Source organism: Canis lupus, chromosome 34, assembly GCF_048164855.1.
Source record: "Canis lupus baileyi chromosome 34, mCanLup2.hap1, whole genome shotgun sequence".
In the NCBI taxonomy this organism is placed as follows: Eukaryota; Metazoa; Chordata; class Mammalia; order Carnivora; family Canidae; genus Canis; species Canis lupus.
In genome coordinates, this window is record NC_132871.1 from 25,040,731 (window position 1) to 26,194,163 (window position 1,153,433).

Genomic DNA, 1,153,433 nt, shown 5'->3' on the forward strand with positions numbered 1-1,153,433 from the left:
GGCTCCCTGCAGGGAGCCTGCTTCTCCCTCTGCCTATGTCTCTGCCTCTCTTTATGTGTCTCTCATGAATAAATAAAAAATCCTTAAAAAATAAAGAAAAAGAACAAAATTGGAGGGTTAATACTACCTGATACCAATATCTATAACACTACCATAATTGCAATGTGGAGGTACTAGTACAAATAAAAACAATTAATAAATGGAACAAAAAAGTCTAGAAATTGACATATATAGACAACTCATTTTTGATCAAGGTGAAAAGGCAATTTAGTGGAGAAAGGATAGTCTGTTCAATAAATGTGCTGGAAAGATTGAATATTCATGCATAGAAAAATAAACCTTACAGTATAAACAAATATTTACACAAAATGAACCACAGACCTTAAAGTAAAATCTTAAAATCTACCTTAGAAGAAAACATAGAATATCATTGTGACCCTGAGTTAGACAAAGATTTCTAGATTTCAAAAGCATGATCCAGGGGATCCCTGGGTGGCTCAGCAGTTTAGTGTCTGCTTTCAGCCGAAGGCGTGATCCTGGAGTCCCGGGAGGAGTCCCGGGTCGGGTTCCCTACATAGAGCCTGCTTCTCCCTCTGCCTATGTCTCTGCCTCTGTGTGTGTGTGTGTGTCTCTCATGAATAAATAAATAAATAAATCTTTTTTTTAAAAGCATGATCCACAAAAAGAACAAATTGATAAAGTAGACTTCATCAAAACCCAAGCATCTGCTCTTCAAAAGACAATATTAAGAAAAGGGGGAAAAAATGAGCTACACACTGGGAGAGTAAATTTGCAAATAATATATCTGATAAGAAATTTGTGTCCAGAATATATAAAGAACTCTCAAAACTGAGTTATAATAACACATCGATTTTTTTAAATGGACAAAAGATTTAAACAGATACTTCACCAAAGAAGATATATGGATACTGGATACACACATGAGAAAATTTTCAACATCATCAGTTATTACAGGAAAGTAAATTTACTTATTTTTTTGTTGAAGTATAATTGAGAAAATTATATCTATTTAAAGAGCACAACATGGTGTTTTTTGTTGTTGTTTTTAAAGATTCTATTTATTTATTTATTTATGACAGACACAGAGGCCTCAGAGACACAGGCAGAGGGAGAAGCAGGCTCCATGCAGGGAGCCCGACGCGGGACTCGATCCCGGGTCTCCAGATCAGGCCTTGGGCTGAAGGTGGCGCTAAACGGCTGGGCCACCCGGGCTGCCCATGATGTTTTGATATACGTGTATATTGTGAAAGGACTAGCATAACCAAATTAATTAACATAATCATCACCTCACAGTTACATTTTTTCTTTTCACTTTTTCCTTTGACAAGAACGTTTAAGATCTACTCTTAGCAAATTTCAAGCATATGATACATATATTTATCAACTATAGCCACCATGCTGTATAAGAAAGAAATGCAAATTTAAATAACAATGAAATACTACTATACTCTGTTAGAATGGCTAAAGTTGAAAAGACTGACCATCCCAAGTGTTGGCCAGGATATTAGCTTCCTAGGGTTTCCAGAACAAAGTACCACAAATTAGGAGGCTTAAACAATAGTAATTTAATAGTAATAGTATTATTAATAGTATAGTAATAGCTAAATAGCAATTTAGCTGTGAAAGCTAAAATCAATGTTGGAAGAGTTGGTTAGCTCCTTCTGAGGCTATAAGGGACCATCTATCCCATGCCTCTCTCCTGGTTGTGGTGGTTTGCTGGCAATCTTTGGTACTTTTTGGCTTGTAGATGCATCACCTCAGTCTCTACCTTCTTCTTCATATGCTATTTTCCCTGTGTGTGTGTCTGTCTCTGTGTCCCAATGTCCACTTTTCATAAGGACACCAGTCATAATAGCTTCACCTTAACTTGATTCTCTGCAAAGATCTTATTTCCAAATAAGGTCACGTTCACAAGTTCTGAGGGTTAGAACTTCAAGATCTTTGGGGAAGAATACAATTCAACCCATAACAAGATATGGAAAAACTGAAACTCTCACCTACTACTGGTGGGAATGTAAAATGTTACAACCACTTGAAAACAATTTCGTAGTTTCTTCAAAAGTTAAACATATAATGACAATATCATCCAGTTGTTTTAATTATGGACATTTAACCAAGAAAAATTAAAAGATACGTCTACAGGAGGATCTCTACACAAATGTTCATAGCAACTTTATTTATAATAGCATGAAATTGGAAACAACCCAAATATCCATCAACAGGTAAATGGATAAACAGATTGCGTATAGCCATGCAATGGGATATTACTCAGCAATTTTTTAAATGAACTATTAATGCATGCAACAATACAGCTGTATTTTGAAATAATTCTTCTAAGTGAAAGAAGCCAGACAAAAAAGCAGTAAATGCTGTATGATTTAATTTATATAAAATTCTGGAAATTGCAAACTAATCTAGAAAGCAGAAAGCAGATCAATAGCAGACTGGGGCCTGAGATGAAGAGGAATAGCAAAAAGGGCTCACCAAGGATCACGGTGAAATTTGTAGGGATGATATGTTCACTACCTTGATTATAATAATGGTTTCATTGGTATATAGATATGTCAAAAATTCTCAAATTGTACATTTTAAATTTGTGCAGTTTTTTGTTTTTCTATTTTATCTCAATAAAAGTACACCAAAAGCCTTTTATAATTTTGTAAGTGCATTCACAAGGAAATGTATTTAAAATATTATTTAGGGCAGCCCGGGTAGCTCAGCAGTTTAGCACCGCCTTCGGCCCAGGGAGTGATCCTGGAGTCCTGGGATCGAGTCCCATATCAGGCTCCCTTCATGGAGCCTGCTTCTCCCTCTGCCTGCATCTCTGACTCTCCCTCTCTCTCCTCTCTGTGTATTATCATGAATACATAAATAAAATCTTTAAAATAAATAAATAAAATATCATTTAACCCCTCAGTCCTAGTTAGGTTTCTGGCCTTGGACTAATAAATTGCTTTTTTCCAGTAACAAAATGCCAATAAAGTCATTATGTTGGAACAAAACTATAGATTGATTTATAAACGTAATGCACAAAAAATAACTTATGTTCATGGATTCCTGGTCATTTAGCCATCCATACCTTCCACCTTTATAGAAATTCATATATTTAAGAACACTATGATTCCTGTTTCAACCTAGATAAACAGTAAAAGCCAAGTAGCACGCCTTGAAAGACTCCCAGGAGAACTAGCAATATCAAACAGGTTTACCAATATCCTAGCGCTCTCTATTCATTGAGCTTTGCAGACTTTCTTTTTAGAAAGCTGCCCTGAAGTCTAATATTTAACCAGTTAAACCTAAGAAGGGTAGGTGAAGATCTCTGTCTACAGGTTTCTTTTCATAGCTCCATGATATCTCCTGTCTAATCTCAACTATATTATCTTTTCTACCCTAAGGTTTAGCATTTTAAATTGGCTTAGAAATAAAACCTGATGGTTGGGCACCTGGGTGGCTCAGCTGGTTAAGCATCCAACTCTTGATTTTGATTCAGGTCATGATCTCAGGGTCATGAGATCGAGTCCGACATCAGACTCCATGCTGAGTGTGGAGCCTACTTTAGAGTCTCTCTCCCTCTGTCTCCCTATCATAGTCTCTCTCTCTCTCTCTCTCTTAAAAAATAAAATAAAATAAAAAATAAAACCTGACAATCTCCAACCCTATGAGTGTACATGATAAGTATGAACACACCAGAAACTTCTTTGCCCCTGATCCATTAGGATCATTTTCCCTACCTCACAATGCCTGTGGTTGTATTTCTGGAGGCCCAGTTGTGCCTGGCATTTGGCTTACATTATTTCTCATCTTGCAATAATCCTGTAAGGTAGGTGTTTATTGTCCCACACACAGACACAAAACTTAGCAAATTTATGCAACTTGACCAAAGTAACACAGCTAAGAAATAATGGAAGAAAGACTTTCAACCCATCGGTCCTACCTTGCTCTCTCTCTCTCTCTCTCTGCCTCCTTCTCCCCTATCTACTCCTTCAAGATGAGAACACACTCACGGATTCTGGCTGAATTTTTCTGGGGAGTCTTTAGATGAAATTAAAAGGCGCAGCAACCCCTCTATTTTGTTATTGTTCTTGTTTAAAAGGAGCGTTGGTGATTACAAAAGGTATCTCATATACAGAAATTATAAACATATGATTGCAGAAAATTAAATGGAATAGAATATCTAAATTACCAGAAAATGATTAATAGATGTCAAACAAATATTGATCACTCCTCAGCCTTTCCATTTAAGTTCTAAGAAAGAGCTCACAGGGTGGCCACCAGAGATACAGGCCTTGAGAAAGCTCTTCAGTGAACATTCTCTCCGGAGGGTTCTCCTCCTTTGTCAACGGATGTGTGCCCTTTTGCCTGCTTCCTCTGCACATCCTCTCCAAGATTATACTCGGAGGGTAGAGGAAAGCATGAGCATGGCACAAACTAGGCTCTGTACTGACAGGGCAGGTTTCAGACACCCTGTGCAGACCAACCGAGACCGAGATTCAGCTGAAACTTCCACGTGACTGGAACTTTCTTTCTGGCTAAATACCACACACTGGAAAGCCGTTAATTGAATTAAATTGATATAAATTGCTGCCTGGATGAAGGCAAAAAACTAATTCATTGACTCACCCTGAAACTGGCCCTTAGCCCAGTGAATTTTCACTTGTTTTCTCCCCTTAGTACTCCAACCACTTTGTGTATTATTAGTTAAATACCATGGTGTTGCTGAATCACAACATAAAGTGATATTTTGAACACACTCAGAAGACTTTAATAAATGGCTGGGGGAGTCTCCTAAAAAATAGATATCAAATAGGTTAGAAAACTTCTGTCTTATATAAACCAACATACCCTTTTATCTACAGTACAGTTACCTCTTATGAGATAGCTTATCACCTGAAGTTAATGTGTAGCTCAGGGTAGGGCTGTAACAATAAGTCACTTAAACTCTTTCAGTGTCCTCATCCTTATATAGTGACTGCAATAATATCTACCTCATTATGTAACTGTCGTGGGTATTATCTAACAATTGTAGTTACATTTCATGAGGATTCACTATTTGCCAGGTTATGAGTTCTTCCCATGTATTATGTTATGGAGTGGACACTCTTATTACTCCATTTTACGGAAAGGAAACGGAGGCTGGGTAAGGTGCAATGACTTGGCATAGTCACAGAGAAGATTCTCACCCAGGCAGTATGACATTTTAACTACTACACCTGGAGCAAAGTCTGGCACACAGCAAACACCCCATAAAGGACAGCTACTAAAAAGAAAGAAGGACAAGAATATGACTTTTCTCTCTACCCAGCAAGAAACCAAATTCATACTCATTCTTTGTTTGCCCCAAAATATCTTTTATTTGCTTTAAGTAATAATAATAATAAAACCCACTTTGCTGAGCATTTACTATGTCTCAGTCATTTTTCTAAGCACTTTGTGGGTATTAACTCACGTAATTTCAAGAAGCCAGTGAGATGGTACTGTTTTTATGCTAATTGTGCAGATGAGGCAACTAAGGCACATAGAGGTCATGCAAGTGACCCATCACACTACTAGTGAGTGACAAAGTCAGAATCTGAAACTAAGAATCTGACCCCAGATTCCCCCCTGCATGTTTCCACTTGCCCATCAGTGATCATGACACCAAGTCCTGTGTGTGATGCACCACCATCATCAACCTTTCTCCTGTCAATATCTTCAATATCTTCAACTCCGTTGTATGTAACTTCTTGATTGGGTGACATCACCCAGTGGCCGCCTTCTCCCTGTATGTGCCTAGGCTGCTGGGCATCCTTAAGAAAATACGTGATCCGCTATAAATTCATGGTTCTTCACCATATCTGGGACCCTGGCAATGGGCAGATTTCCAGCTACATTTCCACAGCAGCTCTCTCGTGGACATAGGAACTAGGCTCATCTCCTTTCTCTGACTCCAGCTCTGTTCTCATTCCTAACACATGAATTTCCCTGCTACTTCACAGAGAAACTAGAACCTAGCAAATGACAGAACTTTCTACTCTCCGGGTGCAGACTTCACCTGTGTCTGCAACCATTATTTCCTTCATTCCTGCTGTAAAGGGAGGCACTGCCTTCCTTTCCAAAGTGAATCCTTTTACTTTTTGCTCTAGAAACTTCTGTCTTCTCAGGGACCTCACCCTGACTTTTTCTGTAACAAGTATCTTTAACTTCCACATCTCTATTGGATCCTTCCCATCAGCATCCAGACATGCTCAAGTCTCTCACCTAAAAACTAACTTAGTGACAACAATAACAACCGCACCTGCTCTCATTCCCAAGTGTGTTCTCACAGTCTATGCAGCTATTTTTCCTTCTCCCAACAACCATGAACTGCTTGAAAGAACTGTCTACACTTGATGGCTCTGATCCTAGTCATCCCCAACCATTAATGCATCTTGTGGCTTCAATCACTAGGAGCACTCTCCCTAAGGTCATAACTTACGTCCTTGTCCCTAAATCCAGTGCAAATTTCTGCCCTTGAATCCTATGATCTCTCCAGAGCATATGAAACTGTTGATAGTTCTCTCCTTGAAAGACTCCTCCTCAGCTTCTAGACACCCATGTCCTTCTCAGTCTGCTTCCGTAGCTGTCCCTTAAATGTTTTTGTTCCCTCTGATTCTTTTCAGGGGTCTTCTCTTCTCTCTCCATCTACAACAGTCACATCCACTCCCATGGCTTTATATCAACCACAGATAACCGCCAATTTTATGCTCAACACATATATGCAACTGCACCTTGGACATCTCCACCTAGATGTCCCATAAGCCTCTCAACATATTGTAAACTGAAATCCTACTCCTTCCCCAACTTGTTTCTCAGTGCATGGAGCCCGCAGATTGGCCATACCAACAAAGGGATATCATTCTTGACAATTCCTCTTTCTTTCTAATACACCTGGTATTGATGATTGCTGTGACTCAACATCTTGCAACATGTGTTCACTTCTCCCAATCTGCCACTGTCTCCTTTCTAATCCGATCGTGAGCTATCTCTTTGTCCAGACTCTTGCAATGCAACAGCCTCCTCATCCTTATTAAGCACTCATGTCCAAGCCATTCTCCATTCTACATCAGAAATGTTCTTTCTAAAATGTAACACATAGGGGTACCTGGGTGGCTTGGTTAAGCATCTCTCTTTGGCTCAGGTCATGATCTCAGGGTGCTGGGATGGAGGCCCACATTAGGCTCCCTGCTTAGCAGGGAGCCTGCTTCTCCCTCTCCCTCTGCTGCTCCTCCTGCTTGTGCTCGCTCTCTCTCTCTTTCTCCCTCTCTTTCTCTGTCACATAAATAAATAAAATCTTTTAAAAACAATAAAATATAACACATAAAGCTGGTCACAGCAAAACCCCTTAATGGCTTCCTATTGGCTTCAGCATAAAGGTTATTAGCATGATTTTGGACCTAGCCCCAGTTTTCCCATTTAGCCTCAGTGTTTCCAGAACCTCCCACTTCAATATCCAATATTTCTGCTACAAAATTTTCTCAAGTACTTTATGTCCACTCTTGCCTCTATTCTTTCTGACTAAAACATTTGCCCAGTCTCTTAGCTCAGCAAAGTCTCTCACACTAACCCCCCATTTCCATTACCATTTCCAGGCAACTGCTATTCTGCTTTTTGTCACCACAGATTGGTTTACATTTTCCAAAATTTTATAAATCCAGTGACAGATGTCCTTACAAGAAGTCTATATCAAGACACAGAGAGATAGACAGGGAAGAAGGCAATAGGATGATGGAGTGATGCAGCTACAAGCCAAGTATGATGAGGACCACCAACAACTACCAGAAAGAAACATGAGAGAGATTCTCCCTCAGAGCCTCAAGAAACAACCTTGTCAACACATTGATTTTGGACTTCTAGTCTAAAAAAACTGAAAGAGTAGTGCCTGGGCAGCTCAGTCGGTTGAGTGCCTGACTCTTGATTTTGGCTCAGGTAGTGATCTCAGGATCATGGGATCCAGGCCCACGTCAGGCTCCTCACTCAAGTGAGGGGTCTGCTGGAGGTTCTCTCTCTCCCTCTCCCTCCCCCTCTCAACACCCCTCTCTCTCACTCTCAAATAAATCAATCTTAAAAACATAAAAATAAAAAACTCTGAGGGAATAATTTGTGTTGATCTAAGCCACTCAGTTGTGGTCCTTGTTATAGTAGCTCTAGGAAATGAAGTAGTTATATGTTTTTTTAACTTTTCAAGACTGCTGAACTGTTTCCCAAAGTGATCACACCATTTTACATTGCTATGAGCAGTGTGTAAGAGTTCCAGTTTCTCCTCAGAGTTCCAGTTTCTCCTCATCCTTACTGACACTTAGTATGGTCAGCCTTTCTAATTTTAACCACTCTAATAGGCGTAGAGCAGTATATCATTGTGGTTTAAATTTGCATTTCCCTAATGCCTAATGACCTTGAAAATCATTTCATATATTTCTTTTTCTATCTGAATATCTTCTTGGGTGAAGTGTATGTTCAAATCTTTCGCCTATTTGTTATTTGGATTGTGTGTTCTCTTATTATTGAATTTGAGGGTTCTTTATATGTGGTAGATACAAGTTCTCTATCAGATATACAATTTGCAAATATTTGCAAACCCAGTAGTGGTTTTCATTTTTATATTCTTCACTGTATCTTTCAAGGTCAGCTAGGTATTTAAAGTGCCAGTTTAGATGCCACTTTTTCTTAGAACCCTTTTCAGAGCTTCAAGCCTCGATGAGTGGACCTTCTAAGTACTTGTCGAATTTCAAATACATCCTTGTATCACGATAAGCATTGTATCCTGTTAGGATTGTTTGGTTACCTGTTTGTTTCTTTTCCTAGAATCTAAAGTTTGTGTTCATGGGCAAGGACTCATTATGCCCTATTATTTGTTGTATCCTCTTCACCAGGACAAAGATTGACAGAGTCTTGCTCTGGGTAGTTTCTGCTTGGCTCTCCAGAATCACTGTCCAGAGTTCTCCACCTTGCTCTGTACTCTGGGAAGCTGACTTTGGTGGGCCCCTTGTCCACTGACTTCTGGCTGGGTTTGTCTGGTGAGAAAGATCAGAGGGGGGAGAAGATAGAGCAGACTATTTACTCTCAGCTCCCTCTCTGACAGGTTCAGTTCGGTAGTAGTTGCTGTCCTGTGCTGCTGGATGTTCCCTGTCTACAGGTATAGCTCTCACAAGGATCCTGTGAGTACTCCCTTCCCGCACTTGCTGGAAACTCGGTCTTCACCACCCTGTTTTGGTTCCGTTCACACTGTCCATACCTTTATAGCTCTTTCATTAAATCTTCACTATAATTCAGGGCCTCACCTCTTTTTCTTGCTAAGACCCTGATTCCCTGCACACAAAAAAAAATATTTGTTAATTTTGACCCTCACCATAACCCATACCTTAAGTGAGTTTTAAATCCCTGAATTTTCTCAACTGTTTTCATTCAACATAATTCAAGTTCTAATATTTTTCTTGAGTTTCAAATGACTCCAAACACTATATTCCTTTAACCTCATTCATACCTCCCCTCACTCACTCACTCATTCAGCAGAAACTTCTTGACAATTTACTAAGTACCAGGAACTGTGCCGCCCTGCAGAGTCCCAGAGAAGGAAAATACAGTCAGTCCCCCAAGGAACTCACATTCAAGTGAGAGATATGATCAAATAACTAATTCTCATTCAAAAGGATACATTGAGCAATGGAGATATGTACAAAGGCCTGAAGGCACAGAGCTCTAGCCACCTCATTCCTGACTGAAGTCAGGAGACATCAGTACAACAGGACTGGCCTTCCCATAAATGACCACCCTTGGTACGCCAGACTCCGTGCTAGGCATTGTATGTACTTACCCCATTTAGTACAGCAACCCTATAAAGCAAATATTGCCACCTATGTTTTACACAAAAGGAAACTGAGGCTAAGGGAAGCTAAGTAGCCTGCTGGTAAGTAGCAGAGCACTCCTTTTAACCATGATACTGTCCTGTGTCATAAATCTAAAACACACACAAGATCGAGGTATGGGAAAGAATAATTTTCTCCAAGGCTAAAAAGCTCTTTGCCACAGATTTTCACCTCAAAACCACAATACTTCAGGAAGAGACGAAAAACTAGCTCTTTTCTGAGTCTTCTAATTGTTGAATAAGAAATATGGTGTCGGTAGGCCAGGAAGCTGTCATCACCACTCTTCATTACACTAATTGCTCTTAGATTAAATATGGTTTGTTTCCCCTTTTTATCCTCCTCACATTCATAGCTTTGCTACTTTTGAATGTTCTCTGTTTTGGGGCAAGGAAGGCTTTCTCCTTTTCTCATTACACGGAGGGTACAACTGAAGTCCAGGGCAGGTGACTGTCTCACCTGGATCCCACAGCCAGTGGGAGATGGCTCAATGTCCCAGTGACTGACCTTATTTGCCCCAATAGCTGCCCTTTGCCCCAACAGCTGCCCTCTGCCCCAATAGCTGCCCTTTGCCCCAGCCAGGTCCATCTACTCGCTGTTGCTTATACAAGCGTTTCACACTCAAACCTTTGCATTTTTCCCCACAACTTCTTCCCATCCCACAAGCCTCTTCCCGTGCCTCTCTGAATACATCTACCCCTGCACAATCACTCTAGCTCCTCTCAATCTCTCAACCTTTTACTCTCCCTGCCCTGCGCTTCATCAAAGCTTGACATCAGCGTTGCACTTTGCTTCCAGATTATGCATGTGGATTGCACTTGACTGTGGTAGTAGATACCTGCCCACTCGTGCCTGAATCACCTACTTTGGAGATATTCCCGTAGTACACAATGTAATTCCGTGGCCACAGGAGAAATGCTTCATGATTAAAATCTCCATAGTCAGTATGCTAAAGGCATCCCTTTTCTGCCTGTTTTCAGGCAGAGATGCTAACGTCTACATCTAATGATATACTGCTGACTCAGTGCACACACTGGAAACTCTCACTTCTCTCAGCCTCACCTCGTACTCCAGCTGCCTCTGCAGTAGCCAGCCCTGCACAGGCTTCCCCCAGCTTCCTTCTGGGGCAATCTGACAGCACCTCACCTCTAGCCGTGCCATGCACCTGTTGCTACCTGCCCCTGGGCCTCTTAGATGCCAAGGCCTGGGACCATGCTTAAAGCTCACCACTGCCAAGGAAATGTGCAGAGGAGTTAATAATCCTAGGATCACCTTAGCCAGCAGGAATGAGGAGCCTGTAGATAAACGCTTTCTTCTTTTCCTCAGGAAAGACTGCTCAAAGGTCTTCTGAGGCCCTACAGGACTGAACACATGTTGCTACTGCAATGGCCAAGGCAATGGCTTTCCCTTCTACCCTATTTCACTCTGGTCTTCAATCTCATTTCCTGGCAGCCTTCTCATCCCAGGTTCTGCTTTCTGGGGAACCAGGCTAAAACAGTGTATTAGTCTGGCTGAGTTGCCATAAGAGCATATCATAGATTGGGTGGTTTAAACAAGAGAACTTTATTTTTCACAGCTGTGGAGGCTAGAAATCGAAGGTCAAGATCCAAAGTTTCAATCTTTGATGAGAACTCTCTTCTTGGCTTGCATATGGTCACCTTGCTGTGCTCTTATGTGGCCTTTCCTTGACGACTGCAAATGGAGAGATCTCTCCCTCTTCTTCCAAGGCCACTGATCCCGTCTAGGACCTCATCCTTAAGACTTCATTAAATGTGATTAACTCCTGAAAGCTCTCTCTCCAAATACAATCACACTAGGTTTGGGGCTTCAATGTATGAACTGGGGAAGGCAGATGCAATGTAGACTATAGCAGACGCTGTTACTCATAAATGTTAATTTGATCTTGACCAATAAGGCTGAGAAAGGTCCCCCAAGATTCCACGACCTTCCTTTTATTATTATTATTATTATTTTTTTTTCTTTAAGCTCCTTTTTCCCTCTAGTGTTTTAGTGATTAAGGCCAAGGTCCTATTTAGGAAAGGTCTTATGTTAGCTTGTTCTCATGAATATTAAATGTTCCTAGTGTTCTGCTGGTTATTTGAAAGACAACAGCTAGAAAAACTACATTCTAAGTTTTTCCTACTAACTAGTTTAGGGAGCAACTTTTGCTACGTTAAGGAGTGGCCTGGAGCAAACAATTTTGCCTTTCGAGATGGCTTTTCTTGGCTGTAAAGTGGAACAACTGCTATGAAGTGGGATAACCCAGCTATTTTGCTGGGTGAAGGGGATCCAAGGAGATGGAAAGTGGGGGATGGCATTTTAGAAAAGGAGATCAACAATGGAAGAACCTCGGGGTACTTGGAGGAAGGACCCGGGTGCACCCCACGGGTCTCCATGGTCCGCACTCCGGAGGAGGGGAGGTCCAGAGAACTCACAGAGCGTCTGGGTTCACGGAGCAGCTCAGTTTACTCCCAAATTGCTTGCTGCCAAACCCGCAGTGTTTTCCAGAATCCGGGTGGTTTGCAAACCCAGATGTCAGACTTCCTGTCCCGGAGATTCTCAACTTGCTCCCCCCCCAGCCGCTATTCGGCCTCCCCCGGGAAGAAGAGAAGGGCCTGGAAGCAGGAGGAGCCTGCACGAGACGGCCTCACCCCTCCTCCGTCCCCACCCCAAAGGCAGGAATTTCTGGGACGCGCCGGCGGTCCACGGCCTCCTCCTCCCCCTCCCCGTCCGAGCCCCAGGGAGCAGGGCGGGGAAAACCTCCGCGACGTCCCCGCCCGCTGCTCGGAGCCCCGAGTGTCCGCCCGCGGCGCGGGGACCACAGAGCGGGGCGCGGGAGGCCGGAGCCGCGGCGGCCGAGGCGTGGGGCGCGAGGCGCCGGGGGTGCGGGGTCCCTGCGACCCCCCCTGGCCGGCGAGCCCAGTGGTTAGCGATGCTGTGGCTGCGGCTGCTGCTGCTGCTGGGGGCGCCGCGGAGCCTCGCCCGGGGCGCGGTGGCCGCGCTCAGCCCCGAGCCGGTGCCCGGGTGGCAGGGTGAGTGTCCCCCGGGGCCCGAGGGGCCGGATCCGCCAGCGGGGGCGGGGGGGCCCCGGGGAGGGAGGCTAAGGCGACCGTGCTTTCGGGGCGGCCGCTGTCGGGGGCGCCGAGGAGGCCGTGCGCACCCGCCGCTCCTGCGCCCGCCGGGCCTTGTGCCCCGCACCCCGCACCCGCACCCGGCACCCCCGGCACCCCGCACCCCACACCCCGCACCCCGCACCCGCACCCAGCACCCCGCATCCCGCACCCGCACCCCGCGCCCCCGGCACCACGCACCCCACACCCCGCACCCGCACCCGGCACCCCGCACCCCAGCACCCCACACCCCGCACCCCGCATCCGCACCCCGCACCCGCATCCGCACCCCGCACCCGCATCCCGCACCCGCACCCGGCACCCCGCACCCCGCACCCCGGCACCCGCACCCTGCACCCGCACTCGCACCCCGCACCCGCACCCGCACCCTGCACCCGCACTCGCACCCCGCACCCGCACTCGCACCCCGCACCCGCACCCGCACCCCTCACCCTGCACCCCGGCACCCGCACCCTGCACCCGCACTCGCACCCCGCACCCGCACCCGCACCCTGCACCCGCACTCGCACCCCGCACCCGCACTCGCACCCCGCACTCCGCACCCGCACCCGCACCCCGCACCCCGCACCCCGGCACCCGCACCCTGCACCCGCACTCGCACCCCGCACCCGCATCCGCACCCTGCACCCGCACCCGCACCCCGCACCCGCACTCGCACCCCGCACTCGCACTCCGCACCCCGCACCCCGGCACCCGCACCCTGCACCCGCACTCGCACCCCGCACTCGCACTCCGCACCCCGCACCCCGGCACCCGCACCCTGCACCCGCACTCGCACTCGCACCCCGCACCCGCACCCCGCACCCCGCACCCCGGCACCCGCACCCTGCACCCGCATTCGCACCCCGCACCCGCACCCGCACCCGCGGGGCACCCTGCGAGAGGCTGCCGGGCACAGACTGGGTGACGCTCAAAATGTGGGCTCTGGAGACCTGTTGATGGGGAAGATCGCCCCGGGAGGGTGACGGGTCCTCCGGGGAGCTGCAGCAGGTGCCGCCCTAGCTCCCCTGGGGCTGACCCCGAGAGCTGGGAATGCGGCCAGGCTGAAACGAGGTGGTCTGCGGGGCATTTGGAGCCTGGGAGCCAGGTTCCCACCCCGCCCCGCAGCACAGGTGCCCACAGAGATCACCCCCCCAGCGTCCAACCAGCACCCAGTAGGCATGGGACTCCCAGAAGATGTGTCAGGAGTCGCGAGGAGAGGCTGTCCTGCGGGGGCCCACGGGGACAACCCGGCATGGGTGCCCCTGAGGCACAGGGGCGGGGGCCCAGAGGGAAGGACCCTCTGTGGAAGGAGGGGGGCGGCGGGTAAATGAACCAGAAGGAGCCCCCAGGCAGCTCCTGTCCTGTCTGCCTTGGAGGATGAGTTTGGAAAGAAGAAGTGAGACAAGGTGTGACCAACGCCTTCATTTTTGTTCTACTTCTCAACATACTGTGCGCTCATTTTTGAGGCAATCTTTTCTGGTCTAGATTCTCTAGCCCCCTCCCCCCCCCCCCAGGCCTTATCAGGGACAGGTTGAGTAATTCTTACTCTAAAACGGCCAAAGATGAGAGACTTCTCAACCTTCATGGTAAATTCAATGGAAATGGTCCTGTGTGATCCATCTCCACCAGGGGTTTACCACACAGTGCTTGTTCCTTTACATTTTCAAATGCACCTGAGTGCTGGGGATCTAGAACGGGCCGCAACGCTGGGACGGAAGCTGGACTCAGGCCACACAGAGAAAAATGTGCTGGTGACCCTCTGAGCCAGGGTTAGCACTAATGAGCTAATCCCTACTATATGTAGCAGACCCAAATCCTGGCCGGAGATAATTTCTAATCAGTGCCTTCTTCTCAGTGGTCAAGGACGCTCTGAAGTTAAAACCGTCTGCTACTTCCTGTACATTCCAAGTGACAGTTTGCAAATCTGAAAACCCGACAGAGTTAGCAGAGAGATAGGAAATGCTGTTGCTAGTGTTCACTGAATGTGCACGCTGTGTGCATCGGAAACTGTGTGACGTTGACTGTGCCAATCCTTGCACAGATTCCCCTCCCTGACTTCCACCATCCCCATCGGTAAAATTTTGTTGTTGTTTTTTTTTTGTTTTGTTTTTTGTTATTCCCCCATCGGTAAAATTTTAAGTATGATCTAGATGGCTTTGAAATCAAGTGTTTCCTGTCTATACAACGATGGAAAAAGCAGATCTTAGCATTGGAAGGGACTTGAGACATTGTCTGCTCCAGACATCCGTCTTTGAAACATGGGAGCTGAGGTACAGCTTTTACACAGGTTTCTGACCATGTGTTGGGGGTGCCTCGGTTTACTGCTGTGTTCCACATGTGCACCAAACCACGCTGACTTATTTTTAGCCATGGTTGGTCTCCACCGAGCAGCTAGATGACATATGCACGCATCTCAGCTTGATATTCACTAATAAGGGATATGTAATAATTCAAGGCAGATTGTACATATAGCACTTTTTCATCTGAGTTGTTTCATATGTATTGTTGAGTTGATATATATTATAAACATCCAGGTCTTGGGAGGCAGATGATGGATGCTATCGTGGGGACTTTTCATTCATCAATAATTTTGTGTTCAAAAATCAGTAGATACAGTGTCGTATAATAGTTAAGTTCATGGTCTCTGAGCCAGACTGTGTGTCTCTACTGGCTATGTCACCTTGGACAGGTTACTTCGCCTCTCTGTGCCTCAGTTTCCTCATATATAAGAATGGAGGGAATAATAGTACTTACTCAAGTGTTGTCCTTTTGTTTCAGTATCACCACAACACCATCTTCCTCTGGCCAATCCAGACCATTGTGACAGGTTGATAGACCTTTAACAGTCATATACTGCCCTGTGCACCGCACAGTACTGCATGTCTGCAGTGTGCCTCCTACCTCTAGTTGGCTATCATACATGACTCATCGTGATTCTGGAATCTGAGCTCTTCTAGCAAGTGCTGCAACTTTGTAACTTCACTCACTCAAGTACCCCCAACACTGGGAGGGCAGGTGGGAGGATGAAGATGGGAGTGGGCTCTGGGGAAAGGTGGACATAGTTTCTGTAGAGGTTGCTAAAGGAAATGAATAGGAATAAAATTCTTTAAAAAGAATTTTAAAGCTATATTGAGAGCTGAAAATGATATGAAATGGCCCCAACCTACCCCAAAATAGGAGACTTTCCTCAGCAGCACTTATCTTCCCAGGGGCAGGACTGGAGGGAGCCCATGGCTGTGTTAGTCCTTATGGACTTATGGGTAGGCTTTTCTGAATGATCAAAGGGAAGTGAGGGTGCTGATGCGCCTGAGGTCACAGTGCATGACCATGGGGGCCTGTCTAGAAGAAGACAGTGAACTGGGGTAGAGGGGTAGGGTCATCTCTTGAAATCTTGTGTCAACAGGAAGAGGGTGAGGGGCTGAAGACCTCTGCTGTGTATTCACTATCTGTTGAGCACTATGTGCCTTGTCTCTCTTCGTGGTTTGGATTCAGGATTCACCCACAAGCAATCTCTGAGACATGTACTTATTTCAATGCAAGTAGTTTATTTGGGAGGTGATTCTAGAAGACACGATGAAGGAATAAGGAAATGAGACCAGGAAGGGGCTCAATTTCACAGGTGCCCTTCTCAGTGACTGTGGAAAATGCCGTGGATCCACTGAGAGGCAGGAAACAGAGGAATTCATCCACCAACCCCCATTCCTCACCGATGGAGGGTTCCTCCTGGGGCACTAGTCTCCCGGTCTCTGGCCTGCATGAGCGCTGTCAGGCAAGGAGACACAGAGTCAGTCACAAAATATGAGCACTGTCTGGGGCAAATGACCTCCAGGGTAGGCAGTGCGGGTAGGAACTAATAGAATCTGCTACTCACTCTCAGATTTGGGGGGGGGGGGGTAAAAATATGAGTAGGATATGTCCTCAAGAGGCTGAGAGTCCAGAGACAGATATAGAAATACAAAAATTACAAAACGGTGCAGTAGATGTTAAGATAACAAGGTATGAGCAAAGTTCTAAAGGCATACTGAGAAGGGACTGGCCTGAGGGGCTGCACACTCAAAAACGCATTTATTTTCCCAAAAGATAAGTAGGTAGTCGCCACGTGGGAAAAAGGAGAGAGAGGATCCTGGGGGAAAGCATAGAATGTGTGCCAAGGCACAGAATCATGTGTTTCGGCAATAGGCTGAAAGTTCTAGTCTGAGCTCTTTTGGATGGAAGAAAGAGGACCCACTGAAGGTCACATGGGCAAACATGAGGCTGGATATAAGGACACTAGGATCTCAAGGGGGACCCAAGGGCAGGCTCTCCTGTGCAACTAGGCCTCCTGTGAACTGACAACTGGCTGAAATGAAACAGAAATAAAACTACTTTCTCTGTTTCCTGCTCTCAGGGGCTGCCTGCTGGTCCCTGTTTGGTACACTTTTTGTGGACTGGTTTCTTCTGCTTCAACCTACAAGACCTTTCATGTGTACCTCCCAGAGCTTCTGTGGGTAGAGTTGCTCAATCTTCTAGGAGAGGAATCTGGCCACACTTGTCATAGCATGCTGGCCAGTCCCTGCACTCTAGCCTGAATCAGAAGCCTTCCCATAGCTAGTAGGCTGTGAGAGTGGTGTGAGGTGCACGCAGGGATCTGCTCCCTCAGAGACTGTGATGGAGGAGATCCCCAGGACGAGGTTGTGGCAGGAGAAGTAGTTGTGACAGGACAAGCAGTTGTGACAGATCTATATTTGGATGCAGGCAAGAGATGAGGGAATGAAGAATTTGGTCAGAGGCACTGTGCTTATGGAAATAAATTCTGGTTGCGTGAATTGGGTACTGCCGAGAGGAGTCTCATGGGTTTGGACAAAAGGGAACCAGATCACACTTTTAAACTTAAGAATGCCAGGGTCAGTTTGGGACTTGAAGAGGGTAATTCTGGAAGGCAGCAAAGAGACCATGTGAGAGGTTAAAGTGACTGCCCATGAAGAAAGACATTGATGACCTGAGCTAAGTCAGTCACAGCAGGAATACTGAGAAGCAGAAAGTGTAGATTCCAGAAATATGGGTTAAAAAAGAAGAGAATTAAAAATAATAAACTTAGTGAAGGACACGGGAGAAATGACAGAACAGGAGGAGCAGTGGTTATTCAATGGAAATAACAAGGTGGAACTATTCTTAGTAGTGACCAGGTCCAAGGTGTGGTTGCAGGCATGGTCACTGAAGTGGGGAATGGGTGAAAGAAGTCCTTGGAGCAGAGGAAGTTGAGGAACCCAGCATTCATAGCAGTACCGACATATGTATGTGAAACGAAAGTTTCATTTAAAAAATACCATTACCTAACACGACGTGCTGCTACTCATTGACTCGGTTCCATGCTACCTCATTTCGTAACACGGCTTATGACACACTACATTCGTATCATGACCCATTGATGAGCCATGACCTGTGGTGGAGAAAACACTGGGCCAGAATATTAGGGCATCTGTGCAGAAGTTAAAGGCATTGAGGTGGAGAAGACAACAGGGAGCTTGTGGGCATCAAAGTCATAGTGAATGTAAGGAAGAGGTTCAGGATGGTGCACCCCAGTGTTGAGAAAGGGAAGACTGAGTGCCATATGGGAGAGGTTTGTGAAGGAGGGTGCTGAGAGCCACCACCTGGAGGCAGCAGTGGGCAGACGCGGTGACCCCGAGATTTCCCCATAGCTTCCATTTCTGATACAAAGGTAACAATGACTCCCTTGACTGCTCCTAATAGTGCCTAACATTTGGAGAATGATCACTGTGCTATTTTACATACATTAACACACTGAGCCTTCACCACAGTGAGGCAGGTACTATTAATACATACCCTTCTTTACTGATGAAGAAGGTTAGAGAGCTTGCCCCAATAGGAACTTGAAAAATGGTAATTCGAACCAGACACTCAAGTACGGATACAACAGACACTCCCCATAGCCTGTGACCTCATAAAATAGTTCATTGATGGGAGCATATGACTTGATTCTGTGACAGGAGGAAAAGGAAGCCAGCCTCTTGTTCTCTGCAATTACCAGTACATCCACATGTAAGAGTGAATTTTTTCCTAAAGCAGAAAAGCTATTGATTTTTTAAGAAATTGTTCTAGGCAATTCCTACACCCCTGGGCAATGAGCCATCCTCTAATCTAGAGATGTGGAATTTAAGTAAAAGCCTGATCAGACACTGGTTTAGCTGTCCTACCCGGCCATCAGTCACTCCCACCACCTGACTCTGTTTCTCCCATCTTCATCATTGTCTCAGAATCTCTTCCACTTCATACTTTTCTCATCCCAGTTTCTCTGACTGCCTGTTTTCCTCAGGAGCCTTTGAGAGTCAGCATAGACTTCTAGTTTTCCTAGTGCTTTTCTTTTTCTCATTAAGCTTCTAAATTCTTCCTATTATTGTTTGTTACAGTAACTGATACCACACAATGCAGGTTCCAAGCCAATGACCAGAACAATAGAGTCACACAGAATTCAGTTGTCCCTTCATTTCCCCTTCCTTGACCTAACAATTTGCTTATTTATTCCAGTTTTCTGAAGAAATGATTTCTTTGTTTTGCCTCTTAAACTCATCCCTGTGTGATAAATCCTCCTATGATCTATCAAAGTAATATAGTTGAGACATTACAGACCCTTGCCTCCATTTTCTTTTCGAAATTATCCTTGAAAGCCCTTTAGGAGATGTTCCAGTACAAAGCTAGGAACGTAAATTATATTTCTTTAATTATTCAGATTGAAAGGAGATATAGTTCATAAAAAAAATGAACAAAAGAAGGCCTTGTAAACATGGTATTAGGTCATTCAGAGAAAAATATAAAGCCACTCAAGAAAAATGGAGGAATATTATTAAAATTTCTGTAAATTGGGTTCTGTGATACAGAGCTAAACAAAACAAATAAGAGATTTCTGCTTTGATGTGTGGTCACACGATTTTTAAATTTATGAGATCTTCCAGACTACTACAGTTTCAAAGAAATATGGTACTATGCTAAGTGAAATAAGTCAGTCAGAGAAAGACAAATACTGTATGATTTCACTCATATGTGGAATTTAAGAAGCAAAACAAATGAATAAAGGAAAAAAAAAAGAGGGAGACAAAGAAACAGACTCTTAGCTATAGAGAACAAACTGATGGTTCCCAGAGGAGAGGTGGGTGGGGGATGGGTGCAATAGGTGGCGGGGATTAAGGACTGTACTGGTTGTGATGAGCACTGGGTGTTGTATGGAAGTGTTGAATCACTATATTGTACACTTGAAACTAATATCGCACTGTATATTAACTAACTGGAATTTAAATGAAAACATTTTTTTAAAAAAGATAAATGGAAAAAATAAAAATAAAAAAGATAAATGGCTAATCTAAAAACATACTCAGCCTCCCAAGTAATAAAATAAATACAAAAAAAGCTTGTTAACGTAAAAAAGAAATATGCTAGTAAAAACTTTTACTATGTCTGGCTTTTGGCATTGAGAACTCTCCTTTTCAATTATGAAAATATAAGAGGAAATTCAAAGTGGTTATCTAACTGAAAACATTGTTGCCTTATTTGGCACTATCCATGTTCAGCGTTATGATTTGCTTTTCTTTTATTAACATTTATAAGGTGATCAAAGTGACTGAAGTTATCCTTATGACCTATGAACCCAGTGCTATTATTACACCCATTGTACAGATGGAGAAACCAAGGCAGTTACTGTTCAGCTTCAAACAGTTCTGTCCTAAAAGCTGTGCTCGGTAGTTTGCCAAAGCCTTTCTTCCAAAGTGTAGATTTGTTCAAGTAAGAACAGGGTGGGTTCATGGGCATGTGGCCAATGAAGACACTTAGAGTCCCCTGCTCAGCAGGGCATTACACTTGGAGTTTGATGTCCTGTGGTTTTGAGTCTTGGAATTCTCAATAATTTTAATCTCTAAATTTGTGCTCTGGGCATGAAGTCTCATGGAACAATAAAACATGAACCAGAAGCTAGAAGCTTCAGCTCAAGTTCAGTCCCACTTTTGTCACCCACCCATCCCTAACCAGATCCCCTGGATGGGTTCTAAGTTGCTGCCTCCCCATTCCTACTCTCCATCCACTGTGCCAACCAGGTTGTGTTCTGGTTAGGGGACAGGAGGCCCAGGGTCTGCCAGCGGATGCCCAGTGGCATCTCAGGGAAGAACAGGGCAGCGGCTACCCACCCTGGGCTGACGGTACCAGGCGTGTTTGGTGAGGACTGAGTGGGGATCCTGTACCTATCCCCAGTCCAGGTACTGAGTGTGAGTCCAGTACTTTCTGACACAGAGGTTGCAATCCCTTGTGGGCTCACGGGAAGTGGAAATTGCCTTCACTTCCCTGCCCCAGGTAGAGCCCCACATTTTTATTTTACTCTGGGCCCTGCAGAGTAGGTGGCCAGACTGAACCAGAAGCATGGGGACTAATATGGTTTGAATTGTAACCCCCTCAAAATTGGTATGTTGAATTCCTAACCCCCATAGGGACTGGGGGACTGAGACCTTATATGGAGATAGGACCTATATGGAGGTAGTCAAATCAAAATGAGGTGATTAGGGTGGACCCTAATATCAGATGACTGGTGTCCTTATAAGTAGGGGAAATTGGGACACAGAGATATGCATAGAGAGTAGATAACATGAAGACGCCCAGGGGGAAGCCATTCGTCGCCAAGCCAAGGAGGGAGCCTGGAACAGATTCTTTTCTCACAGGCTCAGAAGGGGCCAATCCTGCTGACACCTTGATTTTTTACTTCTAGCCTTCAGATTCGTGGGACGGTAAATTTCTGTTAAGTCACTCAGTCTGTGGGACTTTGTTATTGCAGCCCTAGCAAACTAGTCCAGGGACTAACACTATATCTGCCATTAAAAGTTGATTTGTTTTTGTGTTATTCCCTATCTCCCAGTTAAGTAAATGTGTATTTTTCTTAAATGAGTATATTCTTAAAGCACCTAAGATGGATGAGCTCAGCGTCAACACATTTGTGTTCAATAATGTCACATCATTTCCAAGATTGTTGTGGTTGTCGGTGGAGTTGTTTTCTGTTTCTGTTTGTTTTGGTGACCCAGTCTTTGAATTATATCCTCAGGGCTTCAACATGCAGGCATTTGTGAGGGAAGTTTATGTTCTGTCTCATTGTGTCCTGCTGTAACTTGCTCTCTGTAGCGAGGCTTCCTGGTGACTGAGATGGTACATTTTCAACCCAGTCTATAGGGTAACAGAACTTCTGTGAATAATGAGTTTTATACCAGCAACGTCTGTTAGGTACTTTCAAGCTAAAGACAAAATGATGGAGGGATAGGCGAAAAGCTAAAAGGAAGACAAAGGTTTTCAACTCAGTTTTAAAATTCATTGGTAAGATACAGAGATCCAGGAAAGAACTGCAGAAGAGATGAGATTTTCTGCAAGGGTCAGCTACTGCTAGATGAGAATGGCAGAGAGGAAGGGATGGGAGGGAATCCGAGTAAGCAGGGAGTGGGGGTGGCAAGGACAGTCTAAATGGTTAACCCACTTCACACAGGGGTTGGGAACAGGTAATTTGAATCCCCACAAAACGGGAGCCAGTACAGCTGATTAGCTGGGTTTCATGTTTCCCGGCATGTGAGAAAGAGTATTGTGTGCCCCATGGAACTGGGAGTGGCGATTTGGGAAGATTAGAGAGAAAGTGGGAGAGGACACGTAAAAAGATTTATTGAGAAGGATCCCATGGGCCTGTGGAGGTGGTGATTATCCAGGTTCAGAAGCTGCAGGAGAATAAACAATGTGCAAAATCAAGGACAGTGCTAGGGCAGATAAAGAGATGGAAGTTCTGGATGGGATAAGGAGATATTTTAAAATGTACTTTACCTTTTAGTTGATTAATAGAAGACAATTGAGAGGTAGCCACAGGCCTTGGTAGGTGCTGTCAGATTAAGAGACGAACACCAAGTCTCAGATGAGAGGTAGCCACAGGCCTTGGTAGGTGCTGTCAGATTAAGAGACGAACACCAAGTCTCAGATGAGAGGTAGCCACAGGCCTTGGTAGGTGCTGTCAGTTTAAGAGACGAACACCAAGTCTCAGATGATTTTGGATAAAATGCAAACATGCGTGCAGAGAGCCAGGAGGGGCAGGCACACTTTTCCACTGTTCTGTGGGACTGTTCTTTCAAGTACAATGCACATGCCGCAAGCATCAGAAATTCCTTGCTTATTGGTTTGGAAAGTCGTATTAAGAATCCAGATTTTCTGCACCATTCAGCCATGAACAGAACTCGATTCAGTGGCTTACAACATCCTTTCCTGCTAGAGTAATCTAAGTAAGGAACACAATCAGATCTGAACCCATTGTTCACTGGACAGGACAAATCCAAATTTGTGTAGCTGGAAAAGGCCAATACATCCCTAGAGGGATGCTGCTCACCTTTCAGATTGGTTACAGGGGAGAAATGCCCTCCCCACTACCTTCTGGACCCTTTCCATGTCCAAACTGAAATAGAGTAGTCCCCTCTTTTCGCAGGGGATACATTCTCAGACCCCGAGTGGATGTCTGAAGTCGCAGATGGTACCAAACCCTATGTAGACTATGGCTTTTCCTATACATACATACTTATGATAAAGTTGAATTTATCATTTAGATACAGTAAGACATTAACCAGAGTAACAAATAATAAAACAATTATAATATATTGTAATAAAAACTATGTGAATGTGGTGTCTCTCTAAATAACTCATTGTACTGTACTCACCCTTCTTGTGATGATGTGAGATAATAAAATATCTATGTCATGAGATGAGGGCCATAGATATTCTAACATGGTATTAGGCCACATGTGACCTGATGACACATCAGAAGGAGGTTCATCTGCTGCCTTCACGGTGGTTGACCTCAGGTAAACTGAAACAGCCGAAAGCAAGATGGCAGATAAGGGTGGGGGAGGGACTACTGCACCTGTCAGAACAGAAAGGATCTGAACAGACTCAAGAGATACTACAGGCAGAGAGTGCCTGAGCACCAGCTGTGTGGGTGGATAGAACAGAAGAGCTTTAACCCCAGGGAAATGGGGTGGGAGATTGAAACTGGGTTGCATCTGGCAAGCTGTAGTTTCCTAATAGCTTGTCTTAAGCAGTGCACTTGATGTGAACCGTGTATGTGAACTTTTCCTTCTACTTCCCTTTAACGAGGAGGAGCACAGAGCCTGGATTAGAGCCCCCTCATGATGGAATTTATTGAATAGCAGAAAGCCCTTTGCTTGCCTAAAGTCCCACCATCAAAAGAGCATTTCTTTAGGAACTGTTGTTTTATTGTTTGTTTCAAGTGTTTTTGTGTGAAAAGTACAGAAACCCCAACGAAGTCTTAAAGCTTCAAACCTTATTCACTTACCACTTCAAACCTTCAGCCATTTCTAAGAGAAGAGCTGTCTAAAGCAGAAGGAGGCACCACAAGACAGGAAGACAGGTGGAGCACTGACTGTGGGCCCCACATTGTTTTAGGTGCTCACAATATAGGTGGAGGTGATCAGAAGGGGTGTCAAAAGCGAAGTGGTGGGGGCCTCAAGAGAAATGTCCTACAGGTACTTCCCACCAGCCAGCACTGTTCAGACAGACAGATCAGATGGTAATAGTAGCCCCCAGGCTTTAGATGCCAACCTCGTGGTATCACAGGAATTGGCAGGCATTTACCAGCCAACTGCACAGCTGAAACCAGAAAACAGATCATTGCCGCTGCCTTTTCCAGAATCCTCACATTCCATCAATCACCAAATCTTGTCATTTCTTCCTCCTTTGAATTCTCTCCTAGTGACTGGAGTCTCACCCTTCTTCCCTCCTCCTTTCCTTTCCCACCACAACCAGCTGAACTGACAGCTTCTGTCCCCTTGCTGGATCACAGCAATAGTCCCCACACTGTGCTCCAGTTCCACTGGTGGACCATCTCATCCCACCGAAAGAAGAACTGCAGGCCTCGAACTTGGATGTTTGTCTCACGCCTATATTCTGAGCACCTAAAACAATGCGGGGCACACAGTCAGTGCTCAATAAATGCTTTTGTTCAGCATGCTGATTCATCTTCTACACCACAGCCTCAGTCATGCCTTCTCTCATTCCTAAAGCTCTCTCTCATCCGAAGACTAATAGACATATCTGTGAATAAAATTCAACTTCTTCATAAAATGACCCCAAACCACCTCTAACTTTGTATTCATTCTACAGCCACCAAAGTCTTTTTTATAGGTAGGCTCTCATCACCCTGAAGCTGATTGTTTTTGTCACTTCTGAGCTTTGGTGATTTTGCTCCAGAATCCGGCCTTGCCCAACTCCCTGGCTGTGCATCTATAGACCTCCTCCACTACTCTGAACTCTCTCTCTCTCTCTCTCTCTCTCTGCAGTGAAAACAGGCATCTTGCTTGGCTAGTTTCACCAAAGTACCTCCACGTGTGACAAATGTTAGGTCCCTAATAAAGGACTGTTGAACGAAAATGTGTGTGTGTGTGAGAGAGAGAGAGAGAGAGAGAGATTGAAAGAAAGCAAGAGATATCTCTGATAGGCCAAATCACTCCTTCTAGATCCGGCTTCTTCCTCATTGTGTTTGTTTATACCTCTGACGCCAAAATATACTTCAGCATTAAGGTATAATTCTTTTTGTACATTTCATGATGTGCTCTCAGGGATAGCATCAATTCCTTAAGGGCAAACACTATGACATACATATCCTCCTTTCTGCAGGGTTCCTAACACATACCATACTAGGGACTGAAAAATCATTTGAAATTTTAACTCTCCTACTTCAAACTGTTTGGCAAGAATTTGCAGCAGTTTGTTTTCTCCTTTATAGGTTATAAATTAACATGTGTAAATAAAGCTAGACTAAGACCTTTATGGTCCTCACTGAACATGTGGCTATTAAACTTCAAAGACAAAATGGATTTGGGAAAAAATGTAAAAGAATGACTCAATTAAATAACCTTTAAAGTCCCACCAGTTCTAAAGTTTATGGTTCAGGTTTATGGTTAGAGTTAGTCTCCTCCAAATGACCTCATTCCTTACAGCGTTGTTCTCTGTCCCCTCCCTGGAAAGTGGACAAGTGCATGCATACACCAACACTCTCCCCACTCAGAATGATCCGATGACACTAAGGACCTATGTCTATCTCATATAGGACACTAGTTGAGGATCCAGTCAAGTGTTTCAACTTCTGGGCTATTTTCTTTTGTTTTTCATCACTTGCCTTTAAGGGATACTCTAATGTAGCTGTAATGTTTTCTTTGGAACTGATGGAACTTCCTTCTTTTTTATTAACCAGATTCTCATGATTTCAGAAGAAATAGATATACTTTTAAGGGACAGATATTTAGGAAAATAATTTCTCTCTCTCTCTCGAGAGAGAGAGAGAGAGAGAGAGAGAGGTTTTATTTATTTATCCATGAGAGACACAGAGACAGAGGCAGAGATATAAGCAGAGGGAGAAGGAGGCTCCCCATAGTGAGCCTGATGTGGGACTCAATCCCAGGACCCCGGGATCATGACCTGAGTCAAAGGCAGACGCTAAGCCACTGAGCCACCCAGCTGCCCCAAATAATGCCTCTTTCTATCTCTGGTATCCTACACAGTGCCTACCACGTGGCTAGCACCCAACAAATACTTGTGAAATAAAGTAATATTCTACATGCAGTCATGAAAGGATTACCTTTGACTGAAGTCCTACATTTAATCAAGGAAGAATTCTCCTCCCATTTCTTAGAAAAGTGCATGTTATCCTGTGGGGCCAAAGAGTGGATCTAAAATGATCTCCTCCTCAAAAGAACCCAGAAGTAGAAAGTAGAACCACGATCTTCTATTTTATTCCCTCTCCAAAAAACGGATAAAAATTAGTTTATAAGTTACTTCTAGTAAATCAATCCTTTTCTCCTCTTAAACTTATAATTATGAAGGGAAGTATAATAACATTTTACTGCAAAGAGATTTAGTAATTCTGGCAGTACTTCATTAATCACTTAATCAGTGTTCAAGCAGAACTGATGTCCTTGACATATATAATCAATCTTGCTTCCTCCCACATTTGATTTTCATCCTTTCTAAAACCTGACTATAGACACTAAGGATTGGTGGCTTTTCTTCACATTATGTTTTTGTTACAGACAACCCATATATGCATATAATAATAATCAGAATATTGATACCTATATTGGGTCTCCTCATAGTCTATTTGAAAGCAATTGTTTTCTCTTCAGTGAATTTATAGAGATTAATGGTGCCAGGACCAGATTCTATTATAGTTTAATGGGAAAATGGGATTGGGCCATTTTTTAGCTTCGTATGGCATAGTATTCTTTTGGAGATGGCATATTTATTGTTATTGTTAAGCCACAGCTACTTGTTTATGATACATTCCGAGGAACTTTTCCAAAGCTACATTCTAAAGGCAGCTGGGCATGAAAACATAATAACACTCCAAAAGTGAGCAGCATGGGATTAAGTTTGTCTAATATCTTCTGCTTCAGGAAGGTATTTTTATGATCACTGGTGTAACTAGAAGTTCTGATTCTGACACTCCTTTTCTCATAACACTTAATAATTTGAACACTTAAAAACATTACTTATCTACCTAAAATTTTAGTGATATATAATTTCCATGTTGATTTATAGACCATCCATTCACTCATCCATGCACCTTTTGTCAACACCATGTATTTTTCTTTTTCTCATAAGAGAGCTGCAGAATAGACTTTACAGATAGATGAGCATGAAAGAGGAACAGATGAAGACTCTTAATTCATGATTGCATATATATTTGAACAAACAAGACAAGAAATTTGTTTTTTGGCTTTCGAAGAGTATTTTTACTCCATAAAAAGTGATCTCAGGATTATCTAAAACTAAAAAGCCTATACACACTGTGTGCTACAAAAGCTAAAGTAAGGATGAATTTTTCTGAAAATGACTGGAGTCTTTGGGGACGCTCAAGTTAGCACTCTCCAGGTGCTCCATCGGATCTACAGTTGCCTCTGCAGACCGAGAATTGGGAAGCCAAAAGGATAATAGTAACAATAATAACAACATCAATTTGCCGAAGTCTTCCTATGCCAAAGTGGTGGGTGATGTGCTTTGCATGGGTTATTTAACGCAATACTCTTGCTATCCCTGTGAGGTCAGTATCACACATGCTCCCATTTCAAAAGGGAAAGGCAAGGCTCATTGAGATTAAAAAAATTTCTCAAAGTTCCAGACTAGTCTGCCTGTTTGAGAGATGTCAACTACTAGTCTGTCCACCCATCTTAGTGTATAAACTGAGGCCCAGAGGGCTGAGATCCAGCCAGTAAATAGGTGGAGATATTTGAACATGTATATGAGACAGAAGCTAAATTACAGAACATTTATAGTAAAATAATTATCCTTTAGTGAAAAATTAATGAAACTCTGGGTTAGCTAGAAAGTAATTAGTAGGTTACAACAGAAATTAAGGTTAACGTTCTACCCAAGCATGAAAAGGTGAAAAGGAGAGTTGGAGAGAAGGTTAATTATCAGAGTCCACACAGCACTGGCAAGGGGTAGATTTGATCTTGAATGAGTATTACTAATAACCATATAGACATGGTCTTCATTAGGAAAACAAATTTCCTGATCTAAATGAAATCTCCCTAAAACCATTCATTCTCTTCCCCCGCCCAAACACACACTCGCTTCTCTTTTGCTCTGATATATGATGATCAAAGCAATTTTCTGACAACTAATTCAACTCCTCAAATGTATGGTTATAAATAAGGTTATCAATTATTAAACGAGGTATAGCTTTTATTAATACATTGACAATCTTTTTTTTTAACAATGTCTTAAGTGATTTTGGTTACTGTAAATCAGTTCTTGGCCTGATTAACTTTGAAAAAAACAAAGAACTTTTACCAAAATGAAGCATTGTCCCCATGCACTGACGCACAAGGTGGCTAGTTCTGCACTGTTCCAAATCTCTAGAAGGCCTCTGCCTGTTACTTCTATGCCCTGGCCACACAACACAACTTGCCCCAAACCACAGGCATTTTAAGGAAAGCTGATAATGTCCCTTCAGCTTTCAAAAGAATGGACAGGAGGTAAAATATAAGAGAGCCTACTTAATGAAAAAACAAAAGAGCTCTTGGACCTGACCGACATTCTGAGCTGAGTAACCCAGGAACCCTAGGCCTCCGAGCCTATACAGGCAGGCCTGTGTAGCTGTCAGCACATTTAATCAACATTAAGTATTTATTGAACTTCTATAATGTCCTCAGTACATTCTGTGCTTAGACTGAAAAAATTAGATGATTTCTACCTTTGAAAAACCTGTGAGAGGACAAGTTCATAACCACATAGCAGATGTTTTCCAGACCAGTGACTCTAGGTATAGTCAGATAGTGGGCACGTAGCTAACACCATTCCTTGGCTGAGCCCCACCAGCTTTTCCACAGGGAATTCACTCAGATCTCTTCTTCTGGCTCCAGGGGGTTAGAGGCTCAGAGGTATGTCACAAAAGCTACTTTCTCAATATCTTCCTGTGGCCTGTGTGGTTTTTGCCACTGCCATAGCACTCTACCACTTTTCATGTATCTACAAATGGTGCCAGGCCTGAACCAGCGTCTTGGGCATTCATCTACTGCTAGTCCAACCCAACGAGGCTGCTCTTGTGAAGAGGCCATCCCCACAGCAAATGTCCTCATGTTTTTATTCCACATGGACCCAGCAAAGAGAATGAATATGGAGAAGTTTTTTTCCCCCACCAGCATTGCATCTTGTATCAAGACACAAAACAGCACTTTACTTATATCCCCTTTTGTTTTTCTATAGGAATTTGATGGTAGAACTTTTTATTTAAGTGACTTTTCGATTCAGCTGGTATGTTTCTAATATTCAGGCACTTGCTTGAAGAAAATCAAAGTGTCACCAAACTTCTGGGCACACAATGTCCCTCTCCTTTAGCCCTTGGTGTTATTACCAATCCCTGTTCTCTCTCCAGTTGTGGTGAGCTCCTTCACCATAATACCACTCCCCTGTGGAGTCACAGGCAGCCTTTGCTACAATATGACCATGGATGTCTTAGGTCACTTTCCCATTAGTTCCAACAAGTCCATTTATGTTTCCCAAGAAATCTCTCGTTTGTGCAAATAAAGTCCTTCTGGTGGATACATCTATCAACTATCAACAGATCCGTTCAAAATGACCATAAATTATAGCACATGGCAGCATGGGCATGCACACTGGGATCCTCATGACACTAGTTAATGATATATGAAAGTTCCATGCCACGTTTTCTATTTTGTTGTTTCAGATAAAGGAATGTTCCTTATCCAGAGTGAGAGCCTCAAGAAATGCATTCAAGCAGGCAAATCTGTACTGACCCTGGAGAACTGCAAGCCACCAAACAAGCACATGCTTTGGAAATGGGTTTCAAACCACCACCTCTTTAACATAGGAGGCAGTGGTTGCCTGGGCCTGAATTTATCTAATCCAGAGCAGCCATTAAGCATATATGAGTGTGATTCCACTCACGTTTCCTTGAGATGGCACTGTAACAAGAACATGATCATAGGCCCTCTCCAGTACACAGTCCAGGTGAATGACAACAATATGCTTGTGGCCTCATGGAAATATCTTCATAAGTGGATTTCCTATTTGTCAGATGGTGGAAGCATTTGTGAATATCTGCACAAAGGTAAAAAATAATTTAAGTAAAAGTATTTATGAAATGATATATTTAGAATGTTTACCCCTAAAGTAAAGATTTGTAAATTATATTATATGACAGCACCTAGAGCCTCAAGGGACTTCTGCTAAATACATTTTAGTTGCTTACATGACTCTTATTAAAGGATTATTGGAGTCTTAGAATGAACTTTCTAAATTCTGCTAAAGAAGCAAAACTCAGAATTTAAAGGTATTAGGGGTGAAAACACTTAAATAACTGGGAATCAATGGAAAAGAGAAGAAAGACTAGAAGGATAGGAGAGAAAAAGAAAATAAAGGTGGGAAGAAAAGGTCTTTGAAGTAAAGACTGGTCAGGGTGAACAGAAGAACCTCTCCTGCCACCATTTCCCTTATTGTAGAAACTCAGCCCCATGTATGAGCATGACTACAGAGCACCTCAGAGCCTCCTCACTCGCATCCATGTCATTCATGGCAAGGTATTTATTTATTTATTTATTTATTTATTTATTTATTTATTTATTTATTTATAAAAGAGAGACAGAGAAGAGAGAGAGAGAGGTTCAAAGATGCAGGCAGAGGGAGAAGCAGGCTCCATGCAGGGAGCCCCATGCGGGACTCGATCCCAGGTCTCCAGGATCACACCCTGGGCTGAAGGTGGTGCTAAACCGCTGAGCCACCAGGGCTGCCCAAGGCATTTAACGATAAACCACAGACTACTGTCAGGAGCAATTGACATGTATCAAGGGATGGGAAACCATGATTTCAGGAGTAAGGGCTTTATTTCTCCATAATTCCTTAATATTTGGCATTTTGAGCAGGAAATAAAAGGACAAAGAAAATGGCATAAATTCTGAAACCTCAAACCTGTTTCTTAGATTTTTGCTCTGTAGCTCTCTTCATTCATTCATCTATGCAACCTTCACATATTTATTGAGCACTGATTGTTTCTTGGGTACAGTGCTAGACACTTAATTTACACAAGCCAATGAGACAGATGTGGCCCCTGACCTCATGGTGCTCTGTAGAATTATGCCTTAACAAGAGCATACCCTTCTAAGGACTTTATACCAGTCCTAGGAAACAGAGCAAGACACTCTTAAGATTCAAAGCAAGACTTTCTTCTGTACCTACAGTAAATGAATTTTACTGGCGTAAAATTCTTGACAGAGCCAAGAGCAAGCCATTTGCAAGGACTCACAATAAGCAAGTGCTGCAAGCCAGCACTCTGAATAGTCTATGGTTCTAAGGAAGAACTTAATATTTTGCTTTATATTCATTTTTTAGCCATATACTCACATTCTTACGCACTGAGTAGAAGTCAGGGTATTGAAATAAGATGATGTGCCCTGAAATATCTGTATTTCCTAAACAGCCCAAACCTCCAGGCCTGGCAATGTGGCGTGTGCTCAGTCTAGCCCCTGCCAACTGTGGTGAAGGAGTGGGAACCTCCACAGCCAGCCCGTCTGCTCCAGGACCTGTTGACTTAATGGAGGATGGCCCTGAGCCCCCTCACCATGGAAAGCCCCCGTTGAGTCATGATTAAGGCCAAGGATGCCCAATTATTGCAATACTCTGAGAAAGCAGCTGACAGGACACCCCCTCACACTCCTCTCCCCTAGACTCTTGTAGAGGCCTCCTAGCTAGTCATCCCATTTTCCCTTCTCCTGTGTAGGTTCGGTTTGCCACACTGCACCCTGAGTTAGTCTTTAAAAATGGAAATCTGATCATGTCATTTTCTCATTCAAAACTCACTAGTGACTTCTCACCACCCTCATGGGCAAGGCCCAAATCCACAATGTGGCAGAGCTGGCCCTCTGTGAGCTGATGCGCCAGCATTTCCCCAATGCCACTTCCTTTTGCACCTCCTTGCTCTTCCCCATTCACCCCATGCAGGCTCTTGTCACAGGCCCTTTACATTTGCTGTTCCTCCTACCAGAACAACTCTTTTGCAAAGACTTGCTCCTTCACTTCACCCAGTTCTCATTCAGAGATGCCTTCGTTGCAACCCTCTCCAAAATGGTGCCCCTCCATCCTTCAAACACACACAGAGCTGTTCTATCTTCCCGTCCTGCTTTGTTTTTCTTCGTGGCACTTAAGTTTTTCTTCGTGGCACTTATCACTACCCAGAATTATACATTTACTTATATATTTGCTTTCTCTTTGTCTCTCCCCACTGGAACAGAAGCTCCATATGAAAGGGAACGTTTGCAGGTTTGCTCTCCAGTACATCCCCAATGCTGGGCGCATTCAGTGCTCAATAAATATCTGTTGAATGAATGAATTCATAAATTCCGATTAAAAAATAAATTCTGATAAAACTCTTGAGGTTCAGATGCTGATCCCTGATATATTTGGGGGCCAGAAAGTATTTTAAAGTCGATCTTCATTTAATTTTCCTTCCCATCCACTGACAAACCCATGTGCTACTGTGGCAGGGCACCACTGTAAAAAAAAGGTAAGAAAATATCTAAACAAGCCACTTACCAGCCCGTGCTCTGAAGCCAGCACTTTCCCTTGTACTGCTACACACTCTAGACAGTGAGGTCCTGAGGGTTCTCTGTGGTATAGCAAGGGCCTTCGCCATCGTAGATTTTCAGTCAATAAGAAATGCATTCTCTATATGATAGCTTTCAAAGATAAAGCTGACATAATTCTTATTTAACTTTGATTTTTTTCTTCTAGATATGTACACAATCAAAGGGAATGCCCATGGGATGCCGTGCATGTTTCCTTTCCAGTATAACCGACAGTGGCATCATGAATGCACCCAGGAAGGGCGGGAAGACGACTTACTGTGGTGTGCCACGACAAGCCGCTATGAAAGAGATGAGAAGTGGGGATTTTGCCCAGATCCCAGTAAGAATAAGCTCTAGCTTTCCCCATATGTCATGAATGAATCAAGCATGATTAGAAAGTTATCTGTATCTAAAGAAAAGCACCAGGATTGACATATTGAAGTCTGAATAAGTCCCCTGATTCTGTTTATCCAGATTTTGATTTTGTGTTTGTTTTGCCTTGAAAAGACAATTCTGATGTATATTCTTTTTTCCCTCTTATGTTCAAAAGATGTTAATTAGCCATTCTTCATTAAGCTCAGTGCATAAGTATGCTTTAACCAGAATGAAATTATAACACTCTGTGTGCTCATTAATCCCAGCTTCCGGGCAAAATACGTCAAAACAAACCTGAATGCATATAAAACTCATTCTTTATTCCAACTTTCGATCCACCCCCTCCTATAAGCTGCCTTAATTTCTCTATGTCCAGACTGCTTGTCTTGCCCATTGTCAAGTCTAGGCATCACCTGGTCCGCTGATGACCTTTCTCAAATTACAGTTGCCCTCATTATTTCTCAACAGTGAGTTCTCATCTTGATTCCCTTTTCTTATTGCTCAATTTCTAGCTATAACCTCAAAATCTGACAGCTGCAATCTTCTAACTTTTTTCAGTTAGACTTTATTTTTATTTAGCTAAAAACTTTCCAATAGCTGTTAAATATTGAAAAATATTGATTATATATATATATATATATATATATATATATATATATATATATCTTCTACTTTTTTTAGAGAGAGAGGAGGGAGAGGGATAGAGGGAAAGAGAGAATCTTAAGCAAGTTCCATGCTCAAAGTGGAGCCCAGCACAAGGCTCAATCTCACAACTCTGAGATCATGATCTGAGCTGAAATCAAGAATCAAATGCTTAACTGGCCACCCAAGCACCACTATATCTTCTACTTTCTGTATTCAATGTCCTTAACCTTGGCCCCGGAAAGTCCGAGAATATAGCTTCTACTATCTCCTCTTTCTTGCCTACTTCCACTCCACATATATGACAAAATGATACAAATAAGTTTGAAACAAAAGCAAATTGAAGAGATGAATTTCAAAGAATGTGGTTTATAGGTTATCTTTAGAATTGTTCTCTAATCTAAGAACTAGGATGACTTAAGCAAATCAGAGAGAATACAGGCTTTGAAGTCAGACAGACCAAGATTAGAGTCTGTTTCCCTTCAACAATGAGATCTTGAGTCTCAGTTTCTTTGCCATAAAATGGAGATAATAATAGTACCTTTTTGGATTACTGAGATCCCATTTGATGATGCCTCTAAGGCACATGTACTTTTAGTACATCGTAAGCACTCACCAAGATTAGCCATTGCCATCACCATCAATGTGTATCATTATCAAAGCTCGTAGATCATTATACTGAGCTAGTATAGTGGTGAATACCAAGAGTGTTAGGATTAGGACCCTCCCTTCAAAGAACTTGGCCTCTAGATGTAATACAGACAGATTTGCTCGATGCTAGAAAATACAGATTATATTTGATATGATATTCTAGAATCACCTGGAAAATAGTTACAAATACATATCCTGGCTCTTCTCTCAGAGATGCAGTGGGTCCATTGTGTGGGACCCAAGCATCTGCATTTTTGACAAGTAACCCAAATGATCCTGTTGCAGATAATTCTTCATCAGACAATTCACAGTATGCAGATAATTCTGTGCAACATACATCTATATACAGCAGTGATATTAAGACACTTAACAACTAGTATGATAGGGACTATTGACCAGTCCAAGTGGAGACTTTAACATAGAGATTAAGAATCCTGAAGGCAGAAAAAAAAAAAAAAAAAAAAAAAGAATCCTGAAGGCTCAGTGCTAGTTTTAACCCCTCAGCTTTGGGAGTGTGAGGAGATGTGATGAAGGAAGAAATGTAGGAGAGACTGGGGCCGGAGCAGCTGGATGGCTCAGTTGGTTAAGCATCTACCTTCAGGTCAGGTCATGATCGCAGGAGCCTCAGTTAGGCTCTCTGCTCAGCAATGGGTCTGCTTCTCCCTCTCCCTCTGTCTCTCCCTCCCATTTGTGCGTGCTCTCTCTCTCCCTCTCTCTCTCTCTCAAATAAATAAAATCTTTTTAAAAAGAGAGAGAGACTGAGACAGCAAGGGGCACTCAAGAAGCTCAGGATGGCAGCTATTCATCAGCCAGCGTGAAAGTCTTTCATTGTTTAATAACTGTTTAGTCATTAGCCTTCTCTGTCTGAATCCGAATTCCTGTATGTAGGTGTCTGTGTTTGTAATCCCTATGCTCCTTAGATTCTTGAATCAGATGCCATATTATTTACATTGTCTTCCCTTTCCATTTCCAGCTGTCACACATGTTATTATTTAAAATAAGTAGGGGCACTGAGGTTCAGTCGGTTGAGCATGGGACTCTTGATTTAGGCTCAGGTCATGGTCTTGGGGTCATGGGAGTATGCCCATGTTGGGCTCCATGCTCAGCACAGAGGCTTCTTGGGATTCTCTCTCTCTCCCTCTCACTCTGCCCCTCCCTCCCTCCCTCACTTCTGCTCTGTCTCTGTCCCTCCCCTACTCTTGCACTTGTGCTCTCCTTCTCTCTCTCTCTCTCTCTCTCTCTCTCAAATAAATAAATAGGGGCGTCTGGGTGGCTCATTTAGTTAAGCATCTACTCAGGTCATGATCTCAGGGTCCTAGGATTGAGCCCCAGTCCGCTCCCTGCTCAGCAGGGAGTCTGTTTATCCCCTCCCCACTACTCATGTGTGCATGTGTGCACTCTCTCTTTCTCTCAAGTAAATAAAACCTCTAAAAATAAAAAAATAAAAATAAACCAATATCAATAACATTAACATGTATTTCACATGGCCCTAATCCTAGGGACATTTTTTTAAATTTAAATTCAATTTGCCAACATATAGTATAACACCCAGTGCTCATCCCATCAAGCGCGCCCCACTCAGTGCCCGTCACCCAGTCACCCCAGCCCCCTGCCCACCTCCCCTTCTGCTACCCTTTGTTCGTTTCCCAAAGTTAGGAGTCTCTCATGGTTTGTCTTCCTCTCCAATTTTTCCCTACTCACTTTATCTCCTTTCATTTATAGTCCCTTTCACTATTTTTTATATTCCACATATGAGTGAAACCATATGATAATTGTGTTTCTCCGATTGATTTATTTCACTCAGCATAATACCCTCCAGTTCCATCCACATCAAAGAAAATGGTGGGTATTTGTAGGGACTTCTTTTTTAAACCACAGTATTCTCTCTGAGGTTCTGTGAAGAACCCTGTTACCATCCTCTGTCTCTTGTATTCAATTATGGTTTCCCAGGTGGAAGCCTGGGTATAGTGGTGTTTGGGGCTTTTCACCCCCCCTCCCCAGTCTTCCTGTAGTTCAGAAGCTTCTTCTGCTTGTCAGCCTGCTAGATTCCAATTCTCCTGACCTTTACCACAACCAGCACTATTTGTACAGTGCTGACTTATGGTTCCAGTTTTCTTGCTTTCTTGTTTGGTTTTGGTTCCTAGTGAGCAACACAACTCAAAATGATGTGTCAGAGCCTGAAATCTGAGCAAGCTGATAGCTTTTCCATGGTAGCAACAAGTGGATAGGACAGAAAGGAGTGAGTGGAATAAGGTAAGGATTTGTACCTCTGTATCTCATCTTTCTTAATGGAGATTTTTAGTATCTCACTATAAAATGATGCTTCCTTTTAAAAAAAGTTGATTATAAGTGAGCAAAACTTAAGTTTAGTACTACTACAAATATAACACACTGGCAGTGAGGGGTAAAATAAAGCACCTGTCACTTTAGAGCTTCAGGAACAAGGAGATATATAGGAATTTCTCTGGATTTGTTTAGAGGCAACTCTAGTTGCCTAGCTAGTCCCTCTAAACTGTGTGTCTTACTTACACAGCTGGACAGTCATGTTTAGTTAGAGATTTTAAGATATAAACCGCTGGAATTGTCTGATTGTCCTTGAACCTTATTCAGCTGATACGATTTCTTTTATCAGTAACTTCAATGGTGTAACGGAGCAGATTGGTATCAACATAGATGTATGACTGTGAACCTCACCGACGTCTCCAACACTGGTTGCAATGCTGTTATTTCTCTTGTCATGATGCTCTCTTGCTCGTTATAAGGACCATACCAACCTCCTTAACTTCCTCTTCTTCTTACCCTACCCCTCATTCTCCTTCCTGATTCTCATTAGTTCTCATCAGTTCTTACTTATAATGAAAACAGGATCCATCAGAGGAGAAGTTTTGACAATTTCTGTTCCCTAACCTTTAAGCCTACATAGGTCTGCGTTCATCTTTTTCTTGCATCCTACACGATAGTGTTCCTCCTTCTCCCTAGGACAGATATTCCTGCTTGGACTCCAGAGCTTCCCATTCAACTTTCTCCAACCTGTTTCTCAGTGTTTCTCAAAGTGTGATCCCCATTCCAGCAGCATCAGCATTCTCTGAAAGCTTGTTAGAAATGCAAATTATCAGCAACACCCCCAAATGACTATATCAGAAATTCTAGAAGTGCAGTCCTGCAATCTGTTTTAACAAGTCTTCTAGATGATTTCAATGCCCACCGCTCTACTGGATCCTTCTCCGTTAGCAGTTAAACCTGCTTAGTCTTTTTGTTTAGTTGTATGTTTTTATTTAAATTCTAGTTAGTTATCATATGGTAAAATTGGTTTCAGGTGTACAATTTAGTGATTCACCACTTCTGTATAACACACACTGCTCATCACAAGTGCCTTCCTTAAAACTTATCACCCATTTAGCCTATCCCCCATGCACCTCCCTCCACCAATTCTCAATTTGTTCTCTGTAGTTAAGAGTCTCTTATGGTTTGATTCCCTCTCTCTTTTTTCCCTTCCCCTATGTTCATCTGTTTTGTTTCTTAAATTCCAAACGAGTGAAATCATGTGGTATTTGTCTTTGGCTACCTTATTTTGCTTAGCATAATACATTCTAGCTCCATCTATATCTTTGCAAAAGGCAAGATTTTATTCTTTTTGATGGATTAGTAATATTCCATTATATATATATACATATATATATTGTGTATATATATGTATATATATATATATATCACATCTTTACTCATTGAACAATCGATGGACATCCATAATTTGTTTATTGTTGATAGTGTTGCTATAAATATTGTGGTGCATGAGCATCTTTGAATCAGTATTTTTGTATCCCTTGGATAAATACCTAGTAGTGCGATTGCTGAATCATAGGGTAGTTCTATTTTTAACTTTTTGAGGAACCTCCATACTGTTGTCCAGAGTGGCTGAACCTGTTTGCATTCCCACCAACAGTGTAAGAGAAACCTGCTCAAGTCTTAAAATAAACCTTAAAAATAATATAACACCTTCATCCCCACTTCTCCTGCTTCTTGAAAACACCCATACCTTTTACCCCACCATAGACAGACTTTTCAAAAGAAATATCTATACTTCTTCATCTGACTTTCATTACTCAGTCCACTATCTCTCCTTGACTTCTTTGACAATGCATGCTTGATCTCCATTTCATTCACTCATTCCCATACATCTGTATCGAACACCTACTATGTGCCAAACTTGCTGGGAATATAATCATGAAAGTGAAAGATAAAAGTCATAGTGCCTGTCATAATGAAATTCACATTCAAGTATAATACCTAAGTTAATATATAACTTTTGGTAAGTGCTATTTATAAACAAAACCAAAACCAGTGTTATCAGCAAGAAATTTAACTTAAATTTGTAAGTCAAGGAAGGCTTTTTTCTAAGTTGTGTTTAAATCTCTAGTCCAAGAAATGAATAATAGTTATTAAGATGGAAAGTGAGAGGATGAAGTATCTACCTAGAAGTGCATGGTAAAGCAGAGTACAACGAGGCAAGTGGAAGGGAAGACTATGGGAATGGTCAGCACTACTAGATGTACAGGTGGTAAAGGGAATATATTGTTTGAATAGAATTAAAAAATAATAATAAAACCAACTACAGGTCAATCTACTTTTGACTCACCATGCACATGCACTGAGAGATCTAAACAATGTCCATGATTAAATACTCTCACCTACCCAAGGTAACTGCTTCCCCACCTTCACCCCCAGCATGCCACTCTCCAAATGTCTGAGGCTTTGAGGAGGGAAAGAGGTTACTGCTATCTAGGAAAGACGATGAGGGAGGGAGAGAAGAGCAAGCTACTCTTGGAAAGGTTGGCAGAGGCCAACTCATTCAGAAGCATGATAATTCAAGGTGTCCTACAGGTAAAGATTTACCTAATTCTAACTATAAATGGAAGCTATAGAGGGATCTTAAGCAGTGATATGATAATGATTTTAAAAATTTTTTAAGGATCACTCTAACTCCTTTATGGCAAATGGCTTGAAGGGGAGCAAAAAGGAAATCCTAAAGACCATTTATAAGGCCCCAGCATAGTTGAATCAAGGATAGTGATGACTTGGGTCAGGTAGCAGAAAGTGGGTTGGAGAATGGGTGTATTGAAGATCCAAACTGGAATTAGACTAAATAAGATGTGGTTCTAAGCAACACAGTTGAGCTGGAGAGAAGCTGAGCTGTCAGGTGTCTGAGTAGCTGATTAAAGCAACAAGACTAAAATGAAAAAGCTAAGCTTTCAATCACTTACTGTGAGATATAAGCAAGAGCCTAAAATGGGGGGAAGCACCAACTCCACTTGTTCAATTTTTCCTTATGGAATGGCACACTGTTCAAAGGTCACAAAGATCAGCACGGGACTATCAAGGGAGGCCTAAATAAAAGCCTCCTCAGTTTTGTGGACTTTGGGGCCAAGGATAAGGGGAGGGGGAAAAGTTAGGAGTAGAAAAGGACTGGGCACTGAGAGTGGATAAAAATGTCTTCAAGGTTCCCCCTCCTCCATCCCCCAACCTCAGTGCAGGTACCTGAAGAGGATGTCATCCCAAGGCCTCAGAAAAAGAGGCTTAGAAATGAAGGAGCCAGAGCTAAGAATGTGAAGAATATGATGTGCCTGAGTCTTTGACTGAAACTCCCTTATGAGACTTCAGTGCACTGGCTGTAAACCAAGTCTGATAATGAGGTCTACCAGGTAAAGCCTTGTGATAGCCTATGGTCAGGCCTGAAAAATCACATGTAGATTTTTAACCAGGAGGTGGACTACTCGGTGGTAAGGACAAACATAAAGGATAAGGGAGAAAATGAGGTGTTAATTAAGACCCCAGGTTTCTGATATGCATAGCTAAGTTAATGGAGATACAGATTTGGAAAAGAAAATCAAGCATTCAGACTGGAACATGTTATATATCAGTCAATCATGTGAGATGTGGACCAGGCAGTTAGACATAAAGATCTCTATATATTTGAGAGTTGTAGTTAAGGGATTTATAGGAATGGGATAGATATGTGTATGTGTAGAATAGAAAGAAAGGGGACTCGGGGCCAAGTCTTAAGATCTCAACATTTAATTTGAACAGAGAAGAATGAACCAGCAAAGGAGACTGAGAACAGGCAGCCAAAGAGGTAGAAGATAGCCGGGCATGTAAAGGCAAGAAAAGAGAGTACATCAGCCAAGACAGGAAGCTCAACTTGCCAAATGCTGCTGATGGGCTAGATGTGACAAGATCTGAAACTTAAGTGTTCGCTAGACTTGGCAACATGGAGGTCATTGATGGCCTTACCAAGATATACTCTAGTTGCTAGATTGAGTGGGTTAAAGGGCAAATGGAAAAAATAGAAGAGAAAGAAACACTTCCCAATTCATTCTGTGAGGACAATATTACCTTGATACTGAAACTAAACAAAGACATTACAAGTAAAGAAAACTACACACTACTATCTCTCATGAATATAGATGCAAAAATCCTCAACAAAATCCTGGGAAACAGAATACAACAACATATAAAAAGAATTGTACACCATAATCCACTGGAACGTTTCTCAAGAATGCAAAAGTGTTTTGAAATCTGAAAGCCAATTAATATAATACCCATCTCAATAAGATAAAGGACCCCATATGATTATCTCAATAAATGCAGAAAAAATATTTGACAGAATTTAACCTCCCTTCATGTGATTAAAAACAACAACAACAACAACACTCAAAAACCAGGAAGAGAAGGGAATTTCCTCAACCTGATGGGAGCATCTATGAAAAAGATGTTCACAACCAACATAAATAATGGTGAAAGACTAGATGCTTCCCCTCTATGATCAGGAATAAGATGAGAATATCCACTCTTACCACCTCTATTCAACATTGTACTGGAGATTCTAATCAGGGAAAGTAGGCAAGAAAATGAAATAAAAGGCATCCAGATTGGAAAGAGGAAGTACAACTCTCTCTGTTTGCACATGACATGATCTCGTACTCATAAAATTCTAAAGAATCCACTAAAAAAACTATTACAACTAAGAAACACATTCACAGCATGCAAGATCAATATACAAAAATAAGTTGTATTTCAGTATAGTTGCAATGAACAATCTAGAAATTAAATTATGAAAACAATTCCATTTATAGTAGCATCTAAAAGAATAAAATACTTCAGAAAATATTTAACAAAAGAAGTGAAAAACTTACATCCTTAAAACTACAAAATATAATTGCAGGAAGTTAAAGAAGACCTAATAAATGTAAAGACATTCCATGTTCGTGGGACCAAAAAGACTTAATATGGCTAAGATGGCACTATTACTGCAATCTCTATCAAAATTCTAGCTGGCTCCTTTACAAAAAGTGACAGGCTTGTACTAAAATTCATATGGAAATTCAAAGGGCACAAGACAGCCAAAATCATCATGAAAAAGGATAAAGTTGGAGGATTTACACTTCCCAACTTCAAAACTTATGCAAAGTTACAGTAATCAAGACAATGTGGTCCTGTCAAAATTGAATAGGGGCACCTGTGTGGCTCAGTGAGAAGAGCACGCAACTCTTGATCTCAGGGTTGTGAGTTTGAACCCCACGTTGGGTGAAGATATTACCAAAAAATAAACTTAAAGAAATTGGATAAAATTGTGAATCTTTATTTATGGTTAATTGACTTTGGACAAGGAAGCCAAGACAATTTAATGGGGAAAGAATAGCCTTTGAACAAAGGGTAAGGGAAACCGGATGTCCACATTAAAAAGAATGAAATTGAACTCCTATCTCTCACTTCATAAAAAAATAATTAGCTTAAAATAGATCAAAGACTTAAATGGAAAAGAAGACTATAAAACTTTTAGGGAATGTATATGGCCTTGACTACGGCAATGCAGTCTTAGATGTGACACCAAAATGCAAGCAACAAAAGAAAAAATAGATAAATTGGACTTCATCAAAGTTAAAAACTTTTGTGCTTCACTGGACACTATCATGAAAGTGAAAAGAAAACCCATGGAATGGAAGAAAATATTTGGAACTCATATATCTAATAAGAGACCTTATTTCTAGAATATGTAAAGAATTCTTAGAATTCAATAATAAAAAGACAACTCAATTAAAAATGGATAAAGTGTCTGAACAGACATTTCTCCAAAGAGGATTTACAAGTGGCCAATAAGCACATGAGAAGATGCTCAGTATCATTAGCCATCAGGGAAATTCAAACAAAAAACACAATGAGATGCCACTTTACAACCAGCAGGATGGCTACAACCAAAAAGATAATAACAAAGCCAAAAAATAGAAACAACCTAAATGTCTATGAACTGATAAAAGCATAAATAACATGCAGTATAGCCATGCAGTGGGGTATTATTGGGCATTAAAAAGAAAGGAAGTGCTCGTACATGCTACAACATAGACAACTCTTAGAAATATTATGCTAAGTGAAAGAAGCAAGTCACAAAAGACCACATATTGTAGAATTCCATTCATATGAAATGCTCAGAATAAGCAAACCCATAAAGATGGAAACTAGATTAGTGGTTGCCTTCGACTGAGGGTGGAGATGGGGACTGACGGGGCAATGGAGAATTACTGCTAATGGGTACTGGGTAATGAAAATATTCTAAACCTGATTGTGGTGACAATTGCACAATTCTTTGGATATACTAGAAATCATTGAATTATATACTTTAAATGGGTGAGTTACATGTCATGTTATGTATATCTCAATAATACTGTTATTTTTGAAACAGTAAATGGGAGATGAGGAATTGAAGACAGTATGTGTGTAAAAGTATTTGACTAACGAGGGTAGAGAAAAGGCAATGGCTTGAACAGGGATTCCAAGGGAGGAAGTATTTTTGTTTCTTATTTTTTAAGAATAAGAGAGATGCTAGGTCATCTTTGAATGCATGTAGAAATAATCTAACAGAGAGAGGCTGAAGACGCAGGAAAGTAAAAGCAATTGGTTATACTGCTTTTCAGAAGACAAAAGGAAGTAGGATCCAGATCATAAATGGACAGACTGGACTTTCATAGATGTAAGGACAATTTCTTTATAGAAGAGAAGAGGGAGAGGATGGTGCAGGCCCAAAAAGTTTGACTCATTAGATGACGGGGAGGAGAAACTGGTCCAGAGGCTGTGGACTTTCTCTCTGAGGAGAGGGAAGAAGGAGTAAGAAGTTTGGACAATGGGAATGGTATGAAATGAGCATTGTGGCTGTTGGAGAGCAAGCTTACTAGAGAAAACTAGTAATGTTTCCAGAAAGTATTCAGGATGGTTGATAATCAACTGATCAGAATGACTTTTCTGTGCTCATCTGTTGGGAGCAGGCACAGAGAAGGCAGATGATTGGGTTCCTTTGTTTAAACAGCACTCCATGCTCATTTATGGACTCAGCACTTAACTTACTTAAAGACTTAGCAACATGCAACAAAATGGAAACCATCACTTTTCTTGGGCTTCTAGGACCCATATCTACTAGTTTTTCTCTTTCTTTTGTGGCCACCACTTCTCAGTTTCCTTTGATAGTATATTCTTCTCTACCCAATTATCTATAAATGCTGATAGGTAAGCTTGGGGAATAGCATGAAAGAGATGGAACATGGTACCTGCTTTCCTGATATTTATATTTTATCAGGAAAAACAGAGAATGAACAAGAAAAATTAATACATCATTTAATTTCAGTTGTTATCAGGGCTACCCAAGAAGTGTGTAAGGCATTAAGAATATAAAGCAAGAAGTCCTGACTTGGCTTGATATTCTTTTTACATGAGATTTACCAACACAGCAGTTTGCAGGGAGCAGAGATCCAATAACTGTGATGAGTATATAAGAGGCCAGAGAGAGAGAAAAATAATAACCTTGTAGCTTGGACTTGCTTTAACCATATGAGAATTCATTTTTTTTAAGAATTCAAAATTTTTTTAAAGTTGATGTGGGACAATGGCAAATCTGTATCCCTAGAGAAGAAAAACCAGCCATGTTAAAAGAGGAGGAGGCATGGCTGCATCCCAGCAAAATCCATAATAAAATCAGTGTTGACATGAATAAATCTCAGTGCATTAAAAGAGATATATTTAGGGAGGGGGAAAAATCACCTATTTAAAACATCATGCAAAAGATTTGGGTAATCTTTCATCAAACAGTTGGCAATACAAAGATATATAGGACACAGTTGCTTCCCTTAAGGAGCTCACAATTTATTTGTTGCTACAGGAGCAACAATATAAAGACAACCACAGATGCAAAGAAATAGAACAATATGATTCTAGTCCTTAGAGTAGAATTTTTCAGGAATAATTAAATGCACCTGAGACGCCAGCCTTCAATCTCACATTTTCAGTGGCTTGGGAAGAGAGACTATGTATGAAGAAGCAAGAGAACTAAGAATATTAAATGCATATGCCCCAGGCCAAGATGGGAGCCTGTGCCAAGCAGGCTCCTGGGAAGCAGTCTCTGTGGCAGAGATGAACACATAGCTCTCTTGGGGGTGTGCTCTCAGGATCAAAACACGTGGAGAGGAAGGGGATAAAGTGGCATTGTGCAGGATGGTGATGCAGGCCTGGAGATCCCTAGACTGACTGTATGAGAAGTTCTCATACTGGAATTACCCCTAGTTGAGGTGCAAGGAGGGATCGATAGCCCTGCACTGATTAATCATGATTTGCAGGCTGCCTTTGGGAAGGGAGAGTGATATTGGGCAAAGAGACTTTTCAGTGAAGGCAATCCTTGAAGAACGTTTAACAATGAGATGTGTCTGCTGGCAGCTAGAGAAGGCCTTATTTAAGGCCTTTGATCCTGAAGGGAGATCAGGACAGCACACGACCATGCCCAGGCCCAGAGTGGCACTTTCATCCCATTTGTTACCATAAAACCTTCAAATAAGATCCATAGAGTGGCATGCAGCCCATCTAGAGAAGAGAGACTTCTATCTTACTGCAGAAGTAGAAGTACAAATTCTTCCATTTTAGTTAAAACCAAAAATGACAAATGAACTTAATTGTTAGAAGAATATAGGCACCTGCAGCAAACGTTTGACTGAAAGTTTCCTTTCGATTAACATTAAGAATTGACATTAAGAACTGACACAGGGCAGCCCTGGTGGCTAGCGGTTTAGCACCGCCTGCAGCCCGGGGTGTGATCCTGGAGACCTGGGATCGAGTCCCATGTCGGACTCCCTGCATGGAGCCTCCTTCTCCCTCTGCCTGTGTCTCTGCCTCTCTCTCTCTGTCGCTCATGAATAAATAAATAAAATCTTAGAAAAAAAAAAAAAAGAATTGACACAGCAGCGCCTGGGTGGCTCAGTCAGTTAATCGGCTGCCTTCAGCTCAGGTCATGATCTCGGGATCCTGGGATGTAGCCCTGAATCTGACCCCCTGTTCAGCGGAGAGTCTGCTTCTCCTCCACCCCCATTCAATGCGTGGCTCTCTCCCTCAGATAAATAAATAAAATCTTTTTAAAAACAGAGGAATTGGCGGAGATAATCCAAAACAAAATCTAACAAAAATGGGCTGTGTGATTTGCAACAGAGACAGGATCACCGGCAAGCCTCTCCTCTCAACTGTTTAAAGCACAGAATTCAGGCAGGTTACTGCAAAAAGCTGTATTTACACAGCTCAATCTATGTCCTATTGAAAGAGCAGGACCAACTTTTGGCAAAAATGGGAATGAGAGCAATTGAAGCGTCCTCCAGACCTTTTCTTATCATGATATGGCTGTGGGCTGAAGGATTTATTATCGGATCTTTCCTTATAGCAGGAGATGAGAGGCAGTTACTCTATTCCCAGATCTCTCTTCCTGTCATCCTCCCCCAATTTCCCCTCTTGAGATTTTCTACCTACATCTCTCCCGCTGACATCCTACTACCTTCTAATAGTAAAGGGCTACTCAGACCTGCACTCCTTGGGAAGTGCTTTAATTTTTTCTTCCAAGCCAGTGTTTTCCATGGGTTCGTTTTGTGAACCACCTGTATTAGAATCAGGAATATGTTTATTTATTTTATTTTAAAGATTTTATTTATTTATTCATGAGAGACACACACACACAGAGGCAGAGACACAGGCAGAGGGAGAAGCAGGCTCTATGCAGGGAGCCTGATGTGGGACTCGATCCCAGGTCTCCAGGATCACGCCCTGGGCCGAAGGCAGCGCTAAACCTCTGAGCCACCCGGGCTGCCCCAGGAATATATTTAAAATGCAGGTTCCTGAATCCTACCCTAGACCTACGAATGCAGAATCTCTAGGACTAAGACCAAGGAATCTGCATTTTCTTTACAAGCTGGCTAAATGCTTTTTATGCACACTGGAATTGCAAACACCTCCTGCCCCTTGTCTCATGGCCTCAACTGTCACGCCACATGAACAGAGCTGAGCGGATGTCTGTTCACACTTACTGTTCTGTCCATCTCAAGGATGGCCTAGCATTTTAACTGAAGACAATCTCTAAAGATTCATTCTCCATGGGGAAATTTCAGATACCAGGGCAAGATGATCACTGAAATATTCCTCCTTTCTTTATTTTCCTTTCCTTCAGTTTTACTTGGTGATAGCTTTGTCTTCTGCCCTCCTCCAATCTTGGATCCTTCTATGTATACATAGATCAGTCAGAAAGCTATATAGACAACTTTAGATTTATATTTGGTTTAATAATTTCTAGTTAACTAACTTGGTTCTGGGGAAAGCACATTGTGATCAGACATGAAAACAAACTTTCTACCTTCCCAAGGGAACCATCTAAGTATTATGGGGAAGGAAACATTTTGTTGTCAAATAAGTCTGAAGTATAACCAAATTAAAATTGTGCTGCTTCTTTACTACAGACCTTCTCAGAGCCTTTACTATGCTATTGTACATTTTGCATTTACCAGAGGAGGTTATTTATGCATTATGTCCCAGCTCCTCTTGGAGAGCTCGTGGAAATACACTACTCTGTGGATCCCACTTTGGGAAATACCGTTCTAGATTTTAGCAAGTTGCCTGTCCATCAGCTACACTCATGATGCAGCATGTTTCATGTTTTCTCCATTCCGAAATTCTTTGGCTGAATATGATCTCGGGTAATTACTGTGCTGCTTAGTTCACCTTGGAGTTTGATTTAAAATTTAGCAAAATTACCCAAACTAAGTCTTTCGTTTCTGTTATTTCAATAAACTTCAAATTTCAGTTACACTTTTCATACTTCATAAAATTTACTTTTAAGCATACTATGTAATGTTTTATAAGTACATAGTACTTGTGTAAGTATTTGTACAAAATGTACAAAAAGTACATTTTGATTCTCTTCCTTTGGGTTGAAAGAACCTTATCTTAAACTGAGTATCAGTGTTCCTGTTCTCAGTGTTTATTTAAAAACCTGTGTTCATTATAGACTCATATTTCAATTGTATCCCTTTTATTCCACCTAGCATTTTGGTATTTGTGGGGAAAAGACTTTTTGAAACAACATTTGCATGTGTCTCAAATAAATATTTAAATTCACACAGCTTTCAGTATATAGTTCTAAATGACTACTTTTTAGGGAACTCAGATGTTGTTTTCCCAAATATTTCCTTTCTATTTCATTCTTTTAAGACTGCTTTCTCTTAGTTTCCCAGAAAGGATCACATCTTCTTTATTAATAATTTCTTGAATTTCCTTTATATCTTGAAAGAGTTGAACTAAAAAGTGCCAGTGGGATAACAATGCATATTTCATGATAAAGACCTAATCAAGAATCAATAAGGCATTGAAGTTTTAGAGGTTGAAGTTGGAATCATTCCACTCAAATTCATTTTAGAAATGCAGTGTTGTATAGATAAAATAAGATTATAATTAATGTTTTAATGGACTTTATTTTCAGCGTCCACAGAGGTGGGTTGTGATGCTGTCTGGGAGAAGGATCTCAATTCACACATTTGCTACCAATTCAACCTGCTTTCCTCTCTTTCCTGGAGTGAGGCACATTCTTCATGCCAGATGCAAGGAGGAGCTTTACTCAGTATTGCGGATGAGAACGAAGAAAATTTCATAAGGAGTAAGTAGGTGGATGACGCACATTGATCTTAATGCAATTAAAATGACTTAACAATTATGTTCAGGTATGCAAAAATATATTCTGAAAAAAAAAAAAAAGCCCCGGGGCACCTGGGTGGCTCATCCCACGTCGGGCTCCCTGCATGCAGCCTGCTTCTCCCTCTGCCTGTGTCTCTGCCTCTCTTTCTGTCTCTAATGAATAAATAAATAAAATCTTAAGAAAAAAAGTCCCTTAGAAAATGTTTTCTTTTATTAGTATGCCAATTCATGCCCAAAATTGTGACCTGTCTCCTAGGCCATTCCATCTGGCATGCGGGCATCTTCCTTATTTTCTCTCCCTTGGAGAAAGGAAGTTGAGGCCCCAGCAAGGGACCCAGAACAATTTGCAGCTCTAGCAGGTGGATCTGGGAGACTTACAAACTTAAATAAAAATTCCTAAAAAAAATAAAAAATAAAAATAAAACAAAATAAAATAAAAAAACAAATTCCTGCTCTGCTGGAGATCGTAGCTATTCAGCTTCCATTAATGAATAAATAAGTTACTTGTTAATTAAACAAAATCTCACCTATCAGTCAATATGCACAAATACAAAGGACTTCTCTTGGATGACAAAGAACTTAAAATTTGGTTGGAAAAGCAAAAGCACACACTTGCTAACTAACAGGACAAGACAATAATATGTCAAAATAGTTGTGCTAATGGGCTAAGTCTTGTGTTTACCCATCACCTAAACTCTCCTCTCACTTCTCCCTGTGGATTAAATGTGTTTGTAGTTGGGTACACACAGCTTTTAAAAAAAATTTTAGAAACATTTGAAAGTATCACAAAGTCACTCTTTTTCTTTTTCTTTTTTTTATTTATCCATTCATGAGAGACAGAGAGAGAGAGTGAGGCAGAGACACAGGCAGAGGGAGAAGCAGGCTCCATGCAGGGAGCCCGACGGGGGACTCGATCCCAGTACTCCAGGATCAGGCCCTGGGCAGAAGGCGGCGCTAAACCGCTGAGCCACCCCAGCTGCCCAAGTTAGTCACTAATTAAAAGTTTCTGATGCTTTTTTTCTAATAATATTGCACATGTAGTACATGTTTATTCTAGAATAATTTTTTAAATTTCAAGTATACAGAAAGAAAAATATCCCATAATTCCATAATCCGGAGATAACCATGTTTTTCTGGGGGGAAAACATGTAACGGCTTGCATATAGTTTGTATGGAAAATAGTTTTTGAAGAAATGCATGAATGGCCAGGAGCAGGGGCCACAGAACCACCAGCTTGAGTTTAACTCCTGCCTCTACTTTGCAGCAGAGCTACCTATATGGGTGACCTAACCTGTCTGGGCCTCAAATTCTCTCCTATCAAATGGAAATAATAACAGTGCTACTTGTTGGCCGTGTGGATTACATGTCATGATGCAGATGAAGCCTTACAAAAGTGCCTGGCACACATAACAAACACTCATTGTGTGTTAACCATTTAACAACTATGCACATGGTTTGATAATATGCTTACTTCTTCATGTACCAGCATATGATGAACACGTATCCATGTCTGCATCATAATTTTTAATGATGACATAGTATTATAGGTTAGGAATAATATATGTATTTAACCTCCCACAATTAGATAGTGATAGATAGATAAAATTATTTATTTTGTTTCTATTTATTTGCTGCTATTATTAATTATTCCTGCACTTACCTTTGGGCATAGACCCCCAATTATTTCTCTATAAGTCTGTGGAACTAAGTTCACTAAGTGGAAGAGAAAGCACATTTTAAAGCTTTTTAAAATCATTAATACCTCCAGAATGAATATAACAAATGCTTGAACAGTGCAGGTTTGCCCCTTTCCCCAGAGACATGCAAAAGTAGGAAATTATGATCAAACCTGATTTGAGTGAGTCCTACTGCAGGAAAACACCAATTTCCAGTACCATTATTAGCCTGTAATGGTTTTTACAGAAAATTTTGCATACCATGTATGAATTATAATTGTTATCTATCTTGACTGTCAGGATTTCTAATAAGGTTTGGACTTCCTCAACAAACTTGAATAACGATGAAAGAAATAAGATCTGTCAAAGACTTTGATTTAAATACCAAAATTCTACAGTTAGACTTCGGGATTGTTTAGGGAAACAGAAGTCTATTCATAAAGGCAGAACCCTGTTCTGACCAAGGTATTTTTTAATGATGAGAATAGTCTAGTTTCTTGCTAATCGCTGGTGAACATTAATTATGATATAAGGAATTATCTAAGCTGTCACAAATGTCAAGAAATATCCAAAAGAATTGAGGTTTGAGTTTATTATTACAGAATTGTGAGCCAATTTAGCTGTAAACCTAAATAGGTGTTTTTGTGACCTTAAACACAAATTATAAATTACCCAGTGATTTTTATGTGTGTTGTTCAAAATAATTCTAAGAATAATTACTATTTAAGTATTTTAATTAGGTTATTTGAAAATATCGCTAGGCACTTGCTCTAATATGAAATGTGAAAATTTCTCTATCTTGTCAATCCATCTTCCCTGCCACCTCCTGTCATCACAATAACTGTAATATGATTTAATCAGATAGTATTAGTGAAGAGAGTAATCAAATTGACATCAGGAAGAGATTTGGTATAAATGCCACAGGAGCTTGCAAGGGTGGGACCTGTGAACGGTTTGCTGTTTTTGTTTAGGGATTTCTGTGGTCTCGAAATTATAAAGCCCCTTTTTTCTTTCCTAAGTGGGGTAGGTTCTTCCAGTTTTCCACTATTGTACTGACATGCTCAATCGCAGGGGATGCCCCAGGCTTGTTATGGGAATACATGATCTTTATAATCTGGGGATCATACAACCAATCATTCAAACTGAGACTCTTTTGAGAGTAAAAGAGGGTGCAATTAGTAAGTATTCTGAGACTACCAGCATAAACTGTCAGTTTTCTTGGCAAACTGGGATAGTCACCCCATCTATAAGCCTTGACTGTCAGGGCTTGGGTATTGGGCAGGGCCCCTGCATCTAGCTCAAAATATATTGGGTTCTGAAGCAGATGAACCATAAGAGGAAAAGGAAAATGCTCCCTTTTGTAGATTAAAAGACTAAATAACAATATTCGAAAGTGTCCCCAAATTAGTCACTTTCACTATGTTTCTGACACAGTTTTTAAATTTTTATTCATAATAATTTGGGGGGATTTTAAAGGCAGTGCTTTTATTTTTTTTAATCAAAATAATTGAAATATAACAGTAGACCATAATATACACTGTGCAGATTCTTTTGAAATTATCGTGGCTTTCTTTTCGGCATTGTATATGATCAGTTTTGGTGAACTCATTCTCTCTTTGGGGAGCCATAATCTCCAAATCCAGAGACATTCTTAACATTTTAGTTTAGAAGGTTGCATTTTGCCCTCAATATTAATAAAAATCCCTATTTTAAATACTTAAAAAGCATCCTTTAAACAACAGTGTAAGACTTTTTATCCAATCGGAAAAATATCCATCCCTTAATTTCCATGACATACTTCTCTCTGGTTGGCCTTCTACATTTTGAGTTGACTTTTATTTTTCATTTTTATTTCTTGTATTTCCTTTATGCTAGAATAATTTTTAAAAATTCATGTAACAAAAGAAAAATCAAAGAAAAATTTCCCCTAACTCTACGATTTTTCAATATAAGCGTGACAATACAAATGTTTATACATAGCATCTATTTTTAAAACCGGGCTAAATTAAAATGTGAGGAGCTGTGACCTAGGGGTTTGGAGCAGGGGCTGTGGAGGCAGCCTGCTAGAAAGCTTTCTCCCAACCCAGGTCGAAAGAAGCAACATAGCCTGGCTCCAGCCTGCTATCGATCCCTCTGGGTACTCTGGTCCTTTGGATTATGCTTCTCCTCTTGATCAGACAACTCTTACTGGCTCTCATACCGGACAGCCCCCTCCTTGCTTGCTTTATTTAGCATACCTTCTTAAATTTGAGGACTTGCCTCCATTCACCAATAATACTTCCCTGCTTTTCTCTTCCTTGCCAGATCCCTAAAGAAAAGCTTCTTCCCATTGTTCAATTATTTAACTGTGAAATACTTCAAAAATATTTGAGTGCAGAAAATTTTATGTGCACACACATATACACATTATACGGATTTAACATCACTTCTTCTTGTTCTACATTTGCTTGGAGCCTATGGTGGCCTCAGCAACCTGGAGTTTAGTTTTCAAGCTAAGGCTACCATGGCACCAGGCACACATAGCAAGAGAAGGAAGACAGAGGGGCACTTTCTGGAGTGGACTTCTGGACACTTCCTCCTCCCCCATCTAAATGTGTGAGCATGAGCTCACACAGATCAGATGGTCTCAAATTTACAAATATGCAGTCTTGAAAGGATTGATGATCACTGAGGGGTAGCACTTCTGGATGCTGAGATGAAGACTTCACAGCTAAAGAATTGCTGTTAGTGAGCCTTTAGGAGACTGCTGTGTTTCTCAAGTCGGCAGAAGCTGACTTTGTTACTCTGAAGCATCAGAGTGGGGTTTAGCAGCACTTAAAACCTTTTGTCATTGACTGGAGTTCATTTATGACTGCATCCTTCAGGAATAACAAAACTAGAAAGAAGTGTAACACTGTGGGGAGGGGGTTGTTTGCTTCCACGGGTTGACAACCCTGTATTTCTCTTCATTTCAGAGCACTTGGGCAGTGAAGCAGTGGAAATGTGGATGGGTCTGAATCAGCTGGATGAAAATGCTGGCTGGCAGTGGTCGGATAGGACACCACTCAACTATCTGAACTGGAACCCAGGTACCTACAGCGTTTTATGTGCCTTCAACGGGTGACAATATCCTGCACCCTTACACAGCAGCTATTTCCCACGTGTATATAAGTCCTGTTATTTCAAAAGTGGTTTGTAAACATTTTTAAAGCTTGCCTGAATTCCCATCAGGCAAGCTTTTCCAGACAAGAAGGAGGTCAAGAAGGTAAGCTATTTAGCCAAGGTTGCAGGAGGATTGGGTTAGAGTCAAGACTCCTGTCAGCTGTTTTAAAATAGCGACATTATGCTGAGTGAAGTAAGTCAATCGGAGAAGGACAAACATTATATGTTCTCATTCATTTGGGGAATATAAATAATAGTGAAAGGGAATATAAGGGAAGGGAGAAGAAATGTGTGGGAAATATCAGAAAGGGAGACAGAACATAAAGGCTCCTAACTCTGGGAAACGAACTAGGGGTGGTGGAAGGGGAGGAGGGCGGGGGTGGGGGTGAATGGGTGACGGGCACTGAGGGGGGCACTTGACCGGATGAGCACTGGGTGTTATTCTGTATGTTGGCAAATTGAACACATCTTAAAATTTTATTTAAAATTTTAAATAAATTTTTTAAATTTATTATAAAAAATAAAATAAAATAGTGACAAATTGCAAAATATTTATTTAAAACAATAAAAATTGGCTATTGCTATCTTTGTGAAATCATTTGTCATGTCTGGACTAAAACCTATATTAAATCATAGATATAATATAACATAGGATATGCCTTACATGCCAAAGAGAAGGGCTATCTCCCTGATGCTAAAATCTATATTTACATACATATCAAATATATCATATTTGAATAAATAAAGCGACATCAATATATATTAAAATAACTGGTTTTGCCTCTAACATTAAACACACACACTGTATTTTCAGAAATAAATTTTGAGCCATTTGTTGAATATCACTGTGGAACATTTAATTCATTTTTGCCAAGTGCCTGGAGGAGTAGAGATTGTGAATCCACCTTGCCTTATATATGTAAAAAATACCTAAACAACACTGATCAAGAAGTGATTGGTAAGTGTTTTTACTCTAAGTTGTTTTCTTTTTTTTTTAAGATTTTTATTATTTATTTATTTATTCATGAGAGGCAGAGAGAGAGGCAGAGACACAGGCAGAGGGAGAAGCAGGCTCCATGTAGGGAGCCTGACATGGGACTCGATCCCGGGTCTCCAGGATCACACCCTGGACTAAAGGCAGCACTAAACCGCTGAGCCACCAGGGCTGCCCTCTAAGTTGTTTTCATGAGTTCCTTACTTGTCCTTTCAATGCACTCAAATTCCTTTATATTTTTGCTAATAACTCATAATTTAAGGCTAGTTTTTATATGAATAAATATATGTAATATATGTAAATAGATTCCAAAGGCACCATGAATTTAACAAATGCACTTAGGTTTTTACTAAAGACCAAAATAACATAAGCATTGAAAATATTGTCTGCTTATTTTTTTAAAAAGTTTGCATTCTCAGTTGATCTGCATTAGATAAACAAGATATGCTTCCTTTCTCTTCTAGTTTTGAGTTTTATTTATGGTTACCCTAGAAATTGAATATAAATTAGAACAGAGTTTTATAAAATTCTTTACTTCATTGATCTCCTATCACACTCTGTATCTTTTATTATCCTTGTCCTCGAAATAACATACAAACTTTTATGTGCGACTAAGACTTAAATACTACCTAATTACAGCCTAATACCTGAAGCCCAATTATTTGTTTTTAAGGTCTATTGGTCTTTTCAGTTTCTGTGGGAATTAATGTCTTAACTCAGAAAGTAGAAATAAAAACATAACCATACCTAAAAGGATCATTACCAGCATAATTAGAAACAACTCCAGATTTTAAGTAATAAACTGAATTATTATTTTTAAAAATTATTCCTTACAATCAGACTTTAACTTTCATTTTTCTTAAAGTGGCTAAGCCTAAGGGTATGGTAAAGTAAGGGAGCTAAGGGAAAAGAAGCAGAATTGTGCCATTTTTTTAATGTGGGGATTTTTTTTCATTATGTCTGTTTTTCAAATTGTTAAAGTAATCCTATGTTGATGAAAATTTACATTAAGGTTAATAAGTAACATTTTACAAATTGTGGAAAATGACATTGTTTTTTGTTGGTTTAAAAAGAAAAAGATGCTTGGAAATATTACACTACCCACTGTGAACCTGGCTGGAATCCCCATAGTCATAACTGCTATAAACTTCAGAAAGAAAAAAGGACCTGGAATGAAGCTTTGCATTCTTGCCAGTCTGATAACAGCACATTGATAAACATTGCTTCATTAGCAGATGTGGAGTTTTTTGTAACCCTCCTTGGAGATGGTGAGTGCCAAATGTCTCTGATTTAAGAGGCATGAACTATAATGGAGTTACTATTTTTATTAATGGAGTTGAAAAGAAGTTAAGCTATTTAAAAGTGATTATTTATAGCACATATATCTCCAGTTTCTAAATAATATTCAGGAGTGCAAATTCATTAGATTTCTATAAAATATATGCTCAGAAATTTTGTAACACCTCACATATGCCAGATATATTAGAGGGTTTTTTTTTAAGGGACAAAGGTCATTTCTGGAACTTATAAGAACTTAAACCTGCAATTTAGCTTTATGGCCACTACATAGCAGTAGTGTGCTGTGGTCATGTAATCCAAACAATAATGGAATTTCTGAGATAAGTAACTGGATTTTAATAACTTCAGCCAGTGAAAATTTATTTGGTTTGGTAGTTTCAAGCTGTGTGCACATTCAGGAGTTCTGAGCTCCTAGGCCTCCACCCACCTTCTGTCCATCAGAGCAGGTCTCCCCCTATGTTATATATTTGACATAGAATTCTGCTGGGAAAACTTGAAATCATGGAGTTAAAGTAAATTTTTTTTTTTAATGAAAAAAAATCTCCAGAGTCTACTCTGGTGACCTTTTGAAAGTTAGGTTTTTAGTTTAGAATGAAAACAAAAATCCTTCTCTGTCACTTTTTCTTACCTCCTGCATTTGAGATTAAAAGAATCCCGTGGCTGCCTCTGTCTGAATAGGAGCACTTGAACATTTCTCTCAGCCTCCTAGGGTCTTTTCACCTTACCTGGGCTGTCAAACTTTATTTACTTTTCTAGCAACCCCATTGCTCCCATTTTAACGCTTCTAAGAGTTTCTGCTCCTTTTTTCCCCATGGCAGAAAAAAAAAAAAGGGGGGGGGGGCAAGAAAAAATATATTGTAAAGGTGGGGTTTTTTTTTTAAGTGCCCTTTTCCTAATCCAGTCAACCTTCCTATTTTTCCTTTCTCTAGGCAGAAGCAAAACCATAGTGTTCAAATCTACTTTTCATATAGTAGCAGGAACTAATTAGAGTCCCAGCAATCTGACTTGCTTTTAAGCTTTGTCCTTGCATTGGTTTTAGCTCACACACTGTCCCACTTCCAAGGTCTTGTCAAGCAGATGGGGTGGTATAGGAGGAAAAGATCTAAGTACATATTTTATATCCAAGCTTAAGCAGGTTTTATTGCAAGAAGGAATAAAGAAGAAATCATTTGTAACAGGCCCGGTACATTATCTCCTTTGCATATAATAGGATTCCTATAATTTACATTTATCTCTTACAGAAAATGCATCAGAAACATGGATTGGTTTGAGCAGCAATAAAATTCCAGTTTCCTTTGAATGGTCTAATGGCTCCTCAGTCACCTTTACTAATTGGCACACACTTGAGCCCCAAATTTTTCCAAATGGAAGCCAGCAATGTGTCTCAGCAGAGCAATCTGTAAGTTGATTTGTTTGTTTAATGCTCACTTTGCTGGACTTGTATTGAGGATCATGTGCATCAGGGACTTGGCTTGTGGCAGGGACTAAGATAGACACAGTCCCTGTTCCTCCAGGGGCTTCCATGCTAGGCAGTAAACATGTACACACAAGAGAAACATGGTAATTATAGTTGTGATGGTAGCTTTGAAGAAATACATGACGCAAAGTTGAAAAACTTGGGTTGGGTCTGCTACTTCAGACAGGGCAGTCAGGAAAGGCTCTCTGAAGAGGTGACATTTAAGATGGGACTTAAAACAACAACAACAAAGACAACTCTTGAGGAGCAAGGAAAGAACATTCCACAGACGGGGACAGCAGCTAGTGTAAAACCCAAAGGATGGCTAAGGCTTGCCATGTTTAATAATCAAAAAGGGGGCCGGTGTGGCTTGAAGGTAGAACGGAAGAGAGACTCAATCAAGAAGGAGCAGAAGGAATGCAAAAATGTGGGGCTTGTAGCCCTGGCATAGGCTTCAGAGAGACAAAGGGCTTGGTTGGATTTACATTTTAAAAAGGAACTGTAGTTGCTATGTGGAAAGTAGATCAGAGAGAGGAAAAATGGAAGCAGAGAAATCAGTTTGGAGGTTACTCCAGGGTTGAATTTGGGTAGCGAATGTAGAGACAAGCAGAGAAATTCAAAGATCCTTTGGAGGATAGAAATTGTTGCTAGATGATCAGATGTGGGGTGAGAGCAGCGTAGGTGTTTGGCTTGAGCAACCACCATATTTGTGGATGATGGTGCCATTGACCACCAGGTGAAGTTGGGAGGGGAAGATCTAAGATGTCAGGAAATTACTCTAGAAACTGATGGTTTTAAAGTTTCACTGTCCTGTTAACACAAAAGGATTTCTACAATGTGTGTAACCCCATTGAAAAGTGTGACTTAATGGAAAATTTTGTTCTTTTCCTCATGTGAAGGTAATGGTCCCAGTGGTCTTAACAACACATTTATCTCTATGCTCTAGTCTTTCATTTATCTAAAACATCTGATTAGACTATACAAAATTAGTTTAATCCCAAACCATTTGAACATTTATTATATGTTGAGAATAGACTCAATCTCTTTGATCAGATAGCTACTAAGCTAACTGGTTGAGTTTTAAGTCATTAGGATTTGGTAGACATTCTCGCTCTTTCTTACCACCAAGATACCATAACAAGTACAGCTTAAACCTGCAATTAAATGTTACTTAAGTAGCTTGACAAAGTAACTATGCCAAGGAAACTTGGAAATTATCTAAGCACTTACTTGCAGGGCACATTTCATTGTTTTATCTTTCAGGCTGTCGTAGGTATGCTCAGTTACAATTTAAATGCTGAGGCAGTTCCCAAGTCACATTTGAAGGACAAACAATGACCTCTCTAAATGTTTGTCTTTGGGTCTAACTCCACTGAAAGCCATCATTGTTTATTCTACAATATTTGATGCTTTATTGGTTCACTGGCTTTGAGATAATTAAGATAACCTTCATTTCCTACCATCACTCTCCTTTTTCATTTGACAGACATTGGTATTTCACACAACAGGAGCCAACATTTGGACAGAAAATTATATTTAAGAGAGTAAGGACAGGTATTAATATTATAGGATGTATCAGGACAATGCTGTTGTAAGTGTGGTTCTTGTGTACCCCTTTCTGGAAACTCAGCAGCTCCTTATACAGTGGAGGCGTAAAAAAGAATATTTATTCCCATGAAGTAGATCTCAATATGAATCTAATTATTATAATTAACAAGTTACCTAAGCCTGGGTGATGCCTAATTTGAATGTGAGATCCTAGGAACTGTTTCATTCATGCATTCATTCATCCATCCATCCTATTGTTCTTAAGCAGCTACAGTATGACTGACCTTATCCTTTAGCTGGATGGTTTGCTGGAAGATTCCATGGTGGGAGGGTTGCAGAGCTGCTCTTACAGATGAAGGTGTCAGCCTCCTATACAGTATTCATGTTCCCTTAAAACCCTGCTTGCCTGAGATACCATTTAAAATTTGAATTGTGTGGTTTTAGCCTAAAGGTCTGATTTGTGTTAAAATAACAAATCCTTTGGGAGGATGAAATTTTAATCTGTTAGCAGTTATTGTATATCATTACTAATGTAGGATGTTAGAGCAGCCGTCTGCAGAACTAGACGACATGAAAGTATCTGCCTGTCATATAAAGAAGAAATGGAGTGAGGCTTTGGAAAATTAGTAATAAAGAAGGAGCTTGAACACAAAGATCAGCTATTATAATGTTATCTAGGGTGATTCATGGTAGCTTCCAGGCATTTCCCTAGCATCAGGTTTGTACATGTAAGTAGCAAAGCATTCAATTTTATACTTAGAAGTGGTTAAAGAGAGGAAGCAGCATTCTTCCTTGGTCACAGGGATGATTTCATCCAAGTGGCTCTCAAAATGTGGCTCCCAGATCAGAAGCATCAACATCAATTGGAAGCTTGTTAGAAATGCAAATTCTCAGGTCCTACCTGACCTATTAAATGAGACACACTGATCATGAGGCCTGGTCATCTGTGCTTTAGTAACCCTTCCAGATAATTCCGGTACACAGTAAAGTTTGATGAATCACCGCTCTAACCCATCCTTTTAAAAGAAAAATTGAGAGCAGCTTAATATAAATCCAGGCGAAGCCTGTATTAAATCCTGGTTCCAAAGTTTACTGACTATAGGATCTTGTACAAAGTATTAAACCTAACCTTTAAAATGGGAATAATAAAAAAATAAATAAATAAAAATAAAAAATAAAATGGGAACCATAATGCCTACTTCACAGCAACATTGAGATTATATATGACAATTACCCAACATGAAGCCTGGCACATTATCAAGAAACATGAGTGGCCCCTCCCTCCTGCCCACCAACATGGGATTGTGTCTTAGAATTGTTTGCACACTGGAAAGAGCAAGGCCTCCCACTCCCATGTAGAAAGAGCATCAACCTTTCTAAGGACAACACAAAGTCCTGACTCATTACCCCATCCTGAAACACTTATTATTAATTATATTTTTATTCAAAATAACTGATGTTGCCTATCAGCATCAATAATGAAGTTTATTCATTCATCTTGTAACATTTTTCCACTTAGGAGGGACGCTGGAAAGTTAAAAACTGTGAAGAAACACTTTTTTACATTTGTAAGAAAGCAGGCCATGTCCTCTCTGACACTGAATCAGGCTGTCAAAAGGTAAGTGCTATTAACATTGTGTTTAGGTATAGTGACTTCATAACTAGAATAATTTACGCAACAGCAATTTAAAGTGAACCTCTCTTCCTCTCACACCTGCCTTTGCTCCCTCCTCCCTCTCCTACCCCTCCCTCTTTATCTCTCTTCCTTCTTTTCCTTCCTTCCTTCCTTTTTTTTTTTCTGACCCTGGGCTGCTTTTAGCAAACCAAGCAATTATTAACTAGGGGCATATTAAGGATTTACAGCACTGTGAAGGGTTGTTGACTACTTTTCTTTTGAAATTAAAAACATAACTGATCCATCTGTATAAACAATGACTGCCATGCGATGCCCCCCTCTCATAGTCTTCCAGTGAAGACTGCTAGAGTGAAAAGAAATGCATTCCTTTGATGGAGAGTGAACTTTTGCACTCAGAGTCTTGCCTTCCTTTTCACTCTTCTTAAACTTAAATATTTGAATAGAATACAATAATGGCAAGAAGCGCATGTTTGCAATATATTTATTATTTGGGAAAGAGATAATAAAAATACTTCCATATTTTAAGTAAAAAAGTATTTTTGGTACTTGACATACTTATTTATTTTTAGTACTTAAAGTAATAAAAAATGTGTAGTATCTCAGGTTTAAAATTAAAAGATAGACAGTTATGTCCTAAATTTCTTAAAATACATCCAATGTCCTGCAGTAAAGTTCTCAACACATGCACTCTCTCTCTCTCTCTTTCTCACATGCACATACACTAAAGAATTTGGGTTTAAATATTGGAGATTCGTATGCATCTTCAAATTTTCCCAAACCTGGCTTTTTATGAAATTCTTTAATTATTTTCTCTTCTACCCATCTCTCCAAGAAACTGCATTTTATTCATTAGTCAATGTGTAAATATATGAATTACTCTTCATACTCTAGGTTAATAACACCTGTGCTGTAGCTGACACGCTACCAAACATTATATCTAATGAGCACAATTCCCAAATTACTTAGAGTTGATTGCTGATCTAATCCCTATCTGATCAGAAATATTGAAAAAAATATTGGTCTTACTGTGGTTTTCAAGGCAACTAAACATGTTGTATTTGCGTTGAAAAGGAAATTAACTCCTTACACAGTAGAAACAGAACTGATGTTCTATTCAAACTTTTGTACACTGCTTCCCTTTTCTGGCTAGCATTACCAATATTTAAAGTTCAGAGTAAATTTGGAGGTCAGAGCCAGTTCTCTAATTTTATGATGAAATTCCCATTTATACTTTTATGTATCAATCCGTGAAAATGGTTTCAAAAGCTTCCTTCCTTTTAGCTAACTGCTTCAGTGCACTTCTCTAAACAGTTTGTACACTCAAAATCAACTTATAAAATATTTCTCACACCACACACAAAAATAAACTCAAACTAGATTAAAGACCTAAATGTGAGACCCCAAACCATAAACATCCTGGAAGAGAAGAAAGGCAGTAATTTCACTCACATTGGCGGTAGAAACATTTTCCTAGATATGTCTCCTAAGGCAAGGGAAACAAAATGTGAAATATACTATTTAGACTACATCAAAATAAAAAACCTTTTGCACAGTGAAAGAAAGCACCAATAAGATGGAAAGGCAACCTACTGAATGGGAGGAGATATTTGCAAATGGTATATCCAATAAGGAGTTAACATCCAAGATATATAAAGAACTTGTACAACTCAACACCTAAAAAATCCCCAAATAATCCAATTAAAAATGGGCAGAGGACTTCAATAGACATTTTTCCAAAGAAGACATACAGGTGCCCAACAAACACATGGAAAGATCCTAACATTGCTCATCATCAGGGAAATGCAAATCAAATCCACAATGAGATATCACCTTATACCTGTCAGAATCTCTAAAGTCAACAACACAAGAAATAACAAGTGTTGGTAAAGATGTGGAAAAAAAGGAATCCTTGGGCATTCGTGCACTGTTGGTGGGGATGTAAATTGGTACAGCCAACTGTGGAAGATAGTATGGAGGTTCCACAAAAATTAAAAATAGAAATACCATATGATCCAATAATTCTACTACTGGATATTTACCCAAAGAAAGCAAAAATACTAATGTGAAAGGATATACGCAACTCTATCTTTATTGCAGCATTATTAACAATAGCCACGATATGGAAGCAACCTAAGTGTCTATCAATAGAGGAATGGATAAGGAAGATGTGGTGTACACACACATCCTCAACACACACAGAGAGGAACATTACACAACCATAATAAAGGAGGAGATTGTGCCATTTGCAATAACATGAATGGACCTACAGAGTATAATGCTAAGTGAAATAAGTCTGAGAAATACAAATACATATGATTTGACTTATATGTGGAATCTCAAAAAACAGATGAATAAACAAACAAAAAGCAGAATCAGACCTATGAATATATAGAACAAACTGATAGTTGCCTGTGGTGGTGGGGGCAGTGTTGGGCAAAACGAGTGAACATTAATGGGAGATACACTCTTCCAGCTACGGAATGAATAAGTCACAGGAATGAAAGGCACTACATAAGAGGGGAAATTTGCTTGATAATTTCAAAGCAAAAAAAAAAAAAAAGACTTTTTTCCCTCTGAGTTATTTTTTGGGGTTTGTATAATGTGAGCAATTGTAAAGGCACTACATAAGAGGGGAAATTTGCTTGATAATTTCAAAGCAAAAAAAAAAGACTTTTTTCCCTCTGAGTTATTTTTTGGGGTTTGTATAATGTGAGCAATTGTTTCAATACTGTCATCATCACCATTTAAAGTGAAATGGCACCTCATGTACAAAAGATACTCACAAATACAATCAATTATTCTTCCCACTTTCACTGGGTGGACAAAGGCTTGTAGTAAAGAGCCTTTGTTTTTCCGGTTATTACTAAGCCACATCCCTCCCCCAGCCACTTTTCTTGAGCCTGTTCAGTTCTCAGATTTTTTTTTTATTATACTAAGCAGCCTGTGATCTGAAAACTACTAATGAAGAAGGAATACTTTGTTAGGAAGGTCAAATTGTCAGCCTTCCTCTGCCTGTCCTTCCAAATACAAAAGCAGTCTAACCTCCCACCCCATCTGGAGTGATCCAGGGGGTTCTGGCTGGAGCTGTCAATTACTCACATAGGTAAGGTTATGGGGAGAGGTTAAGGGAGTGAGTTCAGAGCACACTCCGGCTGGCTGGATTTGGAACTCCTGTGATCCACACCTCATTTAATAATATGTTTTGAACTAAAATAGCTGAGTTCTAAAATAAGGTTTTCTTTAATTTACTGCAAGACTGCGACCTTTTATAAGAAACATAGCAGAAATCATTTTATATCTGATCAAACTCTGGCAAGTATTGGCATGACACAGAATAAAGTGTATTTTAAAAGTTGCGAATACAAAAAAAAAAAACCCTGGTGAATACATAAAAATAGATAGATGTAAGTGGTGTGAATTTGTAGTACTAGAAGAAAAGGAACTAAAATAACTCAGTTAAAGTATAGAAGACTAATGAATGCGTGTCTCCTATAATATATGATTTTAAAGAACAGAGCCACCCTTTGTTGCTCCCAGGGCGGAGCCATGGAGCTGCACATTGATTTGTCATTTTTAAGTGCCAAAGCTTGCTTTCTCTCTCTCTCTCAAAGGATAGCCAGTTGACTTAGGAATAATTTTTTACAAAAAAAAAAATATATTTTATAAATATATATAGCTTATAAATAAAATTATATTAGCCCAGAATTGAGTCCCAGGTCAGCTTGTTCACTAGCTTCTGACTTTATCCAGGTCTCTAACCTCAGTGAATCTTAGTGGGATAACATGAAATAAGTAATACAAAAGAAAGTTGAAAAAAATACGCACTATCATTTAGATACATATGTATCTATAAATGTTTAAGGTCACTGCCTACACTGTCTCCCTTTGATTCTCCAAACTCCATAGATATTATTATTATGTTCATTTTACAGAGGAGAAAATTAAGACATTTAGAGGCTAAATAAAGTTGCCCAGGAGTAGAGCCAGTACTCAAACCTGTGCATTCTTCCTTCAAAGCCAGCACTCTTAAATTCCACCATCCTGTAAGAACCGTTTGTATGAAGCAGAGAGAGAGAAAAAGAGAGATCTTGAGTGAGTGCCCCTTTGTTTTCATCTGTTTGAGCTTTAAGATTTCAGGTGCATTGAAACTTTTAGGTTTTAATGATTAATAAAATGAATATAGAAGTGGCTGTAGCTAATGGCATTACCAGGTAAAACACAAAGATTTCAAGACAAAAATTCAAGTTTTGAGTTTTGAGTGGGTCAGAGAAAAAGAGTTATGCAAGTAGTAAATGAGAATACACAAAAACGATATTGTGCTGTTTGAATCAGATTATGTTCTTGATTTTTTATTTCCTTTTTTTTAAGGGATGGGAGAGACATGGTGGATTCTGTTACAAAATCGACACTGTCCTTAGAACTTTTGACCACGCCTCCAGTGGTTATCACTGTCCTCCTGCACTTGTGACCATTACAAACAGGTAAGGTAGAAATTTTCTATCAGAAACATGACTGTACTTTTTTGACAGGAGGGCTCCTGGGATGATAAAATCTAGTGGTAATCAGTAACTTGTCAAAATCTAAAGTGTACTGTACATTAGAGTATTAAATTATTTAAATTATTGATTGAGATGAATTTAAATCATACAACGTTATTCCAAAATCAATTTTTGAGTAACAAAGAGAAAATTTAAGATGACTTTTATTTTCCATAAAGATTTATTAATTATTTAGCTTTGCTAATATATTCAGTTGTATTTAGATTTTATCTAAAGGCTTGTAATGGAAACGAAGTATGTTATTTAAAAATCAAGTATGTTTTTAATGTAATGTGTGTGAGTGATGTAGGTTTTCTTTTCTAAAAAACAAAGTATAGCTAAACTGTGGAGGATTTTCAAATGCTTCCCCATTGCTTCTTAGCTCTAAGTTGGCTTCAACGTAGACTTCTCTCTGCACAGGCGTCTTCTCCACACTAACAGAGAAACTGTGTCCCTTTGACACTCCACAGAATTTGCCACATGCTATAGAATTGTAATAGGGAATAAAAGTACCAATAGTGGAAATGACTTCAGTGTCATTATCAATACCAGAACAATGAGGGCTGGGAAACCGAGTCAGCCAAGCTGAAGACGAAAACAAGGAAGAACCTTCAGTGGTTGCATGGGAACCTATACCTGCAAAGCTAGTCACTTGCTTTCTTACTGAGGCTGTTGCCTTTAAAAATATCCACCGAAGACCGAGAAACAAGACAACTGACACTATGGTTTTATCTAGAGACGCTCCACACATAGGTCTAACCTATAGGAGGAATTGTGATTTCTCTGCTCTCCCCACAGAGGAAGTCAACATTCAGTGCCGTCAGGATTTCTTTCTTGCTCTTACCTCTTACCTTCTTTCCCAGTCTTTCCTCCAAGTCATGCACAGAATGTGCACACGCACATGCACACGTGACTGGATTGATAGCACTTGGCAAAATAAATTGCCTAGTGAGACATTTTGTGCTCAGGAGACCCTTCCTTCAGGAATAGCACCACCCTTGATGTGTCACAGTGTTGTTTTGGGCTCTATCATCCTTCTTCCCAGAAGAGCTGACAAGCAAAAGGAAGCCTATACCTTCAACTCGCTCACCCACCCAAAAGGTTTCAAGAACACCTTGGGTTAGAAGTCCTCCAGTAAGTGAGCCCACATTGGGCTTTATTCAGGAGCCTGATCAATGGAGCTATGCTCTTTTGTTAATTATAACGTAATTATGTTTTTCACTAAAGAAAATAAGTCTAATTCGTTTCACCTGTCTCTTATGTCTTATTCTTTCTTTTCTTTTTTTGTGTGTAATATTCCTTGAGTACCTGTCACATACCTGGCACTGTGTTAATTACTTTTCATATGCTATCTGACAAGGCAAAAAACCAATGGTCAAGAATTTATTAGAAAATTATTTATTAAATATCTATATTGTGAGAGGCACTGTGTTCAACACTGGCGTGCTGTACAAAAGAAATAAAAGGCATGGTGTAATTGTCCAGGTGCCACTTGCAGGCCAACAGCTTAGGAGATAGAACATAGAAATATGAAACAAGTGAAGAAGGTGGAAGAACATAATAAATGGATAAATTCAAAGTGACATTACAGATAACCTATAATGTCAGTGTGACCAAAGTAGGGGAGAAATCTGTTAGCGTTCAAATGCTTCTTTTTCTCAGAATCCTGGAGACCTCCTACAAATAACAGGAAGTGTCTGTTATCTACCTGGTTTCATTTCCTCCAAAACTGGATACAAGAATATGTTACAAATGATTTATTTTTTATAAACTGTATTCAGTAGCCACTACTAATGTATGGTCTAGCTCTAAAGCAGAACTATAGCATAGCTAAATTTGTTTGCATTCCATCCACAACCCCGTAGGCCCACCCAGGTGACCTTGTGCTAGTATGCTACTCAATGAACAGTCAAGCCCCTGCAGTTCTAACCATTAGCCCCAGAGAGGCATCTCTCCCAGACAGTTACCACGTGTGTACACTGCCCTGCAAACATGTCTACATCCAAAGCAGTGACTCCAACAGAGACATGCAAGTTGAGGAAAGGAACGGCCCCACATTCTTAATTTTTATTCATTCAGACTCCATCAGGTAAGAAACAAAGACCCACACTACACCTCATTCTTTGAGTGACATCACACAACAAAATTTTTCAACAGTGTCTTTTGTCGAGAAGGTGGGACAGTAGAGGGAAAGTCTCCTCAGGTCCAGGAGTGTCCACTAGCAGTCTTGGTAATCATTTTCTTCCATTACCAATTTCCTGTTTGACTTAAGACACTCTTGTCACTCATCAGTGCCCAAGCTTGCAGTTGCTAATTGATTTTCCAGTCTTCTGCACAATTGAGGACAGATATGATGGGCACAATTAGAACCACCTGCTACAAATTTCTAATTTCTTTCGTTATCAACCTACTGCTCCTGGTCTAGGACATTTAACACTTTGTGGAATAGAGAGGAAGAAAACAGACCCTTATTGCGAATATCAGAAGGTTATTTTCTTGCTAACTCTTAACAAATTTTTTTCATACCTGGGCACTTGACTTCCATATAGGGCATGACTACAAAACTTGAGTTCCAGAGTTACCATGGATAATTGTATAAATGCATGTATATCATGAATCAGTCAATATGGAATATTTGGCATAAAATAATCCAAATAACATTTAATTTTTTGCATTTTGCCAAAAGTAAAAAAATCCTAGAATATTATATTTTCTCCTAGGTTTAAATGTGCATTATTTTCAAGCATTTTTACAGCTCTGCTATTTTCCTGCAACCAACGTACCCCCTAAACAATTTTTCCCCCTGAACACTTTTGAAGTTAATTATTTATTGTGATATACACAATACATACAAAATGTGTAGAATATACGATGTATCATTATAACCATTATTAAATGTACAGTTCAGTGGCATTAAGTACAGTTGTATTATTGCACAATCTTCACCACCACCCATTTCCATAACTTTTGCATCTTCCCAAACTAAAATTCTGTACCCATTAAATAATAATTCCCCATTTCCCTCTGCCCCAGCTTTGGGCAACCATCATTCTACTTTCTATCTCTATGAGGTTTAACTGCTCTAAGTTAACACAGAGGAATCATGCAGTAGTTGTCCTATTGTATCTGGTTTATTTCACCTAGTTTAATGTCCTTTAGGTTAATCTATGTTGTAACATGTGTCAGAATTTCCTTCTTTTTTTTTAAGATTGTATTTATTTATTCATGAGAGATACAGAGAGAGAGAGAGGCAGAGACACAGGCAGAGGGAGAAGCAGGCTCCATGCAGGGAGCCTGATGTAGGACTCGATCCTGGGTGTCCAGGATTACGCCCTGGGCTGAAGGCGGTGCTAAACCTCTGAGCCACCGGGCTGCCCAGAATTTCCTTCCTTTTTAAGGCTGAATAATATTCCTTAATATGTATATACCACATTTTGTTTATCCATTCATACAATTGACATGAGATGCTTCCACCTTTTAGCTATTGTGAAAAATGTTCCTGTGAAAATGAACTTACAAGTATCTTTCAAGTCCCTGGTTTCAATTCTTTTGGGTAGTATGCCCAGAAGTGGAATTTCTGGATGATAATTCTATTTTTGATTTTTTGAGAAACAGCCATCAGCAGCACCATTTTACATTCCCACCAGCAGTGCACAGGAGTTCCAATTTCTCCAATTTCTCTTAGCCAACACTTGTTATATTGTTTTTATAAAATAGCCATCCTATAGGTATGAAATAGTATTTTTTTGTTGTTATAACTTGCACTACCCTAATGATTAGTGACATTGAGTGTCTTTTCTTGTGCTAATTGGCATCTGTATATCTTCTTTGTAGAAATGTCTATTCAAATCCTTTACCCATTTTTTATTTTTTTAAAAAAGATTTTATTTATTTATTCATGAAAGACAGAAAGAGAGGTAGAGACATAGGCAGAGGGAGAAACAGGCTCCTCACAGGGAGTCCGATGTGGGACTCAATTCTGGAATCCCGGGATCACACCCTGAGCCAAAGATAGCCGCTCAACCGCTGAGCCACCCAGGCGTCCCGTTTACCCATTTTTTAATTGGACTGTTTATTCTTTGTTGAGTTGTAGTAGTGCTTTATATATTCTGGATATTAATCCCTTATCAGAGACATAATTTGCAAATACATTGTTCTATTCTGTGAGTTGCTTTTTCACTCTGTTGATGTCCTTTGATGCACAGACTTAAATTTTGATTAAGTCTGTTTTATCCATTCTTATTTCGTTGCCTGTGCTTTTGGTGTCATATCTAAGAAATCATTGCCACATTAAATGTCATGAAAATTTCCCCTTTTTTTAAATGAGTGTTATAATTTTAGCTCTTGTGTTTAGGTTTTTGATCCATTTTCAGTTAATTTTTGTAAATGGCATAAAGTGAGAAGAGTCCAGCTGTATTCATCTACAGGTAGATATCCAGTTTTCCCAACATCATTGTTGAAAAGACTGTCCTTTTCCTGTTGAATGGTCTTGGCACCCTTGTGGAAAATCATTTGACTCTATTTGCAAATGTTTATTTCTAGGTTCTCTGTTCTATTCTATTAATCTATGTCTGTCTTTATGCTGGTTCCACACGGTTTTTTATTATTGTACTTTCAGTAAGTTTTGAATTCAGGAAGTGTGAGACCAACTTTGTTCTTTTTCTTTTAGTTTTGTTTTGGTTTGGGTTTGTTTTTTTTTTTTCTATTCAGGATCCTTTGAAATTCCATATGAATTTTAAGATGGATTTTTCTATTTCTGCAAAAGACATCATTGGGATTTTAACATGGACTGCATTCAATCTGTAGATCACTTTGGGTAGTATGGATATTTAAACAATTGGTTTTTCAATCTATGAACATAGGATTTCTCTCCATTTATTTGGGTTTTCTTTCATTTCTTTCATCAGCGTGTTGTAGTTTTCAATGCACAAGTCTTTTGCCTCCTCAGTTAAGCTTATTCCCAAGTATTTTTAAAATTTTTGATGCTATTATATACAAAATTGTTTTTGTAGTTTCCTTTTCAGATTCTTCATTGTTAGTATATAGAAATGCAACTGATTTTTGTGTGCTGACTTGGCGTCTTGAACTTTGCTGTATTTATTAGTTCTATAGAATAATAGAATGCAGTTAACTTTATTTTTATTTATTTTATATATTTTTTAAAAGAATTATTGATCTGAGAGAGACAGTTAGAGAGAGCATCCACAAGTTGAGGGAAGGACAAAGGTAAAGAATCTTCAAGCAGACTCCCCATCGGGTGAGGAGCCTGACAATATGAGGCTCAATCCCGCAACCCATGAGATCATGACCTGAGCCGAAACCAGGAGTCAGACATTGAACCAACTGAGCCACTCAGGCACTCCTAAGATTCTTTTAAAAAACATATTTTAGTTATCCTCTTTAAAATTATGCAATAAAAACATTCTGATTGGTATAAATTTAAACAAGCCAGAAGAATATAAACTAAAAAATGAAAGTGCCCTCTCACTGCCATTCCTCCTCCCTCCCAACCAATCCCACTTCTCTCCCATTAACAGTTAACAAAGGTAACTGACATTAACAGTTTGGAATTTGTTCTTGTGTGTATGTTAAGTATCTTTTTAAAGTCTCTATTTCTCCTCTAGTCTTTTGCAATAAACAACAGCCAAAAACTTAATATTTCAGGTCCTTGAAGAATGCCACCAAAAACTTCTTGTAGTAATAATCATGTGCATGTCTCCCATTTTAAAGCTACTAATATTCTATTTCTATTCTTTATTTAAAAGAAAGAGAAAGAAATTTATGATTTTTCAGTTAATTTTTGTAAACGGTATTAAAATAAGAAGAATCCAACTATTCATTCAGCAATAGAGTCAGTTATTTGAATATGGTATTAAAAATGTTAACAATTATGTTATTAAAAAATCCCATTGTAATTATTCATTTCAAAGTTGAATACCTCCTAAGTGGATCACTATATGTAAAACTATTACTATATATATATATATATTTTTTTTTTTTTAAGTGAAATAAGCTCTCTAGTGAAGCTGCATCCAGTTCATTACTTTTTTTCTTATTTCTCATTTTAGGTAATACAAACACTGCTGAGTGTTGTGTTACTCACAGACAAGAAACATATTTTTTTTTCAGCTACATTTTGTCACTGGCTAAATGGATAAAGAAATATGTTCAGTTAGAGATTCAAATACACAATATCTCCTTTTGAAGTGTGAATTTTTTAAATGTAAAATTTATTTTGAAATGACAAAATTTGTCAATGTATCCCAAAAATATGTATTGCTGCCTTCAAATTGCACTTTTAAAATTAAAATGTAATGTTTAGCACCATAAATAACAATTTCTCATCAAACTGATGGAAATTCAGGATATATTTTTCGTATTTACATTGAAAATGCACATTTGACTTCTTAACTTTTTTAAGGAGTTGATTGGAAAACATTATTTTTCTGATTTTAAGAATGATTTCCCTAAAAATTTGATTTTTTTTATAAGTAGTTACACATATGCAATTTGTTTTTCTAAAAAATAACAATTTTTACTTTACTGAATTCCTTAGATATAATATGTTATTCTGGTTCAAATAATAATATAAAAATATGTATATATGGTTACTTTTTGTCTTATGTCACAGCAACATTTGAATTATATAATCCACTGAAACCAGACAAAAAGTCCAAATTTAAAAAAAAAGAAAAAGACTTTAAAAGATCATCTGCTCTATTACTGTAAGCAAGAGCTTTCACAACACTTTTAAGTGTTTGGGACCAAATAGTGAATGGTAACAAACATAAAATGTCCTCTTATTTCTTTATCTGTTGGAAACAGACACTCCAAAGGCTGCATGCTATGATCTAAAGTTAAGTTTTTAGAATATATGATTTAAAAGAAAGACATATTTCCTGAATTTCTTTATTAACAATGATACCTTCTAAACTGTACCAAGAAAACTAGAGTCCTGATTTGAAGGTTTTAGGATCTAATGTATGAGTGTTATAAGCAACTACTTAAAAGATACTTGCCCATTTAAGAAGCACAAGGTTTCTATTGTTTTTTTGTTGGGGTTTTTTTTTGGGGGGGGGGTCTATTGTTTTAAGCAATCATTAATAGTGATAAAATAGCAAATCAGAGTAGACTAAATAAATCTAAAACCAACAGGGAACAAAACCAAAATGTTGTTATGAATAGTGACACCAGTAGCCAAGTTCACAGACAACGTTTTTTCTCCATTATCCAATAAATGCCATAGTACAAGGTAATGGAAGAACCAGTAATATCTCCTGGGTTTGAACCAGCACAGTAACGGTGGTCTGGCCATAGCCTCCATGATGAAGTGCCTTGCTGGCCTCCTAAGACAGCAATCAAAGGCACTGGCTGGGCATGATAACAATGCAACTCTGTCTCAGAGAAGAGAAGGAAAAGCAGATCCTAAGTTATGAGAGCATGAACCATTGAAAGCATAAGGAAAATTACAATAGCATCTAGATAATGTTTAGTTTTATGTACTTTCCTTTTGAAACACATTTACATAAAACTCTGCCACTGCAATCTGGTTAAAAAAGAACTTTTCTAGTTTCAAATGTGTGCTCTTTCGATTATTAATAGAGTACAGAAAATATTTACTAAAGCATAATAAAAATCCATATGCTCCGCAAAGAGGAATATCATGGGTGCCTAAGATCGCTAAATATTGGTAGTGATGTTCATAAGGCAGTTAAAAATTTTAGTTCTTTTCTCTCTTCTTTCCATTTCCTTTGGAACTCTTCTATTCTTGAACGACCCCATTGCTTTTGTTTCCCTTAGCAACTGAAGTATGCATGCTAATGAAAAAATTCCAGAATTGGATGAAAACATCTAATTTGCTTTCCTGGGTTTCCTGGGTAATCTCATCAGGTCTACCCTTTCTTACTGACTCAGCAGTTCTGGCCAAAAGTCACCACTGTTTGAAATGTGTTTCCTCAAAACTTCAGATGTGGGATGCCTGGGTGGTTCAGTGGTTGAACGTCTGCCTTCAGCTTAGGGGTGTGATCCCAGAGTCCCGGGATCGAGTCCCACATCGGATTCCCTGCAGGGGGCCTGCTTCTCCCTCTGCCTGTGTCTCTGCCTCCCTCTGTGTCTCTCATGAATGAATAAATAAAATCTAAAAAAAAAAAAGAAAAAAAAACTTCAGATGTGTTGAAAATAAATTTTTCAAGGTAGTTTACATCTTAGTTTAAAATTTCAGCGCCAGTTAAATTTTAATCCTCACATTTTTCTATTAGATATTCATGTGGAAGCATATATACAAATTTTCCAGATTCCACTTTTGATGCATTCATGTTGGGAAAGGAGAACTGCCACCAATCAATGAACACTAATTCACTCAGCCGTGTGGGAAAAATATTAGTGGGTGTACATCCTTGGTTTAGTTCCTAGGGTTTTAAAATTATCTTCAGTGAATGCACACATATGAACACATTTGAATAAGCCAATGACTCCATGTGCTTGTGAACAAACTGATTTGGGAGCCATAAAATTGCTACTCCAATCTCTGTTCCATTCTCACTAGGCAAGTATGGTGGGTGGGTGCATGTGAACTCCATGTTGGCAATGTTCATTCCTCTTCCCCACCGCACAAACATTATGGCAAGGTATGTGCTTGTAGCCTAATTACAAAACAGGGACATGTTGTGCCAAGGAATATTTTGCTAGCTTTATGGACTTTACCAACTATACTCTGAAACTGGAGCTGGACTCTATTCCTTGAAAGAATTAAGCCTTGTCTTTGAGACTCAAATTTTCCTCACTCATCTATTTCTGGGAATTGCACAGACATTTGGCATGTATTAGTAATGTTCAGGGTCTTTGAGTATTTTTCTGCTCCATGTTCTGAAGAATTCATCAGAAATGTTTACCCTGGTGCCATTTTGTGCACTTCATTATGCTTTAATGACTTTTTTTTATGGCCCAGAAACTTACTATAATCATTCCTTTTTTTCCATTTTTAAGGTTTGAACAGGCTTTTATTACCAGTTTGATCAGTAGTGTGGTAAAAACGAAGAACAGTTATTTTTGGATAGCTCTTCAAGATCAAAATGATACAGGAGAATACACTTGGAAGACGGCATGGGGGCAGAAGTCTGAGCCGGTGCAGTACACACACTGGAATGCACGTCAGCCTCGTGAGTAGAGGGGACTACAATACCACTTCTCCCTCCTGTTTTCTTTGACCAAAATTCCTTCCACCCCATGATACACCTCCTTTGGTGCTTCTTTTATGTTTTCTTATTGCCTAAATCAATTAAAACAATTACCACAGGTTCTCAGGGGGTGACCTATGGCTGGCTATTTTTAAAAGTATAATTCGTGTGACATTTGACAGGTTCAAGGTATAAATTCATTGCTCAAGATCACATATGCCTTTATTAGCAGGAAGTCCAGTTTCTTCCTTCTAAAGTCTTTTCCCCATCCCCATCCCCAACCCCCTCATCGTCCAAGAATCGCAGGGGTTTACTCAGGCCAGAATAGTCTGTTATACTTCAAAGCACACTGAATGGGCACATATGGACATATCTGTCAGTCCACAGTCAGTGCCACTCTGCTGTGGAATGCAGGCCCATTACTTAGGTAAGACTTTCATTAATCCGTCTCCTCCATGGACCTCTGTGGTAACTTAGCCAAGATTTCAGAGTTAGAGCTCTATTAGTTCACTCTCATAAGCTCAGCTCTAGATCCCAAAACATGAAACTGTACCAGGTTAGTCAGTTTCAGAGAAGCAAATGGCTCCAGCCACAACCTACACTAGAACTAGGCCCTATGGAACAGGACACCAACCGGGACTTGACACCCTTTTGCCTCAACATGAGTTCCTATTTGGATGCCTTGGTCCCTATTTTACTTGTGGGTCTCAATCAGGCTACCCCAAGAAATGATAGGCAATATGTTACCTCTACATTTGTTTCTGGAGGAAACGGGGCCTCAGGCTCTTCCCTGAGGAAAGATAAATATTATTGTAATATTATCAAAATAATTTTCATAAATCAAACATGTAATAATAATTAGTCAAATGACTAAATATATCAATTAAAAGAGATTGTCAGAACAGATCAAAACATAAGACCCAACCATATGTTGACTACAAGAAACCCACTTTAAATACAAAGACACATGTAGATTAAAAGGATGGAGAAAGATACACTATACAAATACTAATCAAACAAAGGCAGTAATAGCTATATTAATTTCACACAGCAGACTTCAGAATAAGGAAATTTTTCGGGGATTAAAAAAATGAACATTACGTAATGGTAAAGGAGTCAGTACTCTAAGAAGATATAACAGCCCTGAATGTGTATGTGCTTAATGGCAGAGTGTCAAAATACATGAGAAAAAAGCTGATAGAACTGCAAGGAGAAATAGATGAAGCTACTATTACAATTGGAGACTTTAACACTCCCCCTATCAGATATCTATGGACTACCTAATCCACCAAGATCAAATTACACATTCTTCTCAAGCTCACATGAAATATTTGCTAAGATAGACCACATTCTGGCCATAAAACACATTTTAACAAATTTAAAAGAATAGAAATCATCCCCGAATAGCTAGGAGAATATTGAAAAAGAAAACCAAAGCCGGGGCATCACAATGCCGGATTTCAGGTTGTACTACAAAGCTGTGGTCATCAAGACAGTGTGGTCCTGGCACAAAAACAGACACATAGATCAATGGAACAGAATAGAGAACCCAGAAATGGGCCCTCAACTCTATGATCAACTAATACTCGACAAAGGAGGAAAGACTATCCACTGGAAAGAGGACAGTCTCTTCAATAAATGGTGCTGGGAAAATTGGACAGCCATGTGCAGAATTCTCTTACACCATGCACAAAGATAAACTCAAAATGGATGAAAGATCTAAATATGAGACAAGAATCCATCAAAGTCCTAGAGGAGAACACAGGCAACACCCTTTTTGAACTTGGCCACAGCAACTTCTTGCAAGACACATCTATGAAGGCGAGGGAAACAAAAGCAAAAATGAACTATTGGGACTTAATCAAGATAAAAGGTTTCTGCACAGCAAAGGAAACAGCAAAACAAAAAGACAACCTACAGAATGGGAGAAGATATTTGCAAATGACATATCAGATAAAGGGCTAGTATCCAAGATCTATAAAGAACTTATTAAACTCAACAGCAAAGAAACAAACAATCCAATCATGAAGTGGGCAGAAGACATGAACAGAAATCCCACAGAGGAAGACATAGACATGGCCAACAAGCACATGAGAAAATGTTCCACATCACTGGCCATCAGGGAAATACAAATCAAAACCACAATGAGATCCCACCTCACACCAGTGAGAGTGGGGACAATTAACAAGACAGGAAACAACAAATGTTGGCGAGGATGTAGAGAAAGGGGAACCCTCTTGCACTGTTGGTGGGAATGGGACCTGGAGCAGTGACTCTGGAAAACTGTGTGGAGGTTCCTCAAAGAGTTTAAAAATAGAAGTGCCCTGCAACCCAGCAATTGCACTGTTGGGGATTTACCCCAAAGAGACAGATGCAGTGAAATGGCAGGACACCTGCACCCCAATGTTCATAGCACCAACGTCCACAATAGCCAAACTGTGGAAGGAGCCTCAGTGTTCATCGAAAGATGAATGGATAAAGATGTGGTCTATGTATACAATGGGATATTACTCAGCCATTAGAAATGACAAATACCCACCATTTGCTTCAGTGTGGATGGAACTGGAGGGTATATTACGCTGAGTGAAGTAAGTCAATTGGAAAAGGAGAAACATTATATGGTCTCATTCATTTGGGCAATATAAAAAATAGTGAAAGGGAATAAAGGGGAGAGGAGAGAAAATGAGTGGGAAATATCAGTGAGGGTACAGAACCTGAGAGACACCAGATTCCTGGGAACAACTCTGGGAAACAAACAGGGGGTGGTGGAAGGGGAGGTGGGCAGGAGGTTGGGGTGACTGGGTGATGGGCACAGAGGGAGGCACTTGATGGGATGAGCACTGGGTGTTATGCTATATGTTGGCAAATCTAACTCCAATAAAAAATATATACAAAAAAAAAAGAATAGAAATCATACAATGTCTTCTCTCAGGCTACAGTAAATTAAACTAGAAACCAATAACAGTTGAAAGATCCTGAAATACTTAGAGATTAGACCATACATTTCCAAATAACACATGGATCAAAGAAGAAATCTCAAGAGGAATTTTAAAACCTTTTAAACTAAATGAAAATGAAAATACAACTTATCAAAATTTGTAAGATGCAGAGAAAGTAATGCTTAGGGGAAAATTTAAGGCACTAAATGCATATATGAGAAAAAAAGAAATATCTAAAATCCATAATCTAAACTTCTACTTTAGGAAACTAGAAAAAGAAGAGAAAATTAAATCCAAAGTAAGTCAAAGAAAATAATGATAATTAGAGCAGAAATCAATAAAATTGAAAATAGGAATTCAATAAAGAAAATCAACAAAACCAGAATTAGGTTCTTTCAAAAGATCAATGAAATTGATAACCCTGTAGCCAGACTAAAAAAAGAGAGAAGACACAAATTACTGATATCACAAATAAAAGAAGGAGCATCACTATAGCTCCCAGAGGCATTAAAAGGATAATAAAGAAATATTATGAACAACTCTATATCCACAAATTTGGTAACCTAGATGAAACTGACCAGTTCCTTAAGGTACAATCAGCCAAAATTCACACAAGAAGAAATAGACTATTGAAGTAGGCCTATAGCTATTAAAGAAATTGAAACAAAAATTCATAACTTCCAAAACAGAAAGCACTAGGTCCACAAGGGTTCACTGATGAATTCCATTAAACATTTAAGGAAGAAATTACACCAATTCTCTACAATCTTTTCCAGAAGTTAGAAGCAGAGAGAATACTTGCTGTCCCATTCAGAGTCCAGCATTACCCTAATACCAAAATCGGACAAAGATATTGCAAAAAAAGAAAATTACAGACCAATGTCTCTCATGAAGAGAGTAGCAAAAATCTTCAATGAAATATTAATAAATTAAATCCAACAGTATAAAAAACAGTTATACACCACAACCAAGTGAGATTTATCTCAGTTATACAAGGATGATTCAACATTCAAATATTAATTAGTGTAATCCATCACATCAATAGGCTGTTTTAAAAAGTCACATAATCATATCAATAGGTGCAGAAAAACATGTGACAAAATCCAACACCTATTTGTTTTAAAAACTGTTAGCAAACTCGGAGTACTGGAGAACTTCCTCAACTTTATAAAGAACATCTACAAAACCCACAGATATCATACTTAATGGTGAAAAAAATAAAAGCTTTCCCACTAACATCAGGAAAAAGGCAAGAATGTTCCCTACCAACACACCAACACTTCTTTTAAACATTGTAACTAGAAGTCCTCACTAATGCAATAAGACCAAAAAAAAAAAAAAAAAGGCAAATAAAAGGTATACAGATTGGAAAGAAAGAAATAAAACTTTGTTCACAGATGATAAGATTGTCTATGTAGAAAATAAGAATCAATTAAAAAAACCCTTGAACTAATTAATACGTGATTATAGCAAGATTGCAGCATAAAAGATTAGTGAACAAAGGTCAATTGCTTTCTTATGTAATAGCAATGAACAAGTGGAGTTTAAAATTAAAAACATTATCATTTACATTAGCACCCTCCATATTATAACACTTATATATAAACCTAACAGAAAATGTATGCAACAATCTATGTGAGTAAAACTATAAACTTTAATGAAATAAATCAAAGAAGAACTAAATAAATGGAGAGATATTCCATGTTCATGTATAGAAAAACTCAATATTGGGAAAATGTCAGTTTTTCACAAACTGACCTGTAGATTCAGTACTATCCCAGTCAAAATCCCAGCAAGCTACTTTGTGGACATTGACAAAGTGATTTTTAAGTTTATATGGAGAGGCAAAATAGCCAACTCCATATTGAGAAGAACAAAGTCAGAGAACTAACACTATCTTACTTCAAGACTTACTATAAAACTAAAGTAATCAAAACAGTGTGGTATTAGGGGGGAAAAAAAAGACAAATCAACAGAACAGAGAGCCCAGAAATTGACTGACATGCACCACAGACCTAAATGTGAATCACAAAGCTATGATACTCCTAGAAGATAACATAGTAGAAAACCCAGATGACCTTGGGTCAGGCAATGACTTTTTAGATACAACACCAAAGGAACAATTCATGAAAAAACAATCTTCATTAAAACTTAAAACTTCTGCTCTGAGAAAGACAATGCCAAGAGAATGAGAATTCAAGCCACAGACTTAGAGAAAATATTTGCAAATACTACATCTGATAACGGACTGTTACCCAAAATATGCAAAGAATTCCTTAAACGCAACAATAAGGAAACGAAGGACAGGATTTAAAAATGGACAAAAGACCTGGGGTACCTGGGTGGCTCAGTCAGCTGAGTATCCAACTCTTGGTTTTGGCTCAGGTCATGATCTCAGAGTCGTGAGTCTGAGCCCCAAGTTAGGCCTCCCACTCAGCAGGGTGACTGCATCAGTCTCTCCTTCTACCCCTCCCTCTGTTCACACTCTTTCTCTAAAATAAATTAAATATTTTTTTAAATGGACAAAGCTTAAACAAGGAAGATATATAGATGGCAAATGAGCACATGAAACTATGTTCAACATCATGTATCACTAGGAAATTGTAAATTGTGATGAGATACCACTATTAGAATGACCAAAGTCCAAAACACTGACAGTATCAAATGCCAATGAGACTATGGAACAGGGACACTCATACATTGCTAGTAGGAATGCAAAATAGTACAGCATAGCACTTTCAAAGATAGTTTGACAGTTTCTTACAAAACTAAACATACTCTTACCATCACATAACCCAGCAATCATACTCCTTGGTATTTACCCGAATAAACTGAAAACTAATGTCCACATAAAAATCTACACATGGATTTTCATAGAAATTTTATTCATACTTGCCAAAACTTATAATCAGTCAAAATGGCCTTGAGCAGGTGAATGGATAAAGTATAGTATAGCAGACAAGGTAATATTATTCAGTGCTAAAAAGAAATGAGCTACCAGGCCATTAAAAAAAAAAAATGGAAAAGGGGATCCCTGGGTGGCTCAGGGGTTTAGTGCCTGCCTTCAGCCCAGGGCATGATCCTGGAGTCCAGGGATCGAGTCCCACGTCGGGCTCCCTGCAGAGAGCCTGCTTCTCCCTCTGCCTGTGTCTCTGCCTCTCTCTGTGTGTCTCTCAAGAATAAATAAATAAAATATTTTTAAAAAATAAAAATAAAAGAAATGGAAGAAACTTAAATGCATATTACTAGTGAAAAAGGCCAGTTGAAAAATCTACATACTACATGATACCAACCATTGACAAACGCAAAACTACGGGACAGTTAAGAGAATACTTGTAAAAAGTTGTTTGGAGGGGAGGTAGGGATAAATAGGCAGAGCACAGAGGATTTGGGGGGCAAAGAAACTATTCTATATGGTAATACAGTGATATATATATATATAAACATTTGTTCAAACCATAGCATGTATAACATCAACAATGAAATCTAATGTAATGTAAATCATGGATTTGGGGTTAATAATGATGTGTCACTCTAAATTTTAACAGATGTACCATTGTGGTATGGGATATCAATAGTGGGGAAGGTTTTACATATATGGGGCAGGAGGTATAAGGGAAGACTGTATTTTCCATTCAATTTTGCTATGAATCTGAAATGCTCTAAAATACATAGTTTATTATTATTTTAAACTATACTTTTTAAAGATGCCAGCAAGGTGAGTGAAGTTAACACAAATTACATTTTTGTGTATAAACACTGGTATATATATATATATATATATATATATATATATATATATATATATATATATATATATAGTAGAAACCAGTGACTTTGCATGGCTCTATAAAAGAAACATTATAATTTAGTCAATAAACAACCTACTCATTCTACAAATTTATGAATAATATTAAAATGCAGAGAATAGTAAAGTTCCATGTCGTACTATTACTGAAAAAAAAAAAAAAAGCTCAGGTTTCATTTCTAATATACTTTGGAATTTTGTTAGGAATGTCTATACCTGTCAAAATAAATTAATACATTTTGAGTAGACAAAGTCTTGATTTTTACCTTCCTTGGGGCATATTTGGATGTCTAAAATCTGAAACTGAGGCAGAGCTCCTTGTCATTCATAAGTTTCTGCTATAATTTATTTGAGTGGCACTACTCTTTTCCTGTTCTCCCTGAAGCAAAAATAATATCATGATGCTCAGTTTGGCTGCCCGTGTTGACTGACATTGAGTAAATTGTCTCTGAATAAGATGAAAATGTAAATCTTTTTCTGAAGAAAATAGCAATATAAAAACCTCTGTGTTTCTTTTTTTCTTTTAAATTGCAGTTTGCAGAAACACCATCCTAAATCACATTTTTTCCCCTGCCTGTCATGAAAGTATCCATTAACTTGGTCCTCATGTCAGAATCTTAATCCAGTCCAAACTGACTATATAAATTGACCACCAAACAGGAAGCCTGCTGTTTTTTAAAAACTTAGCCAAGACTCTGTCCTTATGTCATATCATCAAGATATTCCATCTATGGTGGAATCGCAGTTCTGCCACTTTTTTCAACTTTGTATTACATTCCTCGAATGGTGTAATGACCCCGCATATATCCATAACCAGTGTCATCCATTATGAACTCATGGTCTATCTTGTTTCATCTATACCCTCACCCACTTCCCCCTCTCCCATATTTTGTCATAGCAAAGCCCAGACATCATAATGTTTCATCCACAAATATTTCAGCATTATCCCTAAAAGATAAAGACTTCTTTTTAAAATACATGACTATAAGACAATTGTCACAGTAAAAGTAATTAATTATAATTTCCATGACATAAATCTTCAGTTAATTCTGAAATTTCTAAATTATTCATAGATACTGTATAATGGATTTTACACTATTTTGCATCCATCTATTAGTCAGGCTCTGTGACAAAAGTTTTGTTTCTAAATCTAGATGCTACTGCAGAAAAGGTGTGCTTCGGGCAGCCTGAGTGGCTCAGCGGTTTAGCGCCGCCTTCAGCCCAGGGCCTGATCCTGGAGACCTGGGATCGAGTCCCACGTCGGGCTCCCTGCATGGGGCCGGCTTCTCCCTCTGCCTGTGTCTCTGCCTCTCTCTCTCTCTCATTAATAAATAAAATCTTAAAAAGAAAAGAAAAGGTGTGCTTCACTCATATGGGATAACTCCAGAGCATTTACCCCAATCTTACCAAGTCAGTAGAAATCTTCTGCCAATGGCAGGGAAATTGGGATCCCAGGAGAGCACATCAGATCCGTTTTTCTTAAAAGTGACTCCGCATAGCAAGGAAAAGCCTTCCAGCCAGCAGATAGATAGGCAGAGCCAGTTTAAGGCTTCCCAGAGTTCTGAAACGAATCACCACATAAATGAGGGCAAACTTATTCTCATTTCTGGGCACTCTTTGGAAATGTCCGTATCTCTTTATAGTCATGTAAATAATGTCACATGTATGTTACATGTCATACAAAGTAAAAATGGGATTGTAGATGTTGAGGGAAGTGCTATGGGCACACACAGAAAAGAAATGTAACAGGGGGAATGAGAGGGAGCTCCATGGAAATGGAGGAACATAATTTGAGGGGAAGATTCAATCATTCAACAGCTCTTTACTGTATGCCTGCCCTCTCTGGACCTTGACATTGTCTCATGGTAGATGCAGTCAAATCTGTTTTCAAATTCTGCATCAAACCCTCACCATGCGGCAGAAAAAAAGGACAGAGAAGGAAGGGGTAGGAAGAGGACCTAAGAAGTAAGGATTATTGCAGGATGGGAAAATAATTATACTCAAGTAAAATAATTGTCCAGAGGCTCTGAAGGCCCAGCTACAGTTCCCTCCTACCCTGAGGCCACAGATTGATTTCGTTCATCTACTTTCAGGTATTTGGCCAGAGAGGATAGATAGAAGCTTTCCAAATCAGCTCAATTTCTATGGTTAGTGGCTTTGCCAAATGGGAAGGACTAGAATAGTGAATTGGAATTTCTTAATTGACCTAAAGTTATCCATATTTGATGTTTGATGGAGAGAGTGAAGGGGGATAGAGGGAGGGTAGGGCACGTAAAGAAAATCAGTTTAAATGTGAGATTCACCACTGAGGAATAGGATGATAGTTTTTCTTCTCCAATGGGAAATGAGTTATTGAATTTGAGAACAATTTCTGTAGGAGAAAAGCCCCCTCCACTGTCTCCCATACCCTACCTTATTATTTGGCTTTTGCAAGCACACCCACAATATAGGATTATAAATTCGGTTTATATCTCCCTTAGCCCAGTCTCCCTTTATTACCCTGCTTTACTGCTTCTTTGGGGCTGAGACTTTAAAATTTGGGTCAAATGTTCCATTAAGTTAACCACTTTAGAATACCAATAACACTCCTGCAGCACTTTTCATCTTCATAGCAGATCACAAACATCTCCTTCTCCACTAATGAAGATGAGTTGAGTATCTATAGTATCTAAAACCAAAGCTATTTAATCATTGTCTGATGTGAAAAAGTAAGACAAAATGCAAGACCAACAAAAAAAAATAGTATATTACATTTTAAACTTGCTGATTCGAGCTTTTTAAAAATTCTTTGAACATGCAGGAAGAACTTCTGCCACAAAATCCCAGCTTTTGTAATGAAAAGTCAAAATAAGAATAGAAGCAACATCTTAGGGGTGGTTTTAGTCCTTCCTATCTTTAAGGATGCTTTTAAATACATTATTCCATTTGATCTTCATGAAAACCAGTGAGAAGAAAAGGGACTGTTATCCTCACATTTCAGACAAAGTTTCTTGTGATTAATTACCTGTTTGGCTTTTGAGTCACTAAATATTTGTGCTGAGACTAGAACTCCAAACTTCAGGCGCCAAGTCAAAGGCTGCTGGGGAAGGAAGGACGGAGGTGTTGAGGGGGAGTGTATGTTTGCCTTGCTCTTTCAACTAGAGCAACTCCATTGGCCTGTTACATTTGGGGCTTCCATGCAGATTTCCACATTTTGATTTCATTAGAATCATTAGAATCTCATGACAGAGTATGCAGCATCTCCTCTATTGTTCATGACCCTGCTGGATCATGAGCTGCATTCTAAAATTACATTGAACAGGATTGCAAAGCTCCTCTTTCCTTGAACAGGATTACAAACATCTCCTCCTGAGAGGCTGCAGTTACATGCTATAGTGCTTCCCCTTTGCGTGGCTCCCATCATTCATTCATCTTTTTTTAAGATATTAATTAATTAATTAACTTATTTATGAGAAACACAGAGAGAGAGGCAGAACACAGGCAGAGGGAGAAGCAGGCTCCATGCAGGGAGCCCAACTCGATCCCAGGACTCCAGTATCATGCCCTGGGCCGAAGGCAGGCACTAAACCGCTGAGCCACCCAGGGATCCCTCATTCATTCATCTTTAACACTGTTAATTAGCTGTTCTGGCCAATGGAGCTGACTGATGGTCTGTGTATGCACCAACTCTCTCTCTCTTGACTTTGTTTTTCTTCTATACAAGTCATACTAGTCATGTTTTCTTGTTTTCTACTGGTTACTTTCACCTTTCTGGGTCTCTTTGACGCATCAGCACACACACACACACACACACACACACAGAGGACTGTGAGCTTCCTGTGGAAGGCCGTGATGCCTAGTGTCTAAGGTAGGACATGAACTCAGGATTGTTGAAGACACAAACGCTGGTTCTCTTTCTCCCTTATTCCTTCTCTTTTTCCACAAACTCTTCCATTCCTTTAGGAGAGGCTCTTTGTATATCATCCTCTGTCTTCTATCTCACTATCTCTTAGTCTTTCTGTGAGCATAAAATAATCACCCATTGCTGACAAGGATAAAGCCAGTTGCTCTGTATCTAAAAAGAAATTGAAGCCATTCCTTGTGAAGGAAATTAAGCAAGACAAATATCTAGTACCAAGTGACTACGTTTTTAAAAGTGCCTTTAGGTCCAGAGTCATCAGAGTCTTCAGATGTTCATCTATAATTGCTTCCTTTTTTTATAAGCACCCCTTGAAAACTCTTTTCTCCTTTTTATCTTTCAAATTTCAGCTCAACTGTCATTTCCTGCAAATCCTTTACTGACATCCTGAAGCGGACTCCATCACCCCTTCTGGAATCTCCCAAAGAAATCTGGACTCTCCTTTACAGTAGTACTTCATACATTATGTTCAATGCAATTAATTCTTTGTGTCTATGCCTCACACTAAAATAAAGAATTTTTGTTTTGTTTTGTTTTGTCCTTTTATCCCTAGCAGCTACTATACCGACTAGCCTGGTATGCAGATATAGGTGCACAATTTTGTTGTTGTTGTTGTTGAAGTTGATTTAGATAAATGAACACTTTGGCTTCAAGAAAAAAAGGTTCATTCTTACTTAATTTTTATTCTATTTTTGGAATCGGATTGCTTTCTACTATTCACTGATATTTGAGGTGTATTTTTTAGCTGTCCTGTGAGTTATATAGATTTGATGACAAACGAGCATCTTAACATAGAAATTGTTTCTATGGAAAAATATGGTTCATTTTCCAATATGTTCAAGCATACACAAAAGAACAGAACTTCATCCAGAACTAGATGGTCTTTCCCTTTTCCTTAATGTCTGCCTAATTCCACCCCCAGAGTTTCACCCCATATGGAATTTCTCTCCACTCTCCCGTGGTTTGCAGTTTGGCTTTCTGTTATGTACCTTGCCTTGAATCCATCATTTATGTATTTTCTCTGTCAAATCTGTTTCTCAGAGGATAAGCACAATGCATTTTTCATTGTTGATTTTTCACAATGGGGTTTCAAAGCACAGTATACAGAGTAAGTGCTCAGTAAATGATGGTCTGAATTTTTCTCTGAGCAGTTAAAAAAAAAGCTCAATAATTGAAAGTAGAGGAATATTGGCATTTGACTGAAATATTCGAGGCTTGATTGAATACTGGGGATATTTGAGTCCCAGGTTGAATAGTGCCTAGCTCCCTATCATTTGCCATCTGAGCTTCAAATGTCCAAATTCCAATCTTCATGGGCTCTTTTCCCTTACTTTTTCATCTTCTATTGTTTGCTTCAAAGATGAAAGGAAGAGAAATGAGATAGTTCTGCTAAGAAAGCATTCTTTTTCATCTTTCTTGTTCTTATGTGGCGCTTCTTTATGAGATGTCAGTTGTGCAATGCTCTAAAGACCTGTCTTCCAAGAACAAAATGTTCTAGTAATTCTGGTATTAAAAAATGTTGTTTTCTGCTTTTAGGGTACAGTGGTGGCTGTGTTGTCATGCGAGGAAGGAGTCCACCTGGTCGCTGGGAAGTGAAGGACTGCACACATTTTAAGGCAATGTCCCTGTGTAAGCAACCAGTGGGAAAACAGGAGAAAACGGAGCAGGAAGAGAGATGGCCCTTTCACCCCTGCTATTTGGACTGGGAATCAGAGCCTGGCTTGGCCAGCTGCTTCAAGGTGATGCCAAGGGTACCTAGGCATTCTCAGTGGAACCAACATTATTTCAGTTTTGTTCATGTATCCCAAATTCCTTTACTCCAGACCAGTGCCTAGCACACAGCAGGTACTTAATATTTATTGGCTGTATCTATCTTTTCAGTTATATTCCAAAATAAGTTTAAGTCAAAAGACTGACATATCTCTGATAATACTGAAGTCCTCTTCTTGAAGATTGGTATCAAGGCCCTAGTCAATACTGTTCTGACTGCATAGTCCCAAATGAACAAGGCAGATGCTCACTGGGTATTGAAATGGTACAATTCCATATCATTTGTATGAAAATGAATAAGTCTCTATTATGGAATAACACCATTATGCTGCTAAAAATAGCTTTTGCAGCTTAACAGATACCTGAAGATCAAACAAATTAATAGATACAGTTGATATATATGTGTGTGTGTATATATATATGTCTGTGTGTGTGAAAATTGTGTGAAGGAATGTCTTTTTGCAAATCAGCTTTAGATCCTAGATGTAAATCAGTATCTACAATCTTCTTGTCATGAAACATCTAAGAATGCATTCAGTTTAATGTACACATGTACAATCCTACATCAAATTCATCAGATAACAGTGACCTCACAAAGGAATAAGTTGAACCTTAGAAATTAGCAAACTGAGGCAGCCAGATGAAGTGATTTGCCCAAGATCACAATTATTTATTGACAGAGTTGGAACAAATGCCTGATCTCAGGGCTCCCAGTCCAGTGCTTTTTCCATTACAAATTACTCGGACATGTCAACAAACGTGTGGTGTGTTTGATGGGCATGGTGCTAGGATTGATGAATTTTAAGTATTCAAGAAAAAGTTCCCAGAGGAGGTGAGTTTTGGCATATAATTTTAAGATGGAAAGGCTGCGCTGTGTCCCACAGGACCAGGAAACCTATTCATTCTGGTCTCAGCAAATCAGAGTCTGGTGAAGCCTGGCCGCAGGATGCCTGCCTGGCATTACAGACTCTGGCACAATGTCAGGCAGATAAAATTGAGGAGTGCACAGAGGCCTCAGGTCTGGAGTTCTGTATTTGTGGACCTTCACCCTTGATCCTAAATAAAATCAGAAGTACATCTCCATTTGACTGATGTCTTTCTGCTACTGTGAGGACAGCTGAGAAACAACAGAGAATTTAGGCACAGCTAAGACCCAAAGACCTTAGTAATATACCTGCCCTGGTCCCGGGTCTCATTTCTCATTTCCAGCTATAGGTTAGCCAGATTCATGATCATTCAGCCAATTCTAACTTGTCAGAAGGTAATCTGGTGGGATAGAAATTCATGGGCTCTTGAAGCAAGGACTTCTGGATCTAATCCTAGCTTTGCCTATTTGTAGTTGTTTGACCAGAAATTTGTAACCTCTGTTAGCCTGACTCCCCGCATCTCTTAATAAACATTTATTAAGGGACAAGTATATGTCAGTTACAGGATATTTAGAAGAAGAAAAAAGAGTCCTCAAGGAGTTTATTTATAAAACTGAGCTCATTATATCCTCCTCGTGAATTTGTTGTGAGAATAAAATGAGAAAATAGTTTTACGATGATTAGACACATCCTAGTTCAATAAGTGTTATTTTTCCCTACTGGGTCAAGCTTTTAATATAGAATAATGACAATTGTACTACTGTTATTTTCTTGTCCAGAATTAAATCGCCTCACCTTATCCATGATAGTGTCAACTTTCTTTTTTCTCCTACTAAACCAGGTATTTCATAGTGAAAAAGTCCTAATGAAAAGAACGTGGAGAGAAGCAGAAGCATTTTGTGAAGAATTTGGAGCTCACCTTGCAAGCTTTGCTCATATTGAGGAAGAGAATTTTGTGAATGAACTTTTACATTCAAAATTTAATAGGTAAATACTTGTTAATTTTGAAAAAATGCAATCAAATATTCTGTTTCCCAGTAATAACTTATTAGGGATGAGTATCCCAAATATTTGTTTAAAATCTCAAGAATTTGTTTTAAGCCGACACAATTAGCCATTAATTGTGAAAGAAAAATTTATTCATATAGTTTTATATTTATTTATTTTTTTTTAAATTTTTATTTATTTATGATAGTCTCACAGAGAGAGAGAGAGAGGCAGAGACACAGGCAGAGGGAGAAGCAGGCTCCATGCAGGGAGCCCGATGTGGGATTCGATCCCGGGTCTCCAGGATCGCGCCCTGGGCCAAAGGCAGGCGCCAAACCGCTGCGCCACCCAGGGATCCCTAGTTTTATATTTATATTACACCAAGTTCTTATTCTATAAAACAAAGAACAAAGTGATGGTTGTTTTGATATTTGAAATCTTTTCTGTGTATCTCAAGTCAGAATTTTAGAGCCTTTCCAGAAAACTCTAATTACCTAACCCCATGATATTCAAAGTGTTGTCTGACGATCCCGAGAGTCCTAGAACCCCAAGATTAGGAGATCAAGTGGGCTGAGGTCCTAGTTCCATCACTGACTCACCAGAGCAGCTCCCACCGGCTCTACTTCTAGTTATTTGTATATAATAGGAGTCCATGTAAGATTTTGTTTGAAAAAAAAAAATCCCACTGATTGAAAAAAACATTCCAAACCAACATCCGAACTTTACATTTGAGGAAATAGGCATTCACTTGTCGGTATCCATCTTATAAGTTTACAGAATCTTGAATTACATGGAATTAGAAGATCAATTTAAATTTGAAGAAATGAGAAAAGCTTGTGCTACCTTTTACCCAATGTAAAAATTCTTTCCAGTATATTACTGTGGTCATCTACTATCTGCACAATTCCTTTCAGAGTGATCCTTATTTGGGAGAAAGTCCATTCCATTGTTGGAGGCTGGTTTCAAAGATCAAATTTCTAGTAAGCCAGAGCAATACAGATCAAGTAGATTATATTTTTGAACATTTGAAGACAGCCATTATGTTCTCTTTTAGTGAGTCTTCTCATCCATTGGCCTCTTTTTGTAATATGTTCTTGTCAGCTAGCATACATTTTTGGAATATCTTCTATGGGAGGGGTACTTCTAAATGATTAGCTGGTTGGAGAATGCAATAGACAAGACAGACAAAATCCTGCCCCCGAGAAAGCAGTATGAATCCAATGGCTCCATACATTTATTAAATAAAAACAAATGTAACATCAGGTACTATGCTCCAAGCTCTGGAAATCTGGAGTCTCAATGAAACACTTGCTTAAATTACAGAAAAAATCCAAAACTATTTTTTTGGGAAAATCCTAGGCTTCCCCATAGGTCACCTTTAGGACACTCCAAACAGTGATTAATATGTAACATCTATCAAATTATTCATCTCCTGCATCTATAGTAATGTTCTTAATGGTTGGAGCCATTGAAATCATCTCCCAATGTACTCTCATAGAGTACTGTTGGGGGAAAAGAGTCAAATATTATTTGCAAAACAACGCAGAAACTTGGAAATTTACCATATGCATTAGCATTGTAAAGGCTTCTAGAAGGAAGCATTTTCTTCTACCACAAACCTCTTTTTTTGAGAACACTTATCAACATCCCATGAAAATTCTAGCCCCTGTGAGAAATCCTGACCTAAAACCACGTTTCCCAAATCTGGCTGATTCTCACACTCACTTGGACACATTTTGACACAGAGCCCTCTGGTCTCACACCAGAACTGCTGAGTCAGATTCTCTGAACCTGTGCTCGCTTTGGCAGCACATATACTAAAATCAGATTCTCTCTTTTTTTTTAATTTATTATTTTTTATTCTTTTATATAAATTTTATTTTTTATTGGTGTTCCATTTGCCAACATATAGAATAACACCCAGTGCTCATCCCATCAAGTGCCCCCTCAGTGCCCGTCACCCAGTCACCCCCACCCGCCAACCACCTCCCCTTCCACCACCCCTAGTTCGTTTCCCAGAGTTAGGAGTCTCTCATGTTCTGTCTCCCTTTCTGATAAAATCAGATTCTCTGAGACTGAAGAAAAGTTCAAGAAGCTTCCTGACTAAGTGGACCACAGTCTGGTGTGGGGCCACAGATTCAAGGGATGCAGGATAGTCTCCATTGTTCTAAGTTGTAACTTTGCTTCGTGACTTAAGCTCTTTGCAAAACATCGAGTATAGGGAGGTTTGCTATATGAAATAACCACGTGCAAACTGCATCCAAATTTGTTGTAAGATCAAATATCATTATGTCTATTTATATAAGTTCTCACACTTGAAATTTCTTGTAGAACTTAATGACAAGCATCTACCAAATTATTAATCTTTAGCACTTAATCACAAAAGCTGTATAATATTACTTTGCACCAAGACTGCCAGGGAGTTTAACACAATCTCATGCTTGATTATAGCAAATAAACCAGTTCTCATAGTAGCATACATGCTTCTCCTTGTTATGGCACTGCTTTTTTATTTCTATCTTATTATTTGTTATATTATTTAAAATGATATAATTATAGGAAATTGATGAGGAAAAATTAATGCCAGTTCATCATCTAGGAGCCAGTACGTATCAGGAAAAATGTAGAACTCTGAATTCAGTGAGTAAAGGAATAAAAAGTTCTTAAGGCAGGAGAGTAATATTGATATGAAGGTACCTGGCTTAACCTTAAGGCAGCATCCTCCCCCTCCACAACCTTGTAAATTGTAAATTGTAATCATGGCAGTCATCAGCCAGGCCCCAGTGATCTCATGGATTTCTAAGTCACATTTTACTTTCATTTGTATTGTTCAAGCAAAATAGCTCACATATCTGAGAAAAGGACGCTTCAGAATAAGCTTGCTTCACTGCACTAACGAAAATAAAGCATCTGTCATGACTTCTGAATCTTTTAAATCTTTAATTCTCCAAATTATTCTCAGAATATTATCTTAGTGAGATGGTTCGTTGTACAATTAGACTTTATTGGTTGATTTATTGAGTACTCTGTGGTTTGATGTATTTGTCCTCCGCCTAATAGGAGGAAAGATGATTCTCTGTGGGGCTTCTCGCCAAGTCTAACCCAGTGGTGAATGCTGAAGTTAATTTACTGTGCCTCAGACTGATTTGCTATGAAATTATGTTGGGATCTGAAAAAACAAAAAAACAAACTCTGCTGTGTACCTTTTATTAAAGGGTGTGGTGGGTAATTAACCTTCAAAGAATACATGAACATTTGACCAAAAAGCAACAAATCAAAGCATAGGAAAGTAGTAAATGTATAGTAAAGTAGTAAAAAGTCCTCTAGGGAAAAGATGTTCCAAATTTCTTACCAACTTGCCTTCGTGTGTTCTTATATGATTGAAAAGTGCTGCCATCCCTTATAAACATGAGAAAATAGTGTTCTGAATATGAGTTCACTTCTCCCCCAACTGCATGTCATCAAAGAGCACACCATACAAGCCCAGAGTAATAGGAAGCCATAGCTCAGATTTTGCATACAGAAAACATTCAGTAAATGTTCATTGACTTGATCGATCCTGCCAGGAGTATCAGCTGTTTCCTGTGCACATAAATACTTTAAAATATTACTTGAACCTTTTACATTTTGTTGTGAATTGAGTAGGAAGAGCCAAGTTTTTGTTTTTTCACAGGACAGAAGAAAGGCAGTTCTGGATTGGATTTAATAAAAGAAACCCACTGAATGCTGGCTCTTGGGAGTGGTCTGATGGGACTCCTGTAAGTTTTTCCAAACTGAAGAAAAGGAAATGAATTCAAAACAGGTGACCCTGGAACACTTTGGTAAACCAACCAAGGGAACCTGGAAATAATGACCATATTTCCTGTGACTCAGACCCAGATAAAAACTGCACCAGATCCTGGTACCATAGGAGTTATTTCTGCAAAGTCCTGGGAAACCTTTGCTAGCTACATAGTTTTGAGGCCAGCTATAGGATCTCATCCTGGAAATAAATAAAAATCTCCAACCCCCCTCCCAAACTATCCCTCCATGTAAAGAGTCTTGAGAAAGAAGCAACTGTTGTTTAAAATAATATTAGGCTTTCTTTACTTCACCTTCTCTCTCTAGCTTGGCACCTAATTATATGAATGTGGGACCCTTGTCCAGATCACAATGAAAAGAACCATTTCAGTTTATCTCTAAAAGAAATGCCAGCCTTAGAAACACCATCTCCTTCTCAACCAGAGCAAGTTATCTAGAAGGAAAAAAAAATTACTTTTCTTTCAGCCTCATACTTGTAAAAAGCTCTGTGAAGGAAAAAAGGAATTCACTATTACTTCTTTTTTCAGGTGCAATGAGGAATCCTCATATTTTCCTTAAGATGATAGGGAAAAAATGAGAGCTGTATCCCAGATTGAAATGAGATCCATCTGAGGGCACATGCAAAATCAAATTATTCAGTTATACCTGTGAAATAGGAGGCTAACATAAGCCTGCAGTGAGCACTTAATGCAGCTCTTATTTACTGAGCCCGAATTATATTCTTACCACTGGTTGAATGCACTGCTGCATGATCTCATTTCACCCTTATAATGATTCAGTGCAGTGGTTATTAGAATGCTTAAATAGTTTTCCTAAAATAATGCATAACAGAACCAGAATTTGTACACAGGTTGTCTGCCTCCAAAGTCATGATGTTATAATGTCTTCTTGTTGGCAAAATATCATCAGCCTAACTTTGAAATAGTAAAGATCAATAGAAAAGAACAATCTCTAGCCCCACTAGAAAAAAATTTGCAGTAAGGAAAGGATCTGTGGAAATCTGTATGTGGAAAACAAAAATAATAAGGACATGCTAGTTAAACATGTAACATACACACACACACACACAAACACACACACACAAATAGTGCTGCGTCTCTGAGAAGGGTATCAGGACCAGAGAGTAAAAAGAGACCTTAGAGATCACCTGCCCCATCCATTTTGCTATCAGATAAACTGAGGCCCAGCGAGTGGAAGGATCTTAGCAGACTCCACCTGCTACATAAATGACAGTCAATATGGCACCTGGAAAACGAAGTGTGGTATGTAGAGGCTGAGAATGTTTCCTTTTGTTTTAGTAAAACAATCTCATTAGTAATAGGAGTAGACTATTTGGTTCAGCATAAATGAGATAAACCCATGAAGCAGTGCATGGAGTTCCTCATCACCACTCCCTACTTGGACAAAACAAATGTTCAAACTCACACTATGGTCTGAATACATATGAGCTTATGTATTTTTACGTTAGGTGAGTTGTATGATTGTGTACATGTTTGAGGAGGCGTATAAATGTTTCAAACATCCTCTTTTTTCCAAATTTTTACTCCAGTTTCACCTGTGGTCCATCCACTTTTCTGTCAAGTAGCCATTAAATCATTGATAAGATTGAATTTTTATTAATATCCCTCTTAAATGACCATTCATGGAAAGCTTTGGATGGTTTCCCAGTAAAAGCTAGTGAAAACTTAAAATTTAGTGACTAAAGACTAAAATCTCAGGGTATATGCAAAAGAATCTACATCACAGATGAGACCCAAATCTAACAGATCAGAGCCTTCCAGAGGTTTGCCCAAGGTCCCAGGGCTAGCCTATTGTGGCCAGTGAGAAAACAGTACAAGTTCAGAAGGAACCCTGCTTCTGATTTATTCCTTCTGGAGAAAGGAGTAGCTTGCCTCCTTTTAAGAAAAAAAAGCATCTTTAAGGAAAAATGTTAGTTTCGTTAGCTTGTTCTTCACAAATATGAAGCAACCTTTAATTGCAATCTTATCCAGACATTTCTTAAGCTTCCTCCAAGTCTACTGTGGTTTATTTACAGAGATGCCTGTTTTGATCTTTTGAAACTTTTTGTGGGGGATCATCGTTAAGAAATAATGAACTTCATCTGCTGCAGGTTGTCTCTTCATTTTTAGACAATACTTATTTTGGAGAAGATGCAAGAAATTGTGCTGTTTATAAGGCAAATAAAACATTGCTACCTTTACACTGCAGTTCCAAACGTGAATGGATATGCAAAATTCCAAGAGGTAAAAACATAAGATTTTTACTATATGTTTACTTTCTAATAATCTACAGAATTTTTCCAAGTGAAGAGTTACAGAAATCTAAAATTTAAACACCTGGACTGCAGTACCAACAACCATCATGACGATCCAAACTGTACTACTTCAGCAAAGAATGCCCCACGGGGGAATGAGAAAAAAGTGACACCAGGGCAGTACACTAAGTTAGTTAATAGGAAATGAGGATAACCAACTATATTGTGGAATACGGTATTTTTCAAGTACTATTTGGAAGAAATGTCACTGTGACATTACAAGCAACCAAAATTATTTGTCAAATGAATAGGTGAAAGCACCTAACGTAGTGTGTGAAGCACAGTAGGCCCTTGACAAGTGTTCACATCCTTTCTTCTTTGATCAGAGGCCTCTCTTGCGCCTCCTCTTCAAGTGTGAGAGCCAACCATACTTCAAACAGGACAAAGTACCTAGTTTTTAAGTGGTATTTTAAAAGGCAAAGTACAAAATACTGTGTTTAGAGCTGAAGTAATTCAGAGATGGTACACTTGTGAATAAAGGTCACTCAAGGTTGTCTGCTTTCACTTTGCAGATGTGAGACCCAAGATTCCACCCTGGTACCAATATGGTAAGAACTCTCCTGGCAGTTCTTGAATATCTAATTACATGCCATTATATACCATTCCTGTATTATTACTGTCTTCCAATTGAGCTTCTCTTTTCTTATGTCAATCTAGAACTAATTAAAAATCAAATTAATAAAAAGTATTTAAATGATTAAAGGTTAATATTCTAACAACACTATTTTCATGACATGTGAATTTAAAATATGTATTTATCCCAGACCTTGCAATACAAATGAAGTTTTCTTAGATGAGATAAACCAAGGAAAATAAGCAAATTATATACTTAGTTGTATGTATGTAAACATACTTATTTATGTATATGGCACACACACACATACTTTTTTTTAATGCTAAGTGACTAAATTACAATTGTGGGGTAAATTATAGTATATCCTATTTAAATTGCATTATATCAGTCAATGGCTTTTGCATCATTTGCATTGGTTTTCAGTGTTGTTGTTGTTGTTGTTGTTGTTGTTGTTTTTCAGATGCACCTTGGCTCTTTTATCAAGATGCTGAGTATCTTTTTCACACCTATGCTGCAGAATGGCCCTCCTTTGAGTTTGTTTGTGTCTGGCTACGTGGTGATATTCTCACAATTCATTCTGCACATGAACAAGAATTTATCCACAGCAAAATAAGAGCGGTATTTGAATACAATTAACCATGAGAAATTCAGAGCTTAGCTCCTTCTTCTGTCTTTGGGGGGATTTTTTTAAAATTTGACTTCAGACATTTATTTAAGTTTCATTTAAAGCCATGTATTTTTGAGAATTGATCGTCTTCCTGTTATAGGGATTAAGAGAAAATAATGGAAACACAAGTTTACCATGTTGGTCAATCATTTCACTATTGTCATTCTTTACTAGCAACAGTTATGAGTAAGTAGAGTTTTATTGTTTTAGTGAGGCTCATTCAATCATTCAATATCTATTTATTCAGTCTACTCTTCTAAGGGCTGGGGCTTTATCAGTGATTAAAATAGACCAAAATTCCTGCCCTCATGGGTCTTATACTCTAGTCTGGGAAGAAAGACCGTAATCAATATAAGTACATAGCATTACATAATATTTTAGGAAAAGATAAATAGATAAATGCCATGGAGGAAAATAAAGCACAAATGAAGGACAAAGTGTACCTGAACAGTGTGTGTATGTGTGTGTACATGGCTGTTTTAAAATTTTGAATTTTACTTACAAGAATATAATACTTTTAAGTCTATAAAGACTCAATATTCAGAAAATAAGGAGTGGTTTTCCATTTCAACTTAAGTTAAAGACTTGGGCAATCTTTGAGGAGCTAGGCTAATTGGAGAGAAAGCATGCAAAACCTGTTAAATAATGAAGCAGACTGCCAAAGAATAGTGTACATTTTCAGTGTATTTCTCCAACAAGCATTTATTGAGCATTAGGTATGTGTCAGGCATTGTGATATTTGTCAAAGTCATAAAAATGTCAAGAACACAAAAATGAGATATAGTCTCTGTTTTTAAAAAGCTAGAAATAATAGTAAGTGAAAAGGGAGCAATATGTACAAATTATCAAGGGAACACTAAGAGAGAGAAACTTATTCTGAATTTTTACTAGGAAACCTTTGAAAGTAAGAAAAAAACCTTTTACCATTATTTCATGATCGCCAGGAATCCTTTCTTGAGCTATCATCTTTTCATATATTTGTAAGTTGATTGTTAAAATGAAGCTCTATATTTAAAACATCTTGGCATGTAAGAGAAATGTCTTCTCTTACAGCTCATGGAGCTTTTCCATTTCTATAATCCTATTTGATGCACAGACAGCCTGCAAGGTACAGGTAGGTCAGGGCTATTACTGAGTTGTAATGGAAAAAGCTGAAAAACAGAGGGATTAGGTGACAACCCCACGGTCCCACAGAGACTCAGTGAAGACTAACCACAAGAATGAGATATTCCCCACTACTGGTTTGTGTGCTATTTTACCACCCTTTCTCTCCTACAAATAGAACACTCAAGCCAAATCCATGTTAAGCATCCACATGTCAGAAAAATACATTTATTTCTTTAACAAGACAACAGACTCCTGGTGGCAATAACAAGACATCAGATCAATTGTCTGAAAACCAATCCATCCATCGACATGACAAAGTGCATGTCTCAATTGGAACTGATATTTAGCCAATACTTATTGTAACCGTAGCAGGTACTGTGCTAAGTACTACTATTTAATGCCATTTAATCTTTCCAAGGACTTTCTGTGGGAAGTCTATTATTAGGACATTTTACAGTTGAGGAAGCTAAAACTCCAAAGAGGTGAAGCAACTTGGTTACTTACACAGCAGCTAAGTGATGGAATCTGGAAGTGAACCCAGGTCATCTGACTTACAGAGTCATTTAAAACCCTTCTGCTAGCAGTAGAACAGCAGCTCTGTCTCACGCATGAGCAATAAAAGACTTCTTTGATCTTTCCAACAGGGCTTAGGTCTCCTAGGAATATCTGCAGGTCTCTTCTCTTCACCTTTCCCTGAATTCACTCTCCCAATTATTAGTGGTTGGGAAGCCAGTGGGGATGGCAGAGTTAATACCTCCCGAAGAAGGAAATAGTAAAACCCATGTGTTTAGCTGTTTAAGAAGCCATACCTAGTGCCATCCATGATACTAGTTGAGGACTAGATCTAGTTGTGATGTCAAACCAGGTGAACCTTGTGGTGTCTTACATGGCAAAATTGTTACCCAGCCTGTGACCATGTTGATACAGAATGCCTTGTCAGTATGATGGGCGGGCAGCTGACTGATCTAACATCCCGCTGTGCTACAAAAGAAAATTACTGGACCGTTTAAAATGTGTAGATGAAAAAGGGACAAGGGAACTAAAGGAAAGGGTATCAATTTAGAAAGAAGAAAGCTCTAAGTTTCCAAAGCAATTCTTATTATCGCATAATCTATGGCTGTGTTATGCACTCTTTGGTGGTGGTAGTAGTGATATTTATAGTGACCATTTTCACTTCACCAGTAAGAAATTCCATATCTATGTAATGTCCTACTAGAATGAGTCAGTCCAGAAGTTATTTTATTCCAGGATGAGTAACTAAATATGTAGAGATCATAAAATTCACTTTTGTGGCACTCTCGTCCTATAAATGCAGGAAGAATCAGAATAGTAATTAAATATAATTTTTAGAGATTTTATTCATTTATTCATGAGAAACAAAGAGTGAGAGTGGCAGAGACATAAGAAGAGAGAGAAGCAGGCTCTGTGCTGGGAGTTTGATCCAGGACTCAATCGCAGGACCCTGGGATCTCAACCTAAGCCAAAGGCAGATGCTCAACCACTGAGCCACCCAGGTGGCCCAGTAATTAAATATTTTTGGTATTACATATCTGTTGTATAGTTTCCCTATAAAGAGTAGTAACTCAGAAATGTGAAAAACAAAAATAACATTTAGTTGGGAAGTAAAAGAACTATTGAAAAAGAAAGCTGGATGAAATTTTAAAAATCTGAAGCAGATTTTTTTTAAACAAAGTGTTTCTATCTTGGAAAAGTGGTTAGTCAGTATTTTCTCCTTGAATAACAGAATACCACAGGCATGATGAGAGTGAATTTTTGAGTACTTCTTTTTTAAGCCATCTTGTTGGCTAGATTAATGCCCAAAAAATAAAAAGCCATAAGCACTTTAGGAGTTCTTTAACATGAACTACTACCCAATTAATCCACTTGGCTAACATTCCTATACTGTGTTGTGCAATATTTGCATTTCAAAATTGCAATTTACTTTTATTTTTATAATTTCATGTCTAAATACTCTTAACAAAAATATATTAAAGCTATGAGTCATCCTCCAAAATATGGTGTTTTAACCCTTAAAATAACATGGTTTTGATATGACAGGTTACTCTTCCTTGTATTAATTCATAGATCAATGACTTCATAAATTATATTGGATATTGCTATATCTTATTTTTTATAAGTATTTTTCCCATATGATTCTATCTATAATGACTATAACAAAGTATGGTTGATGTTATGAAATCTGTAGTCATATTACATTTCTTTATTTGAGAGAATATTAATAAGTCTTCTATTTTTGTGGTTTGATACCTAAGCTAAAAGTTACAACATCTATTTTTCACCATGGATTTTTCACTTGAGATATCATCTAGCTCATCCTTCTAGCTTGTGGTTCTATTCTGCATCACAACAGGTTGTAATGTGCCATGTGGAGGATCACCATGATATAATTGAGGTGGCAATAAATATGTCACTTAAGATGTAGTTATAATTTCTCTTTAGAGGTCCTTAATTGGGGCAGTGAATGATCAGGCCATGATTTCCACTATTGTTGCACATGAGACCTCTTTAGATTGAATGAAATTGTTGTGGTTCTCCCACTGAGTTCACAGCCAGTCTCAATGGATCCATTCCAAAGCCTGACAATAGGAATCTAAATTCAGCATGTAAGAACATGTCCATGAAATAACACCTCAGGGACCCCAAATTATAGTTGTTCCATCTTGCATTATTCTCAAATTGCTGATATGGCAGACAGCCACACTATTCAAGGAATAAAAATACCTGTTTATAAATTAAAATGTTAGAGAACTCTTAGGTTCTGTTGTATGATGACCCAAAATTCATATGGAAAAAAATATATATCTTAACGTGTATTTCCAATTTTTACAGAAGAAATGAAGTGCAAATTTAAATACACAGTGCTTTCAAATTAACAAATTTTTAGCTTAAAAATTAAGTTACATTTCACACACACAGCATACATATAAAGTATATTGATTTAGAGGTCTTAGGGAAATCCTTACTGCTTCTTCCTCTTTTATAGTTAAAGAGGGAATTTCAATTTCCTGGGTCATAAGTCCAGCATTACATCTGCTGTAATGTATGTGTGTGTGCATGCACACATGCATGAACATGCTGTTTCATTTCATACTTTATTGTACTGATATCTGTATGATAAATAATGGTACAAAATTAGTAAAATGCAAAAATGATTTTCTGGTTGTTAAACACTGGTAGTTTTGTAGTATTCCTTTGTCCTACATTGAGTCTATTTAAATGGGGAGGGTGCTAATACTGTTTAAAAGCTTAACAATCAGACTAATGCCAAAAATTCAAAATCTTTTTTCTATTGATGTCTTTGTGCTTTGAATTGTTTTTCAAACAGAGTGACTTATGCAGTGAACTATAAATCACTGAGATGATAAACCACTAAATTTTTAATCAAAAAAAGGAGTCTGCATCTTATTTTACTTTACAATATTATTTTGTAAAGCTCTATTATGAGAGTTAGAAAATTTACTTTTAAATACATAGGGAAAGTTGTAAGAAAGATTTTCAATAGTTGATTCTAATTTCCCTTCATAATGAGGAGGGAATATTTTTAAATAATAGTTTCAGGTTCTCTCAAGATGCTAGGCCTTAGTGTACTCTTCTTTAGATAATTGGGTAAAATAGTGAAGAATAGAAAGCTATTAACAGCAACCCCATTAATCTTAATACTGAAAAGGGAAAACAAGTAGAATAAATGCTGACATATTCTTTTTTTTTTTTTAATAGCTATCAAAGTATGGTGTAAATTGGTGGATTGGACTTCGAGAAGAAAGAGCCAATGATGAATTTCGGTGTGGACCTAGATCAATTTGCATTTTATTTTGTTTGACAGGTTTTATTTGCAGAATGATTGGACTAGATCTTAGTGATCAATTTGTTAAATAGGCTTCAAACATTGTCTTTAATTTATAAATTTCCATTTTTCTAACTAAAGACCCGAGTATCTTTTTAATTTAATAAAAATTACCCCAGAACTCCAAGAATGGTGTTGGAGATTGAACATATGGAATAAAAGAAGACCCTAAAATTCTTAATTTACCTACAGCTGGAATGATGGAGCACCCGTAATATACCAGAATTGGGACAAGAGAAGAGAAGGATCTATGAGTAATCAGAGCCAACGATGTGGCTTCATTTCATCTATAACAGGTTATTATATTTATCCATTTTGGGGTTTATAATACAAACTGATAATTTTCAGAAGGCTAATGTCTCCTTTACATTGCATTAGTTCAGTGAGAAAGTTTTGTTTGGCTGGCTTGCTTTTTTTAGTTGAATATGTTGAGTTTCATTAGTCTTAAGGATGGCCATTCCTATAGTTAGTTAATTCCATGCATTCATGTTCTTGAAAATGAATTACAACCATAGAAGTCATCCCTCAAGAACCAAAACAGCACCAGAAATAGACCCAATGAAACTGGTCAAAAATATGCCTGACAAATACTACTCTCTAAAAAATTTCAATATGGGCCCATTTTTAAACTCTCTTCTTAATATTCAGTTTATAATTGGCCAGAACTTTTAAACCCTGTGAAATTTACTTCCACTTTCCCATTTTTTAAAGATTTTTAAAAATTTTTATGTATTCATGAGAGACACAGAGAAAGAGGTGGAGACATAGGCAGAGGGAGAAGCAGGCTTCCCGCAGGGAGCCCGATGCGGGACTTGATCCCAGGATTATGGGATCACACCCGAGCCCAAGGCAGATCTCAACTGCTGAGCCACCCAGGCATCCCTTCACTTTTCCATGTAAGAAAAATTTTCATTGAATTCAGTATTTTTTAAATACCTGGCATTAACTGCTTCTCGCCATAAAACATCAACGATCTCCAAACTGTTTGAGAAATACAGTTTACCCTTTAAGATGGGTTTTTAAATTTTAATTCAATTCGTCAAATACATACAGTGTTATTTGGGTTGACTGTCCACTCATATCCATCCCACTCTTTATATCCTATAAAAGGTAATTATGTTCCTAATACTTAACATAAGGAACCTATGCCCCAAATCAGAAAAAGGGTAAACATAGAAAGCAATCCTTGGTGTAAGGGTATTTTCAGAGAAAGGAAAGGAAAAACCACGTTGTTAATCAGCTCTCTCTTGCCAGCAGGTGTCACAACAGCCTACAGAAAGGCTGTTTTGTAATTCTGGAAGACTAGCAGCTTTTCTGCTTTGAAAATAGCATTCTTAAAAAAAAAAAAAAAAAAGCATTCTAGCCCCTCCTTCAAAATGCCAACATTTTTTGGCTTATATCCCTCACACTAGAAAACTGAGACTGCCTTTGCAATTTACACGCATCCTTGCACTATTCTGGGATTTATAACTTGAATGCTAATGAAATGCATTCTATAACCTTTACTCTGAAAAATATAGCTCTTCTAAATTAAAATACATTTTCCAGGGGGCTAAGGACTTTGGGATATATCTTCCCGAGGGCATGTCTATGTGTGCCTGTTTTTTTAAGGGTCAGTGTTGAAAGTGCTTCTTTCTTAGAAGTTACTGAGTTAATTTTTCAAGATTACATATTTTCTAAAAAATTATAAATTAGAAATGATCTATTGTTTTAGAATCTTTTTTCTCTTTATACCGAAGCTGAATATTCTAAAACAAAAATATGAGTCTACATTTTTTTGTTAACCAAACCAAATATTATAAGAACTTTAATCAGTTTTGTGATTTCAATTGTAGTATTTTAATTAGTTGGGGTTTGGGTTTTTTTTTTTTTCTGGTTTTGTTTTTGTTTTTCTGCATTTGCAAAATTTCTACATTCTTGAATTAGAATTACTGATTTGGTACCCCTGCTCAGTTTGCTCTGGTCACCAGAGAACTCTACAATTACCAGTTTAGTTCAATTTCTAGATTTTAAAAAAAACTATGATAAATCATTAGCAGTCATAAAAATGTGATAAAGAATGCCTACAAAGAGTTTCCATTGTTTCAGGTCATGTCTAACCCATTTACTCCTCCAGGACTCTGGGCTAGTGAAGAGTGTTCAGTTTCTTTGCCTGGCATCTGTAAGCGAAAGAAGATTTGGGTCATAGAAAAAGAGAAAGATACCCCAAAACAACATGGAACATGTCCCAAAGGATGGTTATATTTTAACTATAAGGTAAACTCATTTTCAAAAAGCTGCCTTTGTTGCTGTTTTGTAGATGTTTATTTTAGAACAAAATCAAACGGTAGGTGTGGCTTTGAAAAACCAGAAGTTGTCCATTGGGACCTGGAATTTTATTGTCACTACTTTCAAGAGATTTCAGTTTTCAATGTATGGGCAAACCTCTTGGAATAAACAGCCTTGGCATCACCCTTCATTTGTATACTCAGTTTTTGCTATTGACACAGTCATTCATTGTGCCGTGTGACTGTTTCATTAGGCGTGATGCATGCGAGCGTGTGTAACTAGGCCCTGCCCTCAAATGAGCTGTCAACTGCAGAGGGTACAGACTCCATCTTCTCCTTCTTTTGTGTCTTCCCTGCCTGGAGCAGACATAGAGCTCCGCCCGCCTTGTGAATTGACCCACTAATAACATAACTCAGTCAATGTCATCTTGAGCCTCATAAAGCTGGTGCTTCTATGCAGAATTGAAATTTTTTTTTAAATTGCCATTGGGGATATTGTAAACCAGATTTATTATTTCTGATACTGCCTCCAATTAAGACCCTCCACTCTTTATGTTTCATAATGAAATAACTTTATAGGCCTTAGGTGGAAGTAATTAAAATGCATCCCAAATTATAAATGTTTCATTCTTTGATAATGGAAAAACCCAAACTGTGTCATAATTTAATATGTTCATATGAAATTGCTCTTTAATTGTGGACAGCCAGTTATCAATCTGTATGTTCAGTTATATTTGGCAGAGCCTTCTCTTTTTTTTTTTTTTATTTATTTACTTTTTTTTATTGGTGTTCAATTTACTAACATACAGAATAACACCCAGTGCCCGTCACCCATTCACTCCCACCCCCCGCCCTCCTCCCCTTCTACCACCCCTAGTTCGTTTCCCAGAGTTAGCAGTCTTAACGTTCTGTCTCCCTTTCTGATATTTCCCACACATTTCTTCTCCCTTCCCTTATTTTCCCTTTCACTATTATTTATATTCCCCAAATGAATGAGAACATATAATGTTTGTCCTTCTCCGACTGACTTACTTCACTCAGCATAATACCCTCCAGTTCCATCCACGTTGAAGCAAATGGTGGGTATTTGTCATTTCTAATAGCTGAGTAATATTCCATTGTATACATAAACCACATCTTCTTTATCCATTCATCTTTCGTTGGACACCGAGGCTTTTTTGTGATCATCTCATTGTTAATTTGTGATATGAGGCCATTTGGATTTTTTACCTGTATTTGTTGAGCACCTACTACATATATGGCACTGATTTTTTTAATTGTGGTAAAAATTCACCTAATATGGAATTTACCATCTTAACCATTTTTAAGTGCATAGTGCAATAGTGTTAAGTATATTCACATTGTTAAGAAATGAATCTGCAGATCTTTTTTATCTTATAAAACTGAAACCCTAAATCCAAAAAAGAACAACCCCTTGTTTCCTCTCCCCCAACCCCTGGTAACCACCATTCTACTTTCTGTTTCTATTAATTTGACTACTTCAGATACTGTGGATAAGTGGAATCATACGTTATTTGTCCTTTTGTGACTGGTTTATTTCACTAAGCAGATTGTCCCCCAAGTTTATCCATGTTAAAGCATGTGTCAGAATTTCCTTCCTTTTTGAGACTGAATAATATTCCATTATATGTATATACCGTATTTTGTTTTTCCACTCGCCCAGTGATGAACATTTGAGTTTCTTGCACCTTGTGGCCAAGAGTTTTTGCTGGGTAATTATATATATATCGTTTTATTGAATTTTTTAAATGCACAAAACTGTTATCCCATCTTATATCTGAGAAGAGCAAGACTAGTCACATTGTGTGCTTTTCCTGAAACTTAATAGCAAATAAATGTCAGGTTGAGAATCAACCTCAGTTTTTCTGACCTTGAGTCTGGTAGTGTTTGTCTCTTTCCTGTAGTTGCCACTTCATATAAGAATTTAAGGATTACCAGATCAATTTAGCCCCATGACACAATCTAGTGGCACTGTGAGATATCTTCTAAAATATAGTCGTTTTCTAAGACTTTATATGGTATGGAGGTACATTTTTAATAGTTAATATTTTCTCTCTGATTCCTATTTCCCCATACTTTAAAATCTACCAGTTATACATTTCAATATAAAAAAACATAGCAAGTATTTAGTAGAACACTGAGTATTACTAAGTCTTGAATTAAAACCTTTGACAATTAGTTCTTTTTTAAGCTATTCTACTGTGGTAAAATATATTTAAAATAAAACATGCCATTTTAACCATTTTTAAGTATACAATTCAGTGGAATTAATTACATTCACAATGTTGTTCAGCCATCCCCTTTATTTCCAAAGCTTATCATCCCAAACAGAAACTCTGTAACTATTAAACAACTACCCACTATTCCCCATCCCTCCAGCCCATGGTGAATTATTTCCTGTCTCTGTGAATTTGCCTGTCTAGATAGTTCATATAAGTGGATTAACACAATATTTGTCCTTTTGTTTCTGGCTTATTTCACTCTGCATAATGTTTTCAAAGTTTATCCATATTACAGCATGTATCAGAACTTCATCCTTCTTATGACTGAATAATATTCCACACCACATTTTGTTTTTTCCATTCATCTGTTGATAGACTTGGGTTGTTTCCACTTTTTTGGTTATTGTAAATAAATCTGCAGTGAACATTGGCATACAGGTATCTTCTGGAGTTCCTGTTTTCCCTTCATTTGGGTATATGCCTAAGAATGGAATTACTACATCATATACCAATTCTATGTTTAACTTTTTGAGGAACCAGTAAACTGTTTTTCACATGGCTGAACCATTTTACAAGCCTACCAGCAGTATATGCTAGCAATTTCTCCACATTTTTTATATTTTATTTATTTATTTGAGAGAGAGAGAGAGAGTACAAACAGGGGGAGAGGCAGAGGAAGAAGCAGACTTCTCACTGAGCTGGGAGCCCAACACAGGGCTCGATCCTAGGACCCCAGGGTCACAACCTGAGCCAAAGGCAGATGCTTAACTGACTGAGCCACTCAGGCCCCCTTCTCCACATCTTTAACAACATAGGTTATTATCTATATTTTTAATTATTTCCATCCTAGTGCCTGTCTAGTGTTATCTAATTCTGGTTTGATTTACATTTCCCTAATGGCTAATTTTCTCATGTGCTTATTGGCCATCTATAGACTATCTTTGGAATAATATTTATTCAAGTCCTTTGCCCAGTTTTATTTGGGTTATTTGCCTTTTTATTGTTGAGTTGCCAGAGTTCTTTATATATTCTAAATGTTAAGCTCCTATCAGATACATGTTTTCTCCCATTCCATAGGTTGCCTTTTCTAATGTCCTTTGATGTATAAAAGTTTTAATTTTAATGAAATCCAATTTATCTCATTTTTCTTTTGTTATTCATGCTTTTGGTGCCATATCTAAGAACAGGTAGCCAAACCAAGGACATAAAAATTTACTTCTTATGTTTCTTCTAAAAGGTTTAGAGTTTTAGCTCTTATATTAAAGTTTTGGTCTATTTCTTAGTTAATTTTTGTACTTTGCAACTATTAAAACAGGTGCATCCTGGAGTGCTTCTGTATAGAACGGCCACAGAGGAATGCCTATGTTGTCTCAAAATCACACTTTTAATGCAGACAGTGAGCGACCCCAAGTATGAATACAACTGTTCTAGTTACTAATCATAATTACTCTCATGTATAAAAGAGGATATTTTAAGGAAGTTAGCAGCATATCAAATCCTTGGTATTAGAGAAATAATTCTTAAAAATTTTCAATGGTTGCTTTTGATTTAGGCCTTAGCTATTACCCTCTCCCCAAACTTCTTTATCTGCACAACTTAACTCCAGTCCATGTTCAATCCTGTGTAAACATACTGACTGTGTGTGTATAGAGGCCTGGGAGCAGTGATGGTGGAGCGGATTGAGGGCAAGAGAGCAAATGAATGCCTCCTCTGAAACGAATAGAAAGGGGTATGAGTAAAGCACAAACACATACCCGAGGGAAGAAAGGTGTTCTGAAGCAGTATTGGAGCAGGATTAAAACATCCTGCGTAGTTCAAAAATTTAAAAAATCTTTATTGATAACTAGCAGCTAGATTAGTGGTTCACAGCCCTGATCAAATATTTAGAATCACCATGTGAGCTTTTTAAAAATGTCAAGATGCAGGAGACATCCTAAAGATTCTGATTTAATTGATCTGCATTAGATCTACATTCCAGTTGTTTTTTAAAAGGTCCCTCAGTTATTCTAATATGCAGCCAATATTTGCCCAGCAATGCAGCAGTTGCACAATTTAGTCTTTGAATCGTTCAGAGGATTTGACTAATATATACTGTCACAGCAGGCCACCTGAAAAAAATGATCTTTCACAGAGTGAGATTACAGGGGTCTCCAAGTGTCCCCACCTATCACACCTTCCCTTGCATAGAAATGGTTAAAATCCCACCCTTGGAGTCTCACTCCTTTGCCTTGACTCTATTTTTTTAAGGGAAATATTTCTGAGATTTGCCTCATCTGTCATCTATACCTTGGAATAAGTGGGCTTATCAGATCATTAGAAAAACTGGTAATAGAAGTATTGATAATGAAGAGGAGGAGAGCCCCGTGGGGATGGCTCCCCTGATTAACAAAGTTACAGAGGAAAACTGGGAGGTGGCCATGACAGACATTATTCATGTCACAGTTCTAAATGAGCATCAGTATGTTATGTCCCACTAAATTTTGCTTCTTGTTTGTCAATTTCCTAGGGCTAATTTTTTTTTCTAAGAAGAAACCTATTTGGTTGACTAATTATCCACCTTTAAGAGTTTTAAAACTGAGATACCAGAAGTTAAACATCTTTTCTAAATGTTTCATAAATTATTTCTTTTGCGTTTGATGATATATGAGTCCTGACCTGGGACAACCCCTAGAAGAGTGAGTCATCTAAGATACCTGTCACAGCAGGGCTGGAGGCAGAAAAAATTCTAAGTGTGCATATGGTTATGGGTTATTAGGTTAACTCTTATGCTTTACTCACACATTTTTATACAAGGATCTCGATTGAGTGCTAATGGCTGCTTTGTACATCTAGTTTGGGATTAGCCAAAATTTGATTTCATGCACAACATAGTTTTTCCTTTAAAAAACACTCTCTTCTTTTCTAGAAAACAACAAAAAAAAGTATCCATATTATTAACACTTTATTCATTCATTCATTTAATGTTGGACATTGGTAATTTGATGGTGAGGAAAAACAAACATAATCCCTTCTGTTTGGTAGCTTTCAGACTAGAGAGGGAACAAACATTAGTCATCAATCAGGAGTATAACTACTTTATAACTGTGACACGTGTGATGAAAGGGAGATACACGGTTCTCTAAAAGCATATAATAGGAGAACCTGGATGAAGTGTTCAGAAAGACAGGAAGCATTAAAAGCAGGGGTTACAGGATGTGCTAAGGTCCTGTGGTGAGAGGGAATATGATCTATCAAAGAAACTAAAGGAAGCATAGAGTGTGAAAGTGAGATGTGTGAAAAGTGTGAAAAGAGTGTGAAAAGTGAGATGAAAAAGAGTTTCTGGTTTTTATCCTAAGAACAATAGGAAACTCCTCAAGAGTTTTAACTAAAGAAGGATATGATCAGGACTGAGTTTTTAACAGAATCATTCATGCTACAATGGCAAAGACAGACTGGAGGAAGGCAAGGATGAGGAAGGTTTGAAGACTGGTTGGGAAGCTGTTATAAAAGTCCAGGCAAGAGAGAAGTAGTAGTGAAGGCAGAGCCTGTGAGGTGGCAGGAATGGAAAGAATGGGGATCTCCACTCTGAGAAATGGGATGTCATTGAAAAGGGGATGGAGTGGGAAGGTGAGGAGACTCCCAGGTTTCAGGCTTATATAAATACATGGCTGACTTTCAACATCAGTAAGAACACTGGAAAAGAACCAAGTTTGGGGGAAAGGTCATAAATTCCATTTTCAAATTTTGAGCCGGAAATGACTTTGAGACAAAAAAAGAATTTTTATGCAAAACTCATTTGTAATACAGTAGGATATCCTTAATTCACAGCAATAATAAGAGAGGCATTAAACTTGATCACATTTTGCAAATTAGTAAGTAAATAAACAATTTAAAATTAAGAGTGCTATACTTCATCGTACTGCTTTGCTTTAATTACTAATGACACCATTTTGAACTATACCAGTAAATATGTTTTTGGGTTTGTTTGGTTTTTTTTAGAAACAATGAAGTTGTGGTAATGGGAAATAGTTAAGCTAGTAAACCTTGGCTGAGACAAATGTGGGGGAAGGGGGAGTAGGAGGGTGTGATGGGGGGCATATGTGTGTGTTTTCTGGAAAGATTTATTGAGCTAACTAAACCAGTGAGGTTCATTGGTATTTACAAATGGTTCATTAGTGACTATCTGAACACAAGGTGAATTCACATTAAATGATAAGACTGCCTAATAATTAGTGTGTGCCACTCTTTGGAATTTGTAATTAGAGAAAAGAGACAAAATGAAAGGAAATAGATAAAAGAATAGTTGTTATAAAATTAAAATCCTTTAAAGCCAATTCTGTTTCTTTGTGAAGCAAACAAGTCAAAGAGGACCAGAAGAATTGAAAATGTACTTCCTCTCTTAATTGGTAAATCAACTTCAGGCTACATTAGGATTTCTGGTTTTGTTCTAAAAACAGTGGACAATCCCTACTTGTTATTTATTTAACTTACTTACTTACTTATACTTACTTATTGAAAATCCCTAGTAGTTTTTTTTTTTTTTTCCCTAGTAGTTTTAAACTAAAGAGTGACATGACCAGGATTAAGTTCTAAAAAGAATTACCTGGGCACTAATTGACATTTCGCGCTGGATAATTCTTTGTTATGGGGGGATTGACCTATGCGTTATAGAATGTTTGGCAGAATCCTTGTACCCTACCCACCAACAGCAAAGCTCCCACCTTGAGCTGTGACAACCAAAAATGTCTCCAGACATTACTGAATACTCCCCTTTGAGGACCATTGGACTAAATCTAGAATGCCCGAGAATGTCATTTGACAACTATTTAGGAGTCTATTGGCTTTTACTATGTTCCATAAATATTTACTGGGGACCTTCTTTGTTGTGGTGTTCAAAGAAGAGCAACACTTAGCCTCTCTGCTTTTTAAGATGACCGTGGGGAAGGGTTGGGGGTTGACAAATATAGAAATTAAAGGATGAGGAAAGATGTCATTCCAAAGGAGGATAGGGAAGGATGCTCTCTCAAGTGTAGGCTTCCACACTAGCTTAGAATTATCTTGTAACTGAGTTTTCTCAGAGGCAAAATCTTGAGATCTAACCTATCAATGACTAGGTTTCCCTGTGGTCATTGAGAAAAATATTCCACATGGAACATCCTTTGCATACAGTCTCTCCTGACTTCTCCTAATCCACTATAGCCTTTCTTTTCTATCTCTCCCTCTCCTCTGACTCCACCTGGCCTTATTGATATGTTTAAATTTAACTGAGCTTTGGTGGGGAGGGGGGGTCACGTCTAAACCCCACCTGACCTGTCCAGTCGTTACTGTTCCATTTCTCACCGCATAATGACTAACCCTGCTATGCCACAGACATTATTTTCTCATGAGTAACAATCAGCTTTCACTGCCAAATTCCACAGCCTTCTTTTTGTGTTCCATTACTGGCCTCCCTCCCTTCTGTTTCTCCTTCTTAGGTTTCCTTGGCTCTCCCTTGTTTCTCTTCCAGTTGGGCTCATTTTTTTCTTTTCTGGCTTTTCCTCATTGACTTACAAACCACATCGCTAACTAAAGTAATCAGTGAATTTAAATACCTGATGTGGTTGGATTCCCCAGTATTCCTCTCTCACTTAAAGTGAGGAAGTGTATTTGTAAATAAAATCGAACTAAACTATTAATTTCTACCTACAGAATTTTTAACAGTTGAATCTACCACTATACACTTTGCAATCAGGTGGGCTCCTTTTTAAAGAGAATATTATTTTTCACTGAGCAGAAGACATTGTTCTGATATCCTGCATAACAAAACACATCCTTGCTTCAGTTCCTGCCTGATACAAATGCATGCAAGATAATGACTTGCCCTAAAAGCTGGTCCTCTGTTTTACTTTCATACTTTTGGAGCAGCTCAAAGAAAAAATTAGTCATTTATGCTTCAGAAAATTATAAAGAATTCTAAAGGTTGATCCTCAGTGTCTTTGGGAGGTTTTTAATTCATTTTGAAAAATATGGAAATGAATGGGTTTTTTTTGGACATTTTTTAAAAGTGCCTTTTGATGAAAATCCCCAAAGACCCTAGTGATTGGAAGAACTGGACATCCGCTCAAGATTTCTGTGTTGAAGAAGGCGGGACTCTAGTTGCCATTGAAAATGAGGTGGAGCAAGGTAGAGTACTCAACATTTCAATCAGCCAAAAATAACCATTCTTATTCAAATATTTATTACAATGTTCCCCCCAAATACTAACATTTCTAAACCCACATTTTAAGTATTATGTTTCTGATGACACATAAAATTTCAGTTTGACCTACAAGGTTTATATCATGACATCTGTAAAAGTTAGTGCATTGCATTGCTTATAAACTGCTGATTTTTGTAGTCTTGTCTCCCTAGTAGTAGTGGAAAAAATAACATATTTATGATCTTTATTTCAACATGACTAAAACAATCGTGGAGGTAAATTCTTTTATAATTGCATGGTTATCAGTTTTAGATCCCTTTAGATTTACCTGTACACTTGTATCTGATATTTAGGCAGTTGTATACTTCAGTTTAAGTATAGGAGATAAATCCTCTTTTGTTTAGAAAGGCATTGAATGAACACTGGAAATTGCTTTGTTAATGATATGACGAAATCCCAGGTTTAGCCAGCTAATGTCTGTCAATTTATACTGAAACAAAAGTGAAAGAGACTGCATTACCTTAATAAGAACAAAGTAACAAATTCCTACAATTGATAGATAATTAAGTTTTGCTGTCATTTAAATAAAATCATAGCTATAAATAGAATTTGATGATTACCCAAATGGTTTATATGGTATTAAATTTAATAATATATTCCTATTTTTCAGCTTTCATTACTATGAATCTTTTTGGCCAGACCACTAATGTGTGGATAGGGTTACAAAATGATAATTATGAAAAATGGCTAAATGGAAAGCCTTTGGCATACTCTAACTGGTCTCCATTTGATGTAATAAATGTAAGTTTTCAGATTTATTTTTTAGAAATCATTTTAGCAAGAGATCCTATTTAATACTTACTTATTAAACTGTTTTTTGCTCCGTATACTTTATAAGCATAAATTTTTATTAGTCTGTTATTAATATACTAATTTTCAATAATGTAACTACATATCATTTTCATGTGTTCCATTAATGTAATTACTATCACAACAAGTATTTATTTTGTAGGTTATGAAGTGATCTGTGAACAGGTTTATTAAATGCAAATACAGGAATAATAGTGTTTGAATTTTTTAAATTGTCCTTAATAAAAATGTCAGTGTTATAATAATGCTATATGTTACCCTTTTTTAAAAAAACATGTATCTTTTTAAAGATTCCAAGTCATAACACCACTGAAGTTCAAAAACATATTCCTCTCTGTGCTTTGCTATCAAGTAATCCTAATTTTCATTTCACTGGAAAATGGTATTTTGAAGACTGTGGAAAAGAAGGTCATGGGTTTGTTTGTGAAAAAATGCAGGGTAAGAAATATTTGCTTTTTTATTCCTTTCATCTCTATGCCCCACTCTTCTCTTCCATATTTGTTTTACACACTTTGTGACTGTCATTTTCATAGCTAGGAGTGCCAGGTACTTGCTTTTTTGAGTTTTACATATATTTACTCACTTAATCTCCACGACCCGAGATTTACGCCTTTTAGTGGGGTTCTAAAGACTACAGAGACTAGTGGGGTTCTAAAGATTACAGAGACCGCTTGAGAAATAACCACATTTATGCATCCATTTTGGGCATGTCAAATGGCTTTACTGCTTTGTTCTGGGTTTATGAGTGTATTCAGGTAATGAAAAAGACTTTAAGAAAATGGTATAAAGAGTCAAATAAATAAACTAATATTTCCTACTTTCTTGGAAACATAAAAATGTGGCTGTGGCTAAATATGGCATGTAGCATGTTTCTAGAGCTGATGATCAGAACCCCGAGTGACTTTTGGTATGAAATACAAAAGCCATACTCTTATACATGGTCAGGGGTTGATAATCAGGTTAAATGTATTGCAAATGACCTTGAGTAATAAAACTAAAAACAGCTCATATCTCATGCTTTCACCAAGTGCAAGGCTTCCCTGTACCATGCTACCTTAGAACACCACAGTTTGTTTCTGGAGCTGGGTAAGACTCTGCGTAGCCTATTGTATATATACTTAGTGGAATATGAATTTTACCTCTTAGCATTGCATGCATGTGAACTCTCTAATGCACTAATCACCATCCCCAGAAACGGAGTTCCACAGAAGCCCTATTTCCTAATTCACAGTTACAACTTAAACATAATACTAGGAACTGAAAGAAGATACCTAGTTATAGCAATAGTATTATGAGAAGAGCAGAGTCTTGTAGGGAAAGAAATATCAATATACCATGAACTTACACACTTATGATATACCTGGCACTGTGCCTTGGCTTCATAAGCAATAAGGCATAAAAGCTTCCCAACAATGCTAGGAAGTAGGTAAAAGTCTTCCCATTTTACGGATAAGAACCTTGAGGCTTAGGAAAAGTAAATAATATATTCAAAGTCTCTCAGTTAAAGACAATGATCTATTTTATGACCTTGATGTTGATCTCTTCTTTAAATATACTACTCTCTGACCATTTTCTCTTCGATAATTTTGGGACTAACAATGTATATGTTCTTTTGGACATAGTATAAAGTAGCTGTGGTTGAGAGCATAGGCACTGGAGTTCACGCCCCACCTGGGTTCCTTCCCCACCTCTGTAAATAACTATCAGTGAAGTTTCTTATCTTCTACAAACTTGATTTCCACGTCTGTCAAGTGGGATAATTACTATCTCACAGACTCTATGTATATACGATGCTTAGCAAGTTGCCAGCATATTAACAAAAGATAGTTTCTACTATTATTTCCAAAAAATATTATTCAACTACATAAATTCTTTTTTTAAAAAAATATTTTATTTATTTATTTATTCATGAGAGACACACAGAGAGAGAGAGAGAGAGAGAGAGAGAGAGGCAGAGACACAGGCAGAGGGAGGAACAGGCTCAATGCAGGGAGCCTGATGTGGGACTTGATCCCCAGGACTCCAGGATCACGCCCTGGGTTGAAGGCAGGCACTAAACCACTGAGCCACCCAGGGATCCCCATAACTACATAAATTCTTGTAGCCTATAGTTAAGTGCTCCAATTCTGATCCACTTCTTTATTTGCCATATAAATATGTGCTTACATTGGACTTAGAGCCTAAAGTCTAACGCCTGAAAGCTAAGATTTCTAAGTAGCAGGGATACAAGGACAAAGTCAAGACCCCCAATTTGGGACTTGTTTTCAAACATATCTTTCTTTTTCAGGTCAGTGGGTGGCAAAATCATGTTGCTCAAAGTCACTTATGCTTAAGTTTGATGGAATCAATTACACGTGGAGAATTTTATATGTTGAAAATACAGATATATAATGTAATGGGGAAAATAGTTAAATTGGTATTTAGGCCACATATATGAAAATATCAGTTAATTTAATTTACTAATTATTATTTTTAAAAATCTACTATGGTATTGTACTGGGTTTTGAAAAAAAATAACCTTAGGCTTGGTACACAGGCTGGCAAACAGACCTCTAATAAAGAATAAACAGGTATAAAAGTGTACTCCACCACAATTTAGTTGGTAAATAGGTTAATTTCACTTTGGTTTTACAATATGCACTACTATTATTTTGAGGTCACATTTTCAGGTAAAAGTCAAATTCCCATTTTGCCATTTTTACTTGGCATAAAGAACTTACATTTACTGAGCACCTGCTATGTTCCAAGGCACTATGTTCCAAGTACTGAGTTTCAGTAAGTACCCTATGTGGTTATCTCTGAATTCTACACACACCTTACTAAGGAAGGCCTTACTCATCTCTTACAGAACATAAATTTGAGGTTTGGAGGGATTATTTATATTTCCAAGGTGATTTAGCCTTATATAGTCAGGACTGGGATTGATTCCCAAGTCTTCTGACCTACCCACACCTCATCATGCTCAAGTGTAATACATTCCAAATGTAATAAAACCAACAAACAAGGAAATACCTCAGACACTTTGGATCAAACAGTTCAGAAATACTTACCTTGTTTTTCTGTTTTAGGTTTCCTAAATTTAGCCTATCCTAATACATACTATAGTTAGAACAAAAAGGCAAGTGCACATATTAAAGAGGAAATGTCTTGGATGTAAAAACACGGGCTTGGCTGTCATATAATCTGTCACTCATGAGAAAGAAAGCACCAGTGATCATGTCTGGGAAAATCTTGCCTTTTAATTTGTAAATCTTGACTCAGACAGGTGACATATTAATAGTAAGTCATTAAGGAACTGTGTGTATTTTAATTGTTTATTAATGTAATCTTTAAACTTTTTAGAATTTATACATGTAAACATTAAACATGATAGCAACTATCATGCAATCTCAGATGTAATAAAGGGTGGCATCTGAGAATATGCGCTTGTAAAATTATGTTTGCAACACAGTATATAACCACATAATATATGTCAATATTCCTTAGTATTAAGATCAACCAGAGCTGAGTGTGTTAGGCTGGGTGTAGCTAGTGGAATAAAATCCGCCTAAGGAGATCAGTTCCATCAAAAAGCGGTCAGTTTAAAAAGGTGCAGTCAAAAATAGAAAATCTGGAAATGGTTAGCTATATGTGTATACTTTTAAAAACACTCATGCATTAAAAATTTCCTAAGTGTTCTCATTCTTTAGCATCACCTATGCTTTCAGGTATTATCCTCATTTCAAAATAGTTCTGGGAAGGAAAACTCTGATGCTAACCACAGTAGGGATCATTATGACAGGGATCCAGGCTAAGCTTTGCCTCCTCCTTTCTCAATCAGATGCTAAAAATAATTTTTTTAAATTAATTTTTGTTGTTGTTCTTGTTCTAGATACCTCAGGACACACTGTAAATACATCTGATATGTATCCAGTCCCTGATACCTTGGAATATGGAAACAGAACTTATAAAATAATTAATGCAAATATGACTTGGTATACAGCAATAAAAACCTGCCTAATGCATGGAGCAGAACTGGCCAGCATTACAGATCAGTATCACCAGTCCTTCCTCACGGTTATCCTCAACCGGCTAGGACATGCCCACTGGATTGGACTGTTCACTGCAGATGTAGGTATCTTAAATCCCTTGGAACTTCCCTGAATAAGTAAATTTCAAATCTGCCTCCTTAGTGGTATGGCCAGTGAATTAACACAAAAAAATTCCCAGAAATAATAGTAAATGTAACATTTAAGTAATTGGTTTATAGAATAACTACTGACCGACCTCATGAAGAGCCTATGACTACAAATTAAAGGCATACACCTTTTAAGAGAATACATCCCCTTGCCTAATTTCTGAGAATTAATGCCCTTCAAAGGTTCTCTGAAAATTTCTGAGTATCTGCCTCATGTGGGCAATGGAACACATCTTAAACTCAAGCACCTGCATTTGAGTAATTCGTTGCATTTAAGAAATCCCCAAGAGAAGTGGATCGTACTTCCTGCCTAGAAATGTGGTTATTATTTTTTTTACTTTTATTTATTTATTCATGAGAGACAGAGAGAGACAGAGACACAGGCAGAGAGAGAAGCAGGCTCCCTGCGAGGAGCCCGATGTGGGACTCGATCCAGGGACTCCAGGATCACTCCCTGGGCTGAAGGCAGACGCTCAACCACTGAGCCACCCAGGTGTACCGAAATGCGGTTTTTAATTCAGTACCTCCTTGGAATTTAACACATGGGTTTTCTGTCTTGGGATGTATTTTGGAGAGAAAGATTTTTTTTTAATTTTCTCTTTTTTTTAAATAACAGTATTATACGCTCAAAGTAGTGAAAAGTAAAATCTATTCTACCCCAACCTCTGGTTCTACTCCCCAAAGATAATCACTGTAAACAGTTTCTGGTGCATCATTTAGAAATTTTCTAGATATGCACATATATACACATAATGCATATGTTTATTTTTTTAAGTACAAATGAAGTCACATTACATGTGCTGTCCTTAAATTTGCTTTTTGTTTAACATACCTTATACAGCTTTCCATGTCAGCACATAAAAATCTAACACATTCTTTGGGACAGCACCACATGGGATATACCATTACCATTCTCCCCTGAATAGAAATTTGGGCTCTTCCCAGTTTTTCACAACTACAAGTAATACAAACAAACAACTTTGTGCAAGTTGAATAAATTCCTAGAAATGAAATTGCTAAGCACGCTTTAAATTTTTAAGAAATAGTGCCATGATGCCTGCCAAAAGTTTGTACTGATTTACGTGCCAACAACTATGATAACATGTTGTTTTTTTTTTCACATCCTTATCAATACTAGGTTTTATCAAAATTTAATCTTGCCATTGGGATATGGGAGAGAATGGTATTTTATAGTTGTTTATTGTATTTTTGCATATCAGAATGTTTTAACTTGCTGTAGTCAATTTTGCATTATGGCCTCTGGATTTTGTATCGTACTTGAAAAGATTTTCTCCACACCGAGAGGATAAGATATTTAGCCAAGTTTTCTTTAGCACTTTTATGTTTTCAATTTTATGTGTGAATCTTTGATCAATCTGAAATTTGTTTTGGTGTAAAGAACAAGATATTGATCAACTTTTCTCTGATCTCTTACTGGGAATTATAGTGGCAAGCAACCAAGGATTCCCAAAAACTAAAAAAAGATACCGTTGTGATAGATATTTCTTTTTGTCAGGCCATATTCACAAGCTGTCCTAGACCCTCCCCCTGAAAAATAAGTCTAGATGTGGAAATATAAATGTATGTGTCAAGTAAGGGCTGCTCAAACAGCATTGGGTAATGCCACCAGCAGTCCTAGCAAGGAAATAATGGCCCAATTTCCCTCCACAGAATGGTCTTAATTTTGACTGGTCAGATGGAACCAAATCTTCCTTCACTTTTTGGAAAGATGATGAGTCCTCCATCTTGGGTGACTGTGTTTTTGCTGACACCAGTGGACGCTGGAGCAGCACAGCCTGCGAGTCATTTCTGCAAGGAGCAATTTGTCATGTACCTTCTGGTAGGTTCCATTCTATTCAACCCAACAAATATGTACTGGAAGCCTACTGTGTGCAAAGCACTGTGCTAAGCAGGAGCTATGAGTAAGAGTAATAAGAAGTATCTGCCCCCAAGAAGCCTCTGGTTTGGTATGTGATGTTCAGACAAATGAGCTATTATACCAGGCAGGGCTACCAACTGATGGAAAAGTAGCAAGTGTCATGGGGGTTAGCAAGAAAGAGAACACATCATTTCCACTTGAGCATAAGTAGAAAGACTTCTTGAAGGACATGACTGTGGAGACTTGCCTTGAAGAATAGATGGGATATAGTCAACTGTGATGGGACATGGGGAGGCATTCTGAGCAGAAAAGTTTGTACAAAGACATGAAAGGAAAAAAGGATTGGACATGTATAAAGCAAAGCTCATGTTGAGATTTGCCTGCATGGCAGGGTACCAGTAAAGAGGTGGGAAATTAGGCTAGAAACCTACATTAAGAGCATGTATGAAGGAAAAACTAATTCTTCTAAAACACCATAAAAGTTACCCTTCCCTTTTCAATAGCATTGCATTTACTGAGTGCTTAAGAAGTGTCAGATACTCGTTCATTTAAATTTATTGTGTAGGGGCACAGTCAATAGAGCATACAACTCTTAATCTCAAAGTCAGGAGTTTAAATCCCATGTTGGAAGCAGAGATTACTTAGAAGAAAAAAATTTAGGGGCACCTAAGTGGCTCAGTTGGTTATGCATCTGCCTTTTGTTCAGGTCATGATCTCACAGTCCCAGGATCTAGCCTCACATCAGGCTCCCTGCTCAGTGGGGAATCTGCTTCTCCCTCTCCCTCTGCCCCTCTCCACTGCTCATGCTCTATCTTGCTCTCTCATTCTCTCTCAGATAATTAAATCTTTAAAAAAATTTTAATAAACTTCTCATGTAAGAAAGATGTTGTTAGCTGTCTTTTTATAGATAAAGAAACCGAAGTGTGAGGAAGATAGGTAACATGTCTACAGCCATACATACATAGGATCTCAGCATGGATTTGACTCTCATGCTTGACCTTTAAAGCAAAGTCCACCTAAAATTTCCCTTAGTTATATATTATATTATGTTATGCTATGTTACTTTACTGAATGCATGTTTTTCTCTCATAGGTTGATTGGCAAGTAAGGATTTACTAAAACTATAATATACAGCACTGCACAGAACACATTTTGTACATTTGGAAGTGCCTCTTGCCTACTTCATTCAGCTTCCAGTATTTCCACAAATCACATCCCCAAATTTTTCCACCCTTTAGGATACCAATTACAAACATAAAAGACAACTACCCTCACCCAAGCAGCACCCAAACTAAACCTAAGAAGCAGTGCATTAATATCTCCTGGTATGTTAGGTAAAGATTATTTCTGCCAGAAAGTCTACAAAACAATCTTGGTTTTATGATCATTTATAGTAAACCCACTCTTTCAGAGTATTATCATGAAAATCTCATTACACATATTTATCTTAGTCTGTCATAGAACTTAATGCAATGTATATCTTAATAAATGAACCCAGTCACCATCCTAAAATCATAACTGATTTTTGTTCATAGAAACAAAACAATTTGGACATCCAGAGTTGTGCTCAGAAACATCAATTCCCTGGATAAAATTCAAAAGTAATTGCTACAGTTTTTCTACAGTCCTAGACAGTATGAGTTTTGAGGCTGCTCATGAATTTTGCAAAAAAGAAGGTAATTCTTTTTGTGATGGTAAAATGCTTTCAATGCGTTCCTTCTTGACATTTCAGTAAACAATGTGGTTTTCTTCATTTGTCTGATTATTTAGTGGCTTTAGGAGTAACAAAAAAATTGAAAAAATATTCAATATAATATTGCTTGTTTGGGGTTGGTTTATCTATGAAATTCGATGTCCAGGATAGAATATGAAAACCTAAGATGATGTCTCAGAATACTACACTTTCCCAAGAAAATGTTCCTTTTGAATGCATTTGAATATAAATTTTTAAAGTTCCCTAAAATGAATATTCTATATGCTTGGACTTCTTAAGTACAACCTTGTATCTTTTAATAAATGTGGTATAACTTTTAAATTTTTAATAAAAAATCATTTAATTTACAGTAGAAATTTTCACTCTGCAAAGACTGAGCTTTACAAATTTTGGTATAGGAGACATTTTTTAAATTGTATTTCACATAAACACAAATACTTGTTTATTTACTGCTTATCTCTTTTATAGGATCTAATCTTTTAACAATCAAGGATGAGGATGAAAATTCATTTCTCCTAGAAGAGCTTTTTGCTTTTGGTTCTTCTGTCCAGATGATTTGGTTGAATGCTCAGTTTGATGGTGACAGTAAGTAAGATTTGGGTAGAGAAGAGGAAAGGGCATAAATAAATACATGGTGGTCAAGGTTGATGAAAAAGGCATCTGCAAACCAGAAGGCTCTTCTTGGATACATTTGCTGTGAAAAAACAGCATGAATCCTAAAGCCATTTCTTCCAAAGACAATATTGCTAACACTTTTCTATACCCTTGTGTCCTTTGAAATAATCTCAGAATACCAAAAATGAAAACAAGCAAACAACAAGCTTATCTTACTCTCACATCATGAAGATTCTTGGATGGAAATTTGTGTTCACAGACTTAGTCATAGACAACAAAACCCTGTTTATTTAAAATACTCAGATTATTCCTCAATGTTATAAAAGCACAAGAGAATTATAGAAATGTTTCGATGATATATTGTGCTGTCAGAATTATTTGCTTTTCATAAAAACCAGAGTTTGTGATCAAATGACAGCATGTTATTCTTCCATGTAATTGATGGTTATTGAAAGTATTTATAAGGAAAATTCTCTTAATTGGTACGGAGAACTTATTATAGGGATATACCAAGGTGGAGGGTGGGTCCACTCTAATAAGGAGTGTTTCAATCACAGACATTGTTTAAAATTTCTAGCCCATTGTGATATAAAAGGTGACTGACTTTTAGTCACTTTTATTGTTGGTTTTAAATACTTGCTGACAATGTCCCCCTATTATTGCTTGCACATGGATGGGCTCTATAATTGCCTCCGCCTCTCAGTACACCAGTGGCTTGCTTTTTAAAGAAATTAGCTGTAAAGTTATTTTAGAAAGTGAGCCATTTTGCAATAATACAGATGTTAGGACTTAAAATGATTCCTTTAAATTGATTATAATGATAGGGAATATTTCAAAATTCAAACTGTTACATTAAGGAAGATGGTATTCTAAATGAACTAAATCAGAAAAATATATCTATAATAAACAGAGAGCCATTCACAGGGCAAGTTTACTAATACCCACCTTTTGATGTTGTATTCATGACTGTACCCCCTGAATTGCATGCATCAGATAAGAAGACAGCCTCATTGAATTCAGGAGCTGCCTTTTATGGTTCATTCCAGTCTTAGTATATTTGATAATTACACATATAATTCATAGTAAGTCAGCATTTTTCCACAGGTAAAACCATAAAGTGGTTTGATGGAACTCCCACAGACCAGTCAAACTGGGGCATTCGGAAGCCAGAGATGGACCATGTCAAACCCCATCTGTGTATTGCCCTGAGGATCTCAGAAGGAGTGTGGCAGTTATCCCCATGTCAAGAAAAAAAAGGATTTATATGCAAAATGGAAGCAGGTGGGTAAAGCCAGAGGGTAATTCTTCATTTTGATTCTACCCTGACTAATGTTGACCCACCTTTAACATTTATAGCTTTGAAAATTCAAGTATTCAGGGAGTATTCTGATAAATTCTAACATTATCATCTTGTTCAACATCAAACAAGTCAGAGGACATTTCAGCTCTGTCTTTCTCTGATATGAAGAAAAAATCATTATAAAGCCTATGACTTTCCTGTGTCATCCTAGCTGTTAATGGGCAAAAAAGCAGTTTAACCTAAAAAAAAAAAAAAAAAAAATGGAAGTAGCGATGTTACCCAGCAACCCTTATACTGGCAACTGCTACTCAGAAATTTTAAGGTTCATCTTTGGTCCCAGGAAATATAATCTAGGCCTAGGTATTCTTGCTTGGTAACTGGATGAGATTCTCTGTTGCTAGCCATTATATTATAAAAGTCATACTTTAACTTCATCTTGAACTGCATGCTTTGTGGTGATAAAAAGAAATAATAATTTTAGAAATTTAAGCCAGAAAAATTTTAGTCAGCTGCAAACAATACAGAAATTTCTAAGATAGGATGTTAGCAATGATCATTAACTGGAAATGTGTTTTTAATAATAATCACAACATTTCTAGATGCCAGTATTGCAGAGAAGGAGGAAGTGGTGTGGCCTCCACTGCTGGTGAAGGCTTCTGAGAGGAGATAAGGTTTTGGAATCCCAAAAGATAAGGAGAATAGAGAAGGGAAGGCATATGAGACAAAAATCCAGTATGACTACAGGCAGCAACTGAGAATAGCTTAGATGAGAGTGAAGGATTCACATTAGGTGGTGATGGGAATAAAATTGGACTGTAATGTAGGATCCATTCGCAGAGAGTACCAGTCTAAAGAGCTGAACTTCATGGTGAAGAAGACAAAGAACCCCTATGTGCTCTATAAACACCTGCAGGGGAATCACACTAATCCAAGGGAGGCAGTTGTAATTTGAGTGATGGAGCTAGGAACTAGGAACATGAGGAAGAGTAGAAATAGGAAAAGAGAATCAGCAGGCTTTGGTGATCCAATTACACACTGGGTAGGAATGAAGGAGAAAAACCTGATAGGTGTCATCACCAACATTCAAGCTCCCAATAGTGTGGATAGCAGTCCTGTGTGGAAAACATGACTAAGCCTAATAAGTAGTGTACCCAAGTGATCAATAGCATTTCATTTCAAAAACAAGTCAGAAATACCTCATATGTGTACGGGACTTTAAAGCTTCCTATAATATAGAGGGCACCTCTTTCATCACTCACAGCAACTTCCAAAAGCAATGCAGCAGTATTCCCATTTTACAGATGAGAAAAGCATTTGTCCAAACTGAGGCCACATCAAGAACCATGCCCCAAATTGTCTGGCTCTATATGCTTCTTGTGTATCTGCCCACTGCATGCATCCAGACAATAAATATTCTTTTAATAGTTTCTCTTTAAAAAGTATCTTCACACACACATAATATATAGTCCCATGTTTAAGTGTGCAAGAGTGAAAGGGCATAAGTACTACACTGAGGCACTTCCTCCACTCCCAAACTCTTTACTGATCTTCCTCTGAGTCATTCTCTACATATTTTTCTGGATCTTTACTGATCTAGGTCAAAAATAGCAGATTTCAAATTTTGAGTTAGAATCTACTTGAAAGAGATACATTTCTATAGTAGAAAGTCCTCAAACAGGAACCCTCCAATTTTTTGAATGGAGGAGCTATTATTCATTTCCCAAGATTCTTGAGATTGCAAAGTTGAGAAGGTGCTGATTTTAAAATCCCCGCATGGAGTAAAGAGATTATCATTGCTGGACAAACTCCATCTCAGAGCTTAACAAAACTTAGTTCCGTGCAGGCAGGGACTATATTTTATTCATATTTTTATTGCAGCACAGTGCTGAGACCGGATGGAAATTTTTCAGCTTAAAAAAAAAGCAGTGTATGTGTTTGTGAGCAACAATAACGATTACAATAAATCAGGGGTCAGCAAAATTTTCTTGTAAAGGACCAGACAGTAAATATTTTAGGCTTTGGGAACCATATAGTCTCTGTCACGCTGCCATTGTGGCATGAAAGCAGCCACAGACAATACATAAACAGATGAGTGTGGCTGAATTCCAGTAAAACAGTGGTTATAAAAACAGGCACCAGATCTGATCCATGAGCCATAGTTTGCTGAGCCCTGCTCTAAATAATAACATAATTTTGCTGAATTAAAAGAAAATTTTCATCGCAGTTTTTTTTTTTTTTTTTAATTTGGTTTTAGGTCTTCATGCAGTAAAGGAGCACTCAGGAAAAGGTAGGTTTGAACAGTAGAAAACATTTTGATTTCTCTTAGAAATAATAAAATAGAAAGTAGCTATGTAACAATATCTATCTTAACTTGTTGTCATTGAGCTTTTCCTTTTTTTCACCTTCTTTTAGGACCAAGTCATAGTATGGTGCCTCTTGCAGTAGCACTGACATTGATAGTAATCCTGGCACTTTCCACCCTTTCCTTCTGCATATACAAGCACAATAGAGGTATCTTCAGTAGACTTGCACCGTTCGGGAATCCTTACTACCCCACAAACAACTTCAGTACAGTACATTTGGAAGAAAATATTCTCATTTCTGACCTTGAGAAGAATGATCCATAACAATGAACTCAGAGAATGCCACTGCCATAAAGATAAGTAAAGACTTAAGTGGAGTCTCCCCTGCATTTTCCTTTACAGACTAGATGCCACTATAATGTGAATTGTATTATTTTAATTATTCTTAAACTGATTACTGGTTTTGAACAGTAACCAAATCATAGAGGTGTTGATTTATTCATTTCCCCAAACTGTGATCTATTCTTAAAATGGGGAAATTATACAATGGTTACTAGTCAGAAAACAAGAACTAGTAAAGGTAACTCCCTATTGAAGACTCTTGAACTAATGTGAATAATAGGTTTTGTATTAATATATTTCTACTGAAATTTTAAAAGATTTTTCAAACTAATCTGAAACTATTCAGACATTTGCCCACACTTAATCCATTAAAAAAGGGAGAAAGCAAAACAAACTTTTAAACTCTATACTTGTATGCAAGATGAAAAGTTAAAGACTTCTGAGAGGTTTCTTGTTTGTTTTTTAATTCAATCATTTTAAAAACAGAGTTTAGGAAACTAATTTCTAAGCTGAAAACTCACACATTCCAGGCTCTAAACTAATATTTAAGCTGATATTTATTTTTATTAGTTCTGACTTCTGAAATTAAAAAAGAAAAATTACCTGTCTTTATGTAGGAAAGATCTTGGTTAGTACACTTGCATAAGCAACCACGTAATATGGCCTAAAACCTTCAATGACTAAATAATGACTATGTTTGATATTTTAAAATATAGATAAGCTTAAAAGAATTCATTAAAGTCATACTATTGTTAAAATTCATGGCCTTTCTTAAAACTAAAGGTATAAAGTAATATATAACTCTCCTGACAACTAAAAGATATAAAATTTAATTTGAATTTAAAAGGGAAAAAATGAAGATCTGAACTACAGTACCATTAGGACCACACTAGAGGATATATGGAGAAGTAGTAAATAAATGACTCTCCAGTCATAACCTAGATACCTTTGCTATATAAATGAGTTTATATGGGGTATTCTATTTAATAAACTGTCGTTCTTAAGAACTATCTCTGTGTCAGACTAGTTAATGCAGTTGGTAAATATGAATAATAGCATGACACTGTCCATAAATTAAATACTGCATATTTGACTTTCTTTCACGAATTTCTTATATGGAAAAGTGACTTTATAATCAACATTTTAAAGTTTACTCATTACATAAATATTCATTGTGCTTGCTTTGGCAGCACGTTTACATAAATGTTCATTGTATTCCTATTAAGAACCAAGTGCTGTTCTAGAAACTGGGTGTATTGAGGTGAGGAAATTAATGAGAACTCTTGTTTTTATGTCACTTATTTTCTAATGAGAGAAAAGTGAGAGCAATCCAGTAAAGATATTCATAAGTAGAAAACACCAGGTGGTTATGAAAATTAAGCAAGGTCTTGTGATAGAGAGGAACCAGGGGAATCTCCAGGCCTCCCTAGTGTGTGCATTATTACATCCATCTGCCTTGAAATTAGTGGCCACTAGTCACAAGGTGGAGCTCTGGGAGAAAGTATGAGTGAATTTCTAAGTGGAAAGCCATCATCATTAGAAATAGAATTTGATGAGCATGGAGTCCTTGTAGCTTGAAACAGTTAATACAGCTTCTAAAAGAGGCTCCTTGCTACTGCTGTGTAGCTTCCACACTAGGATGATCTACTTCCACAATTTTTTTTTTAGTTTTGATATTTCATTTTTTAAAAGATATTATATTATGCAGCAGTTGTATATTTATAACTCACAAGAATAATTGGCTTGAACTAACCGGGTATAAAAGCCCAATTTAACAATCTGTCAAGTGAAATTAAAGTTCTGTTCTTTTTAGTGTACCTGGTAAAAACTGCTAATCAATTATCCTTCTAGTCAAAGTATATTGAAGTGGAATAGTCACACATAACAATTTGACCAAGTCTGTCATTAATAAAGTGGTTTTGCAGAAAGAAACTGCACTGTTTGTCAATGCTCTGTACTTTGCTATTTAGTATTGAACTATATCTCTGGGGAATCTGTCCCCATGGACAAGATCATGCACTCCTTCTCATTATTTAAATTTAAGAAATAGAAAGTACTGAAATATTATGTTTTATTTATATATGCGCACTTCAAAAAGCTTTTTCCACATCTATTTTTAATCTGAACTAGATTCCATAGCTATAGCATGAAAAGCAAAAAGGCATCAGAGTCACAAACTCATTCACACATAATTAATGTGCCCCTTTCCAAAAAATCAATTATTATCCCTGACTCTGAGTAATGGAAAATCTTGGATTTTATTTATTTTATTTTTTTTAAATCTTGGATTTTACAATTAAAAGTATCTTGAGCTCTTCCAATTCCAACAGTCTTCTTTCAGTTTAAATGCTTCTCCAATAGAAAGTTCCTCTTCCTATCAAGGGTGGATTAGATGGTCTCTTTAGGTAAACAGTCTTTTGGAGTTTTCTTTTCCTCCTCAAAATGGTGTTGGATATATGAGAACTTGTGTCTTTGTAATACTGGGGGGAGAAAGTGATAAGTGACTGTAAATGTGTGTTATCTGTGTCCACTGAGGGTAGTTGTCTGGCCCTATTCCTGGGAACTCTGCTGGCCCTTAGGCTATAGGCTTGAAGCCTATAGTTGGTGAGAGTCTATTGTCTTTGATTTGCTCCATTCTGGCTCTCCCTGGTACTGCCTTATCCCCAATATATTGGCTATGACTCCCATTCAATTCTCTACCTGAACACTGCAGTTATACACAAGGCCACTTCACTTCTGCAATAGTGAGACCTATCTAGTACCATCTACTCTACTAGGGAGTACTAAATCCTGTAGCAAACAGTCCCCAAATCTCAGTGGCTTAACACAGCAAAGGTTTATTTCTCATAGACAATGGGTTTGCAAAAGGACTTTGCATTCAAGGGTCCAGGCATCTTCTATATAGTAAGACCTCTAACTTATAGGGCCTTGGAGTCTTCCAATGGGTCTCCTACCTCTGCCTCACAGAAGTTAACTTGAAATCTATCTTTGATTAAGACTATTGATTATTGAAATACATTCTTTAAGTTAAGAGTCATCATACTAAGAACACATACTCTGAAGATACATAAAGATTTTCAAGGGACACAGAGACATGGATATTTTTAAGGAACTCAGTTTCCAGAAACTTTAACCTTCATATATATTCTTTCTTAGAAGTAACCTTCATGAGAACACATGTAAGATCAGAGTGTCATGATGATTCTTCTTTTCCACCTCTCTTGTACAAATGCCCATCACTACTGTAAACAAAAACAAACCATGGCTTTCACTCCAAATCTTGCTATGATGCTTTATCTTGGGAAAATTCTCCACCAAACAAAGGGAAAAAATTCAAAGTCATGATGTCAATGAAGATTCTTTTAATAAAGGAATTCTAAAACCAGTGTAGAGCCTGATGTCTTTCCCTATGTTCATAGATTTTTCTGTGAAGGATGAAGTGATGAGTGAGAAATTCCATGTTGGGCTATTCTAAGTTAATATGCATTAAACAGTGGAACAAAAAGAATGATAACTACTCTTATTTTAAGACTTTCTAGCTCATGCAGCCCCTAATTTTTTGTCAGAGAAGCTTTTTCTGTAGAGAAATTTCTGATGAAAGCAAAAGAAGTGTAGATATTGTTAAGAACCTGACATCTTACCTTATCCTGATGAAAAGCTTATGACAAAGCTCTGTGCTTAATCTGTCTTAGATTTCTAAGTGACGCTGAGTATTAACATGCTCATTAAACTGAAAAATGGGCAGCTCCAGTGGCACAGCAGTTTGGCGCCGCCTTCAGCCCGGGGCGTGATCCTGGAGACCTGGGATCAAGTCCCACATCAGGCTCCCTGCATGGAGCCTGCTTCTCTCCCTCTCCCTCTGCTTGTGTCTCTGCCTCTCTCTCTCTCTCTGTCATGAATAAATAAATAAAAGCTTTTTAAAATTAATAAAAAATAAAATAAACTGAAAAATGGAATCAGATTTTTTTCTGAACATTTATTTGTCTTATTTGGCTCAGGGATTTGACAATGAAGATTGGCCTTACCTATTAAGTTTTATGATGAATATTTTTCATTAACTGAGTAAACTAAATTGGTAACTCTAGTGTTATGATTAAAGCACTTTTTAATATAAAGATATTTTAATAGAAAAATAGTATTGACAAAACTATAATGATATTATCAATCTATCATTTTTCCCAACCTAAATTTGTATATCAGATAGAACAAGAGGTGCCTATGAGTGAAAGAGTAACAGGTATAATTAATAGTCATTGGAAAAGTCTTCCTGAAGTCTGTTAATTTTACTTCTAGAAAATTGACAATGTGAATCACTCTAATGACTGGGTAACAAATCCTTTTGCAACTTGACTGTTTCCAGTTCTTAGCTTTAAGCAAAACTCAAAAGGACATAATCAAATTGTCCACTGACAAATGACAAAAGTGTTTTTAAATGTAGAATCACTGTGATTTGGGGCACAAATGAGAAAACAATTCAAATAATGAAATTATATCCCTATAACAAATCCCCTTTCATTCCTATCTATTTATTTACATGAAGAAAGTGTTTATATTAGCCAGGATAGGTTAGAGCATGCTGTGAAAACAAATAAATCTTCTAATGTTAATGGTTCAAAACAAAACTCAAAAATTAAATTTTTTGGTCATGCAAAGCCTACTATGGTTCCATAGTTTATGGTTCTCCAGGGAAGTTCACATCCAAGCAATAACTCATAGATCCAGTCTGCATGTTCCTACCTCAGGAATATGGGGCTTTCAGTGATACTATAACAGGAAAAAGTAGAGAAATCTTAAGTTTCTGGGTCCTTAAGTGACACTTTCACTCACATATCATTGGCCAGACTAGTCACATGGTCCAACTTACCTGCAAGAAAGTCTGAGAGGTCTCCCAGTGTGCTCAGGAAGGAGAGGATAACCAACTACAAAGAGCCCGGCAATCTCCATCAGAGTTTCTCAGCATGTATAGCTGATATAATAATAAAAATAGAATTCATGCTAAATTCTGACTCATTCTAGCAATTTTAAATTATTATTAGCTAATTTTATCTGTAATCCATCCATTTCATTAAGAGATACACTGCCTATAACATTTTAGTTTGATATATTCTAATCATTTATTAACTGTTGTAATATATTTATGTTGTTCTGACCAATTGTGTACTAATAAAAATTAAACTGACAGTTCAATATACAAGAAAATGTATATACTTAGAACCTATGTTGGCAGGGAATTTTATAAATAATTTTAATTTGTATATGTATTTTTTTACTGTAGGCTAACATGACAAGGTAATGAATAAAATATTTTCAAGATTAAAAATATATTACATTAAGATAAAACTCTGTGGGCAGATTGGAATGGAAATACAAGACTAAGGAGAAAAACAAAGAAAAATCTCTGACTGCCAAGAGTTTGTGTGTATTTCTATTTTTAAATAGATTATGATGGAATTCAAATTGTTAAGGTATCTCCAATCAAAGGAACTAGGGTTCCATGAAATGGCTGATTCCAGGTCCGGGCCAGGAAAAATGTGAGATGAAAGTAGATTATCTTGTGGTCCCAGAAATTTAAAAAATGCTCATGAAAATATGAGGTCATGCCCAAGGAACTAACCTGAAGGAGCTCTCAGTGGCCAACATTGGAACATTGGAACAATTTGAGCAAAAAAATATATACATATATATTAAATATATATACATATATATTGCTAGTATTGTATTATAACCCATAGAATAAATATCTATAAGTCCATATTGTTAAAAAATAAACAACTGAATGAATGAATAAATAAACTGAGGAGAAAGAAGCAACAGTTCTTTTCTACAGGAGAATTATAATTAATAAATGTAAAAGAAATGAGAGAAACAAAAATTACCATTAGGCAAACACAACAGTAATAATTTATATAGGCAAGATCCAGCAGTGGGTGCTAAAATTAGTGGGTGACCGTTTGAAGAGAAACAGGAAATTTGCATAGCCTTAAAGTATCACCCCCAAGACAGTCACTAATTATAATGGGAAAGTACTAACTTTACAGTAAAAAAAAAAAACCACTCTAACCAAGTGATCAAGGCGAGTATAAGCATGATAATCAGCCGTATCAGCATCTTGTGTTCCCTGGTATGATGTCCTCCTAAGGGCACGTGACTTCTTTGGCATCTTTTTCAATAAGGAATAATCTTAATTTAATAATAAAAAAAACACCAGACAAATCCAAATTGAGGAACATTCTACAAAATAACTAGCCACTTCCAAAGTACCCAGGTCATAAAAGGAAAGATTAAAGAACTGTCATAGATTAGAGGAAAATAAGAAGACATGACAACTAAATGCATGGTAGCATCCTGAATTGGATCCCAGGACAGAAAAAGGACATAATGGAAAAACTTGAATTAAAATGAAATTTATAGTTTAATTAATATAGTATCATACTTGTATTCATTTCTTACTTTTGATGATTATACTATGGTTATATGAAATGTACCAGTTCAGCAGGCTGACTGACTGAATGGTACACAGCAATTCTCTATAATATTGGCAACTTTTCTGTAAATCTAAAATCATTCAAAATAAAAAGTGAAAAAATCTGCTATGATATGAAATTCCATTGGATGTATTAACAGAGTGATGTGACAATTTTTTCCAATGCTATTATTTATCATATGCTGAAAATTGCATCCTACTTTAAAAAAATGTTTAGATGTCAACTTGGAAATGTGTGAAGGGATATATATCTTTTCTTTCAAAATTCTTTTAGGAAATATGCAAACACAATCATTTGAGGACCACTACTATTTGACATTCTTTCTCTCCTGACCCAAATGAAAAACAAGCAAAATTCATCTTTTCTTCAATCTGACTAACAGCCCTCCTACCAGAGGTTTGGATTGACACACATCTTACTGTCAGTCGACCCCATTTATTTGTTTTTGCTCTCTTTTCTCCACACTCTTTCCTGATCCTGTCTTGTTAGGACTCTCATTCTCTTACTCCTGCTTATCCACAACAACCTCATGGCTTAGTCTTAATGGCAGATATTTCAAAAATGTTATGTCCATCATAATTCTCCTTGCCAACATTTATAAGACACTGGACTGTAGTGATTATTACAATACATGGTTGGACTCTCCATTCTCTCTTCCTCCACTTCTTAACACAGTGACAAATAGGAGCAAGACCAAATCCAATCTGGTGCCTGTTTTTGTAAATAAGTTAACAGAACACAGCCATCCTCCTTCATTTTCACACCATGTATGACCACTTCCTGTCTGCAACAGCAGAGCTCAGTGGTTGTGACACAAACCGAATGGCCCACAAAGTCTACACCACATCCACACCACTTACCATCTGGCCCTTTAGAGGAGAAATTTGATGGCCCTGATCTAAAAAATTAAAAATCTAAAATGGGCAATCCAACATACTTTGACATGTCTTAGTAAGCACTATTATATATATAGGAAGTACTTCAACATATTGATAAGCAGTTCTAATCTGTAAACATTTCTTGAGAGCTTACTATGGCACAGAGACAGTCCTAGGTTCTGGTACTGGAAATATGAATAAAATTGTCTCTGTTCTCATGGGGCTTCAGGGGCAGAGGAATATGTAAATAATAAGTTCAATATAATGTGGTACAAATAAAAACAGAAGGAACAGAATCAGAAAAAAAATAAAAGGACACCAATTAATTCTGTCAGAGAAGGAGGCTCAACATGAAAAATGATGCCTATTAAATAGAAACTTTTAAATAAAACATCTTTCTTTAATATCTTTTTAAGCTGAGAAAAAAGTTTTCAGTTTGAGGCTAACAATGAAGAAAAAGTGGATCCAGTTGTCATGATGTAGCTAATTTTTCTGAATCCTCAGAAAAAAGAGTTGCAAGAATAGTACACGTTACTGCCTTTATACTGTGGCTAAATCCATTTAAAGCCAAGTTGTTTATAGTGATTCCAAGCTATTACAGCAGTGGATTGGAGGAGGCAAGTAAGTATGCATTGCCAATCATACCAATCATTCAAATATTAAGTTCTATTCAGTAAAAAAAAAATTACAAATAATTCAGTTTAAAAATCTATAGATCATGTGTTATATGAACAAAATAATTAATATACTATGGCTCTTTTATAATTTATAGACATAAAAGTCATGGCTTACACTAAAAAACTAAAACTTTTATAATTGAACATTAGAAATAAATATTTAAAAGTAATATCTATTTTAGAAATATTGGTCTATGATTTAGCAGTTTATGATTCCTAAAAGCCTGACAAAACTTAGGGCCTCTTGGATTATTTGCAAGAATTTACAGCATTGATAGTTTTATATCTGATGCTTACAATTCAATATAAAATGACTGAAAACACAGACTTTTTCATTCTTTATGTTGCAAAACTTGGAGGTACAATGGTTACAAGGCATGTGGTTTTAAAAAAAATAAGCTATATAACCCCTACGTTTATTCCAACGTTATTTACAATAACCAAACTATGGAAACAACCTAAGTGTCCATCACTAGATGAATGAATAAAGAAGATGTGGTATACATACACAATGGAATATTACTCAGCCATAAAAAAGAATAAAAATCTTGCCATTTGCAACTACATGGATGGATCTAGAGAACATAATGCTAAGTGAAGTAAATCAGTCAGAGAAAGATAAACACCATGTGATTTCACTCATGTGGAATTAAAGAAGCAAAACAAATAAACAATGAAAAAAGAAACAAACCAAGAAAACAGTTGCTTAACTATAGGGAACTAATGGTTACCAGAAGGGAGGTGGGTGGGGGATGGATGAATGTGATCAAGAGTACACTTATCCTGATGAGAACTGAGTAATGAATAGAATTGCTGAATCACTATATTGTATGCCTGAAACTAATGTAACACTGTATATTAATTATGCTGGAATTAAAACTTTTTAAAATACCAAAAAAAAAAAAAACCTCAGCTGTAATATTCAGGCTTACATAAATGGCCAATATTTTAGGTATATTTATAAATATGTCAAGCCATATGTTCCATTTAAGTCAATTCCATTATTGTTGCTGCATTTTAAATTTTGAAGAGAGAAATAAACAAATGTGCCTAAATTTGAAATGCTAGATAAAAAATTGAAAATCTACATGCTACATAATGCATAATGAAGAATTGTAATTGCAGAAGAAAATCCATAACTAAAAACCACAAAATGAGTCCCATGTATACCAGTGACCTTCTTTACTCAGAGTTAATTAACACAAGCACTTGCTTCTTGCAGAGCACTTTACTATAATTTAGAACAAATTAAGGAAAAAATCACTCAAGTGCTGTTTTCTTCACACCATGAAGTGAGCATAGTGGGCCAAAGTTAACTCATTTAAAATATTGTCATCCATTTCTTGTAATTATGAGTAGCAATACCCTTCTTTTTTTGCAAAAAAAAATAAAAAGACATCCTGATCTATACTATCTTCAGTTTGTTTCTATGCTTCTATTTAATAATGGAAATTGATTTTAAAAACTAATATAAAATGCCCTTTTCAGTCTCTCCAATTAAGTGTCTCATTTACATTAAATTCAAGCATTGTATATTTTCCCGGGCATTCTTCAAATAAATATACTCTGAGTTTAATATGGCAAATTATTAAAGGACTACATTAATATTATCTCGTGCCCCTCCCCTAATCCTATAATTGTGAGTTTATTAATGTTTCCACATGGCATTTTGTAAATTAACTTGAGCTTCTTTAGCCCTAACTTATGAGGTCATGTCCCCAGGTAGGTATTTAAACTTTGGTTTTTACCTTCCCAGAGATCAGAGTTGGTAGGAGATGGAAATCCAATTCAAAGATGTAGGAATCAGTGGCACTCTTGCCCCTGCAGACTTTGAGGAGAGAGTAAGACCCAGAGCCAAAAGGTAGAACCAGGGAAAACTTACTAAAAAGGATTGGGAGGAGTGAGAACTGAAAAGGAAGCATTATCTCGCTGTCACCAAGGACTTTGGAGTTCCTGATTCAAAATGCAGTTCTGTGGAGGACAATGAGCATATTGAAGAGATATATGTACTGCTATGTTTATTGCAGTACTGTTTACAGTAGCCAGATTATGGAAATAGTCCAAGTATCCAATAGATGAATACATAAAGAAGATGCGGTACACACACACACACACACACACACACACACACACACACTGGAATATTACTTAGTCATAGAAAAGAACATAAAGAAGTCATAAAAAAGAATGGAAATCTTGCCATTTCCAACAATATAGACAGGTCTAAAGAGTATAATGTTAATTGAAATAAGTCCGTCAGATAATGACAAATACCATATGATTTCACTCATATGTTGAATTTAAGAAACAAAACAAAGCAACAAAGAAAAAAAGACACAGACAAAAAAAAAACAGACTCTTAAATAGAGCACAAACTGATGGATACCAGCAGGGAGGTCGGTACAAGAACGGGTGAAAGAGGTGAAGGGGATTAAGAAGAGTACACTTAATCATGATAAGTACTGAATAATGGATAGAATTGTTGAATCACTATATTGTGCACCTGACACTAATACAATGCTGTATGTTAATTATACTGGAATTAAAATTTTTTAAAAAGAATGAGCATCTCTGAATATAGTGTATACCCAGGCAATAGGTTCACATAGTCCTTAAGCAAAAGCTCATCTGATTAGGCAAGAAATTGTTTTACTCAAGATGATACCTAAAAGTGCGAAGGAAACCAGTGTCTCACATACTGCCCAACAAAGGTTGCATCTTAATGAAGCAGTACCTCCTGGCCACAGGGAAAGATCAGAGAACAGTGACTTTGATACTCACAGTAGAAACTCCCTGGAGTTGATACTACAACTTAGACTTCCCAAGGGAAGTTTAGAAAGAAAAGAGAAATATTGAGCAAGAAGGCCTACTTGTTTATGCATTGCTTTAGAAGACAATTTGTAATTGAATTGCATATTAAGGGGTGCCTGGGTGGCTCAGTCAGTTAAGCATCCTCACAGAAAGACTGCTTCTCTCTCTGCCTATGTCTCTGTCTCTCTTTCTGTGTCTTTCATTAATAAATAAATAAAATCTTTTTAAAAAGTAAAAGAAAATTCTTTTATGAAAACTCAGCTAAAAGCTTTGAGAAGACTCAATACAGGTGAATAGTTAATTCTGTTGTTGACTAAGACAATGACAAATATTGGAGAAGGTTATAAAAATGTAGGGCTTTGCACCCAGATTGGCCTACAGCTATCTTTGAATTTGCACCACACTAAAGACACTGGAAACTGGAGATTGTGGACAAAACCCTATGGGTGTGCTTTATGCATGAGACCAACAGGAAGCCATATTAAAATGAATGATACTGTCCCTGTATCAAAAGACCTGGAGAAGATGTGTGTTTATGTATTCTAATAGACAAGAAAATGTTTGTACCAAGTATGCATCTATTGATTTCTAGGATTCCTTGCTCTAACTGATATTTTTGATTCCCTGAGTCCCAACTGAGTTAGATGAGAGTGATGCAGTATGCAGTATGAGTGATAACAACAATAGGATAATAATGATGGCTGCCATCCATGGAAGTACACTTCTTAACAAATGTACTTTAATATTAAAGTGTAACATTAAATTTACTTATTAATATTCAATTTTTTAAAAAAGATTTTATTTATTTATTTGCAAGAGTGACAGAGGGCAAGCACAAGCTGGAGCAGAGGCAGAGGCAGAGACAGAGGGAGAAGCAGGCTCCCCACCGAGCTGGGAGCCTGATGTGGGGCTCAATCTGAGGATCCTGGGATCACGACCTGAGCTAAAGGCAGACGCTCAACCACTGAGTCACTCAGGTGCCCAAAGAATTTTCTTTTTAAACTCATGTTTTATGTTTTTAAATTTAATTAAACTATAAAATTACAATACCTGGTTTGGGATAAATAGATTTGGAAACAAACACAACCAATTCATGTTAAGCCTATGAGGGAACCAGTGGGAGCAACCGCCTTGCCTCCCACTTGAACAGCGCATTTCACAGAGGGCTTGGCTAGCCCAGCATGGCAGCAAAGTCATAAGCTGCTTATTCAGTGATTAGTGTTTGAGATTTACAGCAAACACAGAAAGTAAGAATTTCCCTCAGAACTTAATTCTGAAATCCACACAGAATGGATCTGACCATAAATAAGCAAGTCCGTGCAAGAGAGAATATAGCTTCCCAGGTTACCTGTCTAGATTGTAACTTGATTAAACATGTCTGAGGAAAGAAAGCAAGAAGGTGCTGAGGAAAGGGGTAGGGAGAGGAATCAGTCCCGTGTGGAAGCAGACTCACACACAGATATCCTGGGCAGTTTTGGGGGGAAAGGGATTTGGGTATTGGACAATGTGTATTTCTACTTCCAATGGTAAGGCTCCTGGGGCATGGCCAAAGAATTTTAGGGGTATAAAGTCTTCCCTGGGTAAGATGGACGTATATTACAAGATCATTTTACCCCTTGCTATAAGCATAACCTCTTTTATTCCATTTCCATGCCCAAAATCTCTAGTTAGGATTTGGGTCCTCAGTGTAGGTTTGCCTAGTATGGAGAAAATGTCTGATCTCCCAGATTTTAAATACATTATGTCCTAGGAAACGGGCTGTCTATGATATAAGAAATGGCTTGTGATTATAATTAAATTCCCATGCACCTGAAAGAAGGTGCTCATTCTGCAAGTACTCATCCTATATGTCTAATTGTAAATTAATTCATTGGCATTGTGATAGCAACTTCAGTCTCCTGTGTGATTGTGTAGGGGCAGTGATGGTTCCAGATTGTCACTGTGGAGGTGCTCAAGTGAGGGTGATCTCATTGGGAAGGGGGTCTTGGCCCAAGGGACTTGTCCTGGTTCAGTGATGGAAGAACACATGCACAGTGCTTACTTGGATGACATAACAATCCTAAATTGGCATTATAGTCTTTAACTTGGTTTTTGTGGGTGTTTAGTTAGAGGGAGCTAAGGCATGACATTCCCTGGTCTCAAACAAGAGTGACTTTCTGTGACTTAAAATTAAGAACCAGGTCCTGGGATGCAATTGTGATATTTAAGGTCCAATCCATCTCCACTTAGCATCCATTTTCTGTGATGGCAACTAGGCCTCTTCCCACCATTTCTCATTCTATTTATTTCACCATAGTGTTTGAGGGATCACAGATTAATGTCATGCATCTTGTTTTCTAGATGGCAAAAATGGGCTTAGAAACATTCTTCAATATGAAAAATAAAAATAAAAATAAAAGAAACATTCTTCAATATGACCACTGAATGATACATGGCTAATTTGTGGCAAAGTTGGATTCAGAATCTGATCTCATGATTCCAGTTTCCAGTTCTTGTCAGTAGTTTGTGCTGCCTGTGGTTTGATTAACCCCAGAGCACAAGTAAAGTGCAGATTAGAGGAGTTGAGGGCATGGTAACAGGGACAACTGAAGAGGCCATGCTACTAGGCCATAAAATCAGACATGGGCAAGTAGGTTTCTCAGCTAACTGAGATGCCTTGGAAGGTGAGACATAGTTGCAATTCTGCTTTGGAATCCAAACAAGTCTTTGGAACAGGGAAGGAACCCCAAGGAGAGCTCTAAAAATGGAGAGATAAGGGGAGCCCAGGTGGCTCAGTGGTTTAGCCCAGGGCCTGATCCTGGAGACTGGGGATCGAGTCCCAGGTCGGGATCCCTGCATGGAGCCTGCTTCTCCCTCTGCCTGTCTCTCTCTCTCTCATGAATAAATAAATAAAATCTTAAAAATAAAATAAAATAAAATAAAATAAAAATGGAGAGCTAAAGGAAAGGAGTGTAGGAGGGAGAGGAGGGGGAGTTAGGAACCCCAGAGGAGCTCTACAGGTTGCCTGACAAATGATTAAAAGCAAAGTTACCCATTTGTTTTTTGGTTTTTTGTTTTGTTTTGTTTTGTTTTTTTGGATGAATCTTATGAATGGCAAGACTTCCTCCTGCAGTCCTGGGATAGTAGCAGGATTGGGTTGTTTCTGTTTTGTTCCATGTTTCCAAAGACTGATATATTCTTATTAAAAGCTAGTAAGCTGCATTCGAAACTGATTAAAGATATCAAACAAACAGCTCTGAAAGTCACATAACCCCAGGGAAAAAAAAGAAAACTTTGAAAAAGCCGTTTTTATTAGTAATTACTGGAAAGCAAAAGAATGAGAACTGGAAGACCACTGAGTGTAGATTCTAATAGGTTACAGCCATATCAGATATAAATGCAAAGTCTCTTAGCATCAGTTTTGTTCATCTTCTACTTGTTCTAGATATTCCTCCAAATCCACAACCCACCTGTCTTCACCCTGTTATGTACCTCGGCCTGTATCACTTGGACTTCCTTGCCCTCTAGCTTCTGTTGGGTCCAGTTCAATGGGATACTCCAAAAGGAAGTTCAAAGATTAAAAAAACAAAAACAAAAACAAAAACAAAACAACAGTTCTGGATCTTTATCCCTTTGGCTCTCCCTTAGCTTAATGTAACATAACAGTGGCCACATTCCCCCACTGAGGCCACATTGCCTCATCTCCTCTCCCACAGCAATAGTGTTTTCCAGACCCAGGAACAGCAAAACAGCTTGTTTCTTCAGGCCTCGGGTAGTAACGGCTCCCCATTGCATGGAGTTCCTGGGTGCTTTACTGTTCCTTGTTGCTTCCTTTAACCTTCCCATACCTTTATAAATAGCTCCTTCATTAAACTCTCTTCAATTCCACATCTCATGTGTCACCCATTTTCCAGAAGGCCCTGATATAGCAAGCTTGCAAACATGGGCCATGCTTTTGATACTGGAGTGGCCCACACTCTAGCAGTCTTTATTCTCCAGCTTTCAATTTCATTTTTGTGTGAAGCTTTTCCAAGACAACAACATAAAATTCCAATTAAGCACATGTTCAGCCTACCAAATTCTAAAAGCAAGCATAGTAAATCATTCCCAAGTAAGCCATTCTTGGGCTAAAATAAGAGTGGACACTGTCAAGGGAAAAAGGGTTATTATAAGCCCAAACTGTTAAATTATACTTTCATGACTGAACACAACTGTAATCCATATTATTATTTTAAATTACACTATAAAAAGCAGCCATTTATCGCCTTTCCAAAACATAGTGATAATATATTACCAAATTATCAAGGGTCCTTTATTAAAGCTCTTGAATTTGATTTATAATGCATGATGTAGCTTATCCTTGAGAAAGATCTACTAAAAGGTATACTTAGTCTTAAAGCTAGTGAAATAAAATCTCCCTCTAATCAGCCACCAGAAAGCTTCCGCTTCAATGCTTTGTTGATACTGGTGTCAGCAGGACATTAAAAGCTTGAAGCTTTTTATGTTTGATCAAATACCAACATTATGCTGAAGCAGAAGTATTAATTCACAGAGTGAAGCTTCCAAAACCTCTTCAATTCTCCTTCATCCTTCCACGCCCCCACCAAAAAAGGTCATATCATATCAGGGGGCTTGGGGACAAATAAGAGATGGACGTTTTGTGAATGTTTGTTATATACAAAACCACTCTAGAACCCGAGGGAAAAACAATCACTAAAATACACTTTTCTGAAAATGCCAATCATACTCTAAGAAAGAGGAAAGTAACTGTTGCCGGGAAACAAGATGGTGACACAGTTATTATTTTCATCTCAGAATGAGAAACGGAGTACCAGAAAGGGTCAAGAATTTGCCCCAAACTTCCCACTAGTGTTTGGGGCATCTGGGATCACTGTCAATCAGATCCTAACACTATATTCCCTCCCCGAATAAAATCTCTGTTAACAAAGAAATAGGAAACCTCACAGGTTAAAGAAATTACTTTTCCCCCACAGCTTTAATTTCTTTCATCACTTTGATTCTGGGCCTTCCAAAAGAAAGTTTTCATTATACTTCCAGATTCACAAAATACACTCAGGGGAACAAATTGAATTTTAAGTGTGTCTTAGAAACCTGCAGCAAACTGTCAACAATAAAAGCAATGTTCTCAGAAGATTATTTACACAGAAGAGCCCAAGATGTATTTACATTGACATCTATGAAGCTGCTATAAACACTAATCTTAACAACTTCTAATGGTTCTCTCCTCTTCTTATATACAAATACACCCCAAAATGTGGAATTATTGTTCCTGACACAGTAATTTGGATACTGTGCAATGTATAAGATGCCTGGCATCATCATAACACTATTAAGGCATGGCACATCCTAATAATTTATTGGATTTTTTTTTGACGGAATGATAAGGAAAATAAGAGTTGGCACCATTATTTCTAACAGGCATACAGGTAAGCTGGAGAGATTAAATGCTGACATGGAGGTACATACATGCACTGGGGAAAAGGAGGGAGGAACAAGAAGGACCTTTTAGGTTGTTTGCAAACAAAATTTCAGGGAGTTGAAGAAACAGAAGTTGTCTACTTTTTATTGCCTGGGTCCTTATTGCCATAAATCTACTGGAAAATGCTCGGCATCGCACAAGTGATATACATCAGAATCAATAAAAAATGGAATTTACCATGATATTATAACCAAATATCATTCTTTTTTTTTCAAATATCATTCTTAATAAAATATTGGATCTAATAGAATTGTCCATTTTGGGGTTCCAGGGCAGATTTTTCCTATGATCAAAAGAAGAACACAGCGCCAAAACCATACCTGGTATTTTGTTTTGCCATCCCCCTCCCCCAATCAAAGAAAATGGTTTTCTAAATTGATTATTTTCCTTGTCAACAGATGCAAGGCTTGAAATTTGGTGCCCAGAACATTCAGCAATGAGTAGCTTCTCTTAGCTTAAAGATTAGCTCATTTTTATGAAGCCTTAGAGACTAGTTTAGTTGATAGTTGACATATATTTTGGCCATCTTTGAACACCTTTTCTGACAGACTCACTCCCTAGCCTCTCTTGCAGCTCAGGAGCAGGCATGTGACCTAGACACCACCAACGAGATGCACATGAGTGACACTTCAAGTCAGAAGCAAACACCATTGTGGTAGGCTGAATTATGACCCCCAAAGATATCAGGTCCTGGTTCCTGAAACGTGTAAATGCTGCTGTACATGGTAAAGACCTTGCAGATGTAATTAAATTAAAGGTACTGAGATGGGGAGATTAACCTGCATTATCCAAAAGGGCCACACATGAGTCATATGTATGCTTGTAAGAGGATGACAGAGGAATTTGACATACACAAAGAGGAGAAGACAATGTGACGACAGAGCAGAGAGGGATTTGAAGATGCTAGTCTTGAAGACTGGAATTTTGCAGCCACAAGCCAAGGAAAGCCAGCAGTCATCACAACTTGCAAGAGACAGGGAATGAATTCTCCCTTAGAGCCTCTGGCAGAGCACCACCCTGCCAGCACCTTCCCTGGTTTCTCCCAGTGGTGTTAATTCAGACTTCTGGCTCCAGAATTGTGAGAGAATAAATTTCTTCTGTTGTAAGCTCCTCAGTTTGTGGTAATTTGTTACACATCAGGAACTAATACAAATATGAAGAAACAGGTTCTGCATGGTGCCCACTGTGGAGAGACTGGCTGAAGCACAGCTTTCAGAAGAAGTGGTTTCTGAGGTTCCAGGACTACCTTCAAGAATGTAGGAAACTACCAAATGTGATGCCCAAAAGGTGTGGCTGAGGAATCCTTTGGTACGATTTATGCACTGTCTTGGCTGTGTAGTCTGACTCTCTCAACAATTCTGCGAGCTATTTATGCTTTCATACATTACTTTTCTGCTTGAGCTAGAGTAGATTCAGTTGTCCGCATTTAAGATATGGATCTACACCAACAATTAAATTGGCATTATCTTAAACATGCTGGATTATCCTTACCTATGGCAGGTCACATATAGGGCATTCACTTCTTCCCATATACCTATGTAAAGTCCAATTAAACTAAGAAGTGAGGATAACTATGAAGTAGAAAAGAAAAGGAGATGATACAAGGAGCACATTTAATTCAGTTAGAATAAATTGATTGAGTCACTGTATTTAATCAAAATAATGATGGGTCAAGCCTTGTCTTTGAGGAGGCAAAATGCGTACTTTAAAGATAACGATATTGTAAGTGAATAATATATAGTTCTTGCCCTGGTATCATGTCCTACGGTTTAGTGAAAGAACACGCTTCTCTCCAGGGCCTTGTTACTCCAAGAGTGGCCTAGGAGCTTCTCGCATCAAAGAGGAACTTGTTAGAAACATCAAATCCCAGACCTCAACCTTAACCAGGCTTAATGAATCAGAATCTGCATTCTAACAAGATGCCCAGGAGATTCACATGCATATTAAAGGTTGAGAAGCACCTCATATGGGTACCAGGAGGAGGACTTCCTGGAGGAGATGGCATTTGATTTGGCACGTAAGTTGGTGCTTGGGTTGAGCTATAGAGAAAGACATTTCATGTAAAGAAAACACAAGGCTTCAAGGTGGGAAAATATGGAACATGATGACAGGTCATTAAATGTTTTTTTAAAAATCCCACATAGAGCATAAATAAAGGGGAAATAGGGGGACGCCTAGGTGGCTCAGTGGTTGAGTGTCTGCCTTTGGCTCAGGTCATGACCCCGGGATCCTGGGATCAAGTCCCACATCAGGCTTCCCACAGGGAGTCTGCTTCTCCCTCTCCTATGTCTCTGCCCGCCGCCCCCCCACCCCCGTCTCTTATGAATAAATAAATAGAGTCTTTAAAGGGGGTGGGACGATGTAGGTTAGGATCAGATTGTGAGTAGGTTAAGAGTCAGGTTCTGGAGTTTTCACTTTAGCTTGGAAGCAACAAAGGTGCATGAAGGGGCAGGAGAGAGGGCAATATAACCAGAACTGTGTTTTAGGTAATTTAATCTGACAACACGTGTCAAGTTGATTCAGGAGAACAACTAGAGGATCTTAGTAGGGAACATATGTCAATTATTCAGGAAACACCAAAGTAAAGAGTATCAAGGAAAAGAAGAATATAAAGTACTGGTCCTGAAAAAATAAAAAGAGCTTGGTACTGTTTGTTTGGGGATGTGAGGGATAGCATAGATAGAAAAATCCAAAGTTCGGGTGTTCAGCAAAAAAAGAGAGAAATTTGGAGGATAATGGATTTAGTAACAATGTAAAAGTTGATGAGCCTGTTCATTTTAATGCATCTTCAGGACATGCATTACATTTGGAAGCATGAGTTTAGAACAAAGCTCAGGAGAGAAGTGGAATCTGGAAAGAGATTTAGTAGAAATTGGCATAAAGGTGATAACTGACACCCAGGCAGTATATGAGCTTGCCAGCTTGACATAAAGTGTGGATGATAAAAAAAAAAAAAAAAAAAAAAAAGACAGACATGGAAAGAGCCAGGAGGAAAAACTTCACTTATGGGGTGGGAGGAGGAAGAAAGGAAAATGTACTAGCCAGGGATCTTGAGAGCAAACCATAGAAACCAACTAACTTTCACACAAGCAGGAAAGGAGTTTACTAATGCATATGGGTTTGCTCTCAGACAGCAAGAAAGGGGAACCATGCCCAGAAAATAAGAAGGAACCAAATGAGGCCAGCAGTTGTTAGCCAGGACAAGCTCACACAGGCCAGGAGAGTAATTGGTGAGAATATCAAGGCAGTGCTGCCTGCAGGACATGTTCAGCAGTGCTGAGGCTGCACCACTTCTCTGGGTAGGAGACATTTAGTGCTACTTCCACCTGCATAAATGATTTCTGACTGTTCCAGGCAGGAGTCTCTGATTGGCAGGGCACAGGCCATGAGCCAGCATGCTAGCAGCTGGAGCGAGGGAGGGAGGAAGGGGAAAGGAGAGAGTTAGAGCTTCCACAGACTGGCTGCTTCTGCCTGCCTCTACACCCCTGCCCCAGCGATTACCCCAAACACACAGAGGTCAGGATGCCAAGCAGCCAAAAACTGGCAAATATTAACTAGAGCAACCAGGAAGGAAAGTCAGCAGAGGAATCAGGAGTATAATGTCATAGGACAAGAAAGAGCAGTGGTCATGTGGTCACCAGTGGCAAACAATCAGGGATGCCAAAGAGGATGCGGGCAAACAGTTCCCGGATCAGGCTACTGAAGTCATCTTTAAGAGAAAACAAGCCAGACTTTAAGAAAAAGGAGAGAGCGACAAGAGTGAAGTGACTACATGAAGGCTACATATAAACTATTCTTTTTTTGTTGTTTAAACGTGGAGATGGAAGGAAAGATAACCAAGAAAGGTTGTTGTAGAATGGGGGATATATGAGCATATTTCAGGCCACTGGGCAAAAACCTGTAAAGAGGGTGACTGAAAATTCTAGAGAAATTAAAGAAGTGAAAGAAGATCCTAGAGGATGTGGGAGGGGTTGGGGTCAAAGATAAGCAGGTGGTGGCAGCAGGAGACAGAAGAGAGAATAGAAATGGGGACAAGCAAATCTTGGTGTGGTTCCTTTACTTTAAGTCACATTTATGATGTGCCTACCCTAAGCAAGTATTGTGCTGGGTGGACACACAATATTGATAAGGTAAGCAATGATCCTCAAGGAGCTGATGAGTTAGTCACATTAAATGACGTCTAATGTTCATTCAACCTTAAATATGCTATAACTTTAATATTTTTTAAGATTTTATTTATTTATTCACGAGGGACACACAGAGAGAGCCAGAGACAGGCAGAGGGAGAAGCAGGCTTCCTGCGGGGAGCCTGATACAGGACTCGATCCCAGGACCCCGGGACCACGACCTGAGCCAAAGGCAGACACTCACCCACTGAGCCACCCACGTGTCCCTAACTTTAATATTAATTGCAAATATCAATAAAAACAAGTTAGAATTTAAAAAGGTCAAACAGGATACAAATTGCTATAGGAATTCTGGGCAAGAAACAGATATTTCCAACTGGGAAGGTTTCAAGGAGGAAACTGGCCCATAAAGGATAAATACACAGAGCAGGGACAATGAGTATTTTGAGGGTCTTCCAGACAAAACAAAAGAGTCTCAACTATAGCACACACAAAAATTTGGACATTAGAGAAGACATTTATCAATTTTGGGGCTTCCCAGCTTCTGAATCTTATTTGAGGTCCCTTCATCTTGTGAGGCGGAGCTGTCACTCTATTAGTTGGAAGTCCAGATCCTCATTTTCCCTGCCACCTTTATATCTGGAGCAGAGGGGCATGGGTTAATCAGGTAGGCAAACCTGCCTCTGAGTCCTGCAATGCCTGTCACTTCACTTGACTCTGTAGCATAATTTTATGATTCCCGTCCACTGTCTAGATTAATTCCCAGAGCCTGGTTCTCCCAACCTCCTAGCAATTTGAAATCTTTTCAATAAATTTGTTTTGTTTTAATTTAGCTATATAGTCTTTTTTTATGTTGCCTGCAGCTGAGAATCCCTACAAACAGGTATGATAATCCTGACCAATATTGATATGATCATAGAAAATCTCATAATCCAGTTTGAATGAAGAATTGTGGGGGACGCTACATACCAGCCAAGGTTGTGTCAGGAAAACAGAATGCTCTCTAGGCACAAGTAAAAGGGGATTTAAAAAAAAAAAAAAAGGATTATAAAAAACTCTGAAGGTCCAGGGAAGCAAAGGAGAGAGAAGACGTTGCTAAAATTCATGAAATTTATAAATGGGTACACCGTAGAAACCACCACTGAGGATCTCAGCCCTCTGCAGCACCCAAGGAGGTGGTTCTCAGGAGGATGCTTGGAAATCCTGGCATGGCTGCCCGGATGTCTGCCATCTGCAGATGCTCGTGTACTTGTCTGGAGCTGCAGCTGGAGAAAAATGGCTTCTCTTCTTCTACTTTGCAAGTCTCAACCCACGGCCTCTCATAGAAGGGTTCTGAACTGAAACTCCACAAGGAGTCTGAGAAATGTACTTTTCAAATTTCCAGTCCTGCCATAAAGGAGAACATTCAGAAGGATGGTCATTGGAAGGATGGGAGAGAAGTGACCCTGCTGTGAAGGTTCAAATGCCAGGGTCCAGCTCTCTTCTAAAGCATCCTGCTACACCCCTCTATCTGCAGAGCGAATAACCTCGAGACTTCCAAGACTCTGATACCTTGATTTTCTCCAGTCTATCAGCAACCTCCACCTTTCTTGCAGTCTTTGTAAAATTGAAAAGTTCCAAAAACTATATGTAAAACTCCAAAACTATACCAACTCCCACTTCCAACAGCTAATGCTTAAGGCTTAATAATAGTCCTTTGAGGTCTACCTGTTTTCTTTCCACCCTCCACACACTCTAAGCAATGGCCTTGTCTCCTACTCCACCGAGCGAGAAAATAAATAATGTAAACTTGGAATTTCCCATGCTTCTTCTTCCTCCTTTCTATGCAAAACCTCCATACTTTTCTGTACCTGATTCCAGTTCTTACCACTTTTCGTAGAGGAGGAATTTCCTGCTGCTCAAGCCTGGACTCCCCTCCTATGCTCTAGATCCTTAGGGATTTTGTTATCCTTATTATCTCTCTTGTCCAATTGCCTCAAATTCTCTTTCCTGCCTCATTTCCTGCACTGTATAAAAATGCTCAATTCTTGCCCTACACTTGGCTATTTATTTCCCTTTCTTTCTGCTCTTATCCAGAGGCAAGATATTTGGCTACCTGGAAGAGTAGCTGTCTGCATTCAGTCTCCACTAACTAACCTCATGCCAGAAGACATTATAGCATATTAGTTAGGAGCTTAGCTTTTAAAATGCTCAACATGGGTTCATATTTTGCTAGGACCACTTGTTTAACTGTGTGACCTAGTACAAGTCACTTAGATTCTGCAAGTCTGATTATTTTCTTAAATTGGAGATAATCACAACTTCTCAGGGCTGTGTGAGGAGTACTTAATTAGTTCAATGCCTGGCATATAGTGAGTGTGCATTAAATGTAACTTAATGCTTACATTAAGCATTGTTGCTTACTCTTTTAACCTCTGTGGTCAGGCTGCCCCTCTTCCACTGTTGATACTACCCCCACCAAAGTCTCCAGTGACTTGTTAAAAGTGATGAAAATTTTTCCATTTTTTAAGATAATATTTGATCTGTTTAAAATGTTCCACATGGGATCCCTGGGTGGCGCAGGGGTTTGGCGCCTGCCTTTGGCCCAGGGCGCGATCCTGGAGACCCGGGATCGAATCCCACGTCGGGCTCCCAGTGCATGGAGCCTGCTTCTCCCTCTGCCTGTGTCTCTGCCTCTCTCTCTTTCTCTCTCTGTGACTATCATAAATAAATAAATATTAAAAAAAATAAATAAATAAAATAAAATAAAATAAAATGTTCCACATAATTGACCCCTCTCTCTTAATTTAAACCCAATCTCCAAACTAGGGTACATAGGATGATTCGCTAAAGTGATAGAAGAAAACATTGCAACTTCTATTGTTTATAAAATACATCATATTTCTTTCTATGCACTATATGCATGGAAAGAAAACTGCCAGTTAAATATGACACAGCTTTCTTGTCATTGACACGTTCAGTTAATATCTATTACATGAACACTTTTACATTTACTTAAATATTTATTTAAACTTACAAATAATGGCAACATGATTGGTTATGACTAAGTTCATGTATTTGTGGACAGTGATGTCATTTCAACTCTGATCAACAGACATTAAAATGGGGGAAAATATGTATTTTATGTGATATACATATACATATATATATTTACACATATATAATGGAGTATTATTCAGCCATAAAAACGAATGAAATCTTGCCATTTACAACAACATGGATGGAGCTAGAGAATATAATCTAAGCTAAATAAGTCAGTCAGAGAAAGATAAATACCATATGATTTCACTCACATGTGGAATTTAAGAAACTAAACAAATGAGCAAAGGGGGAAAAGAGAGAGAGAGAAATCATAAAAGAGACTCTTAATTATCAAAAACAAACTGATGGTTACCAGAGGGGGGTGGGTGGGGAGGATGGATTAAATAGGTGATGGGGATTAAGGAGTGTGTTTGTCATGATGAACACCAGATAATGTATGGAATTGTTGAATCACTGTATTGCACACCTAAAACTAATATAACACTGTATGTTAACTAATTAGAATTAAATAAAAACTTAAAAAGTCAAAAATAAAATAAAATGTCAATATTATGTTAATAATTGTAGAAATTAGATGATTTATATGTGAAGGTTCATTATCCTATTCTTTTGAGTATGTTCAAAATTTTCCATAATAAAAAGATTTTTAAGAATCAAAACTGGCTGGCTCAGTCAGTAGATCATGCAAACATTACATGGTCTCATTCATCTGGAGAATATAAAAAATAGTGAAAGGGAATAAAGGGGAAAGGAGAGAAAATTAGTGGGAAATATCAGAGAGGGAGACAGAACATGAGAGACTCCTAACTCTGGGAAACGAACAAGGGGTGGTGGAAAGGGAGGTGGGGGAGGGTGACTGGGTGACGGGCACCGAGGGGGGCACTTGATGGGATGAGCCCTGGGTGTTGTGCTATATGTTGGCAAATTGAACTCCAATAAAAAATAAATAAAAAATAAATAAATAAATAAATAAATAAATAAATAAATAAATAAATAAAAAAGATCATGCAACTCTTGATTCAGGGGTTGTGAGTTTGAGCCCCACATTGAGTATAGAGATAACTTAAAAATTAATAGCTCTTTTCTTAGGCCAGTGGCACAGGCAGGATGGGCAAGTGTTGTAGTCTGTGTACTGCCAGGAAGCTCCACAGCCATGGATCAGATTAGAAGTAGCATGACGAATAGTACAAGAAAGCCCATTTGGGCACAGCTGTGAAGGTCAACCCTTTTGGAGGTGCTTCCCACTCAAAGGGAATTGTGCTGGAAAAAGTAGTAGTTGAAGCCAAACAGCCAAATTCTGCCATTAGGAAGGTGTCAGGGTCCAGCTGATCAAGAATGGCAAAAAGAATCACAGGCTTTCTACCCAATAATGGTTGTTTGAATTCTATTGAGGAAAATTATGAGATTCTGGTTGCTGTATTTGGTCACAAAGATCATGCTGTTGGTGACATTCCTGGAGTTCACTTTAAGATTGTCAAAGTAGCCAGTGTCTCTCTTTTGGCCTTGTACAAAGGCAGAAAGGAAAGATCAAGATCATAAGTTTTGATGGTGAAAACATGACAATAATAAATTTTCATATGCCCCAAAACCAATAATAATAATAATAATAAAACAAAAGGCGTCTTTTAAAAAGTCAAAAGAAAATATGTGTCTTTGAAATGCCTGGATAGCTCAGTTGGTTAAGGGTCCGACTCTTTGTTTCAGCTTTAGGTCATGATCTCAGGGTCTATTAATATATATTACATAGACTAAAATATTATATGTATACAATCCATAAGTAAATATACATGGGGATTGTTCAAAAAATTACTGACTGAATACATAATTTAAAAGGTTTGGAAACCACTGATTTAAACCATGTCTCGATAAGTAATATTCTTTCATTGTTTCCCTCTTCCACCTCTTCTTCTTGACAATCTTCATGCCTCCATCTCTCCTCTTCCCGTCCTTTACCTTCCATGTTAGTATCCGTAGAATTCTTCATTGTTCACCATTCCTATAACTTTACTCCCTGTACACTGATAACTCTCAAAAAACCTCTGTCACCTAAACAGTTTCCTCCTGAGCTCCAGACTAAAGGGATTAGTAAATTTCTCCACATCCATGCTATGGATATCTCAAATCCATCAAATCTAAAACAGAGTTTGTCTTCCCCTTAAACTTCCCCCTCCTCCTCTCTTCCTTATCACAGCAAATGGCACCATCATTTGCCAGTCACCCACTTCAGAACCCTGATTTATTCTTTCAACTCCTGCTTTCTACTTCCAAATAGCTCTAAAATATGTCACCTGCTCTCTTTCTCCAATTTAGGTGATGGCTGCAACAGAAAATATGTTACATTAAAAGCCAATAGTTCCATCTAACAATGTAAAATTAAAATGAAAAAAATAATTTGCATCATTAGTTTATCATGCTAGAGTTACTGAGATCATCAGAATGGCCCAAAACAAAGACATCTGCTGTTAGAGGGTATTTGCCAGGACTCAACACAATATTGTTTTAAGCCAACAATTATCTGGGATGTGAAACCTGATTTTTTTTATCCCATAATTTGGTATCTAGTGACTTAAGTATCTGGCTGTTAGAGAAAATCCCATTACCATTTGGCAAACAATCTCTGACTGGATTGATTAGCCATGAAATGAATGCAAGTGATTTGCACAGCTTAAATATGCACCTAATAGTTTAAATATGAGATGACATTGACAGCTTTCCAAATAGTACTAATATTCTATTAGAGCAATTCACTAATGTATATCAATATAATCCTTACATATTACCATTATTATTCCATTTTTTTTCTTTATACTTCCAGAATTTCCCATTTTTACCTTGACTATATCCCTAACTTCTTCATTCTGAGACTTTTCGGGGTTGAGGAGCTGCAGCAAACACAAGTTAAGCCATAATAATCATTGCCACTTTATTGCTGACCTTATTCTCCTCTTCTACTATTTACAATTTAAATGGAGACGAGTTTGGATGGAAACTACAAAACCCTATGCTGCGGTACATAATTTGAAGAGAAATGCAAAGAATCTGAATTGTACATGGATTGACAGGCATTAAAATGAGAAGTTTCTTCAGAATAATTGGGAGGGCCTAACGGTGCCATAAATAACAGTGATATATCTAACCCTTTCAATAGCAGCTTATTATATTCTGTCTCCCTGTATGAGCTGCTTTAGCTCTTATCTTCGCTCTGTTCCCATCATTACTGTCCTCGTTAACACCCTCCTGTTTCTTGCTTGGACTTTCCTAACAGCTCGTCCAGTCTTACCAACTTGGCATTTGTCCACAGCTGCCAGATTCATCTTGTCATCTTTCCAAAATGTAAATCTGATTATATCTTTTTGATGTTTTTGTTTTGGATCAAACCCTTTCAGTCGTCTGCATTGTGGAGAGGATAAAATCCAAGTTCCTCAATGTTACGCCCAGAACCTTTTTTGCCATAGCTCTACCTTACCATCTAGTATCACCTTTGGCTGCTTCCTTTGGGGCAGACAGACCTTACCCCATTCCTGGGTATGCACTCCAGGTCCCAAACGTAATGTACTGTGTCTCTCCACTAGAAGGGCCTCCTACCCCACTCTCATTTGACAGCCTCTATCAGTGCCCAGTAGCAAATGTTACCCCATGGCCTCCTAACTCTGGAAAATCTTCATTACCTACTCATGCAAAATTAACTGCTCACTCTTTTAAGCTAGTATCCTGGCATTAACATGTCTCTGTCTTGCACTAAATCCTACCAAATCATAAATGCTTCTTTACATGTCTCATCTTTCCATTAGGCTTGGAGTTCCTTAAAGAGAAGGACCATATCTTATCCATGTTTTATATCTCCAATAGTGAATTTAGTACCTAACAATTTTAATTTTTTTTTTATTTTTATTTATGATAAGCACACAGTGAGAGAGAGAGAGGCAGAGACACAGGCAGAGGGAGAAGCAGGCTCCATGCACTGGGAGCCCGACATGGGTTTCGATCCCGGGTCTCCAGGATCACGCCCTGGGCCAAAGGCAGGCGCCAAACCGCTGCGCCACCCAGGGATCCCAGTACCTAACAATTTTAATAATAAATTTCAGTTATTGCACACTAGAACTATTCCAGGTGCTAATCTAAATGCTTCCCTCGTTTAATTCTCACTGTACCTTCATGAAGTAGGTACTATTACTGGCCCCATAAGAAAAGTAAGGCAAAGTAGGTGCTTAATAAATGTTAATTAATGAATATTATTGCTTTTTAAAAAAAATTAATGTAGTCATGTCATCATTACTCCTAATACTTTCCAGACATTGTTACAACTGCAAGATGATGCCTTGGTACAGGTAAAGTATATGCAATGGCATGAGTACAGCTATTTGGTTTGGGAAGACATAGATTACCTACCATTCTGATTTCCACTCGATGTATACAGACCTTCAAGATTAACTGCTTTGTTTTAGTTATTATTTTTGTTTTTACATGTTATACTGGCTTTTTAAATAATTTTCCCCTTCCTGATCTCATTTATACCTAATCATTATCTACAGAAAGAGTTAGTACTATTATTACTTACACGTTTCCTTAAACTGTCAGATACAGAAATTAAGTTGCCAAGCCGGAGGGGAAAATGCCCACCTCAATACCACTAAGTGGGTAGTTCTTGTGCTAATTTAATATTTATCTGGTTTAAGTTTTTTCTTCAGCAAGTCACATTAGTAAGACAGACTTAAGATTTATCCTAGATCGTGAGAGATAGTTGTTCTGTGGAACTACAGTTTTGCAATTCTTTAGCATATGAATGTAGATAGATTATTAAATGATATGGGTTTTTTCCAGAAAACATTTTTATTTTAACAACTTCAATATGCTGAGCTCAAATGTATAAGAAATGGGGGAATTTGGGACTCGGTGTAAGGTGAGAGGCAAAGGTATTTCTAGTCCAAGGACTGATGCCAAATCACAGTTTATAAAAACTACCTGTTGCCCACCATGATGCCAATGAGGTAGAGAAGTATTATAACCACATCTTCAATTTCTAGACTAATTCATCAGAGATATCCATAACTCATATTGAAAATCACAGAAGGATGAGTTCAATAATAATCTAGTTAATCGTCTCAAGTGGAATCCACACCTCACCCAACAAGGACAAGTGAGGAAAAGAGATAAAAGAGGAAGCAGAATAATAAGGTAGCTGAAACCAAGAATCTGTCCATCTGCTTCTTCAGAGGGAGTCATGTCTACCCTTATTTTATATTTAAGGTATTCCACCATTAAAAAAAAAGCAATGATAGAATAAGGAAACACCTACTTCCCCAGGGGAATGAGAGTACAGCTGAAGTAAACCAGAGGACAGGCCCACCCACAAAAAGTGTGATTTCTGTAAACTTTTGTTTCTATTCTTTTCAACTCTCCTGCTTCTTGCTCCTGGATCCTGCTGCCTGTTGAATTTTTGCTAACTCTGTATATCTCATATCCAGATCTTTCAGAGAGAGGCTCTAATTAGCTCCACAAATCATAATAGTCCCTGTTGAGCAACCTCTCACACTAGGCCTGTAGGCCCATTGGCAGTGCTCTGTACAGATCCCGTCTGATGGCTGTGCTATGTTAGTGTACTTCAGTCCTGGAGTGCTTTCAATCTCAACAACCAACGCTTCCCTCTCACTGTCAAAGGGCTGCCCTCAGGTTTCAGGAAAACAGTTTTTTCCACATGCATAGAGAGCAGACAGTGCCTGGAAATTCATAATCATAGGCTCAGTCCTTAATCAATGATTGATGAGTAAGGAAATATAAATACCCCACCTCCCTCACCCCATAGACAAATACCCCAATCCCATAGACAATGGGATTGTCTATGATGTGACCACTTCTCTCCAATCTTCTCTGCAGAATTGTAACAGTTATCTTCTGTGGGATTTTGCTGGACATTCCATCCTTGTCTGTCTTTCTTCATACAAATCATCCCAGAACATGCTTCTGGAGAACTCAACTCAGAAAAGGCCATTTCATATCCTGCTAAGTCACTTAGAGATTGATTGTCTTTGAGGCAGGAGCTTATCTTTGATCTAATCGGCTATGATCAGAGTTACAGGATCATAACCTGTGCATACCCTTTAACAGGGGCTTTGGCCATGGGCCATGGCAGCCTCTCTGAGTGTGAGAAGTAGAAGCGCAGGCCAGAATACACTCACATTCATCTGGGTAATGTCTCCTGGGCATAAATATGGTAAGGCAATAACAAGTGAAGGCAACAATTACAAACTGTGTATGTCGAATTGAAGAACTTAAAGTGTTTTATATACCTAATGTGGAAATGATGATATGCCATTTGCAATCATAAAGCAGCATGTTAAAATACAAAAAGCAAAGATAAAAGAAACAAACCTGGGAATACAGTATGAATAGGGAAAATACACCTGCAGATATACATGCATGCACACAAACACACACACACACAGGCTCCAGAAATCAACTCTTTCCACTAAGAGCAATGTGGAGTTGAACCACATTTAAAAACCTTAACAGTACTTCCTTAGTTTTCTATTAACTCACAGGGAAGTCTGACCACCCATGGGGCAGAGACCGATTACAGTTATTTACAAGGTAGGAAGGATACACCTTTATTTATGGTTGTATCCTGTTTTTTAATTTTTGAATTGTTAGGTGTCTATCTTTCATTCTGTAAATTGCATACAGCAACCTGGTAGGTAATTTACACACTAAATTACTTTACTGTAAGAATAATAAAACACTAAAAATCCCTTTAACTCAATAACCACTTACACACAGGCATCACGATATAACAGTAGCACTATAAAACACCAATACAATGAATGAAGTCACAAAACATACAAAGCACCTTTGAAGACACTGGAAATAGAAATAGTCATAATTATCCTACCCAAACCTTTTTGTGGTGACGTAGCAAAACACAGTGGTCCACGCTCTACCCACAAAAGGGAGGAGGAAAACACCCAGTGTTCTTTACTAAACAAATGAAGGTTTTAGTTTTTATTTTTTAGTTTTTTGAATTATCATCTATTGTTGCCTGACAAGATTATTTTCTTTGCATTGAAATTAATTGTACCAGAGAGTAGGGAATAAAAACCATTAAGACTTGGTGCCAACTCTAGTGGGGATGATGAGTATGCACATAGTTATAATACAAAGGAAAACCTATCAAGCATTAAGCATTCTCATTCTAGCTAATGGAATCAGGGTTGGCTTCAAGGAAAAGCCTATTTGAACTATATTTCAGAGAACAATAGGATTTCCAAAAGAAGAGGCAAGGAACAGGAAGCTCCAAAACCTTATTCCTATGATTACTGTTTTTTACTGTCACAGGTTAAAGTAACTCCTGCAAATCTCAGCTTCTTTCTCTTTCAGAGCCTCCCATTGATCTGCCTTTAGGAAGAGAAGCAGAAAACCCAACTGGGTCTTTTTCTTACCAAACAACTTTAGAAAATAGTACAGCATTATCTGTTAAAACCTGGTATATGCATACCCTGTGACCAAGCAATTCTACTCCTTAGAATATACTCAAAACAAATGCATGCATTTGTACATCAGAATCTTTGTACAATGATCAAAGTGCCTTATTTGTATTTGTCAAAAATTGGAATTATCAAATGCATAAACAAATTGCAGTATGTTCATACTATGAGATATATACAGCAAAGAAAATGAAAAAACACAGCTACACACAACAATATGAATAGAACTTACAAGTATAGTGTTGAGCAAAGAAATCAGATACAAAAGAATACACAGAGCATGAATCCACTTATATGTAGTTCAAAAACAGGCAACCCTAAGAGGTCTATTTGTAAAAGATCCAACCATAACATAAAGCAAAGACATAACCATAAAAGTGCAAATAGTGGCTGCCTCTAGAGAGGATGAAGGGATGTGTGACAAAAAAGGAACACAGACAATGCCTGTGGAAATGTTATATATTTTTTGCCTAGGTGGTAGTTTCATAGAAATTCACTTTATAATTTATTATACTACACATTTATGCTTTACACATTTTTCGTATATATTTCAAAATAAAAAAATAAAAGGGCATCTCTACCATCAACAATAAGTATTCCTAGAGGAAAGACATACATATGTGGGAATATTATTGAAACAATATAAAACATATGACCAAATCCCAAAGATAAGAACTACTACTATAGGAGGTCAAAAAGGATAGGCTTTGAAGAGTTAAAATTTGCACAGAAGAGAAAGATCTGTCCAGGTTGGCGGAAAAACCTGAACAAAACTTCCTTGTTTTGTTTTAACAAAACTTAATTTCTAGTGGTTGGTATGTAAAACTAATGGATGACAAGGTTGAACAGGTAACATTGGATCAGATTGAGACCCCTCTATGTGATAACATGCACACCCATGTTAATGAAAACATTAAATATTAATAACTACTGTCTATTGGTTGCTTATTTTGTGCTAGGGAATTTATGGCTTACAATAATCTTAAGACTCAGTGTTTTATCTCTTCTTTTTTCCTTTTTTTTTAAAGATCTTATTTATTTATTCATGAGAGAGAGAGAGAGAGGCAGAGACACAGGCAGAGGGAGAAGCAGACTCCCTGTGGGGACTCCGATGCAGGATTCAATCCTGGTACCCCAGAATCACGTTCTGAGCCAAAAGCCGATGAGCCCAACCGTTGAGCCATCCAGGCATCCCACTTATTCTTTTTTTCAATGAGTAAACTGAGGCTCAAATTAAGTGTCATGCCTACGAACCCAGCTAGCAAGTGGTGGGATGAAGACTCACGTCCACATGCCTGATTTCAAAACCCATGGTGGAAATGAGGACCAATCTATTAAGAAAGAGTAATTCTAGTATCAAGTTGTTGTAGTATCAAGTTTCCTACTAAAAGGAAGCAAACATCTTTGAGAAGTGGCTGACACCAGATCTGGGGCAGGAAAAGTACAGGCTGAAACTGAAACATCTTCTCATTCCAGATCAGGAGGAAACTATGAAAGACTCTATGGCCATGTGGAGCATCAATAAATATAATAAATGAAAGGGATTGAAAAATATCAAATACGAATGAATGATAATTAAAAATTAAAATCTCATTGGTTGGTTGCCTTTAGAGGATGTTATGGACCTCCTCCTTATACTTTCAAAACTGATAAATAAAGGGAAGAATTAAGTTTCCTGTATGATCTGTAGGTCTGGGTAACCAATTAGTTGATAAGGGAAAATTTCTCTTTAAAGAACCATCCAACTAATAAATGAAGACAAAAATGATAGAATATCCCTATTTCTAATTCTTAATGATCACAGTAATGATCATCAATGGCTGACAACATCACCAAACAATGAGAAAAAAATCACATTACGGGCTTCCTGACAGGAAAGCATGGCACATATGAAATAGCACTGTCAAAAATAAATTGAATCTGAGTCTCATAAAGCTTTATACTGATGTATAAGAGTTATGAGGGATAATGGAACATGTTAACACAATAGTGATGCAGTAATCCAAATCCAGACTCTGAGAAATTCTACAAATGAGTCAGCTTTTTCTCACACAATACAAGAGAATAAGGAATGGAAAGACAGGGTTCCTAGAGATTTAAAGATACTTAAGAGATCTCTCAACCAGTGTCAATGTAAATACCTTATTTAGACTCCGGTTCAAAAAACAAATTGTAAAAAGAAAACAAAAATCATTTACAAGATAATAGGGGAAATGAGAACACTAATTAGATACTTAACCGTATTAAGGAAATCTTGTCATTGTTTTTTAGGTGAGATAATGTACTGTGGTTATGTCTTTACAAGATCTTATCTTTCAGAAATGCATACTGACATGTTTACAAATGAAATATGCTTCAAAATAATCTGAAAGGAGTAGAGAGTGGGTCAGAGTAGAGATGAAACAGGACTGATCATGTATTGATAAATGTTGAAGAAGGTGATGGGAACAGTAAATTCATTACACTATGTTCTCTACTCTGGGTGTAGTTTTTATATTCTATAGAAAAAATAAAAATAAAAAGTTTAAAACATGCTCAGAGTCTCTCTTCCTCTGATTCATGGAGAGGGAGAGACTAAAAAATACTAGAGAAGGGAAGAATATGGTTGGGAACACAGAAGTTAAAAAAAGGGATCCGGGTTTTCCTCCAAAGCTGGGATAAAGATGAGTTACAGACAGGAAAAATAGAGACCTGGTGAACTCACATTAGGTGGCCTCTAGCCTATGAGCAAAGTAAGAGGCATATTTTGCTCCATGGAGGAAGCCTACAAAGAGTTGGAACTGAGTCCTAGAATGGAAAAATTTGGATCATTTGCTTCGTGGAGATATTAATGGGTTGACAAAAGGTGAATAATGGTAAAATTGGTAAACACAGTAATGCCCCTCAGCACTAAATAGTGTCATACCTCTCAGTACTAAAATTTCTTAGGATTCTCAATTCTTAAGTGTTTCTAAAAGTCGGTTAGGCAGCATTAATACCTTAACTAAGGTAATCTTAACAAAGGTATCTTAACCTTACCCTTAACTAACAAGTTAGGTGGTCATGAGTTATGAATCAGCTTTGATTGGAGAGTCACATTACACTCTGATTTCTTCACTATCTTCTGCTAAAGTCAGAAGAATAATTGTTATCACGTATAAACCTGACCAGTTTCCCTGAGGAGCAAGGGCTCCTGGGCTTTGGTTATTTATCATTTGAACTGTTGTTTTCTTAGAACAGATTTTAGCAATGGGTTTGGTTATTCCGAGGAAAGAACTCCTAATTACATAAATAAAAAGCAAACCTATCACTCTAATTCTCTCCTCTTTGCCAAAACATAGTGAATGTATGTCAGTAGCAAAACTTAATCCTTCATCACATTTCCCACTTCCAGAAAAATCATCTGTACCATTAAAATTATTTTCTTATTTTCCAAAGAATGCACCTTTAACAAAAATGTTTCCTAGGGAATTCCCATCATGCTTGAGGTGTTGCAGTCCTACCAAAAAACATTACTGATCTTTACAACATACTCCCACCAACTATACAAGTCTTACCAATGCCGGTTTCCTCTTAACCTATGACCCACCCTTGCATCATTGCTTCGCACCTAAATTTCACCCCCGCCTTCTATTGGAGGCAGGTAACCAGCCCTAAGGTGTTCTCATTGGCATTTTGAGAATTTCCTATGAGTCTCAGGGTCCACATCTAACCTCTCTTGTGCTTCTTATAACCATAAAGGTCAGTGAACCCTCTGAGCTCTAGTTTCCTCGTCCATATAATGGGAAGGCACATGATGGACTCCAAAGTTCACTGTGAAGTCTGTAATTCCATAGTTCCTTGGTGTCTGTGCATGAGGTTAGGCTGAGTAGATGAATGAGTCAGCCACACTGGCTCCTTTCCAATTCCTCCTGTCAATATTCTGTAGACATACTGATGGAACATTTCCTCATCTGAGAATTCTACAGTTTAAAGTCTATGAGGTAAGTTCAGTTTATTTTGATAAGAAAAGTTGTTTAATTTTGTTTCTTGTTTTTTAAATGGATGAATTACAACCTTATATTTGCCCTTTGGGGTCTATGTTCATGATTGTAGTCCTCATGAGTTTAGTTATAACAGGAATAAATGCAGATCTTTATTATCATGGTGCTGTGGGAATTGTTTAAAATTTATTCTTAGACCAAGCTCTTGCTTGGGCCTCCTGGGTCCTCCTTACTACACCTGGGACCATCTGTGGGCATCATCAGAACTGCAGTTTAAATGTATCCCACACCAGCTTTCTTTACGCCACAACTCCTCATGCAGTTGAATATGCTCCATTTGTAGTTTCTCTTGTTCACATCTCACTCAGTTTTGGATGCTGTCCTCAGGTACAGTTCTTTCACATGTTGAATCGATATCATCCAGGTCCAGTAAGGAGAACAAAATCCATGCTAGGTAAATAGAAGAAATTTAAAATAGGGAAATAACTTGTTACAGAGATGTAGATGTTGAAAGACCTAAAAATAAGTGCCAGTGAGGTTATCTAAAAAGTACCAGTTACAAAAAGTTACTAGTACCCCCAATACCTGAGGAACAGAGAAGAACTAGTATTACCCAGGTAAGAGCCCAGGCTACCCTGTGGGAGCTAGAACCTTGGAGAAGGAACCACCCAAACTTGCTGGAAGCACTGCACCATTGCCTGGTAGGAATTGGACCACAAAAAGTGGGGCTTCCAGGCAGGAGCTGGAACCATAGAAGAGACACAGTCATAGCTCAGCATGCTCCCAAAGCATAGAGGAAAGAAACACCTTCGATTCTCCCCCTCCCAAACCTCCATTTCCTGCCAGTAACTCTCATTGGCTGAACCTAACCAGAAGGCAGTGCGACGAAAGGGAACCTGAGAATTCAGAGCAAGCCCTTAAGATTGAAAGCAGAGGAGGGCAGAAAGTGGATCTGAGAGAAAATGGGCAAACAACCTGAATACAAATTGGAAAAGGAAATACAAATAACTAATAAACATAGGAAAGTATATTCAACTACTTCAGAAACCAGAAAAATGCAACCTAAAACCATAATGAGATACCATATTGCTCCCCACAAAAATGTTAAGATGCCAAGTATTTTTTTTAAAGATTTTATTTATTTATTCATAAGAGACACAGAGAAAGCGAGGCAGAGACATAGGAAGAGGGAGAAGCAGACTCCATGCAGGAAGCTCGATGTGGAACTCGATCCTAGGACTCCAGGATCACGCCCCTAGCCAAAGGCAGATGCTCAACCGCTGAGCCACCCAGATGTCCCTGATGCCAAGTATGGAAGATGTTCAGCAGTGGGAAGGTTTGTACATACTGCTGGGAGTGCGAACTAGAAAGCACATTGGCATTGTCTAATAATGATGATGATGTTGAACATACCCTATGCTCTAGGAATTCCATTTCTAAGAACACACTCTCAGGAAAATCTAGCCACATACAGGAGACATGTACAATAACGTTCACAGAAGCATTGCTAAGTATAGCAAATTACCCAGCTGGAACCTACTCAAATGTCCACCAGCAAGAGAATGCATAAAGTGTGCTTTATTCTTATACTGGAACATTGCATAAAAATGAGCAAACTATAGCTACATACACAGATGAATACACAGATGAATGTCATAGGCATGATTTTGAGCAAAAAAGTACCCAAAAAAACTTGAAATGATTCCACTTACATAAAATTCAAAAACCTGCAACATTATATAGACTATTTAAGGAATGAATCATCTATGGGGAAACTATAAATGAAGGAATGATAAACAACTCTGAGGAGGGGTTACCTCTGTGTGCAAGTAAGGTGGACATGGTCAGGAGGAGGCCCAAAGCCTAGCTACTATTTTTTAGATATGATACATTTTATAATTAAAAACTTCACTTCGAAGATCTAAAAGCTCATGTTTCCTCTTCCTAATTGTGACTGGGAAGAAAATAATACACTCTCACACATTCATTCACATTCTATAGTTAGATTTCCATTTTGGTATCCTCATTTATGGCTATTAACCTTGGCCTAGTTATATCAATCTTGTCTATGTTGCCTCGGTTTCCACATCTGTAAAATAAGGATGATAATAGTTTCTTCATAGGATGATTATCAGATACAAAAGCACACCGGAGGGATCCCTGGGTGGCGCAGTGGTTTAGCGCGCCTGCCTTTGGCCCAGGGCGCGATCCTGGAGACCCGGGATCGAATCCCACGTCAGGCTCCCGGTGCATGGAGCCTGCTTCTCCCTCTGCCTATGTCTCTGCCTCTCTCTCTCTCTCTCTCTCTCTCTCTCTGTGTGACTATCATAAATAAATAAAAATTAAAAAATAAAAAAATGAAAAAAATGAAAAAAAAAAAAAAACAAAAGCACACCGGAAATGCTCAACCCCATGGCCTGGCGCCCGGCCAGTGGCAGATGTCTGTTATTTTGCTCACATCATTGCTTCAGTCCATGTAGTGTCCTCCCCACCACCCCTATCTACTGACCATTACTCATCCAAGGACATTCAACACAGTGCCTGAAGACCCTCCCACCCATCCACCCCAGCTGACTTCTCCCTTTTTTAAATGCCTAAACTTCCTGTTGCCCGCACCGGACACTTACCATGTATTTATTTATTCATTCATCCTTTATGAGGCACTTACTGTGTATTTATTCACTCATTCATACAGCAAATCATGGGTCAGGTCCTGGGAACATAGAAGTGCCTAAACAGACACTGCCTTCATGGGTCCTGCAGCCTGGAAAGGGAGCCAGACATTCCACCAGTGAGGGAGTGCATAACTCTTTAATCCAGCTATGCTAGGTGCTATCAAGACAAAGTGTGAGATGCATTGAGAACCTATCACAGAGGAGGTTGACCTAGACTGTAGAGTCAAGAAAGATTTCTTTAAGGAAGTGACATTCAAGGTAAGACTTGAAGGATACACTGCTTTCTATTGTCATCATAGGCAATAAATATTTATTTTTTTAAAGATTTATCTATTTATTCATGATAGACTTGAGAGAGAGAGAGAGAGAGGCAGAGACACAGGAGGAGGGAGAAGCAGGCTCCATGCCAGAAGCCTGACGCGGGACTCAATCCCAGGACTCCAGGACCGCGCCCTGGGCCAAAGGCAGGCGCTAAACTGCTAAGCCACACAGGGATCCCCAGTAAATATTTATTTAAAACATATAACCTACATGGAGTATCAGTGCACATGTAACTACAGAAAAAATAGAGTAGTCCCTCCTTACCCATGGGAAATACGTTCCAAGCCTCCAAGTGGATGCCTGAAACCATAGATGGGACCAACCCCTATATATACTATGTTTTTCCTATACATACATACATAACCATGATAAAGCTTGATTTATAAATTAGTTATGGTAAGAGATTATGACAATATACTGCAATAAAAGTCATGTGACTCTTTTCTTTCTCTCTCTTTCAAAATATTATACTATACTCATCCTCCTAGTGATGACGGGAAATTATAAGATGCCTACCTGATGAGCTGAATGATGTAGGGACAGAGTTTTAACTATTGACCTTCTGACCACATATCAGAAAAAGAATCATCTGCACTGTAGTTGACTGAGGGTAACTGAAACCACAGAGAGCAAAACTGCAAATAAGGGGTGATCACTCAAGCAGCAAGTGACTAGAATGTACAACATTATCCAGATGTTTAGAATCCCCAAGGGTCAGGGTTTTTCTTAGAGAAATTTTATATAAAATGTGAGATTTGAGCAAAGCCTTAACTGGAAGGGTAGAACTAAGACAAGAGAGGGGGGAAAAGAGACATTTTAGATATATTATATATATATATATATATATATATATATATATCCATTTATTCATATGGATATATGGGCAGAGATAGGAAAAGGCAAGACAGGTTCAGACAGGTGGCTTGAACCAAGGAGTGACATAGGAAGGTGACTAAAAGTAAAAGTTCAGATCATAGAAGGGCTTGGTTTATCCTAGATAGGTTTTCTTTCTGTATTATGGGTTTCTTTGAGACTCTCATAAAAACCTTGGACTTCTTCTCTTTCTCAAAAAAAAAAAGTTTTAAGTGTATTCATAATCTATATATAATTTCAGGGGTTCACAATCCCTCTGAATTCCCAGTTAGCACTGAAAGGATGTGAGCAGAAGAAAGGTGACATGTTCCAAACAGTGTTTAAGAGTGTTTCCTTTGCCTAAAAGGGAAATTACTGGTAGGAAGGTCAATTGAGAAACTATTTCAACATAATGCAAGCAGGAGCTCTTGTAGGTCCTATGCTAAGGGGGTGGCTCTAGGAGTTCATTAAGTAGGTAAACTAATGTTTATTGAAAGCTTACTCTGGTACTCAGTGTAAGAAGGTAAAAATGAGAAGATAAGAGCACTGCCCTGAACTAGCTCTAAGCTGGGCAGGATCACCAAGGCAAGCAGCCGTAAATGTGTAAATGCAGAGGGAGTCAGAGCAGTAGCAGATTGTCTTACTCAGAACTTTCCACTGGCAAGTTCTAGAGAATCAAATCAACGTCGCTGATATTATATTCAAGGCACATCACAAAACAGCCACAACTCACCTCTCTGTTGTCATTTCCACTTAAGCCTCTACCACGACTACTTCCAACACAGGCACACACAGGACTCAGCGGGCCGGGCATTACTGGACTGACCTATCCTGACACTACTTTTCCTGCAGGTCCGTCACTATTTTTCTCCAAGTAGCTTTGCACGGTCAAATTCTTATGCACCCCCCGAGGCCCAGTTTAGGTGTTGTTTTCCTTGAAGCTTTGTCCAGTCTCCCCGTTCATTCTGCTCCGAGTTAACTGTGTGCGGCCTCAGTAACACTGAGCAAGCAGGGATGTTGTCTTTCCATCTCACCCTGGGAGGTGCCCATCCCTGTGGTGGCAGGTGCTTAGTATCCACTGAGCTGAAAGGCCCCGGCAGGGAGAGGATGGAGCCAAGGCGCATTTGGGAGTCACCGTGAAGCCTTGGCGGCTGCAATCAGAAACGCAGCCTAGGGGATCCCTGGGTGGCGCAGCGGTTTGGCACCTGCCTTTGGCCCACGGCGCGATCCTGGAGACTCGGGATCGAATCCCACGTCGGGCTCCCGGTGCATGGAGCCTGCTTCTCCCTCTGCCTGTGTCTCTGCCTCTCTCTCTCTCTCTGTGTGTGACTATCATAAATAAATAAAAATTAAAAAAAAAAGAAAGAAAGGCAGCCTAGATGTCCTCCCCTCGTGGTAGAAGCTGCTCAGGGGACAGCAATGCAGGCGACTCTGGGCACACATCATGTGCCTTTATGGGGTTTGAAAACATAGGACATCTACGACCAGGCAACTAGGGTCAGACTAGCTACAGAGGTTGCAGACCCCACGGGGACAGGATAAGTGTCACTGTCACACCGCTGGTTTGTGATGCAGACCGCCACATTTCTACAGGATTGTTATTAAGAAAAGAGCTTACTTGCAAAAGTCAGGTGCTTATGTGGCTTAAATCTTTTGGAACTATTGATTGTAGGGTCCCTCGAGTGGCTCTTGCTTTTAATTCTTTAACAACTGCAGGTGAAACTGCAGCGTGCCATTACCTCGCCTTTGCGCTATCCAGATACACAGCCTCAATCGGGACACCTGGATCCCCTGGCTTGACCGCAGCAACAACGCTACGGGCGCAGGTTTCCGCCTTTGGGGCACGAGAGGATGTGGGTGCCCTTGCAGCGCAGTCATGCAGTGAAGACGTCCTCCCACGCGGAGGTGCGCTACGGAGGACCCAGCCCTGACTGCACCCACCCCGCCCACCAGGGCGTTGCCAGGTCCTGCGCGACACTCGGCCCTCTCGCTCCGCGCGCGCTTCCCGCCTCCAGGAGCGGAGCCTGACTCCCGGCTCGCGGGCGCCCCGCCCCGAGGCCCCGCCCCGAGGCCCCGCCCCGCCCCGCCTGATTGGCCGAAGGCGGAGGGGGCGGGGCCGGACCCGGGAGGCGGGCGGCAAAAGCGCCGGCGGAGCGCCGCGAGAGGGTGGGTGCCGCGTGCGCCTGGGGACCCGCTCGGGATGGGGACGCGCTGGGCGACCCTCCGTCGCGCGGCGGAGCTCCTGGTGCTCCTCCTCAGGTGCTTGCGGCCGGCCGAGCCCTCAGGCCGCACAGGTAACCGCGGGCGCGCCAGCCTGCCGGCCGCTAGGGCCCTCGACGTCGTCGGGTCCGCCGACTTTCCGCGGTTCGGGTTAGGGCTGCGCTTCGGGTCTCTTCCCCTCTGCTTTCCTCGGGAGGGGGCTGGAGCCCAGCGAGTGAGCCGAAGGGGAGGGCCGGGGAGAAGGCGCTCCGGGGCTCTCCGGTGCAGGGGGGAGGCGTGGAGGACGGGGGGGGGCGCGTGGAGGGCAGGGGAGCGGGGAGGGGATGGAGGAGCGTGGAGGGCGGGGGCGGGGAGGGCAGGGGGAGGACGTGGAGGGCAGGGGGCGTGGAGGGGGTACGTGGAGAGCAGGGGGGAGGCGGAGGGGGCGTGGAGGGGGGACATGGAGGGCGGGGGGCGTGGAGGGCAGGGGGAGCGTGGAGGGGGGCGGGGAAGCAGGAGGGGGCGTGGAGGACGGGGGGGGCGTGGAGGGCAGGGCCTTTTTCGTGCTGAGGGAGAAGAGGCCACCGTAGAGAAGGCGCACAGCCCTTTCTGTGCCCTTCCCCCCCCTTCCTTGTCCTCTCGCCTCTAAAAGCTGGCTTCCCTGGAGTAAAGGGCTCCCCAGGACCCCCCAAACCCCATCCAGCCCGTCTCGCCCCTCCCTCGCCTCTTGGTCACCTGGGCCACTGCGTGTCTAGAGGAACTGTCTACCCACAGCGCCAAGGATGATTAATGATTCCCCGACTTTGCTCCGCGTTCGCCAAAGGTGCACGTCAGAAGGAAGTCAGGTTAAGCCATGTCTTCCAAAGTGACCATGATCGTAATTCCGTTATGATGCCCTCCCCGAAAGCCTTGAGCAGCGATCCTTTCTTCTAATTGGCTTATCAGCTCCCAGACCCCCCACCCCACCCCCAGGAGGCCCAGGGCTGCAAGTTCGAGCGCAGGTCACTTGTCCGCAGACCTCCTTCCTGCCTCTGACTGCGGAAGCAGGACCAGGAATAGACTGCGCTGATGCTCTGGGTAGTGCCAGCCTCACCATCCCCCCCGCCCCCCGCAGCAACCGGGGTTTGCTTTTACTTTCTTTTTGCCTTGGCAGAAGGTGCCCCAGAGGACTCTTAGTCGCGCTGCATAGTGGGCAGTCAGTGAGCCATCACCACCTACCTCTTCTGTTAACTTTGCTGTATTGAGGAAGTAAAAGATGCACAAGGAAGTCTTTGAAAACGGTAGGCTCCTTGTGGCTCTTATTTTCTCCTGGCAGCTAAAGTGGCTTCCTGCCAGATTGACACTTTTCTCAGAGAGTGATAGGAAGAAGCTTCCCAGGTATGAGTGACATCACCCCATCTACATCGAGGGCGTTTTAGTGAATACTGTCCTGATTCACGCTGCTTGAGGGGTGCGAATCCCCAAAGCCCTTCACTGGCTGTGAGAATTCTCTTCCACCTGCCCCACAGTCCACGGAGAAAAACCTCACTGCCACGACTAACTACAGTCAAAGCACACTAACCTTTCAGTCACCAAAGTCTTGGTTTCCCTCTGCCTACTTCCGGTTTAGTCTTAGCTGTTTTGTCTCCCCTACAGAATTCAAGATTAAGGATTAATTTTTGCAATCTCTCCAATCCCTGGCCTTTCTCATCAACCCAAACCAAAGAGCACCAGCTTAACTCCATTATCCCTGAACAAGGTCCAGGCAGGTATTTGTTTTCCTGCATCCTTCCTTACCCTCAGCAGCTGCTCTGGTCAGCTTACATGTACTCTCAGACTAGACCTTGTGGTCCCATTAAGGGAAGCGCTGGAGTTTTGAAACCCGAGCCATTTGAGTAACTTGTTTGGCAGTGTGTCAGCTTCATCATACTGGTAATGGCATGTACTCGGTTACACGTATGCAGCTAGGTTTGTGCGGATAGTCTGGGTTGCTCAGTTGCTGAAGGAGCTCTTCTGTGTCTTTGGGGAAATGCCAATTGCTTAGTTTACTTTTTTGCTTCCTTGGGGAGCTAATAGCTTGAAGTAAACCAATCCTTCTGGGACTCCTGAGGTTCTTACCAGCCCATACCACCCAATCTGAACCCCAAAACTTTCTGACTCCTAGTAGACTATCATGGATCCAAGGTCACTTCCAGACCTGTTTTTGAACTGGCAAACCCAGACTTCTGACTCTTCTACTCCACTTGTACAGTCGGCGCACATGGTGGCAACTCCACAAAATACTTAACATTGGGAGCTGTAGAAGTTCCCCCCTAAAACTAAAAATGCTGCAATCTTCATCCTTTTGCCTTCATCTCCCTTTCCATTTGTCTGTGATTATAAAATGTTGATGTTCAACTTCTCTTTGGAATGTGCAAGGCTCTTTGGTTTAGGTAAGAAAAAGTTACCTAATGATTAGGCAATAAGAGATAGTTTTCCTCTGATGGGTATGGCATACTAAAAATTCATTTTCAGTATATGATAATGCTACTTAACTATTTCGTCTCAGACACAACTAGAATGTTTATGTAAAATGTAGCGTATAAAACTTGCTACTAGGGATGCTTCTTTTTATCAACCTCTGCCTTTAAGATTTGCCCAAATATTGTATGTGGGAGTAAATATTAAAATTCCCATTTTAGGGGCCCAGCGGTTTAGCACCACCTTCAGCCCAGGGCATGATCCTGGAGTCCTGGGATCGAGTCCCACGTTGGGCTCCCTGCATGGAGCCTGCTTCTTCCTCTGCCTGTCTCTCTGCCTTTCTCTCTGTGTGTGTCTCTCATGAATAAATAAATAAAATCTTTTAAAATAAAATAAAATTCCCATTTAGGACCAATATAAGGTAACATGAACAAGATGCAATCATGCTCTGTAATTACCTTTTCAAAATGTAATACATTCCTGAAATATTTTATATACCCTTATTTAACACATTTTCTTTAAAAAGGAATTGTTTTCAATCCTTCCCACTCTTCAATCCACCATCCCAATAGGGTCGCAAGACTCAGGCAGACTGAACAGCTTCTGCCAAGGGTAAGGAAAGATATGGGGAAACACCATGAGAAGACTTATGTATTATTTATGAATGCTTACACATACACTATGTATGAAGGCTAATAGCAAGTTTCCTTAAATCATATCAATAATTAATATTTGTGCTAAGTGACCACTATAGATGTCAAACATTGTACAGACTTGGTTAAAAGACAGATTTAGAATAAGGCAAGTATTTATGACCATAGATGTTTCAATTAGGTAAGAAGTTTGGCAACTCCTTTTTAACATAGCTTATGCATGCTATTCCACACCTTTCCTGTACACTTCCAGAGTTTCTACAAGCTTGTTAAGTCTATGGGTGTCCCAGAAGTAAAACACATAGTAAATGGGAAAGAGTTAATTTTCTTTCCCTTCCAAAGAGTATGAAGTGTCACTGTTCCTTAAGTCCACATGCCTGATACTAAAAGGATTAGAATGACCTAAAATGCTACTAGCATTAGCATGACATAATAAAGTTGTGGACATCTGTTCAAGAACAATATACAATGAACTTAGCAAAGACCAGTAAAACCTGCAAGGCTAGGAAAACTTGTCTTGTGGAAGGCTACAATGTTACTACTATATACTATCTAATATATATATATTTTTTTCTTGCTTTTATCTTAGATTTGAAGATACAAAAACCCTGGGGATAGTAAGTGACTTCCCCAAGGTCTCCCAGCTAACTGGTAGCTGAGATAGGTCTTCAGTCTAGGACCCCTAAATCCTTATTCCACTGCTTCTACTATACTAAGAACTGTAGCTAATATATTGAATTCTGCAAAGGCTATTTGAAAAGTCTAAGAACTTCAAACCACAAAGGTAGCAAAGCTGCTGCTAGCCTAGTTCACCTATCTGGGTCCAAGGGGCATAGAGCAGAGTTTCCAGAAAAGAGAACAATGAGACCATAGGGCAAGGGAAGGGAAGGTTCCAGCAAGGGTGGTGGATGCCTGCTTTCCTGTGGAAGCTGACTTCTTTTTTTCTGCGTAATTCCTGATACTTTGGAACGCGAGATTTATTTTGGAGAAGTGAGAGAGAATAGTTTAGGAGAGAGAGAATACTTTGAGAGACCCTCATGGGTCTAAGTGGATGTTAAATGTGTGGGAGAAGGACATTGGAGAAACTGTGAGTGATAATCTTCTAAGATAATATGTTTTCCTTTTTTGTTATCTGTCCTCCCAAATTGTGTCCACAAAGTAGAGAGTGGCAGAGAAATGTCAAAGAAAGAAGAGTGAAGGATGGAAGCTGATATGACAAAGACACCTAGCTGCAGCCCTATGTGATATTTTAAAATACAGATTTGAAAGCAGAAGTAATTTAATGTTTTACGGGATTTTGTGGTTGTTCCTATTGTTTCTCTTGTTGCCGCTGCTGTTTAAAACAAAAAAAAAAATTCTCTTTAATTTCAAGTTCAAGCTGAAACTTGACTTAATTTTATAGTTACTATTTATATGGTGAAATTTCCCCTCAAGTCCTTGGTATGAGAATTTTTAACTCTGAAAGCCTGTGAATTATTATTAGAAAAGATATTTAGCGTTAGTAAAATCAGTGCTTGTGAAGCTGGCATCAAAATGAAAGTGCCGTTTGGGAACTAAAGTTTTATAGGTCCTTCTGCTGAACCCTTTGGTTCATTGACAATGATTGTTTACATTTGTCGAAAATATTTCAGTTTTACTCTCACCAGCATGAACTTTTGTGCTATAACTTCAAAAAACTTTTCTTTCTAAAAGCACTGGCCAAATTGTTCAATTGTAATTTGTTGTAACACATGTGAATCTTGTTCCATAAGCTCAGGTGTGCAAGAAACAATGCATTGCTTTATTTTCATAAAACCAAATTAGATTTTATTCTGAAGTCCTATTCTACCAAGTTAACAGAACTTCAGTTTCTATCGTCACTGAAGTCTTCCCTAATTCATGGGAAGGTCTCTCCTTTAGCCTCTAGCTTATACTCGATGCTTCTGAGTTTTCCACTGTGCAAACCTTCTGGGTGTTGGATTCTGTATCTCAGGTGATTTCTGGAGCCTAGGCTCAGCCTCCCTTTATGATCCACACAGTCAGCAGCCCCCTGGGCCCCTCCTCACAGACTTCCCATCAAGTTCCTGAAAGTATGATGGTGGAGCTGACCATGAGTCCCTCCTACCCTCAGAATCCAGACCTTCATTTCCTCTCATCCCTTTACCCCACTATTCTACTTCTGCCCCCTCAGAAGTTTCCCCATCTCCTCTGAGACATGTTAATGCCATGTAATAAATTTACCCTGTCATAGTAGCTAAAGTATAAGCAAAGCTGAACTGCAGCCCTGAATAGGTTCTCGATATTTTTCATTGACCTTAGACCACCTGTCTAAGGCAGATGAAAACTAAAAAGCTTCTTTATATCATTAAATAAAGTATGTGTGGGAAGATATTTCATGGAATAACAATAACAAATATACATATTATTCTAAGTGCTTTACGTAAATGAGCTCATTTGGACCTCACATCTACCATATGAAGTACTATTTTACAAAAGAGAAAACTGAGGCATAGTGGTTAAATAACTTGCCCTGATTGACATGACTAATAAGTAGCAGAGGCAGACTATGAACCCTGGCAGACTGGCTCATGCTCTTAACCCATGCTATACTGTCTCCCTGGCTACCACTGTCCTCTGACCTTGTATAGTACACTACAGTTGATAGAGTGTGGAGGGTGGGAATAGTCCAATGGTGCTCAGACTCTCATCAGCAAGCAGGGGACAAGGCACACTGACCACACAGTTCAGAATCCTGAAATGTCTTCTTTGACTATCTTGACTCAGGCAATGATCCATTCACCATCGTCAGTGAAAACACGGGCAAGTGCATCAAGCCACTGAATGACTGGATAGTAGCGATGGACTGTGATGGAAGTGGGGACATGTTGTGGAAGTGGGTGTCCCAGCATCGGCTCTTTCATTTGCAATCCCAGAAGTGCCTTGGGCTAGGTATTACCAAACCCACAATTTCCTTGAGAATGTTCAGCTGTAACTCCAATGCCTCACTGTGGTGGAAATGTGAGCACTACTCTCTGTATGGAGCTGCCCAGTACCGACTGGCTCTGAAGAATGGACATGCTATAGCAAGTACAAATTCATCTGATGTCTGGAAGAAAGGAGGCACAGAGGAAAACCTCTGTGACCAGCCTTATCGTGGTGAGTATTGGAGAGGGACTTTAAGTCATTTGCTGTTGTGTTTGGTAAATGTGACATTAAACATGAACAATTGATTACAAATAAAGTCATGCATTGGTAAGGGAGCTAGCGTTCAATTCCGGGCACTGAGCATTAACATTGAGCTACCTGTGTGAGATCGGTGCTAGTTTTCCCCTTTTACAGGTAAGGCTAGAAGGGGTTAGGTGCCTTGTCAGAGATCACACAGTCACTCTGTAGTAAACCTGGGGTTTGAAATCTCTATGATACATGAGAATATGTATTTCCTATGATTACATTCTGAACTGCAAAAGAAAGGAAACATTAGAGTAACAGGAAATCCTTCATACAAGATGAAATTCAAATGACCTAAAGAAATCAAACCTATTCTAAGGTTAAAAAGAAAAAAAAGGGCAGCCCAGGTGGCTCAGCAGTTTGGTGCCACCTTTAGCCCAGGGCCTGATCCTGGGGACCTGGGATCGAGTCCCACATGTGGCTCCCCAAAGGGAGCCTGCTTCTCCCTCTGCCTCTGTCTCTGTCTCTGCCTCTCTCTCTCTCTCTCTCGGTCTCTCATGAATAAATAAATAAAATTTAAAAAAAAAAAAAGGAAAAAAATAAAGGAAATGTATCTCTCCTTGCCTACAGATGTTTATGTAATGGAAAAACTTGAAGACCTCATGTGAGTTTATTTTTATTTTTGGCATGGCTGTCACACTTTGATGTTTGTGTTTATGATTTTAAGAGTGGACTTTGCTTTCAAAAATAAATACAGTTGCTTTCAATTGCTTTCAAAAAATAAATACAATTGGCCCTTGAACAATATGGAGGTTAGGGGTACTCACCCAAAAGTTAACTACTAATAGCCTACTGTTAACTACAAGGCTTACTGACAACGTAAACAGTTGGTTAACACGTATTTTGTATGCTGTATATATAACATACTGCATTCTTACAATAAGGTTAGCTAGAGAGAAGAGAATGATATTAAAATCATAAAGGAGAAGCTCCTGAGTGGTTCAGTCAGTTAAGCATTGTATTTTTGGTTTCGGCTCAGGTCATGATCTCTTGGTGGTGACATCAAAGCCTAAGTCTGGCTCTGCACTGAACATGGAACTTGCTTAAGATCCTCTTTCCCTCTCCTCTGCCCACCTTGTCCCCACTTGCACATGACATGTGTGTCTACATGTGTGTGCTCTCTCAAAAAAAAATACTATAAGAAATAGGAAATACATTTACAGTGCTGTAGTGTATTTATATATAAAGAAAACACATATAAGTGGGCCCTTGCAGTTCAAACCCATGTTATTTGAGGGTCAACTGTATATGAACATTGCATATGAGAAAGCTGATCATAAACTTTGTTCTGGGTCTAGAAACTGGGTTATAACAAATTTCCAAGTTTAAAAAGAATGAATTGATTGGGGTGTCTGGGTGGCTCAGTTGGTTAAGTGTCCGACTCTTGATCTCAGCTTAGGTCTTGATCTCAGGGTCATGAGTTTAAGCCCTATCTTGGGCTCCCGGAGTTGGGCTCCATGCTGGGCATTGGAGCCTACTTTAAAAAAAAAAACAAATAATGAGTAGGTTTATTTTTTAAACCTCTAAATTTAATCAGGTATCACCCAAATAAATCTTTTTCATCATGTTGCTCTAAATTACATTAAATGTTGATATGTAAATATATATTTCATCATCTTATTTAAGTCAACTATTATCTCACTTTTGCTCTTTGTAAATTTACCTAGCTTTACAGAGATTTTTCCTTTCTCTCAAAGGTCATTTAAGCTAAATTTAGCACCTTAGTCTTCCAGTTACCTGCACAAATTTCTCTCCTATAGTAACTATTTCTATTTCCTACTGAAAATGCATCTGATTTCTGAGATGTCAGGCTCTATTCTTAGGGGAAAATGTTAAGTTAGAGAATCAGAGACAGGGTTTTCCTTTTCTTTAATCCTCAATCCTTGAGTAGTTGAACAAGTCTGTTTTTGCTAGCCAGCTTCCTCCTATATATGCAGTGGAATATTACCCAGCCATCAGAAATGGAATCTTGCCACTTGCAATGACATGGATGGAGGTAGAATGTAATATGTTATGTATTATGTTAAGTGAAATAAGTCAGTTAGAGAAAGATTACCATATGATTTCACTCATATGTGGAATTTAAGAAACAAAACAGATGAACATAGGAGAAGGGAAGGAAAAAGAAGATCAAATACAGTGGGAGGCAAACCATAAGAGAGTAAGAACTGAGGATTGATGGGGGAGGTCGGTGGAGGGATGGGGTAAATGGGTGATGGGCATTAAAGAGGGCATTTGCTATCATGAGCACTGGGTGTTATATGTAAGTGATGAAACTAAATTCTACCTCTGAAACTAATGATACACTATATGTTAACTAATTTGAGTTTAAATAAAACCTAAAAAAAAAAAAGAAGCAATTGCTTTCTGGATGCCACTTAATGGCAAGTTTAAATTTTGCACTTTGAAAGCCTTTCTTTCTTTTTTTTTTTTTTTTGAAAGCCTTTCTCTAACTTGGTAGCTAAGAGAGAGCATGGAATGAAAGGGAAAATGCCTTTTGAACTGGATTTATTTCATTGTATTTGTTCCGTTCAAACACTAGAAAGGATAATTTTCTTGGTGGGGTCTGTCTCCTGCCCCAAATTCTTCTGAGGGATACAGTTGTAATTATAAATTCCTTTAGTCTCCAGAATTTCAATCTAAAATCTATTTTATGCATTTGTAATATTCTCCTGAGAAGGAGACTTGTGCATTTCACTCAGCTGCCAAAATGATCAGTAGCACAAAAAAAAGTTTAAGAACCCACCTAGGCTACCACCCCACAGAGAGCTAAACAGTGCTACCAGCAAGAGCCCACAGACAGAAGGTGTTTCTTGACTTTACCAAATCCAATATATGGAATACTGGATTTTCAAATAAGAAATTTAGAGATTTCTGAGAAAAGACCCACGTTCCAACTTATCGCCACCTATCTCAAGTTTTAATTTACACAGAAGCCATGGTCAAACCTGCCTCCTCTTCTCCATCCCTTTCCAGGTGATTGGTACCGTCCCAGTTGTGCATGTCAGAAATCTACGAGTCACCCTAGAATGTCCTGCTTTCCTCTCTCACCATTCCAATGTAATCACATATTAAGGCCTGGCAGTTTTACTCCTTTATATTTATGCATTCCTTTCCTGTTTTTAGATTAGAGACTACTGTCTTAAGTTAAGGACTTTATCTGGGACAGTTCATTCAGACTCCTTGTATTGGTTCCTGCCCTGCCTTTTTCCTAGCTGTATAGAGATAAGAAAGATAAGATACTTGAGTGCCAGTAGACTGAAGTCCAAGGTTATCCAGCTTGTTATAGCAAAGCTACCATTCAACCATGACTGAATTCCCCAAATATAGCTTTTTTATATCTACCTTGGTTTTTGCTATATAAGATTTTTTTTTTACTTCTAATATAAGAAAGATTATTTGTCATTGTGTCCTGGGTTGCCTTTCTCTCCAATCCCCGTCCTGTGAGTCGTGTTTATCTTAGAGAAAACTTTGGTTGTATAAATGTTACAAATGAACTGTGTTTGCCTAGCATCCAGGTAAGCATTTATATCATTAAGATATCTTGAGCTCACTCTGACTCTTCAAATTTTGACTTTTTGGCAAATTGAGAGGAAATTGAACTGTCTACATTTTGAACAACTCTTAGGAGCCTGCCAACCCCTTTAACCATAGAAGCTATTTTGCCTCATGAAGAAATTAATGTAGTTTTCCATGTAAGTGATTGAAATCACAAATTTGTACCTATTGTAGAATATGCTGTTGTTTTAAGAGTGCTATTACCATAAATTCACACATTCAGACAAGATTCTTCTCAGAAAAAGCATGTCTCTCTAGGGAAACACATGGGATTTAAGAGGTGTAGTAGCAGTGAAGAATGTGTGAGAATGAAACTCTTCATTGAATAGTTAGCATAATTTAGCTGCTACTAATGTGGTTGTTGTTGTTATATGCCTATCATTCTTCAAAGGATATTGTGAATAGGAGAGCTTTTTAATTGAAGCCTAGCTTTGAGCTATGATACAAAACTTGAAACCTGAGAAGGCAGCCAGTAAAGTCACAAGTTGTCCTTAATGTGTCAAGGACTCTATATTGAGAGAGCCAGTTCTCATCCCTGTCACTTACAGTTTACTGAATGTCTTACTCTACACTGCAAAAATGGGGATTTCACAAAAAAAGTGTAATACTTGCCCTAATACTCTCACAGGTTTATGGTAAAGAAGGAGTGAAATAAATGTATGTGAAAATACCTCATATAACTGAAACACAAGATTTTTTAGGAAGAAACTGTTGGTTCTACAAGTAATAGTTACTGTGCTCAGAGAATCCTTTTAAGTGCTGTTATATAAGAAGAGAAGTGGTCATGAGCTTTGGTATCCTTAAAAATGTAACATAAGTAATAAGCAGTTTCCCTATGAAATAAAAGGTCAAATCATTTTTTAACAAATATCCTGTCCAAAAGCATTTACATGTCAGAGGAAAACAAAATCAATATTCCTTAAAAGATTATTTGCAAATAAAAGCATCTAGATTATTCTCACTTTTTGCTGTACTGCTGCTTAATATATTCTAAACTGTTAAATTAAGTCTCATACTTCAGTTAAATGAATGTTTGAGAATGATAAAGAATGTGGAATCAAATACTCTCTTAAAGCACACTTTTAAGCAAATCTGTGAGACTTTTTAATGGATTCTAATAGCCTGATAAAGGGTAATAAGATCTGACTATTATGCTTTACCTAAAGCCATTATTTGATCTGATAATGACCTTGGTTTTAAACAAATTAAAGATATGGGAAAAAGTGACCAAAATAATTACACAGCTGTTGTATAAAAATGCCTTTCCAAGAGAACTGTTACCCACATAAGTATTGAGCACTTCCGCTAGTATTTGTAGGCATACTTGAGGTTGGAATAATTTTTCAGTTCCTCTCCATGTATCAGAGGAAATTATTAAAATGAAAAACTAGTTCTGCTACCTTGATGGCCACCAGCTATTCCAATCACTGCCTAGCTAAAGCTGGTTCTTTTATGTTCTGAATTGCCATGCTCTGCTCCTCTCCAAGAACCTTCTCAGAGATCCAGCTGTTCTTTCTCCCACTTCCTCGAAACCCACAACCCCAATTCCTTGTAGAACCACCAGTCTGTGAACAAGGGGGCTGTGTGTCCATCTGTCTAACTACAGTTGTTCCAAAGTCCACACACACACACACCTCTGCCAGTGATTCCAAGGTATTTTCTTGGCCATGCTCTTCCTAAGAAAAGAAAATAGAATATAAATTTAGTCTCATGGATCCCTGGGTGGCGCAGCGGTTTAGCGCCTGCCTTTGGCCCAGGGCGCGATCCTGGAGACCCGGGATCGAATCCCACGTTGGGCTCCCGGTGCATGGAGCCTGCTTCTCCCTCTGCCTATGTCTCCGCCTCTCTCTCTGTGACTATCATAAATAAATAAAAATTAAAAATAAATAAATAAATAAATAAATTTAGTCTCAGGCAGGGCATCCCTTCTGATGAAGTACTCCGCCACCCATGGTATTCAGTTGATCAAGCTGGGATCATTAAGCTCTTCATCACACCATAACAAATGAAGCTTTATATAGATTATCTCATTGAATCTTCTTGAGCAAACCTGTGAGTTAGATACTAATATTCCTTATTTGCAAATATAGGAACTGAGGCTAGTAGAAGTTGGAAAGCTTGCCTATAGCTGCACAGCTGGTCAGTGGGGGAACCAGCATTCAAGTCCAGACCTAAGCAGTCTGCTCCATGCTCTAAATGTTCACACTACAGCCTACTTAGATACCATATTCTCTTAAGTGAAAACAGCAATCTTTCCCTTACAGAAAATTTAGGAATTCATTAACTGAAAGTGACTGTTTTTAACAGCCACCAGTTTTTAACTTTCCTCTACTTCCTCCCCACACCACAGAGGTATATACCAGAGATGGGAACTCCTACGGAAGACCTTGTGAATTTCCATTCTTAGTTAATGGGACCTGGCATCATGAGTGCATTCTTGACGAAACTTACGGTGGGCCATGGTGTGCAACCACCTTAAATTATGAATATGATAAAATGTGGGGCATCTGCTTAAAACCAGGTATGTATGGACTAGCAGACTTTATATATGGAAAGAAAATGGATACCATTTATGTGATGCAAAAGGGAGAAGGAAGGGTCTAAGAGAACTCAAAAATGACTGCAACAAATATTATCCCAGAGAAAGAGTATATATTTAAGGAGAGAGAAGGAGAGAGAAATAATGTGTAGCTATGAATTTGCTTTCAGAAGCAGGCCAAAGCAAGAACCAAGACAGGATGGTGCCATTGAAGACAAAGGAGTAGGAAGAGGAAGTAGAAAAGGCATGAGCCGTTAGGAAATTACGAGTAACCTTTACTAGAGCAGTTTCAAAAGACCAGTGATCGTGGAAGCCAGGTTATAGTGGACTAGAGTATGAACAGAAGGAGAGAAAACCTCTTAGGTTTTATGGATTGGAAATGGAGCAAAGGTGGTGTTTTGGGGGTAGATAGGTTGAAGAAAAACTGTTATGATGGTAGAGACTTAAGTATATTTGTGGCCTGAAGCAAAGAGTAAGGGACAACAGAGACCTATATCCCTGGGACAGCATTAGTGACACTGTTCGTCCTGCCATTTCGGTATATTAGGCAGAGCATTTTTTCTAATAGCTTCTTACTAGAAGGAAACTACGCAGGGCGTTCTAAAGAATTCACTGCTCTTTAGAAAGAGAGAGAGACCAAAGTAACATTTGCATCATGATCTGGTATATAACTGAGACATATCTTCTTACCAGCCATATGAGAGTTATATGAGGTCATAGTACCTGACATGTGGTAAGTGCTCCAGAAATATTTTTAAATAAGCAATTGGTTGGAAGAATGTATAATAAAGAGTAAGGGAAAAGCTCCAGACCTACATAATAGTAAATACTTATAGGGCCCTGCCAAGTGGCAGGTACTAGCCTAAGCACTCAAACTGTATTAATCCATTCAGTCTTCACACAACCCTGTAAGGTAGGTACCACTATTTATGCTCATTTTACAGATGAGCAAAGTGAGGCATGGGGGAAGTTACAACACTTGCCTAAGGTCACTTAGCTATACATTTTATATCTAGGATTCAAATCTAGGAAATCCAGTTTTGAAGTCCTTGCCTTAAACAACTATACTATCATACCTTTTCCAGTAGCCAAGCTGGTGATATTACTAATACTGATCCCTCTTTAAAGGAAGCTGAGTTCAAAATGAAGAGTTCTAAGCAACTAGAAGAGGTTATTTTGAGTTAGTGGTTCTACAGCAGAATCACTTGAAAAATTTATTAGAAGAAAAGAATTTTGGGGCCCACCTCCAGAAATTATAATTTGGTAGATTTGGAGTTTAGTGAGTTCCCAGATGATGCTGATGATGCTGGTCTGGGGACCACACTTTAAGAATCACTGTTCTGGGTAGACGCACAGGCTTAGATCCTAGAACCTACTGAAAGATAAAAGTATTTGCTTCGGCTACAATTGATACTAGGCAGTGTTTGGTCAACTAAGTGCTGATTTCATATAAACCTCGCTATAGTCTGGATCAGAAATTTTCAATGTGAAAGGGAGTTTAGAGGTTATCTAGTGTAAACCCTCATTTTTCAGGTGAGGGGCACCAGATGCAGATTGATAACATGGCCTATCAGGGTCAGACTGCATTTGTATGGAGCCTGGAGATTCCAGGATCCCTGACCTTCATTCCTCACTGTACTTATCCCACTTTACCATGCTTCCTTGACTATCATGAGTTTCAATGTCTTTAGCTTCCTTTGGGTGGTGAGGGTGAGAATGGTAGCATTCATATACCTCTCAGACTTATTTTTAGGAAAGAAGCAGGACTATGAATTTCTCAAAGCTGAGGATTGTTAAACCATGCAGATTGTATTTTATAGCAAACATACTGCCATCCCACTGGAAGCTCCTGGATTTACAGACATAAGGCCCCAGTGGTAATAAGGAAATTTTAGGCAATATACTTACAAATCCACCCATTTTGTTTTCACCAAATATCACATTCAACTCAGTTGCTATTTAGGACATTCAAATGTGTCTGAAGAAGCAGTGTGTGCTGTTCAGAAGATCAACAAGACCAGATTTAGACTAGTGTTCTGATTATAGCTCTGTCACAAACACTGCTAGATCTTTGTTTCCATCTGTGAAATGAGAGCATTAGACAAGATGATCTCAGAGGACCCTTCCAGCTTGAAAGACCATAAGTCTAGCATGTGATAGAAGACTGGTTATGGGAAGCCCTTTGGAAAACTCCCTGAGTGGAGCCTTGGGCACCCTTGACATTGTCTATATTGCATTTCTTTTTCTAGAGAGTATTTTTAAACCACTTGTGTCAAGACCTGTATAACTCATCTAAGAAATAATTTGAAAAGTCTGTCTGAAACTATACATGCTTTTTAGATATTTGTTAAAGAAAATAAGCACATTATACAATGAACATGTATGTCTGTATACATATGCACACATATCTACATATACATCTACAATATTATATAATATTAATTTGGGTCATATATTAAATAATCTGTTAAAACATTAAGAAGATGTTTAGACTGAGTTTTTAAAGTAAGGGAGTCACTTAGATTCTAAATCTTGGGGATTTAAGCAGCATGTCTGCACACACACATGTATGTACACACAGTGTTTCACTGCAGGCTGTAGGCAAACCCCTCTGCAGTCTGCCACCATTTTCAAGTGATTTTGTTTTCCATCAGCCCAGGAATTTGACAATGTGAGCACATTCAAAGACTCCTACATTTAGGTAGAAGACCAGCATGGGCTAAAATATGGCATTGTAATTGACAGGGAATAAAAGGAGAGTAGAGGATAGGAAAATGGAAGCTTTAATCAGCCAAAGTCATTTGTTTCCCATGACTTCAATTTCTTTGTGTAACCAAAGAGTCAAAATATGGTCTAGCCAAACAATAAGCTTCAATTTTAGTGTATCCTTAGAGTATGGAAATTGAATTGCAGTATTGGTAAGCATTCTTAGTAATATAAAACACTATTCCCTTACTTTATGATCCCTAACATATCTTTTTATCAACAGAAAATGGCTGTGAAGATAATTGGGAAAAGAATGAGCAGATTGGAAGTTGCTACCAATTTAATACTCAAGCCACTCTTTCTTGGAAGGAAGCTTACATTTCATGTCAGAATCAAGGAGCTGACTTACTGAGCATCAGCAATGCTGCTGAATTAACTTATCTTAAAGGTAGGTTTGCATGTGGTAGAGCAAATTGCTGGGATTGTAAAGATGGCGTCTGTCTACCTCTATTTTCATATCCAGGTGTGTTGTTTTCTGTATATATTTTTCTGTCTTCTCTTAATTGTCAACACTGAAGCCCATAGGCAGAAATGTATACATATAATCCTATTCTATCCTTTGAAAATGCATTTCATGTTGGAGACTGAAAAGAGGTTAATGTTCAGAAAATGGCGGCAGGTAGCAAATTAAACTGCTACTCTAAGCCTAAGTGACAAGATTTTTTTTAAGGTGAACATTAGACTTTGAAAAGTAGAGAGGAAGGTGAAGAAGATGGCCAAGTCACACTAGATGGCATCAGTGACAGGTCCTTGTGTTGAGTAGAGGAGTGTCATCCTCAAAGGCAAGGCAATGTCTAAGAAATCTTAAAGTGGATTTAATGAATGGACACATAGAGTGAATAGGATTTTGTTTTGTTTGTGGGAATTCTTAAATGTTTAATTATGAAAACATATATATATATACACAAAAAATAGAAAGTAACCTGAAAGAGACTTGTGTAACCACTACCCTGACTTACACACTCTATACACTAGACATTTCATTTTCATTATATTGCTTTACATGGATCGATTCCCTCCCTCCTTCCCTTTTTCCCTTATGTTAAAGAAATAAAATGTTAACAGAGTAAAAGCCCCATGTCCATCTCTCAAAATAACCATTCTTTGAGTACTTTTACTATATATATATATATATATATATAGTATATAGTATATATATAATATATACTATATATACTTTATATATATTTATATAATAATATATACTATATATACTATATATATACTTTATATATATACTATATACTATATACTATATATATACTTTATATATATACTATATACTATATACTATATATATACTTTATATATATATATTTATATATATAATATATACTATATAAATTTTTATATATATATTTACTATATATATACCATTATGTTTTCATTATACTATTCTGTTTTTAAATGATATATTAAATATATATATATTAAATGATATAAATACTTATTTGCCCATTTATAGGTTTATCCATTGTCAACTGCTGCTGTAAAGTATTACATTGTATGAATAAACCACAATTTATCCATGCTCTATTGAGAAACAGGTTGTTTTCAGTTTTTCCTATTACAAACACCTCTGCAGGGAACATCCTCATTTGTGCCTCATGGGGCAGACATGTATGAGAATTTCTCTAGAGTTAGGAATTGCTGAGTTATGGGGACTCTTGATTTTATCTCAGGTCATAATCTCAGGGTCATGGGATAGAGAGCCCTGCATGGAACTCCACTCTGTGGGGAGTCTGCTTCTCTCCTTCTCTCTCTGCTCCTTCCCCGCCCTTGCTTTCTCTCTCTCTAAAAAAAAAAAATAATAATAATAATTAAATCTTGGGGTGTTGGGTGGCTCAGTTGGATAAGCATCTGCATTCAGCTCAGGTCATGATCCTAGGGTCCTGGGATGGAGCCCCACATTGGGCTCCCTGTTCAGTGCAGAATCTGCTTCTTTCTCTCCCTCTCCCCCTGGCCTGTGCTCTCTTTCTCTCCCTCTCTCTCTCTCAAATAAATAAATAAAATCTTTGAAATAAAATAATCTTTTAAGAAATCAAGAAACCCAAGTTACTGAGTCTCTGATAATTTGAATGAAAAAATAAATTATATGACAGTAATGATGTTTCAGACTGAAACTGAGTACTAAATGCTTTTCATACATTATCTTATTTAATATCATATAACAATGCTATGAGGTATAGGTATTTCTATTATTATACTCACTTTGCAGATGAGGAATGTGAGGATCAGAGAGGAAGTGTAATTTGCTCAAGGTCACCTACAAGTAATTAGCAGAGCCAAAATTTGAACACAATCAATCTGACTTGAAATAAAGTGGTAGGGGATCCCTGGGTGGCTCAGCGGTTTGACGCCTGCCTTTGGCCCAGGGCTTGATCCTGGAGTTCCGGGATCAAGTCCTGAGTCGGGCTCCTGGCATGGAGCCTGCTTCTCCCTCCTCCTGTGTCTCTGGCTCTCTCTCTCTCTTTCTCTCTCTCTCTCTATCCTAAATAGATAAATCTTTTTAAAAAAAAAAAGAAATAAAGTTGTATCCATCATTCATCTATCTGCATTTACCTTTTACAAGACTAGTAAGTTTTTTGCAGGAAGAGTTGGGTCTCATGAGTTTTTCCCTTTTGCACAAAACTCTAAGCATTATTGCTACATATGAAACAAACACCTATTCCTAGATATAATTCAGAGAAATTCTATCACACTGTTTTATAATAAGTATAAATATTTGCTAAATTCAAACTATGAGTAAAACCCTAATATCTCCAGATAAATTACATAATTTAATCATTATCCAACCAGGGACGCCTGGGTGGCTCAGCGTTTGAACATGTCTGCCTTTGGCTCAAGGCGTGATCCTGGTCCAGGGATCAAGTCCCACATCAGGCTCCCTGTGAGGAATCTGCTTCTCCCTCTATCTGTGTCTCTGCTTCTCTATGTGTCTCTCAGGAATAAATAAATAAAATCTTTAAAAAAATCATCATCCAACCTCATAAGACAAGTATTTTTATTCCCATTTACAGATAAGGAAATTGGCATTTAGAAATAACATACCCAAGATCACATGGCTGAGAAGTACCAGAATTGGGATTCAAATATCAACATATATGACTCTATAGCTCTTACTTTTTTTTACTATACTATTTGCTTTTCTTACGTATTTTTTTCTTTTCATCATTAATAGTCTAGTAGACTTTTGTCATGCTTTTTAGCTAATGCTTTGTTCAGCCCTCCTTTCTTACTTACAGCTTTACCCTTTTCCTATGTTGTTTGGTCCTTGAATAATCAGACCCTGATGGGCTAGTGGTTCAATGGAATTCTTTTCCAGACCTCACTGAACTTTACAAAGAATATTGTTGAAAGTAAAAAGTGCCAATAAATTTAAGACTCCTGGAATATTGACATTTGAAAACTAATGTTCTCAGTGAAGGACAAAGGTGTGACTATCAAAATCATAACAACTAATGATGCATTGGGAAGAATGAATGTTGCATGATTCCTTTATGCATCATTTCTCTTTAATAACTCATAAAAGTGAGATAATACACTAAGTGGTCCTCCTGTGCTCCAGGCCAGATACTCCCATTTTATGTATATCAATAATTTTAGAGATACACCCTTTCTAATCTTCCAACCTCCTCTTTCACTATGAATGCTGTTTAAGTGTATTGTAATTATTTTAACCTAATTATAATTGCTAGTTTCCCAAGACCCAAGCTGTATTTTTTTTAAAAAGATTTATTTATTTATTATAGACAGACAGAGAGAGAGAGAGCCAGAGACACAGGAGGAGGGAGAAGCAGGCTCCATGCCGGGAGCCTGACGTGGGACTCGATCCTGGGACTCCAGGATCACGCCCTGGGCCAAAGGCAGGTGCCAAACTGCTGAGCCACCCAGAGATCCCCCCCCCAAGCTGTATTTTTAACATCTGAATCTCAGAGTATCCAATATTGAAAATTTATTGAAGTTTCTCTTTTTACTGAAAATTGCCATGGGTAAACATTGGGCTAGGGGAGTGAGGCCAACAAAAGTGAATCAGACAGTGATTTTGTGATCTAGATGCTTCATCTACCTGGGGAAATAAGAGCTGTACATATTCAGAGCATAATGGAGAATGTATTCTCAAATGACTTCTGATCTGATAGCTAGTGGTTGGATGGGACTAGAGAATCTACTGCCAGAAAAAAGGCAGAAACAGTCCCTTGAAAATAAGTCCCATGTAATCTAAAAGAAGTTTGTTTGTTTGTTTGTTTGTTTGTTTGTTTGTTTGTTTTCTGCCTGCCCTATACTTAGTTTTGTTTTACTAATACAGGGGCTTCTGGAGTGGATGATTTGGTTTCCTTACACTCACTAGATTTTGTTTGGAAGTTAGATTTCCCATGGCTCTGGCCTTCCTAGAGAACCTCTAACCACATACTCATCCCAGAGCTACAAAACAGGACCCAGTAGTACCCAGAGCAGGAATAGCACATTTGCATTTTCCTCATTTTCCTCCACCCTGAAGTGTTATTCACTTTGAGTGGCCTCTGACAGGTTCTCCAAGGCTAGGACACTTCTAAGTCAGGGTCCTTGCTGGTGTTGCCTTTCAAATGCATTAGAAGTTCTTCTCTGGCTCATTCCAGGTGCATTACCATGATCAGGCCTGTAGTGTCCCTTGTGGAGAGAGGAATAGAAATAGAGGGTCAAGTCTGAACAGGTTTTAGGGACAGTGACAATTCTACTTCAGTGAACTCACCTATTTGATTTGATTAGGTATGAGGATTTATGCTAGCAGTCATCTGTTTCTTGATGGCAAAGATGGAGGTAAGCTAAGTCTCAAATTCGTCATCTTCTTGCTTGGATTGTATGTAGGAAAAAAGTCTAGCTTCAGATTGTCCAAGCCATAAATGAAATGTCTGCCTTTCATATTTGACAACCTGAATTTTTAGAATCCATTTCACACTCACATTCACCTGGCATAAAACACATAAAGAACATTCCTGTTTTCCAACACGGTCACAATTTTGAAATCCTATGATTCTACTGAAGAATAAGTCATCAGTATGGCTCACGAATAGGACAGTGTAATGAAGCAAATTAGGAACCTAACAGATTCCAAAGTTCATTTTGTTTCTTTATAAATGTGTCCTTACCATGTGCAGGTAAGTGATGGGATTATTCAGATGTCCTGCCGGGGATATCTGAAAAGTCTTCATGGAAGGGAAAGTATTGAGTTTGGATGGGCTAGAAGGATTGGTCTTCCATAGTACCCCAGTTAAAAATTAATAAAGGGAATTCTGAGTGTCCTGTATGATTGAGTCTGAAGTACCATATTTATGTCATAGTTTCCAGAACTTCTTTAGGAAGGCTGGGGAATCAACTGCTTTTATGAATGAGAAATTTACATTAGATTAAATCTTCAATTTGTATGCCAGTGCTTATGCTAACCAAGTGATAGAAAAAGATGAATCGGGATCCCTGGGTGGTGCAGCGGTTTGGTGCCTGCCTTTGGCCCAGGGCATGATCCTGGAGACCCGGGATCGAATCCCACATCGGGCTCCCGGTGCATGGAGCCTGATTCTCCCTCTGCCTGTGTCTCTGCCTCTCTCTCTCTCTCTGTATCTGTCATAAATAAATAAAATATTAAAAAAAAAAGAAAAAAATGAATCCACAGTTCCCTTCAGCATTCTCCCAAGCCATCTACCCAAATACCCACCTTTTACTTCCTTATAGAGTATCCTTACCATCTATTTCCTTGAGAAAAGTGAAGCAAACCCTTAGATTTCCTTCCTCATACTTAGAAATTTATCTGTATCTGTCATCCCTCCAGTTTGCTCAAGGTTAACTCCCTCTCCAAAGCTCTTTGCATCCACACGAGCTGTTTCTTCCCTCTCTTAAATTTTCATTGACTCTCCTCACTCTGCTGACTCTTTCCCAACAGGCCATAAAGTTATTTAAACTTCTACCATTAAAATATAGATAGATAGATGTAGATATAGATGTGGATATATAGATACAGATGTAGATATAGATTCAGATGCAGATACAGTGTATCTTTGCAATTCACTACCCTAACTTCATATCTGTTCCTCAGTGGAGTGGTAATTAGGCCTCTGCTCCTACCACCCTCTTTCACAAACCCCTGCCCATCCCTTTAATATTGATGTCTGGGTTATTGCTCTTGGCCCCTTTCATCTTTGCTGTTGCTATTTCTGCTCTATACAGGGGAGCTTTTCCACTCCCTTGGTGTCAGTTCTGTTTTAGGCATTTATGTTCTAAAGTCTGCAGTAAGGCAAAAATTGAATATAGTCAAAACTACCCTCAAAAAGCCCTTAGAAGTCTGGATATAGTTTTCTATATGCAAATTATACATATATCAGATATTTTTGTGTGATTTACATGTAGAAAATATCCAAATTTCAAGAACCATTTTTATGTATATAAGGTACACACAAATTATATAAAAGATAATTATATCAATATAAATTTAATTATTTTAAAATTTTATAAATTATATTTTATAGTTTATATAAAAGTTATCTTAAACATGAATATTTTATAAATATTATCATTATAAATATGATTATATTTTATATAGAGAGAGATTATGTATATAATTTAATAATGTATCTACATAATTCCCAGAGGAACTAAGAAGCTGTTACTAAGTGTTTAAATGCTGAGAATTTCAACAAATATATTCCAACCTGTCAGCTCTTCCTATTGTTAGCATCATCCTTATCTTCCGTAGATCATTTCATCAGGTGTTCTATCTCTTTTATATGGCCTTCAACATCTTCAGGTTCTTTTTTCATGATGTTGATAAAGTCTTACCAGGTTTTTGAATAATTTTGTTGACTATCTTGGTACTGGTGTGAAAATCCTTACAATCTTTTCAGTTTACCAATATACGTGGACACATATAAGCATGATTGCATCCATTGCTTGTGCACATATGTATATTGACTGGCATATCTGCAACTAGCCTCACTATTTATTTTTATTTTTTTTAAAGATTTTATTTATTCATAGAGACACAGAGAGAGAGAAGCAGAGACACAGGCAGAGGGAGAAGCAGGCTCCACGCAGAGAGCCTGACGTGGGACTCGATCCAGGGTTTCCAGGATCACGCCCTGGGCTGCAGACAGCGCTAAACCGCTGCGCCACCAGGGCTGCCCTAGCCTCACTATTTAAATTATCTCTGCTTCTCTATCTTTGTCTCTTTCTCGCTGATGGCTTCTGATAGTCAAGTAATGAATTTGAGTGATACATCTCCACTGTAGTCTCTGCGTGTATCTCTTGTTCTGTGGCTCCAACCTAAATATCTCCTTTGGACTCTAGGGTTGTATATTCCATTGCCTACCGAACAGTTCCAATACATATTTCTGAAGCAGTATGAGTAACACTTTACCTTTTGAGGGGTCTACATCTGGTTCTGTCCATAAATTGAAGTCCTCATGGGGACAGGGACTTTGTCTTTTGTTTTTTATATCCTTAGTACCAGTTAAATGATATGTGCTTAATGAACTTAAACTGTCAGTCTGGAATACAGTCAGTTCTTCAAAATCTAGATATACAATAGAAACTGTTTTCTTCTGTATCAGTACAAGAGGGTTAAAAATAGTGAAACAGCTATTTTGAGAAGTGAAACAGCTATTTTGAGAAGATTCTGTTCTTACCTTAGAAGAAAGGGACAGGCTAATGGAAAAGCAGAAATGAATTAACTTACTAGCCTTTAGCTGGCTTTGGTGGACAGATAGCCTCCTACGGAATTCTTGCCTTATAATCAAGACCTTGAGATTTTCGCTATCAGTAGAAACTTAAATCTGACTTAGATAATAATTTAGGCAATTTTGTCACTTGTTAAAATTATGTGATCCTTACAGAAAAAGAAGGCATTCCAAGGATTTTCTGGATTGGCCTAAATCAGCTGTACTCTACTAGAGGCTGGGAATGGTCAGACCAGAAGCCATTAAACTTTCTCAACTGGGACCCAGGTAACTTCCCTGTCTTCCATCTACTATGCACAGAGCAAAAGCTTCAAAAAAGTAAATGAACAAAAGCAACCTATTCACTGACAGCTTATAAAATTTTCAAATCTTGACAAATGTTATTATGATTACCTCTCAGAAGAATTTTTCCCCCTAATTCCTTCTTTATTGTGATACCATTACAGCCACGTTGAACCATACCATGGATAACTGAGCATTTGTGTCTAACCTTTATGGCAACCGTACATTTTTAGGTAACAGCAGAATAAGCCCCATAACATGACATGTCTGTGACTAACTGTGTTGTCTCATCTGCAACTCAACTTCATACAGAAATATACTCTTACAATACTGCTCAAGTCCTGACAACATAATGGTTCTATTTTATGACATAAATAAATATCTTAAAGAAAACTTTATAGTTAATAAAACCAACAAAACCTTACTTAGCCAAAAGATTTTTCTCCCCAAAAGAAGTTTAGGTACCTTTTTAAAAAATAAAATCTTAGGCTTCTGACAAATATAGACTCTAAATGTTAACACTAGATTCAGTATTTTTTTAAAAAGTGTTCTGTATACATATAAGAAAAATGGGTTAAGTACAATAAAATACCAATAGGTAATGTAATGAAATTTCATTGAATTAATGAATTAATTCTCTATTCAGTTAATAAAATCTTCAAAGATAATTTAACTTTTAATTCAAGGTCTTAAAGAGCATTACAGAATCATAAATTAGTATTTATTGTATAGAGTAGCAGATTAAGAGCTACTATCTGCAGGATATGATATGGAAGTTGATTGGGGGCAGAGATTTGTTTTGGTTTTTGGTTTTGTTTTTTAAATTACCTATAGTGTATCAGAGTGTTTCACCCTGTATCCTGTATTTTAGAAGGAAGACATATTTAAGAACATGAATGTTTATTGAGGCATCTACATCTCAATTTAGTAGAAGGTTTTAACTATTTTGAGTTCCAATATAATCAGAAAATTAGAAATACAAATTATTTTTTCTAACCACCACTTGGCCCTAACCTTCTCTTTTTAATTTTTTTAATTTTCTACCGTTTAAGATATGCCGAGTGCACCAATGATCATAGGTGGATCAAGCTGTGCAAGAATGGATGCCATGTCTGGTTTATGGCAGAGTTTTTCCTGTGAAGTTCAATTGCCCTATGTCTGCAAGAAACCCTTAAATAACACGGTGGAGTTAACAGGTATCTTTCTCATTTCATTGTGCAAATAGGTCTTAAAATTATAGTTTTGTGAAGTCCAATAAAATCCATTTCAGACATCTATTTCCACCTTTCCTTCACCTGATACTACCAATGCCAAAAATTACTTTGTTTAGACCCTGTGGTTGGGTATTATCAACTATATATGCATAAAGCTTTGGTTTGGTATATCCCCATAAGAAGGCAGAGGTATTCTAGGTAAGAAATATGTTTCTATTCACAGAGGTGACTCTTTTTTCATTAGAGCAGTGGTTCTCAGCTTGTGGTTTCTAGACCAATAGTATCAGTGTCATCTGTACCTGTTTGAAATGCAAATCCTTAGGACCCACCTCAGATTTACCGAATCAAAAACTCTGTGGGCCCCAACAATCTGTGTTTTAAGAAGCTTTCCTGGAGATGCTGATGCACATTCACATCTTATGTATAACTTGCCTCTATGAGAAATCAAAAACGGTAGACGGTGGAACTCTCCTGGGATTTCCAGCTCCTGCCCCATGATGCCCATCCCTGTTCTGTCCTTCTTTGCCAGGCTGATTTTTTAGGTTGTTGTGTTGATAAATCAGGTAGAAAAGCAGAGGTGCAGAAGGACAAAATGTGTACAAGGAGGAGGGGTTTCAAGGGATTTCAGGGGTAAGAGAAACACAGAACAGTTGAAGTTTCTGAAGTACAGAGAAACTTCAGAAGCCTTTGAAAGAATAAGAGGAGTGCCCTTACTGTCTTGCACAAGGCCCAGCACATACCTGGTATTTGATTAAATCCTTCTGAACAGGGATCCCTGGGTGGCGCAGCGGTTTGGCGCCTGCCTTTGGCCCAGGGCACAATCCTGGGGACCCGGGATTGAATCCCACGTCGGGCTCCCGGTACATGGAGCCTGCTTCTCCCTCTGCCTGTGTCTCTGCCCCTCTCTCTTTCTCTCTCTCTGTGTGACTATCATAGATAAATAAAAATTTTTTAAAAAATCCTTCTGAACAAGAGAAGCTAATACTCAAACCTGGGAGGAAAAAAGGTTTTAAAATGTCTTGTTTAAAGAATGTTGGGGGAAGGAGATAAAATTTCTTGTCCATATAGGAGCATAAAGCTATTTTTTATGACTAAAAAATAAAGATTGTCAGATGTTTTATTAAAATACTAGGGGAAAATTAACATTCATCTTCCAAGTTGATTCAAACCAAATTAGTTCACACACAAAAAGCATAATAGAAAAGACAGCACAGATGAAAATAAACCAGGTGACTGATGATAGATCAAATAAATATCCTATAGTAGCAATTATTAAATAAATCATGATGTTTCCACAGGATTGAATAATATGCATTTATTAAAATAACTGTGCCAGCAGGAAAATACAAGAGCAGAACAAAATGATATGCCTACTTATCATTTTAATCTTGTAAAAATATGTTTTCATAGAGACAAAGACTAGAATAGTAAAATGTTTGTTCTAAGTTCAATTATGGGTATTTTTTCCTCTGTTCCTTTATCATAATCATAAAATATAATAATAATTATAATAATAGCATGTTCTATTTCAGAAACTTAAAATTAATTGAGTTATCTTGCAAATGTGAGAAGCTAACTGGACCTGAATTTTATCTTTAAGTAAAGGGCAAACTGTTTATATTTTTAAGTTGCTGTATTTTCATTAAATGGACATTCCAAACAGCTATGAATCCATGAGGTCTGAGTAATTGACTTAATTTCTAATTCTATTAAGAAGGTTAAAAGTATTTTATATGGTTGTATACCTCAGTCTTTTTCTCCAATATTTCTTGACCATCATTTGAGTGAGTTTTAACATGATCTAAACAAAGAATCACTAATTACATGAGGATGTGAATCTAGTAAAGGAAAGGAAAGAAGAGATCCAGAGAGGTCTTGTACCCTTTCCCTTTATCATTGTCCTCCCTTTCATGTGGAGTTTATAAATGTTTTACTCTATTCCTTAAATCTTTATCCTTTGTCCAACAGTAGGCATGAATGCACATCCCCTTACCAATCTTTTTTTTTAAGATTTTTTAAATTTATTCATGAGAGACAGAGAGAGAGAGAGGCAGAGACATAGGCAGAAGAAGAAGCAGGCTCCCTGCGAGGAACCTGACGCGGGACCCCGGAATCATGACCTGAGCCAATAGCAGATAGTCAACCACTGAGCCACCCAGGTGCCCCTCCTCTTGCTAATCTGACATACATGACCATACATGAATCTGGACTTCATAACCTCTCAAAGTCAGAGACTAGAGGGAAACCTAACAAATCCCATACCAAGGAAGAGATATGTCAGTGACTGACTTACCCCACACCATTCTTCTATCTATTGGGACTAAGGGAATTCCCTCCTCAAATAGTTGGAGCCCAATCATGTAGCACATTTGTATCACATTGCAGTTATATCATTATCTGTATCCCATCACTCTTGTGATGCCATGTAGAATGTGAGGCACCACATTAAGTCATGTCCTTATGCCCTTTGACATCACATTCCCTAGTTTTCCAGAATCCTGATGATTTAAGAAGGAAGAATTTGGAATGTTTTTGATTCAAAATAGATGTATCTTTACTGGAATATAAATAGCTGCTTTTCTTGCAGATGTTTGGACATATTCAGATACACACTGTGATGCAGGCTGGCTGTCAAATAATGGGTTTTGCTATCTGCTGGTAAATGAAAGTGATTCCTGGGATAAGGCACAAACAAAATGCAAAGCCTTGAGCAGCGATCTCATCAGCATTCATTCTTTAGCAGATGTGGAGGTGGTTGTCACAAAACTCCATAATGGGGGTAAGTTTTTAAATTTTCCTATTTGAGAGGTTTAAAACATTCTAAGGTACCCCTATTTTTAGACTCTTAGTGGGAATGAAAGCCTACAATTTGATCCTTACAGATCAGTACTATCCAATAGAATTTTCTGTGATGATGGAGCTGTTCTATAATCTGTGCTGTCCAGTATAGCTGCCACCAGCCATTTGTGGCTTGTGAGCTTGTGGAACTGATTTTTACTTTTATTTAATTTTTGTTGTTTTACAAATAGGCATATGTAGCTAGAGCTACCAATTTGACAGTATAGCCAGTGATTGAATAATTTCCCTCCTCTCATAAGCTAAATGCTATTTAATTTGCTCCAGATGCTTAAGTGATGATAATTTCATGATTATTTCACTTTTGTAATTATTTAAAAACTAAAGACTGAAAAACAAAAATAAGCTAGACAGGCAGTATTATATCCTCCTCCTAGGATTCACTAATAGTAATAACTAATAATAAACACCTCTTCTATGTCAGCATGGTGTTAATTGTTTCCCCTGGGAAGGCAGCAGCATCATCCAAGGGTAGGGATGGACGTCAATCCCATTCTGACTCGATTTGTAGAATTTCATTATAGGTTTCCCCTGCTATCCAAAAGTAGATTGTTCTTATGAAATCTTTCATAAACCAAAATGGCATAAAACTAAGAAGTAAACACCATTTAATAAAAGCTAAATCCTCTTCAGATTTCTTTCACTTAGTGAAAACAGGTACATATGTCTTTCGTAAAAGTGAAGTGGCAGAAAGAGCAGAGGAAACCTGTCTACCCCATAAAGCAAGGTTTATCTAAACTAGATAGGGAACACTTAACCTATAGATCATAGCATGGTTGTTCCACTATGTACTCTGCCTATATACGTACTCTGAAAAGCACTCAACCTCTGGACTGCCTAAATGAGCAATGTTTTCATAGATTAATTACAAATACCACTGAGACTCCTAAAACCCCATTATCAGAATGTAAAAATCAGTAACAATGTACATAATGAGGTATGTAATTGAGTAAAAGCAAATAAAATATTTTTCTTTTAGATGCCAAAGAAGAAATATGGATAGGTCTTAAGAACAAAAATGTACCAACTTTATTTCAGTGGTCTGATGGTACAGAAGTTACTCTAACATATTGGAATAAGAATGAGCCAAATGTTCCCTACAATAAGACTCCCAACTGCGTTTCCTATTTAGGAAAGGTAGGAAACCTCCTGTGGCTTATTTATATTCTTATTGTATACCAAATAATAATAGTAAGATGACTTTGGTTGAGATATTTGTGTTTGGGCTGGAAAAGAAAATAAAAGGTAAGAGCCCTATAGATTGTCTTTCCAGAAGCTACTGGAAAAAAAATAGGTAAATAACACAATGACTAAATGAGCAATCCACTTCCTGTCTGAGAGTATCTGGTCTGGTCTGAAACACATAAAAGGAAATCCTGTTAGAACTCAATTTTTATGCCAGATTGATTCTAATAAGCTGCTTTCTCTCTGGACCGTCAATATGATATTTAACATACAGCCACAACTTAAGGGAAAAATCCCATCTTCTTAATTCATGTTTAAATTTTTATATTACTTTGAGAAGTGAAAAACTATTTTTATTTAAAAATAAGGTCTCAAAAAAAAAAAAAAAAGGTCTAAGGGCAGCTGGCTGGCTCAGTCAGGGGAGCATGTGACTCGTGATCTCCAGTTTGTGAGTTCAAGCCCCACATTGAGGATAGAGACTACTTAGTAAATAAATTAATTAAAAATTAGGTCTAATGTTTTTTCAGAAAACATCTTTCTTCTGTAGAATACTTATTTATTAAACATGCTTTACTTAAGAGTCCAAAATAGGCTCTATTTGAGAGAAAAGACATGTGCATCTCTATATTTTGTTTGTACTGCTTTCCTGGGGACTCCTGGAGGCTTGTGTCACCCAAACTTCTAGAGAGAGGTAAATGGAAGTAATAAATGATATGTGTATTTAGGAGTGTTTCAAGATTAAAGAGGTATTTAGAAAGGTGTCAAAGATAAATTTAGAAGGGTGTCACATTTCGTGCTCTATTTAAAAAGATATTTAAGATGTCTTTGGTAGAGTGTCAAAGATAGAGATCCCATAGGCAAGAATAAACTGATAGCATACCTAGATAGCATTCCAGTGTTCAAAACTGACCCTTATCACAATTTACCTTTTGAAATTTAATTTGAAGAAAGCAGGGTGACTTAAGCAAAATTAATGCTAGTAGCATATTTGAAAGGGATTATTTTGAAGTCTAGGCTGAAGTAGAGTGGAAGGAACTTTTGATTTTGGAATTGATTTTGGGAGAGTAGCTGTTCTAACTACCATGATTTTTATATATATATAAATATATATATTTATATTTTTAAATTTATATTTTATATTATATATATTTATTTATATTTATTTAATTTATATTTTATATTTATATAAAATATATATATTTTATATATATAAGTTAGTAGGTGTTTATATATATATATATATATATATATATATATATATATATATATATAAAGAGATATATATAAAGAGATATATATAAAGAGACTAAGACAGCATGGTTGGTTGACATATCCAAAAGTTTTTAGCCAAAGGGCAAACTTAGGCCATGTCATATGAAAGAAGACTAGAACACTGGTGACTGTGTGTAGGCTGAGTTCTTCTTTCTTCAACTTCTGTACTAAAAGTCCTTGATGGTTTTACTGTTACTCTAACAAGAAAATAGAATCATTTCCACTATGATCTGGAGGTGGTGTTGAAATAACAAACTGTGAGCCACAACCTTGCAGGCCTACTGGGTGGCATTTTCTAGGAGTATGTCCCCAGATGTAGTCTTTCATTTATAGTCATTTTCTTTTTCCTTCTTCTTCCTCCTTGCCCTGCCCCTTGCTCACAGTTTTGTGAGAAGAAACCATCTTGATTTAAAATAAGTTAGAGTTCAACTCTAAATATATGGCAAATAATTTCTCTGTGGGAAATTTTTTTTTCTATTTTTAAAAAGCTAGGTCAGTGGAAAGTCCAGTCATGTGAAGAGAAACTTAAATATGTATGCAAGAAAAAGGGAGAAAAAATGAACGATACAACATCTGATAAGATGTGTCCTCCAGATGAGGTATGTAAAATCCCTGTATAAGTTTTCCTAAGCAGCGTTACACCTTCTTGATTGAAGGTGGTAGTTGAGACTGAAACAATTCAGACCTGGAAAGTAGAAGAAATGACTATACCTTCTGTTCACTTATGTTAGAGCAAATCAGAGGGCAGTGAATCATAACATATTGGCATTCTTACAATAAGAAAAAATTTTATAGGAAAAAGTTACCTATTCATGATTTTTATTAAAAAAGTATGTGATTGTAATCCTTAATGCTGATACCTTTACTTCCTCCAATTATTTTTTTCCTGTTCAAAAATAGTTCAACCAACAATATTATAGTCTTATGAGGAGCTAGGCCTTGGAGGTAAAGAGAAATAAGACACACCTTCCATCTGACACAGGCTCACAGTCCTGTAGGAGTTATCTATGAAGTTGTATCCCACCTTCATCATCTGTATGGATTTACTGGCTATGTCCTTAATTTCTCTAAGTGTGAAATGTTACCAGTGTAACAGAATCTTTCTTGTTAGAGGAGAGACATTAATTGATGTATCTCCTCTGATTTAGGGCTGGAAAAGACATGGAGAAACCTGTTACAAGATTTACAAAGATGAGGTCCCTTTTGGAACCAACTGCAACCTGACTATAACTAGCAGGTATGACCATTAGTAAACATGTGCTGGTGAACTTTTAAATCTGGGTTAGTTTTGCTAAATAAGCTTTCTAAGAAAAAAGGTACATCTTCAATTTATATAGTATTCCATCATTGTTAAAACACCTACTAACTTAACCCTTGTTTTGCAGATTTGAGCAAGAATACCTGAATGATATGATTAAAAAGTATACTAAATCTCCAGGAAAATACTTCTGGACTGGCCTGAGAGATATGGATTCACATGGAGAGTATAGTTGGACAGGTGTTGGTGGAGTAAAGCAAGCTGTAACTTTTTCCAACTGGAATTTTCTTGAGCCAGGTGAGTGCCTTAGTCTTGAAAGTAGTGGAATATGATGATTTGTGAAATGCAGTATACCTTCCAGATGTTGTCTTCACTTAGCTTTGAAATGTGAGGAAAATTATAATCTTCAGGATGAGAGTCTATCAATGGAACCATAGATAGAAGCAGTGACTATGTCTTCCTTATTAAATCCTTAGGAATAACCCCAAAAAGGGAGCTAAAAAACTCAGTTCTCAGAAACCACCTATAATGGCACAAAGCTAGAACCATCAGTGCAAGTTTTTTTTTTAAATCTTTTCTATGTAAGTCTCAAACAGAATCTAGAAGCTTCATTTTGAAGTGCTTTACATTTTCATCTCTTTGCTTCTTCTTTCTCCAAATTTCTCCAAAATCGAATGTGTTTATTTCTATTATTCCGAATGGATGAGAATTAAGGAGGCAATATTGTAGGTATTATTCATTCTGAAAGTTAGTTCATCCTTCTTTAACCAGCTCAAAGTATTGACCATATTTAGCCATAGAATCAGAACCATTTTGAACCAGAAAGGACCTCAGATATCCCTTCTGATTTCAGAGTTGAGAAGATAGAGTCTCAGAAGGTGATTTACTTAACAAATGTTACCTGGTTATTGGATTGCTAAAATTCAGATCCCTGATTCCTAATCCAGTGCTTTATAGAGGATTTTGGTTTTCTATAAGACTGGAGCTATAAAGCATTCAATTTTTGTTTCTTTGGATTATTTATATTTTCTTGTTTTTGTACGAAGTGATCACAAAGACCACTTTTTAAAACCCAGTTACTGGAACATATGAGTGTATAATGAAACACAATACTTGAAATAGAGAATGCCCACAAAATTTGAAATAGATGGTCACCACCATAAATGTAAATGGTATTGATAACAAGGTCATCTTTTTACTTATAGAAGATGGAGGATACAGGTGCTTATCTTGGTGAAATCTCACTTTAGATTATAATGTTCTAATATATAAAACATGGGATTTCTTTTATAGACATTCAGATTTCTTACAGTCAATGTCATATTCTTCATAGATAACCTTCAGTGGTTGGAGAAGAGCTCAGGAAATAGCCACAATGGCTATTCTCTCAGTCCTATAGCCAGAAAGACTACTATTAATCTCTCTTTACTATAATTACTCCCAACTTCAGCCAGCTTGGTCCATCATGGACAAGACTTGGGTAGGGGGCAGAACAGGGGAAAAATAGGACACCCATCGAGGACAACACAGCATTTTTTCTCCCAGTCCCTTGTTCTAATTGCTGTCCAGGTATGAGACATGAGACAATGTTTGTTTGGTGAAATAGAAGTCGTCATTATTTTCCAACTTATGTTCTTCTTGTCTTCTACCCACTTCAAGCAGCGTGGTATAATATAAAAAGGAGCATGGCACTTTGTCAGACAAATCTGGGTTCAAGTGTTGACTCCACTACTCATTAGCTATTGCTGTCGCAAGTCACTTACTCTTCATCTGAGAAATGGATCTGATAATACAAACAATCTCTTAATGTTGTGAATAAATAAATTCTGGCTGCCATAAAATAGACGGAAAACAAATGTATGTTACCATATATCTCCTTCAATATTGTACCCCCTATTCCTTTGGATCTGAATCTGAAAGAGTCTTGTTTCGAGGGTTACTAAATTGCTGAAAAACTTTTCAAATTCATTAAGCTAGTATGAATCCCTTAGGGTATGCTGAGCAGCTTAGTGATTTAGGGTGCACCTCCATATGCAGACCACCTAGATTCTAGTTCTGGATCAACCACTTACTAACATGTGACCTTGAACAAGTCACTAATCCTCACTGTACCTTGATATGGCAATAGAATCCACTCCAGAGGTTTGTTGTAAGGACTGATTCATTTAATCCTGTTAGAATAGTACCAGGGGAGTAATAAACACTGATCTTTATTACCATCATTGTCATTATCATCATCATTATTATAACACATTCCTTTCTACCATTATCTTTTATATCCTTTCTCCAGACCTTGGCCCAAATAAAGGATAAGGACACTAGAAAAATGTTTGGACTTTAATGTTCAAATGTAATGTTTAATTAAACTTTCTGATTCAACCCCAGCTTCCCGAGGTGGATGTGTGGCTATGGCTACTGGAAATTCTCTTGGAAAGTGGGAGGTGAAAGACTGCAGGAAGTTCAGAGCACTTTCAATTTGCAAGAAAATAAGTGGGCCCGTTGAGCCTGAAGAAGTAGTCCCCAAGCCTGAAGACCCTTGTCCTGAAGGCTGGTATAGTTTCCCCTCAGGTCTTTCTTGTTATAAGGTAAAGTAACATTCTCATTCAATTCCTTAATGAGGTTATCTTTCTACTATCCTAGTCCACATACTTGTAGTAGAAATTATGCTCCTCCTCAGGCACATATGTAACCTACCAAGGTGTTTGGGAGCATCACTCATGCCTTTGTCATGAGAGAGCTTATCCCCATCTGAATTCATGTCCTACCCAAAAAAGCAGGCCTACAGCCAGAACTGGCTCTTTCCTAGTGTTCTTTTGCCCTGAGACATTAAGTAAGCTACATGCCATGCTGACACTTTGCTTATGATTCTCATATCCTTCTAATCCTTGTCCAATGGAGAATTCTATCACTTCTTATAATTTAAAAAAATCATTTTAGGGCCTGTATCAGTCAGCTGTTCCCAAAAAGAAACCATTACGTAGTATCGTAAAATTCAGTGACTATAACAACAAACATTTAGTCTCATGTCCACAGATCTCTGGGTCAAATAGGGATTGTTTTAGTTCAGGCTTGAATGGTGAGCTCTGCTTTCAACAGTGGGTCAGCTGTGCTGGGCTCCAGGCTATGAGTTGGGATGTGCTACCTTGATCTGGGTCTCAGGCTGAAGGGGCAATAGTTTTTAGGGGCTTGTTCTTACAGTCAATTGTTAAAGCCTAAGAGGCAAGCCTAACCATTTAAGCACATTTCAGGTCTCTATTCACTTTACCTCCACAACATGCCATTGATTGCAGCAAGTCACATGGCCTGAGCCCAAATATAGGTATAGGGAAGTACACTTTACCCACCAGGAGGTCATGGCAAAAACGTAAAATTGTATCACAGGGAACTGAAGATTAATTCAATCTCCTTCTGTTCCTTTTTTGAAAAAAAATTAGTCATCACAAACCAAAGATGACAAGTTTTGCTTTGTACCTTCTATTCATGTTAGCAGGGCAATCTGCCATTTCATTCATCCTCATCAGAAAACAGGCCTGTACTTGTATAGGTTTCATTGTGCTATGTTCATAATTATGTTTTTAGCATATTTCTCTGCAGAAGTCTACTCCCAAAGTATTCATATGTATCCTTTATAGCCTTACCTACTGGTCCTAGGAATGCAGGAGAATGTGGTGTCTTGTTGGAGCAGTTTCCCATCCTGACTAAGGAAGGTCATCCATCTGACAGCAGTAGCTGGCCTTTAGTTGACACTTCCAGCAGGTCTTGGTTGTATCCCAGTATATGTTTTTTTTAAATTTATATATATATATTTTAATTGAAGTTTGATTTGCCATATGCATATAGTATGACACCCCGTGCTCATCCTGTCAAGTGCCCCCGCTCAGTGCCCATCACCCAGTCACCCCATCCCCCCACCTGCCTCCCCTTCCAGTATCCGTTGTTCATTTCCCAGAGTGAGGAGTCTCTTGGTTTGTCACCCTCTAATTTTTCCCACTATTTTCTCTCCTTTCCCCTATAATCCCTTTCACTATTTCTTATATTCCCTGTATGTGTGAAACCATATAATGATTGTCCTTCTCTGACTGACAGGTAAAAATAAGAACATTTTCCTGTTATTTTCACACCTATAAGAATCCATTTCAGAAGCCTACACATTTGAATCAAAGAAACAAAATAAATGAACAAGGGGAAAAAAAAGAGACAACCCAAAACCAGACTTTTAACTATAGAGAACAAACTGATGGTTACCAGAGGGGAGGTGGTAGGGGCACAGTGGGTGAAATAGGTGATGGAGATTAAGGAGTGCATTTGCGATAAGCACTGAGTGATGTACTGAACTGCTTACTCACTGTATTGTTCACCTGAAACTAGTAGAACACTGTGTGTTAATTCTATTTGAATTAAAATTCAAAAACTTAATTAAAAACCTACACTTTTTATACGTAATAGACTTGGAAATTATGACTATTTTATGATCATGCCAGAAAAGAGATTAACATTGTGTTTTGTTAAGCTGTTTAATATAGAAAGAATCGTAAGAAAAAGGAACTGGGAGGAAGCTGAGAGGTTCTGCCGAGCTCTTGGAGGACACCTTCCCAGCTTCACTCAGATGGAGGAAATAAAGGGATTTCTTCACTTCCTCATGGACCAGTTCAGGTAATACTTTGAGGATGAGATCTTCTGTGCTGAATCTGATGCTCTCCAGGTACTCAGAATTGACATGTTTATTTTCTAAAGGGTCATTCAGTGCTTGGCAGTCTGTCAATATCAAATATTTTTATGCGCAAGACACTATGAATAATTTGAAGATGAGGGAGATAGAATCACCCTCCTTTATGTAGCATAATAAACTCCAACAATGGGGATAAGAAAAAGTATGGTAAAAATCTAGAACAAAGGTAAGGAGGGACCATGGGAATTCTAAAGACAGATGAATACTTTGGAAGGTATAACTGGGAAAAATGTTATGAAGAAGGATGGTTCTTAGAAGGTAAGGTAGTATTTTGAAAGGTAAGACTAGGAGAAGGAGCCAGAGAAAACAGAAAATTAGCAAAGGTACTGAGACCAGAGTGTACAGATACAGTCAAGGAGAAATGAATCATTCCACTTACCTAGAAAATGAGATTTAGATATGAAATTGGAGCATCCTTATTTGCCAGGGAAGGAGTTTGATCTTAAGTCAATAAGCAAAATTAAAAAACAAAACAAACAAAAAAATACCCAACAACAAGTGTGTGTGTGTGTGTATATATATATGGGGGGAGAGAGATGGTAGGTAGATGCAGGGCAAGTAATTAGAAAGTTATTACAGCCCTCTTGTGGAAAACTACTTTGAGAATGGGCAGGAAGAATGTGAAAATAGGAAAGTAATCAGAGACGCTACAAAGAATCAATTAGCCATTGTGATTTTGATGTTACGGTGGAAGGATTCTTGGATGATTTTCCTGATGTCCAATGTGGAGAAATGTGGACCAGGTGATGCTATCATAGGAGAAAAATTTCTCTGAAGCTTTGAGAGCAATCATGAGGGCCTTCAAGTCCACAAATTTCTTTTTTTCTTCCCCAATTTTTATGAATTGAAAAGAAGACCACCAAAATATGCAAATCAAGGATTCAGGGTATACCAGGCAAAATCATGGAAAAGAAATTACCATTTAGACATATCCTGGTGAATACTTTCCTTATCATTTTGACTCAAAAGCCTCAAAGAAAAACAGCAAAACAAACAAAAAAACAGGTACCAAAACACAAAACTCAACTGCTCTTCTTCTCTAGGACATTAAATATAAAAAGATGTTTAAAAACTGACATCTAAAGAGTTTTGAGGTGGAAAATGTTAACAATATATTAATTTTTTAAAACATTTTATTTATTTATTCATGAGCGACACAGAGAGAGAGACAGAGAGGCAGAGACACAGGCAGAGGGAGAAGCAGGCTCCATGCAGGGAGCCTGACGTGGGACTTGATCCTGGGTCTCCAGGATCAGCCCAGAGCTGAAGTGGCGCCAAACCTCTGAGCCTCCCGGGGCTGCCCACAATATATTAATTTTAGTTCTCAATTACATTGCTTTTCATTTGTGAAAATTATAATTGATGTAATCTTAGAACTCACTTGAAAAAAATTCAAAGACACGTTCCAGTTGAGAGATGAATTAAAAATCAAGAACACCTGAATAGGTAGTTTATTTTAAAAGAATTGGAAATAAGAATATATAATATAAAAACATCCCCAGTCTAAATAATGCAATATGTATATGTAACGATAAAAATAGAAAGAAGTTATCCTAAATCCTGAAAAAAGAAACATGAGAATATTTTAATAAGACCAGGTGTTAAACTCTGTTTATAAATTAAAACTGGGATATAAAGAGATGAAATGGTTTTCAGAAATGAAAGTAAAATAAATTCCTCATTTGCCTAGAAGTCATATTTAGAAACACAGATTATGTACATTTTAAAACAGTATGTTCATCTACTGAATATGTAATGGGGGAAGGAAAGGTTTATATAGTAAATTATGAAGAAATAAAATAAAAAACATGGAATCCAGTGTAAAGCAAGATGGCAGAAGACCAAATTTATCTATTTCCAGTTATGTTTAATTCGAAGTCTGCAAATTTCTTCAATAATGAAATTCAGCTATATGCTATTGAAAGACAAATCTTGCCAATTAGTGCCTGTCCAGCTCAAAGAGTATGACGTTCTTTTCCTAGAAGAAAGAAGCTATAAAGTGTTTCACAAGTTGAGAAATTTTGATAAGAACCCATATTTTTAATGCTTCTTTAAAAATTGAAACAAGAGGGCAGCCCGGGTGGCTCAGCGGTTTAGCACCGCCTTCAGCCCAGGGTGTGATCCTGGAGACCCCGGATCGAGTCCCACATCCGGCTCCTTGCATGGAGCCTGCTTCTCCCTCTGCCTGTGTCTCTGCCTCTCTCTCTGTGTCTCTCAGGAATAAAAAAAAAAAAAAAAAAAGAATTGAAACAACAGGACACATTTTTCATATTGTAGCAGTCCTGAGGAGACAGTGGCCCACCAAGATAGGGCATCATTCTCTAATTTGTGGTGGTCTCTAATTTATTACTCCTTTATCCACTTTACCTTTGTTTTTGTCCCATACTAACCTAAATAGTAATTGAGTTAATAATCACAAGCAATACAGTAACTAAAATGAGAATATTAAAAGAATGAGCTAAATTATATTGTGTAAATGTGAACAAAAAGCTAGAATCACAATATTGATATTAGATAAAATACAATTGAAGTAAAAATTCACCAAATGGGGAAATGAGATCTGTTTCATATTGAGTAAAGGTACAATCTACAATGAATTTATAATAGTCAAGAGCCATTACATATTTTAAAATAATAGCATCAAAATATATGAAGCAAAAATATTAATTATATTAGTGAAATATTTCAATAAGTAACAATAGTGGGAACCTTTAACACTTGTCTTATCAGCAAGTAAAACAGACAAAAGAAAATAATGTAGAATATACGAATAGTATAATTAAGATGGTTTAACAATATTCTCCTTGTTCATACATTACAAAGTCTATATTTATTTTCTCTTCAAGCTCTTTGCCTGTGTCACTTACAGTAATTGATCTATTAGGCTAAAAATAAAATCTAAAATTCCAAAGTGGTGTTATTATACAGGTATATAAAAAGTGAAGTTAAACTTATAAATTCAATGTTTTTGAGTAACTGTTTTGGCAAATAAAACTGTAGAGATGGTAATAACAATACTCACTCTGAAATTCATGGGATCTAGCCAAAGCTATAGTTGGAGGTACATTAATAGCTTTAATAGCTTTAATTATTAAACAAAAATAATGACACAAATACAAGGAAACCATAAGAAAGAACCTAATAAAGATTTTTATATAAAGATACTTAAAATGAAGCCTTAGTGGGGCACCTGGGTGGCTCATTCGGTTAAGCATCTGCCTTTGGCTCAAGACATGATTCTAGAGTCCTGGAATCAAGTCCCACATCAGACTCCCTGCTCATCAGGGACTCTGCTTCTCCATCTTCCTCTGCCTCTCCCCGCAGCATGTGTTCTCTCTTGCTCACTCTCTCTATCAAACAAATAAATAAAATCTTTAAAAAATGAAGCCTTAGGAATTATAAAACCTATTTCATGAAGAAATTTTTTAATTGGTAAGAATACTATGCATAATTTCATGCTGTTACAAATGAAGTTGTTAAAATTAATACTTTTTAGGGAAATGTAAATTGGTATACAATTGATTTGATAAGTGGAAACCCAGTAATTTAATAGCCATGAAAGAAATGGAAAAAATTGACAAGGAATTTCTTCCAAAAAAGAGATAGGAAATATAACATGGTTATATATGTGACTTTCTTCACATTTTAAAGAAGAAATCATTACCTTGTATTTCAGTGATACAAGCAAGAGCTTGCATTCCATTACATAGAAACTGATATAGACATCTGGTTTATTTCACAAACTAGTCTAATCCTGATATCAAAGCCTATCAACAAAAGCACAAAGAATTACAGACCAACCTCTTGACTAGACCTGAAAAAGAAAATACTAATAAGTGATAGAATAACAAACACTGATACAGTCCTTATTATGTGCCAGATAATGTACTGAATGTTTTCTATTAGCTCATTTAATCCTTACAACAACCTATGAAGTAGTACTATTACAATCCCCAAATGCCAACTAGGTGCTCCAAATATCATTCTTTTTAAAATTCGTCCTTAGAACAGATCCAAATTCATCTCTTATGACTACCCAGATCCCAACACTCAATGATGAAAAAATGTTGGATCAGTATATGCTAACTTAGACACCAATGAGATATTAAGTAAAACAAAACAAACATGACAGATGTAATATTAGAAGTGACTTCAGGGGTCACTTGGGTGGCTCAGTGCATTAAGTGTTTCCCTTAGGTTCAGGTCATGGGATTGAACCCCATATTGGGCCCCCTGCTCGGTGGGGAGTCTTTTTCTGCTTCTGCCTCTCACCTGGTTCGTACTCTCGCCTCTCCCTCTCTCAAATAAATAAACTTTAAAAAAAAAGATTGACAATATGATAATAGGGATATTTACCTTTTTCTGACTTTTACAAAAATGCTTTTAATGTTTAATCCTTAAATGTGATATGGCTATTGGTTGAACTACACTTTTATTTTTCCTTTAACAAGAATTTGTATTTTAATTAACTGAGCTGCCCAGGTGCCCCCATTATTGTTGATCTTTGTTTGGAATTTATAGCCTGTACATTAAGATTTTCTTTTTAAAAAAGAATATTATTCCATGCAAACAATTACAGTATATTTAGTGGGAGAAAAAGCAAATCATGAAAAAATAAAAAATATACTATTTACATTTAAAAGTAGATTACAAAAATACATCAAAGAAAGATAATCATTGTTACCTCTGAAAGTTAAGATTTTGAGTAATTTTTGAAATGTTTAAACATTTTTCCACACTTTCCAGATTTCCATTAATATACCTACTATTGTGTTTTTCTCATTAAGGAAAGGGAAATTTCACTACAATGTGCTGGAAACCTGAGGCAAAATACAGTACATGTGTTCCATAAATATTCATTTATTAAGCATCTATTGTAGAAGTTCAGACATTCTGAACTTTATTTTCTAGCACTAGAAATTATTATACAAGATTTTTATTGCACACTAACCTGAGTTAATTTGGATATACAAACTCTTAATTTCCTTTTGAGGTTAGTGTTTCTTAGATACTCCCCACAACCTTGGGAGGAGATTATAATGAATGCAAAACTCAGACCAAATCTTTCCACATGTACAAACATTTATTAAACAAACATTCATTGAAACAAGCACAAAACTTATTTCAGACAATCTGTTTCATAGGTTTCCAACATCCCAGCAGTCTGTCCTAGGTGTTCGAGCCACCATCTTGCAAGGAAGGGTCATTTGAGGTAGATTTGACAGTATTCCTGAGGCGGGATTCTGTTCCTATTATAGTTGGCATCAGGTAGTTCCAATCATCTGACCCAATGACTAGACATGGGTTGATTTAGAGATCAAGCCCCAGATCCATTTCTAATAGTACTGGGTACCAGTCTCACCAGAAAGTAATAACCTTTCATGAAAGGTGAGAGTGTCTCTAAATATTTTAGCTATTCCTCATATCTTAAGTAATTTCAATTTCAGCATTGAGAGCCCATTTCTAATATCATGCTGATTAACACGCTTCTAATTTTGCTGATAAACACCTATTTCTGATATTCACTCTGCTAATAACCAAAACCTCAGGTATGGCTTTGGATAACAGACATCTTTGTGGTGGCTGCCTTTGGAACATACTCTAATACTCTGCTGATCCTCCTTGAAGTGAGAATTTTGAGCAGGGCAACTTACTGGTGCTTAGCTCTCAAGTTTGACACACACAATATCATACTGTCTAGACCAAAGTATTTTTAAGTAAAATACTGACATAAACAAAGTGGATTTTCTAACCAATAAGAGGTTAGAAACCTTTATTTTGAACAAGGAGGCATTGATAAGTACTAAGCAATGAGGTTGTAGATATTTGTAGGAATCAAATGATGGAAAATGAAATATCATAAGTGATATAAATGATCATTAAGAGCTTCCATATACAGAATAGATTACACTAAAAAATAAAACTGAAGTGTGAGAGGTAATTAAGGAATTTTTCTTGATTTGTTTCCTTGTTTCTGATCACACTTGCTGAGTTTCCTTTCAATTAAGAAATTAACACAAGTTCATTATGTAAGATTTGGGGAATATAAAGAGTGTTAATGGAAAAAATAAAAGTCGGGATGCCTGGGTGGCTCAGTGGTTGAGCATCTGCCTTTGGCTCAGGGCGTGATCCCAGAGTCCCAGGATCAAGTCCCGCATCGGGCTTCCTGCATGGAGCCTGCTTCTCCCTCTGCCTGTGTCTCTGCCTCTCTATGTCTCGCCTGAATAAATAAATAAAATCTTTAAAAAAATAAAAAATTAAAATTAAAAAAAATAATAATAAAATAAAATAAAATTAAAATCACTTCCAATCCTGTATCTGTTATAAACATAGTTAGTGCTTAATGTAAATCTTTCCCATTTTCTTCCATTCCGTGTATATAGTTTATTTTCCAGAGAATGTACAACAATGTTTTTTTCCTGATCACAAAAGTAATATATATTTAATTTAAAAAGTAGAAAGCACAAAGGAAAAAACAAATCACCCTAATCCTTTCATTCATAGGAGCCATATTTCATTTGTACTCTTAACCCAGCAGGTGATACAGACTATGTTGTCTCCTTTAATCAAGAGATCGTTTGCCCACACCATACTTAGACAATGTATGCCTAAAACCAATATCATAACCATGGCTTGAAAGGGAGGAAGGAGGCAAAATCCATTTACATCAGAAAATGATTGTAAAGCTTACCCCTTGAAGGCTTTACTTACCTTTTTATTGCAGGAATTGACCTTTCTCAGATGTCCATTGCCCAAATTGTGTATTGCATGCCAAGTAGTTAAATCAGATTACTGCTGTACTTCTCACAATCTAAGTTCCCCATCTCTATTTGTATTTCAATGAAAGGATTCATGGTGCACAAAGTCATTACGGCTCTAAGATCTTTGCAACTCTTAATGGCAGCCCACCAGGGAAAGCCATTGTAGAACAAAAATAGTTTTAGGATTAAAGGAGAAAGCCTTGTTTGCAATGCTGTTGCTGCTGTGTGTACTACCTCCTGTGATGTAGCATGAATGGATTTCGATATAAATCTAAGGCTTTGCAGACTAAGCACCCTCATCAAATAGTATTTATTGGGGTTTGTAGCTGAGATACTGTTTTCCTTAGAAACCAGATGCAGCAGGAAATTTGATTGAGAGGAGGAATTTTAACACAGATACACATATTAACCTTTCGTGCAATGTCTTCTTAACCTAATACCCTAAAACCATACACTTAGTGCTTGTAGTAGAAAAATTTATATAGAGAGAAATTTTTCATTTGATTTAATTCTCCAGTTATGATCCATTTTTTCCCTCAAATTTTCTAAATCCACATTAGAGGTGTGCAATGATTAAAGTGATTTTCAATTTCTTCTTTATCTGCCTGTGGATAAACCAGGTCAAACCAGGAATAAGTTACAACTGAGGAAATATTTTCCGCCTCCTACCACACACAGAAAAAACACAAGTAGCTACTATTTTCTATATAACACACTAATGAATTTTGAATTGGAAGCGAAAAGCTATAAATGTCTGGGTTGAAATGAGGTTCAATCTCAGAAAGTAGTGAAGACTAAAAATTTTGGACAATGGGGCAAATTGTGTTTTCTAGGAAACTATTTTTTAGACATGCCACCAAGGAGGCAGAAGAAATGAGCTTGACAGCAGAGGTTTCTAATGAGCAGAGGTGGAGCTAAACGAGGACTGTGTGGAAAGGTTAGAGACAGATCTCTAAAGAGGCTTTCAGTGGGAGCTACTATAGAGCAAATGGAGGTGACAGATGACCTTTGACCATATTCCTGGTTGTACTGTTGATTGTAAAAAGAAGATAGACTATCTAAGCCTTACTTTAGGGAAACACAAAAATGTGCACAAATTCCTTAGGCTCAATTAAATTTGTGAAGATATTTGAAAGAAATCAAGTCACATCCAAGTAAGTAACAAGGAAGCAAATTTAACCTCCTCTGGATTTTACCCATCTGACTTTAATTATACTGTATATGGCAATTACCTAGACTTGTGGTTTAGAAATTCAACAGTTGGGAAGTGTAATAAATTTTGGAAGCCTGTTAGAAAGCTCTGAATAGTTGAAGACACACTGCAAATTCCTCTTCTAGCTGCTAAATTCAAACTGGATTTAATTGCCTCCACTGGATTATCTGAAATTTACAAATTGGTAATCTTTCTCTAAAAAAAGAAAATAATATAACAATAAAGACTGAAACGGGATTATCCTCATATTCCATTGCAATTAGTTGAAAAGCTTAAAACTGAAAAGATGAAAAGTATTTATATTAAAGTATGGGGGAATGTTCAGTAGAGGAAAGAGGTGAACAAAAGCAATTATTTTATTAAAACATAAGAAATTACTTTAAAATTAAGTTTACTCTAGCTTTGAGTCACCGGCAAATTTTTTGAAATGCAGATTTATATTTTTCAGCTATACATTACAGATATTCCATACATTCTCTTGAGTTTGAGAGTAAGAATTAATTTTAAATTTGGGTCCTATCCCTTTTCTACTATGTGCTATGTTTATAGGCATATAAAAATATATATCTATATATCTAGTTATGCCTATGTAATATACACTCATATGTACTGATCATACATACTACATGCAATCAAAAGGTTAAATTATAATTAATCAGTATTATAAAAAAAAAGGTTACATGGATAATAGTCTACTTAAAAAGTATCTACTTAAAAAGCCTAAAAAGGGGGCACCTGGGTGGCTCAGTGGTTGAGCATCTGCCTTTGGCTCAGGGTGTGATCCCAGGGTCCTGGGATCGAGTCCCACATTGGGCTCCCTGCAGGGAGCCTGCTTCTCCCTCCGCCTATGTCTCTGACTCTCTCTCTTTGTGTCTCTCATGAATAAATCAATAAAATCTTTAAAATAAAAGAAACCTAAAGAGTGTAACACACTTTAGAGAAAATTTTCAAGTGGAGTTAGAGATGAAGAAAATGTTTTTATGGTTATAGCACTTCTATTTATATTAGCAATATCTCCTAGCTAAAGAATAAATTTAATTGAGGAAAAGGGATATTTATAATATATGTCCCTGCTTCTATATGTTATTGTATATATCCTTTCTTGGAATGTCTATCCTTCTCTTCTCGATCAATCTGAATATTGACACATGTTAAACACTCAGATTATGACTCAAAAGAAGTATTAGCCATCTTTGAAAGACTCTTTTGTCCTACTAACCTCACAAAACATTTCCTGACTTCCTACATCCACAATAAACTTCTTTCCTTGAATTTTTGTAATGCTCAAAATTTTTTTTTAATTTTTATTTATTTATGATAGTCACACAGAGAGAAAGAGAGAGAGGCAGAGACACAGGCAGAGGGAGAAGCAGGCTCCACGCACCAGGAGCCCGATGTGGGATTCGATCCCGGGTCTCCAGGATCGCGCCCTGGGCCAAAGGCAGGCGCCAAACCGCTGCGCCACCCAGGGATCCCTCAAAATTTATACAAATTTTATATTACTTGATATCTTTCCAAAATGGTTATTTTCTTTGTTCATGTATATCTTGTTGCCCTGACTAGTTTTTATGCCATTTGAGGATAGGTAATACGTCTTGTACTTCTCTGTATTACCATGGCATCTAGCTCAATGCCTTGTGCATAGAAGTACAATAGTTATGAATGTTAAATATAATTACTTAAACGACTGTCTAATTATGTTGTTCTCATATAACCCATGGAGTTTGGCTTTTAGAAGATACTTATACTTAATCTTTAGGAAAAAGAGGGTGGGGCGCCTGGCTAGCTTAGATGGCAAAGTATGTAACTTTTGATCTCAGGGTTGTGAATTTGAGCCCCACATTGGGTGTAGAGATTACTTAAAAATAAAATCTTAAAAAAAATACTTGTTTACTTTTTACTTGTTACTTTTACTTTTTTTTTAGAGCATATTCTTTTTTCTCTTTCTCTTTTTTAGATTTTTTAAATTTAATTTCAATTTGTCAACATATAGTATAACACCCAGTGTTCATCCCATCAAGTGCCCTCCTCATTGCCCTCATCCTCCCCCCCCCCCCAATCCTTTGTTTCCCAGAGTTAGGAGACTCTCATGGTTTATCTCTCTCTCTTTAATTTTTCACTCAGTTCCCCTCCTTTCCCTTATAATCTTTTTCACTATTTATTATATTCCATGTATGTGTGAAACCACATGGTGATTGTTCATCTTTGATTGACTTATTTTACTCAATATAATACCCTCTAGTTCCTTAATGGTCAGTGAGAATTAAATAATTTTTAAAAATTTTGATCCTGTTTAATAAAAATTTAGCCAGATGATTTGTCCTGCATTTTTGAAAAAAGATATTTGTGTTATAAACACTTTAGAAAATGTCATTGCTATCTTTGTATCAAAAACATTGTCTAATAGTGAAGCTCTCCAGTAAAAGTTTTGGAATAATCATGTCCTTTATTTCCCCTCAAGTGCAAAGTAGAATGTTTTACCTTTCATATGAAGAACATAACTGAAGACTTAGTTTTAAGAAATATGGTATTTTTTCCATAGCTTCCTCATATTTAGAGTTTGGTTTTGTTTTAGAAGGCATCTTTATAGAGCTTAAAATTGTACTTTTCAGTTAGTGACAAGACAAACTTATATCTTAAGCATTCTAGACATGTGAATGCTAAATATTTTTGCCAAATCTGTGCTCAAATTTTTTTTAAATAATTTCTTTTTACATAGTGACGAGCGTTGGCTGTGGATAGGTTTGAATAAAAGGAGCCCAGATTTACAGGGATCCTGGGAGTGGAGTGATCATACACCAGTAAGTTTAAACTTTCTTGTTTGGGATAATATAAAGGGATTATTTGTTTCCATATCAGGTAAATTGATTGTTAAATAATACATCCACATACCATGTAATCATTAAAATTATGAAGAAGTATCTTTATTGAAATGGAAATACATTCACATACATGAAGTGAGGGGAAAAGATACTAACCTTGTTTTTATTTTTAAAAAATAACCATACCTAAATAAATAAATAAATTTTTTAAAAATTGAAAAATAGCCATACATTCTCTCTATAGTCCTAAAAATATAAAAATATGGTTATATAGATACAGTGGTCATCTTTTTCATTTTCTTTGTGCTGTTTTTCATTTCCTTTTTCCACAATGAGAAAGCTTTTACTTTCATTCTAAAAACATAAGAGTTATGTAAAAAAGAATGTATCTTTATTAAAGGAAATAATTTGTTTGGGGAGACCTTAAAAAGACCTTAAATACTATTTCAAATGTTTACATTATCCTAAAGAGAGGTTTTAGGTAATACTTATAGGAGCAAATTATTATAAAATTTATTAAATATTTTCTCCGCAGTACCATTGTGTCAATTCATCATATATACTTTCCAAATGTAAAATTTCATTTGGACTTTCATTTTCAAATAGGAGCATATCTGAAATTAGTTAATTGAATAACTGGCATTTCAACACATGCCAAAAAAAGGTCTTTTGCAAGTTCCTTATTCTCTATAATTCCAGCTGCAAATTTAATGCACTATTAACCTCTACTTCTGAAACTGTAGCTTCCATTGTTTGGAAGTATGATATTTTCTAAGTCATCTCATGATTTAACATCTTGATATTAAAAAAGAGAGAGAAATGAAAAGGTTTTCCTACTGTGACATGTGAATGTGTTTGAGTTATTAAAGCTGCCTAAATTACATCTAAATTGCAAATATTTATACATCAGTCGTAAGTTCTCAAGCCTCTCTTGTTTTCTAAGGTGTCTACTATTCTCATGGAAAATGAGTTTCAGCAGGATTATGATATCAGAGACTGTGCTGCTGTCAAGGTCAGTACAATGGTGGAAAACCTGCATATTTAAAAATAAATTTGGCATTGTGTACAGTCAGGCAACAGATCCACAGAGTGCCTCTTTTAGGTATGGAGCATGATATTAGATGCGATCGGAGGGAAGAACACCCATGGCCCTGCTCTCTCAAGCTACCTAACTTAAACTTAATTTGAGAAAATAAAATCATATTCAAAAAAGGTTGCTCTTATAATTGTAAAGTTATAGTCTCCAATTTAGTTTCTAATGAAACTCAGAAGAGGAAGTGGTTCCTGTGGCCTGTTTCCAAAAGGGATAGGACTTGAACTGTGCTTTTGTACAGATGGGATAAGGTAAGCCTTTCTAATGGGGGAATGGCATGAGGAGGTGGCATAAAATAAAGGAAGAGTGGAAGGGAGAAACTAAGGCAGTGAGGAGAAAGGGATACAGATCAAGAAGTTTGCATCGGTGCCATGGTTGAAAACAAGGTTGGGAAATTAGATTGATGGTAGGCAACAGCATTATAAAAGTTTTTTTGACATGAACCAAGGAGAGTATGAAGAAGACTCATCTCAAGTCAGATTTCAAGATGTAGCAAGTAGGATAAGATGACATAAAAGTGCAATTAGTCATCTTCCTTTGCAAAATTCATTCATTTATTGATTCCATAAATAGTAGTCCAAGCAGTCTATAATGCTCTGGAGGATAAAACAATGACAAGATATAAAACAGTTGTTGTCACAGAACTTAAGTTTAGTAGGAGAGAAGTAAACAAGTAGTTATAGGAGCTATGACAGATGAGGTATACGTTTTATGCAAGAATGAGTATTATAAGGAGATGGTGATGGTGATGGACACTGGTAATCGTGATGATGGTGGCATCAGCTAATACTTGTTAACTTGTGAGCTAGGTACTTATTTCACTTAATACTTAGGTGATCTTGTGAGGTAGATGCTATTACATATTTATCTTTTAAGGAAGAAAGTTGAGTTCTGAGTAAGTGTACAGGGTTATAGAACTGAAATTTAAACCCACGTGCCTGGGTCCACCCTGCTATATGACTAGATGTTTATAGAAATAGAAAAAGGATGCCTGGGTAGCTCAGTGGTTGAGCATCTGCCTTTGGCTCAGGGTGTGGTCCTGGGGTCCCGGGATAGATTCCCACATTTGGTTCCCTATCGGGGTCTGCTTCTCCCTCTGCCTGTGTCTCTGCCTCTTTCTCTGTGTCTCTCATGAATAAATAAATATTTTTTTTTAAAAAGAGAGAAATAAATAGAAAGGATACTGGTTTATGGAGAAAATACTACATTTTAGTCTAGATATTTTGAATTCAAGCTAGTAGTAAGAAATATCCTTTTTCTTTTTTTTTTTTTTTTTTTTAGTAAGAAATATCCTATAGTTGAAATCAGAAGACCAGAGTTGAAGGAAGAAATGTGTATTTTTAAAAAAGTGTAAAGGGTCAAAAGTGGGTTTAGGAGAGCTGTCAATGCATAAAATATAAGATGGGGAAGTAGGAGACATATAGATTATACCTTTGCTATGTAAGCCAAGTAAGTGATTACCCAGAAGTGCTGCAGGTTGCCTGAGACAAAGAACTGAGAAGGCCCCTGGAAAGCCCTATTTTCAAAGCAATTGTTCTGGTAATAAACTGTGTGGTATCATGCCATTTTTATAGAATTATGTTTAACACATGAGAAGGTGAAAACTTCAGAGAAGCTTGTAATGTTTCCAGAACACTGATGCAATATACTATGTTCTATGTAAGTAGAGTTCTTATGTGTGAAGAGATTAGAAAATCTACCAAAAAAACTAACTAAAAGAAACACTGATGTGGCCTGTGTCAGGAACAAGGCCAGCCAGGCCAGTGTTCTAGGAGAATCTCCCCTCACTTGGCACAGTACCCACCAGAATCTTGGCCTTAAGAGAAAACTCCAAAAAGTGATGGAGATTCCTCCCAGGTCATCCCCTCCCCTTTCCTTTCTTGCCTGCTTACTGGCTGGAGTACAATTTGTAGAGACCTACTTGGATCATGCAGAGGAGGCTAACATCCTAGTGTAGAGCAACATCAAAGCAGGAGCCTGGGTCCTTGGGGTCAGACTCTTATGTCACATTTTCACAGATCTGCTTTAATCATAGTCTGGTGTTTGGAAGCCACTGAAGTAAATTTTTTTTTCTAGCTTGATCTTTCTCAAATTTAAAGGTACAATCTATAATTTCATATCAGCAAAAACAGGAAAAAAACCAATAATTTACATTTTGGACATAAACATGACTTTATGACATATTTCCTCTATCAACCCTTGTGAAGGTTCTTGATTAGGCTGTTAACTATTTAAACACTGTGTTCATTCATTAAATAAATATCTTAGGTGCTAGGGCTAAAAGAGATTTAAGATTATACTTTAGTGTTTTATGAAGTTTCATCCATTTCAAAATATTCTGCAATCCTCTTTCTCCTTTAGGTCATTCAGAGGCCAGGGCGAAGAAGCTGGTATTTCTATGATGACAGAGAATTTATTTATTTAAGACCTTTTGCTTGTGATACAAAACTTGAATGGGTATGCCAGATTCCAAAAGGTAAGTGGTAGTTATTCCTTTTCACAGTCTTCTCATGTGAACATTGTAAATGCTGAGTCCAAAGTACCTAAGAGAGTGTTTTAGACTATAATTATAGTTTTAAAAAGCCCATGAAGATATAGTTAATATATTAAGCTCCATCCTGCCTGATTCTAACCACAAGTACAAGACTGGCTTATTGAGATTAGATGGTACCTTCCTCTTTGATCATGAAAGAATTTTTATAAAAGATAAAATTTAAGATAAATTTAGAGATTAGATTTTGGAATGAGAGATTATTTCAATGAAAAGAAGACACGTAATGTAGGGACACCTGAGTGGCTCAGTGGTTGAGCATCTGCCTTTGGCTCAGGTGTGATCCCGGGGTCCTGGGATCAAGTCCCTCATCAGGCTCCCTGCATAGAGCCTGCTTCTCCCTCTGCTTGTGTCTGTGCCTCTCTCTCTCTCTCTGTGTCTCTCATGAATAAATAAATAAAATCTTTTTTAAAAAAGGCCACCACCATATTACCTTTAGAAGACATGATATCCTTGGGGCGCCTGGGTAGCTCAGTTGGTTAAGCATCTGCCTTCTGCTGAGGTCAGGATCCCAGGAGCCCCAGGTTGGGCTCCCTGCTTAGCAGGGAGCCTGTTTCTCCATCTCCTTCTGTCCCTCCTCTCTGCTTGGGTTCTCTCTTTCTCTCAAATCAATAAATAAAATCTGTTTTAAAAAATAAATAAAAGATAAGATATCCAGTATAGTAACTGTCAAGTTTCTTTCACCAAGGCAACTGGTAGGCCATTAATAAAAGAGGGAACTCTGTGTGTGTGTGTGTGTGTGTGTGTGTGTGTGTACTACATCTTCTTTATCCATTCATCTGTTGATGCGCATCTAGGCTCTTTTCATATTTACTGTGGACGTTACTACTATAAACATTGGGGTGCATGTGCTCCAATGTATCACTATTTTTATATACTTTGAATAAATACCTAATAGTGCAATTGCTGGGTCATAGGGTAGTTCTATTTTTAACTTTTTGAGAAGTTCCTATACTATTTTTCAGACTGGCTGCACTAGCTTGCATTCCCAACAGTGTATGAGGGTTCCTCTTCCTCCACATCCTCACCAACAGCTTTTGTTTCCTGAGTTGCTAATTTTAGCCATTCTGACCCATGTAGGATGGTATCTCATTGTGGTTTTGATTTGTTTTTCCCTGATGCCAAGTGATGTTGAGCTTTTTTTCATGTGTCTGAACAGAAGTTTTTTACAAGATTACAATAAACAACTATGCATATTTTTAACTAATTTGACCCATTGTTGATAGAAATTAACCAATATATAGAGAACTGACTTAGAGAGAGAAACCAAAGATGTTGAATATATAGGCAGTGCTCTGAGAAAAGTCTTCTCTACATTAGGCCCAGATACAACAGCAAAATGAAGAACAGCTATTTTACTCTGTAGTTTCTAATAGTCATCAAATTACATCTTTGCCTTGAAACAAGTGTGACCTACAACCAGAATGAAAAGGGAGAGGAAAGCAACTAGCAACCTGCAAGGAGCTGTTCTGCCCTGGAACTGTCTAGATGCTTCTGTAGGGGCAATCTTAAAGTGATTTTCACAGTCTTTGTGAGTTAAGTAGGAGTCTTGTTTCTGGTTTTGTTTGTTTGTTTGTTTGTTTGTTTGTTTTTTATAGAGTAGAGAGTTGAGTCTAAGCAGCAGATCCAAAGTCCCATAGCAGTGAAGGGTCTGAGGGCATTTGGACCCTGACTCACTCAATTTCAAGGCCCATAATGCATTAAAGTATCACATTTCCTCTGTTTCCAACTGGAAATTCTGGGTGATTTTTATTATTTTTCTCCCAGTTTTGTCTCTCATCTTCTCAAAAGGTTCAGTACTGGATTATTGTACATTGTTTACAATAATACATTGGGGGTGGGATGCCTGGGTGGCTCAGCGGTTGAGTGTCTGCCTTTGGCTCATGGCGTGATCCCGAGTCCCGGGTAGAGTCCGACATTGGGCTTCCTGCGGGGAGCCTGCTTCTCTCTCTGCCAGTGTCTCTGCCTGTGTGTGTGTGTGTGTGTGTGTGTGTGTGTGTATGTGTGTATCATGAATAAATAAATAAAATTAAATTAAAAAAAAAGAATACCTTGGGAGAACAATGAATTCTACCAACCAAGGTTTATAGAACAATTACTCAAATTACATTAGATGGAGAAGTAGTTCCTGAATAACCTCATCCTGCAGTAATGATTATCTTTGTGCCTATTCCTTAGTGTTTCTGTGTAATATATACAATATACTCATTTACTTATGTATACTTTCTAATTATTAGCCATATTTTATCCATCTAGTCTTCCTTTGTGACTTCCGTGATGTAAGGTAGAGAACTACCAGGAATACTTTAATAGTTAACAGATCTACCTTTTTGATTGCCACTAAAACAGTGTTAGCATAGGCCCCACAAAATTCAAACCAAAGCAATCATAATATGAAAAGAAATAATCTGGCCAGAAATGGTCCAACTCAGAAAGTCCTCTTGAGTTAGATTAAAGGCACTTACTTATAATAGGACACCATCTGTAATTGGATACTAATCCTCAGCCTTTTGTTTTCTTTCTTGTACCAGGCCATACTCTAAAAACACCAGACTGGTATAATCCAGGTAAGTTAAGAAAACTGAAACTTAACCAAAGCTGGTTTTATCTTTTCTGTAATGTATTTAGTTAATTATCTAAGCCCATGCCCAAGTGCCAGCTTCTCTATCACATTTTCAAGGGAGATGAAATATCTCCAGGCAGGAAAGGTGATTGGCTGGTGTGCAATGAGGTTTTGAGGCTGGGTTTGTTCTCCTCTGTGAGTACAGGAGGGTGGCAAAGTCTCTCACTGGCTCAGCAATCCTTGGTGCTTTGCAGGTAGCACTGCCCTGGCCAGAGAGAGCAGATTACTATTCATAAATAGTTTTAAACATTAATTCATGCTTAGATGGTGTAGTTTGATCTGTGCATAACTCTGATATTCTTCTTCTTCAGAGCGTCCTGGAATTCATGGACCTCCAGTTGTAATTGAAGGGAGTGAATACTGGTTTGTTGCTGATCCTCACTTAAACTATGAAGAAGCGGTCCTGTATTGTGCTAGCAATCACAGCTCTCTGGCTACCTTGACATCTCTTGCAGGACTAAAAGCCATCAAAAACAAAATAGCAAATGTAATTTGAGAGAATATATTTTAAAATATTTTTCTTATTTTTCTATTTATTCCGTCAAAAATTATTTCAGAAGTCTTGCCAAAATCTACAGAAGTTAAATATTCCTTTCAAGTAAAATCTGCCTTTTTTAAAAACATCCAAATTCATCATTTCATGTTAGAAAAGGGGGATAAAACTCCATGTTTTAAAAATATTCAAGATTAGTTATAAATGTCAACTTATAAAATCAACAGAGATAATATAAAATATTCTTTTTTAAAGTTATTTATTAATTAATTAATTAATTTATTTATTTATTTAGTTGACAGAGGGAGAGCACAAGTAGGGGGAGTGGCAGGCAGAGGGAGAGGGAGAAACAGGCTTCCCGCTGAGCAGGGAGCCCATCTCAGGGCTCAATCCCAGGATCCTGAGATCATGACCTGAGCTGAAGGCAGACACTTAACCCACTGAGCCACCCAAGTGCCCGTAATATAAGATATTCTAATTCTTTATTATATTTTGTACTAAAAGTTAACTTCATAGTTAACTTGAGTTTCCATTTCTTCAAATAACTAACCTTGTAAGATAGGAAAATAATTTTATATTTTTAAATTTATAATTATTTACAATTGAACACTATATAATCGAATTAATGTATACCTATAATTACAATGACCATGTTTTATAATAGCACATAGTGTTAAGTGAAAAGTTTCCAGCTACTTCTTTGATGGAAGCACCTGGTTTACATAATTTAGAGACTGAAGTAATGGAATGTCTGGAAATGTTAGTGGTTGTGGTTATGGTGGGACAGGGTATTTTAAATAAAAGCTCTTTAGGAAACTCAGCACAAATAAGGATAGGTGATTTTGTCTGTTGGTTGGTTTGTTTTTCAGATATCTGGTGATGAACAGAAGTGGTGGGTGAGAACTACCGACCAGCCAGTAGATCGTCGTTTTATGTAGTATGTGACACCATTGATATTGCCTTTGTAAAGTCATTGGAAAGAAGCAGTCCCAAATTCTCCTTTAGAAAATGGATCGTTATTTATAATTTGTTTTGAACATTCATCAATAAACCGTGTGGACTACAGAAACCAAGTCCTGTTACATATTAGCATCAAGAAAAAAGTGGCATAAAATAATGGCATAACATTAAATTTAGAATTAAAATAACAGTTTAAAAAAAACAGAATAGAACATGTAATACATTATGAGCTGTGAACTCTCTCATTTTTTTTCAGCTCACGATATCCATGGCATCACTTTCCTATAACATTTCGGGAGGAATGCTTGTACATGTCTGCAAAGACTTGGTTTAATGGTAAATTCCAAATCTTTTAATGTTGATTATGTAATATGTGAACTTCAGGTTCGGTTACTAACTTAACCTTATTTTCCTGTTAATTATACGTTGGTTGCTTCATTTTATTTTGGCTTATTGCTAATGACCGTAGTTTAAATTCCAAATGCAAACAAAGTTGCTTTTCATTGTATTTTGACTTCCTTTACCCTATGGTGACTGCTTAGAAATAAACTTACCACTTTCATAACTGAAAAGCATATAAATAAATTTGCAAAGATAAACAGGTAGCAATTCTAAATATAGTTTAGTTCTCTTCCCCCTCATTAGCCTTCACTTTCAGCCTATTTGCCTACCATCAGGTCCTGTGGTGGTAACTGTGGTTCTTATACTAAATGTATGCATTTTTATAGGCAAAGCTGGTATGCTCTACCCTACTGATATAATAATAACAGAAGATAGAAATGGCTAGAGAAGAGGAATATATTTTAACTGTTTGGGAAAGAGCAATCGAAAGAGATTTTCTTTACTACTGGATTGTTTTTAAAATGTGCTGAATGGAAAATTCTCACCCCTGTAATTCTGCTTTTCATTTCTCAGACTTAAATAAGCCAGCAGACTGTAGTACCAAGTTGCCCTTCATCTGTGAAAAATATAATGTCTCTTCATTAGAAAAATATAGTCCAGATTCTGCAGCTAAAATACAGTGCTCTGGGGATTGGATTGCTTTTCAGAATAAGGTAAAAAGGGAATTGCTACATTGTACAAATGATGATTGCTTTCATGATGGTTGTATGGCCTGTAGCGGAATCGCAGCCCATCAAACAACTTCACTAAAGATAGCCTCTGCCTATTTCAGTAACTCACCTGATCCTCTACATTGCCAGAAACCAAGTTAACTCTCAAGCTAGTGATGCCTACAGGTCTTCAAAGTACTGTGTTCTTATCCAGTTGCTACTAAAATTAAATTGCTGATGTTGATTGCTCAATGAATTACAATACTTTAAATAATAAAACTGTCTCTATAGCATGAAGGAAACTGACAATTTCTGGCTGATGTATTTTCCACTTGAAAGAAAGCATCCAAGCAGCATCGACCAATTAAATTAGACCAGCATTTCCAAACTATGTTTTGGCTACATATATGCTAACAAAATGTTAATCATTGATCTTGCCTTCCAAGGGGTTTAATAATTACATAAGTTTGGGAAATGCTAGATTCTATATCTGCCTCTTTGAAATGATAATCTAGATTGGTATATGTATCTCTTTGGAAATACATTTGGTTGCTAAGTAGAGAGATTGCTATACTATGTTAGAACATCTATTCTCTCACACAAAAGAAGTTTGAGGGTAAGTGGGCTGAAGTTGGTATGGAAGCTCCACAACATCTTCAAATCTAGGCTCCTGTTATCTTTTTGCTCTGCCATCCTTAACATACTGAAGCTTCCAAGCTCAAGTTCAGGGTGTTCTGTCTAGGGCCTTTTCTAGAAGCCACCCAGTGACATAGAGCTCACTGGCCACTCCAGTCTCCAGGGAGTCTGAAAAAAATTCTGTTGGATGCTTCAAGGAACAGTATTTAAGTTGTACCACTTCACACTAACATGATCATAGTATCAAAAATAAAAAGGAAGATAGGAGTCTTACAACTGAAAACATCTGTACTGAAGCTAAAATAATAAGGATACATTTTGACTTTTTAAAATTAGAACAGTCTTCACACACACACACACCAAGGTATTGGGACTAAATTAATTTACATAATTGAGGTAAGTTTGAATTAAGATTTCCTGCCAAAAGAAAGGGGGATGACTTCTTTTAAAATGCATGTTTTTATATAAGGAGGTGATGATTATCAGTTCAGCCTTTGAAATCAGTTGGAATAAATCTAAACGCTGATCATACCACTATCTGTCTACTTCACTTACAAGTAAAGTTACTTAACTGCCCCGTGCCTCAGTTTCCCTATTTGTTGTAGGAATTAAGTGAGATGGTATTATGCAAACTGTTTAGCACATGGGAAGCACTCAATAAGAGGGAGATTTTTTAAAAAAATAATTTGACTGATAGACCACTCTTTAGTTGTTTATATTGACAGTGTAGGTCTGCATTCATATAGTACTACTTTGTAAATTTCCATATCTCACAGACCAAAAATTAGCAGCCCTCTAAAAGATGAGATATTTACTTCCTATGTGAGCTCTTCGGTGCTTGGAATCTTATGCTTCATTTATGTTTTTTGTTTGCAGTGTTTTCTAAAAATCAAACCGAAGTCTCTCACATTTTCCCAAGCAAGTGATACTTGTCACACTTATGGTGGCACCCTTCCTTCAGTGCTGAGCCAGATAGAACAAGGTAACAGAATTGTTTTGGAAACATGTTTTATTCTGATATGGGGGCCAAGTTAGTTCTGAGAGGCTTTGGGGAATTAGCATATTTAAAAATTCTTATTAAATTACTTTATTACAGAATAGGTAAAAGAGTATCGTTGTAGATAAGGAGGAAGTATTCGATGAGATTTTTTTGGTGTATCTATAATTTGAATAAGTAAATACTTTTAAAAAATCTCTTTCTGACAGATTTCATTACATCCTTATTTCCGGATATGGAGGCTACTTTATGGATTGGTTTGCGCTGGACTGCCTATGAAAAGATAAACAAATGGACAGATAACAGAGAACTGACATACAGTAACTTTCACCCGTTAGTAGTTGGTGGGAGGTTGAAAATACCAACAAATGTAAGTTTTTAAAATCAGAAATCTAAATTGCTCAGGGTACCTGAGTGGCTCAGTCGGTTGACCATCAGACTTTATTTCAGCTCAGGTCATGATATCAGGGTATGAGATCAAGCCCCCACTCGGGCTCTGGCTGGGCATGGAGCCTGCTTAAGATTCTCTCTCCCTTTCCCTCTGCCCCCACCACCCACTTCTGCTGTGTGCATATATGTGCGCACACACACACACTCTCTCTCTCTCTCTCTCTCACACACACACACACACACACACACAAACCTGTATAGCTCTGTGAAATACCCAAGTCTTATATAGATTATTGGATTAAGAATGAGGTTTCTATTGTATGAGTCCACTTATATGAGATATTCAGAGTAGGCACATCTTCAAAGATAAAATGTAGATTAGTGGTTGCCAGAGGCTAAGAAGGAAGAAGGATTGGGAGTGATGCCTAAAAGGTAATGGCATTTCTTTTTGGGGGTGATAAAAATATTCTAAAAATTGATTGAGGGTGATGGTAGACACATTGATATTTTCTTTTTATTCTACTTTATCTAGTTTATTCTCTTCGTCCTATCTTATCTTAGTCCATTATCACATATGTGAGCCAACTAAATGAGTCTCAAACCATATTTGATCCCTAATCTAGGAAATTGCAGTAAGTATTTCAGCATTTTTTCTTCTAGGGCTTTTTCATATATTATTGTTCTGACATAGATAATATCATAATGTATATAAAATGGTATATATACCATTGTCTACTTTTCTCATTTAGTATTGTAAATAGTTTCTTATACCATTAAAAGATGTACTTGATAAGCATTTTAATAGCTGTGCAATATTTCTTAATGGTATGCCATTATTTTCCAACCAGTGCTGAGTATTTAGGTTGTTTCTATTTTTACATAATTATAAATAGCATTACAATGAACAGTTTTGTGCATAATCTTTGGTTATATTCAGATTACCTCCTTAAGATAGATTTTGGAAGTCAAAGCCAGATCAAAAGATAAAGTAGTTATAAAACTCTATTCACCAAATGCTTTCCAGAAAGGTTTATGAGTTTTTATATTTGTCAGTAATATATTATAATTGCCATTCTATCCATTCCAACATATTAATAATTTCTAACATTTGTTGATCACTAATATGTGTCAGGCACTTTGCTAATGCATCATTTGCATTATTTCATTTAATCTGCACAACAGATGTGAAAAGGTCTGTTATTCTGCCTCTAAGAAATGTAGAAACTGGAGTCATGTAACTTGTCCCCAGTCATGCAGTCACGCATGCAGTCGTGACTAGGTCCATGAGACTGCAGAACCCGTGTTTTTAGCTTCTCTACTATGTTACCTCTAAGGGTCATTGTCTTTTAAAAATTCTTGCTAATTTGGTAATTTAAATATATCAATCATATTTTTCTTTATATTTCTCTGATATCTAATGAAAACAAACTTCTGTAAGTTCAATAGTACCTTGAATTTCATCAAGTATGAATATTCTTATTCTTTTTCAATATTTTTCAAAGCCTTCATGTATTTTCTTTTGTCTTCATGTACTTCTTATTGATTTTACAATTATGTAAATATTAAACATGCTGACTCTTTGTTTCTTGTGTTTATGAAAAATATTCCTGTAGGTTTTTTTCTTAAGCGCAGAATACCAAAAATATTATAGAAGTAAGCTTTGATTTTTTGCATGTGTGTACATTCAAATATATTTATTTCTCTTTTCTCCTCCATTTTTTTTAGGTTAGAAATTTCATCGTGTAGATGTTAGTTAAATATATGCCTATATTTTCTTTGCCTTTTTTTCCTGACTGCATGATACAGCCATGGTATATAGTGTATGTTGTCAATTGAATACTTCATGCTTTTCCCTAATCCTGTCAAACACCATTTATTGCATATACTTCAACTTGTTAAAAGCAATATAGGATGCCTCCTTTATCTTACATAAAGTGTGAGTGTATGAAATATACTCTTATGTAGCTATGACACTGATCTAAATACTATAATTTTGCATATTAAAAAATATGATAGGAATAATTATCCTGTATATATACCTTTAAAAAATGGTTTTAGCTATTCCTGTCCATTCTTCCAAACTATAATTGTTTGGCCAATCTCCAACCCAAACAATTAAACAAACTTCTGATGAGAATTTGACAACATTTTAGGGACAGTTAACATCTTTTTATTAATCTTTTAACTCAAGAATATGGTATATCCATTTATTCAAGTCTTCCTTTAGAGCCCACGTGAAATTTTTGTAGTTCTGTCTCATTGCCTTTGAGAATGACAGATTTTTTCTTGATTTTCTCACTGATATGTAAGAAGCTGTTGTTTGGGTATTTTTATGTATTATTTCACAGGCACCCATCTTACTAAAACCTCTTATTACTTCTAGAGTTTTTCACTAGATTTTTGGGGTTTCTTACTTAGATAATCATAATCTTCAAATACTAGTTTATGCTTCACTACATGTGGTAGGACTTCTAGAACTGTGATAGTACCAGAAGAAATAACTACCATCCTAGACTTGATCTAGATTTTGTAGGATTGTCTGCAGTCTCTCATTGTTATTTATGATGCTCACTCTTTGGGCGTTTTTCAGGGTCTTTTTGGTTTTTTTTTTTTTTTTTTTTTTTTTTTTAAGTAGGCTCCATGCCTAGCATGGAGCTTGACATGGCTCTTGACCTAAGCTGAGCAGAAGAGTCCATGATTAACCAACTGAGCCACCCAGGCACTCCAATGCTGACTCTTTAAGTTATATCATTCTATAACTAGCTTATTTAGAACTTTTGTTCAGGAATAAGTACTGAATTTTCCAAAGCTTTTTTTCTAGCGTCTACTAAAATTGTCATATATTTATAATAAACGATCTTTATCTTATCATAGATTCTAGTTGCTCCAAATGGATTATTATTTTGCTATTATACTGAATTGGACTTCTTAGAATTATATTTGGGAATGTTTTCATCTCTGCTCATAGAATTAATTTTTTATGCTATATTGTCTGATTTTTTTTCCCGATTATGTCAGCTTCATAAGATGAACTGGCTAGCTTTCTGCCTTTGTGTTTTGAAATTATAATCCAGCCTGGAGAATTATTCAGCCTGAAAGTTTGAGGGAATTACCTACAAAATCATGTGATGTTATTTTCAGACATCATTCTCTAATAATAAAGGGATTTGGTGCAGTGGTCAAATGCCTAAATTCCAGAGTCACATTGTCTGGTTTTGAATTTCATTCAATCATTAGTATGGAAGTTCACTTAACTTTTCTTTCTTTCTTTTTTAAAGAGTTTATTTATTTATTCATGAGAGATACAGAGAGAGGCAGAGACACAGGCAGAGGGAGAAGCAGGCTCCCTGCAGGGAGCCCAACCGGGATTCCAGGATCACACCCTGGGCTGCAGGCGGCGCCAAACCGCTGAGCCACCCGGGGCCGCCGCCCCACCCCCCCCCACCCCCCACCCCCCGCCCCACCACCCCCCACCCCCCACCCCCGCCCCCGTTACCTTTTCTTAATCCTCAATTTCTTGTCTGTAAATTCTGATTCTGTTATACGTACAACACAACGTGAAAATTACATAAGATAATTCATTTAAAGCTTTTAGCTATCTCACATATAGTTTTGAAAATGAACTACTAGTATTAAATTTCAATTTCCAATGAAGTTACTGGTACATTTTGGTGTTTCTACTTCTCCTTATAACAATTATGCTAATTTGTTCTTTTCAAGATAAGTTGCCTATTTCATTTAGATTTTTTAAAAGTATATTTAAGTAAACTACACCCCATGTGGGGCTCAAACTCATGACCTCAAGATCAAGAGTTCCCTACTGTTCCGATTGAGCCAGCCGGGTGCCCCTCATTTAGATTTTCAAAGGTATTAGAATAAAATTGTGTATGCTATTATCTTTTCAAATCCTCACGCCTTATTTTGATTGTGTTTTTACTTTTTTTTTATTCAGATTTTTACAAAACTGGTATGTATTGGTTTTCTCCTCCCTCTTCTCCATCTTCTACTTCTATTGCTTGAGATACATTTACAAATATTACTACATTTTTCCATCCTAGTTTTTTGGAGATCTATTTTTGTTCGTTTTCTAATCCACTGTATTCAATTCTTAGTTCATCTTTCCTTTAAAAAACACAATACATTTAATAATACATATTTGCATTATTCCACTATTGGAATATTTGCCCCAAGAAAACAAAAACACTAACGTCAAGAATGATAGCAGAGTGTTAAATATTACTATAATAGTGTTTTCATCTTACTTTTACCAGTTTTTCTTTTATCTGTTTGGAATTTATATTTAATGATATTGCCACTGTTTTTGTTTTATAATTTCTAAAGTTAATTGCCCCTTTTCCATGCTTCAGAAGTTTTTGAGGATTTTCTTGTGATTTCAGGGTCAACTCCTTAATGGAATTTTTTACAGGAGGAAAAATCCAATTTGGGATATAAAGTTCTCTTGCTAGGATCTTCAGACAGTTAGTTTCATGATTATTTGTACATGTTTGCCTTTTTGTTTAGATTTTTGAGGAAGAGTCCCGATACCAATGTGCTCTAATGCTCAACCTCCAAACATCACCTTATACTGGGACATGGAATTTTACTGCCTGCAATGAATACCACACTCTATCTCTCTGTCAGAAATATTCAGGTATAAATTATTATCTAGATATCTATGGTACTTTATGCTGTTGGATAAATACAGTATTTTTTCACAAAAATCTTATAAATGAATTAATATTAATTTATAAACAGCTTTCCTAAAATTTTAAGATAGCTAAATCCATATTGGTTCAGTTAGTCACATTATCTCAAATGGAATATGATTTTTTCAAGTGTCATTGCTTTACTTAATTAAATATCAAAATTAAGTATCAGATGGAATTTATTAATAGGAGTTGCCTAATTATAGTAAGTTATGGTTGAATTTTGTTCTTTTTTCCACTCTGGCATTTATTTTTCAGTTTTTACGTTCTATCTTGGAGAAAGAAGGAGAAAAAATATATTTAATTGACTCTGGTAAAGTTTATCACACACACACAAAAGGTGTGAAGTGTTATAAATGGGTCACTGTATATACCTTACTGTAGCCCAAATAAAAATAAAATGTGGGCTTAAAAATAAGAATCATCCATATTTTCAAAAAGATATTTTTAGAGGTATTACATTGTCTTCATTGATTACAATGTTTTTAACAAATAATTTTTTTAAAAAAAGCTTTGTCATGTAATGAGAACCTCAAGTAGATAATCCATGTACTTCTAAAGAACTTTTTATTAAACCAACCTATGCCTTATTTGTCTCATATTGTTTAGTAATTGCTTTACTCAGAGAAGTACTGTAAAGCAGTAGTTCAATACAACCTCTTGTGTGTTGTTTTGTACATTTTTCTCATCAGAGCTCTCCTTGATGAGATCTTTTGTAAGAGAACACATAACATTTTCTCCTGTTGAAGGAGTTCAAATAAAGGAGGTATTTGACACCAACCTGAAATGGTAATCTAATTGCCAGCTCCTTTTATTTATAGCTTTTTTCCTTCCTAAATCAGATCAACAAAAACAATTTTGTTCTAATTTTAGAAAACAAATGCTGTGGCTCACACATATTACATATTAAGATACACAGCAAGACATACATACCTAGTTCTCCTAACCAAAATCTAAAATAAATGGATAAGTAACATCTAAAGCACTCGTTGTGGAGAAATTTGAAGAAATGTCCTATGACTTGCAGAGTGGGTGTTTTTTTTTTCTTTTACACACAGAAATTGAAAACAGACAAACCTTGCAGAATACTTCAGATACTGTAAAGTATCTAAATAATCTGTACAAAATCATCATGAAGACTCTGACTTGGTTTGATGCTCTAAGAGAGTGTCAGAAAGAGAACATGCACCTGGTGAGCATCACAGACCCTTACCAGCAGGCGTTTCTAACTGTGCAGGCGGTTCTTCATAACTCTTCTTTATGGATTGGACTCTCCAGTCAAGATGTAAGTTTTCAGTCCCAACTGCCAGGACTGGGTGATGAAATGTGAAATTTTTGTTGCACACAGCATTTCTCATATCAGACAAAAAGAACCTGGAGATTGTAAAATCTTACTCCAGTGAGTAAATTTCATGAAGTGTGTAATTTTTAGTGACTGTCATCTTTCTACTGTTCAAAGATCTAGTGCTGTATTGTTTATATTAAGAAAAAGTTGTACTGAACATATGTAGCTGAGCACTTCTTTTTACTCTAGTAAAAGACTGAGTAGGAATCAGGAACTGCCACATCTCCCCAGCCAAAGAAAAGAGACAAAGAGAAGAATTAAAAAATCAGATAGGGTTGAGTGTTGGGATGGGGGGAGGTCCAGAGGGAGAGGAAGAGAGAGGATCCCAGCAGGCTCCACACCCAGTTGCAGAACCTGATATATAGGGCTCCATCTCACAACCCTGAGATCATGACCTAAGTGGAAATCAAGAGTCAGACACCTAACTGACTGAGTGACCCAGGTTCTCCTATAGTGAACTTTTTTTTAAAGAAAATTAAAATCACCTGTAATCCCAGCACTTTGTAATAAATAAGATTGAATAATTTGGTTTATATCCCTCAAGTTTTTCTCTATATACATATGTATATATTTTTTAAGATGTTTGGGATCATACCATTTTCTTTTTCTTCTCCACTTAAGGATTTTGGTCTTGTTTCCTACCCTATTTTAATCTTCACCTATGTTTCTCTTTTTCCTTTCACTCTTTAACATGTTTATTACATTTCTGCATAAACTGCCTTAAATCTTTGGAACATGACCAGATACAAATAAATAAAACTTTACATTGAAAGCAATGGAAGGGTATTGAAAGATTTTAAACATGGTAGTAACAACAGATTTTTACTTAGAAAGAATTGTACTGGCAGAGAGTGGATAAGGAAGTGAGTAATCTAGAGATTTCTTGTAGAAATTCATGCAGGAGCTCATGTTGGTCTGAACTAAGGCCCGTGGCAGTTCTGGGTTTAAAGTCCAGAGAGTGGCTGTGGCAGTGGGTCACTTAAGTATATAGAAGTGGAAGTACATAAACATAGAAGAAGTGAAGAAGGCTTGGGAATTGGGGAGTCATTCACATGAACATTAATGTCCGTAGGTCAATGTTAGGACCAGGAGGACAGAGCAAGACATGGGGCTTCTCCTTAGTGAATGTCAGGAGGAACAAGGAGGCCAAGTCCTAAGTGGATGTCAGAAAGAGGCAAGGAATCTGGTAGTTTGCATAAACCTCAAAGGGAATGACTGAAGGAGATCAGATTCAGCAAAGAGATAGGGGGTGCAGGGATTTATCTACAAGGAATAGAAGTTCCAAAGGCCCAGGTACCTGGGGTAGTTGTGAGTGCAAAGATGAAGGAACCCAGAGTAATACCAAGTACAAGCAACATCACATGGTCAAAGGGCCACATTTGAGGCCACAGGGCTTTGGGATTAACTGGCCACAAAGTTACCCCTGGAACTCTCTGATGGAGAACAGTTTCAGAATGAAACAGTTGGTGGTGTTGAAACTTAAGCATGTTTGCTATTTATGGTTCACTAAGGATACTGTGTATGGCCTTTGCCCAATATTCCAAAGAAACCAGTGTTGCAAAATTACCTTGGCCTCAGAACAGCTTAGTTTGTTGGGTCAGTGCATAAGGCCTGGTGCTCTCATAGCACCAGGGGGGAGCGCAAACAGGTTTGTACCCTGCAGTCCATCCTCTAGACTGTACCTATTCTGTAAAGCCTCTTTCAAGATAGGTGGGTGGTCAGGCCCTTGTCAGGATGTAAGGATGGATGTTCACAGACTCTGAGTGCACAATAGAATATAATGAATGAGGAAGTTTCTCCATAAAGACAAGTGTAAAAACAGCAGTGTGAGATGAGATCCGCAAGGCCTGAGTCAGGGTTAGGAGGAAGGGAGCTAACATTTATGTAGCATTTCTTGTGTGCCAGCTGGCTATGATGTGTCTTACACATTACCCCACTAATTCTAGCCCTGAGGGGTTTAAGTGTCACATTCACGTAATAGATGACAAGTTGGAAACTCCACAAGGTAAACTCAAATCAAAAACTAATGAATGACTAAGCCAGAATTCCAAACTAAATATGCTTAGCTCCAGAGCCCATGTTCTTTCCACTACTACACGTTGTTTTACTACATGTGGTTTCTTCCAAAAACCAACAGTTCCAGATATGTTGTGTGGCAGCCCAGTATAATGGCTCAGACCGTGGACTCTAGCGTCTGAAGGCCTGGATTAGAGTCCCAGAACTGGGGTATATATTCTGTGGGACTTGGTCACATTAGATGCCTTCGGTTTTCTTATAGGTAAAATGGAAACAGTAGTTCCCATCTCATATCGTTTTCATGACATTGAGTAAGTTAATATTTGCAAAGCACTTAGGACAGTGCCCGGCACATGATAAGTGCTATGTAACTGTGTGTTAAATATAAGGTAAAATTAAGGGTCATTAGACGGACTATGAGGAACAAAATAATACAAAAGGGATAACATGAAGTATTGCCACTTGAAATGTATTTCTCCTGCTTACAGGATGGACTCAACTTTGGTTGGTTAGATGGGAAACATCTTCAGTTTAGTCGCTGGGCTAAAAATAATGAACCACTTGAAGACTGTGTAATATTAGACATTGATGGATTCTGGAAAACATCTGATTGTGATCATATGCAACCGGGTGCTATTTGCTACTATCCAGGAAGTATGCTATGTTTTAGTTCTTAAATTATTATCAGTCTCATGAATAGTGAAATTTGTGGGGAGTAGTTCTGTAAAATCTTGTTTTGAAATTATAATCATGTCCTTTCTTACAACAAAATTTGTGAAAATTCATATCAGGTAGAATTATTATATATTAAGTACTTGGTCACTGATTTGTTATTTTAGACATTGTTATATATTTATTTTTGTCAGTTGATAATGATAATTGACCTTTGAGTTTTAAATCCCTATTAGCCTCATTTTGGATATATTTTGTTTATATTCTATAAGAACTTCTATCTGTGGGAATTTTTTTGGTAATTCTTATCAACAACTAATATTTCTTTTTAAGAGTCACTGTTAAGATTAATCTGTTTGCAAGTCACAGTAACCAGCTCAAGCTAGCTTCAGCCAAAAGGGAAATTTAGATCGTCAAAAATGAGAATATAGCTGAGCTTCATGAGAATGGGAATCAGAAACTGAATGGAATCAGGAACCCAGAGATACTATCTCCCACCTATCTCTTCTGTTTCTCTCTGTGGATCTGACTCTTTTTTTATATACTTTCTGCTTCTTTCTGCACATGGTAAAACAAGGCAGCTCTGTAGCCTTCAAATATAGCTGTAACTGGCAATGAATTGACTATCCTTGAATTCCACTTTCAAAATTCTTAGAAAGAATCTGATATACCCAACTGAGTAAGGTATGCAATCTCTAGCCTTAGTCAGAGGAAGGTGGTTTTACAACCACCAGGGGCCCACATTTGTGCATTTTCAGGAGAGAGAAGATACTACTTTCCAGACAAAGAAAGTTGTAAGCTGGGAGAGATTCTGAATGGTCTCTACTGCATATTAAATCGGTTTGACTGTCTTTGAGTAGAGCATAGCTATATTTGCATCTTCTTAAACGTATTGCTTTTTCTTAAAATTTTTTAAAGAACCAGATTTTCTAGATGTCAGATTTTCAACTATTTTCTGTTAGTTTTCATTAAAGCAACAACTTAGAAAATCATGTATTTCATTAAAATGTACCCTTAAAAATAAATAAAAAATAAAATATGACTCTAAAATTAGAGAAGATATCAGTAGCCAGAAACTTAAAGATGAGTTTCCAAAGTTATAGTTCAATGCCCATTATGAATATCTTTGTATAGTATCTGAGGTTGCCTCTTGTATTTGAGATTTGGTGGTACAGGAAGACAGAAACTACATTTAACCTAATAGCACCTCATGTTTTATATTCTCCCACTCACTCCACAGCAGGGGAAAGAAATTATGTTAAATAAATTTCTTCCTACAGAAACCCAGTTAAGAGGTCATATTATATTTGAATATAAACAGAGCAAGCATCATTTGGCTATTATTTATTGGCTTCCTGAATATTCCCTACAAATCAAGCCTAATTACCATGAACAGGATTCAACATTTATGTCTACAGTTAGAATTCTTACCACTGTTTTTTTCTTAGATGAGACTGACAGAGAGATCAAACCAGTTGGCAGTGTTCAGTGTCCATCTCCTGTTCTATCTACTCCGTGGATACCATTTCAGAACTCATGCTACAATTTTGTGATAGCAAAGACTAAATATACAGCAACAACACCAGATGAAGTTCATTCTGAATGCCAGAAACTGAGTAAGTCCCTTATGTGGCCATTAGATGTATGTTCATTAAAAAATAAGTCTCACCTGAGTGTGTTATAAATTTTTCTAATTAGCACTAGATCTCAAAAATATTTATCTCCTACTTTCTGCATTATCAATAAGAAAAGGTATTAACATTTGTGGCTAGTTAAAACGGAGAATATAAGAATTACTTCTTTACCCATCCATTAGAGAACTAGTCTGTCTTTACATGAATAAACAAATGAGTTCTACTTAAAAAGCAAAAGAAATGACACTAGCAAGCTGAGAACTGGATGTTAAACCAAGCTAGACTGTGGGCAAAGTAAAAATAGGTGAATTTCGGTGGTCGAAAGCTCATATAAGTAGTCAAAAGCAAAGAAGCAGCTCTGCTTAAAAGAAATGCATATTTCATACTTTCACACTTTCAACTCTTAGGACTCTTCAGATATTCCCTGTGAGATCCACTGAGGATCTGTGACTTCTGAACAGTGGACCTGTGAACTCTGGGAATTTCCTATGGCAAATATCAAAGTATTATTCCCAAAATGTGCTGTGTAGAAACTAGTCTTAAAAGATATTCTACAAAAGGATCCTTAGAAAAAGAACAAGATTGAGAAATATTATACACCATTGCTTCCTGTTAGATATTATCAAATGTACATTAACATATACTTTAATATATGTTATAAATGAATTCGTTAACTTTGTTTAACCAATAATGTGACACTTTTATCCATTTAGTCTTTTTCTGAGAAATTCCTGCTAATTTGCTGAGGAACACCTTTGGGAAATGTTAAACTTTTTTAACCCTAATATAAAGAGTGATCTCTAAAGAAAAGGAAGATCTATCATACAGTCCATCCAAAAGGTTTTATTTATTATGGTTTTGGGCAGTATATTATTAATATGGATAAATTTGTACCAATTCAAAATAAGCTTTAAATGGGAAAAAGTTAAGTGAATCAATGTTTTAAATTCTCTACTCAGCTGCTAATTTTTCACTATTCTATAAGATTAAATTTTTTTTCAAAGATTTTATTTATTTATTCATGAGAGACACAGATTAAGAGAGAGAGAAAGAAAGAGGCAGAGACACAGGCAGAGGGAGGAGCAGGCCCCATGCAGGGAGCCCGACATGGGACTCGATCCCGGGTCTCCAGGATCAGGCCCTGGGCTGAAGGTGGTGCTAAACTGCTGAGCCACCTGGGCTGCCCATATTCTATAAGATTAAATGTAATATGAAAATATTTGGAGTACCTGGATGGCTCAGTTGGTTAAACATCTCACTTTTGATTTCGGCTCAGGTCATGGTCTTAGGGTCATGAGATCAATCCCTGTGAAGAGCTGGGCATGGAGCCTGCTTAAGATTCTCTCTCTTCAGGAAGACAAACCAGGAGAGACTTCTAATTCAGGGAAACAAACAAAGAGTTGCAGAAGGGGAGGAAGGTGGGGGGATGGGGTGACTGGGTGACAGGCAGTAAGGAGAGTACTTGATGGGATGAGTACTGGGTGTTATACAGTATGTTGGCAAATTGAATTTAAATAAAATAATTTTCTTTTTCTTCACTAAAAAAAGCAAAAACAAAATATTTGAAAACTTAATCTATTTATTTTGGTACAGATTATTTTCTTAAAAGGATTTATTTATTCATTTGAGAGAGAGAACAGGAGTGGGGAGAGCGGCAGTGGAAGAGGACCAGGGAGAGAATCTCAAGCAGACTCCCCACTGAATTCAGCATCCTATGTAGGGCTGGATCTCATGACCCTAATATCATGACCTGAGCTGAAACCAGAGTCGGATGCTCAACTGATTGAACCACCCATGTGCCCCAGTACAATGAAATAGTTATATTTATATGTCTGTCTTATTTTTCATTATTGTTTTAGAGTTTATTAAACTGGGAAATAAATGTTTTAAACCTACCAAAATAAAGTGTTCTAGATAAGTAATTATTAAAATGATTGACTATTTTTTATGTAACAGATCCAAAATCACATGTTCTGAGTATTCGAGATGAAAAAGAGAATGACTTTGTTCTTGAGCAACTTCTGCACTTGAATAATATGGCTTCATGGATCACATTAGGTATAACTTATGAAAGTAAGTTGTAAATCTGCTGATTTTCTCGATTTAAATTCATATACCTCATTATGAACTACTTGTTTATTAAGCTACAAAAGTATAGTTCTTCAAAGTATATATTTGTTTGTTTTAAAGATTTTATTCATTTATTCATGAGAGACACAGAGAAAGAGGCAGAGACATAGGCAGAGGGAGAAGCAGGCTCCCCCTGGGGAGCCTAATGCAGGACTCGATCCCAGGACACCGGGATCAAGACCTGAGCCAAAGGCAGACGCTCAGCTACTAAGTGACCCAAGAGCCCCAAAGTATATGTTTATCAATATACAAAATGATAATTATACACTTAGCAGAACTTATATAAATACTAGACAGTTTTTGTATCTCAAATCTGCCATTAAAATGCCTTTACCACTAAGATTAGAGTTAAATGGTGGAAAATAATTTCTTTTCTCCACTATTTCTCCTAGCAATTCAAGACTAACTAAAAATGACCATGCTGCCAAAGAAATCTTCAATAATTACTTTATATCTCTACTATGTATATGGGATGAGTGGGAATGGAATTATACTTCTATTATCATTGCACCTTTGGGTTTACAACTTTGGCTTGGACTGTATGTTAGAAAAATGAGGAGCAGTCTGGCAGTGAGATAGAATATTTGAAATTGGGACTAAATACCACAAGTCCAAGGTATAATTGCTATAAATTTTTTTAAAGATTCATTCATTTATTTTAGAGAGAAGAGAGAGAGGGTGCGGGCATGCTCATGAGGTGACAGGGGAGGGGCAGAAGGAGAGGGAGAGAAGCTCCAGCAGGCTCCTTGCTGAGCATGGGGTAGTGCCCATGACCCTGAGATCATGACCTGAGCCAAAATCAAGAGTCGGCCCATTCAACCAGCTGAGCTCCCCAGGTGCCACACTATGAAATTTTTTAAGACACAGACCCTAGTAATAGCAGAAATAAGACCTATTTAGAAAAATACTCAATTGGAGGTGTCCTGAAAATCATAAAAGTCGAAATTAAGAAAAAAGTCACTCTGAAACATCACACATCAAAAGCATACATTTAGCCTCAAGGGAGGTAGGCCTTACTAAGGGGCATAGGACAATGACAGCCAAAGGCAGAAGCTAACTTACTCAAATATGAGCATGCCATATTAAATAGCTAAATTAATCAAATATGAGCATGCCATGTTTAAAAATAGCCTTCTCCTTGCAATTTAACCTTTCTTAGAGTTGGTAAGGTTTTTCTTAAATACTTATGATGTGCAGATGAGTTAATAAAAATTAAGCTATCAAGCAACAGGTAGGACTTAAGTTGCCAGTTGAAGATGAGTTCATCATAGTAGGACTTAAGTATCCAAATCCTATCTCCAATGACACTTGAATACCCTTAAAATTAGGAAGGGGAAAAAATGGAGAGAAACTAGGTGGCTAGGCTTTACTTGGAAATGATCAAGGAAACAGTGTTCCATAGGGATTGGGGGAGACCACACCCAGGACATAGAGATTTTAATTTTACCTTCTGATATACTTTTTTAGTTATATTATCAGAAACAACTAAAAATGTATTCTGTATTCTAAAAAGCATTTTCATATCCGTAGACTTCCTTTTAATCTAATCTTAACTTATTTTTATAAATTGTATGAGTAACAAAATTTCTACTAAAATACATAGACCTATGAGTGACATATAGAAAGATATTTCAAGCAAACAGCAAATTTGGTTTATTTTTTTATTTTTTTTTAAGATTTTATTTATTTATTCATGAGAGACACACACAGAGAGAGAGGCACAGACACAGGCAGAGGAAGAAGCAGGCTCCATGCAGGAAGCCTGACAGGGGACTCGATCCTGGGTCTCCAGGATCACACCCTGGGCTGAAGGCAGTGCTAAACCGCTGAGCCACCTGGGTTACCCAGCAAATTTGGTTTAAATCTAATTCTTAGTGGTTAAATTCATGTCCATAGATTAATTTAATTACTTCAGTATACTTAAATAATATTTAATTACAATACCACTGATAAAAAGGATTTTGTTTTTAAAGTTCTGACTTTTCAGAAGTAGGGCCATGAATAGAAATTACTGAGGGAAGCCACTTGTCAAGCCAAGTGAAAAAGTGACCCTTTTGTATAGCAACTTTAGGAATATACCATTGCCCATCATATTGGCCATAAAATTGTCAGTTTAACACTTGGGGGGAGAGGTTTCCAAAGAGGGCCTGAGACATGAGGTGATAGAGAGCAGCGAGCAAGAACCAGATCACATGTATAGTGTTTCTAGCTGCAGGCAGATGTTTAAGTATACTGCCTCAGAAGACAGTCATCAGTGAAAGGTACAAATAACCAGGACAACAATGGGTATGTGTACTTTATAATGACACCACTCTTTAGGCCGATTTGTAATTTTAATAGGCCTAGCAACTTATTTCTCCAGGAACTTTAATAAAATATATTCCCATACCATACAATTCAGCCATTTAAGGTATATAATTTAATGGCTTTTAATATAGTCACAGGGTTGTGCAGCTACACTACCCCAAAAAGAAATACTCCCTCCTCATTCCTTATCCCCTCTCCCAGCTCCCAGCAAACTACTTACCTGCTTTCTGTCTCTACAGATTACCTGTTCTAGACATTTCATATAAATGAGATCATACAGTATGTGATTTTTCTGTGTGACTAGCTTGTTCTACTTAGCTTAATGGCTTATGCATGTAGCACTGTAGCAGGTATCAACAATATTCTATTGTATGGATATGCTGTATTTTATTTATCAATTCATCACTTGATGGCCTTTTAGATTCTTTTTACTTTTTTGGTTATGAATAAAGCCTCTATGAATATTCACGTACAAGTTTCTATGTGGATGTATATTTTCATTTATCTGGGGTATATATCTAGGAGAGGAATTGCTGGGTCTTTTTTTAACCCTTTGAAGAACTAGCAGACTGTTTTCCTAAGCCACTATACCATTTTCTATACCTTCCAATTTTCCTGTATCTATGCCAACATTTTTTATCTCTTTTTGATTGTAGCCATCCCAATAGGTATGAAGTGGTATCTAATTGATAAAAATTATGTCATTTTTATTTCATTTCCCTGATGATTAATGATATTAAACATAATTTCATGTACTTAGTGGCTATCTGTATATCATCTTTGGAAAAAAGTTTATTCAGATTCTTTACCCATTTTTTAATTATTTATCTTTTTTATTATTGAGTTATATAAACATTTCTTCTATATTCTGGATATAAGTTCCTTGTTAAATAAACAATTTATAAATATTTTCTCCCATCATTTTCTTTATTTTTTTAAGTAAGCTCCATATCCAACATAGAGCTCAAACTCATGGCCTCAAGATCAAGAATATCAAGCTCTACTGACTGGGCCAGCCAGGCATTCCCCCACCACCACTTTCTTGATAGTAGAATTTATAGCAGAAATTTAAAAAAAAAAGATTTTATTTATTTATTTGTGACAGCAAAAGCGGGAAGGGTTGGGAGAGAGGCAGATGGAGGGGGACAAGCGACTCCACCAAGCAGGGAGCCTGACTCAGGGCTCCATCTTAGGACCCTGGGATCATGACCTGAGCTGAGGGCAGACACTTAACTGACTGAGCCTCCCAAGTGCCCTGCACAAAAGTTTTTAATTTTAATGAAGTACAACTTACCTATTTTTTATCACTTATGCATATCTAGAAGGCATCGTCATGAAGAAATACTCGTATGATTCATTCTAAGAGTTTTATAGTTTCAGCTCTTATGTTTAGGACTATGATTTATTTTGAGTTAATTTTGTATATGGTAAAAGGAAAGGGTCTATATATATGTTTATATTTATTTATTAATATAAAATATATGTATATTTTTTTGCATGTAGATATCCTGTTGTCCCAGGAACTATTCTTTTGCATTGAATTGTCTTGGCACCCTTGTCAAAAATCAGTTGACATAGATGTGCACAATTGTGTATGGTTTAGGTCCAGAGAAGAGATTTCTATCAATAGTTTTGTAATATGTTAATTTTTAAATAAAAGAATTATATTCATTTTCATTGCAATTTAACATATATACAGGAGAAATGAAAATTTGATTAAAAATGATAAAACATAAAGCTATGGCAGGATGGTGAAATCACTTTATAAAGTATAAAATTTATAAGCTATAAATTTTAACTTTTATGTTTATAATTTATGCTTTCCAAGTTAAAAATAAGCATGATTTACTACTATAGTCAGAAAATATTTTAAAGGACTATACTTAATCATACAACTTTTTAGAAAGTAAGTAAAGGAGAAAAAATCAGTTGAGTTTGTAATATTAACTATTATTCAAGCCTTCATTCAATCTCTAAGCATAGAAAAAAATGTTTCTTCCCTAGATAATTCTCTTCTGTGGTCTGATAAGACCATGCTGTCATACACAAATTGGAGAAGAGGAAGACCAGATATAAAAAATGACAAGTTTTTTGCTGGCTTGAGTACTGATGGTTTCTGGGATATTCAAGCCTTCAATGTTATTGAAGAAATATTTCACTATAACCAGAACAGCATTCTTGCTTGTAAAATTGAAATGGGTAAGTATGCTAATGTTGAATTTCCGCTCCAGAGAAAGAGAACATAAGGCCATTAGCTCCATGAATGGGAATCGTGCAACTGTGTTTTTTGAAAGTCTCGTCTATCTTCAGTTCTATGAGAGATACAGGAGTTACAGAGGAAGGAAAAGACACAGTCTGTGGTGTCAGGTTCTTGAACTCAGGGAGTTAAATGTATCTGGGAAGACAGCATTAAACTCCTTAGCATTATTTTATGTAAGTTAGTTTTAGGTTATTTGGTACTGGCTTAAGTTTGTTGGAAAGTCAAACAAATAAATAAATCTCAAAAGAGATCAATGAAAACAGGAGTAATGAAAACCATACTTTGAGGACAAGGTAAGACTTGGTTGGGTCTTGAAGACTGGATAAGATTTTTATAAATAATAAAGTGTGTTTGGGTAAAGTTTTGACATTCTCACCTAAAAATAAATGTTTCTTAAATTTGCCTAATTACTCAAGTAAATCTATTTATAAGTGCGTATCAGTTTTAAACTTTCCACAGCTTAGAAACTGTTTTTTTTTTTTTAGATTTAATTTACTCATGAGAGAGAGAGAGGCAGAGACATAGGCAGATGGAGAAGCAGGCTCCTGTGAGGAGCCTGATGCAGAACTTGATCCCAGGACCCTGGGCCTGAGCCAAAGGCAGACGCTCAACCACTGAGCCACCCAGGCGTCCCTAGAAACTATTATTATGGCCTCTCTGCTTTAAGCCCTCTGCTAACATCCAGACTGATCTTCTCCCTTCATAGTATGGCAGATTAACTTTCTGGAGCATCATTTTGATCAACAATCTCCAGGGTTTCCCTATTACCAATTACCTTGAATTCATGTAAGCTTCTAAGGCATTTTAGAAACAGTCTATTCGAAAATTAAAGGCTTTCTTCCAGCCCCATTTCTTCCCCATTCTTGGCTCAGTAAGCCTCTTACTGTGTCAGGCTGATCTCTTAATTGTCCCATGTACAGTGTGTGCTTATCCTCATTCGCACCTTTATTTATGTTTTTTATGGACTAGAAGTCTTTTTTTTCAAGATTTTATTTATTTATTCATGAGAGAGACACACACACACACACACACACACACACGGGGGTGGGGGGGCAGAGTCACAGGCAGAGGGAGAAGCAGGCTCCATGCAGGGAGCCTGACGTGGGACTCGATCCCGGGACTCCAGGATCATGCCCTGAGCCACCCAGGCTGCCCGACAAGAAGTCTTCCACCTTTTTTTTTTTAACTTCTTTAACAAACTTTTTATTTTAGAATGATTTTATATATATAAATCTATATATAAATATAGAAATCTATATATATAAATATAAATATATATATATAAAAGATTTTATTTACTTATTCATGAAAGACACAGAGAGAGAGGCAGAGACATAGGCAGAAGGAGGAGCAGGCTCCCCGTGGGGACCCTGGGACACCAGGATCACGACCTGAGCCAAAGGCAGACACTCAACCACTGAGCCACCCAGGTGCCCCGGAATGATTTTACATTTATAGAAAAGTTACAGAGACAATACAGAAAGTTCCCATATACACCATAACCGATTTCCACTATTGTTGACATCTTACGTAATTATGGTACATTTGTCACAACCAGTATGATAGATTACTATTCATCAAAAGTCCATACATTATTCAGATTTTTAAAATTTTTTATTTACTATGCCCTTTCTCTTCAGGATCCTATCCAGGATATAAGTTACGTATATTCATCATGTCTCCTTAGGTTTGTTTCTCTTGGCTATGAAAGTTTCTTAGACTTTTTTTGCTATCAATGACCCTGACAGTTTTGAAGAGGACTGACCATGTATTTTATGGAATGTGCCTCACTTCGGGTTGACTGATGTTTTTTTTTATTTTAACCTTGATCACTTGCCTCTAGATGATATTAGCTTTCTCCACTGCAGAGGTACTCTTTTCCCCATTTCCAATACCATACTCTTTGTAAGGAAGTCACTAATGATCAGCCCACACATACAGACTGAAGGGTTATTCCCCTTTCTGGGAAGGGCATATCTATGTAAATTATTTGGAATTCTACTGTACAAGAGATTTGTCTATTCCCTACCGTTTTTTAACTTATTCAGTCAGTTGTTTATATCAGTATGGACTCATGGTTATATATTTTATACTTTGGGTTATAATCCAGTATGCTACATTATCTAATATTTTATTCAAATTGTTCTAATTCTGGCCATTGGGAGCTCTTAGTTCCTGTGCCTCTCTTTGAAGTACCCTCATCATTGTGGTTTTGTTACTGTTATATTATTCTCCATTTGTTTTTAGCTTACTTTCTGGTTATCTTATTTCTTTCTAGTCCAAATTTAACCTAACATAAATTTTGCAAACATAATTTGTTAAGCAGGCTTTCTTTTCTTTCTTCTTCTTCTTCTTTTTTTTTTTAAGCAGGCTTTCTGACTCTCTTAATTCAGATGAATCAATCTTTCCTTCTCTACTCCATCACATATATTATAGCAGTTAATTGTTTGATCTGCATTTTAGGTATCCTTTTCTATCTCCAATTCCTATGTGAGCTCTTTAAATGAAAGACAATGTTTATACCTTCTTTTAATCAACCAGAAAATTATAATATTTAAGAACCTATCACATGTGTTGTGGCAATAAGAAAAATGATGTATGTATTTTACCTCCTTTGTTAATAAGAAATCCAGGTTTATTTAACTTTAGAAATGATCACATGTCCAGTCTTACCCAAAATATGTATTTTAAGTAATTTAAACATAATCACTAATGCTTTTAATTTAAATATTATAGTTGACTACAAGGAAGAATATAATGCTACTCTGCCACAGTTTATTCCATATGAAGATGGTATTTATAACGTTATTCAAAAAAAGGTAACATGGTATGAAGCATTAAACATATGTTCTCAAAGTGGAGGTTATTTGGCAAGTGTTCATGACCAAAATGGCCAGCTCTTTCTGGAAGACATCGTAAAACGTGATGGATTTCCACTATGGGTTGGGCTCTCAAGTCACGATGTAAGTCTTGTCTTATTTCCCAGAAATTTTGCAAATGTGTTAGAAGGTTGGAAATTTGAGCATAAGATTTTTTTTAAAAGATTTTATTTATTTATTCATGAGAGACACAGAGAGAGAGAGAGAGAGGCAGAGACATAGGCAGAGAGACAAGCAGGCTCCATTCAGGGGGCCCAATATGGGACTCAATCCCAAGACTCCAGGATCATGCCCTGGGCAGAAGGCAAGTCGCTCAACCACTGAGCCACCCAGGCGTCCCTGAGCATAAGATATTAGTTCAAAGTGTAACATCAGCTGAAGTCTTGGGACTCAATTTGCATAGCATAGCACTTTTTTATCTCTTTACAACACAAAGCAAATAGAAAACTATATTTGTAGAATGCTGTAGGGCAAATAGCCAGAACCATAACTGCCCTAGACACTGCCATCCCAAGGGTCCAGCAGATAAATATCTCAACAATACCTCTCAGTTGGAGCAGACCAACTGAAAGTGGTAAAAAAGGAATAGCACAGAATCAGAAAAACCTGAGTTCCAGTATTAGTGGTAGGTCTTCCATTTACATGTTCAGTGATCATGAGCAGGTTATTTGACCATTGTAAGCTTGTTTCTTCATCTGTAAAACTGGGATGATAATATTTTCCTTAACATGGGATTATAGTGAAGATTAACACAAAAATGTATATAAGATACCAAATAAAATTCTTAATGTTAGGACTAATAAATGTATTTTCTTCTCACTTTCTCCTTACAAATTGCACTATTTGGGAATAATGTTTTGGTAGTAAACACGTCTTTTGTGCCACTATTTGAATCCTGTTAATATAGTCAGTTACCTATAATAATATCCAATATGCCAAAAATAGGCATCTATTGAGAGTAGAATTGAAGGCATAATTTAAATAATCTTTAGAACAAAGTGAAAAGGATTTTTAAAAGGGTGACAAATCAGGATTATAGAATCAAGGAAAAATCAAAAGTAGCCTTCCCATATGAATTTCTTGAGAAATATTTTCTTCTTCTAGCTCCCTGCTGTTTGATGGCCTTTATAATATGAAAAAATGTAGCCAGAGACACAAACCACAGAACTATAAAACATAAAAAACAATATTCAGAATAATATGAAGGTTGGGATGATAAATCTGTAATTGTGCATGTCATTTAATTTCAAGTGTTATAAAAACTCATCCTTAAAAACAATAAATCTAGAGACAGGGTATAGTAACTCTGTAAATTTAAAGTCCTACTTAAACTGCACAAGAGTAAATGTCTCAAATCAAAGTGTCAAAAGTAAATCCCTGATTTTGCAAATAGGTCCAGACCTATAACAATTGTAAGCACATAATTAACAATCCGTTCCAATACTTCATAAAGTATATGTATTCTTCTTAATATTCTTTTTGAACATTCTTTCTTTCTGGATTCAGGTTATCTCTATCATTCTTTAAAAAATTCTTATGCTAAAAAATGTTCTAAACCTTTTTATATCTATTATTCTTAAAACAGGGAAGTGAATCAAGTTTTGAATGGTCTGATGGCAGTACATTTGACTACATCCCATGGAAAGATAAACAATCTGCTGGAAATTGTGTTGTCTTGGATCCAAAAGGAATTTGGAGACATGAAAAATGCAAGTCTGTTAGGGATGGTGCTATTTGTTATAAACCTATAAAATGTAAGTCTTGATTTTGAAGAACTATATTGATTGAAATATGACATTTTGTGTTATGTACATGATCAAATAAAGGGATTTTTGTAGATTTTTAAGTAAGGTTTATTCACAAATCCTATAAAAATAATGTTGATACTTTGTGAAGAGAAACAAATATGATATATCCTTTCAAGATATGTTCCCAAAGACTTTTAGTTCCTCTATTACTAAGTATCTATTACTCTAGAATTTGTGAATTTTAATTTAACTTAGCAATGTTTTACAAAGGCTGAAATGTTTCTTTTATTTTTTTTATTCTTTTTTTAATATTTATTTATTTTTTTTATTTATTATTATTATTTTTTATGATAGACAGAGAGAGAGAGAGAGAGAGAGGCAGAGACACAGGAGGAGGGAGAAGCAGGCTCCACGCCGGGAGCCCGATGCGGGACTCGATCCCGGGACTCCAGGATTGCGCCCTGGGCCAAAGGCAGGCACTAAACCGCTGAGCCAACCCAGGGATCCCTGAAATGTTTCTTTTAAAAAAGAGTTCAGCAGCATATTAATTTGGGAAATACCTCAGGTTTGATTTACCATATTGATGGCTCTGGGAGTTTCTATAGTAAATAAATCTGCTTAACTTTGTGTAACTAAGCACTTTCCAAACTTACATGATTCTTAAAATCTAAGGAAAAAGCCCCTTCCATCAGGGACTGGACTTGGGGTCATCGTGACAGGCAGAGCCTTGAAGAAGAGCACAAGAACCAAGATCACCCAGGAGCTGCAGGAGCCTGCTGGACAAGCCAAGAGATGGTGGGGGTGGCATCTCTGAGGCCTCTGGTTCTCAGCACTTGTCATGCTTTCTGCTCCAAAGAATCCCTCAAAGAAGATTCAACATTTGTAATTAAACAGATTCAAGCAGAAGGAAATGTGAAAACCTTATCTAGAGAAACAAGTGAATACAAGAAAAGGAGAATGAGATCAAGAATGAGGAATGAATGGATAATCAAGAACTGACATCTCAGTTGTTAGGTACAGAAAGTTAATGTTTTAGAAAAACAATTGGAATACATGAGAAATGTGGTAAAGTATACAAAAGTGGAAAACACATCTGTGTTGGCTAAACAGAATTTATAGGATCAAGTAGAATGACAACATGAACAAACACAGATTCAGTGCTATACTGGCTTGAATAGTATCCCCCCAAACTCACCTCCACCCAGAACCTTAGAATGCAATCTTATTTAGAAATAGCCTTTGCAGATGTAATTAGTTAGATGAGGTAATGCTTGATTAGAATGGGCCCTAAATCCCATGACTGGTGTCCTTATAAAAGGAGAGAAACAGACACAGAGGGAGAAGGCCCTTTGATGACAGAAGCAGAAGTTGCAGTGATGCAGCTTCAAGCCATGAATTGCCATCAACCACTGGAAGTGAGGAGGCCTGAAAGAGATTCTCCCTCAGAGCCTCCAGAAAGAAGCAGTCCTGCTGACACCTCATTTTTAGATTTGCCTCTGGAACTGTGAGAGAATTAATTTCTGTTGTTTTAAACCACCAGTTTTGTGATAATTTATTATGGCAGCTCTGGGAAACTTATACAAGAGCAAACTTTGAAAATTAAATCTTCAAGGGGCACCTGGATGGCTCAGTCAGTGTAGTGTCCAACTCGACTTCGGCTTAGGTCATGATCTCAGGACTGTGAGATCAAACCCCATGTTGGGCTCCACATAGGGCATGGAGCCTGCTTAAGAATCTCTCTCCCTCTCTTCCTGTCCCTTCCCTCAACCCATCTCTCTCTCTCTCTCTCAAACAAACAAAAACTTAAAAAAAAAAAAAGAAGAAGAAAATAAATGTTGGTAAGGATGTGGAGAAATCGGAGCCCTTGTACATTGCTTGTGGGAATAAAAAGTGGTGTGTAATCACTGTGGAAAATGGTATGGTGGTTTCTCAAAACTTTTAACATAAAATTACCATAGGATCTAGTGCTTCCACTTCTGGGTATATATTCAAAAGGGATGGAAGCAGGAACTGGAACAGATATTTGTACAGCCGTATTCACAGCATCTTAATTCACAATGGCCAAAAGGTGAAAGCACCCCAAGCCGTCCACTAACAGATAAATGCATAAGCAAAAAGTGGCATATACATACTATGGAATATTATTCAACATTAAAAAAGAAGGAAATTCTGACACATAATACAGAATACAACCTGCATGGTTGAATCTTGAGAACATTATTCTAGGTGAAATAACCCAGACACAAAAGGACAAATACCATATGATTTCAATTATGTGAGGTACCTAGAGCTGTTAAATTCATAGAAACAGAAAGTAGAATGGTGGTTTCTGGGGGCTGGCAGGAATGGGGAATTATTATTTAATGGGTACGGAAGCCCTAGCTCCTCTCTTTGTAGGAGACAGATTTTGCTATGCAAATATACTGCACTTTGTAAACAAATTACCAAATTTTCACTTGTGGATATGATTTTAAAAGTAATTTTTTATATGGCAAGGTAAAACTAAGTTTGTATCATCAAGATAAAAGGAATCCAAAGAAGGAAAGAATTTTAATTATTTCAAAGTACAGCCTGTCTTTGCTTCTTTTTTATTTTGTCTCTCCAATTGTTTTTAAATTAGGCTAATTCCATCTTAGAGGGCTAAATACTTTCTTCTGTTTTCTAAGTTTTAAAAATGTTATTCCAAAAAGCCAATTAGAATGTACACTTTTAGAGTATGAGCTGTAGCTTTCTCTGTTGTGTGTATTGAGTCTAATGCTTCTTATCCACAGGAACCATAGTTTCAGATAGGGCTTAGTGAGATTTTAAAAGTCAGTTGTTTTCTCTGCATTTTCACAATCATGTCTAACTTTTTTTTTTTTCATGTCTAACATTTTTATAGCTAAAGAAGTGTCCTCTCGTACATACTCACCAAGATGTCCAGCAGTAAAAGGGAATGAGTCCCAGTGGATCCAGTACAGGGAGCACTGTTACGCATTTGACCAGGCATTGCACAGTTTCTCAGAAGCTGAACAGTTCTGTTCAAAACTTGGTGAGTTAAAATTTATTGATTTTCTTGGACTCAATAATTTAATCATTGGATTTTTTTCCCAAGGAAATTATTTGAAATAATGATTGTATTTTTGAAAATATTTTGGGAACATCTGGGTGACTCAGTCAATTAAGTGTCTGACTCTTGATTTCAGCTCAGGTTATGATCTCAGGGTTGTGGGATTGATCCCCACATTGGGCTCTGCTCAGCGGCAGTCTGCTTGAGAATCTCTCTCTTCCTCTTCCTCTGCCCCACCCACCAATGCATGCATTCTCTCTCTCTCAAATAAATAAATCTTCTTTAAAAACTTCTAAAACAGGGACGCCTGGGTGGCTCAGCAGTTGAGCACCTGCCTTTGGCCCAGGGTGTGATCCTGGAGTCCCAGGATTGAGTCCCACATCAGGCTCCCTGCATGAAGCCTGCTTCTCCCTCTGCCTGTGTCTCTGCCTCTCTCTCTCTCTCTCTCTCTCTCTCTCTCTCTCTCTGTGTCTCTCATGAATAAATAAATAAAATCTTTTTTAAAAAAATTTCTAAAACACTCCATATTTATAATAGCATTTTATAACCTATTTTCCCAGTGGTAGGGAAATGGTATTTTATGATATATGAGTTAAGTGGAATTTTGGAATAGCCATCATAAATGACCAATGTAAGAATAAGTATATGGAAAATAAAAGTAACTGGGAAGACGTAGAATAAAAAATTGCTAAGTGAACCATTATGTGAAAATGATAAATAAAATGGTCTAAATATAGCAAGATATGTTTAGATGAAGGGATTAGGACAAATTTTTTTTGTAAAAGTTAAACATTAAATACAAAATTATAGGTTTTTCCACTACGTAGTTATGAATAAGTAAGCTTACTTATGATGAAGCGTGGGTTATTCATCCATTCTGCAACTGAAATTGCCCACATCCTCTGAACAGTATAAGGAACAGGACTTTTTTATCTTCAGATTTAACTATTTTAGAAAGGGCAACAATGATTGGATCTCTCCCATGAGAAATTTACCTTGTAGTCAAACTGTGAGATGACTTCTAGGGAGACTACTGAGAATATTTCAAAGACCTGCATGCTTGAGTAACCACTTAGCAAGACTAAATGGCATTTATCTCATTTACCCTGCTAAACTGTTATGGGAGACATTTGGCTGATTTAGCAATCTCCTTGTTACTGCTTAACTATAGGATGGAAACTTTGGTGTGGGAGCTCTCATGTGTTATACATGTATACACACACACAAACACACACACACACAATGGGAACTATTGTGAGCTATACATGTTCTGAAAGTCAGAAGCATCTTGCTCCTACAGGAGAAAATAGAAAGTTTTACTGTCATTGTAGTGTAGGGGTTAAGCAGATAAGCCTGGGAGGCAGACAGGTCTAAGTTTTAAATCCCAACTCTTGCACTTACTATCTGAGTGCTATAGAAGTTACATTTTGCTTCTCTTTTCTCATCTAAACAGTGAGAATGAAAATAGTACTAATTTCAAAGGTTGGATTGTTATAGGAATGAATAAAATGAGATAATGTATGCAAATGTAGCACAGTGCCCTGCAAATAGTGAGCATTCAAATTATTCTTATTATTAGAAAAGATTGAGATTGGCTTTCTAATTTTATAACTGGCTAGCTGTGTAAACCTGACCAATTTATTTAATCTCCTTGAGCCTCTGTTTCCTCATTTGTAAAATAGCGATAATATCTTCCCCTACAGGATTATGTAATATTTAACAAGCACGTGCACACTGTAGTCTTCTATGAAGGAATAAAGGCTTGCCTTTGCCCTTCCAATGCTACAACCACAAAAGAAATGCTTTATATCAAGTGTGGATAGGCTTGTCACTGTTGAAAACTATTTGATTCCACTTAGGATTGATTTTCAAGTCTAGTTATTATTTTATTTCTATCCCTTGCCTGATGATGGCGATAATACTATTTTCTATGTGAGTTTAGGGCGATTTATCAAACTTCAAGAGTATTCAATTCCATACTATGTTTAGGAACTTATAATGGGCATAACCAAGTATGCCTATGTATAAAATAATATTAAAGGAGAGGCTAAGGCTCCCCAATATCCCAAAGCTTTTGTTTTCATTTTCTTTTTAATAAAAGCAAATTAAAAGCTGAGTTATTATACAGAAATGGTTGTTGAGAGCATGCTGAAATACATCTTTTTCTAATATTTTATTTATTTGTTTATGAGAGACACACACACACACACACACAGAGAGAGAGAGGCAGAGACACAGGCAGAGGGAGAAGCAGGCTCCATGCAGGGAGCCCGACGTGGGACTTGATCCCAGGTCTCCAGGATCATGCCCTGGGATGAAGGCAGCACTAAGCTGCTGAGCCACCTGGGCTGCCCTGAAATACATCTTTCTATAATCACATACCCCACTTCTTATGGCTAGCTGTTCATACACAGTTGTCTCACTGGCAGGCAGTTCCAAGATCAAAATGTTTATCTGGTAAACATTTTGAAGAAACATAAAATTTTTCTAGGTAAAGTTTTAATCTAGAAATATTTCTAAAATTTTGGAATCTATTAATGCTATGCTTAAAAAAATCTGGCACAGATATCATATTTTCAAAATATTCTCTATGTAAAGCTTGAATTTCTCCATGATCTTGATCATGATAGATTTTTTTCAAATGGCTAGTTGAGAATAAGCCACTCCCCAAGTTTGCATAAACTAATTAGTTTAGGGTTTGTTTTCCTACAACAGATCATTCTGCAACCATTGTTACCATAGAGGATGAAGATGAGAATAAATTTGTGAGCAGACTGATGAGGGAAGATAATAATATTACCATGAGAGTTTGGCTTGGATTATCTCAACATTCTGCCGGTAAGTGGCACACACAGTGTACAAAGAGAGTTCCAGCTTGTCCTAAATACCAACTCAGCCTTTCTAAAGACTGTCAAGTGGTGGTTCTTATTGATAAATAAGTTATGTCTGCTGGCTGTTTTAGAGACTTATAAATTTCTAATGAATATGTGAGGGACTTATTAGTAATGATGGAAAACACTAATGAACTCAGGTTAACACTAATGAAATCAAGTTAAATCAACTAGGATGTTCTAGAAGCTTAAGATGCTTGGATCAACGACATATTTTTTTCTCCTAACCATGACTTACTTTCCTTAGAGTTGTAATGTCTATCACCAGTGTTTTTGTAGCTTATAACTGTTTTTCAAAAGGTTCTCTTCTTTGGTTCTCTTCCCTCTTGTAACATTTTTACCATAGAGAAAAATTAATTCTTAATGGTTATTTTGTTTTTCAAACAAGCTTAGTAAAATTGCAGAGAATTGGTTAAAAAAGATGTGTGGAAGAAATTTTCAAGGAACAATAATGGATTTATTTATTATTTAAATCCATTATTTTCAAGCAATAATGGATAAAAGATTTGAGTGAACTTGAAATTGATAAAGATTGAATTAAGAGTACACATTCAATAGAAGATAGGAAGTGTGTTTTACATTGTATAGCAAGTTGAATTCTAAATAATCGAGATAAATGTGAATTCCAAAATATTAAGTACTTGTCAAAAAGTGAATAGATTTAAAGTTGGTTGTCTAAATGAATTCTAAGTTGTGTTTACACTATTACCACAAGGCGGTGCTACCTCAGCTGGAAAATAAAAATGGAGTCATGGCGGGGAGACCCTCCTGGACCCTCTCCACCCTTCCTCCCCCAGCACGTCTCTAACCATAGGAGTTTTTAAATTCCGGGTAGGGGTGCTGATGGGGATTCAGGTCTTTAGAAATCTATCCCTCACACAATATGCACACACCCATGTGCAAGCATTCTGCACTTTAATCAAAACACCACATTTTATATCAGTGGTGTCTAATGGAACTTTCTGCAAAGATGGAAATGTTCTATTTCTGTGCCGTGTAACAGAGTAGTCACTAGCCATATATGGCTGTTGAGCACTTGAAATGTGACAAGTGTGGGGCAGCCCAGGTGGCTCAGCGGTTTAGCGCCACCTTCAGCCCAGGCCCTGATGCCACGTCAGGCTCCCTGCATGGAACCTGCTTCTCTCTCTGCCTCTGTCTCTGCCTCTTGGCTCTCTCTCTCTCTGTGTCTTTCATGAATAAATAAATAAAATCTTTAAAAAGAAAAGAAATGTGACAAGTGCAACTGAAGGACTGATTTTTTTTTTATTTTTTCACTTTTAATAAGCTTCATTTTATTTTTTAAAATTTTTAATATTTTATTTAAATTCAAGTTGCCAACATATAAGACCCAGTGCTCATCCCATCAAGTGAATAGGCTTCATTTTAAATAATGACATAGCACAGTTCTAGGTTCTAAGTGGTATGAGCCACATGCCATTTTACCTTAGAAATTTATAGGCAATAAACTTAATTTCTTTCTTTAGATCAGTCTTGGAATTGGCTGGATGGATCAAAAGTGACATTTGTCAAATGGGCAAATAAAAGTAAGAGTGATGGTGGAAAATGTAGCATTTTGCTAGCTTCAAATGAAACTTGGATAAAAGTTGAATGTTCCCATGGCTATGGAAGAGTTGTCTGCAGAGTTCCTCTGGGTAAGTATGGAACTTTTCCTTAAGAAATATTTTTGCAGAACCGGTCAGGAAATAAATGTGCAACTCAATTATGTGCAAAGTTTTGTACTTTGTCCTAAAGTCCTTATTTATTCCTTTAAGTGTGTCCAAAAAACTTGATGAAGCCATACAGAATCTTTCTCAGAAAAATAGATTGCAAGAGATAGAAATGCCAAGATGTCTAAGACTCCCAGATAAAACTACTAGACAGCTTAAAGTTTGTATAATTCTTTCCTAAGAAAGATAGAAGCTGCCAGAGTACTGGGGAGCCCATTTCTTTGAATATATTCTTAAGATGTATTTGATTCTATCAGTCAAATATGTAAAAGCTCAAAGGTCTAATTCTGTAGTTAGTGTGCTTCCTTTCTCCTCATTCCCATAAAACTCATGATTAACTTAGCACCAATGCAAAACTCAATTTAATTACTTAAAATTTCGTGGAAGGAACATCTAAAGGAAGTTGTAAATTAAACTTAGATTTCATCATGAATTGATACATAAAATAATCATAAAAATCTTACCTTAATTTCATTTCTGGAGAAAGGAGCTCTGAATGTTTCACAGAAATATTTCTGTAGATTTAGCATAAAAATATCCCTTTGGTGTATAAATATTAAAGATAAAACCCCAATGCTAGATGACTGGTTTCTGTACCAATATATCTATTCAGAATATATTCAGGGACATGGCTACTTTAAATTAGGTTATCAGGGAAGACATCTAAGAACAGGAGACTCTGAAGCTGAGATCTGAAACGCCAGCTAAGCAAAGATCAGGGGAGGCACTATGGGGAGAGCTACTGGTTATAACAAAGAGCCTACAGCAGCATGAGCTTGATGAGTGCTCAAGGAAGAGCTGGAAGGTAGGCAGGCACCAGACACCTAAGACTTTGGAAGCAAGGGTCAAGAGGTCAGATTCTATGCTGAGTGAAATGGAAAACAACTGGAATATTATGGGGGAAGCTGGGAAACAGGGTTAGGATGGCATAAACCAAGAGTTCCGTTTTAGCATTTTGAGCTGTCTATATGAAGAAGAGATACTCATATGGAATGTCAAGCATGCAGCTGGACATATGAGAGAGAAGAGAGGTCAGCGTAGAGTTAGTATTTAAAGCAAGAGGACAAATGAATCCATCTGGGCAGCATGCAAAGAAGGGGTCTGAGACAGCATTTGAAATTGAATAGCTAGGTGCTAAATGAAGTCATCCTAAAGTCTTAAATTTTCTTTAAAGCAAATAACACTTTACTTGGGCCTAGGTAAGTCAAACACAAAAATTTACAACTTGTAGCAATTTGCTATCAAAATAAGGTAATATATTGGAAATAATGTTCTCGAAGGAAGGGAAAGTAAGAATAAAGATAATACTCTAAATTCTTTAGAGAAAATTGCTAAAGCAATGAATAGGATTTGAATGAAAAGGAAAAGAGTTAAATTTGAAAACACTTGAATGTTTGATGATGATTTTGAATTCTGTGTTAATGCGCTATAAAACAATCAGCTATTTATTGTGTCTAATTTGTACAGAGTTTACACATGTGACATGCAGCCTAATGTATAAATCAGTAATGATGGCTTTTATATTCTCTCCTCCAATGTCAAACCTTTCCTTATTCCAGGCCCTGATTACAGAGGAATAGCTATCACATTTGCTGTGCTCAGTGTCTTAGCTTTCATCTGTGCACTGATTTGGTTCCTCTTCCAAAGGAACCGGTTGCACTGGGCAGGCTTCTCCTCAGTTCGATATGAACAAGGAATGAATGAAGATGAGATTATGCTTCCCACTTTCCATGACTAAATTCTTCTAAACGTTTGCTAATTTGCACTAATGTGTTGGGAAAATGAGCCATTTCAGATTTTCCCAGCGTCAGTATTTACTCTATCCTAAAGTAGACATCGTAAGTACTTTTACAGTTGTTTAATTGCTGTGCTGGTATCTACTGTGAATTATCCACAGAATGCCATGTTTAAAACTTTACTTAATAGAATGGAGAAGAACCGAAGCCAGAACTAAGGTCCAAATTATTTGCAAGGTAATAAATTTAACATGCATTTTCTCTGTAAGAATGTAGTTAGTAACTAGGATATGTATATGTGAATGGCATTTTAACACAACTGCTTAGAGACTTAAAATTGGCATGGTACTAGGTCATAAATCTACCATTTAGCTTAGGGGTGCCTGGGTGGCTCAGTCAGTCAAGTGTCTAACTCTTCATCTCAGCTCAGGTCTTGATCTCAGGACTGTGAGTTCAAGCCCTGCATTGGGCGCAATGCTAGGTATGGAGCCTACTTTGAATGAATGAATGAATGAATGAATGAATGAATGAATGAATAAATAAATAATAAATATCCAGCCTAATGCAAAATTTGTACCTCAAGGTGAAAATATAACTGTATATATTATCAAAATTATTATTTTAAAAAAAACAGAAAATGAAAAAAAAAAGTTTCCTCTCCTCAAATTGTCATGCGGAAAAAAAACAAAAAAAACCCAAAATAGTCATTTGTAGCATTCAGAAGAAATTATTAAACAATGAGATTTTACTTTTTTACACAACAAAATAGTGCTTTTGGCAAGATGCTTCTTATACTGTTCCAAAGATATTTCATACCAAAATTCTTTAAATGCAAATATTTTGTTTTGTCATAGTTATTTATAAAACAATGGCTTTAAAGGAGATTTAGTACTTAACGTTTTCCTAAAGTGTAGGAACATTGTTTTTAGATTGATTTAGATGTACTTGCAGCAGTGTGATTTTTGTCTTGTGTACAGTTTATAACCCTTTCTTCTTAAAGGGAATCAGCTAAGGATATGAGTTCTTGAAAATTTCACAATTTTTATGCTTTATATAACATGTCAAATTTTGACTATGAAATTTCTGTTACTTTGTTGCCTTTTTCTGTGAGCTAAAGAGAAAAGGAGTCTATGAAGGAAATTGTACATCTTGCATTTGTAAAAATGAAAATTTTATAGTGAAACTCTAAACACTGTGATTACTACTAAAATATTTTAGATGATGAATGATTAAGGAAATGCTGTTTTGTGATTATGACTTTAAATTTTACCATCTAAAAAATATTTTTAATAATAGTTTCCATTGAACATGCTATATTCAGTGTTTATATTTATACTTTAAAATATTTTTGTATAATATTCATAGATTTATTTTAAGGTTTAGAGTATTTATACTATGATAAATGCTTAAAAATAATTTTCTGAGACAGTTTTAGTATAGTCTAAAACTATAGTACAGTTGTCCTGAAATATTTTTATTGAATTTGTTAGACTGTTCCTCTTGCCCTCTGATCTGTACAATTTTAATTGTTAAAGATTTTCTTCAAAGAACTAAACCAACTTATTGTGAAAAGTACAACTATACAGGGTACCTACCTGGCTGGCTCAGTCGGAAGAGTATCCAACTCTTGATCTCAGGATTGTGAGTTCAAGCCCCACACTGAGTACAGAGATTACTTAAGAAAATAATAAAGTAGTAAAATCTTTTTTTTTTAAAAAAAAGGACAGTTGTATATAATAGTGATGCTGTAATAAAGTTTTATTTTTTAAGTAAAAGTGTTGATCTTTGTTGAAAAAGTATCTCTATGTTGGGTTTTATTATGTTAGCATATAGTATAACAAAAAATAAAGTGTGCTGCTGTTGTAATTCAAGGTATCCTTTATTTAAAGAATAAATACAATTAGGGGTGCCTAAGTGGCTCAAGTGTCAAGTGTCGGTCAAGTGTCAGACTCTTGGTTTGGGCTCAGGTCATGATCTCAGGGTCATGAGATGGAGCTCTGTGTCAAGTTCCACTCTTAGCATGGAGTCTACTTGGGTTTCTCTCTGTCTCCTTCTCTGAAAATAAATAAATAAGTAAAATCATTTTTTAAAAAAGAAATAATCATCCTATACTCTGAATGTTTGATTTAAGTCTCTTTTTCAGGTGCCTTTGACTCAGCAATTCTTAGCAAGTCTTTTAACTATTGGATCAGCAGAAATCCCATCTATGGCCCATTTACTTCTCATTCTTGGTGCTTCTTCAGGAGATCCTCTCCCCATGTCCCAACCCAAAGCATTCATCAGCCACTAGGTCACTTATTTAGTTCCAGGCTCATATCTCTAACTCCCACTGGAAAATCTACATCAAAGTCCTTCTCAGTATGATCAGAACTGCCTGTATTGTGCTCCTTTTTCCCATTTCGCCTGTTGCTGTTGTGTCAGAACAACCAAAAACAGCCTTTTCCGGTCTTCTCTATCTAATCCAACCCCCACATGTGGTCTGACAAAATTGATCTCTCAAAACCAGGTCCTAAAAAAGCAAGAAGATATATCTAATGATCAGGTCCAGAGGACAAATGTAGAATTGATACCAATGATCACCCTCTTTTTCCTCCCTTTGCCCCACACACAGCATGTTCTCCTCCCAAGGATCCTAGGGCAAGATGTCACCATTATCTGGGAGTTCCCCTCTGCAAATGATTGCAGTAGTTTGGTAACCCCCAATCCTCATACCACTGCTGAGTTTATGTTAGAGAAAGACATTCAGATTCCTTTATCTTTGGTTCATTTAATCCTAAAACCCTTTTGAAGAAATGAAGACTTAATTGTTATTAGTTCAATAATTTTGTCGTTTAAGAAGACGAATTTTGACCAGATCTTAAAGACCTTTTTTTAATAGACCTCATGATCTATATACAAAGTTACATCTAATTCCTTGCATATTCTAACTTAAAACATTATTACAATATCTACATTTCACAAATTTAATATACGTGTATTTCTATTTTTTCTAAGCTAATCACAAGCAGAATTTTAGAAACTTTTTTTCCATTTCCTCCAACCAGTTCTACTTCTTATATTCTCTTTCAATCAATATGAAGACACCATACCCCTCTTCTCCCAAACTAGAAACTCAGAATTCATCCTCAGATCCTCTCTTTCTCATCTCTCTAATCCAACAATTCTGGCAGTTTTATCTCAGGCTTCTCAAAGAGTGGCTGTCTCCAATATCAACTGTCTTAATTCAGGCCTTTATCACTTTTTTTTTTTCTCCCTGGATTATTTGTACCAGTCACTTCACTTGTCTTCCTCGTCAGCCTTTCCTCTTCATCCCATTTTTCCCAGTCCTGGGTCTACAGGAGCTGAAATAAAACAGAAGAGGGCTCACTTTGTGTTTTGATCTAAAGTTACCTAGCCCTCCTCCTTATTTCAGGCCGAAAGGAATCTCAGCAACGATCAGCCCAGGGACCTTTCCCAGGAACTTTATGTAGGCTGACGATCAGTCCTGGGAAGCCCAAGGGTTTAGGCTCCCTGGCCAAATAACCTTTTAATGCAATGTGTAAGACCAAGTCAACATTGCTCCAATTGCTAAACAACAGAGAAGCAAAGTCAGATAAAACTGGAGTCTAGAAATTAGGAAAACACTGGTGATCTAAGCCAGTGGAAATGTAGCTAGTGAAGCCAGAATCCAGGCTGAGCTTCAAAGTGAAAGAGAAACTAGGAAATGGGGAATATGATATTCTGGAAAGTGTGGTGGAGAAGGAAAGGACAGGGATTGGGTCACAGTTAGAGGGAGAAGAAGGGTTGAAGAAGTTGTTTTTGTTTTTGTTTTTTTTTTCTTTTTCCAAAGAAGGGGGAGGGGGAGAGATTCACAGGTTTAGAAGCTGAAAGGAAAGAAAACAAAACAAATCAAAACACCCCAAAGGTGGACAGAGAAAAGTTAATGATGCAGGGGAGAGAGAGAGAGAGTCATGGAAGATCTTGGGGAAGATGGAGGAGAGGGAAGAGTCTAAGTCCACAGAAAGAGGAACAGGGTTTGGATGGGTTGGGGAAGCCTGCCTTCTTCTCTAAGGCCACACAAGGAAGACCTGCATGGAAGAGAAGGGGAGAGCAGGTAAGTATTTGAAGATTTTTGTCTATACCTGACGGCCCCCCGTCTCTGTTGAGTAGAAGGCAAGGTCTTCTGCTGAGAAACATGAGTAGTAAATTGGGTCTCATCTTGAAGTGAGTAATAAAAAATGTGAAATACTTGATCAGAGGAATAGGGGAAGACAATGACCAAGACAAATAAAAAGATCACAGAAAAGGCATCCAGGGCCCAGATGAAATTAAAGCCATATATTTATACTGACAACCACCAGGAAAATGGATTGGTTTCTTCTACCTGTCCTTAGTTACATCAGTAAAGTTGAACAACAGGAGTCTGTAAAGAAGAAGAGACCTCATCCTCAAAAAAATTAAACATGGAAGGCAGCCCCGGTGGCCCAGCGGTTTAGCGCCGCCTTTGGCCCAGGGCCTGATCTTGGAAACCTGGGATCGAGTCCCATGTCAGGCTCCCTGCATGGAGCCTGCTTCTCCCTCTGCCTGTGTCTCTGCCTCTCTCTCTCTGTCTCTCATGAATAAATAAATTTTTTAAAATCCTAAAAAAAAATTAAACGTGGAATTTACCAGCCAAGATACCAAAGCTGGTATCTTTTACCAGCTGGCTCAGTTGGTGCAGCATGCAACTCTTGATCTGGTGGTCATGGGTTCAAGCCCAATGTTAGGGCTCAAGAAACCATATGATCCAGCAATCCTGCCTCTGGGTGTATATTCAAAGGAAATGAGAACAAGATCTTGAAGGGATATCTGCACTCCCCTGTTCACTGCAGTGTTATTTACAATAGTCAAGACGTAGAAGCTTAAATATCTGTCGATGGATGAATGAGTAAACAAAACTTTATGTATATACATATATCTCACATACATACACAATGGAATATTATTTAGCCATGAGCAAGAAGGAACCTGCCATGTGTGACAATGTGGATGAACCTTGAGAGCATTATAGTAAGTGAAATAATATCACAAGAAAAAAACTATTTTTAAGTAAAAAATTTATGATTATAATGGCAATGGATGTTAACTAAACTTACGGTGATCATTTCATAATAAATACAAATATCGAATCTATATATTATACACCTGAAATTAATATAATGTTATTTGTCAATTTATATCTCAATACAAAAAAAAAGTAAGAGAAAGGCAAATGCTGTGTGATATCACTCATATATGAAGTAAAAAAACAGCTAGACTAAGGCACCTGGGTGGTTCAGTGGTTGAGCATTTGCCTTTGGCTCGGGTCATGATCCCAGGGTCCTGGGATCGAGTTCCACATTAGGCTCCCCGCAGGGAGCCTGCTTCTGTCTGTGTCTATGTCTCTACCTCTCTCTGTGTCTCTCATGAATAAATAAAATCTTAAAAAAAAAACGCAGCTGAACTCATAGAAAAAGAGAGTAAAGTTGTGTTTACTAAGGGCTTGGGGGTGAAGGAAATGGGGAGGTGTTGGACCAAGGGTACAAAGTTCCAGTTATAGGATGAATAAGTTCAAAGGATCTAACATGCAGCATAGTGATTATAGCTAATAATACTGTATTATGTTTTTAAGGTTCTTCCATGTTTTTAACAACCTGACAGTTCATTTTTTTTTAATGCCGAATTTCATTGTATGGATGTACCACAGTTTGTCCATCACCTTGTAGAGGACATCTTGGTTGCTTGCAGGTGTTAGCAACTGTGAATAAAGCTACTATAAACAAACGTATGCAATTTTTTGATATAAGTTATCAATTTGTTAAGGTAAATACCAAGAAGCACAATTGTTGAATTATATGGTAGGAAAATATTTAGTTTCGTAAGAAGCTGCCAAACTGTCTTCGGAAGTGCTTGTACCATTTTTGCATTTCCATCAGCACTGAATGAGAGAGTTCCTTTTGCTCCTCCTCTTCTTCAACATTTGGTGTTGTCAGTATTTTGGATTTTAGTCATTCTAATAGGTGTATAGTGATATCTTATTTTAGTTTTCAATTCTTTAGTAACATATAATGTGTGTTTCCATATGCTTTTTGCCATCTGTAGATCTTTAGCGAGGTATCTATTTAGATCATTTGTATGTTTTTTTTTAAATTGAGTTCCTGAGTTTTTGTTGAATTTAGACTCCATTTTAAAGTGCTCTTTCGGGATCCCTGGGTGGCGCAGCGGTTTGGCGCCTGCCTTTGGCCCAGGGTGCGATCCTGGAAACCCGGGATCGAATCCCACGTCGGGCTCCCGGTGCATGGAGCCTGCTTCTCCCTCTGCCTGTGTCTCTGCCTCTCTCTCTCTCTCACTGTGACTATCATAAATAAATAAAAATTAAAAAAATAAATAAAGTGCTCTTTCACTAACGATATGAGGTCTTACTTGACCCTGTTTTGTGTATTGTGTTGTCTGGTTCCAGATGCCCTCCTCAGTCAATTTACAGTCCTTTATACATATATATTATAACAAGCATAGTTATAGCAGAGCATAGTTTTGGGTTTTTTTCCCCCCTTAAACAACAGAGCCTTATTGTGTTACATTTCTGGAGGCCAGAAGTTCCAGATCATGGTATGGGCAGAATTGGTTCCTTCCAAGAACTGTGCAAGCATAGTTTAAAGACCCTTAATCCAGAAAGCTGGTAACAAAAGTTGTCTGAGGGGGGAACCTGGGTGGCTCAGCAGGTTAAGTGTCTGACTTCAGCTCAGGTCATGATTTCTGGGTCCTGGGATGGAGTCCCCAGGGGGTTCCATGCTCAGGGAGGAGTCTGCTTGCCCGCAGCCCACTCGGGTTCTCTCCTTCTCTCGAATATAAATAAAATGAAATCTTAAAAAAAGGTGGAGGGGGGGGAATCTACTCCACTGGGAGGATTCTTTGACACGGAGATTTCTGACCATTAGATGCAAAGAAGGACCGACAGACACTGTAGCGAAGTGATCAAATGAGCGTCACCAATATGAGGCCAAGGGACATGGTGTCTGTCCTGGGCAGGGGGCGTCACTTCCGCGGTACTCTCGCCAAACAAACGTAGTGTGAATCCTGTTTTTTTGTTTGTTTGTTTTGTTTTTTTTTGTTTTATGACTGAGAGAGAGAGAGAGGCAGAGACACAGGCAGAGGGAGAAGCAGGCTCCATGCACCGGGAGCCCGACGTGGGATTCGATCCCGGGTCTCCAGCATCGCGCCCTGGGCCAAAGGCAGGCGCCAAACCGCTGCGCCACCCAGGGATCCCGTGAATCCTGTTCTTACACACACACACACACACACACACGCACACGCACACCCGGAGGAAATCTAAGACAAAGTAAAACTGAAGGACGGCGGTCTAGAAGTGATGGTCCGGCTCTCTGAAACGAGGTGGGACGAAGCCCCACACTCAGAGGCGCCGCCCGGGTCGGGCCCACCGGGAGGCTGGGAGGCTGGACGGCCACTGCAGCACTCGACGACGGCCCGGCTCCTGGAGCAGGGAAGCGCCCCTGCAGGGACGGTTGTCCAGGTGGCCCACTGCGCCGGTGCTCCGGTCGGGCTCCGACCGCTCACTGGGGTGATTTATACGCGGTGCCAGCCCCCAGGGAGCGGCTGCAGCGCTGCGGAAGCTCCTCGGACTCTCCGTCCCATCCTCCGGCGTCCGACAGCGGGGCCGCTCCCAGGCCGGGTCCCAAGGGCCGCGCGGCCGGGCTCGCGTCGGGTCAGGCCCCGCTGGCCCCCCCTCCCCTCCCCTCCCCCCCTCCCCTCCCCTCCCCTCCCCTCCCCTCCCGTCCGCCCCCCTCTTCCCCCTCCCCTCCCCGCCCCCTGGGGCCGGCCGCGTGGGCGGGGTGGTGCGCGCCCGCACTTCCGAGGAGCGGGGAGCGGGGAGCCGGGAGCGGGGAGCGGGGAGCGGGGAGCGGGAGCCAGAGCGCCGCCCGGGGCGCCCGCACCCGCCGTCATGGCCCGGGCCGCGCTGCCCGCCGTCCTGCTGCCGCTGCTGGGCCTGGCCGCCGCCGCCGCCGCGGGTGAGCTGCCCCTGCCCCCCCGACCCCGACCCCGACCCCGACCCCCGCGGCCGCCCTCACCCCCGCGCAGCGGTGACCGTCCGGCCGCCGACGGCCTCGCCCCCCCCCCCGTCCGCGCCCCCGGGGAAGGGCTCCCCGAGCGCCCCAGCGCGCCGCCGGCCCGTAGAGCTGCGAGAGCCCGGGCCCCGGTGCGGTCGGCGGCGTCGGGGCTGCGGGGGGCGGGGGCCGCGGGGGGCGGGGGCCGCGGGGGGCGGGGGCCGCGGGGGGCGGGGGCCGCGGGGGGCCGTGCGCGCTGTGGAAGCAGGAGAGCGGTGCAGCCCCCCTCCCGCCCGGAGCCGGGGGGCAGGCGAGGCCGAGGCCGAGGCCGGCCCCCCCCTCCCTCCCGCCCGCGTCCTGTGACCCGTGGGGGCGGCTGGGCGGTTGCGCAAGTGGCGTCGGAAAGATGGCACGTGATGGGCCTTGCCCGAAACAGATTCGGGGGGGCCTGCGCCGGCACCTCGCGGGCTGCGCCGGCTGCGCGTTTAACGGGTTTTCTGCAGGCGCGTCCGGGCGGCGGGGGAGCCCCGGCCCAACAGCGTGGCTGGAGCACGAACCGGGCCGCGTGCACGCTCGTGTGGGCTGCAGGGAGGTGCTTACTCGAGTGTTTTGGGTTTTTGAATTTCACTTTCAGTTTTTTAAGAGTTTATTTATTTATTCACGAGACACACGAGGGAGGCAGAGCCTGAGGCCGAGGAGAGGCAGGCGCCCAGCGGGCCGACGGGGGCCTCGATCAGGGACCGGGCACGCCCGGGGCGCAGACTGGGGGGGGGGGGGGAGGCAGCAGCGGGAGGCCGCGCCCGGAGCTCCTGCCTGAGCGCTCCCGTGGTCCTCCTGTGGCTCGGAGGGGCGGAGGCCACACGGAGCGGAGGCCACACGGGGCGGAGGCCACAGGGGGCAGAGGGCACGTGGAGTGGAGGCCACACGGAGCGGAGGCCACACGGGGCAGAAGCTACCTGGAACGGAGGCCACCTGGAGCGGAGGCCACACGGGGCGGAGGCCACCTGGAGCGGAGGCCACGCGGGGCAGAGGCCACCTGGAGTGGAGGCCACCTGGAGCGGAGGCCACCTGGAGCGGAGGCCACGCGGGGCGGCCTTCACGGTTCACGCCGAGCACCGAGTTTTGTCTGGGACCGGCCTGGACGGTTCTGAGAGCCGCCGCCGCGCCCTCGGAGCGTGCCGTGACCTCGGGCTGCCGAGCCTTCGCCCAAGATGGACTTTGCTTGTCAGACTCCTTTTAAGGATCCGTTTCTGGGTGTTGGTATCCCTTTCAGGGACGCTGTTTCGAGCAGTAAACCAGGACGAGCTGTCTTTGGAAAATTTTGTTCTTTCCCTTGTATCAGTCCAGCGCGCTTAGGCGTTTCAGGGGCTCAGGAGGCGCACGTTGACCAAGGTGATGCTACTACTAAGGGGCTCCGAGGACTGATTTAGAAAGAGCACGAGCTCCCCGGCGAGGCACGACCGCAGGCCTCCATCAAGCTCCCTAACTCCTTGAGTGGGGGCGATCCCCCGTGGGGCCATCAGGAGCCTGAAGTAGGGCGGCGGCGGCCACCTGCTGGGCCTCCAGGTCCTGGGGCCCTTCCCTGTGTTCCTGTCGTACGAGATGCAGGGTCCGTGTTGGGACGAGAGAGGCTCGGGAGTGCCCTCCAGGCGGGCTGCTGAGCATCTGGGCCGTGGGATCTAGGGCTGACAACCCTGTGTTTGTCATCATAGTACCTCACAGCAGCTCATGCAGACAAGATCACCAACCATATTAGACCTACGACTACGTCAAGAAAGAACGTCTCCAGCTTATCACAAAATTAGCTTAATTAGCTGAGTGGCAAGATCTCAACGGAAAGGCTCCTGTGGTTCTTGCATGAAGTAGAAGTTTAAGGTTGAAATGGAAACCGTTGTTACCATTCTCTGTTGTTTCGGAGTTTATTACCATAAGTGATCTTATGTTCTTAACTATTATCTTGAAAATCACAATGAACAAAATATTTTTTAAATTCCCGAGTAAGTTTCCATGGGATCCCTTTTAAAAAGTTCTCCTGTAATGGTGCTTTTTCCCATCGTGGGTGATCGGTGTGCTTATTGGGTAGGTGATTTCCCCTGGGCCTGAGATGAGTGAATTTTTAAGCATATTCAGAGAAGTCCTGCTGTGGTCATCCTGTGGATCAGAATCTAGGTCACTCATTTTGAATCGCCGCAGCCTACAGGCCCTGGAGGAGGGTGCCCCTGCCTTCCTGGCTCTCACCACTTTACCACTCTCCCTGCTGTTCACTGTTGATCCACACTGGGCCCCTGGGGACTCAGCCACCTGCTGGCCTGTCTGCCCAGACCATCCTCCCCTTCCCCTATCCTTGGCATGGCTGCCCCCACCCACGTCATTCAAAAATCTCTGTTCATGTGTCACTTTGTCGGGCCTTCCCTCAATGGCCCAGTTCTCTGTGGCATGCCCCTATTCTATCTTCCGAGCACTTGACACTGAGTGCATCTTGTTTCTTCATCATCTGCTTGCTTGTCTTCCTCCTTGCCAGAAGAGAGATGTGTAATAGCGGAGACTGTACTATCTTACGAATTTTTGTTTTGAGTCTTTGCATTTTATTCTAATTTATAATAAAAGGACTAAGAATTTTAGATGCTTGATTTTATTTATTTATTTCATTTATTTATTTTTAGATGCTTGATTTTAAAAAGTAAGGGTGGATAATGGGATTTCAGTTTCTTTCAAATTATTTTATTTCTGTCATGAACCGATCTCACAATTGAATTCAAAGCATTAAATCGTCTTAATTCATTGCTGTGGCTTTTTCTAATTCTTGTAGATGGCACAGTGGTATTTCAGGGGAAATGATCTCAGGTAGATTTTTGTAAATTTTGAGACAGTAATGTTTCTTCTAATGAAAAAGTGAAATTACAGTTAGGCGTTATCTCAGGGCTTCTTTCATTGTTGAGAAGTGTTTAAAAAGTGTGTTTCTGTGTTGCAAACTAGTTTTGCAGTAGGATTCTTGTCCACAATTTTTTTTTTTTTTTAATGATAGTCACAGAGAGAGAGAGAGAGAGAGAGAGAGAGAGAGGCAGAGACACAGGCTGAGGGAGAAGCAGGCTCCATGCACCGGGAGCCCGACGTGGGACTCGATCCCGGGGCTCCAGGATCACACCCTGGGCCAAAGGCAGGCGCTAAACCGCTGCGCCACCCAGGGATCCCTTGTCCACAATTTTTTATGATACATATCAAAATACTTATTTTGTTTGTGGGTTATTTTGGATTTTGAGGGCAGATCTTAAGACTGAACCTATAAGAAAATGGACCAGTGCTGCCCGATGAGAGCTGCAGAGGAACGCTGGCACCCCCATTCTATAAATAAATCTCATGGCAGCTCTTCTACAAAGTGACTGCAGGGGAGAAAGGTGGAGGTGGACCTCTTGGAAGGGGGGTTGGGGAGGGTGATGTGGAGAGGGAGTGGAGTGTCAGAGTGGCTGATTTCCTTGGGATTCAGGGAGATTTTGGAGCCCAGACTACAGCCACAGGTCCCCTAGGTTAGTCAGGGACTTGGAACCCCACTCCTGCCTCCATATGTTATAACAAACAGCTCCTCTTCTTTCTCGGTCTCTGCCACAGTTGCTACCGTGGAGGCCAAGTGACTATGACTCCTATCTCAACCGGAGAAAGGCGAAGGTTTTATTACTGACCAGGGGGAAAAATGCAGTCTTTGCCTTCACTTTGTTAACATTCAGAACAAGTATTTCCCAAGGATCACTTCCTCTTATGCTGTGCTGGTTGCTTAAAAGAAATTATAAGGGAACAGAGAGTTCTCTAGAACTGACTATAATGCCAAATATTCCTGGAGATATGCTGTTGTATTCTGTAGCACATGGTAATTTCAGGCAGAGGATCTGTATAGAGACTTTTGGAATCTTAAGTGCAAGCTTTTAAAATTTTTATCAGGCTCCTAAATTTCTATAAATATTGAGTCAATGGAATTATAAAGTTATAACATCCATAAAGAGGGCAGCCTGGGTGGCTCAGCAGTTTAGCGCCGCCTTCAGTCCAGGGTATGATCCTGGGGACCCAGGATCAAGTCCCACGTCGGGCTCCCTGCATGGAGCCTGCTTCTCCCTCTGCTCGTGTCTCTGCCTCTCTGTGTGTGTGTCTCTCATGCATAAATAAATAAAATCTTTTTTTTTTTTTTTAAATAAATAAAATCTTTAAAAAAAATCTATAAAGAGCCACTTAGGTGCATTATTAATGACCTATCTTTCAGGACAGCTGTGAAGAAGTAAGTGCTAGAAAAGAACTTTGCAGAGAACATTGTGCGCAGGCTGTGTGTGTGTGTGAAGTGTATTTGGCAAAATATATTTTTAAGGAAGATATTACAGAACCTGTAATTGAAAACTTATGGCAGTATTTTGGGAGGCAGGTTTTTAAGGATAACAGGATTATAGCATAACTATAGCTGATAACTTAGCATCGCACAAGGCTTAGCGTAGCTTTCTGCTCATGGAGTGCATGCACTTCAGCAGCTCTCCTCACAAGAGGCATCCAGCCTCTGCTTGAACACATTTCTTCTCAGAGTAAAATATATATGTCTTGAGTCCTTTTAAAGCTTGTTTCGGGGGCACACACTGACCGGTAGCATGAGAAGAAGGGATTGGGGCTGAATTAAGTGGGGTTACTGCTAGTGCTGAAATGAACCGAAGGGGAAGGCAGTTGAAAATTTTGAGGAAGTGAACAGTTTGTTTTGTATTTTTATGGCCATAGCTTCTCAACTTTTTTTTTTTGGTCTTGCTGTGTATTGCTTATTTAATTATTCAACAGTGGTCTTTGAGTTGCTGCAATCCTCTTTATCATCGTCATCATCCTCATTCCCATCTCAGGGGCCCACGTTTGCTATTCCCTGTCTGACCCAGACTTCCATGTGGCTTTTTCCCTTCAGCTCACTCAGACTTTTTACATGTTACCTTGATAATGAGATCTTTCTTAGACACCTTTTAGGGGTGCCTGGATGGCTCAGCGGTTGAGCATCTGCCTTTGGCTTGGGTCGTGATCCTGGGGTCCCAGGATTGAGTCCCACATCGGGCTCCTCGCAGGGAGCCTGCTTCTCCCTCTGCCTGGGACTCTGCCTCTCTCTGTGTGTCTCTCATGAGTGAAAATTCTTAAAAAAAAAAAAAAAAAAGACGCCTTTCTAAAACTGCAGCTCTAACCCCAGCTCTACATTCAGGATCTTGCTTCTCTGCAGGACCCCAGTGTGGGACTCAATCCCAGACCTTGGGATCACGACCTGAGCCAAAGGCAGACATTCAACCGCTGAGCCACCCAGGCATCCCTTGCTTCTCTGTTTTAACTTTTCTCCTCAGTACTTATCACCATCTTTGCTTGCTCATCTCCAAGATGGCCCCAGTGATTCTTTCCTCCTGGTATTCATAGTTTTGTGTAGCGCACCCCAGCACTGAACAGGGGTGACCTCTGTACCCAATAGGATATTGCAGAAATAACAGAGTGTGACCCTCAAGGCTGGATTATAAAAGCTATTGCACTTCTCCCTTGTTCTCATTTGAATCATTTGCTCTGAGAGAAGTCACCTGTATGTCATGGGGACCCTCAGGCGACCCTGTGAAGTCCACATGGTGAGAACCTTGGCCACTTACCCACAGCCAGCACCAACCCACCAGCCATCTGAAGGAGCCTTCTTGGAGGCTTCTTTATCCTTCAACTAGCTCAGTCTTCAGATGGCTGCGGCCCTAGCAGAGAGCTTGGCTGCAACTTCATGAGAAACCCCAAGCCAGAATGACCCAGCTAGACAGCTGCTTCCAGATACCTGACGCAGAGGAACTGTAATAAAGGTTTTTAGTTGTTTTAAGTTGCTTATTTGCAACAGATTGCTAATACATCAGCTAAATATAAAATACCACCCATCATGTCTTGCCTGGCGTATCTGCCTCAACTAAACATAAGCTCCAGGACGGCAGGATTCTTTTTCCTTTTTGTCCGCTGTGGCATCTAGGAAGCACCTGGAACATCTTTCTCACAACAGCCGTCATAAGAATAAGTACTCTTGTTATCCTCGTTTTACAAATAAGGAAACTAGGGCGCAGTGAGGTTAAGTATCATATCCACGATGGAGTCAGAGCCAGGCTTCTCCACAGCTTAATGTGTCCCCTGCATGCTATCTCGTGTTAGGTACAAGACGCTAGGATAGTTATTAAGGAGGGGACACTGCAATTTAAGAAATGGTTTCTGTTGTCATGCAGCTAACAGTCCAATTGGGAAAACAGGGTAAATATCAGATAACTGGCACACAGAGCAGAATTTGATGAGTGCCGTATGAACGTGTGCTGGTCTCCAAAGGGTAACACAGCCCCTTTTCCAAGAATAATGGCTACCTGTGGTTCTTACGCATGGGTCCCCATGGCTTGTGTCATCTTATCCTCACTGCTCGAGCCACAACTAATCGAAACAGGGATAATTGCCTAAATCAAAGAATGACTGCTCTAGGCTAGGCAGCCGCTCAAGGGAGTTCCTAGTATAAAAACCCTACGAGGCCTATATACTGAGCTAAAGCCTTCAGAGTTCTTATTATCCCACGTATCCTTACAGCAAATCTCTATCACTGGTGTAACCTAGTCAGTTCTTAGTCTTTGTAGCCAGAAAGCATCTCATACATGCTGTTATTAGAAGTTCAGACGAGTCAGAGGTTACAAGAAGATGAGGGTTGGACACTTCTGACACACGAGCTGCCTCTGAAATAAGAGTATACTTTAACCAATAGACAGTATAGAAGAGTTATAAAGCTTTTATAAAACATAAGAACTACAAGTGTGCAAAGAAGTAATTTGTAAGTTAACATCATTTGGTGTTGATTATATTTTTGTGTATTTAATAGACTTGCTTTATTCCATATAAAAACCGAATTGCAAAATTTATTTTTTATATTCTTGAGTTATCAGTAGAAAATATTATGTGTAGCTTTGACTAGAAATAATATGACAACATTTGTCAGCCTGTGATTCAAGAACTTCCAGTGATATAGAAAGGTGTTTCAGGTGTCATCAACCATGGTAATGGAGTCTGTTTCCATTTAAGTGGTTATTTTTTAATCCTATAAAGATAAAGAGAAGGGAACAAAATGAATCAGAACAAAATAGGAAAAGAAAAAAAAAAGAAGAAAATAAAAATTTGCATTTGCCCTTGTGACTTTCTGTTTGAGTTTCATTCTGGAAGTGACTATTTGTTTTGTCTATCATGTCTTAACATATAAAACATTATCTGGTAGGAGGAAGGAGAGGAGGGAAGAGACCTGCCTACTTCACTCATTGAACATTTGACTCCTTTCTAGGTGCTTGTCATTGTGTTTTCTATGATACTCCCTCTGTTTTGGAATTTCTTTTTCTTTTTCCTTTTGTACATGACAAACTCCTTTATCCTGTAAGTTGTAGCTCAAATTATTTCCTTCTTTTTGAAGTATTTCCTGACTTTATAAGTTATTTACTCTTTCTTTTATTGTTTTATATAGCATTTTACCTATCATACCTCTGTAATATCTGTTATGTGCATGTATCAGACTGAGCACTTTACATGAAGGACTCATTCCTCTTTATATCCCTTTCTCTTTACTCCTTGGCACTGACCATTATACCTGACATATAGGAGTTGCTCAGTAAATGTTCGCTAGATGAGTGATGGGTAGATGGAAGAACAGTTGTTAATAACCTATTCAAAGGTGTGAGAAAGGGAACTCTGCTTTGGGCTATCACTGGGTGAGAAGAACGACTAGAAACTCTAGATGAAATTCCATTAAAACCATATTTGCAGGCACCAGAGAGCTGCTGAGGTGAGCCCAACATTGTGTGTATTAACTTTTCCCTTTATGAGAGTTGCCAAAATCTGCAGAGTTTTGGGCAGTCTCAGGGTGTTAAGGAGGCAAAATTTGAGTTTTAACTGGCCAAAGAAGAGAGGCTATGCTTAGTTCCCAGGCTTTTTATTGGGATTCATGGATATTGAGCTTCCCAAAGGCTACACCTCCCCAGGTCAACTCAATCCTTGACTGTATTAATGTAACTGTCAATACCCAAACTGCCTGCCAGAGTTCCCTCTGGGGGAGAGTAACATCATCTAGGGCCTCTACATTTTTTTTCCTGCACAGTGTCTTAATTGATTTAAAACAAACAAACAAACAAAAACAAAAACCCATGTACCAAGCATTATAAGAAATAGGTCAAAGGAGAAAAGAAACAAAAATAGACCAAAAGGCAACCCAGAAATTAGAGTTATCAGAAATGGACTTTAAAATAACTATAGTAAGTTCAAGAATATAGATAATAAAATTGAGAATTTCACCAGAGGTCCAGAAACTATATAAATATAAATGAATTGAAATTCTATAACTGAAAAAAAAACTACTGACATTATGAACTCAATAGATGGGTATAACAGCAGATTCTTAAAACCTAAAGAGTAGATAATAAACCAGAAAGAACAAGATTATAGTATGGCGAACCAAGAGTATTAAAATATGGGAAAAAACAAAGGAAATATTTGGGACATGGTGAAAAGTCTAACATGAACATGTTGAGGGCAGCCCGGGTGGCTCAGCGGTTTAGCGCCGCCTTCAGCCCAGGTCGTGATCCTGGAGGCCCCGGATCCAGTCCCACACCGGGCTCCTTGTGTGGAGCCTGCTTCTCTCTCTGCCTGTGTCTCTGCCTCTCTCTCTCTCTCATGAATAAATATAATCTTAAAAAAAAAAAGGCTTAAGAGACCATCAACTTAAAATAGACTGCTATATACATAGGATGCTTCTATAGGAACCTCATGGTAACCACAAACCAAAAACCTATAATAGGTACACAAAAAAAAGTAAAGAGAAAAGAATCCAAACATAAAGTTAAAAAAGTGTATCACAAGGGAAGGAGCAAGAGAAGAAAGGAACTGGGAAAACGATGAAAGCAACCATAAAGCAATGAAAGAACTGGTGCTAAGTACATAGCTATCAATAATTCTTTAAATGTAAATGATCAAAATGCTCCAATCAAAAGATATAGGGTGACTGAATAGATTAAAAAGAATAAAATAAAATTAAATTAAAATAAAATAAAAAGACTGGGGCACCTGCCCTGCTGGCTTAGTTGATAGAGCATGCAACTCTTGTTCTTGGGGCTGTGAGTTCAAGCCCCATACCAGACATAGAGCTTCCTTAAAAAAAAAAACAACCCAAACCAAAAAAACCCAAGACCCATTTATATGCTGCCTTCAAGACTCGATTCAGACCTAAAGACACATGTAGACCAAAAGTGAAAGAATGGAAAAAAATATTACCTGCAAATGGAAATGGAAAGAAAGCTGGGTAGTAATATTTATAATATCAGACAAAACAGACTTTAAAAGAGAGACTATAACAAGAGACAAAGAAGATAATGATAAAGAGATCAGCCCAGCAAGAGAATCTAGCAATTATGGATATCTGTACACCCAACATAGGAGCACCCAGATATATAAAGCAAATATTAACAGACCTAAGGGGAGAAACTGACAGTAATACAATAATAGGAGGGAATTTTAACACCCCACGTTCATCAATGGACAGATCATCCAGACAGAAAATAAGGAAACAGTGGCCTTACCACATCAGACCAGATGGAATTAGTAGACACATAAAAAACAAAGCAGCAGAAGATCTATTCTTTCCAGGTTCACGTGGAACTTTCTCCAGGATAGATCACCTGTTAGGCCACAAAACAAGTGTCAGTAAATTTAAAAAGCTTGAGATCGGATCAAGTGTCTCTTCCAATAACATATCTAGTATAAAACTAGATATGAAGTACAAGAAAAAAAAATGGGGGAAAAAACCCCAACCCTGCAAACATGTGGAGGCTAAACAACATGCTACTAAACAACCCATAGTCAAAGAAGAAATCAAAGAGGAAATTTAAAACTACCTTGAGAATAACAGGTGTTGATGAGAATGTGGAAAAAAAGGAGCTCTCATGCACTGTTGGTGGGAATGCAAATTGGTGCAACCTCTGTGGAAAACAGTTTGTGGAGGTTCCTCAAAAAATTAAAAATAGAATTACCATATGATCTAGTAATTCCACTATTGGGTATTTACCCCCCAAAACAAAAGATAATTAGAAAAGATATATGCATCCCTATGTTTACTGTAGTGTTATTTACAGTAGTTGGGATACAGCAGCAACCCGTGTCCATCCACAGATGAATAAAGATCTATACATCACCAGTGGGATATCACTCAGCCATAAAGTAATGAAATCTTGCCATTTGTGACAACATGGATGGACCAAGGGGATATTTTGCTAAGTGAACTAAGTCAGACAGAGAAAGGCAAATACCATATGATTTCACTTATATGTTAAATCTAAAAGAGTTCCTCTGAGTAAGGACCAGACTTTCAAAGAGGGCAGCAGCAGTATATAGTGAAAGTAGGATGGCTGAGTACTGTTTCTCAGTCAGAGGATCTAAGGGCCTAGCTGTTTCACTTACAGACCTTCAACTGTGCACCCTGTTTTCAGGCCCTCCCTAAGCCCTGCCCCTATAGGTGTGTCTGGCTTCTCCAATTCCTAAACATTTCTGGACTTCTTGCTTTTTAACTCCTGGGATCATACTGCACATATAATTTTACAGCCAGGTTTTTTTTTTTTTTTCTAACTCCATGTTTCATTAAGTAAATTTTGCTAAAATACCCCTACCAACTACCTTTAAGCCACCACAATGAGAAAGTTCTAGATTACTACCAGAATTCAAGCCAAGGTAGTCACATGTGTAATGCCCAGTACTTATAGGACAGCAGGAAGGAAAAAAAAAAAAACCTGTATACAAAATAAATTGTATCTTGAGACACCTACTCTCGTGCTAGTACATCTTGAATGATTTTTTATTTTTTTAAAGATTTTATTTTTAAGGATTCTCTACACAGAATGTGGGGCTCAAAACTTACAATCCTAGAATCAAGAGTCGCATATTCCACTGCCTGAACCAGCTGGACAGGTGCCCCCATCTTGGATGATTTAACTACTAAATGTAGCAGTATGAGGTGGGGAACAATGTGGGTCTCATCATGGGGACAATTTTAAGTAGTCTGTGGTATTATCTAGGTTACTGACCCAGCTGCTGCAACAATGACCTGAATTAGCAATGGCTTAACAAAATAGTAGTTTATTTTTTCTCTCATAGCAATCTGAGTGTGATATGATGGCTCCATGTAGGATCCTTCTGTCTTGTAGCTTTGCTATTCCTCGGCTGTTCCCGTTGTTGACATGATTAAGGATGGCTAATGACATTTTTGCCAGTGGGAAAGGGGAAGTATGATCCAGGGAGCATACTCCCTTTTAAATTTTTATTTATGATAGTCACAGAGAGAGAGAGGCAGAGACACAGGCAGAGGGAGAAGCAGGCTCCATGCACCGGGAGCCCGACGTGGGATTCGATCCCGGGTCTCCAGGATCGCGCCCTGGGCCAAAGGCAGGCGCCAAACCGCTGCGCCACCCAGGGATTCCAGCATACTCCCTTTTAAAGGCAGTTCTGCACCTTTCACTTCAGCGCAGAGCTCATTATCCAGAAGTTACTGGAAGATAGGAAAATAGCTTGGTGGACATGTATTCTGTGCTGTATAAGAAGCCGACGTAAAAAAAGAACCCACAAAAAAAAAATAATAATAATAAATGCACCAGGAAAAAAAAGAAGTGCCGTGTTCAAGTAGGAGACAAGTAATGGTCTCCACCATATTCTGAGTTTAGTAAAGTCAAGCTTGTTGAGTTTATTTATTTATTTATTTATTTATTTATTTATTTATTTATTTATTGTTTTTAAGCTTATTGAGTTTAGATGGACATGGGTGATGGTTAAGTTCTCATCTTTTTAGTAAGGCATTCTTTTACTTGTTTACATTAATGTTACAACACATATAGAACTTAAAATAAAACTAGGTAAAAAAACATCATGGTAATTTTCCCTACATAGACCTAAGAGAATAGGGAAGATCAATGCTTTTTTTATTCACCGAAATTCAGTAAAATCCTCCTTTTCTCCATTCTTGCCAGTGAAATCAAGCTCTTAAAGGCTTACTTTTGAAAATAAATTCATGCTAACGAAACTCCAGAGCCAAGGCTTAAAAATATGCACATTTATAATGAACAACAACAAAAAAACCCAGATCAAGATAGAGGCGAAGGAGGTGCCATTCCACTCTACAGCAACAGAGGAGGAGATACGGTTCTGTTTCATAGAACTAGTTCAAGGAATCTGCTTTGATGAGGTGTTGAACTAAGAACATTCATAAGAACATCAATCTTGTTTTCCTGTGTAACATGAAAACTTGTCTGAATATTCATAATCTAGCAACTTGTCTCTGCTCTTGGAAGTATAATTTTTTAAAAAGATCTTGTAAAACTCTTGAGACTTTTGAAATTGTTTCTATATACTGCAAAGATAACCTTCAAAAACCTTGTAATTCTGATTGGTCGTCCTTCTTGATAGTCAGTTGCCTTGGTAATAATGCTGTAATTTACAAGTCTGAGTTCCTAAACACCCTAAAGACTTGTAACTTTGCTCTGTCAAATCAGAAGAGAATCACTGGCACATCGCCCTTTTCCCATATGTAGAATGGAGAAAAATAAATTACTATCACACTAGTCAATGTCTTATTTTAACAGAGAGCTTTGTGGCTAAATTCTTTTTTTTTTTTCTATGAAAATGTAATATTCTTGATCTTTCGGAATTCATGGAATTCTTCCCAAGTTGTTTAATAATGTTTCTCTTTTCCCATACAGACTGTCCTTCATCTACCTGGGTTAGGTTCCAAGACAGTTGTTACATTTTTCTTAAAGAAGCCGTCAACCTAGAAAGCATAGAGGACGTCAGAAGTCAATGTACTGACCATGGTAAGGAACTTTTTTTTTTTTTCCACAGTCATAAATGGTGTTCACTAATTTCTTTTAAAAAATGGTTATGTCATATTTCACTTTCACCTGGGTCCTTGTAATAAGTGAACAGTCTGTATAACACCCAAGCTGCACACTGGACTTGGGTATATATTTAACCTCTGAGTTGGAAGACTGCTGTTCGGCCCCCCTGTCCAGAGCTGTCTGCCAGGAACTTAGCCACAGCAGGACCTTTGTCATGTGCACATCTGTGCGGAGCACTGTGCAGGCACTTCGGATCCTTTGCCCAGGTATAGCTCTCCTAACATACCCAGCAGGTAGTTTCTCATTAGCTTCCTTTTATCAAGGGGAGAAATTAAGTTCAGTTATTTGTTCAAGGTCATGCCGGTAATAACTGGCAGAGCCAGGATTCAAACACGGTTGGATCAGATTTTAGGACCATAGTTTGTGATCACTGTTCTGCCCTGAAGGAGCCCTTTCGGGTACTCGGTGTGGGCACAAGTCAGATGGGACCGTGAAATGAACCTGTGGTAGAGACGTTAGGGAAGAAGGCTCTTTGCCAGCAGATACGCTCAATGTTTTCTGGAAAATACCACTTCACATTGTGAAATATTTCAAATAAAAATGTCATTTTTAAAAAGGTGTGCCTGGGTGCTCTTTTCATATTTGGCTGTTGGGCCCCAAGTGCATCCTTGTTGTGAAGCCTCTAATCGTGATTCTCCTAAGTTCAAACTGAAACTAGGAGGTTAAATAGCATCTTTTTTTTTTTTTTAAGATTTTATTTATTCATGAGAGACACAGAGGGGCAAAGACACAGGCAGAGGGAAAAGCAGGCTCCCTGCGGGGAGCCCAATGTGGGACTCGATCCCAGGACCCCGGGATCACACCCTGAGCCAAAGGCAGATGCTCAACCCTGAGCCACCCAGGCGCCCCTAAATAGCATCTTTTTTCAACCGAGATAGCTATGATATGGTGATATAAGAGTCCTTGATTCTTTAGAAATGCCTTTTACTACTCCATGAGATCTAAAATCTCTTGATCATTTCATTAAATTTGATCTTAGGTTTATTAATAACTCCAGCATTTAGAAATGCCCTTTACCCATTTCATGATTGGATTGTTTGTTTCTTTGGTGTTGAGTTTAAGAAGTTCTTTATAGATCTTGGAAACTAGCCCTTTATCTGATATGTCATTTGCAAATATCCTCTCCCATTCTGTAGGTTGTCTTTGAGTTTTGTTGACTGTATCCTTTGCTGTGCAAAAGCTTCTTATCTTGATGAAGTCCCAATAGTTCATTTTTGCTTTTGTTTCTTTTGCCTTCGTGGATGTATCTTGCAAGAAGTTACTATGGCCGAGTTCAAAAAGGGTGTTGCCTGTGTTCTTCTCTAGGATTTTGATGGAATCTTGTCTCACATTTAGATCTTTCATCCATTTTGAGTTTATCTTTGTGTATGGTGAAAGAGAGTGGTCTAGTTTCATTCTTCTGCATGTGGATGCCCAATTTTCCCAGCACCAAAGAAACAAACAATCCAATCATGAAATGGGCAAAAGACATGAACAGAAATCTCACAGAGGAAGACATAGACATGGCCAACAGGCACATGAGAAAATGCTCTGCATCACTTGCCATCAGGGAAATACAAATCAAAACCACAATGAGATACCACCTCACACCAGTGAGAATGGGGAAAATTAACAAGGCAGGAAACAACAAATGTTGGAGAGGATGCGGAGAAAAGGGAACCCTCATACACTGTTGGTGGGAATGTGAACTGGTGCAGCCACTCTGGAAAACTGTGTGGAGGTTCCTCAAACAGTTAAAAATATACCTGCCCTACGACCCAGCAATTGCACTGCTGGGGATTTACCCCAAAGATACAGATGCAGTGAAACGCCGGGACACCTGCACCCCGATGTTTATAGCAGCAATGGCCACGATAGCCAAACTGTGGAAGGAGCCTCGGTGTCCAACGAAAGATGAATGGATAAAGAAGATGTGGTTTATGTATACAATGGAATATTACTCAGCTATTAGAAATGACAAATACCCACCATTTGCTTCAACGTGGATGGAACTGGAGGGTATTATGCTGAGTGAAGTAAGTCAGTCGGAGAAGGACAAACATTATATGTTCTCATTCATTTGGGGAATATAAATAATAGTGAAAGGGAATATAAGGGAAGGGGGAAGAAATGTGTGGGAAATATCAGAAAGGGAGACGTAAAGACTGCTAACTCTGGGAAACGAACTAGGGGTGTTGGAAGGGGAGGAGGGCGGGGGGTGGGAGTGAATGGGTGACGGGCACTGGGGGTTATTCTGTATGTTAGTAAATTGAACACCAATAAAAAAAATAAAAAAAAAATAAAAAAAGAAATGCCCTTTACCTACAAAACCCCACAATTTTCTGACAACCAACCAATATGACATTTTGGTAGAATATCAAATCATACTCATTTATTATAGAAGTAATGAATGTAGGTATAGACATTTTTAATCCTATGAAGTGCCATATAGTACTCAATACATATTGTTCCCTTTGAGAAACTCATATACCTGCCAAATGGTGTTGAACATTAGCTCTTTGAGAACCAGACAAAATTTCCAACCTACCAGTATGGTTTCATTTTACAGAAACTGAATAAAAGGAATTTTTGTTTTGAAGATTTTATTTTTAAGTAACTTCTACCCCTAACATGGAGCTCGAACTCACAACCCGGAGATCAAGAGTCACATGATCCACTGCTGTGAATAATAGGAATTTTTTGAAAGAGGTTTTCCCATAACAATTTTCCATCTCTTTTTGAAGAAATCACTTATGTTAGGTATACTTAGATATAAATTTCAATAACAGAAATTATATTGGAGGTTGAGAACTAAGGATAGACATGTTCCTGAACCACAGGTCGGAGTTCACTGTCCAGCTTTAATATTTATCTTTAGCAGTTAAGCAACTGCTTCCAATACAGACGCATAATTAATACTTGTTGACTGACTGACTTCTACAATTCATGTGTAGTGAGAGTTTTTGGTTTTGTCTTTGTATTTGCCATTTTCCTTTAGCAAACAAAACAAAATTGAAAACACCTAGCAACATTGTGACTTTACCTTGATCGCTTGTTTCAGAGTCCATTAACTCTGCTTGTTCAAGCAGGGTAGCCATTTAGAATTTTAAAATGTTATGTAGAAATTTGCTTCTAAAATTTATCTTGTGTCTAAAAAAATATATATCTTTTCCCCAGTTAAAAATTTATCAATTCAGTTTGTTTTAATGTTTACATTTTTTAAGCTTTCTCATACATTTCTGTTAACCTTACCATTTATTTGATACTCCTCCATATTTGTTTCTACTCTGGAAATATTCAGTTTATTGATGAATCAGAAAATTAGCTAAAATTAATGCTGGTATTTATTTTTGACTAGAGTAGTAGTATTTTGGCTTAGAATAGTAGATGGACATGAATTCAAGGTTTGCTATGTATGAAGAAGAAAAAGCAGAAGGAATACTAGAATATACATTTGGATTTGTAAAATCTTCCCAGCTGTATAAAACCCTGTCTTAAGCATATCATTAAGGGTTTAGAAAACAAGTGCTTGTTACCTTTTGGGCTGCAGAGAGCTATATTTAGAAATATTTCCAGGGATTTGTGCTAATTTACTTGATACCGCTCGCTCTCTTTTTATTATTCATAATAAGGAAAATAATTGTTAGAGGCTAAAATTTTTATTTTGCAACATTTACCTTTAATTTATGTTATCATTTTAATAGAAAAAATAAATATTTTCAGTCTTTCCTTTTTGTGATTTGTGAACTCTGTCACTAGCTATAAAAAGAATTAAACACCCAAATTACATCTCAGCAGGTACTGTCACTAGTAATGCATTGTAAAAAAAATTTTCTTGAGCACATTCATTCTTCAGGGACTTATGCTGTCATTTGTTAAAGAAAATGAAAGTGTGTCTTATTTGCCTGACACAGTAATTTAAGTTTATACAGTATTTAATTAAATTACAGTGTTAAGAATCGTTAAAGTTCCATTGGCTGCCACAAGGTCAAAGAAAAGGATGAAAAACTCATCTCTAAACACTTAAGCCTAAACTATAACCTAGTTAAATACTTCCCTTGAGAATTTTTCTAGAGTGGCATTTCGGTCACATTTCACAAGTAAGTACAACTAAGTATCAGGGTAAAACAGCTTAAAAAGTCTCTATGACATTTAACAGACAGGCAGCTGGAAATGATAAGAAAACCATCATAGAGTTTTTAAAAATTGATAAATGACTCTGGGAACCTCATTGAATCCTAACTTTGGATTAAAGTATTCAGTATTTTAAAGGTCAGCCTTTTTTTTTTTTTTTTTTGAAGTTTTTGGTAATAGCATGATTTATGCAGATCACTATACAAAATGAGAAAAACATATGCAGATATTTTAAAAATAAAACAAAATCAGGGGTGCCCACTTGGCTCAGTTGTTGGGCATCCAGCTCTTGATTTTGGCTCAGGTTATGCTCTTGGGGTTGTGGGATCAAGCACCGCACATCAGGCTCCTCACTCAGCAGGGAGTCTGCTGGAGAGTCTCTCTCTTTCTGTTCCTCTGCCCCACCCCAATGTACTGTCTCTCTCCCTCTAAAATGAATGAATAAATCTTAAAAATAAAATAAAACAAAGTCACTCTAAATTTCACTGCCCTAAGGAAATGTAATGACTGTTAATATTTTGGTAAGTATCCTAGACTTCTCCCCCATCCCAGGCAAATTTATAATAATAAATGCTTTCTCTTTTTTTTTAATATGTAAGAAAAGGGATATTTGGGAAACTGCCCCGTAATCTGCATCTTCCTTTAAAAATGTCTATGGCAGTAAAAATACAATGTTTATTTTGTACTAACTACATTAATCTCATATATAGAAATCCCATATAATTGATTTAGTTAATCTTCTAATGTTGGCTATTATTTTCAGTCTTTCACAGTCATACACGTGTGATGAACATTAATGGTTGAGCACAGAGCCTATGACTGTTTTAGCATAATTGTTAATGATTGGTGGGTCAAATAATGTGTTTTTAGGGCTTTTGACACATCTTGCCAAATACTTTCCAAAAAGGCTGTACTAATTTTTACTCCACCTAACCAACGTATGAGTTCCTACGTTGTTATACCTAACGCCAGACTGTTTAATCTGTAAGCCTGGAAGTCTGCTTATTTTTAATTTTCATTACTTTACTGGTGAGATTGCATTTTCACACATTTCTTGTGTTTATATTTGCTTCTGGGAGGGTAAATTGTCTTTTTTACAATCTTGAAACCAATTTTTTCTTCTATTAAGGTGTCTGCTGCTTTATTTAGAATGGAGCTTTAGTCTGCCCAGTTTGGGATTTTCTTCTTTAACAATACAGTATGGTTTGGGGGAGATTTTTTTGTCCCTAATTTTCTTTTTCCCTATAGTTAAAATTGTTTTCTGTAAGCCTCTTTTAGAAGATGTGGTAGTGATCACCTAATACAACTTTTCTTTTTTTACCATATCAGTACGTAATAGGAGCTCTTTTTTTTTTTTTAAGATTTTATTTATTCATTCATGAGAGACGTACATAGAGAGAGAGGCAGAGACACAGGCAGAGGGAGAAGCAGGCTCCACGCAGGGAGCCCAACGTGGGACTCTATCCCAGGTCTCCAGGATCACACCTCGGGCTGAAGGCAGACGCTTAACTGCTGAGCCACCCGGGCTGCCCAGGAGCTCTGTCTTTCCCTTTAACTGTTAACTTATTATGAAACTACTATCAATTTTAGTCTGATGTCATAAATATAGTAGCCTGTGATGTAAGCCTCCTATAATTCTCAAAGTGTGGTCCCTGGAACAGCATAGTTTCACCTGGGAACCTGTTAGAAATATAAATTCTTAGGCCTCATCTCACTCTGGCTGAATCTGAAACTCTGGATGTGTCCTTCTATTGTTTTAGCAAGTCCTCCAGGTGCTTCTGATGCTTGCTCCAGGTGGAGAACCACTGAACTAAGACAATATTCTGACATTTTCAGGAGACTTTGTTAAGTCAAGCTGATTTTGGAGGGATGTACTTTAATAGGAGGCAAGACTTCCTCATTTCCATGTGTAGTTATATTAGTTGTAGTACAGAGAGTCTGCAAAGTTTAAAATATGTTTAAAAATACTCACTGGAAAATAGGAAAATTTGTTACTTTTAAATTACTGAGGCTGGAAAGTCACATGTTTCTTAGGAACTTTTTTTTTAAAGATTTTGAGAGCGAGAGCGAGAGAGAGAACGTGTGCAAGGGGGGGGGAGATAGAACAGAGAGAGAGGGATAAGCAGACCCTGTGCCAAGCGGAGAGTCTGACACACAGCTTGATGCAGGGCTCAGCCCCAGGACCCTGAGATCATGACCAGAGCTGAAATCAAGAGTCTGTTGCTCAATCGATTGAGTCACCCAGTACCCCCAAGGTTTTATGCTCTATTCCTTAATTACCTGAGTATGGCTGGAAGGCTGTTACATTACTTCTCTACGTTCCTCAGGATTAGGTGAACCCTCCCTACCAGATTTCTGGTTGCTAGGAGTACAAGCCTTGGTGTCATCATTTATTCAACTGTTTTCACTTGAAAAAAATAGAATATCATGAAAGAAGCTAACTCCACTAGCATTTTCTAAGTATTATTCAATTAAGACAGTGGAATGTTTTTTAATTTCAAGAGAATCTTTAGGCTAAGAAACAGGGTTAAATGTCTCTTGGAAAAGTAAAGTTACTCCTGTTATTTATAGGGTGCTGATGTGTACCTGTAGCTTACAGATTGTAAGGACAACAGCTAACGTATGTGAGACATAAAATATAGATGGCCGCTGCTCTTTACTCTTGAATTACGTGGAGGAGTCCCAGGAAAGATCAACTATCCAATGAGAATGAGGACCTCCTTAGCAGTCCATTTCCCAAAACCAGGGCTTTCTAAGGACCACGAAGAAAAGTATGGGAAGGCATAGGCTTCGGCAGCAGGCACATGAAGGCAGAGTCCACACTGCTTGTTGCTGGAACTGCACCAGGCCTTGGAGCTGCTCTGGTAGGTCGCCCTGGTACTCTTCAGTTCTCCGGGGTATGGTCAGAGCTTTTCCTCCCTACACCAGGGAGATGCGCCCAGGAGAAACCATGATTACTAGAGGAAGAGGTAGTGGGGAAAAGTAAAGTTGAAAGATGCAGAAAAATGTTTATTGATCAAGCCTCACATGGTTTTGTCCCCTTTTCTATAAATCACCAACTCTATGTGAATGAAATGAGTGTAAAATGCCCAATTTATCCCATCACTTTACTTTTCTCATGAATATATTTTCAGAAATGTGCATATTCTCAAGCTAAATTTTAAAAAGTTATAAATGAAAAAAAATAAAAAGTTATAAATGTGTGATGTTACTGTAAGTGTATTATAATAATGCATAATCTCTATATATACTTCATGTGATTTTTCACTGATTTTGGGAACATGTTAACTTTTTATACCTAAAAATAATTCCAGGAGCAGACATGGTAAGCATACACAATGAAGAAGAAAATACTTTTATACTGGATACTTTGAAAAAGCAATGGAAAGGCCCAGATGATATCCTCCTAGGCATGTTTTTTGACACAGATGGTAAGTGATATTTACCTTGTAGAAAATCACTTTAAAAAAAATGGTAATAAAATTGATGACTTTGAGATTCTTCAGTTCTCTCATTCAAGTTGGTGTTCCTTGTGGTGTCTATCTGGGTGTTGTATTTTCAGTGTGCACCCATGACCTGACAGTGGCTTTTCCCTGAGCAGCTCAGTGTGTTGCACACAGAAGAGTCAAAGTTGATTCTCTTTTCTGGATTAAAACAGGTTTTTAGGCTCATAATACCTACATAATAAAATGGAACTAAGTTCACTATTAATATTTTAATTCTCTTGGCTATTTCCCAGTGAAAATGTTACTATATTATTTTCCTCTTCGCTTTTTTGTTTTTGTTTTTGTTTTTAGAGAGGGGGGAGGGGAGGAGGAGAAGGAGGGGGGAGAGACAGAGAGAGAGAGAGAGAAAAGAGAGAAAGAAAATATTCCCAGCAGGTTCCAACCCCAGTGCAGAGCCCAAGGCAGGGCTTGATCTCACAACCCTGAGGTCATGACCTGAACGGAAATCAAGTCAGATACTTAACCAACTGAGCCACCCACGTGCCCCATTTATGGAACCTTCTTGAACCAATACCTTTTGTTTTTTTAAGGTTTTATTTATTTGTGAGAAAGAGATGGCAGGGGGCATTTGTGGGGTGGGGGTGGGAGAGTGACTCGATGCTGAGCAGGGAGCCTGATGCAGGGCTCAGTTCCAGGACCTTGGGATCATGACCTGAACTGAAGGCAGACACTTAACTGACCAAGTCACCGAGGTGCTCCTTGAACCAATACCTTTGATTTGCTTGTTCTAATTTAAATACTACAACCAAAAGTTTGACCAAACATACCTTAGTAATTTCCCTTTAACCCTAGACCCTTTTCTATGGCTGTAACAGTTTAAAACGGTCATAATGATGAAAATATTCTTAACTGACAGATGAAAGTTTCAAGTGGTTTGATAAGTCCAATATGACATTTGATAAGTGGACAGACCGAGAAGATGGTGAGGATTTGGTGGACACCTGTGCCTTTCTGCACACTAAGACAGGGGAATGGAAAAAAGGAAACTGTGAAATTTCTTCTGTGGAAGGAACCCTTTGTAAAGCAGCTAGTAAGTATAACTGAACAGACATTTTTCCATTCCTGGAGGGGTGCAGAAAGTAGAGCTGGTTTTAAGATTTTGTTTGAGACAAGTGTGCCTTAGTAAATTAGAGGGAGTAAGACAGACTTCAGAACACAGTAGGATGGTTTGCTCCCAAGTCTCAGAGTCCAGTGTAATTCTCTTACATTTCAGAGGTAGGACCAGATCATGTGAACCAGGCATACTTTTATCCTGCTTATATTTAGAGCCTGAAAGAAGTTAAAATTTTCCGTTGTTTGAAGTATTTATCATAGCCTCTTTGCATATGGTTAAACAGAAATGGTGACGAATACTTATGTCTGACTCCAGAATTCTAAGATTTACAAAGAATTTGACCTTGTACGGGTACTAACATCCTTTGTTTAGGCAAATGAAGAAATGCATTGTATAGTTTATAAGTGATTCTGAATTAAAGTGTAATTTTTCTTCTGACCCATCAGAATGCTTTTTCTTCCCTTTCTCTCCCAAGGGGTCAGCCCTGAACCTGCCCCTGCCCCTCAATCAGCCCAGCACCCCTGGCTTCCAGCTGTCCCCTCTTCCCTATCAGAATGCTATTTTCTGATGGGATGAGCATGGGGTGTTATTCTACATGTTGGCAAACTGAACACCAATAAAAAATAAATTTATAAAAAAATGCTTTTTTCTAATGAAAATTATTGTGTCACACAATATTGGCTTTTTTTTTTTTTTAAAGATTATTATTTAAAGATGAGACACACACACACACACAGAGGCAGAGACACAGGCAGAGGGAGAAGCAGGCTCCATGCAGGGAGCCTGATGTGGGACTCAATCCCTGGATCCCGGGATCACAACCTGAGCCAAAGGCAGGAGCCCAACCGCTGACCAACGCAGGGGTCCCATGTCCCACAATATTTTGATGTTCTTGTTAAACACCAAAATTTGTCCTAAGTTTTAGAAATAATGTTTTCCTCATTAAAAACACTTAAAATTTCAAAATGTGATTTTGGGATGCTTGATACATGATAGCCACTTCCTCATTTTGCCTCTCTAGTATTTCCCACCTACTTCTACTGTAAACCAATTAATATGTTTCCTTTTTACATTTTTTTTGCTTCAGCAGGGTTTTTAGCTACAGTTTATAGTAATTATATTAATTTTCTCATTGTTTTATTGTAATAGATTTCAATTTCCAATATTCATTGATTTTTTAAAAATTGGTTCTTTTCATATACTAAGTCTCAAGACACCATTATAGAAACCAAATTTTTAATTATAACTTTGAAACATCAGAAATAGTGAACAAATCCATTCTAATGAGGTCACAGGTGTATACTTTAATTTTACTAGGTTTGTTTTCTACAGACTCTACCAAAATACTTTTCCTCATCACTTTTTTGTTAATCCTTTTCCACCAACCAAGCTAATGCGGTTAGACCTCTATATCTTTAAAAAACAAAAACTTTGTTCAAGATGGAAAACAAAATTGACCAAGTAACAGAAATATGCGTTATATTAATTAAAGGGGTTCGTTTTTAACTATTTTGAAAGTGTTTAAAGGCAAACTTAGAATAAAGCGTACTTCAATTCTAATTTTTATTTTCTTTTGTATTTTAGTCCCATATGAAAAGAAGTATCTATCAGGTAAGCAATAGTCTTTAATTTTTTTTCCACAAGTAAAAACATATTAAGATTCTAATGTTGAAATATTACTAAAGACCCATGAAAATTAATTGTATAACATAAAGTAGAATAACTTTTTAAAGAATTTAGAAAGGGCTCAGTAATAAGACTTGACATTCTAAATATAACTGCAAGTTATGTATGAACTTTTTTAAACACCAAAAAATTTTTCCTACTGACTTTTTTGTAGGCAGTGATTCTATGGTCTTTTATTTAAAAAAAAAAAAATTGGCCTCATAGTTATATTTCATGAAGCACCTGTCATAAGGGTTTACTAAATGTACTTTTTTTTTTAAAGAACAGGTAATATATTAAATATATTAACATGGCTCAAAAAGCAAAATTATAAGGCAAATGCTGAAAAGTCTGTTTCCCATTTGCTCCCATCTACCCTATTCTATATCCTTACTGGGCACTAGTTCAGTTTCTTCTTTAAACGTCTTGTGTTTCTTTTGCCAAAATAAGCAAGCTGAGATATAGGACTTATTTTGCCCCATTTATTCACTAATATACTCTAGATATTGCTCCGTATCATTACCTGTAGATTGAACTTCGTTTTTTTACAACTGAATTACTCTTCCATTGTATGGATAGGCATAGCTATTTAAACAGCTCCAGACCCTTCTTAGCTTGTTTCAAAACATTTGCTATTGCAGTGCTGCAATGAGTGACTCTACCTTGCACAAATTCATCTAAAGATTGGATTCTATAGATGGATTTAAAGTGGATATACAACTTTGATTGATATACTAACAAGAATTGTACCATTTTGCATTCCCAGAAATTTATAAAACTTACAGATTTTTGCCAATTGGTTGTATGTATAATTTTTGTTTTTTTCTTTAAAGAGAGTGCATGCACATACACACAAGGGAGGGGAGGGGCAAAGGGAAGGAGAAGGGTTGAGTCCTAAACAGGCTCCATGGTCAGCATGGAGCCAGACACGGGGCTTGATCTCAAAACCCTGAGATCATAACCTGAGCTGAAATCAAGAGTCAAGACACTTAACCAACTGAGCCACCCAGGTGTCCCATTTAATCTCTTTGAGGTACAAGATGTACAAACCTAAGTGTATAGTTTGATGGTTTCTTCTGTATACACCTGGCCAACTACCTCTCAAATGGATACAGAACATGTTACACCAAAAATTTCCCTCATGTCCTGTAGCCCTACCACCACCTATCCCAGAGTTAGCCACTATTGAATTTTATCACTATTGAATTCTATCACCATAGGTAAGAGTTGTTAGCAAAAATATAATTCTACTGGCTTCTTTTACTCAGGATTTTTAAAAAGATTTATCCATGTTCTGTAGGTATTCTACTGATTCTACTATTGCGTAGTTTATAAATATATCACCATTTGCCCAATCTTTTGTTATGTATATTTGGGTCATGTCTAGTTTGGTACTAATATGGTAAGAGGTGCCTATGAACATTCTCATTTGGACCTATTTTGTCATTCTCCTAGAATATATTCCAAAAAGTAGAATTGCAAAGGTCATAGGGTAGCTAATATGTTTATCTTTAGTAGAACCATCACATTTTTCAGTGCTTGAATTAATTCCTACTGGCAGTATATGCAAGTTTCATTTGCTCTAGACATCCATCCCATAATAGTCAACCTGATTCTAACCATTCAGATGTTATGTCATTTTAATTTCCCTGATGAATAATGTTGAGCACTTCTACACACTTACCATTTCAATGTGTTCTTTTGTGATATGCCTCTTCAGGTTTTTTATTTCTAACTGGGTTGCCTTCCCACCTGATAGTTTTTTGTTATGAAAAATTCTGGATAGGAGTTGTCACATGTATAATGGATATTCTCTCAGTTCGGGGCTTGCTGTAACTATGATGGTAGAGGAGAAAAGGAGTGTTTGAGAGTTCATGTAGATATTGGAGAACCAAGTTCTCACTCTTCTAGAAAGTAATAAAGAAAAGAATAGCAAAGGGGCATGTGGCTGGCTGTGTATGTAGCTCTTGATCATTGGGATAGGGCGTTCCAGCACCACTTTAGGTGTAGTTTAAAAAACAAAACAACCAAAAAACCCCACCTCAATCAAGGAAGGCACCACCTCATTGCCATTTGGTTGGCTATCAAAAACATTCAAAACAAAACAGAAAACAAATGTTGACAAGGATATGGAGAAAATGGGACACGTGCATTATTGGTAGGAATGTAAAGCGGTACAGACCAACAGTATGGTAGGTTCTCAAAAAACTAAAAATATTAGTACTATGATCCAGCAACTCCGCATCTGGGTATAGACCCGAAGGAAGTGAAAAGAGGTTATCAGAGATTTGTGCACCCATGTTCAGAGCAGCATTATTCACAATACCACAAGGTGGAAGTTGCAACCCAGTGTCCATGAGGGGATGAATGGATAAGCAAGACATGGTGTACATATACACCATGGAACATTATTTAGCCTTAAAAAGGGAATAATGACACATCCTACAACATGCACAAACTTGGAAGACATTAGGTGCTAAGTGAAATAAGCTGGTCACAAAAAGACAAATACTAGGATTCCAATTATATGAGGTAACTGGAGTAGTCGACCTCATAGGATAGAATGATGGTTGGGGATCAGTGGAGGGAGGAATGAATGGGGTGTTATTAATATATAGAGTCTCAGGGTTGAAAGATGAAAAATTCTATGGATAAATGGTGACACAGCACAACCTGAATGTACTTAATGCTACACTGTCAAAACTGGTTAAGATGCTACATTTTGTTGTATGTATTTTGCATTAAAAAACTGAACCAAGAAAAGCTGTGTAAGCATGTTATTTATAAGCATAGAAGCAAAAAAAAAAAACAAAAAAGTTAACAGGAATCCGAATCCAGGGTGAGTAATAGACAGGAGCACAGTACTTGTTACAAATCTTGAACTATGAATTTTAAGCTCTGCACATGCGTGCTTGGGGGGGGGGAAGGGAGGATTCATAAAGATTGAAACATGTAGGAAACAGTGGGTAAGCTATGATGGTTCTCAAAACCTTTATCAGGAATAGTTGGAAGATTTGGCAACACTTGATCTTTATAAATTCCAGAGTGGTCTCTAAATTCATTAAAAAATATTTCATAAATATATGTAACTACTATGTGCCTGGCTTTCTTAATACATACCATTTTTTTTTTCATTAAAGGTCTCCAATAAGAATACAACCCACACATTAACAAATTGTGACTACAAACTTTTATTTTAGGACCAAAAAGGAGAGGATTCAGCTATGGCCATTTACCTAATTCCTCCTATTATTTAAGAGACACAGGCAGAGGGAGAAGCAGGCTCCATGCAGGGAGCCTGACATGGGACTCGATCCCAGGGATCTGGGACCACACCAAGCTGAAGGCAGACGCTCAACCGCTGAGCCACCCAGGTGTCCCCTCCTATATTAATTTTTTTAAAGCAGCCTGTATTTTATCAGTGACTCTCCTTCACTTTAACAAGTTAACTTTTAGCCAGATTTTCCTTGCTGTGCTTTACATTTTATCATTTTTTAAAAGAGAAAATAATTTTGAGATTTTTCTCACATGCTTTTGGGTGCTAAATATAATACAAGTACTTTGCCCCCCCCCCCCAACTGAGTTAATTTCCCTGGACTTACCGAAAGATAACAAAGGGTTTTGAATAGTCAAGAACTGCAAAGCTGAATGTATATAATTGCTTCAGGAATACACAGTTACTTGGATAAATTTTTAAAAATTAAAACAAGGTGCCTGGGTGGCTCAGTCAGTTAAGTGTCTGCCTTCGGCTCAGGTAATGAGCCCCGGGTCCTAGGATGGGAGCCCCATGTCCACCTCCCTGTTCAGCAGAGAGCCTGCTTCTCCCTCTGCTGCTCCCCCTGCTTGTGCTTGCTTGCTCTCTACCAAGAGAAATTTTTAAAGAAAAAAAAAAACAAACCATAAGCCTCATTAATATAAACAAATATCTAAAGACAACTAGTCTTGAACAGTATATATTGTCTTAGACCAGGAAGTAAAAACCAAAGGAGACAAACAGAACTGCAGTATATCCTAAGTGTGGGTAACTTCCATTTTAGGATCTTACAGTAGACTGAGTGGCAAATTGTAAAACTTAATTGAAATCTTAAATGACAGCTGTTCAAGCTAAGAAACATAAATCATAAGTGTGTAATCAATGTACAATCAATTTGCCTATTTCCCCAGATAGGCAAATGATAAAACTGTATTTGTATTCTAAGTGCCAAATGAGCAAGTGATTTCCATATAGATGTGTGTGTGTGTGTGTATATATATATAATTTTGTCTTTTCCTTTTCAGATAACCACATTTTAATATCCGCTCTGGTGATTGCTAGCACAGTACTTTTGACAGTTTTGGGAGCAATCGTTTGGTTCCTGTACAAAAGAAATTTGGATTCTGATTTCACCACAGTTTTTTCAGCTGCACCTCAATCACCTTATAACGATGACTGTGTTTTGGTGGTTGCAGAAGAAAATGAGTATACTGTTCAATTTGACTAAGATTTTGGAAATCTCAGCTTCAGATGTCAAATACTTTGACAGTGTTTCCTGTGCAGGATTTTAATGTAAAACTTGATAATGAAAATTATAGTTTTTATGTTTTTTTCCTTATTCCAGTAAAATTCATCATTCTCATGAGAATCACTGTAAGAAAAACCTATCTTTAGATTCATTGTAAGAACTTAAAAAAAAAGAAATGATCACAAATACAATTTAGTAGTTTTAGCCACCTCCCTAAATGCATTTTTCATTTGAAAAAGTTTACATACAGCTCGAAGTAAAACAGATAAAAATAAAAACCCAGTCTACTGCTCTTCCTTTCTATTTAGTTGAACCACCGTAGTTTAAAGGTGAATTAAAACGCTCTGTAGTTTTAGCAATCACCAGGTCTTTACCAGTTTCTAAGTCTTGCTCCTTTATTAATAAACAAGATATGGGAAGTAAAACTTTTAAATAGGTCCTGTACATTCAGATATCACAATGCTATTTACTGTTGCAGATAATTCCTCTTAATATTTTTATCTTCATTTTTGAGTAGATGTAGCACATTTTACAGACTTTAACAAGCCCATATTCCACATAATTATACAATTTCACTACTTTTAGAACATCACTTTGGACCAGAAATAGTATTTTGCACTGGTCATAAATGGTTAGAACTTCAATGAAATTTTATAAATTTTTTTGAAACAAGAAGATTACAGCCATACCAGGAAAGTGTGGAGGAGGCTGGCAATGAGGCTTAACACTTTTATCACAGAGTCCCTTCAAGGATTTTTCTCCTGCCACCAGATCTGTTCCTACATAAGGTATCGCATGCTCTCCAACCACTGATGAACTATCATTTAATGACATGAAAACTAAGCAAAAACTGTGGAAAAACACTACATACTGCAGTAGTGGTGATGCTCAAAGTTTTACGTAAATGTAATATACCTTTCAAGACAATGTTGAAAAGAATCATTTTGGGGGTAAATGAAAATGAAAGCTGAAGCAAGAGCGATTTCCCTCAGCATCCTTTACAACTTTAGAATATGAAAAGATAAATATAGAGTTCACATAAAATTATATTTATTGTATTTAGAAACTTGAAAGCTCAAGGAAGTAATGTCTCTCCCTAACCCACATGCTATCAATTATCTTGTGGGGAGATACACGGTCTCTCAGCCTTGACCAATGGCAACAAAGTACCAGCCTGTGCCATCTGTTTCCACTGGCACCATGAATAACATCCTTCATCACAATTGATGGCACTGTCCTTTATGGACACAGGAAAAACTACAAAGTGATGACAGGACTACAGTGTGTCTATGTGGTACCAGACGAGCAGATGTTACACCTGCTGTATTACACAAAACTGTGCTCTTAAGTTTTAAATTTCTGAGATCTTGGATATGATCTGTTTTATTATTCATAAGCTATTAACAGTGGTGCACATAGTGAACAATAGACTGGAATTCCTTCCTACTTTTTCTATTCAAATCCTACCAGTCCTTTAAGAACCTTCCTTAAAACTTTCTCTAATAGTCGAATTTCTAAAATGTCCATTATGGTAGGCCCAAGCTACGTGTGGCTATTTAAATAAAATATAACAAAGTTCGGTTCCTTAGGTGCACCAGGCACACTTCAAATGCTCAAAACACCTTTAGTTAGTAGCTACCTTATTGGGTAAAACAAATTTTAGACCCTTTGCATTATCACAAAGTTTTATTGGACAGTGGTCCTCTAGAATACCTCCTTCCACTTAACTCCCATACAACTAATTTTCTTCTGTTCATTTTGGTAACTTCTACCCAGTAGTAGCTCTTCCAAAATGGCTGCTTTAAACTGAGTTAATTTTCCATATTTGATTTCATTTTTCAAGTAAGTCCTTAAAGGTCCCCGGTAGTGAAGTGTTAAATCTTAATTTTCTTCATCTTTCAGAGTATCTGTAACAGGCCCTTGTATCTATTCAGTGGTCAACAGCTAACTGTATCATTCAAATATGTTATTTATTTTTAACATTAACAGTAACAGAAGCTTGCCTGTTTACATTCAAAATGCATAAATTGCTTTCCTGAACATCTTGGTTCTAGCTACTAAGGACAATATAAATTCTTATGTTTGGCAAGTATCTCGAGAGAACAGTATTAATTTTAACTGCATTTTCCTAGGAACTTGCATTCTTTGTAGTGAGCAGCATATGGTCTCTGTTTAGAGCTTAAAAGTAACAATGAAAAGACTTTCCTTATTCCCTCTAATTCACATTTAAAGGATATCAGAAACTTATACAATACTGAAGTATGAAATAGTCATGCTAAGGAACTACAAGAATACTATAAAGCTCAAGCCATTGTGGATCTCTGTCATTAAGCATTAATATAACAAAACTATAAATTGTACACAAATGAAATGTTTTCTATTTAAATAAAAAGTTTTGGGGGTTAAGCAGAAGATACTTAATTTTCATGCTAAGTTCTATTAAAAGTATAAATGTTTCAAACTCAAAGCATCCCTAAAGATCCAGACAATAGATTCTGAAACTGGAATCCTTTAATTTTGTATTTTTTCTTTAAGGCAATGCAAAGGTAACTGGTAAGTTGAGAAAATATTTTAGAAACCATTATATTTTTATATGAAATGGGATTTTAGTTTTTAATAAAGTTCTTGGCTCTAAGGTTTGAGGTCTACTTTGAGTACCAACTTAAAAGGAAACATTTCAAACTATAAAGTAAATCAATCAGTGTGCACTTTATTTCCAGCCAAGGTTTTTACATTAAGACCAACAAACTATGTGAGCAAACTGTTGATTCACATTTGAGAAATTACATGGTTTCTATTTAGCTTCTGAAAATGTAGTTAGTTGCCATAACATAAGACTTTATTTAATGTGAAACCACCTGAAGGTGTTTAAAAGTGTATCCAAGGGTGTTGACAGAGGAAATATACAGTGTTATGAAAGTATACACAACTCATGACCACAGTGTAGATCTATTGCATGGTGAATAGGTAATGTTTATCTGTTCTCCAAAAATAAGTGAAAAATACTAAGTCATTAAATGAATGCTCAGAATTACCAAGGAACAATTAAAAACGACCAGGATCCAAACAGGTTATTTGTATCATATTTATCTAGAAAGAAGTGACAACACTAAAAAACATTGAAAACCAGTGTTTTAAACTTTAAATGCGGGATTTAAAAATATTCCGATAACTTGAGATTGCAGTAATTTTTTTTTTCCAAATAGCATTTGACGGGCATTTCTGATATTTTTTACAGCTGGGATATTCCTAAAAGGAATATCTACATACTATGGCCTATCAAATATAATCTGCATTTTGCAAATCAGTACAAAAATTTTTCCATCATTTATACATTTTATATTTATATACTTTTTAAAAATTAGATTTTATTGCTAAGTGAATTTAGAATTCATATTAAATTTGGAAACCTAATATAATGCTTTCATAACTTATTCCCCAATTGCTTTTTTAGAAACACTGGAAGCAAATGATTATGAAAATGAGACTGCAATGTAAGGCATTTTGAAAGGAAAAATAATTAGGTGCCATTTGCCATTTTATTTCAAAAGCATATTTTGTCCCACTTTTTTAACTAGCAAGAGACTAAAACATGAACCTTTTTCATAAATATGACTACAGTAATCAGAACACAAAAAAGTTGTCAGCATTGCTTAAGTATTTAAAACAAGAGTAACACTTTCCCACTCACCTAAAAGAAAAATACTTTTGATTACCAGTTTATAAACAATAGATTGACTGGCCATGTTAAAAGGTCCAGCAGAATTTTAATTCAGCAATACTTGAGAATGAATATATATATATATATACACACACACACATACACACATACATATAGGACATCTGTATGTGTGTGTGTGTGTGTATATATATACACACACATACTTTACACACACACATATGTATATATATAGTCAATGTATTCAATAGGCATTCCCCCACAAAATTAATTCATACTTAATTGCCAGTTTTAATAAACACTTGTTCACAGATCATCCATTTGTCTTATATGGAGTTAGGCAATATCAAATGTTCTGTTATGGTCTCCATCTTCTTCGGAATCATCCTCTGAAGCTGTTGAAAGAAAACAGGATGATCAAGAATGATTTTAAGGGGGATGAGAATGGAAGTGTAAATATGAAGCCAGAATAGCAATGACTTGTAAAATAAAAATCCCAATTTAGTACACTGTTTGGTCAAAATGGTAAGTTATGACAAGGTTAGGGTGGCTTGACTGTGGGTGATGCCCATTCACAACGTTCCCACCCCCACACCTTTTCGTTAGTTTTTATAAAAATGAAAATGCTTAAAACTGTGCTTCCAGAAAAGTCTTCTAAAAAGCTTCTGAGATCAATCTGCGTTCACAGTAGCTAATGATACAGACACTAGAGAAAAAATGAACTTAAGGCAAGTGCTCTCACACACCTGAGTAGAATCTGGTTTATTACCGCTGCATGTTTGATGCATCCGATGAGAATGAAAAAAAATGTACACAGAATAGGTTATGGGTGTTCTTGCAATTTACATCAAAGCTATGTCTATACAATGCCAAGAAAAAGTTCTATTCAGTCAAAAAAGCTTTATATAGACACAGCCTAATTTAAAATAATTGGATTCAATAAAAACCTTTTGTTGAGATTATTCCTATGCCTCCACGCTGTCAGAAATCTCACTTGTGCAGTATTTCTGACATCAATTTATTTAAGTCATTAAAGTAGCTTAGAAGTTTCAAATTAACATCCAGGAATGTCTATAGGAAGGACGTAAGTAAAGAACATGTATTCTATAAGCTGTTCTGTGTTGAAGAAAATGGAAGTACGCCAAAATGAACACCCTGTCAGTATTTCCCCTTTTATCAAGGGCAGAAAGGTTAAATGTATACTCTTCTTGTATTAACACTGGACCCAGTATTTAAGAACCAACAAATTGAATTAACAAAAAATTTATGTTATATGTGTGGATGAAACTTAAGTTTCTATATTTCAGTCTATTTATTAGAAATCTCAAGTCCATTTTTAATAAATGGTATAAAGCATATACTTAGCTCATGAATGAGTAAATCATATGATTAAGTTTTATGCTTATCATGGAGAAATATCAAACTAAGAAAACAGCTTTTCAGGGAACTTCTCATGTTTTCTATTTGAGAAGAAAATTCAGTCAGAAACAACTTTCAGAACATATGAAAATTCTGATACTTATAGACAAACTTGCAGCACCCATATCTTTCACTCTCAGCTGACTTTGGGTATTATATCACCTCCGTGTTTCTCACATACTGGGAACAGACATTGCTATGTTTAGGAAACTAAATTCTAAACGAGAATCTTAGTTTAAAACAAAACAAGCAATCTGGGGAAAACATACACTGAAACAACTTACTATCATCACATCTGGCAAAGTATAAATGATAATTTATCAAAAAGATCTTTGTCTTAGGCAACATAAGGGATCTGAACTAAGAAGGTATAAAAGGTAATACAAGATTTACATCAAAAGAATTCCCATTTTATATACCCCTGACTCCTTTATATACCATTTCACACATACTAAAATGTGAAAATGCATTATCTGGTTGTACCTCTAATCCTTTCAAAATTTGCACACTACAGATAACACTCCAAGTGTTCTGAAGAGGAGTATAGCAGATACAAGTGGAGAATATATATTTTAAAACAAAGAGTGTGATGGAATCTGATCATGGGGCGCTGGTTGCTTTGAGTGAAAAAGTACAACAGGTAGGGTAATCTTGGATTCCCAGGAACTGTTTCGGAGCCACCAATATCTGTGCCCACCTGATATGAAGCACCCTGGAGGCTATAGGACTCTGAGGTTAAGCTTGCAGATGCCTGTAAAGATTTGGGCACTAAGTGCCTTCACATAGGAGCCCAGGCAGAAGTCCTAATGCTGGAACGTGATCTAAGAGATGGGAGCTGCTGGCAGAGCTGGCTGCCTATTAAAGGTCCATGAGGACCTAACAAGGAGCAAAAAAAACACTATGGCTTATGTTATAGACTCAGAATTAGGAATCTTTCATCCCTATTTTCCTGAACTATAAACAAACCCAGGGAAAACCTTTAATGATCTAACAAAGCTGAATAGCCAGTAAAATTTCAAACACACACAAATCTAACAGATTTAGAAGTATGGTTTGACCAGGAAATGTTTTTTTGATTAAAAGTTTTAAAACTAAGGGTTCAAAGGTAAAATTTTATTTAAAATAAAACACTAGTTAAAATACATCCTTCTATATGAAGCTTAAAATACACTATTTAAAAAAAAAAAAATACGCTTTAAAAAAAAACTGCCACTTGCCCAACCCATCTTTCCCAAATCAATTATTTTGATATTATTAAGCCTGTCAATGAAGTTCTAACTTGGTAGAAAGAGTATATAACAGATTTTGCTCTCTGGGTTTCAATTGCAAAAGTAAATTCAACAAGTCTGGGAAGGGGAAATTCCACCTACTTTCGAGATCTTCCATATGTGCCTGAAGAGTTCTTGCAAGGTTAATAAACTAGAAACAATGCAGAAAGAAATATAGTAGTTTAAATGTTGCAAATGGATCTAAAAAGAGAATCAGTATAGGAGATTCATTTCTACTTTAAAAAGTCAAACACCATTTTAAGCCTTTAAAAAGGGGTCGTTCTACCCCCACATCAAAAATTACAAGCTTAGGATATTATCTTTTAAATGTATATATATATATAATCATTATATAAATGGTCATGTAGAAACTGAAAACAGATACAATTAAATAATTTTATCTAATGGCATTCTGTCTTCTTGAATAAATACAACACTTCAAAAATTGTGGAGAAAAAAATTAAAACAATTACAACTCGGACACGAATTCACTTTTAGTGATCAATTAAAAAAAAAACAAAACATGAATAATCAATATTTTCCTGCCTAAACTTCACAGCTCCAGAAGTAAATTCAGTAAAGACTTCCACTTTAAGAATTTGTACCTTTTACAAAGGCATGAATTAAACAAATCTTACTATATGCATTATATAAGGTTTATTCATTTTGAAAAGTCACCTTTTAAGAAATCAATTTATGGCATTTACTAAATTTAGATTCTACTCTATTCCTAAAGTACTTAGAAGTCAAGAGATCTTTGCTCAAAATTCTGAATCCTGGTGATAGCCTATTCTCTTCTCTCTCAATAATGATAGTCTGTCAAATGACTCACAGGAATAACGTTCACATGATAATTACAGAAAAAAAATTTTTTTAACCAACTCAGCAGCGGTATATATGTTGGTTATTTGATAATTTTCAAAATAAAATGGGAATATTACACCTTATCAGAAACTTGGCTCTATTTTTATCAGAGTGAACATTTATTTAAAAAATAGTCTGAAGTATAAGTTTATGAACACGTTACAAGATATGAAGTGTTCACAACACTACCATACTGAGATGTAGACCCTAGCCCTTGCCACACAAAATGGGCAAGGGAGCAGAGTATAAATTTCCTATGGTACGCTGAGGTAAGTAGTATCATTTTACTTATGAGCATCTTAAGATAGCTAGCTCAAAGGTTAAGAGTGGACACAGCAAACACACAATAGTCCATATCTTAAGTAGTTTGTAATATGAATGCTTAAATTATTTATTCATTCTAGTACACTGGTAATCTTTTGTAGGATAGTAACAAATGAAATTGAATTTCCCATACTCTTGGTTTTTGGAGTTCAGTTTCAATGTCAGGTTTCTAAGTTATAACAATGACTGGGATTTTCCCTCCCAAATTAAAATGAGCATTTCCCCTAGGTGTTTTCAATTCCATCCCTGTTTTTCACTGAAACACATTCCAGTTACCTTTAAGAGCTAGAATATTACTCTTTTAAAAATAGCTTTATGAAAGAATTAGGCTGTTTGATACAGAAGGAAGACAGCAATTTCTATTAAATCTACAATATCTTTATTTTTAAGATACATTTTATTTTTTTTTGTTTTTTGTTAAGATACATTTTAATATAAAACCTCCCCAAAGAAAACAGAATGTGAACATATAAAAAAATGTGCTTTCCAAAGCAAACACTTGCAGCATCGCACCCTCTCTCCATCCCCCACTCCAATATTACTTACTCGGACACGTGTGCTTGGTTCATTTGTATTTCCCATCATATCAGAAAAGCTTTGTTCGCACAAGTGCAATAACACAACTAGGTAGAGACCAGAGCTGATAAACTCATACTCAGCCTTCAACAGGGAAGCAATCGAAAAAAAGAAAAATATGGACAACGAAAAATTAGTACAATGAGATTGATACTCTCAGTATATTGATAAACTAGAGGAAATGTATTTATATCCAGTTCCTAAGAAGAGATACAGTACTATCTATTAAAAAAGAAAAGTAACTTTGTGGTATCATCTGCATGGAAATTTGCAGTAGGTAAAGACAGTTCTTTGGTTCAAAGCTGTTCTGTTGTTTTAAAGCTAAGAATAGAAATCATGAATATAGTGGTACTAAAAATCTAATCTGTAACTGTTGCACAACAAACTATGTAAATTATATCATTCTTTGATAATTAACTTATCTCAAGATAAGAACTATATTGTATGTTCTTTTTTTTATATTGTATGTTAATACCAAATTGAGCAAGTTATTGGTTACAGATTCTTCAGAAAACTCAACAAATTTCAAATTGATTAAAAGTTTCTTTAAATACTTCAATAACTGCTTATTTTTAACTTAAAAGGAAATCTTGTTTATAGAAGATTTAAAAAAGTTTAATGGTTATCACACTGAAAAAGATGAAGGCACTGGATAATGAAAAAATAAACTGTATTAAAACTAATCATTTAAAATAAGGGTAGTTGTCAGGCCAGTAGAATCCACGATTCACAAAGAACAAAGATACTACAGCCAGGAAGCTTAATCAAGAGTGTCACTTTTATAATGACTCTATCTAGTATTTCCTAACACCTCTAAATTATTTAAGAGGGTCATTAAAATCCTTGAAGAATAATAAAAACATTCGTAGGTATTGAAAAGCCAAAAACCACCTTCAAAAGTCATGGTGGAGCACCTACGAAGAAAGGGCAGGAGAAAACCATCCTTTGACATCTACTCTAATTTTGAGAAAACAAAAACAAAAATCTTTCCATTATTCCACCCCTCCATATTCTTTCTCCCTATTCTTTAAAATACCAACATCCAGCTGTCTAGAGAAACTCCGTAAGAATTTAAGACAATTCCTTACTGAAAGTGGTTTGGAGTACCTTTTGGCATACTCTTCCATTAAAGAATAAATCAGTAATTAGCATTAGGGTAGCATCTGTACTACAGCAACTGCCTAATGTTTCATTCAATGGATCAACTCTTAACTTGGATGTAATCAATTTGCTTCGAGAGATCTGGGAATCCATAAAATTATATACAGATTTTGTGTCTATGTGTATTCTGTAAGGAGTGTCCCTGGTCTTAATCAGATTTTTAAAGGATATCCACATTCCCATATTTAAAAAGTGAAGAGTGTCCACAAAAGATCATATACTGCATGTTTTCATTTATATGAAGTATATCCAGAATAGATAACCCATAGAGACAGAACACAAATTGGTAGTTGCCGAGAGAAGGGGGGAATAGGGAGCAACTGATTAATGGGTACAGGATTTTCTTTTAGAGATGAAAATGTCCTGGAATTAGATGGAGGTGACGGTTGCACAACACTGCAAATGTATTAGTACCAATAAGTTGTTCATCTTAAAATGGTTATGTTAGGTAAAGGGGGGGGGGCAGTTGTCCATTACTCCTTCATTTAAAAAGTGTTTTTAAAGCATTCATGTGGGCAGCCCCAGTGGCGTGCGGTTTAGCGCTGCCTGCAGCCTGGGGTGTGATCCTGGAGACCCGGGATCGAGTCCCACATCAGGCTTCCTGCCTGGAGCCTGCTTCTCCCTCTGTCTGTGTCTCTGCCCCTCTGTCTGTGTGTCTCTATGAATAAACAAAATCTTAAAAAAAAAAATAAAAATAAAGCATTCATGCATTCTCTGACCATCATCTCTCTTTTTACCACAAATATGCTAACCACGCTTGGATAGTATGGCCCTAGAATCATCCTTGTAATCTGTTTCAACGTATTCCCACTGCCCTAAATTTTCCTTTAAAGAGGAAAAAATACTGAACTGTAAGCTTTAAGAAAAATGAGTGATCAAATCAATGGGGGTGTGGGGTGGAGAGTAGTGATCAATACAAAAAATCTGAGAAACGAGAGGAAAATATGATATAAAATCTTAATATGATTAGAGAAATCCCAACATTATTCATTATATAAGTAACAGCACTACTGTAGGATACAGTACACTAAAGGAAAAGAAACAATGTGAACTTGGAATAAATTATTTCATGTAAGCTAACTCCTTCAAAATGAAGGTGGAAGCAGAATGGGGGGTAGTGGAGAGGACAGAGGGAACCAAACAGGAGGAAGAATGGGGGGTGGGGAGGGATGTCAGATAGGCATGTAAAAAATTATTCCTAGACTAAAAAATACAGAACTAGGATGCAGATCTGGGGACTGCTGTTTCAACTATTTTCCAGTACTAAGAGGCTTTCACGATCGAGACCGCTCTGGAGAGGAAGAATGGCAGGTCTACTTTAGGACCAACTTCCTAAACCATTATTGTTTCCAGGTTAATTTAGAAAGCATATATTTTACCTTAGAATCTGTGACTTGGTTATTTGCCTTTTGCTTTAAAAAGTTAGGGGTAAAATAATGAAAAAACTACAAAATCATACAATAACTAATGTAATAACAGAAAAATATATTAAAAACATTACTATTATTATTTCAATGCAGGTTTTCTGACCATGATTTAATCTTTTCTTCAAGAGTTGTCCTTTAAGCATAGAATAGACACTTACCAAATTAGGCAAAATATACTAACTTGTTCATTTGCATGAGCTCTATGTAGTTCATGAATATCAAAATCCTCCAGGTTAAGCTGCAACTTCTCTTTACAGAGTTCACAGGTGGTTACAGCCTCTAATGAAGAACCTGGTAAAATTAGAAGTAAAGCTTAGTTCTGCTAGGTCTCCACAAAACAGTTTTCGTTGTAAAGTTTAAGATTTCATTTACTTGAGAGAGACAGTGCACTTGAGCAGGGGGGCGGGAGGGAGGGGGAGGGAGAAGAAGAGGAGAAGCAGACTCCCCACTAAGCAGGAAGCCTGACCAGAGCTGGAGGCAAACAATTAACAGACTGAGCCACCCAGGGGCCCCTCCTTGTAAAGTTTTAAGCTTAGAACATAGAAAATCAAAAGGGAGAAAGGAAGATTGCCTTACTTCTATAAACCAGTAATGTCTCCTAAAATAGCAAATGGTAACACTAATGTGCTTGTTAAGTCCTAAGCAATGGTGTTTGGGCCTACACCCTAGGCCTACTATTTCAGGATTTTTTTTTTTTGCCTCCCAGATATGCACGTACATCCCCACATTCCTGATGGTGGGAAGCTGACAGTGGGACGTCATCTGTACTTCCTACTTCAAGTACCTTAGCAAGATGCTATGAAAACAATTTTGAATAATGTAGTATCCCAATGAGTTACCTATACCCAGGCCAGTTTCTTTGATACAACAATAAATACCTAAGACCTTCTGTGCTCTAAGAAATGTGCCTTCCCTGTAAGTGAGGAGGGGAAAAAAAGGAATCTACCTTTGTCTGGATAAAAACAGCCCCTTTCAGCCATAAAAGGAATAAAATGCTGATATATGCTACAACATGGATAAACCTTGAAAATATTATGTTAAGTAAAATAAAGCAGATACAAAAAGGACAAATAATATATGACTCTATTTATATGAAATATGTACAACAGGCAAATACAGAGAAATAGTAAATTACCAGGGATTGGGGAGAGGTGGTGGTGGTGGTTGTCCTGCTTAATGGATAGTTTTGTTTCAGGTGATAATAAAATTTTCCAAGTGGATACAACTCAATAGCACTGCTTTGTATACTTAATAATGGTCAAAAGGAAAATTTCACATTATATATAGTTTATCACAATTAAAGGGGGGGGAAGCTCCTTCTAGCCTATATGCATTCTGTTATTGGTTACTTAAAATGACTTTCTGATTCAGAAGCAGGAAAAGCACAGTTACAAAATATGGACCTTGAAGATAGATCATTTAGTACAAATCCTTTCACATCTTAGGGATACATTTTTTCTCTTCTAGGAATTAAGTGACTTATAGAACAACCTTTAAAAAATGTCATACAGCTGTCATACAGCTGGGAAAAGTCCATTTATCCCCTACATTGTTTAGTCCAGGACTCTTTTCCATGTATACCCCATCTTGTGCAGTAAGCCCTAACTGCATTTGCCTAAACTTGTAAGTCTATAGACTTGCTTTACTCATCTCTGCGAGTCTTGCAGATTTTAACAGTCCATACGTGGCAGCTGCTTAATAAATATTTAAATCAATCTCTACCAGAATCAATCTTCTACCAAATGGGTCTTTATATGAGAAAGGCTTGTGAAAATTTATCAGCGAAGTTCAGTTCTTGAGATCTTTACATTCATTTGACTGTATCTTACAAAGTAAGATTGATAAGACCCATCGAATTGAATATTTACCAAACTACTTTAAAATGACTAAAACTAAACTTAGGCATCTATATCTTTAAAAATTCTAATGGGTAATGGTGATTAGCAGCCAAGGTTGAGAACCAACATTAAAAAAACTGGAGATCCTCCAGTTAAGTGTTAAGAGTTATTATTCCAATAGAGGTTCGTCTAATTCCAAAAAGCCAGTATTCTTAGCACACTATTCTCTCTGTTTTTCCTACCTACACAATACTATCTGTTTATCAAATATTATCAGAAGACGAGTCACGATGTTTTTTATTTTGGTAATGGCTAACATTCCTGGGCCTTACTAAATATCAAGAACCAGCTTCCATGCTGAACACTCATTTCATCTTAGTAATGCCCCAACGCAGTGACTCATAAAGCCAAGAGGCTGTCATAACACCATACAATTAAGAAAAAGCTGCTACAGATGAAATGGATCTGTCCTACAGCTTTGGGATCAGACTACCTTAAAACAAAACATAACCCCCCTAACCCAAGGAGGCTTTTGCTACCTAGCTACACACAAATTTTCCTAGGAGCCTCATAATGTCCAGCTTCAACAGGTTACCCAATTCTTCCAAAAGATTATTAAAATTATATTAATGCCATTATAAATCACAAATGATATTCCTATGTCACCAACTATTACCAGACCGTCAATCTCATACAATTGTGTACATTAATTAAACCAATCTAATTTCCCACCTTCTCACCCTACTAGTCACTTTCACTATGTCCTCTGGTACTCATGGTCTAACAATTACATTTCTCTCATAACCGGTCTCTTTTTTGATTCATCTCTTCAACTTCATGCCTAGTTGAAGTGCCCCTCTAGACTGATACTTTTCTGTAGCCATTTTTTCTCACAACCCCTTGTACCTCAGGACCAAGAAGTAGAAATAAATAATGCCCATATCTATTGCTATTGAAACTGGTTAAGTCCCTTTTCTTTCATTAATAACTTTAGCACCTAGCTTTCTAACTTTACCAATTTACTTCTTGGCTATTTCAATATCTACACACATTTTTCATTCTGACTTCCTCTACATCCATGCTTCTAAGTATTACCCTTCCCCACCCCAGCCAACCACTATGGTCATATCCTTGACTTTGTTATCATAGTTTATTACACAACACCTAAGTCTATATTTTAGACATTTTCTCCATTGTACCTACAACTTCTCATCATTCCAGTTCATCTACTCTGGCAATTCTCTTAAGTATCAATGAGACTCAAAGACACTAACCCTGCCGCTTTCTTACTATCCAATTCCTGGATAATTAATTTCCACGGTCACCACAACTATGTCCTTATGAATATTCTTAACTCCTTTCATCATATTTGCCTGGCAAAGATCCCAAACCCAGCAAACTCAAATCCATGTCTATATCCAACCATCTCTGAAAATGGTTTCTAAAAATATATATACGTCTTACTTTTAAATCATCTTCATACCACAGATTTTTATGGACACTAGTACCTCCAAGAGGTACTAAAAACATCTTTTAAGTATTATTTTCCCTACACATCAAAATCTCTTAACCTGTCCTAAACACCCTACCTCCTTTTATTAAGAAAACAAGCAATTATGCAGGAATTCAAGCAGGCATCTTCTCATCAAAGCAACAGACTAACCAACATCCATATCAACACCAGCTTTCTAAAGTAATTTTTTTCCTATTAAAAATAGGATAAAACTTGCGTTCTGGATTCCACCTTTCCCTTTCCTTTTCGTGTATCTTCTTCTTCCACTGTATCTCTTATTAAAATAAAAACAGGTCTTAAAAACAAAACATGTCCTAAAATCCCACTTTAAAACAAAAACATGTCCCATGACTCCATTTTAGTCCGCAATTTCTCCCCCTCATCACCAATCTCCTTAACAGTAAAGCTTATTGGAATGCGTGGGTGGCTCAGTGGTTAAGTCGGTTTTTGGCTCAGGGGCTGATCCCAGGGTCCTGGGATCAAGTTCCATCCCTGCAAGAAGCCTGCTTCTCCCTCTGACTATAGCTCTGCCTCTCTGTGTCTCTCATGAATAAATAAAATCTTAAAACAAAACTGAAACTAAAACAAAACAAAACCCCAGTAAAGCTTATTGAAAGAAGGATCTATGTGGCTGTTTCCACTGCCTTGTTTTCTCTCAGTCCCATTAATTATGCTCATGATTCCACCACTCCACAAAAACTGAAGGACAGGACATTCATGCTACCAAATGCCATTTCTTTGTTCTTCTCTCTTTGCAGTACTTGACAGGGTTGACCATACCCTCTTTTTTTTTTAATTTTATTTATTTATTCATTAGAATACAGAGAGAGAGAGAGAGAGAGAGAGAGAAAGAGAAAGAGAGGCAGAGGGAGAAGTAGGCTCCATGCAGGGAGCCCGATGTGGGACTCGATCCTGTATCTCTAGGATCACATCCTGGGCTGAAGGTGGCGCTAAACCGCTGAGCCACCAGGGCTGCCCTGACCATACCCTCTTTAGAACACTTTCTTTTGGCTTACACAACACTGCATTTTCTTTTTTCTTACTACCAGATTGAGGCTGATCCTCAAATATCCTCTGTTCCCACTAAATGCTGGGTGCCCCAGAGCAGCTCTGTCCTGGCCTCATACCTCTGATACCTATTCTTGCTCTAGGGACCTTATTTAATCCCACAGCTTAATGAAATTATTTATGTGCTCTAATTCCCCAAATGTAACTTTCAGCACCTCCTGAAACACCAGGCTTGTCTAAGTGCCTAGGTGACATTCTTAAAGGCTTCTTTAGTAAGCTGTTTATAGTATGTTTAAAACAGAATTATTTCCTGCCCCACACTCTTCTTTTGAGTAAATGATCTCACCATTTATTTAGTTGCTCAAAGTAAAAAATATGAACTCCTTTCATTATTCTTTCTACCTCCCAAACATAACAGAATCCATCCATTTTTACCACACCATCTCTTATAATACAGATTCCTGGATAGATTCCCTGCCTTTACTCTTGTCACCCTAAAACCCACTCTCCACAGAGCAGCCAAAATAAAATCATTTTACTCCCCTACCTTTCACTAGCTTCCCATCACACTTAGACAAGTAAGTTTAGACCTAAACTTTAGACATTAGTTTAAAAAGTCTTAAATAAGCTAACCTCTGCTAATCTCTCTCCTCTCTCATCTTAACTGTATCATCCTCTCCTTGCCCTAATTATACTCCTGTGACACTGCATTTCATTCAGTTCCTCAAACACACTTGTCATACCACCTTAAAGTTTTCACATTCGATGTTTCCTCAGTTGGAATGCTCTTGCTCTCATTTTAGAATAGTTAGCTCCTCTGTTCAGTTTAAATATCTTCACCTCAACAAGGCATTCCTTTAACACGCAACACCAGCACAAATGCAAGTGCCTTGTCTGTCTTGTTTACCACTCTAGCTTCCACATCTACAACTGTGAATGGCTCCCTAATGGGTACTCAATGAACAATTTATCCCTACAGTAACTTTATCATTACTGCACAACAGCATTAAAAACATTATTTCTCAAGGACACTGACATAGCTGGTAAATTGTAGGTATTATTTCTTCAATTCAAAAGGATCTTACATGATATAAGGATCAACTGTGATAATCAATTATAGTTATACACATATGAAAAAGTAGTTTGTTGGATTAATGAAATATAAAAAATACTCTGATAAATTAAATTTATGTAACACCAACGAATGTGCTTTAATGCTTTTGCTTCAAAAATCAACATACTTTTGATAAGTATAAATTGGACAATTTATAATCAGATTTGCTAACTAAAATGCATTTGTACATACATCTCTTGGAAAACCTGTGAAAACAAAATACATAAAAACGTAAATCTCACCGGAGTTAATTTTGGCCTGTAGCCACTTTTTCATACATTCTTGGTGGACATACTGCAAACTTCCTGTGCACTTGCATGGCTCTATCAGTAAATTAGATGACGATGCAGCGGCCATCTGACAAATCCTACATAAGTCACCTTCTTCTTCTTCAGAATCCTCTAAAAGGAGGCTAGAAAAAAGGAAGGAACATTTCATAAACAGAGCCATAATAATTCATCCTTGTTGGTCATTTCCAACCATACCTAATCTCAAACAACGTCTTTATTTCTAGTCATGTTCTGAGTAAAAAAAAAAACAAAACCTTTAAAAATAGCAACCACCATAAAAAAAACTAGTTCAATGAGAATGAAAATTACAATGTTTTACAGGTAAATTAAATAGGCTATATCCTATTATTTACTTTCAAATGCTTTAAGTAATTTTGTCTTTGATATCACACTTAAAGCTCCTTACCTTTCATGATCACTTTATAAACATCCCTAAGAGATTTTTATTTCTACAGTATCATAGACTACTTCAATTCCAACAGTATAAAGGAATATACTTATATATGTAACACTTTTCTCCTCCACCTCCCAAAGAACTTTTAGGACAACATGAATAAATGAAGCAAATGACTTGTTTTTTTTTTTTTTTTCATTTATTACATATTATCAGAACTACATATATTAAAAACTGATAAAGCTTTTTGTATTAAATTACAGTAAAATGAATAGATTTTTAAATTCTCCATTTCCTCTACCCCCAATAATGTTATTCAACCATCCTGATTTTTACAGGGCAGGCTTTTAAAGTGTAAAGCAGTTTCCATTAACCTATGTCCTCTATATTTAATAGGCCAACATGTACTGCTTAATTTAAATGCAGAATGGTAGCTATGGTGTGGATATATAATTTTTTGTTAAAATCCCTATTACCTAGTACACTGCTGACATTAAAGAGATAGTAAATTAAAACAACTGAATCCTAAACTGTTACTGAAATACAACCTGGATCATACAGGTTCCTAATGAATTTAGCAAAAGATGTGTGGAAAGAGGATTAGATGCACAACTATTAGGTGACTATCATGCTCTGGCTGAATTAGAGATACAACCTCAAGCACAAATATTTATGTTTTCCCTTTAGACTTAACCTTCTTTGGCTTATAGCTTCGTATTTTTTACTTGGGGGGCCTATTTTTTTTAGACTCATTAATTTACCTGTGGAGTGTCTTGAAATCCTCATGTATGAGCAAAATATATAATAAAGGAACACACACACAATCTCTATGACAAAATAACCAACAAATGCTGCTTTATAAGTGATCTGACCAGACAGGGTGGTACTGGCTTAATCGGTTTCTCTGTGGAAATTATTAAATGAATGCTTTGCTGCTGTTTATACCACTGCACTGAAATTAACCTAACTTTGAACTCAAGAAATATAATAGTTAATAAATTTCTCAGCAGACAGCTTGTAATCAGAGGGAGTTGCTATACCGACATTAAAGCTAATACTACCAGGGCAGTGAATCTCTCTACAAGGAAGGAAAAATAACAAAATTCAAGTACAGGAAGAGAATACTCCCATGGTACAATCTGTCCTACATAAAGAAATAAAGGGAATATAGTACCCTTATGTCTAACATCTCAGTCTTCCTTTATCCTCAGAGAGTTAGATCTGAATTATTTCTTCTTAAAAAAAACCCAAAAATCTAAAACAGTAACAACCATGCTTCCCAATAACTTCATTACATTAGGCCTTTAAGAAATAGAAAAAAAAAAAAAACAAAAATGTAAAACATCCCACACTACAGCCTTTGCTTTACCTAGGTCTTTTCTTCCTACAAGTATATTTTACATGTACTATCTTAACCCATTTTATCAGGAATTTATTTTTCATAAAAAAAAATTTTTTTGGTCATAAAAATTATTTTAATAGAAAAACTAAGTACATTAACAAAATAATCAAGTTGGGACTGAAATCTCTGATCTTTCATCTTTTCCAGATTTTTAAGCAACTTTCAACTCTACAAAGATTACATTTGCATAAAAAAAGATTCTAAGCGCTGAATTTGAGCTAGTATTTCTGTCAACTATTCACAACATATACTCAGTATATATCTGGACTTCAAAAACAAAACAATTTGTGTAAATGATTTTACTTCATTTTGAAGAGTCTGAGAAATACAAACAAATGGTAAATAAATCTTACTAAAGGCTAGGCAGATTATTTTGATAATCCATGGCCACTGAGGCCCCTTGCCCATTTAGTAATGGTCTACCAAGGGACAGGGCAAGATTTTTATCTTTTTGCTCATCTGTATCAAAAGCTGGTTAAAAATAATCTTTAGACTACTTGTTGATGCAATCTATACTCCCAGTGCCTACGTTCATTTTAATTCTCATCTACTTCCTCTGAGAAGCTAACATCTTAGTGGTATAAATTTTAAGGAAAAGAAATCTGAGATACCAGTGTTATGAAAAATCATTTTAGAAATAGATTTCTTTCTCTAATCTGCTCTTTGCTTTATGGACTCATGACAGGTGTTCAAATTTACCTCTCTTTTATTTTCTGCAGTCTTTCTGGATCTCTTGAAGGTGCACTTTTAGTTTTATCACTTTTTCCATCAGATGAACTCCACCCTGAAGGAATAATATCTACAGTAATCATGACATTGTCGGTCAGATTATTTCCAAGTGCTGGGGGGACTGCAAATCGAAATAAGGAACCAGGAAGGATTCCTGTTATTCCTGTATTTCTTCCACTGTGGGCTGAATCTGATGGGGAGCCACCTGTAGCAGCGTTACTTGATGATGCAGATGCTTGTGCTCTGTTGGCAGTAGCCCCAAGGGGATCACTCTGTGCTTCTAGGTGAACCACTTCATTTGATTCTCTTCTAAAAATATGATGAGATCTAGATGGTATATCAGAGGTAGGTATCCTTGAAGATTCATCTCGTCCCTCTCGTCTCCTTCTGGAGAACAAAGGTGTGCATCTATTTCTAAGTGAGGAAGATAACCACGGTCCCGTATTTCTACCTTCAGATTCTTGGTTAAAATTTTCTGAATCTGGCTCAGAGCTATGATTTTGGCTAAGAGATGACAAACCCCATCTTCGCCTAAGAAATCGAAATCCCTGAGAAGCTTCAGATGCTCTACTATCAGGAACATCGGAAGTTGATGCTGCATTGCTACGAGACTGTGAAGCGGTCAAGATTCTTGGAGACACGTAAGAATTTTCAGAACTCAGTGATCTTGTATTCAAGGAATCCTGGCTAGATCTTCGAGAAAAAAAGGTAGATGACATACTAGAAGCTATACGTGATAGCAATCTCCTAGTCGAACGTCTACTTTCATTGTCAGAAGATTCTTGAAATGATCTCTGAGATGAACCAACCCTATCTGAACTGCTTATGGTTGAGGTTTCATCTCTATTTGATATATAAGAAAATCCAGGCTGTGTACTGCTTTGTGGAGATTCCAATTCCCTTGGAGAAAAATTTGATCTTAGCGAATTTCTACTGTTGTCCCTAGAACATGGTATGGTATGATGTTCAGAAGGCATTTGGTGATTTGTGGATGATGTATTCAACTGTAAAGTGCTCACTGAGTTATCTTTTGGTCTTGCTCCCTGTGAATATGAAGAAGGAACTCTGTCTTGACCATCTATTTTTGAAAGAAAAGAAAGATTACCAACTACATGAAATAAAATGAGTATTATTAAATTTGTATTTAACTAATTACTGCAAAATGAATCATGGGATTCAAACCGAATACTGCTATACCATACACACACAGCAGCTTAATTATGGGAAAAAACATAAATGTATTTTTCTTTCTATACCTCTGATATAATCCAGTACTGTTACTAAGTCAACACTGCAAACTGAAAAGAAAGAAATGTGTCACAGCTTATGAGATAAAGACCTAGATCTACTAACTTGATGTAGGTGTAACAATCTAAATGTCAATCAGAAATTGATATAGTAAACTAATACCTAAATGGACAAGAATTTTAAATGGGCCAAATTATTCAAGACCCTCATGACAAATAAAGGCAAAATAATCCTAGGGAGACAGTGTTCTGGAGATTCTTCTTACTCTGCAATATGCATAAAAGATATTTCACACAAATATTATAATCCTTATAATTTTAGGGCAAACCTTGCTGACAGCTAAAACTTTCTCTAATCTTTTTTCTTTCAAATTAAGAGCAATGGTTGGTTCTCAGACATAACTCTTTTTTTTAACACTTTCTCGGAGCGATGAGTCAGAATAGGGACTTGGTATCTGCAATTTTGAAAAGTATACTACCGGTGGTTCAAATCTTAAAATAGGATGAGAAATATTGTAGCACTCCTTTATAAAGCACTCCTTTATAAAGAGTAAGACTGCTACTGCAGTAACACATGGAGCCTCATGAAGGGATAAACTGTTAGTGGCTAAGTCTATTTCTGTCCTATACTTGTAGACCTCTAAGCATAGATGCTACTGATACTATATACTGTAACTCCTCTACCTGATGCCAAGCACACAGATGATTTTATTGATTTTTAAGAGACTTGCCCCAATAAGCTTATTTAAAATAACCTAAACCTTTAAGAACAAATATATTTTCTTCTACATAAATCAAACTCTACTTTTGCCTGCTAAATCTGTCAACTTCAATAAGCACATTTTGTTTTTGTACCATTTTTGTTTTATGGTATTTAATCTTGAAGAAACCTCAAGCTTAGTGTACACTGACAGAAATGGTGTGGATCTTTATTGCAATTGAATGAAAATAAAGGCACACTTTAATTCTAAATTATGCCTTAAAATGTTGATTTCAAGCTCTAATTAGGTCAGAATTTAAGTAGTAACTACACCCTACATTTAACCCCTGAACAACATGAGTTTGATTTGTACAGGTCCACTTACACACGGACTTTTTTTTTCAGTAAACATAGTAGTATTATATATGTACTGTCTCTTCCTTATGATTTTCTTAACATTTTCTTTTCACCAGCTTATTCTAAGAATACATTACATAATACATGTCACCTACAAAATATGTGTTAGCTGTGTATGTTTCTGGTAATGCTTCCAGTCAGCAGTAGGATAGGAGCACTAAACTTTTGGGGGATTCAAAAATTATACATAGATTTTCAAATACACTGGAAGAATGGGGAGACGGGTCAATTCCCTCACTCCTGCATTGTTCAAGGTCAACGGTATAAGGCAAATGATACTGGAGCATACAAAATTATTTAGTATACTTTAGGACATACACATTCCTTTTTTTTTTTTTTTTTGGACATACGCATTCTTAAAAGGAAAAGCACAAGCAAGAAAATTATAGGCAGGGAGAACCTGGATACTAATGTACATCTATTTTAAGCCTTTTATTTTTAAAAAATGTAACAAATAAAGTACTAAAATACATTCTAAGCTGTTTTGAAATCTTCCTAAGATGCACTTTGTATATTCGTTTGTGCTGTGATTTTAATGATATAAAGAGGAAAATGTAACATGATTAGGTACGTTGTATGTAACAATACAATTTATACATACATGATGAAGTTGTGAAATCACCACTTCGGTGACTATAATCCATAAGATTACTAATGGAAGAATCTGCTCTTCTCTCTAAATCTCTTCTCTCTCTCATTAAGTCAGTTCCAAATGATCCAAGTACCATTGATGAAGATCTAGGAACTTGATTATGCCTCCAAGAAGAATCTTAAAATAATTGAAGACATTTTAACTCAGAGAAAGCTTTCAAGGTTTCTGATGACAAATCAGTATAACATAAGGAGGTTATTGTGATTTATTATAGGAATCCTCAAGGTTACATCGTGGCAATCAGAAGCAAAATTCAGCAAAACATAAAATTACTAATGAAGTCACTTATTCACTAATGAATCACTTAAAAAATTTCCTACTCAAACACATTTTTCTTTAACACTAAAACCTACCACCCATCCGTGATGCCAATGTCTCACTTTTTAGAACATCTGACCATACAACGTAAGCATGGTAAAATAATTTACAGAACAAAAATGCAAAGCTTGCAAAAAATACAGAATTTCTTGAAAAATCAATGAAAGTGACGGTGGAAAGAACAGCCAAAATCAAAATCAAGCCATCCAAAATGGAAGATGTTTTACTAGACACTGAAGATATTTTATTAGAAATATTATCATTGACATCACACTTGGTTTACTCTTACTCTAAGAATTAATGTATTGTTGTAATCATAATCTAAATTTTAAATGAAATCATATTTGACAAAATAAATCTCAAAACTTTTCCCCCCTAACTATTTACCTTGAAATTTTGGTTCTTCCTTTCCTAGTCCCAATAGCCTTATTGATTCCTCCTCATTAAGGGAAATGGCCCAGGGTATTTAATGCTATGCCTTCACAGAGTAGAAGAGACAAAAAATATCTGTGCACAATGGTGTTTCTCTACAATGTTAAGGACAAGTCTGCTCTTACCCATCACACTACTCTTAATATTCTTCAGATGGGCAGTGTCTTTCCCAAGGCGGTCCTGCCTATCAAAATAGAAAGGAATCGCTTACACTAATTCAATTGATAATACATAAGCATTTCAAGAATTTTATCTTCCAAATGTGTTATCACAAATTCTGTCTCATCTTAAAACTACTTCAGGAATTCCCTAGTGTTTCATTTGAAGAGGAGTGAGGGTGTAAGTTGAGGAGAGAGCCTCCAGCCCTCTCAAGGAAAAGAAACATCTTTTCAATTTGTGCAACAAATTTATGTCTGTGAGTACAAAATACCATGTATGGAGCTTTATGGATAAGTCATCTAAATCCCAGAATGGTTAAGTGACTTGTCCAAATGCCATACAGCTAGATGGCTAGAATACTTTCAGATTCCTTATAAAGAACTCCTACTAGAATACCTACTATTTTTGTTTAAAGAATTTGTTTCTGAAAAATAAGTATATACCACACATTTACAAAAGATATGCTTAGGTTAGGAAATATAAATATGTGTCCGTAAATTTGGCTTTCCTAGTATAACAATTAAAAAACTGACTTCCTGTATTAATCAGCAAAATACATGTCAGTCACTTTTAGTGTACATATCAGCAATTCTAATTATTCAAAATATTCTAGTCCTGTTTGTGTTAAGATATTTCTATCAAATTTAGAACAAACTCCAAAACAAAGAGTTAATTTCAGTGCAAACAATAATTTCAGTTGTAGCAGTAACTTAAGGTAGGATTTTGTAAACTCCACTACATTTCTGACCCACTATCTCATATATGTTCTACTTGCTTAATACAACTATGTCTTGGGGGAAAAAGGCTTTAGTTCAAAATGCATATATAGTAACTCTTACACAAACTTAAGTCTTACCTGGTACTGCATTTAAACCATGTCCAATATTTCTCCCGACTGAGGTAGATGTACAATTTGTACAGGAAAGTTTAGGTCTTTTTGAATCATGATCCCGTTGCTGGTTTTGTGATCTTGAGCGTGCTCCCTGAGTTATCTCAGATTCACTATACCATGTAGATTGAAATGGTGATGCAGATGCTGATGCTGATGTGGACTGTAAGTTTCAAAAAAGGGTTTTGATGGAACAACGAAACACTTGCTTTCAGTCTATTAAGTTTAATACCCAATTTTATTCATTCCTCATAAGTACAAATTTTTCTGCCACATAGTTTTTTCAGTCTTTGTTCCTTTCTACCCATGTTCACTTTACTTTATATTGTATTTTGCTGGGTAATCAATTTGATTTAGATTAAATCTTCTATATAACTATATATAAAAAAACATGGTTAGGAAAAACTGAAGAGCAAAACAACAACAAAAAATCTTATTAACATTTTGTTTCCTTGATTCAATTACTTCAAACTCCTGAGAAATCAGTTTCTTGTTCTAAAGATGGACAGAAGATCAAGAAAAGAATCAATATATAAACTTATGAAAACTACTCTAAAAACAAGACTTTTCAAATAAAAGACTTATCCTGCATCTAATGCCTATTCTAGGAAATATAATCTTACAACACTATAAATGGTATTTTTTTTCAAGAAAATCTTATTATCTGAAATATTTTCAAGAGCGAAACAAGAACAGATAATATTAAACATAGTACTTATTAAAACTCTTAGCTCTGGGCAGCCTGGGTGGCTCAGCGGTTTAGCGCCACCTTCAGCCCAGGGTGTGATTCTGGAGATCTGGGATCGAGTCCCACATCAGGCTCCGTGCATGGAGTCTGCTTCTCCCTCTACCTGTGTCTCTGCCTCTCTCTCTCTCTGTGACCATCATAAGTAAATAAAAAAAAAAAAAAAAAAAAAAAAAATTAGAAAAAATTAAATTAAAAAAAAAAAAAAAAACCTCTTAGCTCAAGGTTTTCTTTTAACACAATCCATAACATAAAAATCACTCAGAATGTACAAACTATTTTACTTCCCCCTAACTCTTTAATTGGTTATTCAACATAAAGCAGAAAAAGGAAAAGGATTAGTTCGTCCCCTTAAAAATGCAGGTTTAAATAAGAACATAATATTTCAATTATAACTGTTCAAAGTGTCCTCTTCCTTTATGCCTCAATTATAAAAAGCATACTGCACACATTCAGGCAACTGTATTAGTTCATGGTTAGCTCTACAGAATAAACCTTGCACACATGGAAAAGCAGAGGAGCAAAGCTAAATAAGGAGTCGGCCAGATCAGGATTTCATTCATCCCTTGCACAGGGCTGTTTTGCTAACTGAATGTGGCTTCAGCTTAGTACAAACTTGGTCTCACAAGCCTTCTCCACAAATCAATGAGTTGGAATAGCATAAGAGATGAAATTCATCAGATATTTCAAAACCATCTTATACACTGTTATTAGGATATTAGGGACCATATGCTATAGGCCAGTAATTCTAAGACCTTTAAATTTCAGAGACCAAAATTTAAAAAAAATTTTTTTTAAGATTTTGTTTTATTTATTCATGAGAGACATAGAGAGGCAGAGACACAGGCAGAGAGAGAAGCAGGCTCCAGGTGCCCCCAAAATAATTTTTTTTTAAAGATTTATTCACAAGAGATACAGAGAGACAGAGACATAGGCAGAGAAAGAAGCAGGCTCCCCAAAAGGAGTCTGGTGTAGGACTTGATTCCAGGGCCCCAGGATCATGACCTGAGCCAAAGGCAGACGTTCAACCACTGAGCCACCCAGGTGCCCCAAAAATAAATTTATTTTTTTTAAAGATTTTATTTATTCATAAGAGACACACACAGAGAGGCAAAGACATAAGCAGATGAAGAAGCAGGCTCCTCACAGGGAGCCTGATGTGGGACTTGACCTCAGGACCCTGGGGATCACGACCTGAGCTGAAGAAGGCTGATGCTTAACCGCTGAGCCACCAAGGCGTCCCAATAAAAATGTTCTAATTCAAAATTTAGAAAGAACTGCCACTTTTGACAAGCAAGGAAATCTAAATTAACAAGTACCATCTATTCCCATCCTCAGTTTTGAAAAAGGGCATTTTTTTGCTCCCAAAACATGATGGATTTAAGAGAATAAAACAGAAGACTTTTAAAGTGAATAAACTTTATTTGTAAAATCTCTTATTTTTGCTTTGCATAGACCTGACAAATTGTTATTGAATAGCACTTCTGCAAATATGACTTTGAGAGCTACTGAAATAGGAAATACTATCAGATCAACTACCTCTTAGATCCTTAAAGCACCGTGGAAAATTAAAAAAAGGAATCAAAAAGTAGGAAAAATCAACTATGAAGTCACTGAAATAACACAAAATAAATCTTTGTAACAAGGGAACAGTAATTGTAAGATAAAAACTCATCAAATTCAGAGACACTGAGAAATGAACAAAAAAGTCTAAAATTAATCTAATTTTCAGGCACTGAATATTGGTGGGAAAAGACACATTCATTGTTCAGGAAACGATGTTCATGACTCACAATGCTAAAATGCAGGCCATGCAGCCTGTATGTCATCCCAGAGACAAAAAAATGGAAAGGAAAAATAAAGGTTCTGACCAGTATTTCTGCTGGCTTAAGTTCAAAATCAAAACCTTTTTTTTGGCTCCTACCAATTTTGTCCAATGTTCAAATACCGTTGGTCTGCATCATTTATATTCTACCATTCTAAATTAACAACCTAAGGAATTCTTTTTTTTTTTTTTTTTTTAAAGGAAGAGAGATTGCATTCCTACCTCACTCCCCAACCTCCAGGGAAGAGAAAGGGAGGGGACAAAGGATTAAATAGCCAATGGCCAATGATTAGTCAAGTCAATCTATGTAATGAAACCCTCCATTAAAAACCTAAAAGAGAAGCGCCTGAGTGGTTCAGTCAGTTGAGCATCTGACTCTTAGTTTCAGCTCAGATCATGATCTCATGGGTCAAATAATAAAAAATTGTTATTATCTACTACCAGGGTTATAAATGGTCTTCCCTTATGACTGAGAACTTAAAGATCTCTCTCACCACAAATACATAGCATGGCATTATTAACTATAATCACCATACTGTCCATTACATCCTAAGGAATATTTTGTAACTGAAGTTTATACCTTTTGACAACCTTCACCCATTTTGCCCAACCCTACCCCCCAGAATCTGGCAAACACCAATTTGTTCTTTGTATCTATAAATTTCTACCTTTATTTTTTTGGGGGGGGGCGGGGGGGGGGGAGCTTGCGCCCGCGCATGAGCAGGCAGAGGGGGAGAGAGAGAATCTCAAGCAGGTTCCATACTCAATGCAGAGTCCAACATGAGGGTCAATCTCAGGACCCTGAGTCATGACCTGAGCCAAAATCAAGAGTTGGATGGATGCTTAACCAACTGAGCCAGAGAGGCGTCCCCAGTTTTCTTTAGATTCCACATATAAGTGAGATCACTAAGGATTTGGGTTTTTTAAGATTTAAAAAAAAAAAAAAAGTATTTGGAAGAGAGCAAAAGCAGGGGGAACAGCAGAGGGAGCTGCAGAGGGAGAGGGGGAAGCAGGCTCTCCACTGAGCAGGGAGCCTGCCGTGGTGCTGGATCCCAGGATCATAACCTCAAGCAGATGCCTGAATGAGCCACCAGGTGCCGCAGGGATGTCTTTTTGCCTGACATGCTGTCACAATTGGTAGGTATCTTTCCCTTTTATGGCTAGATTATGTTCCATTGTATATACACATAACATTTTCTTTACCCATTCATCTATCAATGGACAAGTAAGTGGTTTCCATGTCTTGCTTGTTGTAAATAATGTTGCAATGAACATGCAGTTGTAGATATCTTTTTGAATTAGCATCTTTCCTTCTCAGACAGATATATGAAGTGGAAATGCTAGATCATATGGTGGGTATATTTTTAATCTTTTGAGGCATCCTCATAGTTTGTCATGGTGACTGACCGCACCAATTATATTTCCACCAACAGCACACAGGGTTCTCTCTTCTCCATACCCTAGACAACACTTGCTATTTCTTTCTTTTGACAGCAATTCTAACAGGTGTGAGGTTCTAACAGGTGTGAGGTCTTCCCTGATTAGTGACACTGAACACCTCTTGATATACCTATTAGCCGTTAATGTCTTCTCTGGAAAAATGTCCATTTAGATCCTCTGCCCATTTTATAAAGATATATATTACTTTTTAAAGATTTACTTATTTATGGGGGAGAGGAGGAGGGGAAAAACTCTCCAGCAGCCTCCCTGCTAAGCTTAGAACCCAACATAATGGCTTGACCTCATGACCTTGAGATCATGACCAGAGAGGAAAATCAAGAGTCAGATGTTTAAGCCACCCAGGTACCACCTTCCTGCACATTAAAAAAAAAAAAAAAAAATTTGTTTTTGCTACATAGTTGTATGAATATTTATTTGAGATTAACCCTTATCAGGTATATGATTTGCACATACTTTCTCCTTTTTTTTCCCACATACTTTCTCCTATTTTGCAGGGTGCCTTATCATTTGTTTTGACAATTTCCTTTGCTATGCAGAAGCTTTTTAGTTTTGATGCAGTCCACTTGTTTACTATTGTTTTGACTGCCTTTGCTTTTGATGTGAAATCCAAAAAATTATTATGAAGACCCCTGTCAAGGATCTTACCATCTATATTTTCTTCTAGGAGTTTTACGGTTTTAAGTCTATATGTTAAAATCTTTAATCCTTTGAGTTGATTTTGTGTATTGTGTAAGACAGTGGCCCAGTTTCATTCTTTTACAAAATGGCTTTCCAGTTTTCCCAAGACGATTTACTGAAGAGTGACTCTCTGTTCCACACTGTACATTCTTGCCTCTACTGTGGTCAACTGACCACATATGTGTAGGTTATTTCTGGGCTCTTTTACTGTGCTCCACTGATCTGTGTATCTGCTTTTGTGCTAATATCATACTGTTTTGATAATATAGTTTGAAATCAGGGAGCATGATGCCTCCATCTTTGTTTTTCTTTCTCAAGATTGCTTTATCCATTGGGATCTTTTGAGATTCCAAATTTTAGGACTGTTTTGTTATATGTCTGTGAAAAATGCCATTGGAATATTGGTAGAAAATGCACCAAATCTGTAGAATATTTTGGGTAGAATGAACATTTTTTTTTTTTAATTTTTATTTATTTATGATAGTCACACAGAGAGAGAGAGAGAGGCAGAGACACAGGCAGAGGGAGAAGCAGGCTCCATGCACCGGGAGCCTGACGTGGGATTCGATCCCAGGTCTCCAGGATCGCGCCCTGGGCCAAAGGCAGGCGCTAAACCACTGCGCCACCCAGGGATCCCTAGAATGAACATTTTAACGACATTAATTCTTCCAAAGGCACAGAACAGCTTTCCATTTACCTGTGTCGTCAACTTTTTCCATTATCAAAGTCTCATATTTTTAAGTATACAACATTCACCTCCTTGGTTAATTAATATCCCATGAGTATTTTTTGGTGCAGTTGCAAATAGGATTGTTTTCTTAATTTCTAGTAATTACAGAAATGCAATTGATTTTTGTATATTGAATTTATATAGTACAGCTCTTCAGAATTTATTCAGTTCTAACAATTATCTGGTGGAATCTTTAGGGCTTTTATGAATATTATCATGTTATCTGGAAAAGAGAGGCGGTTTTTACATTTTCTCTTCTCATTTGAAAGCCTTTTCTTTTTCTTACCTAACTACACTGGCTAGAGCTAGCAATGCTATGCTGAATAAAAGTGGTTAAGAATAGGCATCCTTGACTTTTGTTTAGTTTGATCTTAGAGGAATAGCTTTCAGTTTTTCACCACTGAGTATGATGTTCACTAAAGGCTTGTCCTGTACTGTCTTTACTATGTTGAGGTATGTTCCCTCTATACTTTTGCTGAGTTTTTACCATAAATAGATGTTGAATTTTGTCAAATGCTTTTTCTCCGTCTGTTGAGATGATCATGATTTTTATCCTTCATTGCTGAACCATCCTTGTATTCACCATGGTATAGAATCCTATTATTGAAGTTGGTTTGCTAATATTTTGTTGAGGATTTTACATATTTGGGACTTGTACATATGTCATCAGGGAAACTGTCCTATAAATTTCTTTTCTTGTAGTGTCCACATCTGGTTTTGTTATCAGAGTAATGGTGGCCCCATAAAATGAATTGGGAGTGTTACCTCCTTTTGTTTTTTTTGAAAGTTTGAGAAGTTAGAATTTTTACAAGTGAAACGATCTGATCCTGGACTTTTGTTTGTTGGGAGATTTTGATTACTGATTCATTTAATCTTCTTACTCATTTCTGGCCTGCTCAGACTTTCTATTTCTTCATGATTCAGGCTTACTGGGTTGTGTGTTACCAGGAATTTACCTATTTCTATAAGTTGTCCAGTTTTAGGAGCATAATTGGTCATTGTAGTTCCTTATGTTCCTTCCTATTTTTTATGGTATCATTTATTTCACTTCTGATTTTGAATCCTCCTCTTCTCTTGGTGAACCCAGCTAAAGGTTAGTCTACTTTGTTTAGCTTTTGAAAAAACATCAGGTCTTAGTTTCACTTATCTTTTGTATTGTCTTTTTAGTCTCTACTTATATACTGATCTTTTTAATTTCCATACTTCCACTAACTTTGGGCTTACCTGATTCTTCTTTACTCCATTCCTAACACTGCACTGGAAGTCTAAGTAATGCAATAAGGCAAGAAAAGGAAATAAAATTTTCAGATTGGGCGTAAGACATAAAACTATATTTGCAGAGGACACCTTCTATGTGGAAAATCTCACAGGACCAACAAAACAGTCCCTCGTAGGGTTACAGTAAGGTTGCAGAACACAAGGTTAATATTAAAAAAGTCGGGGCAGTCCGGGTGGCTCAGTGGTTTAGTGCCGCCTTCAGTCCAGGGCCTGATCCTGGAGACCTGGGATCGAGTCCCACATCAGGCTCCTTATATGGAGCCTGCTTCTCCTTCTGCCTGTGTCTCTGCCTCTCTCTCTCTGTGTCTCTCATGAATAAATAATATTTTAAAAAAATATTTAAAAAGTCAAATGCTTTCCCATACACTAGTAACAAAATAGTGAAATTTAAAATGAATCGTTTGCAAGTCAGTGATAAAGCAACAAAGAGCCCAATTTAAAGATAAGCAAAAGATCTGAATAGACATTTCTTCATAATTAAAAAAGTAGCTGATTAGCACATGAAAAGATGTTCAACATCATGAGTCATCAAGGAAATCTAAATCAAAGCTGCAATGAGACATTTCACACCCATGATAGGATGGCTAGAATCAAAATGTATGAGACGTGTAGGCAAGGATGTGGCAAGATCAGAACACCTGTAATTGCTGGTAGGAATATGAACTGGTCCAGCTGGTTTGGAAAACAGTCTGGCAGCTCCTCAAAAAACTGAACACAGAGTTATACCAAATGACTGAAAAATCTTATGCTTAGGTATAAACCCAAGGAAACTGAAAACATAAGTTTGCATAAAAACTGCACGAGTATTTATAGCACCATTATTCATAAAAGCCAAAAGATAGAAACACAAATGTCTTATCAGCAGATGAATGGATAAACAAAAAGATATATCCACAGAACAGACTATTATTCAGGTATAAAAGGTATACCCAATTCAATGGAATATTGTTCATCTATAAAAAGGAATGAGGTACTGATATATGCTATTAACACAGATGAACCATGAAAGCATGCGAAGTGAAAAAAAGCTAATACAAAAGACCACAGTGTATGATTCTACTCACGTCAATGAAAAGTCCAACACAGAAAAACAAAGAGACAGAAAGTAGACTACTGGTTGCTTGGTGTTGAAATGGAGGCGCAGTACAGTGATAGCTTAAGAATCTGGGGATTTTTCTTGAGATGATAAAAAGGTTCTAAAATTCACTGCAGCAATGATTTGCGCAACTCTGTGAATATACTAAAAATAAACACCAAACGGTATGTTTTATTTTATTTTTTTAAAGAGTTTTTTTATTTGACAGAGAGTACATGCGTGTTGGCACACAGAAGTAGAGTAGCAGGGAGAGGGAGAAGCAGGATCCCCATTGAGCAGAGAGCCTAAAGTGGGGCTCAAACTCAAGACCTCAGGATCATGACCTGAGCCAAAGGCATGTTTAACCAACTGAGCCACCCAGGTGCCCAACTGTATACTTTAAATGGGTGAGTCATATGGTTATGTGACTGATATCTCAATAAAGCTATTCTTAAAGAACCTTAACAATGACTGCAAATACAACCAATACTATCTACTGGACAATGCTTAATCATTTGGAAATCCTTTAATACACAGTAATAGAAACAAGTCCAGAATGTAATATTCTTCTTTGGCTCATTCCATGGATCAATGCCATGACTATGAGGACTGCTAATTCCTGCCTCGAAAATTTTCCAGACCAAAATTATCTTAGCCATAAGCAACAACACGGAACTCTGACCTCTTCTAAATATTCGTGTGCTACAGCATCCACCACCACATTAATCTGAAGTCTTATTTTCTAGTTTCTACTAGGAATATACTAATAATAGGAATACTACACTGAAGACCATGTCCAGTAGATCATTCACTATCCCCTTTCAGACCCAAATGGCAAGCAATGCTTTCTTTGAGGAATTGATTTCTTTTCCTTATGAACAAAACACCTTACAGAGCTGATTCGATTTCCCTGTGACATTCCTGATGCCCAAAACAAGAGTCTATGTTTAGCTCTAAAACAATGCATGGGGGCAGCCCCGGTGGCGCAGCGGTTTGGTGCCGCCTGCAGCCTGGGGTGTGATCCTGGAGACCCGGGATCGAGCCCTGCATCAGGCTTCCTGCGTGGGGCCTGCTTCTCCCTCTGCCTGTGTCTCTGCCTCTCTCTCTCTCTCTCTCTGAATGAATAAATCTTCAAAAAAAATAAAATAAAATAAAATAAATAAAACAATGCATGGCTTATAAACGCCTATCAGTGTTACAACTTTGACCTACTCTCAATATTTTAACTTTATTTGTCCTGATTCCATTTTATTTATTTATTTTTCTGATTCCATTTAAAAACTATTCTCATTTTCTTGTCTACTTGTATTTATTTGTATGCATGCATGTTATTTAGTTCCTTGGCAGCTAACTTTGTATTATTAGACAAACATGTATTGAAGTTCATTGGTTCTGGGACGCCTGGGTGGCTCAGTGGTTGAGCACCTGATGCCTTTGCCTCAGGTTGTGGTCCTGGGGTTGAGTCCTTCAACAGTCTCCCCGCAGGGAGAGCCTGCTTCTCCCTCTGCCTAGGTCTCTGTCCCTGTCTCCGTCTCTCTCATGAATAAATCTTAAAAAAAAAAAAATGACCACTGGTTCTTTTAATTCTTGAGATAACATAGTATGCAAATGGTAACTTACATAAATAAATGAAACTTACATAAATACATATTTACAGAATGCTCTCAAATTTTCACTTGTAACAACATGAATTAAAGGAATTAAATTTTCTTTTAAAAATATTTAAAATTCTACTTACTGTTAACAAAGAGATAAGATGATCATGGTACATTTGAACCATTCAAATTGCAACAAAAACTTCAAGATGAAGCAACAGAAATATCAGCAAGGTTAATAATAGAGGCATCCCAGTTTACAAATGGCTGAGAACCAAAAGATCCTCAGAAAATCAATTGTTTGGAACTCAGAATCTATATTTTCCCAAAGAAGCAATGCTATCCCTAAGTCTTGGATTCTTAGACCTTAGACCTTAGGTACACTATATATTCATCATGTGACTAGGGGAAACTACTTCCAGATTTCAGATCCTTATCTATGACACAAGTATTACCTATTTAAAATTAAAAGCAAAAAATGTTCTATAAAATGTTAAGCACTATATAAATATAAGGTATTTCCCTATTATTTAATCCTTAACTTAACTGAAATTGATTTATCACAAGCCTAGTCTTGACCCTTCTTTCTCAAGCTTTAGCTTTACTAAGTGAGATAAGGGGAGTGTTATGTTGCAAACAATTGTGAGAAAACATCAGCAATGTTAAAAAAAGGATTCCCTTTGATATTTAAAGGTCTTATTCATTAAATATATATTTGGTGAGTAGTAGTAATATTATAGAGAAAGACAATTATCATATGGTTTCACACATATGTGGAATATAAGAAATAGTGAAAGGGACCATAAGGGAAGGGGGTGAACTGAGTGGGGAAAAATTAGAGAGGAAGACAAACCATGAGAGTCTCCTAACTCTGGGAAACCATGGGTTGGCTGCAGATGGGGATGTAGGTGGGGGGACAGGGTGACGAGCATTAAGGAGGACACTCGATGAGATTAACACTGGGTGCTATATGTTGGCAAATTGAGTTTGAATAAAATTTGAAAATATTATATAAAATACATAATATGTTATTTAAATATCCTGATGACATATACTATATCTTAAAGGACATAATCTACTTAAACCAATATAAAGCCAGGAAATAATGGTAACAATAGCAATTACAATCCTCATCATTATAAATGGAAACATTTGAACTCCAAGTCCCAGGCACAGTCATTTTAAGTGCTTTAGTGTGTTATTTGTTTCAATTAATTTTAATAATAACCACGTTGAGAAGTTACTATTACCACCACTTTACAGAAGAAACACAGATATAAAATAATTTGTGCAAGAACACAGAAGTTTCAGTTTCTAAACCAAAACTAAAGAGCAGGGTAGTAGTAGTTAAGATTGGAAATATTCCTATAATCCATTAAAAAAAATAAGATGCTATTTAAAGAAACTGAAAACATTAAGAAAAACTCCAACCCTGATTTATCTTAAGAATCAATAAAAGACACAAATCGTTTTTTATGCTTGCATTTGTTTAACTTCTACAATGAAAACAGACTTTCAGAGTAATCTATGACATTAATAAAATGATGGAATGAATATAGTCTTGAAAATACTTATATTTTCAAGTGAATGTCAGTAAATTTTTTATATATATAGCTAAGACTTTTAGGACCTAATATAATTAACTATAACAATGATAATAAAAACAAATGTAGCAGCTAACATGTATATAGTGTTTATCATGTTGCAGGCACTATTCTCATTCAGTGTAATAATTCATCTAACTTGACTGACTGATATGGAAAATAAGAAAGAAAAGTGTAAAGTAACACGCCCAGGTGCATACAGCTAGCAAGTAGTGGAAGAGGACTCCAATCTAGAAGTACAGTCTGGTTTCAGAGTCTGTTCCTCACTAGTAAGCTATACAAAAAAATTAGAAAAAGAACTGTAGACAAATTTTTTATGAATACAGAAAAAAAATCTGTGCTCTTAATAAGTCATACTCATTTAACTTAGAACTTCTCTACAGAATGCAAATATGTGATTCTGTACCTCAAGCAAGTGTTCTTTTTGTCTAGCAACAGAGTAAAAAAAATACATAATCAATATTTAAAATGAGATTCAGTAAGTAGTTCATAGAAAGTGAGGAAATATGCAATATATGCATTTTAGAGAATATTTTTAGTTTAGTCTTCCTCTGAATATTTTATAAAACGATTATGGTGTAGAAATAGTTTAAAATGAGATTCTGTCATATATCACATGATATATAAATTTATAAATACTTAAATGGAAATTTTCACTAAAGGATTCTCTTTGATTCAAGTTACTTGAACATCAGACTTTTGCACACCACATATGATTTCATTAGCTGTTCATATTATATATATATATTCATATTATTCATACAATAAACTGAAATTTGAAAGATTAGCAATATGAATTGCATTAAACCTAGAAATCATGCCTTCTGAGATTTATAATATTTTATACTACAATCATATTTAAAACACTAAGAAGCCATTTCAAAACAAGTGCTGTCAATCCAAAGGAAAATTAACTACATAAGAGTAGCTTATGTAGATTATGAATCTGCAAACTCATTAACCATGAGTAAAGCCCCAAAATTCATCTAAAACATTCTTAGTAATATATCTTCACAAAAGACAGTTTGTCAATTTTATAATCACCCACCAGTAAAAGCAAAATATTTAGAAGCCACACTAAAGAAAAACACTTAACAATCATTATTCCGCCGCTGCTTTGTGTACATGCAGAGAAGTCAGATGAATACATATAATGTTCAAGAAAGGGTACAGTTTTTGATCCTCTGACCAAGTCATCCACATTGAGTCAAATTTATACTTAAACTAATACTTATATGTTTTTAAAATAAGTTTCCAGGTCTTTGAAGTACAGTATATAATGATTTTTCTTGTTTTTTTTTTTTTTTTTTGCAGTATATAATGATTTTATATCAGACCACAATGCTGCCTTCATAATTTTGAAGTCCACAAAGACAGAAAATACTGAATTTTTGTTTCTTGGTGTGAAGAGTCATTTTCCTGCAGATATACTCATGTGTTTTATTAAAGGAAGCCTCAGATCCAGCTGAGGGTCTTATTAACTACAGTTACTACTTTCCTAAAATCTAAAAATCAAGTGGCCCCAGGGATTTTCAAAAAGACTGTGTACATATATTCCAAATTAAGATGTTACCTGATATTCAGAATCCAGTCTAAATGAAGAATCTCTTGAGTGATAGGTATCATTTAAACTATTTCCTCTGCTTCCAGACATCATTCTAGCACTTACAGAGCTAGAAGGTTGAACAGAAATTCTTCTTGGAATCCTTGAAGGTTTAGACTCCATTCTTGAGATTTCCTGTGAAATGCAAATTTTGATTAATTGCCTTTGGGAAAACACACAAACCTTCCATTCTTAAGAATCCTCCTTAATCATTAGTTCAAATCAAGAATTAACCATGCAAATTAACTATATCAGGCATGGTGAATTATGAGACTATCAACAGCCCTCTAAGTTTAAAGGCCATCAAAGGCTTCCCACTGCCCATAAAATGAAGCAAACTCGTAAAAGTGGGATGATGAACTGAAGTTGTTTCCAAAGCCTGGGCTCTTTTCCTCCATGAATTTTGTCTCTCTATGGAATCCAACACTAATCTGTTTTTGTCTGCTATTCTTAGTTATTAAATACTCATTATCATGAACATTAACTATACTATACTATTTGCACACCCTCCCATCACAATATGTTTTCACGGGCCTTTTGTATGTACCTAGAAACTCCGTTTGTTCCCCCTTCAATTACTAGTAATGGTAGGGAACTAACCATTTTTCTTTGTGTGTTTCTGCTCTGTACAAACTTTTAAGACACGCTATCTTATGCTATAATTTGTTTTCCTATCTCCCTTTCTCCAAAGCGAGAATAATTTTTCATTACTAAACATTCTTCAACCTACACCAAGAGTCACAATAGTTTTATGTATTATGTAATCTTTTAAGTATACAGGTATCTCCCGCTTTTCAAGAGTCCAGAAAAGACCTACATTAGTACCTGCTTTCACCAACAAAAAGAAATCCAAAGAGAACTTTTGCTTTTATAAAAAGGTGGTGAAAAGTGAAAAAACAGAATTCAGCATTTGTTTCATAGCAAGCCATCATACCAGGCAATATGTACCCTGAGTAGCAAGTGACAACACCAATCTCCTTCCCCAGGACTACATTCATCATCTCAGCATCAAGCTGCCCAAACTCTAAACTGTGTCTATGAGTTTCTGTACTTTATCTCGATGTATATTGTGCATCCCTTAGCAGGATGTGGCATACAGTATCATAAAACTCTGAGAGAGGTTATTTTTTGGGTCTGGGAATGCTCCGAAGTTTTCCCATACAAACTAATGGTAATTGCTTCTTCACTAATTTCAGCTTACAAAGTTTCACAGAAGTGCTCTACTTTTGGACAGAGGTGGACATCCCTGTGTATATGAATGGAATCATACAACATATTCTCTTTTATGTCTAGTTTTATTTGCTCAATATTGTATTTGTGAGATTCATTTGTATTGTAGCATGTTGCTGTAGTAAGTTCACTCTAATTGGTTAAATGGAATTTCATTGTATCAATACGTGTAATTTATTTGCCCATTTTACTGTGGATGGATGTTGAACTGTTTCCAATTTTTTTTTTTTAAAGATTTTATTTATTTATTCATTCACGAGACACACAGAGAGAGAGAGAGAGAGAGAGGAGGCACGGACACAGGCAGAGGGAGAAGCAGGCTCCATTTCATGCAGGGAGCCTGACGTGGGACTCGATCCCAGGTCTCCAGGACCACACCCTGGGCTGAAGGCAGCACTAAACAGCTGAGCCACCTGGGCTGCCCGAACTGTTTCCAATTTTAGGCTATTACAAATAATGCTGCTATAAAGACATTACTTTTATGTATCAAAAAACTTAAATCACAATAATCTCTTCAACTTCTCCCTACCTACTTTAAAGGTCAAAAGTTCCCTTCTTGTTCTGGTAGTGGACTGGCATTAAAGCAACTACAAACAGATGGACTTCACTTATTTGATATTCCAGTTGGGTAAGGTACACTTGCTTTGTTAAAACGTTCAAATTTAGGGGCACTTGGGTGGCTCTGTTAGACATCCAACTCTTGATTTCTGGTCAGGTCATGATCTCAGGATTGTGAGATGGTGCCCTGCCTTAGGCTCTGGGTTGGTCAAGGAATCCCCCTCTCTGTCTCTACCACCCCCCACATTCCACCCTTGTCCTTAAATGGGGGGGGGGGGGGGGATAAAAAATTCAAATGTTAACATTTAAGGTAAAAATACCTAATCTATTTTTGGCGCATAACCTTATTAACTTGCCAACTTGGATAAATCACAACTTTCTACCTTAAAAGTTACTACAAAAGAAATTTCTTTTGTTCATAATATTTACTTTAAATACATGGTATCAGGCAATAACAGTTAAGAGAATGAAGATAGGAAAAAACACCAACACATATGGTCTACATTGCAAGACTTACATAATAAACGTGAAAAAGATGTAACAGATGCATTATCAATTAAAATTCTTCCATTAAAAATATCCAACTTATGACAAACTAAAGTAAGTTATACTGAGATATGATTAAATCAAAGAAAGTTGATCAAAAGGTCAATTTTGAACTTCCAGTTAAAACATGACAGATGAGGCACCTGGGTGGCTCAGTGGTTGAGCACCTGCCTTTGGCTCAGGTCTTGATCAGGCTCCCCATAGGAAGCCTGCTTCTCCCTCTGCCTAGGTCTCTGCCTCTATCTCTCATGAATAAATAATAAAATTTTTAAAAAACTGACAGATTATCCTTAAAGCATCTATTTTGCCCCTCTTGCCAAAACCCTGATAATAAGACAGCAGTAAATGAATCTAAAGGGGGCCAAAGGAGGCAAGAGATTTCAATGTATATTTGGAAAATCCAAAGGAGGAGGAAAGGCACAATAATTAAGCAAAGAAAATAAAACCACACCCTAGGCCCTTAGGAAGAGGTCGAAACTAGAAGCAAAGCATTTGGCCTTAGGACACTAAAAAGAACCAAGACCTGAAGATAGAGGATACCTTAAAAAGAAAAGATGCATAGGGTTAAAAATGAGCAGTAAAAGGCCAAATTCTTCCCCTAGCTTCATTCTCCCAAAAGGAAGGTATTTATAGGATTTCATAGGTAAACCATACCACTCAAGTATACAATCATCTCTGCAGGGGTTAAGTGTAAAAAATAAAACAATATCTATAGGCTCACTGTTGAGACCTGAGATCTATTTCCTAGTCCTATTTCTACAATGTTGCCTTAAAATTAAGGGATTTTATTCTTGGATCACCAAATAAAACACCAGAAGATTTCTGGACATTTGGACTGCTCCCTATTACCAAGCTAGTTTGCCACATGAATATCCCACCCCACAGCAAAGTCTACTAGTCACCAAGACTTTCTAATCAGTTTTAGTGCTTCTTTCAGATAAACGTTAAGGATCATGGACTGTCCTCCAATATGAAAAGATCAGAAAAAAAACAACAAAAAAAGAACTTAAAGAACATTTGGGGAAAAGAACTAACTACTACCCTCAAAGAGATCAAAAGACATCCATTCATGAAATAGGATGCTTAAGAAAGAAACTGGAGTAGGGGACGCCTGGGTGGCTCAGTGGTTGAGCGTCTGCCTTTGGCTCAGGGCATGATCCCAGAGTCCCAGGATTGAGTCTCACATCGGGCTCCCTGCATGGAGCCTGCTTCCCTCTCTGCCTGTGTCTCTGGCTCTTTCTGTCTGTCTCTCATGAATAAATAAAATCTTAAAACAAAAAAAAGAAAAAGAAACGAGTATAATAGAGAGCTTATGGACATTCAAAATGGGATACATTTTTAAGAAACTGTGATACAATGAAATAAATTCAACCTAAGCATAAGTAATAAATTGAGGAAACCTCCCAGGAGTAGAAAATACAGCTTTAAAGTAGGAGAATTAACCAGGGGAATTATCTGACTCCAGCCATGATTGATAAAGAAAGAAGAAAATTACCAAAGAAAAGAACTGAATGATACAAATCTCCACATTGAAAGGGATCCAGAATACCCAGCAGGATCAAAGAAAGAAAAAAAAAAAAAAAAGACCAACACTAAGCACAATTTCTCATCTTGAAATTTTATAACAAAAATGAAGAGAAGATCCTGTATTGGCTTCTTAATTACAACTTTAAGAACTCTCAAGACAATGAAGCAATGCCTGTAGTACTGAGAAAAATGTTTAGCCTTGAATTCCAATCTAGCAACTTAATGTGAGGTGAACAGGACACATTTTCAGACATTCAAGATCTTTTATTTATTTATTTTTTCATTCAAGATCTTTTAAAAAGATCATAAATCAAGACAAAAATCATAGGAAGATAAATGAAGACAATGTCCTAGAAAAACAGGAGTGTAAAGAAAGAAACAGACATGGAACCCAGGAAACAGTTAAAAAAGGAAAAGTCTAGACATAGAACCCAGGAAATAGTTCCAAAAGTATGTAGAAAGCCTAGGGAACAACTACTAATCCAGATTGGACCAGGATTGCAGATAATGAAAGCAAAATTCTAAGGGGGAAGTCACATGAAAACTATTATGGCAAATGGCAGAGACCATAACACAACTGGGGAAAAAACTGCTAAGTACAAAGAACGAATGGCAATTACGTTTTCTTCATTAGGAAAAGTTATTGTACAAGAAATGGGGTGTTTGGGGTGAAACTTGGGTAAATATTTAGTTATAAGGGAAACATAAGGTATTGAATCAGTACTTTTGCTACAGGGACACCTGGGTGGCTCAGTGGCTGAGCATCTGCCTTTGACTCTGGGTGTGATCTCAGGGTGGTGGTGGTGGAAGGGACTGAATCTCACATCGGGCTTCCTGCGGGGAGCCTGCTTCCCCCTCTGCCTGTGTCTCTGCCTCCCTCTGTCTCTGTGTCTCTCATGAATAAATGGATAAAATCTCTAAAAAACATTTTTTTTTTTTTTTTGCTACAAACATGCTGTGGGATGGAAGTGACTGGGGCAATGAAGACAAGGGTGAATAACGAAAATGGATATGATACTTAAAAATCATTGAAGTAGTATAAATATGTTCTTTAGAAATGTGAAGGTGAATCCCAGAACAGCTAAAAAGTTGAGGGTCAATGCCTTTGCAAAGGGATTGGGAATGAAGGGTGGGGCAAAGGATTACTCTTTTCCTTCTTAAATTAATATGATCATATCTCCTGGTTGCCCAGTATCTCCAGAAAAGTCCTAATTCGTGCTCATTACCCCAGGACAATTATTAATAGCCTTGGCTTGTTTCTTAAAAGTGGCCTAGTTTGGATAGTAAAGCATACAGTTGCCTAACATAAATCTTTTCCATCTTCTAGCCTTCTTTTTTTTTAAAAGATTTATTTATTTTAGAGAAAGAGAGAAGTGGGTGGGGTCAGGGGCAGAAAGAAAGAGAACCCCAAAGCAGACTCCCTGCTGAGTGGAGAGCTGGACACAGGGCTCAATCCCATGACCTGACCCAAAGTCAAGAGTCAGCCACAAAACCAATGAGCCATCCAGATGCCCCTACCTTCAGCTTTTTATAAAACATTTAAACTATATTCATATAAAATATTCAATTAAAAAGAAATGATTATGAATAGGACATTTATGGAAAGCATACACAATTAGTGAGAAGAGCAATGGTTACTGATATGTAAAAACTCAAATGATTTAAGAAGTTGCAGATTTATCATTTTATTAAGACAACTATAAAAATTATAAACAAGGGGGAGTCTGGATGGTTTAGTTGGTTAAGTGTCTGCCTTTGGCTCAGGTCATGATCCTGGGTCCTTGGATCCAGCCCCAGGTCAGGATCCCTGCTCAGCAGGGCGTCTGCTTCTTCTCCCTGTTTGTTCTAATAATAATAATAATAATAATAATAATAATAAATATATATATAAAACTAAACAAGAGACTGTATTTGTGATGAGGATATTAAGAGACAAAATTTTTTTTGAGATATAGGCCTATAGATGGTTCTACAATGATTATGTTTTTTTTTTTTTAATTTTATTTATTTATTCACGATAGACAGAGAGAGAGGCAGAGACACAGAGGGAGAAGCAGGCTCCATGCCGGGAGCCCGACATGGGACTCGATCCCGGGACTCCAGGATTGCGCCCTGGGCCAAAGGCAGGCGCCAAACTGCTGAGCCACCCAGGGATCCCCTGATTATGCTTCTTCATCATACCTTATAGTTTACTTTGTATTTATACTCAACTTTTATTTGCACTTAATTGCAGAATGAAACTAACCTAGTAGGAAATCTGCTCAAAACAAACCTCTTGGGAGAAGGCAAAGAGGCACAGTCCTCTGAGATACAGAATTTATACTCTATGAAACTATTTTTGGCAACTCCTCTATATAAATTGATTGAATTCTGACAATGTAGGTGTTAGCAGAAAACTTACATAATTTGGTTGCATAAGTTGTAGGTCAAAAGTACAAAAAACTGTAGAAAAAAATAAAATGTGCAGTCCTTGAAAAACTGCTTCCAGACCACTTGCATCGTACTATGGAGACATCAAGCTTATTAGATGCTTAGTGTGTGCAAGGTACATTAACTAATACTAAACAAGTGGATGAGGTGAGAGGACAACATGGAATGCAAACACTGAGATAGTGACTATGAAGACGTTGTGGTCCGGTAGAGTAAAAAAAAAAAAAAAAAAAAAAAAAAAAAAAACCCACACAAATGACCATTAACTTAAATTGTTGTATGTGTTGTAAAAGAAAGGTATAAGCAAGAACTATCAGAAAAATGTATTTGAAGCTTAGTATTTTTAACCAAGACTTCATGAATACAGCACAAAAAGTTCATTAAGTGCAATCTTACCTCAATAGTCAGTAAAATAATCGTTTTTCTAACACTGTATGTCTTTAAATCTGTATTTCTTTAGGTTTGATTCCTGAGTTAGACAGCTGTTTGGTAATTAGATAAACATTACCTCCAGGGCTGGCTTCATAGGCATGTGACATATACAGGACCCTGCACTTGACTGAAAGCTGTACTACTGACATCTTGAAATTCTTGATAATTCCATCCCGAACTTGTGTTTTTATTTTATTGGGGGGGGGGGGAGGGAAGAATCTTAAGCAGCCTCCATGCCCAGCATGTGGGCCTGATGTAGGGCTGAATCTCATGACCTAAGACCAAGACCTGAGCCAAAATCAAGAGTTTGATGCTTAACCAACTGAGCAACCCAGAGGCCCCTGAACTTAGGTTTTATAATACTTGAAGTCACAGAGGACTGTGGAGCATGAGCTTGAACAGAAGGGATACATGACTATCTGCTAGTTGTACATAGTATGCATGATTGCTATGAAATTTTCACAGCACGCTTAATTCATACTCTCTTTAAGCCTCATGCAAGTCCTAGGCATCAGGAGTCCACCTGAATAGTGTGCTCATATTCCTTATCAACATATCTGAATAAGCTGAGGCACTGACAGCTGCAAAGGGCTGATTCTCCATTCTCCAGATTTGGCCTGAATGCAGAAAGAAGAAAATGAGCGATAAAAATCGTTTGATCCATACTTGAGGTTTTTACTTTATTGAACTTTTCAACTTTGGAAATGAGGGTTGCTTGGGTGAAGATTCTCTGGATCAGATAATTAACTGCTAGTTTACCTAATTAGTTGTGACTTTACTCTGGTTAAGTGTACCCTCCCTCACTTTAAAGCATTTTAATAATGACTGGCATAAAGCAACAGGAATGGAAAATAGATATTCCTACCAACATCACAATTTATGGGGTCTGTTACTCTCATAAACCTGTGACTTGTTAGTTACTAGGAAAATTAACATTTTAAAGATAATTTCATTCTGCTGGGCTTCCTCAGAAACTCTGAAGAGCTCTTTAAAACAAGTTCATGTTTTCCAGTGATCTGCTGAACATTATAAAGAATCTTTAGGGGAAAAAAGGTGTTTTCTACCTATAAACAACACAATTCAAATTTCTTCTGTGGAAATAATCTTGTCTTAAACCTTCTCTCAGTTCAGATAAAAAGCCCAAAGGAATTCATCACTGACTTGTAAAAATCTCTAATTTTGTGCCCAATGTTGCCTGCAAATTATCAAGATCTCATCATGACATCATCATGACATGTTAAATAAAACTGAAAAAACTATCTCACAACTTATACTAGAATATAAACACATTAAAATTGAATTTTACAATGTTTTCAGCAAGACTACTTGGATACCAGGGCTACTCTGGGTAAACCAACAAAATTAAGTTTCTATAATACCATGCTAGGCTGTCTAAAGTGAAATCATTAATGGACATATTTTTGTCTTTTGTATTTCATTCTACTTGTAATGGTTCCATTTCCAAACTTTTTTTTATAGGACCTTGCTAGAAAAGAAGTCTAAAATTCTTTGCCCCAGCACCCAGAATTCTAACCTGTTTCCACCTAATTTCCAATTGCCACCTTAAAAAAAACAAAACAAAACAACCTGGTTGCAGTTCAACTTTTAAAAGTTACTGAGTACTTTCAGTATACCAGGTAGGGTGTTAAATTTTAGAAATATTAATAATAAAATCTATTTCCTAAACTCGTATTTCAGAAGAGGGAGTGGAATAAAAATAAGTACATACACAACTTATGAAGGGAAATTAGGAATCCAAGAGATATGAAAATACAAAAGACCCTCCTGCCCTGGGAACATTTGTAATTTCCAGAAAATTTAAATTTTCACTTTACGAGTCCAGCAGAAGAAATCACAGCGCAGGACATGCATGGGGCATGGTTATGTGGATACTGATTTTACTAGTCTCCCAACTTTTCCCTGCTTCAATATTTTTAAGCAAAATAAGACAAATTGAACAAAATTGGGCTTCAATGTTCCCTCTCTGCTGAATGCATAGATAGAAAACAAGAGAACACCACTCCAACTAACATAGTAACAGCAAGCCAGGTAATCTATTAAATCACTTTTCTTGAGTACACCAGAGCTGAGACTACAAGGCAAACAGATGAAATGAACAACAGAATGATAAGCCCCTCAAAAGAAAAAATAAAAACAAAGGTGGCCACCAAAAAGGCTGGTAAGAAACAGCCAAAATTTATTAAATTTTTAAATATCTAAAGGTAAATATTTGCTAGTGTAATAAGACAGATTAGAAATTCTGGGGGCGCCTCAACACAAGGTGAGTCTTTTCCATAGGCCTCATACGAAAGACTGAGGACAGATAAGAGAGATGAAGTCTCATTCTCTGTAGTATGACCATGCAGGGCCTGTCTATGCTTAAGAAAAGAACTTGAAGGAGCTCATCCAGGCCCCAGATCCTGCAGGAGTACAAGGTGGGATTGGCTGTGACTAAGAAAGGAGGTATGAAACCCATTTCCAGCACAGACTCTATACAAGGCAAAGGTCTGTGGCCATTGCAGAAGGGCTATAAAACCTGCTGCCCAAGATCCTCCATCAATACAAGGCAAAAATCAGTTTTTTGTTTTGTTTTGTTTTTGCAGGGGGAGGGGGGGAGATGGCAAGGGTCTGCATGCACTCTGGACTCTAGGAGGCCGGGATAAGAACAGAACTTTTGGGACCACCCCACCTCTGAGGACTTAGTTTTAGACAGCCTGCCTAAGACTAGAGAAAGATATACAGAACTAAGAACACTCCCTTTTACCATAAGCTTTGCTTTAAATAAGAAAAAAAGGCAGCCTACTGCTGAGAGAGCTACAACAGCCTGAGAGAAAGAGAGAGAGAGAGAGAGAGATAGATAGATCTCTTTATGGTACAGATGTACAAGGCCTGTGGGAAGTTAAAGCTAGTAGAATACTACTAAAAGAAATCCTCCAGTACCCCAGGCTTCACATTACATAGTAGCAGTCTACCACTGAGGAACTCTGAAGTTAAAGTGATAATAAAGATCAAGCCTGGCTTGGTCGGTCCAGATGGCTCAGTGGTTTAGTGCCGCCTTCAGCCCAGGGCCTGATTCCGGAGACCCAGGATGGAGTCCCACGTTGGGCTCCCTCCAGAGCCTACTTCTCCGTCTGCCTCTCTCTCTTCCTCTGTGTCTCTCATTAATTAAAAATAAAAATAAAAATAAAAATAAAATGCCTGGCTCAACTACAGACTAAACCAATTCCACTATCACACTAACAGTCTGACTGAAGTAGAGTACGTCTAGATCCAAGCTTAAATATTATTTCAGTCACTACTTTTTTTTTTTCTTACAATTTTGGCCATTTAACCAAAAATTACAAGACCTCTAAAAAACACAAGGAAAGGGCAGCCCTGGTGGCTCTGCGGTTTAGCGCTGTCTTTGGCCCAGGCTGTGATCCTGGAGACCCCGGATTGAGTCCTACGTCAGGCTCCCTGCATGGAGCCTGCTTCTCCCTCTGCCTGTGTCTCTGCCTCTATCTCTCTGTGTCTCTCGTGAATGAATAAAATCTTTAAAAAAAAAAAAAAAATTAACCCATTGCTATGAGAGTCAGGAAACCAAATGAGCATGGCCCCAATGTGAACAAAGTGGAAAACTGAGGCATTTAACAGTAAAGCAAGCAAAACTGAAGAACTAGGGAAAATAGGCTAAAAGAAAATTGTCCAAAATGAAGCATGGAAAAACAGTTGACAGTAAGTATAGAATGGAGGGTTTAAGAGACACTGATAGAGAAGTAAAGAAGTCTCAAATGACCAGGGCAGAGAAAAAAATTGAGGAGATACTGGCTGAAATTCTTTCAACACTGACAAAGGATCAGAGTCAGGAAGCCCGACTGGAATAATTACCAGAGATTAACAATTAGGCCAACTTCTAGATTAAATACTCTCACCACTCCAAGAATTGCATTTAAAAACAATAAAGATCTGAAAATGCCATGAGAGCACTGACTGGGGAATAGCCAAAAGTTCCAAATAAGATTTCAAAGGAGGTAACATCTTAGTTGACCTTTGAAAAATAAAAAGAGACAAGAAGCCATAAAAATGCTAAAGCATGTTGAAGAACTACAAAATAGAAAATAATTTGAGTGTCAGAGTGAAGTTGAAGATCTGGAAGGGGAGAGAGGAACAAAGATCTCTGAAGGGAATAAATATATAAAAATAGATTAGCCCTATATGACAAAGGCAATCTTGTGTCCACTGCTCAGGAGTTTGTCCTTTAACCATAGTCAATGGTTTTGAAGCTTTTCACCACCAGTAATTTGTATATTCTCCTACCTTAGGACCCCAGAAATTATGTTCCTGACAGAGCTTTCAAAGATAAAACAATTAGTAGTTCAACAAAACTTTATCCAGTTTTGCCTAATAATAATAGATGCACATACATCTTCCTGCATTTCTCTTAATGCTGAAAGTTAGTAATTAATTTTACTACCTTTGTGGAATAATAGGCAACAATCTAATGCTACAGGTTCAGAAACTACTAAAGATCTTGAAATACCATCAGCTAAAAACAAAACTCTCCCAAGTTTGTCCTCAACTAAGGACAAGTTAAGGAAAAAACAAACCAGCTCCAAGGCAAATTAATGAGGGCCTAAAGAAATGGATAGAGAAGGCAGATTAAATACATCAAGTAGAAAAGAATTCTTTGGAGGGTGGGGGGAAATAATTCAGAATACCTATTAAAAACCTTTTTTTTTTTTTCTTGCAGGGAATTTAGAATAGAAGACAAAAAAGCCCAAGATGAGTTTTAAAGAAATTAGTCTGAAGTACACAGAAGAGGCTTAGAAGCATGGTGGAAATAGTTTTGAAAACACAGGAGAGCAGCCTAGGTGATAACAGATTTTCAACCACTTACACTGATCTATATACTTTTCCCCATACATGTATGTTACTTCCTGGCCTTCTGATTTCACTATACTTTCTATATGGTCAGCCTAAGTGCTGCTCCTCCACTGGTTATGCCTGATGAGTAGAATTTAGGGGCGCTATGGAAAAGAAAACTGTAAAGCTTCAGGCCATATAGGAAAACACTTAAGAAAAAAGGAATTCTACCCATTTCTCTAGCTAACAGTAAAACTTTCTTTGAGCATTACCATAAATTGTTTACCAAGTATGACTTGGATTTTTAGTTATCAAACTTGGAAAGCTCATTAGTTCCTAAGGTCAGAGAAATGATAGCGTGTTAAAGTTTTCACTGATTCTGCTTATAAAGAGTTCAAATAACATGTATCCTTTCCCATCACTCTCTAGACCACTCTGTTCATTTAAAAAAATTTAAGGGAGAGAGAGTGAGAGAGCACGCACAATAGCAAGAGAGAGCTCAAGCAGGGAGGAGAGGGAGAAGCAGGCTCCCCATTGAGCAGGGAGCTCAATCCCAGGACCCTGGGATCATGACCCCAGCAGAAGGCAGACGCTTAACTGACTGCCCCTAGACTCTCACTCTGTTCCATTACTGTAACGGTCTTGTTCACAATCTGTCATGAATCTCCTAACAGTCATAAACCAAGTAACAAGACTAACAAGACCGCAGGCCCATCTATATTAACAAATAGTATGGCTCACCCCTAAGACTTTCCCTTTTATTAATTAAGTCAATAAAGATGAAAATAAATATGAAACTGAGGCCAGGCAAGATAAATTAAGCATTGCTCATTTTTTAGCACATGAGCCAATTTCTATTTACAGAAATGATAGTTAAGAACGCAAACTATGAAGTCCGTCCTTTACTTGGGGTGATGCTAGACTTAGTTTCTCTAGTATTTAATTTCTTTGCCTACAAAATGGGGATAATATCAACTTCAAAGGTATACTGTGAACTTTGCTAGCATGTAGTATGTATTCAGCAAATACTTGCTCTTATTAAGCAATGCTATCACCATTAAAAGATTTCATGGTGATTTCTGAAGCTGATTTCAATGTCAGCTTAGCAGACATTCTCTTGGTTTTTTCATTACTTGAAATTTGTCTTGGGGTGCCTGGATGCCTCGGTTGGTTGAGCACTGATTTCAGCTGGGGTCATGATCTCGGGGTTGTGAGACTGAGCCTCATACTGGGCTCTGCATTTAGCATTAAGTCTGCTTGTCCCTCTCCCTCTGCTCCTCCCCCACTCTCTCCCTAAAATACATAAAATCTTTTTTAAAATTGCTTTTAACACATAGTAAAAAGAATTTTTAAAGTCATACAGATTTATTACAGGAGGATAATTACCATCTAAAAAGACATACCTTGCTTGTAGAAGTATATGTATAAATATTGGGGAAAAATAAACATTATTAACATTTTATTGTTTATGGTTGGGTTTTTTTCTGCCTTATATTCAGTTTTCCAAAAGTTCCTTAATGTACTTGCTCCTTTTATAATTAAGAGAAACATAATTTGCAAATGAAGAGACTTGTTTTTTTTTTTTTTTTTAAATACCTTAAATTCTATAAAGAACTCCTAGGAGTAATTCCCTAAATTGCAGTACTACTGGTCTACCCTCTTTAGTATCTACGTAACACAAAAGAAAGTAATAAATATTAAACAATAAAGTACAATTCTAGTAAATATTATGTAGAATATAAGGTTAAAATCACTCACAAAATGTTTAGACTACCAGAATATGCCTTAAAAAATTTACTATAAAAATTTCCAAACACGCAATAGAGACAGTAAACCTCCATGTACAGGTCAACAGTCTCCAACAATTATCAACATCTAACCTATCAGTCTATTCTAGCATCCTCTATTTTAAAACAAATCCCAATTATGACATTTTTAAGAATGTCTGTACTTAAACCCCTCCCAACCAAGTATGCGTATTTCTTTACATTGTGATGTTGCTAGAAGTAGAATCTTACTTTCCCCATTCTTTGGATATGGGCCAGTCTTGTGACACTGACTTTGACTATGAGAATGCAGGGTTAAGTGACATTATACGATCTACAAGGCTGTAAGAAGTCTTACAACTTCCACTTTCACTCTCTTGGAATGCTGTCTTGAGAACCCCATGCCATTAGGCCATATAAAGCAAAGCCTAAATGTTAACCAAACCAACTATCAGACCTGTGAATGACACCATCTTGGATCTTCCAGTCTGAGAAATCCTACAGCTAAATGCTAGTACATGAGTGAACCCTGGCAAAACCAGCAGAACGACCCAACAGGTGCACAGAACTGTACTAGTAAACAATAATCTTAATCCACTAGGTTTTGAAGTGGTTTGCTATGCAGCAAGAGTGATGCTTCATAACTCATCCTATTTTAATTTTGCTACAATTATTATGTACCCAGTTTCTATGAAAAATCGATTCTGTTTTAGGGTCTAATTTAGAATTTGTCTTAAGTATCTAGGGGAGTTGAAGTTAGTGAATTACCAATAAATTCAGAGCATGAAGGCCAGAGTTATCACACAAAATACCTATGTATTTCAGTAGCCACTAGTCTTCCAGAATTGCAAACATACTTATAATTCCATCATTATATATAATATTCCATTCCATACCAAGTATTTAGCCTTTTCTATAAAAATCTGCTTCCGGGAGAAAAAAAAAAATATTTTTTTTAAACGGGAAATGCTGCGATGCCTGGGTGGCTTAGCGGTTGAGCGTCTGCCTTTGGCTCCAGGCGTGATCCTGAAGTCCTGGGATCGAGTCCCACATCGGGCTTCCTGCATGGAGCCTGCTTCTCCCTTTGTCTATGTCTCCGCCTCTCTCTGTGTCTCTTATGAATAAATAAAATCTAAAAAAAGAATAATAAATGGGAAATGCTAGTATTTTATTAATCCTAGTGAAATAAGATCAATAGTGAGATGTGGAACCTATATGTGGTCACAAGAGAAAACACAAAACTCTTTAAGTTTTCTAAAAACTGCCTCTGAGTTTCAGCTGACAGATATTTAAGACACAAAGATCTACCCGTGCTTTAAAAAATAATTAGAAAAAGGCTCAACATCTTCACGAGAAAATATGCCTATTATGTTAAATTTACACTACTTTATAAATAATCTCTTCTCCTTTGAAGTAGTTTTGATCTGTAAATGTGAAGTTTCAATCTTCGTTTAGAGTGGACACCATTTTAGAGAAAGTGAGAAACACAATACACTGCAGTGCAATGATCCTAATAAAAGGTGAGAACCTAGCTTTTAAGGTCCAAAATCTGGCCTCTTCTAAAGCTTTGACAAAACTGGGTGTAGAGCAGTAGGTGATTTCAAAACCAGGTGTTCAACTTACGTAGTCTAACTGGTAGAGCCACAGAGAAACATATTTGAGAGCAAGAAAAACCAGCTTTGATCACATGAGTTCAGACCAGAATAGAAAAGTTAAGATCAATGAAAATGAAACCTGAGCCAACTTTCAAATTAGAATTTTATACCCACCTTGGGTTCATCTTACTATAAGCAACTGTATTAAAGGTAGAGTTTCTATAAAATGATTTGTGAGAAGATAAATTATTTGACTATAACAGAATTTTGCTTTAGTGAATTCAAACAGATCTTACAAGTAATTCAGAATCTTACTCTTTTGACATTATAATCCTAATGTGATCAGGTGTTAATTCTGCTATTTAAGAGTTAAAACGTTCACTAGTTAAGTTTAATTTGTTGGTTAAAAATAGTTTGATGCAAGCATTTCCCTCTGCATTCCACTTATGCATTTCCCATTGTTCTTTATTATTGGCACTTAATTATCAGCAGTAACAGAAGGATGCCGTCAGTAAAGATAACCTAAAAATCTTTTTTTATTGGGCTTAGGGATACAATAGCTCTCCATTCCCAACAGCATAGAGCACTTTCTAAAACAGTAGAGGTCTTTCATGTCACCTTCCATTCAATTTGTTGCAGCTATGGGAACAAATTGTCCATTCCTGAAACAAAATACGATACCATGACTTTGCAGTTTCTTTATCAAACTCCTAGTCATCTTCACATCTCTGTTCAAGCAATAGTTCCTGTAAAAAAAAACTTCCCCAAAGATTAAACACCCCTCTCCTTTGTGCTCCCACAGTAGTACTATGTTCTTAGACTGAGATAATAGCAGCAGTTGTTTATACATTAGTCTCATGACTAAACTGTGAGTTGTGGAGGGCGGGTGCTTGTCAAGCTCATTCTTGTAATATGAAGAAGCCCTAGTCTAGTAGCCAGAATACAACAAATTACAAATTATCAAAAAATGTTTTACATAAGTTGGTAATTTTACACTATTTTTCTAAAATATTAATAATGGGCAACTCTTGAACATACACCAGATGAAGAGTTGTATGAAATGGATATGGAGCTCGATAAAAATTGGCTGCACTGAGAGCCATGGATGATGTTCTCAGGTGATTATCTGACATCTTCATGTAGAACACATGCACATCTATATAAGGAAATCTTTGTGCTTTACTTTGGAAAATAAGCTCTCTTGCCAGTGTGGCAGAGAATAATCACCTGTATTTAAGTAGGCATTTTTAATCATTCTTATTCAAGACATCTGACCCTGCATGCAACTTTGGAAAAAAGCCAAGATTACACATACCCCACATGCCTACATCTGTGGCATAATACAGAGCAAGGGAAAAATTGTAAAAAGTTGTTACCTAAAAACATTTGCATATAAATGTTTATATACAAAACATACAAATAGAACTTATATAACAATTATTGGGGAGGAGGGGCTATTAAAGGCTGAGTACAATTTTCAGGTTATTCTGACCAGAATATAAACAATTGGACTTTAGGTATCAATTCCAATTGTATATATCCATTAAAAATTCAATCCAAGAGCATTATTGTCCCCTAGGTATTGACTACTACAGGTTCCCTCATCCAATTTAATCCTCACCTCAACTCTAGGAAAACTGCTATGATTCTAAGGAAATCTGAAGGGGTTAAAAATTATGCCAAAATTAAGAATCAAGCCCAGATCTTCTGAGTTTAAATGCCTCATACACCACAACACTGCTTTCACAGAGAGCTGTAGAGCTGTAAATGAAGTACTGACCCCACTTCTGAAACAAAATGTTTATTCTCATGGAAAAAAAAAAAATCTAATTACACCATGTGGTTTGCCTTGTTAACAAAAGTATGCTGTTTGTTTTTTAAATAAAAATTCGTTTTTTGACCTTACCTTAGCTCTAGACGGAAAGGAGAGAGTAAAGGGAGGTCTGAAAAAAATTTACAAAAAAATAACTAAAAAGTCCTACAAACCTTAAAAAATAAAAGAAATCTTACTAAACTCCATTTCATGTTAGCACCTTGACTCTCAGTAGTGCCGAGCGACACCAGTCGTGACGAATCCATTACCAGGACAGATTTTCCCCATTTAAGAATATCTACATGTGTACGTAGAAAAAATAATAATTGTAGTATTTTGTGTGGTACTTGTTTGTACATGATGTTCACCTTCACTACGCAGCTCCATTAAAACGAGGGGACACTCTCCGACGGTGCCCTCGAGCTCTTCAGCTCTTCCGCCACAGGCCGGTTTCACGTACACCCGAACGCACACATGCCGTCGACTGCTTCCAGTCGGCCTACACGCAGCTCCGCGCAGCACCGAACGACTCCCAAGGCAGCACGACGTTCACGGGACGGAGCGAGCAGTGAGCCCATCGCCGGCGCCGCCCCGGGGCAGGCAAGGCCCGGCCGCCCCGGAGGCCGCCCCCCGCGCGCCTGCCCTCAGGGCCCGCGTCCGCCTGACCGTCCGAGAGGAGGCCGGCCCCTGCCCCTCGCCCACCGCCCGTCCAGGAGGAGGACGTACCGGTCCGCCCCTCTCCCCGTCACAAACTCCGCCGCGAGACCGCAGGCCGCCGGCAGGGGCCCGGCTCGGGCCCGGGCAGCGGCCTCCGCGGCCTCCCCTCCCCCACGCGGCCTAGCCTAGAACCGACCCGACAGGGAGAAGCCCGAGCGCCGCAGCTGCTTACCCCTGCTCCCTCGCCGGCACGGAACGGGGCGCGTCCTGCCCGCCACGACCGCCCCGCCGCCTTCCTCCTCGGGGTGGTGGGCCTTGACCCGAGCCGAGCAGTCCGCAGAGAAGCACAATGGCGCCCGCCCCTCGCCCGGAGCCGGCGCACAGCAGGCCGCCACCGTTGAAAGCCCCTCCCTTCTTCTCCTCCCGCCCCCGCCCCGCCCCCCAGTTCACGGGCTGCGCCGACTTCTCGCGAGAGGGGCGGCGCTGCGGGTCCCGAGAGCTGCGGGCGGGCTCGACGTACCCCGCCGCGGGGTGGTGCTCTGGCTGCGGCAACCGTTGGAGGGCTGCCCCGGGGAGGCAGCGAAGCGCCACCGGTAAGCAGCGGCGGCTGGTCGGCTGGCGGGCTGGCGGCGGGGCCGGCGAGGGTGCGGGCGCCGGCGCCGGGCGCGGGGCGTCGGAGGCCTGGCCCAGGTCGGCCGCGCTCGCCCGGCTGCCGAGAGCTCGGATGTAGCCCCGCCGCTCCCCGGCGCCCGAGTCCCGGCGCGGGTCTGCCCCCTCCCGCGAGCCTGCAGGACCCTCTGCTGGAAAAACCTCCTGCTCTTTTTTCTTTTTTTCTTTTCTTTCTTTTTTTTTTTTTTTTTTTTTTTTGCGCTTGGTAAGTGGCGCAGCGAATGCTCGTGGACTCGAGCGAAGCACCGGCTCCTGCGACCTCGCCTCCTGCCCTCCCCTCCCCGGGCGCGGGCCGGCTGCCCCGGGACCGACCCTCCTCGGGGGCCTCGGGCTCGGGGTGCCCCGCTTGTGCCGTCGTGTCTTTCAGAATCGTGGTACTGATCTTTGAGAGTGTAGCTGCAGATTTTGCAGTAAAAAAAAACAAAAAACAAAAAATTCACTTTTAGAGGGCAGAAAATTTTGAAATAAAGTGGTCTGGTGAAAATGAGGCGAAACTTTCAAGACCCTGTGAAGTGTGGAAAACTTACTATGTGAACGATTAGTAAAAAAAAAAAAAAAAAAAAAAAAGGGGGAGTAAGAGAAGCAAGCCACAATTTAATGCGGATTTAGATAGTACGTGGATTCAGGTGATACTGTGCGTATTTTGAATAATTTATCAAACGTAGAAGTTCTTTACCTAAGGTAGAGGCGAGTTACGGGAACTTGTAGGCTTACTCATGGCACCTGGTTTTTTTAAGTCACCTGTTTTATTAGGTTTTAAGCAATGCATTGGATTCAAATAATTCCAATGAAGTATGAGATTTATACGTGATTTCTTTGTCATTTTATCCAAAGGCAATGTACTATCACTTATCCCTGTTTCAGTCTGGGAGACAGACGGTCCACGCTTCACTATTACAAGTTGTAAAATAGTATGAATTTTAAAGATTTAAAGTTTATCATTTAAAGTTGGCACATAAATGTCAATCTAGTTTTTTAGAATGTGAGTTAAAGATTAAGTATCTGGTATAGGGTAAAGTGAACACATTATATTTTAGAGGAAATTAATATCCCTTTTTAGGAAACATTTTTTTTTCCCCCAGCCTGTGTGAGTGTACCTGTAGCATCGTGGCTTTGGATGTACACACCTGAAGCGCCAGACTGCATGAGTACCAATCTGACTCTGATCTTACTGCTTTTGTTGTCTTGAGCAATTCCTTAACTTTGCAAACCTGTCTGTGTAAAATGGGGTTAATGACAATACCTGTACCGCACAGGGTTGTTGAAAGGACTAAATGAGATAATGCATCAGTTCCTGGAACATAATAAGCATTCCATAGCTGTTAGCTAATGCATTCCATGTTTAAACCACCACTAATAATATCTTTCTGGGGCTTAATGTTACATAGGTCCCTTAAGCATCTTCTCAAGTATATTCTACGCTAAGAGGAATGACTGCACCATTTTCCTGAACTATGGCAGTCAGACCTGGTAGCAGTACCTTCTCTACAGAACCCCCAAACCTGGCAAGAATGGTTCAGATTTTTTATGGCTTCATCCCCACCCAGAACTGATGCTATCAGCAGAGGTGAGTGTGGCACCAATTTTCTACGCTAAACATAACTTCCAGACTAATTTCTTACTGATGCTAGTAGTTGGGTAAAGATCACTGATAACTGTTTTTATTCCTTAACAATGGTCACTTACTGCTTGTAAAATACCTTCTCTGAGTTCCCATGTAACTATCATTATCAACAAATAATCATGGAGATTTTCCTATGTTAATGACAATTTGATAGGAATTGTGGATACAGGGGGCCGTTACAATGGTGACTATATCTTCTGAACTAAAAATCAGTACGAAATGATTTGACAGGCAAAATGTTTGAATTCAGAATTGTTTGACCAATTTAGACTCCATAATTGTCGTTTTTGCTCAAAATACCCCCAATTGATCTTCCTTTACTCAATCTGACATACTGTTTTATATCTAAATATCTTGGTTCACCACTTGCCTGCACCACTCATATTAGTTTCCGTTTTCTAAACTTGGCTTCTTCTCTAAATTAGGCTCTTATTTACAACTATTGATTTCCCCTTTCTACTTTATAAATTTGTCATTTGGTTATGGTCATAGCAGCCCTTTCCTCTAATGGCTAAACATTTCTTCAACTACCTAATAGCTTAGAGAATTCTCTTTCAGATATTAAATTTAAAAGTTCCAATTTTCCTTTTTTTTTTTTTTGTCATTCCACAATCTAACCTTCTAAGAAGCTTCCCTATGTAAGGGCAATCTTATAGGTACTCTTCACTTTGAATAAACCGTGTGATCTTGAAAAAGTGTGGTCATGTTTGCTTTTTATAAATCAAATCATTTTTAAATGTAGATTATTTTTTAAGTTTTCAAGTAACAGAAGGTAATGCTTGGAATGAGAAAAGAGTGGTTATAGGGAGGTGTCCTTGAAGTGAAAAGAAAGGATGCCAATTTCTTCTTAAGTGGGAATTTTATTGATCCCTGGAAAAAGAAACCTTGTGGCGTCAACTAATTTGGGGATCTACTATTTAAAATTATAGGTAATAAAATAAAAGTTAATAGGTAATTTTATTTTATTTTTTTAAGATTTTCTTTCTTTCTTTGAGAGAGAGCATGCAGGTGTATACATGTGGGGGTGGGGGGGGGTGGGAGAGAATTCCAAGCAGACTCTGAGCTGAGTTGGAGTCCCACACAATGCTTGATCTCACTATTCTGAGATCATGACCTGAGCTGTAACCAAGAGTTAGGCACTAAATTGACTGAGCCACCCGGGTGCCCCAAGGTATAGATAATTTAAAATACATACTATTATTTAATAATGGATTGAGGACTCTTCTTCTTAAAGATACTGTGCTTTAAATCTTTGATGTAAAAGAATTCCTTTCATTCCAAAAATGGTAAACCTCTGATTTAGAGATTTTGTGAATTTTAATTTTTCCTTTAATTAAAGAGAATTTTAGCAATTTGAGTCTAATAAAAAATACCACATTTAATAAAGAAACATTCAAGAAACTCTGTTAGTTGATTTCTGCTGCAATAATTTTCAATCCCCAAAGCTAGTAGTTGAAACAATATAAAAAAAAAAAACCTGAGAAACCTTTTTTTATACATAAGTTCATCAACATCTAGAACTCACTGGTTCTAGGAATAATCATTCTTGCTCATATAGCTACTCCAGAATATATATAAGCTGATCAGAAGCAATTCCCAATTAATGACGCACTTGGAACCCATATGTAAAATACATTTCAGACTGCCTGAAACATAGTTTTAAATAAAGGCAGTTCTTTTTTTTATTAATAATACTAGGGGTTGAGAAAATATGGTACACAGACCAAATCTGGTTCATTGCTATTACTGTAAAGAGTTTTATTGGAACACAGGCAGGCTGTGTTTATGTATTATCTATGTATTCGCGTTGGCCCAAGAAACAGAATAAATAATACATAATAGTACTACCTATTTATGTGTCTAGAGAATTGGCTAACATAGTTGTAGGGGTTATTGGAATTTGTAGGAAAGACCAGAAGGCTTCAACTCAGACAGGAGTGAATAATACAGACTTAAGGCAGAATTTCTTCTCCAGGAAAGCTGTTTTTGCTCCCAAGGCTGAATAGACGAGGCCCATCATATTATCAAGGATAATTTCCTTTACTTAAAGTCAACATATTGTAAATGTTAAGCACATTTGCAAAATATCTTCATAACAATGCCTAAATTAATATTTGATTAAATAACTTGATACTTTACGTTCACTAAGTTATCTCATAAAAATAACCATCACTTCCCATGACTGCTTTTACCCTACAGTGGCAGAATTGACTAGTTGTGTTTGAGACACTGTGGCTCAGAAAGCTTAGAATATTTACTGTTTGGTTTTTTACAGAACGTTTGCCGGCCCCTCTAGTAAACTGAAACCAGATTGAACTGACTCTGTTCCTTTAATAACAGTCAAGGTACACATACATACACATCAGAATGATAATAATTGGCTCTCATGGCTACGTCAGATTACATTTACAAAACTATATGGAGAAGAGGATCCAAATACTGATATAACTTCCTTGGGTATCCCCTCTGGCAAGTTTGGTCACTATCCCCTTCTTAATTTTTCTTCATGTGTATGATTTTATAAGAATGTAGGTAGGTGATTATGCATACTGCCTATTTTATTACAGGCATTTTCTCTTTCCCTTCATAATTTGGCTCTCTTTTCTCTAATTACTCCTTGATAAACATCCTTGCAAAATTAGTGAGTAATTTTTTTCTATATGATCATCCAGTCTTAAAAGTTCTAGGAGCACTTGGGTGGTTCAGTCAGTTAAGTGTCCAACTCTTGATTTCAGCTCAGGTCATGAACTCAGTGGTAAGATCAAGCCCAACAATGGGCTCTCTACTCTGGGCGTGGAGCCTGCTTGGGATTCTCTCTCTCCCTCTTCCTTTGCCCCTCCCCCTCCAATGCACACGTCCACACTCTCTTTCAAAAATAAATAAATAAAAGAATAGTTCTGTAAAACGCAAGTGTGCTTTCTCTCTCCGCACATATAGAACTATCTACTCATAGTTTCTTTTACCATTTATTTTATAAAACAACCTCAAATTTCAATGTGCATGTTCATCTTGCTTTTTTCAACCAAAAGTACCTCTTATCCAAATCCCTGTTTATATTGTTTATCCTTTCTTTAATAGCTGTTACCATTCTGTCTTGTCTTCATGGTTTTTTCAGCTTTCTCATCTTTCTCTTGACTTGCTATTTAGTATCTTTTACAAAGATACATTCATATGGTAAAATATGTCTATGATTTCTTTTGTAACTTTTGCGTTTTTAGCTTAGTTTAAAAAGTCATACCTATTCCTAGATTGTATCATGTAGTATCCTAGATTTTCTGGACTGTGTTTAATTAAACTTAAATTAATTTTTGTATGTGGAATAATAAGATACAATTCTATGTTCAATGGATAGCCAGCTATGCTGGTAGTATTTCTTAAATACTTTTTTTGTTTGTGTATGACCTCTGTCACACACTGAATTCTCAAATTTATACTAGATTTATTTCTGGATTTCCTCTTGTGAAAACTAAACTATTCAGAACTGTAAACTATGCAGAGAACTATTATTTTGGTTCCTTTTGAGTCTACTTTACATTTTGTTACTATTCTGCGATTTGATCACCTACTTATTCAATAGTAAGAAATGGTAACTCTATTTCCTCTGGAATCACTTTGCATTATATATAGTGCATGTTATGCTACTAACCTACCTAGAAAACATCTCAATTTTTTTGCACTATTCATTTCCTCTTCTCACCAACTTGCTAAAGCCATTGAATATACTTCGTTATTTAAAAACACCTTATCAATATTTTTATATTTCAAAATAATTTTTTAAAAAACTATACACATACACATATATACTACTTAGATTCTTTATTTTTAAATATTTTATTGATTTATTCATGAGAGACATAGAGAAAGAGGCAGAGACACAGGCAGAGGGAAAAGCAGGCTCGTGCAGGGAGCCTGACATGGGACTTGATCCCAGGTCTCCAGGATCACGCCCTGGGCTGAAGGTGGCGCTAAACTGCTGAGCAACCCGGGCTGCCCAGCTACTTTGATTCTTAACTCTGTTTCGTATCCCACAGTCCAGTCTCAGTTTTTCACCATGTAGCCTTGGCCATTCTTGACAGCAAGTTGTCCACTTGTATCATGGACAATACGGAAGAAATCTTAAATTTTTCTGTATTATATCATCATAAGTGTTATGATAATAGTAATATGTTAAAAATATTTCATTCCTAGTTAATGTTTAGAATTCTTAGCTTTAGCATAGCAAACAAACAGGTTGGCAGTAGTTGTTGACTTTGTTGTGGCTTGAATATTATTCTCTTCAAAGCTGAGAACCCTCTACTTTAAAAAAATATTTTAATTCAGTTCTTAGAGATATTAATTCAGTACTTTTTGGTTTGCATGCAGTTAACTGTGCTTAAATTGTGGAAAGGCTTTTCTCAGGAAACTGATTATTTTACTGTTTTGAAGTCTATTAAGGTATTTTTTAATCTTCTGAACTTTATCTCAAATAGTTCTTGAATTAAAAGTTTTGAACAGGTGTTTTCATATTAGGGTCCTAATATGTGAATGAAAATACGAAATACAATTTTAATGAATATTTGGTTTCTCTTAATGGTTTTATAAATATATTGATGTGACTGTGTTAGACATTATTTTCTTAGGTTAATAACCAAATGTTTTCTTGGTACATCAATTTTGCTATGAGTCATCATGTTACAAATTGCTACAGGACTTCTAAAATACAATTATTTTCATGAAGTTATATATCGGGTTTTAATAGACCTTATTAATAGCTTCTAATCTGAATAAATAAGAGTCAAATTACAGCATTAAGAGATTAATTGGATAGATGAAAACTTGTATCTAAAAAGTTTGAGTAAAGAGTTTAAAGTTATATTTCAGTAATTCTTCCTGATAATGTTCAGAAATAAAAACTGTTAAGTGTTTCGTCTTACCTATACTTGGAAGCAAGCCACATAGAAACTATTAGTATTTATTTTCTTCAATGAAAAAACATGTACAGAAAGATCTAAATATACTACTGCAAAAATTTGCTTCTAAACCAGTTAAAGGGGGACGCCTGGGTGGCTCAGTGGTTGGGCATCTGCCTTTGGCCCAGGGTGTGATCCTGGGACTCCGAGATCGAGTCCCACATCAGGCTCTCTGCCTGCTTCTCCCTCTGCCTATGTCTCTGCCTTTTTCTGTGTGTTTCTCATGAATAAATAAATAAAATATTTTAAAAATAATAATTTAAAAAAGTAAACCAATTAAAGGGAAAGAAAAGCAACTTTTACATACAGAGTACAAGTTTTTACAACCCTATTTAGAAGATTTTTGCTTTCTTGCTAGCAGAACCATGTGTAGAATTTAACCTTTGTTCACAGCAAAATTGGCACAGGCTATCTTTGCAATATTTTTCACTTATTCAGGAAAATGTGGCAAAGAATGAAAATTATTAATATAAGTTAGATGAAAAATGCTTTTTAGAATAAAATGGAAATTTTAAAATATAGAATCAACTATTAAACATTACGTTGTTATTTTTAAAATAGCAGTAAGGGAGCACTTCCCTTTTACCTGAATTGAAAAAATATATTTTTAATTTAATATTTCATCAGTTCATATAGATGAATGAATAAGTTACCATTATTTGTGAAAAAATAAATGACACAGGTTTTTAGTCCTTAAGAATAAAATCAGGGGCAGCCTGGGTGGCTCAGTGGTTTAGTTCCGCCTTCTGCCCAGGGCATGATCCTGGAGATCTGGGATCGAGTCCCACGTTGGGCTCCCTGCATGGAGCCTGCTTCTCCCTCTACCAGTGTCTCTGCCTCTCTCTCTCTCTCTCTCTCTCTCTCTCTCTGTCCCATGAATAAATAAATAAATAAATCTTTAAAAATAAAAAAGAATAAGATCATATATTCCCATTGAAAATTAAGGAAAAATGTTTCCAGTTTCGGTTATACATGTGAGGAGCTTGGAAATCCCACTCTATCCTAACAACAAGTAAAAAGCTCGTCAGACTGAAAAATCTCTTATGAATTCATAAGAGATTGAAACCACACACAAGAACAGGTGCCTGGGTAGGAAACCCTGCACTATAATTAATTGTTGGAGGCTCAATATGGACAATTCTGAGACTTAACAACTCCAGTGAGACCCAATCATAGCGGGCCCATCACAGTATTGTGAGATTCACCTTTAGGGGTTAGAACAGATTCCCAGAATTAATATTGAAGAAAACTCTTCTTGGACTTCTGTCAAGGAGAAGTTCATTTCTCCTGGCAAGTGGAAAAGGAACCATTTTGAAATACACCAGATCACTATGTTCTTAACACACCCTGCCCTCAGGGGAAACGTTAAGGAAACCTAAACTGACTTATCAGTACCTAACTAATCTGAGTAAGAGAAACGCCCAACTATTGCCAGCTCTACCCATCCTGTCCTTCCTCCAGTAGAAAAAAACAAGAGCCAACTGAAAAGCTCTTGTGAAGTTCACAGTCCATAAGCATTGACTTTCTAAAAGACTAAGACCTAATCATGGAATTATACAATGTTCCCCTCCCCCCCCCACCACTACATTACTGAAGGTTTTATTTGTAGCAGTTCCTTTTACCCCAACATATTATGTCTGACTATCAAGAAAAAAAAATAAAGCAAACCAAAACCAAAAGACAAAACATGATTTGAAGAGATAGAGCAAGCATCAAAACGAGACATAGTGGAGATATTGGAATTTTGTTATTGTTATTATATATTTATTTTTAACATAGCACCCCACTTTCATATCATGTACATTTTCCGAAGTTTGTGATTCTTACCCTGTTTTTCACAAAACAGGAATTTACAACAACTATGATTAATTAGTATGCTATAGGCTCTGATGGATAAGGTAGACAACACAAAAACAGCTGAGTAATGTAAACAGAGACATAGAAATAGTAAGAAAGAATAGCAACAAAAAAGTACTAGAGAAAAAAAACACTATAACAGGAAAGAACATCTCTATGGGTTTATTAGTTGACATGGCTGAGGAAAGAATCTCTGAATTAGAGTTTATGACAATAGAACCCTTAATAACCAAAAATCAGAGAGAACAAAACTATAAAAAAAACCAGCACAATATCCAAGGACTGTGGAAAAACTAGAAAAGGTGCAAACTAGGTATAATGGGACCATCTCAAAGAGAAGAAAGAAACAAACAGCAGGGAGCCTGTATCTCCCTCTCCCTCTGCGCTCTCCTCTCTCCCTCTCTTGTTCTCTCTCAAATAGATAAATCTGTAAAAAAAAAAAAAAAAAAAAGTTGAAGAAACTTGTTGACAGTAGACCTGCCTTAAAAAAAAATTTAAAAGTAATTCATTACAGAGTAGGGGAAAGTATTCTAGTTCAGAAATTCAGATCTATGTGAAGAAAGGAAGAGCACCAGAGAAGGAAAAAATGAAGGTAAAATATGAACTTTTATTTTTTTAATCTAATATTATTTTGCTCAAAATAATACCAACAATATATTCAGTTATATATGCTCATGTGTAGGTCTATGTATGCATATGTAAGTGCTTCTGTATACTTATACATAAGCAGACTTCAAAGTGAAGAAAACTAGTAGGGATAAGGAGGATCAGTTTCCAAGAAGACATAATAATTTGTAATATGTATGCATCTAAGAACAGAGCATCAAACTACATGAGGCAAAAATAATAGAACTGCAGAAAGAAATAGATGAATTCATTATCCTTGTTGGAGACTTCCATACTCCTTTCTCAGAAATGGATTGATCCAGCAGATAGAAAATCAGTAAGGACATAGCTGAACTCAGTCACATATTTAATCAACTGGATATAATTGACATATTTCAACTTCTTCATTCAAAACAGGGAAATTAACATTTTCTCAAGCTCACGCGGAACATTCACCAAGATAAGCTACATTCTAGGACATAAAACACACATTAACAAATTTTAAAATACAAATACAATGTCTGCCTGTCAGCCCATAATGTAATTAAACTAGGAATCAACCACAAAAAGACAGCTAGAAAATTTTAAAATACATGGACATCAAGCAATAGACTTCTAGACATAGGAGTCAAAGAAAAAATCTCAGAAAAAATTTAAAATATTTAAAACTTAATGAAAATACAATTTAAAATTTGTGGGAAGCCACAAGGCAGTGCTTAGAGGGAAATTTGTATTATATAATTTGTACATTGGAATAGAAGGAAGGTCTAAATTCAGTAAGTTTCCAGGAAACTAGAAAAAGAAGAGGAAATTAAGTCCAAAGTGAGCAAAAGAAAAATAAGATATAATAATAGAACAGAAACCAAAAAAAAAAAAAAAGAAACCAATGATTTTGAAACTGGGAAATCAATAGAAAAAAATCAACAAAACTAAAAGTCAGTTCTTTAAAAAGGTCAATAAAATCAGTAAGTCTCAGCTAAGGTTAACTAAGAAAAAAAGATAGAAATTAATAATGTCAGAGAGAACATCACTACAGATTCCATGGAAATTGAAAGGATTCCAGGAGCATCTCTAGGCCCACAAATTTGATAATCTAAATGAACCAATTCCTTTAAAGACACAACATGTCAAGATACACACAAGGAAATAGATTTGGGTACACCTGTATCAAAGAAATGGAATCAATAATTCATAACCTTCCAAAACAGCAAGCACCAAGCTCAACTGGGTTGACTGCTAAATTTAAGAGAGAAATTATATCAATTCTCTCCAAACTCAGAGGATAAAAGGAAAGGAAATAGTTCTTAACTTGCTCTGTGAAGCCAGACTTACTATATAACCAGAGTAATCAGAGCAGTGTGGTATTAGCAAAAGAATAAACATAGATCAATGGAACAGAATAGAGAGCCCAGAAATAGACCCTCATAAATATAGTCAACTGATCTTTGACAAAGTAGCAAAGGCAATACAATGAACAAAGAGAGTTGCCTCAAAAATGGTGCTGAACCAACTGAGTAAATTTCAAAAAAAAAACACCCCAAAAACATAAAAAAGGAACTAGATACACACTTTACACCCATAACCAAAATTAATTTAAAATGAATCATAGGCCTAATATAAAATGCAAGACTATACAACTATAGAAGATAAAACCTTGGATATGGTTATGTCTTTTTTTTTTTTTTTAAGATTTTATTTTAAAGTAGTCTCTATACCCAATGTGGGGCACAACCTGGAGATTAAGAGTCACATGCTCTACAAGCTGAGCTAGCCAAGTTATGCCTTTCATTTTTTTTTTTTAAACTTTTTTTTAATTTATTTATGATAGGCACACAGTGAGAGAGAGAGAGAGGCAGAGACACAGGCAGAGGGAGAAGCAGGCTCCATGCACCGGGAGCCCGACGTGGGATTCGATCCCGGGTCTTCAGGACCACGCCCTGGGCCAAAGGCAGGCGCCAAACCGCTGCGCCACCCAGGGATCCCAAGTTATGCCTTTCAAATAAAACACCAAAGACATGGTCCATGAGAGAAATAATTGATAAGTTGGACTTTATTAAAATAAAAACTTTGGCTGTGTGAAAGACTATGTCAAGACAGAAGTGGGGTGGGGACACCTGGGTGGCTCAGCAGTTGAGTTTCTGTCTTTGGCTCAGGGTGTGATTCCAGATAACCGGGATCAAGTCCCATGTCGGGCTCCTTGCATGGAGCCTGCTTCTCCTCCCTCTGTCTGTGTCTCTCATGAATAAATAAATAAAATCTTAAAAAAAAAAAAAAAGGCAGAAGTCAAGCCACAGAGTGGGAGAAAATATTTGCCAAAAACAGGCCTGATAAAAGATTGTTATCCAAGATAGACAAAGAATGCCTAAAACTTAGCAATAAGAAAACAACCCAATTTTAAAATGAACCCAGGACCTTAATAGAAACATCACCAAAGAAAGTATACAGATGGCAAATAAGCTTATGAAAAGATGCCCCACGTCATATGTCGTCAGGAAACTGAAAATTAATACAGTGAGATACTACTGTATACCTGTTAGAATAGCCCACTTTCGAAACATTGACAATATCAAATACTGACAAGCAAGTAGAGCCCCAGGAACTCTCATACGACTGATGGGAATGTAAAAAGGGACAGCTACATTGTAAGATAACTTCTCACAAAATGAAAATGATTTTTTTACAAAATGAAACTCTTACACACTACCCATCAATCACATTACTTGGTATATACCCAAAGGATTTGAAAATTTATGTCTATAGAAAAACTTGAATGGGCACCTGGGTGGCTCAGTGGTTGAGTGTCTGCCTTTGTCTCAGGTCATGATCCCAGGTCCTGGGATTGAGTCCTGCATTGGGCTCCCTCTGGGGAGCCTGCTTCTTCCTCTGCCTGGGTCTCTGCCTCTCTCTGTGTGTCTCTGATGAATGAATAAATAAAATCTTAAAAAAAAAAAAAAATGCCTGGGTGGCTTAGCAGTTAAGCGTCTGCCTTCAGCTCAGGGCGTGATCCTGGAATCCCAGGATTGAGTCCCATATCGCTCCTTGCAGGGAGCCTGCTTCTCCCTCTGCCTGTGTCTCTGTCTCTGTCTCTCTCTTTTTCTGTCTCTGATGAATAAATCTTATAAAATAAGAAAAACCTGCACATGAATGTTCATACCAGCTTTATTCATAAATGCTAAATCTTGGAAGTAACTAAGATGCCCTTTAGTAGGTGAATGGATAAATAAACTGTGGCATATCCAGGCAATTGATTATTATTCAGAGCTAGAAAGAAATGAACTTCAAGTGTTGAGAAGACATGAAGGAAACAAACGCATATTGCTAAGTGGAAGCCGCCATTCTGAAAAGGCCACGTATTATGAGACCAAGTATATGACATTTAGGAAAAGGAAACATACTGGAGACAATAAAAAGATTTGTGATTGCCAGAAATAGTATTAGGGAGAGATGAATAGGCATACTACGGAGGATTTTTTAGGGCAGTGGAAATACTCTGCGCAATGTTACAATGATGAGTACATGCAACTGTACTTTTGTCCAAACATAGAGTGAACTCTAAGGTAAACGGGACTTTTTAAATTTTTTTTTTAATAAATTTTTAATTATTTATGATAGTCACAGAGAGAGAGAGAGAGAGAGGCAGAGACACAGGCAGAGGGAGAAGCAGGCTCCATGCACCGGGAGCCCGACGTGGAATTCGATCCTCGGTCTTCAGGATCGCGCCCTGGGCCAAAGGCAGGCGCCAAACCGCTGCGCCACCCAGGGATCCCTAAACAGGAGACTTTGAATGATAATGTGTAAATATAGGTTCATCCGTTTAAAGAAAAAAATGCCATTTTTATAAGTGATGTTGATAATGAAGGCTATGTGTGGTGGCAGGATGTATAGGAGAAATGTTTGCACTTCTATTTCAATCCTACAACTGCTCTGAAAACATAAAGTCTTGGGGTACCTGGGTGGCTCAGAGGTCACCTACCGACAGCTTAGGACGTGCTCCTGGGGTTGTGGGATCGAATCCCGCATCTGGCTCCCCATGGGGAGCCTGCTCCTCCCTCTGCCTATGTCTCTGCCTCTGTGTGTCTCATGAATAAATTAAAAAATCTTTTTAAAAAAACCCTAAAAATTCTTTTTTTAAAAAAAAATCCAGAAATATGCTAAAATACCGTTCATCATTATTTAAAGAAAAAATTATCACTTAGAGAAAAAATTAAAAATCAACAGATTCGGACACCTGAGTGGCTCAGCAGTTGAGCATCTGCCTTTGGCTCAGGGCGTGATCCCTGGGTCAGGGATCGAGTCCTGCATTGGGCTCCCTACAGGGAGCCTGCTTCTCCCTCTGCTGGTGTCTCTGCCTCTCTCTGTGTCTCTCATGAATGAATAAATAAAAAATCTTTTAAAAAAATGTTTGTATCTATAACAATGCATTTTGGTATTAGCATTGTGAGATGTATATATAAGTTTTATTTATAATAAATTTGTCTTTTTTTTTTTTTTTTGTCTTTTTCTTGGTGGCTGATGACTACGACTTTAGTCACATTTAGATTTAATTTATAGAATACTTGGGCACCTGGGTGGCTCAGTGGTTGAGTATCTGCCTTTGGCTCAGGTCATGATCCTGGGTCCTGGGATTGAGTCGTGCTTTGGGGTCCCCAAAGGAGCCTGCTTCTCCCTCTATGTCTCTGCCTCTCCGTCTGTGTCTCTCATGAATAAATAAGTAAAATCTAAATAATAACAATAACTTATAGAATACTTTATAATACTTTGAATTGCCATTGATTAGAAATTTTTTAAATCCACAGTTTTTATTAAAAACCTAGCATTGTGGGCAGCCCCGGTGGCCCAGCGGTTTAGCACCACCTTCAGTCCAGGGTGTGATCCTGGATATCCGGGATCGAGTCCCACATTGGGCTCCCTGCATGGAGCCTGCTTCTCCCTCTGCCTGTGTCTCTGCCTCTCTCTCTCTCTCTCTCTCTCTGTGTGTGTCTCATGAATAAATAAAATCTTAAAAAAAAAAAAAAGCATTGGTGTATTCATATCAAAATGAAATTTTGTAGTATTTTTATTTTGTTTCTTATTATTTTTTTAAGATTTTATTTATTTATTTCACAGATAGAAAGTATGAGCGGGGGAGAGGAAGAGAGAAAATGTTAAGTCGACTCCACACTAAGCACAGAGCCTGATATGGGGCTTGATCTCACGACCCTGAGATCACAACCTGAGCTGAAGTCAAGAGTTGATCTCCCAACTAACAGAACCACCCAGGGGCTCCTGTAGTATTTTTCTTTAATCGAAATTTGTTTGCTAGTTAAATTTTCTCTAACATTTTTCATAATTATATCATGTTTGATTTAACCATGAAAGCTCTGTAACACCTGGAATATGTATACATAATATAAATTCTACTTGAACATCTTTTTTTTAAAAGAAAATTATACCACTTTATGAGATTGAGAAATTTTTCATCCTGTCCCATTAGTGTTATGAAGTGAAATTAACATGCTCCTGCCCCCAAATCATAAGTTGAAACCCTAATTCCCAATGTGATGGTATTAAGAGGTGGGAACTTTGGGAAATAAGTTTAGACCGTGTTATGATGGTGGGATCCTCTTAATGGGATTAGTGCCCTTAGAAGAAGAAGAGGGAGAGAACCACGTGAATACATGATAAGGCAGCACTCTAAACCAGGAAGTGGAGCTTCAGTAGGCACTTCCTCTTGGACTTCCCAGCCTCCAGAACTGTGAGAAATATATGTTGTTTAAGCCACCCATAAAAAATATGGTATTTTTGTTATAGCAGCCCCAGCTAACTAAATAAAATAGTATAGAATAAGTAGTGATAAGTAATAGTAATAGAAAATAAAAAGTATGAAGAGATTCTAAGCGGAATTTCCAATTAGTGGAGTTTACTCTTATGTAACTATTTTGTGAATTGCCTGATATTAAGGATGCACGTAGAATTTTTGAGTTGCCAGACTATATTACTTATTTTTAAAATTTTAATTCCAGGATAGGTATCTTACAGTGTTATAGAAGTTTCAGATGTACAGTATAGTGATTCAACAATTCTATACATAACTCAGTGCTTATCAGATGAGTGTACTCTTAATCCCCTTCACCTCTTTCACCTACCCTTCCACCCACCTACCTTCTGGTAACCATCAGTTTGTTCTCTATAGTTAAGAATGTTTTTTGGGGCAGCCCGGGTGGCTCAGCGGTTGAGCGCCTGCCTTCAGCCCAGGGTCTGATCCTGGAGACCCGGGATCGAGTCCCACATCGGGCTCCCTGCATGGAGTCTGCTTCTCCCTCTGCCTGTGTCTCTGCCTCTCTCTCTCTCTGTGTCTCTCATGAATAAATAAAATATTTAAAAAATAATAATATTAAAAAAAGAATTTTTTTGATTTGTCTCTTTTTTCCTCTGTTTCTTAAATTCCACATATGAGTGAAATCATATGGTATTTGTCTTTTTTCTGACTGACTTATTTTACTTAGCGTTATACTTTCTAATCCATCCATGTTGTTGCGAACAGATTACTATTTAAATAATAATTGTAAAAATTGCCTTTACAAATAAATTGTTGGGTTTAATAAATCATTATTCAAATATTTATATTCTACGTTTGAATACCAACTCATTGAGTTATAGTATCTTTCTGTAATTTAAAAGGAAGAAATTGACATTTAAAATTTTTTATAGGAACCTAATTTGAAAAAGATTTTTAAATAGTTAAATTGAGGGATGCCTGGGTGGCTCAGCTGTTAAAGGTCTGCCTTTGACTCAGGGCATGGTTCTAGAGTTCAAGGATCGAGTCCCACGTCGGGCTCCCTGCCTGGATCCTGCTTCTCCCTCTGCCTATGTCTCTGCCTCTCTCTCTCTGTATCTCTTATGAATAAATAAAATCTTAAAAAAAAAAAAAAAAAGGATAGTTGAATTGAAGATGTAGTTCATACTCTAAATTTCTTATAAAAAGCCATTATTGGGATTCCTGGGTGGCGCAGCGGTTTGGTGCCTGCTTTTGGCCCGGGGCGCGATCCTGGAGACCCGGGATCGAATCCCATGTCAGGCTCCCGGTGCATGGAGCCTGCTTCTCCCTCTGCCTGTGTCTCTGCCCCTCTCTCTCTCTCCCTGTGTGACTATGATAAATAAATAAAAATTAAAAAGCCATTATTATAGATTGATTTTTTTCAAAAGTACTTTTGCTTCTTTTCTTCTTGTGAGAACTGTACAATATTTTTACATTATTTTCATTTGTATTACTGACATGTAGTTGACACAATATTACATTACTTTCAGATGTACAACATAATGTTTTGATAACTCTGTATTATGCTATGCTCACAAGTGGAGTGACTATCTGTCACTGTACAACGCTATTCCCTTTCATCCTCAATGACTTAATTCATTCCATAACTGGAAGCCTGTACCTCCCACTTCTTGTATTTAAATACAAAATGCAGATTTATCAAAATACATGAATAAAAATTTCTATATGTCAAATTATCATAGATGTTAAAGATATGAGATAGAAATACAGTATTAATACCAAATTCTCAAAGCTTTTTAAAAGAATGTTTATCCAAAAGGTGAACAACCACTTCTCTAGGATTACTTAGATTTATGACTTATATAAAATAAATTCATTATTTTGAGGCAATTGGTAAGACACAGAAATGGAAAACTTTATGCTCATATCCTGTGCTGTGTTGTGGTTTCACAGTTTCAGTATGCTTTTTATTAACCTTTTAAAAAATATCTTAAAATAGTTTCCTATTTTAAACACTTTAAGAATTTTAGTAGGGTAACAACTGATTTATACTAGCAATGAAAGGTAGTATTGACAGCTTATGTATTTCACACTTGAGAAAATTTGAAGATGGTTATATTTTCATTACTTCACATATTTAATTTTTAAACAATTTCTAAGCATTCATTCTTATATATTTGACTTTTTGTACCTGTGAGGAGTTTATATTGTAATGTCATATTAGTAAAGTCCCAGGACTCTGACCCTCATAGTTGAAATAATAGCTAAGATCAATACATACGTTTTAGGAATTTTGAATTGATAGGATGCATTGCAATACAGGATTAATAAAATCCACTGTAGACTTTGTGGATGTGGTATTACAGCTGGACCAAGCAGTAGGGATATAATTCAAATAGAAGTGAGAAGCAGTTGTGGTGACTGATTAATCAAAGCACAAAGGCAAAATATTATACTTTTTCATTTATTTATTCTAAGCTCTATGAAGAATAGACTCTGAAAATCCAGGGTTTATTTCTAACCATGGCTTTAAAAGAAAAAAAAAAAAAAGATTGATTTATTTGATAGAGAAAGTGAGAAAGAGAAAAGGAGCAGGGGGAGAGGGAGAAGGAAAACCAGAATCCCTGTTGAGTAGGGAGCCTGGTGTGGGGCTTGATTCTATGACTCCAGGATCATGACCTAAACCAAAGGCAGATGCCTAACCCAGTGAGCCATGCAGGTACCCTAACTATGGCTTTTTAATAATATTGTTGATGTGCTTGGGCCAACTTAAATATTGATTTAATCTGCATGATCCAACAAGTCCATTGGAATGGCGTGGCGTGCTCAGTTTAATAAGAGATACTGGAGATTGTTCCTTGGTTGTGTGTCATTGTCCCGTCTGAGTAAACTGAGACTAACTCCATCCTATATTCTATATTCCTTGCTCTGCGACCACGTGCTATTTCTAATATCTGGGATAACCAGAGATAAACCTTGCAAACTGTGGACATTCGGAAAATGTTAAACAAATGAGCAAACAAGGAAGTTTAGGAACTTAATTTTTTGTAAGTTGCTTAAAATAGTAAGTGGTTATTATCTATTAGTAGTGCATATTCACTAAGTATGTTTTGGACAGATAGAGTAAATATTGTTGCTGAGAAATCTTTAATATACTATTTAATTGACAACTGAACAAACAGGGTTGCTGGAAGGGAGATGGGTGGGGGAATGGGGTAACTGGGTATTGTATGTAACTGATGAATCACTAAATTCTACCTTGGAAACTGATAATACAGCATAGGTTAATTGAATTTAAATAAAAAATGTTTAAAAGATACTAATTATGTAAGACATTATACTCATTAGAAATTTTAAAATTATTGTTAGTGTTTTTGGATACTATTATAAAATGAATAGACAAATTTTAACTCCAAGAACTATTAAGAAAGAAAGCATTGATTCAGGGCAGTGTTAAAAGTCACCTCACCAAATATGGTAGGAAGGGCTAAACATTTTTATTATATGAAATAGTAGTAGCTCCTATTAAAATATTTTTGTTAGGAAGTAAAAGGTTGTTTATAATAACTATATGATGCATAGTATTTGATAGAATTAAATAATATACATATATATATGAGATACAGCTATACTTATTAGTAAAATGGTTTTATATTGAGTGTAATAGTAGGTTTTTGATAAGCTTAGTTTCATAAGATACCAAAATGAGTACTCTGGCAATGGTGGTTAGCAGAGTAACAGGCACTAGCCCAAATGATAATTATTGGTAATTTGCATTGAGGTTTTTCATTCAAATAGTTAAAAGTATTTTGGAAACACTAATTAAATCTTTCACAATCTCTTATAATAGGTATTATCAAATTAATTACATATTTCATATGAAAAAACAACAGCCGAGAGAGGCAAAGTTATTTACCTAAAATCACATATCATTTAACCGATAGAACCTGAATAGTACCAAATTCTTAATAGTTCTAACTCTATATAAAATAAAATTTTAAAAGTGCAGTAACTTAAGGAATATTGTTATAGTTCCAAGAATAAAAATACTAAGTCTCAGCATTTAAAAAAAATGTTTACTAAAGCAAAATATGTGTATGTGTGTGTATATATATGTGTGTGTATATATATATATATATATTTTTTTTTTATTTAAGATTTTATTTATTGGGACACCTGGGTGGTTCTGTGATTGAGTGTCTGCCTTTGGCTCAAGTCTGATCCCAGGGTTCTGGGATCAAGTCCCATATTGGGCTCCTGGTAGGAAGCCTGCTTCTCTCTCTGCTTGTGTCTCTGCCTCTCTCTCTGTTTTTTTAAAGATTTTATTTATTTGTGAGAGAGTGCAGAGTGAAAGAAAGCACAAGCAGGGCAACGGGCAGAGGTAGAGAAAAGTAGGCTTCCCACTGAACAGGGAGCCCAGTGGGGCTCAATCCCAGGACTCTGGGATCATGACCTGAGCTGAAGGCAGATGCTTGACGAACTGAGCCACCCAGGTGTCCCCAAAATATATTTTACTAAAGCTAATTCCAGGTTGATTTCTATTATGTATAGGTAAGCATTCTTTAAGATATAAAGAAATAGTAATTTCATTTGCTATTTTAATTTTAATAGTATGGTCCTTAGGCTTCTCACATGGGTTGTGTTCTGGTAAGTAAAGCTCAAGAAAAGCCAAAAGTAGTGTGGGCTGTGAATAAAATACTCTCCTACAGATATTATGATAAACTACTAATTTATTACACTTGATTACTAAGGAAAATAATTTTCTTAGGGGAAAGAGAACCTTAAAAAAATATCTCCTTTTGTATGTAAGACTTTTGTATTATTTTGTATTTAGTTAATAATTTTTCTTCTACAGTAGTCTGATTACATATCACATGGTTTATGAATTATTTGAATGCCATGGTACAGTATCTGTAATAATTCACTTTATACTATACAGACTACTGAGTCAGTGAAGATTAGTCAGTTGCAGTAGTGCTCTCAAGCAATGTTATCATTGCAGTACTAGAATAAGCATGTCCCAACCATTAAGAGCCTGACAGTTCTTCATCCAGTAAAAACAAAATATTTATAAAAATATTAAAAACCAGTTAACTGGGGTAACAACAGAGGCATGAATCTGAATCTCCTCACATATCCTCAAATAAACAATAATGAAGAACAAATAAAATCACACATGACCCATGTTTTAACATAACCAGAACAGAGAGTGTTCAAACTACAGATTATCTGTAAATAGAAAAATGAATACCAAATCATAACAAGCCATCATTCACACCCCTGTGCAAACCATGGTGAGGAGCAAGGATGGTCTACATAAAATTGCACAGGACAAGAAGGGAGCTAGTGACAGGCTTAAGACTGATTAAAATCACTTTCAGGAAAAGAAATTCCTCCCTAAATACTTTAGTTCTGAAAAAAGCTTACTTACAGATCAGAGCACCCTGTAGGAAGGGACTGAGCACTTTGTAAACGACCCACAGAAGCAATTTTGGAAAGGCAATTCTTTTGGGGGGAAGAGTGTAAAAAAGGAAGGGGAAAAATGCCCTTTGAAAACTAAACAGTTAAAAGGGGAAAAGAGCAGGAGAGCAAAATTTAGGATCCTGCAAGACAGAAGAATATATTGATTCATTTATTTATTAGAAAGAGTGTTAGTGGGTTAAGGGGCAGAGGGAGAGAATCTTAAGCAGACTTTCTGCTGAGCACAGAGCCTGACACAGGGCTCCATCTCCAGAACCATGGGGTCAGGATCTGAGCCAAAACTAAGAGTTGGATGCTTAACCAACTAAGCCACCCAGGTGTCCCAGACAGAAAAGTATTTTTAAAGACTGAAGAGCAATTCTCTTCACACTGCTCTGCCCTCCAAATCCAATCAGTAAAGAAATCATTCTTTACTAAAAGTAGAGAGCATTCTAGCCTATATAAGATATAGGAATCTTATAAACTGCTTCAGTCAGGCCTGTTAACAGCTATGCAGAGGTGACAGCAATGTAAACTACATAAAACTAATTTCAAAAGAAAAAGAAAAAAAAGAAAAGAGAAAAAAAAAGAAAAAGAAAAAACAAAACAAAAAAAAACAAAAACAAAAAAAAGAAAATGAGGATAAAAATTGTTTCAGTTGATGAAAATGTCTATTACCCCTCACCCTCCACCAAACAAACAAAACGCCAACCAGACATAAGGATACAAATCTATAGAATAGCATTGAAACTACAAAAATAGGGCAGCCTGGGTGGCTCAGCGGTTTGTGCTGCCTTCAGCCTAGGGCCAGATCCTGGAGATCTGGGATCAAGTCCCACATCAGGCTCTCTGCATGGAGCCTGCTTCTCCCTCTGCCTGTGTCTCTGCCTCTATCTATCTCTGGTCTCTCATAAATAAATAAATAAATTCTTTTAAAAAAGTTTTAAAAAATTTAAGAAAAAAAAGAAACTAAAAATATAGGGGTTCCTGGGAGACTTGGTCATTTAAATGTCTGACTCCTGATTTTGGCTCAGGTCATGATCTCAGGGTCGTGAAATCAAGCCTGGGCTTGATATTGGCCTCTGTGCTAGGCGTGGAGCCTGCTTAAGATTCTCTCTCTCCTCTCCATCTGCCCCTCCTCCCCCAATTTATGCACATGCACAGGTGCTGCCTCTCCCTCTCTCTCTGTCTCTCTCTCTCTCAAAAAAAGTACAAAATAAACATCTTTACGGTCAGCTTATTTTCACAAAGGATGCCAAGACAATGCAATAAGGGAAGAAAAGTATTTTCAACAATGAGTGCTAGGATAAATCATGAGTGCTAGGATAAAACAATGAGTGCTAGGATATCAACATGTAAGGAGATAGAAAGTAGATTTAGTGGTTGCCAGGGACTGAGGAAAGCAGAAATTGGGAGTGACAGCTAACTGGTACAGCATTTCTATTTGGAGTGATAAAAAATGTTTTGTAATTTTACACAGTGGTGATGGATGCATAAACGTGTGAATATACCTAAAACCACTGAATTGTGTATTTTATATAATACTTTGCTAGGAGTGCCATTCCTAGCAAAGTGACTAGGAATGACTTAAAACAACAAAATTTTTTTCTCACACTTCTGGAGGCTAGAATTTTGAGATGAAGGTGTCAGCAGGATTGATTTTATTTTAAGGCTTGTCCTTGGCTTATAGATGGCTGTGTTCTCACCGTGTCATTACATGGTCATGTTTTCATTTGTGTGTTGTCTGTATTCTAATCACATCTTTGGATAAGGACTAGTAATACTGAATTAGAACTCATCCATATGTCATTTTACCTTATTACTTTTTTAAAAAGGCCCTCTCTCCAAATACATTTGAGATATGAGACAAATTCAGCATATGAATTTGGGGGGAGTGAAGAACACAGTTCAGCCCATAACAGTGTAGAAAGCTGAATTTTTATGATACGGGAATTACAGCTTGAATTAAAATATTGTAAGAATCTCCTTTCAAACCTCTCTTTAAATACAGTTGAAAACCTGAATGAAAAAGATAATTTCTAAGGTAAATACTGTTTATTTGAAATAGTCTTTTTTTTTTTTTTTTTTTTTTTTAAGAGAGGGAGAGGGTGAGAGTATGAGGGAGACAGGGAGACAAAGGAGTGACAGAGGGAGAGAATCTTAGGCGGGCTCCATGCCCAGCACAGATCCAAACAAAAGGCTTGATCTCACAACCCTGAAATCATGACCTTAGCCAAAAATCACAAGTTGGATGCTTAACCAAAGTCACCCAGGCACCCTGAGATAGTCTGATTTCTTTCAAAGACATAAAGAATAACAAAGACCTATTTTCTAAAAAAAAGCATCAGGCCCATTTGGTACCACAAGGATATTTTATGAAACATCTAAACACCAGATAGTTTCTTTTTTTAAAATATTTTATTTATTTATTTATTCATGAGAGACACACAGAGAGAGGCAAAGACATAGGCAGAGGGGAGAAGCAGGCTTCATGCAGGGAGCCCGATGTGGACTCAATCCCGGGACTCCAGGATCACGCCCTGAGCCACTCAGGTGTCCCAACACCAGGTAGTTTGCTCTATAAATTGCTCCAGATTATTGAATGTGAATAATAACAATTTTTTAAAAAGATTTTATTTATTTATTCATGATAGAGAGAGGCAGAGACACAGGCACAGGGAGAAGCAGGCTCCATGCAGGGAGCCCAACGTGGAACTCGATCCCAGGACTCCAGGATCATGCCCTGGGCCAAAGGCAGGTGCTAAACTGCTGGGCCACTCAGGGATCCCCATAACAATTCTTAAAGAAAACACAAAAAGAAATTATAGCTTAAAATCAATTATAAATACTGATACAAAGTACTAGATAAAATATTACCAAATTCCAATACCACATTAAGAAAATACACCATGACCATGTGGAATTTTTTTCTAGGAACAGGAAATTGGTTAAGTATTAGGAAACCCATTAATATAATATTACTGTATTAGATATAAGGAGACAAATCATGTATAGATGGTGAAATGACCTTCCAAAATCAATACCTAGTAAAAACACTCAACAAATAGGAATTGATGAATATTTTCCTTAACATCATCTTAATGGGAAACACTAAAGGTATTTTCACTACTATCATTAGGACAAGGGAAGGCTATCCAGTAACCCTACTACTATTCAACATTTTACTGGAGATATTAGGCAATGCAATTAAAAAAAGTTAAAGAGTAGAGGTATAACAATTAGAAAATAAGAAAACATTTTTTTTGTAGATAAGATAGTAAATCTGGAAAAAACCTAGAGCAAGGTTCAGTAAAATAGCCCAGTAGCCAAATCTGGTCAAATCATTTTGTTTGTGCATTTTCCTTCTACTATCACAATTGGATAGTTGTGGTAAAAGTGGTTTGGCCCAACAAAGCTGAGAATGTTCTAACATTTTATAAAAAAAGATTGTGGACTCCTGACCTAGAGAATCATTATATATTATAAAACTAACTCAAACAAGAAAATAATTCAGTAGCCAACAAGCTATAAAAATAGCACTCAATATATTTCAATAGAACCTAAAATCCTTTACATAGACAAACATTTACCAGTTAGAGGATATATTGATAGGGGAAACCCCAATTAAATACCAACAAAGAAGATAAAATACTTGGGAATAAATATATCAAGAAGTATACAAAAACTATTTGAAGAAAACTAAAACACTTCAGAAAGATACACAATTAGATTTGAAAAAATGAAAAGGCAGTTCTCCTTAATTTGTAATTTTAACATAATCTCAAAAAAATGCCAACATGCTATTTTACAGACCTAGACAACTTGATAAAGAATTCATATAAAAATACAAATATGTGAAAATAGCCAGGAAATGTTTCAGGCAGGAATCATCAATGGATTCTAAAAACTAAAGCATAAAGAGTTGACAAATGAGGATATTTTTATAGTGTCAAGATACCTTCCCACAAAATAGCTTATTAATCACTAAAGGAAAAAGAAGGAACAACTTTACAGTTGAGGTTCCAACTTAAGTTGTCAAAGTTAACATTATGGAACAAATAGACATCATGCATCCTGATGGTATGCACTGAGAAGAGCATAACATCACTTCTGTGGTATTCCTCCAAAAATATGTAACCTGATCTACAATTCTATGGTCAATCAGTTGTTGACAGCAGAGGAAAGAATATGTAGGAAAAGACAGTCTTGTCAACAAAGGGTGTTGGGAAAACTGGATAGCTACATGCCAAAGAATAAAACTGGACCACTTTTTTATACTATACACAGAAATAAACTCAAACTGAATTAAGAACCTAAATATGAGACTGGAAATCATAAAAATCCTAGAAAAGAACACAGGCAGTAATTTCTCTGAGATCATCTGTACTAACATATTTTAGATATTATCTACTAAGGCAAGGGAAATGAAAGCAAAATTGAACTATTGGGACTATACCAAAATAAAAAGCTTCTGTGTAGTGAAGGGAAAGATAAACAAAACTAAAAGACAACCTACAGAATGGGAAAAGATATTTGCAAATGATGTATCTGATAAAGGATTAGTATCCAAAATATATAAAGAACATATATAACTCAACACCAAAAAATAAGTATTCAGTTAAAACATGGACAGAAGACATGAAGAGACATTTCTTCAAAGAAGACATACAGATGACCAACAGATATATGAAAAGATGTTCAACGTCACTCACCATCAGGGAAATAGAAATCAAAACTACAATGAGATATCACCTTACACCTGTCAGAACGGCTAAAATTAACAGCCTAAGAAACAACAGGTGTTGGCAAGGATGTGGAGAAAGCAGAACCCTCTTACACTGTTGATGGGAATGCAAACTGGTGCAGGCCCTCTGATAAACAGTATGGAGGTTCCTTAAAAAGTTAAAAATAGAACTACCCTATGATCTGGCAATTGCACTTTTACCCAGAGAATTTACCTGGAGAATACGAAAATACTAATTTGAGGGGATAATGCACCCTGATGTATATAGTAGCATTATCTATAATAGCCAATTATGAAGAGAGCCCAGATGTCCATCAACTGATGAATGATAAAGAAGAGGTGGTACAGGGTGGCTGGGTGGCTCAGTAGGTTAAGCATCCAATTCTTGATTTTGTCTCCCGTTATGATCTCAGTGTTGTGAGATGGAGTTCTTCATTGGGCTCATGTTCAGTGTAGAGTCTGTTTGAGATTTTCTCTCTCCCTCTGCCCCTGCCCCTCACCATGCACTTACTTTCTCAAATAAATATGTTTTAAAAAAAGAAGTGGTGTGTATATATGTGTGTGTGTGTATATATATACACACACACATATACACATACGTACATATACATATATACAATTCTATTTTACATATGTGTATATATATATATATATATATATATATATATATATATATAATGGAATATTTTTCAGCCATAAAAAAGAATGAAATCATGCCATTCATAATGACATGGAGAGAACTAGAGAGTATTATGCTAAGCAAAATAAGTCAGTCAGAGGAAAACAAATACCATATGATTTCACTCATATGTGGAATTTAAGAAACAAAACAAATGATAGGAGAAAAAAGAGAAAGACAAACCAAGAAACAGACTCTTAACTATAAAGAACAAACTGATGGTTACCAGAGGGGAGGTAGGTAGGGGATGGGTTAAATAAATCATGAAGATAAATGATGGGGATTAAGGAGGGCACTTGTAATGAGCAGTGGATGTTGTGTGTAAGTGTTGAATCACTAAATTGTAAACCTGAAACTAACATTAACTGTAGGTTAACTAATTGGAATTTAAATAAAAATTTTTTTTTGGAAAAGGCATGAAGAGACATTTTTCCGAAGAAGAATTACAGATGGCCAACAGGCACATGAAAATGTGTTCAACATCACTCATCATCAGGGAAATGCAAATCAAAACTTAATGAGATATCACCTACCATCTATACAGAATGGCTAAAATCAAAAACAATGAACAACAAGTGTTATTGAGGTTATGGAGAAAAAGGAACCCTGTTCCTTGCCCTGTTGGTGGGAATGCCAACTGGTACAGCCACTGTGGAAAACAATTTGGAGGTTTTTGAAAACTTAAAAATAGAACTATTCTACCATCCAGTAATCACACTACTGAATATTTACCCCAAATATACAAAAACGACAATTCAAAGGGATATATGCACCCCTATGTTTATTGCAGCATTATTTACAATAGACAAAATTTGGAAGTAGCCATTGATAGATGAATGGATAAAGAAGTGGTATGTACATGCAATGGAATATTGTCAGCCATAAAAGAAAAAATGGAATCTTGCCATTTGTAACTACATGGATGGAGCTAGAGAGTATAATGCTAAGTGAAATAAGTTAGAGAAAGACAAATACCATATGACTTCACTCGTATGTGGAATTTAAGAAACAAAACAAACAGGCAAAGGAACAAGAAACAAACTCATAACTATGGAGAACAAACTGATGATTCCCCTGCAGGTGGTGGGTGGGGGAATGGGGAAACTAGACGATGGGGATTAAAGAGTACACTTATGACGAGCACTGAGTAATATATAGAATTGTTGAATCACTATATTGTACACTTGAAACTTCTGTAACACTGTATGTTAACTATACTGGTATAAAATAAAAACAAAGAGGGATCCCTGGGCGGCTCAGCAGTTTAGTGCCTGCCTTTGGCCCGGGCATGATCCTGGAGACTTGAGATCGAGTCCCACATCAGGCTCCCTGCATGGAGCCTGCTTCACCTTCTGCTTGTGTCTCTGCCTTTCTCTCTCTCTGTGTCTCCCGTGAATAAATAAATAAAATCTTAAAAAAAAAAAAAATAAAAACAAAAAAAGAAACTCTGGGCAGCTAGAAATGTGGAAGCCTTTACCATATTGTCATCTGATCAGACCAGCTCAGCATCAGAAACAAACACACATGGGCTCTACAGTGAACTACAAAGGAGGCTCTCCAGAGAGAAACCAAAACTGAATGACTCACCTGGAACACCTAGTGGTGAAACTTAACAAGCCAAACAAATGCAAAACCCTTCTCATTCAGACCTTGGAAGTGGAAAACCCTAGCCCATCCTATTAGTAGCACTGACTAGATGTCACTCTCATTTTCAGTGGATCTGCTTTTTTGTGTGTATATGTGTGTTTTATTTTTAAGGAGAATATAAAATGCAGACCAACTTATCACACACACACACACACACACACACACACACACACACACACACACAAATATGTAACCCGAATTTTAAAATTGAAGAAACATCAGCCAAACCAAAACTGAGTGACAATTCACCAAAAGATAATGGACTGCTCTCTTAAAAAATGTTAAGGTCAAGAAAAAGAATAAGGAACTTGTTTCAGATCAAAGACTAAAGAGATGTGACAATTTAATACAATGTATGACACTGGGCTGAGTCATTGGCCAAGACAGAAACGATTATTGTTTTATTTTTATTTTATTCTATTTTTGTCATAGAGGATGTTAATGGAACAACTGGAAAAATGTGAAGGTCTGTAAATTGGATAGTGCTAAGTTAATGGTAAATTCTTTATTTTGATAAATGTACTTTTTAAGTTACTACATTGAAATATTTATAAAGGGGAATGATATCTGCAGCTTGTTACCACATTCAGAAAAGTCTGTGGAAGGAGGAGAAAGAGACTGATAAAGCACATGTTTAGTTTAGGGAATCTGAGGAAATTGTATTTTTTTTTTTTGAAATTGTATTTTTTTAAAAATAAATTTCTAAACTTTGGAATTATTTTGAGAGTTACAGAAAGGTTTAAAAGATAGTATACCCTTCACCCAATTTTAGTTTTCTTTGATGTTGTCATTTTAAATTACAGTGGCACGTTTTTGAAAACTAAACCAATATTGGCACATAATATTAACTAAACCCCAAATTTTATACAGATTTCACTTGTTTTCTATGAACTTTTAAATTTTAAACTTCAGACTTTAATAACATTTTATATATTTTTTAAATTTAATGTCCCTTTTCTACTCAAAGATTCAATCCAGCATACCACATTGCATTTATTTGTCATCACTCTCCAATCTCCTTTGGTTTGTGACAATTTCTTAGTCTTTTCTTATTTTTCATGACTTTGACAGTTTTGAGGATACTGATGAATATTTCTAAGAATATCCCTCAGTTTTGGTTGTTATATATGTTTCTCATGATCAGACTGGGGTTATGGCTTTTTAGAAAGACTACTGCAGAAGTGAAATGCCCTTTTTATCCATGATATCAGATAGTAGATGCTATCAACAGGGTATCTCTGGTCATGTAAATCTTGATATCTTAGATGAAGTAGTGTATGCTGGGTTTCTCCTCTGTAAAGTTCCAATTTGTCCTACTCTGTTTGGGAGGAAGTCACTATGTCCAGCCCACTCTCAAAGGCAGGGGTAGGAGGGCAGGTTGAGTCTTATCTCCTGGATAGGATAGTTTCTACATGTTATTTGGATTCCTTTATAAAGAATATTTGATTCTTCTCTATTTTTTATATTTCTATGGACTAATGTTTATTTATTTTATTCATTGGGTTAGCTATAATATGTTATTTATTTTGTCACTGAAATATTCCAGCTTTAACCATTGGGAATCCTGGTAAACTCCTATGGTCTTTTGACATGTGCCCATCATTTTGGTTTGAGAGCATTTCTTTGCTTTCTGTTACTATAAAATGCTTCTGTTTTATCTTGTATTTTCCCTGTCCCAGTCCTAAATGGGCTATTCCTCCAGAGGCTTAAACAAGTCTCTTTATTGAAGAATGATACCTAAAAACCAAAATCCTGGCACTGAGTGGTTTGAACTATTTGTAACTTTACTGTAAGTCTAAAATCCTTTCAAAATAAAAAGTAAATTTAAAAATGAGTTAAAAGTTATAAGGTACATAGCCTATTTGTTATTCTTAAGTGTAATACTTTAAATTATGATGTCAGTTACCAAATGTTACCTTTTAAAATTCATTGATGCTTATTCTCTTCTTCTTTTGATGCTTATTCTTTCTAAATAGAAATTATAGTTTAATTCGTACCTAGAGATTAATAATCTTATACAACCTCAGTAGAACATTTTTATACATTTTATTTGCATGTCTTAAAGTGGAGACACTTGGTCATATTTCCTACCTCTTATGAAAAGCATTGAGATCTGTGATTAAATTCATGAAACTATTTACATTACAAAACTAATAACCAAGCAGTCTAGTCTAACATCCATACATAAAAGGGCATAGCAGGGGCATAAAGGAAGGAGATCTTGACATTACTCATAACATTTTCAAGCAAAAATACTGCCAATGTCAATTCCATTTTAGTGAATAAGCATGATGTGGGCAGCTTGGCCTGTTTGACAGGAAATTCCATATAAAAATACGGCATTTCTTGTGGAAGTTTCAAGGTATACTTCTTTGATCTATGAGATATAAGAAGGTTACTTCTCTACCAGATGCTTCTATTCTATATCCTAGGAAGTCATTTTAATTATTAATTTTTTTAAGATTTTTTTTTAACTAATGTATATCCATTGTGGGGCTTGAACTCATGACCCTGAAATTAAGAGTTGTATGCTTTTTTTTGACTGAGCCAGCCAGGTACCCCATTAGAAAGTCACTTTAGGAAGTAAGTTATTTCTTCCACAGACACTTGGGCGGCTCAGTGGTTGAGTGTTTGCCTTTGGCTCAGGTCATGATCCTGAGGTCCTGGGATCGAGTCCCGCATCAGGCTTCCCATGGGGACCCTGCTTCTCCCTCTGCCTATGTCTCTGCCTTTCTCTGTGTCTCTCATGAATAAATAAATAAAATCTTTAAAAATAAATAAATAAATTCTTCCAGAATATAAGTATAATTAAGGAAGGTACAAATGAGGATATAGATATGCTTTAGGTCTTAGTGACACTAAGAGTACTCTAATAAATAATGTAAAAAGGAATCCAATACAGCTACAGTAATATGGATGGAGATAGAGAGTATTGTGCTAAAGTAAAATAAGTCATTCAGAGAAAGACAAATACCATATGATTTCACTTATATGTGGAATTTAAGAAATAAAACAAACGAGTGAAGAGAAGAGATAGAGGCAAACCTAGAACAGACTTACTATAGAGAACAAACTGATGGTTACCAGAGGGGAAGTGGGAGGAAAATGGGTTAAATAGGTGATGAGGATTAAGGAGGGCACTTTTTTTTTTTTAAGATTTTATTTATTTATTCATGAGAGACACAGACACACACACACACACACACACACACACACACACACACACACAGGCAGAGGGAGAAGCAGGCTCCATGCATGGAGCCCGATGTAGGTTTCAATCCTGGGACTCCAGGATCATGCCCTGGGCCAAAGGCAAGCACTAAACCACTGAGCCACCCAGGCATCCCATGGAGGGCACTTATGATGAGCACCAGGTGTAGTATGTAAGTGTTGAATTACTGTATTGTATACCTAAAACTGATATTATACTATATTATCTGAATGAATTTAAATAAAAACTTTAAAAAGACACCTACAATGTAGAAAGATACATTTTGTATGGTCTTATCCTATTTTTTTAAAAGATATATTTATTTATTTTAGACAGAGATTGAGAGCATGAGCAGGAGGGCCAGAGGAAGAGGGAGAGAGAATCTTAATGCTAAGAATCCATGCTAAGTGTGGTGCCCCACATAGGGCTCGATCTCACAACTCTGAGATCATGACCTGAGCTAAAACCAAGAGTTGGATACTTAACCAACTGTACCACCCAGGCACCCCATGGTTTTTTACATGAATAGAAAATTTCTAGATCATTTTCAGTCGGCAGGTTGTTACCAAATGGTGTGTCATGAAGTCCGTTAAGTCATATTTATTCAAGTTAAATAAGATAACATAAAATGCCAGTGTTGGGACACCTGGGGGCTCAGCGGTTGAGCATCTGCCTTTGGCTCAGGGCATGATCCCAGGTTCTGGGGATTGAGTCCCACATCGGGCTCCCTGCAAGGAGCCTGCTTCTCCCTCTACCTGTGTCTCTCTCTCTGTGTCTCTCATGAATAAATAAATAAAATCTTAGAAAAAATGCCAGTGTTAGGCACATATTATTACTATTACAGAAACTTTTTTATAGTTCTTTATGAGCAAGTGATTTGTGGGTTGTGATATAAAATACATTTCTTATTTTGAATCTAGGTCAAAAAAAAGTATTTTAAAAACATGGTTTGGGATCCCTTGGTGGCTCAGCGGTTTATTGCCTGCCTTTGGCCCAGGGCTTGATCCTGGAGTTCCAGGATCAATTCCCATATCGGGCTTTCTCCATGGAGCCTGTTTCTCCCTCTGCCTGTGTCTCTGCCTCTCTCTCTGTCTCTCTCTCTGTGTGAGTGTGTGTGTGAGTGTGAGTGTGAGAAATAAAATCTAAAACAAAAAAACCAAACATGGTTCTAGGATTGTAGACCAAAAACACTTAAGAGTGGACCTCTAGGGTGTAGGAGAGGAATTCTTGCAAAAGAGGTATTTGGGAAGAAAGGGTCTGGAAACTATTTTTTTTTTTTTTTTTTTTTATTTATTCATGAGAGACAGAGAAAGGCAGAGACATAGGCAGAGAAAGAAGCAGGCTCCCTGGAAGGAGCCTGTTGTGGGACTCCATCCTGGGACTACAGGATCACGCCTTGGGCTGAAGGCAGGCCCTCAACTGCTGAGCCACTCTGGCATCCCTGTGGATTGATTTATTTTTTTAAAAGATTTTATTTATTTATATGAGACAGAGAAAGAGTGAGCAAGAGAAATAATACAACCTGGGGTGGGGGGGCACAAAAGGAGAAGGAGAAGCAGACTCTCCACTGAGCAGGGAGCCTTATGTGAGGCTCAATCCCAGGACCCAGGGTCCGAACCTGAGCTGAAGGCAGACCTTTAACCACCTGAGCCTTCCAGGCACCCCTCAATCCATAGATTTAAATATCTCCTCGATTCTGGAATTGAATTTTCAGCTATTATCTATTGTATATTGCTCCTCTATTATTCTCTTAAGTAATTTCTGGAATTACTCTTAGATATACACTGTGGCCTTTAGAACTGTCTATCCTGTCTTTAAATATGTTTTCCGATTGTTATTTCTTTTTCTATTGAGAATTCATTGTAGCACTTTGGTAAACAGTGTGGTCTAACTGAAAACTATTTCTTCCACTTTTTCTTCATGAACACCTTTTTTTGTTTATGCAATGGGTAATTATGTGCATTGGAAAAGATGAAAGGGGTAGAGGCAAATGGGAGTGCAGTTTGGCAGTTTCTTAGAAGGTTAAACAGGCTAACTATGCAACCTAGCAATCTTATTCCTAGGTATTCACCCAAAAGAATTAAAACTATTTCCCACAAAAAAACTGCACATCAAAGTTTATCAGTTTTATTCATATTTGTCAAAAACTGGAAACAACACAAATATCCTTCAACTTGTAAATGGATAAGCAAAGTGTGGAATGTCCATGCAATGGGATATTTCTCAGCAATGCAAGGGAATGAAACTGATTAATGCACTGACATGGATGAATTTCATATGCATTATGCTAAGATGAAGAAGCCAGACTCCAAAGGCTCCATACTATAGTAATTGCATTTATATGACATTCTGGAAATGCAAAACGATAGGGACGGAACTAATGGCAGTGGTTGCCAGTGGCTGGGTGACAGAAAAGTTGACAACTGCGTACTGACATCCTAATTTCTAGAACCTAAGAAATATTACCTTATATGGCAAAAGGGACTTGCAAATGTAATTCAGTTAAAGATGTTGAGATGGGCAATTATCCTGGGTTATCCTAAGGTTGTCTAGGTATAAAGATAATTACAAGAGTTTTTATAAGATGTTGGCAGGGGAAGGTAGCAATGTGACAACAAAGCAGAGATTAGAGTAATATGGACAGGCACAAAGGTATTCTGACGATTTTCAGAAGCTGGAAGAAGCAAGAAACGGATTCTTCCTTGAAGCCCCCAAAAGGAAATAGATCTGGCAACACCTTAATTTTAGTTCAATAAAACTCACTTCAGGGTGACTGGCTGGCTCAGTCAGTAGAACTTTTAACTCTTGATCTCAGGGTTATAGGTTTGAGACCTATATTATGTATAGAGATAATTTAAAAATAAAATGTTTTAGGGGCACATGGGTGGCCCAGTCAGTTAAGTGTCCCACTCTTGATTTTGCCTCACGTCATGATCTTAGGGTCATGAGATTGAGTCCTATGTTGGGCTCCACGCTGGATGTGGAACCTGCTTGAGATTCTCTCTCTCTCTCTCTCTCCTGCCCCCCCCCCACCTTGCATGTTCTCTCTTTTCCTCTCAAAAAATAGAAATAAAACCTTGAAAAAATCCTCATTTCGAGCTTCTGACATGCAGAACTATAAATTTGTGTTTTTAAAGCACCAAATTGCCATATATTAGCTATTGTAAATAATGCTATACTGAACATGGTGGTACAGATCATCTCTTTGAGATCCTGTTTTCATCTCCTTTAGATATATACCCAGAAATCAGATTGCTGGAACATATGGTGGTTCTATTTTTAATTTTTTAAGGAACTTACGTACTGATTTCCATAGTAGTTGTACCAATTTACATTTCCACTAACGGTGCACAAACGTTTACTTTTCTCCACTTAGTGACTAAGTTTAGCTAAAGTTTTGTCACTTTTATTTATGTTTTCTAAAAAGCAGCTCCTAGTTTCATTGACTTTTCGTATTGTTTTTCTGGTCTGTATTTTATTTATTTCTGATCTGATATTTGTTATTTCCTTTCTTCTGCTAATTTGAGGCTTAGTTTATTTTTCTTTTTCTAGTTCCTCGAGGTGTAAAGTGAAGTTGTTTATTTTGGGATCTTTCTTGTTTCTTTTTTTTTTTCTTCTTCTTAATGTAGCCATTTAACTCTCTAAAATTCCTTCTTGGGACGCTTGGGTGGCTCAGCGGTTGGGCATCTGCCTTTGGCTCAGGGCATGACCCTGGAGTCCCGGGATCGAGTCTCATGTCGGGCTCCTTGCATGGAGCTTCTCCCTCTGCCTCTCTCTGTGTCTCTCACGAATAAATAAATAAAGTCTTATAAATAAACAAACAGACAAACAAGCTTCTTAGAAATGATTTTGCAGGATCCCATACATTTTTCATTTTGTTTTGTTTTGTTTTTTAAAGATTTTGTTTATTTGACACAGAGAGAGAGAGTGTGCGGGCACAAGCAGGGAAAGCTGCAGGCAGAAGCAGAGGGAGAAGCAGACCCCCTGCTGAGTATGCAGAGATCAATTTCAGGATCCTGGGATCAATGACTTGATCAATGACTGAGCCGCCCAGGTGCCCCATGATCCCATAGTTTTTGATATATTGTGGTTCCATTTTTGTTTGTTTCAAGATAGTTCTTAATTTCTCTTCTGATTTAGTTTTTGACCCATTGGTTATTCAGGAGCATGTTGTTTAATCTCCCCATATTTAAGGATTTTCCAGCTTTCCTCCTATTATTGATTCTTATTTTTATACAATTATGATTTCAGTCTTAAATTTGCTAAGAATTCTTTTGTGACCTATCATATGATATATCTGGGAAATGTTTCTTGTGCACTTGAGAAGTGTGTGCATTATTACTACCATTGATGAAGTTTTCTGTATACGTCTGTTCCATTTGGTCTAAAGTATGGTTCAAGTCCAAGTTTCTTTGTTGATTTTCTATCTGGATGATCTATCCATTGTTGAAAATGAGGTATTATAATATACTGTATATAGTATATTTTAGTATACTGCTATGATAGTATTGCCTATTTCTCCCTTCAAACCTTAATATATTTAGTGCTTTAATGTTAAGTGCATATATATTTAAGATTCTTATATCTTCTTGATTAATGGATTCCTTCATCATTACAAAATGACTGTATCTTGTTATTACTTTTGACTATAAGTATTTTGTCTGATATAAGTACAGTTGATCCTTCAACAATGTGAGGTTTAGGGGCAGTGACCCTTGACAAACTTGAAAATCTACATATAACTTTTGACTCCTTAAAAAGTTAACTAATGACCTACTATTGACCAGAATCCTTTCCAATAAGGTAAACACTCAAGACATATTTTGTATGTTACATATATACTATATTCTTATGATAAACTAGAGAATCATAAAGAAGGGAAAACATTATCATACTGTGTTTATAAAAAAATCACATGTAAGTGGACCTGCACAGTTCAAACCTGTGTGGTTCAAGGGTCAGCTGTATAGCTACCCCTGATCTCTTTTGGTTTCCACTAATGTGGAATATTTTTTGCCATTCCTTTACTTTGTGCCTATATGTGACCTTAAAGCTGAAGTGAGCACCCTGTAAACACCATATAGTTCAGTGTTGTTTTTTTGTCTATCCAGCCACTCTATGCCCTTTGATTCGAGAATTAAATCTTTACATTTAGAGTTATTATTGATAGATAACAAACAACTTGCTAAGGCCATTTTACTGTTTTCTGACTGTTTTTTAGTTTCATTATTCCTTTTTTCCTTTTTCACTATTTTTGTAGACTAATGATTTTCATTGCTTTGATCTTTTTCTGTCTTTTTGTATATCAACTATAGATTTTTGCTTTGTGGTTACCATGAAGCCTATATAAAATATCATAATACAGTCTCTTTTATCCTGATAACAGTTTAACTTCAGCCACATATAAAAACTCTATCCTTTTACTCCTTCCCCTTTTTATGTTTTTGATGCCATGATTTACATCTTTTTGTATTACATATCTCTTAACAACTTGTTGAAACTATGCCTATCTTAAATGCTTTTGTCCTTTAACCTTTATACTAGAGTCAAGTAGTTAACACATCACTATATTATAATATTAGAGTATCTAACTTGGCTATATGCTTACCTTTACCAGTGTGTTGTATATGTTCCTTTGTTTCCTTTTTTTAAAGATTTTATTTATTTATTCATGAGAGACACAGAGAGGCAGAGACATAGGCAGAGGGAGAAGCAGGCTCCCTGTGGGGAGCCTGATGTGGGACTCAATCCCAGGACCCCAGGGTCACAACCTGAGCCAAAAGCAGATGCCCAACCATTGAGCCACGTAGGTGCTCCCCTGTATTTTCTTAATATGAATTAGCATCCTTTTTCTTAAGGTTGAATAACTCCTTCCAGCACTTCTTGTAAGGCAGATTTATTGGTGATTGATTTGCTCAGTTGTTGTTTACTAGAGGAAGTATTTCACCTTCAATTCTGAGGGACAGGTTTGTGTGAACTTTCTTGGTTGTCTGTTTCTTTTTTTTTTTTTTTTTTTAACACTTTGACTATGCCATCGTGTGCTCTTTTGGTCTGCAAGGTCTCTGAAACGTCCATAGATAGCTTTATTGGGGTTCCCTTAGATGAGAGAATATTTTTTCTCTTACTGTTTCAAAATTTTCTCTTTTTCTTCAGTTTTTGATATCTTTATTATGATGTATCTTAGAGAAAACTGTTTTCTACTGAAATTTTTTTAAAGATTTTATTTATTCATTCATGAGAGACACACACAGAGAGAGGCAGAGACACAGGCAGAAGGAGAAGTAGACTCCATGGGGATCCCTGGGTGGCGCAGCGGTTTGGCGCCTGCCTTTGGCCCAGGGTGCGATCCTGGAGACCCGGGATCGGGTCCCACATCGGGCTCCCAGTGCATGGAGCCTGCTTCTCCCTCTGCCTGTGTCTCTGTGCCTCTCTCTCTCTGTGACTATCATAAATAAAAAAAAAAAAAAAAAAGGTAGACTCCATGCAGGGAGCCTGATGTGGGACTCGATCCGGGGTCTCCAGGATCACGCCCTGGCTGAAGGCGGCACTAAACTGCTGAGCAACCAGGGCTGCCCTCTATTGAAATTTTGAGGCAGCCTATTGGCATCACGAGCTTGGATGTGTAGATGTCACCCCAGATTTGGGAAGTTTTCAGCCGTTACCTTGATTCTAGTGGTACAGAGTGCCAGTTGTAGGGGTATGTGCCAGTACCAGGTCCAGCAAGAGCATAATGTCTCTTTGGTTCAGGCTCTTGAGGTACATTATATTGGCAACTCTGTGGTTCTTGGCAAGCAATTGCAGCAAGGTCTGTTGGAGTCCTTAGCAAGCCCTTCCAGGTCCAGAACCCAGGGCAAATAGTGGTGAGGCCAGAATCAGTGGTGTGCCCACACTCAGCTATGGGAGTCAGCTGCAGACATACTCATAGTGATGGGGGCCAAGGCAGGCAGCAAGGGCCAGGGCTAATTATGGGCTTACTGGCAGGCACAGAGTCCATAGAAAGGTGTTCTCTCCTGTGGCTGTTCACTATTACTTCAAGAGTACACATTGTAGTGGGGTCGGTGACAAGGATCAGGCTGAGGGTATACAGGTGCACAGCTGGAAGAGTTAGCTACAAGTAAGCTACAAAGTGAGAGCCATGGTACCAGCTGTAATAACAGGAGGCCAGACTTGGTTTGGACCCACTGGCAGCTGCTGCAAGGCCTTGGTTGTCTGTGTGCTCACTTATGGGTGCACACCTACTACCACTGCCCCTTAACCCCACACCACCTGCCAAAGACATGTGCACTGTAGTGGAGGCTGTTAACAAGCATGGAGGGGGGAGCATCCCAGGTGGCTCAGCAGTTTAGTGCTGCCTTCGGCCCAGGGCCTGATCCTGGAGACCTAGGATCAAGTCCCACGTCGGGCTCCCTGCATGGAGCCTGCTTCTCCCTCTGCCTCTCTCTGCCTCTCTCTCTGTATCTCTCATGGATAAATAAAATCTTTTAAAAAATAAAAATTAAAAATTAAAAAAAAAAAACAGGCATTGGGCCAGTGATGTGTAGGTGCACAGCTGAAAGGACTACCTCTGAATATGGCTGTGGGGGCCAGCCAGGGGGCCTAGGCTGGTGTCTTGCACTTGCAGAGTTGTACAAGTGCAAGCTACCAGACTCTGGCAGGGATGAGAAGGTGCTCAGTCAGGTAGCTTCTTATACTTGTGCAGCTGCAGCGGGCTGTTCTTAGTTAACACTAATTCCTGTGGGGCAAAATCTGGTGAAATTTGCCTAATGGTCCTTGAAGGCTCTACTAGCTGTTGACATGGTCAACACTGAAATCTGATGAATTTGTCTGCAGATCTCTGAACCTAAATCACTTCCCACTGTGTGTCTACTAATAGTAGCTTCTGCTTTTCTTTCTTATACCTAGCTATCTCCATATATGTCAGCTTTGTTAATCTGGGTGGGGTGAAACCAAAGCTGTAACTTCACACAGTATCCCAAAAGGCTGGAGAAGTGGGTTGCTCATCCTGTTCTTCCTTTCCTATCTGGGAAGTTCCTTCTTAATGCTCAACAATACCAGCTTGGAGGATGGGATGATACAGGCAAAATGAAGTTGTCTTCCTTCCCATTAAGAATGGGATTTTTTTTTGGTAAAGCTAATGTAAATTTATAAAGATTGTATTTTGTTGAAAATAATTTCTCCTAAACCAGAAATTGATCATTTGTTGCAACTGGAATCCCAACTCTGATTATGTAGTAGTGGCAGCTTAGAGCTGTGCATTGAGCATTCTGAGGCCACATCAAAGCTCAAAATCAAAGTGTGTCTTGACTGTTAATTGACATATGCAATGAGCAGAAGAAGAAGTAATAGTGGCCCAATTATTTACCATTTCCCTTCTAGATTTTTTAAAACTCCAGTATAGTTAACATACAGTGTTATATTGGTTTTAGGTGTACAATATTGTGTTTCAGTAGTTCTATGCGTACTTCAGTGCTCATCATGCTAAGTGTACTCTTAATCCCCTTGACCTATTTCACCCATCCCCCACCCACCTCTCCCCTGGTAACTATCAGTTTGCTCTCTATAGTCAGACTATTTTTTGTGTGTTTTTCTCTTTTTTCTTTGTTTCTTAAATTCCACATGAGTGAAAACATACAGTATTTGACTTTTTCTGACTGACTTATTTCACTTAGCATTATATTCTAGAGTTCCCTCCAAGTTTCTGGCACATGGCATGATTTCATTGTTATGGTGTAAAACTCCATTGTATATTTATGCCACGTCTTTATCTACTCATCTATTGATGGATGCTTGAGTTGCTTCCATTGGGTTGGCTATTGTAAATAATGCTACAATAAACATAGGGGTATGTGTATCACTTTGGATTAGTGTTTATGTATGTTGATGGTAAATACCCAGCAATGCAATTACTGGATGGGAGGGTAGTTCTATTTTTAACTTTTTGAAAACCCTTCACATTGTTTTCCATAGTGACTGCATCAGTTTGCATTCCCACCAATAGTGCACAAGAGTTCCTTTTTCTCCACATTGTCATCAACACTGTTGTTTCTTATGTTTTTGATTTCAGCTATTCTGACAGGTGGGAGGTGATAACTCATTGTGATTTTGATTTGCATTTTCCCCGATGATTAGAGATGTCAAGCATCTTTTCATATGTCTTTTGGCCATCTATCTGTCTTCCTTGGGGAAATGTCTCTTCATATCTTCTGTCCATTTATTAATTGGATTATTTGGCCTTTTTGGTGTTGGGATGTATCAGTTCTTTATATATTTTGGTTACTAACCCTTTACCAGACATGTCATTTACAAATATCTTCTCCCATTCTGTAGGTTGCCTTTTAGTTCTGTTGATTGTTTTCTTTACTGTGCAGAAACTTTTTATTTTGATGTAGTCCCAATAGTTTATTTTTGCTTTTGTCTCCTTGGCCTCAGGAGACATATCTAGAAAGATATTGCTATAGCCCGTATCAGAGAAGTTACTGCCTGTGATACCTTTTAGGGTTTTTATATTTCAGGCCTCACATTCAGATCCTTAATCCATTTTGAATTTATTTTCGTGTATGATGTGAGAAGGTGGTCCAGTTTCATTCTTTTGCACACAGCTGCCTAGGTTTCCCAACACCATTTGTTGAAGAGACTGTCTTCTTCCCATTGCATATTCTCACCTCCTTTGTCCGAGACCATATAATTGTGAGTTTATTTCTGGGCTCTCTATTCTGTTCTGTTGGTCTATGTGTCTCTTTCTGTGTAAGTACCATAGCATTTTGATTACTACAGGTTTGCAGTAGATCTTGATATCTGGGATTGTGATACCTCCAGTGTTGTTCTGCCTTTTCCAAGATTGCTTTGGCTTTTCAAGGTCTCTTGTGGTTCCATACAAATTTTAAGATTATATGTTCTAGTTCTGTGAAAAATGTTGTGGTATTTTAATAGGGATTGCATTAAATCTGTAGATTGCTTTGGGAAGTATGGACATTTTAACAATGTTTGTTCTTCCAATCCACGAGCATGGAATATCTTTCCATTTGTTTGTGTTGTCTTCAGTTTCTTTCATCAGTGTTTTATGGTTTTTGGAATATAGGTCTTTCATCTCCTCGGTTAAGTTTATTCCTAGGCATTTTATTATTTTTGTTGCAATTGTAAATGGGACTGTTCTCTTAATTTCTTTTTCTGCTCTTTCATTATTAGTATATAGAAATGCAATGGATTTCTGTATATTGATTTTACTGAATCCATTAATCAGTTCTAGTAGTTTTTTGGTGGAGTCTTTAGGGTTTTCTATATATAGTATCCTGCTATCTGTAAATAATGAGAGGTTTGTTTTAAAGATTTTATTTATTTATTTGATGGAAAGTGCAGAGTGAGAGAGAGCATGAGCAGGGGGAGGGGCAGAGAGAGAAGAAGAAGCAGTCTCCATGCTGAGCAGGGAGTCCTATGCAAGAGTTTGATCCCAGCACTCTGGGATCATGAGCTGAGCCGAAGGCAGATGCTTAACTGACTCAGTCCTCCAGACTTCCCAATAGTGAGGGTTTTACTTCTTCCTTACCAGTTTGGATGCCTTATATTTTTGTTTTTTTGTGTGTATAATTGCTGTGGCTAGGACCTCTAGTACCATGCTGAATAAAGGTAGTGAGGGTGGACGTTCTTGTCCTGTTCCTAATCTTAGAGGAAACACACTCAGTTTTTCACCATTGAGTACAATGTTAGCTGCAGGTTTTTCATATGTGGCCTTCATTATGTTGAGATATGTTCCCTGTAAACCTACTTTGTTTAGAGTTTTCATCATGAATGAATGTTGTACTTTGTTAGATGCTTTTTTTATATCTATTGAAATGATCATATAGTTTTTATCCTTTCTTTGGTTGATGTGACACACCACATTGATTAATTTGTGAGACTGAACCACCCTTGCATCTCAGGAACAAATCCCACTTAATCATGGTGGATGATTTTTTAATGTATTGTTGGGTTGGATTTGCTAACATTTTGTTGAACATTTTTGTATCTGTGTTCATCAGAGATCTTGGCTTGTAACTCTCTATCTCTTTTTTGGAGTGTCTATCTGGTTTTGGTATCAAGGTAATGCAGGCCTCATAGAATGAATTTAGAAGCTTTCCTTGTCTTTTTGTTTTTGGAATTTTGGAATACCTATTTTGAGAATAGGTATTAGCTTCCTTTAAATGTTTGGTAGAATTAACCTTAGTTAAGCTGGTTGGTCCTTGACATTCATTTCTTGGGAGTTTTTTGAATACTGATTCAATTTCATTGCTGGTAATCTGTTCAGATTTTTTATTTTTTATTTTTGGAGGGGGGCTCAGTTTCAGGAAGTTAGATGTTTCTAGGAATTTATATCTTTCTTCTAGATTGTCCAGTTTGTTGGCATATCAGTTTTATAATCTCTTACACAATCCTTTATATTTTTGTGATGTTGGTTATTTCTCATCATTCACTTCTGATTTTGTTTATGTGAGTCCCCTCTTTGTTCTTTGATGAGTCTGGCTAAAGGTTTATCAATTTTGTTGATCTTTCAAAGAACCAGTTCCTTGTTTCATTCACTGATTGATTGAGTTTCTATTTCATTTATTTCTGCTGTAATTTTTATTATTTCCTTCTACTGGATTTGGGTTTTGTTTGTTCTTTTTCTAACACCTTTAGGTGTAAGTTTAGGTTATTTATTTGAGATTTTTCTTGCTCCTTGAGGTAGGCCTATATTACTATAAACTTTCTTCTTAGAACAACTTTTGTTGCTCCCAAGGATTTTGGATCACTGTGTTTTAGTTTTCATTTTTCTCCATGTATTTTTTTATTTCCTCATTGATTTATTAGTTTACTCATTTATATTTAGTAGCATGTCACTTAACCTCTTTGTATTTATGTTCTTTCCAGATTTTTCTTTTCTTTTTTTTTTTTTTTTTTAAGATTTTATATATTCATGAGAGACACAGAGAGAGACAGAGACACAGGCAGAGGGAGAACTAGGCTCTCTGTAGGGAGCCTGATGTGGGTCTCAATCCCTGGATCCAGGATCACACCCTGAGGCAAAGGCAGATGCTCAACCATTGAGCCACTGAGGCGTCCCTTTCCAGATTTTTTCTTGTTGATTTCTAGTTTCATAGAGTTACAGTCAGAAAAGATACAGGGCGTGACTTCCACCTTTTGTTGTTGTTGAGACTTATTTTGTGACCTAACATATGATCTATTTTGGGGACTGTTCTGTATACACTTGAAAAGAGTATGTAATCTGTTGTGTTAGGATGGAATGTTTTGAACATATCGTTAAATCTATCTGGCTCAATGTGTCATTCAAAGCCACTGTTTCCTTGTTGGTTTTCTGTTTGGATTATCTGTCCATTAATATAAGTGGGGTGTTAAAGTCCCCTACTGTGACTGTATTATTATCAATTTCTTCCTTTATGCTTGTTATTATCTATCTGCTTTATATATTTTGGTGCTCCCATGTTGGGTGCATAGATAATTAAAATTGTTGTATTTTCTTTTTGGATCATTCCCTTTATGATTATATAGTATCCCCCTTTGTCTCTTGTTACAGTCTTTGTTTTGTTTTATTTTATTAAGATTTTATTTATTTATTCATGAGAGACAGAGAGAGAGAGGCAGAGACTCAGGCAGAGGGAGAAGCAGGATCCATGCAGGGAGCCTGATGTGGGACTCAGTCCTGGGACTCCAGGATCATGTCCTGAGCCGAAGGCAGACATGCTTAACTGCTGAGCCACCTAGGGGTCCCACAGTCTGTTTTAAAAAGTATTGCTACCCTGGCTTTTTTTTCACTTCTATTTGCATGATAAATGTTTTTATATACCTTTACTTTCAATCTACATGTATCCTTAGGTCTGGAATGAGCATCTTGTAGGCAGTATACAGATGGGTCTTGCTTTTTTTTATCTATTCTGTCACTTGTGTCTTTTGATTAGAGCATTTAGTCCATTTACATCCAAAGTAATTATTGATAAATATATACTTATTCTATTTTGTTACTTATTTTATGGGATTTTTTTTTTGTTGTTGTTGTTGTTGTTCTTTGTTCCTTTATTCTCCTACTCTCTCACGGTTTGCTGGCTTTCTATAGTGATATACTTGGATTATTTTCTCTTTGTTTTTTGCATATCTATTAAAGGCTTTTGATTTGTGGTTACCGTTAGGTTTATATATAACATCTTATGCATATAGCAGTCTATATTAAGGTAATGGTCACTTAAGTTTGAACTCATTCTTTATTCCTTTCTCCATCACGTTTTATGTATGTCCCTACTGTTGTGGCTAAGCCATGTTTTCCTTCAGGCTAGCCATATGCAATGGCTCTCTTTGCTTCTTGTGGGCAGTGTTTGGTCCCTATGTTGTTATTTGGCTAGTCTGGGCCCTTGTTTGTCTTCAGTTGAGTCAGACCAGCTGTTTGCCAGAGATACGTAGCACTGAACTGTAGGGCATTTTACCTGTGTTGTCTTATGAGTGTTCATTGATGGGCAAGGCCTGTAGTAAGATCAGATGTCTGCCCCAGTGCATTTCTGGGGCTGCAGTTGTACTGTTGTGAGTCGTTATCTTCCCCTCTGTTTGAGTCAAGATTCACTTTGGAGTGGTGTTGGCCCCTGTGGATACTGATTGCACACTGCCAGGCTTGTGGTAGTACTTTGGGTGGGCACTGGACAAAAGCGTATTGGAGGGGGCAGGTCTACAGGAGAACAGGAGCAAGGAACCCAGTGCCAGCAATTTCCACACTAGTCCATTGTGGGAGTGGGGCTGTAGCTTCCCAAAACTCCTGCCCAGGACAGCAAGAGGGGGCAGATCCACAGAAGCATGTCGGCCTGGGGTGTGATGTTAGCAAGGTAGGTGGAGAGTGTGCTGGTTCCCACCGGAATCCATGTGTCTAGGCTAGAGTTGGGATAGGAAAATGGCACTTGTCAGCTCTTTTTTTTTCCTTAGTGAGGTCTTCCAAAGATCCCTCAGGCTCTGAGATTAGTAAGTAAATCTCCCACTAATATATACCAGGCATTTTTCAAACTGCTGGTTCTGTCTTCTACCTCAGCTGGTCTGTTTGTTGTGCTGTCTCTTTAAGGACAGGGACTCTGCCCTCCTAATTCTCACAGAGTGGAACCCACTGATTTTTTAGTTCCAGATTTTAAGCGCCACTGATTGTTGGGATCCTCAGGTTTTCAAAGCCAAATATTATGAGGATTCGTCTTCCTCATGTGGGTTCCCCGTGCCTACCATGCCTGGTGTGAGGGTCTGTTTCTTTCTCCTCTTTGCACCCACTAAGTTTCTCTAGTGGACAGTCCCATGGGTCATTTGGCTCCTGACCACATCTTTGCCCTCCTGTACTCTTCTACAGGGTCTCTTCTCTATATTTAACTGTAGAGGGTCTGTTCTGCCATTGTTCAGAACTTTCCTGGGTTATTGATACTGATGTGGGTGTTAACTAGTTGTATCCCTAGATCAAAGTGAGCTTAGGATCCTGCTATACCACCATTGTCCTTGAAAGTCTCACCTTTCTAGGTTTCTAAGTAAATTATGATATATGCTCATGTTTAAAGGAGGTTTGATTATTCAGTCTTTCTATATTACTTATCTCATGAATAAGTAGAAATAATTGTCTTCTTAATGCTAATTCCTGAGTAGTGATGAAGTAATTGAGGCATTGAAAATATTTATTTAAGGGCACGTGGGTTGCTCAGTGGTTGAGCATATACCTTTGGCTCAAGTTGTGATCCTGGAGTCCTGGAATCCCTCCCTGGAGGGAGCCTGCTTCTCCTTCTGCCTATGTCTCAGTGTCTCTCTGTGTGTCTCTCATGAATAAATAAATACAAATCTAAGAACAGATAAATAATAAATAATCTTAAAAAAAAAAGAAAAGAAAATATTTATATAAGGGCACATGGCTGCCTTAGTCAATAGTAGATTGTGTTACTCTTGATCTTGGGGTTGTGGATTCAAGCAGCACTTTGGGTGGAGATTGCTTAAAAATAAAATATTTAAAAACATATTTATTTAAATTCTTACTTTTATGAAAGTTACATTTTCATGTCATGTTCTTTATAAATATCTGATTTACAAAAGGCTTCTAATAGTAAATCACCTACATTTAAAAATTAGAAAAGGACCTAGAAAGAAATATTTATGAAGTCTATTCACAATCACTCCTAAGTGGAAACAATCCAAAAGTTCTTCAGTGGCTGAATGTATAAACAAACTATGGTACTTCTCGTTATCCCATACTACTATATTCCATCCTATATATTATATAGAATACTATACAACAAGAGAAGGGAGAGGAGACTGGGGAATCGGTTATATAGCTTATGAGGATTAATGAGCACATTTATCATGATGAGCACCAGGGGAGGTATGGGAATGTTGAATCACTATATTGTACACATGAAACTAATGTAACACTGTATGTTAACTGGAATTAAAATAAAAATTTTAAAAATGAAAGAGGAATAAGAAATTGGTTTAAGAAACAATAGAAAGGGGATCCCTGGGTGGCGCAGCGGTTTGGCGCCTGCCTTTGGCCCAGGGCGCGATCCTGGAGACCCGGGATCAAATCCCACGTCGGGGTCCCTGCATGGAGCCTGCTTCTCCCTCTGCCTGTGTCTCTGCCTCTCTCTCTCTCTGTGTGACTATCATGAATAAATAAATAAAATCTTAAAAAAAAAAAAGAAACAATAGAAAGGAATGAACTATTGATAAGTGAAAAAATTTCAAAGAATATCCAAGGGAACAGTGAAATAAACCCTTCTCAAGCGCTTACAACATGTGTACTTAACTTTATAAACTTCTTTTGCAAGGACAAATGTATATTGATAGAAAATAGATTACTGGTTGCCGAAGGCTAGAGATTGTGGAAGTGTGTGACTACTAAGGTATAGTAAAAGGGATTAAGGTGGAGGGTGATAGACATGTTCTATATCCTGATTATGCTGATAGTAATGTGAATCTGTACATGCACTAAAATTTATAGAACTATCTACTTCCAAAAACCAATTTAATATTAAAATTTTAAATAAATTTTAGAAAAGAATCTAGATGAGGACTTTGAGTTGGCTTCAAGTTGTATGTGTGCTATGAAATGAAAGGAAAATTCTGAGGATTAGAATAAAAGATCTAAGAAATTATATGTTAAAAAAAACCCACATTGTATAGCAAGTGGGCAGTTGGGGTTAGTATTTAGTGTCTTATGAACTTGATTCATATTCTGTAATGGAAAGAGTATAGATAAGCATTTTACTCCAGAATATGTGTTGGCCTTGTAGCATTAAGTAAAATAGATGTTCAAAGAAAATGCTCCATTTTTTTTCTTTTGGCTTCACATAGTTTCTGACATAGTATTAACATCCCCTAGTTGGAATAGCATGAAATTGGATGATCTAATAATATCTCTCCTGACTGCAAAGTTTGGTTCATTTTAGTTTTTGCCAGATAACTTTTTTGAGTTTTCATGTTTTAAGTATTCATTTTTTTAATACTATGCCAAACAAAAATTTAAGACCACTAGGTGGGGATGTAAACAATACAGCTTTTGTTATTTCTCTTGTGCTAAGAAGTAACTTGATGGGTACAGCTATAAGCGTAATTCCCCAAAAAGAGGGAAGAAAACAAAACAAAACAAAAAACAAAACTGTAAAAGCACTTGATTTTATATTTCTAATTGTTACGGTAATCTGGATTGGGGAAAAATGAAGCTTCTGAAATAAGGATAAAATCATCTATGTTCAAATAGCATATTCTGAAACCATAATTTCTTGGGATGACTCCTCATTGTCACAGTATATAATATTAGTTGTCTTATGGGTTTGTTTTGTTCTAATACATTTTTAATGATAGATATGAAATGAAAAATTCAACAGAATAAATTGTAATTTTCTGTTTTTTATACAATTTATACAATTTTTATAATAATTTTCTGTTTTCTTGTTTTGATACTATAAAAAAGAATGATCATTTGCCTCTTTTAAAGATATGTTTAAAATCATGTTAGTTTCATGACTTATTACTGATGTTCAGTTTTCTACATGTAATTAGCAAAAACATAGTTATGTTAAGAACGTTAAGAATATCTTAGAGAATTTCTTCATAGTAAAATACCATTGTGCTATGTTGCAAACAGTCTTTTAAAGAGTACTTAGAAAAAAAGGGAATGGAAAGGGCTTTTTTTTTTTTTTTCTTTTTTTACCTCTAAAATGAGGACAGCTGTATATTTCAGGAGTTAAAATTATCTTTTTATTTTTTGAGAATTTTCTTCTCTCATACTGTATTTTTTATTACTTTTGGAGCAAATACACGTGATTATTGATAATTATGTGGGCTTTGGTATGAAAACATTGTATCACTGTTGAAGATTCCCTTTAACCACAATACAAGGCTTCTATTCAATAAGGGCTGACACTTGTTTCTTTCAGCAGTCTGTCTTAGATTTTTGGTTGCTTAGTGCTGGTCAGAAATGGAGGTCAGAGAATATGATATATTTAATATTTATTTCTTTAAGTAAATATAGCAATTTTTAAGGAACTAACGATTCTTATAAGTGAATTATCAATTTTTATGACTGCTTACTATATATAACAAAATTTATCATTCCAACCATTTTAGAAACTTGTAACATATAATATAAATTTTAACACTTTCTCTATTTTTAAGTGTACAATTCAGTGGTATTAATTACATTCATACTGTTGTGCAACCATCTGCTGTTTGCAAAACTGTTTTCATTACCACAAACAGAAACTCTGTAACCATTAAGCAATAACTCCCCATTCTCCCCAGCTACTGGTAACTTCTAATCTACTTTCTGTCCCATGAATTTGCTTTGAAAAACTTGATTTAAATATAATTTTATGTTTTTAATTTTTCCATTTGGATGAAAAATATTTTATATGCTGGAGATCTATTGTCATTTGGAAGAAGTAAAATATAACACTGAACAGTACTGTATTACACATATACAGACAAGTAGCTCTGAATTATAACAGAGAAACAAGTTACTCATGTCAGTAAGTTTACTAGGCATCTTATTTAATCTTAGGATTTACTTAGTATTTTCAGGAAGAAAAGAGCTTACCACTCTTGAATTCTTATGATGTGCTTTATATTAGGACAAAAATCAAGAATATACATACATACATACATACATACATACATACATAATTAAGGCCTTCATTTTAGTCACACTAAGGTGACAAATGTACAAAACAGTTGAACAGAAAATAAATAGAAGTATGTGAATTAGAAGGAAAAATGACTAAAACATCTTTCATTTTAATTATTCCATTTGTTTATTTCAAGTCATAGATGACACATTAGTTGGAAAATATCAACAGGAACAGCAAATAAATGGCATAAAAATATTTTTACTGATCTTTTAAGAAACTGCCTCTCAGCTAAAATTATTTTTAAAGGAAGGGCTTGCTTGCACTGTAAGATAATCCTTGGCCACTGGAGTTTTCTGAACAAGAGTAAAAACGGAATTTTAGTGACTGGTCAAATATTAACTGTCCACACCTACAGTTTTCTGAAGAAATTTAGACATGATTCATAATTTAATAAAGGGCTTCAGATTTTGTTTTTTCTCAATGGGAAGATACATAGTAAATAGATCAACAAATGAGTGAAATCTTTGTAGAAATTTATGTACTAAATTTAATAGTTTGATTCATATTGTAATTGAGTATATTGAACAACATTGGTAGATGGAGATAATTGAAGCCTTTCATTTAAAAGAAGCTAAAATTTTGTTATATTCTATAGTAAGTTGATATGCTGGTAAATTTAAAAATATAGTGGATAATGATTAAATTAGTTGAGGAAATCTGAAAAACCATCTTTCTGTACATTATTTCAGGTAAAATTGTACCTTAATTATCCCAGAAAAATGACTCAATTTATTTTTAATATATCTTGAGATGGCTTTCCTTGGATTTCATAATTCTATAACTAGGAGGGGTTTTCTTCATAATGTTTCACTTATGTTGCTATGACATTCTTTACCTTTAACTTATTACCTCATATCCTGAGTATAAATGGAGAATAGTTCACTACTGAACACAATTTTTTCCTATCCCTGAGTGAGAGATCCAGAGGAATTTTAGAGTTGTTTGGCTCATTCAGCTTCCATTAAATTACATTCTGTTATGCCTCCTTGTACTGAAGAGGCTGGGAAGCTAAAAATTGCATTTCCTGAATTCCTTGCTTTTGATGTTCTGGATGCATATCAAGTTCCTTCAATAATATGCACTCCTGCAAAACTTGGAAGGAAAAAAGTTAAGGGAAGGCTACTTTTCTGTTCCTCTTGGCTGTTGCTGCTGGGCAACAGGTTCAGGAAGATGTCAGATTTGGGGCACCTGGGTGGCTCAGTGGTTGAGCGTCTGCCTTTGGCTTAAGTCATGATCCCAGGGTCCTGGGATTGAGTCCCACATCTAGTTCCCCTCAGGGAGTCTCTTCCTTCTGCTTTTCCCTCTGCTTATGTCTCTGCCTCTCTCTATGTGTCTCTCAAGAATAAATAAATAGGGATCCCTGGGTGGCGCAGTGGTTTAGCGCCTGCCTTTGGCCCAGGGCGCGATCCTGGAGACCCGGGATCGAATCCCACGTCAGGCTCCCGGTGCATGGAGCCTGCTTCTCCCTCTGCCTGTGTCTCTGCCTCTCTCTCTCTCTCTCTGTGACTATCATAAAATAAATAAAAATTAAAAAAAAAAATAAAGCTCTTTAAAAAAAAAAAAAAAAAAAAGAATAAATAAATAAAATATTTTTTAAAAATTAAATTAAAAAATACATTCTTCTTTCTCCCACTCTTTTTTTTTTAAAGATTTTATTTATTTATTCATGAGAACACACAGAGAGGATTGAGAGAGAGAGGCAGAGACACAGGCAGAGGGAGAAGCAGGCTCCATGCAGGGAGCCCGACGTGGGACTCGATCCCGGGTCTCCAGGATCACGACCTGGGCTGAAGGCGGCGCTAAACCGCTGAGCCACCAGGGCTGCCCTCTCCCACTCTTGATGCTCTTGTTGAAAATCAATTTACCACAGGTGTAAAGGGTTTTTTTAAATTTAATTTCAGTTCCTTTCCATTGATATATATGTCTGTCCTTAGGCAGTACCACACTGTCTTGATTACTGTTGCTTTGTAGTAAGTTTCAAAATTGAGAAGTGTAGGTTCTCTAATCTTACTCTTTCTTTATAAGTTGGTTTTGGTTTTCTGAGTTCCTGTTTTCCTTAGGAAACCAGAATCAGGTTGTTGACTTCTACAGGGGGGTAGAGGAGGAAGCTTGGATATGGATGGAGATTGTACTGAATCTCTTCATCAATTTGGGGACTATTGCCATTATAACAATGTTAAATATTTCATTCCATGAAATATTCTTTTTATTTTTAAATATTTTTCAAAATGTTTTGTAGGCTCAAGCATACATATCTTACTCTTCTTTTGTTAAATTTGTTTTTGGGTATCATTTTTTGAGCACTTCTTTTTGTTCTATTATAAGATATTCTTCATCTGTTTCATATACTTTTACCCTAGCTTTAGAATGAGCCATTTCTCCAAGAAGCCTTGGTTATTTTTAATGGGTAATTGTATTTAAGAAACATTATCTGGATGTTCAGTGTGTTCTAAAATACTTATTTTAGAAAGGAAACTAAGGCCCACTAAGTTCTAATATTCCATTTGTTGGCCTTCTAAAAATAGTATTGTACACTAAAATGAGTTAGAAATTCTTTGGGGGACTCTACTCTCATGTATGAAGTCTGAAAAAAGTAATACAAGTCTGAAATATGTTATTATTGTGAGAAAAAAATATTTTCTAAGATGGCTGGAAATACTGACAAAGATGGCAGCTTCAAATAGCTTTTATTGGCTAAATTTTGATAATTCAAACATAGAAAAGAAGATCATTAACCACTTGAATCTGTAAAAAGCTTTAAGTCAATGATGATGCTCCAAAGGAACAGTGTTCAGGAAATCATATATGTATTTGTATGGGGATCTGTGATTCCCAGTTACAAAATATACCTTATGATTACCAGCTAAGTGATAACTTACCAAGGATCAAGAAGTCGACTATGGAGTAATGGATTTGTGTCTGTGGTCCTTAGACCATGCTTAATATAAGAACTTCTCAAATACAAGTGTGGTTGTAGGTATATTGAGAGATCTTTCAAGGAATCTGGGGCCTGGTTCTAGATAAACTGTCAGGGAAGCTTAAAAAAATTGTCTGGGAAGCTTGAGATGTGGACTTGAGATTCTCCTGCCTCCCAGTAAACCCCCAGAAATATGTTAGATGTATGTTATATACATATATCAAGTTATCTGGCAAACACCCCAGATTTTCAAGTAATGCTAGGAGTTAGGAAGCTATAATACTCCCCTTCTTTTTGAAGAATAAAGTAAATGCTGCTTATTCCTGGAAGGACCTTCACTCTGTTTAGCAGTTGCATATTTCCATCAAGATTTTAGAAACTCAGAATGCTTTACTGGATGTAGTGTTGTGTAATTCTTACCTTTTAAAAATTTTAATGGATACTATGCAATTCTATCTTTCTGTTTTCAGGTCACTCTGAAGTCTGACAACATGATTATATCTGTGGGCAGCTCCCAAGTGTCCAAATTTCATAAAGAAGTAAAACTGTACATTTTTTCTGATGATAAGATTGTTTCCTAAAAAACTAAGGAGTCTGCAAAGCAACTAGAGCAAACAAGTGAATTAATTAATTAATTAATTTATTTATTTATTTATTGCAGATAAATACATGTTTAATGATCCATTGTTCTTCACACAGATAACTACAGAGACTTTATGATCTCAGGATATATAACCATGCAACACAAACCAATCAACCAATTCTAAAATAAACTTGGCTTCTGGGGGATCCCTGGGTGGCGCAGCGGTTTGGCGCCTGCCTTTGGCCCAGGGCGCGATCCTGGAGACCCGGGATCGAGTCCCACGTCGGGCTCCCGGTGCATGGAGCCTGCTTCTCTCTCTGCCTGTGTCTCTGCCTCTCTCTCTCTCTCCTCTGTGACTATCATGAATAAATAAATAAAATCTTAAAAAAAAAAAAAAAAAAAAACTTGGCTTCTTACAACTATCCTGTAAACACTGCAGCCCTTGTTCCATCCAAAATGAGCCTCCTCTCACATGAAAAGTTATCACAGGGGAATGGGAAACCTAGCTTTGTGGCCAAAAGGAAAAACCAAAGGAAAAACAGTAACTGGGTGAACTGGTGAGAGCAGGATATGCAGTGCCCTTCACTGTGCTGCTTTGCTCTTCTTACTCTTGCTCTTTTTGTCCCTCTTCTTCAGTCCATCCATGTTAGCTCTCAATAGGTTTGAGTAAGCCATCTGAAACTTGTTTACTTCTTTGGAACTCACCACAGTGCTGATCTTCTTTTTCCCATCAGTAGCTCTTAACAGACACTTGTTGTCTGAGGGCTCAAAGCCCTCTACAGAACCTTTCCTTGGAATGGGTTTAGTTTGACCATCATACTTCTTCAGGGTGATGAACATGCTGCCCGACAACTGGCACTTCTGGAAGAATCTGGTCAGCTCCCTCAGGAACTGCTCACTCTCCAGCAGCACCATCCCAGCGCCACTAGCTCCCAGGCGTCAGCATAAGGCTCTCCAAACAAGTGAATTTAATAGTGTAACAGGATACAGAGTTAAGATATAAAAATCAATGGTATTTTAATATTACTAGTAGCAAACAACTGGAATTTTTAAAATTCCATTTACAGTTATACCAAAAAAATAATTCTTAGGAATAAATAAAACAAAAGGCATTTACAGCTTCTACCCTAAAAACTACAAAACATTAATGAGAGAATTTAAAGATTAAATTAATGGAGAGCTATACTTTTCTCATGGATTAGAACATTTAAGATTAGTCATATGACTCTTCTAACCAAATTTATCAACATATCCATACAATTTCAATTAAAACTCCCAACTAAAAAAAAAAAAAAAAAAACAAAACAAACAAACAAACAAAAACTCCCAACTATTTTGGCAGAACATGACAATCTGATTCTAAAATGTATATGGAAATGCAAGAAAAGAAAACATGAGTAGGCAAAGCAATTTTTAAAGTGGCAAACAAGTTAGGATGACAAACCTAAATGATTTCAAGACTTCAGATAAAGTTACTGTTATCAAGACCACTTCTGGGGCTCCTGGATGGCTCAGTTGGTTATGTGTCCAACTCCTGATTTCAACTGAAGTCATGATTTCAGGGTTGTGAGTTCAAGTCCTGCATCAGGCTCCACCCCCAGCACCATGTCTCCCTCTGCTCTGCCCCCACACGCTCATGTGCACTCTCTCAAATAAATTAAATGTTTAAAAAACTAAAAAGACCACCTGCTGTTGGTGAAATGATCAGCCTGAGGATAGGTAGAAACAAAATTAATCTTAATGTAAACCTACACATACATAATTATCTACTTTTCATTAAGAGTACCAAGTTCCTTTTTTTTTTTTTTTTAAGAGTACCAAGTTCAATAAGAGAATGAAGAATATTTTTAATCAATGATGTGGCTAACTGGCTATCCATATGACCATCCACATTTCCTACTGTATTTCATGAGGAGAAATTAACTCAAATTCTCAAATTGACTCAAATTAACTCAAAATGAACTATAGACTTAAACTTAGCACTATAAATTTTGGGGTAAAAAAAAAAAACAAACAATTTTGCTACCTTGGGTTGGGAAAATGATTTTTAATTAGGACTCAAGAAGCATGAACCATAATAGAAAATATAAGTTCCTTTTTAAAATCAAAATTAAAATTTTTTCTCTTTGAAAACACCTTTAAGAAAAAGAAAAGTTGGGCACTTGGATGGCTCAGTCTGTTAAGCGTCTGCCTTGGGCTCAGGTAATGATCTCAGGGTTCTGGGATCAAGCTCTACATCCCACTCCCTGCTCAGTGGAGAGCCTGCTTCTTCTCCTTCTCCCTCTGTCACACCTCTCTGCTTGTGCTCTCTCTCTTAAATAAATAAAATAAAAATAAATAAATAAAATCTTTTAAAAAAGTAATTGCTAAAACTTTATTAAAAAAGGAAAAGAGGGATCCCTGGGTGGCGCAGCGGTTTGGCGCCTGCCTTTGGCCCAGGGCGCGATCCTGGAGACCCGGGATCGAATCCCACGTCGGGCTCCCGGTGCATGGAGCCTGCTTCTCCCTCTGCCTGTGTCTCTGCCTCTCTCTCTCTCTCTGTGACTATCATAAATAAATAAAAATTAAAAAAAAAAAAAAGGAAAAGAAAGTGAAAAGGCAATGCATATATGAAGGAAAGTATTTGCAAACATATTTTAAAGGACTTGCCTTCAGGATATAAAAACACAACCTATTAATAAAAAGAAAAAAAATGATCAAGTTTAAAAATGGGCAAAAGTTTTGCACAGTCACAGCACCAAAATAATACTTGAATTGATAAATAATCACAAGAAAATATGCTCAAATCATTAGTCAACAGAGAAATGTAAGTTTAAATAAATGAGACTCCTTTTATGCTCATTAACATTGTTAAAGTTTAAAAGGTATCAGTACTAAATGCTGGTTAGTATTGCAGTAATTAGAACTGTCAAATTCTGGTGGACATGTAGAATGGTTTAGCTTAGCCATATCTGAAAATGGTTTCCAGTTTCTTAAGTTACCAACAAAATAAAAATAGATAAATTGGACTTCATCTGTAATAAAAACTTTTGTCCTTCAAAGGACGCTATTAAGAATGTAGAAAGAAATGCACAGAATGGGAAAAATATTTTCAAATCAAATATTTGACAAAGGACTTGCATCTTAAATATGTGAAAACCTCTTACAACTCAATAATAAGACAAAAGCCCAATTAAAAAATGGGTGAGGGATCTGAATAGACATTTATCTGGTGTAGCAATGGCTAATGAGCACACAAAAAGATGTTCACTATCAGTAGTCATTAAAGAAATGCAAGTCGAAACCAAAGTGATATACCATTCACTCCCACTAGGTTGGCCACTAAACCTAAGAAAAAAGCCTAAATGAGAATGTAGAGGTGTTGGAACCTTTCGTATATATGTCACTGTTGACAATATAAAATAGTTCAGCAACTATGGAAAACAGTTTGGCAGTTTCTGAAAAAATTAAACAGAATTACCATATGACCCAGTAATATGGTAATATCCACTTGTAGGTATATGCCCTAAAGAACTTAAGACAGATACTTAAACAAGTACTTGTATACAGGTGTTTATAGCAGCAATATTCATAATAGCCAAAATGTGGAAACAACCTAACTGTCCATCAGTGGATGAATGGATAAATCAATTGGGGTACAGGCATGCAATGGAATATTATTCAGCCAATAAAAAGTAAAGAAGTAGTGTTACATGCCATAATGTAGATGAGCCTCAATAACATTATGCTAGGTGAAAGAAGCCAAACACAAAAGACTATATATTTATTCTCTGATTCCAATTATGTGGAATATCTAGAATGGATAAATCCAGAGACAGAAAGCAGATTGGTGGTCATGGCAGTTTGGAGAAGGAGGGAATATATAAAAACTACTTAGTATGGGATTTTATTTTGGGGTGATGTAAATAATATGATGGTTGCACAATATTCTTTTTTTTTTTCTGCAAAATAGGAAACCAGTTTAATCCAACTCTTTAAAGGTACAAATTAGAGGTTGCACAATATTCTAAATTTACTAAATGCCGCTGAATTATTCCCCTTAAAATAGTTAATTTCATGTTCTGTGAATTCCCATAGGAACACACACACATCAAGATACCTCTACACCTAATTAGGATGGATAAAATTTAAAAGCTTGACCATACTAAGTTTTGACATGGTTGTGGAGGAGTTGGAACACTCATTCACTGCTGATGAAAATATAAAATTATAAAACCACTTTGGAAAATAATTTGACAGTTTAATAAGTTAAACATACACCTGCTACAGTATTCAACCATTGCACTTTAGGAATATACCCAAGTGAAAAGAGTATATGTTCAGGGACACCCAGGTAGCTCAGTGTTTGAGCATCTGCCTTTGGCTCAGCTTGTGATCCCCAAGTCCTGGGATCGAGGCACGTCGGTGATTCAGTGGTTGAGCATTTGCCTTCGGCTCAGGTAGTGATCTTGGGGTCCTGGGATCAAATCCTGCATGTGGCTCCCCACAGGGAGCCTGCTTCTCCCTCTGCCTATGTCTCTGCCTCTCTCTCAGAGTCTTTCATGAATAAATAAATAATTTTTTTTAAAAAAGAGTTTATGTCCACATAAACTCTGGTACTGAGATGCTTCTACTAGCTTTATTTGTAATAGTTTCATATTGGAAACATCTGAAATGTTAGTGGAAAACCAAATTGCGATGTATTTATAAAATGGAATACTCTTAAAGCAATAATATATAAGGATGAACTATCAACACACACACATGACAGTATGAATGAATCTCAAAATCATTTTGCTAAGTTAGAAGCTGGGGGATGGAGGGGGAATACATATGATGTCATTTATGTAAAACTCTAAAAAATACAAACAAATCTTTGGTGACATTAAATAAATAGATGTCTGGGGCCAGAGCTGCAGGCATCAGGAGAGAGAAGGGTTTCAAAGGAGATGAGGAAACTTAATGGGGTGATGGATATATTCAATGTATTAATTGTGGTGATGGTTTCACAAATGTATTCGTATGTCAAGACTTATACCTCAATAATCCTGTTTTTAAAATAACAAATGTTGAGAAGAATATGGAGAAGTTGGAACCCTTCTACACTGCTAGAGGGGATGAACAATGGTGTAACCACTTTAGAAAACAGTGTGGCAGTTTCCCAAAAGGTTAAACACAGATCAATTCTACAATAAAGTATATGTTCATTAGAAATGAAATCATAGACCCACAAAAGAAATTTCACAGAAATATTCATAGCAACATATGAATAATAGCCAAAAGCTGGAAACAGACCAATTCTATCACCTAATGAGTGGATAAACAAATGTGGTATGTTCATAGTATGGGATATTAATTGGCCACAAAAGTGAATGAGGTATGATACATACTTCAGCATGGTTAACCTTTGAAATATTACACTAGTTAAAATAAATTCAAACACAAAGAACCAGGATTTTATTATTCCTCTTATATAAGGAACCTACAATAGGCAAGTTCATATAGACAGCAATAAGAAGAATCAGTGAACTTGAAAATCATTTGAAAGTACCCTATGTAAGGAATAAAGAGACAATGATTGAAGAAAAATCAACATCTCAAAGAACTGTGGAACAGTGTGACGTATCCCTATATACATGTAATGGGTATCCTAGAAAAAGAGGACAAGTAAAGTAGGCAGGAAAAATTAAAGCAATAAATAATAAAAAGACCTCTCAATTTGATAAGAATATTAATCTACAGTTTGGAGAAGCTCAACAAATCCAAAGTGTGAAAAAAACAGAACCATACTTGAATGTAATGGAACTGTTTAAAGTCAAAGTCAAAAAGAACTCTAGAAAGAAGAGAAAAACAACCTATGAATAAGGGAGCAACAATACAATTCATAGCTAATCTCTCTAATCAGAAACCCTGGTGGTAGGGGCACCTGGGTGCCTCAATGGTTGAGGATCTGCCTTTGGCTCACTAGGGTCCAGGGATTGAGTCCCACATCGGCTTTTCACAAGGAGCCTGCTTCTCCCTTTGCCTATGTGTCTGCCTGTCTGTCTCTCATGAATGAATAAATAAAATCTTGAAAAAAAAAAAAAAAAGAAAAAGAAAACCTGGCAATGAGAAGACAATGTAATGACATATTCAGTCTTGGACTTGAGTTTGGGAAAGGCACTGACAACTGTAGAACTCTATATCACGTAAAATTATCTTTCAGAAATGAAAGTAAAAGACATTCTTAAGAAAACAAAAAAACTAAGCTTTTGTTGCTAACAGGCACTACTAGCATTAATAAAGTTCTTCAGGCTAAAAGAAATAATAGTAATAATAGTTAACAGTAAGTCAGATCCACATGAAGGAATAAAGAGTACCAGAAATGGTGTATATATGTGGGTAAACAATAAAAGACTGATACTTTTGTTTTCTTAATTTCTTCAAAAACCACTATAAAAGTAATTGAAAGCAGTAATTACAGTATTTTGTTGTTGAGTATAGAACATACATAAAAGTAATATAATTTACATTACTAGTACTAACAATGATGGAAAAAAATGGAACATATAGGAGCAATTTTCTGTAGTAAAGTCAGTATTTATCTGAAGTACATTTTCATAAATTAAAGATTCATTTTGTAACCCCTAAAGCAATGACTATAAAGAAACTTTATTTTTTTTTTAAATTTATTTATTTATTTATGATAGTCACACACATAGAGAGAGAGAGAGAGGCAGAGACACAGGCAGAGGGAGAAGCAGGCTCCATGCATCAGGAGCCCGACATGGGATTCGATCCCGGGTCTCCAGGATCGCGCCCTGGGCCAAAGGCAGGCGCCAAACCACTGCGCCACCCAGGGATCCCAGTATAAAGAAACTTTAAACGAAATGTAATAACCTAATCAAAAGTGGAATTACATTGTTACAATGAAATTATATATATTTAACATATAAGACCTCAAAGGAGTAATAGAAGATCAAGAAGGACATTTTAAAAAACAAATATAATGATGAAAAATACAGCACTGTCAATAATTATAATAATTGTGAATGGACTTCAGTAGAAAGGCAGATACTTACATTTATTCCTTTTTTTTTTTTTTTTTTTTTTACATTTCTTTATTCCTATAGGACACTATTATGTCCTCCATTTGCCCTTCCAAATCCACTCTTAAGTCTACTTTGCTTTTGACCTTAGAAAACTGATTTTCTGGATTTTATGAGTAAAATAATCCTCTGGCACCTGGTCAATTTCTACTAATGAAGACAGCCCTTCAAATATATCAGAAAAATAGAGTATGTAGCCAAGGTATTTATCCCTGTGGTTCCCTCACTGTTAGGGCACCTTACGCTATCTATGTTTCTATACTGGAAACATTTTCTACACTATTCTCTTCTGATAGTACAGTAAATAACCCCCCTTTACTCAAACCTATGACCAAAAGGACAATAAGAGCTCTACTGGTATTAGCCCTGGGTTATTGTATTGTTCCTTGTGGTTTCTCTTCACCCTCACTTTTATGAATAGTGTCTTTGTATATTAACTTTCTTTGAATTATTCCAAATTGTGCCATCTGTGTGCTGAGAGAATTCTGACTGATATATATAGCTGTGATTGTTTAGGTAGGATGTTCGTTCTCTTTTCCATATTAGCCATCTTCTCTTCCAAGGATTTTTCTGTATTTATATTTTTCTTCATTCTAAAAAACATTAAAAACTCTTTCACGTCTTTATTCAGATTTAGTCTCCCAGGAATGCATATTTTAACTATTTTTGTTATTTTGCATTAGGTAATTCTTCATATGGACTAATTGCTTCTGTATTCATGCTGTCTTTTCTCCTCTGCCTCACTCATGTTGTCTATTTTCTGTCTCTCCTGTTGCATCTTTGAGGTAACCAAACAAATGAATACTAGATGTTTATATTTTGTTCAGAGGAAACTATTTTTAGAATGTATGCTATTTTGCACATCTTTTACTTTTGCTGCAGTGTTTTTTTTCCTTTTCTTTTTTAAAGCTGTTATTTTTAAATAATCTCTACACCCAACATGGGATTTGAACTCACAAACCTGAAATCAAGAGTCATGTGCTGGGCAGCCCCGGTGGCGCAGCGGTTAGTGCCGCCTTCAGCCTGGGGTGTTTTCCTGGAGACCCAGGATTGAGTCCCGCGTCGTCGGGCTCCCTGCATGGAGCCTGCTTCTCTCTCTGCCTGTGTCTCTGCCTCTCTCTCGCTCTAAATAAATAAATAAATAAATAAATAATAATAAAAAAAAAGAGTCATGTGCTGAGCCAGCCAGGTGCACCCCTACCCCTACAGTGTTTGTTCAAAGCAATCTTTTCTTTTCTTTTCTTCTTTTCTTCTCCCTCCCTCCCTCCCTCCCTCCCTCCCTCCCTCCCTCCCTCCCTCCCTCCCTCCCTTCCTTCCTCCCTTCCTTCCTTCCTTCCTTCCTTCCTTCCTTCCTTCCTTCCTTCCTTCCTCTGTCTCTCTGGCCTACATACTCATGTAAGTCTATCTGGCATTGTTTTCAAGGATAGTATTGAAGAAAGACCCCTAAAAATCCTAACTTTAAAACAACTGCTGGCAAGTAGCCCTTTAAGCATTGACTTTGAAGTCAAGCTTCTTCTTCAGTTTGTAATACCTATAGATGGATCAATTGGCCTGTGTTGTGATTTTTTACATTAATTATTTAACTTTTTATTTGTTTTATATTTTTTAAGTTTTTGTTCCAAGTTAGTTACCGTACAGTGCTATATTACTTTCAAATGCATAATATAGTGATTTAACAACTCCATACATCACACAGTGTTCATCACAAGTCCACTCCTTAAATTGTCATCACATATTTAAACCATCCCCCACTCACCTCCCCTCCGGTAATCATTTCTTTTTTTTTTTTTTAATTTTTATTTATTTATGATAGTCACAGAGAGAGAGAGAGAGAGGCAGAGACATAGGCAGAGGGAGAAGCAAGCTCCATGCACAGGGAGCCCGACGTGGGATTCGATCCCGGGTCTCCAGGATCGCGCCCTGAGCCAAAGGCAGGCACTAAACCACTGCGCCACCCAGGGATCCCAATCATTTCTTCTCTATAGTTAAAGAATCTGTTTCTTGGTTTGCCACACTCTCTCTCAATTTCTTTTTTTTCCACTTACTCATTTGTTTTGTTTCTTAAATTCCCAATATTACTGAAATCATATGATATTTGTCTTTCTCTGACAGACTTATTTCACTTAGCATTATACTGTCTAGCTCCATCCATGTTATTGCAAATAGAATGGCAAGATTTCTATTTTTTATGGCCAAATAAGATTCCAGTGTATGGTGTGTGTGTGTTTGTATGCGTGCATATGTGTGCGTGCATATGTGTGCGTGCATGTGTGTGTACCACATCTTTTTCCATTCATTAATCAGTGGACACTTGGCTATTGTAAACAATACTGCTTATAAACATAGAGGTGCATGTATCCCTTTGAATTAGTGCTTTTGTGGGACACATGATTGGCTTAGTCTGTAGAGCATGGGATTCTTTTTTTTTTTAATTTTTTTTTTTAAGATTTTATTTATGTGTTCATAGAGACACAGAGAGAGAGAGAGGCAGAGACACAGGCGGAGGGAGAAGCAGGCTCCATGCAGAGAGCCTGATGTGGGACTCGATCCAGGGTCTCCAGGATCACACCCTGGGCTGCAGGCGGCGCTAAACCGCTGCGCCACCGTGGCTGCCCGAGCATGGGATTCTTGATCTCCAAGTTGTGAGGTCAAGCCCCACATTGGGCATAGAATTTACTTAAAAAGTTATGAATTAGGGGTGCCTGGGTGGTCAGTCATTGGAGTGTCTGCCTTTAACTCAGGTCATGATCCCAGAGTTCTGGGATGGAGCCCTGCAGCTGCTCCCTGATCAGCAGGATCTGTTTCCCCTTTTCCTTCCAACCTCTTGTGCATACTCTCTCTTTCTCTCAAATAAATAAAATCTTTAAAAAATTATGAATTGGGATCCCTGGGTGGCGCAGTGGTTTAGCGCCTGCCTTTGGCCCAGGGCGCGATCCTGGAGACCCTGGATCGAGTCCCACGTCGGGCTCTCGGAGCATGGAGCCTGTTTCTCCCTCTGCCTATGTCTCTGCCTCTCTCTCTCTCTCTTTCTCTCTCTGTGACTATCATAAATAAATAAAAATTAAAAAAAATTATGAATTAGTGTGTTTGTATTCTTTGTGTAAATACCCAGTAGTGCAATTGCTGAATCGTAGGATATTTCTGTTTTTAACTTTCTGAGGAGTCTGTATACTGTTTTCCAGTGGCTGCACTAGTTGGCATTGCTGCAACAGTACAAGGGGTTCCTTTTTTTCCACATCCTCACTAACATCTGTTGTTTCTTATGTTTTTGATTTTAGCCATCCTGGCCAGTGTGAGGTAATATCTCATTATGAAAAACGATGATGAGTATCTTTCATGTGTCTGTTAGCTATCTGTATATTTTCTTTGGAAAAAATGTCTGTTCATAACTTCTGCCTATTTTTTAATTTTTTTTTTTTTTAGGTGTTGAGTTGTATCAGTTCTTTGTATATTTTGGATATTAACCCTTTATCAGATATGTCATTTGCAAATATCTTCTTCCATTCTGTAGGTTGCCTTTTAGTTTTGTTGATTGTTTCCTTCATTGTGCAGAAGCGTTTTATTTTGATACAGTCCCAAAGTTTATTTTTGCTGCATTTCCCCTGCCTCAAAGGACCTATCTAGAAAAATGTTGCTATAGCCAATGTCAGAGAAGTTACTGCCTGTGTTCTCTTCTAGGATTTTTATGGTTTCAGGTCCCACATTTAGGTCCTTAATCCATTTTTTAAAAGATTGATTGATTGATTGATTGATTGAGAGTGGTGGAGGGGCAGAGGGAGAGGGGCAGAGGGAATCTTAAGCAGACTCCTTGTTGAGTGTGGAGCCTGATGCAGCTTGAGCCCAGGACTCATTAGATCACAACCAGACCTAAAACCAAAATTTATATTCTCAACTGACAGCCATTCCAGCTCCCTGTCTTTAATCCATTTTCATTTTTTTTGTGTGTGTGTATGGTGTTAGAAAGTGGTCCAATTTCATTATTTTGTAAATAGCTGTTAAGTTTTCACTACACCATTTATTGAAGAGACACATTAGCTATTCTTTCCTACTTTGTTGAAGATTATATAATTATTGTTTTATTTCAGGATTTTCTATTCCACTCTATTGATCTATGTGTTTATTTTTGTGCTAGTATTATATTGTTTTGATTACTACAGCTTTGTAATATAACTTGAATTCTGGAATTGTAATGCCTCCAGCTTTATTTTCCTTTTTTTAAAGGTTGCTTTAGCTATTTGGGATGTCCTGTGTTTTGTTTTGCTTTTGCTTTGTGTTGCATTTTCTGTCAAAACTAGTCTCAGACCTCATTTTACAATGCTTCAAATATATGTGCTGTATTCAAGTGTATCTTTCTACCCTTTTTCCACTCCCAGTATGCATAATTTCATATGTTCCCACCCTGTGCCTTACTTGTTTATATATTTTATTCTGGCAGTTATAGACTCTGAAGATATTACAGAAAAAAGAAGCTAAGGTGAAACCTTTGGCATGCTTCTGATTCTGGATGCCTTTGTACAACTGGGAAATATTATACATTATAACAGAATAGAAGTTGAGTCTTTACCTACCTATGTTAGTCTGTGCTATTCTTGTTCAAAGAATATATTTCTGATTCCATTCCATTGTTACAACAGTGAAAGATCCACCAAGGCTTTGGCTTTTTTTGTTTAAACTTCCTGTACTACTTTTTTAGGTTAACTCCCAACTCCAGTTAATGTTATTGCTTTTTTTGTACTCCATTGACTCCCAAAGAATTTCAGATATGGAAGAATTTGTTAGAGATTATCTTTAGAATTTTCTGTTTGGTAACAATCTTTAGAATTTTCTGTTTGGTAACAATATGGTCCAGAAGTTAAAGTAAGATTCCCCTGTGAAAAACCAAATGTAATAAAATATATGCAGGTCTTCTGATTACCAGTCCATTGCCCTTGCCTTTATTTCATGCTACATCTTTTTTTTTTTTTTTTTTGTATTTTTTATTGGAGTTCGATTTGTCAACATATAACACCCAGTGCTCATCCTGTGAAGTGTCCCCCCTCAGTGTTCATCACCCAGTCACCCCATCCCCCTGCCCACCTCCCTTTCCACCACCCCTTGTTCGTTTCCCAGAGTCTCTCATGTTCTGTTACCCTCACTGATATTTCTCACTCATTTTTCTCTCCTTTCCCCTTTATTCCCTTTCAGTATTTTTTATATTCCCTAAATGAATGAGACCATATAATGTTTGTCCTCCAATTGACTTACTTCATTCAGCATAATACCCTCCAGTTCAATCCACATTGAAGCAAATGGTGGGTATTTGTCGTTTCTAATGGCTGAGTAATATCCCATTGTATATATAGACCACATCTTCTTTATAAAGGAGAACTCTCTTGCACTGTTGGTGGGAATGTGAACTGGTGCAGCCACTCTGGAAAACTGTGTGAAGGTTCCTCAAAGAGTTAAAAATAGAACTGCCCTACCACCCAGCAATTGCACTACTGGGGATTTACCCCAAAGATACAGATGCAGTGAAACAGCAGGACACCTGCACCCCAATATTTATAGCAGCAATGTCTACAATAGCCACACTGTGGAAGGAGCCTCAGTGTCCATTGAAACATCTTTTATTATTTGAGCTTATTTGTCAATGAACCCACATTAGAAGGAGTACTAGTATAATGGTCAGTATATCTAGATTTTAATAACAGATATATCACTAATTAGCTAAATGATTTTAGAAGTCACTGAACTTTATTTGTAATTACAACATACATCATATAAGCTGGCTGATCCAGGTTTTCTTTACATTTTAAATTTCAGTTCCAAATAAAATGGAATGGAGTACTGATACATGGTACAATATGGGTGACCTTAAAAACATCATGCAATGTGGAAGAAGCCAGGCACAAAAGGCCACATTATTGTATGGTTCTTTTTCTATGTAGTGTCCAGGATACGCAAAGCCATAGGGAGAGAAAGTCAATTAGTGGTTTCCAGGAACTCTGGGGGAAGTGGGGAATTTGATAATGACTATTAATGGTTATGGGGTATCTTTTTTTTTTTTAAGATTATTTATTTATTCATGAGAGACACACAGAGAGAGATGTGGAGACATAGGCAGAGAGAGAAGCAGGCTGCATGCAGGAAGCCCGATGTGGGACTCAGTCCTGGGACTCCAGGATCACGCCCTGGGCCGAAGGCAGGCGCTAAACTGCTGAGCCACCCAGGGATTCCCTATGGGGTATCTTTTTAGGATAATGAAAATCTGAAATTAGACAGTGGTAGTGATTACACAAATTTGTGAATATACTCAAAAACACTAAATTGCACATTGTAAAAGAGTAAGTTTTAGGATTCCTGGGTGGCTAGGTCAGTTAAGTGTCTGACTCTTGATTTCATCTCAGGTCAAGATCTCAGAGTTGTAAGATTGAGCCACCTGTCAGGTCCGTGCTGGGTGTGGATCCTGTTTGGGATTCAGAAAGCTATACAATCATTCCATTACTGTTTTCTGAGATGGCCATTATAATGCAGCAGCCATTTCCCATTTTTTTCTATATTCACAGAATAAATGGATTAAATTCTTGGATATATCATTCTCCACAGATATGAAGAAAGGTAGTATTACCTTGATAGCATTATGTGTGGGGATTTAGATTTCTATGGTTTTTAGCAGGAATCTTTTAACAGTTGAAAATTAATAGGGATTTCTGTTTCTGAACAAGATGGACTAATTGAACAAGGTTTACCCTCCTACCTGAAATAAATGGAAAAAAGAATGAATTTATGAAACAAATGGTTTTCAAGACATTGGACATGAGGTTAGCAAAGGACATTCTTTCCTGAAAGACAAGGTGAGCCCTATTGTCTCTTGCTGTGTTGAAAGACTATCTAGGCCCTGTCACAAGGTAGGTAAATGGATGCAGAGTTCAGAGAGTTGAGGAGATATTGCTGAGAATCTGTGACAACAGAGAGCCCTGGAATTCACAGGGTGAAGTACTGAAGTGGAGAGAATTACAACCAGAGATTTTCAGAGAACCCCCCTTAAGTTTTCAAGGGTATTGATCAGTATATGAATACGAAGATACTGCCTGAGGCTGGGGAAAGAACCATTGAAAAGGGTTAGAGGGAAGAGTGAAGTTCTGACAGGGATAGGAATAATGTTTGTTTCTATATTCCAGCCTAGAGAACCCCACAATTCATAAAGCATTGGGTACAGTGTTTTAAAAAATCTTGTCTTAGGAGTGTGCGATACTTAGCCTTAAACATGAATGCTGCTGGGTTCCTACTTTAAAAATCTTAATGTCGGGATCCCTGGGGCGGGGGGAAATCTTAATGTCAAAACCTGAAAAGATCAAACAGTTCCAAGTAACTTAACTGCATCCCAGGAAAAAAGCTCAAGAATATTTATGGGATTATGAAACTGTCCACCTAATAAAGTAAAATTCACAATTCCTGAAACATGGTAGAAATTTATTAGGCAAGGGGCATCTGGGTGGCTAAGTTGGTAGAGCATGCAACTCTTGATCCTGGGGTCATGAGTTCAAGCCCCATATTGAGGGCAGAGCTTACTTAATTTTTAAGAATGTTTGTTTTAAAGAAAATTACTAGCGTGCAAAGACACAAGAAACTATGATAAACAATAAGGAAATAAATAAATTGCAACTAATTCAGAATTAATACAGATGGTAGAAATAGTAAGGATCAAAAGTTATTATAAGTGTATGCATTTGTAAAAGCTAGAGAAAAGATTGATCATGAAAATGAGTATTTTTCCATAGAATAATGAAGATAGAAAAGACTCAAAATGAACTTCTAGTGCTGATAAATAATACCTAAGATGATAAATATACTAATGGAATTAACAGCTGATTTTATGTTGCAGAAGAAAGATTAATGGAGATGAAGACACAACATTAGAAACTACTAAAAATGAATCACAAAGCAAAATACATTAAAAAAATTAATAAACATCACTGAGCTCTGGGACAACTTCAGGTAGTGTAGTATATTTGTAATTGGACTTCTCCACAGAGACAAATGGCAGAAAAAATATTTGAAGAAATAAAGGCTGAAATTTTTCTGAATTAGGTGAAAGCTATAAACTTGAAGATTCAAGAAGCTCAATGAAGTCCCAAACCAAGAAACATGAAGAAAACTGCATCAGAGCAGGTCATCATTAAATTGTTCAAAAGAAGTGAAAAAGAGAAAATCTTGAAAGCAGTTTGAGGAAAAGAGACACATGACTTAGAGGGCAACAAACAGAAGAATTTTAGGAGATTTTCAGAAACAATATAATCAAGAAGACCATAGCCAATTTCTTTAAAATACTTAAAGAGGGGGCGCCTGGGTGGCTCATTCGATTAACTGTCTGACTCTTAGATTTGGCTCAGGTCTTGATGTCATGGCTCATGGAATCCAGCCCTGTGTTGTTCTCCACAGTCAGTGGGAGTCTGCTTGGATATTTTCTCCCTCTGTCCTTTCCCCTGCTCACATGCTCTCTTTCTCAAATAAATAAGTAAATTTAAAATAATACATAAAGGGAAAAAAAACCTTAATTCTATAGTTGTTATTATAGAATAGTATAGAATTTGGGATGCCTGGGTGGCTCAGTGGCTAAGCGTCTGCCTTCGGCTCAGGGTGTGATCCTGAGGAATCCCAGGATTGAGTCCTACATCAATGTAGGATGTCTCTGACTCTCTCTCTCTGTCTCTCATGAATAAATAAATAAAATCTTGGGCAGGCTGGGTAGTTCAGCCAGTTTAGCGCTGCCTTCAGCCCAGGGTGTGATCCTGGAGATCTGGGATCGAGTCCCATGTCGGGCTCCCTGCATGGAGCCTGCTTCTCCCTCTGCCTGTGTCTCTGCCTCTCTCTGTCTCTGTGTTTCGCATGAATAAATAAATAAAATCTTTAAATAAATAAATAAAATATTTTTAAAAAAAGAATAGAATTCTATACCTAGCAAAAATCTTTCAAACATGGAAATGAAGTCTTTTTTAGACTTGCAGAAGCTGAAAGATAAGTGATTTTTTTATAAAGGTGCAAGGTCAATTTAATGGAGAAAGAATAGTCTTTTCAATAGGTAGAATTGGGAAAATTGGATATCTATGTGCCAGAAGTGTATTTTTATCTGTACTTTGCATGATACCTAAAAACTAATTCAAAATGGATTATAGGCCTATATATAAAAACTCAATTATAAAGATTCTAGAGGAAAACATGAGAGAAAGAGAAAATCATCATGATTTTCCATAAGGTTTTCCAAAAACGTCTGTATCTGTAAAAGTAAAAAGATAAATTGTTTTTTATCGGGAAGAAAAATTTTGCTCTTCAAATATACTCCTAAGGGAATGAAAAGACAGATGACAGTCTGTGATGATAACTTTACAAATCTGATAAAAAGACTTGTATCCAGAATGTATAAAGAGCTCTCATTACTCAGGAATTAGAAAATTTAAAACCCAGTTTTAAAAAGTATAAATGATTTGAACAGACACTTCATCAAAGAATATATAAGGATGGTAAATAAGCATATGAAATGTTAACCAACATTATTAGCTGTGGGGAAATTCAAATTAATACATAAATCAGATTATACCAGATACCTATTAGAGTGACCAGAATTAAAAAGACATACCACCCCTATGTTTTGGCTAGAATGTAAAAAGATCTGGAGGATTCACTCATTGCTGGTGGGAATGTAGAATGATACAATCACTATGGAAAACAGTTTAGTGATTTCTTAAAAAATTAAATATATGTTTACTATATGATTCAGTCATTCCACTCCTTGGTATATATTCAAAAGAATTGGTTAAAAAAGTGGTAACATAGATCTGCGAGACACAGAGAGAGAAAGACGCATAGACATAGGCAAAGGGAGAAGCAGGCTTCTTGCAGGGAGCCTGTTGTGGGACTCAGTCCCAGGGCCCCGGGATCATGACCTGAGCCAAAGGCAGATGCTCAACTGCTGAGCCATCCAGGTGTCCCATGCATACAATTTTGTACATGAAATTTTATAGCAGCATTATTTGTAATAGCCAAAGGTGGCTATTGCAATAAAAATGTTAATCAACTGATGAATAGATAATAAAATCTGGTATCTATACAATGGAATACAACTTAACAACAAAATGGAATGAATAGTTAGTATATGGAACCAAACTGATGAATATCAAAAGAATTATGCTGAGTGGAAGAAGCCAGACAAAAAAAGAATACATACCATACAATTTAATTTATGTAAAATTCTAGAATATGCAAACTGAGTCCATTGTGACTGAAAGCAAATCAGTGGTTGAGGGTCATCAGAGTTGGGTAATGTAGAAAAGTGGGAGGGAGATACTATAAAGGAGCAGGACCGGGATCCCTGGGTGGCGCAGCGGTTTGGCGCCTGCCTTTGGCCCAGGGCGCGATCCTGGAGACCCAGGATCGAATCCCACATCAGGCTCCCAGTGCATGGAGCCTGCTTCTCCCTCTGCCTGTGTCTCTGCCTCTCTCTCTCTCTCTCTGTGACTATCATAAATAAATAAAAATTAAAAAAAATAAAAAATAAAAAAAATAAAGGAGCAGGACCTAGTGCATACAGAGGCAGAATTTAAACCCCAGTAATCTAATAACTCTAGGGCATATGCTGTTATAATCAAAGGGAAACTGATAGCAAGCCTAAATTAAATTATGAAGTATTTTAAAAAGTGAAAGAACATGAGGAATCTTTTGAGGGTAACAGATATGTCCATAATGTTGAAAGCTATGTATGTGTGTGTGTGTGTGTGTGTGTATGTATAGATAGATGACAAAATGATCTAATTATAAGTTCTAAATATGTACAATCTATTGTATGCACATTACATGAAGTCCTCACTTTGCATACCTCCAATATGCACAGGTTTTAGTGTATCTAATTAAACTATACCCACCCACCCCCCCTAAAAACATGGTTCAAATTTAATCTACAACATAACATTCCTTTTAAGTAATTGCATGGATTACAAACTTTTCTCCTAACCATTCAGCTTACAAATCACTATTTAGAGATTCCTGGATGGCTCAGCAATTGGGAGTCTGCCTTCCACTCAGGGTGTGATCCCAGAGTCCTCAGATGGAGTCCCTCCCTCACGGGGCTCCCTGCATGGAACCTGCTTCTCCCTCTGCCTGTGCCTATGCCTCTCTCTCTGTGTGTCTCTCATGAATAAATAAATAAATAAATTCTTTAAAGAAAATCACTAAATAACAGATGCAGGTCATGATAGTGACCAGTCATAGTACTTTTTCCAAAGTTTGTTGATGATTTTTCACTGCATATATATTATTTCATGTACAAACAGCAAAGCATGTAGTTGTGTTGCCTCTTTGCCTCCTCAGTGATCTATCCACATTAACCTTTTGCCAAAATGAATAATCAAAAGAGGGAATTGGCTGACTGATAGAGTTAATTTTATGTGTCAATTTGACAGTGCCATTGGGTGCCCAGATATTTGGTCAAACATTATTCTGTGTGCTTCTGTGAGGGTGTTTTTGGATGAAATTAACATTTGAATCAGTAGACTGAATAAAACAGATTGCTTGACTAATGTGTGTGGCCTTCATCCAATCAATTGAAAGCCTAAATAAAACTAAATGGCTGACCTTTGAGTAAGAGGAAACTCCTCCTGCCTGGCTGATGCACTATGACATTAGTCTTTTCATGCCTTTGGCTCTTCTTGAGTCTTGATCCTGCCAGTTCTTGTATTGAAACTTACAATATAGATTCTCCTGATACTTAGGACTTTGGAATCAGTATGGAACTATATCATCAGCTCTTCTGGATCTCCAGCTTGTCTACTGCAGATCACAAGACTACTCAACCTCCAATATTGCATGAGCCAATTCCTTATAATAAATCTCTTTCTGTATATATACTATTAGTTGTATCTCTGGAAATTCCTGACCAAAATCAGGAAGAGGGATGCTGCTGTATCAAATACCTAAACACGTGGAAGTGGCTTTGGAACTGGGTAATGGGTAGAGAAGCTAGAAATGTTATAAAGTGCATGCTAAAGGATGAATGTTAAAGGCAATTCTGATGCAGCCTCAGAAAGAAAAGAGAGGAGCTGAAGAGAAAGCTTCCATTTTCTTAGAGAATATATAAATAATCATGAACACAACTTTGGTAGATAAATGGGTATTAAACCATTCTTGGTGAAGTCTGACAGAAATGAGGGACAGGATATTAAGAACTGGAGGAAAGGTAATCTTCATTTTAAAGTGGGAAAACTTGGGTAAATTTTGTTCTTGTGTGTTGTGAAAGAGAGCTTCTGAATGATGAAATTGAATATTTGGCAAAGCATATTTCTTTTTATTTTTTAAAAGATTCTATTTATTTATTTATGAGAGGCACAGAGAGAGAGAGGCAGAGTCAGAGGCAAAGGGAGAAGCAGGCTCCCTGTGGGGAGCCTGATGCAGGACTTGATCCCAGGACCCCGGGTCACGACCTGAGCCAAAGGCAGATGCTCAACCACTGAGCCACCCAGGCACCCCTGGCAAAGAATATTTCTAGGCAAAGCATTAAATGTGTGATGTGAGTCTTTATTACTTATAGTAATATGTGAGAAGTGAGATAAATTGAAGACAGAATTGTTAAACAAAAAGCAACTAGAATTTGAAAATTTGGTAAATTTTCAGCCCATCCATATTGAAAAAACTGAAAAGCTTGTTCTAAAAAAAATGCTAAAGCTATGGCTGAACAACCATTTGATAAAGAGATCATGGATGCAATTCATGAATATAATTAACCATTTAAGCAGTACCCGGCACTAGAGATGGGATTATACCAGGAGAGACCCTATCAGTTTGAACCAAAGAGGACAGAGAAAGCAGGACAAAATGAAGGATGGTTGTAGGAATTTGTAGATTCCATAGACAACTATGGACCTATTCAGCTGGAAATGTGTGCTATTTTTTTTTTTTTTTTAAGAGAGAGATGTCTGGGAGGGATAAAGAGAGAGAGAGAATCTTAAACAGGCTCCACACCCACCATGGATCCTATTGTAGGGCTTGATCTCACTACTCTGACATCATGACCTGAGCTGAAATCAAAGAGTAGGACGCTTATCCTACTGAGCCACCCAGGCAAACTATGAAGGCTATTCTTAAAAAAAATGAAGAATGACCCCAAAACAGATTCAGAGATCTTTAAGGCTGCCTCTTGCACTACAGGCCTGGGGAATAAGTCTGTTTTCAAAGGGCCCTTGAAGAGAGTCATGAGGTTAGGACTGCCCTGCAGAGTTATAGGAGTGAGTCTGCTATTTCAGTGGGCCTAAAAAATAGGGTATTGAGCCAAAGGTGGTGTTTCTCAAACCTAAAGCTCTAATGGAATTTGACTTGCTAGATTTTGGACTTGCTTATAACCTGTCACCTTTCCTTTCTTTCCTGTTTCTTTCCTCTGCCTGTCCCACTATTGTATTTTGGAACTTGTCTGGTTTCACATGTTTACAGCTGAAGAATTTTCTTTAATGATGAATTGTACCTTGAATCTTACCCATGTCTAATTCAGATACCATTTATTTTTATTTTTATTTTTTTAAATTTTTTATTTATTTATGATAGTCACACACACAGAGAGAGAGGCAGAGACATAGACAGAGGGAGAAGCAGGCTCCATGCACCGGGAGCCTGACGTGGGATTCGATCCCGGATCTCCAGGATCGCGCCCTGGGCCAAAGGCAGGCGCCAAACCGCTGCGCCACCCAGGGATCCCTCAGATACCATTTAGATGAGACTTTGGACTTTATTTTATTTTTAAAAATATTTTATTTATTTATTCACAAGAGACACAGAGAGAGAGAGAGAGGCAGAGGGAGAAGCAGGCTCCATGCAGGGAGCCTGATGTGGGACTCGATCTCAGGTCTCCAGGATCATGCCCTGGGCCGAAGGCAGGTTTTAAACTGCTGAGCCACCCAGGGTCCAAGACTTTGGACTTTAAAGTTGATGCTGGCATTAAGTAAGACTTTTGGGGGTTGTTGGGATAAAATTAATGTATTTTGCATATGGGAACAGTATCAATATTGGAGTGCCAAGGGTGGAATGTTATAAACTGGATGTTTGTGTCCAACCAAATTTCTTACATTGAAACCTTAACCCCCAATGTAACTTTATATTTAGAGATGGGTCCTCTAAGTAATTAAGATTGAATGAGGTCATAAGAATGGGCCATGACCCAATGGGATTAATATCCGTTTAAAAAGAGACACCAGAGGGGTGCCTCTGTGGCTCAGTTGGGAGTCAGACTCTTGCTTTGGACTTAGGTCATGATCTCAGGGTTGTGGGATGGAGCCCTACATGGGCTCTGTGCTCAGCTTGGAGACTGCTTGGGATTTTCTCTCTCCCTTCACTCCCCCTCCCAATAAATAAGTCCTAAAGAAGAAGGAGGAAAAGGAGAGGAAGGAGAGGAAGAAGGAGAAGAAGAAAAAGAAGAAGGAGAGGGAGGGGGAGGAGGAGATACTAGAGGTGTGGAGGTGAGGGTGGAGGCCTTAAGGGGGAAAAAAAAAAAGAGGGGTCTCCTAGCTGGCTCAGTCAGTAGAGAATCTGACTCTTGATCTCTGAGTGATGAGTTCAAGCCCCATGTAGAGGTTACTAAAAATAAATAAACTTTTAAGAAAAGGAAAATATATCAAAGGCTTATTTTCATTCTATCATATGAAACCATAAGCAGATAACAGCCACCAACAAGCCAAGAGAATTGAGAATGAAGCCTACCTCATCAGTACCTTCTTACAAAATTGAGAAACAAATTTTTGTTGTTTAAGCTATCCAGATGGTGATATTTTTTTATTGCTGAATAGGCTAACACTGACAAAGATGAGAGTGCGGCAAAAACAATAACAACAACAAAAAAAAACTCTATGATAATTCTATTAGTGAAATTCAAATCTATCTTAAATAGAGTTAGTTACAGATGAAATACCTGACTGTGGGATTATTGATACTAATGTTATTCAAAAGATTCTAGATATTAAGTCAGAGGAATTTAGTGAAAATGAAGTTATCAGCATAAATGAGGAATGTGGTTGTGACAAAAAGAATTAAGATGTCCCAGAAGAAGTCATCCAGTAAAATATTTCTGAAATAACTCTTAGGGATATTTCATGACCATGAAAGCACCAGGCTGAAATGTTGGAAGCTGATCCAGACTTAAAGTGCAGTATAAAAGGAGGTTTAGTTCCAAAATGGAAGAATAGGAGACCTTAGTTTTGTCTGGTCCCAGGAATTCAACTAGATATCTATCAAATTATTTTTAATACCTATGAACTCAACAAGAGATCTATGAAAAGAACTGCTGCAATTGTACATATAGAAAAGTGACCGATTTCTATGAGAATGACAAGATGGAAAACTCACCTCAAAAAAGAAAACAAGAGACATTACTGCCTGCCAGAGACCTAATCAGTATGGACATAAGTAAGATGTTAAGAATTAGGGTTCAGAATAACAATTAGAAAGATACTAGCCCAACTTGGAAAAAAAACCATAAAAGACACCAGAGAATACCTTTCTGGAGAAATAAAAGAACTAATATCTGGGATCCCTGGGTGGCGCAGTGGTTTAGCGCCTCCCTTTGGCCCAGGGCACGATCCTGGAGACCCGGGATCGAGTCCCACGTCGGGCTCCCGGTGCATGGAGCCTGCTTCTCCCTCTGCCTATGTCTCTGCCTCTCTCTGTGTGACTATCATAAATAAATAAAAATAAAAAAAAATAAACAATTCTCGTTCTTAATATTTGAAGCTTAACCTCTGGAGATTTCTCTGCACTTAAAACAAAAAAAAAAAAAGAACTAATATCTAATCAAGCCAAAATAAAAAAGGCTGTCAATGAGATGAAATAAAAAAATGGAGGCTCATAAGGCTAGGATAAGTGAGGCAGAAAAGAAGATCAGTGAGTTGGTGGGAATGCAAGCTGGTGCAGCCACTCTGGAAAACAGTGTGGAGGTTCCTCAAAAAAATTGAAAATAAAGATACAGTATGACCCAGCAATTACACTACTGGTTATTTACCCCAAAGATACAAATGTAATGATGTGAAGGGGCACCTTCATCCCAGTGTTTATAGCAGTAATATCCACTATACCAAACTATGGAAGGAGTTCAGATGACTATCGATAGATGAATGGATAAAGAAGATATGGTGTGTGTGTGTGTATATATATATATATAATATGTGTGTATATATATGTATCTGTACATAATATACATACAATGGAATACTACTCAGCCATCAAAAATGAAACCTTGCCATTTGCAATGATATGGGTGGAACTAGAGGATATTATGCTAAGTGAAATAAATCAATCAGAGAAACACAATAATATGATCTCACTCATATGTGAAATATAAGAAACAAAACATAGGATCATAGGGGAAGAGAGGAAAAAATAAAACAAGATGAAATCAGAGAGGGAGACAAATCATAAGAGACTCTTAATCATGGGAAACAAATTAAGGGTCACTAGAGGGGAGGAGGGTGGGGGAGTGGGGTAACTGGGTGATAAACATTAAGGAGGGCACGTGATGTTATGAGCACTGGGTATTCTATAAGATGGATGAATCTCTGAAACCAGTAATAAATTACATGTTAATTACTTCAATTTAAATAAATTTTCTAAAAAAGAATGATATAGAGGAAATATGGTGGAGAAAAAAGAAGCTGAGAAAAAGAGATAAGCAACTACTGGATCATTAGGGGAAAATTCGAGAGAAAATAATACCATAAAGTGAAACAATATTAGAATAATTTGGATCCCAAAAGAAGACGAAAGAGAGGGGTGATAGAAATATATTGGAGCAAATTCTAGCTGAGAACTTTCCTAATCTGAGGAGAGAAACAGGCATTCAAGTCTAGGAGGCACAGAGAACGCCTCTCAATATCAGTAAAAATAGGTCAACAGCTTGACATTATAATAGTGAAGTTTGCAAATTTCAGAGACAAAGAGAAAACCATGAAAGCAGCTTGGGACAAGAGGTCCTTAATTTACAAGGATAAAAAACATTAGACTGGCAGCAGACCTACCCACAGAGACCCAGCAGGCCAGAAAGGACTGACATGATATTTAGGGTGCTAAATGAGAAGAATATGCACCCAAGAATACTTTATCAGCAAGGCTGTCATTCAAAATAAAAGGAAAGATAAAAACCTTCCAGGACAAACAGAACCTAAAAAAATTGTGATCACTAAACCAGCCCTGCAAGAAATATTAAAGGAGATCCTTTAAGTGAAGAGAGAGCCCAAAAGTAATGTAGACCAGAAAGGAACAGAGACAATATATAAAGAGTGACTTTATAGGTAATACAATGGCACTAAATTCATATCTTTACTCTGAATATAAATGGGCTAAATGTCACAACCAAAAGACCCAGGGTATCAGATTGGATAAAATAGCAAGACCTATTGATATGCTATCTGCAAGAGACTTATTTGAGACCCAAAGACACCTCCAGATTGAAAGTGAGGAGGTGGAAAACCATTGATCATGCTAATGGACATTAAAAGAAAGCTGGGGTAAGCAATCCTTATATACGACAATTTAGATTTTAAACCAAAGACTGTAATAAGTGATGAGGAAGGACACTATATCATAATTAAAGGATCTAACTAACGAGATCTAACAATTGTAAATATTTATGCCCCTAACATGGGAGCAACCAAGTATATAAACCAATAAATAACAAAATTAAAGAAAAACATTGATAATAATACGATAATAATATTGTAACACCCTACTCACCCCAATGGACAGATCATCTATCTGTGTAGAAGATCAACAAGGAAATTAGGGCTTTGAATGACACACTGGACCAGGTGGACTTAACAGATATATTCAGAGCAGTCCATCCTAAAGCAACAGAATACAGGTTCCTCTCGAATGCACATGGAACATATGCTATTCTCTAGAATAGCATATGGGGTCACAAATCAGGTCTCAATGGGTGCCAAAATACTGGAATCATTCCCTGTGTATTTTCAGACCTCAGTGCTTTGAAGCTTGAATTCAGTCACAAGAGGAAATGTGGAAAGAACTCAAATTCATAGAGGGTAAACAGCATTTTACTAAAGAATGAATGGGTCACTGAGGTCAAGGATTTTTTAAAATTCTTCTTTAATTTCCTGGTAACAAATGAAAACAAAAACACAACTGCTCAGAATCTTTGGGATGCAGCAAAAGCAGTCCTAAGAGGGAAGTATATAGCAATATAAGCCTTTCTTAAGGCACAAGAAGGTCTCAAATATACAACCTAACCTTACATCTAAAGGAGCTGGAGAAAGAACAGCAAATAAAGCCTAAACCCAGCAGGAGAGGAGAAATAATAAAGACTAGAGCAGAAATCAATGGAATGGAAACCAAAAGAACAGTAGAACATTGCAATAAAACAAAGAGCTGGTTCTCTGAAAAAATTAATAAAATTGATAAACTCCTGGTCAGACTTATCAAAAAGAAAAGAGAAAGAACCCAAATAAATAAAATCATGAATGAAAGAGGAGAAATCACAACCAACACCTAAGAAATAAACACAATTATAAGAACATATTATGAGCAAATATATGCCAACAAATTAAGCAATCTGGAAGAAATGGATGCATTCCTAGAGACATATAAGCTACCAAAACTGAAACAGGATGAAATACAAAACCTGAACAGACCCATAACCAGCAAGGAAATTGAAGCAGTTCTCAAAAATCTCCCCAACAAACAAGAGTCCAGGGCTGGAAGACTTCCCAGGGGAATTCTACCAAACATTTCTAGAAATAATACCTATTCTTTTTAAACTGTTTCAGAAAATAGAAAACTTCCAGACTCTTTCTATGAGGCCAACATTACTTTGATCCCAATACCAGACAAAGACCCCACCAAAAAGGAGAATTATGGACCAAGATCCCTTATTGAACACGGATGCAAAAATTCTCACCAAGATACTAACCAATAGGATCCAACAGTTTACTAACAGAATTATTCACCACAACCAAGTGGGATTTATTTCTGGGCTACAAGGGTGGTTCAACATCCACAAATTAATCAATGTGGATTAATTAATCAATCAATGTGATACACTACATTAATAAAAGAAAGGACAAGAATCATATGATCTTCTCAATAGATGCAGAAAAAGCATTTAACAAAATACAACAACTTTTCTTGATTAAAACTCTTGTAGGGATTGAGGGAACATACCTCAATATCATAAAAGCCATATATGAAAGCCCACAGCAGATATCATCCTAAATGAGGAAAAACTGAGACTTTTTTCCCTAAGGTCAGGAAATCCATCACATGGATTTCCACTCTCACCACTGTTGTTCAACATAGTACTAGAAGTCCTAGTCTCAGCAATCAGACAATAAAAATAAATAAAAAAGTCATCTGAATTGACAGAGAAGAAGTCAGACTCTCACTCTTCACAGATGACATGATACTCTATGTGGAAAACCCAAAAGACTCCACCCCAAAACTGCTAGAACTCATATAGGAATTCAGCAAAGTGGGGATCCCTGGGTGGCGCAGCGGTTTAGCGCCTGCCTTTGGCCCAGGGCGCAATCCTGGAGACCCAGGATCGAATCCCACGTCGGGCTCCCGGGGCATGGAGCCTGCTTCTCCCTCTGCCTGTGTCTCTGCCTCTCTCTCTCACTGTGTGCCTATCATAAATAAATAATTTTAAAAAAATTAAAAAAAAAAGGAATTCAGCAAAGTGGCAGGATATAAAATCAATGCACAGAAATCACTTGCATTTCTATACACTAACAATGAGACAGAAGGGAGAGAAATTAAGGAGTCAGTCCCAGTTGCAATTATACCCAAAACCACAAGATAATTAGGAATAAATCAAGGAGGCAAAGAATCTGTCCTCTGAAAACTATCAAACACTCATGAAAGAAATTGAGGAAGACACAAAGGAATGGAAAAACATTCCATCCTCAGGGACGGGAAGAAAATTATTGTTAAAATCTCTATGCTACCTAGACCAATCTATACATTCAATGCAAACCCAATCAAAATACCATCAACTTTTTTCACAGAGCTGGAACAAATAACCCTAAAATTTGGGTGGAACCAGAAAAGACCCCGAATAGCCAAAGGAATGTTGAAAAAGAAAAAGCTGGTGGCATCACAATTCCAGATGCCAAGCTATATTACAAAGTACCATCAAGACAGTGTGGTACTGGCACAAAAACAGACACATAGATCTACGGAACAGAATAGAGAACCCAGAAACGGATCCTCAATTCTATGATCAACTAATCTTCAACAAAGCAGGAAAGAATATCCAATGAAAAAAAGACGGTTTCTCCCAAAAATGGTGTTGGGATGGGGATCACTAGGTGGCTCAGCGGTTTGGCGCCTCCCTTTGGCTCAGGGCGTGATCCTGGAGTCCTGGGATAGAGCCGGCATCAAGCTCCCTGGAGGGAGCCTGCTTCTCCTTCTGCCTGTGTCTTTGCCCCTCTCTCTCTCTCTCTCTCTCTGCATCTCTCATGAATAAATAAATAAAATCTTTAAAAAAATGGTGTTGGGAAAATTGGACAGGCCATGCAGAAGAATGAAACTGAACTATTTTTTTATACCATACACAAGAATAGACTCAAAATGGATGAAAGACCTAAATGTGAGATGGGAATCCATGAAAATCCTAGTTGAAAACACAGGTAGCAACCTTTTTGATCTCAGCCATAGCAACTTCTTACTAGACATGTCTCCAAAAGCTAGGGAAACAGTGGCAAGAATGAACTATTGGGACTTTTCAAGATTAAAAAACTTTTGCACAGCAAAAGAAACAGTCAAGAGGGATCCCTGGGTGCCTCAGTGGTTTAGCGCCTGCCTTTGGCCCAGGGCACGATCCTGGAGTCCCGGGATTGAGTCCCGCATCAGACTCCCTGCGTGGAGCCGGCTTCTCCCTCTGCCTGTGTCTCTCTCTCTCTCTGTGTCTCTCCTGAATAAAAAATAAATAAAATCTTAAAAAAAAAAAGAAACAGTCAAGAAAACCAATCGTCAACTGACAGAACGGAAAAAGATATTTGCAAATGTCTTATAGATAAAGGGCTAATATTCAAAATCTGTAAAGAACTATCAAACTCAACACTGAAAGAATAATCCAATCAAGAAATGGGCAGAAGACATAAAATATTTCTCCAAAGAAGACATGCAAGTGGCCTACAGACACATGAAAAAATGCCTGACATCATTGGGGATCGGGAAAATACAAATCAAAACCACAATGAGGTACCACCTCACCCCAGTCAGAATGGCTAAAATTACTCAGGAAATGACAGATGTTGGTGAAGATACAGAGAAGGAGAATCCTCTTACACTGTTGGTGAGAATGCAAGCTAGTGAAGCCACCCTGGAAAACAGTGTGGAGGTTCCTTAAGATGTTGAAAATAGAGCTGCCCTACAACCTCGCAATTGCACTACTATGGATTTACCCCAAAATACAAATGTAGTGATCTGAAGGGGCATGTGAACCCCAATGTTTATAGCAGCAGTGTCCATAATAACCAAATTATGTAAAGAGCCCAGATGTCCATTGACATATTATGGATAAAGAAGATGTGGGGGACCCCTGGGTGGCTGGGATTCCTGGGTGGCTCAGCAGTTGAGCATCTGCCTTTGGCTCAGGGCATGATCCCAGGTCTTGGATTGAGTCCCACGTTAGGCTCCCTGCGAGGAGCCTGCTTCTGCCTCTGCCTTTGTCTCTTCCTCTCTGTGTGTGTCTCATAATAAATAAATCTTTAAAAAAAGATGTGATATATATATATATATATATATATACGCACACACACACAATGTAATACTACTCAGCCATTTGCAACAATGTGGATGGAACTAGAGGAAATTATTCTAAGTGAAATAAGTCCATCAAAGAAAGACAGTTACCATGTGATCTCACTTACATGTGGAATTTAAGTAACAGAACAGAGGTTCATGGGGGAATAGAGGGAAAAATAAAACAAGACAAAATCAGAGAGGGAGACAAATCTAAGAGACTCTTCTTTTTTTAAAGATTTTATTTATTCAACAGAGAGAGAAAGAGAGAACATGAGGGGGATGGTGGTGTAGGGCAGGGCAGAGGGAGAAGCAAACTTCCCGCTGAGTAGGAAGCCAGATGTAGGGCTCCATCCCAGGACCATGGGATCATTATCTGAGCAGACACTTAACCGGGTCACTGAGGTGCTCCATGAGACTCTTAATCATAGGAAACAAACTGAGGATTGCTGGAGGGGAAGGAGGTGGGGAGATAGGATAACTGGGTGATGGACATTAAGGGGGGCATGTTATCTAATGAGTACAAGATATTATGTAAGACTGATGAATCATTGAACTATACCTGTGAAACTAATAATACACTGTTAATTAATTGAATTTAAATTTTAAAAAATGCAGTATGAAATTCATTAAGGAATAGAAAAGCAGGTAACTCCCTACTATAACCTTAAGTTATGCAAGAAAGTGAAGGCAAGTACTGTTCAAACTACTTTTATTTTTATTTTTTTAAGAATTTGTTAGAGAGTGATCGATCATGTATGCACAAACTGGTTGGAAGGGAAGCACGGGGGAGGGAGAGAGATTCCTGAAGCAAACTCCCAGTGAGTGCAGAGCCTGATGTGTGGGACAATCCTAGGACCCTAGAACACCTGGGTGGTTCAGCGGTTAAGACGTCTGCCTTCAGCTTGGGGCGTGAACCTCGTGTCCCAGGATCCAGTCCTGCATTGGGCTTCCTGCAGGGAGCCTGCTTCTCCCTCTGCCTGTGTCTCTGCCTCTGTGTGTGTGTGCGTGTGTGTGAGTGTGTTTCTCATGCATAAATAAATAAAATCTTAAAAATAAAAAATCCTAGGACCTGAGATCATGATCTGAACTGAAATCAAGAGTTGGCACCTTGGGATCCCTGGGTGGGCCAGCGGTTTGGCGCCTGCCTTTGGCCCAGGGCGCGATCCTGGAGACCTGGAATCGAATCCCACGTCGGGCTCTCGGTGCATGGAGCCTGCTTCTCCCTCTGCCTATGTCTCTGCCTCTCTCTCTCTCTGTGTGACTATCATAAAAAAAAAAAAAAAAAAAGAGTTGACACCTCAACAGCCTGAGCCACCCAAGTTCCCCTGTTCATACTAGTCTTAATAGTTTCCTTTTTCGGGATCCCTGGGTGGCGCAGCGGTTTGGCGCCTGCCTTTGGCCCAGGGCGCGATCCTGGAGACCCGGGATCGAATCCCACATCAGGCTCCTGGTGCATGGAGCCTGCTTCCCCCTCTGCCTATGTCTCTGCCTCTCTCTCTCTCTTTCTCTCTCTCTCTGTGACTATCATAAATAAATAAAACTTAAAAAAAATAGTTTCTTTTTTCAAAGAGGTAAGAAATCATTTTAATCTCATTAAAATATTAAATTTTAATGTACTAAATTAATACTGCTTTTTAAAAAGATTTTATTTAATTGTCTTGAAGATTCTATTTATTTATTCACGAGAGACACAGAGAAAGAGAGAGGCAGAGACACAGGCAGAGGGAGAAGCCGACTCCCGATATGGGACTCAATCCCAGTACTCCAGGATCATGCCCTGAGCCAAAGGCAGGCAGACACTCAACCACTGAGCCACACAAGCGTCCCAGATTTTATTTATTTATTTGAGAGAGAGAGAGTCTCAGAGCTTAAGCAGGGGAAGGGCAGGGGAGATGGACCAACAGATTCCCTGCTGAGTGCAGGGCCTGACCTCAGGGCTCAATCCCAGGATTCTGACCCAGATCATGACTTGCATGGAATTCAGATGCTTAACCAATTGAGCCACCCAGGCAACCCCCCAAAAATACTGGTTTTAATATTTTTTCATTTCCTTGTAAATTTATAGCCCACAGTAAAAGTTTTCTTTTTTTGACAAAAATATGTAAAGGTTATGGAACAATCATAATTTTTTCCATTAATTATTTAAAATCTTTATATGTTTTGGATTGAGCAGTCATTTTTTTTACTGTCCTGCCATCATTGTGCAAAGTGTAAATTACTTGTATATCTCAATTAAAACTGCTAAAAATTGGGGCACCTAGGTGGCTCAGCCTGTGGAGCTTCTGCCTTTGGCTCAGGTCATGATCCCAGGGTCCTGGAATCAAGCCCCATGTTGGGCTCCCTCCTCAGTGGGGAGTCTGCTTTTCCCTCTTCTTCTGCCTGCCCTTCCACTTGTGCACTCTGCCTCTCAAATAAATAAATAAAAATATTAAAAAACCGTGCTGAAAAGAAACTAGTAATAATTTAAAATTTTGATTTTAAATTTAATTGTATTCAGAAGCATCAGAAAGAAGTAAGAATATTAAGTATAAATCAAACAAAAATGTTTCATTCAGTTAAATTCAAAAGCTTTGAAAAAAAATTACAGCTACAAGTATAAAAACCATAGGATTATTTCAATATAAACAGAAAAAGCATCTGACAAAGTACAAATCCATTCATGATGAAAACCCTCAACAAAGTAGGTTTACAGGGAACATATCTCCACATAATAAAGTCCATATTTGTAAAACCTGCAGATAACATCACAGTCAATGGTGAAAAATTGTGAGCTTTTCTCTAAGATTGGGAACAAGACAAGGACATCCACTCTCATCACTTTTATCCAACTTAGTACTGGAAGTCCTAGCCACAAGATTATACACACAAAAGAACAAATAATGCATCCAAATTGATAAGGAAGAAGTAAAACTCACTATTTGAAGATGGCATGATACTATGTATAGAAAATCCTAAAGACTCCACCAAAAAACTACTAGAACTGATTAATGGATTCAGTAAAATCAATATACAGAAATCCATTGCATTTCTATATACTAATAATGAAAGAGCAGAAAAAGAAATTAAGAGAACAGTCCCATTTACAATTGCAACAAAAATAATAAAATGCCTAGGAATAAACTTAACCGAGGAGATGAAAGACCTATATTCCAAAAACCATAAAACACTGATGAAAGAAACTGAAGACAACACAAACAAATGGAAAGATATTCCATGCTCGTGGATTGGAAGAACAAACATTGTTAAAATGTCCATACTTCCCAAAGCAATCTACAGATTTAATGCAATCCCTATTAAAATACCACAACATTTTTCACAGAACTAGAACATATAATCTTAAAATTTGTATGGAACCACAAGAGACCTTGAAAAGCCAAAGCAATCTTGGAAAAGGCAGAACAACACTGGAGGTACCACAATCCCAGATATCAAGATCTACTGCAAACCTGTAGTAATCAAAATGCTATGGTACTTACACAGAAAGAGACACATAGACCAACAGAACAGAATAGAGAGCCCAGAAATAAACTCACAATTATATGGTCTCGGACAAAGGAGGTGAGAATATGCAATGAGAAGAAGACAGTCTCTTCAACAAATGGTGTTGGGAAACCTAGGCAGCTGTGTGCAAAGGAATGAAACTGGACCACCTTCTCACATCATGCACGAAAATAAATTCAAAATGGATTAAGGATCTGAATGTGAGGCCTGAAATATAAAAACCCTAAAAGGTATCACAGGCAGTAACTTCTCTGATATGGGCTATAGCAGTATCTTTCTAGCTATGTCTCCTGAGGCCAGGGAGATAAAAGCAAAAATAAACTATTGGGACTACATCAAAATAATAAGTTTCTGCACAGCAAGGGAAACAACTAACAAAACTAAAAGACAATCTTTGGAATGGGAGAAGATATTTGCAAATAACATATTTTAGTATTCAAAATACATAAAGAACTTATACAACTTAATACCAAAAAAACCACAATAATTCAATTTTAAAAATGGACAGGAGACATGAGGAGATATTTTTCTAAAGAAGACATCCAGATATCAAGAGACACATGAAAAGATGTTCAACATCTCTAATCATCAGGGAAATGCAAATCAAAATCACAACGAGATGTCATGTCACACCATCAAAATGGCTAAAATGAAAAACACAAGAAATAACAGGTGTTGGTGAGAATGTAGAGAAAAAGAAACTCTTGTGCACTTTTGGTAGGAATGCAAACTGATGCAGCCACTGTGGGAAAACAGTATGGAGATTCCTCAAAAACTCAAAAATAAAAAAAAAAACCCTCAAAAATAGAACTGCCATATGTTCTAGTAATTTCACTCCTAGATATTTAACTCCAAAATAAGAAAATACTAATTCATATGGTATGAAGGTATATGCAACCCAAGTTTATTGTATCATCATTTACAGTAGCCAAATGTGGAAGCATTCCAAGTGTCCATCAGTAGTAGATAAACGGATAAAGAAGTGGTGTGTGTGTGTGCGTGTGTGTGTATGTGTATGAATATTAGCCATAAAAAAGAATGAAATTTTGACATTGCAACAACATGGATGGATCTAGAGAATATAATGCTAAGCAAAATAAGTCAGAGAAAGACAATTACCATATGGTTTCATTCATGTGGAATTTAAGAAACAAAACAAAACCACAAAAAAAGAGAAACCAAATAATAGACTCTTAACTATAGAGAACAAAACTGGTGATTACGAGAGGAGGTGGTGGATGGGGGAGCGATGGTTGAAATAGGTGAAGGAGATTAAGAATATGCTTCTCTTGATGAGCACTGAATAATGTATAGAATTTCTGAATTACTGTATTGTTCACCTGAAACTAATAACACTGTAAGTTAACTATATTGGAATTAAAATTTCTAAAAATAAATTTAAAATATTAAAAATTAAAATAAAAACTTTGAAAAAAAAGTGAAAATTAGCACAAAGAATCCCAAATAAAAAATATGTTTAAGGGAGTGCCTAGGTGACTGGGTCAGTGCATCAGGGGACTCCTCATCTCGAGGTTGTAAGTTCAAGCCTAAAAATCGATGTAAAGATTACTTAAAAATGAAATCTTACAAAATTATATGCTAAAAAATTTAAATATGTTAGGAAAGTTTTTATATGACTACTGAGATTTTGTTGTCTAAAGTTTCATTATATTTTTATATTTTTTATATGTTAAAGCCTTTAACTCTTGTTACTTGTGAATGAGTTTGATTTATTTAACAAATCAATCATTCAGTAAATAGAATGTTAGCTCTTAATAAATAGATTTGGTAAATTGGCCTGATCCCTAGTTGATTCCAACCACTTGGTTAAGTTCTATTTGATACTGGGAATTAAATGATAAGCTATACACACTCACAAACTCATATGTAAACAAATAGATATATATATTTCCTGCTATAAACTGAGAACCTGTATTTGACTTAGGTGTGCACAAGGAAGGTCTACAATAGCTTACGCCAAGCACCTTACATTAAGGTGAAAGAATAAAAAATAGTCATTAAACAATCTATGGAAAACATTACAGAAGAAGAGAAAATGAATGTTATCCCCCCAAATCAAAGAAAGAATATAACATTAAAAATTAGAAGAAAGTTTTATAAACATTTTTTATTTCTGCCTCAAGGTTAGAGAGTAATTATGATCTTGATAAAAGTTGAGCAGAAAACCTAAAGTACAAAAGAAAAACGTTAATATTGGATAAAAAAAAATCAAGTGGTATCAGGAAAGATTTCAAGGATAGTAAAATTCTGCTGATAGAATTTAAGTCTTTATTAGTGGCAGTATGTACCCACATGATCATAGAGACAAATCATTGATGTGATATTGAGTTTACGCTGTAAGCAGAGAAAAAGAAGAAAATATGCAAATGATAGTATTTTTTTTTTAAACATACCTAACTTAGGTATGTTACAAAATAAGCAACTGGAAAATGAGCAAAAATCAAAAATATTTAATAATTTTTTTAAATCTAAGAATTCCAGTTAAATAAATCAGCCTAATCTAAGAATCAACAAAGAGAACCATTCTTAAATCTACCTAACAGTATTTTTTATTTTTAGATTTTATTTATTTATTCATGAAAAACACACAGAGAGAGAGGCAGAGACACAGGCAGGGGGAGAAGCAGGCTCCCTGCAGGGAGCTCGATGCAGAATTTGATCACACCCTGGGCTGAAGGCAGGCTCCAAACCGCTGAGCTACCCAGGGATCCCTGTATTTCTGAATTATAATAAGAATAAAGACTCAGAAGAGTCATGTTTCCAATAAGGAAATAAAATATAATTTCCACTATTTTTTTTAATTTCCACTAATTATTAAGAAATCTTGGGACACTTAGCTGGTTCAGTCAGTAGAGCATGGGACTCTCAATCTCATGATCGTGAGTTTGAGCCTCAAGTTGGGTGTAGAGATTACTTAAAAATAAAATCTTTTTTTAAAAGATATTATTTATTTATTTGGCAGAGAGCACAGGTAGGGAGAGCTGCAGGCAGAGGGAGAGAGAGAAGCGGGCTCCCTGCTGAGCAGAATTGGAGGAAAGAGGACATAGGGCTCAATCCTAGACCCTAGGATCATGACCTGAGTGGAAAGTGAAACGCTTAACCACTCAGCCACCTAGGTGCCCCAAAAATGAAGTCTCAAGAAAAAAAAAATCTTTATGTGTTTCAAGCTTATTTGAATGAGCTCAGCTTTCTTGCTAACAGTAAATTCCATGAGAAATAGAAACATTTAGGGAAGGGACACCTGGGTGGCTCAGCGGTTTAGCGCCACCTTCCACCCAGGGCCTGATCCTGGAGACCCAGGATCGAGTCCCACGCTGGGCTCCCTGCATGGAGCCTGCTTCTCCCTCTGCCTGTGTCTCTGCCTCTCTCTCTCTCTGTCTCTCATGAATAAATAACATCTTAAAAAAAAAAAAAAAGAAACATTCAGGGAAAAGATTAAGACTTTTCTATTTAAATGATTTGACTTTCATTTCTGAAAGGAGTATAAAGAAATTCTCAGATTTCCAAGGGCTTAGAAAAAAATACTTCCAAACCTCTGTAGGAAAAAAAAAATCTTTATAAAGACATGACTCCTTAACTGAAAGATGATATATTTTTTTAAGATTTTATTTATTTATTCATGAGAGACCGAGAGAGAGAGAGAGAGAGAGAGAGAGAGAGAGAGAGAGACATGGGCAAAGGGAGAAACAGGCTCCTCTCAGGGAGCCTGATGTGGGACTTGATGCCAGGACCCCAGGATCACACCCTGAGGGGAAAGTAGATGCTCAACCACCGAGCTCCCCCAGGCATCCCTCAAAGATGATTTTTAAAAATCTTTGTAAATGTCTGTAATGTCTTTGTTGTAAACCCAATTGTCAATTTGTAATCTTTATTTTACTCAGTTTATTAATGGTATTTGAAACAATTCAGTACTGTGTCCTCCATGAATATTTTTATTTGATGTTTACAACATTACTCTTGGTTTTTCATTCATTTCATGCCCCACCCCCTTAATTTCCTTCCTTGGTTTTTCTTTCTGTATCCAACTTCTAAGTATTGCAGTACCACAGGGCTTTAGCCTGTGTCAGTTACTCTTTGGTGATCTCAACCATTTCATATTTTAAATACTATCAACATTCTGTCACTCATTCATTATTTATATATATTTAAAGTAGGCTCAGCTTGGGATTTGAACTCACGACCCTGAGATCAATAGTTATATGCTTTACCAACAAAACCAGCCAGGCATCCCTACTATCAACACTTTAAATACTATAAGGAAGTAACTTCCAAATCTCTATCTCCAGCCTTGGACCTTTTCCCTAAACTCCAAACTTATATAGGCATTTTTGTACTTAACATCTTTTTACCTGAGTGTTTACTTAGCATCTGCAACTTAACAAGTTCAAAACCAATCCATTGATTTATACCAGATCCCAGCCCCTTTACCCAAAGCAAATGCTAACTTCAGTCTTTTAGTTCCCAAGGACAAATATCTATGGAGTCCTTATTTATTCCTGTCTCTTAGAGCTCATATGCAATCCACCAACAAATGTTTTTGACTTACCTTCAAAATCTATTCAGAATCGGAACCACTTTCTCCTACTTCAGTCACTACTGTCAGTTTTAAGTTTAGTATCATCATCCCATGGTTGGATTTTTTAGTAACCTCCTATGTGGTCTCCTAACTTCTATTGTTGTTCTGCTATAGTCTCTTCCAACACTGAAGCAAGAGAGGTCTTTTCCAAAGGTAAGTCAGATTATGTTATTTCTTTGCTCAAAACCACTCTGGTTTTCTAGTTAGGGTAAAATTCCAGTCTTTATATCATGGCTTCAAAGCCCTACAAAATATGACCTTATCTCTTGGTGCTCTTCTTGACCACATTGGCCTATTTCCTGTTCTTGAACAAATTAAATATTTGCAAATCTTGTTCCCTCTGTCTGGGAAGCTCTTCCCCTATATATTTACATGCCTTACTTCTTTTTAGGTTTTTGCTCGAATATCTTAGTGAGGCCATTTTTCACTATTCCTAGAACTTCTTATACATCTCACCTGTACTATTGTTTTTGTCCATAATACTTGTCATAGCCATATATAACAGGAGTCTGCAAATTATGGCCAGTGAGTTAAATCTCACATACCACTTGTTTTTGTACATAAAGTTTTTTCAGAAGGCAGGTATGCCTGCTTCTGCTTCTGCTTCTGCTTCTTCTGCTTCTTCTTTTTTTTTTTACATGTTGTCTGTGGCTGGGGTTTTTTTCCACTACTCTAGTAGAGTTGAGAGATTGCAACAGAGACACATGGCCCATAAAGCCTGAAACATTTGCTGTTTGCCCTTGATAGAAATTTGCTGACCTGGTATACACTGTGTATTTGCTTGTGTGTTTATAGACTGTCTCTCGCTACAAGGGAGAGGGCAGATTTACTTTTTTCACTGCTATATCCCTAGCACCTATACTAGTACCTGACATATAATAGGTGTTCAACAAATACTTCTGGAACAATTAAATGACTGAATGAAAGAAAAGACATGGCATGGTATAGTAGTTAAAGGATATATGACAAGATTTTAGTAGAAAGAAAATTTAAAAAAAAACGAAAGAAAAATTCTTCTAGATATAAGCTTTGTTATGTGTTATTACCATCTAAAAACAACATGCTTTCAGTTAAGTATATTCTCAATGAAAAGACATTTGTGTAAATACAGTAGAAAGAAAGGGCACCTGGGTGGCTCAGTTGGTTAAGTGTCTACCTTTGGCTTGGGTCATGATCCGGAGGTCCTGGGATTGAGCCCCACATTGGGCTCCCTGCTCAGCAAGGAGTCTACCTCTCCCTCTCCCTTTTTCTCTCGCTCTGGCTTGTGCTCTCTCTCCCTCAGTCTCTCTCAAATAAATAATCTTTAAAATAAATTTTAAAAAGAGAAAGTAGAGAGAGCTATCACTCTTCTGATACTTAATGAGAAAACAAGAAGGAAACCCCCCCAAAAAAACCCAAAATGTTCACCAGCAGTAACCAGAAATGAGAAATAGGATAGAATCCTATAAAATACATTTTTTAAAAGATTTTATTTATTTATTCATGAGAGACAGAGAGAGAGAGAGAGAGGCAGAGACACAGACAGAGGGAGAAGCAGGCTCTCCGCAGGGAGCCCGATGCAGGACTCGATGCGGACTCGATGCGGACTCGATCCGGGGTCTCCAGGATCACGCCCTGGGCTGCCCCTATAAAATACATATCAGAAGAAAGATAGAAACAGAAGATTTGCTGAAGCATAGTATGGTGCCCAAAATCACACCTTTCCAAAAGTTATCTTAATCTCAAGGTTAATGATGATCTTGAGATTCATCATTACTATACCTCTAATAGAGGATTAGATGAATAGTGTCTCCTTACATTTTTCCCTTTCTTGCAGAAATAGAAACAGCTCCTGGGAAGAAATGACTGCAAGGTGAAAAGTGAAGGATAGGGATGGTTTCTTCGCAGAAACAGAAGCTTCAAGAATCTGAATCCCAAAGGCTTTCTCCCTATGAGAATAAAGATAGGTTTCCTTCCCTAAATAGTTAAGGTGAACCTCAAAGAAAATCTCAATGAGCTCAACTTAATTCCTTCAACAAAAGTTGCACATAAAAGCTGCAACAAAAGCTCCAGCTGAGGGCATCTGGCTGGCTCAGTTAGTAGAGCATGTGACTCTTGATCTTGTGGTCATGAGTTTGAGCCCCCACATTAGGTGTGGAGATTACTTTAAAAAAGAAAAAAGAAAAAAGCTCCATCTGAATTGTCTCCTTCTCCTTATAGCTTAGCCATGCTAAGTAGCTCACAGTTTGTAAATTTCTTTTTTCCATTTTAAAAGATACAGCTTATATTACCTTGTTTCCAGATGATTTTTATCATTTGTTTTGCGTCGTGGAGGATAATTTTTCTCTTTTTGATTGCCTCTCTTTGGTGAAGATGGGAAAGATGGAGAAAGGTTATAAATATATAGGGGGAAAGTGTAAGGTTATAAAAAGTAATTGGAATTCATTCAGGCTAGGGATATTTTAATGTCATTGACTCTAAAAAAAAACTAATGACATTTTTGGTAAACAATTCTGGTAAAATAGTAAAAGCTTCCCAGAATAAACACAAAATTTTGCTTTCCAGTATTTGTGTTTCTAAAAGTGGAAAAGACACTAATGCTAAGGAAGTATTAATTCAGCGTTGTACTTCTCAGAGCAAAAAGCAGTTCTAAACCATACAGTTGCCAAATTTATTAAGCCAGAGGCAAAATAATAAATATTATGCCTGGGAATAAGTCAGAATCAACTATTGGCAAAATTCCTTTAATGTGATACATTTGGACACTATAATATCAATGATATACAGTATGAAAACACAGTTACTATTAACATGTGCATGCTAATAGATACTGGACTTTATAGTTGGATGAAACCTTTAATGTGAAGAGTAAGAATGAACTTTTAACCTTTTGTGCCTTTTATGAAAATGAAGTGCTTGACAACTTTTTTTAATCATAGAAAAACCATGATAAAGGGGAAGAAATTTTTAAAATTTGGATCATAATTATTTTGTGAGCCAAAAAATTTTCTGGAAAAAGTGTGTTGGAATCTATGTTGATGGAATAAAAGCTATTGGATAAGAAACAACATTACTAGTTAAAGAATTAATACCTGAATATTATTTATTATTTCTCATATTGCATTATTCCCAGGACTCAATTAATCTGTAAATAATATAGACTTATCTGATTCAGTTTTTATTTTTATTTGTTTTTTTTTAAGTAAGCTCCATTCGCAGCATGTGGCTTGAACTCACCACTCTGAGATCAAGAGTCACACACTACCAACCGAGCCAGCCAGGTGCCCCAAAATAATAATCTTCTAATATTTGAAAACTATTAACAAGTTAGCAAGAAGTTACTCATATCACTGATGAAAAAGTAAAGTTTCTTTTTTCATTTTCATCTAACTCATTTACTTAAAAGTATCAATGGCCATTTATGTCAGAACTACATTCTTAAACAATTTCAACTATAGGTTATCTGCAGATAGGGTTACAGACACAAGAATTTGGTAAAATCAACTGAAGCATTCTGTGAGAATCAACTTGTTATATGGATTTTGCCATACAGTATTTTATATTTTATTATTATTTGAAATTTATTAAAAAAAAATCCCAGATTTACTACCATACCTCTCTGTTAGGGAAGACCACAATTGCTAGGCCTCAAGGAATGCACCATCCCACTGAGAGATGTCAATACCCTAAAATATCTGGTACAATGTGATAAACACTCTAACAAAGGTATTCAAAGTAAAATGAGTATGCATTAGATTATTTTTTCTGGGTGGAGATGAGTGAATAAAGATATATATGACTCAGTCTCATAATGATTAAGCCTTCTTTGCATTATTATTTGTCTTGATATATTATTTTCAGTATTAAACTTTTTAATAATTTTGCCCTGGAGAGTTTCAAACTATTCAAGGTACTGACACATGCCATTTGGGCAAGCCCTCTGAAATCACAGAAGTGTGGGTCAGGAAGAAATACGTATTTTTTAAGATTTATGTATTTATTTTTAAGAGAGGGAGAGTATGGAGGAGCAGAGAGAGACAGGGACAAGCAGACCCTGTGCTAAGTGCAACACCCAATGTGGGGCTCGATCTCATGACTCTGAGGTCCTGATCTGAGCCAAAATCAAGAGTCAGATGCTTAACCAACTGAGCCACCCAGGTGCCCCAGGAAAAAATATTTTAATCTCATATCTGATTTAAAAAATTCATGTGGCTACTGTCCCAGTTTATAGTCAACATGTTTCAAGTTGGAAAACAAGAGTTTTATATTCGCTACTCAATTATTTTCACAATATTTTGAAAAATACATACTCAGTGACCCAATTTAATTCCTAAGCACAATTTTCACTACTTCCTTTAAAAACTGGATCAAGGATTGCCTAGCTGGCTCAATTGGTAGAGCATATGACTCTTGATCTCTTAGTACAGGCCCATAATATTTTTAAATTTCCTTTGTAAAAAAATTAAATCTAATGTTGAAATTATTTAATACACACACAAAAACAGATATATATCAGTATATATTGCAACACAATTTCAAATTAGGTCTCTAAGTTACATTTGATATGTTGAGTAAATTACTAATTTGTTTCCTTTATTTATCAGTTTTCAAAATTATGTGTTAGTTTCCTAGCATCCTTCATGAAAAATGAAGTTTTTAAAAAAGTATCATTATAAATGTAATTTTTTAAAGATTTAGTTATTTCTTCATGAGAGACACAGAGAGAGAGAGAGAGGCAGAGACATAGGCAGAGGGAGAAGCAGGCTCTCCGCAGGACCCTGATGTAGGATTCGATCCCAGATCCCGGGATCATGACCTGAGCCAAAGGCAGCCACCCAATCACTGAGCCACCCAGGCATCCCTCATTATAAATTTATATATTAAGCCATATTTATGTTTCAGGTGTCTGGGTGGTTTGGTTGGTGAAGCGTCTTACTCTTGATTTTAACTTGGGTCATGATCTCAGGGTTGTGAGAACAAGCCCCAAGTTGAGCTCTTTGCTGAGCAAGGAGCCTGCTTAAGATTCTCTTTCTCCCTCTCTCTCTCTGCCTCTCCCCATTTCCTCTCTGGAAGAAAAAAAGGGGGGTATATTTATGTTTCAATCCATTGTGGTTAGTCTTAACAATGTTCAGATTGTCCCATTTTTGACCAGTGGGAGTCACTTCAGGTTGTCCTCTTCCAATTTGTTCTCCAGCCCTTTAATGTGATGCTAGTAATCTTGAGTTTTGTGTGCGTTTGTGCTTTTATTTGTTTTGTTTTGTTTTAAGATTTTATTCTTTAATGAGAGACACAGAGAGAGGCAGACACAGGCAGAGGGAGAAGCAGGCTCCGTGCAGGGAGCCGGACGTGGAACTCAATCCCAGTCACACCCTGGGCTGAAGTTGATACTAAACCGCTGAGCCACCTGGGCTGCCCTTGGCTTTTCTTTGAGAACAAGAGAGAAGAGAGTAGTGGGAAGGGCAAAGGAAGAAGGGGCGAGAATCTTAAGCAGACTCCACGCTGAGTGTGGGAGCCCCTTTCAGGACTGGGCCTCACAACTCTGAGATCAGGACCTGAGCTGAAATCAAGAGTCAGGTGCTTATACAAATGAGCCACCCAGGCACCCAATAATCTTGATAGTTTTCATGCTTAATGGTATAATAGGGTATTCTAGGCTTCTCTTGGACATTTCCTATCCCAAACCTGGAGTCAGCACTGAGATCAAGGAATTCTTTTTAAGGGCAAATGGTGTTTAGAAATCATAATATGAATACATAGGTGTGTGCTTGTTGCTTACTGCAATGGTTCCTTTCTCTTAGACTTTTTTTTTTTTTCTCTTAGACTTTTATAGTGGGCAGAGTGATGAGTTCATTCATACATCTTTTTTTTTTTAATTTTTATTTATTTATGATAGTTACAGAGAGAGAGAGAGAGAGGCAGAGACACAGGCAGAGGGAGAAGCAGGCTCCATGCACCGGGAGCCCGATGTGGGATTTGATCCCGGGTCTCCAGGATCACGCCCTGGGCCAAAGGCAGGCGCCAAACCGCTGCGCCACCAGGGATCCCCATTCATACATCTAATTCAGGATCAGAGTTCAAATTTAGGATCAGAGAGTTTTTTATATAACTCATTCATTTTATATCTGTTTCTTTTTTGTTCCATAGCAAAAATTAATTTTTAAAAATACCATCTTTGGGGATCCCTGGGTGGCGCAGCGGTTTGGCGCCTGCCTTTGGCCCAGGGCGCGATCCTGGAGACCCGGGATCGAATCCCACGTCGGGCTCCTGGTGCATGGAGCCTGCTTCTCCCTCTGCCTATGTCTCTGCCTCTCTCTCTCTCTCTCTCTGTGACTATCATAAATAAATAAAAAATTAAAAAAAAATACCATCTTTGGGGCACCTGCATATCTCAGTCAGTTAAGTGTCTGCCTTTGCCTCAGGTCATGATCCTAGAGTCCTGATCCAAGGCTCCTGGGATCAAGCCCTGTGTTGGGCTCTCTGCTCAGCGGGGAGCCTGCTTCTCCCTCTGCCCCTCCCCCTGCTTGTGCTTTCTCTTTCTTTCAAATAAATAAAATCTTTAAAAAAATAAAAACACCAACTTTGCTCTTTGCTAAACATCCATTTCCTTTTTTTCTTCCACCTTGTTTTTTGTTGGTTTTTTTTTTTTTTTTTAAGATTTATTTATTTATTCATGAGAAACACAGACAGAGAGAGGCAGAGGGAGAAGCAGGCCTCTTGCAGGGAGCCTGATGCAGGACTCAGTCCCGGATTCCGGGATCATGAACTGAGCCGAAGGCAGGCACCCAGCTGCTTAGCCACCCAGGTGTCCCAACCTTGCTTTTTTTTTTTTTTTTCTGAACTTAATATATACTGTAGTTGTGAAATACTTCATAATATATACATTCCTCATTCATTTTTAAAAATTGCATAGTACTCCACTCTGTTCATGTACCCTACTTTATTCAACTATTTCCCTATGAACATTTGGGTTATTTCCAAACTTAAGCTGTAATAAAATGCTTCAGTGGGTGAGAAATAGTATCTCAATGATTCTTAATTCTCATTTCCCTTAGCAGGGTTGAGAATATTTCTGTTTCAGGGCCATTTGCCTTTATTTTTCTGTAAAATGTCTGTTCAGGGTGTTGGTCTTGCATTCAATTTTTTAAAAAGATTTTATTTATTCATGAGAGACACAGAGAGGCAGAAACACAGGCAGAGGGAGAAGCAGGCTCCCCACGGGGAGCCAGATGTGGGACTTGATCCCAGGACCCCAGGATCAAGACCTGAGCCAAAGGAAGATGCTCAACCACTGAGCCACTCAGGCATCCCTCTTATTCAATTTCAGATACTCTTTATATTTAGGGTCATGGGGGATCCCTAGGTGGCTCAGCGGTTTGGAGCCTGCCTTTTTTGGCCCAGGGTGTGATCCTGGAGTCCCAAGATCGAGTACTATGTCGGGCTCCCTTCGTGGAGCCTACTTTTTCCTCTGCCTGTATCTCTGCCTCTCTCTCTTTCTGTCTCTCATGAATAAATAAATCTTAAAAAAATATAGGGTCATGGAATTGTCTCATATAAGTTATATTTTTTGAGTCCCTCATTTGTCATTGTATTTTGCTTGTGGTATTTTTTTCTTTTTTTTGCCACATAAAACCTTTTTTTTGAAGTGCCATGTAAAATGTTTTTAGTTTTATGTATTTGAATGCATTTTATGTATTGCCAGTATTTCACATTATTGCATCCAATTTTGACCATTGCTAGGAATGTTTTCCCTACTCTACAATTATAGAGGAATTTACCCGTAAATTCTCCTAGTACTTGTGTAGATCAAATTTTGACATTTAAATATCTGTTCATTATTTATTTATTTTAAAGATTTTATTTATTTATTTGACAAAGAGAGAGGGAAGAAGAGATTAAAAGCAGGGGAACAGCAGGGAGAGAGGCAGAAGCAGGGTCTCTGCTGAGCAGGGAGACTGATGTGGGACTTGGTCCCAGGACTCAAGGATCATGACCTGAGCCAAAGGCAGACGCTTAACAGACTGAGCCATTCAGATGCCCCAAATATCTGTTCTTTTTAAAATTTATCCTTACAGATCCAAATTCATCTCTTATGACTACCGCGATCTCCACACCACAACACTTATTAAAAAGTCCATTTTTTCCTCACTGCTTTGAGATACAGCTTTTATCTATGTGAAATTTCCATATGTACTTGGGTCAGTTTCTCACATTTCTATTATATTTCATTGATCTTTTTCTCAGATACCAATGCCAACTATAAATTATAAGGGCTATATATATATATATATATATGTAGTGTATTTTAATATCTGATATGAAATCTCCCTACACATTTTTAAAAATTGTTTTTCATTTTTAAGATTTTATTTATTTTTGAGAAAATGCAAAAGAGAGCACAAGCAGAGGGAGCAGCAGAGGGAGAGAGAGAGAACCAGACTCCTCACTGAGCAGGGAGCCCGACGTGGAACTCGATCCTGGGACCCTGGGATCATGATCTGAGCCAAAGGCAGACGTTTAACTGCACCACCCAGGCACCCTCCCCACACACTTTTAATGCTCTTCCTTTTCAGGGCTTTTTTTTTTTTTTTTAATTTCAAATGAATTTGTAATCAATTTTATGCTTATAACAGTTCTAAGGCAGGAGTGCTTATCTGAAGTACTGCATTGAGTTTTTTAGAAAATGGAAAAGATACTTGGTTTTCACCCCAGACCTACTGAATCTCTGAATATTGGGCCTGAGTATGTATATTTTTAGAAACCTTTCCAGTGGATTCTGACAATCCCATTAAAAATGACCTTATATTATAAAGGATAAATTTAAGTTCTAATTCATGATTATTTTATAATTTATTTTCTCTTACATATGCTGGATCTTACTTAATGACTCCAGCATTTATCCATTTTTTTAAGCCAGAAATCCCTCATCTTCCTTCAGTCCTTCTCTCCCTTAAGTCTGTTTTCTGTTGGTCACCAAATCCACATTTTACCTCAAAAACATCTGTCTTGAAATCTCCAATTCCATTCATGGAGTGTTAAGCATTCTGGTTGTACTACAGTCTGTCATTTGCTCCGCCTACACAGTTGTTGGTCCCTAAAAACAAAGTTGATTATGTCACTCCTAGCTGACCTTTGTTGGCTCTCAGAATAAATTCAGCCCCCTTACCATGGTACCTTTGGCTTTCACTGGGAGGTCCCACCGTCCTTGTCCTTCCTCATCCCGGGTACCCCATACCATATTCCTGTTGCGGTGAACTTCTCACTAATGGATGGACACCAAACTTGGTAGCTCTTTGTATTTAAACTTAGTTTCTTTTACTTAGGATCTGCCCCTCCCATGCCTTGCTTTCAGTATTTGAGATGCAGTTCAAGTGATATTACTTTGATAAAGCTTTTTTTTTTTTTAACTCACAGTCAGATATAGTTGCCCCATCCTCTTTATTGTACAATACTTTTTGTATCTTTATAATGTGATTTATGTGAGTCTCTAATCTCCCAGAAATTTCACACTTTCAACATCAACCAGAATGTGAGCTTTTCATGTTTTTCCAGTCTCTAGCAAAGTGCATAGCATATAGGGAGCACTCAAATGTTTGTTCAATGAATGAAAACAAATAACTCTTCATTAGTTTGTACTGATTGAAACTGAAACAAGCTATGACAGTGGCCAGCTTGTTCTACTATTGAGATCTCTCATTCTTTAGGCTTTTTGAATCAGCCTTCTTAGACTTTGTTCTCTGTAAATGTCAATTCCTTACTTTTTGAAGATCCATGTATAATACCTATAGGAATAAATTAGATACTTAACCATCTTTATTTCTATATCTACCTATGTGAAAAGTTCTGTCTTGGTCTAAAAATAGATGCTGCTTTACAGAAGAAAGTGCAACAATTTACATATAGTAGTGGCATAATTAGCATGGATAGGTATTTATCATAAATAGAATTTCAGAAATAATTACCAGTAATATTAGAAAAGAGGTTTGATTGTTAAATTCTTTTGCAATTCTGAAGATGAAGTACTAATTCAGATGATGATCTTAGGTAGAGACCTAAGTGCTACTGGACCAAATTATTTTATAACTGAATATCCCCCTACCCTTCAACTCTATGACTGTGCTGTAATCTATGAAACAATCAAATGTGATAACATAAAAAAGGGATGGAATCATATTAAAAATAATTAAAGCACAACTTCATAGAGAGTATCAAATACTGGAATAATCCAGTTTTAAATTTCTAGTATACCATTTTAAAAAAAAATAGTTTTAAAGGTATTAATTGGATAATTAATATATTTAAACTACAAAATAGCCCCAAATTATTTTAAACATATATTTAAATATACAAGTTGAAGCTTTTTATTGAAATTTAGAAATTCATCTTATGAATTTAGATATTAATCTGTTTTTCATTTATCAACTACTTTGTTAATTGATTTCTATTTAACTCCAAAAATATTTTCCAAATCATATAATAAATATATATAGTCTTGATAATAAAATATACTTTTAAAATATTTTAAAGACAGTAAAATCAAGTTCTTTATCATCACTACTCTTATCTTTTATTCCAACATTTTGACAACACTGAGTCTTATTTTGTATAAGCTACTTCATCGTTCAACCGAGGAAAAGATAACTCTGTGTTGTATGTGGCTGCAACTTGAAACTATACATACATACTCTTAAAAACATTTTTTGGATTATGGTTTTAAAATCAACCAGAGGAATGATAGGAATTTTTGATATGAGTTTTTATTTTTATGTAAGTTAATCTCTTTTATTACCAATGTACCAGTGTTTTCTGTTGATTAGGCATATATTCAAAATTTAATAAATGAATTTTTTGTTAAATTTTTTCCCCACAGGTTCCTTCTCTAAAAATAAGCAATATAAACTATGCATCCTTATGAGACCTAGTGTTTGGAAAAACAAAGTGCCATCTTCAACTCAGTATCATTTCAAAATACTATTGGAACCTAAAATTGAACTCTATTTTGCTGAACTCTATTTTGTTTGAAGTATTTAAGTATCCTTAGTTACCAAAATTACTCAAGGGTGCCTTTTAACTTTATTTCAAGAGAAAGCTTTAAGAGAATTCCGTATAAAAATTGAGGCAACTTGAATCTAGCCCTTTAAAAAATTTTTTTTTCAAAGTTGAATACTTTCTCAATAATGCCAGTGAGTAAACTGTCAGAAATGGATTGTTTGAAACATTAATATTATAATCCTTTATATATAGAAATATCAGTGAGTTGCCTTGTTTATTTCCAAATATATTAAAATATGTTTGAATAATGACCACTATTATTTAAAATTCATGAACTTTTTTGTTAATTGTTTTGGCTGGAATATCTAAATGCTGGCATTCACACTTATATTTTAATCTATATTTTTCTTCTGTAACATTATTGGTAAATTTTGAGATTGTGGAACTCTTGACCCAGTCATACATGTACAGAGCTTGGCCTCTGAGTTAATTAAATATGAGTTAATAATATATTATAAGGAAATTATTGTCCTTATTACAGTTATTAGGTAGTTACTCAAATTATAGCTTCAAAGGAATGCAGAGCATGGAAAACTCAGGATTAAATTATGCATTTGAACCTTAGGCCAGCTTTTACTGTAGAGACAGTTTTCTGCTAAGAGAGAAATTGTATGTCATTGAAATTAAATGCTTTTCTGGGGATGGAAGGTTCCAGTTTTTAATGAAATTACTGAGTGTGGTGTAGTGAAATGATTAAAATCTGTATTCCGGGAATGTGGCAGGGAAAAAAAATCAATAAGTGCTAGCGCAGCTTTGCTGCTCAATGTGAATCCTGAGAACGAAATAAACTACTACAAAAATAATAATTAAAAACATATCAGCACATTAATTTATTTAGCATCAGTCTCCTGAGACATCATCTTCACTAATTTTTAGCATACATTTTACTGTGTAATGAGCAGCCTTTTTTTCAAATATCCCTATTAGACAGGCAGTATTTCTGCCCTTCCCCCAGTGCTCCTGCATTGCAATCATTGTACTTGCACTTATTATGTTACAAATGACCGAGGTAAGGCTGACATTCTCAGTGCATGCAAAAAGACCTAGTCTGCCAAGCTTTTTTTCCCCCCCTAATGAAGCAGCTTTGTGAAATCTCCCCATGTGTTAATACTAATGAAGATCCTCCAGCACAATTAAAATCACAGCCAGTGGCTGAAGAGGAAACATAAAACAATAGCATCTTTTAAGATACATTTATCCACAAATGTATGTACAAAATATACATATATGGTCAAATTATTCTTCTGTAGCTTGCCTTTCACTTGCTCTTCATCCTGAAAATTAATTCCTGCAATTTTTAATTATATAAACTTGGAGACTTTAATGTGTTCGGGGGCGGGGGGAGGGTAAAAAAAACACTACCTCAATGAAAAAAATTAAATTATATGTATTCTTGTGTAATAAAGCATTAACCAAAGTTAAGATTTTTTTTTAAATCATTTTTAAGAAGCTATGGGGTGGTAATACCCAGGAAGGAATAGGGCGTACTTCACCTTTATTTTAACTTTATTGATTTCAGGATGTTGGTATGGGGGAGGGGGGGCGAGGGAGAAATGTAAGGGTAAACAACAGAAAGTTGGGAGATTCTGGGGGTAGACAAAACGCATACCTCCTGTGCAGTTTAAGTATGAGGCAATGAAGTATCAGTCTTGATTTCTAAAAGTGTTCAATTCCTACAGTTGGCTACCCACCCCCCTTTTTTACTTCAAAAATTGGAGGGAAAAACTACAATTGAGACTACCTTTTACAGTTTTAGCTTGTAACTTTAAAACGATTTGCTGTCTTCACGTGTTTTATTTGAATTTTAATTCAGTGTATCAACACCACAGCTAGTTTAACTTGCCAGTGTTTGGTCAGTAGCGTTTTATCCCGGGACCATCTTGCGTCCTGATTTTTATTTTGAGTTCCAAACATCCACGAATTCTTGGCACGTTAATTTAGTTGGTTTACAGACTTAACCGAATTCTGGGTTCACGGACCTAAAGGTTTAAGTGGAAATGGTTAATGTCTGCTCCTTCATGTGCAGTTTACGGTTTTTAAAATTGGGTGTCCGATCCTATTTTCTGTCCTAGTTTGGGAAGAAGAAAAAAATTAAGTTTCTTAACTTTTTCCTGGGACAAGGAACGGTTGCAAACTCAAAGCTGCAGTATTCTTGGGAGGAAGAAGCCGCCCCCCTCCCTCCCCGGCTCCTTTAGGAGCTGATAGGTCATTTATTATTGGAACTGAAATGGTATAAACAATTCTCTCTCTTTTTCCCTTGTTAACAGCAACTTTCATTGTTAGAGAGAGGAGAGAGAGAGAAGCCTTGTTGGTTGACGTCACTTGGTTCATGAAGCCTTCGCCTAGAAGTGAAGCTGCTGAACAAACCTTGAGAAGAATCCTCTCCTGCTTCCATCTGCGGCCGGATAGGAGCTAAGCAGGGCGGCGGCGGCGGCGGCGGCGGCGGCGGCGGCGGGTCGGGCCGGGCCGGGCTGGGCCGGGCCGGGCCGGGCTGCGCTGCCCGGGCGCGGACCTCGCCTCCGCGCCAACTCTTTCTACTTTGCTTGCAAGAATAACCACCGAGACCAGGAGGCGGCGGGGCCCCTGAACACCGAAGTCCCCACCTTCAGCCGCCTGGAAGGCGAAGACCTCGTCCGCCGCAACTCTCAGTTGGAAAGTAAAGGTGAGTTCGGCGTCTCGGGCCGAGCGGGGAGCGAGCGGGCGGGCGGGCGGCGGGGCGGGGGCGGGGGCGGTCCCGGTCCAGGTCCAGGTCCCGGTCCCGGTCCAGGTCCCGGCGCCCCCGCCCGCCCCCGGCCCCGGCCCCGGCCCCGGCCCCAGCCCTGCGCCCGCCCGCCCCAGCCCTGCGCCCCAGCCCTGCGCCCGCCGGCCGCCCCTTTGTTGTGCTGGCGGCGAGGCCGGGGCGGCGCTCGGGGTCCCGCGCGGGTGCGGGCTCGGCTCGGGGGACGGGAAACTTTACTCCGGGCTGCCGGGCGGGCGGCGGGCGGCGGGGCCTTTGTGCGGGCCGCCCTGCCCCTCCGCCCGCCCCGCGCCGCCCCGCGCCGCCCCGCGCCGCTCCGCCGCCCCGCCCGGCCCGGCCCTGCCCGCCGCCGGCCCCTCCGCCCGGCCCCTCCGCGGCCTCGCCTCCCCGCGCCCCGCCGGCCGCCGCTGCCATGGCCGCCCTCGCCGGGAAGCCCGGGCGCCCGCCGCTGCCGCCCTCCCTGCCTCCGCCCCCTGCTCCCCCCGGGGCCGAGGGCCTGAGCCTGCCCCGGCGCCCCCGCCCCCGCCCCCCCCGCCCCCCGCGCCGCCCGCCTCGGCTGCCTCGGTGGGTCCGGGAGCCGCGGGGCTCACGGGGGGCGGGGGCGGGGGCGCCGGGGCAGGTGGGGCCGGGCCGGGCTGCGGCGCGTCCTCGGGGCTGCGCGGGCGGAGAGGAGCTGCCCCCCGGCCCGGCCCCCCGGGCCCCCCGGTCCCCCCGGGCCCCCGCACCCCGCGGAGCCCCCCGCCGCCCCCGCCGCCCCCGCCGCCCCCGCCGCCCCCGCGCCCCGCACCCCCGCCGCCCGCTCCTCTCCCCCGTGTTTCTCTTTTGTGTGTCGCGTCCTCATGAAGACGGAGGCAGCTGCAGCCCTTGGCCGAGTTGTTGAAATTTATCCCTTTGTGTATATTACAATATCCTCCATTTTTCCCTGCCCTCTAAACAACAGGCGTTTCGCCATCTTGGGCAATTTTTATTCCCAAGCCTCCTTTTTTTTTATTCTTGAGGAAGGGAAAGAAACCCCAGGAAGGCGGAGAGCGTGCCTGGATGAGACTCAAAGTTTAGGGAATGTTCAGGGGCCCAGTGACGTCATGTAAACTTTACCGAGAAATTCTCCCGAGAGCGAGAGTCCCACCTAGTGTCCCCGGCTGCGGAGGACGCTGCCGCCCGGGGTCCCGCCCGGGGTCCCGCCCGCGAACGGGCCTCGGCGCAGCCCACGCAGTCTGGTTCCGGTAACAGGTGGAGGACGGCGCGGGACGCCGGTGCGGACGCCGGTGCGGACGCCGGTGCGGACGCTGCTGCGGACGCCGCTGCGGACGCCGCTGCGGACTGTGCGGCGGCCCCGGCGCTCCCCGCCGTCGGCCCGCGGGTCGGTCCTCGGGTTCCCGCTGCCGTTTCCGATCAGCGGCGAGCGCGGTCCATTCCCGGTCGCCCCACTCCGCTGTGGGCTTTTCTCTGACCAGCCCGGTTACTGTTTTGCCCCAGATCCCCTTTTTGTAGTGAAACAATCTATATGTGTTTTTTACATAGTTCCTGACATTTTAGAAAGATGCAACTACCGAGATACCCCGAGATACTGGATACTTTTAAGATTCAGTAGCAGATACTAAAAGATTGGCAAAAATGGAGTTAGTATTTAAGAGGAGACCTTTATTTTAAAATAGACTCTATGACTTCAAGCTGTAAGCTCCTTGTCAGCCATTAGGAAAAAATAAACAATAAAAACGAGTGTTGTTTTAATTTGCTTGTCTAAAATAGTTTTTCACCTCGCAGAAGTTCGGTTGGTCACATGACCAAACTTAATGGTACACCGAGTGGTATATGAATAAGAGGCACTGAATTGGATGGGAAAGTGGGATTCTGTCTCCCGTACTCATTTTCAGTCAGCGTATTTACTTCTCTTCAAACAAGGACATGAAACTGTCTGTATTTAATTTGCATTCTCTTTGTCTTCTGGGTTGGGGAAAAAACACGGACTACAATTAACGAAAAAAAAAAAAACTAATAGAAGCAATGCTGAATACATTGAAAAGATTTGTCTCCCATAAAAATTTACATTGTATGTAGTAGTATGTTTTGATCTCTGTAGCGGTCTTCCTCGGTGTTACTATTGGCTACGTTATTTATCTTGGAATTTGCTTTATGTAAAACGCTGTATAGAAAGCTTGACTGAATTGAACGTCTGCCATTTATGTGAATTGTAGTAGGTAGGTGAAAAATGTTTAAATAGTTAAAAGCACATAGAGCAGATGGTTTTAAATTATACATGCAACAAAGGACTAAAAGATTTGGCAGATTATAAATGGCAAGCAACAGAGGATAAGCAGTTTAAGAAAATGGTAGTTAAGTACATTTGATGTCTCACACCTATTGTAAACACTGTACATATTGTCACTATGCTGCATAATCAATAATTTAGCCAACAGGGAGTCATTTGTGAGTTTCAGATAGAAAAGAGTCAAATTTTACAAATGTTTGAAATGCGTGGCTGGATATAAAATTATTTTAAACCTATGGTAACAATTAAGAGTCTCTTAGGGGAGGTGATCAAATTGTATGCTGTAAAAAGAAAGTTATTTATCAGGGCTTAATATCGCTGTATTCATATAATGGTTTGGAGAGAAGTAAGAGTAGGTACATGGCTTTAAAAGCCAGAGAAGAGTATCTTTACTGTTCTTATATGTTAAACTATCGCTGAACTGTAGTAGCATTTATTCTTTCAGACACTACTTAAAATACTTTTAGCGTATTCAGTCTTGGAAACACATTTATTAGAATACTCTTGACATAATTCACTAGGTACTTACTAAATGAAGGAAGAATCTATTTTGTTATTTTTTGAGTTTTGTACATTATGATAATATTTTTTTTTTGGTGAATGTAGTTTGCTCTCAATTTTTAAATGTAAAGATTTTTATGTAGTTTTTGCCTTTCTAGAAGGAACTGAGTAATTATAGTTAGCATTTTTCGAGATTTAAAATAACAAAGTATTCAGAAATTTGTTTTTATTTTTATGTCATTTATTTAAAATGCGTTTAAGACTGTAATGGAAACCTTGGAATTTTAATTCTGTTGCCCTTTCTCTCATTTCTTTGTTTGCATGTTTATTATAGAACTGCAGTGTAAAGGAGCAGATGTTTTGCCAAACATCCTGATGTGTTGCTTTTTCTTATGGGAGTGCATAACTGTTCCTTCTGATGCATCAACTTGACAGCTGGTTGATTTCATGGAGCTGCTAAGAAGCCATTAGTGGTGTCATTGAATTGAAACAGAACAGTCACTCCCAGCTTGAACTGCAATTGTTAATGTCTTTGTTGCTACTTTTGTGTTACTATACAAGATGTAGGATATAACAGTTGCATGAAAGTTCCTGTTTTCCGTCTTATCTCCTTGAATTAGTGAAACAATGTGTTAAACTTGATTACTTTTAGGTTTAAAGATTTCTGAAAGGAAAAGATTTTAAATTGTAGTTTCTGAGTTTCTGACCTAGTCTTAGCTAGGACTACCAAAACAAGTGATTCAACACAAACAAAATAATGTGTGATTTTGACCCCTAGTTGAAATTATATCATCTTAATGGTTTTTAATATACTTGATATCCTGAGGGATTAATTAAATTACCTAGTTAGGTATTCTAAGAAGTTTTTGATTATATAAAATTAAGTGTTTCATACCATAAGGTTTTAAAAAGTTGTGCTCTATTTAATAAATGTTGACTTGTTTGATTAAATATTTAACATTTTGTTACGGAAAGTGATCAGAGGAGAAAAGAAGTAGTGAGGAAATGGGCAGTTTTATGTTTAATTTTCTTTATAAGAGGATGAAGATATTAAGTAATTTAATAGTGCTCATTTAATGATTTTAAAAATTGAAATTATATTATTGTACTAGTAACTTTTTATGATACACCTTTCACAACTGGTACTAAGTGGTCTCAAATCGTCCCATTGATACCTAAGTGTTTTCTTTTTTTTTTTACCTAAGTGTTTTCTATTTATTTATTTATATGGTGGGAGGGGACATAGAATGATCATTCTTTATTCTTCCTCTTTCCTAACACAGAAAACATAGTTTGTTTTTTTTTTTAATGTATAAAAAAACCTTTAGGATAAGAAGTGTAAGGATATGTGATGTAGTTTATCACTGTGTCAGGAGATCTCTTCTAGTTCTAGTATTTACTCATTTTTCATTTTTAAAGCTTTAAGTACGATAAACATTTACACAGTTTTGCAAAAGGCATAAAATTTATGACATTTAAAATAGTTTGCCTTTAATAAAACTTAACATGTGAAGTTAGTGATTAGAATATATGATTTGCTGAGTTAAATACCATTAAAAGAACTTTTTATGCAATATAAACAAATTGTAAACACTTCTAATATACTGCTGAGTGATTCTCGAATTATGATTTCCTGAAATTATAAGTTTATAAAGATGTTTTCCTTTTAAATAGATCATACATTTCTAAGACTTCTTTCAAGTAATATGCTTTCTCGACTCTTTTTATATAATAGCCATATATAGTTCCTTAAAAAGAAAATCATTCTGCTACCTTAGCCTGTGATTCAATTTTTTTAAGAAATATACTTATTCTTAGCATTTGTGTCAAGGCAGATGTTCATATAAGCTAAGTTATGGTAAATTGTATATTAAATATAAACTTTCATTTTAAGGGAATCTCAATGCTTAGCCCTTTTTTTACAGGTAACATAGTCTTAATTGTAGTGTGGATCAGCATCCCGTTATTTAAGTAGGAATTGTTCCACATTGGGTGACTCTAAACAGAAGAGTCATAAAAAGTTTAAACTTTATAAGTTTTTCTGTTGGCCCTATTAACTTTGCAGTTATGGGCATAAGTATGATTAATTTATCATTACATATGGAATTATAAAGTTTTGGCAACATCTTTGCTGACAGAAAAACAAAAGGAATTTGCATGACTTTCCAGTCTATTTTGAATGTTATGTGAATTGTGACAGTTCATAATGAACAGTTTGAGATGAAAAATATTTAATAGTCTTGATATTATAGTTTAAACAGAGGTTTTAGAACGAATAGGCTTTTATAAGAGTATGAGGTGAAAATAAAATTTTTGTCACACTTATTTAAAAACTTACTGTATAATATAGGGTGTTTTCTATCTTTTTTTAAATTAATGCTTTTAAAATAGTTGTTTTTATAATTTATGAAATTTGATTTGTATTTTGGTTTTTGAATGCCTTTCATTAAAATAGTAAGTGTTAGAGATAATAATAATGAAGGTAATAAATAGATAAAGAACCTTTACTAATTTTGTGTGTGCAGATGTATGCATTTATATTTAAGGAAAATGAAGCATTTGGTTTAAAGATGATTATTGCATTGGTACTTCAGCTATGTGTAGGCATAATTGTGTGTTTTTCCTCTGTTTTCTCCTCTTAACACTTTTCCACAAGCATGCACTCATTAATCAAAGACGGTGCACTCCTGCTGAGGGCAGAGAGGTTCATCAAATTGGCAGTCAGTTTGGTGTAAAGAACGGTGTACTGAAGCTCTTAACTCACTGGGACATAAATAAATCTAAGGTCTTTGTATGCAAACCCTGGAGGTTAATACTGTATAATTCAATGTCCTGTCTTTGTTTTTATGATTGATGTTTTTAAATGTTTCAAGCTTGATGCAAGTCTTCTAGTAGGTCAGGTCTGACATTCTGATTGGCTGAAGTAAGAAAGCATTAGGTTGTCAGAAGGACTTTGAGTATGCTGCAGAGATTTTGATTTTTTTTTTTTTCGCCTACGAGATCATTGTCATATTGCCTGAGCTGTTATAGGAATGTACCAATGATTGACATCCCCCACTGTGATAATGGACCCAGTGCATGAAATGCCAATAGTTTGGTCCTATTTGTTCGGAAGCTTACTGCTATTTGTATCCTTAACAGAGCTAACATGTAGAACAAGCAAAACTACTGGGATTTCTCTGTAGAAATAGTGCTGGGATTTGGCTTTAACATGAATTGGTTGCATATTCATAATTTAAGAACAGCTGGTTACAGCAAGCACATAGTCATTTGCAAGCTATTATAAACCATTCCACTCACACATGGAGCCTGTGCTTGGTGATTTTTTTTTTTTTTTTTTTTTTTTATTGATCTACCTGCATTTAAAATCTGGTCACTGCTGCTACAGAAGCTCTTCATTTTAGCTGTGTTTGCAACATAGAACAGCTTCAATTTTAAATATTTAATTTAAACTAAATGCAGAATAAAAAGAAGCAGCTTTGAAAGAACCAAGTGTAAAAGGTCAATAATGCATTACCCATCATATATCTCATCTTGGCCAAAAACAAACAAACCTAGATTACACAGCGTTTGTGATTTTGGGGAAATATGTTTTATAATTTTATCCATAGATAAGTAACTGAATTATCTTTGTTTTAAAAATGTTGTTAATTATATTTTGCTAGTTATCTATAGTTTTAGGTAACAACGCAAGGAAGGAGTAGACTGTGATTGTCATTGTTATAAAACAATTTCATGTAATATACAGAAACAAGACAGTACTCTTTAGTTTATGGGTGGTGTAAGATGAGATAGAAAAGAAGAGCAACAAGACATTATAATTTGATTAGGATAATGCTACTCCTAAAACCAGAAAGCTGCATTAATTTTTTTAGTAGAAATCTAATGAGGACTCTCTTCTTCTGCTTTTTGGGTCCCTTCTGGAATATTAAGCACAGCTATACTTTTACAGTATTTAAATGATATGTGTAAACTAGTCCACCTGTAATAGTTTCCTGCATGTTGTGCTGCCTAGCAGTGGCTGATGAAAGAGGAGAAAACCTCTATATCCCAAGCTTTCCGTGAGAAGAGTGGGAGGGGAAACATTAAATGTGATTTCAGATATCCTTGTAGGAATCTCGGGGAGCTCTGCCTTGATTTGTGTATGTTAAAATAAGCGGATACATGAGTGATTTACAAGGATAGTGATTATATTGAGCCTTCTACACAACACAGTATTATGTTCACATGTGCATGTATGTGTTTGTCCCCATGCTAGATGATGAAGTAGCTTTCAGCACTTCAAGGTTGAGCACCACTCCTAAGAGTGCATTTTACTCTTTCTTGGCTTCACAAATGGCTGGATGTGTTGGTAATATAATAGAATATATGGCCAAATTTAATCTAGCTGAAGTGGGCTGCACTTTTTTCTAAATAATAAATTCAAAGGTTATTAAAGGACGATGTGTTATGTTTTAGTTTTGAGTTGCATATAATAATAACTTTATTACACAGTTAATTTGCTATTATTTGAGGTTTCATTAATCATTTTGTGAACTATTGTGTGATTTTTTTTCTCTGCATTTTGAATGTTGTCCTTTCAGTTATTTTCCTGCTCTAAAGAATCTCATCACAGAATAAACTGAGGAAATAAAGGGAAGTAAAATTCAAATAAGTTTTGTTTCCCTTCCTCTTCCACTTGATAGATCTGAAGGAGAGAAGTTGTCTACCTTTTTTTGGTTCTCATTACAACAGATAATTCTATTCAGATAAAAAGAAAGGTGAGGTAATGAACTCAATTTCTAAAATATTAGTAAACTGTGGGGGTGGTGGCTGGCTGGCTCAGTCGGGAGGAGCATGTGACTCTTGATCTTGGGCTCATAAGCTCAAGCCCCACATAGGGTATAGATATTACTTAAGTAAAACTTTAAAAATAAATAAAATATTACTAACCCAACAAAACAGTAGGAAGTGTGGCCATTACTTGAAAGATGCATTGACTCAGCAATGACACACACAGGAGATTCACTGGTATTTGATACACTTGTATTGTTTAGTACCAATAATAGGGGGAAATGTGGGACAGCTACTTTCATTCATCAAGTTTGTCCTGAATACAGTGTTCAGCATTTTCGGAGAGCTATGGTTGAAACTTTGTGAAAGCTCAGAATAGGGGCGAGGTGACTTCTGGTTGGAATCATTAGAAAAGGCTCTTTTGGCTTGGGTAGCATTAAATTAGATCAACAGGAATGAGTAAACTGGAATATTTAGAGATCAGGAAGAAAGGATCCAATAAAAGAAGGGAATTATGAGCCCCTCATAGAACAAATAAATAAATAAAGCGAGCTCTATTAGTTATCTGGAGTGGTTGAGTAGCCTTTTTGAGGTTATCCCAACCTACACCTTCCCTCTCAGAAGAGAAAGAAAATGTTATGGGATCCTTCTTTCCTCCATTGCTTTCAAGAATGCTTGGCTTTTTCTGGTGAAGGCAGGTTAATCAGTTTCAAATCATCTGTTTCAGTGATAGCCTTGTTGTTTGTGGAGGCCAGTTTAAAATTGACAGAACTGCCCTTACTGATCAGAGTTATTGAAATACTGTGTTCCTTTCTCCTTCATTCTTTTCCAATGCTTTGTAAATGTTTTTTGTTTTTGTTTCTGTTTTGAAACATAATGCATGGTCATACCTACTAAGAACATTGAGCAAGAGGACACCTGTGTTTCCCTTTTCTCAGTTTATTGGTGAAGAACTAGCTTTCAAAGGGAATTTGATGACTGACCCAATTAACACTTTTACTTCTTTTAGTTACTTTGGATGAATAAAGAGGATAGACTGGCTAAACTGCCAATAATAGAAATATCCATAAAGACAAAAAGAAAATGTATAGCCGCTATTTATAATTACATTAGTACTGAATTTCACTAATAATAGAAATACCATTTAAAATATATGGGGGTGGGGCAGCCCGGGGAGCTCAGCGGTTTAGCACCGCCTTCAGCCCAGGTCCTGATCCTGCAGCCACGGGATCCAGTCTCACGTAGGGCTCGATTTTATTTTAAATAAAATAAAATAATATGAGGCACGTGGGTGGCTCAGTCAGCTAAGCATCTGACTCTTTTTTTTTGTTTATTATTGTTTTTATTTATTTATTTATTCATGATAGCCACAGAGAGAGAGAGAGAGAGAGAGGCAGAGGGAGAAGCAGGCTCCATGCAGGGAGCCCGACGTGGGACTCAATCCCGGGACTCCAGAATCGCACCCTGGGCCAAAGGCAGGCGCTAAACCACTGCGCCACCCAGGGATCCCTAAGCATCTGACTCTTGATCTCAGTTCAGGTCTTGATCTCGGGCTCATGAGAACAAGCCCTATGCTGGGCGTGGAGCCTACTTAATAAAAGTATGAAAAGGAAAGATTAAAAAAAAAAAAGTCATACACAAATGTATAAGGTCTTCATTTTCAGGAGTTAGACTTTTCCTAACTTCATTATTACTCCACTGAGATAATGAAATTCATTTCATTTTCCTTATTTACAATGTTGTGATGACCATTTACTTGCAAGAGATGTGCTAGAAGAAAACCTTTAAGACGTCCACATAATTCTTTCTTTTTTTAAAAAAAATTTTTTTATTTATTTATTCATAAGTGACAGAGGAGAGAGAGAGAGAGAGAGAGAGAGAGAGAGGCAGAGACACAGGCAGAAGGAGAAGCAGGCTCCACACAAAGAGCCCAATGTGGGACTCAGTTCTGGGGCTGCAGGGTCATGCCCTGAGCTGAAGGCAGGCGCTCAACTGCTGAGCCATCCAGGGATCCCCCACACAATTATTTCTTGTATGATGATGTGGTATGATGATGTGTTTTGAGATAAATTAAAGGTGGAAATGAGTAGAAATAGAGGGCTATCCAGTGTCTGAGTTTAGAGAGGATCCATACTTTTTCTAGTTTCCATGATGACATGGTTATTGAAACATACTTTTGGACTTCCTTGGGGAAAGGATTACTGTTGACATGAACTATTGTGGCAACATATGAAAGAGCAAAGCCCATTTTGAGCATCTGAAGAATATTGGGGAGCAGCCTATAAGTCACAGGATGATGTGTTTCTTCTTTTATGGGTTAGTGTAGCATACTGGAAGAAATAGGGTATGGCCAGGTAACAGTAACAGGTAGAGTTGTGGGTCAAATCTCTTTAAAAGAGGGGTTACTGTAGAGCAAAAGGAAGTGTGTCTTTAGGGGGTGGATAGTAACAACATCAAAAAGAGGAGGCAGTTTTAAAGAAGGCTTTTAAATGAAGTTAAGAGAAATGGAGCACTGTGACACAATTTAGTCCTCAGTAAAGTCTCAAGATTTTCTCCATTGTGGCCTAAGTACCTTAGCATTAACTTCTTATGCATTGTCATTAATATTTTCAGCAGCTTATTGAGAAAATAATTCTTATCTATAATCATACCTTGGGGATTTGAAGTAGGAATTTGAAGGGTTAGGGAAGGGCTGTGTAAACAGCCGGTCCAGGAAGAGAACATGCAATACTTTGGCCAGTTAGGTGAAAGCTTTCTTTCCCTTCCCTTTCCAGAAAGACTATTCATAGGTGTACTGTCAGAATTCAAACAAGAATTGGTTTAAAGAATTTGTAAGTGCTTTTGTACCATGTGTGAAATGGGACGGTAGGCATAAGGTATGCCAGGGTCCTAGACAGAATAGGAACTTTCCAGTATTTGGGGTTTTTGGGTTGTTGCTTTTCATGGAGTATTCTGTTGACATAGTATCTTGAATTTGACCTTTCTCACTTTAATGCGAGACACTTTTTGTGAAATAGGTCAAATTTTTTTGCAGTTTATTGCAAATATTTTATTCTTAGTAGGTAGCATTTTATATGTTTCAGCTTAAGTCCAGAGGTACCAACTAAATTAATTACATCTACCTGGGTAAAAATGCATGCTGCTTTCTGTATTTGTTAATGTCAGGACTTCACAAGAGACCTGAAAGTAATCCTGTAGTTACCCATGGAAACGAGTAAAAATCACTTATTTTTTCATATTTCTTACTATTGTGATGTGCTCATAGTCACATATTAGGCAGTAGTAACTAGTTAAGTAAATTGGTCACTGAATTGAGAACCAGAATCGGGCTGACATCTATTTCTTAGTAACTAGAAACAATTTAAAGTGCTCAGAAATGAAATGCATAGCCCATAATATCCTCAAGGAGGCATAATTTACTTAGGGAGAAAGGATGTACATAAAGTGCTGTTTCATCTTTTGTGATTTTAGCCCACTGAAATTCAATTATTTACGTTGGAAAAATTGGAACTGGGAAAGGAAAAACAATTTCAGTAACCACCATTCATTCAGTGAAGTTATTTATAGGCAGGATACAGCAGTCAGATACTCTCTGTTCCTGGGTAGCTCTCATGGTGTGGCTCTTATGTCTTAATATAAATATTTTTTTGTATATCATAGTTCCTAAATGCAGGCCAGCTATGAGTATCTGGAACTCCATTACGTGAATGACATCTACTTTAGTGCTGGCAGTCAAACTGTCTGTGTTGGACTTATCTGTCTCAGTATGGTTCATGTCAAAGATAATATTTACTATATTTTGATATAACCTACTGACTAGAACCTACCCACATTCCCCTCACCCCCCAATTAGATGAACCTCTACTGGGAGTACATGAGTGGCTCAGTTGGTTAAGCATCTAACCTTTTTTTTTTTTTTTTAATATTTTGTTTATTTATTCATGAGAGACACAGAGAGGTAGAGACATAGGTAGAGGGAGAAGCAGGCTACCCATGGGGAGCCTGATGGGGAACTCGATCCCAGAATCAGGCCCTAAGTGACCAGGTCCTGAGCTGAAGGCAGACACTCAGCCAGTGAGCCACCCAGGTATTCAACTCTTGATTTCAGCTCAGGTCTTGATCTCAGTGTCATGAGTTCAAGAACGTGAGTAGGCTTGGAGCCTACTTTATTTTATTTTATTATTTTTTAAAGATTTTACTTATTTATTTGAGAGAGAGAGAGAGAGAGAACACAAGTTGGTGGGAGGGGCAGACAGAGAGGGAGAAGCCAGCTCCCCATTGAGCTGAGAGTCTGATGCAACAGTAGGGGGTAAGGGGAGGCTCCATCCCAGGTGCTTAGGATCACAACCTAAGCTGAAGGCAGATGCTGACTGAGGCTCTTACTTGACTGAACCACCCAGGTGCCATAGGGTCTACTTTAAAAAAAAAAAAAAAAAAAATGAGTGTTTGCTGTTATATGAAGGTAGCATGGTCCAGGATAGTTCATATGCTTAAGTATTGCTATTGATACCCCAGAATGTAAAGAGAAGAAATTGGTTTGGAATTAAAAGTGTTCAAGGAGATGGTGAAACTTCAGTTGATTTTTGAAGGAAGTAGTAGGTTTTTTTTTTAATTTAATTTTATTGATTGATTGATTGATTGATTGAAATAGATATTTTAGAACAGCAACCTGAACAAAGGAGAGGATGATGTAGGAAACTTACCTAACTAAATGTTTGTAATGGGAGATAAAGTTACAAAGGGGAGTTTAGGTTAGCTAATAGATTTTTAAGCAGAGATGTGATGTGATTAAAAATTTAGAAAGATAGATTTGGAAGAAATCTGTTAAATGTGTAGAAAGCAGGGACTATTAAAAGAAAGACCTGTGACTTCTGAAGAAATTCCAGTGATAGGTGGTAATGATTAGACTAATAACAATAGAATGGGTAGAAGGTTATACATGAGCTACATAATACTTTAAAGGAATAGAGTTGAGTAGTGTGGGGAGGTTGAAGATTATATTACCTTGCATGCAAATCTATTTCTTACGAATATAACAATAATTTGATGTAGCTGAACATTTATTTCCTCCTTTCCAGATACTGAAAGCAAGAGGAAGAAAGACTGGGGGATGGGGGACGCTAGGTAGCTCATTCAGTTAAACATCTGATTTTGGACCAGGGCAGATCTCAGGGTACTGGGATTGAGCCCTGCATTGGGCTCCCCTCTCAGTGGGGAGTCAGCTTGACCCTCTGCCCCTCCCCTTGCTTGTGCTGTGTCTCTCTCCCAACAAACAAGAGAGATTGACTGTGGCTTACGACTTGCCAGTGTTCGATACTGTTTCTAATACATCATAACAGTCTCATGATGAGTTTAGCTTAAACTTTTTTAAAAACCCTTTTACTTCACTCCCGGTATAACAAAGATGTATGAAGATGAGTACTCACATACAGTTAGCTTGATATTTTCCTTTTTTTTTTGTATTTATTGCCCTGCATATGTTTAAACCATTGCTAAACATCACTTTCTGAAAACCAGTGGGAGATAGGAGGAAGCATGTTCTAAACATAAACATACCATACTTTTTATGGATCCCTGAGGATAGACTTTCATGAATCCATGCTTTTGCACATGATGTTCCCTGTATACAATTTTTATTCCCTCTCTTTCTGCTTGGTAAAATCTGCTTATTTTCTAAGACTTCTTAAGAGTTATTTTTAAAAAATTTTCCCAACCCTGTACCTCCTCACAGGATTATCTGATTCTTCCCTTGTGCTACACTGGAATGCTAATAGTGGAGCACATGGTTGTGCATACAGATAGATTGATTCCTTACTTCCGACCTTTATAGATATGCTTCAGTGCACATTTTTATGCATAGTACTTTTATTTGTTGCTGTTTGATATTATTTCATAGGATAAATCCCTAAAAATGCAATTATTAGGTTAAAGGCTGGGAATACTTTAAGGCTCTTAATATATGTATTGTGAACTTGGCCTTTGAAAGGATTATATGAGATTATAGTATTTCACTAGTAGTGTATAACCATACCTATTTCACTACACCTTCATTGGATTGGGTCATACTCATCATTTTTAGCCATTTGCCTAGTCCATTGTAAAACAAAAAAAAACTGTACCTTATTTAATCTGCGCTTCTGTGACTAATTAGAATGAACATCTTTTAGTAAATATGCTTCTCTTTTGTGATTTGTCTTTGACATTGCCTGTTGCTACACAGAGGTTTTAGTATGTTGATTATAAGCTATTTATAAATTCTAAGTATTAATGATATTATGCTCTTATTATATTTATTATAATTCTTTAGCTTTTTAGTTTATTTCCAGAAATGTGAAATGTCATTTCTTCATCTTCTAAAACATTCTTTCCATTTTTAAGCTTAAAAAATGTCCTTTTCCCAGGGTACCTGTGTGGCTCAGTGTGTTGAGTACCTGACTCTCGGTTTTGGCTCAGGTCGTGATCTTGGGGTCTTGGGATCAAGCCTTGCTTCAGGCTCTGTGTTTGGCATGGAGTCTGCTTGGGATTCTCTCTTTCTCCCGCCACCCCTAACACCCTCCTTGTGTGCTTTTGTACTGTGATTGCACACCTACCCTCTCTCTCAAATAAATAAATAAATAAATATCCTCCTCCCCAGAGTTTTTTTTTTTCCCAGAGTTTTCATAGACACATTTCATATATTTATTTTGTTTTTTGACATATAATTCTAACCATTCCTTTTTTTCTTTTTTTTTTTAATATAGAATCTATTTATTCATGAGAGACGGGGAGAGAGAGAGAGAGAGAGAGAGAGAGAGGCGCAGAGACACAGGCAGAGGGAGAAGCAGGCTCCATGCAGGGAGCCCGACCTGGGACTCGATCCCGGGACCCCAGGACCCCAGGATCATGCCCTGGGCCGAAGGCAGGCGCTAAACTGCTGAGCCACCCAGGCATTCCAAGCCTACAGCACCCAGTATTCCCAGGCGGTCTCCCATCCAAGTACTAACCAAGCCCTACCCTTCTTAGCTTCTGAGATCAGAGATTGGGCTCATTCAGGGTGGTATGGCTGTAGACACTTTTTTTTTTTTTTAAAGTACGTTTTCTGCCCCAAGTGGTGCCCAAACTCCTGACCCTAAGACCAAGAGCTGTGTGCTCTTGCCAAAAGAGCCAGCCAGACACTCCATTTCCCATTCCTTTTTGCTAGTAGAACTACCCTTTAATGCCCATCTTAAGGCCCAACCTCCTGTTAACAGTATCTGTACCACTAAAAAAATGCTGTATACTCTAAAAAATCTCTATTACGAGGAATGTTGAACTAGATAACTAAAGGTCAACTTTTTGATTTGGTTCTACCTCTTGTAATAGAATTCTTTATAAAAATATTGATTTTATTAGATAATACTGAGCATATTAAAAATAAATTTTCCTTGATAAGTTTGGGTCATCTTCCTGGTCAATAATTCTATTATACTTACTAGATGTCTGAATTATGACTATTAAAATATAACTTAATGAGAGTTTATTTTTTAAAGGTTCAAGTTATATTTGTGCCATATTTGTTTATGACAAAAGTAAATTGTGGAAGCAACTCCGTAACTTGCCAGTTTTCCTTCTTAATCATATTTATTGTCCTTTGATTTTTTTCCTTTATATTCATTTTGTTTATTTTCTAGCATTTAAAAAATTGAGGTACAAATGGCATACATTGTCAGTTTCAGATGTACAAGACTTTTAAAAGTGTATTTTTGACTAAAAAATTTCTCAGAAGTTTTGAAAAATACAGAAAATATTAAAAGTCTCAAATGTCCAAAGTTCTTTTACTTCCATTTTTATTTTATACTGAAGTTTATTTAATGAAATGAAAATCTTCATAAATGAAAAAAACCCAGCAAGTTAGTTCCATAAACCTCTCCTCTAAGAAGAAAATGAGGGGCACTAGCATAGAGTGAAATGGTTTTTTGATACCAAGTAAAAACAAATTTAAAAAATCCTATTAAGCAAAAAAGGACATTGGTGACCTTGGCAATAATACTTTTAGTGGAGTGTTTTGGACTAAAGCTAAAGAAATAGGACTGTGGAGTTTGGATAGTTGTTATTTTTTAAGGGAAATGAAATCAGCAAGTTTCTAGGAAGGAAATGTGGGCTTGAAGATGACTTTCTTAATGATGAGAACGAAAATAGAGGTCTAGGGATAGAGTTCAGAAATACTTTGAGAAGAGGGAAGACGTGGGTTCCAAACCCATGTTAGACTGACATTATCTACAAGGAGGGGTACCTCTGTAATTAATGAATGAGAATGAGAAGATGTGGGTGTGTTTAGCAATGAGTTTGGAGCTTTGGTGGAAAGAAATTTCAGAGTTCAAGTTCCAAATATCAGAAATTCTTCAACTACAGGGGTGCCTGGGTGGATCAGTTGGTTAGGCATCTGACTTTTGATTTTGGCTCAAGTCATGATCTCACCGTCATGAGATTTTTTTTTTTTTTTAAGATTTTATTTATTTATTCATGAGAGACACAGAGAGAAAGAGAGGCAAGGGCAGAGGCACAGGCAGAGGGAGAAGCAGGCTCCATGCAGGGAGCCTGACATGGGACTCCATCCCGGGACTCCAGGATCATGCCCTGGGCTGAAGGCAGTGCTAAACTGCTGAGCCACCCAGGCTGCCCACCGTCATGAGATTGAGCCCCTGTCAGGCTCCATGCTCATTGAGGTGTCTGCTTGAGGTTCTCTCCTCCTCTTTCTGCTCCTCCTTCAACACATACACATTCTTCCTCTCAAATAAATAAATAAATCTTAAAAAAAATTATTGGTGGTATCTGGGTGTCTCAGTTGGTTAAGCATCTGTCTTCAACTCAGATCATGATCCCAGGGTCCAGGAATTGAGCCCCACATTGTGCTCCCTGCTCAACAGGGAACCTTCTTCTCCCTCTCCTGCTACCCCTGCTTGTGCTCTCTCTGTCAAATAAATAAATAAAATCTTAAAAAAAAAACAAAAAATAAAAATAAATTCTTGAATTAGAAATGCCTCTTTGCTGTTTTTTCATAAAACAAAGTTTTAATTTCTTATTTTATCTGATTATATCAGGAGCATTTTCTCATGTCATTGAATATTTTAAACAGTATATATTAGTTTATTCAACTACCCATGTTTGAGGCATTTAAACTTTTTGATTACTGTATATTTCAATATATAATGAAATAATTTAACATCAAATGTCACTAAGTCTTTGTGCATATTGTAATTCATTTCATTAGGAAACATTCCTGGAGATTGAATCGCTGGGTCAAAGCATAATGAATGGTTTACATTTATACAGTGTCATCCTGGTAAATATTAACAACTAGTTTGTGTGTCTGGTGGGGGGAGTGTGATTTGTAATGTGTGTTCTTTTTCCTGGTGTAAATACTCCTGACATGGCCTATTTCATTCTAACAATTAATACCACTGAGCAGAGTTGGGATGTGCAGACACAGAATTATTATACAATATCTGTACCAAGCTGATACAATAGATGTAAATAACCTCCACAGCATAGAGAATAATAAAATGTGGTAAAATAATTAGAAGTGATAAGTTTTGAGTATTTATTACCTTATTTTTAATAACTTATTAATTTGTAAGTTTATATAATTTAATTTTTTAAGATTTCTGTATTTTATTTATCTATTTTTAATGATTTATTTATTTATTAATGAGAGACAGAGAGAGGTAGAGGCACAAGCAGAGGGAGAAGCAGGCTCCATGATGGGAGCCCAATGTGGGAATCAATCCCAGGACCCCGGGATCACTCCCTGAGTCAAAGGCAGACACTCAACTACTCGACCCCTGAGCCACGCAGGCATCCCTATGTTTTTATTTTGTTTTATTTTATTTTATTTTATTTTATTTTATTTTATTTTTTCCTATGTTTTTATTTTTTATTTATTTATTTATTTATTTTCTATGTTTTTATTTTATTTTATTTTATTTATTTTATTTTTTTATGTTTTTATTTTAAAGAGAAAGAGTGAATGTGAGCAGGAGAGGGGCCAAGAGGGAGAGAGAGAATCCCAAGCAGACTCCCTGCTGAGCACAGAGCCTGACAGGGGCTCAGTTTCATGACTGAGACCATGGCCTGAGCCAAAACCAAAAGTCAGATGCTTAACTGACTGAGCCACCCAGTAGCCCCTATATAATTTAATTTTTAATAATGACTGTGTTTAACAACTGGGTTGCAAAATTCCCCAGAATTTTAACAGTTGACTCTTGTGAACTTCTATGAGCAAGCTCCAGAACTTACTCCTGAGTTATCATTTTTTTTTCTTTTCTCTTTTTCCCTTCCTTCTTCTTTTTTTCTTATACTTATTGTGGAGTTCCCTCCCCCCATATTGTTATTTTCAATATAGGAAGACTTAAATACTCAGAAGACCAATGTTGCATTCTTTTTGTGTATGGCTCTACAGTTTGTTTTGCTTTCACTTACCATATATGGAATCTATTTAAGTGAAAGAGATGAAGTGTGAATACCCAGCTTTATTATTTTTTTTCCCCCACAGACTGTTCAGTTTTCCCCAAAACACTGTGGAGTAATTCCTACTGGCCATTGATTGAATTACTCAACTTTCTTGGTTTTTTCTAATATTTTTTTCAATTGATTCTATAGGACTTTTCATATATATATATATATCATATATTATGCAAATGAAGATAATTTTGCTGCCATATTTCTAATATTTATAACTTTATTCTGTGTAAAGAATAAAGTTGACTAGTATTAACATTGAGCATGCCTTAATTTTTTTTCTGATTTTGAAAATGCTTCAAATACTTCATCATTGTCTGTGATACTTGCTTTTGGTTTGTTAGATGGGTTTTTGAAAATCACGTTAGGCAAGTATTAATCTATTTCTATTAAGACTTTTTAAAAGCCAGTTAAAAATTAAATGCATGGGCAACTTGGTAATTCTTGATGGCTTTCTCTACCTTAGTGTTTTTTAAGTTTGTTTTTCATTTTAGAATTAGTGCTAGACAGAGGTTTAGATGATGGTTTTTAATATTTGGGATAAGCAACAAGATGAACTGGGCAACAGGAAATACAGTTTGATATGTTTTCTCCTAGAACTTTTTTTGCTGAATCTCAAGAGATCTGTGTTGTAGGTATACCTGTAATCCTATGTTTGAGGGTCAACATGATTGATTTTAGCAGTTCCCGTGCTTCTAGGAGAGCCTGGAATACCTGTGGATGGGAAGATACAATCAGGGGCAGAATGGCTACTCTCTGATACTGTGGAATATGAGTATGGTGAGTCGGTACTTGTGACTGCTTAATCAGATTTGATCATCACTTATAAAGCTGACTCCTTTCCAATCCTAATGACAGGTTGAGGAAAATTAAAACAATGAGGCCAAAAGGTAGCTCTTGATGTCTTTTGGCAGTGTGAATGTGAGTGCCAAGCTCTGTGACTCCCACTTCTCTTATAAGCCTTCCCTGTTCCTAAACTTTATTTTTTTTTTAATTTTTTTTAAATGTTTATTTCTTTATGGTAGTCACAGAGAGAGAAAGAGAGAGAGGCAGAGGGAGAAGCAGGCTCCATGCACCGGAAGCTCGATGTGGGATTCAATCCCGGGTCTCCAGGATGGCGCCCTGGGCCAAAGGCAGGCGCCAAACCCCTGCGCCACCCAGGGACCCCCCTAAACTTTAATTCTACAGGTTGTGGGTTGGGATATTTTAGAATATTCTTATTTCTTAAAGTCAGCCCCTTATACCATTGGGGCATATGTGTATAGACTCAGAGTCTTGTTATAGTTTTGGTATTTTCCCTGACTTCTTTGATGATGACATTCCTCATACTTATTTTGGTCCTTTTGGGTGGATTTTTGGGAGGGATTATGTGAATGAATGCTGTATTATTGAGATTTTAAAACTCTTTTCACATATTCATGAAATTATCCTCAAGAGACGTTATACTTTCTTACACGCCTTTGGACTTTGAGAATTTTTTTATTCTTAATGGGAATAATTTTATTTAAATATGTATACATAATTTTTTAAACCATTTTATTTATGAGTTAGAAAGCCAGGGGAAGGGCAGAGGGAGAAGCAGGCTCCCCCTGAGCAGGGATCCCAACTTGGAGCTTGATCCCAAGACTCCAGGGTTATGACCTGAGCCAAAGGCAGATGCTTAATGACTGAGGCACCTAGGTGCCACTAATTTGTATATTCTTAATTGTTACAGATAATCATATGTTTCTGTTTACTGGGGAATTAATTATATTTGTATTTGAATTATTTAGAAGGAATGGCTTTGGTAAGATTTTTTGAGGAATATGATCATAATTTTAAGGATTTTTCTTGATTTCCCCCAAAAGGCTGTTCTTACTAGGAGGTGTGGCTGATTATTTTCATAGGAGCAAGCAAGAATGTTAACCAGCCTCCTTGAATTTGCTTTTGCATGCCTTAGTAAAGCCTATGCACTATTGTACAATTACTATGGCTACAAAATAAACTTAAAAAAAAAGATTTTATTTATTTATTTGAGAGCAAGAGAGAGAGAGAGAGAACATGAGTAGAGTGAGGGACAGAGGGAGAAGCCAACTCCCCATTGAGCAGAGAGCCTGATATGGGGCTTGATCCTGAGACTCCAGGATCATGATCTGAGCTGAAGGCATATGCTTAAATGACTGAGCAACCTAGGTACCCCCACAAAATAAAATTTTAAACTTTTATTCATTTATTTTAAAGATTTTATCTTTTTGAGAGAGAGAGAGAGCACACACAAGCAGGGGGAGGAGTAGAGAGAGAGGAAGAGGGAGAAGCAGACTCCCTGCTAAGCAAGGACTCTGTTATGCTCTGTAGATGCTTAACCACTGAGCCACCCAGGTACCCCAAACGTTTTAGCCTTTACGTGTCAGCTAGGACTTTTATTTATTTATTTTTCATTTTATTTTTTTAAGATTTATTTATTTTTAGAGAGAGATCATGAGGGGGGAGGGGCAGAGGTACAGAAAGGAGGAGGGAGAGAAGCAAACTCTTGCTGAGCATGGAGCCCAACTTGGGGCTGGATCTCATGACCCCGAGATCACCAACCAAGCTGAAATCAAGAGTTGGATGCTAAACTGAGCTAGTGAGGTGCCCCTCAGGAACTTTCTTATAAGAGGAGTAATATTTGGATGCATGGAACTAAACGGAGGTACATTCCAAATTGTCTGTAGATAAAGATGCAGAAATTTAGCCAAAGTTTATATGTTCACTATGGATAATGGTAGTCAAAATGTAGATTTTGTTTTCTGATGTTTATAGGTTAGCATATCACATATTTTATAAATGAACATTAATTTTCTTTTTATTATTTTAGTTGTCACATAGAGGTAAGGGCTTAAACTTTTGTTTCTCTTAGCATTAAGAGCAAGCCCATTAGGTATGAATTTCGGCCAAACTGCATTACATCTTAATTCTTTACTTTGTCATTTACTTATTAAGTATTTTGCTCTAGGCAAGGAACTTTTCAAGTTAGGGTAGGAGGAAATAAAAAAATAAATAACATAACTTATTGATTATCTAATTTAGGAAAATACTAAAGTTTATCAACATGATTTAGCTTGTTTTAAAACCTTATATAGCTTTATACTGTATATCATTTTCCAACCTGCTTTTTCCACTCATCTTTGTATTTTTGTTTCTGTGAGTCAGTAAATTGGGATTGACCTAGGTGGTTTTAACTCAGGGTCTCTCTTGAGGTGGCTATCAAACTTCCACTTGGGATAGCAGTTATCTCAAAGCTCAACTGGGGCTGGAGGATCTAATGCCAAGCTCACATTGTTGTTGACAGTTCCTTGTTGGCTGTTGGTAGGAGGCCTCAGCTCTTTGTCACATGGTCATTTCCATAGAGCTCCTTCTGACATGGCAGCTTGCTTCCCCCAGAGTAATGAGAGACAAAGACAGAGGCAGCAACATAGACTCTTTTGGAGTGACAAAATGCTTTAAGAGAGGAAGAAGAAAATTTTGAGCATAAAGCAACTTGGAAAAAATTGAACAGTTCAAAAAATCTAACAAAGTCATGATTTTGGATACTCCCAAACTTAAGATGACCCCAGGAATAATTAGAAACTCTGCTGAATAAATTTGTAGTCCAGACACATATGTATTTCATTGGTATAAAAGAAATGTATTTATGAGAGGTTCATACCAGTATTAACAGGAGGTTTATTTTCATTCTTAAAGGTGGCTGCTTTGCTTGAAAATAAAAAGCCATATTAGAATCCACTATTTCAAAAAAAATCAAAGTCTAAAATGGAGTCCCAGTTAGGATCGCAAAATATGCTATCATATTTTAAAGCCTTAATTCTAGTACTATCCATTTTATGATGGAGGGTAAATCTGGACACTTGGTGACTTTAGAGTTTTGTTTAGTTTTGGGTTTTGGCCACCCATAGTGGGAATGGAATAAAAATTTTTAGAGGTTATAATGAAAATGTGAAGACTTTTTAATGAAAACAATCAAGGAGAAGATACTAGACTGGCAGACTCCTTCCTTTGAGTATCTTTAAAATTATGTAAATTGTGATTCCCTTCCTCCTTTTCATATTTTACCATTTAGTACTTGACTATCCCTATATAACTTACCTTAAAATATTTGCTTCTGCTTCCTGAGTCTACCTTTGTTACCATAGAAACAGAAGTGGACGAGGGAAATTGGCAAGACAACCAGCAACTGAAATTAATGAGGATTCTAACTCCTCACCTGTAGTTGTTGTGTTTCATTTACAACTCCTGTTTTAAAAATAAGCAATGTAAGGCCTGTTGAGTAGGAGAAAAAAACCCTGAAACTGAACTCTCATTTGCTTCAGACTTGTTCTCTTGCCTAGAAAGCTATTAGGAAAGAATCTTTCTAACAGCGTGGAAAAGAGTTTTCATTCTTGTGAATAGTTAGACTACTATCCATCCATTCTGTGATGTTATACCTTTAGGTGTTTATCAGATATTTTTCATTAATAGGTATTAAAATAACACATTTTCTAGGGAATGAGATGTGATATTATGTGATATAAGCCTCCTGTGGTCAATATGTTTTCGCACATACAATTTAAGTGAACCTGGAAAAATAGATATAGATCTTAAATCTGAAAAGGCATTAAAAACATTATTATGTATAATCAGTCTTTTATTTATCATGTCAAGAAATACTTTTTAAGTATTAAAAAGTATAAAGTTTTAAAATATAAACTTTTAAAAAGTCTATTAGAAACTTTTAAAAAAGTACTTCTTTGCATTTAAAAAAATTACACAAGTGGGGATCCCTGGGTGGCACAGCGGTTTGGCGCCTGCCTTTGGCCCAGGGCGCCATCCTGGAGACCCGGGATCGAATCCCATGTCGGGCTCCCGGTGCATGGAGCCTGCTTCTCCCTCTGCCTGTGTCTCTGCCTCTCTCTCTCTCTCTCTCTCTCTCTCTCTCTCATTGTGTGCCTATCATAAAATAAATAAAATAAAATAAAATAATTTTAAAAAATTACACAAGTGATCTCTAATGCCCAATGCAAGGTTTGAAATCACAACTCTGAGGTTAAGAGTTGTGCTCTATACACTGAGCCAGCCAGGTGGCCCTCTTCTTCTTCAACAACAACAACAACAACAACAACTCCTCCTCCTCCTCCTCCTCCTCCTCCTCCTCCTCCTCCTTCTTCTTCTTCTTCTTCTTCTTTTTTTTTATTTTCTTCTTGAAATTTAGGTAAATGTGATGAAGTTCACATTGTGAAGAGATGAACTATTCAAGACCATTAGAAGTTTGCTTCCTTCAATGTTTTTTTCCCTTTTTTACAATTAAGAAATAGCACATTTTAAAGAATTTTTTTGCTTTAGAAACCTAAATTTAAGCTGCTTTCCTCTGGCTGCATCCTATAAAATTTTTAATTATATTAAATCTATAGGCATACCTCAGAGAAATTGTGGGTTCTGTTCAAGACCACAGCAATAAAGTGAATATTGCAATAAAGTGAGCTAAATGAATTCTTTGGTTTCTCAGTGTATATAAAGTTATATTTACACTATAGTGTAGTCTGTTTAGTGTGCAATAATACCATTATATCTAAAAATAATGTACATATCTTTTTTTTTTTAAAGATTTATTTATTTATTTATTCGTGATAGAGAGAGAGAGAGAGAGAGGCAGAGACACAGGCAGAGGGAGAAGCAGGCTCCATCCCAGAACTCCAGGATCACACCCTGGGCCAAAGGCAGGTGCTGAGCTGCTGAGCCACCCAGGGATCCCCTGTACATATCTTTTTTAAATTACTTTTGACTTCGTTGACATACAATATTACATTCTTTTCAGGTATACAACTTAGTGTTTGACAGGTTTATATATTATGCTATTACAGTATCATTCACTATGTTCCTTATGCTGTGCCTTTTATTCCTATGACTTATGCATTCCACAATTAGAAACCTGTATCACCCACTCCCCCTCACCCAATTTGCTTAAGCCCCCTATCCTCTCCTGTATGGCAACCATCAGTTTGTTCTGTATTTGTAAGTCTGATTTTGTTGTTTATTCATTCATTCTTGTTTTTAGATTCTACTTCTGAGTGAAATCACATGGCATTTATCTTTCATAGTCTGACTTATTATAGTTAGCATAACACTCTTATCTATCCCTGTTGTCTCAAATTGCATCATCTCATCATTTTTTATGGCTGCATGGTATTCCTCAGTAGAACTGCTTTCAAAGCTGGAGTCCGTCCTATCAAAGCATACCAGTGCTTTATCATCTAAGTTTATGTAATAGTCTAAGTCTTTTGTTGTCATTTCAGTAGTCTTCACAGCATCTTCACCAGGAGAACATTCCATTTCAAGAAATTACTATCTTTGTGCAGCCATAAGAAGTAACTCCTCATCTGTTAAAGTTTTATCAAGAGATTGCACCAATTTAGTAACATATTCAAGACTCTACTTCTAATTGTAGTTCTCCTGCTATTTCCACCACATCTTCAGTTTTCTTTCTCTTAAATCTTGAACCCTTCAGAGTTCATTCATGAGGGTTGGAATCCACTTCTTCTAAACTCCTATTAATGTTGATATTTTGGCCTCTTCCCATCAATCATGAGTGTTCTTAATGGCATCTAGGATGGTGAATCATATCTAGAAGGTTTTCTATTTACTTGGCCCAGATCCATCTGAGGAATTACTATCTGGCAGTGATAACCTTGCAGATTTTATTTCTTATATAATAAGACCAGAAAATCAAAATTACTCCTTGATTCATGGTTTACAGAACGGATATTGAATTAGCAGATACGAAAACAACATTTATCTCGTGGGGCATCTCCATCAGAGCTCTTAAATGACCAGTTGCATTGTCAATGAGCAGTAATATTTTGTTTTTGTTTTTGTTTTTTTTTTTAGCAGTAATATTTTGAAAGGAATCTTCTTTTACTGAGCCATATGTCTCAATAGTAGGCTTAAAATATTCAGTAAACCATGTTGTAAATAGATGTGCTGTCATCCAGGTTTTGTTGTTCCATTTGTGTTCCATTAGAACACAGAATAGATTTAGGATAATTCTTAAGGGCCTAGGATTTTTGGAATGGCAAATAAGCATTAGCTTCAACTTCAAGTCATCAGCTGCATTTGTCCTTAACAAGAGTCAACCTGTCCTTGGAAGTTTTGAAGCCAGACACTAACTTCTCTTCTCTAGCTATGAAAGTCCTAGATGACATCTTCTAATAGAAGGCTATTTTGTCTACGTTGAAAATCTATTGTTTAGTGTAGCCACCTTCTTTAATTGTTCTAGCTAGATCTTCTGGATAATTTGCTGCAGTTTCTATATTAGCATTTGATGCTTCATGTTGCACTTTTATGTTATGGAGATAGAAGGCCTCTTTCCTTAAACCTCATGAAACAACCTCTGCTAGCATCCAACTTTTATTCTGCGGCTTCCTCTCCTCTCTCAGCCTTCATAGAATTGAAGAGAGTTAGTGCCTTGTTCTGGATTAGGTTTAGGCTTCAAGGAATTTTATGACTGGTGTGATCTTCTATCCAGACCACTAAAACTTTCTCCATAACAGCAGTAAAGCTGTTTCACTAAATTATCATTTATGTGTCGTTGGAGTAGCATTTTTAATTTCCTTCAAGAATGTTTTGTTTGCATTCGCAATTTGCCTGTTTGGCACAAGAGCCCTAACTTTTGGCCTGTTTCAGCTTTCAACATGCCTTCCTCACTAAGCTTAATCATTTCTAGTTTTTGATTTAAAGAAAGAGATTGTGACTCTTCCTTTCCCTTAAACGCTTAGGGGCTATTGTAGGTTTTTTTTTTTTTTTTTTTTTTTTTTTTATTCATGAGAGACAGAGAGAGAAAGAAGGCAGAGACACAGGCAGAGGGAGAAGCAGGCTCCATGCAGGGAGCCTGATGTGGGACTCAATCCTGGGTCTCTAGGATCACACCCTGGGCTGCAGGCGACGCTGAACTGATGCACCACTGGGGCTGCCCTGTAGGGTTATTAATCGGCCTAATTTTTGTATGGTTCTGTCTTGTGGAATAGGGAGGACCAATTTGGGGGGAGAGATCCATCAGTGGAGCAATCAGAACACATCAAACATTTATAAAACTTATCGTCTTACATGGGCATGGTTCATGGCCCCTCAAAGCAATTACAATAGTAACATCAAAGATCACTGATCACAGATAACCATTACAAATATAAAAATAATGATGGGGATCCCTGGGTGGCGCAGCGGTTTGGCGCCTGCCTTTGGCCCAGGGCGCCATCCTGGAGACCCGGGATCAAATCCCACGTCAGGCTCCCGGTGCATGGAGCCTGCTTCTCCCTCTGCCTGTGTCTCTGCCTCTCTCTCTCTCTCTCTCTCTCTCTGTATGACTATCATAAATAAATAATAATAAAAAATTAATAATAATGAAAAAGTTTGAAATAGAGGACTTCCAGTGGGGTACTGGCTAGGATCTTCTGCGTGGGTCAACCTTCATGCCTACACATGTCTGCATCCCCAGTGCAGCCCCCCAGCTTGGGACTCTGCAACCAGTCCAACCCTGCTGCCTCAGCCTCTGCTGCAGTCCGTGTGGGCTTTCCATGGAGCACTTGAGGCCTTTCATTGGGACTTTCATGGTGCACTCTGCCCCCAAATGGGCTGGATCTGCTTGAGCCTCCTGAACTCTTGAGCACCCTGGGGTTATAGCTGCAGCATGCTGCAAACCCAGGGGGACAGAGCTTTTATTGAATTACTGAGTGATGAAATTGAGGAAGAGAAGAGACAGAAGCAGAAGAAGTCTCTCTTCAAGATGTCTGGAGGTTGGAAGCTGGAAGTGAATGGGACAGAAGCCAAAGTAGCTGGGAAAGTTGCTAGAGATCATTTGTTGTCACTTTAAACATTAACAGTAGCATCCTGCCAACATTTGATGGGGAGGAGGAGCCCTCACAAGGGCAGAGGGTTGAAGAGCAGGAGCCTGAACGGACACCCATTCCCAATTTCAGGGTTAATGTTATAAAGAATGGTGGCAAGAAGGCTCTGTTGCTGGACTGTCACTATCTAGAAGATGAGCTTGGGCAAGAAGAGGAGGACAAAAGTGACATCTTCTCCCTCAGAAAAATGAGCTTTCGGTCCATTGGTGAGCCTGAGGGGAAGGACACCCAACACCAATCCCCTGGTTTGGGCTTTACATGATCCCTTGATGGATTTCCTGGCAGGCTCAGGGGTGGATAACACATTTGCAAAAGAGTAGAGTTCAGCACAGCCCTGGAGCAATGGGAAAACATTCTTTTTCTCGAAGATCCCAAAAAGTTTTATCAAGGGCCATAGAGCAGACAAAACATTGAACATCTTAAATTTATGGCAGGTTTTGCCAGGGAACACACCTATTCTGAAGCCACTCACACACGTATTTTGGGATGGTTTTCATTGTAATATCACGGAGAATAATTCAAATTTAAATTATTTCCATTGCCCTCTTATTTACCCATTTATTCTCTACAAATCTTATTCTTAGATTCTTGTATAACATAGTAATGGACAATAAAATTGGTTTATCTCCTTCCTCAAAAAAGAGAAAAACTGGGCAGCCTGGGTGGCTCAGCAGTTTAGCGCCGCCTTTAGCCCAGGGTGTGACCCTGGAGACCTGGGATCGATTCCCACATCGGGCTCCCTGCATGGAGCCTGCTTCTCCCTCTGCCTGTGTCCCTGCCTCTCTCTCTCTCTGTCTCTCTCTCTCTCTCTCTCTGTCTCTCATGAATAGATAAATAAAATCTTAAAAAAAACAAATATTTCAAGAATTATCAAATTGTGACACAGAGACGCAAAGTTGTTGGAAAAATGGTGCCGATAGCTTGTTCGAGGCAAGGTTGCCACAAACCTTCAGTTTGTAAAAACACATGCTCTGTGAAGTACAACAGAGCACAAAACAAAGTATGCCTGTATTCCCAAAAGGGCAGTGTTTTTGTTTTTGAAGACATTTTTTTTCACATTGTATTTATTTATGAGAGAAAGAGAGTGAGTGATAGTGAGAGTGGGCCGGGGGCGGGGAGCAAAGAGAGAATCCTTAAGCAGACTCTACACTAGGTGTAGAGCCCAACTCGGGACTTGATCTCATGACCCTGAGATCACAACCTAAGCCCAATTAATGAGTTAGAGCCACCCAGGTGCCCCTGTTTTCAAAGAGCATTTACTTGTTTTCTTTTAAGTGGGTGATTAGCAGTAGTTGCTTTTGCCTGGTTTCTTTTCTTTTAGAATTGTCTCGCTTTTTTTTTTTTTTTAAGATTTTATTTTCAAGTAATCTCTACAACACCAAAATCAAGAGTTGCACTCTGTACCAACTGAGCTAGCCAGGCACCCCTTAGTATTGTCTTTAAATCAAGTTCACTTTAAAGGTTGAGAAATTTTTCTTAGACTACATGATTTTTAGGCTCCAGTCTTATATATTAATGGTCTTTGAACTGTTTTTCTGGTGTTTTGTATGTTTTTTTAGAGCTGTTTTGACTGTGCTTCTCTACCAGTAAAAATGTGTTGGGAGCATAGATCACCTATATATGTGCATGTGTGTGTGTGTATATTTTTTTGTCATTTTATTGTTTATGAATTATATATTTACTAATATTCTAGTATATTTATGTAGGATATATGATATACTAAAAAATAAAATAAAAATAAGATGAGATAAAGATGATATAAAAATATCTTAAAATATTTTGCTAAAAGTGAAGGCTTTAAATTATGAGCCAGTTTCTCAAGGTATACTGAACACTTAGGATGATAGTTGTTAACAGTAATAGATATCTGGGATCCCTGGGTGGCGCAGCGGTTTGGCGCCTGCCTTTGGCCCGGGGCGCGATCCTGGAGACCCGGGATCGAGTCCCACATCGGGCTCCCGGTGCATGGAGCCTGCTTCTCCCTCTGCCTTTGTTTCTGGCTCTCTCTGTCTCTCAGTCTTTCATGAATAAATAAATAAATAAAATAAAATCTTAAAAAAAAAAAAAAACAAACAGTAATAGATATCCATATTATAAGAAGTTTATTGTTAAATTCTTTATTTTGGTAGAGATATCCCCCCACCCACCCCCCCCACCCCCCCCCCCGCATAATATGGTTGATAACTAGGAGCAAAAGCATCAGCTTTGGTATTTTTGTGTCATTTCCTGTGATTCTGTTACTTTTCTACTCTTAGTCCTGTTTGGTCTGCTGTAACAGCATACCGTAGACTGGGTGGCTTATAGACAATAGAAATTTGTCTCACAATTTGGGAGGCAGAGAAGTCTAAGATCAAGATCCTAGCAGAATCCGAGTCTGGTGGGAGCCTGCTTTGTGGTCATAGAGTGTAGCCATCTTCTTACTATGTCATCAATGTTAGAGGGACCAAGAGAGCTAAGAGGCCCCAATTCCTTGCATGAGAGCTCTATCTCCAACTGAATCACCTCCCAAAGGCCCTCTCTTCTAATGTTAATACATTGGGAGTTTAGAATTTCAACATAAATTTGGGGGTTACACACACATTCAGACCATTAGCATAATCAACCCATGACTTTTTTGTAGGAATGTTTTTAAGCCCCTTTTACTTTGTGAAATTTGGTTGATGGCCAATTGGAAAGAGAAAAAAAAAATTGCCAATAAGATTTTTGCCTTTACAAGAACTTCTTTGTTCAATATGCTTAGTATTTATTACCCAACCCATCATCAAGTCAAATCATTTTTGAGAGCTATCTCAAGAGGATCTGCCCAGCGTTAGTTCTGAGGTCAACCCCAGTACACTCAGTTTTCTGCTCTCTCATACTCCAACCTGGGGTTTTATTAGATGGATATAATTCCTGTTGTTTTCCTATAGTTGCTTCGTCTTATTATCACATCTCCCTTTTGCATCATTATGTTTCCCTTTCTTGGATTATTACCACAACATACTCAGAAAAAAGGATCCTTCTTTTCATTTCCTTCATTATTGCCATAAATTCTCTGCTTTTTACTTAGCAGAATTTTATTTGCTACCTATAATACTTTCCTACAATTCTTTTTTTTTTTTTTAAGGTTTATTTATTTGAGAGAGAGAGAGAGAGCGAGAGAGCACACATACAAAGTCAGAAGGGGCAGAGAGAATCCACGCCAACTCTCTGAAGAGCGGGGAGCCTGATATGGGGGCTCCATCTTCGGACCTTGCGATCACTGCTCTGAGCTCACGATCTGAATTGAAACCAAGAGTTAGGCACTTAACTGACTGAACCACCCAGCCTCCCCTCTCCTCCTGTTCTTTCTTGATCTGACTTAAGTCATGCTTTTGCTTCACATCAACTCCACAAAAGTGTTCTTGTCAGTGACCCTGATGACTTCTGTGACTTCAGTCAGTTCTTAGTTCTCACATTCTTGACTAAACCTGTAGCATTTAACCAAGTTTATCACTCTATCCTCCTTTAAACTTTTTGTTTTCTTATGCCTTCCACAACTTCATATTTTGTTTTTCCGCCTAGTTTTCTATTTTCCCTTTCTTCGCTGTTTCTCTTCATGTCTCCATCCATGCCCCAGGCCTTACTCCTTGCACAACTACTGTTCCTTCACTATAATCACTCTCTTGGTGAAGTAATTCTACCCCCTGGATTTAGATAACATTGAAATGCCAAAGTTGCATATTCCATTTTTTAAGGAGATATTTTTTCTGTTGAAGTATAAGTGATGTATAACATTATATTAGTTTAATGATATTCATATATGATGTGAAATAATCACCCCGTTAAGTCTGATTAACATCTATCACCACACATAGTTAACAAATTTTTTTTCTTGAAATGAAAACTTCTAAGATATATTCCCTTAGCAACTTTCAAATATGCAATATAATTTACTATCCATGTTACCATGCTATACCTTACATCTCATGACTTAATTTACTTTATAACTGGAAGTTTGTAACTTTTGACCTCTTAACCCATTTCACCTATTCCCCCACTCCTGCATCTGGTAACCATCGATCTGTCCTCAGTATGTATTATGAGTCTTTCTTTTCTTTTCTTTCTTTCTTTCTCTCTTTCTTTCTTTCTTCTTTCTTTTTTAGATTCTACATATAAGTGAGATCATATGGTATTTTTCTTTCTTTAACTTATTTTAGTTAGCATTATGCCCTAAGTTCCATCCATTTTGTTACAAATAGCAGTATTTCGATTTTATGGTTGAGTAATACTTCATTGTAAAAATATACATTTTCCTTATCCATTCATCCATTAATGCATACTTTGGTTGCTTCTTGACTATTGTAAATAATTCTGCAGTGAACATATGTATCTGGGGGTGTATATATCTTTTTGAGTTAGTATTTTTAGTCTTCTTCAAGTACCCAGAATTAAAATTGCTAGATCATATATGGCAGTTCTACTTTTCATTTTTTGAGGAACTTCCATACTGTTTTCCATAGAGGGTTTCCTTTTCTGTATATACTTGTTATTTCTTATTTTTTATATAATAGCCATTCTAAGGCATGTGAGGTGATACCTCATTGTGGTTTTGATTTGCATAATCTTGATGATCATTGATGTTGATTGAGCACCTGTTGACCATCTGTGTCTCTTCTTGAAAAAATGTTTATTTAGATCCTCTGCCATTTTTTAATCAGTTTTTTTTTTTTTTGCTATTGAGTTGTAGGAGTTCTTTCTATATTTTAGATGTTAATTTCTTATCAGATATATGATCTGCAAATATTTTCTGCCACTCAGTAAGTTGCCTTTTCATTTTTTTTAATGATGGTTTCCTTTGCTATATGGAAGGTTTTTAGATTGATTTAGTACTACTTGTTTATTTTTACATTTGTTGCCTTTGATTTTGGTGTCAAATCCAAAAAATGATTGCTAAGACCAATGTCACCTATGTTTTCTTCTGGAGGTTTTGTGGTTTTAGGTCTTATGTTCAAGTCTTTAATCCATTTTGAGTTGATTTTTTGTATGATGTAAGGCAGTGATCCAGTTTCTTTCTTTTTCGTGTAGCCATCCAGTTTTCCTAATACCAGTAATTACATAGATTATCCTTTCCCCATTGTTTATTCTTGCTTCCTTTGTCACAGATTAGTTGACAGTATATGCATGAATTTATTTCTGGGCTTTCTATTTTGTTCCTTTGATCTTTGTGTCTTGGTTTGTTTTAATGCCAATACCATACTGTTTTGATTACCATAGTTTTATAATGCAGTTTGAAATCAGGACGTGTGATCCCTCCAGCTTTGTTCTTTTTTCTCAAGATTGCTTTGGCTATTTGGAGTCTTTTGTAGTTCCATACAAATTTTAGGATTTATTTGGTCTATTTCTGTAAAAAAATGCTGTTGGAATTTCAGTAGGGATTGCATCGAATGTGTAGGCTGCTTTAAGCAGTATGGACATTTTAATAATATTAATTCCTCCAGCCCATAAGCATGGAATTTTTTTTCCATTTATTTATATCCTCTTCAGTGTCTTGCAGTTTTCAGTGTACAGGTTTTTCACCTCCTTGATTAAATTAATTCCTAGGATTTTTTTTTCTTTTATGTTGTAGTTAAAAATGGTTTGTTTTCTTAATTTCTCTTTGTGATAGTTATTTGTGTATCGAAATTAAATAGCTTTTTGCATATTGATTTTATATCCTACAACTTTACTGAATTCATTTGTTACTTCTAGTAGTTTTTTGGTGGAGTCTTTAGGATTTTCTATTTTTAATATCTTGTCATCTGCAAACAGAGACAGTTTTACTTTTCCATTTCTGATTTGGATGCCTTTTATTTTTCTTTCTTGCCTAACTGGTCTGGCGAGAGCTTCCAATACTATGTGGAATAAAATAGGGAGAATTGCTATATGTATCTCTCTCTTGTCTTGTTCCTGATCTTAGAGGGAAAATGTTCAGCTTTTCACAGTTGAGAACGATGTTTGCTGTGGGATTGTCATATATGGTCTTTATTATGTTGAAGAAAATTCATTTTATACCCATTTTGTTGAAAGTTTTTATCATAAATCGTTGAATTTGGTCATATGCTTTTTCCACATATATTGAGATAATTATATGACGCCTATTCTTCATTTTATTAATGTGGTATATTGCATGACTGATACGTGGATATTGAAGTATCCATGTACCCCAGGGATAAATTCCCCCTGATCATGATGTATGTTCCTTTTTAATATATTGATTTTGATTTGTTAATATGTTGTTGAGGATATTTGCATCTCTGTTTATCAGATAGGTTGGACTGTAATTTTCTTCCTTGTCTGATTTCATTATCATGGTAATGCTGGCCTCATAAAATGAATTTTGGATTGTTCCTTACTCCTTTTCTATTATTTATTTTTTTTTGGAAGGTTTGAGAAGGACCTTTTCTTTTTCCTAATGGAATAAATATATAAGCCTGGAGTTATTTCCCCTGAACTCCATCTTTCATACTAACTGCTTTTGGGGCACCTATACCTATAGTTTTTTAGTGATTTCAGATTTAATATTCTCAGTGTTAAAGTTGGAAGACTGACATTACCCAACTTTAAAATGTACAATAAGCCTACAGTAATCAAGACAGTGTGGTATTGGCACAAGAATAGACAAATAGATCAGTGGAACAGATTGGAAAACTCAGAAGTAGATCTACATCAATATAATCAATTTGATCTTTGACAAAGCAAAACAATAATAAAATGAGGTAAAGATAGTGCTTTCAGAAAATGGTGCTATAATAACTGGATATTCATGTGCAAAAATGAATTTAGATGAAGACTTTACATCCTTTATAAAAATTAACCTAAAATGAATCACAGACTGAAAAATGAAAAGGCAAAATTATAAAACTTCCAGAAGATAACATAGGATAACATCTAGATGACCTTGGGTATGGTCATGCCTTTTTCGATAAAACATTAAACCATGATTCATGAAAGAATTATTAAGTTCAATTTCATTAAAATTAAAAACTCGGTCTATGAAAGATAATTACAAGAGAATGAGAAGACAAGATCCAGAATAAGAGAATATATTTGCAAGAGACACTTTTTTTTTTAATCTATTTATTTATTCATAGAGACAGAGACAGAGAGAGAGAGAGAGGCAGAGACACAGGCAGAGGGAGAAGCAGGCTCCATGTGGAGAGCCTGATGTGGGACTCGATCCAGGGTCTCCAGGATCACGCCCTGGGCTGCAAGCGGCGCTAAACCGCTGCGCCACCGGGGCTGCCCGCAAGAGACACTTTTGATAAAGACCATTATCCAAAGTATACAAAAAACTCTTAAAAATAATAAGAAAACAACCTAATTTTAAAAGGAGCCAAAGATCTTGACAGCTCACCAAATAAATACGTGAAAATGTGCTACATTTTATGTCATGAGAGAAATTCAAACTAAAACAATGAGATACTACTACACACTTGCTAGATTGTCCAAAATCTGAAACATTGACAACATCATATGCTGGAAAGGATGTGGAGCAACAGAAACTCATTCATTGCTAGTGGGAATGCAAAATGGTACAGCCACTTGGGAGTACAGTTTGGCAGTTTCTTACAAAATTAACCATATTCTTTCCATACATTTTAGCAATCATGCTCCTTGTCATTTACTCAGATTAGTTGAAAACTCATGTCCACAAAAAAGGATGAAATTTCATTCATGATTACCAAAACCTGGAAGCAACTCAGATCTCCTTTAGTGAATGGATAAATAATCCAGAAATGGACTGTTACAAAGAAATGAGTTATCAAGCTATGGAAAGACATGCAATCTTAAATGCCTATTATTGAGTGAAAGAAGCTAATCTGAAAAAGCTGCAGACTGTATGACTCCCAAGTATATGACATTCTGGAAAGGGCAAAACTGGGGATAGTAAGAAGATCAGTGTTTGCCAGAGGTTAGAAGGGTAGGAGGAATGAATTAGGTATAGCACAAAGGAATTTTAGGACAATTTTACTCTGTATGATGTTATATTGGTAGATGCATGTCATTATTATATATTTGTCCAAACCCATAGAATGTATTTCAAGAGTGTACCCTAATGTAAACTATGGACTTGGCATGATAGTGATGTGTTAGTGTAGGTTCATAAATTATAACAAATGTGCCACTTTGATGGAGCATTTTGATAACAGGTATGTACGTATGGGGCCAGAGAACTCTCTACCCTCCTATCAATTTTGCTGTGAACCTAAAATCTGTACAAGCGAGTAACCAGCCAGCCAACCTGTATGACTTAGAGTCTTACCAGTGGCCTACAAGGCCCCACATAACTTCCTTACGGCCCCTTCCCAGTTTCATGCCACTTCTTACTACATTTCCTGTAGTTTACTCTGGGCCAGCTACATTAGACTCCTTGGTGTTTCTTGTATACGTAACAGATGAACTCTTGCCTTAAAACATTGGCATTTCCCAGTCATTCAAATAACCCTATGGGTTGTTCTCAGCTCTTTCAAAGCATTTGGTCCAAAGTATTCTTCTGCATGACTTTAACACCCTAACTGAAATTGCAAACCTTCCTCCCTGTACTCCCTGCACTCCTTATCCTGTTCTGTGTTGTATTTCTTCCCTTGGCACTGATGGCCTTCAAATATTTCTATTGTAGTTTTCTCTCCTAATGAAGGCAAAAATTATTATTTTTGTTTTGTTTTGTTTTTCTTCCTCCTGATGAATAGCATCTAGACAGCACTTGGTACATAGTAGACCCTGGATACGTTTTGTTTTTGTTTTTGTTTTTTTTTGTGGGTGGAATAAATGAATCTCGTACTATTAAAATTGATTTACTTGTCTTTACTCTTAAGAGGCAAGTGCTGTAACATGTGTCTCTTTCTTTTTTTCTCTTTTTTTGTATTTTTTTAATTGAAGTTCGATTTGCTAACATATAGTATAACACCCAGTGCTCATTCCATAGTGTCTGTTTCTTCAGTATTTCATACACATGGTTGTATGACACCTGTTCTATTTATAAGACAATATACTTCTCACTTTATACAGGTATAATCATAACAGAATTACATATTGAATTACACATTAGATTTCTTCCCCTTATGTTCATAGGTACTTTTTTGTTGCTATGTATTCTACATAATTATACACATTATTTTGTTATCTTTCAAAATTCTTAGGAAATCATGTAGGCAATTCACAAAATAGATAACACTGAAAAATTTTCTTGAGTTGATATTTTGCCATTTAACTATTGATTATTATGAGCATTTAAGTTTTTTTAACTTGTACTTTTAAAAAGCAAAATCTCAAGGGATCCCTGGATGGCTCAGCAGTTTAACGCCTGCCTTTGGTCTGGGGTGTGATCCTGGAGACCCAGGATCGAGTCCCACATCGGGCTCCCTGCATGGAGCCTGCTTCTCTCTCTGCCTGTGTCTCTGCCCCCTTCTCTCTCTCTGTGTCTCTCATGAATAAATAAATAAAATCTTTAAAAAAATAAAAAATAAAAAAAAATAAAAAGGAAAGTCTCAGTGAATGTTCTTATAAATCTTTAATTCAGTAACCTGGAGATATATCATGTTATAAAAAAATGCATGAAGTTTAGCATTTATAGAAGAGCCAATCAATATATCTCTGTTATGAAAAGTTTCACTTTAAATAGTGTGAAACTTCCCTAGTGCATTTATATATGTTTTCTTCTTGGCTTCCTGTTTTTATTGCAGGAAGATATATTTTAAAGATTTATTTATTTTTGAGAGAGTGCATGCATAAGCAGGGGGAGGGGGAAGGGAGAGAGAATCCTTGAATAGACTCACCACTGAGAGCAGAGCCCAACTCAAGGCTTGATCCCAGGTTTCTGAGATGATGACCTGAGCTGAAATAGAGTCAGAGGTTTAACCGACTGAGCCACCTAGGCTGTGTATTCTTTTTAGACCTTTTTAAATGCATATGAATGACTACGTATATACACAAAAACTAGTTAATATATGTATTATTGTGTAGTTTATCTTTCTTATCTTGTGTCCCAGAACTCTACTGTATCAGTATATAGGATGTCTTTGTAAAAATCATGCTATGAGGTAAAATCTTTTAATTATTCCTCTATTGATACACATTTCATTTGTCTAATTGTGAGAAATGGTGGGTTATACAAAGTTAGATATTTCTGTTCTACAGTGCATTATGATTCTTCAGAGAGGGTAAATGGTGTGTAGAATTTCCCGAACTTATTTCACCAATAGAACCTTTACTTTCATGAAGCATGTAATTCTTCCAAAGAGCATGTCATATCACTGATGCTCCATTAAATTTATTTGGAGCTCTAGTCAATCTTCTTATTTTACTTATAATGAAACTGAGACTGAGTAAATGGAAAATTAGAACTATACTCACAGTTTCTTTTTTTTCTTTTTTTTTTTTTATGCTCACAGTTTCTTGACTGTTTTTCCATGTTGCTCCTGATGCTTTGAATTTAATCTTCACTTAATACTTTTTCCTGAATTCAAATAGGCAAGTGAAGCACAAAAATTTTTTATAAGGAAAAAACAGTTTTCGTGTATTGATACTAGGAAAAGTTAGTGTTTGTATGTTTTTAGGGTGTTTTTTTTATCAGCATGGAGTATCTTGACAGGTAATTAGTGACATGTGAAGACAATTTAGTTTTCAGTCAGGTTGATAGAGCTTTTCTATCTTTTTTTTTTTTTTAGATTTTATTTATTTAGAGAGAGAAAGAGTTGGGGAAGGGGCAGAGGGAGAAGAAGAGAGATTTGAATCTCAAGGAGACTCTGCATTGAGCATGGTGCCTGACGTAGGGCTTGATCTCACGACCATGAAAATCATGAACAAAATTGGAAATCAAGAGACAAGCAACTGAGCCATCCAGGCACCACTTGATACAGCTTTTCTTGATAAATGAACTAGTTCCTTTCTCATGTTTGAGTAATTCTTTCAGCTACTTTAAGAGTAAGAGTCACTTGAAAAGAGGTATTAAGTTTCATCGTGCCTAGTAAATTTCTTAGCTATTTATTTTACTTTTCTTTTTCTCATTAAGGTTAGTAGTTTTATTTCTTATAGTATTTTGGAGGACTCTAGTCATTTTAGATATGTTTTAAAATAGAGATACTGTTGAATCTTTTTTGCCATAATGGTCTTACTTTTGCCTTCCTTTGAGTTGTCAAGTCCTCTAATCTTAGGGTACAATTCAAAGTATGTTTTCTTTTGCTCATATAATGTTTGCTTAGATCAGTTATTTTGTGTAATGAAAACAATCATTGGGGGAGGAATTGATATTCCTCTTTTAGTTCTGTAATTGTTTTAAATTTTTTCTCTTTTTTGTAATAGTTTTTAAAATTTATTTAAAGAATGAAAATAGATTTTTTCTGATCATAAAGATAATGCATAGTCTTATAGAAAGTTTAAGTAATACATAAAGAATTTATGCAAGAAAGGTAAGGCACCTAAAATCCTTCTATCTGGAGGTAAGCCCTTTTTTTTTTTTTTTTTTTTTTTTTTTTGAGGTAAGCCCTTTAACACTGTAGTTATATTGAACTTTCTTCTTGGTAAGTATACACGCATACATTTATAAATACAAGGTCATACTCTATTGACTTGTTATTTTCCCTTTTACTCAAGAAAGTATGTTGTAGAGCACTTCTTGTGAATATAGAGAATATAAATTACTTCTTAATGAGTACAAAGTCATTTTATGGATATATCCTAATTTAATTAATGCTCATTAATAGACATTTTGGATGGGTTCAAAGTTTTCCAAATTATGAATAGTTCCCACTTGAACATTTTTGTAGATTTGGCTTTATGCTCTTGTGATTATTTTTATAGTGTAATTCCTAAAAGAGAAATTGCTGGATCAGAATTCTGGTACTTGTTGCCAAACAGCTTTCCAAACAATGGTAACAATTTATAATCTCTCTAAAATTATATGAGAGTGTACTTGCTACCACATCTTACTCAATTCTGGATACTTTTTTTTTTAAACCTTTGATAATCTGTTTGGTACATAATGACTCAGAATTGTTCAAATTTGTATATCTTTGATTATTAGTCAGATGTAATATATTTTTAGGGAATGGCCACTTTTTTTTATAAGTGAACTCTACGCTCAACATGGGGCTCAAACTCACAACCTGGAGATCAAGCATCACCTGCTCCACTGTCTGAACCAGCCAGGTGCCCCATTTAATGACCACTTTTGTTTTTTTTTGTTTTTTTTGTATAAATTTTCTGTTACAATGTTTTGCTTATACTGGTATTATGCTATTAGTGGCATATATTTATTTCATCCTCACAAGAATCCTTTGAGATAGACCCTACATCTGTTCCAGTCTATAGTTGAGGGAACTGTGATGTGTTTAAGTAACTTGCCCAAGATTACATAGCTAGTGTATGGTAAATCCAGGATTCAAATTCAGATTTTCTATACTCAGTAGGGTCAGCCAGATTTTCCTGAGCTTCTCAGTATATACCATTAGTATAATTCAATTTATGAATTGTTAATACTTTGAAGCTATTTGATTTTCAAGAATTTAGTAAGTTCTGATTTTTTAAAGATTTTATTTATTTATTAGAGAGCACAGTTCAGCCTAGTATCTTCCTAACTTTAGTCTAAAAACAATTCCTATGAATGAAGGAAGATGTAGGGATTCTTTTCCTAGATGTGGATGTATTTTTGAAGATTTTGTATCCAAAATACATACTTACATATCCATATTACAATTTTCTCTTTTGAAATTTTGATATTCTTAAGTACATACTGATATCACTATGAGGGTTTCATGATCACGTTTTTATACTTTTTGTAGATTTGGGCCTACTCTCCCAATTTCTAGTCTGTCAACATGGTTTTGACTCTTAGAATTTTAGGAGTGGAGCATCTGCAGTCTGAATTCCCCATTTTACAAATTAGGAACCTCAGACACAGAGAGATTAGTAAATTAATTAATGGCAAATGTTGTGGTTCAACCTTAACAGCAATTTTACTTATCTCATTTGGGGCATTTGAGTGTTTGCCTATTTTTGGCTGAAGACTTGTTAAGCATTTCCAAGTTAATGAATTCCTCAATCTATTTACCTTTATATTCTTTTTTAAAAAATATTTATTTATTCATGAGATACACAGAGAGAGAGAGAGAGAGAGAGAGAGAGAGGCAGAGACACAGGCAGAGGGAGAAGCAGGCTCCATGGAGGAAGCCCGATGTGGGACTTGATCCTGGGTCTCCAGGATCACGCTAAACCGCTGAGCCACCCGGGCTGCTCATTACCTTTATATTCTTAATGCATAACACCATGCTTAGAATATGGAAAGCACTTAATAAATGCCTGTCAAATTGAATTTCCATGTGACTCCCCCCCCCATTTTTATTTTATTCTGTCTCCTCTTGGGTAGTTTAAATTTGTTTTCTACCACATTTTCCTTAGTTTATGTTGTGATCAGTCCTTTCATTTCACAGCTCTAATAAGACTTTTATACTGAAAAAGAACATAAGTATTCTTCCTGAGTCCAGGGCCCATCTGTAATTCTATGCTGAATTACTTATGCAGGTGAAAACTTAAATAGTATTGCATCAAGTTATAAACATGTAGATTTTTAGATTCTGAACTAAGATGCCATTTAGTTCAAAGCTCTCATACAACAGTATAGGATAGAAATGATAAAATGGCAGAAGTGTATCAATTTGTTAAGAATAATTTGGCAATAGTTAGCCTTATAGCTGAAGGGAACTTCTGAGAGTTCTATTGGTTTAGGCAGTTTATAATTTCTGGAAATATAATCTTTCTGAAAAGATCAGAACTTTTCGTAAAGATCATGCTGCTATTTCAGGTACTTTATACAATGATAATCTAAGTAAAACATAATGAAGGTCAATATCGGAGGAGTTTCTATAGTTATTCTCAAGTTTCATGAATAGATGGGTGACTAAACCACATTCCAGTGATCATTCACTCATTGTTAGTTTTTTTAACTTCATTGCGTAATCATGCATGTATACTATTAATTGAATTCTTAAGAATAAACAAAATACTGAAACGCTCACAGCCAGGGAAATTGATCACCTGTGTGCAGATTGTCTTGAAATAGAAATTAATAGACACAGGAAAACCCAGTCATTCTTTGCTTATTTTATTTTATTTATTTATTTATTTTAATTTATCATGAGAGACACAGAGAGAGAGAGAGAGAGAGAGAGAAAGAGAGAGGCAGAGACAGGCAGAGGGAGAAGCAGGTTTCATGCAGGGAGCCTGATGTGGGACTTGATCCCGGGTTTCCAGGATCACAGGCGCCAAACCGCTGAGCCACCCGGGCTGCCCTGCTTAGTCTTTTGAATTCACTTTCTGAACTTGTTCTTTAATTTTTGTTTTAGAAGTTCTGATTTATCATAGTGATTTTGAATCTTTGTAACTGAAATCAGAAATCAGAGTTGTAGGTACTTAGCTAGAGCCTGGGCTCTATGAAAGATGCTGTGCTTAAGAGTCTTGAGAAACCAACATGAATAACTCTATGCTTGATATCAAGCACCATATAATATGATGAATGTTGTAGAAATATAAGCAATACATTGTTTATATTTAGACACATAAATAACAACCATAAATATCTATAAATAGATGTCCTAAGTTTTGCAGGATGATAGAGAAAGGAGTGGTTAATTTTAACTGGAATAGATGCATAAGAAAGATGTGTAGACTTAAACTTTGTGGTCCTTGATTATAGCCCTGTTGAATTATGAAATCCTGTTGAAGTTTATAATAGTACGTTTGGAAGGGTCTGGGAATGGAGATGAAGGAAAACTTGAAAATGATTGTTACTATCCCACTCTACTGCAGTATATCTTTTACTGCCATCACTCCAGTGAAACAGTTCTTAAGAAAGATCAATAACAATTACTCGTTGCTAAATTCTGTGTGGGAATTTTTCAATTCTCATGTATGATTCTCTGTAGAAATTAACATGTTAACGTCTCATTATCTCTCTTTTTTTATTTTTATTTTTTAAAGATTTTTTATTTATTTATTCATAGAGATACACAGAGAGAGAGGCAGAGACACAGGCAGAGGGAGAAGCAGGCTCCATGCAGAGAGCCTGATGTGGGACTCCATCCAGGGTCTCCAGGATCAGGCCCTGGACTGCAGGCGGCGCTAAACCGCTGAGTCGCCGGGGCTGCCCTCTCTGTCTCTTTTTAAAGATTTATTTATTTTAGAGAGAGAACAAGCACAGGTGAGCAAGCAGGGGTGGGGGGGAGGATGGAATTCTATCCTCCAGCTAAAAAGAAGACTATGAACATTGAGTAGTCTCTGCACAGATGCCACATCTAGAAGGAGGTCATTCTCTGTGCTAAGGTGGTAAAAATATTCCTGCTAATATTTTTAAATGGTTTTTTAAGTCTGATTTGGAAATCTGGAATTGTGAGTTAGAGATCCAATTTAATTTTTCTCTCAAAATTTTAGCCGGTTGTCCCAACATTATTTATTGAATACTTCTTTCTTTCTTCACTAATTTGAAACACCACTTTAAAAATACATACTAATTAATTCACAGGACTGTTTTTGTATTCTTTGAATTGTTTCTTCCATATTCCTTTTTTTTTTTTAACATGACAAATAAGATTTCTTATTTGTCACCATTAAATGTCTGAATTTTAAACAGATTCTTGAACTGGTGGCTCATATCCATTAGCTCATTCCACTTGGGAAGTAGTCTCATTTCCAGTAGCTTTTCTAGAATTACTACCTTCAACATGAAGCTTTATGAGCTTTCCCATTTCAAACTTGGGCTTCTTCAGCATTTTTACATTTCAACAAAGACATCATGGAGTGGATAAATAGACCGGCAAGCCTTCTTTTTAAGTCTTTCCTGATAGTGTCTGGAATCCATTTATTGACCACTTCTTTCAGGTCATTTGTCTGCACCTCTTGGGTCATGATTTCCGTCACCTTTTTCCAAATTTGGCAGACCTGTTGGGACTGAGCATAGGAGGTCTTCTGAATCTGATTTTTGCATTTTTTTTTAGTAAAACCGACAATAAAATAAATAAATAAAATAGCCATCAGTAATCTTGACGTCAACATGAGCTTCAATCATGCTCTGCCATTTTTTGACCATGGAGCACATCTTGTCACAGGTAGGAACTATGCCAAGGAAATTAGTCAGTTGTTGCCCTGAATGTCCTCAGTTCTAAATGCAACTTCATTCTGTAGATCAGGAAGGCTCACTTCAAAAACATGACCCTTGAGACGATCAGATATGGTTTGGTTCTTTGAGTACTTGTGGCTGGTGTTTTTCCAATATTTCTTAAATTGAACATAGCTGATGCTTTCACATTATACTAATCTTTCCTAGAAAATAAATCAACTACTTTCTTGGCTCCCTTTCAAAAGTAGCTTAGGTTCTTGCTGACTGCCTTGGCACTGCACAGGGAGCCAAGAGTTTCTTTCATATTCTTATTTCTTCCTCAGTACCTCAATTTTAATTGCTAACTTGTATAAGTTTTGATATTTCTTGGGACAGACCTTTTTTTTTTAAGATTTTATTCATGAGAGACACAGAGAGAGCGAGAGAGAGAGAAAAGCAGAGACACAGGCAGAGGGAGAAACAGGCTCCATGCAGGGAGCCCGATGTGGGACTCGATCCCTGGTCTCCAAGATTATGCCCTGAGCTGAAGGCAGCGCTAAACCACTGAGCCACCAGGGCTGCCCTAGGACAGGCCTTTCATCTTTGGTCCTGTATTTTTGTTTTTTCAGGTGTATTTTGACCATTTTGTCAAGTCCCAGAAAATAATCCTTTGAATTTTGACCGGGGTTGTACTTAAATTCACAATTTTTAATTCGTTCTATTTTTATTTCATTTTATGACCTATACAGTGAAATTTTCCTGGGAGTAGAAAGTAGTCATTTATTCTTGTTTCTTGGTATATGTTTTCTTCATTAATCTCTCACATACTGGGTTTATTTCATGACTTTTAATGACAAAATTTTTATCCAGCTTTTTCTTCTGGTTAAGTCATCTTCTTATAAGGACAGATTCATAAAGACCTACTATTTGCTTAAGAATATACAGCTAGATTCTTCTTGACTTCTTTCCCTGTTTCCCTGGGTACTATTTTGTATCCTGAAGGTTTTGATAATATAGGTTTATTCAATCTCTTAGCTCTTTGTTCAACAGCACAAGAGGTTGGGGGGGAGTACTGGATCATTGTTTTTTTTTTCTTTTAATTTTTATTTATTTATGGTAGTCACACACACACAGAGAGAGAGAGAGAGAGAGAGAGAGAGAGAGGCAGAGACACAGGCAGAGGGAGAAGCAGGCTCCATGCACCGGGAGCCCGACGCGGGATTTGATCCCGGGTCTCCAGGATCGCGCCCTGGGCCAAAGGCAGGCGCCAAACCTCTGCGCCACCCAGGGATCCCCTGGATCATTGTTTTTGACGATTGTTATTTTGTTTTCTTTATGACCATAGCATTCATATGTAGACTCATAACCTTTGGAAAAACTGCCTGCCCAGGCCCCAGTTCTGTTTTTACTCCCACTTGATTGATTGATTGATTTTATTTTTAAGTAATCTCTGTGCCCAGTGTAGGACTCACAACCCCGAACTCCATGAGCCAGCCAGGTGCTCCTTTATTTCCACTGTAGAGTGCCTACTTGGTGAAAGAGAGTTTTGAAAATTTGCCCATTGCCTCTAAGAGCACTTTATCTGATAAGACTGTGTATCCATCCATCTACTCTCCCAACTCCTTATCACCTCTGCAAACAATTGCAGCCTCATTTGCTATTATTTTATACCTGTGAAAAAAACCTTAAGAAGATTGGTGTTTTTCTTTCCTATAGCGTTTCTTCTTTTATATTGCCAACTTGAAAGATCCTCCCTCCAACCACACCCCCAAATCAGAGCAAGCCCTAACCACTCTTTGGAATCTGGGTCACAGGTGAATGCTGAGGAGTGCCTATGTTCATTCTCTTTAGCTGTGCTTTTGCAAAAATGAATATTTTTCATCAGTGGCAGGAATAAGAATATCCCCATGCCATGGACCAGTCTTTTCCGTGGCTCTCTTCAGTCTTCATTACTTGTTCCTAACACATTTGATCTTTACTTTATTGGTTCTAGATTATAGTTATAAGGATTCAGGCTAAAAAAATGTCTCAGTGAAGAGCTTATCTTGAAAGAGTCAGAACTGCTGTGTATAATAGTATTATTTACTATTTGCTCTCCTGTTCATTCTTTTATACCTCCCCCAAACAAAAAGCTTTTTATTTTTTGAAATTATTTATCTTTTTAAAATTTTAATACCAGAATAGTTAACATATAGTGTTATGTTAGTTTCAGTTGTAAAGTGTAGTGCCTCAACAATTCTATATATCACCAATACTCAATCAAGACAAGTACACTCCTTAATCCCCATCACCTATTTCTCCCATCTTCCCTCCCCACCTCCACTCTGGTAACCATCAGTTCAAAACAAAAATATTTTATTTATTTTTTTTTAAAGATTTTATGTATTTATTTATTCATGAGAGATACAGAGAGAAAGGCAGAGACATAGGCAGAGGGAAAAGGAGGCTTCATGCAGGACTCAATCCAGGGACTCCCGGATCATGCCCTGAGCCAAAGGCAGGTGCTCAACCACTGAGGCACCCAACTGTCCTAAAACAAAAAGCTTTTAAAGTCATGTCTGATTCAGTATTTTTGGTGTAGTAGAAATTTTGGAAGTAGAGCATGCTTGCTTATTGTCAGCAAACAAAATGAAGTGCCAAGGTGCCTATGGTCCTATTGCAGGAATTATAGAGATAATCTTAATTTTGATGTAGTAGTAAGGTCACACAGTGCTGCTTTAGGTTCTGCATTACAATTTTTAGTATTTCTTTTCACTTGCCCCTCTGATATGACCAAGAGAAGTCCTTCCCATTGTTTAGGTTTGGGACATGTTGGCATTTAAGTCCTCTGTAGTCTGCCACTTTGTTATCTATATAATTTTGGTAAATCATTTAATCAGTCTTTAAGCTTCAATTTCCTTTTCTGTGATGATACTTGCTCTGTGTACTTCATTGATATGTTAAGAAGTAATATGAAAAAATATATAAATTATCTTTATAGATTATAAAATTTCATACAGATAAACAAGATTTGTGCTAGGATACAATAAAACAATTACTGGAGACAGTGTTGGAGTTCTATCAGAAAATTATTTTTCTACCTGCATCAAGCCCTTCTATGAATATAAAGTCTAATTTACCTTCTTATAATATATATTATTTATAGAGCTTATTAATGATTAAATAAAGCAAAACAGGACAGTACGGAATATGAGAAAGCAACACTATTTCAGCAGTCTAAATATGATATCTTTGCAAGTACATAATATTGGGGAATGAGTTTTTGTCTGAATGTATAACTTCTAATATACTAAAGCTTAGATTTTGTTGAGATGTAATACAGAAATAGATGGAAAAAAGGATTCCAGTCCATGTGTTCAAAATTCGTATTAACCATATTACCATGCTTCCTTCTCATCATTATAAAGTGAGACTAATATAGTAATAATAATAAATAGATAAAAATTTCAACTAAAATGAAAATAAGATTAAAAACTAATGAGGGGCACTTGGGTGGTTCAGTTAGTTGACTGACCGACTCTTGACCTCAGCTCAGATCTTGATCTGAGAGTTGTGAATTCAAGCCCCTCACTGGACTCTGTCCTGGGTGTGGAGCCATCTTTGGAAAAAAAAGAAGCAATAAACATAAAAAGACTACTGAAAAACAATGAAACAGCAAGGAAGAAAGTAAATCAGAAGTAAGATAAAATAATTTTATTTTTAAAGATTTTATTTATTTATTTGACAGCACAAACAGGAGGAGCAACAGAGGGATTATGAATGATGGAGCCCCATTTTGAGCAGGGAGCCTGCTTCTCCCTCTGCCTGTGTCTCTGCCTCTCTCTCTCTCTCTATCATTAATAAATAAATAAATAATAAATAAATAAATAAATAAATCTTTAAAAAAAGAATGAGTACAGTTAGTTAAATCTTCAGAAAAATTTAAAGTTAACAAAACTCTAATCTCCTGTGCATATTTTAATTTTTACTTTTTATGTTTTGTGTTTTTTCTTCCATTCAATACAGAAGCCAGTCCAGGATCAAGCTTTATAATTAATTGTCATTTTTCTTTGGTTTCCTTTAATCTATAACTTCTCAATAGTTTTTTTTTTTATCATCTTTAACACTGATGTTTTTGAAGAAAATATCTCCCCCACTTCTTTTTAATCAAATGCCCCTAATTTGGGTTTGTCTGATATTTCCTCATGGTTAGATTCAGGTTATGCATTCCAGGCCAGAATACTACAGAATATTTGCATTGTAAGTGACCACCTTTATGTTCCATTCATTGAAATTAGCTCATTGAACTTTCTTTCTCCTTTGCTTTTTTACTCTTAAGTTGTACTGCACACAATCAGGATGTTAACAGTGTTTTTCAAAGAACATATGGTGTTATGGGGATGGATAGTGGTGATGGCTGCACAAAAATGTGAATGCACTTAGTACCACTGAACTGTACATTTAAAACTAAGATGGTATATTTTATATTTATTTTAATATAATTTAAAAATGGTAAAGAAAAGAATTATAGACCTAATTTTTATATTTCTTATGAACACTATTAGGGACAGTTGCCTGGAAAAAGCCGAATACAAATAATACATGCTTTAAAAATATTTAGTAATTGTTTCATAATTATTAACATCATTATTTTAGTAGTAGATAATGTAGTACAAGAATAGCTTTTATTCTATGTATGATTTGCTTTTCCTATGATATTGTTCTATTTTTTTTTTTTTTTTTGCTTCTTAACTACCACCTTGCACCTTGCAATTTGTGGTTTTAGTCCTCAACATTCTTAAAATGTTTTGATACTTTCTCTTTAATCAGGATAAAATCAGCAAAAGAAAAGTTATTTGTTTAGTAAGTTGCTGTACTTTAAAAAAAGAAGTTATCCTGGGGCTCCTTGCTGGCTCAGCCAGTAGAGCATGTTACTCTTGATCTCAGGGTTGTAAGTTCAAAATCCACATTGGGTGTAGAGGTTACCTAAAAATAAAATCTTAGGAAAGAAAAAGAAAAATTGTCCTGCTCTTTATGTTCCTGTCTTACCAAAATGCATATTTAATATAGTAAACAAATAGTTGATGACTTACCTTTTAGCGTAGCCTATATTATATGGATATGTGGAATTTTCTTTTCTATTATGATTGGTTCTTTATTGTGGTGTTAATCCTTAATAGAATCAGCCACATAATCCTAAATATAAGAAATCTAAACTAGATAATTATTATTATCACATTTATAAAAAGTAATTTGCTGTCTTGTCCTACTCTTTATTGAAATAATTCCTTTGTGCATCATGGTTATATTCTCCTTTTTAAATCCAGTGACCTTGTCTTAGTCTTTTTTTTTTTTTTTTTGACCTTGTCTTAGTCTTCATCATCATATTACCTAGAGTATTAGCAATGAATCTTAGCTTTTTGAATCAAAATTAGTCTGTGACTTATGAAATTCCCATATATAAAAATATTTTCATAAAATTTAAAAGAACTGCCTTTTGGTCCTCTATCTTTAAGAGAATTTTAGATCCAAATGATTTGTTTACCTCTGAGGTATTAGGGGGTAGTATTAAAAGTAGAGCTCTTGGGGCACCTGGTGACTCAGTGTGTTAAGCAATCCTCATTTCAGCTCAGATCACGATTGCAGGGTCATGGTTAATTCCTGATTCTGGCTCTAAGCTCAACACAGAGTCTGCTTGTCCCTCTCCTCCTGCCTCTCCTTCTGTGTACTCCTGCTCACTCTCTCTCAAATAAGTAAATAAAATCCTAAAAAAAAAAAAAAAAAAAGTGTAACTCCTGAGGATAACAAGGCCTCTAAATAGTTTCCAGAATCTTAAGCTGAAAGAACAATTGGATCTGATCCACAGTGGTTACTTTGGCTGTACAATCAGTTACAGAGATTTTGAGGCTGTGTCTGTGCTAGGGGCTAGATTCATTTCATTAATTAAACAAATAATTATTTATTGAACATCTATTATGGATTAAGCATTGGGAAAACAGTGATGCACAGTACACATTTCCTGCTCTCAAAAAATAGGGAATGATTACTGACTCTAATTACTCGAAAGAGAAGATGATTATTGTAAAGCTTAGACTCTAAAAATCAGAGAGATCCAATAGAGCTTGTAGTTCTGTTGTTTAAGTGCAGGGCTATTACAAGAAGTGGATTTTTGTTTTCTTTTTTGTCTTTTAAGATTTTATTTATTTATTAGAGAGAGAGAGTGAGAGAGAGATCACAAGCAGGGGGGAGGGGTAGAGGGAAAAGCAGACTCCCCACCGAGCAGGAAATTCGATGCAGGACTCCATCCCAGCAACGTGTGATCATGACCTGAGTCAAAGGTAGATGCTTAATCAACTGAGTTACCCAGCTGCCCCTTGTTTTCTAATTAATTCTAACCATTTTCAGTAAAGCCTGGAGTTACACAATAACTTTGACGTTTAGAGTTTGGAAGACATAAATGGGTTTTTATAGATCCCTTTAAATTGTGTCAGTTAATAAAATCAAAGCATTTTACATTCAAATATTGGTATTCAGAATCCTCTACATTCAGTTACTGTATCTTTGAAAAGAGATATGTCTTCTAGAATAGTCATAACTTTAAAAGTTGCTAGTAGAATAGTCTTTTGTATAAATTTATTATGGTTTCAGAAATTTGTTAAAGTTTTTTTAAAGATTTTATTTTTATTTATTTATTTTATTTATTTTATTTTTATTTTTTTAAAGATTTTATTTACTTATTTACGAGAGACACAGAGAGCAAGAGAGGCAGAGACACAGGCAGAGGGAGAAGCAGGCTCCATGCAGGGAGCCTGACGTGGGACTCGATCCCAGGACTCCAGGATCATGCCCTGGGCCGAAAGCAGGTGCTAAACCCGCTGAGCTCAGAGATCCCAGATTTTATTTTTAAAGTGGGGATTGAACCCATAACCCCTGAGATCAGGAGTCACATGCTTCACTGACTGAGCCAGCCAGGCTCCCCCAGAGATTTGTTTTTTATTATTATATAATTGTCTAATTATTTTGTAGAGCAAAGAAATTGAAGTAGAATGTTTTGTAAATAGACATTATTAAATGTATTAAGGGAACATCTGTCTCAAATGGCACTGTTTTGAATCTTTCTATAAATTGCTTCCATGCATTACAATTACTGTATTTTTACTGACAATTGTATCACTCATTTCTAATAAACTGAATTTAGTACATTTTCTACAATCAGGATTCCAAATCTTTTCACTTTCTCAAACCTCCAAACTCTCCATGGTCCCTTGCAATCTTTTTTACAATTAAAAAAAAAAAATGTTTAAAACATTCCAAACATACAGACTCTAAAATAGTACAATGAAAGTGTTTGTACTGTACCTACCACCTTGCTTTAATAAATGTTAACTTTTTGCCACATATGGTTCAACTTATTATACATAAATAAAAACAGATACACTTGAAACCTCATATATACCTACATAACCCCATTCTTTTTCTTTCTTCTCTCCATGGAAGAGATCTTTATGTTAGTCACTCCTAGGAAAGTATACCTTTTTTACTATACATGCATATGATATGCAGTATTGTTTGGCATGTTTTAAAACCTTATATAACATTATACTGTATGTATCATTTTCCAATCTGCTTTTATCACTAATCTGTTTTTCAGATTTATCTATATTTATTCATGTACTGTAAGTCATTCATCTTCATTACTGAAGAGTATTTTATTGTATGAATATAATATAGTTAATTTATCTGTTCTAATAATGGATATATAGGGTGTTTATAATTTTTCACTATGAATGTCAAAAGGAACATTCCTCTCCTTGTCTTCTTATGCATAGCTGTGGGAGTTATGAAGAGTGTATATCTAGAATTGGATTTGCACCTTGAAATGATTATCTAATGACAAATTGCTCCCTGCTGGTTGTATGTTAACATTCCACAGTCCATAGGCCTGTGTTGTGACTTGGGACAGCTCTGACCGCATGGCTGGCAGCAGACCACACCCACCTTTCCCTCAGTGTATTCCTTTCACTGCTCCCAAGGGCCCCCTGAGCCCCTGATGTCTCTACATCTGGATAGTCTACATCTACATCCGTCCTGCCGCGGGTCGTTGGCTTTTCTGGATAACATCATCACGTAGGGGGTAATTGCTATGACACAGTACATGCAAACTTCATATCTTTTTGATCCTTAATGAATTCGATGTTATTAGACATAAAATTTTGCCAATCTGGTTATTAAGTGATTCCTGATCATTATTTTTATTTCTCCCATTGCCTGATTGAATATCTTTCATTCATTTACTAGTCATCTAAGATTCTTCTTTTGTGATTTGCCTGTTGATATTCTTGGCCCATTTTTCGAACTTAAGTTGTCTATTTGTTATTCTATAGTTATAGCAATTGGAGCTATCTTTTCTCAGTGGCTTGTCTTTTCACTTTGATTAAAATGTCTTTGTTGTATAGAAATTTAAAAATTGTTAGTTTTTTCTGTTACGATTATGCTTTTTTTTAATTTAAAAATCTTTTCCCATTATTCCAGTGAATAACTCAAAATTTAGTAGCTTAATAACAACACTTATTATATTTTATGGTTTCTGCGTGTTAGGAATTCAGACAGGGTATAGCAGAGTTTCCTTTTTCTGCTCCATATGCCTCAGATGGAGTGACTGAAGTCTGGCAGCCGTAGGCTGGAATAATCTGGAGATTATTTTTAATAATCTTTACTCATGTCTTGTGTTTGATGCTGGTTGTTGGCTGGGGTCTCAGCATGGCTGCCAGCCAGAAATCCTATACACTTAACTTTTTTTGTTGATTAGAAACTAAAGGACAAAAACAAACAAAAAACTAAAGGACAATATTAAATAAAAATGATAACAACAAACATTTAGTTTTTTCTTGATCCTATTGGGAATACTTCTTTATTTTAGTTATTTGTTACTATCAATAATATGTTGTTGTGTTAAAAAAAACTTTTCTATTGTTCAACTAAGTTGGATAAGAGTTTTTTTTTTTAAGATTTTATTTATTCATGAGAGACAGAGAGAGAGAGAGAGAGAGAGGCAGAGACACAGGAAGAGGGAGGAGAAGCAGGCTCCATGCAGGAGCCCCATGTGGGACTTGACCCCGGGACTCTGGGACCACACCCTGAGCAGAAGGCAGGAGCTCAACCACTGAGCCACCAGGCATCCCTGGATAAGAGTTTTAATCACAATTTATATTAGATTTTACAGAATACATTTTTTTTTGCATTCTTGAGAAGATACTGTAATTTTCTCCTTTTAATTCACTAATAGTGTGACTAACATTAATAGCTTTTCAGAAATAGACCTGTCTTTGTATTCTCTGAATAGAAACTGCTTAGAGACACTATGTGGCTCAGTCATTTAAGAATCTGACTCTTAATTACGGCTCAGGTGATGATCTCAGGGCCAGGGATCAAGCTCCACAACAGACTCCGCAGGAGGTGTGGAATCTGCTAAGATTTTCTCTCTCCTGATTCTCTCTCTCCCTTTCCCTCTGAGCACCCCGATGCACCTCCCCTTTCTGCATGCTTGTGCACACTCTGTTTCTCAAATAAATAAATCTTTAGAAAAAGTGCTTAGTCATGATTTATTAATAGTATTTTAGTATTCTGCTAGATTTGATTTACCGGTTTATTTAAGATTTTGCAACTGAAATTGGTTCGGTTTTACTTTCAAAATTAATCTAGCTTCATAAAATGAGTCTTTTCCTCTTTATCTTCTCTCTTTTCCATAATAAATAAATAAATACTTAATCTAAAAGAAAACAGGTCGAGAGGGAAAAGAAAAAAATACTAATAAAAAAACAACATGATAGTAGATTTATACAGTGTTATTAATAATTATATTTAATGTACATAACCTAAATACTTCAATTAAGAGAAAGATTGTCAGATTGGACAAAAATGCAAGCGCCAACTATATGCTATTTAAAAGAAAAACCCCTTTTAAATATAAAGACATAGAATAAAGTAAAAGAATATAAAAGATATACTCTATAAATAAAAGAAAGTTGGATTAATTTCATTAATTTCAGACTAAGTATATCAAAGTAAGATATATTATCAAGACTACAGAAATTAATAACAAGGGGTTGCTTCCATCAAGAATTATGAAGACATAAAAATACTAAAATCACAGGCATCTAAAGAAAGTAACAAAATAAAATGAAAAACTTTATGTGAAATTTGAAATCTTATGTAAAATACATAATTTCCTAGATAAACATAAAGTATCAAAATTGCTTCTGCATTTTTATAAACCTTAGTAAATGAATAATCAAGAAAGAAACAGCATCTGCAATTAAAATTACCTTCCCCTAAGTAAGAAAAAAATAATCTTTAAGGAATGGTTACATTTTATATAGACTTTCTCAGTTTCAGTTTTGGAGCTATTACTTCATTGTGTTCTGGTTTCTTTTGTTGCTGAGCAATGGTCTGTCAGTATTCCTTATGAGATAACATGTCTTTCTCTCTTTGACATTTTTTGTGATTTCTTTTTATCCTACCCTAAAGTTCCACATCTAGGTGATGGGTATAGATGTGAATATATTTTTATTTGTCCTTCTTTGGACACAAAATATACTTTGAATCTGAGAAATGAATTCTTTCCTTAATTCTAACAAACACTCACTTGTTGATTCTTCAAATATTGCTTCTTTATTATTTCCTCCAATTCTTTTAGGACCTATGTTGGGGCTTTGTAGTATCTCCTACCAGTCTCTTAACTGTTTTTTTTTTTTTTTTACTAAGTTTATTGATACATAATTCATCTATAAAATGTACCCTTTTAAAAGTAAATATATGATACAAATCAGTGACTTTTAATATATATTCACAGAATTGTATAACCATCACCACTATGTAATATTAGGACTTCATGAAGAAATCCCATATATAAACTAGAGGTCACTCTCTACTTCCCACTTCTCTGACCTCTAGAAACCAGTAATTTACAGGTTTCCTACTCTTATGGACCCTAGAAACTAGTAATTTACTATCCTGGAAATTTCATATAAATGGAACCTTACAATATGTGATAAAGTTGCTTCTTTCTGTCCTTCCCATTTTGTGATTGGTTCTTTCATGTAACATAATGTTTTCTTTTAGGTTCACTCATGTCGTAGCATGTATTAGTACTTCCTTTCGTGTTACTGCTGAATCATCTTTCATTGCAGGGGTATGCCACATTTTGTTTATCCATTTATCAGGGATGGATATTTGAATAATTATGAATATTAAATACTTAAGAAAAATGCTGCTATGGCCATTCATGTACAAAATACATGTCAATTTTTTTTTTAAGATTTTATTTATTTATTCATGAGAGACACAGAGAGAGAGAGAGAGAGAGAGGCAGAGACACAGGCAGAGAGAGAAGCAGGGAGCAGGGAGCCCAATCTGGGAGCCCAATCTGGGAGCCCATGCAGGGAGCCCAATCTGGGACTCAATCCTGGGACTCCAGGATCATACCCTGGGCTGAAGGCAGGCGCTAAACAGCTGAGCCACCCAGGGATCCCCAACATGTCGATTTTTATGTGATATATGTTTTCAGTTCTCTTGGGTATATACTAGGAGAGGAATTGCTGGGTGACTAGGTAACTCAGTTTAACTTATTGCAGAACTGTTACATATTTTTCAAAGTGGCTGTAACATTATATAATGCAGTGTTCAAAGGCTCCAGTTTCTCGATATCTTCATCAACACTTGTTATTTTTTCTCTTTTTCACTTTAGCTATTTTACGGGGTCTGAAGTGTATCTTACTGTGTTTTGGATTCGCATTTTCCCAATGGCTGGTGTTGTTGAGCATCTTTTAATGTGTTTATCATTCATTTCTATATCTTCTTTAGATAAATTTTTATTAAAATCCTTTGCTCATTTAAAAATGTAACTGATTTTCAACAAATTGAGTTTTAAAGGCTTTTAATAAATATATTTTTATATAATTTCATTATTTATTTTAGAGTGAGAGAGTGGACGGTGGGGGATGGGAAGGACAGAAAGAGAGGGAGAGAGACTCTTAAGCAGATTCCACACTAAGTGTAGAGCCTGACACAGGGCTCCATTCACAAACCTGAGATTATGACCTGAGCTGAAACCGAGGGTTGGATGCTTAACTGCACCACTCAGGCGCCCAAGAGGTAGTAAATTCAAATTCTAGAACTTTTGGGGTCCCTGGGTGGCTCAGTCGGTTGAGTGTCTTACTGTCTGTTTTGGTTCAGGTTATGATCTCAGGGTGGTGGGATTGAGCCCTATATCTGGGCTTTGGGGCTGGGTGGAGAGTCTGTTTGGGATTCTCTCCACCTTCTCTCTGTGCCCCTCCCCCTGCTCTCTGTCTCTCTTTCTCAAATAAAATAAAATAACGAAAATCTTTAAATTTCAGAACTTTTTGGAGCTCTGTGTTAGGAACCAGGGATAAAGACTAAATACTTTTTTATTATATCACAAGCATCTGTTATATATGAGACATAATCATTGCTTTTATGAAAATTGGTATCTAGTAAAGGAAACAATAAAAAGATCTCAGTCATTTGAGATAAATTAATTAGTGAAAGAGATATGCACAGTATCTGATGGGGTATTAAGATCAGCACTTATCCAGGCTGCAAGGAGTGCTAAAAGTTGGCATTGGGGTTGGAGGGCAGATGCCAGAGGTTAGAAAAGGGTTTCTGATAGAAGTTGCTTTTCTCTAGACAAAAGAAGAGAAGGCAGAGAGAGAAGGGTAAAAAGTGTCCTGGGGCTAGAAATGACAGGAAAAGTTCATTCAAAATGAGATCACTTTCCCCTCAGGGTGATATATTAGAGAGCCTTTCAAATCAAGTATTACTCTACTTTTTTATCTCTTGCACTCAACTATACAGTGAAATCACATTTAAAACACTGGAATGATATTGTCCATATTCTTTTTTTTTTTTTTTTTTTTTATGATAGTCACACAGAGAGAGAGAGAGAGGCAGAGACACAGGCAGAGGGAGAAGCAGGCTCCATGCACCGGGAGCCCGATGTGGGATTCGATCCCGGGTCTCCAGGATCGCGCCCTAGGCCAAAGGCAGGCGCCAAACCGCTGCGCCACCCAGGGATCCCTTCTTTTTTTTTTTTTTTTTTAAGATTTTATTTATTTATTCACAAGAGAGAGAGAGAGAGAGATGTGCAGACACATAGGGGGAGAAGCAGATTCCCTACTGAACAGGGAGCCTGATGCAGGACTCAATTCCAGGACCCTGGGATCATGACCTGAGTTGAATGTAGATGCTTAACCAACCGAGCCACCCAGGTGTCCCCAAAATATATTTTTTACCATGAGAAATTTTAAGGTTTTTTTTTTTTAACATGTTTTTGCTTTAAAAAATTCTCAATCTACCAACTTTAAAAAGGAAGCAAACATTTGCATCTTTTTATACTATTTCCTCTTAATATGAGAAAACTTGCTGATTAAATGGATAATTACATAAGTTCAGCACTAAATCTGTTTTTGTGTAGTAAACTTCTTTACTTGTTTTGTTTAGGTATATGATAAGAAAAGGGAGAACACAGCCTGCACATTTTGCTGTATGTTGGTTATTCTTGGGTTGCTGCAAAAACAATCATTATTTCATCCTGAATAGCTCGCTTCACAGTTTATTTAGAAACTAAAGGCAGCTATTCTCTTTGAAATGTTCCAGCTTTTATGCTTATTTAATTCACTAGCAGTTTGAGAATAAAAATCTTTTTTTAAAAAAAAATTATTTACTTATTCATGAGAGAGACAGAGAGGCAGAGACATAGGTACAGGGAGAAGCAGGTTCCCTGTGGGGAGCCCGATGTGGGATTCAATCCCAGGACCCTGGGAACATGACCTGAGCCGAAGACAGACACTCAAACGCTGAACCATCCAGGTGCCCCCAAAATAAGAATCATCTTTAAATTTAAATCTTTATGCATTGTTTTGAGAACAGACTGGGTAGCATTAATATGTAATACTGTATATCACTGTGATAATATCACAAATATCGATTGAAATTTAAATCAAGGCATGATTTGTTCTGGAGTAGATGGCATACATTAATTGTTACTTGATAAATGCTGCCTGCGCATCACTAGGTAGAGCAGAGATCATGCCAAATAATGTTAGAGGGTAGGTCATAGAAAACCTAACACAAGGAAAAGAATAGTAAATGGTATGATAAAATTCATTCGCTATGGCAGTGGTGAACTAAAATTATATATAATAAAACTTATTCAAGTGATTAAACTTATTAACAACTCTTCATGATCTTGTCCTCTTCTCCCAGTAAATTCAGTTTTTTTTTTGTTTTGTTTTGTTTCAAATTCTCTTAAGGATCACATTCTTCAGAAACTCACAAATGTTCTTTTCACCATCTTTTTTAGCATGAATTTAAGCTGCTGATTATATCCGGTTAACTAGCTTGATGATCAGTATCTTATATTCCTAGAACTTTAAAGAAAAATGTTGCTTATTCAGACCAGAGTATTCCATATCTTTGCTATTGAAAGAGTCAAACTAGCATTGCCTTTAAAGCTTCAAATGAGACTTCTAAAGTTTTTTTTTAAAGCTTTTCAACCTGCATGAAGAAGTCAATGAGCATGCAGGTATTATATACTTTACTTCCTCAAGCTGTAATCCATTTGTTAGTTTCTTTTGAAATGCTTCAAGCTGTTTTAATATCCACCTTTTTTTTCTGATTATTTGACAATTGCCAGTTTTTGTTGAAATGTTAAAACAATATGCCTCTTTATGGATACCAACTGTTCATTAAATAGGCAACACATTTGATAGTGAGGAGGAAGAAAATTCATAGGCAGTGCAAGAATTTGTATTGATATTGGTTAGCATTATACAATAGATCCATACAACATGGAGATGTGTTTTCTGCCTCAAAATAGTTTTGATCTTACATCATTTACACAAATTATAATTTATTTTGTCACTCCTAATCAGAACTCATAATAGATGAGAATCTTTAAAAATTCATTGTGAACTAAACTTTACAACAAAATGATAAGTAACTCAAAGAAGGGGCAGAGGATTTAAACATTTCTCCAAAGAAGATATACAAATGGCAATAAGCACATGACAAAGTGCTCAATATCATTAGCCATCAGGAAACGCAGAGCAAAACCATAATGAGATAATACTTCAGACCCACTGGGATGAGTATTAAAAAAATGGAAAATAACAATTGTTGGCAAAGGTATGAAAACTTGGGTATCTCATATACTACTTGTGGGAATGTAAAGTGCTACACCCATGTTGGAAAACAGTTTGGCAGTTACTCAATAAGTTAAATATAGAATTACCATATGACTCAAAATTCCTGTTCTTAGGTATATATATCTAAGAGAACTGAAACTTTACGTCCACACAAAAATTTGTATATGAATGTTTATAGTGTTATTCATAAGGACCAAAAGGTGGAAACAACTAAATGTCTATTAACCAATGGTTGGATAAGATGTGCATATAATTGAATATTATTCATCTGTTTAAAAGAGAATGAAATACTAATATATGCTATAGTATGGATGAGCCTTGAAAACAGTATACTAAGTGAAGGAAGCCACACAGAAAACGTCACATATTATGATTCCATATATGTGAAAGTGTCCAGAATAGGCAAATTCACGGAGACGGAAAATAAATTAGGGATTGCTAGGGGCGGGGAGGGAGAGTCTGGAGGAGAATGGGAAATGACTACTTAATTGGCATGATTTTTCTCTTTGGGATGATGAAAGTGTTCTGGAATTAAACAGTTTCTCAACATTGTGAATATACTAAAACCACTGAATTGTACACTTTAAAATTGTGAATTTTATGTAATCGTGTATTTATCTCAATTTTAAAATCCATTTTGATTTCTAACATATTTTGGGGAGGAATGCCTGAAGTAGGTAGAATACTTCTCTGGAATGTTCACATCTTTTCCTAGAAGTAAAGTTATATGTGACATTCTTGAACTCTATTTAGCTGCTGAAATGCTCTTAAGTATTATGCCATTGGCCGGTCTCTGAGGAATGTTAAAGAAATAGCTGTTCAAAACTGATTACTTTATTTATTGCTAGAATCTTTTTGACAACTCCATAGAAAGACTTTCCTCAGGTCTCAGCAAGCTTTCTTCCTTCAAAAAAATGATTTAACTTTATGAGTACTGTGAATAACCTAAATCAACAAAAGCTGCATATGGCAGTCACTTCTTCGCATTGATTATCAGGAAACCTATCTTGGGTCGCCCCTGTTACAAGGGTTACAGGGCTTTGTGGCATGCATTTTCTTTTAAAGATTTTATTTATTTATTTATTTGTGAGAGACACGCAGAGAGAGAAAAAGAGGCAGAGACATAGGCAGAGAGAGAAGCAGGCTCCATGCAGGGAGCGGGACTTTATCCATGCATGCGGGACTTGATCCTGAGACTCCAGAATCATGTCTTGAGCCAAAAGCAGATGCTCAACTGCTGAGCCACCCAGGCATCCCATGGCATGCATTTTGAAACTAACTTTATTCTTGGCCTAATGTTATTTTTTTTGCTCTCAATTTCTAATTTTAATTTGTGTATTATGTACCTAAATGTATTACTTCATATCTTATTTTAGAACAGGACAGAGTATAAAAATACACAAGGAATTGAGGCACCTGGGTGGAATAGTTGGTTGAGTGCCTGACTCTTGGTTTTGGCTCAGGTTGTAACCTCTGGGTTGTGAGATCGAGCTCTGAGCTGGGCTTCGAGCTCAGCATGGAGTCTGCCTGGGAACTCTCTCTGGCCCTTCCTACTGCATGCAAGTATAAGCATGCACACACACATGCTCTCTCACTCAAATAAATAAATCTAAAAAAATATACAAGAAATAAAGAGTCTTAGAGGGAAAAAAGCTTAAAATGCAAATGTGTTTGAGTAACATAACTAAATTAATTTACACTAATATGTAATCACTTGTCTTTATAGTGTTCAGATTTTTATATAACTATTTAATTCTTGTGGCATTTTTATTTAAATTCCAATTAGTTAACATACAGTGTAATATTAGTTTCAAGTGTACAATATAGTGATTCAACACTCCCGTACAACACCCGATGTTGATCACAAGTGTATTCCTTAATCCCCATCACCTGTTAATAACTGTATAATTCTTAACTTTGTTTAGGAGGCAGGGAAACATTGTAGAAAGTAATTAATAAGCAGAGAGAAGGGAACTCTGGAAATGATGAAGGTTTGTGTAAATAATTGATATGTCAATTGCTTTCTGTTTTGAGTAAAGTGATGAGTGGAGAAGAGATGGTGCTGGAAATCCAAAAGTGGAAATGGGTCAATACAGTGGAGGGAAAAAGGAAAATACAGTGGAGATGCTTTTAAAAATTGCTAGCTTTACTCTTTTATCTAATGTTGATCCTATTTAAGCCCTAGTGTGCATAATCAAATAAAAGCTGTGTATGGCATTATTTTTACACTGTGCAGCTGCATGTGTATAGCTTAGAAGGACATTGCTGTCACATCATAAAATACATCAACATTGCTTTGCAAAATCTTTTTAACATGACAGCCTTTATTATAAAGTAATACTCTTTCTAAGGGATTTTTAACCTAATTATATATATATAATATTTTTCCCCTATGATTTTCAATATAATTTCCTTATAACCCTTAAATTAATTACATGTCTTATATTTATTATCTTTGCATTTCTAGCAGCAAGGACAGATTTATGCATTTATTAGATGCTTAGTAATCATTGATTTTGCTTCTGTAATTTTCTCCATCATCATCCTTTTTTTTTCTCTACATCATCTCATCATATATACATGCTGTTCTGTTCCCTCATTTTAATACAAAAATATTTCAAGACTCTACATCCCCTTTTAGCTGTAGTACCATTTCTGTACCGTCCTTTAGAGTGAAACCAGAAACTCCTTCAAAGAGTTGTCCATATATGCCACCTCTACGGCCTCATCACACTTTCTTTGCTTTACTTATCCTATTCATGCCTTTGTCTTCAGCATTCCACTGAGAACAATCTTGTCATGGGCACCAGTGAATTTACCTCACTAAATCCAATGGCCATTTCTTAGCCCTCAGGTTAAGTATTGTCCAGCAACATTTTGCCACAGTTGACCATGTCCTCTCTCCTGAAACATTTTATTTGGATACTTAACTTTGCCAAAGCCAAATTATTTTTTTTTTAAGATTTTATTTATTTATTCATGAGAGAGAGAGAGAGAGAGGCAGAGACCCAGGCAGAGGGAGAAGCAGGCTCCATGCGGGTAGCCCGATGTGGGACTCAAGCCCAGGTCTCCAGGATCAGGCCCTGGGCTGAAGACAGCGCTAAACCGCTGAGCCACCCGGGCTACCCTAAAGCCAAATTCTTAATACTGTCATCACAACCACCACCAAACCTATTTCTCCCTATTGTCCTCTATCTCAGTGTGTGACAGCTTATTCACCCAATTGATCCGATGAAAACCTTGAAGTCATTTTGGACTCTGATGCTTATTTCTCTTAATCCACCAGCAAGCAAATATCTAACCACTTCTACCATTGACATGGCTACCATGACAGTCCCCTCATTTCCGCCTGAATTACTACAGTTCTCTAAACTGGTCTCACTGTTTGATTAATCTCTTCCTTTCCTATTCCCAGGATTATTCTGTATACAGTAACAAGGGTGTTTGTTTGTTTTTTTTTTAATCAGATCACATCACTCCTTTATGAAATCATCCCTTATGGCTTTCAGCACAGCTGGAATGATATCCATCTATTACTGTTGCTTTCCAAGTCCTCTGTGCTCTGTGCCTAGTTCTTCTACCACTGACTTCTAACTTATTGTGCACCAATACTGTACCTTCTCGTCATTTTTTCAAAACACCTAAGCCTTTCCACCTCGGGACATTAGCACTTGATATTCTTTCTACCTGAAACATTCATTCTTGCTTCATTCTGATCTCTGGGCAGTAATCTTCTCAGATGGGCCTTTCTTGCTATCACTGCATCTCCTTACCCTTCATTGTAGTACTTTTCACTATGAGAAAGGCTATAATTTTTGTACTTTTTGGTTGTTTGTAGGCCTGCACAATTTCTGTATAGGTTCTGTGAAGACAGAGACTTTGTCTTCACTGCCATATTTCATTTTTCACTGCCGTATTTCCAGGTCTAGCACAATGCCTGCCACATAGAAAACTCTTGATTAATAGTTAATAAATGAACAAATGAATCCCTTGATTTGATTAATGTTTTAATGTGTGTATTAGTGAAAGAAAAATTTAAGGTTGGTTTGTGATTTATATAAGATTTTCACTTGTTAATTTTTTTATTATTGTGGTGAAATATATATAACATTAAATTTCATATTTTAGCCACGTTTAGAATATGGTTCAGTGGGGACGCCTCAGTGGCTCAGCTGTTGAGCATCTGCCTTTGGCCCAGGGCATGATCCTGGAGTCCAGGGATCGAGTCCCACATTGGGCTCCCTGCATGGAGCCTCCTTCTACCTCTGCCTGTGTCTGTGCCCCTCTCTCTTTCTGTGTTTCTCATGAGTGAATAAATAAAATCTTAAAAATATATATATATAGTTCAGTGGTATTGAGTATATTTACACTGTTGTACAGCCATCACCACCATCCATCTTCTGAACTTCTGCATCTTCCATAATTGAAACTCTGTACCCATTAAACAAGAACTTCCCGTTCTCCCCTCCTCCAGCCCCTGGCAAATCACCATTTTACTTACTGTTTTATGAATTTGACTATTCATGTACCTCTCATAATAAGTGCCTTACATCACAATATGTTAAGAATCATACTGAGTTTGTCCTGTTGTGACTGGCTGGCTTAGTCCTGTTTGGACAAAATACCATAGACTGGGTGGCTTATAAACAATAGAAATTTGTTTCTCACAGTTTGGGAAGTTGGGACATCCAAGATAAAGGTGTGGACAGATTTGGTGTGTGGTTAGGGCCTGCTTCCTGGTTCATAGACGGCTGTCTTTTTGCTATAACTTCACATGGTGGAAGGGACAAGGAAGTTCTTTGGGGTCTCTTATTTTATAAGGGCACTAATTCCATTCAGGAGTGTTCTGTTCTCATGACCCTCAAATCCCACTTTCAAGTGTCATCACATTAGGGATTAGATTTCAACATATGAATTATGGCAGGGTGGGAGAGGACACAACCATTCAGTCTGTAGCACCAGTTTATTTCATTTAGTATAATGTTTTTAGGATTCATCTAGATTCTTGCTGTTAAATGTTTTTAAGTTGAAATTTTTTTCACTAAGTACATAGCAATTAATTATATCAATGCCTTATACTTCTCTTTCATCTGTGTACCTCTAAAAACTTTATAAGCATAATTAACTAAACTTCACAACCTCAGTGTAAAGTAGATAATTATGGTATCGCAAACTGAAGTTCTAAGAGATTGCCTAAGGTCTATAATAAGTATATGCCAAAATTCTTTTTTTTTTTTAAAGATTTATTTATTTATCATGATAGACACAGAGAGAGAGAGAGAGAGAGAGGGGCAGAGACACAGGAGGAGGGAGAAGCAGGCTCCATGCTGGGAGCCCATCATGGGACTCGATCCTGGGACTCCAGGATTGCGCCCTGGGCCAAAGGCAGGCGCTAAACCGCTGAGCCACCCGAGGATCCCCATTATCTGCCAAATTTCTGAATGAGGACCAGGGTTATGTAATTTATTATTGAAAGCTTTAGACCAGATTTCTTGTTTATGATGAAATCATTCAAGGGTTCTAAGAAAAAATAGTGATAATAATTATTTAATATTCATGACAACATTCTTTTATTTTTTTTTTAAGATTTTATTTATTTATGAGAGACACAGAGAGAGATAGAGAGGCAGAGACACAGGTAGAGGGAGAAGCAGGCTCCACGCAGGGAGCCCAATGCAAGACTCGATCCCAGGACCGAAGGATCATGCCCTGGGCCAAAGGCAGGCACTAAACCGCTGAGCCAACCCAGCATCCCCACAAAGTTCTTTTAATAGAAAAGGAAACAATATATATTATCTGAAACCTAGTTTTTTTATTAGTAATGGCAAATTTAGTTATTGGATCTAACAATTTTTTTGCCTTTATCTTGTTACATTGTTTAATTGCCTCATGAATCTTAATAGCCATAGTGTAAATTGGATATTTGAAGTTGGATTAGAATAGTTTCATTTCAATCTTGTTTTTTAAAGATTTATTTATTTATTCATTCATTCATTCATTCATTCATGAGACACACAGAGAGAGAGAGACAGGCAGAGACACAGGCAGAGGGAGAAGCAGGCTCCATGCAGGGAGCCCAACGTGGGAATTGATCCCTGGACCCCGGGACCACACCCTGAGCCAAAGGCAGACACTCAACCACTGAGCCACCTAGTTGCCCCCGCCCCCCCCCCCTTTTTAAGGCAGTCTTGTAAGTGGCAAATATTGATTGGTAGGACTAAGACTCTGATTTTGATAAATACTAAAATTTCCCTGTAATCATATTCAGATAATGTGCTTAACTTAGTTAATAGTAATTCCTGTCGGCTTTACCTCTTTGTGTTGCTACAATTTGATTTGAATTTCCTAAAGAACATAGAGAAATAAAAGTACAGTCAAAACAGCATATAAGTTTTCTCAAATGAAACTCTTCATTATGTTACTTCACCCAAGTGATTAGTTCATTTTTGGATATTGTGTATATATTAACCCCAGGAATGTTTCAACACTGATTAGCAGTACGACCCACTTTCTTCCTCTACTGGATGACCATTTATGGCATTAAGGCAGAAACCTATGAACTAGTAAGTAAAGATTTTGAGAAGTGCTAATTAGTTTTGAAAGAATAGGGTGGTAAAGTTGAGGAAACCATGCAACTTATATATACTCAAATTTTTTGAGGATAGTTCACCAAGTCTAATAGCTGGTTGTACTTTGTTTGCATGGTTTCTATTATCAGCAAAATTTTATGAAGTTACCATTGAGCTCTAGCTAAATTTCATGTAATAAGACTTATGTTAGTTGTTGAAAAATTTGGTGAGTTAACCTTTGGGGATTATGGCTTTTCTAGAGACGTTTCAATCATACGTAATAATAAGGATGAGCATTCCATATGAGGAAAATGATTCATTTGAAATCATTGACCATACAAGAAGTGCTTTTAAATTATCTTTGTTTATATTTGGTCTTACCTGATCTAGTAGTACAGACAATGAGTTGTTTAGTTGAAGAGAGTAGTAAGCTTGGAGAGGGTGATAAAAAGTTAAAATCCTGGTAATTCATTTCTTTAAGGCTTTAAAGAGATTATATATACTTTTTTGCTTTTGCTTTTGTTTAGCACTTAAGGAAGCTCTCCTAAGGGAGATCTCACTTTGTTCTAGGTTGTAATATGACAGAAGTTTTATTTTAGTATTATTTTTTGAAGATTTACTTATAGAGAGAGGAAAAGAGCAGGAGGGGGGGACAAAGGGAGAGGGAGAGAGAGAATCTCAAGCAGACTCCCAACTGAATATGGAGTCTGACCTGGGGCTTGATCTGAGGACTCTGAGATCATGACCTGAGCTGAAATAAAGAGTTGGATGCTGGGCAGCCCTGGTGGCGCAGCGGTTTAGCGCCGCCTGCAGCCTGGGGTGTGATCCTGGGGACCCTGGATCGAGTCCCACATCGGGCTCCCTACATGGAGCCTGCTTCTCCCTCTGCCTGTTCCTCTGCGCCCCCCCCTCTCTGTGTGTCTCTATGAATAAATAAATAAAATTAAAAAAAAAAAAGAGTTGGTTGCTTAACCGAGTGAGCCATCCAGGCGCCCCAAGTTAGAAGTTTTAAAATGAAAACCTGTAATTTGCCTTATTCTTACACTTCTGTTGGGAGGCTATAGAGTCATCTCTTTCTAACTTTCTGAGTTTGGGCTTCTGATTATTTCTAAAGGCAGGTGTTGAATTAATCAACAGCAGGTTTTGAACTAAAGGCCTACTTACCCTACCAGAAAGCCTGATGAGGTCTTCAAAGCAAATAGTGCCAACAATATAGAACCTAGGTATGATGATGCTTTTTGATAAAAAAAATTATAAATGGTCAAAATAAAAATTGAAGGCTTTGAATTGGTGAATCTGTAGGACTCCTTATTTCTTTTAGTTCTATAAGTTATATGAACACTTCATTTCAGGTAGTCGGTCAGCTGTCAGTTTTAAGGGTAGGATGTTCCATCCTTTTTATTAATTTCAGTGTATTTTAGCATGATTTAATGTGCTATTGCATGAGTAATTGGATGTACTGCCTTCATATTCTCTGTGAACATTAAGGAAAGAAGCACATCAGATATTTTACTATATACCCTGCTTAGACACAGTTGAAATTGAGGACAGGAGGCATTCAGTGAGTATGATATACCAAAAATACGGCTTGGAATTGGAACCCATAGCTATTAACAATGTCTATTTTACTTTCTTTTTCGGCTTTGGATGTCCTCCCCCATGAAAGCAGTAAAACAACTTTTAGCCTGGATGCCAGTGTTTGTACAGATCAGGAGATGATTCTTATTTCTTTATTTGCATGTAAGATTGATGTCTATCCAGCTTGAGAAAGCTGCTTAACAAAGTTTATGTTTTATTGTTTATAATGTCTTTTTTTAAATTTATTTATTTATTCTTAAGAGACACAGAGAGAGAGGCAGAGACATAGGCAGAAAGAGAAGCAGGCTCCCTGCAGAGAGCCTGATGTGGGACTCGATCTCAGATCCTGGGATCAGGACCAGAGCCAAAGGCAGGGGCCCAACCGCTGAGCCATCCAGGCATTCCTATAATGTCTTCTATTTCTATATTCACTTTAGACTGAGATAGCAGGTTTTTTTTCATATATACCATATTACATAATTAGTTAAAACTTTTGCTATTAAAGTTTGCTCATCTGTTTTTCTTAAAACATTATAAGAAAGGGAAAACAGTTAATAGCAAAAGAGGCTCTTAAGAGAGATATGGGCTATCAAAGTTGTTAATAAAATAAATTACTTTTTTTTCTATGTTCTATTGAGGCTTTAGTCTTTTTTTTTTTTTAATTTTTATTTATTTATGATAGTCATACAGAGAGAGAGAGAGAGAGAGGCAGAGACACAGGCAGAGGGAGAAGCAGGCTCCATGCACCGGGAGCCCGATGTGGGATTCGATCCCGGGTCTCCAGGATCGCGCCCTGGGCCAAAGGCAGGCGCTAAACCGCTGCGCCACCCAGGGATCCCTTTTTTTTTTTTTTTAATTTTTATTTATAGGCTTTAGTCTTAATGATAGATGTTCTACCCAGCAGAACAAATTAAAGCAAATTGAAACTTTTATTTTTCTTTTAAGATGTATTTATTTATTTGAGAGAGAGAGAGCACGTGAGTGGAGAGGGGGACAGAGGCAAGAGAATCAGACTCCCACTGAGCTCAAAGCCTGATGCAGGGCTCTATCTCATGACCCATGAGATCTTTTTTTTTTTTTTAATTATTATTTATTTATGATAGTCACACACACACACACACACACACAGAATGAGAGAGAGAGAGAGAGAGGCAGAGACACAGGCAGAGGGAGAAGCAGGCTCCATGCACCGGGAGCCCGACATGGGATTCGATCCCGGGTCTCCAGGATCGCCTGGGCCAAAGGCAGGCGCTAAACCGTTGCGCCACCCAGGGATCCCATGACCCATGAGATCTTGATCTGAGCCAAAACCAAGAGTCCAACTCTCAACCAACTGAGTCACTCAGGTGTCCCTAAGGCAAATTGAAACTTTTTAATAGGCAATATAAATGCAATCTGAAAAGGCTTATAATTCAATTCTCAAAAACCCAAGACTTTTCCCATGTATCTTAGGATACATTAAGGATGATACAATAAATCTTTTTTTTTTCCCCACCAGACATAAACTTGAAAGTTATTCAAAGATAAAATAATTCCTTTCTAAATTTGGAGCGATTTTTCTAAAATGAACATACCATACCCAACACAGTTGAGGGTTTTTTTCCCCACTTCTAAAAAAAATAGAGAAAAACATTTTTGATATTTAGGAGAATCATTTACAGTTCGATCCTGGTGTGCTGTCAGAATTGTTTAATTCTAATATGGTAGTCACTCTCTACCAGTGGCTATTTAAATCTAAATTAAAAATAATTAAAATTAATTAACATTTAAAAGTTGCTTAATCATAGTAACCATATTAAAATTGCTTAATAGCAACATTTGGCTGTGAGTTGGATAGTGGACGGCTGATACTGAGCATTTCAATCATTGCAGAAAGTTACATTGCCTGACACTGGATAAAGTATTCCATTGGTGGTAGATTATGTTTTTACCAGTTTCCTCAGTAGTTTTCTAATATTTACAAGTATATTCTTCTTCCCTCCTAAAAAAAAATATTGCTGATTAGGGCCTGTGATTTTTTCTTTTTTTTTTTTCTTTTTTTTTTTTTTTTTAAGATTGGCAGAGACACACAAGGAGCGAGGAGAAGCAGGCTCCATGCAGAGAGCCCGATGCGGGACTCAATCCCAAGACCTTGGGATCACACCCCGAGCCAAAGGTAGACACTCAACCACTGAGCTACTCAAGCCTCCTGATTTTTTTTTTCTATTGAATAATTTCCCTAATTAAAAATATTAATGGTCAGGATTTGAAATAGCTAGATGAGGGTAGAAGCATGTTTAGAATTTTAAGAAGTCTTTATTAAACCTTAAAAATGTATGCCAAAATATATGTAGTTGTGAATCTTTAAAAAGAGAGTGGTAGAAACAGGCTTCCTATGTCTGCAGTCCAAGACTGCCAACACTGAAACGGCCTAGAAGTAGCATGTGATTTGTAAGATTATTTTTTCTTTTCTTTTCTTTTTTTTTTAAGATTTATGTATTTATTTTAGACTGAGAGAGCGAGCATGGGGGGAAGCCACAGAGGGAGAGGGAGAGAGAAATTTCAGTAGACTTTACTCCTGTCACAGGGCTCAATCCCATCATACTGAGAACACAATTTGAGCTGAAACCAAGAGTTAGATATTCAACCCACAGCAGGTGTTTCTGTGAGATTATTTTTCATGTGTAATAGAAATAGATTTATTAAATAATAAAAATATTTTTATTGTATAGCCACACTTCGAAAAGAACAAACACAGCAAAAACATTAAACTGATACATAAATGAATGATTAAATATTTAATGACTATTATTTTAATACATTTTTTTATTTTTTTATTTTTTATTTTTTTAAAGATTTTATTTATTTATTCATGAGAGACACAGAGAGAGAGAGAGGGAGGCAGAGACACAGGCAGAGGGAGAAGCAGGCTCCATGCAGGGAGCCTGATGTGGGACTCGATCCCGGGTCTCCAGAATCGTGTCCTGGACTGAAGGCGGCGCTAAACCGCTGAGCCACCGGGACTGCCCTAAATACATTTTAGAGGTAAACAGCATATACTTCTATATTCAGATTGAGGTGAGAAAAATTAGATATTCTGTTCATTTATTCTTCTGAATCTTTTCAATAAACTGGGTAGGGATAGATAACCTTTCTCTGCGTGTGTTGAGACTTCTGTGGTGTCGTCAGGTGAAGGTTAAGACTTGAGTATGTTAAAATCAATTACATAAAGATTTTTGGGGTGCCTGGGTGGCTTAGTCAGTTAAGGATTTGCTTTCTGCTCAGGTCATGATCCCAGAGTCATGGGATCTAGCCCTGCGTCAGGCTCCCTCCCTGCTTTGCAGAGAGAGCCTGCCTCTCCTTCCCCCTCTGCTACTCCCTCTGCTTGTGCTCTCAATCTCTCTCTGTCAAGTATATAAATCAAATCTTTTTTTTTTTTTTTTTTAAAGCCTAGCTTTCTGTTTTGGGGCAGAAGAAGAGGAAAAATAAAGATAGGTAAATGTTAATTACTGAAAGATTTCTTATATAATTGTATATCTTGACCTATCCCACAATTTAACACTGGTAGGTGTTCTCTAAGTATAAATATGGTGGAGATTTTCCCTGTGCATATTTACTGAAATGGTGACTTGTAGAGAAATAGCACATAACCAATATATTAGTTGAATTGTGTTTTCATAAAATGTGATATTGCTTTTTATATATGTAATTTGAATACATTTCCTAGTTTCAAGATGATTTTAAAGAATTACCTTTCCTTGTAAAAGCCACTTAGGATTTTTATGCGAAGCTTTAAGATTTATCTGGCTTTATCTAGTGTCATTTGAATTTTATATATATTTTTTTCTTGCATTTGCAAGTACCCAGTGAACCATGTGTAAAAATTGTTACCATGATGAAGGAATGCCTTTGCTACTTTTATGCTATTAGCTTTAGAGCTTTAAATATAGTATGCAGTTTTAACTATATAGTCTTAATTACCTTGTATTTTTTCCAAAAAATAAATAAAAAATAAAACATTTTTTATTCAGTCACAAATATTGTTTGAATGTAACTATCTTAATAACTTTCAGAACTCTGAATTACAGAGTTTTATACAATGTATGATTGCTTCTTTCATAAGGCTTTTTTGTATTGACATTTTATCATCATGAGATTGTGTGTGTGTTTGTTTGTTTAAAGTAGAGTCCACACCCAATGTGGGGCTTGGACTCACAACCATGAAATTAAGAGTCATATGCTCTACTAACTGAGCCAGTCTGGTGTCCCACAAGACTGTTGATTGCCTTAAGTTGAGAGCATAATGCTCTTGAAGGCAGGTCTTTGGATACAGAGGGTAATATGTTGGCAGAATGGAATGGATGGAAGGTGTGAGATAAGAAAGGAATCAGGGAAAACTCAGGTCTCTGTCCTCGGACAAGTCATGCATCTCTCTAGCATCTATTTTCCATGAGTGTATAATAAGAAATATCTCTTTCCCGCTACTTTGAAAGAATTGTTGATGAAATAATATACAAAGGCCCTTTATGAATATTAAAACATCATAACATTGTGTTTTTTTTAACACGAAACATTTAAAAATTTACCTTAAACCATGCCTCATTAATTGAGAAATATCAAAAAGCTTAGATTTTACAGGGTTAAGAACTCTAAGCTCTCTATAGTTCAGGAAATAGTTTAACTTAAATAACTTCCCTTAGGTTTATAGTGTATACCTCCTTCCAAATGACATTTTCCTTCTGTATAGTTTTGTCACTTCTCATAAGTATTAGCATGAGGCCATTTCTCCTATTAATTGATAATAAATTGATAATATAGTCATAGGACGAACTGCTAATCTGATCGTAGAGAAAAAGTTATCTATAAATAGTACCTGTCTCTCTTGTATATAGTGTATTTAAGATACTGTGATTCTCTTCTTAGTATTTGAAAGCAAATACTTGAAAACAAATAAAAAGCAACACAAATGTCCTATGGTTTATTTACTAATATGTTAACCCTGGGGTGTTACTGATTATAAACAAAACATAATCTATCATGCTATAATAAATAATGACCTATAAACAAACTGCAAGTGTTATATATTTGTATCATACCAATTGTACTTTTCCTGACATATTTAGATTCATTTAAATATGACTTATGGCATTAAGAAAGACAAAAATGCTAAACAAACGCTTTAGCTTCTAAATGACTTACTCAAATATGATTCAGCTGAATGCTATTTCTGTTTTCCTATTGCAGATTTCTCAACAGTGATGTCACAAGATTGACCACATTGATCACAGTAAGACCAAAATAATTAATCTTTTAAGGATGTTTTATTTTTCTCCAGAAAGAGAATTGTATTGGGAAATATTTATAATTTTAAATTATTATTTCAACAGTCAATTGAATATTTACACTTTCAATGAACACTTCACACTTCTAGTTATTTAAATACTAAAAATATTGCTTTAAATGATTTAAAAACATTTAAAATGAAAATTACTTTTAAGGGGCACCAGGGTGGCTCAGTGGTTGTGCATTTGCCTTTGGCTCAGGTCGTGATCCCAGAGTCCCAGGATCTAGTTCCGCATCGGGCTGCCCGCAGAGAGCCTAGCCTACTTCTCTCTCTGCCTATGTCTCTGATTCTCTCTCTGTCTCTCATGAATAAATAAATGAAATCTTTTAAAAAATTACTTTTAATAACTGAAATTATATGCTTAATTATACTAATATATTTCAATATGAATCATAATCTGAACATCATGTTTCTGAAGTTTTTGTTTTTACTAAAAAATGATAGAACATTTAAGGTGACTCCATATTAGGTAAAAATTGACAAAAATAAAATTACTTGAGAGACTGTAATCACTTAATAAGGAAAGACTGTGAAAACAGCCTTGAAAGGACTCTTAAGCTTGCTTAAATTTTTCATTGATATTTAAATTATTTATAGAGAGTCTTCCAAATATGGAGAGTTGCTGAAAAGAGAATTCTAAAAAGTAACTAATACTTTTCCTCTTTAATTTTAAAGTGTTCATACTACTATATATAAGGAAATACATTTTTTTGCTTGTTTTAAAGATTTTATTTATTTATTAATGAGAGAGAGAGAGAGAGAGAGAGAGAGGCAGAGAGAGACCTGCCTTTGGCTCAGAGTGTGATCTGGCAAACTCTGAGGGAGAAGAGGCAAAGGGAGAAGCAGGCTCCATGCAGGGAGCCTGACATGGGACTCGATTCCGGGACTTCAGGATCACGCTCTGGGCTGAAGGCAGGCCCTAAACTGCTGAGCCACCCAGGCATCCCATGAAATACATTTCTTAAAGAAAAACCTTTATCCAAGGCCAGTAATAATCAGAAATGTAAACTCACATGTAGATAATCTTTGTATTTATGTTTTAACATTTTTTGGGAAAACTGGTTTATTTTTTTAAGTTGTAACATTTTTCAGAGTCCAGAGAGTACTTCTATTGTATTTTTAAAAGCTTTGTCATCATTGAGTATACAGATGTGAAGATGTTTATGGCATATTCATTCATTTTCCTAAGGGATCACTTTCGCTGTCTCTAATATGCAGCTCTTTGCTTGTTTGTTTTTTTCTTAATCAGAACTTTATTACCCTAACTGAATAGTTTACAACAAAATATTAACATTTCTGTAGTAATCTTCTGTTTAGCATCAGGTGTTTTACAATTAAGGAGATTAACATTAGCATTGGATGAAAAAGATTTTTAATTTGAAAATGCTAACTCTCACTGTACATGTTTAGGGTAATATTAAGAGAATATGTAATTGCAATTGTTCTCAATTTAAGAATTTCAGGAAGAGAGGTAGTGACCAATATTATCTGACATTAAATAAGTTAAAGAATAAGAAGTATTCATTTGAGATGTTTCTAAGTGACTGATAATAGACCATTACTTTGTAAAATATTGGGCTGTGAGGCCTTCTCCAGCCCCTTGAGTTAAGAAAAGAGGGTAGACATCAACACTGATTCTGGTTGAGGGAACTGTGCAGAGAATATTTCAAGTGTTGACCATAGGGCAGAAATGAAATGAGGCCAGGGAAGGCTGATATGTTCAGAGAAAATGGAGAGGTTAAGAGACTAATCAGAAGTAGATAAGCTGATGAAATGAGATTATAAAGTAATAGCTAAAAGAGTAGAATATTGTGGCTGGGTGAGAGGGGATATTATAGATTATTTCAGAGCCAAAGTTGTAATGAGTTTTTGTATATTATATAATATACATCTTATTTTTTTCCCCCAGAAATTTTTAGAACACAGGAGAAATTCAATTTTTCCCATGTTATAATCCACAGAAATGTTCTGATCTTCTAATTGATCTCTCATCATCCTGGTCATCATTAATTCCCTTAAAGTCTGTATGTTCTCAGTTTAATCTTATTAAAGCATTGCTCTCTTTCACTTCTCTACTTGAAGATGTTTAGTGATGTACCATTTCCACCAAGGTCAAATCTAGATATTCTAACTTGGTATTCAAGCTCCCTCCTCAATTTGGCTATAAAACATTTCCCAGACAAATATTCTATCATTCAAGAAGAATCCTACACTTTACCCTATGTGGACTATATACTCTATGTTAAATATTCATTTTGGCTCTATGTTGAATACTCATTTTGGCTCCATACTTATCTTCATGTCATTCCCTTTCCCTAGACAATTCTTTTTTTAAAAAAATATTTTATTTATTTATTCATGAGAGACAGAGAGAGGCAGAGACACAGGCAGAGGAAGAAGCAGGGTCTATGAAGGGAGCCGGATGTGGGACTCGATCCCCGGTCTCCAGGATCACAGTCTGAGCCAAAGGCAGGCGCTACACTGCTGAGCCACCTGGGCTGCCGTCTCTTTTTTTTTTTTTTTTAAGATTTTATTTTTAATCAGTCTCTGTGACCAACATGGGACTTGAACTCACAACCTTGAGATGAAGAGTTAAATGCTCTACGAGCTAAACCAGCCAGATGCCCCTCTCTAAAATATCCTTTTTCCATTTCAGGCTTTTAGTTTTTTCTGATGAACTCAGACTTCTCTAATACCTTGTCTACAGATAATCATTTCTTTGAGACCTTCCTAGTCATCCTAATTGAAAGTAATTCTCAGGACACCTGGGTGGCTGAGCGGTTGAACACCTGCCTTCAGCCTGGGGCGTGATCCTGGAGTCCCGGGATCGAGTCCCACATCGGGCTCCCTGCATGGAGCCTGCTTCTCCCTCTGCCTATGTCTCTGCCTCTCTCTCTCTCTCTCTCTCTCTCTCTCTGTGTCTCTCATGAATAAATAAATAAAATCCAGAAAAAATAATAAAAAAAAAGAAAGTAATTCTCCCTAGTAATTTGGTAATGCTTAATTTTTTATTATTACTGTGTTACTGATAATATATATTCTCTTTTATTTTATATATTTTAATACATATTTTCCAACTGTGCTCAGCAAATGAGTATTCAGCCAGTGTTTGCTGGTAATCGTAAATACTCCAGAAGGAGCTAAATTAGTTAGCATCTTTAGTTTTCCTACATTAAAATTGAAATAAGGATATTAATGCACGAATATCCAGAATTGAACATAGGAAGCAGGGTTGATGGGAAAGAATGTAGGTTTTAGAACCAGAGAGGGTTTGGGGCACCTGGGTAGCTCAGTCAGCCATCTGACTCTTGATTTTGGATCAGGTCATGATCTCAGGGTCATGAGATCCGGCCTGGCATCAGGCTCCATGCTCAGTGAGGAGTCTGCTTCAGATTCCTTTTCTCTCTCTCTCTCTCCCCCTCTCCTCCTCACTCTCTCTAAAATAAATAAAAATCAATCAATCAATCAATCTTAAAAAAAAAAGAAAAACTAGAGAGAGTTCAAGTATTGATGCCACTAAGTATGTGACCTTCCACAAGTTACCCTCTTTGTGCCTCAGTATCTTCACCTGTAAAATGATGTATTACATACGCTTCAAAGGATTGCTATGCAAGATTTACAAATAATGTTTATTAATTTCTTCCCTCTTACTTAACTTTACATATGGCTCCTTTACACATACATGAAGGGTCATGAAATCAGCTGTAAAGACTTAACATCCAAATTTACCTTACATATTGTGGCCCTTTTGTTTGTAAGTTTCAATAAATGAATTTATATTCTCTATGATACATTTATTTATGATAACTTAATTGACATATGAATTCCAGCAAGTAGACGTGATTAGATCTTTTGATATGATATGCTTTTATTTAGGGAAAGAGTCAGGCCTTACTAGAACATTAACATCTTAAAAGGCCAGAATGAACTTTTGAATGGTTCAGGTTGTGCTACATTCCCCCTTATACAACAGATGAGAAAACCATGGTCAAGAGAGTTTGAAGGGAGGTAATAATGCGTAATGGCTAAGAACATGAACTGAGGTCAGAAAAACAGTTGTTTAAGTTTGTGCTCTGGTACTTATATAGCTCTTGTGATCTTGAGTCAATCACATAGTCTAAGATCCATTTTTTTCCTCTCTAAAGCAGAGATAATATATGTCTAGGAGTGTTGTGAATATTAAGTGATATCATGCTTATAAAGCATAGCCCAGAGGCTGATACATATTAAATTCTTTTGACCCCTAGTCGTATCATCACCTGTAAAGTTACTTTTCTGAAGTCATGTAGTGTGAGATCTTGGCCTAACCCTGATTTTGTTTTATTCTACCAGATTTTATTTTATTTATTTATTTTTTTTAATTTTTTATTTATTTATGATAGTCACACAGAGAGAGAGAGAGAGAGAGAGGCAGAGACACAGGCAGAAGGAGAAGCAGGCTCCATGCACTGGTAGCCCGACATGGGATTCGATCCCGGGTCTCCAGGATCGCTCCCTGGGCCAAAGGCAGGCGCCAAACCGCTGCGCCACCCAGGGTTCCCCTCTACCAGATTTTAATATTGTTTTGTGATCACATTTACTTTTTAAGAAAAAGATTTTATGTATGTATTTGAAAAACAAAGCTCACACACAAAATGGGGAGGCAGAGGCAGAGGGGGAAGCAGATTCTTGACCTTGGATCATGACCTGAGCTGTAGGCAGACACTCAACCGACTGAGCCACCAAGGCACCCCTGATCACATCTACTTGACTAAAAATCTCTAAACAGCATTTATAGGAGGTATAATAAAATAACTCATAGATTTTTTTCCTTCTCAAATCTTTCCAGATTCTCTTCTTTGAGAGTATTCATGCAATTTCACTTAATGCAGTTTTGTTAATATGTAATTTCATTAATATATTAGCTATATTTTTAAATATTCTGATTTAACCTTTTACTACATATTTTAATAATCTGTGACACAGTAAATTAAATGGCCTTTTCTGGTTTTGTTTTGTTTTAGTTTTGTTTTTTGTTTTTAACGAGAGAGAAAGAGCACTCACACCTGTGTGTGAGCAGGGTAGGCGGGCAGAGGGAGATGGAAAGAGAGTCTTAAGCAGACTCTGCACCCCAGTATGGAGCCTGATATGGGCCCATCTTATGACACTGAGATCAGGACTTGAACTGAAATCAAGAATTGGATGCTTAACCAACTGAGCCACCCAGGTGCCCTAAGCCTTTTCCATTTTTTATTAATATTCCTTTTTTCCCTTTGTAATTTTATTATAAGTATTACTTAAATTTTGTAGAGACTAATCTCCACCAACAGAAATATTTCACTTAAAAATTGAAATTTGGAAGGAACTATTATACAGTTTTACAATGTACACACTACTAGAAATATTGGTGTAGATAGCAAAAATGTCAGTTACCTACTATAGATAAGATATAACCAAGTGTCATAGTGACTGGTAGTTGTTCCCTAATGTTGGTTGTCCCCCTCTACTCATCTTTTCCCAGCATTTCAATACCTGGAATGAGAATATTTCCCAGCTTCCCTTGCATCTAGATGTGGTCATAGGACTAAGGTTTGGCCAAAGATAAATAAGCAAAAGTACTCTGTACAACTTGTAGAAAGTAGTCTTAAAGGAAGGGTTGCATTCCCTCTTTTTTCTCCCTTCCTACTTGATGATTGAAATATGGACATGGTAATTGGAAATAAGTGGAAATCCCAAACCAGGAACGGACAATGCAAAAAGAGAGAAAGTCTCTAACATCTTCAGATGTTACCCTGTCCATGTCTATACTGGTGTCTCCATCTGAACTTCCTTGACATGACAGGGATAGACTTATTTTTTGTAAGCCACTGGTTTCAGGTTTTCTGTCACTCATGGCTAAAACTAATCCTGACACACTAAAATAACTTGACAAAGAAAGTTTATTACATTGTTAAAATGTCTTTGGTTTGTTTATATTTCATTTATTTTTATTGAACTCTGCTGTCACTTTTTATAGCTTAGATTTTAGGAGAAAAATAGAAAAGGGACTAATTCACTGTGTTTAGGGGAGGAGACTAAGGAAAGCTTTACAGAGAAGGATGACATCTGGGCTAGATTTTTTTTAAAGATTTTATTTATTTATTTATTTTTTAAGATTTTATGTATTTATTCATGAGAGACACAGAGAGAGAGGCAGAGACATAGACAGCGGGAGAAGCAGGCTCCCTGCAGGGACCCTGGGATCATGACTGAGCCAAAGGCAGATGCTCAACCACCAAGCCACCCAAGTTGGGCTAGATTTCTGAGGTATGAAATAGAAGAAAACACTAATACTGAAAGATATATGCACTCCTTTGTGTGAAATATATATGCAGCATTATTTACAATAGCCAAAATATGGAAGCAACCTAAGCATCCATCAATAGATGAATGGTAGGGAAACTGTGGTAAATATATGTGTATGTATGTACACACACACACACACACACACACACACAGGAATATTATGTACCCATAAAAATAATGAGGTAATACCATTTGTGACAATATGGATGGAACTAGAGTGTAATGCTAAGTTGAAATAAGTCAGGCTGCGAAAGATAAATACCATATGATTTCACTCATGTGTAAAACACTCCTGTCAAAAAATAAAACATGAATAAACAAAGAAAAAGCAGAATCAAACCTATAAATACAGAGAACAAACTGACGGTTGCCAGAGGGGAGGAAGGTGGAGGAATAGGCAAAATGTGTGAAGAGAGTGGGAAATACACACTTCCAGTTATGGAATGAATAAGTCACAGGAATAAAAGGCACAGCATAAGGAATGTAGCCAATGATGTTATGATAGTGTTGTATGGTGACAGACGGTAGCTATACTTGTGGTGAGCATAACATAATGTATAAACTTGTTGAATCACTATGTTGTACACCTGAAACTAATGTAATATTTTGTGTCAGCTATGCTCAAATAACATTTTTTTTTAAAGGAAGAGAATCCAGAAAGAGGAAATGGGTTTTATGGATTTGGAAAAAATGTATGTGAGGGACATGCAAATATTTTGATCTAATACTGTTGAAATATAAAAGTTGAGAAAGTAAATGAACCTAAAGTTTAGATTTTGTAGGAGTTTACATATCAAGAATTTGGTAAGTGCTAAATACCTAGCAAAGAGTTCTTTTAATATTTTATTTTTTTCTTCATTTTAATTTTATTTTTTCAAGGTTTTTCTATTAAATGTTGAGAAAGGAAGAACAAAACTAACATTTATTCACTGTTTTTTAAGATGATAGGTGTTTTCTATTTGAGCCTTTATTATTACAGTTACAGATGACTAAACAGACTCAGAAAGATCAAGTGTCTTTCCCAGTGTTTTTTTTTTTTTAAGTTTCCTTTTATTAACCATCTATAACACTTCCATCCAGATCACTACAGCTTAAAATAGATCACTACCCTTTTGCAGCTATTTAGTAGCCAAGAGCAACGGATAAGATCCATACAACAGTTCTGAAAAGTTCTCACTGTCAATTCAGAACATCTGCTTCACTGAGTCTGATAATTTAAAAAGAATGATAAGAAATTAAACATCACAAATATGTTTTTATTTGTCACCATTAAATGTCTGAATTTTAAACAGATTCTTGGACTGGTGGTTCATATCCATCAGCTCGTTCAACTTTAGAACCGGTCTCATCCCCCGTAGCTTTTCCAGAACTACTACCTTCACCATGAAGCTCCATGAGTTTTTCCAATTCAGACTTGGACTTCTTCAGCATTTTTACTTTTCTAACAAAAACATCATGGAGTGGATAAATAGACTGACAAGCTTTTTCTATATCTTTTCTGATGCTGTCTGGAATCAATTTATTTGACCACTTCTTTCAAGTCATTTGTCTGCACCTCTCGGGTCATGATTTCCATCATCTTTTTCCGAATTTGGTGGACCTGTTGGTGCTGAGCATAAGAGGTCTTCCGAATCTGATTATTGCGTTTTTTAGTAAAACCAACACAAAATAGACGAAGCAAATAACCATCAGTAGTCTTTACATCAACATGAGCTCCAATCATGGTCTGCCATTTTTTGACCATGGAGCACATTTTGTCACGGGTAAGATCCATGCCATGGAAATTAGGCAGGCAGTTTTTGCCCTGCACATCCTCAGTGATTAGCTTGAATTTCCTAAAGGCAACTTCATCATTCTGCAGATCAGCAAGGCTAACTTCAAAAACGCAACCCTTGAGACCATCAGACGCAATTTTGGTTCCTTGAGTTCTTGTGACTAGTGTTTTTCCAACATTTCTTATATTGAACATAGCTGGCGCTTTCACATCATACCAATCTTTCTTAGAAAATGGATCAACCACTTTCTTCTTGGCTCTCTTTTTCCGCCTTTCGTAAGGCGCTTGTTCTTGCCGACTGCCAAGGCGCTGCTCTGGGAGCCCTTTCCCAGTGTTTTCTATTGATAGTTAAATGATTATTTGTAAAGTGCAGAAATCAGCCATTTCCAGAAGTCTGCTACATATTAACTGACCTTTATTTTTCTGCCTTTTGTTAATACCAAAAGCATGGGACACCTGGGTGGCTCAGTTGGTTAAGCATCTGCCTTTGGCGCAGGTCATGATGATCCCAGAGTCCTGGGATCTTCCTGCTTCTCCCTCTCCCTCTGCCTGCTGTTCCCCCAGCTTGTGCACTTGTATGCTCTCTCTGTCAAATAAAGAAAATCTTAAAAAAAAAATAGCCAAAGCAGATGTGTATATTTGGATAAAAGATCCTTCTCTGCTTAGTGCATCTCCAGCAAAAGTTACATCATTATACCATTAATGGAGCTAAAAGCAAGCATGGTGTTTTCCATGTGACTGCAGATATAAATGGTATTGTGCTGCAGAGACCCAACTAAACTTCCTTGAACAAATGGAAGTGTACGATGTTACACATTTAGTTTAAAACTTAATTCTTACTGAAAATTTTAAATGAGCTGTTTAGTAAATTTGCCTGAAAAAAAGCAAAAGACAATAACTTTTTTAAAAGATTTTATTTATTTATTCATGACAGACATAGAAAGAGAGAGAGAGAGAGAGAGAGAGAGAGAGAGAGAGATCGGCAGAGACACAAGCAGAGGGAGAAGCAGGCTTCATGCAGGGAGCCCGACATGGGACTCGATCCCGGGTCTCCAGGATCATGCCCTGGGCCGAAGGCAGTGTTAAACTGCTGGGCCACTGGGGCTGCCTGCAAAAGACACTAACTTAACATAGTCTAGAAATAATTATAGAAGCATGAGAGAATATAAAAGAAAAAAGTTTTCTACTTTGGTTTGGTGTTTTTTTGCTGTAATCAGTAGTGAGTCTAGCACCTAGGCTAGATAAATGTTTTCTGAATTAAAGTGACTTGAAATTTTATTTTGTTAGTACATCATTCTCTTCTCTCACACTTTCTAGAACACCAGTGCAGACTTGTAAATGTTGTAGTCAAGGAAAATATAAAATACAAATATAATCTGCAAAAACTGGTTCAGAGGTAAGAATAAAGTTGTTATAGGCTGAGTTATATAGAATAATGAAATTTGATTCTTATTGTTATTTTATAAATATACAAAGGAAAAACTAAAGAAAGAATGATTTTGATAAAAATGGAAAATTCTTATTATATAGCATCAAAAGGACACCTCAGTTAGCATGTCATAGATGTTAGGGCTGCCTGACTGGCTCATTCAGTTAAGAGTCTGACTCTTTGTTTTGGCTTGGGTCATGATCTCGAGTTGTGGGACTGAGCCCTCCGTCAGTCTCCAGGGTCAGCACAGAGTCTGCTTCGAATTTTTCCCTCTCTCTCTCTGTCTCTCCTCACATGCTCTGTTTCTCTCTCAAACAAATAAAATCTTTTTTTAAAAAAAAGTTTAATACAAATATTCCTGATGCTGTCCTTATGTGAATGCATTTTCCAAATGCATTTTAAAAACATTACATCAATAGGTATATTTCCATAATATAAGATAGTGCAAGTAAACTTTTCCACATGCAACATATGCCATCTATTTTGTGAATAGCACATCTAATGCTTGCAATTTTATTCTCCAATTTACTTTTATCTCAGGAAAAAATGCTTAACTTTTATTCATAAAAATTCATAGTTTTTGTCTCTTTATTACCCCTATTACTGAATATTTCTGGGTGTCCTTTTTTTTTTTTCACTCTAGATCTTTCATAGTTTTAGTGTCAAACTTACAGAAATGAAATTTTAGAAAACTTACACATTTGGCAATAAACTCAAATGTCACAGTTCCCCTCAAATATTACCTTCTCCTCCTTGAAGTTAGAACTAATATCCTCATCGTTTCTGCCTTTTTAGTATTATATCTGTCATAGCAGTGTTCTTCAATACTACCTTGGATCTGAGTATAGATATATTCTCTGTGGAAAGAGGGTTTCCTATAATAATTTACAAATGTTAATATAAAAGAAATTAATATAAGTATATTCTTTTATCTCTTGGGATCCTTACCTTATACTCAATTACTACCATGTACTTGCAGGACTGTGATTGTGTTTAATTATGTCAGTCTAATAAGAAAAGAACAGAAATAGATTTGACATATATGGCTCATTTGTATCAAGTGAAGGCCAGATGACATCAAGAATGAACTAAATTAAAGCTTTGTAATAGTTTGAGTAGAAAGAAATGGTGGCAATATTAAATGTTTAGGAGACACTAGATTAGAAGATAGGCATGCCAAACTCAAATGTATTTGGAAAATAATGGGGAAGTACAATTAGTACCATATTCCATCATATTGAGTACAATGATTTCATTTTAGCAAAAACATCATATGATAACAACTTGAAATCTGCTAGTTTTGTGGCTTTTTTTTTAGAGAGAGAGAGAGAGAGATGGAAAAAGCACACACAAGTGATAAGAAGGCAGGCAAAAGGAGAGGGAGAGAGAGAATCTTAAGCAGGCTGTATGCCTATTGTGGATCTCATGACCCGGACAGAGATCATGACCTGAGCTAAAATCAAGAGTTGAATGATTAACTAACTGGACCGTCCACCCACCCATAGTTTTGTAGCTTTTATGTGCATACTTTGTGAATTTGTTTTGGTAGTATATTGAATTAGATTTAATAGCAAGAAGAGTTTATCCTTATCAATAGTTACTTTTCTATGTATTTCAGTAATATAATAATTTAATTAATTTCAATCTATCCTTGTGTTTATAAGACATTTTTTCTCCATTTGTAAGGATCTATATATATCTTAAGTTTTAGAAACATTCTTATAAAGCTCTTATCTGCTTTATGAGATGAGCTGTATGTTTGGTTATTTCACCTGTTAGCCTTTAAAGTCCTTACTATCTAGTAAAGGCATATTATGTTTTATTCATTCTTTTAGTTCCCTTAGAGTCTGTTAGAATGCTTTGTATCCAATAGTGGCACAGCAGAAATTTATTCAATAAACTGTCCTGTGCTGGTGTGTCTCTTAGTATGATAATGTCAGGATGAACCAGAATGGGTAAGTACATAGAAAACATACGGAGAATATACACTTTAACAATTTGAAATTCATACAAGTTAGTAAATTCTTTTTTAAATTAAATATCTCCTAGGGTTTTGATCACTTATCAAGTTGTATGAATTACTTGAAATTGAAAAAGGATCTATAAGATGGTAGGGGGAAAATGAAATATTATATGGCAGGCTAGAACTGATTGTGGAGATGTAACTAGAATGCTTCAGGGAGCAAGACAGGGCATTGTTGCAAAAATGCAGTTTTATTTTTATATAGTTAGGGCAGCTTGAGCATTGGTTTCCCAAGGAAAAGGAGAAAACAAGAGAGTGGGATGGAAAGGGATATGGGAAGGCACTAAATATGCCATCTTCTTCTACTTCTGGGAAGCCTGAAGCCATGTCCCTACGCAGTGTTCTCTTTAGCTTAGGTGGAATTAAAAGTGGCATAAATTTTCAATCCTCTAGAGTAGTATAGTAAGTATATCTTCTACTTTCTAATTCTGTTATGTTAGATTTTTGCATGATGTTGCCACAGCATAGAGTTTAATTATCTTACTAACTTCTTAAATATCTTATCATTTTCTATTTAAATTGAATTACCTATTCCTAAATTTCAAAGCCATTCAAAGTTCTCTTTGCCGTATCTATGTAACTTTACAACATGAAAAGTTTTTCTAGTCATAACATTCTTTTTTTTTTTTTTTTAAGATTCACTTATTTATTTTAGTGAGAGAGGTGAGAGTGCAGTGGGGAGGGGCAGAGGGAAATGGAGAGAGAGAATCTCAAGCAGATTCCACACTGAGCACAGAGCCCGACTCAGGGCCTGATCCTATGACCTTGAGATCATGACCAGGCTGAAATCAAGAGTTGGATGCTCAACCAACTAAGCCACCCAAGTGCCCCTAGTCAGAATATTCTTATGACTAGAACATATAGTGAAGATTGTGTCTGTATCTTTTTTTCCATACATCATTTCCTTTCCTTGAAGTTTTTTTACCTCTCTTTATCCAATGCCAATTCATTCTAAGAGTGAACTTATAGTCTTCTTGTGATAATTGTGACCTTGACGGAGTTCCCTTTCCTCTCAACATTTTATCTTTATTTTCTATCCACAGACGTTTCTTTTACATTTTAGAATCCTTGTTTCCAGTTTTGTATGTGACAGACATTGGTACCTTGCTATCCTATAGCACTAAACTCAGCATGTCTAAACTTGAACACATTTTCTTCCAATTTCCAGAAACCTTTTCCTCTTTATATATTTCCTGTATTTGTCAATGATACCAATATCCAATTAGCCACCTAAGCCAGAAATATTAGTTATCTTTAACTACTTCCTCAAAAGTTCTCATCAGGTCTGTTATCAAATCACTGCATGCATGCAGTGCAATAATAAGAGTCAGTGTTTATGAGTGCCCACTGTGTCCCAGGTACTAATCTAAGAATTTGATTTTTAGTAACTCATTTAATCTTCCTAACATTATCATTCCTGCTTTATGTAAGAAAGACATGTCTTTGCTAACAGAAGTACACACAACCACTCTGAAGCTGTCCATCCAAATGAAAACAACAGAAAAATTATTGATTATGATCAAGACTAACTTACAAGAAATAGTAAGAATAGAGGGACATAATAAATGACACAAGGGGATAAAATTAGGAAAGTCCATACTGGGAAACTCTAAAAGACAGAAGATCTGTTTTCTTTAACTAAAAGTATTAATGGCATGAGGCTGTGGTAGAAACAGTTACAGATGAAAAGAGACTTCAGGGATATGTCAGCCTATTCTAATCTATATATTATATTTGAGTCCAAATTCAAACAGTTTAAAAATATTATAAGACAAACGTGTACACTGATTCAATATTTAATGTTAAGAAATTATTGTTAGAAATCATTGTAGCTATGATAGTAGTGTTGGACTGTTTAAGTAAAAAGTCTAAGCCTATACCTAAAGGTTTAAGCATCTATGTCAGCAACTTTTGAGAAAAAAACTACTTTCACCAATCACTTTTTTTACTTGGTCTCTGATTAAAGGCATGACAAAACATTTAGTTCAATCTACTTATTAGACTTAAAATATAATTTGTGATTTTACTAATGCACAATTCTACAGAAACTCAGTATTGTGTCATTTTCTCAGTATTCAGTGTTTGTTTTACAGAAATATGGGTAGTTGAAAGAAATAAAAGCTAATATTCTAGAATTTCTGTAAAAATGATGATGATGATGATGATAGTCAGCAGTTGAGTGCTTAATTACATGCCAAGTACCCTTTTATGAATTTATTGTTTTAATTTATTTCACCATCCGAACTTCATGAGAGAGGTACTGTTATTATCCTCATTTTATAAAAGGGAAATGAGCTATAGAGAGGTTAAACAGTTCACCCAGAGTTACGTTGTTATTAATCAGTGATGTTCAGGGTTAGAGCCCATTCAGTTTGACATGGTTCTTGTGTCTTCACTATACTACACTGCTCCTCTTTTTGTCATGATGCTGTTAGTATTTATCTCATTTACTTCATTTATTTGAGAATGTCTTAATTTCTCCTTCATTTTCAAAGAATAATTTTGCCAGATATAGAATCCTTTGTCAGTAATTGTTTTTCTTTTAGAACTTTAAATATGTCATCTCCCTACCTCTGAGCTCCATACTTTGTGATGAGAAATTGGCTGTTAATTTTATTGAGGATTCCTAGTAAGTGATGTGTTGCTTCTCTCCTGCTGCTTTCAAGATTCTATTTTTGTCTTTCAAAATCTTGACTATGTGTCTCAATGTGCTTCTCCCTGTGTTTATCCTTCCGGAGTGCACTGATCTCTTTGAATGTGTGGATTCATGTTTCTTTCCTTAAATTTGGGAAGTTTTCAGCCATTACTTCTTCAGATATTTTTTTCTGCCCCCTTTTCTCTTCTCCTTTTGAGATACCTATAACATATCTGTTGACTTCTCCATACTTTTTTCTTTCTGTTCCTCAGACTAGATAATCTAAATTGACCCATCTTCAAGTCTGTTGGCTCTTTCTTAAAGTCTGTTCAGTTTGCTTTGAACATCCCCCTCTCCAGTGTTTTTTTCATTTCACCTATTATTCTTTTTAGCTCCAGCATTTTTATTTAGTTTCTCTTCATAATTTCTATGTCCTTACTGATACTCTCATTTTGTTCATATATTTTTTTCCTGGTTTCCTTTTGTTCTTTGTCTTTGGTTTTCATTAGCTCTTTGAGCATACTTAAGCCTGGAAATTTGTTGCTAATAGAACCGCCCTACAAGAAATGATAAAAGGAGTTCTTCAGGCTGAAATGAAAGGACATAGATAATAACTAAGGGCCAAATGAAGAAATTAAAAAATAAAACAACCTCTAATAAGGGTACATATATGGGTGAATAGATAGGGTACATAGTGCTTTGAAGGAAATAAATAGAAGGTCAATGTAACTAGAGTACAGAGAAAAAGGATTATGGTTTGAGATTAACAACCAGAAGATAAAGGGCATTGTAGAATAAGTTAAGGGTTCCCCCCCCCTTTACCTTAAGAGTACTGAGAAATGTTTGAAGTGTAAATTGAAGTTTGCATTGTCAACAACCCAACTTTAATTGAGGCTTAACTTGAGCAACTCACCTAAGATAATACAGTGATCAAGAGGTAGAATAAGGATTATAAACCAGGAATGTCTTTTTAAAAAAAATCTATTTATTTATTCATGAGAAACACAGAGGCAGAGAGAGAGGCTGAGACACAGGCAGAGGGAGAAGCAGGCCCCACACAGGGAGCCCAATGCATCTCCAGGATCATGCCCTGGGCTGGAGGTGGCGCTAAACCGCTGAGCCACCTGGGCTGCCCAAACCAGGAATGTCTTGATCTAATATCTTGACTACTGCATTTCTTATAAATACAAATTTAAGTATTCAAGAAATTATAAGCTTAAAATTTCTGTGACCTGAAATTGTTCATTATTATTTTAGCAGATGATATTAAAGTGCCAACTATGTTTGAGGGATGTGATTTTACTTGTTCCAAATGCAGACATGGTCATATTTTTTTTTTTTTTTTAGCTCTGCTTGGTGACCTGTTGCTTCCCAATAAACGGGTGAACCCATGATGCTCAATAGTGACCATTAGAGCAAACACATATTTGATCTGTTCCTATGATTTCTTCCACTTTCAACTCCTGTCCTCTAAGAGAGAGTTAAGAATAAAGGCTAACTGTGTGCCAGACAGTTTCCAAGTATCATTTTATCTTGACTTACTGATAGTAAGTAATTGTTCCAAGTTGACATAATTAGTAATTGGTATAACTGGGATTCAGATTCATACTTCATTAAAGTTGGTAATGTACTCAAAGATTCTATCTACCTGAGAAAATATTCCCTAGAAAGGAATTGTGACCCATTTATTCATCCAATCAGTACATGATGTGGTTCACATTCAGTCACTCATTTATTCATTTATTTAACAAACAGTTATGCAGCACTGACTTATATGCTAATACTCTCTAGCTATGTAGTCAATTAGACAAAGTGCCTTCTGTTTACTTTTATTAAGTTTACTTTCTAGTAAGAGAAAAGTAATAAATACATGAAATATTTTTAATAATTGGTAAGATCTCCTAACCAAGGAAAATATGATAGCATATATATGGGGGCAGGGTAGAATTAAGGGCAGTATGCATATAAAAGTTGAAGAATGCCTCTGTGAGGAGGCAACACTCATATTGAGAAACCATCATCAGAAGGAGCCAGCTGTGTAAGCATTTTAGGAAATAGGAATCACAATGCTAATGAGGTTAGGGTATTATAAACTGGGGAGTAGAGGTAGGCAGATGTCATCAAAACAGAACTTTTTTCCAATGTGAAGAGAAGCCACTGGAAGTCTTTATGGTTGGTGGTTGGTTTTATTTTCCTTCATCTCATGTTTAAATTGAAAATGTTCCACATTCTGCTTTTCTCCTATTGGAGGCTTTTAAGCCATGTCTCGTATGTAGGTGGCTTTAAAGCAATATTATAAATTCTTTATGATTTATATTTTCGGAGGTACTTTGTTTTCTTTTTCTTGAATTATATATACTATTGCTATCAGAGTTAAGAAGTTTCCATCATCTTAAAGAGAAATTCATGGATATGCATTACTCCTCGACTCTAAACATTACATTGTGCCTTTTGAATTACTTCGTAAATTTCTAAAGATGGACGATATGGTGTTTCTATTGTTTTATCTAGGAGCTTAGGTACTAGTGAGGAAACAGACACACAAACCAGTCATTATAAATGTGGTAGATACCATCATAGACATATATGTACGTGTTTTTGGAATATGAAAGGAATAGTGTGATCCCTGAGGATGGGAAAGTCCTCATCAAAAATTTTCATTCTAGGGCAGCCCGGTGGCTCAGAGGTTTAGTGCCACCTTCGGCCCAGGGTGTGATCCTGGAGACCCAGGATCGAGTCCCACATTGGGCTCCCTGCTTCTCCCACTGCCTGTGTCTCTGCCTCTCTCTCTCTCTGTGTCTCTCATGAATAAATAAAATCTTTAAATAAAAAAAATTTTTTTTCATTCTACAGAGATTTTCCATTATGCTGTTTGAATCCTAGTAGGGCTAGGTATCACTATTTGAACAGCAATGTTAGTGCTGCAAAAAATCTTTAGAAAGAGTTTATAATTTCCAGCTATATAGCAAAATAAATAAGTGGTACCTGACTTAGGATATATGAGAAAGTCAAATTTCTTTTCCCAGTGGAGGGTAAAAAGCTCTTTCTTACTGCTGCCCTTTTTCCCTTTTGTTTTCTCCCACCTTTTATCCTCCATTTTTAGAAGCATATACATGTGGTGGAAAGAAGATTAAATATTACAAGTTTTGAAGGAAGGTCTCATAGCAAATTTGAGGGGTGGTTTTGAGGGAGGAAGTATGATTATAAAAAAGGGAATTTCTGGGTGTTATTCTGTATGTTAGTAAATTGAACACCAATAAAAAAATAAATAAATAAAAAAAAATATTAATCCTTTTAAAAAATAAAAAAAATAAAAATAAATAAAAATAAAAATAAAAAATAAAAAAATAAAAAAGGGAATTTATTTATTTTTGAGCTGGTGATAGCCTCTCTGATGGTCCTCAGCTGGGAGTTTAGATCTTACCCCTCCTCAGAATCCCAGCTATTTAATGTTTTCTGTCATAATATTAAGCAGGCACTCTCAGGAAAACATGCAAGAGTGTTAGGAGATTAACGACATACAACTGTAGTGAGCAAATGACACCAGTGAAGAAAACTATGTGCTTTGTGAGTCTGTTGGTCAAGAATCAGAGGAAGGGGGGGTACCTGGATGGCTCAGTTGGTTAAGTGTCTGCCTTCAGCACAGGTCATGATCCCAGAGTCCTGGGATCAAGCCCTGCATTGGGCTTCTTGCTCAGCAGGGAGCCTGTTTATCTCTCTCTCTCTCAGCCTGCCTCTCCTCCTGCTTCTGCTCTCTTGCTCTGTCAAATAAATCATTAAATAAAATCTTAAAAAAAAAAATCAGAGGAAGAATTCTTAGAAGATAAAATTGTATGAAACCTAGACAAATGCCTAAAGGGATAGTACAAACTGACTAACAAATAGAGTACTTGCATGCCAGGATATGAAGAGGAATGAAACCAGCACAATGTAATTTAGAACATTAGTATGCTGAGAGAACTAAAGGAACTGAAGGAGGGGGTGTTATTTCCTCCTTAGCAGTTAAGTATTCAGTCAAAAAAGAGTGTAGTGTTGGGATGCCTGGGTGTCTTAGCGGTGGGTGTCTGCCTTCACCCAGGGCGTAATCCTGGAGACCCAGGATCAAGTCCCACATCGGACTCCCTGAATGGAGCCTGCCTCTCCCTCTGCCTGTGTCTCTGCCTCTCTCTCTCTCTCTCTCTCTCTCTCTCTGTCTCTCATGAATTAATAAAATCTTAAAAAAATTAAAAAAGAGTATGGTGTTGTACAGAGTGAATATAAAAAGGTAGAAGAAAAATACAGCAGAATTTCAAGAAAGGGTAGCCAGCCTTTATATAATAAAAAATGACCTTTAAAGTTAACTGCACTGGGGAACCTGGGTGGCTCAGTGGCTGAGCTTTTGCCTTTGGCTCAAGTCATGATTCCAGGATCCTGGGATTGAGTCCCATGTCGGGCTCCCTGCATGGAGCCTGCTTCTCCCTCTGCCTGTGTCTCTGCCTCTCTCTCTCTGTGTCTCTTCTGAATAAATAAGTGAAATCTGTTTTAAAAAATGAAAAATAGGGATCCCTGGGTGGCGCAGCGGTTTGGCGCCTGCCTTTGGCCCAGGGCGCGAACCTGGAGACCCGGGATCGAATCCCACGTCGGGCTCCTGGTGCATGGAGCCTGCTTCTCCCTCTGCCTGTGTCTCTGCCTCTCTCTCTCTCTCTGTGTGAGTATCATAAATAAATAAAAATTAAAAAAATAAAAATAAAAAAAAAATAAAAAATGAAAAATAAAAATAAAATCATAAGGTTAATTGCACCAGAGTAACTACCCCTGAAATCAGCATCTTCCAATAGAAGATGATTTTTAATGTAGAAAATACTTCATGAGACTAAGAGAAGAGGGTAGCTTGAACATATATATTTAGTTTGGCTAATTGTGGAAGGCCCACTAATTTGATAGAAAAAATGCATTTTAAGAAAACATAAGCAAAGAAATAGAAGAGGGATGAGTAGCAACAAAATTCTGGAAGCTGGAGAGTGGACAGATGAGTAGTAACCAATTTAGAAGGGTTAGAGAACTGAATAATTAGCTGACAATGAGGTGAGCTACAAAGAAATGCAGTTTATACATTTGAAACCCTTGAGTACTCAGGAATGATCAATTCCTGGTATCTCCGGAAGGGAGGCAACAGTGGTGGGGGACATTTTTAGAAGTACAGGTCAATCTTTAGAGACAAAGACTGTATGAAAACGTAAAATGTTTATTAAACATTCATTAAACATAGAAAGTCCATTTAACCAGTTATAGTCCTCAGATCTCCTGTACTTAACACAGTTGGATGCCTCCTTCACTCAATAGAAGCCTGGAGGCTTATCTTCTGGAGTGGATCTAACTGAGGTCTTTGGACTTTAGGTAAATGAAACACCTTTGTGGGCAAGGGCATTAAAGGAAGAGGGGGTTTGAGTGAATGCTTATCATATACTGAATATTGTGATCTCCCAGTCACATTTGCTAAGTTGGCTCTAAAAGAAAAACTTAAGGATAAAAACATCAAAGGAATTCCCAAGTGAAATGACTTAGCCAAGTGAAATCCACAGTTGATAAGCCTCATAAAGTTGACAAAATTTCCAATTAAGTTTTTAATGTTCCTTCTAGAATATGAGTGGATACACAAGTGTCATCAGATATTTGAGGAAAGCCTGTATTAGAAATAACAAAGACCTAAACAGATAAATAGGAAAAAAAAAAAAAGTAGAGGAAACAAAGACTCTTAAACTTTAAGTTTAAGAAAACTTAAATAATAATAATTATTAATAATATTTTTAGAGAAATAAGAGAAAACGATATGTCCATGTCACAAGAGTTTGCTATAAGAAGATGAGTGGGCAAAAACCAGAAAGCACTTAGAAATTAAAATATGAATGATGAAAATGAAAAACTTACTTAGAAGGATTAGAAGATAACATTGAGGCCACCTCATAAAAAATAGATAAGAGGAAGCAGAAAAAGGGAGAGAAATCATTATAGGACCAAGAAAGAAGGTATAATCTAAATTATAGGAGAGGAATATATATTTCTCTAGTGTTTATACATAATATATATTATTTATATTTGGGGGAAGGAGGAAGAGATGCAGGAAGGGAGTAAGAGAAGAAAAAAGTTGCAGAAGGATATCTGTAATAAGTAATTACAATTTTTTTCCTCATACAAAAGATGTTTTGCATATTTTAAATGTTGTTAACCCTGGTGAACTTCTCTCTTTTCTCATTGGAAAAGAAGTTGATCAAGTCCTATTTGCTGCCTTTTCTCTAAGCTTTCTTTTTATTGAGGAGAAATGCATATGACATAAAATTTACCATTTAAAAGTGAACAGTTTAGTTCTTTCATAATGTTGTATACCATCTCTATGAATTTACCTATTTTGAAGATTTAATATTGATGGAATAGTACATATATGAAGCTTTTTGTTTCTGGCTTTATTCACTTGTTTTGGAAGTCCATCTACCTTGTAGCAGGTATCACTTTTTTCATTCTTATTTATATCTGAATAATATCTCACTGTAAGTGTATACTACAATTTGTTTATCTGTTCAACCACTGATGGACATTTGAGTTGTCCCACATTTTGATTACTGTGAGTCGTGCTTCTATGAACATGTGTGTACTTGTACTTGTTTGAGTATCTGTTTATTTTTTATTTTTTTTAAAGATTTTATTTATTTATTTATTTATTTGAGAAGAGAGAACACAGGCAGAGAGCAGGGGAGGGGCAGAGGGAGAAGGAGAAGCAGGCTCAACATGGGGCATGATCTCAGCAGAAAGAAGGCAGATGCTTAACCAGCTGAGCAACCCAGGTGCCCCTGAGTACCTGTTTTTAGTTCTTTCGAGTATATAGGAATGGAATCGCTGGATTAGATGTCAATTTTATGTTTAACTGTTAAAGAAACCACCAAACTGTTTTTCCTAGCAACTGAACCATTTCCCTGACCACAGCAATGTATGAGACTTCCAATTTCTTCATTTCCTTGTCAAGATTTGTTATTTGTATTCGTTTGGTTTTTAGTATTAATAGCTATACTAGTGGGTGTGAAGTGGTTACCTCATTGTGGTTTTGATTTGCATTTCACATATTGCTAATGACTTTGAGTGCCTTTTCAAGTGGTTATTGGCCATTTATATATCTCCTTTGGATATATATTCAAATCATTTGCCCTTTTTAAAATTGGATTGTTGTCTTTGTGTTGTTGAATTGTAAGACTTCTTTATATATTTTGGATATTAGACCTTTACCAGGTATATGATTTACAAATATTTTCTCCTATTCTGTAGGTTGTCTTTTTACATTCTTAATAATACTTTTGATTCTCCCAAATTTTAATCCTTTGAAATCCAGTTGATCTATTTTTTTCTTTGTTGCTTGTGCTTTTGGTATCATATTTAAGAATCCATTGCCAAATCCAAGGTCATGAAGATTTAGCACTATATTTCTTCTAAGAGTTCTATTAATTCATTTATGTTTAGATTTTGATACATTTTTTCAAGATTTTATTTTTGAGGAATCTCTACACCCAGCATGGGGCTCAAACTCACAACTCTGAGATCAAGAGTCTCATGCTCTATCGACTGAGCCGGCCAGGTGCCCCAATGCATTTTTTTTAAAAAGATTTTGTTTATTTATTCATAGAGACACACACAGAGAGAGAGAGAGAGGCAGAGACACAGGCAGAGACACAGGCAGAGGGAGAAGCAGGCCCCCTACAGGAAGCCCGCCGTGGGACTCGAACCCGGGTCTCCAGGATCACACCCCAGGCTGCAGTCAGCGCTAAATCGCTGCGACACCGGGGCTGCCTACCCCAATGCATTTTGAATTAATTTTCAGATACATTACAAGGTAGGGGTCCAACTTAATTCTTTTGCATATAGATATCCAATTTCCCCAGAACCATTTGTTGAAGAAACTCTTCTTTCTCCCACTGAATGAATGGTGTTGGTGTTCTTGTCAAAACTCAGTTGGCCATGGATGTGTATGTTTAATTTCTGTGCTATTAATTCTGGGCCAGTGGGTCTGTATGTTTGCTCTCACACCAGTGCCACACAGTCTTGATTGCTGTAGCTTTGTAGTAAGTTTTGAAATTGGGAAGCCTGAGTCCTCTAACTGTGTTCTTCTTTTTAAATATTATTTTGTTTATTCGGGGCCACTGGTAATTCCACATAAATTTGAGGATTTTCTATTTCTGTAAAAAAAAAAGCTGTTGGAATCTTTTTTTAAGATTTTATTTATATATTCATGAGAGACACAGAGAGAGAGAGAAAGAGAGAGAGAAGCAGAGACATAGGCAGAGGGAGAAGAACGTTGCATGCAGGAAGCCTGATGTGGGACTCGATCCTGGGACTCCGGGATCACACTCTGAGCCAAAAGATGCTCAACCGCTGAGGCACCTAGGCGTCCCAAGGTGTTGGAATTTTGAGTGAATCTGTACACCACTTTGGGTAGTGTTACCATCTTAAAACTACTAAGTCTTAAAATTCAAGAGCGTTGGATGTTGTAACATTTATTGAGGTCATATTTAATGTTTTTTAGCAGTGCTTTGTAGTTTTCAGTGTATAGGTCTTTCACCTCCTTGGTTTAGTTTATTCATTGGTATTTTGTTCTCTTAGATGCTATTGTAAGTGAAATTGTTTTCTTAATTTCCTTTTTTTGGATTGTTCATTGTTGGTGTATAGAACACAGCTGATTTTGTGTGTGTGTGTGCATGTATGTTCATCTTGTACTCTGCAGCTTTGCTGAATTTGTTTATTAGTGCTAGTCAGGGCTTTTTTTTTTTTTCCTTTCTTTTTTTTCTTTTTGATCTTTGGAATTTTCTATCTTTTGGATCATGTCATCTGCAAATGGAGATAGTTTTACTTTCCAATTTGGATGTCCCTTCCTTCCTTTCTTCGTCTTTCCCTCCTCCTCCCTCACTCTCCCTCCCTCCCTGTGTCCCTCTCTTTTTCTTTCTCTTTCATTTTCTTTTTTCTCTCTCTCTCTCCACCTCTTTTTCTCCTTTTCTTTTCTTTTTTTTCCTTTCCTTACCTAATTTCTCTGGCTAGAACTACCAGTGGTGAAAGCAGTTCTTCTTGTCTTCTTCCTGCACTTAGGAGGAAAGTTTTTAGTCTTTCACCATTTAGTTTGATGTTGGCTGTGGGTTTTTCAGAATTCCACTTTCATGTTGAGGAAGTTCCCCTATATTTTTAGTTTTCTGAATTTTTTTTATTATGAAAGAGTGGTGGATTTGGTCAAATATTACTTCTGTGTCAGTTGAGATACTAATGTGATTCCCCCCCTTCATTCTACTAATGTAATATATCAGTTGACTTTCTTATGTTAAACTATCTATTTATTCTTAAAATTTAATTGCCTTCTCCAGTAAGCTTTTTCTTACATTCCCAAATTGAGTAAAACATCAGTTCTTTCACTGTGCTAACTTTAAAATGTTACATTTCTTTTTTTTTTTTTTAAGATTTTATTTACTTATTCATGAGAGACATTGAGAGAGAGAGAGAGAGGCAGAGACACAGGCAGAGGGAGAAGCAGGCTCCATGCAGGGAGCCCGACGTGGGACTCGATCCTGGGTCTCCAGGATCACGCCCTAGGCTGAAGGCGGTGCTAAACCCCTGAGCCACCTGGGCTGCCCTTATTACACTTTATATTGTTGCATCTAGTTGTTGTTTGTAATTTGTTTGCTTATATATTTTTTTAAATCCTAAACCTTTTTTCTAGTAATGTATAATCTTTTTTCTAGTAATGTATAATCATATGGAGCTCTTTAGGAAATATAATCTCTAACCAATTTTTGTATAACATTTAGTAAGTTAATTTTCAGTAAAAATTTTATATATTTGATTGGTACGTTAAAAAATATAATATCCTCCTTTAAATAATCTTTGATAATTTTTTAATATATAAAGAGATGCTTTTTTTCTATTTTGCAAGGGACACAATTTTATTATAGTTTTAATTACGTAAAACATACTTTTTTAAAAAAGATTTTATTTATTTATTTGAGAGAGTGCACATACAAGAGAGCACAAACTGGCAGAGGGGCAGAGGGAGAGGGAAAACAGATTCCCTGCTGAGCAGGGAGCTTAATCCCAGGACCCTGGGATCCCAATATAAGCCTAAGGCAGCCACTTAACCAAATGAACCACCCAGTCACCCAAGACATAGTTTATCAACTTCCAAGGCCAGGCATCTCTGCATAAGCACCTAAAGGCATTTTTTTAAACGTGGAATTTGCCATGCTAACATTTCTAATTGTACAGTTCAGTAATGTTAAATATATTCACATTGTGCAACCAGTTTCCAGAACTTTTTCATTTTGCAGAACTGAAACTCTATACCCATTAAACAAGTTTCCATTTCCCTTCTTCCTCCATTCCTTGGCTACCACCATTCTGCTTGCTGTTTTTGTGAATTTGACTACTCCAAATACCTAATGTAAGTGGGGTTATATGATATATTTTTTTGCTAAATTATCACTTTATGTCCTCATTGGCTCATTCCCCTACTAATACACTTCATGCTTCTGTTCTTTAACAAAAGAAGGTTAAAAAAAAAAAAAAGCATCAGAACCGTCATAGCAACTATATCAGTGTTCAGCTGGGTAATATAGGGATTGCATATCATAAGCACTCATCTGATTGTCACTTACTACCACACATGATATACATATGAGTTTTTCAGCCTATTCGTTTTTGCTTACTACATTATGTTATTTTATTATTATTTTATGTTGTCATATTACTTATTGTATTTATTCTATTGTTAATTGATTTTTGTTATTTTATTTTTATTATAAAAAGATATTTAAACATGCTATCACCTCATTTAAAAATACAAACAATTTGAAACAATTTCTGAAACTCCTTGAGAGGTTTCAACTTATTGTATTCAGTTAAGTTGTAAGCTCTTTGTGGACAAAACTGCTTTATTCACATATGTCTGTTCACAGTGTTAGAACTTAAACCCTCAGACTCGTTTATAGTAAGTACTTGTTGGATCCAGTATATTTTTTTTTTGGATCCAGTATATTTTTAATGTGTATGTGTAGTTATTTGTTCATGTGGTCAACAAATCTATATCTGATTTTGCCTACACTGTGAGCCAGTTACTTTATATTAGTTGTTCTTTTCTACAGTGCTATTTAATATATGAAGCTTGGGGCCAAAGCATTGTCAAATCACTATAGCAGCAGTAACTCATTTATACCTTTGCTACAAAGGTATGATCAGCCTTTACTAAAGAATCTATTGGACAATTGCAATAATTCTTGGCTGCTTCTTACTATGAGTTTTACTTGGAGAGGTGGAAAAAGAATTGATTTATTTTAGTTAAATGTTAATAATGAAAACAGTGTTCATATCTTTGAAGAGAACTAGGTTCATTATTATCTGAAGTTATACTTGCATTTTTATAGGAATCACTCTATTCTTAACCCAGTTTTCTTTGTCTTATTTTAAGCATTGTATGGTGGTCATTTTTGCATACCGAATATTGGACTTATTAGGCAAATTAAAAGAAAGTTTATTTTTAGTCTCCATACTCTTCAAGTAAAATAAAGGTGTATTTTTAGAGAAGTCATTTTGGAAATCAAAGTCTGTGAGAACAAGGAAGTATTTTCCCAAAGAATAAAAATTTATCATATTCTAATATGTGCAGTACCTGCCAATTATATCTTCAGTTGACTATAATGGTAAGTTTTGAGAATTAAGAGTAATAAGCTCTGGGGTGCCGTGTCCAGCTCAATTGGAGGAGCATGGGACTCTGGATCCTGAGGTTGTGATTTCGAGTCCTACGTTGGGTGTAGAGATTACTTGAATAAATGAAACTTTAAAAAAAAAAAGGAATAATAAGCTTTAATAATGAGGTTTAGTTATTTACTTAATGGAAGAAATGAGTCAAGTTACTAAAAGTTAACTTCCCTCTTTTGTATATTTGTTAGATTTAACTGCTTTCCTGAAAAAATTAAAATTGTTAATTTTAAAATTAGTTTAGGCATTTTAGAATATGACTTAGATTGTAATTTAATGTTTAAAGAAAAACTTGTCTTCTTTTTTTTGTTTGACATGTCCTTTTAGGAACACACTTTGTAAATCCTCCATATATTTTGAATCATGACATCATAATAAATATAAAGTTTTTCTTAAAATTAAAAATAATCATTTGCAAAAATAACTATGAAATATGAATAAAATTTTTAATTGATTATGGCCTCTCTTGTTAAAGGAAACACTCTAAAAATATTTTCTCCTTTAACCAAATTTCAAATCCATTACATTTTCAGTTTATGCTTCAGTGTATTATCAAACATGAATTGATGTTAAGGAATGAATTTTTTGATATGTGGATTAGTCTACATCAAAAGGCAATTTTTTATTATTTCATGTATGTTCATTTTATCTCACTAATAAAGTTATTGTATGTTTAAACATGGAAACCGTATCTTCTTTTGCCTTTCCCTTAGTTCCTAATAATAGGTATTTAATGAATTAGCTAATGATTAATGCAGGATCAGAAATGGAGGGTTAATTCTGAAATTGCTTCTTCTGCCTTTAGTTTTGCAGCGGTTGTGTTTGAGATTGTACTTGTTAGGTAAAAATAACCATACGTATTATTTTTGGATGCAGTACTTTGTATTTCTTAACTTTCATATGTACAAAAATATTAAATCTTCTATCAGTCAGGATTAAGATTATTTCAAAAGATTGCTTGCCTCTACAAGTTCCAGTTCAGAAATTAAGATGCATGCTCTGTATATAAAACTAAAAAGAATCTCAAAATCATGTTAAGTCTAGTACTTTCATTTTCCAAAACCAAACCTTAGAGCTACTGACTCTATGTTATACAGCCACTTCATGGCAGAGTCCAGCATTGGTGTTGAATTCCCAGTTCAGTGTTCTTTTTCTTTAAATTAGATGGCTTTATTTCTTTTTAATGTATTCTATTTTTTTCATGTTATTTTAGAAAGAGGATCACATTTCAAGCCTCTTTCTGTTAATAGTATCACCATTTCCCACATCAGTATATGAATCCTGGTATCATGTTGGGTCGCTCTCCTTCCTCTGGCTCTAGATCAAAACTTAAAAGTGTCTGTACTCTGGCTTCATTATCTTTTGCATCCTTTGCATCCTTTTGCCTTCTTTGTTTTCCTTTCATTCCCACCATCAACCTAGTAGATCACGTTTAGATGTTTCTCTAGTTTCTCGGTCTCTAGTATCATGTCTCCTCTTCTCACACATTGTGGACAACATTGCCACAGTAATTTATGAAGTCACGATTTCTTTTTCCACGCCTTTATTTATGCTATTCCTTTTGGGGGGAAGATTCTTTTTCTACCTCTGCGTATATATTCAAATGTTGAACTACCTTTAAGACCAAACCCAAAACTTGTTTCCTTTTTAATACAGGCCATATCTACCTGAATGAGGTGGCACTTAAAATCTAGGGTCAGTTAGTTTCTGTAATCATCAGACATCTAGACTCATGGTATCGTGTAATAAAGTGATACAGCAAGAAGAGACTTTAGATGTCACCTATTCTAGTCACCTCCCTTTATAGTTGAGTAAAAAATTTTCCTAGAGTTAAATTTAAATGGCTAACATAAGCATTTGGAGGGTTCAGAGTAGATATAATTAGACTTCAGTCTCCTAACCTGTAATCCAGAATTCCTTCCTGTGTAACAGTCTTCCTGCAACTATAAAGTGCCTTGTCTTTTTAGGTACTTTTTCATGAGTTCATGTGTAATTTTCTCTACTTGAGGCCAAGAATCTTGTTTTAAACCTTTTTGTAGTCCCCTTAATGTTTTGCATATAATAGGCCGTAACTGAATCTTTATTTTATGGAGAATTACTTTCAGATAAAATTAATATTTTAAATAAGGTTATTATTTCCATTTTTATGAATATTAATGACCAAGGATTATATTGCTTTTATTTAAAAATGGAAGTAGAGTTTTTCATAGTACTTGGAAGTTTGCATCTATTTCTGATATGTTTAACAAACAAAAAATTGTAGGAAAAAAACAAGATATAATTGAAAAATTCTCTGCCTCTCTTTTATTGCTAGGTAGATGGGTTTCACTTGTTATAATATTAAGAACATTGATTTAAGTACAAAACTAGAAATTTTATCAACATTTCTTCATTGCTTTAATGTTTCCAATTTCTAAGAAACTGTTTTATACGAAGTAATTTTCTAGCAAATTGTATTAAGGGTAATAAATATGTTGTTTTGTTGTCTTAGTTACTGAGCCATTACTGAACACTACGTAGTACAGTCTTTTCAGTTTTAAAGTTTTATGAATATATTTGATTTAATGCATGTAAGTAAAGCAACAAGAATTACAGCAGATATATATACTTTAAAATTCTTTTCAACTCAGCATAAATAAAATGGTACATTAGTGGGAAGCTTAAATACCTATCATGTGAATAAAGCATGGGCTTCATGCTTATAGTTGGGGATATATGTATCATTTGCTTTAGATGGCTTACAGAGGTGATATCAAGGTGAAAGCAGGCTTGCAGAATGGTTGGAAATCATTGATATTCTGACTTGGAGGCTGTAAATGGCTCAGTGGCAGATGGAGTCTTTGTCAAGGAAGAAAAATGGCAGCTTTGGAGCATCATAGATGTTTTGCTAGCAGCTCAGCACACAGGCTGTGACCTTCTAGTATTCGGGAGTCTTTCTTATGCTCTAATAAATTGTCCTCAGCTTTTATTCACCCAAAGTAGATAAACAGTACTTATCATATTTCAGTACAAATTGCGGTGTTTAATTATAGAGAGACATAAATATGTTTTATTATCTGGTTTTTAAAGAAGTAAGCTTTTAAGGAAACATGGATTTCTTGTATCAAAAATATTTCTCAGTTATTTTACAAGAGTGAAAACAATAGAGTTTAACTGGGAAAAATTAATTTTATAGAATCAGAGAATACTAAAGCTAGGAAGTATATTAGAAATCCTAGGCAAACTCTCATTTTACAGATTAAGCAACCGAGTCTCAGAGACTGTGATTTTAACCAAGGTAAATAAATTAGTTCCTGAAAAACACTAGGTAACTGTTAGATTATTTCTTGTTACACATATAAAATACATTTAGTTATAAAGGTAAAGGAAACTATTCTCTTTGAATAAAACTTAGAAGACCACAACACATACCTACTTATAACAGCTGCATAAGGGTAGATAATTTTAGAGACTTTTATTTAATATTCAGTTGCACATATTTTTATTGAAAAGAATTCAAGTTATTTTAGTCTGTTACCATTAGATTACAGTTTAGAAAAATTTTTGTTGAATGGAGAGTTTATGCCTGAGTTATAAAGTTATATATGCATGAACTTTCTTCTTAGTCCTTAATAAAAACATATTTAAATAATATTTTGTTTAAATCAGAACCAATTTAAGTATATATTTTGTGTTGACTTATTTGAGTATTTTTAAAAGTCTATTTATTTAGAAATGTTGCATTTCATATTAGAATATATTATATTAAATATTCAACTATTTGAAGGGTTTTATAGTGAGATATTTTGAAAAATTGTTGCATGTGTCTGTGAGAATTTCTTCTCGTTTTTAGTGGAATATGTCTCCATCATGAGAGTATATTTTCACATAGAGTATGTTCGGTTGACCAGCTGACTTCTGTTAAATAAGGTGTAACATGATTCAAATTGGAAGTGGAAGCATTACACACCTAAACCTACTAATGCATTTGACAATTGCTAAGGTTACAGGAAGGAATCCCTGTACATCACAGAAGAAAAGGATCCTTTGCTTTAGAGGGTCAAGGTTACTACATTCAGCGCTTCTAGTTGTAGTCTTTTTGTAAGCCAGTATCTAAAGAAACATAGTTCAAGAGAAATTTAACAGTAATTCCTGTGCATTTTCTAAAGATAAAATTATACAGCAATTTTACAATTTTATCAATTTTATTGATTAGGAGAAAAATTTGAAAGGTTAGTGCTGAAACCTTCCAGAATCTTGGAGTAAGTTTTTGATTTTGTTTGTTTGTAAGTTTTATTTGGATAAAACTGGTCAGACCTTAATAGATAGAATATGGGCATGATAAATATTAATTGTTAACATCATAAAGGAGAATACTATTCCTTTAATGGTTATGTTGATATGTAGCTATTTCATCAATTACCTACTTTATTATTTTATTTATTACTATTTTTAAAATATTTTATTTATTCAAGAAAGAGAGCAAGCACGAGCAGTGGAGGGCGGCTGAGGGAGAAGGAGAAGCAGACTCCCCACTGAGTGCGAGGCCTGAGGTGGGGCTGGATCCCAGGAGCCTGAGATCATGACCAGAGCTGAAGGCAGACACTTAACCCACTGAGCCACCCAGGTGCCCCTACTATTACAATTTTTTAAAAATAACATGGGGCTTGAACTCACAACCTTGATATCGAGTCACATGCTCTACTGACTGAGCCAGGCAGGTGCCCCCCTTTATTTACCTGAATATGAAGTAAATAACATCAGATAGAAGTGATGGTTATTAAATTATTGAACAACTAATTGAGCTTAGTATATACAAGTTTTGTTCACTAACAAAACAGACTTTGCACTCATGGGGCTTACAGCCTGTGAGCAAAAGGGAGAATACTTAATAAATTGATATTTAATATGTTAGATGGCGGGACACCTGGATGGCTCAGTGTTTGCCTGCCTTTGGCTCAGGGCATGATCCTGGAATCCCAGAAGTCCCACATCAGGCTCCCTGCATGGAGCCTGCTTCTCCCTCTGCCTGTGTCTCTGCCTCTCTCTCTGTGTATTTCTCATGAAGAAATACATAAAATCTTAATATGTTAGATGGCAATGAACACTGAAGAGAAATAAAGCAAATTAAGGGTTATGAGTGCAAGGGTTGTGGAATTAGTATTTGTTACAGAGTGGTCAGTGAAGGTCTGTTTAATAAAATGACATTTTAACAGAGAACTTAAGAAAATGGGAAGAGCAAGTCTTGTGTATATCTGAGTGAGGACTATCCCAAGGAAGGCAGTAAATGCAAAGACATTGAGGAAGACTATGCTTGGCATATTTGAAGAAAAATAAGGAAACCATGATGACTGAAGTGGTATGAGCAATGGAGAGTCGTAGTAAATGAAGTTGTAGAAATTCACATAAACTTACATTTAAGACTTAGTTCTTTTCTTTTAAGACAAGATTTAAAAAAAAAAAAAATTATGTTCTAAGCTTAACCAAAGCCCACATTGTTGCTAAACTGGTAGTCCCCAAAGTAGTCTCATTAGAGCATTGGTTGCATGGAGTGAGTATTGCATGAAAAAAAAAAAATCCCATGGTCAGATAAGTTTAGGAAATATAGGGTTAATGTTAAACAAAATGACAAAATTTGTTTAACAACAACTGTTGTGTGTATCTTTTAATGTGCTAATTAAGTTTTGTGAATCTCTAACTTGCTCAACTCTTCCTTCAAAGAGCCTCTTATGGGACTAGTGTTTTTCTTTACTGTGGTAAATACTGTGTTATCCAATACTATAGGTTAACTAAAGATTAATAAAAGGATTTTCTTCAAGTGCTATTTCATAGCTTCTCTATTCACTTTAAGCCAACACCTTTCCCTGCCTGCTTTTTCAGTTAAGACTACATGTCTTTTTTTTTTCTTTAAATATTTCTCAAATCCATCCTTTCTTTTCTATTCATAATGCCTAAATCTTTATGTAGGTTTGCATCATGCCTTACTTGGGCTGTCACTGTAGCCTCCCAACTGGTGGCTCTGCCCCTAGTCTTGCTGTGTCCAAATTCATCATCCTCTCAGTGACAATTTAATTGACATCACAAATCTAACTAGATTATTCACCTACTTAAAATAATTTACTAGCTTCCCATCACAGAATAATTTTTTTTCACACAGAAGAAAATTTAATTTCATTTGCATGGCATGTGAAATGTTCCATAATCTGTCTCTTGCCTACACCCAAAATTTGTCCTAAATCTCCCCACACTTAGGACTTTCTAACTATAAGGCCATGTATATTTCCTTAAGCACACAGTAAGTATATATTCTTTTGCCTTTTTGTTCAGTCTATTATCTCTTCCTGGCACAACCTCCCTTCTGTGAGTAGCCTAATTTTTCTACTTTTAAAGGTTTAGAACAGATGTTATTTTCCCCAAGAATACTCTTTTTCCTCCTTCCACCTAATAATACTCTTAAGTTCTTCCTGGCTAAATCAGGTGCACTGATGTATTATTCTGTCCAAGCACTTAAAAGAATAAAATAAAAATCTGTGTTTTATCCACTCTCTCGATTCTATGCCTTGTATCTATCTTAGGTGCTTATACTTTAAGTGGATACCAAATAAATATTGAAATTAACTCTACTAAATAGTTGAAGACCTTCTGATAAATAGATTTATCAATTTCTCCTTTCTCTAGCTTAAAATTGGTTTGGATTGTAAAATTAAATATATAAAACTTTTAGAAGGAAACATAAGGGAAAATCTGTGGGACCAAACTTGAAAGAGTTCTTATACATGACACAAAAAGCATAGTCCGTGAAAGAAAATATCAGTGCAGATCAGTAAATTGGGCTTTATAAAAATTAAAACCTTTCATTTTGCAAAAGACTCCATGAAGATGATGAAAATACAAGCTACCTAGTAGGAGAAAATATTTGAAAACCTTATATCTGACAAAGCACTTATATCTCGGGTAAAAAAAACTCTCAAACTAAAAAAATGCCAACAGTCCAATTAGAAAATGGGCAAGAGAGATGAAAGAACATTTCACCAAAGAGAATATATAGGGATGCCTGGGTGTCTCAGTGGTTGAGTATCTGCCTTCTGCTCAGGTTGTGATCATGGGGTCCTGAGATCGAGTCCCATCAGGCTCACCACGGGGAGCCTATTTTTCCTTCTGCATATGTCTCTGCCTCTCTCTGTATCGCTCATGAATAAATAAATAAAATCTTTTAAAAAAAGAGAGAGAATGTTTAAATATCAGTTGAGTATATGTAAAGATGTTCCATGTCACTAGCCATCAGGGAAATGCAAAAATGAGCTATTGCTACTCATGCATCAGAATACCCAAAATAAAAGATAATGACATATATCAAATGCTGGCAAGTATGTGGAGAAATGGGACTTTTATACTTTTCTTTTGGGAATATAAAATGGTACAACTACTCTGGGAAAGAGTTTGGCAGTTTCTCAAAAAAAAAACCCAAACTAAACATACCCTTTCTATATGACCAAACCCCACACTCCTGAGCATCCATCCTAGCAAAATGTACATATTTGTCCATAGCAGCTTTATTTGTAACAGCCAAATTTGGAAATAACCAAAATGTCTTGTAGTGGGTGAATGGCTAAATACAGGATGGTGTGACCTTTTTGTGCAATGCTACTCAGCAATAAAAAGGTTTCAGTTATTGATATATGTAACAGTTGGATAGATCTCAAGGGCATTAGGTTGAGGGAAAAAAGCCAATCTCAAAATTCACTATGATTTCATTTATTTAAAGACAAAAGTAGGGGATCCCTGGGTGGCTCAGTGGTTTAGTGCCTGCCTTTGGCCCAGGGCATGATCCTGGAGTCCCGGGATCAAGTCCCACATGGGGCTCCCAGCATGGAGCCTGCTTCTCCCTCTGCCTGTGTCTCTGCCTCTCTCTCTCTCTTTCTCTCTCTGTGTGTCTCTCTCATGAGCAAATAAATAAAATGATCTTAAAAAAAAAAAGACAAAATTATAGAGATCAAGAACAGATTAGTTGTTACCAGGTTTTAGGGATTGGGGAGGATAGGAGTTTGGGTGTGACTGTAAAGGAGTGGCATGAGAGAGATCTTTGTGGTGATAGAATAGCTCTGTATCTTGACTGCAGTGTTGCTTACATGAATCTACGCATATAAGATGATGGAACTGTATATATACATTGTAGTTAGTTTCCTGGTTTTGATACTTCACTACAGTTACATAAATTATAACCATTGGTAGAGACTGGGTAAGGAATAAATGAGACCTCACTGTACTGTTTTTGCAACCTTATATAATATATAGTTATTTCAAAATTAAAAGTTAAAAATATTCTGTTTCTTCTTTTACTTTTCCACCCATCTCTGAGAAAGCTTTACCTCACAACCTCATGTTCATTGCAGCAGCATTTACAATAGCCAAGACATGGAAATAACCCAACTGTCCATTAATTGATGAATGGGTAAAGAAAATATAGTATTTATATAAAATGGAATATTATCCAGACATAAAAAGAAGGCTAGCCTGCCATTTGTAACAACAGAGATAGACCCTGAGTGCATTGTGTTAAGTGAAATAAGTGAGACAGAAAAACCCATATCATATGATCTCATTTATATATGGAATCTAAAACAAAAGACAAGTAACAAAACCTCAACACACACACACACACACACACACACAAATTGAATTTATAGATACAAAGCAAATTGGTATTTGCCAGAGGTGGGGGTGGGCAAAATGGGTGAAGGTGGTCAAAAGGTACAAACTTCCAGTTATAAAATAAATGTCCTAGTAAAAACAAAAATCTTTTTCACCTCCACATTAAACCTAAGAGTTTATTCATGTTTTTTTTTTTCACTTTTTTCCTTTTCTTTGTCCTCTAAAGACTTGTTTCATTGATATTCATAAGACGTATCCATCTTCTCCTTTCTTAACCGGTTTATTTAGGATTGTCTTGTTGTAAATAAAATTATAAATAGAAGTAAATAAACAAAACCTTTCCTTCCCTCAAGTTGTTGTGTTTATATATTAAAGATCTATATCTGTGTTAATATGTGTAGCTTTAGGTCATTTAACTACTGTGTGCTATTTTATTATGTAAACATTCCACAATCTTTTAATTTATTCATTTTCCAATGTTTCATTATAAAAATAGCAATGCAACTTACATTTTTGTATATGTCTCCTTACCCATATATATGAGAATTTTTCTGGGTTATATATGTAGAAGTGGAACTGCTGTGTTATAGATTATATACAGCTCTGATTTACTGTGTATTGCTTAATTTTTTCTATAGGATCATACCAGTTTATACCAGCAGTGCAAAAGAGATTTCCTACTCTACATTTTTGCCAGCCTTTGGGATTTCCTTAACTTTTGCCTTCCCACTCCCGCTATATAGAACTTGCTATAAAGTCCAAAAGATTTTACTTCTATAATATAATTTATTTCTTGCTCTACTTTGACCACCTAAAGTAAAGTAAAAAAAAAAAAAAAAAAAAAGATTCTTCTGATCTTTCATATTCATCTTTGTATTTGATTCTACTGCCACAGCTTTATTAGTCACTTATGTCTTGGACTAAACTATTGCAACAGACTGAATTGAATATTGTAGTATCCCTATTGGAACTCTTTTCTGCTCCAGTCCATCCTACGAGGCCAATATTTCTTTCTTTTCTTTTCTTTTAAAGATTTTTATTTTTAAGTAATGTCTATGCCCAGTGTGGTGCTTGAACTCACAACCTTGAGATCATGAGTCACATGCTCCACCAACTGAGCCAGCCAGGTACCCTGTTAGATCAGTATTTCTAATGCAGGTAGTTTACCATCATTCACAGTGTTATATTTGAATACTTAATATGGTATTTATTGTTGTCTTCAATATGGTCCTAAATACCTTTTCAGCCATATCTTCTACTATTTTCTTCTTCTTTTTTTTTAAGATTTTATCTCTTCATGAGAGACACACACAGAGAGAGAGGCAGAGATATAGAGGGAGAAGCAGCCTCCCTGAAGGGAACCTGATGTGGGACTTGATCCTGGGACTCTGGGATCACTCCCTGAGCCAAACGCAGATGCTCAACTCCTGAGCCACCCAGGCATCCCTATCTTCCGCTATCTTCTACATATGCTTTTTATACTAGCCACACTAGATTACATTCATTTATTTATTGATTCATTCATTCAAAAAGGTATTTAATGTTCTTACAATGTTGTACATGTGTGTTTACACTTCGGTTCTGTAGGTTGTACTGCTGTAAAATGAACAACTCATGATTTTTGTTATAGAGCTTGCAAGTTGCCTCAAGCTATTCTTCAAATATACGCAGTGCTCTTCATCTTCTGCTTTTCAGTATATGTCTGCCCTCCACTTACGATGCCATTTTCTCCAGTTCCTCCACTTCACCATCTTTGTCTTTCAAAATACTACACACTTTCAAAGTCTGCTTTAGATGTCACCCTTCATGAAGCCTTTTCTAAAGTCCTCAGTTAATTATGCTTCCATAGGGATGCCTGGGTGGCTCAGTGGTTGAACATCTGTGGTCCCAGAGTGCTGAGATCAAGTCCCACATCAGGCTCCCGTGAAGAGCCTGCTTCTCCTTCTGCCCATGCCTCTGTGTCTCTCTGTGTCTCTCATGAATAAATAAATAAAATCTTTAAAAATAGTATTTATTACTATTCTGCTTCCATAGCTATAGTGCTTTTATGGCACTTATTATATTCCATATCTGTCTTCGCCCTCCTGGGGTGATAAGTAGAATGGTTTGTCCATTCATCTATTAATGCCCTTGTGGAACTTACCATTATGTCTTGTGTATGGTAGGCATACTATTAACTAAAAAAATTAAAGATCACCTGTGAATTAAATGTAGCTTCAGGGCAGCCCAGGTTTAGCTCAGTGGTTTAGCGCTGCCTTCAGCCCAGGCCCTGATCCGGGAGACCTGGAATCGAGTCCCACGTCAGGCTCTCTGCATAGAGCCTGCTTCTCCCTCTGCCTGTGTCTCTGCCTCTCTCTGTGTGTGTCTCTCATGAATGAATGAATGAATCAATCAATCAATCAATCAATCAATCTTTAAAAAAAAATATAGCTTCATGGGGATCCCTGGGTGGCCCACCAGTGTAGCACTGCCTTCCGCCCAGGGTGTTATCTTGGAGACCTGGGATCAAGTCCCATGTCAGGCTCCTACATGGAGTCTGCTTCTCCCTCTGCCTGTGTGTATGTCTCTCTCTCTCTCTCTCTCTCTCTCTCTGTCTCTCATGGATGAATAAATAAAATCTTTAAAAATAATTTAAAAATAAATGTAGCTTCACCAATTAGAACAATTTGGAGAAAGATCAATTTTAGTGAGAAAAAAATGCTTAATTTATGTAATTTTATTAATTTAAAACACCAGAGAATAAATTAAACAGTAGGTCTCTATATAGTGATCCTTAGACTGACTTTGATGAATGGCAAACTTTATATATTCAGTTTGTTTTTAGACTCTTACATACTTTCCTTAAATCAGAGTTTTTCAAACTATATTCTGAGGTAGTTCTGTTGAGATGCCTTGGCTACTGCTGGGTGCCTCCTCTGCCACAAAGAGCTGGCCTTCATTTATTTTTTACTATACTGGGCTTCCTAACAAGATTCTATTTAAGAAAGAATCCTTGGGCTTAAAAACTTAAAATAATTTCTAGGAAGTGTAAATACTTCCATTTTATCCATTTATTTAATACTTTCCAGATCTCACAAAAAAGATTATTCCTACACCCTTATTCTTTTATCACCACAATTTTAAATCAGGAGTCTATGTGAATATGAGACTTCAAGTAATTAAGCAAATGGTTTTTGAGTATGACAAGTAAATTGTTGATTCTTTGAATATTCTGCATTTTAATTGTTAGAATATCAGAAGTCACTGGAATTGGTACACAAATTTTTAGGTAGGCTGAAGAATTTTCTAGAATGATCTAGACCTTTTTAAATTTTTATGATACAAAAGATTCTGATTCAGTAGGTTTGGGCTGGAGCTTGAGAGTCTTTATTTTTAAGAAGCAACTGCAATGTTGGTGGTCTGTGGACCACACCTGAGTTGCAAGGAGCTAGATGACCTTCCAAAGCCCATCACTGCATTTTTAAATTACATCCTTTGCCTAATGAAAGTAGGTTTTCAGTATTGCCATAGACATTTGCTTAAACTGGCTTTTTTTCTCTACAATCTGATTTATATTTTGACACTTTAATAGAAATTTCTTGGCTTTTTAGGGAAATACCTTGTATATGAATTAATTATTGTTCTGCAATCAGGTGATTCTTTGCTTAAAATTGTCCTTCACAGTTTTTAAAATAGTCTGGAAAACTATTTGACTGTCAGTGGCAACTTTCAGAGAGTTTTTAAATAAGAATCATTTAGGGACACCTGGGTGGCTCAGCAGTTGAGCGTCCACCTTTGGCTCAGGGCGTGATCTGGAGTCCCAGATCAGGCTCCTTGCGTGGAGCCTGCTTCTCCCTCTGCCTATGTCTCTGCCTCTCTCTCTCTCTCTCTCTCTCTGTGTGTGTCTCTCATGAATAAATAAATAAAATATTTAAAAAATAATAATAAGGAACATTTGGCTTATGTTTTTAATATAACTGAAATACTTATTGACTTTTATTTTGCAGGATATTGTTTGAGGTTGCATATTAAGGTATTATAAAAATAGAAACCTTAATTTCATTTGACTACGGCTGTTTTAGTGTGTATAAGTATTGCTATTTTTAAAAGTTGTTATTATCATGAATTAGTAGCAATTATATACCACAGCAGGTTAGGCTGTTAATTTTATCTGTACCACACATGAATTGAAAACCTAATTGTGTAAACAGTCAACCAATAGGATGGATAGTCATTTAGTTAAATAGCTTATACTCAAAGAGATATAAATCAGTCTTGAAGTACATTAATGCTTTTTTTTAAAGGTATATAATATCAAGTACTTTCATAGTCTTTTGGGCTTTTATAGAAAATTATAATAATTAAATCATAAATTAAAATTAATAAATTTTAAAGAAAATTGTCAGAATTATTCACTTTTGATAAGTGGAAATAGGTGATTAATTTTTTAGACCAGGATAGCAGAACATTTTGGGGGGAAAATTATGATTTTAATCTAAAAGCATTATAATAATTTGCAAGTTGATAATTATATCAGCCTTACATTATTTCACTTAATAACTGTCCGTAGTAGAAATTGCTGGAGGATTTATATTATCACAAAAGTGACTTTAAGATATATTATTTTTAAGTTTCTTATTAAGTAAGCAAGCACTATTAACAAAAATGACCTTAAAATATATAAATTTTAAAAATTTCTTAAGTAAGCACTAATATTGCTATAAAAGTTGTCGTCTAGAATTTATGTCAAATGTTGATAAAAGTTTTTGTAGACCTGATCCAAGTATTTTGTATGGAAATAAGCCTCCTTTGTTTCTTCTGGTAGCATCCATTGATTTTGTTTTTCCAGAGGTACATTAATAGTGCTGATAGAAGCAGAACAATTGGAATTTACATTAAAAATAAATGTGATGAAAAAAAAAGCATTACAGTATAATATTATAGTCTTGATTTTGCTTTACCAAAGTTCCGAAACCTAAAGGACAAAAATACTGACAAGGTCAAGAAAAAAATGAAAGAAAGAACAAACGATGCAAAAAGAAAATGACACTGAGGTCTTGGTTTAATACATATGTATTCCAGGTTGATGGTTGATTTCATTAGCAAATCTCATTGTTATGCAATGTCTGTTCTTCTGCAGCAAAATGAATATTGTATTCTCACAGGCACTGTGTGTATCTATTCTGTTGCAATAAATGAAAATATATATATTTGTAGCTTCCTTTGGTTTACTCTTTCCAGTTTGCTTTTTAGAAAAAGAAAGAAAATTGAATTACATTCTTTCTTTTGTTGTTAAATTTGTTCTAAAGCTTTTCAATTTATGTGATAGATATGTTTCCTACTTTTGTTCTTTAAGGTAAACAATTATAAGGTGGTTAATAATGTAACCATTTTAATTATCCTATAACTTTTAAAATGACTAGAATATAATCTTGATTGATTTAAGGTGCTAATTAACATGAGTTTCTTAAGCATATGCTTTCTCACCTTTTTAAATTTTGGGAGTGCTTTTTCTTATTGCAAGAAAAATGTTAAGCAAGTGTACATATTATGACAAATGTAAATACTGCTACCATTTGCAATAGCAAAAATTGTACATTGAGATTACTTAGATTGAGTTTTCTTAAAATAGGAAATTCAGAAATAACAAATTTTGGTGGCTACACATTGGAAAAATTCATTTAACAAGGGATTAGGCTTCATGACTGTTTGGGTGATATATATAAATTCAAATATGGATCAAACTATATTGGACATAGCTGATATAATTTTGGTCATTTTGAGGTCTGACAATTCTATAAAATCTGTTTGGTTTTTGGTAGTGTTCTCAAATGTTGTTCTTACAATTAAATTCTTTTGACCATCTTGAAAGTAGAAAAGCCTAAGGTTTGATTTAATATGGGTTGATTCCATACACCATTTAGAAATTACCTATATGGGGGGCGCCTGTGTGACTCAGTCAGTTAGGCATCCAGCTCTGGATTTCAGCTCAGGTCATGATCTCAGGGTTGAGATTGAGCCCCACATTGAGCCCTGTGCTGGGCATGGAACCTGCTTAAGATTTTCTCTCTCCCTCTCCCTCTGCCCCTCTGCAACCTCCCCTCCATCCCTACCCCCAACCCGATCCTGCCAAAAAAATTACCTATATGGTAAAAATTGGCAACTGGCTCACTTGATGCAATCCTACTAAATATCCTGATCATGGTAAACAAACATGAGCTGTAATAAATATGTACAGTTTATTAATGAATAAATTAATGTGTACTTATGGTGTTTGCATTTTATGATTCATAGTGAGTGATATAAAATCAGGTATTTCAAAATCTAGTAAGGTGGATCCCTAAAATAATTAGAGAATAATATAGAGCTAAATCAGGTGGAGAAAGGTTTTATGGCCCCAAATAGGCTCTGAGAAAGGACCATGCTGAATAAGATCTAAACTGATAATGACATGGAGAAGCAATGGGAAACAGAACATAAACCTGACATCTTTGGGAGACAGAGAAGTGACCAACCCAGCTATAATGGATGATGTGATTCGCACCATACGTAAAAATTTGCCGTACATGAAAATTGGGTTGTAGCATTGTTAAATTTTAGCAGTAGTATTCAGGCCACATATATATGGTATCTAGAGATGCTACCATTGCTAGCCTTATTTTTCTTGTAAAATGAGAGGAGAGGTATTCTGTTTATATTTATTTTACAACTGTCTTTTCCCCTTACCAATAATATAGAAAGCAAATGCTGTAAAAGCATGCAAAGATTCATGCTCTAAAATGAATGAATGCTCTAGAAACCCTAAGTCAGATTTCTTTACCATAGTTAGAAATACCAAACTGAAGAGGAATAAAAGTCATCATAGATTGGGTTTTCAGGCTGTTGGATCGAGCAGGGTTATAGAAAGTCACTAACAAAGAGAGGAACTGTTTTAAGTAAAAAAGAGAAGTTCCCTTTTAAGTGTCTAGACTTACCTAACTACCAGTGTCTTCTCTTTCATCTGATGTGGAACCACAGTTATAGTTTGCATGCCCATTTTTACGTACTCATCCAGCAGAAAAACCAATATTTAGAAAATGAAGTATGAATTTGCAGTATGAAAGTGGACTGTGAATCTAACAAAAAATCCTGGGGATTGTTAGTATTTGTTTAAAAACCCAGATTAGATAAATTATCGAAGCTTTCTTAGCAAGATGGCTTATTTTCTGGGTAAATTTCCTTTAGTTATGACCTCAGCTTCCACTGAGGAAATGTTAAAAGAAACTTTCATGTAAAATTCGTTATTTAATTTCTGCAAAGAAGCTGTTGAAAAAAATTATTGTATTGTCCAGTGATACATTATTTGAAAAATATAAAAGAAATATCTCTCAATTCTGAGTATTAGGAAAAGCTCTGGTGCTGGTTTGTAAGATGTCTTATGGAGAATTAAAAATTTTGTAATTTGGTCGTTTCCCACTTGACTTTTATTGCTGGGAAGTTCAGAGCTGAACCCCCTACATATTAGAATCATCTTGTGGAAGGCCTTATTATAGGTGTTTCTGTTTCTTGCTTCCTCTTTATTTTCTCTTTATGCATATTAATTTATATTTTGAAAGCATGTGTTCTACTATTCATATTTCTCTAAGTCACATTGAATTATTTTGGAATAAAAAGGCTATAAATAACCATGTAAAGCTTACTTATTGCTAGCAGAAGACAAGCAATAAAAGCAGGAACCTTCCTTCCTCCTTGTGTCCCCTCCCCTGCCCCCTCTCTTCTTTTTGTATGAATTTCTTAAGTCATGGATGACTAATCTCTGTGGTTTCTTAGACTTGCCAGGGAGTGGGGGAGTCCTTTCTGAAGCTTTTTGCCCATTTGCTCGTATAGTTACTTTATTGTGCTAGGTGTGCCCTACACACGAGTGCCTGACTTAAGAGAATAAGTAGGGCTGAAATACATCCCTAGAGGAGGAAAACGTGCCTTTTTCACATATGTCAGCTCAGAGGGGGTCTTTTTCTAACTCACAGGGTATCATATATATTTCCTTGGTTTTTGTCCCAGCCCTTTCAGCTGAATTATAAACTCTTAATACCAAACCTTGCTGATTGTTGAAAAAGCCACCATGAATGAAACAGAATTTCAGATTTATTTTATCATTATCCTCTAACTCTGATATGTTATAGGAAACTAAGATAGTCTTGAATCTTTGAAATAACAAATAATAATTTTCTAATTTAAAATTTAGTTTTGTTTTGGTATATGAATTACAGTCAAAGCTACATATTTAGCAGGAATTATATCTTAAATTTTCTATAAAAGAAATATTAGGGCTTTGTTTTGCATTACAGACAACTGTAGAATATTTTAATTATTTCATTTGACCAAGAAATGCAGCTGGAACTGAACTGGACCTGGAACTATAACTCTGTAGTCATAGTTTTTTAAAAATTTGCTATTTCATGTCATTGTAGTAAAGGTGGTGATTAGTGAGTTGTGTTAATATTTAATATTGAATACACACTCCTTTCAAACGACACATATTGTTTGTAATGAGACATTTTCTGAGATTCTTTTCTCTTGTCACTAGAGTTTTCTCTACTTGGGTGTTCTTTTTGTTATTAATTTTATTGTCACTTTGTTGTGTTTTCTCTTTTAGTACAATAGAATTTTATTTCACAGAGTAAATAAGATTTAAGTAATGTAACATAACGCCTTGATTATGTTGTAAAAAGGCCATTAAAAGTTCTTTGCGTTAAAATTAAAGCATTCTGTGTTTCTAATAAGACATAGATACATGGCCTTAGTATATATAGAATTAAGATAAATGCAGTTTTGTAGATTAAGATTTAAAAATCTTAAATATTTTTAAAGTAGTGAATTAGTTTATCATTTTGACAGAGTATATGTGTTTGCTTTATACCCTTGTTTTATACCCTTAACTTAAACACTCATTCATTTATACTAGAACTTTCAGAGAAGGAAAAAAACCCAGCAATTTGGGGGAAAAAAAAAAACTAAGGACAAGAAAACTTAGTCTTCAAACTAACAATATATTTTTAAAGATGCTCACAAGTAAATATTGTTCAGTTTTGTTTTCTTTTGAAATATGAATTTTAAAGGATCCTGGGAAGAGCTTCAAGTTTTATAAACTTTTTGATTCATATAATTGAGGTTTTTTTTTTCAAACACTGCCACATAAATTATAAAGCAATATTTTTGCAGGAGCTTGCCCTGATAAAAATAGGCTTATGCTTTGAATAAAATTTAATTTTGGCTTTTAATTATAACTCAGAAACTTCTTTTATCTACTTTCATGAAGCAGTTGAAATTTAAACACTTTTCCTTATATTTAGCAGATTTTTTGAACAGTTATTCTTAGTTTAGTTTTTTTTTTATACCTTATTAGCATTGCCTCGTTTCTTTACAATTTACTTGCCAGAAGTAATTTTTAAAACCTACTTAAACAGATTCGTTTTTCAAGCATTCCTTATTATAAACTGTGTGCCTATGCCTGTTAGGAATAAACCCTCCTTAAAAAAGGGAAGAAAGACTGAACTCTTTATTGTCTGTTTTGACGGTAATAAAATGAAGAAAAGAACGATTACTTAGACATCAACCTCACCTGGCTTAGTTTTGTCACGTGAGCATTCACGTTTACTGGTGATCTAAGTGCTCCACCTGCCTTTCAGTTTGTTTACCAGGAAATCAAGATGTGTAAACTGCAGGAAGTACTATTTGACCCTCTCCGACAGTATCTCATTACAATAATTGCTAATCTCTGAATAAGACAGCCATGTTTTGTGAGTAACTGAGAGAGAGAGGTTGTGTTAGGTAGATTTTAGGTGTTTCAACAAACAGAGCATTGTAAATGCTTACTTGGATTATGTTTTCATGATAGCTTTTGATAAAAGACATGTGGTGACCTTTGGGGTCAGCAAAGCTAGGACACAATAGTAGGTATTCTTTCATTCCTTTTAACTGAAAAATATCACGGCTTGTTGTTTTGGAGTGCTGTCACTGCTCTGAATCGAAAGGATAATGGCTACTTCCTGATTAAACCCACTCTCCACAGTAAGCTGTTAATGTTATACTGTGTGTGTTTTTCTCTTGTAAATGCAATAGTATTTGATGTTTTCTTTACTTTTTATCTTTGTCTTTTCATAGATATATCTATATAAATATATCCTGAAGTTTAAGTTTACAATTAGAGTAGAAACTACTGGTTTAAGTTTGGAAAATTTCTTTTAATGAAAAGTATTTCTTTTGGTAGCAACCATCTCATATACTCATTGTAGATTTTTGGTTGAAGAAATTGGCTTTTAAAAAAGACATTGAAATGATAAATTATATTGAACTGTCACTTTCTTGGCTAAGGAAAATGTTTAAAATAACATGTGGTAAATCAGATTAATGTTTTCAGGGAATATTTGACTAAAGTAATTTTATTTTTGTTTCGTAAATTTCACAAATCTATTTACGTTTATCATACTTATTGTTGATAATTGTTTTAATTATTAAATTAAGTTATTGTTCTTAAATTAGTTAAGAAATCCTTGTGATGTAAAAACAGCATTAAGTACTTGGAATATAAGAAGAGAATAATGAGCTGCTTAGTTTTAATCCTAAAGCTGGCAGTCACTCCATCTGTGGTCTTGGGACAATCATTTAAACTGCTTACCTCAGTTTTCTTGTCTGCTGTCCATGTGAGTGTTAAGTAAAATGTGTATGTTTGTTTATTTCTTTATATTAGTACAAACTGTAAAGAAAATTAGTTTTTACAAGTATTTTATAAAATGGAGAACTGACTCCAGAGATAGAGTAGGAAAACATTTAGGAGTCACAGTAGGCAGGGAAATAATATTTTTCTGTTATAAAACAATAGAAAAATTATTTTTATTATAAAATAAGAGAAAATAGGGTTTAAAATAAACATCATACAATTGGCCTTTTAATTTGGACAGAATTGTTAGTTTTGCTCAGTTGAAAATATAACATTACCAAAATATTATTGTTGGATACATGACTGAAATGAAAAGTGAAAAGCTTGGAGGTGATTAGTAAAGTGTCATAAATGTACTTAAATCTTTTTCTCAAAAGTCTTACTTCTGGAAATGAAATTATTCAGAGCAGAGAGAAGAATGTGTGTATATTTTAAAGGCCTATAAGTGTAGTTCATCTAAATAGTAAGATACTTGATTTTTAAACTCTAGAATTAGGTACCCTGGCCATATAAAAGAAAATATATTATTAAATTATTAAACATAGAAAGCAATTGCCAAAGATAGTTATAGAACCTAACATCCAGAAATATTTTAAAATATTCTGAAATAATAAAAATATAATACTTTTATTGAGAGAATTAAGAAACTGTTTTGCAAAATGCTTCACAAAGTTATTTTAGATAAATAATTTTTAATATAAATCATTGGTGCTTTTTAGGATATTCTAAAGATTATGTTTAGTGAATATTTTAGTTTAGTCAAGTTATTGAAGTAGGACTTAAAGTAGTAGTTCTATTTAATTTGTAATAACAAGTAATAGATGTCAGTTATTGACTGCATAATATATATATCAATCACTGGGCTGATTTTCTTGTAGGAGATACAGACTTTTACCTTTACCCTTTTAGAGTTCCTTGTGGCTGGGCCTGAAAATTAAATAGACTTTTAAGGTAGATCAACATGAGAAAAGCATACAGATTTACTTAATAAAAGTTTTGCGTGACATGGAAGTCTGCATAAGGAATGAAGATCCAAAGAAATGGCAAAACCTCTTTGTTTTATATTAAGTTGAATAAAGAGAGACAGTTATGGAAAAGTGACAAATTATGTACAGAGGCTAAAGGGAGAGAATTATTTTTAACAGTCTGTGTAGAATTATCACAGTTTCAATTTTTGTCCTTGATGATAAGAATGTTACTTTCCTTCTGGTATAGAAGGACATCTTTCATAGAGGAATTACATTTTTTGCTTTTAAGAAAAAGAAGGAAGATCAGAATGTTTTTTCCTTATATTTGCTATTTTTCAAAGGCCTTTAACTCAAAATAGTCAATATGCTAGAGTGGCACGTTCTGAATTTTTTCACTATTACCTGCTTTTTATATTCATGGGAATCATATGAGATTGAGATATCATCACTACTCCACTTTTTACTAATAAGGAAATAGTTGTAGGAAATTTAAATAATTTCAACAGTGTTTTATAAGTGCCAGACCCAGACCAAAAACACAGAATCCAGAACTCAGTCTTCAGTGTTATGCCTTTAAGCATTGTGTTTATATTTTGGAGATAATAAAGGTGCTTACATCTTGATTTAGATAGGTTTATTTTTTTCATCAATAAATTAAATAATGCAGAGTACTTACTAAGTGTCAGGCACTCTAAGGAAGTGCCAGCACTACTAATAGAAAGTAAAATAAAACTCCTGTGTTTCAAGAAATTTAAAGTAGTTTAGTTGAAAAGACAGAAAATTTTTCTAACAGCTATTACAGTACCCTGTGATACTGATATAATAGTGGCCAGAGCAGGATGCTAAAGGCAACACAGGAAGTGCCTAATGTATTCTTTGATTCACATATTTTATTTGCATTTTTTGGTGCTATTCTAGGTGCATGAGATGTATCAGTAAATAAAACTTCCAAAGTTCTCTGCTTTTGTGGAATGTATAATGGGGGTGGAGATAAACAATAAACATGATAAATGAAGTACATAGCACATTTGAAGTTGTCAAGTTTAATGGAGGATAGAAAAAGTAGAGCAGAATAGGAAGGCTGTGGTGATGATGGGTTGCAGAGGTTGAAGAAGGATTTATAAAGAAGGTGATAATTGAGCAAGGACCAAGGAATTGGTTAGCTCTGTGGAAATCTTTGGGAAGAGCCTTCCGAACAAAGGGCTTGAGGCAGTAACATGCCTGGTATGTTCAAAGTAATGAACAGAGAGACCAGTGTGATTGGAGCAGAGTGAGGGAGAAGGAGAGTAAAGGAAGTATTGACAGAGGTAATGGGTGGAAGGGTTAGATCATACAAGGCTTTACAGACCCTAGAATGACTTCAAGGAGCGAGCCATTGCAGGGCTATCAGTAAATCTGGCTTATACTTTTGAAGGATCATTCCAGTTGCTGTGTTGAGATTAGACTATATAGGGAGGCACTGTCCACTAGTTAAAAATCTCATAGCGTAATCTAAGTGACTGAAGTTTGATAGAAGTCAAATTCTGGATTTTTTTTTTTTTTAATTCTGGATGTTTTTAAGGTACAACCAAAAAGGCTTTTGATGGATTGTATCTGGGATATGAGAAAAAGAGAAGACAAAACGACTCTAAGATTTGGCTGAGAAACTGGGAAAGATGGTTTTGCCATCAGCTCTGAGATGGGAAAGGTATTTAGATGGAGCAACTTTGGGACAGAGATGAGCAATCAGGACTTTCGTTTTGGATGTGGTAGATTTTTAAGTGTCTAGTAGATGTACAAGTAGAGATTAAAGAAGGCTTCCCAGAGGAGATGCCATCTAAATTGAGGCTAAAGAATGAATTGGTCAAACAGGTGCCTTATAATGAGATTAAAAAACATCCTTTATACACTTACATGAATCTTGGCATTTTCTACTTTACATATTTACAAACTACAGAGTAACAGCTAAACATCTAAAAAGTCATAACATTTTTAAAAGAAGTAAAATTATTTCAAAGGACAATTTATTCTAGATAGTTAAATTTTCAGAGCATTTCATTAGCTACTATATTAATGAGTTGTACTGGGTGCTATTACAAACGTTGATTCTCACCATAGTGCCATAAAAAATTATTTTTCCCATTTTACACTTGGAGAAACTGAGTAGGGAAATTAAAATTGCCTGAGGTCACTGATATATTAAGTGATGGGTCTGCATTCAAATATAAATGTTTAGTTTCTATTGTCTATGATCATCATTTTAAAAAATATATATTAAGCTTTGTAAAACTTTAAACTTTTGTTTAAGATCTCAGGGAGTTTTCTTTTTTTTTTTTTTTCTTTTTTGTTATCTTTATTGTAACTTTATAGTGATACTCTTGGGACATAAGGCTTATAGAATCTCCATCATAGAGTTAAGCCGTTTGTTGGGGAGGTTTTTTTTTTTTTTTTCAATATCTGCACAACTTTCAATACAGTTACCTATTACAGACAGTTCCTCCACTCTTAGCTCTACCCCCATGCGTCGTCCTTAATACATGTTTAGAAAATTACAGCTACTATTATCATCATCTTTATCCCTCTTTCTAATATGCTGTGACCTTGAGAATCACAATCCAAGCTTGTTGGAGTCTTTTGTACATTATAAAACCTCAGAGATTAAGGGCAGGAGGACATTTTAATTAATAAAGAATGAGTTTAACTCCTGTATTTATCTGATGGAAACCCATTTTTGTTTCTTTTCCTTTAATGGCTGCTTTCTGGGGAAGTGAATTTGATAAATAGCTGTGTTTCTGACTGGAAAAGCAATCTTCTCTGAGATGTCAGTGGATATTTTCACTGGAAAAGTGAATATAAGTCATTCTATTTCAGTAGGAAATAGAAACATAGTTGTTCATTGTAACAGATTTACTTTTAGGTAATGATGCTATACTTTAAGAACTTAAACATTTGCCTTTAGATCAAAATATAATTTATGTAATTTATGATATGTTTTCAAAAACACATTCAAGAGAAGGCCATTCACACATTCTGCAGGAAATAAATATTTTAACAAAAGCATTTTGCACATTTTGAAAAGCATCAATGAAAAAAAACAAAACAAAACTCCACTGTGGATTAAAATAGCCTATAAGCCTAACAGGTTATTTTAAGCATATACTAAGGACATAAGTAGGAAATTTACCTAGTCTTTATATTTCTTTTATGTAACTATATGGCTTTGTTCCAAGTGCACTGTTTTATACATTTCTCAAAATTTTATACTATTTTTTCACAGGAACAAAAATATTTATCCTTCCTATTTCTTTTTCTAAAGTCTTCCTTCTCCTTCATTTTATACCCCAAATACTTATGTATGATATATTTTAAGACTATTGTGATTATTAAATGAGATTTTGCATAAATAAAAATTATGGTTGGCTCTTGTAACTATATTATTTGAATAATCTCATATTTTAGTTAATTCTGTTTAGGATTAGATGTATAAATCCTAAATGTATCTACTTAGGCATAAAAAATACTAGTATATGTGTTAAATGTTTGTATATTCCTCATCTATTTTGTTTTATTTTTTATTTGGACTGTGTCTTTAATTCATTTGGGGAAAAAGAAAAACGGTCAGTCAGAACTTTTTCTGGTAAAAGTATTCTATTGCCTATTTTTAATAATTATACTGAACTAAATCTATTACATCCTTGATTAATTGAAGAGTGCCCAGGGAATGAGTATTCTGATTATTTTTTTGAAACAGCTTTCTCTTAACATTTGTTACTGAAATTTTTACTATATATATATTTGTGCAAATGTAACATTACATTATTTTTTAGAGATTTGAAGATGGGAGAGAGCTACTGGGTCTTCATTTGACAATTTGAGCTACTGCTAATCTTGTTTGGTAAACAAAGTATAAACAAATATGGGTCTTGATTTGCTAATATGAACAACTAATCTTGTTTCATAAACAAAGTATAATCAAATATTAAATGTGTAACAGTAATTAAAAAATACCAGTGATGCCAAAAAGAAGAGAGGATTAATTGCTAAGTAATTAAAAAGATAAAATATTATGATTCGGGAATAAGAGAGAAGGGTCACTAGAATGACCAGGGAAGGCTGGAAAAAGAAAAAGGGACCTGATCTTCAAGCATTGAAGAAAAATTTCAAGTGTTAATTTTTTATAACATCTTTACTGAGATATTTCATACACTACAATTTATAATTTACCCACTAAAAGTATATAATCCAATGTATTCCACATTACTAAATTTTTCAAGTTGTGGAAAAATAGATAACATAAAAGTTACCATTTTAACTATTTTTTAAAAAACATTTATTTGAGAGAGAGCATGTGAGCTCATGGGGGGGGGCGGGCGGGAGAGGGAGAGAAAGAATCTCAAGCCGACTCCCTCCTGAGCTCAAAGCCCTGTGGTGGGACTCAATCTCACAACCCTGAGGTCATGACCAGAGCCAAAATCAAGAGTTGGTCACTTAACTGTCTGAGCCATCCCAGTGCCCCTTCATTTTAACCATTTTTAAGTGTATAATTCATTGGCATTAATCACATTTACAATGTTGTGCAACAGTCACCACTCTCTTTTTCCAAAACTTTTCATCACCTCAAACAGAAATTCTCTAGCCATTAAGCACTAATTCTATATTACCCTCCTTTTCCCCAATCCCTGGTAAACTTGAATCTACTTTCTTTTTTTTCTAAGATTTTATTTATTTATTCATGAGAGACAGAGAGAGAGGCAGAGACACAGGCAGAGGGAGAAGCAGGCTCCATGCAGGGAAGCCCATGAAGGACTCGATCCTGGAACCCCAGGATCATGCCTTGAGCCAAAGATAGATGCTTAACCTCTGAGCCACCCAGGCATCCCTTGGATGTACTTTCTATCCCTATCAGTTTGTCTATTCTAGATATTTCCTGTAAGCAAAATCATATAATATTTGTCCTTTCATGTCAGGTTCATTTCACTTACTATAATGTTTTCAAGTTTCATCTATGTTATAGCACCTGTTGGAACTTCGTTGCTCTTTAGGGCTCAGTAATATCCTATTATTTATCTATCTTTCTATCACAGATATGACACATATATATGTATGTATATATCACATGTATCTATTTATCTCTTGATGGATTTTTTAAATCTTTATTTATTTATTTTAAAGATTTTGTTTATTTGAGAGAGAGGGAAAGAGCGCAAGCACAAGTGGGTGGAGGGGCAGAAGGAAAAGTAGACTCCCTGCTGAGCAGGGAGCCCGACACAGGGCCCAAACCCTGGACCCTGGGATCATGACCTGAGCCAAAGGCAAATTCCTAACTGACTGAGCCACCTCTTGATTGGTTTTTAAATGTACAGATATCTGTTCAAGATTGTGCTTTCAGTTCTTTTCAAGCATGTATGTGCCTTGGTGTGAAATTGGTAGGTCATGTGGCAATTTTATGTTTAGCTTTTTGAGAAACTGCTGTTTTTTACAGTGACTGCATCAAGCGTTAACTTTTATTCTATTATACCATAGAGTATGTAAAAGATTAACTGAATCACTACTAGCTTCAGCACATAACTTATACTTTTCTTAAAAGGAAAAGAGAAAAAGGAAACATGTATGTGTAAAAAGCCACCTCTTAAAGTGAATTTTAATAAAATAAGCCTTCTGGTTGCCTGTAATTCCAATTTTGCTGTAATATTTATAAACATGGTCATCAAATCTCTGTTTCTCAGTTCCTAAGAATCTGTTGTGAAACGATAAGTATGGCCATTTCTACAAGTAATTAGTGTAACTTTAGTGTGATTCTGCGCAATGTTATTTTTTAGTTGCCTTTTTTGCATTATAAAGTAAAATCACTTATGTCTAGTTGGAAAATACTCCCAATACACCCTTCTTAGTCATTTTTTATTAATCTTATTTCATTTATGTTAACATTTTATAAGTCTTGAGAGAGAAGACTACTGGCATTTCAGTAGACATTTTTGAGATGACTCTTAAAAGTATAAATTCTGTAATTCCATGTGAGTTAGTAGAACAATGTTTACCTGTCTTTTTTAGATCAGTGAGGAGCCACTAAGCCAAAAGACAGGCTTATTTCACTAGCTGGATAAGGTCTTATAACCCAGGAAATGGGAAACCATATTGGAATAGGGAAACTTTTTTGACTTAATTACAAACATCCCTAGGAAGGATATATAATGTAATAAGCACATAAACAATAATGAGATCACTTGTGGATTCAATATGGAAATAGTAATAATGGATATAATTGGTTACCTTAATAAGAATATTGTTTAGGACATCAGAGAAGTAATTTCAGGAATAAAAGGAAGACTAATTAGAAGCTTCCTTAAAATTTCTCATCAAAAGTGGAGGGAGGCCCCCTGGGTGGCTCAATCGGTTAAGCATCCAGCTCTTGACTTTGGCTCAGGTCATGATCTCAGGGTCATGAGATCAAGCCTCATGGCAGGCTCTGGGCAAAACAGGGAGTCTGCTTGAGATTCTCTCTCTCTCTCTCTCTCTTTTTCTCTCCCCCTCTCTCTCCTTCTCCCTCCCCCTCTCCCTCTCCCCTTACCCCCAACTTGCCTTAATGGTGATTTCAGCTTACTGAGTCTTTCCACACTTATATAAGAACTGAGGAAAAAAAAAAAAAAGAACTGAGAAGGAGGGATCCCTGGATGGCTCAGTGGTTTAGCGCCTGCCTTTGGCCCGGGGCGCGATCCTGGAGTCCCAGGATCGAGTCCCACGTCTGGCTCCCAGCATGGAGCCTGCTTCTCCCTCCTTCTGTGTCTCTGCCTGCCTCTCTCTCTCTATGTCTATCATGAATAAGTAAATAAATAAATCTTAAAAAAAGAAAAACTGAGAAGGAGATTATAAGGTCTCTATGTCATCAACAAGATTAAACTTAGAAAAAAACTTTTGGGAAAACAGTTTCCAGTTGTTAAAAATAAAAAAAAACACAATACGTAATTGACCATAGAATTGTGGTTGACTCAAATATTTGAATAAGCTGCTGAAAATTAAATAATTAAATAAAATATTTTAAATGTTTTTATTGTGGCATTGCTGAATTGGTAAGAAACTAAAGAATTTAAAAGGATCAAAAGCTAAGTGAGGTATAAAATTTAAAGAGGAGATTAGAAGGCAATATTGTTAAAATATCCACAGTGTTAAAAGTGGTCTATAGATTCAGTGCAATCACTATCAAAATCTCAATGGCACTTTTTACAGACATAGAAAAACCAATTCTAAAATTCATATGGAACCCTAGAAGATCACAAACAGCCAAATCAATCTATAGAAAAAAAGAACAAAGCTGGAGGCATCACACTTCCTGATTTCAAAATATATTACAGAGCCACAGTAATCAAAACAGTTAGTACTAGAATTCAGACATATAGACCAATGAAGCAGAATAGAGAGCCCAGAAGTAAATCCATGCATATATAGTCAACTCATCTTGGAAGAGTGCCAAGAGTACACAATAAGAAAAGGCTAGTCTGTTCAGTAAGTGGTGATGGGAAAACTGCCTATCATCTGTATGCAAAAGAGTGAAATTGGACCCTTATTTTATGCTATACACAAAAAATCAACCAATATGGATTAAAGACTTAAATGTAAGACCTGAGGCTGTAAAATTCCCAGAATAAAACTTAGGGGCAAAGCTTCATGACATTGGTCTTGGCAATGATATGTGTCACCAAAAGCATAGGCAACAAAAATAAGAGAGTGAGACTACATCAAACTAAGAATCTTCTGCACAGCAAAGGAAATAGCAGAGTGAAAAGACAATGTATGGAGTAGGAGAAAATACTTGCAAACCACATATCTGATAACAAGTTAATCTTTAAAATATATAGCTGACCCTTGAACAACACAGGTTTGAAGTGTGTGGGTCCATTTACACGTGGAATTTTTTTTTCAATAAATACAGTACAGCATTGTAAGTGTGTGTTTTCTTCCTAATGATTTTCTACATTCTATTTTATTTTCTCCTACTTTAAGACTACAGGATATAATATATATAATATACAAGATGTTTGTAAATCAACTATATTATTGGTAAGGCTTCTGGTCAACAGTAGGCAATTAGTAGTTAAGGTTTTGGGGAGTCAAAAGTTATATGCAGATTTTTGACTGCTCAAGGGATTGTGCCCCTAACTCTCGTGTTGTTCAAATGTCAACTGTGTAAGGAACTTTAACAATTCAATAGTACAAAAAACTGGTAAACTGATTTAAAGATGGACTAAAGACTTGAACAGACATTACTCCAAATAAGACATGAGAGCAGCTAACGTGTATATATGAAAAGATGTTCATCATCACTAGTCACCGGAGAAACGCAAATCAAATCCACAAGAAGATAGCACCCCACACCTTTTCAGGGTGGCTATTATCAGAAAACAAAATACAAGTTCACTAAGATGTGAGGAGTTTGGAACCCTTGCACACTGTAGAAATGTAAAATAATGCAGCCACTATGGAAAATAGTATAGAGGTTTCTTAAGAAATTAAAAATAGAATTACCATATGCTCTAGCAATCCCACTTCTTGGTGTTTATCCTGAAGAATTCAGTCAGGGTCTTCCAGACATATTACTGCTCCTGTGGTTCATTAGAACTATTCACGGTAGCCAAGAGGTGGAAACATCCTAAATGTACATCAACAGATGCGTGGATAAAGAAAATAGTTACATGAATTTGATGGAATATGGTTCAGCCTCAGAAGGAGGGAATTTGCCACTTTTGGCAGCAGCCACTTGTGCGTTTAGTATAATTATAATTAATTGTTGTCCTTTGTCCCTTCTCACTTTTCTTCTTTTAATTATTTTAGTCAGTTTAGAAGATTACTTACCACGTGGTAGGAAGCATAAGTGAGTCCTACATGTAATTTTGTCCCAGTATCTTAGTATCCCGATGACTGAATGGTACGGTGTTTGAGGTGTGCTTGTGCCAACACCATACCACCAGATGTGGGTGAACTCGACAGCTGGGGGGCATCTGTCTGCCTGCTGTTCTTCCCAGGTCTTCCTTTTTATCTTTCTTCTAAGATTGTCCAGAATTTCTGTTACCTCTTTATTGTAGTGATTTGAAGCCTGAATTTCTTTACTGAGTGAGCTGTTGATCAGTTGCCTAGTAAAATTTTTCTAGTTTTCATAGCAGATTTCTCCAGGTTTTAGATTTCTTCAGTCTATCAGGATACATTTTGGAAGCAAACCTCTTTTTTGTTTTTGTCCTTGAACATCAAGATCTCCTTTGCTGCCATTCAGATTTTCTTTGATGGCCATCAGCCAGCTTTCAGAAGGTCTTCTTATTATTCCAAACTCTATTTCAGGGACACATGAATCTTTAATGTTTATTACCATAGTTTAGTTACCTTATGGGCACCACCACTTCTCTGCTGGCTTATCCTGTAAGTTATTATACTTGATATGGAGCAGGTGGCTTATGTGTGAATGATGGATTATTTATCATTCCTACTAATAGTGCCAATTGTTGGACTCTTAGCTCTTTGGATATTTTGTGTTGTTAGATTCTTTCACTTACCTCATTATTTTCCTTTTGCTTATCCTCCTTATACCCTAGTACACAACTTACTAAGGGTGGAAATGGACTCAGTACTTTCAATTATTTATCTTTGACCCTAAAAGGAAAATACTCAGGATGTCAAAAATTGGGAAAAGGAGAGTAAGACATTGGTGGTAATGATGTTTTCCTTGCTGGCCCTATATTATAATAGATCTACAGGTTCTGAAAGGCAGGCCCTCTTTCCTAGGCTGCAGCCTAAGTATTAAAAGTATTCCTCAAGGTTTTGGGTGTTTCTTCAACCAGGCCTACTTGTTTTATTTTTCCTTGTGGTATTATTGCCCAAGTACCAGGAGATTTTCTTCATTTAATAATAGCAAATAGAAATCTACATCATTTCTCCCTGAAAGTTTTTCTAGAGTCTTTATTTCCTAAGTAGGATTAGTTTGTTCTAATACGTTTATTTTATTAATCATTCCTTAGACATGATATTAAAGCTGAACTTTGTGGATATTCAATTATCCAATGTGGCATATTACAATTCAGATATCCTGAATAGCTGGGACGATCTGTTCTAATACTAAGTCCACTTCTGCTCTCATCATGCTGCCTCCCTCCTTTTGGGGTCAAAGATAAATAACTGAGAGTACTGAGTCCATTTCCACCCTCAGTAACATAGAGCCTCAAGAAGTGATAGATATGTAAGGGTTACCAGGTAAGAGATTCATGGTTGGCTGGGGGGTCTTACCCAGGTAGTCACATGTCCTCGTAGAAACTTTTTTGGAGGTGTGGCAGTCTTATTTTCCCTCCTTCCTTTCAGTGTGCCTACTGTATATATAAACCTTGCCTTAGACAATGTATTTACAGCTGCCTTTATAAGAGTGCTTTGGGAAGAGGCAGAGGACTCTTGGAAAGTAGAGATCTTTGTTTCAGATTTCTCTGACTTGTGACAGAAGGATGACTGAGAGTTCTCATACCTGCCCCTGTTACCAGCCACCTTGAATGCTCACTTGGACACACGATAGACAATCTGTAATACACAGTTAGCTTTTGCATGTGTAACCTATTCAGATCCTTCATTAACACTTGTTTTTCAAGTTGTTGGTTGTTAGTTCTAGTGTATAGAAGCTCTCTTTACATTTATCTGCTATTACCTGCATGAATTTGTCTCTGTGTTTTAATTTTCCCACCTAGCTTTGGGACCTTAAAATTAATTATATTTTCTTGCCTTTCCCTCATGAGATCTTTTCATCTAGGCTGTCTATATATTTTCTTACACTTCTTGTACTCATTTTAATCCCTACCACCTCATTCTAGCAGATCTTTTTATTTTTCTTTTTATTTTAGTCTTCTAGCATCCTAATATTATATCCCAGGCCGGTAGGGCATGAGCACTAGCTGATCATTATTTCCATTTGAACCTCAAAATTGATGGAATTTAACAATGTTGAACTGAAGCTTTTTAAAACACCATGGCAATGGACTTAGAGCTTTCTAAAACTCTTAATGCATAGCTCCCATCCCCAAAGACTCTGATATAACCAGCCTGAAGTTGGACCTTGGCATAAATATAAATATTTTCTAAGATCCCCAGTTTCTAATATACAGCCAGGGTTGAGAATCATTGCGTTGAAGGAAGTCTAGGGTAAAACTCTTATGCAGCAAAGAATTTCTTTAATAGTAAATATTTGAAAACCTAGTAAATAAAGGCACTGTGCTGGAATTCTCTTCTACGAAATAAATCATACACTTGTTTGTTTTACAAGATTCTAAGTTAATATTTTTATTGGTCAAATTTTCCCAACGTGAATGAGTACTTCCAATTGTAGTGGGCTTACTACTTTTATCTGAGGATATTATGTAAGTCATTTTCATAATGTTACTTCTGTCCATCAATATTCAAAATAAATTGATTGTGATTATATAATAAACATGTAGCTTTGTAAATCAACTTCTATTTACTGAGACAGATTTTGAAACATAATTGCTCTCTGCATCTTTGTTTAAAATATATGTTACATAATCAGACTGAATAGCAAAATCAAATTAATTCATGTGAAACTTTGTTAGAGGAATGTTCTGGACCAGCACTTTTATGCATTTGTAGATAATATTTCATACTTATATAAAAATATCTGCCATTTAAGCAGAGTGGAATCTTGTTTATCTGTCTTCAAGTCTTCAATAGGATTCTAATATATGTCTTAAGACAGAGATGTTTAATATGAGACTCATAAACCAAGTGTGACTGAACTGACCTCTCAGGGTCTTGGTATATTTTAAGTAAAATAAAATTAGCTAATGCAAGGGAAGTAGTAACCCTAACATCTTTACTGTAATGAATTTGAGAAGTTTGATATAAATATTGGAAAAGAGTTGATTGGCATAAATAGATCACTTGAATGGCAAGTTAAATTTTTAGGTTTCAACAGTTTATTAAAATTAAAAGAAGGGGCCTAAGTACCAACTGAGAATTTGTACTTTGAACTTTATAAATTAGGTTTTTTGAATGATAGGATAAATTTACTAATAATGAGAAATAATGCTTTTGCTTTATCAAGATTATAGTATATTTAGAAGAAGTTAAAGTTTAAAACATTGGTCTTTTTATTCAATTTACTTATTTGAAGAGATTTTCTGATTTACTTTTTTCCCCAAAGAATTTATTTATTTATTCATGACATGGAGAGACAAAGGCAGAGATACAGGCAGAGGCAGCTCCATGCAGGGAGCCTGATGTGGGACTCAATCCTGGAACTCCAGGATCATACCCTGAGCCGAAGGCAGCCGCTCAACCACGGAGCCACCCAGGAGTCCCCTGATTTACTTTCTTAGGCTCTTGACTTCTTGGAATTAAATAGGTCCCAAATTTGTCAGTCATCTTGGATATCTGTTCATTTATTGATTCAACAAATATTCAATGAACATATTCTATATACTAGGGCTGTTCTAGGCCTCTGAAGATACCAATCTATACCCATATGTAGCTTATATAACTAAGTCTTGTGGAGGGAGTTAGACAATAAGTAGAAAAATGAAATATATAGTAGATGGTATATTTTAGGTGATATATTTTAGATGGATAAAATATATTTTGGATTGTAATAAGTACTCAGGAGAAGTGGTATTGGTGATGTGGTAATTTTTAAAGTGGTCAGGAAAGGCCTCAGGAAGAAAGCAATGTTAGAACATTTGACCATTCTGAACTAAACTTGTAGGAGGAGGTTTTTGTTTTTGTTTTTAAAGCAAGCATTACTAATGTATTTTCAAAAGTCGAGTCCCAAGCATATGGGTAAACTATAGTTAGAGATGTTAAATTAAATCACCCAGTGTCAGATGCTGTTAATTAGTACCTTAGCTGGACGTGGAATCCAGGCCTCTTTATTCCAAGTACTCTTTCTTGTTATTTTGCTCCTTTATTTGGGGATGTGAAGATGAGATGTGGTTGGTTATTATATATGTTATTGTTACACCTTTCTGCTACTTATTGAGAAGATCTGTAATCAGGTAAAATAATAATTTTTAGATGGATAAGAAAGCATAAGCAATCATAAAATTTTTGCTTCTAAGTACAGGATTATAAAAGACCAAGAAGGATCATATAGAATAAGTTGATATTCATACTTAAAACAGAATGGAGACTGCTTCTATGTAAGGTTGAAGTAACTTTTTTCTACTATAATGGTAGTGGGATTGGGTTAACTGATCAAAGACTTGGAATGCAGGATAAAGAATATTTTGTACTAACTTTAACAAGGATATGGGGACTGTCCAACAGAGCAGCCAGAAACATTGGAGTTAGTCTAGAGCATTAAATAGTTATCAGAGGAATCCAAGGTCTTACACAAACAATAAATGGAACCATCAAATCAAAAAAAAATGAGGAAAAATGAAAAGTTGATAGAAGTGACAGAACCAGAATAGAATCAAGTAAAAACAGGAGAGTAGGTTCAAAATTAGGATCATGATTGACAAGTAGATGTCTAACTGTCCCTCTTATAGGTCCTTAATATTTGTTACTGAGTTTGGAGTGATAAATTGAAGGAAATGTGTGGGCCTTGCTGGCTAACTAACATTTTTCCACTTCAGAAATTGAAAATGGATAAGCAGTTTGTTTAGTCATTGACAAGCATGTTTATGAAGACTTGAAATTATTTCTACAATAAAAATTTGTAAAAAATAGAGGGTTGTTTTCCCTATATCTTAAGTTTCTTTTTCATTTTTTTAAACTGACAATTGGTATAAATATTACCATACATATAATGCAGAGATATTGAAAGAATTTTAAGTAGGAAGTGGCAGGATCAGCTTTTTGTGTTAAAACAAGTATGATTTTTCTTAATAGGATTATTGTGGCTGTGTGGAGGAGGATTGGGGAAGAGAGAAACAGACCTCTTAGAGAAGGTTGTTACAGTATTTTCAGTAAGAATTGATTTAGGATTGTACTTAAGATGATAGTGGGAATAGAGAGAAGATATTGAAGAAGCAGAATCAGCTTAAGAGAGTGAACAGTTTATGTGGTTTAGAATCTCAGGCTTATTTTTCTTTGTTAAATCTGTCTATTATAAAAATCCAGCTAGTCACATGACCATTGGAATGAAGTTGTGGAACAAGTCTGGTAAGTTCTTAGGAACTTATAATGTTGGATAAACCTGTTCAGTTCCCAAACTAAATTAATATAGCGTTAGCAAGTTTATATAAATGTGTACACACACACATACACACCCAGAGAAGCCAAATTAACTACATGGGTGAGTTCTTGAGAGGCTTTGATAACATGAAAGGTCATTCTAGGAACATTCTACATTCGGTCTTGGAAATAGAGGCTGAAACTGAGAATACCGACTAAAATTTCAGTAGAGAATGCATTAAGTCAAACAGCATCTTGTCAACATGAGATCCAAAGTCTTTTTTTTTTAATACCAGCTTTATGGACATATAATTCACATACCATACAATTCACCTGTTTAAAGTATACAATTCAGTATTTAGTATATTCACAAGTTATACGATCATTATCACAATCAACTCAAACATTTTATCATCCCCAAAAGAAACTCAGTACTCAATAGCAGCAATTCTCCATTCTTCCCACAGCCTAAGGCAACTGTTAATCTACTTTCTGTCTCTACAGATTTGCCTTTTCTGGACATTTCGTATATACAGAATCATGCAATATATTGTCATTTGTGACTGGCTTCTTTTACTTAGAATAGTATTTTCAAGGTTCTTCCATGTTGCAGCATCTATCAATATTTCATTCCTTTCCATTGCCAATTTATATTTCATTGTGTGGATATACTACCTTTTATTTATCATTTGACAGTCATTTGGGTTATATCCACATTCATACATGAGTTTTTATGTGGATATATGTTTTCATTTCATTTTGGTATATACTTAAGAGTTCCTGGGTCATATGGTAGCTCTGTGTTTAGCCTTTTGAGGGACCCAAGTATTCTTTTTTTAAATATTTTATTTATTTATTAGAGAAAGAGAGAGAGAGAGAGAGAGAGAGCAGGCAGAGGGAGAAGCAGGCTCCATGCAGAGAGCCGGATGTGGGACTCGATCCCAGGTATCCAGGATCATGCCTTGGGCTGAAGGCGGCGCTAAACTGCTAAGCCACCGGGGCTGCCCAGTATTATTTTTTTTTAATTTAAATTTTAGTTAGTATATAATGCAATATTGGTTTCTGGAGTAGAATTCAGTGATTCATCACTTACATACCACACCAAGTATTCATCACAAATGCCCCCTTAATACCCATCACCCCACCCACCTCCCTCCATCCACCCGCAGTTTGTTCTCTGTAGTTAAGAATCTCTATTGATTTGTTTCCCTTTCTCCTTTTTCTTTCCTTTTCCCTATCCCCATATGTTCATGTGTTTTCTTCCTTAAATTCCACAGATGAGTGAGATCATATGGTATTTGTCTTTCTCTGACTTATTTCACTTAACATAATATACTCTTGCTCCATTCACAGTGTTCCAAATGGCAAGATTTCTTTTTTTAATGGCTGAGTAATATTCTATTGTATATATATGTTATATCGTTTTTATCCATTCATCAGTCAGTGGACATTTGGGCTCTCTCTATAGGTTAGCTGTTATCGATAATGCTGCTATAAAGGTCAGGGTGCATATACCCCTACAAATCTGTAATTTTGTATCCTTTGGGTAAATACCTAGTAGTGCTAGATTGCTAGATTATAGGGTAGTTCTGCTTTTAAATTCGAGGAACCTCCATACTGTTCTCTAAAGTAGCTACACTAGTTTGCATTTCCATCAGCAATGTAAGAAGATTCCCCTTTCTCTGCACCCTCACTAACATCTGTTGTTTCTTCTGTTGTTACTTTTAGCCATTCTGACAGGTATGAGGTGGTATCTCATCATGGTTTTGATTTGTTTCCCTAATGATAAGTGATGTTGAGTATCTTTTCACTTGTCTGTTAGCCATCTGAATGTCTTTTTTGGAAAAGTGTCTATTCATGTCTTCTGTGCATTTCTTAACTGGATTATTTGTTTTTGGGTGAGTTTGAGAAATTCTTTATAGATTTTGGATACTAAAACTCTTTATCAAATATGTCATTTGCATATATCTTCTTCCATTCCATAGGCTTTTAGTTTTGTTGATTGCTTCCCTTGCTGTGCAGAAGCTTTTTATCTTGATGAAGCCCCAATATTTTTGCTTATGCTTCCCTTGCCTCTGGTGATGTGTCTAGTAGGAAGTTGATATGAAGGTCAAAGAGGTTTCTGTTTGTGCTCTCCTCTTGGATTTTGATGATTTCCTGTCTCATATTTAGGTCTTTCATCCATTTCGAATTTGTTTATGTGTATGGTATAAGAAAGTGGTCCAGTTTCATTCTTCTGCATGTTGTTGTTCAGTTTTCCCAGTACAATTTGTTGAAGAAACCATCTTTTTACCATTGGATATTCTTTCCTGCTTTGTTGAAGATTGGTTGACCTTATAGTTGCACATCTATATCTGGGTTCTCTGTTCTGTTCCATTGATCTATGTGTCTGTTTTTGTCCCAATTCCATACTGTATTGATGGCTATACCTTTGTAATATAGCTTGAAATCCTGAATCAGGATGCCTCCAGTTTTTCTTTTTCAGAGTTGCTTTGACTATTTGGGGTCTTATGTGGAAACCTAAGTATTCTTAACTTTTAAACATTTGAAGTAGAATATTAGATAGCTGCTTAAAGCATACTTTTGTAGTCCAAATAAGTATTTATGGTTCTATCATTAGACTGTATTTATTTTAGTGACCAGTAAGCTATTTCGGGATGCCTGGGTGGCTCAGCACTTAAGCACGTCTGCCTTTGGCTCAGGATGTGATCCTGGAGTCCTGGAATCAAGTCCCACATTGGGCTCCCTGCCCCTGCCCTGGAGTCTGCTTCTCCCTCTGCCTGTGTCTCTGCCTCTCTCTGTGTCTCTCATGAATAAATAAATAAAATCTTAAAAAAATAATAAAAAGTAAGATATTTCAAAAGGATATTTAATTTTATCATTTAAATCCTCATTTTTAGAATGATTTTGTAATTGAGCTGACACTTTGTTTTACCCTGTAAGAAATACTCAAAAATACTGGCTCCTGGGTTCTGTTAATTATATTACTGTATGTAACTGTTAAATATTTTCATGTATTTAGTGCAGGTCCTATTGAGACATGTTTGGGATATATACTTAGGGTCTTCTATCATGAAAGTAGGCAGTTAAATTCTCATTGATCAGTGTTTTGGAGGGCCTTGATTCTTCCAAATATAAACTAGGGAGTACTATATTAATATTTGGGCCTGTTGGTACAGTAGAAATAGACAAATGCAATTCAGAAAATAATAAAATTAAGTGGAAAACTATTTGAAAGGATGTAAGTACATAATTTGACTAAATTTTATAGTGAAGAGAATGGTGAAAGGAATTATAACTACTTGTGAATCTATGGAGATGATCAATGTCATAAAGGAGAAGACTTGATCCCTAAATTACTGAGAAAGGGAGTTATAGTCTGAACAGAATAGATTTTTTTTTGAGTAATGAAAGTTATAAAGTTATGTATTCTCAGGAAAAAGCAGTTTTATTTTGGTTATCTAAAAACTAAACTGAGGGACACCTGGCTGGCTCAGTCGGTAGAGCTCGCAATTCTTGATCCTCGGGGTTGTGGGTTTTTGAGCCCCCTTAGGTGTAGGGACTACTTAAAAAGAAATCTTTAAAGAGCAAACTAAGCTGAAAATGTCACTGTTACCTAAAAACAAAACCTTAAATTATACTCTTATCCATAGCCAAAGTAATGATAACACTGTTATCATTATCATGGGACATGTTGACAGGGGATAGCCTAATATATTTCAACATCTGTTCATGTTTACCTGTGAAAGAAATCTGCTTAGCAGTGAAAATGCTCTTGACATTTGTCACTTGTTTTTGTTCACATTTAATTTATGAAAGAAATAGTATTAAGTTTTAATGAGCTGTTTTCCCACTCTTGTATATTTAGCTTGAAGAAAATAACGATATTTTCTTCTGAATTTTGGCCAGACACATAAGGACAGCAGACCTAGCAGTAGGTGTGCTAGGTAGGCACTCTCTTTACACCTACTTCAAAGAGCTATTGTAATTAATCCCATTTTACTGATTCACAAACTAAGACTCAACAGACATACTGGCTATGTTTTGAATGATACAGTGAATTTATAAGATAAATGCAGAGCAGTAATAAGTCAATATAATTAGCAGCTTCCTGGATAGAAACTAAAGTGCTCTATAGTTCAAAGATGGGAAATTGTGGCCTAAGGTTAGTCAGAGACAGCTTGATGGGTAAAGTGACTCTTGGGCCTGTATTTGAAGGCAGATTTGGACTGTTGGAGGGAAAAAACAGAATATGTCTCAGTGGTATAAATAGCATGAGCATGGATGAGAAAAGACAAGACTAACATGACATTTGTTAGGAAGGTTTCTACCAGAGTCTTTTGGTTACAAGTAATAGTAACCTACTAAAATTTATTAGAAGAATGGGTTTTTGGCAGGCTAGAGAGAAGTTTTAGGGAATATAGGAAAATCAAAAAGGCAGGTCTCAGGAAAAGAACCTGAGATTGGTAATATTTTCATTTTCTCTCTGTCAGGACCACTCAGCTTCTCTGTACTTCTGCTCTTCCATTTTTTCCAACCCACTTTTCTTTAGGTTGTATGTTGAGGTAGACTACTTAATTGACTTATTCATTATATCCCAAACACCTAGCATGCTTCATGGCTTAATAAATATTTCTAGGACTCTTGGGTGGTGCAGTTGGTTAAGCATCTGACTCTTGATTTTAGCTCAGGATTATGAGTTCAAGCCCTGTGTTGGACTCTGCACTCAGCGTGAAGTCTCTCTCCCTCGCCCTCCGCCCTTTCCCCCTGCTCTCTCTCTCTCTCTCTCTCTCAAATAAATAAATCAAATGGAAAATCTTTTTAAAAATTAAAAAAATAAATGCCTTCTGTAGGGGTGAACATGTTTCCATACATGGTTAAACTTTGTATAATTACTGTCCTTATAGCATCTGAGTGAAAGAACTTTGATCTATCTTTAATTAGCTGAGTATGCAAAGTAGAAGACTGGCATTTGGGCACCATCCTAGGTGCCCAGCTAATATAATGTCCCATACTTCTTTGTCATAAACTGGAAAGTTATGAGAATAGGTCCCTGAGTCTTAGCAGAAATCTAAGGATTTTGTATAACCACTCTTACGTTAATGGACTATGTATAAAAAGCATGTATTCTAAAAAAAAAAAAAAAAAACATGGATTCTGCTCAGCGTTGTGTGTGTGTGTGTGTGTGTGTGTGTAGTAGTAGTAGTAGTAGTAGTAGTAGTAGTAGTAGTAATAGTCATAGTAATCATTCCAGTATAGCAGGTAGTATGATTAGGGATTATAAAATCCTTCTGTGCTTCACCATAAAAGACATACATTACTGGGAAACCAAATAAAGCAGTTTTTCTCAAGCTTCCTTTACAGTGACCCAGAATATTTCCTGTTTTCCCAAAATCATACAAAGACCCCACTAAAAAAGGAGAATTATAGGCCAATATCTCTGATGAACATGAATGCAAAAATTCTCAGAATATTTCATTTTTTATAACATTGATATGTGGATTTCATGACCTTCTAATAAGTGGGTCACAGTTTTGAAAATTTTTCTGCAACTGGGACTAAAGAATTCAATACCATGGCCTAGAATGTAGGGTTCAAAGCCAGTGTTTTCTGTATATTATTTATCTTTGATTCTCTCACTGGAGTATTGGGTTCTTCTGGAATTTTGATGTAAGTTCTAGTATAAATGGGAACTGGGGGCACCTGGGTGGCTCAGCGGTTGAGTGTCTGCCTTCAGCTCGGGGTTGTGATACCGGAGTCCCAGGATCGAGTTCCTCATCAGGCTCCCCACAGGGATCCTGCTTCTCCCTCTGCCTGTATCTCTGTCTCTCTCTGTATATCTGCCATGAATAAGTAAATAAAATATTTTTTAAGGGAATTGAGACACCAAGGTGTTAGCTTCTTTTTCAATTCTTGAAAGTTGTTGACAGGCTTGCCTGGGTGGCTCAGTGGTTGAGCATCTGTCTTTGTCTCAGGGTGTGATCCTGGGTCTTAGAATCAAGTCCTGGGATCCCTGGGTGGCGCAGCGGTTTGGCGCCTGCCTTTGGCCCAGGGCGCGATCCTGGAGACCCGGGATCGAATCCCACGTCGGGCTCCTGGTGCATGGAGCCTGCTTCTCCCTCTGCCTGTGTCTCTGCCTCTCTCTCTCTATCTGTGTGTGACTATCATAAATAAATAAAAATTTATAAAAAAAAAAAAAGAATCAAGTCCTGCATCGGTATCACCTCGAGCATCCCGCTTCTTCCTCAGTCTATGTCTCTGCCTCTCTCTCTCTCTCTCTCTCTCTGTCTCTGTGTGTGTCTCTCATGAATAAATAAATAAAATCTTTAAAAAAACAAAAGTTGTTGACAACTCTACCTGTGCAGAGAGAGTTGTCAGCATCTGTAGAGAGGCAAGGGGAAACCTTTGCAAAGAAATACTGAACAGGAGAATACTCCTGTTCTGTGAAGCCACCTTTTTTTCCCCGCTAAATTCTGTCTCCCTAACTAAGTGCCTTGAGAATATATAGCAGCTCCTCTTCTGACAATAGTAACTGAACCTACTATATTGCAAATAAAACAAAACTTTTGATTTGTACTAGGAATATTTTGTTGGAAATGTTAAGAAGAAATGCAAGTTATAACAATAGAGTTATTTGAGATTAATTACCTCCTAAGTGGATGGTGCAGCTTTTAAGTGAATAGTTTCCAAATGGCTAAACCATCTTAATCTGCAAGTGATTTCAGTGAGATCTTGAGTATTTTGGTAATGGCAAATATACTCTGTGAAGCAATCATGATAGTATGATGATAGTTTCCATTTCCTCCTGAAGGTAACTGCTGTCCCAGATAACTTCTTACATGTCAGCCTTCCTCTAAAAGCTTTGATAGGGTAGTATCTGCCCTGAAGCTGCCAACTCATGCTTTAACAGTTTTAACAGCTCAAGTTACTCAATATGAAGCTGGCTCCCTTGCTAAGCCAGAAAATTTCAATGTCTGAGGGAAAACTATTATTTAGACCAGTGCTATACAGTAGTAATTTGTGTAATGGTAATATGGTAATGTGATAGCTGTTGACCACTTGAAACATGGCTAGTGTGACTTTTAAATTTTATTTAGTTTTAATTAATTTAAATTTAATTATCTACATGTTGTTGGATAATGGATACTCTATCAGACTGTGCAGATTTAGACATTGCTTTTGATACATTGGTCTTGGGTTCATCAAAATTGCTTGCTGTCTAGTTGGATGCTAAATTTTAAGGATCCAATTCCTTAAAAATGGAAATGAAATGTAATGAAAAGACTGATTTTTTTTTTTTTTTTTTTTTGTCTAGTTGAAGGCGTAACCACACGGAGAAGAATAATTTAAAGAGATTTTTTAAATATTATAAAATGACTGTATATCCTTAGTGGACTACATGCTAACTACCAAAAGAATTGTGTTTTCAGTAACCATATTCTTGTGTTGGTATTGGTATTATTATTCTGAGACTATTGGTTGTGTACTATGTCATAAATCAAATGAGTAATTATGTGTTGCCTATTAAGTGTCAAGAACTGATATTTGGTACAAGAACTGAGATTTTTTGGCGAGTGAAAAACAAGAACTGCAGATGTAAAAATTGATAATGGTACAATAAAGTCCTATAGTCCTAAATTTAAGTCATAAGCATTGACATGACCTTTGTCCTCAAAGAATGATATAATAATTTTTAAAGATTTTACTTTTTCTGTATTTCAGGGGCCTGTAACCTAACTTCATACACTTAGAACTACATGAGGCTTCATGAGGCTACACTCTCTATTCTCACTCTCAGTTATGACTATATTCTTGACCCCTTGTTATGTTTGACTCCCTCTCCTTTTCTTTAACCTTTTGACCTCCTTCACCCATTTTTTCCCACGCTCTACCTTCTACCTCTGGCAACCACCAGCTGTTCTAGGAGCTTGTTTCTTTTTTCTTTCTAATCTTTTTAGATTTCACATATAATAGAGCTCACACAGTATCTATCTTTTTCTTTCTGACTTACTGCACTTAGCATAAGCCCTTAGGGTCAATTCATGTCACTGCAAATGGCAAGATTTTATTGTTTTAAATGTATACCACAATTTTCTTTATCCATTCATCAACAATGGACACTTAAGTTGTTTCCATATCTTGGCTATTGTAAATAATGCTGCATTGAACAAGGTGATGCACGTACCCTTTTGAGTTACTGTTTTGGTCTCCTTTGGATAAACACCCAGAAGTGGAATTGATGGATCATATGGTAGTTCCATTTTAAAAGTTATCAAAAAAATTTCCTACTGTGTCATACCAATTTATATCCCCACCAGTAGTGCAGAAAGGGTTCCCTTTTCTCCACATCTTCATCAACACTTGTTATTTCTTGTCTTTTGATGATAGATAACTATTCTAACAGGCATGAAGATATATGTCATCGTAGTTTTGATTTTCATTAATCTGATGATGAATGATACTGAGTATCTTTCCATGTACCCATTGGCCACCTGTATGTTTTCTTTGGGAAAATATCTATTCAGATCTTCTGCCAGTTTTTAATTGGATTGTTTTGGGTGGGTTTTGTTTTTGTTTTGCTGTTGAATCATATGAATTCTTTATATATTTTGGATATTAGCCCTTTATCAGATATATGATTTGTGGATATTTTCTTCCATTAGGTAGTTTGCCTTTTTATTTTATTGATGGTTTCCTTTGCTGTTTGGAAGTTTTTTAGTTTACTGTAGTCCCACTTGTTTACTTTGTTGTTGTTGTTGCTTTTTCTATTGACATCAGATTCAAAACATTGCCAAGACCTATGTCAAGGAGCTTATCTGTGTTTTCTTCTAGGAGTTTTATGGACTTAGGTCTTAATTTCAAGTTTTAATCCATTCTGAGTTAATTTTTTGTATGTAATTTTATGTATGGTAGGTTAGTGGTCCAGTGTCACTCTTTTCATTGTGGCTCTTGTTTTCTAACACCATTTATTGAAGAGACTATCCTTTCTCCATTGTATACTCTTGCCTCTTCTGTCATAGATTAATAATGTATGCCTGAATTTGTTTCTGGGCTTTTCTATTCTATTCTGCTGATCTATATGTCTGTTTTTATGACAATACCATCCTGTTTTAGTTATTTTGGCTTTGTAATAGAGTTTGAAGCCTTTATGTTGAAGTACATTGCCTCTATACTTGCCTTGTTAGTTTTTATCATAAATGGATTTTGGATTTTTGTAAAATGCTTTTTCCATATTTGTTGACATGATCATATGATTTTTATCTTTCATTTTGTTAGTATGTTATATTGCATTTACTGATTTGTAGATATTGAACCAGCCTCTGAAATAAATCCTATTTGATCATGGTGTATGATCTTTTTACTGTATTGTTGGATTTGGTTTGCTAATATTTGGTTGAGGATTTTTGCATCCATGCTTATCAGGGATAGCAGCCTGTGATTTTCTTTCCTTGTGATATCTTTGGTTCTGTATCAAGTTAATGCTGGCCTCCTAAAATGAGTTTGGAAGAGTTCCCTCTTCTTCTCCTTCGGAAGAATTTCTTTGGGAAATTGCAAAGAACTTGACATTAGTTCTTTGAATGTTTGGTAGAATTCACTAGTGAATGTATCTGTCCCTGAACTTATGTGTGTTAAACAGTTTTATTTAATATGGATTCAGTTTCCTTACTAGTAATTGGTCTGTTCAGATTTTCTGTTTCATAATGATTCAGTCCTGGCAGCTTGTAAATTTCTAGAAAAGAGTCCATTTCTTCTAGGTTGTCCAATTTGTTGGCATATAATTTTTCATAGTAGGTTCTTATGATCCTTTGTATTTCTGTGTTATAAGTTGCAACATCTCTTTCAATTCTGATTTTATTTATTTGGTATTTCCCCCTTTTTTCCTGGTGAGTCCAGCTGAAGTTTGTTAGTCTTGTTTATCTTTTTAAAGAACCAGCTCTTACTTTCATTGATCTTTTCTATTGTGTTTTTAGTCTCTTTTTCTGCTTTAATTTTTCTTACTCACTTCTACTAACTTTGGTCTTTATTCTTGTTTTTCTGGTTACTTCAGGTGTAAAGTTACATTGTTTATTTGAGACTTCTTGTTTCTTGAGGGTAGGCATTTATCACTATGAAATTCCCTCTTAGAACTGCTTTTGCTGCATCCCAAATTTTGATATGTTGTATTTTCCATTTTCATTTGTCTTAAGGGATTTTTTGTTTTTGTTTTGTCTTGTTTTTTGACCCATTGGTTGTTTAATAACATATTGTTTAATCTCCACATATTTGTGAATTTTACAGTTTTCTTTATATAATTGATTCCTAGTTTTATATCATTGTAGTTAGAAAAGATGCTTGGTATGATTTCAGTCCTCTTAAATACATTGAGACTTGTTTGTGGCCTAGCTTATGAATTCTGGAGATTGTTCCATGTGCACTTGAGAAAAATACATTCTATTGCTTTTTGTAGCAATATTTCATGTAAATCTGATAAGTCCATCTGATTTAATTGTTATTTAAGTTTCAGTGTTTCCTTATTGATTTTCTGCCCCGATGTTCTATCTTTTGATATAAGTGGGGTATTAGAATCCTTCACAATTCTTATATTGCTGTCTATTTATCCCTTTAGGTCTATTAATATTTGCTAATATATTTAGGCCCTCCTAAGTTGGGTACACAATGTAAGCATGATATCCTGTAGTAGATAGACCTCTTTATCATTATTAATGCCCTTCTTTGTCTCTTTTAAATTTTTTTTTATTTTTTATGATAGTCACAGAGAGAGAAAGAGGCAGAGACACAGGCAGAGGGAGAAGCAGGCTCCATGCACCAGGAGCCTGACGTGGGATTCGATCCCGGGTCTCCAGGATCGAGCCCTGGGCCAAAGGCAGGCGCCAAACCGCTGTGCCACCCAGGGATCCCCCCTTTGTCTCTTTTAAAGTCAATTTTGACTGATATTGTTATCTTAGCTTTCGTTTGGTTTCCAGCTGTGTGGAATATCTTTTTCCATCTCCTTACTTTCAGTTCATATGTTTCCTTACATCTAAAATGAATCTCTTGTAGGCATTATACAAATAGGGTCTTGTCTCATTTATGCATTTAGCCACTATAGTGAAACACAAGTATTTTTAACGAATTATTTTCTTTGAATTGTAAAATCTAAAATGTGACTGCCTACTATTTTTTTTAGGGGGGGGGTAACATTGTGATAAGATAGAATTAATAATGTTTAACTGGATTATCTTCACCCTCTAAACAAGTTACCCTTAGGTTAATAAAGAAACATTCTTACAAAGTGAATGATCTTTTTTCTTTGTTTATAATATTAGAAATATTGAGATATTTTAGTACCATTTAAACTCAAATCTTTCCTGGTGTTTCCAGGACTACCTACGATTTCTGTGTTGAAGTGTTTTTGTTTTGTTTTTTTTTTAAGATTGTATTTATTTATTCATGAAAGACACACACAGAGAGAGAGGCAGAGACCCAGGCAGAAGGAGAAGCAGGCTCCATGGAGGGAGCCTGACGTGGGACTCAGTCCCGGGACTCCAGGATCATGCCCTGAGCCTAAGGCAGCCACCCAGGGATTCCCACAGTGTTGGAGTTTTAAAATACTATTTTAATATTCCTGGTGATCAGTTTGAAACAAGTTTTATAGAATACTGTCTCTAATATCAGGATTTTACAATTTAATAGTTATAACATTGGTATTTTTCTTGCTGTATTTTTGTTTTCTTTTTGAATATGACCCATTAACTTAAGGCACATAAATAATGAATACACATTTTCATTTATTCAACAAATATTTAATAAGCAAATGTTTGGACAAGGTACCCTACTAAGACTCTATGGGAACTGTAAGATATTATAAACCTGATTTCTGCTTCCATAATCTTAGAGATTTTGGTCCCATTAACTTACAAATTGCAAGTTCATAATTATAATATAGGATAAAATATAAGTTCAATAAAATAGGCAGTAATAAGATGCTTTTTTAAAGACTATAAATTTCAGAGCTTTGACTTCTTAAAATTGTCAGTAGCTACAGTACTAAGGATTTGGGATCTATGGTTTCCAGCTTGGGTAATCAGGTAAACCTCCATGGAGTGTCATTTTCACCTGGGACTTGAAGAACAGGAAAAAATTGATATGTGGGTATTGAGCAAGGGGTGAAAAACATGTAGAGAGGAAAATACAACTTGAACTAAAATAAAGATTTGGGAAAGTGTGGTGCAAGAATCAGGTGATAATAACATTTGAGTTTGGGTAATATAGAGAGGGAGATTTTGAGAAATGAAAAAGTTTATAAGATAAGCCTGGTAGTTTGGTTCAATTTTTTTTTGTTGTTAATATAGGGAAAGGATGGACAGTGTGTATGTCGTGTGATGTGCCATCACAGTGCTTTCTTTTTCCCCCAGAAGATTATTTTGTAGAGAGAGAAAAGCCACTTAGATGACAGTTCAGGGAAGAGGAAAAATGATAAAAAGAATTAGGATGGTGATAGTGGCTATCTCTAGCATCAGATGGCTATAATATTAGATAATGGAGATTTTTAAATTCTATTATAGTGTGTGAGGAGTTTTAAAGTAATATGGTTGCTGAAAATTTAAATATAATTTCAGTGGGGCACCTGGGTGGCTCAGTTGGTTAAGCATCCAACTCTTGGTAACAGCTCAGGTCTTGATCTCAGGGTCGGGACATTGAGCCCCACTTTGGAGCTACTTTAAAAGTAATAATAAATTTTAAAAATAATAATAAATATAATTTTGAAGCTCTAAAATGCTATAAATTTTTAACAGAATATATTCAGTAGTCACCAACTATGGAGTTAATTGTCTCCTGGTCAAGTATACAAGTGACCCTTGAACAACACAGTTTGGAACTGCATAGATGCATTTATGTTCAGTTTTTTTCAGTAAATTTTTTGAGATTTGCAGCAATTTGAAAAACTCACAGACGAACTCTGTAGTTTAGAAATATCAAAGAAATTAAGAAAAATGTATGTCATGATTGCATAAAATTTAAAGATACTAATCTATTTCATCACTATCACAAAATATAAATCTATTATAAAAAGTTAAAATCTATCATAATGTATACACAGACTATTCATGACACCATTCACAGCTAAGAGAAATGTGAACAAACATAAAGATGTAGTACAGAATTATAAATGTATAAAAATAACTGTGGTACATATTGTACTACTGTAATGATTCTATACCCATCTCCTACTGCTGTCATAGTGAGTTCAAGTTTTGCAAGTATCTACGTAAAACACTGAGTGATGCTAATCATCTCCGCATGAGCAGTTCATCTCTCTAGTAAATTGCATATTGCAGTAAAAAGTGATCTCTCCTGGTTCTTGCATACTTTCATATTGTTTAATGCGATACCGTAAATCTTAAATAACACCTTGGGATCCCTACAAAGTGCCTCTAGTGGATGCTGGAAGTGCTCCCAAGAAGCAGAGAAAAGTCATAAGAAAAAAAATTGAATTGCTGATAGGTGTACCATAGGTTGAGGTCTGTAGCAATGGTTGATCACAATTTCAAGATAAATGAATCTAACATAAGGACCATTGTGGAAAAAAAAAAAAAAGAAAAATTCAGGAAGTGGTCACTGCAGCTACACCTGCAGGCATGAAAACCTTGCACTTTTTGTGACATATCTTTTTATCTTGTACTGAAAATGCAGCTTTTATGTAGGTGCAGGATTGCTATAAGAAAGGCTTACCTATATACTTAGAGACTTCAGTATAACTTGAGAAAAAAAACAAAATCATTATATATGACAACTTAAAGTAAAAGGAGGGTGAAGAATCTAAAGCTAGAAAATTTAATGCCAGCAAAGGATGGTTTGGTAATTTTAGAAAGAGGCTTGGCTTTAAAAATGTCAGGATAGCAGGAGAAGTAGCTTCTGTCAACCCAAAGGCCCTAGACAAGTTCCCAGGCATCACTAAGAAAATTATTGAGAAGGAAAGATTTCTGCCTGAACAAGTTTTTAATGCAAATTAAAGTGTCCTACTGTGGGGCAGGGGAATGCCACAAAGGACATTTGGTAGTTAAGACAAGCAAGCACCAGAATCAAAGGTAGGGAGGACTGCATTCTGTGCAAATGCAGCCAGGTTTTAAGATCAGGACTGCCCTTATCTGTAAAGCTGCTAACCCTTGATTAAAGGAAAAAGATAAATACCAGATGCCAGTCTTTTGTTTGTACAAGGTAAAGCCCTGGACAACAAGAACCCTTTTCTGGGTTGTTTGCATTGATGCTTTGTCCCTGAAGTCAGGAAGTCCTCTGCCAGTAAGGGGCAATTTAGAAATTGCCTTTTAAAATCTTTTGATATTGGCTACTCAGAGCCCCATGAGTTCAATGCTAAAGATATTGAAGTGATCTTTTTGTCCCCCTGAACACAACGTGTCTAATTCAGTTTCTAAATCAGGAGGTCATGAGAATCTTTAGGGCTAGTTACACATGGTACTCTACGGAAAGGTTTGTCAATGCAATAAAGAGAACCTTGGTAGAGAAAACATCATGAAAGTCTGAAGGATTGTACTATTGAAGCTGACATCATTGTTATAGAAAATGCTGTGAAAGCCATAAATCTGCAACAAATTCCTGCTGGAGAAAACTGTGTCCAGATGTGTTTTGCATGACTTCACAGGATTTGTAACATAACCAATAAGGGAAATCATGAGATTGTGGTTATAGCAAAAGAGGTGTGCAGTGTACATAAAAGGGTTTCAAGTGGATCTTGGAGAAATTCAAGAGCTAAACGACACCACACCAGAGGAATTAACAGAAGATGACTTGATGAAAATGAGTGCTTCCAAACCAGTGCCAGTGATGAGGAAGAAAGACCTGGAAGAAGCAGTGCTAAACCGACATTAGATAATCTGGTGTTAGTGTTCTAATTACTTAAGACTGCTTTTTACTTCTTTTACAACATGGACCCTTCTATAATATGGGCACTAAAACTAAAGCAAATGGTGAAAGGGTTAATACTGTACAGGAATGTTTCTAGAGAAATTAAAAGCAAAAAGCTCAGAAATTGTAATGTACAGTATTTCTATAAAGTTATACCAAGTGCACCTGCCTCTCCTGCCTCCCCTTCCACCTCCTCTGCCTCTTCCACCTTTGCCACCCATAAGACAGCAAGACCAACCCTTCCCCTTCCTTCTCCCTCTCAGCAATGTGAAGACAAGGATGAAGATCTTTATGGTGATCCACTTCCACTTAATGAATAGTGAATAATCATCAAGCATTTAATAAAATTATGTTATGTGTATCTTCATGTGAAAATCTAATAACTGTATAATAAGAACCGAATAAGATGTTTTTGTGTCATCACAAAATGTCATCATCATCATCACCCCCTAAGTTTTCACCATGTAGAGCATTGTGTGTAAGACTTGTATGGAAGGGGATAGCCTGTACTTAACATAGGCATAAGGTGAGTGATATTTAATATAAAATCAGTGCATTAGTTTTCTGTTTCATAACTTTGCTTTCAAAGAATTACATTACTGTATGGTATGTCTCTCTCTCATAATCGGAGAAATCATGCATCAGCCTATAACAATTTATTCATTAGTGTATAGGCTTGGTTACTGTGAAGCAATTGTATCCATTATATTAGGCTATCATAAAGCAATCATATTGCTACATTTTCATTATCAATGCATGAGTACCTATAAATAAACATGAATTTCTTTTTCTACATTACCTTTACATTTTTGATGTCTAATGTTTGTTAATGATATATATAATATCTACATTCTTTTTTATCATACATGATTTTTAGAACATTCTCTTTTCTCTAGTTTACTTTATTGTAAGAATACAGTATGTAAAATATAAAATGGGTGTTAATTATATGTTATCAGTAAGACTTTCAATTAACAGTAGGCTTTTAGTTAAGTTTTTCAGGAATCAAAAGTTAAACAGATTTTTGACTGCACTAGGTGGGGGGTGTAGTTAGTGAGTGCCCCAACCCTTGCATTGTTCAAGAATCAGCTATACTTATATACTTGCTTTCTAGAAGATTGGGACGTGTTCAAGTTTTAGAAAGCATTAAACATCAGAAATGCACATGGTTGCTTGCATTTGGGATGTTTGAAATCACCTTTTAAGCCTTTCTATAAATAGGTTCTGTAAGCAATTTGGTTAGATCTATATATTTTAAGCCTAGTTATTGATATCAGTACTCAACTAAAGGAGAGGAAGATATAGTATTAGTGAGTGTTGGTAAGACTAAATTTTTGTGAGCTTGTTTTTTGAATTATTTTTAAGGTTAATATGAGCTTGAGATATATTATACAGATACAAGTTGTATAAACTTAATAGTAGCCATAAATAGACTCCTGCAAACTTGTGGGGTTTTTTTATAGATCATTATAACAAGCTGTGGAAAAGCTATTTTTTTGAGAACTCATGCATTCTGAGGAAGGGCAATATAGGTACCTTTTTCTCCCCTCAATTGTACCTTCATTTACAATAAACCTCTAATAAAGTAGAATCTGATCCGGCACGCATATCAGAGCTCTAGAGGTTAGCCCTGGGCTAGCCAAAGTCCTCGTTAATGTGGTAAATGAGAAATGCTTCATCTGTCTTTTATAGCCTCTGTGACAAGGATTGTCAATATTAACTTAAAATTCCTAAAGGTAGATTTCTGACTTATCAGTCTTGCAGGAATTACCCTGAAATAAGACAATAATACTAAGATTTGGTTTAAGTTAGATGAGTTACACCAATACTAGTAAATTCCCAAGAGGTTGGGCAGATTCTGTAGCTATTTCGGACTCATGTAGTATAAAGTTTTGTATAAAATAAGTGTCATTCTCTAAGTCTTGGATTGAAAAGTGTAACAAGGGGAGATCTGATTAAGTTACATGTTTTATGTATGTATTTTATGTGTAATTTGATCCAGATTTTTTTCAGGTAAAGATTCTTAATTGTAAGTAAATTTAGTATTCACACAAAAACTTCAAAGCATGGGTTTTGCTTAATATTGGACCCTTACATTAATAAAATTTTGTCATAAATTTAGAATAATTAACAATATAGTGTAATATAGTCAGAAGCAAGGTATATCTTTCCAAGAAGTCAAAGTTTTTGACATAGACTGAGAAGATTGAATAGAAAAGGAACAATACAATATAATTACAAATTTCAGGTTTCTGGAAAAATGTTTTTCTGGTACTTTACAATAGGAAATTCTTAAAGCTTGGATTTATTTGGTAGAAGTGGTATACTTAATTGAAATATGCCCATTTTTATCTAGAACTTAATATTTCTTTAAGTTTATCTAGTTTGGAGTTTGTTCAGTTTCTTAAATCTAAAGAGTTATGTCTTTCGTCAAAAATGGGAAGTTTTCAGGGTGCCTGGGTGGCTCAGTCAGTTAAGCATCTGCCTCTGACTTAGGTCATGATCTTAGGGTCCTGGGATCCAACCTCTAGTCAGGCTCCATGCTCAGTGGGGAGTCTGCTGCTCCCTCTTCCCCTCCCCCCAGCTGGAGTGTTCTTGCTCTCAAATAAATAGATAAAATCTTTTTTCTTTTTGAGGGTTAGTAAAGTACTTCTGCCAAGTAATTTTTCAGAACAACATCTCACCTCTCCTTTCATGCCTCCAGTGACACAACTATTAGACCTTTTGTTGCTGTCCCACATGTCCCTGAGGTTTCATTATTTGTTTTAATGGTTATTCTCTCTGTTGTTCAGATTGGATAATTTCTATTGATCTATCTTGAATTTCATTAATTCTTTTCTGTATCACCTGCATTCTGCTGTATCTATCCAGTGAGTTTTTAACTTCTGTTATTCCATTTTTTTTTAATTTTAAAATTTCCATTGGTTCTTGGTCTACTCTGTCATTGTTGAGTCTTTCTATTTTTCCATTTGTTTCAAGAATGTTTAAAATAACTTGTTCAATAATCAATTTATTTACACTATATAATAGGCATTTAGAAGTAAGAATTTTTCTATGGTTAATTAAACTATTAGTGAATACTATAGCTGAGAGGAAATTGGTTTTCTGACTTGGTCTAGAATCTCATATTTGAGTTAGTGAACAATTAGCTAGTCTAAGCCAATAACATTAATACAGCAGCCTTCAAAATACATATGGTTCTTTATGGAATAATTTTTTAAACATCCTTTGTAATCTGGGGTTCTTGGTTAATTGTTAATGATAATTGGAAATGTAGAGTTTGTGATTGGTTTGAAAGGGTTGTAAGTCCTCTTCCTAAACTATCCTCAAGGACAAGTTTTACATCTGTAAAATCAATTATTATGTTCTTGATCAAGAATTTTTTTCTATACCAGAAGAAATTTTAAGATCATACTTGACACTTGAAATATGTGAGACTTAAGAGTACCAACCTCCTGTGCAGTTGAAAATCTGTGTACAAGTTTTGATTCTCTAGAAACTTAGCCTACTATTGACTAGAAGCCTTACCAAGAACATAGTCAATTAACACATATCTTGTGTATGTATTATATATTGTATCCTTACAGTAAAATGATAGAAAAGAAAATGTTACAAAGAAAATCATAAGGATATCCATTTGCTTTGATGTGGATGGAATTGAAGGGTATTATGCTGAGTGAAATAAGTCAGTCAGAGAAGGACAATCATCATATGGTTTCACTCACATGCAGAATAGAAGAAATAGTGAAAGGGACCATAAGGAAAAGGAGGGAAACTGAGCGGGTAAAAATTAGAGAGGAAGACAAACCAAGAAAGACCCCTAACTCTGGAAAACAAACAAAGGGTTGCGGAAGGGGAGGAAGGTTGAGGGATGGCGTGACTGGGTGACGGGCACTAAGAAGGGCACTTGATGGGACAAGCACTGGGTGTTATATGTTGGCAAATTGAATTTAAATTAAAAGAAAAAATAAATCAATATGTTGTACACCTTAAACTTTGAAAAAATCATAAGGAAGAGAAAATGCATTTAAAGTACTACTGTACTATATCCAGGGGTGCCTGAGTGGCTTAGTCGTTAAGCATTTGACTCTTGATTTTGGCTCAGGGCATGATCTTGCAGTTGTGGGATCGTGCCCTAGTTCGGCTCCACACTCAGTGCGGAGTCTACTTCAGATTCTTTCTCCCTCCCACATGCCCACCGATGAAGGGTTCCATCTTACCCTGAGATTGTGACCTGAGCCGAAATCAAGAGTCAGATACTAAACCAACTGAACCACCCAGGCACCCCTCTATTTTTTTTAAACAACATTAGATCAAACTTTAGATTTGTTGCCTTTTTCATTTCTTATACCATGAATATTTTCTTGTGTTAAGTAGTATTAGAAAATAATATTTTTTAATGGTTATTTTAGTGGTTTTAATGGTATCCACTTTAATAAATATTTCAGTTTAATTTGTTGGAACAGAAATTCTTCCCAGATTTTGATGGATCATCAGCCTTCTTAATTTTTCTGTTATTACATTTTCTTTTTCTGGGCTCTTAAAGATATTTTTTTTCTTATAGATATTTTAGAGAGAAAAAGAAAAAGGCTGAATCAGAGACTATTTTTAGATATTTTTAAAAATTTTTATTTTTAAGTTTTTTAAAGTATATTTTCTTTTGTAATCGCTACACCCAACATGAGACTTGAACTCATGACCCTGAGATCACAAGTCACAGGCTTTGCTGAGTGACTCAATCACAGGCTTTTCTCATTCTCTGGTCTTCCTATTTTTGGCCTAAAATTTTGGTGTTTTTTTTTTTTATTTTTTTTTAAATTTTTAAATAAAACATTTTTTGTTACATTTTAATTGTTCACAATGCTTTATTTCTTCTCTCATTTTTTCAAGTGTTAAAAATATAATGTCTACATTTATTCCTTAGTAATTCAGATTATAATAAAATTTCTTAAATACCAAGAGACTTTTATCCCTGACACTTAACACTTTTGTTATAAGTTACTTAATATTTCTATGTCTGTTTTCTCATCTGAAAATTATTATTATTAATGATGACAATAATATATCTGGAGTTCACTTGCTATAATTAAAATAATATAGAGAAAATGCTTATCAGAGTGCCTGATATAAATACTAGGCTCTCAATAAGTAATAAGGTGATGGATGGAGTTACAATAGGGTTGTAAGTGGTGATGATACTGTCAGTAATAGTAGACATGTATTTGATACATTGTCTCAGTTTTGTCCACATTGTTCAGTTTTAAGTTAATTTACTTGTTATATAATCTGACTACTCATTTTTTTTAACTCTATTTCTTTTCAGTGTTTTTCCTAGTCCTTTATTCAACTTTGAACCTTGGTCCTTTATTCAACTTTGAACCTATTCCTTTTGAACTTTGTGTTTTCCAATATATCTATTATCAATTATATTTTCACTACCATAGATTAAACAATTTCACTAAAATTGTTGCACTGAAAATTGGTGAATGTATTTTTAATTTCTTTCAGATTATTAATTATATAAACAGAAATTCAAAAGAGTAATAATAGGATCAGCATTTAAATATCCTCATCTTATTTTTTCAAATCAGTTTTTTCACTTTTCTTTAGAGTTTAATGATAAGAATTTCAAAGGAAAACAGTTACGACTATAAAAAATGACTCTATAATTTCCTGTTTTATGTTTAGCTCATTCAGCCAAAAAATATTGAGGAGGAACTTTGTAGAGCCTATCAATGATTTTGTAGTCTATCTTAAATATAACTAATGTTTATTGAAAAGCTTAAACAAGGAAGTGCCATTTCTAATATATATTTTTAACAAAGTTTCCTCTGTGAAGAATGAATGTTAGCAAGAGGGATTGGGGTACTGGGACATGTTTGTTTCTAGAGGAAAACTGTTAATGACATGGATCACGGTGGTACTATGGAGATGGAAAACTGTAGATCAATTTCAAATTATGGTAGAAGTAAAGTCAAGAAGACTTGGCAATTGGCTGGGATTAGGGGGTCAGGAGGATAGACATGTACATGCTCATCCCCCTTTATGGGATGTGAATTCTGTGGTTTGCATACAGGGTTTGTCTCATGATTTGCCTCCTCCGTTAAAGATACTATTGTGTAAATTTTTCCATCTGATTTGTTTGCATTCTTCCAGTCAGAATGCTGCCAACTTTTATTTTAAAATTCTCTTTGTCTCCTGGTTAAGTTCTGTATTCTTTTTTATAATCTTTCTTTCTCGTGAGCTGTAGACTCACCTGATTAGACTTTGCTTAACTTTCATGCATTGTTTTAGCAGTGGGATCCCAGCACTAAAGTCATACTAATGATGGGTCAGAGTGGAGTGAGTGAAGTTATGAAGGGTAGGTTAAAAAAAAAAAAAAAAGGAAACCACAAAAGTAGACAATTTCATTTTAATAATGTTGAAAATGAGTAGAAAATATGAGGTGGCAAAATAGAGATGAGTGGTCAAAGGAGAGTTTTTGTTGTTTTTAAAGATGGAAGAAAACTGAGAAGAATCCAGTTGAATAAGAGATACAGAAAAGGGAAAGAATGATCAGTGGAGTAAAGATTCTGACAAGCTGCGAAAAGGTGATAATTAGTTCAACAGAATGAAGGAAGTCCACCTCCTCCATTTTAACAGATGGGAAGGAAAGGATGAGTCATTAGCTTTTAAATTTTCTAAGAGGAAGAAATTGTTTTGCTATAATGTTGTAAATCCATCACTTAGTTCTTCCCAACCTCCCAACTGGCAGTTACTAATTAAGGTCGATAGAGCCAAGCATTCTATTCAACAATTATCTTAATTTTGTTTATATTTGCTTTTTTGTACTTTTTGCTTTCCTCTCTAAAACAAATGAAGATAGAAAAGAGAGAACTGAGTATCCATGGGGATATTGAAAAGGAGATAATAGATGATAAGATGCGTCACTTACAACTTCCCCAAGTAAGTGATTAACTCAGCCTACCAGGGTCAGGGTATTTGGGGTGCAGAATTAGGAGAATGTTCCTCATAGGAGAATGAGATCTAATTTGAGAACACATTGTGCAATGGCTTGAAATTAGGATTTAAAGACCAAGGAAGAGTGAAAATGTCTACTTCCAGTTGGGGACTCAGATTTTGAAGTCACAACAGATAAGATTGGCCAGATGGCCATGTTAGTAAGAAGTGATATGAGACAGAGATCCTTTAGTGGCTTGCAGACTTTTTTTAGGGCAATGGGACCCTTTTTTTTCCAAACAAAATCTCACATGGAATCTCAATATACAAAACAGATAAAAGAGGACCTTTGATGGAATCTAATAGCATATGAGCTAGAATCATACTCTCGACTTTTACCGCTCCTTGCCTTCTTCCAAGGCACTTAAAAATACCTAAGACTCTGCAGAACATTTTTTAATTCAAAAGAAGACAAAAACAGTGCCCCCTTCTCTTTCTGCTCTCCACACTCCAACCTCTGGCAACCACCAGTCTGTTATCTGTATCTATGTGCTTGTTTTTTTTCTTAATAAAATTTTTATTTTTAGATTTTTAAAGATTTACACACATAAGAGAGATCATATGGTGTTTGTTTTTCTCTGAATTACTTTGCAGAGGTCCATTCATGTTGTCACAAATAGCCAAGATTTCATTCTTTTTTATGACTGAGTAATATTCCATTATATGTATATATCACGATTTATTAATCTATTCATTCACTGATGGATAGTGGAGTTATTTCCATGCTGGCTATTGTAAATAATGCTGCTGTGAACATGGGGGTGCCTATTATCTTTTTGAGTTAGTGTTTTCATCTTGATAAATAACCAGAAATGGAATTATTGCATCATGTGGTCATTATATTTTTAATTTTCTGAGGAACCTCCATACTGTTTTCCTTAGTAGCTGTACCAATTTACATTCCCACAAGCTATGCACAAGGATTCCCTTTTCTCCATACCCTTGCTAATACTCATTATTTCTTGTCTTTTGGATAATAGCCATTCTTAGAGATGTGAGATGCCATCTCCTTGTGGTTTTAATTTGCATTACCCTGATGATTAATGATATTGAACATCTTTTCATGTATCATCAGAGCCAGATGATGAAGAGCTGTTCCTGGGTGATAGCTACAAAAACCAGGGCAGCAGACATAAAAACTAGGATACCATATGTGTATAAAACTCCTCTCTAGGAGACACTAGGACTCCAGAGTGTGACCAATTGTGAGCTCCAAGATAGTACGCACCCTCAAAATTTCTGGAAAAGATTACAGTCAGCCCTTCAATGTATGATTAATTAGAAGCTTGCGCCTTGGGTTGAATTCGTGATTGGCTAATAAACCTCCCTCATAGAAAGATCAAGCTGTGCATCTGTTGCCTCTTCTTGCTGGAGATAGTAGCTGTTTAAGAACCCTTTCTCCACTTATTGCAGCCCTCTGGATCCATGAGGGTAAGCCCCTCTGCCCACCAGAGCCAGGTGATGTAGAGGTATCCCCTACATAAAGTAGTCATAAAAATCGGTGTACTAAAAAAAAAAAAAAATCGGTGTACTAGATAGGGGTGTGATTATTACAGTGTGTGAAATGAGGTAAACAGTCTCCCCTTCCTTCTAAAACTAGGCAATCAAGAGGTGTTCTCTAGGAAGCAGCCTTTAAAAATGGGGCACTAGTTGAATGTAAAGGCTTCCTTCTGGAAGATACTGGTGCTCTGGAGCACAGCAAAGAGGAAAGTGTGAAGATGACATCTGCCAATCTCCATCCCTGTAGAGGGTTCCAGCAGGTTCCTGGATGTGTGTGTTAAATTAGATGCTGCTCCCCTATGCCGATGCTTTAACATAAGCAGGTGAGCCTTCTTCACTTGAGGTCTGGGCACAATTCACTGCCTCCTAGCTGGGTCCTGGGGCAGGTGAATTGTGAGCGTGAGTCCTTTAGGAGCAGTTTCTCAGGTCACTACAGTCTTGTAGGTTTGGGGATGCAAGCCTTGTTGGTTCTCAAAGTTAGTTGTTTTGGGGACTCATCTCAAGTGTGTGTCATAAAAGTTAGGGTGCCCAATGTGGGGCTCAAACCTTTTGCTCCTCAGGGAAAGGGAAACCCTTTGCTCCTCTGGATTTTAAGTTCCTTCCTGGTTGTGGGTCTCCATACCAGGAGTGAGATTTTATAGCAAGATTATATGTCAGCCTCTTAACCTGCTTTGATGTGGCTTTTTTGTTTGCCTAATATCTAGATAGAACTAGACCAATGAAAGAGAGAATAAGGAAAAAGTAGAATTAACTTGTTAAATATTTCCTGTTAGGTTAGCTCTGCTTCTCCCCATTGAAAGGGAGTTTTTTTATTCTAGTTCATCAGACATTTAATACTTGGAATCTTGTTTCTTCAACTTCTGATATGTGGATATCTTGCATAAACTAACAGGACTTCTGTTTGTTACCCTGCTTTATTTTTTCTCAACCTCTTACTCATCAGCCTCAGTTACTCTCTAGAAATATCTTATAAATTCCAGTTAATTTTAGTTGTATTTCCTAGTTAAGCAAAGCTTTATGTCTTTTTGCTTGTGTTTTGGGACCCCTTGCATGTGTAGATGAAAGGAACAATTAACTGGACATTGTCTCTCTTTTTATTCTTTTGACTTTTGTATCCTTGTTAGAAATTTCTAATCCTAGTCAATATTTAAATTCATATACTCTGTCCACAATTGAGCTGATCTATACATGTTAAATTTTGCTCAAATCTTCTATAACATTCTTTTATATCTTAGGATAACCTCTTTCTCAAATGTCTCATTGCAAAGTAATATTTAATCCTTTGGATGGAAAATAATACTCTGAATAGATATTTACTGAACAGTGTGAAAATCACTGCTTTACTCTTGGATAATTTTCTTTCTTTTTTTTTTTTTGGATAATTTTCTTATCAAGTTTCTTGAGGTATAAATAAGATGAATATATCTTGAAAATATTTAGCAGAAATTTATAATTTAGCATTTGGAGATAGAACCAGGCCAGTGAAAGGGAGGATAAGCAAAGAGTGGAATTAAGATGTTTAATATTTTAAATTTTATTTATTTATTTTAGAGAGTCGTGGAGTTGGGCAGAGGGAGAGCAGTAGAGAGAATCTCAAGCAGACTCCCTGTTGAGTACCAGGGCTCAATCTCATGACCCTAAGATTATGACCTGAGCTGAAATCAGGAGTTGGACTCTTAACTAACTTAACCACTCAGGCACCCCAAATTATTAAATATTTTAATGCAATGTGAAGGTTTTGTTTCAGTTTTTACCATCAAGTTGATAAACTTTGATAGTGACTTGAGGGTTAGTTTTGTTCAAACCTATCATCTTTCAGATAAGGAAACTAGTATTTAGTATGTCTGAGACGCTCCAGATCACAGGCTGCAACACAGAGCACCTGACTGCCAGCCCACTTGTGTTTGGGTATGTAATTGTTACTCTTTACAGTGGTGTTAAAATATGTGAAGCAGCAAAGGAAATTGATTCATTTTATATATTTATATTTATATTTAAATTGCATATACTAAATGACTCAAAGTAACCATTTTTGAAAATGTAGGTAAATAAAAGTTTTGTAAATAGAATGATTGTCCTTCAAACATATTCTATAATTTTGTTTAATGTCTAGTAAGGTGTTTCTCCCTTACCTCCTATGTCATGAAATCCCTTACCAGAAAAGCGTTTGTCTTCTTGGCTTTTGTTTTTGTTTTGCTACTTAAAATCTTGAAATATTATTTGTCTGAGGGTTCAGCTGCCTGGGAGTTATCTAAAGAAATAGTTATATAAAAGCCTTTTTCAGAATTTTTAGAACATAGTGGACTTGTAAATCTACTGTTAGTAGTACTACTAAACCAAAAGGAGCAGCATAGTGACTACCTCCTGATATTGTCCTTGATTATTGTTACTCATTTGAGTTTACATTGGAAGAAGTAAAATTTCACCAAATCTACTTTTGTGCTTTAAATTCCCACAGAGAACTTTTGGTATTGTTGGCAAAGATAAAGACAAGACACCTTCTAGGAGAAATATCTAACTCTGTTTTTATGTTTACTTTCTGAATATTCAATTTATTCTGTAGCTGTGCTTTCAGCACTAAAGAATCATGCAACTAAAACAAAGGGCAGCTGATCACATTTGTATTTGTTAGCCAACGTGTCTTGCCCTTCCCTAATAGCACCTGTTCAGGTTTACACCTAGCAACTGTCAGTGTTCATAAACTCTGTGATCAAACAAAAGGGCACTTTGATATGCCTGAATTTGAATGGTATGATCATTAAATATTTTTTGGATGGAGTATGGAAAATCATCATGCAGAAAGAAGTTGTTTGTGGTAATTCCAATTTTTGTCTAGTCTCAAATTGTTATTGGTAAATATCATCTTAATAAAATATAGTCAATTCATGCTATCCAGTCTGAGTAAATGTTGATATGTATTAATGACATATCATATATTATCGGTTTCACACAATTAGGACAAAATGTAAAATAATGGAGTTTGACACAAATGATAGGTTGAATATAATGATAATGTTATCATTTATCACAATGTCAATAAATCAGTTTGAATCATCTTATAACAATTATATAGAATTACTACTTAATAGAAAGTTTTAATTAATTGAATTCCAAGTAATAACAATTTTTGATACTTTAGATCAGGATTTCTCAACCTTAGCACTACTAACGTTTTGGGCCAGGTAATTCTCTGCGGGGAATGTTCTGTGCGTTGGAGAAGTTTAGCAGCATTCCTGGACCTATCTCTGCATTGCTAAGATCAAATTAGTTAAAATAAAATAATACATGAATAATATATATAATAGAACTTCTATAGAAAATGGCTGCATAGGCATATTTTTAAAAAAAGAAAGTTACGCCCTTTTCCATTTAAATGAACAAAAGGAACCAAGAATAAAAGACAGAATCCCACTTTTACTGAAACAAAAAAAGGCTTCTAACTTATACTACTAGCTATAGTTCCACTCTTCCTTATTGTTAGGTTTAAATTTTATTTTTAAGCAATGTTATAATAAAGAACCTACTTTTATTTCTGCAGACTAGATTTCAAAAGTAGATTGTAAGATCCAAGTATATGTATGTATATTTTTCATTTTAATGACTATTCCCTGGAAAAGATCTTCAATAAGTGATATGTAGAGACTGCTCATTTTGCTTTCTGGGTTTCACTTGCTTTAGTCCTGAATCAAGTTATAACGACAGAAAGAAATATACATAGGGTTCATAATTTATTATCCCAAAAAGAGTAATGACTATTATTTATTGAATATTTTTATGCCAGGTACTCAGCTAAAGTGCTTATCTATGTTATATCACCAAATTATTTTTGCTGTGGAGTACAAAAGCAAATTAAAAAAAAAAAAACCTTTCCGAGACACCTGGATGGCTCTTTAGCGCTGCCTTTGCTTTGTACCAGGGCGTGATCCAGGGGTCCCAGGATCTAACCCTACATCCGACTTCCTGCATGGAGCCTGCTTCTCCTTCTGCCTGTGTCTCTGCCTCTCTCTGTCTGTGTCTCTCATGAATAAATAAAAATAAAATCTTAAAAAAAACCTTTTTATTATTTTTTAAAATACTACACTTAATTAGTACATTTTAAAATTCTTTAAGATGGTGAGGTTACCAGCTATAAATTTTTTAGAATAACCTTTTTCTGTAAACTCTACCTAGGTAAAGGATGCATATTTTTTGTATATAGTGAAATGAGACTTGTTGGTGAAAACAATTAATGGAGAAAATGTCAGTATGGGCCTTGCCAACAGACCAGCCACACGTCTCCAAGCTCATTGGTGACTGTTTGATGACCCAAAACCTGCCCTTTAAGCATTAGTTTCATGTAACCATCAGGATCAACTACACTTTTCCAAGATGAATGCTGATGAAGAAAAAGAAAAGTTCTTTAAGAATATGGACATGCTCATTTTAGCAGTATCATCATCTGTAGAGATGATCGACACTGGTGCCAGAATATGAAGAGAAGTTTTTGAATTTATATATGATTGGGGGGGATCCCTGGGTGGCTCAGTGGTTTAGTGCCTGCCTTCGGCACGGGGTGTGATCCTGGAGACCTGGGATCGGGTCCCACATCAGGCTCCCTGCATGGAGCCTGCTTCTCCCTCTGCCTGTATCTCTGCCTCTCTCTCTCTCTCTCTCTCTCTCTCTCTCTCTCTCTGTCTCATGAATAAATAAATAAAATCTTAAGAAAAAAAAAAACAGTTCTATATATGATTGGGAAACTTACTTAAATGGTTACCAATGATGGTATGTGTCAATCTGAGATAACCTTTTATTATATGTATCGATCTTATGAGAAAAATCATCTAGATACTATATGGATTAAATCAATATTTATATATTAACCCAGCATTATTTTAATTGGCCAGTATTTTTATTTTTATTTTTATTTATTTATTTTTTTTAATTGGCCAGTATTTTTAAATCAAACTATTTTTCTTAGAAAATATAAAGTAATTATGTGATTTGCTTGTAGAATTCCATACAGAAACCTTTTTTATGGTTAGATTTCATGGTGAAAGTTTACTTGTGGTTGATCGTAAGTTCAGTTGTAAATGAGCAGTATCTTTTTTTGTTTCTTCCTGTAAATTGTGTACTTATTAAAGCAGTTGTTAACTTCGTGATTTTCTTGCCTACCTGTAGGATCAGTGTATGCAAAGTATTAAAATAAGCATAACCTATTCTAGATTTTAAAAATTTATTGGGATAACATTCGAAATTAGTTTCACTGGTAGAGTATGATGGATATTACAAAATGATCATCACAGTAAGCCTACTTAACATCCATCATCACACAGTTACAAATTTTTTTCTAGTGATGAGGACTTTTAAGATCTACTTTCTTAGCAGCTTTCAAGTAAACACTCTAGTATTACTAAGAACAGTCACCATGCTGTACATTATATCCCATGACTTATTTTATTTTATTTTTTTTAAGATTTTATTTATTTATTCATGAGAGACACACAGAGAGATGCAGAGACATGGACAGAGGGAGAAACAGGCTTCTCACAGGGAACCCAGTGCGGGACTCGATCCCTGGATCCAGGATCACACCCTGAGCTCAACCACTGAGAGCCACGCAGGTGCCCCTCCCATGACTTACATATTTTAAAACTGGAAGTTTGCACCTTTTGATCGCCTTCACCTATTTCTACTGTAGATTTTTAATGACAATATAAACTTGCAATAAGGCCATTGTAAAATTGTACCTAAAATAGCTAAGCAGATAAATAAAGATACATGTAAGTGGCTCAGTCATTATAATGGGTCATACTAAAGCCATTTTAACTATAGTTCAAACTTGATGTTACTAACAACTCTAAAACGTATTTATCTTTTTGGTGAGGGAGAAATGCTTGCTGTGATAGAGATTACCAGGTCAGATTCTTGGATGCTTAAGACTTACCAGACTTGGAATTAGGAGATGCAAATGTGGTGTTGTTTTCTTGATTTGTTAAGATAATATGGGTATTATGTTGTAAGTGAATAGATGATGAGGTGATTTAGGAAGAATAAGAAGCTAATATGTTATATGCAAGTCTATTAAAATAAGGTTTGGTATACTTAAGATTAATCTCATTTCATAAATTTGTGATTTAAATTATACTTGTTTTTATTCCATATTTTATCTTTCTGAAGAACACGTTTTGAAATTATTTCATATTTTATAAAAGTATGCTTAAATGTTTGACTTATTTTAATAATAAGATATATTTAATTCTTTGAATAATTCCACTATCTAATACTGAGAATTAACATTTTTCTCCCTCTCATAGACATGGAGTCTGGAGAACGGTTACCATCCTCAACAGCCTCCTCTACTACACCTTCATCTTCTCTACCTTCTGTGGCTTCATCAGTTTCAAAAGGCGGCCTTTCCACGGGAGCTGCTTCACTTAGCTCTACAATCAACCCATGTGGTGAATACCCTTTATTAACTCAGTTTTAGAATGCCTTCCATTTACTAATTTACATTCATAGTGTTTTATTGAACTCTAAATAAAATGTTTTCATTATCTCTGTTGACCTGTTGAATAATAACTAGGTTAAACATCCAGTTTGTGCTTTTTCTGGATTTTACCAGAACACTGAGGTTGCACTTTTCATGCTTATTAGAGTTCTCTTTGAGAGTTTCATTGTAACATCTTATTTGACCATTTCAATTAATAAATGAGCACACACAAAATGTTTAAAACAATAGGCCCATGAGGGAGTGAAGAAATACAAAGGAGTCCTTGGTGGTAAGATTAGGTACCAATGCTATGGACCTTTTATTCTAAATGTGCTTCTGGTATTTGAAATATCCTTCTCCAAACTGCAACTACCCCAGTTCATAGATGTTTACTAAAGGAGATCATTTACTCAATGGAAAATATTTTAAAAATTAATAGCCTGACAAGTTTCTTTTCAACATGAACAAAGTTTAGATTGCTAAAAAGACAATAATAAGAGTTTTATTTCAGAAGTGAAAATATCATAAATTTTATTATATAGCAGGTATTTTTAATTACTGCCCAAAATCACTCTTTGCCCAAACACAGGTTTGATAGAATACATCCTTTTTTATTTTTATTTTTTTGAAAAAAGAAAACACGTTAAGTGTGATTAACTTATTCCTTTATCAGTAGGAAGCTTTCTAACCTTAAATATTTTTGTCTTATAGATTATTTCATGTTTATAAGCAGTAGAACTAAATGATATCTCACTTTTTTAAAATTAGATTTAAAATTTTGGATAAATGAAATGCATATATATGGAATGTTTGTTGACAAAATACCTTAGTAAATTATCAAACATATATATGTTCAGTTATTCTTTTTAATCAGTGGAATGACAAGAAGAATGTCATTTTGTCATTGATTTATCAGAATAATTTTCTCTAAAATCGGTGATTATAAAATAACTAGGAAAAAATCTTTTATTAAAATAAAATAAAATAAAATAAAATAAATAAAATAAAATAAAATAAAATAAAATAAAATAAAATAAAATAAATAAAATCCCTGTTCTCCTGCACTCTGTGCAGTCTTGGTTGAATCCTTGTACAACTTCATGCACACTTCCCTTATATATGAAATGATGAATACCTTTGATGATAATGCTGTGTTCAAAAATAGTGATGCTATTTTATCTTAAGTTTGTCTAAATGATTGCACACAATTGTACCTTTGTAATTATTTTCCCCTGCTTTTTATAATTCTTCTTCTCTTTGTTGACAATTCATTTCAGTGGATCTTCCAATCTGCTATGTAACTTTGTATTTACTTCTGAGTTAGTCTTTATATAATGTTTCTAGAGAATTTTTTTTTTAATATTGAAGATTTCAGTAGCATTCTTGAGTTTTCTGGATACTTTGCTGTTACCAATTTCTCATTTTTCTAAATTAGTGACACATGAATTGCTTACAACTTTGATTAGTCACATATTAGGCACTATTTTTTGTTAGTAGTAGTTGGAAGTTGCAAAAGGGGTGGAGTATGCCGAGTTGCTGAGTGGCATCAGAAATTTCCTTGTCTAGAAAGGAATTCATTTTTGTCATTTATTTACCAACTGAAAAAATTCTAGGCTTTTTATGTTAAGAATGGAAGCATATTTTATTTCTGTGTTTATTCAGGAGTATATCAGTTATTAACACATTATACTTTCAGTATATATAGCATGAGTTTTTTAAACTTCCTAAGAAAATGCTTTGTTTTTGTTTTTAACTTTCACAGTGTTATGATTTATGCTTAAATTTTATATTAGCTTCCAATTGATAAGTTGCTTAAGAGAATACTCAGTTGTCCCACAAAGCTCTATGTATCATATTTTCCCGTCTTCTCTTATTTGACTCATTCTTTTTGGCACATTCATTCTGATAATTCTCTTCCTTTACAAAAAAGATCGCAAAGTGTTAATGGACCTGAACTCTTTGTCTTAATAAACAAGTTAAATCTCCTCAATTTGTTTGATGTAAGAGACAACAAGAACAGTTTTCATCTTTAAAATGTCAAAACCTCAACAGTTCTTTAGTGGCTCCTTTGAGGACATTCTGTTGTCTTAAACAGTTATTTTAATTGGCCTTTCTCTGTCATCTTCATTAATGGTATGTCTATAGGAATTCTGAGTTACAAAGGATGTAATTCAAACCTGCTTTCAAACTTTGAATGATCAACTAATTTTTTTGAGAGAATACTATGTCAGGGCTTGGGATTAAGCCTACCTACAAGTTAGTCTGTCACTATTATGGATGCTGGCAGAAGACATGAAACTCCTGGGTCAGAAGTTTTATTACTCACCGTCATAGCAAATAACACAAATATCATGTTGGCATTGGCTCCCCACACCTCCCAAGTCCCACAGAGGCAACACAGTGCCCCAGTTGAATTTTATAAATGCAGTGGATTTGTGTCACAGCTGAAGAATACTGAACTTGGGGAATCCATTGCTTTCATAAAAATAGAAGCATACCCACTCTTCATCTTTAAGATGTTGCTTCATCCTTTAGGGTTGCTCCTTACAAATGCATTCCTGAGAAACAGCCTCCTTATAGGGTGGTCTCGGCTTTGCGTTCTTAGCCTACCCAGCAATAACATGCAGAGACCTGGGAGAATTGCATTTTGCACACCTTTAATTTTATTATGGTAACTAGGATAGAAAACAACATTTCAGTAATGATTGATTGATCTAAGGCTATCTGCATATGGGTTTTGTTGTTTTTATCAGAAGAGTAATATTTCTTCCCCCTTTAAGTTATGATTTTTACAAAATAACTTGCCTACTTCTAAAAAAATAATTTGGGATAGCTTTCAGTAAATGTATTGGTACAATAAACAAAAAGTAACTAAAATATCAAAATGTAGGTTTTAAAAAGTGAAGAGGTGTTAGCTAAAGAAAGCCAATGTTATTGAACAAAAAAAAACTTACCAAATTAGCCACTAAGAATAAAAGAAAACAATGGTTTGTATGACTCACACACCACTGCTAGTAAGCATATCAGTTCCTCAGAAGAAAACGAAACTTTTTTTCTGGCCCTGAATAGTATAGGAAATGTCACCAGAACCTTTGTATAAAAAGCCAAATAATGGACAGTATCCCATATGCCAGTTTCACAGATATTTACAGTATTCCACATATTGGTTCTGAATGAAAGTTAAAAGAATAATAGTTCCACAATTAAACCTTATCAAATTTGTTTGAAATTTGTGGTCATTGACCTAATACAAAGAGAGAACTTTGAGAAATTTCAGTGATAGTTAAATTGTGTCATAGACTACTAGTTTTCTTTTTCTTTTTTTTTTTTTTGTTTTCATTTTTTAAAAAATGGTTTTATTTATTTATTCGTGAGAGACACAGAGAGAGAGGCAGAGACACAGGCAGAGGGAGGAGCAGACTCCATGCAGGGAGCCCGACGTGGGACTCGATCCCAGGACTCCAGGATCACGCCCTGAACTGAAGGCAGACGCTTAACCGCTGAGCCACCCAGGCATCCCAGACCACTGGTTTTCAACCCATTTTTGAGGGCAGAACCTTCAAACAAAGGCTTATAAAAATGCTGAATATATAAAACATAGAGGCTGTTTAAAACTTCTCTGGCTAAAGCCTGAGTATGCCGACTTTTCTTAGAAAAATTAAAGAGGCCGATTTACACATGCATCTTAATTACAGGCCACCTCCCTCTACAGATGCCAAATCATAGTATATTGAGGAAATTGCAAGTTAACCAGTAAAGCCCTCAATTTAGGGTATGTGTTAGTTCTGACAATGCTTAACTATGAATAGGAAAACATGGCAATTAAACACATAAGCTAATAGAAAGGCAGTTTTGGAGTGGGTAATGCCATCACAGACCTTGGGCTCCTAATTTTATATTCTGTCTTCTAGATTATGGGACTTTCATGCTCACATGTGTATCCGGTGACTGTAAGAGAGCTGATCCACATACAGCACTATTTTCCAGGAAGGAAGAAGGTGGGGTGGGGGTGGAGCAAAAGTTGCATGCCAGCTTACTTTGACCCCTATTAAGGAGCTTTCCCAGAAACCCCATCCAGAGATTTCCACTTACATCTCTTTTGTCGGAATGATAATCTCGGCTTCAAGGAAGTTCAGGAAAACTAGTTTTTTGCTGAACAGATTGCCATCCTGAAGAAAATAGAGTTATTAAGGAAGAAGAGAATGGATAGGCAATATCTACTATGGCTAAGTGGAACCAGAGGGATGGGAGGTCAAGCTGGAGAATAGGCATTAGCCTATGTCAGATTATTTAGAACTTCATGTGTGATGCTTAGGAATTTAGGCAAAATAAACTATTGATTAAAGATTTTGCAACTGAAATATCTTGAAATTGAATCTTGGTTTATCTGCGTATTAACAATGTGAATTTTGATAAATTTCTTAATCCTCTCTGAGCTTTAGTTGCCTCATCTATAAAATGGATATAATTCTACCCATTTTTCAGCACTATAAGGATAAACAAAATAATGCCTGACATATTAGTAAGGACTTAGTAAATTATAACCATTATTTTTATTTACACTTCATCCAAGTGGAAGGGTTTTATATGATCGCACAGCTTTGAAAATGAAAGCTTGAGCATCGTGTCAAACATCAGTTTACAATGGGAATGAGACTAGAGACAAATACTTTTATTTATCTGGGTGGGAAATTATATGGACCAAAATTAAGGAGTTACTGGAGATGGAGAAAGAAGTTGCAGAGATATTTAGGGAGTAGAATCTTATGGGATATAATGACTACTCAAATTTGGCAAGGCAATGGTTAGAGAGAGAGAGCAGCCCTGACATGACTTGAATAACTGGGTCAGGAGTGATGTAATGAGAAATGTGGAGGAGGAAGTTTTAAAGGCTAAAAGGCTCAGTTATCTTTTTGCATGCTGTATTTAATGGAATATACATCCATTTATGTATCCACACTGGTGTTGGTGGATATTTGAGTTGTTTTTGCCATTGTTATGACCATTAAACATGGATTCCAGTGCACATAAGCACACATTTTTGAAAATGTCTTCAACTTTACAAGTAGTACTAATTTATTTTTCCACCAGCTGTGTATTAAAATTCCTGATGCTTGTCATCCATGCTAACTAACACTTCTCATTGGCCAGCCTTTTTGATTTTTGTCAATGCTATATATAAAGTAATGTCTCATTAAGGTTCCTTTTAATTTTTTTTAGCCTTTTGGATTTCTTCTTTTTTTAAGTGATTATCTAAGGCTTTGGGACATGTTTCTATTGGTTGGTATATCTTTTTCTCATAGATTCATGAGTATTTTATATTTTGGATGCTGGTCCTTTTGTCAGTTATATTTGTGGGAGATATCTTTTCCCAGTCTGTAGTGTGTCTTTTATTCTAAATTGTCTTTTGGTTAACAGAACTTCCAATTTTAATGTAGTCAGATTTATCAGTATTTTTATTTATGCTTATCCTTTTTGTCTTAAGAACTCTTTTACCCTCAAGGTCATACATCTATGTTTTTAAGGATTTTACTTTCCTTTAGTATTACTTTGAAAAGTTTATGGTTATCAGATATCAGGCCGGTTGTGATAGACTGAATTGGCTTTTTGATTTTGGACCTGTGACCAGTGGGGTTGTTGGTTGATTTGTCAGTTCAGCTCATGATAACATGGACCACTAAAGCAATTTAAGCCCAAAGAGATTTAATACTGGGAACAGAGGTGCTTATGAAATTATTGAGGAGCCGGTCCCTCATCCCCGCAAATGATTTCAAGGCATTAACTATTGAATTGGCTTGCTTAAGGAACACTCTGGTTCAGTCAGGACACCACTGTTCCAACTGATGACTCCATGGGTCATACCACATTAGCTGCAATCCAGTAGTCAGGAACCACTATCATAACAGCCTCCAAGATTGGTCTGTGTTGCCTGCTAGAGCTGCACCAGCAAAAAAACATACCTCATGTGCTACTAATCTGCCAACTTAACTCAGTTTTTAATTCTTTCCAAATACCTCTGATTGTCAGAATCTAAATTATATCCAGAATCCTGGCTGTACAAGAGACTGATAAATGTAGTTTTTAGCTGCCCAGCTTCTGCATCGCAGGAAAGTACACTGAAAGGAGGTTAGAACAAATGCTAAATGAGCCAATTACTTATCCACTTGAACTTACCTAGTGATAGGTCCTCTGCCTATCTCCCAACCAGTGAAGTGTAATAAACTCCTGATACATATAGATGAGCTTTGTTACAGTTTCAGCAGTATTTTTCTTCAGAACATTTAATAGCTCATGTATACTTAGTACAAATCTCTTTTGAAGGGTGCCTAGGTGGCTCAGTTGGTTAGGCATCTGACTTCAGCTCAGGTCATTATCTCAGGGTCCTGGGATCCAGCCCCTAGTCAGGCTCAGTGCTCAGTGGGGAGTCTGCTTTTCCCTTTCCCTCTCTCTCCCTCTGCCTCTCTCCAACTTGTGCTTGTGCTTGCTCTCTCTCTCAAATAAATAAATAAAATCTTGAAGAAACAAAACAAATCTCTTTTGAGATTTGTCAGAAATGACATAGTTGACCTCTTTCTCCTTCTTGAAAACCTGTTTTGGGGAAAAGTCTGTATCAACCTGGTATTATTTCTTCCTTTAATTTTTGATAGAATCCACCAGTGAAGTCATCTAGGTTTCTAAGGTTTGGGTGGTGTTGTTTTAACTGTTGTTGGAAGATACTGAAACATGAGTTCAACTTTTTAAATATCAATGTAAAACTGATCAGGTTATCTTTTTCTTCTTTAGTGAGCCTTGGAATTTGTGTTTCAAGGAATTTATCCATTCCATCTAAATCATTGAATTTATGAGCACATTATTGGTCCAAATAATTTGTACCCCATGGGATGCGTGGGTGGCTCAGTGGTTGAGCGTCTGCCTTTGGCTCAGGGCGTGATCCTGGAGTTCTGAAATGGAGTCCCACATGGGGCTTCCTGCAAGGAGCCTGCTTCTCCCTCTATGTCTCTGCCTCTCTCTCTCTTTATCTCTCTATGTGTCTCTCATGAATAAATAAATAAAATCTTTTTAAAAAATAATTTGTGCCCTTTTTTCTTTGTGACTAGAAGTTTATCAATATATTTGAGGTTTATTAATATTAATCCTTTTGAGTAGCTTTTTCATTGATTTTTCTCAGTTTTCTGTTTTCTTGATTTCTATCCTTTATTATCTCCCTGTTTTTCTAGGAGTGTGATTTTTTTTTTTTTGTGACTTATTGAAGGGAAAACTTAGATAATTTATATAAGACCTTTTTCTTATAAATATATGCATTTACTGGTATAAATTTTCCTGTTAAGTACTTTAATAGCTCTATCCCACAAACTTTGATTTGTTTTCATTATCATTCTAGTGAAAATAATTTTTTTTTAAGATTTTATTTATTTATTCATGAGAGACATAGAGGGGGAGAAACAGGCTCCCTGCGAGGAGCCTTTTAAAGGACTCGATCCCAGGACCCCGGGATCATGACCCGAGCCAAAGGCGGATGCTCAGCCACTAAGCCACACAAGAATCCCACCTAGTGAAAATAATTTCTATTTTCCTTTGTGAATTTTTTGACCTATGGGTTATTTAGAAGTCAATAAATTGACATTTTTATTTTTTAAAATTGATGTCCATTTTAGTGTCATTGTAATAAAAAAACATACCGACGATGATCTGTTCCCTGTTTTTTTGGCTTTCCACTGTTGAATTTTTAGACTGTTGCCCTGTGTGTCTCCTCCGTGCCTGTGAAAATTGTCAGGTCAGCCAAGTACTTAGGCCAGATGAGTCTTATTCTCTCTGGTTTCCTTGTTCCTAAGATTACCCTCTACTTTCCAGCTGCTCCGCCAGCTTTGGACTCTGTACTCTGACATTTCAGGCTTTCTGCTGTCCAAGCTAATCATAGTGAAGGAATGTACTCAATTAAGAAATATATAAAACTCAACTGATATGCCGTGCGTACCTCTGGCTTTCAAGAATAGATTTTTCTACGTTCTCTACTAGCTGTTCTGCGGGGCCCCTGGGGTCCTTCCCCATACATGCACAGTGTACTTGTAGCTAGGCATTTAGATAGTTTAAGATCTGAATTTGAGCCTCATTCTTTCTATGGTTTGCTCACTGCCAGAATTTCCCCCTTTAAATTTCCTGATGTCGTTTTATATCCAGTTTTTATAATTATTTTCTATGGATAGTTAATATGACCTCTACACTACTACTACAATATTACCTGAAGTTGTCCTCCACAAACAAATCACTTTAAAAAAATTTTCACTTAAGACCCCAGGAGTGGTATATGACTCAGTCTAGACAATCCAAATATCTTATTTCCTAGGCAGTAGTGATTGGGCACATGATGTAAGTCAGACTAATCAAAGACAAAGAAATTATATTCTGGGATTTTTATTGGTGAGAAAGGTTAGCCTTTTGTCCCACAAACCTAGGAGAAAGGACTCATTTGAGGACATGGAGCCAAGAGAAGAAAAAGAAATTAAGTACTGGTAGACTTTGAATCAGTCTTCCTTATCTAAAGTGAGCCTTTCCAAAAGTTTTTAAGTTATATGAATTAATACATTCATCTTTTCACTTAGCCATTTTGAATTGGGTGTTTGGTACCTTTTGACCTGATGCACCCTCCATGATCTAATCTTGGCCTACTTAAGATTTATCTGGTACTGTTCTAATTCTGGTCCCATTATTGTTCAGACTCCCTGGCCTTTCACTTCTTCAGATATAAAACATTCTTTCCCAAATCAGGATCTCAAACATGCCCTCCCTCTGTCTGGAAGATCTTCATGTGGCTGAATTTTTCTTTTTTTTTTTTTTTTAAAGATTTTATTTATTTATTCATAGAGACACACAGAGAGAGAGAGAAGCAGAGACACAGGCAGAGGGAGAAGCAGGCTCCATGCAGGAAGCCTAACATGGGACTCGATCCCGGGTCTCCAGGATCACATCCCAGGCTGCAGGCGGAGCTAAACCACCGCGCCACGGGGGCTGCCCTGATTTTTTTTCTTAAGCTTGTTCTCAGGTTAAATGTCCTGAGACGTTGATTGGAGAATTCTCTTCTTTCTATAGTGTCTAGGTAATTGTTCTACTATTGTATATTTTTGTCCCTAATAATTTCCTCCATCATACTCTTCACAATATATAATTATACATTTGGTGTCATTTTGGTTATTTGTCCCTTTTTCTACATATAAAGGATGGGAGCTATATCTGCTTTCTTTTATAAGCATATATCCAGTCAGTACCTGGCACAAAATATATGCCCAAGAAGTAATTTTTGAAGAAAGGAAGGAGATGAACTTGTAGGACTTGGATTTGAAAATTAGATAAAATAAAGTATCTTTAATAAGTTTTCTAGGCCATGCTATATTTTGTTCCGGTAGTACCAAATGACTATGCAGATTTTAGTGAGGAATGGGCATTATAAGCCTATGGTAAGGAATCTTAAAGGATCAATCGACCTCACTGAAAAGGGAATGAATAAATAAAACCCTGCAAGTCCAAAATTATTATTTTATTAGAACTTCTTATTTAAAAGCTAACCACTGCTTAAATTTACAACCACTAGAGAATCATCAAGAAAATGAGACAGGTCTATGATTATGGGTTTAAGAATAAAGCCAAGGTTGGGATCCCTGGGTGGCGCAGTGGTTTAGCGCCTGCCTTTGGCCCAGGGCGCGATCCTGGAGACCCGGGATCGAATCCCACGTCAGGCTCCCGGTGCATGGAGCCTGCTTCTCCCTCTGCCTGTGTCTCTGCCTCTCTCTCTCTCTCTGTGACTATCATAAATAAATAAAAATTTAAAAAAAAAAAAAAAAAAAAAAAAAAAGAATAAAGCCAAGGTTTCATTCCAGTTTCCTTTAGTATTTATGTTATAGTATGAGTAACTATTACATTTTAGTTGATTTGTCTATAGTGTAGATATCTATAAATTTCAAATGTTCAGCTGTATAGCCTTCCTCCCACTCAGGGGGTTTATTTTTGAAATATTTTACTTTGACTTTTATGAGTAGAACTTTATAATTTTAATGTAGAATTTTAACTGTAAATTACTACAGAAAAGTAATGCCTTCAAATCAGTTTAAGTACTCATAAAAATAAACCCAATATTATAGATTAAATTTTATTTTCTTCCAAAAAGAGATATACTGGAGTCCTAACTCCCAGTATCTCTGAATGTGACCTATTTGGATATAGAGTCCTTACAGAGGATCAAGTTATGATGAATTATTAGGGTGAGTTTTAAACCAGTATTACTGGTTTCCTTATAAAAGCAGAAACTTGGACACAGAGACATGCACAGAGAAGCCCATGGTGAGGACATAGGAAGAACACCTGAGGTTACCAAAAGCTAAGAGAGAAGCATGGAACAGATCCTTTCTTAGTACCTTCAGAGGGAGCATGGCCCTGTCAACTCTTTGATTTCAGACTTTGAACCTCTGGAATTGTGAGATAATACATTGTGTTCTAAGCCAATCAGTGTGATACTTCATTATGGCATCCCCAGCAAATTAATATACCCCGTATGTTTTTCAAGGTAATTTTTAATAATTTTTACTTATTGTAATAATTTTTATTTATTGAAACAGGTAAGAATTTAGAATTTGATTATTTTTTTAGTTATCTTTTTTCTATTTCATTATTAAAGTAAAGCTGCATTTGAAGATAAAAAAAATATATAAAATATTATATATTTTTACCATTTTTATCCATGAACTCTAAATCCTTTCACTGGTCTAACAAAAATGCTTATTACGAAAGAGGCACTGCTCCTATCTTTACCAAGAGTCATTTGCTAAACTGAATTAAAAGCTGTTTCCATGCCCAGTGTTAGAGAGTAGCACTTTTCATTCCCAAGGTTACTTAGGCTTTTAATGACTTGTTTTCTAATAACAACAAACAACAACAACAACAAAAACCCTGTTTGAAGGGAAAATAGTAACTTTACATAGACCCTAAGCAGATTACAACTTAATCAAATGTTTGAAGTTAGTATCACCAGTACACATAGCAACATCTTGGACCCCAGGTATGTTGCACCGAGAAAGGTGTCTTGCTTCTTCTATGATGCATAACCTTCTCTAATCATGAGAAAGCATCAGACAAACCCCATATTGAGAGATATTCTATAAAATATTGGACCAATATTCTTCAGTGTATCAAGATCATGAGAGGTAAGACTGAGGAACTGTCACAAAGAAGAGAAAATTAAGGAGATACAGCAACTAAAACTGATAAGATCTGAATAAGTTTTAAGTTTTAGCTAATTAATCAAGATTAATTTCCTGGTTTGAAAATTATTTTTTGTCATGTAAGATGTTAACATAGGGGAGGTTCGGATTCTACTAATTTTGTAACACATGAGAATCCTAAAATCTCAAAATACATGCTTAAAAATAAAAATAAAGACATTATTTCCACGACGTGCATCTTTTTAAAATATTAAAATGTAGGGGTTAACTGAGAAAGTTTTGAGACTGCAGGAATGAAATGAAAATTATTTGCAGGAAATATTTTGTCACCAATAACTATAGAATTATTTGTTCTCTAATCAAAGTTCAAGTTTATAGTTTATACATTTTGAGTTCCAGAATATTTGAAGATGAATATATTTAAGAATTTTAATATGTGAGCCAGTAATCTGAGCATCTCTTTAATTTACAGTAATTTTGGTGATGTTCGATTTTGTTTTTACATTCATTCATTACTAGCATTAAAATACACACATAACCCTTATTTGAATGTGCTGCCATTTTTGATGATTAGCATACCTTACAGGTTGTATTACTAGGGGCTGATTTTGCAATGCTGTAAAATTATGCTTATGATTTTAAAGAACTAGAGACAAGAGTTTGAAGACATGTTGCAACAAGTTTGGGAAGCAATGGAAGATTAAAGACCTTTTTCTTTCCAGTGCACAAAAAGCAACATTCGTGGAGTTCTATCCTAGTAATCAGTCTCCTTGATTTTAAAAAGATTAGATGCTTCAGCATACTTCTTATAATTATTTTCTTTAATTGGCTATCTGGACTTTTTCTGACTGTGAGTAGATCTTGTTCACTGGTAGTTCAGGTTCAAGGCATTATTATAGTATTTATACTATTTTGTTCTTGTGGGAGAAAAACCCTTATTGTGTTGTATCATGAAGTTCACTAACATTAATAAAGATACTTGCAGTTACCACGCCTTATTACTGAGACATGGACATATAACTACTTTAAATCATTTATACATAGATTGGCCAGCAGAATTTGAAAAGCTGTGCTAAACGGTGTTCAGCTTATTAAGTCAGAATTTAGGTATTACAGATGTGTATTAATTTTTATTATGGAAAATTTGCACATTGTTACCTGCCTGTTAAAACAGAAACTAAAAGTTGGATTTATAATATTGAAACTATATTTGAATTTTTTTAAAAGATTTTTATTTATTTATTTGTTCATGAGAGACACCCAGAGAGAGAGAGGCAAAGACATAGGCAGAGAGAGAAACAGGCTCCAGGAAGGAAGCCCGATGTAGGACTCAGTCCTGGGACTGCAGGATCACACCCTGGGCTGAAGACAGACGCTAACTGCTGAACCACCCAGGCATCCCTATGTTTTAATGTTAATATCTGTTAAAAAAAAATAAGTGTAGTCTTCTAAAAGTATTATTTTATGATATAATTTATTAGGTTGCAAATGTTTTCTCAGAGCAAAATTTAAGTTTTAATCATAACACATTATTTGGGAGCATCTTCTGATATTAGATATATTAATATAGAAAAAATTACTTCTACAAAAATAGAACATTCTAATATCCAAATAATGTTATTTTGTAGTTGTAAGATTAATAGAGCCTGACTCCTGTTGTATTTTGTTTCATGTAAGACAATATCATTCTGCTTTTTTTATTAATACAGAATATGTTTTGTCTTAAATGTAGTTGTAGCATTCACTGAGCCACCACAAGTTCATGAGCAAAAATCACCTTGGCAACAGTAACTTAAAATTTCAAGACAACTAAAGGCTAAGGATATTGTTCTGGCGATGGAACCCAGGGTATAATCTAAACAGCACCCCCTGCTGTATAAGAAGATTAAAGCACAATGTAGATGTCACTAAATCAGCTTCTAATTTTCCAAAGAGCTTTGAGTACCATTATGAATTTTTTTTATAATTGGTGCAGAGAAAAAATTATGAGATATACAGTTGACCCTTGAACAACATAGGTTTGAACTATGTGGTCCCCTTATGGACACATTTTTTTTTCAATAAATACAGTATTGTACTATAAATGTACTTTCTCTTATGATTTTCTTAACATTTTCTCTAGCTTATTTTATTGTAAGAATGTGGTATAGGATATAGACAACATACAAAATATGTGTTAATTGACTGTTGATGTTGTCACTAAGGCTTCCAGTCAGCAGTAGGCTATTAGTAAAGTTTTGGGAGGAGTGGAAAGTTATAGGTGGATTTTCAACTGCAGGGCGTGGAGGAACAGTTGGCACCCCTTACCTCTACCTTGTGCAAGGATCAGCTGTATTTTTAACTATTTAAAGAATAATTCCTGGGGTGCCTGGGTGGCTCAGTTGGTTAAGCATCTGCTTTTGGCTCAGGTCATGATCCCAGGGTCCTGGAATGGAGCCCTGCTTTGGGCTCCCTGCTCAGTGGAGAGTCAGCTGCTCCCTTTCTCTCTGCTTCTCTCTCCCGCCACACCTCCCTGCTCATGCTTTATCTCACTTGTGCTCTCTCTCTCTCAAATGGGTAAATAAAATCTTTAAAAAAAATAAAGAATAATTCCTGGTTGTTCTAGCCTTTTAAAAGAAGAAACAAAACTATCATTTGTCTGTGGCAGGTATTAGGAAAGGTTGCCCTTGCAACTGATAACAGTATGTTTTATGCAGTGTTTTGTAGAGAATAAAAATGATTAAGAGATGGCCTTTTCCTTTATAACTTTATACTCTAGTAATGGTATGATAAAAGATAGCAAGTAATCATGAAAGTTCAAAGAAACCTCAAAACATGTCTGGGAAATTCAAGGATACTTCTTAGGCAATATGCTTTTGAGATGGTTAGGATAGATAGGATTATATGAGGCAAAAGAAGTCAAAAAGCATATTACATAGGCGGGGGTGGGGGGTGAGGCGTGAAGTGGAGAAATAATGTGACCAAAAATACAACAGTGGGAAACATTTGTTAAGTACTAATACCTCACACTTTGCAGGTATTGGGGATACTGAGACAAATGAGATTCAGTTTTTGTTATCAAAACGCTAAAATCCTAGCTTACCATTTATTTGCATAGAAGTGATAGTTAAAACAGTATTTCTACGAAATACTGAGAAAGAAAGCATACAGAAAAAAATTAAGATAGCTGGACAAAATCCTTAAAAATGCTTACTTTTTAGAAAAGAAAATCCGATAAAGCAGACCAGAAATATTATTAAGAGATATAGTTAAGAAGAAGATCAAGACAGTTCCATGACCTGGAGCTAAAGGGTGAACATGGGTTTTGTGTTGTTGTTTCAGTCCCTCACCCTCCCTCCCTTCCCTGAATGTGGGTTTTAATAAGGCAGAGGCACTCAGCAATGCCAGATTTATAGAGAAGTTAAAAATGAGACAAGGCAGCCTGGGTGGCTCAGGTTTAGCACTGCCTTTGGCCCAGGGCGTGATCCTGGAGACCCTGGATGAGTCCTGTGTCAGGCTCTCTGCTTGGAGCCTGCTCCTCCCTCTGTCTCTCTCTGTCTCTCTGTCTCTCTCTGTCTCTCATGAATAAATAAATAAAATCTTTTAAAAAAAGATTTAAAAAATGAGACAAGATTAGTGGGACCTGGTTAATTAGGGAAACTTTAGTAACTTGGGGCTTAAGGTTTGACACAAATATTAAAGATTCTGAGAAGTGGTGAGGGAGTAGACATACAGGTAAGACTTTTCTCTCAAGTCTAATGCAGGAGAGATGGTGATGAGATTAAGAAGGAAGAATAGATAGGGTTGGGGATTGGTAGCAGCCTGGGGGAGCCTGGAGGTCATGCTAAGAAATAAGGAAATGAAAACAGGGAAATTGTGGTTAGAGTGCAACTTCAGAGTTTAAGAGCTTGAAGGTGATAGAATTTTGAGTGATCAAATCTAGAAATCTAGTATGTTACTTGACTTAAATGGAATCAAGGAGGAATAAATGCCAAGTGGTAATAAAAAAAAAAAAAAAAAAAAGTCAGGACCAGGGGTTGGTGACATAAGACAAGAGGAAGCTAGGAAGTATACTTGTAAATTTAAATGAAGATTCAAGACAACTTTCTGTTCTAATTTAAGTTCTTTGGATCAGTCCCATGGATGTGCCCCTTCTGTTCTTAATGAGTAGTGAATTAATTTGTTAAACAGATATTTATTATATATCTACTTTATATGAGACCACCACTCTAGGTATTTGGGATCTATTATTGACTCTTACATATGACAGTAACCATTTAAATAATACTGAGATATTAACTAACTCGTTTTTTATACATTGTGGTTTAAAAATATAGTTCAGTACTATTAAATTATGTTCAGCCATGAGTTTCTTGAGGTCAAGGATAGTCTCATTTCATCCTTGTATGGCAGGTACTAAACATAGCATCTGATACTTAATAGGTATGTTCATGAAATGCCTGAATTACAGAAACTTTTGAATAAAGAACAGAGTAATTCTGCAAGATTTTTTACGTGGAATTCATATCTGTGTTTTTTTAAAAGATGATAGAAAAACAATACTAAAATCATATGTAGTGTTGAGACTTTTTTTTTTTAAAGATTTATTTATTTATTCATTCAGAGAGAGCAAGAGAGAGGCAGAGACACAGGCAGAGGGAGAAGCAGGCTCCACGCAGGAAGCCCTATGTGGGACTCGATCCCGGGTCTCCAGGATCACGCTCTGGGCTGCAGGCGGCGCCAAACCGCTGCGCCACCGGGGCTGCCCCTGTTGAGACTTTTTTAATATAAAAGCTATATTTTTAAAGATTTTATGTATTTATTCATGAGAGACACAGAGAGAGGCAGAGACACAGGCAGAAGGAGAAGCAGGCTTCCTGCAGGGAGCTTAATGCAGGACTTGATCCCCCCAGGCCCCAGGAACATGACCTGAGCCAAAGGCAGGCACTCAACCACTGGAGCCACCCAGGTGTCCCGAAAGCTGTATTTTTTTATCTCATTGACTTTGAGATTCTTGCTATAAAGGCAAAATATAGTGATAACCACAAAAGTACCAAATTCACAAATTTTCTGTTTAGGCTGTAATGAACAGAAACAAAGATCGGCTGGCTTAGAAAAGATACCCAAGTCTGTCATTCCCTTGTCCTTCCTTACGGTTCCTTTATGGGCCTTCTTTGCAAAGACACTTTGAGGATCTTCCCTGTGAGATCCAGTTATTATGTTGTTATATTGGAACCTTAACCCTCAATCAGTAGTTTTTACTTTATAAGCTGACATATGATATAACAGATGTAATGTATTTAAATCTTAATACCTTAGTAAAAATAATGTAATGTTATTTCAGCAACTTATATATGTTTTATGTTAGTCTCTGAGGGTAGACTCTAACCTTTTTGATGATTCCTCTTGGTTTTCAGGGAATATAAAAGCAGAGGAGAGATTTCCTTCATAACTAAATGATTAAAAAAGTATTGTTAGTTTTAGCTTTTATTTTTACATTTCTCAATGTATTATATTAAAAGTAATTAAATTGCAATGCACAGTTAGGTATAATATAAACAGAAGATAATATAACACAGAGCATAATACCTTTACCATAGTAAATTCTTAAACTAGCCTGGAGTGTGGGGTTTGATACTCTATTTCCATACTACTAGGCCAGGGAAACTTAATTATTTCCTAGAAGTAAAAGGAGAATTTCCAAGTTTTAACAAATTTTCTGTCAAATCTCTTCCAAAGTATGAAAAACAAGTTGTATTTTTGATTGTATAACATTTCAACCTGGAGCTATGACACTTAGAACTAGATTCCCTTTAGAGTGGAGATTGAAAAGTCACACATTTGAATTGAATGTGATCCTTCCATCACAAAGTTAAAAATTACTTTTATATTGATAACCACCCTACGATGCATTTAGAAATATCTTAGTAAGTTTATTCATTAAATCTTGATGCTGTCTTTTGTATTGCTTTATTAGGCTAGAATATGATCTCTTTTTGGTATCAATTCTCCTCACCTGAGACGCATTGGACAGAGACCATAGTTTTCTTCTGGCACATGGAACTGGGAATGCTTTGCCCAGAGTGGGTGATAATTTGAGTAATGGCTTGGTGACAAATTCTGGACTTATTTCATTGGTTTTCAACTTTATGTTAATAGAACGCTTTTATTTTCCTTCTTTTGAGTAAAAAAAAAAAAAATCTGATAATACTGTACCTGTATTAACAGAAAGTTCACTTCAGCAGGTCAAACTGTTATAATTAGTGACAATTGTGTACCTAAAACATTATTTTTCAAATCTCAAATTCAACGTAAATAAGGTTATACCACTCATTTTAATTATATTTTGAGTCCTTTCATATTTCTAGAAATATTCTATAGGGTTTGAAGAACAGAAATAGAAAAAGAAAAAATGTAAAATAAAAATTTAATCAATAAGAAATTATTATAAATTTTAACTATGAACGCTGAAATCAGATAAATCTCATCTGTTTTTATAGTACAACTTTAAGTGTGTTTTTTTCCCTCCCAGGACATTTATTCAGAGCAGCTGGGGATCAACCGTTTAACCTGTCCACAGTGTCGAGTGCCTTCCCAATGGTCAGCCACCCAGTCTTTGGTCTACATTCAGCCAGCTCAGGGCATTCAGAATTTGGTGGTTTGGGGACACTTGGTACACCCACAGCCTTAGCCGCACATCCCCAACTAGCATCTTTTCCAGGTAAACATCTGTTACAAACAGTGTTCAAGGAAAGGAGAAAAGCTTGAAAATGTTCAAGCAGTAATTTGTTTATTAAATTGACTAAAAAGAATAGTCTAATGCCTGGTCTATTAAAATTCTTGTACAAGAATTGATTCAATCATATTTATCATGTGCAAAAAAACCCCACACTATGTGTGCTAGATGGCATTGCAATTATAGATGTTCAAGTGTTTAGCTAGAGAAAGGCGCATCTGCTACAAAAGTGAATAATTAGGCCAAGTTTTTCTCATGCTTATTATTGAAATATAACATGCAGGAAAGTGTACATACTGTGAGTGTGGAGCTTAATGGATTTTTCAGCTTTATTTGATTTTTAAAAAATTATTTAACTTATGGTGGAAAGTAAACTCCAGTTCTTATAATGAATATCTCTATACTTTTGAGTTTCACTTCTCTGCACTTTCTAAGGAAGTTGAATTTGGCTCTTAGATTTCTATATTTTTACATATTTGATCAGAACAACTTTAGATTTGCACTAAACAACTTTAGATTTGCATTGTCACTTATATGACAGCAAGACCAGAACTATCCCCAATTTACAGATTATGAGAATTTGAGAGCTCAGTAAGACACCATTCAAAGCTTAAATTGGACAAACATGCTATAATCTGTCTTGTTATATTATTTTGAAAGTCTAAACTTTCATGTGTTTCCAGTGATTGATTTTACTTTAATAAATTTTGTAAGCAATGTATGGTTTGGTGTTATATAAAATAGTTTAAGAATTAGAGCATAATTCTAGAGACAAATAGACCTGAGTTAAAATCTGGCTATGTGACATTTTAACTGTGTGACCATGAACAAGTAATCTGACCACTCTGCCTCAGTTTTCTCATCTGAAAAATGAGGATAGATAATGGTACCTGCCTCTTATGGTTCTTGTGAAGATTGAAGAAAATAAGCCAACTGATTGCAATGTTTAGTATACATAACTAGTAATTATCATTATTATTTCCTCTTGCCCACTTTAATGGGTAACATATTATCAAGTGCTTCTTCAAAAGGAAATAAGTATCTCATTTTAACTATATACAGAATGGAAAGATGATTAGATGTATATTTCAAGTACTGTTTCTTGAGTCATATTATTCCTTTAATTCAGCTGTCTGGCATAGAGGAGCTGATGGGGAGGGGTAATGTGACTAGAGAGTTAAAGTCTTTTTTATTTTTTTATTTTTTGGAAAGTTAAAGTCTTAAACTAAGTCGTAACGTTTGTTTTAAAAATACTAATAGGAAAAAAAATAAAATAAAATAAAAATAAAAATACTAATAGGAAATTATTTTGGCCAGTTTCTAGCATGGTCGCTTAGCAAGATAATCAATTCAATAGATATTTCCTGAAATATAGGATCTCTGAATAAAAGTCAAAATATATAGTAGTAATGTAGGTAGCTATTGGTGTCTTAAATTTTTTTTTTATCATTTTGTTATAGTTTATTATATCATTGCTTTTGAGTGTTTCTAAACTGCAATGTAATTGCTATATTATTAAAATCAAGTACTATCTCAACTGAAATAATAGCTAACAGGTGTAAAGAGTTACTTATCTGGACTTCAATAATACTGATACTTCCACCGAATGAAAAAAAAGTTAATAACTTCTCTAAGCCTATCTGAATTATTCACTCATTCATTTATTGTACAAAGTTCTTTGAGGATCTACCATGTTCTGTGCACTGAGGAATACACTAACATAGTACATGTTGTTTACGGTTTTTAGAAGATGAATAAACAGACAATTATAATACAGTCTAGTGGTGAAAGTATGTCTGTATAAGCATACTTTTTTTTGCCAGAGACTACACCTAGACCTAGAAGATTCATTTGTTCAAGTTGTAGATTTGGCAAAATTTAAATTTAAATTCTCTATAACTGCCTTTATTCAAAAGGGTAATCTAAATGCCAAATTTTTGAAATAACCTAAAAAATAAATGAAGAAGGAAGAAAATATTAGAAATCCTAATTAAAAATAAGTTATTTTAAAATTTTATATACTTATTCTGCATTTCAGATGATCAAATCAATAGATAGAAAATTATGTTATGGACATTAGTATAATATTATTTCCATTTTATATTGAAATAGTATTTCACAGTAATTTCTTTTAAAATATTTATAGTTTTTGGTCATATTTTTATATTACTGTGAATTTCTGTGAAGCATCTGGCTCTATCAAGTATGAAAGATTTTAAAATGCTACTATATCTTCTAGGCTGTCTATCATCTGAAATATCAGACTCTTTCAGTTGAATATTATTAATGTTGCCAATATGCTGTTACCTCCTTTGAATACGTTCAGAAACTCATCATGTACTGGCTTATGTAATCCTTATTTTGTATATTTTGTTTTATCAACAAGTTAGTAAGTGACTAAATTTGTTTTTTTTTTCTTAAACTTGGAAGATAAATAAGCTTGTCATTTAACAAAAATTACATTATCTCATGAAATATTAGACATTTGTAAAGTTTGTAGTCAGAAGCTCTACCATTTTCATATTTTTATTTGATTGATTTTATTTACTTCTTGTTGTTTAACCTGTGGTGTCAGCTTGTTTATAACATACACATTTTCCAACTTTTTTTTTTCCTAATCCCCATTGTGTACTTATTTATAGCGCTGTTCTAACATACAGTATTATGGTTATGTTTTTTTCTGAGGTTATATCTAAAATATTTGAATCTTATTATACTTTGATTACCTTAACTGATTTGTTGGTTGTTTATGAAGTATATACATTCAGCTGTAACACTTTAATTATAGACTCTATATTAAATAATATAAATATCTTTAGGAAACCTCAGTCCCTTTTTATTAGCTATTTGGAACCTAGGTTTCAAACCTATAAATAATAATAGATTCCAACTGTGCTGATACAAGCCCAAAATACACAGTTTTTCTTCCCACCTAAATACACTTCTTTCATCTAAACAGTGGATAAATGATTAATGCTTTTGTATAGTTATTCTTGGTTCAGTTCCCATCATTCAGGCACTGCTAAATATGCATTGGTGTCATTTCACTAGCAATGCCTTCCTGCAGTGCAGAAGAATAGCTTTTGCAGTTTTCTGCTAATACTGTTTTTAGACCTTTTAGAATAGCAGCTACCATGAACATTTCACTTTTTAAAGAAAACAGATTTTGCCATTAGATAATGAGGGTACACATTGCATTACATTCTATTTTTAATGAAGAGATATTCCTAGAAAAGATTTAAAGTTCATGCAATACAATACACTGACAATATTGAATTTTTCCCATACTATATTATTGGGTTTCTTTTCTCTAATTTCCTTTTGGTGGTTACAATCAATGAAAAACATAGCATATCTCTTGGAAGATTAACCTGAAAGGTCATAACTGATTTGGTAATCTGGCCGGTTAGCCAAGTGGAAAAGATTATTTCTGAGATTTTTAAATGGGACAATACAAGACTTTCTTTTGGATTATTTTCAAATCTCTTCTTTATCTTTACCCTTTTTGAAAAATGTATTCTATAAAATTTGGCTTTTTTCCTATTCTAAAAGTTTTAACTAAGTTTAACTGTTTGAACATCTAAATTGCATTTGATGATTTTCTACCACTGATTCATTTTACATTGATAAAACTGTCATTGTTATCTGTAATTTATGAGAGAAATAGAAACAAAATCCAAGCTTTCTTTATTAACTATATGGTGAGGAATTTTATAAACCTTTTATATTTTAATATGACTTATTTTGGAAATCTTTGAATATTTTTCATTTCTTAGACAAAATAACCTAACACTTTTGCTATCTTTATTTTTGTTTGAGAATAGAATATCTTCCTTTATAAATGTTCTTGAGGTATACTGATTTACAGCAGCAGTCTTTGTATTATTATTTATGATTTATCAGACCCAGATTTAAATTGAGGAAATTCTTGACATAGGTTGTAGATGGTACTTTAAGAATTTAAAGTATTTAATATGTTTAAAATATATTAGTATATTCTTAAATATTGTTTCTATACTAATTTAGAAAAATTATGGTATAAGTTATCAAAAAGTCCAGCAGTTCTTTAATATTCCAATTTTTCCATTTTATTTTTAAGACCATAGACTACCTTTTTTTTTTTTCATAAACTTAGTCTCAAGGAAGCTGCCAAGTGAAGATCCTTGAATACTAACTTAATGAGGAGAGTAATGAGTGTATAACATCTAATCAGCTGTCTTACAGTTAGATGATCAGACTGTGTATAATTCAGCAATTTTGTTTCAAGATGAAATTTAATATTTTTTTCCAGGAATAAAATATAAAAAGCATTGTTACATTAACTAGAAAATTAATTCAAGTATTTTTTGCTTCTTTGTTTGGTGTTTGGTTTTGAGGTACAGAATGGTGGCGAACAACAGATGTTCATACTCGTACAGGGGCAACCTTCTTTCCACCGTTACTGGGAATTCCACCACTGTTTGCTCCTCCGGCCCAGAATCATGATTCTTCTTCATTCCATTCAAGGACTTCAGGAAAAAGTAATAGAAATGGTCCTGAAAAAGGTATTCCTGTTAACTTAAGTAATGTTTTATAAATTTTCCATTCCAATACCTCTTTTCAGTAGAGTTTAGGTTTGATAACATTTCTATAACAGTGTACTAGACACTTTCCCACAATGCCTTGCTTACTCCTTACAATAACTGGGAAATTGGGAGTATCCTCATTTCACATCCAAGGGTAAATAAGTGATTCGAGGACTGCTTACATGTCATTGTGGCATAGGCAGGATTTGAACCTAGACCTTTTAACTCCTAGTGCTACTGCTTTTTCCTCTCTATCTCATTACCTCCTTTGTGTAACCCAGTATAAGATTTACTTTTTCTGTAATTAAGCATTAAATTTGTCAAAATGAATATCCAACTGCTCCTTTTTAAAAAAAGTGATCATTAATATTTCTGCAGTTGATAACTGTTGTTAGAATAGCATTTACAAATTCTAATAGCATTTTGGATGGTTTATTTTTATCTTTTTTCATTTGGATAAGAGTTTTTGGTGAGTTTGCTCTGAAAAGGGAAATGTCCGCATTTAATTATATTTCTAAACATTTGTTTAATTGAAGTTAAATTCAGATAAATATCAAATTACCTTTTTAAAGTGAACAATCAGTGGCATTTAATGCATTCATGGTGTTGAACACCCACCATCTGTGTAGTTTCAAAACATCTCATCACTCTAAAAGAAAACTCCATACCCCTTAAGCAGTTTTTCTCCATTCTTCTTTTCCTCATTCTCTGGCAATCACTAGCTTGTGCACCATCCCTACAGATTTACTGTGACTATTTCATATATATGGAATCATACAGTATGTGACTTCTTGTCTGACTTTTTTTCACTTAGTGTGATATTTCAGAGAGTCCTTCATGTTATAGCATACATCATTACTTCATTCCTTTTTATGACTGAAGAATATTCTCTTGGATAAACATGTTTGTTTTTATTTTCAAGGTGTAAATGGGTCAATAAATGGAAACAGTACATCATCTGTATCTGGTATCAACACACCTGTATTATCCACTACTGCTTCAAGTTCTGTGGGACAAACTAAAAGTATAAGCTCAGGCAGAGGAAATCGAAAATGTAATCAGGAACAAAACAAAAATCAGCCTTTGGATGCTCGAGCTGACAAAATAAAAGATAAGGTGAGTTATTCCTTCAAGGACAAATATATAGCACATCTTTAAGCATTCTAAATTTCAAACCACATGAATCTATGGAATAACTTCTTAGGAATTACCAACTCCTACTTTACAGATGTTTATTTTTATGGTTTGATACTAGTGTTATGGCTCAAAAATTCTAACTATCAGCACCAGTATAAATAATACAAATAGTAGTAATAGCTAAGATTTATGGAGAACTTAACACATAACAGCTCTTCTCTAATTGTTTTGCATATAATACCTATTTTAATCTTCTGTATACCCATAATTAGCTAGGTATTGTTATTACAAATGGAGAAACAGAGCCTCAAAATAGTTGGCCAGTAAGTGGCCAGGATTTGAAGTCAAGTGGGCTGACCTCAGAGCCTATATTTTTAGGAAAACAAAAATAAGAAAACATTTTATTATGGGAAACTTCAAATATAGAGAATAGACAGCATAGTGTAATAATTCTGTATACCCATTATTCATTTTCAAATATATCACCTCATGGCCCGTGTTATTTCATTATATCCCCAACTGTGCAGGTTATCAGTTTATGCCTCTCCACTCTAAATTCACCCTTTTCTCCTTTCCTAGTTGGCACACTGTTAGACCTTGTCAGCAGAGGGTCTTGGAGAAACTCTGGAAGTGGACAGGGCTTCTGTTTCTGGTTCCAGTGTTTTCTTCTTGCCTTATGCCATGGCTGTCCGTGGGTAGCTTTCTCACCAGCTGGCAGCTTCTCTGTGGGCTCTGTTTAGGAGAACTAGTAGTACACACTGTCTAGGGAGTCTCATGGGCATCCCAGCAGGCATCTTAGTAGTAAGTGTTTCTGGGACGCCAGTGGGTGACTTTCTAGCTAATTTTACTGGCACCCCAGCAAGGAGGTTTCCAGCAACTTTTCCTGGCACTCCAGCAGGCATGTTTCCTGTTTGCCAAACTTGAAAGTGGCAACAGCCACTTTCTCTTCAACAAAGTTTGAAGTTCAGCCTTGGGTGAATGAGGTTGGTAGATAGAGGCCCTCTTCCAAGTTTACCTTTATTTTAATACTCTTCCTCCACTCTACAGGAAGTGGCTACTCTCTACATCTGCTATTACAATATTCTTTAGAGTTCTCTTTATCTTTCTTAGTAGTTCATATTCTGCTACTAGTTAATACTTCTATATGATAAAATTCCCCTGTTCAAGTTTTTGCTGTGGTTGCTGCCTTCTGACTAGACCTTGTCTGCCACAGGAAAGATATTATCAGGAGTAGGGTGGATATGCAGATTGCATAATGATAAATTCACTCTAATATTCTGGTTACCCTGAGCCTTTAGATTTCCTCTTCCACATCATGCCAGGGAAGCTGTGACATTTCCACTTTATTAAATGTAGGCTACGACTGAGTCCAGATTTCTTGCATCCAAGCAAGTAACCTGAGATACGTCCAGGTACACGAACTAACACATTATATCCAGAATTTCTAGTAAGTGCACCCATATTAGTGAATTTGGTCTGCTCTCATTTGTAATTTCTTCTTGAGCTGAGTGGTCTTGATTTATTTTGAAATAAAGTCTTAGCATCAACTGCAAACATTTTGGAAACAAAGATAATAACTAGGGGAGTGTCTTCTCATCTCTAAATTCTATAAAAACCGTGTTGAAGCCCTGGTGTTCTGGGGAAATAGAGTCAGCAGTTTGTGATGGTGCACATATCACTTTCTTCACCATCTCAGCTATAATACCAAGGGGACTTTTGACAACACAGCAAGAAGAGCAAGATATGGATGGCCACTGACTGTAAATAGCAGTGATCCAACCTTACATCATCAGATTTCAACAAGCCTCCCGGGTTCTGATTTCAATCTTGAAGAACTATTTTATCAAATTTTCTTTTGCCCTTTTTCAAGACAGCATCAAGCCCCTTAGGTTTTCCAGGATCAACTGAACAAATCAAGATTTCTTTCTTTTTGCCCAGAGTATTTCACAAAAACACTTCCTCTAGATCTTTCAGTTCCTTTTTCAACAGAAGATAAATGTTTTCCATGACACTGTAAGACATATGAAAGTCTAGGAAAAGGTCATGTAGTGAAGCCAAGAAGCTTAATGGTATCCATCACAAAAACTCAACAGGACTGTGCTTGGGCCCAAACAAACATTTTCTTTCCTTTTCAATCCACCCCACTGAGCACTTCAAATCACTCATTGAGCAAACGTGATGAAAGACTCTTGGTTGTTTCCAGGGCTCCAGGGTGGCTCAGTTTGCTAGGTGTTCAACTCTTGATTCCTGCTCAGGTCATGATCTCAGGGTCATGAGATTGAGCCCCATGTCATGCTCAATGCTCAGTGGCGAGTCTGCTTGAGATTCTCTCTCCCTCTGCCCCTCCCCCCACTCATTTGTGTACTCCCTCCCTGTCTCAAATAAATAAATCTTAAAAAAAAAAAAAAAAAAAAAGATTCTTTGTTGTTTCCTTCCAGGGACACAGGTCCAGGGTCATATTCTCCACCTGTTGTTCTTTAACTGTCCTTATTCTTCTTCCTTATGATTTATTTCACTGGCATTCCCATTAGTATGAGCTCTACAAGGCTATGTCAGCACTGCTTCCGGCTTCCCCACAGCCAGACACTGACTAAAACACTACCCATTCCTTATTCCCATAGTAATTTTTGTTAACTTTTATAAAATTAGTATTTTTAACTGGAAAATATATAGTAAATCTCTTTTCACTTTATTTTTTTTTAAGAAGTGCTTTTGAGGCCTCTGGGTGGCTCAGTTGATTTAAGCATCTCCCTTCAGCTCGGCTCATGATTCCAGGGACCTCAGCAGGGAGCCTGTTCCTCCCTCCTCCCCTCCCCCCTGCCCTTGTATTCTCTGTCTCTCACTCTGCTCTCTCTCTTTCAAATATATAAATAAAACCTTTAAAAAAAAAAAGGAGTGTTCTTTTTCTCTTTTATTCAAGTATATTGAACATACAGTGTTATATTAGTTTCAGATGTACAATGTAACAGTTCAGCAATTCAGTACATTACTCAGTGCTCATCAGGATGAAGGTACTCTTGATCCCCTTTATCTATTTCACCTGTTCCCCACTCACCTACCCTGTGGCAGCCACCAGTTTGTTCTCTGTATTTAAGAGCCAGTTTTCTTATTGTTCATTTGTTTTGTTTCTCAAATTCTACATATGATTGAAATCATATGGTATTTGTCTGTCTCTGACTAATTTCACTTAGTGTGATACCCTCTAGTCCACTCATGTTGTTGCAAGTGGCAAAATCTCTTTTTTATGTCACATCTTCTTTATCCATTCATCTATTGTTGAGCACATGAGTTGCTTCCATATCTTGGTTATTATAAATAATGTTGCAGTAAACAGAAGGTGTATATACCTCGTTGAATTCATGTTTTCATTTTCTTTGGATAAATGCCCACTAGTACAATTATTGAATCATATGGTAATTCTATTTTAATTTTTTGAGGAATCTTCATACTTTTTTCCAGAGTAGCTGTACCAATTTGTATTCCCACCAATAGTGCATAAGGGTTTTTTTCTACATAGCCTTGTTAGCACATGTTATTTCTTTTGTTTTTGGTTTTGACCATTTTAACCAATGTATGGTGATAATTCATTGTGGATTTGATTTTCATTTCCCTGATGATGAATGATGTTGAGTATCTCTTCATGTGACTATCGGCCATCTGTAGGTCTTCCTTGGAAAAATGTCTACTCAGGTCTTCTACTCATTTTTTAATCAAATTATTTTTAGTATTGAGTTGTATAAGTTCTTTAAATATTTTGGATATTAACCCTTTATTGGATATACCATTAGCAAATATCTTCTCCCATTTAGCAGGTTGGTTTTTTTGTTTTGTGGATAGTTTCTTTAACAGTGCAAAAGCTTTTTATTCTGGTAATGTCCTAATAGTTTAATTTTGCTTGTGTTTCCCTTGCCTGAGGAGACATAGCTAGAAAAGTGTTTCTATGGCTGATGTCAAAGAAATTACTGGCTATTTTTCCTTGTAGGAATTTTAAGCTTTCAGATCTCATATTTAGGTCTTTAATTTATCCTGAGTTATTTTTGTGCATGGTGTACATTCTTCTGCATGTAGATGTCCTGTTTTCCCAGTACCATTTGTTGAGGAGACTTTTCCTCATTGTCTTTTCTTGCCTTCTTTGCTGTAGAGCAATTGACCCTAGAAGTGTGAGTTTATTATTCTTTTCTCTTGATCTTTGCGTCTATTTTTATGCCAGTACCACACTATTTTGATTACTACAGCTTTGTAGTATATCTTGAAATCTGGGATTATGACACCTCCAGCTTTGTTCTTTCTCAGGATTGGGTTTGACTCTTCAGAATCTCTTGTGGTTCCATAGAAATTTTAGTATTATTTGTTCTAGTTCTATCAAAAAATATTGATATTTTGATAGAGATTGAACTACATTTGTAGATTGCTTTGGGTAGTATGGACATTTTAATAATATCAGTTCTTTGAATACATGAGCATGGAATATCTTTCCATTTGTGTCATCTTCAATTTCTTTCATTAGTGTTTTGTACATGTCTTTTACCTCCTTAAGAGCTATTCCTAGGTTATTATTATTATTGGTGCAATTGTAAATGGTATTGTTTTCTTAATTTCTCTTTCTGCTACTTCATTATTGATATATAGAAATGCAACAGATTTCTGTAAATTAGTTTTATATCCTGCAACTTTGCTGAATTCATTAATTCTAGTAGTTTTTTGGTGGAGTCCTTTGGGTTTTCTATATATAGTATCATGTCATCTGAAAATAATCAAAGTTTTACTTCTTCCTTACCAATTTGGATGCCTTTTAAGTATTTTTTCTTGTGTAATTATTGTGGCTAGGACTTCCAGTATGATGTTAAATGAAAGTGGTGAGAGTAGACATCCTTGTCTTGTTCTTAATCTTAGAGGAAAAGCTCTCACTTTCTCACCATTTAGTATGATGTTAGCTGTAGTTTTTCATATATGGCCTTTAATACATTGATATATGTTCCCTATAAACCTACTTTGTTGAGGGTTTTTATCATGAATGGATGTTGTACTTTGTCAAATGCTTTTATGAATCTACTGAGATAATCATATGTTTTTTATCCTTTCTCTTATTAATGTGATATATCACATTGATTGATTTCTAGGTTGTCCAGTTTGTTGGTATATAATTTTTCATTCTATTCTCTTATAATCCTTTGTATGTCTATGGTGCCAGTTGTTATTTCTCATTCTTCATTTCTGATTTTATTTATTTGAGTCCTCTCATTTTCTTGATGAGTTTGGCTCAAAGTTTTAGCAATTTTATTTATCTTTTCAAAGAACCAGCTCCTGGTTTCATTGATCTATTATTCTTTTAGTTGCTCTACTCTTTATTATTTTTATTCTTTTACTGGCTTTGAGCTTCGTTGGTTCTTCTTTTTCTAGTTCCTTTTGGTGTAAGGTTAAGTTGTTTATTTGAGATTTTTCTTCTTTCTTTAGGTATACCTGTATTGCTATAAACATTCCACTTGAATAGCTTTTGCTACATCTCAAAGATTTGAGATTGTTGTATTTTCATTTATCTCTATGTATTCTTTCATTTCCTCTGTGATTTCTTAGTTGATCCATTCATTGTTTAATGATGCATTATTTAGTTTCCATGTAATTGTGTGCTTTCTCATTTTTTTCTTGTCTTTGATTTCTAGTTCCATACTGTTGTGGTTGGAAAAGATGCATGATATAATTTCAGTCTTTCTGAATTTATTGAGACTTATTCTGTGGCCTAATGTGATCTATTCTGGAGAATGTTCCATGTATACTTGAAAGAATGTGTATTCCATTGTTTGGGGATGAATGTACCTCTTAGAAGTGGTGCTAAAATCTAGTAAGATCTGAAATCCCCAGTGCCTCTACAATGTACAATGCATTGATTGAGCAAGACTTAGAGCATGCATATGAAATAGACCCTGTTCTTAGTTATGATAAGGAGTCTACATTGACATTTCTGAACAAAAATCAGTGGTATTAAAGCAAAAATATTTCATGAAGCAGGTACTAAAAAACTTACATAGGCACCTCTTCAATGATGTGAAGAGATGGATTCTATACACACATATGTTGAAATTACACTAGAGAGAGACTGCCTATCAAAGTAAGGGATATTAGAACTTAAAATTTCAGAAAAAAGAGCACCTTTGAATAATACATTGTTTGGCATGAATTTGTAGTCATAGGTTGTCAAGTAAAATGGAGATGAAGGACAATTGGAACTAAGGAAGAAAATCTTACACTTTTCTTTTTTACCCAGTATTTTTCAGTTTTAAAAGCTTTTTATTTTCATTATTTTATTTTTTAAAAGATTCACTTATTTATTTTAGAGAGAGACAGAGAGCATGCAAGTGGAGGGAAGAGCAGAGAGAGAGAGAATCTCAAGCAGACTCCCTACTGAGCATGGAGCCTGACGGGGGGCTTGATCCCACGACCCACGAGATCACAACCTGAGCTGAAATCACAAGTCAGATGCTTAACTGACCAAGCTACCCAAGCATCCCCTAAGAGCTTTTTAAACATTGCTTAGGTAACCCTTTTCACGTGCAGTTTGAAAAAATGTTCTTCAGCTAATTTTGATAATCCCTCCTGGGTATTGCTATCTTAGTAGTAGGCATTGAAAATAATAGATTAAGTCTAATTCCCTTTTATACAATGCATGTATATTTAGAATAAATGTAGATATTTTAAATTAAACAATATACATTACAGACTAAAATACACATATAGCCTGTTGAGAAAAGAAAATAAAACCGTTCAAGTTGAGTAAGTTCCACTCCTGCAGTTATAAACCAGTAACAAGTTACTGTTACCACAACAGCCAAACAATCTTTTAAAAACATAAGTGAGTTTTTATGGTTTTAAAATATCCTATGTTATCATTCCCTCCCATAGTTTCCTAACCCACTCAGCCTACAAGACCCTGTATGATCTGACCTCTGCTAGTCCATCCAGCCTTATTTCCTGTGTGTGTGTCTCCCTCTCTCTCTGGTTCCGTGTGCTGTAGCTGATTTAGCTGACCTATCCATTTTTTGAACATGCCAAACTTATTTCACTGCTTTTGCCTTTGGTCTATCTTTAGTCTGGAAGGCTCTACTGGTTTATCTCATATGAGTGTCTTTCAGTCTCCATTTAAGTCTCAGCTCAGAAAGATCGTACCTAATAAGTGCATCTAAATCTTCACCCCCAGCACACACTGTCTGTCCAACTATCCTGTTTTAGTCAGAGTATGTATCTAAAAACACTTATTTATATTGTTTGTTGATTCTCTTCTCCTTGTTACCACTAGGGCAGAGTTGCTGTCATTCCTTTGTATCCTGAGAGGCGAGTGACTGACTGTGCCTGGTACATAATAGCCTTGACTTTGTATTTATTTTGTTATTGAAAGAAATAAGTGTACAGTGAGATGAAAGTTCAAGGAGAGGGTTCTGAAAAGCTTTCCCAGATTGGAATGGGGTTGGGGGGGTGGTGATAACCTAAGAAGAGACAGGAAAGAGACCTACTACTGAGTTGAGTATGAATACAAAGAACTACACACATACATACAGCTAATAGAGACTAAGGAGACAAAATTCGTAATACTGAATCTGATTTTTTTTGTTTTTCTATAATTAATACCTGGACGTATCTATTCACTTCTACTTCTTTTTTCTAAAATGGGGACTAAATTTATTAACTTAATAAAGCCAAAGACTCTGTAAACTGTCAGTGTATGGTCTGCGAAGACTATCTGCACCAGAATCACATTTAGTTCTTGTTAATGTAGATCCCTGTGTCCTATTTTGAATTGAAACTCAGGAATCTGCTGGTTGTGGCAAGTTTAGCAAGTAAATATTTTACACTCTGAAACTTTAGAATCCACACTTCCAGACCTACTCTTGAGGCATGTAGACTCCATTTCTCATGCCACCCTTAAATTAAAAACTGCACAAATTACTTGGGCATTAAAATAGGGGTTTATTTTTCTCTGGTAAATTACTATATCTCCTTTAGGTTTTTCCTTTCTTAGTCTCTATTAAAACCCAAAGTGGTAACTTCTATTTAGATAATTTTATGATTTTCATAATCTTGCTATACATGCTTAGAAACTCACAATAGATTTTGGTTACAATGAAGGAGCTTTTTCTCTGCCAAATAAATGGTAGGCTTAGTGTTATTATATTACTGTTGTTTCCCTTTAATCTCTACTTTGGTCTGTTTCATCCTGTGATACCCACACTATTCCAAGTCAGTTTCTCATCACTCTGCTTTACTGTGAGGGAGACATAATTCCAGAAATGATGATTACTGTTAGTTGACTTACTGAAGCATGTGTCTCTGGAGGAGGCATTACGTTTGCTAGTTTGGAACAGTTAACACAGGGTACCATTGTAAGGAGAGTATAACAACAGGAATGACTGTCTTCACTCATATGCATTTTATTTCATTTAAATCAAATTTCAGAAAGCACAAAGGAAAGAGTACTAATTTGCAATCTAGAACTCTCACTTCAACTTGGCTTCTTTTTGTAGAAGTGTATTATTGTCTTTCATGCCCCAAACTCATACAGACAGGCTGTATTTCTATTAAGACCATAATTTTGGGGGCACCTGGTGTCTCAGTGGTTGAGCATCTGCCTTTGGCTCAGGTCGTGATCCCTGGGTCCTGGAATTGAGTCCTGCATCAGGCTCCCTACAGGGAGCCTGCTTCTCCCTCTGCCTATGTCTCTGCCTCTCTCTCTGTGTCTCTTATTAATAAATAAATAAAATCTCTTTTTTTAAAAAGGCCATGACTTTTGTAATTCATTGCTTTTGTAGTTTATTGCTGCTATTTTGTTCTTTATCTATCAACAAATCCTATTGAAATGTTCTTATGTAATTTTGGATTGTATTCAATCTTACTGCTTTATCATGTCAGTATTTCTCCTTTTCAGTTTTCCTATTGGCAGAGTTTTAACTTTCCCATTGTTTATATAGCTGTTTAGTCATAAATCATCTCATAATTTTTCCTTCTTTTTATCCACTACTGTTGTCTGTTCTGGAGTTTGTTTGTTTGTTTGTTTTTTAAGATTTATTTATTTGAGTGGGGAGGGGAAGAGGGAGAAAGAACCTCAAGCAGACTTCCCACTGAGTGCGGAGCCCCACTCGAGGCTCAATCTCGAGACCTTGAGATCGTGACATGAGCTGAAATCAAGTCTGAGCCTTAACCAACTGAGCCACCCAGGCACCCCTACTACTGTCTGTTCTTTAAACACAAAACTTGTTTTTTAATGTGATGTAATATCACTTTGTACCAATTTTAGATTTTCTTTTTCCTATATAGCCTTAAATGCTCCAGAAATTAATATCTCTTTATTATATTATCTGTCTTTTCTGGAGTGAAATATAAAAAATTAAATTCCTTGCTAAATCAGCCCCTAAGTCTTTTGCTACTTATTTTCTCTTCTCTCTGGTACTTGTGTTAGTTTTTTTTTTTTTTTCCAGTACTTGTTACATATGGAATTACTTGCTTTCATATTAGTCATTTGACTACTCTACCAACACTAGAGTTTAAGTCCCTTGAAGGCAAGGACTCTGTCTTAGATACCATTGTTGTCAACACCTAGAAAGGTGTGTTTGGCATGTTATATGTAAATATTTGGTTAAAATAAGAAAGAAGACTAAAGCTAAATATTGAACTTCAATGTCTGTATCCCTTATCATAATTGGAATTGTTTTGTAAATTGCTCTTTTTAATCTGTCATACATTTTGAAGCATGGCAATCATGAAAAGATCATATGAAAAGATATATACTATATCAGTGTTTCTAATGTTCTGTACATGACAAAGCCTGTACTTTTTATTGGAGAATTCCTTTCAGATAAGTTAATTGGATCTGTTTGTTGAATAATTGCCCTTACAACATATGCCTTTTCTTCCCTTTTTTCTAAAATGACATATTTAGATGGAAATATCACTTGAATATTAAAAGAGCATACCTCTTACTGAAGTTTGAATTTTCCCAAAAATAAAGTCTTGCTAAAAACTTGTCTTTACCCAGAAACCAAGGAAGAAAGCTATGGAAAGTTCTAGCAACAGTGATAGTGATTCGGGTACATCATCAGACACCTCAAGTGAAGGCATTAGTAGTAGTGATTCAGATGATCTAGAGGAAGATGAAGAAGAAGAAGATCAAAGTATTGAAGAAAGTGAAGATGATGATTCTGATTCAGAGAGTGAAGCACAACATAAAAGTAACAACCAGGTATAAGTAGTTTCATTGGCAGTATCCACACATTCTTCCTACTTAGGAATTAACTGGTTTATCTTGACTCTCAAAATCTATAAAGTTTAAAGGTAATCATATCTTTAGATCTTAACATTTGCACAAGAAAGGAGATGGAGAAACATTTTTAAAGGGACATTTGGTATATTTTTAGTGAGCTTTATGTAACTGTCATTAGCACTTTTTAAAGTACCCTTTTCTCTCCAACTGCTTGACGTTCTTTGTTTTAATAGATATTAAGAAGTCACCTTGTTATTTTTCTCTACAGGTGCTATTACATGGTATGTCAGACCCAAAAGCAGATGGACAGAAAGCAACTGAAAAAGCCCAGGAAAAAAGAATACACCAGCCATTACCTCTTGTGTCTGAATCCCAGACTCACTCATCATTCCAGTCCCAGCAGAAGCAGCCTCAGGTTTTGTCACAGCAGCTTCCATTTATTTTCCAAAGCTCTCAGGCAAAGGAGGAATCTGTGAACAAACATACAAGTGTAATACAGTCTACGGGATTGGTGTCCAATGTGAAACCTTTATCTTTGGTAAATCAAGCCAAAAAGGAAACTTACATGAAACTCATAGTTCCTTCTCCTGATGTACTTAAAGCAGGGAATAAAAATACCTCTGAAGAATCTAGTCCTTTGACCAGTGAAATGCGATCCAAACGGGTAAGTTAAAAATTATTTAGGGTCAGCCCAGGTGGCTCAGCGGTTTAGCGCCGCCTTCGGCCCAGAGCCTGATCCTGGAGACCTGGGATCGAGTCCCACATCAAGCTCCTTGCACGGAGCCTGCTTCTCCTTCTGCCTGTGTCTCTGCCTCTCTCTCTCTCTCTCTCTCTGATGAATAAATAAATAAAATCTTTAAAAAAATTATTTATAGAAGAATTTTATTAGAAAAAGAGCTTTTATATAGTCTTAAAATACACAAGTTTAAATTAAATTCTGCTCTTATTTTCATACCTTATTAGTTACCAAGAATAGAATATACACATCAGAAAACTAGATTTCTCTGATTTTTATATTTACATATACATCTGCTTAATATATTCTTGGCAACACGATCATGTCATTTTTTTCCTGAAGTATAATGCTTTAGCAGTAAGGGGAGAAATACATTTGAATAAGATATACTCCACAATTACTTTTGTTTAAGATCAATGTCCTTTTTCCCCCTGATATCAATATATTCTTTTTTAAAGAAATAAAAGAGTAATTTACCTCTGTAGTCATATAATATAACAATTACAAGCATAAAAATCCTGCATGAAGAATCATTTTCCTTTGCTATTTTTATTATTTTTTAAGAATTTTTTCAAAGATTTACTTATTTATTTTAGGAGAGGAAGTGCACATGCTTGAATGTGGTGGAGGAGAGGCAGAGGCGAATCTCAGACTCCCCGATTGGAGCCTGACTCGCTCATCTCACAACCCAAGAGAACTAAGTGGGAACTAAGAGTCTGTCGCTTAACTGCTGAGTCACCCAGGCAGAATACTCATTTTTTAAAAGAATTTTTTTAAGATTTATTTATTTATTTATTAGAAAGAGAGTTCCTTTGCCATTTTTAACAAACTATATGAAATACAAAATATTTTTAATAACTTTTATTAATGCAAATGCCAGAACCACTAATCAGAGAATCTTTTTCATCTTTATTGTCTTGGTATTGATTTTGTATTGCTATATAATCTACATTCATATGTCTAGTAGAATTCCAGTAATTAAACGATCAGTGCCTTTTATTCTAGAACCAATCCAGAGTAGAGAAAAAAATATTATGTTTGAACATAGTATCCTATCTTTTGATTACAAAAATTATCATTAGGCCTCCTCATCATTAGATAACACTTGTACAACTCCTGCAGTTTGCCAGCTATTCCTTTAAGTACTGAACATGCATTTACTCATTGGACACTAGCAACTGTAAGTGTTACTAATAGACAATCAAATTGAGGTTCAAAAAACTTAAATAACTCCCCCAGGATCACACTGCTAGTTAGTGATAAAGTTGGAGTTCACATCTGGGCAGTGTAGCACTAGAATCCTCATTCTTAAACACTGTGATATGCTGCCTTTCTTTCTTAAAAAAGTTGGTATTCTTGTCCATTAACCCTTATTTTACTGTAAAGAATTTAAGAACAAAGTCAGAGTAAAAAACTGGAATAAATCAGGCTGTTTTGAGAATTAAGTGAGTAATTCTCAAGCTTAAGTATATGTTAGAATTACTTGGACAATTTTTAAAAAAGAACACCTCAGGACAGCTAAATCAGGATCTGTTGTGTTGAGACTAAGGTATTGCATATATCAAAATCTTCCAAATGTATAGCCAGATTTGGAATCCCTGATCTAAATGGAATGACCAATGGCATAATACCATGCATATGATAACTTGTAATGTACTGCTCAGTCATAAGGACGTATTGTTATTGGCATCACATTATTGACTCTCCATGTGTAAATTAGGCAAACTAAAAGTTACATTGTTTGGGTTATTTTAATTTTTCATTAATGTATATTCCACTTAGAGATAAATTATAGAGCACATCAGGAGTTATTTGCATTTTGAAAGGTTTCTTAATTTTTCAAAGAGTTTCTTAAATGTTTCTTATTTAAAGAATTTTATATGACTGCCTATTAGAAAGTCACTTATTAAACAATTGCTTAGTAATTGTAACCAATCTAGACTTCCTACACATATGATCTTATGTAATTTTCGCAAAATTGTGTGAGGTAAAGAAACTAAAGCTTAAAGAGACTAAGTCACTTGTTAATATCATAGAACAAGTAAAGAGCAGATGGATTTTTAAACCAAGGTCATTTCTTTTTGAAAAGCAGGAGACACTAAGGATTTTGCCCAGGAAACTAACATAGCAAAGGCTTAAATTAAGATGAAATTGGCATCAGCATATAGCATATATTGGGAGAAATGATGGTATATGGCTTAAGTTTGAGCAATATCTTGATGAAAGAATCCAAAAGACATAGAGATATGGCTGACTTGGAAGAAAGAAAAGTAAAAGATGTTTTTAGCGTTTCAAATTTAGATTACTGAGACACTAGGAACAAAAATAACGAAAGGAGGGAGTGAAGAAACCTGTATTTTGAGGGGAGAAAGACTAATGGAATTTTAAATATATTATGTCTAGCCAAGATTCAGCAACCAGCTTGTAGTCATCACTACCACTAATTTTAAGCACTTGTATATCATGATTTAAATTTGTATCTGAGCAGCCATTGTCAGATATGGAAGGCAAATAAAAGTAATCTTTGTTTTTATGGTACATTGTTGTTTTGTATTTTAACTTATATTTCAACAGGAACAATATAAACAGACATTCCCAGCGCAGTTAAAGAAGCAAGAGTCATCCAAGAGCTTGAAGAAGGTTATTGCAGCTTTGTCAAATCCAAAAACAACCTCTAGTTCACCAGCACATCCAAAACAAACAGTAGAAAACAACCACCCTAATCCATTCTTGACAAATGCACTTTTAGGTAATCATCAACCAAACGGAGTTATTCAAAGTGTCATTCAAGAAGCCCCTCTAGCACTTACTACCAAAACTAAAATGCAGAGTAAGATTAACGAAAACATTGCTACTGCAAGTAGCACTCCTTTTTCCTCACCTGTAAATCTGAGTACAAGTGGGAGAAGAACCCCTGGCAATCAGACAACTGTGATACCCTCTGCCTCTCCCATACTGCATACTCAAGGGAAGGAAAAAGTGGTTAGCAATAATGTAAACACAGTAAAAACACAGCACCACCCGCACCCTGCAAAATCTTTAGTGGAACAGTTTAGGGGAACAGACTCAGACATTCCCAGTAGTAAGGATTCTGAAGATTCAAATGAGGATGAAGAAGAAGATGACGAGGAAGAAGATGAGGAAGATGATGAAGATGATGAATCTGATGACAGCCAATCAGGTTATTTTTTATTTTTAAATTTAAAGTATTTATCTAAAAGCTATGTGAACCAAAACATTTTAAGGATACTCTTAGTTCACAGACTTAGTCATTGTCATTCACTGTGTTCCACACAGCTATGTGCTTTCCATAGTGAGCTGGTAAAGTATTAGAGTGATTGAGATTGGAAATCCTAAGTTAAACTCTCAGCTTTGTTATTCATTTAATATTAAACAAATAAAAACTTGAAATGAATATAAATGATGCATGAATGAAGAAATAACTTCACAAATTTGCTTAATTTTCATTTAATTCATTACCACTCATTTATCCTTTCTTTTTCATCTCTTCTACTTATTGAAATATGTCAGTAGATATTTTGAATGAAGAAGGTAAAATTATAGTCAGTCATTTAGAAAGTACCAAAAACCTAAATCCCTGTGACTATCTATTAGCAACACAGAATTTATTTAATAACGATTACTCTTTGAGTTTATTTTTATTTGCTTTCTAGTTTTGCTTGTTTTTTTTGAAAAAAACTTCTTTCCATTTTTCTTCCCCTTTAACTCTCCTCATTGTTCCACAGAAGATTGAAAGCATAAAATATAAGATAGCATAAATTTTATATACAAAGGTGAAATACAGTGCTCATTTCGGCAGCACATATACAAAGGTGAAATACATATTATAAAAATATTTGAATTTGTTACTGATCAGCCATAAGTCCAATGGTAAATTTTCTGGCTACCAATGTGAATAAGCAAATACAGTCAGTTATACAACTTAAAGTGTCTAAGATAGAAACAATGCTTAGGGTAAGAACAACTTGTTCTGTTAATATTTTTCCTGGGATTCCCATAAACAATTTTGCATGATTGAGCTTGAATATCGTTATTAATAACTTTCAAAGACAATTTTTATAACAAATTGCAACATAGGCAGATGGTACTACACAAAACACAATTCCACAAAAGCTGTTATTCTGAGAACCTTTAAGGTACATTCCAAGTATTAGGTCTGTGTTTATCAGGTTTAATCCAGGAATAGATATTACCTGTCTATAGAAAGAGATGGATTTATAGTACTACATTTCTAGACCAAAACTTAACTTATTAAACCATTAAATAATCCCACATAAATCTGTACCCTGGTCTTTTATGAAGCCTAAGAAGCCTGATGAAGTCTTGTACCTAAATAGAATAAACTGCAGTCAGAAAAGCCAAGAATTTCTCAGAAAATGGTTTTCTTTTACCTCAAAGCCTAGATGAAAAAATGATGGTAGTTCCAGACTTCTTTTCCTCATACTTAACCTAATATACTTCTTAAGCTATTGGAATCTATTAATTTAATCAATTATATTCCCTCTGTACCTTAGTTCTCTATTAAATTAAAAGTGATTTTGAAACCATTCAGCAGAACTCAGCATGTGAATAGTGTCATGTGAGAACTGTTTTATGATTAAAGTGTTGAGTAAAACAGATACTTTTTTTTTTTTTTAAGAATTTTGAGAATTTGTAGTCTGCATACATTGTACTCAGCTCGTAAGATAGTAATTTTTACATGAACTCTTCAGGAATGTTGATCAGTTGAGTTCAATCACAGATGCTGATTCCTAAACTATTCCATTTAGATACAAACTGCAAATGTTGGTGATTATCTAGTTATAATATACAAATGCTTCTTTTACTTCCCAGAATCAGATAGTAATTCAGAATCAGATACAGAAGGATCAGAAGAAGATGATGATGATGATAAAGACCAAGATGAATCAGATAGTGATACTGAAGGAGAGAAAACTTCAATGAAACTGAATAAAACAACTTCCTCTGTCAAAAGCCCTTCCATGAGTCTCACAGCTCACTCAACACCTCGTAACCTCCACATAGCAAAAGCCCCAGGCTCTGCTCCTGCTGCCTTATGTTCTGAATCCCAGTCACCTGCTTTTCTTGGCACACCTTCTTCCACACTTACTTCAAGTCCACACTCTGGTACCTACACTTTATTTTATTATTGTAAAGTACAAGTCAAACCATAGCAAGAATTCTTATTTATACAGTGTTCTGGGGATGATCTCATTGGAATCAGGTGTTACAGCCAGATTAGAGGTTGGCTGAGAAAGGTCAGCATGGATTTTCAAAGGATCTGACCCATTGCCATTTTTTATTCTGTGCTTCCAATTTAAGAACCTGATTGATGACAGCTCTTGATTTTGATTATTTTCCTGCTTTTGTGTTCAGTTTATGCTTCTAGAATTTAGAATCTAACAGTTGGACTTTTTTGTACTTTATACAAATCTCACTTGGTTACTTGAGATACAATTGCATATTTGCCCAACACTTTGCCAAAGGTCATTTGTGTTAGTGAGAAGCATTATTATTTCATTAATGTGCCACATCTTTTTTTTTTCTATTTGACCTTTTATAAACTTCTAGAGGTCTTCATTAAAAGTTTTTACATTAATATTCCAAAAGGACTTTTTATTTCTGTTGCAAGAGCTAAGGAAATCTAGAGGTGTATAGTAAAATATCATGTTGCTCTACTTATTTCACTCTTTTCTTAGAAATGTCTAGTTTTGCATTCAATTGCCACAGACCCGTATAATATTCTACTAATTTAAGATATACATATTTGCATTTGTGAAACTTGGCCATTGACTATGAAGAATTTTATGTACAATCATAATCCTATTCCTTTGTACTTTAGGTTAAAAGATGTAGTAATAGTTTTGGCTATGGATTTATATGAACAGAGGAGTTAAATTATTTTTAAGTGTATGAGCCAGCTGTTGAAATTTTTCAGCATCTTAAAACTCATATTCTCAAAGAAAACAACTGTACCTGGTTTTCTGAAACCTCTATCTACAATTTTCCTCCTACTTCTTTAGCTATTTCTTTACATACAAAATGAGAGGAAAGCTATGTATTTTTACCTCCCATTGTATTTTATTTACAAAGGCTAGTTATTCTGTAATGCAGACTGAAGAAGACGGAAAAAGATCCTCTGTACAGTGTGTTTTGTTGCAAACCATCTAAAAGTAACCTACAAGTTGTAGAAACACCTTAAGTAAATCAAGTCATTAAGATATATTCTTTAAAGGAAAGTCTGAAAACTATCAAAAAATTATCCTCTATATAAACTAATCCTTTATGTTAACGGGCTGAATTTTCTTGAAGGCACTTCCAAAAGAAGAAGAGTAACAGATGAGCGTGAGCTACGTATTCCTTTGGAATATGGGTATGCAAAATAAGACTTCTCTTTTTGCTTTTCCTCTGCATATTTATGCATGTTTGATTTCTCACTCTTAGCTATTCATAAAAGAATTGAATATACTGCGTAGTATTTATTAGAGCAGAAGAGCTAGAGCAAAGGGCAAAGAAGTTGATCTATCAGCAAACTGAAATTAAGGCTAACGGCAGAGTTTAGGTGTGGCAGAGCTGGGATGGAGTCACGTAGGCCAGTGGGACTGTGATTGGGAAAAAATGCAAGAGAAAATCCTTTGACAGAGGCCAGGGCAGAGACACAATTAGGAAGGAGTAAGAGAGGTTTTTGGGAATATGGAATGAAAGAACAGTAATAGCCACTGTAGGCAAAACTGGGGGACTTGAGCAGAGTTTGGCTAAAATGGCTTCATTGGAAATGAGAAGTTTTATGCTCCAAGTACATGATCCTAAAGGAGCAGAGAGCCGGGTTTATGGTACTCTTTTCACTTAGCTTCTCAGATGTAAAAAATTCATACACATTGACACATGTTACTGAATTTGTCCAAATACCCAAAGTAATACTAGTTTTGATTTCTAAGAAATTTAACAGAGTTTGATATTTGTAGCTTGAGTCTGATTAATTTTTAGTGGAATTACTTAGCTAAAAAATCTTACTAATTTTAGTGATAAATGTACCTAAGTTGTATGATTAGGGATTTATATTTATTTATTTATATTTTTCATGTTATCTAAAAAGCATATGTTCTTAAGTTTTTTTTTTAAAAGATAAAGAGCTTTCCTAAAACTAAATATGTTATAACCCTCATTTCTGTTATGTGTAGCTGGCAAAGAGAGACAAGAATAAGAAACTTTGGAGGGCGCCTTCAAGGAGAAGTAGCATATTATGCTCCATGTGGAAAGAAACTTAGGCAATACCCTGAAGTAATAAAGGTACATACTTTTCACCAAATAATATACATTTGGTGCCTGTTAAGCATGTTTATGGAAAAAAGGTGCTCTCCTTTCTCAGATAAAGTTCCTTGATACAAAATATTGTCTTGTATGGGACTAATGTACTTAACCTAAATTGATCTTCTCTAAATCTATAGCCCCTTGATAGAATATGCAAATCATTAGTGTCCTGAAGAAAGCTCTACATCAAAGCTGGGTTGTAATTATTAAAACCTGAAGTGGAAAAATATGTGATTTTTTCAGTATCTCAGCAGAAATGGAATAATGGATATCTCAAGGGACAATTTCAGCTTCAGTGCAAAAATAAGAGTGGGTGACTTCTATGAAGCCAGAGATGGACCGCAGGTATCCATTTTTTAAAAAGTATAGTCTTTAAACCAGAAAGTAGTACCATAACCTAAATGAAGTAAATTTCACTGCACTCCAGAGCATTGCCTTTTGTTAGTTAATTCATACAGCTATACATATAATTTTGTGGTTAACACTCACCAAAGCCTCAATTTACAATATTCCAGTAACAAGGAGCTTTGAACTAATAGCTGTCTTTTTCAATTTTTTTAAGTCAACATTTTCCTGTTTATTAATTTTGTCAACAATTTTACAGTTTATACAGGTATAAAGTATCTGCATGTTCACGTGAAATATAAGAAAATATTAGTTCCCTGAAAGGTAAACTAATTTAAAGGTAAATTAATTTGAATAGGAAAAAATATGTTGTTAGAAGTCAGTCCAAAAAGGAATAAATATGCCATAGTTTTTTGGAAGGATCTTGTCCATCTGATTATGCCATGCTACGTGATCCATTTTCACAAGTGAGGTAATTTGGGGTGGGGGGAAGGTCCCTTAATATTAGGTGAGTGGAATTTCTCCTTTTTACAGAGACTTAATTTTTCAGTTAATTATATACATATCAGAAAATATTACCACAACTTCCTTTTTGCCTGTGGGTTAAGTATACAACCTTACCAATCAGCACAAAGAATCCATCAGAGACATTTCATTTCCTATATGTTTTCTTTATGGTTTTGCTTTTGTTTCTTACTTGGATTCAGCTGCGTATGCTTATTATTCCTGTTATCAGCCCCACTGAAAGAGGTCCTAGTTAAGGAGTGAGGAGACCTAGATTCTTGTTAACCTATGAAGTAGTTTTGTGATTTGAAACATCAAAATAATGCCACATTTTTCCTCAATTTCCTTGCCTGCAAAATAAAGAAAGACAATAATAATTTTACTTCTGCCTCATAGGATTATGATGAGGTTAAAATGAGACCATTTGCATGAAAATGTTTCAAAAGGTTAAATTGCTCAGCCAACTGAAGTTGATATTTTCTTTCTTGATTGAATCTTTCTCCCTTATGGCCCATTCTAATGCACAGAAATGAATTTTTCCAGTAATATTTCTAGTGTGAATAGGCAGGTTTTTCCATCCTGTCTTTCCCTCTAATTTTATAATTCTAGAAATAAAAAAAAAAAAGGCCTTCCTAATTCTACGGGTTTCTTTTGAGACCTCAAAAGTAAGGGAATTTTCTAAGAATACAGTTTCAACCAAGCAGAGACATAACTAGAACTCAAGGTTTCTAACAGTGTTCTTTTACATTCATCATATAACCTATTTTCATTATTGGCTATGACTTTTTAAGGAAGAAGTTATGTCCAGGTCTGCTTGTTTCTTTCCTGGTAATTCAGAATACCAAAATTTATTTCTCTGAGGCTTAGCTTCTTTACTGAAATATATTCTAGAACTTTTCTCTTTTTTTTACACTTAAAAAATGTTTAAACTTAGACTAAATCTGCTGCCAAACAGATTTTCAGAATTCTATTGTTATTTTACCCACTTCCATATATACTAGATCAGTCTCTTATCACGAAAAATATTAGAAGACAATAATAATTTTCCTTAAAAATTCTAACCATTTTTTAATTGTTTGGCTCATGGTATCAAATCCTTATTTATGCCAAAGATATCCTTGTATTTTTAAGCTGAGTAGATTTTTGTTCTGAGAGGAAAGTTAATTGCTGTTCAATACATAAAGGATTTTTAGTTTTGTATCAGTGATAATTAGACTTAATCTATAAAGTCTCATTAGGCAAAGTAAAATGTTCTTTGACATCCATTCACTTTTTATTAGACATAATCAGTGTTTTCCAAATGTGTATTGCTTTGTTGAGAGATCAATTCATCAAGGAAATATGATGAATTAATAAATCCAGAATATGTTAAGCGGCCAACATTTCAGCAGACTGCTGAGGGAAAATATTAGCAATTTTGAGAGTACTTCTGTCAGTTAAAAAAATTAGTAAGTTGGATTCGTTTCAGGATATTTTGAGAGAACAACAATTAAAGGTAAGTAATCCCAAAAAAGTTCAGTTAACTCATTAGAAATCCGTATAGTACGTATAATTGTAGATCCATATATATTTCCATATGTAGCATGATGAATATGTATAAGCATCTAGTTAATTAGAAATGTGTATAATTATGTTATAATTTTATATGAAAATGAACAAAGTTTATATATTTTTGTTAGGGTAACTATGATTTGTGATCATTTGATTGGCCCTAAATTTTGTAGAAGATGTAAAATATAGTTTGGCCTAGCCACTGTCACTATGCAGAAATTACCTGTATGTGTTTATAATATGTCTGCCTTTATACAAATTATGGAAAAGGAATGATGGCTATATAGATACTGAAAAACAAAACTGCATATTGAAGGATTGGGAAGAAACGCATCAAAATTTTAATGATAGATGTAATGGTTGGTGGGTACAATGGATCATTTTTTTCTTTCTACTTGCAAGTTTCACATTGTCTATAATTTGCTTGTATTACATACAATGCAAAAAACAATTTCCTATTAAAAAATAAATTTTTTACCTCTTCTAATAAAGCTAAGCATTCAGTTTTCCAAATGTATGGAGGTTGTACATAATGATTTCAAATATTACTGCTACAGTTTTCCAAGCGTCATTTATCTATTCTGGGTGATTGATAGCAAATGAAATGCTGTATTTGCAGATTCATTACTATTTTTAGTCACTTTCCTAATGAAGCATTTGCATTGGAAAATATATTTTCTCCATCACATTTTTCCTTTATCTCTTAAAATTCTCAAGAATAACCAATATTAGTTCTGTAAGTTCTAATTTTGTTCAAGGTATTTCAAAACTTTCAACAGTGGTATTGCAAAGGTCTGTATTTTACAAATTTAGGAAATGGTAATTTCTACAAGAACTAATTCTAGTCTGCAGTAGAGAACCATGGTTGGGCATCCCTGGGTGGCTCAGCGGTTTAGCGCCTGCCTTTGGCCCAGGGCATGATCCTGGAGTACCGGGATCAAGTCCCACATCGGGCTCCTTGCATGGAGCCTGCTTTTCCCTTTGCCTGTGTCTCTGCCTCTCTCTCTCTCTGAATAAATAAAAAAATCTTTTTTTTTTTTTTTAAGAGAGAGAACCATGGTTATTTTTATGTTATTTTTCAATCAAGATATTTCTGAGCTGAAGATAGATCATATATATATATTTATTAACAGCAAACATTTGAAAATATTGACTAACTTTGCGTATAATATAGCAAGATGAGAGGTATGAGAGCTTATATTTATTTGAAATTTAAGTAAATCATCACTAAAGGACAACAATCTAATTTCTTTTGAAAAATAAGAAAGAGGGATCCCTCAGTGGCTCAGCGGTTTGGTGCCTGCCTTTGGCCAGGGCATGATCCTGGAGTCCTGGGATCGAGTCCCACGTCAGGTTCCTTGCATGGAGCCTGTTTCTCCCTCTGCCTGTGTCTCTGCCTCTCTTTCTTTCTGTCTCTCATGAATAAACAAAATCTTAAAAAAAAATAAGAAAGAAAAGCTCTTAATTCAGGTAAATAGAGTTGACATAAGAAATAGTTCTTATGTCTGTATTCATTTTTTTCATTTTCAGTGATTATTTCAGTCTATTCATTTTCAGTGTTTATTTATTTCAGTCTACAAATGTGGTAAAGGATTTGTAGAATCAGCTGCTTCTCAGTATCTTCTGATACTTACATGCCAATCACTTCCTATGGGCTTCTGTAAAAATTGTGATTTTTAGGGACAATAGACTTCATGGAACAAAATGAACCTTCTTATAATGCCATGCTTTACTGGCTGGCTATATCTTGTAATGAAATTCTGTTAACTATTTTAGTCAGTGAAACCCCTTTGAAAAGAATATAAAGTAAATAGGTTTCTTACAAACTTATGCTTCATCACATTAAAAAGAATTTGTGGAACTGTTTTCATTTTATTTTGGTTTTGGGTGTTAGAATATTAGTAAGGATGAGCTCAACATAGTTTAGTAAGTATAAAAGTTATATCTATTTTACTTAAATATGATATTTAGGTAAAACGGTATTCACACTTTTAGGAATGTATGATGGGTTCAAGATAAATTGTTAATGACAAAGATTATTTTGAAACATGATAATCTACTTTGAAAAGTATTTTTTGTGAATTATAGAGAAGAAAACATTTAAGCATAAATATAAGTTTATTTTTTCAACCACTAAATTCACAGTCATAGACTAATGAATGTTTACTGTATTCAGGATAGAAAAGGAAAGAAAAAGGAAAGATGCAAAGAAGGAACAAATTAAAAGTGACTTAGAAAATGCTGCCTTTTCTATTTGAGATGTATATTTTTTAGAAAGTTTTTTTTTTCTTTTTAATGGCATAAGGCCATGAGAAAAAAAAATTTATAGTTCTTACTGAAAAAAGCCCTTTTTCTTAGTCATTTAATCACTGAATACTTGTGGCAAATACTTAATGTACCAGGCATTTTTTTCCCCAGATAAATTTTCCCTGAAGGTGTTTTCCATAAAAACTGTGAACACATTTCTCTACAGAAATGAACTTGAAAGCCTGGCTTTGAAAAAAAAAATACTAGTGTTTGTAAGAAACTGGAGAGTACAAAAGACATAAAAGTTATGATCACTGTCTCAGAGAAGATAAAATACTGAGCACAATGCTATCCAGCAAAAATCAGGGTTTTGTTAGTAAGGAATATAGGGAGACTTCACAATAAAGCAGACAACACACAGTCTCTGGCAAGATTGTAATGCTGCTAATTATTTCATATAAGAACAAAAGATTGGGAGTCCGCAACCAGGGTTCTAATTCAACTCTGCTGTTAACTGTCATACCTAATGCAACATAGCTGTGGGCATATATGGACACTGAGAATATGAAAGATCAGTACCAGAAATCTATAATACTGAAAATTTATGTCACTAATGTACCAGGTAGGATTTTTGACGGCTAGGCAAGGGGCCTCTACTAGGGGGCCAACTGTATGAATCCAAATGTGGTGCTAAGGAGGTATTTGAAGGTCATGACTCTAAGAAGGTAACCTACTGTGAATACTAGGAAGCATAGCCAGCATTGTGGAATGATTGTATCAAACCACATCTTTCTCAATGTTTTTTTTTTTTTTTAAGATTTTATTCATTTATTCGTGAGAGACACACAGAGAGAGGCAGAGGGAGAAGCAGGCTTCATGCAAGGAGCCCGATGTGGGACTCGATCCCAGGACCCCAGGATCACGCTCTGGGCCCAAGGCAAGCGCTAAACCGCTGAGCCATCCAGGCGTCCCCTCAATGTTTTGTGTTTTTTTGTTGTTGTTGTTGTTGTTGTTTTTAAAAAACCTCAGTGGTTTTTAATAGGGGACCCATCTTCCAGCATAGGCAATCTTACTCTTTCACATCTTTGAAATGCTATTCACTATATGATATTAATAAACTGTATGATTACAGTAGATTAAGAACCCCTAATTCTGTAAAGTTCATAGTACATAAAGCTCTCACTACCTATCCTTGGCATCATAAAGTAGCTAAAAATAATCACAATGCTAAATTATGCAAGGCATAATTCAAGAAAATTTTGATTTTTCTTATGATACTAACTTTAGTGTATTTCTTAAAGTGGGAAGTTCTATCAAAAATATTTGATGCCTTCACTTTGCTTGTGCCCTAAGATTTTTCTTAGACTCCTGGAAGGCTAATTCAGCATCCTATGTTACTTTGAAAAAACTGAGGCCTACTTTTCTAGGCCTTCATTTCCTCGTATGTAATGTGAAGGATATTTATCCTAGGAGGTCTTTAAGATCAATTCCGTTTTAGGTATGACATTCTAAAAGCTTTTTAATATTCGAATTTTTAGGAAGTAAAGGATTCTGTAAGTATACTTTTTTAAAAAATTTTATCAGAGAGAGAAAGCATGAGCAGGGGGAGGGGCAAAGGGAGAGGGAGAGGGCCCCTCACTGAGTAGGGAGCCCCATACAGGACTAAATCCCAGGACCCTGGGATCATGACCTTAGCTAAAGGCAGAGCCTTAACCAACTGAGCCACCTTGGCATCCCTGAAAGTATATTAACAAAGAAAACGTAATGAAAAAGACCAGTTTTGTTTACTTGAGCTGTGGTTACATTTACTGAGAATTATTTAGCCAGAAATCATTTGGGTAAATGATTGATTCACCAAATGACTAACAGACCTAAAATTGTCAGATCAAATACCTTTATCTGGATTTAAAGTATTCACCTCAGCTATTTTACTACCAGAGGCAAGGACTGGGTTAGAGAAACCGCTCCCGTTCCAGAAAAATATGAGTAAAGTTCCTCCATTCACTTATATAACATTGAGCATTGGAAAAGTATTAGACATCTCAAATATTAATGTGGGATATTGATACTTAGTGGCGAAGGCCTGCAAATCCATGCTGAAATTGCTGCGGCGAAGTCTTGATGATACTAAACTTAAAAATTCAGTAACTTGGCAAATAGATTACTCTGTGAATTGACTTTTGGTGGACTGATATACTTCTTTTACTTATGTACTCTTTACCCCCAAAAGAAATCAGCCTGGAGGTATATAAAATTAAAGAAAATGGAAGCAACAAAGAAAAATAAAGATAAGCCATGATATCAAATTGAAGTAGGAATGAGACTTAAGAATACATTTCATTAAAACCTGAACATGTTGCTGGCAAACCACAGATTGAGCTGTTAGTGAAATATAGTTTCACTATATTTCTATATGAAATAGAATATTTCTATGTCCTAGTTAATTAGACAATTCAGTGGCTATAAGATAAAGTGAAAACAGGCCAATTGCTCATAAGATGTTCAACTATACTTTAGAGTGTCGTTTGTGAAGAATAATAGAAATGTTGAAATACAAAGTTGTATTTAAATTAAATTTCATATAATTTTTGGTTTTCTGAATATAGAAAATATTTTTTAATTATTCATTTGAAGTAAATGCTTTTTTTAAAGTTCTATTTAGTATAAGGTATAAAATACCTGAGAGTTAAAAATTTATTTGCAGGTTTTCTCAAGTATTTTTCCATCCTGTATCTTCACTATATTCAGGAAGAAAACCTCATTACCATTTTCCTTTTCCATGTTACCTAGAGACCACTTCAAACTTTAATCACCTTTCTGGTCTCCATTCACACTTCTCTCCTTCACATGCAGGTAGTTCTTCCTCCTTAAAAAAACAATGTTTTTACCTTCCTTTCCAGCTCTAATTCTTTTTTGTTTTTTTAAGATTTTATTTATTCATGAGAGACACAGAGAGAGAGAGAGAGAGAGAGAGAGAGGGAGAGGGAGAGAGAGATTGGCAGAGACACAGGCAGAGGGAGAAGCAGGCTCCATGCAGGGAGCCTGACGTGGGACTCCCATCCGGCGTCTCCAGGATCAGGCCCTGGGCTGACGGCGGCGCTAAACCGCTGAGCCACCTGGGCTGCCCTCCAGCTCTAATTCTAAGCCCTAATTCAGACCATCATTTTTTTTTTTCCATCATTATTTTTTAAAGTGAACAATTCAGACAACTTCTTGTCCCAAACTCTAAACTCTTTTTCAAATTTATTATATACTTGGCATGTGGTCCTTGAATTACCTGCATTAGAATAGCATGAGGTCTGAGTTAAAAGTGCTGGTCCTTTTGGGGAGAAGATTCTCAATTACCTTTAGAGACTGCTATGCCTTGTACAAAGTAGATATCTCAACAAATGTTTAAGTAGTAGAAACTCTTTATAATACATGGCAGTCTTATATTGTACTTTTATAGTGCACTGCGGTGTATGTTATATGGTGTACTTATTAATTATTTTGTTCAGTCTTCTGGAGTAAAACATAAATCTTTTTTCCCTCTCTCTTTGTAGTATGTATAGAAATGAAGGTCTTATTGCTAAAGATTGAAATTAGTAACTCTTGAAAGCAGTATTACAATGGTAAAATAGACCTGATCTTTCACCATGCCCATCATGTTGAACATCTACATTCTTTTTGTCCACGTCTTTCAAATCTTAGTTAAGAAAGATTATTTTCAGGAACCGTTTACTGTCTTAGTCTTAGAAATTAAGAAAAAGGGATGCGTGGGTGGCTCATTGGTTGAGCACCTGCCTTGGCTCAGAGCATGATCCTGGAGCCCTGGGATTGAGTCCTGCGTCAGGTTCCCCACAGGGAGCCTGCTTCTCCCTCGGCCTGTGTCTCTGCCTCTCTCGCTCTCTGTGTCTTTCATGAATAAATCAATAACATCTTTAAAAAAAAAAAAAGAAACTAAGAAAAAATAATCAGTAATTTTGATACATAATTTCTGATTGACCAAAAGCTTATGGCATACGAATCAGGTAATATAAGTTGTATTTGCTTTTTCTGAGGAAAAGCTTATTGAGAAAACTACCTTTTTTTCCCTTTACAATAATTTTGACTACTCAGTGAATTAAAGCTCTAATTTAAGCTTTAGATTTTCCTAACAGTCCATTTCTTATTTTCTAAAATCCAGGAGTCAGAAGACTGTATATGTAGCACAATATATGCAGTTTTCTTAGCAAGTGTTTATAAATGCCAAGGGCAAAAATGTAAATGATAATGTCAGCATATTTGTCTGGTAAATTTTGGGCACCAACATAATCTATCCTTTTTTTGACACAGGTATATTTTCCTAGCTGAATAAAACATAACTATGTAAAAATTATAACTGGATAAAAAGATAAATTGATAAACCCTTTAAATCTTGGCTAAAGTTGACTTTATTATTAATAAGATACCTTAAAAACTAAATGCAGATTTCTTTACAGACTTCTATTATTAGTCTCTCTTCTACTCCAAGTGTCACAAATGTCACTTTTATATTTTTCAATTTATGTGATGCATGCTGCCTTAGTGCCTAGGAGCATAATAGAAAAATGAAAACCTAAACTAATCAAAAGCTTCCCATACTGGTGAACATAAAATTGTTTTGATGGCTTCCTTCTTAGTGGTTTGTGGCATAAAAATGCAGTTAGTACAATTATTGTTCCTATTGACCTCATTTGAAATATCAGCAAAAAATTTTTACTTTCTACAAAATTTAAAATTATTTTTCACATGAGAAATACTGAAGTGAATTAGTATAGATATTATTTTAAACATATAAATATGGACTATATGCATTACATTTTTTGACAATCCTGCTGTGACATAAGTTGCTTTCATAGTTGCATGAATGCAACAACATAATTGAATGTGCTTTCATGGTTGAACATTGTGATAAGTCATTTACCAAGTATAAAAAAAAATCTTAGTAACATCAATTAAGTACATGTAGTGGTTAAGAGCATGGGTTTTAGAGTGAGACAGTCCTGGGTTCAAAATACAGTTCTGGGGATCCCTGGGTGGCTCAGCGGTTTGGCGCCTGCCTTTGGCCCAGGGCATGATCCTAGAGTCCCAGGATCGAGTCCTGCGTTGGACTCCCGGCATGGAGTCTGCTTCTCCCTCCGCCTGTGTCTCTGCCTCTCTCTCTCTGTCTATCATGAATAATAAATAAATAACTAAATCTTAAAAAAAAACAAAATACAGTTCTGTTCCTTGTTGCCTCTGTACCTCAGGAAATTATTTAACCTTACTGGCTCAGAATTTCCTCAGTTGAAATGTAGGAACAATAAAACCCAGATAGAGCTGTTATGAAGATTAAAGTATATAATATGTTGAAAATGTCTGAAACAAAGCACAGTGCTTGAAATGTGGGATATAACTATCATCCATTATGGTAGCAAAAGTAGTATTTGTATTTTTTTTTTGAATGAGATACTCATTCAAAAAATGAATGAGATACTAAGGCCGAGAAATAAGGTAAATATAATAGTATATTTTGATCAACATGTGAGGAATAATAAAAACAAAAGTCAAATTGTATCTATATACTCAGCAGGATTATTCCTATAATGCAGTAGCATTATGCTGGTGTATGTGTTCCTGCTGGGGGTCACACTGGGAAATCTCAAATGTATAATATATACCATGTCCCCTATCATCAGCTTTAGAAATTATCATATGGCCAATTGTTTTATGCCCCCATCTACTTCTACTCTTCCATAATTTGCTGAAGCAAATCTTACACATCTTACTTCATCTGTAAATTTTTCAGTGTGTATGTATCTCTAGAAGATGAGGACTCTTATTTCTACAAGAATATCATTATCACACTTTAAAATGATCATTTCTGGATATCATCAAGTGTTAGGCATTGTTCACAGTTTCAGATGTTCCTTAATTGTCATAATGATCTGGTTTATCTTTTAAATCAATAAATAAAATGTATTTGATACATCTCTTAAGGCTCCTCTAATCTTCGTACAGTTGTTTGTTTTTTTTTTAAGTTCTTGAAATATATTTGTTGAACTGAATACTTTGTAGAATTTCATAAAGACTGGATTTCACCGTGTGGTTTAACATACACTAGTTATCTTACTTCTTCTATAAAGTTATAGTAAATAGGTCCAGACTTAATCAAATCTAGGCTTGATTTATTTGGTGGGGGGCAAGATTAATTTATAGATAATGGAGTGAACCTCCATCAGGAGGTTGATGTCTGTCCAGTTGTCTCTATTTCTGATGATTGCCAGCCACTCAAGTTCAGTGCTTAGCTCCATGAATTCATCAGGTATTACACAATGTTGATATTCTGACTCTTATATTCCTTCTTGATTTATTAGCTATAATATTTCTATAAAGAGAAACTTCCTTCCATTATTTAGATAGCTTCATGATAGGTTGAACTGGTAACATATGAAAACGATCTATAGGGATGTCATCACACAACTACTATTTCCAAATATCTGTCAACTTTATCATCATTATAGTTCAGAAATGGTGATTGATATATCTCTATGTGTTTATAGATACATATGTTTATAAATATATGTTAATAGACATAGATCTCTCTATATGTTTAAACTTGATCATTAAAGTAAGGATACCAAAGATATGCCAAAGGCAATGAACAATTATAAATTTAATTAAAAAATAAAATTCCTAAGGTTTATACTAGCTTTTATAAACTTCAAGATATCTAAATTGACCTAGAATTTTCTGACATGTTGATCACTTTTGTTCACTTTGATTTTAATATATTATTTCTATAAAATGTTAATTAAAAGGGAATGCAGTGGTGTCTTTTGAAAGAAGAGGATGTCATTCCCCGTATCAGGGCAATGGAAGGCCGTAGAGGAAGACCACCAAATCCAGATAGACAGCGAGCAAGAGAAGAATCCAGGATGAGACGTCGGAAGGGTCGACCTCCAAATGTGGGAAGTGCTGAGTTTCTAGATAACACAGATGCCAAATTGCTAAGAAAATTGCAAGCTCAAGGTAAGAAATATATAATATACTGTAATAATCATACTAAAAAAGTCTATCTCTTAACGTTTTTGACTTATGAATGATACAGTTCTCACTTTCTAAAAAATAGATATTTGTGTTAGAACTAAAGTAATAAAATAAGGAATCCCACTGGTAACTGGAGTTCTTTGATTAGGTAAGCTCCTTTCAAGAGCCATACTCATAAACACATCATACCCTGTGTGTTTGGAACTACAAATGTGGGGGATAAGCTTTTAAGGCTTGCACAGAAAGGGAATCAACCAGCACTTGGCACATGCCTTAAGGTTGTGCCAACCTTCTGGAAATTCTCATTTTAACAGCTCCAGATTCCTTGAGGTGGTACAAGGGAATAACTCCAAAATATGTGGATCTGTGGAGTAAATTTTCAGTCAGAGAACTCCAATTACTGGTAAGTAACCCCAGTCTTTTTAGTTTGGGTTCTTCTGTAGTCTGGATATATCACATATATTTTCAAAATGGCCAAGTAATAGATTTAAATCAAAAAGTATTTTAAGATCTCTAGAAAGTGTTATGTATCAAGCATAAAGTGCTCATAATAATCTCAAATGTATTATAACTGAAAACTACAATGTAAATTATCAACATGAAGTTCCCATGCCATGTCTGACTCAGAGAAAACTGACTAAAATATTTCTGTTATGAGTTATTAATTACAAATGTGAATCCTCTTAAGGCTATCTAAATATACATCAATACCTGTGTTGGTATATAAACATATATTTCAATATAAAGGTTTAATAATAAAAACTGACTTAAAAAGCTAGGATTTTTACTTCTCATGGTTTTTTTCTGGAGGAAAAGTTTGGCTTATTTCCCTTTATTGTAAATACCATCATAATTCTTTGTTGCTACTTTGTTTTTATTATAAAACAGACACCCACACAAAAGCTTATAAAACAGAATGCTTTACAATAAAGAGACACTCATTCTCACTCACTATAAAACAAAAGATTCTCATGAGTGGCATCATTATTAACAATATTTTTTGTAAATCTGTTGAGAAACGTGTACGAACACTCCTATATATACACAATATATATATGCACACACATTTTTTTCATTTCAAAAATAAACGTACTTATAGTGTACATCCTGTTCAGCTTACTTTTTTCCATTTAATTTGTGTTGAACATCTTCCTGTATCTGCACTTAAAAATCAACTTTACACATTTAATAGCTGAATAGTAAGTAATGCACTGTGTATAGTTCCACCATATTTCATTTAGTCAGTCTTTTTTGATGACTATTTGAGCTGTTTCCCGGTCTTTGCTATTACAGACAGCCCTGTAGTAAACAGATATTATGCATTTATTCATATGCTTCTATGGGTATGTCTATCTATAGTATAAAATTGCAGAGATAGAATCTTTGAATCAAAGCATATGTGCAAAAAAAATAAAATATTTTAAAAAGCGTATGTGCATTTTCAATTTTGGTAGCTAGCAGGCAAATATGTCTCCAAAAAAGCTTGCACTAGTTCATACTTCAATTAATAGCAGGTAAATTAACTGCCTGGCATATAACTTAATGTCCTATAATTTTTTCTCTGCCTTAGTATGGTAGTGAAATTTTTTTTAGTTCATTTATTCATTTATTTGTTTAAGTGATCTCTATACCCAACATGGGGCTCAGATCAAGACTTTCATGCTCTTCCAACTGAGCCAGCCAGGTACCTTATTTGGGAAATTTATGTTATTTTATTTAGTTTCTGTTAAGACTTTCATCTCCCTTGAATAGTTACTAGTGAAGGTTGAAAAAAAGTTAATGTATTAACAGATATAGCCATAAATGATAAGTTTTTAAATTAATATTGTTGGTAATCCACTCACTCTTTTGATGAATGTACAATAGTGACGAGTATGCATTGTTTACCTAAGATAAGAAATTAACTGATACCCAGAGCATGAGTTTTTCATGTATATCTTGTGTATCTAATAAAATACTATTAATGCCTAGTATCTAAAATAGCAACTTTATATTTGTAAAATTAACTGAATTTTATTTTGACATTATAGGGGCTAATTATTTAACTTTACCCCAATTTTTTTCTCCCTCTAGATTTCAGATTGGTTTGTTTTCTGTTACATTAGCCTCCCTTTTTACGTTGAGTTTGCAAGTTCTGGTATCTTTGACCTGATTATGTATATACGTTTTTCCTCAACAAGTATATAAATATTAAATATTTAACAGAAAATAAATAATACTTACAAACATATATGGTAAAATATGCATGTTTTTCTTGGGAAGAAAGGAATGTGTCACTTTTATCACCCCTTTAACTCCTAAAGGGCTTCTATATTAACAGTTTGGGGGGATTATCTGAAGGGATCCTACAAGTTTCTATTATATTATTATTATCATACTCGGCCTCAATTAAACTAAAAAACTGAACTAAATTTAAAGAAAAATTCAGAACAGAAAAATAAATGCAAACTTTATCCAAACATTATGAAATGAGAGCTCTCTAATTTCTCAAGAGAATAAAGATAAGAATCTAAGAAGGTTTCAATATGAAAAAGACTTTAACCTAATAAATAAACTCACCAATACAATTAATACCTTAAATTTTCTAAGATATCAAATAGTACCTCTCCATTTCATATATCATAGAATCTGAGATGCCACAGTCATTTCAATGCACCACTATTTAAAGATGCACTACTAAGAAAGAAAAGTACTGCCAATTTTCAGGCACATTCTGATTTTAGATTATGTTTTAAAATGCATCTCAGAATCAAAGAAATGTGGTATATGTAAAATATCCCTAAACCTGTGTGTAAACTACTTCAAAAATAAAATTTTATCTTTGAAACTTAAATAGGTAATTTCATAATCCATAAATATTTTTCAAATGGATATTTCAAAGATTTTAATTTACTTATTCATGAGAGACAGAGAGAGAGAGAGAGGCAGAGACATAGGCAGAGTGAGAAGCAGGCTCCATGCGGGGAGCCCGATGTGGGACTCGATCCTGGGACTCCAGGATCAGGCCCTGGGCCAAAGGCAGGCGCTAAACCACTGAGCCACCCAGGGATTCCCTCAAATTGATATTCCAAAAGTTGTAACAGATAATCTATTCAGCAACCATAAGCTAAATAAATGAGAAGCTATTGGAAGCATTTTATTTCTCAGAGCCTGAGTGAATTCTCTAGATCTTCTAACTCATTCTCCTTCCTCCATAGTGCTTCTAACTTTTAAAAACACTTTCCAACTACTCATAAAATTTAAGCTATTTGAATATTTTTAAAGATTTAGAGAGAGAGTGAGCGAGAGAGAGCACATAAGTAGGGCAGAGGGAAAGGGAGAAGCAGACTCCTCTGCTGAGCCGGGATCCCAATGTAGGGCTCAATCCCAGGACCCTGGGATCATGTCCTGAGCCAAATGCAGACGCTTAACAGACTGAGCCACCCAGGCATCCTGCTATGTGAATTTTTAATGATAAGAATTTTATCTTCCTTGCTAAAGTAAAAAGATACGGGTTGAACTTTTAAATGAGTTTCTGTCCTAAGGGTTTAAAAATGAAAAATACTGTGTAGTTGTGTGGGGCTTGAAGTTGGTCAATACATTCATACACATATACAAACCTAAATATAGCATTTATTTATTGTAAGCCAGACTTCTATTTGAGAGCATCAGTTTTGCTTGGAACAAAAGATCATACCTACGCCACATTTAGAGGAAAATATTCTTTTTAACACTTGACACATCTTTACATTTTAAGGTAGACTTAGGTCTTTATAGCAGAGTTCAGTGAAAGCTTTCAGTTCTTAAATGTTAGAAAAATAGTCATCTGGTACTATCATAGGTGAGAACAGTATTCTTCAGGTAGATTATTATTGGAGTTTGTTGATTCTGCAGCCTACTTTATAGATTTTTATTTCCCAGGGTATTTAGTGAACAAAAGAAGATCTTTTTTATGTGGTTCAGAAATTTTTGATGATGCTTATAATTTAGTATTGAAAATTATTGGACGATTAAAGATATATTTCAGCATTATCTTCCATTTTATCTTTCATCAACAATTCCAGTTTACTAGATCAAATTAGATTTTTTACATCCCATCTCCTTTTTTAAAATACTTGTTGGTAGAAAATCAGCCATAGTAACCAAGGTCACTTCAGCTGTTACAAAGACACAGGTCTAGATTCTTGTCTAAAATCTCAAGGCATTCAATTTTTCTTAGAAGTTCTTAGGACCATACAAACTGTGAAGTCAGAAGGACCTGGGTTTGTATCTTGGCTTTACTATTTAACCTTTGTGAGCCTTAGTTATTTCATCTGTAAATTGGGGATAATGTTGCCTATCTCATAAGATTGTTAGGAAGATTAAACAAGTTCATATGATTCAATAAATGATGGAAATTATTAGTAAAGCTCAAGTAACTCAGGTGTCAGCCAATCATATTCATTATTGAATATAATATAAAGATTTCTTGAAACTCATCTACAAAGTTTAATGTCTAATGTAAGATGGTATTTTATGAAAAAATATTATGATATACTACTTTTATAGTTAAAAGTATTCTGACCAAGTTTGCCAGTAGAAGAAAGCATGACATTACATGCTTTCTCTATCAGTTACCCACTGACACAGTAATGCTGGGAAACAGCCAACCACAAAACTTCAGTGATGTACAACACCAAGCATTAATTGTTGTACAGATGGAAGCAGCTGGAGGGAAATTAGGCAGCTCTGCTGATCTTGGCTGGGCTTGTTCACATATGTGAAGTCAACTGATTCCACATGTCCCGACCTTCAGCTGCCTAGCCCAAACATGTTGTTATAGTAAATGGCAAGGTACAAGAGTAAAAATTGAGTACAAGTATATATTTTAAAACTTCTATGTGCATCACAACATCCAGTGCTAACATCCTACTGGCCAAGAAAGATCACATGGCTGAACTCAGCGTCAAGGAACAAGAAAAAGTCTTTCACCTCTTCATAAGAGGAATTGCAAAGTCACACTGCAAATGATATGGATGGAGGGAAGAATGAATAGTTGGAACCATTTTAATTATGTCAGCCTATCACAGTTTCATATATTTGTCTTTAAACATTATGAAGACTAGGTTGTCTTTGAAATTCACTGACATTCTGTACTCTTTTTTTTTTTTTTTTTTTTTTTTTTTTTTGGAGATTTAGGCCCTCCTTTATAAATGAAAATGTCACTGGATTCAGAAATTTTACCATTTATATAGCTGATTGAGATACAGTTTTAGAGGCTTTGTATTTGTACTATTTGGGGTTCTTTCTCCTTTTTATATATTCTGTTATCTTTTAAGACTGAAGCTAAATCACTACTTTTGCATAGTAAGAGCTATTTTCCTACAATGTGGGAATTACATGAAATGTGAAAAAATATATATATACTTAGATTGGCCTCTATGAAGAGGATTAAAAGTATCATTTCTGTGTAGTTCTGTATATGGGATCATACTTGGTGAAATAATTTGGCAGATTCTAGGGGAAATTAACATGAAGTTTCCTGAGACACCATTCTCCCAGTTGGTATCTAACCTTAGGCAATTTTCTTAAAAATTATGTCCTTCATGATACCAGTTTCACAGTTATTGTTTTTAGGTTAGCAATCATGTAAAGTTGTTAATATTCCTTGAAATTTTATGTTTTTCAGAAATAGCCAGGCAAGCAGCACAAATAAAGCTTTTGAGAAAACTTCAAAAGCAGGAACAGGCTCGGGTTGCCAAAGAAGCTAAAAAACAACAAGGTGGGTGACTTAAATGAAAACATACACAGGAAGAGTAAGTATTGGGGAATTCATAAGAAGCTTCTCCTCTTCATTCCCTTGCTGATGATATCTGTGCTTTGGTTTTTCACCATAGCAATAATGGCTGCTGAAGAGAAGAGAAAGCAAAAAGAACAAATAAAGATTATGAAACAACAGGTACGTTTATGTGTTGGAACTGATTTTTATAACACAAATGTTATGTTGGGGGTTCTATTAGTATATGTATATATATATACATTTTCTTTTTCTTTTTTTTATATTTTCATTTTGATTTCTGTTGTGTATCTTAGAAAGTTGTCCTCTTGCATTAGTTAAAATTCACTTCATCTTTTTTTAAAGATTTTATTCATTTGAGAGAGCAAGTTTGTGTGTACATGCATGAGCGGTGGGGGTTAGGGTAGGGAGCAAGCTCGATCCCATGATCCTGGGATCATCAATGATGTTAGCTGAAGGCAGATGCTTAACTGACTGAGCCACCCAGGTGCCCCTAAAATTCACCTCATTTTTTAACCAAGTCTTCTACTTACAAGTTTTTAGAGATTACCACAAAGTAAATCTCAGTATTTTTCATATTCTGATACTTTGAATATAAGTTGACATCGTGAACAGCTTTCCAATTTTTCAAAGTAGAGTATCAGTAAATGAAGGCTATTGCTTAAATGTTCATATTTTAGTAAGAAAAGCATGTTGTTGTAAAACAATAAAATATGAATAAAAAGTTAAACTCATGTTATACACAATAAGATTTGTCCCCACTGCTTCTGAATGCTTAAGAATTACTACTGCCAAAAAAAAAAAAAAAAAAAAACCCACAAAAAACAAGAGAGCACTATTTCGGCATATCTAGTATTCTATCTTATGTCTACTATATCTCTTATCTATGTAGTTTTCAAAATTAAGTATAGATAAATGAAATGATTTTAAAATTTTTACAGGTAAAGCATTACATGACAAGATATTTAGGTTTATTTAAGATCAGAATGTGTGAACTACTCTGTCATCTCCATATATTCACATAACCATTAAAGCAGAAAGGAAATGAAACTACCACTTGTTTAAATATTTCAGCAGCAAGTAGTTATTCTTGAGTATGAAACAAATTAAATTGTGTTGTTATATAAATAACTGCTATATAAATGGGTTGGGCTGGATGTGATGTGTGTATCTCCAAGGTTCCTCCTGTATTGGCTAAGGCAGTGGGATGATGGAGAGTGGATGTGGAATGGGGAGCCAGAACTTAGTCTGTAGTCAGTGAGCCAAGGGTTGATTATGGGCTCTGCTGCTTAATATTTTTGTGACCTTAGATGAGCTGTTTTCTCTTTCTCTTTCTTTTATTTTCATCTCTATTTTCTCCTTGGTAAAAGAAAATAACTGCATCAGTTAATGGTTAAATTGATTAAAATGTCTACCACAATGCCTGGCACAAAAGAAAAGCTCACTTTTTAAAAGATAGAAAACAACAAAGAAGGGGCACCTGGGTGGGTCGGTCAGTTAAGCGCTCAGGTCACTATCCCAGGGTCCTGGGATGGAGTCCTTCTGTGGGGCTCTCTGCTCAGCAGGGAGCCTGCTTCTCCCTCTCCCTCTGCCTGCTGCTCTGCCTGCTTGTGCTTTCTCTGTCTCAAATAAATAAATAAAATCTAAAAATAATTAATTAAAATTTAAAAATAAAACACCAAACTGTACGGTATATTCCTTTACTGTAATTCAATGTAGTTGATTGTAAACTTGAACTCTTTCCTTATTTTGTTGATTGTGACTGCTAAAGACGCTATAAGTTTGACTTAAAAATATGTAGTCTCATGAATACATTTTTTAAAATACTATATTTACTGCATATTACATATATATGTTAAAATAGTTTCTATTTCATTTAAGTGAAATACTGTTTTTTTTTTATAGCCTATCCTATTTCCTGATGGCTAGAGACCCATCAAATCCCATCAGCACTCTAACTTCAGCTTTGTGATCCTAAACTCTTGAAGTGGCTACACCCTAAGCCTAGGGTGTAGGCTTACTTTACCCTGCCTACCAAAAAAACATTGGGGTCTCAAGATTCTAGCAACATTAATACAAATGAACTGATATTTAGATATTCATCAGGATATTTGTCTGAGGCTAGTCTCATAATGACTTCTTCCTTGTTGCCAACAAAGAGAATCAAAGTCTAGCATAGGTTTACTCACACAGTTATACAATGCCTATTTTAAAGTCAGCATTAGATCTGGGATAGAATAGTAGCATGTGCTTCTCATCCTCTGGATTATTTTTTCCATCTAGTAGCCCAAAATATCACTGTATAGTCCTCTAATCAATTTTCTGGAGACCTGCAGAAGCATTATTATGAAGGAAAAGGAACAGAAGCAATGGAATCTGACCAGGTCTTCTCTGTATTTAGTATTTGACCTTAGGCAAAATATTTACCCTCTAGGAACTTCAATTTTCTTTTAGGTTAAAAAAAAAAAAAAAAGATAACTTCAACTCCTATGTTGTTTTTTATCTAATGATCAATAAGATATTTTATGTAAAGTGCCCAGTTCAGTGCTTGGGTACTCAATATTCTAAGGTGACCCAGTATTATAATTTATAAATAAGGCTTATCTCTATTAATACTGATGACAGCACTATCAGATATATGTACACATATATGAATCGCTTGGACATCTAATATAAAGTTCTGACTGAGTATACATAAGCCTAAGATCCCATACCTATCTCTGTCCTGAAGAGAATAATGAATGACTTTTACTGACTTGAGAACATACCACCTTATAACCTTATGATTAACAAAAGCAGAAAAATTAATTCACAAGTATGCTTCACATAGGTCTCAAGTTCTAATCTAAATAAATATATCAAGGTAGAGCCTTCTCTAAGATTTGGAAATGAAATAAAAAACATGTTGAGTTTTGATGTTTGGCAAGCTATAATTAATAATAAGTACCAAGTAGGATCACCAAAATCAAAATTATAGAATGTGATCAATCTTCTAGAATGAGAACAGTAATTTCAGAAATCTCATTTTCCTGCAGTAGAGCCCTGCAGGGAATCAATAACATTAATCTGGGGGGAAGAAAGGAGTAAGTTTAAAAACATTAAACCATAGCTTCAAAAGGTACACTAACATCTGGACATTGGAGTAGGTATTATAATAGAAAGCAGTATAAATGTGTTGGTTTTAGAAATCCTAGGACCAATACAATTTGCAAGTAGAACAATTTAGGTAGGTTTTTTTTTTAAATATATGTTCTTATTAGTGCCAATTTGGGAATTTCAGAGGGATTTATGAACATGAAATTGTTAACAATATGCTTATAGTATGTTGCATAATTAAAAAAATTATATATAAAGTTCTTATCAATGTTTACATGATCAGTAAATTCTGAAACCATAACTAGTATATTAAATTTAGACAATATGAATACCTAGTATGTCATGTGAATCATTCCCTACAGTGTTAAATTGTTAATTAATCCATTTATTTATGTATTTATTTGTTTATTTGAGAGAAAGAGAGTAAGAGAGAGCACAGAGCACACACGAGCAGAGGGGAGGGGAGGGGAGGAGTAGAGGCAGGAGAAACAGACTCTCTGCTCAGTGGGGAGCCCATCTTCCAGGCTAGATCTCAGGACCCTAGGATCATGACCTGAGCCCAAGGCAGACACTTAACCAACTGAGCCACCACAATAATTAATCCATTTTACATTAATGTTAAGATTACTTCTGAATTTGGCTTATTGTAGTAATTAAAATTAATGTCATGTTATTCACCATGTGAAATAAATTATGGCATGGAAATTGTTGTTAATAATAATCTATTAGAATTGTATGACACTATATACTTTTAAAGGATTTTAATTTCATCATGACATAGTGAGTAAAGGGCAAGCACCTCTCCCTGTTTTATACAAGAGTAGTTATTTGTTCAAGATCATGCAGTGAATGACAGTAACTCAGGACTAACCTTAAGTTTTCTGACTCCTGAGGTACTATTTTTTCCCTATTATTCTGACCTATATTTACCTCAAATTAAGTTTACTTTTACTTGCATACAGGCTAATGGAGTTTAATTACCTTGGTTTACCTGGTATCTATATACTTATTTAGCATTTGTATTTTATAAATTGTTTTGAGAAACTTTATGAACTCATATTAATTTAAGACATGAATATAGGGATCCCTGGGTGGCCCAGCGGTTTAGCGCCTGCCTTTGGCCCTGGGCGCGGTCCTGGAGACCCGGGATCGAATCCCACATCGGGCTCCCGGTGCATGGAGCCTGCTTCTCCCTCTGCCTATGTCTCTAGCTCTCTCTCTCTCTTTATGTGTGACTATCATAAAATAATAAAATAAAAAAAAAATAAGACATTAATATATATATGATGTTAAGCTAAATCATTAACTTTTATATCCAGCATGGGCAATCTTTGATGAATATGCACTTATATCTTAAATCACTTGATTCAACTTAAATACTTTTCACCTATATATTTAGTTTATTGTCATAAATTATCATTATTTTTTCTACAGGAAAAAATTAAAAGAATACAACAAATCAGAATGGAAAAAGAACTTCGAGCCCAGCAAATTCTAGAGGTAGAACTCTTAAATATAATATATTTAAAGTAATATATATTTTAAACTCTACAAAAATAAAAATTTTATGCACGAGTTCTCTCACTCAACAAATTAATATGTTCATCAGAAATTCTCTTTACACGTAACACATAGAGTAAGACCTTATCTGAACCTTATTTAGCAGGCTAATGTAATCCTAACAATAAAAACACAGAAAATCAGACAAGACAGCAAAAAGAAGAAATCTCTGAGCAGCCAATATAGTTGTCAGAAGGTTCATGTGCTAAAACCGTTAGGACTTATAGTCAGATATTTATTTTCAATTTAGAAATAAAATGTTATAAAAGTAAAAGTAAATTTTAAATGTAGAAATAATTTAGCTTATTTTTCTGGTTTCTAATATATCTCTCTTCCCCTGAAGCTCCTGGAGTAGAGCTAGAGGACATAATAATGGCAACAGCAAAAGTAATAGCTGAAAGACAGCAAGAAAAAATGCAGAAAAACTCCAACCCACATATATAGGAATTCAAAATCCTAGCAAGAGTATGTAATTTTATAGTTGAATAGCAAGCAATTTTCAACACCATAATGGCCAAAATACATTACTCTATCGAACTGTGCAGTAAAATAACTGATGTTCAGAACAATGGCCCTGAGTCATCAAGAAAAAGCCAAATTGTGTTAAGTGTACTCTTTCTAAATAGGCATATGTCTCAAAATTGTTTTCATCCAAAATTGTGAAAATAAACTTTTGATGTTTAAAATTATTATAACTTATCAGCTATTCAGGAAACCATTGCCATATAAAACAATTCCCTGACGACTCCAGATAGCTGAGGTTTTGTTACAGTTTTATTCTGTCTAGAAATAATAGACATACTTCCTTACCCACTTCAAATTAATTTTAAAATCCCTCAAATAGAAAATATGCCTATCCTAAAGTAAACTGATAATAACTATTGGGTAGTTATAAAACTACTAGATAGTTAAAGACTATAAGATTGTGAATCTCAAATTTGATAGCATGATTTTAATATTCAAAATGTACTTCATGAAATAGGTTTACTTAAAAAAAAGCCTTTATTTAACCACATTGTACAGCTAGAGAAAATGAGATTTAATGATTCATTTAAATCATCTGAGTAATGGATTTCTTTATCTCAAATTTCAAATGTTGAAAAGAAATTTCAAATAAAGTGGACATGTGCATTTTTACTGATTTATTCATAGTTTTTATTTATCTGTTAAAATCCACCCCATTTTCTAAATTTTCTACAGTGATCATGTTTTATTTTTAAAAACAGAAAAAAAAAAGACAATACATGCCACAAAATGTTTTGTGATTAAGTTTTAAGTTAAAATGATATCAACACTCAGATATTTCAGACTATTAACGGATTGAAGAATGAAAGTCGACATACTCTTATGCATTTAAGAATTTTTTGCACATACTAATGCTAATCTGTAAATTAAAAATGAAATTAGTATGTTAAATATAATTTTAACTGAAAAATGAAATTAGTTATGTTAAATATAATTTTAACTGGGGGGAACTATGTGTCTACATATATGTTACATATTGTTTTGTACCTTGTGAGACATGTAGCTCCATTTTCAAGTCTGAGATTATTTTTAAGTTGTAGTAGTGCTGTTGCATGACTTTGAGACCTGTTTTGCATGCACAGGCTAAAAAGAAAAAGAAGGAAGAAGCAGCAAATGCCAAATTATTGGAGGCCGAGAAACGAATAAAGGTTAGTTTAGATGAGAACCAGAGTTTTTATTTTTCAAAAATAAAAACTATATGATGTTACACCAGTATCAATTATATGAAAAAGTAGCTCTCCTCAAAATGATTATCTTAAAAAAATGTTTAGCACAGATATAACATGTGTATAATGTGTGCTTTTTTGTATGTATATTGTATGTACATGTTTTTCTGAATTTCATTATACAGGTTTTATGTGATGCTTTGAACTCTTTGAGTAGCAAACATCAAGTCAGAAATGTAAACTATCGCATAATACCTGTATATGCATTTGCTGAACCAGAATAATCTTTCCAGAGCTATTTTGTGTTGTTGATGTTTATGTTTCAAACTGTGTCCCAAATCTGATTCTCTCCTTCAATTATAACCTTATCTTGGTTAATGTCTAGCAACTATTTTAACTATTAAAAAGTGAAGAGCCTACAGAAACAAAAACCTAATTGAGCAACTTTATTTGCCGATAATAAAATTAGCCATTGTTAATTAGTGTAATGTCTTGGTTTTGATTTTCTGTCACGAAGCATTAGAGAGTTGGACCCCCTAACCACACGCACACACACGCACACTCACGCGCGCGCGCGCACACATACACACATTCTACCCCTCACCTTCGACGCTTTCTCATAATTAATTTCTGAAGGAGAGGGCATCTAGTGAGCCTACTGGTTTTGGAAACAGACACAATTATATCCTATAAAGTCAGGAAACTGTTAGTTATCTTTTGTACATTGATTTTCCTACTCGTTTCTTTAGATTTCTACCTCCTTTTAATTGTTTCCCTTAATATCATCTAGATTTTTATCTTTATAAGAAAATTTAAATTGATGTCATTTGTAGGATTGTTAGCATCAAGTCCAACCCCCTTGGGGGTAGTGCCCTGAATTATAGCTGATCATGAAAGTCTTAAGCTGATCTTAGTCTGTTATTACTTTCATTCATAGATAGTTTACAGAAATGATACCCTTGCTATTTAGGTACAATATAGTATATTTGGGGATTTATGTTCAGAGTTCTCATCAGCTGGATTTGGGGGCTGCTCTATATAATGTATTAAAATAATTTTAAGGATACATGTACCAATTGTATCTGATATGCTCTGACCATTTAGCTAGTCAGTTCAGTGAATGTGCTGTTGAAATATGCTATGAGGTTATTGAATTTTAAGGTGAAATGGCTACTGAATAAGATCCTTGCCATTATCATATTATCTTTCTGTATTAAGTAGAACCATATGAAATTGCCACTATATAAGTAAAAAATGATCAAATATTTGCAATTCCACATGGTTCAACCTAATGCAAGACTATACAATTTCAGAAAAGGAATTGTTAATACTTATGCTATGTTCTAAATCTTCCTTAAAAATTATATATTAAAAGTTTCTTATTTTTAAGGAAAAAGAAATGAGAAGACAACAAGCTGTTCTTCTGAAGCACCAGGTCTGTATGCCAATAGTTATACAATTGTTGAAATGTACATTTTATAATTTTTCTTAAATCTATTTTGGGGAAAATCTTCAAAATGTTTTCTTAAAAGTTTCCTATTTAATTCCTGCTTAAGTTTTCCTTCATCTTATGGTTTATTGCCTTGCTTTGGTATTGGTTTCTTTTGGGGGGTTAAAAATTGGTTTCATGACTCTGTGATTTCTGTTTCATAATGTTGTGCCAACTCTTTCTACCAGGAGTTGGAGAGGCATAGACTAGATATGGTATGGGTATGTTTATTTTTGTACATCTAACACCGCATTGTGATTTGGTTGTGATATGGTTGTCATAGCAATGCATAAAGTGTAGCACTGGCTGCTGTCATATTACATACTGCTGCATGGCTTTACAGCACAGTGCATTGCATACATCTGCTTGTCTGTCTATAAAGAAGATCATCTCCAAGATTTTTACTTGAATTGTGCAAGCCTTATATAGGCTGCTGTCTTAAAATTTACGTTACTGATGTCACGATGAAAGTTGGATCACCATACAATTAGATATGATAATGACCCATATTCTCCCATCATTCTAGATGCAAAACTGCCATTGAATACAATGGGAATTTTGAGTTAGTTTGATGAGAGAATATGAAATCTATTCTGGTTTTATACACAAATTTTAGAAATGATTTTAGAAATATCCCTTTGGGGGGATCAAATACATTTAAACAAAAAGAATTCATTAGCTATAACTGTGATTTTTTTATTTTAAAATAAAATGAGATTATCAAAACTAGTGCTTATCTTATTTTCATTCTGTGCCTTTCAGATTCCATTTATTAGCCCATGGTGCAGCTTTTATGGTCTTACGTAGCGAGCGCATCAAGTGGCAGACATCAGTAAATAGGAATATCCCATTTCATTGGTGTCGGTATATGAACCACGACTAGTTTAACTAAATTGGTATAAAAGCTTTAAAAAATCTTTCTAATTTGTCGGTGGCTTATTGAATTTACAAAATGATAGTGTGCTTGAAATAAAAATAACTTAATTCCAAAACCATGAAGTGAAAGTGATTATAAATCAATTTCTGCCTGACCTAAAAATTCAAGAACTATACGACCTTTAGTTTAATTGGCCCACAGTACATATTTGTGGTTTTTCTAATAGCAGATGTAAGGTAACTGACCTGTTCCAGCCAACCATTATGCTTTTTGTTCTGCCAGCTTTTGAAGGAGCATCACAACTGACCATGAGTAAATCTTGTATGCTTCTGTTTACACTGTCTCCATGTTCATTGCTTTACCTTTTTGCTTTTGATTGTTCTTGTATTTGCTTTCTAAACCTGAACTAAAACATGCACAGACTGGCCATTCTTGTCTTATATTTAGTATTTACTGTGACTTGTCTATAAATGCTAAACATGCTATACTGAGTTTTGTTTTGTTTTGTTTTTCCATTTCAAAATCAAACTGTTAATTTTAGTTATTATCCTAATTTTATCTGGCCTAATAGGAACGAGAGAGAAGGAGACAACATATGATGCTTATGAAAGCTATGGAGGCTCGCAAAAAAGCAGAAGTAAGTGTATGTTTCTGGAAACATGTTAGTATTTTTTCCTAAAGCACTGGTTTTTCTAAATACAGATTTTTCAGAGTATAGGTTTGTCATGGTTTATTGACTTCCATAAGCAAGCCAAATGTTAAAGATAATGACTGTTAGAACATAAAAGAATGTAGGAAGGATTCCAATCTATGTGTTAATTTTCTTGGCTGAGATTTTAATTATCTTTTTCTAATGTAGTAAATGGCATTCGTTTGGCTAAAAGTAGTTATTTATTACTGTAACCAGAGTTTTACAAAATTAATATTACAGCATGCCTAAGCAAGTCCTATGTGTCTTAACTGAATTACTAGTCAATCCAACCACGGACTTCTGCCTTTAGAATTATTCTTTACTGTTCTATGTGTAAAATTGGGTCTGAGTACTTTCCTTAAAATAGACTTTGTACAGATAATTCAGAATAAGGAAATTATTGGAATAAGTCAAAATGAGATTATTTGGGATATAATAGAAATCAATTAAAGGTTAAAATATATATTACAAAGGAATGCATTGTGTATAAAAGCAACTGAATGGAGGTATGGCCGCTATATCCAGGCCTTCAGAGTGTGAAAGACTCAGAATTCCCATGCTGACTCTGAACCAACTTGCTTTAACCCTTCAGGCTCACTTGCTTACTCTTTATTTCTTTCTTTCCTTCCTTCCTTCTTTTCTTTTTTTTTTCAAATTTTTATTTAAATTCTAGTTAGTTAAAGGTTATTTCTTCTTTTAAATTGAGATAATGATAGGGATCCCTGAGTGGCCCAGCGGTTAAGCGTCTGCCTTTAGCCCAGGGTGTGATCCTGGAGTCCCAGGATCGAGTCCCAGGATCAAGTTCCACATCAGGCTCCCTGCATGGAGCCTGCTTCTCCCTTTGCCTGTGTCTCTGCCTCTCTCTGTCTCTCATGAATAAAAATAAAATCTGTAAAAAAAATTTGAGATAGTGATACCTCCTAGGATTATAAAGTTATCGATTATAAAGTTATCAATTGAGATAAGCATTTAATAAATGAAAATTAATAAAAATGACAGTTTGATCTGGAAGTTTGAGAGGCCTGTATTTCAGTCTTTTGGCCTCAGCTCTGGCTTAAATTATCATTATAGATTTCTAATAAATAGAGACAATAAAGTGTGTTGTTTAGGAAACTGGACATTGTAACCAAATTTCCTGGATTTGAATTCTAGTTTCAGTGCTTTCCAGCTACATGACCTTAGGGAAGTTATTTCACCTGTCTGTGATTCAAATTTTTTGTCTAGAAGATAGAGATGATACCAGTTCCTATTTCATTTTGTAGTAATGATTAAATGGGTATGTATCTGTATGAGCGTAGGTGTAAAGTTTTTGGAACAAAGCCTAGCACTATACAGTGCTTACAATTCCTGATCATTATCTATGTGTTTGCTGTGTAGAATGGGCCTAGCAAGATGTATAGCCAGGTTGGGAACTACTAACATGGATCACCTCCAAGTCTCTTTAAGCAATCACTTTTTGTGACTCTCCTAAACTTCATGTATGTTTTGCCTTAACATTTTTCTACCTGTCTTCTCTTCTAAACCTGTTCATTATCCAGGCCCATTGACAGCCTCTACACCTAACACAGAGGTGGAGCCTATGAGTGAATTTCTAACCATAATCTCTGGAAAATGACAAGCAGAGAAAGAGAAAGGCAACAGATTGTGGAAATTGGTGTGGCAGCTATCTCTGTTCCCTTCTAAAAGCAGTATATGGCGGTGGGAAGAGTAGGGAAGGGGATTAATTAAAATTCTCAAAGCTCAACCTAATTTCCTCCAATCTGGAGAGATTGAAACTGAATGAACAACTCATGAAAAAGACCTAGAATATCCCTCAAGAGACAAGTTCCTCTCCACTAAGTATACTTCTTTCTAGTGGACTGAAATGAATGAGGGCATGTCATTCTGATTTTTCCTGATTGAGAGAAAAGCTAAAGAAAGGCAGAATAATGACAATAACCCACAACATTATTTCCAGATACACCTTAGTAGAAGGGAAACACCCAAGAGAATACTAAGAGTAAGATCATTAAAGGGAGTGAACACTCAGGTTCAGAGATACCAAAAAGGCATGACTTGCTCCATTTCCTATTTTTTCTTATTTCCTATTGATTGGGAGGAGAGTGGGAAAAGCTGATGAAAAGAGATGGGTAAGATCTGGTTTGAGTGAAAGATAGCAGCCACAGGATAAATGAAGACAATTAAAATTAAATCTTCCAAGAATCCATGAAAGACCAAGAGCACCTTTCATGGGATAAGATTTACCTTTGACTGGATAAAGCAAATCAGGTACATTGCTTCCAATAAAACATGGAAAGGAATATGAGAAGCCAAGTACAGCTCTCCCTCTCCTAGCTCATTCATCCTCAGAAAAAAGAAACATGAGTAAGATACACATTATTTACCCTTTTATCTGAAGTACTTAAAAAAATAAAAACAAGTATCAGATAAAGTGAGAAGGAACTAAAAACGAAAGCCACCTATATTGGAAAAATACACAATCTTGACTGGGGCCCGCATCAAGCATAAGTAATTAGAAAAGGAATGTCGGGATACCTGGGTGGCTCAGCGGTTGAGTGGCTGCCTTTGGCTCAGGGTGTGATCCCAATCTGGGAATCAGATCCCACATGGAGCTCCCTGCATGGAGCCTGTTTCTCCCTCTGCCTACATCTCTGCCTTCTCTCTGTCTCTCATGAATAAATAAATAGAATCTTAAAAAAAAAATAGAAAAGGAATGTCAAGGCGAACATGTCAAAGTACTAAACCAAAAAATGTGCATATGTAAAATAATAATGTTAAGCATAATAATTTAAGGAACCTGCCTTCCCTTATTTTCATGCTTGTTTTCCTCAGCCCTTGCTATGCATTCTTCACAGAGCAGCACAGTGATCTTTCCAGAAAGTGAACCATATTACATCTTAACACTATCCAGTGGATTCTCATTGCAATTGTAATGAATTCCAAATTGCTCACCACGACAAAGCAGTCACACATGCTCTGACCTCCGCCTGTCACTCCAACTTGACCTCATACAATTCGCCTCTTAAGTACTATATTCCAGTCATTTTTGTTTATTTATTATCCTAAACAAAGGGTCTTTACCATTGCTGTTCCTCCACCATATATTTTAGTGGTTCTTATTTGTTGTTTAGTTGTAGATCAAATGTTAACTTGTCCAAGAGACCTTCCCAGAACACCTAACTTTGTATTTTTTTATACCCCACTTCTGGAACTCCATTCCATCATCTTATTTATTTTTTTTTTCATCTTTTCATCTTATTTATTTTAAAGTTGTTTATGATCTGCTTCCTCCCAGGTTGTAAGATCTGTGAGGAAAAGAATCTTATCTGTCTTGTCTACCACTATAGAGCCAGGTACAAAGGTGGAGCTTAGAAAATTGTAGTGGAAGGAAGGAAGGAAGGAAGGAAGGAAGAAAGGAAGGAAGGAGTTAAAATGAAAGGGGCAGTTAAATTAGCGATAAAAATATCATTAAAGAAATAGTACCTTATTATGTTTTCTAGCTATAAAATTCTCTATATAATAATAAAATCTTTTATTTTACTCTAGGTGGTTTTCTTAAAGTCATACATTCAAGAAACTATTATTTAAAATAACATGTGTTATAAATAATCCCTTACTGGAATGTTTAAGAAAACCCCATAGGTAAAACTGAGCTCTTAAAATGTTGTTATCCTTTGGTAACTATAGACTTAGGAACAAGACTAGATAATTTTGCCAGTTATTCTGATTGTAAATTGTGTTCCCGTACTGAATGGTACCTATAGATCTGTGATCGACTAAGTACTCATTTAACTTCTTTTTCTTTTTAATGAATTTATTTATTTGAGCGAGAGAGAGCAAGCAAGCACACAGAGGGAAAGGGAAAGATAAAAGGAGACTCTGCTGATCAGGGAGCCAGAAGCAGGGCTCCATCCCAGGACCCTGAGATCATGACCTGAGCCGAAGGCAGATAGATGCTCAACCCACTGAGCCACCAAGGCCCCACGCCTTTTTTTTTAACTTCTTAAACTACTATTCTGTGCACAGCATTAGGTTACTATAGGAAAACTATAGGAAAACAAAAAATTGAAAAGTATTAATGATTTTTTTTATCATATCAGAGAGATAAAAATTTATAGTATGGATAGTTAGGCAGTAACTAGGCATATGTTTTTACTAGCAATTCAAACTTTCACCAGATCTTTACATCACTGTGCCACCTCAGTGAATATTAACAAAATATTCCTATGTACTTGTTCATTTTCTTATTATTACTTGACATGAAAAAGATGTAACTAGTGTAATGCCAATAATGGGCATATCTTAACTTCATATTCTATTACCTATAAATTTGTTATTAACTATAAAGAAAAACTTAATTGTAAAATTAAAGCCATATGATACATAGGCAGGGTCAGCTAAAAATTCTGAACTAGCCTATATGTAACCTTTGATTCTTTTAATACCTTCAACATTTAATTATTAGATTGTAAAGAAAGAAAAACAGAGAGGATAAACAAAACTGCTGTGAATAATATTTAAAGAACTAGTGAGGTTAAAAAATAAATTGCTTTTACCTTGTTAATTAAAAATCTATAACATCTGAAGTTATTTCAAGAACTTCCCCATATTCATCAAAGTAAGACAGTAATACAAACATTACTTTTATGTTATTCTATGTATACTACACTGATCTTACTTTTTGATTTAGTGTTACATCAATAAATTTTTACTAAAGTAACCTAATTTACCTAGTTTTTCCTTTGTATAAATCTATAATTAGTGGGGCTCCTGGGTTGCTCTTTTGATTAAACATCTGCCTTTAGCTCAGGTCATGACCCTGGGGCTGGGACCAAGGCCCCATATCAGGTTCCCTGCTCAGCTGGGAGTTTGCTCTTTGTCTCCCTCTGCTCCTCCTCCCTGCTTATGCTCTCCCTGCCCAAATAAATAAAAATCTTTTTAAGAAATCTGTAATTAGTAAGAATATTCAGATTTATATAAATTACCTTACTTGTTATTACTCTCATTAATTTTAAAGGGTCATTACTATATCAATCATAGTTCATAAATATTTTTATAGGAAAATGTAAGAAAGAATAGTCTAGGGGATCCCTGGGTGGCGCAGTGGTTTGGCGCCTGCCTTTGGCCTAGGGCGTGATCCTGGAGACCCGGGATCGAATCCCACGTCGGGCTCCCGGTGCATGGAGCCTGCTTCTCCCTCTGCCTGTGTCTCTGCCTCTCTCTCTCTGTGAGACTATCATAAATAAATAAATAAATAAATAAATAAATAAATAAATAAATAAATAAATAAATAAATAAATAAATAAGAAAGAAAGAAAGAAAGAAAGAAAGAAAGAATAGTCTAGTGAATAAAAAAAGGCTTATTTCCCAGTATAATTCGAATATAATATGAGACAAATCTGCTTTCATTATTACTAAGCACTAGAAACAGTTAAACACTAAAGCAATGTGACAAAGTAGCTCAAAATCTCCTCTTTCATTTATAAAAAACTTTAAGCTATTCTAGTCACAAATTTATAGTTACTTTACTCATATTAACTGAATAATCAACTCTAGTAATCGTCAGAGTCTTTTATATGTCTCTCTCCAAGGATTAATAAACTATAAGACGTTGTTAAATACACAGCTATCACAGAATGACTGTGTCAGCACTTTAGGAGACAAAACCATAAAATAGAAGAGAGTAGTTCAGGTTTCAGAAGTCATCTAGTAAGCAATTTGAAAGCAGAAAAAATATATAACCCCTCCCCACCCATGATTCAAGTTATGACTGTTTTATAAGCCTATATTTATATTAATTATTAGTGAAAAAGGAAAATAAGCAGAATTACACATATAGATGGTTTTATTTAAGCAAACCCCTTATTCAGTTGAAGACATTGTAAATACACTTATGTGGCCTACTTGTATATTATATTTATATAATGTACTTATAATGTAATTTTAAAATTAAATGATCTAAAAACAAATATAAAATTATTTTCTATTAACTATCCAATAAAATGTTAAATGTCATAAACAAAGTCAATTTTTGAAAGATTATTATCAACTTAATTTAGGTATATTAAAATCTTCAATTATCTGACTCAAGATTTATTAACAATTAAAAAAAAGAATTATTAACAATTTTAATTTAAGAGACATATAACAGTAACTATTCTACATAGTATTTAGATACAGAATTATACAGACCTATGTAACACTTTGGAAGATTTTAAGAAAATACAATAACTGGGAGGTTTTTTTTTTCTACATTATACCTATTAAACTTTTTATTAAAATATAAAATGTAAAAAAATAAAATAAAAAATATAAAATGTAAGGATCTCTCTTCAGTCATGTGGTTCATAATTTTTTGTTTGCTTAAACTTAGTTTTCATATTTTGAATGTAAAGGTAGTCCCTTTAAAAAAAATTACCTTGATTGTTCTACTCATATTTAGGGTTACCATAAAACACTATTACTTTTAATCTTTATATCTGTCTTCTATAAATACTTATATTATTAATCTTATTTATACTTGTATTCTTCCTACATCCTGAGGTAAACCTGTGTCTCTTAAATTATATTTATGTCTTTGAAATTTAATAAGTACAAGTTGCTGTCAAAAGAAATGTATTCTCCTAATAATGCACAGAACAAACACCTAAGAGACCCAGTAGTCATAAAAAGCAAAAAAAGAGTAGGCATCTTTGCACCATGGTCTCTTAAAAATGTCTTGTTTTGCAGTCTGATAAGTTGTAAAAGTTTACAGTAACAGGTCATTTTACCACATTCATTGTTTGGTTTTTAAACTTCTGAGATTCTAAAATAGAATAAATTTATTTCATACATTTATTATTATGCTGTAGATTTCTGGAAATACTGTCATTTATGCCTTGAGAGTCCCTAAAGCAATCTTTTTATGTGAGTAAAAACTAGTTTTGAAATTTTCACCCTATGTATTTTTCACTGTTTAGGATAATCTAAATTTAATGCCTTTGCTATCAAAAGGTATTTCAACTTTGAAATGAAATGTAAATGACTTCTTAACTAAAATATTAGTAATATTTTGATATAGAAAATTCCATTGCTATAATTACAATGATTAAACAATATTTTATTATAAATGACATATTCTGAGAATTCATTTGCTTCAAGAATTTCTACATCTAGAAAACTGGAGGGGATGGAGGGATGAAAGCAAAAAAAATTAAGAGAAAGCACGCTAATTGCTTGTCATTATTGATAGTCAACCTAGAATATAGTCAAGAGCTATATTTTATTCATTTGTAGGCAATTTAATTATTACCCTGAAATTTAACCAATGTTAATATTGTAAAATATATTTTAACATTCCTTCCATATCATGATAGGTTTCATAATTCTTCTCTGGTATATCAGAAGTTTCTTGTGAATTGACCTTGCAAAACCAAAAAGTTCCATTGTAAAATCCTAATATTTGACATAGTAACAAACCATAATATAATAGAGGTGCTTGGATTGCTCAGTAGATTGGGCTTCCAACTCTTGGTTTCAGCTTCGGTCATGATCTCGGAGTCATGAGATTGAGCTCAGCATCGGCTCCACACTCAGCCCAGAGCCTATTCTCTCTCTCTTCTTCTGTCCCTCCCCTGCTCATGCATGTGAGCACATACTCTCTCTCCATCTTTCTTATTAAAAACATAACATTATAGAAATTAAGTATAGGGTCAAGCACGGTAACTTAATTGGTCAAGAAAAGGCTTAGGTAAAAGATGGTAAATACTGCTCTTTCAAACTGTATACCAAGTCTAAAAGAGTTAGAATACTACACAAGTTTAAACATCGTCAAATTTGGCCTAAAAGAGCAATGCCACTTTAAACTTTAGTTTCTGGAAAAAATTATCAGATAATAAGTCTATTTAATTTTGATATGGGGGGACGCCTCGGTGGCTCAGTGGTTGAATATCTGCCTTCGGCTCAGGGCGTGATCTCAGAGTCCTGGGATCAAGTCCCATGTCAGGCTCCATGCAGGGAACCTGCTTCTCCCTCCACCTGTTTCTCTGCCTCTCTCTCTCTATGTCTCTCATGAATAAATAAAATTTTTTAAAAATAATAATTTTGATATGGGGAAGGTATTTTCAGGCACATCAAATCATAATATTTGCAATTAAAATGATTAAGAAATTAATAATGTTGGAGTAGATGTGAGAAATATGGCTTGGATATTTTTAAATTCCCAAATATAACTTGCATATTATTAATAAATGTATTAAATTCTGCTTTTGGCTACAAGGTTTGAGTGTAATTGAAAAGAGAAGACATCAGTTACATTTGTCCACAGAATGAAATATAATAAGTGAGAAAAAAATCGGCTATCGAATATGTTTAATGACTAGTTTACAAGTGTTAACCTATCGATATTTATATGGAATATCGATATTTATATGGAATATTTATGTGGAATTAGTCAGCAAATTAATAAATGCTTAAATAATTTTTATATGCTACCCCAAATATTTCTGTTAAAGACATATGACAGCTGTTACAGTTGGTAATAAGAACAACATTGAGACCAGTGGAAGAGGAAAGTTGAACTGATATAAGTTGATAGGAAGAAAGATAAAATCGTTTAAAACTTCCTTGAATAGAACGCCTGGGTGGCTCAGCGGTTTAGTGCCTGCCTTTAGCCCAGGATGTGGTCCTAGAGTCCCGGGATCAAGTCCCACATTGGGCTCCCTGCATGAAGCTTGCTTCTCCCTCTGCCTGGGTCTCTGCCTCTTTCTCTCTATCTCTGTGTGTCTCATGAATAAATAAATAAAATCTTAAAAAAAAAAAATAAAACTTCCTTGAAGTGTTTGGCAAATTGTATTGCTGGGAATTGAATAGGTCCATAAAGAAACAGGTGAATATGTGTATTCCTCTGACCTTTAGAAGCTTACACTAAAGTGGAAGAGATCAACTTTAGACAAATAATTGTCCCATAGTACAATAAATAAGTAATTAATAAATATTTTTTAAAATTGGTTTTGTTGCTTTTCTCCTTGTCTTTCTCCTCCTCTTTCTCCCCATCCTCATCTTTGTCCTTTTTCATCATCTTCATCATCCAAGCAATGACTCAAACTGATCACACTGTCTTCTCAACACAGGTGTATCACACAATGTGATTAGAACATGGGAAATGAACTGAGAATCATGAGATATGGGCCTAAAACTTGTGTAGGGCTAGATTGTGACTGTCTTTATATACCATTTTAAATATTAGTTGATTGTTGAGGGGACCCAGAAGCTCTAGTCTTTCAGAGTTGTCTTATACAATTCATTGAAGTTCATTTAATCAATAACGAATAAATTCAGCAAATTTACTACATTTAGAGATTTCATGTTTCCTTTTACATATCTCTAATGGAAGTATGTCTTGAAGTCATAAAGTTCCTATAAATTTCTAAAATTTCTTGGAAATCTCCATTTTGTCCTAAAAAGTGATGTCATTTTACTTTCCATGCCATACCAGAGCCATGCTTTTAACTGGAAAACATATTGCCTATCACTAACTGAAAATGATATACAAGAATATATGCCATATTTACCTCATGACATAAATGCAGTCTAACTCATTGTCTGCATATCACTGCAGTGTTATGTACCCCCACATTGCCATCAATGTAAAGTTGGCACAGTGAAGAGAGCATTAGTGTCACACATGCCCTCTCTTTTTGGAAAAGAAATGGTAACCATTTTCAACCGTTTCTAGTGAATTTATTTTTGCAATTATTATTATGAACATTGTTAAGAATTCTGGGTTAGGCCTATATGGTAGAAAAATTTATACCAGCTACTTTGAAACCTATAGAAGACATTGGTCTTTTCTGTTGGGGATTGTAACTCATTATTCTGATCAGTGACCAAAATGTTTTCTCTTTGGAAAAATTCTTAGAGCAATAGCCATGTGTTTATAAATTAATAATCCAATTCTGGAAAAAAAACATGTTCTACCAATGATAATTTGAATTAAAAATCTATAATGCATTGTGCGAGTGTTGCATGTTAATTTTGTATATTTTATGTCATCAGACCCTCAGAAACTGTTTTTAGTTTATAACCAATAAGATTAATTATAGTACTTTTTTGTTGTCAGTAATCTTACAAGATAGCTTCTGAATCATTTTCCTCCCAAATGTCTGTATGAATCAATAACCCCAAAATTTAGAGACAGTATAAATATGAATAATGACTTGAGCATATCATCTAAAAAGGCTTTCATGACCTGGCCTCTGGCTCTTTCATAATATCAGCAATATTCAACCAGCAGCCTACACTCTACTCTTGAAACTACTAGCAATTTCTCAAATACATTGCACTTTCTCTACTCTGCCTGGAATATCCTCTCCCACTCTTGTGTCCCATGCCTTGGGACATGGCATGTCTTCCCACAGCATGCCTTCCCACAGCAGTCAATGTGTTTAGCCATGGTAATTGAAAGAGATAGCTAGAATATGGGCAAAAATGCTAATATAGTACAGGAAGCAATAAATGCAATGCTAAAATTATAGATTAGAGCTATGAGAATTAAGAGAAATTGGTACTAGGGTGGAGATGGTAGTGTTTATAGAGGATTAAAATCCACTAGATGGGAGTAATGATCTTCCTGATTAGAGTGCACCAGTGTAAGGAGGTTAGAAAGCATGATGATCATCAGAAATTGCAAATAGTTTGACTAAATCTACATAGAATACAAAAATGGGAGATAAGATTGAAGCAAAAAAGAAAGTTTAGAATTCAGAAGAAGTTATTTTATTTTAATAAAAATAAAGAAAATTGAAAGATTTTTTAATCAAGGAAGAGATATGACTAGCCTTACAAAAGTAAACCCATCATTAATGTGTCAAATGTGTGATGTAATAGACTAGAACTGCCTGCCTAATGATTCCACTGTTATTTCTCATCTAAGAATCGTATTTGAAATATGGCAATAAAGTAATGACACTAATATTATCGTAGAGAATCTCTTGACTTCTTCCAACAGAATGTTGTCCCCTACAACAGGGAGACAGGACGATTATTTCCATGTTGCTGCCACTGAAAATATTTTTTTAATGCTTTTGGAATTGCCTTCAGAATCCATTTTACGTTCTCTTAGATGTTGTTTGTAGTGCTAAATATTTTGATTTTGTCACAGTTGCTATCTTAGAACTGCTTTTGCAAATTCAAGCGTGTTGTTTCTACTTTCATACTGTAAATCCTCCCTTGCTTCAGGGAGCTACACAAAAATTTGTGTTAATACTAGCTAACTGTATTTTATAAATATTTAATTACCATATGCATTTTATATATCTGCTTTTATTAGTAAGTATTTTATTCTCATGCTGTAACCTGGGGAAGGTTACAATATGAATAAAATTTGAATAATGGAATAATCTCAATTGAATCTAATATTGACAATGCAAACACACACATACACATAGTAATAAAATTATTTTGAAACTCGCAGGGTGAAAATAAGTCATTGTTTCTACGTAGTTCCAAATCTATTCCTAAATCTCCTGAGAAAATTCTGTTCATGGAAATAATAACCCTCTGATAACTTTTTAAATTTTTAACCAGAGGTTTTTTCAAACACATACAATTATTAAAGAAACTGTTGGACATGGTTTTCTTTTTAAGGAAAAAGAACGGTTGAAGCAAGAAAAACGTGATGAGAAAAGATTAAATAAAGAACGTAAACTAGAGCAACGAAGATTAGAATTAGAAATGGCAAAGGAACTAAAGAAGCCTAATGAAGATATGTGCTTAGCAGACCAAAAGGTAATTTATCATGAGAAACATTTCATTAATAAGTGTAATTTTTCCTGTATCTCACCTGATTCCTTTGCCAGAGTTGCCACTATGAAAGCCTTTTATTTTTAACTAGAGCAGTGGGTTTCCAAGTCAAGGTCAATCTGCCTTTCCTGACTAGCCACCAGTAAACCTCTCTAGAGCTCCTATGCCAATAATGGCACTTCCTAATATGTAAGTAGAGCATTCCAAACCTTTTTTTTTTTAAAGATTTTATTTACTTATTTATTTAAGAGAGAGAGAGCGTGCACGCAAGCAGGGAGAGTCTGAGGGGCAGAGAGAAGCAGACTCCTCATTGGGCAGGGATCCCAATGCAGGGCTCGATCCCAGGACCCCGGGATCACGACCTGAGCCTAAGGCAGACATTTAACCAACTGAGCCACCCAGGTGCCCCATGTAAACATTTTTAAATTGAAGTAGAAATACTGAAGAAATCTACAAAGATGAATTAGAGAAGTGGATAGGATTTCTAAATGTTAACCCATTTAGGTATAGAAAGCTCTAACTCCTCACCACATGCCCATAGATAATTTAAATAAGTGAAGATTTATAATCTATAACCTCCTTCAATGCTTTGTAATTGTAGCTAACTTTTATTAAATAGTTTTACTACATACCAGGCACTATGTCAAGTGCCCCAGATGAATTCTCTCATTTAATCCTCATCACAGTCCTGTGGAACTGGTATTTATGCCCATTTACAGATGGGGAAAACTGAGACACAAAGAGGTTAAGTAACTTGCCCAAGATTGCACTGCTAATAAGTGGCAACTTGGATTCAGTCTCTAGTTTGTTAAATTCCAGAGTCCACACTGTTTATCATCTTGAAGCCAAGAAGTATATCCAATGAAAGTACTTAATATGTGTCTTCTATTCCATCATGCTTCACAGACATGTAATGTGGCTAAAATATATAAAAGAAATTTGGAAGACCAGTTAGTATTGATGTCTGGCATGATTTCATATACTTATGAGTAAAAATCTGTTATTATGTTTGACTCTACCTAAGAAGATGGCATTCCTAAAAAATTATATCAATACTGCATATTATCTCTATAATACTGTCTCAGTAATACATTATTATACTTGATTAGCAGCATCTATATTTACTGATAAGTCATATTCATCTAATATACAAATAATGATTTTCTCTTAATCTGTGTAAGCTCTGTTCTGAAGTACTTAAAGCAAACTTTTAATACTCCAGTGAGGATTTAACTATATTAATATTCTATTTATTTACTTAGCATAATGCTTTAAAAAAGAAAGTATGCATACTAGTTTTAGTCAATTAGATGTTTAAAATTTCCTAAGCCCAGACTGGGTATATATGTTTGTTACTAACACATTTAATAAGTTTTATAGTGAATAAATATTTTTAATCCTAAATGAGCATTATCTCCTTGCATCTTTTATTTGTATTTAAATCTATATGCATTTTATCAAATGTGTGTTCATTTTGTTAGCTTTGTTATATGCATTTCTAGAATCCTATGGACATGTATGTGTATGATAGGGTTCAGGAAAAGTCTCTGAATTAAATTAAAACCATTTAATTGGTTGTCAAATGGAACGTAAAAGATTTGTATGGTGTCCGCTATTATCCATATTTCTGTGTTTCCATTCAATATTAGTAGAAATATTTGATTCATTATTTCAGTAAATGAAGGGTAGGGGACCATTTTTGAACAAGACAAATTCAGAGAAATAGAAGTATTGACGTCATATTTTTTCCACTCAAAAGTTAAGATACACTTATTGAATATCATTCATATACAAAAATGTTTTGAATTTAGATTACCTATTTAATTTTTTAAATGTTTATGACAACTAGTACTATAGTCATTAAAATGTTAAAATGTAAACATATTGGAGAAGGAGCAAAGGAGGTAGCTTTTCACTTTTAATATTGAAATTCAGTGTTAATGTTTCACTACATTTAGGAACCCTAGACTGTCACAGTATAACTGAGTTCTTGATAGGGTCATGGGTTCTGATTATGTGGACCACTTATTTATTCATATTCATTAGCCAAAAAGGCTACCACGCCCAACCATACAGCCCACAGATACAAACTGTTAGTTTCTGAGCTCCCAAAGTAGTGTGAAATGTAATAGAAAATCAGTCTCCACCAGTACAAGAAATCAGTACTCTACTAAGTATGTTCACCGGAAGATACTTTTGAAATGTTTCTTATGTTACCTAATTTTTGCTCCAGGTGTATAAACCAATGTTTATCAATATGTTAGTTAAAATTAGTGGGGTTTTTTTGCAAAAAATCTAAGTTCAAGTTGGGTTCAACCAAAATGTATTGTTGGTTACTTGCACTCAAGAGCCTGTCTGTACTTAATATCAAGGGATTGTAGAAATGCCCTCAGGAAATTTATACTCCAGAGAGAAAATCACTGGTATGATGCACAAAAAAAGAAAGATAGCAACTTATTTTACTTCAGAAAATATGAAATCATGGCTTTAAATTTATTTATTTATTATTTTAATTTATTTTTAGCCTTTGCCAGAGTTGCCTCGTATTCCAGGACTTGTTCTCTCTGGAAGTACATTTTCAGACTGTCTCATGGTGGTGCAGTTCTTACGAAACTTTGGTAAAGTTTTGGGCTTTGATGTGAATATTGATGTTCCAAACCTGAGTGTTCTTCAAGAGGGATTGCTAAATATAGGGGACAGCATGGGTGAAGTACAAGACTTGCTTGTGAGGCTCCTCTCAGCTGCTGTATGTGATCCAGGTCTAATTACAGGATACAAGGTAAAAAATATATATATATATATGTAATTTTTTTTAATTTCTACTATCAGTGCATTGTTAGCTGGTTTTAGCGTATTAGCAGAAGACTGCATAGACTGATCCATTTTTTTTCTACGCGTCTCACAAAGTTAAATGTAGATTTGCTTCAGGGTAAATTGATACATACCTAGAAAAACCTGGTTCATAAAGCCTAAGGAATATAGATCATTCCCAAATTGCTCCTTTTTTATCTGTCAGCAAAAACCAAGTTGAGTTAAGGAAATACACATGTGATATTAGACAAAACAATTCATAATTCATAAAGCAATTAGAACTCACATGTGCCTTCTGAAATTATACTGCGTTGTCTCTAAATCACTATGAATAACTGAAGCTAATCAAAGAACTTATAGACCAGCACATTAAGACTCTGTACTGTTCAGTGGATACCCAATAAGTTCAAATTTATCTTAATTTCAACTAAGATACACATTTTGGTCAGCTTTGCTGTAGGCAATATTGTAGAGTGAGAGGCTTCCAGATGCATTTGTTACTTTCTCTTCCATCTCCCTATTCATTCAGTGTATCAGGCAGTAGAACCCATGACACCAGAGAGCCAGAACACAATAGTGAGAGCCTAAATACCACTATTGATAGAACATCTAGATAAAGCCTGGAAAAGCTTAGGATGGTTCCTATAGTCAAAGAAGGTGTGAAAGACTATTTATACCCATGAGTTTACATACTATTCTCCCTCTCTACCTTTTAACCAAGGGTTTAGAGAAGGATTAGAAGGATTACAAGTACTTAAATACTTGGCTATTATCTGTTGTATATTTTTCATCTCTGCTCCATCAAAAAATGTGAATTAAGTCCTTGTTAGTAATATCTAGGTCATATGTAATATCCATATTTTAAAATCCTATTGTGAACGGTTATAATCAACACTGGTAAAAATGTCAAACTTTTATAGGCCAAAACAGCTCTTGGAGAACATTTGCTGAATGTTGGTGTGAATCGAGACAATGTTTCCGAGATTTTGCAGATTTTTATGGAAGCCCATTGCGGACAAACCGAGCTTACTGAAAGCCTGAAAACCAAAGCTTTTCAGGCTCATACTCCAGCCCAGAAAGCTTCAGTCTTGGCTTTCCTGATCAATGAACTAGCATGCAGTAAGAGTGTGGTGAGGTAAGCATATACCAGACTCCTCTGGTGACTGTTTTCTGTTTTAAATTTGTCTAATCACAAAATAATACAAATTTGTGATAGAAAATTTTGGAGTAACAGACTAACACAAAAAAAAATCTATTTGATCTCACCATTCAGAGGTGACTACTGCTAATATTTTTGTGTATTTCTTTGCAGTCTATTGAAACAAAAATTTGGATCATACAATATAGTCTTTGTAACTTGTTTTGTTTATACAATAATTTTGTTATTTATACACTGAATGTAAAAATGCTGTTTTTTTGCTCTAGTGCCACAAATGAAAGAATCCAGAACTTTTCTTTATTTGACATCTTTCAATGACATGACTACCTGATTTTCCTTAGTAGCCATTCCTAGAGTTATCCAGCTATTTTTTATTTTATTATGTGCTAATGCAACCTAAATATTTTTAGTTAATTTAATTTATTAATTTGTACTTTCTCAAAAGTACTCAATCTCATTTAAGAGTCAAAGTAAGTTTTCCAATTTAGTATTTCAAGATTTGGTGAGCAAATCCACATTCATCTTATTCTTCCTATTTATTATTTTACAGATTTTAAATAACGTTACTTTTAGTCCTTTACCTTTGTAGGAAAAGGATCAATCTAAATATTTTGGATCTGTGCATTTCTGCCATTACTGGATATTTTAAGTTTTCTATATATCTATAAGGATATGATAATATATTAAAATAATCTTCAATTGTTTTTGCTATTCATAGGCAATCATTATTTTTACTTACCAGAAACTGTATCAGTTTGTTTATTACCAAATTAATGTATTTCATAATGGATTAACTTATGTCTTTTCATTTTTGCATTGACAGTGAAATTGATAAGAACATTGATTATATGTCAAACTTGAGGAGAGATAAATGGGTAGTAGAAGGTAAACTTCGCAAGTAAGTCCTGTTTTATTAGAATTAGTTTACTATTTTTCCTTTGTACAAGTTCCCCTGTAAAACATACAAATTGCAAAGATAGAATTTCAACTTTATTTTGTCTTAGAATTAGAAAAGGTAAATCTTAATAAAGACGAGATATGAAATTAATGAAACTCAGGGTCAGAATTTGCAGTGGACAAAAGATATAATGAGATTCATTGAGCTTATATTCTTAAAACTTAGAAGACGGTCCATTTGTCTTCTTTATTTCAAAGAAGTCAATCACATTTTCTAAGATTGTTGTTGCTATCAGGTTACTTTTGTCACAAACAGGATCTGTTTGGAACTACCACTTTTTTTAATTGCTTTCTAATTAAAGTTTGCTTTACAGAAGGTCTAACATATCCAAATGTATTCAGCATTAAAACTTAATTAGCTTCCTGCCAGGAAATACAATGCTGAAATTATTCAACTTCTATGTTAAGAGGATAGCTTCTTTATGGCAATTTGAATTGAAATTTATTCAGTCTGATAGCATGAGATCAGGAAGTATCACTTGGCCATTGCTAGAGTTGTCTTTACAGCCTTCTAAGTTTTATTTTTTTTAATGTGTTCTAATTCCAAAGAGATATCCTGAATAATTCTTAAAAGTTAATATATTCTGTAATTTCTGGAAACATGTTTGTTAAATTTCCTTAATTCTAATTTTTATTGACATTGATTTATTCCTTACTAACAAAAATATGGTAAGGTATTTTTGCTTAAAACTCATGTTGTGGTCTTTGGGAAGCCTGGGTGGCTCAGTCAGTTAAGCATCCAGCTCTTGATTTCAGATCAGGTCATGATCTGAGGGTCATGAAATCAAGACCCAGGTTGGCCTATGTGCTGGGAATGGAGCCTGCTTGAGATTTTCTTTTTCTCTCTCTCCCTCTGCCCACCTCCCCCCTATCATGCGCACACTCTTGATCTCTCTGTCTCTTAAAAAAAAAACAAAACAAGGGGTACCTGGATGGCTCAGGTGGTTAAGCATCTGCCTTCAGCTCAGGTCATGATTCCAGGGTCTTGGGATCGAGTTCCCCCTACCCCTTGGCTCATTCTCATTCTCTCACTCTCTCTCTCAAATAAAATCTTTTTAAAAACTGTTACACTCTTTAAAAAGTACAGAGGGAAGACTTTACCATATCATCATTTTTTTCATATTTAAAGACTCAGAATCATTCATGCTAAGAAAACAGGCAAAAGAGACACTTCAGGTGGCATTGATCTGGGAGAGGAACAGCATCCACTGGGCACACCTACACCAGGACGCAAACGAAGAAGGAAGGGAGGAGACAGTGATTTTGATGATGATGATGATGATGATAGTGATGACCAAGCTGATGAAGATGATGAGGATGAAGAAGATAAAGAAGACAAAAAAGGAAAGAAGACTGATATTTGTGAAGATGAGGTAATCAAATTTAGGTTGATTTTAAACTTAGCTAAGACTGCATAACATATTGAAAAATCACAAAATCTGGAGTCAAATGGATTTGTGTTTAAATTCCGTTTTGACAATGATTTGCCTCAGTTTCTTCATATGAGAACTCATTGTCATAATATTCACCTCATAAAGTTTTTGTGATAATTAGGTAGATATTGAAATTGAATACAGTGCCTACACATGGAAGTGCTTGTATTGAGTAAAAAAGTGAAGGTTTTACATAATGACTTGAGCATTCTCCAGAGAACTATTCAGATTCTTAATTTCAGGTATTCTCTTTTATTCTAGTAACATAATATCTTACATTTGTACAATCCTTCGTGCCTTAAAAGGTTTAGTGAGATTGGTATATTTCTTAAATAGCAATTTATTATGTGCCTAGCTTTGGGCACTTTTGATAAAAAATAAATAAGACACTGAAAGTCTCTTCTCAATTTACACTCTCACTGAGGAATATTTGCAATAAGTATTTAAGAGCTCACAAGGTTTTTTGCTGAAAAAGAAATAGTCAAGGAGGTAGGAGATTTCTATAGTTGTCAGGGATCCCCAAAATCCCCTCCAGAGTCAGTGACTTAGTAGGAGACTTACAGAACTCATAATCTAATCATACTGTGCCTATGAATTTTTAGAGCAAAAGGAAACAAAGCACAACCAGAAAATGCCTATGGGCCGAAAACCAGAGGAAACCAGGCTCAACATTCTAAAGAGTCTTTTCCTAGGGAAGTGAAACAGAATGGGTTTATTTCTTCCAGCAATAAATTGTGACATGTGTAAAATGTAAAATTAGATACTTAGTGCCCAGAGTTTTTACTGGGGGCTGGTCACATGACCACCTCCTACATACCATGTGCCAAAATTTCAGACTCCCAGAAGAAAAGTATGAACCACATTGTTAGCACAGTTTAGTGAGCCACTCTAACAAGAATGAAGGAAACCCTTCGAAATCCAAGTTCCCAGACACCAAGGGCCAACGTTGTGAGCAGGCCTTTCAAAGTATAGCAGTCAGACCTTCAGTGTTAACTCTTTTCTACTCATGTAGTAATCAAAATCAAGAAGATCAAACCTTTCAAAAAGGAGACAGTGATAAACAGTATTAAGGCAGCAGGAATCTAAAGTGATAAAGACGGAAAGTGTTCACTGAATTTGGCAACATAGACTCATTCATTGGTAACCAGTGCCAACACAGTTTCATTAGGGGGTTGGGAGTGGAATCCAGGCTATGGATGAGAAAAACAGAAAGTGAGAAAGTGAAAATGACTGCTTTAAGCATTGTGCCTCAGAAGAAAGGATATAGTTCCTCGAGGTTGGCAAAAACCAAGAACTTTTCAGATGTGAAAGACATGAGATGATTTTTGGTTGAAAGGACTAAATAAAATAAGAGAGAGGGTTGAAGATTAAAGAGATGAAAAGAATAATTAATGGTATTAGGTCCATAAAGATTTTGGAGGGGATTCAATCAAAGTAGAAGGGCCAGCTTTGAAGAGTAGGCTACAGAGAAGAAGGCAAGGTCATTGAGGGGTGTATGGGGTGTGTGTGTGTGCATGTGTGCGTGTGTGTATATGTGTGTATTTAAGGGAAGCTACCATAAACCACAGAAATAGACATATATAAAAGGGAGATAAAGGTTGAAGTTCACTTTTTTACCAGAAAAGAACGCTAGATGTACTGATTAGCCTGCAGAATGGTACTCAAAACACAATATACTGTCAATCATTCCTTCTGCCCTCCATGCTAATGAAATGTAGAATTCTTTTCCTTTCCTGCATCAACTAAGTACTGCTGGAGAAATAAGGATAGAAGACTTCAAGGGATGAATTTATTGATGGAATGTATGAAAATAATATCTAATCAAGACCAATGATGAATTACTGAATCAAAATTTTGACTGAATCTGGATAATGTAGAGGAACTTCTAAGATCATTTGCTATACAATTCTCTTAAGTGAAATTAGCATACATGCAAAATGTTTTCATAAATTCTTCCCCATGTTATATTTTAAACCAAAATTATAAAAATCACCAGAAGGAGCTTTACTTCTTTTGAGTACCAATCTGAAAAAGAGACATTGAGGTTCCTTACAGGAATTAATTATTTCATAATGTACTGTTGAAACCAACTGATCATATGTTTTCATGCTGCAATAAATAGTGAGAAGGGTATATATATTTTGGATATCAGAATTGTCACTCCTCAAACAAAAGATACCATTTAAAACCAATCTGCTTCATTTGGAAAGTGGAACTATCTCCAGAGCAGGAATTAAACCTTTCTGACCAATATTAATCACCTTTTCATAGAATTAGCATCACTCTTCAGCACTTAATGTTATAATTTGTTTTGAAGTGTTAACTCTCATAAATTTTAAAACTCTGTATTAGGTTTTCAGTATATTCTACTGGGACTTACCCCACTAAATTAGTTTATTTACAGAAATTATTTGTTTCACCTGACTTGTTTTTTCACTTGGAATATTAACAAACTATACATTTTTTTCTTTTAAGGGAGATTAAAAATCATTATTAATTATTTAAAAATCATGATTAATGTTTCTTAGACCAGATGTATTATTTAAAGTGGTACTTTATTTTTTTATGAGTGTTGAACTATAGAGTTAATTAAATTGTAGAGTTCATTGATCAAAATCCTGGCAAATGTATAGCTTGTTATTAGTGTGAGAAAACAGTTTAAAAGCTTTCAAAAATAATAAATATTTTAGGACCTAGAAGGCAAATTAGCATTTCCTTTAAATGATTTGAGAGCTATTCTTCACAATGAAGAACTGACAGCTACTTCTCAATTTCCTATTAAATAAAATTTTAACTATTTAATGAATCTGACTGGTAAGATAGGCACATTATTCCTCCAAAAATAGATTTGGTCTCTTGATTAAAGAATAGGTCATGTATGTAGTTACACTCCTTAAAGAATTAATTGCAGAGACCCACATGATCTCTTTCAGTTAGGAAATACTGCCCTTGACTAAGTCATAGCCCTTTGTCCCAAACATGGTCTCCTCTTCTCATTTTTCATTCCCTGAACACATGGAGTCTAATAGTTAGATTTGTTTTGAAACTTTTGTGAGCTTTAACCTCACAATTCAGCATGTAAAGTTATGTGGACAATTACACTCTAGCATATAGAGACATATAATGGCCCTCTCTTTTCGATGAGAAACTATGGAGAATCATGGCAGGGATTCTGTGTTCTTAATTTTGTTGTTTTCTCTCTGGTCTTTTGGGTTCCTTCATATCTCTTAAAATTATAAGGACTATTAGCCAAAGCTCCTTTAAATAAAACTTTGACATTTTACTTCTTTTCCATCATAGGAAAAGTCTTCGAAATGGCAGTTGATTTGGCTGATACATAGCTATTTCAATGTCTTATTTCAAATATTTGTTGATTAAATTGCATTTTACATAAGCAAATTATCAAACATTTATCCTTTGGTCAAAAGATCAGTTTAGAATCCTATCGATACATAAATATCTATTTGAGAATCAAGATTTAGATTGTAGGTTTCTTTTAATCCCAAATAGAAATCATATTACTATTAACACAAATAATATGCCTAAATGCTTTTGTAATTTGGTTCACTAAATTAGAATAAGGCGTGGATAAAAGAGATATTCCTTTCACTTCCTTTTATTGGGGTGATAACCATACCAGTGTAGAAATATCTATTCATGAGTGTTTGGTTGCAATGTACTTTGTAGAAATGCTTATAGAAAGTGAACATCAAAAATAAGTTTCTGGTTTTTTTAATCCTAAGCTGTACCTTCATCTTCTCATTAAAGTACAATTTTCAGAAAGAAGGAAACTAATCTTATTTGTGTATTAAATGCCAGGAAATATTCTAGTTGCTTTCAGATCTGTTCTTACTTAGTTCTCACAAAAATCCCATGTTACAGATAATGTTATCACCAATTTACAGATAACAAAACAGTCTTAGAAGAGTTAAGTGATTTGCCTATGTGAAAGTAGTGCAGCTGAGATTCAAAGAAGCACATATACCTTCTATTACTTCATGCTTTCTCTCTCAAACATGTAATTCGGGGCTGGTTTTCATATATTTTCTAGAATGAAAAAATTCATATAGTCCTATATGTACTTTCCATTTTTGAAATTAGTACTGTATATAGTAGAGATTATTTTTCTTCTAAAAACTCAATGTGTTCAAAATGTAATTTAACCTTCTTTGCTCTAAAAATGACTCTTTTGATTAATGGTACCAATACTTTTGCAGTTCTCAGATTTAAAGCCTTAACATCATAATTTACTCTTTTCTTCACTCCCTCACCCTTTCCTGTCTCAGATCCTGGACTTGTCAGGACTTAGCAGTTCTAATTATGTAATATCTCTTTATATCCACCTGCTTTTCTTATATCTATTTCTTTGACACCAATGAGGCCCACATTCTCCTTCCCTCTTGAATCATTGCAGGAATCTACTAACAAGATTTACTAATTCTAGTCCTTTCCCTGCTCCAGAACATCTTACAACTGTTATCAGATTAATCTTTGTAATGCATAGTTATGATGTTTAACCTCCCTCAAAGGATATTATTTATTGTCCATTACAATTTAGCCCTAAACTCCTTATCTCATCTCCCACTTTATCTCTTGATGTACCTACCTTTCAGGTCATTGTACGGCAAACTCTTTCTGAAATGCCCTGCCCTCTTTTCTCTGATTGATCAATTCCTAACCATTCTTCGATAGTTGATTGAAACACAACTTCTTAAAACAAAAACAACAACAGCAACAAAAACACAACTTCTTCCATATAGCCTTTATAGATTCCCACCAGAATAAATCTCACCTTCCCCCAAACTCCATGACTCTTAATCTCTATCTTGAGATTCTTATAGCTTCCTACTATTTGTTGGTTTTTATTTTTTAGTATTAATGTTTTGTCTCCCTACCAGATTATTTTATTTATAAAGAGCAACAACTGAGTCTTACTTATTTCCATAGTACCGATCCTAGTACTTTACATATAGGAGACTTTCATTAAATATTTGCTGATTGATTAAAAAAATAAATCTTAAAAACAGGTTAAATGATACTGTATTTTATTATGTATAGGATGAAGGTGACCAAGCAGCAAGTGTTGAAGAGCTAGAAAAACAGATTGAAAAACTGAGTAAAGTAAGCACTTTTCAGATTACAGTTAACATCTTTTTTGCAGTGTTTTAAAGATCCACCTTATATGGAATTAGTTCTTCTGGCTGCTAAATAAAAACAAGCTTTTTTATAAGTAATTAAAATGAGGAGCTCTAGAAACATTCTCACATTATACCTTAAAAGTTTAATGCCAAGGTTAAAAGCCTGAACTTAAACTGAAACTCTATTCTTCAGCTCTTCATTTAAATACAGAATATTGGTGAATGCATGGTTTTATTTCTTGGAAGTAATTACTTTTAAAAATCTAATCAAATATCATGGTAATAGTTTCAGCATCTTATGTTTTATTTTACATTACTATATTAATGTATTTTATTTGCATTGGATTTATAAACTATGTATTTGTGTACTTCTCATTTAAAATACTCAATTTAGAATTGAATTTCAGTAGCGTTAGTGAAGTTTTAAATGAACATTTATAAAAAAGATGAATTTTTGTATTATGAGATTAATATTATGAGATACCTATATATTGTAAAATTCATCCCAAATTTATCCCAAAATTTAGCCATATGTTGCCTAGGTTTACAGAATGAGTATAAAAATGAGCAAATACAGAAATGGTCAATTATATATATGTGAGTATTATTTGTCATAAATCCATAGAATTGAGCCAGTTTGTTCTGGCCAGTAAAATACTTGATCACATTGTTTATGATCAAGCATAAGATGAGCTTTACTATAAGATAACTGATAAAACAGAACAGCTTTTTAATCCATGGTAACAAAAATATTCTAATTACTTTCAAAATAATTTCTAACTTTATAAGTGTTACTAAAATTGAAGTCAGGCATGTAATATTTATCTCCTTTGCTATCTGTTCCCAGTAGTGAAATCTATCTGCTTACTAAAGGCATAATAAGTGTGAAGTCACTTATATATTAATTTTTAAAGCACTGGACACCCATAGCTTAATTATATGCATCATTTTTTAACAGCAACAGAGTCAGTACAGAAGGAAGCTCTTTGACGCTTCTCACTCTTTGCGTTCGATGATGTTTGGCCAGGATCGTTACAGACGCCGGTACTGGATTCTTCCCCAATGTGGGGGGATTTTTGTAGAAGGCATGGAGAGTGGTGAAGGTAGGAACTATTAATCTGTTACAAAATAATATAAGAAACCACATTTTTAAAAAGCCTGTTGCTCCTTCAAAATATTTTGTGCTTCCAGTATCAAATTTGCTTTATGAGTAAACATTGTAAAACCTTGCTTCCCATTTCTTTTGAACTCATAATGCCTCTTTCACTGATAAATATTCCTTCCCTGTTCATGATTTCTCTTCTGCCGCTCTTTCTGACATCAAACATAAACTATTCTTCCCCTATTTAGTGGACTAGGATCTTCACCTGCAGTATTATCCCTTAGGGTTGCTTCTCCATTTTTTTCTCCCTTCCCATTGTCAAATTTTTAACATGTGGTTTATTCTTTAATCTTTGCAACAACCATCTATCCTAACAGTGTCCCTGGAGATCACTTGCTTGAACTAAGATCCTTTTCATAATCCTCATTCACCTTAAAATCTTGTTCATGTTTGAAATTTATGATCACTTTCCTTCTCTATTAAACTTTGTTCTTTTTTGAGTTTTGTGTTACCACACAGTCCTTGATGTTTTACCTTTATACTATTCTCTTGCTGCCTCCACTTGTGTTACATTAACTAACTCAGTACACAGTGCATTTATGTGCTGGATAAACCTTGAATTGAGCTTCTTAGAACCATATATTTGGATGTTTCCAAATGTTTAAAATCTGATGGGACTAAGAGTATTATATCAGTGCTTATAAGTTTAAGGATGTAGATATAGCTCCATGGTAATGCATGTAGGCAAAAACTTCTCTCAACACATTTTTTTGAATGCCCACTTTATGCCAGGCATTTTAGGCACTACAAGAAGTTCAGAGATACATAAAATATAATCCGTGCCTAGTAGTAGTTTAACAGTCCAATGGAAAGAGGAGATTGATTGATCACATAGATGTCCAGACCCAAATTTTTATCAAGTAGTTGTTTTTAGCAATGGAACCACCCTTTTTTAAAATAAAAATATTTGCAGGAAGGCAGTTAATAATGCATGTAAAGTACTTAGAGTAGTGTTTGGCATGTAAGCATTGTTGGCATATAGTAAACAGTGTTTTACATAATAATATATTTCCTATGACTTCAAATTAGGTGAAGTAAGAGTATAAAATCATGTATTGGAATGATACATGAAAGTCATGCTCTGCCTTTCCAGGGCAAGGTTGCTAATGGAGCCAGAGACAGTACATGGAAGCTTCAGCTGCATTTTATTTCTTTTCAAAAATTGATGTTGATGGGCCTGTATGTTGATTGAACAGAATAGTATGGTGGGTTCCTTTTTTAACTGTTTGCTTAAAATATTTTTACTTTAAAATATTTTATTTTAACATGGAAAAATATTAATAAGTGGGACTACATTAGTCTAAAAAGTTTTTGCACAGCAGAGGAAACCATCAGCAAAATGAAAAAGCAATCTACTGAGTGGGAGAAAATATTTATAAATCTTATATTTGATAAGGGACTAATAACCAAAATACGTAGAGAACTCATGTGACTCAAAGCAGAAAAACGATCTGATTAAAAAATGGGCAGATCTGAATGGACATCTTTTCAAAGAAAACATACACATGGCCAACAGGCACATGAAAAGGTACTCAACATCACTAATCATCAGAAAAATGCAAATCAAAACCACAATGAGATCTCACCTCACACCTGTTAGAATGGCTAGGATCAAGAAGACAAGAAACAACAAATGTTGGTGACAATATGAAGAAAAGGGAACCCTTGTACACTGTTGGTAGAGATGTAAATTGGTGTAGCCTGTGGAAAAAGAGTATGAGGGCTCCTCAAAAAATTAAAAATAGAACTACCATATGATCCGGCAGTTCTGCTTCTGGAAATACTCCTGTGTTCACTGCATCATTATTCACAAGAGCCAAGATACGGAAACAACTTATATGTCCATCAGTGAATGAATGGATGAAGATAATGTGGTCTGTGTGCGCACACACACGCACCATAGGGAATGTTACTCAGCCATAAAAAGAATGAAATCTTGCTATTTGCCACAACATGGATGGCCCGCGAGAATAATATGCTAAGTGAAGTCAGGTAGAAAAAGACAAATACCATATGATCTCTCTTATATATGTAATCTAAAAAAATAAGAAGAAGAAAAGAAAACCAAGCTCATAGATATAAAAAATTGGTGGTTGCCAGGGTGCATGTGTGAGTGGAGGGGGGTCATAGAAGAAATGGGTTAAATGGGTTAACTGGTTTTTTTGGTTTTTAGTTTAAATAAATTGTTTAAATTTTTTAAATCTTATGCAGAACCCCAGTAACTAACAAAAACAGAATTATTCTGGATGGTGTATTTGGGGAACTCCTAGACTTTCCAAATAGACCTATATCCTAATATATTTGCTTTCCAATAATCCAGGGGTAGTCCCAAAGGCAACTCTAGGAAAAGTTAGAACTTTGCAAATCAGAATGAGGCCAGAGGTAATCAAAGGTATAAAAACAAAGTCCCTATAACAGAGAAATGTTATATAGCCTACTTTAATATTTTATCATAATTTTTGGCATATATGGGCATCTCTACCACTAGACTATAAGCTCTTGAAGGCAGAGACTAATATAGGTTGGGGAACTACACTGAAATAATCTGGGAGTAAGTACACATTGGACTGGGAAAAAAAGAAGGGGATGGGGAAATTAATTGTGTGCTCATTCTAGTAGCCTAGATAAAAAGTAGTAGGAAGGCCCTAAGCTCAGGTGCAAACAAGGAACATGGAAGGACTGCGATATATTAAAGGTAGAATTCTTAGGAGAAATTATTGAATATGATATAAGTGGAATCAGAGAGAAATTTGATGAATTAATCCTCAGTGGAAAATTGTGATTTCTTAAAAGCTCTATCAGAGAGGCCAAGAGGAAGAACTTGTTTAGAATGATGGTTTTAGTATAGAAATCTATATTGTATTTAAGTATAATTCACATAGTGTTATTAGTTTCAGGTGTACAATATAATGATTCAATAATTCTATACTCAGGGCTCATCAAGATAAGTGTACTCTTTTTCTTTAATATTATTTATTTATTTGAGAGAAAGAGAACACGAACAGGGGGAGGGGCAGAGGGAGAAGCAGACTCCCTGCTAAGCATGGGGCTCGACCTGGGGCTCATTCTCAGGATCCTGAGATCATGACCTGAGCTGAAATCAGGCACTTAACCAACTAAGGTACCCAAGTGCCCCAAGATAAGTATACTGATAATCCTCTTTTTTCATTCATACCCCAACCCACCTCCACTCTGCTACCACCAGTTTGTTTTCTGTATTTAAGAGTCTGGGAGATTTTTTTGTCTCTTTTTGTCTTTGTTCATTTGTTTAGATTCTTAAATTCCACACGAGTGAAATCCTATGGTATTTGTCTTTTTTTCACTGACTTATTTCACCTAGCATTATACCTTCTAGGTGTATCTACATTGTTACAAATGGCAGGATTTCTTTTTTATGGCTGAGCAATATTCCAGCAATGTGTGTTACACCATACACGAAAATAAATTCAAAATGAATTAAGACCTAAATGTAAGACTCTCCTAGAGGAGAGTACCTCTTTGACATCAGCCATCGCAGCTTCTTACTAGATATGTCTCCTGAAGCAAGAGAAACAAAAGCAAAAATAAACTATAGGACTTTATCAAAATTAAAAGCTTCTGCACAACAAAGGAAACAATCAACAAAACTAAAAGTCAACCTATGGAATTAGAGAAGATATTTACAAATGACATACCTGATAAAAGATTAGTATCCAAAATACATAAAGAACTTATAAAATTCAGTACTCAAAAAAAACATAATCCAGTTTTTAAAATGGGCAGAAGACATAAATGGATATTTTTTCAAAAAGGCTATAGAGATGGCAAACAGACACATGAAAAGATACTCAGCATCACTCATCATCAGAAAAATACTGCCATGAAATATCACCTCACACCTGTCAGAATGGGTAAAATTAGCAACACAAGAAATAGTACGTGTTGGCAAGGATGTGGAGAAAGGGGAACCCTCTTACACTGTTGGTGGGAATGCAAACTGGTGCAGCCATGTAGAAAACAGTATGGCATTTCCTCAGAAAATAGAACTGCCCACTAGTCCAGCAAGTGCACTACAGGTATTTACCCAGAGAACACAGAAATACAGACTCAAATGGGTACATGCATCCCAGTGTTTATAGCAGGGTTATTTACAATACCCAAATTATGGAAAGAGCCTAAATGTCCCATCAACTGGTGAATGGATAAAGAAGTAATGTGTACACACACACACACACACACACACACACACACACAGTGGAATATTACTCAGCCATTAAAAGGAATAGAGTGTTGCCATTTGCAGTGACATGGATAGAGCTAGAGAGTAGTCTGAAGTTAATCTCTTTTCAACACTGCTGAAATCAGTTCTTTATTAATACGTACATAGATTACTACTGCTGTCCCCAACTCTCTATATACTTCCTTCCTTCCATCATGTCATGTCTCTACTCCAAAACCTTGAATGACTCCCTTTTGCTGATAAGATGATGTAGTAAGCCTGTATACAACCTAGCATTTAAACATTCAAAACCTTCTATAATACTGACTTCAAAATATCTTTGCACTGTTCTCTAATATGAATTGATATAGACCAGTCTACTCACATTGCTTAACACATGTGCATTTCTCCATCTTTACATACTTTGCATACTTTGTTTTGCCACATTCCGTTCAATATAATACTATCTTGCCTTTCCTTCATCTAAATTTCACCTTTCTTGATCCAGCTCAATTTCTAGTCCTTTTATAAATTCTTCTGTAGCTTCTGTAAGTGGAAATAATTTTTAGTCTTGGTGAACTCCTAGAAAACCAAATAATTATACCATTATCTTAACAATTGATATTCATACTGCTTATATTATTTAAGTTTTATAATTGTCATATGTACTTTTGATGCTTCCTACTGTTAACATAGTACTTTATATATCACAGACACATTAAAAATAAGAAAGTAATTAGGGACGCCTGGGTGGCTTAGCGGTTGACCGTCGGTCTTCAGCTCAGGGCATGATCCCAGGATCCGAGATTGAGTCCCACATCGGGCTCCCTGTAAGGAGCCTGCTTCTCCGTCTACCTATGCCTCTGCCTCTGTGTGTGTGTGTGTGTGTGTGTCTCTCATGAATAAATAAAATAGTACTTAAATGTCTTTATAAGGTTTATAAGAATAACTTATGGGAAACATTTTAATTTTAGACCTCTCAGATTAAATCACATTTATTGAATTTTTATTTATTGGACCTCAGTTTCTGTTCAGGCCCTACCACTTACCCTCTCTGGACCTTGATTTCTCTTTCTACGAAAGGATTTAAATAGGCTCTGTAAAATTCTTTAATTGTTATCATGTCAAATAATGGATTTAAGAGAGCTACAAAATGATACATAAATATTAATGGTACTTTTTACTATATTATTTGTGGTCATTGCATGGTACAGGGGAAAAGTTGGAATAAATTTTCACTTAAAGGTTATTTTCTCATATGATTTTTATTCATTCACTGATGATTGTGAATCAGCTATCAGCACTTTCATACGTACTATGAAAGTTATAAAATAAATAACATGTACATTCCTTCTTATCTGGCAGCTAATTAAAATAGAATAAAACCTTTATGATATTAATCATCAAGTGTTTAATGTGCACTTATATTGTGCCTTGTACTAAGTAGTATGGAGATATAAAAGAATCAATTAACCTGTCTCTATCCAGAAAGAACTCACAATCTAATTGGAAAGATATACCATACATGAGGACAAAGAACAAGAGCATATTAGTGTGCACCATAGGCAAGTAGTATATCTGAGAGGCAAGGCTGATAAGGATGAATAAGTACTAACTGGGAGAAACTACTATAAAATAAGTAGTTATTAAAAGTTAATACAGTATTTACAATATGCAGTACTCTATTCCTTGCATTTATCACTTTTTAAGTTATCTAAAAGCACAATATGTTCTTAATGAAGTTTAGATTTAACAACGTTCATCCATTTAAAAGTTTACATCCACAAGTTTAAAAAAAATAAGTGCCCAAGTATTTTTTAAAATCCCTATAATAGCTTTATCCAAAGAGAAGATATCAGATCTTGGATTACCTCCAAAGAAAACTATTAATTAAATTCATGTTGTATAAGATCCAAGATAACTCACACCACAAGTGAAACACACAGTGCACATAACAACAACGTTTATCAGTATGTTAACTCTAGCGTAGAGACATAACAAAGCATATAGGATCTGCTAAAGCCCCCATATTGGTTCCATAGGAGTGTTCAGTTCTAGACTAGACAAGCAACAAGGTCACCTCAAGAGAAAGATGCCTTCCTTCATATTTTGTATTTTTAGATTAGTCCAAGAGGAGATAGAAAACCCTTTGTTTCTCTAAGCAGCAATATATATATCAAAGGACCTCTGCACCTAGAAACAGCAGTAGGAGGTACAAATAAAGGGCAGATCCCACATACTGAGAGCCTTGGGAACAGTGCCAAACATCAGCTAAAGGCCCTGCTGTCCCTCTGCAAACTAGCTCAGTGACTAATCTGGCTTGCTGATGGACCTCAGGGAAGAGAAGAAGAGCACTTATAGCCAGTTAGCTAAAACTGAGGGTTTATTCCCCTTTAGTCCACCCCCTGACCTTTGGCGTAGCTCACTAGATGTATGCCTTCCCATCTAGAACAGTTATTAATTGGGTTTTAAATGGTGCCTTCTGAAGGAGACATCAGATAAAATTCCAGAACAAACAATATTCCACACCATTAGTAGATTTAGAGTTCCCCTTAGCCATTTGTCCATAGTACATTCAACAAAGGGTCCAAAACGATGCATTTATAATATTACTCAGGTCAAGGAACCAATGCTAATGTGTTCACTGAATAGAGCCCAAGCCTTCTCGATGGCAGTGTCCCCCAGGGTAGCTGATTTGGGGTCATACCCTCAGCTTCATGGGTGCCGATTCAAGGAAAGAGCCCTGGTGCAAAATAATGAAAGCTCGTATCCCTGTATACCTGTCAACTTAGAGGTAGGTTCTGCTGCTGACATTAGAGATCATAGCTGGGAAAGTCTCCAGTGCCTTTTAGATCTTGAGTCACTATTAGCACCATACTCTAACCAGCTAGGCTAACCAGCCAGTTTGAGTCATGATCAAAGGTCTCATAGTTATTTACAAAGTGTCCAGACAATGTTATGTCCGGGTAGTAGGCAGGAAGGCCCTGTTTTTCACGTAAGAAAACAAGTTCCATTGGATCACAGTGCCAGCCAGTCTGGTTCAAGGCTGCATTTTGTATCCACATGGCATTTACGCTCCCCTGGGATTAGCACACTGCCAGTGTGCTGTAGGTCCAAAGTAGATGCCCCTGATGTGGGAAATGGATCACTGGGAGCTCAAATGCCAGGATATGAGTGTCCTTCTGTTTCAAAGAAGATAAAGAGAGTTTTACACAGTATAATTAGTAAGGACAGAATTATGGATAACCCAAGCAAATGAAGACTCTGGAGTAATGAGTAATTCCTGTGGTATTGTCTGGGAGTGGAATACCCAGAAGGTCCTCCATAATTAAATAGGTTGAGGATGACAAATACAACATCCTGATAGCTTTGGAATAAGTGTCATTGCGTGGGATAGCAGTAGAGGGTTATTCAGTACAGTTTGTTACTATCTGCAAAAGGCAACAAGATAATTATTCACGCTACATCCACCCTCTCACCTTCTGTGGTCAGGCATGTTTATGCCCATGCCACGCCCATCATTATCTTTAGTGGTGATTTATACAGTCTGTCCTTCTTTTCCGGAACAGTAAGTTCCTCTTGAAACCAGGAGGTGCCATTTTCCCACCAAAGATGTCCTCTAGACAGAATATACTGTGTGAATATAAGGACTGCAGAAAATCTCCTGCTTGTAGAGTGAGTGCACAACAAAAACTCTTGTATTTAGAACTGTTTTGGAGTACCAAGAGAGAATCAAAATTGCCCCTCCTACTGGTGTTGCTTGTGTCATCTGGAAAGCAAGAGAATATCGACATTTGTATCCATCCACTCATCTGTAATATGAACAACAGGAACCTTCCAGCCCCTGTTGAAAGATACCAAAAAAGGAGAGGTCACAACAAATATGTCCAACTGATAGGTGGACATGCTTGTGCAGGACTTAAAATACTCTAGTATTTCCGTGCCAGTTATGCAGTCTGATAAAGGAACAATTGGAGTTCACACAAAAGATCCAAGAGCCTTTTGCAGTGATGGTGATTCTGGGCTTTGAGCCATAGGTAACAACCAGCTCCTAGCCCCAATAAAGGAATTTGGTTGTAGAGGCTCTTTTGCATTCTGAAACAGTAATACTTGGTCCCTCATTTCTAGCAAGCTCCTAAATGTTTGAGGCTCTTCTCCTTTCCAGCAGAGTGAACTGAGGAGTGTGGTTAGCAATCCCTTGGAAGGAGACCCAGAGACAGAGCCCAGCCCTAGTCCTTCTTAGAACCCAGATCAGGAACAAAGAAAGCCTAGCTTCTGAAGTTGACTCAAACTCATAAGGTGGAGCTACTGACTTAATATTCCCACCCGTAACCCCATTTCAAGAGTTGAAATGATACAGGGTATTCCCTTAGGTTCAACGTGTTCCAAGTCCTTTCCTCAAGAGTCTAGAGACTGTGAGATCGTACCAGATGGTCAGTAGGGGTGAGCCTCAACAGCTGTAGTCTCTGAAATACAGTCCTTCCCAGGCACCTACTTCACCTAATCTTCGGGCGAATACCCCTGTCTGAACAATTCTTCAAGTCTGTGGCCATTGGATCTTTTGTGTCTCATCTCACAGGTCTCTTTATTGACTCTCTCACTAGGTCTTTTAGGCTTTTGAAGCGGATAACACTTCCACACTCTAGAATTACACAACCCATCAACTCTGTCTTACCAATCCTTCTCTTTATGAGCAATACTACATTTATTGCTGTGAGGGAGTCTCTGCCAGAAGTCTAGCCTATTTTCTCCTTCCTTTGTTCCTTTTTTCTTTTTATTTTGTCTAGAAACCTGTGCCAGTTTAGGCTGTCTCTTTCCATTTTCTCCCCTAAAATGGGACTTGTATGACCTGAAAGAACTATTTCTTTTCTAACATTGTCTCTCGATGAAGGAGTAAAGTCAAAGCCATTGTCCACTTAGGTGGATCTTTTCTGATTCTGTCATTTAACATTCTTGGCACCAAGAGTATATTGTCTGGCCTTCCCCTCTCAAGCCCTGGATTTTCTTATAATCATGCTGTATCCTATAAGGATCTAGTCCACATCACATTCAAGAGTCTCAGGCATCTATTTTACAAAGCTACCAAGCATCCAGTTTGAAAAGGGTCGCAATACCTGTCCCAGCACTACTAGTCAACCCAGACTGCTGATTCTGTAACAAGGGCATGTGTTTCCCCCTCCTCCACTTGTTTAAATCTCACTGTTGTTCCTTCGTCATGCAAACAAGCAAACGAAGCTTCTAAGGATCCTTCCAAGTGCTGCTTATGGTGGCGGACCTGTTGAAAACCTAACTTTTCTTTACTGCTTGTTGCTGGATTTCCTCCTGCTGGTATTCCCACTCAGGCTCCTGTAGAGCATACCTCACAATAATTGGCTTCATGTCACAAGGGCTAGTTGCTTCATCATATCACAACAGAGGAATTGTGGGCGCTTGCCCCACTTTACCTTCTAAAGGGGCTGCCATCACCCTTTCTGGTTCATACTCTACTTTAGGACTCATGCAAATCTCTAAGCTAATAAGGAAGGAGGGATAGAACTGAATTTGAAGCCACCTTATTGCCACTAGACTCCCGGTTTAGTGTACATTTTAAAGCTACTGCCATCCTTGGCACAGCTACTAAGACCATCCTAACTCCAAGTGAATTAAATGCTGACCCCAAGAAGAAAATCTTCCACCCCTGCATACTCCCCTTCCAGAAATCCATGACAGTAGGACTTTGTTGGACACCAACTGTTATACAGAATGCATGGTTACAAAAACCACTAATGACACACATGGCGCTAACTGTAGCAAAGTTTATTAGTAAAGGCAATTTATAGGCAGAGAAATAATAGTACAAAGGATCTTCAGGTCCCATAGTGGTTCCATAGGACTTGGACATGTGACAAGAACACTCCGAGAGATTAAACACTATACCCTACATCTTGTTCTGCATTGATGGGTTATTAGGAGAAAGGATAGAAAGCAAGCACTTAGTTTCTCTAGCAGTAAACCTCTTAAGGGATCTTCGGGTTTAGGAACAGTCACTAAATGGTATGCATACCAAGAAGCAACGTGTAGATACCTAGTTCCCTGAGAATAGTGTTGACATTAGCTAGCTAAAGGCTCTACAGTCCTTTTGATGGCCCTTAGAAAAGTGGGAAGGAAGTAAGCCCCATGGCCAACTCAGCTAAAACCAAGGATTTGTTTCTATTAATTCACTATATATATTTAACCATTGGGGTAAGTTAGATTGTAGATCATTTATTTGGTATTGGAAGGAAAATGAAACAAGTTTGTTGTTAAATTTACACACACATACATGCACACACTCTGTGATGTGAATGTTGCTCTTCCATTTGGTATTAAGATCTGGTTACAGGGACACCCAGGTGGCTCAGCGGTTGAGCATTTGCCTTTGGCTCAGGGCGTGATCCCGGAGTCCTGGGATTGAGTCCCACATCAGGCTCCTTGCATGGAGTCTACTTCTCGCTCTGCCTGTGTCTCTGCCTCTCTCTCTGTGTATCTCATGAATGAATAAATAAAATCTTTAAAAAAAAAAAAAAAGATGTGGTTACAACATTAGGTCTAGAAGTATAAAACATAATAATTCCTGTTACGGATATGTGGGGGACTCTTACCTGAAGGGAGAGGGTATTATGGTATCAAACATCTTTTTTTAAATTCCTGAATCTAAATTCATTCATTCATTCATTCATTTCTGAATCAGACTGGGAAGGAACAATCCTAGAGAGATAAAATGATGAGAATCTGCTTCCTTTAGTCTTCTCCACAGTAATAGCAAGAAATCTCCTAGGAGCTGGGTCATGGTAGCACTCTCGACCTGAAGACTGCTAACAAGCAGTGCAAGTATTCCTGAGGTTATGCTATACTGAAGAGGAAAGTGCCTTTGAGTCCAGTGAGGAAGCCATTGCATAGAGACCCATATTCCATGCCAGGGTTTTTGCATTCCTTATGTTCTTTATCTGTGTTTTACTTATAGTGAAATAAAATTTATTTGAAGGTTATATAGCTTGCTTCAGCCCAACTAAAGAGAGCCAAAGGAAAAATTTTCACTTGAACTTAGAGTGGTAGACCCCTAGTGTCCAGTGACAACTGTTAGATGAACTGAGAGGGTTCAAAGTGATTCTGATAAAACCCAAGAAGACATAGTCCCTTTCCAGTAGAAAACATGATATTCTTTTTAGGATTTGTTTTAATTGAGAAATGGTATTTTGTTTGTCATTATGCACTTACATTTACTACCAGGGAAATGAATCAAGCAAACAGTAGTCCCTATTTCATCTCTTGTCTTTCTCTTCTTCATTCTGTCTTGAAGATGTTTTATTAATACTCATTGGCACATGTCGAGAAGGACTGGAAGGAACCAGGGGGTTGTATGAAATGAAGATAGAAAATTATTTAGAATCAAAGATTTTCTTTAAACTAAACATCCTGTATATGCTTTCCAATTTTAAAAATAATTTTATATTTTAATTAGAGGTTTATCCATTTATAATTAAGCAATTTGAATGTAAAAACTAAAGACAACTGTAATTAGGGTGTTAAAATATATCATCAGCTCAACATACTTTATTAGATATAAATGGGAAGTCATCTACTAATCTCAAACCAGTAAAAATTGGTTGGTTGGTTGCTTAATCCATTTGTTTTTGGATGTGTAACAGAGGTTTTTTGTTTTTTGTTTTTTGTTTTTTGTTTTTTTTTAAGATACTAGTTCTCAGAATAAATCAAGAACAGTATTAGTACTTAGCAACCAAAACTTGTATAAAGCACAGGTGTATGAAGAGAATATTTGTGACTCTTTTCACATTTGCCTAATTAGAGGTGATGAAGTAGTGTTTCCTTCTCAGGACAAATGTGTAGAAGTACATAGAGATTATATGAAGCATAAGATTTTTTGCAAGCTGCCTTTAAGATTTTCTATATCACTGGTTTTAAGCAATTTGATTATATGTCTTGGTGTAGTTATCTTCAAGTTTCTTGGAGTTTGTTGAGTTTCTTAGGTCTGTGGTTTATAGTTTTCCCCAAATTTGGAATTTTTTCGACCATTATTTTCTCAAACTTAATGTCCTTGCCTGCTAATTCTACTATCTTGTTAGTATGTGTCATGTTTTCCTGTGTCTTTGCAGGCCTAATTTTGATTGGATGCCTGACGTTGTGAATTTTACCTTCTTGGTAAAATTACCTTCAGCAATATTTTTTGAATTCTCACAAACATTTTTGAGCTTTGTTTAACTGAAACACAGTTAAGGTACATGGAAAAAGTTTGATCCTTTCAGGTTTTGCTTTTAAAATTTGCTAGGCAGGACTAGGACTGTGCTCAGCCTGGGGCTAATTATTCCCTAACTACTGATGGGAGATCCTTGAGTACTCTACTTGACGCCTGTGAATTTTGAGGTTTCCCAAGCTGGTTGATAGGAACAGATACTATTTCTAGCCTGTGGGAGCACCAGCAGTGTCAACTCTAATCCCTTTCAAGTGGTTCTTTCCCTGGTCTGAAGTGGGTTCCTGACACATCAGCACTGATGCGTATTCACTAAACACTCAAGGGGCCCATCCACAGATCTGTGGAGTTCCTCTCTAGGCAGCTCTCTCCTCTCCAGCTCTCCCTGCTGAGCTCTCTAGCCAGTTGGATCTCCCTTGAACTCTCAGTTCCAACTTATCTCAGGAATCCACCAGCTATGCTTAGATTTCTCCCTGTGGTGGAGCCTGGAAACCATCCCAAGGCAGTAAGCTGGAGCAATCATAGAGCTTGCTGCATTTGTTTTCTCTCATGGTTATCTCATGTCCAGTTTCCTACAAACGGTTGTGTCATGTATTTTGTCTGGTTTTTTTGGTCATTTCATGCAAGGAGATAAATCTAGTCCCTGTGACTCCCAATTGGCCAGAAGCATAAGTCTGAGGAAGACGCTTTTAATTTGGGGTAGAAACTAATTTCAAGAGAAGGATGTAAGAACTATTTCAAACATTAAGAGAAGACTGGTTAAATGAATCATGATATATCTGTATAATAGAGTATTACACAGCTGATGAAGTAATTAGTTCTATGTTTGCCATTGGAAGCTGTTGAAAGTGTATAGTGAAAAATATTAAATACATTCTTTTATTTAATCATTTAAAAATATTTATTGAGTCCTGATTTTATAGCAATCGCCATGTTAGGCATTTGAGACCCAATAATAAGCAAGGTAGACATTGCTCTAAGTAAAGCTTGTTGATTTAAATTCTAGTGTGTGGGAGGGGGAATGGTATAGAAAATAAACAGATTATTGTGTCTAATGGCAAATTCTGCCAAGTAAATATACAGAATGATATTCTAAGGTGAGTGGAATAGGGACCCTACTTTAGATAAGGTGATCAGAGAAAAAACATCTGTGATGAAATAACAATCAGAAACATGACGATAAAGAGCCAGTCAATAAAATAGTATTCTAGGGTAGGGAAGAGCAGTGCAAAGGACCCAAGAAAGAAAAGAACTTACATGTTTGGGAAGCTGAAAAAAGGCAGAAAGGAAGAACAAAGGACAGAAGTGGCCAGAGATTGTGGAGGTTTTCAGGAACTAGATTATACAATGTTGTAGGCCTCATGTAGGGGTTTGGATTTTATTCTAAGTCTCAGAAAAGCAAAGAGTAGTATTCCCTTTGTGTAATAGTGTAAAATAATAGAATGCATATAAGATTTCCAGAAGAGTCTACAGGCATGATTGGTTAACCATGGTTACCTCTGAAGAGTAGAAATAGGGATTGATGGAATAAGACAGAAAGGGTTTTTACCTTATATGTCTCATTACTGAATAATTTTACCTTGAACATCTATTACTTTTCAAATCAAGTAGATTTATATTTTTAAGAGTTTTTATGAATTCTTTTTTCTTTTAAGATTTTATTTATTTATTCATGAGAAACACATAGACATAGGCAGAGGGAGAAGTAGGCTCTCCACAGGGAGCCTGATGGGGGACTAAGTCCCAGGACCCCAGGATCACAACCTGGGCCAAAGGCAGATGCTCAACCCCTGAGGCATCCAGGTGCCCCTGAATTCTTTTTTAAAAACATTGTCATAAATATGAGTCAGATGTTCACAAAGGAGAAATACCAATAAGCCTATGAAAAGATAATCAGCCTTACTAGTGATCAGAAAAAAATACAATTTAGATTTTCACCTCCCAGATATTGAAAAAGACAAAAAATATCAATGGTATTCAGTTTCACTGAGGGATAGGGAAATAGATGATTTTGTGTACTTTTGGCATTAATGCATATTGATTTAGACTTTCTAGAGAGCAGTTGACAATTTATATTGCAAAAACTCTGAAAAGTACCTAACCTAACATTCAGTGAGGTTTTTTTCTCTAGAAATTTATCCTGAAATCAGAAAAGGTTTTTGTTTGTTTGTTTGTTTGTTTGTTTGTTTTATTCATGAGAGACACAGGAGAGAGAGGCAGAGGGAGAAGGAGACTCCCCATGAGGAGCCTGATGTGGGACTCCATCCCAGGACTCCAGAATCATGACACCTGAGCCAAAGGCAGACACTCAACCCCTGAGCCACCCAGGTGCTCCCAGAAAAGAAGTTTTAAAGTCCAACAATACAGATACAAGATCATTCATCATTTACAGCACTGTTATAATAGTGAATAATTAATTAGGACCTATTAATAGTCATCAGCAGAAGACTGATTTTAAATTATGATATATTCCGTTGAATACTGCCATTAAAATGTATGGTGCAGTTATATATTTATTGATACATCAGGATGTTTACAGAGCATTACTCAGTAAAACATGTAGGTTAGAATATTATAATAGGATTTCCTTTCTTTTACTTTATAGGCTTATGTATATATGTGTATGCATAGAGAACTAGAAGAATTTATACAAAAATGTTAATAATTTTTGTTGTGTGTTAAGGCTTTTAATGTTTTAAAATTTTGTAATGATTAATTATAAAATTACATTAATTTTCCAAAGAGCAAACAAATCTAGCCTATAAAAAAGAAAAACATGGAGAATATTAATAATCTAGAAAAGTTTATTTATATATTTATGCATATAATTTGATAAATAGTAATAAAATACAATTAAAGTATAGGTTGGATCTGAGATAACTGATCTTCTTAATATTTTTCACTTTTGTAGGACTAGAAGAAATTGCAAAAGAAAGAGAAAAACTAAAAAAGGCAGAATGTATCCAGATCAAAGAAGAAATATTCGAGACTTCTGAAGATACTTTAAATTGTTCAAATCCAGATCATTGTGAGCAAAAGGAAGATCCTAAAGAAAAAGATAACACAAATCTGTTTCTTCAGAAACCTGGCTCTTTTTCAAAATTAAGCAAGCTTTTAGAAGTAGCTAAGATGCCTCCTGAGTCAGATGTGATGGCCCCCAAACCAAATAATAGTGCAAATGGATGTACATTGTCTTATCAAAACAGTGGAAAACATTCATTGGGCAGCATTCAATCAACAGCAACACAAAGCAACATGGAAAAGACAGATTCTAATAATCTGTTTAGTACTAGTTCAGGTAGTCCAGGGAAGTTCTACAGTCCTCTACCCAATGACCAGTTGTTAAAAACACTGACGGAAAAGAATAGACAGTGGTTCAGCCTTTTGCCAAGAACCCCTTGTGATGACACTTCACTTACCCATGCTGATGTATCTTCTGCTTCTGTAGTGACTCCTCAGTCTCAGCCACCATCCACGTCACCCTCGCCTGGCCCTGCTCCCCTTCTGGGATCATCTGCTCAGAATCCTGTTGGCCTCAATCCATTTGCTGTATCACCTCTTCAGGTTTGTACTGCTGATTGTAACTCATTCCTGTGTTGCTTTATTTAATCTTTGACCCCATGAAAATTCTCACTCCAGGGAATCAATCGGGTATTTGTATTATCCCTGCCACAGTTTGAAAACTGAAGAGTCACAATTGCTACTACCAAGCTTCATTACAACTATGAATTTCTAGTCTAAGGCAGAGGCTTCTTGAATTACCTTTTTTTGTTTTCAGAACTTAAAAAATAATTGTAAATGTTAAACGTTTTTCCCAACTTTTTAGATTGTTACGTTTTAAAATGTTTTTTTGTAGATGAAAAGTGGAGTATCTATGATGGGACTCCAGTTTTGTGGATGGCCCACAGGCGTGCTTACTTCTAATATTCCATTTACATCACCTTTACCTGGTCTGGGATCAGGGTTGGGATTATCTGAAGGAAATGGTAATTCATTTTTGACTCCCAACGTTGCTTCAAGTAAAAGTGAATCTCCAGTGCCACAGAATGAAAAAGTCTCTTCAACTCAACCTGCACCTGTTGAAGTAGCAAAACCAGTAGATTTTCCTAGTCCAAAACCTATTCCAGAAGGTAGGTACATTGAGATAGTTTTCAGCCACTTACTTTATTTCATTGTTAATAGAGTCCTATATTATAACTGAATCTCCGATAGTTATATACATAATTATAATTATAAATCTTTTGATTTGCATTGTGCCATTAATTCATATTCAGGATATTTGTAAGAGATGTACATATTTATCTTGACTTAGAAATGCAATTTGGTTGGTGGAGAATCATTGATCCAGAGGACCTAAAAGCTTTGCTCAAAGTGCTACATCTCAGAGGAATCAGAGAAAAGGCATTACAGAAACAAATTCAGAAGCACTTGGATTATATTACTCAAGCCTGCATCAAGAATAAGGATGGTAGGTACCTAAAAGAGATTTCTGCTCTCTTGCTTATTTATGAAAATTAATTGTTTTCCATTAAAATGTATTTTAGTATGTCTTAATTTATTACTAACAGGCATTTTTTCTATTTTTCTCAAAAAATAGTAATTATTTACATTTCTCAAATTGGCATTACTTTCTTATAATTTTTTACAACTTTCAGACCTATTGTGTTGTTTCTTAAATAAGAATATTCCTACTTTTAAAACCCTGCATGATATAATGAACACTGGGTATTATATAAGACTGATGAATCACTGACCTCTACCTCTGAAACCAATAGTACATTGTATGTTAACTAATTGAATTTAAATTTTAAAAAAGAAAGGAATAAACCTTTTAGAACCCTGAAAAAAATTTTTTTAAAAAGTAAGCTTCCTACATATGCACAAGTGCATTTATATATATTAAGTTACATGCATGTTTTACCTCTGGAATTTTATTTACTTTCTGAAAGAAATCATTGGGGAATAAATTGGATTTCTTTTCAAATGTAGTTGCCATTATTGAATTAAATGAAAATGAAGAAAACCAGGTAACTCGAGATATTGTGGAGAACTGGTCAGTAGAAGAACAAGCAATGGAAATGGATTTGAGTATTCTTCAACAGGTGGAAGATCTAGAAAGGAGAGTTGCATCAGCAAGTTTACAAGTGAAGGTAAAATTAACTTGGAATAAAATCTGTTTTTAGGATAATGGAAGGTAACTAATATTTATTATCTGCCTGACACATGCCAGTTACGGTGTTAAATATTTTCATTTTATCTCATTTAATTCTCAAAATGATCCTGAATTAATTTTCCCCATCTTACAGGTAAGGAACAAGGCTCAAAGTAAGTAACCTGCCAGTGGTCTTACAATAAGTGGCTAAATGTGGGTTCAAACCAAGACTGTGTAACTCCAGAACCCATGTCTTTTTACTAAATGTTGCTGCCTCCTTAATGACAATCCAAACTATCATTTCTGGTATGCAGTTCTTTACCTCAAGCAGAATTTCAGTTTTACCCATGATGATATAATGCTCTATTAAACTCCTACAACAGTGTTTCATGTAGGACCAAGAAGCACCTCTACACAAGCCATGTTGTATATCAGACTTTCACTCTGTATAACTTTAATTTAATTTGAATAATGTAAAATTGGAGAATAGAGACGTATATGAATATGTGGCATATTATGGTACACACACACTCGCACATAACATAACATTCTACATATCTATGTAAAGTTTTAATTTAGGTATTTATCTACTGGGCATTACCATTGTCACTATTAGCCTGGCTTCCAAGGGAAAGGCAAAGGAAAGGAAAGCTTTACCTTTGTGCAGGATTTTTTGGTTTTGTAAAGAGGAGTATGAAGGTCTTCTCAATTGACAATAAGGTGATATCTCTGAGAATAAATGGATTGATGGTGCATGAGACAGACACCTGAAAAGCTTTAAAAAATGTTGTTTCCATGTAATTTTATTTGATATTTCACATTTTATCCAGAATGAGAAACTTTTGCTATAATACTATCCTATCTAATAATTAAAATATTTCTTCAAAATTACTGTTATGCTAGCTTTTGGAAACTTTCAGAGATCTCCAAAAAATAACATTTTCCAGAGCTAATAAAATATCCCTTTCTTGCCACAAACATAATTACCAACTTTAGGAAGTTTATCATTTGGTGAAACTATTGTGCCAGCCAACTATACAAATATTTTTCCTGGTACTCTAATACAATATAAAAATGCCTCATTTATCTGACATTCTCAACAAATGAACTCTTCTACACAAGTTAATTTTCTGGAGAAATGATAATTATTCAATTTAGTGCTAAAATTTTTTTAACATATTTGTTGGATCGCTTATGTATTACACTGCCTTCTTAAATTGAGAATAAGGAGTTTGATTTAAATTATCTCGGTGACGTGCTATCTTTAGTATGAAGACCAATGATTAGATAATGATTCCCTCGGGAAATGTGAAGAAGTTTTGCTTCTATATTAAATGATCCTAGTGTGCTTTGCTTTTTAACCTATGTATGATATTGGCTTTCTATAGTCTGTTTTCTTTCATGGTCAGTTGTTACTACTTGCTGGTTTAAATTTGATTAGTTCTACTAGCCCTATTTCCCTCCATCTCCCCTCCCCCCCAATCTAATTTGCCAGTTCTGATTGGCTATGTTTTGGAAAAGCTCATCATCACATTTTTTCTAAGTTATATATAAAGTACTTTATATATGTGTGAAGCATTTTCCTGGAGGTATACTCAAATTTTGGTGCAATGACCTTATCACATTATTGGCTCTTAGATATTTTTAGCTGTGTTCTCAGTTAAGTGGAATTTTTTTAAGTGGTGTGTAGCATCTCTTTCAAACTGTAAGAATGAAGCCATTCAACCTGCATCTATGCATACTATTTATAATTTCCTACTTTCTAAATATAAATATTCTACTGAGTTAATGAGAAAGAATTGATCCCAATATACAAGACAAAATAATTATCACTAAAGAGATTTAATAAAAAGCATAATGTTCATTTTGTTTATTTACTCAGTGCCTATTCCATGTCAGGCAGTGCACATCACAAAATTGGATACAAGTTGGTTTCTGTCCTCAGAAAGCTTGTCAAATAATAGGGAGATAAGACATGTATACATTTCCGTAGAATCTACTGACTGATCACAGACAAGTACAGAGTCCTGCGTGAATTTTGAAAAATAATATATGTCTTCTGGTGGGGAGATATGAGAAAGATCAGGGAAGATTTCATGGAGAAGTCGAGAGGGAATTTGAGAAGATGACAAAGCTTCCAATGGTCAGAGAACAGGGAATACCATACTAGGAAAAGCAAACAGCATGAGTGGAGCACCAGGACCAGGAGGCTCAGAACGTATATGTGGAGTGGCAAGTCATGGAATGTGACTCCAGTGAAGGGTACATAAATGGGGAACATGTGAGAAAGAGTTAGATTGATGTACTCAAATGTTATGGTAAAAATACAGACTTTGTTAAATAGTAGGGAATCTTTGAAGGATTTAGGCCAGAGGATTGATATAAGCAAGCTAAGTTGTAAGATCATTTATTTATTCAATCAACATATATATATATATATCGAGTGCCATCTGTTTGCCTTTACTCTGCTGGAGATAAAATGACTAACAGCAGACATGGCCCCTGCCCTCATGGAATTTAGAGGTAAAAAATGTTAATCAAATAATCATAGTACTATAAAATTGTGACTACCACAAGGCTATGGAGTACTATGTAGTTCTATGAAAGCCTGTAACAGGGAGACTTAACCTCCTAATAGGAGGTCAGGGAAGGATTCCTTGACATACAGACAAATAAAACAGTTTAGGCAAAACTCCTGTGGCTGAAGGAAAAATGGTAAGTACAGAAGAGTGATGGAAGAAGTGAGAATGGAAAAGAAGAGCAAAGTTCAAAGACTACCAAGAGTTTTCCATTTAAGTGGTCCCATGAAATTAATAAGTTTTTATTCTCAAGTCCTTCAGAATACTTTACTGATATTTCATTACACCTTTCATGAGATCAAAAGCTATTCAATTTTCTTCTTCAAACTTTTCTTACAACTGTTTCTTGTAATTTTCTGTTCTTGTCTCTACCTAGCATTAGGAAACACAAGATAAAAACTTTCAGTAAAGATCCTTGAGATCTGCTGGTGTCTGCTGCTGTATTTTAAGTACAGGTCATTCACCCATCAGGAATCTTAAGAGGAAACCATAATAACATTATTCTCTTGATATATAGGGTTGGATGTGTCCAGAGCCTGCATCAGAAAGGGAGGACTTGGTATATTTTGAACATAAGTCATTTTCTAAATTGTGCAAGGAGCATGATGGAGAATTTACTGGCGAAGAAGAAAGCAGTGCACATGCTCTAGAACGGAAGAGTGACAACCCCCTAGATATAGCTGTAACCAGGCTGGCTGATTTGGAGCGGAACATTGAGAGAAGGTATCTGAAGAGCCCCTTAAGTACCACCATTCAGATCAAACTGGATAATGTGGGCACAGTTACTGTCCCTGCTCCTGCACCATCCATTAGTGGTGATGGTGACGGGTAGGTTATTGAGATTAACTTGAAAAATTATTGTGCTTCTTTGCTAATTGGAGCCTATTTTCTATTGCCTGTTATCTATGTATCTTCTTGTATGTCTGTGATCCATATGGATCATGCTATTTGCATGGTGCTTTGTAAAAACATTTTTTTTTTTGTTATGTGCGTTGATAATCCTGCAAAGTGATCTTACATTTACCTGGTTGTGACTAAGCTTTGAGGCACGTAGCCACAGTCTGTGCACTACATCAAATTTAGTTGCTTAAACCTTATTCTTATTGGCTGTTACATGTTTTTGTCATTGCTTGGCTTTCAGTGTGATGATTGTTTCACATTCAGTAACCATAAATGTGGATATGACCTACTTAATTTTTCTATATTTCAATGCAGAATTGAAGAGGATATTGCTCCAGGGCTCAGGGTATGGAGAAGGGCATTATCAGAAGCTCGCAGTGCTGCACAGGTAGCTCTGTGCATTCAGCAGTTACAGAAATCAATAGCATGGGAAAAATCAATTATGAAAGTTGTAAGTGTTTTCATTTAAGAAATACTATAACTAATTTACTTTGTCCTGTTTTTCCCAACCTCTAAATCTTTCTTAATTGTACTTTACTTATTGTCAAAATAATGTATGCTTTACTTGACAGTTTAAGTCTTAAATACTGTATTAGTTTGATACTTTTCTCCTTATTTTGAGCTTTTTGAAGGAACCTACCAAATATGTTCTCTCTTATTTTTAAAAATCTTGATTCTCATTCCGTTGAATATTGTTTATAATTCTTACTGAAGTTGTTTTCTATTCTGTTCACATGATAGTTGTTAATCTAAATATTTTGAAGACCCTTTCAACTCTTGTAAACATTCCAGTTACTAACATTATCTGCTACATTCACTGCATTCTTAAAATGTCTTATATTTCTACCAATTCTTTTTTTTTTGTAATGCTAAGAAATACTAAGATAACTAAATGCAAAATAAGTAGGGAGCTTAGTTCGTGCACTTTCTATCATATATATGACAACGGATGTAGCTGACATGAAGAGTTAGTTCTTTTACTTTATCCTCTAACAATTAAAACTGGTTTTTCACCTTCTTTGCTCAAGCCCAAATAGTTAGCATCATGTAGTGGCCTCTACTTTGTACCAGGCACCAAATACCATATATTCAAAATAATAGCTGTATTCCATATATCTTTCAGAGATACTCATTTTAAATCATGTTCATGTCCCTCTTGACTTATATATCAGATATATCCCATATTTATTATATGTGAACTTTTACGAATTACTTTGACATTTGCTTTTGAATTACAGATTAGCTGTAAAACCCAAACATTTGAGATTTGTTTTTATGAATGACTAAGAGAAAAATTCCTTTACTTAAAATAGTTACTCCCCAAAGAAAAGAAGTGATCCTTAAATAATTTAGCATTCTTTGCTCTATTTTAACCTCTAAGTTTAGACTACTCAAGGCGCCCTACTCATTCTTACAAACAAATTTGGTTGATATAAAATATCCATGGAATAATGAATCTACAGTTTTCACAAAATTCACCCTAAGTTTTAGAGCATGTTCCATTCATCTGGTAGCATTTTTACCAGGTAAAAAGAATTTTTCTTCTAAAACTTATTATTAAAACCAGTTTTATTGATTTATTTATTTATTTATTTATTTATTCATGAGAAACACAGAGAGAGAGAGAGAGAGAGAGAGAGAGAGAGAGGCAGAGACACAGGCAGAGTGAGAAGCAGGCTCCACGCAGGGAGCCCAGTGTGGGACTCCATCCCAGGTCTCCAGGATCAGGTCCTGGACTGAAGGCGGCGCTAAACTGCTGAGCCACCCAGGCTGCCCTAAAACCAGTTATAAAATCATCTTGGAGAAATATATTTGGTGAAACCTAGGGGTAATGATCAAAAGAGATTGAATTCTACATCAAAATAAAATTGGAGCAGTACTTTTTTCTCATGTACGCCAAAGTGTAGTCATCATGATGTGGTCAGTTTTGTTATGGCTGGTATATAGAAACCCAAAATTTGTACCAAAATCTGCCTTTTGTTTGCTGAAAGTATACTTATTTCAGCAAACGAAAACTTTATTTCATTTTTGGCAAATTCATAAGCCTTTTTCATGCTATTAATATAGACTTACCTTTATTTAACTCCATCTCTTATGATCTTCATTTATTAATATTTAATAGTATATTATTTGCTATGAAACTATCTTGAAAAGAAGGCATAGTTTCATATTCAAAGATTTATGAGCAATTTTTAACCTTTAACTAGAAATGAATAGTCCCTAGAATAATTCTCATAACAAGTCCTAACAAAATGTTAAAGTATTCAGTACCTTTAGAAATACCCTCTTTGCTAGAGACAAGGCTTACCATCAAAAGAAGGAGCTGTCATAATTTGTGTCCAGGTAATTTCTCTGCCCACAGTATGCTTTATATTGTGGCTAACGTTAAGCATAGGCAACATCTATTTTATGCTGTACATTTCCTCTAACATACTATGAGCTGTTGCTGTGATTTTTCAAAAGTGTTATGAGCTTGATACCTGTCACCCTTTTTTAACAAGTATCAGAAATAATTTTATTTTTAAGTCATAAATGTGAGATGTCAGAGAGACTTTATAGTATTTTTAGTTATCTATTATAATAAATAGAATTTACTTAATGTTCATGAATCTGATTTTTTACTTTGCTATAGGGATTTAATTATAGCCTTCCAAACGTTATTTCTCAATATTTTTACAATAGAAGTTGTAAAGATGTAATTTAAATGTGGAGGAGTTAAGGTATTTAGTGATGTGGTATTAGAAAAGGTCATAAAATAAATGCTTACTGTTGGAATGTTAAACTCTGCTGCTTTTGCTCTTAGTACACATGCCAATTTTAGTATTATGTATATTATATATACTTGATAGATACTTAAGCTGAATAGTGTGTATCTTCCATTTCGATAAGATTTTTAAGCTGTCATTGGTGTATATATTGAGTTATGTAAGACAATTTTAGTTTAGACTTCCCTAGATTAAGATTTAATGTTGTATTGAAAGTTTTAAAAAATTAAGTTTGAACAGTTAAGCCATTGTTTTTAAGAATATAAATATATAGCTTTAAATTAGCATAAATGATTTATAGTTTAAATGTTTTTATTTTTGAAATGATTACAAGACATTCTCTACTGTGACTAAGAGTATAAACTAATTGTCAAAACACAGTGTTAGTATTTACCATTTTTTAAAGTCGTCTTGACAGTTTTTCTTTTCTAACTTTGCTTCTTTCCCTTTGTGAAACTTATTATACAGACTATGTATGCATGGTGGGGGGATCTCCTTACAGATTTTGAAGTTCTTAATGATACTAGAAACTTTTTCACAGAGAAGAAATACTTTTGTTTTTAGTTCTACAAAATAAATCATGATCAATTAAATTCTTTGATTTAATTTGTTACCAATTTTTTTTTCTCCTTAGAAATCATTTTGTAGGATTCATTTTCTGCACTTGTGACACATGTTTGATTTGGGTTGAATTCCAAAGTTTCCTGGTTTGGACACATTTTTTAATCAATCACAAAAAGTAGATGGATAATTTAGCCAAAATATAAGGTCATCTTTTTATTATTATATATAATTTTGATACTAATACAAGTTTCCTGATTTTGATCTTAAAAATTTACTCTAACTCTTACTTATTTCTTTCTCAGGATATCATGAGGATGCTAAGATAAGCAAAAGATGAAATACATTAAAAAATTAAAACACCATGTATTAAAGCTATTCATTGCTTTATGTGCTCTAATGTCACGTTAATTATTTCATATGTTAATGTGTACATGCTTCTGAAGTGTGTGCAGGCATTCAACCTCTAGCTTTGTTCTCTGCAGTGTACTTGAAATGTGCATTTACCCCAACTGAACTGCTCACCCCGTCATGTGGTCCATATCTGTGTAATGAGAGATACATAGATTTGTATGGCTACTGTATATTTGTTAGCAAGCGGAATGTTTGTTACTAATAAAAATCAGGACTTACGGTGTGTTTACTATCCGAATAACGATTCTTCATGGCAGAGAGCTAATTTTAAATGATTTCTCATGTATTATAGTATTGCCAGATCTGTCGAAAGGGGGATAATGAAGAACTGCTTCTCCTTTGTGATGGCTGTGACAAAGGCTGTCACACATACTGCCATAGACCCAAGATTACCACTATACCAGATGGGGACTGGTTTTGTCCAGCTTGCATTGCTAAGGTGAGACTGATCTAACACTAAATGTTTTAATTGCCCAGTGAAAATGCAGAGTTGTGTGGGGATTTTTTCAAGATACAATTCATAGGCCATAAAAATCACCTTTTTAAAGTGTACAACTCAGTGGTTGCACAGTAGTCACAAAGCTGTACAACTATCACCACCATTTAATTCTATAGCACTTTTCATGACCCCAACAAAGAGTCTCTGTGCCCAATATAAGCCACTCCCTGTTCCCCCTGTCTCCCCTTGCCTTTGGCAACCATTAGTCTACTTTCTATCTCCATGGATTTGCCTATTCTGGCCATTACATACAAATGGAATCATACAATATACTGCCTTTTGTACCTGACTTCTTTCACTTAGCACAATGTTTTCAGGTTCATTCACATTCCAGCATGTATTAGTACTTCCTTTTTATAGTCCAGTGATATTCCATTATTTGGATGTACCACATTTTGTTTATCCATTCTTCAGTTGATAGACATTTGGGTTGTTTCCATATTTTGGCTATTATGAATAATATGAATACTTCTGTGAAACATTCATACACAAGTTTTTATATGAATAGGTGTCTCTACTTCTTTTGGGTATATACCTAGGACTTAAATTGCTCGGAGAGATGGCAATAGGATATATGTATTTTAGGTCACTTTCTGGTCACACTTAAATTAGAAACCTGTGGACACTCATATTGATTGATTAAAGAGAAGCAATATGATAATAGAAAGTAAGGAGTAGGAAGTGTGAAAGTGTCAGTAGGTATTGAGGGCCAGAGTCTGTTAGGTGTTCCCTAACTCAGTCACTCCCTTCCATGCTTAATGTCTTGGCCAATAATTACCATTAATCATTACCAGTAACTGCCACGTCTCCACAAACTAAATTCCAAACATCCATCTATTTACTGCCTCCTTTCTTTTCAGTCTAGCCTCTTTCACGCTCTAACTCCAATTCTCTGACCTCTAATCCATTTATCTGAACACCTTCTCACTGTCCCTCTACCCCTTCATGTCCTTTCTTTCTTTTCTCCTAACCTCACTTGTAATGTGTCAGCATTTCATTATCATAATCATGCATCCACCTTTATCCCTTATCCTCTGTTCTTGACTTCTCAACACCTATACTTTTATATCTAACTGTGGTTGGAGAAAACACCCAGCCCTTTAAATTTGAGGTATTAAGAGGACCTTTAATGGTGCCTGATGATTTATCTCCAACTCTGTCTCCTCCATCCTTATTCTCAGCTGATGACCTTACTCCCATTTCCCTGTGAAAATAGAAGCCACCAGAAGAAAATATTACAAGAATTTGCCACCACATCCACTATCCTTCCTGTGTCTGTGCTCACATACTCTACCTTCTCTCCTGTTGGCATGAATTGCTAGTGGCTCTGACAAACTCAGTTTCCCCTACTTGTGACTCACAACCCACCCCCTCTTACCTTTTTAGGAGTCTGATTCCAACAGTTCTTCTTCTCCTGCACCATCAGTGTCTCCTCCTCCCCTGAGTCCTTCTTGTCAACCCACTAACATGCTACTATTCCTTCCATCTTGAGAGAACTAAACAAAAACCATCTTCTGGGCTCACTTCTTTCTTGATTCACTTCCCCTATTTCTCCCCTTCCCGTTACAGAAGAACTCATGGAAAGTTTTCTGTTTTGGTTCTCTGATTTTTCTCTTCCAAATCACTCTTGAATTTACTCCAGTCAGATTTTCACCTCCATAGCTTCTCCAAAATTGCTCTTATCATAATCACAAATGACTTCCACATTGCTTAATTCAGTGATCTGTGCGTAGGCCTCATCTAACCTAGTAGGTATATTTGATACAGTGGAGCATTCTGTCTCCTTGAAATCCTGTTTCAGAACACCTGGGTAGCTCAGTCATTGAGCATCTGCCTTTGGCTCTGGTCGTGATCCTGGGGTCCTGGGATCAAGTTCCGCATCGGGCTCCCCCAAGGGAGCCTGCTTCTCCCTCTGCCTGTGTCTCTGCCTTGTTCTGTGTGTCTCTCATGAATAAATAAAATCTTAAAAAAAGAAAGAAAGAAACTGTTTCTACTTGACTTCCAGGATACCATACTTACCTGGCTGGCCTTCTGCCTTTGCTCTTTTTCAGTCCTTTTGCTGGTTATTCTTACCTCCCCAATCTCTAACATTGGAGCACTTTCTTAGCTTCAGAGTTATCTGTAAGATGGGATAGTATCTAATTTGTAGAGAGGTTTTTTTAAGATTTTATTTATTTATTTATTTGAGAGAGAGAAGGAGAGAGGACACGGGCGCACATGCATGCAGGCGTAGGGACCAAAGGAGAGGGAAAGCAGGCTCCTGGCTGAGCACAGAGCCCAGCACATTGCTCGATCCCAGGACCCCGAGATCATGACCTCAGCTGAAATCAAAACTCAAAAGCTCAACTGACTGAGCCACCCAGGTACCCCTAATTTGTAAAGATTTTTAAAGATCAAATATGGTCAGGTATATGAGAGTTTTTATGACTTTAGAGTTCTGTGATATGTATATTAATGCTTTATTATATATGTGATTTTTATTATTTACATTTTATTTTTATAATATATTTATATTTACAAGATAGCAGAGGGTCCCACATGGCATTATATTCACTAATAATTTTTAATTTTTCATTACTTATTTTGTCATATCTAGTTAAGTATAATTCAGTAGTAATTTTCACTTATTGTACATAAATTATCTTTTAGCTTAACTGTCAAGTTATAGAAATTTCCTCCAATGCTTTATGAATTAGTAACAAATTGGTATGTTGATTCTTGAATTATCATCTGGTAGACTATAGCAGGTTTTGTTTTCAGTAAATTTGCTCAAGTTAAGATTCTGCCTATCAGTCATTCAAGGAGTGGACCAGAAGATGTAAGATCTCTGATCTAATCCAAGTGCTTCTATGTGATGCAGATTTCTAAGCCTCTGCCCTCTTTGTTTTTTAAATGTAGTGAATTAGATGTAGCATTTCTTATAACAATAAGAAATATTAAACGTTTGATTTTGGTATATAAAGATTTTTAAAGTTGATGTTTTTAAACTATCTTTCCAGTTAAATCAGTTTTTATAATATCTTGTTCTCAAATGGTTATTTATGCATATAGCATTGTGATTAAGTATTTTTACTCTGTGTATATGTATGTGCATGCCAATATATATATACATATACTTTATTATATTTATATATATTTATTAAATTTATAGATTTATTTGTTTTATATATATCTCACAGGATCATAAACTCAAAAGGACATGTATGTATGCGTGTGCATATATATATGCATATATATATGCACACGCATACATATTTATACATACACACACACACACACACACTTGAGGTTTCAAACTCCAATACCTACAAAAGCCAGGCAAATGACACAAAAAGAGTTGAGACTGTAGCAAAATGGAAAGTCATGCCCCAATCTAAATACAACATCATTACTTAGCTCTAGTCAGTTGTTGTCATGTAGACATGTGGGCCCAATGTTCCAGGATCTACCAGTATTTCAGGATTATAGATTTTTATGGGTATCTGCCCAAATGTTTAATGTTGGCAACAAACTTAGAATTTTTACAAGCATTATATGAGCCAAACAGCAACATGTTCTGTGGGCTGTTTACCCCTGTGAGCCACCAGGTCACATACTTCTGATATGTAAATATACAAACAACAGAAATGTGCATCTGTATGTGTAATCTGATAGGTTCTGCTTTAGATGTACTGAAGTTCCTCTTTGAATTTGGGTTCTGACAAGATGGAGAAAAAGGGTAGGGAGTGGGGCATCTCTGTCCCAGAACAAAGTAATTCAGGTAACAGAGTAACTGTATAAAAGCTTGCTTTTAAAAGAATGTGTATGTGGGGGCATCTAGCTGGCTCAGTCAGTGGAGCATGTGACTCTTGATCTCGAGGTTGTGAGTTCAAGTGCCACAACGGGTGTAGAGATTTCCTAAAAAATAAAAGTCTCTAAAAATAAGTATGGGTATGTGTACATGTAATGAGGCAAGCTGATAAACATTAGTTAGTAAATATATAAACGTCATCATCTTTTTGAAACACGAAATTCTTTTGATTCTGAAAAATTTCATGTTCTTATGAGTTTGTTAGAAAATGATCCCAAGTAACAATTTAGTTCACATAAGGAACTAGAAGTTTTGGCCCCTTATTCATGAAATTTTGTTCTTTTTAAATAACATAATTCTTCAGTCTAACCTAATCTTCATAAATGGGCTTTTTCTTCATTAAGCATTCTCTTTCTCTTATGACTTGAGCTAGAAGCTTAGTATAATACGAAAACTCAGAATATCAGATATTAGTGAATAAAAATAAACTAAATGGAAAAGAAACTTAGTAAGACATTTTAATTATTTTTTTAAAAGATCTTATTTATTCATGAGAGACACAGAGAGAGAGAGAGAGACAGAGGCAAAGACACAGGCAGAGGGAGAAGCAGGCTCCATGCAAGGAACCCGATGTGGGACTTGATCCTGGGTCTCCAGGATCACACCCTGAGCTGCAGGTGGCACCAAACCGCTGCGCCACCCGGGCTGCCCCATTTTAATTATTTTAATTAGTGACAAGAGATAGTGGTTCTTTGATATGATATGAGGAAGGCATCACATTTATAGTGTGACTTATTTCGGGCAATTAAAATATCTCCTCAACTATACTTGTAACATCCCAATAAAGAGCCAAATAATTTTAATTGCTTATAGGCAATTATTTAAAAGTATTACTAGAAAAGTTTATGAAATCCTCAAAGAAATTAATATGAAATACTCCAAAGAAACGTTTTTAGCCAAATCTATTTCAAGAATATAGCCAACTTTAGATTGTGTCTGGACCAAATATCTGACTCTGTGATCTAAGATTTTTTAACAGTGTGCTTAAGAGAAGAGATAATTTTTTTTTGAAAGATGTATTTATTTACTTTAGAGAGAGAGCATGAGCCCATGTGCACATGGGAGGAGGGGCAGAGAGAGTCCTAAGCAGACTCCACATTGAGGGCACAGCCTGACATGGACCCCAAAGCAGGGCTGGATCTCAAGGACCCTGAGACCATGACCACAGCTGAAACCAAGAGTCAGGAGCTCAACCAACTGCACCCCAAGAAGAAATTGTTTTTTATTCTTATTTTTTGTTTTTAAAGATTTTATTTATTTTTTCATGAGAGACACAGAGAGAGAGAGGCAGAGACATAGGCAGAGGGAGAAGCAGGCTCCACATAGGGAACCCAATGTGGGACTTGATCCCCGGACTCCAGGATCATGCCCTGAGCCGAAGGCAGATGCTCAACCACTGAGCCACCCAGGTGTCCCAAGAAATGGTTTTAAAAGAGGGTTAGCACTATTCTGGAAAATCAAAACAAAAACTTTCATTACCAGTGACTGCATATCTCTCCTCCCTGATCTATTGTATTTAACATTTAACTCTCAAAATACGGACTTATTTCCCTATTTCTAAATGGGGGTGGGGGAGCTCATTGTGATATCAGTGTGCTGTCTGCAAGTTCTACGTACATTGGGTAAGGCTACACTGAGATTTTTTTTTTTTTTTATGTACCTTTAGAGTTAGAATGACCTTACCAGTTGTGTGGCTTATCTTTCTTATTTTACAGATGAGAAAACAAGGCCTCATGGGTATTTTTTGGTATAAATTCCATAGCTGGTTACTGACAGAGCCATGGCTAGAATTCATATCCTTAACTATGATCTCTCTTATACTGTGTCTTTATTGTTTTTCTCAAAAGCAGACATCTATTTTTCTCTCTCTCTGATTTTTCACCATTGCTTTGTTCACACCTGGGAACCACAATTTAGAACTCTCTTTTTATAGCAAATGCTTTTTCTCTTAACAAAAACAAACAAATAAATTTCCAGTAGATTTAATCACTTATAAAGGACTTCTTTATTTGATGACTTTTATATTTTGTGAGCTAGTACATGTTTTCATGTTTTGGCCTAGCTTTTTATTTTTAAAAAGATTTTATTTATTCATGAAAGGCACAGAAAGAGAGGCAGAGACATAGGCAGAGGGAGAAGCAGGCTACCTGCAGGGAGCCCAATGTGGAACTTGATCCCAGGACCCTGGGATCATGACCCGAACCAAAGGCAGATGCTCAACCACTGGGCCACCCAGATGCCCCTGGCCTAGCTTTTCACTTACCTTTTCAACTATCTTATTAATAAGCTCTCTGTTTTAACTTTCACTTTTCTTAATTGTGTTCTAAAAGATAGTTCTTTTTACCTTTAAACTCATTTGGTTAGTGACCTAGATTAAAGGAATACTGCAAAATTCTGTAGTGCCAAAGGTAAATTAGCATGAGATCAGTAGCTTCAAGTTTTAGGAGTTCTTTTTTTTTTTTTAAGATTTTATTTTTTTATCCATGAGAGATACAGAAAGAGAGGCAGAGATACAGGCAGAGGGAGAAGCAGGCTCCATGCAGGGATCCCCATGTGGGACTCAATCCCAGGAATCTGGGATCATATAGAACAAAAGGCAGATGCTCAACTGCTAAGTCACCCAGGCGTCCCAAGTTTTAGGAGTTCTTAAGATAGATTTTTCATGCTGTATTAGATTTTAACCTATGTTATGGGAGAACAAATTCATAGATATCTCTTAAAAATAAAACAACCTGTAAATCAGAGATAATATTCTTTGTCCTGTCAGACTTTCATAATTTAAAATAATTGAAGGTCTGTAGACGGTTATTTTCTTATAAAACTCATTTACTTTTTTTTTAATTAAGGCAAGTGGTCAAACTTTAAAAATCAAAAAACTTCAAGTCAAAGGAAAAAAGACCAATGAGTCAAAGAAAGGCAAGAAAGTAACTTTAACAGGGGATACTGAAGATGAGGACTCTGCATCTACAAATAGCTCACTAAAAAGAGGAAACAAAGACCTGAAAAAAAGAAAAATGGAAGAAAACACTTCTGTTAACTTGTCAAAACAGGAAAGTTTTACTTCTGTTAAGAAACCTAAAAGAGATGACTCCAAAGACCTCGCTCTTTGCAGGTATTATTTCAGTTTACACATACAATATACTTACAACATTTCATTTGTTTAGAAACTTTCTACACTATTAAACGTTACTTTTTGACAATTTACATAAATAGGAAAATGTAAACTCTATGGTATAAATAAATGTATTTCATCCTTTTAAATTAATTTGTATTGTTTCTACTTACAAAGAGATTATAAAAACTACGTTTTTAATAAAAATTGATAATTCTAAAACACAGATACTTATTTCAAACATTATTTTTTTTTAGTATGATCCTTACTGAAATGGAAACTCATGAGGATGCATGGCCTTTTCTACTTCCTGTAAACTTGAAACTTGTTCCTGGTTATAAGAAAGTTATTAAGAAGCCTATGGATTTTTCCACAATTAGAGAGAAATTAAGTAGTGGACAGTAAGTAAATCATTTCAGTTCAGTACTTATTGAATGCTTAATATGTTTTGGGTACTCTTCTAGTGAGCCAAAAATATATTAATTAAAGGGCCTGCCTTTGGAGAGGCTGTGTGTGTGTGTGTGTGTGTGTGTTTACGGTAGTATGGTATGGAAGACAAGTCCATTAAAATTGTTTAGATAATTAAAAAGCAGTGTGATAAAGCTGCTTTTGACATTGGAAGGCCACCAAACCCAGCCTGAGAGGTAAAGAAAAGTAACAGGGAAGCGCCCCAAAGTAAGTAAATAACAAGTTGGAGGTTGCATTGTACATCAATGGAATATTGATAGTATCTCATGTGGATTTAACAAAGATTGACTAATATTTCCAGATCATTACAATGTAGAGATAAAAGTTCATTGGAAATTTTAAATATTAAACGTTGTATTATATGTTGTTGGAGAATATGAAAAATGTATTTATTAAATGTGGAAGAAAACTCTTTGTGATCCTACCTGAAGAGTAAAGTGACTTCCTGGCCACAGTTAATATTTGTTAGATCACCTCAAGCTCCCCAGAGTAGCAGTTCTTAATGGAATTTGTTTGGTTCTGAACATTGGCGCATTTTGGAGCCCGAAAAATGAGGCTGTTCACTTGCAAAATAAGCCCACACAAAAGCATTCCTCATTTGAATGGCGGGGAGCTGAGCTGTATATGTTCCCTTCTCCATTCTCTGCTCCCCTTATTCCTTGTGGTTTAGCTTAAAGTACCCTGTGACCGTAATTTTTTGTGACCGGCAAAGACACAAAAAATATGGAGAAAGAAGGAGTTTTACATTGAAAGAATAACTATGAAATAAATTCTAGTTACATTATTATTGTTGCTATTATGATTACCATTATAATTCAGTATGTTATTTAGCTCCTCCTGGGTGTTCTTTTGGTGAAAATCACTGTGCTCCATAATTTACATTCAGTTTGTAAGAGTCAAATAGAATTTAACTCATAATGATCACTGTTCTTCTCACATCATATCAAAGATTTGAGAAACTGGGCAGCCCAGGTGGCTTAGCGGTTTAGCACTGCCTTCAGCCCAGGGCGTGATCCTAGAGACCCAGGATCAAGTCCCCACGCAGGGAGCCCTACGTGGGGCCTGCTTCTCCTTCTGCCTCTCTCTCTCTCTCTCTCTCTCTCTCTCTGTCCCTCTCTGTCCCTCTCTGTCTCTGTCTCTAATAAATAAATAAATAATCTTTAAAAAATTTAAAAAAAAAAAGATTTGAGAAACTGACCAAATGACCTATTTCTTTCTTTGGAGCCTGAAATATCAGTTTTTCAAAAGATTATGTCTGTTTTGTTTTGCTTTTTTTTTTTTTTTTTTTTTTAATTATAGAAGGGACCTACCCAAACTCAGAAAACATTTAGAACCATTAAAAGTACTGGTTCTAATGTGAACCAAAAAGCAATAGCTGCTGTCTAGATATGAACTAGTTCTTTTGCTTTTGCTTTTTTTTTCTATCAAAACAAACATGTTTAAGTGAGTAGCATAATGCTTTATTATCAACATGGCCTGGACAAAGACTTACACAGAAAGGCTTTACTTGTTCCTGGATGGGATATGAACCTAACCTCAGAATCCCCAAGATAAACACTAACACAGAGCTTAGACGTTACCAAACATTGGCATTCCCTTTTGAGAATGAGTCCCAGTGAATGGTGGAAGTCACAGCGAAGCAGCAGAGAGAGGGAAGCAGTTCTATATGATCTTGTTTGTGGTGCCAATTCTGTGGGAAGCAAAACTTAGTCGATTCGAGCTCATCGCACTTCAAGTTGTTTGATTAAACCCAAACTAATAAGTTGGAACCAAAACTCATAAACAATATTTCAAATGTTTAAACTAGAAATTTATAGAATAGAGGGGAGGAAGTACTTACTTTAATGAATCTTTCTGGGTCCCATCAACTGTGGGAATAGTATTTGTTTCACCTGGAATTCTGTCCTGGATTCTAGTCTCCCCAGCATTAGTCATTAACCTTTTCTTATAAGAAGGAACAGTCTAAAAAGAAATATTTCTCAAAGTAACTTTTAAATATTTTATAAAAATTATTCCCACACATGTTATATGATTCCATTTATATTAAACTTTCAGAATAGGCAAATCCATAGAGAATGATAGATGGATTGGTGGTTGCCAGGGATGGAACAAGGAAGAATGGGGAGCAACAGCTTAATGGATACAGGGTTTCCTTTTGGGGCAATGGCAGTGTTTTGCCAAGTAGACAGAGGTTGGTAATAGTAAATACTATGAAAGCACTAAATGCTACTGAATTGTCTACCTTAAAATGGGTAACTTTATGTTATATGAATTCCCCTCTTTAAAAAATAATTCCCAGAACAGGGAAGTGAGGTTATATAAGATCTGAATTAATTTTGTGAGCTCATTACAGATAGAGAAATGTTATTTTATTATTGCACATAGTAGAGGGAAGTGGGGAGGAGTAGAAGACTATACAGGGTATCCCATCAAAGAAATAATTCCACTTTTACCAGATCTCAGAGCTTCAGTGTGTACCTCAAGGATATTTCTAATACATAAATTACTTACTATTTAGCTTACCATAAGTTATAATTAATTTAAATTTCTAAAAGACCTCTTTTAAACTATATTGGTTTGTCTTGAGTTGGCTTGAAACAAACCATTCCTTTTATCAGTGAGTTTAGGCAGATTCATTCATCTTTCTGTTCTCCACGTTTTTACAGAGAAAAAGGTTTGGGCTTATTACACCAAAAAAGCACTGAAGCCACAGTGCTTCTTACGGAAAGACAGGTCTCCATAATGTTATCTCTGATAAAGGGATAGCACTTATAGCACTTTTTTTTTTTTTTGCTTGTTTTGGATTATGATACTCGAGTATGATACTTTTGCTCGAGCAAAAGTGCACATTTGAAGAGAAAAGAACAGAAATGGGAAATGGAGATTTAACACAGAGCAGTTTATCCTGGGAAGTAAAAGCTAGAGGGCAAGTGTAATGTTTATAGTGCATAGGAAGCATTTATGTTATTTCTACTGTGACTAAATATTTTTGAATGTGGATGATAGGGTACCACAACTGATCAGAGGAACTAATAAACCAGTCAAGTGGGATGAGTCCTGGGACAGAGAATTATGTACAGTCAAAGGAAATTGGATGTGAAGAAAATGCTAGTTAGTTGAAATATATCTTGATCTTCAGAGAAATGTATTTTTTCCATTTAATCTTTTTAAATCCTACATGGGTCAGAACACATGCAATTTTTTAAATGTTTGTGTTTAAGAGAGTATATGTTTTATGTCAATTTAAATGTAGTTATCTTTTTTTTTTCAGTTTTACTTTTCATTTTACCTTTTAATTACCTCTTTGTTTATAAAGCAAAGCCATTGTATAAAAACAACCTCTAAATCATGTGTTTTCTTTCAGATATCCAAACCTTGAAACCTTTGCTGTAGATGTCAGGCTTGTTTTTGACAACTGTGAAACATTTAATGAAGATGATTCTGATATAGGCAGAGCTGGCCACAGTATGAGGAAGTATTTTGAAAAAAAGTGGACAGATATTTTCAAAGTGAGCTGAAGTTATAATAATCTCTCTCTTTTTTTCCTTTTAAACAAGGACAAATGAGACCAGCAATGTGAACTGTATTTACATAAATGTGCAAGGCACATACATAATGACTTTTTTTTCCTTAAAATAAGTATCACAAAAAAAAAAAAGAAGTATCAGAAGAATGATACCATTTTTAAAGGCTTCACTCCTACAACAACCAAGGCCCTTGGTTATTGGTTTGTGTGATTTATCAGCTAATTTAGGTAGAACAGGGAAGCACACCCAAAGAATTTTCAAAGGAAAGGGTGTTATAGTGCAATAGCAATTAAAATATATCAAATCGCACTGAATATTCAACACCAGAGCTCTAATGTGGGAAATGGTTCTCCTTTCCCTCTCAATAAATATCTATTTTTCATTTTTTTACTTTGTAGTTTATTTTTTAGTGAATGTATTTAATTTTATGAATTATTTATGATTAAACCACATCCAGAATCTTCGTTTTCTGTGAAAAGGAAGAACTAGAAAATTGCTTTAAATCTTGAAAATACAACAAGGAATGTTTTAAAATATAAAACAAAGCCAAGTTAAACTGTTTACACTGATGTGCTATAAAAGCACCAAAAATAAACTTTACTGTAGAGTTACAAGTACATTTATATATATGTGTGTATATATATATATGTTGCTGCATCACTTGTGTAGTTAAATTGTATTTCAAGACAGTGAAGAAAAATTGACATGTATATACTGTTCATTATTGTTTATATTAAGTCTTGTTTTAAATATGTATTATGTGTATATATTGTTTGGAGACATTATTGTTTATGCCTTAGAAGAACTGTAGCATTTTATTTTAGTCTGAAGGTAATTATAGCTATACAGCTTGTACAGTAATTATCCTCTACCAACACTGTGGCGTCTCCTTGATCTTGGTAGTGCCTGCCTTTGAAACAGGGTGTAGGGGATATTAGTTTTCCATTTTTCTATTTTGTTATATAATTTTAAGCCACCAGGGCCTAAATTAAAGTATAATCATTTGTATCCATGTGGAATAAAATTGTGACAATTTCCTACACACACAGTATTTTTTCATAGAAACATTTCCTTCCCATTTGCCTTGCCTCAGAAATAAATTTAAAAGACATTTGTAACCACTGTGTTTTATCTACTGTGTGTTGTGGTGGCCTGTTGGAGGCAAATAGATCAGATTTTTTTTTGTACGTATGTAAGAGTACTTGAAATTTTATTTAAAATAAAATGTTGTGGAAAAGGTAGCATTCTTTTTTTTAGGAGTGTTATTTTTCACTACTATGTGTGGCACGGATACAATAAAAGACTTTTACAAACTAGTTTTTTAGTTTTTCTTAATGAACCTGAATATATATTCTTTTCAAAAAGATAGTTAATTTAAATTTGATTTTTACAAAATCCTAAAGGTGGAGAGGCAGACGGTAGTTCAATGAACATTGAGCGGGATGGAAGAGGGTGGTTTTAAGTCAAGTGTTGTGCCTTTCATTAGTACCTGAGCCTCTCTGGACCACATTTTGTTGTTGTTGTTGTTGTTGTTTTTTACATTTTCAATATGAAAATATTAGAATACATTTTAAAAGTCTTGTTCTGATATGAGAAATGTCTCTATTGGTAGACATGTAACCAATTGTAAGTTGTCAATAAGAAATACTGATCATATAGATTAATAAGTCATGAGCTACAAATTCAAGCTTTCATGAAATATGATTTGATCCCTTGCTGGGCTCTCAGGAATCATTGGTGAACAAGACAGGGAGAGGCCCTTCATGGAGCTTACAGCCTAGTGGAGAAGAGGTCCTGAGACAATATCCTTAGAAAATGGTTTATAATAGTGAAGGGAAAATAGAAACGTTTTGAAGAAAATATTCCTAACTTTAAAATGCTCTGAGGCCACCTGAATATTTTCTAAAATTTCTAGATTGTTTGTGGAGACTTATATGAAAATGAGCTGTTATTATGTAAATATGTCAGTTTCTGTTTACCAAATATTGCACTTATGCCTCTAGGGGCTCGTGCTTAATCAAAAAGACCATGTGGTGAAAAGAACAAGGTGGTGCTGTGAATAAAGTGTCTGGTTTTTGTGTTTATGAACTACCAGATACTCCATGGGGAGTCTTCTTCATGGGGTGTTGTGCCTTAGAGATGATACATGCTTACATTAATTTATATTAGATGCTATATAAGAAGCTTGATAAAAATATGTCCGGTGTCTGAGGAGTTCATAAATGAGAAATAAAATACTTAAACACACAAAGCACAATTTTTCAAGAGTGATAATTTTCTTTTAAAAATAAGTAAGTTATCCCTAAAAAAAGGAAAGCTTAGTAAATATTGGCTCCTTCATTGTTCCTCAAGAGGGGTAGCTGTTCGAGAAGTGGGCATGATCAGAAACAATTGTTAACTATACATTTATGGATCATTTTTTATGTGAATGAATCTTGCACTCACAGTGCCCTGGGTCGGGTAAACCAGTATCATTGTTCCCTTCAGATATAAAACGTTTTCCTAACCCTCTGCTATCACATAATTGCAAGTATATAAAACATACTTCAATTAAGATAAACTACGCTTTAACCTGAACCTTCTCCATTTTAGTTTGGTCGCTCTGTAAATTATAAAACACTGGCTTGCTCTTGTGATTAGATTTAGATCATTACTCAAGTAGTAATCAATTAAGAATAACCAAACAGTACACTACGATTAAACCCAGAAAAATAATCATCTTTTTGAAACAATACATAGAGAGTAATTTAATATTTAGTTAGTTGATAACCATACTGAAAATTAAACAAGTGAAAACTCATCCATGGGTATACCTTAAACTCATAAGAAGTAATTTACTATCAATGCAAGGTGATCGCTTTTTCTTGTTTCAACCCCAAAATGAAATCTGTTCAAAGCACTCATTTAAATCAAAATTATGAAGGATCTCATATGTACCCCCTCTGTGCTCCTTCTCTTTTCCATCACCTCCATCCTTATCACCTTTGAAAAAATTTAAAATCCTGTTCATTTAGCTCAGGGAAATCTGGTATCAATCATTTACTCCTTCTGTAAACTTTATTGGTGGGCTACCTCTCTCAAGGTCATTTATATCTTAAATATCTCCCTTTGAGTAATGAAAGAAGCTTGTGTTCTGTTAAAAGAATTTCATTGCAACAAGGAGACAAAGGAGGTTTTTTAAAAGAATCAAAGTTTCCCTTCCACAGGAATATGATTCATCAAAAAAAAAAAAAAAAAAAAAAAAAAAAACCAACAACACTGGGAAACTAGTAGAATCTTATCTACTAGGAATTTTGTTTCAATAAAATCTCTTAAATCTCCTGGGCTACATCACAACCTTAAAGAAAAAAAATTTTTTAAGCTTCAACTATATAAAATTGAGGTGACTCTTCATGTCACATTCTTCACAGGATTCTTGTAAAGCCCTTCTTTTATTCTTTTACTTCTTCATTCAGCAACTCTTCAACTTCCTTCCTGTCAAATGCAAGTACTTTTAATATGTCTTTCCAGCTAACCTTTTATATATTCATTTAGCAATACATTTATCTTTACAAATAAATGGTGTGGAAAGTAGTGTTTTTTGAAATTTTTATCGGTCGTAGTACACCATATATTTTTCTATTTCTTTTGAGTCGGAAAAAATAATATGGAAATCTAGTTCATTACTCTTGATTGCTGCAAGGTATTCCATCACAGGCATATACCACATTTCACTTTCGAATTTCTATTAAGAATGAAAACCTAAGGGGCACCTGGGTGACTCAATCGGTTAAGCATTTGACTTTTGGGTTTGGCTTAGGTCATGATCTCAGGGTCCTGGGATCAGGCCAGGCCCCCAGTCAGGCTCCGCACTTAGCAGAGAGTCTCCTTGAGGATTCTCTCTCCCTCTCCCTCTGCCCCTCCCTCTGCTCACAAGTGCTCTCTCTTTCTCAAATAAATAAATAAATCTTTAAGAAGAAAACCTAAGTTTCTTGTAATTTCTTGTCACTGCATAAATGTCTTATTGAAGAGATTTCCAAATGATCTTCACTTTCTGGTATTCATGCCCTTGTATAATCTGATTCCACATTGTATCAGGGTTAGAACCATAGCCTGCGAATTCCCAGTCTAGGTCATAAAGTACATTTCTGCTTCCACCTTGTTTTCTTGGATCATTTGCTCTATGTAAACTCAACTATTGTGTTATGAGGACACTCTAGCAGCCATATGACTGCAGCATCTTAGAAGTGGATCCTACAACCCAAGTTAAACATTTGGATGATTAGAGCCCCAGCCATCTGGACTACAATTTCATGAAAGACCCTGAGCCAAACTACCCAGCTAAGCCACTCCTGAGCTGTTTGGTTTGTTGGGTTTTTTGTTGTTGTTGTTGTTTGTTTTTTGATTGAAGGAGAGTTGATATATTAGTGTCAAGTGTACTTCATAGTGATTTGATATTTTTATACAGTATGAAATGATTCCCTCAATAAATTGTAGTTACTATCTGCCACCATACAGTTATTTTAATATTATTTATTATATTACCTATGCTGTATATTATATCCTCTGACTTTATAACTAGAAGTTTGTACCTCTCGATCCCTTTCATCTATTTCAGTCCCCACAACCCCTCCCTCTTCTGATGACAGTATGGTTCCTGTACCTATGAGTCTGTTTCTATTTTGTTTTTCCACATAGAAGTGAAATCATATAGCATTTGTCTTTCTCTGTCTAACCTAATACCCTCTAGGTCCATCTATGTTGTCATACACGTCAAGATTTTCATTCTTTTTTATGCCTAAGTAATATTCAGTTGTGTGTGTGTATACACATCTTTATCCATTCATCTGTTGACATTTAAGTTGCTTCCATATCTTGGCTATTGTTACAATGAACATAGGGGTGCATATATCTCTTCAAATTGGTGTTCTTGTTTTCGTCAGAGAAGTATCCACACATGGAATCGCTGGATCTTTTGGTGGGTTTTAATTTTTTGAGAAACCTCCATGCCATTTTCCAGAGTGGCTGCACCAATTTATATTCCCAGTAGTGTACAAGGCTTCCCTTTTCTCCACCTCCTAGCCAATACTTGTTATTTTGTCTTTTTGATAATAACCCAGGCTAACCAGTGTCAGGTACTAATTGATTTGCATTTCCCTGGCAATTAGTGATGTTGAGCACCTTTTCATGTGGCTGTTAGCCATCTGTATGTCTTGTTTGGGAAAATGTCTATTCAAATCATCTGCCTTTTTTTTTTTTTTAAGATTTTATTTATTTATTCATGAGAGATACAGAGAGAGACAGAGAGACACAGGCAGAGGGAGAAGCAGGCCCCATGCAGAAGCAGCCTGATGTGGGACTTGATCCCGGGACTCAAGGGTCACGCCCTGAGCCGAAGGCAGATCCCCAACCACTGAGCCACCCAGGCATCCCAATCTGCCCATTTTTAATTGGATTTTTTAAATATTATGTTGTGTGAATTCTTTATATACTTTGGATATTAACCCCTTATTGATGTATGACTTGCAAATATCTTCTCCCGTGCAGTAGGTTGCCTTTTTTGTTTTGTTAGTGGTTTCCTTCACTGTGCAAAAGCTTTTTAATTTGATGGAATCCCATTTGTTTATTTTAGTTGTTGCCCTTGCCTGAAGAGACTGGTCCAATAAAATATTAAGATTGATGTCAAAGAGCTTACTGGCTTTGTTTTCTTCCAGGAGTTTTATGGTTTCAGATCTTACATTCATGTCTTTAATCCATTTGAATTTATTTTTGTATATGGCATAAGATAATGGTCCACTTTCATTCTTTTGCATATAGTTGTCTAATTTTCCCAACACCATGTATTGAAGAGACTTGTCTTTTCCCCATTGTGTATTCTTTCCTCCTTGGTCATAGATTAATTGACCATATATGCCAGTACCATACTATTTTGATTAGCATAACTTTGGATTATACTTTGAAATCCAGAAGTGTGATGCCTTCAGAGTTGTTCTTCTTTCTCAAGATTGCTTTGGCTATTCCAGGTCTTTGTGGTTCCATACAAATTTTAAGATTGTTCTATTTCTGTGAAAAAAAACATTGGAATTTTGATGAGCACTGACAATCTATAGATTGCTTTGGATACTATGGACATTTTAACTATTAATTCTTCCAGCCCATGATCATGGAATATCTTTCCATTTATGTCTTTCATCAATGTTTATAGTACTTGGTTTTCAAGTCTTGCACTTTTGTCAAATTTATTCCTAGGTATTTTATTCTTTTTGATGCAATTATAAATAGGATTATTTTCTTAATTTTTGATATCTCATTATTAGTGTATAGCAATGGAACTGATTTCTATATGTTACTGATTATTGACTCACAGAAACTATGAGATAATAAATATTGTTTTAAGTCACTCCGTTTTGGGTAATTTGTTACATAGCAATAGAAAACTAACAGACTGTGTGTGATAAGAGTTTCTCTAGGATGTACACAGGTTAGGTAATATGAACACTTTCCATGCTATGGCCCTACTGCTCTCCAAATGATTATACCAGTTTACATACCTACCAGTAGTGAAAGAGGATTCTTTTTCCCTACATTCCAATCAGTGTTCAATATTTATTTGTATTATTTTCACTAGCAATTTATTACAGATTTTGAATTTGAATACCATGTTTTGAAAAGTATCAAGCAGTCTAATCATATTAGCTGCTTCAAGTCTGATGTGCATGTTCATAGTTTTGTTTTTAACGTAAATGTCATATCTAACCCTATCTGCTTTCTAGGGTCTGTAAAAACTGCACCAAATTTTATTTTCAGCTGGTGATATTCAGATGAAACATTTGCTCTAGTTAGCTGAGAAAGCTGATCTTGCTAAAGAAAAGCCTGAATAGAAAAGGTGAATAGAAAATATTGAGAGTTCTTAGGTATTGCTAGGACTTGTATAGATTCATGAGTTACTATAGCAAAAGTAGTGCTTGGAAGTATGGTGGGTAAGGAGTTGGCTAAATGCAGAGTTAGAGGAAAAGGTAATTTGGATCCTCTGGACCTTCATTGGAAGAGCATTTTGCACCTTAGCATTTACATCAAGGGGGTAGAGAGGGGCAACTGGGTGGCTCAGTCGGTCGGTTAGTGGCCGACTCTTGATTTCAGCTCAGATCAAGAGCACAGGGTCGTGAGACTGAGCCCTGAGTCAGGCTCTGCACTCAGTGGAGAGTCTCCCTGAGATTCTCTCTCTCCCTCTGCCCGCCCCAATGCACACACACACACACACACACTCTCTCTCTCTCTAATGGATAAATCTTAAAAAAAAAAAAAAAAAGAGGCAGTAGCAAAATTAATATCTGAGATCGTTTGTATTTTACCTTGACCATACACTTGAAAATCATTTGAGTTGTTCTCATTGGATAACTAAAAGTGTTGTGGAGTATACTAGAAGTTGTAGATCACTCATTCTTTAACTTTTTAAAAAAAATATATTTATTTATTTGAGAGAGTGCCCGAGGGAGCAGGGGGAGGGGCAGAGGGAGAGAGAACCCTTAAGCAGACTCCCTGCTGGGCAAGGAGCCTGACAGGGCTCAATCCCAGGACCCTGAGATCATGATCTGAGCTGAAATCAAGGGTCAGCATCTTAACTGACTGAGCCACCCAGGTGCCCTCATTCTTGAATTTTTTTAAAAAAAATTAATTTTTTAAGTAAAAAAAAATTAAATTAAGTATCAAGTTCGATACCTAAGGGTATTCTTATTCTCCCTGAACAGACTCCTTACCGTGTCTTTAATAAAAAAAAACAGCCCTAATAATCATGGTCGTAGATATCAAAGAATATGGTGAATCTTGAGGGAGAACCCAGTAGTGAATGACAAAGGCTTAAGGCTTAGAGCCAATTGGGAATCTATCTTGGGCTCTGAAGTGAAAGGAAAGCTCAGTAAGTTCCCTAGATCACCAAAGGATCATGAGATATTTACACAACAGAGGCTTGTATGGAGATAGCATAATGCCTGGAGAGGCTATATACTTATTCTAGTGATTCTTTCAATTCTCAAAATACATTTACAATTCCTTTTTAATACTGCTTTCAACATTTGTGATACACTTTTCTGAGTTCATTAGAGCAAATCTCAATTACTTATTACTTCTATTATATAGAAGTGACTTTTTAAAAAGTCAGATTCTAAAAAAAAGTTAAAAGTAAATAAAAAGATTCTATTCATTAAAAACTATAATGTGGGTGCACCTGGGTGGCTCAGTAGGTTAAGTGTCCAACTCTTGATATCCTTTCAGGTCATGATCTTGGGCACCTGAGGTCAACCCCACTGGGGCTCCGCAGTCAGCAGGGAGTCTGCTCTCCCTCTCTCTCTCTCTGCCGTCGTCCACTTGCACACATGTGCATTGTTCCTTTCTCCTCAAATAAATGGATAAATCTTTAAAAAAAAAAAAACCTATCATGTAGATCTTTATTAATATTTGTAAATTAAGTGAAAGAAGGGGGTTATACTATAGAATTATAGTAATTCTGTTAGAATATATTGAATACACTTAGTATGGGGAGAATTCTAAAGGGATGTATAAAAATGTTCACAGTAGTTTCTTCTCTGGTTGGTAGAATCTGGGAAGACTTTAACATCTTTGTCATCTTCCTTATCCATATATCATACCTTTGCAACAAATGTGCATTATTCTTATTTTAACATTTAAAAAGACCCAACCAAGTAAGGTAAATTTAGCTGGTAAAAATAACTGGTGAATACACTGAATGATGCCATTTAAGGATTAAAGATTGAGGCATAACATAGTTGAGGTGTGACTTACTTTCACATCTGTTTGCAAGTTAAATAGTTTTCTGTTGTATAGATATTTTCCAAGTGGAAGATACTTTATTTAGTAGCTGCCTTGTATCCTTATTTCCTTCCATCCATTCTTGTAGATGTTAGTTGACCATACGCTTCAGGGGAAAGTGGGCCCTTTTTTCAGCTCCAAGAGTGTAATTAATGACAATTCTTTTCCTTCTTGAAAGTATTACTTTTTTTTTTTTAAAGATTTTATTTATTTATTCATGAGAGAGAGAAGTAGAGACACAGGCAGAGGGAGAAGCAGGCTCCATGCAGGGAGCATAAGGTGGGACTCAATCCGGGGTCTCCAGGATCACGCCCTGGCTGAAGGCGGCACTAAACTGCTGAGCCACCCAGGCTGCCCTTGAAAGTGATTACTTAACAAATGGGCATGGAATACAATTCTGGGCAAGGACACATGAGAGAAAGGCTGCTGGAGGACTTCTGAAGAATTGTCCAGAGGAGAACTATTCAAAATGGGCATCAATGTTTGTCATACTTTCTTCTTATGTAATAAAAAACCATGAATCTGAAACCAAAAATTCGGGTTTGTTATTTTTCAGAAATGCATTTAACATTTAACATCTTGAATTCTCTTAAAGAGTTTTAATAATAATAAAGAATTTGAGAAAATGAGAGAAATAAGAAAGAAATTTAAGTTAAATTATGAGTAGTCAGGATTTAAGAATCCATAAACAAGAAAACTACTTCTGGTACCAAAGAGGAAGAAAAGGCCAAAGCATACACCCCCAACACATCCCTGAGTATTTCCCAAGCTTATCCCTTGGCTGGCCCAAGTTTCAAGCCTATTTAGAAGTCATTCCTAGGCCTCCTGTTCTAATCACTCCAGTGCCTATCATCTCTCTTTTGATCTCTTGTCTATTCTCAGTCATATATTTTAGTAATCAATGACTGACTGATTCACGCCCATTCTGTTCCCATTGCAATTGTATTTTGAGAGCATGTATTGCTAACTATGTAATTGAAAAGCTATTCTTTTTTTTTTTTTTTTTTAATGATAGTCACAGAGAGAGAGAGAGAGAGAGAGAGAGAGAGAGAGGCAGAGACACAGGCAGAGGGAGAAGCAGGCTCCATGCACCGGGAGCCTGACGTGGGACTCGATCCCGGGTCTCCAGGATTGCGCCCTGGGCCAAAGGCAGGCGCTAAACCGCTGCACCACCCAGGGATCCCCTTGAAAAGCTATTCTTGGGCAGCCCAGGTGGCTCAGCAGTTTGTTGCCTTGAGCCCAGGGTGTGATCCTGGGGTCCCAGGATCGAGTTCCACATCGGGCTCCCCACAGATAGCCTGCTTCTCCCTCTGCCTGTCTCTGCCTCTCTCTCTCTCTCTCTCTGTGTCTCTCATGAATAAATAAATAAAACCTTTTAAAAAAACTGTTCTTTATATCATTTTAAATGGCTTTATATTCTGTAAGTGGCACTATTACAAAAAAATGATTGGAAATTAAAGATAAAATAGGATTAATTATTGACCACAGTTACATAATTAAAGCAAAGAATGCATAAAATACAAATCTTTAAGATTCTAAGTTAAAGTTCCAACTATTTGACACTCTGTGAAATGAGATAACCAGTTCACTAAGGTGACCAAAGATTTCTACAAATTCTTACAATGTTTCTTTAGTATATTGGCAAGATATTTTAATTAACATCTCCTAAATCACAAATCCATAGACTAGAGACAAGTTTACAAAAAGACTTTCCTCTCTGAACTTGCCTTTCTCTGAAACTAACCATACTGGTCTCAAGATCTCTGTGCTAAACAACTGGCATGTGTAGGCAGGGAGTTGCTTTTACATAATTTACTTAAAGAATATTGTAACCGATTTGCCCATCAAATTGGTGAAGATTAAATATTACTCAAGTCTGTCAAGAAGGTGGAGAGACAGGCACAACCATATGTTGCTGAGAGTATAAACCATACAACCCCTCTGAAAAGCAACATGACAATATTTATTAGGAATCTTTATACCCTTATGCCCAGTAATTCCATTTCTGTTTGACAATTTCCTTAGTAAGTGTTCATGACTGTGGATACAGATTTATATACAAAGTCATCTGATCCAGTATTATTTACAATAAGCACCAAAAATACTGAAACAACCGTTCAGCAACAGGGGAAATATTAAATAAATTGTGGTATGTATTGTGGACTCTTAGGCAGAAAAATAATGAAGCTACTAGGGAAATTTTAGATATGGGAAATAGGATATACGTTTGAGTTTTAAAGGCAGTTTCCAGGACTTTCTGTAAAATTACTGATATTTTTATGAGTAAAAGACTGAAAGAAAATATTACCTCTGAATGGGCTTTTTCTTTTTTTGAAGTATAGTTGACATACACATTAGTTCCAGGTGTACACACAGTGATTCAACATTTATATATATCTTGAAGTGATCATCATGATAAATCTAGTTGCCATCTATCATGTCCAAATTTGTCACATATTTTAACTATATTCTCTATGCTGTACATTGTCTCCTCTGTCTTACTTACTTTAATATCCGTCCCCTATTTTGCCCATCCCTCACCTTTGGTGACCCCCAGCTTGTTTTCTGTACTTATTAGTTGGTTTATGTTGTGTTTTTTAGATTCCACAGGTAAGTGAAATCATACAGTATTTGTCTTTCTCTGACTTCTTTCACTTAGCATAATAACCTCTGAGGGGGTTATCTTTGAGTGATGCAATTATTAGATATCTCTTTTATGTGTATCTTCTATATTTCCAACAAAGAGCTCTATTATTTATACAGCCACAAAATTTTTTCTAGAAAAACATTGTTTTGGCAATATTTGGCATGTTATTAGGTGTTCCAAATCTCAATCATGATATACTCCTTAACTTAAAAATCACAGTAGCATCTCAAATCATGAATTTTGATCTCCCCTTTCGTCTTTTTCATTACAAATAATTTCCAGTGATCTCAATTTCATCTTTAAATGTGAGCATTGTAGGTCATTACTCTTCAAATATATGACTTTGGTTCTTTTTTTTTTCTAATGTTTCCTCATTAAATTCTAAAGTTGCATGGATTAAAAAGCTATCGCCTGATGGCTGATTTTATAAAACAATTCTTAAAGGAAAAGACTGGATTATAGAATACTACCCTTATCATATAACTGCAAACTGGATATGCTCTTAACTTATTTTTAAAGATCTTATTTATTTATTCATGAGAGACACACAGAGAGAGGCAGAGACACAGGCAGAAAGAGAAGCAGGAGAGGCAGAGACACAGGCAGAGGGAGAAGCAGGCTTCCTGCAGGGAGCCCGACGTGGGACTTGATTCCGCCACCCCAGGATCAGGCCCTGGGCTGAAGGCGGCGCTAAACCGCAGAGCCACCCCGGCCTGCTCTGCTCCTAATTTAAAAATCAAGTCTGGTCAACAGAAAGCAAAATGATTCCCTTAAAAGCGACATTTGGTGCTATTACTTCAATGACTCCCCGGAAGAAAAGCACCAGTTAGGTTCCAACAGGGTCTTATAACTCTTCAGTACTTACTGATCTTCTTAAGGAGCAGAGTCTCCGTACTACGCAATAGCAATAGCTACTGTGGGCTCCGCGGAGGACTGGAGAAGGACGGTTCGGGAGGCAGCATGTGTTCTGAAACAAGAAGGGGTCTTGTGCATGCTGCTTAGTTGTAGTTTGAAACCGATCTAAGCTCAGGACTGTAGTAGTGTATTTACAATCTGCCCACAGGGTCACTGCAGGAAATTATTTTTGTTTTGACTGATGTTACTATAAATAAGTCCTAATACATAGCAAAATCCTTTTTTAAATGAAATCCTTTTTATTTGGCCAAACTGTATCGACTTTTTTAAAATCAAGTTTTTACTTTTTACTTTATTTATGATAGTCACAGAGAGAGAAAGAGAGAGAGGCAGAGACATAGGCAGAGGGAGAAGCAGGCTCCATGCACCGGGAGCCCGACGTGGGATTCGATCCCGGGTCTGCAGGCGCCAAACCGCTGCGCCACCCAGGGATCCCTAAGTCAAGTTTTTAGATTTGCCAATAAATATAACAACTAGGAAAATCATCGGCAGCTTTCAAACTTTCAACAGCTGACTGTATTCCTTAAATATTAAATAGTCTTAGAATCTTCACAAAATTTTTAAATAAGAGCCACCTGTATCTTTGATTTCCATCTGAACGTAGCCCTACGGCGTCATGCACTTCCCCTGCGCGTGCGCTCAGTTCACAAGTGTTAGCAATGCTTACGAACTTTTTGCTGCACGTGTTTTTAATCTCAAAGGGACCGGAGGATGACTTTGTGGCCACTTACGGCACCAAGGTCTACCCGCGAGCCTGGAGACACACCGGAAGGTGGGAGGACACGCGCAGTAGGTTCGGGCGCTACCGGCGTCCGCAGGGACCCAGGACGCGCAGGGCCGGGGCTCCGGGCGGGCGGGCGGCCGCAAGCCTGCGCGCCGAGGCACCGGCCGCTGCGGAGCAACCACGGAGGGCGGGGACAGGAACACGGGGGCGCAATACCGGAGCAGGGGACTCAAACACCCGGAGCTGCAAGCCCCGCACAGCCGCCACCACGCCACCTTTGAGCCTCGGGACTCCAGCTCCCCCACCCGGGATCCCGCCAACACAGGCCCCTCCCGAAGCTCAGCTCGCGGGCCGCACGCATGCGCCGTGGCGCGGCGCGCGCTCGGGGCGGGGCCTGGCCCCTCCCTTCCGGTTTCCCCGGCAGCGGCCCGGCCCCGCACCTGCGCGTCACGTGACCCCGCGCGCCCGGCGTCTTCCAGGGGGACCGGGTGCGGCCGGCGGCCCGCGGGGCGGCGGCGGCAGGTGGGTGAGCGCCGCGGGGTCGGCGAGGAGCCTCCGCGCCCGGGCTGTCTGAGCCTGTGCCGCTTGCTCGCTGCCGGCTTCCAAGCGCGCGACGGGGGCCGGCGAGGCCCGGGGGAGCGGGACGCGGCGGGGCGACGGGGGCGGGAGCCCGGGCGAGGGGCCGGGCGGGGGGCGAGGCGGGCCCGGCGGGGCCTGCGGGGCGGGGGGCCGGGCGGGGGCCTGCAGGGGGCCGGAACGGGGCGGGGGGCGGGGCCTGCGGGGCCGGGTCGGAGGCCGCCGTCCCGGGAAGGCGGGGCTCGGGTCGGCTGGTCGTCCAGTCGGCTGCCCCTTTGGTCCCTACGTGTGGGGCGTCATCGCGGGGCTTCGTTTGGGGGAGACTTGGGGCACACTCGGGCCGGCCGGGCGTCGGGCGGGGCGCGCGTGGGCGCTGCGGGGAGCCCCGCACGGCCTGGTCCCGGTGCAGCGGCACAGCTGACCCCGCCCCAAGGACGTTCCGCGGTTTCTGTTTTGTGTTGTTGTTGTTGACGTTATTGGACTTGATGTTTTGGGGGAAAAAGAGGCTAAAGATTTGGGATACAACAAATATTGGAAAAGAGCTGCCCCATCTGTGTAGCGTTCTGCAGAGATGTAAGCTGTAACGAAGGGTTTGGATTTTAATCTGAATTTGTAAATTTGTTCTCAAGTGCAGTCTGGCTACATTCATTTTTTTTGCCACTCTGTCTCTTTGGTTTCCTTGATCTATTAAGTTGCTTCTTCACCTCAAATCTTTTATATCATTTTATTCTTTTTTTAAACAAGGTGGCAGACCACGGCAGAGCTTCCAGCACCGCCGCTGAAATTTTGAATGAAACCGTTTCTTAGACTTTCTGAGGGAACCACGCAGCCCATGCACCTTAGAGGCGGAGCCGAATGTGGCCCTGGCTCCGTCCGTAGAAGGAACGGCTGAGCCAGTTTGTTGAGAGTGGAAAATCTTTTTGAGTTGAGATGAGCAGATCTGGAATGAGGCATTTTTGAGAAGTGATTAGTTAAGAGAGAGGCTTCAGAGGTGAAATAAATACCCGATGTTTTGGATGTTCAGCGTCAAATCAGTTGGAAGTTACTTGACAAGATTCTTTCTCAGGAACTAATGGAACGTGATTGGCGTGTCACTTGTGACTGTGATCGTTATTAGAGTTTATAGTCTTATCGGTGTTTTCGCTCCAAAATTTCTTATCTTGGGAGCAATAGTTCTCTAGGAATGTAGGAGCTTCACTGAGCAAATTCTTAAGTTGATTTTGACTCTTTCGTATGGATTTGAGTTGCATTTATTTGATTCTAAGGATGAAGTAACCTTTATTTAAAAATTGCAGGACATTTTGCCTCAAATAAAGAACATGGTGAAACTAATTCACACATTGGCGGATCACGGAGATGATGTCAACTGCTGTGCGTTCTCCTCTTCCCTCTTGGCTACTTGCTCTTTGGACAAAACAATTCGCCTGTACTCCCTAAGTGACTTCACTGAGCTGCCCCACTCGCCACTGAAGTTTCACACCTATGCTGTCCACTGCTGCTGTTTCTCCCCCTCGGGACACGTTCTGGCTTCCTGTTCAACAGATGGTACCACTGTCCTATGGAATACTCAGAATGGAGAGACGTTGGCAGTGATGGAACAGCCCACTGGTAGCCCCGTGAGGGTTTGCCAGTTCTCCCCAGACTCCACTTGTTTGGTATCAGGGGCAGCTGATGGCACAGTTGTTTTATGGAACGCTCAGTCCTACAAGTTATATAGGTATGGATACTTACACCCTTTCTGTTCTTAATCCTATTAAGAAGTGTGCAAAAATAAAAATAGAATACTTTGATGACATTAAGAAGCAGATAATTTTCAGACATCACAGGGAAAGACATTTGACCTGTCTTCTGAAAAATCATAAAAACAGATGTTTTAAATGGTTCTTACAGTAGATTTGCTTGGCTCTGAGAGTTTTAAATTTCCAGTCTTTCTCTTGTAAAATAAGGGTTAATCTTGTTAGACTTTTATGGATTTTTTACTTTAAGAGCGAGACAAAGAAAACAATCTTTTGAAAAAGATCCAGTAATTTTAGACTTTGTTTTTGTCACTCATGACTCAAGTGTTCTCAGTAACAGAGTAATGGTAAGTAAGTCTCACCTAAGAAACACAACTGTTTCCTGATGAGGATTCTTGCTGGGTGAATGATCAACCCCAGAAGAAAGACCCTTGTGATTAGTGTGGTGTTGTGTTTTCATGTAAAAAGAACAAAAACCAGGGGCACCTGGGTAGCTCAGTGATTGAACATCTGCCTTTGGCCCAGGCTATGATCCCGGGATCCTGGGTTCGAGTCCCAAGTCGGGCTCCCTGCACGAAGCCTGCTTCCCCCTCGGCCTCGGTCTCTGCCTCTCTGTGTCTCTCATGAATAAATAAATAAAATCTTAAAAAATAAACTAATTTAAAAAATCTGAAAAACTCCTTTTAGATGAAAATACATCAATTGATTTTTATTGGTAATGTTCTCTTGGAACTTGCCAACATGAAAGTTATGTACTTTTATGTATATTGTAGTGAACTATGTATAGCATAAAGTTTACCATTTTTAAGTTACAGTCTGGTGACCTTAAGTAACTAAGAGCCATAAACTTTTAAATGTGACCAAGTAAAAAAGCCTAATATACTTTCTCCTGTCCCTGCATCATTCAGAGCACATGCCAGCTGGTAAACAACTGTGCTTATTAGATTTAGGTCTGTGGCTTGAAGGAGGCAGTGTGTTTTAAGTGGCATTATTGAACAGTTTAAAGAGCTCAGAAGGAATGAGGTATCTTTCAAGTTTTTTTTTTTATATGAATGAAATATATCTGTCAACTAAGAAATATTCTTTTTCACTTACCAGGTGATGAATTCTCTCTCTACCATTACTTCCCTAATGTATGCTGTAAAAAGTTGCCACTGCAGTAGATTTAAGTACTGGATGGGACACTGCAGTGATTGCTAGACTTTTAGCAGTTTCTTTTTCCTAGTTGAGAGAATTAAAATCAATATTGTCAGCACATTGCTTCCTTATCTTCCCAAGATAATTTAAAAAACTTGTTCACAGCATTTTCTTTTCATAAGAATTTATATTTATTTATGTTTAATATTTGAAGATTATGCTTCTAGGTAATTTTATTTATGTTTTTAAGATTTTATTATTTGACCGATATAGAGAGAACACAAGCAGGGGGAGTGGGGAGGGAGGAGCAGGCTTCCAACTGAGCAGGGAGCCCAACCAGGACTTAATCCCAGACCCAGGATCATGACCTGAGTCGAAGGGAGATGTTTAACCAACTGAGCTACCCTACCGACTCAACTTTTGGGTTATTTTATTTTATTTTATTTTTTAAAGATTTTATTTATTTATCCATGAGAGACACGGAGAGAGAGAGAGGCAGAGACACAGGCAGAGGGAGAAGCAGGCTCCATGCAGGGAGCCCGATGTGGGACTCAATCCCATGACCCCGGGATCACGACCTGGGCATGAAGGCAGGCCCTAAACCGCCGAGCCACCCAGGCTGCCCTGGGTGATTTTAATACAGAAGTTGAAAGTACTTTTGACCCCAATAATATGTTTTCCAGTAAAAATGGTTTTTAAAAAATGTGGGACCACAGTTGATATTTTGGTTGGCAGAGCTTTTTTGTTAAGTTTTATAGATTTTAATACGTTCATACAGAATTGCCATATGGAAAAACGTGAAGATACCTGGACTTTGGTTTGGATTTGTATAGTTTAGGCTTGAATAGGTCACTTAAAATAATGTTTAAATCCTATTTTTGGAAAAGCATATCTAAGTTTATAGCATATAATATTTTATTTCTACTGACCTTTCTAGTTCTCTGATAGCCATTTGCCTTGTTTTTACTATAGCAAGGTTCTGTTAAAAATTGTAATATAAGGTAAAATATACTCTGAAATGAAATGAAGCCCCTCCCCCCACCTTTTTGCTTTTATTTCAGATGTGGTAGTGTTAAAGATGGCTCATTGGTGGCCTGTGCGTTTTCTCCGAATGGAAATTTCTTTGTCACTGGTTCCTCGTGTGGAGATATAACAGTGTGGGATGATAAAATGAGGTGTCTACACAGTGAAAAAGCACATGATCTTGGGATTACCTGCTGTGATTTTTCTTCACAGCCAGTTTCTGGTTGGTTATTTTACTCTTTTAAGCACTAGTAGTCCCTATTTGTAATTTGTGTATGACTTTTAACTCTTTTATTCGTTTTCTTTAGTAAAATGAGAAGGCCTTTTAATTCATTTCTTTTAAGGAAGCATTCTTTTATCTTGATTAAAATGAAATCATGAAGAAATGTCACTAGGGAAAATCAGGCTCTTTAATATATGTTGGGGATGACTCAATTTTGTACAGTAGATCTGGATTCCTTGAATATGGTAATTTAGAGGACTTAACCCTGTTGAGTATGCTGTGGGTTTTAAAATATAGCATATGGCTCTCCAAAGACAAATGTGAAATTAAAAGAATTGGAAACAGAAGCTAAACTTTGTTTACCAATTTAATCTTCCAAAAGCTAAATTTATAAAATAAGATGTTTGACAACACAATTAGCTTTTAGAAAAAGAAATACAAACTCCTGAATATAGACAGACTCATGGTTTTAAATAGATAACAGTGAATTGGGGAGCTTTCCTCTATTTCAGGATGTTAGGATGGAAGTTGCTTTTGCTGCTTCCATTGTTGCGCCATCAGTGCTGTCCTATTAGCAATGTAATGTGAACTACATTTGTAAATTTAAGACTTTCTAGTAGTAGGTGAAATTAATTTTAATGATATAGTTTACCCAATATACATGTAAAATATTTCAATAATTAAGATATTTTGCTAATTTTTTTTTTGGTACTAGGTTTTTGAAATCTGGTATGTATATTATGTCACATTTAAATTTGTTCTAGCCACGTTTTAAGTGTCCAGTAGCCACGTGTGGCTAGTGCCTACCTTATTGGACAGCTCAGGTCCAGAAGGTGGGCAGAATGGTTTTGGCACTCCCCTATTTCATCCATCAGTGACTGATTAAGGTAAGGTATAAAATACCAAATCCAAAACACAAAAGTTCCTAAGTATTGGACACATTCTGTGTCCCTGCCTCCTCAAAGCTCACTTGGCCTCAGACATTCTCTTGCCACTCTGGTCTCCTTTTGTTCCTTGAATGTTTCTAAGATTTTTCCAAGGGTTTTACATATGGATTCTTCACCTGGTTCACTCTTAGTTATCCTTTAGATTTCAAGTAAAAATCACTTCAGATGAGCCTCCCCTGTGCTTACCCATATAATTGTATCCTGGTGCGCGTCAGTGCGAAAACTTCCTTTGAGGAAGCTGCATCTGTGATGTTTAGGTGGAACTCATATAAAATTGAGTTGATGATATCAATATTGGCATTAACCACAAATATTTAGGAACTTATCTAGTGTGTATATAATTATACACTGAAATTATCTCAGCATTAAAAGCTAGTGGAATATTTGTGACACCAAATATACTGATTTCCTTCCCTGATTTAATTTCTACCAAATAAAACAGATTTATGTAATTTTGGATTTATGTAATCCCAGCCTTTGCCTTGATTAAGTCAATGGGGAGGGAGGAATCTCATTATTACTCTTTGTGAATTATAGACTAAGTTTTTAAGAAGTGGGTATATCCTTTAAAAAAAAAGTTGAGAATAATTAAACATTTAATACTCATACCTTTTCTTCCTAATCTTTTACTATCAAGTGCTAGCTAGCCTCACAGACTCTAAAATTGGGTTGGAGGATGCCCCGGGCTTACTGGCTCAATATTGGCCCATGGACCCTTGATTTAGGTCCTTAGTGGAAGGTAAATGAAAAGGTATTTGGTTGTAGTAACATCAGTGGCCAGAGTTACAATCCTGTGATGTGCCTTGTTTAAAATGAATTCTTTAACCAGAATTTCATTCTGTGGTATAAGTTTAGTTAATATTACTTTTGTCTTTTTTTTTTTTTAAGATTTTATTTATTTATTCATGAGAGAGAGAGAGATGCAGAGACACAGGCAGAGGGAGAAGCAGGCTCCATGCAGGGAGCCCGATGTGGGACTCGATCCCGGGACTCCAGGATCACACCCCAGGCCGAAGGCAGGTGCTAAACCGCTGAGCCACCCAGGGATCCCCTTAATATTACTTTTGAATATGGTTTAAATGAATAGAATTAATAGATCTCAGTATAAAAAGTTGAACATTTTTTGGTTTAGATGTTTTACCAATTCTTGTGTATTTATTTTTAACAAATTTACATTTTTAGATGGAGAGCAAGGTCTTCAGTTTTTTCGATTGGCATCATGTGGTCAGGATTGCCAGATCAAAATTTGGGTTGTTTCTTTTACCCATATCTTAGGTATGTATTCAACAGGTAGTTCTCTAAAATCATTTGTGATCCAGATAAAATTTCTGTTTTAATTAATCTTTTTACTTAAGGAACTCTGGATATCTGAAAATGATTATAGAAATCTGTATTAATAAATGTTAATCAGTAATTACATACATATACATGATTTAAAAATTGGATGCTTACCGCTGATTATGACCTCAACACCATCACCACACACATTCCTGCTGACCAGAGGCAACCACTTTGCACTTCATCTGTTTGCAACTCTTGGTGGTTCTCAGTTTGCATAAATATTGTTTTACCACCATATTTTAAATTTATTCACTGCAGTGACTGGTTTTTGTTTTTGGTTTTTTTTTTTTTGACAATGCCTGGGAGCTCTTTCCTACATGTATTGCACTGTTCCTTCAGGCATCCTTCAGGCAAGAAATTTAGATTCAGAAAATAGTATTCCTTTAGGATTATTTCTTTAACAATTTCCTCCCATGTCCTCTTTGTAATAATTCTCATGAAATGAGTGTTGGACCTCCTGATTTCTTTCCCTGTGTTGCCTCCCACCCACCTCCCACCACATTTAATCTCTTTATCTTTTTTTTTCTACTGTATGAGAACACTTCTTAACTTTATCTTTTAACCTTTTGAATTTTTTATTCCATCATATTTTCAATTTCTGTAAGTTGATGTTCTCTATTTTTCTCAGTGTCCCCCTTTTATTTGATGAATGTGAAGATTATCTCAAAACTCAGAATATCAGAGGCTTTTTTTATTTTGTTGTTCCCTTCTGTTTCCTGATTATCTTTGTTTGCTTTTGAGTCTTTTTTTGTTTAGTCTGATCTTTCTCTTTCATAGGGTTACCTTCTTTGTCTGGAGATCCTTGTATTCCATTTACATTTAGAATTATGCAATAATAAGATGTTCAGAAGCTCTGTGCACGTAGTGGTTTGTTGTTGCTGACTTCCCTGTAGGACGAGGAAGTGGCTTGTTGGCCCTTACCGAAGAGGTAATAGGGGCTTAGAGAACTGCATAGGCACTGCCAAGGAACTCCCCAGAAAGCCATTAGAAATGTTCTGCTTAGAGAGAAGCATCTGACTTTTGTGAAGCATGCTATGGGTGGGATGAGGGAGGGATTGGAGGTAAACACCAAGTGTTTCATAAACAGACTTTTTTGCTAACTTCTGTATTTTCAGGTTAATATCTGTGTTCCCCAACTATTGATAGTACTAAGTCTTTTTGAGGTATTCTAGGGCAGAATAACGTTCTTCTTGGCCGCAGGCCCTCCCTTTGCACTCTGGGCTGTTACTTCCCTGTAGCACCTCATCAGTTAATTTGCTTTCTGCCTTCTCAAAATTGGCTTTAGTTTCTGGATTGCTGATGCCTCTCTTTCCATTCTCTTCATTGTTGTGCTTTTATATATATTTTTTCGCTTTTATATTTTTATTGATTCTTTCACTATCATTTTAATGGGAATTCTGAAATTATATATGGTCAGTTGGCCATCTTCAGATGCCTAAAAATATAATTTGTTACCTAATAAGCTTCAGTTAAATTACAAACCACATTTTGTTGTTTATAATTGTTGTCAAAGATTAAACAAAGCTGGACACTAAAATGATAAGGATAGATTTTTAACCAGTAATACACTATTGCAATAGGGAGAAGAGTCCAACATAAACCATACTCAACATCAGTTTATACAGAGGTGACTGGGCAATTTGAAGGGAGAATGAGGGAATAAGGAGAGAGGTATGTGGGACTTTGTAGAGTCAGGGAAGTGAAAACTTACAAAGAACAGAAAGGATGGGGGCCATGTGAAGCTCATCTGGGTTTGCTAACTGGCACTTAGTAGGGAGATTAGGCTCCTGCCCTCCTACAGGTGGGAGACAGGGGTCCTATCTTCAGATGTTGGCTGGGACGAACAAAAGTTCTATTGGCAGCCTTGTATTTTCCCAGGCTGGTCCTTTAAGGGGCCCAGGGTCATCCTAGGCATGCAGCTGTGGGCTGTCAAAAACTATGTTAGTGTAAGTCTTTATAGGCCCCAGTCAGTGCCTTAGTTCAGAAGAGGGCTCAGAAGAGTCTGGCTAGAGTTTGATAAAAGAGAAAATCTTTGTCATTATACCAGTGTCTAGAGAAGGGCCCATTATCAGGAAATAAGAATTTCTTTTTTGTGGAAATTCAGTTAGTTTATTGCCTACTAGGTTATATTTAGTCATTCTTTTAGTATGTTCAGTGACATACTGGTGAGGATCAGCATTCACTGGTCTGTCCTCTCTTTTTGCTCCTGCCAAAGTAAAATTCTTGTGAGAACCCATGAATATAGTCATATATGGGATGTTCTAAATGTGTCTTTAATAACTTTTCAAAAGTAAAGCGTTCCATGCATTGTCTGGAAAATGTGTTTTTATACTGACTCTTTGAAAAACCTACTTAACAGTTTATAAACATGCAGCTAAAGCCTTTTTTATAAAGTGCTTCACATCACTCTCATCTGATTATTTTAATTGCTTATTTGTTAGGGAGGAATAGACAGACTTACAGATCTTATACTTGAGAATATAACCTGTGATGATATTGCAAGTTTTATTGGTTTTCATTTGATTTACGACTTAACATTTTTGCTGTGTTTGATTGATTGTGCCAGTTCCTAATCTGTATATTCCGTAGTGCCTTCAGTGACCACATCTCCTCTCCCAGACAAAAAATACATGTTTTTTTTTTCTATTTGTTGAAACTTTTACCTGCTCTAATGCCCTTTTTGTTTAATTCAATGCTGTTATCTTAAGAGCCATTAACACTTCAAAAAAGTTTTTATTGGGTCTGAGAAAATGAATCCATTTTATTTATTTCCTTCTCTCCTCAGATGAACTTCTTAATAGTAATTTTTATAGTAATTCTTAGTTTGTGACTAAGATACGTTGAATTCCATCAGTTTACCTTTAAAATAGTTCTTATATTTCCAGTATTTACCAAAAGCATAAAATGGATTTTAGTGTTACCATACTTTGTAGGAGTATTATAAGATATCATTGGAATTATAAGATGTATAAATTATCATTGATTATTTTTTATTTATGGAAGAAAATATTTTCTTGATATCACATTTTAAAAATCGATCTTTGTTGAGGTATTTAGGCAATTTGATTCTTTTAAAGCATTTAGGTAATTGGTATATGAGTGTGTATATATCTGTGTGTATATAAAAATATACATTATATATATATATATACACACACATAAAAATAATAAAATGTTTTTAAAACTTTCTTTTTAAATAGGCTCCATGCCCATTGTGGAACTTAAACTTATGACCCTGAGATTAAGAGTCACATGCTCCACTGACTGAGCCAGCCAGGCGCCCTAAAATATATTTTATATTTTAAAAAATGAGATGCCAAGGTTGTCTTAATGGCTTAAAATTTTAGATGAGTCTAAAATTTTATATTTTTATGTATTTTATAGTTTAAAATTTTTTATTTTAAAAGTACTTGATCATTATAATCCCCCATCTCTGCTGAGTGCACCATTTTCTTTACCCATTACTGAATTTTTGAAACCACTTCATCACACTGCATTCCAATACCTGACTTGTGTGAAGATTTCTTTCATTTTTGTATTCTTTAGTCACTTAAAGATTATTAAATGAGTGAAGTAGTTTTGACTTAAAAATAAATTCTAAGCACAGTCAGCTTGCTAATTTTTCTTGCCTTGTTATTTGCAGGTTTTGAATTAAAATATAAAAGTACACTGAGTGGGCACTGTGCTCCTGTTCTGGCTTGTGCTTTTTCTCATAATGGGCAGATGCTAGTCTCGGGGTAAGCTATTTAGTTTAATTTCCTTAAACCATTTTGATATGAAATAGAACAGATATACAGAAAAATACATAAAACATAAGAGAATAGTTTGATAAATTGATGCAAACCTATGTAACCACTACTCAGGTCAAGAAATACAGTATCACTGGTTCTGCTTCAGAGGGCTTCACCTTCCAGATGCCCCTTTAGGGTGACAACACTTCTGGTCATATACTGTATCGCTTTTTTCTTTTTACTGATTTAAAACAAATCATACAATGTGTATTATTTTGTGTCTGGCTGCCCTTGGTCAACATGATGTTTGTGGCATTCATTCATATTAATGCATGTAACCGTGGCTTATTGATTTTCATTGCTATGCAATATTCCATTGAGTGTGTATACTATTAATCATTTTAATGTTGATGAATATATGGATTATTTTCGGCTTATTGATTTTCATTGCTATGCAATATTCCATTGAGTGTGTATACTATTAATCATTTTAATGTTGATGAATATATGGATTATTTTCATTTTGGGAGCATTACAATAATAATTTTTTTAAGATTTTATTTATTTATTCATAGAGACACAGCTAGAGACAGAGAGGCAGAGACACAGTTAGAGGGAGAAGCAGGCTCCATGCAGGGAGCCTGACGTGGGACTCGATCCCAGGTCTCCAGGATCATGCCCTGGGCTGCAGGCAGTGCTAAACCGCTGCACCACCGGGGCTGCCCTACAATAATAATTTTGTAAATCCATCTGTGTTTTCTAGTGTACCTGTTCATGCATCTTTGTAGGAAAAATACATAGGAATAGAATTTATGAGCCACAGAATAATTGTATTTTCAACTTTGGCAGGTAACATCAGATTGTTTTCCAAGTAGCCAAACATCCCTAGAGCTGTGTTATTTCACATCCTAGCTTATACTTGATACTGATATTTTTTATCTTTTTAATTATAGCCCTTCTTATGGATGTAAAGTGTTACCTTACTGCTTTTTAAATTTGCGTTTCCCTAAAACAATGAGATTAGAATCTTTTCAGAAGTTTTTTGGCCACAGGTATTTCTCCTTTAATGAAGTACCTGTTCATGTCTCTTGCTCATTTTCCTTCTGGATTATCTTTTTCTTATTGATCTATTGTTGAGATTATATATATTGTGTCTGTATTTCAATATATGAGCCACTTATTGGTTATATGTGTTGTAAATATCTTTTCCCTTCTGTGGATTTGTCTTTTCACAGCTTAATTTTAATATGGTCTTTTTTTTTTAAATTCTATTTATTCATTCATGAGAGACATGGAAAGAGAAAGAAGCAGAGACACAGGCAGAGTGAAAAGCAGGCAGAGAGAGAAGCAGGCTCCATGCAGGGAGCCCATTGCTTCCAGGTCTCCAGGATCACACCCTGGGCTGAAGGCTGCGCTAAACCGCTGAGCCATCCGGGCTGCCCTTCACAGCTTAATTTTAGTGTAATCAGTTTCTTTATGTTCTGAGTCATGAGAATATTTTCCCGTATTATCTTCTAAAACCTTCATTGTTTTTTCTTTCTCAAATTTGATTTGTGTGTATCATGTACAGGAGTCCAGTTTTATTTCTTTCCATGTGGATATCCACTTGTCCCAGTAATATACATGAAAAGATCATTTTTTTCTCCATGTTCTATCTTATCAGAAATCACTGACCATATATGTGTGGATCTGTTTCTCAGCCTATTTATTTCATTCTATTTTTCTCTTTATCCTTGCTCTAAAACCATTCTCTTTCTAAGCTATTCCTGGATTTTGATATTTCCATATAAATTTTAGAGTTAGCTTGCCAGATTGCTTCCAGCTATCCCCTGTACATATATAGACCCATTGGATTTTGATTGGGGTTATATTGAGTCTGATAATTTGGGGGATAATTGGCATCTTTATGATGTTGAGTCTTTTAATCCAGGAATATGGCATATTTCTCTGTTTATATTTGTTTTGATTTCTCTCAATAATTGTCTTCTCTGTAGAAGTCCTCCTCCTCTTTTATTAGATTTATTTCTAGGCACTTAATTTTTTTGTTGCTATTATAAAAGTCATGGGTAACATAGAGAAGTATATACAGAAAGACAAAATTAAGATCTGTAAGAATTTATGCATTTTTATGTACGAAATCATATCACATGATAATCATTTTTGTTTCTTCCTTTCTAATCATGATGATGTACCTTTAACATCATCCTATGCCTTATTGAACTAGCTGTCAGTACAAAGGTAATGGAATTAGTGATAACAGCCAACCTCTGATTCCTTTTTGCAAAGGAAAGCTTTCATTATTAAGTGTGATCACTGTAGGTTTGGAGAGATAAACTTTTTTAGCTCTTCTGTTCCTTCTAGTTTGTAAGAGGTTTTGTTTTGTTTTTATCATGAAGAAGTGCTATGATTTTACCTGATTCTTTTGAAATAATCATATGATTTTTCTCTTTTATTCTATTAGGGTGATAAATTATATTGATTTCTCAAATGTTAAACCAACCTTGCTTTGTTGGAATAAACATAATTTGGTCAAGACTTAACTATTTTTGTATATATCACTATAGAGAAGCCTGATTCTAACTAACTAGTATTTTTTCCACTGGCTGCTTACAGAACTTTCTCTTTGTGATTTTTTTATACTTGATTTGTATTGAGATTTGGATTTCTTTTTATTTAGTTTGCTTTGGGATCCACTGAGCTTGTTAAATATGTGGAATGATAATTCACCAGTTAAGGGGAAATTCTTATTCATTATCTCTTCAAATATTGCCTCTGTCCTTTCTCTGCTCTAAATCTGGAACTCCAATTAGATGCAAAATATACCTTCATATTATAAACTTTATATCTCTTATTTTCTCTTCTGTATTTTTTAATTGTCCTGTTCTTGTGCTTTATTCCAAATGGTTTTCCTTTTGCTGATTGCTCTTCTTAGCTTTATCCAGATATGTTATATTAAACTGGTCTATTGATGAATCCTTAATTTGGATTATTTTGTTTTTTTGGTTCTGGAATTTGTATTTGGCTATTTTTTCAGGTCCACTATATCACTCTTTATGATTTCTAGTTCTCTGTTAAAATTTTTAATCTTGGCTTTTGTTTTTCAAAACTTTGTTCTATAAATCAATTAGTTTGGTACACAGCATGAGTCAGTTACTTTATATTCTATTTATATACTTTGGTATATTTTCTCCTTGCTGCTCTTGGATTTTCTCACTCTTGCCTGTCTGGCGTCAGACATTGAAATCCACATTCATGGCTCTTCATGGCAGCTTTCGCTCCATCCAAGATATTTGGGCTGTTGACATTTACTTAAAATACTTTGGACTTAAGCCTGATAGTTCTTTTCCCATATGTTCTAATCCTTGCCAAATAATAAACCAAAAAATTAGATATGTTGCCTTTATTTTAGATGTGACCCTTCTATCCCAAAAGAAAATAGTGCATCATCAAAAAGCATGTATAGTAATTCTTTTTTCACCTAGAATTGAAGTCAGTGATAGTTTAAACAAATTTGGATTATCTTCTTTTGTTTTGGGGGATGTATTGTGCATTTCACTCTTGAGAGGTCAATTGACAAAATGATGAAATGAAATGCAGCAAGTATTTATGACTATCTCATGTGCACAGGTCTCTGCCAGTTGCGATACAGCATATAAAAGGAAGTATAAGACAGTGTGCCCTTCAAGATATTTTAATTCTCTATCCTGATGGTCATGTTGATAACTTAATAACATTGTATGATCTAATACGCCTTTGCCTTCTGAATCATAAAAGAAGTATTAAGTGATAGTATAACTTGTGTGTTTAAAACCTATTTGTTATAAAAATGCTATTTTATAGCATTATAATTCCTCATTACCGGGATCCCTGGGTGGCGCAGCGGTTTAGCGCCTGCCTTTGGCCCAGGGCGCAATCCTGGAGACCAGGGATCGAATCCCACGTCGGGCTCCCGGTGCATGGAGCCTGCTTCTCCCTCTGCCTGTGTCTCTGCCCCTCTCTCTCTCTTACTGTGTGCCTATCATAAATAAAATAAAATAAAAATTAAAAAAAAAAATTCCTCATTACCTTGTATATATGTCAATCTTAATTAATATGTTAACTAAGATGTACCCTTTTTAGTCATTGTTGATAAATGTATTTTACATTATTAAATATTTTTTGGGATATGGTATCACTCTAGGTCACATTCAGATATTTTTTCTGAATATTCTTAATTCATTTGGATAAATATATGGGAAAGTTAGTGAGTTGGAAATGTAAGATAGTGAAATATAAACGTTTAGTTTTTTAGGGAAATTGGAATATATGTTTCAACCATACTTCATGAGTAGATAAAGAACTAGTTCATTCGTCAGTGATATATTCCCTTTGTGACTAAAAGTTATTGGTTAGATGAAATAGATACATATTCTAAAGAGACAGTGGGGGAAAATGAGTAAGGTATCTGAATACAGGTGGCTACACAGGAAAAATGAATTGAGAGAATGGGATTATAGGTCAACTATGCTAATGAGGTTGTATAGGGCATAGATATAGGGTGACCATGTCAAAGGCATCATGGAATTTATGCAGATATGGGAGGATTGGGAAACAGAAAGGGAATTCCAAAAGGCAGGAAATTCTTGAGTGGATTAAAATGTATGGTGCATATAAAAAGCAGTAAGAGGAATTGAGGCTGGAAAAATAGATTGTAGAGATGATACTAGGATGTTGTTTTAACTTTGTATAGATTTAGGAAAATGATTGAAACTTTTAAGGCAATTCTAATATGCATTGCCTAGCTATAGGAGATGCGTACTAAAGGTGAAGTAAAGAAATTGAACCATGATTTAGGTCAATAGTTCTCATATGTTTTGGCCTTAGCATTCTCTGATATTCTTACAAATTATTGAGGAGGAGCTTAAGGAGCTTTTGCTTGTATGGGTTACATATATCACTATTTACTGAAAATAAAACAAAATTCTAAAATATTTTTAGTTCATTAAAAAAACTCATTGTATATTAACATAACATTTTTTGTTAAGAAAAGTAAAATAGAAGAATGAATTGTTTTCTTTTTAAAAATCGCTTCAGTATCTGGACTAGCAAAAGATACGCGGGTTCTCCTGTCTGCTTCACACGTTTCATTAGCTCTCAGAGCTGTGATGGCATCACACATGATGGAGCAAAATATGTAGGAACTTCTTCACTCATCTTTCTCTACACCTCCCCTCTAATAATTTTCCTCTAGCCCCTTGGCAGAATTTGTCTTTTGTTCCACCGTACTTCACTTGATCAACCAGATAAAACGAACATTATATATTTTAGCTTCTATTCAGGCAGGAAAGATCAGTCTTCAAAATTCAAATAGGCCTGCCTCTTTCCATAAATTCTCAGTTCTAGTTGTTAGGATTCTTTGAAAACTAGTTTTAAAATGCTGATCATTGTTAGAGTTTCAGGAGTTCAGTAAATAACATCCTCTTTTCTTCTTCTTGAGTCAAAAACCAGTGAGAGAGAAATACAAAACAGATTAGACATGACTGTAGATCTGCATCTGACTTGCCCACCTGTTCTTGGGCACCATTGGCCCACTGCAGACTTAGTACCCTGTGGGGACAGATAAAAGAGAAAATCCAGAAGGGGCTGGGCCATGTGACCTAGCATCTTTCCCTAAACTTTCCAGTCATCTGTCACTCTTTTTCTGTTAAGTAGGAGAGGGAGAAGGCAGGCCAGGAACCTTATTCCAGAAACGATGGGAAGTTCCAATTAGAAGTTTGTTTTTTATCTGTTTTGTACTTGTGGAGGGTAGAATTTTCATGAATTTGGAGTGGCTTTACAAGGCTTCTCTTGCTCAGTGATGACTGGCATAAGAAGGTATAAGAAGGCTTAAGGTCACTTTTCCAAAACTCAGATCATCTCCCTGCCCCCGCCACCCCCCTCCCCCATCTCTTTATAACATTGTTCATAATCCTATAGAACAGGTCAGTTCATTTAATAGCCTAAAAGTACATGATGCAGTTTATCACAGAGGGTTATTAGATATTGCATTGCTTGAAACTGGATGACTCGTGAAAGCTTTAGTGAAATTTGAATAACTATGCCATCTGCTTCATACATTTTTAGGTTAAAACGGACAGGGCATGTCCCCATTATGAATCAATTTTAATACATTTATGGGGGATGATGTTCTAGGAACTATAAAATCCAAAAACTTGGGTTTTAAGTTTACATAGTTTTCATCACTTACTAGCTGTGTGACCTTGAGCAAGTTCTAATTCCGTACCTTTATCTCAGCTTCAGTTCTCTGAATTACAAAATGGGGAAAATAATAACACATTTCTCATAAGATTGTTACAAAGCTTAAATGAGAAAATGCAAGCAAAGCATTTATTGCTTATTTGGGGGGGCATGATAATTGTTCACTACATGATTAAATATTATTTTTACGTAATCTGAAACACTGGATATTTTCTGATTTCTGCTTTTTCTGAGTTTTAGACATTGACCTACCTAAGAGGCATTATAAAACAGCTGTTTGAAATTTTACCATGTTGGGATCCCTGGGTGGCGCAGCGGTTTGGCGCCTGCCTTTGGCCCAGGGCGCGATCCTGGAGATCCGGGATCGAATCCCACATCGGGCTCCCGGTGCATGGAGCCTGCTTCTCCCTCTGCCTGTGTCTCTGCCTCTCTCTCTCTCTCTCTGTGTGACTATCATAAATAGATAAAAATTAAAAAAAAAATAAAAAATGTATATTTAAAAAAAAAAAAAAAAAGAAAAAAGAAATTTTACCATGTTTGTTCAGGAAGAGTTGTTGAGGATGTTGTGTCATAGCATCCTCTCTATAAAGACCTTGGGGGAAATAGTTCTTTCAAGTCTCAGTCTGAGGAATTGAAGTCTCTTTTCCAAACTTTGGGCGTGTGTTTTTATCTTAAATTGTGTTAACAGATCATGTTTTCTTTCTTGAATTGCTGTTGAAGAAGCTCAGAACCAAACTTGCAGCCCTCCTGTAGCAGGGTAGACTGGATTTTATGATGTATATTTTGGACACTAAATTTTTTTAAAGATTTTATTTATTTATTTGAGAGAGGACAAGCAAGTAGTGGGGGGGAGAGGGGGAGGGACAGAAGGAAAAGGAGAAGCAGACTCTGCACTTAGTGCAGAGCCCAACATGGGGGCTCCATCCAACGACCCATGAGACCATGATCTGAGCCAAAGTCAGGAGTCCAGCGCTCAACCAACTAAGCTACCCAGGCAGCTCTTGAACACTACAACTTAACCTTCATTTCTCTTGCCTACTCATCGTTGTAGTCTCTTCTTCTCCAGTTTTCTCACTGTAATTTTTCCCTTGTTTTTGCTACATCTTGTAAGAGACTGCAAATACTTTCTGAATGAGAAGAAACATAGATAAATGCATTTAAAATAAAAACATTTGACTGCAAAATAAATCTTTAAACCTGAGGAACACACTTGACCTAAAGAAATGTTGGTGATTTCATTTGATGAGCTTTTTGGCATTGTATAAAGCTAGTTTAGATTAAAATGCTCTAGGTGATTTCTGATATGAGTGGCTGTACAGTATCACTAGAATGTCATGGATCTCCCATGAGTCTATGATTATATGCTCTTCTATACCAACCACATAACTATACATGTTGCTGCTCTCACCCACTATGCCAGATATAATTGACATACGTGTCCTATAGTCTTGAATGAGCAGAGTTGAGGTTTTAGAGTGCCACAAAACTGAAGAAATGGAGTATCAAAAGGCTTGAATACTAATGCCTCCTTTATAAGGAAACACGGGGTTAGAGTGAAAGGCAGATTGTGCTGGAATGTGGATACTGAAGAGTTGGGGTAAGATTTACATAAAGCAGGAAATGTATAATCAGGGGCACCAAACAGTTGGACTTCTTGTGTGGTGTTGGTTCAGGTTCAATTTAGGGAATATTTTGAGGTTTTATATTATTTGAGTAGTTTCAAAGTATTTTATTTCAAATCTCAAATATTGAAAACTATTATTTTTTCCCTAATTCTGATTTCCTTCCCCCAAATCTAATCAGTTATCAAATCCCATTATATCTTTCTTTGAATCCTATGACCAAATTAGAGGCTACAGGAAGTGAGTTGACAGTCTTTTTAATCTCCCAAAGTTTACAGGTCTCTGTTTATAATTGCCATTCTTGCTTGGAATCCTTAGACTCTTAAGAGCTCCTCCTTGGTCTTTTGTTTCTCAAATTATGTTTATACCGCAGTAGATAGGGAACCTATTCCTTTGCCTTCATGGCTAGCAATCTGTTGCCTACAGGATAGTTTAAATTTCTTGGGTGCTTTGTTTTTTTGTTCTAATTTATATTTTGGGCCATATTGCTTGCTATTCCCGTAGTGGACTCTTGTTGTCCTAATTCCTGTCTTCCCAATATACAACGCACATAAAAAATTACTAATGATCTTCAAGTGATATATTATTAGAACAAGTTAGGTTTTTGTGATTTTTTTTTTTTAAAGATTTATTTGAGAGAGAGTGAGTGAGAGCAGGGGGATGGGCAGAGGGAGAGAGTCTTTCAAGCAGACTCTGCACACTGAGTGCAGAGTCTGATGTTGGGCTAGATTCCATGACCCATCAGATTATGACTTGAGCCAAAACCAAGTGGATACTCGACTGACTGATCCAAGTGCCCCAGGATGAGTTCATTTTAATTGCACTAGTTACGGTCTCAGAAGGTGGAATCTCCTTCTAATTTGCTTTTTTGCGATGCTCCGAAGTAATAGTTTTCCCTAAAAATTTTATATATTCTAGTAATCATACCTTGTACCTTGAGGAATTTAGGACTAAATAAGAGTATCCACAAATTAATTATGTTTACCATATACATAGTCAAACAACATTAGCTGCTAATATTATTTCTCAATGTTTTTTGGCTGGAATTTAGCATTTAATGCTATAACTATTTTTTGACATTCAGAATGCATTCATTCATATGCTTCCCGTTTTCTTGTATTTTATTTTACATTTGAACATTTATTTTTATTTTTTTAAGATTTTATTTATTTATTCATAACAGACACACACAGAGAGAGAGGCAGAGACACAGGCAGAGGGAGAAGCAGGCTCCGTGCAGGGAGCCTGACACGGGACTCGATCCCGGGTCTCCAGGATCATACCCCGGGCTGAAGGCAGCGCCAAACTGCTGGGCCATGGGGGCTGCTCACATTTGAACATTTAAAGTGTAATTCCTGTTTTGGAAAAATTCTGCAGTCAAAATCCATCATCTACACTGGATAACCTACAAAACAAGGAATTTTAAGTCCTTCAGAAGCTATGACTTCTGTGGTTGGACTCTTATCAGCTACCTTTTAAAAGAAAAAAAAATTTATTTATTCATGAGAGACACAGAGAGAGGCAAAGACAGGCAGAGGGAGAAGCAGGCTTGCTGTGTGGAGCTGGATGTGGAACTTGATCCCACAGGATCATGATGTGAGCCAAAGGCAGATGCTCAACCACTGAGCCATTCAGGTGCCCCTTAGCTACTTTTTAATAAGTACAAATATTAAAGTTGTACACATGGTAGTAACACTTGTATTGTTGTGTTTTCTCACAACATGTATCATGGTGGCATAAAGATTATTTTTAAAGCGGGAAAATATTATAAAGAAATATTTATCTGTTGTTAATTAATGTACTTTGTCATAGTATTGCATTTTTCTCTGATGATCTTTTTCATCAGAATAATCCCAGGGGGCTGTTTTTTAATTTTTATACCACTAAAAGTAATCACGTAGAGTTCATATTAAGTTAAGAATCGTAATTTTCAAAAATGAGTCCCAGTCAAGAGATGTGTGTGTGTGTGTGTGTGTGTGTGTGTGTGTGTGTGTGTAGAGATTAGTGATTAAGGCATGGCCATATCATTGATAAAGAACAATACTATCTGAAACAAAAACCAAGGAAACAGTACTTTTGACCCTTGAACAACATAGGTTTGAGCTGCATGGGCTTACTTATATGTAGATTTTTTTTATATATAATACAGTATTTTCTCATAGGATTTTCAGATTTTCTCTAGCTTTATTACAAGTATACATTATAGAATACATATAATACTCAAAAATTTGTGTTAATCAACTTCTTGTTATTGGTAAGGCTTCCAGTTAACAGGAACCTTAGTAGTATTAAGTTTTTGGGGGAGTCAAAAGTTATAGATGGATTTTCAACTGCATGGGGTGGAGCTTAATGCTCCTAATCCCTGCATATTGTTCAAGGGTCAACTGTAATAGCATTCTCTTGGACTATTTTTTCCCTTTGAGTTATTAACTGGATATAAGATTGTGTCTTATTTATACATCTTAAATGCTTTCTGTTTATGGCTAGGTAGTATAAATAGCATATACCATTGCTTACTAAAGTTTATAATTTTCTGATAAATTTCATATATAACATTTGATTTTTTGAATAAAAGTTCATACATGGGAACAAAAAGGCTGCATTCTAAATGTTTGCATATCAGGGGCTCCTGGGTGGCTTAGTCAGTTAAGCGTCTGCCTTTGGCTCAGGTCATGATCTCAGGGTCCTGGGATTGAGCCCCGCCTGACACTGGGCTCCCTGTTCAGCAGGCAGTCTGCTGCTCCCTCTGCCCTCTCTCACTCAAATAAATAAATAAAATATTTTTTAAATAAGTAAATGTTTGTATATCCAAAAAGTTATTTAAATGACTTAATACTAATTAATAAATGCTGTACTTTGTTTTTATAGAACTACTCACTCATAATTTCCTTTTTGTTTTAAAGATCTGTGGATAAGTCTGTCATAGTATATGATACTGTAAGTATTTCAAAACCTTCTGTGTGTGATTTGTGTAAATTCTATTAGGCTACTGAGCTTCAAGTTAGTTAAGCAAGATGAAAAAAAATATACTTTTTCTTGTTAGAGTGCCTAAGGGTATACATTTTCAGAAATGCTAAGATAGTTATGCAGGTTAAGGTACAGGTCCTGGGACAAGCCCTTAAATATTTCAGTAGTGATTTTAAGATGGACAGATGTCTAAGATGGACAGGTCTGATCAAAGAAAATACAACGAGGACCAATATCCAAAAAAAAAAACAAAAAAAAATCACTTCAAATTAATTACTCTTAAACTCTTATACCAAGTTTCCATAGTTTCTATAACAGCAAAGGATGAATGTTTACCCCAGGGTTGGGGAAGGGTTTAGCTGAGAGTCACCTACCAATGGTAGCGTTTGGGCTGGGTTTAAAGTATAAGGAAGAGAAGGTTTTAATGGACTTGGGAAAATGGGAGTCTTGGGTAGATCCATATAAATAAAGAGCAGAGTTGCATAACTATGAAGAAAAATGAACATTTTACATAGAGCGAAGATGAAGTTGATGAAAATATTCTCCAAGAGAGAATGGAGAATGTTGAATGGAGCCTTATAATGATGAGTTCAGGCTGCAGCAGCTTTGCCAGCAAATGAAATAGAGATGTAAATCATCAAAGTTTAGAGGGTCAAGCAAGGAATCTAAACCAGTTCTCCACATGAGAGTTCAAATCACTGAGTACTCTGGCAGGGGATAGGAAAGAATACTCAAACTGAGTAAAGTGGATCCTGAAAGTTTCTCAAGAAATTTTCATGAGATTTTACAAGAATAGCTATAATGTTAAATTTTCTCCATAAATTATGTATGTAAGTCTCAGTTAAATACAACCAATTGTATAGCTGAAACTATAATAATACTGTATATTATTTATACTTCACTTTCAAAAAATTAATAAAATAAATGTGTCTAGATACTAGATGGCCAACTAAGTATATTGAAAATCTAAGTGACTAATTTCTACTCACTGGTCTTGCAATGGATAGAAGTCAAATGCCATAGCAAAAATACAAATCATTTCATGTAACAGATGTTTAGGTTACTATTAGTAAATTCAAATAAATTGGCAAAAGCCAAGGGTCTTTTATACTAAAAATTTCTAGGAAAATGATCAGCAAACAACAGTGCTAATTATTGAGAAAGTGAAATAAGTTTCAACTTACATTAGTGACTAATAATAATACTAAAACACAGCATTTAAACCGTTTATGTTAGATGAGTCCTTATTAGTAACTTTATTTCCTACTTGAGTAAATATAAAACTGTTTTTATTTTTCAGAATACTGAGACTATACTTCACACGTTGACTCAGCATACCAGGTCTGAACCTAACCTCATTTTGCATTAATATAATTAAGAAAGTAGTCTGAAGATACATAATAGTTGTTTTTATTAACTAGGTATGTCACAAGTTGTGCCTTTGCACCCAATATCCTCTTACTTGCTACTGGTTCAATGGACAAAACAGTGAACATCTGGCAATTTGATCTGGAAACACCTTGCCAAGGTTAGTAAGGGCATCATATTTCAGCCAGTTCAACCCATTCACCATTAAAATTTTAAACTCCATAATTTTTTGAAAAATCACTCAGCTTGCTTTTTCTGAATATAAAGTATGCATCCAAATTTAATAGGATTTAAAAATAATTTTAGAGAAAACAGTGTTTAAAGTAGTTGGTCTATGTTAAAACTGCTGGTAAATGCTTTAGGGTGCATGTTCATGGATATCATACCTCCCATAGTTTTGTGAGCTGTTTATTTGTACTGCAGACTATTCTTTCAGATAAATGTAGCCTGAGAACAAAATAGAAATCGTAGTTTTATTGATTCATTTTAGTTTTGGCCTCATCAGTGTTGACACATAATTTAGGAGTTTTATTTTTATCACTGTCAGAATTAGCCAAATAGTGGTGGTGATATGCAGGTGGTAGAGCAAATAGAGTACTTTTGCTGATATGAGGTTTTTGGTTTTATTTGTTTTATTTAAAGTAGGCTCCATGCCCAGCATGGAGCCCAGTTCAAGGCTTGAATTCATGACCCTGAGGTTGGGACCTGAGTGAAGATCAAGAATTAACTGCTTAACTGACTGAGCCATCCAGGCCCCCCAATATGAGTTTTATATAATAAAAAATTTGGTTTTCTAGAGTGGAAAGAAAAAGTTCCAAAAGAGTAGTATTTAACATATTAAATAATACTGTAGTTATACATAGCATTACTTGATTTTTTGAAATTTCTTCAAAGGATGTTAAAGTGGCAAAACACAGATTTAAGGAAATTTCATTTACTTTTGAATTCTGAGTGATAATATTTATAAAGGAAGTACTTTTCTTCATTGTTATTTTATCTGCCTTTCTGTTTTTTGGTTTGTTTTTAAAGCAAGGAACACAGACGATCAAGTGAAGCAGTTTATTGAAGATTGGTCAGAGGATGATGTCTCGATGTGGCTTTGTGCACAAGGTTTAAATGACCTTGTTGATATTTTCAAAATTAATAACATTGATGGAAGAGAACTGTTTAATCTCACCAAAGAAAGTCTGGTCGATGACTTGAAAATAGGTAAGATTAGTGGAAGATTGGCAGTATTAAAAGTGACTTTTAATAATTTACTCTGAGATTTGTTTTAGTTGTATTAATAGTTTCCTCTTAATATCCTGGCATAGTAGAGAAGGATAGTACATTTTTATTGGAGTATGGAAAAGAAGTGTTCCATAGTATTTCTTTAACTAAAGCCACCATGTAACTAATTTTAAAAATGTATATATTCTTTAAATTGGGACATAATTCACATAAGATAAAACTCACCCTTTTATAAATGTACAGTGCAGTGGGTTTTCTTAGTATATCCACAAAGTTGTCCAGCCATCACCCCTGTCTAGTTTCACAACATTTTCATACCTTCAGAAAGAAACCCCATGCCCACAAGTTGTCGCTCCTCTTTCCTTTTCTCTCTAGCCACTGGCAACCACTAATCTGCATTCCATCTGTAAGGATTTGCCTCTTGACATCTCATAAAAGTGGAATCATACGATATGTGGCCTTGTCTAGCCTCTTGCTTAGCCATGTCTTCACAGTTCATCCCATGCTGTTGCATATATTCGTACTTCATTCCTTTTTATGGCTGAATAATATATTTTTTCACTTTATCACTTTTTGCTTATCCATTTATCAGTTGATTGAATTTGGATTGTTTCTACTTTAGCTATTATGAATAATGCTGCTCTGAACATTTGTGTACAAGTTTTTGTGTGGTAATGTTTCCAGTTTTCTTGGGTACATAATCAGAAATGGAATTGGTGGGTCATACAGTAACTCCGTACTTAACATTTGAGGAACTGCTGGACTATTTTCAAAGCAGCTGTGCTATTTTACTATTCTCACCAGCTATATATGAAGATTTCATTTTCTCCATATCCTCATCAGTACTTTTTTTCTTTTTTTAAATTATAGCCATCCTAGTGGTCTCTCCTGGTTTCAATATATATTTCCTGGTGACTGGTGATGTTGAATATCTTTCCATGTGCTTGTTAGCCATTTGTAGATCTTTCTTGTAGAAATGTCTATTTAATATCCTTTGGTCATTTAAAAAACGGAGTTGTCTTTTTATTCATATAAATTTGGATATGAGACTTACTGGATATATGATTTATAAAATTTTCCTCTCTTTGTGTGGGTTAGCTTTACACTTTATTGATAGTGTCCTTTGAAGCACAAATTTTTTTTTTTAATTTTTATGAAGTCCAGTGTATCTGTTTTTCCTGTTGTTGCTTTGCTGTAGGTGTCATAGCTAAGAAACTATTGCCTAATTCCTAGTCTCGAAGATTTACACCTTGTTTCTCTTCTATGAATTTTATGTCTAGTTGTTATCTTTGTGTGTGATCAAGTTTGACTTAATTTTTGAATATAGTGTGAGTGTCAGGGTCTAACATCATTCTTTCAGATGTGGATATCTAGTTGCTGCCCCAGTTCTATTTATTGAAAAGATTATTCATGTGCTTTGGAATTGTCCTGGCACCCTTGTTGAAAATCAGTTGACTACAAATGTGAGGATTTATTTCTGGACTCTGAATTCTATTTCATTGATCTATTAGTCTATTGTCATACTGGTACCACACTGTCTTTTTTTTTTAAGATTTTCTTTATTTGAGAGAGAGAGTGATTGGAAGGAGGAGCAGAAGCAGAGGGAAAAGGAGAGGGAGAGGATCTCAAGCAGACTCTGTGCTGAGATGCAGTGCCTGAATCAGGGCTCTATCTCATGACCCTGAGATCATGACTTAAACCAAAACCAAGAGTTGGACACTTAACTGACTGAGCCACCCAGGCACCACCACACACTCTCTTAATTATTGTAGCTTTGTAGTATGTTTTAAATTTGAAAAATGTGTGTCCTCCATATTTTTTTTTTATCTCTCCAAGATTGGTTTTGCTACTCTGGGTCCCTTGCATTTCCATATGAATTTTAGAATCAACTTGTCAGTTTGTCTCAAAAGAAAAAAAAACTTTTTTTTTTTTTTTTTTAATCAGCATACACTGTAATATTAGTTTCAGGTGTACAATATAGTCATTCACATCCATACAATACTCGGTGCTCATCACAAGGCACTCGTTAAAAAGCCACCTATTTTGATGTGGATTATATTGAATCTGTGAACTAATTTGGGGATTATTGTCATCTTAATATTAATAAGTCTTCTAATCCATAAGCACAGGACATATTTTGGTATATTCAGGTTGTCTTAATTTTTTGCAACAATGGTTTGTCATTTCCAATAAGCAAGTCATTTTTCCTTAAGTAATATAGTTCAGTGGTTTTTAGAATATCCATAGAGTTATATAACACTGTTTAATTTCAGAATATTCTTATCCCCTCAAAGAACCCATTCTTTCTACCTAGCTCCTGGCAACCACTGATCTACTTCTGTCTTTATGGATTTGCCTATTTTGGACATTTCTTATAAGTGGAACCATACAGCAGGTGCCATTTGTATCTGGTTTCTCTTATGTAACATAAGGTTTTCAAAGTTCATCTGTGTTTTGTATGTGTAAGTACTTCAGTGTGTGAGGTTTCCAATTAATTTGTTCACCTTTTTCTCAACACTTGTTATTTATTGCCTGTCATCTTAATGATAGCCACCCTTATAGATGTGAAGTGGTGTTAGATTGTGGTTTGGATTTGTATTTACCTAAAGATATATGTAGAATCTTTTTAAGTGCTTATTGGCCATTTATGTATCTTCTTTGAAGAAATACCTGTTTAGATGCTTTGTTCTTTTAAAATTGGTTTATTTGTCTTTTTATTTTGAAAGAGTTGTTGATACATTCTGGATACTAGATCCTTTTCAAAAACTGTCTTAGTGTCATACTCTAATATAATACCAGATACTATTATTAACATACTATAATAAAATCTTAATGGGAAAGCTTAGGAAATAGGATCTCCATAGTGAGATTTATTGTTAATGAAGAGTCAAATAACAACAAAAAAGTTAAAACCATTTAGAGTATAGTGTTATGCTTTCTTAAAATGGTAAATATAGCATTTGAACGTATTTAAATTATCTTGGAATCTTATGGCCTTGTAAGAAGTTAACAGAATGATGGTTTGTGAAAATACTTAGGGTCAGATAGTTTTGTTCTCAGGCCATACTGTGAAAGCTATTTTTGTATCTCTAATAACTTATTTCCTTTATAATTTACTCTTTCATCCTAGAAGTAGGTAATAGAGTGTAGGGGTTTTCTTTTTAAGTTCTGCTGAATTTAGCATCTTTATTAGTTGATTTCTCATTACTCTCTCACAATAAATCTTTACCTTATCACACAGAAGCACTTGACAATGTAAAACAATAATTTCAGATTTCAACAAAGGGTGTTTGAAAACATAAAAGAAGCATAGTAGAAACAATAGGAATAGAATTCTATTTCGATAAAGAATAATAAATTCTTGGATTTAATTAATGGTTTGAAATAGTTTCTGACGGATGAGTCTCAGGGTTAGTAGTTAGAATCATTTTAAACTTCAGTAAAATAAGTTTCAGAACTATCAGGCCAAAGCATAAAATTGAAATGTAATTTAACTTCTGTAGTGGGCTAATAGCAGAATTAGGAAAATCATTATTATGAATGGAGACAAAAATGTTAACATTCTCTAGTAAATAAATCTGTTTTGTGTTTAAGATTTGGAAAGTTAGCAGATTGAACAAATTAAACAGTAATATTATTTTATTTTATTATAAACAATTTATTATAAACAATAAATTATTAAATAGACAAGGGCATTGATTTTTTTTCACATCATTCTGAAGTATTTTATTTTATTATTATTATTATTTTTTTAATTTACGATAGTCACACAGGGAGAGAGAGAGAGACATAGGCAGAGGGAGAAGCAGGCTCCATGCACCGGGAGCCCGACGTGGGATTCGATCCTGGGTCTCCAGGATCGCGCCCTGGGCCAAAGGCAGGCGCCAAACCACTGCGCCACCCAGGGATCCCTCTGAAGTATTTTAAAGTTCTGGGGTGTCTGGGTGGCTTAGTTAAGCATCTGGCTCTTGATTTCATCTCAGGTTATGATCCTCAGGGTCATGAGATCAAGCCCCATGTTAGGTTCCATTGTGGGTATGCAGCCTGCTTAAGATTCTCCTTCTCCCTCTTCCTCTGCCCCTCCCCCCGATGTGCTTGCACTCTCTCTCTCTCAAAATAAATAAATCTTTAAATAAAAATGTAAACATCTAATAACACTAAACCTCCTAAAATTATACTAAACTTCCTGAAATCAAAAATTAATTTTTAAAACTTGATAAAAGTAAAAATACAAATGAGTGAAACTTGTGTGTATAGTTTTACACAAACAGGTGAGTTTTATTTATAATCGTGTTTCATGTGAGAATCAGCAGATATGTCCAGTTTCAAACATTTTTTAAATATAAAATGGAATTTTTAATCATTAAACTGAAGATCTTTAAAAATCGTTAGGAAATTTTTTGGTTAAACACAATAACCAGTAGTAACAAGTCTTTTCAGGAGTCTGAAATTCTTCAACTTTCAGAATAAAGTTTTTTAGAATAAATTCTTCATTTGTTGCTGGTTTAACTACATAGTATTCTATACTATAAAGATTAGGGAATTTATAAAGAAAACAGTTTTGTGTGGTAAAACAGTATATCTGAAGATTTTTGGTTGTAATAGATAAAATCTCTATTTGCTGAAGACTTGCATAGAGGCTACCAGTGGTTCTCTCACCCTAACAGAATAATTTCTTTTCAGAATCTCTAGGGCTGCGGAGTAAAGTTCTGAGGAAAATTGAAGAACTCAGGACCAAGGTGAAAGCCCTTTCTTCTGGAATTCCTGATGAATTTCTATGTCCAATAACTAGGGAGCTTATGAAAGATCCTGTCATTGCATCAGGTATGTGTGATGCTTTTCTAAGTTTTAGGGCATTAATTATGTGCTAAATGAAAAAATAATGTAGATATTTCATAGAAGTTTGTGTAAACATGAGAAATTTTTACAGCCTCTGTTTTATAGCTCATGAGTAGTTTTTTTTAACTCGTTTAATCTGAGGTAAACTATTGAACATTATATATTTCTTAAAATTGGATGGAGTAGGTTTGGATAAGATTAGAGACAAAAGGGTTCAGTTTAATAAGCTTTACTTGAACTTGTGAAATGTGTTTTTGGTTACAAGAATGCAAGGTAAAATGTTTTTGAGATAGACTGTTGTGATCTCTTATGTTTACTTTATCATGAATGTAAACCTTACAGAAATAAGATTTAAAGATTATAAAATTGCATCATTCCACATTAATTTCTAATCTGTCAATAGACACAGATGTATGTAATTTACATAGTTGTAATCAGTGAATCCTTATTTTTTTAATTTTTGTGTAAGACTTTATACATTTCTAAATAGTGACTTATTCTATGTAATTTTCAGTTTTAAATACTTTATTCCAGTGTGGCTCTGTGCTACATTTTGATTCATATACCAAATAGTGGAAATCTTTAAATTGTAAACAGCATTGCACTGATACCTTGGTACTTCCTTTTTTCTGTTATCCATTACTTAGGGTTATTTTTATGGCATGTGTTCCCCCATCACAATGTTTTATGACCATGAAAAAGAATGGTTTTGATAGATTTTGTTAGAATGTTCTTTTTTTTTTTTTTTTTAAGATTGTATTTATTTATTCATGAGAGAGAGAGAGAGAGAGAGGCAGAGACACAAGCAGAGGGAGAAGCAGGCTCCCTACAGGGAGCTCGATGCAAGACTCAATCCCAGGGCCCAGGGATCATGACCTGAGCTGAAGGCAGGCGCTAAACCACTGAGCCACCCACGGATCCCCTTGTTGGAATATTCAATGGACATTTGAAAAGTGTGGTCTTTCCCCATTGTGTAGGATTGGCACTCCTGTTGAAAATCATTTCACTACATATGTGAGGGGATTTATTTCTGGTTTATTTTGTCCCATTGGTCTATATGTTTGTGCTTTGGCCAGTACAATACTTTTTTGATTACTATGGCTTTGTAATATGTTCTGAAATCAGGAAGTATGAGGCCTCCAGTCTTGTTCTTTCTCAGTATTGTTTTAGCTCTTTAGGATACTTTGGGATTCCATATAAATTTTAGTATGGGTTTTCCTATTCCTATAAAAAGTGCCACTGGGATTTTGATGGAGATTATATTGAAGGTGTAGATGACTTTGGGTAGTATGGACATTTTAATATTAACTCTTCCAATCCATGAATACAGGATGTCTTTCCATTTATTTGTATTCTTTTACTTCTTTCCACAATGTTTTGTAGTTTTCAGTGTAAAAGCTTGCCAGAAATATATTGGAATGGTGCTTAATCTATTGATTCGTTCAGAACTGATAGCTCCAACTCATGCATATCATCACACAGCTCTCCATTTTATTTAGGTCTTCTTTACATTCTCTTAGTGCTTTGTATTTCAATATATAGGTTTTACACTTACTTTGCTAAAACTGTCCTTAGGTATTTAGTATTTTTATAACACTATAAATACTAGCTTTTAAAATTTCAGTTCCCAATTCTTCATTGCTCAATATTTTACAATTGATTTGTAGATTGACTTTGTATTCTGTGACTTTGCTTTAGCATATTAGGTGTAATATCTCTTTTTTGGATCCTTTTACCTGATTTTCTGCATACATGATCATATCATCTGCAAGTAGACATTTGTATTGCTAATCTGTATGCCTCTCCTGCCCCTACCACTTTTCCTGTTTCTTGTTACACTGTCCAGGATTTGTAGTACAATGTTGAAAAGAAGTGTTAAGAGTGCCTTAACATGCTCTTGGGGGGAAGCATTCAATTCAGTTCAATCTTTCACCATTAAGTATGATGTAAACTGCCTTCTATCAAGTTTAAAAAGTTCTTTTCTATGTCCAGTTGCTGAGAATATTTAAAATGCTTATCCTGAAATAAGATGGTTTTTCTCTTTTTTCCTGTATTATTAGAGATTACTGTATTAGTTTCTTATTGCTGTCCTAACAAATCACCACAAAATTAGTGGCTTAGCACATTTTTGTAGGTCAGAGGTCCAGTACATTCTCATAGATAAAAGTCAGGGTATTGGCATGTCCTGTTCCTTGTTGGAGGCTCTAGGGAAGAATCCATTTCTTGCTCATGTAGATTGTTGGTAGAATTCAGTGTCTTGTGATTTTAGGACTAAGGTCCCTATTTTTTTTGCTAGCTGTAACCTGAGGGCTGTTCCCAACTGTGGTAGGCAGAATGGTGGCTCCCCAAGCATGTCCATGTCCTAAAGCCCTAGAGCCTATGAATGTTACATGGCCAAAACGGCTTTGCATATGTGAAATTAAGGGTCTTGAGATGAGTCTCCTGTAGTATCCAGTAGAGCCAGTGTAATCACACGGATCTTTTATAAGTGAAAGAAGGAAGCAGAAGAGTCAAAGGAGAGGTGACAACAGAATAGAGTTTGAAGCTAAGGAATTCAGGCAGCTTCTAGAAGTAAATAAAAACAAGGAAACTGATTCTCCCTTAGAGCCTTCAGAAAGAATGCCACCTTGCTGACACCTTGGTTTTAACCCAGTGAAACTGATTTCATATTTCTGATCTGCAGAACTATAAGATAATAAATTGTGTTACACCACTAAGTTTGTAATAATCTGTTACAGAGGCATAGGAGACTAACACACTGGCTCCTAGAGGCTGTTACATTTCTCAGCATGGGGCCTTTTTCCAGCTTTAAACCTAGTATCTTCCTGTATCACACTGCATCTCTTTGACCCACTTTCCTATATTCCTTTTCTGTTTTTAAGAACTCCTGTGAAAATTTCCTGTCTTAAAATCAGCTGATAAGTGACCTTAATCCTTGGCAAGCTTAATTCTCTTTTGCCATGTTAACATAACATTGTCACAGCTTCCAGGATTAGGATGTAGACATATTTGTGGGTCATTATTCTGCCTAATACATTATATTCATTAATTTTTTTATTGTGGTGATATACAAATATATAAAATCATTTTAATAGTTTTTGAGTATATAGTTGAGTGATATTTGATTCTTCTGGATACCTCATATAACTAGAATCGTGCAATATTTGCCCTTTTGTGTTGACTGACTTAGCATTATGTCTTCAGGGTTCATCCACATTGTAGCATATGTCACAATTACTTTCCTTTTTAAGGCGGAAAAATATTCCATTGTATGTTTATACCATATTTGGTATGTACATCCAACCATGGACATGAAGGTCTTTTCTACCTTTTGGCCATTGTGAATAATGCCACCATCGACGTAAGTGTACAAATACCTGTTCAAGTCCTTGCTTTCAGTTCTTTGGGGTATATATCCAGAAGACTTGCTCAGTCATACAGTAATTCTGTATTTAATTTTTTGAGGAACCACTATACCATCTTCACAGTGCCTGTACCATCTTACATTCCCACCAGCAGTGCACAAGGGTACCAATTTTTCTTGCCTGTACTTATTATTATTTTGTTTATGATAGCCATCCTGATGAGTGTGAGGTGGTATCTCGTTTCAATTTTGATTTTTGCGTTCCCCTAATGACTAGGATGTTGAATGTCTTAGGTACTTACTGGTCATTTTATATATATATATTTTCATTTTATATATTTTCTTTGGAGAAATATCTAGTCCTCTACCATTTTTCAATTTTTTGTTGTTGTTGTTGAGTTATAGGAATTCTTTATATATTCTGGATATCCTGTATCATACGATTTACAAGTATGTCTCCCATCCTATGGGTTGTCTTTTCACTCTGTTTTAAGGCCCTTTGATGCACAGTTAATTTTGATGAAGTCCATCCAGTCTTTTTCTTTCATTGCATATGGTTTTGGGGTCATATTCATAGGAAATCATTACCAAATCCAGTATCATGAAGTATTCCCCCTATATTTTCTTCTGAGTGTTTTATTTAGTTTATAGTTTTTTGTTCCATTTTGAGTTCATTTTTTTATATGGTATACATATTCTTTTGTATGCAGGTATCTACTTTCCCAGCACCATTTTTTAAAGAGATTGTTCTTTCCTCCATTGGAATGGTCTTGGCACCCTTGCTGAAAACACTAGGCTATGTATGTTTGGGTTTCTTTCTGTATTCTGTTGGTCTACATAGCTGCCTTTATGCCAGTACCACACTGTTTTGGTTACTATAGCTTTGTATATAGTAGCTTTTGAAATCAGGAAATGTGAATCTTCCAACTTCTTTGAGATTGTTTTGGCTCTTCAGGATCTCTTGCAATTCTATATGTATTTTAGGATGGATTTTTCTATTTCTGCCAAAAAATGGTTTTGGGATTTTGAGAGGGAGAATTTGAGAGGTATTATGATGGGAATTGCATGGACTCTTTAATTGCTTTGGATAGTATGGGAATTTTAACCATTGTCTTCCAATCCATGAACAACAGGATATCTTTCCTCTGTGTCTTTAATTTCTTACAGCGATGTTCTGTAGTTTTCAGTATGCAAGTCTTTTACCTCCTTGCTTAAGTTTGTGACTAAGTATTTAATTCTTTTTGATGTTTGTTTTGAATGGAATTTTCTTAATTTCCTTTTTGGATTCTTTATTGTCAGTGTATAGAACCACAGCTGATTTTTGTATGTTGATTTTGTATCTTTTAACTTTTGTATCTTGCTGAATTGAATTTAAAACTTTTTTGTGGAATCTTTAGGGTTTGAATTCACTTATTGCTGGATTTGATATGCTAATATTTTCAGTATTTTTAAATCTGTGTTCGAAAGAGATATTTGAGTTTTCTTTGTAGGAGATTTGATTTATGAAAGCTTCAAATATAGCTTTTATAATAGGTTACTTCGTCAAATTAGATTTCTGAGTATTCTTTCTTGGAGGTTTACATTTTCTATTACCTTTACAATATTCTTGTTGGCATAATTTTAATGTATTTTGTGTTGAATTGTATCATTTGTTTTAATCTTGATTCTCTTTTTGTTTATAATTGTATGGTATTTTTCTTTCAATCTACTTTTAAAACCGTGTACATCTTGAATTTTCATATAATAATCTTTCACCAAAGGTTACCCATTTTCTAAATTTTAACATTATAGATTAATAAAAATGTTCTGATTAAAGTTTATCTAAATCGAACCATCAACTACATCTTTTGGGGGTCTAGATTCTTGCCTTAAGCTTGGTTTGTGTGATTTATCCATGTTGTTATAAAAATTAACAAATTACTGCTTTGTATATGTGAATATACTACAAATTATCCATTCTGTCATTATTAGCTGCCATGAACCTTGGTGAACACACATATGCATTGCTATTGGATATATTCCAGAGAATAGATATGTACAAGCTGTTACCCAGAGTGGTTGAAATAGCTGATACCCCCTCCAGCAATGTATAAGAATTCTAGTTACTCCCTAGCCTTCCTTATATTTAGTATTATCTGTGTCTTTCATGTTACCCTTTATTATTTTTATTGAAGCAATTGAAGAGTCACATGCAGTTGTAAAAAATAACAGATCCTATACACTTTGCCTGGTTGTTCTGTGCCAGCAATATGATAGAATATCACAACTAGAATATAGACATTGATGCAGTCTATCAAGCATAGATTTCCCCAGTACCATGCATGTGCATTAAGTTCTACAAGCTTGTCCCTTTTGGAGATTTGAGCATCAACCACCAATCAACACAGTTCCAAACTTCTAAACCTTCCTTTGCCTTTTTATAGTTTATCTGTCACCTGCTTGCTCTCTTCAGACCTCATCTGTCCTCCATTTGTAAAATATTATATGAATGGAATCATACAGTAAATAACATCTTGGGATTAGTTTTTTTCACTTAGTATAATCCAGGGAGAATTGCCATTCATTTATTTTTAGTCTTCCTGCATTACTTTTAGAGGTGTTCCCTGTGGAAAACATACATATAGTTGAAGTTAAAGTAATTTTTAAAATATCTGTCCTCAGAACGCCTGGCTCAATCAATAGAGCATGTGATTCTTGATCTTGGGGTTGTGAGTTCAAGCCCCATGTTGGGTGTTAGGGATTAAATAAGTAAAAATGAAGGATTTTTTTTTTTTAAACAATGTAGTAGATTTCTGTATATTGTGATCCATCTATCTACTCATTCCTTCCAGCGTGTTTCCACTTGATTTTGGTTTCTTCTAGCTCTGTTTTATCCTTTCCTCAATTTTTCTGAATTGATTATATGTCCCTTTTGGCTGTTATCCCCCAGTGTTTCTTCTGTGTGTTAAACTGACTGCCTTAGAAGCATTCTTACATAGTATATTTATTATATCTGTCCTTTTAAAAAAAAAAGCCACCTATGCTTAATAAACAAGCAATAGAGAAATAGGTTTTGAAAATGTAGAGGCTTTTCTTACTTTGATCTATCCTTCCAGATCTTTTTTTATTTATAATTTTATTCTATGACAAAGGGATATGATAAAAACTTTAAAAATTGTATTTACTTAACAGACCAAATAGTATTCATTAGTATATTTAGAACTACTTCATTCTCAACTACAGGACAGTATTTCATGGTATGAATGTGCCGTAAATTAACTCATACTCTGTTGAACAGCTTTTTCCAAGTAATTCTGTAGAAGAAACTCCTCATATACTGTATACACAGGTACACTTATTTAAATATTCCAACTGGATAAAATCTTAATACTGTTAGATACTGCCCTATTTTAAATTCTTAGTTTGATTTATGCTTCATCTTCTTTTTTAAAATTGGCTTGCCCGTTTCCTGGGTTATCACTCCGCGAATGAGGCAGGATGGGTGCACGCTTCTGGGTTTAGGGGGAAAAAAAAACCCACCAAACCAAAAGCACCCACACACCATAAACACAAAAAATGAGCAAGCAAGACGCCCCTTCCGTTTTGTGAGATCCAAGCTGCAAGTGAATAAATCAGCGGGCCCCGCTGCAATCTTCTGCACTCGAGCACCAAGAGATTCTGTTCCTATCAATTAAAGAAAATTTTTAAAAAGTTAAAACTTTACCGTAATGAAGTATTACCACATCTGCAAACTTCCCGGACGAGTGATGGGCATTGGAGTCCTTCGTTTCTCTCTGGTGGTCATCCTCGCGCTGCTGCTCGTTTGACCACTTTACTTCCAAATATCAAGGAAGACAAGATGCTTACTTTGCGTAGGGAAATAAAATCCCAGGGCAAGTCCACTCTGTATTCCTTTACTCTAATAATGCAGACATACAACAGAACAGATCTCTTACTGAGACTCTTAAATCATTATCAGGCTGTGCCATATCTGCATAAAGTGATTGTAATGTGGAACAATGTTGGGGAGAAGGGACCAGACGAGTTATGGAATTCTCTAGGGCCGCATCCTGTCCCTGTGATCTTCAAACTACAGACAACAAACAGGATAAGAAATCGACTCCAGGTCTTTCCTGAACTAGAAACCAATGCAGTGTTATGGTAGACGATGACACGCTAATTAGCACCCAAGACCTTGTTTTTGCTTTCTCAGTTTGGCAGCAATTTCCTGATCAAATTGTAGGATTTGTTCCTAGAAAGCATGTCTCTACTTCATCAGGCATCTACAGTTATGGAGGTTTTGAACTGCAAACCCCGGGGTTTGGAAATGGTGACCGGTACTCTATGGTGCTGATTGGAGCCTCGTTCTTCAATAGCAAATACCTTGACCTGTTTCAGAGGCAGCCTGCTGCTCTCCATGCTTTGATAGATGAAATCCAAAACTGTGATGATATTGCCATGAATTTTATCATTGCCAAGCACACCGGGAAGACTTCAGGGGTATTTGTGGAACCTGTAAACATGGGCAATTTAGAAAAAGAATCCAGTGGTGGCTATCCTGGAATGTGGCATCGAGCTGAGCACTTTAAACTTGTTAATATCTACGATAGCATGCCCTTAAAATACTCCAACATTATGATTTCTCAGTTTGGTTTTCCCTGTGCCAACCACAAAAGAAAAATATGAAACTGAAACAAACCTCAGAACTGCTTAGTATTTGAGTAGCTTCTCTTTGCTAGGGTTGGTGTTTGGTTTGGTTTGGTTTTTTTTTTAAGCAACATCATGAACTTTTTTTTATCCACTACGGAAGTCTCTACAAAGGAAACAATGTACAGTGCTTCTAGGACATAAAATTCACACGAACTTCAAAAACCAAGAAGCTGGTACTCTCTAGATAGGTGTTTTTGTGAGGAGTTTTCATCCACTGATAGAACTCCTTGGTCAGCGATTTTATTGTTTACATTCCGAGACAGTTCTACAATTTCTTTGACTCCTGGCATTTGCCTTAAGGACTTATAACAAGTTGTCTCCAGGATCAGAAACTCCAGAAAAGCATTTCTCAGATTTTTCATTAAAGGATGATTGTTTTCATTTGAAGCCTGAAATGCCTTGTTTGCAAAAGCCTGTGGTGTAGAGAAAATCCATGTGAAGGGAGAATAATCTTCAATCCCTTATAAAAACAAGTGGACAAAAATAAATAAATAAAATTAAAATAAAATTGGCTTTCCCAATTCCAGATAAGTTATAGGATCATCTTGTTATGCTACAAAAGAAAATCTAATTGACATTTTGATTAGAACTACAGAAAACCTAAAAAGGGGGTAGAAATGAAAACTTTGTTAGTCAGGTGTTCCATCTATTTTATTGCTTTCAAGTCTGTTCTGAACATTTAATTCATTTAGGTAGCTTTGTTAAAAAAAAAAAAATCAGTGTTCACATTGAAATTCATCATTTCAAGGCTGGAAAAAAAGCTAATAAACCCTATCTGACCATTCTGCTTTTTCTCTAAAGCTTTTACAGTGTTTTTTCTCAATTATATAGAGGGAACATACTCCGGTGTCTGTTGTAACTGTGCAAGTATAATGTCAGTTTAATTCTGATTTTGTTTGTTTCAAACAGTTTGAAAGTATTTTTAATTCTCATTCAGAGTGCATAGCCTGTCTTGAATGGAATTCTGTGCCTTTTATCTTTTTTGGAAAACTTTCAGCCATTCTCATTCTATATACCTTATCTCTTCAGCCTTAATGTAGAACTACCTTAATCTCTGACATTGCTTCGTAATTTTAATGTCAGTAGTTTTTCATTTCTGGAAATCTGATTTAGCATGTAGTTTAAAGGCACGGATTCTAGAACCAGCCTGCTTGGGCTTAAATCCCAGCTCTGTCACTCCAAGGTCATATAACTAAGGAGTTATTCAAGCATCAGTTTCTTCATGAGATTGTTGTGCAGATTAAATAAGTTAACATAGTAACAGTGCTTTGGAACAGTAATCATAAATTCATTCTTATTTTAGAAATATTCAGAAGCTGTATTTATTTCCTGAGGTTTGTGCTATCCTAAGCCTGCTCTTTGTTGTCTATGAGTTTTCACCTTCAGTCAAGTATTACCTGTGGAATTTCGGTGCAGGAAGAGGACGTATAGTTCCAGAACGGCATTGGGCTTGCTTTGTCCATTTCCCAGAGCAACAGGGACTGAGCAAGCTTTTTTCTTGGACAAAGGTAATATAAATTCAGAGCCCAAGCCAGTGAGCTCATAAAGGTGAAGCCATTTGAACCTTGAAGTCAGCTGTACATGTAAAAAGACATTTTAGTCACATTTTTTTTTAAGATTTTATTTATTTATTCATAGACACAGAGAAAGAGAGGCAGAGACACAGGCAGAGGGAGAAACAGGCTCCACGCAGGGAGCCTACGGTGGGACGCGATCCTGGGTCTCCAGGATCACATCCCAGGCTGCGCCAAACCGCTGCGCCACCAGGGCTGCCCTTAGTCACATTTCTAAGTATAATACAGAAACTTGGGAGTTTACTTAACCTGGTTTATTACCAGAAATGGAAGTCTAAGAAACAAATCTTATAGTAGGCACCATTTCTTTGCTATTTTACCAATACCTGGTCATCTGAGTATATTAAATCATTAAATATTGTTTACTTCCTCGAACTAGCTGGTACAGTTCTTAATTTGAATAAAAATTTTTAAAAAGTAGGAAAAACAAGCAAACATATTAGTTAATACTGAATGTGTACTATATATTCTTTTAAAAATTGTCATTTTTCCCCACCAGCAACACGTTTGATTTCAACTAAGCTAACTCTAGTAGTAAACTTCACGCATGAATTTTTCAAAGAAACCAGGAGTATAATTTTTAGGTATAAAAATGCTTCAGTGCCTTTTCATTTTTACACGAAAGTCTGTATGTATCTGGAGATAAGGAAGTGGTCTTTGCTTGGTAGCTCTTTACTACTCTGGAATGAACTTTAGTAGAATAGTGTGATACCTTATATATCATTAGCAATGCTAGATCTGATCCAAATTCTTTTCCTGTTAATCAAATAAGACAATACCATGAAAAGCTGCTATTGAACTTTACATAAAACTGTGGCCAGTGTAACTCACTTTGTTATAGTAGGAAACCTGTACCACCATAGACTGAATGATTTGACATTTTCCTCACTGCCACCACCCAAGAAATTAACAATCCACAAGCAGGCAAGGAAAAAATCATTTATGGGAATTCCATTAAAAGTGACAAAATATTATACGGTAATGTGCTCTAATAGCACAGATAAAATTAAAAATGGAGGCTCAGGTCGTGATCCCAGTGGGCTCCCTGCTCAGCAAGGGAGTGTGCGTCTCCCTCGGCGGGTGCTCCCACTCTATCAAATAAAGTCTTTTTTAAAAAAATAGAGTAGAGAATATGAAAAATTGAAGATGCTCACTGATTAAGGAGAGACCAAGAAAATACTCAAAAGTTCAGATAGGCTTTTCATCAGTTAATAATCAGCAGATCAAAAATGCCTCCCATAAGCATTAAAATTTATGAAACCAGTTTCTATAGTGAAAATTTATGTGATATATAATGAATGATAAATATTATCAATTTATTGTTCCATAATTCTACTGTTTGATTTTAACTCATCCCAAAAGAGAAAAAACGATTTTAGATTAACAAAGCACAATCCAACCTAAAGGATTCAGAAAGGCTAGAAATAAAAGGATAGGCAAAAATGACACAATTGCAAGTAAAAAGAAGGAGTAATTACATGCCTGCAAAAATGGAATTCAGACCAAGAAAAATTTAAGACACAGGGTATTTTCTTGTAATACTGAAGACAATTCTCAATGAAGATAATGACTATTACTAGATAAGCAGTTTCAAACACAACAACTTTTGTAAAGCAGAAACAATTAAGGAAAGAAGCACAGTAACAGACTTGACCATACCTGTCAATCCAGAATAGACCTATCTACCAAATCCTGAACATTCAAAATAGAAAGTACACTTTTTTAAACAGAGACATCCATAAATATTAACCATATTTAAACACCAGATACTACTACTACCAGAACTAACACAAACAGCTTTATCTCACCACAATGGAATATAACTAGGAAATTATTAACAAAAGTGGGCCCCTTTCACCTGGAAGGTCAAAAACAGTCTATTATATTTATCTAGCCTGGTGGCAAATGAATGAGCTGTTATTGAACTCAAATATTCCATATAGATGTGCATGTTAATATTATTACTATCAGTAATAGGCCAGTGTGATGGTACTATATAAGATTAAGGTTTTCGTTATACTCAACTTTAAGATTTTACTTATTTGACACGGAGAGAGAATGCACAAACTGGGGGAATAGCAGAGGGAGGGAGAAGTAGGCTCTCTGCTGCGCAGGGAGTCTGTTGTAAGGCCTGGTCCCAGAGCCCTGGAATCATGACCCAAGGTGAAGGTAGACACTTTAACTGACTGAAGCACCCAGGCCCCTATACTCAACTTTTTAAAAATAAAAATTGAGGGATGGGATGCCTGGGTGGCCCAGCCATTGATTGTCTGCCTTCGGCTCAGGGTGTGATCCCAGTCCAGGGATCAAGTCCCACATCTGGCTCCCTGCGAGGAGCCTGCTTCTCCCTCTGCCTGTGTCTCTACCTCACTCGCTCTCATGAATAAATAAATTAAATATTTAAAAATAAATACAGTAAAAATTGAGTATATTTACCTACTCAAACTATTCTTAAAATTCAATAGTAAGACAAATTATCCAATTAAAAATAGGCAAAGGATTTGTTTTTTTTTTTGTTTTTAATTTTTATTTATTTATGATAGTCACACAGAGAGAGGCGCAGAGACACAGGCAGAGGGAGAAGCAGGCTCCATGCAACGGGAGCCCGACGTGGGATTCGATCCCGGGTTTCCAGGATCGTGCCCTGGGCCAAAGGCAGGCGCTAAACCACTGCGCCACCCAGGGATCCCAAGGCAAAGGATTTGAATAGACCTTTCTCCATAAGAGATACACAAATGACCAATAAGCACCAGAAAAGATGTCCACTGTCATGATGGAAATGAAAGTCAAAAGCACATTGAGATGCCACTTGGTTACCCGCTAGTAAGACAAACATGTGGTAGAAGGATTTGCAGAAATATTGCTGGTGGAAATGTAAAATGGTATAGCTGCTGTTGAAAATAGCTTGGCAGATCCTCAAAAAGCTAAACATAGCTACCCATGTGATGTAGCAATTGTACTAGATACACACCCAAGAGAATTGAAAACATTCATATAAAAAGTTATACACGAATGCTCACAGTAGTTTAAACTGATAAGAGCCAGAAAGTGGAAAGAATCATTACTGAATGAATAAAATGTGTTATATCCATACAATGGAATATTAATCAGCTATAAGAGGAACAAATACTTATAAACGTGCTACATGGATGAACCTTGGAAACTTTATGCTAAGTGAAAGAAGCCAGACACCAAAGGCCACATTCTGTATGATTCTGTTTATAGGAAGTGTCCAGAATAGGCAAATCTGTAGAGAAAGATTTGTGGTTGCTAGGAGAGGGGAGAGTGAATGCTAAGGGGTACAGGGTTTCTTTATGGAGTGATGAAAACGGCTTGAAATTAGTATAATTCAGAGTTATATAACCATCACCACCAAGAATCACTGAATTGCATACTAAAAAGGGTGGATTTTATGTGAAGTGTACCTCAAAAGAAAACGGCAATAACAGAATCTGGCAGAAAGATCTACCATCCCTCAGACTCTAGAGAACAAAAGGAAGTTGAGGTTATCAGAACCTCACATAGGTCTCCCAGAACCAGAATTCAGGCCTTTAAGAAGGGGTAGATACCCAGCTGGTGCCTCTAAAAGGAGAAGGATAAGACCTATTTGGGCAGTACCTACAATGATGCAAGCAAAATATCTGGAGAGTATAACCAACTACTGCTGCCAGATGAAGGGCCATGGCCAGGTACTTCACTCTGTTGTCTTCCTATAGAGGTTCCAAATGCAAAATCTGACAAGGAGCCAACTGGCAAAGCAGAAATGTGGTTTGAATTATACTGGCTTCAGCATGCAGAGTCCTCCCTCTCATGCATGAGTTTGGAGCTGAGAGACAACAGCTTAATAAGTCTCATTAGCATTTAGTAAGTCAGATTAAAGAGGAATCAATAGCCTTTATGTGTGTATAAGTATATATGTAAACAAAAGCAATTAAAAGGTATAACATTACCACAACATGGGACCGAGAGAGTATTATGCTAAATGAAGTCAGAGAAGGACAAATACCATATGATTGACTTATATGTGGAATTAAAAACAACAGAAACAGACCCATAAATACAGCTGATGATTGTCAGAAGGGAAGGTGGTAGGGGAATGGGCAAAATAGGTGAAGGGGAGCAGTAGATAGTCATCCACTTATAGAATAAGTCAGGGGATAAAAGATACAGCATAAGGAATACAGTCAAGGATACTGTAATAGCACTGTATATTATGCTATTGTGTGAGCACAGCAGTATACAGACTTACCAAACCATATGAAACAGCATATGCCAACTTCAGTTTAAAAAAGAATGTACAACAGAGGACTTATATCAGATAAGTCCTGATGAAAATTATAAAACTTCCCTGCAAAGTAAACTTGGAACAAATGGAAAGCATACCATGATGATAGGAAGCTACATGCCATCAGGGTGTCACTATTGGATTTTTTCCCTAGTGATACAGAAGATGATGAATAGGTTCCATTGGAAAGACCACACAACAAGTAACCTAGAAAATAAAGAGGAGTGTCAATAGTCCTATCAGATATCAGAGCATGTTTTAAGCATTTAAAAATAACACAGAATGGGATTGGCACATGCATAGACAGAACACTGGAAAATATATATCTTTCTAAATCTAGAAATTGAACCACGTGCACTTGAAAATTTAGTGAGTGATAAAAACGGCATATGTTAAGTCCGTGGTAACAATAAATTATTTTAATAAGTAGTGTTCTCACGACTAGCCATACGGAAAGGGATAAGACTGGCTTTATCTTAAACTGCACATCTAAATTTCAAATGAATTAGAGATATAAACATAAAAAAAGTCCCAGAAGAAAATGTAAATAAATTCCTTGATAATCTGGAAATAAGGACACTTCCTAACCTAGATTCAAAATCCAAGAGAAATATGTGAAAAACTGATGAAGTGTTTTTTTTCCAAAGATATAAAAAATATTCAAGAACTAGCCAATCCTCAAACTTACAGAAAGAGGAGAACTTCCAAACTCATTTTACAAGGGCAGCATCACCCTGATAATAAAAGTTTTTTGATGTAACACAGACAAGGACGCTACAAGAAAATTATGGACCAATATCCCTAATGAACATAGATGTAAAATTCCTCAATTTTAGCAAATCCAGTATATTAAAAGGATTACACACAGTGATCAAGTGGGGCTTATTCCAGGGATGCAAGGATGGCTCAACTTCTGTAAATCAATGTGATACACATTAACAAAATGAAAAATAATAATCCTATCTCAATTGATGTACAAAAAGCCTTTGACAAAATTCAACATCTGTTTATGATAAAAGCTCTCAACAAAACAGGTATAGAGGTAATATACCTCAACATAGCAGTGAAAGGCTGCTATCTTTTCCGCTAAGATCAGGAACAAGATAAGAGAGCCCACTCTACCACTTTTACTCAACATAGTATTGGATGTCCTAGCCAGAGAAGTTAGGAAAAAAAAAAAAAGTAAAAGGCATCCAAGTTGGAAAAGAAGAAGTAAAACTATCTCTATTTGCAGATGACGTGTTTTTATATATGGAAAACTATAGACTCCACAAGAAAACTGTTAAAACTAGTCAACAAATTCAGTAAAGTTGCAGGATACAAAATATATACACAGAAATTTATTGCCTTCTGTATACTAGAAACAAGCTCTCAGAGAAATTATTGAGAACTGCATCAAAAAGAAAATATATAGGAATAAATTTAACCAAGGAGGTAAAAAAAAAAAAAAATCCTGTACATTGAAAACTAGAAAACATTAAGAAACTAAAGAATACACAAAGAAGTGGAAAGACATGGATTGAAAGCATACTGTTAAAATATGCATACTACCAGAAGCGATCTCTGGATTCAGTGCAATATCTGTCAAAATCTCAATGGCATTTTTCACAAAAAATAGAGCAAACAGTGGTAAAATTTGTATGGAATCACAGAAGACCCTGAATAGCCAGAGCAATCTTAAGAAAAAAAGCTGGAGGCATCACAATTCCTGATTTCAAACTGTATTACAAAGGTATAGTTTCAAAACAGTATCGTTTTGGCATAAAAACAGGTAACATAGACAAACCGAACATAGAGCCCAGAAATAAACCCACACATAGAATATGATCAATTAATCTACAACAAGGGAACCAGGAATATACAATGGGGAGAGGACAGCCTCTTCAGTAAATGGTGCTTGGAATACAACAGCCAATATGCAAAAACATGAAATGGGACCACTATTTCACACCATATACAAAAATTAACTCAGAACAGGTTACAGACATGTAAAGACATGAAACCAAAAAACTCCCAGAAGAAAACATAGGTGATAAGCCCCTTGACATCTGTCTTGATAATGAGTTTTTTGATATAACAGTAAAAGCAAAACAATAAAAGCAAAAATAAGTGGGACTACATCAAACTAAAAAGCTTCTGCATGGCAAAAGAAACCATCAGCAAATTGAAAAGGCAGCCTATGAAATGGGAGAGAATATTTGCAAATCACATATCTGATAAGGGTTAATGTTCCAAATATACAAAGAACTATTATTTAGGGAAAAAAAGGATGGAGAGGATCTGAATGTACATTTTTCCACAGATGACATACAGATGCACAAGTACGCGAAAAGATGATCAACATTACTAATCATCAGGGGACCATAAAACCACAATGAGAGATCACCTCATAACTTAGAAATGGTTATCAAAAAGCAAATAAATGTTGGTTGACAATATGGAGAAAAAGGAACCTTTACGCACTGTTTTGTAGGAATGTAAAATGGTGCAACCACTATGGAAAACATGGAGATTCCTCCAAAAAATTAAAAATAGAACTACCTTGTGATCCAGCAATTCCATTTCTGGATGGGTATTCAAAGGAAGCAAAATCACTAACAACTTGAAAAGATACCTGTACCCCCACATTAATTGCCAGTATTTATAATAGCCAAGACATATAAATAACCCAAGTGTCCATCAATGGATGAACGTATAAAGAAAATGTGTATGTGCACAACGGAATAGAATTCAGCCATAAAAACGGAAATCCAAGGACGCCTGGGTGGCTCAGCCCTTGAGCATCTGCCTTTGGCTCAGGGTGTGATCCTGGGATCCGTAGTCGAGTCCCCTATAAGGCTCCCCACGGGGGGAGCCTGCTTCTCCCTCTGCCTCTCTCATGAATAAATTAAAAAAAAAAAAAAAGGGAATCCTGCCATTCGTGCCACCGTGGATAGACCCTAAGGGCATTGTGCTAGGTAAAATAAGTCAGAGAAAGATACACATGGAATCTAAGACCATACACTCAACTCATGGATACAGAGAACAGACTGCTGGTTGCCAGAGGCAGGGGGTGGGGAATGGGCCAAAGTGTGAAGGTAGTTAATAGATAAAAACTTCCAGTTCTACAGTTAGTCCTAGAGATATAGTGTACAGCACGGTGACTGCTTCTCCCTCTGCCTGTGTCTCTGCCTCTGCCTCTGTCTCTCTTGAATAAATAAAATCTATTTAAAAATTTAAAAATTTGAGGGGATCCCTGGGTGGCTCAGCAGTTGAGCGCCTGCCTTCAGCCCAGGGTGAAGTCCCACATCGGACTCCCTGCATGGAGCCTGCTTCTCCCTCTGCCTGTATAAATAAAATCTTTTTAAAAAAAATTTTTTTTTTAATTTGAAATCTAGTTGACACAGTAAGTTTGAAGCACACAACACAGTGACTCAACAAAATGCAGCTGCCCTGTGTCCAGGTAGCGCTGTTAGAGTACCAGTGACTATTCCCTGTGCTGTCCCTTTCCTCCTGTGACTTACTCATTCCTGAACCGGAAGCCTGTACCTCCCTGTCCACTCTGCTCCTAACAGAATTCTTACAAGTCTCCCATCAGAACAAAAAGGAAAAATCCGTAATTATGTGTGAAGATGGAACTTTCTGAGACCTATTGTGATCATTTCACAATATAGTGAAGAATTATGTTGTACATTTGAAACGAGCATGTCAATTATATTTCAATGTCTTAAAAGGATGGAACCTTCCTAAAATTAAAAGGGGCCAAAAACATTAACAGTTCACAGGAAAAAGAAAAGCAAATGGCTCTTAAACATACAAAAAGAAAAAATAAAGTTACCTGATATAGCACTGTTCATGAGAGACTGGTGAAAAATCCCGTTTAACGTGTTCTCTTGAAGCTCTTGAGGGGAAAAAAAAAACCACTCCTCCACAGAGCTAAACAGGAGTTAAAATGGTAGGATTCCTACGGAAGTATTGGCTTATCTAGCAACATTATGTACTCTTCAACGCAGCAGTCCTACTTCTGGAATTCCCCCCCCCCCAAAATAAGAGCAACACTATTTGTAAGAGGCGAAGTCTGGAAGCCACCGAGGTAGCCGTCTATACAGCCAAGCATTGGACTTGGGCGGTGGGGGCGGGAGTGGGGCTGGGAGGGGCGGAATAAAAAGGTAAGGGATCTAGTTAAAGCGGGTACAAAACAGTGTACAGGATGCGAGTTCTATGTACGTGCACAGTGTGTACACACCTACGGGCTTGTATTTTCAAGAAGACAGAAGGACAAACAAAACTCTGCACGGTTACCTGTATGGGATGGGGGGGAACAGGTGTTGGAGATAGAAGGGACTCCTCCAAATGTACCTTGTTTTACATTTTTTTACTTTGAAATCACTTTAATGTTTTACAGAGTTAAATCATGCAAAACCAATCTAAAAATTGAGAGGATAAAGGGAAGCAAATGAAAACAATTTTATGTCAAATTGGTGACCTAACCAAATGGAAGAATTTCCCCCCCACAAGTGATTTTCAAACACAGTATTTCAGTTAGAAAATCCTAGTGGATCTATTCTTGGTGACACAAAGAGCCAGAAAGAAATCGTCTATTTCTTTGATGGTCCTGTGTTAGTGATATAAGGACATTGTTAGTTTGAAACTGTTGTGTGCATTGTAAGTTAAAGCAAATAAATGTGTAAATATAATCAGGAACTAAGATTTTCAGTTTAAAGAGAACGAGCTAAGAGTAAAACGAGCTAAGAGTAAAAAAATAGTGAAGCACAAACTCCAATCTTTATATGTGCAAAGGCAAAGAATTTTGCACAAACATATATTAACAGCCCAGAGAATTTTTTAAATCATAAATCCCTTTACTATCAAGTCCGTCATGGGATGAGCTCTCTAATCTCTTGGTATCCGTTTCCCTGGGTTTTCAGTAGGTCAGGGAGTTTTGCTAAGGCCCTTTTATCTTTAGCCATATGCTGTCCACACGTAGCTAACAGCTCTAATAAGGCAGTTTATCTCACGACCACTCTCCTCTCTAGCTGGCTCTTTTCCTGTTTTCCTTTCTGCTACATCTGAATTTGGAGCACAGTAAAACACGGACACTGTTCCGGGTAATTTGTGCAGTCTCTATGGATCTTAGAGGGCAGAACAGAGGATGTGATGGCAGCAGTATTTTAGGAGTAGGGATACAGCACCACCACTGAAACCACAATACAGGCCTTGGCAGTGGAGTTGGTATACTCCACTCATTTTAGTAATCCCAGCCTCCCTATCCTACACTGCAAATAATTTGTGTGGTTTTCTTTTAGATGGCTATTCATATGAAAAGGAAGCAATGGAAAACTGGATCAGCAAAAAGAAACGTACAAGTCCCATGACGAATCTCATTCTTCCCTCGATGGTACTTACACCAAACAGGACTCTAAAAATGGCCATCAGCCGCTGGCTAGAGACACATCAAAAATAAACTGTTTATATTGTTTATATTCTTCAGTGAGCTCCTTTGAATGATTTAAAGGTAAATGGTAATCAGACATTAAAAGCAAGACAGGAGAAACATGAATTTAGTTACCTATTAAAAACTTTCTTCAAATCATATGGACCAAATAACATACCTGACTTTTCTGGTTTTACTACAATAGCCTTTTTGTATTAGTGAAAGAAATTTTAACCTGTAGAGAAATAAAGTTTCACTTTGACATAAAATTGCAATGCTCAAATTTATTCTTGCTAGATATAGGTCATATTTTCATTACAACTAAAGATTAATCTGAACATAACATTGAAATCCTAGTTAATGGTCATTAATTTGGTAACTCTTTGGAATTCTTTCAAAGGGAATTTGTAACCGAATAGCTGTAGTATTGTTTAGGACTAAATTGAAAAAATCATTTTGAAATGTTTAATGAGCAGTTTCGTTGGATTCTCAATTTGCAAGGTGGTAATGATTTTTCCCCAAAGTCCAAACCTGCGTACAAAGTTAGATGGAATAAATTATGTCAAGTTGACTTTGTTGAAATAAGGTAGCAAACCAGCCTCCTTTTAGAGTTCAGAAGTTATCATACAACAGTCTAAGCTAGGGTAACTATACGTTTGTACACAATAGGCTGGCTCTTAATACAACATCCTGATAAGCATTCCCTTGCAGAAAACTTCAAGGTCACAATGTTGAGGTGGCATTGACTTTACGTACCTGCCCTAACCTGTGTCCCAGAATGGAAGGCATGAGTAGGAAGGCATGTTAGATGGAACTCAACTGTAAGAGCAGTCAGGGCTCAAAAGCCTCATCTAAGCTGTTCAAAAATTCAGAAATGAGAGGGAAAAAGTAATGTGATTATGTATAATTTGGTCTGTTTCTATATTTTACAGATTTATAATTTGCTCTGTCACAGAATTGTGGAAAGCCAACTACCACAAAAATCTCAAAATGGCTTTTCTTTACAGTTGCTTTGTAAAATTTCCATCATCCTAATGGATTACTGAATTTTATTTCCTTTGTGTCCTAGTTGGGATTTACGATCCTGTGATTTTTCTACAAGAGGATTTTTTTTTTCATACCACCCAAGCCTCTTACATTCAAGTGAAGACAAAAAGAAGGCTAGGAACAGGTCCTAGGTGTTTTTCTATTGTGTTCTACAGAGAAAGTATGTTAACATAATCTTAACAAAATATATTTTTTTTGACAGACTTTTCCAAAGGAGGTGGATTGGTTTTTTACATCAAAATTACTAAAAATCATTGACATCACTGATAGAAAACACAATAAAAGATTGGTTATCTTTTAAACGTGTAAAAGGCGGCGACTTTTTCATTTCACCATAGTTTCTTGTTAAGATGGTTGAAAACTAAGACGCCAATAGTTTACTCAAGTGAAATGCTTCCGTTTATGAATGCAAATCCAAAACCAGACAACTCCTCCTCCCCAGACATACAAGCAAACAAACCAAATCCAAAACCGCCCACAGGAAGGGGCCCCACAAGGCCTCTGTACTGCACCCCCGAGGCCGAGCCATTCACTGAGGACTACATGGGAGCAGTGCTCACCTGCCCACAGCCCCATCCTCAGGACTGACTGACCAGTAGCTTCCCAAGAAGACTTCACTTCTTTCTGGGGCAGTGACCAAACATCTTTAACACTTTTCCCTCCCACCTGTTTTTGTGTTTTTAACCCCCAAGTTTAATATATGGCTTTAAAGGAGGACTGCAGATACTTTAGTCAGCCTTACAGCCATCCCCAGACAGGAACCTGCAGGAGTCTTAGGGGATATCCTGACTCAAGATTCCACATCAGGGTTTTATCACAGTACAGCCCAGTTTGATGTTCACTCGCATTCCCACTACTCTGAGACGGATATGTGGGTATGATGTATGCACCCTTTTAACTGAAAGACTACAAATGTGAAGAACGTTTATAATCAACACAGTGCTCGGTGAATTGCCAAAGTGTTTTTAAAGAGTTATACTACTGAAGGTACCTGTTTCCAGGAAAAACAGACCCCAAGATTTCTGGAACAGGAATTCTGTTTCAGGCACAAAGGACTAATGCTAACCATTGAATGTTCTGGGGTATCTCGAAGCTTCACACTTTTTCTGAAATTATCAAATGAGGTTAAACATGTGTCTGATATTATTACTATAAAAATAGACTTTTCACTATTTCTTTAGGGTAACAAGATCACCCAGGAGTAAGCGAAGGCAGATCGCTGTCATCAGGACAGTCTCTATCCATTGTTTCATTTAATACAAAACAAATTCTATTAATATTCTTTATTCCATATGGAAAAGTACAGTAGTTGTGCAGAAACAAAACTACATAACAAAAGAGTAAGACTTTCACAAATATTAAAGAAAACAATGAACAATAAATAAGCCATAGTACTTATAGCAAAACTCACAGAAAGCCTAAAAAAAAAAAAAAAAAAAAAGAAAGCTGTACAAAGTACGCTGTACACACTCAGAAACAAATGTTGAAGAATGACACCAGATTTCCTATTTGTACAAAACCATGATGATGCTTACAAGAACTTCATGACAACTATTCGTTTTTAAAACATTCTGTAAATATAGAACTTCCTTCTCCCCAATTCTAGAAAATAAATTTCACATCCCAACATATAAAACAACTATACTCCCACCTCTCTCAATTTAGCATTTTAACATCCTCCAATAGCGCACCATTTTCATATAAAAATACCTTTAAACCAAGGTTCATTCCTGTACCTTATCTTTACAGATGAATAATACATCAGTTTGGACTTAAGTAGCACCTCAAAGGTGTTCATATAAACGAGATAAAGTGCTGTTACTGGTATACTGTTAACATGCCCTAATAATACATCGTTCAGTGCAATAACCAGCATGAATGAAGCTTACAAAGAACATGCAAATACATGAGCTTTTTTTATGATTAAGTATTTGAAAGAGTTCTATTTACAAAGTCTGAATACAAGTTGGCTATTTAATATGTACAACACGTGACTACAAAGTAATGATTGTGTAATGAAACAAAAGCAACAACCAACCATACCTTAACTATCCAAATCAAATACTGTCCTTAAAGGACCTTGGAACGCTTGTTCCAGGAGTGCGACACCACTGGTAAAAGCAGTTTGGGAACCAGTTGAGAGCTTATTTACATATCCGAAAGAATGCGGCGTTCTTAGGGTTTTAGCCTAAATCCAACCTGACCATCAATCATGATTCCAAATGGCTTACACTGTTTCCTAACATTAAAAACACCATGAAGTGGGAATATAGTTCCAAAAAAGGCGCTATAAAAATATTTTTGAGGAGAACCATAACATGGAACTAAACGTTTAATCCTCTAGGGAAACTACTACAAAGGGAACAATATTTGGATGTCCTCGTCTTTTGCTAAAACAAAAAGAAACGAAAAAATATCACCTATATAACTTTACAGTCACACATTCAGCTAGAAACTTTTATATGTTTATATATAAAAGTTGGGATTTGACTCAATGGAACGGAGACTTGGAAGTTCCATCTACTCCAAGGTCCGTCATCCGGAGGCCGCGCCAGGGGTCAGGCCCAGGCCCGTCCTCTAGGGAGTATCACGCTCCGACCTCACGGCAAAGGCTAAAGGCGGGTGCGGGGGGGGGGGGGGGGGGGCAGCTCGGAAGGGAGAAGCGGGAGTTCGTGTCTTTGGGGCGGTCTTAAACGTTTAGCTCCACAGGCATGACTGAGGACAGCTTTTAATTCTGGTCGGCATTATTCACGGTGACTATTTGTCAGAAAAATTTTATTCCACATTTTAAATACATCCAGGACATCTGATCCACCACCACCCCACCCCCAGGGAAAAAGGAAAAAAAAAAAAAAAAAAACCCATGGCTGAGGTCGTTTCTCTCGTGAAAACCTTTGGGCCGCCACAGGGAGGCCGCGCGGCGCCGGCTCACACGTTGGACTCTATGAACGACCGCTTTGGCTTCGCCGAGGGGAGGTGGCTCCTGCGGGCCTCGCTGCCGACGCAGGCGCCTTCCTGGCACGGGGCGGGGGCCGCCTTGGGGGCCCGGATGTCCGCGCGGCGCGCCGGGCCCGGCCGGGGCTGCTCCTCCGGCTCCCGCTCCCGCTCCCGGCCCTGCGCCAAGCCGCGGACGCCGCCGCCCGGGGGGCCGGCGCTCAGGGCCTGCAGGCCGGCGGCGGAGGCCGCGAGGGCCAGGAGCCCGTCGGGCAGGGGCAGGGCCCGGGCGCGCGGCGCGGGGTGGCCCTGGGGCTGCGACCTCGCCGTCTTGTCCGTGACGCCCATGAAGGGCGTGCTGCGCGGCCGGGGCTCGGCGGGGGCGGGCGCGGGCGCGGGGGGCGGGGCGCCGGCCGCAGGCTCTCGGACCCGGGCCTCGGGGCCGTCGGGGAGGCCGCCGCCGCCGGAGGCCAAGCTGCTGGTGGAGCCGCACATCTTGACGCTGCCGGACGGGGAGCCGGAGGAGCCCGAGCTGGCGACCGAGGCCGCGTGGCTCCCCGGGGCGGCGGGCGCGGGCGGCAGGAGCCGCTCGGCAGCCCCCGCGGGGCCGTGGCCCGGGCCGCTGCCGGCGGGAGCGTGCTGTGCGCCCCCCTGCGCCCTGGCGCCCGCGTGCGGCCCGGTCCTGACGATCTGCGCCTGGCGGGCGGCCGGCGGCACCAGCCCCGGCCCCAGCCCCAGGCCCGGCCCCAGCCCCGGCCCCGGCGGCGCCACGGTCTCCCGCGGGGCCCGCCCGCCTCCCTGCCGGCCGCGCGGGGACGCGGGCCTGACCCGGCGCTGCAGCCCCTCCTGCAGGTTCCGGATGTAGGGCGACGGGCCGCGCGGCGGCGCCTGGGACCTGGGCGCCAAGGGCGGGGCCGCCCCCGGGGCCCACGCGGCCTCCGCGTCCGTGTCCTCCAGGGCCAGGGCCAGGGCCGCGGGCCCGCCGGCCGCCTCGTCCTCGTCCTCGGCCTCGTCCTCGTCCGACCCGGGGGCAGCGGCGGGCGCGCCCTGCGGCCTGTGCGGCGGGCCCCGGTGCAGCTGCCGACACTCCTCCTCCACGCGCGCCAGCAGCCGCCGCACCTCCTGGTTGGCGGGGCACAGCCTCCCGGCCTCGCGCAGGTCCGCCAGCGCCGCCGCGAACTGCCTTCGGGCAGAGGAGAAGCCGTCACTCGCCGCCCCGGTGGGCGCGCTTCCCGCCCGGAGCAGCGGGGCCGGCACCCTCGCGGCCCCCCGCCGCCCTGCCCCCCGCGGGCACGGATGGACCCCGGAGCGCGGGGCGGGCGCCGCTCCCGAGACGTCGCGGCCGAAGCCAGCGCAGCCGTTGCTGACGACGTCCAGGCCCGGCCCGCGGAAGCTCCGATTCAGTATCAAGGGGGTGGGAGGCCCGGGAGGCGCCGGAGGCCGCTGGGGAGCCCGCGAGCCCCACGGCCAACCCGGGGTCAACCCGAGGTCAACCGGAAACCAACCCGAAGCCAACCCGGGGTCAACCCGAGGTCAACCGGAATCCAACCCGAATCCAACCCGAGGTCAACCGGAAACCAACCCGCGGCCAACCCGACCCGACCCGACCGGACGCCGCACAGGGCAGAGGCCTCGCGGGCGCCGCCCACAGCCGCCCTACCTGCTGTTTCTCTTGGCCCTCGCCCTGGCGTAGAAGGCTTCGTAGGACTGCGGCTTCAACTCGAGGGCCTTGGAAGCAAATTCTTCGGCCATGCCGAAGTCCTAGCGTGGACAACAAACACGGGTCAGGGCCCGCACGGAGGGGCACCCTCAGACCTCGTTCCCCGGTCAGGAGGCAGCCAAACCTTAACAGTATCTTGAGGAGAATCCAGCAGAGAAACGGAAACGGACGGCTCGGGGCGGGGGCGGGCGGGGGCCGCAGAGGGAGGAAGTACTGAATCGAGTCGACTAGTTACGAGTTACCGCGCTCGTCACCGATTACCCGGTTGCGGTTGCGGGCACCGCCTCTGAGCAAACACACCCCACGCCAGGCGGACGGGAAGGCGCGTGCTCAGCCTGGGCGCCCTGGCCTTCTGCTGGGACCGGCCCCCCCAGCGCATCTCCCAGCGCCTCGGGAGGCGCGTCGTGGCAGCGGTCGCCCGCCCGCCCCCGAGAGGAGCGGCTCCCCGCAGGCCGTGTCCAGAGGATGTGCCCACAGATGCCCCGGGAGCCCCGGGAGTGCGGGGCGGGCTGGCCTAGGCCACCGGCAAACACTCCAGGCACAGGCCGGGGCTCAGCTTACGTTTGTTTTTCTCCGGCAGCGAGACAAGTTGAGATAGAGGGACACTCTGAGTTCATTGAAGGGTCGCATGTCCTCTCCGAATCCTTCTCGAGGAAACTTCCTTAAGGCGTACTGGTACCTCTGGGCCGCCTCTTTCATCTTCCCTTTCTAGGAACCAGAAAGCAAAGAAATTGGGCCTTTTCCTGATGTTCCAGGAGGTACAGGCTCCCCCGGGGCCACCACGGCCACCAGGGCACGCGGGTCCCCGGCTGCCCAGCATCGGCTCACTGTCCCCGCGGCTTCTGGCCTCGGGCTTCGGGAAGGAACACAGGTTTTCTAGGAAGCAGCCCATACGTTGCCAAACTGATAACTATTAATACAACAGATTATCCTGTGTATATATATATATTTTATTTTATTTTTTTGAGAGAGAGAAAGAGTGCACAGGAGCAGTGGGGATGAGGAGAAAGGGAGAATTTTAAGCAGATTCCACGCCCAGCACGGAGCCCAACTCCAGCCCATCTCCAGACCCTGAGATCATGACCTGAGCCAAAATCAGGAGTCGGTGGCTGATCTGAGTCACACAGTGTCCCCTGTTATATATTTTTGAAAACCATTTCCAAAATGATCCGTCTCCTACAGATGCTTTAATGCTAAGTGTACTAGAAATCAGATGAAGAAATGATACGGTTCTCAAGGCAAGTACGGTCTTGTGGAGAAACCTAGAGCTCGCTGTAGAATCATAATTTTTCTTTGAAGAGGAACTAAAGTACAGGCTTTAAAAAATCGAACAGCACTGCACGTCATTTTCAAGGCTAAAGAAATCCATTTGCTCAGTCAGTTCCATGGCACAGCAGGTATGAAGTCTGTTGAAAATGGCCTGATATTTCTAACATAATTGCCTACCAAAATTCATATTAAAACCACTTCAAAGATACAACACACACTCTGAACTCAATTTCAAAAGGATTCTTAGCCAGAAACCCTGCTGGGTTGTGCTGGATGCCTACTTATTTGTTATTATTTAAAAAAGAAAAGGAAAAAACTAAATGTAGCCCATGCAACAGCCTCTTGTGAAAGGATTAATTAAAGTGGTCATAATGCAGGTTTTGTGTTTTGTTTTCAAAACACTTGATCATCTCATCACAGACCTGGAAAGAACAGTGATTCACACATAAATGGCCTGAGCATCTCCCTAAACCAGGAGTGAGCAAACTACAGCTTCCCGCCAACCCCGGCCTGCCACCCGTTTGTACAATGCAGTCTGACGGACACGGCCACATCCGTTCGTTCATGTGTCACCTGTGGCTGCTTTCATGCCCCCGCAGCAAAGCGAGGGAGCTGTGACAGAGACCACATGGCAAAGCCTAACATGTCTGCTGTCCGGCCTTTTACAGGAAAGGTCTGCTGACCTCTGAGCTATAAGGTCTTATTTTGGAAATTTCACTTTAAACTTTAAAATTTTTACTTTCAAGTTAATTTATTAGTCCTTAAATTTATTTCCATTTCTTCTTTTTTTTTTTTTTAAGATTTTATTTATCTGAGAGAGTGAGAGAAAGAGTGAAACCACAAGCAGGGGGAGCAGCAGAGGGAGAGGGAGAGGCAGGCTTGCCACTGAGAAGGGAGCCCAACGTGGGGTCGATCCCAGGACCTGGGGATCATGACCTGAGCTGAAGGCAGACGCTTAACCGACGGAGCCACCCAGGCACCCACATATTTCCATTTCTAAGAGAAAACGGTGAAAAAAAGTCTCCTGAGTATTTATATATTCCTTGGTCATCTTAAGTAAAGAAAGCTCTGGAAACTGTTCCAAATTGCAGACGCTAAAGGATGTTAAAACTAAGTTAATAGTCGTAGGAGACTTAACGATTCTTTTCTCCTGAAACGTCTCCTGAGCGTCCCTTTCCTGTGTGTCTACGACCCGGTGCACGAAGGCTCTCACGCCTGAGGCCGCTCTGCCTCCCACCAGGGCTGCCGCCTCAGTCACAGCCGCAGAAGTAGTGGCCCCCACGGAGCGCGGCCGCCACCTCCAGGCCCGCCGCGGGGACCTGGGAGCCCGGCCAGGCCGCTGAGCGCCATCCCGAGCCCGGGGACGGTTGGTCCGGCCCCCGCCAGGCCGAGGGGCTGCTCATGGGCTGCTTGTTGGGGGGCGGGGGGGGAACCACTTACTTTGTACATCATGTTTCCTTCCTCCATCAATTTCTGTAAAAGTATAATCAGAATGTCAGGCTTGGAAGTAGCCATCGCCCAGGCGGCATTTCCTGCAAAACAAAGACGCATTCAGGGGCGCAGCAGCGCTCCGGCCGGAAGGAGGTCGCAGCTTCTGAGCCCGAGCGCAGCGACGGTCACCAACGGCGGCACAGTGTGTCCTGCAGCCTCCAGACAACAGTGAAGTGGAGGGGACGGAGTGGCCCCCGGGGAGCTGGTCTCCCTTCAAATCTGCCTCACGCTGAACCAAGCGCCTGGGAGGGAGGCTGGACCGGACACACCTGCGACTCCGGGGCGACGCGCTGGGGACGAAGGCATCGGAGCAGCCATGCCCACCCCCTCCTCAGTTAAACCCAGCTTCCCTGTAATCTCCTCGGCTTCCTGCGGGAACCCTGGGGCTGGGGAGTGGAGGGTGTTCTCAGGCAGGCGGGCTCTGGCCCATCCTCCCCGCACCAGGCCTGCGTCCCTACGGCTCACAGCCCACTCCTAAGCGCGGCAGGGATGCTGCTTCAAAAGAGCAGCGTCGGGAGCCACCTGCTCCTCCTCAAACACGGACTCTGCCGAGCCTTAGCACCCTCAGGAAACTATCCACCCCAGTTGTGCCTTGGTTTCCCCCTGTGTAACATGCCGGGGTGATCACTACCTGCCGAGAGCCCTCTTCCGGTTGCTCTGTACCCACACATTCTGAGTGGGGGGTCACTTCCGACCAAACACACAAAAGGGGCTCCCCCCCACACAACAGTCCCTCCTGCCCCATCACGGTCCTCAACTGACCCCCATCCTGTTTCCAGTAAATCCCGTGGCCTTTCCTCCACAGAACTGCTGGGGCTGCCAGTGCCCTACCCGCCCGGCTGGGACGACTCCGGGACAGTGGTTCCCACACTCAGCTGCTCAGCAGAGCCACCCACATTCTTAACCATGATACCTGCCCCCCCGACCCTCCCCAAGAGATGAACGGCACGGCTCCCTGCCCTGCTCCCGGGCACTCCTAATGCCCTACAATTCTAGACTGTCCTTCAACACTGGCTGCTGCTTTCTACCCACACTGCAGTGATAATGTTATGAACCACTTAAGTATTTTGGACAACTGTGATCAAATGAGCTTTACAGAGGAGGGAAAAAACACAATCTCTAAGCACCTGACATCTTACTTCTTAATCTGGGAGCAGGTAAGTCTCTAATGGTCCCCGACATACTTTAGAATCTGAGGGTAACCCCCCGTCCTGCTGCCAAAACGGGGTATTTACTGACCTAATTTGGCTCCTTTTCTCAGTAGTGTAACCACTACAGATGTGTTTCGACAACCAATGGCTCTGTCCAAGGGGCGCATGCCGCTGTGGTCCACGTGCTCGATCACGGCTCCCTTCTCAACCAGATACAGGACCTATGGTGGGAGAGACAGAGCCCTGAAGGGTCGCTGCAAGAGTGCTACACACCCACCCACCTCTGCCTCTTGGGGAGGTGCTGGCAGTCTTAGCTTTACTGAGATCCTCTACACCTCTGGCCATTAAGGATCCTAATGTGAAATAAAGCTGACAAGAAACAGAGGAGCTGGGATCCCTGGGTGGCGCAGCAGTTTAGCGCCTGCCTTTGGCCCAGGGCGCGATCCTGGAGACCCGGGATCGAATCCCACATCAGGCTCCCGGTGCATGGAGCCTGCTTCTCCCTCTGCCTGTGTCTCTGCCTCTCTCTCTCTCTCTCTCTCTCTCTCTCTCTGTGTGTGTGACTATCATAAATTTAAAAAATAAAAATAAAAAAAAACAATTAAAAAAAAAAAAAAGAAACAGAGGAGCTGCAATCTCGCTAAAACCCACTCTATTAGCATGAGGAAGGCGGGTGAACACTCCCAAGGAGGGACATGTTAGGTACATGCATCCATATACCACAGATGAGTACATGCACATCCACTTCCCGGGCCACAGAGATGCCACAATCATCTTTTCGTCTCCAATTACTTAGGAAGCAGACTTCTGCAAAGCTCCAATGAGCTGGCAGGCTACAGCAATGGGCACTTCAGAAACACTCAGATCCACACTGCCTGGGTACAGCAAGCTGGAGAAGCTTGCAGCTTGAGATCAGATAAACCCAATTATAACTCACTTTAAGGCTTAGGAAAGACCCTCAATTATTGGGTATGTAAAGAGGCAAGATTCGAGACCATGGTACATAGACTGATTTGATGTAGTATGAAAGCAGTCACTTGGACATACAGAACACAGAAAAAAAACAAAACACTTTGGCTACTCAAATTGTTCTATTCACTAGAAAAGAAGTCTCTAGCCAACTTAGATTTTCATGTGAATCTGTTAGTCCACCAGGGGTTCAAAATGCCACTAGAGGGATTAATATCCATAATATATAAAGAGTTTCTACAACTCAATAAAAAACCCAAATAGCTCAATTTTAAAGCAGGCAAAGGATGTGAAGACATTTCTCAAAAGATGACACAAATGGCCAACAAACATATGAGAAGATGTCCAACATCACTAATCATCAGGGAAATGCAAATGAAACCTATAAGATATTAGGTTTAAGATGGCTGTTATCAAAAGGAAGGAAGGAAAAAAAAGAAAGAAAAAGAAAGGAAAAAGGAAGGAAGAAAGAGAGAGAGAGAGAGGGGAAGGAAAGGAAGGAAAGGAAGGAAAGGAAGGAAAGGAAGGAAAGGAAGGAAAGGAAGGAAAGGAAGGAAAGGAAGGAAAGGAAGGAAAGGAAGGAAAGGAAGGAAAGGAAGGAAAGGAAGGAAGGAAGGAAGGAAGGAAGGAAGGAAGGAAGGAAGGAAGGAAGGAAGGAGAAAGGAGAAGATAGATTAAGTGTTGGAGAGGATGTGAAGGAACAGGAACCCTTGTACATTGTTGATGGGAATGTAAAATGGTGTGACCACTCTAGACACAATATGTAGGTTCCTCAAAAAATTAAAAACAGAACTATCGTTTGATCCAGCCATCCCACTTATGGGTACATATCCAAAACAATACAAATAGATTCTGAAGAATTTTCAGGATCTTGAAGATATCTGTGTGCCCATCTTCGTAAGTGCACTATTCATAACAGAGCTGGGAGCAACCCAAATGTTCGCTGACAGATGAAATGATTAACACAATGTGACATACCTACAATGGAATATTCTTCAGCCTCAAAAAGAAAGGAAATCCCAGACCATGCTACAACAGGGATGAACTTTGTGGACATTATGCTAAGTGAAATAAACCAGTTACTAAAGGACAAATACTCTAGGACTCCACCTATATGGTGGCTCCCAGGGACTGGAGGAGGAGAGAAATGAGGCCTTCTTTAATGGGTACAGAGTTTCAGTTTTACAGGACAAAGTGTGGACATTGAAGTATACTAACACTATTGAACTCTTAGAAATGGTTAAGATGGTAAATTTTATGTTGTGTTTATTAACCACAATTTAAAAAAAAAATTACACTAGAATGCTAAGCTCCTTCCCTGTTCCCTAATGCAGATACACTAGGACCTGGTAAGGTAATATATGCTGAAAAATAAAAGTATAGATATGTGAGGTTTAGTTACACAGCTGTTTTTGAAAATCGACATTAAGTAAGTACAATTTACACCATCCAGGAAATTGAGACCATTTAAACCCAACATCACTGCCTTCTAAAAGCATCAAGGCTCAGATGTGCAGGGTGAGGACAACTTCTGCTCCAAGTTCCCCGGCTTCCAGCAATGCAGGATCTGTCTTCCCTGGCTAATCTGCACATGAAACATATTTAATTCTTCAAAAATGGTAACTCTCAAGGAGTCGAACATTCCTTTAACACCTGCTTGGAGCCTGGGACATGGAACCCGACAAAAGCATGGTTTCTGCACGGAAAGACATTTTGTGGTTCTTAGCTTATTCACGTTTTGCCCCTTCTTATCTCAGACTCGGGCATGTGGCAAAGAGATAAACATAGCGTTCTGGGCATTTTATATTATTTCTAGACAATGCCACATCCATTTAAAAACAAGCCAGATAATTATTTCACTAGTAATTTCCTATATACATGGAAAAAGCGATTTTTAAATGCTCTGTACAGGAATCCTATTTAAATGGGTTAGAAGAAAATAAAACTACATATGCATGTGTGTATACATAGTCAATTATGCATCTGCTGTAGACATAGTCTGTAATCGTGTATCTTGAAGGTTTTGAGAGTCTATTAAAATTTTATACTAACTAACTAACTTTATACTAAAGTTCTAGAACAGACTGCATGCCACACAATAAGAGAAAAAAATGAAAGCTACAACACAGCACGCTCATACACACTGACCACACTCAGACACGGCCTCACACACCCCCGGGAATGGTTGGACCCCCGACTTTCTCCGTGGCACAGGCCCGGCGCGCAGGTGGACAGCGCGACCACCCGCGGGTACCTACGGTCTCTGCGTCACCGTAGAAGGCGGCCAGGTCCAAGGGTGTGCGGCCATTCTTGTCCGTCTGGTCTATCTCGGCTCCCTCCTCAACCAGAAACCGGACCACCGCTCTGTGACCTTTCAGACAAGCCCAGCTTAAGGCCGAAAGACCTTCTTTGTCCAGAGAAGAAAGGGCAGCACCTGAAAAAACAGCCGGTTCACAGAACATGAAGTCGGTGCGACAAAGCCCAGAAGCAAACGGATTCACATCCACCAATCCCTGTGCGGACCCGCGGCAAGCAAGCCTAGGAACTCGGGCTGGCAAAGCGATCACCACTGTTGACGCTGAGTAATGGGTATGTACACTCACTACCTATTCTGGTACTTGCCTGTAAATCAGAAAATGACCAACAAAGGGACTTTTCAAACTCGAATCAAAAAGTACGGTCATGGGTCTGGCAAAGCTCTTGGCTTTGTCCATCTGAAAGAAACCTCTGCAGGGGCTCCCATGCTGCTACCTTTGGAAAGGAGGAATTCCACGGTGCTCAAGTGTCCTTCACAAGCGGCCACCATGAGGGGCGTCCGGCCCTGCTTGTCACTTAGGCTCACATCACAGCCACGGTCCAAAAGCAATCTAACGATCTGAAAGAAACACTTGGAATTACAATCTCTCCGCTCCATTTCAGATCTTGTGCTCTCTACCAAGGGCAGATTTTTCTACACCTAAAAGTAGCAAAGGATTCTCTTCTTCAAATGCCCGAGTTGTGGGATTTGTAGGGCTTGTGAAATCTTTCCATTGTATTCCTTTGAATAGAATCTTCTTGCAAATATATATTCTTTTTCTGACCTGCCCAATTCATTACTACTTACCTATAAAACACACACACACAAGGCATAACCAGGCACGGAAAGGGGAGATCCTAAGCACAATCAGGCAGTGACCAGACAGCCGCAACGGGGCATATGGGATAAGTGAGCAGAAGGCAAGGAGGGGACAGAGGTCACGGCCCCGTGGTGGTGTAGCAGCTACACCCGGTAGGAGGCACAGGCTGCAGGAAAGCATTCACCCACCCCACACCCCCAAGCAATCTGCTTTTCTAAGCTTCAGGGCTTAGTGGATGGCTTGACCTTCACAGCAGGCAGTTTTTAGCAAAGCTTCCTGGAAGAGATTCCCAGCCTCAGAACTGCGCCTTCAACCAGTGCACGGTGAAAAGGCTGGCGAACAAAAACCAAAGAGCCAGAGAGGTGCCTCATATGACTACCTTCCCAGTGTGAGGGGCTTTATGTAGGGGGTGGACCACAGTCTCCAGCCCTCTGGCGTGGTGTTTGGTACATGGCCTCAACAACTAAAGGTGGCATATTCCCATTGCTTTCTTATTCTTGATACACTGACAAAAGCTTTCCAAACCTCGCCATGACTTAGGAATATTAAGACCAGGAGAGAGGACTAGCGAGGGCATCATATGGTGTGAGGGTCACAGGGAGCACATGGCAGAAACCAAGCTCATGGAAATGGAACTGAAAAGCCAAAATCTTCATGGTGAGCGCTTGTAGCTCCTAACAATGGGACTAGCAAGAGGGAGTCACATGATTCCGTGATGTAAAATTGGGTCTAGAAAATTCTTCCTATGATAGATGTGTGGTAAGATCCATTTTTTGTTTGTAGCTTGTGTGGAACCTGATGCCAGGCATGGCGTAGAGTCCATGGCCACTGTTCACAAAATGAATGAATGCCTGAAGTCTCAAGGATCCCCTGCTCCCTTGAATTAAGGCAACAACAGGTAACTCCCTAGTAAAAGAAACCAGCCGGATGGGGTGCCTGGGTGGCTCAGTCGGTTAAGCATCCGACTCTTGGTTTTGGCTCAGGTTGTGATCTCAGGGTCCTGGGATCGAGCCACACATTGGGCTCTGCACGCAGCAGGGAGTCTGCTTGAGAGTCTCTGTTCCCCTCTGCCCCTTATGCTGCGCTCTAATAAATAGGTCTAGAAGGGGAGAAAGAAACAAACAAACCAGCTTGAATCACAGGGTTGGAGAAGAGAGAAAATGTTTTTTCTTTTTAAGATTTGAGGGAGGAGGAGTGTCATGTACACATGAGGGCAGTGGGGGAGGGGCAGAGGGTGGGGGTGAGAGTCTCAAGCACAGAACCCAACATGAGGCTCAAATCCCATGACCTTGAGATCATGACCTAAGCTGAAACCCACTGGACACCTAAGCAATTGTACCACCAAGGTGTCCCCAAGGTTTCCTTTTCTAGAGAGCACAACAGACACCTCTTCCTCCCAGTACGCTGGACAAATGGGTCACACAATCACGACAACAGGTGTGTCACAGCAAGTCTTCTGTTACCATGACAGGGCCCGCCTGCTCCACTTCCCTCGCTGGGTACAAGGAAGCAGGTCTCGGCCTCCGCCGGCCCCCAGCCTTGCTCCCAGTTACCAGCCTACAACGGCAGGCTGTGCTTGCCTGTCAGCCGTTTGTGGTTATGGAGCAGAACTGATGGCACAAGCAGAAGCCAAGTACAAGGAAAAGCCAGGGCTCAGAGGAGCCGCACTGGCCCCAGGGCAGATGGGCAATAGTGAACTCTATCCCACCCATCGTTTCCGAGGCCTTCCGGGGCCCACCCAGTACCTGCCAATGCCCCTGGCGTGCTGCACAGAACAGAGGTGGGACCCCTCTCCTGTTGGTCCGGGACACAGCAGCTCCGTGCTCCAGCAGCAGCTCGCACACCTCCAGCTTGCCTCTTCCGGCAGCGGCCGTCAGGGCTGGGGGAAGACCACAGGGAGGGGAGTCCATTAGTGTGGGGTGGCTAACAGTGGCCACAAATTCTCACATGATCCTCCCACAGACAGGGAGGCGGCTGTGCATCCTCTCCCACCTCTCTGAATCCGCCTAGGCTTTGTGACGGCTTTGACCAATAGAACACACAAGAAATGACGACATGCCAGCGTCTGGGCCAAGTCCTGAGACAGGCAACTTGTGCTTCTCCCCGGAACATTCATGCTTGGAACCCAGGCGCCACGGCGGGAGGCAGCCCAAGCAGCCCTGCGGTGATACACTCACGGGGAGGAGAACCTAGGCCCGGGTGTGGTTCGCAGTCCAGGTGAGCGCTGCGCAGCCAGCCAGCAGCCATCCGGCAAGCAGGTGTGCGCACCACCCTGGTAACGGATCCCCACACAGTCTGGCTACACCAGGTAAAGCAGGTGAGCAGACGTGAGCCATGCCTGCCAAGCCCAGTAGATTCAGGAGCCACTATATTTTTGTTTTATTGTTTTACTTTGTTTTTTTGGTTGTTTTCTCCCCATGGTAAGAGAACCAGAATATAGCTCAACACACATGCATCGATCAGAATTATGATCCAGTCCAGCCTCTTCCCTTAAAGGCATAAATTTCAATCAACAAGATCTAGCAATTGCTGACGGAGTCAAGGGCATATCAAATCATTCCTGTCCTTATGGAGTTTGGAATCTCTGTAACCAGTCAAGATTCTGAATTAAGAATGTCAAGAAAGCAAGAAAAGTGGATCAGATTGTAGAGGGTCTTGAGTGCTCAGGGGAACAGCCCAGTGAGACTCTGAGCAGTGAGTGGCCCGCTGGTAGCAGCAGGTTCTGGGGAAGTCAGCCGAGGATAAAACAAAAACAGCATGGAAGGAAAGAGAATACTCGAACAGGTTCTCACGAGGCCCTCACATCAATGACTGTGCCTCCCCACTCCCCAGGTCGTGATGCTTGATGGGGCTGGTGGAAAGAGGGGTTGAGTTACAAGCGGGTCCTCTGCTATATGCTACTTGTGTCATCATCTAGGGGAAAGGACAGTCATACATTTTGGGGACAACCCCAGGCCAGGATGACAAGCTTCAGTGGAGAAAAGGACAAGAAGGGGCTCTGGTGGGACGGTGACACCATAGGAAGGAGCATGTACGATACTGATGAGGAGGGAGGGAGCGAGAGCGATGCTGTAGCTCTGTTCCTGCTGCCCGCCTGGGACAATTCTGTTTTTGTTTTTTAAAGATTGTATTGATTTATTCATGAGAGACACAGGGAGAGGGCAGAGGCCCAGGCAGAGGAGAAGCAGGCTCCCTGCAGGGAGCCCGACACGGGACTCGATCCCGGGAGCAGGACCTGAGCCGGAGGCAGACACTCAGCCTCTGAGCCACCAGGCGTCCCCAACCTCAGGGGCCCGCAGCGACTGGAGGACAAAGGAGGGGACCCGCACACACAGGGCAGCCAGGCACACGACCAGCCACCACGCAGGACGCCCTGCGAGGGACAGACCAGCGCCCGGGCGGCTGATGGGTCCGACGCAGACACTCCACGAGCTCCTGTCTGGCAAACAAGCTCCACGGTGTCAGTGCAGCTCAGCGGATCTTGGCAGCGCAGCACATCGGAAAGGACAGCCTGGCACTAAACCAGGCGCCCGGGAAGGCCGCAGCCGGAGCAGCTGGGCAGCAGAGGAGAGCGCCGCCGGGCGGGCCTGGCGTCGGGCTGGGTTCCCGGCTCTCCCCGCTCCCCCCTTACAACCGGAGGAGCCGAGCCTCCGTGAGCCACTTCCCTCTGAGAGGAGAGCGCACCCAGAAGCAGCTGCGAGAGGGCCACACGCAGTCCACCCGGCCCGAGCCGCCCCTCCCGCACACCAAGGCCTAGCGAGGCGCTCCCGCCTCCCAGGGCCGCAGACCCATAGCACCTGGGTCCCTTCTTCTACCCAGAGGGGGGATTTTTGCCCTCCTAGCTCAAAACCCGAGGCCAGAGGGCACCTCAGGCTCCAGCAGCCACAGACCTGAGGACACCGCATTCAGAAACAAGCACGACTGTTCCACAGTCAGCTACACACTTGATCATCGGGCAAGACACGGCGCAGGAATGCCAGCTCTTCTGCTGGCAAGGCTGACCTCCGAGCTGACCCCAGACTAGCAAGGCTCGCTAGGAGAAAAGGGGAGGAAGGGAGGAGGCAGGGGCAGTGGGCGCCCTGGCAGGGAGGCAATGCCTGTCCTCTGCCCAATGGAATCTGGAGATGAAGGCAAAAAAAGACCTGGCATGAGACGGAGACTCTAAAATCAATGTGAACACATGGCACTTTCTAGGACTCAAATTGGGGACAATTTCGTTCACTCGCAAATTCCTTAACAAGATGGCATTTTTCTAATTAAATTCCCTCGAAAGCATCGATCATCTGACGATCCTGAATAAATGTACTCGGCAAAACTGTCCTGTTCTCAGAACAGGAGATTTGTCACAGCAGATGTTCATTTTAAGAGAACCCAACTGACTCTCAATGATAGGAACTTATTGAAAACATCAGATACGGTTCTTTGTAAAATGGATCATTTGCAGGCATCTTTGACATATTCACGTTCTGTGGGCAAAGGTCTCATTTATAAAAACTGTCAACTTGCCAGAACACAGTCATTCGGTAAACAGGGCTGTCTGTAACATTTTATGGCAGACCGGGCACAGGATGACCGGCCTGAGGGTTTGAACAATGGATGGTTACTGCCCTCCCCCCACCTCCGCCCACAAAGCTTTAGTCCCTAAATTTAGAGACTTTGAGAGAAGGGTGACAGGTCAGTGCACACAGAGGTTCCCACTTCCAGAAAGCAACTTTTTGTTTTCACTTAAAGGAATATAAAACTATTTATTGACCACTGTTTACCAGTATTTACAATAAAGTAAACAATATACAGTTGGATAACATCCTGACTACAAAGTTATTGTTTTTCCTGGTTTTTGCTTAACCAGTAATTCAAATACTGAGAAGATTGAGCCTATGTGTTAGGAATGAGTTGGGGTGAAGAAAAAACATGCAGGTCAAGAATTTGGGTTATAGAAGTCTGTCCACCCATTTATTCCAGCAGGTGCTAAATTGCCAACATTTCTAACCACCTGGTTATGATTAGGTTTCCATGAACGAAGTCTTAAGACACTCCACAAATCACAACCTTTTAGTCAATACAGCACAAGGATTTTTCAACTTCTTGAAAAGAAATAGTTCACTAGAAGGAACCTTTAAATGTCCATTTAACTAAGTTTTGCTTACCTAATTAAAGTACACCAAAACTTGTCTAGTTTTGCCCTTTGGGTGGGGAGGTTGATGGTAGTGATTAAAATTTTCCTTTCAGGGATCTTGCAAATAAACTTGCATTTATATGACTGTAACTAGAGATATGGATTCTGATATGGCTGCTTTTAAATTGTCCAATTTAAACTCTTTACATTATATTTAAATTGTCCAATTAATTACAAAACTTGAAAGGTTAAAGCTTCAGGAAAAATTTCAATGTAACTTTAAGTGATTTATCTCTTAAGTTGCTGAAAATGATAGCATCCCAGAAACATGGGCTTATCCATGGTTATAAAATGCTGCTTTTGTTTTGGTGAATGTTTCAAAAATAACGAAAAGAAAACCATTTATGTATGTACTTTTAAAAGTATACACACAAAAAGGCCCTAAATAAACAAAAAGCCCAGAATGGTCCTTAGGCATATAGGAGTGAAACACAAATTCTGACTGAGTAACAACTATGAAGATTTCCCCCAACATTTAGAAAAGGTGTTCTCTAATGCAGGGGGATAATATGCCATGGTCTCATATATTCTTTTCTGATAAAGGAAACGACTACAGAAAGCTTTTATTTGTTCAAAGTGACCAGTGCTATAGATGCAAAAAACCCCAACAACTCCCTCAATTCTACTTCAAACATATCAAACTTTTCATTAGAATGTTATTTCTTCACACTGATAAATAAAGACCCAGATTTTATTTATAAATATATAAATATGTATATATTTATACATATATAATATATATATTCCATATATATATACACACACACACACACACACACACACACACGAAGCAACGCAAACAATTACTGAGCCTCATCTTCTGGACAAGAATGCCAAGTTAGTCTCTCTTCATAAAACGCAATTACAATTTGAGGACACTTCCTATTTGCCTCTTTTGCCAGCCAAGTCTGCCTCATCTGAATCTTTCCATTTCATGAGAAACATGAATTCTCCACTGCCGTCTGTGGCACCAATTATTTATTCAGGATCAAGACCTCTGGCAAAGCCTCTTGGTTGATCAGCAGCATCTCTTTTCTTCTTTGATTTGCTATCATCAGATTTGCTGTCAGATAAAGATTTTCTTTTTGTACCATCTTTTTCTTTACTAGCTTTTTGAGAATTAAGAAGTGCAATTTAATTTTCTTCAGGTTCCCAAGTATTGTCAGCACCTGTAAACCCCTTCCACTTGAGGAAATACTCCACCTTCCCATTCACTACACGGCGGTCCAGTACTTTTGCCACCACAAATTGTTCAGGCTCCGCCTCTTCTACTCTCTCCATCCTGTTTCTTTCTCATTTTTTGCATTTTTTGCAATGTAGTTTTTTTGGAGGCCATTTTTTTATTGCAGATTTGAAAAGCTACCATTCACCGCCTCAGAGCTGCTCGGGATCCTGGGTCTGCGGCGTCTCCACAACCTTCTCGTACATTCGTTACCCACGGGGTGCTCACGGGATGCCCATGCCGCCCCCCGGGCCAGAGCACGAGAGCACAGTGGGCTGTACCTGCAGAGGGGCAGTGCTGCCGCCGAGCCGGCTGAGAGCAGATGTGGACCAAGTGGCTGGTACACTTACGTTTATTGGTGCACTTGATTTACTGATATATTGGCTTTTCTACCTTTTATAGAAATGGGGCTAAGAGTAAAAAGATGAAAAGTGCCAACATTAGTTAAGAGACAGCAAGATTCTCATAAATGCCCTCTAGTTGCAACCAAGATGGAAACCATGGGATGCGCCAGAGGCAGCCTGACCCTCAACTGGAGGCTCACTGGACAAGCCCCACTCAACTGTAAAGGAGGAGAACGCAAGTAGAGCGCGCACGGGAAATGCTGGAAAACGCTCAGCTATTTTATCTGAAAGATAAACTGTGATTAGGAGCTTTAGGATTCCTTAAAAACTTTTTGAGAATGGCAGCCCCTTTCCCTTGTTTCCCAACAACTGACCGGTTATGATATTATGAGGGGGCCTGCCCCGCGTCCCCCCACCCCCTGCATTTGGCCTCGCTGTCCTCGGAGTCTGGGCTGTGGACAGGCTGGCCCCACGTCCTCTGCCTGCATGAAAGCGGCACTGCCTCAAACAAGAGCTGGGCAATGCCCCTTCCTCCACTTTCTAGGAATGCAGCTAAGATTTATGAAAGTCAAATCTCCCGGCCCTGCTTTTTGTCAGGCATTTGCTTCCATCATTGAGGAGGAGGGAGGGCTTCTGTTCAGAGAACAACTCCCCGGCAGCTATAAATTCTTCATCTCCACAGAGACCAGGTGGTTATTTGATCTAATCCTCAACAAGGTAAAGGGTAAAATGAAACATGATAAAGATTACTCTTACTGAAAAATATCACTGCATTGGGAGACGAAGCCCTGCCAAGCTTCTGGCACCCCCAGTCTTGAACAAAGCCCTGCCGGGTGGGCTCGGCAGCCAGCACTAGCCAAACGCTCCAGCGGCCTCATAAGTCGTTGCTGGGAACACCATCCTGGTCCTGCCCCTGCCCTAGTGTTCTCTGCCTGCCAGAAGTCCCCCCGGAGGGCCTGTGGCAGCTGGGGTGGAGGGGAGGGCATCTGTGTTACCAGGCAACAGGTGGCAACTGAGCATCACACATACCACTGCCGCCCCAGCACATGGTCCCGGCTCGCAGTGAGCTACCTATGGAGGTTAAAACAAGGCAGAAAGCAAATCTGAGGAGCCGAGATGCTCTTGACATGTCACAAGTTCTGTATAAACACACTGCTGGTCCCCATGCGAGGACTATCAGGAACCTCAAGTGCCAAGGAATTCAATTAAGGAAACAAAATGTACAATCACCATGAAACAGGACTTCACATGTAACCGAAATCCATTTCCATCCCTCATACCTGCAAAATAATTGCAAAGTAACTAAGATTCTATCACTTAAACATTCATTTCAATAATCTATCAAGACCCAAAGTACAACTAAGTGACATTAAATATTAACAATCAATTTCTCACAACCTTGGCGGCATATTGCATCTCTGAACACTTATAACTGCCGAGCTCTGGCTAAAATACTGTGGGTGAGAGTTTTTATTTCATCTTGACAATAATCCTTTGAATTAGAGGACTGTTAGGTCCATTTTATTAAGGTGAAGGAACCAGAGCCAATCAGTATTGGTCAGGAATTAAGCCCAAACAGTTGAATGAACCTGGGTCCACACTTTCAAACTAGGAAGACGCTGACATATTTTAATTTCATACAATGACGCCTATAAAATGCTTCCTACACTGACACTTCATAGCCCTTCTAAATTCATAAATTCATTTAATACACAACATAATTTTTTAAATTTTATTTATTCATGAGAGACAGAGAGAGAAGCAGAGACACAGGCAGAGGGAGAAGCAAGCTCCATGCAGGAAGCCCGACGTGGGACTCGATTCCAGGTCTCCAGGACCAGGCCCTGGGCTGAAGGCGGCGCTAAACCGCTGAGCCACCCAGGCTGCCCTATACAACATAATTTTACGGAGTATCACTCATCCTAATTTTACAGAGAAGGAAAATAAGGCTCAGAGAAGTTCAACAGCTTGCCGAGGTCACACAGCCAGTGGGAGGCTAACCGCTAACTCCAATGCTGCTGCCTCCAGGAAGTCTCCTTTAAAAATATCCAATTAATCAAACAGACCATGAATGCTATGAATGTTGTTGTAGAGCAAGAGTGCCAGAAAGCACTTTTCTTCTCAGGAAGAATTGTTAAGCTTTCTCCCACAGACAATAAGAATAATCTACAATGACTGTGTTCCTTCCAAACTCTGGTCACATGGCATCCTAAGGCCAAAACAGCTCGATCTAGTAAACATTCAGGAATCCCGTGCTGTTCCCCTTGTCCTATTCCTGACTTTAGTTTTTTCTATTCTTTCATGTATTATTTCAAATAAGCCTCTTCAAATCCTTTGAGGAATAATGGGTACTATAAATAACAAATTCAATTTAAGAACAATTTCCTAAAACATGGACAACATAAATCACATTTCATACAGACTTTGTTCTAAAAAATCTATCAGACGAACACAGCTTTTAACAGCTGTCACTTCTAAAGTATGCAGAGAATGCTCACATTTTGTGATAGATCCTCTTACACACCAAATTATTTCAGGCATGTATAATGTGTGGTTCTTCTCTCCTTAACGGGCTGGGAATGCAGGGAGGACTGTTATGTGCAGGACTCCATGCAGGGAGTCAGGGTTAAAGGGGGCATTTCCACAGAATCTTTTTTTTTTTTCTCCTAAAGATTTAAAAAAAAAAAAAAGAAGATTGTATTTTTTATTTGAGACAGAGAGTGACAGAAAGCATGAGCTAGGGGAGGAGCAGAGGGAGACGGAGAAGCAGGCCCCTTGCTGAGCAGGGAGTCCTACTGGGGGCTCCATCCTAGGGCCCTGGGATCAGGACCTGAGCCGAAATCAAGAGCTGGACACTTAAACCGACAACCACCCAGGCGCCCCTCCACAGAAACATTCTATACAAGTTCACGTTCAGCCTAGAAGGAAAGAAGGAAGGAAGGATTCAAGTATTCCAGTAAGAATTTGAAAGAAACAGGGGCGCCTGGGTGGCTCAGCAGTTGAGCATCTGCCTTCAGCTCAGGGCATGATCCCTGGTCCTGGGATCAAGTCCCATATCGGGCTCCCTGTATGGAGCCTGCTTCTCCCTCTATCTCTCTGTGTCTCTCATGAATAAATAAATAAAATCTTATAAAAAAAAGAATTTGAAAGAAACAACTATGATTTTTCTGTGGAAGTGCACATGAACCAAGGATAGTCCTTCTAGGAGTGAAAGAACAGGCAACAGTGTAGGTGAAGATGCTGTAAGCTACCTGAATGCAGATGAGTACAAGTTTTAATGCTGAAAGCAGGATTTTTTGTTTTTATAGAACAGTTTGGAACTACTCACAAGAAGGGTGGACTCCACACCCAGCAAAAGCAACATTTTGCAAGTGGTGAACAGAATTCCGGCAAGTGGTCAAGCTACCAGTTCATTTGCACCTGAGATACACTCTGTGGGCTTTCATCATAGCCCAGGCCTTCCCCCCACCTGCGGGCACACCCAGGTCAGCTGATTTCTGTGTCCTGTCAGTAGAGAGGAATGGCTCTCCACAGCACGCTCATGCCAGGGGAAACCTTCTGCTAGAGCCAGAAGATGACAGGGTAGAGACAAACTCGCCCCCTTAGTTCTTACCCTAAATCTCTCTCTACTTTAGGGTGACCTTCATGTCCACTTCCTTCCTGCCAGAGCCTGGGCTGGCCTCTCCTCCAGTGTCCTACATTACCCTGCTTTGTCCTTCCCCTTACAGGATCCTAGGTCATCCCACCCACCTCCTCGCCTATACCATCCAGGATCCTGGATTACCACCCTCATCCTGGGCTATCCCCTCCCCGCACCCACTAGGGTCCTGGGTTACCCCTCTGTCATGCTTTTAGGCCAAAAACAATCAAGAATTTCTATCTTTGTTTGGACTGACAAAATCTGAATTTCCACTAATCTTATGCACTTCCTTAAACACTAGGAGAAAGGAATGCCTTGACAAGGATTTTCCCAGCAACAGCCCTGGTAGGAGTCTCAGGATCTCCAAAAATGGACTCTTGTAGGCGTACAACAGCAAGTCACTTCACTTTTCTCGACAGGATACATTTAGAAAAAGTCCTTGACACTAATTCTCCACATGCCCCAATAAGCAATGGACAAACGCTTTTCCTTCCAGTCTCTCAGCTGAAAACCTGCTCTGAGATGTCCATACATACGCAAATGCCAAAATCAACCAAGTTTAAATTTACTCTAAATTGGTACCAAGTAATAAGCCCTCCTCTCCCTAAAAAAAATGTCAAGTAAAATTTGAATGAACAAAAGGTAATTTTTTAAACCAACAATAAGGCATCCTGTTCCCTGGGGTGTATGCACCTTATTTGGGGGCAGCCTTGAGTATAAGCTCAGCTGTCCATGGCCTGGGGCCACTGGTGATTCAGAGCTCAAGGTCACCCCACCTCCGGGAGGGTGGGCAGAGCCACAGAGCGGGAAATTAAAGCAGTTCCAGGGAGACAAGAGGGAAACTTGGAAAACATCGATGATGCAGTACAACTCATTACCCAGCTTCATGGTCCAGTAAGGGAAACAGGTGTGAGTAGCCCCTCCCCCTAAGCACACACCTCCTTCCCAGCCCCCGCAGCTGACAGGGCTAGACTTGTGATTCAGGGTCCAGAGGCAGCCAGGCCCTACCCAGAATTCTGTCCAGAATTAAGAGAATAGGGAGCTGTGATTAGTACACATCCTGAACTGAACTGCCCCAACCTGCCAGGATAAAGGAGGGCCATGGAGCTGAATAATCTACTCCACGTACAGTGGAGGAGAGTCACGTCTTAGAAAGAAAGGCAAATAAGGGGTTTTTAACAGTTTTGGCATTAAAAAGCCATAGTGTTTATAATGACTAAACTTCTTTAGAAAGTATTTACCAACTAAAGTATTTCACCAACTGAAACAGCAAGAGCAACAACACTTAAGATTTTATTTGAGAGAGGGATTAAATGAGAAAGAGAGAGATGAGGATGTGTGCAAGAGAGACAATGCAAGAGGGAGCACAAGCAAGGGAAGGGCAGAGGGAGAAGCACAGCAGGGAGCCTGATGTAAGACTCCACCCCAGGACTCCAGGATCATGACCTGAGCCAAAGGTAGATCCTTAACCCAGTGAACCACCCAGGTGCCCCGAGACAGCACTTTACAGGAAGGATTTCAGCCAGACTTCTTACTTCGCATGACAGGGCATCCCCTTGAAGAAATTAGGGGAGGGGAGCCCGAGGAGCAGTCAGCTGACAGGCACAACAGCATCCTTTCTGGGCATGAAGCCCAAGGCCTCAGCGAGAAAGCTGTAGGAAGGATTTCTGAGGGAACACCGATGAGAGCACCCAGCACCCTGGGTGAGCAGTCAAGCTGGCGGTACAAGGAGGAAGTCGCCACAGACACCATGGTGGGCTGGCATGGGCCATTCTGTGTCTCAGCTATGCCCACACCATGTCTGGTAGCTAACAGCTGTGCTCCCAAAGATGCAAGCCAGCACCCAACTATGACCTCAGCACACGTGCAGCACGGTGACTGGGACCAGAGCTTCTAAGCCAGCCTGGAATCCAGCAGGACATGACCTGTGCGATGAGAGCCACAAAGAAACTGCAAGATCAGGGCCTTATGAGCAATAGACTCCTTACCTCTCCCACCCCAACAACAAAATTTCTCCCAAGTTATTCTGCAAGGTTACTGTCCCCTACCCCAAAAACTCTTTGCTTTTGCTTTCTTTAAACTCACTTGTTCACTCAGCTGACACCCAAGTGACAAGCACCAGACTAGACTGGTGGCTAGTGGCTCCCAGGCTGGGGAGCAGAGTATATTTCCAACATCACAGAAAGTTCTGTTGGGCGACACTGGAATAAATAGTCGCCGTTCACATAGGTGAGCACAAGAGACAGGGAAATGTCTGCCCTCTTAAAGCCCACAACTGGGACGCCTGGGTGGCTCAGTGGTGGAGTGTCTGCCTTTGGCTCAGGTCTCGATCCCGGAGTCCTGGGATCAAGTCCCACATCGGGGTCCCTGCATGCAGCCTGCTTCTCTTTCTGCCTGTGTCTCTGCCTCTCTCTGTGTCTCTCATGAATAAAGATCTTAAAAAAAAAAAAAAAAGACCCACAATTTGGGGCAAACAACGTTTGATGTTGATAAACAACATCAACAATCAAATTTATAAATAACTGCAAAGTGAACCAAAGGAATCAGGGGTGGAGATGGCTCTGCTTCCAAGACAGGCACATTTGCACATAAAATGACAAAGGCGGAAATAGAAGGGCCTCTGTTTCCCTACAAAGAACATGAAATTCTGACCCAAAACCCAGACAGCAGGCTCATGGGCTTGAGAGTTGCCTGCAAACTTGGAAACACAGCTCCTCTGACAATTCGCAATAGTATGAGGTCACCAGTGAGGCATCTCTGATCACTTGAGTGGGCTAATTCACAACAAACACAGATACGGAAACCGTAATTCAGTTAGGTTGGGACTTCGTGGGAGCCAGCAATTACTTGTCTTGGCTGAGGAATCCCTGAAACAGAGAGAACACAAGCATCTGATGGGCTCGTATCACGTTCCAGGCTGCCCAGGAAGCTCGGGCCTGAGGTTGTCTGGCCACGTTCGTGGACATCACGGAGCGGAGGCTGGGCAGGGCTGTGGGTGGAGGGCGCACCCCAGAGGCTCCCTCAGGGGCTGGCTCCGTGTTTTCTGACGGGTCCCCACCACCTCTCCACCTGAGGCAGGCGCTAAAGAGCCACCAGACTCAGAGCAGGTTTTCAAGGGCCGGACGCTAAACATCAACCAGATGCTGGTGAAAGGGAAACGTACGTAAATTCAGCCTTCTGTTCTTAAATCCAGGAGACCTACCCTGTAGGTTTTCTAAAAGCTGCAAGTTTGCTGCAATAAACCCCCAAATTAAACACTGTCACTATTTTAGATGAACATCTTTAAAATCTATTATACTTTCTTGTCTCTCTCAACCTAAGATAGGAACCGTCCCCTTTTGTGGTAACATTTGATGATGCCAGGTCATCAGCAGGGAGACACTCAGGCACAGAAGGCACGTGACTGTCCCTACTCCCACCTGCCCCGCGAGGACCGGCCTGAGTGACCAGGGACCTCCACAGGTCTACTGGTCCCTGGCTTCCTCCTCTCTGGCTGTCAGCTGTCATCACCTCCCATGGATGACCTGTGGCTTCTAATCAGCAACAGGCATGGAAACGACCCTTGTGCAAAACAAAGGAGATATGCAGGGCCTCTCCTGCCAGAAAAGTGGAGGAGGATTTTGTGCACAGATTTAGCTCCCCCACTTCTGGAATGCAGCTGAGAGAAGAGAAGGGCAGGTAGCTGCCATCTGGAAGCAGGGCGGCATCTTTGCAGGGAGACAGGAGGGGAAGGTGAACCAAACACAGACCAAGGAGACCCTGCCTGGTTGTCCCAGCAGCGGGTATTTTAAAGCCAAGCAGTTCATAGCTAAATGTCTACTGAACAGACCTGTATTAACTTCTACAAAGGTTCAAAAAGAAATACCAAACTGTGTTACTCTTTTTGAACCTTTGCCCTCTTCCCACCCCCCCCCGACAGGATCACTGAGGGGATCCTACCCTGAAGCTGTGTCTGGAGACAGACAAGAGCCATTCTAGACTGCTTTAGATGCAAAGCACCATTGACAACGCTCAGGAATGAGGACCAGACAAAACCAGGAAACAAAGCTATTGCTTTTACTTCCAAGAGTCCTCAGCAAACAGAAACAGTGCCCGCAGTGGGGCAGTCCACACGGGGACCCAGACCTCCTGGCTCAGCACGAAGTAGAGCCATGCACTCACCTGGCATGTGCCACACTGCCTGCCGTCCACAACACAGTATGGAAGTGGATGGACACTTTTGCAAAACTATGGAGCAACCTGGGCTATTTAAACGAGTGGAGGAAAGGCTCCATGGAATCAAGGGCTCTACTTAAATCCATACGCATTTCACCCAAGAATAATCAGATACCACTTGGGGTCCTGCCCTCTTCCCAGAATCAGAGCCCAAACCACCTCTCCCCCAGGTACCACAAACTAGCTTTGAAGCCACACAGGCGGTAGCAGCCCCAGAGCATCAGGAGGCTCTGAAGAGCAGGCCTGTACTCCCTGCTGGGAAACCAAGGTTTTTCCCAAGTGTGACTTAGCTGGTCAACTCTACACGTTATCATCTGGCTTGTTAATAATTGAGAGGCATTTTGAAATACTTCTGCACAGGTAAGAAACTGAAGTTATACCCAAGTATACCCTGTTTTACTGTACTTGCTTGTGCACTTCACAGATACTGTGTTTTTTACAAATTGAAAGTTTGTGGCAACTTTGCTCGGAGACTATTGTTGTCCAATAGCCGTTGCTTACTTTGTGTCTTTGTGTAACATTTTGGTAATTCTTGAAATATTTAAATTTTTTATTATTATATTTGTTATGGTGATCTGTGATCAGTGATTGTGACTCACTGAAAGCTTAGCTGATAGTTTCTTTTGTTTGCAAAATGTATTTTTTAATTGAGGTATATATATATTTTAAAGACATAATGCTACTACCCACTTAGTAGGTTACAGTAGAGTGTGAAACATTTATAAATAGCCTGGGAAACCCAAAACTTCATTTTGACTCACTTTAGTGTATTATTTGCCTTATTGTGGTGGTCTGGAGCTGAAGCCACAACCTCTCTGAGGTATACCTGTACACTATGGAGACACACAGGACACATCCTGGAAATGCCTTTTAACACTCTTGGTTATACCTATGAAACAACAACTCGTAACCTGAAGTCTTCTATTTTGAATCCTAATTCAGTCATATGGAAAATTTCAAAGCAGTATTGTCTGTATTAAGCTGACAAGTAACCAACTCAGATCTTCATTCCAATGTACTCACCTCAGGCTTCCCTCCCACACCACAGTTAAGCACCCACGCAGCACACCAGTGAAAAGGGATTTGGCAGCTTGTATTCAGGGTCTTCAGTGGGCCCCATACGCTTGGGGTCCCACTCTCACTCTCCAAGGCCAGCTGAAGCCTCCCATGCCCAACACCTTTGTTTCATGTGAATACGAGGCTGGGAGTTCCCGCCCTGCTCAGACTGCGTTATTCATAGAAGACCAGGCCGGTTAGGATATGGAAGAGTCCACAAAGCAGAAACTACCATCTTATTTAGGTATTTCTCGCTGAGATTTCGTCAGATGTTTCAGGAACTGCTGGTGTAATTCAAAAATGATTTTATGTGCTTTGAGGAAAGTTTTTACTACTCATCTGGGAAGTTTTAAAAGCTGTAAACTTCAAACGCCTTTTGATAAAATAACAATCGGACTACATGCACCCCAAGTCATTTTTTAAGACAATTTAGGCCAAAATGGAGGCTAAAACATCAAGAAAGCTGGCCCACACTATAAGCAGGGGAATCATAATTACCTGTTTCTCCCCACAGCGCGTCAGTGCCATTGACATCTATTTCGTGTTCCTTCTCCAGCCCCAGCAAGCACTGGACCACCTGTCAGGAGTGGCAAGGTGACTTAATGAGTTCTCAGAGCCATATGTGCTTATTATATCCCACGTACCAAAGGAGAAAGGGTGTTGTTTTTGTAACCATGATTATCTCACACCGCACAAGGAGACAAAATATAATGAAAACTGTTTTCAAGCATAATTCATATGCTATTCACATTTTCACTTTGAGAAGAATTAAAAAGAAAAAAAAAACCCTCAGTGAATTTCAGCAACATTGTTCGGGATTACTAGGTACTCGGAATTCTAATGAATTCCACCATGACCCAAATATGCCAGCCTAATCAACAAAGGACGCGGGAGATCATACAAAGAGCAATTTCTGCATAAAGCACAAGATGGTGAATCCATTTTTTTCACAAAGAAAACAAAGCAATAATACAGCTTTTCAATAAAATAAAATAAATGTTGCCCAGATGATTTTTCTACTGACAACATTCTTCTCTTCCCTAGTTCTTTCTTTCTCCCTCGTCAGAAAGAGCTTCAGGTCACAGTATGGAGGCAGGAGTGTGGGCTCATGGGGAAAGGGCATCACAGGAGCCTCGGGCCAGTGCGCACCCTGTGCCACAGCACCAAAGGAGAGCACTGTCGTGTTCCATGCCCTTTGTGGTAGGCTGCATAACGGCCCCAAATATGTCCACACCCTCATCCTGGATCTGTGACGCTTACCTTATAGGACAAGAGGGAATCTGCAGATGTGATTATGAATCTTGAGAGGCTTCTCCTGAATCTCCTATACATCTGACAAAATCACACTCCTCAAGAGAGACCAGGAGGAACCAAGGTCAGAGGAAGGAGATGGGATGACGGAGGTATAGGTTAAAGGGACATACATTAAATGCAGAAGAAGGGGCCACTAGCTAAGGAATACAAGGCTTCTAGAAGCGCTAAAGAAGCAAGGAAAGTTCTCCTCTAGATCCTCCAGAAGGAACACTGGCTTCCTGACACCTGAATTTCAGCCTTCTGACCTCAGAACTGTAAGAGAATGGGTGTGCATTATTTGAAGCCACTGGGGTTTGTGGTCACTTGTTACCACCGCATGAGCGCACAAATACACCCTCCAAGTCTTCTGGAGAACAAGCCCTGCCCTCTTCCAGGAGATGGTTACTGGCCCCACGGAGGCTGCTTCTACACAGCCTTTCTCCCAGCTGGCTTTGGAACAAGCTGAGTATAACACGAGTGGAGACAAATGTCACATCTATATGTGGCATTTGCTGTCCTCCCGATGAGGGTTTTTCATACTCTGTGTTCCCACACAGATTTAGGGAGCACTTTAAAAAAGAAAAAACATTTTCAATTGCTGATTTGGGTATTTAACATGCTCTCTTGTGCATCTACGTATATGGGTATTTAAAAAACACATTTATAGCTTTATTTTAAAGGAATAATAATAAACCCATTACCTAGCAACATTTAAACTATTGCTATGCAATATGCATTTTTTAAATGAAGTTACTACTTTTTCCAAAACTAAGATATGTAGGTAAGCTGGCTGGCATTGTTTCATATTTTTGTAAATCTCTTTTACATCAGCCTTAAGGGAAGACTGCTATATTCTCCTTTATTTCTGCACTTGTTGCAATATATAGTGTTGGCTTAAATACTGTATATGTGTACCTTTAATGTTTTAAATGCCAAAATTAAGCCAGCTTTCAATGCGTCCGTGTGCATGCACAGGTGTGCACATGGGTGTGTGCGCGCCCACATCCGTGTGTCTGCCCTTGTGTCTTAAGTGCCAGTCAGCCAGCTAGCTAGCTGGCTTTGCACCCAAATTCGCGATAAATCATTGTGGGTAGAACCTTAATACTGGCAACTCTAATTGCTTGAGCATAATCCAGAATGAGAAACAGGTGGAAGAGAACAGGTAAAATGTTATTAGATCCCCAGACACAGGGGTCAGGAGATGACAATTAAATCCTCAAAACTCAGAAGTTCCAGCACCTACCAAAAATAAGTGTTCTGTTTAACTACTACATGAGGCTTTCCTTCGGTGCGGGAACTGTGAATGACAAGCATTCTTACATGCTACCAGAACTTTGAAGTCCTATTTTTAAAAATGCTTCAAATACTCAAGAACAATTTTAGAACTAGTATTCCATGTGATTATTTTTTAAAGATCACAAGGACAAAAGAATGAATCAAACAGAAAAAAGTGGAAGACAGCCACACTGGAGGGTAAATGTAGGACAGAAGAGGAACTGGGATCCTGGCAAGAGCAGGCAAAGAACATTAGGAGGCCCCCCCCACCCTCATGCATGAGCGTGCACACGCACCGAGGCCCTGGCATCCGAGCTCCCTCCGGGAAGGGTGGCACACCAACAGAAGGTCTCGACACACAGTCACACTAACTGCTTTTTCCTGAAATCCTCATTTTCTTTCATTCCTTATGTGCATCACAGGCTGGCAACTAAGGTGACCGGAAGCAATGCCAGACCCACCGAGCTATGGCTTTCAATTCCACCAGGAGGGACCTCGTGGCGCAACTCACCGAGCTGTGGCCCATGCTGGCGGCCGCCGTCAGTGCCTGCTGCAGGGCCTGGCTCTTCCTCAGCGCACCCGGCTGCGGAGGGCCTGCCGACCACTCACAGGTCAGCAGGTACCGGAGGATGTCGACGTGCCCCCTCAGTGCGCTGTGCACCAGCGCACACTGGCCTTTCTTATCCAAGTGGTCCACCTGGCAGGCAGGTAAAGGTCAGGGTTTAGTATCACCCCTCCATGGAGAAGCCGGGTGCACCCCAAATGAAATGCACAAACCCCAGCCCACTGCAGATGCTTGTGGGGTTCTCCTTCTGATGCAACTTGCTCTAGAGCACTGAATCTCCATTTGAATGACTTCCTTGTAGTAAATGGACCCCAGGCCACCGGGACCCTGTGTAGATCTACACAGGGCACCCTCAATTCTTGTCTCTCCAGCAAATGACTTAGAGCTCCAAGTTCTCCGGAAGACATGGGCGAGGACACAGATCAAAATCTCAGCCAAAAACCTCTGCTTCCCAACGTTGGTTGCATGAGCAAGCAGTCTCTAATTAAATCTGCTGTGGCAAGCTAGGATTTGGGGGAATAAAGCAGTTCCCACTGAACCGGGGGAACCAGCAGTTCCCACTGAACCGGGGGAACCAGCAAAGGCAGGGATCTGGAAACTCTAGCTATGAACAAGGAAGAGCAGGGAGGGACCCTAAGGGCTATCTAATTGGGGAGGGAGGCCACACACAGGCAGATGACCTGGGATATGTTAGCACAAGACTTGGGGCCTCAAAGCCAGGAAGGCCAGCTAGCCACAGTTAGTGTCTAAGTGCTGCTTACCTCCTACGGGTCCAAGAGGCAGCAGAGGATGTGTCATTCCCTGTCTAATCCCAGGAATACTGGACTGGAAGAGGAACCCAGAGTCCATCCTCACCCACTTGCAAATTCTGGAGATGCTCTGCACCCCCACCCAAAAGTTTTGCAGGAGCCACCTACATGACACCCAGCCTCCTCCCACAGAGCTTTCAGCTGCAATGGGAGAGGGCCTGCCAGCCTTGAATAAAGCTCAGCCATAAAGGGATTATAAGGGAAAGGAGGGAAACTGAGTGGGGAAAAATTAGGAAGACAAACCGAGAGACTCCTAACTGGGAAACAAAGGGTTGCGGAAGGTGAGGTGGGTAGGGGGTTGGGGTAACTGCGCATTAAGGAGGGCACTTAAGGGCGCCTGGGTGGCTCAGTGGTTGAGCATCTGCCTTTGGCTCAGGTCATGATCCCAGGTCTTAGGAGTCCCGCATCGGGTTCCCTACATGGAGCCTGCATCACCCTCTACCTGTGTCTGCCTCTCTCTCTGTGTCTCTCTCAAATAAAGGAAATCTTAAAACAAAAAAATTTTTTTTAAAAAAGGGCACTTGATGGGACGAGCATTGTGTTATATACTATATGTTGGCAAACTGAATTTAAATAGAAAATATTTTTAAAATCTTAAAAAAAAAAAAAAAAGCTAAGCCACAATTTAGATGGGAGTAATGAAGGCACGAATGCACTCACTGGGAAGGCTTAATTGCAACACTCTCCTTCTGTGAGCTAAAGTTCATTCGTCCCAAATGTTGTGTTTTTGAGGGAAAAGCAAAAAGACTCCCATAGTTGCAATTCTAATTAATGTCTTTTTGTTGAAATATCCTAAATTAATGAAAAAGACATAGGATAAAGGATAAGACATAGGATAAAGATAAATATCGTAATTAATGATAAAGACAAACACCAGCAATTTATTTCTATTGTTTTTCAAAAGCACATCCCCTCTCTTCCAATGAAATGCTTATAGCAAACCTGAAGAGTTTACCACGAGCTGGGTACTGTTCTCATTTAATCTCTTAACCTTACTGGTCCTACAGGAACTTGTTTAATGACACAGTTAGATTTATTTAGCGCTCGGTCACACAGCTGCCCTGTGCTAGAGACCGTCGTCCTGCTCATTTTACAGAGGAGGAGCCTGAGGCACACAGGCTCCGAGCTGCGCCTACACCCTGGGGCAGGGAGAAGGGAGGACTCTGGGCTGTCCAGCTCCCGCAGGCCGGAGCTCCAGCACGCCCAAGCACACGGCTTCTGAGAGCCACAGAGTTCACTGTATTAAGAGACATGAAATGAAATGGAATAGGCTGAAGAGAGGAAAGAACATGAAACACCTAAAATCTTTTCAACCAATCCAGCGCCGTGTTAAAATCTGTGGCTGAGCTCTAGGTCACCCTTTCCAGGCTTTTGAAAGGATGACCCCCACTCCCGCCGCCTGTGGCCAGGGGTGTCCTTGGTGGTCTGCTTCCCCTTGGGCAGTACAAGCAGAGTTAAGAGCTTATGAGCAAAACACATGACCCCCTCTCGCCCCAAGGCTGCACCGAGCACCAGCATCAGGCAATGGCTGGCACACGCAGCTCACCCTTTCTGCTGATGTGGCAATTTCTACTTGTTGCAATTTGACAAAGTAGAGAGGCTGGCCCCCTGATGGATAATTCTGGCAAGGCCAAGACGATCTCCCCCCACCCACCCCTGTTCCCCACTCACTAGGGAATGCCACTGGCTTACCCTGGCCCCCTTCTTGGCCAGCAGACACACTAGCTTCATATGGCCAGCTGCTGCAGCATAGCAGAGGGCGGTCATGCCATTCTCGGACATTCCCTCCAGGCAGGCGCCGAATTCCAGGAGCAGAGTGACCACTTCCTCATGGCCGAGGTGAGACTGGACGCACAGGATCGGGGCATTATTTAACACTTCCGTCCTGTAGTTCACGTTGGCCCCTCCCAAAATCAGGAGACGGCTCACCTGTTGGATGATGTCCCCCCAACAAGATTAATTTCTCACGTCAACATCAGTCACAACAGCATTTGTGGAGAGAGAGAGACGGCATCCTTACTTTAGACCAGGGGTTCTCAAACTAGAGTGTGCAACAGTACGGCCTGGGAAGGTACTGATGACGCACATTCCTGGTGGTGGAAATCTAAAATGGTAGCTGCTGGCGGAGCTTCCTCAAGATCTAGCAATCCTGCCTCTGGGAATATATATCCAATGGAAACGAAATCAGGATCTCAAAGAGATCTCTACACCCTCATGTTCATGGCAGCACTATTCACAACAGCCAAGAGGTGGAAGCCAACTAACATGTCCGTGGACTCGTGAATGGAGGAACAGAAGGGGTGCGTCCATGCAATGGAATATCATCCAGCCCTTATGAGGAAGGCACTCCCGTCCTGTGCTGCACCTTGGATAAACCTTGAGGCCGTGACGCTAAGTAAAAACATCCAGTCACAAAAAGACAAACACTGTCGGACACTCCTTACATGGGGGTACCTAGAGAAGTCAAATTTAGAGAGAGAAAAGTAGAATGGGGGTTTACCAGGGGATGAAGGGAAAGAAGTGAGTTAAGGAGGGCAGTGTTTTAGTTTTATGTGATGAAAAAGTTCTGGAGATCTATTGCACAATAATATGAGTATATGTAACACTACCGAATTCTGCTCTTAAAAACAGTTAGGATGGTAAATTTTATGGGGTTTTTTGACCAAGATTAAAAATAAAAAACCCCACAAAAACCTTTTCTTTAAAAAAGACACTTAAAATGCACATCCTCAGGCCCCACTCCTAGAGATTTCAGATTCAGTAGGCCTGGAGTAGGGCCTGAGACTAGGCGATTTAATGAGTTCCCAGATGATATGGATGCTGTTGGTGAGCAGTCCACACTCTGAAAACTCACTGTTTAAATAAAAATAGAAAATTCATTTTTCTGGCAATTAATCAATCATCATAGAATTAAAAATTTTTTAAATTTAAATCAAATAAAAATTAAATTTAAAAATAAAAATTAAATAATTTAACAGTAATGCCCAAAGTAAACACAAATACTCTTCTTTACAAGGAAGAGTTCCTGAAAGAAAAATAGAACATGTTAAAATGTTCATTGGACTGTCAGCAGCACAAGACTCCCAGAAAAATAACCTGCTTTTTCTGATCACTACATCCACCACCCAATGAGCCTGCTGCGTTTTTCCAAAAACTACACAATCTCTCTGTGCTTCAGTTGCTTCCTAAGGAAACAACAGTGTGCCATCCCATTCCACCTAATAGGTACTCTGCTAATAATGTTGGAAGGTGCACTTTTAGTATTTGCTTGCTGAATTCCTCACAAGACTTTCCCTGGAAGGTCTGTGCTTAGAGGCAGAGCTTTCCAAAAGATAACTGTCGTCAACTCATACTTCATCTGCTTCTTGGGAAAAATATTTCCTTTGTTGGTGTAATGTTGCTGGTATTTTTGTCACTTAACCCCCGTCGGTTGATGGCTCTTCCCCTGGCCCACAGTTCTTAACCCTGCTGCACACTGAAACCACCTGGGAGCTTCAAAGTTTCCAATGCTGGTGGCCCACCCTTGGAGATTCTGACTTGGCCATGGTGCCAAAGGCTCCCAAGGGATTCTCGTTGGCAGCCACGGCTGTAAACACATCAGATGATAAATGCAGCTGCAAAGCTGAGGCTTGCTCTGAGCCTGGCACCCTTCCGCTGTGTGACTTGGGGCACACTGCCAACTGCCTCCAGCCTCAGTGTCTTCATCTGAAAAACGGACCAAAGTATTTCACTTCTTGGAGTTGCTGTGAAAATTTAAAAAAGAACATGCCTGGGCAGCCCTGGTGGCTCTGCAGTTTAGCGCTGCCTTCAGCCCAGGGCCTGATCCTGGAGACCCAGGATCGAGTCCCACATCGGGCTCCCTGCATGGAGCCTGCTTCTCCCTCTGCCTGTGTCTCTGTCTCTCTCTCTCTCTCTCTCTCTCTCTCTGTGTGTGTGTGTGTGTGTGTGTGTGTGTCTCTCATGAATAAATAAAATCTTAAAAAAAAAAACAAAACAAAAACATGCCTCACACAGCTATAGCCCTTAGCACAGCCCTCAGCATCCTGTAAGTGCTAAAAAAATATTAATTGCTATTGTCGGTCACCTTTCACAGACTCTGTAGGAGCTACAAAACCCTTGGTCCCTGATCCCTGGAAGGCATAGAAGGGAGCTCTATCCCAGGCGCCTGGCAACCCAGAGGTACCTCTTGCGGTCACTAGCCCAGAGCAGCAGGGAAATCTCCTGCTTATTTGAGGGGAGATGTAGGCAGCTTCTGTTAACAGCTACCAAAGGCACATCCAGAAGTTCTCAGGTGCCTACAGTAGAGTCTCAGTTCCCTGAAAGTAGGCAAAACCTAATAAAAACTCACTTGACCATTGTTAAGAAGAAAACCACGTCAAAGTGGTGTACCTTGGCCAAGCCACATCCCAAACCGGGGCTTTCAAACCTAACATGGTTGCAGTTTCAACCTCCTCCACAAATGTCAACCTGTATATATGAAATTTTCCGATGAGTACCACTGACGTAATCTTCCCATGGGCCTTCTCTATCCGCCAGAGGAAGAGGAAGAAACCTGCAGAGGGCCCCTGCCCTTTCTCCTAAGGGAAGGTGACCTTGCCTGGAACAGTCTCGTCTTTACTTTGGCTGTAACTTTCTTCCCCCACTCTCCTTCCTATGAACACCTTGCATTGTGTACAAGATGCCCCTCTCCCTCTACATGCAGGTGGGATGCTGCCCGAGTCATGAATCCCTTAATAAAGCCAATTACATCTTCAAATGTACTCGGTTGAATTTTGTTTTTTAATATCATGCAATAGATGCCAAATGTTCTTCCACAAGTGGTAACATCTTGATGAGGTTTCTGATCACTGTGAGACAGGCTCTTCTGGTGCCTGCAGTCTGACAGGTGGGAAAACAGAGACTCAGAGGGGTAAGGCACAGGTCAGCTCTGCGCACAAGCTAATTAAGGTCCAGTGGCTCCAGCAGCTCCAGCTAAGGTTACTCTGCATTCAAGGAGGGGGGTTTAATGGTTCATCCTACACATTTATTCCTTACCACACAGAAATTTCCTGATCATCACCACATAAGCTCTCCCTGGATAACATCTGGAAATGGCAATATTGCCTATAAACTTCTGGTTTAACAAATGCAAGAAAATAAAAAAGGGGGTTGGGAGAGACAGGCAAAGCCAATGAGATCATGGAAAATAGAAATGGCATCGGAGCCTCAGTTTTTCAAGTACCCCACAAGCTCACAACAACACAACTGTTTTACACCTGTCTTGCCTAATTGTCATGCAGAATATGACTGGATCCTTTCCTTCAAGGGAAGTCAGACCTAAGTCCCTGCCTCATTCCTGTTTCCTCTTCCCCACCTCTGCCTTGGCTGGAACAATCACAGCCTGAATTTTCCCAGTCCACAGCCTTGGGAAGCCCTTGGCTGGCTGCCACTCATATGTGACCGTGTGAGAAAACCACCCGCTGGGTGAGAGCCTAGAGGCACAGGTGGCCTGGACCTCAGTGGGCTGGCATGACCCTGGCCTGGTGAGGGGAGACTATATTGCTAGAAATCACTGGCATGCCAGTAAAATTAAAATTCATCTACTAAGTAATCATTCTGGTGCAAGTCACTTTAATTTACCAAAGTGGCAAACTGCAATTATTGCACAAAATGACATTCATTCCTGTATGACAACATTTAATAGTCTCTAAAAAAAGTTCCTTAATTGCATGCATAATTTTAAATTACTGTAATTTGTTCAAGATTCTGTGAAAACCCTTTTCTTTTTCCTTGAAAGATAAAAGAAACGGAAGGATAATGGAAAGCCTTAAAATTCTATAACCAAGTTATAAATTTGGGCATCGTGTGGATGTAGGTGACACTGGAGTTGTATAAAACAAAGATAAATAACTCTTAAATTTGTGAGTATGTTGAAAAGGAAAGTCTACTATCTCAGGAGGGTCAAGCTCATTACATTCTTACGCTGTACCTTTCAGTTTACTGCCTTAAAAACTCATACTCAACAGGGTATGACACTTCCCACTGACTTCTCTCCACGTTAAGAGTAACTTCTTCTGTGCCTGTAATTCATTCAGGTAGTGAAACCAGATGTTGCCATTTTTACTATTTTTCTTCCTCATCATTACAGAATTTTACCAATTACGGAGAAGCCAAAAGATATACTTTTAGCTGAAATGAAAGATGAAACAATGTTATCACAGTAACCTCAACTCTCGTTTCTATAAAATTGAAGTAAAACAAAAATTCTTAATATGACTTCTTCACCGCGTGAAATCTAAATTCAGGCACGTTCTCCACCTTTCCTTGCTTCCGGAAGGAAGACTCCCTGTGATCAGTAAGAGCTAGCTCTCCTGAACTACAGGAACCAGCGTCCCTATCCAACGACCTGGCAAACCATTCACGTCAGTTCCGTCGGCCAGTCTGGGAAGTGAGGGAGCGGGGCAGGGCACCCGGTGCCCGTGAGCGGCTCTCCAGGGTGCTTCTCTGTCAGGTCCCCAGCCAAGAGGGGAGTCAGGCGGAAATCCAAGGTGCCCTCTGCTCATCAAGCCTGGAGCCCTAACGGGGCTGAGTCTGCCTGCACCAGGCACTGCTTCTATCTTGGCAAAGCCCCAGCGTGTGTCCATCTGGGCACGGCGGCCTTTCTCTGACCAACACCGAGCTGCTGCACAGGGCATCCGGGCTCCAGCAGAGCAATGCCACATCCTGCACCTGGGCTCCTCAGTCTGCTCATTCTACCCTCTCTGGGCACCAGGAAGGCAGACGAGGGAGAAAGAGGGCACAACTCTATCTACCCACGAAGCATTCTGCAAGATCCACACTCCTAGATGCACAGCTGGGGTGCTGGGGGCGGGATGTGCAGACAGTAGGGGTGGGGGAGTCCCCCAGAAGCGTCCCTGGGACACTCTTCACATGCCCTCCCCCACCGACTTACTATACTCACCCTTCATGCTACTGAGGGGGAAAAAGGAATGACTGTGTTCTCGGAGATGTTTGAAGGGGAGGACCTGGCTCCCTGGGAAAGCACTTCGGAGATTCTGTGTGCAGCACGGCATGTCAGGGCCTGGGGCTGAACGGCCAGGAGCCTGGCTGCCACGTCGAGTGGGAGACATTCGTGATCTTTCTACTTTGTATTAGAGAAGATGGCTCTAAGCTGCTGTAATGCACACCAGTCATCCCCACACTGGTTTTGGGAATGAGCCCTTCCTTGTTGCTCAGACACTTGGCCTTCACGTGTTTTAGGTTCTTAGATATGGTTAAAGGAGGAAGGAAATCTACTCTACAAAGCACAGCAGAGTAGTGTGACAGTCAGCTACTGATCAAGAGTGAGGACGCTCTTGCCCAACAGCGGGCGGACTGCTGCTACATGCTGCGTGGTTACAAATACACATCTACACGTGACTCTTAGCAATAATGTTTTCTCTGTGTACCTATTGCTTCACTGTCGCTCATCAAGCTTAATTTCCTATGAACCATAAAGAGACAATCCAGATTAGAAACCCAGGACGCTTAAAAAAAATCTATTTTCCCTGGAAATCTCCCTTTGACCTTTGGTTTCCTTTGTGCATTGCTTCCTTATCACATCCGCTCTGAAAGAGTCATCACATGCTCACACGGCGGCCCACATTTTCCTGCCCAAGCAAAAGCTAAACTTCTAGAAGAGAACCAGTAATGGGGCACTCAAAGCCCGTGAGATTTAGACCAGGGAAAAAGCAGCATTTGGAGCTCTACCAGCCCCTCGGGCCACCACCCGGGGAGGGCAGGGGGAGGCAGGACTGCTGGAGGGATGTGGGCGGGGGTGGAGGGCTCTGGCTCTCCGTGCAGAGGCTCGCTCACCTTCACGTTGGGAGTGTAGAGGTTCCTGAGAGAGGCGAGGGCAGCAGACAGCCCCTCGGTGCTGTACCCGATCCACAGGGCTTGGAGGTGGCTCGAAGAGATTCCCGTCTTCTTACTGAGGCCCTGGAAGCAATACGAGACAAATGGGCGTCATCATCTCCTTTCTAGGGTGCATCAGGCTGCAAGGGGTCCCCCTGGGAGGGTGCAGCCAGGCACTAATGGAGGGCAAATGCTGTGGCCCAAAGACACCGGACCTAGGAGCCTGACTTCCCTCCGTAAAACCAACAGTCAAGAAATGAGCCCACCTTTGCTACATACACTACATCTGAGGAAAGAGATGGCAATGAGGAGAACGTTTCTTGTATAGAAGTTCCACAATCAAATAAAGGAAGAACAAACATTGGAATATCACCATCCTACAACCTTCCATGAAGAGTCCAGTAGTTACTGGTAAAAAGTCGCTAAGAGAAGTAAGCACAAATTTATACCTCCTGATGCAAGAAACCCCCTACAGACTTAGAGTTTAAACTCTAAAGTAATTGTGACACTCTGCCCACAGAAAAAAAAAAGAGAGCGCGCGCATGCGCAACAATCAATTCTGAACCTGATTAAGCCTCTGGATATAACTACTACCTGATAGGAAATCCAGAGCAAAGAGAAACATGTTAAACTAGTCCATGAGAAATAAGGACACGATGAGAAAATCCAGGGTGTGCTATACTCCACAGGTGATACAGCTCAGGCTCCTCACCAACCAAATGACCAAGAAACAAAGGGGAATGAATGAAATGGAATCTTGACATGAAAATGAACTTTTTAAAAGAGATTCAAAGGAGGAAAAACAAATGGGGCTCCTGGAAAGCTCTGGGAGGGCTGAGAGAGCTGTTGAAAATCTCCAAAACCAAAAACCTTCAAAATGATGATGAAAGCCTTCCTCGCATGGTGTGCCTCACCTTGAAGATGTGCGCCTTCAGGATGTGATGGCCAAGCTCCATGGTCTGCTGGCGGTTCAGCTTGCCCTCTTGTCGAGAGAACATGAATGCCAGGAGAGCGTGCCCATTCCTAGAAGAAAAAAACATAAAGGCTGGCAACAGAAGACCCCATTCCATGAATGTAGGCTCTCAGGTGTGTTAGGTGTGAACATCTCCACATGGTTCTGAACTGTTCTCCTGGGGCTTCAGCATCACCGCACAAAATAGGAGAAAAGTTGCCTCTTGACAAAAGACGGCCAATGCTGTTTACTCTTCACGTTATTTTAGGCCTTTCTCTGGATTCCCCTCGCTCTGTGGAGTGACCTCTATGTCTATAAACTCTAGCACAGGGCAGGTCTTTATCTTTGGAACCACCCACTCTCTGTCCCTCATCCATCACTCATCACCTTGTTTATTTACATCCCTCACAAAAATGTAAATTCCACAAGATTAAGGGTCTTGCCTAAGGCACATCGATAGTCACAATCCTGAGCAAATGCCCGCCCCTTAGCAACCATTCATATATGTATTTCTTGGATGGAAGGATGTACAGATGGAGTAGAACCATCACTGGACCCGGAATTCAAGCTCCCCTCAGCATAATTACCACTGGGAGTAGATCTGGCCAAAGGAGAAGACCAGAAAATGGGAAGGAAAGAAAAAATCAAGCCATGCAAAGTAACAGCTCACAATGAGAAACACCTAGAATTCTAGGCTTGGATGGAATACAGTTCCTGTCACGGGAAGAAAGCTACGATGTGCAAGTGGGCTTGCTATGTCTGAGCACGCGGTGGACATTCAACTGACACTACCAACTAATCCCCCACTAACCCTTTCATGAAGGAGCCATCCTACCCAGTACGGCTCCCCACACCTACAAGATTCATTCTACCTCCTGTGGGCTGTATGCCTCTGTGTGAGCCAATCTGGGAAAGATGCTAAGAGTTGCTTACTCCAACAGCAGTAACTTCTATACAATGTGAATTATTCTCATTTCTATTCAACCTGACAATTCTGAGATGCTGTTTGGAGTTGGGGGAAGCAAGTAGTTGTAGAGAAAAGGATAAAGATCACGAAAAAAATGCACGGTCTCAAATGTTTTCTGGTAGGTGCTAATCCAGATGATTAAAAGCATGCATCACTTAATACTGTTTAGCTATCCAGTTGCATGCCTATTTTTCAAATAGGTTATAAACCATGTTAGAGGTGAGGAAATCAAGGCAAGTGGAGACCAAGAGATTGCTGACAGTGTTCTGTACGATGTCTTCTAAGGGACCGGAGCTCTTCCATGAGCACACATCCTGTGCTGCTCTGCACACACTCCACCTCCCAGACTTCAATCTTGGGTTTTCCTTCTCAGAGGAGATCCTCCCATGTTCCCAGCCCTCCTGCTGTCTGCCACCTGCCAGCGCTCCAAGACCCCATGCCCTCCCTAGTCCCTACCAGGGGCAGGTCCCAGAGTTCACCCCGGCCCACATCTCCCAGCCATAAGCTAAGTGATCTTCAGTCCCCCAGTCTGCCGAGCTCGGTGACCAGGCCAACCATGTCCACCACATAGACATGTGTGGCTGAGTACCACGGCTGCCTCTTATGGGGGGATGACCATGCACCCTTCAGTGGCTGGAACAAAGGCTTCTACTACTCATCTCAGCTAAGCATGTGGCTTCCTGCCTCTCTGAGGAGACAATTCACCATGTAATCACTCAATACCTGCATTCCTCTATATCCCATTTACCTTTTCTTCCCGCCATCCTGGTCTCAGGATCACGTGCCCCCTGTAAGTCTACCTGCACTCATAAGTCTGTTCATTTTCCAAAGCTGCTATATGTCAAGCTTTCACTATATACGAGATGCAAAAACTTAACTGAATTATTTCATTAATCCCCACAACCCTGTGAACCACTAAGTATAATAATTCCCAGTTTGTTTACACGAGGAAATAGAGCCCTGGACAAGTTAAATGATTTGCCCAAAAGATCAAATAGCTGGTAAACAACATGGTGGCAATTTGAACCACAGTCTCTCCAGTGCAAGAGCATACTCTTGATCAGCTCACCATGATTTCTCATTCATTCATTAACATTCATCTCGTAACCTGCACGGTGCTTGATACTGAGGATTCCCTGGGGAACAATGGGAGGCGCTTCCCTGGAGGAGCTCTCAGCAACCAGAGGAGATGCGCTGTAAACAAGATTCGGGAGAATGGCACCGCCGTGAAAGGCCTCAACGGGAATACAGAGGCGGCAAGCTGCCTGCACTCCCTGCCCCCATCCCCTTGCATTTCCAACATCATCTTCTTCACGAGTTATGCTGCCCCACATTATCTCAACACCATCTCCATCTCCTGTGTTAAAAACAAAACCTCTCCCCTCCACAAACAGTCCTCAGCAATCACGATCATCAGTGGCTTTGAGAGGCATCAAGACATTGTGTGCTTGCTGATCCTCTCCACCCTTCTACCTCATCCCAGGAAGTTGGCTCTCTCCTCTTCTACCTCTCACTGCCTGATGGAAGGAATGTGTAAGGATGGAGGACCTCCTCCCTCACTAGGAAGCCATGGGCTCCCTCTTAGTCTTCATCTCTCTTCAGTTCTCAGCAGCTCCTACAACCCGACCTCCTTCCTGGAATCCTGCTCCATGCTCCAGATGTCAGGAGCTTCCTTTCAGATAACTACTCTTCTTCACCTGGTCCCCTCACCACTTCTCTCATCCATAATGCTGCATCTTCAACTTCCCCAGCCTTCAGACCCCCCTGCTCACCCCACCATTGGAACCTGTCCACTGTGGTTCTGCTGACCCCACAAGCTCAAGTTGTGTTAAGCAAAAGCCAGCTCCTGCCCTACAAAACCTGTTCCACACTTCTGGTTTTCTTACTCTGCCTAAGACCAGTGCCACTCTTGGTTTCTGAGGCTTAACACCTCAACATCCTCTATAGCACCTCCTTCTCCTTGACTCTGCTCATAAGGCCACACTGTGCCCACCTGTCTCCTGTCAGCAGGGCCAGCCTCTACCCCTCTGCACCCCCAAGCCAGGTCCACCAAGTCTCCGGCGGCCTGTTACACAGATCCCTATGCTCCACACACCACACTCCCGGGCCATGTAGACAACTGGCATTCTAAACCTGCTCAACTACAGTTCTCCACAGATGACTGATTAAAGTCCACTCTCCCTAGCACATCCTTCTGTTAACTCCTCCATTCCTTGACAAAAGCTCTGGCCAAATTAGACTTGTTGCCAGAATAAAACTTGCTCACTCTGACATGATGCTTTGGACAACTCCTCCTGTCTGCAATAGCATCATTCCACCTATTGAAATCCTATCCATTCATTCCTCAAGTCCGTGACATGTAAAAAAAGAGAACAGATGGTCAAATTTTAAAACCCCTTGTGCAACCCTAACGAACTGACGGATCTGAGAAATGATCATCAGTGGCTCTGAGAGACATTAAGACATTGTGGGCATGCTGATGGAAGCAGACCTACCACTTATTAAATATCCTTGCAAAAAATATTTTAAGATAAAATCTGATCAAGTCTCTAGATTTAACTACCAATTTCAGGAAATAGAGGTGATAAACACATTAAATACCATGAAAATGCAACCAGCAAAATTCAGATTATAGGAAAACATCCAGGACAAATTACTCTGTCATGCTTTTTCTTTAAGATAGAGAGTGCAAGGAGGGGTTGGAGACAGAGGGAGAGGGAGAGAGGGAATCTTAAGTAGGCTCCATCCCCAGTGCAGAGCCTGACAAAAGGCTTAAGGCTAGATCTCACAATCCTGAGACCATGACCCGAGCTGAAATCAAGAGGCGCTTCACCAAATGCATCCCCCAGGTGCCCCTTTGTCATTCTTTTAAAGAAATGCAAGGACAAAGCAAAAAGAGGAGGAGGAGGAAATCTATAGATTAAAAGACACCATAAAACACATTTCATAGATCTTATCTGAATCCTGATTCAAACATACCAGAAAAATATGAAGGAAGTAGAGAAATTTGACCACAGCTAAATCTGTGATAATACTGATGAATTAGTATTAATATTTTAGGTGTGGCAATGGTGCTGTGGTTAAGTATGAATAGGTCTTTTTGAGGTCCATAGTCTGCTACTTAGGGATAAAATGGTACTTACAACTTATTATCAGGAAAAAAAAAAAATAACAGATGTAATGAAATGTGAATGATGTTTAAGTTTAGGTGATGTGTTGGGACACCTGGTGGCTCAGAGGTTAAGCATCTGCCTTCGGCCTAGGGTGTGATCCTGGGGTCCTGGAATCAAGTCCCACATTGGACTCCCTGCATGGAGCCTGCTTCTCCCTCTGCCTATGTCTCTGCCTCTCTCTGTGTCTCTCATGAATAAATAAAATCTTTAAAAAAAAAAAAAAAAACAGTCTAGGTGATGTGAATGAAGACTAATCAACTTATTCCTTTATCTTTTAAATTCTGCTCCTGTAATTCTAACTCAAGGAATAATCAGACCTGGGAGGAAAATTCTATTGCTTTCCTGCAAAGCACCAAGATATTCGCAATAGGTTTCTTCATTTATAAGTAAATCCAGAAACTGCCAGTCCCCACAGTAAGGGTACCATAAAGCACATTATCATTCACCTATTACAAGGTTTGCACAACTCTGAAAAATGATCCTTTACTAAGATGCTCGCTAAGCGACCGAACTGCTGGCTAAGGGTCCATGATGTGTTAAGGAAAAAACAAAAAAGCAGTTTGGGGATTTTAGTATAGAAAATTTCATTTGGCGAATGTTTGAAATGAATGGAAAGAGGCAGAAATAAAAAGTGAAATGTCATTGTGTCTGGGTGTTGGGTTCTTCTTTGCTGCTTCTCCATAATTGGGGCAAAATTACAACTAACTGGGGTGGGAAGAGAAATGCGACCCATCTTTCAAGGTCCAACCCAAATGTCCTCATGTATGTGAAACATTTTCCAAAAATGGTCTTCCCTGGCTGGAAGCTTCTCCCTCCTGAAATTCATGTGTGGAGTGTTTTCCTCCCACATGGTCACCGCTATACCTCCCCCTCCTGCATGGGAAGCCCTTGAGAGCCAGGCCCTTGTCCCAGGAATCTCTGTATTTGCCACAGTACTCTATACATGGTGGGTCTGCAAAAACTTTTGCTGAAATGCATCCAGTAGCATCCTTCCACCATCTCTATCTGCTAAATGAAGTTTAAGAGCTACAGGGGTCTTGGGTAAATGCTGATGCGTACAATCCCAAGAAGGAGCAACTGCTTACACTTTGCACCCTACACATCTCTCCTGCCCTGGTCCAGTCCTGGTCCCACCCTGGCTAAGTCCCCATGCCTGCGTATTGGAATGCATCAGCACTCAGAAGCCTGTCATTTCGAGTACACATCTGCCAAGCACGGGTGGTCAGCTGTGCCCTAAGCTGCATAATATCAGTGCCACCTACCACCCAAACCACAGCGATGCTTTACAGTGAATCCAGTCCAACTACCTCTGCCTCTAACCCCAGTAACAAATCTATATGCCCTGCTGAAATCTTTCAATTTGTTTCTATGTTTCTACACACTCAACTACAACCTATCTTCCTAGAAAATGATCTCACTCGGCTAAGTAAGCCAAATATAAAATGGCACACATTTCATCTAGTTATTATAGTCTGGCTAAATAACCCAGAAGTTACAGTTCTTTACCACAAACCAGACCCAAAAGAACAAAACTTTAACCCAATGTTACCTAAGAAAACAACACTACCCACAAAATGAAACAGCCAGACCTGTTAGGTCAATGTTAAGTCCGTCCTCGTGGGAGAAAGGTGGTGTGCGGCTCACAAATGCTTATTTACCATCTCATTTCTGGTCAAATGCTCGGTTCAGCTCATAGGGGACAGTCCAGTGGCTTGCTGGCCCTGTTACAGGGGCAATTCCAACTCACGGGCAGCAGAAGCCATCAATACAGCAGTGACACAGGCCAGGGCCAGGCAGAGTGGTGGGACAGGAACCTACCCTTACACAGAGATGAAAGCATCTGCACCCTCACCCTCCCTGACCTCGCACTCTGACTAGCACAAGGCTCCACAGGGGGCAGGCTTAGCCGCTCCCCTCCCCTGGGCAGTGAGGAGAACTGCATCCTGGGCGCCCGCGAATCCTCAGGGGAACCTTGCGCTAGGTCCTAGATGCAGCTGCCCCAGCATCATCTTGTAAACGGGTCATCTGACATCTGAACCTGAGTCCTGCTGAGCCCGAATCCCAATCTGTTACACCATGCTGAACCACAAATGCAAAATAAGGCAGCCAGATGTGATCTCTGTGCTCCTCTCTGGGCCCGTGGACATATCTGGTCCCTGGGACAAGATGCTGCATGCCCAAGAGGTGGCAAGGGAGCAGCGGTGCTGAAGGTCAGACTGCAGGTGAAGAAACTGAGCTGAGAGCAGCCTCTGGAGAAGCCCACTGTTCCCCGGAGCCAGCACCACACTCTCCCATGATTCCCATAAAGGACCCAAGGTCTAGAAGAGAATGGATGGCAAAGAAAGGTCACCAGGTGTTGCCTAGCTTCTCTCTCATCAAATATACTGAGAAATCCCAAAATTCTAGCAATGGAAGGAAGGAAGCTTTTTTTTTAGTATGCAGGATATTCCACTGCCCTACTGAATTATTCACTGGGTGCTGCCTATTAAAAAAGGTGAACTGTTGGAGGGAAAGGGGGAGAAAAAGGTGAATTGTGTTTGAAGTCCCTTCCGCAGTTGTGTTAGGCTCCCTGCAGAGCGGACAGCAAGGGCCGCCTACCTGGGCTCACACAGGAAGGCTGTGTTTTCACCGTCTGCTCTCCACACAAGCCACTCCCTGAAGGACGGGTGGCAAAACATGCGGGTTTTGTCTCGCCTCTTAATGAGGAAGCAGGAGAGAGCCTCCATCCTCTGCTGGAAGTCCTCCCATCCCTGCTCCCCTTGGATGTGGCCCGCATTAATAGCCTGGAAGATCTGCTCGTCCGTCATGGGGTGGAGGGAAGCCAGGGCCACGTTTAGAATCGGCAGTGCTCTTTCGAAGGCAGACTGGGTCATGAACTTCATGTTGCACTGCAGCAGATAGAGCTCGGACAAAGACACAGGCACCACCTTGTAGCTGGCACTTTTGATGACCAAGTGTCCCCTTTGGAAGAGGTCCAGGGTGAGTTTGAGGTACAGGTAGGAGCCGAGGCTCCGCAGCACCAGGTGACTGCTCACTTTCCCGATCAGGGCAGCGTCGGCCTTGCCGTTCAGGGAGATGTTGCTGAGGATGTCCTGGCTGCTGTGAACCCTGTGCTGGACGTAGGCATGCAGGTCACTGTGAATGTCTTTGTTGTCAGGGAAGTCATCTAAGGAAAGCTTGACGAAAGGCAGCGTGCTTACAATTTCCTGCAGAAGGAAAAAAAAAAAAAAAAAAACCCAAAAACCCACAGTGTCACTCCGCAGAGATTTCTTTTTTTATGTTTGCTGCATTTCAAACCAGACTCACTAGTTTTCTTTCAAGGAGGATTTTCATGGATTACAGGGACTCATTGTTTTGTATTAAAACGTGTAATAGGATAAGTTGAAGATAAAAAGCTTATGTGAAAGAAATCCTGATGCAAGATCGAATCAATAATGGCTTTCTCGAAGCCCTCATCCGAAGACTCAGAGCCAAGGGAGACGTAAGGAGCCCAGAGCTGGCCACACCAGCAAAGAGCAGCAGGGAGACCCTGAGGTGACCTGATACCCATAATCCTTATATTGTGCAGAGGTTATACAACAAGGAAAGACACAAACCAGCACTGTGTATCTAAGAACACGGCCAGACATTGAGATAAGAGACATCCATCATCGTGCATCAGATACTGGGACTGCAGGACTGAGCCAGGAAACCCGAAACTGCCCCGGCCCAGCCTGCCCTGACAAAGCTGCCTACCTTCAGTATAGCCTACCATCTATTTTTTTTTAAACTGCTGTTCTTCCAAAGTAAACTTTTAAACAGAAGTATAACATACAAACCATCATTGCATGGGGTCATTAATTTTCACAAAGTCAAACATATCTGTGTAACCAGCAGCTAGAAACTGCACATCATCAGCTCCCCGGAAGCCCCATGTCCCCTCCTACCCCGCGCTCCCCTCACCCTAAAGATGAGCACTCTCCTGATACCTCATAGCGGAGAAGAGTTTTTGGGGTTTGTTTCCTTAAGCTTCCCACTATCATTTCTGAAGAATTTAACTCCATGTCCCCATTGAATGTAATAATTACGGGGGGCAGGCTGAGTTAATTGCTCCCATTTGACACAGATGCTAACAAACCTGTGAGAATTTACACAGCTAGTACAGAAAATATAGGACTCCTGCTCCTTTGCTCTGTCGATTGCCAAATTCTGCTTCCTGTGTGATAAATGACTGCAAAGGGTAGGAATCAAATGGCCATAAAAACAAAACATCAAGCTTGGCTGAGGCCTAATGCCACTTTTAATGAGAAAAGAAAGAACTCAAATGCTATCTTTAAATAGACATCATCATAAAAGGGCAAAAATCAAAATCTAAGAGTAATGTCTTTACTAAAAAAGGATGGGGTAGAGGGAAGGAGTCAAAGGTTGTTAAGATAGGATTTAGGGTTCAAACGAGGGGAAAGATGAGGAAGAGAATTTAAAAAAAAAAAAACTCTTCATCTGGCTGCAAGTGGTTTAAGTTTTATGAGGAAAATAAAATGGATCTTCTTTAAGGCCTTAAAAATCTTTCCTTTGGGGGGAAAAAGTCTTTCCTTTGTCTCTTCATTAAAAAAAACAAAAACAAAAACAAAAAAACACAAAGTCGCACTGCAACCCCATACAAATACCTACCAGTATAAATAAATTTAAAAAAAAATTTTTAAAGATTTTACTTATTTATTCATGAGAGACACACGGAGACACGTGGAGACACAGGCAGAGGGAGAAGCAGACTCGCTGAGGGGAGCCTGATGTGGGACTCGATCCCGGGACCCAGGATCACAACCTGAGCCAGGCAGATGCTGAACCTGGATGCACCCAGGCACTCCAGTAGGAATAACTTTAAACTCTAGTAGACAAACTGAATTACATCCAGGGCTGGACACCTGCATTATGGAAGTGCAGGGACAGTGCAATGCTAAGAGCAGACTTTCCTGACACCTTGATTCATGTGCCTCGGAAGGTAAAAAGGTGCTTGGTTTCACCCATTTGGGGCTTTGTGGACTAAATATTTCAAAGTCCTAATATAGTTTTCAATTCAGCAGCTAAATGCTTTATAACCATTTATGTTATTAATCACACCGTAAAATTTGGGTACGGGGTCTTGCAAAGAGATTGGAGAATTCTTTCTTACCTGAAAATTTGCTCTTACAGTCACAATCAACTTCAGCCAGGCAGGAAACTTAGAAATAATTTTGGTAATAAATGAGGAAAGCGTATCTCCATAGTCAGGCTTATGAAACTCAGCTTCGTTTAAGCCATCTATCAAAATAATGTATTCTTCTTCAGGAATTTTCTGCTCTAAAGGATAAAATAATTTTTTAATTAAGAAATTATACATTTCTATAAAATGGCACCGCCCAGTGTATTTTAATGTACACTATAAAGCATTAAGGAAAACTAAAAAGGTTTACATGTATTGCAGAAGAAATGATTTTCACAGCATATTTTCTATTAAATTTATAATGAAAACCAAAGCACACATCCAAGAGAAAAACAAATCTCATAAAACAGTTTTCAGAAACATATTGCATTATACACATTAACAGGATTTCACCCAGGTATATAGATACAGTTAGCTCTTCATAAACTCCCGTCACTGGGGTGAGCTACAGCTAAGATAACTAGCACATACAGAGATTAACTCTGGAAAAGACTCTGGATCCTCCCCCATAGAACTCTGTCAATGGATGCCAGGAATAAAAACTGACCCTCAAAGGAGAAGCATCTGGCCCAAGGCACACAGCCAGCCAGTAGAGAGAACTTCTCTTTTATAGATGTCTAAAATAGGAAGCCTCAATTGGTTTTCCACATATTAACACCAATTTTCTGCCCAAGAAAATGAGGAAAAATGATGATTTATCTGTTTCAATCCCCTTTTCTCTAGGGAAGTGCTATATAGGCAGGTAAACTAAGCTCAAAAGGTGAGGAACCAGGAGGAGAAAGGGTAAGAAATACAACCTGTAAAAGCATTAAGATCCCTTACCTGGTCAGTTATTTCAAGGGCAAAAAAAGAGAGAAAGAAATCAAATAGACACTTCTAGAAAAGCCTTTAGGTTCAACTCAACTGAGCAGAGGCCCTGAAAAAACCTATGCTGGCAAGTTCCCCCCTCAACCAGTGTACTCCCCCACTAGGTAGGAATGAATATAAAATATGCAAGCAACAGTTTCTAGGGCATAAGTCACCTAAATAACCTCCGGTTACAAATTAGCTCCTTTGGAAATATTCAACTGTAGAGTTAATTCTTTATTAGAGAGGTTTCCTTTAAAACTACATCACTCAAGAAGCATGGAAGAGCTTCAGGGAGATGGTTCTGGGAAAGAGCACACAGATTCACCCACACCCTCCCGGGTACCGGCCCTCACTCCCACCCAAGTCCCTTGAAGGACCTTCCTGGGGACTCTAGGCTCCTAACAAGAGAGAGGGTGTGGGTGGCTGCTCAGAAGTACCATTTCTTAGGCTGGTGAGTGGTTCCAGCACGCCCCTCCTGAAGGCAGCCACCGGGTCCTGCACACAGGACCTGAGGCTCAGCATGCTCTGTAGCTGGGGTTCCTTTATCAGTAGGTCCCTGTAGGCAGCCAGCTGGTGGGACCGGCAGAGCAGAGCTGCAATGCTGTGCACAAACTCGGGCACCAGGCACGTGTATGTGTTATCGGCTTGGCAGTAGTGGTAGGCCACGACCTATGCAAGAAGCAGAGCCATCAGCATTGCCTTCCCCTCCTTCACAAGCTCCCCCCACAATCCCAAACAGATGCGACGTTCCCATCTGCCACAGCAGTGAAATAGGTTGCTTCTATTCACCAACACGGAGTCATTATTTTGCTTAATTGATTCAGTTATTCTCTTATTCACACGGTTTGCCAAGATCTGGGCAGACTTTTAATTGCAGCCACAAATCCATCGTGATTAGCACTGAGATCAACACCAGTTACTCTGTATTGAAAATAAATGAATAAAACTCATTCATAAAACCTAAAGCCTACCCTGGCTTACAGTAATTCCTAATAATCCCAAAGTACTCAATATCCAGAAGTGCCATATTCACTTCATTTCTGCTTTCAAAAACAGCAGCATTTCCTTGGGAAACTTATCTGCTTCCCCCAAACCAGGTTAAGCTGGCAGCTAGGAAAGTCGTGCTGAAAGTCACAACTGCCTTCTTTCCCAGGCAGGAGGGCCGGGCGGCCTGGTTCAAAACCTCAGCCCCCACCCCACACCTGGCACTGTGGAGAAATTCAACAGCTACACAGTTTGTAGGACCAAAATCAGAAATTACCAAATGTCTGCCAATCACGTGAAGGGACACATAGGAGGAGAGGGGTTCCTGCCCAAGCACTTGAGGGATGAGTTGCCACCTCTGTTGGGATGGATTTGAAGTGGCAGCAGGCCACTCATTAGAGAGCCCAAGGAAAAGTGCCAGATGCAGAACTGTCTTGGAAGAAAACTGCTGTAGATACATGAAAACTCATACCCTTCCACATGTGAATAAAGGGAGGAACAGGGCTATGAGGCAAGAAGAGTGAAAAAGGTAAAAATGTATTTGTACTTCCTGTTCTTCAGAAGGGGGTGAGTGCCTGCTGTTTCCCTGAGCGCTACACAACCCATGAGGTCTGGTTCACAGCTGATGGCGGCACCAGGTTAAATGCCTTGCCAGGGTGACAGAGGCAGTCAAGGGACATTCTGGGATTATATCCCAGGTCTGCAGACCCTTAAAAAAAAGTGGCAAAAGTAGATGTGGCCAAGTCGGAAATGTCACGTGACTTCAGTTCTAGCTTAGATGTATCATCAACACTCCGAGGACAGCCAACTGCTCTCCCACCTTCCCCTGGACTGACCGCGGGAACACGGAGGAGCCTCGGGCTTGTACAGACCACCACTGAGACAGTGGGCACCACGGTCTGCCCGGCACGGGGTCTGACAAAAGCAGCCTGCCGACCCCACAGTGAGCCATCAAATCAATCTGGAGCCACGGCAGCTTGTTTCCATTTCATAAACTGAATTTTACAGGCTGTGAGAATAAGTAAAGCCCTAAAACACCTTTGCTTCAGTTTGTGTGATTATGGCATGTGCCAGGTCTTCCGTGTCACGTGCGTCACTTACTGTGGGTCACAAAGTGGTTTGAAAAATCACTGTGGCAGGGTGGCTTTGAAGTCTATACTCCATCCCTCAAATCACTCATTTTGTGTGTGGTGGTTTTTTCTTTTTTTCTAATAGATTTTATTTTATTTTATTTTTTATTATTTATTTATTTTTAAGATTTTTTAAAGAAAATTTCTATTTATTCATGAGGGACAGAGAGAGAGAGAGAGAGAGAGAGAGAGAGAGAGAGGCAGAGACACACAGGCAGAGGGAGAAGTAGGCTCCATGCAGGGAGCCCGATGTGGGACTCGATCCCGGGACTCCAGGATCATGCCCTGAGCTGAAGGCAGGTGCTAAACCGCTGAGCCACCCAGGTATCCCTAGATTTTATTGATTTATTCATGAGAGACACACAGAGAGACGCAGAGCCACAGGCAGAGGGAGAAGCAGGTGCCCTGTGGGGAGCCTGATGTGGGACATGATCCCAGGGTCCTGAGATCACGCCCTGAGCCAAAGGCAGACGCTCAACCACTGAGCCACCCAGGTGTCCCCAAGATCACCCATTTTTAATCAGATGACTGCCCCAAATCAGTGGCCAGGGCTACTAATGCCAGTGAGGAGCGGCTCTCACCTGAGAAGTCTGCCCCAAAGTCAGCCCCAGGGGGTACCGTCACTCGATGCTCCTCACACTAGCCACCTCAGGTTCCTCAGCTTTGCAAACTCACACCACTGCTGCCCAGGGAGCCCAAGCAGGTAAGCAAGAGCGAGTGATGCCATTGCTCTAATGCAGAGGGTGGTTTATGAATGTGTGACAGATGCTGAGCAGATGGAAGATTTCAGAAGGACCCTGGTGACTACGAATCCACAAAGGGAAAGTCAGCCGAGTCTTCCTTACCATCACAGAAACCTCTGACAGAAGGACGCAGGGAATCAAAGTCCCCAGGCAAGGGAGCACAGGCGTGGGGGCCCAGGTCACATTCAAAGCTCCCCGTTTCCTGCTCTGGGCACCAAGGGAACACCAGCACATGCTTAGAAGGATGGATTTGTGGCACCGGAGATACGACCTGCTGCTTTGAGGAATTCTTTCAATCCATTGTTTAAGATGAATAAAAAGCCCACTGCCAGTGTCTGTAGATATGTATTTTCATTAATACCTTTTACTTGGAGTACTCTATCACTATTTAACAAGAGCTACGTTTTTGCATTAAGCAATTGTGTCTGTTTTAAGATCTCTAAATTCCTTTCTCAGAAGCCAAACAAATATCTCTCTCTCTCTCTCTCTCTCTCTCTCTCTCTCCCCCGAAGGCTCCCCTAGAACAGGAGCAGATTACCTTAGAAGCAAGGTATTTCACTGCATCCTCTCTTGGCCTCTGGTTCTCAGGACTATCAGACCCAGATCCAGGGGGTGTTTTGGCCGTGTTGGTAACACCTGCAGAAGAACTCGGTGAAAGTAATGGGGTGAAAGGAAGATCCTGGGAGGAATCTGAAGCTGCAGAGAAAGAGGCCAATTTCATTATTACAATATCAGAACAGTGGTACAGACACTGAACATATTTCTTGATTAGACCCAGGGAGTATTTTAATAGGTAATGAGTGAACATGGTCCCAAATGTCAAAGTCTAAGGGGAACACAAGTGTCCCTCCCAGGCCTGTCTCCCATCCACCCAGATACTCTCCTGGCAGAACTGCTGTTTCTAGTTCCTTTTGTAAAATTTTTTTTGCTTAAAAAAATATCTTTCATAGCTCACTTGTTCCTGTTCACCATGTAAGAGACACTTTCTTTTAATGAGTTTATTAATAAACAAAATAAGACATGACTAGTCAAATATTTAGTTACTACATCCCATTTTAAGTTAGTTTTTATACTTTGATAAATCCAGCATAGAAGACAAAGGCTGTGGAGAACAGGGTACAAAAGAATTGTGTACAGACTCCTCCTGGCTGCTTCCACCAGGAGCCTAACCCCCTTGGTTTTAGGACCCAAACTGCACTGGGCACCGGATCCAGCCTCAAAGCCCATACACAGAGGGAGACAGGCCTTACAGCTGGGAGAGAACCAGGGAAGAAGGCTGGCCTCGCCCCAGAAGATGGCTCCCTGGGTGCCAGGAAAAATGGGAGGGTTTAAACAGTTCACCCACATGTGCTGGCAGATCTGAAACAGCAGCTGGAAAACCTTGAGGAAAACCGAGAATGGGTTGTCTGTCCATACTTCCACTTGGCAAGTCCAGCTCTTTCCTCAGGGCTAGGTGCTGCTGGGTACCCCTCTCCCCAAGGGGCAACCTCAGGGCTGTTTATAGCAATGACCTGCCATCAGCTTTCCCAGGAGGAGTCAGACTCCAGGAGCACGCAGAGGAGTGGGGGTACTGCTGTCCCTAGGAACCCGCTCCTGGTGCCTCCCCACTCCCAAGGCCTGTCCCCGAGAATTCACCTCCCTGGTGAATAGGTCATGGCCACGCACTGGGATTGATTCTACAGATAGGAAGTGTAAACCTGGCTTTCCTCATAATGATTTCCCGTAAGCAGAGCCTGAAGCCACGTGGTCAATACATGAGGAAATAAACACGTTTTTTAAAACAAAAACAAAATTATGTCCTTACATTATATCATAAAGCAGACAAGTAGTTAAACATGCACATACTTTTAGGTGGTGAACTGGGGCTGCTGGAAGCAATCTGCCTCATGCGGCTTCCGTGGCAGCTAAGTGCCACCAATTTAGAAATGATTGCTGTCTTCCCAAAGCCCACGTTCCCAACAACCACGGCTCCTCTGTTTTCGGTCAGTTCTCTGTTCCTCAAGTTTTCTTCTATCTGGTGAAAGAGCCAATCCCTTCCCACAAACACAGAGTCTGTTGTTATGCTTGGTACTTCAAACAGCAGGGGTTTCAACAAAATGTCCTGTGGCTTGTAGGGAGCAAATCGTGCTTAGAGGGGGGAAAAAAATTATTTTAGAAGAATGTCATAATTTCACACACTGAAAAACTCAATTTAATATTGCTCGTATATTATACTTAGTATCTGCCTTTAGTTTTATGCCTCAAGAGGATCTGTAAGTATTTCCAATCTAGCTCTATTACTACTTCTGTAATACCTCACTTATAATCCCCTGTTGGTTTTACAAAGGGTCCTATTAAAAGGACTTGCTAGTTCTTTCACATCAGGACTCAGGGCAGACATGCAGAGGATTAGAGAAAAGAGATGCAAGTGGCCAAACCAGGGCTCACTGGTTTGTCTAAGAGTTTCTAAGATAGGCTTCTTCCCATTACTGTAGGGAAAGGTGTGTTCCTCAAGGGAGGACCCCAGCTCTCATGTGTGATGATGTGTGGCCCTGTCAGGTGTGAGGTCTGAAGACCACCCAAATGTGCTTTACAAGGAGGTAGCCAATAGCCCAAAGAAGTGAAAACAAGGCTGATTCTTTGTTGGTATAAAATTAAATTACCCTTCACTTCAAAGCACTGCAGAATTATTTTTCAACTCCAGAAATGAGTTGATCACGTTTTAAGGAAGAAGCCATTAGTAGATCAACCTTTAGTGTGCTCACATATGCGCACACACACGTGCATGCACACATACATACACACATATGTGTCATGCTTTTAAATGAGCTGGCTTAAGCGCTGGTTATCCAGATCCTCAATGTTGAGTGAATGCATTCATTATATCCTTTATCACAGCAGATGCAAAGATAAGTACCTTTAACTTCCTGTGCCCTACCTCCGGCTGTATTGTGCCACGGCAATCTAATTGATGTTCGAAGAGGGGCATTTCTCTGCCCGTCTAAATAACTCAGATCTTCCAATTTGGTTGAGCTTGTCGCTGTAATATTAAACTCAAGTTTAGTCTTTTCAAAGTTGATTTTAATATCATACCCAAACTACTATAAATTAGAAATCACTAAAGCAATTTCGTTCAGGCTTTCAACAAACTTTACTTCAAGGGAATTTTGGTTTTGCTTGCCCACCCTAGCTTATTTTTCCGGCAGGGAGGTTAACTGAAAAATTGTAAAAACCAAATGTTCCTCATTCTTAAAGTTGTGGTGGTGTGGCTGCCGGAATTCTCCATTATTCTTGGAAGAGATGGACTTCACCAAAAATTTTTATGAAGAAATGTGACCAGCAAGTGTCACTCTGTAAAGCTGCAAAACTTACAGCAAACACACAACATGGTACTAGAGTCTTCACTGCAGCTCTGGAGAGCCTTCTGTGGTTGCTGGAATTCCAACCTTGTTAATTAAGTGAACAGATTCTGCAGGACAATCACCACTGCTTAAATACTAAAAGTCAGCTCCTGACTGTAAAAGTAGCTATGCAGATTTCATCAGAAATAAATGTATTCCTAAACTTTAAATTTTTATGTATATATTATTTACTATATTATATGTATTTTTTTAATTCTGAAAGGAAGTAACATTTACTTATGTTCAAATCAGTAAGACTCAAAGCACATAGGTACCAGTTAAGATGCAATAAGTCTATTCAAGTATATATACCAGTTGGATTATAAAAACCAATACAAAATAATGTTGCTAATTCTTAGCAAATCTTAACAATAAATACACAGTACATTTTTGCCCTAGAAGAAAAAAAAGAACTTCCTCTTATTTACATATACATCCTAGGTCACGATGAGAGAATTTTAAATAAAATTAACCTGATTTGTTTGTGGGTTAAGTGACCCAACATGCAGTACTGTTGATCCTAGACATACAATTCTCTTCCAGGATAATAAAATATAGGCATCATTTGAGGGTAAATGAGTGAGAGGGAAGAGCTGAATTCCAAGGGCTAAGGCTTCTAAGGACTGGTGAAATCATTAGTGGGACCAAGTTTCAAGGGAAAGAAGTCAAGTTGGGCCATCCGTCTGCTGAAAACCTTCTGGCTGCATAGCAGCCAGCCACTGACCAGTATCATCTGCTCAATCTGGGTCTTCCTTATTTCCCCTCTTGAGGCTTTCATTCTTTTCTTCCTCACTGTTGGCAACCCCCCATCCCCACCCCATTAATCCTTCATTCAATAAGCACCTGGGCAGCTCCAGGGCTGGCTCTGTGGTGGCATGTCCCTTCTTGCTGGTTCCCCAAAGGGCAATCCACCCCATGCCCTTCCCACTTCCCCAGTCCCAGGAGAGACATCTGACACCTTGACTTCACAACAGCATACACTTATGCTCCTGTATCTTTTTGGTGACTATCCACACCCTATTTACACATCGTGTGCATACTTATGTCAATACTCTACACAAATCTTTCCCATTAGAAAGACTCAGGTAACTCCCTATGTAGGAATTCCAAGTGAGCCTAATTTATGGGAATCCAATGGCAACCTCTAGCTTCTCTCTGGATCATTCACTACTAAGGTATGTGATACTTTCTGGAGGGCCACTGGGACCAAACTCATTACCCTGGGTCCCTACAATTCCACCTCCTAGAACATACATTTCTAGGTTCCTGCCTTGGATCTGGGACTCTCCCTGGCCTCTGCAAATGCCCCTCTCCTCAACACACCTTACCATGAACACACCCACATGTTGGAGACTGAGGGACAAGTAGCAGCCACAGCTGTAACCTGTAAACCAAGTTCAGTTCAGAGCTGGAACAGCCACAAATATCTGACCTGTTGCTTCAGCCCTAGGGAATTCAAAGACATCTGGAGCTTCCAAAGGGCTTCCTATTTCCCTTCTTCACCTGACCTTGTAGAACATGACATTCAGTTTATAATTCTGTGACAACTGCAAGGATTAAGAGCACAAGACTATACAAAGGGCATTCCAAAGAGAGGATTGCAAAAAAGCAGCCCAGCTTGACACAGATGCAGGAGATGGTGAGGCTTCAAACACCTCTGTTTTCAGATTTCCAGTCACCACAGCTCTGGCTCTGAAGCACGTAACAAAGCGGCTTCACCCACTCTGCAGCTCTGATTCTTTCAAACAAGATTCAGATGCGGTGAAATGGACCCTGGCTCAGTGGGGCTGAAAGCCAGGAGCTGCCCACTCCCTCTGCTTTCTAAGCTGTTGTCAAGGCCACCGAGAGGCTCAGGTTGGGATGGCGAAGCTTCAGCTGCCTGCTTGGCACCCTGGGACTCCTCACCTGGCAGAGCAAGCTCCTTGGGACCACATGCTGCTTTCTTGCACACGCGCACAGTAGAGTCTCAGACGTTACCAGCATGACAATTACACTCACTCTGGCATTCAACAATAAATGTTTCCAAAATCCTCAGCACGACTCAGGGTCAAGAAAAATCAGAGGTAAAGCAATAATTTTATTTGCTGCGATAAACCTACTGCTGGTATCCCTGTAGGTAAATTCTATACTTCTTGCACACACACACGGTGTCTAACATCTGAGTGAGAAGGGTATTTTAAGATGCTATAGGAAAAGAGTTTTTTGAGAAGTGGGGTCGGGTGGAGGGAGAAGAACAAGAAAACTCTAAACTGAGAAAAAGGAAACACCTGTTGAAACACCACGGACCAACATATCAAAGGTAAATGCCATAAAGTCTAGGCAATAACCAGTTAGAATTTCAAGAAAACTGGCTGGCCATTCCATTTGCTGGTTTCTTGGAAAACTGAATACAGTGTCTGTGATCTACTTAGAAAGCATTTCAAAAGGAAAAAGAAGTTAGTCAAAAAGAGTAGAACCGAGTCACCCAACTTCTAGATTATCTAAGATATCATTTTAAAGGCTTCTCATTCTGTTTTCTAACAAAGGAATGAGGTGTCCTGCCACACATTTGATGTGGTATAAAGAACCTGACTGCAGCATGTGAAACCAATTCCACTCCAACAAATACCTTTACAAAGAAAATCTCTGTATGCTAAAACAATCTCCAAACCTAGTCAACTTATTTTTATAGTCTTTGACATAATAATTTTACTAAATTTACTGTACTAGACACAACAGTAAAGAAACAGCCACAGTTCTTTGTAACAGGCTCACTGACAGTAAAGGCTGGCAACTTCAGGCACTTGTTTCCACACTCTCAACCACCACCACCCAGGGGAGAGGGGGGCCAGATCCCCTGGGGCAGCTGTGAACAGAGGCCTGGCATCATCTTTCCTTCACCTGCCAGGCCTCAACTCTGCCCTCCTAGGCCAAATTTAATTGTCTGATGTTTGCCAAATGGCAATTTGTGTTTATGTGGATCTTCACATGCAAATACTTCCAAGGGACTGCAATAAATGATCCCTGACATATTTTAATCCTTCTAACATTGAGGGTTGGGTACTACCCTGTTTGTGGCAGCTGGCCTTCTAATCGGTAGACGAGGTGCTACACACAGTCTATACAACCTGAATCTTTTATTCTTTTCAATGATAATTGGAAAAATCTTGCCATGACTTCTTAACTGAGTTCAGCTTCAGGGATACAGAAGGTGGGTAATGAAGACTCTCCTGGACTCCAAGCTTGTTAACAGATACCATGAGGTAAGGAACTTGCTTATTTCCAAAATAAGCTTTTAGTTTATAAAATTTGCAACACAGAAGAAACCAGCAAGCCCGTTAGGCCAGGCAGCCACTGCTCAAAGCCAGAGGTAAAAACCCTCCCACCATTCCACAGGAGGTCTAGCTCAAGTGTGTACATAGACCCTAATGAATGAGCACAGCTGAAATCAGAAAGCCTTGCTCCATAATCACTGCAGTCTCCTGGAAAAGCTCAGCTCATATCCACTGTCACTCCACGTGGCAGGAGACCACACGAAAGAGACATCAGGCAGAAAACATAACCCCAAATTGGGGGGGGGGGGGGGGGGGGAGCTTTCAACACTATTCATGTATTAATGTGTGTCCTAATTTTTAAATAGCTTGATTAAATTGAATACAAGTTTGCTATTTTGTTGTAGTCAATAAAACTATCAAGTTCTGGGATCATACAAACGAGCCATTCATCATACCTAGGTAGACGCGACCTAAAACGCCTCTGGTGCAACACTCTATGCGGTCGTCGGTAATGGGAGAGCAGTGGGAAGGCCTAAAAGCTTCTGGAAGAACCATCACTCAGTATGCCTAACGTTCCTCAGAACTGCTCTCTAGTAGACACGCCAAATCCCTCTTCTGGAACAAGGCCATTTACTTCCTTTGAAAGTGAATTAGAGCTACCTCTCAGAATTTCTCCATTAGGGCCACTTATGTATCAGCTGCTTCAGAGTTCCATTGAAAAAAAAAAAAAAAAAAAAAAACGCCCAGAACCACCAGGCTGGCCTGCCACATCCCCAAGGAGCAGTTTAGAAAAATCCTTTGATGTAGGGAGCGAGGAGAACCTAGGTCTTTGTGTTAGGAGAGGAGAAACTTTAAGTGCTATGTTGGTAACAAAGAAAGACTGAAACACTGAAACAAGTCATCTTCTAAATTCAACCCAAGAGCAGAGTTTAAAAACTCGGAACCGTAAAAGCAGACAGGACAGCTCAGAACCAGAGTTCCTTCCTTCCTCCATCCCACTGCTCTCCTTGCTTGACCATCACCCACTGTCAACTAGCAACAGTCACTCCTTGTGTGTCCTGGCCTTGCTCCAACTGTCCCATCCTGCTGAGGAGCATCCGCCTTACCTGCTTGCACTCCCTGGATTGAGAGGCCTCACCTCCACTGCATGTGTTTTAAGCTGTGAGCTCCCTTATAACTGAAGGATACAGAAAGTGGACCTCCCATCTGTATGATGGGCCTCAACTATAAAAAAATAAGTTTGTAAGTTGGATCAGAAATTCCTTGAGTGATAGTAACAAACTCATTCTAAAGAAGAATTCCTGTTTACCAAGATGTAATAAAATGTGATAAATTTACTCAGGCTTAAAATATCAAAAACGAAGACAAGTTTTTGGCACTTTTTTCCTTCATACACAAAAGAGCCGTATAGTCTAAATATTAGTTTTACAGAATTCCAGAGTGGAAGGATCACTTAATAGACCATTAAGGACAGCCTTATCATGTTTACAGATGAGTAAACTGAGGCCTAAACAACGTAAGTGCTCGACCCACAATTGCAAAGCTGGCTTGTGTCTGGATCAGATTCCCAAGTGGAGAGAGTGAACATGGGGCACTTTGGACCCACTGACATAATCCTTCTGGAGAGAGGCATGGCCTTACCTGCAACTGAGTTGGGCCGTGGCATTACTAGCGAGTTGGAGCTCTGAGAATAAGGGACCGGACCATCTCCAACTGAGGCTTCAGTTTTGGGCAGCACGCTCTCCGCTGACCCAGGGGGCTCCTCTTCTGCCACTGGGGAGCAATTATCTGCCCTGCGATCATGAAGCACTCCTTTCTGTACCCCTAACCTTAGGCTTCCGTCCTTATTCCATTCCAAACTGGAGCCACTCCGGTCATCATTTTCGGATGAACTTGTAATTGTGGCTGAAATGAGAGACCAAAATACTTTGAAGGAGGCCAGGCATAGCTGGGACTGTTGAGAGTTAACACAAGCACACTGCCCTCCCCGTGATCAATGGAAACTTTTCCAGTCCATGCAGATTTTTATCAAAGTATGTTTCATACAATATTTTGGTAAATTAGAAGAATGTTTACTTATCAAGGAAAATAAACTAAGTCATTCTACAAGGGAGGGGAAAAAAAAGCTGGTAAGATAATGAAAAAGCTATCTAAAAGTATCTGATTAATAGTAAATCTATGTAATTTAGAGATGATGTAGCATCTCTCTTTAACAAAGATAAATTGCTCACAAAAGAATTCATGTCTCGTTAAATTCCTTTGAACCTATATATATTTTTTCCCAAATTAATAGTTGTAATACGGGGGGAGGGGACAAGGCGATACAACGGTTAATGCAGAAAAGATGCAGGAGAAAATTTATGAAAACAAAAATATAACTATAAAGTCAAGCAGAGAATTTGATCCTTAGAATTAAACTTAGTAAGGTCTGTTCAAAAAGAACCAGAGAGAGTGACTTGACTTTATTCCTTTGGCAGCACAGAATAGAAAACCTCCCAGCACACAGAAAACACAAGCATGGGAAGGGATGCTGGACTACAGAGTTATAATTTAGCTTCTAAGAAAGAAAACCAGCATGGATAACCACCTCGGCAAAAGAGGAGGAATATGACACAAGAAAACAGCAATATTCACCCTACATGGCTTCTACAGCCACTTCCAATGTAAACACCGGAGCCCCTGCAAGCACAGGTTGCCGTGGACCCAACACTGGCTTGTGTCCAAGAGCCACGTCTTCTGACCCTTTGTGGTCCCTGTTTGCATCCCCACAGCCCAGGCCTTTACCGGAGAGAGCCAATGGGGTGTGGCAGATCGGAGTGTATGGAGACCAGCACCTGGATTGACCTACCCGCTATCAGCAGGCTGGTGAATTAGCTCCAACAGCCTGTTATCTAGAATCAAGGGTCTGAGTTTTGTTTTGCTTATTTTTAAGATGCTCTTTAAAGGTTTAGAAGTAAAGACAAAACAATTTCCTTGCTATTGACCGCAGGATACTCTGTCACGATTCTAAAATGGTCTTTACTCCTGTTGCTCCAGTCTGGACTCATTATCCACGGTTTGTCTCCCTATTTAAAAATCCTTCCCGGGCAGCCCGGTGGCTCAGCGGTTTAGCACCTGCCTTCGCCCAGGTCCTGGTCCTGGAGACCCAAGATCGAGTCCCCCATAGGGCTCCCTGCATGGAGCCTGCTTCTCCCTCTGCCTGTGTCTCCGCCTCTCTCTCTGTGACTCTCATGAACAAATAAATAAAATCTTAGAAAAAAAAAAAATCCGTCCTGCATGCTGAAGCCTCAGACTATCTATCTCAATCTGGTGTCTTCTTTCTGAGCAGCACAGCACCTGGCACATACTAAGTGCTCAACAAATATTTGCTTATTCAATGAAAAAGAAAATGAACAAACTTCTCTTCCAACTGTGGTCAGAGACACTACACTTAATCTCATTGTTATTGATTCAGGACTTGATATCCTGTCTCTATCCACAATCTAATCTGGGACAGGCCCATCACTGGGTGTCCGCCCTTACTCCCAGCATTTATTTCCAAGTATTCTATCAACAGTATTAAAACTGATTTCTCCATCTATTTGGAATCCATCACAGTCTTGTGTTTTATCAAAGGGACCATTCATATGAACATAAGTATATCAAGTATGACTCTTTCCACCCTGAAAATGCTGGTGGTCGTGGTGGTAATGGCAGCCACTAACATTTACTTAAGGTTACTATATGTCAGGGACTATGCTAATGCTTTATAGGAATATTATAATTTATTAATGAGATCACTACTTAATAATTATGGATGGAAACCTTATTAATAAGTTGTGATTGTGATTGTTACAGGCCTTCATTTGTAAGTCTAGTGTTCCAGACTCAGAATGCTTTTCCCACAGACATCATTAGGCTCCCTCAACATCTAAGTTACAGGAAAAGTGCCAGCGTGGGAGTGATTTGTTTGGTTTTATTTTGTGGCTGTTTTACTTTGAGGCACATGCTCTTAAGGTGCCCCAAATGTACTCATTTGGGTACTCAGACAATCAAATGGATGTTTCTCCTCATTTGCTTTCCCTAAGTGCCATGTACTTCAGAGTCACACCCCAAGGATCTCCTAGGCCAGACCTCAAGCAGTGGACAGAGGAACTGGGACTTCCCTACCTCCTGTTTCAGGCACAGCACCAGAAGCAGCATTATGGAACAGGGGTGGCCTGGTCAGAGGTCCTAGATGGCGGGCACAGGCCGAAGGTCCTGTTCTTACCGTACAGCCATGAATGCTGGGCTCCTGATAAGGAAAGTTGGGGGGGGGGGGGGCACTCAGCTGCAGGAATGGTAGGGAACAGAAGTCTAAGACAGGGCTGCCGTTTCAAAAGGAGGGTAAGTTAATATTGTGTATCTAAAAAAGAGACTCCCGACTGCCCTCATGATGTTCAGCTAAGACACATTCCACTGTCCAGGTAGGTGACAGGCTCTCAAGCCCAGCGCCCTCCCACTAAGATCGCCCCACTCCACAGGCCACTGCGAGCCAGTGCCAGTGCAGCCTCCATGGCTCGAAGCCCCTCAGTGTGCCTCTATCTTAGTTCAGGCACAGTGAAGCCCTGATGCAGATTCAACGGGGCAGATGGAAGGCCCAACATGCGCAGTTTCCTTGTATGACCCAAGAGACACACAGAACAGGGCAGCTCCACGGTGGCCAAGAAAAAGAAGCTGGTTCCTAAAACTAATGACAGGCTACTCAAAAATACTTATTTTTCTTCCAGGTGAACAAATTCAAACTCCTAATTAAGTTAGCCACTCGTCTTCATGTTAACACACACACACACACACACACACACACACACACACACACACAAACTACAGCAATATCTTCACTGTGAAGACTTACAAAAAAACGACCCTCAGAAAACTAAGTGATGTTTGACATTTTCTGGAGACTTGGATAATCTTTCAAGTTCCCTCACAACTCAAAATTCTAACACTTTATTCCATCAACGAGTACAGATACGAGCTCTGCCAATTAAGACTTGCCATCATCATTTAGACAGGGTCTCAGCCACTCTTCCAACACACAGTCTTCTGTTAAATGAGTGATTTACCAGGCCTCGAGTTTTATTGAGCTAGGAGGCTAGGCTCCACGCTTCTCACTATTTAGAATTACTTTAGGTTTGGTCCTGCTCATTGATTCACACGTGCTACTTCAGACTCTCCGTATCGTTTGAAAACTCCCTTTAACCAGAGACAGCACATTCTCTTCCTCTGGAGTAAATGGCACGTTTAACTAGACCTACTAGTGCACACGGCTACACTACTTCCAGAGCACGTTCAAGACATATTTGGACATACGCATGATCACCACAACCCTGGACAAGAGGTGGACAGGCTGAGAACCATCAACCCCACTTTATAAATACAGAACAGACTTGGGAGAAACTAATCTCTTTCCCTATATCTTTCTTCTCCCCTACCCCGCTCCCCCCAACACACACAGTTACTGGTACGTCTAACACCAGCCCTTTTGACGGCCCACACACCATGTATTAAAACTTCCTTTGCCTTACATAGCTCTCAACCAGAAGTGTCTATGACTAAAAATATTCTGCAGTTCCTTAAAAACAGTAGCCCCCCAGGCAGGGGCTAGTGGAGGGAAGCCAGTCCTGGGCAGACAGTAGCCAGGATGAAGTTCCCGGCTGACTAGGAGGTGGGAGAGACAGACTACTCAGTCATTAGATGCTTTACTATATAAAGTACTGCAATAAAACTACATGCCTTCCTCCTTCCCGGCTTTCCTGCACCCCATTCTTTGCCCATTGAAGGTTCTTTCATATATTGAAAGCATAGTTAAAATGTTTTAAAAACAGTGTTAAGTTCAGGACCCAGTAAGCAGTTTGGTGGGATTTAAATCAAGTAATAGGTTTAAAGGAACATTAAGAAGAAAATTAAAACAACTACACTGTCAGTCCATAATTGTTAAGGAACTAAGGGCCACTGACATCAATACTGTACAGAGGCGCCTGGGTGGCTCAGCTGGTTAAGTATCTGCCTCCATCCTAGGTCGTGATCCCAGGTCCTGGGATGGAGCCCCATGTCAGGCCCCCTGCTCATCGGGAAGCTGCTTCTCCCTCTCCCTACTGCTCGTGCTCTTTCTTACTCAGGCTCTCTCAAATAAATCTAAAACAAAACAAAACAAAAGGATACCATACAGATAGAGCAGAATTCATCGGCCTTTGAGATGAAGAGGTAAAAAGTGCAAAGAGCTTGGGTTTGAACCTTGGTTTCTCCTCAAGAACCCACAAGGGGTAAGTCTCTCTAGGCCAAGTACTAGGAATGGGTACATTTTTGTCTTTAACTTACAAACATTATCATCTTGTGTGTTTGAGTTTCTCTTTATACTGGCTACTAAGATTCATCAAACTTTAAACCCACTGATAAGCAAAATGAATAAAGTCTTACCAACCTGACTCCCAACTTCATCTTTTCTCTAGTATTTTTATTTTTTTTTATTGAAGTATAAACGAATGTTACATTAGCTTCAGGTGTACAATATAGCGATTCAACAATTCTATACATTGTGCTGTGCTCACTGCAAGGGTAGCCACCCTCTGTCTCCATACAACGCTACCACAAGACCACTGACTACATTCCCAATGCTGTGCCTTTCATCTCCAGGACTGACTCATTCCTGAACTGGACACCTATACCTCCCCACACCCCATCCCCCTACCTCCCTCCCCCCTTTCACTTCCTCCTACTTCCTTTTTTTTTAATTTTTTTTTTTAAGATTTTATTTATTTATTCATGAGAATACACAGAAAGGAGAGAGAGAAGCAGAGACACAGGCAGAGGGAGAAGCAGGCTCCATGCAGGGAGCCTGACGTGGGACTTGATCCCAGGTCTCCAGGATCACACCCTGGGCTGCAGGCAGCACTAAACCTCTGAGCCACTGGGGCTGCCCTTCCTCCTACTTCCTTTTCCCAAAATCTTATCTCCGTGGGGGGGCAAGGGGGGAGGGTACTTATTTTACCAAATGTCTATTTGTAAGCATTCCAAATCCACTGGGGAGGGATTAAGTATAAAGTAGCCTTAGGAAATAACAGCAGTGGCTGCCATAAATATAATAGTGTTTACTATGTATGGGCTCTGTTCTAAGCCCTTATTGTATCTCAACTCACTGAATACTCCTACCAGCCCCACAGGCAGGAAAGTTCCATAAGGCCTGAAGCCTTGTCGCAGTGGTCTACACTGTTCTGATCACATCACGCTATCAGAAAAATCTGAGCATACATCCCAAATACTTGTATTTACAAGTTATGTAGATACAGTACCCTAATTTATAATACACAGAAAAAAAATTGGAAAAGACTTTAAAAAAAAAAAAACAGAAATGGACATTTTCTTCAAGCGCTCCATAGATGGTCTGTATTCTCCATTTTCAAAGCCAGGGGTCTCTGAAGAGAGAGTCCTTTGTCCTTCCCCAGACTGTGGAGAAAATCAGATACAAGTGCACATATGTGAAGTGCCTCGTATCTCATGAGTACCCAAGAATGTTTTCTACCCCATATAACTGAAAATAGAGTAGCACTGAAAAAACAAACATTTTTAAACTTATGTATTCAGTTTAATGATTGACCTAGAGTTTAAAAGTTAAAACACTGGACCAATGAATTAAAGATCAAACAAGAAAAGGACATAATGGTTGCTTAAAAAGTGGGAGAAGGGAATGAAAAACGGAAATCAGCTAGTGTGGAGAGTAAAGATTTGACCTGACAGAGTAAAGATCACGAACAACTCTGGAAGGAGAGACCGGAATCTAAATGCGACTGGGCAAAGAGGAGAGAGACAAGTTAGGGAAGCACCGTGCCCAATACCCTGGTCTTCCCGGCCAGACAGGATTCGCTTCTTCCCTCCCCCACCCCCCACAGCCCCCAACATCTTCCATGGTTCCGGCTGCCATGACGAATTTTGGGTTTCCCCAAGTGGCAAAGGGCAGGCCTGCCGGAGATGAAACCAGCCTGCCTGAAACCTTCAGAGAGAAACGTGAGACTGGGCTTCTCCGTCTGCCCCACCTGCAAACCAACCAACCACACAGGAACACAGTCGGCTCACCTGGAGGCACTGCTTTTACCTCCCTCAGCCCACCAAGGAGAGGACCCCGGGGAAGACCCCCCCCCACCCCACCCGGAAGGCCACAGGGAAGGTGGCCTGAGTCACCTGTGGCTTCTCTTTGCACAACTTCCGGCAGAGAGCAGTTGGCCTGTGGCCTTGCCCAGGGGTGCTGTGCTTCGGCTCGCGGCAGACAGATCTCTGTACCACATCTCTGGCTCGGGGTTGCCAGCCTTGCGCAAGGCACGCTCTGCTAGGACATGCAGCGAGGCCAGGGACCCGAGCCACAGCTCACAGTGGCATCTGTCAGTCCCTTGGACTGTGGAAACACCTCAAGGACCGACAGGGACAGGGAACTGGAGGAGGGGAAGACAGGCCACACTGCCCAACCCAGTCAGACACAGCAAGTAACAGCCTCCAGAGAAAAGCCTGTGGACTTACACAACAAGCAGTTTTCTAGCCATAACACCCAACGCCTTGTTTCCATAAAGCTTCACCTACCCTGTATACTGGAGGCATAGACACTGGAGCTTCGGACACAGTCGAATGACTCCACAGAGTTCTGCACTCTTCCAGTAAAGAGCACAAGGCACCATCAGTGGTTGGTATTATGCACCTACAGCATACATCCCTCCATCAAGAAGTGACAATCACTGCCATGTTTTAAACCTTTTCAGTAATTGATAACTTGTCCAGGTCTCCAAGGGCAGAAGACCACTCTTTGGTTCCACAGGTGGACAAGTTTTGAAACAGATACTGAACCTGAAATTTATTGTACCAGTACTGAACAAACTTGCTCCTGGTACATAGTAGGTGCCAATAAATGCTTGCTGCACCAACAGAACGGCCACCTGAAGAATCCAACCACAGTGTGAATACAAGTACAGCAGGCATTCTACTGTCTCAAATCATGGCTAAGGATTTCTTTCCATTAAGTGTATTACCAAATTACATATGTAAAGACAAATTTTCCTCCCTCACCCAAGAGATAAAAAAAAAAAAAGCTTCTATAATTAAGGATGATTTTTTAAATTGCAGGCAATGCAGCAAAATGAATATTAACACAGATCTGAAACACTCTAAATAGTTATTACCAAATCAATTTCAAAGCATTTCAATTTAGTAGCAAGCAGGGCAATACAGGTGGCAACAAAGCAGTATTAGCATAAAATCAAAAGGGCAGGATTTACAACAAGTTAAAAATGAAAATAAAATACAATTAATTCCTCTTTGTATGCTTCTCTCTCTGCATCTGATCATCTCCCCTGGCACACAAAGTCCAGGAAATACAAGGAACAAAAGGTCTCTAGCTACCTCAGGAATCAATTTCATTTACAAGCCCAGAAGGGAGTAGAGTTGAGTCACGGAAGATCAAAGTCAGACCACGATAAACTTTTTTTTTAATATCCTAAGCAACTGGCCAGAAAAACAAATATTATCAAACTAGAGTTTCCCTCAGTTGGTTAAGTGCCAGCAGGATGTTCATCAAGTATCCAGTATTTCCTGCAAGCCACTTTTACAGGAGAAATGTTCCTGTGAAGGTATTCCTCTGCCTAAACTTACACCTGCCTTCCAGCTTCAAAGGGAGAAAGAGCAAAAACACAAGCTGCACCCCATCTCCCCACCAGAGAAAAGGGAAAGGCAGCAGGAAGAGCCTAAATTCTTTACCCTCTTCATATTCTCAGTACTTAATCTCCTGAAAGCTATCGGGCCTGTTGGAATGTGGTGGCTCAGGTATTGGGAAGCTGGGCAGGTGAACAACACACCTGCTTTGTGTGGGAGACATGCCCCAGTGGGGGAGATGTGGACACCACCCACTCGGAAAACCCCTCCTCCTTCATAGAGCTGTCCTAACACCAACTCTCAAAAAGAAACAGATCTGGAATACTACAAAAGTAATTTGGAGATTATAAATGTCAGCAGGTACAAGCAGATAGTAGAGAAGGGCCTGGAAGGGACAAATGACTAACTTTTAATGGCCTCTTACTCAGCCAGAATTTTTCTAATTGCTACCTGTAAGTCCTTCTCCTGGGCACATCTATTATTAATGTATACGAAGGATTTTTTTTTTTTTATCTTGATAGGGAGGCTGGGTTTTATTTGTTTCTCCTCATCCAATATCCATTCCCTTTCTTCCTAAATAGATCAATAATCCCTTTTTTTTTTTTAAGATTTTATTTTTTTTACTCATGAGAGACACAGAGAAAGAGGCATAGACACAGGCAGAGGGAGAAGCAGGCTCCATTGCAGGGAGCCTGATGTGGGACTCAATCTTGGATTCCAGGATCATGACCTGACCCAAAGGCAGCTGCTCAACCACTGAGCCACCCAGACGTCTCTAATCCTTTTATTTTTTTAAACACACACACGCACACGCACACGCACACGCACATGGGGCAGCCCTGGTGGCTCAGCGGTTTAGCACCACCTTCGGCTCAGGGCCTGATCCTGGAGACCCAGGATCGAGTCCCACGTCTGGCTCCCTGCATGGAGCCTGCTTCTCCGTCTGCCTGTGTCTCTGCCTCTCTCTCTCTCTCTATCTCTCATGGGTAAATAAATTAAATCTTTAAAAAAATAAATAAAAATACACACACACAAATATTGATCATGATATGGACACAGACAAAAACTAAACAATATGTTTAAATCAAAAAGTGCTTGATAAAACCCACTGATTTCAGTGATGCTTTTTAAAAAATCAGATTGGGGAATACCTGGGTACCTCAGTTGATGAAGCATCCAACTCTTGGTTTTAGCTCAGGTCATGATATTATTAGGGTCCTGGGATCAAACCCTGCATCAGGCTCCACGCTCAGCAGGGAGGCTGCTTGAGGATTCTCTCTCCCTTTCCCTCTGCCCCTCCCACCACTCACACACTCTCTGGTCTCTAAAATCAATCAATCAATCTTTAAGATAGATAAATAATCGATCAGATTGGCTTTCATACACATTCTAGTGAGTATAACCTAATTTTTTTCTGAACTGAGATTAATACAGTTTACAATTTCCACTTGTTAACAGCTAGAAGCAAGTTTATTCAAAGGAGTGTCACTAAGAAAAACGTATTCTTGGGCATGGAGGAAACATCTATAAAAGCTACTTCTTTACCAAATTTTCCTTTTAGAGCAAGTTATTAAAAAGCTACCTTATGCTGACTGGGTATGGTTTCACATTTAGAAGGTTCTCACCTTGCAAATTTGAAAAATCAGACAATTTCTAGGTAATGCCAATTATTTTAACATGTCAAGAGTAGGACATTATATATATATATATATATATATATATATATATATATATATGAACATGAAACATATCATTTAACTTTAATGACAAGACACAGCTTAAAATACAAATGACATAATATATACGTATGTATGTATGTGTGTATATATGTGTGTATATATACACACACACTTGCACACATACTTGTACTTACTTTAAAATATATACATATATTTATAAAATATATGTATATATATATATAAAATATATACATATCTATTTGTAGGGAATTCAGTTATGCCCATCCAGCTGAGACAGTATTTGTACTGTCTCATGACAGAATTATTATACTTCTAAAGAACATTTTAAGAACTTGGACCTCCTCAAACAGGACGAGGTAGGACTGTCCTCTGCATAACATCATAAAGTTGGAACAGAGGGCACGGAGGTTCTGCTAAGCCCTGACCTCTGCACAAAAAAACCAGAAGGAGTCCAATAAATTCTTCTAATGGTCATTATTCTGCCCTTTCTCCTACTAAGCCATTCCTAAAAAGGGAATTCTCTTCACCTGCGATACATCAAAACCAGCAGAAACAGAGCTGGGGGGGGGGGGGGGCGCCCCGTGGCAGCCCCATCAGAAGGCCAGCTAATAAGCATGGGGAATGCAACCTCTCCATGGCATCTGTTGGGCAAAAATATATAGGTTAAATATAATCACCATGATGGAAATAAGCCTACATATTAAGAAGAGGGTTAGGAATGTTTAAGGATGGGCTAACACTATTTGAAATTTCCCCTAAGTGCCCTAAATAAACAGTGCTAATAACTGTACATGCAGCTCTGAGCCCATGCGGGCACCTGCAGCTCCCCAAAGATCGAAGTGCCACCCCAACTGTGTGGACTTGTTACCAGCCCACCCCTGATACTTCTGCCGCTCCAACCCAAGCTCTAGGGATAAACAAATCTTAAACAACTTGAAATGGAAAATTAAATGGAAACTTCTTCCCCATCTCTCCAGAGCCTGTGGAATTCAGAACACGGATCCTAATTAGCTTATTAGAAGCAGCCGCCAGGCCTTCCAAAGCAGGAAGCCAAGGTATCTTCACCTTCATCTTTGCCCACTAAGATCACTGTGTTCTTGAATATTTTATTCGGTTAAACATTTAAGATGCCTAAAGGCTGCCATTCCCAGGCTACACCTTATAAAAACAGTCCTGTTCCTCAGGTAGAAAAACCACACGCCCCACCTCCAGCAATCACAGAACCACAACTGAGTCACAGATCCCTACTCGGTGAAGAGGCCATGAAACCTGCATACCCTGTATTGATTGAGGACAAAGGAAGCTCTCTCCCTCCTCTGCCTCACCACTCCTGCCTCTTCAAAGACCTGTGGCCATAGTCTGCCTGAAGAGGAAATACTTGCTTTTTCTCCTTCTCCTACCAACCACATCTCCCATGTGTCCCCTGGCAACAGAATCTAGTTCTGCAGGTCATGGAAGGAGAGCAAACAGAGGAACACGGTCACCAGCACAGCACTTCCCTCTCAGCCATCTATGGTCCTTACTCCCGGCAGGAGATCAGCTAAGGAGAAAGGAGCACCATCCCCAGCGCTGGGGACCTTCCATACAAGAGGGACTTAGATTTGCCCATTACTCCACTTCATCTCAACCGTCACCGTCTTTATGTGAAGCTGAGTTAAGGGAACATGTCTGACTTCAGCCAAGGAATGATGGACGGCCCCAACAACATGAAACCTGTCATTTAAGTTTAACGACAAGACACAGCTTAAAATACAAATGACATTAACAGATGTGACAACGCCAACTTGGAATGGGAATCTTGCATAGCTCCTTCAGTAGCTCTCAACTCTTGACTTGAGTAGTACTCAACTCTTCTCTACTAGAAGGCCAGTAGAGAGCCAGAATAATATGAGATCCCCTCCCCCTCCATAGGGAAACAAAAATAATTTAAAAAAATATCAAGTAAATTGAAGGAAAATATTGAGGTGCTATGGAGAGTATATAATAGGGAAAATAACCACTCTGAGATTGGATGGATGTATTAAATCAAATACTAATTAAGAGTGCTGGTATTCCTGCAGCTCGATCTTTCCTTGACAAGGCAGGAAACCAAACTGGCAACTGTTCCTTTTCCCTCTTTAGAATACTTTTTAAGTCGCAGCACTGTATCTCACTGAAAGAGAGAGAAACAGAGAGGGAGGAAAGAGTGAATGCATGAGGGTCCTCTTCAGTCATTGAAAAAGTTCCTATCACAACAAGAAACTGGCTTGGCTATAATCAGAGGCGGGTAATGCCCATGCCAGATCATAGAATGAAAAGAGAACAGGCTATCCAAAATACCATGGAGCACTGAACTCCTTGAACAAGATAAACTCTTGGGAGGAGAGGACATTTCAGGAGAGTGAAGGATGCTGTCAAAGGAGTCAGCTGGCTACTGCAGAATATACCACGGACTCGGCTGTGGTGACAGCTCAGAGAGGGCATGAGCACAGAGGTAACACTGGGAAAAACGAGTTGGACCAAATGGCAGGTGGGGAAGCAGAGTGAGGTGGGAACAGGAAACCAGCAGAGTAAGTGAAAGAATTTAAATTCGCTATGACAACCTCAAACCACCACTTGAACACGATGTCCAGAACCAGGTAGTCTACGGAGACAGACACTGAACAAGTCTGGGGGTGTCTGTAGAATGGAACGTGACTTCTAATGGCTACGGGGTTCTTTTTGGGGTGAAAGGTACTGAAATCAGATTGTGGCAGTGGTTGCACAACTCTGAACAGACCAAATACCATTCAGTGGTTTCAGTGAGTGAATATTATGGTATGTGACTGCATCCCAATAAGATAATCAAAACCAAATGAAACAGAAACCTACCGGGAGGGCCTGATCCACATGAAAACTGAGGGCAGAGGCAGCCACCCTTATGCTAAGGGCCTCTCCGAAAGCTACGGTGAGTTCTACAGCCAGGGAGCCCACAACCCAACCCCAGTGATCTCACAGATCTTCTGAGGCAACCCCCAAAATACACAGTGCATGGACCTGCAACTTGTTTTGAAATAGCAGATAAGACTAGAGAAAATTAGGGTTCAAATGTCATTCCCTTCGACTACATACATACTCATGTGGAAGTAAGTGGGGTTCAGTCCACACTAGAATGTAAAGTATCCCTCAAAGACATGTGCGTTAAGTCAGAAAAACAAAAGGAGCTGCATGTTCAGCGCAGCATTGTAATGTGCACCTGAGACCAAAAACTACTGAACTAATCAGAATTCTTTAACAGAGAAGGAAAGAAGAGTGCAAAGAACTCGAATGTTAAGCAAGTGTTTACCGAGCTAAGCACCCTAGGAGTCAGGACTAGAATCTGTGTCTCCTGATCCACAATTCAGGACAACCAGACTTGTGTCGGTGTGCAGGGGCAAAGGATGGAGTCTGAGAAAATTCTGGCCTTAAAAAGAGTGGTCAGGGATCCCTGGGTGGCGCAGCGGTTTGGCGCCTGCCTTTGGCCCAGGACGCAATCCTGGAGACCCGGGATCGAATCCCATGTCGGGCTCCCGGTGCTTGGAGCCTGCTTCTCCCTCTGCCTGTGTCTCTGCCTCTCTCTCTCTCTCTCTCTCTCTCTCTCTCTCTGTGACTATCATAAATAAATACAAATTAAAAAAAAAAAAAAAAAAAAAGAGTGGTCAGATCCCATGAAAGGAAATTCAAGAACAAATACCTGGAAATAAGTGAGGAAATAAAAGGACCTTGAGATTGGGTTGGGAAGACACCTCAAAATGCAGGTTTATTGCCCCGTTCTACGTCCTAGTGGGACCATATCCCCAACAGATGGACTTAATCGATGAGGAGGTCAGATTTTTTAACGTCACAGGCCAGATCCGATCTGGAGATTTTTTAACCAAATGAGCCCAGTGTTATAAAAATAGACACCAAGGAATGTAAAAGCTGATGCTTCATCCTCTCGGCTGTCCACGGAGCCAGTGCCGTCTGCAGAGAGCAGGGCGGGCCCTGGCACACCGACCTTCACAGACCATGCTCAAATCCTCTTAAGAAGTGCCTGCTGAATGCTCTGGCTGACGTGCGCTGAGCCGTTACGTTACCGAGCCGTGTGCTTCTTACCTATAATTCCACTGTCCTTGCTTTCCAGGGTGGAACTAGGGCTGCTAATGGTCTCACAGGGACTTTTGTTGGCTGCCGTCTTGCTGACACAGCTATTCAAGGTTGAGCAGGGGCTATCGGTGCTAGGAGATGCGGTGCTGCTTGTTAGTGTGGAGCAAGGACTGATGCCTTGGCTCAGAGCTGTGCACTGCAAGACGAATGGAAGGAGGAGTTAGCACGGCTTCACACAGGATGCTTCTACACAGTCTTTTGTTTCTGACGCCCAAACAGAAAAACTAAAAACAGGAACATGGAAAAACAGTTTTGTATTTTTTTTTTAAATAGAAGGGGCTTCATATAGATGTGCTCTTTCAAATTTTATAAGAGAAATATCTTTGTCCTGTCCCCCACCCTGTGATGATGATGATGATGATTATTATTATTTTAAAAGGGCAGTCTTAGAAATAATTTAGTGGGAACGCACATTCATAAAATAGAAATAGCAAACAGGCAGACTTCCTTTCATTTAAAGCCTGCAGAAGACAAATGGGTTCTTTGACCTCTGTACGGAAAACCTGGGAACTCTGGTTTTTGTAATGTTTCACGAGCACTGCAGCCCAATTCAACTCCTGAAGATTTATGGGCTCTGCGATCAGGGCAAGGAGGCTGGTGGCCACCGCCATCTCAATCAGTGCGTGACACCCTCCCAGGGACCCTCCCTGGGGGGGTGGGGGTGGGGGCTCTGGCCCCTCATTGCCATGCAAACAGACACATCTCGATTCAGAAGCAGCAGGCTCCTGGTTCCCTAGGATGCCAAGCACTCTCCCGTGCACAAGCCATTTGATTCCATCTTATTTTGTCTCTGCCTCATCTCCTACAATTCCTCATCCCGCTGACCCTCCAAAATCTCAACTGCTTAAACACACACACACACACACACACACACACACACACACGAAAGCATATCCCAGAGTAGCCAGCTGAGAAGAACAGCATTAGGAAGATAAAAGTAGCATCATGACTATGGGATTCTCTCGGCCACTTAAATTCATTGAGCTGCTCTTCCCGGGGTGGTAACTTGAAGGTTAATGTGGACACATCCCGAAGTTCTGCACCCTTCTGCCTCTCCACACCACCCCCACCCCCCCGAAGCAGAAACCACAACTGTTGAAGGAAATTTCAATACACGACAGCCCAGACTCCTTTGCCTGAACAGTGACTGCCCCCTCGGGGAGGCGGAGAAGATGGCTATGCCTTCACGCATCCTCTGAGCAGGTATGATATGCGGTGTCTTCCTCGGGCATTACCATGGTCTCATTGTTTTCTTCAATGGTTATGTGTGTGGCACTTGGGATCCCTTCTCCCAGTAAAAATCCCAGCCTTGTCAACAGTTCTTGAGCTGCCGGAGAACAGCTCGGTTCATTATCGGCCTTTGCTTCTGGAACAAAGAAAGAAAACAATGAAGATGCCCCTCTGGGGAATTTCAGTTTTGCATCTGGAGGAGCTGGCACTACAGCTGCTTGTCTGGTGCTTTTGTGTATTTTTTATAAAATGCACAAAGTTTGACAATGCTGCCGGTCCTCTAGCAATACATTCTAATTAAGAGGCTGTGACAGGTTAAGAAAACAGTAAAAGAGAAAAAACGCCAAGTGCAAAGAGTGAAATATTTGACCTGAATCAGAATGCAGTGTGATTATATGATAGCAATTCCTATTTCCACGGCATGTGAAAAACGAGTACACTACAGGCTACCAAAGGGGCCTGCTTTTCTTCTTAACTCTTTTAAGAGCACAGGGTGGCCAATGCCCACAGGAGCCTAAAATAAAGTTCAACCCAAGTGCCATGCTGGCAGAGACTCAGGCTGCTCAGAGGCTGGGGTAAAACTGGAATCCAAGCTCTGGTTCACCAAAGCACGGGCAGAACTACTTTGGTGGAAACGTGCTGTGCATACCCCACAGCAGTAAAAGTCAGAACCGGGACTTGAACTCAAGGGTCAATCATCAGGAATCCTCTCTCAAAGATTTCAAATCCCAGCGAAATGTGTCCCAAGAGACAAGGCCCAGTAATACACTCTGCTGTTCACGTGGAGATAGAGAGCAATCAGGCTGTGTTCTCTGCACACTCCACAGTGATGCATGGAAGCAAGGTTAACCTGAAGGTCACGGGGCGTGCTTGCAACCTTTCCCTTCTCTTCCCCCCTGCCCCCACCCAAGGAGCTGGCCATCTTGCCTTTTGCACTAAGAAGAACTGTATTGTTCGGTTTAAATGTTGAGCTATAGGTTAACCTTGTATCCAAAAGCCTGAGGGAACTTAAATACCGGTGATGAAATGATATTCATGTCATTCTAACACCTCTCCTATATTTTTAAAATCAGCATCCATCAAGGAATGAAATAACGTATAAAGCAAACTCTGCTTACAGAAGTTCAAACTTAAGAACAATATGCAACCTGTTATATACTCACTCATCTTAATGTTTTGTTCCTTTTTGTTAATCGTCTAGAGATGCAAACCCATATGTTCATGAACCAGTTTTTCCTACATATGGAAATCTGCAGATAGCAAGTCTTAGAAATATAACATGAGGAAAGTATAAAATAGCAGTGTTACCTATGAGCTATGATGTCACCACCGAAGTTCAATGCTAACGTCGCCTTTTGTAAGGAACCTCAAAATCAAAACAAGTAGAGCTGAGTAGATTGTCTGTATTAGTCTCACTCGCATATCATTTTTACTCAGTCATGCTCCCAGGGCAGCAACTACAAGGGATCAGGCTGGCTGTACCTTCAAGGAAGGAAAAGCATCCCACCCATTGGTTACCCTCAAGAGCTCCCAATGTTTGTGGCAAGAATTGGGGTTTGCCAGTTTGGATGTTTCTTTAGTTGCTCTTGAAAACTGCAGGGGTAAAATAACCAAGGCTTGGTTGTTCTGGGTTAAGAGAGCCCACATGTTTTTAGATCATTTGTGTTAAACTCACAACAGGAAGGGCAGTGGCCCTAAGCCAAAGGGGGTAAGAGAGCGCCCCAGGGCAGGTCAACCATACCCAACCACACCCAGAAGGCCACTCGACAAAAGGTCCCTTCCCACCAGAGATTTCCAACCATATTTTGATTCCCAAGGTACTTGGGCATTTGGGAGAAGCAGGCAGGAACCAAACCAAATCAGCGAAACTCAGGCACACCCAAGGCTGAACCACTTCAGAACAGGATCAGTCCCACCCTCCCTTGCCCCAAGGCTCAGGCAGGGCAGCTCTTTTATCTCAGGTGGCAGCTGGACCAGAGGGAGAGAAGAGGATGCAGATGGAAAGGGGAAGAAGTGGGTAAGGGGGCAGACACAGCAGTTTCTCTACTCTACACCCCCCTTTCCTTTGAAATTATGTCTAGCCTGCTCTCTGTGAAAGTGCCCCTGAATGTCTAGCTTCTGGTTCAACCTGAAACTCCAGGGAAAGTGCCAGAAACTACTCCCAGTTGGCAGCTGCTGTGGAGACACACAGAACAGCTGCATAGGCTGCCACAAAATTTACCCTGACGACAAATGAGGCCATAGCCTATTGCTCACATGGGACTCACTCTAAGATCCTGCAATCCACATAAGTCCCTGGGAGATAGGGTGCCCCCTAAGGAGTCACTGCTTGCCTCCACACTGTGTCCGTAGACACCCCAAATTGCCATGGTTTTCATTAAAACATATATATTTATGCAAAGACAACGGACTCCTCACTCAAGCCTTTCCTCTTCAGACAAGTTGGGAGCTGTGGCAACAGGTTTAATGTCTGAATTGACAGGACACCCGCAAGTTCATTATGAATTTGTTCTCTTAATTATTCAGCCTGGACGTGGATGCCACCAAAGTTCCAAAACCTTCCCTGGGTTCCGGATGAATGAACAGACATCTTTTATTTCAGGCTTAGCAACCAGTAGGTCACTGCAATTTCATTTTGTCCAAAAGCTTTCCAACGGTCTTTTCATATTACTCTCTTTTCTCCAATGTCATTCTAGTGACCTTCCCCTCAGAAGCCCCCTTCAGTTTGAATTCCTTAATCCATGTCAAGCCATCCACATTCTCCCCTCCCTTAACACAGAGCTTTCGCTCTCTGAACTTTTCATTCTGGCAGAAGGACCCTTGGGTGAAGAGTGGCAGTGCCATTTTGGGAGAGATGAGTTGCCTACAAACTCACACTGATAGGCTGCGCTGTGAAATTAAAATGCATTTCTACTTCCACAGTCCACCACCAAATACTGAGATTTGAACAGTCGGGTAAGATTTTCTTAGAGCTCATTCTTACTCCAAAACGACCCCTAAACCAAAATCAATTGGGACATTCTAAATGGAAAGTATTTTATTCGTGTAGTCAATATTAAATCACTCATCAATAATAGGTGTACCTGACCCAAAACCAGTGGGATAAGAACTGGAGAGAAAGACATTATTTCTTACCAACACTTTACATCTCACGAATTTAAATATCCAAAGAATTTATGACTGCTGTATTTGGAGTTGAAAGAATAATTGGCCTCCCACTTCCTGGGAATGCATTAGACAAGTGAAGAGTGATATTGCTTCCCAATAATGTTTTCATGGAATCTTCAATCACACCATAATGGAGTATTCAAGTGGAGAAAGGCAAAGAGAATTTCTTGGGTCATTTCCTGTCTCTTTTTACCTAATCACACTTCTTAGATTTGCAGCACCAACACTCAGGTACAGTCCATAAACTGACCAGCTCCCAGTTACTGCCATCGTAACTTCTAATCCATTTGTGCCCCTTATAACTACCCCCTCATCCTTCCCTATAGTCCAAGAAAGGACTTCTCCCTGCCAAAGCTACTCTGGACTAACAGTGTGAACTTCTCTAACACTCAATTTCCCCATAAGGGAAGTGGCCATAACTACCTGTAGGTTGTGAACTTAAAAAAGTGAGAAAGTACCTTATATACCAAGCATCTTTGAGATATTATATCAAAGTTGGGTTATTATTTCTACCAACTTTAACGCCAAGAGCCCACTTTCTATTATTTCTTTTTCTGGTTTCGCACACTTCTCTCTATATTCAATTGTGTCTATATTTCTCTTACCTAACAAAAAGTAGTTTTTGTGCATGACTTTTCTGCCTTACATAACTTTTTCTGAACTTACTATTCCTTCAAAACAACAAATTTCCTACTTTTTAAAAAATTATCAAACTGTTCCCACTCGGCCTATACTTAACTGCTTTCATTTCCCATCTCCTCATTCTCTATTCTCAAAGTCCAACTCTGTTAGAACCATGGGGGTCCCTGAGGATGACCAAAGATCATTCTATCAAGAGAAGCTTTATCTGCTCTCATCCTCCTCAAACTCTATGGGCTTGGGCACTGTTGACAATGCTCAGCCACTTACACCATGTAACCTTGAGCAACTGATTAAATATCAGTTTCTAAGATGCGTACCTTCTGAATCAAGTCTGTTAAATGAGACACAGTCCCTTCCTCTACTTCTAAATATCCATGACCTGTTTCTTGCTAAACATCTTGCCCCCCTTGCCTTCTGTTTAGAAGCATTTTCCTGTTTCTTCCTGACTGCTCCTTCTCTTAAGCCACCTTCCCCACTCCTTGAATTTCCAAAATAGTATTTATAGAGGAGCATCTACCCATGAACATGAGCTGACTGTCAATAACTGGTTTCTAACCCTCAATACAAAAACATAGTTATCACACAAGTTAAAGTTCTTCATCCCATTTACCCCATATTGAAACTGTCACCAAATCTTAAACATTTCTCTTTCAAATTGTCTCCTGAACCAGCCTTTTTCTTTCCAGTCATACTGCCACTTATCAAGTCCTCATCCCCTCAAGTCTAGATAACTATCAGACTCTGGGTCAATTTTCTCATCTCTTTTTATTTTCTCCCCATCTTCTTTTCCTTCCTCAAAGCCAGTGGGTTCTTAAATTTTTTGTCTCACGGTTCACTCCTAAGAATTGAGGATTTCAGAGAACTTTGGGATATGTGGGTTGACATTTATCATATTAGAAATTAAAACTAAGAATTTTTAAAAATCTATGGTAATTCATTTTAAGTTTGTAAAACTTACATGTTAAACATGTTTTTATTTTTAATAAAAAGAATTTTTTTTCAAAGGTTTTATTTTTAAGTAACCTTTACAACCAGTATGGGACTTAAACTAAACAACCCCAAGATCAAGAGTCACATGCTCTAACAATCTGGCCAGCCAGGCATCCCCAAAATATTTTCAATTTAAAAAGTTAAGAATGACACTGTTTTAATACTTCTACAAATTCTTTTTAATGTCTGGTTTAATAGAAGACAGCTAGATTCTCATGTCTGCTTCTGCATTCAATCTGTTGTAATATATTTGGTTAAAGCACGTGAAGAACTATGGCCTCAAAGAGATAGGTAGCTGGGAAAGGGAGGAGCCTTCTCAATTAATTACAGATATTTTTCTTTGATACCTCACCAAACTTGACAAGCAGCAATTCTTAAAGGTTAGTTGTAGAGTTGACTTTGAATCCAAATCAATACACTTTTTAAACTCTGTTACAGTAAAAAGTCAATGGTCTATTATAAGCTTCAAATATTTTTACCCATGCATGATTTTTTAACATGCACTGACGATTTGGAAAATATTGGTTTTGCAGATCTTGCAAGTGCTGACACGTTTTATTATATGATACCAAAATATCACATTAATATAATCACCACATCTCAAATGAAAAGTCCTGGGAAGCCATCAAGCTCAATGTGACAGATACAAATTCCCAAAAACCTAATTTTTTCACTTAAAAGGTCACATTTTATCATTAGGAAGTAATCCCTGTCAGTTTTGTTTTTTAATTGAAATGACACACTCATTTATAGCTTCTTTTTGAGAAAATGTGGGTCTAATACCCAATTCTGAATAACCATGGCTTGCCAGTCATTCTTTCAGGCAAAAATGGTGTCCCATTAAAAAAAACTGGCTAGGTCAGCTTGTAATTCAAACAATCACAGAACTGGTTTTCCTTGAGACCACCATCACACTTCAGCATGCAGTAGCAGTGCTTTATGGGGACTTCCCATTTCATCACACAGGCTATTACAAAGATCAGTCAAGGGTCAAGATTTAATAACCTTATTATCAGTGTTTTGTTATTTTTAATGCTAATGCACGGTGGTGAAAAATATTACGCCTAGCTCTAGTACAGCAGGTGCCCCTACTTTGATGTGCACTAAGGCATGAGAAGAGTTACCAACAATTGCTTTTGTACCCTCAGTACAAATGTCAATGCAAGAGAAATGGAAGCATCTTCCTAACAACATTACCTCACAGACCCCAGTGAGGGCCTTGGGTATGCCCAGAAGTCTATAGTCCACACTCTGAGAAGCTCTGTTTTAAGTCTTTAATTGTACTAAATTCTCTCTTTTCTTTAAAATCAATAAAAATCATTGTTGCATACACTTCTCAACCTATTAACTGATCTCTCATCTTCCCTTATCTACTCAAAGCCTTGGGGTAAAAAGGCAATGGTCTATCCCCACCAATTCCATTTCCCTTTCACCTACCCACAACTCAAACTCATTCACGTTCACTAGCCTCCTGAAATAGCCCTGCTAGGCACAGTAATATTTACTTTTTAAAAGGCCGATCTCCCCTTTTGATTTCCCTGTAATTTCTGACCTTGCAAATAATCTGTCCTCCAAGGAGGAAAGTGGCAATTTTCACACACTCAGAGAGGAAATCCATAGTTTCCAGGATTATTGTACGGTCTTGTGGGTTCTTCTACGCTTTTGCTGGCATTTTTTCCCACCTAATTCACAGCTCATGAATCCTCACTTCTCTTCTCCTAACGACCTCTTCCCTAGTCTAAGGCACCTCTCATTTCACCACATTCCCTCCAAACAAAAGGGTCCCCAGCTCAGACCCAGAATTCTTGAGATGCAGCTTGATTTTTCAACTGTTCACTGGGCACTTGTGCCTACATGTTCCACTAGCACCTCAAACTCGATGTGCTAGAAACTGAACTCAAACCAAAACAGATGGTTCCCTCTCTTTCAGTGTCCTCCTAACGTCATCTCAAAGCCTTCCGGCTTCTAGGGCCATGTAATTTCTCAAGAATCTGCCTATTCATCACCTCTTCCTTCCTGATCCTGTTCTAACTGGAGACCTTACTCTGTCTTATCTAACTACTGAAATCTCTTCCTAACCATCTCCCTGACCCTAGTCTCCTGCCCCACTGCTTCCTATACTTTGTTGTCAGGTAAATCTTAAGGTAATCAAGTCCTTCCCAGCTCAGCTCCTCCACTTGGAGTAGCTCCTCCAAGCTGGATTAGCCCAACACTACTCCCACTTATATGATAATTGCTCTGCGTATACAGGTGGTTAATCCCCGCCTGGACTCTAAGGCTCCATGACGAGAAAACCTATGCCTGATAACCCATCTAAAATAGCATCCAACACAGTGTTTTTCATAGCATCAGAATTAATATTTAAGGAAATGCAGAATGAATGGATATTCTACCCCTAGCCTATCTCCCACAACACACACACACCAGGTACATCCCTCTTCTTTGCGTTCATTTAACCAAAGCCTTACTCAACTATTAGTCAAGCAGCTTATCACCATTCTAAGAAGCTGAACATCTGAAATAATAAAAAAATCCAAGGTGTCAGTATTTGCTTAAACATATCTTAAAAAAGAAACTCCTCCCAAGACAGGGTTGCATGTAATTATTCTGTTTCATGTGTGTTGGTTTTACTTGCTAACTTGACTGCCAGAAAAAAAGTTTCATCATATTCTGAGATTGATCTTCACCAACCAATGACTCATTAGACTAAAACTTTCTCACCCCTCCCCATCGAAGCTTGCTCAAGTAGCTAATGACAGATGGAAGCAAATCTGAACGGATTACGGTTGCCCCTAATTCAAAGAAATATAGCTGTAAATCCTATTATAATTTAGTAATCCTCTCTAATTTATCTATTGTTTTTAAAAATTTTTCCCTTAAGGCAGACGTACTTTCTTGGGGTGAATGACATTCTCCTCCTAAATAATACGTTGGTTTAACAACAGGAAGCTTATTTGGGAAAAACATATTCTATATGACACACAGGTTATTAGAACTATTTGACAGGAAAAAGGGGATTGTATTTTCTTTGAAGAGCTCATTAAGTCCTTTTCCCCCCAAGGTAGAAAACGCTGTTTTTCCTAAATATTTTAGAATATTGAATAAAGTAGAATATGTTTCTTTCAAGATGTTTCCAGGTGAATGTAAACTTCAACAGAGTTTTTGTATATAATAAAAATATTTATCTGCCCATATCATACAACCCACTTTCCAGATGGCTAAAATACGTAAATTCACATAATTACTTATAAATTAACGAAAGTGCTCATTGGTTTTGTTTTACTTTGATTTAAAGTTCAAATAGCTAAGAATCATAAATTTATGGGGCTAAACCACAAAATGAGGCAGCTTAGTCTGGGAAGGGTATTTCAAATATCTAAGAGTAACTCGATATTTCATGAGCCTATGGGAAATTTCGAAAGCATTTCACAAAGAGCTGTTTTCAATACTCTGGTGAATTCTGAAATGCTGTCATTGACAGCATCCAGAAAAGCATCTTAGAGATTTAAAAAAATGCCCAAAGAAAATATGAAAAGCATAAGACCAAATTTTAAGTTAAAACTTTAGTGAAGATGCTTGATAATCAACCTAGGAAGCAGGGTTTGTCTACCGTACATTAGTACGTGGTTGGGTTAATACTCAAACTCAATTAGTTTTAGTTTGCTCCAGCCTCTCCTTTTAGGTTCATTGACCTGGACATAAAATTTACACTTTAATATGGCAGATTTAATTAACCCTATTGAAATGTAAAAGATTCCATGGGGATTACAAAACACACCATCCTTTACTAATTGTCAAGTGGAACTGTGAAGTGACCACTTTCTCATGAACCAACAGATAATTGTGAGGGCTTCCACCAACACCATGGCTAGCCACACAAGACCATATGCTTACAAACAAGAACCATATCTATTTCCCTTCTCTTGAACTTGAACACTTAAAAAAGGGAAAATGTACTGTATGTCTTTAATTCTAGACCAAACTTCTGGAAACTTCCGATCTGTATTCACAGCCCAGGTATGTCATAATTTTAGTCCCCTTGCAGAAAGACAATCTTGAATCTGAGTACACGTGCAAATTGCAGGCTATTCCAGCAACATCAATCTTTACACTTGAATTAGTTCACTTGGCAGCCAATGAAGAGAAGGTCTCCCTCAAGAAAGATAGCCCTCTGCCCTGGGCAAGAGGAGAAAAGTTCACAGTAGGAATTCTTTTTAACCTCTTTTCTTTGCCCAACACAAATCCTAAATTTCTCCCCCATTCTTACCCAGAGGAAGTCCTAAATTCTACACAGCACCTCAGTGATATTCCCCACAAGGGAGAAAGGTTACACCAAGGAGTCCAGGCCAGCCAAAACATGAAGGGCATAAATAACCAGACTTCAAAGGTTTTGGAGGGTGCAGATGGAAGTAAAGGGTGGTTTATTCTGAAATGGGTGAACACTTTGGTAGATCTGATTATTGACATTCACTTCAGAGGACCAGGTTTTTATTTTCCTTTCAAAAGCTAGAATAGAAATGAGAGAACAGATCAGAAAATGGACACCCTACCCTGCACACATGAATTCACAACCAAGAGCGTCTTCATGTTTGTAGAATGGCCATCCTAACCAGACACCACTGGAGACTCTCTGCTCTTCACCACCACTCATACCTGGTGCCCTGCCCCTCCTCAGTGCAAATCCTAGTGTGAACCTCATATTCAAACCAAACAGCTAGGTGCCTGCACAGAAGGGAAAGGATACAATTTCTCACACTAAGACACAGGCAACAGCACCCCTTCCCTGCCCAGAACACCCAGCTCCTGGCACCATCTCTTCTCCCACCCATTCCAAACTCCTCTTACTGATGTTTATCTTCTGCCAATTGCTCTTCTTAGCTCATTTTCAGGTTTTTTTCGCCACGACCCTACTCCATTTTCCTAACATGTCCTACTTTGTATCACTCCACACTACATATCAGCAGAAATACAAACTGCAGACACAGAGGTTAGAACATAAAGGAGCTGTACACCTGTGACTATCCACAATTAGGGAGAGGAGGATGCCAGGTATTCCAAAGGGGAAATACAGATGAGTTTTCTCTTTCGGTATTACTACATATATTTGTAACATCGCTTCTCGGCCCTTTGGCTAAGATCAAGTGCATAAACTTGTAACTACATTGAAGGTAAAATGGGCTTTACTACATAGGCCAGGATTCCTAACCACATGTTTCTGCAGGAAAATGGGATATAAGTTCAAAACTTACAAACTAGAGACTATGGAGTTGTGTGTTGAGGACTCCCTGCCACCCAAGAAAGGAACAAATGGTAAATTCCCAAACTGATTTAAAAAATGAACAACTATTAATACATCTGTGAAATACTATAGTTCATAATGTCTGTTACACTTAGTCCCAGATAGAGAAAAAAAAATATATATATATATACAATATCCTTACTAAAAGATTTCAATTCATTTAGACTTTTTTTGTTGTTGTTGTTAATTCAACATTCTAAAGAAAAATTTTAGATGTTGAAAAAAACAAGAAAAATTTTGGATGTTAAAAAACAAAAAAGCTATCAAAAGCTAACAAATGCTTTTAAGAAAGTTATCAGGAGTTTGTACGGTTAAAGTGTCAGCTTTTCAATCAAAGCCTGCTGTATAGTCCAAAACGAGGGAGTACCGAAAAGCAAAACAGAAAGAGTGCTGGAACCGTCTACTGGCTGGTTTTCCTTATCTCCCCATGCCGGAGAGGTCAAAATTGAGAGGAAATAAGACTCAACCCTTAAACAATGCATATGCACCCACTCAACTAGTCCGCCACGGTGTATATAATTCCAAGAATCTACATTAGCTAATCAGATCTCGGTAAGTGGCCGAGGGGGAGAAAAACCTCCCAAATACATTCAGTTTGGCAAAGCATTCCTACAAGAGGCACTCAAGTTTCACTCAGAAATGGAATGTCATTATGTAAAATCTTGCGGGGGGGGAATCATTGAAAACATATTCTTACCATTCTCATTGGGCTCTGCTGCCTTGGACACTTCTCTGAACGGGATTATAACTCCGTCTCCAGGCACTCTGGGGCTTTCCACATACTTGGGCTTCCTGACGGGACCTGCAGTGGAAAAGATCCGAGTGTGGCTAATTTTTTCCAGACGCAAACAAAGCTTCGGAATGTACAGCGTGTGTCCTTCCCCAGGACCCAAATATGCCTAAAGGAGGAGCCGGCCCCTTCTCCTCCCTTGAGCACACGCACGCTCATTTCAGTACAGACGCGGGAACGTCCGGCCTGGGGCTGCCAAAGGAGAAGGGGCAGTAAGCTCCGTTGCGAGAATGTAGGCTCGGACCCAAACCAAAGCGGCTCCTTTGCTGCGCGGTCTCTACGGCTGCCTTTGGTATCCGTCAAGTAAGTGATCCTGACATGTTCAAACCTGGGCAGCTTTTGGCAAAGGGTTTTTTTTTGTTTTGTTTTGTTTTTTTAATTTGGAATTGGTCTCTAACTGGGACAAAGACGATCGGGTTGCTGGGTATCTCCAGAGTCAGGAGGCAAGGGTCACAAACACACTCGGAGCGCCACAGAGCGCCGGCACGTTATCACACTGTGACGCACGGCAATTGTGTGGGGCGCAGAGGCGGTGGCTTCCTTGGCACCCGACCGGGCCACCTTCAGGGAGGCCTGCAGTCAGGCCAGCACGCGAACCAGGGATACAGGAGAGGCCGTCAGTCCCATTTCTCACCTTCCCCTCAGCCTCAACTAAGAAAATCTGGAATTCTTAGCTTAGGAAGACAGAACAGACTCCTCACGGTGCTGGTGGCCACGCACAGGTGCAGCCACCGTGGAAAAGAGCTTGGCTGTTCCTCAAAACGTTAAACACACAGTACGTGGCCCAGCGGTTCCACTTGTGTACTCACGCATGCTCACACAGAGGTCCGTACACCCGTGCTCGTGGGAGCACCATCAATAGCCCCACGTCCATCAATTGAAGACAATAAAATGTGACGAATCCACACAGTGCAAGAGTACTGGGCAATAAGAAGGAATGGGGTACCGATTTATGCTACAATAGGATGAAACCTGAAAACACCACTAAGTGAAGGAAGCCAGTGCCCCCAGACCACATATCACAGGAGTCCATACACACGGGATATCCAGACTAGGCAAATTTATAGAAACAAAGAACGAATGGTTGCCAGGGGCTGAGGGATATGCGGGCTAAGGAGGTGACAGCTCAAAGGGGTATGAGACTTCCTTCTGGAGTGATTAAAATGTCCTGAAATTAGTGGTGATGGCTGTACAACCTTGGGAATATACTAGAAACTGCTCTAGTGTATACTTTAAACGAGTGGATTGTAGGATATGTGAATTATATCTAAATGAAGCTGCTTAAAAAAAAAAAAAAAAAAGACCGCTTATTTTGTCTGTTCCTTTCAAACATCACATTACATTTGGCCCAGAATCACCCACGTGACTTTCATTTTCCTTGGTTGCCTTATACTTAGGAGTGTGTTTTTAACAAGGCCACAGAGACAGGCAACAGTTGACACCAGTGAGGGAGAAGCCGGTGGACAGAGTGGTGGACAGAGGTCCACACCCCTCTCCTGTCCAGCCCTGACCCTCTGGGCCCCATCACCACCCTGAAGTGCTTAGTCAGGTGGATCCTGAGCGTTCTTCTGCATCAAACATCCTATGGTCTAAGGAGTGCCGTTCAGAATGTGGTTTGTGGGGACAGATGCTGCCATCTAAAGGCTTACTGCAAAAGCATCTACATTAGTATAAAATTATCCAATTCCCAGCTGCCTACAATGTACTACACATTAAAACAGATGCATTATCAAGGAAGTATACAGTACTTGACAAATAGGGATATTATTTCAGACTTTAGAAATCGTGATTTTCAAATAGCTAACAGTATGTAATCACATAGCTGCCTCCATAATTTATTTAGCTCTGTCAGAAAGGGGATTTTTTTTCAAAAGTTAAACTGGAATGGTTATAGGGGAAGAGGGAGGACACGTTCACAATATGAACGGAAGACGTAGGCTACAGAGAAGAATACAAAGCATTATCCAGATTTTATCTAAAACATACACATATCCCTATATAAATAGGCATGGAAAGACAATTGGGGGAGAAGGGGAAATGGGAAACTAACATATTTGCTATGGAGGAGCCAGAAACTAGGAAGAAGAGCTCTAACAGGGCAGGAAACAGGACCAAGTATGAGAACCTTTCCATACTTTTAGTTCCTGACCTATTCTCTACAGTGAACGAGATCACAGGCATCTTTTCCCCCTACCATCTGCTCTCTTCCATTTAAAGGACTCAGGGGACGTGAAGCCCTGTGTTATTACTGTCTCATGATTCAAACTGCCCCAACCAGCAATGATGCCACCGCTCTAGAGACGCCTGTGAGTCTCTGCTCACCTTAACTCTTCAGTGTATAGTAACAGCAAATCTAAGCAGCAGATCTATTTACAGGCTTCAATCCACCTACCGCATATATCCTTCAAAAATATTCTCCAAAAGTAAGTACTTTCTTAAAATGGATGTACAATGGTTTTTATGAATGTTTGCAACATTGAACCCCAATGTCACCCAGAGCCTTCAAAAAGCACCTATGCCCATCCATGTAATGGTCTTAGGACTGTGTTCTGTTCAGAGGCCAACTGCTAACCATAAGAAATACTCACCTCTGCAGAGTATTAGGAGCAGAGCCTCTGGAATCAGTCAAACCTACCTAGGTTCAAATATGGTCCCCAGCCTCCCCAACTCGGGCCTCAGTAATATCCCACAGTTAAATGATGAACAAGTAAGCCTCTTGTTCCAAGGGGAACATCCATGAAAGCAGAGACCAGATGGATCTGGTTCCCAGGATCAGCACAGTGCCTGGCACAGTAAACACTGATGGAGTTTGAAACACTGCAAGAATTACCAAAATGTGACACAAAGACACGAAGTGAGCAAATGCAGCTGAAAAAATGGTACCAGCACACTTGCTGGACACCGGGTTGCCACAAATCTTCAACTTGCAAAAGTGCAACATCTGTAAAGTGCAATACAGCGAAGTGCAATAAAACAAGGTATGCCTGTATAAACAACTGCTCTCCAACATGATCCTTTTATTTAAATTGCTTTCCACAAACAGCTGAACCTCAAATGCTATAAAACAAGAAAAATTTACAACTATAGAGGTTTTGTTCCTTCCTCCTCTCAATTGCTCATTAGAGAATCTTTGCACACTTTCCATTAAACATAGCAGATGAACACTCGTTTGCCTTTACTCCTTTTCAAAACATCATTAAAGTTGCAGTAAAGGGATTTGAGAGAGACTGATGGGGAAAGAAGACCACCACAGGCAAGAAACCAAACTTCTGAAAGAGAAACAGCTTGCCAAGGAGCAGTGAACTGAGAGGGCTGAAAAAGGTTAGCACTGGGGTCGAGGATGGGAGATGGCTCAGCCTCAGAGATAGGAGGCACCTTGAAGGCAGGGGCATGGATGGGGCCACACAGGATCAGTCAGGGCTTGAGAATCTATTTAAGGGAGAGTCAGACCCTCGGAACCAGGAAGCATTCCCTCTCTCATCCTGGAGGCTGCATCTTTCTCTGGAAGGTCTAAATGCCAATAGAGACCATAGAGACTCAAGAGCTAAACTAAAAAACCGGGATTAACAAAAATTCCACATGCAGATTGGCAGGCCCCAGATGCACCTCCATCCTGAGCTGTGAGATCAGGGGCAGCGAGCTCACACACCACGGCAGAAACGCATTGGAGGAGTCCTCTCTGGGGAAAGTCACCAGGAGAAAAGAACTGTAAGTAACCAGTTGGGGACATGCCCTGAAAGAAACGGCAGGTCCCTGACCAGTCGTGGTACTGCAGAGCCCATCCCCAACATGCACCTAGGACTGTCCATCAGCTTCTTTGCTCTTCAGATACAAACTAGGATCAGACAGTCGAGCCAGACCCTCCCCTGAACCTTAGCAACTGAAACAAGAACGGAACTCTGAGGAGCCAGAGAAAACAGGAGGCACACGCTCCAGAATGAGAAGCGTTATTGCTTCTACTACCCAAGGGGCTACCATGACAAGGGCCCCGGGGGTCCACACACTGGGCAGGCTAACTGAAGGAGGGGGGAGACCAGACGCCTCGTCAGCAGGAGCCCTGTGACCACCAGGCACCCATCTTACGCCTGAACTGCTGGTGAACCACAGTGACACGGATTTCTATACCACTGAAACAACAACTTGCCTAAAATGAAGCGCCCACCTAGTCAACAGAGACATGAACTGCAAATTCCATCTCCCCGCCACCCTCTTACTCAGGGGATACTACTGCCCAGCATCTTTCTGTACACAGCTTTTCATTTAAAATAAAATGCTCAACATTCCCAAGCACGAGCTACCTTATAGTAAAATAATCTCACCCCTTCGCTATCAGGTTAATCCCCACAAAACAAAAATATAATCCTACATAATAATTATGTAGAAAGCATGTATGTCGGTTACTATGTTGCTGTTGTTGTTGTTGTTGTTATTGTTGTTGAGGGGAAGGTACAGAGGGAGGGAGAGAATCTTAAGCAGGGTCCATGCCCAACGTGATCTCATAACTCTGAGACTATGACCGGAGCCAAAATCAGGAATTAGACCCTCAAGGGACTAAGTCACCGAGGTGCCCCCATCGGCTACTGTGTTTTAAGAAAAGGGTTCCTTAGAAACAATACACAGACTGCCAGGTATTAGCATGAAAATCGGCAAGGGTAACCTGGCTGGCTCAGACAGTAGAGCATACTGACTCTTGATCTCAGGGTTCTGAGTTCAAGCCCCACAGCAGGTATAGAAATTACTTCAAAAAAAAACAAAAAACAAAAAACAGTGGGAAAATCAGCTTATGTAGAGGCCAACATGTTTCCCCGTCGCAGAGACCTTACCTTCCAGCCACTCCTGGGCAGCTCACCCACAGCACTGGTATGAAGCACTCTTCAAGCATCTACTATATAGAGATCACCTGGGGGGTTGATGTCTTGTTAAAATAAAAATCCTGATGTCCTAAGTATGGCTAGAACCATACTTAGCACCAAGGAATCAAGTAGGAGAGCAAGGCCATAAAAATAAAATACTGATGTCCTAACTAAGTATGGCTAGGCCATACTTCAGCACCAAGGTATCAAGTAGGAGAGCAAGGCCACCACGGGCGGGGCCCCCAAGGAGACCCACCTTTCTACTGTCGGGCCTCAACAGGGTCTAGGGTTGTGTGGTTGGGGCACCAACTTGCTCAGTCTATGAGGCTTTAGATAAATGGGGATTTGTTCTCAATCATAAATGGGAATCATTCTCGATCATAAGCAACTCTGGATTCTTTACCTCATCCAAATTCTCCCATTGCCCACCCCCACACTCTACTATGTGATATAGGGGAAAGGTCCTCAACTTTATTATTATTTTTTTAAGATTTTATTTATTCATGAAAGACACCGGGAGAGGCAGAGACACAGGCAGAGAGAGAGGCAGGCTCCCTCTGGGGAGCCTGATGCAGGACTTGATCCCTGGACCCGAGGATCACGCCCTGAGCCAAAGGCAGACGCTCAACCACTGAGCCCCCCAGGTGCCCTGGGGTCCTCAACATTAAAGGGCTCTTAAGATAAAGAGACACACAGAACATGCCCCAAAGAGGGCACACAGGGGCCCAGCAGGCAGCTTGCCCCAGGAGAGCTCCTGCCAGCTCTTCTCATTATACAGCTCTCCCACATTATACCGTGTGGGTCCGGGAGGGGATCCACTGCAACCTCCCCTCAATCACCAGTCCCTACCAGGCAGGCGCTCTCCCCAGTCAGTCCTCTGCCTTTATGTAAATCTCCAAGTGTACTGTTCCCAGCCGCCAGTTTTCCTACTCTTTCGGACATTTTAATCATGCAGCTGACTATTCTGCTGCTTAGAAACTGCCATATAAGGAATATTTTTTAAAAGAGATGCAGAAATAAACCAAACTGGGCTTTATCTCCAGGCAGTGAAAGACAGAAGGGCAGGGGTGACTTTTCATTTCTGAGCACTTCAGTTAAAAATAATTATATATATGTGAAAGCAATATTTGGGAAGCAAGCACCTGAGGCTACTTACTGCATTTAAAGCAGTCTTACATTTTTCACAACATCTGGACACTATGAAAAGTGACACTTTGTATTATCAATCATTTTAGAGGTTTTTTTTTTTTTTTTTAAAGCATCCTGAATTTTCAAAGAAAAGGTTCCTGTCAATTTTATCTGGTCTGGGGTTTTCATTTTACGCTAGGAAATGTTTACAACAAGAGGGGAACGATATAAAGGATAAGTAAGAGAATCTCCTCTGGGGGAGGGAAGCTTTATCCCTAAAGCACATGTCATTAAGTCAATTCCCAAATGGTGAGCTGTGACACACTATCACATCACAGTTGGGATTTTAAAGGGCACAGTACTGAGAGCTCCCAAAGTCTGACCCCTCCCCCTCCTGTATCCTAAAAGACAAGGGTTGGGGGGAGGAAGAGACATACACTTGGGACTAAGAAAGGGGGAAATCTGGCCTGAGGGCATGAAGGGAACACCATACCTGGGACTGGGCTGCCCTCAGTGAGAGTTTCTTGGAAGGATGTGCTTTGAGGGGAAAAAGGAGCCAGATAATGAACTGACCCAGTCAGGAAGCCTGACCCAAAGGGAAGATAATCTCAAGCACAGTGTGTTGTCTGTTACTTGGATTTCCCCCAAAGAAGAAGAGACGAGACTACAAATAAAAGCCTTAAATGCTGCTTGAGAGGGCTCTACTCCACGGATGGACAAAGGCAGCACAAGGTTCCCCAACCCCACGTGCCTGGGTACTGTGAGGTGATGAGAGGCAAGGCAGCAGAAGCTTCTCTGGTCTGCCCCGAGGGCTGCCAGAAACTTCTAGAAACACTTTTACAACTGCCTGGGGACCTTGTGTAGGGAGAGAAGGGTGATAGATCAGTGCAATCTGAGTTGTTACTGCTGTGTGTAACCTCCTCCATATCCAAAGACAGCTAAGGTCTGAGGAAATTCAGACTAATTCTAGGGAAGGAAAGAAAAAAAGAATGTGAGAGGAAAACAATGAGTCACCTGCAAAGGGTGACTGAAATACGAGAGTTACCTGACATCACTCTCAATAAGCCTCCTTTTTCCTATTCTGAATACCTTATTTTTTAAGAGTGTACTGAGAAGGGCAGACAGCCTTGATTCCCTCACACAAAGCACAAGGCGCTGTGTGATATAAATGTGCATTGCCATTCAGGCACTTAAATCAAGCAGCAAAAATGGTTTCAAAATGAAGCCACGTTCCTTTCAATAAATCAGCTTTAAAATAAATATTGACAATGATTTTCTAGTCTCAGTTTGTAGTGTGCATGTTTACAGCACTAGGAGTACAATAAACCCCTAACTCTACAAAATACCCTGAGTAATGTTTCCACTTTCTGCCAACGCAGTTTGATCGGTTGGTCGTGCTATTCCTACACTGTACCTGTTTTTATATAACCAAAGCAGGGAAATACACTCATCCACCTTACTTACTCAACAAGTATCCACTGGCATCCACTGCATGCCAGACATAGTGTGGGAACAAGATATCAACATGCTCTCCTCCAGTTCTCAGCGAGGGGACAAAACTATCATATTGCCTAAAATTGATTTCCAAACACTTCAACATAAATAAGTGGTATAAATGTGTATCAGGTGCCTTTCATCTACTGCCTAAAAGCAATTAGTTGTCTTGCTCTGGAATATAGACTCCAGAGATTAACTAGCCTTTTTTTTTTTTTTTTTAAGATTTTATTTATTTATTTGAGAGGGAGAGTGAGAGCACAAGCATGCATGCACTCACTCGGAGTGAGGAAGGCAGAGAGAGAGCATCTCAAGCAGACTCTGAGCTGAGTGTGGAGGCTGACAGGGGGTCTCGATCTCATGACCTTGGGATCTAGACTCAACTAAAAGCAAGAGCTGAGTGCTTAACCAACAGAGCCACCCAAGCACCCCAAGGTTAACTAGCTTTTAAAAGAAAGACCAGGGGGCACCCGGGTCGGTTAAGTGACTGATTCTTGATTTCAGCTCAGGTCATGATGGCAGGGTGGTGAGATCAGCCCTGTGTGGGGCTCCCCGCTCAGCAAGGAGTCACTTGAGATTCCCACTCTCCCTCGGCCCCTCGCCCTACTTGCTCACAAATGAGTTAAGAGGATTAACCAGAAACATCCAGGAAACACTGTGGCCTAACCCAGGTATGAAAATCTAGCAGACCCTCAGAAACGTGGCCTAGGCTTACTAAATAAAGGATCCAGGTCCAGCTGCCAATTCCAGGAAATTTCCTGATCCCAATGCAAAAAACCAGGAAATTATCTGGCACCCACCCTATGTCTGGTTATAAGCTAAAATTCTGTCTGCGGTAGGCAGAACACCTTGAAAGATGCCACTCCAAGATTCCTGTTCCCTGGTTACCAAATGAAACACAATGTGGATATGGCTGTGAAGTCCTGCAGATGGAATTTAGAATTAAGGTTACTAACCAGGTGACCTTAAACTAGAGAGATTGTCCTGGACTATTGGGTAGACCCAGTGTAACCACATGAGCCCTTAAAAGCCAAAGAGAAGACTGAAGAGTCAGTCTTCATTTCAGGTGCACAGGTGACATGTCCCTGGGGGGCTTCCAGAAAGTCTTACAAGAGCCTTGTATAAGGAGTAGCAAGTCAGTGTCATCTGAGTTATTACTCATGTAACACTGTTCATACCGAAAGAGTATGAGATGAAAAAAGGCAGAAGTTGGGGGAGGCGATTGGAGAGACTCAAAGCAGAAGGACTCAACCTTTCTGTACTTGCCACATTGCTAGCTTTGAAGATGGAAGAAGGGAGAAACAAGCAAAGGAATGCAGCAGCCCCTAGAAGTTGAGAACAGCCCCCAGCCCTAGGGACCTCAATCCTATAGCCACATGGCATAGAATTCGGCCATTGTAAACAGGCGTGGGAGTGTCTCATCCTCTCAACCTCCAGAAAAGCATGCAGCCTGGCCAAAATCTTCAGTGGGCCTTGTGAAATCAGAGTAGAGAACCAGTTATGCCTGGACTTCTAACCTACAGAACTGTGAGATAATAAATTTAAGTGTACGTATTTCCACTAATTTCTTAGGGCAACAATGAAAAATTAATATATTGTCTAGGAGATAGAGGTAATCTGTATTTGCTGCAGTAATCATGAATGCAAGGTGCTGTCAGGGCACTGACCCCCTAAAAGAACCAATCTGGAACTTCTAGTCATGTAAAACCATTATATGACTGCAGTGAGCCAGTCTGCTAATGAATCTACATGCGGACAGAACCCTGTCTGAGCCTTGTTTTCTTTCACATCTGAGTTTATAGGGGAGAACTCTCTAGCCCTCACCTCCTCTACCTACTGGTAGCAATTATAATTCACCATAAAGATCTAATGCCTGAAGTTGGTTTTTTCCTGCTGGTAAGCATCATTAACCAAGCCATCCCAATACATGGTTAACCACAAATCCTGGATTTAAGATGTCCCTAGGAAAAAAATCTGACTCCTTCCGGGAATGGTAATTTTAGAGTTTACCTAAGGAACTAGGGAAGAAAGCCCATAAGAGAAAGGGTTCTCCTGTTACTCCCACAAGCAGGAAAGGAGCCCTGTGGTGTGTGGTAAAGTGGCAACTCCAAAAGAGGGAGGCAGCATCCCTGAGAACTTTCTTTCCCTGAAGGTTCAGACCAATCATGGTCAAAAGAATGGTCCCTAGACCAGGAACAAGGGCATGACCAGGGATCTTGTTAGAAATGCAAACCCTCAGACCCACTGCAGACCAGAGGGATTCTGATGTGCACTCAGGTTTGAACCCCACTGGGTTAGCCTGTCCTGGGTAGCCATACAACACTGCCCAGGGATATTGTTACAACCTGACTAGGTTGCATAGAGGACCGTTAAAAGGGCCCCACTCTGAAAAGGAGTTACCATGACACATCTTAGCAGAATGGTAAAATTTAAAAACAAAAAACTGAAGAATAAAAATTGATGGTGAGGAGACAAACCAATGAGAACTCTCCTCCACTGTTGGCAGGGATGCAAAATGGTATAATCACTTTAGTAAAGAGTTGCCATTTTTATATAAAATTAAGCACACCATGTGACCAAGCAATGTGACCAAGCAATTCCACAATGACGTACTGACCCAAGAGAAATGAAAATGTATGTTAGCCCAAAAACCTGCATGTACATGTTTATGACAATTTTACTGACAATCAACCACCATTAGAAGCTACCCAAATGCCCTTCAACTAGTGAATGGATAAACTATAGTATTTCCACACAATGGAATGATACTCAGCAGTAAAAAGAAAAGCGGTATTGATACCCACCACAACAGAAATGAAGCTCAAGTGTACTATACTCAGTAAAAGAACCCAGACTCAAAAGACTGTGTACTGTATCATTCCATTTATAGGACATTCTGGACAAGGCAAGCTATAGATTTAGACAACAGATCCCAGAGAGTAGAAGTTGACTACAGAGGAACAGCATGAGGGAAAATTTGGGGGTAAGGGAGCTGTTCTGTACTTGACTCTGGTGGTGCTGATAATACAACCCTATGCATTTTCTTTTTTTTTTTTCTTATTTATTTATGATAGTCACACACACAGAGAGAGAGAGAGAGAGAGGCGCAGAGACACAGGCAGAGGGAGAAGCAGGCTCCATGCACCGGGAGCCCAACGTGGGACTCGATCCCGGGTCTCCAGGATCGCGCCCTGGGCCAAAGGCAGGCGCCAAACTGCTGTGCCACCCAGGGACCCCAACCCTATGCAATTCTTAAAACCCACGGAACTGTTCAACAAAAAGTAAACTTCATTATATACAAATAAAAATGAAAATTTTTTAAAAAGGGAGGTCTGACTTAGGGTGTCCATCTCTACAGGAGAAAATCACTAACTTGTAGGATGCCTCCATTCTTGGCAAGTATCTCTGACCTACTGAGAGGCAGAAACATTGGGAGGCCAGTTCCAGCATCTACTATCCACTTCTATCTTGGTAAGAAAGCCATAATTTTTAACCGGTCACTGTTTTAAGAAGTACCCAATATTTAGAGAGAGGCAAAGAGATTACAGAGCGTCTGCTGAGTTGGGTGTTAGGGGTTGTTTACATGAAGCAGATTCTCCAAGACTATCTCATTCTATATTCTTGACTGACTTTCTAGCAACTGGACTATTTTACAGCTCTGCACATTGCCAAAAACTTAATAGCAATGTAAATGATTCCTGTCCATAGCAATGTAAACAAATTTTGTGTGGCAGAGCATATAAATCTCTGTAATCCAAATTCTCATTTAAACTAGCCTTAACATCTTACTCATTCCCTCTTTAATTAATGAGCTAAATAAAATTGTTGACATATGACCTTTGTATTTGCATGTCCTATTTTTGCCTTCTTGAAAATTATACTTCAGCAGCACAGGGAATTAAATAAATCAGAGAGTGCATTTCCCAGCCCGCTTGGCAGCTAGGTAAATGCAATCACTGAGAGGAAATGGAGTGTTGGGTGGGATTTCGAGGAAGAGTGTTTAAAACGAGCCAACCCAGCTGACAGGGGCCCCTTAGGACTCCTCTCACTTTCTTCCATCTGGCAGGAAATGTCGACATGCTAGCTGGTATGCTAACAATCGTACGGGAGCATGAGGTGACCTTGTGGTAGGAGGGTACAGCAGGCTGATAATGGCGCCCAAAAATATGTGCATGACCTAATCTCTGAAACCTGTAAATGTTCTTTATTTGGAAGAGTGGTTTGTGATTAAGGATTCTGAGGTGAAGAAATCTTCCTGGATTATCCAGGTGGGCCCCAAGTGCCATCATGAGTATCCTTACAAGAGATGCAAAGGGAGACCACACAGAGAAAGCCACGTGAGGACAGAGACAGAATGGAAGGAAGTAGCCATAAAAAACGATCACCTGGAGCCCCCAGAAAGTAGGAGAGCAAGAACAGATTTTCCCCAAAACCTCTGGAGGGAGTACAATCGTACTAAACCCTTGATTTCTGAATTCTGGTCTTCAGAACTGTGAGAGAATGAATTTCCGTTGTAAGCCATCCAGTAGGTGGTACTTGGTTACGGCAGTCCCACGCAACTAATGCAGAGGGTAGGCACAAGACAGGGGCCTGGTTCCCTGACCATGGACACCTTAAAGTCACCTTGGCCCTGCATCATCTAACCCAGACTATTAACGAGAGAAACAAATTTTTATTTTGTTTAAGCCATTATGCATTTGATTGTTTTTACTTGAAGCCCAACTTAATCCTTATATAGTTAACATACTGTGATCATCAATCATTGGTCCCAACTCACTGGTCCCAACCTCGACCTGCCTGATCAGCTGATCGATCATACTGGTCATCCCGCAACCTCAGCAAGGTTGTGAATTAAATATAGAGCTGAAGAAGTCGAACTCAAAGGACTGAAAGGACTGTGTTACCTTTAAGTTTGCCATTGCAGGGCATAATCAGGGAACATCTAGGAGAAAAATTTTAATGCTTTTAAAATATGGACTATCAGAGTATCTGACTGATTAGCTTTGTGATTCCTATTCAAAATATGTAATTTTTAGCTTTAGCTGAAATTCATTTTAAACGCTTGACTTTAGATTATAAACAAAAAATTTGTAAATGGAGTTTAAAGGTTGTAGAAAGCTACGTTTAAAATTATAACGACGATAGCTTGAAGAGTAATTTGGAACTCTTAACATCATCTGCTATACAGACAAAATGCTGCTCTAAGACATCAAAAGACTCATTTTCACAATGGTCTCTCCACAGTATAAAGTCAGTTTCTCACTTTCAAAATGCTCACTGGAAGGAGTTCAAGATGGAAGGAAGGAGAGCAGGTAAAAGGAAAAATGGACTCCCCCAAATTCCTTTAACTCCAAGTTTATCACAGTCCACAGTGCAAGTGGACTCTCACAGCCCTTAGCCAGCCCACAATGCTAGCCATCATTTATTTCTAGTCCTTCAGCTGAATTCTAGAACCTTCCATGTGCCACCACAGTCCCCATGGTCATCATGCTATTCTTCTCAGCATCCCCCAGATAACTCATTTCTCCATGTTCCTATTGTCTGAACAGAGAAGGTACGCTGCTCAGAGCCACTCTCTCTAAGGTCAGGAGCAGCCCATGGTCTTGCTGTACATGGTCAGAGGCTGGTGTGTCAGGCCACACACACGTGGCCTCTAACAATCCAGAGAGTCCCATGAAAGGCTCATCGGAGACTGAAAGCAAGAGCAGAGCTGGGCTTGTGAGCCTGAGGCAAATGTTCTTCTGTGACCTCTGGTGAGAAGCTCACACTTGGAAGCATGTGATGGCCGTTATCTGAAATACCTCTTGGAAACATCAGGAACCTCAGAGAGCAGCAGCAGAGCCGTATCTGGAGGCTTAGCTGTTATCTCTTTCGAGTTTGAACAGGACAAATTGCACTCACAGATGACATAGGTAACCCATGACATCACTGACAAGGAGCCAGCTGAAGAGCTCCTGGCAGAGGACACCTCCTTACAGGCAGACAGCCTCTAGAGTGACGGAGCCAGTCACAACCTCCTCCAGCAACGTCTTTCTCTCTGTGCTCTGACCCCAGGGACACATGGTCTGTATACGGAGTTACAGTATGGTTCTTTAGAATTTTTTTTTAAGATTTTATTTATTTATTTATGAGAGAGAGAGAGGCAGGCAGAGACACAGGCAGAGGAAGAAGCAGACTCCACGCAGGGAGCCTGATGTGGGACTTGATCCCCGGACCCCAGGATCACGCCCTGGGCTAAAGGCAGCACTAAACCGCTGAGCCACTGGGCTGCCCTAGAATTTTTTTTTTTTAATCCATCAAAGCAACTACAATTTCATCTCACTTGCAGAAGCTGATCAAGATTAACATTCAATTCAGAATTCCTGATTCCACACTGACTTACTGCTTCTTGTTTTTTTTTTTTGTTTGTTTTTTTGTTGTTTTTTTTTTCTTTAAACCAATTCCAATAGGCTATCACACTGACCTCCAGCTTAGCACTTGCTAACGGTCAGGTCAACCACAAAGCCCTATGGATTATCCCACCAATTCCCACACCTCTCCCGTGCCCGTGCCCAGAGACTCCTCCTGTGGATGTAAACACTTCCAGGAGCCAGAGTTCCAGTAATCCCATCCCGGCCCCACATCCCCACGGCAGGCATTAGCAGGACCCCTGCCTGCTTTCCACACAGATGCAAACATCTTAAAACCTTTCAGTGAAGAAGAATGACACTATTAAAATAAGTCCCCAACCTGCCTAATCCAAAGAAAAACAGCTCCAGAAGTTCAGGGTTTCAACCTGCTGTACTTTTATGCCTCAGCTGTTAAACAATTTTAAATAATCAGAAAGAAAGCTTACCTTAAGATACCCAGACACCCTTTGGTCTGGGTGATCAAAGTTAGCAGTTACTATGCCAAAAGAAAGAGCTATTAAGAACCTTAACCTTCAAATGTTTACTTTTTTAATCTACACCTGGTGATGCACAAAGCCAAAGTCATAAGGTAGCCTCTTTTAAGAACATGGGTCAGGAGTGTCCCAGAAACAGGCCAAAATTATTCCTGGAAGACACTCATCCTTCAGCAACTACCACACGGTGGCGCTGCTTCAATGCGGATTTCAGACAAAATCCACAAGTGCATTTCTTCACTATCAGGACAATGCTTGCACCCATGAGGAGTTAGGAGAACAAAACCCAGAAATGCTCCTTTTTGATGGTTTCAACTCTGTGGTTAACAGTCTATATGGAGGAATTAAACTGTGGAGGCAGCAGCCCTCTGCCCAGGTTTTAGGCTGGATCTAACAGAATTCTGACACTTTTGGCCTCTGCAGAGCTCCCGTTCACCTAGAGCCCACAAGGCAACACGTGAGGCAGAAGGGCCAAGTGCCCCTGAGGTAGCGATCTCACAGTGAAACCTGAAATGTCACCTACCTGTGAATCTACACTGATATAAGTAACTGAATGGGGAAGAAGAAATGAATCTCCATGCAGAAAATCCCAAATTTATGTAGATACCTCACTATTGAGGAGAGGGAGGAGAATACCCCACTCTTCACATGTGGGCTGCTCACAGCACCTTTCCTCCAGAGAGCAGGATATGGAGACAGCCATAAGAAGACAGAGCAACTTTACTATGGAGAAATGTGGAAACTACTACCGAGGCTGGGTGACCAAGTTTAACATAAACTGTGATAAGTCACGTTGCTAGTATCCACCATCAAAACGATGTGGTAAGAAGGGCACTTGACCTCTGTAGTCTTCGTCTCCAAAACCCCCTAACTACAGTCTAATTAAGAGAGAAGCATCAGACAAATCCCAACAGAGGGGCCTCCTACAAAATTCCAATCAGTATGCATCTGGCAAAGTCATCAAAACCAAGGAAGGTCTGAGAAACTAAGAGGAATCTAAGCAGACATGACAAATAAATATAATGTGGTATCCTGAATAAGATCCTGGATATTAGTTATAAACCAAAGAAATATGAATGAAGCATAGACTTTAGTTGATAATAACGTATCAATATTAGTTTATTGTGACAATAATCATTAATGTACTATGTTAGTAATAAGAAAAACTGGGTATGTGTTAGATGGGAACTCTGAACTACATTTGCAATTTTTCTCTAAATCTAAAACTATTTTAAAATAAAAAGGTTTAGGGACACCTGGGTGGCTCAGTTGGTTAAGCATCTGACTCCTGATTTCAGCTCAGGCCATGATCTCAAGGTCATGAGAGGGAGCCCTATGTCTGGCTCCATGCTCAGTGTGGAGTCTGCTTGAGATTCTCTCTCCCCTTCTCCCTCTGCCCCTCCCCACCGACTCAGTCTTGCTCGCTCGCTCTCTCTCTCTCCCTCTCAAATAAATAAAATCTTTAAAATAAAATAAAAGTTTATGTTTTAGAAAATCAATTCAAAGCTCACATGGTAACTAAGATACTTTCACATACAGGACAATGCCTTTATCTTCTGTATTAGGCATTCAGGTTGTGTTCCTGACAGTCCCCTGACACCCACCATAGAAGAGGATTGTTACAGGCTGAATGGTGCTCCCCAAATTTCATAGGCTGAAGTATTATAACTCCTAGTGTCTCCGAATGGGACTGTATTTGGAAAGCAGGCTTTTAAAGAGGTAATTAAGTTAAAAAGAGGCCACTGCCATGGGCCCTTAATCCAATCTGAATGATGTCCTTATAGGAGGAAATCTGGACACACAGACACACACCAGGGATGCACAGGCACAGAGGAAAGACCCATGTGAGGGCTCGATGAATAGGAGGTTATCTGGAAACCAAGGAGAGGGGCCATAGGATGAAAAAAAGCCGCAAGCACTCTCATCCTGGACTCCCAGCCTCCAGAATTGTGAGAAAATACATTTTTGTTGCTTAAGCCACCCGTTCTGTGGTACTTTGTTATAGTAGCACCAGCAAACTAATACAAGGGTGAGGAAAAAACAACCACCACCACCACATGGCATCACTGAAGGTCATGGGAATGAAGAGCTTGATGGCTTCCGTGCCATCTGTACCTACCGGAAGGGATCTGACCTAATGCCGCTGTTCTAAGCAGCAATAAGGTGAAACGGAAACGTCTAGGGCTTTGGAGTAGGGCTGACGGAAATCCCAGCCAGTCAGGAGCTAGCTGTGTAAACTATAGGCAAATTATCTACTCCTGGGTCTCTTCATCAACTGTGAATGAGGTTAGTACCTACACCTCAGGATCGAATATAAAGTGTCTGGTACATGGTTAAGTCCTACATAAATACTAAGTTTCATCCCCCCCCCTTCCTTTAAGCTGGGAAACTATAAACTATGGTCTCGGGGTCAAATCGGACCCATTGCATGTTTTCATAGATGTTAGTACACCATACCCACGACCACGCATTTATGTCTATGGCTGACCTGTGCTACACTGTGCTACAATGAGAAGGCTGAGTAGTTACAACACAGACCCTATGGTCCTCAAAGCCTGGAATATTTACCATCTGGCCTTTGACAGAAGAAACTTGTCAATTCTATTCTGTCATCAGTTACCCTATTGCCAAAAACGAACACTTTTTATTCCTTACTGTACCTGAACTTTCTAACCACTACCGCAGATGCCATGTCTTAAGAAAAAGGGCGGGGGGGAAGGATTTTAAGATTGTATTTATTCACAAGAGACACAGAGAGGCAGAGACACAGGCAGAGGGAGAAGCAGGCTCCCTGTGGGGAGCTCGATGAAGGACTCAATCCTGGGACCCTGGGATCATGACCCGAGCCAGAGGCAGATGCTCAACCACTGAGCCCCCAGGCATCCCTCTTTCCTCCAGGCTTGAGGCCAGCACTCAGCTCAGGCTCCGCACTTCCAACTCCCCAACACTCTTCATGAGCGAAGCTCTGTGGAACATCTAAGGTTCAAGATATTCAAAGTCAAACTCTCCAGCCTGCCCAACCAACCTGTTTCTGTATTCTACACTGTAGTTAATTACATAGCACCTACGCCTATGGCAGGACAGAAACAGCTTGACTTGAAATCCCAGGACCAGCGTTAAAATTCCAACTGTCAGAGCCTTACCTAAATTACAAGAATAATGATCACCTTGGAGACACTTCCTAATAATTACATAGCAGAGAAAGGTAGAGCCACCAGTGCAACAACAATGTTTTGAATCTGGACTCACCTAGAAAACCAAGCTAGATCCCTCGGCAAGATTCCCAGCTGATTTGCAAAGAATTGGTAAAGCGTGTGCAGAAATGTGGACTCCTCAGCTGCTGGGCAGTGTGGGGCAGGACCTCAAGGGACAGCCCATTTACCCCAAATGCTGAACAAATATCTCTCGTGTGCTATGGTATGAAAAGAGGTCTGGCCCAGAGTTGTTCTGCATTTGTCTTCTGTCCCTCATTCTCATGTACAAAAGGTCACCACAACCTATAGATTCTTTTCCCTACAACTTTCTCAAACAAACTTCCACTTCCCTCCATTACCCTGTCAATGCAGAGCTTTTGGTTCCTATACTTCATTTGAATCTTTACAAAAGAGTCCCAACCATTTGCCCCAACTCCAAAATGGCCTGTATAAAATAGTTATTGTCCTCCAGCCCCTGTTTATTCCTTCCCTCTACTTAAAAAGTGATCAAAGGACACCACTGCCAAAAGACTAAAGTCTTTCCTGGCTCCCATCGAAGTTCCATGCTCTCCTCTGACATTACTGGCCGCCCCCCTTATGCCTTGTGAGCTACGGCCAGTGCAGCCATCACTCACATTCCTGCATGCTCTCTAGACCTCAAGTGGGGCTGTTCCTTCCCTAAAGAACATTCTTCCTGCCCACCCAACGCCTGTTAGCTATGTAACCCCTAATTTACACGCTAACAGCACCCCCTAATGTCACATGCCCTTGGCACCTTACCAACTGCCCCCAAAGATTCTCACTCTTTTCCATGACATCAGGACTCTGTAGACAGCTCGAAGTCTTACAGGTCATCACTTCTCTCACTCATCTGGGAGGTCCTCAAAGCTTAGGGCAAGGTGTTTGTTCACCTTTCTATCAACTTTACCTCTACCCCACAGCCTAACATAGAGCTAATGCTCAATAAGCCTGTATAAGACAAATGTTTATGGAACCTCACAAAATCACCAAGTGAAAGAATTTTTCCTGTGTCTCTGAGGACATTCAGGAAAAATAAAGGTCACCACCACAAAAAAGTCACATCCACCTACACAGTGTCCTCTTGTGATGAAAGGGATCCTGGAAAAGTCTCTTGCCAACTCAGCTACCAGCAAGTCCAGAAGAACCAGGGGAAGCAAGAGCTCATGAGAGCAGCAGTGTGTAAAGAAGGACTATTTTTAAAGGCCAAAGGGCACACAAACTAAGAATTTCCAGTTTGAAAGGAAGCAGGAAAACTGAACCACAAAAATAATAAGAGTATCCAAATGCAAATTAAAAAGGATTCTCTTAAGCAGTCTGCTAGAAGGTTTCTTTCTCATTTCAGGGAAAATATACTGGACTCAGTAAGTTTTATTTTTTCTTTCCACTGTATCATTATGAAACCTACAAGCAACAGTGAAAAAAAAATCAAGGGGACTCACACGTATGAAACTAGTAAGATTTTTCCTGCCTTAAAAGGACCTGTTATTCCCCAAGCAATTGCTTATTAAAACACCACCAACTTAAAAAAAAAAAAAAATGCAGTAAGACCTAATGTTGAATAAATATTAAGTCTTCAGAAACTGTTTAATGTGTGCTTCCTTGACCTAGCCTGTTGACATCATTTCTTCCTGAGAGTCTTACAGGCCCCAGGTGGCCATTCTGAAGGATCTTTCATAGGTGGGCAGAATCAAGACGGCACAGAGGTGCTAGGTGGTTTCCCTGTCCTCACCCCAAACTCTGGTTATCAGCCTGCTTCCTTGTGAACTGCTTCTCACACTCCAAATCTTGGTTACTTGCATTCTTACTGTTTGATCTTTACCACTTTTTTTTTTTTAAGACTTTATTTATTCATGAAAGATGGGGAGGGGGAGGGTAGGCAGAGACACAGACAGAGGGAGAAGCAGGCTCCATGCAGGGAGCCTGATGTAGGACTCGATCCCGGGACTCCAGGATCACGCCCTGAGCCACCCAGGTGTCCCTCTTTACCACTTTCAATAAGAACTACAACAGGACCAAGAATAAATAAACAAGGCAGTTGGCTGGGAGCAACACCTACTACAGGAAATGAAAAGCAACGAAAGATCTCATGAGACCTTTCACACGAACTGTGGACAGGTCACCTCCTCTGCAAAGCCACACCCAGAACTTACAGACCCAAATCCAGGTATCAACAGAAAGGTATTAGAAGTCCCTGCACTGAGAAAGGAGTGCCTTTCCCACTGTCCAGGTCAGTCAAACTTGAGTCATAAGAGGACGCAGTAGGAGAAGCCAACAAATGGAAAAAGGAGCAAATTACCTGATCTCAGAAGTCAGGAGCTACAGCACTTCTGAGCGTGTATTAGGAGCCAGGCACTTTACCAACATCCCCCTCTACCCTTTCTAAGAACTATGAGGAAACCCAGAATCAGAGAGCTTGTCAAGTCACCTCCAAGGACACAGAGCTACTAAGAACAGGAACTTTGGATTTGAACCCCGGGTCTATCCATCTTTTAAGGGCCAGAAACTTCTCACTACACTACAAACATAGCTTGGATAGAATTTCCCCATTAAGAAGGCAGCAAGGAAAAAGACGTGTATAGAAGTTCATCTTATGGAATGCAGAGGATATCTGCTTAAATCTCAACACCGCTTCTAAAAATGATAAAAAACAAAACCATGCTTCCTGAGAATCCTTTTTACGCATATAAATTTTAATGTATGTATGAATGCATATATACATTCATTTAAATTTTAGAGAACACACACCTGACTCTAATAAGAACTCCAGAACTGAGAAAAAAATGTTCTAAATTATTTTGTAAAAGTAAACTACTTTTAATAAAGAAAACCTCCATTAAATTTTTGCTGAAGATCTCAAAGTCCACAATCATTTTTTGATTAACAAAATAGGGAATCTCTAGCCTGTAAGCCTCACTTCAAGACCTCAAATTCCTGGGGGCAGCCTGGGTGGCTCAGTGGTTTAGTGTCTGCCTTCAGCTCAGGGCGTGATCCTGGAGTCCCGGGATCGAGTCCCACACATCAGGCTCCCTGCATGGAGCCTGCTTTTCCCTCTGCCTGTGTCTCTGCCTCTCTCTCTCTCTCCCTGTGTCTCAAATAAAGAAATAAATAAACAGGGCAGCCCAGGTGGCGCAGCGGTTTAGCGCCGTCTGCAGCTCAGGGTGTGATCCTGGAGACCTGGGATCGAGTCCCATGTCAGGTTCCCTGCATGGAGCCTGCTTCTCTGCCTCTCTCTCATGAATAAATAAATAAAATCTTAAAAAAATAAAATAAAAATAAAAATAAACAAATAAAATCCTTAAAAAAAAGACCTCTAATTCCTGCATCAAATATTAACAGTAGACTCTAAGATGTGTACAGCAGGCACATATTTTCTTTTGAGTACTAAAGACCCTCACATCCAGAGTCCTTGTGAAATCTCGAAATGCCCAAGGCAGAAGTGTCCATAATACTTCCTATATTCTCAGATGACAATTCTCTCCAGTGTTACAAAGGAGTTATGACCTGAGCACAAACTACTTCAACTGCATTCAACTACATGTGCTCCACAAGGTGGGGGAAAGGTTCTAGAGGATGAGACACGCATCTCCTGTTCCCTTAGCACTCTCCAGCTTCTACATACCATCACATAATGGGATACTGTGTATAAGGTACATATTTCTGGCATAACAAGCTACCTACTTCATCTGGCACATCCAAATAAACAATCATCTGTGTTGAATGGCAGAAGAAAAATGACTCATCCAGAGAGAGTATGTCTGCATATACATTTATAAGCAATTTCAGGGATGTTCAAGAGTAACCAGATACAAAGATTTCTGCCTTAAGTGCCAAATTTATCATTTACCTACTAAGGAGCAACTCTGTAACTGTGCTTTGGACATCTAAGTGTTCTCTCAGCTTCCATTGCAGTTTTGCTCCCACTGCCTGGTAAGCAAGTGTGGACCACTCTAGAGCACTTACTCTCCACCAGCTTCAGGAATCACTTGCTCTTGTTTTCATACGAAGCTCACAGGAGCTTCACAGATCACTGAGGCAAGGCGCCATCACACATTCTACCTTTGCTCAGATTTCTTTCCTGCTCAGAAGTGCTTTCTTAAACCTTTACACTTACATCACAGCTCTAAGAGCTGGCTTCCTTTACAGGGCAGTTTTACAGGCATAATCTTAATCACTTTGAACAAATCTCATGCAAAACAAGAGATGAATAATACAAGTAGTTGGTGGTAAAGCTGGAATTGGAACCCAGTCAGTGGGTCAGTCACTGCCTTATACTGCTTTCATGTCCTCTTCACAGAGAATAAAGCCTGCTGCCCATCAAGAGGACACATGCTTGCCAGAAAAACAGATATTGGAAGATGAAATCCCTTGGGGATCGGGGAGACACACCTGGCTGAGGATGGAGAATTGAGAGAACTGATACTGTGGGAATCCATTCTTGGCCACTAAGTCAGACAATGAAAAATGAAGATGGGCTCAAAGGCAGATGACTACCTTGAAACAACCACCACCACGGAACAGCTTGTGTATCAGGCCCTACAATTCACAGTCTACATTTCATTTAAATTTCAGTTACCCTATAAAGAGAAGCACTATTATTACCCCCATCTCCCAGATACGGAAATACCTATAACCTATGCAAGCACACCAAATAAGAGGTGAATCCACTTCCAAACTGCCCAAGATTGGGGTGGACGGAGACTTCTGCACCTATTAGGATCATTAATATTTTAGTTAGCTAAAACCAGAGTCTCACAAGTGTCTCACTGATGGCAGATAATACATTAAGTTTTTCAAAAAGTGAGCTCAATCTGAATAGGCCTATGGCTATTAAAGAAACTGAATTGACAAATAACCTTCCAAATTAGAAAAGCACCAGGCCCTGATAGGTTCATTGGTGAATTCTACTGAAATTTAAGGAAGAGATCACACTGGTCCTCTACAATCTCTTTCAGAAGATAGAGGTAAAAGGAATATTTCCTAACTCATTCTGATTCTATAAAGCCAGCATCACTCTAACACCAAAACCAGACAAAGACTGCACAAGAAGACTATGGATCCATAGCTCTCATAAATACAGATGCAAAAATCCTCAAAATATTAGCAAATCAAATCCAAGAATGTATAAAAATATTTACAGGGGTGCCTGGGTGGTGTAATCAGTTGAGCATCTGACTCTTGGTTTCGGCTCAGGTCATGAGATCAGGTCCCACATCAGGCTCTGCACTGAGCACAGGGTCTAGAATTTAGGTTCTCTCTCCCTCTGCTCCTCCTGCTGTGTGTGTGCACTCACATCTCTCATTCTCTTGCTTTGTCTCTCTAAAATAAATAAATCTTAAAATAAATTAAAATAATTATTTATCACAGGCAAGTGGGATTGATCCCAGGTGTGCAAGGCTGGTTCAACATCAGAAAGTTAATCCATCATATCACTAGGCTAAAGAAGCAAAATCACATGATCATATCAATAGATGGAGAAAATTCATGGTAAAATCCAACACCCATTCATGATTAAAAAAAAAAAAAAAAAAAAAACTCTCAGACAACCAGGAATAGAGGGGAACTTCTTCAACTTGATAAAGAATATCTACAAAAACTCTAATATTATACTTAATGGTGGAAACAAGAAGCTTTCCAACCAAGATCAGGAACATGGCAAGGATATCCTCTCTCATCAGTCCTTTTCAACATTGCCCTCAAAGTCCTAGCTCATGCAATAAGACAAGAAAAGATAAGGCATATAGATTGGCAAAGAAGAAATAAAACTTTTTCTACAGATGGCATGATCATCTATGTAGAAAATCCAAAATAACGGACCAAAAAATTCCTGAAACAGGGATTATAGCAAGCTTGTAGGATACAGAATATACAAAAACCAATTACCAGTAATGAACAAGTGGAATTTGAAGCTAAAAACAATACTATTTGCATTTGCACCTCAAAAAGTGAAATCCTTCAGTATAAACAAAATATGTAAAAGATCCACATGAAGAAAACTAAGCAATGCTAATAAAAGGAATCAAAGAACAAACCAAGTGGATATTCCATATTCATGGAAGGGAGGACTCTACATTGTCAAGATGCCAATTTTTCCCAACATTATCTATAGGTTCAATCTATTTTAAGATTTTATTTATTCATGAGAGACACAGAGAGAGATAGGCAGAGACACAGGCATAGGGAGAAGCAGGCTCCACACAGGGAGCCCAACATGGGACTCAATCCCAGGTCTCCAGGATCACACCCTGGGCTGAGGGTGACACTAAACCGCTGAGCCACCCGGATGCCCCGGTTCAATGTATTCTTAGTCAAAATCCCAGCAAGTTATTTTGTAGATATTAACCAACTGATTCTAAGCTTATGTGGAAAGGCAAAAGATCTGAAATAGCCAATACAACTTTGAAGGAGAAGAACCAAGTTGGGAGTACTGACACAATCCGACTTCAACATTTACTATAAAGTTAAAGGAATCAAGACCATGTGGTATTGGCATAAAAACAGACAAATACCTAGGGGCACCTGGGTGGTGCAGCTGGTTAAGCATCCAACTGGATTTTAGCTCAGTTCATGATCTTAGGGTTGTGAGACTGAGCCCTATGCCAGATTCCTGCTCAGCACAGAGTCTGCTTAAGACTCTCTTTCCCTCTGTCTGCCCCTTCCCTCCCCCCTTCCTGCTTGTGCTCTAAAAATAATTCTTTAAAAAAGGAATAGACATATAGCTCAATGAAACAGAACCACATAAATATAGTCAACTTATCTTTAACAAAGGAGTAAGGGCAATATAATGGAGCAAAGTCTCCTCAATAAATGGTGCTGGAGTGTCTGGACATTCATATGCAGGAAATTAAATCCAGACACTGACGTTACACCCTTCACAAAAATTAACTCAAAATGGATCACAGACCTAATGTAAAAGGCTAAACTATAAAATTCCTATAATATAACATAAAAGAAATCCTAGTGACCTTGACTATGTCAATGATTGTTTAGATACAATCCCAATTCATAAAAGAAATAACTGAGGAGCTGAAATTCATTAAAACTAAGTACTTTTCTGCAAAAGACAATGTCAAAAAATAAGACAACAAGCCACAAACTAGGAGAAAATATTTGCAAAAGACATATCTGATAAAGGACTATAATCCAAAATATACAAAGAACTCTTAAAACTCGAGAAAACAAACAACTTGATTTTTTAAATGTGCCAAACCTTAACAGATAGATCACCAAAAAGATACACAGGTGGAAAATATGCTATGAAAAGCTGCTCCACAATATATGTCACTAGGAAACTACAAATTAAAACAATAAAAGGGGCACCTGGGTGGCTCAGTGGTTGAGCATCTGCCTTAGGCTCAGGTCGTGATCCCAGGGTCCTGGAATCAAATCCCTCATCGGGCTACCCACAGGGAGCCTGATTCTCCCTCTGCCTATGTCTCTGCCTCTCTGTGTTTCTCATGAATAAATAATTTTTTTTTTTTTTAAATAAGAGACCACCTTATTTTTACACCTATTAGAATGGCCAAAATCCAAAAAACTGACAACACCAAATGCAAGCGAGGATGTAAAAAGCAGGCATTTTTATTCATTGACTGTGGGAATACAAAATGGTATAGCCACTTTGAAAGGAGGTTTATCAATTTTTTATAAAACTAAACATACTTTTACCATATGATCCATCAATCATGCTTCTTGGTACTCCCCTAGAAGTACTAAAAACTGATTTCCACACAACTACTGGCACACTGCTGTTTATAGAAGTTCTATTACTAACTGCCAAACCTGAAAACAACCAAGAGGTTCTTCAGGATGTGAAGGGATAACTAAACTGTGGTGCATTCAGACAGTAGAGTATTATTCACCACTAAAAAGATGTAGAGAAACCTTAAATGCATAATTACTAAGTGAAAAAGCCACTATACTATATGATGCCAACTCTATGACCTTCCAGCAAAGGGAAAACTATGGAGACTGTAATTACAAAGGTGAGGTGCATGGATGGAAAGGAGGGAACACAAAGGATTTTTAGGGCAGTGAAAATACCCTATATGATACCATAATGATGGATACATGTCATTATATGTTTGTCCAAACCCACAGAATGCCTAACATAAGAAAGTAAACTTTGGATTTTGGGTGATGATGGCATGCCACTGTAGGTTCACTGATTGTGACAAACACTGCACTGGGATGGGGGATGTCGATAATGGGGAGGCTGTGGCGTCGGGGTGGTGGTAGGGCAGGGGTATGAGAAATCTCCAAACATTTCACTTAATTTTACTATGAACTGCTCTTTAAAAAATTCTATTAATAGTAAGCCTAAGTTCATTAACTATCACTTAGGACCTTTGACCAATAAAGGAGGACTTGGTTGGTGATGGAAGAGACAAGAAAGTTACACCTCCTCAGAGGAAGTTTCCTGAATTTTATTTCTCAGAACGCTTGTACAAACAAAGGGTTCCACGTGTAACTGTTGGCTAGCCACTCTCCATAAGCCACCAGAGGCAAAGCTTACTGGTTTAACACTCCAGGCCCGGATGGTGAAGACTTTCCCTATGGTCCTGGTTTTCCCTTTGTAAAGCACTCTGGTCTTTACTGAGCGCCCCTCTAGAGATCACCACTCTGTGTTCTCTTCAGCTCCCCGACGCCAGACTCCGCACACCCTTGCCCCTCCACCTGGAACACAGCCAGCCCATTCCTGCCGACACACACACACACAGATTTGTTTCACAACAAGCTGGAGGATTCAAGCTGGAACATCAATCTTTCCTTCCTGTCTATTTCTACTTTACGGTAACGTTCATCAGTGTTAGATACGGGTACGATGGCTTCTGCGGGCTTCTGTGACGTCTCTGCCTCTCTGAGAATCAGAAATTATCAAAAAGAAGACATTGCCACCCACCACTGCTATCCCTGCCCCCATCTGTTTTCTTGAGGTAAAGAGGCTCATTTCTGAGCATGGCACTGGGTTTGTTGCAGCCGCCATCTGACACCACCACAGGGAACAGTTGATACTGCTGTAAAGTGTGACTGGATAAAGCCTCCAGTCAGCATTAACCACAGGCGGTGGGAAACATGCAGCAAAGATGCCAAGAGCCTGAGAAAATGGGAGAGTGACAGAAGCATAGAAAAGTAGGATTGAGGGGCACCTGGGTGGCTCCATCGGTTACCGGTTTCCATCTGCCTTAGGCTCAGGTCATGATCTCAGGGTCCTAGGATCGTGCCCCAAATCAGAAGCCTGCTTCTCCTTCTCCCCCCAACTCATGCTCTCTCTCCCATTCTCTTGAATAAACGGAAGGAGGGAGGGAGGGAAGGAGGGAGGGAGGGAGGGAGGGAGGGAAGGAGGGAAGGAGGGAAGGAGGGAAGGAGGGAAGGAGGGAAGGAGGGAAGGAGGGAAGGAGGGAAGGAGGGAAGGAGGGAGGGAGGGAGGGAAGGAGGGAAGGAGAAAAGAAAGAAAGAAAAAAGAGAAAAGACAAGAAAAAAGACAAGACAAGAAAAGAAAAGCAGAGTTGAGAAGTCCCCTGACCAACCCAGCTGAAAACATACTCCCCTTTGCTCACTGTCTAACAATAGCAAAGCCCTGAGAGAGACATAGGCCCTTAATTAAAGAATCAGTTCTCTTTAGATATGGAGGAGGAAGCTGTTTCTAGCTTTATAAAGTAAATGTAAGATATGGTTACATTGAAATTGTTTATGTGTCCATTAGTATTATTCAACCAATCACATGGGGCCAATGATTGCCAATTACTAAACTCCTATCCATTTTAACAGGTACATACCTATGCCCCCTTACCTATGCCCCCTTTCAGTTGAAAGAAGTGATTAGATCCTATTTTCAAGGCTCCTGTGGGGAAACAAAGACAAGAACCAAAGACAAGGAGCTCTCAGAACGTCAGGGCAGAGACCTGCAATGAATGACTATGCAGAGGGAGGAGAAAGCACAGTGCTACAGGTGTTTGGAAGAAGTTATTTCTCATACAGGGAAAAGGAGAGACACAGGAAGGCTGGACAAAGCAAAAGATGTAAGCCACACATGAGGTCAACTCTGACAGAAGTTCTGACCTCAGGCACCGGGAGGGGAATAAGCAAAGGAAGAAATGGAATCTAGGGCTGGTTTAGAGCATAGCAGTATACTTGGTCAAAGGCCATTCAATGGGGAAAAGATGGTCTCTTGAGTAAATGGCGCCAGGACAATTGGATAAACCACATGTAAGAGAATGAAGTTGGCCCCTACCTCACAACATGCATGAAAAAATTAGCTCAAAGGGGAATCTAGGATCTAGGATCCCTTTCCTCTCTTTTAAGAAAACATAGGCATAAGTCTTTGTGACTCTGGATTAGGCAATAGTGCAATAGTGGCATCAAAAGGACAGCACCAAAATAAACCAGACTACATCAAAGTTAAAAACTTCTGCTTGAGGGACACTTGGGTGGCTCAGCGGTTGAGCATCTACCTTCAGCCCAGGGTGTGATCCCTGGTCTGGGGATCCAGTCCTGCACTGAGATCCCTGTGAGGAGCCTGCTTCTCCCTCTATGTCTCTGCCCTTCTCTCTGTGTCTCTCATAAATAAGTAAATAAAATCTTGAAAAAAAAAAAAAAAAACTCCTGCTTGTAACAATCAGGAAAGTGAAAAAGACAACCCACACAATACAAGTAAATTTGAATATTGCATAACTTGTAATTAGAATATGAAAAGAATTCTTACAACTTAGTAATAAAACTACAGGGAGATGCCAGTTCACACATAGTAGGATGACAGTAAAAAGACTGACAAAGACAAGCATTGACAAGAATGTGGAGAAACTGGAAATCTTGTACTCTGCTGGTGGTGGGAGAACAAAACGATGCAGCCACTTTGAACACGTTGGCAGTGCTTCAAAATGTTAAATATACAGTTATCATATGATCCAGCAATTCTATTCCTAGGTATATACACCCAAGAAATGAAAAGATATATACACACCAACATGCACACACAAATGTTAACAGCATTATTCATAATAACCAAAAAGTAGAAACCCAAATGTTCATATACTGAAGAAAGGATTTTTAAAGGTGATATATACATTCAATAAAATATTAAGTAATAAAATGGAATGAAGTTCTGATACCTACTTCAATGTGGATGAATCTAGAAAACACTATTATATGAAAGAAGTCGGTCACAGGGGCCCACGTGTTACAGGATTCCATTTATATGAAATGCCTGGAATAAGCGAGTCACAGAGACAGAAAGTAGATTACTGTTTGCTTAGGGCTGCGGGATGGTGGATTAGGGAGAGGGGGAGGGAGGTAGGGAGGAATGTGGAGTAATTGCTAATGTGAATGGGTTTTGTTTTTTTTTTTTTTTTTTTAAGGGAGATAGATAAAAAGGTTCTAAAATTAGATTGTGGCCATGGTTGCAGAACTCTGAAAATGCTAAAAATGCTGAACTGTAAACTTTAAATGGGTGAATTATATGGTATGTGATATATCACAATAAAGCTGTTTTTTAAAAATGCAATGGGATAAATCACAATGCAAAAGGATGCAAATTTGAACTGAGAACAAAAAACTTTTGTGGGACATAAAACACTTATAAACCTAATTAAATGGAAAATGATGATCTGGAAAAATGTTTTAGTGACATACATAAGTGATAGCTTTCAAACAAACAACAGGAAAGCTGTGATGATTTGGTAAGAAATGCATACTGCTCAAGCAGAAAAGACAAATACCACAAAAAAATTCACAAAAAAAAAGTACAAATGACCAGTAAGTATATCACAATGCAAATCACAATGCAAAAGGATGCAAATTTGAACTGAGAACAAAAAACTTTTGTGGGACATAAAACACTTATAAACCTAATTAAATGGAAAATGATGATCTGGAAAAATGTTTTAGTGACATACATAAGTGATAGCTTTCAAACAAACAACAGGAAAGCTGTGATGATTTGGTAAGAAATGCATACTGCTCAAGCAGAAAAGACAAATACCACAAAAAAATTCACAAAAAAAAAGTACAAATGACCAGTAAGTATATCACAATCCATCCCCAATGTTAGTTTCCCAGTAATCCCACTTGCATAGTCTATCCTATGAAAATATTAGAGATACTAAGCTTTAAATTAAATACTAATATACAAGAATGTTCTCCCACTGTTCTTTATTTGGTGGAAAACTGGGAACCTCTTACATGACCAGTGCTCAGGCAAATGGACAAATCCATCACCTATGTGCTACAAAACAGAGCAGGAAAGACATTTAACTAAGTGTTACCTAATAAACCAAGTGTCTTTCTGGGGGTACAAGAAAACCAAGATTTACTCTATATTTAGTACATTTTTATAATGTGTTTTCCTCAAGTATTATTTCCAAGATTTAAAAAATAAACATAATATCGGTGTATTTACCTTCATTAAAAAAGAATATGTGATTATCATATAAATCCTTATGGGTGGTTCTCAAACTTTGCTACATATTAGAATCACCTGGGAACCTTTTATTTTTTTCTTTTCTTTCCAATCCCAATGCCCAGGCCATACTTCCTGTGCATTCAGTCAGAATCTCTGAAGGTAGAACTCAAGCATCAGTACTCTTTAAAGCTCTAGGGTAAGGGATCCCTGGGTGGCGCAGCAGTTTAGCGCCTGCCTTTGGCCCAGGGCACGATCCTGGAGACCCGGGATCGAATCCCACGTCGGGCTCCCGGTGCATGGAGCCTGCTTCTCCCTCTGCCTATGTCTTTGCCTCTCTCTCTCTCTCTCTCTCTCTCTCTCTCTCTCTCTCTGTGACTATCATAAATAAATTTAAAAAATTAAAAAAAATAAAGCTCTAGGGTGAGTCCAAGGCACAGACAAATTGTATACAGCTGAACCTGAACCACAGATGGGGAAGTCAGTGGCACCCAGAAAGGTCCTCAGGTTCACAGTGGAGCAAAGGCATGCACATGGGTTCTATATGTGAGCATAGAACAACAGAAAGTGTGTGTCCACGTCACAGCTGGCCATGGCAGTGAGGTCCAGGCAGCCGCCTACTCCTTGGAGGAGCATAACAGGTCTCCAGGAGGAAACAAAGAATGTTTTCCTATTCACCACAGCAGCACGAGGAACTGTCCTTGCTGAAAGAGCCCTAATTGTGGCCCTGACCACTTAGGTGAAAGCAAAGCCTAAAACTGGCCAATGCTATAAGCAGGTTTGTGCTGGGGACTGTGCATTTCCTGGGTTACTCTCCTCCCACCCCCAAAAATGCCTCACTCAATGCACGTGGGCACATTATGCCCATGGCCGCCCTGTGGGCATGCAACCAGAACACAAACCCACATCATTACAGCTCATGTGTCCACAGTGTACAAGCAGTAAGTACAACACAGACTGGCATCAGAGACATGCTGGGGACCTGGGCTCAGGACAAGGCTTTACCAGTAACTTATACACTGGGGCAAGTTCCATCCCTCCCATATCTGCAAAGAGGCCAGCACGGATGGCCTGACCTGGTCTGGAGGCTTCACTAACTCTAAAGTGTCTATGATTCTGGGCACCTACCTGGCTGGCTCAGCTAGTGGAGTGTGCGACTCTTGATCTTGGGGTTGGGAATTTTGAGCCCCATCTTGAGTGTAGAGATTACTTAAAAATAAAATTTTTTAAAAAAGAAAAAATAAAATGTCTATGACCTTCCCCACATAACAGAGTGTGGTTGTAGCTAAAACTGGAAGCCAGCTGAGTGTTTTTCTGACCATGAACTTGATCTGACTCAGCTGTAATAATTCCCCTGACACAGTAACATGGAAAGAAAGAAAATGGGAATGGTCTGAGAAGTGCAGACAGAAGGGAAGTTCAAAAGAGGAAGGTGACAGGAGGACTTCTCTCAGCCCCTTCTTACTAATTCGGACAAAGCATCTCAGTAGCACTATCCATCTAAGACCGTTCCCAGAAGATGGTTAACTTCAAAAAGAAGCCTCTCAAAGAATGCAGGAGGGAATGTGAAATCAATACAGCTTTTCTGGAAAGTGACTGGGCAGTATGCATCAAGAATCTTTAAAAATGCAACCCATTTAGTTCAATAATTCCACTTCTGGGAACTTGCCACTCTTACGATATCAGATGTGGGTAAAAATTGCTGGACAAAACCATTCACATCAGGAACTCTGGAGACTGGTTGCACAACAATGTGAATGTACTTTACACTACTGGACTGTCCATTTAAAAATAGTTAAGATGGCAAATTTTGTTACTTGTATTTTACCACAATAAAAAATTTTGAGTTCATAGGCATTTAATCACAAAACAAAGCAAAATATCTTGCCTCATGCTACAATTTTAAGAAACCTGAAAAATAACAAATATCTAACAAATGGAAATTGGTTAAAAATCAATCATGGAACATTGGAACAAAAGACATTAAATTTCAAGTTCTTCAAGCAAACTGGAAACTGTTCATGATATAATATTAAATGAAAAGAGGCAGTACATATGGTCTCAGGTCTAGATGGAGTAGGTTTTAAGAATCTTTTTAAATAAAAACGCTAATTTTAAGAAATACTTCTGTGGGGCGAGAGCGAGAGAGGGCCTTGACAGACAATTAACTTATGGTCCAAGAATCAAAGGGCAGAATGACTTCCACTTTACAGCCTGTCATTTTTGAGGTTTCTGCCTTAAACAGACAGCCAGAGAGGTTTTCAAAACTACATCAGGAATCGGAACTGGAAGCGGCAGAGGTTCAACTAGCCAGCACTATCCAGTCTCTTCACAAGTGAGGATGAAAAGAGCAGATCACCCCACTTTCCACCATCTACTGCTATGCCCCATCATAGTATTCTAAAAGCTTGCTTCCTGTTCATGCCCCACCTTTTGAGTGTTTCATAATGGGCCCAAAGTGATTTGAGAAATATAATCCAAATATAAAATAACTAATGATAGGACTAATAAATAAATCACAGGAAATGGGCTTTGCTCTTCTCTGGAAGACAAAAGGATACATTGCAAATATTAATGAATTCTTAATCCAAAAATGCTTGCAATCACCACTTAACTCTAATGGAGACTGGTCCTTTTGTTTTCTTTACCAGCAAATGTAGTTTACATTCAAGAAAAAAAAAAAAAAAAAACTTGAAACAATACTCAAAAACTATCTTTAGACTAACAAGTGAAAAAATATATATATGGAGCAAGATAGTAGGAGAGTAAATTATATTAACTAGTGATCTAAGTGGAATGTAAGAAACTCAACCATGAAAAATGCAGGGTCACATTATTGCAAGGTTAATGAAATTGTCTCTGACCCAGAGTTCCCATGGCCCAAGAGCTAATCACCTATTGTATTAAAATACAAACTTCCATTAAAACAAGCTACGGGAATGCCTGTTACACGGGTTTATAGTATTTGACCTTTGCTAGAATAGTTTCAGTTCCTTGACAGTTTCTTGATTAGCATCAATTAGTGAAAAGTTTCTATCCAAACAAGTAAAACAGGTTTAGATTTTTTTCTTTTATAATGCACCTTCTTAAAAGAGAAAGGGGTCTTATCTTAGAAATGAGAACAGAAGTCATCAAGGAAATTCAGAGCTGGGTCTGAGAGATGACAAGATCTGGTGTAAGGGGAGTGCAGGGGAAGGCTCAGCACCTCGAGGCACAGCACCACATCTTATTTACCGTTATCATTAGTAACAACAGTGTGAGGTTTTTAAATAGATGGCTATTTTTAAATCCAATGCACGTTCACAACCATATGCCAACCAATTTTACAGGCAGGTAGAACAGTAGGTCTCTGGAAACTTTTCTAACAATATGGCTTAAACAGAAACCTGTGTGCGTTAGACACTGGAAAAACATTGTTTATTGTCTGATGTATTCTGAGTCACTGCCATTTTTAAGCAAGCATCTCTGCCCTTAGCTTTCCTTTTGAATTAAAATTGCCAAGATAATGAAGCCAAATCACCACTGTGAGACATTAATTTGCTGCACAAATTTGGGCAATGCACAAGCCTGGCTCTGCTGAGTGTATTTCATTTGGACCCAAAGCATCAAATATGGAGAATATTCTCTTCAGTCCATTAAGAGGTTGAATGTTGCACCCCTGCTCCCTTCTATTCATAAGGCCTTGTAAAGAATTTAACAGAACTAAATTTTATTCCTATGGAGAAAAACTATAGAATATTTTCTCAAAACTAAAAATATCAAATTTGGTCAGGACACAGGAAACCAGGCCTCATCATGGATTTCTGAACAGTAAGAGCCTGTGGCCTCAAGACCTTCCCGGATAGCAATACTTCCCATGCCATTCATTGCTATCTAACATCCCACGAAAACCCCACAAAATAAACCCACTGTAACTATGAGGTGATGGATGTGTTAATTAACCTTACTGTCATCATTTTGCAATTTATACATGCATATAAAAAAATCACTATGCTGTACACCTTAAACTTACATGATGTAACACATCAAGTGTATCTCAACAGAGCCGGAAAAATCAAATTTTAAAAAATTTAAAAAAAGATTCAAGTCCCACTAAAACAAACTTCCACTAATAATAAAATTCTATCTGAAATGCATATTCCCTAGACTCTTAGGTATTCACCAGGCCTAAGGCCCAAGCAGCATCAATTCATTTGCAGCAGCACAGGCTTTAGGAAGAAAAATTCTACCAAAGGTCATATCTCTGCACTTAGCCTTGCATTACCCTCAACCGCCCTTAAGAATCCAGACAGGTTCAGAATTCTATTATCTGTTTTATATAGATGAGGTATACTCAAAGAAGACATCGTGCCTAGCCGTGCCCATCAGACACAAAGGTGCAAATACACTGATTCAAGGAAAAAGGACAAATGACATGGCTGATAAAGGAAAAAGTAAAATGCTATACACAATCTGTAATTAGAAGAGTAATTCTAGTGGGCTAACCATCAAGAAAGGCAGTGTGGGAACCATGATTTGAAAGAAGGGAAGAAATCCAACAAAGAGATATAGGGGTAGGGAAATGCAAAGAGAAGGAAGGACATTCCAGGAATTTCCCCAAATACTGATAAACAGGTCAAATTCCTTGGCACAGGAAATTGCTTCATACCAAAAAGGTTTCCAAGTTCCAGCTAATGACTGGATTGTAAACAATGTTGTCCAAAATAAGAAAGCTCTAGAACAATAAAAGGTTTTGGACACTCACCAATTCATAGCACCATTTCTAATATTCAAAGCCTCAAGATCTGCCGTCTTAATTTTGACACCACATGAACTGCAGATGTCCACTAAATGATTCAGAAATAATGCCTGTCATATCCCAAGTAATACAAGTACTTACGAAACCAGAAAAACAGATACCAATTCTATAACCCCAAGGCACATTTTGGACCAATTCTGAACTCATTTCTGTATAAATGAGAAGAATCCTTACACTTACTATCAATAAAGGCCCCCAAACTCTCCTGCCCTCAGTAAACAAATGCTCAGCAAAGCTAAAAGAGCAAAGTCTTATGATTGCAGGTATCAGCGTTTTGGAAAGGCTTTCTTCACATCTGAATCATAACTGCTCAAGTTAAGTAACATTTGTGTTTTCACTGGTAATGTTAAGTACAAAAACTTGGTAATGATGAGGGAAGCCAAACTACTTTAAACAAATAATCCATAAGACCTGCCCCCCACGCCTTTACAAGTGTGAATTTTCACAAATTTTATAGTTCAAATGCTGGGTGATGTAATCAAAGAAAGTATATTGGTATATATAACACTTGGCAATAATAAATGGACTGCTGTCAGATTACCTTTGCCAAAATACAAAACTTAAACACACCACAATGAGTTTAGATTATGGCATTTCCTAATTTATGACCAAGAAAACCAGACCAATGATTAACATTAATACTGATAACAAGATCTTGTATCTTTGTAAAAGTCTAGCCTGAGCAATCAAAATATTTTGTATACAGGTTGAGCTAAAGAGAGAAGTCTATTCAAATCATAACTTTCTGTTTTAAAGATCTTCTTCCAGAAATCACTGTGACAAAGAAAAATACCTCCCAGAAAATTTCTTATAAGCACTGGTTTTGCTTACTTTCAATACATGCATTACAGATATAACCAAAATAGCTAGTTTGGGTGTTTTGTTGCTTATTTACCTGGAGATTTTTTATTTGATCTTGATTGCACTGAATGAGACTGTCGAGGCAGCAGAGGTGATGAAGGCAAAGACATGGAGACCCCTTTGGCCAAGCTCACCCTGTAGGTGTCCTCTGCTACAGGAAGGCTACTCACAGAAAAGTCGCCACCATGGCCAGAGGGTAGGACTTGAGGGGAAGTCTCTGGACCAAAGTCACCTCCTGGAATGAAGAGAGAAAATCTTAACTTAGATCATCCATTACAGGTAGATTAATTCCTAAGAACTACATCCTTAGAATAGAATTCCCATATATCTTATGTGCATGTTGTTTTTTAAGTTTTTTTTTTTTTCTTTACCACTTGTGACTTTTTACAGTGTGAGAGAAAATTCAAGTTTAACCACTCAAGTATCAGTGAACTCATACCCCTTTCTGGACCCTATCAACTGGCCCAGTTTCCCTCCTACCAATGGGTCCAGAAAGCCACCAATCTGAGATTTTTTTTTTTTTTTTTTTTAAGATTCATTAATTTATTTGAGAGAGAGAACAGGAGCAGAGGTGCGGGGGGGGTGAGGGGTGGGTAGTGGTGAGGGAGAGAGAATCCTCAAGTGGACTCCCTGCTGAGCATGGAGCCCAATGCAGGGCTCAACCTCAGGACCCTAAGATTATGAAGTGAACTGAAATCAAGAGTCAGACATTTAAACCAACAGAGCCACGCAGGTGCCCCCTGAGATTAGATTAAAACCAAGTATGAATGATCCATAAGAATCTATGATTTCAGCTCAAGTAAAGGAGAGGGGTCTTACATAGGGATCATAGAACAGATTCAAATACCAAAGTTCTTTCCAGAACTCCCTGGCTGCCCACCACTTCTCTCCAGTAAGAGAACCCAAGGAAGGGTAACACTACTTCAACATTCCCCCCTAGCACCATATATCTCTTCTCTCATCAGCTCCACTCCACATGGCAGAGGGTCCACCTTCCTACAACTCAACCAGCTCAACCCATAGTCATGGGACTGGAAACATGACTCACTGATGAAGCTGGTTCTCCTTGGTATTCAGCCCCTAAATGAACTTAAGGACAAACAAGCTTACTATCATGAAATTAGATATTCTAGGGTAAGCAGATCCAATGACAAAATACAGAGGACGCAATTACAGTATAGAGAGTACAAAGAAAGGGCGTATGTTGGCTAAAATCAGTTCTGAAAAAGATACAGCTGGTTCTCAAGCATTCAGATAATAAACTGTCCTCTATTACTCCTTCCCCACCCATCACTTCCTCCCCTCCAGGGTGTACTAAGAAGCAACTGAGGATGGGTGAGAAGGGAGGGTAAGTCATTACCCTTTTTTTTTTTCCCCCATTACCCTGACTATTAAAACCTCTACATGCTCTAATATATAGACAGCAGAACTGGAAAGATATAGAAAGTTTTCCATAAGCAAACTAGTCTCTCTGATAAGTTAACACCCAATTGGTCCTTACCAAGCCTTCCTGACTCTGAAACATCAAGGCTTGGATTTGAGTCAGAAGCTTAATTTTTATAGATCTTTGTGTGTAAGACTCAAAAGGGATGTGACCCAAACCATCAAGTTCAAAGCACATCGCTGTGCTTGTTTTTCATGTTAGGAGGCATGGTGAAAAAGGTAGTCACTCCCTGCACAGACTGGGGTAAGGGTGCAAGGTTAAAACAGGTAGACAGGCTCATGCTTGACTTTCAAAGGCAACTCAAAACCAGCAAAGCTGTGAATGGAAAAGCTGTGGGTCCCACAATGAATAAGTTGGCAACATTAGAAAGGTCATTTGAGTCTCCCCAGGGCCAGCTATACTTGAAGGGATTTTAACAGACTTGGGAAAATAAAGATTTATCAGTAAATGTCCAAGTTATTGGTATTTGAAGAAAAACACAAAATTATCAGGAAACTCTCACTAGAACTTCCAAAACAAAAACATTCACACAAGCATTCTGTCCCTGAGGGAAGGAAGCAGGAATTCTTAGATCCTAGGATCTATGTGAACAGCAACATCACCCACTCTGGTCCTCCTATGACCCTCGCTGCTCACCCTACTTCCTGATCGTCACTGTAGGATCCCATCACCACCAATTCCCAAGACTCAGGAGCTACTCTTCCACCACTGGAGATAAGCCAGAAATCTTTTTGAAACCACCTCCGTGAGGTCTTGAACCAGGACATCAAGTTTCCCAGCTGCCTCTCCTTTGACTATCTGTCAAAAGAAGGAACCCAAAGGCAGAGCTAGGGGTACACCATAATGCCAACGCCTGCTGGGGCTGAGTATCCTCCATATATTGAGGAGACTTGAAGTAGAGGGAAGGAGAGCAGTTTTCTCTAGTCCAGTATCTGGCACACAACCAGTCCCCCATTGCCACATTGGGCTCATCTGGGGGATGCAAGCAGGTGCTATGCCTATAAGAATGGTGGCTGGTCACCTAATTCCTGGATATTTGGCAAGGAATTTTAGGAGACAGAAGAACCTGGGAGTTGCTGAGGCCATAGCCCCAAGGGGAACACAAATTGGAAGTGGGGGAGGGCTGAAGAGGTTGTCCATGTGGTTTGCAAAGAGCTATACTGCCCTTATGCCATCGAAATCACAAACCTGGTAGTCAAAACGCTGATAGATAGGAGCAGGGCTGTGACTAGGTAGGGTCTTCTCTACTCATACGCCAGTATTTCTTACCTGTACAAAAAAACCCAAACCAGACTTCGAGCCCCTTAATTTGGATGGGGACACACAAAATTAGGGAGAAATGCCTCTACTGTGACAACACCAGAAAAAAAAAAAAAAAGAGTAAAGCTCATTACTGAGAAAGGGTTTATTTTCTTATTTCTTAAATCCTTAGTATTCTCTAATGCGACATAAACAAAAAAACTGGGGAGTGAAGGGTAAAAAATAAAAAAATTAAAGAGTTTCCTAATTATAAATTCTGCCCATAAACTTTGTTTATATCATGCAAAGCAAATATTTTCATTAACTCCAAGTATGGTGAGTTTCCAAAGCAGGCTGTAACCATGAGGACCTTCAGAACAGCTGCACTCTGATTTGATGTGGTCTGCAATAAAATGAGACTTGGAGATGGGACTCAGGAAGGAAAGGTTTCCATTTCAAGTTTACTTTGACATCTCATCATCATGTCCATCCAAACATGCTGTCCCATTAGTTTGTTTTAAAGACACAGTTGCAGGTGTCTAACCTCCAGCTCCCTTTTATTAAAAAGGCACAAAGCAGGGAGAGAAGTTTTATATATGAAACAAGTGGGGTGATCCAGCAGCCTAGAAGCTGCAGGCAGCATTCTGGAGCCTGGTACTTTAACTCCATGAGAGCAAAGGGGTTCAGGTCAAAGTAAACCCAAGAGCATCACAAGGACACAGGCAATGTCAGTGAAAGAAAGTGAAAATCTCTTAGGGGCCACCACGAGAATCATACAATATTGGTTCTGGGCAACAGGACATCAGAAATTCTCTGGCTGATTTAACATTCCTCAGCAGATGCTTAAAGAGGTTTCTAGAGGAATTAAAACCTTTTTCACTGAAATAACCAGCACTGTGGGCACATTTCCCTTTAGCTCCGAATAGTTGGTGTTCTTTGAACTGTGACCTATTTTATTCCTACCTCAATTAAATGATGAGACACGCTTCAATCACCCTATCCATTGCTGTAGCAGAAATGCCAGCCCAGGTAGGATGAGGTATCCTCTCCAGAGCAGGAAAACCATGTTATCAACCACCAGCGATCTGCCAGGCCGCCTCCTGTTCCACTGGCAGGTGCTTCCCATGGAACGTTTATATACCACAGACATGCACATCCACCCCAACATGCTTTTAATCTCAGAGAACGTCGAGTCCAATCAAATTGTTTCAGAGATAAGAAGCTGGGACATGGAGGTGAACAATGAGGAGCAGAAGCCACACACCTAGAACGACCTCCTCTCCCAATTCCCACAACTGGCCAGCTCCCTGCCCCATACATTTAAGAACTTTATTTTGAAAAAAAAAAAAAAAAAAAAAAAAATGGAGGTCCCCCAAACAGACACGTTTTTAAGTTAGGAGATCTATAAAGGGTCAGCACGTTTTTGCTTTTAAGGTTTAGGCTTTGCCTGTCACACACAGCCTCCATCATAAACCCTCCCCGCCCCTAACACACACACTTTTCTTATTTTAAAATCACCACTTCTTTGATTTCCAAAAATGAAAGACCATAAAGGGAATAGGGGCATAAGGTTCTTCCTCTTTGTAATAAATATAACTAAATACATACATATGCTACATACATACAACACAAAAGAACTATAAATCCAAGTCATAGTTTACAAAGATAATGGAGTTATCAAAGGAGATAAAGCCATCCAATCACGCATTTTAAATTGGCAGAAATGGCTTTTGATAATGGTTTTTTTATTTTTATTTTATTTTATTTTTTTTTTTTTTACGTTTTTATTTATTTATGATAGTCACAGAGAGAGAGAGAGAGAGGCAGAGACAGAGGCAGAGGGAGAAGCAGGCTCCATGCACCGGGAGCCTGACGTGGGATTCAATCCCGGATCTCCAGGATCACGCCCTGGGCCAAAGGCAGGCGCCAAACCGCTGCGCCACCCAGGGATCCCTGGTTTTTTTATTTTAAAAATGTTTTCCACTGTTACAGACTGTAAAAAGGGATTTAAGTTCATAATGGAAGAAAATGCAAATCTGGGAGATGATGAATGTTTAAAGGTGTCTATGCGGAATGGCAATGTTCAACATTACAGATTCAAGTATATGGAGTGCAGGATTAGAGAAGGCTTTAAAAAAAAAAAAAAAAAAAAACCCACGAGGGCAAAGAAGCCAGGGAGATGAAAGCAAAATCGCATTTCAGAAAGAACAGACTTGAGAAAAGGAAGGGAGAGCTTAGACATCCAGGTAAATAGATCTACAGATGCAGGAAATAAGATTTCCATTTATTGCACCACTGAAGTGACTAGGTGGAGAGGGGAGGGGGATGGGAGCTCAGAATAGAAAGAAAAGATGTTCTGTTTATCCAGTTCCAGAAAACGGGGCTTGTGCAATACATTTAACTAGGGCATTAAATGTGCTAGGGCATCTTTTGTGCAGTCCCTGCCTGGGAACATATTAATGTTTCTTAAACATATTTTCCATCATAAGGTTTTATAACCACATAACTCATATATATTTACAAAAACCTAGAAAATTGGAAAAGATTTCCTCCCACAAGATCCAAATATCATTTTGGGAGCCTTTGGAAGGCTCTCTCCACAACTGAGAGCACTTTAAACTGTTTTATATCTTACAGGGTCTCCCCAAATAACCAGCCAGAGCTACTGATTGTTAACGTACATTTCAAAAAGAGAGTTATAAGATAAATGTATCCAAGAAAGCAATTTTCCAGAACATTATTCAGAGTCATGACTAACACTCAATACTGCCAAGAGGCAACAAAGCAGCTCATTCCCACCCCACGCCACCCCCCAGTAAAGAAAAACCTGGTCAACAGGACAAGTTTATCCTTTTGTCTTCAAAAATCCACCAAGGGGATTCTAAATGGAGATCAGTAAATGCGATCCTCAGTTTTTATTCTCAATACTCAGTAGTTATAGAACCAAATGTACCTTACCCTGACACAGGCCATGAGGAAAGAGACTGGCATTTCCTCTCTTATTGTCAAAATTCTCCTTTAAGGCAGATCACCAGGCAAGAGTTTCTAAGCTTAAAAAAAAACACAAGATCTCCAAAAAATTCCCACCCCGAGCCCTATTACAACACAATAAATGCTTTCCTTGGCATACTATGTGTTAGGACAGGGTTCAAGGCACTTTATACTCATTATCTCATATCCTCACAAAGACCTTGTGAAGTGGGTGTTGTTTTTATGCTCCTCTGCCAATAAGACCCACCATATGGAAAGCAGGGGGTATCTCGCATGCGGACACTGGCCAGTGGCAAGAGTGGAGTCTGAACCCAGACCGTCCAATCCAGAATCCCTTCTGCCACCCTGAAAAAAGCCTACTGAGCTATGCCTTTCAACATTACATCATTCTGAATAGTTAATAAGGAATGCCAAAAATAGTATATATAGGTCTATATGCAGCACCAGGCCACCGTGAGAAGAAACCTGTTCCCTCATCTATTTTCACTTTTCGTGCTGGCTGGTTAATTAGCTCCACAGCACTCCTGGATCCTTCCATTTGGGAGGCACCCAGGCCCAGATCATTAATTTTCTTTCCGTCAGCCACACCTTATGCTGTCACCATACAAGCGAAGTGGATGGGAGATAGATGTTTAGTCATCAAGCACCTTAAATAGTTTCCTTTCATCTTCTTCTGTGCGGTAAACCCAATTAAACTCTTGCAGCCTTTGGGCCTGCTCTCTGTGCCCAGGGCGGATGCACAGAGTGCCAGTCACACCCCGTTGAACCAAGAATCTGGACCAGCCCAGAGAAAGAAGAAAGTAGCGGGCCACTTGTGGTCAAAGCAACCCAGGAGGGTTCATCTTCAATCTTCAGTCTGCATGGGATCCATTATTCTAGTTGCCTTGTCAGGTATAGTTGGCAGGCCCGTGGAACACACCCCACTCATTCTGCAGATTTGCTAGGCCTGCCGCTCCCGCGCACAACTGACGCTGCGATTCCCAATCCCTGCACACAGGGAAGCCAGCGCCCTGCCCAGGGAGGCAGTCAGAGCTGCTCTGGGGTATGGCTCAGGCACTGGTGGCTCTCCCCCACGCGCTTCTCAGGTGCAGCCTGAGACTGAGAACCACCAAGGCAGGAAGGTGGTCGAATGTGTATGCTCCCGTTCCAAGACAGAGGTGGGAGAGATGAAAAGAAAAGAAACTGGAGGGAATACTCAATCACACAGATGATTAGGATGCGGTATACATTCCTTGAGTATGTGTCTATATATACCTCCATGTGCCTGTCTGTATACATACATATATATACACTGTATACTCATATAATATAAACAAACATACACAATTGTACACGTGCAGAGGCTTTCTAGGAGGACACACAGGAACCAGGCCCAGTGGTTGCTGCCTCTGGAAAAGGAACGGAGCACGGATGGGAGGTATACACTTTAACATGGTTTACATTTTATGTGCATGTTTCCTGTAAATATTTTAAATTTGTATTCCCTAGGACTGAACCACCTATAGATACCAAGATCTAAAAGGGCCACCCACCATGGCCTGACTTGGCAAATGGATAAAATGAAGATCTATTCCACAAAGACTGCTAGACGTTATGGTGTGTGGGGCTGACTGCTAGGAGGTGAGTTTATTTTCCATTGGCTGAAGAGGACACAGTTCAGGACCCTATTCTGAAGGAGGTCAGATTCTCAGTTCATCGAGCACACTTGCTCCCATCGATAGGCTTTGTGTAGGTACATGTTTCATTCCTTCTCTGCCCACCCTGCACTCTGGCTCTCTTCCAAGTCCAGGGCATCTCTGTTGCTGGCGGTGGGGTGTGGCTGTGTATACCTGTGGTTGTAGCACACACAGGATAATCCAGAGTTTGCCAGGGAGAGGGCAGGAAGAGGAAAGATAGGCTAGAGGAGTGAAGAGGGTGGCGGGGGAGCAGAGGCTGAAAGGGCTAGGAATGAGGCACGACAGGACCAAGGAATACAGAGGTGCAAGGGAGAGGGGGGGCAGCCAGGAGTGCCAAGGGTGGGGTGGTGGGAGGCTAAAGGTGATAGAAGCATGAATTCCCGTTTCCTTTAAAACTGCTAGCAAACGTCTCCCAAAACCCCAGTAAGTTGGTTGTAACTTCAAAGTAAAAGACAAACTCATAAATGCAAAAAGCATATGGAAAGATAAGGGAGTGCTAGAAAAGGAAAGAATTCCCAATAATGTTAAGGATAACGATAGGGCAGCTTTGTCGTCATTGCAACAGCTGAGGACCTAAGCACGCAGAGCCCACTGGGTCAAGGAGCTATCAGGGCCCTTACCCCGGTGCCCACTCCTGTCTTCGCCCCATGCCAACTGGCAGGAACCAAGAGATCCATGTAGGGAAAACAGAGCTGACAAGACCTTTCCTCTTCGATGAAAAGCCTCCCCTCCCCCACAAACACCCCCCAAAAAAATAAATGGTGTGAGAATGAGGAAACCTAGAACTTCTGAGAGAGAGGAAAGGGAATATCTTCCTGAAGACTCAAAAGAAAAAAAGGAAAAAAAAATCAGTGAACTGCATAGCACCCTTGATAGGACAGGATAACACGGCCTCTATATCCTTCATATGCCGTGTTTCTTATTTTCTCTATACACTGGACTCAGATTAAAAATAAGGGAAGAAAGTAAGGAATTTAACAAGCAGGAGCCGGATTATGATCCACATTTCAGGCATAAAGAGTAGAATTAACCCTAGTAGAAAATCCACTCGGTGATAAGAGAACAAGCTTGAGGAAGTCTCCACAGGCACAGAGAGGGATAAAACTTTAATGATGTGAGAAAAGATTATAGATACGAAAAACAAAAGATGTTTTTTCTGGGAAGAAACAAGGACATGATAATTTTAAAAACTAAAAACAAATCATTTTTTTTTTAAGTAATGCATTTCAATTAAAAAGGACCCACCATACCATGTCCTAGGCTGTGTCCCTAAAGGGAACACACCTTGATTCATCCTGGAAAAACTAAATTGGTAGCTTTTTAAAAGATTGTTTTTATTTATTTAAGAGAGAGAGAGCAAGAGAGAGAGAGCGCACAAATAGGAGGAGGAGCAGAGGGAAAGGAAGAAGCAGACTCCCTGAGCAGGGGACCCCCCCCCCCATGTGGGGCTCAATCCCAGGACTGTGGGATCAGGACCTGAGCCAAAGGCAGATACTTAACTGACTGAGCCACCCAGGCACCCCGAGAATTTTTTCTTACCATAAACATCCAGGTAAGTATATATTAACAAAAAGAAAAAAGAAAAAATTTTTTTAACTTAAAGGGCTACAAAACCTCAAAAACTTTCAAAGGAACCAGAATTCAACTGCCCTGAGACTATTTATCTTAGGTCCTCAGGCTGCTGTTAACAGCATAGCACAAACGGGGTAGCTTAAACAGAAATTTATTCTATCCCGTATCTGGAGCCTTTAGGTCCACAATTAAGGTGTCCGGCAGGACCAGGCTCTCTCTGAAGGCTCCAAGGGAGAATCTAGTCCATGCCTTTCTTGGTTTCCGGTGTTGCCTGTTATCTTTCGCTGATAGACACATCAATCTCTGCCTCTGTCATCACGTGGCATCCTGTGTCTGTGCTTTTCTTCTAAATGCATAAATTAGGGTCCACACTAATCCAGTATGACCTCGCTTTACCTCAATTACATCGATGAAGACCCTACTTCCAAAGGTCACCTTCACAGGTATCGAGAGTTAGAACTTCAACACCTTTGGGCAGGACACAATTCAACCCACAACACTTCTTTCCAGTAACCAAAAACCAGAAGTCAAAAGCAACATCTACGAAACTGGAGGGGAGGGAGTGCAAGACCAAACCTTATAAAACCACACCAAGTTTTCTATTAAACACAATATCGACCAAAAAACATTCTCAGATATTCAAAGGCTTAGAAAATGCACAGCCCATTTCTTCTTCTTAGGGAAAATAAAAATAAGTGACTTAAGAACCAAAATTAACTATTCAACATTGAAGATACTATCATTAAGGGAAAAAAAGGGGGGAGGGGCTATAAACTATTGCCCAAGCCCAACCTTCAAACACTTCACTCAACCATCCCTCTTCTGCTTCTACTCCCTTCTCATTCAGGAAATGTGATTTTTGAACCATATCCTTCACTCCATAGTACAGAAATAATCTCTTACCTTATCTAGCAACCTCTTAAGACAATAGTGCCCTGTGCCAAAACTTACAAACAATGGCTAACATTTTTTGCATGGCTGTGACACTGGGTAGAAAAAGCTCTCTCACACCGCCCCCCCGCCTCCACTGTCTCCTAAACAAGCAGAACACGGGACACCACAACAACCGTCTTCATGGCCAAAGAACTGAAATCATGAAAAAGAAAAATTTGAGTCTACCATATGATCAACATTTTAAAAAACATATGGGAAAAACATTCAAACCAGTATATACAATTTTTGTATATGCTATATGATGACAATAGGAAAATAATATGCACAACCAAAAGCTAGGAGGAGGTTTGAGAAAATGTTGATGGTTATTCTTAAGGGGGCAGAAGTAGCAACAGTTGTTCCCTTTTACATTTTTGGTTTGACATATGTTCTAACGTTTTTATAATGAGATTATTTTATACAGAAACATATTTTATTTTCCATTAAACATTTCTTTGAAACATGAATTTGAACCCATCTCTTTCCATCTCGGGGAGGTTTCCCAGGAAACCCCTGCTGGACACCTGTTAAGTTGTTGCTCTCAAGAAGCCCCTTCCCCAGGAAGGAGGGCTCACTTTTCCTTTATCTAGGCACCTCCAACTACGCCTACTCATCCACCTGGATCAGACTTGCCCTTGTAGCTCACACTGTCCATGGTCATCTTTTTCCCCAGGTCTTACAGACATTGAATGGTCTTATTGATTGCTCTCACAGTGAAGGCCTGGACTGACTTCTCCCTACACTCACTATGTGGCTCAAGATGCAGTTCCTTACTCTACATACTTCAAAGGAACCACACTGCCCCAGCTCTGTCTACACTCTGACTTCTCTGCATACAACTTCCCATCTCCAACCAATCAATCCTTCTCTTAATATTAAACCTTCTCAAAAACGACACCCTGAATGTAACTTCGTATAACATAGAAAACTTTTTCTGCAGATCTTGGGGATGATGTGAAGAATGATGAGGGTAGGACCACCACACTGCACGTCTCACATCTAGGTGAATGGCGCCCTCCACCTGCAAGGAGGCAGCCCTGTGGACTGCAACCACCCACTGAATATCCAACTCCTAAAGCCATTCTCCACCTCAATTACACACTTAGCCTCGCTATGACTGCTGGAGCTCACTCACCCTTGAATTTCACATTATAGCAAGCACTCAAGCAACACATCGGGATTTATATAGAATTCTCTAACTATATATGTATGCTTATCAAATGTATCTGTCCTCATCATAATGATGGTGATTAAGTTAGCAGTAAAAGCCGTACTTTCTGTACTAGACACTGTACTAAGCATGTCACATACATTAGTTTATTTATTCACCCTATTCCATTTGCGGTCACTGTCCCTGGGCTATGGTTGAGAGAACTAATGTTTATGCAGGCTACTAAGTAAGCTGCCTAAGACCCCACAGCCTGCAAGTGGTAGGTCTGGATTTGAACCCAGGTAGCCTGACCCGCTGTCATTAGTCTTCATCATGGCTTTACACTAGCCTGCCTCCGTACACTGTGGATTCTCTAACCAAGGTGCGTACCAAGCACTGAACACTGTTTAGTGCTTAAGAAATTCTGACTGTCATCCACAGATAATTTAGCAAGTCATGTTTCCCTGAATGATAATCATAGGGAACATTCTGTCATATTGGACACGATGACATTTTGGGGGTGGAAAAATACGTGGAGGGAAAAAGACTTTTAGAACAATACCATAACCAGCACACCACCCCCTCACTAACTACTCAAATCCAAACTCTGGCAGTCCTATCAGCAATTCTGCTGCCAACAGGCCTCATTACAAGAGAAAGGAAGGATAAGAGGGAGCTGCTACCATTTATCTTATTTCAATTCCTTACAAGGAAAATGGGAACTATAAACATTTGGGGGAAAATACCTCCAAGTTTCTAGGCAGCACTGAAAGTTTCTTTCCCCACAAAAACATGTTAAAAATGCTATATAGCCAATTCAGCACACATTCTAGAAAAAAGCAGACTAAGTCAATTGTGTACATGTGGCTGTTTAACAAGATCCTTTTCAGGCCTCTATGGAGGGGGAGGGGTACAGGGAGTGGAGAGAGAGAATGAGAAGACTACATTTTCTGCATCCGTTATTTTATGTGCTATATTCCTGCTACACCAGCATCGCCAATGGCGGGGGTGGGGGGTGGGGGAAGCATCGCTCAGTTTTGAAAACAGCAGTCTCAATGACATGTCTAGTACAATATCTTAGCAACAATGTCAATATTGTCTCACCACAGCTAACCATATTAGCATTCCACTCTAATCATGATTTCTCAAATATAAAATGGAATGCAAGTTACTCCATTCATTCTCTGAGCATCGCTTTGAGAAATACAGCCCTCTAACAATTCCTATAAAGTTGTGCATAAATTAAACATCAAAATCATATTCAATAGCTATTAGTTCTCATGTATCTAACTTGGAAGCAAAAGAATATGCAAATATTGATGAGAAATCGACATAAACACAAGAACCAAATAAAATATACTGACAAATTACTTTGATGAAATCCTGTCCCTGCTTATTTCTGGAATGGAACCCTTGTCACTCATCTCGTTGTAGAGCTGTATTTCAAATTCACCTTTAGAGGGCTGCCAACAACAGGGTTGACTAGATACTAAGGGAGCTCCCTCTCCCAAGAGTTTTCAAAGTCACATACATGTACTTCTGCTACAGCTGGCTGGAGCTGGCCCTGCATAGTCTTAGGAACAAACAGCATCCCGGTGGCTCTCAAACCTAGCTAACCATTCAAAAATCATTACAAACACAGATGCTTGGGCCCTACCACTGGGAATTTGACTCACAAATGCTTCCAGGGAAGCAGCCAGGTTTAGGAATCAATGCACTACTAAACAACTACCCTAGAGCCCACTTTTTTTTTTTTTTTTTTTCTAGAGCCCATTCTTATAAAGACAAAGTGAATACCAAATCACACAGGCACCACAACTTTGAGTGCACTCACATCTTCTCTTGGCAGATCCTTGTGTTAGGGGCTTAAATTCTTTCTCCCTTCCCTATCCTGGCCAGCACATGCCATCCCAGACTATTTACAGCAACTGCCCCCACAGTACTCTGCTAAAGCCAGACCATCACCACAGCTCTCCTCCATCTGCACCAGATAAAATGGCCAGGACTATGTCTGCCACAAAGGCAAGGAAACAAAAATATCCAAGACGCTGCCATTCACTAAAGGCTAAAGGGGTCAAGGAGTCGGGGGGAAAAGTGAGTCAAAATGACACAAGTCTACTAAGAGCAAACATAAAATGCTTATTATGGTCCAGGCACTTTCTAAGCCCTGTAACTCACTGAATCATCAGGAAAACCAACAACCCTAGGAAAGAGCTATTGTTATTATCCCTATTCTTCCAAAAATGGAACGAACTTATACAACCTGGCTACTATACTACAGAGGACACTGGCTTTGGAGACAAACAAAATGGGTTCAAATCTGTGCAGTTACTAGGTGGCAGAGCAAAATCTTAAACTAGTTCTTTAATCTCTACCAATAAGCTATTGATTATGTGGGATAACCACTTATAAACATTTAGCATACTGATACATAATAAATATTCAAAGAGCAACTTTTGTCAGCATTGCCCTATTTTCTCCCAGAGAATTCACTTCTTAGTTTCTCTATTATTTATGAAGAAGTAAAATAGAGATCTCACCCTCCCTCACAACATTTGGGTATCAAAAACTCTCGATATAAATTTAAACATTTATAGGTGTATTTTATTTCCCCACTTTGCAGGAATTTCCCCAAACCAAGAATACCATGTGGTAAAAATGAAACAAACTCCCCAGATCATCAATATTATCAGGCCTGAAGTTAAAAAAAAAAAAAAATTTCATTTCATTTGACCTTTATAATTACTATATGACAGATTATTACCTTCATTTTATAGGCAAGAAAACAGAAGTTCAGAAAAATGAAACACTCGTTCAAAAAGAGCCAGTAGCTACAGTAAACTGGAACTCCAAGTTTCCTGAAGCAAGCCAGCAGAGTGCTCATTCATCTTTGAGATGCTGCTTCCACGAATCAGAAGGGATTTGAAATACTGTTTGGGGAGTGAAACAGCCATGGAAACCATTTAATGGACGGAGGAGCGGGCGGGGGAAAGCTCCAGAATCTCTAATCTTCATAATCTTAGAGCTAAGGATGTAGCTTTAAGAGGTTTAATCAGATTAGCAGCATCAAAACTCTCATACAAAGCAGGAAAAGAAAGAGCGCTGACCTCCCAGAAATAACGATGTGTAACCTCTCAGCTTTCAACACTGAACTTGCAGAATTAAAACAAAATCCTTCACTTAATCCTACCAAAAATGAAGGATGAAATATACATGAATCTTTTTAGTTTTTTTAATTCAAAATTAAACCTGACATGTATGGCTTGCTTAGAACTCTAGTTGGTAAACAATTAATGGTTAACCACTTACCAAAATATTAAAACAGATACTGAACTCAACAACAGGTAAGCATACAGGCAGTTTAGAGAAAAAAATTTAAATCTCTAGGACAAAGACTTATATAACATATACTATGTGCCAAGCATGGATTTAAGCACCTTATACATATTAACTCATTTAATCCTCATAAGTGACCCATGAGGCACAGAAAGTTTAAGTAATTTGCTCATTGTTCACAGAGCTGATAAACTATGGAGCCAGGATGCAAATCCAGGCAGTAGGATTTCAGATAGCCCATAAACATAAAAATGTGTTTGAATTCATTCTGAAGAACTGCATAATTAAAACAAGAAGATACAATTTTTGCCTATCATACTGCAAAGATGAAATAATTTGATTACAGCCCATGTTGGTAAGTGTAAATAGGCATTCTCATAGACTGAAAGTGGAACTGTAAATTTAATACCACCTTTTTGAAGGGCAATTTGACAAAAATCTAGGAAATTATAAATCAACAAACTTGTTAACCAATTATTATTCTTATAAAAGCACAAGCAGAAATGTACAAGGCGACTCAGCCTGTAATTTATTTCGTTATTCCCCTATTGATGGTTGTATCCCTTTTGTCATCATTACAATCGGTATTAGACTGTCTAATGTAATGTTAAGCAACCTTTTAAAAACCTATGTATTAGTGAAAAATTTGTAAAAATTCAATCAACGAATTTACAAATAAAACACTGTAAAGTCTGTGTAAGTTTTCTTAAGGATATGTACATATGCACATATATACACAGAAAATATCTGGAAAGATGAAAGAAGAAACCATTAACATTAATTGTCTTTAAAGAGCAAAAGGAAAGCAGAGAAGAAATAAGGATGTGTCTTTATTCTAATACTTCTGTATAGCTTTCTTTTTAATAATTGTATATTTAGCTATTTACATTTATGGTGTTTAAATGGCTTTACAAAAACAAAATATTTGTAACAGTCTCAAAGACACCAAGCAGAAATGGTCCTTAAGATATAGAAAAAGAAGAGGTACTACTCACAGTTACTGAGTCTAGATAAAGACCATATAAGAAACTCAGAAATAATCCTTTGAGGTTGGGGCAGGGTAGAAATCAAAATTCCTGGAGAGAGAAATTATAGATATAAAAGAAATCTACTATCTTCTATCTCAGAGATAGCTTTTCCTTTATATTTATTCAGTGCTAAAAATAAAAATAATAGAGCTAGCCAGAGACATAGTAAAAACCGAACTAATCTGGAGTCAGAAAATATACTTCAATCTCATGTTTGTTTTAACTAGCTATATAACATTGGGCAGTTGTTCAATGCCTCATTTCCAAATATTCCTCAAAAAATGAAGACACTGGAGCGCCTGGGTGGTTCAGTCGGTTAAACGTCCAACTGCTGGTTTCGGCGCAGGTCCTGATCTCAGGGTCCTGGGATCAGGAGACTCATCAGGCCCCACGCTCAGCCTGCTTCCCCCTCTCCCTCTACCACTCCCCACCCCTCCACCCCCACCCATGCTCCGTCTCTGTCTCTAAGATAAATAAAATCTTGAAGAAAAAAAAATGAAGAAACTGAACTCAATTTCTAAGACTCTTCTGGATCTAAAAACTTTAATTCCATTACTTTACCCTAGTTTGAAAAAGAATCCCTACATCTAACAATCTAAGATTATGAACCATGAATTAAAAATTTTATACCTACTAAGGAGATGCTTAACTATCTGGGAACAATCTCTGCCTGCTGGTAGCAACTTGCCAAGAACCAGGCTGTGCATCCAGGTATCAGGAGGTAAGTAGACTTTTTGACTGTGCACAGAGGCAGAATGTTATCAAGTACAGTGGAAAACCTGATGACTAATTCTGAGTTGGTTTTTGCCTTTATTTTGGTTTCTCTATAAATTTCTTAAATAGAAGCCAATCAGATGAGCAAAGTCTCTACCTCAATACACACCTGGAATTTTAAAATACCAGAGACACTTCTACTCATGGAACACAGACAGGTTTCAGTAACTTCAATAAAAATTCCCCTGTGAGTGATTTTATAAGGAAATCCCACTACTACACACCAGGGGCCATACTAGGAAAAGGGAAGAACCAGACTGAAGAGCCTCTCACATTCCCAACAGAAAAAAAACATACAGTTGACTCTTGAACAACACGGGTTTGAACTACACGGATCCATTTAGACGCAGATCTTTTTCAGTAAATGCAGTATAGTATTGTAAATGTATTTTCTCTTATTTTCTTAACATTTTCTTTAGCTTAATTATTCTTTTGTAAGAATACAGCTTATGATAAGTATACAAAATGTGTCAATTGCCTATTTATGCTATTAGGAAGGTTTCTGGTCGACAACAAGCTATTAAGTTTTGGGAAAGTCAAAAGTTATACTTGAATTTTTGAGCATGGGTAGAGAGGAATGGGGGGGGTTGGTGCCTCTAATTCCCATATTGTTTAAGGGTCGACTGTACAAGGTCATAAAGAGACAACAAGGAGAAAATATAAAAGGGCACTGAAGATTTAAAAGGTCTATCAATCTCAAAGAAATGCTAATTAAAGACAAATACATGTTTTAACTTATAAAATCAGCAAATATTATTAAAATCTACAAATACCCAACCCTAGTAAAAATCATGCAAGCAAGCACACTCACATATAGCTTATACAGGTGGCAATCAATACAATCCATCTGGAAAACAATTTGGCAAGAGGTATGAAAAGCTTCTGAAAAGGATGTTTCCTTTCATTATTAATTCCTTGCCTAGAAACATTCTACTAAAATAATCAGGTTTGTACACAGATATCTATTTTCCAGAGGCTTGTGTGTTTTAAGATTTTTTTATTTATTCATTCATAAGAGACACAAAGAGAAAGGCAGACATAAGCAGAGGGAGAAGCAGGCTCCCTGTAAGGAGCCTGATGCAGAACTCGATCCCAGGACCCCAGGATCACGACCTGAGCCAAAGACAGACACTCAACCACTAAGCCATCCAGGTGTCCTGAACCCTGGATTTTATCTGAAAGCTTTCCATTAAAATCTCCTTTTGAGATCATGAAAGTATCAAATTTGCAGAATGGGGATTTTCAGCTTGGAAGAAAGCCCTGGAGAAAATAGTACAGGACTCAAAAAGCACTTAATTGTCAATGCTCTTAATGGCAGAGAAGATAATATAGTGTAGAGAAAAATGGATATTGACAACGAGGTTTAAAAAAGACTTAAAAGAATTAGGCTCTAAATATAAATTAGAAAGGCCTTAACCAACCTGTTTATATTTCCCTTCAGTTGTGTTGTTTTTTTTTTTTTTAAGACTTATTTACTTATTTGAGAGAGAGTGAGTGTGTGTGACTGCATAAGCAGGAGAGGCAGAGAGAGAGGGACAGAATCCCAAGCAGACCCCCTACCAAGTGTGGACCCTGACTCAGGGCTCAATCCCAAACCCTGAGATCGTGATTGGAGCGAAACCAAGAGTTGCCCACCCAAGCTACTGAGCCACCCAGGCACCCCTATTTTGAAAAAGATTGAGATACATAAAAATAACTCTCTAAAGAAAGGAAATCTTCAGTAGGTCAAGCATTTTAGGTAATAAAGTATGATATCAGTTAATTGACAGTAGTTCTTTCTTCCTTGGAGGTACCTGAAATATGGTATGTTTTATAATGAAATATAGTATTAAATTTATAATCAGAATAGAGACAAGTGCTATGAGCTGAATGTGTCTCCTAAAAATTCATATACTGAAGCCCTAAACCCCCACATGGTGGTATTTAGAGATAAGGCCCTTGGGAGATAATTAGTTTTAATGTACATCACAAGGGAAGTACCCTCATGATGGGATTGATGTCCTTATAAGAATAGGTCCCAGAGAGCTTGCTGTCTCTCTTGCCATTTGAGGACACAGGAAGAAGGCCAGAGTCTTCGCCAGAAGATGGAGAGATGTAGATTCTACTTTCCAACTCCATGTTTTCAGCTGTAAATAAAGGTTTCTCAATTTGAAGCTCTACGCCAAGACTAACGTTATCCAACAGGTTAGCCCTAGTGGCCATCCATCAGCTGCAGGACATCTGCAAGGTCAAAGCCTCATCCTCTTTAAGAGGAATAGTAAACTTACAACATCCTTCACAGAAGAAAAAGTCCATCTATGTCATATCTTTTAGCCTATCTCCCCACTCAGAAACTACATTTGCCAAAAGATTATATGAAATCAAGTTTTTTATATTTCTGTAGAATAGAAATAAAACCTTGGAATTCTCTTCCTAGAAAATGCAAATTGGAGACACTCCAGTGGCTTAATTGGTTAAGTCCAACTCTTGATTTCAGCTCAGATCATGCATGATCTCAGGGTCGTGAAATCAAGCCCCTCGCCCAGCTCTGTGCTGTGGAGCCTGCTTAAGATTCTCTCTCCTTCTCCCTCACTTGCTCTCAATCTCTAAAAAAAAAAAAAAAAAAAAAAAAAAACCTGTAAAAAAATCCAAATGGTCACATTAAAATTAAGATATAGAAATTTTTAAAAAAATTTTTAAAGATATTTATTTATTCATGAGAGACCTAGAGAGAGAGGCAGACACACAGACAGAGGGAGAAGCAGGCTTCATGCAGGAAGCCCGACGTGGGACTTGATCCTGGGTCTCCAGGATCCCACCCTGGGCTGAAGGCAGCGCTAAACTGCTGAGCCACTGGGGCTGCCCCAGGTATAGAATTTTTATGGGAATTAAGAAACTACACATGACAAAGCTCTTTAAAAATTAGGTATACAGAAAATAAGACCATTGTTTTTGGGTAATTTTACAGAAAAGCAGCTTTAATTCTTTAAGAAGTATTTATAAAATTAGATTTGATGCAAAAAATCAGACTCTGAATTGTAACATTTAATATTTCTCTATTTAGTTTCCTACTGCATTTACACATACAGTTGACCCTTGAACAAAACGGGTTTGAACTACATGGGCCCACTTATATGTAGCTTTTGTTTTTTCCACATTAAAACAGTACTCTAAATATATTTTCTCATCAGATTTTCTTAGCAAATTTTTTTCTAACTTATTTTAAGAATATAGTATATAATACATATAACATACAAAATAGGTGTTAATAGATTATTTTATCAGCAAGGCTTCCAGTCCAATAGGTTATTAGTAGTTACGTTCTAGGGAGTCAAAAGTTATACGTAGATTTTCAACTGTGTGAGGGTTAGAATCCCTAACCCCTGCACTGTTCATGGGTCATCTACACATACAAAGAGACCCAAGCAAGTAAGTGTTGTTGAGAATTCCACTACAAACTTTATAATGATTCAGATAGGTTGTGACTTGCTGGGGGTCTTATTGGCTGGAAAACACAGAAGATCCAGGAGGTGTCTTAATTTCACCTTCTCTGTCCAGAGCTTTCTCTAATTATGCCCTTCACAAGAAACAGGCTGTTCAGGATGAACCAGCTTGGTCCATGACGTGTAGGCGCCTGACACGTGATAAATGTTAAGTATCTGTTCTCTTCCTTCTCTTTCATCCTTTCTATTTCCCAAAAACATATGGGAAAACTACAAAGAGGATGGAGGGCAGAGCCTCCTACATAGGAAGACCTTCATTAATTAAGAATGTGTTGAAATGAAACATCTCAGAAACTATAAACTATTCTTAAAGCCGCTTACTGACCCCCAAAATCTCTTCAGCAAGGGAGAAAGTCTTCTAGTTTAATTTCATAAAGAAAAAAATAAAATGCCAGTACTTGATACAGGCTGAAAGGTTAAATAAATGATTTCCCAAGTATCAACCACCATACAAGAGACAAGTGACTCCGTTTTCTCAGTTTTGTTAGGAGGGAAAGGGTAAAGATGGCACAAAAGACTTCAGTATGCCAAGAAGAAGGCAGAATCTGCATTTGGAGACGGGTAGTCATGGAAAGAAGCTTCCAGAACATCACTCCTCTGCCTGAGAGTGGTCCTGGCTGCCTTCAACTGGGAAAGAATAAAAAGTCTTGGTTTTGTTTGTTCAAGGTAGCACACAGTTTTCTCAGGAAAGCAAAGCTCTGCAGCACATGTAGCAGAAGCCAGGTGTCAAGTGAGACACTTCTGCAAAAAGGTTCTCTCATTTTGCCCTGAAAACATCTCTGTAAGGTAACTTAGTCAAGTTAAGGAATTTGCCCAAATTCATGTAAATTGGGAGGTAATCAATCAAGCTGGGATTTGAATCTGTGACTTCTAATTCCCAAGTTTGCTTTTTCTAGATTTTGAGACATGCAGAAGAGACAACAAAGAGAAACTGGTGAAGGAACCAATCAAACCAGAGGGAACTGCATTCCTGATTCTACCAAAAACCAGCTTGGCCTCTAGCCTGTGTTTATATCATGTCCCAATACTTTACAGAATTTACTTAAGTACCCTGGTAAAGAGAAATACAGTACCTTTAGACTGAATTATTTCTGCCTGTTTTGTTGCTTGGGAAACATTTTTGGAGTCTGTTAACAACAAGATACCAAATATCCATAGCTCAGCAAGACAGTCACTGCACTAAATTCCTAAATAATAGTCCACAACCACAGAAAATGGGCAATGCAGCACAGAATAATCAAAAGCAGCTTCATATTTTCCGGATAAAACAAAGCATCGTTTGTATTGAGGCATTTTTAGAAGGTACCACTGAAAACCAGACTGCAGCCTGGAATGGCTTAAAATACCACATTTAACAATCACATCAATGGCTTTTAAACTTTAGAGGCAAACAGCTTCCTTTTACTACAAATTCAAAGTGAAGGATTAGATGCAAAGCTAACAGATTAATTCAGTACACACTCAAGTTTAGAGACTATCCAATGTCTTAATTAACACCATTATAAGTGCACTTAGCCGACCAGCTGCGTTTTAACGATGAAAAGGTGAGGGTCAAATTTTTTTTAAATAAATTGCTTCAAACTAAGCCCCCCTACTGAAAAAAAAAAAAAACACACAAATAATTAAACTGAAAGGAAAACACTAATAAACAATTATTTTGGCATATTAACCTACCCTTCCTTCATTAGTCTCTTTTTTAATTGAGGCAGTACCACAATTACAAGTTCACCAAACTTTGTTCTTCTGCCTCAACTTGGAGCTACTTCCACACCAAAACAGAGCAACTAGAAAAGTTGGATAGGGTAAAAGGCTAAGGTTTCAAGATTGGCAGAGGGCAGGAGAAGGGATGCATAGAGACAGAGAGAGACCAAAAAAACCAAAATGGTTATCAACTGTGAGCTACAATTATATCAAATAGAATTAAGATTCATTTCTTGGAGAATAGGAAAAAAAAAAAAAAGTCCAAAAAACTAGCCAAATCATTTACTATGTGAAGCAGTGGTTATTCTATATGAAATATTTGTGCTTGGCCTTTAAAGTAGAAGGGACCTTCTACTTTATTGTTGATGTTGTGTTGATGACAGAAGTGGGAGGTGAAGCCCACTTTACCCTATAGAAGCTAAGAAGTCAAAATACACGTTTGTCTCTCCTGCAGCTAGAAGCCAGGCATGGGAACCAGGCTCAGCCATTTGGATACACACTTGACCCACACTTTCCATTTTTCCTCGGCTATTCTTAAGCATTTTTTCTTCCAGATGAGTTTTTAAATCAACTGATTATGTTGTGTTAAAAAAAAAAAAAAAAAACTATTCTGAGCAGTGAAAATATTCTGTATGATACTGTAACAACAGATACAGATCATTACACATTTGCCCAAACCCGTAGAATGCACCACACCAAGATTGAACCCTAATGTAAACTATGGGATCTGGATGATCATAATGTGTCAAGTGTAGGTTCATCAGCTGTAACCAACGTACTGCTCTGGTAGGGGGTGTTGATCATGGGTAAGGCTATGAATGAGTAGGCACAGAGGATACAGAGGAAATCTCTGTACCTTCTGCTCAGTTTTGCTGTGAACCTAAAACTGCTCTGAAAGAACAAAGTCTTTAAAAATAAAATGGTTGGGATTTCATCAGGGATTAAATGGAATCTATAGGTTATTCTATAAGAGACTGTCAAGTTAAGATACTGCATCTGTCCATCTGGGAACAATGTATTTCTTTCCATTTATTCAGGTCTTCCTTTAAGTGCTTCAGCAAAGTTTCATTCTTTTCCTCAATGTAAGGCTTGCAAATTTCTTCGTAGGTTGAATTCTAAAGTTTTTGTTTCTATTACAAAATGGGACTTTTTCCCATGCATTATCTAAATAGTGTTATTGCACTATTTAGAAAAGATATTCATTCTCTACATTGCTCTTTATATCAACTCTAAACTTTTTGGTCCAGATTTGTATCAGAACATTCTCAATATACTTATAGTACAGTGATTATTTCATCTTTAAATTTAAGTAGGTTTAAAAAAAAAAACAAAAAAAAAAAAAAACAAAAAAATAAATTTAAGTAGGTTTAAGAATAGTAACATGAAAGTTTTTTGATAGGAAAGGTCACTTAAGATAAAAAAAAATGTGGTCTCTTCTCTCTGGAGAGCTTCAAAATAAACATTTGCCTTAGATCAGAGTCCTAACATAAGACAAAGGAAAGGAAAAAATATATACATATGCCCTTACCTAGCTCTCCCCACATTGTGGTTTAATATTGATTTTTACTCCCTCAGGCCTAACTCAAGGTCAAGAGAAACACAGTGCTCATTTGCACTGATGGAATAGTGGGGACAACGCAAATGTACTTTCCCCAAAACATTAAGTTTTTAATATTGTATTCTCTGACACAATTCTACAGCCTCCAGAAAACACTTCTGTTTAGCTATAAGCATTTCCTGGGTTTGTTTGTTTTTTTAAAAAGGTTTTCCTATATTTAGAGTTCACTCAATGTTTAGTTTAATACTGTACATATTTCAAATACTTTTAATATACATGTAACTTAAATTTCAATACCTATTAAAATCTTATCAGTAATTTAAAGTAGATATAGGTGACATTTTCTTTTAGAGATAAGAACTGAAAATGTAATAACTTTTCAATATTTCTGAAAAATATCTGTATTCTTTTAAAGAATACTGAATTTAACTCCGTGATTATGCTTTCTAAATTCTCAAAGCTGATTCAATTTAAAAAAAAAAAGTGTGGTTCAAGATTGTAAAAACAATCTACAAAGGATATATAAAATGCTGAGCTCAGTATTTTAGACCTAAATATTTCCTAAATTTCTGTAATTGTGAGTTCAAGTACATAGAAATGAATTTTCCTTTGTCTTTGTAACAAAGATTGGTTTTAATTGCAAACAGTAGAGCAAGATTTTTCCATATTGCAGGAGATATTATTGCTCAAGTTTCAGGGCAGTCTCCGTAGATCAGTCAGCTTTAATTTACAGAGAAACTTAGCTATGATCTACTTATATAATGAGAGCTGGCACAGAGCTCAACATATGAATGGTCAAATTCCAAGTATTTTCCCCAATCATCTTGTGACATAACTTCATCAAGATTTAAGATTCCATCTGCTTTGTTCCAACTAACACAACCAGGTTCTAGTTAACAGAAAAAAGGCACATACCATACAGATGTTTTATGAGAAATAGTCCCATTGCTTTTTCAAGTTGGTTTGCATTAGTGAAAAGCCATAGTGTGGGAATTATTATGAAGAAATGATTCAGAAAAAAACAGTAGTTGCTCTTAAAGACCAGAGGGGGAAATAAACCCAAAACTCACATGCTTTAAAACTGGAAAAGTTACAAATGCAAACTATGTTCACTGTCTGGCCATTCTGAAAGGCAGGGTGCCCCAAATCATTACTGTACTGTTATTTCACTGGCACTGGTCAAAGAGGATGGTGGGTCTGTTGTGAAAGACTCCCATGACTAAATAGGGAGTTTTGGCTTGGAGACCCGGGCCACTGGTTGGGCATCCCCAGCCAGACAGCTTAGGACCTAACTTTATGCTGGAAATTACAAAGGCATCTAAAGAAGCAAATAATGAAGTCCCTAGGATGAATGTCAGATGAGCCAAAACTGGGGGGAAAATTTTTTTTAAACTGCTTTCAGAGAAATAAAGAGAAAGATATTTTGGCCTTGACCCAGCAGAGGGTGAATGTCCTCCTGGATAGAAATTATGTGAACTGAAAATTCTCCATAGTAACAATTCTAATTAATTATTCAAGGTAGGGGGGTGGTTTCTTAAGGTTAAAAGCTGACTATGGTCTCGTTTCTATCATTAAAAACTGATTTTTTTCTTTGTATCCGCTTATGCAGGCATTAACGAGAAGCTTCTAGTGGAATTTTAACAGTAACTTTACAATAAAGATTCTCCTTTTAAAGGAAGTTTGCTGTTTTGCAGACTTTTTGGTTTATGGGATAACAGCAAATTTACTTAAGTTCCATATAACTAAAAAGTTTAAGCCCACTTATTCTATTACCTATGTACAGAAACAACAGACATTAACACTGTCATAACATTACAAACATTATGTAATTATATACATATATTACATAATATGTAATAAAAGGTACTGCAAGATCTTTTCAATTGAAAAGTTAACTGTAAAATTCAGCGATGTTATGGTAATAAGTGTATTTACACTGTAATAGAAATTAAAACTGAAATGTTATTCAATATACAATAATTCAGAAAAGCAACCACTCTCCACTGTGGATTATCGTTAAGTTTGCAGAGTAAAATAGTACATTCCAAGAAAATCAATCCAGACTAACAGATTTTTATTGTACAATAGTAAATAATATGTAATTTTTGTAGAAAAACAGACCACTAAGTGGTCACCTAAATAACCTTAAAAGAGTTTATCACATGGAAGGCAATGAAGAGTCACAATGACCACATAAGCACCAGAACAGAACTCTATAAACAGGAATGAAATCCAAGCCAAATTAAGTAGCTCTCATCATAATGAAAACTAGCAGTCTGGCACTGAGTGAGGCTACACCTGTTAGGTGGAAAATCTGATACTCAAAAGGCGAGGACCAGTCAGCCAGCAGTTGGTCAAACATATAAAATGCAATTGCATGTGGGAAAAGGGAAAGAGCTTTCTAGAAACCAAATTCCTGGACACACCTGCTATCCCTCCAGGTCTGTAACTCTGACTGCCTCTGGATCTGAATGTTCTGTTAAAATTATGAACTTTACAAGTCTTCTGGGGAAGGATTTGGTTCGTAAGGCAAACTCAATTTTCAAAGTCACTTCCCATAAGAAAGCTCAGAAATCTTTTTCGTTTCTCATAGCTTCCAGTGTTATGTGCGTTCCAACCCAGAACACTCTTTGGACCCATTCCCAATGCAATGGCATCCTCCCAGCCTAGAGTGAGCAGGAGCTGCTGCCCCACGGCCACCTGCTTGTACATACCTGTTTCCTTCCTGCTCCCCTTTCCTCCCTCTCGGCTCTTCTTCAGCACAGCTTTTAACATTTTCAACACTCTTTTGCTTCTAAAAAAAAAAAAAAAAGAAGGAGGGGAGGGAAGAGGAATTAAGGGTTGTGAGTTGGAATATAATGTACATACTGACACAAAAGGTAACTTAGGCTCTAACAGATTGTTCAGGAGAATCTAAACATACCTTGAGTTTTACGTTAATTTTCTATGAAGAAACTAAGATGGGGAACTAAATGTTAAAGACCCAAGGAGTGTTTTATAACTTTTAATGAAGTGATCAGAAGTTCACTGGCTTGTTATAAAAGTTTAAAAAAAAAAAACAGCATTCTCAGCATTCCACATCTAATTAAGGTTATGAGGCTAAATCTGGGCACGTTACTGTAAGATGTCTGGCACAGGAATTCAGATCTCCTAACCCCAGTTCATCAAAAGAAAACATTAGAACAGAGAATCAACAAGATAATGGTTAAGAAGAAAGCTACATGGTTAAAGGCATGTTTTGCAGATGCTACTGATTATATAACCACAAGGAAAACATTTTGGAAGTTTATCAGATTAAAACATACCTTATAAGCATTTGCAAAATAAATACAAGGGAAACATTTTAAGCTGATGTCAGGGGACCCAATCAAACAGCACACACTGCAGTGGGTTTTTACTACATACATCGAGGACTTTGGGGGGGATGGGGACGAAAGAAGAACGGTCTGTGGCACTACAGCTGAATCCTTTAAATGATAAGCTGCATTTTTAAACAGCGTTGTACTGAGCATGTAAAAACAACACAATGGCCCAGGCCTAAGATGAAACCTAAAACCATCCCTAGAGCAAGAGACAGACAAAAGGACCATTATTTCATCACTGAGTCTCCTGCAGCTCTTTTTCCTCCAGTAACTCGGAGGAGATGGCTGGACAACTCCCAGCAGTAACAAATCCAAATGGGTTGTGTTACCCATCACACCCCTGCTAGTGCACCAAGGACAAGAAGGTGGAAGGCAAGCAGGTTGCTCCTGGAAGAAAGAAGCAGCAGAGTGGGGCCAAAAGGGAGAAACTCCAGTGGAGAAGACGCCCAGTCCCACCTGCCCAGGGAGCCCGAATGCTGGAACCAGCGTCCGTGTATACGCGGCACCGGCTGCTGGGGCCAGAGTGGAGCAGGGCCTCCGCGGGGAGCACAGACCGAGGCAAGAGGCCCGGAGCGCTGCCATTCAGTCGCACAACATAAGCACACAACACGGTGACCTTCTTTTCATTTGGTCCAGGCCTGTATTTACTTTTCCAAGTCCTCTGTTTCCCTGACGAAGAAACAGAGACCCTGGAAGACTGACTGCCCAGGGGTCACACAGCGAATGAACAGCAGCGCCAGAACCCAAACCTGCAGGCTCCCAGCAAGGGTCTCCCTCCTTCCATGCTCCGCCTCCCCACTCAGAAGATGAAAGCTTTGGGCAACGGCAATCAAACAAACGAACAGACAAAAATCAACAACCAACCAATCCACCCTGGAGATAACCAGGAAGACAGCATCTTTAAGCAGAATTTGGAGAAGGCGATGGTAAAGTGCGACAGGGTTAAATCACCTGACAAACAAGTCTCTACACACAAAAGGGGCAGGGTTTACAGCCTAATTCTTTTTTAAACTGCTACTTCAGGGAACCCTGGTGCAAAGACTGGAGTTTCACCTGAAGGGCAAGCATGGAAACACAAATTTCTCTCGGTGATCATGCTGAAATATTGTAGGAGAGATGGTGGACAAAATTCAGGGACAGAGGCCTGCTAAGCACAGATATTTTCTTTTCCAAGTAAATCAATCAACCTTCAGGGTTTGTCTTTTTGCAAAGACTACATGCTTTAAAAATAAAACAAAGAAAAGTAAAACGCGCCAGCCTGCAGAGCTTGGCCGAGGTCCCTGAGTGAGCTCTCCGGGAGCCCTGCACAGGCCTTGATCATGGAGCTCAAGCTCCACCGCAGCACCCAGGGTGACCCCATCATCACCCTGGTCGTCCCCAACCCGCGGCAGATCTGCTGTGCCACTGGGGAGACACGTCCCACAGAAGGACTGGGAGACACTGCCTTCGGCATCACGTGCCAGACACCCGGACTGCCCACTCCGGGGAGCCCAGCTGCTCTCAGGATTGTCGCATCTTCCACATCGGTGGTCCTGAGTTAACTGAAAAGGCGATCAGATGGCCACTGTAATTTTTTCTTTCCAGTTTCTGCTTTCCTCCATAAATAGCAAGTCAAGGGGGAAACGCTTAAATTTATATTCTAAGACCTATTCAAACTGTGACCTGGAGAAACTTCAAATGAATATACCGGAGTACAAAAGGAACTTCAGCTGCCATTTCTTTAATTTATATACTTTTTGGGGAAGAGAGGAAAGACCAGCCTCTGAAATTCTCTAGTGGGAGAAAACTTCCCAGAATTTTCATTTAAAGAAAATAAAATGTGAGTATATAACATTGACCTCACACCCATGACCTGAAGGCACCTAGATTTTCTTATTTTTCTACTGTTATTCAACATTCTAAGTCTCCCAAATACCATAGGTTCTTCCTTTTAAAACACCCCGAGGTAACAAAAACTGCCAAGCTTCCTTTTACTGTTTGGATTTCTCCTTTAATACACGGAGTCTTTGAGAATAGGCCCAGTATCTCCATGTTTTGTGTTAGAATTCTGCACAGTAAAAAAAAAAAAAAAGAATTCTGCACAGTGATTACAGTGATAGATAAGATATAACAAAGATTATCCTAGGTAAAACAGAAAGGATTTCGAAGCAAGACAGAAGCTATTTTGGCTTGCAATCACAATAGCAGCATCGTAACCATGACCACCTTGTCTGAAATCACAGAACACCAGTAGTATTAAAATTTTCCTCTTCTGGAGTGTCATACTGCCTGTTTATACAGTTTCAAGTCAAATCTGTGAGCTAAGGGCAGGGACTATGTTTACTTTTTAATACAAACAGAAGCCAAAACGCAGGCTTCGCACCCACTCTGTCCTCAGTATTTGTTGACAGATTTAACCAGGCTGCAATGAACACAGATGAGCGACTTCCTCCAAATCAAGCAATTAGCCAACATTTATAGCAGTTTATAAGTTACAAGGAACATTCCTATATATTTTCATTTGCAAGGAATGCCAAAAAACACAGTTAAATCCATGTGACATCAGGCAATGAGAGACTGGGGAGGAAAATGCTGCATTTCATAATACCCTTTCATGTCCACACCTTAATTAAAATCTCATGATCACAAAATCTTATTATCCAGTTATCCTGAATGTGTGCACGCTCCGTTGGAAGGAGCTTCTCCCATAAAACAGTTTATCTGACCTCAAAGCAAAGCTGTTTCGAAAGGTGCCTACCTACTTTTATCAACATCAAGCAAACCAGAACAGCAATATTTACAAGTGAAACACTGAAAACTAAGTTGTATATAATTAAGAACTTTCCCCCCAGAAAAGGGAGACAGCAAAAACATCCTCAACTTTAAGGGCTTGAAAAGATTTTTCTAACATACCAAGATTTGACTCATCTACATAATAGCCACGTCTTCTGTATGGCTACCTTTAGAGCTTACTTTCCTTTATTTGGCAACCTTTAATGCTTATTAAAAGAAAGGAAATGTGAGCGGCAGTGTGGGGTCTGAAGCACCTTTCAAGATAAATTATATAGAATAGAACAAATCAAGAAAACAAAGCAGAATAGAGACCACAAAAAGAAACAAAGAGGCCTGCTAGATGGGGCACTGGCTGTTGGCTGGAAATTCATGGAAAACTGCATTATAGAAGCTTCCTGAAAGCAAGAGCCATATCTCAACATTCTTTTAGAGCTCCCACGAGGCTGGGAAAAAACAACTCTTGATGAATACTTGAAATTCCAGTAGGTCTCTCTCCCCACTCCCCAACCTCACTTTTTTTTTTCCTATAATAGAAAAAGCCCAGGAATCAAGGGACTAATCTCAGCCCTGGTCGTCGTGTTGTGACTGGAAACCAGTCACTGAAGTTCTCTAGGATTCAGATGATTTGTTCAGAAAAGCTCGGGAAGAGAAGAGTGACTACAGATCAAGCAACCAGAAAGCAACCGTATGACGTTACTGCCCTATTTCCACTGCTAGTATGGTAACACTGGGCTATAATTTATCCCCAAGGCACGAAGGCTCAGCCGTTCATTCTTCTTTATTCAAAGCCATTCTACAAACCATGCCCCTAATTCTACTGCTCTTTATGGTTAGGCTTGTCATAGGCAAAAAGACGTCAGATCGGAGTATGACTTATTAAAAGCGTAATAAATTTACAGCCCCAAGTAATCTGAATTTAAAAGATTTCTGGGCATGAAGTCTCAATTCAGATGTTTTAAGGTCTGATGCACAAATTAAGTGGAAACTCTCTATTAGATTGAAATCACTTTCAGCTCATATTTTAAATATTCTATGGGAAGATATTCTATGGGAAATATTGCTTTGGGAAAAGTTTCTTTAGAAAAAAAAAAATGCTTCTTCTGGGGCACCTGGCTGGTTCAGTGGTAAAGCATGGGACTCTTGATCTTGGGGTTGTGATGTCAAGCCACACGGTGGGTGCAGAGATTACTTTAAAAATTTAAAAACCTGGGACACCTGAGTGGCTCAGAAGTTTAGTGCCTGCCTTCGGCCCAGGGAATGATCCTGGAGTCCCAAGGTCAACTCCCACATCGGGCTCCCTGAGTGGAGCCTGCTTCACTCTCTGCCTGTGTCTCTGCTCTCTCTCTCTCTCTCTCTCTCTCTCTCTCTCTCTCTCATATAAAAAAAAAATTAAAAAAAAAAAAAAAAGAAAGAAAATTTAAAAACCTGACTCTCCAAAGCTGGTATTTCAAGTTACTAGAAAATTACTGTATGCAAGTTTGTACATTTTCTCATTTTGTGAACTACTTGGCAGAAAGGAAATTTTATTTTAGGAGGAAAATATGAACAAGTACTTCCTTCTGGCTCCAAGAGACTTTTTTTATTTTGTGAAGAGATTTGTTGAGCCCAACTGTTAACACTACTTCCTCCATAAAGCCTTAGCAGGCCATGGCAGCCAACTCGACGAATCCCTCCCGGCACCCAGCAATGTACCTTATACACAACCAACTCAAAAATACATTTTTTAAATGAATGAATAGCAGGTTGTTATGGAAGGGAATTCAAAACCAATGGTAATTCTCTCCCACAAGGGGTTTGGGCAAACAATTTTAAGAACTATTTTTTGGTACCAACCACTAGTTTCCAAGTTATCTGGTCTATCCACGATGAACAACTCATTTCTACAGCAGGATCTGTTCTCTTAACAGGTCCTTCAGAAAGCTGCAGGGAGGTTTTATTTTGGTATTTCAAATACATGTACAGAAAGCACAAGTACAATGACAGAAAAGCCAAAACCTGAGATCAATACATTCTCCTTCAAACCAGGAAAAGCTCAAATAGGGGATAACCAGGGCAGCACTCCTGGCAATAAGCCTTATGACTCCCAGGCCAATGGCTGGTGTACAAGACTGAGCACCAGTCTCTCAGGATCTCTCTTCAGGTTGGATGCTCCCCAACCAAGCACCTACCTCCCCTCCACCCAACAGCAAGATGCTCCAAACTAGAAGACAAAAGAACTGCAATATTTTTACCACCACCATCCAGACGTTCATAAATATTTAGATTTAAGAAAGCAAAGGCATTTCACAGGTACCCTTCAAAAGCTACCTCAGGACGCCTGGGTGACTCAGTTAAGTGGCTGACTCTTGGTTTCAGCTCAGGTCACAATCTCGTGGATCCTGGGATGGAGTCCCACGTTGGGCTCCATTCTCATTGGGAAGTTGGCTTGAAAAATTCTCTCCCTCTGCCCCTCCCCTCCACTCGCACAAAGCTCCTTCTCTCTTTCTAGTAAATAAACAAACAAAAAGCCACCTCAAAACTCCTGGAGGACTTCCTACCCACCTGCTTCCTCCACTAGGCTATGAGCCACTGATAGCCACACCCTGCCCCACTCCCCAGCCCAGTATTCGTTGCTTTACTACCAGTAGATACACTGAGGAAGAACATAGTTTTAATCCATCTATAATTCTTAAAGGGAATGGTTCTATCTCAAAATAGACAGCCATCCTTTAATAAACTTAAACAATTTATTTACATTTTAAACAAATTTAAAATATAATAGCCTCATTTAAAATGCAAGGCCCTAAGCATTGGAGGAACTTATCCTGACTCTCCTGGATCAGCAAACAGCGGAGAGAGACAGGGTTATGACCTGATTTTCCAATTAAGGAATGAGCACTGGGCTAGAGATTGTAGTTGTTCGTTGTACACAAATTTCTAAGTATTCATACCCAGCAAAGAGGGACACGAAGTCAAGCATAATATGATAGGGAAGAAAAAGCCAACAAACATAGGCAGGAAGCTATGCCTCCATTTTCTCTATCAAGCAAAAATAAGGTATGAGAGAAACAGGGTGAAGAACAACCTTTGCAGAAGAGAAGGAGGCAAACACAAGATTAAAAGGACTACTGAGGGCAGCCCCGGTGGCTTAGCGGTTTAGCGCCCCCTGCAGCTCAGGGCGTGATCCTGGAGACTCGGGATCGAGTCCCACGTCAGGCTCCCTGCATGGAGCTTGATTTTTCCCTCTGCCTGTGTCTCTGCCTCTCTGTCTCTCATGAATAAATAAATAAAATCTTTTTTTAAAAAAAAATCAAAATAAATAAAGGACAGCTGAACAGGGACACCTGGGTTGAGCATCTGCCTCCGGCCCAAGGCATGATCCCGGGATCCAGGATCAAGTCCTACATCGAGCTCCTTGCATGGAGCCTGCTTCTCCCTCTGCCTCTGTGTCTCTCATGAATAAATAAATAACATCTTTAAAAAATTGGGATCCCTGGGTGGCACAGCGGTTTGGCGCCTGCCTTTGGCCCAGGGCGCGATCCTGGAGACCCGGGATCAAATCCCACGTCGGGCTCCCGGTGCATGGAGCCTGCTTCTCCCTCTGCCTGTGTCTCTGCCTCTCTCTCTCTCTCTCTCTCTCTGTGACTATCATAAATAAATAAAAATTAAATAATAAATTAAATAAATAAATAAACAAACAAACAAACAAACAGACAGCTGAACAGCTCAGACTGCCCAATCTGGGTTGCAGACCACGCCATGGCACCAAATAATGAAACTATGCAACTGCATCCTCTGATGCTCAGCCCCAAGAACTACCCAGAGGACGAGAGGACTGATCAGCGGCTGGCTGTCTGCAGGACTTGTCAAGACTGAGAAGGGTGCTTATGTCACATGCTTGGAGTGCTGTGCCACAGAGGCAGGACTGGACAAGAAGGGAGTGAGACCCAGAGAGGACAGGAATGGGGTCTCAAGGAGATCAGAGAACAAACACAGTCAGACTAAGTGAATGAGGAAGTTGAAAAGAGTCTAGTCTTTTTAAATGAACTTGTAAATTTTGGAGATGGAACCATGCCAGACAATGATAAAGGTCACACGATGGCCAAAAGCTTGGTTTGCTAAAGTGCAAGCCCTCCAAGTGAGGGTTACTGGAAGCTATTTGATTCTTGGTGTGGGTAAGAGCCATTCAGATGCTCACTGCAGAAACAGAGGTAGCACTTGGTATAGCCATTATCCTCATAGCTAGTATTTAATCAGGGTTTACTATATGTCAGGTAAGGAGTGTTACACACATATATAATCTCTTTTTATCCTTACCGGAAAAAAAAAAAAAAAAGAAGGAAAAAATAACCCTATGAGATAGTTTCCGGATTTTTTTTTTTTTTTTTTTTTTTTACAATCAAGGCAACAGAGAGGCTTAGAAAGATGAACCAGTTCTCCAAAGTTACACAGTGTGCAAAGGTAGACCTGGAACTTCTGAAGGCTCAGGCACTGAGTGGCTGCTTCCAATGTCCTCAAGGAACTCAGGAGCAGGGGGCAAGGAAGATGACCAGGAGGGTGCCTAATAGAAGCCTCAAAGACACAGTGGCTTTTGCAGGAGGGTGAACATGTAATTGTTGTGGATCCAGCTAAGGAGAGCTGGGAGAAAGCCAACATCAACTCTGAGCCCCCATGACCAGGAGGTCAAAGCCCATGGAGGACCACCTAGGGTTTGAACATGAACCACAGTCTACAATCAGGTGCCCATCCTCTCACATAGCCCTGTAGAGGCCATGACTAGGGTCACAGGATATTCCCCTGTAAGGTTTATAGCAACGAGAGACCCAAGCCCCGATCCCCAATGTGGCAGTTATCGCCATAACAGCCATTCGGATTACATTTTCTTCTCTTTCCCCTTCTTTCTATGAAGTTTTCCACTTGTACCATACAACAGAGTTATGAACTCCCAGCTTCCACTGACCAACTTCTTGATGTATAGCAATGACAACTCCCTGAATAAAGACAGACAGTATTACATAAACAAAATGACTTCAGGCAAGTTATTTTCCGTTTTACGGACTCATCTGTCTAACAGGGATACTATTCCCTTTCCTGCTTGACTGGACAATCAGGCCTCTTCCACCTTGCAGGTGCTATAATTTTACGGGGAAAACTTTATTTCTGGTTCATAAGATCACTGTAATCACAGTAGCTGATAAACCATCACCACAGATGAAAAAAGGGCCCCTGGCTGGGGTCTAGGGCATGGATGATAAGTCTTTACAGGAAAAGGAGAAGAGACCTTGAAGACATGTCAGAAAGTCCATTTTTCAAAAACTGTTAAAAGGTACTCAATCAATCAATGCCAGCTGAATGAAGTCTGGTATTATAAATCTAAAGAAATTAAATTTTTTAAATTGCACTGCATCTGGCCTCAAAGTGAAAAAGGTCAGACAACTTCAAAGATGCCCTGTGAAAGGCAGCTATTCATTACACAAAGATCTCTTGCTTATGTAGCTGACAGATGGATCTTTCACTTAAAGCCCTGGAACAGAAGACATCAAAACCCCTCCTCCACTCTGTCAGTGACTTGCTAGGATGCTCTGAACAAGGTTATAACCCACACCCCCTCCAGCTCCTAATTTCATTAGGATGGGCGTTCCCAATACCCGGTGCAGTTTTTCAAACCTCTCCCAGGTGATTGTAATGTGCAGCCAGCAACACCTATTTAACACTAACTCTATACCAGACCCTGCTCTAAGCACTTAGTCCATGCATATTTAATCCCCACAACCACCCTCTGCAGAAGGTACTGTAAATATCTCTATTCTACAAAGACACAGAGAGCCCAGAGATTTGCCTAGAGTCACATACATAGCTCATGGGAGCAGAGCCAGGTTGCCCATCCAGGTGGTCTTGCTCCAGAGCCTAACTATACAGTCCCTTTTTTATGCCTCCTTTTTTGGATAAACATGAGACAGATTAGCTCCCAGGGGCCTGGTGAGGTAGTCAAACAGACAAAACTGCCTAATAGGAGAGAAAAAAAATCATATTTGGCCACACACACACACACACACACACACACACACACACACACGTCCACCACAGAGCAGCATCCCATGTCTCAAATCTATCCTGAAAAACAGAATCTGCCTCTGTTGAGATACCTACTGTGTACTCAAGTTCTGCTAGGTATCTAGGAGTTATTTCAAACACCAGTGTTGTCAATATTTGTGACCTGGAGGTGTCATGCTACAAAATGCAAGCAAGCTCTTTAATTTGTGAGCTCACAGAAGAACAACACTGGAAGTTGGGCCATATTACCAACAGGGAAGAGTACTTGGGACAGAGACCTCAGTGTCACATGGGCAATGCTTCCCCTATTCCTAACACCCAGAGGTTAGGAACAGTGTTATTCAAGAGGAGTTCCAAAACCCCACTGCATAGCTCACTGAATGAATTGCATACAGCTGTTAAAAGGTGATAGGATGGGACAAGGAATGGCCTGGTGTCCAAGCTTTCCTTCTCTGGGCAGTTTTATATAGTTCAAATAGATATAAGGTTTTAATCTTGGATATCAAGTTCTAAAATAAACCTAGGATATGCTTGCCATAGTAACACAATGAAGAGCTAAATGAAATTCATAAAAGTCACACAGCATCATCTCTTCCATAGCTAAAGCAAATAATGTCAACACACAGAGCACTATATACTCTTACCCGAAATTTGGGGGTTTTTTTTGTTTTTTTAAGACTATTTATTCCTAAGAGACACAGAGAGGCAGTGACATAGGCAGAGGGAGAAGCAGGCTCCCTAGGGGGAGCCTTTTCTGGAATTCAATCCCAGAACCCCAGGATCACACCCTGAGCCAGAGGCAGACCCTCAACCACTGAGCCACCCAGGTGCCCCTCTTACCTAAAATTTGTAAGGGAAGCCATTCTCGGCCATAAACACTTGGTTGCAGTAAGCAGTCTTAAAGGGGACTTTACAGGGGCTCATAAGAAAGGTCACTCAGAAATGAGGAATGGTCATATTTTTAAATTCATTCCAAGAGCCCCAAAATGGGGGAAGGTCAGAGCTCCAGATGATAAAAATCAAAGACAATTTGGGACACCCGCATCAGGTTCCCCGCCGGGAGCCAGCTTCTCCCTCTGCCTATGTCTCTGCCTCTCTGTCTCTCATGAATGAATAAATAAGATCTTAAAAAAAAAAAAAATCAAAAGCAATTCATGCTATGAAGCAAAAACCAAATATGACTTTTTTTTTTTTTTTTTAACATTAACTAATCTGGTCTCAATGAGATGAGAGCACTACAAGGGTGCCATCCAAGACAGGAGCTTGTGACCTTTTAAGTGTCACGGATTGCTTCATCAATCCAGATGCTCCCATCAGAATGTTTCTGAATGATTCTGATGAAGACAATACTCTTCAAAAAAAAAAAAAAAATCAATTATATTGAAACACAGATATAAAAATATTTAAATAGGAAAACTGAGATAAAAGTAATGTGTACTTCTTAACATACATTACAAGACACAGCAGCAGGTCTAATAAGCTACTGCAGTTTTCTAAGCAATGGTGAACATAAATGATGGTTCGAACTATCTCCCACAAAGTGGTACAAAAATCTGATTTCTACTTGCCAAAGCCAAAGATGCTGCTGACAGTATGTGACGCTGCCCACTCTCATCACTGAGGGAAAAGCCACATTTTGGTTAGAGATGGTAAAAATAAAGATGTAAATTTTCTTTCCACCCACCCACATTCACAGATCCCCTGAAGTGCATCCAATGACCCCAAGGATTAGAGACCATGACCCAAACAATCAGTCAGACTCAAAGGGACAATTACTCAGACTTGCTAAGTGCTCTGCTAATAGCCCAGGACCTTCTAGAGAAACACAGTAGTGCAGTTTTATCCCACTCGCAGAACCACTGAAATTCAGAAAATTAAACAGTAATTTACTGACTGGCACACGTTAGCAAGATTGGGTATTCCACATATGCACCACCCCTAGCAATTAAATGCCAAGTCCCACGATTAGTTTTCATAGTAATCTATAAAAGTTCTATTTACAAGAAAGCCCACCACCACCAAATTACTAACCCACCCACAAAAACCAGCCCAGTTCCAAGAGAAAGACCTGTGGGAATTTACACTGTGAGACAACAGACGAAAACAGGAAAGCCAGGTTGAGTATTTTATTATGGTTTTGTTGTTTTCTTGGGCACTCTCCTTATCCTTTTTACAAGTGTTGAAGGTCCAGGAGGTATAGTCTTCCAATTATCTGGATCAGGCCTCCTAGTTAAGGGTGGTACACCCAAGGCTTGTCCTCGCCCACCCTCACTACCCCATACAGTCAGGCCATTCCCCAGCTGCATGCCCTAAATCAGGGGATGCCCATATGAAGATAAATATAATTTAGAGTCCAAAATACATGGACTTGCTTTGGGCCACTGCCAATTTCTCATGGATCCTGGGTAACTGAGACGGTTTTTGTTTTCATGGTCAGGACCTACAACAACAGCTGCAGGAGCGTAATACTTTTTCTAGACTAATAAAATTACCTAAGTCTGGCTCACAGTTTTAGCCGTGGCAGCAGCTCAACTTCCCAGAAAGATGCAAGCCTCATGCAGCCGCAGCGGAGCTGGGAGGGTAGTGCTGAACTAAACTGGTGGCATTCAGACCCGACCCACTGCAAACAACACTTTGGTGAAATTGTGAATTACAGAATAATTCCCATGCATGAGGATTACAAATGTTATTTTTGGGAGTCCCATGAAAGTTTAATCAAACCTGTGAAGTTCAAGCTTTGCATTTGAAGTTATGTGACATGCCACATACAAACATCAAGACTTTTTCTCTCTAAAACCCAGTGAAAGGTTCAATTAAAGCCCTTAGTAATTCCGCAGTGAAACCTTTGATCACGGAGTCTGTCACCACTTCTCCTAACACATACAAACAGTATGAAACATAGCTCAGGAACCTAGGAACAAAATTGGCATTGTGAAGTGGCAGGGAAACCACACACACACACACACACACACACACACACATCACTTTTCTTTCAAGTTGGGGAAGGCAGGGTGGGTGGGTGACTTTCAGATGCTACAGTCTCCAAAGCTAGAGGGTTCCTTGTACTTGGAGCACAGTTACAAAGATATTTCCTAAATATAAGTGTGTGGTCCCTTTAAGGAAAAACATCCCAATTAGAACCCAGTGAAAAACAGGAACACATGTTTCTTGAATGACTGAATTAGAAACAGTGGATGTGAAATTGTTCTAGATATAATGAAGATGCTGCACAGATGTACTAAGTTTTCATGATCTCAGTGAAACATCTTTCTGCTACAGTAAAATACGGGAGTCTTCAACAGAGCTGGATATAAATTTAAGTATCTGTTCCTTGTTTTTATGCAAACTTCCCAAGCCAACTCCCTCTGCCTTCTCACAAACCTAATAAAACACATATTTCAATGTACTGATAACTCACTGAAAACCACAAAGCCATCCATCTCCAAGTCAGACTGATGGCTCCTTACAATCATCTCTTATCAATACTGTAAATCTGTTACAAATAGAGACCCTTACTCCACAAATTCAACAAAACACCATGAAAACCGCAGCACAGGTGGAGACAAAAGCATCACTCGGTTGATACCGTCAAGTTTTTCCACTGTCCTCACATGAAGGAGGCAGACTGTGGGGCGCCTGGGTGGCTCAGTGGTTGAGCATCTCCTTTGGCTCGGTCATGATACCGGAATCCTGGGATCAAGCCCCGCATGGGGCTCTGCTTCTCCCTCTGCCTTTGTTTCGCCTCCATCTGTCTCTCACGAATAAATAAAATCTTAAAAAAAAAAAAAAAAAAAAAAAAAAAAGAAGGGGGGCGGGGAGGAAGGAGAGGCAGACTCTAATTGTCCTCTTTGACAGATAAAGAAGTTGAGACAGCAACTCAGCAGCCTGCCCCAGGCCACCTTCACTCTCAACTCTGACTCCACTTCCTCTCTCTCAAAGGCAAGAACACTAGAACTTTGCCTCTGGCACCCTGAGCCTTGGATCCCAAGATCAGATGATGTACAAGACCAGCCTCTAACACACAGAGTGGGGCCTCTAAAGATTGCATTATGACAAAACCTCAATGTACTTGTGATAATCTGATTTTATTTGTAACTATTATCACGAAGTATTTCTAAACATTTATACTTACACTTCTGAAAGAGAAGCAATGTGATTCCAAATTCCAAACCAGTCAATCTCCATTCTTTTCTCTGCACCTTTTCCTTGGGAAAACGATGTGAATACCCACTTCAACTGCCACCTCCACGCAGGCACCTCACAAAGAGATTTCCCCATTGCTTTACCTGTCCTGCAATCTGAGCACTGGATTTCTAACCTGCTGACATCGACTATGGCAACGCAAATTCAACATGTCCAAAACTAAAGTCACCCTCCTCCTCCTCTTCCCCCAACCTCCAACACCCACTCACCAGCGTGGGTTCTGGGTGCCTGTTGACGACACCACCACCACCACCCCCAACCTTCCCCTTTAGTCCACCAGACTCAAGGCCTCTACATCCCCATGGCTTTCTTTCTGGTCGGACAGCCAATCAAATTACTAAGTCTCACCAGTTCCAGCTCCTCTCTACTCCCTCCCATCATTCTGGGGAGGTAATCACCATCCCCCCCCACCCCCCACCAGACCACACGAAGGGCCCGCAGCCTGATTTCTCTAACCTTAGGCCAGTTAAAGGTAATCAAAATCACCCCTAGGGCTTGTTAAACCAGACTGCTGAGCCCCGCACCCAGTCTGATGTTTAGGTCTAGTTTGAAGCTGAGACTTTTTAATAAATCCCAGCTGGTGATGACACCACTCTTCAGGATCCAACGCCAAAGAACCACTGCTTTAGACTCTCCTCACTCCCTTTCCATCTCACATCAATTCTTCCTGAATTTTTTCTTCATGGACTAGCAAAAGCCTTCTTAAATCTGAAAGTATAGGCGTCCGGCAGGCACCTGGGTGGTTCAGTCCATTGAACGTTGAGAGTCTGACTCGATTTCAGCTCAGGTCATGACCTCAGGGTCATGGGATGAGCCCGGCAAGGGGCTCCCTGCTCAGCAGGGAGTCCACTTGAGAGTCTTTCCCTCTGCCCCTCCCCCCACTCACATGCATGTGCAGGCTCTCAAATGAATAAATAAATTTTAGGAAGGGATGCCTGGGTGGCTCAGTGGTTGAGCACCTGCCTTTGGCTCGGGTTGTGATCCTGGGGTCCTGGGATTGAGTCCTGCATTGGGCTCCCCCCAGGGAGCCTGCTTTTCCCTCTGTCCATGTCTCTGCCTCTGTGTCTTTAGTGATAAATAAATTAATTCTAACAAAACACAAAATAATAAATGTTAGGGGAAAAAAGGAAACTGTTGTAGGCCTCTGATAACTGTGGACAAGAAGACCTACTCTTCACTGTGGACTTACTGTGCTTTAGGTTATCTCTGTCACAATTAAAACAACCCTGCAAAATATAGCATTGCCTCCAAATTTATAGGGCAACTTTGAAAAAAACCCTGAGACTTTGAAAGGTTAAGCAATTTCTAAATTCCACAATGACAAATTGGTTTTATGTATTCATTAAAGGGGACTCCTCCTTAAACAAACTCTTGTTACCAAAATCTGATGCAAAAAGGAGAATGGTGATAGAAAACAAAGAGAATGTTCTTCCCAGAACAAAGGTGAGACCTAGGAGGATACAAAGTATAGAACCACCTGTCCATTATTTAGTTGGTTTTGGTATAGACTCTTCAATTTACCTGCCTCTACCTACATATGGACTCTGCTTTTTTGCAGATCATATCCTTCTCTGTTCTAGCAGTTAAGCTCAAGCTAATAACTAGTTCTATGCTATTCTTATTAACAAAGTCTTCAGGGACACCCAGGTGGCTCAGGGGTTTAGTACCTGCCTTCGACCCAAGGTGTGATCCTGGAGACTCAGGATAGAGTCCCATGTCAGACTCCCTGCATGGAGCCTCCTTCTCTCTCTGCCTGTGTCTCTGCCTCTCTCTCTCTGTGTCTCTCATGAATAAATAAATAAAATCTTTAAAAAAAAAAGTCTTCATTTGAAAGGGGCTTTTCTGCCTTTGTTATGACCAGCACATGAATGATTCAAGCAGCAAGGATGAGCAGAGATTCAGAAGAGTCTACATTTTCACATGCTGTCATTTAAAAACAAAAAAAGAAAGACTCTACAATAGACTCATTTCAGACCTAAAAGACACCTGCAGATTCAAAGTGAGGGGAGAGAGAAACATTTATCTTGCAAATGAATGTCAAAAGAAAGCCAGACTAGCAATATTTATACTGAACAAAATAGACTTTAAAACAAAGACTGTAACCAGAGACAAGAACACTATATAATAAAGAGGACAACCCAACAAGAAGATGTTAACAATTATATTTATTCACCCAACACGAGAGCACCCAAATACATAAAACAGTTAATAACAAAGGAACTAATGGATAATATTATAAAATTAGGGGACTGTAACACCCCACTCACATCAATGGACAGATCATCTAAATGGAAAAAAATCAAGGAAACAATGGCTATAAATGACACACTGGACCAGATGGACTTAACAGATATATTCAGAACATCCCATACTACAACAGCAGAATACATATTTTCAAGGGCACACAGAACACTTTCCAGAATAGATCACATAACAAACCTCTACAAATTCAAGATCAAAATCATACCGCGCATACCTTTTGACCACAACGCTATGAAACTGGAAGTTAACCACAAGATAAAAAAGTCTCTAAAGACCACAAACACATGGAGGTTAAATGATATCCTTACTAAAGAATGAACAGATCAATCAGGAAATAATTTAAAAGGTACACAGAAACCAATAACAATGAAAATACAACAGTCCAAAAATCTCTGGGATGCAGGAAAAGCAGTTCTAAAAGGGAAGTTTATAGCACTACAGATCTACCTCAAGAAGAAAAATGTCAAATAGTTACTCTAACTTTACACATGAAGAAGCTAGAAAAAAGAACAAGACCTAAAGCCAGCAGAAGAAAGGAAATAAAGATTAGAGCAGAAATAAATGATACAAGAACTAAAAAACAAAACCAAAAAATAGAACAGATCAATGAAACCAGGAAATGGTTCTTTGAGGGAAAAAAAATTGATCAACATCTAGGAAGACTTAAGAGAAAGGACTCAGCCAATACCACAGAAATACAAATAATAAAATAAATAAATAGAAGTTATGAAAACCTATATATGCCAACAAATTGGGACAACCTAGAAGAAACAGATAAATTCCTAGAAAGATATAAGCCACTAAAACTGAAACAGAAAAAAAAACGGAAAACTTGGGACAGATAACCAGCAAAGAAATTGAACCCATAATCAAACTCCCAAACAGCTTCACAGGCAAATTCTACCAAACATTTAAAGAAGTGTTAATGCCTATTCTTCTCAAACTATTCCAAAATATAGACAAGAGAAAAAAACTTCCAAATTCATTCTACGAAGACAGCATTATTCTGATACCAGAACCAGATAAAGACTCCACTAAAGGGACATCTGAGTGGCTCAGTCACTTAAGCATCTGACTCTTGATTTCAGGCCAGGTCATGATCTCTCAGGGTTGTGAGACTGAGCCCCACTGGGGGTGGAGCCTACTTAAAATTCTCTCTCTCTCTCTCTCTCTCTCTCTCTCTCTCTTTCTCTCTCTCACACACGCACACGGCAAGTGTACTTACATACTCTAAAAAAAATTTAAAATGGTCTCACTAAAAAAGAACTACAGGCAATATCCCTGATAGACATATATGCAAAAATTCTCAACAGAATACTACCAAATTAAAGAGTACATTAAAACTAAATAAATCAAATGGGATTTATTCCTGGGTTGCAAAGATGGTTCAATATTCTCAAGTCAATATGATACATCACATTAATAAAATAAAGGATAAGAACCATGTGATCATTTCAACAGATGCAGAAAAAGCATTGGACAAAATACAACATCAATTTACGGTTAAAAAAAACCCCTCAACCAAGTAGGTTCAGAAGTAACATACCTCAACATAATAAAAGTCATATATGAAAAACCCACAGTTAAAATCATCCTTAAGAAAAACTGACAGCTTTTCCCCTAAAGTCAGGAACAAGATAGGAATGTCCACTCTTACCACTTTCATTCAACATAATAGTGGAAGCCCTAGCCATAGCAATCAGACAACAAAAATAAAAGGGGTCCAAATAAGTAAGGAAGAAATAAAACTTTATTTGCAGATGACATGATACTCTAAATAGAAAACCCAAAAGACTCCACAAAAAAACTTCTAGAACTTATAAACAAATTCAGTGAAATCTCAGAATTAAAAAAAAAAAAAAAATCAATGTACAGAAACCTGCTGCATTTCTATATATTAATAATGAAGCAGCAGAAAGAAACTACGAAATCAATCTCATTTACAATTGCACCAAAAGCAATAAGATACCTAGGAATAAACCTAAACACAAGAGGTGAAAGACCTGTACTCTGAAAACTATAAAACAGTGATGAAAAAACTGAAGATGACAAAGAAATGGAAAGACATTCCATGCTTATGGGCTGGAAGAACAAATATTGTGAAAATGTCTATAGTACCCAAAGCAATCTTAAAATTAAATGGGTACTTAAAATTAAAGTGCCCATTTAATACAATCCCTATCAAAGGTCTCACATTTAGATCTTTAGATCTTTAATCCATTTTTCACAGAACTAGAACAACAATCCTAAAATTTGTATGGAACCACAAAAGACCTCAACTAGCCAAAGAAACCTTGAAAGAAAAGCAAAGGAGGCATCACAATTCCAGAATTCATATTACAAGCCTGCAGTAATTAAAGCACCTGGCTGGCTCAGTAGGTAAAGCATAAGACACTTGATCTGGAGGTTATAAATTCAAGCCCCACACTGGGCACAGAGGTTACTTAAAATCTTAACAACTCAAATCTGTAGTAATCAAAACAGTATGGTACTGGCACAAAAATAGACACACAGACCAATAGAACAGAACAGAAAATCCAGAAATAAATCTACAATTGTATGGTCAATTGATCTTTGACAAAGCAAGAAAGAACATTCAATGGGATGAAGAATGTCTCTTCAATAAATGGTGTTAGAAGGGATCCCTGGGTGGCGCAGCGGTTTAGCGCCTGCCTTTGGCCCAGGGCGCGATCCTGGAGACCCGGGATCGAATCCCACGTCGGGCTCCCGGTGCATGGAGCCTGCTTCTCCCTCTGCCTGTTTCTCTGCCTCTCTCTCTCTCTCTGTATGTGACTATCATAAATAAATAAAAATTTAAAAAAAAAATAAATAAAAAAAAAAAAAAAATAAATGGTGTTAGAAACCTGGACAGCAACATGCAAAAGAATGAAACTGGACCACTTTCTTACACCATACACAAAAATTCAAAATGGATTAAAGATCTAAATGTGAGACCTGCAACCTAGAAGGGAATATAGGCAGTAACTTCTTTGATATTGGCCATAGCAATTTCTTTCTAGATAGGTCTCCGGAGATGAAAGGAAAACTAAACTACTGGAACTACAGCAAAATAAAAATCTTCTGCACAGGGAAAGAAACAAAACAAAAAGGGAAAGTACAGAATGGGAGAAGATATTTGCAAATGAGTTGCCTGATAAAGGGTTAGTAACCAAAATATATAGAGAACTTATACAACTCAACACCCAAAAAGCAAATAATACAATTTAAAAAAGGGCAGAAGACATGAATAGACATTTCTCCAAAGACATCCAGATGGCCAACAGACACATGAAAGAGTGCCCATCATCACTCATCATCACTCATCATCAGAGGAAATGCAAATCAAAACTACAATGAGCTGTCACCTCACACCTGTTAGAATGGCTAAAATCAACAACCCAAGAAATGACAAGTATTGGCAAGGATGTGGAAATAAAGGAACCCTTGTACACGGTTGGTGGTAATGCAAGCTGCTGCAGCCACTGTATAAAACAGTATGAAGTTTCCTCAAAAAGTGAAAAATAGAACTACCTTATGATCCAGCAATTACACTACTGGGTATTTACCCAAAGAACCCTACAAAAACCCTAATTCAGAGGGATACATGCACCATTATGCTTATAGAAGCACTACCTACACTAGCCAAATCATGGAAGCAGCCCAAGTGTCTCTTGACTGATGAATGGATAAAGCAGATGAGGCCTACACACACACACACGTATATATATGTGTGTGTATATATACATATATATACACATACATGTGCATATATAATTCACAAACATATATAAATATGGAATATTACTCCACCACAAAAATGAGTGAAATCTTGCCATTTGCAAACAACACGGATAGAGGTAGACAGTAAAATGCCAAGCGAAATAAGTCAGAGAAAGTATTTGTCTTTTACATTCACTCTTATGTGTAATTTAAAACAAAACAAATGAGCAAAGGAAAAATATAAGACACAAATCAAGAAAAAGACTCTTAGAGAAGACACTGATGGTTGCCAGAGGGGAGGTGGGTTGATGAATGGGTGAAACAGGTGATGGGAGCCCACTTGTGATGAGCACCTGGTGTTGTATGGAAGTGTTGCATCACTATATTGTACACCTGAAACTAATACAATACTGTATGTTGACTAAACGGAATTAAATTTAAAACTTTAAAAGTAGAGGTTTGAGGTGCCTGGGTGGCTCAGTCCGTTAAGCACCTAACTATGGCTCAGGTCATGATCCCAGGATTGTGAGATGGGGCCCCATTTTCAGCCTCTGCTCCTCCCCACTGATTCCATGATTACATGCTCTTGTGCTAATAAATAAAATCTAAAAAAAAAAAAAAAAAATCTTGTTTTTAGTACCTATTAAGAAAAAATATAGGACACATAATTTTGAATAACACCCAGTTCCTGCCCTCAACAAAGTCAGCCTTGGTAGGCCAGAAGTCTCAAGTAGCAGAACTTCCAGCCAGAAGTCTCAAGTAGCAGTGGCATTATGGGAACACACAAGAAAGAGTGACATGGTATCAAAGGTTCTGGAGTTGGCAGATCAATCCACAGGTTTAAAATCCCCCAATCCCAACCCCACCTGCTTTACTTGCTCTGTGATCTTCAGATTAAGTTACTGAACTTAATCTCTCTGAGCCTTAAGATCCTGAACTTATGGGGCACCTGGATGCCTCAGTTGGTTAAGCATCTGACTCTTGGTTTTGGTTCAGGTCATGATCTGAGGATTGTGAGATGGAGCCCCTGTTGAGTTTGAAGCTCAGCGTGGAGTCTGCTTAAGATTCTCTCTCCCTCTGCCCCTTCCCCTACCCCCTGCACACTCTCGCTCTAAAATAAATCTTTAGGGGATCCCTGGGTATTTCAGCAGTTTAGCGCCACTTTCAGCCCAGGGCATGATACTGGAGACCTGGGATCAAGTCCCACGTCGGGCTCCCTGCATGGAGCCTGCTTCTTTCTCCCTCTGCCTGTGTCCCTGCCTCTCTCCCCCTGTGTCTCTCATGAATAAATAAATAAAATCTTTTAAAAAAATAAATGGTCATAACTGTCTCAGGTTATTGTGTCTGCTTATATAACCCCAACTACCACTTTTGATGACTAGAATCATTAAATGTCAGTGGAATGGCTTTTTCCTTTTTTATTTAGGTTAGTAATATGATAGAAATTGCAAATCAAATCAAGAGATGGGGCTGACTGAGGGAGGATGAAGGATGAGTCACACATTTCTGGCTTGAAGAGTGCCAATGACCAAAGTGGGAAGACCAGACAGGGAATGAGGGAATGGGGGGCGGGGGGAGTGGGGAATGGACAGAAACAGGCAACAACTGGGAAGGAAAAGAGTTCAGTTCGGATATTCCTACTTAACAGTAAATATGAGTCATCCAAGTAGAAACGTCCACTAGATTGTTTGAGACAAGAAGATGAACTCACAGAAGGACCTGAGGGTCGTTAGCATGTGGGTGGTGGCTGAAACCACAGAAGTATTGAAGTCCCCCAAAGAGGCTCAGCAGACTAAAAGAAAACCACCAAGGATCAAAGCTCAAGGAATATGAACATTTAAGGGCAGATACAGTAGGAGGTAGGAAGAAATTAAAGAAGAAGAAATGTAGTCAGAAATGATGCAAAGGAACCCAGAGGAGAAAGTTTCAAATGAGGAGTGGTCAATACTACCATGTGCTGCAGAAAAGCCAGGTCAGAGCTCTATCAGAGGCCACGTGTAACCTTAACAAGAGAAGTTTCCATGAAGTCGAGGCAATGAAAAGCAGGTAACCGGTCATCTGTAAGGCCCCTCTCTAAACGGGATTCTTTGATCTCAAAATAGCAACTTATTCTCCATCAAATTATAACAAGTTGCAAGGTTTTCTTTCAGAGAAAGGGAATTTGCAAATGAGACAGAGTTATGGGGCGCCTGGGTGGCTCAGTTGGTTAAACATTTGCCTTCTGCTCAGGTCTTGATCCCAGGGTCCTGTGCCCCAAGTCCAGCTCTCTGCTCCGTGGGAAGCCTGCTTCTCCTTCCCCCTCTCCCTTTACCCGTGTGTGTGTGTGTGTGTGTGTGTGTGTGTGTGCGCGCGCGCGCGCGCGCGCGCGCACTCTCTCTCAAATATTTTTTTTAAAAAGAGAGAGAAAGAGTTAAAACATTTAACATGATCTTTGCTATTAAGCTATCGACTTCCTGAAGTTGGTCCCAGGGAAGGAATAAAGAAAAACTAGCTAATTCACTACCACCCAAAAACCTCCTAGAAGAGGAAGAAAAATGTATACCTTACTAAATAAATTTCCTGTCTAATAAATCTGAGGGCAATACCTTTAAATTTAAATTTCAATATTACTTTGAAAAATGTGTTACCATAGGTCAAAAAGCTTTGATTTCAATATGCAAATCTCTGCGTACTTGGGGTGAAATTCCATTTAAGCAGTTTTCCACTTGGATTTCTAAATAAGCCATAACTCTTATTAAACTTAGAAAATTGAAAAAAAAGATAAACTTAGAACATTTATCTTCAGTGTCATTTTTCTCATTCCTTGTATACTCACAACAATAGAGAGTGTTGTCCCAGACAATTTTAACTTAAAGTTATAAAATGGTTCTACCATGCAAATTATGGCACAAGAGAATGTTTGGCTTGGCTGTATGAACTGGTTAAACTAGTTAGTAGAGTTCAAAAATAATTCCCCCAAACATCTGCTCAGGCTAAGAAAGAGTCTCTTTGTTTTTAAGTCTGGTCCACATACAAATATTTTTCAAGAAGTTATATACTATCTCCTTTTGAGTTTTAAAAAACAAACATATAGAGCAAGGACTCCCTCCTCATCCCCGAAATTCTACTTCAGCACACCTGGGGGGGTGCCAGTATTCTAATTTTTAAAGTTTCACCTTAGGTTCTGCTGGGTACTCCCCAGCCACACTCCTGCTGAGCAACTTTACCTTTTGGCAAGATCGCCCAAAATTTTAGGGGCACTGTGACCACTGCATTCTTTATGACAAACAAGCAAAGCGTGGCAGGAGGGGGGAGTGCAGAATGGGACATCCTGCCAGCAAGCCACACGTGACAGCTGGCAGAGTGCACCTGCATCTTACATGGACGTTTCAAGAACTCACAGAGATTTGGAAGCAGCTATAACCTTGATCCCCGTCTCCTATGGGGCCTCCTTCCAACACCCACAGAGAAGGAATACAGGGCAGTCTTCAGAGGCCTCAACCATTCTATCCAGAGCTCCTGGGAATTTCTGCTCCGCAGCCTCAATTGTGAGCAGCTGAGCATAAATAACAATCCTCCAAGCTGTGCTCACTTAAGATGGGACTGAAGACCCAGTTCTCAGCCAATGCTCTTCTTTATTTATTTATTTATTTATTTTTTTATGATAGTCACAGAGAAAGAAAGAGGCAGAGACACAGGCAGAGGGAGAAGCAGGCTCCATGCACCGGGAGCCCGATGTGGGATTCGATCCCGGGTCTTCAGGATCGCGCCCTGGGCCAAAGGCAGGCGCCAAACCGCTGCGCCACCCAGGGATCCCCCCAATGCTCTTCTTTAAAGCAAAGGGAATATTTAAGCCCTACTAACTGCCACACATTAGAGATAGAGAATGCAACTCACAATGTGAACAGAACAAAAGTTTTGCCCATCAGAGGAGCCTCCAGCCTCACCAAAACCCTTAAAGTAGGTATTTTTGTTCAAAAATTTACATATAAAACTGCAGTACAGGAAAATCGCAGTACAGAAGAGTAGCAGCTTTCCTAAAGTTTCTAAAGCCATACAACTAAAAAAATCCTCCTTGAGGGACACCTGGTGGCTCAGCAGTTGAGCGCCTGCCTTCAGCTCAGGTCATGATCCCAGCGTCCTGGGATCAAGTTCTGCATCAGGTTCCCTGCAGGGAGCCTGCTTCTCCCTCTGTGTCTCTCCCTCTCTGTGTGTCTCTCATCAATAAATAAAATCTTAAAAAAAAAAAAAAAGGAAGAAAGAAAGAAAAAAGAAAGAAAAGAAAAGAAAAGAGAAAAGAAAAGAAAAAATAAACCCAGGGAAGGGCAAAGACACAAGTCAGAATAAGTTAACAGGACTTCTGTTTTGTGAACTGTCAATATTAACAAGCTATTCACACAACGCATACTAAATATTTTCAGTACTGGGCTAGGAACCATAGAGAGATCCCAAATCTTGAAAGGACAATAAAATTAGAAGAGTTCTGAAAAAAAGAAACAAAAATGTACTGAAGCATCCCTATTAATAAGCATGCTTTAACACAGTAACTAAGACACCAGATTTTTAAAAAATTCTTAAATCTCTTTGAGTAAAAACCCAATTTACTTTCAAAAGCCTCAAAATCTTCAGAGAATAATTCATCTTTGAAAACAGGATCTGTCAGTGGACAGATTCTCTATGCGCCCCACTCACCTTGTCTCACCCCAGACTCCACGTGCTTGCAAAACAGAGAGGCGGTCTCACTCGGGAGGGAACCCAGAAAGCTCCTCTGGACAAGCTGACCACAGAAACCTAGAAAGAGACCTGGAGAAAAGAAAACCTGTGAGCACACTCGCCCTAGGAGACAAGCAGCAGAGAGTTTATAAACCAGCTACAGCTGGGGCGCCTGCGTGGCTCGGTCAATTAATTAAGCGGCTGCCTTCGACTCCGGTCATAATATCTCAGGGTCCTGAGATCGAGTCCCGCATTGGGCTCTCTGTTCGGAGAGGCATCTGCTTCTCCCTCTCCCTCTGCTCCTCCCCTGCTTATGCTGTCAAATAAAATCTAAAAAATAATAATAGTTTTAAACCAGCTACAACCTCCATGAAACTCCCGACAAAGCCATGATGGAGAGAAAAGAGTCGTCAGCACACGCATCGTCTTAACAGAGGGGAAAGCAAGGTGACCAGTTGGCAAAAGCAAGAAAATTCATTCTTCCGACGCCCTCTATCGAGTTGACAGGGCAGGGGTTATATTTACCAACGCCCTCATCTGGAGCCAGGTACTCGAGTATTTCTTTACTTCTCTCTCTTGGGTTTTCTCTTTAAGTGATACTAATAGGTTTGCAGCCCAGGACACAAAGAAACGTTTCAAAGGTTCAAGACAAGGAGCCAAGAACCTCCCTAGGGCTCCCCGGTCTCCTGCCAGGCTCCTCACAGGCCCCAGCTCCCGCCCAGCCCCCCTGAACACACGGCCCGCCTCACACCTCTGCTCCCCCGCCGCTCCTCCCGAGGCGCCCCTCTCCCCCGCTGGAAACGAAGTCATCGTAGCACAGCTCAGGGGCGCCCTGCACGCCCGGCCCACCCGTGGGGCCCTCCCAGGCCTTCCTCTGGCTCAGGAAGCCTGTCCGGGACCTGAGCGCCAGCATCCACTTCCTTCCTGTCCTCCCCTCCAACCAGTTTCCCCAGGGCTGGTCTCACCTGCCCGCCCCCCCTTCCCCCCCTCCCCCCCCCCCCCCCCCCCCCCCCCCCGCTCTGTCACAAGAGGCGGCAGGAGCTTGTTGAGGGAAGGACTCCAGGAAGAGGGCCCCGGTGACCGGTGACCGACTCGGCCTATTTCCCCGGGACGTGTCCCTCTGCCAGGTGATACCCACGCTCCCCCTCGTGGGCCTTCGGGCTCGGTCCAAGTCACTGCCCTCAGGGCACTGCTGCCCCCAGGGACACGATCCCCGCAGTCAGGCCTCGGCCGGCGAAGCCCCGGGCAGGCGGGGCAGCGGCGCCCACGAGCCTTTCTCTGGGAGGCAGCCAGGGACGGCCGCGGGGCGTAGGCTCAAGCCTCCCCCCACTTCAGAAGCCCCAGGAATCTCGCTGAAGGACCCGGAGAGACCTGCACGGACCAGGTGCTCACTTGGGGTCAAACGTTTCCTCCAGAAAGGGCCTCCTCTGGCGTTCAGCGACAGCCCGCAGATGAGCCAGGCCTCGGGGCCCCCGGGGTTGCCGCAGGACCGCACCAGCTGGTGAACAGCAGCTCCCTGGGTGTCTCCGGGCGTCCTGTTATTCGCCCATAAAAGGGATCCCCCGCCTCTTCACAGAGGGTTCTGGCAGCAAGGGAGGGAATCCATCTCCAGCCAACGTCCTTTCTTAGAGCACACCTCAGGAAGAGGCAGGCCTCGCATTCGTCCCAACCACACCTACAAGTATTAAGGGAATGCCCATCACGGCCCACAGCGTGCCGCCTGAGCGCAGGCCCTGTGCCCAAACGATCCACAGATGTGTGGGCGCCCTTAACGTGACATCTGTAACAGGTGCGCACACGCCTGCTCTCCCTCTGGCCCCTTCTCCACCTAGAGCCACCCATCTGTTACACTCCTCCTGTAAGGATGGGGGGGGTTCCTCTCTGAGTTCAAGACTACAAAGGCACCGCTATAAATTACAGACTTACAGAGGTCCCAAGGGGAGGCGGCTTCCTGCAAGGAGAAGGACTGTCCCTACAGCCTGTTTTTGTGGTGATGAGATCACAGAGTTTAGATTCTGTATTTGGTCCTACATGGGTTTTAAGGGCCATATTCAGTAATTACAGAAGGGAAAAAAGGAGGTCAACGTAGACCAGAGGAACTCTGAGTGGTGTTTGAGAAGTTACTTATAACTGCAGTGAGATCACTCACCTCCCCAAACTCAGAACAGAAACTATACCTCGAGTTTCCACCTTTTGTCCTTCAGAATCAATGTTACATTAGATTTTTTAAAAAGGGCAACTTTCTACTTTTTACTTGTTTTTGTTTCGGTATTCCTCCATTCGAAGGGCTCCACTCACTTTCAATGCATAATCCAAAATTTAGGCCCAAGAAAGTTTTAAAAAACAAGCATTATGCCACAAAATATTTTCATGTAAAATTCAAAGACAACAAAGCACATTTACTGGAAGAATTTTTTGGAATCTAACACATGGGAATTTAGAGACCAGATGAATGAAAACCCTCAACTGCCAATCACTAGGTCTTAATTTGCAGATCTAATTTCTAATTGGCTCCTAAAAAAAATAAAAGAAAAAAAAAAAACACCTTAAAATGCTTTTGAGAATTTACTTACTGGTTTACTTTCTGGTCATCACTCTTTTTCTGGTCATCACTCTTACCTTTTTTTTTCTTTTTTCAAAAATGAGAAAGAGCCTCCCAAGTTGTTTATTCATCAAAAAAAAAAAAAAAAAAGTTATTATCTCTCAGCTATCTCCCTAAACCCTAGCAGTGGGCCTCCTCACACCACAAAACAAAGACTACTGTGTGTGTTCATGGACCAAGGCGTGTGACCACTGGTTCCGTGTGACAGTCCACATCCTCTGGTTGTACAGGGCTCTGTGGCACCGCAACCGCTCCACCAGAACATGAGGCGCAGACAGGTGAGGAAGGTCACAGCTTGCTGCGTCCGGAGAGTTCACGGGGGCACAGGTCACAGTCAACTGCATAGAGTGGAAAAACAATGCCACCAAAATGCTAAAGCGAGGAGAAGAATGTTCTCGTTTTTGTTTTGTTTCATTTTGAATGCCAGTGCTTAATAGAAAGCAGGCTTAAATAAAGGAAGAAGATAGGGAGAAGGAGAAGCCTAGGGACTTTGCATGCATTTGGGGCAGGAGCAGCAAAAGGCATGATTTTAAAATACCTATTTTCATTTCAAATCCTGCAGCTTCCATTTTCCTTGAGACACAGGTACTGCTAGTATCATTCCACCTCACTTACACCGAGGTGGCTTTCAATCCTAACCACCGGGTCAGAATTTCCCAGTGAGCTTTAAAAGTTCTGATGCGCAGAGAAATGAGAACAGAATCTCTGGGGATGAGGCTCAAATGCTGATACTTTATAAAGCTGACCAGCTGATCTTCAGGTATAGCCAGGATTATGAACCACTGCCCCTGCCCTATCCCCAGAGTGTTTTTTTTTGATGGTGTGGGGCAGCAGGAAATATTTATGCTTAAAAAGGGGGGTGGAAGGTCAAACACATGGACCAGGGATAGAGTTGGAGGAAGCTGAAGTGAATAGTAACTTGCAGGTGGTGATCTCTGGAGTGGGTGCAAGGTGTGGCCTGCAGAGCACACTCCCTCAAGGAGAAGCAGGAGTGGGACAGCCTGGGTCGTTCCCCACGTAAATCCTGCACAGCTCTGCCTTCAGGCAAGAAAGAGGTAGCAAGTCAAAGCTCATCTGTAAAGACCATTCCCAGGTCAGGTGTCTGCTATGCAAGACGTGATTATAATACGATGGTTTTCCAACGTGAAGAATCTACTGAAGTGTATTTACCCCCATGATTTCCCCTGGTTCTTCTAATAACACTATTTAACAGGTTTGTTTTGTTTTGTTTTTATCTGATGATCTGTATTTCCTCGCTCACCAAATCTAACAAAGCACACACTCATTACAGGATCACTTCCTGGAGTTATATCGCCCCAAAAACAGAGCTTTCCTAGGCTTAAAACCAGCTGGCTCACACAAGGGCTGAACCCAGACATGATTTTAAATTAGCATCGTTATGTTCCTCGAGGTGACAGTGAGTGGGTAAGAGGGAGAACACGGGTATCTGGGTGAAGGATGAGGACTGCAGCAATACCGTCTCCAGTTGAGGAGTTAATTCTATCCTCCCTTCCGTGACCTGCTCTCGACCCGTCCTTCTGAAACAGTGACAAAAATCAGGCAGCCCAACCTGGATGCCTCCTTCCTAATTTGTCTCTCGTGGAAAGAATTAATCAGCTTTGCCTAATCCATCCTTTACCAGTATTTCCCCAAGCACGTCCTGCAGGCCACTGTACCAGAAGGACCTGGGCATCCCTGGACACCACGCCAGACCACATAAGAAGGGGATCGTACTATCTGGAGTAGAGCCCAAGAGTCTGCATTTTAATCAGCCACACAGACACAACAGTCAGTGAACCAGTCATCCATTCCTCCTTTGAAACGGGTTCACCAGATGTGCTGCTAAGTCTCTCCATAACGTCTGCCGCTTCCTCATGGGGGTCACAGTCTCCCATGGTAGCTGCTTTCTCCAAAGTCACTGCGTGACCACTTTCAACTACTGCTTGCACCCAGCACAGCTGGCTCAAGGTTCCTGACTCAAGTCACTCTTCGCTGCACCCACCCCCAGAGCAAAACTTCTCTAGCACTTTCGCCTTAGGATTTCGGGTCTGTTAGTTCTCTCTCCCAACCACATGCTAAGCTTCTCGAAGGCAGGTCCACGTCATCCTTCTGTATCCTCCACAGGGCTGGGTACATCTTGGGTTTTGAGAATAGTGCTTGACTGATCAAACCCTTGCCTCAGCCCCGGGTTTTCCTCCTTTCACCTTCTTCTCATTGTCCCAGAGAAAACATTCATTCTCTCCTTTCCACAGCAAAATCGCTTCAGGCGTGGGTAGGAGAAAAGAGTGACACTCTAGTGGGGACATGAAGGGGAGGGGACAGGAGTCATGAGCTAGCAACCTCAGCTACCCAGCAAGCAGCTAGAAACCAAACTTAGTCCTTGCAGCTGCCAAAACCTGCAAAACTTCAGACAGCTCAAATCACAAACACACAGCTCAGAACTCCCCAGCCTCGCCCCACTTCGATCCGACACCTCTTTCGCAGGCCCTCCCCGAGAGCTATTTTACTAGATAGGATTCTTACGGGAGGGAAATATTTGGTTTCCCAGGTCACCGTGAATTAAGAGGGTGATGGGTAAACTGCTAGATCAAGGCACAATGACAGCCCTGAAATGACTGACAGGGACAGTTTATAAGATCCCAAACAGTACATTACAGGTTGTTATAGTATAAATAGACTTTCAATCCCCAAAGTATCCAAGGACACCAAAAAAGGGGGGGGGGGGGGCATTTCAAAACAGCACGATCAGTGGCCCTGAAAGATGATTTGGGGCACTAAGAAAAGGTTATTTCATTTTCAGTGGGTCTCCAAGCCACTCTACCAGGAGAGAAGATGCCCACGTGGCCAAGCTCAGTCTCTAAGATCCACATGTTCTCAAAAGTAAGAACAGACACTGTATCCAACTATCCAATTGCGATGTGCTGCTTCTAGGAGGTCTCCAAAACTACCGAATACCGGGACAGACTTCCCAAGGCAGGGACATAACCCTCAGCATTGCCATGCTGACGGGGAACCTTCTGTCTGCCTACTCCCACCCTTGCCACACACTTGCACTGCTCCTTTCCTTGGGTATTTGTAAGTTAAGCTCCTTACCAGATTTAAACTTCCTGGAGCAGAGGCATACCATGTATGGACACCATGTCCCCCCCGCTCTGCCTCTCACAGCTGATGCCTGCTGACCCTGTGCCAGTTCCCTCTGCCTAGAAGCCCAGATCATCTTAAGGAAGGGGAGATTTAAATAAGTGTGTCTTAAAATACCCCAAGCATTTCATTTTTTTAAATTTTAATTCCAGTACAGTTATAACATAAGCCCAAGCATTTCTACAGTCTTTAAAGATGTTGATTTTCCTGCTTTCTTAAGAAGTTAAAAATACCTAAGTTTAAACATTAGGATTCTATGATCAATGGGGCAAGCCTCGGTTTATCTTAGAATCTAATCTATATGAGACATAGAGCCAAGGAATAAACTCTGCATCACTGCATGTACGTATCTGAACCACACAGGTCAGGATGAGTTTTTCCTTCATCTAAAAGCTACCTAACCTCAAATGGCTTCAATCATTTATCTGTTCAGAACTGATTATTGCACAGCTTCATATTTTTGTCTTGATAAGTAATAGCATTTGCTTTGGGATTAGTAAAGAAAGTACTTTAATGAATGTAACTGGTAGTTCCATAATAAAAGGTTATGGTTTATACTTGGTTCGAGTAATTTTATTTTATCTAAATGGAGTTAAAAACTAAATTTATTTCCAGATTCACAAAAGCAATTCTCAGTTTTGTTTCAAGCTCATTGTTGAATGTGTCCCTTACACTCAGACCCATTCATTTTACAAACAGGCTACAATGACCTACCCAGGGTACTGAGAACCTCTCTATTTTAAGAGGGTGGAGGTCAAGGTTGTCAGGACATCCTGGCCTGGTCTGCTGTTTCCAGCTTCTATAGCCCTTCCCCGCCACAGCTGAGGCCTCCTGACCCTCACCCCACCCTCTTCTTTGGCTCAATCCAGGGGGAATTTCTAGAATAGAGGTTTGTTTGTTTTTTAAGATTTTATTTATTTATTCATGAGCGAGAAGCTGAGACATAGGCAGAGTGAGAAACAGGCTCCCTGAGGGGAGCCTAATGCGGGACTCAATCCCAGGACCCCGAATCCTGGGGCCTTGAGCCAAAGGCATAGGTTCAACCACTGAACCACCCTCAGGGGCCCCTACAATAGAGATTTAAACAGTTTGAGCCAAGCTGCTTTTGCTACTTAACCAGCCCTGATCTTGTGTCCAGTCTCGACTTCTTTCTCCTGCATTCCCCAGGCCTAACTCACCCTCTAGCTCAGTTCTGATAACCTGCAAGTCTCTGGGGGCTGAGATGCTTCCTTCCCCTCGGCAATCCTCCATGGGACCAGAAGAGGTTTTCTTCATGTCGGGCTACTCTGATGTGCTGGGCCACTCCAGACCACCCATCTGCCAGGCCACTAGCACTCAAGACCCCTGTTCTTTCCTCCTGGCATACAAGACTTCCTCCCAGCTGCAAACAGTAGGCCTGTTGCCCCACTACATGTCTTCCACCCCTGGGTGGGGAGTTCCAGGCCCAAACTGGGCCTCAGTAGGAAATGACTCAGATCACAAAAAGCTGAGGGTCCCTGGGCCAGAACACAAGTCACAAGATCTGGATCTGAACTTATCAGAAATTAAAATGCCAGCAACAAAACATCAACAAAGCAAGAGAAAACAGGACACATCTCCTCTGAGAAAAATGTGCCCATGCTGAACATGGTGGGTATGCAGAAACCACAGCAGCTTCATTCACTAGTTCTAAGGTGAAACCTGAGGAAAATTAGAGAAATGGCCACTATTGTGTCTTCCCCGGGTGGAGGGGAGCCAAAAGGCTTCTTACAAGCAACCCCAAAGCTAACATTTATGGCTACTAAAATTACAAATATGAAAATAACCAGGTAGGTCTTTTCTCCAAAGAAATTAAGTCGTGTTCTAAAACCCTTTAACAAAGCTAAATTTATATGCATATTTTTATCAACAAATTAAAACAAAAACAGACAACATTAAAAACTCTAGCTGGCTAAACTATATCCCAATTCAAAATGACATGAAAAACTGCAACCTTCATTTTCTGGTCAAAGCTTATTTTTGCAATACCTATCATTTTCTACAGAATTCTAGCATTTTCTGCCTTCCACCACTATTTTATAGAAAGACATTTCCCCCTTGGTTTCGTATCTTTGCTTTTTGATCTTGTTAACAATCCTGAAAATTCCAACCTTGCAATTTTTTCAGTCCTGGGAAGGAATAACACACAGTCATTTAAAAGCCAAAAGCAGTGTCAACACTTCCTCAATGACACAGCTGCTGTGAGTGACCAGTGAATCAAAGCTTGTGGTTTTTTTTCTTTTTGGAAAATGATGACTCTGCCTCAAAATAATTCTCAAAGTTACTAAACTCATAGTCAAAAACAGTAAGGCATCAGTAAAACAAGAAGTACTGGGGTACCTGGGTGGCTCAGTGGTTGAGAATCTGCCTTTGGCTCAGGTCATGATCCCAGGGTCCTGGGATCTAGTCCCACATTGGGCTCCCCGCAGGGAGCCTGCTTTTCCCTTTGCCTGTGTCTCTGCCTCTCTGTGTCTCCTATGAATAAATAAACAAAACCTTAAAAAAAAAAGGAAGTACTAACTAACTACCTGTGATAAAGTATAGCGAAATACATGAACAAGAGGGTCTTGTCCAATGACTCTGGACAGGAGAGGACCCACTGTATGCTGTGGAACACAAGTTCTGTATTACAAACCTATATGTTTTTTAAGATTTTATTTATTTATTCATGAGAGACACACAGAGAGAGGCACAGACACAGGAAGAGGGAGGAAAAGTAGCCTCCATGCAGAGAGCCCGATGTGGGACTTGATCCTGGGACGCCGGGATCACGCCCTGAGCTGAAGGCAGACGCTCAACCGCTGAGCCACCCAGGTGTCCCTACAAACGTATATTTATACAAACATACACGATCCAGCAACCCCACTTCTGGGTTTTTATCTAAAGAACTAAAATCAGGATCCCAAAGAGAGATTTGCAGATTCCATGTTCATTGCAGCATTATTGATAATAGCCAAGATTGTAGAAGGAGCCTCAACCAGTTCAATGGATAAAGAAATTCTGGTATATACACACATTGAATACTATTAAACCTTAAAAAAGGAAATAAATCATGTCACATGCTAAGACATGGATGAACCTTGAGGATTGTGCTGAGTGAAACAAGCCAGTCACAGAAGGTCAAATAGTGTATGATTCCAACTCATATGAGGTATCTAAAGTAGTCAAATTCATAAAGGCAAAAAGTAGAATGGCTGGTTACCAGGGGTTGAGGGGAGGGAGAAATAGGGAAATGTTCATTGGGTGTAAAGTGTCAGTCATGCAGGATGAAAAAGTCCTAGATATCTGCTGTACAAGATTGTGCCGACAGTTAAAAATACTCTACTGTACACTTAAAAATTTGTTAAGAGGGTAGATCTCGTGTTATGTACATGTGTGTGTGTTTTACCACCACAATTTAAAAAAAAAAGAAGAAGAAGAAGAAACAGGCTCTGGAATTTATATTATGCTGGCTTCAAAGTTCCCAACCCTTTGACTGCTTCATATTGCCTACATCAAGAGACGTATATATGACATAGATTAGCATATAATAAAAGGCTAGAGTATAGGATAGGAAGAATACAAAGGGGTCAGGGAACCAAAGAAGGCTGAAGTAGTTGAGGAAAGCATCAAAATGGAGGTAACTCAACCCAACCTCTGAAGGATTATGCTGAGCCTGTGGAGTCTGCAACAAGCCTGGCAGGTAAGTATGGACACTGAGCTGGTCCAAGTCAAGAAGCCATGCTAGGAAAGAGCTTTCAAAGGCTTGGAGAGTAATATTATATGTAGAATGAACTCTATACTTCCAACCTATAAATTAATCACTGACAGCTAGAAACTGAAGCAAAACCATTTATAATCTAGTCCTCAGAGTTTCGAATGTTTTCCAAATCCTGGAATAGACCTTGCTATGTGACAAATAAGTAATATAAAAAGTTATAAGGCACAGCTCTCCATCAGGGCCAGTCTGAGTTAAAACAATCAGAAGTTAGACCAAATAAAGTGTATAACATTTCTAAAGAAACGAATAAAAATATGGTATGGGAGTAACGTCCCATTTATCTAACATCCCTGAAAAATTAGGTATGCTAAAAAAATGAATCTTTTAGATAATGAAACTGTTCCCTTTAAGTAATAAAATCTGTGTTAAGGGGCTCCAGAGTGGCTCAGTACATTAAGCATCTGCCTTTGGCTCAGGTGGTGGTCTCAGGGTCCTGGGATTGAGCAGGTCCCTGCTCAGCAGACAGCCTGCTTCTTCCTCTCCCTCTGCCCCTCACCTTCACCCGTGCTCTCGCTCTCTCAAATTAATAAATAAAATCTTTAAAAAATAAAAAAAACCTGTATTAATAGGGGACATCCGCATATAGACTAGTGTTGGACAGATATTACGGAATTAACTATATTATGTGATAACGGCATGGGGGGGGGGATCTTTCTTATATTTAGAACGCATACCGAACTCTTTACAATTACAATTACATAGTGTCCAGTATTTGCTTTAAAATGCTCTAATCAATCCAAATAAATAAATAAATAAATAAATAAATAAATAAATAAATAAATAAAATGCTCTAATCAGGCAGCCCGGGTGGCTCAGCGATTTAGCGCCGCCTTCAGCCCAGGGCCTGATCCTGGGGTCCCACATCGGGCTCCCTGCATGGAGCCTGCATCTCCCTCTGCCTGTGTCTCTGCCTCTTCTCTCTCTGTGTCTCTCACGAATAAATAAATAAAATCTCTTTTTAAAAAATGCTCTAACCACATAAAAACCAGTGAAGGATTAGTAAAACAAGGTTGGCTACATGTTAGTATTTGTGAAGCTAGGTGATCAGTGTATATATATATATATATATATATATATATATATACACACACACACATATATATATAGTTATATATATATCAGTTCATTGTATTCTTCATTATATATATATCAGTTCATTATATTCTTACTACTTGTATGTTTTTGGCAATTTATATAACTTTTAAAGCCCCAGGTTGCCTATTTGGAATAAAACTGTCTCTAACATTTATAACCCAGATTCTAACTACCTTATTAGAGACCTTATCAGGTCTCTCTCAACCCAGAATACCTTTTTACTCTGCCTAGACAACTCCTATTCACCCCCTCAAGACTGTACCACCTTATGTTCACTCCAGATCAGAGGTCTCAATTTTCCCTGTGCTCTCACTATACCCCATTCATCTCTACTCTATACCCCTTATTATACTGTCTTGTATTTAGGTATGAAACCATTTGCATTCTTATACTATAAAAAGAGACCCTAAAGGTGCCTTGTGCACCTGGTTGGTTAAGCATCTGCCTTGGCTTGGGTTGTGATCCTGGGGTTCCGGAACCGAGCCCCGAGCTGGACTCACTCCTCAGTGGGGAACCTGCTCCGCCCTCTCTCAGCTCATGCTCGCTCTCTCAAATAAAGAAAATCTTAAAAAAAAATTTTTTTAAAGTCCCTAATTCGTTTATCATCATATGCCCAGAGCCTAGCACACAATACACACCAAATAAATATTTGGAAATCTAACAAGACCTAACCTGGAGTCATCACAAAAACCCAGTTACTATCCTGCCAAGGGATCTTAGAAAGGCGTGTCAGGCTGCACAGCATATGCTCTTCCCAAGCTGATGTCCTTATACAGTCAAGCAGGCCTCCAATTTCCAAACTGTCATTTCTATGGATGGAAACCCTGAACACACACATCAGTGTTCACAACTCAAATGGCCTCCAGATAAAAGAGCCCTGGGCACACATTTAGGAGACAGGTGCATATAAACACCCATGAACTATCCATTCGGGACTGCTCGGAGGGCTTTTCTGCTTAATTCCACAAGTGCAACTGTCTTCAGGATAACAAGATTGCCAAGTGACACATAACTATCCCTGTACAAAACCTACATCTGCCTGAGTAGCAGATCAGATCACTAAGTGCCAGCTGAGAGGGTGGCATTCTGGTCACTCCCCTGACAAGCCTTGTCACTTCCAGGGAGTTTTACTCCCTACCTCCCCCCAACCAGTAGACTTCAAGTCTTAATGATCCAAGAAAGAACACCTCCAAAGGCTGTTATGAGCAAGTAAAATCATGTATAGCCAGGGTTTCCAAACCTATTTTTATGTAGCAGAACTCTTTTCTTGTACAATGCCAAAAAAGACATTGATTTCTGTTGGAAAAGTTTTCAGGTTAAGTTTTTAAGTTTTTTAAGTGGGAATTGTTAAGTCCCCTTTCCAGTCCTCAAACTTTGACTTAAGGCCTGTATCACACGCTCTAGCCCTTAATTATATGCCACTCCATATTGTTTATCCTTCTCGCCCATGTGGACAATACGGTAAAGTAGAAAAGAAAAGAATTCTAAAGTTATAGTAATTGAAATTCCTGTGCTGGCCTGTCAATATTTTTCATATACTGTTTTTCTTTAACTTTAGAGCAATATTCTTTGAAGTGTGTGTGGGAAACATCAAATTTGAAAATAACATTTAAGTTCAGCAATTCCTTCTGTTTTAATTTCAGTTGTGTTTTATTCCATTTAAATAAAATTAAATTTACTGTCTTATTTTAAATGTGTGCAGTAAAGCTCTGAATGGTAAAATTACTTTTCTGCATTATTTTTTAATTGGTGCCAGAAGCATAGATTACTTCTGTTATTGGGAAAATAACTTTAAAAAAAGAAAAAGCCTTAATAATTTCCAGTTGAGTGAGAGAAGCATCCACACCCTACCCTCCAGCTTCAAATGCAGACTTAAAAACCATGGACACCTACGAAGTGGGGGCAGAGGATCAAATATTAGATGAATGTGACAATCACTGTATCATCCATATGTAAATTACCCATTTTAAGTTAACCATTCTCTTTATATTCTCATTTATAGTATTACCTGTAAGATGATCAGATATTTTAGTTTAGGGTCCTGTGCTAATAAGGTAAGGACTTGGGTATCTTAGCCTAATGTAACTCCTGACTCCAGGCATCTCCCAAAGGCACAATATGCTCCAAAATCATTTCAAATACTAGCAAACCATTAGAAATATCCTACTAATGATCCACAGCTCAGAAGATGTTTATATTGAGTGGTAACACATTATTATACTTTAACTTAACAAGCCCTGTTTCCCCACAGATTAACGGAAAGATCCAAGTAGCAGCACTATGGTGCCTAGAAAAAGACCCTGGGACCAGACAGAGGTCAGGAAAAAGGAGATGCTGGCTACCCACTCAACAGTTGTGGGTGTCCAAGAGGGTCCTGGGTGTACCACACAATAAATACATGACCTTGAACTAGGTTCTTAAATTCGTCGGCCCTGATCAGCTTATATGCAGTCAGTGAATCAGATTAGGTGTGTTCAAGCCCTTCCAATTTTAAAATTCAATCTAAACCCAAATTCTTTTTTCTTTTTTTCAGATTTTATTTATTTATTCATGAGAAACACACAGAGAGGCAGAGACCTAGGCAGAGGGAGAAACAGGCTCCTCACAGGAAGCCTGATGCAGGACTCGATCCAGGACCCCAGGATCACAACCTGAGCCAAAGGCAGATTCTCAACCACTGAGCCACTCAAGCGCCCTCCAAATCCAAATTCTTAATTGACTGAATGAAAAGACATGGGCGTGTACAATCCTTAACATATTGGCTCACATGCAGTAAGCATGTTATAAATGCCAGCAACTGTTATTGAAATAAGGAGGTTTGGTTTTTTATGTGTTCATAATGGCATATATTTGAATTTCTTTAGTGGGATTTTCTAGAGAAAAAAAAAAAAACACTTTGAAGTCCTATTTTAATCAGCATTGTTAAGTCAAAAAAGCCCTTCATGAATTATGAAGCTCTACATGAAAGGACATGAACCTCTCAAAATCGACTTTGTTGTTTCTAAATGAGACTTTCCGTGAACTCCTGCAGCACATAGGAAGAAATCATGAGTGCTGTAAAGACTCACTCAGCACACAAGTACTGAATAGTGCTATATGCAAGCTGCAGCTGGGGAAGCAAAGATCAGCAACTTGCCTCTGGGTCCAAACAATGGCAAGTGACAAGTGTGCCAGGGGTCCAACCTGTTGAGGGACCTGAAGAAGTAAAAGGTGATCTGGAAACCTCCAGAGCAGGTCTCAGACTGCAGAACTTCTGTCTGGCCCACATGCTTTGTTTTTGTTTTTAACTGAGTTAAGTGGCCAAGACTTAAAAATAGTGAAGTCAGGGACGCGCGTGGGTGGTGAGCAGATTGAGCAGATTGAGCACCTGCCTTTGGCTCGGGTCATGATCCCGGGGTCCTGGGATCGAGTCCCGCATCGGGCTCCCCCAAGGGAGCCTGCTTCTTCCTCTGCCTGTGTCTCTGCCTCTCTCTGTATCTCTCATGAATAAATTAATAAAATCTTTAAAAAAAAATTTTTTTTTAACGCTGGGGCTGAGGATCAGATGCCATGTAGGGTCTGCTCACTCAGTCGCTGGCTCAGGATTCTGTTTCCCTTTGTCCACATCACGTGCATACAACCAAGGGGCCTCTTAGGAATCCAGGCTCTTGTGCAGAGACTACTGGGCTGGCATCTCCGCTCTGCCACGCACTGGCCATGTTATTATCTTAGACAAATTATCTATTTACCTCATGGGGCCGTGAGGCGAGATGTGTTGTTACCTGCAAAGTGCTGGGAGCTGTACCTGGTACACAGCAAATGCTTTATAAATATTAGATGTTACTACTGTCTGGCCCCTGAAGGCATATGAGTTTTGAACTTCTGTCCTAGAGCTTTAATATCCTACCGTTATCTACTACGTGCTTTTATGATCAAAAAGAAAATGGCATATGGTGAAAGCTAGTCAGAGAGAGCTGGAGAATTACCAGGCCTCCCGGCCACAAAGGACAAATATTGTATGACTGCGCTTCCCCGAGTTACCCAGAATAAGCAAAGTCCTAGGGAGAAAGCCGAATCTCTGTTAGAGGGGCACCGGGGAGGTAGGACAGGGGATTGACTGGCTCAGGTAAAGGACAGTAGTGTTAGAGTTTCTCTTGGGGATGAGGAAAAAGTTCTGGAGATGAAGTGGGGTAAGGATTGTGCAAATGATGTGAATGTTCTTGATGTCACTGAAGTATACAGTTAAAAATGGTGAAAATGTATGGGGCCCCTGGGTGGCTCAGGGGTTGAGCACCTGCCTTCCACTCAGGTCGTGATCCTGGGGTCCTGGGATCGAGTCCCACATGGGGCTCCCCGCAGGGAGCCTGCTTCTCCCTCTGCCTGTGTCTCTGCCTCTCACTCTGGTTCTCTCATGAATAAATAAATACAATCTTTTTTTAAAATGGTGAAAATGTGAATTATGCTATATAGATTTTAGCACGTATATTTTTTAAAATTAATTATTAGAGGGAAACCTGGCCAGCTAAGTCGGTGGAACACGTGACTCTTGATCTTGGGGTTGTGAGTTCGAGCCCCACGGTGGGTGTAGAGATTACTTAAAAATAAAATCTTACAAAAAATGAATTATTAGAGGCTACATAATTCAGTCTGCTGCTTTTCACTAGGATTCAATCGTTGATGATCTCAAGCACCCCAAATGCACTATAAGTTCATGTTCTCAAAAGCCACATACTGTATTTCCCATAATAGTTTAGGAAGAACAGTATTAACTATTTTAACAGCTGTGCTGTACAAGAGTGGGCTTTTTCTCAATTTGGCGGCCTCATGGGAATGCACTAACAGCAAATACAGGATGAGGCCGGTGGGACAGACTTTTAATACCTGCCTACAGCAGTCGGGCTGTTCTTCCTTTATTATAAAATGCTCCACACAGATGCCTCTGTCTCTCCTTTCTCTCAACAAATATACAGAATGGGAGGCTTCCTGCCAAGCACTATGTAACTGGCTGCCTTTGAACTATGGGATGCTGGGCAACAGTGACAAGAGGTTTTGATCTCCGTGCCTGTTCTATTAACAGCATTCCACACACACACACACACACACACACACACACACACACACACGACTCCTGCCAGGGTATAAATCAACATGCACACGAGAATGTCCTAAACCATTTCAATCAGGGTCTCATTTTTAAATTTCAGCATGTTGACATCTGTCCTTCATTTAAAAAAAAAAAAAGGATGTAAAATATAAGCAAACTTAAAACTCCTTTGAAAATTGTATTTAACCTGCGTGCACACACAGTACATTCAGTATGTATTTGTAGTCTTCCAACTCAGAACCACTGCAAATAGTTATTTCCTGACATTTACAGAGCCATTTCCTATGAATTTACAATCTTGAGTCAAACTGGACCTAGTTCTAAGAAGAAACTGCACTACACTTGGAAATTTCTTAAATAAACTGATACCTTTTGGCACAAAGATTGTTTGGAAGGAAAGATCCCTTTAAACATTACTGAAAATTCAAACTCATAGGATATATTTTATGTTTTAGGTATTATATTCTGAGTACCAGCCCAAACTTGGGATGCGAGCTACCTGGTACCTTGATTTTTACTGACACCTGGTTAGTTAAGAGACCAACGACCCAGGTGGCTGCAGGTCCTACATATAAACCCTCGAATACTGACAATCATTTTTCCCTGCTAAGACAAAAAAAGTAATTCAAAATAAAAGGATTATTGGCAAAGTGCACATATATTGGTTTATATCTCTTAAATCAATGTGTACATCAAATCACAAGAATTTTTATATTCCAGAGATCATAGGGGGAAATATAAATGTTTTTATAACAGTTTAAAAAAAAACAGCCTCAGGCAAAACTGTTGTGCTTTAAGAAATGACTTCTATCTATAAACCAGCATGTCAGGGCACCATTAGGAGAGAAACTGGCATATCTGTGAGTAAAAAGTTTGACTTTTCCTGTTCAGGCTGCATAGAAACCAAACAACATATATTTATTAAACAAGGGTGAGAAAGTTGCTGAATTCGAAGACGAAAGGAGAATGTGACCCCAGATGTGCTGCTGTTATGACCTGAAGTCTGTCCTTCCAAAACCCACTATAGTCCTAACTCCCAACACCTCAAAAAGTGACTTCATTTGGACACAGGGTCTTTATACAGAGGTAATCAAGTTCAAATGAAATAAATCACTAAGGTGGGTCCTACAATATGACTGGGGTCCTTTAAAAAAGGTGAAAGTTGGACACAGAGACCTCCATGCACAGAGGAAAAATGATACGAAGGCACAGAGAGAAGACAGTCGTCGGTAAGCCAAGGAGGGAGCCCAGAACAGAAACTTCTTGCACAGGCTCGGAAGGGGCCAACCCCACTGATCCCTTGATCCTGGATCTCCAGCCTCCAGAACTGAGAGACAACACATTTCTGTTGTGTAAGCCTCCTGGTATGTGTTATGACAGCTTTAACGAAATAATATAGCTAATACAGACTAATAGAGCTACCAACCGTGTGGCCTCAGACTCAACAGAACCCAGTCTTCAGGAGCCTCCTCCATCAAGTGGACACAAGACAACACCGTGCAAGTATCCTGAAAATCTGCAAATGGCTATGTAGCTAGTCAGCACTGTGTCAGACAGCGTGGGTCACAGAAAAAACAAAAACTCTCTCTACCTTCTGCTGCAAAGATCTTACCACCTAACTGGCACAAGGGAATGTATAATGCACTGCAAATTGACCATACTGCTATAAATCAAGGCCAAGAATGTATTTTTTTTTTTAAATCAAATTCTTTACTTATCAGCCAACAACCAAAAAAGCAGAGCCAATTTTTAAGACAGGATTTTTTCCCAGGACAAATGAAAAGTATGTTATAAAAACTCCCAGGTCCTGTGAAGTTTGGGTACATCAGGATGTGTTAATCTCTGTGCCTCACCCCCTTGGGACACAATCTTTACTGCAGGAATATGACGTAACTGCCCTCTTTGTGCACCAAAGAGAATACAATATGCCTTCAATATGTCAGCCTGTTTCATCCTCCCTAAATGCATAATTGATTTTCAACATTTTATGCTCCAGTTACTGCCCAAAAGCAGATTGGGACAAGTTCACATGTCAATTGCTCCTTCCTTTAAAGTACAAAGGAGCGATCGGAACAATTAACGAACAATCTTTCATTTTTCTGGGAGGAGTCATTTGTTTATCACCCTCTCACTCACATATATACCCCTCTCATGTATCAGAAAGGATACAGAACTTATACAACCTGGCTAAGAACAGAGCCATATATACCATGAGAAACGACCAAAAAAAAAAAAAAGAGAGAGAGAGAGAGAGAGAGAGAAAGGAATGTTCTTTATTTAGAACATTGAAAGAGCAGCTACTTACATTCCCAATAGAAACAGAATTAGGACCAATGTCAAACAAAAATTAAAAGCTTAAACTTCCCTTAAAAAAAAAAAAAGTAGAACTATATATTTAGGTCATTTTATTTTTAACCACAGCCTTCTAAATGACCTGAATATCCCAGCATCCACTCTAAATGACAAGTTTTAGAATTTGTATGAATAATTTAGTTGGGCAAATTTGTTTTACTTGTTGAATAAAAATGTTACTTTAGAAAATGACAATCCAAGTGTCCACAATAATTTTCAGTCTACCTTCCATTATTCTTAGGAAAAAATAGTGTGTGAGGGGAGAGAACAAACTTTAAAACTGGGTCTCCTGCAAAAATAAGTAATAAATAAAAATAATAAACTTGGGTCTCTTGCACACTAGAAGATTTCAACAACCATATGGATAAGGGCAAGTTCTGTTTACCTGAAGTTTTCAATCTGTTCATCATCTCCCAAAAAGACTAGAAGCACCAACAAATTTTAAAGCTGCAAGACCATGTATTTGAATTCAGCTTCTGAAAGACACTGCTATTAGCACACTTACTGAGACTTTCTTACAGCATGGAGTGAACAATATACGACATAATAGTTAACTATGACTCCTACTAAGATAAAAAAAAAACAGAGCAGCTGACCTCAGCAACAACACAGGTAGGGCTTGTTTTGTTTTGTTTTGTTTTGTTTTGTTTTGAAATCCAATTTCACTTTCACAAAAGCCAGTATCTCAAGTAGAAGAGAACAATTTATCCAGAATGTTGTTGACTTTGGGAAACAGAACAGCATTTATTGGGGGTGGCGGGGAGGGTGGATACCTGGTTCCTGTTTCCTTTCCCGTGGAGTGCAGGCTCCAGCTACCATCTGGGCCTCCCCACTGGCGCCTCACTCACCCCTTCCTAAATGCCCTTGAGACTTATCTAATCCTTTAGGTTTGGAAACAGAAACTAGGGATTGGGACCCACCCTCTGCCCACTTCTGCTCTTTAGGTGCCAAGCTACTTCCTGGAAGCACACAATTAAGTCTTCTTTACATTCTGGCTATATGGGAGCAGGGCTCCATGTCGGGGAGCCTCAGTGGTCCAGTGTGGCCTATGAGCCACAGTAAGCCTGGCTGCTGTGGGATTCAGTGTTAGGAAGCCCACTGCTGACACATATTTATGTCTTATTCTCCAATCTCAGTTCCATCAGTAAAAAAAAGGTGCAGTCTAAATTCCCAATGTCTTCTTTCCCCTTGTCTCTGTCAGAACCGGTTCAGACAGGAAAAACTGGGGTGTTGCTTATGGCCCTTTCCCCAAATCCTGATAATACAAAAAATGAGTTTTTTCCTCTTCAAGGGGTAGAATCTGAGATCTTGCTATCTTAAAAGGTCTGTTTTCCTTCCAAGTAACCTATGAGAAAACAGAAGAATCCCAAATACCGACTTTTTTTTTCCATTTCATTCAAAACTTAGGATGAATCACTGTTACTATTATTATCACCATTTCTCTCTGTATTCCAGCTCAGCCACTCATTAGTAGTAGCCGAGTGACCTTGTCCACGTGACTCACGCCCATTTGTAAAATGGGCATAGTGATGTCACTACCTTATGGGTAGGATTTAGAGTAAAGATGAGGATTAAAGAAACTTTTGTACCTAACGCACAGGAACGTATGCAGTACGTAGTGGCAAGTAAATGTCACCTCTTACCCTCATCTACTCAAAATGGACACACAGTTATCTCTTCTATTTGAGATAGTCTCTCCGTATGAGACTATCCCAATAAACCTCTTTTTTATTTTTAGAGGAGGAAATTGAGACCTAATGTGAACAAGTGATGTACTAAAGGTCACTCACAGAAAAATTTTTTAAGTTTTTCATTCATTTCCACAAACAGTTCTGAATGCTATCCCCTTCCCACAACCTTCAAACAGGGTTTGGCAGATTATAATCAGTACACTACAGCCGTTCAAACAATGGGTTTATGGGCACCCCTGCGGTAGGACAGGCCCTCCCAGAAGCTCCCAGGGCTTCTCATTCAGAGAGGAAGGGCTCGGCTGCATTCCCATCATGAGTAATGTTTCTGGAATTGACATAACTTTTCCTTGATTCACTCCTGTAGTGAGGTCACTTTTCTCAAGGACTCCCAGCAACCCCAAATCCTTATTTTATCGGTCTCCAATTCTATTCCTGGCACTGGTAAGTATCTGCCAACTATTACAGTTTCTCGAATTCCCCATTAAGCCACAAACACATCAACTAATAATTTATGAGTGACTAAGCCTCTTTTATGTGACATTCAGGACAGGACAGTATTCCTATACTTACCAGTCATGTTCTAAGAATGATATTTTAATTATCATTTTTAAAAACTTCCCCAGAGCCAAATGCTGCCAAAGACCAGGTCCATCTATCTATCCTATCTTTCAAAGAAGCTCTGAAGGGAATAGAAGGTACCTGGCAATGGCCCATATCTGCTTTTCCCTCTGGTTCTGTAATATCTGGCCCACCTCTTTCCAGAAGAGGCTTTTTTCTCTCTTGTGGAATGCCTCTCCCAAAAGTATTACCTTAGTATCCAAGTATTTTATTTGTGGATAATAAATAAAATGCATCACTGCTGAAATGCTGTCACATTGTACTTTCCATTCGGTACTAAGTACACAGTTTTGTGCCTTCTCAAATGAAAATGAAGCTCTGAGCAATCTTTCATTTATTTCTCCAATCTGCTTATAGTTCTTCAAGAAACCATTTGAATTTTCTGTCTGTAATTCCCACTTATCACAGTAGCTCAACCTAGTCCCAGGGACCAACAGAAAACTAGATGATCAGTCCGCCCCAACCATCTTCCCAAATAAATTCATATTCATCACCACTTGTTGGTGTGAGGCACTTACCAAGGTTGCCAGGCTGAAGACTTCTACGATGGAATGCAAGCTACCACAGGACTCTCCCCAGAGAAGCAAACAACAGTTTGTTCGCTAACTTGATAGTCTTCCCTCCTTGTGATCTTTTAAATCCAGAAACAGGTAAGGTATTTGACAATCTTAGAAAATGTTAATTTGTGCAGAACCTAAGACTATTTTACCAGCAGATATTCCATAATGACAACAGTAAGTGGCCCACTCCGGGCTCTACTCCTGCCTTTCCAAATACCTCAGTGGCCTCCACTGGGGTCTCCCCTGAGGCCACAATCAGCACCTTCTTACCCCCTTTATCCACCCAGCCTCTTGCCAAGTTCAGGTCCAGTGATTTCATCTTACTTCCACTTTCTCGCTTCCAAACTTAACTTCCTTACTACTTCATTCAGGTCTAATGCCTTTCAAATTTAAAGGCGATTTTTAAAAACCTTAGTGTAGGAACTGTATTTTTTTTTTCCCTCTAACTCAGCGAGTCTAGCATAATCAGTCATGAGGAAGTGATGGGACCATTCTAATGGGGACATTTTAATCCTCAGGAGTTTGGTTTATGACTACTTCACCAACATTTCAAGCAGATAGCCAGGCACAGATTTCTGGTTCACTCCACCAAACATCCTACACTCAATCTGCCTGACAGTTTACGTCTCTATCAATTTCTCATCCGCATACCATTCCATCTAGCAGACTTTCCTTCAAAAAATGCTATGTGCTTTCTCTTCTGGATTACTTTGAGTCTTTCTAAACCAGGTCAAAAGTGGAGGGACACCTGGGTGGCTCTGCGGTTGAGTGTCTGCCTTCGGCCCAGGGCGTAAGCCTGGAGGCCCAGGATCGAGTCCCACATCGGGCTCCCTGCATGGAGCCTGCTTCTCCCTTTGCCTGTGTCTCTGCCTCTCTCTTTGTGTCTCTCATGAATAAATACATAAAATCTTAAAAAAAAAAAAAAAAAGTGGAAGGTACAGGGTGATCTTCCGGATATAGAAAGGAAACCTCAGAAACATGTCTAATCATGTTTGTCTCATTCTTTTATTTCTGTGTATTTTATAACGACTATAATTCAAAACTATATAAAATACTCAAAATGCTGCAGGTATGAACAAAAGTATTTTACTATGAGATTCCATGTCAAAAATGTTTAGACTACTAGGCTAAATGATGACACTTTTAATACACCTTTCTTGGTGCTCTAGGGACTATTCTTACTAAAATACTGTATTCTAGCTGTTTGGCTAAGAAAATATTTTGTATTCATGCAGTATAACATAATACTATTATTACTAAAATCAGACCTCACTCTTAACTTTCCTATGATATCTCTGAATTATATTTCCTCACACAACTCTACTTTTTTTTTTTTTTAATAGGCTCCAGCCCAAAGTGGAGCTTGAACTCATGACCCTGAGATCAGGAGCCATATGCTCTACTGACTGAGCCAGCCAGGTGCCCCTCACTCAGTTCTACTTTTAAAGACATCTCCATAGTAAAAAAAAAAAAAATGTTTTACTTCAAAATTAAAACCAAGTGAGCAATCAAACATCCTTTAAAAGAGGGACACCTGGGTTTAGCTTCTGCGTTTGGTCCAGGGCATGATCCCACACCCTCGGGATCGAGTCCCACATCGGGCTCTCTGCATGAAGCCTGCTTCTCCTCCCTCTGCCTGTGTCTCTGCCTCTGTGTGTGTGTGTCTCTGGTGAATACATAAATAAAATCTTTAAATTAAAAAAATATCCTTTAAAAGATAAATGATACCTAAGGCAAGATTTTCAAAGACATAAAGCGCTTAACAAAGTATAGGCGGTGTTCCAAGTTCTTTCTCATTTAATCTTCATAACATTATTACAATTCTGAAACTATATCACATAATTATATTTATTTTCAATAAATTATAAAAATTATTTTTTAATAGATGGAGGAATGAACTTTTATAAAACTCAAGACGTCTCTGTAACCACAGTGAATGATATTTTCAATCAAGAGGTTCTGAAGACAAACTTTTTATTCTCTGTGCCTTCCACTTTATCTACCTCTCATCCAGGAATCCCGGTTACTAAGGGTGAGGCCTTGGGCAGGCAATTTAACCTCCCCGTGCCTCAGAGTCCTTATCTGTGCTAAACTCATCCACTGGAGCGCCTCCTCTGTGCCAGGCACAGTTTCTGGCCAGGGGACAGAGCTGTGAACAAAAGACACGATCCTGTTCTCAGGAGGCTTTCAGAGAACCCCCGTAAGGCACTGGCCCAAAGGGTAACCCCTCATTATAATGCTAGCCATTACTATTTCCCAAACTGCCTTCGTTATTGTTATTTTTGTCCTATTTTCATTCTAAGGTAAATCCCACTTGCCTTATTCTACGTGACACCCAAGTGTTTCTTAGCCAGAGAAGAAAAAGGGCAGAAAAGGGGACAGTTAACTGATTCATCAGAATTTGGCACTGGGGCAGCCCGGGTGGCCCAGCGGTTTAGTGCCTGCCTTCAGCCCAGGGTGTGATCCTGGAGGCCCGGGATCGAGTCCCACGTTGCGCTCCCTGCAAGGAGCCTGCTTCTTCTCCCTCTGCCTGTGTCTCTGCCTCTCTCTGTGTGTGTCTCTGTGTCTCTCATGAACAAATAAATAAATAAATCTTACAAAATAAAATAAAATAAAATGTATCAAAAAAAAAAAAGAGAGAGAGAGAGAGAACTTGGTACCAGCAAGTGCATGAACTACGTTCCTCTGGAAAGGGCTGTTGCAGAGCTATCTGGGTGCGGCCGGCCCTCGGGGCTAAGACATCCCGCTGGACGAGGTCCCACCACCGACTTCGGGGACAGCGGCCGCCTAGCCGAGCTCCGATCCTCCCGGGGCCCTCCTCGATGCCGAGGCAGGTCAGTTCACACCTGGAGGTTACAGCCGACCTGCCGCCCCACAGCTCTGACAGCTGCAAAATTTGACTGCAGTGCAACCTAATCCCTCAGGACGCCGGCTTCCAGGCTGCCCTTGCAGGGCCCGTCCTGAGAACATCTCTGCATTTATTCGAAATCATTACGTAATCACGGGCCGCGCTCTCCAAAGTCACTACTGTTACACGGAAAGCATCGCTCAAGGAGCCCGCCTCCCGGCACAGACTCTAAATCACCAGCAGCCGAAGAAAGAATCCGCGAATCCAACGTAAACTCGAGAAGTGAAATAAGAACAGGAACTCTCCGCGGAGCACCTCCTTATAAACAGCTGAGATCGCCTCCCCAGCACCTCGCTAAATCCAAATATCTGAGATAGGCCCCCGTGTCCAGCCCCGGGTCACAATGCCAGCGACCGCCACGGAAGACAGGATACGCCTTGGGAGTTTCAGGTCACGGCCACAAAAACTTCCAGAAGAGCCAGATAAATCTAGAACTTTCTCCTGATGTACCTATTTCATACGATTGTGTTAAAATGAAAGAAAACCTGCAGCAAGACATTTGGCGTGTGCTGATCGGCCACAAAGGCAGAGTTGGCCTCAGTTTGACCTCATCCTTGGTATTTGCTCCGTCAGCACTGGAAATACAGCCAAGCCTCCTCACCGCTGCCACCATCTCAGCTCCTCCCGAATCCATGCCCCTAAATTCAACATCAGGCTGCTCGCTTCAGATTCTACCTGCAGTAGGAAGGAAGTTCAGGAGGAAGATGAGAAAGGGGGTGACAGGCCTTGCCCGGTCTCTGCCCTCTCCACACCTCCGGCCTCTGCTACCACAGGTCTAAGAAGAAGCTTCCATCAACAAACCTACAGATGGCAGATACCTCCCCCTCCACTCTGCCCTCGGGGGGCTCTCGGCAGCCGCACGCCCTCCGGAGACCGGGTCCCGGGTCACGTCAGCTGGCCTTCCCACCAGCTCCGCCGGAGCTCATGTCCAATCTGGACACAGGAGGCCACGGTCCTGCTGCTCCCCTCTTCACCCAACCTCATCACGTCACCCAGCATTTTCCCTGTCCCAGTCGTCCCTCCTCCAACAACCCTGCCCTCACCCTCTCCCCCACCACTGCCTCTGGAATCTTCTTTCCATTGTTCAACTCCCTAGGGGTTAATGGCAAAGGCTCTGGAGCCAGGGGGATGTGGTGTAGCCCGGCTTGCCATTTTCTGCATATATGACCTTGAGCAAGTTGCCTAATCACTTCAAATTTCAGATTCCTCCTCTGCACAACAGAATTTACATCGTGTCTGAAACTGGAGATTAAATAAAAATACATGTAAAGCACTTCGCGAAATCCTCAGCATATATTCAAGTATGGGCAATAAGTGCCCATTTTATGCCGGGAAAATCATAAATGTTCTCAATTGTTATTTCTCCCTTCACCATCTTTTTGTTTTTGATGGTGGTAAAACACACTACAACATAAAATTTACCATTTTGGCCAATTTTGAGTGTACACTTCAGTGGTATTAAGTGTATTCACACTGTTGTACAACCATCACCATCATTCATTCTAGAACTTTCTCAGCTTCCTCAACTGAAATTCTCCGTCCATTAAACCCCCCATCCGTCTCCCCAACTTTAATGAGGCCAAATGAGGCCTTTCTCCACTGGGAGACACTGGCCGAACCCATTTATCTTATAAACTCATGTAAAAAAAAATTCACCCTTCATTGAGTTTGTCACTATCCAGTGAGGCTCACTATCCAGCGGTACCACCCTCCACTCCAATTCACAGCTATCACCTCTTTTTTGATAACTTCTCCTTATACTCTGGAAAAAGGAAGGAGAGACTTAATTTACAATTTTCTCTTCCGCCAAGGGTTAAGGCTCCTAAAGGAACAAGAACAAGAGCAAGAGTGTAGGGGCTTAGGGGTGGGGGGATGAACACCCTGGATTAGAATCCCATCATTTATTAACTGTCTGACCTTGACCAATTACTTATCCTTCCTGGGACCTCAGTTTCCTATGAAAAGAAATAATAATTTGCCCATTCACAGAGCTGCTGTTGAATTAACAGTTCAAAAAAAAAAAAAAAAAAACAGTTCAAAGCACACACAGCAGTTCCTAACACACAGCACTTAGTCATTGACCTGAGTTACCATCACTTTTACTGCACTTGGGCTTCTAACCCTTGGCTCCAGATTCTGGTCAGCCATTCCCAGGACCACACTTCAGAGTCAGAGGGCACAATTCAATGCTCTGGCATGCAGACCAAACCTCCTACCATTCCAGTTCTCACAATCCCTCACTCCCAGGGTACTTGTTCTTTGATGCCCTGGAGCGTATCCCCTTCTTCATTCCTTAACAGCAGGGACCCCACCGGTTATCAAAGGACTCACTCCCATGGCCACCACCCTCCACTCTCTGCAACACTCTCCTTTTGCTACACCTTGGGAATCAATACCACAACTCACTTTCCCCATACCTAAATGCTGAGCCAGAAATCCCCAAAGAGAAATCACTCTACTCCTGGAAAGATACCACTGCAATTGAATGTGTTGGACCCAGAAAGATTCTCATTGGCTTTTTCTAAAAGTCCCCTCCCAACCCCCTCAACAGCTATCTCAAACTTAGCGTTCTCCTCAACCCTGCTCTAGCAAATGCCCTTTCCTCCCACTTCACCCAGAAAACCGAACCCAGCAGGCTGGACAGGTTAACGCCCCAATTTCCTGCCCCCAACCTCACCCCTCACCCACCAGCATCCGTATGCACCTCCCCTGGGTTTTCCTCTGCACTCCTTTTCCAAAGCAACCATTACCTGGGCCTCTCCTGAACTTCCCACTGCACTCCATGTTCCCTCCACCCTGTTTCCACAGAAGGTTCACCTTCTAAGTCTCAGCTCCATCCTCTCAACCCACACCTCAGCTGGCTACTCCCCTGAGCTGTGGCTCAAGAATTACCTCCTCCAGGAAGTCTCCCTTCATCCACCCCCACCCCACCCCCAACTCCTTCAATGCTCTACGCACATCTCTGCAAACTTCACTTTGCCATTTCCACTGTGAATCCTCAGTGCCTGCACACAACTTTGAATAAATCAGAGGATGGGTACAGGAGTCTCTGCCTTCTGCTCTGAAGTGTTTCATTAAATGTTTTATTAAAATGTTTTCTTAAAAACATCACCAATTAAGATTCATCATCAGCCACTTACATACGGGCCCGTACATTTTCTTCCTCTGATCTGGACTGGGAAACATCCCCTCCCCCTGCTTTCCCAGAACAAATATTCCTTTGATGAAAGAAAAAACCAGAAACAAAAACACTACTTCCTCCTCAACCAAAACAGAAAACCCAAAATAGCAAGCCAGTTTATGAAAACTATCCAGCTGACATGGGCTTAGGTGGGGATAAGTGCAGTTGTCCGCACTTAAGAGGAGAAAGGGAAGTTTACTTTGGATGGCTACTGGGGGAGGCAATCATACTCAAGTACTAAATAGGAAAGTGGACCAAAGTCAGTCTCGGGTCTATTTATAAGGCAGAGGAGGAAGAGGAAGTGGGTAACTCCAGGGGAAATTTCCTTCCTTTGTCCACTTTTACTTCAGGTATGTCTTCCATTCTAAGCTCTCAATACTAACTTAGGATGATTTAATTTATAGGAAGCGATTTTGAAGGGCCCCAGGGAACTGCAGATGGTACCTCGGGGCCCCATCTGTTTAAGGATGAAGGCTTGGCACGCACCATTACATCACCCTGACCTTCCTCAGCAACTTCCTATCCAACAAAATCTAGATGTTTGCTCTGTCAACAAGATATTTGTGTTTGTCCCTCCTGCCTCCGGCTTTGGTTCCTGATTAGTTTAAAAATCATTATGCACCCAAGCTGAATAGGGCTACTGTTAGCAGCTGTAAGGTCCTCTTCTGGGCAAATCCCCAAGTCTGTGGCCTTCAGGGAGTGATTTCTGTCCTTTCCACATAATTACATACTCTCCTGATTGATGAGCTGATCAGTCCTCCTACCCCTGTTCAGAGCTAAAGCCTCTCTCTTCCCGCTCTATTTATGTTCCCAGGGGACCAGAGAGGAGGGGAGAATGGCCTGGGCAGGGGGGCCTCAGGCTCGCCCCAAAGAAATGCTCAGGCCCCATACAGGTACCTGGGCGTCCCACACTGTCCCCACCCAGACCTGCTGTCCCGTCCCCTCCCGCCCACCATGTAAGCACAGGCCCACTCCAGTCCCGCATGGCCTGGCAATCGCAGCGGAAGTGGCCACCTCTGGAAGGCACCTCCCTAAACGACCTCCTCCCTAACCGACCTCCTCCCTAACCTGTCGTCCTCCTCTATGCTCGAGAGGGTACAACCAGAGACATAATGTCAACTGTGAGTGCCCGGTAGGTGCTGGACAAGAGCCTTGGCAGAAAGTACACTCTAAGCAGGTTTTGGGATCTTCTTTTGGTGGAGCGGGGGTGGGGGATGGGGGGTGAGGGGTGTCACGTGTACTGATGTTTGGAACTTACTTTGAAATGCTTTTAAAAATAAGATGCATTTCCAGTTGCAATGTGGATAGACTAGAGCATATTATGCGAAGTGAAATAAGTCAATCAGAGAAAAACAACTATCATATGACCTCACTCATATATGGAATTTAAGAAACAAAAGAGGATCACAGGGGAAGGGAGGAAAAAAGAAAACAAGATGAAACCAGAAAGGAAGATAAAACACAGGACTCTTAATCATAGGAAACAAACCGAGGGGTGCTGGGGGGGGGTGAGAGGATGGGGTGACTGGGTGATGGACATTAAGGAGGGCATGGGATGTGATGAGCACTGGGTGTTATATAAGACTCATGAATCACTGACCTCTACCTCTGAAACCATAATACATTTTATGTTAAGTAATTGAATTCAAATTTTAAAAAATTTTTTAAGGATTAAAAAAAATAAGGTGGATTGATGCGTAGGCATACAATAAAGCAAAGACCACAAAATCTTAATTGTTGAATCTAGGTGGTGGGTATGTTCACTGTATATTTCTTTCACCTTTTCTTTACATTTGAATATTTTCATAATTAAATGTTGGGGGAAAAAATGTTAGTGTCTTTTGAAAAAATTAATCAAATTCCAGACCTCATTTGGATTTTTCTAGTTTTTCCACTAATTGTCTTTTTCTACTCCAGGATCCTACTTTGTAATTACTCATCATATCTACTTAACTCCTCTCTGTTCTGTCACAGTTTCTCAGTCTTTCCTTGTTTTTCAAGGCTTTGACAGTTTTGAGGAATACTGATCAAATACTGTGGACTAAATCCCTCAGCTGAGATTTCCTGATGTTTTTGTCACAGGTAGACTGTGGTTAGGAAGGGAAACCAGAGAGGTAAAGTGCCCTTCTCATCACATAATATAGGCACATGCTAAGAGCATGACCACTGGTGAAGTCAACCTTGATTATTCAGTTCAGCTAGTGTTTGTCAGTTTTCTTCACTGTAAATTTACCTTTCACCTTTCTGCACTGTATCCTCTGGAAGTGAGTCACCAAAGTCAGCCCACACTCATGGGAATGAAGGAAATTAAGCCCCAGCTCCTAAAGGGATAAGTGTCTACATAAACTACTTGGAACTCTTCTAGGAGGAGGATGTCTCTTTTCCCTGAAACCATATATATTTATTTTATACTTTGGGTTATAACGCAGTACCACACAACTCTGTTGCTCAAATTATTCCAGCTTTGGCTATTAGTAGCTGAGTTTGACTTGTATGTCCTTTAAATATACCTCACCCTTTGTTTTCTGAGTATTTATAATTTTCTAAGACTCTCTAGGCCTACAATTACCCATTTTTCCAAGGACCCCAGGTTATTTTTATTAAAGAATGGTATTTTAAAAACAAAATTTGGGTATGTTGCTGCAACTAGGGTGTCGCTGCTTCCAAGCCCTCTCTGTGGTCAGATCGTATGTCTAATAATCTGCACATGCACACACATCTCTAATGATTTCTGTGTCTACATTCAGCTAAACCTAAGTTCATACAGGTGTCTCCAACTCTAATCCAGTACCACATGGTTCACTGTAGCCTTGTGCCCTTGCTGGTGGATAACTTCTCTCTCCAACAGTAAGAAATCTGGCTCCCAGCATCCACCATCCATTTATTCATTGGTTCAACCCTTGCATACATATAAAGCAGTTTCAGTACTGTTAACCTGCACTCAGTAAGAAACAACCCTACCTACTACAATGCAGCATCTACTCAAAACACCATTTTCCAAAGTTGTCAGGCTCATGCTTTTTGTCCCTCATTCCTTTCAGTGAGGTTTTGTCCTACCACTGTAATATGGGTAGATTCTTTCATCAAAATCTGCATTCATCCTAGGACATACCTGCCCCCACCCACACACCCTTCTTCAGTTTTTTGTTTTTAATTAGTACATAGTTCTTACATTAAATTTTCTTTTCCAGCTGTACTGATGTCTAACTGACAAATAAACCTGTAAGATATTTATTGTACACAACGTGATGTTTTGATATACACACATTATGAAAGGATTACCCTCGAGTGAATGAATGTATCCATCATCCCACATATTTATCTTTTTTTTTGTTGAGAACTTTAAGATTTACTTTCTTAGCAAATTTATTTCAATTACATGTAATACAGTGTCATCAGCTATAGTCACCATGTTGTACACCAGATCCTCAGACTTTACTCTTAACTTAAAGTTCATACTATTTTGCCAAACTCTATTTCCCCCATCTCCCATTAACTACTTTTCTACTTTGTTTATATGACTTTTCTTTTTTTCTTAAGAAATGATTTCACATATAAATGATACCCCGTGTTATGTCTTCTTCTGTCTGGCTTATTTCACTTAGCATGATGCCTTCTAATTTCTTACATGTTGTCACATAGGACACAATTTCCTCCTTCTGGGGGCTTAATATTATTCCAGTGTGTGTATGTGTGTGTGTTTGTGTATTTTTCTTTATGGACACTTAGGTTACTTCCATAAGTTCTTTAGTATCTATTTCATATAGTCTATTTAAATATCTGACTGTATGAAATTGATTTTAACACAACGAAGCTATTGGAGGTCTTTCAATAAAACTATGGAAGGAGAGGGGTGCCTGGCTTGTTCAGCTGGTAGAGAATGTGACTCCTGATCTCACAGTTATATGAGTTCAAGCCCCACACTGGGCATGGAGCCTATTTACAAGAAAATTAATTTTAAAAAAAGGAACATCTAGGTGGCTTAGTCAGGTGCCCAACTCTTGATTTTGGCTCAGGTCATAATCTCAGGGTTGTGAGACTGAACCCTACATCAGGTGCCAACTGGGCAGAAAGCCTGCTGAAGATTCTCTCTCTCCCTCCCTCTGCCCCTCCCCTCCCGAGAAATAAACTTATTAATTAAAATTTTAAAACTGTGAAAGGAGAATGTTCACTGCAGTGTTATTTAAAATTCAGTGATAAGTAGTTTTAAAAATTATGTTATACCTATAGGCTAGAAAATGACTAATACACAATCATTACAAATCATTTGTAAAATACATATTAACGAGACATTATATATCATGTGTATGTAAAACAGCAAACAATAAAAAGTACACGTTATTTAACATATCATGTGTATGTATGCCACTGAAGGAAGGAACACACACCCAAAAAATTGTTTTTTAAGTCCCCCCCCCTTTTTTTTAGTTAAAAGTAAATAAGAGAAGACTGTTTGTGGTGTGGGAAACTTTAAAGAGGATTCTTCTAAGACACAAGGTGTTGGACCAGACAAAGAGGAAGAAACAAAATCAGTAGCTGTGTCCCAAAGGTCCACATTGCATCCAGGTAGGAAATGTAAAGAAAAGCAAGCAAAAGGCACAGCTGGCGGGTGCCCCCAGGGTCAGCCATAATCAAAGATGAGAACAGTGGTGCCTATGCTAATATGTTTACTACAGACAGAGGTACAGACTAGAAGTGAGCAATGTCTGGGAAGCATCCTGAGAAATGTGGGGCCAGGACAGTGCCTTAAAGGATAGGAAAGATTTAAGTGGGGAGAAGAAGGGGGAGGCAGTGTGAACACAGACAGGTGTGTTAATAAGACCACCTATCTACCTGGAAGTTCTCTCATTATCCCATTCTATAAAAACCCAAAGAAGATCCTACACAATGACGGCCATTTTGGGAGCTTCAGTGTCAAGTGTCCAACCCTCCGGCTATCTGCCCTCTGGCCCAGTGCTTGTAGGTGGGTGGGGAAGATTACCCAATAGGATCTGGTTAGCCTGCAGCTGATTTGATAACATTCAAGTGGCTGATAACAGGAGCCTAGTTCTGGATTTTCAAAGATTAACATTTTTACATTGGAATTTGCACTCCATCCCTACAAATCTCTCTTAAAAAAAAAAAAAAAAAAAAAAGATTTTATTTATTTGAGAGAGAAAGAGAGGGACACCTGGGTGGCTCAGGGGTTGAGCATCTGCCTTTGGCTCAGGGCATGATCGCAGATCTGGGGATCGAATCCCACATCAGGCTTCCTGCATGGAGCCTGCTTCTCCCTCTGCCTGTGTCTGTGCTCTCGCTGTCTCTCATGAATAAATAAATAAAATCTTTAAAAAGAGAGAGAGAAAAAAAGAGAAAGAGAGCCCAAGGGGGGTTGGCAGAGGGAGAAGTAGACTCCCTGTAGAGCAGGAAGCCCAATGCAGGGGCTCGATTCCAGGACCCCAGGACCATGACCTGAGCAAACACTCAACCAAATGAGCCACCCAGGCACCTCTGAAATCTTGCTTTTTAAGAGAAAGTAACACAAACACCGGTAACCATCCATCACCTTGAAAAGGTCAATGGCAATAATGATGGAATTCCAGCTTATCCTAACTTCTCAGTGCACAACACTGTGCCCACCAGCTAGCTGGCCAGTTCCAGGCCCATGTCACACAGGTGTAAACACAGAGAATCTTCATCCCAACGGTAAGAACGCAGCAGGAACTCGTATGTGCTGAACATTTAACTGAGACAAAGATCAGATGTTTCCTGCATTGTCTCTGTCCTCACAACCAGCAAGGCATGGATTGGTCTTGGAAATGGTCTCTCAGTGTGAAAACGGCAGAACCTCAATTCACACTCAGCTCTGTCCAGCTCTAAGCCTGTCGTCTTTCTACTTAGACTGGTGTCATTTGTCCCAACAATCTCAAAGCAGACTTAAACACACCTTTAGTATCACTCCTTTAAAAAAAAAAAAAAAAAAAAAAAAAAAAGCATAGGATCCTTTTTTTTCTCAAAATAATAGTTCTTTTATGAGGTAATTCATACATAATGCCAAGGATTCTATTTAAAATCTAAAGTATAATCTCAAAACCCAATACATTAAAGTTGACCAGATATGAATTAGCAAGTCAACTTGGTTACAAGTTGTTTTTTTAAATGATTGCAAATCTAAAACATTAAAAACTCAACATTTTTCAATATGAAGATCTTGAACTGAAATATAAACATTAAGACTCATTTTTTTTCATTCTCACTGAGAACTAATGTAGTCTGTATTCTAAAATAGATTACCCTATTCCTCTCTATTCATTCCCCTCCCCTTCTACGCTCCCCTCCCCACAAAAAGAGATCCTGCCTCTAGAGTGAATCCACTCTGTGATCTATAAACCGTGAATTTAAAAAGGTTGGGACCCATTGATAGTTTAATCTCTATTGTCCTGAAGCAGAAATTCCCCTTGAAAGTTTAAACTAAGTATGTCAAGAACACTAGAATTACTTTGTCCAAACCACCTGAAAAGTTTTTCATATTCAAATTATTTAATTTCTTCAGCACCCTTTAAATGATTAAGAGTGATAATGTCAAACACACACTTGCAGATATTTGGAACATCACTGCCAAACCTTAGCACATTCATTAACACAGGGGACATCAAATGCTATTTGTTAGGTTGTAAACAGGACAAAAGACAATGTCTTCTCCCTACACAAATCAAAGGAGAACTTTAGTAACTTTTTAAAAATTTCACAAGTTTAATTTGGAGAACCTGGGTGTGTCTCAGTCGGTTAAGCATCCAACTCTTGATTTTGACTCAGGTCATCATTCCATCATTTGGTCGTGAGATCAAGCCCCACAATGGGCTCCATACTGAGCATGCAGTTGGCTTCAGACTCTCTCTCTCCTTCTCCCTCTGCCCCTCCCCACTCCCACTCCCACTCATGTGCTCTCTCACTCCCTCTCAAAAAACATAATAAGAAATGAAAATAAACATACAGAATACATGTAAAGGGTTGAAACATGTAAATGGTTCCTGTATTAGGAAAAAATAGTATAGAATAATTTTTTTAAGTAGGGAAAACTGTTCAATCCTACCACCCAAAGATCCTCCAGACTTTTTTCTACATACACAACCCATTTCAAGGGGGCTACAACCTGTGCATAGACCCTCAAATGTGTCCAACAGTTACATAATGCATACTTTGAAGAAAAAAAGCATTAAGGTGATTATGGCACTCATACTACTCTGTAGCCTGTTTTTCAACTTAACTATAGAGCGAAGACATCATCTCACGTGACCCAACTCAGTTCCCTGTCGCCCTATACAAAAGTTGCTTATTATTCCACTGTATGCGTGACCAAGTTTATCACCAAGCTCCTTTTGAGGCAAATATTTGGTTACCCAACTTTCTTGCTAGTAACCAATACTGCAGTGGATATCCATGTAACATAACTTTATGTATTTACACGGTTATTTTCATAGCATAAATTTCTCGAGCTAGAATTTCTCGTTCAAAGAGCTGGCATGTTTTAAATTAACACACTGAAAGGTTGCCCTCCAGAAGAGTTGTCCCCATTTATTCTCCCAATACTGTATGAGACTATGCATTTCCCCATCACCCATACCAACACTGGTATTATTCTTTTTCACCAAACCATGAGGGAAAAAAGTTATATTAGCATCAAATAAGCCCTGACCAAGCCAGGAGCCATCCTAAAAGCGTTATATGTACTCCGAGAGCCCTGTAGAGCTAGGCACCCACATATACTTTATATCTACGTAACCGATGGTAAACTGGGGAACAGAGATGTTGACTAACTTGCCCAAGGTCGTACGACTTGTCAGAAAAGGCTGCTGGAGTTCGAACCCAGTTCGCCCACTGCCGGAACACACACTAGAGCAATTAAATTTTTCAAAAAGGTCAAAATCCTCTTCATTCTAGATGGAATCCAGCCATCTCTTTCCCAGAAAAACCTACTGAAAATTCTGATTTCAAGAACAGTGGAGAGATGGCTGGGCTCGGGAGCAGTGAATTCAAGGTTGAGTTCGGCCACTACAGGCTGCTGCCACGGGGGCCTGAGAAGACGGCCCGCCCCGAATCTCTCCCTTTGGCTGAAAACTGCACATACCCACCGTGTCTACCTGAAGATGCTGCTGTAACGCCCAAAAGGAACATCCATGCCTTCAAATCTACTTGCTGAGCCCCTTCCCTGTGCCTGCAGTTTGGTGACAAAGGGGCCATCGTAGCTCTGAGGGTCTAGGAAGGGACAAACATCAGCCCAGAAAACCAGCACACCTGTGACAGGGGCCACAGGGAAAGGAACAGCATCCGCCAAAACATAGCAGCTATTCCAAAAGATAAGCAGAACAATTACGCGACACCCGGGAAACCACATGAAATCATATAAACAGAAAAGCCCACTGAGTGAATGTACGTTTGGGCTGTATTTTTCACAAAGGCATATTCAAAGAATGGAAGGGAATAAAATCATGGATGTTGCATGAAACAAAAAAAAAAAAATGTTATTTTCTCTCCTTTTCCAAACTTTACAGAGCATCATTTAACACTTATAGTTCTTAAACCATTTTAATTGCTATGAAAGCACAGATAAATGTGGTTAATTCTGACTGAAATGATGTATGTGGAAGTGGGAAACTCTAAAACACCCCATGAATGGTATTATTGTCAGAGCATGAAATAATCTAGCATTCTGCATAATAGCATTACCGTGCAGTAGCCCAAGTTATTTTTACACTGCTGCTTGGTTTCCACCTCACCTGATAATGTACAACGTTAGTCACTGCTTTACAACATTTGCCTTTTTTAAAGAAATGCGTGCATGTGAAAAAATGGCCAAACTGTACAGAAGGGTCTGCAGTAAAATATAAGACCGTACTCTATCCCAGATCCTGGCATGCCTCTCAGAGGCAATCATTGCTTACATATACTGATATGTACTTACAAAGATACTCTATGCATGTGTGTGTGTGTGTATACACATACATATATATCTTTTTCATTTAATAATATTCTTGGAAGTTTTTCCTTAAGAGCACATATAAACTGACCTCATTCTTTTAACACCTACAGATCACTCTCTTACATGGATGTACCATAATCTATTTAATTCAGACTATCTGCTATAAAAATGCCTGACAATGCTATCAAACACTATTTACGTAACACTTCTTCCTTACATTTTGATTTTCCATGCTAGCAAATTTTATATATTCTAAGTTTTTCAGCAAGGTACATGAGGCCCACCAGCACCTTCACAGACACAGGCTCTCTGGGCTGCACTCCCAGTACCTCCTGCTCCTAGCCAAACCCAGGTGGCATATAGTTCTCCTAAATACTCCATGCATTGCTCATGCTGTTGTTCTAGCTGCAACCCATCCTACCTTCCTTTGCTTGGTTAATTCTTACTCAGTCCTTCAAGAGAGGGCTTAGGTATAACCTCCCTCCAGGAAGAAAAGATTCCCCAACCCGCCGGGCAGGGGAACCTGAACAAATTCAGGATGAATTTGTACAAGTCAGCCATAGCTACTAGAGTTTAAATTTCTCCAGGAAAGAAAACACTGTACTAATCTTTGCACCTGCCAGAGTTTAGTACAATATCTGGCACACTAAATATATTTAATACCACTGAATTAAGCTAGAATGAAAAGGGAAGTTCTTGAACACCTCTTGGGTGCCAAGCCCTACAAACATCACTTCTCACTGAACACAGTGATACCCAGTTTACAGATGAGGAAACTAAGGCCCAGAAGTTAAGAAATCTGTCCAAAGGCATAAAGGGAGAGCTAAAACTTGAAACCAAGTCTACTTTATTCCAGAACCACTGATCTTTCCATTCTGCTTTTGGTCACACATTCTGATGCTGAAAGTTTGGTTGAGAAGCTCAAATATGCAATCCTGGAGGGCAGGACAACCCCATAACTGTTGTGGGTAATCCATGGGCACTACAGTCCCCCAAAAAAGTCAGCCAAAAGCAATCTAGAATGCAGCACTAAAATGGCAGAAAACAAAAAGGAGGTTATGAACAAGCGAATCTTGTCCACAGCATCCACAATGTGCACCTTTCACACTCGGGCAGCGTCTTTCGGGAGCCATTCAAAATAAAGAGGACAAGCCGACTTAAGCAGCCGCGCAGCCCAACATCCCTGCTTAATCCCACAGCTAGCTCTCCCGGTGAGCAGTTTCTCTCCCCACCCCCAGCTCCACAGCATCCACAGTCCCATACCACCAGCTACAGCTGACCTTTGGGTCTGCACCCATAAAAGATTTAAAAGCTGACCAATTCTGCACAGAGTCGCCCTGGAAAGGCCCACAAGCGGGTGAGGGGCAGGACACAGGCCAGCACTGCAGGAGCAGCACCAGCGTCCTGTGAACCTGCTAGAAGACCCACGGCCGGCTCTAAACCCTCATCTGCAAGCTGAGCAAAGAATGCCTGCCCCTAAGGCCTTTAAGGGTATGAAATCAGACCATCTAAGAATAACCGCTTAGCACAGAGCCTATTCAGTGACTGAACAAATCGATCAGAGGACAAGCAGCCCCTCTCCTATCTTCTCCACCAGGACAGGGATAAGAAAGGGCAGTGGGGAAAGTCCTATAACTAATATAGGAAGTCAAAATGACATTTAGCAAAGGTGGTAACACATGAGGAAGCCACTCCTCTCTCCCACACAAGAAAAGAATGACCCATTCAGCAGCAGTTAATGAACCCAGGCCTCACTCACTAGGAGTGACAAAGCAGCAAAAATTATCCCAATGGTAACCAGACACCAACACAAAAGACACACAGGCTGAAAACAAAACAAAAAAATAATTTCTCTCCTATTATCAGCTACAACCAAACAAGAATGTCTAACTCTTTAGGAAAGGTAGACTATGGTAGGAAATGGTTAAAAGGAAATGCACGACACAGTCAGCCCTGGATACACTGCCGAATGAAAGAAGCAGGCACTGGAGGTGTGTTGAATGAAGCCCATTCCCAGGTCTCACACTCCCTCTCCAGATTAAGGGAGTAGAGCTGGGATTAGGTCTAGGTGTTTTGACTGTACATCACTCAATTCCCCAACCTTCAGAAGTACTCCCATTCCAAAGTCTCAGAAAACAACCTCGGGGAAAGCGGGTAACATTCCAGTGGCCCTGAGACTAAGTCACACTTAGGCCATACTGAGCTGGGGCCTGAACCTAGCTGGTCTGGCTTCAAAGCCTTCACTCACCAAAAACAGGGACACAAAATGGATGAAGGTGGCCAAAGGGCAGAAACTTCCAGTTATAAAATAAGTAAATCCCAGGGATGTAATGTACAGCACCAATGGTGACTATAGTTAACAATACCGTATTGCATACTTGAAAGTTGCTAAGAGAATTGATCTTAAAAGTTCTCATCACAAGGAAAAATACTGTAACTGTGTGACGGATGTTAACTAACTAGACTTATTATGGTAATGATTTCACCATATATACAAATACTGAATCATTATGTTGTACACTTGAAACTAATATTACATATTAATTATAAGCCAATAGAAAGAAAAAAGACACAAAACAGACAGAGAGGAAAGGGGAGAAGGGGCTAGTCTGGAGTCATGAGTAATACCAAAGCTTTATTCCTCCTCACTCTCCACCTGCCAGGTTCCCTTTTCCAACCTCTTTTTCATAAGCAAGGAAAATACTCATAATCTAATTGTCCTAGAATTTCCTGCCAAAAGTCCACTTAAAAGGCAAAACAAACCTAATGGGGGAGGGGGAAGGAAAACAAACCTAATGGGGGAGGGGGAACTTCCTACTTTTGAGTATTTAATCCAAATAACTCAAAACAGCCTTGGCAAAATTAAATATGAATGTATGTACATTCCTAAAAAATAATTTTCCAAGGTGTCGGTTCTTACCAGAGCTCAACATCATACTGTTTAAGGAGCTATTGAAAGCCCCCCTCAAAGAAGTGAAGTTAAAAAGACAGCCTAGGCCACACAGAGCCAAACATTCTCAACAGTACGATCCTGTTGCGACCTGCCTGGCTCAATCTGGGATCCCAGGATCTTTACAGAAATGCAGACCGCCAACCCTCACTGCAGACCAGTGGAAACACTAGCAAGCAAGGCCGTGGAAAGAATCCTTCGGAGTTAAATGCCATACAACACCGTTTAGGCCTGGGGGCTGTGGGATGAAGGGCTCATTACCCATCTCCTCCTACAGAAGTTCTAGTCCAATCCTACCAAAAGGACTTCAAGGAGCTCCTACACGGAGGCTAGGAAGTGCTTCAAGAACCAAAGTTCCAACTGGCTATTGGGGATTTCCAAATGGGTATCCCCAAGGGGCCCCCAACCCTGCTCCTCCCCTCCTGAGAGATGCCTCTGCTATGGGCATTGTGGGTACCTTGCTGCCCACCTGGAAACAGCCTTGCCCTCTACCTTGAGCCAGCTGCTAAGCAGTCCTGGTTTGTCCTGGAAGACGCTTCCACGCTGCTGCAAAAATCATCTCCCATGCTCACTCTCGTCTGTGTGTTCTCATTCCCTCTGTTGTAAAAGCATGGTGGCACAGGACTGTCGACCTGAGTGCAAATCTTGGCTGAGCCCCTCTCCTTTTCTGCAAAATGAAGGTGAGGATCACAGCACTCTATAAAAAGTGCTCTGCAGTGAGGACCTGAACTATTGCACCCTAAATGCACAATAAAAGGTATTGAACTGACAACGGTTCTCTTCCTCCCACGAACATCATCTCTCACCTGACCTACTTCAAAGCCTCAGAGAGCCCTGCCGCCCATCTGTCCCTGCGCCAGTCTCTCCTCCACACCACCGTCGCCTGAGCTTTCCTCCGACACACAGCTCTGATTACATCATCTCCCTGCTCTCAAACCTTTTGACAGCTATCACTTGCTTTACAGGATCAAGTCCATACTTCTTAGCCTAGCATGCAAGGCCTTTTGCAATCTGGCTCCTCTCCCTCCTTGCCACTGTACCCAAATGCCAAGTGCCATCTGTTCTAGTAACCGTACCCCAAACATGACTTGTATTTTCACACCTTCCTGCCTCTGCTGGTCCTGCTCTCTTCACAGAAAGCCCCTCACCCTCTTCCCCACCGGCAAAGTACAACTTTCACCTCCTCCCTGAAGTCTTCCCCAGCCACCAACTCCTCCTCCTCCCCTGCCTACTCTTCTTCCTCTGCTCCTTCTCCCCCTGCCCTCCCTCCTCGACTCTCCTGCTGCACACTTGCCTTCTAACTGTGCATGCACATGCACTTGTCTCCTCAGCTTGAGGCACAGAGCTGGGACTCGCCTCAGACGGGCATAATGACAGCCCTCAAGGTATTTGTTGGAAGAATGACTACAAGGCTTCCACCAAATGAAAACAGTTTCTAATTTGTCAAACAGTTAACACCTTCATGGTAACTTTTTACTTCTAAAACTTGTAAGGATATTGTATTCCTTGAGCTAAGATTGCTCTTAATAAAGCAAAAAAGGCCCATGAAGGTGAGATGTCTTTATAAATTCTGTCTGCTTAGAACTCAATCACTATCCCTCTGGAAATGACATCTCCTCCCTTTTTCTATGATGGGTGAGGGAAATCACGCTCTCTGATTCTTCCTGGCTTGACTTTCGGGATGTGGAGCTAGACAACTTAAGGAGTCCCTCTTCTGCTTAAAAGAAAAAAAAAATTTTTTCGAAAGGAAGGGATAAACAAAACTCTTACTTAATGGTAGTGAAAAAAGTGTAACAAGCTCAAGTGTGCTGGACTTGAGTACCCTTAGGGAGTCAGGTTCATTCTCAGAGAACAGGTCTGCCTGGGCAGAGAGTAGTGTGAGTCCTTGTCTTCCTGGGACCTGTTCTTGTATAAGCCATTAACAAAGCCACATGTCCCAAGACTCAGAAACAGCTGGTTGGAAGAGAACATTTAACTGGTTTACCCAAAATGCCAAGGAGTCAAGGCCCATAAATGTCCATTTAAATGGCCTCCAAAACTTCTCCCATTCGAAACTTCGGATTTATTAACTCTCCCTTTACATGAGTCTTTAACAGGGAATAAGCGAGGAAGGAGAATCTTCCCTCCTCCCCACTGTGAAGCTCTGAGGCCCTTCAGAGGCCCTTCAGGGAAGCACTGAGCCCTGTCCTCTGCAGGAAGGCTGCTCTCCTGGTTGGCAATAGGCCTGTTCATAAACATAGACATACTACTTGAATATGGTGCTACAGGCTTACTTCATCTAAGCAAAATAAAGTGTATTATTCTAAACCACACTCAAGTGAAACTCTGAAGTTTGCAGAGCTTCTCATGTTCTCACAGTCCTTAGTAAATAAATGGATTTTTAAAATACTGATTTTCATTAAAACCAGACAGTTTGTTAGCAATATCCTCGTGCCAATAATAAAATATCCTTTTTTCTCTGGTTCCTACTCCTTTATAAATTACTACCTAAAAATGTCCCACTTGTTTGTTCAAAATATTTCATATAAACATCTAATTGTTTTAATGTAAGCAACCAAATAACTATACAGATTATCTTGAAATCAAGGTCTTATCGGTAGCTTAAAATTAGCAATTTTAAAAACACTCAGATGGGATCCCTGGGTGGCGCAGCGGTTTGGCGCCTGCCTTTGGCCCAGGGCGTGATCCTGGAGACCGGGATCGAATCCCACGTCGGGCTCCCGGTGCATGGAGCCTGCTTCTCCCTCTGCCTGTGTCTCTGGCTCTCTCTCTTTCTCTCTGTATGACTATCATAAATAAATAAAAAATTAAAAAAATTAAAAAAAAAAACACTCAGAACAAAAAAAATAGATAAAAATTTAAAAATAAAAACAAGGAACACCTGGGTGGCTCAACCATTGAGCACAATTTATTTATTGAGCCTTGGGGCCCAGGGTGTGATCCTGGGATCCGGGATCAAGTCTTGCATCGGGTTCCTCTAGGGGACCCTGCTTCTCCCTCTTCCTGTGTCTCTGCCTCTCTCTCTCTCTCTCTCTCTCTCTCTCTCTCGTGTGTCTCTCATGAATAAATAAATAAAACCTTTAAAAAATAATAAAATAAAAACAAACAAAAACTTCCATTCAATTACTGATCCAGAAAGGTGAGCTTAAAATATGGTTAAGAAGAGAAGGAAGAAAGGAGAGGACATTGTGGCACTTATGAGCCAAGTACTATGCAACATATTTGTTTGGTTTGGTTTATTTTTAAGTTTTTAATTCCAGTTAACAGAATATATTATATTAGTTTCAGGTGTACAACACAGTGATTCAGCACTTCCATACATCACTTGGTGCTCATCACAAGTAGTGCTAAGCATTTTACATGGGTTCTCACCTTCAGTCTTGGCACAAAGCCTATGAAACAGGATTACTAACCCATTTTATGGGTTAAAAAGACAGAGGTCAAGTAAACTGCCCAGAGTCACACGCTAAACCAGAGTTCATCTGGCTTCAAAGATCATGCTTTTATTCACTAAAACCTATATATTTGTATTTTTAAAAGAGGAGAAGAAAAAAAAAAGTACTGTGTATTTTTAGTGTGCTACTATAGTTCCAAACTGCTTACTGTCCAAAGTGCCTTATTATTCACAAGTGAATTTTAATACATAGAACAATATTCCCAACCGCTAAGGGATTAAATACAAGAATGTGCTGGGAACTATCTATGATAGCTACCATTCATCACACAAAGCTACTTTATATATACCATGCTATTTTTCATTAAGACACACAAAATTTCTTTGAGTTTAATTTTTCCCAGACATAGAAGTACTTGGAAGACTATCAAGGGAAAAAAAACTTAAATATCAAATTAAGTTAACAAAGTCAGCTACAATAGGAACTTTTATTTACATGTCTGAGTTTCCAAGATAATGTACATATAAAATTATGACCCTGAGAGTGTACTTAGATTTATAGCTGTACTTCAAATTAGCATAAGCATTTATCAGAAAAATATTCTGTTAAAATTTATCCAACAGAGGTAAAATGCATATTGCTAAATTAATGTGCTCAAAATAAATCTTCATAGAATATGTTTTACACTTACAACTCAGATACTGTCATTCTGAATAAAATTCAACCACCAAAAATGTTTAATGCTCAAGTCACTTTACCAAAACATGGTTTATAATCTTAAGATATACTGAAAACTTATAACCATTTAACCAGGCCAACTATTCAGAATAACACAATGTTTCCAACCACAACTGGAATAAAATTAAATTTGTACCCCTTTGCTATACTAATAAAATTAATTTCCAAATGAACTTGAAGGCATTACATATATATATATACACACACATATATGAAATACATATCGCATGAGTATGTTATATATTACATATATACAAATGTATATGTAGATTACATACTAATTATACATATATGACAGATGCATAGTATGTGTAATACATGTGTGTATTACGTGTATTAATGTAGTATGTGATACCTATATGTATTAGATATATTATTACGTATGTGTCTACATATATTATATATACACTTATATAAATATGAATTGCTAAATTAAAATGCCTGTTCCCAAATCACAGAAGAAAAGCATAGTCCACAACCTATTCTTGCCCAAAATATTTAACCTGAATTTAAACCAGGCCTTGAGATCTAACCTCTAATTTCTAGGAAATACAGTGCACAAAGGACAAGGTAAACAATTTTACCTTGTAAAGGTAACAACTTTAGGAAACAAGGAAACTATAGATATGGAATATCCTACAAGGTCTCTTCTACAAGTCAGAAGGTAGGAGGAAGGAGTGGTGAGATAGCATTTTTCTACATTTAAAAAGACTAAAGAGACAAAATCAGCAAAAATTCAGTGCTAATATGTAAACCTTGACTGAATCCCAGATCCAAGAAAACAAAAATGGTGACAATTGCCATCTGGGGGACAATTAGATGACATTAAGAAATCACTGTTAATTTTGTGAAAAGTGACAATGAGGTGGTGGGGTTTAAGTCCTTAGTTAGAAATGCATACTAAAGTTTGTCAGGATGGGGATCCCTGGGTGGCGCAGTGGTTTGGCGCCTGCCTTTGGCCCAGGGCGTGATCCTGGAGACCCGGGATTGAATCCCACATCGGGCTCCCGGTGCATGGAGCCTGCTTCTCCCTCTGCCTGTGTCTCTGCCTCTCTCTCTCTCTCTGTGACTATCATAAATAAATTTAAAAAATTAAAAAAAAAATAATAAAGTTTGTCAGGATGTCTGGGCTTTGCTTTAAAATATTTCAGCAAATTAGGGGCACCTGGCTGGCTCAGTCAATGGAGCACTGGGACTCTTGATCTCAGGGTTGTAGGTTCAAGCCCCACATTGGGTGTAGAGAATACTTAAAAGTCTTTTTAAATCTTTAAAAAAAAGAAAATATGTCAGCAAATTAAACAACAACCCAACACTGTTCCCGGGCAAAGATGCTTTGCAAAAAAAAAGTTTCCACAATTCAATTTATTTGGAAAATGCTTAAAACTTTGTTTCCCTCCAAGGGAATTCACAATGAAGATTAGAAATAATGGTACTCAGAAGTCCTACAGTTAAAAAAAAAAAACTACCTACTGTGCTTTGGTAAGCCCAGATCTTACCACTTATTTGAACACAGAGCTTTTTTCACTGCATAACATCTACTAATTTCATGAGAATCAGTTTCCATGGAACCCCCTTTGGGAACTGCTGCTTTACCTAGCTAAATCACTCTCAAGTAAGGCTCTCTTAAGTCCCACATATGCTCCAAGAACTCTGAATAATAAAAAATTCACAACTGCATCTATTTGCAACTTAGAAGCCTGTCACTTTTTCTGTCTTTGCATCTATCATAAGTATATGTTGACTCTAACATGTTTTAATTTCTAAATCAAATCTTTGTATAAAACAAAATTGCCACTGCAAAAGTTCCCTCCGTGGAGTTAAATTTTGCTATTCAAATCTACTTCCTTTGAAATCCGCAATGAAATAAATCTCAAATTCATAAGTTGTCAAACCACGACACATTTACACTTTCAAAACTTCCCCGAGATAGTTCAAAGGCTCCTCAAACGCTCTCCAATGACTTCTCAAAGTTAAGTTACTGGCTTCATGGTAACAAAACACAAAACAAAACCTGAAATCAAAACTCTCTGACAGTCTTTCAAGGTAGTACTTAAGGACTTCTAACAATTTACCTCCAAGTCCTTTGGAGAACTCATCTTTATGCACCAGAAGTGGTCCTGTTCTTACAAATGGGTCTTTTGGGTACTTGAACAATTGGATTCCAAGACAGACTGACCATATCACAAATTCTATCTACTCCATGGCTAAAAGTATAAAAGCAAGCTTTCAACTAATATCTGCAGTTCATTTGAGTGAAAAATGTGTCCTATTCCATTTAAAAGCCTCAGTACTTAAAAACTTTGGGAATACACTTAAAAGACATAAATGGCTAACAAAGAAATCTGAGCTAGAAGTCACTGCTATAAGGAAACAATAAAATTTGATGTCTCCCTTGCATCTAGGAGGCAATTTACAACATTCAAAACCCTTTCATAGACATTCTGTCATTTGACCCTCAAAACCCTAGAGAGATGTCTGTTTTCCATCATGATAGCATATATCTAACATGACTCAACTTGAAAGCCAACAACTTGTCAACCCTCAATTATCCTTCCCATGGAGAGAATAACGGCATATGTAATTTGATTCAGCTGAGCCATGAAGCGTCCATCACCTCCTGTCTCCCAGTGGGGACACTCAGGCCAGACCCTTACCACAGGAGTTCCCCCATGAAGGGCTTGGAGCTACTTGCCAACAGCTAACTGTCCACGGGCATTTAGAGCTTCATACAACCCAACCACCAGGCCTTGTCTGTACTCCACAGGGGAGGAGACTCTCCTCTCAACTGACTGCACCTGCCTAGGATTGTCTGATGATGTTTCTGCAGCATCAGTCTTCAGAGCTTCCTGTTTGTACCCATGACACTGTACCCACATGGAAGGAGAACAATGTCTAACTGTGGGCAACACATGTGAGGGCAGACAAAAAAACTTTGGAATAAAAATGCCCTGGGTTTGGATCCTGGATCCTCCTGTCTTGGCCATGTGCATTCCTTGGTCTCAGATTCCTTATACGAACCTGCAGCACTCTACCTCCTAAGGTTATTGAGGGCTGGAGGAGAGAGAACCTCCTACCGCCCCCCACCCCTACTGGCACAGAGCTGAATTTAACAGCTGTGGGTTCTCTGCCTGACTCCTTTTTCTTCCAGGAAAGGGAAACAAGCAATTTAAAAAACTAAGGCAAGACAGGACCCCAACCATCAAGAAGCCCAGGCATCAAGCCCAGGGTGCCTGGCTGGCTCATTTGGTAGAGTATGCAATGCAACTCTTGATCTCAGGGTAGTGAGTTCAAGCTCCATGCTGGGCATGGAGCCTACTTAAAAGCCTATAACCCGGAGGCAAAGTAAGCAGGCCAACAACTTAATAATAAAAGGCAATAAGGAAAAAAAAATTATAATTGTACAAGTAATGTGCTGGGGGATTAAACAGAAAGAATCATGTAAATGCAGAAGGGGAAGATGAAAAAAATGTTAATGACAAAGCAAAATTTGAGCTAGGCCTTGAAGGACAATGAAAATGTAGTGGGGGGGTCACCTGCGTGGCTCAGTCAGTTAAGCCTCTGCCTTCCACTTGGGTCATGATCTTGGGATTCTGGGATCGAGCCCTTCCCCTCCCTGCTCAGAGGGGAGTCTGCTCCTCCCTCTGCCTCTCCCCTCCCCCCACCCTCCCCCACTCATGTGTGTGCGCTCTCAACTAAATAAATAAAATCTTGAAAAAGGGGCAGCCCCGGTGGCCCAGCGGTTTAGCGCCGCCTTCAGGCCAGGGTCTGATCCTGGAGACCCAGGATCGAGTCCCACATCGGGCTTCCTGCATGGAGCCTGCTTCTCCCTCTGCCTGTGTCTCTGCCTCTCTCTCTCTCTCTCTCTCTCTCTCTGTCTGTCATGAATGGATAAATAAAATCTTAAAAAAGAAAAGAAAATGTAGTGGGGGATGGGGAAAACAGCCTCCCCTGAGGCAAACTGATACAAAGTATGGGACAGTTATGGAACGGGGATGAGCTGAGTGGCATTTGCAAAGACATGCGTCTGGAAAAGAAAGTCATGAACCAGACCATGGAGAATCTTGAAGGCTATGAATACAAGGAGAACAGCCATGGCTCTTACCTGTCCCCAAATCAGTTGTGCTTTCAGCTACAAGTAACAAAAACTACATAACTACCAAGTGACAGGAAAATATGGTCTCAACTTTTTGGTCATGGAGCCCTAAAAGTAAAAAAATTAAACACGTATCCCCAATATGTTACAAATTGCATATAATTTATATATAATTAAAACACTAGAGTTATGAATTACATGTGTATACTAATGTATGTACATTATAAAACATCCATTAAAAGCTTTTCAATGGATGAGAATGATTCAAACATTATTCTTACCTTTATTTTTATTAATACAAATCCATACACAATTTTCGTGCCAATTTACTAATCTGAGTTAAAAGTCATTTCCTCAGGGCACCTGGGTGACTCAGTCAGTTAAGCTTCCAACCCTTGGTTTCAGCTCAGGTCATGATCTCAGGGTCCTGAGATGGAGCCCCAGGATATGCTTTGTGGGGGAGTCTGCTGGAGATTCTCTCCCTCCCCCGCTCTGCCCCTCCCCTCAGCTCATGCTGTCTCTCTAAAATCTTTTTAAAATATCTAAAAAAATAAAAGTCATTTCCTCATCTCTATAATAAGACACTTTCTTATCCTATAAACTTATATCATTATCCTTAAACTTTCTTTGCAAGAGAGCCACTTGCCCATTTTGTGGGAGTCTGTTTACTCAAAAATAGATAACATAATTCATAAATCCTTCTACACAGAGTTCACCAAAGGCAAGAATAAGAATGAGAGTACCACTGGAACTTCCACCAGGTTATAAAATCATCTCTCATATAGCCTAAGTAACAGGAGACTTTTCAGATATACCAACCAGTATTAACCATCTATTAAATAATAGGAAAGCAAAAAATAAATAAATAAAAATAAAGCTTTTTTTTTTTCCTAGATAAGGTTCTAATATTTCCTTCCTTTTCAGACTAGATGGTTTAGTGCACTCCATTTGGAGATAACTGCCTCAAACAATAATAAAAAAAATTTGTCACACAAGTTCTGAGTCACAGTGGTTTCAGGGTTAGTTAATTGAGCAGCTGGAAAATGCCACCATGTTCATAGGCACATCCATCTTTGTACTCTGTGATCCTCTGAGTATTAACCTGTTCTATTTTGCTGACAACTTTCAGTTCCCAGTACAGCGGTACTCCATAGGTATCACATAAATATTCATTAACCAGTCACTAGCAAGAGGTATGGTATTACTAAAGTTGACTGAACTTGATCAAGATTCATCCCCTAGGGCAGAGGACACACCCAACTTACCTTGAATGCCCGGCCAATAGAGAACCAATCAAAAGCAAGATCATGATACCAAGTCATGTGGAAATTATTACAGCACTGGCCCTCCTACAGAATCATGTAACCAACAGAGTGTGAGTAAGCCTAGATCCCAGCAGAAAAACCAGCCAGCTGAGCCCAGCTCCAATTTCTGAATTGCAATCAACTAAACACAGTAGTTGGTTTAAAACACAAGAAGCAAAGGAGACCAGGATAGGGAATGCTGTGGTTTGGGCAACCAAACCATCCCTGGTATAACACTCCATGTACACAGGACAACAGTGAAGAAAAAACTATACTGTTTCATTTCCATGGTTGTTGGGTTTTTTGTTGTTGTTGTTTTATTTAAACATCTAGTTCAGGGTAAGCAAGCACTCAATAAACATAAATAATTGAGGTTACTGACCCCAAGTAATTTAGAATAAAGCATGGGGCAAAGAGAGGGGAGTATAACGGGATACGTGAAAATAATGACCAATTTTCGACTTTTCTGCAGTAATTCAATACCCATTATACAAGTGCCTGTATATGCAGCAATTCAAATCCCCAAAGAATGTGGAAAAGTCTCAAGAGTGTGGGGTATACATCACAGGAGCATTAAAAATGTTCTTACCCTCTGGTACATTGGTATGTTGTTATGACCAGCAATACCACTTTTGGAAACATATCCTGCATGAAACAGCTAGCTCTTTTTGTTTAGACAGCTTCCTCCCTCTTCCATTAACAATAACCCCCTTCTTTGTGGGACACTTTGTCTCCCCACAGTCCCATCTTGTGGGTCTAATGGAGACTGCCAACCTTAACTCTCCTTTGGCTGGCATTAGGCCAATCTGGGTTCTCTCCAGGATTTTCCCAAATTGGAACTAAGAGCAAAGAATCAGTTTCTTGATGATGTGAGGTTTTGAAGCTACCAGCAGCCAGGTGCCCCTGTGTGGGGCAGTGTGCTGGGCCCTCATTCAAAGGGTTCTCATAGCCTAAGAGATCTTTCTTCTCAACACACCTAAATGTCCAAATAGACTGGTTAAATAAATTATGGTAATGTATGTAATGGATTTACCAAAGAGTCACTAAAACAGTACCAAAGAAGAATATACTGATATGACAAGAGGGGAAAAAAGCACATTATATAAGTATATACTATATTCTAAACTGTGCAAATATATGTCAAAACTTTCTCACATTTCTTCAAAAGCACATGTATAAAGGATCCTGTTTTTGCACGAGTATATATGCATGAAAAAAAGCATAACCAGGTGTTAGAGACAGCCCCACCCACGACCCGGACTCACAGAGGTAATAAGCCACTGTCATGATAGGCAAGTAACCCTAGGTGTGCTGGGTGGAGCAGGGAAGGTGGTGAGTCACTGTGGCTCTGGGCTATCTGACTGAACGTACTAGGTTCACATCTACATACAACTGTGGCTGGAAGAGTTTTACTAACAAATTCCTTCATGGTAGTAGCAAAAACCTGTGCTAAAATCCAGGGACTGTGCCATCCCTCTGCATTAATTTTCTTGTCCTTGACATTCTTGTCCATGGGACTCTTCCTCCCAGAATATTCTTCTTGATCATACATACCTGCAAGAACCCTTAAAGACAATATCTACTGTAGAGGGGCAAGTGCCATCAATACCACAGCCAAACAAACCAGAAGTCCTTTCACTCACTCTCCACAAGATAATTTTTCCCGAGAGCCTTCTTTATCAAAAGTCTTCCTCTATTATTTCAAATCCAGACTCCCGGGCAGCCCGGGTGGCTCAGCGGTTTAGCACCACCTCCAGCCAAGGGCGTGATCCTGGAGACCCAGGATCGAGTCCCACCCATGTCAGGCTCCCTGCATGGAGCCTGCTTCTCTCTCTGCCTCTCTCTCTCTCTCTCTGATGAATAAATAAATTAAAAATCTTTAAAAAAATAAAATAAAATAAAATCCAGTCTCCCGATAATAAAAAACCAGAAGCTCTTCTTCTGTTTTGCTGCTCTTGTTCCCTTCTGGTATGTTGATAGTCTCCCAACTTCACAAGCAAATACTGCTTCATCATGCTCTCTCCACTCACACGCGTGTGAGTGAGCCTTTACAGTCAATCGGTACTTATGGGTACATACTCTCTTTTGAGGTTTAAACCCGACTGCTTAATATTCTAAAGAGACAGTCTTCTGAGAATAAGTTTAAAAAGCTAAAGATGGACAGGCTGCTCAGACATAAAAGAGCCTATAGCTTAGCACATAATTTTATTTTAGAACCTTTTAAAGAAAATCCATACCAGCTTCCAGATGAGTGTCAAGTTGCGCTCAGTGCTCTTAAATAGGCAAGCAGGACACAGTACAAACATTTAGAGTCACAGTGAAAATGGGTCACCTGCAGCCTACTACTTACGTCTTTACCGTTAAACCAACAGCATGAGGGAAGAATTTATGTAGCACAGAAAGTGCTGCGGAATTAGACTTCTCCAAACATCAGCAGAAAGAGCCCAAGAATGATGACACCAAAAAAGGGACGTTTGTCCAAGCTTTGTAATTCCGCTAAGAGGTACCACGATGAAAGGCAAATGATATCTTCATTTCTTATTTTTAAAAAAGACATATGGATCTGAGAAGTGATTTCCTTAAGAATGCTGTCTGGGTTACTAGTCTGGATTATAAATCACACTAGACCCTGAAGCCTACTTAATAAAAAAGAAGTTGAAAATAAACAAATGATTAGTTTGAGGTATGTGAATTTCTGAAGCTCTCTCGGGAAGAAAATTTTATTACCATTGTTACTGATCTGTTTTTAATCTCTGACATCAAAGCATAGATGTTAACCCTGGGGTTCTGAAACCAGAAGAACCCATAAATGAAATACTATAAGAAACTGCCACATATTAGCATTAGTCTGTTTGTCAAGTCTTAGCCAATCCTCAGGTGACTCCATAAATAAAGGGAGAGGGGATAAGGAGAATGAGCAGATCCAGGTACAAGTCCAACTCCACCACTTATAGATGAAACCCAGCAAACTGATCTAAATGGCTCAGCCTCAGTTTACTAACCTGAGAATTAAGGGTTAAAATACATAGGTAAAGCCCTTTGTAAACCCCAAAGCACTGTGCTAATAGTAGGCATTCTGCAACCTGTGCTTAAGCACATTTCTCCAAGTCTTAGAGAAGTTTAGTGTTGAAAGATAATCCCATTTTAGAGATGATGATGATGAAAAAAACAGAAAGGTGTTAGAGCCTTGTATACAAAACACTTTGTAAACTGGTTGGGGGGAGGTTCTAATTTTCCACCACTGAAATACACATTTAAAAGACAGTCAGGGATCCCTGGGTGGCTCAGCAGTTTAGAGCCTGCCTTCGGCCCAGGGCCTGATCCTGGAGTCCCAGGATCGAGTCCCACATCAGGCTCCCTGCATAGAGCCTGCTTCTCCCTCTGCCTGTGTCTCTGCCTCTCTCTCTCTCTGCGTCTCTCATGAATAAGGAAATAAAATATTTAAAAAATAAAATAAAATAAAAGACAAAGTTATCCTAGAGACTAAAATCCCTCTCCACCAACACACACACACACATCCTCTGCTTCATTTTGAATTTGTAAATTTTACTCCTGTAACTAAACTAAACTTTTCATCAGAAAAATTAAAATAAAGCCACTTCTCTGACCGTGAGGTTCACAGCCTACCCTCAATCCAACCTAGGCAAAACCTTCAGGATCCGGTTGGAAATGTCTAAAGGAAACATTGACATAACATTAACCTCCAGCTGTGCTGGCAGGCGTCATTATAACGTGGATTATAGTTATATCAGCCCAGGGATACTGGTTTGATAAAGAATTAATCAGCAACTCTGAGGGGGAATGTTGCCTAAAAACGGACAATTTAATCAAGACAATTTCATTGTCTTCAAAATTGTGCCCTCAATCATCCAGCATCAAAAACCCAGTATGGCACCAAATAAATGGTGTGTGGTGAAAAAGACAAAATGTTCTTTTTTCTACAGGCTCTTATGGGAAGCAGAAAAGGGCTGACTATGAATCAGTTATGCTTTAGTTCCACGATGGACATAAATTATGATAATTTGGACATTCTGGTGGTTAAACCAGGAAAGCAGAAAAACACTGCTTCCAAGTCCCAGCAAAAGTTAAAAGTTTGTGGCATCACAGCTAAAGAGACAGGGTCATGAAAAAGTAACCTTACATTTATTTCTGGACTTTCCTGCCTCCACTAAAATGGATGACACGATTTCCCATCCCTTATTGTCAGATCACAACAGTCCGGAAGCCTGGACCAAGTTCACTTGGCAGGTAAGAGGAGCAGCGCCAGGAGGAAGTCCTGAAGGATGTCAGATACCGCATTTCCTTTACTCCTGCACACTTTTCATCTCAATTCCACCAGGATCCGTGCACCGGGAGTCCTGACACCCGCCCTGCGCCGTGGCTGACAAACCGCAGAAACCGGCATCCTCTCGGGAAGGTCCCCCGTGAACCTCTAAGTACATTAGACGAGCGAGCGGAACACCCAGGCGGGCTCCGCATCCACCGTCTCTCCGTCGCTCATACACTCCCCGGTTTCAGCATCCAAGAAGCAGCTGTTAAAATCCAGCACTCTTCGCGGTAGCAGATCTGAACCGCCTCGGAGGGCCGGAGAGCTCCCCCCCCCCCCCAGGAGTGCCAGCCTGGCGGGAATAACCGTGACGGGGGGGGGGGGGCTGGAGAGATGCAGACTCCCCTCATTTCCACTACAGAGGAATGCCAACTCTCAAAAAAGAAAAGAAAAAAAATCCCACCAACTCTGAGCCCAGCTCCCGGGTTGCTCCTGCGCTCTCAGCCCCTCCGCCTCCTCACTCGAGCGCACTCGCAGCCCCAGGCCCGAGGTCGAGGCCGAGGTCGAGGTCGAGGTCGAGGCCCGCGGCTGGGTCCGACCCGCCCCGACCTGGGGACCCGCCGACGGCGCTGCTCTGGGGTCAAGTTCAGGAGGAGGGCGGCGCCCTCGCTCCCCGGCTGAGCCCCGCGGGACCGCGCTTCCGACGCGCCCCGAGGCCCCGCGGCGCCCACCCGGGCCGCCCCCGCCGCCGCCCCCGCCGCGCGCCCTCCCGCCGCCGCGCCGAGCCGAGGAAGTTCGCGGCGGCTGCGACCCGGAGCCACACAATGCCTGGGGCTTCCTCCGCGGCCGGGCGTCCGGAAGGCGGCCGCGCCCGGCGGGCCCCAGCCGCGCGCCCCGCGCCCCCGCCCCAAGCCTCCCCGGACGCGCGAGCGGCCCCCGAGCGCCCCGAGGGCCCCTGCGCCCTGTGCGGGGACCCGGGAGCCGCGGCCCCCCGGCGAGCCTCGCCCCTCCCGCGCCCCTCCCCGACATCGCGGAGCCCCGGAAGCCCCGGCGCCCCCACCCCGCGGGCCACGCGCCCCCGCCCGCCTCCCGGGGCCCCTCCACCCGCGGGGCCGAGCCCGGGCGCCCGACGTGCCCAAGCCCGTCCCCGACGGCTCCCGGGAGCGCCGGCGCGGAGGAGGGCGGCCGGGCGGGCTCCAGAAACTTTCGCACTTGCCTCGCCGCCGGCCGCGTCGCCCCCTCCTCCCGCGCGGACCCCTCGCCCCGGGGCGCGGCTGCAGCGGGCCCCGCCCGGACCCAGCGAAGCCGGCGGCGGCGCCAGGGCGGCGGGAGTTACCTGCCGGGAAAGTTTCCAGCCCCGCGGCGCGGCTCCCGCCAGCGCCCGGCCTCGGTGCGCCGCCGCCTCTCGGCTCCCGGCGCCCCGCCCCGCCCGCCCGCCCCCGGGCCCGCCCCCGGGCCTCATTGGCAGCGCCAGGCCCCGCCCCGCGCGTGTTCCCGAGGCACCTTCCCCGCGCGCCCGCCCCGCCCCCGGGGCCCGACCTGCCGAGCGGTCCGGCGGCCCCGCGGCCCCGCGGCCTCGCAGCCCCGCAGCCCCGCAGCCCCCCGCGCTCCGCAGACGGCCGGGGAGGGCGGGCGGGAGCGAGCCGCGGAGCGCAGTCTGTGCGGCCCCCCGGCTTCCCTCCGCCCGCCCCACGCGCCCGCGCGGCCGCCCACTCTCGGGGGCTCGGGCGAGCTCAGGGAGCCGCGCGGCGCAGGGGGCATCTCCCCGCGCCTCTCCGGTGCCCGGGCGGGGCGGGGCGGGGGGGGCGCGCCCCCTGGCGCTGGGGCTGCCCGGCCGTCCGGCTGCTCCGCGGGGCCCGCCGCGCGCTCCTGTCGGCGGGAGGAGGGAGCCCGGGAGGGGGAGAAACAAAGATGTTATTATTGCTTCGGTCGGGAGCAGTAAACTAAATGCCCAAGTTCCCAAAATGTCTTATTTCCCAGCAGAGCAAAAGCCAGGACGGGGCTCACCGGCACCCCGCAGGCTCCCAGGCGGTGCATTCAAGCCCGGGGCGGGGGGGGGGGGGGGTCGGCCCCCTCCACACCGGAGGCTGCGGGACCAGCCTCGGTCACCCAGAGAGCAGGCAGGACTGACTGCTGCTGCCGTGTGTGGCCTTCGGAAACTGTACGGGTCACCCCGGTGGTGTGTCTGGAGCTGGGAATACAGAAGTTGCTATAAATGGATTTATTGGCAACCCCTAACCTTGCTATAGCAAGCCCGCCTTTAACTGTGTTTTAAACAAGTTCCCCATAAAAATTTCAACCTCATGCAGAGCTTCCCAATATAAAGATACCCCCGGAGGGGAGTGTCTCTAGTTAGAGCTCTTTACGAAAAGGGACAGAACGCAAAATGCCACACATCCTTTCTACTAAAGGAAAGACAACTGAAATTCGCTGGATTTTCACCCATAGTTTCAAAGGCCTGATTATTATTGTGCTGATATTTGAGCAGTAAACATAGCAGCCGCCTTGAAGTCTTCCTCAAACTAGAATAGGAATATTCATAAAATATAAACTTATTAAACTGAAAAGTATTGACCTATTTCTTCACTCTGAAACGTCTCATTGCTGAAAAATATGGTGGTATGTTTTAATTTTTCTTGAAATGAAATGCATAAGTTACCAATCTTTCAACAACAGATGAAAAGGCAGACAGCAACCTTAAAAATAAAAGAATGACACAAACAAAAAAAATTCCACAATAGTCTAATCTGAAATATTAAGATATAAATAATCCCAGGGAAACACTGGTACAATTCCCTGCCTCAGACTCCTTGATAATAGGCAAAATGTATAGTGGATGAAATTTATAATTTATATCACCTTCTTTGGTCTTTGGCTCCTTTAAGCTATATGTCCAAGTTTTTTATGAAATTGCTTAAACTGGGCTTTGAAGACAAAAATTCATTTTCCCCCTTCTATCCTCAAAGCTCCCAAAGTAGGGCAGCCTGGCTAGCTCAGAGGTTTAGCGCTGCCTTTAGCCCAGGGCGTGATCCTGGAGACCCAGGATCGAGTCCTGCGTCAGGCTCCCTGCATGGAGCCTGCTTCTCCCTCTGCCCCTGTCTCTGCCTCTCCCCCGCCCACCCCGTGTCTCTCATGAATAAGTAAATAAAATCTTTATTAAAAAAAAAAACTCCCAGAGTAGTAAATAGAAAATCACATAAAGCAAATATGTTAATTATCAACATTATCTTTAAATTATTTTTGGTTGAGGGGATCCCTGGATGGCGCAGCGGTTTGGCCCTGCCTTTGGCCCGGGGCGCGATCCTAGAGACCCGGGATCGAGTCCCACGTCGCTCCCGGTGCGTGGAGCCTGCTTCACTCTCTGCCTCTCTCTCTCTCTCTCTGTGACTACCATAAATTTTTTAAAAAATTATTTTTGGTTGAAACATTTTTGTCATTATAGTTCCAGAAGTCACAGTCACTAAAGAAATAACTTCATCACTGCCTAGTTAGGAGTATTTAACATTCTAAACAGGCATACAGCGAGCAATGTGAAATTTGTACACAGAAGGGCCCTGTCTCCCCCTTCTTCCTGTAGTGTTTATATAATCCAAACTACATATGTTATTATGCACAGTCTGATCTCCAGCTTTAAACAGCTAACATTACATACAGTATGTCATACTAAGGACACCAAAGCTGTCTTAAGCTGTGAGTGAAAATGGTGCATTTTATAGAAGACAAGGCCCAAAACACAGAGTAATCAGAATTCATGGGTGAGGGGGAAAGGGGAGGAGATCCATTAAGATTAAGTCTGTAAGAGAAAAATTTGAATATTTTCCAAGAATCTAAAAATAAAAAGTATTAGCTGAGCACAATTTCAAATAACAAATTTCAATGCTTTTTAAATATCTGCTTTTCCCTTTGAAAAAAACATATCTTTAAATAGTTGTTAGGTGATTGTTTTCATTCAGGGGGAGAGGTGAGCAAGAATCACTTCTTGCTTTTCTTATGGCATTTCTGATCAACCCATTGAATTTTTTAAAAACTCGGTACATTTCTGTTGATTCCAGCTGAAAAAAAAATAATTGAAAGACAAATATAAATCACATTCGTGTTATATGTTGAACACATTCGGCAAACATACCTGCAATACATTGGATTTCATTTTAAGATTTTCTGTTGGTTTGCCAGCAATGGTAGCTTTTCTCAGCAGAATGAAAGAAAACAGCAAATAATAAACTGGTTATTTTACTGTATAATTTACTGCCCAGGGCAATAGGCTGAGGAAGGAGTGAGAAAAGAATGTGTCTCATGAGTGTTAGTATGCTTTTTTCCCTTTGCTCAGATTCTTAAGTACTTCTATTTTAAATCGAGCCTAAGTTAGGATCAAAGCCAGTGTTTATTATGGTATGTGTAGTATAGAATACATAGTGAGAAGTGAAATGTTTAAAACAGTGTAGGAATTAAATACAAAAACTGAGAGGGAACTGAAGAAAAATTAAGGCAAGGTAGGAAACCCAGACTCAGTTTGTGATTCAGCCCACAAACACTTTTCGCCTATTTTGGAGCATCTTTTAAAGTTTACATAATTCATTCTCCTTTGGTCCATTCATTCTTCCTTTCCTTTTTAACATTTTAGGGAAGAAAGGCATCTTTAGAGACATGGGGAATACTAAAATAAATTAGGTGGTAGTTAGAAATCCGTTGGGAAAAGCAATGAAATTGCATACCCTACAACAGTCCTTGGGTATGTTACAATTCATGGTCATGTACACATGTGTGTCAGCATCATGGGCAGGGGGCGGCTAACGGCAGACATTCATCCTGGGATATGGAAAGTCTTATTTGTATACAGTTAGCCACACAGTCAAATTAAGAGTCATCTAATGGGACATATAAACCCCTCTGCAGGTCTAGCACATGGCCCCCCACTACACCAGAAACTCATCCAATAGGGCTAGCATTATTTAAACCAATAAGGAATCCCTGAGGGAAGAAAATAGGGAAATAGATTCAAGGGTTCACATTTCCTTATAAGAATATAGGAGTAACTAAAATCCCAGGAGAATTCTGTTTAAGACGGCATGCCATCCGATTAACATTTTAAACATAGATTTAGTTCAATCTTCTGACGGTGAAATGGTCTATAGGGAAAAATAGAAATTTCCTATGTTTAGGAAGGGTGAGGTAATGCAATCAGGTAGTAATCTCTCCAATAAATGTTGTTGAGTCTGGTTAAGATGGCTTAAAAAGAAATGTGCTATTAACTTTGAGTATAACAAATGCATTTTAATATTCTCCACCTTGGGAGTGGTGCTTTCCCTCTTCTCAGCAAGCTGTATGAAAGGCACGGACACTTGAGTCATAAAATCTAGATCCCAGTTCTGACTGTGGCACTTACTGTTTGTGATTCCTGGCAATTTGTTTAGTCTTTTCAAGTCTCTGGCCTCTATCTATGAAACAAGGAGGAGAGCACAGAATCACTCACTGCTTCACGGGTTTGTTCGGAAGATTAAACGAAATACAGTTAGCAGCACCGCATAAATTAGAAAGTGCTCTACAAAAGCAAACTTTCATTTAGTTGACAGTAAGCTATGCTTTTCCCTCCCCATTACCTGGGGCCTCTTTAGTTGGAATAATGACCTAAAGTCTTGATCAGAGGAGTCCAGAATGCCTACATTTGACAAATGTGAAAGCAAACTTGCCTTAAAGATGATTTAGTAGTAGATAATAACTCCAATTAAGCTCTCAGAGACTCATCTGGGGGTAAATTGTCAGTTCTTCTCTCAAACAGAAGCAGTCAGGAGCCATTTACAGAGTTACATTTTTCTCCTGGGTTAAAGAGGAAAAATTGCAGTATATATACAATATAAGTGTACCTCACGTTATGCAAATGAACATATGGCAATACTTAATTACACAATGTATTGATTTAAAGGAACCGTTTCCTTTAAAAGATTCTTGCTCGGATTCTTTGCAAGTGTCGCTACAATCTTATTTACATTATTAATCACTAACCATCCTTTCAATTCTGTGAAATAGTACTGATCAACACTAGTGAGATTATGGGCTTGAACCCATATAAATATTTTCTGTAAGACCAAGCACTAGTCAAACCTCCTTTGCAGTTGCATATTTATTTGAGGAAGTATAAATCAGGAAATAGCATCTAGCAAAAGATTTGCTTTAAGCCAGAGGGTGGGAGTGGGGAGCATAAATATGGAGAGCCTAGCCAAAATGGAAATGTTGGTTTTGTTTAAAAATCAGTTAGGCCTTGTCCCTTTGATGATCAGACAATGTAATCCAGAAACAGATGAGGAATATTGATGATGATAATGATCAATTTCCTAGAACTGAGAGGTTTCTTCCCCAAGAGGGATGCAAAATAGACAGATGTACCTTCCAAGACACAGTGTACATAAAACAGGATTCCTGTATTTAGGAAACTATTTTTTAAACTAGTCTTGGGATTTTAATATAATAATTAGAAGCTCTATCTAAAACAGTCTATTAAGGATCTGAACATTTTAAATTTGGGGCAGAAATGTTTAAATATAAACTTTTGCTCTACCTTCTGTGTGTGCCATGTCTAAATGTTTCAGTAGCTTTTAGTCATGTCTGCCTAAGAGAAAAATAGGGCACAATGTAATTATCACAAGAAATTAAACCACTGGGCTTCATTAGAGAAGTCACCTCTTACCTAGAGCATTTGCTCTAAAAACCAGCTACTTAGTAAAGATTGATTTGACTACCTAGTGAGCTGTAGCTAAAGCCCTGCTACCTTTCAGTGGATTCAAAGCTCTTCCTAAGCCTCTTTTTGCTTTTACAGCTTCTCTATTGCCTCTCTTCAAGGTTTTCAGTGCCTTTGAAAAGACCTCCTGAAGGGAAAGAGATTACTGATACAATTACAATAGAAACAGGTTAAAACAAGACATCAGGAACCCAAAATAAGACAGCAGTCACTGGGGTTAAAATTAGATGGTGTCCTCATCCGTCTTCATCTTCTTTCTAATTCTTCATGCCCTCATCCTACCCCTAAGAGCCAGTCAGAATGTTAGAGGCCTAAAGCTTCTTGACAAAGAATTGGTACCTGCAAAGGGGGGAGAAAAATGTCCTAATATTTATCTGGGAAGCTATATTTAACTTACCATTCAAAATCAGGTGGCATGTGGAGAAAACTGAATCACTCATCCATTGCCGATGGAAATATAAAATAAAATGGCACTCTTGAAAACTGTTGGGCAATTTCTTTAGAAAAAGCTAAACATGCAACCACCATATGACCCAACAATCGCACTCTGATTTATTCCAGATAAATGAAGACTTGTGTTTACATCAAAATCTATACTCAAGTGTTCATAGCAGCTTTCTTTGTAAGAGCCAAAAATGGAAATAACCCAGAGGTTCCTTCCACAGACGGACGGTCAGACAAACTGTCTGTAGACCATGGAACATCCATGGACTACTAGTCAGCAATAAAAACAGAATGAACACTGATGCCCACAACCTGGATGAATTTCCAGGGGATCATACTGAATGAGAGAAGCCAATTCTAAAAGGTTACATAATGAAAGGTCCATTTACATAACATTCTTGAAATGACAAAATTATAGAAATGGAGGACAGGTTGGTGGTTGCCAGGAGTCAGGGATTGTGTGAAGGGGAGGGAGCTATCTGTGAAAGGACATCAGAAGAGATCCTTGTAGTGATGGGAATTTTCTGTTTCTGTGACTATGCCAACATCAATATCTCTGTGGCAGTACTTTATAGCTTGCAAGATACTACTGTTTGGGATAAACTAGGTAAAGGGTACAGGAGAGCTTTCTATTATGTCTTATAACTGCCTATGTTATTAACAATGATCTCAAAACAAAAGGCTGAATTTTTAAAAAATCAGATGGTAAAAAATGCTCAAGAAGTTGAAAACCAAAATAACAGCCATTAAATAGCCATTAAAATAGCCATTAAAAAAAATGATCCTGTGTATCATCACTTAGAACGACGAATGTATCAAAAAACAAAGACTGGCTCCAGATGTTGATTGAAACCTAACTTCCAGAGTCCCCTGACAGAGCAATCTGCACAATCAATAATGCCCATAACCAAATGACAGAGTGGCTTAAAAGCTGACAGCTTTTTCTGCTAGAGTGTGAGCTCCATGAGGACAAGGAATATGTTGCATGCTTGAGTGAATATAAATTCTGCATTTTTCCAAGTCATCTATTACTGTGTGAAGAATCACTCCAAACTCAGTATCTTTATATAATAATGATCCACCATCTGACTGGGCTCAGCCAGGCAGTTCTCACTCAGGATGCACTATGTGTTGCAGTCAGAATAAAGCTCAGTGGAGTCTGGCACCCGGACTGGAAAGACCCAGAAGAGCTAGGGCCTCTTAGGCATCTCTGCCTGGCTGTAGGTTTTCTCTGTGTGGTGGCCCTAGCAGAATCAGACCTCTTTCATGGCAGCTGAAGGCTTACAGAGTAAGTTCCCAAGACCAAGAGCAGAAACTGCATGGCCTTTTCCAACCTGGACTCAGAAGTCACCCAACCCTTAATGTTCTCTGTAAGAGTTGTCACGGCATAATGAAAAGGCCTTAGACTTTAGAGACAGGCAGACCTGCATTCACAGCCCAGTTCTGCCCCTTTTAGCTCTGAGCCGTTGGAAAAGTGATTTAACTTCATTGCAACCCAAGGTGGAAATGTTATCTTAATAACTGGCATCAGAATTCCCCTTTAGAAGATCTTTACTGGAAAAACATTTATTAGGTCAGGAAGTGAGACCTTTGGTCCCATGTATGAGTTAAGTAGCAAAATATCACAGACACAGGCCAGACTGCTCTGAGTGTGACAAGGAGAGGAATTGTGTTTGCTTCTAAGGAGAGGATGTCAGAGGAAACTGTAAGATAACAAAAGGTATGAAGCAATGTGTATGAGGGATCCCCCCCCACCCTCCACCCCCCTGCACCAAGAAGCTTCCTGCAATGAATGCACCAAGGAACATTTTTTAAACTGTATTTTAGGGATACCTGGTGGCTCAGCCAGTTAAGCATCTGCCTTCAGCTCAGGTCATGATCCCAGGGTCCTTGGATTGAGCCCTGTGTCAGGCTCCCTGCTCAGTTAGGAGTCTGCTTCTCCCTCCCCCTTTCCCCCTCCCACTCGTGTTCTCTCTCTCCGCTGTTCTTCCTCTGCTCTTACTCTCTCTCAAATAACTTTTTTTAATCTTTAAAAAAATTGTATCTTTTAATATAATCTCTAACCGCAGTGTGGGGCTTGAACTCATGATCTCAAGATCCAGATCCAGCCAGGCATCCCTCAAGAAACATTTTAAGAATGAGAGAGTGTTGATTATTAAGGTTAAAGGTAGGGTGCCTGGGTGGCTCCGTCGGTCAAGCCTCCAACTCTTGATTTTGGCTCAGGTCATGATCTCAGTGTCCTGGGATTGAGCCCTGTGTCAGGCTCCACTCTCAGTGGGGAGTCACGTGTGGATTCTCTCGTGGGAGTCTCTCCCTCTCCCTCTGCTCCTCTTCCCACTGGCGCATGTGCTCTTTCTCTCTCTTAAATTAGTAAATCTTAAAAAATAAAATAAAGTTGTGGTAATGCATTGCTTCTGTGTGTCCCTCTATGCCTTCTGCCCCTCTCTGCAGCCGACTTTGAATTATACTTTTAATGACCATTACTGTAACTGTTTTTGTTGTTGTTATTTTAATTCCAATTAGTTAACATACATCATAATATTAGTTTCAGGTATACAGTATAGTGATTCACACTTCCACGCAACACCCAGTGCTCATCACAAGTGCCCTCCTTACTCCCCATCACCTATAATCACCTATCCCCCCACCCCCACCTTCTCTCTGGGAACCATCAGTGTGTTCTCTATGGTTAAGAGCCTGTTTCTTGGTGTATGCCTCTCTCTCTTTTCTTCCCCTCTTTGCTCATTTGTTTTGTTTTGATTTTTAAAAGATTTTTATTTATTTATTTGACAGGAAGAGAGAGACTGAGAGCCAGAGAGCACAAGTGCTGAAGGGAGAAGCAGACACCCCACTGAGAAGGGAATTCGATGCTGGGACCCCAGGCTCATGACCTGCTCAGGAAGCAGACACTTAACTGACTGAGCCACCTAGGTGCCCCCATTTGTTTTATTTCTTAAATTCCACATATGAATGAAATCATATGGCATTTGTCTTTCTCTGATTTTTTTCACTTAGCGTATACTCTATAGCTCTATCCATGCAAATGGCAAGATTTCACTCTTTTTTATGGCTGAATAGTAGTAACTACTTTTCAATGTAATGGCGCACAGCAGATAATAGATGGTAACAGGTGTTATGTCTGTGGATAAAAGATTCAAATTTACATGTTTCATAAAAATAATTATTTTTTTGAAATACCAGTTAAGGCCAGAATCAGGAAAAGCTCAGCTTAAAAGGACTTAACCAGGCATGCCTGGGTGGCTCAGTGGTTGAGCGTCTGCCTTTGGCTCAGGGTGTGATCCTGGAGTCCCGGGATCGAGTCTTGCATTGGGCTCCCTGCATGGGGCCTGCTTCTCCCTCTGCCTGTGTCTCTGCCTCTCTCTCAGTGTCTTTTACGAATAAATAAATAAAATCATAAATAAATAAAAAATAAGCAAAAAAAAAATAGGCATGTGTGTTTTACCCCAATTTTCTTGAAGATTTTTTTAAAGGTTTTATTTATTTATTTATTCATGAGAGACATACAGAGAGGCAGAGACATAGGCAGAGGGGAAGCAGGCTCCCTGTGGGGAGCCTGATGTGGGATTCAATCCCAGGACCCAGGATCATGACCTGAGCCAAAGGCAGACACTCAACCACTGGGCCACCCAGGTGGCCTGAACTTTTTATTTATTTATTTATTTTAGAAAGAGAGAGGACAAGAGAGGAGCAGAGGGAGAGGGGCAAGCCGACTCCGAACTGAGTGAGGAGCGCAAAGCCTCCTGCCAAGGAGCCCAATTCCATGAGTCTGAGATCTGACCAAAAGCAAGAGTCAGAGGCCTAGCCGACTGAGCTATCCAGGCTACCCTTACCATAAAAACAAAAAACATGAAACACAAAAACCAGGATGGGATCAAGTGTATAAGAAGAACCAAAAGAAAGAGAACAGGATAATAGATGGATTGAAAATGAAAATAAAGTAAAAGGATTGAAAGGAAAATCCATACAAATGGTCCCTGACAGATGGTTTATTTAGGACTTTTCAACCTTACGATGGTAGGAAAGTGAAAACATTCCATAGAGACTGTACTTTATATTTTGATCTTTTCCCAGGTGAGCAATATGTGATGTGATCCTGTCTGATGGCACTGGGCAGTGGTAGTGAGCCACAACTAGCTCCCAGTCCGCCTCAGGATCACAGGGGTAAACAACCAATACAGTTACCACCATTCTGTACCCAGACAACCATTCTGTTTCACGTCCCGTACCATATTCAATACATTACGTGAGCTTTTCCACACTCTTTTTTAAAAAATGGATTTGTGTTTGATGATTTTGCCCAACTGTAAGCTAATGGAAGTGTCCTGAGCATGTTTAAGGTAGGCTAGGCTAAGTTATGCTGTTTGGTAGGTTAGTTGTATTAAATGCATTTTTGACTTACGATATTTTCAATTTATAACTGGTTTATTGGGATGTAGCCCCCTGTAAGTCAAGGAATATCGACAAAGACAAATTATTTGTAATAGTCTTGGCTCAAAAAAAAGCTATTAGTTTTTTTTTTTCCCTTGAACATGAATGACACAGAGGCCTAATTATCAGGTTTATTTGAGTCATCAGCAAAATGGAACAGAAAAGAACAGAACAACCTGTAATAAATCTCACCTAAAAAAGGTGGGAACAAATACAAAATAAGAGATGGATACAAGTAAAGAAGCATCTGAAACCCAGTTCTTTAATGGCAATAATTATGTGCTCTTTTTCCCTTTTAATGTGTAAATAGTTTGATTAGTGAAATACAAATGGAATAAAGAAAAATCGTTTTTAACAACAGATATTAACATGATGTAATATTTGTATGAGTTTCCTGTGGCTGCTGCAGCAAATCACCACAAACTCAGGGGCTTAAAGCAACAGGGATTTCCTTTCTCACAATTCTGGAGGCCAGAAGAATAAGGGTGTCAGCGGGCAGGCTTCTCTCTTCCATCCAGAGGCTGTGGGGAAAATCCTTCCTTACTTCTTCCAGAGTCTGAGGCTGGAAGCATTTCTTGGCATGGCCACATAACTCCAGTTTCTTTCTTTTCTTTTCTTTTTTAAGATTTTATTTATTCATTTGACACAGAGAGAGACAGAGAGAGCACAAGCAGATGGAGAGGGAGAAGCAGGCTCCCTGCTGATCAGGGAGCCTGACACAGGTCTTGATCCCAGGACCCCGGGATCACGACCTGAGCCAAAGGCAGAAGTTTAACTGCCTGAGCCACCCAGGAGCCCGGTAATTCCAGTTTCTGGCTCCAATTGCACACGGCCTTCTCCTCCTCTGTGTCTGTGCCTTCTCCTCTTCTGTCTGGCTCAACTCTCTCACTGCCTTTCTTTCATAAGGATACTTGTAATTGGATTTTGGGCACCTACCTGGATAATCCCGGATGATCTAATCCCCAAATCCTTAATGCAATTGAATCGACAGACCTTTTTCCCAAATAAGGGGAACATTCATATGTTCGAGGTATTTGGACACACATATTTTTTGGGGACCCACCACTCAACCCACTATAGTATTTATTAAAACAGAAGAATAAGCTAACATAATTGAATAAAGATTCTAAGACTAGATTTCAATCTACAATTTAATTTGCTAATGAGATGTGGACAGTTTTATTTTTATTTTTTCAGTTAAATGCAAGTAGCTTATTGTATTTAAATAACGCACATATGTGGAGTCATCTAGTGATTTTTATCATAGTAGAGACACACAGAACAATTAGGTAGATGACAAATGGGTCAAATGTTTACAGGTTTAAGAAAATCCATTTCCACTAGCAATTTTTACAAATGAAAAATAAGGCTTTGGGTAGCCATCAAACACATATTACCTTAATAAAACATATATTAGAATTATAAGACCCAGCTTACAAATCAGGGTCTCTTTGGGAAACTAGAAACCAAACTAGGCATTTCAAAGAGACAGCATTTACTCTAGGAAATGACATTGTTGGGAGAACTGAAAGTCAAAAAGGGAAAAGTAGCTAACCCTGAGATTAGTCAGGACAGAAAGACAGACAGCAACTGAGGGATGACAAAGGAGGTAGCCCTATTATAGAATAGGATTGCGCTTCATACTATGTCACTGGGAGTGCTAAACAGGATGCTGGCAACACCAGGGAGAGGGCATCCAGCAATGACGTCACTTCTAGAGATAGTGCCAGAAACAGGAAGAAAGAGAACTATGACTTCTCCCCTCTTTCCTTCGAATGCCTTCTAATTTTCTCCTGGAACCTTCTATTGGCAGAACCTAACAGAAAGTCAGCTAGACATGAAGCCTGGGAAATGAGGTTTGCAGGCTCCTAGCCCCAACATTCCGAAGCAGATTGTGTGGAAGGATAGATGGGGAGCTAAGAGACACCAGGCAAATAAGCAGCACATCCAGCGATGTGGAAGAGCAGGTGGGTTTCCACATTGCTGATGACACGTAAGTCAGAGCACCGAGACAAATAACTCTTCATATCTATTGACCAAAATAATACCACTTTGGGGAACATAACTGAAAGGAATAAAGAAAGAACCTCAAGGAAAAAAAGAAATAAAGAATTTACACAGAGATGTTGGAAGAGGCATCATTTATAATAGCAAAACCATGAAAACAGCCTATATGCCCAACAATAGGGAGATGATTAAGCAAACCATGACAGATCTATGTAATAAAATAAAACTTTTAAAAAGAGAAATACATGTTTCAAATAAGTATGAAAATGTTCATATAAAATAAACTTAAGTGGAAAAAGTAGAACCTAGAATTGTATTTTTACTATCACAATTATAATTGTGTAAAACTCTGTGAAAGTATCTGAACAAAGATCAAGAAAGAACTGGAATGATATAACCGGTTCATAGTTAACGTTTCTTAGGCTTCTTTTCTCCTATAAAGTTGCTTAAGTTCTTAATTTAAAAAGAAAGTAAATAAGTCTTTATTTTTAGATCCAAACCAACTAAAAATGATGTGTTTCATGTTAAGCAGCTTTAAAGAAAAAAAAAACCAACACACACACACTACAACCTGGCTAACCATTCCCACCATAGCACTTTTTACAACTCTGGCATTAATCACTGCCATGGCCCAAGGCCAGTGTCCGATTGGTCTAGAGATTTTATTTTACAACCTGAGAACACTGGCTGGCTCCCAGTGCCTCTGCTCTCCTGCCCTGAGCTGAGCCTTTTTTCTTGTTGCTATACTTCATGTATTTTACTACAGGCCAGGAGCTGTTAAAGTTAACTAAAGCAATGAATAAAGATAACAGGGCAGTGTGAACAGCTCCCCCACCCCAGCATTTTAATGACTATTTAAATTTTTGTCAATATTTGTAGCTTCAAAATGAGGTTTTCTCTCCCTGAGCTCCAAATGCCTATACCATTCCTAAAACAAAACTCCCTAAACCCAGAGGGCAGGAGGCCACACCTTTGAATACCCCTGCCCCCAATACATCCTGTTTCCCAGAATCGTGATGTGCCAAGAAGTTTTTTGCACTCATGAACTCTGCCTCATTAGCAGGCTCATACTGATGCTTGTCACAGCTGCCTCAAGACTATTTGGAGTCTGAGGGTATGTGGTTACATCAGGGAAAGTATGACAGCATAACTGCCTCCCATAGGGACCTGCTGGCAAATTGCCCGAGAGACCTTGGCTGTGCCCAGAGCTGGCTCTCTGTGTGATTGATTAAGCAGTGAGAGGACTCACAGGAGAACCATGCTCCAAACTTGATCAGCTTGCCATTTTGCCTTTTGTGGGTACTTGAGGATCATCTTCCATAGGGTGCCTAGCTTTGGAGTCCAGCTTTGCCCCCCCACCATCCGTGCAACCCTTGGTAAGTGACTTCAGCCCTCCGTGCCTCTATTTCCTAGTGTATAAAATGGGGAACTAATAGTAGTTGCTTCATAGTTCTGTTGAAAAATCTGGGATAATGCCCGTGAGGCTTAATGGAGGATATTGCTAGTTGTTTATCCAAGATCCATTCTACCTTTCTTTCTTTATTAACAAGAAACACAATTTTGTTTGGGCAGCAACAGGCCCAGCTAAAATACTCCCTCCCCAGGCTCCCTTACAGCTACGGTGACAATATGTCTCTGTTCTATGGGGAAGGAAGGGTTTCCAGAAATACAATAGTTTCTGATTTTAAAAAAGGGTGGGGTGGAGGGACAGAGCCAGCCAGGCTGTGTATTTTGCTTTTTGCTCTTTTTTTTTTTTTCATTCTGTATAAAATGAGAACACCTCGAAGTAAAGCAGCCATCTTGCAACCAAGAGAACAAAAGCTAAGGATAGTACATCAAGGGAACCAAGGAGGGACCTGGGTCCTTGAAGATTTTCTCAAGCAGCTGTGCCAGAAGCGAACTACCTACTTCCAAACTTCTTGAAAAAATGAATTTCATTTGGCTAAACCAGTGTGGTTGGAGTTCTTTCATATGAAGCTGAACGCAATCCTGGTCAAAACACTCAGCATACTGCCTGCCAACAGTAATATTTTACTAAAGATTACCTTTTCTTTTTCTTTTTTTCTTTTTTTTACCTTTTATTTTTCTATAAAGTATCATGATTATGAATCAGCTGTCATTACATTGAGCACTAAGAGAGGGTCACCATTATTATTCTGGAATTCAGTTAGCGATAAATAATAAATAAAATCCTCCATTATCAACTAGGGCTGGTAAACATTCTCATTATTCAGAGACACTGGCTATAATAACGTTTGTTAAAATAAAATTTGCCATTCTCTTGCATTTTTTTTCTTATTGCTACTAGGTTATATTCAATTAGCCCTCTGAGGAGATGATTTTATTGATAAATCTAGTAATTGAATGAAGGGCAGGGAATAGGACATTTAAATATTTTGACTAACATCTATTTTTTTTAATTAAATTTTATTTGGTGAAAAGAAATGTTCCTTTCCAAGAGATACCATCTTTATTTTTATTGATGAATATAATAGATTTGTTTCTTTCGAATGCAACAATTTTTAATGCTTTCTAAGTAAGATTGCTAGTCAGGGTAGGGAGAGGACAATGTTGTTGATTTACCCAAGGGTAAATCTGATGTATATGAAAGCCCTAGGAGATTTCTCAAGATTTCCCTAAGTCTCAGTTATGACACGGTAAAAAGCTTGCCCTTATATCTCTGCTTCCTGAAGCTTCTCTACTTGGGCTGAAACATGGATCCACCTCTAACACCAGAAGAGTTGTTTCTAGATTCAGTCTGAAAATACAACTTTACCATAATACCAGGGAGAAATCAGACAACCTGTCAGATATCTCCACAATCCACTAATTAAATGGTGTTCTTCTTAGTTGTTTTCTTTTTCTTCTCTGTTTTTATACTTTGTTGTTCAAATAGAGGAAAGCAACAGGATAGTCTGGGTTATGCTATAATACTAACACCAAAACCTCAGTGGCTGAAAATGCCAAAATTTGTTTTTCGTTTATTCTATTTCCCCTTGATGGGTCAGCAGGGACACTCTCCTCATGATAGCCATTGAGCCCAAGCTGAGAGAACAGCTACCACCTTGAATGTCGCCTACTACCATGTCAAAAGGAAAGGGCCTTAACTAGCAGTTTCGAGTATGTGTCACTTTGGCTCACAATTCATTAGCTAAAACTAATTTCATGGCCCCACACAACCAAAAGTGAGCCATGAAGTTCAACTCTAACATGTGCTGGAAGGGGGGACCCTGGTTAACAGTAGAGAGTTAGCATTACGGAGGAAACCATTTACCCTCAGCTGCACATCGTATCACTCACATTATCTAACTCTCATAACAAACTTTGATATTTAACTTTAATTTCCAGATGAGAAATCTGAGGCTTAGACAGCTTGAGTAATTTGACCGAGAATCCCATCTAACATGTACACTTGATTTCAGTTTCATCTGATTCCAAAATCAGAGCTTTTTCCATTATTTCCCTAAACTTCCCAATATCTCCTCTTCAACTGCTCACAACCTCCCAGGCTTGGGGCGGGGGGGGGGGGGGGGGTCAGGTGGGATGGGGGAACAGTGACTGAAGAAAAGGCTTATTGTTAAGAGATAATTCTCTCCACAAAGCCAAATGGTGCACCTTCTGGGGCCTCATTAGTACGATGAAATGACCAACTGAACTAACCTAACCCCAAGGATCTGAAACTGAACCCCACAAGACCAGAAGCAAAAATGACTAAAATGAGATCGTGGAGAAGGAGATATTAGGGATGCCAAGTGGATCATACAGACATTGCCATAAAAATTGACAAGCAGCATTATGCTATTTCTGTTCCTCAAAAACCTTCAAGTGATCACTCCAGGATGCCTATTACCCAGGGTGATGCCCAATTGCTTTCAAGAGCTCTATTTGCTATTGCATAAATCTCACCTTTAATCCCCAGAGAGTGTAGGTAATTTTGTTAAGTTCGTTGAAAGCATCATAGACACATTTTTGTTACTGCTCTGAATATACTAATTTTGGGAGGGACTCACTTTTTTTTTTTTTTTTTTTTAAGGAACTCACGTTTTGAAGTCAAGCATGCACTCAAGCATGCCAGGGAGGCTGATCTAACCTAGAAGTCTGAGGCAGAGCATGGTTGCATACCATTGACCCGCTTCTTTGAGGGATGTAATTTTCAGCAAAGAGAGGATGATCCTTTAAGCTTTTAAAATAGTTTTTACATTGTGTCTCATTTCTACTACACAGCTAACTGTAAGACCTTAAGTATTCAACTTATGATATAATATAGCTAGATTTTTTTTTAATTTTTATTTATTTATGATAGTTACAGAGAGAGAGAGAGGCAGAGACACAGGCAGAGGGAGAAGCAGGCTCCATGCACCGGGAGCCTGATGTGGGATTCGATCCCGGGTCTCCAGGATCGCGCCCTGGGCCAAAGGCAGGCACCAAACCGCTGCGCCACCCAGGGATCCCTAATATAGCTAGATTTTGACTTTTCTAAGTACACTCTAAAAAAATTATAAACCTGAAGGAATAAATTCTTCTGTACTTGAAAAATGCCTGTGATAAAATGTTAAATGTAAAAGGCAGTCTGTACACTTTTACAGCACGCTGGTTCCAGGACTGTTAAGCACCCAGTATGTACCAGTTTCAATATACCAACCTGGGTGTGCTCGGCTGGGTCAATGCCCCAAATCACCCCTGGTGAAGTCTATTTTAGCAGCATTTGTATTTGAGTCATAGATTACAGATGATTTTTCCCTCTGCTTTCCAGTTTGTCTTTAGTGTTACTTGTCTGATAAAAAAAAAAAAATTTGTTTTAGCTTACATAGCTTTAGCATTTACAATATAAGTTTGAATACTTCACATGACGCACTCCCATATTCCTAATAGATTTTTTAAAATGGAAAACACTATGAAGATAGAGTATCAAACACTCAAACAGTACTCTTAAAATAATCAGTAAGGCATGAGAGTTAAAATTCAATTTTAAGAAGAATGTCCTAGAGTTGAGGGTCAACCCCTCCTTATAACAGCCAAAATTTAAGTCACCTGAATAAATAGAGAGACGAGAAGGAAAGGGCACTCTGAACTCTGCAACCTCTCATATTTAAAAGAAGAAACAGAAGAGGTAATTCCAATTGACCCTTTGTGCTTTATGGGTTTTACATCTCTGGGAAGGTTAAGATGACAGCCCATTCTAAACACATGTCCATTTACATTAGCAGCCTTTTCTATGGGTGACTTAAGTGCATATTTGAAACATTCCAACAGAGAAACAAAAAAAGACATCAAAGGGCCAAATAAATCCACACAAGTGTGGGGATTTGAGAGGCAGTTTATTTGGACTTTATCTCATTCTTATTTACCCACCACAATCCAAATGAGACCATAAAGCAGTCAGGACCCAAAAGACCTGCTTTCCATAGTCAAAACAGTATAGATCTCCACTCTTTCAGGAATGTTACAGTGGATGCTTTGACTATGCTACCAAAGGGGACTAGGGGAGGATGTTGGGACGATTATTTTCCTATCGTATTTTAAGTGAGTCAAATAGGTGTCAAGTTCCTGTCTGAACTCTAATTAAGCCTGGATACTAAAAATGAACAGAAACAGGTTGAGAGCAGTTTTTATACTACTTGGGTGGTTGGTTAGCTGGAATAGCCGTGACTGGAATGCCCTGAGCACCCCAACTTGGGTTGATGATGTAATTCAAGTTGAACAATTTAACTTTTCAGACAGTTGAGCTAGGTCTAGATTCATAGCCAGCCTACATTCTCTCTTTAATGACTTTTCCCCCTTCTTCTCTTATACTCCTTTCTCCCTTGATGGTATCACTACATATGGAAAACTGCAGATATTTAGTTTATACAACAGGAAAGATTAATATTCACTTTTTAAAAACTCTGGTACATGAATAAAATCCATGTAACAGTACATGCAATACTCACATAAAGAACTCTGGGGCCCTTAACTTTAGTAAGAGCTAAAGAATGTTTTTAAGTGGAAAGAAAGAAATGATGGGAATATTTGCTACAGGATGCAGACATCATTCCCTGGTGCCATTAGCTCAACAGGAATTAAATGTAACTATGAACAGGGGAAGTCATTAAGTCAATGGCTTTTTGGTTGTTGTTGTTTGTTTTTTTTTTTAGGAAGCTCTTGCTTTGCAACCTGGCTGGACTGATTTGTTAGGTTTGGGCAGGGAGTACAGAGATAAAATAATTGGGTAGAAGAGAAGAAATAATGTGAGCAAAAGACAAATACTGAAGTTCAAATGGGTACAACCCAAAGGAAGGCTATGGAGTGATAAGAAAGAGGCAAATGTTAAATACTTAACTTCTTTAGCTGCTATCTTAACTAGGGCATCACCATTAATCAAAACTGCAAGTTTAAGTACTGGTTCTTGAAGGAAAAAAATCAGAAAGGGGCTCTTTGTCCTTTGTTAACACAAACACAAACATTTGTACAACAGAGAGAAATGCCTTTCTGTGGCTTTCTCTTTTGCAAGTCAGGGATGACTGGGTAATATTCAGGCAGGAAAACATAATAATGATTGATGCCTGGCAAAGTCTTATATCACTAGGAGCAGATATTTTATATATTTTTGGCCTGTTTCTCTATATACCCAGTCACTTCTGCTAGTCATTGAAAGAGTTTCTTACATGTTTTTTGAAACATATATGATTCTTTCTAGCTTCAGAAAATGATGAGCTACCACTGTTTGCCCTTTTTAACTTACAATTTTTTTAACTTAAAAAATACAAAAAAAAGGAAAAGAAAAGAAAAGAAAAGAAAAGAAAAGAAAAGAAAAGAAAAGAAAAGAAAAAAATTACAAATGTTGGGCAGCCCAGGTGGCTCAGAGGTTTAGCGCCGCCTCAGTCCAGGACGTGATCCTGCAGACCCGGGATCGAGGCTCCCTGCATAGAGCCTGCTTCTCCATCTGCCTATGTCCCTGCCTCTCTCTCTCTCATAAATAAATAAATAAAATCTTTTTTAAAAATCACAAATGTTAATTATAAAAATGTAAACAATAAAGAGGAATATAAAAAAAATTTAAAGTGGTGCTCTCCCCTACCCTTCTCTTCATACTCATTTTAGTTATCTATTATTGCATAACGAATTGCACTCCCTCCCCACCTCCCCGCCAAACTTAAAAGCCTAAAGCAATACATATCATTATCTTACCATTTTCTTTGGATCAGAGAGATCCAGAATGGCTTAGCTGGATGGTTCCTGGCTCAGACTTTCTCACAAATTGCTGTGAGGATGCCAGTAGGGATTGTAGTCATCTGAAGGCTTGACTGGGGTTGAAGGATCCACTACCAAGGTAGGATCTACTCATGTACCTGGCCTGTTAGTGCTGGTTGTTGGCAGGCCTCACTTCTTCAACACATGGACCTCACCTTAGAGCTACTAGGTGTCTTCACAAGGTAAGAGCTAGCTGTATCAAGGGTGAATGATCCAAAAGACAGAGTAAGGAGACATCCAAATATCTTTTATAACCTTGTCTCTAGAATCACACACACACACACACACACACACACACACACACACACACATCCAGCCACACTTAAGGGGATAGAAATTGGGCCCCACCTTTGCAAAAGGAATACTGAAGTACTTGTGGATATAGTTTAAAACTACCACAGTACTTTCTTTTAGTTTCTTTAAGGTTTTATTTATTTATTCATGAGAGACACAGAGAGAGAGGCAGAGACACAGGCAGAGGGAGATACAGACTCCATGCAGGAAGCCCGATGTGGGACTCGATCCCAGGACCCCTGGATCATGCCCCGAGCCAAAGGCAGACACTCAACTGCTAAGCCACCCAGACATCCCCTACCACAGTACTTTTTAAAGTAAATAGTAATCACTATTAATAATATATTGGTATATAATTTTCTAGACCATTTTTATGTACATATAAATATGTATACTGTAAATATGGATTTATATATTAGATGGTAATTATAATGTATACTAGATTATATATTTATAGTTGTTTTATAAAACCCAGAAAATGCTATGAAATTATTTGCAAATTTTTGTTCATTAGTTTATCAAGGACATCACTTCTCCTCATGCCACAGAGCTTCTTCTAAATAGCTGTGTAGCATTTCATTGGATACTATAACATAATTTATTTAAGCATTTCCCTAAAGATGTACCTTTGGGTTGCCTTCAGTTTTTTGGTACTGTGAATAATGTTGCAGTGGACATCCTGGTACATTAAACCTTATCTGCTTATTTAAGTATTCCTGTATTATATATTCTTATAAATAAAATTGCTATATTGAAATATTTCTGCTTTTACTATTTTGATACATACTATCAAATCACCCTCTAAAAGTGTAACATTTGTTTGGTCATTAAATTGGTTAAGGTAGGCTAAATAGAGCTAAAAATTGCCCATGGATTAAAGACAATAAGTTTCTTTCTCTCTTCTGCAATAATTCAAAACAGATTTTCCAGTCAGTAGCAATGGGACTAGAGGGATAGGTAGGAGGTGTTTGCCCACATAGCTCTTATCTACATAGCTCTTCAGGGATCCAGGATCACAGTATCTCTGCCATTTTTATGATATTCTAAGGTGACTCTTGTTGTCACCAGCATCATTTTAAGCAATGAGGAGGGAGGTAAGAGCATAATGGGATAAGCCTAGAAATTTTTATTGGGCAGGCCTAGAAACGGCATTTGTTGTTTCTGCTCTCATTTCATTGAAGAGAACTACAGAGAATACTGGGAAATATAGTAAAGTTGGGCAACTATATGGCATTCTCTGCCATAGGGATTTTCAAATATTTAAAATTGGCATGTCACAGATGTCAAGTAATTAAAATGGCTGCTAATTAGAAACAACCAGGAGAACCAAGCAGTACATATCTGCTAAACATTAACGGCCATGAAAAATTTTAAATAAAAATCCAAATAATATTTTTCATGGTCTCAAAAGTGTATTTTGTTCTGCAATTTAAATGTTTAGCTTACCCAAATAGAGCAAATTTTGAAAAGGAAAAATAATGAGGATGTTTTTATGTCACTAGATATAAAGACATAATATGAATACAGTAATTAAAATAATGAAGTATGTAGGAATAGATCGATGAGAATTTATAAAACTATAAATTCTGCCAAACTCTCAAGTGTGTTAATCATAATTTTCCTGGAAACCACCCTCTCCAAGTCTGCCATCATCCTGCTTCAGTGTGTCTCCAGGTGTTCTGCACTGCCTGGGGATTCATTTTGTGGCTTTTTAAAAATATGTATTATATATATTTTTTTTAATTTTTATTTATTTATGATAGTCAGAGAGAGAGAGAGAGAGAGGCAGAGACACAGGCAGAGGGAGAAGCAGGCTCCATGCACTGGGAGCCTGACATGGGATTTGATCCCGGGTCTCCAGGATCGCACCCTGGGCCAAAGGCAGGCGCCAAACCGCTGCGCCACCCAGGGATCCCCGAAAATATGTATTATATTTATTTATTTCTGAGAGACACAAAGGGAGAGGCACAGACATAGGCAGAGGGAGAAGCAGGCTCCCGGGGGAGCCTGATGTGGGACTTGATCCCAGGACCCTGGGATCATGACTTGAGCCAAAGGCAGATGCTCAACCACTGAGCCACCCAGGCACCCCTTTTGTTTCCTTTGTTCCATGCTATCTTTGTTCTTAATTTACAAACTCATTTTGCTGGACCCCAACCATTAATGGCTTCCTGAGATAGGGCACCTAGAAGGTATATCTTTCAAGGCCTTGTATGACTAAAGATACTTTTATTCTTCTTTCAGGCTTGATTGACAGTTTAGCTGGGTATTAATTGATAAGTATTTCCCCCTCAGAATTGTCCCTGGCATCTAAAGTTGCTGTTAAGATATCTAGTGTTACTTTCTATCTATTCCTTTATGTGTCACCCGTTTTCTTTCTTAAAGCTTTTGGACTCTACTTTTTTTCCTTGGTGTTCTTGGCAAGTAGATTTGCCTTGCCTGTTTGTCTCACTTATTTCAGTAAGTACTCAATGGAACCTTAGCCTCTGAAGATTCACATCATCTACTTGGGGGGATGTTTCTTCCATCATTTCTTTGATAATTTCCTCCACTCCATTTTTTATTGCTCATTCTTTTTTTTTAATCCCTCTTTCCTATTAATCAGATGGTAGATTCCTAGATTGATTCTCTAACTTTCTTATTTTCTCTCTGTTCCTTTTCCATCAGTACTTTGGAAAAAAGGCTTAACTTTTGTCAGCCAATAAGATAATAGTAACTACCTTTTAGCTCAGGCTTCCTTGATCATTGTCCTCATAGCTTGGTTATCTGCCTCAAACTTTGTTGTTGGTGTTTTGTTTTGTTTTCAGGGGTTTTGTTTTGTTTTGTTTTAGTAGTTTGTAGCCATCACTGAGAGGCAAGTTAGGGAGAGAAAATTCTTGGATCCATTTTAAAATCTGAGACATTGAGGGCAAAGTGGGTTCATGGCAGGGTCAAAGTCACAGCTAGTAGAGAACACAGCTCTGAAGCTGCCTGAAGCTGTGTCCCAGGCAACAGCAGGCCCCAACCTTACCCCACAGAGCCTTGCATAGAGAAGTGTGTCTTAGCCTAGGTGGGGACATGGTAGACTGCTCCCACCCACCTGGCTACACCCTCTTTGCTGTGCTCTTCCCAGGCCCCTGGAGAGCCTGCCACTCAACAACAGCTGAGATGGTGGCTCCTTGTGCACACTCACGTAGGCATACCCACCCTCCATGCACACAGCTCTAAGCCAGGCAAAGAGACATAGCTTTCTCCTTGGGCACGCAGCACATCCATACTCAACCCGTATAGAGCTCAGGTTCAAGCAGAAACACCTGTGTCCTTGCCCATCATGGGCACAGTGGCAGAGGATGTGTATGTGTGTGTGGGGTGGTCCCTAGGTGGGCCAGGCAGGTGGCCACGGCCACTGTGGTAGTCTTGTCGGTCAGCCTTCAATGTCTTGATGTTATCCACAAGGTTCTAGGCTAGAGAGATACCAAAGATCTGGAGGAGGGTGATGCCCACGAGGACCCCAGCCATAACAATCAGGTTTTCCTGCAGCCACTTCTCAAACTGGCCGACGCCGCAGCCTTTGGTGTGGATGGAGCCCTGCTGCTCCAGCTCCAGTCCAGCCGACAGCCTAGCACACTAGGTGTTAAGGACACCTACGGCAGCGTCCCTGTCGCATCAGGAAGAGCACACTGCAGCGCTCCTGACTGGGGCTCAACTCAGCGCAGCTGAAATAAATACCGAGGCTCCAGTCATTAGGTCCTCGGGCTCAGCAGCAAGACGGATATTCCTGAGCGAGGTCAGTGAGGTTCTGGAGGTCAGTGCTGGCCCGGTAGGCCTTGACGTTGTTGCTCATGAGGAAGAAAATGAGCTGCTTTCAAATCCAGCCCTTGACTACGAATGCCAGGACCCCTGCTGCCCGCTCCAGGAAGAGATGGGGAGCCCTGAGAACGACTGGAGCAGGAAGGTCATCTCCCCAAGCGCCTGCAGCACCAACAGCACACCTCCCATCACTCCCAACAGCCACCCGGGCTGCAGGCCTCCCCGATGTGTCAGCGGCCGGGGACACCACCTGGCCCCCAGGCCCACGGCCTCCCGACCCACCCCCCCACCCAAACTTTTCTAAGATTTTCTTTCTTTATTTGAGAGAGAGCGCAAGCAAGGAGAGCGGGAGAGGGAGAAGCAGACTCCCCGCTGAGCAGGGACCCTGGCGTGGGTCTCTATCTGGGCACCCGATCCTGACCCCAGCTGACCTCGCTTAACCCGCGGAGCCACCCCGGCCCCCCCCAAGGTGGAGCAGGAGTTGGACAGAGTGGCAGCCAGGCCGCACCCCGACCCCTGGGACGTGCGCCCGGAGGGGCTGCTGCAGGGCTCCCGCAGGGCCACGCAAGTAACTCGCCTCTGCTGGTAGCAATAGGTATTTTCCGTTCACAGCCAACCTTCCTTCCTCCCCCTCCTCCCCGTTACCTCCTCCTCCACCCCCAGCGCACCTGTGCACAGCTCCCCATCTCCGAGGGCTTTAGCTTTTCCTCTTCTAACAACGGCTTCCTTGTGTTCTTCACAAAACGCCTCTCAGATGCTCCAACTCGCCACCCAACCGCCATCACCCCCTTGCTCCGGGCGCCCTACGGCTTGGCTGCCCTGGCATCAGGCAACCTCTTCTGGCACAATCGACCGTGACCCGAGTGGGGCTGGCTGGGGAGATAACATCGAGAGGCTTGGGGGCCGGCAAGCGATCAGAGGTACGGCCCGCTGACTGGAGAGAAGGTTCTCCAGCCTCAGGAGGCTCAATGGGCTCTTTGAAAAGTGGAAATAATTAGAGCCCGCCCATCGATTTCAAAGGATCATCATGAAGATGACGTGGACCGGTCTTATCAGGGGGTGGGGGGGGCGCCTTGCAGGCCCCGGGGATGGGGGCCTGCTGCCCGCCTGTCAGAGAGCCAGCAGGTCTGCCTCCCTCCTGCCCAGAGGTCTGGGAGGGAGAAGGGGGAGCTCTCCATTGGGGTGGGGGCGAGGTCTTGGGGGAACTGCAGAGTTCTTGAGGAGGGTCTATTCCGTGATCCTGCCCACCTGGGAAGAGGAGCAAAGGCGCTCTCTTAAAGCACAAGTGGGAAGCCTCCCGAGTGTGTGAGCCCATATGTGTGCATGTGTGTGCGACCGAGTGTGTGAGCCTGTGTGCATTCATGTGTGTGCGACCTAGTGTGTGTGCATGTGTGTGTGACCAAGTGTGTGAGCCTGTGTGCGTGCATGTGTGCACGACCGAGTGTGTGAGCCTGTGTGCGTGCATATGTGTGCATGTGTGTGCGACCCAGTGTGTGAGCCTGTGTGCATGCACGTGTGCAACCATACATCCACTCCTGCTGCACTGATCAGAGACATGTGAGAGTCTCCAGTGTGAAGCTGCGAGCCCCCGAACTCGCAGAGAGCCTACTGACACGCTGGCGGAGAAAGGAGTGAGAGAGGGATGATGGAGCTGAGAACGAACAGATGGTCTTTAAAAAAAAAAGTTTCCCCTAAAGCTAAAATTTTTAATTAAAAAGACTAATCTTTTTCCTTTTTAAAACCCTTTTTATGATAAAATATACTACACAGTGAAAACATAAAATGTGCAGCTTAATGAGTTATCAAGGTAATATCTGTGAAACCATCACTAAGGTCAACAAATTACACATGGCTAGCACCTCAACAGTCTCCACCTGTCTCTCCAAAATCCGAAAAACCCTCCCTCTGCACAAAGGTAACCATAATGTGATGTTTATAACAATCACACTCTATTTTTTTCACTTTTTTCATCTAAGTATGCACCCTAAAGCACTGTACTTTTTTTTCTTTTAGATTTTATTTATTTATTCATCAGAGAGACAGAGAGAGAGAGAGAGGCAGAGACACAGGCAGAGGGAGAAGCAGGCTCCATGCAGGGAGCCCGATGCGGGACTTGATGCTTGGACCCGGGATCACACCCTGAGCTGCAGGCAGACGCTCAACCGCTGCGCCCCCCAGGCTCCCAGTGTACAGTTGGGAGTGGTATTGTGGGATGAGAGAGTATGTGAATCCCCTACTTGACTACAGAGTGTTTTCGAAGTGGATTCTCAATGTACATTTGTGGAGCAATTCTCCTTGCTCCACATCAAAACTGGTAATTCTTCACTCTGAGATAATGTACTTCTCTAGAAAAAAGACTTAAAAAAATGAAAAAATAATTGTGGTAGAATTAACAGGTTACTCTTTTTGAGTGACTTTACATGGCAAAATAAAGATCTAGTAGTTACCCTTAGGCCTATTTTCCCCCCTGAAATTCTACTGGACCATGACATCTCAAATGCTAGACACCATGATCCCACACAGCATGCAATTGGTTGTTCCTATTTATCTTTTTTATCTTTTTTGACCTCAAAAACCACTTGATACATATAGTATCCAGCTTCCAAGGTGATCCCCCAATGAACTTCCACTCTTGATATTTATGTCTTTGTGTAGACTTCCCATACTGGATAAGGGCTGGTTTTGTGCCCAATTAAAGTGTCAGCATATGGGGCACCTGGGTGGCTCAGTGGTTGAGTGTCTGCCTTCAGCTTAGGACATGATCCCGGGGTCCTGGGATGGAATCCCACATTGGGCTCCCAGCAGGGAATCTGCTTCTCCCTCTGCCTATGGCTCTGCCTCTGTGTCTCTGATGAATAAATAAAATCTTTTTAAAAAATTTAAAAAATAAAGTGTCAGCATATGAATTCACAAGCTAGGTAATAAAAGACATTGCTGCTTCAATACTGTCCTTTTGGATCAATCACTGTAGGGAAAGTCAACTACCATATTGTAAGGATGCTCAAGCAGCACTATGGACAGGACCACTTAGAAAAAGAACCCACTTGGGACGCCTGGGTGGCTCATCTGCCACCGGCACATCTGCCTTTGGCTCAGGTCGTGATCCCGGGGTCCTGGATCAAGTCCCACATTGGGCTCCCTGCAAGGAGCCTGCTTCTCCCTCTGCCTATGGCTCTGCCTCTCTCTGTGTCTCTCATGAATAAATAAGTGAACTCTAAAAAAAAAAAGGAAAAAGAAAACCCATTTACTAACACCACCTTGCTAACCAAGTGAGTGAACCAGCTTGAAGAAGGAATCTTCAGCCTCAGTCAGGTCTTTGGTGATTTCAGTCCAGCCTGAGTTTTTCACCTTGACCTCAGAAATCATAAGGCAGACAAGCTATCCCCTTGTGCCCTGTTTGAATCCCTGATCCACAGAATCCATAAGATAATACATGATGATTGTTGTTTTAAGACACCAAGTTTGGGGATGATTTGTTACACAGCAAGAGGTAACTAACAGCACACATGACCACCTAGGAAGTGTCCTTGCCCAGAATTTGAGCCTGAATCTGAATATGCCTATATATTTAAGTACAGATTTAGAAAAAACAGAAGGACAAAGGAATGTGTTAAGCAAGTGCATCACAGGGCTGCAATCAGCAAAATCCAGAATATAGGAAATTTTATAGCACAAATGACCCAATTTCTTCAGCTAGTAAATTAAGGGGGAAAAAGATGAGGAGAGAAATCTAACATTAAGAGGGACTTAGGGGGATCCCTGGGTGGTTCAGTGGTTTAGTACCGCCTGCAGCCTAGGGCGTGATCCAGGAGACCCGGGATCGAGTCCCACATCAGGCTCCCTGCATGGAGCCTGCTTCTCCCTCTGCCTGTGTCTCTGCCTCTTTCTCTGTGTCTCTCATGAATATATAAATAAAATCTTTAAAAATAAAATAAAGGGGACTTAGAAGGTAGGATAGATTGCACTATTCCCCATATACATGGCCCTCTTTTTTGGGGAGAATTATGCTTCCCTTCTCCCCACTGACATCAGTTTTGGCCATGTGATTTCCTTTGATCAATGAAATGTGAGCAGATGTGATATTTTCTACTTCTGAGTAGAAGTTTTAAAAGTCATTGTGTTTATGGGCAGCCCGGTGGCTCAGTGGTTTAGCGCTGCCTTCAGCCCAGGGCGTGATCCTGGAGTCCCGGGATCGAGTCCCACATCGGGCTCCCTGCATGGAGCCTGCTTCTCTCTCTCTCTCTCTCTCTCTCTCTTTGTGTCTCTCATAAATAAATAAAATCTTAAAAAAAAAAAAGTCATTGTGTTTTAACCATTTCTCATTCCATCTGCCAGGACATGTGTGTATCCCAAACGAAGACTGTTTCTTCAGCCCATGGCCAGGAGTAAGGAGTATGTGAAGCTGATTCACAGGGGAAATTCACGTGAGCAGGAAATAAACCTGTTTCCACAGCATAATCTAGTGTAATCTGACTCTTGCAAGAAATGTTTCAATCAAATAAAACAGATAAGCCATATTAGGATCTCAATTTATGAGACCATTGTAGAAATTTGATTACTATGATTTGGAAATTTCCCATAATAAAAAGTTTAAAGAAATAGCCTATTCACTTGAGCTCCAGAGTTATCCATTGACTCCCAAAGAGGTACAGAAAATAAGGGAGCTGGGAGGAGGGGCACCTAGGTGGCTCAGTGGTTGGGCCTCTGCCTTGGGTTCAGGTCACGATCCTGGGGTCCTGGGATGGAGTCCAGCATTGGGCTCCCCCCAGGGAGCCTGCTTCTCCCTCTGCCTGTGTCTCTGCCTCTCTCTCTCTGTATCTCTCATGAATAAATAAATAAAATCTTAAAAAAAAAAAAAAAAAAAGGAAGGGGGCTGGAAGGACAGAGCTGAACAATTAAGTCTAGCAAGTTAGTCCACAAAGGAGGGGTTTGAATCTGGCCTCAGGATGAAGACAACAAAACTAATCATTTCCAGTGAGAAAGATTTTTCTTCAGGAGCATTTCAACAATCCAGAGCAATATTAGGGCAAGATTCAGAGCCCTGGAGAGGTGTGGGGGGCTCTGAAGTTGGTAGCTTTGACCTCAGGTGTGAAAGGGAAAGGCGTGGCCTAAGTAGAACCGTGATCTCTTCTCTGCCCGTTAGCCAAAATCACACGCAGTATCTGTCTTCACCAATTAAAACGTCTGATGTGTTCTCTGAGTCCTGGGCATTAAGTTACTGCTTGGAGCTTGGAGATGGGCTGGGAGCTGCTCGATCTGCTCGCGGGGCCTGGAGTTCCATTACTCCGAGGAATGATGCATTCCTTTGACTTACTGACAGATGGTTTTCTATCTTTCCCCTCGTCTCCCATAAAGTGCTCTAATTCACTCCTCACGAGGCTCCAGACTGCACTGCTACCATTTGCACTGCAAGGATAGAATTTCCTGTAAGTGGAGGAGACAAAGTAAGGGAGCGAGGGCCGCCTCCCAGCACCACATCCCAGACAGTGGTGTCCAGCGGGGCCGCTTGGGTAGGGGAGGCTGGGCCGAGAGAAAGGAAAGGGGCTGACTTTGAGCCAGATCCCAACTCCAGAGCCCATGTGGCTGCCACGTGGCCCCATGGAGGGTGAAGATGGGCAGCTATGGTGGGGAAGAAAATCTCTTCGTATGAGAGAGGCAGCCGTGGCCTTGGTCACCTCCTGCCCGCCTGCCTAAAGCAGTCAAGTGAGCAGATCCTGCCTCTCATTCCATCCCCAAAACCTAGGGTGCTCCTCTCTAGGAAAGAAGAAGAAAATGGATGGGTACGTGAGGGCAGACACATCTCCCACCCCCACCCCCACAAGACTGACATTGAAGTTTTGTGTTGTTTTGTTCTTCTTTTTTTTAAGATTTATTTATTTATTCATGAGAGACACACACAGAGAAAGAGAGAGAGAGACAGAGACAGAGACAGAGACACAGGCGGAGGGAGGAGTAGGCTCCCCGCAGGGAGCCTGATCCCAGGATCCCGGCCTGAGCCAAAAGCAGCTGCTCAACTGCTGAGCCACCCAAGCATCCCTGTGTTGTTTTGTTCTTGACATTGAAGTTGACAAATGAGTAGGACTGAGCATTAGAAACAGGACTGGGAAGTTATGGAATTGGATGGGAACAGCAGTCAGATATAAAGGGAGCCCGCTGCCCAGGGATTCCTCCAGAGGCGGCTGGGAGCAGTTAATAGCTTCATGCTTATACCCCAGTGAATTGTTATGCCTCCATAATCGTAGGGTTCCTTCATTTCCCCTAATAACACAATAATGAAAAACAAAAAATTTTAGTTTGGGTTTTTAGTGATACACCATCCACTTTAGATTTTATTTTATTTTTTTAAGTAATCTCTACACCCAACATGGGGCTTGAACTCACAACCCCAAGATCCAAAGTTGCATGCTCTCTAGACTGAGCCAGCCAGGCGCCCCTAGATCATCCGCCTCACACTAGACAACCCCTGTCCTTGGCAATTGCCCTTCTTAATCTTTCCTGCCTTCTGCCTTCTTTCTCTTATCCTGCAGAAAAGCTGTGCCCCCTGCTGCCCTCTGTGCAATTAACTAGAGCCAAACTTATGTACCATCAAGGACACTAAAAATAAATATCTATATTTTCTTTTAATATTTTGCCTACTGTGACCTACTTTTAGCTCAGTTTCAAAAGCAAAGGGGTGAGGTGTGTCCTAAATAAACATGGCATTGAACTCTGTTCTACCGTTTTGGCTGCATGGCTTTTTACCATAAACCGAGGTTGTTTTCTACAGACTGTAAAAGTTTAAAAGATCTTCTGTGTCAATATATTGATACTTAAGCATCATCTAAAATCTGTTTCTTTGAAGACCTTTTCGCACTGATAATCCTGGTATTAAAGAGCTCTAGTTAGTGTCACCTCTGAAGTGCCTGAGTCACATGTACAATCATTTAACATCCCACCCACGTGTCTGAAAACACATTTTTCAACGATTCTAAAATCAAGAGCTGTGAAGATTTCTTTCAAAGAGTATTTCATCAACTGATGTTATTTTAATTATTCATCTTTAATGAGGGATCTATGAATGTCTTCAAAAAATCAGACCTAATAGGTAGACTGTCACCTAAAAAAAAAAAAAATCAAGGTATAGTCTGAGGGCTTCACAGGCATTAGGTAATTATTCTCATAATTTCAATACTTCAGTTTCGACAGCAAGATATATGTGAGTACTTTCAAAGTTAGTGTTAATATTCACCCTAGGAGTTATTAATGAACACTTTAAAGTGCTCTAATGGGGAATGCAAACTCCAGGGGGCAGTTGGTGAGCCCTGAAGCGCTCTAATCAGAACTTGGAATCTGTGGCTACTATGGCTCCTTGAACGATTCATTTCTGAATCGACACTAGAGGATTTATTCTTTAGCATAAGGGATGCCAGAAATAGCTTTTTTTTTTTTGTTTTAAGTGAAATGCATGTTTTTGAAGTATGTATATTGAACAGGAAATCTCCCCTTTGAAAGAATGGGGCTTAGGTTTTGCATGCATCCAGAGGCTCGGGTGTCTATCTGGCCTGGCCCTGTGCCTGCCGCCTCGTGCAGGACCCTGTCACCGAAGCCAGTGAGGAGTGTGGCTGGATCCTGCTTTCGACAATGTGATACCTGGTCGGGGCAAACATTCATGCAAGCTTCTGGTGGGGAGCCTTGAGCTCAGGGAGCATATAAGGACCCTTGGGCTCATTTGCTAATCAGTGTTTGTACATGGAACTTGGTCAGACACTGACCTTCACAGACCTCACCAAGCCGTGGCCCCGGGGAGGGCAGGGAGGCCCAGGCTCTATGGACGAAAACTGGCAAGATGCTGGCAGTCGTGTACCACCAAACTGGCTTCAGACTGTGAACCAACATTTGGTCCACAAATCGTTACCATGAGATGTGTTTAATGGTGGCGGGGGGAGGGGGGGAAGAGGGCCAAATAGAAAAAAATGTAATTACAATGACAAAGATTCAAGGAGGATTCATAGAGAAAAATGTAGTTTTATCTGGATAACAATAATAATGTAAACAAATTACACAGGCTCACTGCATGTTCTAAACCCTCTAAGCATAAACGCATACATGTATGCATTTAATATCTGCCCCAACTCTGTGAAGAAATACTATTATCGGGACACCCGGGTGGCTCAGCAGTTAAGCGTCTGCCTTTGGCCCAGGGCATGATCCTGGAAACCTGGAATTGAGTCCCGCATCGGGGTCCCTGTGTGGAGCCTGCTTCTCCCTCTGCCTGTGTCTCTGCCTCTCTGTCTCTCATGAATAAATAAATAAAATCTTAAAAAATACTATTATAATATTCTTTTTTTTTTTTTAAGATGTGTTTATTTGAGAGACAGAGAGAACACAAGGGTGGGGGGAGAGGCAGAGGGAGAGGGAGAAGCAGACTCCCTGCTGAGCACGGAGCCTGATAAGGGGCTTGATCCCAGGACTCTGGCATCAGGACCTGAGCTGAAACCACGGAGATAGTGGCTAAACGGACTGCACCACCCAGGGCCCCCCACTATCATATTCCTAACTGCATTTTACTGACCAGGACACAGGGGCACAAAGTAGGACTTGTACTAAATCCTGCAGAGCGAGTAAGTAGACAAGCTGTGATTTGAACCCAGGCAGTCTGACTCCAGAATCCAGGCTCTCATTGATCTAGAAACCAGAGTTTGGGGGATCCCGGGTCGCTCAGTGGTTGGGCCTCTGCCTTTGGTTTAGGGTGGGATCCTGGGGTCCTGGGATGGAGTCCAGTACCAGGGTCCCCCCAGGGAGCCTGCTTCTCCCTCTGCCTGTGTCTCTGCCTCTCTCTCTCTCTCTCTCTCTCTCTCCCTCTGTATCTCTCATGAATAAGTAAATAAAAAATCTTAAAAATAAATAAATAAACCAGAAATTTTTTTTTGGAATTTTTTTGAAAACTAGCCGTCAGTATGTGCTCAGGACCCACAGGAGTTGAATGCGCCAAAGAAAACTGGACTGGCTCGAAGCGCCCACCGGGAGGAGGGGTTCCGCGGGCTCCCTTGGCTTGGGAACAGGCCCCTGCCAGCAGGAGGTCTGGGGGGCCATGGGGGCAGCAGGCCTTCTGCGGGGAATTAAAAGTGAGGGCCCGTCCCTGGCGGACGCTGGCGGCTCCCCGAGACGCGACACTGAGGGGACGCGGGCGGCGGACTGTCTCCCTCCCGAGCACCTGTCACCTGCCCCCCCCCTCCTCCCGGTCCCGCCGCCCCTCGAGCCTCAGCAGGTGCTCCCCGCGGCGTCCGCGACCCCGGCCCGGCCTGCGGGGCAGAGGCCCCCGCGCATCCTGACGCCCGCGACGCGGCTGGCGGGCCCTCCCGGCCCCGGTGCGTGCGGTCCACCCGCGCCGCCTCTCCCCGCCCCGGAGGGAGCACCGGGCGCATCTGCCCGCTTCTGGGTGGGCACGGGCTCCGCGCCCCGGGACCAGCCACGAGCCCCGCAGGCTGCCGCGGGGGCTGGTGCGATGCAAGGTCCTAGAGTCTGTAGGGCTCTTCTGGCCGTCGCTTGCTGCTAGGTTGCAAATTCTTTTTGACAAATCCCCAATATTTGCATGTATCAGATTGATTTTATATAAAAGCCTAATACTTAATTTATTCATCAGATTGGAAATGAGACCAGGAATTGAACCAGACGCTGGAAATTCAAGAGAAAGAAGATACAGACCCTTCCGATTTGCTGGGAGTCGTTTTGCTCGTGGGTAGTAGGAACCCAACTGAAAGTAGCTTAAACAAACAAACAAACAAAAATGTGCTGACTCGTGTACCTGAAAGTCTGAGCATACATTTTAGGCATGGATGGACCAAGGTGCTCCAATTATTTCATCGGGGCTCCTTCTCCTCTTTCCATCCTGCTCATCTTTCGCTCTGTGCGCTGGCCCCACTTGCCCTTACTAAACACGCAGCCTCCTCCGACATAACCTGAACCGATGGCTGCAAGAAGCTTCAGCTTACGTCATTCTTTTTTTTTTTTTTTAAGATTTTATTTATTCATTCATGATAGACACAGAGAGAGAGCGGCAGAGACACAGGCAGAGGGAGAAGCAGGCTCCCTGCAGGGAGCCCAATGTGGGACTCGATCCCAGGTCTCCAGGATCACACTCTGAGCCAAAGGCAGACGCTCAACTGATGAGCCACCCAGGGATCCCCAGATTACATCATTCTTAGAGATCAAAATAGCAGAGGACTAGAGACCCTCTCTCCCTCGGAATCCACCGATCAAAATTTAAAGATTTTGATTGGCTGCAGTTGATGACATTTGATTGGCCACTCTGGCCAGGAGACTATTCAAATTGGCCATGTTTTGGTTACCTGCTTCCCCCTCAGATGACAGAGGTTGGACTCCAGCTGTACAACATGAAATGCATTCCCCACACAGAGAAAGGGGTGAGGATAGAGAAAAACAACAGACATGCACTGTGGTAGCCGGCCTCGAGGAGGACCCCAGGTGAATATTTACATCCTTGCGTCATCTTCCAGGCTATACCACAGCTAGCCTGTGAGACCAATAGAATCCGCACAAACGATGGTTTGTGACCTTCAAGACTAAGTCATAAAAGAATAGTGTGGTTGTAGTTAACGCAGTGGTTCGTCAGAATCACATAGAGGCTGGGCAGCCCGGTTGCTCAGCGCTTTAGCACCGCCTTCAGCCCAGGGCCTGGTCCTGGAGACCCGGGATCGAGTCCCACATCGGGCTCCCTGCGTGGAGCTGCTTCTCCCTCTGCCTGTGTCTCTGCCTCTCTCTCTCTGTGTCTATCATGAATAAATAAATATAATCTTAAAAAAAAAAAGGAATCACACGGAGGACTTAAAAAATATACAGATACTCAAATCCTAGCCCTAAAGAATGCAATGACTAGGAATCTCTGGTTTGGGTTTGCGAGGTTGTTTTTGGTTTTTGGTTGCTTGATTAGCTGGTTGCCATCAAGACATGTGTCTGCTGCAGTGTCTTTTGGTATGGTCTTTGGACCACATGCTGCAGAAAGCAGAAAACATAGGCTCTTGGGGCCAAATCAATCCTAATGAAATAGGATATGAATGAGCAGATAGAGTGGAGTCCAAGGATCTGCATTTTAACAAACTCTTTAGGAAACCTTATGCACATTAGTGTATTAATGTGTAAACTTGAGAGATGGGTGACTTGTGGAAAACCCAGGAAAGAATTGTTTTGTGGAAATAAGGAGGTTTAAGGAAGTGGTAAATTCAAAATTGTATATATATTTTTGCCATACTGATGCAAAAATATGCTTGAATGAAAAGACTAGCAGGAAATACTCCAAAATGGCCATGTTTGTATTATGGTGGTGGCAACTGTAGATACTAGGATTCTGTTTTTGTTTTTGTGTTCTGTAGTGTAAATACATTACCACTATGACTCAGACAATGCTTTTCAGACAGTTTAAGGAGCTGTGTTAATGATGTGGAGAAGTCAAGTTGGACAAGGGTTGAAAAGAGGTCATTGGCCTTAGCAAGTGGGAGGCCATTGGAGACCTTTAGATGAGGGGGTGGAAGCCAGATTACAATGGTTGGATTCAGTGGATGGGGAGGAAGTAGAGGGAGCCAGTATAGACCATTAGTTCAAGAACTTTGGCAGCAAAGGCAAAATTTAAAATAAAATTGTTTTTTTTTTTTTTTTACAAAAAAAGAGGACTATAAAATACTTGTTTATTATATAAAATTGGGTAATTCAGAATATTAAGAACAGAATAATAGTCACCCACAATCCCACCACCAATGCCAAACCATGTTAACAGTTTGGCATATTTGTTGAACATTTCTCTTTCACAACAATGCTTTGAGGCAGAGAGAACAGCTCAAAATCATCCACATCATTTTCAGTTGAGGAAACCAAGGCTCAGAAAGAGATATTTTCCTGAGGCACTAACACAGTCCGTGATGAAGTGTTTAGTTTCCATAGTGCCTTGGGTTTCCCCAGTGCTCTGACTTCATTTCCTGGTAGCTCTGCCCCCACCCTACAGCAGAATTGGCCAGGCTAGCTCTTTCCTTGTGCCCTATGGTAGCCTGAACAGATGTTTGAGCTGCAGAGCCCCCGACATTCCACTGCACCCATGGATTTACATTCTCAAATCACCCATTAGGTCAGTTCTCTCTGAGAGTAGGACCCAGCTCTCATTCATCCTGGTATTCCTAGATCCTGGCATAGCGTTCGACACAGAATCATTGCACAAGCCGTTTCTGGAATGACAGATAAAAGGTGGTTTGGTACAGTAACTGATGCCGTTTTCATTTTCGGTTTTTCCTGTTCCTCCATAAAAGTCCCCCATTCTGGCAGTGGCTGGGGTGTTCTGTACACAGACTGCCTCCGGGTAAGAAGAACCCAGTAGGATCAGAGTCCAATGATTGGCTTTTGATTTTCAAAAGCTCAGGTGGGGTATAAACCACAGATTTAGAAGACTGACTAGGGGGATCCCTAGGTGGCTCAGCGGTTTAGTGCCTGCCTTTGGCCCAGGGTGTGATCCAGGAGTCCCGGGATCAAGTCCCATGTCCGGCTCCCTGCATGGAGCCTGCTTCTCCCTCTGCCTGTGTCTCTGCTTCTCTTTCTCTCTGTATCTCTCATGAATAAATAAATAAAATCTTTAAAAAAGAAGAAGAAGAAGACTGGCTAGAAGGCTGTATTACCCTTGACTAAATACTGTCTAACTGGAAAAAGAAAAGAAAGGAAAAGGAAACAAGTGAGATACTGGTGTGAGTTCCCTCCCAGGAAAGGGGCCTGGTGAATTACTGGTGAATCCCACCCTGCTGAATTCCATTCCAGAATAGAGCTTGCCGAGTTAATAAAACACCAGAACACTCCCTGCTTTGGTGTGGTGTTAGAAGAGTAGGGAAGAAATGGCCACGTGGAGAGTCTAGGCCAGCACACTGTCCAACAGAAATATAATTTGAGCCATGTATGTAATTTTCACTGTTCTAGTTAGTACCTACATTAAACCAAGTAAAAAGAAACTGGTGAAATTGATTTTAATAAAGTATTTTTATTTAACCCAGCATATTCAAATATTATTGTTCCAATATGTGATCAATATAGAAATCATTAATGAGATATTTTGTATTCTTTGCACAAAGTGTTTGAAATCTAGTACATGTTCTATAGCCCTAGCACATCCCAATTTGGAGTAGCTATATTTCCGTTATGTATTCAGCAGCCACCTGGAGGTGGAGGAGGCCACATTACATAGCAGGAGTCTGGACAATCAGATGTAAAATGGCCCCATGGAATGCCTAATCTCCCTGCTAAAAATTGGAGCCATAGAATATTTCTGATGTGCTCAGGAATACACTGACAAGGCCCAAAGAGCCAGGGGCCTAAGGACATCATGTTCCAGGCTGATGGGAGATCTAGCACTGATCTGCATGAGCTGAGTGGACAGAGGGCCATCTGGATGTCTCAGTGGATGCCATGGAGTGATAGCAATCCAGGGACCCAAGACCTACCACTCCACATGGGTCTACACTCTGTAAACCTTCAGGAACACGGACACCACCCTGGGGAAAGGTGGAAAGCCCATCCTAACCGTGATTAAGTTTCCACTGTTTAGTGGGATAGGTGCTTCTTCTTTCAAAAGAAGTTCTGTATAGAAAATGAGGTGACACTTATTTTGTGGACTGAGATTCAAACTCATTTCAAAATAATGAATGAGTATAACTAGAAAAAAAAAAAAACACCCAAATATCCATCAACTGATGAATGAATACAGTATACCTAAACAGTGGGATATTAGCCATAAAGTATTAACTCATGTCACAACATGGATAAGCCTTGAAAATATTATGTTAAATGAAAGCAGCCAGTAACAAAAGGCCATATGTTATGATTCCACTTATTTGAAATGTCTAGGACAGGCAAATATATAACAGAGACAGAAAGTAGATTAGTAGTTGACTAGGGCTGGGGATGTGGAGGGAAGTGGGGTTAACGGCTAGAGGATTTAAAGTTTCTTTTTAGGCAATGACAATGTTTTCAAAGATTGTGGTCATGGTTGGACATATCTGCAAATAGACTAAAACACATTAAATTGTGCTCTTTAAATGGGTGAACTGTATGCTATGTGAGCTATACCTCAATAAAGTTGTTTTTAAAAAAAAAAAAGAAAAGAAGGGAAAAGAGTCATGCTCTCTAATTTTGTTTAAAACAAGGAGCAGGGAGCAGGGACGCCTGGGTGGCTCAGGCCTTGAGCGCCGCCTTCAGCCCAGGGCGTGATCCTGGAGTCCCCGGGATCAAGTCCCACATCAGGCTCCCTGCGAGGAGCCTGCTTCTCCTTCTGCCTGTGGCTCTGCTTCTCTCTCTGTGTCTCTCATGAATAAATAAATACAACCTTTAAAAATAAATAAATAAAACAAGGAACAAATATCGCGGGGTTCACATCATTAAATCTAGGCCCTGGATATATGGGGGTTCATTAAGCTATATTCCCTTTACCTCTCTGTATATTTGAAAATTTTTTTAACGAAGAAAGGAGGGTAGTGGTTCCAGTTTAACATCCATGCCCTTGGGCATAAATTTGAGAAGGCATTCCCTTGCCTTTACTAATTGCACAATAAAATGGAGGAAGACAGCTTCTTCCTCTCTTTTGTGGGCGCCTGCAATGCAGGGGATTGCCTGAGGGATAGTAAATATTATTTCATTTCCTCTACTCCTGATAAACTTTCTGGGGAGCAGTCAGGTGTTATCTGGAGAAGTTAGCTAATAGAAATGACCCCTCACACTTCCAGGCCACCACAGATGTGAAGGGAGCCCTGCCCTGGCAGAGAGCAGGATCACGGAAGAGATATGCAAAGAAGGGAGCCAGAGGGAGGAAGGAGCAGTGTAGTTGTGGCTTACTGTGAGAAACTGTCACTTATAACAAGAAAATCCCAGAAAACTAAGAGAGTAGAAGATAATTATTTGCTTTATAGAGATATTTCTAGTATTTTATAAAAACATAAAGTTAGGGGCACCTGGGTGGCTCAGTGTTTGAGTGTCTGCCTTTGGCTCAGGTCATGATCCTGGGGTCTCGGGATCAAGTCCCACATCAGGCTTCCTGCATGGAGCCTGCTTCTCCCTCTGTCTGTGTCTCTGCCCCCCTCTCTGTATCTCTCATGAATAAATAAGTAAATAAAATCTTTTTTAAAAACCCATAAAATTGATTTTTTTCAATAATACATGCAAATACACGTAATGATAAAAGCCAATAGTTGTATAGTGCTATATCCATTGTTCCACTTTCCATATAATTAACTCATTCAAGCCTCATTATAATCCTCATTTTACAGCTGAGACCCTTGCAGGCTGAAAACCCACACAACTAAAGGACACACCAAGGCTTCCAGTACCATGCTCCTAACTGCTACACTTGACCGTCCCCCTCAATAAGATACGGAAGGGCTGCTCCCCTCCCCAGAAGCCACCACTGCTACCAGCTTCCTGGGGATCCTTCCAGAAGACAGATAATTCAAGGAAACTTTTCTTTTGAAGGCTCATTCAAGCCCCCTTTTCAATCCACAGTTTGGAAAATGGATTCACATGCTCCTTTGCATCACACAGTTAGTTCTGACCCATAAACGGTGAAGTCCCGCAGGCCCCGCAGAGAGGCACAGCCTGTTACACAGCCACCTGTAAGCCTACAGACCCACAAACAAGGGGCCTCTGATTTACTAGGCTTCTCCCCGCTGGTCCGCAGAGCAGTTAATCTTCTGCCCGGGGGCAGCGTTTGACAGCTCCCAAAGGTCCCGTGAAGTACTCTTTTCAAAGTAAAATTCTCAATCAAATAAACTTGAAACAGACTTGGTCTGGATCCAGGTACAGACCTGGCCCCCGCTCTGCCCCCAGGCAGCAGTTGGCTACACTTCACTTCCTGGGTTTTTTGAATCCTCTGGTGCAGACTACGGTTTTCCTTCAATAAAACAGTGATTTAAAACCTTCATTCTTCCTGTTTTAAAACTGTGCCAAGGCATAATCATTCTGTCTTCACCAAGGAGTACACAAAAATCAACCAGGGCTTTACAGTCACTCCCATGGGGGACTGTCAGCTAAATACTCTCTTAAACCCACCCATCTGCTTTTTGAAAAATCTCTTACTTTTATCCAATTAGAACTATTTTTTTCATTCCTCCCCCCCCCCCCCGGAAATTTTATTTTAATTCGAAGCATTCAGTTTCCTTTTAGACATTCAGATTATTCCTGCTCTTATGTGGGTGCCTACAGGTTCTCCCTACCTCTACCAGGGATTTCAGTGGTTTTGATGGAGACATAAAAAGGAAAGTTTTCTTTTCTCTCTGTAAACTCTGACTAAAATAAAACAATGCAAAGGATGAGTTCTTGTGGTGTAGTGGCAGGGGAAGTATTTGTGAGAGGCAAAGGTGTACAGTAAATTTCTAATACCTCCACGATTTAGATTAATGATATTCAGACAAAGTTTGGAACAACCATAAATAAGTAATGAAGAGCATTGTGGATCTTCATCTCAGCCCACAAGTGCAAAGTTAAAGGCTGTCTTTCCATCTGATTGAGCAATCTCAGATGAAATACCAATTCTATTAATTCACTTAGCAAATAGTTACTAAGAACCTCCTCTGTTCAAAGCATTATTTTTTTAAAAGATTTTATTTATTTATTCATGAGAGACACAGAGAGGGAGAGAAAGGCAGAGACACAGGCAGAGGGAGAAGCAGGCTCCATGCAGGGAGCCCAATCCCAGGACCCCAGGATCACACCCTGAGCCAAAGGCAGATGCTCAACCGCTGAGCTACCCAAGTGTCCCTGTTCAAAGCATTATTAATAAGGGTAATAGAAACTTTCTTTGGTTATCAGAACAATTTATTTATAAGACACTACAATTCCAGATAATTAAGAATAGCTCAAATGCCTTAGTATATAAGATGCTGTGGAGAGTGATTTTATTACACTTTTGCATTGTCTTTCAGCGTTTTCTAGCTATAAAATTGTTAAAATATAGATTTCTAAAAATGGCAAAACCATGACTCTCAAGCAAATATAAGATGAACCCATGTTAAAGATTTTACTTAATTTATTATTTAGTGGAGAGATTGGAAATAAAGTATAACTAGTTGAAAGGAAAAGTCAAAAGAACCACCATTTTATTTATTTATTTATTTATTTATTTATTTATTTATTTATTTAAAGATTTTATTTATTTATTCATGATAGTCACACAGAGAGACAGAGAGGCAGAGACACAGGCAGAGGGAGAAGCAGGCTCCACGCAGGGAGCCCGACGCGGGACTCGATCCGGAGTCTCCAGGATCGCGCCCCGGGCCAAAGGCAGGCGCCAAACCTCTGCGCCACCCAGGGATCCCAGAACCACCATTTTAGAGCAAAGAAATGTTAAAATGAATTTACAAAGGGACACAAAACTGGCATTTTTCACTGGGGTGAAGGGGTGTGGGGGAAGTCAATTTAAACTCCCATACCATAATTCTACTATAGAATTTATTTGCATGACAATAAATAATTATTTTGCATTGCTATCACATATCTACAAATTGAGTTATAAAATAGCTCAGTGAAAAATCTGGAATCAGATAAAGCAGTACAGTATAGAAGTATAATTGACATATAGTATCCTGTTAATTTCAGGTGTACAAAATTCGACATTTTCATGTATTATGAAATGATCTCCATGATAAGATACCATCTGTCACCATACAAAGTAATTATAATATTATTTGACTATATTCCTTATGCTGTACATTTTTTAAAAATTTTTTTAAAATTTATTTATTCATGATAGTCACACAGAGAGAGAGAGAGAGAGAGGCAGAGACACAGGCAGAGGGAGAAGCAGGCTCCATGCACCAGGAGCCCAATGTGGGATTCGATCCCGGGTCTCCAGGATCGTGCCCTGGGCCAAAGGCAGGCGCCAAACCGCTGCGCCACCCAGGGATCCATGCTGTACATTATATCCTGGTGACTTATTTATTTCATAACTGGAAGTTTGTACCTCAATCCCCTTCAACTCCAACTCATCCTCCTTCTGGTAACCAATTCCTGAATCTGCTATGAGTCTGTTTCTGTTTTGCTTTGTTTTTTAGGTTCCTCACATAAATGAGAGCAATATTCCAGTATAGAAGTGAAAGTGCCTGATTCCAAAGCTTTCAACAGTTTTCAAAAAATATTTAAGGTAACATTTTAAAAAATTAATACGTAGTAAAATTGACATTTTTGTTGATATGCAGTTCTACGAATTTTAACACATGTATAGATTCGTGTAACCACAACCAGAGTCAAGATACAGGACTGTTCTATCACCCCTCAAATCTCCCAGTGCTATTCCTCTGTAGTCCTATCCTTTCCCTACCCCTGGCAACCCCTGTCTGTTCTCTGTGACCATACTTTTGTCTTTTTGAGAATATCAAAATAATGGAATCACAGAGTACGTAACCTTTGAAAGAATTTTTGAAATTAACACAAAAAGTTGTAAAAAATAGTGCATAGAGATCCCGATACTCTTCACACAGTTCTCCCAATGTTGGAATCTTAACCTAACGACAGTGCAATATCAAACCCAGGAAACTGACCTTGGTGCGATCCATGGCCCTCATTCCCTGTTCATCAGTTTTGCATGCATTCATTTGTGGGTGCATATACAGTTCTATACAACTTTATGACGTGTGGATTTGTGTAACCACCACCACAATTGAGACACAGAATTATTCCATCACTGCCAAATTCCTTGTCTTATCCCCTTATAGTCACAATTTTTGGAAACCTTTCTTTATATATCCTCCCTCACACACACACACTTTAAAAAAAGACCTAGTATAATATAATTAAGCAGAACAATCCAACTCTTTTTTTGTAATGTTTATTTTGCTTTTTACTGACATGATTACTTTTAGAAATAGAGAATATGAGAGTTGTCTGGGTGCCTCAGCCAGTTAAGCATCTGCCTTTGGCTCAGGTCATGATCTTGATTGAGCCCCGGGTTGGGTTCCCTGCTCTCTCTCCTGACCGCTCTCTTAATCTCTTAAATAAATGAATAAAATCTTTTCTTAAAAAAAGAAATAGATAATAAGATAATAAATAATATAATAAAAATGTCACTTTGAGGATTTTTTGCTATTATTTTTATTTTGTAACTAGTACTGAAAATAATTTGGTCACATAGAAAGGATATGTTAAAAAGTGGTCTATCCCAGGTAGATCACTACGTGATGTGGGTCATTATTTGGAAACCAGGAACTTGGACTTTCCCAGGCATCAAGATATGCAGTAGTTTATCACTAAAAATGAGTTCAAGCTCTCTTACAGCTGTTGAGTCAAATGGCAGAAACTTAAAATGATTTTTCCTCCTCAGTACTTTTTATTTTAAAAAATTGTAATAAAAAGTATAACATGTTAAACCTATAAAAATGTCATATTTTGGCAGCAAATAGATGAACTATGGAAATGGAATAAGTCAAATCTGTCTTTAAGTTTGAAAAGACTTTTTAAGGGAAAAAAAAATAGTTTCCAAACCTATAAAAACTTAGTGGTCCCTCTGGGCTCTTTTTCTCCCCCCATCTAATCATATTTATTAGTTTTTTTTTAAAGATTTACTTATTTACTTTTAGAGAGAGCGAGAGCGCACAGTGGAGAGGAGCAGAGGGAGAGGGGGTCCCAAGCAGACTATAGACTGAGCATGGAGCCCAAGGTGGGGCTCGATCCCATGACCCTGAGATCACAACATGAGCTGAAACCAAGAGTCAGATGCCCAAACAACTGTGCAACCCAGGCACCCCTCAGATTTATTATTTTAAGGTAAGAATAACAGCAGACACTCTGACTCTATTTTTTTTCTATTTGCTTATAAATTAAAATCAATTTTACTCATAAATTAGATTGATGCTTAGGAATTACCATACTACTATTCAGTCCTAGTAATTTATGAGGGACTCTGCTTTCTTATTGGCCCCATCCATACTCTCCTTTGTATGTTGTTTCTGTCATGAATTAATATTTATTATAAATGTAAGGATTGTTCTCACCTTTTGCTCAAGTTATCCTTCTTGCATTCTCTGGTCTGTTTAGCCTCTATTTGCCATGACATTTTTTTCCTAACGCCTGGATGGAGACATTCCACTCAGCTACTGATGAAGACCCAGGGGCTGGAATAATAAGGAAACCAAATACTAATGAGAAGAGACAACAAGGGGATGTTTTTACTTTTTCATTTTTACTGACTCTTTTAATGAAAAGTTTGCTTTTTCATTTTTATTGACTTGTTTTATATGTAGTCTCTTTTCTCTATAATTGGAATTATAAGCCAAGATGTGTGCAACTTTCAGAGCTGACTTAATGAACTCATTATTATGATTGGATAAGTACATTGTCTGCGGTTCTTAGCGACCGACTTTGCCCCAAGGTCCATAGGCACGGCTACTAATGAGCGCAGTACAACACTGCTCCTTCAGGTAGGAGGAGTGTTCTCCATCTGCCTCTCCAGATTGACTCTCTACTCTTACCCACCTAGGGTTGCCAGATTTAGCAAAACTGCAGGATGATGAGTGAAATCAGATGTTTCCCCTCAGCTCCTCCTCCTCCTCTGGGTGCTGAAGGTCAGCTGGGTCCCTCCACAAAGCCACAGCTCCTGCAGATTGCCTGTCTTACAGCTAGACTTACTCTCTGAGCCCAGTAACTCTCTTGTTTCTTGACCCTCAGGCACAAGAGTGGCAAAGGCTCTCTCTGTTGTAGCCCCAAAGTCTTCGACCGTCCCATTCTGGTGTTCAAGGAAGGGTCCTTGCACCCTCGTACACCACTGAAAATGGTCCCCTGCTTAAATTCTCCTCTGTTCCCCACTGGAAAGTGCCATCTGTTTCCTGTCAGGACTCTGATTGACATAAAATCTGATTAGCAGAGAATACATTACCTGTTTTGTAAAAATATAAATTGTAAATTGAATCCTAGTTTTTCATTTACATAAATCTCTGTCTGTGGGCTTACAGAGTTTCAAGTCTGCTATAGCTTAATTTATAGTGTATCTTCAACTGAAGGAGAATCCTAATATCTCTGATTTTTGAGGCATTGCAGATGCTTCCATTCATTCACTATTAGGTATAAGCCAACAGCAAAGATTTCTATGTATATGATATTGCCCTTCCTTTGATCCCTTCTTTGCATAAATATAATTTTATATTTATGCCATTTTAGTCACTTAATTTAGTTAACTTTTAAGGCTATACAAATGTGTACATATATAGATGTGTGTCTGTGTATGCATAAAATTTAAAAAGAGTGGGGAAATGGTTAAATAATGGTTGAATAAATCATGATAAATTCATACTGTTGAATACTATGTAGTCATTAAAAAGAACGAGATAGGCCTATAAATATGAATATGGATACAGCTCCAAGACATTTGGCTAAGTGAAAAAATCAAAACCAGAACAAAAAATACAGAATCAAATGTTCTGTGTATGTGTAATCGTGAGGAGTAGACTGGGGAGGCCGAGTGTACCAGCCTACAGCCAGCACCCTGGCAGAACAGAGAACCATACTTTTCATGCTTTGCTCTCTCTGCTTACATATGGCAAAGGACTCTTGTGTATCTCTTAGAACATGTGTTCTGTATTCATTTATGCTATCTCCTGAAACCTCACCAAAATGACAGTAAAGACATAAAGTGACAATACAGGGCAAGAAGAACAGAGACCACAATAGAGGATTAGAGACAATAAAATTCTAGAATGTTAAAAGTGGACAAGAGGTAGTCACTGAATTATTAGAGCAGTGAAAATTTAAGCTAACGTTTCTGCAGAGGTGCTTGCCAGTGAAAAGCAAACTGATTCGTGGCCCAGAACACCTGAAAGAGTCAGAAGTTAGAGACCTTCCAAGGAGGGGCAAGATGTGAGACAAACATAGGAAAATTAGTTGAGAGTTGGCACAAGGAGCAATTAAAGCCCACCCACTGAAGCCCAGTGATTACATCCCCAACTCAAGAAGGACATGAGAGGTTTGGTGATGGAGAAATTATGCCAAAGAGACCCTGGACTGAGGGCTGATGACAGGCACAGCTGAAGGTGGTGATGAGGCACTGGACAGAAGACAGTGAGATTGAGTGAAAGGCTGTCTACCACATGGGAACACCCAGGCCTTTTCCTCTCCTTAATCCCCAGGAAGCTGGCAGGGAAGCTTCTAGTTCTCTCCCAGCAGACTGGATAGTATTTCTTTCGAAAAGACCCAAGAAAAAGACCTAATGACTTTTAGGGTTGTCCAGGAAAACGTCCAAGCTCCACCTGATAACCCTACCATGAACCTCACCGTTCGACAAACCCTGTTTGTGGACTTAAAGCTTCCAGTCAGGCTTTTAGCACCTCAGGTTTTTTTTGTTGTTGTTGTTGTTGTTGTTTTTAAGATTTTATTTTTTATTTACTTGAGAGAGAGTGAAAGCAAGAGCGAGAGCGAGAGAGCGAGAGAGCGAGAGAGAGCATGCAGAGAGAGAAGGAGGAGCGGATTCCCTGCCAAGCAGGGAGCCCAATGCTGGGCTCAATCCCAGGACCCCGAGATCACATGATCTGAGCCGAAGGCAGACACTTAAACAGACTGAGCCACCCAGGTGCCCCGAGCACCTCAGTTTTAACACGAACTGGAAGACTTTTGAGGAAAATTTCTTATATTAAAAAAAAGTAATAAAACAACAGAAAAAAGGAAACTCAGGAGAATCAAAGCCTATGCCAGGAGCAGAAGAAAACTATGGGACGTCCAGGTCGGGTGGAGGCTGGTGGCACAGGTTGTGAAAGAATTCACCCAAGGCAGAACAATGGAGATAGAAGTTTATGGAATACACTGCAGGGAAGCAGTGGTCAGAACAGCAGAGCAGAGACTGTGATAGGGTGGTGGTGAGGGGCTATAGTTACAGGGCCGAGTGAGGAAGTATGGAAGTATGGAATTTCCTCCTTTTGTTGGTCATCTTAGGAATTGTACTTGGTTGTAAGTAGCTGATTGGTCAGTTAGGGTCTATGGCTGTTTTGAGAGGAGTTGTTTAATGAGCCTATTTGCATTCAATTTGGGGGTCATCATGGGCCCTATTACCTTGATCAAGTTTCCATTGCTCAAGCCTGTTGCCTGAAAGCAGCCTCTACAAAAATCTCAAACTATTAATATCCTCCCAAAGGTAAGTAATGCTACTGCTTTCTTGGGATTAAAACAGTGTGCTACGACAATGGAATGATTAAAGAACAAGAAAGTGCTTTAGAAATTAAAAGAATACATATTGATTTAAATTAAAAATTCAGTAGAGATGTTGAAAGAGAAAGTTGAAGAATCTCTCAAAAGTAGAACAAAAAATTAGGAAAGGGAAGAGAAGAAGGGCAATTCAAGAGGTTCAGTATCTGATTTCAAGAAGAGGACAAAAGAGAGGCAGAAATTGTCAGACACTGTTCAAGTCTGGGTTCTCCAGAAAAACAGAACCAAAAGTATAGATACATATAAATGTAATATATTTATTATAAAGGATCAGCTTACTTGAATATGGAGGCCAATCAGTCCCAAGATCTGCAATCAGCAAGCTAGAAACCCAGGAGAGCCAATGGTATAGCTTCAGTTCAAGTCTGAGTCCAAAGGTAGTAGGCAGTCAGGCAGAGAAAGTGAATTCTAATACAACATTTTCTTCTGTGCCTGGAGTTTCCATGAATTGAATGAAGCCTACCCACACTGCTGAGGGCAATCTGCTTTTACTCAGTCTACTGATTCAAATGTTAATCTCATCCAGAAACAGCCGTAGATGCACCCACAATAATGTTCAACCACGTATCTGGGCACATTGTGACCCAGCCAAGCTGACCCATAAAATGAACCATCATGGATAGATATATGAACACATCCCAGAATAGAGGATGGGATTGGGAAATGAAAATGACCCATACCAAGACACAGCACTGCAAATCCCCAGTAGGGATAAAAAGAATTTAAAAGCTTCCAGAAAGAAAAAGAAAGGTCATGAGGAAATAAAGTGGCATAGAACTCTCAACACCAGGCGCTAAACCTTCATAATTCTGAGGGAATATCTTTCCAATCCAATTCTTTGCTCAGCTAATCTATCAAATACGAAGTTAGAAGTTAGAAAGTTAGAAAAAAAGATATTTTCAAACAGACAAATCTCAAAAACTTTGCCTTCTTTATATCTTTTTTTCCAGGAATCTTTCAGAACATGTATGCTACCAAAGATGAGGAATAAACCAAGAAAGAGGAAGATGTGAATAAGAATACAAGAATTCCGGGATCCCTGGGTGGCGCAGTGGTTTAGCGCCTGCCTTTGGCCCAGGGCGCGATCCTGGAGACCCGGGATCGAATCCCACGTCGGGCTCCCGGTGCATGGAGCCTGCTTCTCCCTCTGCCTATGTCTCTGCCTCTCTCTCTCTCTCTCTCTCTGTGTGACTATCATAAATAAATAAAAATTTAAAAAAAAAAAAAAAAAAAAAGAATACAAGAATTCCAGCAAAGGAAAGAGGCAAATTGAATGTCTAGAGTCATGGTCAAAAAAATACGAGGCTGACAAAAATCTAGCAGTTCTAGAGATCAACCACTCCAGGTAGAAACAGAAGGATGGAAGGATCTAGGAGAGATGTCTCCATTAAAAGCAAAAGCAAAAGCAAAAACAAAACCTACAAGAAAACTTGAGGTGCTTGACAATGTTGCTGGTAAGAGAATTAGAGAAGTATAGAAAAATAATATGCACATGCACGCACAATCCCCACTCACTCATGCAAAAACAACAAAACAAATAAATAAGCAGTATTTAGCTCCTAGAAAAATGAAAGTATAAAAAAAGAAATGTATACAAAGCACTACTTACTTGTAAGCAATATTTGCATTATTCTATTGTAAAAACTGAATATTCATTTAATACACGATTATGATTCAAATACATGGTACAGTGGGAAGAGCATGAGTGTGTGGGTGTGTACGCAGGAGTGGTAAAAGGATATTAAATCCTTATCTTCCATAGCAGAAAGGGAGTACATAATGTCTAAAATTATTTAATCAGTATTGTTATTTTAAAACTAAAGAGTAAAATATAAAAAGAAAAACAGCTATTAAATTAAAAGTTGCCTCTGCCTTTAGGGAATCTAATTCTGGGGCCACCTGTTGTTTTGTTTGTTGTTGCTGTTTGTTATTATAAATTTGGTGGCATTACTTGATCTTCCAAAACAGGTCTGGGTATCTTTTTGTTACCCAAAATATTTTTATAACCAAAAGAAATTGCATACAAGGTGATACAAAACATTTGTGTTAAAGGTTTTCTTAAGCTTTCTGGAATAGGTTGGGTCTAGACAAACAAGATATCTTGATACTAATTTTCTACTGGTTATTAATCACCATTTTCTTGGTTTTTTTTTTTAAGATTTTATTTATTTATTCATGAGAGACACAGAGAGAGGCAGAGACACAGGCAGAAGAAGAAGCAGGCTCCAGCGGGGAGCCTGATGTGGGACTCACTCCTGGACCCCGGGATCACGCCCCAGGCCGAAGGCAGATGCTCAACCACTGAGCCACCCAAGTGCCCCTATTAATCACCATTTTCATAATCAGATGGCTAAGACATTAGGGCATGTACTTTATTGTATTATTTAGAAGACATTTCTATCAAAGTAAAATTTTCTATTGTAGGGTAGGAAAAAATCTTTCTTCAACCCTTCTAGGTTCTTGATTGGGATACTATAACAAAAAACAGATTAGCCAGGGAAAGGCATACAAATTTATTTAATCTTAATCTTATGTAATGCAAGAGCCTTCATTAGGAAATGAAGATCCCAGGAAATGGTTAAACCTGAGTGGTTTTACCCTGGGTTTGTTTGGGGTTTTTTGTTTTTGTTTTGTTTTTTACCCCGGGTTTAAGGAAGAAGGGAAAGTCCTGGAAAAATGTGAGAGGACAAAAGTACACAAATTCAGAGTACTAAGCTAGGGGAAGCTTAGCAATGCCTGTTTGGACTCCTCTGTTTTTTTTTTTTTTTTTTTTTTTTCCGTTTTAGACAGGGGTAGGGACAGGAGGAGCAGGGGAGAGAGAATCCCAATCAGGCTCCACACCCAGCACAGAGCCCAAAGTGGGGCTTGATCCCACCACCCTGAGATCCTGACCTGAGTCAAAATCAAGAGTCAGAAACTTAACTGACTGGTTAAGTCAGGTGCCTCTTCCTCTGTTTTTGAAGGAAAGGATGCTCCTTTTCTCCGAGTATAGGGAGAGCGCTTCTCATCTGAGAGTCTTATGACCTGCTACAGGGCGGAAGGGAAGATCAGAGTCCTTCCTGCACCTGCCATTTCCCAAGTTCCTTTAGCTTGAAATATTCAATATGCCAAGGGGCCATATTTGGGGGTAGTGTGTTCCGAACCCTGTCACAGTCATGAATGAAATGTATTAACTTTCTTTGAAACATTGTTGTTAATCTTTATATAGAATCAGATAATTCTGTAATTCTATTTTACTTTTACATTAATTTTTATCATGTTCTCTTAAAAACCATCAAAGGAAACAACCTTAGATTCATTCTTTAAAAGTTAATGAATTATTTAGATATATCCTTAGAGATATTTAGATATATCCTCTCACTTAATTTCCTCCCTCTAATCAGTGTGGGAGTATTAATACCCAGGGTCAAAATCTTGGTTTGGATTTCTTTAAATTATCTTTGTATAAGTAATGCTCTTAAAATAAATGTAGTTGTGCAGAAAACAATCTAGAGGAATATATAACAAAAAGCTAACAGTGAATACTTGGTAATCGAAATTGGGGAGGGTTTTCTAAAATGTTTGATAGTCACAAAGTGTGTTATTTTTATAATCAGAATATATCTAGGGATACCTGGGTGGCTCAGTGGGTTAAGCATCTGTCTTTGGCTCAGATCATGATCTCAGGGTCCTGGGATCGAGCCCAATGTTGGGCTCCCACTCAGCAGGGAGTCTCTTTTTCCCTCTGCCCCTCCCCCTAGCTCATGCTCTATCTCTCAAATAAACAAAATCTTTAGTAGAAAGAAATCAGAATATATCTGTGAATAAGTATGTGTATATGTGTGTGTGTGTGTGTGCAAAATAAAAAGGGTTGGGCTCTATTATTGCTGTTCTTTCTGGTCTTCACCTTTACCACAAAGGGTTTCATGAGCACAAACCTGAAAGGATTTCCTGTTGAACTTCACATGGCATTCTAAGATATGATTTAGCTATTTTGACCGAATGACTCTGAACTGAGGTGGCCAAAGGCAAATGCCCTGCTCTAGACGGTTAGATCCAAATTGGGGTTATGCACGTTAATGGAACGGCCAGGAACGTCTAAGCTAAGCTAATGGGCAATCACTTGTCAGTCCAGTCAGCCACGACAAATACATGTGCAAGCACAGGAAATGAACTTTACACATTAAAAAAACCCACAAATAAATCATAATGATTTATTAATAAACAAAATATATTTCAGTCCCATTTTTTTTCTCTTCTTGTCTAGTCAGGCCATTTTATGTTGACCAGAAAATAGAAATGACAGTTTCATCTTTTTGCTATCACTCTTCTGGAGGAAGAGCATCTTCTTTCACAGTAGCCCCCATCCCTTTTTCTTTAAGTTTATTTATTTATTCATGAGAGACACAGAAAGGTGGAGACACAGGCAAAGGGAGAAGCAGGCTCCATGCAGGGAGCCCGATGTGGGACTCGATCCCAGGATCCCAGGATCACAACCTGAGCCAAAGACAGACACTCAACCACTGAGCCACCCAGGTGCCCCAAGTTTATTTTTAAAGTAATTTCTATACCCAATGTGGGGCTTGAATCTATGACCCTGAGATCAAAAGGTGAAGTTCTCCCATTGAGCCACCCAGACACCCCCTTCCCTAGTGGCTCTTCTTACCTGAGAAGACATGGACTTGATTCTTTCCTCTTTAATTTCTAGGACAAACAGCTAAAGCATTCTTGGCCTCATGTTCTCAGTTTTTTTATGTAATTTTTCCAGTCCTTAGCATACATTTTAGAGACTCTAACAGAGGTTCTGCAAATAATTCATGGTGGCATTGGGAATAGAACTATTTGATAGGGGCACCCGGGTGGCTCAGTAGTTGAGCATCTGCTTTTGGCTCAGGTCGTGGTCCTGAGGTCCTGGGATGGAGTCCCGCACTGGGCTCCCTGCGAGGAGCCCGCTTCTCCTTCTGCCTATGTCTCTGCCTGTCTCTCATGAATAAATAAATAAAACCTTAAAAAAAAAAAAAAAAAAAAAAGAACCATTTGATAATTTTTGCTCTCTGCCTGCCTCATACGGCGTAGTGCTACAGATGGAATGTATGTATGTCTTCTAATTCATATGTTGAAACTAACCCCCAGTGTGGTGGCATTTGGAAGTGGGGCCTCTGGGAGATCATTAGGTCATGAGAGTGGAACTCCTTTGCCGTTCTACCCTGTGAAGACACAGTGAGGAGATGGCCATCTATGAACCAGGAAGCAAATCCTCACCAGACATTAAATCTTCCAGCACCTTGGTTTTGGACTTTTCAGCTTCTAGAAATGTGGGAAATGTGGGAAAAAAATATTTGTTGCTTAAGCCATCCAATCTTTTTTGGTATTTTTGTTACAGCAGCCTGAATGGATGACCAAGTACAACCTCTTATTTTATATATTTATATAAAATACACACACACACACACACACACACACACACAGGAATAAAATAATCTTTGGAGTCCCCGTTGACCACTCTTGGTCTCTGCTGACCTGAATCCAGTTTATTAGCAAGTATTCCCAACTGTCACTTCGGAAGTGCCTGCCTCTGTCCAGGCCCACCAATGTCTTAGTCCTGGTTCTCAGGGGGATTGTCCCACAGAACCACTGGAACAGCTGCATTTTACTCTTGCACACTCTATAGTGTTTTACTACACAGCAACCAGAGTGACCTTTCCAAAGGACAAGTTTGACCACATCTCCCTCCTCTTATTGACTATTAAATTTTAAAGCCAGGTTTGTTGAGGTATAATTTATAAACAGTAAAATTCACCCCTGTAATGTATACAATTTCATGAATTTTAACAAATGTACACCACATCCACAATACAGAACAATCCCATTGCCCCCCCTGAAAGTTCCCTAATCCCCTTTGTAGGCAAACCTTTCTCAACCTACAGTCCCTGGCCACTGATCTGTTTTCTGTCTTTGGAGTATTAGCTTTTCCACAATGTTACAAAAATGGAATCACACTACATGTAGCTTTTTGAGTCTGGTTTCTTTCACTTAGCAGAAAGTATTTGAAATTCACTCATTAGTTGCATGTGTCAGTTCTTTCCTTTGTATGGCTAACTGGAATTCCAGCAATATAACTGGTTATCCATCATCAGTTGGTAGACATTTGGGTTGTTTCCAGTTTTTGCCCACTATAATTAAAGCAACCATAAACATTTGTGTTCAAGTTTGTTGGATTTTTTGGGGTGGAGACACTTAATGTATCCCTTTCTCTTGGTTTTAAACATGTAGGAGTGGGATTTCTGGGCAGTATGGTAAATGCATGTTAAATGTTGTAAGAAACTGGTACTCTGCTTTCCAAAGTGGCTAAACCATTTTTCATTCCCACCAGCAATGTATGAATTCCTGTGGCTGCCCATCCTCCTGAGCACTCAGTATTGGCAGGTTTGTTAATTTGAGCCATTCTGGTTTTAATCTGCATTTCTTTAATGACTAATGATGTCAAGCATCTTTTCACATGCTTAGTTACTACCCACATCTTTTCTTTGGTGACATGTCCGAATTTGTTGCTTAGCTAAAAAAAGGGGGGGGCAGGGGGCTGTTTTGTTACCGAGTTATATTATTATTGAATTTAAAAAATCCTGAATAGATAATACATTCACATAGTCGAAAAACCAAAAATGTTTAAAAAAGTCATTCATGGGGAAGTGCCCAACTCTGTCCCCTTTTAACCTCTCACTATGCAGCCTTAGAAAATGTTCTCATTAATTTATGTTTCCTCCCAGAGTTCCTTTATGTAAATATAAATATATATTCCTATCTCCTCTCCATTCTTACACCAGAAATAGCATACTACGTACACCATTCAGCATCAGTATATCCTGGAAAGCATCCTCAGTGTGTTCTTATAATTACATATGATTCTACTGTGAGGATAAGGCCTATTTAGCCAGTCCCCAATTGATGGATGTTTGTTTCCAATTATTTCTTTACAAATAACACTACATACAATGAATAAACTTCTACACAGTTCTTTGGTATGCACGCAGTTCTGTAGCTGTAGGCTATATTCCAGAAGTAATTTTCAGATTACTATTTCTTCAAGCACGGCTATCTTGATGTCTATGTACATTTCCTCTGTTCATTTTGGCTCAGCTCAAGGGTCTTATGTAAACCTTATTGATAAAAAAAGAAAATTGGTGTGTGTGTGTGTGTGGGAATGGAGTGGGCGTAGGGAGATCATAGGTTGGGAGTTCCTCCTAATTCAGACTCTGCTTGCCAAGCAAGGTATAGGAAGAGGAAGGGCCAGGCCCCACAAAGTTCTTCTGTGATAGCGACATTCTTAATCCTGCTCTAAACCTGACTATGTCTGTGTTCTATTTATTTTATCGCAGATATCTCATGCCTATGTCTGCGTCTTTTGCTTCTGATCTCTATTGGACTAAAGATTTTTTGTTTCTGATGTGTATTTCAGTCTCACTAGCGATTTATGGAGTTTGCTCTTCATAAGTTTTTCTTTTGATCATCGTTCACCCTCAGTTAATTTGCTCAAGTAAAGAGCAAAATCTCAGGAGGAGATTAGCAAGAAGGAGAGCAGTTAGTTTTATCAAATGAAGTGTTTCTGAAATTGATCATTCACTCCTCACTCAAGGGGAAATTTAAGCTGTGGTAGTAGCCTCTTTGATATTTAACGATCTCATTGATGGTCTCAGTTATTTATGTCTTAAAGGGCCACACAGACTTTAAAATGCCAATTATTCTTTTAAACCCTATTCACACACTAAAAACAGAAGCTGAGGGCTAAACACAACCACTTACCAGACTGCCTTCTGGTTAGTCCTAAATTTAACTCGAATCTTACCTTTAGTATTAAAGAGACCTTTTAATTTTGATTTTCTTATGTACACCAGGTATTGTGGTCACTGTGAGCTGGTTGTTTATTAGAAGAGGCGACTGTCAAGTGATGTCAGAGGGCTTTGCTCACGTATGTGCTGATTCAGCTCTTCTGTCCAAGTTATTTTCAGAACAAAATGCTGCAAATAGAGACCATAATATTTTTCTTTCCACATTGTTTATTTCAAGAGACATGGGAACCATCATGAAGAAGATTCATAGGCTTAGAATGTAAACCCTGCAAGTCTGCTTTGAGTTTGTGAAGATGTGATTGTGGAGTCTCTTCTCTGGGTCTCACCTCTGCCCTGAGAAAATGGCAGGCCCTGAAATTTATGGGAATTCTGACCTATGAGGCCAGAAAGCGTCTGAGACCGGAGAAGGTGGGAAGCATAGAGACTGGCCCCTGATGGGGTGCATTTCTCAGAAGAGAAAATAATATTACCTGTAGCTCTAATTTCCACAGCACTGTTTTTAAACACTCAGAGATGTTATTCTTGAAATAACCCCCAGGCATATGGAAGACACTAGATTTAAGTAACTCCCCTTCACTTCCAAATCTTAAGGCTGGAAGCTTGTCATTTTATTTGGGGTGGGGGTGGGGGTCCTTGAAGCAATTAGAGAATCCCTTGTCTTCAAATTTTACGCACAAACTGCACATGCAGGGTCCGAACAAAGTTTTTGGGAAAAATGACTGCTTTTAGGTTGAAATTTACTGGGAACAATTTCATTTCAAAAGATCAATTTTTGCCATTTCTATTAAGCTAACAAGGACAAGGCTGAAAGAAGCCTTAGAGTAGGTCATGAAAGCTCCAGATTAAAAAATATTTTTTAAATGGTCTCATTGAGAAATTTTTCAAACGAGAGTCACACTTGAATGAATAAATGCTGTATCAAATTATCCGGAGACAAAGAAGAGAAGCCATTCTACCAGAACAAATGCAGCCTGCTTTGTTTAGAGGACAAATCATTCTTGCAACCAGTTTGGAAATGTCACTTTTAAGTCAATGAGAGTTGTGTTCAAATAAGAGGGGGAAGCAAGACCCCATTATATTCACTAGGATGTGATGTTTTGCTTCTGAATGGTTTCTACAGTGCATGAAAATTCCTTTTTTTGGAAGGGGGTGCGTCTTTTTAATGTCTTAAACTGTTTTCAGGTTTTACAAAGTGCTTTAGCTTTTAGATTGAAAGGGCAGACACAGTCACCCTGGAACATCAGTGGTCCAACTACAGAAGCTCTGGATTTTTTTGGATAAGACTTTTGAAGTCTTGGTAAAAACAGATTCATTGGCTCACATGAGGAAGTAGTCTTCTGGAAATGATCCAAGGCTTGCAGTCATCCGACCCACCCATTATCTTCATTTTTCTGTGATATCACTACTGGAGCCCTGGCCATAATGGGGTTGATTTGAGCGACAATGGTGTCCAGGGGAATAGGATGTTCAGAGGTGAGAATGAGCAAAACTGATGGGGAAGTCAATCTGTTGCCAGGCATCGACCAGACTGGCTAGCAGCTATGGGGTTTATTTATTTATTTATTAAATGACTTTTATTTATTTATTCATGAGAGACAGAGAGAGGCAGAGACACAGGCAGAGGGAGAAGCAGGCTCCATGCAGGCAGCCCGATGCGGGACTCCATCCCAGGACTCCAGGGGCACGCCCTGGGCCAAAGGCAGGAGCTCAACCGCTGAGCCACCCAGGTGTCCCCAGCTATGGGGTTTATAAGCAATTTGGCTCTTTTGGTTCATTTTGGCAAATTCTAGATCCCCCAATACTATCGGTTAGGTCATGAAATCAATTCATTTTTGTTACCAACATTCAAAACAATTTTGTTATTACTAAAAGAAACTACAATGCTAAGCAACAGACTAACACTGTCAAATGACTGTATCTTTTGGCAGATAAAATAAAACACTCAAAATGACTGATGATGTTTTTATATCATTTTAAAGTCTGATTTCTTTCTTTCTCTCTTTTCTTTTTTTCTTTCTTTTTTTTTTTTTTTTTGTTAAAAGACAAGCTTCTCCATGGAGATAGGAAGATGTAAGCTGGGCTGCAAAAGCTGTCATCCTTACTCAATGACAAGGAACACCGGGCTGACACTAGCTGAGGGAGAAAGCAGGCACTCACTGGAGTCTGTAAAGATCTATCGAGAAATAAACAAGGGATGACACTTGGTGCACTCTTACAGCAGAGACTCAAGTTTTTGAATGATCCAAATAAAAGATACCCTTCCAAAAAGAAAGCAAGTTTTAAAGGAGCACGAATTCTACACATTGTTGATAAAAAATCAAATTCTCCACTTAATTGCATGACTTTCCAATTTGATTTTCTGGTAGAAACAAAGCTTTAGAATAGCAGTGGACAGTCTGTGGACAGGGGACTGTTTAGCTTTGGGAAGAAGCAAGAAATGTTCTTCGTGTTGCTATTTCTTAAATGTGCCTTAAGGTAAGCAATAAATGGCACAAATACCAGTGGCAAGTTTTTCATTGCAAGTCTAATTAATATCATTAGTAATTATAAAAAGAATATTAAAAGTAATCCTAACCATAAACATACATAACATTTTATTACATGCCAGGCACTGTGTTAGGTGCTGATATACATTTAATCCTTAAGCAGTCATCATCGGGTTGGCATTAGTAGCCCCGTTTTACAGATGAGAACAGCAAGGTTAAGAAAAGTATGTCCATAGTTACTAAGCTATTTATTTAGCTTAGTAGAACCAGTATTTGAATCTAGGCAGTGTAACTGCAGAGCCTAAGTGCTTTAAGCTTTAATAAAATCTAGCACTTATGGAGCATGTGTGTACTGTTATTACTATCATTTTACAGATAAGGAAACAGGTAGAAAAACTTTCCCAAGGTCACACAGCTATTTAGGGCGGAGGTAAGATGTAAAGCCAGCCATTGTGACCTTAGACTCTGAATATTTAATGTCTAAGGCTGTTTAACTAGTTACAATATACAGATTTCTTATGAGAGTTAGAAAAGGTATTTTCATTTGGAGTTAAAGAAAAATGGGATCTGCGTGGTTTTGCCTAAGTTGGACATTCTGATGAAGTGGCTGTTTACCACCTTCTCAGGACTAGGCTGTGCTGACTGGATGGCTGGGCTTTTTGCTGGTTTATACTGTCCTCTAGTGGTTGGCAGGAAATTCTGATGCTACTCCTATTTGACAACAAAGGAATAGAATGTTGTTAAGAAGACTCCTTTTAAACATAAAAGTATGAACCTGTGTGGATAGTATTTGTACTTTCAGTCTTTTGACTGAGAAAAATATGTAAAGCCAAAGAGCTACTATGAATTTAATATCTCTTTAATGTGAATGCATTTTTATTCATCTCAATAGGATACATATAGATGAAAACAGGACATATACATATTGTTTTTTTTAATATATTGCTTTCAATGTATATATATGTACATACACATACATATAGATCTACATAGATACACAGATGGGCAGCACGCGTGCACGGGTGTATGTCTGTGTGTGTCTGTGTGATTTATTTAGGTCTTAGCTCTAGACTATGCTGGGTGCACTGATGGATTTGAAAGCCCTCACAGCAGACTTTCCTTCAAGGATCTTTGGCTGTAACTTCAACAAATACCCATACCTAAGGCAATCACAGACAAGGGAAATTGAATGGACACAAAATCTTAATCAGCATATTCTCTTGAATTGAGCAAAGAGTCCCCATCCCTTGAGTGGGAGAGACCTAAAGAAAATTGATTTTCTGTTTACAAGGAAGAAGTCCTGCTATAAGATACATAGCAGTCTTACTGACATCTCTCTTGTCCCCCATTCTGCATCCCTGGCTGACAGCCTAGAGATGAGAAGGCAGTGGGAACAATCCCCAGGCAGGCAGTATGGAGTGCATTGTCTAAAGGGAATTTAAAAACAACAATAAAAGCAACTAAAAGTAGCCTACTTTTTACTATCACCATCAGCCTGCAATTCTAAAAACTGACAGTGATAAAATAACTCTCCCTGAAATTTTTTTCTGGTTTTAATTCTAAGTAACTACTGTGGTTTCTATTTGGGGTTTTTTATTTTGAAAGATTTTATTGATTTATTCATGACAGATAGAGACAGAGAGGCAGAGACATAGGCAAAGGGAGAAGCAGGCTCCCCACAAGGAGCCTGATGTGGGACTTGAACCTAGGACCTTGGGACCATAACCCAAGCCAAAGGCAGATGCTCAACCACTGAGCCACCCAGGTGCCCCTGTTTTAAAGATTTTATTTATTTGAGAGAGACAGCACTGAGAGAAAACATGAGTGGGGGAGGGGCAGAGGCAGAAGCAGACTCCTAGCTGAGCAGGGACCCCAATGCTGGGCCAGATCCCAAGACCCCAGAATCATGACCTGAGCCAAGGGAGACACCTCACTGACTGAGCCACCCAGGTTCCAAAACGATAAGCTTTAAATTGTTCTTTAAAGACTTCCACGGAGAAACTGGAGAACACCACCAACTCTGAAAGAACAAAGCATAAGAAAATGGACATTTTTTTTCTTAAGATTTTATTTATTCATGAGAGACACAGAGAGAGGCAGAGCCATAGGCAGAGGGAGAAGCAGACTCCTCACAGGGAGCCCGATGTGGGACTTGATCCCAGGACCGGGATCACACCCTGAGCCAAAGGCAGACACTCCACCGCTGAGCCACCCAGGCATCCCAGAAATGGACATTTCAAAGAATGACAAGAATGTCTTGTGAACAAAAGATACTGGTCTTGCACATTGCCAGAGGAAATCAAAAGGACAATATCTGAATACTTTACTCATTTTCACCAAGAACTAGACCCTCCTTCTAAAGTAAAGGATCAGATACAATCAATGTTCACTATCAATTAGCCACTTTCTCTGACTTTTGCAAAAGAAAAATTTAGGAAATTCTAACCAGATACAATAGAAATTTATGATGAATATTTTTTTGTGAAGCTAATTTAGGGGATTTTTTTTTTGACTGCAGAGATATTTGAAAACTGCTATGATTCATCCCAAAGAAACACAGACATGGACAGTATTACAATCTCTGGGATTTATTAATGAGATTATTCTGAACCTGCCAATTTCATCCTCTGGTTAAGTTTTTTCTTAACTATTTGTATATTTATTGCTTCATTTGAAATATTTTAAATATTAAAATAATTCAAAGTACCTTTGTTTAATATGAGTAGAGAGAGCTATGCTGTCTCAACATGTGAAAGTTGATTTTAGCAATCGTTGGCAAATCTGAAGAAGTGAAAGCTTGTGGTGCAGGAGTGCCTGGGTAGCTTAGTTGGTTAAGTCTCTGCCTTTGGCTCAAGTCATGATCTCTGGGTCCTGGGACAGAGCCCTGCATTGGTCTTCCGATGCTCAGTAGAGATTCTGCCCCTCTCCACTGCTCATTCTCCCAAATAATGAATAAAATCTTTAAAAAAAATAATAAATTGTGATGTTATTCATTACTGCAACAGACCAGATGTAGGTATACGGTTTTACCCTCTTTACAAAAATTATATATTTTAGGGGTGCCTGGCTGGCTCAGTCAGTAGAACATGCAACTGTTGATGTTGCCCCTATGTTGGGCCTAGAGTAAAAAGATTACATATTTTAATCGTAAAAATTAAAACAATGATTTTTAAAAAGTAGAAAACTTATTTTTGAAAAGCAATGTATCTATTATTTTTTTAAAGATTTGAAAGAGAGAGCATAAGTGCATGCAAACATGCATGGTGGGGAGGGGCAGAGAGAATCTTAAGTGGACTCCACACAGAATGTAGAGCCCAATGCATGGCTCGATCTCATGATCCTGAGATCATGACCTGAACCAAAACCAAAAGTCAGATGCTTAACCTACTGTGCCACCCAGGCTCCCCCAAAGTAATGTATTCTTAAAGCATTACACATTCCCATGGGATGTCTGGGTGGATCAGTGGTTGAGTGTGCCTTTGGCTTAGAGCGTGATCCCAGGATCTGGGATCGAGTCCCACAAGGGGCTCCCTCCACGGAGCCTGCTTCTCCCTCTGCCTCTGTGTCTCTCATGAATAAATAAAATCTTTAAAAAAAAAAAAAAAAAAGCATTACACATTCCCATTTGTGACTTGTAATATTTATTTTGATTTTTTTTTATTAAGATGTTTTTACTAATGATTATACTCATGACTGCTAATGCCCTATGGAGATAACTGCCTTGACCAAGTCTCTGTAGTGTTTCTGAAGAGGGAGATCAGAGGTGGGATATTTATGAGGTTTCTGGGGTCTGGTTTAAGGTGGGTCTTTTGATGTTAGGCCTGATCAGGATGGACAAGGTTAATGAGGTAATGGTTTAGTATTGGTTAAGACAGTAAAGTTAGGATTTTTGAAGTGACCCTTTAAAAAGTAAACAATCATATGTTAAGTACAGTTGAACTAACTATTGCTTTGAGAAGGAGATATTTACCCAAAGTTATGGACTCAATGTGTTTTCCTCAAATCCATGTTAGAGTCTTAATCCCCATTGTGATGGTATTTGGAGGTGGGGCTTTGAGACATAATTCTGTTTAACTGAGCTCATGACAGTAGGGCTGCCATAATGGGATTAGTATCTTTATAAGAAGAGACGCCAGAGTTCTCTTCATGCATGTGGACTGTGGGAAAGGACCTACAAGCACATCATGTACATGCCAGGAAGAGGGCCCTCATCAGAAAAGTGGTGGCACCTTTATCTTGAACTTCTCAGCCTCCAGATTTGAGAAATAAATGTCTGTTGTTTACACCATGCAGTATACAGTATTTTGTTTAAGCAGCCTGAACTTAGATACCCCACAAGAGCAAATTGGTAGACTACTGTTTGGATTAATCCATTTCTCAGGAAATTCAACATTACCTATCTCATCAAGAATTTTCTGGAAAAGGAAAGTCCTACTACTCCAGACAGTGAATTGTGTGACTGTAGAATGTTTCAGTTCTCAATGTATGCAATAAATAAGTTCAGTAAAATAAATAATACTGTCTGCATTTCCTTTTTGGCTATCATTATTACTCCTTTCATTTCATGATTACATCTGAAATTCAGTTGTTTAGGGGAAGGGTATTAAATACGATCTATGCTGGTTGCCAGTTATGCAAGGGAGGCCTGCTAGAGGGATTATCTAAAAAGAGCCAATAGTACTGTGGCATGAAAGAATGGGGAAAACTTTTACACCGCTGGTGGGAATGCAAACTGGTGTAGCTACTGCAGAAAACAGTATGGAGGTTCCTCAAAAAGTTAAAAATAGAGCTACCCTATGACCCAGCAACTGCACTACTAGATATTTTTCCAAAAAATGCACACTTAGTGATCCAAAGGGGCACCTCCACTCTGATGATTATAGAAGCAATATCCACAATAGCCAAACTATGGAAAGAGCCCAGATGTCCATCAATGATGAATGGATAAAGATGTGTCACATATACACAATGGAATACTACTCAGCCATTCAAAAAAAGAAATCTTGCCATTTGCAACAACGTGGATGGAATTAGAGGGTATTATGCTAAGTGAAATAAATCAATTAGAGAAAGCCAATTATCATATGATCTCACTCATGTGGAATTTAAGAAACAAAACAGGAGCAAAGAGAAGAGAGGAAAAATAAGACAAAATCAGAAAAGGAAGCAAACCATAAGAGACTTTTTCTTTTTTTTAAAGATTTTATTTATTTATTCATGAGAGACACAGAGAGCGCGAGAGGCAGAGACACAGGCAGAAGGAGAAGCAGGCTCCATGCAGGGAGCCCGATGTGGGACCCAATTCCGGGTCCCCAGGATCACGCCCTGGGCCAAAGATGGTGCTAAACCGCTAGACCACCAGGGCTGCCCAAGAGACTTTTTTTTTTTTTTAGACTCTTAATCATGGAAAACAAACTGAGGGTTGCTGGAGGGGTGGGTGGGTGGGTGGGGGAACAGGGTAACTGGGTGATGGGCATTAAGGAGGGCATGTGAGGTAATGAGCACTGGGTTAGTTATATAAGACTGATGAATCATTGACCTCTACCTCTGAAACTAATAATACACTATATATTAATTAATTGAATTTAAATTAAATGTAAAAAACACATTAATTTGTACACTCATGCTCATACCAGCATTATTCAGCATAGCCAAAAGGTAGAGACAACCAGGTCTGTGGACAGATGAAAGTTAAAACAAAATGTGACACACACATACAATGGAATATTATTCAGCCTTAAAAAGGAAGAAGTTCTGTCACTTGCTGCAACATACATGAACCCTGAGGACATGACAGTCACTGAAATAAGTCACAGAAAGACAAATACTATATGATTTCAGTTTCGTGGGGGACCTAGTCAGATACATAGAGATGGGAAGTAGAAGGTGATTGCCAAAGGCTGTGGGAGGGAGACATGGGGATTATTGTTTGATGGGTATTGCATTTCAGTTTTGCATGAAGAAGAGTTGTGGAGATTGGTTGCACAACAATGTGAATATATTTGACATTACTGAATTCTACACTTAAAAATGGTAAAGATGGTAAATTCTACGTTATACATATTTTATTGCAACTAAACTAATTTGTTACATGCAAACACGGACGATTTGCATAAGCTTATTTTGGCATAGCTTCCTTTTTTAAAAAAAGGGAGAGGGCACCACAGCAGCCAACCCTCAGAGCATTTCCTCAACTTGCTGCCATCTGCCAGAAAATTATTCTTTTTTTTTTTTTATGGTAGAAAATTATTCTAATGTGTGTATAATTCCACAGTGATCTCAGTATGAAGGGTGCCCCCTAGAGTTGTGCAACATACTGCCTGCACTGGTTAGAGTCCCTGCCATAGAGCTACTTAAAATGCGGGGGCCCAGAACTCTCCACCTCTGAGAGGCTCTGTGAATGGTCCAGGTGTGAGTAGAGGCTTTTGTAAAATTTAGGAGATGAGAACACACAAGAAATGTCTGATGGGAAGAGTTCGGATTGTTCAAGTTGTAGCAGTTGAAAATGCTGTTTTGTGTCAAAGTAAATAAGGCAAAGATGAAATTTCTCAGGGTGTTCAGCTGGCAAGTCAGGAAGTAGCTCTGAGTCAGAAGTGGTGGGAGGTGATGAGCCATGAAGAGAAGAAGCAATCACCAGGGTTGGCCTTATTCACAGATAAAATGACATTACCGGGAATCCCTGAGTGGTACAGTGGTTTGGCACCTGCCTTTGGCCCGGGGCGCGATCCTGGAGACCCGGAACTGAATCCCACATCGGGCTCGTGGTGCATGGAGCCTGCTTCTCCCTCTGCCTATGTCTCTGCCTCTCTCTCTTTCTCTCTCTGTGACTATCATAAATAAATAAAAATTTTTTAAAAAATGACATTACCTGGAACACCGAGAAGGCCCTCTGCACAGACATAATTTTACTACTATTTTGGAGTGCCTAAAATTCCAGCTGCTTCCCTTCTAACCAACGGAGGGTTAGAACAACAAACAACGTACACACCACGTGGTTCAAGTCTCTCATTTCTCAGATGCAGTCTAGAATGTTCTATGACTCACCTGTGCTTGCACACTAATTTTGGTGTTTGGCTTTGCTCTCCCTTTGGGCATCCGAGGACAAGAGGGCTCTCAAGGAGGAAGAGGGCATTAGAAAAGAACAGGTAGGGGTCGCCGGGGGGGGCTCAGGGTGTGATCCCGGGGTCCTGGGAACGAATCCTGCCGGGGGCCTCCTTCTCCCTCTGTCTGGGTCTCTGCCGTTCTGTCTCTCATGAGTAAATAAATAGAATCTTAAAAAAAAAGGGGGGGGGGGGAAGCATAATAGGTAGATGGAATATTCCAGAGACATGGTTACCCCACTTCAGTTAACATAATTTCCCTTCTCCTCTATCCCCGAAGGCCCAGGAAGGGTAAATGCGGAGGGAAAAGGGGGAGCACAAGAATGTCCGCAGTCCGGGCAGCATAGTAGGGCTAAAGGGTAACGCTCAGCAGCGTGCATCAGACTTTTCATCGGCGTATTCACTGAGTGGAGCGAACACCAGCTTAGGGGAGGTTTCTGTGCTTGGGGATCCTACAGCCCGGGGGGGGGGGGGGCGAAAACGTGAATCGCCGCAAACCTGGAGCACGTGGTGCCGACGGATCCGGAGGAGGGAGCCGCGGTCCTCCCACGAGGCGTCGCAAAGCTTCCAGAGGAAGGGATATCGGAGCAGGTTCCTGAGAGCTGAAGAGGCGCCTGGCGGGGGCGGCGGGCGGGGCCACTGCAGCAGCCACGTGAGGGCCGCGCCCGGAGCCCCCCTGCGGCCAGCGAGGCGCCCCGGGCCGCGTGAGGGCGGGCGCTGCACCCCGAGGCCGCGAGTCAGCCCCGGCCGCCGGGCACGCGCGGCACAGGCCCCTCGTAGGACAGGGCGCCGGCTCCAGCGGCGGCGGCCGAGGCGAGGGGCGGCCCAGGTGAGGGGGCGCGGGCGCCGAGCGAGGGGACCCGGGGCGGCCCGTAAGGCCCCGGCCAGCGGCGTCGGCGGCGCAGCCTCCCCCCGGCGCAGCGCGTCCACAGAGCGTGGGTGTCGCCGCCGGCCGGGAGGCTCAGGGACTGGGGTGAGCGCCGGGGGCCTCCCAGCCGCGACCCGAGGGGCGCCTGGATGTGAGGCGACGCCGACAGCCTCCCGCCGGGCGCGCTCTGGGCGGTGAGGAGGGGAAGGGGCGTCCCGGGCCCTCAGGGGACGCCCGGCGGCGGGGCGGAAGCGGGAGGAGCCGGACGTCCGGGAGCAGCCGGAAGGGGAAGGGCCGGGGGGAGGGGCCGGGGAGGGCGGGTGTCCCGGGGCGGGGCGCTTGGGGGCCCCGTACACCCGGATGGGAGTCCTTAATATTTTATTTTTATTTTGTTTAATACAAACCCTTGTGTTATTTTTATTATTTTTTAAAGATCGTCTATCCGGGAGGGAGCACAGGTGTCGCAGGGAGGGACAGAGGCGAGAAGGGGAATCTCAAGCGGACTCTCCGCTGAGCGGAAGCCTGACACGGGGCTCGACCTCCTGACCTTGAGACTGTGACCTCCTGACCTTGAGACCGTGACCTGAGCGGAAATCGAGAGTGGGACGCTGAGCCGACTGAGCCACCCGGGCGCCCTGGAAGTTCTCGATACTTTAAACAGCTGTGTCGGGGATCCCTGGATGGCCCAGCGCTTGAGCATCTGCCTTCCACCCAGGGCGGAGTCCCGGAGTCCGGGGATCGAGTCCCACGTCGGGCTCCCTGCATGGAGCCTGCTTCTCCCTCTGCCTGTGTCTCTGCCTCTCTCTGTGTGTCTCTCATGAATAAATAAATAAAATATTTAAAAAAAAATAGCTGTGTCCAGCCAGGTGCCCCGGTTGCCGAGCGTGAGCCGGGGGCGGCAGAGGGCCCCACAAGCCTCGCTCCCCGCAGGACAGACCAACGCGGAATGCAGGCTGGAGGGCCTGGAGGGCAGACGAAACGGTCATCAGAAACGTTTTTAAGCTCTTCACACTTATGTAACTCATTTAATCCTCACAACAATTCCACGAAGCAGACACATTTGTTATCCCTGTTTTATAAACGAGGACGTGGAGGAGTGCCCTGGATCACGGACTCAGGTACACTAGGAAAAGCATCCCACTGTCTCATAAGGATTTAAGAAACAATAGCCACCCTATCACAACCTGCTCTGATTGCCTGAGGCCTCCAACAGCTGTAACCTCGTTTTGTTATTGATGGATTTGAAGGCAGGAGATTAGAGTAGGATACAGGAGGATTTGCCTTAAAAATTTACAAGTGAATTAATGAGAACTGAAAAACAGAATTCTCTGTTCGTGTGTTAAGTAAAAATTAGTTAGTTGCCTGCTCCAGGACATTCCCATCCTTGGAAGATAAGAAGAGGAGCCACTAAGCAGCTTCCCAATCAAGAATAACAGCTTAAGCATCGGCAATACTCCTCAAGACTTGCCTCGGGTCGCCTGGGGGGCTCAGTGGTTGAGCATCTGGCTTCAGCTCAGGTTGAGATCCCAGGGTCCTGGGATCGAGTCCCACATCGGGCTGCCTGCATGGAGCCTGCTTCTCCTTCTGCCTCTCTCTCTCTTTCTGTGTGTCTCTCATGAATAAATAAATAAGATCTTAAAAAAAAAAAAAAGACCCATTGCCTCACTGAGCCCATGTATGCGAAGCCAGTGTGTCATAAACTCTGCTTAATTCCAACCATTCCTCACCCTGCAAGACCTGTCTAAAAAATCATTCAGCCCAGGTCCTGAAAACCTGAAAATATTTTGCCCTAGAAGGTAATGTTTATCAATAGGCTTTTCTGGAATTAAGACTTGACACTAAGTATATATTTAACTATATAGCTGTGATTACATGTGACTCTACCAGTAAGAGGACCCCAACTTAGAGCAGTCTTGTGGGTTTAAGACACATGCATGTGGAGCCTTCCTGCTGCAGTGATCTGTGCTCCAAAACTATAGCCCTAGTCTTACAAGCTGGGGATCCCAGGGGAACTGCTTCCCTGTGGTAGAACATGGTCGTTACAATGTCTGGCTCAGGGACCTCCAAGTGCCCAACCATCCACAGCCCCATGAGTTCCTGCCTTGAGCCCAAGTTACCATGAAATATGTCATGAGACTCTGTCAACCTGGCCCTACAGATTGAACCTGAAATAGGGTTCTGACAAAGGCGATTCTATATGTCATGAGTAAAGAGAGCAGAGTTTCTGAGATAGCTGAATATGATAATTAGACCGATAAAGATGCCCAACTAGAATGCTAACTCACCCAGTCTTACTCCCCCTGGGGGTAAGAGAGGAAAGTACGAAAAAATTACAGTAGAAACCAAGAAAAGTAAAGAGAGAACAGCAGTGGAAATGATTGGATTGTTGAGAGGGAACCTGAGTCCTGAGAGTACAGGGATCCTAGGGAACACCAGCTGCTCCGTGCTGGTGGGACTGCAAAATGCCAGTCACAGAGCTGCTGTGTATGCCGGATATCTGCAAGTCATGGCCCCGTTCTCCACGAGGCCTGTGGTGTGGCTCATGAGATGTTCTGTTGTAATAATGATAACATAATAGTTTTCTTTTTTGCTGATAAACAGTTGAGCACAACAATATGCAGAGATCTTAAACGTTCACTTCTACGAACCCATGTTACCACCAACCAAACATGAGAGAACATTTTCATCACCCAGAACATTCTCTTGTGTTCCTGTCTAGTCAATCCATTTTATACCAGAAGTTCTATAGATCGATGTGCCTATTCTTGTGCTTCATATGCAATGTCCTTTCTGTGTCTGCTGCTTTTGCTTAACATCAAAGGTTTTTTTTTTTTTTAACATATGAGTTTGAAGAGTAATCCATGTTGCCACAAATATCAAGTGTTGGTTTTTTTTAATGATGTATTCCATTAGAGGGATATACTATAATTTATCTTTTTTCATGTTGATGGGCATTTGGATTGTTTCCAGTTTGAGGCTATTAAGATTAAGGCTGCTATAAATATTCATGTCCAACTCTTTTTGAATATTTTATTGGATACGTACCAAGAAGTGAAATTTTGAGGTCACAGGGTTGATGCATGCTTACATTTATGAGAAGCTGCCAGACTGTTTTTGAAAATGATCGTACCATTTTGCACTCCTTCTGGCCACTTTACAAGAGTTCTAGTTGCTCCTCATCATTGCCAACCTTTAGTATCATCAGTCTTTTTTATTTTAGCTACTCTATTGGATGTAAAAGGGCATCTCATTGTAGCTTTAGTATGTATTTCTCAGGGCACCTGGCTGGCTCAGCTGGTAGAGCATGTGACTCTTGATCTTGAGGTCATGAGTTTGAGCCTCATGTTGGGTGTAGAGATTACTTAATTAAAACTTTAAAAATATGCATTTCTCTGAGGAGTAATGACATTGAGTATTTTTTCATGTGTTGATATCCATCTTTTGTGAAGTATCTAAGTTTTTTTGCCCATTTAAAAAATTGGGTTGCTCATCTATTCCTCATTGATTTGTAGTTCTTTATATATTCTGGATATGAACACTTTTTCAGATAAATATCCTGTACATATTTTTTTCCAGTCTGTGGCTTACCTATTAATTTTCTTATTTGCTTTTTTTTTAAAGATTTTATTTATTCATTCATGAGAGACACAGAGAGGGAGAGAGAGACAGAGAGAAGAAAGAGAGGCAGAGACACAGGCAGAGGGAGAAGCAGGCTCCATGCAGGGAGCCCGACATGGGTCCCGATCCCGGGTCTCCCGGATCACACCCTGGGCTGAAGGCAGCGCTAAACCGCTGAGCCATCCGGGCTGCCCTATGTGCGTTTTTTGACAAAAGAACTGACATTGTTTTGAGTAGCAGCCACTATACTAAGTGCTTTACCAGTATTGTTTCACTTCGTCTTAAAAGTTTTGTAAGTTCGATGGTAACCTTCCCATTTTACAGATGGAAAAGTGAAGACTGAATGAGGGTAAGTAATTTCCACACACACACACACACACACACACACACACAAAAGTAATTTCCACACAGCTTAGGGATGGGAGAGTCCCCATTCTAATTAGTAATCGAATCAGTCAGCCCAATTCCAAAGCCTGAAGTTTTAGCCACATACTAGGCTTTGGGTCTTTACCCTTTTGAATTCCTCTTGAGCCGCCATCTTTGAAGGCAGTACACCTGAGCCTTTGCTCCTGACAAGTTGAACGAACTTCACCCAGGCAGCTGTGAACTGCATCCCTGGACAGTACAGACCTACTTTTGTAAACTCACAATCCCTGCTTTAACCATTTGCATGGTAAACAGACTCTGATGATGAGTTCTTACCATGATCTCAGGGTGCTTTCCTCCATCATCAATTATTCAAAAGACAAGAAGTTCATTGTGACCATAGTGACCAGCTACGGAATTATTGGCACCATAAAATTGCTTTGAAATGAGGTTACGGAGTCCATGGAAGAGAAGTTTCTTTCTGGGGAGTCATTCAGATTTGAGGCTTGCCTTGTCCCTTTCTTAATTCTCGCTTATTATTTACATGTATTATTTACATACAGCGACCACCTCTTAGCTAGCCCCGCACCCCCCAACCTTGCTGGACAGTCTCTCTGGGCGGTATTGTGTGGATAGCCTTGTCACCACTGCTAAATATTTATGTTCTTTGTTATTGTAAGAATCTCTGGTGTCCAGTAAAACATCATTATCTTGCATTACACAGTGCTTTGCCACAACTCAATGACTTAAAAAGGCTTGATCACAGTAATACTTGAATGTTCATAATGACAACCAGATATCCCATGCGCTTTGAGTGTAAAATGTCAGGGGACAAGGGGCTTGGGGAGGCCTGTGTCCTCTTGGCAGTTTGGAACTCTGCAACAAAGGGAGCCAACAGGGCTTTCCTAAAATGATAGGTAAAGAGTAAAACCAAGGGTGGAGGCTCTGCACAGTGGGAGGCCTATAAAGAAGTGGGAAGAAGCTATTCAATATGAAGCTTCCAAAGGGCAAAGGAGGTCCTGGAAATGCTGACAGGAGTGCTCCAGAGTATGACCTCCCCCCTCCCAACCCCCGCCAGTCTCCTGAGTTTTGTGCTCTGAGCTCCTCCAGAGCAATGTACAGACAGAATTGGGTTACTCTCACTTGAAATGATTTGTTGCTCATCTTGGCTTGATTGGTCTTGAAATAATCACTTTACAAAGATGTGCAATGCCTGGTACCACTATTTCCTTCAATTCATGTTCCTTTTCACTCACTCTTAAATGCCCAGATTGGGAACCATAAAAGTCTCCTCTTTTTGGCTGTCTGGCTTTGTGCTGGCATTAAAATCCAATCAAATAAACCAGACAAAAACACCCTTAAACCTTTTTTTCTACTATCTGTTGGATGCCAAAGCATTTGATGGGTAACTGAACAAGTTCGAGTTCAAGAGAGGAGACTAAATGTAGGGTACAGCCAAAAGGCATCCTCACTGTCTGTGAGACTTTGGGTAAATCACTTAATCTTTCTGAGTCTCAGTTTCTTGGGATGATGATAATACCTGCTGTATATATTTATTATGGGCATTAAATGAGGTGACAAATATATAAAAAGCCACTTGGCATATGATAGCATTTATTAAATGTTAGTTCTCCTTCCTCTTCTGTCTGGGCTTCACTTAGTTCATCTATAAAATAGGACTTGCCTCATAAGGATCAAAGGAGAAAATCGACACACAGACACTTTGTAAGCTGTGAAGAGCTCCACGTGGTAGTTATTGTGAAACAGGTCATTATGTTTTCACCATATTTGAGTCAGTTACTCCTTTGTCTTTCAGATATTCCTTAAAGTCAAAACAGAACATGCACAAGAGGTTATCTTTAGGTCCCCAAACCTCCATTTTTTGAAGGGACTAGAATATAAACTATGAGGGTTAAGAGCTTTAAGGGTTAGTAGAAAAGAAAAGAACAGCATGGGATCCCTGGGTGGCGCAGCGGTTTGGCGCCTGCCTTTGGCCCAGAGCGCGATCCCGGAGACCCGGGATCGAATCCCACGTCAGGCTCCCGGTGCATGGAGCCTGCTTCTCCCTCTGCCTGTGTCTCTGCCTCTCTCTCTCTGTGACTATCATAAATAAATAAAAATTAAAAAAAAACAAACAGCATTTTAATGGGAAGGGGAGAATGTCTCAACATCCTTCCAGACAAAAGGACATTTCGAGTACCATCTTCAAAATCTAGCTTGAAAAGGTATTGTATTATGAAGATGAACTGTCTGTACTTTACAATATTGTAGAATCTCAGAGATGAAGAGGCTCTTACTCATTGAGGAATTGGCTTTAAGTTATTTGCTTTGAAATTATCCTCTTAATTCCTGATCAGAATAAAATGTTAGGTGGAAGTTTCACCTGGATACTAACATGCCATAGATATGGCACTCCAAAGGAGGCCCCATAACCATAAGTAGAATGAAGAAGCAGTTCGAAGACTCTTGATCCCTTACCCCAGAGGGAGGGCCCTAGGGACCCCTATGGAGCAGGGACTGAGGGGGTGTGGCCTTGAGAACAGAAAGCATTCAATATTTCCTGAGAGTTGTACAAGCATTCTTGGATGGGAATCACTGGAAAACCTACAAAAAACCCCAAAAGGAAAAGTCAGTTGTGATTAAGCCTTTTTTAAAAAAAAGATTTTATTTATTTATTCATGAGAGACGCAGAGAGAGAGAGGCAGAGAGAGAAGCAGGCTCCATGCAGGGAGCCCGACGTGGGACTTGATCTGGGGAACCCGGGATCATGCCCCCAGCCGAAGGCAGATCCTCAAGCCCTGAGCCACCCAGGCATCCTGTGATTAAGCCTTTGTCAAAGACTTGGAAACTTGCCCCCTCATGTTAGCAAGCTGGGGCCCTGAGTGCAGAAAGGGGAAGTTGACCACAGTCCCCTCCCCTGCTGTAGGTTTTCCCTGTTAGCAGCCCTAACTCTATCAGAGTTTCGGTTTTTACTTTGATCCGGCTTCCTAATTACTGAACAGAAACAGTGTATGTGACCCAAAGGGACCATAAAAAATTAGCCCCTGAAGATCTGAGCATGAATCGGAGGCCAGCAGCCTGCCTGAGTTTTTGGGCAGCTCCACCTCTTGAAGGATCATTAAGATGTGTTTGGGAGTGTGTTTTGATTGTCACAGTAATTAGTGAAGAGGGAGCGCTACCGGCATTTAGAGGGCTAGAGCCTGGGATGCTAAAAATCCTGAAAATTGTCTGGCTTGAAATACTGACAGTGTCCCCGCTGAGATAGTAGAAGACAGTAGAAGACAGTAGAAGACAAAAATAAAAGCATGTTTTGATTATATCATAATTCATAATTCGTGCTTATTCACCATATCCATTTCACTTGGGTTGAAATGGTTTTGTAGGCTCTTTACAGGACTGGAGAGCTCTTCTCCATGGCTGTTCAACTATGTCCTGGCTGCTTGGAATGCAGGCCATGGAGCGGGTGAAGGATCCAGCAGGAGGGCCCTGCAGTGGGGGTGTTGCAGAGCCCCAGCCCAGATTAGACCCGCTGTGGTACCTGAGGACGAGGCTCAGTCCCAGATGTGAGGAAACACAGGCCGCCCTGGTGTGGTAGGCTGAAGGAAGTCACCGTCCTAGTCCCGAGACCTGTGACCATGCTACCTCACAAGGTGAGGAGACTTTGCTGCGGCGATTAATGTGAGATCTTGAGACTCAAAGATTAACTCAGATTATCGGGTGCGGACAGTGTATTCACAAGGGTTCTTATAAAAAGGGAAGCAAGTGGATCAAAGTCAGAGAAAGATATGACAACAGAAGAAGAAGGAGGGTTGCAGGTGGCCTCTGGAAACTGGAAGAGACAAGGAAATGGCTTTTCCTCTAGAGCCTCCAGAAAGGAACACAGCCTTCACAACACCTTGATTTTGGTCCATGAGACCCATTTTGAATATCTGATCTCCAGGACTAAGATAGTCAAACTGTAGGGTTTTGGTTGTTGTTGTTTTAAAGGTTTATTTATTTATTTGAAAGAGAGAAAGAGAGCATGAGTGAAAGGGGCAGAGGGAGAGGGAGAGAGTCCTAAGCAGACTCCACGCTGAGCGTGGAACTTGACATGTGGCTTGATCCCATAACCCCAAGATCACAACCTGAGGTGAAACCAAGAATTGGACGCTCAACCGACTGTGCCACCCAGGTGCCCCATGTTGTTGTTTTTTTAAAGCCACTAAATTTGTGGTAATTTGTTACAGCAGCAGTAGGAAAACCAATGCAGCTGGTTTATTTATTTATTTATTTATTTTTGCAGCTGGTTTAAAGTGTAATAGCAACCTTCCTACTGAGGAGACCTGTAGATCTGAGTTTTTCCAGAAAAGCCTCCACCCCCTACAACACACCTCTCTCTACCATTTTTGAAGATTTCAAGGAGTTACAAAAGCCTGTCAGTATCTCCCGCCAGATCCTGTGGACATTTGTAGTCACGGCACATTGCCATGTGATAGAAATGTGTGTGCACTGGGACAAGCATTCAAAGTAAATAAAAAGGATTTCTATATATATATATATATTTTAAAGATTTATTTATTTATGATAGACATAGAGAGAGAGAGAGGCAGAGACACAGGCAGAGGGAGAAGCAGGCTCCATGCCGGGAGCCCGATGCAGGACTCGATCCCGGGACCCCAGGATCGCGCCCTGGGCCAAAGGCAGGCGCGAAACCACTGAGCCACCCAGGGATCCCCAAGGATTTCTATATTATATGCGATTTTCCTCACTAAAATTTCTCCCTCTCCACATGGATAGTTGAAAATGTAGCCCAGGGGCCCTTGGGTGGCTCAGTCGGTTAAGCATCTGCCCTCAGCTCAGGCCATGATCCTGGGGTCCTGGGATCGAGACTGCTTCTCCATTTCCCTCTGCCCCTCCCCCTGCTCCTTCTCTCTCTCACTCTCTCAAATAAATAAGTAAAATCCTTTTCTTTAAAAAAAGAAAGAAAAGGCAGCCTGAGTGGCTCAGTGGTTAAGCACCGCCTTCAGCCCAGGGCGTGATCCTGGAGATGGGGATTGAGTCCCACATTGGGCTCCCTGCATGGAGCCTACTTCTCCCTCTGCCTGTGTCTCTGCCTCTCTCTCTGTGTGTCTCTCATGAATAAATAAAATCTTAAAAAAAAAAAAAAAAAGAAAGAAAGAAAATGTAGCCCATTGCATCAAGGATATCAAACTGCTGTGATTTTCACAAAGACTTCCCTCACCCTACCAGTTCCTAGACTGGATCCAGTGCAGCCTCAGGTCTTGTGGAAGTCTCAATGAGCAGGGTGAAATAAGTATTAGAGAAAATTAGGGGCACCTGGGTGGTGGGGGTCCATTAAGTGTTGGACTCTTGATTTTGGCTCAGGGCATGATTTCAGGGTCGTGAGATTGAGCCCCATGTGGGGGTCTGTGTTCAGCGCCAAGTCTGCTTAAGACTTTGTCTTCTTTTCCCCTTTGTCCCTTCCCCCCTTCTCTCTTAAATAAATAGATATTTAAAAAAGAGACAGAAAATTAGGTAAACGTTGCAAAAAGAACCTCCTTTACTCAGTGGAGCAGAACCTTTAAAATGGTAATTCTATCACCGTTTCCAACATTCTACTACAACCAACTAGACTTTCCCCCTCTTTCTTCAGACCATAGATGAGTATTTAGCTATAAGCTTGAAGATAGAATGAAGCTGGACTTTTGGTTTATTTGACAAGTAAAGCTTAGCATCAGATACTTGAATCATTAAGGAGAAAAGACTAGACTAATGCGTCGTAAAACTAAAGATTAACCAGGAGTCAACACAGATTGCCTTATAACCTGTTTCACTCATTTCGGTAGGAAAATGTTAATTTCCTCAGAACTGGATATCATGCACTGAGTATGGATTCCCTGAGAAGGTCTGTTTTCTCTCAGGAATACTTAGTCTGGCACTGGGAAAATGAAAACAAGTCTTAAAAAAAATCTTTCCTGGGTAGTAATTTTCTCTGGAGACTTAAAAAAAAAAAGAGGCATTTATGAAAAAGAAAACCTGTCTCTGCAATCTCACCGTGAATGTCAAATAAAAATGCACAGAATAGGCACCCCGGGTAGCTCAGGTCCACCTTTAACTCCCTAAAATCAGAAATTTTCAAATGATAATGTCTCCTTTTGTCAACTGAAAACTTGGGAGGGAGAAGTTTATATATGTGCTTAACAAATAAAAAAAGTAAGCAGTACAGTACAGATTGCACATATGGATCCTAATTTCGCTAAAGTCTGCAAACGTGAGAAAAATAATCAATGTTGTTAATCAATGTGTAATTATGTTAGTATTCTATGTGAACTTACTACTCAATATAATAGGCCCACGGGCTACATTAGACGAAGGTCCAGTTATGGCAGCAGGGGCATTTGGCATCTGTTATCCTTGGAGGTTCTCTGGCTCTCCCTGAAGACTGGCACCTCACTCCTCCATCCTATGGCCTCGGCCTCTTTATCCTGGTGACCTTGTCAGCAACCTGTCCCCTTCTCTAGCTCTACTGAGCCACCACCTTCATGGCCTGACGCCCAGGGCTCTGACCACCTCCTTACAGCCTCTCTCCCACCTCACCAGCTCTCTGACCTCGGGGAGACCTCTTTAACCCTGAGACCTCCTTGCTCTTCTCACTGTGGGCACCTTTCGTACTTAGCATTTCCAAATCAGACCACTCAAGAACTCACCTGAGAATCAGGGCTGTATTAGTGTCCTAGGCTGAAAAAGTATGGTACCCTCGTCCTAGGTGTAATGCGAAAGTAGAAGGAAGTCCAATTTCTGATTTGATTCTAATAGTGATTGTTTTAGTGTTTGTCTATTTGTTTTAGAGAAGGGGTAGGAAGAAGTGAGGGGAGTACATTCTTTTCTTTCTAAGATTTTATGTATTTATTTATTAGAGAGAACACGTTCATCAGTGGGGTGAGGGAGGGCAGAGGGAAAGGGAGAAGGAGAAAAAAATCTCAAGAAGACTATGCTCAGCCTGGAGCCCGATATGGGGCTCGATCCCACAACCCTGAGATCATGACCTGAGCTAAATCCCAGGAGTCTGACATTCAAACAACTGAGCCATCCAGGTGCCCCAAGGGAAGAATATTCTTAGAAAAAAATTCTTTTTTCATTTCTGGGGGTCTCTGTATTGCCAGTACTTCAAGTATGATTTTAGTCTGTTCATTGGGTAATTGGAATCATTTTACAACTCTTCTCACCCCCTGTGCAAACTACTCCTCCACTATCCAGCCCGGCAGCACCCGGCACTAGCACCCTGTGCTCTCACGTCAGCATGCCTTGGAATCTCCTGAGGTGTTTGCTCTCGTTGCTTGCTGCTCACCTCAGCTCCCAATGGCTGTGCAGACCTGGAGGCCTGCTGTGACCCGGATGGCTCACTCCAGAGCCCTTAGCTTACAAGGCCAACTCATCTGTCACCACGGTGACTCTGGGGCTTGCAGGCCAACTGTCTCCACTCATTTCTCCAACTCCTCTGAGGCCTCAGTCCCTCTGTCTAGGCTTGTCCTACTGAAGTTGCTGCCTGAATACTGCTTCCCAATGCTGGCTTGGAAGACACTTCCTCCCAGGGTTCAAGAGGGAAACAGGACATGAGGGATCCCTGCCTGCCCCTCCCTCCCTCCCACTTCAGACCTATCTAGGGGTTTAGAACTCACTCTCCTGGGCGCCTGGGTGGCCCAGTCAGTTAAGCGTCTGACTCTTGGTTTCAGCTCAGGTCATGATCTGATGGTCCTGAGATCAAGCCCCACATTAGGCTCTACATTTGGTGGGGAGTCTACTTGTCCCTCTCCCTCTGCTCCTCCCCTTGCCCTCTCTCTCTCTAAAAAACAAAATTTTGGGTGGCTCAGCGGTTTAGCGCCTGCCTTTGGCCCAGGGCGTGATCCTGGGGTCCTGGGATTGAGTCCCACATCGGGCTCCCTGCAGGGAGCCTGCTTCTCCCTCTGTCTACGTCTCTGCCTCTCTCTCTCTCTCTCTCTCTCTGTGTCTCTCATGAATAAATAAACAAAATCTTAAAAAAACAAAGGACTCAGTCTCCTATCACTCTTCCTCTTCTCTCTGCTCCTGTCAATCAACTGATCAAACTCCTTCCTTGAGGGAAAACAGCTCCTACATCTCCTAGAATTCCTTTTCCTATGGGCTCTGTGAAAGCACTCTAGGTATCTAAGAGAAGCTTTTAAAATACAGAAACACTTTTCTCTCTCAAAAAGGTTTGGCTCTTGGCTCTGAAAGATTGAAATTCAAAACTATTGTTCCTGCCGGGTTCTTTTAAAAGGCATGTACTGAATATCACAACTGAGCAATGATTTTTTTGTTGTTCTGAACTCTATCTCACCTCCCTCTGAAACAAGCTTCAGCGAGTTAAAAGGTGTTAGGCTGTAAAGAACTAGGGGAATAAAAGAAAATACTTTGGGTGATATTAGGAAAAAATAAACCATGCACACAGACACCCCCTACTGCCATGGGCTGTTGAGAGTTTGTTTTGGCCTGGACAAAAACATCTAACTTAAAAAAAAAAAAAAAAAAAAAAAACCCATCTAACTACTTGTCAATATTTTCAGCTGGATGAGTTCCTCTAAAAGGCTGTATTTCTGTCTTCTCTTGGAGTCACAGCAACTCTGGGCTGTGGCAGTCACCAGGACTGGGCCGCCCCAGTTTGCTGAAGCCCCCACAGCCTTGCTCCCATGTTTGCCCCAGGACCCGACTCCAGAGGGCATTTGTAACCCTTGCCTTTAGCAGAGCTTTTCATTTAGCCTCAACCTTCCTGTCGAATCTCTTTAGTTATTCCAGACCTTTCCACCTTCCTTTAAACTCCTTACTCTCCTCCCACCACGCCCCCCACACTCTCACCAGATGACCTACTGTATTGAGAAAACTGAGGCCAAAATTACTGACTTCTTCTATCTCCTGTCCAACCTTCAATTTCCCATGTCCATACGGTCTTGCCTCACTCTCAGGATGGATAGTCCTCCTGTCACTCAAAGTGACCACTTCAGTTGTGCTATTTAAAAATCTTAATGTTGGTGGCGCCTGGGTGGCTCAGTTGGTTGAATGTCTGGCTCTTGATTTCTGCCAAGGTCATGATCTCAGGATCATAAGCTTGAGCCCTGAGCCTGGATCCACACACTGTGTGGTGTCTGCTTGAGATTCTCTCTCTCTCCCCCTGCCCCTCTCCCTGCTTGCACACACACACACACACACACACACGCACACACACACACACTCTCTCTCTCTCTCGAAATAAAATCTTTAAAAACTATAATGTTGGGGTGCCTGGCTGCCTCATTCGGTAGAACATGCAACTCTTAATCCTGGGGTTGTGAGTTCAAGACCCATGTTGGGAGTGGAGCCTGCTTAAAATTTAAAAAAGGAGAAAAAAAGAAAGATAAGAAAAGCAGGCAGGGCACCTGTGCAGCACAATGGTTTATGCACCTGACTCTTGGTTTTGGCTTAGGTCCTGATCTCTGGACCCTGGGATGGAGCCCTGTGTTGGGCTCTGCACTCAGCAGGGAATCTGCTTGAGATTCTCTCTCCTTCTCTCTCTGTGCCTCTTGCTCATGCTCTCTCTCTCTCTTAAATAAACAAATAAATCTTAAAAAAAATAGCAGGCAAAGAAATAAATAAAAACCATAATGTTTTTATAATTATAGAAATGACATACCCTAGGGCAGCCCCAGTGGCCCAGCGGTTTAGCACCGCCTTCAGCCCAGGGCATGATCCTGGAGACCCAGGATCGAGTCCCACGTCGGGCTCCCTGCCTGGAGCCTGCTTCTCCCTCTGCCTGTGTCTCTGCCTCTCTCTCTCTCTCTGTCTCTCATGAATGAATAAAATATTAAAAAAAAAGAAATGACATACCCTAGTAACTATTCAACCAAAATTAAAAATAAAAGTAATCTCCTTCACAAGCTCACAATGATACTATTCCCCAGAAGTAAATACTGTTAAATTACCGTTAAATAAATGGCAGATATCTTTCTGATTTGCACACACTCATATGCACACACAGAAATAATCAAATATAAACCTAAACATATATGTATGCACAAAATTCTATTGTATTTTTCCAACCCTGTGATTATGTAATGTCATATAATTTGTTTTTTTTCTACCTAACAGTGATTATGAATGCCTTTATGTGATAGAACACGTAAAACTACCTTCAGTAGCTGCATAATGTTCCCTTGTTTAAGCATGCCTTACTTATTAAAACCTTTTCAAAAATTACAGAAAGAGGGATGCCTGGGTGGCTCAGAGTGTCTGCCTTTGGCTCAGGGTGTGATCATGGAGTTCCAGGATTGAGTCCCACATCGGACTCCTGCATGGAGCCTGCTTCTCCCTTTGCCTGTGTCTCTGCCTCTCTTTCTCTCTCTCTGTGTCTCTCATGAATAAATAAATAACATCTTTTAAAAAAAAGTCAAAAAATTACAGAAACAGTGTATGCTTACTGAAAATAATCCAAATTTTGCAGAAGTGTAAAAAGTACGAGATTCTTTCTGCTTCATACTCCTCCACTCCCATTCTCCCAGAGTAATTATTATTAACTCTTCATGGGGAATCTTTATAAACTTTTTAAAAAGTCAGATGTATTGAAGTGTAATTCATATACAGTAACGTTTACCCTCTGTAATGTATAAATACATGCAGTTGTGGGACAAATACCACAATGGAGTCATGCAACATTTCCATCATGACAGAAACTTCTCTTGTGTCCCTGTATAGGCACCTACTTCCTGACCTCCAGCCCGGACAACTACTGATCTGTTTTCTGTTCCTACAGTTTTGCTTTTTCAGGAAGGTCCTATACATGGAATTATACTGTGTGCAGTCTCTCGAGTGTGGCTTCTTTCACTTAGCATAATGCATCTGAGATTCGTCCATGCTGATGTGTTACTGAATCCTTATTTTGTCTAATACATGGAAATAGTTTTTGTTTCCAAAAATGAGGTCATGCTACACCTAGAACTTAGATCTCTCTATCTCTATCTAATGTGTATATATATTATTTATTTAAGTATTATAACCCAACTTCACCTAATTTGTTAAATCTAGATCTAGTTTTTTCTTTTTCATCGCTTCCCAGTATTCCATCATATCCTTCCTACATAATGTGTTTCATTGTTCTTTTAATGGACATTCAGGTCGTGTCCAATTTTTCACCATTTCAGGCAAGTATAAAAATATTAACTAGTAAAACATACTTATTCATAATTTCTTGCATATGTATAGAGGTATTTCTGTAAGACAGATTTTTATTTATTTATTTTTAAGCATCTCACTTAAATAACTATTTTTTATACCACTATTTAATCACAAGTTTTAGTAGCATTGCCACCTAGGTAAATTTCTCCCAGATCTATTCTTTTTTTTTTTTTTTTTACATTTTTAAAATTTAAATTCAATTAGCCAACATATAGTATAACACCCAGTGCTCATCTCGTCAAGTGCCCCCCTCAGTGCTGGTCACCTAGTCACCACAGCCCCCTGCCCACCTCCCCTTCTACTACCCCTTGTTGTCTCCCAGAGTTAGAAGTCTCTCATGGTTTGTCTTCCTCTCTAATTTTTCCCCACTCACTTTCCTTCCTTTCCCTTATAGTCCCTTTCACTGTTTCTTAGATTCCATGTATGAGTGAAACCATATGATAATTGTCCTTCTCTGATTGACTTACTTCACTCAGTATCATACCCTCCAGTTTCATCCACGTCTAAGCAAATGGTGGGTATTCGTCTCTTCTGATGGCTGAGTAATATTCTATTGTATATATAGACCACATCTTCTCTATCCATTCATCTGTAAGACAGTTTTTTAAAAGTGGAATTGCTAAGTCAAAAGTCAGGTACATTTAAAATTTTAATAGATACTTCCAAATTGCTCTCTCAAACTATTGCATATATTTAAATTCCATCAATCCTGTTTGTGAATATCTTTTTTCTCCATAACCTCACCAACAACAGATAATAATCTTTCTAATTTTTGTTGATCATATTGGCAAAATGTTATTACTGTGTATCTTTCATCCTTAATGAGATAGATCATTAAATATACATTTATTAACTATTTGACTTTTGTCTCTATGAAATGCCAGTTTGTAACTTTTGTCCATTTCTCTATTAGGTTGTCATTTTTACCTTATTTATTTGTTTGTTAAAAAGATTTATTTAGTTATTTGAGAGAGAGAGAGAGGGAGAGAGAGAGCGTGCTCACAAGTGGGGTGAGGGAGAGCGGGAAAGGGAGAGAATCTCAAGCAGATTCCCCACCGAGCATGGAGGCCAACGAGGGGCTCCATCTCATGGCCCTGAGATCACGACCTGAGTGGAAACCAAGAGCCCAATGCTTAACCAAAAACAGGGTGCCTGGGTGGCTCAAAGTGTCTGACTCTTATGAATGGATAAAGAAGATGTGGTGTATATATACAACGGAATATTACTCACCCATTGGAAACGACGAATACTCACCATTTGCTTCGATGTAGATAGAAATGAGTGGGAGAAGAGAAAATGAGTGGGAAATATCAGAGAGGGAGACAGAACATGAGAGACTCCTAACTCTGGGAAATGAACAAGGGGTAGTGGAAGGGGGAGGTGAGCAGGGGGATGGGGTGACTGTGTGACAGGCATTGAGGGGGGCACTTGACAGGATGAGCACTGGGTGTCATACTATATGTTGGCAAATCGAACTCCAAGAAAAAAAAAATATATAAAAGTGTCTGACTCTTATTTTCAGCTCAGGTCATGATCTCAGGGTTGTGAGATTGAACCCAATGTAGGGCTCCATGCTGGGCAAGGTGCCTGTGTAGGATTCTCTATCTCTCTCTCCCTCTCTCCTTCCCCACCCATCCACCCACTGCTTGCAATTTTGCACGCACTCTCTCTCTTTAAAAAAAAAAAAAAAGAATTTGAAGGAATTCTTAGGTAGACTTGAAATGTTTTTTTCAGTCTTTACTTGTTTATGGGGTCTATGGAAGCTGTTTGCTTTCTTATCGATTCTGTAACACCTTTCTTTATGATCCCTGGATCCTATCATATATAGGCAAATCTTTCCACTCCAGGATTTTAAAGCTATTATCAACTCCAGAGCTTACTAATTCTTTGCTGATACACATGTAAATTGTTTCAGATTTTCCCTATTATATGCAACACTGTCTTGAACACCCTTGTACATTTCTCTTTGCCTTTGAAGAATCTTGTATAGTTTTTTCCTCCTTTGTGAGCATTTTAATAAGTTTTTTGGTAAGATTTCTTTTTGACAGATAAGTTCTAGAAGCTGGATCAAAGGATAGGCTTATTTCAAATTTTATTTATTAGTGCTCTTGGAATTCACATCCATCAGACTATTTTGGGACCTTGTTCTATGAGGTAGTCTCTCTCACATAAATCTTTAGCATCTCTCAATCTATGGGCTCTTTCCTTTCAGCCTATGAGTATGCTCTGGACTCAAATTTTCCTAGAAACAAAGCAAAATAAAACAAAATAACTTCTCTTGAGTCTGCACCTTTTCTAGTTGCCATCACATCTCTCTTCTTGTTGAAAGGATGGCCTACCCTTCCTCATTGTCCGTTAGTACTGTCCACTGCCATCTGTTTTCTACCCCTTGTAGTCCTCTGATGCTGTCATGGAAAGGACACCCAGGGACCTCCAGGGGGTTTTCCCAACTTCATCTATTAGCCACTCCCTCCTCCTTGTTACTTCCCAAATTCTTCCTCCATGACACCAGCTCTTTCCTGGTACTCAACTTCCTGGTCAGACTTCTTTCTCCATCTCCTTTGGGTTCCTTCTACCAAGGCTCACTTCCTTAACTTTGGTGTTCCCACCATTCTGTTCTTAATCCAATGCTCTTCTTTCCATACATGTCCACCCCACTGATTGTCTGTGTGTACTCTCATTAACTTAATGCCACAGGCAGGCTGAATAATGTTCCCTACCTACAGCCAGATCCTAATCTTTAGAACCTGTGAATGTTACCTTATTTGACAAAGGGGACTCTGCAGATGTGAAAAAGTTAAGTCTCTTAAGATAGGGAGATTGTAATCACAGGTGTCCTTCTAAAAGGGACAGAGAGAAACTTGACTACAGGAGAAGCAAGCAAGATTCTATAATGCTGGCTTTGAAGATGAACGAAGGGCTGCAAGCCAAGGAATATATTTGGCTTCTAGAAGCAGAAAAGTTAGGGAAAATTCTCCCCTAGAGCCTCCAGAAGGAAATAGCCATGCTGACACCTTGACTTTTAGCCCCGTGAGATAGATTTTAGATCTCTGACCTTCAGAACTTTAAGAGAATGAATGTGTATTGTTTTAAGACATGAAGTTTGTGGTAATTTGTTACAGCAGCCTCAGGAAATGAACACAATGCCCAAATCTGGATCTGATACCAGAACTCTCCTCTGATCATCAGAGTCATAGCTGCATCTGCCTGTTATTCTCAAATTCAACGTGATCTAGACAGAACTTATCATCGCCCCCTCTTCCATCTAGAATGTTTGATTTAATGGAACCACTGTTCCCTGAGTCACACAAGTCAGAACCCAATGGTCTTCCTGACCTCCTCTTGCCCACAGCCATTAGTCTTCAAGGCCTGAAGTGTTTTATTTAAATATGCACCCTCTTCTCCAACCCTATGGATTGGACGGATCCCCTCCTCAAACCTATCCTCCATGTCAAAGCCCAGATGAGCCGTCTACGAGGCAAACCTGCCCAAGCTCCTTCCTTTAACAACTGCCTAGAGTCAAGGCCCAGCTCCAGAACAGATCACACAAGGCCCTCCCCTTTCTAGCCACATCTGTTAACACTTGTGAACTCGAGTGGCACTGAGCCATTTGCCATTTCTCCATCTGTACTGGGTAGTTTTGTGTCTTCATGAAGCTTCATGACCTGCCTGTCTGCTGCCCCATCCTTCTTTCTCTGGTTAGAGAGAACTTATAACTTAGCTCGTTTTCTCTAATGAGGCAGGGCTAAATGTCCTTCCTTTGTTCTCTGGTAGTATTTTGTGTGTGCCTGCTATAGCCAGCAGTTTCCACATGAAAGGGACACTATTTGTATGTACCTTGAAGCCAGGACCAATGTCTTACCCATCTTCTAAAGCAAAGTAGGTTGTACAAGGCCTAGTAAATGTCTGTTGAACTGAACTGAAATGCACTGCAGGCAGAAAAAAAAAAGTATTTCACTTGTTCATAATATTTCAAAAATTTAGAAAGTTTTCTTTTATAAACTTAATTTCCTCTGACAGTTCTGGGCTTCAGCCATGTAGTGCAAAAAGCAAAAGCACAAAACAAACATTGTCTGAAAATTCCCAGAGTGAGGCATTTAAAAAAAGGAACAATGAAAATATAAGTACATTCTGTAGTCAGCGCATCTCTTCAGTGTTCTTTCAAGAATAGTATTTGAAATTTTATTGTTCCTTGATGTTCAGAACTGGTCAGAATATTTTTTAAAATGTCTAGGTATTTTGGATTTGACCTTTAACAAACCTAGAAGTTGACTTTTCTAGTCAGCTGTGAAATGTAAATGCAAAGCCCATATAATTCAACCCACAGCCAAGTATTAGGGTTGGGCACACATTCTGTGTACATAAAGGAAGTAACTATTATAGCTACTTCTTTATAAACAAAGATAAATGTCCTTTTTTATTTTTAAAGATTTTATTTATTTATTCATGAGAGACACAGAGACAGAGGCAGAGGGAGGAAAAGCAGGCTCCACGCAAGGAGCCTGATGCAGGACTCGATTCCAGGACCCCAGGATCATGACCTAAGCCGAAGGCAGATGCTCAACCACTGAGCCACCCAGGTGCCCTATAAAGATAATATCCTAAAGTGATAGAATGGAGAGATCTACATGATATATGCTAGGTGACAAAAGCAAAGCACAGAATGGTGTGTACAGCACAGCCCATTTCTGTAAGGAAGGGAGGAATAATATATACCCCTGTGTATAAAGAATCACTGGCTCTGGGAAACGAACTAGGGGTGTTGGAAGGGGAGGAGGGCGGGGGGTGGGAGTGAATGGGTGACGGGCACTGGGGGTTATTCTGTATGTTAGTAAATTGAACACCAATAAAAAATAAATAAATAAATAAAATCTTAAAAAAAAAAAAAAAGAATCACTGGAAAGATAAATCAGAAACTAATCAATGTAGTTATCTCCAGGTGTGAGGTAGCTAAGTGGATGGGGATGGGATAGAAGTGACATTTCTTAGTATCTACCTTCTAAGAGTGTTCAGATTTTTAAAAAGATTTTATTTATTTGAGAGAGAGAGAGAAAGAGAAAGAGAGAGCACAAATGGAGGGAAGGGGCAGAGGGAGAGGGAGAAGCAGGCTCCTTGCTGGTAGAGAACAGATGCGGGGCTCAAGACCACAACTTGAGCTAAAGGGAGATGCCCAATCGAATGAGCCACCCTGGTGCCCCAGTTCAAATTTTCCAATCATATTAAATGTATAATCTATTTAAAATAATTGTGGAGCATCTGGGTGGCTCAGTCAGTTGAGCCTCTGTCTTCGGCTTAGGTCGTGATCTCAGGGTCCTGGGATCGAGCCCTGCATTGGGCTTTCTGTTCAGTGGGAAGCCTGATTCTCCCTCTCCCTCATTCTTTCTTGCTCAAATAAATTAATAAAATCTTTAAAAACATAATTGTGAAAAAATAAAGTAGTATCAGATGTAGGCCAGTAGTATTCCCAAGGTGATATGTTACCAGTTGAGAAGCAATAGTGTATTCTTAGTTCTCTGGCCTAGAGTCCCCTTTTTTTTAATACTTGACTTAGAAGTAATTTCAAATTTTTAAAGAATTATAAAAACAAAAATAGCACAAAAAAGAACTGTGTAAAAAAAAAAAAAGAACTGTGTCTTTTACCAGATTATTAGCATTTAATCCCATATGAGTGCCCTCTATCTATGATCCACTTCTAATTTTGTGTCTGAACCATCTGAAGTTCACAATCCTCTACCTCTAAATATTTTAGCACACATTTCTATAGAATACAACCACAGTGCAGTTCTCAGGTTCATGAATTAACAGTGATATGAGATGAACCAGAGAGTCTTCTTGTGGAAACAGATGTCTCCTAAACAGAAGTCCCATCTTAACTTGTATATTGTACAAAATGGACTTTGGGCAATCTACTGTCATAGGTCAGGGCAATTGAGTGTGTCACTGAGGAGCTCATCCATTACTTCAAATAGTGGCCATCAGTCAGTCTCAGAAGATCTGTTTTTCCTCCTCTCTTTGGTATAAATCAAGCCATCCATTTCGAAAAGCCTGCAGCTTCCCCAAAGTTCCAAATAAAAAAAAATTCTACGTGCTCCCATTATAGATCAGGAATGGGGTTGGAAAAAGATTCCTCAATTTTGCATTGTTTAAAAATAATTAAAAATTTTTAAAAGATACTGTTTATTTGACAAAGAGAGAGAGAGAGCACAGCAGGGGAAGCAGGAGAGGGAGAAGCAGGCACCCCGCTGAGCAGGGAGCCTGATGTGAGGCTTCATCCCAGGACCCCAGGATCATGCCCTGAGCTGAGCAGACAATTAAGCAACTGAGCCACTCAGGTGCCCCTAAAAGTAATTTTAAAAATATAAATATCACCTGTTTCAAATCTATTTGTGTGCTTCCATCTGCAACAGTGGTAGATGTGGTCAGGTTCTGGACTTGCCTTGTCTCTGACTTTGTTACTGGGCTTGCTTCTGTTGGAGAAAGGAGAAATATGGATGTGGAGGTAGGCCTGAGAGGTCTACAGAAGGAAGGGTGCTGGCCTTGCTCCCCAGGACTCAGCCAAAGACCTAGAGTCCATCCCAGCTCTTTCAGTCTACTTGGAGATAATATTTTGGAACCCAAGATCTAGGTTTGTTGTTGTTTTTAATTTCAGAAGCATTCCATAAACACATTCAGGTCAGATGTCATGTTCCAGGTAAGTGACATTGAAGAATGATTCTGTCCTTGATACAATCCTTGTGAAAACTTGGATAGCAGTAAGGAGGGGACCTAGACTGGGGTTTGTGACTAGGTTTTGGGGAGGGTTCTTCCCTCCTACTCCTCTATTCCGTTACCACCCCTGCACTCCTGAGCCGCCATCCACAAAACTCAACCTTCCTAGGCCACTGTGGCAGAGGGACACATTGTGCTGTAATTTAATCCTTTATGGATGGAAACATGGGTTTTTCCTAAAAACATTTATTTTGGCCTATTACTGTACAATACCTTGATGAAAATTGTTCTTTTGGTATATATCTCTGCTTGTGATGGTTTTTGTGGAGTCAATTTCTAAAAGTGGGGTTGCAGGATCAAAACGTGTGTCTCTATTTTTGACTTTTGATATCTCCTGCCAAATTGTCCTCCAGAAGTGTGCAACAATTTACAGTCCCACTAGCAGTGGATGAGAATGTGGTATCCTACTTTCAGGACCCACCTGGTCTCTGGAAGCTTGTGGTTAAAAGTCCTGGCTGAGACGTCAGTCTGTCTAGGCTCATACCCTAATTCTGCAACCCACTAGTTTTGCTCTTTATTTATTTTTTAAAGATTTTATTTATTTATTCATGACAGAGAGAGAGAGAGAGAGGCACGGACACAGGCAGAGGGAGAGGCAGGTTCCGTGCAGGGAGCCCAACATGGGACTCGATCCTGGGTCTCCTGGATCACACCCTGGGCTGAAGGCAGGAGCGAAACCGCCGAGCCACCCGGAGATTCCCAGCTTTGCTCTTTAGTAAATGATATAATCTTGCTAAATATTTCCTTTTCCCTCCAAAGGGAATGATAATTATACTCTTCTCACAGGGCTGTTGTAGAAATAAATGGAATACTGGCACCTGTTACTGCTTCAAGCTCCAGTCCAAGCCCCAAGAATAGCCTTGCAGCTGCCTTGTCTAGTCTGAGCCGTGGGGCGGAGCCAGGCACCAGTACTGTGAACAGTAGCCTGAGTGTGGGGCCTTGGATGGGAGCTAGACTATAAAAACAGCATCAACCTTTATTACCTTCTTTCTGTGTGTCATGACACATGACTGATATTTCACTTTTTTAAAAAATTTTATTTATTCATGAGAGACAGAGAGAGAGAGGCAGAGACACAGGCAGAGGGAGAAGCAGGCTCCCTGCAGGGAGCCCGATGTGGACTCGATCCCGGGTCTCCAGGATCACACCCTGAGCCAAAGGCAGACGCTCAACTGATGAGCCACCCAGGCATCCCAGGAATGATGTTTGAAAACTAAGTTTTCTGTTATTATTATTTTTTGGTAACGAGTTTTTTTTTAAGATTTATTTATTTATTTGAGAGAGAGAGTACAACAAGAGGGGCAGAGGGTGAGAGAGAAAGAATCTCAAGCGGACTCCATGCTGATCGTGGAGCCCTACTTGGGGCTTGATCCTATGACCCTGAGATCATGACCTGAGCCGTGACTAAGAGTCAGATTAACTAACTGGCTGTGCCACCCAGGCACCCCAGTAACAGTTTTTTTTGAGGTCATGTATATATCATATACTTCACCTACTTAAGTGTATAATTCAATGGTATTTAATATTTTCAGAGGTGTGCAACCGTAAGTGCAATCAATTTTAGAATATCTTCATCACATCAAACAGAAACCCTATAGCCTTTAGCTGCCATTACCAAACTTCTGCATCCTCCCTTCCCCCAGCCCCAGGCACCTCTAATCTGCTTTCTGTGTCTATAGATTTGCCTACTCTGGACATTTCACATAAATGGAATTATACAATATATGGTCCTTTGTGACTGGCTTCTTTCACTCAGAATAGTGTTTTCGGGATTCATCTGCGCTCTAGCATGTACCTATACTTCATTTCGCAGATGAATATCCCAGTGTATGGATATACTACATCTTGCTGACTCATCCATCAGTTGATGGAAATTTGGGTTGTTTTCCATTTTTTACTATAACAAATAATGCTGCTATGAACATTTGTATACAAATTTTTGCGTGGACATGTTTTTATTTCTTGGGTATATACCTAGAAGTGAAATTACTTGGATACTTGTTGCTTTTTAATATAAATAATGTTGTAATGAATATCTTGGCAAAAAAGACTAGGAAAAAATATCCATGCCAAAGGAAAAGAATAAAGATCCAGGGGGTGTGTGGGGCTTACCTTCTCTGACCAACGCACTTGGGATCCGTAAAATGGGTTATTATAAATATTAGAGGTCAGCTATTAGAGAAGGTCCTTGGCACACAGTAAATTCTCAGGGACCGATAGCTACTGCTCCACGCTCGCCACACCTCGAAGCGAGAATCCACGGGCCTCGCCTCTTCATCAGTCCATCCTGTCAATATCATCCGATTTTCCTGGTTTTTAACTTTTACGACCTTGTATTTTGTTTCGTCAGTCCTGCCATGAGCCTTAGGCTGGTACCGTCCGTGGGAACTAAAGCCAAGCCGGGATGCGCCCAGAGTAAGCCGATCCTTCCACCCACCGGGCCTCCGCGCAGGCTCCTGGCCGCCGACCCGGCTCCGCCCCGCTGCAGGCCTCGCTGCCGCGGGGACCCAGGCCCCGGGGTCACGGGGTGTCTGGACGCAAGGAGCCAACCGCAGCTCCGCAGGTCCGTGGCCTGGAATTGTCTGCACAGCGCACGACTGAAAACAATTGAACCGATGTGCCACAACCAGGGGATGTCACACAAAACGTCCTCAGATTGCTCTAGAAAGAAATCGGGTGTGCAGACATCGGCCGCATCCCTGCAGGGAAAAGACAGAGGCGCTGGGGCGCCGGGGCCTCAGCGGGGGAGCGCCCGCCTCGGGCCCAGGGCGTGACCCGGGTCCCAGGATCGAGTCCCGCGCTGGGCTCCCCCCCACCCACGCCGGTGTCTGGGCCCCTCCCCTCTGTGTCTCTCAGGAAGAAGCAAATCTTCAACGAAGCCAGGCAGACTGGCTCGCCTGCGCCGCTCCCCGGGGCGCTGCAGGGCTGCGGGCGGAGGGGGCGCGGGGGGCGCTGCAGGGCTGCGGGCGGAGGGGGCGCGGGGGGCGCTGCAGGGCTGCGGGCGGAGGGGGCGCGGGGGGGCGCTGCAGGGCTGCGGGCGGAGGGGGCGCGGGGGGCGCTGCAGGGCTGCGGGCGGAGGGGGCGCGGGGGGCGCTGCAGGGCTGCGGGCGGAGGGGGCGCGGGGGGCGCTGCAGGGCTGCGGGCGGAGGGGGCGCGGGGGGCGCTGCAGGGCTGCGGGCGGAGGGGGCGCGGGGGGCGCTGCAGGGCTGCGGGCGGAGGGGGCGCGGGGGGCGCTGCAGGGCTGCGGGCGGAGGGGGCGCGGGGGGGGCTGCAGGGCTGCGGGCGGAGGGGGCGCGGGGGGCGCTGCAGGGCTGCGGGCGGAGGGGGCGCGGGGGGGGCTGCAGGGCTGCGGGCGGAGGGGGCGCGGGGGGGCGCTGCAGGGCTGCGGGCGGAGGGGGCGCGGGGGGGCGCTGCAGGGCTGCGGGCGGAGGGGGCGCGGGGGGCGCTGCAGGGCTGCGGGCGGAGGGGGCGCGGGGGGCGCTGCAGGGCTGCGGGCGGAGGGGGCGCGGGGGGCGCTGCAGGGCTGCGGGGGGGGGGCGCAGCACGGCCGTGGGCCAGCGGCCCACGGGGCCAGGCGCCGTGTCTCCTGTCCCCCTCTTTCCTGCCGTGGCCCGTCCCTTCCCAGCCCCGGGCCCCGTGTGACCTCGCGCGTGTGTGTCCTCGCGCTGTGCTGAGCGGGCACCACGTGGCGCAGCCTCCCTGCCGAGGGTCCCGCGCCGCGCCGAGCCCGAGCCCGTCCCCGCCCCGTCCCCCCCACCGCCCGGGGGGCCCGGTGCCCGCCGAGCCGCGCGTCTCCCCCGGGGCTTGGCCCGTCCGCTGCGGCGCCTCCGCCTGCTCCGGGCTCTTGGGGACCCACGCGGCATCTCCCCCGGAAAGGTCCTCGCTCTTCTAACCGGCCCTGAGTCTTGAACAGAGCGTCCTCGTTCTTACACGCCCGGGGCTGCTCTTCACCCGCCCCCCCCCCCCCCCCCCCGCCCCATCTGTTCGTGGATTTCCCTGTGCCTGATGTCTCCGCAATTTCCGCAGCTCCTGATGGTCTTGAAGTAATGCCCCCAGCCCCTGGCCTGGAGTCCCTTCTTCTCCAAGTGTTCCTGGATTTTGATCTCCTGTTTGATTATCAGCCGCCAGGCTCCTCACGCTACGTAGGAGGCCAGGAGGTCATTCAGGTCTTGCATGGTCTCCTTCTTAGCCTGGATGCCCCCTATGCCTGCCAGACCCCCAGCTCTCCTGTGGCCAGGCCCCCAGAAGCTGATGGAGCAGGATATGGAGAGATCTGGGAGCCTGAGCCCCTGGTGCCTGCATAGACGCCGACCAGACCGAGCTGGTGGCTGGGTGACTGCACAGAGCCCAGGGACCGATAGTTGGAGGAGGAGGTGGTGAAGCTCATGCTGTTTGGGGAGTAAGACAAGAGGCCAGGACTCGGGCTCAGGCCACCACTTTTGCGATTATTTCGCTTGATTTGGAAAGCCCTTGTAGAAAGCATTCCTGTCTCTGTTACTGCCTCTGGTAGGCTGATAAATACTTCACACCGAGGTCCCCTTTTGTTCATCCACTGCCCTAGCTCCTTTCCCATGACGCACATGGCATCTCCCCCAGCCTCAGGCCTGTGCTGTGCCCAGGGGAGGCATGCTGTGCATGTTTTCCTTTTTTGGCTTTCTTTTTTCTTTTGGGGATTCATATCTATAAATTATAGATTTTCTCTCAATCTAGTTCCATGATCTTTCAAATTTCCATATTGTGTCTTTTATTTTTAAAAAGATTTTATTTATTTGAGAGAGAGAGTGTGCACGAGAGAGTGAGCACAAGAGCGGGGGAGGGGCAGAGGGAGAAGGGACTTCCTCCCCAGCAGGGGCCCTAGTCAGGGCTTGATCCCAGGACCCCAAGATAACAGCCTGAGCTGAAAGGCAGACATTCACTGACTGAGCCACCCAGGCGCCCCTCCGTATCATATCTTTTAAACAAAAATCTGAAAATCTGAACTCAACTGGCTCTTCCCCTACTGAGGGACTTGATTAATCCTAAACCAGTCCTTTCACACAGATTTCTCTCTTCAAATGCAGCTCTATTTTTAAAGTCAAAATTACATCCAGACCCTCTCTGTTTGGAGACTGCTAAGCGTCAGCTCCAGCCTGTGTTCTCATGGGTCATGGAGACAGCTCTAGATTTGAGATGAAGAGATTCCCAGAGAAATTTCTCCACTTACATTATAAAACCTTGGAATTTCTTAATTTCTCTGAGGCTCATGTTTGTTGTCTACAAAGTGGAATAATGATAACTACCATCTTGTGATTCTTGTGAAGATTTCATGAAATACTATATGCAAAAGCAGGTTCAAAATTCTATCTGTATTCTATATTTTTAGTTGAAGCTCTGCTCACCCTAATTCCATGTGTTTTCCTTTCAGTCCTTCAATATTTCCTTTGGAAGTTCTCCACGTTTTCCTTTGGCTCGTTTTTCTTGGATCAAGTTCTCAGTCACTTCAGTCTAATTAATTAATCAATTACTTATCCATTCTATCATATTTGGATGAAAATGTTGACATCCTGACAGTCTGATATCAGACTTTCTGGGAACAGGGAGATTATTTGGGTGTACGATAAACTCCCTAAGGACCTGTTTTCCAGGAGTCAAGACAACGCAAGAAGTACTAATTGCTCAGATTAGTATTTCTAATACTAATACTTGCTGGTGTGGAACTGAACAGAAATCAGGAGGAAGGGAAGAGCAGGAAAGTAAGGAAAGTGGGTGGGAGAGGGGAAGCCGGCAGCAAAATGGCGGGAGGAACAGGGGCCTGCCAGGGGTACAATGAACAGTGAATAGAATCCTGGGTTGGGGGGAGGGGGAAGGAGTGGAAGGTCATACACATAAAATCTGATATCTAATATTCAATAGTAGGTTGTCTGGTTGCTGTGATATAAACTCTCTGCTAAATCTTTGGTACGCTTATCACCCTCTGGGGTAGGCTTTTGGGGAAATCATAGAAAAGGGTGAATCCCACGATGAGATCAGGATGGTGGGACTCAGGAAAAGCAAATTCACTGGAGATCAGAGGCGACCAGAATGACCCCCCTGGAGAGTCACAGAGATTGTGGAAAGGCTTTGAACATCCACTAGGGGTAGGATGGGGGCTTGAGCTCAGCTGATCTATTTGAAGGGGATGGTGACTCCAGTGCATACAGATATTCACTTGAAAACATAATATGTACCCAAAGCCAGCCATATCCTCCTCAGCCTTGGGTTCCATCTAAAGAAAGCCTATCACCCCGCTATTCCTCTGAGTAACCTCACAACTAGCTATTATCACATGTTCTCAATATTCTTTTCCTCATCGAGAACTAATTTTCCCTAGTGATTTCTTCCTGTACTCTTGTTTACTCCCACCAACTTTATGTTTACTTATTTCTTTCCTTCAGCCTGAAAACCATCTTCATTTCCTACCTCCCTTTCTGAAGTTCCACCTCTCACTGCCTTCTCAAATTTCATAGCAGTTGCTTCTGTGGGCACAACTGGCTCTGCTGTGTGTGCATGTGTGTGTGTGCGCGCGTATGTACTTGTTCGGTCTCTTGTGGCTCACAGAGCAATGCCAGTCATGCTTTTATCATGAAAGATTCTTGGATTGTTTATACAATACTCCCTTTTGCTCCACAATGTTTGTAAAGTTTAGTTTACACAGAGAGAGAGAACACATGAGTGTTTATCTATTGGAGATAACATGCTAAAGTATTTCTAGATGAAATTGTGCTTGGCATTTGCTCTAAAATAATCTAGAAGGAGAGAGGAAGAGGGAGAAGTTGGGGGCTGGATGCTATGGATTCAAGAAGTTGGCCATGTTGTTGAAGCTCTGTGATGAGTACCCGAGGGTTCAGTATAATATTCGTTCAACTTGTGCGTATATTGGACAATTTGCATAATAAAAACCTTAACTAAAGACTTTTTTTTTATAAAGACTTTATTTATTCATGAGAGACAGAGAGAGGCAGAGACACAAGCAGAGGGAGAAGCAGTCCCAATGCAGAGAGACCGGTGTGGGACTCAATCCGGGGACTCCAGGACCACATCCTGGGCCAAAGGCAGGCGCTAAACCGCTGAGCCACCCAGGGATCCATAAAGACTGTGTATTAAAGATCTGCACGCAGGTTATTCATCTCCATAGCAAACACATTTTTTTTACTGTGCCTAACCTCCTCCCTGGCATGCTCCCCATTCTCACCAAACCATCTCTAAACTCTCCTTTCATGTGGATGTGTTGGCTATTTCCCTTTGGTCTAGGGTCTCGTGGTAGGCAGGGGCAACTTCTTACTCACCTTTGTGTTCCCATGCCTAACACAGAGTGTGCTGAACTGAGCTGACCTGAGCTAAAGAATCCTCAGCCTTGCACCTCCTGACACAGCCCTCCATCGCGTCATGGTTTTTGCTGGGCCTGTGAACCTACCCCAGGGGAACCACAGCACATCCATGCAGGACTTACTCCTCAGCAGGGAGAGGGAATGGCCCCTTTGGCTTTTTACATGTGCAGCCATATCACCACAGAGCTCTTTTACTGGCCTGGTCCTTTTCCTCTAAACATTCTCTGAGATAATTCCAATTGCTTTTGGATCTGAAGTTCACAACCTTCTTACTTTCCATGATTTGGTGATTTGAGTGATTGCAATTGTAGGCCTAAATTCATGCTGGGCTCCTTACTGCAGAGCCTCCATTTGGGCAGCCTATCTTTCCTTGCAATCCATCTTCCAATCCAGAGGGAGAGGATGCCATGTATCCTTCTTCTTCCATTGGGGGGTTGGTCCTCCCATCATGCTCAGGAAAGGTAAAGCTCGCAGTGCTGCCATCTTAGCTTGTCATTTCCTTTATCACCCTCCCCGGGTTACTTCCCACTGCCGTCTGGGCCCAGTCTTCAGCTTTTCCTTTAATTCCTATTCTAGGCTCATTTTATACCATCTCTTATAGTTCTCCTGCTATTACAGTTCTGGCAGCTTCTAGGACAGTCATCCTGGTACTATCATGCTCTCACTACTCTTGAAATGGCTTATTACAAATCTCAGTGTCCCTTTGTCTTCTTCCTAGTGTGCCACTGGGAAGGTAAAACTGGAAATAGGTGGGTCAGGTGTTATTATGCCCATTTGACAAGAATCAGAAAGGCTGGGTGGCTTGTTTAAGGTTTAAGAATTAGTAAAGGTCACTGGTACCCCGGTGGCTCAGTCAGTTAAGTGTCTGCCTTTGGCTCAGGTCATGATCTCAGGGTCCTGGGATGAAGCCCCATGTCTGGCTTCCTGCTCAACAGAGAGCCTGCTTCTCCTTCTCCCTCTACCCCTCCTCCTGACTTGTGCTTTCTCTCTCTCAAATAAATAAATGAAATCTTAAAAAAACAAAACAAAACAAAACAAAAAAACTAGTAAAGGGCAGAAGTAGAACCCTAGTCTTCTAATCTCAGTCCAGTTTTCCAGCTAATTTCCATCAACCTATTTATACTTTGCTACTGTCCTCTGGGGAGTCATGGCTGACCTTGAACTTCTGTGCATTTACAAGAACAAGTGAGCCTTGCAACACTTACCTTTCTGGAATATTTCTGACAATGGTCCAGAGGACTGGGAACTGAGCTAAGCCAAAGTGAGATGGTTAGGACTGTCTTATCGATTCATGCTGGCACTGTCTGAAGTCTCGATATTGCCTCAAACAATTTTCTTATTTCTGAAAAAGAGCCAAACAATGCAGGGGAAGGAGCAAGATGCATCAGCATGACTACTGGACTTTAGCCAAGTGCTTCTGGAGTTCCAGGAATTGGAGATAGGCATGGCACCAGGTCACACTCCAAGGGTTATCAACCTATAACATGATGGACTAGAGTACTGACCACTTTCCTGGGTCACGACAAGTGCTAATTGTTGGAGAGCATTATTAATGAGGGGTGTAGGTGGTGGAACTATAAGTGACAGCTAAGCTTTGTGGATAAAGAATGTGGTTGTGCCCTACCATCACCTGAAGATAGCCTTGGCTATTCACATGTGAGTAGATGAAGACCGTGTGTGTGTGTGTGTGTGTGTGTGTGTGTGTGGTGGAGGGTAGGACAGCTAGAGCATAGGGTCAGCTATGGCAACACTTTCCTTCCCCTGCCCATCTCCAATTAAAACCAATGTCTTTACCCTAACCACAGTGCCCTGTAGCATCATGACCCCCGTGGTTCTAGAGCATGAACTTTGTGAGAGACCCTGAACAAATCTCCTCCTGAAACTATAATTCTTTTTTTTTTTTTTAAAGATTTTATTTATTCATTCATGAGAGACACACACACACACAGAGGCAGAGACACAGGCAGAGGGAGAAGCAGGCTTCATGCCGGGAGCCCGACGCGGGACTCTATCCCGGGTCTACAGGATCATGCCCTGGGCCGAAGGCAGACGCTCAACCACTGAGCCACCGAGGTGTCCCTGACACTATAATTCTACCTCTCATCCTTGATTGTTCTACAGAGGAGAATATGTTTGTAACACATCTGAGTTTTTCATTTTCCCTCAGCAAACCTTCAAAACAAACTACGTATCAATGTGGGGACCTGGAAACAACATTTCATCTCTAGTGAAAGCTTGAGCATCTTAAGACAAACACACTGGGAAGAATCAGTCCTCATGTTTGCATAGACTATTGGCCTTTGCAGAGCTCGGAGCATTCCTTTCTGACCTCTGTCCTTCTGAGAGAACTCACTGTGGGTGGAACAGCTCGGGGTCAGCAACAAGGAGAAAGGAGCTTATCCTGGGAGGTGGAGTGGAATACTCAAGTACTCTGGACTCTCCACTTATCCAACAGAATTACATATGTAAGCATCAGCGGGATCCTGACCTGGACCAAAATGAGGCCTGAGAATGCACTGTATTTATAATTTTGGATGCTTTATTATCTAAAGTCAAAAAGAGAAGATACAAAAGCAGTTTTATTTACCAAGGGAGGGCACTAGGCCTATGGAAAGTTTTGGTCCTTTTTGCTAAGCTGTCAGATGTTGCAGGCAGTTGGCCAGACGGCTGTGTTTTACGTCCCGGCTTAACATTTTCGAGGCTGCTGAATAATGTAGATCCTTCTCAGTGGAGTGACCTTCTCCAGAGCAGGTCTGGGTTTTTGATGTGCCATGTGCACCACTGCTGGAAATTTATGGCTGAGCTAAAGGTGAGAAGGAAAGAAAAAAATAAGCGTATTGGATTTTTTTGGTCATGAAGTATTAGAGTAGCAGAGAGCGATGCAGTTGGTCCGAGGAGTTTCACAGTTTTGCTTCTTTCTTTCATACATCTTTTTCCCATACCACCTCCAGCTCTGGGCTCACACATGTATGCATTCACCTGGGTGTCTCTCGTTAGCTTGTTTCTGATTTTGAAAACTATAAACTATACTATATACAAAATAATAAAAAAATACATGTGCATTTATATGTATGTTTTGAAGTGACTTTTTTTTTTTTTTTGAGATTTCATTTATTCATGAAAGACACAGAAAGAGAGGCAGAGACACAGGCAGAGGGAAAAGCAGGCCCCACGCAGGGGGCCTGACACAGGACTCGATCCCAGGAATCCGGGATCATGTCCTGAGCCAAGGGCAGATGCCCAACCGCTGAGCCACCCAGACGTCCCTGAAGTGACATGTTTAAAGGCAGAAATGCTTAATTATATCTCATTAGTCCTTTAACGAGTATTTGGCCCTAGCACACACATATATGGATCACTACATTCTGAGGAGGCTATGGGGACACCAGAGAAGGTCCTGCAGGGGAGGAACACCTTCATTGTCAACAGACCAGAAATAAGGAACCAATGAAAGAAGTTGAGAAGAGTTAGGGTCAGGTGGTATGTTGAAGTGTGTGAAATGGCTGTTTTTGTAGGTCAAGAATGGTCCAATATTGGCAATTTAACATGGTTCAGTCTCCAAAGCCTGGCACGAAGAAAGCTGAAGAGTGATTAATTAGTAGCTTCAGGTTACAAACTTCTTATTAGTCATCCCCTGGATGACATCTGTGAGGAAAAGTGGCTTTCAATGAACACGGACTGAAACTTTGGACATTAAGAGGAATTTCACATGGAACCAAGAGACTTTATGGAATTTCCACTAAGGAGAGCTTAAGATGGAAAGATGTCCAGTGCCTTAAGCAATTCGGATGTAGTCTTCCTAGGAGAATTTGGACCCAGTGACCTTTTGGGCCCATTCCAGTTCTTGGTTTCTAAGCCGAGCGATGCAACAGAAAGATACCTAAGGACACTTACCTTAGCCAGCAAGGGAGGGGTGCCTCAGCTCACCAGGAATTTAACTTGTCACTGCAGAACTTAGATGCCCTTGCCCTGACACTCAAGTTAAATAACCGGGGAGATAAACTGCGCGTGACCCCAGGCATCACATTGTTTATAGTTGTTCGGGCTCTTCTAAGCCAGGGAAAACATATGTGCCTTCTATCTCTTCTCAAATGTCCCTGAGCTCTGGGCACACAGCATTCCCTTTCATGTGGAACTTGACTCCAGAAAGTCCTTTCTTCTTGGTCTTAAAAAATTAAACACAGTGGAAGGATATACCCTCAAGTGTTAACAATGATTATCTCTGAGGAATTACGGGCAATCTCCAGTCTTCTTTACTTTGCCTGTCAATATTTTTCTAAAAATTTTTCTTTTACAATGAGTATACAGAAGTAATATAATAATTAAACCTAGGGATGGTCTCTGCTGGAGTTCTAGCAGGAAGGAAAAAACATAATCGGGGTATGGGTCATAAATGTTGCTTTAGAGTAAAAAAAGAGCCAATGCCTTTTTTTGGTCAGGTCAATTATCATTGGGCCACATGACATGTTATAGTGGGGTAAGGGCAGTGTGTTTTGTTTTTCTTTTAACATTAGAACTAAAAGGAAACTTAAGAGGCCAGTGACTTCAGGGGTATCTCTAGTGTCAACTAAAACAGATGGATTATGTCAGGTTCGCTCTACACCACATAGAAGAGATTACAGGTGGGAGGAGCACCCTGCCAGGTTACTTCAAGTCCAACACAAGGTGAAGGGGGTGAGAAAGGAAATAGGTGATTCTGACATAACAGAAATGTGGGCAAGTAGCCAAGGGGAGATGGGGCAAGAGGACAAGTCGAGGCGGCGGAGACGAAGCCACAGAATTGCCTGTTGCTCTGAAGGCACGAAAGCCACCACGGCAGGGGTGAAACAGGAGGGGGAGGGTGGCACCCACTCATGACCTGACATCTTTAGGCTTATCTCTGCACTTCAGAGGCTGCAATTTTTTTTTTTTTACTACTTAAAATTTTTTTAAATCCACATGACAAAATTTCCCATTTCAACCATTTTTAAGCAAACAGTTTAGCTGCATTAAACACATTTACATTGTTGGGCAACCATCCGTACTATTCACCTCCAGAACTTTTTCATCACATCGAACTGAAGCTCTGTGTCCTTTAAATAGTAACTCCTCACTCCCTCCTCCCACCTTCCAGCCTCTGGCAACACCTTCTCTGTCTGTCTCTGACTTCTGACTTCCAGGTATCGCATATAAGTGGCCTCAGGCAAGATTTGTCCTTTCCTGTCTGGCCTCTTTCGTTTCTCTTAATGCCTTCAAGGCTTACTCATGTGGTAGTTAAGTGTCTGAATTCCCTTCCTTTTTAAGGCTGAATAATATCCCACTGACTGTGTAGATACCACATTTTGTAGGGATATGTAATGATGATAGGACGTTGGACGTTTGGGTCGTTTCTACCTTTTGACTATTGTGAATAAGGCTGCTATGAACACTGGTGTACAAACAGCTGGTCAAATCCCTGCTTTCAATTCTTTTGAGTATATACCCAGAAGTGGAATCGCTGGATCATATAATTCTATGTTTAATTTTTTGAGGAACTGCCATATTGTTTTTTACAGTGGCTGTACCATTTGATGTTCCCATCATAATGCACCAGGGTTAAGGGTTACATTTTCACTAAGACATTTAAGAGAGGTCCTGAAAGTTCTGCTCAACTGCCTTTCAGTAAGGGACTGCTGCAGATCGGAATGAACGGGAGGCTGTCCCTGGGGCCGGTCGGTTGGCCATCTGTGAACTGATCTGGGAACGTTTAGGGGGAAAAAAAAATCAACAGGATTGAGAAGGAAGTGGAAATAATTCTGGCAAAGATAACAGCCTTAGGGAAACTGCCTATAATTATTAAATTACAAATGCACAGGTTTTAGGGAGCTAGTAGCAGGGCTGTACAGCAACTCTTGAATATATAATAAGGCAGTCAAGTTCTCTTTCTCATATGCTCCAATCCCTCAATTAGGATCACCCTAATGTTGAAGGATTTGGGGGTTGTGGATGGAGAGTCTATAAAGTCTTCCACCAGAACTGATGAAGCTGTAAGTAAAACGGTCAACTTCTCAATGCCCTAATAAATTCTTTGCTGTAGATTTTGTATCAATGGTGATAAGAAGATTTTTCAAGCTGGAACTAGAAATAAGTAGGAAAAGCTTTCCAGAGTACAACTTCCAACCAGCTGTGTTTCAAGCTGGCATCTGAAATTTCAGAAGCTTTGGATTTTTCATCATTAGTCTTTATAAAAGGACAGGGTTTGTAAAAAGAAAGGTGTTTCTTGTCTGATTCATTAGGATAAGAGAATCTAGGGTAACCCCGTAAGAGAAAGAATTCAAGGCTGGTGTATTTATAAGGATTTGTCTTGCTGTGACTCCATCACAGAAGGGGCAACATATTGAACTTGAAAAGCTGATCAGTAGAAATTCCCACGTGGAGAATCTACCTTCATCTTGGGTAACTTTGACCTCAGAACCTATAGTTTTAGTTTCAGAGAAAAAAAGCGAAAGAAGTATAATAAAAGTCTTTACGATTGGAGCTGTGAAAGAAATTCTAGATGCGAGGAAATCGGTGGCAGGTTTTGTTTAAGAGGCTGAAGCTAGGTAGTATTAGCAGACAGGCAGCTCTTCCATTCATCTTTCCAGAGTGTTAACTTCCAACTTGAATGTTGGCACTTAGATTTCTACACCCCGTTAAGCAAAAGGCTTAAAACAAAACATTCAGCTCGAGTCAATGAAATTCAAGGATCCTCCTACGGTGATGTTAATCTACAGAACAAGAGAAACCTTTTTAGATTTGCAGATGCCTCTGATAGTTTCCGCTCCCTCAGGATCCCATTTCACACACTTCTCACTAAGTGTGGTGGTGGTGACACATCTGGCAACTTGAAAAGTGGCCCCAACTTTAACTAGGCTTCAACCTCCCACCTCCTCCACACCATAACCCAACCTTGTTCCTAATGCTTCATTCAATTGGCCGCTTTCACATTCAGAGAAGCTTCACAATTATTGCCAAATATCACTTCCATCACTGTCTAAAGAATTATATTTGGCAGTATCATCCTCTCTCACTCTCTGCCTTAAAAAAAAAAAAGAAAAGAAAAGATTAAATGAACCACCATAAATCTCAGAGGAGCTACACGACTTCTAAAAGGTCAAACAGCCTTGAAGGAGCTGGTGGAACTTGGTCCGAGACTGGTTCTCCCAGATTTTTAGCCCAGAGAGTTTTGGGGTTACATAACCCCTTTTCTGCAGGAATATCATGATATATGGCCTGTCACCAGGCAACATGAACCCTCTCATTATGTAGAGCTGAGAGAGGCAGGGAGGGCTGATTGGAGAGGGAAGGAGAGAAGGAGAAAAGTAGTGAGAGAGGTCTGCATGCAGGGAGGAGATGGGGGAAATACTAGGAGGGGAAAAATTCAGACTGCTTCCCATTTAGATTCATACAGTTCCAAGCTTTGGGGGATTGTTTTCCAATCTCCCAAATCTCAACCCCTAAGCTGATTTTAAAGTAGGGTATCTAGAGATGAATAACATGGATAGAAATTTCTTTATTTTTCTTGCCATGTTTCAGTGGTTGATGAGCTCTTATGAATAGGACCGTCCTCTTACTGCCTTACACTCTTTTTGAGAGAGAGACAGAGGGTGTGCACATGTGTGTGAGCGGGGGGCGGGGGGGCAGAGGGAGAGGGAGAGAGCTGATGGGGATCTCGATCTCACAACCCTGAGATCATGACCTGAGCTGAAATCAAGAGTCGGACGCTTAACACACTGAGCCACTCAGGCGCCCCCCTACCTTAGACTCTTAAGTTCTTACATTCATATGAGAATTAACATGAGTTCTTGGAACTAGACATAATCCTAGGGCAGTAATATTCATTCTGAGGGCAAGAATGAATATTACATATGCAGAGGATGTGACCCTCATTTCTGCTACTGCATTTCTTTTTTTTTTTTTTAGATTTATTTATTTATTTATTCATGAGAGACACAGAGAGAGAGAGAGAGAGAGAGAGAGAGAGAGGCAGAGACATAGGCAGAGGGAGAAGCAGGCTCCATGCAGGAGCCTAACATGGGACTCGATCCCAGGTCTCTAGGATCATGCCCTGGGCTGAAGGCGGCACTAAACCGCTGAGCCACCTGGGCTGCCCTGCTACTGCATTACTTCTGCATTCTTCTTCTTGTATATTGTTAGGTCTTCATGACAATATTGTGAGGGGAATGGTAATGCTGGTGAAAATCCATCAGCAGATATCTATATTTACATTTCTCTATCTTTTATATATCTTGATTTTTTTTGTATGAGGCAGTATAGTTTATGCATTTTCTTCATTTAAAAATTAAAGTATAATTTATCTACAGTAAAATATACCTTTTTTAGTGTACATTTATATGACTTTTCACAAATACAAACATCTGTGACCAAAATCAGGAGATAGAACCCTCAATCCCCCAAATTCTATCCTGTCCCTTTCTGGTCAGCCTCTCCTCCCAGCTCCTGACAACCACTGATCTCAAGAGATCTGTTTTTTAAAAGGCATTGGTCTTTCTATCCCAAATTGATCTTTATTATAAAATCTTACTTAGGGGTACCTGGGTGGCTCAGTGGGTTAAGTGTCCAACACTTGATTTTGGCTCAGGTCATGATCTCCGGGGTCAAGTGATCAGCCCTAGCTTAGCACAGAGCCTGCTTAAGATTCTCTCTTTCCTTCTGCCCCTCCCTCCCCTACCACCTTGTGTGCTCTCTCTCTCTCTCTCTCTCTCCCAAAAAAATAAAAAATTAAAAAAAAAAAGTCTTATTATGCTTCAGGTTGAATTATGGGTTCAGGGGGCATTTTTCTTAGTGGTAAGAAAACAATTGATCCCATCAAGTACCATATTCAAGATAGTTATACATGGTGATCTTGGACTTGATTTTGTTGCGGGTTTCTTATACTTTGCCTGGGATTCCGAGTGATGTCCTGTAGGATACTGCCCTGGGAATAGAAGCTAACACTTACAAGGGCTAATTGCACCTGGCCCTGCTAAGTACTTTGCATATGTTCTATAATTTCATTTTATTCTCATAATATGTCTGTGAAATGGATACTTTAACCACATTCCCGTTTACAGATGAGGAAACAGAGGCATAGAAAAGGCAAGAAATGTCAATGACAGAGCCAGTGGGAAACACATCTGATGTCTGACGTCAGCCCTGTTCTAACCAGTAAACTATGCAGTCTTAGCCACAGTCCCACTGCAGTAAACATTGAATTCAGTGTTAAAGTTGTTTGTTTTGTTTTTTAGATTCTTAAAAACATTTATTTATTTGTCAGAGAGAGAGAGCAGAAACAGGGGGAATGGCAGGCAGAGGGAAAGGGAGAAGCAGACTCCCTGCTGAGCAGAACCTCCCACCCCCCAGGACCCTGGGATCATAACTTGAGCTGAAGGCAGACGCTTTAACAGACTGAGCCACCCAGGTGCCCCTGTTTGTTTTTTTAAATAGGTACAGTTGCTGTTAAAAATATTTGTAACAACACACCATCTCAATGTTTTCTTGTGGTTTACAAATACAACTTGTTATTATCGCTGTTGATTTTTCTTTTAATCTGTGAAATAAGGAAGTGTTATTTTTAACTGAAAGGAAGAGAACTCCTCCATGTGAAGACATAAGCACCTATGTCTATAAAAAGCAATATAGACTCTGGCACTGTAACTAATACATGGCATAATCAACTTCGACTGACCACTCTCTTTAAACATTTTATTTTGGGTTCACATATATTCTAGAGGAACATGTCTAATCCCTCCAGTTCCACTTACAACTGTGAACAGTCTGGCCCCTGCGGAAGAGGCGTCTGGTGGGCAGGTGCAGGAGGATGTGGGATGCAGAAGCTGGCAGCCTGTGTTGCTCTGACAGGGCACCATTCATCCCTGCCCTACTTCTAAATCCAGGAAGGCAAAGAGTTGTTTATGACCTCACCTCGAATCTATTTGTGGAAGAACCAAGCCCCCCACATTAGAAGGCTTTGTAGCGGTAGCCTATAATCGAGATCTTGCCTTGTACTGGGACACCTGGCTGGCTCAGTCAGTAAAACATTGGACTCTTGATCTTGAAGTTGTGAGCTTCAGCTGCATGTTGGGCATGGAGATGACTTAAAAACAAAAACAAAAACAAAAAAACCTGCCTAGTACCATCTGCCTTGTTATATCCCATGAACTTCAGGCACAGCTGTTTATTTCGCTGCCACAGAACCAGTGCTACTCACCAGAACAGAGCACAAACAGGTTACTCTGTGCCAGGCACTGTTCTAAGAGCTTCACATGTACAAACTCACTTATTCCACATAAGTGAAATATATACTCTGGGAAATATATACTGGGAAATATATACTCTTCCTTATCTCCATTTTTAAAAAAAGTGGGTTCCGTACCCAGCACGTGGCCCAAAGTGGGGCTTGAACCTGAGATCAAGACCTAAGCTGAGACCAAGAGTTGGATGCTTAACCGACTGAGCCATCCAAGCGCCCTTCCTTGTCTCCGTTTTACCAAGGACTTATCTAAGGCACAGTATAATTTGCTCAAGGTCATAGCAATAGCAGGTGGAGGAGCTACTACTAGATGGAGGCCCCAGAGGTCCAGCTGCTCAGTTTCTGCTCCGACCTTTTCCAGGCCCCTGATTTTTGGCAGCAACAGCTAGTCTTCCTTCTATAAATTATGCACAGTCCTGTCCCTTCAATTAATGTGAGAGCAGCAGAAAGAGTGGTTATTTGTTGCTTTAAATGCAACTTATCTGCCCTGTAGGAGTAGAATAAGGACTCTTATTTAGTTTACCTACAAAACTTAAAAACAAACTAGTAAAACCAAAGCACTGTTGCTCTGGTAAGAGTTTTCTGAGTTTCTGGAGCTACTTAGAAGAAACACAAGATATAGAAATAAAAATAGCAATAGCCAACCACCTTCATAAACAGATGTTACTGGATAAACCCAGCCGGGGCCCAGCGTGCCTCCAGCCCTAAAACTGTGCAACCCTCCACCACCCACCTTCACCTCAAATCAGATATTTCCTTGTGGGTATGCAGTGGTGGGGAGGAAGGCCCCAAACTACTGACTTCCCAATACACAGGCTGCTTTTTTCTAGAAATAGGCCATGAGAAATGAGATGCCACTGAGAAATATTTGGGATGGCAGAGTAAAACGCTGCCAGCTTGGTGTCATGATTCTTGCGTTGTTTTCTATCTTATTTTTGAAATGCTTTATTAAATAGACACTAGGAATTTGGGAGAAACAGCTTTTCTCACCAAAACCTCTTTGCGGTCCTTGGACTGAGAGCAGATTCTTTCACAAGGATGGCAAATCTCTGAGCTGGATAAAAGCTCAGTGGTCAGTGTTCGTTCACCCAGGGAGCCCCATGTGATGGATAAATACTGATTGGGAGCATTCCATGGCGGGGGGTCTCACCTGCACCCCAAAGCCTCACCTTCTCCAGTGTGTCATTCAGAGTATCCATGGCCTGGAGTTTGGCAACACTTGCAATGGTACTGTAAAGAGGAAACAAAATGTCATATAGGACCTGAAAACCTTCCCACTAAGGAGGCTACATGGTTTATACAAGGACTATCTACTTGGCCTTTAAGTTTTTACTCTGTGTGGCAATATCTAGAAGAAAAAACAATTCTACTTCTGTGCGCCCATGTGCTACAAAAATCTTTGTAGGCCACGTTATTATTATGAGGCTATTTTTCTTTTCTCTTTCCATTGGAGTATATAGCTTGGTGACTATTCACAACTAGTCAAACCAGCCCGCCCTAAGGAAAACCACTACCTGACTTACAGCTCTGCAGTTTGGCTGTTTCTGTACTTCATAAAACGAGTCACGCAGCATGTACTCTTTTGTGTCTGGCTTCTTTTTCTCAGGCCAGTTTATTTTGTAGGAGAGCGTCAATCAGGGCTGAGCCTTCCTTCTTGATGGAAAATTTGTACTTGGCTTTATCTATCTATCTATCTATCTATCTATCTATCTATCTATCTATTTATTTTCTGGATGGTTGGTGTTGGTTAGTAGTAGTTATTAGGAAATGGACATAGATTGCTGATACTTAGAAATTTATTTCCTCTGATACATTTTGCAAAAGCCATTCTCCAACAAAATGTAAGGAGTGATGTCTGTCCATGAAAATGAGGCCCTCGTGTCTCCTGCATACACTCCCGAAGCAGAGGGAGTGCTTAACCAACCAACAGCAGGGGTGAATGAGGGTAGAGCTAATGAAGCTTCAGCTTCCGAGCCTCCTCCTGCACCTGTTCCTTCCCCAGCAGGCATGTTCCTAGCCCTTTCATATCTGTGATGTTTTACTATTTTTCTTTAAAGTGGCCCCCAAATCCTATATGCATCAGGCCCTACATACCTATATCTATTGCTGGTAAATAGGATGAGGGGGGGGAGAGAGCGAGAGCAATTTCTTGCTGTTTATGTTGTACAGTGGTTCCATTCTCATCTTTTAATGACTATTAGACAACAATGGAGTTTTTAAAGATGGTTCCAATCACCACTTTATTACTCTCTGGTCACCTCTTCCCACATTGTTCAGCTGACGTTAGAATTCATAGTAAGTCCCCATTTCCTGAGGTGCAGAGAAATGAACGACTTGTCCACTGGCTGCCAGCTGGATGTCATTTCCAAGCCATGACTTTTTAGTTTCCGAGCCCCTGGGCCAGGCATGTTAATCAGGATGGCAATAAACAGGGTTTAGGCTTGAATCAGGTTTTAGTAACAAAACCAGCTTGCAGTTCCATCACAATCTGGTGTCATTTCAAGTGCTTTCTGTATTCTAAGAACTGTCCTAGATGCTGGGTCAAAAGATAAATAATATGTGACCCCTACTGCTGCGGATTTACAGCCTTTGCCTTTCATTATGTGCTAGTTATATTCTGGTATCAGAAGAAACAAACATTTATTGGTAATGAGGAAGATGAGCATTTCATTTTAAAGTGGAACAAATCCTTAAAAAATTCCCATCCCAGATATTGGGAAAAAAACTTGAAAAGTGATTTAAATACATTTTTATATGAAAGAGCCAGAGAAATTCTGTAGTCTCTTTCCCTCTGCATTCCCTGAGACTATTATTAATTCTTAAGGATGCATCCTGAACATCCTCTAACTGACTCCATTAGAATCACTCTTCAACTCATAGGTGGAAACCATCTGGAAATTGTCTCTGAAGTGCCCCCCTTACCTCATTGGAGGAGCCAGTTTTGCACATTTCTTTCTTTTTGAACACAGTTATTTTCTTTAACCACAGTCCAATGATTGGACCATTCGTGCACTTGCCCAGCCCACAGCTCTCTGCTTAGCTCTGAGAATGGTGCCTTTTGTCAAGGTTACAGCCGAGGGAGCAAGGGAGAAACAACTTCAGTATCTATATGCCTTCGGGCTATGTCAAATAGAGTGGCCATTATTTTCTAAATAATTGAGTGATAGATTTAAAACAAACTAAGAAAAAAAACATTTATTTTTAATTCATAAGATTTGCTGCAGCAGAAAGCATATTATGAAAACAGGGCAGGCTTACGGACACTATTTTAAAGGCTAATATGAAGATAAGCTAACAGAACAGGAGTCAGGTTGGGATGAAATTGGGATTGTGCTTTTTAAGTACAAAACAGCTGGGTTGGCTGCAGAGAGGAGGAGGATGTGGGTGGTGAGGGGGCCCAGAGAGAGTCTTCCAGAAGACAGCCCCGTCACCACTGCTTCTTAGCTGGCTGCCCCTAACCCTGTTCAGCAAAGGCCTAGGGAGCATTGGTCTGTCTCAAATTGCAGGGAGGCTTCTGACTTCTGGAAGCAGAGTTACTCAAAACAACTTGAGGTGATGAAGGAGAAGAAATTAAGTAATCCCTACCTTGTTTTCTCTAATCCTGTTTTTTTGGTATGTCTCTCCATGACACCAATTTCTTGTTTCTTGGGAATGCGCATTCCTCCAGCCTTTACTATAAACAAATAAGCAACACACAGGAGTTTTGGTTAGAATAGAAAGGGTAGGCTTGCTTTTGTTGTTTGAGGTATGAATTAGATTTGAAAAGAATTTTAGTACTTTCCGAGGATTGAAACTTTTATCTAAATCAACACAATGAAGCATTACCTTGAACTGAATAGAAGAAATAATATTGTGTCATGCAAACAAGGTAGGGAAGGGGAGAAGGGTTGAGGGCTGCTTGTTTATGTTCAGAGAGCAGGACCTGAGGCTAAACAAAGCAGCAGAGGTTTACATCTTTGGGTTGGGGAGGAGAAGGGCCACGTACTCTCCTAGGCATTTCACTGAAAACCATTTTTTCTTGTTATCAAACCAATTACTCTCTTTAGGGTAGCAACAGACCATTACAATGTGACCCTCTTGTTTTCCCACAAGATTAAAGTTTGTGCAAGGCTTGCATTTTTTTTTTTCTTTTCAACTAAAGCATTCAAAAGCACAGATTCCGAGAGACAAGCCAAAAGTCAGGGCATGCGGTAGTAACAGGCGTTTAATTCAAGAGAGATGCTTCTGATCCCACTGGAACCCCACCTTCCCATCCCAGACCCCCAAACCTCTGGACTTTGGTCAAACTCAGATGTTCTAATGAGTAATTAAACTACATTAATAATCCTGCCATTCAGGAGATAAATTAGTGTTAATCAGGCTACAGATGACCTAACAGCAATTCAAGTGTTTAACAATGTCAGATGAAATCAATTTTTGAAAAAGAACAACCCATTTCAGATTGCAAGTCGAAGCAAATACTTCTTTCTGTTCCCAGGAAATTTGCTCATCTAAAATCTGACAAGCTCAAATGAGAAAAAGCTAAATGGACATTGATGTGTTTGAACCTGTTAATTCTTTTTATGGAAATGTCAAATTGGCCATTTCTAAAACTAGCTCCAATAAAGTGAAAAGTAAAGAAAATCTATTCTATTTCTCAATGTGCTTATCAATTTGACACTATCATGGTTCTTTAAGAATTATTACATATTCTGTTGATTTTTGTAAAACATGCATAAGGCACATAATTCAGAAAGCATGAAGGATCTGCAGTCTCCATCCCACCAATATTTCCAGCGTCTATTCATTTCCCTTGACGCTAATGTTACATGGGTCTGTGTGCACATCCAGATATTGTACAGGTTGTTCTTTTTCAAATGGCAGCATAAAATACACATTGTTCTGCATCTTGTTTGTTTATATTTTTCATACAATCATAAACTTTGGAGTAAATTCCCTATCTATCCAAATATAGAGAAATGTATTGTTCTTTTTAACATCTGCTTTAGAATTTCATTATGTGAACGTTCTGTGTTTACTTAGCCAATTCCCAAATGTTGGACATTTCAGATGTTTCTAATTCATTGATGTCACAAACAATGCTGCAATAAATATCCTTTTATATGCATAATTTTGCACAAGTGCAAGGATACCCATGGGATAAATTCCTACAAGAGATCTTGTTAGTTCTTAAGGGTTTGTACATTCTGAATTTTCCCAAGTCTTGCCAAATTGCCCTTCCCAGAGGTTGTACCAGTTTACAACCTCACTAACTATGATGACAGTGATTGTTTCCCCCTACTTCTGGCAACAATAGGAGCTAGAAAATGTTTGGTTTTGTCTACTAATAAGTTAAAAAAAAAAAAACTTCTTTAATTTGCATTTCTTCCATTTCATTAAAGATTGAGCTTGTTTCTGTGTTTTAGAAGCCATTTCTATTTTCTTTTTATGAACTCAATTTTTTTGGTCCAATTTTTTCTATTTGATTCCTACTCTGATCTATTAATCTCTCTGTCCATTTATGTGCTGTTGCAACTCTATTTTAATGAATGTAGCAGCATATATGTATGTATGTGTATATATATATTTATTAAAGAATAGTTGACAGACAATGATTGCAGCATTGCATGGCAATATCTGATAGAGTTAGTCCTTCTTTGCTATGTTTCCTTTGCAGAATTTCACTAGCTATTCTGACCTATTTTTCCACATGAACTTTAAAATCAGTTTGTCAATTCCTTCCCCAAAAGTCCTGCTGATTATTTTTTAATGGTCTTGTTTTACATTTATAGACTTTTTATTTTATTTTTTATTTTATTTTTTTATTTTTATTTTTTTTATAGTCAGTGGTATTTTTTTAAAAATTTATTTATTTATTAGAGATACAAAGAAAGAGAGAGAGGCAGAGACACAGGCAGAGGGAGAAGCAGGCTCCATGCAGGGAGCCCGACGTGGGACTCGATCCTAGGTCTCCAGGATCCCGCCCTGGACCAAAGGAAATTTATAGACTTTTTAAAAAAGGAAAACTCAAATGTTTATATTCCTGGTGACTCTCTATTCAAGAACATGGTATGCTGTTCCATCTTTTTTTGCGTCCCTCAGTAACTGGTTTGCATAAATCTTAACACATTTACTGTTAGGTTTATTTTCTAAGCATTTTATCTTGGTTGTTACCATTGCTATTACAAATGGAGTCAATTCTTCAATTATAACTCTGACAGATCATTGTTATTATATCATTGATTTTATACCCAGACCTTAATTGAATTCTTATTGTTTGTAATAGTTTTTTTGTTGATTCTCTTAGGTTTTTCAGGTAAAAAAAAAAAAAATACAACCTGTAAGGAATTATAGCACTACTTCCTGTAGAATAATGTTAAACAGTTGTGGTGATTAACATCTTTATTATCCTAATTTTTAAGGGATTGCTTTTAGTGTTTCCCCATTAAGTATGATGCATACTTAGGTGGATACACACACATAGCCACACGCACACAAATATATATATATGTGTGTGTGTGTACATATTTATGTATTTTTTCATATTAAGGAAATATTCTTCTATTAGTATTTCACTGGGCTTAAAAATTATAAATGCCTTTTTAGCATTCATGGATATGATCCATGGTTTTTGTCCTTCATGTGGTTACTTACAGTAACAGATTAATGGATATCTTACTATCAAACCATTCTTGCATTCATAAAATAAACTCTACTTGGCCATTTTGAATCACCAAGTTGTGTTTTCATTGATTATAAAAGCTTCTCATTAGAATTTTTGTAATATTAGATGAAGTCTAGGAAAAGCATGCTATTTTTACACATGGTCTGCTTTAAATTCATACACATAGACAGAGAAAGACACACATTATATGAGAAAAAGGCATACCAAATAATCAGTAACAGAAATCAAATGATGTGAAATCATCTTTGGGACAGCCATGGAATGTAGATGTGAGATAAACCAAAGTATAGCTTTTCCAGGAAGACTGAGGAGGGAGTGCCTCGTGTGAGGGGTGGTGGTGTTCACAGCACTGCTCACTGTCTCTTGAACTGAGAGGAGTCATACAGGAGGTCTAGAGCTTGGGCCTTCAGTACCTCTCCCAACTGTATTTTTCTTTCTCCTTGTGACAAATGCGTTTGAAATATGGAGTGCTAGAACTATTTTCTTATTAATACTCCTTGTGTTTTCCCTGCTGCTATTGTTTCTACATAGTTTCATCTATATGGACTGATTATTATCACCAACTATAGGAATAAATGTGTTGGGCAGCCCGGGTGGCTCAGTGGTTTAGTGCCGCCTTCAGCTCAGGGCATGATCCTGGAGACCCGGGATTGAGTCCCGCATCGGGCTCCCTGCATGGAGCCTGCTTCTCCCTCTGCCTGTGTCTCTGCCTTTCTCTCTCTGTGTGTGTCTCTCATGAATAAGTAAATAAAATCTTAAAACAAAATAAAATAAAATAAAAATTAAAAAAAGGAATAAATGTGTTAATAGTTAAAATAAACAGTAGTTTAAAATGAGAAGCCCTTTGGAATGTTGAGTTCTATGCTATTGATTTGCAAAGACCTTGACAATCTAGAGAAGTCAAGAGGAGGGGGGCCAGATGAAGAAGGGAGCCATGTCACAGGAGGAACTAGGGTGTCTGGAAGGATCACCTCTGAAGAAGATAGACTCAAGGGAGTGTGGGTGCCATCTTCAAAGACCTGTGAGGCTATCACATGGAGGAGGAATGGCTTCCTGGTGAGGAAATCAGTCGTATTTATTTTATGTTGTTCCAGAGGACAGAATGCAAAGGATCAATGTTCCAGAAAGGTGGAGCCTGGCTACTAGCCTGGCTAATTGGTGTTATTCAAAATGAAGTCGGTTGCCTAGTACAATAGTAAGTCCCTTGGCTCTCAGTGTGTTAAAGAAAAGAAGTCCACCTGCCATGAATAACTCAGGGGGATTTGGGGGAGTTTGCTAGAAGTTGAACTAGATGACCTTCATCATCAAGTCTTTGCCTCCAAAATAAAATCACTCCTCCCTTTGAAAAGAATATAAGGCACTGAATAGAGAAGTAAATGCCAAAAGAATTTTTTTTTAAGATTTTATTTATTTATTTATGAGAGACACAGACAGAGAGAGGCAGAGACATAGGCAGAGGGAGAAGCAGGCTCCCTGTAGGGAGCCTGACGTGGGACTCGATCCCGGGACCCCAGGATCATGACTTGGGCCGAAGGCAGGCGCTAAACTGCTGAGCCACCCGGGTGTCCCCCAAAAGAAATTTAAAAATTTATTATTAGGCATATTCCTAAGAATGATAAAACAGAGATATTTGAGGGGAAATTAAAAATCATCCTAGAAGATTCCTACTTTCGTGTAGGAGACTCTGATTCCTCTCTGTGATGGGGCTCTATGCTCTAACTCATTGATTTAGGAAGCATAAGTAAACCACACACACCTTGGATATCCAGACACTGTTCTCATATCAAACTTGTTCTGGTAGGTAATTTGCTTGGTCAGCCATGTACAGTAGAAAGACACAGAAGATAATATCCCCATATTCTAGATGGATAGACTAAGAACAAATTAAGGCTCCCAGTACTTGGGGTGACTGAACCAGATGGAACCAGTTTGTGGGAGGGTCATCTTCAAAGCTCTGCTGGGAACACTAGTCACACTAGTCTCTGGAATCTAGATAAACCATTGTAAATAAATATTTACAATTCAACACAGATACTTGCCCATGTTCCATATACCAGATAGGTTCAACTCACAAGAACTCTTCAAAGTTTCACTGTGTCTAACTTTGTTTTCTCAAAATTGCAATAATTTACACAATTCCGTGTATGGAACTATATTCCCTTTGAACTTCTATAGACAGACCAATCAGAATTGGGCAAGGTAAAATATGAACTGATTTAACATTTTAACATTTTTTGGGGTATAAATACATAAGACTTTAAGCAAAATGAATTAGAGATAAAAATGTAAAAGAGAGAGATGCCTTTCTGTGGTTTCATTAGAAAGTCTAAATTTCTGTGAGGAAAATGAACCTTTGCTTTCCTGCCTCTGAATAAATGTTATACTCTTGTGGCTAGTTTTGTAGTTTATAACTTTGCAAAAACAGGCCCTTGAGTTTAGAATGCTGTATAATAATTTTCCAGTTAAGATTTTCCAGACAAAAATTTTTGGTAGAGGAGAGTCAAGATAAAGAAAGACACATCAGCCTGCAAAATAAGCTTTTTTTTCCTTCACTAATCAGTGGGAAATGGATGGGAAAAAGCTGAGTAACACAAAGGTTTGTGCACACTTTGCCTTGTGACTGAGCACTTATACTTGAAGATTTTAAGTAAAAGTTTAGACGTTTGCAAAACATTCACTTTGCACTTACAATTTTTCAGCCCATTTCAAGATGTCAATCAAGACCCAAAAAGTTAGGAAAAGATGGTAAAGTAAAGAGAGAGGGCTTTAGGAGAGCTTTGGCATGGGGCCCACTTTATTTTTCAGATCTCAGCCCCACGGACCCCACTATCTGTGTGGCTTTGGGCAAGTCCCTCAACCTTGCTGACTTTTAGTTTGCTCCTCTGTGAAACAAAGACCACGGCACATCCTGGTCTACAGGGCTGTTGCCATGTCTAGGAAAGCAGCTGGTCTTGCAGTCATCCAAATCCCTGACCCCGTGATGTTTAGGGGAGCCGGTCTCACAACCTCTCCTTGAGCCTTACAGATCAACAACCCCCATTAGTTGACTTGAGTAGATTGGAGTTGAGTGAATTGAGCCTTTGGTGTTTGTTTTAAGTGACACTGACCCTTGGGCATGTCTCCAGACTTTCTTCTCTCTTTAGTGAGCCAGAAAACTGATTCTCTTTGGGGGTTCCATGGTGACCCCTCTGATGGCTTGATTCATTTGACTTAAACCAAATTACAAGGTGCAAGAAATCCAGAAAAACTTGGAAACTCCTGCTCTTTCTAGTTCCTTGCATACTTGGTTTCCTCCTATTACCTTCCATACACATTTTTGGCCATTCATGCAATAGGGTTCTTCTAAACCTGAGAGCGAGGCGAATCAAAAAAAAGCAGAAAATCCAAAGCTAAGCTGGCTAGTGCCTAGGCCACATCATGTTTCATGTAGTCTGTTTCACAGCACACATTGATAACCAGGGCTAACAGAAGCGCAATAGATTACTATACATGAAAGAAAAGCAGCCCAGCCCTCCACACGTAGATGGGAAAGAGTTACAGCCGGTTGACTTCTGAGAGGTTTCATTTTTAACCCTGACGAGGCAGGCCCATGTCCCTTGTCCATTCCCTTCTGCTCCCTTCTGCTCTGACTGCTGGTAGGGCCTCGTGCTGCCCTCCAACATCAGGAGGTCTTGCGATTGGGGAGGATCATTCCTTCTGACAGCCCGTGTTTCACTAGGCCTGCACTTTAAAGAGATTATCAGTCGTGGGCCAGGTGCTTTCCATAGGTGTTCTCCTTTAATCATCATAACCACCTTATAATATCGATGTAATTTATTAGCCCCTGCTTTAAAGATAAGGACGCCTGGGCCCAGAAGTGTGGGATGAAAGCAGAGGTTAAGCCGAAGGTCGGCCCAATCGCAAAGGCAGTGTCAGACCTTTCCCTCCATATCACACCTGCTGCCCACTTTCAGTCATCTCTATATTGCTTATAAAAATCAGGTGAAGCTTCAGTGGAGTTTTGGCAATGGACGATTTTTGTTCCGTGAGTAAAATTTTGAGCCATGGCAAACTGGTTCAGACTTAAAATATGTAGCAAGACAAGCTGAAGGATGAGGTTTCTTTGTTCCCTTGCTCTCAGCGGGGAGGCAAAAGTCTGCCTTCATCTCCATTCTAATTATCCCAAACCTCTTATCTATAGTGTCACAGTTCATAATAATTAATTGTCATGCCAGAGGCATTGTGACATGCTTGATGGAGTCATGGTGTGCTATGTACACAGAGTAATTAGCAATCATTAGTGGTGGGGCAGAAAGTTCCTGGTGGTTTCATTCAAACTTCCATTTGGTTAAGTTTATCTCTGTGTTCTTTGTTCATAAATGTAATTTAGCAAATCAGATTTTAGCTTACCCATTTCATGAAGGATTGGGGTGGAAGTGGTGGGAAGAGAACGTGTTTTTCTTTTTCTTTTCTTTCTTTTTTTTTGGTCTCTCTGTAATGAATGTCTCTTGTAATAATTTGCATGTATAGTTCCTGACCATTAGTTTGCATCATTAACTTTGTTTTATTTTTTTCAGAGAGGGAGAGAGAAGTGAGTGGTTGGGGAGGGGCAGAGGGAGAGAGAGAATCTCAAGCAGACTTCACACCCAGCACGGAACTTCAGGTAGGGCTCAATCTTACAATTCTGAGCCAAAATCAGGAGTCTGACGCTCAACCAGTTGGGCCACCCAGGTGCCCCAGCATCATTAACTTTAAATATAGGTAATGTTAACTATGGCTAAATCCAATTACAAATATAAAATGTCAGGAGTCTGCCCCTGGAAACCAGGGCACGGTGTCTAGAATTTGAAGCTCAGAGTTAGTAGTAAAATTCGTACTCTTTTCAGGTGGGCAGCCCACCAGAAAGCTATTGAACCTCTGTGTTAGTGTTTGAAGCTTTCTTAAGGTTATTACCTGCCAGCATCCTCTGCAGCAAAGATGACTAAAATAACCTTGGCTTAGAAGTGCCAAAGCTTACGCCAATAAATAAGGTTCGTAAATGGAGAAAGGCAAGAACAAAGTAGTCAAGATTTTGAGATGTTTCTTGAGGAAAAAAAGAAGGAAGGCAGTTGAAAGAACATAAAACTGGCTAAAAATAGTCTTGCATGCCTCATCCAATCTATATGAGCGTATGGTTAAGTATAATAAAACTAATCTCCATATTTCACAGAGCAGAAGTCAAAAAAAAAAAAAAAAGAATGAGAGAAAAGTGGGTATTTTACAAAACACCTTGATTGCTACCTTCCCTAGTCAGCCCCTCCTGTGCTTGGGTCCATATTAAAAAGTGCCCCTTAGCTTGGTGATGAGGCGAACTACATTATTGATAACACTGCCCAAACCCAAAGCCTGAGGAGAGAGAGAAAATAAAGTTGCTGTCCTCCGTGTGGAAGCTGCTTTGCCTGGGTACTGAGTCAGATGAGGTACAGTCATCCTGGGGTGATGGAGTCTTAGAACTGGAACCTCTTGGGAGGAAGGTTGCCATGGCAGTAAATCAGCATCTTCCAGTGGATGTGTCTCTGCTCACCTCCAGCCAGGGAGGGAAGGTCCAACCTTAACTATCCCTTTTCACAGGCACCGAATCCCTTATGCCTTCATCTATAATTAGGTTTTAATTCAACCAGGACTTGACAACTCCTCAGGTGGTTTATAAGCAAGCCCAGAAAGTTCTAAGACATAGGAGGAAATCAGGTGGTGTGAAGTTAAAGCAACAACAGGGACATTGCGAACCTCTGCTCTGTGGGGAGGCTGAAGGCGTTGGTGGAAGGAGGAGCAGCAGCAGCAGTGAGACCAGTGCTATCTGCAGGACAGAGGGCAGGTGGGTAGCCTACCTGCAGGAGGATGCCCCCCTTTCAGCGGGGGGAGCAGGACTTGCACTTCACTTGCCATAGCGCGTGCCAGTGCCAGTGCCAAGGCCAGGACGGTGCTCTGGAGGTTGAGTGCCAACTGATGCTGCCCCACTGCAGCCTGGCTTTATACAGGCTGGGGGGCGGGGCCCCTTAAGGGCATTGCTGAGCAGCAACAGGGCTTGTCACCTAGCTTTCTGGGAACCTCCATCACCTTGGCAGGTTTCCTCTTAGAAGAAAACCTTTTTCTTGTTCCCTTTATCTCAGAAAGCAAGGTAGGTGGCTAAGGGAACTCCTATTTTCTTTTGCCAGGGAAGGGGAGAGGATGAATTTCAGTGCATACTTTTCTTTCTAACTCTTCGTCCATCAAGTATGTAAGGTGCATCTACAATGTGACAGGCTCTTTGTCATATGCTGGCACGACAAGGAGGTCAAGATTTTGGTTTCAAGATGTCTGTCGTCTTTCTGAAGGGACAGTTAGAAAACAAAGCACTATGTCTTTGCACCAGCCTTGGCAACTGTAAGCATTCATACTAAGAAAATAATCGGGGATGTGGACAGAGACTTCTGTACAAGAATGGCAATCATGTATTTCTTTTTCTTTTCTTCAGTTTTTAGAATTGATTGGTAGCAATATCAACATCCCCAAATAGGTAGGGACAGTAAGATACAGCCATGTGAATACTATGTTCACATTACATATCCTATTCTCAGATAATATTTAATGATGTGAAGCCTTTCATGATAAGATAGTGAAAAAGTAGGCTAGAATAGGATAGTAGGATAACAATTCTGTTAAAAAGAAAAAGTCCAAATTTAAGCTTTATTGTATCTCCAATGCTGATCAAAGTTGAGCATATGGTAGTTACTAAGAAATACTTCTTTGTTCTTCAACACAATTAAAAACTTCTGCTCTTCAAAAAAACAAAAAAACAAAAAACAAAACCTTCTGCTCCTCAGAAAGTATTGTTAAGGAAATGAAGACCAGCCACAAACTGAAGGGGGAAATAAAAAATGTGTAGAACACATTGCTGGTAAGCACTGGCTCTAGAATACATGAAGAAACAGCTCAGTAATAAGAAAACAAATAACCCAATTTTTAAAAATGGGCAAAAGATTAAAACAAAAACTTCACAAAGTAGAGATATTGACAACAAATAAGCACATAAAACGATGTTCAACATCATTAATCATTAGAAAAATGCAAATTAAAACCACAATGAAATATACTACATATGTATTAGGATGGCTCAACAACAACAACAACAACAACTACAAAGGAAAATACAGCATCCTGATGAAGATGTGGGCAACTGAAACTCTCATCCATGGCTGGTGGGAATGCAAATTGGTAGAGCCTCTTTGGAACTGGTATGACTGTTTCTTGTAAAATTTCTTATAACATTAATCACATACTTACTGTGTGACTAACAATCCAGTTTCTAGGAGTTTTCCCAAGAGAAATGAAAACACATGGTGCACAAAAATCTATGCATGACTGTTTTAACAGCTCTATTCATAATGAATAAATGTTAGAAACAATCCAAAAGCCCATCAAATGTAGAATAGATAAACAAATTCCGGCATATCCGTACAATAGAATATTACTTAGCAAGTGGTGCCTGCGTGGCTTAGTTAGTTAAACATCTGACTCTTGATTTCAGCTCAGGTCATGATCTCAGGGTCATTAGATCAAGCCCCATGTGGGGCTCCACACTGAGCGTGGAGCCTGCTTAAGAGTCTCTCCCCTTCCCTCTCTCTCTCTGCTCCTCCCCACCCCCTTGTGCTCTCTCTCTCAAAAAATAATTACTCAGTAACAATAATAAAAAAACAGATATTTACATGCAACAACGCGGATGCATCTCAAAAGCATTATGCTAAATTAAAAAAGCAAGACTTAAAAGCCAGTTACAACTCCATTTGTAAGACATTCGTGAAAAGTCTAAACTACAGGAAAAGAAATTAGACTTGATTGCCAGAGGAAAGGGTGGGGAGACTGGTTTAACCACAGAAATTTCTGTGATGATAGAAATGTTCTATATCTGCTCAGACCAATATGGCAGCCACATACCACCATTTGATTTGGGTGCTTGAAATGTGGCTCGTGCAATGGAGAAATCAAATTTTAAATTTGATGAAAATTAAGTAATTACATAATTTTAATTAAAAATTAAATATTAATATAAATAACTACATGTGGTTTGTGGCTATTTATTGGATGGCGCACAGGTCTGGAGCATAAAACCTAGATGTATGATTGGCTTCTATTTCTGCAAGGTCCAGGAGGCCAGGAAGGCATCAAAGGGCAGCCATCTCTTAGAAGAGGCTGCCCTGAGGGCTGCCTGATGGGACCAGAATATAATGCATGTCCAGGCAAGGAAGGCTTCTTCTGAGCAAATGTTTATTTTACCATGAAGTAATGTTGAGTAGAATTATTTCACCTCATTCATGAGCGAGGCCTTCAACAATGGATTTGTGTTGTGACCTTCTGGAGGGCAAGTTAATAGGCAACATTTTCATTATGAAAACCATTATTCTCACAGCTCTGAATAAAAAAACCTTTAGAATGTGTGCTCCTGAAATCCAAGTAGGACCCCTGTGATCCAAGATAACAGGAGTGGTGGTGTCCAGGAGGTGACGGTGAAGGAGGGATAACCAAGGAAATGTGAGGGGTGTAAGTAATTAGAATCCTTAGTGCATCCCCTCTCTATTCTATCCTTCCCAACCCTATATATATATATCTTAAAGATTTTATTTATTTGAGAGAGAGAAAGAGAGCTCAGGCAGGGGGAGGGGGAGAGAGAGAAGGAGAGAGAATCTCAAGTAGATTCCCTGCTGAACACAGAGCCTGACTTGGGGCTCAATCCCACAACCGTGAGATCACGACCTGAGTCGAAATCAAGAGATGCTTAACTGACTCACCCAGGTGGTCCCCAATCCTGCATATTTAACATGAGCCTCACCGATGAATAGGCAGTGTGCTAACTTTGGTTTCCTTCTACCCCCAAATAGAAAATATCCCCAAGTCATTAACAGCCCTGTAAATGGGGGTATGTAAAGGAGGCATAATCTACAGAGAGACAACCGACCTATTTTACTGTAGAAACATGAGAAGAAGAAGGGAAATGGGAAAATGAGGCCCACATGTTTTTCCTTCCAGGCCTCTTCCAGCATGTTCCTCCCCACTCTGACACCATCTCTGCTTCCACAGCAACAGGTCTGGAGTCCCAATTCTACTCACTTGGTGCAGGTGTACCACCATGGGGCAGCCCCTCAGGGTGGTGGGATCCCCCCTTGCTCTATCGTACAGAAGTCATTAAAATCCCTGGGCTGTTTTGCAGGCTGTGAGGTGAGGATAGCCTGGATTCTTTACTTTGAAGATTGACTAGAGCTTCCATCAGGATGAAAGCCTCATCCAAAAAAGGCAACGTGTTATTACCCTTTAAATAGGCTTATAAACCTCATTTTAAGAGGGATATTGGTCTAGTTAACTGTAATGGGAGAGTGGTTCTGCAAGGACCAAAGTATTTGAAATTGTGCTTAGTAATGCTAAAAGCCTAATAAAATGGCTTCTCATGACAGTGAAGTTGCCGGATAGCTTTTTGTCTTTTAAGTGAAAGGACAATATAACAGTAAAGACATTAATAATGTTTTAAAATCATACAACACTTTCATCATAGTACTTTCTTCTTTTAATTTGTTTGGGTAGCCATTATTAGCTTCTTCATACCATCACAGTTTCGCACTGTGCATTTCATTTTCATATTTTGCTTTTTTTCTCTTAACATTAATTATATACAGAATCTAACGTCCGGTTTTGAAAGTATGAGAAATACAGGTCAGTCTAGCGGCAAGAAAGCTAACCAGGAAGAGGATGACCCTTGTGTGCAGGGGTGGCTTAGAGGGAAGCCCCCTTCAAGGGGCCCTGTCCCCTGTTATATAAGATGCCTCTGAGCTTCCAGGGCCTGCCTGGGGTCACCAGCTTCCTCTATTTTCTTTTAAGATTTTATTTATTTATTCATGAGAGACATAGGCGGAGGGAGAAGCAGGCTCCTTGCAGGGAGCCCGATGTGGGACTCGATCCCAGGTGGGATCACGACCTGAGCTGAAGGCAGATGCTCAGCCACTGAGCCACCCAGGTGTCCCCGCTTCCTTTGTTTTTAAGATATAGTATGCTCTCCCCTCACACTGGAATTTTCCTTTCTTCCAGGGACTTTTTTTTTTTTTAATTTTTATTTATTCATGATAGGTACACAGTGAGAGAGAGAGAGGCAGAGACATAGGCAGAGGGAGAAGCAGGCTCCATGCACCGGGAGCCTACGTGGGATTTGATCCCGGATCTCCAGGATCGCGCCCTGGGCCAAAGGCAGGCGCCAAACCGCGGCGCCACCCAGGGATCCCTTTTTTTTTTTTTTTTTGAGAGAGAGAGAGAGATAGAGAGAGAGAGAGAGAAAACACCCAGTGGGCAGAGGTAGGGTCAGAGGGAGAGAGACAACCTTAAGCCAGGGCTCAATCTCGTAACTCTCAGCAGAAATCAAGAGTTGGATGCCTAACTGACTGAGCCACTCAGGTGCTCCTAAATTCCTAATATTTAGCAGCAAACTTTTGCTGTCTTCTCTATTTGCCAGACCCGAAACAAAGAATCCAGTACTAATTCAGAGGTGTACGTAGGGAGCTTTCCCCTGAGTTATCATGCAGGCAGACACCTTTGCAGATAGGGGACTACCCAGCAATGAAAGAGTCTGGATTCTGTGTGCAGGATGGCATATAAGCATACCTTGGATATTAGCCGATCTTGATAACAAGATAAACAGTGAAGAGGATACTTTCTCTGGCCTTGGCCTTTGGAGGCTTCGTGGTGGGTGTTAGAGCAAAGAGACAAATAATCTTCTTTAGAAGACAGTTACAGTCACTTGTTCGTAGAAGTACACTGGAGATGATTAGCAAAAACACTAATTTCTGCAAACCCCTACCTTCCCCACCTCCTATAAAGTAAAAATGTACTTACCCCATTTTACAGGTGGGAAAAGGCCATAAAGGGAGATAAAGAGAGGCAAATGAGTTGTTACCTGTTGTAAAATGGCAGAGCAATGATTGGAAGTGGCTATTGACCCACTGTTGGCACAATCTTTATTATCATCCCAGAGCTTGACTCATGAAGCATCTGAGAAGTCACACTGGGAATCTGTGTAAGACATGGACAAGAAAACAGCCCGAGAGCAGCACACCCTGAGCAGCAGATGCTCATAATAAACCAGGTATGTCACAGGGATGAATACGTTTTCCGTGTGCTAGAAAGGTCCAGGTACCAACGATTCCGAAAGGAGTCCCAGCTGTAGCCAGACTGGCCTCGGGAAAGAGAGGCCTTGCAAGGTCATCAGCCACCAGGCTTTTACGGGTCAGTGTTTGACTGGATCCACTCTGGGGATGACTTCCCTCCTCTCCTGCCCAGGGCCCTGCCTGCCTTTCCAGTCGGAGGAAAAACTAGAGCTGGAAATTCATAGCAGACATTTTTGCTGTAATTTTTTCTTTAGTCTTTTTTTTTTTTTTTTTAATTTTTTATTTATTTATGATAGTCACAGAGAGAGAGAGGCAGAGACACAGGCAGAGGGAGAAGCAGGCTCCATGCACTGGGAGCCCGACGTGGGATTCGATCCCAGGTCTCCAGGATCGCGCCCTGGGCCAAAGGCAGGCGCCAAACCGCTGCGCCACCCAGGGATCCCTTTTTCTTTAGTCTATATCAGTTTATTTTAGTGCTTTATTTTCCCCCTTTGATTTCATTCAGTATTTTCTCTGCTGTTTCCCCATTGCATGTGCTCTAGGTGGGGTATTGGGTATGTTATAGGGCGAGGACATATTTGCCTGTGGGAGGGCCTCCTTGCACTGCTGCACGGGGTAGCGGCCTGGATTTCTGAGCCTGAGGATCTCTTTATGTGGATCCTGAGTCCTGTAGTCATGTGATGGCCCCTCTTCCTCTGTAAGTCCCACCCTACTTTTGGGAAAACTCTCCCATTGAAGGACTTACTTTGGTATCTGTATCAGCAACACCCTGTCTTAAGTCTCCTACAATTAGTCAATTTAACATCTCTGAAGATTGTTACATTTTTAATTCATTCAACAGTTAATATATTCATGTAATTCAAAACTCAAAAGATGCAAAAAGGTATATAGTGAATCTATATGCCCTTCCTCCTCTGATTGCCTCCCCAGGAACCTCTAGGTCCCCTTTCCAGGGGAACTGAGATAATCAATTTCCAAGGTATTTTAGGCATTAAGAAGAAATTCATACATATATTTTTTTTCTTTTTATAACACACATGATAATATGTACATACATTATTATGTACCTAATGTTTTATGGTTATAGCATATCTTGAAGATAGTTTCCTAATCATACATAAATGCTTTACTGTTATTTAGTGATTTCCATTTTCTGGATGGATCAGAATTTATTTCACCAGTGCCTTTCTATAAAGACTTAAATTGTTTTGGGATGCCTGGATGGCTCAGCGGTTTAGTGCCTGCCTTCGGCCCAGGGTGTGATCCTGGGGTCCTGGGATGGAGTCCCACATCGGGCTCCTGCAGGGAGCCTGCTTCCCCCTCTGCCTGTGTCTCTGCCTCTCTCTCTCTCTCTGTGTCTCTCACGAATAAATAAATAAAATCTTAAAAAAAAGTCTCCTCTAGAAGAACTTTAGTTATTTTTAATGCTGTTACATATTCATTAGACAAAAACCTTTTAAAAAATTTAAGATTGATTTTATGTATGTATGTATGTATGTATGTATGTATTTATTTATTTATGAGCGAGCACACATGAGTGGGGCAAAGGGAGAAGGAGAAGCAGACTCCGCGCTAAGCACAGAGCCCTTTGTGGAGCTCCATCCCAGGATCCAGAGATCATGACCCGAGCTAAAGGCAGATACTTAACTGACTGAGCTACCCAGGCGCTCCAAACAAAAACCTTTCATTACTGATATTTTCTAACATACACAGAAATAGAGAGAACAGCATAACAAACTTCCACGCACTAATACCCAGCTCCAGCAATCGTCTGCACGTGGCCAATTTTATTTCATTTTCATCTATAACCTCCTCCTGCTACCCTCTACCCTCCCACAAAACTTCCCTTGCCTCTTAGACTGTTAAGATGCAAAATCCTTGGTGTTCTATAATTTTGCCAT

At 38.5% G+C, this 1,153,433-nt stretch overlaps 8 protein-coding genes, 9 long non-coding RNA genes and 8 pseudogenes across 72 annotated transcripts; 10 read left to right on the top strand and 15 right to left on the bottom strand.

The window, feature by feature from the left end:
* Positions 1-12,501: 12,501 nt before the first annotated feature.
* PLA2R1 (phospholipase A2 receptor 1) lies at positions 12,502-128,174 on the top strand. The gene is made up of 30 exons (XM_072811510.1): positions 12,502-12,931; positions 30,267-30,650; positions 33,326-33,499; positions 48,650-48,823; positions 53,492-53,605; positions 54,493-54,636; positions 55,746-55,940; positions 57,213-57,370; positions 60,495-60,593; positions 64,980-65,092; positions 74,135-74,307; positions 86,507-86,709; positions 88,448-88,593; positions 92,267-92,351; positions 94,505-94,637; positions 95,221-95,256; positions 95,743-95,900; positions 100,795-100,859; positions 101,114-101,217; positions 103,038-103,177; positions 111,455-111,572; positions 112,259-112,389; positions 112,749-112,896; positions 116,330-116,568; positions 118,307-118,475; positions 120,050-120,190; positions 120,697-120,813; positions 121,948-122,124; positions 124,398-124,430; positions 124,556-128,174. The coding sequence occupies exons 1-30, from the start codon at positions 12,832-12,834 to the stop codon at positions 124,768-124,770; spliced, it is 4,386 nt and encodes a 1,461-aa protein (XP_072667611.1). The 5' UTR covers positions 12,502-12,831; the 3' UTR covers positions 124,771-128,174.
* LOC140624148 (uncharacterized) lies at positions 16,538-19,418 on the bottom strand. Its single transcript, XR_012023677.1, has 2 exons — positions 19,207-19,418; positions 16,538-16,774 (listed from the first exon to the last, which is right to left on the bottom strand). It is a non-coding gene; the product is annotated as an uncharacterized lncRNA (long non-coding RNA).
* A 21,220-nt stretch (positions 128,175-149,394) lies between the features above and the next one.
* LOC140624512 (small ribosomal subunit protein uS12-like) lies at positions 149,395-149,826 on the top strand (annotated as a pseudogene).
* A 15,885-nt stretch (positions 149,827-165,711) lies between these two features.
* On the top strand, positions 165,712-290,266 carry LY75 (lymphocyte antigen 75). Of its 3 annotated transcripts, XM_072811228.1 has the most exons (39): positions 165,712-165,869; positions 171,630-172,001; positions 177,982-178,152; positions 181,160-181,324; positions 188,799-188,909; positions 189,977-190,120; positions 192,726-192,917; positions 193,974-194,131; positions 195,940-196,050; positions 196,600-196,688; positions 196,837-197,006; positions 199,095-199,294; positions 201,220-201,362; positions 212,132-212,213; positions 213,178-213,246; positions 215,689-215,803; positions 218,410-218,445; positions 218,813-218,988; positions 219,864-219,931; positions 220,211-220,290; positions 220,870-221,009; positions 222,519-222,624; positions 222,849-223,009; positions 227,551-227,680; positions 228,794-229,020; positions 231,585-231,750; positions 233,217-233,384; positions 235,359-235,475; positions 239,844-240,038; positions 242,836-243,062; positions 244,564-244,732; positions 247,608-247,757; positions 250,491-250,613; positions 252,151-252,318; positions 274,954-275,064; positions 282,576-282,692; positions 283,624-283,797; positions 285,406-285,432; positions 289,765-290,266. In XM_072811228.1, the coding sequence occupies exons 1-39, from the start codon at positions 165,776-165,778 to the stop codon at positions 289,965-289,967; spliced, it is 5,625 nt and encodes a 1,874-aa protein (XP_072667329.1). In that variant the 5' UTR covers positions 165,712-165,775; the 3' UTR covers positions 289,968-290,266. The 3 variants fall into 3 exon arrangements, with proteins under 3 accessions (XP_072667329.1, XP_072667327.1, XP_072667328.1); XM_072811226.1 differs by lacking the exons at positions 274,954-275,064; positions 282,576-282,692; positions 283,624-283,797; positions 285,406-285,432; positions 289,765-290,266 and adding an exon at positions 253,953-255,995; XM_072811227.1 differs by lacking the exons at positions 165,712-165,869; positions 274,954-275,064; positions 282,576-282,692; ... (1 more) ...; positions 285,406-285,432; positions 289,765-290,266 and adding exons at positions 167,015-167,054; positions 253,953-255,995.
* On the bottom strand, positions 266,326-273,677 carry LOC140624399 (uncharacterized). The gene is made up of 3 exons (XR_012023876.1): positions 272,107-273,677; positions 271,792-271,890; positions 266,326-269,273 (listed from the first exon to the last, which is right to left on the bottom strand). It is a non-coding gene; the product is annotated as an uncharacterized lncRNA (long non-coding RNA).
* A 2,412-nt stretch (positions 290,267-292,678) lies between the features above and the next one.
* Positions 292,679-344,218, bottom strand: MARCHF7 (membrane associated ring-CH-type finger 7). 12 transcript variants are annotated; one of them, XM_072811238.1, is made up of 11 exons: positions 344,031-344,214; positions 326,373-326,537; positions 313,776-313,971; positions 312,886-312,944; positions 311,960-312,127; positions 308,965-310,072; positions 306,422-306,591; positions 300,888-300,997; positions 298,089-298,202; positions 296,457-296,505; positions 292,679-294,062 (listed from the first exon to the last, which is right to left on the bottom strand). In XM_072811238.1, exons 4-11 carry the CDS (start codon positions 312,887-312,889, stop codon positions 294,004-294,006), a joined length of 1,782 nt encoding a protein of 593 aa, XP_072667339.1. In that variant the 5' UTR covers positions 312,890-312,944; positions 313,776-313,971; positions 326,373-326,537; positions 344,031-344,214; the 3' UTR covers positions 292,679-294,003. The 12 variants fall into 12 exon arrangements, 10 of the variants coding, with proteins under 10 accessions (XP_072667339.1, XP_072667340.1, XP_072667332.1 ...); XM_072811239.1 differs by having other exon boundaries at positions 312,716-312,944; XM_072811231.1 differs by lacking the exon at positions 312,886-312,944 and having other exon boundaries at positions 344,031-344,218.
* Positions 344,219-344,241: 23 nt separating this feature from the next.
* LOC140624395 (uncharacterized) lies at positions 344,242-397,983 on the top strand. The gene is made up of 4 exons (XR_012023871.1): positions 344,242-344,391; positions 345,856-346,034; positions 396,548-396,695; positions 396,777-397,983. It is a non-coding gene; the product is annotated as an uncharacterized lncRNA (long non-coding RNA).
* Positions 397,984-402,073: 4,090 nt separating this feature from the next.
* On the bottom strand, positions 402,074-447,322 carry LOC140624394 (uncharacterized). Of its 4 annotated transcripts, none has more exons than XR_012023868.1 (5): positions 446,986-447,321; positions 446,360-446,597; positions 442,557-442,660; positions 404,689-404,852; positions 402,074-404,320 (listed from the first exon to the last, which is right to left on the bottom strand). It is a non-coding gene; the product is annotated as an uncharacterized lncRNA (long non-coding RNA). The 4 variants fall into 4 exon arrangements; XR_012023870.1 differs by lacking the exons at positions 402,074-404,320; positions 404,689-404,852 and adding exons at positions 425,704-425,938; positions 426,600-426,753 and having other exon boundaries at positions 446,986-447,322; XR_012023869.1 differs by lacking the exons at positions 402,074-404,320; positions 404,689-404,852 and adding an exon at positions 425,704-426,753 and having other exon boundaries at positions 446,986-447,316.
* BAZ2B (bromodomain adjacent to zinc finger domain 2B) lies at positions 447,092-740,022 on the top strand. 32 transcript variants are annotated; one of them, XM_072811199.1, is made up of 38 exons: positions 447,095-447,280; positions 518,923-518,965; positions 609,062-609,205; positions 626,959-627,147; positions 631,539-631,706; positions 632,650-632,843; positions 642,886-643,089; positions 643,379-643,774; positions 646,421-647,027; positions 648,701-648,994; positions 650,180-650,240; positions 651,049-651,157; positions 651,422-651,523; positions 662,626-662,836; positions 668,502-668,594; positions 668,710-668,771; positions 673,140-673,205; positions 674,873-674,938; positions 676,347-676,391; positions 676,634-676,666; positions 677,894-677,959; positions 689,639-689,779; positions 692,319-692,573; positions 693,526-693,740; positions 694,588-694,662; positions 695,851-696,094; positions 701,213-701,275; positions 702,251-702,395; positions 717,791-718,443; positions 718,736-719,009; positions 719,192-719,347; positions 719,869-720,029; positions 723,128-723,438; positions 723,826-723,961; positions 727,543-727,689; positions 734,446-734,711; positions 734,969-735,112; positions 738,544-740,022. In XM_072811199.1, exons 3-38 carry the CDS (start codon positions 609,064-609,066, stop codon positions 738,695-738,697), a joined length of 6,648 nt encoding a protein of 2,215 aa, XP_072667300.1. In that variant the 5' UTR covers positions 447,095-447,280; positions 518,923-518,965; positions 609,062-609,063; the 3' UTR covers positions 738,698-740,022. The 32 variants fall into 32 exon arrangements, with proteins under 32 accessions (XP_072667320.1, XP_072667326.1, XP_072667300.1 ...); XM_072811200.1 differs by lacking the exon at positions 447,095-447,280 and adding an exon at positions 517,153-517,173; XM_072811219.1 differs by lacking the exon at positions 626,959-627,147 and having other exon boundaries at positions 447,092-447,280; positions 631,545-631,706.
* On the bottom strand, positions 461,833-461,948 carry LOC140624621 (5S ribosomal RNA; annotated as a pseudogene).
* On the bottom strand, positions 465,880-469,539 carry LOC140624179 (uncharacterized). The gene is made up of 3 exons (XR_012023697.1): positions 469,476-469,539; positions 468,668-468,830; positions 465,880-466,088 (listed from the first exon to the last, which is right to left on the bottom strand). It is a non-coding gene; the product is annotated as an uncharacterized lncRNA (long non-coding RNA).
* Positions 473,782-474,866, top strand: LOC140624550 (complement component 1 Q subcomponent-binding protein, mitochondrial pseudogene; annotated as a pseudogene).
* On the bottom strand, positions 489,877-497,587 carry LOC140624098 (small ribosomal subunit protein eS1-like; annotated as a pseudogene).
* LOC140624100 (small ribosomal subunit protein eS1 pseudogene) lies at positions 526,582-529,518 on the bottom strand (annotated as a pseudogene).
* Positions 702,265-711,975, bottom strand: LOC140624396 (uncharacterized). Its single transcript, XR_012023872.1, has 4 exons — positions 711,767-711,975; positions 710,132-710,496; positions 707,038-707,234; positions 702,265-702,410 (listed from the first exon to the last, which is right to left on the bottom strand). It is a non-coding gene; the product is annotated as an uncharacterized lncRNA (long non-coding RNA).
* Positions 740,023-743,932: 3,910 nt separating the features above from the next.
* LOC140624398 (uncharacterized) lies at positions 743,933-752,140 on the bottom strand. 2 transcript variants are annotated; one of them, XR_012023875.1, is made up of 5 exons: positions 752,014-752,140; positions 751,024-751,125; positions 747,485-748,033; positions 746,910-747,096; positions 743,933-744,748 (listed from the first exon to the last, which is right to left on the bottom strand). It is a non-coding gene; the product is annotated as an uncharacterized lncRNA (long non-coding RNA). The 2 variants fall into 2 exon arrangements; XR_012023874.1 differs by having other exon boundaries at positions 751,805-752,140.
* Positions 751,723-800,368, top strand: WDSUB1 (WD repeat, sterile alpha motif and U-box domain containing 1). Of its 8 annotated transcripts, none has more exons than XM_072811242.1 (12): positions 751,723-751,845; positions 753,669-754,090; positions 756,308-756,492; positions 758,328-758,459; positions 758,622-758,714; positions 762,424-762,517; positions 773,274-773,307; positions 774,638-774,678; positions 774,759-774,865; positions 775,735-775,914; positions 780,619-780,759; positions 799,972-800,368. In XM_072811242.1, the coding sequence occupies exons 2-12, from the start codon at positions 753,693-753,695 to the stop codon at positions 800,127-800,129; spliced, it is 1,563 nt and encodes a 520-aa protein (XP_072667343.1). In that variant the 5' UTR covers positions 751,723-751,845; positions 753,669-753,692; the 3' UTR covers positions 800,130-800,368. The 8 variants fall into 8 exon arrangements, with proteins under 8 accessions (XP_072667343.1, XP_072667345.1, XP_072667341.1 ...); XM_072811240.1 differs by lacking the exon at positions 751,723-751,845 and adding an exon at positions 752,167-752,319; XM_072811241.1 differs by lacking the exon at positions 751,723-751,845 and adding an exon at positions 752,706-752,946.
* On the top strand, positions 781,507-797,604 carry LOC140624392 (exostosin-like 2 pseudogene; annotated as a pseudogene).
* A 5,368-nt stretch (positions 800,369-805,736) lies between the features above and the next one.
* Positions 805,737-1,029,188, bottom strand: TANC1 (tetratricopeptide repeat, ankyrin repeat and coiled-coil containing 1). Its single transcript, XM_072811229.1, has 26 exons — positions 1,029,096-1,029,188; positions 975,024-975,134; positions 950,715-950,794; positions 925,151-925,351; positions 889,398-889,502; positions 878,607-878,734; positions 877,321-877,507; positions 863,519-863,782; positions 858,161-858,262; positions 857,089-857,370; positions 855,782-855,939; positions 852,824-853,055; positions 851,508-851,674; positions 848,954-849,561; positions 842,178-842,286; positions 841,225-841,347; positions 835,084-835,320; positions 832,529-832,714; positions 829,948-830,026; positions 815,542-815,675; positions 813,432-813,555; positions 812,939-813,114; positions 809,800-809,932; positions 808,510-808,601; positions 806,362-806,508; positions 805,737-805,841 (listed from the first exon to the last, which is right to left on the bottom strand). Exons 3-26 carry the CDS (start codon positions 950,773-950,775, stop codon positions 805,737-805,739), a joined length of 4,140 nt encoding a protein of 1,379 aa, XP_072667330.1. The 5' UTR covers positions 950,776-950,794; positions 975,024-975,134; positions 1,029,096-1,029,188.
* On the bottom strand, positions 818,528-821,219 carry LOC140624393 (chromobox protein homolog 3 pseudogene; annotated as a pseudogene).
* LOC140624397 (uncharacterized) lies at positions 889,454-893,768 on the top strand. Its single transcript, XR_012023873.1, has 2 exons — positions 889,454-889,793; positions 893,076-893,768. It is a non-coding gene; the product is annotated as an uncharacterized lncRNA (long non-coding RNA).
* Positions 914,842-916,017, top strand: LOC140624128 (uncharacterized). Its single transcript, XR_012023658.1, has 2 exons — positions 914,842-915,045; positions 915,404-916,017. It is a non-coding gene; the product is annotated as an uncharacterized lncRNA (long non-coding RNA).
* A 23,007-nt stretch (positions 1,029,189-1,052,195) lies between the features above and the next one.
* Positions 1,052,196-1,053,487, bottom strand: LOC140624101 (tetraspanin-17 pseudogene; annotated as a pseudogene).
* A 10,037-nt stretch (positions 1,053,488-1,063,524) lies between these two features.
* On the bottom strand, positions 1,063,525-1,098,337 carry LOC140624102 (uncharacterized). The gene is made up of 6 exons (XM_072810851.1): positions 1,098,311-1,098,337; positions 1,095,061-1,095,143; positions 1,093,812-1,094,550; positions 1,083,724-1,083,895; positions 1,072,706-1,072,825; positions 1,063,525-1,064,917 (listed from the first exon to the last, which is right to left on the bottom strand). The coding sequence occupies exons 1-4, from the start codon at positions 1,098,335-1,098,337 to the stop codon at positions 1,083,803-1,083,805; spliced, it is 942 nt and encodes a 313-aa protein (XP_072666952.1). The 3' UTR covers positions 1,063,525-1,064,917; positions 1,072,706-1,072,825; positions 1,083,724-1,083,802.
* A 27,658-nt stretch (positions 1,098,338-1,125,995) lies between these two features.
* On the bottom strand, positions 1,125,996-1,146,366 carry DAPL1 (death associated protein like 1). Its single transcript, XM_072811509.1, has 4 exons — positions 1,146,238-1,146,366; positions 1,137,313-1,137,400; positions 1,134,897-1,134,957; positions 1,125,996-1,126,281 (listed from the first exon to the last, which is right to left on the bottom strand). The coding sequence occupies exons 1-4, from the start codon at positions 1,146,293-1,146,295 to the stop codon at positions 1,126,165-1,126,167; spliced, it is 324 nt and encodes a 107-aa protein (XP_072667610.1). The 5' UTR covers positions 1,146,296-1,146,366; the 3' UTR covers positions 1,125,996-1,126,164.
* Between the last annotated feature and the right edge of the window lie 7,067 nt (positions 1,146,367-1,153,433).

Bases quoted from the DNA above. Each gene is read 5' to 3' on its own strand.
- PLA2R1 (XM_072811510.1), top strand. From the start codon at position 12,832: ATGCTGTGGCTGCGGCTGCTGCTGCTGCTGGGGGCGCCGCGGAGCCTC. The intron at 101,218-103,037 runs GTTATTATATTT...TTACTCCTCCAG, and splicing joins CTTCATTTCATCTATAACAG to GACTCTGGGCTAGTGAAGAG. The intron at 112,390-112,748 runs GTAAGTTTTCAG...ATCTTTTTAAAG, and splicing joins CTCCATTTGATGTAATAAAT to ATTCCAAGTCATAACACCAC.
- LY75 (XM_072811228.1), top strand. From the start codon at position 165,776: ATGGGGACGCGCTGGGCGACCCTCCGTCGCGCGGCGGAGCTCCTGGTG. The intron at 213,247-215,688 runs GTCAGTACAATG...TTTCTCCTTTAG, and splicing joins GAGACTGTGCTGCTGTCAAG to GTCATTCAGAGGCCAGGGCG. The intron at 229,021-231,584 runs GTAAGTTTTCAG...TCCTGCTTACAG, and splicing joins TTGGACTCTCCAGTCAAGAT to GATGGACTCAACTTTGGTTG.
- MARCHF7 (XM_072811231.1), bottom strand. From the start codon at position 326,525: ATGGAGTCTAAACCTTCAAGGATTCCAAGAAGAATTTCTGTTCAACCT. The intron at 313,972-326,372 runs GTAACATCTTAA...TGAAACTTACAG, and splicing joins GACTGGATTCTGAATATCAG to TCCACATCAGCATCAGCATC. The intron at 306,592-308,964 runs GTAAATTTGAAC...CCTTTTTTCTAG, and splicing joins CTGCAGAAAATAAAAGAGAG to CCTCCTTTTAGAGGATTCTG.
- BAZ2B (XM_072811199.1), top strand. From the start codon at position 609,064: ATGGAGTCTGGAGAACGGTTACCATCCTCAACAGCCTCCTCTACTACA. The intron at 694,663-695,850 runs GTAAGTCCTGTT...TCATATTTAAAG, and splicing joins GTAGAAGGTAAACTTCGCAA to ACTCAGAATCATTCATGCTA. The intron at 723,439-723,825 runs GTAGGTTATTGA...ATTTCAATGCAG, and splicing joins ATTAGTGGTGATGGTGACGG to AATTGAAGAGGATATTGCTC.
- WDSUB1 (XM_072811242.1), top strand. From the start codon at position 753,693: ATGGTGAAACTAATTCACACATTGGCGGATCACGGAGATGATGTCAAC. The intron at 756,493-758,327 runs GTTGGTTATTTT...TTTTTTTTTAAG, and splicing joins TTCTTCACAGCCAGTTTCTG to ATTTTATTTATTTATTCATG. The intron at 773,308-774,637 runs GTAAGTATTTCA...TTTATTTTTCAG, and splicing joins CTGTCATAGTATATGATACT to AATACTGAGACTATACTTCA.
- TANC1 (XM_072811229.1), bottom strand. From the start codon at position 950,775: ATGTTAAAAGCTGTGCTGAAGAAGAGCCGAGAGGGAGGAAAGGGGAGC. The intron at 857,371-858,160 runs GTAGGGCACAGG...CCCCCCTCTAAG, and splicing joins GTGGCACAATACAGCCGGAG to CACGATTTGCTCCCTACAAG. The intron at 855,940-857,088 runs GTATGTGCATGT...CTTTCTCTGCAG, and splicing joins CCCCAGTTCACCACCTAAAA to CTTCAGATTCCTCCCAGGAT.
- LOC140624102 (XM_072810851.1), bottom strand. From the start codon at position 1,098,337: ATGGCGGCTCAAGAGGAATTCAAAAGG. The intron at 1,095,144-1,098,310 runs GTAAAGACCCAA...TCTGCCCTCCAG, and splicing joins CTCAAGAGGAATTCAAAAGG to GCCCTCCAGCCTGCATTCCG. The intron at 1,083,896-1,093,811 runs GTTTGCGGCGAT...CTCTATTTGCAG, and splicing joins GTCGGCACCACGTGCTCCAG to CATTTTGTTCTGAAAATAAC.
- DAPL1 (XM_072811509.1), bottom strand. From the start codon at position 1,146,295: ATGGCAAGTGAAGTGCAAGTCCTGCTCCCCCCGCTGAAAGGGGGGCAT. The intron at 1,137,401-1,146,237 runs GTAGGCTACCCA...ATTTGTTTATAG, and splicing joins AGGGGGGCATCCTCCTGCAG to TAAAGGCTGGAGGAATGCGC. The intron at 1,126,282-1,134,896 runs GTGAGGCTTTGG...TCTCACCTTTAG, and splicing joins TGAATGACACACTGGAGAAG to CTCAGCCATAAATTTCCAGC.